This window comes from Phyllobates terribilis, unplaced genomic scaffold, assembly GCF_046119375.1.
Source record: "Phyllobates terribilis strain yellow unplaced genomic scaffold, ASM4611937v1 Scaffold_2__4_contigs__length_985480577, whole genome shotgun sequence".
Classification (NCBI taxonomy): Eukaryota; Metazoa; Chordata; class Amphibia; order Anura; family Dendrobatidae; genus Phyllobates; species Phyllobates terribilis.
The window spans coordinates 8,997,871-10,151,303 of record NW_027362762.1 but is presented as its reverse complement, the minus strand read 5'-3'; the positions used below and the strand labels follow the sequence as shown (position 1 = coordinate 10,151,303).

Below are 1,153,433 nucleotides of genomic sequence, written 5' to 3'. Positions count from 1 at the left end.
ATCCAGGACCTGCCCCTATAATCTGATCCTGCCCCCTATATCCAGGACCTGCCCCTATAATCTGATCCTGTACCCTATATCCAGGACCTGCCCCTATAATGCTATCCTGCACCCTATATTCTCGTCCTGCACCCTATAATCTGATCCTGTACCCTATATCCAGGACCTGCCCCTATAATCTGATCCTGCCCCCTATATCCAGGACCTGCCCCTATAATCTGATCATGTACCCTATATCCAGGACCAACCCCTATAATCTGATCCTGCCCCCTATATCCAGGACCTGCCCCTATAATCTGATCCTGTACCCTATATCCAGGACCTGCCCCTATAATGCTATCCTGCACCCTATATTCTCGTCTTGCACCCTATAATCTGATCCTGTACCCTATATCCAGGACCTGCCCCTATAATGCTATCCTGCACCCTATATTCTCGTCCTGCACCCTATAATCTGATCCTGTACCCTATATGCAGGACTTGCCCCTATAATCTGATCCTTTACCTGATAATATGAACCTTTGCCTATAATTTGAACCCATCCTTTATAATCTAATCTTGTATCCCATAATCTAAACCTGCACCCTATAACCGTAATTTTTACTCTAAAATCTACCCTGTATCCTATAATCCGAATGTTTATTTTGTAATCCGGACCCTGCACCCTATGATCCCTGTAATGATCCCCGTCTGCACCCCATAATCCCGGGTTCGGCGCTCGCACTCCAGCTCTGAGGTTTCGCTGAGATCTCTTATGATACGTTCTGCTGAGATGTAAACCTGTGATATTTCCTCCGAGAGTCTCTAGAATAAGACTTTTATCAGCCGAGTGAACGCCGATCCTTTTCTCCTGGAAGTAAATCCTCTCCGCAAACACTCAGCTCCGATGTACAGGACCAGAATCCGAAAAATACCGGGAGTGAAGTTCTGACAACACGAGGCGACGAGGCAGCAGCGCGGATAATTGATACCACAGATTATATATACAGTGTATATACATATATATATATATATATACACATACAGCACTGTGCAAACGTCATGGGCAGATGCGAAAAAAATGCTGCAGAGTAAGAAGCTTCCAAATATAAAAGTGTCACTAGGCTATTGTTATCGATTAACAAAATGTAAAATGAATGAAGAAAAGAAAATCCCGTCAGTATCTGGTGACCGCCTGTTCCCTTCATCATCAGTATCTGGTGACCGCCTGTTCCCTTCATCATCAGTATCTGGTGACCGCCTGTTCCCTTCATCATCAGTATCTGGTGACCGCCTGTCCCCTTCATCTTCAGTATCTGGTGACCACCTGTTCCCTTCATCATCAGTATCTGGTGACCGCCTGTCCCCTTCATCATCAGTATCTGGTGACCGCCTGTTCCCTTCATCATCAGAATCTGGTGACCGCCTGTTCCCTTCATCATCAGTATCTGGTGACCGCCTGTTCCCTTCATCATCAGTATCTGGTGACCGCCTGTCCCCTCCATCATCAGTATCTGGTGACCGCCTGTCCCCTTCATCATCAGTATCTGGTGACCGCCTGTCCCCTTCATCATCAGTATCTGGTGACAGCCTGTCCCCTTCATCATCAGTATCTGGTGACCGCCTGTCCCCTCCATCATCAGTATCTGGTGACCGCCTGTCCCCTTCATCATCAGTATCTGGTGACCGCCTGTCCCCTTCATCATCAGTATCTGGTGACCGCCTGTCCCCTTCATCATCAGTATCTGGTGACCGCCTGTCCCCTTCATCTTCAATATCTGGTGACCGCCTGTTCCCTTCATCATCAGTATCTGGTGACCGCCTGTTCCCTTCATCATCAGTATCTGGTGACCACCCGTCACCTCCATCATCAGTATCTGGTGACCGCCTGTCCCCTTCATCATCAGAATCTGGTGACCGCCTGTCCCCTTCATCATCAGTATCTTGTGACCGCCTGCCCCCTTCATCATCAGTATCTTGTGACCGCCTGTCCCCTTCATCTTCAGTATCTTGTGACCGCCTGTCCCCTTCATCATCAGTATCTTGTGACAGCCTGTCCCCTTCATCTTCAGTATCTGGTGACCGCCCGTCGCCTCCATCCTCAGTATCTGGTGACCACCCGTCACCCCGATTGTCAGTATCGTATCTGGTGACTGCCCATCACCCCATCGTCAGTATCTGTTGACCGCCCGTCGCCTCCATCATCAGTATCTGGTGAGTGCCCGTCCAAGTATATATATATATATCTCATATTGCAACATCAAGAAGGAAGAGTCTTGGAATGATGGAATGTCACGCCATTCCTACTACCAGGATTATGGTGTGTGGTAGCACGATGTCTGGTAGCCGGACCCCTCTAGTCTTCAGTCCAGGTATGCCATCAGCTCGGCGTTACATTGATTTGGTTGTGGAACCAGTGATGCAGCCATTTCTCCAAAGTGTTCCAGGAGCCATTTTTTCACACGGCATCGTACTACTGTGAGCGCTTGTGTGGCCTAAACCTGCTCCCATGGCTGTCTCCATCGAGCACATCGAGGACGTCATTGGTCGGTGATCACATAGGAGCTGCTGGCAGCGTCTCCGGACTTGTCTCCATCGAGCACATCGGGGACGTCATTGGTCGGTGATCACATAGGAGCTGCTGGCAGCGTCTCCGGACTTGTCTCCATCGAGCACATCGGGGACGTCATTGGTCGGTGATCACATAGGAGCTGCTGGCAGCGTCTCCGGACTTGTCTCCATCGAGCACATCGAGGACGTCATTGGTCGGTGATCACATAGGAGCTGCTGGCAGGGTCTCCGGACTTGTCTCCATCGAGCACATCGGGGACGTCATTGGTCGGTGATCACATAGGAGCTGCTGGCAGCGTCTCCGGACTTGTCTCCATCGAGCACATCGGGGATGTCATTGGTCGGTGATCACATAGGAGCTGCTGGCAGCGTCTCCGGACTTGTCTCCATCGAGCACATCGGGGATGTCACTGGTCGGTGATCACACAGGAGCTGCCGGAAGCGTCTCCAGACTTGTCTCCATCGAGCACATCGGGGATGTCACTGGTCGGTGATCACACAGGAGCTGCCGGAAGTGTCTCCGGACTTGTCTCCATCGAGCACAACGGGGATGTCATTGGTCGGTGATTACACAGGAGCTGCCGGAAGCGTCTCTGGACTTGTCTACATCGAGCACATTGGGGACGTCATCGGTCGGTGCTCACACAGGAGCTGCCGGAAGCGTCTCCGGACTTGTCTCCATCGAGCACAACGGGGACGTCATTGGTTGGTGATCACACAGGAGCTGCCGGAAGCGTCTCCGGACTTGTCTTCATCGAGCACAACGGGGACGTCATTGGTGATCACACAGGAGCTGCCGGCAGCGTCTCCGGACTTGTCTCCATCGAGTACATCGGGGACATCATTGGCAAGTGATTAGACAGGACCTGCTAGCAGCGTCTCCGGACTTGTCTCCATCGAGTACATAGGGGACATCATTGGCCAGTGATCACACAGGAGCTGCCGGCAGCGTCTCTGGACTTGTCTTCATCGAGTACATAGGGGACATCATTGGCCGGTGATTACACAGGACCTGCTAGCAGCGTCTCCGGACTTGTCTCCATCGACTACATAGGGGACATCATTGGCCAGTGATCACACAGGAGCTGCCGGCAGCGTCTCTGGACTTGTCTTCATCGAGTACATAGGGGACATCATTGGCAAGTGATTACACAGGACCTGCTAGCAGCGTCTCCAGACTGGTCTCCATCGAGCACATCGGGGACGTCATTGGCCAGTGATCACACAGGAGCTGCCGGCAGCGTCTCCGGACTTGTCTTCATCGAGTACATCGGGGACGTCATTGGCCAGTGATCACACAGCAGCTCCCGTGGCAGCAGAGTCTCCGGACTTGTCTCCATCGATAACATTGAGGACGTCTTTGGTCGGTGATCACACAGGAGCTGCCGGCAGCGTCTATGGACTTGTCTCCATCGAACACATCGGGGACGTCATTGGCCGGTGATCACACAAGAGCTGCCGGCAGCGTCTCCGGACTTGTCTCCATTGAGCACATCAGGGACGTCATTGGCCGGTGATTACACAGGAGCTGCCGGCAGCGTCTCCGGACTTGTCTTCATCGAGTACATCGGGGACGTCATTGGCCGGTGATCACACAGGAGCTCCCGTGGCAGCAGAGTCTCCGGACTTGTCTCCATCGATAACATTGAGGACGTCTTTGGTCGGTGATCACACAGGAGCTGCCGGCAGCGTCTATGGACTTGTCTCCATCGAGCACATCGGGGACGTCATTGGCCGGTGATCACACAGGAGCTCCCGTGGCAGCAGAGTCTCCGGACTTGTCTCCATCGATAACATTGAGGACGTCTTTGGTCGGTGATCACACAGGAGCTGCCGGCAGCGTCTATGGACTTGTCTCCATCGAGCACATCGGGGACGTCATTGGCCGGTGATCACACAGGAGCTGCCGGCAGCGTCTCCGGACTTGTCTCCATTGAGCACATCGGGGACGTCATTGGCCGGTGATCACACAGGAGCTGCCGGCAGCGTCTCCGGACTTGTCTCCATTGAGCACATCGAGGACGTCACTGGTCGGTGATCACACAGGAGCTGCCGGCAGCGTCTCTGGACTTGTCTCCATCGAGCACATCGGGGACGTCATTGGCCGGTGATCACACAGGAGCTGCCGGCAGCGTCTCCGGACTTGTCTCCATTGAGCACATCGGGGAAGTCATTGGCTGGTGATCACACAGGAGCTGCCGGCAGCGTCTCCGGACTTGTCTTCATCGAGTACAATTCGGGGACGTCATTGGCCAGTGATCACACAGGAGCTCCCGTGGCAGCAGAGTCTCCGGACTTGTCTCCATCGATAACATTGAGGACGTCTTTGGTCGGTGATCGCACAGGAGCTGCCGGCAGCGTCTATGGACTTGTCTCCATTGAGCACATCAGGGACGTCATTGGCTGGTGATCACACAGGAGCTGCCGGCAGCGTCTCCGGACTTGTCTCCATTGAGCACATCGGGGACGTCATTGGCTGGTGATCACACAGGAGCTCCAGTGGCAGCAGAGTCTCCGGACTTGTCTCCATCGATAACATTGAGGACCTCTTTGGTCGGTGATTACACAGGAGCTGCCGGCAGCGGATCCTGATGATTTGTACATTCAGAGGCAGAAGCTTCCTCAGACGACCATTAATGACCTCAGTGACAGCAGCCGAGGCCGGAGGTGCCGGGATTTCTGCATGAGGCTCAGACTCCAGACTGGAGAATCCAGAGGTTGTGAAGATTTTGTTTCCATTTTTCCATCATTTGCAGGTCAGTGTTGTCTCCATCCTGTGATTTCCAAAACTCCACGACTTTTCTTTCTTGCTGTTGCAATGTTAATGTTGAGGAATGAACATCTACTGTACATAAAACATAGGGTGCAGCGGCTCACATCATAGGAAGACTCCACTCAGAAAGGGGTAACTGGTAACTGTATAACCCCTGAACACATGCCCCCGTGCAGGGAGAGTGGGTGCCCACTGAATGTGCCTCATCGGATTTACTGAGAAGAATAAATGCCCCAGTGCACATAAATAGAATCAATGCCTCATTGCCCAAACATGAGGAGAACGCCGCGCTGCACATTCACTGATTAGACACTTTCCTGCCATATGTAGTGTAGATAACATATCAAACACGTAGTGAACAGATGTCACACCACACCATGGGTATACACTGTGAGGAAACCACGCTGGGTGTATTGTACAATGAGTAGTTGCCATGTTGGATATTCATTGTGTAGTTGCCATGTTGACTCATACATTGAGTAGTTGCCATAGTGACTATTCATTAAGTAGTTGCCATGTTGGTTATGAATAGAGTAGACTCCATCTTGTCCATTCATTGGGTAAATACTTGGCTGTACATTGGGTAGATGACTTCTTGGCCATATATTGGGTAGACATCTTGTTGGCTATATATAGCGTAGACTCCCTCTTGTCCATTCATTGGGTAAATACTTGGCTGTACATTGGGTAGATGATCATTTCTTGGCCATATATTGGGTAGACATCTTGTTGGCTATATATAGCGTAGACTCCCTCTTGTCCATTCATTGGGTAACTACTTGGCTGTACATTGGGTAGATGACTTCTTGGCCATATATTGGGTAGACATCTTGTTGACTTTATATAGCGTAGACTCCCTCTTGTCCATTCATTGGGTAAATACTTGGCTGTATATTGGGTAGATGACTTCTTGGCCATATATTGGGTAGACATCTTGTTGGCTATATATAGCGTAGACTCCCTCTTGTCCATTCATTGGGTAAATACTTGGCTGTACATTGGGTAGATGATCATTTCTTGGCCATATATTGGGTAGACATCTTGTTGGCTATATATAGCGTAGACTCCCTCTTGTCCATTCATTGGGTAAATACTTGGCTGTACATTGGGTAGATGATCATTTCTTGGCCATATATTGGGTAGACATCTTGTTGGCTATATATAGCGTAGACTCCCTCTTGTCCATTCATTGGGTAACTACTTGGCTGTACATTGGGTAGATGACTTCTTGGCCATATATTGGGTAGACATCTTGTTGACTTTATATAGCGTAGACTCCCTCTTGTCCATTCATTGGGTAAATACTTGGCTGTATATTGGGTAGATGACTTCTTGGCCATATATTGGGTAGACATCTTGTTGGCTATATATAGCGTAGACTCCCTCTTGTCCATTCATTGGGTAAATACTTGGCTGTACATTGGGTAGATGACTTCTTGGCCAAATATTGGGTAGACATCTTGTTGACTTTATATAGCGTAGACTCCCTCTTGTCCATTCATTGGGTAAATACTTGGCCGTACATTGAGCAGATGATCATTTCTTGGCCATACTTTGAGTAGATACCTTTTTAGTTATTCATTGGGTCTATGACTTCTTGGCTTATATTGAGTAGACGTCTTGGCTATACATTGCTTGGACACCTTCTTGTTCAGTAGGTGCCATCTGGGCCATATTTTGAGACAATGCCATTTTGTCCATATATTGAGTAGGCTCCTTCTTCGCTATATACTAACCAGGCGCCTTGTTGGCCAAACATTCGGTAGAAGCTCGGCCACACCGTGCACCTCTTAGAAGCCTCAAAATATGATGACCATTATTATTCCATCCTGATTACCTCCTTTTCCAGTTTATTAATAATAATAATGGCGTTTCGGATACATGAGATCTCCCGGGAAGCCGATCCGCTCTCACTTGTATGGTGACTTTACCTTACAGGTGTTCAATTAACACTTCTTGTCTCCGAAAATCCAACCTCCCGCCAGACTGGCACGTGCCGCCCAGAGGAAATTTTTGTCAGTAACTTTACCAGTTTCCAAGCAACGTGTCTGTGCCGCGGCTCCTTCTTCACCATTTCCTGGTGGCTGAGAAATTTTAATAACAGCTTTAAGATATTCAGCTTCATACTGGGCGCAACCAGATAAACGACATTGTATCAGAGCCAAGAATGAACACATTCATCTGTTCTGAGGCTGCGGGTGACGGGGATATGCTAGAAAATATTAGGGAAACGTCCGAAGATATTCGAGAGTGAGTGACACTTCATTAACCAACCACAAGGGGCGCTAGAGAGGCTAGATCATCAAACATTCCAGATTATCAAAGATTCCAGATTATCAAAGATTCCAGGATACTGGAAAATAAATGTTTCTTTCTAAGGCTACAGAGATTATGTCCCAAGCTCCGCAGCACTGTGGGGGTCCTAGTAGCCCTGGTGTTCTGGGGGTTATGGTCATTCTGAATTTTAGTGAATACTTTTGCCTTTTCCGCTTTTCGTCGCTCCTGATGACTCTGCAGATTGGTGACCATTCGCTCAGTACATTTATTTCTTTGCATTTCGATGACTTTTTTTTGGGCAGTGAATTCCGAGCGGAGACGAATACTGAGCATGAACAAACTTATCAGGAACTCACAGGCGGCAGAAAGTAATGACAGCGGAGACTCGGAACAATCAGAAAACACCAAGTCATTGCCAGAATTCTGGAAAAGCAGCAAAAGACGAGACGCGGCTTCTATACACAGATACGTGTAGTGCACCAGACTGATGATAGCCCATTGTTATTCCCTTATGCATCAGCAGCTTCTAACAGCGCCCCAAAAACTGAGAGCCCCGGACACTGCCGACATCAGAACTGCTCATTATCCTGAAAAATAACCTCCTAACCCCACAGCAAGGGTCATCATCACCGTGCAAAGCTCTGATGCTCAGGTTATACCAGCTGTACATGTATAATTATATAGAGGAGATGCTCAGGTTATACCAGCTGTACATGTATAATTATATAGAGGAGATGCCCAGGTTATACCAGCTGTACATATATAATTATATACAGGAGATGCCCAGGTTATACCAGCTGTACATATATAATTATATACAGGAGATATCCAGGTTATACCAGCTGTACATATATAATTATATACAGGAGATGCCCGGGTTATACCAGCCGTACATATATAATTATATACAGGAGATGCCTGGGTTATACCAGCTGTACATATATAGGTAATTATATACAGGAGATGCCCAGGTTATGCCAGCTGTACATATATAATTATATACAGGAGATGCCCGGGTTATACCAGCTGTACATATATAACTATATACAGGAGATGCCCGGGTTATACCAGCTGTACATATATAATTATATACAGGCGATGCCCAGGTTATACCAGCTGTACATATATAACTATATACAGGAGATGCCCAGGTTATACCAGCTGTACATATATAATTATATACAGGAGACGCCCAGGTTATACCAGCTGTACATATATAACTATATACAGGAGATGCTCAGGTTATACCAGCTGTACATATGTAATTATATACAGGAGATACCCAGGTTATATCAGCTGTACATATATAATTATATACAGGAGATGCCCAGATTATACCAGCTGTACATGTATAATTATATACAGGAGATACCCAGGTTATATCAGCTGTACATATATAATTATATACAGGAGATGCCCAGGTTATACCAGCTGTACATATATAATTATATACAGGAGATGCTCAGGTTATACCAGCTGTACATATATAATTATATACAGGAGATGCCCAGGTTATACCAGCTGTACATATATAATTATATACAGGAGATATCCAGGTTATACCAGCTGTACATATATAATTATATACAGGAGATGCCCGGGTTATACCAGCCGTACATATATAATTATATACAGGAGATGCCCGGGTTATACCAGCCGTACATATATAATTATATACAGGAGATGTCCAGGTTGTACTAGCTGTACATATATAACTATATACAGGAGATGCCCAGGTTATACCAGCTATACATATATAATTATATACAGGAGATGCCCGGGTTATACCAGCTGTACATATATAATTATATACAGGAGATGCCCAGGTTATACCAGCTGTACATATATAACTATATACAGGACATGCCCGGGTTATACTAGCTGTGCATATATAATTATATACAGGAGATACTCAGGTTATACCAGCTGTACATATATAATTATATACAGGAGATGCCCGGGTTATACCAGCTGTACATATATAATTATAGACAGGAGATGCCCAGGTTATACCAGCTGTACATATATAACTATATACAGGAGATGCCCGGGTTATACCAGCTGTGCATATATAATTATATACAGGAGATACTCAGGTTATACCAGCTGTACATATATAACTATATACAGGAGATGCCCGGGTTATACCAGCTGTACATATATAATTATATACAGGAGATACTCAGGTTATACCAGCTGTACCTATATAATTATAGACAGGAGATGCCCAGGTTATACCAGCTGTACATATATAACTATATACAGGAGATGCCCAGGTTATACCAGCTGTACATATATAATTATATACAGGAGATGCCCAGGTTATACCAGCTGTACATATATAACTATATACAGGAGATGCCCAGGTTATACCAGCTGTACATATATAACTATATACAGGAGATGCCCGGGTTATACCAGCTGTACATATATAACTATATACAGGAGATGCCCGGGTTATACCAGCTGTACATGTATAATTATATACAGGAGATGCCCAGGTTATACCAGCTGTACATATATAACTATATACAGGAGATGCCCGGGTTATACCAGCTGTACCTATATAATTATATACAGGAGATACTCAGGTTATACCAGCTGTACCTATATAATTATATACAGGAGATGCCCAGGTTATACCAGCTGTACATATATAACTATATACAGGAGATGCCCGGGTTATACCAGCTGTACATATATAACTATATACAGGAGATGCCCGGGTTATACCAGCTGTACATATATAATTATATACAGAAGATACCCAGGTTATACCAGCTGTACATATATAACTATATACACGAGATGCCCAGGTTATACCAGCTGTACATATATAACTATATACAGGAGATGCCCGGGTTATACCAGCTGTACATATATAACTATATACAGGAGATGCCCGGGTTATACCAGCTGTACATGTATAACTATATACAGGAGATGCCCGGGTTATACCAGCTGTACATATATAATTATATACAGGAGATGCTCAGGTTATACCAGCTGTACATGTATAATTATATACAGGAGATGCCCAGGTTATACCAGCTGTACATATATAACTATATACAGGAGATGCCCGGGTTATACCAGCTGTACATATATAATTATATACAGGAGATGCTCAGGTTATACCAGCTGTACATATATAACTATATACAGGAGATGCCCAGGTTATACCAGCTGCACATATATAACTATATACAGGAGATGCCCGGGTTATACCAGCTGTACATATATAACTATATACAGGAGATGCCCGGGTTATACCAGCTGTACATATATAATTATATACAGGAGATGTCCAGGTTATACCAGCTGTACATATATAACTATATACAGGAGATGCCCGGGTTATACCAGCTGTACATATATAACTATATACAGGAGATGCCCGGGTTATACCAGCTGTACATATATAATTATATACAGGAGATGTCCAGGTTATACCAGCTGTACATATATAATTATATACAGGAGATGTCCAGGTTATACCAGCTGTACATATATAATTATATACAGGAGATGTCCAGGTTATACTAGCTGTACATATATAATTATATACAGGAGATGCCCAGGTTATACCAGCTGTACATATATAATTATATATAGAAGATACTCAGGTTATACCAGCTGTACATATATAATTATATAGAGGAGATGCCCAGGTTATACCAGCTGTACATATATAACTATATACAGGAGATGCCCGGGTTATACCAGCTGTACATATATAACTATATACAGGAGATTCCCGGGTTATACCAGCTGTACATATATAATTATATACAGGAGATGTCCAGGTTATACCAGCTGTACATATATAATTATATACAGGAGATGTCCAGGTTATACCAGCTGTACATATATAATTATATACAGGAGATGCCCAGGTTATACCAGCTGCACATATATAATTATATACAGAAGATACCCAGGTTATTCCAGCTGTACATATATAATTATATACAGGAGATGCCCAGGTTATACCAGCTGCGCATATATAACTATATACAGGAGATGCCCAGGTTATACCAGCTGCACATATATAATTATATGCAGGAGGTGCCCAGGTTATATCAGCTGTACATATATAATTATATACAGGAGATGCCCAGGTTATATCAGCTGTACATATATAATTATATACAGGAGATGCCCAGGTTATATCAGCTGTACATATATAATTATATACAGGAGATGCTCAGGTTATACCGGCTGTACATATATAATTATATACAGGAGATGCCCAGGTTATACCAGCTGTACATATATAATTATATACAGGAGATGCCCGGGTTATACCAGCTGTACATATATAATTATATACAGGAGATGCTCAGGTTATACCAGCTGTACATATATAATTATATACAGGAGATGCCCAGGTTATATCAGCTGTACATATATAATTATATACAGGAGATGCCCAGGTTATACCAGCTGTACATATATAATTATATACAGGAGATGCTCAGGTTATACCAGCTGTACATATATAATTATCTACAGGAGATGCCCAGGTTATACCAGCTGTACATATATAATTATATACAGAAGATACTCAGGTTATACCAGCTGTACATAAATAATTATATACAGGAGATATCCAGGTTATACCAGCTGTACATATATAATTATATACAGGAGATGCCCGGGTTATACCAGCTGTACATATATAATTATATACAGGAGATGCTCAGGTTATACCAGCTGTACATATATAATTATATACAGGAGATATCCAGGTTATACCACAGCTGTACATATATAAGTATATACAGGAGATACCCAGGTTATACCAGCTGTACATATATAATTATATACAGGAGATGCCCAGGTTATACCAGCTGTACATATATAACTATATACAGGAGATGCCCAGGTTATACCAGCTGTACATATATAATTATATACAGGAGATGCCCGGGTTATACCAGCTGTACATATATAATTATATACAGGAGATGCTCAGGTTATACCAGCTGTACATATATAATTATATACAGGAGATGCCCAGGTTATATCAGCTGTACATATATAATTATATACAGGAGATGCCCAGGTTATACCAGCTGTACATATATAATTATATACAGGAGATGCCCAGGTTATACCAGCTGTACATATATAACTATATACAGGAGATGCCCAGGTTATACCAGCTGTACATATATAACTATATACAGGAGTTGCCCCGGTTATACCAGCTGTACATATATAATTATATACAGGAGATGCCCAGGCTATACCAGCTGTACATATATAATTATATACAGGAGATGCCCGGGTTATACCAGCTGTACATATATAATTATATACAGGAGATGCTCAGGTTATACCAGCTATACATATATAATTATATACAGGAGATATCCAGGTTATACCACAGCTGTACATATATAAGTATATACAGGAGATACCCAGGTTATACCAGCTGTACATATATAATTATATACAGGAGATGCCCGGGTTATACCAGCTGTACATATATAACTATATACAGGAGATGCCCAGGTTATATCAGCTGTACATATATAATTATATACAGGAGATGCCCAGGTTATACCAGCTGTACATATATAACTATATACAGGAGTTGCCCCGGTTATACCAGCTGTACATATATAATTATATACAGGAGATGCCCAGGCTATACCAGCTGTACATATATAATTATATACAGGAGATGCTCAGGTTATACCAGCTGTACATATATAATTATATACAGGAGATATCCAGGTTATACCACAGCTGTACATATATAAGTATATACAGGAGATACCCAGGTTATACCAGCTGTACATATATAATTATATACAGGAGATGCCCAGGTTATACCAGCTGTACATATATAACTATATACAGGAGATGCCCAGGTTATACCAGCTCTACATAGATAATTATATACAGGAGATGCCCAGGTTATACCAGCTGTACATATATAATTATATACAGGAGATGCCCGGGTTATACCAGCTGTACATATATAACTATATACAGGAGATGCCCAGGTTATATCAGCTGTACATATATAATTATATACAGGAGATATCCAGGTTATACCACAGCTGTACATATATAAGTATATACAGGAGATACCCAGGTTATACCAGCTGTACATATATAATTATATACAGGAGATGCCCAGGTTATACCAGCTGTACATATATAACTATATACAGGAGATGCCCAGGTTATACCAGCTCTACATAGATAATTATATACAGGAGATGCCCAGGTTATACCAGCTGTACATATATAATTATATACAGGAGATGCCCGGGTTATACCAGCTGTACATATATAACTATATACAGGAGATGCCCAGGTTATATCAGCTGTACATATATAATTATATACAGGAGATGCCCAGGTTATACCAGCTGTACATATATAATTATATACAGGAGACACCCAGGTTATACCAGCTGTACACATATAATTATATACAGAAGATGCCCAGGTTATACCAGCTGTACATGTATAATTATATACAGGAGATGCCCAGGTTATACCAGCTGTACATGTATAATTATATACAGGAGATGCCCAGGTTATACCAGCTGTACATATATAATTATATCAGCTGTACATATATAATTATATACAGGAGATGCCCAGGTTATATCAGCTGTACATATATAATTATATACAGGAGATGCTCAGGTTATACCGGCTGTACATATATAATTATATACAGGAGATGCCCAGGTTATACCAGCTGTACATATATAATTATATACAGGAGATGCCCAGGTTATACCAGCTGTACATATATAACTATATACAGGAGATGCCCGGGTTATACCAGCTGTACATATATAACTATATACAGGAGATGCCCAGGTTATACCAGCTGTACATGTATAATTATATATAGGAGATGCCCGGGTTATACCAGATGTACATATATAATTATATACTGAAGATGCCCAGGTTATACCAGCTGTACATATACAATTATATACAGAATATACCCAGGTTATACCAGCTGTACATATATAATTATATATAGGAGATGCCCAGGTTATACCAGCTGTACACATATAATTATATACAGGAGATACCCAGGTTGTACCAGCTGTACATAAATAATTATATACAGAAGATGCCCAGGTTATACCAATTGTACATATATAATTATATATAGAATATACCCAGGTTATACCAGCTGTACATATATAATTATATATAGGAGATACCCAGGTTATACCAGCTGTACATATATAATTATATATAGGAGATACCCAGGTTATACCAGCCGTACATATATAATTATATATAAGAGATGCCCGGGTTATACCAGCTGTACATATATAATTATATACTGAAGATGCCCAGGTTATACCAGCTGTACATCTTTAATTATATACAGAATATACCCAGGTTATACCAGCTGTACATATATAATTATATACAGGAGATACCCAGGTTATACCAGCTGTACATATATAATTATATACAGGAGATGCCCAGGTTATACCAGCTGTACATATATAATTATATACAGAAGATACTCAGGTTATACCAGCTGTACATATATAATTATATACAGGAGATGCCCAGGTTATACCAGCTGTACATATATAATTATATACAGGAGATACCCAGGTTATACCAGCTGTACATATATAATTATATACAGGAGATACCCAGGTTATACCAGCTGTACATATATAATTATATACAGGAGATGCCCAGGTTATACCAGCTGTACATATATAATTATATACAGAAGATACCCAGGTTATACCAGCTGCACATATATAATTATATACAGGCGATGCCCAGGTTATACCAGGCAACCTATGTGACATATACCCCCCCTCATATATCATACCAGTGACTCTGTGACATATCCCCCTCTCTGCCCAGAGCCGGGGGTTTGGGCACCTTTCCGATACCAGACAGGGAATTCTAGAAAGGGCATCAGCGTTCCCGTGTCACTTCCCGGGCCTATGCTGTACTTGAAAGGTGAAGTCCTGAAGAGCTAGGAACCAGCTAGTTACCCGGGCATTTTTACCTCTCTTTTCTCTCAACCATCTCAACAGGGCATGGTCTGATACCAGTTTAAACTTCCGGCCTAGTAGGTAGTATCTCAGTGAATCTACGGCCCATTTTATGGCTAGACACTCTTTTTCTACTATCGCATAGTTTTTCTCGCAGGGCGATAGCTTCCGGCTCAGACAGGGAATGGGATGTTCTTCCCCATTTATCTCTTGAGAGAGTACGGCTCCTAGGCCAACTTCTGAAGCGTCTGTCTGTACCACAAACTCTTTCTTGAGTCTGGCGCGACCAGGACCGGCTGTTTACACAGTGCTGACTTCAACAGTTGAAACGCAGTCTCCGTTTCTTCCGTCCACTTCACCATGGTTAATCTGGTGCCTTTTAGGAGATCCGTCAGTGGCGCGGCCATCATGGCAAAATTTGGGATAAACCGCCGGTAATATCCCACCATTCCCAGGAATGCTCTCACTTGCTTCTTGGAGAGCGGTTGCGGCCAGTTCTGGATTGTCTCCACTTTATTAACTTGCGGCTTTATTTCGCCTCTCCCAATGACATAGCCCAAGTACTTGGCCTCCTCTTTTCCAACGGTGTATTTTTTTCAGATATATAGTAAATCCTGCCTTCCTTAGAGCATCCAGAATGGCCTGTAGTTTAGGTAGATGACTTGCCCAGTCTGGGCTAAAGACTACAATGTTGTCAAGGTAGGCTGCAGCATACTTCCTATTTGGGGCTAGGATCCGATCCATAGCCCTCTGGAAGGTGGCTGGGGTCCCCTGTAGTCCGAACGGCATCCGAATGTATTGGAAGCACCCATCAGGTGTTGAGAAAGCCATCTTCTCCTTGGCCGTCTGGGACATGGGGATCTGCCAGTAACCCTTCGTCAGGTCCAGAGTGGTGATGTACCTTGCCGGTCCAAGCCTCTCAATGAGTTCATCGATGCGGGGCACCGGGTATGCGTCACACTTGGACACCTCATTCAGCCAGCGGTAATCATTACAAAACCTCCACTCTCTGTTGGCTTTTGGCACGAGGACGATGGGGCTCGACCATCCACTCTTTGACTCCTCTATCACACCGAGGTCTAACATCCTCTTCACTTCGGCCGAGATCACCTCCCGGCATGCTTCAGGAATCCTGTATGGCTTCAGGTTCACCTGTGACGCCTCAAAGCCCTCGCCCTGGGAGATGGGGACTCGGAGACGGGTCCAGATGTTGGACCCGCTCCGTGCCCAGGACCGTCACATTGAAAATGATGTTGTGTGCTTATCCGGGTTGAGTGGCTGATTGCGACTACGCCACCTGTGGCACCTGGTGACGAGCCACCAGCGCCGCCGCAGTCCACCGAGGCATGGTGTTATAGCGGCCATAGTTCTTACTACTCCCCACAGGCGGAGCAAGGGCCTCGGGGCAGCGGGGCAGGAAAGAAGGGGTACATGTCCAGGAGGTCTGATGCTACGTAGAACGGTGTGGTGCAGAATAACAAGTCCGGAGGCCATAGGAGTGAACTTCCAAGGCTTTACTCACGATGGAGATGGCAGAAGGAAGGTGACTCCCTGCTCCTGCGGAGTCCTGCGGTCACCAGAGAGGAGGGGGTCCGACAACCTCCGAGTAAGTCCAGCGTTACATCAGGACCCTGCACCAGAGTGTTCCTAGACAATGGACCTAGTCCTTTCCTGTCCGTGTGGGTGTGAATAGGCTGGGTCTCCCTCTGAACTCCTCTCAGAACAAGGGTACGGGTGGCAGCGCCATTCATCCCGTTCCCGGTGGGATCCTCAGGGCCTACCGGGCTTCCCTCACCAGGACGTAGAGTTGCAAGGTCAGGTGTCGGGGGCCGGTCCCCTCTTGCAGCCGGAATCCCTCTGAATAGATCAGGCAGGCGAGGACAGGAGGCGTACACCGCTCCATCTGCATCCTCCCCGGGACCCATTTGCGGTGGAGCCACACTCTAGAGCTCCAGGCCTTCTTGGTCATGGTCCCCGACTGGGCTGAGATATTCCTCATCTCCCGCCTGCCCATCATCCCAAGGCCAGGGGACGAGGGCCGTGTCTCCATCCTCTGCAGGTCCACACAGGATCCACGCTCAGGGAGGGAGATCACGATCTGACACCAGTCAGAGTACAGTCATAGTACTGTCGAGAACTGTCAGAGAACAGTCGACAACTCAGTGCCAAGATGGCAGGGTATTAAATATGAAATTTAAGGTGTCACTATAATGTGAGTCCTCCACCCTCACCCACTAACTGGTTCCTATCACTTTTGTGTTCCCAGTTTCCCGGTAACCAGGAGGGCAGCACCTAGTGCATTCTAGCCCCCTCTGGTGGGAGAAATGTGGTGTTGGATGTGGAGGTAGGGTACTGATCATCACACTGTTCTTACCTCAGAGGAGGAACACTACACTCCATTGGAGAAGTGCATCATCCCTGTGGCGGTCGAACCCTCAGGGGCGCCACACACCCCTATATGCGGCTCTGTTAGCACTTCATGTTCTACCACCTGGGTATGCCTCGGCAACTCTAAGAACAGGTCCCGATTCTGCTGGAGCAGTTCTCGACACTGTTGCTCCTGGACTGGCGAAAGGGTCTCCGCTATCGTGACATCTTCCACCTGGCCTTCGGGAGTGGCTCCCAGGCAAGGAGTTCCCACGGGTTCCCAATCTCGCCACGGCTTGAGCAGGTTTACATGGTACACCTGGTGTGGCTTTCTTCGGCCAGGCTGGTGGACTCTGTAGTTCACTTCACCGAGCTTCTCCACCACCTCATATGGGCCTTGCCACTTGGCCAGAAACTTATTTTCAACGGTGAGAATAAGAACCATGACGCGATCCCCAGGTTGGAACTGTCTCAGCCTTGCCGACCGGTTATACACCCTCGCCTGGGCTTCCTGTGCCTGGAGGAGATGTTCCTTCACGATGGGCATCACCTTCGCCATTCCCTCCTTTAACTGGGCGACATGTTCAATGATGCTCCGGTGGGGCGTGACCTCGGCCTCCCAGGTTTCCTTGGCAATGTCTAGGAGATCTCTTGGATGCCGTCCATACAGGAGCTCAAATGGAGAGAAGCCAGTGGAGGCTTGAGGAACTTCTCTGACAGAGAAAAGCAAAAATGGGAGCAGGTAGTCCCAGTCTCGCCCATCCTTTTCAACGACCTTCCTGAGCATTGCCTTTAAGGTCTTATTGAAGCGTTCCACTAAGCCGTCCGTCTGCGGATGATAAACTGTGGTCCAAATCTGGGCAATCTGAAGGACTCTGCATAGCTCCTTCATCACCTTGCTCATGAAGGGGGTTCCTTGGTCTGTCAAAATCTCTTTTGGCAGACCTGTCCGAGCAAAAATATGAACTATCTCTCAGGCTATACTTTTACTGGACGAGTTCCTTAGGGGTACCGCTTCGGGGTACCGGGTCACATAGTCCATGACCACCAGGATGTATTGGTGGCCCCGGGCCGATTTAACTAAGAGATCCACGAGGTCAATGGCAATCCCGTCAAAGGGAACCTCTATGACAGGTAGTGGAACTAAGGGACTACGGAAGTGGGAGGTGGGCGCGGTTATCTGGCAGGTGGGGCAGGACCTACAATAGTTTAAGATTTCCCGATAACATCCTGGCCAATAAAACCTCCTTATTATTCTCTCCTGGGTTTTCTCAACCCCTAGGTGCCCCCCCAGAATATGTGAGTGTGCCATGTTTAATATCCTCTGACGCTATGGCCCTGGAACTAACAGCTGTTCCTCTACCTCTTCACTTTTTAGTTTGGTCACCCAGTATAATAGCTCCCCCTGAACTGCAAAGTGTGGATACCTGGTGTCCGCCCACCGCTCTTGAGCAACACCATTACAAACAGTAACATTATCCCACGTCCCTTTCAAGGTCAAGTCCCGAACCTGAGCTGTCCCAAAGTTTTCTCCAGGCACCTCTAATTCAGGGAGGTCGACCACCTCAGACACAGTCTCATCCTCGTCAACAAGGACACATAGTGGGAACTCATCCACTTCTGATGTTGACCGGGGTATTTCTCTAGGGTCCTGACTTTTTTCCACGGGACTCGGTCTGGATCCCTTCCCCCCACAAGTCCCAGAACAAGGGAAAATTGCGCCCCAAAATGACAGGATGTATCAGGTCCCTGACCACCCCAGCCTCGTGAGATTGGGTGCCACAGTCTGTTCCGACTGTCACTCCGGCCACCGGGTAGTTCTTGGAGTCCCCATGTATGCAGCGGATGTTCACAGATTTGGTAGGGATCAGAAGGGTGGCACTAATTAAGGTTACCAGACTCCCGGAGTCCAACAGCCCCAGGACCATCACTCCGTTAACAGATACGACACACGCCTGTGGGCTCTCGCTGAAATGACAGTCCACACTGCAGGCTGGGTAAGCATAATATGAACATCGTCTGCCTAGGCTGCAGTCCATTGGCTCACCAGACGTATGACACTGGGCGGCTACGTGTTCCGGTTTGCGACACCGCCAACAGATCACATCCTTAACAACAGTCCTTGCGGCACCTTCAGTGGAAGTGGGACGCCCACCAGTTGCGGCTCTAAACCCCTTACGTGGTGAACCCGCCCCCTTTTTGGCACTCCAGTAGGGGGAGGTGATTATGTCGGGTTTCCCTAGGGATTTTTCCACCACTTGGTACCACTCTACCAGGCCAACAAGGTCGTCCGCATTCCAAGGGTCACCCTGGGCAACCCAGGTCTGCACCGGCCTGGGTAGGGAATGGATGAACCTGTCCATCACCACAAGCTCAACCATCTGGGCAGGAGTGGTAGACTCTGGCTGCAGCCACGTCTGGACTAGATGTAACAAGTTGAACATTTGTGAGCATGGAGGTCTGTCGCCGGCATATGCCCAGTGGTGGACCCTTTGCGCTCTGACAGACATTGTCACTCCTGAGCGTGCCAATATCTCGGTTTTTAATTTTGCTTACTCCTTTGCATCTTGTAAAGTCAGATTGTAATGGGACTTCTGCAGCTCTCCGGTCAAATATGGCGACAGAACCTCCGCCCACTGCTCCTGAGGGAATCTCTCCCGTTCCGCCACCCTTTCAAAAACAGTCTTTAACGCCTCAACGTCATCCCCCGGGGTCATCTCCTGTAAGGTTCTCTTTACCGTTTTCCTGATGTGTGCGTCATCACCTGGATCTGGGGGTGGAGCGGATGTCCTGCCACGGATCTCCCCTGATAGGAGCTCCATCTCCATCATGTTCCTGGCATCTTGCACGCACTCTCACACCAACTGTGGTATGACGCCTCACTCGGCCGCTTCTGGAAGTAGACTCAGGAACCCGGGTTTTCTTTGCAGGCTTTATTAACAGGATAAAGCTCCGACCTCCAGCAAAATAAACACAGCCTTAATTGGCTAAACAACAAAACAAAAGATGAACTATAGCACAGTCCATATACTGTATGTGTGTGCGGGTCGCACACACAGGTTATGTCCAGTCTTCAGCTCCTCTCTGAGCTATGGCTGTCCAGTCTGGAGACCTTACCTCTTCAGACACAACACACAGAAAAAAAAACAGGACTGAACATTTAAACCATGCTGAGCCACACCCTGAGGTGGAGATATGGAGAATGACTTCCCTCCCATCACTATGTCATTCCCCTAAAACCAAACTCTTTAAGTGAGTTAACCCTCCAGCGTATAACATGCTGGCTGAAAGTCCACTGGTTTCAGTTTACACAGGCTAACAACCTGTGCGACACATACCTCCCCTCATATACCATACCAGTGACCCTGTGACATTATATACAGGAGATGCTCAGGTTATACCAGCTGTACATATATAAATATATACAGGAGATGCCCAGGTTATACCAGCTGTACATATATATTTATATACAGGAGATGCCCGGGTTATACCAGCTTGTATATATATTACATAAGGAGATGCCCAGGTTATAGCAGCAGTATATATAGAGCAGTGCTGATATTCTAGCAGCCCCCGGTGTTCTTCTCTGGTCTCTGGTGCTCGGGGGTCGGATTCCTCTTTATTTTCTTCCGCTTTGGTCGCTGCTTTCATTTCCTTCTCTCCTGGAGGCGGCGGATTTATCTCTTGTTTATGGAGATATTCGGGGAGATTACAGGGTCCGGCGGCTTCTGATCACCAGCGATGGGTGATACATGACATAATGGCGGCTGCTCGCGGCTCCGACAATGGAGGTGTCTGTACATAGAGGCTTAAATTCACTTTGGTGAGTGAGAAAATAGATTGCGAGCTCCTGGGGTCGAGGATGACGTCACTATAAAATCAGATCTCCCTAAAATACAATGTGCAACTCTGCAGATAATCAGATCAAATTCTCCTATTATTTTCTGTATGCAGCAACAATGCAAATCGTGGTGTTTCCACAGTAACAGACTACAAACTGTGTGTGGTTGATGTGATGACAGTCATGTGATCCTCTGCTCCATCCACCTAGGGGGAGTCACACAGACATCGGGACCTGACTACAGGGACTCATTGTAGTCTGTTACTATGGAGACACATAAGATTGTATTTGAGCTGCATACCTTAAAGGGAGATCAAAAAAATCAAATCTGTAAGCCATGTTGGTCATTTTTTATGCAGGATTCATTGAAGTAAAAAAAAAAGGGTGGTTGCAAAAGTTTACACACCCTTTATTTGTTTCTTTTTCTATAATCATACATGCAATGGAGAGTAGAAGTTTAAAACATTGATTTCTGGAACTGGTTTCAGAGCCATTCAGAAAAGAAAGACAAGACAGGGATGAGAGAAAATGAGAAAAAGGTGTGGAATAGCGAGTGTCAAGATGGGTCAAGATGGCGGGACAAGTATTAGGTGTCACCAAATCGTCCTACACACGATATTGTGGCAAAAATACTAAAGAATTAAGGGTCGTAGTATAAAAAATGGTGAAAACCTAAAAATAATAAAGATTAAAATTCCAATTGTGAATAAAGCTGCTATAAATACAAGAAGCGCCTGTAACACAATCCACCTGTAATCAACGGGAGCTCGGTACAACGTCTCCTGGACCCTGCCTCCTGCCCACAACGGGGGGATTTACGATAAGAAGAAGATCTGACGTAATACTAAACCCACAGCGGTTTCATCAGTCAGAACCAGAACCAGAATCACAGACTGATACTGTATTAACAACTGTCAAGAGAGACCTTGAGAAGCAAGAAAGAGTCCCAATCCGGTAACAAACCCCCGCACCTAATGTGTCACCACCATAAAGTAACAGAACTGTTATATTACTGGGCCAAGTGCACTAACTACTATAATAAAGCTCTACTGTACAAGAATATAGCTACTATAATACTGCCCCCTATGTACAGGAATATAACTACTATAATACTGCCCCCTATGTACAGGAATATAACTACTATAATACTGCCCCCTATGTACAAGAATATAACTACTATAATACTGCTCCCTATGTACAAGAATATAACTACTATAATACTGCTCCTATGTACAAGAATATAACTACTATAATACTGCCTCCTATGTACAAGAATATAACTACTATAATACTGCTCCCTATGTACAAGAATATAACTACTATAATACTGCTCCCTATGTACAAGAATATAACTACTATAATACTGCTCCTATGTACAAGAATATAACTACTATAATACTGCCTCCTATGTACAAGAATATAGCTACTATAATACTGCCTCCTATGTACAAGAATATAACTACTATAATACTGCCCCTATGTACAAGAATATAACTACTATAATACTGCCCCTATGTACAAGAATATAACTACTATAATACTGGTCCTATGTACAAGAATATAACTACTATAATACTGCTCCTATGTACAAGAATATAACTGCTATAATACTGGTCCTATGTACAAGAATATAACTACTATAATACTGCTCCTATGTACAAGAATATAACTACTATAATACTGCTCCTATGTACAAGAATATAACTGCTATAATACTGCCCCTATGTACAAGAATATAACTACTATAATACTGCCCCCATGTACAAGAATATAACTACTATAATACTGCCCCCTATGTACAAGAATATAACTACTATAATACTGCCCCTATGTACAAGAATATAGCTACTATAATACTGCCCCTATGTACAAGAATATAACTACTATAATACTGCCTCCTATGTACAAGAATATAACTACTATAATACTGCCCCTATGTACAAGAATATAACTACTATAATACTGCTCCTATGTACAGGAATATAACTACTATAATACTGCCTCCTATGTACAAGAATATAACTACTATAATACTGCCCCTATGTACAAGAATAAAACTACTATAATACTGCTCCTATGTACAAGAATGTAACTACTATAATACTGCTCCTATGTACAAGAATATAACTGCTATAATACTGCCCCTATGTGCAAGAATTTAACTACTATAATACTGCCCCCATGTACAAGAATATAACTACTATAATACTGCCCCCTATGTACAAGAATATAACTACTATAATACTGCCCCCTATGTACAAGAATATAACTACTATAATACTGCCCCCTATGTACAAGAATATAACTGCTATAATACTGCCCCTATGTACAAGAATATAACTACTATAATACTGCCCCCATGTAAAAGAATATAACTACTATAATACTGCCCCCTATGTACAAGAATATAGCTACTATAATACTGCCCCCTATGTACAAGAATATAACTACTATAATACTGCCCCCTATGTACAAGAATATAGCTACTATAATACTGCCCCCATGCACAAGAATATAACTACTATAATACTGCCCCTATATACAAGAATATAACTACTATAATACTGCCCCCTATGTACAAGAATATAACTACTATAATACTGCCCCTATGTACAAGAATATAACTACTATAATACTGCCTCTATGTACAAGAATATAACTGCTATAATACTGCCTCCTATATACAAGAATATAACTACTATAATACTGCCCCTATGTACAAGAATATAACTACTATAAAAAAGCTCTACTGTACAAGAATATAGCTACTATAATACTGCCCCCTATGTACAGGAATATAACTACTATAATACTGCCCCTATGTACAAGAATATAACTACTATAATACTGCTCCTATGTACAAGAATATAACTACTATAATACTGCTCCTATGTACAAGAATATAACTACTATAATACTGCTCCTATATACAGGAATATAACTACTATAATACTGCCCCCTATATACAAGAATATAACTACTATAATACTGCTCCTATGTACAAGAATATAACTACTATAATACTGTTCTCTATGTACAAGAATATAACTACTATAATACTGCTCCTATGTATAAGAATGTAACTACTATAATACTGCCCCTATGTACAAGAATATAACTACTATAATACTGCCCCCTATGTACAGGAATATAACTACTATAATACTGCCCCTATGTACAAGAATATAACCACTATAATACTGTTCTCTATGTACAAGAATATAACTACTATAATATTGCTCCCTATGTACAAGAATATAACTACTATAATACTGCTCCTATATACAGGAATATAACTACTATAATACTGCCCCCTATATACAAGAATATAACTACTATAATACTGCTCCTATGTACAAGAATATAACTACTATAATACTGTTCTCTATGTACAAGAATATAACTACTATAATACTGCTCCCTATGTACAAGAATATAACTACTATAATACTGCTCCTATGTATAAGAATGTAACTACTATAATACTGCCCCTATGTACAAGAATATAACTACTATAATACTGCCCCCTATGTACAAGAATATAACTACTATAATACTGCCCCCTATGTACAAGAATATAGCTACTATAACACTGCCCCTATGTACAAGAATATAACTACTATAATACTGCCCTTATGTACAAGAATATAACTACTATAATATTGCCCCTATGTACAAGAATATAACTACTATAATACTTCCCCCTATGTACAGGAATATAACTACTATACTACTGCCCCCTATGTACAAGAATATAACTACTATAATACTGCCCCTATGTAGAGGAATATAACTACTATAATACTGCTCCTATGTACAAGAATATAACTACTATAATACTGCCGCTATGTACAAGAATATAACTACTATAATACTGCCCCCTATGTACAAGAATATAACTACTATAATACTGCCCCTATGTACAAGAATATAACTACTATAATACTGCCCCCTATGTACAAGAATATAACTACTATAATACTGCCCCTATGTGCAAGAATATAACTATTATAATACTGCCCCCTATGTACAAGAATATAACTATTATAATACTGCCCCCTATGTACAAGAATATAACTACTATAATACTGCCCCCTATATACAAGAATATAACTACTATAATACTGCCCCTATGTACAAGAATATAACTACTATAATACTGCCCCTATGTACAAGAATATAACTACTATAATACTGCTTCCTATGTACAAGAATATAACTACTATAATACTGCCCCCTATGTACAAGAATATAACTACTATAATACTGCTCCTATGTACAAGAATATAACTAATAATAATAATAATAGTTTTTATTTTTATAGCGCCAACATATTCCGCAGCACTTTACAAATCTTAGGGGGGACTTATACAGACAATACAGAATAAACATATCTCATATGGAAAGGAGTGAGGGCCCTGCTCGCGAGCTTACAGTCTATGAGGAAATGGGGAAGACACAAAAGGTAAAAAGTACATATATTGTATAATACAGCCTTGATATACTATATAGGATAAATAATACATGGACTGGTCGCCTGCCAGTATGTGTACAGTCCTGACCGAGGCTATTAAGTACATGGTTGGTATGAACCTGAAATTGAAGAAGATTTTAATATCGGGGGAAACTGGGACGGACAGATAATGTGTGGAGGCGATACGCCAGTCTAAAGAAATGGGTTTTTAGGGTCCGCTTGAAACTGTGGGTATTGGGAATTAATCGAACTGTCCTGGGTAGTGCATTCCAAAGAATTGGCGCAGCACGCGAGGAATCTTGGAGACGGGAGCGGGAAGTTCGGATTATGGAGGATTTTAGTTTTAAGTCACTGGCAGAACGGAGGGCACGTGTAGGGTGGTAGACTGAGACAAGGGAGGAGATGTAGGGGGGTACTGAAGCATGGAGCGCTTTGTGGGTAAGCGTGATAAGTTTAAATTGAACTCTGTTTTGGATGGGTAACCAATGCAATGACTGGCACAGGGAAGAGGCATCGGTGTAGCGGTTGGCGAGGAATATGATCCTGGCTGCTGCGTTCAGGACGGATTGGAGAGGGGAGAGTTTAGTAAGAGGGAGCCCGATAAGTAGAGAGTTGCAGTAGTCCAGACGAGAATGAATAAGAGCGACAGTAAGAGTTTTTGCTGAGTCAAAGGTGAGAAAAGTCCTGATTCTTGAGATGTTTTTGAGGTGTAGATGACATGAATGAGCAAATGATTTGATGTGAGGAGTGAAGGAAAGATCTGAATCAAGTATGACCCCAAGACAGCGGGCTTGTTGCTGGGGAGTAATGGTGGAGCCACAAACGGAAATGGCAATATCGGGCACAGGTAGGTTAGTGGAGGGAGGAAAGACGAGGAGTTCAGTTTTTGACAGATTCAGTTTTAGGCAGAGGGAGGACATAATGTTAGACACAGCAGAAAGACAATCACTGGTCTTTTGTAGTAATGCAGGGGTGATGTCCGGAGCAGAGGTGTATAATTGGGAGTCATCAGCATAGAGATGGTACTGAACACCGAATCTGCTGATTGTTTGTCCAATGGGAGCGGTGTATAAGGAGAAAAGAAGGGGGCCTAGGGCTGATCCTTGAGGAACCCCGACAGTAAGGGGAAGGAGAGAGGAGGAGGAGCCGGCAAAAGACACAGAGAAGGAGCGGTCAGAGAGATAGGAGGAGAACCAGGAGAGAACCGTGTCCTTGAGGCCGATAGAGCGGAGCATAGTGAGGAGGAGCTGGTGAAAGACACTGAGAAGGAGCGGTCAGAGAGATAGGAGGAGAACCAGGAGAGAACAGTGTCCTTGAGGCCAATAGTGCGGAGCATAGTGAGGAGGAGCTGGTGAAAGACACCGAGAAGGAGCGGTCAGAGAGATAGGAGGAGAACCAGGAGAGAACAGTGTCCTTGAGGCCAATAGTGCGGAGCATAGTGAGGAGGAGCTGGTGAAAGACACCGAGAAGGAGCGGTCAGAGAGATAGGAGGAGAACCAGGAGAGAACAGTGTCCTTGAGGCCAATAGTGCGGAGCATAGAGAGGAGGAGCTGGTGAAAGACACCGAGAAGGAGCGGTCAGAGAGATAGGAGGAGAACCAGGAGAGAACAGTGTCCTTGAGGCCTATAGTGCGGAGCATAGTGAGGAGGAGCTGGTGAAAGACACCGAGAAGGAGCGGTCAGAGAGATAGGAGGAGAACAAGGAGAGAACAGTGTCCTTGAGGCCTATAGTGCGGAGCATAGTGAGGAGGAGCTGGTGAAAGACACCGAGAAGGAGCGGTCAGAGAGATAGGAGAACCAGGAGAGAACAGTGTCCTTGAGGCCAATAGTGCGGAGCATAGTGAGGAGGAGCTGGTGAAAGACACCGAGAAGGAGCGGTCAGAGAGATAGGAGGAGAACAAGGAGAGAACAGTGTCCTTGAGGCCAATAGTGCGGAGCATAGTGAGGAGGAGCTGGTGAAAGACACAGAGAAGGAGCGGCCAGAGAGATAGGAGGAGAAGCAGGAGAGAACAGTGTCCTTGAGGCCAATAGTGCGGAGCATAGTGAGGAGGAGCTGGTGAAAGACACAGTGAAGGAGCGGTCAGAGAGATAGGAGGAGAACCAGGAGAGAACAGTGTCCTTGAGGCCAATAGTGCGGAGCATAGTGAGGAGGAGCTGGTGAAAGACACAGAGAAGGAGCAGTCAGAGAGATAGGAGGAGAACCAGGAGAGAACAGTGTCCTTGAGGCCAATAGTGCGGAGCATAGTGAGGAGGAGCCGGCGAAAGACACCGAGAAGGAGCGGTCAGAGAGATAGGAGGAGAACCAGGAGAGAACAGTGTCCTTGAGGCCAATAGTGCGGAGCATAGTGAGGAGGAGCCGGCGAAAGACACCGAGAAGGAGCGGTCAGAGAGATAGGAGGAGAACCAGGAGAGAACAGTGTCCTTGAGGCCTATAGAGCGGAGCATAGTGAGGAGGAGCTGGTGAAAGACACAGAGAAGGAGCGGTCAGAGAGATAGGAGGAGAACCAGGAGAGAACAGTGTCCTTGAGGCCTATAGAGCGGAGCATAGTGAGGAGGAGCCGGCGAAAGACACAGAGAAGGAGCGGTCAGAGAGATAGGAGGAGAACCAGGAGAGAACAGTGTCCTTGAGGCCAATAGTGCGGAGCATAGTGAGGAGGAGCCGGCGAAAGACACCGAGAAGGAGCGGTCAGAGAGATAGGAGAACCAGGAGAGAACAGTGTCCTTGAGGCCAATAGTGCGGAGCATAGTGAGGAGGAGCTGGTGAAAGACACAGAGAAGGAGCGGTCAGAGAGATAGGAGGAGAACAAGGAGAGAACAGTGTCCTTGAGGCCAATAGTGCGGAGCATAGTGAGGAGGAGCCGGCGAAAGACACCGAGAAGGAGCGGTCAGAGAGATAGGAGAACCAGGAGAGAACAGTGTCCTTGAGGCCTATAGAGCGGAGCATAGTGAGGAGGAGCTGGTGAAAGACACAGAGAAGGAGCGGTCAGAGAGATAGGAGGAGAACAAGGAGAGAACAGTGTCCTTGAGGCCAGTAGTGCGGAGCATAGTGAGGAGGAGCTGGTGAAAGACACAGAGAAGGAGCGGTCAGAGAGATAGGAGGAGAAGCAGGAGAGAACAGTGTCCTTGAGGCCAGTAGTGCGGAGCATAGTGAGGAGGAGCTGGTGAAAGACACAGAGAAGGAGCGGTCAGAGAGATAGGAGGAGAACCAGGAGAGAACAGTGTCCTTGAGGCCAATAGTGCGGAGCATAGTGAGGAGGAGCTGGTGAAAGACACAGAGAAGGAGCGGTCAAAGAGATAGGAGGAGAACCAGGAGAGAACAGTGTCCTTGAGGCCAATAGTGCGGAGCATAGTGAGGAGGAGCTGGTGAAAGACACCGAGAAGGAGCGGTCAGAGAGATAGGAGGAGAACCAGGAGAGAACAGTGTCCTTGAGGCCAATAGTGCGGAGCATAGAGAAAAGGAGCTGGGGATCCACAGTGTCGAATGCTGCAGAGAGATCCAGGAGAATCAGCAGGGAGTAGTGACCATTAGATTTAGCTGTTAGTAGATAATTAGAGACTTTAGTGAGGGCAGTTTCAGTAGAATGTAAAGAGCGGAAACCAGATTGTAAAGGGTCAAGAAGAGAGTTATCTGAGAGACTGCGGATGAGACAGGAATGGACCAAGCGTTCCAGGAGATTAGAGATAAAGGGAAGATTGGAAACAGGTCTGTAGTTGGCCGTGCAGTTCTGGTCAAGGGATGTTTTTTTTAAGTAATGGATGTATGCTGGCGTGTTTAAAAGAAGAGGGAAAGATACCAGATGAGAGGGAGAGGTTGAAAATTTTAGTTAGTTGAGTGGTGACAGCTGGAGCAAGGGACTGAAGGAGATGTGAGGGAATAGGGTCACTGGTGCAGGTGGTAGGGCGAGAAGATGCTAGGAGCCTGATCACTTCATCTTCCGTGACTGGTTCGAAGTCAGAAAGTGAGCAAGATACAGTGTGGGGGGGAGAGCATGCATAACGTTTGGGGATTGGGAGAAAATTTCCTGTCGGATATGGTCAGTTTTTTCTTTAAAATAATTGGCCAGATCGTCTGCGCTGAGGTCGGTGGTCGGGGCCTGTGTTGTTTGATTGAGGAGAGAATGAAACGTGTCAAAGAGTCGTTTAGGATTATTGGAAAGTGAGATGATGAGGTTGTTAAAGTAGGTTTGTTTGGAGAGGTGAAGGGCAGAGTTATATGTTTTCAGCATAAATTTATAATGGAGGAAATCTTCGGGCAGATTAGATTTTCTCCACAGCCGTTCAGCGCACCTGGAGCACCGCTGGAGAAGACGTGTTTGAGGCGTGTGCCAGGGTTGTCGCCGTCTATGCCGAGTTGTTCTTTGTGTAGGAGGTGCGGCTTCATCCAAGGCGCATAGCATTATTTTGTTATAATGCTTCAATGCAGAGTCAGGACATGAGAGGGAGGAGATCGGGGCCAATGATGATTGCAACCTTTTCATGAATTTCTGGGTGTTAATGGCGCGTAAATTTCTATAAGTGTGGACGGTGGGGGGGTCTTGAGTAGAGTCACAGTTCTTGACAGAGAATGAAAGAAGATTATGGTCAGAGAGTGGAAGGGGAGAGTTAGTAAAGTCAAGTACTGAGCAAAGCCGGGAGAAGATCAGGTCCAATGTGTTCCCGTCTTCATGTAGGAGAATTAGCAACTGTGAAAGGCCGAAGGAGGAGGTTAATGATAAAAGGTGAGCGGCAGATGGGGAAAGAGACTCACCAATTGGGATGTTAAAATCTCCCATGATTATCGTGGGGATGTCGCAGGATAGAAAATTTGGAAGCCAGGAAGCAAAGTGATCCAGGAATTGACGGGGGGGACCTGGGGGGCGATAGACAACCGCCACTCGCAGGGAGAAGGCCCGGTAGAGTCTGACTGTGTGGGCCTCAAAAGAAGATAATGGAGGGTACAGGGGGGATAACCTGAAAAGTACATTTTGTTGAAAGAAGCAGACCAACCCCTCCACCTGATCTGTTGTCAGGTCGCGGGGTATGAGAGAAGTGTAGGCCACCATAGGAGAGAGCTGCAGCGGCGGTGGTGTCCGACTGCTGGATCCAGGTTTCAGTGAGAGCCAGAAGGTTGAGGGAATTAGAGAGGAAAAAGTCATGGATGTAAGAGAGTTTATTACATGCTGAGCGTGCATTCCAAAGGGCACAGCTGAATGAGACAGAAGATATGCAGGGAATATTAATGAGATTAGCAGGGTTTCTGAATGTAACAGGGAAAGAGTTAGTGTTATTATAACTGGAGGGTCCTGGATTAGGAGAAATATCACCTGCGACTAAGAGAAGGAAGATACAGAGAGTGAGCAGATGATTGAGTGATTTGTGAGAGCGTTTCCTGTGTTGTATGGTGGGAATGAATGGATCTGCATGGTATAACATTGTGAAGAGAGCATGACAGCTGTACATAGGAGAAGAGAGGAGAGAGGGATTAATATGGATGAAGTGTGCAGAATTGGGGGGAGAACGGTGAATGTGCATGATTGTAGCAGCCAGAATATAAATGGCACAGATACAAATGGTGAATACTGTTTGCACAAAAGATGACCTGGAAGCAAGTTTGTTTAATTGTCTTGCATGTCTTACCTGTCTCCTGCCCAACTGCCATATCTAACTGCCAGGGCACTTTGATAAATTATGGCACTTTGAAAAAGTATGCATAAATGCCCCCGCATAAATGCTACCGCTTGACTATGTCTCAATATATAGGGACGTATCTCCTTAGAACTACACAGATTTAACTCGTTAGTAATCAATCACTAGCTTAAAAGACAACAGGAGACCATAAAGTGCAGGGAAAAAAAAAAAAACAGACTGGCAAACTCAACATGGATCATAAACTCTTAAAGTAAGTGTGATGACCTTAAAGTATCATGGATTAAAAAACTTAGAGGAGTGAAAAATATATACCACTGATTGATAGGCTGCTATATATTGATAACTACTATAATACTGCTCCAATGTACTAGAATATAACTACTATAATACTGCCCCCTATATACAAGAATATAACTACTATAATACTGCTCCTATGTACAAGAATATAACTACTATAATACTGCTCCAATGTACAGGAATATAACTGCTATAATACTGCCCCCTATGTACAAGAATATAACTACTATAATACTGCTCCTATGTACAAGAATATAACTACTATAATACTGCTCCAATGTACAGGAATATAACTACTATAATACTGCCCCCTATGTACAAGAATATAACTACTATAATACTGCTCCTATGTACAAGAATATAACTACTATAATACTGCCCCCTATGTACAAGAATATAACTACTATAATACTACCTCCTATGTACAAGAATATAACTACTATAATACTGCTCCTATGTACAAGAATATAACTACTATAATACTGCCCCCTATGTAGAAGAATATAACTACTATAATACTGCTGCTATGTAGAAGAATATAACTACTATAATACTGCTCCTATGTACAAGAATATAACTACTATAATACTGCGGCTATGTAGAAGAATATAACTACTATAATACTGCCCCCTATGTACAAGAATATAACTACTATAATAATGCCCCATGTACAAGAATATAACTACTATAATACTGCCTGCTATGTACAAGAATATAACTACTATAATACTGCCCCTATGTACAAGAATATAACTACTATAATACTGCTCCAATTTACAGGAATATAACTACTATAATACCGCCCCTATATACAAGAATATAACTACTATAATACTGCTCCTATGTACAAGAATATAACTACTATAATACTGCCCTTATGTACAAGAATATAACTACTATAATACTGCCTCCTATGTACAAGAATATAACTACTATAATACTGCTCCTATGTACAAGAATATAACTACTATAATACTGCCCCTATGTGCAAGAATATAACTACTATAATACTGCCCCCTATGTACAAGAATATAGCTACTATAATACTACCCCAATGTACAAGAATATAACTACTATAATACTGCCCCCTATGTACAAGAATATAACTACTAGAATACTGCTCCTATGTACAAGAATATAACTACTATAATACTGCCCCCTATGTGCAAGAATATAACTACTATAATACTGCCCCCTATGTACAAGAATATAACTACTATAATACTGCCCCTATGTACAAGATTATAACTACTATAATACTGCCCCCTATGTACAAGAATATAACTACTATAATACTGCCCCCTATGTACAAGAATATAACTACTATAATAATGCCCCATGTACAAGAATATAACTACTATAATACTGCCCCCTATGTACAAGAATATAACTACTATAATACTGCCCCTATGTACAAGAATATAACTACTATAATACTGCCCCCTATGTACAAGAATATAACTACTATAATACTGCCCCTATGTACAAGAATATAACTACTATAATACTGCTCCCTATGTACAAGAATATAACTACTATAATACTGCCCCTATGTACAAGAATATAACTGCTATAATACTGCCCCTATTTACAAGAATGTAACTACTATAATACTGCTCCTATGTACAAGAATATAACTACTATAATACTGCCCCCATGTACAAGAATATAACTACTATAATACTGCCCCCTATGTACAAGAATATAACTACTATAATACTGCCCCCTATGTGCAAGAATATAACTACTATAATACTGCCCCCTATGTACAAGAATATAGCTACTATAATACTACCCCAATGTACAAGAATATAACTACTATAATACTGCCCCCTATGTACGAGAATATAACTACTATAATACTGCCCCCATGTACAAGAATATAACTACTATAATACTGCCCCCTATGTACAAGAATATAACTACTATAATACTGCCCCCTATATACAAGAATATAACTACTATAATACTGCTCCTATGTACAAGAATATAACTACTATAATACTGCTCCAATGTACAGGAATATAACTGCTATAATACTGCCCCCTATGTACAAGAATATAACTACTATAATACTGCTCCTATGTACAAGAATATAACTACTATAATACTGCTCCAATGTACAGGAATATAACTACTATAATACTGCCCCCTATGTACAAGAATATAACTACTATAATACTGCTCCTATGTACAAGAATATAACTACTATAATACTGCCCCCTATGTACAAGAATATAACTACTATAATACTACCTCCTATGTACAAGAATATAACTACTATAATACTGCTCCTATGTACAAGAATATAACTACTATAATACTGCCCCCTATGTAGAAGAATATAACTACTATAATACTGCTGCTATGTAGAAGAATATAACTACTATAATACTGCTCCTATGTACAAGAATATAACTACTATAATACTGCGGCTATGTAGAAGAATATAACTACTATAATACTGCCCCCTATGTACAAGAATATAACTACTATAATAATGCCCCATGTACAAGAATATAACTACTATAATACTGCCTGCTATGTACAAGAATATAACTACTATAATACTGCCCCTATGTACAAGAATATAACTACTATAATACTGCTCCAATTTACAGGAATATAACTACTATAATACCGCCCCTATATACAAGAATATAACTACTATAATACTGCTCCTATGTACAAGAATATAACTACTATAATACTGCTCCTATGTACAAGAATATAACTACTATAATACTGCCCTTATGTACAAGAATATAACTACTATAATACTGCCTCCTATATACAAGAATATAACTACTATAATACTGCTCCTATGTACAAGAATATAACTACTATAATACTGCTCCTATGTACAAGAATATAACTACTATAATACTGCCCCTATGTGCAAGAATATAACTACTATAATACTGCCCCCTATGTACAAGAATATAGCTACTATAATACTACCCCAATGTACAAGAATATAACTACTATAATACTGCCCCCTATGTACAAGAATATAACTACTAGAATACTGCTCCTATGTACAAGAATATAACTACTATAATACTGCCCCCTATGTGCAAGAATATAACTACTATAATACTGCCCCTATGTACAAGAATATAACTACTATAATACTGCCCCTATGTACAAGATTATAACTACTATAATACTGCCCCCTATGTACAAGAATATAACTACTATAATACTGCCCCCTATGTACAAGAATATAACTACTATAATAATGCCCCATGTACAAGAATATAACTACTATAATACTGCCCCCTATGTACAAGAATATAACTACTATAATACTGCCCCTATGTACAAGAATATAACTACTATAATACTGCCCCCTATGTACAAGAATATAACTACTATAATACTGCCCCTATGTACAAGAATATAACTACTATAATACTGCTCCCTATGTACAAGAATATAACTACTATAATACTGCCCCTATGTACAAGAATATAACTGCTATAATACTGCCCCTATGTACAAGAATGTAACTACTATAATACTGCTCCTATGTACAAGAATATAACTACTATAATACTGCCCCCATGTACAAGAATATAACTACTATAATACTGCCCCCTATGTACAAGAATATAACTACTATAATACTGCCCCCTATGTGCAAGAATATAACTACTATAATACTGCCCCCTATGTACAAGAATATAGCTACTATAATACTACCCCAATGTACAAGAATATAACTACTATAATACTGCCCCCTATGTACGAGAATATAACTACTATAATACTGCCCCCATGTACAAGAATATAACTACTATAATACTGCCCCCTATGTACAAGAATATAACTACTATAATACTGCCCCCTATGTGCAAGAATATAACTACTATAATACTGCCCCCTATGTACAAGAATATAGCTACTATAATACTACCCCAATGTACAAGAATATAACTACTATAATACTGCCCCCTATGTACAAGAATATAACTACTAGAATACTGCTCCTATGTACAAGAATATAACTACTATAATACTGCCCCCTATGTGCAAGAATATAACTACTATAATACTGCCCCCTATGTACAAGAATATAACTACTATAATACTGCCCCTATGTACAAGATTATAACTACTATAATACTGCCCCCTATGTACAAGAATATAACTACTATAATACTGCCCCCTATGTACAAGAATATAACTACTATAATAATGCCCCATGTACAAGAATATAACTACTATAATACTGCCCCCTATGTACAAGAATATAACTACTATAATACTGCCCCTATGTACAAGAATATAACTACTATAATACTGCCCCCTATGTACAAGAATATAACTACTATAATACTGCCCCTATGTACAAGAATATAACTACTATAATACTGCCCCCTATGTACAAGACTATAACTACTATAATACTGCCCCTATGTACAAGAATATAACTACTATAATACTGCCCCCTATGTACAAGAATATAACTACTATAATACTGCCCCTATGTACAAGAATATAACTACTATAATACTGCTCCCTATGTACAAGAATATAACTACTATAATACAGCTCCTATGTACAAGAATATAACTACTATAATACTGTCCCCTATGTACAAGAATATAACTACTATAATACTGCCCCCTATGTACAAGAATATAACTACTATAATACTGCCTCTATGTACAAGAATATAACTACTATAATACTGCCCCTATGTACAAGAATATAACTACTATAATACTGCCCCTATGTATAAGAATATAACTACTATAATACTGCTCCTATGTACAAGAATATAACTACTATAATACTGCCCCTATGTACAAGAATATAACTACTATAATACTGCCCCTATGTACAAGAATATAACTACCATAATACTGCTCCCTATGTACAAGAATATAATTACTATAATACTGCCCCTATGTACAAGAATATAACTACTATAATACTGCTCCCTATGTACAAGAATATAACTACTATAATACTGCTCCCTATGTACAAGAATATAACTACCATAATACTGCCCCTATGTAGAAGAATATAACTACTATAATACTGCCCCTATGTAGAAGAATATAACTACTATAATACTGCTCCTATGTACAAGAATATAACTACTATAATACTGCCCCCATGTACAAGAATATAACTACTATAATACTGCTCCCTATGTACAAGAATATAACTACTATAATACTGCCCCTATGTACAAGAATATAACTGCTATAATACTGCCCCTATGTACAAGAATGTAACTACTATAATACTGCTCCTATGTACAAGAATATAACTACTATAATACTGCCCCCATGTACAAGAATATAACTACTATAATACTGCCCCCTATGTACAAGAATATAACTACTATAATACTGCCCCCTATGTGCAAGAATATAACTACTATAATACTGCCCCCTATGTACAAGAATATAACTACTATAATACTACCCCAATGTACAAGAATATAACTACTATAATACTGCCCCCTATGTACAAGAATATAACTACTATAATACTGCTCCCTATGTACAAGAATATAACTACTATAATACTGCCCCTATGTACAAGAATATAACTGCTATAATACTGCCCCTATGTACAAGAATGTAACTACTATAATACTGCTCCTATGTACAAGAATATAACTACTATAATACTGCCCCCATGTACAAGAATATAACTACTATAATACTGCCCCCTATGTACAAGAATATAACTACTATAATACTGCCCCCTATGTGCAAGAATATAACTACTATAATACTGCCCCCTATGTACAAGAATATAACTACTATAATACTGCCCCCATGTACAAGAATATAACTACTATAATACTGCCCCCTATGTACAAGAATATAACTACTATAATACTGCCCCCTATGTGCAAGAATATAACTACTATAATACTGCCCCCTATGTACAAGAATATTGCTACTATAATACTACCCCAATGTACAAGAATATAACTACTATAATACTGCCCCCTATGTACAAGAATATAACTACTAGAATACTGCTCCTATGTACAAGAATATAACTACTATAATACTGCCCCCTATGTGCAAGAATATAACTACTATAATACTGCCCCCTATGTACAAGAATATAACTACTATAATACTGCCCCTATGTACAAGATTATAACTACTATAATACTGCCCCCTATGTACAAGAATATAACTACTATAATACTGCCCCCTATGTACAAGAATATAACTACTATAATACTGCCCCTATGTATAAGAATATAACTACTATAATACTGCTCCTATGTACAAGAATATAACTACTATAATACTGCCCCCTATGTACAAGAATATAACTACTATAATACTGCCCCTATGTACAAGATTATAACTACTATAATACTGCCCCCTATGTACAAGAATATAACTACTATAATACTGCCCCCTATGTACAAGAATATAACTACTATAATACTGCCCCTATGTATAAGAATATAACTACTATAATACTGCTCCTATGTACAAGAATATAACTACTATAATACTGCCCCTATGTACAAGAATATAACTACTATAATACTGCCCCTATGTACAAGAATATAACTACTATAATACTGCTCCTATGTACAAGAATATAACTACGATATTACTGCCCCTATATATAAGAATATAACTACTATAATACTGCTTCCCAGCACATTTTGCCTGGTTTTTATATCTTCTTTTATAGGTTATGTTATTAGTTTTTTGCGCTGGCTTTTATTATATCTGTAGAATCCTCCCTTTCTTGCCTCCTTAGTCTCTGTTCCTTCTCTTTGTAATGATGAATTATTTCTGTTGTATAGCGGAGACTTTGTATTTTAGTGCAGGAAATGTTCGATTCGCTGCTATTTTTCTTCTGCTTTTCTGCAGTTTTTCTTCCTTGCGCCTCGTGATTCTCTCAATCTCCCAGTGGGAAGAAACATCTCTTTCTATTACAATTGACATCATTTTGTGTATCGCAGTGAGACACCTGCAGAGATATAGGAGCAGCATTATTATTACAAGGTGTCCTGTGTTTAAAGGGAATCTGCCAGCAAGTTTTTATGTAATCTGAGAGCAGCATTATGTAGGGGCAGAGACTCTGATTCCAGCGATTTGTCACTTGTTGCAGTTTTAATAAAATCAGTGTGTTTTTTCACCAGGAGATTATCACTGGACTAGGTGTGTCATGCCTCCTCTACTAAGTGTCTAGTCTTTGCAACATTATGGCAAAACCTGCCTAAGTATTTTACTGACTTTTTTTTACAGCACTATTAACTTCTCGGCGCTTTACTGAAGCACATTGGAAAGTTGTAGAACTTTCCGTCTACATGTTCTGACCGTCTGCCCCCCTGAAACAGGGGGTCTACATTCAGGCAGGAGCAGATCTGCCATTGGTGTAACCTGTGTAGCCACACAGGGGCCCGAGCGATAACGGGGCCACTACCGTCCCCAAGCCGCATCTGTCACATTATGGCTGCGGGCCCAGGTCCTGTTCTTGCCCAGGGGCCCCTTCTGCGTCACACTTGGAGACGTCTTGTATCATTCTCCTGCGTCTTCTATTATAAATTACACTCGTCTTGTTACATTGTATCATTCAGTAAATTACAAATTGCTTCTTCGCGCTCCATTAATCCCGGGTTTGGCGGAGATAACACAGACTGACGCGGACATTTGCTCTCCGATTCCCGCAGTCGGACGGCGCCGTCATTTATCTCCATTAATTATTACAGAAGAGTTTGGGGAAGCGCAGGAGGCGGATCCGCGCCGATCGCCGATCTGATACAGACTGGAAGCATTCAGCCAAATGGCCACTAAACGCCGAGAAGGTCGCGGCCCGGTGACGTCTGGCTGCACCTGATGGACTTGTGACTTTTCATCCGCACTATGTATCCGTATCTGGTGTCTCCGGTTTTCGGGCCGCCGCGATGTCGCCCCCTCTAGTATAATAGAGAAGTCCCAAACCAGAGCATCTGCACCACCATGCTTTACACTGCAGGTGTCACATCTTCTGCTCTTGTGATCACATCACTCAGTCTTTATACTGCACATCTTCCTGCCCTGCGTCCACACAACTCTATCTCAACCACCATGCTTTATAGTGCAGGTATCAGCATCTTCTTGGGAAATGCTGTCTGTGACTCTCCTATGTTTTCTGCTTACATGGCCTCAAACTGTATCTCCTCCACCATGCTTTACACTGCAGATATTAGGTTCTTCTGGTGTTGTGCTCACCTCTATAATCCATCACGATTCTTAACACTGCAAAGCATCAGCTTCTCCGAGTCCTGTAGCCACATGACACACTATCTACCACCATACTTTACACTGCAGGTAACATTTTGTTTATGGTAAAATGCTGGGTGTGATTTTCCCTTATCTAATTTCTCCTGAGATCACATAACTCGATCTCCTCCACCATGCTTTACACTGCAGGCAGGAAATTATTCTCTTCCTGTGGCCACATACCTCTATATAATCCACCATGCTTTACACAGTAGGCCGGAAATTATTCACTTCTTGTGGCCACATACCTCTATATAATCCACCATGCTTTACACTATAGGCGGAAAATTATTTTCCTGTGAACACATACCTCTATATTATCCACCATGCTTTAAACAGTAGGCAGGACATTCTTCTCTTCCTGTGGCCACATACCTCTATATAATGCACCATGCTTTACATTGTAGGGAGAAAATTCTTCTTTTCCTGTGGGTGGCCACATATCTCTGTATAATCCACCATGCTTTACACTGCAGGCATCACGTTTTTGGATCCTGTGGCCACACACTTCTTTACTGTCCAGTGCACATTACACCAGAAGTCCTGCGGTGTCCCGGGTGCTCATTGGTGGTCTTCAGTGTTCTTCCTGGACAGCGGTGGTCTCTTGTCACCCCCCCCATGTAGAGGTAAATTGTGCCTCTCTCACTAACACAGGAACTAACAAGTAGCGCCCTCAGTCCCAGGTACTCAAGATTCGCACAGGATTCCAAATTTAGGGAAATTGTAGGGGGGCACTTACTTTTATCATAGAAGGAAATGAATGGTGATGTGATGTCATCACCTTGCGGTAGTCGTTTGGATCCCTCTTCGCTAATAGCCCAGAACAATCCTATAATGTAGCTCTGTATTATAAGGAGGATAAATCCCCTATTGTCACACAGTGCAGCGCCCTCTGCAGGCTGGCCCCGCCACTCACACCATGGAAGTTTCCACAGGGCCATGTGCAGACCTGAGTCTGCGCCACTAATTATTACAATGAGATGGACTGCCGCCTGCAGATAACAAGCATTAATGAGTCACCTTCCCGAGGGGCCCCGGACCCCGCACCACATCCCGGTCACGGCCCGAGCCCTCTCTGATTTACACTTTATAATAAGTCATCAAAATTCACAACCATGAAAACTATTCTCCCAACATCAGTGAATTTGCTTCTGTAATTATTATTTTTTGTTTCTCGGCGCTCCGGGAAAAGTAAACTCGTCACCATCACCGGTAACAATAACCGGCGCCACAACCACTCGCGTCCCCGGCATCATAGTCACTGAAGATGGGGGGCGTACGGAAAAGAACGAGCCGAAGGAAGGAATACAAGGAATGAAAACATCATGGAATGAACATGGAATATACAAAGCCTTGAAAAAGTCTTCACACCCCGTGAACTTTTCCACATTTTTCACTTTACAGCCACAAACTTAAATATATTTTATTCGGATTGTATGTGACACCAACACAAAGTAACGAGTATTAGTGACGTGTAAAGGAAATGATACATTGTTTTATTATTTTAAAAATAGAAATCTGACAATTGTTCTGTTCATTAGTATTCAGCCCCCCTGTAGTCTGATGCCCCTAAATATTATCCCGAGTGGACCGATCGCCCCCAGAAGTCACATAATTAGTACATTGTGTCCCCCTGGGTGTGATTTCTCCTCAGTATAACTACAGCTGTTCTGTGAAGGCCTCAGAGGTTTGTGTGAGAACATTTGGGATCAAACAGCATCATGAAAACCAAGGAGCCCACCAGACAGGTCAGGGATAAAGCTGAAAACCAAGGAGCCCACCAGACAAGTCAGGGATAAAGCTGTGGAGAAGAGGAAAGTGGGGTTAGGTTCTAAAAAACTAGCCCCAGCTCTGAACATCTCACGGAGAACTGTTCAATCCATCAGCCAAAAATGGAAGGAGTGCGGCACAACTGCAAACCTACCAAGACATGGCCATCCACCTAAACTGACATCCCAAGCAAGGAGAGCACTAATGTGAGATGCAGCCAAGAGGCCCATGGTCACTGGAGGAGCTGCAGATCTACAGCTCAGGAGGGAGAATCTGTCCACAGGATAACTATTAGTCATATACTCCATAAATCTGGCCTTTATGGAAGAGTGGCAAGAAGAAAGCCATGTTTGTAACCGCCATAAGAAGTCCATGCAGGGGACACATTTGGAAGAAGGGGCTCTGGTCAGATGAGGCCAAAGGAGAACTTTCTGGATTCAATGCAAAATGCTATGAGTGGTGGAAAACTAACCCTGCACATCACCCTGAAAACACCATCCCCACCATCACACATGGTGGAGGCAGCATCCTGCTGTGTGGAGACTTTTCTTCAGCAGGAACAGGAAAGCTGCTCAGAGGTGATGGGAAGATGGATGGACATAAATACAGGACAATCCTGGAGGAAAAGCTGGTGAGAGAGACCCCAAAAGACTGCAGAGAAAGCTGGAGAGACAGACCCCAAAAGACTGCAGCAGAGAAAGCTGGAGAGACAGACCCCAAAAGACTGCAGAGAAAGCTGGAGAGACAGACCCCAAAAGACTGCAGAGAAAGCTGGAGAGACAGACCCCAAAAGACTGCAGCAGAGAAAGCTGGAGAGACAGACCCCAAAAGACTGCAGAGAAAGGTGGGAGAGACAGACCCCAAAAGACTGCAGCAGAGAAAGCTGGAGAGACAGACCCCAAAAGACTGCAGCAGAGAAAGCTGGAGAGACAGACCCCAAAAGACTGCAGCAGTGACTGCAGAGAAAGGTGGTCTTACAAAGTACAGACTCGGGGGGCTGAATACTAATGCACGGTGTAAGTCTCAGATTTATATTTGTGAAGTAATTATAAACCTCGTCTCATTTCCTTTACTCGTCACTAATACTCGTTACTTTGTGTTATCTCAGAAAATCCCAATAAAATACATGTAAGTTTGTGGTGTAATGTGGAAAACTGTGGAAAATGTCACAGGGTGTGAAGACTTTTTCAAGGCACGGTATATTGAGAAGAAGCCCAGGTTATACCAGCTGTACATATATAATTATATACAGGAGATGTCCAGGTTATACCAGCTGTACATATATAATTATATACAGGAGATGTCCAGGTTATACCAGCTGTACATATATAATTATATACAGGAGATGTCCAGGTTATACCAGCTGTACATATATAACTATATACAGGAGATGCCCGGGTTATACCAGCTGTACATATATAATTATATACAGGAGATGTCCAGGTTATACCAGCTGTACATAGATAATTATATACAGAAGATACTCAGGTTATACCAGCTGTACATATATAATTATATACAGGAGATGCCCAGGTTATACCAGCTTTACATATATAATTATATACTGGAGATGCTCAGGTTATACCAGCTGTACATATATAATTATATACAGGAGATGCCCAGGTTATACCAGCTGTACATATATAATTATATACAGGAGATGCTCAGGTTATACCAGCTGTACATATGTATTATATACAGGAGATACTCAGGTTATACCAGCTGTACATATATAATTATATACAGGAGATGCTCAGGTTATACCAGCTGTACATATATAATTATATACAGGAGATGCCCAGGTTATACCGGCTGTACATATATAATTATATACAGGAGATGCCCAGGTTATACCAGCTGTACATATATAATTATATACAGAAGATACTCAGGTTATACCAGCTGTACATATATAATTATATACAGGAGATGCCCAGGTTATACCAGCTGTACATATATAATTATATACAGGAGATGCCCAGGTTATACCAGCTGTACAGATATAATTATATACAGGAGATACCCAGGTTATACCAGCTGTACATATATAATTATATACAGTAGAGGCCCAGGTTATACCAGCTGTACATATATAATTATATACAGGAGATGCCCAGGTTATACCAGCTGTACATATATAATTATATACAGGAGATACCCAGGTTATACCAGCTGTACATATATAATTATATACAGGAGATGCCCAGGTTATGGCAGCTGTACATATGTGTTATATACAGGATTTGCCCAGGTTATACCAGCTGTACATATATAATTATATACAGGAGATGCCCAGGTTATACCGGCTGTACATATATAATTATATACAGGAGATGCCCAGGTTATACCAGCTATACATATATAATTATATACAGGAGATGCTCAGGTTATACCAGCTGTACATATATAATTATATACAGGAGATGCCCAGGTTATACCAGCTGTACATATATAATTATATACAGGAGATGCTCAGGTTATACCAGCTGTACATATGTATTATATACAGGAGATACTCAGGTTATACCAGCTGTACATATATAATTATATACAGGAGATGCTCAGGTTATACCAGCTGTACATATATAATTATATACAGGAGATGCCCAGGTTATACCGGCTGTACATATATAATTATATACAGGAGATGCCCAGGTTATACCAGCTGTACATATATAATTATATACAGAAGATACTCAGGTTATACCAGCTGTACATATATAATTATATACAGGAGATGCCCAGGTTATACCAGCTGTACATATATAATTATATACAGGAGATGCTCAAGTTATACCAGCTGTACATATGTATTATATACAGGAGATGCTCAGGTTATACCAGCTGTACATATATAATTATATACAGGAGATGTCCAGGTTATACCAGCTGTACATATATAATTATATACAGGAGATGCTCAGGTTATACCAGCTGTACATATATAACTATATACAGGAGATGCCCAGGTTATACCAGCTGTACATATGTATTATATACAGGAGATACACAGGTTATAGCAGCTGTACATATATAATTATATACAGGAGATACCCAGGTTATACCAGCTGTACATATATAATTATATACAGGAGATGCTCAGGTTATACCAGCTGTACATATGTATTATATACAGGAGATACACAGGTTATAGCAGCTGTACATATATAATTATATACAGGAGATACCCAGGTTATACCAGCTGTACATATATAATTATATACAGGAGATGCCCAGGTTATACCAGCTGTACATATATAATTATATACAGGAGATGCCCAGGTTATACCAGCTGTACATATATAATTATATACAGGAGATGCTCAGGTTATACCAGCTGTACATATATAATTATATACAGGAGATACCCAGGTTATACCAGCTGTACATATATAATTATATACAGGAGATGCCCAGGTTATACCAGCTGTACTTATATAATTATATACAGGAGATACACAGGTTATACCAGCTGTACATATGTATTATATACAGGAGATGCCCAGGTTATAGCAGCTGTACATATGTATTATATACAGGAGATACACAGGTTATAGCAGCTGTACATATATAATTATATACAGGAGATACTCAGGTTATACCAGCTGTACATATATAATTATATACAGTAGACGTCCAGGTTATACCAGCTGTACATATGTATTATATACAGGAGATGCCCAGGTTATAGCAGCTGTACATATGTATTATATACAGGAGATACACAGGTTATAGCAGCTGTACATATATAATTATATACAGGAGATACTCAGGTTATACCAGCTGTACATATATAATTATATACAGTAGACGTCCAGGTTATAGCAGCTGTACATATGTATTATATACAGGAGATGCCCAGGTTATGGCAGCTGTACATATGTGTTATATACAGGAGATGCCCAGGTTATACCAGCTGTACATATATAATTATATACAGGAGATGTCCAGATTATACCAGCTGTACATATATAATTATATACAGGAGATGCCCAGGTTATACCGGCTGTACATATATAATTATATACAGGAGATGTCCAGGTTATACCAGCTGTACATATATAATTATATACAGGAGATGCCCAGGTTATACCAGCTGTACATATATAATTATATACAGGAGTTACTCAGGTTATACCAGCTGTACATATATAATTATATACAGAAGGTGCCCAGGTTATACCAGCTGTACATACATAATTATATACAGGAGATGCCCAGGTTATACCAGCTGTACATATATAATTATATACAGAAGGTGCCCAGGTTATACCAGCTGTACATATATAATTATATACAGGAGATGCTCAGGTTATACCAGCTGTACATATATAATTATATACAGGAGATACTCAGGTTATACCAGCTGTACATATATAATTATATACAGGAGATGCTCAGGTTATACCAGCTGTACATATATAATTATATACAGGAGATGCTCAGGTTATACCAGCTGTACATATATAATTATATACAGGAGATGCCCAGGTTATACCAGCTGTACATATATAATTATATACAGGAGATGCCCAGGTTATACCAGCTGTACATATATAATTATATACAGGAGATACCCAGGTTATACCAGCTGTACATATATAATTATATACAGGAGATGCCCAGGTTATACCAGCTGTACATATATAATTATATACAGAAGGTGCCCAGGTTATACCAGCTGTACATATATAATTATATACAGGAGATGCCCAGGTTATACCAGCTGTACATATATAATTATATACAGAAGGTGCCCAGGTTATACCAGCTGTACATATATAATTATATACAGGAGATGCCCAGGTTATACCAGCTGTACATATATAATTATATACAGGAGATGCCCAGGTTATACCAGCTGTACATATATAATTATATACAGGAGATACACAGGTTATACCAGCTGTACATATGTGTTATATACAGGAGATGCCCAGGTTATACCAGCTGTACATATATAATTATATACAGGAGATGCCCAGGTTGTACCGGCTGTGCATATATAATTATATACAGGAGATGTCCAGGTTATACCAGCTGTACATATATAATTATATACAGGAGATGCCCAGGTTATACCAGCTGTACATATATAATTATATACAGGAGTTACTCAGGTTATACCAGCTGTACATATATAATTATATACAGAAGGTGCCCAGGTTATACCAGCTGTACATATATAATTATATACAGGAGATACACAGGTTATACCAGCTGTACATATGTATTATATACAGGAGATGCCCAGGTTATAGCAGCTGTACATATATAATTATATACAGGAGATGCCCAGGTTATACCAGCTGTACATATATAATTATATACAGAAGGTGCCCAGGTTATACCAGCTGTACATATATAATTATATACAGGAGATGCCCAGGTTATACCAGCTGTACATATATAATTATATACAGGAGATACACAGGTTATACCAGCTGTACATATGTATTATATACAGGAGATGCCCAGGTTATACCAGCTGTACATATATAATTATATACAGGAGATGCCCAGGATATACCAGCTGTACATATATAATTATATACAGGAGATGCCCAGGTTATAGCAGTTGTACATATGTATTATATACAGGAGATACTCAGGTTATACCAGCTGTACATATATAATTATATACAGGAGATGCCCAGGTTATACCGGCTGTACATATATAATTATATACAGGAGATGTCCAGGTTATACCAGCTGTACATATATAATTATATACAGGAGATGCCCAGGTTATACCAGCTGTACATATATAATTATATACAGGAGTTACTCAGGTTATACCAGCTGTACATATATAATTATATACAGAAGGTGCCCAGGTTATACCAGCTGTACATACATAATTATATACAGGAGATGCCCAGGTTATACCAGCTGTACATATATAATTATATACAGAAGGTGCCCAGGTTATACCAGCTGTACATATATAATTATATACAGGAGATGCTCAGGTTATACCAGCTGTACATATATAATTATATACAGGAGATACTCAGGTTATACCAGCTGTACATATATAATTATATACAGGAGATGCTCAGGTTATACCAGCTGTACATATATAATTATATACAGGAGATGCTCAGGTTATACCAGCTGTACATATATAATTATATACAGGAGATGCCCAGGTTATACCAGCTGTACATATATAATTATATACAGGAGATGCCCAGGTTATACCAGCTGTACATATATAATTATATACAGGAGATACCCAGGTTATACCAGCTGTACATATATAATTATATACAGGAGATGCCCAGGTTATACCAGCTGTACATATATAATTATATACAGAAGGTGCCCAGGTTATACCAGCTGTACATATATAATTATATACAGGAGATGCCCAGGTTATACCAGCTGTACATATATAATTATATACAGAAGGTGCCCAGGTTATACCAGCTGTACATATATAATTATATACAGGAGATGCCCAGGTTATACCAGCTGTACATATATAATTATATACAGGAGATGCCCAGGTTATACCAGCTGTACATATATAATTATATACAGGAGATACACAGGTTATACCAGCTGTACATATGTGTTATATACAGGAGATGCCCAGGTTATACCAGCTGTACATATATAATTATATACAGGAGATGCCCAGGTTGTACCGGCTGTGCATATATAATTATATACAGGAGATGTCCAGGTTATACCAGCTGTACATATATAATTATATACAGGAGATGCCCAGGTTATACCAGCTGTACATATATAATTATATACAGGAGTTACTCAGGTTATACCAGCTGTACATATATAATTATATACAGAAGGTGCCCAGGTTATACCAGCTGTACATATATAATTATATACAGGAGATACACAGGTTATACCAGCTGTACATATGTATTATATACAGGAGATGCCCAGGTTATAGCAGCTGTACATATATAATTATATACAGGAGATGCCCAGGTTATACCAGCTGTACATATATAATTATATACAGAAGGTGCCCAGGTTATACCAGCTGTACATATATAATTATATACAGGAGATGCCCAGGTTATACCAGCTGTACATATATAATTATATACAGGAGATACACAGGTTATACCAGCTGTACATATGTATTATATACAGGAGATGCCCAGGTTATACCAGCTGTACATATATAATTATATACAGGAGATGCCCAGGATATACCAGCTGTACATATATAATTATATACAGGAGATGCCCAGGTTATAGCAGCTGTACATATGTATTATATACAGGAGATACTCAGGTTATACCAGCTGTACATATATAATTATATACAGAAGATACTCAGGTTATACCAGCTGTACATATATAATTATATACAGGAGATGCCCAGGTTATACCAGCTGTACATATATAATTATATACAGGAGATGCTCAAGTTATACCAGCTGTACATATGTATTATATACAGGAGATGCTCAGGTTATACCAGCTGTACATATATAATTATATACAGGAGATGTCCAGGTTATACCAGCTGTACATATATAATTATATACAGGAGATGCTCAGGTTATACCAGCTGTACATATATAACTATATACAGGAGATGCCCAGGTTATACCAGCTGTACATATGTATTATATACAGGAGATACACAGGTTATAGCAGCTGTACATATATAATGATATACAGGAGATACCCAGGTTATATCAGCTGTACATATATAATTATATACAGGAGATGCTCAGGTTATACCAGCTGTACATATGTATTATATACAGGAGATACACAGGTTATAGCAGCTGTACATATATAATTATATACAGGAGATACCCAGGTTATACCAGCTGTACATATATAATTATATACAGGAGATGCCCAGGTTATACCAGCTGTACATATATAATTATATACAGGAGATGCCCAGGTTATACCAGCTGTACATATATAATTATATACAGGAGATGCTCAGGTTATACCAGCTGTACATATATAATTATATACAGGAGATACCCAGGTTATACCAGCTGTACATATATAATTATATACAGGAGATGCCCAGGTTATACCAGCTGTACTTATATAATTATATACAGGAGATACACAGGTTATACCAGCTGTACATATGTATTATATACAGGAGATGCCCAGGTTATAGCAGCTGTACATATGTATTATATACAGGAGATACACAGGTTATAGCAGCTGTACATATATAATTATATACAGGAGATACTCAGGTTATACCAGCTGTACATATATAATTATATACAGTAGACGTCCAGGTTATACCAGCTGTACATATGTATTATATACAGGAGATGCCCAGGTTATAGCAGCTGTACATATGTATTATATACAGGAGATACACAGGTTATAGCAGCTGTACATATATAATTATATACAGGAGATACTCAGGTTATACCAGCTGTACATATATAATTATATACTGTAGACGTCCAGGTTATAGCAGCTGTACATATGTATTATATACAGGAGATGCCCAGGTTATGGCAGCTGTACATATGTGTTATATACAGGAGATGCCCAGGTTATACCAGCTGTACATATATAATTATATACAGGAGATGTCCAGATTATACCAGCTGTACATATATAATTATATATAGGAGATGCCCAGGTTATACCGGCTGTACATATATAATTATATACAGGAGATGTCCAGGTTATACCAGCTGTACATATATAATTATATACAGGAGATGCCCAGGTTATACCAGCTGTACATATATAATTATTTACAGGAGTTACTCAGGTTATACCAGCTGTACATATATAATTATATACAGAAGGTGCCCAGGTTATACCAGCTGTACATATATAATTATATACAGGAGATGCTCAGGTTATACCAGCTGTACATATATAATTATATACAGGAGATACTCAGGTTATACCAGCTGTACATATATAATTATATACAGGAGATGCTCAGGTTATACCAGCTGTACATATATAATTATATACAGGAGATGCTCAGGTTATACCAGCTGTACATATATAATTATATACAGGAGATGCTCAGGTTATACCAGCTGTACATATATAATTATATACAGGAGATGCTCAGGTTATACCAGCTGTACATATATAATTATATACAGAAGGTGCCCAGGTTATACCAGCTGTACATACATAATTATATACAGGAGATGCCCAGGTTATACCAGCTGTACATATATAATTATATACAGGAGATGCCCAGGTTATACCAGCTGTACATATATAATTATATACAGGAGATGCCCAGGTTATACCAGCTGTACATATATAATTATATACAGGAGATGCCCAGGTTATACCAGCTGTACATATATAATTATATACAGGAGATGCCCAGGTTATACCAGCTGTACATATATAATTATATACAGAAGGTGCCCAGGTTATACCAGCTGTACATATATAATTATATACAGGAGATGCCCAGGTTATACCAGCTGTACATATATAATTATATACAGAAGGTGCCCAGGTTATACCAGCTGTACATATATAATTATATACAGGAGATACCCAGGTTATACCAGCTGTACATATATAATTATATACAGGAGATACTCAGGTTATACCAGCTGTACATATATAATTATATACAGGAGATACACAGGTTATACCAGCTGTACATATGTATTATATACAGGAGATGCCCAGGTTATAGCAGCTGTACATATATAATTATATACAGGAGATACCCGGGTTATACCAGCTGTACATATATAATTATATACAGGAGATGCCCAGGTTATACCGGCTGTGCATATATAATTATATACAGTAGACGTCCAGGTTATACCAGCTGTACATATGTATTATATACAGGAGATGCCCAGGTTATAGCAGCTGTACATATGTATTATATATAGGAGATGCCCAGGTTATAGCAGCTGTACATATGTATTATATACAGGAGATGCCCAGGTTATACCAGCTGTACATATATAATTATATACAGGAGATACCCGGGTTATACCAGCTGTACATATATAATTATATACAGGAGATGCCCAGGTTATACCGGCTGTGCATATATAATTATATACAGGAGATGTCCAGGTTATACCAGCTGTACATATATAATTATATACAGGAGATGCCCAGGTTATACCAGCTGTACATATATAATTATATACAGGAGATGCCCAGGTTATACCAGCTGTATATATATTATTGTATACAGGAGATGCCCAGGTTATACCAGCTGTACATATATAATTATATACAGGAGATGCCCAGGTTATACCGGCTGTGCATATATAATTATATACAGGAGATGTCCAGGTTATACCAGCTGTACATATATAATTATATACAGGAGATGCTCAGGTTATACCAGCCGTACATATATTATTATATACAGGAGATGTCCAGGTTATACCAGCTGTACATATATAATTATATACAGGAGATGCCCAGGTTATACCAGCTGTACATATATAATTATATACAGGAGATGCCCAGGTTATAGCAGCTGTACATATGTGTTATATACAGGAGATACAGTGCCCAGGTTGTAGCAGGTTTGTCTTCTGATGGCGACACTCCGGTAATGCGCTGTGAGTTGCCGCCCGCTCCGCGCCGCCGCCATAACCCCAATTACTGTTTGTGTGGGTCCGTTCTGTTCTTCTACAAATAGACATGTTTCCTGGTAATTGTCTTTACACAATGCAGATGTGCAGCAATTTGTGAGAAATCCCAGCGAGTGGCGGCGGCGGCCCCGGCGAGGACACGTGCGGATCGCGGCTCATTTTTCGGATAGATTAGATTAGATGGAAGATAAATGACTGATTGTTTACAAAACTCAACATCATCAAGCTCTGAATATCAATGTCGGGCGCAGCGACCGCTCTGCATCGTAATGGCAGGGGCCTCCTGGAGCCGGGGGGCTTATCTGCCACCCATCTGGGCATCACTGTAAGGGGTGCAGAGAGTGTGGCACCACCGAGGCCCAGGAGCCTTAAAGAACCCAAAGATCCTCTGTCTGAGACCATCATCACTACTTCTTCCATCTCTGGTCATTTGGGGTCCCTAGAGGCCGCCCACTCTTTTGAATGGCTCCAACTCATTAGATGCCCATTTAATATAAAGGTACCGGGCAATTGGTCTTAACAACCTTCAAGTCCTGATGGGTGGAGGGATATAATGGTGTAAGGCGCAACTGCAAGGAGGACCCCATTTTTACTTTTGCTATCGCTCCCCCCTTCTCCATGTATGTCCCTGGTCCTAATGGTCATGTGTCCTGCAGACATATATAGTAGTGTTCAAACTAATAGCAGTCCAATATGACTGACCAGAGGAATCAGTGTTTTTGGTATAAATTATATCACCAGACGTCAAACAATTTACCAGTTGGTGCCGTAGATTGTAAGAAAACCCCCCGACTCCGTATTCATGATCTGCAGGTTTTTGGGTCTGTGTATCTGAATAATTAATTGTGTTCACAATAATAACAGTGTGGAGGTCAATCATCCTGTGAAGAAACAGGTATGAATCAGGTGGCCCTAATATAAGGGTGAAGCCAGCACATGTTGTACATGCATTTCTCCTTGAAAGCCTGAGAAATATGGGTCATTCGAGACGTTGTTCAGAAGAATAGCATACTTTGATTAAAAAGTTGATTGTAGAAAATAAAACTTATAAAAGAAGTGCAGACAATGATCGGCTGTTCAGTAAAATGATCTCCGATGCTTTACAATGGAAATCAAAACCAGAGAGATGTGGAAGAAAACATAAGACCACCATTCAAATGGATGGAAGAATAGCCAGAATGGCAAAGGCTCAGCCAATGATCAGCTCCAGGATGATCACAGACAGTCTCCAGTTACCTGTGAGGACTGTGACAGTTAGAAGACGCCTGTGTGAAGCTAATCTCTTACCAAGAAGTCCCCGCAAAGTCCTACTATTAAAAAAAAGACATGAACTGAAGCGGATACAATTTGCCAAAAAACACATCAAGTGGCCTAAAGAGAAATGGAGAAACATTTTGTGGACTAATGAAATTAAAATTGTTCTTATTGGATCCAAGGGCCACAGAGAGTTCGTCAGACGACCCCCAAACTCTGCATTCAGCCACTGTCCACTCTGAAGACAGTGAAGCATGGTGGAAGCATCATGATACGGGCATGTTTCTTTTACTATGGTGCCGGACCTATTTACCGCATACCAGGGATCATGGAGCAGTTTGCATATATTAAAATACTTGAAGAGGTCATGTTGCCTTACGCTGAAGAGGATATGCCCTTGAAATGGGTGTTTCAACAAGACAACGACCCTAAACACACCAGTAAATGAGCAAAATCTTGGTTCCAGTACAACAATACTGAGGATGTGGAGTGGCCAGCCCAATCCCCAGACCTTAATCCGATAGATCACTTGTGGGGTGACATGAAAAATGCCGTTTCTGAGGCAAAGCCAACAAATGCCGAAACATTGTGGGATGTAGTCAAAGCATCCTGGGCTGGAGTAGCAGGTGACAGGGGCCAGAAGTTGGTTGACTCTATGCAACATAGATGTGAAGCAGTTCTAAAAAACTGTGGGTAACAACTAAATATTAGGTTAGTGATTCACAGGAATGCTAAATCCTCAAAAAAAGAGAAGATATATTGTGAGTTAGTAAAGACAAATGCAGACACTGCTATTTTTTAGAACAGCCCAATGTTCATTTTTTGTTATTTTCTATAAAGTAGTTAAAATTATCTACATTTCTCTTCATGCTGTGAATTAGAAAACAGCGAGCAATGTTCCCAATGCTGGAAATAATAACTAGGAGAAAGATTTTGTGCTTAACCCATGTTTTTGAACACACTGCTATTATTTTGTACACTACTGTATGATACAAATGGGACATAGTACACTTAATGCTCAATTAATGCTGTAGGGTACAAAGTGTACTCTTTTTTGCTTTTACAGCCCCCTCAGGCATTAGGGCCTCTATGTGCTCCCCCTATAGTTATGTAATTGATCAAATCTCTTCTGACTTCATCTGGGATTGGCTCTGCAGTTAGGGTAAGGGTCAGTATTGGGTTTTCTTCTATTTTGCAAGGATTAGTTACATGATCCTCCAAAGGATTAATGACATCATCACTCAGGCATGGTGATGTCACCTATGATGCAATCATTAAGTCAACCAAACCTCAGCGGAATGGAACCAGCCTCTAGGCTTCGGGCGCTATAGTGCCCCCTGCCACTGCCCGCTAGGTTGACCGGCTCCTTGCCCCAATACTCATACGTTTCTGTTACCAGGACTGTTCTCCTTGAGTACCAGCTGCATTAATCCTGGGTGGACATATTACCGAGTAGCGGCGTTTTAGGTTTATTCCTTCTCCCTTTGCTCAGTGTCTGGAGGAAGGCGGCTTCTCCACATTTCTGTTTGGATATTTTTGGTCAATTTGCTATAAATTCCCCATGATTGAAAAACATTTAATTCTTTTCTTCTATTCTGGATCTTGTGACGGGAGTGCGGCATGGGGTTAATGATGTCATCGCCCCCTGGCATTAGATAATCAGCAATTATTAGACAATAACGGAGAAGCCGCCGATGTTCCCAGATCATAATACGAAGATTAGGAGATTATTATAACCACATGAACTCAGGTCAAATCCCATCAAATTCACTTCACCTTCCCTGAGTGCCAGCGCCCAGTGCTGTGACCCACGAGCATCATGGAGTGACCTAATCTCATACCAACCATCAGTGGAATAGCGGCACAAACCGCAGCACAACCAATTTAGGCGTGATTTCTCGGCAAAATTGCAGCCATTGACTTGAGTGCCCACGATGCAGATTTGAAGCAGAAATTTTCTGAGCGTTTTTATCTCTCCTTGCCAGAAAAAAACGCATGTGGTTTTTACATGCGTTTTTGATGCGTTTTTACATGCGTTTTTTTAAGCGTTTTTGACCATCAATGAAAGATTTTCGGAGCTATAAAGTTGGTGGAACATCCAAGCCCTTGGATTACCATAGAACTGGGGTGAGTATATTGGTTCATTTAATTGATTAAATAATGGGTCTGCTGTATTTCAAATAAAGTGTTTACACTGTGTCTGTGTGTTTCTTTACTTTTTTTGGTCATGAAAAGGTCTGATTGACATCTTGACATCACCAAGTGAGTTTGGTAGGTGGCCACGGTCAGGAGCCGCTGCAGGTGTGACGCTGCGTGTTTGTACAGCGTCAAACCCTTGTTTACAAATTCTTGTAAATGTTCCCACGGTAAGCATCAGCTGATTGGTCATGAGACCGATCAGCTGATTACCGGCTTCAGCAATCAGCTGATGGTCGCGTGACCATCAGGTGATCAGTGACGTCACCGATGGTCCTTTAAGCACACAGCGGGCGCGAGCCGCCGACGGGACAGCCTCGCCCAGGAGGACACCGGGGGCTGCCGGACAGGTGAGTATGAAGTTTTTTTTTTAAATTTTTACTTTTTTATTCTTTTTTAACTGCCGCTGGCACGCGGGCTGGGAGGAGCAGGCTGCTGCTTCTCCCATCCACGCTGCTCTCGCTGTTATCAGCGGTCGGATGAGAGAAGTAGCAGCCTCCTCTCCCGACCCGGGTACCAGCCGCGGCGCGATTCCGGCTTGATCTTGTGCCTATTGATTACATTGAAATGCAGCAAATAAGCATGTATAGATATTATTCATGCGGGCTTGCTGCGAATATTAGAGCATTTCAATGGGTGCCCGTCTGAGGCTGCCTATTCCTAGCACTACCTACAAAAGACAAAAATATATCTCATACCCTACCATCATTATATATAAATGTAAAGCAAAGTTGCATAATAAATATAGGGTACTTAGTGAACTATTTTTGATCAAAAAAAGTATACAAGCCGTTCTACCAGCGACAAGGTGACCCTAAATTGGGACGGTACCTATACTGTCTATATTAAAAACCTTACTGTATATCAAAGTTGAAGTAATGCATATAAAAGGGTAGACAAATAGGACCGGGTCCCAACTCCAGACCACCTAGGCCCGTGGTAAGCTACATATATACTAATCAGCTCAACAAAGGGGATGCCACACCCTTCAATTGCACAGAATGCAAACAAGACAAAAAACCAAGCAATGTGAACTGAGGTCTAAAGGCCCCGTCACACATAACGAGATCGCTAGCGAGATCGCTGATGAGTCACGTTTTGGTGACGCAATAGCGATCTCGTTAACGATCTCGTTATGTCTGACAGGTAGCAACGATCAGGCCCCTGCTGTGAGATCGCTGATCGTTACAAAGCTTCCTGGACCATTCCTGGGTCGTTGCGCTCCCACTGGGCAGTGTGCATCGCTGTATTTGACACCTTGTCAACGACCTCGCTAGCGATTCAGAACTGAAACACATAGAGGTGCATAAATTGGACTTTTCTGCGTTCATCGTCCCCGATTGGTGGTCGCTACTGCGTCCTTGTTTTTTCAGATCCCACCAGCGTTCTCCGGCTGTGACTCCACTTTGAATAAATCAGACATCTTTAGCGAAATAGGTATTGTTTGGGGTCTCAAATGAGTTTCCATTTTTAATTCATTTATAGGACATCTACCAATTATCTGCTATCATTGCTCTTCAGGGAGGGAGGGCTTGGCTTCTATCTGTATATATATGCTTTTGCATGGGCAGATATTTTAGGGGTCTCGTGCACACACACCCACACAGCACGTTTTCTGACACGCTGTCGTGGCCAACCGCTTCAGAGTTTTTCATACGCCAATTAACATGAAGCTTAAATCAATAGACTCTGTTCTTTTGGACTGTTGCACGCTTCAAAACTTTCTTCGTCGACGTGATGCAATTACGTACTGTCCGCCTGGCTTTGTGGACTCTGTGGACCGAGCCAATGGGGAAGTGGAGCTCGGTGAATAGCGTGCAAACGATCCTGCGAGTACAGGCCTTCAACCAGTGGGACATGGCAGAAACACCCATGATGCAAAGACCTGCCGCGACAACTGCTGCCAGTATTTTAACGGTCCTGGTGCCCCGTCACACATAACGAGATCGCTAACGAGATCGCTATTGAAGCCAAGCCCTCCCTCCCTGAAGAGCAATGATAGATAATTGGTAGATGTCCTATAAATGAATTAAAAATGGAAACTCATTTGAGACCCCAAACAATACCTACTTCGCTAAAGATGTCTAATTCGTTCAAAGTGGAGTCACAGCCGGAGAACGCTGGTGGGATCTGAAAAAACAAGGACGCAGTAGCGACCACCAATCGGGGACGATGAACGCAGAAAAGTCCAATTTATGCACCTCTTCGTGTCTCAGTTCTGAATCGCTAGCGAGGTCGTTGACAAGGTGTCAAATACAGTGATGCACACTGCCCAGCGGGAGCGCAACGACCCAGGAATGGTCCAGGAAGCTTTGTAACGATCAGCGATCTCACAGCAGGGGCCTGATCGTTGCTACCTGTCAGACATAACGAGATCGTTAACGAGATCGCTATTGCGTCACCAAAACGTGACTCATCAGCGATCTCGCTAGCGATCTCGTTATGTGTGACGGGGCCTTTAGGGTTAGACTCAGGGCTCATTCACACGTCCGATCACAGACTAGCCACGGCTCTCTCGACAGGAACATGGCAGCTTCATATATTTCTATGAGACAGTCACACTCATTTCGGGAGTCCCATGGTCAGTCTGCGCCTTGTGGTCCGAGAATGAACCGAGATCCACAGACTTCTGCATGAGCCCTTAGGGATAGAGCAGGGTTTTTGCTTAGGAATAGGGATAGGTTTAGGGTTAGGGATAGGTTTAGGGTTAGGGATAGGTTTAGGGTTAGGGATAGGTTTAGGGTTAGGGATAGGGCTAGAGCAAAAAATATTCATATCAAAAAGGGGAATAAAAAAAGAATACAAAAATCAAGAAAAGAAAGAAAACTAAAACTTTATTTTTTTTATTTTATGTCAGATTTCCGCAATAAGCTGAAAAAAAGCGGTGGTCGATGAGAAAACTATAACGACATAAGCATTTTCTTAAAATACAATATATGTGCCGGCTGGGGACGGCATTCAGTGCTGGACTGATGGAAGGGACTCCGGGAACTCTAACAATATATGGGACACAAAAGACTTACACTGTCCCAGGTGCAGGCAGCCCCCACTGCACCCCCGGCCCCCCAGCACCGGACGGGGCACCAATGCAAACTTCTTTGCTTTATTCATCTTCATTGATTCTTAGTTGCATTATCTTCTATACTCCAGTCACATCCAAAGCTGCATGCAGCATGCCACTGGTCTCCTGGGGGAGCTCAGGTGAGCTATTCGCCTCTCTGACATAAACTGAAATCTGCAGCTTTGGATGTGAGTGGAGGACATTTGCTGATGTGTGCAGATGCCCAGAGCTGGTGCTGATCTGATGAAGGGACCCCCATTACCTGTATGAGCGGGTCTTGTTTGCCGTCTTACTCGATATAATTGGATAATGGCGGTGATGTAATTAATGCGCTCTGATAATTAGAGACGAGTGCGGAGCTAATGACATTACCATGAATGAGCTCTGCGGCTCTGCAGATAATAACGTGTCCGCGCCGCGCAGCGAACTTGTCACCATCATACATGGCGCAAACATAGACTGCCGCGCACGAGGAGAAGGTGACACATTAAAGGGGAAGCTACGAACATTACCTGGACCTGGATAGGGTGGAGGGCTGGTTCAGTCTTAGGCTCCGTTCCCACAATGAGGTTTTGATGAGTTTTTGACGTTGCAGATTTTCTGCACATAGTAAGTATTATACTGTACGTTACTTGCATTTTTTCGAAAATACGAAGCGTAAAAAAACTCACCAAAAAACTCATTGTGGAAACATGGCCTTAAATCAATAATCCTTAAATATTTATGAATAATTCTCCAAAACTTTGCATTTCATTTCTTCACCAAGTTGAAGATCTCCTCTTGGTGTCAGCAGCAGCCTATGTTGTTTGTTACAGTGTATCAGTGCAGTTCACATGTGGATACAATTGTTACCAAACCCTCAGCTGTGAGCAGGATCAGGTCAGGATGGGTGTTCAGCCTCTGGATATGTGTAAGAATGTTTCCAGCAAGCAGAGATCAAAAGTTGGAGTCTGTGTCATTAAAATAAGATTGTTTTTCATTCCTAGTCTGAACAAGCCCTTACTGGTAACGCACCGACCTCCCCCTCACAGGATCCCTTGGTGTCAGTATTGCCTCCTTTGTCACAGTCTGGTTTCTACATTGTAGCAGTTTGTGGCTCTTATCTCCATGACAACCATTGTCTTCCACCAGATATTTAGGAAGTTTAGGAGTAAAATGCAAATAAACGGCTGAAAATCATCAAAGCTTCTTAGTAAATGAATTCTTTGCACGGAGGATTTTTTTGGTTCCAGGGTAAATGCTTTTTAATAAAGATATCAGCGCCCCGGATAAATTGACTATCACCCCCAACGTCTCTTTATTTCCCAGCTCCTGGCATGTTATCCATGATAAATATTCTACTCATTTAGCATTTCTACCTTCCTGACATGAATCAGCGCTGGCCTGCAGCCGGATACAATGCATCACAGTGACACAATGTAATACCGCGCCGCTTCCCTGGAGTATAATGTTATGGTCGTGATGTCACAATCACCTCCTCCCGGGCAAAAACAGATTAGGAAATGTCACCGGAAGCCACACTTCACTGGAAAATAACATATCTCCACTCATGCATCAACACGGGATACGGAAAAAATGGCGCAAATGTCACAGAAAGCGTCTTACCGTAAGATTCGTCTATGGTGCCAGAAAATGCATGAGTGCGCAGAGGTAGAAACGGAGCAAAATCACTGCTAACCTTTCCTCTAATTTCCATCATAAGACTACTGAGGTGCAACATGTAACTAATAGGGATGAGCGAACGTAAGTAAACCCCACTGGTCACTGAAATAACTTGAATCTGACTAAGGCTGTGTGCCCACGATGCATTTTTAAAGCATTTCCGCAGCGGCAATTCCGCTGCAGAAACGCTTAAAAAATGCATAGTAGAAGACTTGCCATGTTCCCCAATGATAATCCACATGTGGAAATTTCCGCTGCGGATTATCATTGGAGAAAAAAGCGCAGCATTACCAATTACTTTGCACAATCCGCATGCGCAATCCGCATGCGCAATCCGCATGCACAATCCACATGTACAATCCACATGTACAATCTGCATGCCAGGGAGATGCAGAAACGCTCAGGAAAAAATCCGGGGCATTTCCGCATCGTGGGCACATAGCCAAAAAGTAATTTTCAATGTAAATTTCCTGAATATCAATAATGAGAATCAGATTTTGCTTTTTTGCTTCTGAATTTTGATTCAAAAGAAAAATAAAATAATAACAAACTAATGAGAGCGTCCTGGACACAGATGATGTTCCCTTCTCTTAACATTTTGTTGCAGGACCTTGGAGGCGATCGCTGCACACAGACGATTTCTGCGCCTCTCAGTGAGACTTCTGCCTCCTCGTGAGCAGACGGCTCCTCGTGTCTCAGGTGTGGAGGCGTCTTCTCCAGACTGCAGGTCTCAGTTCCGTCCTCAGATGTTCTGTAGGGTGTAGATCATGGTCATAGAAGCCTCCTCAGAAGAGTCCGATGTTTTGCTCTCAGCCGTTCTTGGATGTTCTCAGCTGTTTTGGGTCATTATCCTGTTGATCAGACCGAGCTTTCTGACACTCGGCAGCACATTTGGCTCCAGAATGAATTGATAGTCTTGAGATTCTATTGTACCCTGCACAGATTCAGAAATCCCTGTGCCAGATGAAGCAGAGCCGCCCCAGAACATCCTCCTCCATGGCTCCTCAATGTGTCAGATAGAACTCGGGGATGTTCTTGGGCAGCTCTGCTCTTACATGTGCCAGATAGAACAGAGTCGCCCCAGAACATCCCCGAGCTCCTCCATGGACCAGATAGAACAGAGTCGCCCCAGTACATCCTCGAGCTCCTCCATGTGTCAGATAGAGCAGAGCCGCCCCAGAATATCCCCGAGCTACTCCATGGACCAGATAGAACAGAGTCGCCCCAGAACATCCCCGAGCTCCTCCATGGACCAGATAGAACAGAGTCGCCCCAGTACATCCTCGAGCTCCTCCATGTGTCAGATAGAGCAGAGCCGCCCCAGAATATCCCCGAGCTCCTCCATGTGCCAGATAGAGCAGAGCCATCCCAGAATATCCCCGAGCTCCTCCATGTGCCAGATAGAGCAGAGCCGCTCCAGAACATCCCCGAGCTCATCCATGTGCCAGATAGAGCAGAGCAGCCCCAGATCATCCCCGAGCTCCTCCTTGTGCCAGATAGAGCAGAGCAGCCCCAGATCATCCCCGAGCTCCTCCATGTGCCAGATAGAGCAGAGCAGCCCCAGAACATCCCTGAGCTCCTCCATGTGCCAGATGCAGCAGATCCGCCACAGAACATCCTCGAGCTCCTCCATGTGCCAGATAGAGCAGAGCCGCCCCAGAACATCCCTGAGCTCCTCCATGTGCCAGATAGAGCAGAGCCGCGCCAGAACATCCCCGAGCTCCTCCATGTGCCAGATAGAGCAGAGCCGCCCCAGAACATTCCCGAGCTCCTCCATGTGCCAGATAGAGCAGAGCTGCTCCAGAACATCTCCGAGCTCCTCCATGTGCCAGAAAGAGCAGAGCCGCCCCAGAACATCCCCGAGCTCCTCCATTTGTCAGATGCTGCAGAGCCGCCCCAGAACATTCCCGAGCTCCTCCATGTGTCAGATGCAGCAGAGCCGCCCCAGAACATTCCCGAGCTCCTCCATGTGTCAGATGCAGCAGAGCCACCCCAGGACGTCCCCAAGCTCCTCCATGTGCCAAATAGAGCAGAGCCGCCCCAGAACATCCCCGAGCTCCTCCATGTGCCAGATAGACCAGAGCCGTCTTGGAACATTCCCGAGCTCCTCCATGTGCCAGATAGAGCAGAGCCACCCAGAACATCCCTGAGCCCCTCCATTTGCTAGAGCAGAGCCATCCCAGTACATTCCTGAGCTCCTCCATGTGTCAGATGCAGCAGAGCTGCCCCAGAACATTCCCGAGCTCCTCCATGTGTCAGATGCAGCAAAGCAGTCCCAGGACATTCCCGAGCTCCTCCATGTGCCAGATAGAGCAGAGCCACCCAGGACATTCCCGAGCTCCTCCATGTGCCAGACGCAGCAGAGCCGCCCCAGAACATTCCCGAGCTCCTCCATGTGCCCGATAGAGCAGAGCCGCCCCAGAACATCCCTGAGCTCCTCCATTTGCCAGATAGAGCAGAGCCACCCCAGAACATCCCCGAGCTCCTCCATGTGTCAGACGCAGCAGAGCCGCCCAAGAACATTCCCGAGCTCCTCCATGTGTCAGATGCAGCAGAGCCGCCCCAGAACATTCCCGAGCTCCTCCATGTGTCAGATGCAGCAGAGCCACCCCAGGACGTCCCCAAGCTCCTCCATGTGCCAAATAGAGCAGAGCCACCCCAGGACGTCCCCGAGCTCCTCCATGTGCCAGATAGAGCAGAGCCATCTTAGAACATTCCCAAGCTCCTCCATGTGCCAGATAGAGCAGAGCCACCCAGAACATCCCTGAGCCCCTCCATTTGCTAGAGCAGAGCCGTCCCAGAACATTCCCGAGCTCCTCCATGTGCCAAATAGAGCAGAGCCACCCCAGAACATCCCCGAGCTCCTCCTTGGGCCAGATAGAGCAGAGCCACCCCAGAACATCCTCGAGCTCCTCCATGTGCCAGATAGAGCAGAACCGCCCAATAACATCCCCGAGCTCCTCCATGTGCCAGATAGAGCAGAGCCACTCCAGTACATCCTCGAGCTCCTCCATGTGCCAGATAGAGCAGAGCCACTCCAGAACATTCCCGAGCCCATCCATGTGCCAGATAGAGCAGAGCCACTCCAGGACGTCCCCGAGCTCCTCCATGTGCCAGATAGAACAGAGCCACCCCAGGACGTCCCCGAGCTCCTCCATGTGCCAGATAGAGCAGAGCCGCCCCAGTACATCCTCAAGCTCCTTCATGTGCCAGATAGAGCAGAGCCGCCCCAGTACATCCTCGAGCTCCTCCATGTGCCAGATAAAACAGAGCCACTCCAGAACATTCCCGAGCCCATCCATGTGCCAGATAGAACAGAGCCAACCCAGGACGTCCCCGGGATCCTCCATGTGCCAGATAGAGCAGAGCCACCCCAGTACATCCTCAAGCTCCTCCATGTGCCAGATAGAGCAGAGCCCGCCCAGTACATCCTCGAGCTCCTCCATGTGCCAGATAAAACAGAGCCACTCCAGAACATCCCCGAGTTCCTCCATGTGCCAGATAGAGCAGAGCCGCCCCAGAACGTCCCCGAGCTCCTCCATGTACCAGATAGAGCAGAGCCACTCCAGAACATTCCCGAGCTCCTCCATGTGCCAGATAGAACAGAGCCACCCCAGGCCGTCCCCGAGCTCCTCCATGTGCCAGATAGAGCAGAGCCGCCCCAGTACATCCTCAAGCTCCTCCATGTGCCAGAGAGAGCAGAGCCACCCCAGTACATCGTCGAGCTCCTCCATGTGCCAGATAAAACAGAGCCACTCCAGAACATTCCCGAGCTCCTCCATGTGCCAGATAGAACAGAGCCACCCCAAGACGTCCCCAAGCTCCTCCATATGCCAGATAGAGCAGAGCCACCCCAGAACATCCCCGAGCTCCTCCATGTGCCAGATAGAGCAGAGCCGCCCCAGAACATCCCCGAGCTCCTCCATGTGCCAGATAGAGCAGAGCCGCCCCAGAACATTCCCGAGCTCCTCCATGTGCCAGACGCAGCAGAGCCGCCCCAGAACATCCCTGAGCTCCTCCATTTGCTAGATAGAGCAGAGCCGCCCCAGAATATCCCCGAGCTCCTCCATGTGTCAGATAGAGCAGAGCCACCACAGAATATCCCCGAGCTCCTCCATGTGCCAGATAGAGCATAGCCGCCCCAGAACATCCCCGAGCTCCTCCATGTGCCAGATAGAGCAGAGCCGCCCCAGAACATCCCCGAGCTCCTCCATGTGCCAGATAGAGCACAGCCGCCCCAGAACATCCCCGAGCTCCTCCATGTGCCAGATAGAGCAGAGCCACCCCAGAATATCCCCGAGCTCCTCCATGTGCCAGATAGAGCAGAGCCACCCCAGAACATCCTCGAGCTCCTCCATGTGCCAGATAGAGCAGAACAGCCCAATAACATCCCCGAGCTCCTCCATGTGCCAAATAGAGCAGAGCCACTCCAGTACATCCTCGAGCTCCTCCATGTGCCAGATAGAGCAGAGCCACTCCAGAACATTCCCGAGCCCATCCATGTGCCAGATAGAGCAGAGCCACTCCAGGACGTCCCCGAGCTCCTCCATGTGCCAGATAGAACAGAGCCACCCCAGGACGTCCCCGAGCTCCTCCATGTGCCAGATAGAGCAGAGCCGCCCCAGTACATCCTCAAGCTCCTTCATGTGCCAGATAGAGCAGAGCCGCCCCAGTACATCCTCGAGCTCCTCCATGTGCCAGATAAAACAGAGTCACTCCAGAACATTCCCGAGCTCCTCCATGTGCCAGATAGAACAGAGCCAACCCAGGACGTCCCCGGGCTCCTCCATGTGCCAGATAGAGCAGAGCCCGCCCAGTACATCCTCGAGCTCCTCCATGTGCCAGATAAAACAGAGCCACTCCAGAACATCCCCGAGCTCCTCCATGTGCCAGATAGAGCAGAGCCGCCCCAGAACGTCCCCGAGCTCCTCCATGTACCAGATAGAGCAGAGCCACTCCAGAACATTCCCGAGCTCCTCCATGTGCCAGATAGAACAGAGCCACCCCAGGACGTCCCCGAGCTCCTCCATGTGCCAGATAGAGCAGAGCCGCCCCAGTACATCCTCAAGCTCCTCCATGTGCCAGAGAGAGCAGAGCCACCCCAGTACATCGTCGAGCTCCTCCATGTGCCAGATAAAACAGAGCCACTCCAGAACATTCCCGAGCTCCTCCATGTGCCAGATAGAACAGAGCCACCCCAAGACGTCCCTAAGCTCCTCCATATGCCAGATAGAGCAGAGCCACCCCAGAACATCCCCGAGCTCCTCCATGTGCCAGATAGAGCAGAGCCGCCCCAGAACATCCCCGAGCTCCTCCATGTGCCAGATAGAGCAGAGCCGCCGCAGAACATTCCCGAGCTCCTCCATGTGCCAGACGCAGAGAAGCCGCCCCAGAACATCCCTGAGCTCCTCCATTTGCTAGATAGAGCAGAGCCGCCCCAGAATATTCCCGAGCTCCTCCATGTGTCCGATAGAGCAGAGCCACCCCAGAATATCCCCGAGCTCCTCCATGTGCCAGATAGAGCATAGCCGCCCCAGAACATCCCCGAGCTCCTCCATGTGCCAGATAGAGCAGAGCCGCCCAGAACATCCCCGAGCTCCTCCATGTGCCAGATAGAGCACAGCCGCCCCAGAACATCCCCGAGCTCCTCCATGTGCCAGATAGAGCAGAGCCACCCCAGAATATCCCCGAGCTCCTCCATGTGCCAGATAGAGCAGAGCCGCCCCAAAATATCCCCGAGCTCCTCCATGTGCCAGATAGAGCAGAGCCGCTCCAGAACATGCCCGAGCTCCTCCATGTGCCAGATAGAGCAGAGCAGCCCCAGATCATCCCCGAGCTCCTCCTTGTGCCAGATGCAGCATATCCGCCACAGAACATCCTCGAGCTCCTCCATGTGCCAGATAGAGCAGAGCCGCCCCAGAACATCCCTGAGCTCCTCCATGTGCCAGATAGAGCAGAGCCGCTCCAGAACATCCCCGAGCTCCTCCATGTGCCAGAGAGAGCAGAGCCGCCCCAGAACATTCCCGAACTCCTCCACGTGCCAGATAGAGCAGAGCCGCTCCAGAACATCTCCGAGCTCCTCCATGTGCCAGAAAGAGCAGAGCCGCCCCAGAACATTCCCGAGCTCCTCCATGTGTCAGATGCAGCAGAGCCGCCCCAGAACATTCCCGAGCTCCTCCATGTGTCAGATGCAGCAGAGCCACCCCAGGACGTCCCCAAGCTCGTCCATGTGCCAAATAGAGCAGAGCCACCCCAGGACGTCCCCGAGCTCCTCCATGTGCCAGATAGAGCAGAGCCGCCCCAGAACATCCCCGAGCTCCTCCATATGCCAGATAGACCAGAGCCGTCTTAGAACATTCCCAAGCTCCTCCATGTGCCAGATAGAGCAGAGCCGCCCAGAACATCCCTGAGCCCCTCCATTTGCTAGAGCAGAGCCGTCCCAGAACATTCCCGAGCTCCTCCATGTGTCAGATGCAGCAGAGCCGCCCCAGAACATTCCCGAGCTCCTCCATGTGTCAGATGCAGCAAAGCCGTCCCAGGACATTCCCGAGCTCCTCCATGTGCCAGACGCAGCAGAGCCGCCCCAGAACATTCCCGAGCTCCTCCATGTGCTCGATAGAGCAGAGCCGCCCCAGAACATCCCTGAGCTCCTCCATTTGCTAGATAGAGCAGAGCCGCCCCAGAACATCCCCGAGCTCCTCCATGTGTCAGATGCAGCAAAGCCGCCCCAGGACATTCCCGAGTTCCTCCATGTGCCAGACGCAGCAGAGCCGCCCCAGAACATTCCCGAGCTCCTCCATGTGCCAGATAGAGCAGAGCCGCCCCAGAACATCCCTGAGCTCCTCCATTTGCTAGATAGAGCAGAGCCGCCCCAGAACATCCCCGAGCTCCTCCATGTGTCAGATACAGCAGAGCCACCCCAGATCATCCCTGAGCTCCTCCTTGTGCCAGATGCAGCAGATCCGCCCCAGAACATCCCCGAGCTCCTCCATGTGCCAGATAGAGTAGAACCGCCCCAGAACATCCCTGAGCTCCTCCATGTGCCCGATAGAGCAGAGCCGCTCCAGAACATCCCCGAGCTCCTCCATGTGCCAGATAGAGCAGAGCCGCCCCAGAACATCCCCGAGCTCCTCCATTTGCCAGAGAGAGCAGAGCCACCCCAGAACATTCCCGAGCTCCTCCATATGCCAGATGCAGCAGAGCCGCCCCAGAACGTCCCCGAGCTCCTCCATATGCCAGATAGAGCAGATCTGTCTTAGAACATCCCCGAGCTCCTCCATGTGCCAGACGCAGCAGAGCCGCCCCGGGAACATCCTCGAGCATCTCCATGTGTCAGACGCAGCAGAGCCGCCCCAGAACGTCCCCTAGCTCCTTCATGTGCCAGATAGAGCAGAGCCGCCCCAGAACATCCTCAAGCTCCCCCATGTGCCAGACGCAGCAGAGCCACCCCAGAACATCCCCGAGCTCCTTCATGTGCCAGATAGAGCAGAGCCGCCCCAGAACATCCCCGAGCTCCTCCATGTGTCAGACGCAGCAGAGCAGCCCCAGAACATCCCCGAGCTCCTTCATGTGCCAGATAGAGCAGAGCCGCCCCAGAACGTCCCCGAGCTCCTTCATGTGCCAGATAGAGGAGAGCCATACCAGAACATCCCCGAGCTCCTCCATGTGCCAGATAGAGCAGAGCCGCCCCAGAACATCCCCGAAATCCTCCATATGCCAGATAGAGCAGAGCCGCCCCAGAACATCCCCGAGCTCCTCCATGTGCCAGATAGAGCAGAGCCGCTCCAGGACATCCCCGAGCTCCTCCATGTGCCAGATAGAGCAGAGCTGCCCCAGAACATCCTCGAGCTCCTCCATGTGCCAGATAGAGCAGAGCCGCCCCAGGACGTCCCCGAGCTCCTCCATGTGCCAGATAGAGCAGAGCTGCCCCAGAACATCCTCGAGCTCCTTCATGTGCCAGATAGAGCAGAGCCGCCCCAGAACATCCCCGAGCTCCTTCATGTGCCAGATAGAGCAGAGCCGCCCCAGAACATCCCCGAGCTCCTCCATGTGTCAGACGCAGCAGAGCCACCCCAGAACATCCCCGAGCTCCTCCATGTGCCAGATAGAGCAGAGCAGCCCCAGAACATCCCTGAGCTCCTCCATGTGCCAGATGCAGCAGATCCGTCACAGAACATCCCCGAGCTCCTCCATGTGCCAGATAGAGCAGAGCCGCCCCAGAACATTCCCGAGCTCCTCCATGTGCCAGATAGAGCAGAGCTGCTCCAGAACATCTCCGAGCTCCTCCATGTGCCAGAAAGAGCAGAGCCGCCCCAGAACATCCCCGAGCTCCTCCATTTTTCAGATGCTGCAGAGCCGCCCCAGAACATTCCCGAGCTCCTCCATGTGTCAGATGCAGCAGAGCCGCCCCAGAACATTCCCGAGCTCCTCCATGTGTCAGATGCAGCAGAGCCACCCCAGGACGTCCCCAAGCTCCTCCATTTGCCAAATAGAGCAGAGCCGCCCCAGAACATCCCCGAGCTCCTCCATGTGCCAGATAGACCAGAGCCGTCTTGGAACATTCCCAAGCTCCTCCATGTGCCAGATAGAGCAGAGCCACCCAGAACATCCCTGAGCCCCACCATTTGCTAGAGCAGAGCCATCCCAGAACATTCCCGAGCTCCTCCATGTGTCAGATGCAGCAGAGCTGCCCCAGAACATTCCCGAGCTCCTCCATGTGTCAGATGCAGCAAAGCAGTCCCAGGACATTCCCGAGCTCCTCCATGTGCCAGATAGAGCAGAGCCGCCCCAGGACATTCCCGAGCTCCTCCATGTGCCAGACGCAGCAGAGCCGCCCCATGTGCCAGATGCAGCAGATCCGCCACAGAACATCCTCGAGCTCCTCCATGTGCCAGATAGAGCAGAGCCGCCCCAGAACATCCCTGAGCTCCTCCATGTGCCAGACGCAGCAGAGCCGCCCCAGAACATTCCCGAGCTCCTCCATGTGCTCGATAGAGCAGAGCCGCCCCAGAACATCCCTGAGCTCCTCCATTTGCTAGATAGAGCAGAGCCGCCCCAGAACAGATAGACCAGAGCCGCCCCAGAACATCCCTGAGCTCCTCCATTTGCCAGATAGAGCAGAGCCACCCCAGAACATCCCCGAGCTCCTCCATGTGTCAGACGCAGCAGAGCCGCCCCAGAACATTCCCGAGCTCCTCCATGTGTCAGATGCAGCAGAGCCGCCCCAGAACATTCCCGAGCTCCTCCATGTGTCAGATGCAGCAGAGCCACCCCAGGACGTCCCCAAGCTCCTCCATGTGCCAAATAGAGCAGAGCCACCCCAGGACGTCCCCGAGCTCCTCCATGTGTCAGATAGAGCAGAGCCATCTTAGAACATTCCCAAGCTCCTCCATGTGCCAGATAGAGCAGAGCCACCCAGAACATCCCTGAGCCCCTCCATTTGCTAGAGCAGAGCCGTCTAGAACATTCCCGAGCTCCTCCATGTGCCAAATAGAGCAGAGCCACCCCAGAACATCCCCGAGCTCCTCCTTGGGCCAGATAGAGCAGAGCCACCCCAGAACATCCTCGAGCTCCTCCATGTGCCAGATAGAGCAGAACCGCCCAATAACATCCCCGAGCTCCTCCATGTGCCAGATAGAGCAGAGCCACTCCAGTACATCCTCGAGCTCCTCCATGTGCCAGATAGAGCAGAGCCACTCCAGAACATTCCCGAGCCCATCCATGTGCCAGATAGAGCAGAGCCACTCCAGGACGTCCCCGAGCTCCTCCATGTGCCAGATAGAACAGAGCCACCCCAGGACGTCCCCGAGCTCCTCCATGTGCCAGATAGAGCAGAGCCGCCCCAGTACATCCTCAAGCTCCTTCATGTGCCAGATAGAGCAGAGCCGCCCCAGTACATCCTCGAGCTCCTCCATGTGCCAGATAAAACAGAGCCACTCCAGAACATTCCCGAGCTCCTCCATGTGCCAGATAGAACAGAGCCAACCCAGGACGTCCCCGGGCTCCTCCATGTGGCAGATAGAGCAGAGCCGCCCCAGTACATCCTCAAGCTCCTCCATGTGCCAGATAGAGCAGAGCCCGCCCAGTACATCCTCGAGCTCCTCCATGTGCCAGATAAAACAGAGCCACTCCAGAACATCCCCGAGCTCCTCCATGTGCCAGATAGAGCAGAGCCGCCCCAGAACGTCCCCGAGCTCCTCCATGTACCAGATAGAGCAGAGCCACTCCAGAACATTCCCGAGCTCCTCCATGTGCCAGATAGAACAGAGCCACCCCAGGACGTCCCCGAGCTCCTCCATGTGCCAGAGAGAGCAGAGCCGCCCCAGAACATTCCCGAACTCCTCCACGTGCCAGATAGAGCAGAGCCGCTCCAGAACATCTCCGAGCTCCTCCATGTGCCAGATAGAGCAGAGCCGCCCCAGTACATCCTCAAGCTCCTCCATGTGCCAGAGAGAGCAGAGCCACCCCAGTACATAGTCGAGCTCCTCCATGTGCCAGATAAAACAGAGCCACTCCAGAACATTCCCGAGCTCCTCCATGTGCCAGATAGAACAGAGCCGCCCCAGAACATCCCTGAGCTCCTCCATGTGCCAGATAGAGCAGAGCCACCCCAGAACATCCTCGAGCTCCTTCATGTGCCAGATAGAGCAGAGCCGCCCCAGAACAACCCCGAGCTCCTCCATGTGCCAGATAGAGCAGAGCCGCCCCAGAACATTCCCGAGCTCCTCCATGTGCCAGACGCAGCAGAGCCGCCCCAGAACATCCCTGAGCTCCTCCATTTGCTAGATAGAGCAGAGCCGCCCCAGAATATCCCCGAGCTCCTCCATGTGTCAGATAGAGCAGAGCCACCCCAGAATATCCCCGAGCTCCTCCATGTGCCAGATAGAGCATAGCCGCCCCAGAACATCCCCGAGCTCCTCCATGTGCCAGATAGAGCAGAGCCGCCCCAGAACATCCCCGAGCTCCTCCATGTGTCAGATAGAGCAGAGCCACCCCAGAATATCCCCGAGCTCCTCCATGTGCCAGATAGAGCATAGCCGCCCCAGAACATCCCCGAGCTCCTCCATGTGCCAGATAGAGCACAGCCGCCCCAGAACATCCCCGAGCTCCTCCATGTGCCAGATAGAGCAGAGCCACCCCAGAATATCCCCGAGCTCCTCCATGTGCCAGATAGAGCAGAGCCACCCCAGAACATCCTCGAGCTCCTCCATGTGCCAGATAGAGCAGAACCGCCCAATAACATCCCCGAGCTCCTCCATGTGCCAGATAGAGCAGAGCCACTCCAGTACATCTTCGAGCTCCTCCATGTGCCAGATAGAGCAGAGCCACTCCAGAACATTCCCGAGCCCATCCATGTGCCAGATAGAGCAGAGCCACTCCAGGACGTCCCCGAGCTCCTCCATGTGCCAGATAGAGCAGAGCCGCCCCAGTACATCCTCAAGCTCCTTCATGTGCCAGATAGAGCAGAGCCGCCCCAGTACATCCTCGAGCTCCTCCATGTGCCAGATAAAACAGAGCCACTCCAGAACATTCCCGAGCTCCTCCATGTGCCAGATAGAACAGAGCCAACCCAGGATGTCCCCGGGCTCCTCCATGTGCCAGATAGAGCAGAGCCGCCCCAGTACATCCTCAAGCTCCTCCATGTGCCAGATAGAGCAGAGCCCGCCCAGTACATCCTCGAGCTCCTCCATGTGCCAGATAAAACAGAGCCACTCCAGAACATCCCCGAGCTCCTCCATGTGCCAGATAGAGCAGAGCCGCCCCAGAACGTCCCCGAGCTCCTCCATGTACCAGATAGAGCAGAGCCGCCCCAGAACATTCCCGAGCTCCTCCATGTGCCAGACGCAGCAGAGCCGCCCCAGAACATCCCTGAGCTCCTCCATTTGCTAGATAGAGCAGAGCCGCCCCAGAATATCCCCGAGCTCCTCCATGTGTCAGATAGAGCAGAGCCACCCCAGAATATCCCCGAGCTCCTCCATGTGCCAGATAGAGCATAGCCGCCCCAGAACATCTCCGAGCTCCTCCATGTGCCAGATAGAGCAGAGCCGCCCCAGAACATCCCCGAGCTCCTCCATGTGCCAGATAGAGCACAGCCGCCCCAGAACATCCCCGAGCTCCTCCATGTGCCAGATAGAGCAGAGCCACCCCAGAATATCCCCGAGCTCCTCCATGTGCCAGATAGAGCAGAGCCACCCCAGAACATCCTCGAGCTCCTCCATGTGCCAGATAGAGCAGAACCGCCCAATAACATCCCCGAGCTCCTCCATGTGCCAGATAGAGCAGAGCCACTCCAGTACATCTTCGAGCTCCTCCATGTGCCAGATAGAGCAGAGCCACTCCAGAACATTCCCGAGCCCATCCATGTGCCAGATAGAGCAGAGCCACTCCAGGACGTCCCCGAGCTCCTCCATGTGCCAGATAGAGCAGAGCCGCCCCAGTACATCCTCAAGCTCCTTCATGTGCCAGATAGAGCAGAGCCGCCCCAGTACATCCTCGAGCTCCTCCATGTGCCAGATAAAACAGAGCCACTCCAGAACATTCCCGAGCTCCTCCATGTGCCAGATAGAACAGAGCCAACCCAGGATGTCCCCGGGCTCCTCCATATGCCAGATAGAGCAGAGCCGCCCCAGTACATCCTCAAGCTCCTCCATGTGCCAGATAGAGCAGAGCCCGCCCAGTACATCCTCGAGCTCCTCCATGTGCCAGATAAAACAGAGCCACTCCAGAACATGCCCGAGCTCCTCCATGTGCCAGATAGAGCAGAGCAGCCCCAGATCATCCCCGAGCTCCTCCTTGTGCCAGATGCAGCATATCCGCCACAGAACATCCTCGAGCTCCTCCATGTGCCAGATAGAGCAGAGCCGCCCCAGAACATCCCTGAGCTCCTCCATGTGCCAGATAGAGCAGAGCCGCTCCAGAACATCCCCGAGCTCCTCCATGTGCCAGAGAGAGCAGAGCCGCCCCAGAACATTCCCGAACTCCTCCACGTGCCAGATAGAGCAGAGCCGCTCCAGAACATCTCCGAGCTCCTCCATGTGCCAGAAAGAGCAGAGCCGCCCCAGAACATTCCCGAGCTCCTCCATGTGTCAGATGCAGCAGAGCCGCCCCAGAACATTCCCGAGCTCCTCCATGTGTCAGATGCAGCAGAGCCACCCCAGGACGTCCCCAAGCTCGTCCATGTGCCAAATAGAGCAGAGCCACCCCAGGACGTCCCCGAGCTCCTCCATGTGCCAGATAGAGCAGAGCCGCCCCAGAACATCCCCGAGCTCCTCCATATGCCAGATAGACCAGAGCCGTCTTAGAACATTCCCAAGCTCCTCCATGTGCCAGATAGAGCAGAGCCGCCCAGAACATCCCTGAGCCCCTCCATTTGCTAGAGCAGAGCCGTCCCAGAACATTCCCGAGCTCCTCCATGTGTCAGATGCAGCAGAGCCGCCCCAGAACATTCCCGAGCTCCTCCATGTGTCAGATGCAGCAAAGCCGTCCCAGGACATTCCCGAGCTCCTCCATGTGCCAGACGCAGCAGAGCCGCCCCAGAACATTCCCGAGCTCCTCCATGTGCTCGATAGAGCAGAGCCGCCCCAGAACATCCCTGAGCTCCTCCATTTGCTAGATAGAGCAGAGCCGCCCCAGAACATCCCCGAGCTCCTCCATGTGTCAGATGCAGCAAAGCCGCCCCAGGACATTCCCGAGTTCCTCCATGTGCCAGACGCAGCAGAGCCGCCCCAGAACATTCCCGAGCTCCTCCATGTGCCAGATAGAGCAGAGCCGCCCCAGAACATCCCTGAGCTCCTCCATTTGCTAGATAGAGCAGAGCCGCCCCAGAACATCCCCGAGCTCCTCCATGTGTCAGATACAGCAGAGCCACCCCAGATCATCCCTGAGCTCCTCCTTGTGCCAGATGCAGCAGATCCGCCCCAGAACATCCCCGAGCTCCTCCATGTGCCAGATAGAGTAGAACCGCCCCAGAACATCCCTGAGCTCCTCCATGTGCCCGATAGAGCAGAGCCGCTCCAGAACATCCCCGAGCTCCTCCATGTGCCAGATAGAGCAGAGCCGCCCCAGAACATCCCCGAGCTCCTCCATTTGCCAGAGAGAGCAGAGCCACCCCAGAACATTCCCGAGCTCCTCCATATGCCAGATGCAGCAGAGCCGCCCCAGAACGTCCCCGAGCTCCTCCATATGCCAGATAGAGCAGATCTGTCTTAGAACATCCCCGAGCTCCTCCATGTGCCAGACGCAGCAGAGCCGCCCCGGGAACATCCTCGAGCATCTCCATGTGTCAGACGCAGCAGAGCCGCCCCAGAACGTCCCCTAGCTCCTTCATGTGCCAGATAGAGCAGAGCCGCCCCAGAACATCCTCAAGCTCCCCCATGTGCCAGACGCAGCAGAGCCACCCCAGAACATCCCCGAGCTCCTTCATGTGCCAGATAGAGCAGAGCCGCCCCAGAACATCCCCGAGCTCCTCCATGTGTCAGACGCAGCAGAGCAGCCCCAGAACATCCCCGAGCTCCTTCATGTGCCAGATAGAGCAGAGCCGCCCCAGAACGTCCCCGAGCTCCTTCATGTGCCAGATAGAGGAGAGCCATACCAGAACATCCCCGAGCTCCTCCATGTGCCAGATAGAGCAGAGCCGCCCCAGAACATCCCCGAAATCCTCCATATGCCAGATAGAGCAGAGCCGCCCCAGAACATCCCCGAGCTCCTCCATGTGCCAGATAGAGCAGAGCCGCTCCAGGACATCCCCGAGCTCCTCCATGTGCCAGATAGAGCAGAGCTGCCCCAGAACATCCTCGAGCTCCTCCATGTGCCAGATAGAGCAGAGCCGCCCCAGGACGTCCCCGAGCTCCTCCATGTGCCAGATAGAGCAGAGCTGCCCCAGAACATCCTCGAGCTCCTTCATGTGCCAGATAGAGCAGAGCCGCCCCAGAACATCCCCGAGCTCCTTCATGTGCCAGATAGAGCAGAGCCGCCCCAGAACATCCCCGAGCTCCTCCATGTGTCAGACGCAGCAGAGCCACCCCAGAACATCCCCGAGCTCCTCCATGTGCCAGATAGAGCAGAGCAGCCCCAGAACATCCCTGAGCTCCTCCATGTGCCAGATGCAGCAGATCCGCCACAGAACATCCCCGAGCTCCTCCATGTGCCAGATAGAGCAGAGCCGCCCCAGAACATTCCCGAGCTCCTCCATGTGCCAGATAGAGCAGAGCTGCTCCAGAACATCTCCGAGCTCCTCCATGTGCCAGAAAGAGCAGAGCCGCCCCAGAACATCCCCGAGCTCCTCCATTTTTCAGATGCTGCAGAGCCGCCCCAGAACATTCCCGAGCTCCTCCATGTGTCAGATGCAGCAGAGCCGCCCCAGAACATTCCCGAGCTCCTCCATGTGTCAGATGCAGCAGAGCCACCCCAGGACGTCCCCAAGCTCCTCCATTTGCCAAATAGAGCAGAGCCGCCCCAGAACATCCCCGAGCTCCTCCATGTGCCAGATAGACCAGAGCCGTCTTGGAACATTCCCAAGCTCCTCCATGTGCCAGATAGAGCAGAGCCACCCAGAACATCCCTGAGCCCCACCATTTGCTAGAGCAGAGCCATCCCAGAACATTCCCGAGCTCCTCCATGTGTCAGATGCAGCAGAGCTGCCCCAGAACATTCCCGAGCTCCTCCATGTGTCAGATGCAGCAAAGCAGTCCCAGGACATTCCCGAGCTCCTCCATGTGCCAGATAGAGCAGAGCCGCCCCAGGACATTCCCGAGCTCCTCCATGTGCCAGACGCAGCAGAGCCGCCCCATGTGCCAGATGCAGCAGATCCGCCACAGAACATCCTCGAGCTCCTCCATGTGCCAGATAGAGCAGAGCCGCCCCAGAACATCCCTGAGCTCCTCCATGTGCCAGACGCAGCAGAGCCGCCCCAGAACATTCCCGAGCTCCTCCATGTGCTCGATAGAGCAGAGCCGCCCCAGAACATCCCTGAGCTCCTCCATTTGCTAGATAGAGCAGAGCCGCCCCAGAACAGATAGACCAGAGCCGCCCCAGAACATCCCTGAGCTCCTCCATTTGCCAGATAGAGCAGAGCCACCCCAGAACATCCCCGAGCTCCTCCATGTGTCAGACGCAGCAGAGCCGCCCCAGAACATTCCCGAGCTCCTCCATGTGTCAGATGCAGCAGAGCCGCCCCAGAACATTCCCGAGCTCCTCCATGTGTCAGATGCAGCAGAGCCACCCCAGGACGTCCCCAAGCTCCTCCATGTGCCAAATAGAGCAGAGCCACCCCAGGACGTCCCCGAGCTCCTCCATGTGTCAGATAGAGCAGAGCCATCTTAGAACATTCCCAAGCTCCTCCATGTGCCAGATAGAGCAGAGCCACCCAGAACATCCCTGAGCCCCTCCATTTGCTAGAGCAGAGCCGTCTAGAACATTCCCGAGCTCCTCCATGTGCCAAATAGAGCAGAGCCACCCCAGAACATCCCCGAGCTCCTCCTTGGGCCAGATAGAGCAGAGCCACCCCAGAACATCCTCGAGCTCCTCCATGTGCCAGATAGAGCAGAACCGCCCAATAACATCCCCGAGCTCCTCCATGTGCCAGATAGAGCAGAGCCACTCCAGTACATCCTCGAGCTCCTCCATGTGCCAGATAGAGCAGAGCCACTCCAGAACATTCCCGAGCCCATCCATGTGCCAGATAGAGCAGAGCCACTCCAGGACGTCCCCGAGCTCCTCCATGTGCCAGATAGAACAGAGCCACCCCAGGACGTCCCCGAGCTCCTCCATGTGCCAGATAGAGCAGAGCCGCCCCAGTACATCCTCAAGCTCCTTCATGTGCCAGATAGAGCAGAGCTGCCCCAGAACATCCTCGAGCTCCTTCATGTGCCAGATAGAGCAGAGCCGCCCCAGAACATCCCCGAGCTCCTTCATGTGCCAGATAGAGCAGAGCCGCCCCAGAACATCCCCGAGCTCCTCCATGTGTCAGACGCAGCAGAGCCACCCCAGAACATCCCCGAGCTCCTCCATGTGCCAGATAGAGCAGAGCAGCCCCAGAACATCCCTGAGCTCCTCCATGTGCCAGATGCAGCAGATCCGCCACAGAACATCCCCGAGCTCCTCCATGTGCCAGATAGAGCAGAGCCGCCCCAGAACATTCCCGAGCTCCTCCATGTGCCAGATAGAGCAGAGCTGCTCCAGAACATCTCCGAGCTCCTCCATGTGCCAGAAAGAGCAGAGCCGCCCCAGAACATCCCCGAGCTCCTCCATTTTTCAGATGCTGCAGAGCCGCCCCAGAACATTCCCGAGCTCCTCCATGTGTCAGATGCAGCAGAGCCGCCCCAGAACATTCCCGAGCTCCTCCATGTGTCAGATGCAGCAGAGCCACCCCAGGACGTCCCCAAGCTCCTCCATTTGCCAAATAGAGCAGAGCCGCCCCAGAACATCCCCGAGCTCCTCCATGTGCCAGATAGACCAGAGCCGTCTTGGAACATTCCCAAGCTCCTCCATGTGCCAGATAGAGCAGAGCCACCCAGAACATCCCTGAGCCCCACCATTTGCTAGAGCAGAGCCATCCCAGAACATTCCCGAGCTCCTCCATGTGTCAGATGCAGCAGAGCTGCCCCAGAACATTCCCGAGCTCCTCCATGTGTCAGATGCAGCAAAGCAGTCCCAGGACATTCCCGAGCTCCTCCATGTGCCAGATAGAGCAGAGCCGCCCCAGGACATTCCCGAGCTCCTCCATGTGCCAGACGCAGCAGAGCCGCCCCATGTGCCAGATGCAGCAGATCCGCCACAGAACATCCTCGAGCTCCTCCATGTGCCAGATAGAGCAGAGCCGCCCCAGAACATCCCTGAGCTCCTCCATGTGCCAGACGCAGCAGAGCCGCCCCAGAACATTCCCGAGCTCCTCCATGTGCTCGATAGAGCAGAGCCGCCCCAGAACATCCCTGAGCTCCTCCATTTGCTAGATAGAGCAGAGCCGCCCCAGAACAGATAGACCAGAGCCGCCCCAGAACATCCCTGAGCTCCTCCATTTGCCAGATAGAGCAGAGCCACCCCAGAACATCCCCGAGCTCCTCCATGTGTCAGACGCAGCAGAGCCGCCCCAGAACATTCCCGAGCTCCTCCATGTGTCAGATGCAGCAGAGCCGCCCCAGAACATTCCCGAGCTCCTCCATGTGTCAGATGCAGCAGAGCCACCCCAGGACGTCCCCAAGCTCCTCCATGTGCCAAATAGAGCAGAGCCACCCCAGGACGTCCCCGAGCTCCTCCATGTGTCAGATAGAGCAGAGCCATCTTAGAACATTCCCAAGCTCCTCCATGTGCCAGATAGAGCAGAGCCACCCAGAACATCCCTGAGCCCCTCCATTTGCTAGAGCAGAGCCGTCTAGAACATTCCCGAGCTCCTCCATGTGCCAAATAGAGCAGAGCCACCCCAGAACATCCCCGAGCTCCTCCTTGGGCCAGATAGAGCAGAGCCACCCCAGAACATCCTCGAGCTCCTCCATGTGCCAGATAGAGCAGAACCGCCCAATAACATCCCCGAGCTCCTCCATGTGCCAGATAGAGCAGAGCCACTCCAGTACATCCTCGAGCTCCTCCATGTGCCAGATAGAGCAGAGCCACTCCAGAACATTCCCGAGCCCATCCATGTGCCAGATAGAGCAGAGCCACTCCAGGACGTCCCCGAGCTCCTCCATGTGCCAGATAGAACAGAGCCACCCCAGGACGTCCCCGAGCTCCTCCATGTGCCAGATAGAGCAGAGCCGCCCCAGTACATCCTCAAGCTCCTTCATGTGCCAGATAGAGCAGAGCCGCCCCAGTACATCCTCGAGCTCCTCCATGTGCCAGATAAAACAGAGCCACTCCAGAACATTCCCGAGCTCCTCCATGTGCCAGATAGAACAGAGCCAACCCAGGACGTCCCCGGGCTCCTCCATGTGGCAGATAGAGCAGAGCCGCCCCAGTACATCCTCAAGCTCCTCCATGTGCCAGATAGAGCAGAGCCCGCCCAGTACATCCTCGAGCTCCTCCATGTGCCAGATAAAACAGAGCCACTCCAGAACATCCCCGAGCTCCTCCATGTGCCAGATAGAGCAGAGCCGCCCCAGAACGTCCCCGAGCTCCTCCATGTACCAGATAGAGCAGAGCCACTCCAGAACATTCCTGAGCTCCTCCATGTGCCAGATAGAACAGAGCCACCCCAGGACGTCCCCGAGCTCCTCCATGTGCCAGAGAGAGCAGAGCCGCCCCAGAACATTCCCGAACTCCTCCACGTGCCAGATAGAGCAGAGCCGCTCCAGAACATCTCCGAGCTCCTCCATGTGCCAGATAGAGCAGAGCCGCCCCAGTACATCCTCAAGCTCCTCCATGTGCCAGAGAGAGCAGAGCCACCCCAGTACATAGTCGAGCTCCTCCATGTGCCAGATAAAACAGAGCCACTCCAGAACATTCCCGAGCTCCTCCATGTGCCAGATAGAACAGAGCCGCCCCAGAACATCCCTGAGCTCCTCCATGTGCCAGATAGAGCAGAGCCACCCCAGAACATCCTCGAGCTCCTTCATGTGCCAGATAGAGCAGAGCCGCCCCAGAACAACCCCGAGCTCCTCCATGTGCCAGATAGAGCAGAGCCGCCCCAGAACATTCCCGAGCTCCTCCATGTGCCAGACGCAGCAGAGCCGCCCCAGAACATCCCTGAGCTCCTCCATTTGCTAGATAGAGCAGAGCCGCCCCAGAATATCCCCGAGCTCCTCCATGTGTCAGATAGAGCAGAGCCACCCCAGAATATCCCCGAGCTCCTCCATGTGCCAGATAGAGCATAGCCGCCCCAGAACATCCCCGAGCTCCTCCATGTGCCAGATAGAGCAGAGCCGCCCCAGAACATCCCCGAGCTCCTCCATGTGTCAGATAGAGCAGAGCCACCCCAGAATATCCCCGAGCTCCTCCATGTGCCAGATAGAGCATAGCCGCCCCAGAACATCCCCGAGCTCCTCCATGTGCCAGATAGAGCACAGCCGCCCCAGAACATCCCCGAGCTCCTCCATGTGCCAGATAGAGCAGAGCCACCCCAGAATATCCCCGAGCTCCTCCATGTGCCAGATAGAGCAGAGCCACCCCAGAACATCCTCGAGCTCCTCCATGTGCCAGATAGAGCAGAACCGCCCAATAACATCCCCGAGCTCCTCCATGTGCCAGATAGAGCAGAGCCACTCCAGTACATCTTCGAGCTCCTCCATGTGCCAGATAGAGCAGAGCCACTCCAGAACATTCCCGAGCCCATCCATGTGCCAGATAGAGCAGAGCCACTCCAGGACGTCCCCGAGCTCCTCCATGTGCCAGATAGAGCAGAGCCGCCCCAGTACATCCTCAAGCTCCTTCATGTGCCAGATAGAGCAGAGCCGCCCCAGTACATCCTCGAGCTCCTCCATGTGCCAGATAAAACAGAGCCACTCCAGAACATTCCCGAGCTCCTCCATGTGCCAGATAGAACAGAGCCAACCCAGGATGTCCCCGGGCTCCTCCATGTGCCAGATAGAGCAGAGCCGCCCCAGTACATCCTCAAGCTCCTCCATGTGCCAGATAGAGCAGAGCCCGCCCAGTACATCCTCGAGCTCCTCCATGTGCCAGATAAAACAGAGCCACTCCAGAACATCCCCGAGCTCCTCCATGTGCCAGATAGAGCAGAGCCGCCCCAGAACGTCCCCGAGCTCCTCCATGTACCAGATAGAGCAGAGCCGCCCCAGAACATTCCCGAGCTCCTCCATGTGCCAGACGCAGCAGAGCCGCCCCAGAACATCCCTGAGCTCCTCCATTTGCTAGATAGAGCAGAGCCGCCCCAGAATATCCCCGAGCTCCTCCATGTGTCAGATAGAGCAGAGCCACCCCAGAATATCCCCGAGCTCCTCCATGTGCCAGATAGAGCATAGCCGCCCCAGAACATCTCCGAGCTCCTCCATGTGCCAGATAGAGCAGAGCCGCCCCAGAACATCCCCGAGCTCCTCCATGTGCCAGATAGAGCACAGCCGCCCCAGAACATCCCCGAGCTCCTCCATGTGCCAGATAGAGCAGAGCCACCCCAGAATATCCCCGAGCTCCTCCATGTGCCAGATAGAGCAGAGCCACCCCAGAACATCCTCGAGCTCCTCCATGTGCCAGATAGAGCAGAACCGCCCAATAACATCCCCGAGCTCCTCCATGTGCCAGATAGAGCAGAGCCACTCCAGTACATCTTCGAGCTCCTCCATGTGCCAGATAGAGCAGAGCCACTCCAGAACATTCCCGAGCCCATCCATGTGCCAGATAGAGCAGAGCCACTCCAGGACGTCCCCGAGCTCCTCCATGTGCCAGATAGAGCAGAGCCGCCCCAGTACATCCTCAAGCTCCTTCATGTGCCAGATAGAGCAGAGCCGCCCCAGTACATCCTCGAGCTCCTCCATGTGCCAGATAAAACAGAGCCACTCCAGAACATTCCCGAGCTCCTCCATGTGCCAGATAGAACAGAGCCAACCCAGGATGTCCCCGGGCTCCTCCATATGCCAGATAGAGCAGAGCCGCCCCAGTACATCCTCAAGCTCCTCCATGTGCCAGATAGAGCAGAGCCCGCCCAGTACATCCTCGAGCTCCTCCATGTGCCAGATAAAACAGAGCCACTCCAGAACATCCCCGAGCTCCTCCATGTGCCAGATAGAGCAGAGCCGCCCCAGAACGTCCCCGAGCTCCTCCATGTACCAGATAGAGCAGAGCCACTCCAGAACATTCCCGAGCTCCTCCATGTGCCAGATAGAACAGAGCCACCCCAGGACGTCCCCGAGCTCCTCCATGTGCCAGATAGAGCAGAGCCGCCCCAGTACATCCTCAAGCTCCTCCATGTGCCAGAGAGAGCAGAGCCACCCCAGTACATCGTCGAGCTCCTCCATGTGCCAGATAAAACAGAGCCACTCCAGAACATTCCCGAGCTCCTCCATGTGCCAGATAGAACAGAGCCACCCCAAGACGTCCCCAATCTCCTCCATATGCCAGATAGAGCAGAGCCACCCCAGAACATCCCCGAGGTCCTCCATGTGCCAGATAGAGCAGAGCCGCCCCAGAACATCCCCGAGCTCCTCCATGTGTCAGATAGAGCAGAGCCGCCCCAGAACATTCCCGAGCTCCTCCGTGTGCCAGACGCAGCAGAGCCGCCCCAGAACATCCCTGAGCTCCTCCATTTGCTAGATAGAGCAGAGCCGCCCCAGAATATCCCCGAGCTCCTCCATGTGTCAGATAGAGCAGAGCCACCCCAGAACATCCCCGAGCTCCTCCATGTGCCAGATAGAGCAGAGCCGCCCCAGAACATCCCCGAGCTCCTCCATGTGCCAGATAGAGCACAGCCGCCCCAGAACATCCCCGAGCTCCTCCATGTGCCAGATAGAGCACAGCCGCCCCAGAACATCCCCGAGCTCCTCCATGTGCCAGATAGAGCAGAGCCACCCCAGAATATCCCCGAGCTCCTCCATGTGCCAGATAGAGCAGAGCCACTCCAGAACATCCCCGAGCTCCTCCATGTGCCAGATAGAGCAGAGCCGCCCCAGAACGTCCCCGAGCTCCTCCATGTACCAGATAGAGCAGAGCCGCCCCAGAACATTCCCGAGCTCCTCCATGTGCCAGACGCAGCAGAGCCGCCCCAGAACATCCCTGAGCTCCTCCATTTGCTAGATAGAGCAGAGCCGCCCCAGAATATCCCCGAGCTCCTCCATGTGTCAGATAGAGCAGAGCCACCCCAGAATATCCCCGAGCTCCTCCATGTGCCAGATAGAGCATAGCCGCCCCAGAACATCTCCGAGCTCCTCCATGTGCCAGATAGAGCAGAGCCGCCCCAGAACATCCCCGAGCTCCTCCATGTGCCAGATAGAGCACAGCCGCCCCAGAACATCCCCGAGCTCCTCCATGTGCCAGATAGAGCAGAGCCACCCCAGAATATCCCCGAGCTCCTCCATGTGCCAGATAGAGCAGAGCCACCCCAGAACATCCTCGAGCTCCTCCATGTGCCAGATAGAGCAGAACCGCCCAATAACATCCCCGAGCTCCTCCATGTGCCAGATAGAGCAGAGCCACTCCAGTACATCTTCGAGCTCCTCCATGTGCCAGATAGAGCAGAGCCACTCCAGAACATTCCCGAGCCCATCCATGTGCCAGATAGAGCAGAGCCACTCCAGGACGTCCCCGAGCTCCTCCATGTGCCAGATAGAGCAGAGCCGCCCCAGTACATCCTCAAGCTCCTTCATGTGCCAGATAGAGCAGAGCCGCCCCAGTACATCCTCGAGCTCCTCCATGTGCCAGATAAAACAGAGCCACTCCAGAACATTCCCGAGCTCCTCCATGTGCCAGATAGAACAGAGCCAACCCAGGATGTCCCCGGGCTCCTCCATATGCCAGATAGAGCAGAGCCGCCCCAGTACATCCTCAAGCTCCTCCATGTGCCAGATAGAGCAGAGCCCGCCCAGTACATCCTCGAGCTCCTCCATGTGCCAGATAAAACAGAGCCACTCCAGAACATCCCCGAGCTCCTCCATGTGCCAGATAGAGCAGAGCCGCCCCAGAACGTCCCCGAGCTCCTCCATGTACCAGATAGAGCAGAGCCACTCCAGAACATTCCCGAGCTCCTCCATGTGCCAGATAGAACAGAGCCACCCCAGGACGTCCCCGAGCTCCTCCATGTGCCAGATAGAGCAGAGCCGCCCCAGTACATCCTCAAGCTCCTCCATGTGCCAGAGAGAGCAGAGCCACCCCAGTACATCGTCGAGCTCCTCCATGTGCCAGATAAAACAGAGCCACTCCAGAACATTCCCGAGCTCCTCCATGTGCCAGATAGAACAGAGCCACCCCAAGACGTCCCCAATCTCCTCCATATGCCAGATAGAGCAGAGCCACCCCAGAACATCCCCGAGGTCCTCCATGTGCCAGATAGAGCAGAGCCGCCCCAGAACATCCCCGAGCTCCTCCATGTGTCAGATAGAGCAGAGCCGCCCCAGAACATTCCCGAGCTCCTCCGTGTGCCAGACGCAGCAGAGCCGCCCCAGAACATCCCTGAGCTCCTCCATTTGCTAGATAGAGCAGAGCCGCCCCAGAATATCCCCGAGCTCCTCCATGTGTCAGATAGAGCAGAGCCACCCCAGAACATCCCCGAGCTCCTCCATGTGCCAGATAGAGCAGAGCCGCCCCAGAACATCCCCGAGCTCCTCCATGTGCCAGATAGAGCACAGCCGCCCCAGAACATCCCCGAGCTCCTCCATGTGCCAGATAGAGCACAGCCGCCCCAGAACATCCCCGAGCTCCTCCATGTGCCAGATAGAGCAGAGCCACCCCAGAATATCCCCGAGCTCCTCCATGTGCCAGATAGAGCAGAGCCGCCCCAGAATATCCCCGAGCTCCTCCATGTGCCAGATAGAGCAGAGCCGCTCCAGAACATGCCCGAGCTCCTCCATGTGCCAGATAGAGCAGAGCAGCCCCAGATCATCCCCGAGCTCCTCCTTGTGCCAGATGCAGCAGATCCGCCACAGAACATCCTCGAGCTCCTCCATGTGCCAGATAGAGCAGAGCCGCCACAGAACATCCCTGAGCTCCTCCATGTGCCAGATAGAGCAGAGCCGCTCCAGAACATCCCCGAGCTCCTCCATGTGCCAGAGAGAGCAGAGCCGCCCCAGAACATTACCGAACTCCTCCACGTGCCAGATAGAGCAGAGCCGCTCCAGAACATCTCCGAGCTCCTCCATGTGCCAGAAAGAGCAGAGCCGCCCCAGATCATTCCCGAGCTCCTCCATGTGTCAGATGCAGCAGAGCCGCCCCAGAACATTCCCGAGCTCCTCCATGTGTCAGATGCAGCAGAGCCACCCCAGGACGTCCCCAAGCTCCTCCATGTGCCAAATAGAGCAGAGCCACCCCAGGACGTCCCCGAGCTCCTCCATGTGCCAGATAGAGCAGAGCCGCCCCAGAACATCCCCGAGCTCCTCCATATGCCAGATAGACCAGAGCCGTCTTAGAACATTCCCAAGCTCCTCCATGTGCCAGATAGAGCAGAGCTGCCCAGAACATCCCTGAGCCCCTCCATTTGCTAGAGCAGAGCCGTCCCAGAACATTCCCGAGCTCCTCCATGTGTCAGATGCAGCAGAGCCGCCCCAGAACATTCCCGAGCTCCTCCATGTGTCAGATGCAGCAAAGCCGTCCCAGGACATTCCCGAGCTCCTCCATGTGCCAGACGCAGCAGAGCCGCCCCAGAACATTCCCGAGCTCCTCCATGTGCCCGATAGAGCAGAGCCGCCCCAGAACATCCCTGAGCTCCATCATTTGCTAGATAGAGCAGAGCCGCCCCAGAACATCCCCGAGCTCCTCCATGTGTCAGATGCAGCAAAGCCGCCCCAGGACATTCCCGAGCTCCTCCATGTGCCAGACGCAGCAGAGCCGCCCCAGAACATTCCCGAGCTCCTCCATGTGCCAGATAGAGCAGAGCCGCCCCAGAACATCCCTGAGCTCCTCCATTTGCTAGATAGAGCAGAGCCGCCCCAGAACATCCCCGAGCTCCTCCATGTGTCAGATACAGCAGAGCCACACCAGATCATCCCTGAGCTCCTCCTTGTGCCTGATGCAGCAGATCCGCCCCAGAACATCCCCGAGCTCCTCCATGTGCCAGATAGAGCAGAACCGCCCCAGAACATCCCTGAGCTCCTCCATGTGCCCGATAGAGCAGAGCCGCTCCAGAACATCCCCGAGCTCCTCCATGTGCCAGATAGAGCAGAGCCGCCCCAGAACATCCCCGAGCTCCTCCATTTGCCAGAGAGAGCAGAGCCACCCCAGAACATTCCCGAGCTCCTCCATATGCCAGATGCAGCAGAGCCGCCCCAGAACGTCCCCGAGCTCCTCCATATGCCAGATAGAGCAGATCTGTCTTAGAACATCCCCGAGCTCCTCCATGTGCCAGACGCAGCAGAGCCGCCCCAGAACATCCTCGAGCATCTCCATGTGTCAGACGCAGCAGAGCCGCCCCAGAACGTCCCCTAGCTCCTTCATGTGCCAGATAGAGCAGAGCCGCCCCAGAACATCCTCAAGCTCCCCCATGTGCCAGACGCAGCAGAGCCACCCCAGAACATCCCCGAGCTCCTTCATGTGCCAGATAGAGCAGAGCCGCCCCAGAACATCCCCGAGCTCCTCCATGTGTCAGACGCAGCAGAGCAGCCCCAGAACATCCCCGAGCTCCTTCATGTGCCAGATAGAGCAGAGCCGCCCCAGAACGTCCCCGAGCTCCTTCATGTGCCAGATAGAGCAGAGCCATACCAGAACATCCCCGAGCTCCTCCATGTGCCAGATAGAGCAGAGCCGCCCCAGAACATCCCCGAGATCCTCCATGTGCCAGATAGAGCAGAGCCGCCCCAGAACATCCTCGAGCTCCTCCATGTGCCAGATAGAGCAGAGCCGCTCCAGGACATCCCCGAGCTCCTCCATGTGCCAGATAGAGCAGAGCTGCCCCAGAACATCCTCGAGCTCCTCCATGTGCCAGATAGAGCAGAGCCGCCCCAGGACGTCCCCGAGCTCCTCCATGTGCTAGATAGAGCAGAGCTGCCCCAGAACATCCTCGAGCTCCTTCATGTGCCAGATAGAGCAGAGCCGCCCCAGAACATCCCCGAGCTCCTCCATGTGTCAGACGCAGCAGAGTCACCCCAGAACATCCCCGAGCTCCTTCATGTGCCAGATAGAGCAGAGCCGCTCCAGGACATCCCCGAGCTCCTCCATGTGCCAGATAGAGCAGAGCCGCCCCAGAACATCCCCGAGCTACTCCATGTGCCAGATAGAGCAGAGCCGCCCCAGAACATCCCCGAGCTCCTCCACGTGCCAGATAGAGCAGAGCCACCCCAGAACATTCCCGAGCTCCTCCTTGTGCCAGATAGAGCAGAGCCGCCCCAGAACATCCCCGAGCTCCTCCATGTGCCAGATAGAGCAGAGCCGCCCCAGGACGTCCCCGAGCTCCTCCATGTGCCAGATAGAGCAGAGCTGCCCCAGAACATCCCTGAGCTCCTCCATGTGCCAGATAGAGCAGAGCCGCTCCAGGACATCCCCGAGCTCCTCCATGTGCCAGATAGACCAGAGCCGCCCCAGAACATTCCCGAGCTCCTCCATGTGCCAGATAGACCAGAGCCGCCCTAGAACATCTCCGAACTCCTCCATGTGCCAGATAGAGCAGAGCTGCCCCAGAATATCCCCGAGCTCCTCCATGTGCCAGATAGAGCAGAGCCGCTCCAGGACATCCCCGAGCTCCTCCATGTGCCAGATAGAGCAGAGCCGCCCTAGAACATCTCCGGGCTCCTCCATGTGCCAGATAGAGCAGAGCCGCCCCAGAACGTCCCCGAGCTCCTTCATGTGTCAGATAGAGCAGAGCCGCCCCAGAACATCCCCGAGCTCCTCCTTGTGCCAGATGCAGCAGAGCCGCTCCAGAACATTCCTGAGCTCCTCCATGTGCCAGATAGAGCAGACCCGCCCCAGAACATCCCCGAGCTCCTCCATGTGCCAGATAGAGCAGAACCGCCCCAGTACATCCCCGAGCTCCTCCATGGGCCAGATAGAGCAGAGCCGCCCCAGAACATCCCCAAGCTCCTCCATGGGCCAGATGCAGCAGAGCCGCTCCAGAACATCCCCGAGCTCCACCATGTGCCAGATAGAGCCGGTACAATGTTCTTCTATTTGCTTAATTTCTGTATCTGTGAACATAGAGCTGATTTGACACCACAAAGCTCCAGTTCTGTTTCCTTCTTCCACAGGACGTTCTCCAGAAGTTTTGTGGCTGTCACTATGCTCTAAATTTGGGTGTTTTTTGCACTTCCACCTCTACAACCCATATGACCATCCCATCTCATATATTGTCTAACTACTGAGAACATATTTGGGATTCAAGAGGCTCACGACTGTCCAGGACTATGACCGATGAGGTCATATGATGATATCACAAGGCTCCAGTACGGTTGACATAATATAAGAAGATCCAAATGCATTTACAGAAGCATGAAAAAAACAAACAATAAATGATGAGCGCGTCCGGAAACGCCAATCATAGACATGAAGGTCACCAGCAAGGAGCGGGAATATCCAACAAGAAATCTGATTAACCCCGTGTGTGTAAATTGGAGGCTTTGACTTTGGAAACAATGAATTTAGAGCGGCCATAAATATCTCACTCGACAAGTACAGGAGATTGTTTATTCCCCTCAGCTCCCTGTAATGAGATCTCGTTGTAGAAAGGATTCAATTACTTACAGTAACTCTGAGCAATGAGCGTAACCACAGCAGCAGATATAGTCAATGAGAGCGCGACATGTCATGTGACCATAACAACAATGTATCAACAGCACCCACATTCTATAAATATGCAACAATGTGAAAATTCCCAGGCTATACCAGCATTTATTCACTATAATGATTCTGATTTTATCCGATCAGTCGTCTCTCACTCTTGGACCCTTCATAGACTGTTTCTCGCCTGCTTCCCTGATTTCAACGGCGTCTTTCAGGTGCTTGCTGTTCTTTCCCGTTTTAGGCCTCTTCAGGTGCTTGCTGTTCTTTCCCGTTTTAGGCCTCTTCAGGTGCTTGCTGTTCTTTCCCGTTTTAGGCTTCTTCAGGTGCTTGCTGTTCTTTCCCGTTTTAGGCGTCTTTCAGGTGCTTGCCGTTCTTTCCCGTTTTAGGCCTCTTCAAGTGCTTGCTGTTCTTTCCCGTTTTAGGCCTCTTCAGGTGCTTGCCGTTCTTTCCCGTTTTAGGCCTCTTCAGGTGCTTGCTGTTCTTTCCCGTTTTAGGCCTCTTCAGGTGCTTACTGTTCTTTCCCGTTTTAGGCCTCTTCAGGTGCTTGCTGTTCTTTCCCGTTTTAGGCCTCTTCAGGTGCTTGCTGTTCTTTCCCGTTTTAGGCCTCTTCAGGTGCTTGCTGTTCTTTCCCGTTTTAGGCCTCTTTCACATGTATGGATATTTTCGGCACTGGAAAAAACAGTCCATGGAAACACACTGACATGTATCAGTGTCTCCAGTACATGTGGAAACTGTCACCGCATGTACTCAAAACACTGACATGTGAAAGGCGCCTTATTCATGATGGTCTTCAGCCTTCTGTTTCCTTTTATAACTGACCATTCTGAGTGGCACCCCCCTTTCCAGTGAATTTGCCCTCACCACCTATCCAGCACAGGTCACTCTCTGTCTGGTGACCTCGCCTGCCAGGGAAATCTCTGGGTTTCCATGATCAAGGACATCTATATTGGTGCTCCTCGCTGTCCATGGGAGTCTTCTCAACGGTATCAATATTTCTTCTGTCTCACAGTCATGTGTCAGAGTTGGGATCAGTCTTTGGCGGGGACTGAGACGTCCTTGCACTTCCATATTCGGTCCACTGTCACCACAGCGGGACACCCTAGTGCTAATCAACGCTTGATCTCTGCTGTTGTTCTGCCACTGTGATCAATGAGGGACCCAAGAAAAATGAATCTGAAGACCACTTCTAATTGTTCATTGTTGATCTTTATGTGGACGTCCTCGTTGGTGGTAGTCATGATCTTAGTCTTCCTGATGTTCAGTTGAAGTCCCATCTTCTCGCTTTCTTCTTTCAGGATCAGCTTCTTCAGCTCCTTCTCACTTTCAGCCTGCAGGGTTTTATCACTTGCCTATGTCGGATTGTTGATGGTTTTGGTTTTCTGCCAGTTTTCAAGCCAACATTCAAATCGCCTTAGTCCAGCTTTCCTCATGATTATTTCCACATAGAGGTTGAAAAGAAAAGGAGAGAAGACTCAGAAGAGTCATCCTTGTCTTGTCCCCTTTTATGAGCTTGAACCATATTGTATCTCCATTCCTGATTCACATTGCAGCTTCTTGATCGCTGTAGAGGGAGCTGACAATCTAATCTGGTGCGTCGGCAGCACTCCGACCTAATTCAGTGCTTCCCAAAACTTATCATGGTGAACATAGTTAAAACCCTTGGTGTATTCGATGAAGCACAGGTAGAGCTTCCTCTGAGGCTCCCTCATCTTTTCTATGATCCACTTCAGGTTTGCAATGTGATCTTGGGTCTTTCTGCCCTTACAGAATCCATCTTGGGCTTCAGGAAGTTCTCTATTAATCTGTTGCTCAAGCGATTCTGAATGATCTTTAGAAGAACCTTGCTGTCATGGTGGATCATGGCCACTGCTCTATAGTTGGCACAGTCCTTGGCATTGCCATTCTTTAGCAGTTAGATGAAAACTGATCTCTTCCAGTCCTTAAGCCATGTGCAGGACCTACAGATCTTCTGGCATAGTGCTGTAAGTGCGGCTTTTGGGACCGGTCTGAGCAGCTCTGTGATGATACCATCAATGCCAGATGCTTTGCTGTTTCACAGCTACTTCAATGTCCACTTCGCCTTCCAATAGGTCTGGTTCTGGTTCCTTTTGGTCAGTGCTGGTGCTGGTATACAGTTCCTCTGTGTGTTTCTTCCTTCTTTGCTTCATGTCCTGCTGGTCACAAATTTCCTTCCCATCACGGTCTTTGATGGTTGCTTGGCGTGCTAAGAAAAGCTTCTTCACTTGTTTCACCATGCCAAATAATTCCCTGGTGTGGCCCTTCTCATAGGCTTCTTCGTGGTTCCTGCATTGGCTTTTAGGAAGCTTCTCTCTGGAGGGGAAATCGCCTCATGCAAGCTGCTCTTAGCCTTGGCCTCTCTCCTCTTACTAGTAATCTGGAGGGTGGTTGCAGTTAGCCATTTCCCATTTATTGGCATATGCTCTTCAGCAATTCCAGTGATGGTTCCTTTGATCTCTGCTCCCAGTTCCTCTGGCCCCTTCCTTCTTTCTGAGTTGACTGCACAGAGATCTTCCTGACGTCATCCTTCTTCTGCATGGCTGAGTGCTTTATCTTACCAAACTCTGACCCTGACTTTGGCTATGATGAGGAGTTGGTGATCAGACCCACAGTCTGTGCCTGGTGTCTTTGGAGAAGCAACTGGTCCCCTCCATTTTTGCTGGCACAGGATGTCTTTGATCTGGGTTTTGATGCTGTTCATTTGGAGATGTCCAAGTGCAGAGGCGCCACTTCAGCTGGTGAAGAAGGTGCTTGGGATGCCAAGCTTCTTCTGATGCACAGTGCGGTCCCCAACGTCATTCCTCTCCCCTAGGCCATGCCTTACAACCACTCCTGCATCTTCTCCTTCTCCAACTTTGGTGTTGAAATTTCCCAAGATGTAGCTGATACCCTTTCTTGGGGTTCTCTTGAGCGCACTTTGGACCTGGGTGTAGAAGTCCTAAATGTCCTGCTTTGATGCATCTGCTGTTGGTGCATAAACTTTGTGTTGGTCACACTCAAAGGTTTCCCACTGATGTGGATGGACATGGCCCTATCGCTTATGTACTGGGGGCTCTGTACGCACCTCATGATCCTTTGGCCACATTTGCAAGTATCATTCTCATTTCTCTCTTGTTGTCTGAGTAATAAAATTATGTAATCGCCTGAGCTGAGATCCCCAGATCCAAACCAGTGCAGATCACTGACTCCATGAGGTCCACAATCGATCTCTTCATTTCCCTCTTCATAATGGTCGGCTTTCCAGGGTTCATCCCTCTCTGATGGCAGGTCCGATGGTACATTGTTCCTGGCAGCTCAGGTAACACGTCTCATCTCGGACTACATCAGCAGTTTGGACCCATTTTGGGTTTCCTCCCTTTTACTTCATCCTTATCCTAATTACTACGGATCTGCCATCGCCTTTCTCCACTCACTTGAACGATGCTGTCCGGCCCGAGTGCAGCTGTGGCGCCCCTGCGGGTTAAGTCGCCACAGAGGTACTGCATCTCACCCAGAGGTGTGGTATCTCACTCTCAGGTAAGGAGGGAGTACTGCCCGGGACCCCAACACCTGCATCCAACACTACACTACTCCAGACCAGCAGGCGGGGCAAGATGCACTGGCTTATGCTGATCTCTGTCCCTGGTTGGAAGTGGGGGGAACCAAGAGAGGGGAAACCATGTAGTGGGTGTGGGTGGAGGAAGCAGCACAGAGGAGCACTTTGAGTAGGAGTACAAAAAGAGAACCATCTTGGAAGAGTGGGTCCAGTCTGAGAGGAGAAAGAGTGGGAGTAGGAGCTCTGTAGGAGCTCTGCTCAGAAAGAGAGGAGAGAGGAGCGGGCCTAGACTGAGAGGCCCAGGAGGACAGGCTGGGAGAGGACAGGAGCAGAGGGAAGGCTCCAGGAACAGAGGGGATCCCAGGGGCACGGCGAGTGCGAAAGCCACCCATGCGCCAGAATCTACAAGGATGTGGAGGGATCAGGCCGCAGAGGGGACCAGCCCCAAACTAGTGGAAAACTACAAGGCTCAGCTAGGAACTGGAGGCTACTGTACTTTCAGGGTGCAGCTGCTCACTACCGCAACTATATCGCCAAAAAGGTAGCCGCATAGGATACAGGGGACTGCACCTTGCAGGAGATGCCCTGGTTATACCAGCTGTACATATATCATAGAATCATAGAATCTTAGAATGTTCTCGTTGGAGTCTTTTTCACATGTACTGTTGCTTAGCTCTATTCCTCCCATTCTGTATATGCTTTTTTCATTTTTATTGCCCAGATGTAGTACTTTGCATTTTTCCCTGTTAAAAACCATTCTGTTGGTTGCTGCCCACTGCTCCAGTTTATTTAGGTCTTTTTGAATCCTCTCTCTCTCTTCTCTAGTATTAGCTATCCCTCCTAGCTTTGTGTCATCAGCAAATTTAATCAGTTTACCCTCAATTCCTTCATCTAAATCATTGATAAAGATGTTGAACAATACAGGTCCCAGGACGGAGCCCTGTGGTACCCCACTTGAGACATTCATCCAGCTGGATGTGAAGCCATTTACAACCACCCTTTGAGTCCGATCACTAAGCCAGTTATGAATCCACCTCACAGTTGCCTTGTCCATATAATTATATACAGGAGATGCCCAGGTTATACCAGCTATGTATTCATATAATTATACCCAGGTTATACCAGCTATGTATTCATATAATTATACCCAGGTTATACCAGCTATGTATTCATATAATTATACCCAGGTTATACCAGCTATGTATTCATATAATTATACCCAGGTTATACCAGCTATGTATACATATTATTATACCCAGGTTATACCAGCTATGTATACATATAATTATACCCAGGTTATACCAGCTATGTATACATATAATTATACCCAGGTTATACCAGCTATGTATACATATAATTATACCCAAGTTATACCAGCTATGTATACATATAATTATACCCAGGTTATACCAGCTATGTATACATATAATTATGCCCAGGTTATACCAGCTATGTATACATATAATTATACCCAGGTTATACCAGCTATGTATACATATAATTATTCCCAGGTTATACCAGCTATGTATACATATAATTATACCCAGGTTATACCAGCTATGTATACATATAATTATACCCAGGTTATACCAGCTATGTATAGATATAATTATACCCAGGTTATACCAGCTATGTATACATATAATTATACCCAGGTTATACCAGCTATGTATACATATAATTATTCCCAGGTTATACCAGCTATGTATACATATAATTATACCCAGGTTATACCAGCTATGTATACATATAATTATGCCCAGGTTATACCAGCTATGTATAGATATAATTATACCCAGGTTATACCAGCTATGTATACATATAATTATACCCAGGTTATACCAGCTATGTATATGTAGCACCCTGAGGATTCGGCTGCTACAGGGGTATTGCACCTCAACCCAGAGGTGTGATATTCCACTCCCGGGTAAGGATGGAGTGTGGATCTGAGCTCGGTAGGCTGCATGCACTACACACATCCCATTTCCGAGGAACAGGCCGACGGTACTCCCACTTAGAAATGTGCAGGTACGACCGAGTCTGTTCCTGGCTGGAGTGGGAGGGGGGTGGTACATCCCAAGTAGTGTAGGGGCAGATAGGGGGAGCAGCCTGGGTAAAGTTAGGAGCTCATTGGGTGCTGGTCACCTGAGCTCACACATAGAGGGTGTATATAAGGTGGGCACCAACTAAGAACAGGGTCAGATGCAGAGAACAAGTCAGGAGCAGAGGAGAAGGAAAGACCCAGAGTGAGAGAGGAGAGAGAGAGACCCAGAGGCACAGAAGAACAGGACTCTAAGATCCCAAATTAAAACCCCGGGTGAAGAGTCGGCATCAGGGTACCGGAACCCAAGCTGGTGGGGGTAAAAACATTCCCCAGCCAGAGACCGGAGACCGTGGGCAGCGTTTGCCACGGTCACCCACTACATCCACCCCGAAGGCACACCACATGAAGGGTCAGGGAACCCAAGGCCAAGGGTGTCCCAACAGAAGGCCCGAGGGAGCTGGACCTAGGTGGATCACTGGTGGGGACGGCCAGAGAACGGGACAGAAGGAGAGCTCAGGGCCACGCTCCGGACTTGTTTGGGGGTTGGCTGGATCCAGGACCTGGTGGACGCAGCACGGCTCGGGTGGTCACTCGGAGCTGGAGTGACCAGTACAACATCTGCAGTAAGTAAACACCCTTAACTGCATAACCCGACTCTGTCTTCACTGCCGTCTGCACTGCACCACCACAACCCCCATCCTCTGCACCTGTCCCCCCTGAGGCTATACCCCTCCCGTTGGGGGTTATCATCACAAGCTGCACCTGCATCATCAGCCTCAGCGGACCCTGCTGCAGCGGCGGCCACAGTGACCGCATCACAACGGGTGGCGTAGTCGACACAAAAGAACTCTTAATAACATCCGTAGGACTGCCACATAACACTGAGCTTGACGCCCTGGGCACGGGGCCGGGTCACAGCCGCTCGGAGACTACAACCCCCCATCTGATCCGGTGCCGGGTATTCCCCTCAAAAAGGAATATGTCCCAGGGGGCGCGTCGACTTTGGCGTAGTCGGCAGGATTACGTGCCCGCAACACCCGGGTACTGCGTGCCTGAAGAAAAGTGCAAGTTTACCTCAGAAAGAAGTCTCCCGCCGGTTCCGGAGGGTCCACACCATCGGACCCCATCACAGGTCGTGTCCCGCCGATTGTCCGCCATTTCCAGCTTGTTCCCGCCATCTGCAGAATTTCCCGCCACTGGGCGACGCTTCCCGCCAAATCCGAAGATTTCCCGCCTTGGAAGAGTAGCGGACGCCATTATGGGCGTGCCAAAGGAGGGCAAGAGGCCGCCTCCCATCGTGGGCCGGGACAGAAAATGGCGCCAAAAGTGGAAACCGCCCCCACCAACAGAGACTGTGATGCTGGAGGTGTCTGTCAGCGTGAAAGAACTACCCCTGGAGCTGACAGTCACCGAGTTGCCCCGGGACCGCCCTCGAAGTGGGAGGAGACGAAAGGAGAGAACAAAGATGGGTGTCGCCTGGAGCAGTCTGGAGCGAGCACACCCGGAGGCAGGAAGCCTGGAGAGGAGCAGCAAAGAAGCTCACCCGGAGATGTCCAGAGAGCAGAGCAGCACCGGCCCGCTGGCCAGGAGCCTGCTGGAAGAAGAGCAGAGCAGCACCGACCCGTTGGTCAGGAGCCTGCTAGACACCACGACCCCGCTAGGCCTAGTGGAGGTCCTTGCACAGCTCCCCCGAGACCGGGAGTGTGCACAAACTGCCCTGGAGGGCCTCGCACGGAGGATGGCCCGGGTACAGCGAGAGATATTGGCGGAATGGAGCCGGGAGATGGCCCAGCAAGCTGAAACCAAGACCCGGAGCACGCCAGCCAAGATGAGGAAACAGACTGCCTCTGAGGATGGCGCGGGAGGACCAAAGGCCGGAGACGGCGCCGAGAAGGGAGCCGAACGCATGGAGGCAGGTAAAGGGGACGTCTACACCCCAAGCCGGGACACCGCTTACCTGCCCCAGCTCCCCGTCGCAGAGCCCGAAAGTCCCCCTGCTGTGCCCGAAAACGCCATGTCACCGACGCAGACTAGGCCCCAACCGGAAGCCGCCGCCGCGACCCCTGTGACGTCACACGCCTCGACCCCGAGCGTGACCAAGCAGGAAGTACCACCAGCCTGGTCGCAAGGCCTAGTACCCCCGGGCGCCGCAATACCAACAGCGCCCCCTACCTCCGCGGAGCCCCCGGCCTGGTCGCAGGGCCAAGTAGCCCAGGGCGCCGCTGTCCTCACGGTGCCCTTCACCTTCCAGATACCCCAGGCCTGGCCGCAGGGCCCGGGCATCCCGGGCGCTAACACCACCGCGCCCATAAGACCTAAAGTGCCGCATCTGGGAGAGGACCTGTACGCCCAGCATACGTGCCCGGATGGGCAGCCATTTATATGGCCACCGGAGTTCCACCATCCCCGACTCCGGAGAGAGAGACCCCTGGATGAACCCCTGATTCCGGCTCCGAAGCCCGTGATAAGGATCTCGCCCCCGCTAGCAGAAGCGCAGTTTGAGTGGGACCCCACCGGAGAAGATCTCATGGGGTTCACTCAAGAGACTCGGGCAGCCGCAGCGGAGCGTGCAGAGTGCTGCCGCCAGCAGCTCGAGGTCTTTGAGAGGGAGCGGAGAGAGAGGCGGGTCCGGGAACAACAAGCCCAGATAAGGAGCGCGGAGCAGAAGAGCCGGGCCAGGAGAGACCCCCGTGCAGCGCATTGTCCCCGCACCATCGGGACAGTGATCAAGTTCAACCAGCAGCATGGGTGGGGCTTCATCAGAGACCACAACACCCCCGGCGACGTTTTTGTAACGCGCAGAGACGTTGAGTCCCATCTGCCGGAGGGGCACAGAGGTCGTGACCTTTATATCGGGGACGAGGTCACCTTTACCCGGCACAAGTGTGCCAAAGGACCTTACGCCCTCCACGTACACCGCCTGACGGAGGAGGAGTTGCGGTGCGAGGAGGAGGAGCAAGAGGACCCGGACGGGTCTGAAGTTACCACCAGCTATAAGCAAAGAGCAGGAGGAAGACGCCGTTGAGTGCGGCAGAGCAGGTGCTGTAAATAAGTTACCCAATCGGGGTATAAAGAAACTGAAACTGTTGCTACATATATATAGTCCCCGTTGGGACCAGCTGAGTGAACTGTTTACCCGTTTATCCCTTAATCCCACAGGCTGAGGACTGTGAGCAGCCATTCCCTTTCCCTCCTTACCTGGCCGAGGACTGAGAGCGGCCAACTTCCCTTGTAAATAGTTGCGCGTCCTAAAGCGCCCCCTACCGGTTTTATAGGAAAACCAGTTTTTCTAAGACACTGTCGCACTTTTCCCGGACACACGTTGCACAGTGTCCGGAGGAGGAGGAACCAGAAACAAGAGACGACGAGAATGTTTTATCTGAAAAGTTTTATATATATATAATGTTTTATATGTTTTATATGTTTATAAAAATTTGTATGTTTTGGTGATGTTTTATGTCTTACAGCCCGAGGACGTGCTGTGGTTTACCAGGGGGGAATGTAGCACCCTGAGGATTCGGCTGCTACAGGGGTATTGCACCTCAACCCAGAGGTGTGATATTCCACTCCCGGGTAAGGATGGAGTGTGGATCTGAGCTCGGTAGGCTGCATGCACTACACACATCCCATTTCCGAGGAGCAGACCGACGGTACTCCCACTTAGAAATGTGCAGGTACGACCGAGTCTGTTCCTGGCTGGAGTGGGAGGGGGGTGGTACATCTCAAGTAGTGTAGGGGCAGATAGGGGGAGCAGCCTGGGTAAAGTTAGGAGCTCATTGGGTGCTGGTCACCTGAGCTCACACATAGAGGGTGTATATAAGGTGGGCACCAACTAAGAACAGGGTCAGATGCAGAGAACAAGTCAGGAGCAGAGGAGAAGGAAAGACCCAGAGTGAGAGAGGAGAGAGAGAGACCCAGAGGCACAGAAGAACAGGACTCTAAGATCCCAAATTAAAACCCCGGGTGAAGAGTCGGCATCAGGGTACCGGAACCCAAGCTGGTGGGGGTAAAAACATTCCCCAGCCAGAGACCGGAGACCGTGGGCAGCGTTTGCCACGGTCACCCACTACATCCACCCCGAAGGCACACCACATGAAGGGTCAGGGAACCCAAGGCCAAGGGTGTCCCAACAGAAGGCCCGAGGGAGCTGGACCTAGGTGGATCACTGGTGGGGACGGCCAGAGAACGGGACAGAAGGAGAGCTCAGGGCCACGCTCCGGACTTGTTTGGGGGTTGGCTGGATCCAGGACCTGGTGGACGCAGCACGGCTCGGGTGGTCACTCGGAGCTGGAGTGACCAGTACAACATCTGCAGTAAGTAAACACCCTTAACTGCATAACCCGACTCTGTCTTCACTGCCGTCTGCACTGCACCACCACAACCCCCATCCTCTGCACCTGTCCCCCCTGAGGCTATACCCCTCCCGTTGGGGGTTATCATCACAAGCTGCACCTGCATCATCAGCCTCAGCGGACCCTGCTGCAGCGGCGGCCACAGTGACCGCATCACAACGGGTGGCGTAGTCGACACAAAAGAACTCTTAATAACATCCGTAGGACTGCCACATAACACTGAGCTTGACGCCCTGGGCACGGGGCCGGGTCACAGCCGCTCGGAGACTACAACCCCCCCCATCTGATCCGGTGCCGGGTATTCCCCTCAAAAAGGAATATGTCCCAGGGGGCGCGTCATATACATATAATTATACCCAGGTTATACCAGCTATGTATACATATAATTATACCCAGGTTATACCAGCTATGTATACATATAATTATACCCAGGTTATACCAGCTATGTATACATATAATCATACCCAGGTTATACCAGCTATGTATACATATAATTATACCCTGGTTATACCAGCTATGTATACATATAATTATACCCAGGTTATACCAGCTATGTATACATATAATTATACCCAGGTTATACCAGCTATGTATACATATAATTATACCCAGGTTATACCAGCTATGTATACATATAATTATACCCAGGTTATACCAGCTATGTATACATATAGTTATACCCAGGTTATACCAGCTATGTATACATATAATTATACCCAGGTTATACCAGCTATGTATACATATAATTATACCCAGGTTATACCAGCTATGTATACATATAATTATACCCAGGTTATACCAGCTATGTATACATATAGTTATACCCAGGTTATACCAGCTATGTATACATATAGTTATACCCAGGTTATACCAGCTATGTATACATATAATTATATCCAGGTTATACCAGCTATGTATACATATAATTATACCCAGGTTATACCAGCTATGTATACATATAGTTATACCCAGGTTATACCAGCTATGTATACATATAGTTATACCCAGGTTATACCAGCTATGTATACATATAGTTATACCCAGGTTATACCAGCTATTTTTGCTGTCACTCTCTCGGGTTTCTGTCATTTTCTCGCTTTATCTTTTCTTCATTACTGATATTACAATAAGGTGGAATAATAAATAAATCATTGATGTCGTTATCGTGGCGACAGCTGCGATCGGTCGCAGTTCACATTGATTCGCCGTCGCTGCGCTGAGATTTTATTATTATTAGAGAGAAATGTGCAGATTTCTTGGACATCGAATCGGAATTTCAAATAAGTCTACAAGTCAGAACATATTGACGTCGTCTGCAGCTGAATATTAAAGAGGGTACGACGGGGGCACGGTGCCCGCTGCGCGTCACATCTAGGAGATGGGGGACTCAACTAGACTCCGATGGGCTCCGGAGCAAAATTTAGACCTGCCCTCCCCTCCCCCGCATGTTGGTTAGATGCATGGACCTTTGTAAAGTTCTAAATGTTATAAGGACATGCGAGTATCCCCCCTCCCTAATTATGTAGTAATGTCCCCTATCCTGGTAGATGTATCCCCCCATTGGGGGTCACCGGGAGCCACCTCTTCTGCAAAAATAACCCAGCATCTATCAGATGTTCTTGTATACCATGCCGATGGTCACCATAAATACGTTGTGCGCCTCGGGGGCTTGTTTCATTACATTGTGGATTAGTTTAGCATCTTGCATTATTCGGGGTCTTGTTCATGGGGAGGGATGGGTTGTGCCCCCCGGGGGTCTCTGCAGCAGCCAGCCCTTTGCCTGCTCCTTCCCGGCAGCTGTGCAGCACCAATCGATAAAGCCGTCAATATCTCGTCATCTGCTTAATGCAGCACAATCCTCCGCTCCGCTAATTACTCATTTCAGAATTGCTGAATAAAGAATTAGAGACGGCTGATTAACCCCGAGCCACCGCCGGCACTCACCGCCCCCCACCCCCGGCTACAGATATAACACATAGATACAGCGGAAGCCAGAAGTCTCCATACACGATATAGAAAGACACGTCTGTACTACTCAATATCCGACATGAAATCAGAGTAAACCTTTCCCGTTTTAGGACAATTAGGATTATACCATAATGTTTAATATTTGACAAATGTCAGAATAATGAGAGGAGAGAAGGTTTTAAGACATTTTTATTACTTACTGCAAAGTCAGAAGTTTCCATCCATCTCATTAGTATTTGGTCCTATTGCCCTTACACTGAATGACTTGGGTCACACGTTTGGGATCTCCTTCCACAGCTTCTCACAATAATTGGTCGGAATTTGGGCCGATTCCTCCTGACAAAACTGCTGTAACTGATCCAGGTTTGGAGGTCCCCTTGCTCGGCGCTCGCAGCCTTTTCAGCTTTGTCCAGAAATTTTCAATAGGATTGAGACCAGGGCTTTGTGATGGCTCCAAAACATTGACTTTGTTATCCTTAAGCCACTTTATTACCATTTTGGCCGTATGCTTCGGGTCATTGTCCATTTGGAAGACCCATTTCCACCCAAGCTTTAACTTCCTGGCTGATGTCTTGAGATATTGCTTCAGCATTCACACATAATCTTCTTTTCTCATGATGCCATTTATTTTGTGAAGTGCACCAGTCCCTCCTGCAGCAAAACAACCCCACAACACAATGCTGCCACCCCCATGTTTCACAGTTGGGATGGTGTTCTTAGGCTTCCAAGCTTCTTCCTTCTCCCTCCAAACGTAATGATGGTCATTATGCCCAAAAAGTTCAATTTTAGTTTCATCTGACCACAGGACATGTCTCCAAAAATGAAGGTCTTTGTTCCTGTGTGCATTTGCAAACATTAATCTGGCTTTTTTATGTTTCTTTTGGAGTAATGGCTTCTTCCTGGCACTGTGGTCTTTCAGCCCATGTTGATACAGTACTCGTTTCACTGTGGATATTGACACAATCTTACCAGCTTCCGCCATCATCTTCACAAGGTCTTTTGCTTTTGTTCTTGGGTTGATATGCACATGTCGGACCAAAGCACGTTCATCTCTGCGACACAGAACCCGTCTCCTTCCTGAGCGGTATGATGGCTGGACATTCCCATCTTGTTTGTACTTGCTTATAATTGTTTGTACAGATGAACGAGGCACCTTCAGGTATAATGAAATTGTAACCAAGGATGAGCCAGACTTGTGCAAGTCCACAGTTCTCTTCCTGATATTTTGGCTGATTTCTTTAGACTTTCCCATGATGCTACACAAAGAAGCAGTGTGTTTCAGGTGTGCATTAAAATACATCCACAGGTGTGTCTCTAATTAGAAGCTTCCAAACACATGACATCATCATATGGGCAGTCCAAAATTGTTTAAAGACATAGTAATCTTAGTGTATGGAAACTTTTAACTTTGCAGTAAGTAATAAATATGCCTTAAAATATTCTCTCTCTCATTATTCTGGCATTTGGCAAATATTACAAATGATGGTAACTGACCTAAAACGGGAAAGGTTTATTCTGATTTCATGTCAGATATTAAGAAAAACATCATATGTGTCTTCTTATATAGTGTAAGGAAACTTCTGGTTTCAATTGTATATATAGTGTAGATGGGAGAAGACACGTTATATACTGTACATGCTGGGTATATAATACAGAGGCCAGGACACAATTACTGCCAGGATATTACTTCTTTTAAAGGGGAAATCAACTTTACAAATATCAGCATTGATGATGAAGAAACAATAAACCTGAAAAAAAAAATGCCAGAGGAACAAAACTGTCACTTCCCAAAGTCAAACTGATCTATAGAGTGAGAGCTATTACATTACAATCTTAATATCAAATTCTGCCTACAGCCACCACTAGGGGGAGCTCAGATGTTTACTAAATATTGTCATGTAGTGGTGACGGCACACAGATTTATTATACAAGGAGCTCCACCTAGTGGTGACTGCAGACAGAATCTTATCATGTATCTCTGTATACAGGAAGCTCCCCCTAGTGGTGGCTGCACACAGGATATTATCATGTATCTCTGTATACAGAGAGCTCCACCTAGTGGTGACTGCAGACAGAATCTTATCATGTATCTCTGTATACAGGGAGCTCCCCCTAGTGGTGGCTGCAGACAGAATCTTATCATGTATCTCTGTATACAGGGAGCTCCCCCTAGTGGTGGCTGCAGACAGAATCTTATCATGTATCTCTGTATACAGGGAGCTTCCCCTAGTGGTGGCTGCAGACAGGATCTTTTCATGTATCTCTGTATACAGGGAGCTTCCCCTAGTGGTGGCTGCAGACAGAATCTTATCATGTATCTCTGTATACAGGGAGCTCCCCCTAGTGGTGGCTGCAGACAGAATCTTATCATGTATCTCTGTATATAGGGAGCTCCCCCTAGTGGTGACTGCAGACAGAATCTTATCATGTATCTCTGTATACAAGGAGCTCCCCCTAGTGGTGGCTGCAGACAGAATCTTATCATGTATCTCTGTATACAAGGAGCTCCCCCTAGTGGTGGCTGCAGACAGGATCTTATCATGTATCTCTGTATACAGGGAGCTCCCCCTAGTGGTGGCTGCAGACAGGATCTTATCATGTATCTCTGTATACAAGGAGCTTCCCCTAGTGGTGGCTGCAGACAGAATCTTATCATGTATCTCTGTATATAGGGCGCTCCCCCTAGTGGTGGCTGCAGACAGAATCTTATCATGTATCTCTGTATACAGGGAGCTCCCCCTAGTGGTGGCTGCAGACAGAATCTTATCATGTATCTCTGTATACAGGAAGCTCCCCCTAGTGGTGGCTGCAGACAGAATCTTACCATGTATCTCTGTATACAGGGAGCTCCCCCTAGTGGTGGCTACAGGCAGGATCTTATCATGTATCTCTGTATACAGGGAGCTCCCCCTAGTGGTGGCTGCAGACAGAATATTATCATGTATCTCTGTATACAGGGAGCTCCACCTAGTGGTGACTGCGGACAGAATCTTATCATGTATCTCTGTATATAGGGAGCTCCACCTAGTGGTGACTGCAGACAGAATCTTATCATGTATCTATGTATACAGGGAGCTTCCCCTAGTGGTGGCTGCAGACAGAATCTTATCATGTATCTCTGTATACAGGGAGCTCCCCCTAGTGGTGGCTGCAGACAGAATCTTATCATGTATCTCTGTATATAGGGAGCTCCCCCTAGTGGTGACTGCAGACAGAATCTTATCATGTATCTCTGTATACAGGGAGCTCCCCCTAGTGGTGGCTGCAGACAGAATCTTATCATGTATCTCTGTATACAAGGAGCTCCCCCTAGTGGTGGCTGCAGACAGGATCTTATCATGTATCTCTGTATACAGGGAGCTCCCCCTAGTGGTGGCTGCAGACAGGATCTTATCATGTATCTCTGTATACAGGGAGCTCCCCCTAGTGGTGGCTGCAGACAGGATCTTATCATGTATCTCTGTATACAGGGAGCTCCCCCTAGTGGTGGCTGCAGACAGCATCTTATCATGTATCTCTGTATACAGGGAGCTCCCCCTAGTGGTGGCTGCAGACAGGATCTTATCATGTAACTCTGTATACAGGGAGCTCCCCCTAGTGGTGGCTGCAGACAGGATCTTATCATGTATCTCTGTATACAAGGAGCTCCCCCTAGTGGTGGCTGCAGACAGGATCTTATCATGTATCTCTGTATACAAGGAGCTTCCCCTAGTGGTGGCTGCAGACAGAATCTTATCATGTATCTCTGTATATAGGGCGCTCCCCCTAGTGGTGGCTGCAGACAGAATCTTATCATGTATCTCTGTATACAAGGAGCTCCCCCTAGTGGTGGCTGCAGACAGAATCTTATCATGTATCTCTGTATACTGGGAGCTCCCCCTAGTGGTGGCTGCAGACAGAATCTTATCATGTATCTCTGTATACAAGGAGCTCCCCCTAGTGGTGGCTGCAGACAGAATCTTATCATGTATCTCTGTATACTGGGAGCTCCCCCTAGTGGTGGCTGCAGACAGAATATTATCATGTATCTCTGTATACAGGGAGCTCCCCCTAGTGGTGGCTGCAGACAGGATCTTATCATGTATCTCAGTATACAGAGAGCTCCCCCTAGTGGTGGCTGCAGACAGAATATTATCATGTAACTCTGTATACAGGGAGCTCCCCCTAGTGGTGGCTGCAGACAGGATCTTATCATGTATCTCTGTATACAGGGAGCTCCCCCTAGTGGTGGTTGCAGACAGAATCTTATCATGTATCTCTATATACAGGGAGCTCCCCCTAGTGGTGGCTGCAGACAGAAGCTTATGTATCTCTGTATACAGGGAGCTCCCCCTAGTGGTGGCTGCAGACAGGATCTTATCATGTATCTCTGTATACAAGGAGCTCCCCCTAGTGGTGGATGCAGAGAGAATCTTATCATGTATCTCTGTATACAGGGAGCTCCCCCTAGTGGTGGCTACAGACAGAATCTTATCATGTATCTCTGTATACAAGGAGCTCCCCCTAGTGGTGGATGCAGACAGAATCTTATCATGTATCTCTGTATACAAGGAGCTCCCCCTAGTGGTGGCTGCAGACAGAATCTTATCATGTACCTCTGTATACAAGGAGCTCCCCCTAGTGGTGGATGCAGAGAGAATCTTATCATGTATCTCTGTATACAGGGAGCTCCCCCTAGTGGTGACTGCAGACAGGATCTTATCCTGTATCTCTGTATACAGGGAGCTTCCCCTAGTGGTGGCTGCAGACAGAAGAGAGAAAAGCAGAGCTCTGGAGTTAAAAGACAATTAAAATACAATACTATGCCCAATCTATGGACTGACCTAGCGCAGTACGTTGCCTCCTTACAGTTTGTTATTCGATGATGATGGTATTATTCTTAGAGAGCAATCTGTATGCTCGCCAGTGAGCCAGGAGACCAGCAGTAAGCAAGACGTAGAGATTGATGCTCTTTTGCTTTTATGATGTCTTCTTTATCTTGTGCCCTAAGACGGTAGGAGGAAATAAAGTATCTGTCACCTCCATTGCTTTATCTGCAGAAGATTCCAGTATGAAACACATTAGGACAATGCAAGGGCACGAGGACGCCTCGGAGGCTGCAACGTAGGATCAGACTAATCACAGGTCACAAGTACTCCGGTTCCTTCACTATGAAGAAAAGCCTTACATCTCGCCTATTCCTCATACATTGGGAGCTCCGATGTTCTCATGCGGCATCTCTGCATCTCGTGCCACAGATGGGAGAATTGAGTCAACAGGAAACTGTTAAAATATAGAATATAAAGAGTTTCTTATTCTTATATTCCATGAGGTGGCGCTGTGTGTATACACTATAACGTTACCTTCACTAGGACAAGAGATACACTTGTATCTATACATCGCAATGTTCTGCCTGTGAGCACAATCTCAGTATCATTCTGTGCCTAGATACAAGTGCTTCTCACTAAATTAGAATATTATCTAAAAGTTAATTTATTTCAGTTCTTCAATTCAAAAAGTGAAGCTCCTATATTATATACAGTGGTGGCCAAAAGTATTGGCACCCCTGCAATTCTGTCAGATAATACTCAGTTTCTTCCTGGAAATGATTGCAATCACAAATTCTTTGGTCTTATTCTCTTCATTTAATTTGCTTGCAAGGAAAAAACACAAAAAGAATTGTCCTAAAGCCAAATTGGATATAATTCCACACCTAACCGAAAAAAAGGGGGTGGACAAAAGTATTGGCACTGTTTGATGCATCATGTGATGCTTCTGTAATTGGTGTAATTAACAGCACCTGTAACTTACCTGTGGCACCTAACAGGTGTTGGCAATAACTAAATCACACTTGCAGCCAGTTAACATGGATTAAAGTTGCCTCAACCTCTGTCCTGTGTCCTTGTGTGACCACATTGAGCATGGAGAAAAGAAAGAAGACCAAAGAACTGTCTGAGGACTTGAGAAACCAAATTGTGAGGAAGCATGAGCAATCTCAAGGCTACAAGTCCATCTCCAAAGACCTGAATGTTCCTGTGTCTTCCGTACGCAGTGTCATCAAGAAGTGTAAAGCCCATGCAGGGCCGGCGTCAGCACCTGGCGTACCCGGGCAAGTGCCGGGGCCCTGGAAAATCAGAGGGGCCCACCGCTCACTCACTGTTGGGGCCCGGGCCCAGCCGCCCACTCACTGTCGGGGCCGGGCCCACACACCCACCCGCCCACTCACTGTCGGGGCCGGGCCCACACACCCACCCGCCCACTCACTGTCGGGGCCGGGCCCACACACCCACCCGCCCACTCACTGTCGGGGCCGGGCCCACACACCCACCCGCCCACTCACTGTCGGGGCCCTGGCCGCTTCCTCGGCACCTGTTCAGGGACGCTTGATTGCCGGCACTTCCCCAGACATGGCCGCGCGCTGTCCGGCTGTGTCTGCTAGTAATGACACGGCAGGGTCGACGGCACTGCACCTTTAATTGTGCTTGTGTGTCGCTCCTGCCGCGTCATTACTAGCAGACACAGCCGGACAGCGCGTGGCCATGTCTGGGGGAGTGCCGGCAATCAAACACCGTCGGAGGTCCTGCACAGATGGGGGGAAGCGGCCTGGACCCGACCGCAAGTGGGCCCCTCTGATGGTCCAGGGACATGATGTCTGTGACATGCCGGGGGCCCTGCACTGCCCCATACCTGAGGAGCTGCTGGACAGGACACTGGACCGGGGACAGGTGAGTGAGGCTTCCCCAATCCCCATATTAAAAATATTAGTAATGGGTCTGTGTGAGTGCATGTATGTGAATGTCAGTGTGTATAACTGTGTATATATATTTGTCTGTTTTATATATGTCTTTAAGAATTTGTGTAAAAATATGTGTATGTCTGTATGTGTACAAATCTGGGTACCGTGTGTGCGTGCATGTGTCTGGGTACCGTGTGTGCGTGCATGTGTCTGGGTACCGTGTGTGCGCGCATGTGTCTGGGTACCGTGTGTGCGTGCATGTGTCTGGGTACCGTGTGTGCGCGCATGTGTCTGGGTACCGTGTGTGCGTGCATGTGTCTGGGTACCGTGTGTGCGCGCATGTGTCTGGGTACCGTGTGTGCGTGCATGTGTCTGGGTACCGTGTGTGCGCGCATGTGTCTGGGTACCGTGTGTGCGCGCATGTGTCTGGGTACCGTGTGTGCGCGCATGTGTCTGGGTACCGTGTGTGCGCGCATGTGTCTGGGTACCGTGTGTGCGCGCATATGTCTGTGTACCGTGTGTGCGCACATATGTCTGTGTACCGTGTGTGTGCGCGCATATGTCTGTGTACCGTGTGTGTGCGCGCATATGTCTGTGTACCGTGTGTGTGCGCGCATATGTCTGTGTACCGTGTGTGTGCGCGCATGTGTCTGTGTACCGTGTGTGCGCGCATGTGTCTGTGTACCGTGTGTGCGCGCATGTGTCTGTGTACCGTGTGTGTGCGCATATGTCTGTGTACCGTGTGTGCGCGCATATGTCTGTGTACCGTGTGTGCGCGCATATGTCTGTGTACCGTGTGTGCGCGCATATGTCTGCGTACCGTGTGTGCGTGCGCATATGTCTGCGTACCGCGTGTCTGCGTACCGTGTGTGCGTGCGCGTGTCTGCGTACCGTGTGTGCGCATGTCTGCACATGTGAAGGATGAGGTGGCAGGCTGGGCCCTGTGTACTATATATATATGACGCGCCCCCTGGGCCATATTCTTTAGGGGAATACCCGGAGCCGGATCAGATGGGGGTTGTAGTCTCCGAGTGGCTGTGACCCGGTCCGTGCCCAGGGTGTCAAGCTCAGTGTGTGGCAGTCCTACAGATGTTACTAAAGTTCTTTATGTCGACTACGCCACCCGTTGAATTGCGGTCACTACGGCCGCCGCTGCAGCAGGGTCCGCTGAGGCTGATGGTGTTTGTGCAGCTTAGGTAGTATAACCCCCAACGGGAGGGGTATAGCCTCAGGGGGTCAGGTGCAGAGGATGGTGGTTGTGGAGGTGCAGGGATGATGGTAATGAGAGTCAGAGTCGGGTTGTGCAGTTCAGGGTTCTTTACTTACTGCAGATGTTCCGGTCACTCCGGCCTTGAGTGACCACCCGAGCCGTGCTGCGTCCACCAGGTCCTGGACTCGGCCAACCCCCAAGTAGTTCTGGAGCGTGGTTCTGAGCTCCCGTTCTGTCCTGTCCTCGTCTCTGGCCTTCCCCACCAGGGATCCACCTATGTCCGGCTCCCTCGGGCCTCTTGTTGGCGAACCCTTGGCTCTGGGTTCCCTGACCCTATGCGTGGTCTGCCTTCTGGGTGGATATGGTGGGTGGCCGTGGCAGATGCTGCCCACGGCCTCCGGTCTCTGGCTGAGGTATGCTGTAGCCCCCACCAGTTTGGGATCCGGTACCCTGTTGCCAACTCTTCACCCTGTGATTGTATTTGGGCTCTCAGAGTTCCTTCTTTCTCCCCCTCTGGGTCTTTTGTTCTCTCCTCTCTCACTCTGGGCCTGGGGCTGCTCTGCTCCTCTGCTCTCTTCCTCTGCAAAGACTTACAGCCTGACTGACTGTGGCTGACTGACCCTGATCTTAGATGGTGCCCACCTTATATACTCCCTCTATGTGTGAGCTCAGGTAACCAGCACCCAATGAGCTCCTAACTTTACCCAGACTGCTCCCCCTATCTGCCCCTACACTACTGGGATGTACCACCCCCCTCCCACTCCAGCCAGGAACAGACTCTGTCGTACCTGCACATTTCTAAGTGGGAGTACCGTTGGTCTGTTCCTCGGAAATGGGATGTGTGTAGTGCATGCAGCTTTCTGAGCTCAGTCCCACACTCCATCCTTACCCGGGAGTGGAATATCACACCTCTGGGTTGAGGTGCAATACCCCTGTAGCAGCCGAATCCTCAGGGTGCTACATTCCCCCCTGGTAAATCACAGCACGTCCTCGGGCTGTAAGATATAAACACCAAAACATACAATTTTTTCATATAAACATAATAAAACATATAAAACAACATATATTAGCAGCATCATTAAACTTTCTCGTAGTCGTTTCTTGCTTCTAGCTCCTCCGGTCACTATGCAACTGGTGACCGGGCAAAGCGCGACAGTCTCTTTTGGAATCAAACAGTTCTCTATAAAACCGGTAGGGGGCGCTTTAGGAAGCGCAACTATATACAAGGGAATTATGGCCGCTCTCAGTCCTCGGCCAGGTATTAGGAAAGATTGACCGCTCTCAGTCCTCGGTCAGTGGGATTAAGGGAAATACGGGTAACAGTTCAATTCTCTGGTCCCAACGGGGACTATATTAGCAGCAACGGTCCACTGTGCCCCGACGGGCAACTATATACAGCTTCTACTCTGCTGTACTCAACGACGACGTCCTCCTGCTCTTTCTTTGTGATTAACTTTAGCTTCAGACCCGTCCGGGTCCTCTTGCTCCTCCTCACACCGCAGCTCCTCCTCCGTCAGGCGATGCACATGGAGGGCGTAGGGTCCTTTGGCACACTTGTGCCCTATATAAAGGTCACGACCTCTGTGTCCCTCCGGTAGGTGGGACTCAACGTCTCTTCTTGTCACGAAGACGTCGCCTGGGGTGCGGTGATCTCGGATGAAGCCCCACCCGTGCTGCATATTAAACTTGATCACAGTCCCGGTGGAAGGGGGACCATGAGCTGCACGGGGACTCCTCCTGGCCCGGCTCTTCTGCTCCGCGCTCTTTATTTGGGCTTGTTGTTCCCGGACCCGCCTCTCTCTCCGCTCCCTCTCAAAGACCTCGAGCTGTTGCCGGCAGCACTCTGCACGCTCCGCTGCGGCTGCCCGAGTCTCCTGAGTGAACCCCATGAGGTCTTCTCCGGTGGGGTCCCACTCAAACTGTGCCTCCTCTAGCGGGGGCGAGGTCCTTTTTACGGGCTTCGGAGCCGGGATCAGGGGCTCACACATGGGCCTTGCCCTCTTTTGGAGCTCTTGTTCGTAGTACTCCCTGGGCCAGACAAAGGGCTGCCCGTCCGGCCATGTGTGTTGGGCGAACAGATCTTCTCCCAGATGCGGCACTCTTGGTTTTATGGGCGCGGTGGTGGTGGCGCCCGGGTTGCCCAGGCCTTGCGGCCAGGCCTGGGGCACCTGGAAAGTGAAGGGCACCGTAAGGACGGCGGCGCCCTGGGCTACTTGGCCCTGCGACCAGGCCGGTGGCTCCGCGGAGGTAGGGGGCGCTGTTGGTATTGCGGCGCCCGGGGGTACTAGGCCTTGCGACCAGGCTGGTGGTACTTCCTGCTTGGTCACGCTCGGGGTCGAGGCGTGTGACGTCACAGGGGTCGCGGCTGCGGCTTCCGGTTGAGGCCTAGTCTGTGGCGGTGACGTTGCGGTTACGGGCACGGCAGGGGGTACTTCGGGCTCTGCGACGGGGAGCTGGGGCAGGTACGCGGTTTCCCGGTTTGGGGTAGAGACGTCCCCTTTACCTGCCTCCTTTCGTTCGGCTCCCTTCTCGGCGCCGTCTCCGGCCTTCAGTCCTCCTGCGCCATCCTCAGAGGCGGTCTGTCTCCTCGTCTCGGGTGGCGTGCTCCGCTGACGAGTCTCGGTCCGCTGGGCCATCTCTCGGCTCCACTCCGCCAACGTCTCTCGTTGCACCCGGGCCATCCTCCGTGCGAGGCCCTCCAGCGCAGTCTGTGCACACTCCCGATCTCGGGGGAGCTGTGCCAAGACCTCCACTAAGCCTAGTGGGGTCGTTGCTTCTAGCAGGCTCCTGACCAACGGGTCGGTGCTGCTCTGCTCTCCTCTCGTTGTCTCCAGCAGGCCTTCTGGAGTGGCGACCGGCAACAGGCTCCTGACCACTGGGTCGGTGCTGCCTGGAGTGGCGGCCCGCATCAGGCTCCTGACCACTGGGTCGGTGCTGCCTGGCTCTCCCTCCATCTCCGGGTAGGCTCTTTCTGGACTCTCCTCCAGGCTTCTTGTCTCCGGGTGCGCTCTCTCCAGACTGCTCCAGGCGACACCCATCTTTGATCTCTTGTTCTCAGTCCTCCCACTTCGAGGGCGGTCCCGGGGCCACTTGGTGATTGTCAGCTCCAGGGGCAGTTCTTTCACGCTGACAGACACCTCTAGCATCACAGTCTCTGTTGGTGGGGGCGGTTTCCACTTTTGGCGCCATTTTCGGTCCTGGCCCACGATGGGAGGTGACCTCTTGCCACCCTCTGGCACGCCCATAATGGCGTCCGCTCTTCCAAGGCGGGAAATCTTTGGAAATGGCGGGAATCGTCTCCCAGTGGCGGGAAACTCCATGGATGGCGGGAAAAAGCTGCAAATGGCGGACAACCGGCGGGAAACGACCTGTGATGGGGCCCGATGGCGGGGACCCTCCGGAACCGGAGGGAGACTTCTTTTTGAGGTAACGGTGAACTTTTCTTCAGGCACGCAGTACCCGGTTGTTGAGGGCACGTAATCCTGCCGACTACGCCAAAGTTGACGCGCCCCCTGGGCCATATTCTTTAGGGGAATACCCGGAGCCGGATCAGATGGGGGTTGTAGTCTCCGAGTGGCTGTGACCCGGTCCGTGCCCAGGGTGTCAAGCTCAGTGTGTGGCAGTCCTACAGATGTTACTAAAGTTCTTTATGTCGACTACGCCACCCGTTGAATTGCGGTCACTACGGCCGCCGCTGCAGCAGGGTCCGCTGAGGCTGATGGTGTTTGTGCAGCTTAGGTAGTATAACCCCCAACGGGAGGGGTATAGCCTCAGGGGGTCAGGTGCAGAGGATGGTGGTTGTGGAGGTGCAGGGATGATGGTAATGAGAGTCAGAGTCGGGTTGTGCAGTTCAGGGTTCTTTACTTACTGCAGATGTTCCGGTCACTCCGGCCTTGAGTGACCACCCGAGCCGTGCTGCGTCCACCAGGTCCTGGACTCGGCCAACCCCCAAGTAGTTCTGGAGCGTGGTTCTGAGCTCCCGTTCTGTCCTGTCCTCGTCTCTGGCCTTCCCCACCAGGGATCCACCTATGTCCGGCTCCCTCGGGCCTCTTGTTGGCGAACCCTTGGCTCTGGGTTCCCTGACCCTATGCGTGGTCTGCCTTCTGGGTGGATATGGTGGGTGGCCGTGGCAGATGCTGCCCACGGCCTCCGGTCTCTGGCTGAGGTATGCTGTAGCCCCCACCAGTTTGGGATCCGGTACCCTGTTGCCAACTCTTCACCCTGTGATTGTATTTGGGCTCTCAGAGTTCCTTCTTTCTCCCCCTCTGGGTCTTTTGTTCTCTCCTCTCTCACTCTGGGCCTGGGGCTGCTCTGCTCCTCTGCTCTCTTCCTCTGCAAAGACTTACAGCCTGACTGACTGTGGCTGACTGACCCTGATCTTAGATGGTGCCCACCTTATATACTCCCTCTATGTGTGAGCTCAGGTAACCAGCACCCAATGAGCTCCTAACTTTACCCAGACTGCTCCCCCTATCTGCCCCTACACTACTGGGATGTACCACCCCCCTCCCACTCCAGCCAGGAACAGACTCTGTCGTACCTGCACATTTCTAAGTGGGAGTACCGTTGGTCTGTTCCTCGGAAATGGGATGTGTGTAGTGCATGCAGCTTTCTGAGCTCAGTCCCACACTCCATCCTTACCCGGGAGTGGAATATCACACCTCTGGGTTGAGGTGCAATACCCCTGTAGCAGCCGAATCCTCAGGGTGCTACATATATATATTTATATATATATATATATAATATATATATATATTTCTCCGCCATATCTGTGCATCATGAATCGTGTATGTGTTAAAAGGGCCCACTGAGACTCTTTCGCCCGGGGCCCAGAAAAACCTGGAGCCGGCCCTGAGCCCATGGCACTGTGGCTAACCTCCCTAGATGTGGACGGAAAAGAAAAACTGACGAGAGATTTCAACGCAAGATTGTGCGGATGGTGGATAAAGAACCTCGACTAACATCCAAACAAGTTCAAGCTGCCCTGCAGTCCGAGGGTACAACAGTGTCAACCCGTACTATCCGTCGGCGTCTGAATGAAAAGGGACTGTATGGTAGGATACACAGGAAGACCCCACTTCTTACCCCGAGACATAAAAAAGCCAGGCTGGAGTTTGCCAAAACTTACCTGAGAAAGCCTAAAACGTTTTGGAAGAATGTTCTCTGGTCAGATGAGACAAAAGTAGAGTTTTTTTGGGAAAAAGCATCAACATAGAGTGTACAGGAAAAAAAAGAGGCTGTGATGAAAGCCGGCCGGTGGGTGCAGCTCTCTGGCGCCCCCTTACCTCTCAGGTCAGTCAAGGTACTGCACCTAGAGAAAGTAGTGCCAGGTAGCTGCAACCAGCGCAGGGAACACGGTAGTGTGTTATCCCTTCAACGTCACTACACAGCACAACTCGCTAGCGCCCTCTTAGCCTCAGGTCAGTCAAGGAACTGCACCTAGGATAAGCGGTCGCCAGAGAGACTGTCCTGTAACCTACTGGGTATCGGGGCCCTCTGTAGTGAGGGCGGTATATATATCTTCCTTGGCCGCGCCAGGAATATATATATCTGAACCTCCGACCGTCACTACCAGCCTTCCCCAATCCCCAGTTGGTATGCTGCCACCAGTCCCTATTTTAGATATACGCCCAGTCCGTGAATGGGCCTATATCGGGTCAGGAACCAACCCTGGGTAGCGTTTTGGCTTGAGCCGAGCTCACACGGACGTGCGTTCGTTATGCAGAATAAAAGGCAGGCCCACAATTACTTGAGGTAATTGATTATAATAATACACTAGATACACGATATACAACTAAATATACACAGGTATAAGGTCAGGCTAAACTATACAACAATGGAATACAACACACAGAATCACCACAGCATATCAGTTACCGGTTTCTTGATTTTCTTGTGACGCAGGGAGAGGATTCTGCGATCGCAGGCACGGTTCTTTGTTACAGGCTGAGGCCTACCACCGCATGGTCAAACTGCTCCTCCCCTTGGTGGCCTCAGCTGGTGCTCAGATGTTCAGCACACCACTCTTGGGTCAAGACTGACTTGTCTCTTGTCTGTCCTGCTATCTTACCTGCCCCGTCCCGCCCACTGCTGGTGAGGTCAGCTGGCTCAGTCTCCACCCTCAGGTCTAACTTCGATCAGAAGCCCAAATTCTATGGAACCCAATAACTTCTTCTGGGATGGTCTCATGATACCCCCAGGGGTTCCCATGGATTCGGGCCGCCGTAACCGACCTTTTGATATCAATTATGATACCATACGGTCCTCAGGAATGGCTCCGCGCTATATCTTGGCTTCCAGAGCACGTACAAACGTCTACCGCGGAGGCTTGTGTGCGCAATGGCTCCGGGACGCCGTGATATTTTTTTATTGGCCCATCCCACGCAACATGCGTGTACTATTCATGTTTCTATATCTTATGCCTCCATGCTTGTGACAGACAAAGAAACTAGTCCTATGGGACAAATGGTCAGGTACAGATAGACGAAGCACCCCCCCCTGCTGGCTGTGTTTCCTCTCGAAGTCTTTGAAGCTCCTAGCATTCAAGTGTTAAGTAGGCTTCTTATCTTACAGGAGCCTGGATGGGGGGAAACTATCTAGTTGACGTTTTAACCGAAGGTCCCAAGGGTGGGGGCTGCTGAAGTGTGGCCATCCCTGGATATGATTTATCATTACCAAGATGGCGGCTACAGGTTCATCACACCTCCCCCTATACGAGGGCGCGAGGGGGTAGCACATTCCTGTGTTCCCCCGTGCGTCCTTCTGCACCCTCCCCTTGCCGGGATAACCCGTCAGCGTTACCGTGGTCACGGCCTCTTCTGTGGCGAATGGAGAAGTGGTACTGCTGGAGAGCGAGGCTCCAGCGTAGCAACCTGCCATTCGACCCAGAGACCGTGTGTAACCAGCTGAGGGGGTTGTGGTCCGTCTCCACGGTGAAATGGCTCCCGTACAAGTAGGGCTGCAGACGCTGCAGGGCCCATACAATTGCCAGGCATTCTTTTTCCACCGTGGAGTAAGCCACCTCCCGGGGCAGTAGCTTCCTGCTCAGGTACAAGACAGGATGTTCCTGGCCTGTCGTGTTGACCTGACTTAGCACAGCACCGAGGCCAAAGTCACTGGCGTCGGTCTGTACCACAAACGGCCGGTCGAAGTCGGCAGCTTGCAGTACAGGGGAGCTACTTAGGGCGGCTTTGAGTGCCCCGAAAGCTGTCTCGCAGGCGACTGTCCAGTCGACTGCGACGGGCAGCTTCTTCTTGGTGAGGTCCGTCAGGGGCTTGGCCAGGGTGCTATAGTGTGGGACGAACCTCCTATAGTACCCGGCGGTCCCCAAGAAGGACATCACCTGCTTTTTGGTCCTAGGAGTGGGCCAGGATGCGATGGCATCCACTTTCCCCGGTTCTGGCTTCAGAACCCCCCCGCCTACCCGGTGACCCAGGTAGAGGACCTCACTCATGCCCAGCTGGCACTTTTCCGGCTTGATGGTCAAGCCTGCCCGGTGGATCCGACCGAGCACCTGCCGCAGGTGCTCTAGGTGATCCTCCCAAGTGGGACTGAAGACTGCAATATCGTCCAAGTACGCAGCCGCGTACCCTTCAAGTCCCTCAAGCAGCGTATTGACCATCCGCTGAAAAGTGGCAGGGGCATTCTTCATGCCGAATGGCATCACTGTGGACTCGTACAGTCCAAAAGGGGTGATAAAGGCAGAGCGTTCCCTTGCCGCGGGGGTCAGAGGAATCTGCCAGTACCCCCGGCTCAGATCCATGATGGTCAGGTACTTAGCCCCGGCCATCCGATCGAGCAGGTCATCGATGCGTGGTATGGGGAACGCATCGGTGGCCGTTACAGCGTTGAGCCCCCGGTAGTCCACGCAGAACCGTGTAGTTCGGTCCTTCTTTGGTACGAGGACTACAGGCGAGGCCCACGCGCTGCTGGATGCCTGGATCACCCCCAGCTTCAGCATCTCGTCTATCTCTTGGCGCATGTTTCCCTGCACCTCGAAAGAGACCCGATATGCTGAACGCCGGATCGGCGGGTGATCGCCAGTGTCCACGTCGTGGACAGCCATCTCAGTCCTTCCGGGCAGGCTGCTGAACAGCCCCCGGAAGGGGTGCAGGGTGGTCCCCAGCTGGGACCGTTGGTCCTCCGTGAGCTGGTGGCCAACCCCCACATCCTCGATGGACCCACCCGCCTTGGCTTGGGTGAGCAGATCCAGGAGGGTTTCTACCTCTCCTTCCTCGGGAAGGTTGCACACTGGGTGGGCAGTCGCTTCCCGCTCATGATGAGCCTTCATCATGTTCACGTGGAAGGCCTTCCTCCTTCCACGGGCGTGATCCAGGGTGACCAGATAGGTGACGGCATTGAGTTTCTGGTGCACGAAGTAGGGACCTTCCCAGGCTGCCTGAAGCTTGTTCTGTGGTACGGGGACCAGTACCCACACCTTTTGACCCACCTGGTAGGTCCTCTCACAAGCAGTCTGGTCGTACCACCGCTTCTGGTCGGCCTGGGCCTGGGCCATATTGTCCTGCACCAGCTTTGCCAAGGCCATCATCCTGTCCCGGTGGCGCACGACATACTCGATGACCGACACCTCGGGGGTGGCCAAATCCCCTTCCCATGCTTCCTTCACCAGAGCCAGGGGGCCCCGTACCCGTCGCCCGTACAGGAGCTCAAAGGGGGAGAACCCCGTTGAGGCCTGCGGAACCTCCCGGTAAGCAAATAGGAGGTGTGGGAGGTAACGCTCCCAGTCTCTCCCGTGGGAGTCGACCAACATCTTAAGCATCTGCTTTAAGGTGCCATTGAACCGCTCACACAGGCCATTAGTCTGTGGGTGATACGGGCTGGCCACCAGATGTTGCACCTGCATTTGCTTACAGAGGGACTCCATCAGCCGCGACATGAACTGGGTCCCTCGGTCGGTGAGCATTTCTTGGGGGAAACCCACTCTGGAGAAGATCTCCAGTAAGGCGGTAGCCACCTTGTCGGCCCGAATGGACGACAAAGCTACCGCTTCCGGGTACCGGGTGGCATAGTCCACTACCGTGAGTATGAAGCATTTCCCGGAGTGGCTGGGAGTGGACAGAGGTCCAATAAGATCCACAGCGACCCTCGAGAAAGGCTCTTCGATGATTGGCAGAGTTACCAGTGGGGCTTTGGGGCGCGGCCCCGCCTTCCCCACCCTCTGACAGGTGTCACACGAACGGCAGTAGGCACCCACCGCGGCTCCCATCCCAGGCCAGTAGAAATGCTGAGCTATCCTGGCCTTGGTTTTAGCGATCCCTAGGTGTCCGGCCATCGGAATCTCGTGTGCGATCCGCAACAATTCCGCCCTGAACGGATAGGGTACCACTAACTGTCGGTCCCTGGGCCACGCCTCCGGTGAACCCTGCTGGACCGTTACCCGGTACAGCCGTCCCTGGTCCCAGACCACACGCTCGCAGTCTGACTCCATGGGAGGCTGTGCCGCCTGTTCCTTGAGAGCTTTCAGGCTGTCGTCTGCTTCCAACGCAGCCTGAAATTCCTGACTTGATGTGGCCAGAATCGACGAAACTGCCACATCCTCCGTCAGCCCCTCCGGGCATGTCACCTGGCCGCTGTCTGACCCGGCAGACACTTGGTCAGAAGTGGGGAAGCCGTCGGACCTCTGCAAGGCTCCTTGGGCTCCGGCGCTCCCACTCCTGGTGACAGCGGCTATGACCGCTGTGACCGTGGGTAGTGCCTGCTTCCCCTCTGTTTCTGACCAAGCCGCCCGATCAGGCAGGCTTCCTAGGCCTTTGGACATCTCGGATGTGGGGAACTCCTGCCCTGGGGTCTTACCTGGCGGCTCCTCTCTTGGGACACCCCCACCTCCCATGGCCTGTTCCTCCCCCTGCAGTGGGCCTATACTCAGCAGCCTGGATACCCCTGGGAGCCCTACACTGCCGGTAGCTGCCCCCCTCTCCATCCCTGAGCTTCCCTCTACAGAATCCTGCCCGCCCCCTCCCTCACCGGAGGACAAGAGGTCACGGCACGCCGGCTGAGCACCTCTGCGGGCATCCCCACACTCCCCACCTGCTTTCACTAACCCTGTTTGTGTTGTGTCTGTGCAGGTGTTACCCTCAGGTTTCACTCCCTCCTCCTCAGCAGGACACACACTACATACAACATGGTTGGCATTAGCAGCAGACAAATCAATACACTCTTGGGGGGCCGAACTTGGGGGTTCAGAGGGTACATACTGCGATACTAGACGCCCCAAGTCGGTCCCTAATAAAACATTTGCGGGAATATTTGGCGTTACTCCCACCTCCCGCATCCCCCTTCCGGCACCCCAGTCCAAATACACCATGGCAACGGGAAGTGCCGGCTCCACGCCTCCAACCCCGGAGACGGAAAGAGTCTTTCCTGGTACCAAGTCCTGGGGGGACACCACCTCAGGCCGTACCAGTGTTCGTTCAGCGCCCGTGTCCCGCAGTCCCATGACCGCAGAACGGCCTATGGTGACGGGTTGGATGTTGTCCAGGGACCTACCACCACCCCCTCCCACACACAAAACATTGGGCGCTCTCTGGGACTGGGATGGGGTCTTTTGGCGCTGGGGACACTCAGCCCTAAAGTGTCCTGGTTTGTTGCATAGATGACAACGTCTTACGTCTGGTCCTTGCCTGGAGAGGGCAACAGGGGGATACACCCCTTGTGTTCTAGGGGCCGGGGAAACAGGGGCATGACTGGGCTTACCCCCTCTCCAGGTGCTGCTGGCAGACTTCTTCAGCTCAGGCGCCCTGTTATTGGCATACTCGTCTGCCAGGGCGGCTGTAGCAGAAGCCCCTGTTGGTTTTCGGTCACGGAGGAACTGTCGGAGGTCCTCTGGGCAGTTCCACAAGAACTGCTCCGTGACGAACAGTTCCTGGACCTCCTGGCGGGTAGTAAGCGCTAGACCCGAGGTCCAGTGCTCTGCGGCTCTCAACAGCGCCCGCATATGATCGGTCCAGGTGTCCTTGGGGCCACGCAGCAGGCTCCGGAACTTCTGGCGGTACGACTCGGGAGTGAGGTTGTACTGCCGGATCAGGGCCCGCTTGATGCAGTCGTAGTTCTGTACCTCCCCGGCAGGTAAGTCCCCCAAGGCATCCAGGGACTTACCCCTCAAACGGGGGGTCAGGTATCTGGCCCACTGATCCCGGGCCAGATGGTGCTGAAGACAGGTCCGTTCAAATGCCACCAGAAAGGAGTCCAGGTCCCCATCCTTCTCCAGTAGAGGGAAGTCCTCAGCTCGGACTTTGGACGACTTGGTCTCCTGATGGGTTGGTTGCTCTAGCGGAAGCCCCCGCTGGGCCAGGTCCAGTTGGTGCTGGCGCTCCGCAGCTCGCTCTGCACGCTCCGCAACCTCCCGGCGCTCTGCAGCTTCACGCTCCGCAGCCTCCCGGCGCTCTGCAGCTTCACGCTCCGCAGCCCGCTCCGCAGCCCGCTCCGCAGCCCGCTCTGCACGCTCCTCCTCCGCTGCCTTCTCTGATGCTGCCAGGAGGGTTTTGTAGACGGCATCGCCATGAGACTGGAGACTTGCCATAGCCGCTTGTAAAAGGGCTTGTGATCTGGACAGGCTGGGCTGGGTAGGTGGTGGGCAGCCCACTGCGGGACCGTATACTGGGGACTGGCTCCCTGAGGTGCCCGGGCTGGACTCCTCCTCGCCATGAGTAACAATGTCCTCCCCTCCTGCCACACGGACCGTAGCATTAGCCTCCTGCAGGGTCTTGCTCCTGGTGCCGTCTGCCATCTTGGTAACCGACACCGCTGCAACCCTGAGTTTGCACACACCTTGTTATACTTTTAGCCTGACCGTCTAACGTTGGGCTGACCTTAAGACTCCAGCAGTGGAAGTTACCACTGGCAGTCTTTAGTGCCTGGGAGTAGGGGTCCCACAACACTATTATTCTGCAATCCCACCGCTCTGCCACCAATGTGATGAAAGCCGGCCGGTGGGTGCAGCTCTCTGGCGCCCCCTTACCTCTCAGGTCAGTCAAGGTACTGCACCTAGAGAAAGTAGTGCCAGGTAGCTGCAACCAGCGCAGGGAACACGGTAGTGTGTTATCCCTTCAACGTCACTACACAGCACAACTCGCTAGCGCCCTCTTAGCCTCAGGTCAGTCAAGGAACTGCACCTAGGATAAGCGGTCGCCAGAGAGACTGTCCTGTAACCTACTGGGTATCGGGGCCCTCTGTAGTGAGGGCGGTATATATATCTTCCTTGGCCGCGCCAGGAATATATATATCTGAACCTCCGACCGTCACTACCAGCCTTCCCCAATCCCCAGTTGGTATGCTGCCACCAGTCCCTATTTTAGATATACGCCCAGTCCGTGAATGGGCCTATATCGGGTCAGGAACCAACCCTGGGTAGCGTTTTTGGCTTGAGCCGAGCTCACACGGACGTGCGTTCGTTATGCAGAATAAAAGGCAGGCCCACAATTACTTGAGGTAATTGATTATAATAATACACTAGATACACGATATACAACTAAATATACACAGGTATAAGGTCAGGCTAAACTATACAACAATGGAATACAACACACAGAATCACCACAGCATATCAGTTACCGGTTTCTTGATTTTCTTGTGACGCAGGGAGAGGATTCTGCGATCGCAGGCACGGTTCTTTGTTACAGGCTGAGGCCTACCACCGCATGGTCAAACTGCTCCTCCCCTTGGTGGCCTCAGCTGGTGCTCAGATGTTCAGCACACCACTCTTGGGTCAAGACTGACTTGTCTCTTGTCTGTCCTGCTATCTTACCTGCCCCGTCCCGCCCACTGCTGGTGAGGTCAGCTGGCTCAGTCTCCACCCTCAGGTCTAACTTCGATCAGAAGCCCAAATTCTATGGAACCCAATAACTTCTTCTGGGATGGTCTCATGATACCCCCAGGGGTTCCCATGGATTCGGGCCGCCGTAACCGACCTTTTGATATCAATTATGATACCATACGGTCCTCAGGAATGGCTCCGCGCTATATCTTGGCTTCCAGAGCACGTACAAACGTCTACCGCGGAGGCTTGTGTGCGCAATGGCTCCGGGACGCCGTGATATTTTTTTATTGGCCCATCCCACGCAACATGCGTGTACTATTCATGTTTCTATATCTTATGCCTCCATGCTTGTGACAGACAAAGAAACTAGTCCTATGGGACAAATGGTCAGGTACAGATAGACGAAGCACCCCCCCCTGCTGGCTGTGTTTCCTCTCGAAGTCTTTGAAGCTCCTAGCATTCAAGTGTTAAGTAGGCTTCTTATCTTACAGGAGCCTGGATGGGGGGAAACTATCTAGTTGACGTTTTAACCGAAGGTCCCAAGGGTGGGGGCTGCTGAAGTGTGGCCATCCCTGGATATGATTTATCATTACCAAGATGGCGGCTACAGGTTCATCACAGAGGCATTCAAAGAAAAGAACACGGTCCCTACAGTCAAACATGGCGGAGGTTCCCTGATGTTTTGGGGTTGCTTTGCTGCCTCTGGCACTGGACTGCTTGACCGTGTGCATGGCATTATGAAGTCTGAAGACTACCAACAAATTTTGTAGCATAATGTAGGGCCCAGTGTGAGAAAGCTGGGTCTCCCTCAGAGGTCATGGGTCTTCCAGCAGGACAATGACCCCAGGGGCGGACCTACCGCCCGTGCAGCCGGTTCATTGAACGGGGGCCCCCGAGGGAGAGGTGGCCCCTCCAGTCTCCAGCAGGGCTGCCATCAGGGCATGACTGCCCTGACTACAGCATGGGGCCCAGCCGGTCGGGGCCCCCTCGGAGCCCCCCTCTAGTGCGTCTCCTCATGGGGCCCCCCCTGCAGTACCCCCTGCCGTCACATGACCGGAGATGTCCCTGCGCTCAGCATGGGCCCCCGGCCCCATGCCGAGCGCAGGGACATCTCCATCATGTGACGGCAGCCGGCACAATACTTACCCCTCCCCGTGCCTCCGCAGCGTCTTCCGCGTCCTCTGACTGTGACGTCTCAGGTCAGAGGGCGCAGTGATATGTTTACACCGCACGCGATCTCTCCTGAGCTGTCACAGCGGGAAGATGCGCGCAACGCTGGAGTCTGGATCAGCATCAGGTGAGAAGTGAGGTGAGTATTTGATTATTTTTTTTTTATGTATGGGGCCATGGGGCATTATATGGTGGGGGGAGAGTGGGGGTGACATCCTGCATGGGGCATTACATGAGTGGGGTGACATCCTGCATGGGGCATTACATGGGGGGGTGACATCCTGCATGGGGCATTATATGGGGGGGGTGACATCATGCATGGGGCATTATATGGGGGGGGGTGACATCATGCATGGGGCATTATATGGGGGGAGAGGTGACATCCTGCATGGGGCATTATATGGGGGGGGTGACATCCTGCATGGGGCATTATATGGGGGGGTGACATCCTGCATGGGGCATTATATGGGGGGGTGACATCTTGCATGGGGCATTATATGGGGGGGTGACATCCTGCATGGGGCATTATATGGGGGGGTGACATCCTGCATGGGGCATTATATGGGGGGGTGACATCCTGCATGGGGCATTATATGGGGGGGTGACATCCTGCATGGGGCATTATATGGGGGGGTGACATCTTGCATGGGGCATTATATGGGGAGGGTGACATACTGCATGGGGCATTATATGGGGGGGTGACATCCTGCATGGGGCATTATATGGGGGGGTGACATCATGCATGGGGCATTATATGGGGGGAGAGGTGACATCCTGCATGGGGCATTATAAGGGAGGGGGGTGTGACATACTGCATGGGGCATTATATGGGGGGAGAGGTGACATCCTGCATGGGGCATTATAAGGGAGGGGGGTGTGACATACTGCATGGGGCATTATATGGGGGGGTGACATACTGCATGGGGCATTATAAGAGGGGAAGGGGGGAAGTGACGTCCTGCATGGGGCATTATAAGAGGGGAAGGGGGGAATTGACGTCCTGCAAGGGGCATTTTATGGGGGGAGGGATTGACATCCTGCATGGGGCATTGTAAGAGGGGAAGGGGGGAAGTGACATCCTGCAAGGGGCATTATATGGGGGGGGACATCCTGCATGGGGCATTTTATGAGGGGTAGAGGTGACATCCTGCATAGGGCATTAAAAGGGGGGTGTCATCCTGCATGGGGCATTATAAGGGGGGAACAGCCTGCATGGAGCGTTACATGGGGACCAATATTCTGTATGGAGCGTTATATGGGGGTCAGTATTCTGTATGGAGCGTTATATGGGGGCCAATATTCTGTATGGAGCGTTATATGGGGGTCAGTATTCTGTATGGAGCGTTATATGGGGGACAGTATTCTGTATGGAGCGTTATATGGGTCAGTATTCTGTATGGAGCGTTATATGGGGGACAGTATTCTGTATGGAGCGTTATATGGGGGCCAGTATTCTGTATGCAGTGTTATATGGGGACCAGTATCTTGTATGAAGGACTATGTGGGGCCATTATACTGTATGGTGGACTATGTGGGGCCCATTATTCTGTATGGAGGACTATGTGTGGCCCATTATTCTGTATGGAGGACTATGTGGGGTCATTATACAGTATGAAGGACTATGTGGGGTCCATTATACTGTATGGAGGGCTATGTGGGGCCATTATACAGTATGGAGGACTATGTGGGGTCCATTATACTGTATGGAGGGCTATGTGGGGCCCATTATACTGTATGGAGGACTATGTGGGGCCCATTATACTGTATGGAGGACTATGTGGGGCCATTATACTGTATGGAGGACTATGTGGGGCCATTATACTGTATGGAGGACTATGTGGGGTCCATTATACTGTATGGAGGGCTATGTGGGGCCCATTATACTGTATGGAGGACTATGTGGGGCCATTATACTGTATGGAGGACTATGTGGGGCCATTATACTGTATGGAGGACTATGTGGGGTCCATTATACTGTATGGAGGACTATGTGGGTCCATTATACTGTATGGAGGGCTATGTGGGGCCCATTATATTGTATGGTGGACTATGTGGGGCCCATTATTCTGTATGGAGGACTATGTGGGGCCATTATACTGTATGGAGGACTATGTGGGGTCCATTATACTGTATGGAGGACTATGTGGGTCCATTATACTGTATGGAGGGCTATGTGGGGCCCATTATACTGTATGGAGGACTATGTTGGGCCCATTATACTGTATGGAGGACTATGTGGGGCCATTATACTGTATGGAGGACTATGTGGGGCCCATTATTCTGTATGGTGGACTATGTGGGGCCATTATACTGTATGGAGGACTATGTGGGGCCATTATACTGTATGGAGGACTATGTGGGGCCATTATACTGTATGGAGGACTATGTGGGGTCCATTATACTGTATGGAGGACTATGTGGGGCCATTATACTGTATGGAGGACTATGTGGGCCCATTATACTGTACGGAGGGCTATGTGGGGCCATTATACTGTATGGAGGACTATGTGGGGCCATTATACTGTATGGAGGACTATGTGGAGCCATTATACTGTATGGAGGACTATGTGGGGCCCATTATACTGTATGGAGGAGTATGTGGGGCCCATTATACTGTATGGAGGACTATGTGGGGCCATTATTCTGTATGGAGGACTATGTGGGGTCCATTATACTGTATGGAGGGCTATGTGGGGGCCATTATACTGTATGGAGGACTATACTGTCTGGTCTGCACTGTGCGCTGTGAGGATTCGCCGGTTTCTGAGTTATTGTGGAATTTACTATAGATATCAGTCATGTAATGTAAGAAGTGACATCTTTGGCCTTGTATTATATATATATTTCTCTGCTGTATCTGTGCATCATGAATCGTGGTATGTGTTAAAGGGGCCACTGAGACTCTTTCACCCGGGGCCCACGAAAACCTGGAGCCGGTCCTGGGGGTAAGTATAACAAGTTTTATTTTTTTTTAATACAATTAATTAACTAGGAGTGGGGGGAATCAGTGAGGCACGGGGGGGGGGCCCAAAAGAATTCTTGCACAGGGGCCCACTACAGTCTGTGTCCGCCCCTGAATGACCCAAAACACACTTCCAAAAGCACTATAAAATGGTTTGAGAGAAAGCACTGGAGACTTCTAAGGTGGCCAGCAATGAGTCCAGACCTGAATCCCATAGAACACCTGTGGAGAGATCTCAAAATGGCAGTTTAGAGAAGGCACCCTTCACATATCAGGGACCTGGAGCAGTTTGCCAAAGAAGAATGGTCTACAATTCCAGCAGAGCATTGTAAGAAACTCATTGATGGTTACCGGAAGCGGTTGTTCCCAGCTATTTTGGCTAAAGGTTGTGCAACCAAGTATTAGGCTGAGGGTGCCAATACTTTTGTCCGGACCTTTTTTGGAGTTTTGTGTGAAATGATCAATGATTTGATTTTTGCTTCATTCTCTTTTGTGTTTTTTCCTTGCAAGCAAATTAAATGAAGATAATAACAAAGAATTTGTGATTGCAATCATTTTCAGGAAGAAACTGAGGATTATCTGACAGAGTGGAAGGGGTGCCAATACTTTTGGCCACCACTGTAGAGTCATAACACACAGAGGGATCTATTATATAGCGTCATTACACACAGAGGGATCTATTATATAGAGTCATTACACACAGAGGGATCTATTATATAGAGTCATTACACACCGAGTGATCTATTATATAGAGTCATTACACACAGAGGGATCTATTATATAGAGTCATTACACACAGAGGGATCTATTATATAGAGTCATTACACACAGAGGGATCTATTATATAGAGTCATTACACACAGAGGGATCTATTATATAGAGTCATTACACGCAGAGGGATCTATTATATAGAGTCATTACACGCAGTGGGATCTATTATATAGAGTCATTACACACAGAGGGATCTATTATATAGAGTCATTACACACAGAGGGATCTATTATATAGAGTCATTACACGCAGAGGGATCTATTATATAGAGTCATTACACGCAGAGTGATCTATTATATACAGTCATTACACACAGAGGGATCTATTATATAGAGTCATTACACTGTCACGGGTGTGTTGCCACGAAGATCGTCACGAGTACACAGCCTGACTTCTCGCAGCTGACTTGTTGGTGCTTTGTGTTTTTTCGGCAGTGAAGGAGTTAATTCTCTCTCTCTGGGCTAGCTGAGGTCCAGCCTCGCCCAGCTGCAATCAATGCTTCTTTAGTGAGACTCCTTCATATTCCTGCAGGTCTGTTTGGGAGGTGTCGGTGAAAGCTTTTCATTCAGACTTACAGAGCGGATCGTGGTGTTTGGAGTTGCTGAGATAAGTGTATTTGGAAGTGTTTTTTCCCTTTCCTCGCTTTATCATTTATCTCCTTTCCCGTTGGTGTTCCCTCTGTTGTAGTTGTGTAGAAGTTGTATGCAAGGTGGTTTTGGTTTTTCCCTTGTACTGTCTCGTTCGTCTAAATACTGTGTGTGGGCATATTATTTCTGGTTCCCAATTGTTGTGATCGGGGTCCTTCTCAGGACTAGATTACTGAGGTGCAGGGATCCTCAGGAGGTAGGGGTTACGCTGGCGGCCTGGACCTCTGTACCTTTAACAGTACCTCCAGGTTGAGGGATTAGTCAGGGCCCCAGCTTAGGGTCAGCTTAGGCCCCCTACCTCCAGTATTCTGTGACAGTGTGACATTTTCACCGACCAACTTAGTTTTTCTCCAGCTACCATGGATCCAGTAGCCGGTCTAGCTCGGCAGTTGCAGAGTTTGTCCATGGGGCTGGCGGACGTTAGGTCCAAGGTTTTGCATCCTCTGGAGCAAGCCGGACCAGAACCTAAAGTAGCTCTCCCTGACAGGTTCACTGGGGGGCGGGACAAGTTTTTTGTTTTCCGGGAGGCATGCAAATTGTACTTTCGGCTGCGGCCTCGGTTATCGGGCAGCGAAGAACAAAGGGTGGGAATTGTCATCTCGCTCCTACAAGGGGACCCACAATCTTGGGCGTTCTCTCTTCCCCCAAGCTCCCCGGTTCTCCAGTCAGTGGATAGGTTTTTCGCTGCTCTGGGACTCGTATATGATGACCCAGATCGGATCTCCCTTGCTGAGTCTAAGTTACGTAGGATTCAGCAGGGAGATCGTCCGGCGGAGGAATTCTGTTCGGAGTTCCGTAGGTGGGCCACGGACACCCAGTGGAATGACCCGGCTCTTAGGAGCCAGTTTTGTCATGGTTTATCCGACAAATTACAGGATGTGTTGGCACAGTATGACTCTCCCGCGTCACTGGAAGCCGCTATGGCCCTTGCCATTCGCGTTGACAGATGGCTTCGGGAGAGGTGCGGGATAACTCTACCCCCTGTAATGTCTCCACCTCCTACAAGGTCCCCTCATATGGTGGTTCCCCTGGTCAGTCCGGAGGAGCCTATTCAATTAGGAGGGACATCATTTCGGGGAAGGGGACCGGTGGAGCGCCATAAGACAGGAAGGTGTTTCCTCTGCGGGAAAAAGGGACATTTTATTGGGGGGTGTCCATCCCGTCCCTTGCAGAGTAAAGAGTCGTCGAAAAAACTGTTGATCCCAGGTTGTGTGGTGGACGGCAATCTGGGAGTAGGTATTTCGTCCCTAGGTTCGTCTCAGTTTCTCGTACCGGCGGAGGTGGTGGTGGGTGCGAGAACTGAGAGGATATCTGTTCTTCTGGATAGTGGGGCCGGGGCTAATCTGGTTGATGCTCGGTTTGCCCGGGTTCAAGGTATGCGATTGAGTGAGTTGGCTAAACCCATCCCCATATTCTCGATCGATGCCAGGCCTCTCGGTCAGGGAAGTTTTTTGCAAGCTGTGCATGGCGTAAAACTTCAAGTGGGGGCAATACATAAAGAACTGTTGTCTTGCTACGTGTTGGAGGGTCTTCCCACTCCTATAGTGTTGGGCCTTCCTTGGTTAGCTAAGCATAACCCGGTTATTAATTGGCAAACCAGAGAGATAAGCCAATGGAGTAAATTCTGTAATAAAAACTGCATGAACACGGTCATCGGTGCGGTTACTCCTTGGGTCTTACCTCCATTTCTGGCGGACTTTGAGGATGTATTCTCGGAGAATGGGTGTCAGGAACTACCTCCTCATCGCGAGTATGACTGTTCTGTAAAACTGCTCCCTGAGGCCAAGTTACCTAAAGCTAGGTTGTATAACCTTTCTGGTCCTGAGAGGCAGGCCATGAAGGATTATATTTCTGAAAGTCTGGCTAAGGGGCATATTAGACCTTCATCTTCACCGGTGGCCGCGGGGTTCTTCTTTGTTAAGAAGAAAGATGGAGGCCTACGCCCTTGCCTGGATTTCCGTGAACTTAATCGGATTACGGTCCGAGATCCGTATCCGCTCCCACTTATTCCCGATCTCTTTAATCAGATCGTGGGCGCCAAATGGTTCTCTAAGTTGGATCTCAGGGGGGCGTACAATCTGATTAGGATGAAGGAGGGGGATGAGTGGAAGACGGCTTTTAACACTCCGGAGGGGCATTATGAGAACCTTGTCATGCCATTCGGTCTGACTAATGCCCCGGCGGTGTTTCAACACTTTGTTAATGATATTTTTCGCCACCTGGTGGGACAGTTTGTTGTCATATATCTGGATGATATCTTAATTTACTCGCCGGATCTGGTGTCTCATCAGGAGCACGTTAGACAGGTGTTACAGATCTTGCGGGATAATAAACTGTATGCCAAGTGGGAAAAGTGTGTGTTCGCCGTACAGGAACTCCAGTTTTTAGGCTTCCTGGTTTCAGCGTCCGGTTTTCGTATGGACCCTGGGAAAGTGCGGGCAGTTCTTGAGTGGGATCGGCCGGAGAATCTTAAGGCACTACAACGTTTCCTGGGGTTTGCTAACTATTACCGGAAGTTCATTCGTAATTTCTCGTCCATGGTTAAGCCTCTCACAGACATGACTAAAAAGGGGACGGATTTTTCTAGGTGGTCTGACAAGGCTTGTCAAGCATTCTCCTCCTTGAAAAAATGTTTTGCCTCGGCACCCATACTCATTCAACCTGATGCGTCTCAGCCATTCTTTGTAGAGGTAGACGCTTCCGAGGTAGGGGTGGGAGCAGTATTGTCACAGGGTTCGTCCCCTGGTAAGTGGCATCCGTGCGCCTTTTTCTCTAAAAAATTGTCGTCCGCTGAGAGGAATTACGATGTCGGCAATAGGGAACTCTTGGCCATTAAGTTAGCTTTTGAGGAGTGGCGCCATTTTTTGGAGGGGGCAGTTCATCCGGTCACCGTCATCACCGATCACAAGAACCTGCTATATCTGGAGTCCGCTAAACGTCTGAATCCCAGACAAGCTAGGTGGTCATTGTTTTTTACCAGGTTTAATTTCGTCGTTACATATCGTCCTGGGTCTAAAAATGTAAAGGCGGATGCCTTATCTCGTAGTTTCCCTGGGGCCGGGAATACGGACGACCCGATTCCTATTCTTCAGGAGGGGGTGGTGGTTTCGGCAGTATGCTCTGAGCTGGAGGAGGAGATATTGGAGGCTCAGGGGGACGCCCCTGTTGGACCTCCGGGGAGACTGTTCGTTCCAGATCAGTTGCGACAAAAGGTGATCGAGGCACACCATAACTCAGTTTTTGCAGGACACCCGGGGAGTAAAGCAACTGTGGATCTCCTCTCGCGTCGGTTTTGGTGGCCTAACTTGCATAAAGAGGTGGTAACTTTTGTCGCGTCCTGTGGGGTTTGTGCGCGCTCTAAGACCTCACATACCCGTCCGTCTGGGGCCCTTTTACCTTTGAAGATCCCGGAGCGTCCTTGGACTCATCTGTCTATGGACTTTATTACGGACCTCCCTCCGTCTTCGGGTAAAACGGTCATACTCGTTGTAGTGGACAGGTTCAGCAAGATGGCACATTTTATCGCTCTTCCGGCTCTCCCTAATGCTAAAACTCTTGCGCAGGTGTTCATTGGGGAGATTGTGAGGCTTCACGGGGTACCCTCCGAGGTGGTGTCTGATCGGGGGTCTCAGTTTGTGTCCAAGTTCTGGAAGGCGTTTTGTGCACGGCGGGGGATGCATTTGTCATTCTCGTCGGCTTTTCATCCTCAGACCAATGGTCAGACGGAACGTATGAACCAGAGCTTGGAGACATATCTTCGGTGTTTTGTGTCAGAGAACCAGGAGGACTGGGCTTCTTTCCTACCTCTGGCAGAGTTTGCTCTCAATAATAGGCGGAGCGAGTCCACTGGTAAGTCCCCGTTTTTTGGGGCATATGGTTTTCACCCCCAGTTTTGTACTTTCAGTAGGGGGGGCTCTTCGGGGGTTCCGGAGGAGGAACGATTTTCCTCATCTCTCGCTTCAGTATGGAGAGGGGTGCTGAAGAATCTGAATACTATGGGGAACCGATACAAACGTATGGCTGATAGGAGGAGAGTGTCTGGTCCGGACCTAAGTGTGAACGATCAGGTATGGTTGTCTACCAGGAATATTAAACTTAAGGTTCCCTCCTGGAAACTGGGTCCCAGGTTCATCGGGCCGTACAGAATCAGTTCTATTATTAATCCGGTGGCATTCCGTCTTGACCTCCCCCCTACGTTTAAAATTCACAACGTGTTTCACAGATCATTGCTTAAGAGGTATGTGGCGCCGGTGGTACCGTCACTTTTACCTCCCCCTCCTGTGGTTGTCAATGGTAACTTGGAGTTCCAGGTATCGAGGGTCATTGATTCACGCTTTAATCGCCGGTCCCTTCAGTACTTGGTTCATTGGAAGGGGTATGGTCCTGAGGAGAGGATGTGGGTTCCTGCGTCGGATATTAACGCAGACCGATTAGTTCGGGCCTTCCACACGACTCACCCGAATAAACCTGGCCCTGAGGGTCCGGAGGCCCCTCGTAGAAGGGGGGGTACTGTCACGGGTGTGTTGCCACGAAGATCGTCACGAGTACACAGCCTGACTTCTCGCAGCTGACTTGTTGGTGCTTTGTGTTTTTTCGGCAGTGAAGGAGTTAATTCTCTCTCTCTGGGCTAGCTGAGGTCCAGCCTCGCCCAGCTGCAATCAATGCTTCTTTAGTGAGACTCCTTCATATTCCTGCAGGTCTGTTTGGGAGGTGTCGGTGAAAGCTTTTCATTCAGACTTACAGAGCGGATCGTGGTGTTTGGAGTTGCTGAGATAAGTGTATTTGGAAGTGTTTTTTCCCTTTCCTCGCTTTATCATTTATCTCCTTTCCCGTTGGTGTTCCCTCTGTTGTAGTTGTGTAGAAGTTGTATGCAAGGTGGTTTTGGTTTTTCCCTTGTACTGTCTCGTTCGTCTAAATACTGTGTGTGGGCATATTATTTCTGGTTCCCAATTGTTGTGATCGGGGTCCTTCTCAGGACTAGATTACTGAGGTGCAGGGATCCTCAGGAGGTAGGGGTTACGCTGGCGGCCTGGACCTCTGTACCTTTAACAGTACCTCCAGGTTGAGGGATTAGTCAGGGCCCCAGCTTAGGGTCAGCTTAGGCCCCCTACCTCCAGTATTCTGTGACAGTGTGACATACACACAGAGGGATCTATCATATAGAGTCATTACACACAGAGGGATCTATTATATAGAGTCATTACACGCAGAGGGATCTATTATATAGAGTCATTACACGCAGAGAGATCTATTATATAGAGTCATTACACGCAGAGGGATCTATTATATAGAGTCATTACACGCAGAGGGATCTATTATATAGTCATTACACGCAGAGGGATCTATTATATAGAGTCATTACACACAGAGGGATCTATTATATAGAGTCATTACACACAGAGGGATCTATTATATAGCGTCATTACACACAGAGGGATCTATTATATAGCGTCATTACACACAGAGGGATCTATTATATAGAGTCATTACACACAGAGGGATCTATTATATAGAGTCATTACACACAGAGGGATCTATTATATAGCGTCATTACACACCGAGGGATCTATTATATAGAGTTATTACACACAGAGGGATCTATTATATAGAGTCATTACACACAGAGGGATCTATTATATAGAGTCATTACACGCAGTGGGATCTATTATATAGAGTCATTACACACAGAGGGATCTATTATATAGAGTCATTACACACAGAGGGATCTATTATATAGAGTCATTACACACAGAGGGATCTATTATATAGAGTCATTACACGCAGAGGGATCTATTATATAGAGTCATTACACGCAGAGTGATCTATTATATACAGTCATTACACACAGAGGGATCTATTATATAGAGTCATTACACACAGAGGGATCTATTATATAGAGTCATTACACACAGAGGGATCTATTATATAGAGTCATTACACACAGAGGGATCTATTATATAGAGTCATTACACGCAGAGGGATCTATTATATAGAGTCATTACACGCAGAGAGATCTATTATATAGAGTCATTACACGCAGAGGGATCTATTATATAGTCATTACACGCAGAGGGATCTATTATATAGAGTTATTACACACAGAGGGATCTATTATATAGAGTCATTACACACAGAGGGATCTATTATATAGAGTCATTACACGCAGAGGGATCTATTATATAGAGTCATTACACACAGAGGGATCTATTATATAGTCATTACACACAGAGGGATCTATTATATAGAGTCATTACACACAGAGGGATCTATTATATAGAGTCATTACAGACAGAGGGATCTATTATATAGAGTCATTACACACAGAGGGATCTATTATATAGAGTCATTACAGACAGAGGGATCTATTATATAGAGTCATTACACACAGAGGGATCTATTATATAGAGTCATTACACACAGAGGGATCTATTATATAGAGTCATTACACATAGAGGGATCTATTATATAGAGTCATTACACACAGAGGGATCTATTATATAGAGTCATTACACACAGAGGGATCTATTATATAGAGTCATTACACACAGAGGGATCTATTATATAGAGTCATTACACACAGAGGGATCTATTATATAGAGTCATTACACACAGAGGGATCTATTATATAGAGTCATTACACACAGAGTGATCTATTATATAGCGTCATTACACACCGAGTGATCTATTATATAGAGTCATTACACGCAGAGGGATCTATTATATAGAGTCATTACACACAGAGGGATCTATTATATAGAGTCATTACACACAGAGGGATCTATTATATAGAGTCATTACACGCAGAGGGATCTATTATATAGAGTCATTACACGCAGAGAGATCTATTATATAGAGTCATTACACGCAGAGGGATCTATTATATAGAGTCATTACACGCAGAGGGATCTATTATATAGTCATTACACGCAGAGGGATCTATTATATAGAGTCATTACACACAGAGGGATCTATTATATAGAGTCATTACACACAGAGGGATCTATTATATAGAGTCATTACACACAGAGGGATCTATTATATAGCGTCATTACACACAGAGGGATCTATTATATAGAGTCATTACACACAGAGGGATCTATTATATAGAGTCATTACACACAGAGGGATCTATTATATAGCGTCATTACACACCGAGGGATCTATTATATAGAGTTATTACACACAGAGGGATCTATTATATAGAGTCATTACACACAGAGGGATCTATTATATAGAGTCATTACACGCAGTGGGATCTATTATATAGAGTCATTACACACAGAGGGATCTATTATATAGAGTCATTACACACAGAGGGATCTATTATATAGAGTCATTACACACAGAGGGATCTATTATATAGAGTCATTACACGCAGAGGGATCTATTATATAGAGTCATTACACGCAGAGTGATCTATTATATACAGTCATTACACACAGAGGGATCTATTATATAGAGTCATTACACACAGAGGGATCTATTATATAGAGTCATTACACACAAAGGGATCTATTATATAGAGTCATTACACACAGAGGGATCTATTATATAGAGTCATTACACGCAGAGGGATCTATTATATAGAGTCATTACACGCAGAGAGATCTATTATATAGAGTCATTACACGCAGAGGGATCTATTATATAGAGTCATTACACGCAGAGGGATCTATTATATAGTCATTACACGCAGAGGGATCTATTATATAGAGTTATTACACACAGAGGGATCTATTATATAGAGTCATTACACACAGAGGGATCTATTATATAGAGTCATTACACGCAGAGGGATCTATTATATAGAGTCATTACACACAGAGGGATCTATTATATAGTCATTACACACAGAGGGATCTATTATATAGAGTCATTACACACAGAGGAATCTATTATATAGAGTCATTACAGACAGAGGGATCTATTATATAGAGTCATTACAGACAGAGGGATCTATTATATAGAGTCATTACACACAGAGGGATCTATTATATAGAGTCATTACACACAGAGTGATCTATTATATACAGTCATTACACACAGAGGGATCTATTATATAGAGTCATTACACACAGAGGGATCTATTATATAGAGTCATTACACACAGAGCGATCTATTATATAGAGTCATTACACACAGAGGGATCTATTATATAGAGTCATTACAGACAGAGGGATCTATTATATAGAGTCATTACACACAGAGGGATCTATTATATAGAGTCATTACACACAGAGCGATCTATTATATAGAGTCATTACACGCAGAGAGATCTATTATATAGAGTCATTACACGCAGAGGGATCTATTATATAGAGTCATTACACGCAGAGAGATCTATTATATAGAGTCATTACACGCAGAGGGATCTATTATATGGAGTCATTACACACAGAGGGATCTATTATATAGAGTCATTACACGCAGAGGGATCTATTATATAGAGTCATTACACGCAGAGGGATCTATTATATAGAGTCATTACACACAGAGGGATCTATTATATAGAGTCATTACACACAGAGGGATCTATTATATAGAGTCATTACACACAGAGGGATCTATTATATAGAGTCATTACACGCAGTGGGATCTATTATATAGAGTCATTACACACAGAGGGATCTATTATATAGAGTCATTACACGCAGAGGGATCTATTATATAGAGTCATTACACACAGAGGGATCTATTATATAGAGTCATTACACGCAGAGTGATCTATTATATACAGTCATTACACACAGAGGGATCTATTATATAGAGTCATTACACACAGAGGGATCTATTATATAGAGTCATTACACGCAGAGGGATCTATTATATAGAGTCATTACACGCAGAGGGATCTATTATATAGAGTCATTACACACAGAGGGATCTATTATATAGAGTCATTACACGCAGAGTGATCTATTATATACAGTCATTACACACAGAGGGATCTATTATATAGAGTCATTACACACAGAGGGATCTATTATATAGAGTCATTACACACAAAGGGATCTATTATATAGAGTCATTACACACAGAGGGATCTATTATATAGAGTCATTACACACAGAGGGATCTATTATATAGAGTCATTACACACAGAGCAATCTATTATATAGAGTCATTACACACAGAGGGATCTATTATATAGAGTCATTACACACAGAGGGATCTATTATATAGAGTCATTACACACAGAGGGATCTGTTTCACGTGTTTATTTCTGTTAATGTTGATGATTATGGCTTACAGCCAATGAAAACCCAAAAGTCATTATCTCAGTAAATTAGAATAATTAACAAAAAACACCTGCAAAGGCTTCCGAAGCGTTTAAAAAGGTCCCTTAGTCTGTTTCAGTAGGCTCCACAATCATGGGGAAGACTGCTGACTTGACAGATGTCCAGAAGGCAGTCACTGACACACTCCACAAGGTCCCAGAGTCTGGAGGAAGAGTGGAGAGGCCACAATCCAAGCTGCTGGAGGTTTAGTGTGAAGTCTCCACCATCAGTGATGGTTTGGGGGCCATGTCATCTGCTGGTGGAGGTCCACTGTGTTTTATCAAGACCAAAGTCAGCGCCGCCGTCTACCAGGACATTTCACAGCCCTTCATGCTTCCCTCTGCCGACAAGCTTTATGGAGATGGAAATGTGTCATTACACACAGAGGGATCTATTATATAGAGTCATTACACACAGAGGGATCTATTATATAGAGTCATTACACACAGAGGGATCTATTATATAGAGTCATTACACACAGAGGGATCTATTATATAGAGTCATTACACACAGAGGGATCTATTATATAGAGTCATTACACGCAGAGTGATCTATTATATACAGTCATTACACACAGAGGGATCTATTATATAGAGTCATTACACACAGAGGGATCTATTATATAGAGTCATTACACACAAAGGGATCTATTATATAGAGTCATTACACACAGAGGGATCTATTATATAGAGTCATTACACGCAGAGGGATCTATTATATAGAGTCATTACACGCAGAGAGATCTATTATATAGAGTCATTACACGCAGAGGGATCTATTATATAGAGTCATTACACGCAGAGGGATCTATTATATAGTCATTACACGCAGAGGGATCTATTATATAGAGTTATTACACACAGAGGGATCTATTATATAGAGTCATTACACACAGAGGGATCTATTATATAGAGTCATTACACGCAGAGGGATCTATTATATAGAGTCATTACACACAGAGGGATCTATTATATAGTCATTACACACAGAGGGATCTATTATATAGAGTCATTACACACAGAGGAATCTATTATATAGAGTCATTACAGACAGAGGGATCTATTATATAGAGTCATTACACACAGAGGGATCTATTATATAGAGTCATTACAGACAGAGGGATCTATTATATAGAGTCATTACACACAGAGGGATCTATTATATAGAGTCATTACAGACAGAGGGATCTATTATATAGAGTCATTACACACAGAGGGATCTATTATATAGAGTCATTACACACAGAGTGATCTATTATATACAGTCATTACACACAGAGGGATCTATTATATAGAGTCATTACACACAGAGGGATCTATTATATAGAGTCATTACACACAGAGCGATCTATTATATAGAGTCATTACACACAGAGGGATCTATTATATAGAGTCATTACAGACAGAGGGATCTATTATATAGAGTCATTACACACAGAGGGATCTATTATATAGAGTCATTACACACAGAGCGATCTATTATATAGAGTCATTACACACAGAGGGATCTATTATATAGAGTCATTACACGCAGAGGGATCTATTATATAGAGTCATTACACACAGAGAGATCTATTATATAGAGTCATTACACGCAGAGGGATCTATTATATGGAGTCATTACACACAGAGGGATCTATTATATAGAGTCATTACACGCAGAGGGATCTATTATATAGAGTCATTACACGCAGAGGGATCTATTATATAGAGTCATTACACACAGAGGGATCTATTATATAGAGTCATTACACACAGAGGGATCTATTATATAGAGTCATTACACACAGAGGGATCTATTATATAGAGTCATTACACGCAGTGGGATCTATTATATAGAGTCATTACACACAGAGGGATCTATTATATAGAGTCATTACACGTAGAGGGATCTATTATATAGAGTCATTACACACAGAGGGATCTATTATATAGAGTCATTACACGCAGAGTGATCTATTATATACAGTCATTACACACAGAGGGATCTATTATATAGAGTCATTACACACAGAGGGATCTATTATATAGAGTCATTACACACAGAGGGATCTATTATATAGAGTCATTACACGCAGAGGGATCTATTATATAGAGTCATTACACGCAGAGAGATCTATTATATAGAGTCATTACACACAGAGGGATCTATTATATAGAGTCATTACACGCAGAGGGATCTATTATATAGTCATTACACACAGAGGGATCTATTATATAGAGTCATTACACGCAGAGGGATCTATTATATAGAGTCATTACACACAGAGGGATCTATTATATAGTCATTACACACAGAGGGATCTATTATATAGAGTCATTACACGCAGAGGGATCTATTATATAGAGTCATTACACACAGAGGGATCTATTATATAGTCATTACACACAGAGGGATCTATTATATAGAGTCATTACACACAGAGGGATCTATTATATAGAGTCATTACACACAGAGGGATCTATTATATAGAGTCATTACACACAGAGGGATCTATTATATAGAGTTATTACACACAGAGGGATCTATTATATAGAGTCATTACACACAGAGGGATCTATTATATAGAGTCATTACACACAGAGGGATCTATTATATAGAGTCATTACACACAGAGGGATCTATTATATAGAGTCATTACACACAGAGGGATCTATTATATAGAGTCATTACACACAGAGGGATCTATTATATAGAGTCATTACACACAGAGGGATCTATTATATAGAGTCATTACACACAGAGGGATCTATTATATAGAGTCATTACACACAGAGGGATCTATTATATAGAGTCATTACACACAGAGGGATCTATTATATAGAGTCATTACACACAGAGGGATCTATTATATAGAGTCATTACACACAGAGGGATCTATTATATAGAGTCATTACACACAGAGGGATCTATTATATAGAGTCATTACACGCAGAGGGATCTATTATATAGAGTCATTACACACAGAGGGATCTATTATATAGTCATTACACACAGAGGGATCTATTATATAGAGTCATTACACACAGAGGGATCTATTATATAGAGTCATTACACACAGAGGGATCTATTATATAGAGTCATTACACACAGAGGGATCTATTATATAGAGTCATTACAGACAGAGGGATCTATTATATAGAGTCATTACACACAGAGGGATCTATTATATACAGTCATTACACACAGAGGGATCTATTATATAGAGTCATTACACACAGAGTGATCTATTATATACAGTCATTACACACAGAGGGATCTATTATATAGAGTCATTACACACAGAGGGATCTATTATATAGTGTCATTACAGACAGAGGGATCTATTATATAGAGTCATTACACACAGAGGGATCTATTATATAGAGTCATTACACACAGAGCAATCTATTATATAGAGTCATTACACACAGAGGGATCTATTATATAGAGTCATTACACACAGAGGGATCTATTATATAGAGTCATTACACACAGAGGGATCTGTTTCACGTGTTTATTTCTGTTAATGTTGATGATTATGGCTTACAGCCAATGAAAACCCAAAAGTCATTATCTCAGTAAATTAGAATAATTAACAAAAAACACCTGCAACGGCTTCCGAAGCGTTTAAAAAGGTCCCTTAGTCTGTTTCAGTAGGCTCCACAATCATGGGGAAGACTGCTGACTTGACAGATGTCCAGAAGGCAGTCACTGACACACTCCACAAGGTCCCAGAGTCTGGAGGAAGAGTGGAGAGGCCACAATCCAAGCTGCTGGAGGTTTAGTGTGAAGTCTCCACCATCAGTGATGGTTTGGGGGCCATGTCATCTGCTGGTGGAGGTCCACTGTGTTTTATCAAGACCAAAGTCAGCGCCGCCGTCTACCAGGACATTTCACAGCCCTTCATGCTTCCCTCTGCCGACAAGCTTTATGGAGATGGAAATGTCATTCTCCAGCAGGATTTGGCCCCTGTCCACACGGCCAAAAGTACCAATACCTGGTTTACACACAACAGTATCACTGTGCTTGATTGGCCGCAAACTCGCCTGACCTTAACCCCATAGAGGATCTATTATAGAGAATCTATGGGGTATTGTCAAGAGGAAGAGGAGAGACCCTGCAGAGTGTATATATACAGGAGGAGTGGTGCTGTGCAGTGTATATATACAGGAGGAGTGGTACTGAGCAGTGTATATATACAGGAGGAGTGGTACTGTGCAGTGTATATATACAGGAGGAGTGGTACTGAGCAGTGTATATATACAGGACAGGAGGAGTGGTACTGTGCAGTGTATATATACAGGACAGGATGAGTGGTACTGTGCAGTGTATATATACAGGACAGGAGGAGTGGTACTGTGCAGTGTATATATACAGGACAGGAGGAGTGGTACAGTGCAGTGTATATATACAGGACAGGAGGAGTGGTGCTGTGCAGTGTATATATACAGGAGGAGTGGTACTGTGCAGTGTATATATACAGGAGGAGTGGTACTGAGCAGTGTATATATACAGGACAGGAGGAGTGGTACTGTGCAGTGTATATATACAGGAGGAGTGGTACTGTGCAGTGTATATATACAGGACAGGAGGAGTGGTACTGTGCAGTGTATATATACAGGACAGGAGGAGTGGTACTGTGCAGTGTATATATACAGGACAGGAGGAGTGGTACAGTGCAGTGTATATATACAGGACAGGAGGAGTGGTACTGTGCAGTGTATATATACAGGAGGAGTGGTGCTGTGCAGTGTATATATACAGGAGGAGTGGTACTGTGCAGTGTATATATACAGGAGGAGTGGTACTGAGCAGTGTATATATACAGGACAGGAGGAGTGGTACTGTGCAGTGTATATATACAGGAGGAGTGGTACTGTGCAGTGTATATATACAGGACAGGAGGAGTGGTACTGTGCAGTGTATATATAGAGGACAGGAGGAGTGGTACTGTGCAGTGTATATATACAGGACAGGAGGAGTGGTACAGTGCAGTGTATATATACAGGAGGAGTGGTACTGTGCAGTGTATATATATATAGGAGGAGTGGTACTGTGCAGTGTATACATACAGGACAGGAGGAGTGGTACTGTGCAGTGTATATATACAGGAGGAGTGGTACTGTGCAGTGTATATATACAGGAGGAGTGGTACTGTGCAGTGTATATATACAGGAGGAGTGGTACTGTGCAGTGTATATATACAGGACAGGAGGAGTGGTACTGTGCAGTGTATATATACAGGAGGAGTGGTACTGTGCAGTGTATATATACAGGAGGAGTGGTACTGTGCAGTGTATATATACAGGAGGAGTGGTACTGTGCAGTGTATATATACAGGACAGGAGGAGTTGTACTGTGCAGTGTATATATGCAGGAGGAGTGGTACTGTGCAGTGTATATTTACAGGACAGGAGGAGTGGTACTGTGCAGTGTATATATACAGGACAGGAGGAGTGGTACTGTGCAGTTTATGTGTATATATACAGTTCAGACCAAAAGTTTGGACACACCTTCTCATTTAAAGATTTTTCTGTATTTTCATGACTATGAAAATTGTACATTCACACTGAAGGCATCAAAACTATGAATTACCACATGTGGAATTATATACTTAACAAAAAAGTGTGAAACAACTGAAAATATGTCTTATATTCTAGGTTCTTCACAGTAGCCACCTTTTGCTTTGATGACTGCTTTGCACACTCTTGGCATTCTCTTGATGAGCTTCAAGAGGTCGTCACCGGAAATGGTTTTCACTTCACAGGTGTGCCCTGTCAGGTTTAATAAGTGGGATTTCTTGCCTTATAAATGGGGTTGGGACCATCAGTTGTGTTGTGCAGAAGTCAGGTGGATACACAGCTGATAGTCCTACTGAATAGACTGTTAGCTGCTTTTTTCTTTCCATAATACAAATTCTAAGTAAAGAAAAAACGAGTGGCCATCATTATTTTAAGAAATGAAGGTCAGTCAGTCCGAAAAATTGGGAACATTTTGAAAGTGTCTCCAAGTGCAGTTGCAAAAACCATCAAGCGCTACAAAGAAACTGGCTCACATGAGGACCGCCCCAGGAAAGGAAGACCAAGAGTCACCTCTGCTTCTGAGGATAAGTTTATCCGAGTCACCAGCCTCAGAAATCGCAGGTTAACAGCAGCTCAGATTAGAGACCAGGTCAATGCCACACAGAGTTCTAGCAGCAAACACATCTCTACAACAACTGTTAAGAGGAGACTTTGTGCAGCAGGACTTCATGGTAAAATAGCTGCTAGGAAACCACTGCTAAGGGCAGGCAACAAGCAGAAGAGACTTGTTTGGGCTAAAGAACACAAGGAATGGACATTAGACCAGTGGAAATCTGTGCTTTGGTCTGATGAGTCCAAATTTGAGATCTTTGGTTCCAACCACCGTGTCTTTGTGCGACGCAGAAAAGGTGAACGGATGGACTCTACATGCCTGGTTCCCACCGTGAAGCATGGAGGAGGAGGTGTGATGGTGTGGGGGGGCTTTGCCAGTGACACTGTTGGGGATTTATTCAAAATTGAAGGCATACTGAACCAGCATGGCTACCACAGCATCTTGCAGCGGCATGCTATTCCATCCGGTTTGCGTTTAGTTGGACCATCATTTATTTTTCAACAGGACAATGACCCCAAACACCCCTCCAGGCTGTGTAAGGGCTATTTGACCAAGTAGGAGAGTGATGGGGTGCTACGCCAGATGACCTGGCCTCCACAGTGTAACGGGTCTGGGAGGCGGAACCTCTGAGCAACTATACAAGGGGGCGGTTCTTGTAAGGAAGCGGGTGGCTCCCAGGGAAGACGGGCAGGTAATCACGGCAAGTGACAGGGACAGTCTCTGGGTAGAAGGGCAGGTAGTCACGGCAAGTGACAGGGACAGTCTCTGGGTAGAAGGGCAGGTAGTCACGGCAAGTGACAGGGACAGTCTCTGGGTAGAAGGGCAGGTAGTCACGGCAAGTGACAGGGACAGTCTCTGGGTAGAAGTACGGGTACTCACGGCAAGTGACAGGGACAGTCTCTGGACAGGCAGGTGGTCACGGCTAGTGACGGCAGAGCCTCCAGGCAGGCTAGCAGGCAGGTAGCAGGTGAGCGCTCCTAGGTGAGCAGGCGAGAGTCTCTGGACAGGCAGGTGGTTACGGCAAGTGACGGCGGAGCCTCCAGGTAGGCTAGCAGGCAGGTAGCAGATGAGCGCTCCCAGGTGAGCAGACAAGAGTCTCTGGACAGGCAGGTGGTCACGGCAAGTGACGGCGGAGCCTCCAGGTAGGCTAGCAGGCAGGTAGCAGATGAGCGCTCCCAGGTGAGCGGGCAGGCTGGTCCATAGACAGACTGACAGGTGTCGGAAGGCAGACCGTCGGACCGCAGGCTTGCAAGCAGGTAAACGGATATCTGGCAGGTATCAAGCAGGATTCTGGCAGGTGACTGGCAGGTAACAGGCAGGAATCTGGCAGGTGACTGGCAGGTAACAAGCAGGAATCTGGCAGGTGACTGGCAGGTAACAAGCAGGAATCTGGCAGGTGACTGGCAGGTAACTGGTAACGGGACCTGAGGGCTGAAGCAGAGTGAAAGCTTTGCAACAACATTGCTCGGGCACCTCCATTTTGGAGGAGGTGCCTTATATATGGTGAAGTCCTCCGGCCATTGGCCGGGGACTCCTTAGGACGGCGCGCGCGGCCCCTTTAAGAGAGGGGGAGCGCGCGCGCGCGCGCCCTAAGCACCGTGGCCGGGAAGCAGCGCGCGCTGCCAGCAGAGCGGGAGGAAGACGCCGGGCACAGAGCGGAGAGGTGAGGGGAACAGCGTCCCTGCCTAGCAGAGGGCAGGGACGCCGGCACTACAGTACCCCCCCCTTTAGGCCCCCCCTTTTTTAGGCCAGAGAGAAATTTATCTAGGATGAGCGGGGCACGGATGTTCTCCCGGGGCTCCCACGTTCTCTCCTCAGGACCAAGCCCCTTCCAATCTACCAGAAAAAAGGTCTTTCCTCTTACCCTTTTGGTGGCCAGAATGTCCTCTACCTCAAACTCGTTCTCAGCGGAAACCGGAGCAGGAGGCGTACCTGTAGACTTGGAAAAAGAGTTAAGTACCACGGGTTTGAGGAGAGATACATGGAAGGAGTTAGGGATAAGTAAGTTGGCCGGGAGTTTTAATTTATAGGCCACCGGGTTGATCTGTTTGATAACCTCCAGTGGGCCGATGAACCGAGGCCCTAACTTGTAGGAGGGAATCTTGAGCCGGACATATTTGGACGAGAGCCAGACTTTATCTCCAGGACGGAATTGTGGAGGATCCAGGCGTTTCTTGTCAGCGTGTTTTTTCATCCGTTCGGACGACTGAAGGAGTGCGGACCGGGTACTCTCCCAAATGGAGGAGAATTCGCGAACGAGAGATTCCGCAGCCGGATTGTCCACCGAGGTGGAGACGGGAAATGGGATCCGAGGATGCTGACCAAAGACTACAAAAAACGGGGATTTGGAGGAAGATTCGCTCTCGTGATTATTGTAAGAGAACTCGGCCCATGGTAGGAGATCCACCCAGTCCGAATGGTGGGCATTAACGAAGTGCCGGAGGTAACTGGTCAGGTTCTGATTGATCCGCTCCACTTGACCATTGGACTGTGGATGGTAAGCGGAGGAGAAGTCCAGAGTGACGTCAAGCAACTTACATGTGGCTCTCCAGAAGCGTGAGGTGAACTGAACCCCACGATCTGACACGATGTGGAGGGGCAGGCCATGGAGACGGAAGATGTGGCGGATAAAGTCTTTAGCCAGTTCAGGTGCAGACGGGAGACCCGGCAGGGGAATGAAGTGCGCCATCTTGGAGAAGCGATCAGCGACCACCCAAATGACCGTACAACCGGCAGAGACAGGAAGATCCGTTATAAAGTCCATAGCAATATGCTGCCACGGGGCAGCAGGTACTGGAAGAGGAAGGAGGCGACCGGCTGGCAGGTGTCTCGGAACTTTGTTGCGGGCGCAGGACACACAGGCAGAAACAAAGTCTATTACATCCTTGTGCAGGGTAGGCCACCAGTAATGCCGGGTAATGAGCTGGAGGGTCTTTTTCTGACCGGCGTGGCCAGCTAGCTTAGACGAATGACCCCAGTGTAGGACCTTCTTCCGATCAGGTACAGTTACAAACGTCTTACCGGGAGGGAGACAATTTAGATTCACAGGAGCCACTTGCATTACTCTGGCGGGATCAATGATGTGCTTAGGTTCCTCCTCTAGATCAGATACCAGGAAGGATCGGGACAAGGCGTCAGCTTTGATGTTTTTGTCTGCCGGGCGAAAATGAAGAACAAAATCAAAGCGGGCAAAAAACAAGGACCACCGGGCTTGGCGCGGGTTAAGTCTCTGGGCGCTCTGAAGGTAAGCCAAGTTCTTGTGGTCCGTGTAAATTATTACCGGGTGAAGAGCCCCCTCGAGCAGGTAACGCCACTCCTCCAGTGCCAGCTTAATGGCTAACAATTCACGGTCTCCAATAGAATAGTTGCGCTCAGAAGAGGAGAAGAGTTTGGAGAAAAAACCGCAGGTTACCATTCTTCCGGAAGATGACTTTTGGGTAAGTACCGCCCCGGAGGAGGAAGCGTCAACTTCTAGGAAGAATTGTTTGTTGCCGTCCGGACGATGCAGCACCGGGGCGGAGGAGAAGGCCTGTTTTAAGGAAAGAAAGGCCTCCTCAGCTTCGGGCGGCCATCTTCTGGGATTAGTACCCTTACAGGTGAGCGCAGAGATAGGGGCAGTCCGGGAAGAGAAGTGCGGTATGAAGAGGCGGTAATAGTTGGCGAAGCCCAGGAACCGCTGAATAGCCTTCAACCCCTCTGGTCGGGGCCACTTCTGGATGGCAGACAGTTTCTCAGGATCCATTTGTAGGCCGGTCTGAGAGATTATGTAGCCCAGAAACGGAAGAGAGGTCTGCTCAAAGATGCACTTCTCATATTTAGCGTAGAGGTGGTTCTGCCTGAGCCTGAGCAGGACCTGACGAATATCCCTCCGGTGAGTAGGAAGGTCCGGAGAGAAGACCAAGATGTCGTCCAGGTACACCACCACGCAGGAGTAGAGAAGGTCACGGAAGATGTCATTGACCAACTCTTGAAAGACGGCAGGAGCGTTACAGAGACCGAAGGGCATTACAAGGTACTCATAGTGGCCGTCCCGGGTGTTGAATGCCGTCTTCCACTCATCCCCCTGACGGATATGGACCAGGTTATACGCCCCACGGAGATCCAGTTTGGTGAAGATTCTAGCCCCCCTCAGGCGATCAAATAATTCAGGAATGAGCGGAAGGGGGTATTTATTCTTCACTGTAATCTGGTTAAGGCCTCTATAGTCTATACAGGGACGGAGTGAGCCGTCCTTCTTTTTGACGAAGAAGAAGCCTGCTCCCGCCGGGGAGGTAGATTTCCGGATAAATCCCCGGGCCAGATTCTCCTCAATATATTCTGACATGGACCGGGTCTCCGCTGCGGACAAAGGGTAGATACGCCCAAGGGGAGGAGTAGAGCCGAGTATCAGGTCGATTGGACAATCGTATGGTCTATGAGGGGGTAATGTCTCTGCTTCTTTTTTATTGAAGACATCCACATAAGACCAATAGGGAACCGGTAGACCGGGTAGACTGACTGGGGTAGGAGAAGGACGAGCAGGATGAACGGGAACTAGACAAGTCCTATGGCAGTCCTGTCCCCAGCGAAGGACTTCTCCGGTCTGCCAGTCAAGCAAGGGTGCATGTTTCTGGAGCCAAGGTAGGCCTAACAAGAGTGCGTGAGAGAGTCCAGGCAGAACATGAAAGGAGATGCTCTCAGAATGCAGCATTCCCACCTGCAGAGTTATGGATTCGGTGATGAGTTGGATGGGATGTGGTAAGAGGCCCCCATCCACGGCGGCGACAGATAAAGGTACGGCCAGAGGTTTGGTGGGAATGCGGTATTTCTCTACCAGAGACTGAGAAATGAGATTTCCAGCAGCTCCTGAGTCAAGTTGAGCCAGTTCGAAATAGCGGTTCTCTCCGCAGGTGATAGAGACTGACAGCATCAGAGATGGAGAGGGTTTACTTTTGTCTAGGGCGACCTCTCTGAGCGATCCTAGACACAGGCGTTTCCCGACCTCTCTGGGCAGGAACGGATCCGGTGCTCCTTACTGCCACAGTAGAAGCAGCTCCCCTCGGCACGGCGTAAGTCTTGACGGGTTTTGACCATCTTGGTCTGGTCGACCTGCATAGGCTCAGGTGAGTGTGCCTGGGGAGTAACGGAGGGAGTGACGGGTTTCTGGAAGGTGGGGGCTAGACGTGGAAACCTCCTCTCACGGGTGACCTCTTTGGCGCGCTCCTGGAATCGGATGTCAATCCGGGTGGCAAGTGTTATTAAGTCGTCGAGAGTGGTAGGAATGTCCCGACCGGCGAGTTCATCTTTAATACTGGCGGACAGACCCTCCCAGAAGACAGACACCAGAGCGTCGTTATCCCAGGCCAGCTCCGAAGCAAGGGTACGGAACCGTATGGCATATTGGCCCAGGGTGAGATCTCCTTGACGGAGGCGTAGCAGAGACGATGCGGATGAGGTCTTCCGTCCGGGTTCGTCGAAGACTTTCCGGAAAGCCGTGAGAAAGGCTGGCAGGTCGGACACCAGGGGATCTCCTCTCTCCCACAGAGGATTTAGCCAAGCCAGAGCCTCCCCCGTGAGGTGGGACATGATAAAGGCTACTTTGGACCGGTCGGAGATAAACTGGTGGGACAAGAGTTCAAAGTGCAGGGTGCACTGGTTTATGAAGCCCCGAGCTTGAGCGGAGTCACCTCCGAAACGAGGAGGTGCAGAAAACCGGGGTCCGGGACAGGATACCATGGTATTGGTGGGCAGCGGCGCTGCCGGGTTGCGAGTCATGACACTAGCGGTGGTTGCAGGTGGAGCAGACAGAGTGTCCAGGCGAGAGTTGACACTCCGCAGGTGACTCAGGATGGACTCCTGTTGGGACCTCTGACGGGACAGTTCATGACATAGGTCCGAGAGCGAGGGAGCTTGGGTGCCACCGGATTCCATGGCCCGAGCAAACTGTAATGGGTCTGGGAGGCGGAACCTCTGAGCAACTATACAAGGGGGCAGATGAGCGCTCCCAGGTGAGCAGACAAGAGTCTCTGGACAGGCAGGTGGTCACGGCAAGTGACGGCAGAGCCTCCAGGTAGGCTAGCAGGCAGGTAGCAGATGAGCGCTCCCAGGTGAGCGGGCAGGCTGGTCCATAGACAGACTGACAGGTGTCGGAAGGCAGACCATCGGACCGCAGGCTTGCAAGCAGGTAAACGGATATCTGGCAGGTATCAAGCAGGATTCTGGCAGGTGACTGGCAGGTAACTGGAAACGGGACCTGTGGGCTGAAGCAGAGTGAAGGCTTTGCAACAACATTGCTCGGGCACCTCCATTTTGGAGGAGGTGCCTTATATATGGTGAAGTCCTCCGGCCATTGGCCGGGGACTCCTTAGGACGCCCTAAGCACCGTGGCCGGGAAGCAGCGCGCGCTGCCAGCAGAGCGGGAGGAAGACGCCGGGCACAGAGCGGAGAGGTGAGGGGAACAGCGTCCCTGCCTAGAAGGAGGCAGGGACGCCGACGCTACACACAGTCACCAGACCTGACCCCAATCGAGATGGTTTGGGGTGAGCTGGACCGCAGAGTGAAGGCAAAAGGGCCAACAAGTGCTAAGCATCTCTGGGAACTCCTTCAAGATTGTTGGAAGACCATTTCCGGTGACTACCTCTTGAAGCTCATCAAGAGAATGCCAAGAGTGTGCTAAGCAGTCATCAAAGCAAAAGATGGCTACTGTGAAGAACCTAGAATATAAGACATATTTTCAGTTGTTTCACACTTTTTTGTTAAGTATATAATTCCACATGTGGTAATTCATAGTTTTGATGCCTTCAGTGTGAATGTACAATTTTCATAGTCATGAAAATACAGAAAAATCTTTAAATGAGAAGGTGTGTCCAAACTTTTGGTCTGTACTGTATATATATATATATATATATATATATATATATATATATATATATATATATATATATATATACACTGCACTGTACCACTTGCTTTATCTTTTCGCTGTAATTCATTGTATCCATTTTTATTCTATAGAGTTTTCTGTGGTTGTAACATTAAAATCCGGGGCCCCTCCAATCAGCTGCCTGAGACCCCTCCGATCTGATTGTGGGGTCTTTTTCCTAAGTCCTGTCTCTTTGACTGTCAGATTCATTGTTACTTTGATGCCTTCTCATTAACCCTTTCACAGCTGAGTTTCTGAGACCTGACCCTTTGTTTTGCTCACCCGTCGCCCGCTCCTATAATTACCATTGCACTTTCCGCAATAATCCTCCCATCCCACAGGTGCTGCCATGGAATCCTTGTGTTTCCATAGTAACCATTGTCATTGTGTCTCCCCCTTACAGCCCCTATAGTTCAGAGTAATGGACACAGGCACAACTTTGGAGCTGTCGCGCATCACAGGTTTAACTCTATCCACACTATATAAAGTTATGGAAAACCATGACATTCCTACACGAGAGGCTTCGAGGGGGACTCCACGAGATCCTGGGCGGGGGGGATTCATAATGAAGGGGCTGTGGTGCCTAATGATGGGTGGAAACTTCCATATTTCTCAGTCTCCGCCACAAAACTCTGGAAGCCTCATTGATTTCAGCAGCATGGTGTCAGGCGTGTGCGCTAAAGCTCCAGGGAAATCATCCATGTGTCTTCAGATGAAAGCTTTATGGAGTCACATAAATCTCTGACCAGGGGTGAAGAGGCTCCAGAATACCCTCCCCTAATGGCCTCCCACCCGCCGATAAATTCAGGATTGACAAGAGACAATGTTTATGAAAATGGTCAATAAAAAAGAAGATAACATTGTATCAGCAAGTGTCCAGAATAGACAATTCCTTTAAATGTTCCTGAACCGATAAAGTCTAGGTATTATTAAATCATTTAAAGGGATTCTCCATTTTTTACAACCTCCCTCATAACCTTTATGAGGATATAAACAATTTATAAGGGAGATTCCCACAAGTTGTGCGAATATGGACCACTTCTTAAAGAAACCATGAATGGATGCATTCTGGGGGATCAATGGATGCCTCACATCACCCAGGTGCCCATACTTTTGGAAAGTTTTCAGTATTTGACTGTTTCTTTAATGGGTGGATATATTATTTTGCATCCATATTTCAATGCTTCCAAAATGAAAAATAAAAACCAAGATTTTTGAACCGTTTTGTGTGTTCAGCTCCCATGCAGACCTATGTGGCTACAGACTCCAAACAAACCCTAGTTATTGTCTGACCCTGCAGAAACGAGGCCGCCTACAGCGAGCAGGATGGAGATGCTCAGGGTCTACATGTTGAAGGTGCATAGTAGTTGTTGGTGGTGGTCGGCAGCGGCGGACCCTTATATAAGATGATGTCACGATGCCCTCTTAGCCTTGTGGATGCAGTGACCATTGGTGGTAGAGTGGTCCTCCGCAGGGTGTATGCAGGGGACAGTCCCAGAATGTTCCTCACCAGGAGGCAATGAGCTTGATGGTCACAGGGACCTACAAGAAGCCACAGGCGTGAATAAATGAGACAGTTGGCAGCACAAGAGCAGGCGGACACTTGTGAATCCTTGCTTGTCTTGCCTGCATCTCCTCACTATCTCCTCCTTCACTCTGGCACAGTCTCTGTCTCTCACTTTGCAGACATTGGTCATGGCTCCTTCTCACTGTCACCTCTTGGCAGCAATGCTCTGCTGTCACCTGTCTGGCACTTTTTGCACACTCCTGCAGATACTCGATCAGTCACGGTTCCTCACACACAGACACTTGTCTCTGTCGTGGGAATTCTCTACTCAGTTCCTCACACTCAGGAATAAGCCTTTGCACTCCTCTCATCTGCAGCAAATCCTTGCCCTTATGCCAACTAATTTTTGTCGCATTCTTCATGCACAGGAATAAGCTTCTCTGCTTCACTCAATGGTTACAATCCTCAGAATAGCTAGTTTTCATCCATCTAGGAAAATCTGCACCACAGGCAGCTCAGTCTGGAGCTCCTCACTTGTTTCCTTGGGTCAGCACACTTTAATAATGAGTGTTACTCACCCCTACTTCTAGCTAGCTATGATGCAGACAATCTCAGTTGGCTTGCACAGCTTTTCCATTTATAGCCAGGCTGCTAGGCTAGTCTGCATGTATCGAACCCCTTCTAGTAACACACCTTTATGCTGTGGGAGGTGGGAGGACAGTTCAGAATGGACGTGTTGTTCCAATAGTTTTGAGGCATAGGGGAGAAGTGATATGGGGCGATAGATAGACACAGAGGATGGGTCAAGGGAGGGCTTTTTGAGGATGGGTGTGATCGAGGCATGTTTGAAACCTGAGGGGAAGACACCAGTTGTTAGTGACAGGTTGAAGAGGTGGGTTACAATTGGGATGAAGACTGTGGTAAGGTTAGGGATGAGGTGGGACAGGACTGGGTCAAGTTCACAGGTGGTGAGGTGTGATTTGGAGAGTAAAGAGGAAACTTGATCGTCCATAATGGTGGAGAAGCCGGTTTTATAGGATGAGGGTTGAGTAGGTATGAGGAGGGGCTGTGGGACTTTAGGCAAAAGCTTTGCCTGATGGTGTCAATATTCTGCTTGAAGAATGAGGCAAAGTCTTCAGCTGAGATGAGTGGAGAGGGAGCTGGGGGATGGAGGAGAGAATTGAAAGTGTTAAATAGCTGTTTAGGGTTGTGAGACAGGGAGGATATGAGAGATTATAAGTAGGTTTGTTTTGCTGCAGTGATTGTGGGCTTAAAAGTAGCTAGGGACTGTTTGAATGCGATGAAGTGCTCGTTGGAGTGGGACTTTTTCCATCTCCGCTCAGCAACCCTGGAAGCCTTCCTCAGTTCTTTAGTTAGGCTGGTGTGCCAGGGTTGCCTGTTGATTGTGCGAGCTTTGGTATGTGTGAGGGGGGCGACCAAATTGAGAGCTGCAGCTGTTGTGGTGTTATATAATGGGGCAGCAGCATCTGCATTGTGTAAGGAATTTATGTCTGTAAGACGGAGGAGGGATTCAGAGAGTGAGTGTAGGTCAAGGTGTTTGAGATTTCTGTGAGGGTATGGAACTTTGTGGATTGGGGATTGTGAACCTGGAGAGGAGAGGATAGAGAATGTAAGTAGGTTGTGATCAGAAAGAGGGAGAGGTGAGTTAGAGAGGTTGGATAGGGAACAGAGGCGGGTGAAGATGAGGTCCAGTGTGTGGCAGTCTTTGTGAGTGTCTGCAGAAGACCATTGTGCGAGGCCGAAGGAGGATGTGAGGGATAGAAGCCTAGAGACAGATGAGTGGGAAGTGTCAATGGGGATGTTGAAGTCGCCCATGATGATAGTGGGGATGTCAGTGGAAAGGAAATGAAGTAGCCAGGTGGTGAAGTGGTTGAAGAAAGTGGTGGCTGACTCTGGGGGGCGGTAGATGATAGCCAGTTGGAGGTTGGAGGGAGAGTAGATGCGCACATTGTGCACCTCAAAAGAGGGGAGAGTAATGGAGGGGGGCAGTGGGATATGTGAGAAGGAGCAGTTATCTGACAGGAGAAAACCTATTCCTCCACCATGCTTGCCGCAGGGGTGGGGAGTGTGGGAAAGGTGGAATCCACCATACAAAAGAGAAGCGGTGTCGGGGGGGGGGTGAGCCAGGTTACGGTGATGCCGAGGAAGGAAAGTTTGTTAGTGATGAAAGGATCACGGATGTAGGAGCATTTGTTGCAGACGGAGCGAGCGTAGCATTAATTCATATGAACACAGTGCAGTCATCATTCCTAATCAGACTCACTACCCACCGCTTAGATCCTTACTGCTTAGACGTTGTTGGAGACGTTTATCCGCCCTGAAATCATCAATCGCTCAGGGGACGTCTGACTGAATCTGTCCCATCACACACACAACATAAAGATACAAATAAAGGTATATACATTATAATCTGTACCCAACCAAAATGGGCACAAAGGACATCTCATTCCTGGACAGTGAATGGTATACGTGAGTTCAGGGGGCACAACGTCCATTTATTGTGAAAAGGTGAAAGGGGACTCATGTTCGGTCTTCTTACTTTTTTTAATTTTTCTTTATGCATTTAATCAATAAAACAAATTTGCAAAAGTATACACACTATTTAAATGACATTTCTTAAAGAAATGTAAAGGGGATGCCATTTTTTAGATAACTATGTCCCTTATGACCTTTAAAAAAATGTATTGGGGTCTTTCTTGCTTGTTGATTGCTTTTACCAGTGCAGACCCCCTCGCTGTAGCAATCATTTTTACATAGCGGCTTTTATTTGGGGTACAGCTGAAAAGTCATTGTTGCTTTAAGTTACAGATTAGGACTTCCTAGGGAACAGCTGAGATTTATATTCCGCACGTTTCTTTGTAAGAAAAAAAATCAAGTGTCGGCAGAAAAGATTTGTGATCACAGAAGAGATTAATTCTGGGGGCGTATTATATTCATCTCTGTGTCGGCAAATCATCCTTTGTGTCCTCAAACCCTCTGAACGTGGCGGTGGAACACGGTGCGGCGAGGAGCAGCTGCAACACAATGAAGAGACCCCAAGGCACTGATCTGGAGCACTGATTGTACACTATATTAAACCAGGAAAGGGAAATTGTTACCACTAGGTGGCGACATAAAGTGTTCAACTACATTTTTTAGGACGCACCAGTTGGTCAGAAGTGGTATTACAGGTATAACTGACAAGTGGTCTCACATACCTAACAGCATACCATGTGGTCATTTGGGGTATTGCAAGTGAAATTTGGTGCAACCCATCATGTAAGCATTAGTAATACTGATGCAAATTGCCTCTTCAGAGAAAAAGAGGACTTGTACTCTATAGCGCCACCTATTGGAAGTAGCAATCCTACAAGTCACAATCAACCTTAGTAATACTGAAGAATCTTGGTTTCATCAACATAAAAGGACATGATGTGGTCAGATATGGCATTGAAAGTCAAATTTTTTAGTGGTTTAAGCCAAATAAGAGCCGACTGTAGTCAGTAGTAATGCAAGATAATCCTTTCAACTATTTAATTTGGATAGCAGCGCGCCATGTGGTCAGATGTGATATTACAATGTATCAGTGGTTTTATCCACATAACAGCACACTATGTGGTTAGATGTGATATTACAGTTACAATGTATCAATGGTTTTAGCTACATAACCGTGCACCTTGTGGTCAGTCTTGGTATTTCCATTGCAATCTATCAAATGCTTTTATCCACATATCAGCGCTCCATGTGGTCAAATGTGGTATTAAAATTACAATGTATCAATGGTTTTAACCACATAACAGCGCACCTTGTGGTCAGTGTTGGTATTACAATTACAATGTATCAATGGTTTTATCCACATAACAGCGCACCGTGTGATCAGATGTGGTATTACAATACATTAATGGTTTTATCCACATAACAGCGCACCGTGTGATCAGATGTGGTATTGCAATACATTAATGGTTTTATCCACATAACAGCACACCGTGTGGTCAGATGTGGTATTACAATACATTAATGGTTTTATCCACATAACAGTGCACTGTGTGGTCAGATGTGGTATTACAATTGCAATATATCAATGGTTTTATCTACACATCAGCACTTTATGTGGTCAGTCTTAGTATTACAATGTAGCAATGGTTTTATCCACATAACAGCGCACCATGTGGACAGTCTTGGTATTCCAGGACCTCTTGTAATAGAGAATGCTGTGACCGGCATTATCTTTTGCACTCCTATATGAGATATTAGAACCACTGAACCCAGCTACATTATTATTATATATATACCGGATTTGTCCCTTCTTTAAGATCATCCCTTCCTCCCTTCCCTAGGATTGACGTGTGCTCCTTTTTTCCGCCATTAAAACACACTTCTTTGTTCAGTCCGATTAGCGAGACTGTCATTTTCTGAGAATCAGAAGTCTTATTACTTTCCTATCCGTCTGATCTATGACTTTAATAACGTTTTTTAATCAGACGCTTCCACCGGGCTGCACAAGTCACATTATCATAAAACTGCCATTAATCAGTCTGGGAAGTTTTTAGGAAGTGACCAGCGAGGAGGAGAAAGTGTCGTCAGCAGAAGGTGAAGCCATGATGACCGGGGTAACGGTCGCTGATGACCGGGGTAACGGGGTAACGGTCGCTGATGTGTGAGTGGAAACTCCAAAGTTACTGGGGAGAGAGATCTTAATTAACCAAAAGTCAAATTTAGGCTTTCCTGTGCCTGGGGAAAGTTTGTTATCCTCGCCTTGTCTCTAAATATTCTGCAAAGGGCAAAGTGACTTGTTGGTGCCCCAGGCACATGTATAACCTGTTCCCCTTAGCTAAATATTTAAATTTTGGGACTCCTGAATTATTAATTAAAATGTTTCTTATTGGGAACTCCTCTCGTGCTGCACTTAAAGTTTTATCTAGCTCTTCTCACTGCCCAGGAACACTGCTCTCATTTAGTTACGCGAGATTACTTGGCCCCTTTCTCAGTAGCCCTGGCCCAGCTTCTGTCCTCAGGACAACGTTTATAGATAAGGATTATTTACCCCATTAGTTTATGTTTTTGATACATTAAAAAAAAAAGTATTTCTATTATGGGATCAGCAGCAAAATACTAAACCTCACTTACCGAACTATCCTGATGTCACAGGAAATCATCCCTATTCCCTAACAAAATTGGATCCCAATTTTCCAGTTCTTCCAGGAATATCCAAAAATTCTCCCATAATTGGCTTTTTGGGGGTAAAGGGGAACAAGTTCAACCCTTATTTATCAATTTTCCACAGCCACTAACTAGAGAATTGAGTGACTGCAGACAGTTCTCATACATTTCCCATAAAGACTGACTGGATCACATGTATCACAATCTCAGATATAGGGAGCACACAGGAGAGGCCACAGGCTGTGTCTTGTGCAGCTGCACGCAGCAGGTCGCATGCAGTGCACACAGGAGAGGTGACAGGCCGTGCCTTGGGCAGCTGCATACAGCAGGTCGCATGCAGAGCACACAGGAGAGGCGACCGACTGTGCCTTGTGTAACTGCATGCAGCAGGTCGCATGCAGTGCACACAGGAGAGGCGACAGGCTGTGCCTTGTGCAGCTGCGCGAAGCAGGTTGCATGCAGTGCACACAGGAGAGGCGACAGGCTGTGCCTTGTGCAGCTGCACACAGGTCGCATGCAGTGCACACAGGAGAGGCGACAGGCTGTTCCTTCTGCAGCTGCACGCAGCAGGTTGCATGCAGTGCACACAGGAGAGATAAGAGGCTGTGCCTTGTGCAGCTGCATGCAGCAGGTCGCATGCATTGCACACAGGAGAGGCTACAGGCTGTTCTTTGTGCAGCTGCACGCAGCGGGTCACATGCAGTGCACACAGGAGAGGCAACAGGCTGTTCTTTGTGCAGCTGCACGCAGCAGGTCGCATGCAGTGCACACAGGAGAGGTGACAGGGTGTGCCTTGTGTAGCTGCACGCAGCAGGTCACATGCAGTGCACACTGGAGAGGCCACAGGGTGTGGCTTGTGCAGCTGCACACAGCAGGTCGCATGCAGTGCACACAGGAGAGGCGACAGGCTGTGCCTTGTGCACCTGCACACAGCAGGTCACATGCAGTGCACACAGGAGAGGCGACAGGCTGTGGCTCGTACAGCTGCACACAGCAGGTTGCATGCAGTGCACACAGGAGAGGCAACAGGCAGTTCCTAGTGCAGCTGCACACAGCAGGTCGCATGCAGTGAAAACAGGAGAGACAACACGCTGTTCCTTGTGCAGCAGCATGCATCAGGTCGCATGCAGTGCACACAGGAGAGGCGACAGGCTGTCCCTCGTGCAGCTGCATGCAGAAGGTCGCATGCAATGCACACAGGAGAGGCGACAGGCTGTGGCTCGTGCAGCTGCACACAGCAGGTCGCATACAGTGCACACAGGAGAGGCGACAGGCTGTTCCTCGTGCAGCTGCACACAGCAGGTCTCATGCAGTGCACACAGAAGAGGCGACAGGCTGTTCCTTCTGCAGCTGCACACAGCAGGTCGCATGCAGTGCACACAGGAGAGGCGACAGGCTGTGGCTCGTGCAGCTGCACACAGCAGGTCGAATGTAGTGCACACAGGAGAGGCGACAGGCTGTTCCTAGTGCAGCTGCACACAGCAGGTCGCATGCAGTGCACACAGGAGAGGCGACAGGCTGTGGCTCGTGCAGCTGCACACAGCAGGTCGCATGCAGTGCACACAGGAGAGGCGACAGGCTGTGCCTTCTGCAGCTGCACACAGCAGGTCGCATGCAGTGCACACAGGATAGGCGACAGGCTGTTCCTAGTGCAGCTGCACACAGCAGGTCGCATGCAGTGCTCACAGGAGAGGCGACAGGCTGTTCCTCGTGCAGCTGCATGCAGCGGGTCACATGCAGTGCACACAGGAGAGGTGACAGGCTGTGCCTCGTGTAGCTGCACACAGCAGGTCGCATGCAGTGCACACAGGAGAGGCGACAGGCTGTGCCTTGTGCAGCTGCACACAGCAGGTCACATGCAGTGCACAAAGGAGAGGCGACAGGCTGTTCCTAGTGCAGCTGCACACAGCAGGTCGCATGCAGTGCACACAGGAGAGGCGACAGGCTGTGGCTCGTGCAGCTGCACACAGCAGGTCGCATGCAGTGCACACAGGAGAGGCGACAGGCTGTTCCTAGTGCAGCTGCACACAGCAGGTCGCATGCAGTGCACACAGGAGAGGCAACAGGCTGTGGCTCGTGCAGCTGCACACAGCAGGTCGCATGCAGTGCACACAGGAGAGGCGACAGGCTGTTCCTCGTGCAGCTGCATGCAGCGGGTCACATGCAGTGCACACAGGAGAGGTGACAGGCTGTGCCTCGTGTAGCTGCACACAGCAGGTCGCATGCAGTGCACACAGGAGAGGCGACAGGCTGTGCCTTGTGCAGCTGCACACAGCAGGTCACATGCAGTGCACAAAGGAGAGGCGACAGGCTGTTCCTAGTGCAGCTGCACACAGCAGGTCGCATGCAGTGCACACAGGAGAGGCGACAGGCTGTGGCTCGTGCAGCTGCACACAGCAGGTCGCATGCAGTGCACACAGGAGAGGCGACAGGCTGTTCCTAGTGCAGCTGCACACAGCAGGTCGCATGCAGTGCACACAGGAGAGGCGACAGGCTGTGGCTCGTGCAGCTGCACACAGCAGGTCGCATGCAGTGCACACAGGAGAGGCGACAGGCTGTGCCTTCGGCAGCTGCACACAGCAGGTCGCATGCAGTGCACACAGGAGAGGCGACAGGCTGTACCTAGTGCAGCTGCACACAGCAGGTCGCATGCAGTGCACACAGGAGAGGCGACAGGCTGTTCCTCGTGCAGCTGCACGCAGCGGGTCACATGCAGTGCACACAGGAGAGGTGACAGGCTGTGCCTCGTGTAGCTGCACACAGCAGGTCGCATGCAGTGCACACAGGAGAGGCGACAGGCTGTGCCTTGTGCAGCTGCGCACAGCAGGTCGCATGCAGTGCACACAGGAGAGGTGACAGGCTGCTCCTCGTGTAGCTGCACACAGCAGGTCGCATGCAGTGCACACAGGAGAGGCGACAGGCTGTTCCTCGTGCAGCTGCACGCAGCAGGTCGCATGCAGTACACACAGGAGAGGCGACAGGCTGTTCCTTGTGCAGCTGCACGCAGCAGGTCGCATGCAGTGCACACAGGAGAGGCGACAGGCTGTTCCTTGTGCAGCTGCACGCAGCAGGTCGCATGCAGTGCACACAGGAGAGGCGACAGGCTGTTCCTAGTGCAGCTGCACGCAGCAGGTCGCATGCAGTACACACAGGAGAGGCGACAGGCTGTTCCTCGTGCAGCTGCACGCAGCAGGTCGCATGCAGTACACACAGGAGAGGCGACAGGCTGTTCCTTGTGCAGCTGCACGCAGCAGGTCGCATGCAGTGCACACAGGAGAGGCGACAGGCTGTTCCTAGTGCAGCTGCACGCAGCAGGTCGCATGCAGTGCACACAGGAGAGGCGACAGGCTGTTCCTAGTGCAGCTGCACGCAGCAGGTCGCATGCAGTGCACATGATCACATAGATCTCTGGAGAAAATGTGCAGGATTCCTGGATTGCTGATCTGCATCGGTCCAGACAAATCCTACCGGTCATTATATTATGTAATACTACAAGTGACAGCAGTAACCTCAGACATCAGGATTACAAGGGAGCGAGGTTTTCTCCTTCAATCCCATCCAAACTAACAAAACAGCCTGAGCAAGGCAATAGCTAATGTCTAACCTGTGGAGTTAACCCTCCAGTGCTGAGCAGTCTCCTCCGGGTACCGGTGCCAGGCGGTGCCCGCTGCTTGTGTTGGTTTTCGGTTGTTTTCTGTGCACTTTTTCTTGTTATTGACACCTGGAAACGTTCCCTGTTTTACAATGAGATCTGACTGCTGCAGAGTTTACCCAGCGATGGATGGGGCAGGACCCATCGATCCTGATACAATGTAATAACATGAGTCTTATAGAAATCAATAATCCCCGGCGGGAATATTTCTACCATGTCTATAATTTACATTGTGGATGGTGGTACCTGCTGAACGGGTCCCATCCCCCGCTACCAGTAATGTACAGTGTCTGTATCTATATTCTCCTACAAATATATCCTCCTCCATGAACGTTACAAGTGACCTTAAACCTGTCACTACAGTTCTCGCCTGCGGCCATAGACTTTACTGAACGGAAAATTCCTGAAAAAATTGATTAATTATTTGTAATTTCTTCATAATGAATGTTACATAGTCTCAACAATAATCCAGAAATAACCAGGACGGGGGAGGGGGGGGGGGGTGATCTGGCGGTACATACATTCCCCTGTCCCTGGTGATCTGGTCATATATACATTCCTTTGTCCCTGGTGATCCGCTGGTATATACATTCTTCTGTCCCTGGTGGTCTGGTGGTACATACATACATACATTCCTCTGTCCCTGGTGATCTGGTGGTACATACATTCCTCTGTCCCTGGTGATCTGGTGGTACATACATTCCTCTGTCCCTGGTGGTCTGGTGGTACATACATTCCTCTGTCCCTGGTGATCTGGTGGTACATACATTCCTCTGTCCCTGGTGGTCTGGTGGTACATACATTCCTCTGTCCCTGGTGATCTGGTGGTACATACATTCCTCTGTCCCTGGTGATCCGCTGGTACATACATTCCTCTGTCCCTGGTGGTCTGGTGGTACATACATTCCTCTGTCCCTGGTGATCCGCTGGTACACACATTCCTCTGTCCCTGGTGATCCGCTGGTACATACATTCCTCTGTCCCTGGTGATCTGGTGATACATGCATTCCTCAGTCCCTGGTGATCTGGTGGTACATACATTCCTCTGTCCCTGGTGATCTGGTGGTACATATATTCCTCTGCCCTGGTGATCTTATGGTACACACATTCCTCTGTCCCTGGTGATCCGCTGGTACATACATTCCTCAGTCCCTGGAGATCTGGTGGTACATACATTCCTCTGTCCCTGGTGATCTGGTGGTACATATATTCCTCTGCCCTGGTGATCTTATGGTACACACATTCCTCTGTCCCTGGTGATCCGCTGGTACATACATTCCTCAGTCCCTGGAGATCTGGTGGTACATACATTCCTCAGTCCCTGGTGATCTGGTGGTACATACATTCCTCTGTCCCTGGTGATCCGCTGGTACACACATTCCTCTGTCCCTGGTGATCTGGTGGTACATACGTTCCTCTGTCCCTGGTGATCTGGTGGTACATATATTCCTCTGCCCTGGTGATCTTATGGTACATACATTCGTCTGTCCCTGGAGATCTGGTGGTACATACATTCCTCTGTCCCTGGTGATCTGGTCGTATATACATTCCTTTGTCCCTGGTGATCCGCTGGTACATACATTCCTCTGTCCCTGGTGGTCTGGTGGTACATACATTCCTCTGTCCCTGGTGATCTGGTGGTACATATATTCCTCTGCCCTGGTGATCTTATGGTACACACATTCCTCTGTCCCTGGTGATCCGCTGGTACACACATTCCTCTGTCCCTGTAATCCGCTGGTACATACATTCCTCTGTCCCTGGTGATCCGCTGGTACATACATTACTCTGTCCCTGGTGATCTGGTGGTACATACATTTCTCTGTACCTGACGTTCTGGTGGTACATTCATTCCTTTGTCCCTGGTGATCCAGTGATACATATATTTCTCTGTCCCTGGTGATCCAGTGGTGCATACATTCCTTTGTCCCTGGTGATCTTATGGTACATACATTCATTGTCTGTATATTGCTGTTTCCTTGCTGACTGGTTCCCCAGTGCCTGATGACCTACTGATATAAACCAGTGAAAGATTTGCTTCTTAGTCCCTGGTGGTCCAGTGGTAAAACGATATGGAGCGGATCTATTTGTCAGTGAATTGCGGATTACTTTGCCACATCTTGTGTTTATTGCCACAAAGTGCATCATAGAGCACCGCTGTTGTAACCAGTCAGGGAAGTCTAGGTGCCCGGGGGGCCATATTGCAGGTGGGCTGGCATGTGTATCAGTGCTTTGCCCCTGGTTGTATATTGTTTTATGAGCCGAGCTTATCAGAAACTGTGGAAAAAAGGAAATGAGATTCAGGAAAAGTGATGGCAGCGGGAGGAGGTGCGAGCCGCAGTTACAGCTGGCGCGGAGCTGATACATGATGCACATCACATGGCTGATGCCTCCTCCGAGCCGCGGGCGATTGGCAGATCTCCGCTCACCCACTGATTCTTCACGCTGAGGCAGGAAAGGTGAAAATTTGTCCCAGTTTGCTCTCTGTTGGCGGCCGGCGCCGGGAAAATGGGATTAAACATCACTAATTCTACAAAAACGTAAAATAAATACAAAGTCAACTCCTGAAATTACCCAGCCGGGCACAGCGGGCAACGCACACCCCCGCTACAACACGAGCGCCGAAATCCTGACTGACGGAGGAGCGCGACATGATAACTATTATATATACAGAGCCTTGAGAAAGTCTTCACACCCTGACAACATTTCCACATTTTTTCACATCACACCCACAAATTTAAATATATTTTATTGGGAGTTTATGTGACACCAACACAAAGTTACAAGTATTTATGACGTGTAAAGGAAATGATACGAGGTTTTCAAATTATTTAAAAAAACATATAAATCTGACAATTGTTCTGTTCATTAGTATTCAGACCCCTGTAGTCTGATGCCCCTAAATAAAATCCTGAGTGACCAATCGCCCCCAGAAGTCACATAATTAATACATTGTGTCCACCTGGGTGTGATTTCTTCTCAGTATAACTACAGCTGTTCTGTGAAGGCCTCAGAGGTTTGTGTGAGGACATTAGGGATCAAACAGCATCATGAAAAACAAGGAGCCCACCAGACAGGTCAGGGATAAAGCTGAAAACCAAGGAGCCCACCAGACAGGTCAGGGATAAAGCTGAAAACCAAGGAACCCACCAGACAGGTCAGGGATAAAGCTGTGGAGAAGAGGAAAGCAGGGTTAGGTTATAAAAAATAGCCCAAGCTCTGAACATCTCATGGAGCACTGTGCAATCCATCATCTAAAAATGGAAGGAGTATGGACCAACTGCAACCTACCAAGACATGGCCGTCCACCTAACCTGATATCCCAAGCAAGGAGAACACTAACGAGAGAAGCCAAGAGGCCAATGGTCACTGGAGCTTCAGAGATCCACAGCTCAGGGGGGAAAATCTGTGCACAGGATAACTATTAGTCCCATACACCACAAATCTGACTTTTATGGAAGAGTGGCAAGAAGAAAGCCATGTTTGTAAGCCATAAAAAGTCCTGTTTACAGAAAAACATGTAGGGGACACAGTGAGCATGTGGAGGAAGAGGCTCTGGTTAGATGAGGCCAAAGGAGAACTTTTTGGGCTAAAAGCAAAACGCTGTGCATGACGGAAAACTAACCCTGCACATATCCCTGAAAACACCATCCCCACCGTCACACATGGTGGAGGCAGCATCATGCTGTGGGGAGGCTTTTCTTCAGCAGGGGCTGGGAAGCTGGTCAGAGGTGATGGAAAGATGTATGGAGATAAATACAGGACAATCCTGGAGGAAAACCTGTTAGAGGCTGCAGGAGACTTGAGACTGGGGCGTAGGTTCACCTTCCAGCAGGACAACGACCCTCAACATCCTGCAGAGCCACAATGGAGGGTTTAGGTCAGAGCATATTCCTGTGTGTGAACGGCGCAGTCACAGTCCAGACCCAAATCCCAGAGAATCTGTGACAAGACGAGAAAATCACTGATCACAGACGTCTCCATCCAATCACTGAGCGAGAACGAGGGGGCAAAGCTAGAGAGACAGACCCCAAAAGACTGCAGAGAAAGCTGGAGAGACAGACCCCAAAAGACTGCAGATAAAGGTGGAGAGACAGACCCCAAAAGACTGCAGAGAAAGGTGGAAGAGACAGACCCCAAAAGACTGCAGAGAAAGCTGGAGAGACAGACCCCAAAAGACTGCAGAGAAAGGTGAGAGAGACAGACCCCAAAAGACTACAGAGAAAGGTGGAGAGACAGACCCCAAAAGACTGCAGAGAAAGCTGGAGAGACAGACCCCAAAGACTGCAGAGAAAGCTGGAGAGACAGACCCCAAAAGACTGCAGAGAACGGTGGGAGAGTCAGACCCCAAAAGACTGCAGAGAAAGTTGGGAGAGACAGACCCCAAAAGACTGCAGAGAAAGCTGGAGAGACAGACCCCAAAAGACTGCAGAGAAAGGTGGGAGAGACAGACCCCAAAAGACTGCAGCAGAGAAAGCTGGAGAGACAGACCCCAAAAGACTGCAGAGAAAGGTGGTCTTACAAAGTACAGACTCGGGGGGCTGAATACTAATGCACAATGTCACATGTTTAGATTTATATTGTTAAAATAATTATAAACCTCGTCTCATTTCCTTTACTCGTCACTAATACTCGTTACTTTGTGTTATCTCAGAAAATCCCAATAAAATACATTTGAGTTTGTGGTGTAATGTGAGACAATGTGGAAAAGTTCATGGCACTGTATGTAGAACTGGTATAACCTGGGCATCTCCTCTATATAATTATACATGTACAGCTGGTATAACCTGAGCATCTCCTCTATATAATTATATATGGACAGCTGGTATAACCTGGGCATCTCCTGTATATAATTATATATGTTCAGCTGGTATAACCTGGGCATCTCCTCTATATAATTATACATGTACAGCTGGTATAACCTGGGCATCTCCTGTATATAATTATATATGTACAGCTGGTATAACCTGGGCATCTCCTCTATATAATTATACATGTACAGCTGGTATAACCTGGGCATCTCCTGTATATAATTATATATGTACAGCTGGTATAACCTGGGCATCTCCTCTATATAATTATACATGTACAGCTGGTATAACCTGGGCATCTCCTCTATATAATTATACATGTACAGCTGGTATAACCTGGGCATCTCCTGTATATAATTATATATGTACAGCTGGTATAACCTGAGTATCTTCTGTATATAATTATATATGTACAGCTGGTATAACCTGGGCATCTCCTCTATATAATTATACATGTACAGCTGGTATAACCTGGGCATCTCCTGTATATAATTATATATGTACAGCTGGTATAACCTGGGCATCTCCTGTATATAATTATATATGTACAGCTGGTATAACCTGGGTATCTCCTCTATATAATTATACATGTACAGCTGGTATAACCTGGGCATATCCTCTATATAATTATATATGTACAGCTGGTATAACCTGGGCATCTTCTCTATATAATTATATATGTACAGCTGGTATAACCTGGGCATCTCCTCTATATAATTATACATGTACAGCTGGTATAACCTGGGCATCTCCTGTATATAATTATATATGTACAGCTGGTATAACCTGGGTATCTCCTGTACATAATTATATATGTACAGCTGGTATAACCTGGGCATCTCCTCTATATAATTATGCATGTACAGCTGGTATAACCTGGGCATCTCCTCTATATAATTATATATGTACAGCTGGTATAACCTGGGCATCTCCTGTATATAATTATATATGTACAGCTGGTAAAACCTGGGTATCTCTTGCATATAATTATATATGTACAGCTGGTATAACCTGGGCATCTCCTGTATATAATTATATATCTACAGCTGATATAACCTGAGTATCTTCTGTATATAATTATATATGTACAGCTGATATAACCTGGGCATCTCCTGTATATAACACATATGTACAGCTGGTATAACCTGGGTATCTCCTGTATATAATTATATATGTACAGCGGGTATAACCTGGGCATCTCCTGTATATAATTATATATGCACAGCTGGTATAACCTGGGCATCTCTTGTATATAATTATATATGTACAGCTGGTATAACCTGGGCATCTCCTGTATATAATTATATATGTACAGCTGGTATCACTTGGGCATCTCCTGTATATAATTATATATGTACAGCTGGTATAACCTAAGTATCTCCTGTATATAATTATATATGTACAGCTGGTATAACCTAAGTATCTCCTGTATATAATTATATATGTACAGCTGGTATAACCTAAGTATCTCCTGTATATAATTATATATGTACAGCTGGTATCACCTGGGCATCTCCTGTATATAATTATATATGTACAGCTGGTATAACCTAAGTATCTCCTGTATATAATTATATATGTACAGCTGGTATAACCTAAGTATCTCCTGTATATAATTATATATGTACAGCTGGTATAACCTAAGTATCTCCTGTATATAATTATATATGTACAGCTGGTATAACCTGGGCATCTCCTGTATATAATTATATATATACAGCTGGTATTACCTGGGCATCTCCTGTATATAATTATATATGTGCAGCTGATATAACCTGGGCATCTCCTGTATATAATTATATATGTACAGCTGGTATAACCTGGGCATCTCCTGTATATAATTATATATGTACAGCTGGTATAACCTGGACATCTTCAGTATATAATTATATATGTACAGCTGGTATAACCTGAGTATCTTCTGTATATAATTATATATGTACAGCTGGTATAACCTGGGCATCTCCTGTATATAATTATATATGTACAGCTGGTATAACCTGGGCATCTCCTGTATATAATTATATATGTACAGCTGGTATAACCTGGGCATCTCCTGTATATAATTATATATGTACGGTTGGTATAACCTGGGTATCTTCTGTATATAATTATATATGTACAGCTGGTATAATCTGGGCATCTCCTGTATATAATTATATATGTACAGCTGGTATAACCTGGGCACCTCCTGTATATAATTATATATATACAGCTGGTATAACCTGGGCATCTCCTGTATATAATTATATATGTACAGCTGGTATAACCTGGGCACCTCCTGTATATAATTATATATGTACAGCTGGTATAACCTGGGCATCTCCTGTATATAATTATATATGTACAGCTGGTATAACCTGGGCATCTCCTCTATATAATTATACATGTACAGCTGGTATAACCTGAGCATCTCCTCTATATAATTATATATGTACAGCTGGTATAACCTGGGCATCTCCTGTATATAATTATATATGTACAGCTGGTATAACCTGGGCATCTCCTCTATATAATTATACATGTACAGCTGGTATAACCTGGGCATCTCCTGTATATAATTATATATGTAGAGCTGGTATAACCTGAGTATCTTCTGTATATAATTATATATGTACAGCTGTTATAACCTGGGCATCTCCTCTATATAATTATACATGTACAGCTGGTATAACCTGGGCATCTCCTGTATATAATTATATATGTACAGCTGGTATAACCTGGGCATCTCCTGTATATAATTATATATGTACAGCTGGTATAACCTGGGCATCTCCTCTATATAATTATATATGTACAGCTGGTATAACCTGGGCATCTCCTGTATATAATTATATATGTACAGCTGGTATAACCTGAGTATCTTCTGTATATAATTATATATGTACAGCTGGTATAACCTGGGCATCTCCTCTATATAATTATACATGTACAGCTAATATAACCTGAGTATCTTCTGTATATAATTATATATGTACAGCTGGTATAACCTGGGCATCTCCTGTATATAACACATATGTACAGCTGGTATAACCTGGGTATCTCCTGCATATAATTATATATGTTTAGCTGGTATTACCTGGGCATCTCCTGTATATAATTATATATGTGCAGCTGATATAACCTGGGCATCTCCTGTATATAATTATATATGTACAGCTGGTATAACCTGGGCATCTCCTGTATATAATTATATATGTACAGCTGGTATAACCTGGACATCTTCAGTATATAATTATATATGTACAGCTGGTATAACCTGAGTATCTTCTGTATATAATTATATATGTACAGCTGGTATAACCTGGGCATCTCCTGTATATAATTATATATGTACAGCTGGTATAACCTGGGCATCTCCTGTATATAATTATATATGTACAGCTGGTATAACCTGGGCATCTCCTGTATATAATTATATATGTACAGTTGGTATAACCTGGGTATCTTCTGTATATAATTATATATGTACAGCTGGTATAATCTGGGCATCTCCAGTATATAATTATATATGTACTGCTGGTATAACCTGGGCACCTCCTGTATATAATTATATATATACAGCTGGTATAACCTGGGCATCTACTGTATATAATTATATATGTATAGCTGGTATAACCTGGGCATCTCCTGTATATAATTATATATGTACAGCCGGTATAACCTGTGCATCTCCTGTATATAATTATATATGTACAGCTGGTATAACCTGGGCATCTCCTGTATATAATTATATATATGTACAGCTGGTATAACCTGGGCATCTCCTGTATATAATTATATATGTACAGCTGGTATAACCTGGGCATCTCCTGTATATAATTATATATGTACAGCTGGTATAACCTGGGTATCTTCTGTATATAATTATATATGTACAGCTGGTATAATCTGGGCATCTCCTATATATAATTATATATGTACAGCTGGTATAACCTGGGCACCTCCTGTATATAATTATATATATACAGCTGGTATAACCTGGGCATCTCCTGTATATAATTATATATGTACAGCTGGTATAACCTGGGCATCTCCTGTATATAATTATATATGTACAGCTGGTATAACCTGGGCTTCTCCTGTATATAATTATATATGTACAGCTGGTATAACCTGGGTGTCTCCTGTATATAATTATATATGTACAGCTGGTATAACCTGGGTGACTCCTGTATATAATTATACATGTACAGCTGGTGTAACCTGGGCATCTCCTGTATATAATTATATATGTACAGCTGGTATAACCTGGGTATCTCCTGTATATAATTATATATGTACAGCTGGTATAACCTGGGTATCTCCTGTATATAATTATATATGTACAGCTGGTATAACCTGGGCATCTCCTGTATATAATTATATATGTACAGCTGGTATAACCTGGGCGTCTCCTGTATATAATTATATATGTACAGCTGGTATAACCTGGGCCTCTCCTGTATATAATTATATATATACAGCTGGTATAACCTGGGCATCTCCTGTATATAATTATATATGTACAGCTGGTATAACCTGGGCGTCTCCTGTATCTAATTATATATATACAGCTGGTATAACCTGGGCATCTCCTGTATATAGTTATATATGTACAGCTGGTATAACCTGGGCATCTCCTGTATGTAATTATATATGTACAGCTGGTATAACCTGGGCATCTCCTCTATATAATTATATATGTACAGCTGGTATAACCTGGGCATCTCCTGTATATAATTATATATGTACAGCTGGTATAACCTGGGCATCTCCTCTATATAATTATACATGTACAGCTGGTATAACCTGGGCATCTCCTGTATATAATTATATATGTACAGCTGGTATAACCTGAGAATCTTCTGTATATAATTATATATGTACAGCTGGTATAACCTGGGCATCTCCTCTATATAATTATACATGTACAGCTGGTATAACCTGGGCATCTCCTGTATATAATTATATATGTACAGCTGGTATAACCTGGGCATCTCCTGTATATAATTATATATGTACAGCTGGTATAACCTGGGCATCTCCTCTATATAATTATATATGTACAGCTGGTATAACCTGGGCATCTCCTGTATATAATTATATATGTACAGCTGGTATAACCTGAGTATCTTCTGTATATAATTATATATGTACAGCTGGTATAACCTGGGCATCTCCTCTATATAATTATACATGTACAGCTAATATAACCTGAGTATCTTCTGTATATAATTATATATGTACAGCTGGTATAACCTGGGCATCTCCTGTATATAACACATATGTACAGCTGGTATAACCTGGGTATCTCCTGCATATAATTATATATGTTTAGCTGGTATTACCTGGGCATCTCCTGTATATAATTATATATGTGCAGCTGATATAACCTGGGCATCTCCTGTATATAATTATATATGTACAGCTGGTATAACCTGGGCATCTCCTGTATATAATTATATATGTACAGCTGGTATAACCTGGACATCTTCAGTATATAATTATATATGTACAGCTGGTATAACCTGAGTATCTTCTGTATATAATTATATATGTACAGCTGGTATAACCTGGGCATCTCCTGTATATAATTATATATGTACAGCTGGTATAACCTGGGCATCTCCTGTATATAATTATATATGTACAGCTGGTATAACCTGGGCATCTCCTGTATATAATTATATATGTACAGTTGGTATAACCTGGGTATCTTCTGTATATAATTATATATGTACAGCTGGTATAATCTGGGCATCTCCAGTATATAATTATATATGTACTGCTGGTATAACCTGGGCACCTCCTGTATATAATTATATATATACAGCTGGTATAACCTGGGCATCTACTGTATATAATTATATATGTATAGCTGGTATAACCTGGGCATCTCCTGTATATAATTATATATGTACAGCCGGTATAACCTGTGCATCTCCTGTATATAATTATATATGTACAGCTGGTATAACCTGGGCATCTCCTGTATATAATTATATATATGTACAGCTGGTATAACCTGGGCATCTCCTGTATATAATTATATATGTACAGCTGGTATAACCTGGGCATCTCCTGTATATAATTATATATGTACAGCTGGTATAACCTGGGTATCTTCTGTATATAATTATATATGTACAGCTGGTATAATCTGGGCATCTCCTATATATAATTATATATGTACAGCTGGTATAACCTGGGCACCTCCTGTATATAATTATATATATACAGCTGGTATAACCTGGGCATCTCCTGTATATAATTATATATGTACAGCTGGTATAACCTGGGCATCTCCTGTATATAATTATATATGTACAGCTGGTATAACCTGGGCTTCTCCTGTATATAATTATATATGTACAGCTGGTATAACCTGGGTGTCTCCTGTATATAATTATATATGTACAGCTGGTATAACCTGGGTGACTCCTGTATATAATTATACATGTACAGCTGGTGTAACCTGGGCATCTCCTGTATATAATTATATATGTACAGCTGGTATAACCTGGGTATCTCCTGTATATAATTATATATGTACAGCTGGTATAACCTGGGTATCTCCTGTATATAATTATATATGTACAGCTGGTATAACCTGGGCATCTCCTGTATATAATTATATATGTACAGCTGGTATAACCTGGGCGTCTCCTGTATATAATTATATATGTACAGCTGGTATAACCTGGGCCTCTCCTGTATATAATTATATATATACAGCTGGTATAACCTGGGCATCTCCTGTATATAATTATATATGTACAGCTGGTATAACCTGGGCGTCTCCTGTATCTAATTATATATATACAGCTGGTATAACCTGGGCATCTCCTGTATATAGTTATATATGTACAGCTGGTATAACCTGGGCATCTCCTGTATGTAATTATATATGTACAGCTGGTATAACCTGGGCATCTCCTCTATATAATTATATATGTACAGCTGGTATAACCTGGGCATCTCCTGTATATAATTATATATGTACAGCTGGTATAACCTGGGCATCTCCTCTATATAATTATACATGTACAGCTGGTATAACCTGGGCATCTCCTGTATATAATTATATATGTACAGCTGGTATAACCTGAGAATCTTCTGTATATAATTATATATGTACAGCTGGTATAACCTGGGCATCTCCTCTATATAATTATACATGTACAGCTGGTATAACCTGGGCATCTCCTGTATATAATTATATATGTACAGCTGGTATAACCTGGGCATCTCCTGTATATAATTATATATGTACAGCTGGTATAACCTGGGCAACTCCTCTATATAATTATACATGTACAGCTGGTATAACCTGGGCATCTCCTCTATATGATTATATATGTACAGCTGGTATAACCTGGGCATCTCCTCTATATAATTATATATGTACAGCTGGTATAACCTGGGCATCTCCTCTATATAGTTATACATGTACAGCTGGTATAACCTGGGCATCTCCTGTATATAATTATATATGTACAGCTGGTATAACCTGGGTATCTCCTGTATATAATTATATATGTACAGCTGGTATAACCTGGGCATCTCCCCTATATAATTATATATGTACAGCTGGTATAACCTGGGCATCTCCTGTATATAATTATATATGTACAGCTGGTATAACCTGGGTATCTCTTGCATATAATTATATATGTACAGCTGGTATAACCTGGGCATCTCCTGTATATAATTATATATGTACAGCTGATATAACCTGAGTATCTTCTGTATATAATTATATATGTACAGCTGGTATAACCTGGGCATCTCCTGTATATAACACATATGTACAGCTGGTATAACCTGGGTATGTCCTGTATATAATTATATATGTACAGCTGGTATAACCTGGGCATCTCCTGTATATAATTATATATGCACAGCTGGTATAACCTGGGCATCTCCTGTATATAATTATATATGTACAGCTGGTATAACCTGGGCATCTCCTGTATATAATTATATATGTACAGCTGGTATCACCTGGGCATCTCCTGTATATAATTATATATGTACAGCTGGTATAACCTAAGTATCTCCTGTATATAATTATATATGTACAGCTGGTATAACCTAAGTATCTCCTGTATATAATTATATATGTACAGCTGGTATAACCTAAGTATCTCCTGTATATAATTATATATGTACAGCTGGTATAACCTGGGTATCTCCTGTACATAATTATATATGTACAGCTGGTATAACCTGGGCATCTCCTCTATATAATTATGCATGTACAGCTGGTATAACCTGGGCATCTCCTCTATATAATTATATATGTACAGCTGGTATAACCTGGGCATCTCCTGTATATAATTATATATGTACAGCTGGTAAAACCTGGGTATCTCTTGCATATAATTATATATGTACAGCTGGTATAACCTGGGCATCTCCTGTATATAATTATATATCTACAGCTGATATAACCTGAGTATCTTCTGTATATAATTATATATGTACAGCTGATATAACCTGGGCATCTCCTGTATATAACACATATGTACAGCTGGTATAACCTGGGTATCTCCTGTATATAATTATATATGTACAGCGGGTATAACCTGGGCATCTCCTGTATATAATTATATATGCACAGCTGGTATAACCTGGGCATCTCTTGTATATAATTATATATGTACAGCTGGTATAACCTGGGCATCTCCTGTATATAATTATATATGTACAGCTGGTATCACCTGGGCATCTCCTGTATATAATTATATATGTACAGCTGGTATAACCTAAGTATCTCCTGTATATAATTATATATGTACAGCTGGTATAACCTAAGTATCTCCTGTATATAATTATATATGTACAGCTGGTATAACCTAAGTATCTCCTGTATATAATTATATATGTACAGCTGGTATCACCTGGGCATCTCCTGTATATAATTATATATGTACAGCTGGTATAACCTAAGTATCTCCTGTATATAATTATATATGTACAGCTGGTATAACCTAAGTATCTCCTGTATATAATTATATATGTACAGCTGGTATAACCTAAGTATCTCCTGTATATAATTATATATGTACAGCTGGTATAACCTGGGCATCTCCTGTATATAATTATATATATACAGCTGGTATTACCTGGGCATCTCCTGTATATAATTATATATGTGCAGCTGATATAACCTGGGCATCTCCTGTATATAATTATATATGTACAGCTGGTATAACCTGGGCATCTCCTGTATATAATTATATATGTACAGCTGGTATAACCTGGACATCTTCAGTATATAATTATATATGTACAGCTGGTATAACCTGAGTATCTTCTGTATATAATTATATATGTACAGCTGGTATAACCTGGGCATCTCCTGTATATAATTATATATGTACAGCTGGTATAACCTGGGCATCTCCTGTATATAATTATATATGTACAGCTGGTATAACCTGGGCATCTCCTGTATATAATTATATATGTACGGTTGGTATAACCTGGGTATCTTCTGTATATAATTATATATGTACAGCTGGTATAATCTGGGCATCTCCTGTATATAATTATATATGTACAGCTGGTATAACCTGGGCACCTCCTGTATATAATTATATATATACAGCTGGTATAACCTGGGCATCTCCTGTATATAATTATATATGTACAGCTGGTATAACCTGGGCACCTCCTGTATATAATTATATATGTACAGCTGGTATAACCTGGGCATCTCCTGTATATAATTATATATGTACAGCTGGTATAACCTGGGCATCTCCTCTATATAATTATACATGTACAGCTGGTATAACCTGAGCATCTCCTCTATATAATTATATATGTACAGCTGGTATAACCTGGGCATCTCCTGTATATAATTATATATGTACAGCTGGTATAACCTGGGCATCTCCTCTATATAATTATACATGTACAGCTGGTATAACCTGGGCATCTCCTGTATATAATTATATATGTAGAGCTGGTATAACCTGAGTATCTTCTGTATATAATTATATATGTACAGCTGTTATAACCTGGGCATCTCCTCTATATAATTATACATGTACAGCTGGTATAACCTGGGCATCTCCTGTATATAATTATATATGTACAGCTGGTATAACCTGGGCATCTCCTGTATATAATTATATATGTACAGCTGGTATAACCTGGGCATCTCCTCTATATAATTATATATGTACAGCTGGTATAACCTGGGCATCTCCTGTATATAATTATATATGTACAGCTGGTATAACCTGAGTATCTTCTGTATATAATTATATATGTACAGCTGGTATAACCTGGGCATCTCCTCTATATAATTATACATGTACAGCTAATATAACCTGAGTATCTTCTGTATATAATTATATATGTACAGCTGGTATAACCTGGGCATCTCCTGTATATAACACATATGTACAGCTGGTATAACCTGGGTATCTCCTGCATATAATTATATATGTTTAGCTGGTATTACCTGGGCATCTCCTGTATATAATTATATATGTGCAGCTGATATAACCTGGGCATCTCCTGTATATAATTATATATGTACAGCTGGTATAACCTGGGCATCTCCTGTATATAATTATATATGTACAGCTGGTATAACCTGGACATCTTCAGTATATAATTATATATGTACAGCTGGTATAACCTGAGTATCTTCTGTATATAATTATATATGTACAGCTGGTATAACCTGGGCATCTCCTGTATATAATTATATATGTACAGCTGGTATAACCTGGGCATCTCCTGTATATAATTATATATGTACAGCTGGTATAACCTGGGCATCTCCTGTATATAATTATATATGTACAGTTGGTATAACCTGGGTATCTTCTGTATATAATTATATATGTACAGCTGGTATAATCTGGGCATCTCCAGTATATAATTATATATGTACTGCTGGTATAACCTGGGCACCTCCTGTATATAATTATATATATACAGCTGGTATAACCTGGGCATCTACTGTATATAATTATATATGTATAGCTGGTATAACCTGGGCATCTCCTGTATATAATTATATATGTACAGCCGGTATAACCTGTGCATCTCCTGTATATAATTATATATGTACAGCTGGTATAACCTGGGCATCTCCTGTATATAATTATATATATGTACAGCTGGTATAACCTGGGCATCTCCTGTATATAATTATATATGTACAGCTGGTATAACCTGGGCATCTCCTGTATATAATTATATATGTACAGCTGGTATAACCTGGGTATCTTCTGTATATAATTATATATGTACAGCTGGTATAATCTGGGCATCTCCTATATATAATTATATATGTACAGCTGGTATAACCTGGGCACCTCCTGTATATAATTATATATATACAGCTGGTATAACCTGGGCATCTCCTGTATATAATTATATATGTACAGCTGGTATAACCTGGGCATCTCCTGTATATAATTATATATGTACAGCTGGTATAACCTGGGCTTCTCCTGTATATAATTATATATGTACAGCTGGTATAACCTGGGTGTCTCCTATATATAATTATATATGTACAGCTGGTATAACCTGGGTGACTCCTGTATATAATTATACATGTACAGCTGGTGTAACCTGGGCATCTCCTGTATATAATTATATATGTACAGCTGGTATAACCTGGGTATCTCCTGTATATAATTATATATGTACAGCTGGTATAACCTGGGTATCTCCTGTATATAATTATATATGTACAGCTGGTATAACCTGGGCATCTCCTGTATATAATTATATATGTACAGCTGGTATAACCTGGGCGTCTCCTGTATATAATTATATATGTACAGCTGGTATAACCTGGGCCTCTCCTGTATATAATTATATATATACAGCTGGTATAACCTGGGCATCTCCTGTATATAATTATATATGTACAGCTGGTATAACCTGGGCGTCTCCTGTATCTAATTATATATATACAGCTGGTATAACCTGGGCATCTCCTGTATATAGTTATATATGTACAGCTGGTATAACCTGGGCATCTCCTGTATGTAATTATATATGTACAGCTGGTATAACCTGGGCATCTCCTCTATATAATTATATATGTACAGCTGGTATAACCTGGGCATCTCCTGTATATAATTATATATGTACAGCTGGTATAACCTGGGCATCTCCTCTATATAATTATACATGTACAGCTGGTATAACCTGGGCATCTCCTGTATATAATTATATATGTACAGCTGGTATAACCTGAGAATCTTCTGTATATAATTATATATGTACAGCTGGTATAACCTGGGCATCTCCTCTATATAATTATACATGTACAGCTGGTATAACCTGGGCATCTCCTGTATATAATTATATATGTACAGCTGGTATAACCTGGGCATCTCCTGTATATAATTATATATGTACAGCTGGTATAACCTGGGCAACTCCTCTATATAATTATACATGTACAGCTGGTATAACCTGGGCATCTCCTCTATATGATTATATATGTACAGCTGGTATAACCTGGGCATCTCCTCTATATAATTATATATGTACAGCTGGTATAACCTGGGCATCTCCTCTATATAGTTATACATGTACAGCTGGTATAACCTGGGCATCTCCTGTATATAATTATATATGTACAGCTGGTATAACCTGGGTATCTCCTGTATATAATTATATATGTACAGCTGGTATAACCTGGGCATCTCCCCTATATAATTATATATGTACAGCTGGTATAACCTGGGCATCTCCTGTATATAATTATATATGTACAGCTGGTATAACCTGGGTATCTCTTGCATATAATTATATATGTACAGCTGGTATAACCTGGGCATCTCCTGTATATAATTATATATGTACAGCTGATATAACCTGAGTATCTTCTGTATATAATTATATATGTACAGCTGGTATAACCTGGGCATCTCCTGTATATAACACATATGTACAGCTGGTATAACCTGGGTATGTCCTGTATATAATTATATATGTACAGCTGGTATAACCTGGGCATCTCCTGTATATAATTATATATGCACAGCTGGTATAACCTGGGCATCTCCTGTATATAATTATATATGTACAGCTGGTATAACCTGGGCATCTCCTGTATATAATTATATATGTACAGCTGGTATCACCTGGGCATCTCCTGTATATAATTATATATGTACAGCTGGCATAACCTAAGTATCTCCTGTATATAATTATATATGTACAGCTGGTATAACCTAAGTATCTCCTGTATATAATTATATATGTACAGCTGGTATAACCTAAGTATCTCCTGTATATAATTATATATGTACAGCTGGTATAACCTGGGCATCTCCTGTATATAACTATATATGTACAGCTGGTATTACCTGGGCATCTCCTGTATATAGTTATATATGTGCAGCTGATATAACCTGGGCATCTCCTGTATATAATTATATATGTACAGCTCGTATAACCTGGGCATCTCCTGTATATAATTATATATGTACAGCTGGTATAACCTGGACATCTTCAGTATATAATTATATATGTACAGCTGGTATAACCTGAGTATCTTCTGTATATAATTATATATGTACAGCTGGTATAACCTGGGCATCTCCTGTATATAATTATATATGTACAGCTGGTATAACCTGGGCATCTCCTGTATATAATTATATATGTACAGCTGGTATAACCTGGGCATCTCCTGTATATAATTATATATGTACGGTTGGTATAACCTGGGTATCTTCTGTATATAATTATATATGTACAGCTGGTATAATCTGGGCATCTCCTGTATATAATTATATATGTACAGCTGGTATAACCTGGGCACCTCCTGTATATAATTATATACATACAGCTGGTATAACCTGGGCATCTCCTGTATATAATTATATATGTACAGCTGGTATAACCTGGGCACCTCCTGTATATAATTATATATGTAAAGCTGTTATAACCTGGGCATCTCCTGTATATAATTATATATGTACAGCTGGTATAACCTGGGCATCTCCTCTATATAATTATACATGTACAGCTGGTATAACCTGAGCATCTCCTCTATATAATTATATATGTACAACTGGTATAACCTGGGCATCTCCTGTATATAATTATATATGTACAGCTGGTATAACCTGGGCATCTCCTCTATATAATTATAAATGTACAGCTGGTATAACCTGGGCATCTCCTGTATATAATTATATATGTACAGCTGGTATAACCTGAGTATCTTCTGTATATAATTATATATGTACAGCTGTTATAACCTGGGCATCTCCTCTATATAATTACACATGTACAGCTAGTATAACCTGGGCATCTCCTGTATATAATTATATATGTACAGCTGGTATAACCTGGGCATCTCCTGTATATAATTATATATGTACAGCTGGTATAACCTGGGCATCTCCTCTATATAATTATACATGTACAGCTGGTATAACCTGGGCATCTCCTCTATATAATTATATATGTACAGCTGGTATAACCTGGCCATCTCCTCTATATAATTATATATGTACAGCTGGTATAACCTGGGCATCTCCTCTATATAATTATACATGTACAGCTGGTATAACCTGGGCATCTCCTGTATATAATTATATATGTACAGCTGGTATAACCTGGGTATCTCCTGTATATAATTATATATGTACAGCTGGTATAACCTGGGGATCTCCTCTATATAATTATACATGTACAGCTGGTATAACCTGGGCATCTCCTCTATATAATTATATATGTACAGCTGGTATAACCTGGGCATCTCCTGTATATAATTATATATGTACAGCTGGTATAACCTGGGTATCTCCTGCATATAATTATATATGTACAGCTGGTATAACCTGGGCATCTCCTGTATATAATTATATATGTACAGCTGATATAACCTGAGTATCTTCTGTATATAATTATATATGTACAGCTGGTATAACCTGGGCATCTCCTGTATATAACACATATGTACAGCTGGTATAACCTGGGTATCTCCTGCATATAATTATATATGTACAGCTGGTATTACCTGGGCATCTCCTGTATATAATTATATATGTGCAGCTGATATAACCTGGGCATCTCCTGTATATAATTATATATGTACAGCTGGTATAACCTGGGCATCTCCTGTATATAATTATATATGTACAGTTGGTATAACCTGGGTATCTTCTGTATATAATTATATATGTACAGCTGGTATAATCTGGGCATCTCCTGTATATAATTATATATGTACTGCTGGTATAACCTGGGCACCTCCTGTATATAATTATATATATACAGCTGGTATAACCTGGGCATCTCCTGTATATAATTATATATGTATAGCTGGTATAACCTGGGCATCTCCTGTATATAATTATATATGTACAGCCGGTATAACCTGGGCATCTCCTGTATATAATTATATATGTACAGCTGGTATAACCTGGGCATCTCCTGTATATAATTATATATATGTACAGCTGGTATAACCTGGGCATCTCCTGTATATAATTATATATGTACAGCTGGTATAACCTGGGCATCTCCTGTATATAATTATATATGTACAGCTGGTATAACCTGGGTATCTTCTGTATATAATTATATATGTACAGCTGGTATAATCTGGGCATCTCCTGTATATAATTATATATGTACAGCTGGTATAACCTGGGCACCTCCTGTATATAATTATATATATACAGCTGGTATAACCTGGGCATCTCCTGTATATAATTATATATGTACAGCTGGTATAACCTGGGCATCTCCTGTATATAATTATATATGTACAGCTGGTATAACCTGGGCTTCTCCTGTATATAATTATATATGTACAGCTGGTATAACCTGTGTGTCTCCTGTATATAATTATATATGTACAGCTGGTATAACCTGGGCGACTCCTGTATATAATTATATATGTACAGCTGGTGTAACCTGGGCATCTCCTGTATATAATTATATATGTACAGCTGGTATAACCTGGGTATCTCCTGTATATAATTATATATATACAGCTGGTATAACCTGGGTATCTCCTGTATATAATTATATATGTACAGCTGGTATAACCTGGGCATCTCCTGTATATAATTATATATGTACAGCTGGTATAACCTGGGCGTCTCCTGTATATAATTATATATGTACAGCTGGTATAACCTGGGCCTCTCCTGTATATAATTATATATATACAGCTGGTATAACCTGGGCATCTCCTGTATATAATTATATATGTACAGCTGGTATAACCTGGGCGTCTCCTGTATATAATTATATATATACAGCTGGTATAACCTGGGCATCTCCTATATATAGTTATATATGTACAGCTGGTATAACCTGGGCATCTCCTGTATGTAATTATATATGTACAGCTGGTATAACCTGGGCATCTCCTCTATATAATTATATATGTACAGCTGGTATAACCTGGGCATCTCCTGTATATAATTATATATGTACAGCTGGTATAACCTGGGCATCTCCTCTATATAATTATACATGTACAGCTGGTATAACCTGGGCATCTCCTGTATATAATTATATATGTACAGCTGGTATAACCTGAGTATCTTCTGTATATAATTATATATGTACAGCTGGTATAACCTGGGCATCTCCTCTATATAATTATACATGTACAGCTGGTATAACCTGGGCATCTCCTGTATATAATTATATATGTACAGCTGGTATAACCTGGGCATCTCCTGTATATAATTATATATGTACAGCTGGTATAACCTGAGCAACTCCTCTATATAATTATACATGTACAGCTGGTATAACCTGGGCATCTCCTCTATATAATTATATATGTACAGCTGGTATAACCTGGGCATCTCCTCTATATAATTATATATGTACAGCTGGTATAACCTGGGCATCTCCTCTATATAATTATACATGTACAGCTGGTATAACCTGGGCATCTCCTGTATATAATTATATATGTACAGCTGGTATAACCTGGGTATCTCCTGTATATAATTATATATGTACAGCTGGTATAACCTCGGCATCTCCTCTATATAATTATATATGTACAGCTGGTATAACCTGGGCATCTCCTGTATATAATTATATATGTACAGCTGGTATAACCTGGGTATCTCTTGCATATAATTATATATGTACAGCTGGTATAACCTGGGCATCTCCTGTATATAATTATATATGTACAGCTGATATAACCTGAGTATCTTCTGTATATAATTATATATGTACAGCTGGTATAACCTGGGCATCTCCTGTATATAACACATATGTACAGCTGGTATAACCTGGGTATCTCCTGTATATAATAATATATGTACAGCTGGTATAACCTGGGCATCTCCTGTATATAATTATATATGCACAGCTGGTATAACCTGGGCATCTCCTGTATATAATTATATATGTACAGCTGGTATAACCTGGGCATCTCCTGTATATAATTATATATGTACAGCTGGTATCACCTGGGCATCTCCTGTATATAATTATATATGTACAGCTGGTATAACCTAAGTATCTCCTGTATATAATTATATATGTACAGCTGGTATAACCTAAGTATCTCCTGTATATAATTATATATGTACAGCTGGTATAACCTAAGTATCTCCTGTATATAATTATATATGTACAGCTGGTATAACCTGAGCATCTCCTGTATATAATTATATATGTACAGCTGGTATTACCTGGGCATCTCCTGTATATAATTATATATGTGCAGCTAATATAACCTGGGCATCTCCTGTATATAATTATATATGTACAGCTGGTATAACCTGGGCATCTCCTGTATATAATTATATATGTACAGCTGGTATAACCTGGACATCTTCAGTATATAATTATATATGTACAGCTGGTATAACCTGAGTATCTTCTGTATATAATTATATATGTACAGCTGGTATAACCAGGGCATCTCCTGTATATAATTATATATGTACAGCTGGTATAACCTGGGCATCTCCTGTATATAATTATATATGTACAGCTGGTATAACCTGGGCATCTCCTGTATATAATTATATATGTACGGTTGGTATAACCTGGGTATCTTCTGTATATAATTATATATGTACAGCTGGTATAATCTGGGCATCTCCTGTATATAATTATATATGTACAGCTGGTATAACCTGGGCACCTCCTGTATATAATTATATATATACAGCTGGTATAACCTGGGCATCTCCTGTATATAATTATATATGTACAGCTGGTATAACCTGGGCACCTCCTGTATATAATTATATATGTACAGCTGGTATAACCTGGGCATCTCCTGTATATAATTATATATGTACAGCTGGTATAACCTGGGCATCTCCTCTATATAATTATACATGTACAGCTGGTATAACCTGAGCATCTCCTCTATATAATTATATATGTACAGCAGGTATAACCTGGGCATCTCCTGTATATAATTATATATGTACAGCTGGTATAACCTGGGCATCTCCTCCATATAATTATACATGTACAGCTGGTATAACCTGGGCATCTCCTGTATATAATTATATATGTACAGCTGGTATAACCTGAGTATCTTCTGTATATAATTATATATGTACAGCTGTTATAACCTGGGCATCTCCTCTATATAATTATACATGTACAGCTGGTATAACCTGGGCATCTCCTGTATATAATTATATATGTACAGCTGGTATAACCTGGGCATCTCCTGTATATAATTATATATGTACAGCTGGTATAACCTGGGCATCTCCTCTATATAATTATACATGTACAGGTGGTATAACCTGGGCATCTCCTCTATATAATTATATATGTACAGCTGGTATAACCTGGGCATCTCCTGTATATAATTATATATGTACAGCTGGTATAACCTGGGTATCTCTTGCATATAATTATATATGTACAGCTGGTATAACCTGGGCATCTCCTGTATATAATTATATATGTACAGCTGGTATAACCTGGGCATCTCCTGTATATAACACATATGTACAGCTGGTATAACCTGGGTATCTCCTGTATATAATTATATATGTACAGCTGGTATAACCTGGGCATCTCCTGTATATAATTATATATGCACAGCTGGTATAACCTGGGCATCTCCTGTATATAATTATATATGTACAGCTGGTATAACCTGGGCATCTCCTGTATATAATTATATATGTACAGCTGGTATCACCTGGGCATCTCCTGTATATAATTATATATGTACAGCTGGTATAACCTAAGTATCTCCTGTATATAATTATATATGTACAGCTGGTATAACCTAAGTATCTCCTGTATATAATTATATATGTACAGCTGGTATAACCTAAGTATCTCCTGTATATAATTATATATGTACAGCTGGTATAACCTGGGCATCTCCTGTATATAATTATATATGTACAGCTGGTATTACCTGGGCATCTCCTGTATATAATTATATATGTGCAGCTGATATAACCTGGGCATCTCCTGTATATAATTATATATGTACAGCTGGTATAACCTGGGCATCTCCTGTATATAATTATATATGTACAGCTGGTATAACCTGGACATCTTCAGTATATAATTATATATGTACAGCTGGTATAACCTGAGTATCTTCTGTATATAATTATATATGTACAGCTGGTATAACCTGAGTATCTTCTGTATATAATTATATATGTACAGCTGGTATAACCTGGGCATCTCCTGTATATAATTATATATGTACAGCTGGTATAACCTGGGCATCTCCTGTATATAATTATATATGTACAGCTGGTATAACCTGGGCATCTCCTGTATATAATTATATATGTACGGTTGGTATAACCTGGGTATCTTCTGTATATAATTATATATGTACAGCTGGTATAATCTGGGCATCTCCTGTATATAATTATATATGTACAGCTGGTATAACCTGGGCACCTCCTGTATATAATTATATATATACAGCTGGTATAACCTGGGCATCTCCTGTATATAATTATATATATACAGCTGGTATAACCTGGGCATCTCCTGTATATAATTATATATGTACAGCTGGTATAACCTGGGCACCTCCTGTATATAATTATATATGTACAGCTGGTATAACCTGGGCATCTCCTGTATATAATTATATATGTACAGCTGGTATAACCTGGGCATCTCCTGTATATAATTATATATGTACAGCTGGTATAACCTGGGCGTCTCCTGTATATAATTATATATGTACAGCTGGTATAACCTGGGCCTCTCCTGTATATAATTTTATATATACAGCTGGTATAACCTGGGCATCTCCTGTATATAATTATATATGTACAGCTGGTATAACCTGGGTGTCTCCTGTATATAATTATATATATACAGCTGGTATAACCTGGGCATCTCCTATATATAGTTATATATGTACAGCTGGTATAACCTGGGCATCTCCTGTATGTAATTATATATGTACAGCTGGTATAACCTGGGCATCTCCTCTATATAATTATATATGTACAGCTGGTATAACCTGGGCATCTCCTGTATATAATTATATATGTACATCTGGTATAACCTGGGCATCTCCTCTATATAATTATACATGTACAGCTGGTATAACCTGGGCATCTCCTCTATATAATTATATATGTACAGCTGGTATAACCTGAGTATCTTCTGTATATAATTATATATGTACAGCTGGTATAACCTGGGCATCTCCTCTATATAATTATACATGTACAGCTGGTATAACCTGGGCATCTCCTGTATATAATTATATATGTACAGCTGGTATAACCTGGGCATCTCCTGTATATAATTATATATGTACAGCTGGTATAACCTGGGCAACTCCTCTATATAATTATACATGTACAGCTGGTATAACCTGGGCATCTCCTCTATATAATTATATATGTACAGCTGGTATAACCTGGGCATCTCCTCTATATAATTATATATGTACAGCTGGTATAACCTGGGCATCTCCTCTATATAATTATACATGTACAGCTGGTATAACCTGGGCATCTCCTGTATATAATTATATATGTACAGCTGGTATAACCTGGGTATCTCCTGTATATAATTATATATGTACAGCTGGTATAACCTGGGCATCTCCTCTATATAATTATATATGTACAGCTGGTATAACCTGGGCATCTCCTGTATATAATTATATATGTACAGCTGGTATAACCTGGGTATCTCTTGCATATAATTATATATGTACAGCTGGTATAACCTGGGCATCTCCTGTATATAATTATATATGTACAGCTGATATAACCTGAGTATCTTCTGTATATAATTATATATGTACAGCTGGTATAACCTGGGCATCTCCTGTATATAACACATATGTACAGCTGGTATAACCTGGGTATCTCCTGTATATAATTATATATGTACAGCTGGTATAACCTGGGCATCTCCTGTATATAATTATATATGCACAGCTGGTATAACCTGGGCATCTCCTGTATATAATTATATATGTACAGCTGGTATAACCTGGGCATCTCCTGTATATAATTATATATGTACAGCTGGTATCACCTGGGCATCTCCTGTATATAATTATATATGTACAGCTGGTATAACCTAAGTATCTCCTGTATATAATTATATATGTACAGCTGGTATAACCTAAGTATCTCCTGTATATAATTATATATGTACAGCTGGTATAACCTGAGCATCTCCTGTATATAATTATATATGTACAGCTGGTATTACCTGGGCATCTCCTGTATATAATTATATATGTACAGCTGGTATAACCTAAGTATCTCCTGTATATAATTATATATGTACAGCTGGTATAACCTAAGTATCTCCTGTATATAATTATATATGTACAGCTGGTATAACCTGAGCATCTCCTGTATATAATTATATATGTACAGCTGGTATTACCTGGGCATCTCCTGTATATAATTATATATGTGCAGCTAATATAACCTGGGCATCTCCTGTATATAATTATATATGTACAGCTGGTATAACCTGGGCATCTCCTGTATATAATTATATATGTACAGCTGGTATAACCTGGACATCTTCAGTATATAATTATATATGTACAGCTGGTATAACCTGAGTATCTTCTGTATATAATTATATATGTACAGCTGGTATAACCAGGGCATCTCCTGTATATAATTATATATGTACAGCTGGTATAACCTGGGCATCTCCTGTATATAATTATATATGTACAGCTGGTATAACCTGGGCATCTCCTGTATATAATTATATATGTACGGTTGGTATAACCTGGGTATCTTCTGTATATAATTATATATGTACAGCTGGTATAATCTGGGCATCTCCTGTATATAATTATATATGTACAGCTGGTATAACCTGGGCACCTCCTGTATATAATTATATATATACAGCTGGTATAACCTGGGCATCTCCTGTATATAATTATATATGTACAGCTGGTATAACCTGGGCACCTCCTGTATATAATTATATATGTACAGCTGGTATAACCTGGGCATCTCCTGTATATAATTATATATGTACATCTGGTATAACCTGGGCATCTCCTCTATATAATTATACATGTACAGCTGGTATAACCTGAGCATCTCCTCTATATAATTATATATGTACAGCTGGTATAACCTGGGCATCTCCTGTATATAATTATATATGTACAGCTGGTATAACCTGGGCATCTCCTCCATATAATTATACATGTACAGCTGGTATAACCTGGGCATCTCCTGTATATAATTATATATGTACAGCTGGTATAACCTGAGTATCTTCTGTATATAATTATATATGTACAGCTGTTATAACCTGGGCATCTCCTCTATATAATTATACATGTACAGCTGGTATAACCTGGGCATCTCCTGTATATAATTATATATGTACAGCTGGTATAACCTGGGCATCTCCTGTATATAATTATATATGTACAGCTGGTATAACCTGGGCATCTCCTCTATATAATTATACATGTACAGGTGGTATAACCTGGGCATCTCCTCTATATAATTATATATGTACAGCTGGTATAACCTGGGCATCTCCTGTATATAATTATATATGTACAGGTGGTATAACCTGGGTATCTCTTGCATATAATTATATATGTACAGCTGGTATAACCTGGGCATCTCCTGTATATAATTATATATGTACAGCTGGTATAACCTGGGCATCTCCTGTATATAACACATATGTACAGCTGGTATAACCTGGGTATCTCCTGTATATAATTATATATGTACAGCTGGTATAACCTGGGCATCTCCTGTATATAATTATATATGCACAGCTGGTATAACCTGGGCATCTCCTGTATATAATTATATATGTACAGCTGGTATAACCTGGGCATCTCCTGTATATAATTATATATGTACAGCTGGTATCACCTGGGCATCTCCTGTATATAATTATATATGTACAGCTGGTATAACCTAAGTATCTCCTGTATATAATTATATATGTACAGCTGGTATAACCTAAGTATCTCCTGTATATAATTATATATGTACAGCTGGTATAACCTAAGTATCTCCTGTATATAATTATATATGTACAGCTGGTATAACCTGGGCATCTCCTGTATATAATTATATATGTACAGCTGGTATTACCTGGGCATCTCCTGTATATAATTATATATGTGCAGCTGATATAACCTGGGCATCTCCTGTATATAATTATATATGTACAGCTGGTATAACCTGGGCATCTCCTGTATATAATTATATATGTACAGCTTGTATAACCTGGACATCTTCAGTATATAATTATATATGTACAGCTGGTATAACCTGAGTATCTTCTGTATATAATTATATATGTACAGCTGGTATAACCTGAGTATCTTCTGTATATAATTATATATGTACAGCTGGTATAACCTGGGCATCTCCTGTATATAATTATATATGTACAGCTGGTATAACCTGGGCATCTCCTGTATATAATTATATATGTACAGCTGGTATAACCTGGGCATCTCTTGTATATAATTATATATGTACGGTTGGTATAACCTGGGTATCTTCTGTATATAATTATATATGTACAGCTGGTATAATCTGGGCATCTCCTGTATATAATTATATATGTACAGCTGGTATAACCTGGGCACCTCCTGTATATAATTATATATATACAGCTGGTATAACCTGGGCATCTCCTGTATATAATTATATATGTACAGCTGGTATAACCTGGGCGCCTCCTGTATATAATTATATATGTACAGCTGGTATAACCTGGGCATCTCCTGTATATAATTATATATGTACAGCTGGTATAACCTGGGCATCTCCTGTATATAATTATATATGTACAGCTGGTATAACCTGGGCGTCTCCTGTATATAATTATATATGTACAGCTGGTATAACCTGGGCCTCTCCTGTATATAATTATATATATACAGCTGGTATAACCTGGGCATCTCCTGTATATAATTATATATGTACAGCTGGTATAACCTGGGCGTCTCCTGTATATAATTATATATATACAGCTGGTATAACCTGGGCATCTCCTATATATAGTTATATATGTACAGCTGGTATAACCTGGGCATCTCCTGTATGTAATTATATATGTACAGCTGGTATAACCTGGGCATCTCCTCTATATAATTATATATGTACAGCTGGTATAACCTGGGCATCTCCTGTATATAATTATATATGTACAGCTGGTATAACCTGGGCATCTCCTCTATATAATTATACATGTACAGCTGGTATAACCTGGGCATCTCCTGTATATAATTATATATGTACAGCTGGTATAACCTGAGTATCTTCTGTATATAATTATATATGTACAGCTGGTATAACCTGGGCATCTCCTCTATATAATTATACATGTACAGCTGGTATAACCTGGGCATCTCCTGTATATAATTATATATGTACAGCTGGTATAACCTGGGCATCTCCTGTATATAATTATATATGTACAGCTGGTATAACCTGGGCAACTCCTCTATATAATTATACATGTACAGCTGGTATAACCTGGGCATCTCCTCTATATAATTATATATGTACAGCTGGTATAACCTGGGCATCTCCTCTATATAATTATATATGTACAGCTGGTATAACCTGGGCATCTCCTCTATATAATTATACATGTACAGCTGGTATAACCTGGGCATCTCCTGTATATAATTATATATGTACAGCTGGTATAACCTGGGTATCTCCTGTATATAATTATATATGTACAGCTGGTATAACCTCGGCATCTCCTCTATATAATTATATATGTACAGCTGGTATAACCTGGGCATCTCCTGTATATAATTATATATGTACAGCTGGTATAACCTGGGTATCTCTTGCATATAATTATATATGTACAGCTGGTATAACCTGGGCATCTCCTGTATATAATTATATATGTACAGCTGATATAACCTGAGTATCTTCTGTATATAATTATATATGTACAGCTGGTATAACCTGGGCATCTCCTGTATATAACACATATGTACAGCTGGTATAACCTGGGTATCTCCTGTATATAATTATATATGTACAGCTGGTATAACCTGGGCATCTCCTGTATATAATTATATATGCACAGCTGGTATAACCTGGGCATCTCCTGTATATAATTATATATGTACAGCTGGTATAACCTGGGCATCTCCTGTATATAATTATATATGTACAGCTGGTATCACCTGGGCATCTCCTGTATATAATTATATATGTACAGCTGGTATAACCTAAGTATCTCCTGTATATAATTATATATGTACAGCTGGTATAACCTAAGTATCTCCTGTATATAATTATATATGTACAGCTGGTATAACCTAAGTATCTCCTGTATATAATTATATATGTACAGCTGGTATAACCTGAGCATCTCCTGTATATAATTATATATGTACAGCTGGTATTACCTGGGCATCTCCTGTATATAATTATATATGTGCAGCTAATATAACCTGGGCATCTCCTGTATATAATTATATATGTACAGCTGGTATAACCTGGGCATCTCCTGTATATAATTATATATGTACAGCTGGTATAACCTGGACATCTTCAGTATATAATTATATATGTACAGCTGGTATAACCTGAGTATCTTCTGTATATAATTATATATGTACAGCTGGTATAACCAGGGCATCTCCTGTATATAATTATATATGTACAGCTGGTATAACCTGGGCATCTCCTGTATATAATTATATATGTACAGCTGGTATAACCTGGGCATCTCCTGTATATAATTATATATGTACGGTTGGTATAACCTGGGTATCTTCTGTATATAATTATATATGTACAGCTGGTATAATCTGGGCATCTCCTGTATATAATTATATATGTACAGCTGGTATAACCTGGGCACCTCCTGTATATAATTATATATATACAGCTGGTATAACCTGGGCATCTCCTGTATATAATTATATATGTACAGCTGGTATAACCTGGGCATCTCCTGTATATAATTATATATGTACAGCTGGTATAACCTGGGCATCTCCTCTATATAATTATACATGTACAGCTGGTATAACCTGAGCATCTCCTCTATATAATTATATATGTACAGCTGGTATAACCTGGGCATCTCCTGTATATAATTATATATGTACAGCTGGTATAACCTGGGCATCTCCTCCATATAATTATACATGTACAGCTGGTATAACCTGGGCATCTCCTGTATATAATTATATATGTACAGCTGGTATAACCTGAGTATCTTCTGTATATAATTATATATGTACAGCTGGTATAACCTAAGTATCTCCTGTATATAATTATATATGTACAGCTGGTATAACCTGAGCATCTCCTGTATATAATTATATATGTACAGCTGGTATTACCTGGGCATCTCCTGTATATAATTATATATGTACAGCTGGTATAACCTAAGTATCTCCTGTATATAATTATATATGTACAGCTGGTATAACCTAAGTATCTCCTGTATATAATTATATATGTACAGCTGGTATAACCTGAGCATCTCCTGTATATAATTATATATGTACAGCTGGTATTACCTGGGCATCTCCTGTATATAATTATATATGTGCAGCTAATATAACCTGGGCATCTCCTGTATATAATTATATATGTACAGCTGGTATAACCTGGGCATCTCCTGTATATAATTATATATGTACAGCTGGTATAACCTGGACATCTTCAGTATATAATTATATATGTACAGCTGGTATAACCTGAGTATCTTCTGTATATAATTATATATGTACAGCTGGTATAACCAGGGCATCTCCTGTATATAATTATATATGTACAGCTGGTATAACCTGGGCATCTCCTGTATATAATTATATATGTACAGCTGGTATAACCTGGGCATCTCCTGTATATAATTATATATGTACGGTTGGTATAACCTGGGTATCTTCTGTATATAATTATATATGTACAGCTGGTATAATCTGGGCATCTCCTGTATATAATTATATATGTACAGCTGGTATAACCTGGGCACCTCCTGTATATAATTATATATATACAGCTGGTATAACCTGGGCATCTCCTGTATATAATTATATATGTACAGCTGGTATAACCTGGGCACCTCCTGTATATAATTATATATGTACAGCTGGTATAACCTGGGCATCTCCTGTATATAATTATATATGTACATCTGGTATAACCTGGGCATCTCCTCTATATAATTATACATGTACAGCTGGTATAACCTGAGCATCTCCTCTATATAATTATATATGTACAGCTGGTATAACCTGGGCATCTCCTGTATATAATTATATATGTACAGCTGGTATAACCTGGGCATCTCCTCCATATAATTATACATGTACAGCTGGTATAACCTGGGCATCTCCTGTATATAATTATATATGTACAGCTGGTATAACCTGAGTATCTTCTGTATATAATTATATATGTACAGCTGTTATAACCTGGGCATCTCCTCTATATAATTATACATGTACAGCTGGTATAACCTGGGCATCTCCTGTATATAATTATATATGTACAGCTGGTATAACCTGGGCATCTCCTGTATATAATTATATATGTACAGCTGGTATAACCTGGGCATCTCCTCTATATAATTATACATGTACAGGTGGTATAACCTGGGCATCTCCTCTATATAATTATATATGTACAGCTGGTATAACCTGGGCATCTCCTGTATATAATTATATATGTACAGGTGGTATAACCTGGGTATCTCTTGCATATAATTATATATGTACAGCTGGTATAACCTGGGCATCTCCTGTATATAATTATATATGTACAGCTGGTATAACCTGGGCATCTCCTGTATATAACACATATGTACAGCTGGTATAACCTGGGTATCTCCTGTATATAATTATATATGTACAGCTGGTATAACCTGGGCATCTCCTGTATATAATTATATATGCACAGCTGGTATAACCTGGGCATCTCCTGTATATAATTATATATGTACAGCTGGTATAACCTGGGCATCTCCTGTATATAATTATATATGTACAGCTGGTATCACCTGGGCATCTCCTGTATATAATTATATATGTACAGCTGGTATAACCTAAGTATCTCCTGTATATAATTATATATGTACAGCTGGTATAACCTAAGTATCTCCTGTATATAATTATATATGTACAGCTGGTATAACCTAAGTATCTCCTGTATATAATTATATATGTACAGCTGGTATAACCTGGGCATCTCCTGTATATAATTATATATGTACAGCTGGTATTACCTGGGCATCTCCTGTATATAATTATATATGTGCAGCTGATATAACCTGGGCATCTCCTGTATATAATTATATATGTACAGCTGGTATAACCTGGGCATCTCCTGTATATAATTATATATGTACAGCTTGTATAACCTGGACATCTTCAGTATATAATTATATATGTACAGCTGGTATAACCTGAGTATCTTCTGTATATAATTATATATGTACAGCTGGTATAACCTGAGTATCTTCTGTATATAATTATATATGTACAGCTGGTATAACCTGGGCATCTCCTGTATATAATTATATATGTACAGCTGGTATAACCTGGGCATCTCCTGTATATAATTATATATGTACAGCTGGTATAACCTGGGCATCTCTTGTATATAATTATATATGTACGGTTGGTATAACCTGGGTATCTTCTGTATATAATTATATATGTACAGCTGGTATAATCTGGGCATCTCCTGTATATAATTATATATGTACAGCTGGTATAACCTGGGCACCTCCTGTATATAATTATATATATACAGCTGGTATAACCTGGGCATCTCCTGTATATAATTATATATGTACAGCTGGTATAACCTGGGCGCCTCCTGTATATAATTATATATGTACAGCTGGTATAACCTGGGCATCTCCTGTATATAATTATATATGTACAGCTGGTATAACCTGGGCATCTCCTGTATATAATTATATATGTACAGCTGGTATAACCTGGGCGTCTCCTGTATATAATTATATATGTACAGCTGGTATAACCTGGGCCTCTCCTGTATATAATTATATATATACAGCTGGTATAACCTGGGCATCTCCTGTATATAATTATATATGTACAGCTGGTATAACCTGGGCGTCTCCTGTATATAATTATATATATACAGCTGGTATAACCTGGGCATCTCCTATATATAGTTATATATGTACAGCTGGTATAACCTGGGCATCTCCTGTATGTAATTATATATGTACAGCTGGTATAACCTGGGCATCTCCTCTATATAATTATATATGTACAGCTGGTATAACCTGGGCATCTCCTGTATATAATTATATATGTACAGCTGGTATAACCTGGGCATCTCCTCTATATAATTATACATGTACAGCTGGTATAACCTGGGCATCTCCTGTATATAATTATATATGTACAGCTGGTATAACCTGAGTATCTTCTGTATATAATTATATATGTACAGCTGGTATAACCTGGGCATCTCCTCTATATAATTATACATGTACAGCTGGTATAACCTGGGCATCTCCTGTATATAATTATATATGTACAGCTGGTATAACCTGGGCATCTCCTGTATATAATTATATATGTACAGCTGGTATAACCTGGGCAACTCCTCTATATAATTATACATGTACAGCTGGTATAACCTGGGCATCTCCTCTATATAATTATATATGTACAGCTGGTATAACCTGGGCATCTCCTCTATATAATTATATATGTACAGCTGGTATAACCTGGGCATCTCCTCTATATAATTATACATGTACAGCTGGTATAACCTGGGCATCTCCTGTATATAATTATATATGTACAGCTGGTATAACCTGGGTATCTCCTGTATATAATTATATATGTACAGCTGGTATAACCTCGGCATCTCCTCTATATAATTATATATGTACAGCTGGTATAACCTGGGCATCTCCTGTATATAATTATATATGTACAGCTGGTATAACCTGGGTATCTCTTGCATATAATTATATATGTACAGCTGGTATAACCTGGGCATCTCCTGTATATAATTATATATGTACAGCTGATATAACCTGAGTATCTTCTGTATATAATTATATATGTACAGCTGGTATAACCTGGGCATCTCCTGTATATAACACATATGTACAGCTGGTATAACCTGGGTATCTCCTGTATATAATTATATATGTACAGCTGGTATAACCTGGGCATCTCCTGTATATAATTATATATGCACAGCTGGTATAACCTGGGCATCTCCTGTATATAATTATATATGTACAGCTGGTATAACCTGGGCATCTCCTGTATATAATTATATATGTACAGCTGGTATCACCTGGGCATCTCCTGTATATAATTATATATGTACAGCTGGTATAACCTAAGTATCTCCTGTATATAATTATATATGTACAGCTGGTATAACCTAAGTATCTCCTGTATATAATTATATATGTACAGCTGGTATAACCTAAGTATCTCCTGTATATAATTATATATGTACAGCTGGTATAACCTGAGCATCTCCTGTATATAATTATATATGTACAGCTGGTATTACCTGGGCATCTCCTGTATATAATTATATATGTGCAGCTAATATAACCTGGGCATCTCCTGTATATAATTATATATGTACAGCTGGTATAACCTGGGCATCTCCTGTATATAATTATATATGTACAGCTGGTATAACCTGGACATCTTCAGTATATAATTATATATGTACAGCTGGTATAACCTGAGTATCTTCTGTATATAATTATATATGTACAGCTGGTATAACCAGGGCATCTCCTGTATATAATTATATATGTACAGCTGGTATAACCTGGGCATCTCCTGTATATAATTATATATGTACAGCTGGTATAACCTGGGCATCTCCTGTATATAATTATATATGTACGGTTGGTATAACCTGGGTATCTTCTGTATATAATTATATATGTACAGCTGGTATAATCTGGGCATCTCCTGTATATAATTATATATGTACAGCTGGTATAACCTGGGCACCTCCTGTATATAATTATATATATACAGCTGGTATAACCTGGGCATCTCCTGTATATAATTATATATGTACAGCTGGTATAACCTGGGCATCTCCTGTATATAATTATATATGTACAGCTGGTATAACCTGGGCATCTCCTCTATATAATTATACATGTACAGCTGGTATAACCTGAGCATCTCCTCTATATAATTATATATGTACAGCTGGTATAACCTGGGCATCTCCTGTATATAATTATATATGTACAGCTGGTATAACCTGGGCATCTCCTCCATATAATTATACATGTACAGCTGGTATAACCTGGGCATCTCCTGTATATAATTATATATGTACAGCTGGTATAACCTGAGTATCTTCTGTATATAATTATATATGTACAGCTGTTATAACCTGGGCATCTCCTCTATATAATTATACATGTACAGCTGGTATAACCTGGGCATCTCCTGTATATAATTATATATGTACAGCTGGTATAACCTGGGCATCTCCTGTATATAATTATATATGTACAGCTGGTATAACCTGGGCATCTCCTCTATATAATTATACATGTACAGGTGGTATAACCTGGGCATCTCCTCTATATAATTATATATGTACAGCTGGTATAACCTGGGCATCTCCTGTATATAATTATATATGTACAGCTGGTATAACCTGGGTATCTCTTGCATATAATTATATATGTACAGCTGGTATAACCTGGGCATCTCCTGTATATAATTATATATGTACAGCTGGTATAACCTGGGCATCTCCTGTATATAACACATATGTACAGCTGGTATAACCTGGGTATCTCCTGTATATAATTATATATGTACAGCTGGTATAACCTGGGCATCTCCTGTATATAATTATATATGCACAGCTGGTATAACCTGGGCATCTCCTGTATATAATTATATATGTACAGCTGGTATAAACTGGGCATCTCCTGTATATAATTATATATGTACAGCTGGTATCACCTGGGCATCTCCTGTATATAATTATATATGTACAGCTGGTATAACCTAAGTATCTCCTGTATATAATTATATATGTACAGCTGGTATAACCTAAGTATCTCCTGTATATAATTATATATGTACAGCTGGTATAACCTAAGTATCTCCTGTATATAATTATATATGTACAGCTGGTATAACCTGGGCATCTCCTGTATATAATTATATATGTACAGCTGGTATTACCTGGGCATCTCCTGTATATAATTATATATGTGCAGCTGATATAACCTGGGCATCTCCTGTATATAATTATATATGTACAGCTGGTATAACCTGGGCATCTCCTGTATATAATTATATATGTACAGCTGGTATAACCTGGACATCTTCAGTATATAATTATATATGTACAGCTGGTATAACCTGAGTATCTTCTGTATATAATTATATATGTACAGCTGGTATAACCTGAGTATCTTCTGTATATAATTATATATGTACAGCTGGTATAACCTGGGCATCTCCTGTATATAATTATATATGTACAGCTGGTATAACCTGGGCATCTCCTGTATATAATTATATATGTACAGCTGGTATAACCTGGGCATCTCCTGTATATAATTATATATGTACGGTTGGTATAACCTGGGTATCTTCTGTATATAATTATATATGTACAGCTGGTATAATCTGGGCATCTCCTGTATATAATTATATATGTACAGCTGGTATAACCTGGGCACCTCCTGTATATAATTATATATATACAGCTGGTATAACCTGGGCATCTCCTGTATATAATTATATATGTACAGCTGGTATAACCTGGGCACCTCCTGTATATAATTATATATGTACAGCTGGTATAACCTGGGCATCTCCTGTATATAATTATATATGTACAGCTGGTATAACCTGGGCATCTCCTCTATATGATTATACATGTACAGCTGGTATAACCTGAGCATCTCCTCTATATAATTATATATGTACAGCTGGTATAACCTGGGCATCTCCTGTATATAATTATATATGTACAGCTGGTATAACCTGGGCATCTCCTCTATATAATTATACATGTACAGCTGGTATAACCTGGGCATCTCCTGTATATAATTATATATGTACAGCTGTTATAACCTGGGCATCTCCTCTATATAATTATACATGTACAGCTGGTATAACCTGGGCATCTCCTGTATATAATTATATATGTACAGCTGGTATAACCTGGGCATCTCCTCTATATAATTATACATGTACAGCTGGTATAACCTGAGCATCTCCTCTATATAATTATATATGTACAGCTGGTATAACCTCGGCATCTCCTGTATATAATTATATATGTACAGCTGGTATAACCTGGGAATCTCCTCTATATAATTATACATGTACAGCTGGTATAACCTGGGCATCTCCTCTATATAATTATACATGTACAGCTGGTATAACCTGGGCATCTCCTGTATATAATTATATATGTACAGCTGGTATAACTTGGGCATCTCCTCTATATAATTATACATGTACAGCTGGTATAACCTGAGCATCTCCTCTATATAATTATATATGTACAGCTGGTATAACCTGGGCATCTCCTGTATATAATTATATATGTACAGCTGGTATAACCTGGGCATCTCCTTTATATAATTATACATGTACAGCTGGTATAACCTGGGCATCTCCTGTATATAATTATATATGTACAGCTGGTATAACCTGAGTATCTTCTGTATATAATTATATATGTACAGCTGGTATAACCTGGGCATCTCCTGTATATAATTATATATGTACAGCTGGTATAATCTGGGCATCTCCTGTATATGATTATATATGTACAGCTGGTATAACCTGGGCACCTCCTGTATATAATTATATATATACAGCTGGTATAACCTGGGCATCTCCTGTATATAATTATATATGTACAGCTGGTATAACCTGGGCATCTCCTGTATATAATTATATATGTACAGCTGGTATAACCTGGGCTTCTCCTGTATATAATTATATATGTACAGCTGGTATAACCTGGGTGTCTCCTGTATATAATTATATATGTACAGCTGGTATAACCTGGGCGACTCCTGTATATAATTATATATGTACAGCTGGTGTAACCTGGGCATCTCCTGTATATAATTATATATGTACAGCTGGTATAACCTGGGTATCTCCTGTATATAATTATATATGTACAGCTGGTATAACCTGGGCATCTCCTGTTTATAATTATATATGTACAGCTGGTATAACCTGGGCATCTCCTGTATATAATTATATATGTACAGCTGGTATAACCTGGGCTTCTCCTGTATATAATTATATATGTACAGCTGGTATAACCTGGGCATCTCCTGTATATAATTATATATGTACAGCTGGTATAACCTGGGCTTCTCCTGTATATAATTATATATGTACAGCTGGTATAACCTGGGTGTCTCCTGTATATAATTATATATGTACAGCTGGTATAACCTGGGCGACTCCTGTATATAATTATATATGTACAGCTGGTGTAACCTGGGTATCTCCTGTATATAATTATATATGTACAGCTGGTATAACCTGGGTATCTCCTGTATATAATTATATATGTACAGCTGGTATAACCTGGGCATCTCCTGTATATAATTATATATGTACAGCTGGTATAACCTGGGCGTCTCCTGTATATAATTATATATTGCCGCTGGTGGGACGGCTTGTATACTTTTTTTGATCAAAAATAGTTCACTAAGTACCCTATATTTATTATGCAATTTTGCTTTACATTTATATATAATTATGGTAGGGTATGAGATATATTTTTGTCTTGCTTCTTTTTTGCTAGTGTGAACATGCCTCTGTTTCTTGTATGTCTGCCATCTTAGACCTCAGTTCACATTGTCTGGTTTATATAATTATATATGTACAGCTGGTATAACCTGGGCCTCTCCTGTATATAATTATATATATACAGCTGGTATAACCTGGGCATTTCCTGTATATAATTATATATGTACAGCTGGTATAACCTGGGCGTCTCCTGTATATAATTATATATATATGTGACACCCCAGGGGTCTGGTTGCCACAGTGATAGAGATATTACTCTGAGAGCAGGTGGGAGGTCTCTTGGTCAGGAATCCTATGCATGCCACACCTCCTGCCCAGTCCTGGGAGGGGAAGAACTTCCCCTATATAAACCTAGGGCTGAGGCAGGGTTAGTGAGTAGAGAAGAAGTAGAGACAGAGAAAAGAAGCAGATATAGGAACAGAACATCAGGAGCTCTGTGGGAGCAGTGTTACAAGGAGTCAGGGGCTGGCAGCTGCAGAGCTCGCCCTGACTGAGAAGATTTCTTACCGGACCCGGAGTCCGAGGCTGTGGGGACTAACTCCTACCCAGCAGCAGAATCCGTCAGGCAGGGGATTCCAGGTCCTCTGGCCAAGAAACCCGAAGGCACGGTCACACGCATGGGACCAGCACCGCCGTCGTGGAGCGGAAGCTACTAGAAGGCCCCGAGTCACCGGCCATACGGGTGAGCACCACACGGTACACTGAGGGACGTGGGCTACTTATACCCGCCTCTAGCAAGGTAGCCAGAAGAGTACAGTTAGTTTGGGAGGCCTACAACTCCGCCTGGCCAGGGGAGATCCCATCTGCTCAAGGACTGACCAGGCCCCAATCGCTAGCCAGTACTCCGGGAGGGTCTATCTTTGTCACCAGTAAAGACCCTGAACTACACCGTACCGTCTCCGAGTGGTTCCTGCTACCCCCATCATCCACGTCGGCTGCCCTGAGGCCATACCCCTCCCGTTGGGGGTTATACTATCACGCTGCACAATCCTACCACCGGCCTCAGCGGTCTGTCCTGCAGCAGCAGCTCCTTAGCTGTACTCAACGGGTGGCGTAATCGTCCAACATCTACCGCTGATACATCGCCGCTCAGTTTGACTCCCTGGGCACGGACCGGGTCACCGCCACGAAACTACAACCCTCAACAGATCCGGCTCCAGGTAAGCTCCCGCGTGCGCAACGCAGCGCGACACAGGCCCAGGGGCGCGTCAACTTTTGGCGTAGTCGGCAGGATTTCGTGCCCGCAACCACCGGGTACTGCGTGCCTGAAAAAGACTGTTCAAACTTACCTGTGGTGAAGATTCCCGCCATCCGGCGCCATCTTCAGCCTTCTTCCCGCCATCGGTGAAGATTCCCGCCATCCGGCGCCATTTTCAGCCTTCTTCCCGCCTTCCGTGGAGTTTTCCCGCCGTTGGACGCCATCTTGAAGACGTCGCGCGGGAAGAAGAGGGGCGTGGACTCCGAAAGCGCGCGAGAACTGAAGCCCCGCCTCACGTCCGGACGTCGCGTAAGGTCCTGGAAGGAGCCCAGCAGACGCCGACGTCACAGGAGCGCGACGGAAGGTCCTCAACCCTGACGATCTACTGCGGAGCCGCGGCCTACGGAAGAGGATCATCGCAAGGTAGGCCACGGTCCACTAGGGGGGAGGAGGATGTCGGATACGGAGGAGAGCTTCACTGCCTCAACCCCCGCCAGCGCCACCGCTGCTGCAGTCATGCCTTTCACCATGCCCTATATCCCGGGAGCGGCCTGGCTACCCCAGTACTCAGGGGAGTCACATACCCTGCATGACTTTAGAGAAAAGCTGGATAGCCTCTTCCAGGTGTACCCCCTCACAGAAGAGCAAAAAGTGAGCATCCTGGTGGCCCAATTAACTGGGGCAGCCCGAAGGGAGGTAAAGTCCTGGCCACCTGGGGGGAGGACTGTCGCAGGGATACTAACCCGGCTGAGGGACACCTTTGATACCCGCACCTCAGCCGAGATCAAGCTTAGATTCTACGGGTGCAAGCAGCGAGCATACGAGAGTATAAGGGACTATGCACTAAACCTACAAGAGGCCCTGAGGGCCATTAAGCAGACCGACCCTGACGGCGTGGGAGACGAGGACAGGCTGTTGACTGAACAATTTATAGAGGGTTTATATTGCAATGCCCACCGAACCCAGTTGCGGGCAATGGCCTTACAGGACCCTCATCTGGGATTTGCACAGTTCAAGGACAGAGCCATCCAGGTGCTCCGAGAACCGGCACCAGGTGGCGTTGTGACCCACAGACGCCCCACTACCACTTACCACCAGGAGGCGGCACCCTTGTCGGCAGGGCCTGTGGGAGCTGATGCGCAGGCTTTGAACAATGACCCGGCTCCAGACCTGCACCATCAGGTCCAAGAGCTAGCTAAAAGCGTTGCTGCGCTAACCCGAACTGTGCAGTCTTTACAGGTTTCCACTCCAGGGAAGATCCAGCTGGCATCCGGACCGGAGGACATCCCGTGGCGTCGACCAAGGAGGACCCCACCGGCCAGAGGGAGACCCAGCGACCGATACAACGAGGACGGACGACCCATCTGCCGCCGCTGCAATCAACCCGGACATATGGCAAGGTACTGTCCTTTAAACTGGCACAACCTGGGGTAGAGGGCCAACCCCCAGGAAAAAGATCACCAGGCCCATCGAACTTGCGCGACAAATATGTGGGAGGACGTCCAGTCTTACCCGTGGTACTGGATGGCATTCCTATGAGTGCCCTACTGGACACCGGGTCACAGGTCACCACCATCCCGTATGTGCTCTTTAAGCAGTACTGGAATGACTCGGATATTACCCGCTACCCTGACGACGACTTGAGTATCATCGCCAGCAATGGTCAGCCCGTGCCACAGATTGGATTTAAAGAGGTGACCATTAAAATCGGTAGAGTCGAACTGGCCGCACAGGGACTGATCATTGTAGATATTGACAAACATGAGAGTCACCCAAAAATAACTCTAGGAACTAATGTAATTGAAAATTGTCTTGCAGAGGTGATTTTCCTTTTACAGCAGGTTGCCAAGAACGCCAGCTCCGGCGAGCAGCGAGTGCTCCAGAAAGAGATCCGGGCACTGATGCGACGGCAACAGGTGGAACTCTCCGGCGGTGAGATTGGTAGCGTGAGAATGTGTGACCCTTTCCCTATTGCCATGCCCCCAAAAAGTGAAATGATGATTTGGTGCCGGGCAGCTATTGGTCTGAGAGGTAGAGATTACCAGGCAATGGTAGAACCAGTTTACTCAGACAGTAGGCCCACCATCTTGACAGCACGGGGGGTGGTTAATGTACGCCATGGGAGGGTGCCCGTTCGCATAATCAATATCGGGAAGAGGGAAGTGTACCTGCCCCGGTATGCCACGCTAGCCAAATTATATACCATTAACCAAAATGCTATACAATCTGTGGAACCCTTGCCTCCATCTCACCCGGAGGAAGGTAACGGCTCTAAGAAAACAATGGAGGACTGGTGTCAGCAACTACATTTGGGTACTGACTCCACTCCCTCACACCAGAAACAGGGAGTCTATCGGGTGGTTCAAGAGTACGAGAGAGTGTTTAGTAAACACCCGTTAGACTTCGGGCGAGTCAAGGGGGTGGAACACCACATCCCCACGGGAGACCATCCTCCCATAAAAGAGAGGTATCGACCCGTACCCCCTGCACACTACCAACACGCCAAGGGGATGCTTAGAGACATGAAGGAGGCTGGGGTGATCAGGGATAGCTGTAGCCCCTGGGCAGCTCCACTAGTCTTAGTCAAAAAGAAAGACAACACCATGAGGATGTGTGTAGATTACCGGAAAATCAACCGTATCACACACAAGGATGCGTACCCCTTACCAAGGATAGAGGAGTCTTTGGCTGCTTTAAGATCTGCTAACTTCTTCTCTACCTTGGATCTCACTAGTGAGTACTGGCAGGTTCCTGTAGCAGAGGCGGACCGGGAGAAGACCGCATTCACCACCCCGATGGGACTTAGCGAGTTTACCTGTATGCCGTTCGGACTCTGCAACGCACCAGGAACCTTCCAACGATTAATGGAGTGCTGTCTGGGCCACAGAAACTTCGAGACGGTCCTGTTGTACCTGGACGATGTCATCGTATATTCTAAGACTTATGAGGACCACCTGAAACACCTGGCGGAAGTGTTCGAAGCTCTGGCAAGCTACGGCCTAAAGGTGAAACCCTCCAAGTGTCACCTCCTGAAACCAAAGGTGCAGTACCTGGGACACGTGGTGAGCGCTGACGGAGTGGCTGCCGACCCTGATAAGATCACCGCAATTAAGGAATGGCCAAGTCCCTCCAGTGTAAAGGAAGTGCGGCAGTTCCTCGGGTTGGTAGGCTACTACCGCAGGTTCATCCCCGGTTTCACCAAAAAGGCAGCTCCTATGCAGGACCTCCTAATAGGCCAGTCCCGGAAGGCCAAGAACCAGAAGCCGCCCTTCAGATGGGAGAAGTTGGAAGAAGAGTCCTTCCGCCAGCTGAAGATGGCCCTCACGGGGGATGAAATCCTGGCGTACCCGGATTACAGCCAGCCCTTTATCCTCTACACCGACGCAAGTAACATCGGGCTAGGAGCCGTGTTGTCCCAGATCCAGCAGGGGAAGGAGCGAGTAATCGCTTACGCCAGCCGAAAACTGCGACCCACCGAAAGAAACCCTGAGAATTACAGCTCATTTAAGCTAGAGTTCCTGGCAGTGGTGTGGGCAGTCACCGAACGCTTTAAGCACTACCTCGCTTCTTCCCGGTTCGTCGTGTACACGGATAACAACCCGTTGACACAATTGGACACGGCAAGACTCGGTGCCCTAGAGCAGAGATGGATGGCCCGCCTGTCCAACTACGAGTTCACCATCAAATACCGGGCAGGACACTCCAATACCAACGCGGACGCCCTGTCCAGGATGCCAAACCTACCGGACGTAGGAGAAGATCCAGAGGGACTGGAAGAAGTCGAACTCCCCGCGTTTCACCGTCATGGGACTATCCAGTATTCCCATCGGGTAAGGAGTAAGCAAGGCGCTACGCTTAACCCCTTACCTCACTACAACTGGGTGGAAACGCAAGACAGTGACCCTGCCGTCCGGCTGGTGAAGGAGATGCTGACTCGGCCAGAGGCTCGCCTTGACCCAGACGCTCCGGAGGAAGCCAAGCAACTGTGGGCAGAAAAGAGTAGACTGTTCCTTTACAAGGGGAAGTTGTGCCGCAGGATGGTTAACTCCCGGACGCATGAACTAATCTGGCAAGTAGTGGTGCCACGACGAGACGCAGCCATGGTGATGGAGGCATACCACGATGGAGCTGGGCATTTCGGATGGAAGAAGCTGGAGTTCCTGCTGCGCGGGCGGTTCCATTGGGTAGGCATGAGGGGAACCATCGAGAGGTGGTGCAGAGACTGTGGCCCGTGCAACCTGAGGAGGAAGGACCGTGCCAGCCAGAAGACTCCCCTGCAGTCCATCGTCACCCGGCAGCCGTTGGAACTGGTAGCCTTGGATCATGTAAAACTGACCCCAAGCAGAAGTGGCTATGTCTACGCGTTAACCATCGTGGATCATTACTCCCGGTTCTTGGTTGTCGTCCCCGTCAAGGACTTAACGGCTCAAACAGCAGCTAGAGCCTTCCAGCAGCACTTCTGCCGTCCACACGGGTACCCGGACCAAGTGCTGACGGACCAGGGACCTGCCTTTGAAGCGGAGGTCTTCCAGGAATTCTGCAATCTGTATGGCTGCCGGAAGATAAGGACGACACCCTATCATCTGCAAACTAATGGACTTTGTGAGAAAATGAACCAGGTGGTAATGGATCTTCTGAAAACGTTGCCCCTGGAAGAACGCAGTCTGTGGCCTGAGAAGCTGCCCGATCTGGTGGACCTATACAACCACATCCCGGTAGGTTCCACCAACTGTACCCCGGCTTACCTAATGAGGGCGAGACCTGGTAAGTTACCTGTTGACCTGGAAATGGGAGTCCTGACACCCGAGGACACTTCACCAGAAGCAGACTGGGACACAGAGAGGCAGCAGCAGTACCGGAAAGTACAGGAGAGCGTGGAGCGAAGTCTCTGTCAGGCTAGGGAGAGACAAGAGAAAACTTACAACCAGTATGCTCCCGCTGTTCCCCTGGTGCCCGGAGAGCAGGTCTTGAAGAGGAAAAGACGGCTCCACAAGTTGGACGACCAGTGGGAGAAGGACCCGTACACCGTACTGCCCTCAAGCCACGACAACCCAAAGATCTGTACAATCAGTAAAGACGGAGGGGAGACCACAGCCATTGTATCCCGGGATCACCTGAAGAAGTGTCCTGAACAGCTACGGAACCCTGAAGAGGAACAAGAAGACCATCGACCCGTAGAGGAAAGGGAAGATATGGTTAGTACTGTGCTCGGAGACTTCCCTCGGTCTTGGACTCAAGTCAATGGTGCAGTTGTGGTACCCGTACTCACCTTCCTCCAACCAGCATCCCAAGCACCTACGGAGCAACAGGTAGAGCTGGAAGAACAGCCGGTCCAGGAGGCAGAAGACCCCACACCAGCAGATCAGGAGGATCAACCCTCTGCTTGCAGTGAGCCTGCCATATCCCTAGTGAGCCAAAGGGCCCATAGACAGCTGCCCAATTTATCCTTGACAGCTCCTACACCCTGTAGTTCAGGGCCAGACAGTCAGCTCCGTAGGTCCACTAGGGCCACTAGAGGCCAGTTACCCGCACGTTGGAGGATTTGAAGTGTATAAATTGTTTTATTTGTGGTTACCTGTTTTTCTTGTTGCTTGTGTATAATTATGTGTTTCTAGTTGTTTATAGGAGTCTTTGGTGGATTTACCGGGAATCCTGTGTACATAGTTGGAGCGTAACCCAGGACGGACTAAAGACTGTTAAGGACTCGGGGCAGGACAGACCCCTACCTGGTTACGTCTCCCTGTTTTGGTGAAATGGACACCTTGCTTTCTTCAAAGACTGCACCCGGTTACGGACATGCCGTGACCACCTTTATGTGTTTCTTTATTGTATTGTTATTGTTATATCTTGTTATGTTTTTCTAAAATATATTTAGTCCCGGAGTACTAAATTTCACTAGGGGGGAATGTGACACCCCAGGGGTCTGGTTGCCACAGTGATAGAGATATTACGTCTGAGAGCAGGTGGGAGGTCTCTTGGTCAGGAATCCTATGCATGCCACACCTCCTGCCCAGTCCTGGGAGGGGAAGAACTTCCCCTATATAAACCTAGGGCTGAGGCAGGGTTAGGGAGTAGAGAAGAAGTAGAGACAGAGAAAAGAAGCAAATATAGGAACAGAACATCAGGAGCTCTGTGGGAGCAGTGTTACAAGGAGTCAGGGGCTGGCGGCTGCAGAGCTCGCCCTGACTGAGAAGATTTCTTACCGGACCCGGAGTCCGAGGCTGTGGGGACTAACTCCTACCCAGCAGCAGAATCCGTCAGGCAGGGGATTCCAGGTCCTCTGGCCAAGAAACCCGAAGGCACGGTCACACGCATGGGACCAGCACCGCCGTCGTGGAGCGGAAGCTACTAGAAGGCCCCGAGTCACCGGCCATACGGGTGAGCACCACACGGTACACTGAGGGACGTGGGCTACTTATACCCGCCTCTAGCAAGGTAGCCAGAAGAGTACAGTTAGTTTGGGAGGCCTACAACTCCGCCTGGCCAGGGGAGATCCCATCTGCTCAAGGACTGACCAGGCCCCAATCGCTAGCCAGTACTCCGGGAGGGTCTATCTTTGTCACCAGTAAAGACCCTGAACTACACCGTACCGTCTCCGAGTGGTTCCTGCTACCCCCATCATCCACGTCGGCTGCCCTGAGGCCATACTTCTCCCGTTGGGGGTTATACTATCACGCTGCACAATCCTACCACCGGCCTCAGCGGTCTGCCCTGCAGCAGCAGCTCCTTAGCTGTACTCAACGGGTGGCGTAGTCGTCCAACATCTACCGCTGATACATCGCCGCTCAGTTTGACTCCCTGGGCACGGACCGGATCACCGCCACGAGACTACAACCCTCAACAGATCCGGCTCCGGGTAAGCTCCCGCGTGCGCAACGCAGCGCGACACAGGCCCAGGGGCGCGTCATATACAGCTGGTATAACCTGGGCATCTCCTGTATATAGTTATATATGTACAGCTGGTATAACCTGGGCATCTCCTGTATGTAATTATATATGTACAGCTGGTATAACCTGGGCATCTCCTGTATATAATTATATATGTACAGCTGGTATAACCTGGGCATCTCCTGTATATAATAATATATATACAGCTGGTATAACCTGGGCGTCTCCTGTATATAATTATATATGTACATCTGGTATAACCTGGATATCTCCTGTATATAATTATATATGTACAGCTGGTATAACCTGGGCATCTCCTGTATATAATTATATATGTACAGCTGGTATAACCTGTGCATCTCCTGTATATAGTTGTATATGTACAGCTGATATAACCTGGGCATCTCCTGTATATAATTGTATATGTACAGCTGGTATAACCTGGGCATCTCCTGTATATAATTATATATGTACAGCTGGTATAACCTGGGCGTCTCCTGTATATAATTATATATGTACCGCTGGTATAACCTTGGCATCTCCTGTATATAATTATAACCTGGGTATTTTCTGTATATAATTATATATGTACAGCTGGTATTACCTGGGCATCTCCTGTATATAATTATATATGTACATCTGGTATAACCTGGGCATCTCCTGTATATAATTATATATGTACAGCTGGTATAACCTGGGCATCTCCTGTATATAATTATATATGTACAGCTGGTATAACCTGTGCATCTCCTGTATATAGTTGTATATGTACAGCTGATATAACCTGGGCATCTCCTGTATATAATTGTATATGTACAGCTGGTATAACCTGGGCATCTCCTGTATATAATTATATATGTACAGCTGGTATAACCTGGGCGTCTCCTGTATATAATTATATATGTACCGCTGGTATAACCTGGGCATCTCCTGTATATAATTATATATGTACAGCTGGTATAACCTGAGTATCTCCTGTATATAATTATATATGTACAGCTGGTATAACCTGAGTATCTCCTGTATATAGTTGTATATGTACAGCTGGTATAGCCTGGGCTTCTTTGCCCCTTCAGTGTGTCTTCTCACGTCATCGGTCCTCTCCTCGCACAGCCGCGCTCTTCGGCTGTCAGTCTCGCTGTTCTTGCCGCTGACGGTTGTTGAATCGTTCTTGGATAATATAAAACACAAAGAAGATCTCGGTGAATAGGAACCTTCTCCTATGCGAGACCTTGCTCCTCCGGCTCCACATAAGAGCCGCTGCTCCCGCTCCGCTCGTGCGTCCCTGGACCGCGAGGCCCCGGAATATCGGAGCCAGTCCTTGGAAAACAATAACGTTTTGTACAATAAATGACACGTGAGCGAGCGCCGCGCAGCCATCAGCTCCGCATTATCCCTTACACTGGAGGACAGCAGCTTTCTTCACTCACTTTCTATTGTGTCAGTCTTTACTGAGGTTATAGCATTGTATTCATGAATCTCAGAATGAGCAGAGCCAGTTGTTGCTCAGGGATGTCCACGTATTGCAGTGCCGAGCTCTGATGGCGGAGCACGAGCTGGGGGGTCCTGGAGCACAGTGGGCTTCTGATGTGGGCTCCTGCCGCCATTATGAAGCGTTAGTTCCAGTAATGGCCGGGGGTCGTCTGTGTCGGGGCTCAGCGGCGCCTGCTCTGCTTATTACATTGAGCGATATAATCAGCGGCCGCCCAGGATCCATCCGGAGACCATAGAATCATAGAATCATAGAATCATAGAATGGTAGAGTTGGAAGGGACCTCCTGGGTCATCTGGTCCAACCCCCTGCTCAAAGCAGGATTCACTAGATCATCTCAGACAGATGTCTGTCCAGCCTCTGTGTGAAGACGTCCATTGAAGGGGAACTCACCACCTCTCGTGGCAGCCTGTTCCACTCATTAATCACCCTAACTGTCAAAAAGTTTTTTCTAATATCTAATCTGTGTCTCCTCCCATTTAGTTTCATCCCGTTGCTTCTAGTCTTTCCCTGTGCAAATGAGAATAAAGATGATCCTTCTACAATGTGACAGCCCTTGACATATTTGTAGACAGCTATTAAGTCTCCTCTCAGTCTTCTTTTTTGCAAGCTAAACATTCCCAAATCCTGCAACCGTTCCTCATAGGACATGGTTTGCAGACCAGTCACCATTCTGGTCACTCTTCTCTGAACTTGCTCCAGTTTGTCGATGTCTTTTTTAAAATGTGGTGCCCAAAACTGTACACAGTATTCCAGATGAGGTCTGACCAAAGAGGAGTAAAGACCGATAATGACTTCACGTGATCTAGACTGTATGCTTCTGTTAATACATCCCAGAATTGTATTTGCCTTTTTTGCTGCTGCATCACACTGTTGACTCATGTTCAGTCTATGATCTATTAGTATACCTAAGTCTTTTTGACATGTACTGTTGCTTAGCTCTATTCCTCCCATTCTGTATATGCTTTTTTCATTTTTATTGCCCAGATGTAGTACTTTGCATTTTTCCCTGTTAAAAACCATTCTGTTGGTTGCTGCCCACTGCTCCAGTTTATTTAGGTCTTTTTGAATCCTCTCTCTCTCTTCTCTAGTATTAGCTATCCCTCCTAGCTTTGTGTCATCAGCAAATTTAATCAGTTTACCCTCAATTCCTTCATCTAAATCATTGATAAAGATGTTGAACAATACAGGTCCCAGGACAGAGCCCTGTGGTACCCCACTTGAGACATTCATCCAGCTGGATGTGAAGCCATTTACAACCACCCTTTGAGTCCGATCACTAAGCCAGTTATGAATCCACCTAACAGTTGCCTGGTCCATTGCATACTTGGTCATTTTTTCAATAAGGATGGTGTGAGATACTTTGTCAAATGCTTTGCTGCAGTCAACATATACTATATCTACAGCATTTCCCTGATCCACCCAGTCAGTGATTCTGTCATAGAAGGAAATTAAGTTAGTCTGACATGACTTGTTAGTTACAAACCCATGCTGACTCTGGTTAATCACTTCATTCTTATCCATGTACTTACATACATGTTGTTTAATAATTTGTTCAAATATCTTTCCTGGTATAGAAGTCAGACTCACCGGCCTATAGTTCCCTGGGTCCACCTTCTTCCCCTTTTTGAAGATAGGAACAACATTTGCTCTTCTCCAGTCTTCTGGGACTTCTCCTGTTCTCCAAGAATTTTCAAAGATTATGGAGAGTGGTTCTAAAATTTCTTCTACGATCTCCTTCAGTACTCTGGGGTGTAATTCATCTGGACCTGGAGACTTGAACTCATTTATGTTAGCTAAATATTCCCTCACAATCTTTCTGTTTACAGATAACTTGGATTACTCTATTCCTTTAAAAGGACAGTGAAGATCAGTTGATGTTACATTTTCTTTCTGAGAGAAAACAGATGCAAAATAGGAATTAAAAAGTTCGGCCTTCTCAACATCCTCTCTTACCATTTCTCCATTTTCATCCTGTAAAAATCCTATAGCCTCTTTGACTTTTCTTTTACTTTTGACATACCCCCAAAATCCTTTTTTATTGCTTTTGACATCTCTTGCAAGCCTTAATTCATTGTCAGCTTTAGCTAACCTGATACGTGCCCTGCAGGATCTGCAGACTGCATTATAATCTTCTTTAGATATGCCTCCCTCTTTCCATTTAATAAACATTTCTTTCTTTCTTTTTAGCATGTGTTTAAGTTCTGTGTTCATCCATCCTGGTTTCCTTAAATGCTTCCCATTCTTCCTACTTTTCGGGATTGTTAACGATTGTGCTTTGAGAATCTCATTTTTAAAAATTTCCCATCCTTCCTGGACATTTTTGTCCTTAAGGACATCCAGCCATTGGATCCCTCCTATTCTCTTTCTGAGTCTCTTAAAATCTGCCTTTCTAAAATCTAACCTTGAAGTCTGAGTCTTCACATGTCTTCCTCCTCTAGTTATCCAAAATTCTATAATAGCATGATCGCTGCCTCCTAGGGTCCCAGCCACCTTTACCTCCTCAACCATTTCATCCCTATTTATAAGGATTAGATCCAAAGTAGCAGATCCCCTTGTTTTCTCCCCTATCCTTTGGAAGATAAAGTTGTCAGCAAGAGAGGATAAGAATTTGCTTGACCTGTTAGTTTTACTTGAGATTCCCAACAAATGTCTGGATAGTTGAAATCTCCCATGACCACTACGTCATATTTTTTGGAGAACTTGGTCATTTGATACATAAAGAGTTCATCCATATCTTCAGCTTGCCCAGGTGGCCTGTAGTAAATGCCTACAATGGTGTCCTTTCCGTTGTTCTCTCCTTGTATTCTTACCCAAACAGTTTCCACAGAACTCCCAGTCTCTGAAGCTTCAATCTCTGTGCAGATATACGCTTTTCTAACATACAATGCGACACCTCCTCCTCGTTTATCAAGTCTGTTTCTTGCAAATAAGTTGTATCCTTTTAGCCTTTTATTGCAATCATGTGTATCGTCCCACCAAGTTTCAGTGATTCCAATGACATCATATTCCTTTTCCTGCATTAGTAGTTCCAATTCTCCTTGTTTGTTGCCCATGCTTTGTGCATTTGTATAAAAACATTTTAGTTTGTGATTGGTTTCTCTTCCTCCCATATTTTTATTATTTAGATTTTTTTGTCTTTGTTCTTCCTTTCCACTTCCAGTAGCAGAGATCTCAATAGTATTTGTCAGCTGTATGGCTTTTTCTGGCCTTTTGCTTCCCTTCCCACATTGTTCTGGTATAAAGCTCTTCTGATGAGTGTAGCAAGGCGACTTCCAAATACATGTTTTCCAGTCTTCGTAAGGTGCACCCCATCTCTAGCAAGTAGTCCATCGTATAGGTAATTCATTCCGTGATCCAGAAATCCAAATCCTTGTTGACGGCACCATCGACGTAGCCAGTTGTTCACCTGTAGAATCTTATTCCACCTCATTGTTCCATGGCCATCCACTGGGAGGATGGATGAGAAGACCACCTGCGCTCCCAATTCTTTCACTTTCTTGCCTAAGTCTTCAAAGTCTCTGCAGATGGTTTCCAGGTCCTTTCTTGCGGTGTCATTTGTCCCCACATGTATTAGCAGGAATGGGTAGTGATTAGTGTTGAGCATTCCGATACTGAAATATCGGGTATCAGCCGATATTCACTGTATCGGAATTCCGATACTTAATTCCGATACTTTTATAATATCGAATACCGGAATCGGAAGTTCCCATAATGCCTGCGCTCTGCAGTGTCTCTGAAGGATGACAAGCTGAATGGCAGCGCTCAGCTGCGATCCAGCTTGTCATCAGAATGCCATCCCAGCGTGGGAGAATTCTCCTGATTGTTTAAAAGCCGGCGGGCGGTAAAAAGCCGCCGGCTTTTAAACAATCACACAGCCCCATACTGCTTCCCCGCAGCCTCCCACCCCGATCCTCCGCTCCCCTCGCCACCTCCAATCCCAATCGTAAGTTAGGACTGGGCGGGGAGCGCAGCACCAAGGAGCGAAGGACCCGGGCGGGGAAGCCGGCAGTGAAAAGACTTCACCGCCGGCTTTCCCGTTCTGTGCTGCGCTTTCCCGCCGGTTATTTCAAATGAACAGCTGAGGTATCAGGTGATGCCGATCAGCTGTTCATTTGAAGTAGCCGCGGTGCCCTCAGAGGGTTCACGTGAGTTCATGCTTCACTGCATTGCATGAACTCACATGAACTTTCCCACGGCCGCACAGGTCAGCCTCACCTCCCAGACCCGTCATGATTAGTGTGTGTGCGGGTGTGTGTGCGGGGTGCGTGTGCGGGGTGCGTGTGCGGGGTGCGTGTGCGGGGTGTCTGTGCGGGGTGTCTGTGCAGGGTGTCTGTGCGGGGTGTCTGTGCGGGGTGTCTGTGCGATGTTTGTGCGGGTGTGCGCGGTGTCTGTGCGTGCAGGCAGACATAGGCCGATGTGACACTACTACTCCCATCGGCCTATGTCTGTCCCCCGTCCACTCGTGCCAGCAGGATCAGCTTGATGGGAGCAGTAGTTCCCATCAGCCTGATCCTGCTATTTAAATTGCCCTACTGTGTCCCCAATAAATGTTAAATACATGTCATTGGTGGCCAGTGGTTACCTAAAAGATATTAGTTTATACATTACCTGTCCCCGCCGAACGCCACCTAAAATAAAGTAAAAAATAAAAAACTACACCTATACTCACCAAGACACCTAATTCCCCGAAGCCATCGATCTCCTGTAATAAAATATAAAATAATAAACCACAACCTTATCCTTACCCCTCCGGAGTAGTCCACGAGTGTCCCACGATGATCTCCAGTTTAGAGCAGCCACATAGAATATGACCGCTCTGAACCGCTGCCGCCGCTAGAATGACGGGGCCGTAAGGGTTCACCGGAGTTCAGGCAGCGCTGCTCCGGTTAGCTCCTTTACGGCACTGCTGTATCGTGAGAAATTCCCACGGTACAGCAGTGCCGTAAAGGAGGTCTCCGGAGCTGCGCTGCCTGAATGCACTCCGGTGACCTCAGTCAGGGGCTCACGCTGCCGGGAGCGGACGTGTTCCCGGCAGTGTGAGCTTACAGCAGCCATGCACAGCTGTCACCATCTCCAGATGTAACAGCTGTGCATGGGAGATCAGCGCAGGAACGTGGACAGGTAACTATTTTTTTTTAGTAAACTAAGAATTAAATAAAATGGTGTTTTATTTCAAATAAATTATTTTTTTCTGGGTGTAGTGTGTTTTTTCTTTTTAACACTTTGTAGGTTAGTAATGGGGGTGTCATATAGACGGCCATCATTACTAACCTGGGCTTCATGGCAGCTGGCGCTGACATGAACCCCACCACTATTACCCCCTGCCACCGCACCAGGGCAGCGTGGAAGAGCGAGGCTAAGTGCCAGAGTTGGCGCATCCTATGGATGCGCCATTTCTGGGGCGGCTGACGGCTGGTGTTTCTAGCCTGGGAGGGGGCCAATATTCATGGCACCCTTCCTGGGCTATTAATATCAGCCCCCAGCTGTCTGCCTAGCCTTTGCTAGCTATTAAAATAGGGGGGACCCCACGTCATTTTTTTTGGGGGGGTCCCCCATTTTAATAGCTAGTAAAGGCTAGGTATTCAGCTGGGGGCTGATATTAGTAGCCTGGGAAGCTCCGTGGGTATTACCCCCTTCCCAGGCTTCAAACATCTGCCCCAGCCGTCTGCTTAACCTCCGCTAGAGACTAAAATTATGGGGGATCCCACGCCATTTTTTTTTAAAATAAATCCTTTATTTTAACACTAAATGACATTTGAGGAGTTAATAAAGATGCAGTCCCTAAATTATTATTTATTTTTTAATTAATTTTTCCCAAAACTTTTGACGTGGGCTTTGCCATATTTTTGTATGCCAGCCAGGTACAGCATCCAGCTTCTATGAACGCGCCATTTTCCGGGGCGGCCGCGGACTGCAATTTTCAGCGGGGGGGGGGCAGAAAGCTTGGGCCTCCCTGCGCTGCGGATTCCATCCCCCAGCTGCCTAGTTGTACCTGGCTGGACACAAAAATAGGGAGAAGCCCCACATATTTTTTTTTTTAATTATTTCATGAAATAATTAAGAAAAAAAGGGCTTCCCTATATTGTTGTGTCCAACCAGGTACAAATAGGCAGCTGGTGGTTGGGGGCAGCCCGTTCCTGCCTGCTGTACCTGGCTGGACACAAATATAGGGCGAAGCCCCACGTCAATTTTTTTTAATTATTTCATGAATTTCATGAAATAATTTAAAAAAAAAATGCGGGGGGCTTCGCCCTATTTTTGTGTCCAGCCAGGTACAACTAGGCAGCTGGGGGCTGGAATCCGCAGCGCAGGGAGGCCCAAGCTTTCTGGGCCCCACCCGCTGCAAATTGCAGTCCGCAGCCGCCCCGGAAAATGGCGCGTTCATAGAAGCGCCATCTTCTGGCGCTGTACCCAACTCATCCAGGGCCCTGGTGCGGTGGCTCACTGGGTAATAAAGGGGTTAAGGCCAGCTTGGCATTATCAGCTGGCCCTAAGCCCGAAATTCATGGGGTCACGCCAATATTAGACATGACCACCATGAATTTCTAGTAAAGTATTTAAAAAAAACACAAACACCCAGAATAAAGTCCTTTAATTGAAATAAACACACAATTCTTTATTGTTCTAAATTAAACCATACTTACCATCACGCCCATTCCAGCTGAAGCCAACGATCTCCTGCAATAAAAGTAAAATAATAAAGCAACATCATCCTTACCTTTCCATGGTTCCCACGACAGCTTCAGCTCTGCTACATCGAGATGACAGGCTGGACCGCAGCAGAACGCTGCCATCCAGCCTGTCATCCCGCAGACACTGAGAAGCGCAGGCTTGCTTGCACTCCTCAGTGTCTCGCTGTGACGGCATCCAGATGAGCCGAGGTCATGTCCAATGAACTCAGCTCACCTCATGCACGTCACTGACAGCGTGGGAAAATTCTCCTGCACTCAGCACTTCAGCGTGAGAATTTTCCCACGCTGTCAGTGACGTGCATGAGGTGAGCTGAGTTCATTGGACATGAACTCGGCTCATCTGGATGACGTCACAGAGAGACATTGAGGAGCGCAAGCATGCCTGCGCTTCTCAGTGTCTGCGGGATGACAGGCTGGATGGCGGCGTTCTGCTGCGGTCCAGCCTGTCATCTCGATGTAGCAGAGCTGAAGCCGTCCTGGGAACCATCGAAAGGTAAGGATGATGTTGCTTTATTATTTTTCTTTTATTGCAGGGGATCGTTGGCTTCAGCTGGAATGGGCGTGATGGTAAGTATGGTTTAATTTAGAACAATAAAGAATTGTGTCTTTATTTCAATTAAAGGACTTTATTCTGGGTGTTTGTGTTTTTTTTTTTAACTTTGACTATGGGGTTAGTAATGGGGGTGTCTTATAGACGCCTCTCCATTACTAACCTGGGCTTGATGTCAGCTGGCATTATAAGCTGACATCAACCCCAACCCTATTACCCCCTGCCACCGCACCAGGGCAGTGGGAAGAGCGAGGCTAAGTGCCAGAATTGGCGCATCCTAAGGATGCGCCATTTCTGGGGCGGCTGACGGCTGGTGTTTCTAGCCTGGGAGGGGGCCAATATTCATGGCACCCTTCCTGGGCTATTAATATCAGCCCCCAGCTGTCTGCCTAGCCTTTGCTAGCTATTAAATTAGGGGGGACCCCACGTTATTTTTTTGGGGGGGTTCCCCCATTTTAATAGCTAGTAAAGGTTAGGTATTCAGCTGGGGGCTGATATTAGTAGCCTGGGAAGCTCCGTGGGTATTACCCCCTTCCCAGGCTTCAAACATTTGCCCCAGCTGTCTGCTTAACCTCCGCTAGAGCCTAAAATTAAGGGGAACCCCACGCCAATTTTTTTTTAAATAAATCCTTTATTTTAACACTAAATGACAAGTACAGTAACCAACACTATCACTGTACTTCATATATATGTGACTGACATGTTTCTATCTATCTAATCTATGTGTGAAGCTCTATTCTGTCTGTTATAAATTGTCGGGTACCGCTGCTGAATTGCCGGCCGGCTTTTTTAAAGAGACGGTGCATGAAAACACTATTATTTTTTAAAATAAATCCTTTACACTAAATGACAAGTACAGTAAGCAACACTATCACTGTACTTATTATATATGTGACTGACATGTTTCTATCTATCTAATCTATGTGTGAAGCTCTATTCTTTCTGTTGTAAATTGTCGGGTACCGGTGAATGCCGCTGATGAATTGCCGGCTTTTCATGTCATTCTACATTATTCTTAGTTGTTTTACTTCATGTAGAATTAACCTACAAGGAAAGAAAGGGTTTATTTTCATTCCGATATTTGTGTCCCATTGACTTGCATTGGTTTCCGGTATCGGAATCGGCGATATCCGATACTTTTTGGGTATCGGCCCGATCCAATCCGATCCGATATTTCCCGATATCGGAAGGTATCGCTCAACACTAGTAGTGATCTGTAGGTCTGAAGAGTCTTGATATCCTGTCAGACACATCTTTAATTTTTGCTCCTGGAAGACAGCACATTTCTCTTGAGGTTATGTCTGGTCTGCAGATAGCGGCCTCTGTTCCTCTTAACAGGGAATCCCCCATGACCACCACTCTCCGTTTTTTCTTCACATCATTCTTCTTTCTCCATCCAGGAGGATTCTGAGGGCTTACAAGGTTATTCATTGCTGGCAAAGTCTTATCTTGCTGTATTTCTTCATGGTTCTCCTGCGTGAGAGCCTGGTACTGGTTCCTGAGCAGTATGGGTGCTGACTGCCTCTCGATCCTCCTGCTTCTGTGGGTCACAGGCTTCCATTCCTCTGTTTCGTCAGGTGCAGTTCGAATTTCTTCTCTTTCTGAATCATGAAGAGATAATTCTGCTCTGTCTAAGAACTCTTCACCTTCCTTAATGATTTTCAAGGTAGTTAACCTCTCTTCTAGATTTCGCAACTTTTCCTCCAACAGGGACACAAGCTGCATTTCTGGCATGTGAAGTTTGGGTTTTCCACTGGCAAGTCTGTGAACATGTAGCAGGATATGCAGCTCACCAAATGGCTCCTGGACTCTTCCATGTTCTTACTGTTAATGTTCTGAAAACAGTGAAAAATGCTTTAAAAAAAAGCTTCAAAATGCGCGGTTTACCGATGTCCTCTTTTCAGCTCCAACAGCCAAAATCCTGTGTTCTTTGAGCTCGCGGAGACTCTTCACTTACCCCAAAATGCAGTGGGAATATGCAAATTATCTCCTCAGGACTCCTCCCCTGGAGTGTGCCGAGCTGTGCCCCGGGGGGCTCCCATCATAGACCACCTCTCCAGGGAGAGGGTGCTGGATCTAATCCTATCCTGTGTGATACTGTCTGCTGAGTTTGTATCTGAAACTACAACCCCCAGCATGCTTTGAAGCCAGGTTGGGAGTTGTAGTTCCACAACAGCTGGAGATCGGCACTAAATCCCCTTTATTAGTTATCATTATTGTTGTGCACTTTGTGATTTATCCTTTTACCTTTGGGTATTTTGCTTTTGTCTTTGTTTTTTTATTGTGTAACATTGTAACAACCTCTCACCTCTGATAAACATGAGCTTTCCATCTGTTTTTTAATTCTTTGGTTATAAACATGATATTTTTTTTCAGTGACAGCAGTCAGAGATCTTGGAAATAGTGTTTTATCGCAGCTGATGTGATGTTGTAGGGCAGAGGGGTGGCGTGAGGAGTTTTGCAATGCTCCGGGTCCCTGTGTCCCTCATGTGTCTCTTTCACCTTCTTAGAAGAAATCCAGAAGAGAATATGGAAGGAGCGGGCGGAGCGCTCTGCAATCAGGGCTGATAATTAGCTCCGCTCCTGGCAGCGGCTCGGACTCACTGTGGACTTTGCCAACTTCCAGATAACTTTTAATTGATATTGTAGGTTAGAGAGGGTCGTACTGCGGAGGGGAAACTGTAGTGGGTAGTGCGCAGATCAATGAAATAATAATGTGTGCGGGAGAACATAGATTACCTGCTCAGTGGTCCTAATGAAGCCTCGAAATAAAGTAACTTTGGTGAAACACTCCTCCTGACCACATGGTGCGCTGTTATATGATGAAAACATCAATGGATTGTACTTGTAATACTCTACCTGGCCATATGGTGCGCTGTTATATGATGAAAACATCAATGGATTGTACTTGTAATACTCTACCTGGCCATATGGTGCGCTGTTATTTATTTTATTCAGTTACAGTTATATGAAAAAGTTTGGGCACCCCTATTAATCTTAAGCTTAATGTTTTATAAAAATTGGTGTTTTTGCAGCAGCTATTTCAGTTTGATCTATGTAATAACTGTTGGACACAGTAATGTTTCTGCCTTGAAATGAGGTTTATTGTACTAACAGAAAATGTGCAATTTGCATTCAAACAAAATTTGACAGGTGCATAAGTATGGGCACCCTTATCATTTTCTTGTTTTAAATACTCCTACCTACTTTTTACTGACTTACTAAAGCACTTTTTTTGGTTTTGTAACCTCATTGAGCTTTGAACTTCATAGCCAGGTGTATGCAATCATGAGAAAAGCTACTTAAAGTGGCCACTTGCAAGTTGTCCTCCTGTTTGAATCTCCTCTGAAGAGTGGCATCATGGGCTCCTCAAAACAACTGTCAAATGATCTGAAAACAAAGATTATTCAACATAGTTGTTCAGGGGAAGGATACAAAAAGCTGTCTCAGAGATTTAACCTGTCAGTTTCCACTGTGAGGAGCATAGTAAGGAAATGGAAGAACACAGGGACTGTTCTTGTTAAGGCCAGAAGTGGAAGGCCAAGAAAAACATCAGAAAGGCAGAGAAGAAGAATGGTGAGATCAGTCAAGGACAATCCTCAGACCACCTCCAGAGAGCTGCAGCATCAACTTGCTGCAGATGGTGTCACTGTGGATCGGTCAACTATACAACGCACTTTGCACAAGGAGAAGCTGTATGGGAGAGTGATGCGAAAGAAGCCGTTTCTGCAAGCACGTCACAAACAGAGTCGGCTGAGGTATGCAAAAGCACATTTGAAGAAGCCTATTTCTTTTTGGAAGAAGGTCCTGTGGACTGATGAAACCAAGATTGAGTTGTTTGGTCATACAAAAAGGCGTTATGCATGGCGGCAAAAAAACACAGCATTCCAAGAAAAACACTTGCTACCCACAGTAAAATTTGGTGGAGGTTCCATCATGCTTTGGGGCTGTGTGGCCAATGCCGGCACCGGGAATCTTGTTAAAGTTGAGGGACGCATGGATTCCACTCAGTATCAGCAGATTCTTGACAATAATGTTCAAGAATCAGTGACAAAGTTGAAGTTACGCAGGGGATGGATCTTTCAGCAAGACAATGATCCAAAACACCGCTCCAAATCTACTCAGGCATTCATGCCGAGGAACAATTACAATGTTCTGGAATGGCCATCCCAGTCCCCAGACCTGAATATCATTGAACATCTGTGGAATCATTTGAAGAGGCTGTCCATGCTCGGCAACCATCAAACTTAACTGAACTGGAATTGTTTTGTAAAGAGGAATGGTCAAAAATACCTTCATCCAGGATCCAGGAAATCATTAAAAGCTACAGGAAGCGACTAGAGGCAAAAGGAGGATCTACTAAATATTAATGTCACTTTTCTGGTGAGGTGCCCATACTTATGCACCTGTCAAATTTTGTTTGAATGCAGATTGTACATTTTCTGTTAGTACAATAAACCTCATTTCACGGCAGAAACATTACTGTGTCCAACAGTTATTACATAGATCAAACTGAAAGAGCTGCTGCAAAAACACCAATTTATATAAAACATTAAGCTTAAGATTAATAGGGGTGCCCAAACTTTTTCATATAACTGTATACAGCACTTTACCATCACAATCTATATTCCCTATCAGTATGTCTTTGGGAGGAACCCGGTTTAAACCCATGCAAACATGGGGGGCACACACACTCCTTGCAGATGTTACCCTTGATAGGATATGAACCCAGGACCCCAGCGCTGCAAGGCTGCAGTGCTAACCACTGAGCCACCATGCTGCTCCTATGTGTTTGTAATACCATTACTATCCACATGGTGTGCTGTTATGTTCTTGTAATGCCATACCTAACCACATGGTGTGTTGTTATGTTCTTGTAAAGCCATACCTGGCCATATGGTGTGCTGCTATGTTCTTGTAATGCCATACCTTACCACATGGTGTGTTGTTATGTTCTTGTAATGCTATACCTGGCCATATGGTGTGTTGTTATGTGACTGTAATACCATACCTGACCACATGGTGTGCTGTTATGTGACTGTAATACCATACGTGACCACATGGTGTGCTGTTATGTGATTGTAATACCATACTATGACCACATACTATAATATCATATGATGTGTTGGGATGTGCTTCTAATACCCTACCTGAACACATGGTGCGCTGTTATGTTCTTGTTCCTGACCACATCTCCCTGATCAGCACTGAGTAGACTGCACCACAGCTCCATCTAGTGGTAGAAACATCAATATCGAGGGGTGGTACAGAGATATACTAATATTACATAAATCCTGCACAGATTTTAGGATCTCACTTGTTTACGCTGTAGTTGATTTGTGCAGATTAAACACCTATCGGTTATAACCCAATCTAGATTAAAGTGGGATTATGGGAAATGACTTTGCAGGATTTTAAGCCATTAATAAATGACCGCCTAGGACCCCCATCAATCTTCAGAATAAGGAGGAGGCAGCCTCATCCTCTCTATACCAGTGCGGCTGTGCCTGCGGATGAGAGCATTCAATGACTGTGGCTGAGCTGCAGTACCAGGCACGGCCACAAGTGTCAGGATGGCGCTGAGCAGGGTACGTCTATGAAGTGGCCAGTGTTTCCAATGTGTCAGAAATACTTGTGATCTGTTGCCCGATGTATCAATTCCATCTTTGGTTGCTGTCAGTGAATGGAAACATCTGTTTTCTGATTTTCTTCCTTGTTGCCTGCAGCATTAACTGGACATTTGTCTGAATGTTTATGGGTCTCCCTTATACTGGAAGAAGAAACTCGGCTCATTGTGGGGAGATCAGATCCACTAATAGTCACGGGCACAGAAAATGTGGTCTCTCCTAGAGATCTCCTACATGGAGATTCCCTATCAGTAAAATTAGGTGTGTAGCCCTTTAAGGCTGGGCAAAAATATGACTTTGTTTAGATAATGTTTGGAATTCCTGCGTGTCATATATGTCAGTGACGCAGGTGACACGTCAGGTAACACGAGACCGCCCGCCACCTGATCACCTGCATGTGGAGATAATGGGTGGAGTAGTCGGCAGAAGCAGGCGCCGGTGGTCCGGAGATGAGGTCCTGCTCCAGGTAACCTCTGTGGAGATGAGGATACAATGTATATTGGAGGCTGTTACATTGTAGCGACCATTCCGTAACACGGACTGCAGGGGGCAGCACTGTGTCCGCCCAGAGGTGCTGTGCACTCATGAGAACCAATCAGAAGTGTCCTTTACCACTGACCCCTCTGACTGCTCGCTATGTGCGGGGGTCACATATTTTGGGGAAGGCGATATAATGATATAATGACCGGGACATTACGGTGATGGGAGGAAGTTCATTTATAGTATTTAGCAGGTGTGAACGTCTGATCTGCGCTGTGACCAGAGGGAGCCATGGGGGCATGTGGCCCCCCGGAGACCCCCAGTGCTAGCCACTGCCTTCACTTCCATCCATCGGAATCCCGCAGATTCATCGCCAGCTGATCCCAGAGAGTAATAGACACCCGACCTGTCTGACTGCCCAGAATAGAGCAGGACGGGGTAACATTAGGACAGGGGGCCGGGGTGGGCCGGGTGGGCCGCTGCTGGGAGATGTGAGAATGGATATCTGGAATACACTGAATTCTTCTGAATCACGGAGCGGATGTAGAAGTGACAGCCGTCATCTAATATGGAGAGTGCAAGGGCCTGGATCAGTGCTCAAAAGTGCTACAAATAGGAAGGACCGACAATGGAAGCACAGTGCCCCCATAACAATACCTGCCACAGTGCCCCCATAACAATACCTGCCACAGTGCCCCCATAACAATGCCAGCCACAGTGCCCCATAACAATACCAGCCACAGTGCCCCCATAACAATACCCGCCACAGTGCCCCATAACAATACCTGCCACAGTGCCCCCATAACAATGCCAGCCACAGTGCCCCATAACAATACCAGCCACAGTGCCCCCATAACAATACCAGCCACAGTGCCCCATAACAATACCTGCCACAGTGCCCCCATAACAATGCCAGCCACAGTGCCCCCATAACAATACCAGCCACAGTGCCCCCATAACAATACCTGCCACAGTGTCCCATAACAATACCAGCCACAGTGCCCCCCATAACAATACCAGCCACAGTGCCCCATAACAATACCAGACACAGTGCCCCATAACAATGCCAGCCACAGTGCCCCATAACAATACCAGCCACAGTGCCCCATAACAATACCAGCCACAGTGACCCATAACAATGCCAGCCACAGTGCCCCCATAACAATACCAGCCACAGCGCCCCCATAACAATGCCAGCCACAGTGCCCCCATAACAATACCAGCCACAGTGCCCCCCATAACAATACCAGAAAACAGTGTCCCCATAACAATACCAGCCACAGTGCCCCCATAACAATACCAGCCACAGTGCCCCCCATAACAATACCAGAAAACAGTGTCCCCATAACAATACCCGCCGCAGTGCCCCCCATAACAATACCAGAAAACAGTGTCCCCATAACAATACCTGCCACAGTGCCCCCATAACAATGCCAGCCACAGTGCCCCCATAACAATACCAGCCACAGTGCCCCATAACAATGCCAGAAAACAGTGTCCCCATAACAATACCAGCCACAGTGCCCCCATAACAATACCCGCCACAGTGTCCCATAACAATACCAGCCACAGTGCCCCCATAACAAAACCAGCCACAGTGCCCCATAACAATACCAGCCACAGTGCCCCATAACAATACCAGCCACAGTGCCCCATAACAATACCAGCCACAGTGCCCCCATAACAATACCAGCCACAGTGCCCCCATAACAATACCAGCCACAGTGCCCCATAACAATACCAGCCACAGTGCCCCCATAACAATACCAGCCACAGTGCCCCCATAACAATGCCAGAAAACAGTGCCCCCATAACAATACCCGCCACAGTGTCCCATAACAATGCCAGCCACAGTGCCCCCATAACAATACCAGCCACAGTGCCCCCATAACAATACCAGCCACAGTGTCCCATAACAATGCCAGCCACAGTGCCCCATAACAATACCAGCCACAGTGCCCCCATAACAATACCCGCCACAGTGTCCCCATAACAATACCAGCCACAGTGCCCCATAACAATACCAGCCACAGTGCCCCATAACAATACCAGCCACAGTGCCCCATAACAATACCAGCCACAGTGCCCCCATAACAATACCAGCCACAGTGCCCCCATAACAATACCAGCCACAGTGCCCCATAACAATACCAGCCACAGTGCCCCCATAACAATACCAGCCACAGTGCCCCCATAACAATGCCAGAAAACAGTGCCCCCATAACAATACCCGCCACAGTGTCCCATAACAATGCCAGCCACAGTGCCCCATAACAATGCCAGAAAACAGTGTCCCCATAACAATACCAGCCACAGTGCCCCCATAACAATACCAGCCACAGTGCCCCATAACAATACCAGCCACAGTGCCCCCATAACAATACCAGCCACAGTGCCCCCATAACAATGCCAGAAAACAGTGTTCCCATAACAATACCAGCCACAGTGCCCCCATAACAATACCAGCCACAGTGCCCCCATAACAATGCCAGAAAACAGTGCCCCCATAACAATACCAGCCACAGTGCCCCATAACAATGCCAGAAAACAGTGTCCCCATAACAATACCAGCCACAGTGCCCCCATAACAATACCAGCCACAGTGCCCCATAACAATACCAGCCACAGTGCCCCCATAACAATACCAGCCACAGTGCCCCCATAACAATGCCAGAAAACAGTGCCCCCATAACAATACCCGCCACAGTGTCCCCATAACAATACCAGCCACAGTGCCCCATAACAATGCCAGCCACTGTGCCCCATAACAGTACAAGCCACAGTGCCCCCATAACAATACCAGCCACAGTGCCCCCATAACAATACCAGCCACAGTGCCCCCATAACAATGCCAGAAAACAGTGTCCCCATAACAATACCAGCCACAGTGCCCCATAACAATGCCAGCCACTGTGCCCCATAACAGTACAAGCCACAGTGCCCCCATAACAATACCAGCCACAGTGCCCCATAACAATACCAGCCACAGTGCCCCATAACAATACCAACCTCAGTGCCCCATAACAATACCAGCCACAGTGCCTCCATAACAATGCCAGCCACAGTGTCCCCATAACAATACCAGCCACAGTGCCCCCATAACAATACCCGCCACAGTGTCCCCATAACAATACCAGCCACAGTGTCCCCATAACAATACCCGCCACAGTGTCCCCATAACAATACCAGCCACAGTGTCCCCATAACAATGCCAGCCACAGTGCCCCCATAACAATGCCAGCCACAGTGTCCCCATAACAATACCAGCCACAGTGCCCCCATAACAATACCCGCCACAGTGTCCCCATAACAATACCAGCCACAGTGCCCCCATAACAATACCCGCCACAGTGTCCCCATAACAATACCAGCCACAGTGTCCCCATAACAATGCCAGCCACAGTGCCCCCATAACAATACCAGCCACAGTGCCTCCATAACAATACCAGCCACAGTGTCCCCATAACAATACCAGCCACAGTGCCCCCATAACAATACCCGCCACAGTGTCCCCATAACAATACCAGCCACAGTGTCCCCATAACAATGCCAGCCACAGTGCCCCCATAACAATACCAGCCACAGTGTCCCCATAACAATACCAGCCACAGTGTCCCCATAACAATGCCAGAAAACAGTGCCCCCATAACAATACCCGCCACAGTGTCCCCATAACAATGCCAGCCACAGTGCCCCCATAACAATGCCAGCCACAGTGCCCCATAACAATACCAGCCACAGTGCCCCATAACAATACCAGCCACAGTGCCCCCATAACAATACCAACCACAATGCCCCCATAGCAGTACCAGCCAAATTGTCTCCATAACAATGACAGCCATAGTGCCCCATAACTATGCCAGTCACAGTGCCCCCTTAACAATGCAAACAATAATGTCCTCATACCAATACCAGCCACATTACCCCAATAGCAATGAAAGCAAAAGTGCCTCCATCACAGTGACAGCCACTGCATACAGCATATTGTGCTACATACTGTAGAAATAACAGCATTATACAGAACACATATAATACTGCCATAGAGTCCACATATAATACTGCCATAGAGTCCACATATAATACTGCCATAGAGCCCACATATAATAGTGCCATAGAGGCCACATATAATAGTGCCATAGAGTCCACATATAATAGTGCCATAGAGTCCACATATAATAGTGCCATAGAGTCCACATATAATAGTGCCATAGAGTCCACATATAATAGTGCCACAGGGTCCACATATAATAGTGCCATAGAGTCCACATATAATAATGCCATAGAGGCCACATATAATACTGCCATAGAGGCCACATATAATACTGCCATAGAGTCTACATATAATACTGCCATAGAGTCCACATATAATACTGCCATAGAGACCACATATAATACTGCCATAGAGGCCACATATAATAGTGCCAGAGAGTCCACATATAATAGTGCCATAGAGTCCACATATAATAGTGCCATAGAGTCCACATATAATACTGCCATAGAGTCCACATATAATAGTGCCATAGAGGCCACATATAATAATGCCATAGAGTTCACATATAATAGTGCCATAGAGTCCACATATAATAGTGCCATAGAGTCCACATATAATAGTGCCATAGAGCGCAATAATAATACTGCCATAGAGTCCACATATAATAGTGCCATAGAGGCCACATATAATAGTGCCATAGAGTCCACATATAATAATGCCATAGAATCCACATATAATAGTGCCACAGGGTCCACATATAATACTGCCATAGAGGCCACATATAATACTGCCATAGAGTCCACATATAATACTGCCATAGAGTCCACATATAATACTGCCATAGAGACCACATATAATACTGCCATAGAGGCCACATATAATAGTGCCATAGAGTCCACATATAATAGTGCCATAGAGTCCACATATAATAGTGCCATAGAGTCCACATATAATACTGCCATAGAGTCCACATATAATAGTGCCATAAAGGCCACATATAATAATGCCATAGAGTTCACATATAATAGTGCCATAGAGTCCACATATAATAGTGCCATAGAGTCCACATATAATAGTGCCATAGAGCGCAATAATAATACTGCCATAGAGTCCACATATAATAGTGCTATAGAGGCCACATATAATAGTGCCATAGAGTCCACATATAATAATGCCATAGAATCCACATATAATAGTGCCACAGGGTCCACATATAATAGTGCCATAGAGGCCACATATAATACTGCCATAGAGTCCACATATAATAGTGCCATAGAGGCCACATATAATAATGCCATAGAGTCCACATATAATACTGCCATAGAGTCCACATATAATAGTGCCATAGAGTCCACATATAATACTGCCATAGAGTCCACATATAATAGTGCCATAGAGTCCACATATAATAGTGCCATAGAGGCCACATATAATACTGCCATAGAGTCCACATATAATAGTGCCATAGAGTCCACATATAATAGTGCCATAGAGGCCACATATAATACTGCCATAGAGTCCACATATAATACTGCCATAGAGTCCACATATAATAGTGCCACAGGGTCCACATATAATAGTGCCATAGAGTCCACATATAATACTGCCATAGAGTCCACATATAATACTGCCATAGAGTCCACATATAATACTGCCATAGAGTCCACATATAATAGTGCCATAGAGGCCACATATAATAGTGCCATAGAGGCCACATATAATACTGCTATAGAGTCCACATATAATAGTGCCATAGAGTCCACATATAATAGTGCCACAGAGGCCACATATAATACTGCCATAGAGTCCACATATAATAGTGCCATAGAGTCCACATATAATAGTGCCATAGAGTTCACATATAATAGTGCCATAGAGGCCACATATAATACTGCCATAGAGTCCACATATAATACTGCCATAGAGTCCACATATAATAGTGCCACAGGGTCCACATATAATAGTGCCATAGAGGCCACATATAATATTGCCATAGAGTCCACATATAATAGTGCCATAGAGTCCACATATAATAGTGCCATAGAGTCCACATATAATAGTGCCATAGAGGCCACATATAATACTGCCATAGAGTCCACATATAATACTGCCATAGAGTCCACATATAATAGTGCCACAGGGTCCACATATAATAGTGCCATAGAGGCCACCTATAATACTGCCATAGAGTCCACCTATAATAATGCCATAGAGTCCACATATAATAGTGCCATAGAGTCCACATATAATACTGCCATAGAGTCCACATATAATACTGCCATAGAGTCCACATATAATAATGCCATAGAGTCCACATATAATAATGCCATAGAGTACACATATAATAGTGCCATAGAGTCCACATATAATAGTGCCATAGAGTCCACATATAATACTGTCATAGAGTCCACCTATAATAATGCCATAGAGTCCACATATAATACTGCCATAGAGGCCACATATAATACTGCCATAGAGTCCACATATAATACTGTTGTACTGTTGTTGTACTAATTCTCTTAGGAAAAGCTTTCCTAGACATTTTCCCTTTGATGCAGCTAGTACACTTCATTGTCTGGTTACATAGATCAATTGTAATATCCTCAGCTAGTTGCTTTTGGACTAACTTTCTTATTGCTTCTGGGTCTCTGTGTGCCAGACGCCTATGCCACACATGAATACAGTTTTTATGCTCTTCTTGTTGCGCTGTATACACACACTCTTTGCATTTCAGCTGATAAAGTTCATCTGTGATGTTTCCCTCTGCTAGTGTGTGACCTTCCTTTGAGATGATGCAGCTATCATGCTTAAATGTAACTGCCATAGAGTCCACCTATAATAATGCCATAGAGTCCACATATAATAGTGCCATAGAGTCCACCTATAATAATGCCATAGAGTCCACATATAATAGTGCCATAGAGTCCACATATAATAGTGCCATAGAGTCCACATATAATAATGCCATAGAGTCCACATATAATAGTGCCATAGAGTCCACATATATTAGTGCCATAGAGGCCACATATAATAGTGCCATAGAGTCCTCATATAATACTGCCATAGAGTCCACATATAATACTGCCATAGAGTCCACATATAATACTGCCATAGAGTCCACATATAATACTGCCATAGAGTCCACATATAATAGTGCCATAGAGTCCACATATAATAGTGCCCTAGAGGCCACATATAATGGTGCCATAGAGTCCACATATAATACTGCCATAGAGTCCACATATAATAGTGCCATAGAGTCCACATATAATAGTGCCATAGAGTCCACATATAATAGTGCCATAAAGTTCACATATAATGGTGCCATAGAGTCCACATATAATGGTGCCATAGAGTCCACATATAATAGTGCCATAGAGTCCACATATAATGGTGCCATAGAGTCCACATATAATGGTGCCATAGAGTCCACATATAATGGTGCCATAGAGTCCACATATAATAGTGCACTAGAGTCCACATATAATAGTGCCATAGAGTCCACATATAATAGTGCCATAGAGTCCACATATAATAGTGCCATAGAGTCCACATATAATAATGCCATAGAGTCCACATATAATAGTGCCATAGAGTCCACATATAATAGTGCCATAGAGTCCACATATAATAGTGCCATAGAGTCCACATATAATAATGCCATAGAGTCCACATATAATGGTGCCATAGAGTCCACATATAATGGTGCCATAGGGTCCACATATAATAATGCCATAGAGTCCACATATAATGGTGCCATAGAGTCCACATATAATAGTGCCATTGAGTCCACCTATAATGGTACCATAGAGTCCACCTATAATGGTGCCATAGAGTCCACCTATAATAGTGCCCTAGAGTCCACCTATAATAGTGCCCTAGAGTCCACATATAATAGTGCCATAGAGTCCACATATAATAGTGCCATAGAGTCCACATATAATAGTGCCATAGAGTCCACATATAATAGTGCCATAGAGGCCAAATATAATAGTGCCATAGAGTCCACATATAATAGTGCCATAGAGTCCACATATAAGTATGCCATAGAGTCCACATATAATAGTGCCATAGAGGCCAAATATAATAGTGCCATAGAGTCCACATATAATAGTGCCATAGAGTCCACATATAAGTATGCCATAGAGTCCACATATAATAGTGCCATAGAGGCCACATATAATAATGCCATAGAGTCCACATATAATAGTGCCATAGAGTCCACATATAATAGTGCCATAGAGTCCACATATAATAGTGCCATAGAGGCCACATATAATAGTGCCATAGAGTCCACATATAATAGTGCCATGGAGTCCACATATAATAGTGCCATAGAGGCCACATATAATAGTGCCATAGAGTCCACATATAATAGTGCCATAGAGTCCACATATAATAGTGCCATAGTGTCCACATATAATAGTGCCATAGAGGCCACATATAATAGTGCCATAGAGTCCACATATAATAGTGCCATAGAGTCCACATATAATAGTGCCATAGAGTCCACATATAATAGTGCCATAGAGTCCACATATAATAGTGCCATAGAGGCCACATATAATAATGCCATAGAGTCCACATATAATAGTGCCATAGAGTCCACATATAATAGTGCCATAGAGTCCACATATAATAGTGCCATAGAGGCCACATATAATAGTGCCATAGAGTCCACATATAATAGTGCCATAGAGTCCACATATAATAGTGCCATAGAGGCCACATATAATAGTGCCATAGAGTCCACATATAATAGTGCCATAGAGTCCACATATAATAGTGCCATAGTGTCCACATATAATAGTGCCATAGAGGCCACATATAATAGTGCCATAGAGTCCACATATAATAGTGCCATAGAGTCCACATATAATAGTGCCATAGAGTCCACATATAATAGTGCCATAGAGTCCACATATAATAGTGCCATAGAGTCCACATATAATACTGCCATAGTGTCAACATATAATAGTGCCATAGAGTCCACGTATAATAGTGCCATAGAGTCCAGGTATAATAGTGCCATAGAGTCCACGTATAATAGTGCCATAGAGGCCACATATAATAGTGCCATAGAGTCCACATATAATAATGCCATAGAGTCCACATATAATAGTGCCATAGAGTCCACATATAATAGTGCCATAGAGTCCACATATAATAGTGCCATAGAGTCCACATATAATAGTGCCATAGAGTCCACATATAATACTGCCATAGAGTCCACATGTAATACTGCCATAGAGTCCACATATAATAGTGCTATAGAGTCTACATATAATAGTGCCATAGAGTCCACATATAATAGTGCCATAGAGTCCACATATAATACTGCCATAGAGTCCACATATAATACTGCCATAGAGTTCACATATAATAGTGCCATAGAGTCTACATATAATAGTGCCATAGAGTCCACATATAATAGTGCCCTAGAGTCCACCTATAATAGTGCCCTAGAGTCCACATGTAATACTGCCATAGAGTCCACATATAAAACTGCCCTAGAGTCCACATATAATAGTGCCATAGAGTCTACATATAATACTGCCACAGAGTCCACATATAATAGTGCCATAGAGTCTACATATAATACTGCCATAGAGTCCACATATAATAGTGCCACAGAGTCCACATATAATAGTGCCATAGAGTCCACATATAATAGTGTCATAGAGTCCACATATAATAGTGCCATAGAGTCCACATATAATACTGCCATAGAGTCCACATATAATAATGCCATAGAGGCCACATATAATAGTGCCATAAAGTCCACATATAATAGTGCCATAGAGTCCACATATAATAGTGCCATAGAGTCCACATATAATACTGCCATAGAGTCCACATATAATAATGCCATAGAGGCCACATATAATAGTGCCATAGAGTCCACATATAATTGTGCCCTAGAGTCCACATATAATAATGCCCTAGAGTCCACATATAATACTGCCATAGAGTCCACATATAACAGTGCCATAGAGTCTACATATAATACTGCCATAGAGTCCACATGTAATAGTGCCATAGAGTCCACATGTAATGCTGCTATAGAGTCCACATATAATAGTGCAATAGAGTCCACATATAATACTGCTATAGAGTCCACATATAATAGTGCCATAGAGTCCACATATAATACTGCCATAGAGTCCACATATAATACTGCCATAGAGTCCACATGTAATACTGCCATAGAGTCCACATATAATAGTGCCATAGAGTCCACATATAATAGTGCCATAGAGTCCACATATAATACTGCCATAGAGTCCACATGTAATACTGCCATAGAGTCCACATACAATAGTGCCATAGAGTCCACATATAATAGTGCCATAGAGTCCACATATAATAGTGCCATAGAGTCCACATATAATACTGTAATAGAGTCCACATATAATAGTGCCATAGAGGCCACATATAATAGTGCCATAGAATCCACATATAATAATGCCATAGAGTCCACATATAATAGTGCCATAGAGTACACATATAATAGTGCCATAGAGGCCACATATAATAGTGCCATAGAATCCACATATAATAGTGCCATAGAGTCCACATATAATACTGCCATAGAGTCCACATATAATAGTGCCATAGAGTCCACATATAATAGTGCCATAGAGTCCACATATAATAATGCCATAGAGTCCACATATAATAGTGCCATAGAGGCCAAATATAATAGTGCCATAGAGTCCACATGTAATACTACCATAGAGTCCACATGTAATAGTGCCATAGAGTCCACATGTAATACTGCTATAGAGTCCACATATAATAGTGCCATAGAGTCCACATATAATACTGCTATAGAGTCCACATATAATAGTGCCATAGAGTCCACATATAATACTGCCATAGAGTCCACATATAATACTGCCATAGAGTCCACATGTAATACTGCCATAGAGTCCACATATAATAGTGCCATAGAGTCCACATATAATAGTGCCATAGAGTCCACATATAATACTGCCATAGAGTCCACATGTAATACTGCCATAGAGTCCACATACAATAGTGCCATAGAGTCCACATATAATAGTGCCATAGAGTCCACATATAATAGTGCCATAGAGTCCACATATAATACTGCCATAGAGTCCACATATAATAGTGCCATAGAGGCCACATATAATAGTGCCATAGAATCCACATATAATACTGCCATAGAGTCCACATATAATAGTGCCATAGAGTCCACATATAATAGTGCCATAGAGTCCACATATAATAGTGCCATAGAATCCACATATAATACTGCCATAGAGTCCACATATAATAGTGCCATAGAGTCCACATATAATAGTGCCATAGAGTACACATATAATAGTGCCATAGAGGCCACATATAATAGTGCCATAGAATCCACATATAATAGTGCCATAGAGTCCACATATAATACTGCCATAGAGTCCACATATAATAGTGCCATAGAGGCCACATATAATAGTGCCATAGAGTCCACATATAATAGTGCCATAGAGGCCACATATAATAGTGCCATAGAGTCCACATATAATAGTGCCATAGAGTCCACATATAATAGTGCCATAGTGTCCACATATAATAGTGCCATAGAGGCCACATATAATAGTGCCATAGAGTCCACATATAATAGTGCCATAGAGTCCACATATAATAGTGCCATAGAGTCCACATATAATAGTGCCATAGAGTCCACATATAATAGTGCCATAGAGTCCACATATAATACTGCCATAGTGTCAACATATAATAGTGCCATAGAGTCCACGTATAATAGTGCCATAGAGTCCAGGTATAATAGTGCCATAGAGTCCACGTATAATAGTGCCATAGAGGCCACATATAATACTGCCATAGAGTCCACATATAATACTGCCATAGAGTCCACATATAATAATGCCATAGAGTCCACATATAATAATGCCATAGAGTACACATATAATAGTGCCATAGAGTCCACATATAATAGTGCCATAGAGTCCACATATAATACTGTCATAGAGTCCACCTATAATAATGCCATAGAGTCCACATATAATACTGCCATAGAGGCCACATATAATACTGCCATAGAGTCCACATATAATACTGTTGTACTGTTGTTGTACTAATTCTCTTAGGAAAAGCTTTCCTAGACATTTTCCCTTTGATGCAGCTAGTACACTTCATTGTCTGGTTACATAGATCAATTGTAATATCCTCAGCTAGTTGCTTTTGGACTAACTTTCTTATTGCTTCTGGGTCTCTGTGTGCCAGACGCCTATGCCACACATGAATACAGTTTTTATGCTCTTCTTGTTGCGCTGTATACACACACTCTTTGCATTTCAGCTGATAAAGTTCATCTGTGATGTTTCCCTCTGCTAGTGTGTGACCTTCCTTTGAGATGATGCAGCTATCATGCTTAAATGTAACTGCCATAGAGTCCACCTATAATAATGCCATAGAGTCCACATATAATAGTGCCATAGAGTCCACCTATAATAATGCCATAGAGTCCACATATAATAGTGCCATAGAGTCCACATATAATAGTGCCATAGAGTCCACATATAATAATGCCATAGAGTCCACATATAATAGTGCCATAGAGTCCACATATATTAGTGCCATAGAGGCCACATATAATAGTGCCATAGAGTCCTCATATAATACTGCCATAGAGTCCACATATAATACTGCCATAGAGTCCACATATAATACTGCCATAGAGTCCACATATAATAGTGCCATAGAGTCCACATATAATAGTGCCCTAGAGGCCACATATAATGGTGCCATAGAGTCCACATATAATACTGCCATAGAGTCCACATATAATAGTGCCATAGAGTCCACATATAATAGTGCCATAGAGTCCACATATAATAGTGCCATAAAGTTCACATATAATGGTGCCATAGAGTCCACATATAATGGTGCCATAGAGTCCACATATAATAGTGCCATAGAGTCCACATATAATGGTGCCATAGAGTCCACATATAATGGTGCCATAGAGTCCACATATAATGGTGCCATAGAGTCCACATATAATAGTGCACTAGAGTCCACATATAATAGTGCCATAGAGTCCACATATAATAGTGCCATAGAGTCCACATATAATAGTGCCATAGAGTCCACATATAATAATGCCATAGAGTCCACATATAATAGTGCCATAGAGTCCACATATAATAGTGCCATAGAGTCCACATATAATAGTGCCATAGAGTCCACATATAATAATGCCATAGAGTCCACATATAATGGTGCCATAGAGTCCACATATAATGGTGCCATAGGGTCCACATATAATAATGCCATAGAGTCCACATATAATGGTGCCATAGAGTCCACATATAATAGTGCCATTGAGTCCACCTATAATGGTACCATAGAGTCCACCTATAATGGTGCCATAGAGTCCACCTATAATAGTGCCCTAGAGTCCACCTATAATAGTGCCCTAGAGTCCACATATAATAGTGCCATAGAGTCCACATATAATAGTGCCATAGAGTCCACATATAATAGTGCCATAGAGTCCACATATAATAGTGCCATAGAGGCCAAATATAATAGTGCCATAGAGTCCACATATAATAGTGCCATAGAGTCCACATATAAGTATGCCATAGAGTCCACATATAATAGTGCCATAGAGGCCACATATAATAATGCCATAGAGTCCACATATAATAGTGCCATAGAGTCCACATATAATAATGCCATAGAGTCCACATATAATAGTGCCATAGAGGCCACATATAATAGTGCCATAGAGTCCACATATAATAGTGCCATAGAGTCCACATATAATAGTGCCATAGAGGCCACATATAATAGTGCCATAGAGTCCACATATAATAGTGCCATAGAGTCCACATATAATAGTGCCATAGTGTCCACATATAATAGTGCCATAGAGGCCACATATAATAGTGCCATAGAGTCCACATATAATAGTGCCATAGAGTCCACATATAATAGTGCCATAGAGTCCACATATAATAGTGCCATAGAGTACACATATAATAGTGCCATAGAGGCCACATATAATAATGCCATAGAGTCCACATATAATAGTGCCATAGAGTCCACATATAATAGTGCCATAGAGTCCACATATAATAGTGCCATAGAGGCCACATATAATAGTGCCATAGAGTCCACATATAATAGTGCCATAGAGTCCACATATAATAGTGCCATAGAGGCCACATATAATAGTGCCATAGAGTCCACATATAATAGTGCCATAGAGTCCACATATAATAGTGCCATAGTGTCCACATATAATAGTGCCATAGAGGCCACATATAATAGTGCCATAGAGTCCACATATAATAGTGCCATAGAGTCCACATATAATAGTGCCATAGAGTCCACATATAATAGTGCCATAGAGTCCACATATAATAGTGCCATAGAGTCCACATATAATACTGCCATAGTGTCAACATATAATAGTGCCATAGAGTCCACGTATAATAGTGCCATAGAGTCCAGGTATAATAGTGCCATAGAGTCCACGTATAATAGTGCCATAGAGGCCACATATAATAGTGCCATAGAGTCCACATATAATAATGCCATAGAGTCCACATATAATAGTGCCATAGAGTCCACATATAATAGTGCCATAGAGTCCACATATAATAGTGCCATAGAGTCCACATATAATAGTGCCATAGAGTCCACATATAATACTGCCATAGAGTCCACATGTAATACTGCCATAGAGTCCACATATAATAGTGCTATAGAGTCTACATATAATAGTGCCATAGAGTCCACATATAATAGTGCCATAGAGTCCACATATAATACTGCCATAGAGTCCACATATAATACTGCCATAGAGTTCACATATAATAGTGCCATAGAGTCTACATATAATAGTGCCATAGAGTCCACATATAATAGTGCCCTAGAGTCCACCTATAATAGTGCCCTAGAGTCCACATGTAATACTGCCATAGAGTCCACATATAAAACTGCCCTAGAGTCCACATATAATAGTGCCATAGAGTCTACATATAATACTGCCACAGAGTCCACATATAATAGTGCCATAGAGTCTACATATAATACTGCCATAGAGTCCACATATAATAGTGCCACAGAGTCCACATATAATAGTGCCATAGAGTCCACATATAATAGTGTCATAGAGTCCACATATAATAGTGCCATAGAGTCCACATATAATACTGCCATAGAGTCCACATATAATAATGCCATAGAGGCCACATATAATAGTGCCATAAAGTCCACATATAATAGTGCCATAGAGTCCACATATAATAGTGCCATAGAGTCCACATATAATACTGCCATAGAGTCCACATATAATAATGCCATAGAGGCCACATATAATAGTGCCATAGAGTCCACATATAATTGTGCCCTAGAGTCCACATATAATAATGCCCTAGAGTCCACATATAATACTGCCATAGAGTCCACATATAACAGTGCCATAGAGTCTACATATAATACTGCCATAGAGTCCACATGTAATAGTGCCATAGAGTCCACATGTAATGCTGCTATAGAGTCCACATATAATAGTGCCATAGAGTCCACATATAATACTGCTATAGAGTCCACATATAATAGTGCCATAGAGTCCACATATAATACTGCCATAGAGTCCACATATAATACTGCCATAGAGTCCACATGTAATACTGCCATAGAGTCCACATATAATAGTGCCATAGAGTCCACATATAATAGTGCCATAGAGTCCACATATAATACTGCCATAGAGTCCACATGTAATACTGCCATAGAGTCCACATACAATAGTGCCATAGAGTCCACATATAATAGTGCCATAGAGTCCACATATAATAGTGCCATAGAGTCCACATATAATACTGTAATAGAGTCCACATATAATAGTGCCATAGAGGCCACATATAATAGTGCCATAGAATCCACATATAATAATGCCATAGAGTCCACATATAATAGTGCCATAGAGTACACATATAATAGTGCCATAGAGGCCACATATAATAGTGCCATAGAATCCACATATAATAGTGCCATAGAGTCCACATATAATACTGCCATAGAGTCCACATATAATAGTGCCATAGAGTCCACATATAATAGTGCCATAGAGTCCACATATAATAATGCCATAGAGTCCACATATAATAGTGCCATAGAGGCCAAATATAATAGTGCCATAGAGTCCACATGTAATACTACCATAGAGTCCACATGTAATAGTGCCATAGAGTCCACATGTAATACTACCATAGAGTCCACATATAATAGTGCCATAGAGTCCACATATAATACTGTAATAGAGTCCACATATAATAGTGCCATAGAGGCCACATATAATAGTGCCATAGAATCCACATATAATAATGCCATAGAGTCCACATATAATAGTGCCATAGAGTCCACATATAATACTGCTATAGAGTCCACATATAATAGTGCCATAGAGTCCACATATAATACTGCCATAGAGTCCACATATAATACTGCCATAGAGTCCACATGTAATACTGCCATAGAGTCCACATATAATAGTGCCATAGAGTCCACATATAATAGTGCCATAGAGTCCACATATAATACTGCCATAGAGTCCACATGTAATACTGCCATAGAGTCCACATACAATAGTGCCATAGAGTCCACATATAATAGTGCCATAGAGTCCACATATAATAGTGCCATAGAGTCCACATATAATACTGCCATAGAGTCCACATATAATAGTGCCATAGAGGCCACATATAATAGTGCCATAGAATCCACATATAATACTGCCATAGAGTCCACATATAATAGTGCCATAGAGTCCACATATAATAGTGCCATAGAGTCCACATATAATAGTGCCATAGAATCCACATATAATACTGCCATAGAGTCCACATATAATAGTGCCATAGAGTCCACATATAATAGTGCCATAGAGTACACATATAATAGTGCCATAGAGGCCACATATAATAGTGCCATAGAATCCACATATAATAGTGCCATAGAGTCCACATATAATACTGCCATAGAGTCCACATATAATAGTGCCATAGAGGCCACATATAATAGTGCCATAGAGTCCACATATAATAGTGCCATAGAGTCCACATATAATAGTGCCATAGAGGCCACATATAATAGTGCCATAGAGTCCACATATAATAGTGCCATAGAGTCCACATATAATAGTGCCATAGTGTCCACATATAATAGTGCCATAGAGGCCACATATAATAGTGCCATAGAGTCCACATATAATAGTGCCATAGAGTCCACATATAATAGTGCCATAGAGTCCACATATAATAGTGCCATAGAGTCCACATATAATAGTGCCATAGAGTCCACATATAATACTGCCATAGTGTCAACATATAATAGTGCCATAGAGTCCACGTATAATAGTGCCATAGAGTCCAGGTATAATAGTGCCATAGAGTCCACGTATAATAGTGCCATAGAGGCCACATATAATAGTGCCATAGAGTCCACATATAATAATGCCATAGAGTCCACATATAATAGTGCCATAGAGTCCACATATAATAGTGCCATAGAGTCCACATATAATAGTGCCATAGAGTCCACATATAATAGTGCCATAGAGTCCACATATAATACTGCCATAGAGTCCACATGTAATACTGCCATAGAGTCCACATATAATAGTGCTATAGAGTCTACATATAATAGTGCCATAGAGTCCACATATAATAGTGCCATAGAGTCCACATATAATACTGCCATAGAGTCCACATATAATACTGCCATAGAGTTCACATATAATAGTGCCATAGAGTCTACATATAATAGTGCCATAGAGTCCACATATAATAGTGCCCTAGAGTCCACCTATAATAGTGTCCTAGAGTCCACATGTAATACTGCCATAGAGTCCACATATAAAACTGCCCTAGAGTCCACATATAATAGTGCCATAGAGTCTACATATAATACTGCCACAGAGTCCACATATAATAGTGCCATAGAGTCTACATATAATACTGCCATAGAGTCCACATATAATAGTGCCACAGAGTCCACATATAATAGTGCCATAGAGTCCACATATAATAGTGCCATAGAGTCCACATATAATAGTGCCATAGAGTCCACATATAATACTGCCATAGAGTCCACATATAATAATGCCATAGAGGCCACATATAATAGTGCCATAAAGTCCACATATAATAGTGCCATAGAGTCCACATATAATAGTGCCATAGAGTCCACATATAATACTGCCATAGAGTCCACATATAATAATGCCATAGAGGCCACATATAATAGTGCCATAGAGTCCACATATAATTGTGCCCTAGAGTCCACATATAATAGTGCCCTAGAGTCCACATATAATAATGCCATAGAGTCCACATATAACAGTGCCATAGAGTCTACATATAATACTGCCATAGAGTCCACATGTAATAGTGCCATAGAGTCCACATGTAATGCTGCTATAGAGTCCACATATAATAGTGCCATAGAGTCCACATATAATACTGCTATAGAGTCCACATATAATAGTGCCATAGAGTCCACATATAATACTGCCATAGAGTCCACATATAATACTGCCATAGAGTCCACATGTAATACTGCCATAGAGTCCACATATAATAGTGCCATAGAGTCCACATATAATAGTGCCATAGAGTCCACATATAATACTGCCATAGAGTCCACATGTAATACTGCCATAGAGTCCACATACAATAGTGCCATAGAGTCCACATATAATAGTGCCATAGAGTCCACATATAATAGTGCCATAGAGTCCACATATAATACTGTTATAGAGTCCACATATAATAGTGCCATAGAGGCCACATATAATAGTGCCATAGAATCCACATATAATAATGCCATAGAGTCCACATATAATAGTGCCATAGAGTACACATATAATAGTGCCATAGAGGCCACATATAATAGTGCCATAGAATCCACATATAATAGTGCCATAGAGTCCACATATAATACTGCCATAGAGTCCACATATAATAGTGCCATAGAGGCCAAATATAATAGTGCCATAGAGTCCACATGTAATACTGCCATAGAGTCCACATGTAATAGTGCCATAGAGTCCACATGTAATATTGCTATAGAGTCCACATATAATAGTGCCATAGAGTCCACATATAATACTGCTATAGAGTCCACATATAATAGTGCCATAGAGTCCACATATAATACTGCCATAGAGTCCACATATAATACTGCCATAGAGTCCACATGTAATACTGCCATAGAGTCCACATATAATAGTGCCATAGAGTCCACATATAATAGTGCCATAGAGTCCACATATAATAGTGCCATAGAGTCCACATATAATAGTGCCATAGAGTCCACATGTAATACTGCCATAGAGTCCACATATAATGGTGCCATAGAGTCCACATATAATAGTGCCATAGAGTCCACATATAATACTGCCATAGAGTCCACATATAATACTGCCATAGAGTCCACATATAATACTGCCATAGAGTCCACATGTAATACTGCCATAGAGTCCACATATAATAGTGCCATAGAGTCCACATATAATACTGCCATAGAGTCCACATGTAATACTGCCATAGAGTCCACATACAATAGTGCCATAGAGTCCACATATAATAGTGCCATAGAGTCCACATATAATAGTGCCATAGAGTCCACATATAATACTGCCATAGAGTCCACATATAATAGTGCCATAGAGGCCACATATAATAGTGCCATAGAATCCACATATAATAATGCCATAGAGTCCACATATAATAGTGCCATAGAGTACACATATAATAGTGCCATAGAGGCCACATATAATAGTGCCATAGAATCCACATATAATAGTGCCATAGAGTCCACATATAATACTGCCATAGAGTCCACATATAATAGTGCCATAGAGGCCACATATAATAGTGCCATAGAATCCACATATAATAATGCCATAGAGTCCACATATAATAATGCCATAGATTTCACATATAATAGTGCCATAGAGTCCACATATAATAGTGCCATAGAGTCCACATATAATATAATAGTGGCATAGAGTCCACATATAATACTGCCATAGAGTCCACATATAATAGTACCATAGAGGCCACATATAATAGTGCCACAGGGTCCACATATAATAGTGCCATAGAGTCCACATATAATAGTGCCACAGGGTCCACATATAATAGTGCCATAGAGTCCACATATAATAATGCCATAGAGTTCACATATAATAGTGCCATAGAGTCCACATATAATACTGCCATAGAGTCCATATATAATAGTGCCATAGAGGCCACATATAATAGTGCCATAGAGGCCACATATAATAGTGCCATAGAGTCCACATATAATAGTGCAATAGAGTCCACATATAATAGTGCCATAGAGTCCACATATAATAATGCCATAGAGTCCACATATAATAGTGCCATAGAGTCCACATATAATAATGCCATAGAGTCCACATATAATAGTGCCATGGAGTCCACATATAATAGTGCCATAGAATCCACATATAATAGTGCCATAGAGTCCACATATAACAGTGCCATAGAGTCCACATATAATACTGCCATAGCGGCCACATATAATAATGCCATAGAGTCCACATATAATAGTGCCATAGAGTCCACATATAATAGTGCCATGGAGTCCACATATAATAGTGCCAAAGAGTCCACATATAATACTGCCATAGAGTCCACATATAATACTGCCATAGAGTCCACATATAATAGTGCCATAGAGGCCACATATAACACATATAATAGTGCCATAGAGTCCACATATAATAGTGCCATAGAGTCCACATATAATACTGCCATAGAGTCCACATATAATACTGCCATAGAGTCCACATATAATAGTGCCATAGAGGCCACAAATAATAGTGCCATAGAGTCCACATATAATACTGCCATAGAGTCCACATATAATACTGCCATAGAGTCCACATATAATAGTGCCATAGAGGCCACATATAACACATATAATAGTGCAATAGTGTCCACATATAATAATGCCATAGAGTCCACATATAATAGTGCCATAGAGTCCACATATAATAATGCCATAGAGTCCACATATAATAGTGCCATAGAGTCCACATATAATAATGCCATAGAGTCCACATATAATAATGCCATAGAGTCCACATATAATAGTGCCATAGAGTCCACATATAATAGTGCCATAGAGTCCACATATAATAGTGCCATAGAGTCCACATATAATAGTGCCATAGAGTCCACATATAATAATGCCATAGAGTCCACATATAATAGTGCCATAGAGTCCACATATAATAATGCCATAGAGTCCACATATAATAGTGCCATAGAGTCCACATATAATAGTGCCATAGAGTCCACATATAATACTGCCATAGAGGCCACATATAATAATGCCATAGAGTCCACATATAATAGTGCCATAGAGTCCACATATAATAGTGCCATAGAGTCCACATATAATAATGCCATAGAGTCCACATATAATAGTGCCATAGAGTCCACATATAATAGTGCCATAGAGTCCACATATAATACTGCCATAGAGTCCACATATAATAGTGCCATAGAGGCCACATATAATAGTGCCATAGAATCCACATATAATAATGCCATAGAGTCCACATATAATAGTGCCATAGAGTACACATATAATAGTGCCATAGAGTCCACATATAATAATGCCATAGAGTCCACATATAATACTGCCATAGAGGCCACATATAATAGTGCCATAGAATCCACATATAATAATGCCATAGAGTCCACATATAATAGTGCCATAGAGTACACATATAATAGTGCCATAGAGTCCACATATAATAGTGCCATAGAATCCACATATAATAGTGCCATAGAGTCCACATATAATACTGCCATAGAGTCCACATATAATAGTGCCATAGAGGCCACATATTATAGTGCCATAGAATCCACATATAATAATGCCATAGAGTCCACATATAATAATGCCATAGATTTCACATATAATAGTGCCATAGAGTCCACATATAATAGTGCCATAGAGTCCACATATAATATAATAGTGGCATAGAGTCCACATATAATACTGCCATAGAGTCCACATATAATAGTAACATAGAGGCCACATATAATAGTGCCACAGGGTCCACATATAATAGTGCCATAGAGTCCACATATAATAGTGCCACAGTGTCCACATATAATAGTGCCATAGAGTCCACATATAATAATGCCATAGAGTTCACATATAATAGTGCCATAGAGTCCACATATAATACTGCCATAGAGTCCATATATAATAGTGCCATAGAGGCCACATATAATAGTGCCATAGAGGCCACATATAATAGTGCCATAGAGTCCACATATAATAGTGCAATAGAGTCCACATATAATAGTGCCATAGAGTCCACATATAATAATGCCATAGAGTCCACATATAATAGTGCCATAGAGTCCACATATAATAATGCCATAGAGTCCACATATAATAGTGCCATGGAGTCCACATATAATAGTGCCATAGAATCCACATATAATAGTGCCATAGAGTCCACATATAATAGTGCCATAGAGTCCACATATAATACTGCCATAGCGGCCACATATAATAATGCCATAGAGTCCACATATAATAGTGCCATAGACTCCACATATAATAGTGCCATAGAGTCCACATATAATAGTGCCAAAGAGTCCACATATAATACTGCCATAGAGTCCACATATAATACTGCCATAGAGTCCACATATAATAGTGCCATAGAGGCCACATATAACACATATTATAATGCCATAGAGTCCACATATAATAGTGCCATAGAGTCCACATATAATACTGCCATAGAGTCCACATATAATACTGCCATAGAGTCCACATATAATAGTGCCATAGAGGCCACATATAATAGTGCCATAGAGTCCACATATAATACTGCCATAGAGTCCACATATAATACTGCCATAGAGTCCACATATAATAGTGCCATAGAGGCCACATATAACACATATAATAGTGCCATAGAGTCCACATATAATAATGCCATAGAGTCCACATATAATAGTGCCATAGAGTCCACATATAATAATGCCATAGAGTCCACATATAATAGTGCCATAGAGTCCACATATAATAATGCCATAGAGTCCACATATAATAGTGCCATAGAGTCCACATATAATAATGCCATAGAGTCCACATATAATAGTGCCATAGAGTCCACATATAATAGTGCCATAGAGTCCACATATAATAGTGCCATAGAGTCCACATATAATACTGCCATAGAGGCCACATATAATAATGCCATAGAGTCCACATATAATAGTGCCATAGAGTCCACATATAATAGTGCCATAGAGTCCACATATAATAGTGCCATAGAGTCCACATATAATAGTGCCATAGAGTCCACATATAATAGTGCCATAGAGTCCACATATAATACTGCCATAGAGGCCACATATAATAATGCCATAGAGTCCACATATAATAGTGCCATAGAGTCCACATATAATAGTGCCATAGAGTCCACATATAATAGTGCCATAGAGTCCACATATAATAATGCCATAGAGTCCACATATAATAGTGCCATAGAGTCCACATATAATAGTGCCATAGAGTCCACATATAATAGTGCCATAGAGTCCACATATAATAGTGCCATAGAGTCCACATATAATAGTGCCATAGAGTCCACATATAATCCTGCCATAGAGTCCACATATAATACTGCCATAGAGTCCACATATAATAGTGCCATAGAGGCCACATATAACACATATAATAGTGCCATAGAGTCCACATATAATAGTGCCATAGAGTCCACATATAATAGTGCCATAGAGTCCACATATAATAATGCCATAGAGTCCACATATAATAGTGCCAGAGAGTCCACATATAATAGTGCCATAGACTCCACATATAATAGTGCCATAGAGTCCACATATAATACTGCCATAGAGGCCACATATAATAATGCCATAGAGTCCACATATAATAGTGCCATAGAGTCCACATATAATAGTGCCATAGAGTCCACATATAATAGTGCCATAGAGTCCACATATAATAATGCCATAGAGTCCACATATAATAATGCCATAGAGTCCACATATAATAGTGCCATAGAGGCCACATATAATAATGCCATAGAGTCCACATATAATAGTGCCATAGAGTCCACATATAATAGTGCCATAGAGTCCACATATAATACTGCCATAGAGTCCACATATAATAGTGCCATAGAGTCCACATATAATAGTGCCATAGAGTCCACATATAATACTGCCATAGAGTCCACATATAATAGTGCCATAGAGGCCACATATAACACATATAATAGTGCCATAGAGTCCACATATAATAGTGCCATAGAGTCCACATATAATAGTGCCATAGAGTCCACATATAATAATGCCATAGAGTCCACATATAATAGTGCCAGAGAGTCCACATATAATAATGCCATAGAGTCCACATATAATAGTGCCATAGAGTCCACATATAATAGTGCCATAGAGTCCACATATAATAGTGCCATAGAGTCCACATATAATAATGCCATAGAGTCCACATATAATAGTGCCATAGAGGCCACATATAATAGTGCCATAGAGTCCACATATAATACTGCCATAGAGTCCACATATAATAGTGCCACAGGGTCCACATATAATACTGCCATAGAGTCCACATATAATAGTGCCATAGAGGCCACATATAACACATATAATAGTGCCATAGAGTCCACATATAATAATGCCATAGAGTCCACATATAATAGTGCCATAGAGTCCACATATAATAATGCCATAGAGTCCACATATAATAGTGCCATAGAGTCCACATATAATAATGCCATAGAGTCCACATATAATAGTGCCATAGAGGCCACATATAATAATGCCATAGAGTCCACATATAATAGTGCCATAGAGTCCACATATAATAGTGCCATAGAGTCCACATATAATACTGCCATAGAGTCCACATATAATAGTGCCATAGAGTCCACATATAATAGTGCCATAGAGTCCACATATAATACTGCCATAGAGTCCACATATAATAGTGCCATAGAGGCCACATATAACACATATAATAGTGCCATAGAGTCCACATATTATAGTGCCATAGAGTCCACATATAATAGTGCCATAGAGTCCACATATAATAATGCCATAGAGTCCACATATAATAGTGCCATAGAGTCCACATATAATAATGCCATAGAGTCCACATATAATAGTGCCATAGAGTCCACATATAATACTGCCATAGAGTCCACATATAATAGTGCCATAGAGTCCACATATAATAATGCCATAGAGTCCACATATAATAGTACCATAGAGTCCACATATAATAATGCCATAGAGTCCACATATAATAGTGCCATAGAGTCCACATATAATAATGCCATAGAGTCCACATATAATAGTGCCATAGAGTCCACATATAATAATGCCATAGAGTCCACATATAATAGTGCCATAGAGTCCACATATAATACTGCCATAGAGTCCACATATAATAGTGCCATAGAGTCCACATATAATAGTGCCATAGAGTCCACATATAATAATGCCATAGAGTCCACATATAATAGTGCCATAGAGTCCACATATAATAATGCCATAGAGTCCACATATAATAGTGCCATAGAGTCCACATATAATAGTGCCATAGAGGCCACATATAATAATGCCATAGAGTCCACATATAATAGTGCCATAGAGTCCACATATAATAGTGCCATAGAGTCCACATATAATAATGCCATAGAGTCCACATATAATAGTGCCATACAGTCCACATATAATAATGCAATAGAGTCCACATATAATAGTGCCATAGAGTCCACATATAATAGTGCCATAGAGTCCACATATAATACTGCCATAGAGGCCACATATAATAATGCCATAGAGTCCACATATAATAGTGCCATAGAGTCCACATATAATAGTGCTATAGAGTCCACATATAATAGTGCCATAGAGTCCACATATAATAGTGCCATAGAGTCCACATATAATAGTGCCATAGAGTCCACATATAATAATGCCATAGAGTCCACATATAATAGTGCCATAGAGTCCACATATAATAATGCCATAGAGTCCACATATAATAGTGCCATAGAGTCCACATATAATAGTGCCATAGAGTCCACATATAATACTGCCATAGAGTCCACATATAATAGTGCCATAGAGTCCACATATAATAGTGCCATAGAGTCCACATATAATAGTGCCATAGAGTCCACATATAATAATGCCATAGAGTCCACATATAATAGTGCCATAGAGTCCACATATAATAATGCCATAGAGTCCACATATAATAGTGCCATAGAGTCCACATATAATACTGCCATAGAGTCCACATATAATAGTGCCATAGAGTCCACATATAATAATGCCATAGAGTCCACATATAATAGTGCCATAGAGTCCACATATAATAATGCCATAGAGTCCACATATAATAGTGCCATAGAGTCCACATATAATAATGCCATAGAGTCCACATATAATAGTGCCATAGAGTCCACATATAATAATGCCATAGAGTCCACATATAATAGTGCCATAGAGTCCACATATAATACTGCCATAGAGTCCACATATAATAGTGCCATAGAGTCCACATATAATAGTGCCATAGAGTCCACATATAATAATGCCATAGAGTCCACATATAATAGTGCCATAGAGTCCACATATAATAATGCCATAGAGTCCACATATAATAGTGCCATAGAGTCCACATATAATAGTGCCATAGAGGCCACATATAATAATGCCATAGAGTCCACATATAATAGTGCCATAGAGTCCACATATAATAGTGCCATAGAGTCCACATATAATAATGCCATAGAGTCCACATATAATAGTGCCATACAGTCCACATATAATAATGCAATAGAGTCCACATATAATAGTGCCATAGAGTCCACATATAATAGTGCCATAGAGTCCACATATAATACTGCCATAGAGGCCACATATAATAATGCCATAGAGTCCACATATAATAGTGCCATAGAGTCCACATATAATAGTGCCATAGAGTCCACATATAATAGTGCCATAGAGTCCACATATAATAGTGCCATAGAGTCCACATATAATAGTGCCATAGAGTCCACATATAATAATGCCATAGAGTCCACATATAATAGTGCCATAGAGTCCACATATAATAATGCCATAGAGTCCACATATAATAGTGCCATAGAGTCCACATATAATAGTGCCATAGAGTCCACATATAATAGTGCCATAGAGTCCACATATAATAGTGCCATAGAGTCCACATATAATAGTGCCATAGAGTCCACATATAATACTGCCATAGAGTCCACATATAATAGTGCCATAGAGTCCACATATAATAGTGCCATAGAGTCCACATATAATAGTGCCATAGAGGCCACATATAATACTGCCATAGAGGCCACATATAATACTGCCATTGAGTTCACATATAATACTGCCATAGAGTCCACATATAATAGTGCCATAGAGTCCACATATAATACTGCCATAGAGTCCACATATAATAGTGCCATGGAGTCCACATATAATACTGCCATAGAGTCCACATATAATAGTGCCATTGAGTCCACATATAATACTGCCATAGAGTCCACATATAATAGTGCCATAGAGTCCACATATAATAGTGCCATAGAGTCCACATATAATAGTGCCACAGGGTCCACATATCATAGTGCCACAGGGTCCACATATAATAGTGCCACAGGGTCCACATATAATACTGCCATAGAGTCCACATATAATAGTGCCATAGAGTCCACATATAATAGTGCCATAGAGTCCACATGTAATAGTGTCATAGCGTCCACATGTAATACTGCCATAGAGTCCACATATAATAGTGCCATAGAGTCCACATATAATACTGCCATAGAGTCCACATATAATAGTGCCATAGAGTCCACATATAATACTGCCATAGAGTCCACATATAATACTGCCATAGAGTCCACATGTAATAGTGTCATAGCGTCCACATGTAATACTGCCATAGAGTCCACATATAATAGTGCCATAGAGTCCACATATAATAGTGCCATAGAGTCCACATATAATAGTGCCATAGAGTCCACATATAATAGTGCCATAGAGTCCACATATAATAGTGCCGTAGGGAACATGAAACTCAATGTTATTTTGAATTCATATCCAATGTGTCGATCAGAGATATCTCATGGTGGACGGCAACAATCACTGTTGTATATTTGGTGCGTGCGACCATTGTTCCTGGCAGAAGCTCAGCACTTCAGGGCCACATGAGACCTCGGGGTCCCTGCTTGGCCCCCTCTGGCCTATTCCGTTGAGACCCTGGTGAATGAGGGGCCACGCTTGTTTCATGGATGATATCTGGAGTTTCCTACAACCAGAAGGTTTGTGTATAAGAATCCGACTGTTTATCCTGCAGCAATCCCCTAATTCTGTCCTCTTAATCCGGCCTGAGAAGCCTAATTCCTGGGGCTGTAATCTTCCTCGGGGTCCGCCCTGTGCGTCTCCCACATGTCTCACATCAGAGGGCTTTATCCCCCGCTAAGAAGACAAATTCCAGAAGTGTTTCTCCACAAATCCCCAAATTGTCCAGCTGTGAAGGTTTACACCTCTGGGTGATAATCCTGATATATACAGAGATTATCCTGTGTGATAATCTGAATCCCCATAGTCATCAACTCCTAATCCTAATTCCTGCTCAGTTACTCCGCATCCTTACTCCTCTAGTGGCTTCTATACTCCACATTCATATTTTGGTTACATTTCCTCCACATGGTTCCTGGTGTGAACTGTGACATTGTCCACCGTGCCCGTCCTCCATCCTGCTCTGCCTGGGACTCTTCCCATCAACTTGGTATCATTTTATTATACTTCTGCACTTAATCTCATTTAATAACCCTAATTCAGTGGTTCTTCTGCTTCATTATCATTGTGATGACTGATTTCCTAAGAAATAACAGCTAATCCCATTATTTAATCCTAATTGCTTCAGGGTCACCTCTCTTGGTTGTGGTGATTACTAATCTCCAGCCCTTTGTAATACTTAATAATACTAATTATTTTTTTGAAAATGTGTAATTCTGCATCCTAATCCTAATTCCTGCGAAGCTATATGATAATCCAGATTCTCCCACTTTTTAATCCATATACAGTACGAGACTGCTACACTGATTGATAATTCAATTCATTTCACTAGTTTTTCAGTATTTTTAAACCCTGCACTTTCCTGACTCTATTAATCTTAGTCTCACACCAATATTCTAGTCTTATAACCTCAATTACTGCACTAATATCTTTTTGATAATCCCAGAATCTCCAATGTTTTTTTCCTGTTCATAATCCTGAAAAGTTCCTATAAAAAAATCCTACACCCTGCGTTCTCTACCTTCTGGATCATTTCGCTTTCTGTGCTGTATTATTGCTTTCTAATTCTATTTCATCCATTGTTTTTCCAATAAAGAATCTTTACAAAAATACTAAATCCCAAATTATTAGGATATCCCAAATCCTTTGCTGTTAATTTTTGCTACTATAATCTCTATGCTGCTATAATCACAGTTCTTGTACAATTGTATCAGTATTATAATCAGAAATGTATCATAATCTAAATGCAAATTCTTTCTTAATTCTACTAATTTCCCAATATTATATCAAAATCTTTAGAATACTCAAAACTCCTAAGAATACAAAGCTTGAAAGTAGCTAATTAGTCATAACATACATGATAAGATTCTGTCTGCAGCCACCACTCGGGGGAGCTCCCCGTATGCAGAGATACATGATAATATTCTGTCTGCAGCCACCACTAGGGGGAGCTCCCTGTATACAGAGATACATGGTAAGATTCTGTCTGCAGCCACCACTAGAGGGAGCTCCCTGTATACAGAGATACATGATAAGATTCTGTCTGCAGTCACCACTAGGTGGAGCTCCCTGTATATAGAGATACATGATAAGATCCTGTCTGCAGCCACCACTAGGGGGAGCTCCCTGTATACAGAGATACATGATAAGATTCTGTCTGCAGTCACCACTAGGGGGAGGTCCCTGTATACAGAGATACATGATAAGATCCTGTCTGCAGCCAGCACTAGGGGGAGCTCCCTGTATACAGAGATACATGATAAGATTCTGTCTGCAGCCACCACTAGGGGGAGCTCCCTGTATACAGAGATACATGGTAAGATTCTGTCTGCAGCCACCACTAGAGGGAGCTCCCTGTATACAGAGATACATGATAAGATTCTGTCTGCAGTCACCACTAGGGGGAGGTCCCTGTATATAGAGATACATGATAAGATCCTGTCTGCAGCCACCACTAGGGGGAGCTCCCTGTATACAGAGATACATGATAAGATTCTGTCTGCAGCCACCACTAGGGGGAGCTCCCTGTATACAGAGATACATGGTAAGATTCTGTCTGCAGCCACCACTAGAGGGAGCTCCCTGTATACAGACATACATAATAAGATCCTGTCTGCAGCCACCACTAGGGGGAGCTCCCTGTATATAGAGATACAGGATAAGATCCTGTCTGCAGCCACCACTAGGGGGAGCTCCCTGTATACAGACATACATAATAAGATCCTGTCTGCAGCCACCACTAGGGTGAGCTCCCTGTATACAGAGATACAGGATAAGATCCTGTCTGCAGCCTCCACTAGGGGGAGCTCCCTGTATACAGAGATACATGATAAGATTCTGTCTGCAGCCACCACTAGGGGGAGCTCCCTGTATACAGAGATACATGGTAAGATTCTGTCTGCAGCCACCACTAGAGGGAGCTCCCTGTATACAGACATACATAATAAGATCCTGTCTGCAGCCACCACTAGGGGGAGCTCCCTGTATATAGAGATACAGGATAAGATCCTGTCTGCAGCCACCACTAGGGGGAGCTCCCTGTATACAGACATACATAATAAGATCCTGTCTGCAGCCACCACTAGGGGGAGCTCTCTGTATACAGAGATACACGATAAGATTGTGTCTGCAGCCATCACTAGGGGGAGCTCCTTGTATACAGAGATACATGATAAGATTGTGTCTGCAGCCATCACTAGGGGGAGGTCCCTGTATACAGAGATACATGATAAGATTCTGTCTGCAGTCACCACTAGGGGGAGCTCCCTGTATACAGAGATACATGATAAGATTCTGTCTACAGTCACCACTAGGGGGAGCTTCCTGTATACAGAGATACATGATAAGATTCTGTCTACAGTCACCACTAGGGGGAGCTCCCTGTATACAGAGATACATGATAAGATCCTGTCTGCAGCCACCACTAGGGGCAGCTCCCTGTATACAGAGATACATGATAAGATCCTGTCTGCAGCCACCACTAGGGGGAGCTCCCTGTATACAGAGATACATGATAAGATCCTGTCAGCAGCCACCACTAGGGGCAGCTCCCTGTATACAGAGATACATGATAAGATCCTGTCTGCAGCCACCACTAGGGGCAGCTCCCTGTATACAGAGATACATGATAAGATTCTGTCTGCAGCCACCACTAGGGGGAGCTCCCTGTATACAGAGATACATGATAAGATTCTGTCTACAGTCACCACTAGGGGGAGCTCCCTGTATACAGAGATACATGATAAGATCCTGTCTGCAGCCACCACTAGGGGGAGCTCTCTGTATACAGAGATACACGATAAGATTGTGTCTGCAGCCATCACTAGGGGGAGCTCCCTGTATACAGAGATACATGATAAGATTCTGTCTGCAGCCACCACTAGGGGGAGCTCCCTGTATATAGAGATACATGATAAGATCCTGTCTGCAGCCACCACTAGGGGGAGCTCCCTGTATATAGAGATACATGATAAGATCCTGTCTGCAGTCACCACTAGGGGGAGCTCCCTGTATACAGAGATATATGATGAGATTCTGTCTGCAGCCACCACTAGGAGGAGCTCCCTGTATACAGAGATACATGATAAGATCCTGCCTGTAGCCACCACTAGGGGCAGCTCCCTGTATACAGAGATACATGATAAGATTCTGTCTGCAGCCACCACTAGGGGGAGCTCCCTGTATACAGAGATACATGATAAGATTCTGTCTACAGTCACCACTAGGGGGAGCTCCCTGTATACAGAGATACATGATAAGATTCTGTCTGCAGCCACCACTAGGGGGAGCTTCCTGTATACAGCGATACATGATAAGATTCTGTCTGCAGCCACCACTAGGGGGAGCTCCCTGTATATAGAGATACATGATAAGATCCTGTCTGCAGCCACCACTAGGGGGAGCTCCCTGTATACAGAGATACATGATAAGATTCTGTCTACAGTCACCACTAGGGGGAGCTTCCTGTATACAGAGATACATGATAAGATCCTGCCTGTAGCCACCACTAGGGGCAGCTTCCTGTATACAGAGATACATGATAAGATTCTGTCTGCAGTCACCACTAGGGGGAGCTCCCTGTATACAGAGATACATGATAAGATTCTGTCTACAGTCACCACTAGGGGGAGCTCCCTGTATACAGAGATACATGATAAGATTCTGTCTGTAGCCACCACTAGGGGGAGCTTCCTGTATACAGAGATACATGATAAGATTCTGTCTGCAGCCACCACTAGGGGGAGCTCCCTGTATATAGAGATACATGATAAGATCCTGTCTGCAGCCACCACTAGGGGGAGCTCCCTGTATATAGAGATACATGATAAGATCCTGTCTGCAGTCACCACTAGGGGGAGCTCCCTGTATACAGATATACATGATAAGATCCTGTCTGCAGCCACCACTAGGGGGAGCTCCCTGTATACAGAGATACATGATAAGATTCTGTCTGCAGCCACCACTAGGGGGAGCTCCCTGTATACAGAGATACATGATAAGATTCTGTCTGCAGCCACCACTAGGGGGAGCTCCCTGTATACAGAGATACATGATAAGATTCTGTCTACAGTCACCACTAGGGGGAGCTCCCTGTATACAGAGATACATGATAAGATTCTGTCTGCAGTCACCACTAGGGGGAGCTCCCTGTATACAGAGATACATGATAAGATTCTGTCTGCAGTCACCACTAGGGGGAGCTCCCTGTATACAGAGATACATGATAAGATTCTGTCTACAGTCACCACTAGGGGGAGCTCCCTGTATACAGAGATACATGATAAGATTCTGTCTGCAGTCACCACTAGGGGGAGCTCCCTGTATACAGAGATACATGATAAGATTCTGTCTGCAGTCACCACTAGGGGGAGCTCCCTGTATACAGAGATACATGATAAGATTCTGTCTACAGTCACCACTAGGGGGAGCTCCCTGTATACAGAGATACATGATAAGATCCTGTCTGCAGCCACCACTAGGGGGAGCTCCCTGTATACAGAGATACATGATGAGATTCTGTCTGCAGTCACCACTAGGGGGAGCTCCCTGTATACAGAGATACATGATAAGATTCTGTCTACAGTCACCACTAGGGGGAGCTCCCTGTATACAGAGATACATGATAAGATCCTGTCTGCAGCCACCACTAGGGGGAGCTCACTGTATACAGAGATACATGATAAGATCCTGTCTGCAGCCACCACTAGGGGGAGCTCCCTGTATACAGAGATACATGATGAGATTCTGTCTGCAGCCACCACTAGGGGGAGCTCCCTGTATACAGAGATACATAATAAGATTCTGTCTGCAGCCACAACAGAAATGTTACAACTCTATGAATCTGAATGCACCTTTCACATGGAGAAGATTACTTTTACATACAAGTGTTAATGGTCACATTTTAATAATATAATTGTAAGGAATTTCAGTCTGTAATTTGTGTTCCTACATTTATTTTTAGATCCTCTGATATGCAGTTTGCAGTCTTGTCCCTGCCAGTAATATAGGCTGGATATGAGGTCATTGTGTATCCAGGGTACTGTGACTTCATTATTTTATATATATATATATATACAGATTCTAGCCTGCACTTATTTCATCATTGTGTGCTTTCCTCTTGATATATAGTATGTTTTCTTTGCCTTCCCAGAGACTCTACATGCTTTCTCTCTTGTCTACTGGAGACCTGTGAACAACGCCCTCCCGCTTCTGCCCTATCTACCAGAGAAGGGAGGGGAGAGCATAGAGCGGGTGCAGAACCATAGTCCAGAGTTCTGACAGATTTGTAATATTTTTGCAGATCACTCAGCTATAAGTTATAGGCAATTTTCAGGAGCAAAACGGCAGAAACATTTTAATAAAGACTGTTTAGAAACTTGCGGAACTTTTAATTTAAGAAGCAAATGAGCAATAAAATAAAATTCTGTGCAAATGAAAAACCCAGATTTGTTGACTAAGATGTAGGGTGTAAACCTTTCACCGAGTAGAGTCATGGACAAAAGTTTTGGGACAGACACAAGGTTTGGTTTTCATAAAGTTTACTGCTACAGTTTTTATGCTGGCAATTTACTCTAGATTGTTTTGAAGAGTGATTCGATGAACTGCAAAAAAAATTGCATGAAAATTTACTAGGTCACAAAAACCCCATTGCCACTGAATTTCAGATCCACAATAAAATAACCTGCTCCCATCATTCCAGCGATCTTCTCATTAGCTCAGGTGAAAGTGTTAACAAGGACAAGGCAGCTGATATCACTCTGTTATGCTGATTGAATTATAAGAGCAGACTGGTGACTTTAAAATGCGCTGGTGCTTCAGATCATTGTCTTCTGTTCACAATGGTTCCCACAAAAATTAACACGTGCAGTCATCAATGCCTTGTCTCAAAAGGGCTTTACAGGCAAGGACATTGCTGCTTGTAAGATTTCCCCTTAAATCAACCGTTTATCAGATCAAGAACTTCAAAGAGAAAGGATCAATCATTGTGGAGAAGGCTTCAGTGCACCCAAGAAAATCCAGCAAGTGCCAGAACCATTTCCTAAAGAGGATTCAGCTAAGGGATCACTTCAACACCAGTGCAGAGCTTGCTCAAGAACGGCAGCAGGCAGATGTCAGTGCATCTGCATGGACAGTAAGGCCAGGGCTTTTGGAGGCTGCGTGGTGTCAAGAAAGGCAGCAAAGGATCTACTTCTGTCCAAGAAGAACATCAAGGACAAATTGAGATTCTGCAGGAAGTGCAGAGATTGGACTGCAGAGAACGGGAGAAAGTTATTTTTCTGAAGACCCTTCAGACTGCTTGGGATATCTGGAAGATGAGTATCTGGAGAAGAGAAGGTGATGCTACAACGAGTCCTGTGCCAGCAATAAAGCCTCCTGAGACCATTCATGTGTGGGAGCTTTTCATCCATGGAGGCAGCTCACGCACAATGTGCGCTGACTTCTCATCCTTGGAGGGGGCTCACTCAAAATGTGTGGAGGCTTCTCATCCATGGAGGGGGTCACTCGCAATGTGTAGGGGCTTCTCATCCATGGAGGGGATCACTCACAATGTGTAGGGGCTTCTCATCCATGGAGGGGATCACTCACAATGTGTAGGGGCTTCTCATCCATGGAGGGGATCACTCACAATGTGTAGGGGCTTCTCATCCATGGAGGGGGTCACTCGCAATGTGTAGGGGCTTCACATCCATGGAGGGGATCACTCACAATGTGTAGGGGCTTCTCATCCATGGAGGGGATCACTCACAATGTGTAGGGGCTTCTCATCCATGGAGGGGATCACTCACAATGTGTAGGGGCTTCTCATCCATGGAGGTGATCACTCACAATGTGTGGGGGCTTCTCATCCATGGAGGGGATCACTCACAATGTGTGGGGGCTTCTCATCTATGGAGGGGGTCACTCACAATGTGTGGGGGCTTCTCATCCATGGAGGGGGTCACTCACAATGTGTGGGGGCTTCTCATCCATGGAGGGAATCACTCAACATGTGTGGGGACTTCTCATCCATGGAGGTGATCACTCACAATGTGCGGGGGCTTCTCATCCATGGAGGGGGTCACTCACAATGTATGGGAGCTTCTCATCCATGGAGGGGCTCACGCACAATGTGTGGAGGCTTATCATCCATGGAGGGGGTCACTCACAATGTACGGGGGCTTCTCATCCATGGAGGGGCTCACTCACAATGTGTGGAGGCTTATCATCCATGGAGGGGCTCACTCACAATGTGTGGAGGCTTCTCATCCATGGAGGGGCTCACGCACAATGTGTGGAGGCTTACCATCCATGGAGGGGGTCACTCACAATGTACGGGGGCTTCTCATCCATGGAGGGGGTCACTCACAATGTACGGGAGCTTTTCATCCATGGAGGGGCTCACTCACAATGTGTGGGGGCTTCTCATCCATGGAGGGGATCACTCACAATGTGTGGAGGCTTCTCATCCATGGAGGGGCTCACGCACAATGTGTGGAGGCTTATCATCCATGGAGGGGGTCACTCACAATGTACGGGGGCTTCTCATCCATGGAGGGGGTCACTCACAATGTACGGGAGCTTTTCATCCATGGAGGGGCTCACTCACAATGTGTGGGGGCTTCTCATCCATGGAGGGGATCACTCACAATGTGTGGAGGCTTCTCATCCATGGAGGGGATCACTCACAATGTGTGGGGGCTTCTCATCCATGGAGGGGGTCACTCACAATGTACGGGGGCTTCTCATCCATGGAGGGGCTCACTCACAATGTGTGGAGGCTTCTCATCCATGGAGGGGCTCACGCACAATGTGTGGAGGCTTATCATCCATGGAGGGGCTCACGCACAATGTGTGGAGGCTTATCATCCATGGAGGGGCTCACGCACAATGTGTGGAGGCTTATCATCCATGGAGGGGGTCACTCACAATGTGTGGGGGCTTCTCATCCATGGAGGGGATCACTCACAATGTGTGGAGGCTTCTCATCCATGGAGGGGCTCACGCACAATGTGTGGAGGCTTATCATCCATGGAGGGGCTCACGCACAATGTGTGGAGGCTTATCATCCATGGAGGGGCTCACGCACAATGTGTGGAGGCTTATCATCCATGGAGGGGATCACTCACAATGTGTAGGGGCTTCTCATCCATGGAGGGGATCACTCACAATGTGTAGGGGCTTCTCATCCATGGAGGTGATCACTCACAATGTGTGGGGGCTTCTCATCCATGGAGGGGATCACTCACAATGTGTGGGGGCTTCTCATCCATGGTTGGGGTCACTCACAATGTGTGGGGGCTTCTCATCCATGGAGGGGGTCACTCACAATGTGTGGGGGCTTCTCATCCATGGAGGGAATCACTCAACATGTGTGGGGACTTCTCATCCATGGAGGTGATCACTCACAATGTGCGGGGGCTTCTCATCCATGGAGGGGGTCACTCACAATGTATGGGAGCTTCTCATCCATGGAGGGGCTCACGCACAATGTGTGGAGGCTTATCATCCATGGAGGGGGTCACTCACAATGTACGGGGGCTTCTCATCCATGGAGGGGCTCACTCACAATGTGTGGAGGCTTATCATCCATGGAGGGGCTCACTCACAATGTGTGGAGGCTTCTCATCCATGGAGGGGCTCACGCACAATGTGTGGAGGCTTACCATCCATGGAGGGGGTCACTCACAATGTACGGGGGCTTCTCATCCATGGAGGGGGTCACTCACAATGTACGGGAGCTTTTCATCCATGGAGGGGCTCACTCACAATGTGTGGGGGCTTCTCATCCATGGAGGGGATCACTCACAATGTGTGGAGGCTTCTCATCCATGGAGGGGCTCACGCACAATGTGTGGAGGCTTATCATCCATGGAGGGGGTCACTCACAATGTACGGGGGCTTCTCATCCATGGAGGGGGTCACTCACAATGTACGGGAGCTTTTCATCCATGGAGGGGCTCACTCACAATGTGTGGGGGCTTCTCATCCATGGAGGGGATCACTCACAATGTGTGGAGGCTTCTCATCCATGGAGGGGATCACTCACAATGTGTGGGGGCTTCTCATCCATGGAGGGGGTCACTCACAATGTACGGGGGCTTCTCATCCATGGAGGGGCTCACTCACAATGTGTGGAGGCTTCTCATCCATGGAGGGGCTCACGCACAATGTGTGGAGGCTTATCATCCATGGAGGGGCTCACGCACAATGTGTGGAGGCTTATCATCCATGGAGGGGCTCACGCACAATGTGTGGAGTCTTATCATCCATGGAGGGGGTCACTCACAATGTGTGGGGGCTTCTCATCCATGGAGGGGATCACTCACAATGTGTGGAGGCTTCTCATCCATGGAGGGGCTCACGCACAATGTGTGGAGGCTTATCATCCATGGAGGGGCTCACGCACAATGTGTGGAGGCTTATCATCCATGGAGGGGCTCACGCACAATGTGTGGAGGCTTATCATCCATGGAGGGGGTCACTCACAATGTACGGGGGCTTTTAATCCATGGAGGGGGTCACTCACAATGTACGGGGGCTTATCATCCATGGAGAGGGCTCACTCACAATTTTTCCTAAGAACATGGCTATGAATAAAAAATGTAATCTAAACCTCCTCCAAGAACAACTTCTCCCATCATCCAGGACAATGTAATGATGATGCTTTTTCCCCGATATGATGGAGACCAGGTCACAAGGTAAAAGTGAGAACTATGTGGCTCAGAGACCAAAACATTGACATTCTTAGTCCAGGAAACTCCCCAGATCTCATCCCATTGAGAACATGCGGTCAATCCTCAAAAAGTGACAAAACCCCCCCTCCAAACCCTCCAAGAAACTGTGATAACTCCGAGCTCTGATGAGACAAGAACGGGCGTCCATCAGTCGGGATCTGCCCAGAAGATGATATCCGGCAGCCGAGGTGAAGGGCTGAAGTTTGGAGAATAGGGGCAGCGCTACAGGAAATATTGAGGCTTTACAGAAACTTCATGTGTTTGTCAATAAAATGCAACAACTTACGGAATGTTTATAATTATAACCATAGAAACGTCTGACTGAAGAGTGAAAAACACCGGAGCCGCAGAAGGTGAAGACCAAACCTTGTATCAGTCTAAGAACGTTTGGCCACAATTATAATGTCGCCAGTCCTGCGCTCAGCGGAGAAGTGGATACAGTGTATCTAATCTGAACAATGTGGCCACACAGTCCAGACTCCAGTCTGATACATTGTCACAAAGTAGCGGGGAGATTCTGCAGGACACTTAGTGCATCTAGTTCCACCCTGACCCTCATATTCCAGTAATTTCATATGGCATCTGACAGAATACAAATGTTGCCATGCTCTACCGAAAGAAGAATGGCGTCCTCCCTGGTAATAACCCATGGACCCTCCTGCCACCCTGTGTGCAGGATACAGTCTCTTCTTGTAGTAACCGACAGTTCATTGTGTCGCTGTATCTAATCCTATTGTGTGATGCTGAATGCTGAGCCCTGCATCTAATCCAATACCACACATCTCTTCATATCATATTTTGTAATGTTACTAGTTACTCTGGGGAGGGGGTCCGTCTTTCGCTTTCCCGGGTGTGTGACCCAGTAGAGAACTTTATACAATGTTATATTACATTTGACTTCTTCATATGACTCTGAGCTGTAATCACAGCTGCTCCAGTAGATAAGGAGTTAATAGTTACATACCTGCAGTTCCTCACTGTAACCACTAGGGTTGAGATGTAGTCAGCGCCCTCTAGTGGAATAGGAAATCTCTGTGATAAGGCTCATTGTTAAATAACTGCCAGATGATTATTTCCAGTGAGCCAAGGCGTTTAATCCTGGGATAAACCGTTCCCTACATCATGTGCAATATATGTAATAACCCGGAAAATGCACAAAACATGAATAAGGCGAACAGGAAAAGTCGATGGTAAGCGCACAAAATACTGAAAGGGCAATCTGCAGTCCCATGTAACAGCACAGATAACACAGTCTGCTCACGAGGAGACAAAATACCTGTGGACGGGGGGCAGAAGTCTCACTGAGAGGCGCAGAAATCGTCTGTGTGCAGCGATCGCCTCCAAGGTCCTGCAACAAAATATTAAGAGAAGGGAACATCATCTGTGTCCAGGACGCTCTCATTGAAAATCACTTCTGTCAGTCACAAGTTATTTCAGTGACCAGTGGGGGGTGTACTTACTTCACCAGAAGGTAACAACAATAATACACCTGCAGTCCTATGTAACAACACAGAGATAGTGAGAATTGTACCCAGCATACAGGACAGGAGAAGTGGTACTGTGCAGTCGTATACAGTGCCTTAAAAAAGTCTTCATACCCCATGATATTTTCCACAGTTTTTCACGCTACCGCCCACAAACTTAAATGTATTTTATTCGGATTGTATGTGACACCAACACAAAGTAATAAGTATTTGTGACGTGTAAAGGAAATGATACATTGTTTTATTATTTAAAAAATAGAAATCTGAAAATTGTTCTGTTCATTAGTATTCAGCCCCCCTGTAGTCTGATGCCCCTAAATATTATCCCGAGTGGACCGATCGCCCCCAGAAGTCACATAATTAGTACATTGTGTCCCCCTGGGTGCGATTTCTTCTCAGTATAACTACAGCTGTTCTGTGAAGGCCTCAGAGGTTTGTGTGAGAACATTAGGGATCAAACAGCATCGTGAAAACCAAGGAGCCCACCAGACAGGTCAGGGATAAAGCTGAAAACCAAGGAGCCCACCAGACAAGTCATGGATAAAGCTATGGAGAAGAGGAAAGCAGGGTTAGGTTATAAAAAATAGCCCAAGCTCTGAACATCTCACAAGAAACAAGAGAATCCAGCCGCCTGTGTAAGCGCTGAGATGTGCAAACACTGAATATATGAAATATGAATGGCATTAATGCAATATAGAATATACTTATATAATGAAGGGACTTAGTGCATAAATTGGTCACTTCATTCGAGCTCCATAATCTATTATCTATCTATTATCTATTATTTATATATTATCTATCTATTATCTAAATAAAAAAGATAGCAGCACAACCTTAAGCAGATTTTGGGTGCAATAATTCCTGAGTAATGCGGTTGTCCAACGCAAAATATATAAATGGAAAAATCAGGCAGCAAATAGTCCACAATTTTTCCTTGAACTGGAGTGCTGCCTGATTTTTTCCATTTATCTATTATCTATCTATATATTATCTATATATTATCTATCTATTATCTATCATCTATTATCTATTATCTATCTATCAATTATCTATCATTTATCTATTATCTATCTAATATCTATCTATTATCTATCATCTATTATCTATCATTTATCTATTATCTATCTAATATCTATCTATTATCTATCTGTTATCTATCATCTATCTATTATCTATCTATCTATCTATTATCTATCTATTATCTATCTATCATCTATCTATCATCTATTATCTATCATCTATCTATCATCTATTATCTATCTATTATCTATCTGTTATCTATCTATTATCTATCATCTATCTATTATCTATCTATTATCTATCTATTATCTATCTATCATCTATCTATCATCTATCTATTATCTATCTATATATTATCTATCATCTATCTATTATCTATCATCTATCTATTATCTATCTATCATCTATCTATCATCTAGCTCTCTATGTCTGTTTCTCTCCATCCTCCATGTCTTCAGCCCCCATGTCTCGTCCTCTCGCCGCCCCCCGGTCAGTGTTTGCCCTCAGTCTGGGCAGCAGGTGGGCGCAGACCCCGGGCCGGTGCGGACCCCCAGCTGTTGGCTGGCTGTGCTGCAGCTGGCGGCACTAGGACCCGGTGTGTCCCGGGGAGCGGCGCAGGCTCCGGCATAGTCGCTGCTCGCTCGCCCCCCGCTTCTCGCCGTCTCCGGTACCGCAGTGATGTGGATCCTGCGCTCCGCTTGCCCCGTCGCTCTGGGCAGCAGCAGGTGCGTTGTCCCCTTTTGGTTCGGAGCCCGGGGTGGGAGCGAGGGATGGCACCGGGGAGGGGCAGCCGTGCACAGAGGACGTGCCGCCCCTCCAGGACTGCTGTGTGCCCATCATCCGCGGAGTGTGCGGCGTGCCACCGGCGGCGGGAGCCTGGCAGCGGCGGGAGCCTGGCAGCGGCGGCGGCAGCATGGTCCTCATCCTGCACCACATTCTCACTGCCCTTCTCCATTTCTTTAGACGGGGGCAGCAGGTTTTCCTGAAGGCTGAAGACTCCGCCGCTCCGGGAGGAGGATGCTCCGAAGCCCTACAGGTAAGCGGCAGAGGTGGGCAGCACCTCACCTGACAGCAGGGGGCGGGCAGGAGCAGCACCTCACCTGGCAGCAGGGGGCAGCACCTCACCTGGCTGCAGGGGGCGGGCAGGAGCAGCACCTCACCTGGCTGCAGGGGGCAGCACCTCACCTGACAGCAGGGGGCGGGCAGGAGCAGCACCTCACCTGGCTGCAGGGGGCAGCACCTCACCTGGCAGCAGGGGGCGGGCAGGAGCAGCACCTCACCTGGCTGCAGGGGGCAGCACCTCACCTGGCAGCAGGGGGCGGGCAGGAGCAGCACCTCACCTGGCTGCAGGGGGCAGCACCTCACCTGGCAGCAGGGGGCGGGCAGGAGCAGCACCTCACCTGGCAGCAGGAGCAGCACCTCACCTGGCAGCAGGAGCAGCACCTCACCTGGCTGCAGGGGGCAGCACCTCACCTGACAGCAGGGGGCGGGCAGGAGCAGCACCTCACCTGGCTGCAGGGGGCAGCACCTCACCTGACAGCAGGGGGCGGGCAGGAGCAGCACCTCACCTGGCTGCAGGGGGCAGCACCTCACCTGGCAGCAGGGGGCGGGCAGGAGCAGCACCTCACCTGGCAGCAGGAGCAGCACCTCACCTGGCAGCAGGAGCAGCACCTCACCTGGCTGCAGGGGGCAGCACCTCACCTGGCAGCAGGAGCAGCACCTCACCTGGCAGCAGGAGCAGCACCTCACCTGGCTGCAGGGGGCAGCACCTCACCTGGCAGCAGGAGCAGCGCCTCACCTGGCTGCAGGGGGCAGCACCTCACCTGGCAGCAGGGGGCGGGCAGGAGCAGCACCCTCACCTGGCAGCAGGAGCAGCACCTCACCTGGCAGCAGGGGCAGCACCTCACCTGGCAGCAGGGGGCAGCACCTCACCTGGCAGCAGGGGGCGGGTAGGAGCAGCACCCTTACCTTGCAGCAGGAGCAGCACCTCACCTGGCAGCAGGGGGCAGCACCCTCTCCTTGCATCAGGGGCAGCACCCTCACCTGGCAGCAGGGGGCAGCACCCTCTCCTTGCATCAGGAGCAGCACCTCACCTGGCAGCAGGGGCAGCACCCTCACCTGGCAGCAGTTTTTGCTTGCACCATCACCTGGTAGCAGGGGGTGGGCAGGGGGCAGCACCCTCACCTGGCAGCAGTTTTTGCTTGCACACTTTGCCATTTCTGTAGACTGGTAGGATTTGGGTTGAAGTTGCCAGCTGGTCTGAGATTAGAGCTCATTGCACCTGAAACTCTCCTACAATAACCCCCATCCTTGTCTGAAGGTTGTACCCACCTAAGAGTTGGCAGAAGTGTGGACTGTAGGCAGCAGGTAGCCATAAAGTGGCGGGCGCAGCACATGGGACTTCCTGCACAGTCTTGCACCCATGGGCGATGTGGCATTTCAGTTGCAGCGAGTCTCACCAGGTGTGAGAGGTTTACCTGCCGCAGGGGCGGCTGGGAGTTGTAGTGCCAGGATTTATTATTTATACCCTCTCTATGAGCTGAGGATTTCACCCTGCTGAGAATCAGGTGACAGCTGGCAGGATTTGGGCACTGGTGTGATAGGTGCCCCCTGGCCGAGGAGCAGTGTGCTGTCACTTGTCTTTGCTGGGCTCCTTCGAAGTTTTATCCAAAAGACCTGGCACAAAGCTGGCACCCCATGGGCTCTGCCGGGATGGCGAAAGTGCTGATTATTACTGGGCGACAGAACCCAGGCAGCCGGTGCCACCTCATTGTGCTGCAGGTTGTCGCTCAGAAATCTTTGTTTCTATTAATGTTGTTATTTTGCTACATTGTGACATCTCCAGTGAAGATAAAGCTATGTACTGCGGAGGTCTGCGGCCAGCAGGTGCGACACTACTACTCCCAGCAGGTGCTGCTCAGTCTTCTCACTCGGGGTTTTGCAGAATGTTGTGTCATCCACTTATTGATTGGAATGAAATATAAGTAATTGTCTGGAAAATATTGTGTCTGATGTCACCGCCCGTCACAGGGAGCGCGGGAGTCAGCAGAGGCGACAACGATGGAGGTTGTATTTCTATGAAATAATAATAATAATAATAATGTAATATAGCATAATATAATAAGTAATAGAATATATTGCACTGTAACAGCTGAAAATGCAACATGTAACAGATAATGTAATAAAGATTCTGCAGTAGATGTCGCCTGCAGTCCTATGTAACACCACAGATAACACAGTGATAACTCTCTGAGTACAGATAATGTAGTAGATGTCGCCTGCAGTCCTATGTAACACCACATATAACACAGTGATAACTCTCTGAGTACAGATAATGTAGTAGATGTCACCTGCAGTCCTATGTAACACCACAGATAACACAGTGATAACTCTCTGAGTACAGATAATGTAGTAGATGTCGCCTGCAGTCCTATGTAACACCACAGATAACACAGTGATAACTCGCTGAGTACAGGTAATGTAGTAGATGTCACCTGCAGTCCTATGTAACACCACAGGTAACACAGTGATAACTCTCTGAGCACAGATAATGTAGTAGGTGTCACCTGCAGTCCTATGTAACACCACAGATAACACAGTGATAACTCGCTGAGTACAGGTAATGTAGTAGATGTCACCTGCAGTCCTATGTAACACCACAGGTAACACAGTGATAACTCTCTGAGTACAGATAATGTAGTAGATGTCACCTGCAGTCCTATGTAACACCACAGATAACACAGTGATAACTCTCTGAGTACAGATAATGTAGTAGATGTCACCCGCAGTCCTATGTAACACCACAGATAACACAGTGATAACTCGCTGAGTACAGGTAATGTAGTAGATGTCACCTGCAGTCCTATGTAACACCACAGGTAACACAGTGATAACTCTCTGAGTACAGATAATGTAGTAGGTGTCACCTGCAGTCCTATGTAACACCACGGATAACACAGTGATAACTCTCTGAGTACAGGTAATGTAGTAGATGTCACCTGCAGTCCTATGTAACACCACAGGTAACACAGTGATAACTCTCTGAGTACAGATAATGTAGTAGATGTCACCTGCAGTCCTATGTAACACCACAGATAACACAGTGATAACTCTCTGAGTACAGATAATGTAGTAGATGTCGCCTGCAGTCCTATGTAACACCACAGATAACACAGTGATAACTCTCTGAGTACAGGTAATGTAGTAGATGTCACCTGCAGTCCTATGTAACACCACAGGTAACACAGTGATAACTCTCTGAGTACAGATAATGTAGTAGATGTCACCTGCAGTCCTATGTAACACCACAGATAACACAGTGATGACTCTCTGAGTACAGATAATGTAATAGATGTCGCCTGCAGTCCTATGTAACACCACAGATAACACAATGATAACTCTCTGAGTACAGATAATGTAGTAGATGTCACCTGCAGTCCTATGTAACACCACAGGTAACACAGTGATAACTCTCTGAGTACAGCTAATGTAGTAGATGTCACCTGCAGTCCTATGTAACACCACAGATAACACAGTGATAACTCTCTGAGTACAGATAATGTAGTAGATGTCACCTGCAGTCCTATGTAACACCACAGATAACACAGTGATAACTCTCTGAGTACAGATACTGTAGTAGATGTCACCTGCAGTCCTATGTAACACCACAGATAACACAGTGATAACTCTCTGAGTACAGATAATGTAGTAGATGTCACCTGCAGTCCTATGTAACACCACGGATAACACAGTGATAACTCTCTGAGTACAGCTAATGTAGTAGATGTCACCTGCAGTCCTGTGTAACACCACAGATAACACAGTGATAACTCTCTGAGTACAGATAATGTAGTAGATGTCACCTGCAGTCCTGTGTAACACCACAGATAACACAGTGATAACCCTCTGAGTACAGATAATGTAGTAGATGTCACCTGCAGTCCTATGTAACACCACAGATAACACAATGATAACTCTCTGAGTACAGATAATGTAGTAGATGTCACCTGCAGTCCTATGTAACACCACAGATAACACAGTGATAACTCTCTGAGTACAGATAATGTAGTAGATGTCACCTGCAGTCCTATGTAACACCACAGATTACACAGTGATAACTCTCTAAGTTCAGACAATGTAGTAGATGTCACCTGCAGTCCTATGTAACACCACAGATAACACAGTGATAACTCTCTGAGTACAGATAATGTAGTAGATGTCACCTGCAGTCCTATGTAACACCACATATAACACAGTGATATCTCTCTGAGTACAGATAATGTAGTAGATGTCACCTGCAGTCCTATGTAACACCACAGATAACACAGTGATAACTCTCTGAGTACAGATAATGTAGTAGATGTCACCTGCAGTCCTATGTAACACCACAGATTACACAGTGATAACTCTCTAAGTTCAGACAATGTAGTAGATGTCACCTGCAGTCCTATGTAACACCACAGATAACACAGAGATAACTCTCTGAGTACAGATAATGTAGTAGATGTCACCTGCAGTCCTATGTAACACCACAGATAACACAGTGATAACTCTCTGAGTACAGATAATGTAGTAGATGTCACCTGCAGTCCTATGTAACACCACAGATAACACAGTGATAACTCTCTGAGTACAGATAATGTAGTAGATGTCACCTGCAGTCCTATGTAACACCACAGATAACGCAGTGATATCTCTCCGAGTACAGACAATGTAGTAGATGTCACCTGCAGTCCTATGTAACACCACAGATAACACAGTGATAACTCTCTGAGTACAGATAATGTAGTAGATGTCACCTGCAGTCCTATGTAACACCACAGATAACACAGTGATAACTCTCTGAGCATAGATGATGCAGTCTGTGTCATCTGCAGTCCTATGTAACAGCACAGATAACACAGTGATAACTTTCTGAGTACAGATAATGTAGTAGATGTCACCTGCAGTCCTATGTAACACCACAGATAACACAGTGATAACTCTCTGAGTACAGATAATGTAGTAGTCACCTGCAGTCCCATATAATACCACAGATAACACAGTGATAACTCTCTGAGTACAGATAATGTAGTAGATGTCACCTGCAGTCCTATGTAACACCACAGATAACACAGTGATAACTCTCTGAGCATAGATGATGCAGTCTGTGTCATCTGCAGTCCTATGTAACAGCACAGATAACACAGTGATAACTTTCTGAGTACAGATAATGTAGTAGATGTCACCTGCAGTCCTATGTAACACCACAGATAACACAGTGATAACTCCCTGAGTACAAATAATGTAGTAGTCACCTGCAGTCCTATGTAACACCACAGATAACACAGTGATAACTCCCTGAGTACAAATAATGTAGATGTCACCTGCAGTCCTATGTAACAGCACAGATAACACAGTGATAACTCTCTGAGTACAGATAATGTAGTAGATGTCACCTGCAGTCCTATGTAACACCACAGATAACACAGTGATAACTCTCTGAGTACAGATAATGTAGTAGATGTCACCTGCAGTCCTATGTAACACCACAGATAATACAGTGATATCTCTCTGAGTACAGATAATGTAGTAGATGTCACCTGCAGTCCTATGTAACACCACAGATAACACAGTGATAACTCTCTGAGTACAGATAATGTAGTAGATGTCACCTGCAGTCCTATGTAACACCACAGATAACACAGTGATATCTCTCTGAGTACAGATAATGTAGTAGATGTCACCTGCAGTCCTATGTAACACCACAGATAACACAGTGATAACTCTCTGAGTACAGATAATGTAGTAGATGTCACCTGCAGTCCTATGTAACACCACAGATAACACAGTGATAACTCTCTGAGTACAGATAATGTAGTAGATGTCACCTGCAGTCCTATGTAACACCACAGATAATACAGTGATATCTCTCTGAGTACAGATAATGTAGTAGATGTCACCTGCAGTCCTATGTAACACCACAGATAACACAGTGATAACTCTCTGAGTACAGATAATGTAGTAGATGTCACCTGCAGTCCTATGTAACACCACAGATAACACAGTGATATCTCTCTGAGTACAGATAATGTAGTAGATGTCACCTGCAGTCCTATGTAACACCACAGATAACACAGTGATAACTCTCTGAGTACAGATAATGTAGTAGATGTCACCTGCAGTCCTATGTAACACCACAGATAACACAGTGATAACTCTCTGAGTACAGATAATGTAGTAGATGTCACCTGCAGTCCTATGTAACAGCACAGTCTTATGTAACGACATTAGTTGTCCTTTAGAAGAGATCCCGTTGGATCACCTGGGACTGACTTCGCCTTACTGTATAATACACTTACAGCCCCCAGGGGGCAGTGCACTGGGGGCCCAGAAAAGCATCCTAATCCCCATGGGGGTCCCGGAGCAGCGGCGGTCGGACTCCTCCTGAATTTCCTGCTTAATTTCAGCGCTGATATCATAGTCTCGATGGTCTTCTGTTCCTTTAAGGAATCACATGCCAGCGAGTCATCTGTCAGCCTGATAAAAATTCCTGGAAAACAAGGACTGGTTTCTGCTCTGCAGTAAGGGGCCCGGATGATGCCCTGGGGCCCTGCTGAGCTTGTTACCAGGGCCCAGAGTTTCTGTTGTTTTCCTGCTCCCCGGTGAGTGACATGTCCATGCAGCAGTTGGCAGCCGCTCTGTGGGCAGCGTGACAATGACACTCACTGGCCGTTCATTCATAGTCCTGGAATCCTCCGCAGCCTCCGTAATAAACACTGCAAACTAAAAGTAACTCTGACCAAAGCGGATCTCCGGCTGCTGCCAAAAATAAGTTACGGCGCCCTCCACCCCGTCCCCGCACCCTCCAACCCCGTCCCCGCACCCTCCAACCCCGTCCCCTCCTTCAGTCCTTATCAGTCTCCATCAGTCCTTATCAGTCTCCACCAGTCAATATGAGTCTCCACCAGTCCCAATAAGTCTCCACCAGACTTTATCAGTCTCCATCAGTCCCAATAAGTCTCCACCAGTCCCTATTAGTCTTCACCAGCCTTTATCAGTCTTCACCAGTCCCTATCAGTCTCCATCAGTCCCAATAAGTCTCCACCAGTCCCTACCAGCCTTTATCAGTCTTCACCAGTCCCTATCAGTCTCCACCCGTCCCTATCAGTCTCCATCAGTCCCTATCAGTCTCCACCAGTCCCTATCAGTCTCCACCAGCCTTTATCAGACTTCACCAGTCCCCATCAGTCCCTATCAGTTTCCACCAGTCCCTATCAGTCCTTATCAGTTTTCATGAGTCCCTATCAGTCTCCACCAGTCACTATCAATCCCTGTCAGTCTCCACCAGTCCCTACCAGTCTCAGTCAGGATTCAGGATTAGTCTCCACTTATCTCCACTTCTTCATAATCTCTTATTAGTCTTCACAACTCTATCAATTTTCATCAGCCGTTACAAGTCTCCACCAGTCTTCACTAGTGTCCACTGGCGTTGATTAGCTTGTGCCATGCTTCCTAAGTTTTCAATAGTCTTTATGAGTCTACAATATTATTTACTGGTGTTCTTTCATCTTTAACAGTCTTCAGCAGTCTCCACCTGCCTTCACTAGTCTTCCTCAGTCTTGATGAGTGACCGCTGGTCTTCATTAGTCTTTACTAGGCTTCACCGGTTTTCATTAGTCTTTATGTAGTAAGTCTCCACCAGTCCTCACCAGTTATCACTGGTGGTTATGAGTCTTCACAAGTCTTCAGCAGTCTCCACCAGCCCATACTTGACTTCATTAGTCTATAACAGTCTTCATCTGTCTCCATCAGTTTTCAGCAGTCTCTATGGTCTTCATTAGTGTTTGTTTACTATTCTCCACCAGTCTCCAATTGTCTTCAAAAGCTCCCATTGGTCTTCATTAATGTTTACTAGTCTTCACCTATCCTGACTGATCTTCATTAGTGTTAACTAGTCTTCACCAGTCATCATTGGTCTTCATTAGTGTTCACTAGTCCCCACTGGTCCTCATTGATCTTCATTAGTATTCACTAGTCTTCTCTCATCCTCACTGGTCTTCATTAGTGTGGGCAATCTTCACTAGTCCTCATTGGTATTTATTAGCATTCACTGTTTCCCACTGGTCTTTATTAGTGTTCACCAGTCTTCACCCGTCCTCATTGGTCTTCATTAGTGTTCACTAGTTCCCACCGGTCCTCACTGGTCTTCATTAGTGTTCACCAGTCTTCACTAGTCCTCATTGGTCTTCATTAATGTTCACTACTTTCCACTGGTCCTCATTGGTCTTCATTAATGTTCACTAGTTCCCACCGGTCCTCGTTAGTCTTCATTAGTGTTCACTAGTTCCCACCGGTCCTCACTGGTCTTCATTAGTGTTCACTAGTTCCCACCGGTCCTCAGTGGTCTTCATTAGTGTTCACCAGTCTTCACTAATCCTCATTGGTCTTCATTAGTGTTCACTAGTTCCCACCCATCCTCACTGGTCTTCTTTAGTGTTCACCAGTCTTTACTAGTCCTCATTGGTGTTCATTAGTGTTCACTAGTTCCCACTGGTTTTCATTAGTGTTCACTAGTCTTTACCCGTCCTCATTGGTCTTCATTAGTGTTCACCAGTCTTCACTAGTCCTCATTGGTCTTCATTAGTGTTCACTAGTTCCCACCGATCCTCACTGGTCTTCATTAGTGTTCACCAGTCTTCACTAGTCCTCATTGGTCTTCATTAGTGTTCACTAGTTCCCACCGATCCTCACTGGTCTTCATTAGTGTTCACCAGTCTTCACTAGTCCTCACTGGTCTTCATTATTGTTCACCAGTCTTCACCCGTCCTCATTGGTCTTCATTAGTGTTCACAAGTTCCTACCCGTCCTCACTGGTCTTCATTAGTGTTCACTAGTTCCCACCGGTCCTCATTGGTCTTCATTAGTGTTCACTAGTCTTCACTAGTCCTCACTGGTCTTCATTAATGTTCACTAGTTCCCACCTGTCCTAATTGGTCGTCATTAGTATTACCGAGCCTCCTCCTGTCTTCACCAGTCTCCATCTGTTTTCATAATTCTTAAATATTCTTTCATAAATATTTTTCTTTTTATCATTGTAATCGACAGGTTTTCAGAATATGCTCCATAAATGTCCATCTCTCCTCCTTCTCTTTCACCGATACGTTCAGTTTTTCCATGGTGGCAAAAAGTGCTCAACTTTTTCATGGACTATTTTCAGTTTATGCAAATGGAAATATTGATATATGTAAAGAATCCTGAACAGGTGGCAAGCAATGGCGGGTGATACGACGAGCCAGGAATTTACCAACATTTAACCTGTGTGTGTAGATCTAATCCAAAGAGCTTACAGTCGGCGGAGGCTGCTGGGTGCTGCGGAGGCTGCTGGGTGCTGCGCAGGCTGCTGGGTGCTGCGGAGGCTGCTGGGTGCTGCGGAGGCTGCTGGGTGCTGCGCAGGCTGCTGGGTGCTGCGGAGGCTGCTGGGTGCTGCGCAGGCTGCTGGGTGCTGCGGAGGCTGCTGGGTGCTGCGGAGGCTGCTGGGTGCTGCGCAGGCTGCTGGGTGCTGCGGAGGCTGCTGGGTGCTGCGCAGGCTGCTGGGTGCTGTGCAGGCTGCTGGGTGCTGCGGAGGCTGCTGGGTGCTGCGGAGGCTGCTGGGTGCTGCGCAGGCTGCTGGGTGCTGCGGAGGCTGCTGGGTGCTGCGCAGGCTGCTGGGTGCTGCGGAGGCTGCTGGGTGCTGCGCACTCTTCTTGCCGGGAGCTAATGAGCAGCGCTTGGCAGTGTTTGTCATTGAGGACTCCTCGCTGCACTTCACTTACACGGAGGAAAAGCGGAGCCCGACAACAGCAAAATCCAATTACTCGCAGCCACAATGTTTGTCTCCAGTAATTTGGAGAAGTCTCCGGCTTGTGGCGCGTGTAATAATATCAGGGAAGAGAGCGAACGGCCCCACAATATAATTCTACTATTACTGTATAAAATCCTGTGGTGTGTGACCTCTGATCACATGGAAATCCCAGAGATCCTAAATAGTACCGAAATCTACAGTATTTTACAGAATGACAAACCCTGACTCCCAAAACCAGCCCCGTCCTGTAACTGCTGACAGTGTTCATGGCAGTGATAAAAGCCACAGCTCAGCGGAGAATAGATACAGGTGTCCTGCTGCTAAAAGTGCTATATACCTGTACATACTGTATATAAGTGCTATATACCTGTGCATACTGTATATAAGTGCTATATACCTGTACATACTGTATATAAGTGCTATATACCTGTGCATACTGTATATAAAAGTGCTATATACCTGTACATACTGTATATAAGTGCTATATACCTGTACATACTGTATATAATAAGTGCTATATACCTGTACATACTGTATATAAGTGCTATATACCTGTGCATACTGTATATAAGTGCTATATACCTGTGCATACTGTATATAAAAGTGCTATATACCTGTACATACTGTATATAAGTGCTATATACCTGTACATACTGTATATAAGTGCTATATACCTGTGCATACTGTATATAAAAGTGCTATATACCTGTACATACTGTATATAAGTGCTATATACCTGTACATACTGTATATAATAAGTGCTATATACCTGTACATACTGTATATAAGTGCTATATACCTGTGCATACTGTATATAAGTGCTATATACCTGTGCATACTGTATATAAAAGTGCTATATACCTGTACATACTGTATATAAGTGCTATATACCTCTACATACTGTATATAAGTGCTATATACCTGTACATACTGTATATAAGTGCTATATACCTGTGCATACTGTATATAAAAGTGCTATATACCTGTGCATACTGTATATAAGTGCTATATACCTGTGCATACTGTATATAAAAGTGCTATATACCTGTACATACTGTATATAAGTGCTATATACCTGTACATACTGTATATAAGTGCTATATACCTCTACATACTGTATATAAGTGCTATATACCTGTACATACTATATATAAATGTTATATACCTGTACATACTGTATATAAGTGCTATATACCTGTACATACTGTATATAAAAGTGCTATATACCTGTACATACTGTATATAAGTGCTATATACCTCTACATACTGTATATAAGTGCTATATACCTGTACATACTGTATATAAATGTTATATACCTGTACATACTGTATATAAGTGCTATATACCTGTACATTCTGTATATAAGTGCTATATACCTCTACATACTGTATATAAGTGCTATATACCTGTACATACTGTATATAAGTGCTATATACCTGTACATTCTGTATATAAGTGCTATATACCTGTACATACTGTATATAAGTGCTATATACCTGTACATACTGTATATAAATGTTATATACCTGTACATACTGTATATAAGTGCTATATACCTCTACATACTGTATATAAGTGCTATATACCTCTACATACTGTATATAAGTGCTATATACCTGTACATTCTGTATATAAGTGCTATATACCTCTACATACTGTATATAAGTGCTATATACCTGTACATTCTGTATATAAGTACTATATACCTGTGCATACTGTATATAAATGTTATATACCTGTACATACTGTATATAAGTGCTATATACCTGTACATACTGTATATAAATGTTATATACCTGTACATACTGTATATAAGTGCTATATACCTGTACATACTGTATATAAATGTTATATACCTGTACATACTGTATATAAGTGCTATATACCTGTACATACTGTATATAAATGTTATATACCTGTACATACTGTATATAAGTGCTATATACCTGTACATTCTGTATATAAGTGCTATATACCTCTACATACTGTATATAAGTGCTATATACCTGTACATTCTGTATATAAGTGCTATATACCTCTACATACTGTATATAAGTGCTATATACCTGTACATTCTGTATATAAGTGCTATATACCTCTACATACTGTATATAAGTGCTATATACCTGTACATTCTGTATATAAGTGCTATATACCTCTACATACTGTATATAAGTGCTATATACCTGTACATTCTGTATATAAGTGCTATATACCTCTACATACTGTATATAAGTGCTATATACCTGTACATACTGTATATAAGTGCTATATACCTGTACATTCTGTATATAAGTGCTATATACCTGTACATTCTGTATATAAGTGCTATATACCTGTACATTCTGTATATAAGTGCTATATACCTCTACATACTGTATATAAGTGCTATATACCTGTACATACTGTATATAAGTGCTATATACCTCTACATACTGTATATAAGTGCTATATACCTGTACATTCTGTATATAAGTGCTATATACCTCTACATACTGTATATAAGTGCTATATACCTGTACATTCTGTATATAAGTGCTATATACCTCTACATACTGTATATAAGTGCTATATACCTGTACATTCTGTATATGAGCTGAACGGTTTATTTGCTGTTATACTTTGTTGCCAGAAGATGCTGTTTTTGGTTTTGAATCCCTTGGAGTTTTATGAAAGCAATAAAGCTGCACCTGTTTGGACCAAGCCGAATTGCCAGTGTGAATGCTGCCTGACAGCGTGATCCCCTACAATATGTTTATTTGGGCAAACACTTTATGCAGTCGACTGACTTTGACCACAGCGGCTGCATCATGTCTCTGTCACGATTGCGCTGCCCGGCTTAACCCCTTCATTTGCATTGCATTGTCGTTCAGTTTTTTTTTTTTTTCATTAAGTGATGTATAAACCTGCAGCGCGTGACTGGTGTGGACATCAGGGAGTCCGTGTTATCAGGACTGCCCAGTAAGCGCAACGCTATTGCAAATTGGGGTGCAGCTTAATTAGTTACCTGTGAACTAAGAAAGTGATTTTTTCCCCCACCTCCGGGACCTTTGTTTTGTGGGGGCTCCTGTCTGTCACCCGTTGTTGACTCTGCATTATTAAAGCCATTGATTAGCCATCAGTGCTGGAGTTTAGTGAGCACTCAGTGGTAATGGTCACTTTAAATGATTGACCGTCAGGCCCCCATTGATTATCGCTTTCTCATACTGACCTCCTGCAGGACCTGCCGCAGCTGAGCGATGGGGTCCTGGTAATAAGGCTGCCGGTCTGACGAGCGATTGACTGGAGAAGCAAATGGTTAATTATCATGAGTGCTTCATGATGGACATAGGGTTTTTCAATTCAGCTGAACACAGACCCCCATTATGACCCCAACCTGCAGACTCAGACATCGGAGCGGTATTCCTTAAATGCACTTTTTCTCCACAGGGATTCTCTCTTTTCTTTCCTCTAGTCGTTAATGCTCCTACAATGTAGCAAGAGCAGCTCCGGTCCCTAGTTGTCAGACACAGTCAGGAACCTTTGGGAGAAGGCAGAATCGGTAGACTCAGATCAGCTCCGTGGGTGAATTGCCACTGCTGTACTGAGCTGTTTTCCCCTGTAACCTGGGCTCCTATGGATGTCTCAGTCACAGTGGAAAAAAAGCACGAAAGGTAAAAAAATTTTTTATATATGTTTCCCAAATTTTCTTTCTGATGCCTTAAAGGACAAGTTATGTATAAAAAAGGATATAACATGCAAAAGAAGAAAAAATTTCCCAGCACAAAGTACAAAAAGCTTTATATATACAGTACAGAACAAAAGTTTGGACACACCTTCTCATTTAAAGATTTTTCTGTATTTTCATGACTTTGAAAATTGTACATTCACACTGAAGGCATCAAAACTATGAATTACCACATGTGGAATTATATACTTAACAAAAAAGTGTGAAACAACTGAAAATATGTCTTATATTCTAGGTTCTTCACAGTAGCCACCTTTTGCTTTGATGACTGCTTTGCACACTCTTGGCATTCTCTTGATGAGCTTCAAGAGGTAGTCACCGGAAATGGTTTTCACTTCACAGGTGTGCCCTGTCAGGTTTAATAAGTGGGATTTCTTGCCTTATAAATGGGGTTGGGACCATCAGTTGTGTTGTGCAGAAGTCTGGTGGATACACAGCCGATAGTCCTACTGAATAGACTATTAGAATTTGTATTATGGCAAGAAAAAAGCAGCTAAGTAAAGAAAAACGAGTGGCCATCATTGCTTTAAGAAATGAAGGTCAGTCAGTCCGAAAAATTGGGAAAACTTTGAAAGTGTCCCCAAGTGCAGTTGCAAAAAACATCAAGCGCTACAAAGAAACTGGCTCACATGAGGACCGCCCCAGGAAAGGAAGACCAAGAGTCACCTCTGCTTCTGAGGATAAGTTTATCCGAGTCACCAGCCTCAGAAATCGCAGGTTAACAGCAGCTCAGATTAGAGACCAGGTCAATGCCACACAGACTTCTAGCAGCAGACACATCTCTACAACAACTGTTAAGAGGAGACTTTGTGCAGCAGGCCTTCATGGTAAAATAGCTGCTAGGAAACCACTGCTAAGGACAGGCAACAAGCAGAAGAGACTTGTTTGGGCTAAAGAACACAAGGAATGGACATTAGACCAGTGGAAATCTGTGCTTTGGTCTGATGAGTCCAGATTTGAGATCTTTGGTTCCAACCACCGTGTCTTTGTGCGACGCAGAAAAGGTGAACGGATGGACTCTACATGCCTGGTTCCCACCGTGAAGCATGGAGGAGGAGGTGTGATGGTGTGGGGGGGCTTTGCTGGTGACACTGTTGGGGATTTATTCAAAATTGAAGGCATACTGACCCAGCATGGCTACCACAGCATCTTGCAGCGGCATGCTATTCCATCCGGTTTGCGTTTAGTTGGATCATCATTTATTTTTCAACAGGACAATGACCCCAAACACCTCCAGGCTGTGTAAGGGCTATTTGACCAAGAAGGAGAGTGATGGGGGGCTACGCCAGATGACCTGGCCTCCACAGTCACCAGACCTGACCCCAATCGAGATGGTTTGGGGTGAGCTGGACCGCAGAGTGAAGGCAAAAGGGCCAACAAGTGCTAAGCATCTCTGGGAACTCCTTCAAGATTGTTGGAAGACCATTTCCGGTGACTACCTCTTGAAGCTCATCAAGAGAATGCCAAGAGTGTGCAAAGCAGTCATCAAAGCAAAAGGTGGCTACTGTGAAGAACCTAGAATATAAGACATATTTTCAGTTGTTTCACACTTTTTTGTTAAGTATATAATTCCACATGTGTTAATTCATAGTTTTGATGCCTTCAGTGTGAATGTACAATTTTCATAGTCATGAAAATACAGAAACATCTTTAAATGAGAAGGTGTGTCCAAACTTTTGGTCTGTACTGTCTATACGGTAATACATTTTTATATCATAGTGATAACAAAAAGCTTCTACATTATAGATCACAGGACGATAATTACCCATTAAATTGATTCAATGGGTTATTTGGTGTAAACAATGAAACATATAAAGAAATAAAACCAAACAAACATCTTACATTATGAGCCCCCGAAAGAGCGTTACAAAACAAACAATATCATTTGTGTAGCATAAAACAGAACCTCATACAGACACATAGAAAAAAATGTTATATCTGCCGGAAAGCGGAGAAGCACAAACTAAAAAATTAGCCAATCAGGATTTTTTGTAGGATTATTAAGTTTGTCATTGAGGACTCCTCGCTGCACTTCACTTAGGAGAAAAGCGGAGCCCGACAACAGCAAAATCCAATTACTCACATCCACAATGTTTGTCTCTTTTAATTTGGGGACGTCTCCAGCTTGTGGCGCGTGTAATAAGGTTAGTCTGTTATATGTAAGAAGGAAGGATTCATAACATATAATATAACAGTATGTGATATCCTATCATAAATAACCTGTAATCAAAGGGAAATCAATAGTGTACAGAATACCTGCCCCGAACCATAGATTGTGCCCTGACGGTCACTGTACAGTATTCACCACATTCATAACGCAAACAGATGTAATATTACATGGGACGCAGGATTATAATTACTATAATACTGCTCCTATGTACAAGAATATAACTACTATAATACTGCTCCTATGTACAAGAATATAACTACTATAATACTGCTCCTATGTACAAGAATATAACTACTATAATACTGCCTCCTATGTATAAGAATATAACTACTATAATACTGCCCCCTGTGTACAAGAATATAACTACTATAATACTGCCCCTATATACAAGAATATAACTACAATAATACTGCCCCCTATGTACAAGAATATAACTACTATAATACTGCCCCCTATGTACAAGAATATAACTACTATAATACTGACCCCTATGTACAAGAATATAACTACTATAATACTGCTCCTATGTACAAGAATATAACTACTATAATACTGCTCCTATGTACAAGAATATAACTACTATAATACTGCTCCTATATACAAGGATATAACTACTATAATACTGCTCCTATATACAAGAATATAACTACTATAATACTGCTCCTATGTACAAGAATATAACTACTATAATACTGCCCCCTATGTACAAGAATATAACTACTATAATACTGCCCCCTATGTACAAGAATATAACTACTATAATACTGCCCCCTAAGTACAAGAATATAACTACTATAATACTGCCCCCTATGTACAAGAATATAACTACTATAATACTGCCCCTATGTACAAGAATATAACTACTATAATACTGCCCCCTATCTACAAGAATTTAACTACTATAATACTGCCCCTATGTACAAGAATATAACTACTATAATACTGCCCCCTATGTACAAGAATATAACTACTATAATACTGCCCCTATATACAAGAATATAACTGCTATAATACTGCCCTCTATGTACAAGAATATAACTACTATAATACTGCCCCTATGCACAAGAATATAACTACTATAATACTGCCCCTATGTACAAGAATATAACTACTATAATACTGCCCCTATGTACAAGAATATAACTACTATAATACTGCCCCCTATGTACAAGAATATAACTACTATAATACTGCTCCTATGCACAAGAATATAACTACTATAATACTGCCCCTATGTACAAGAATATAACTACTATAATACTGCCCCCTATGTACAAGAATATAACTACTATAATACTGACCCCTATGTACAAGAATATAACTACTATAATACTGCTCCTATGTACAAGAATATAACTACTATAATACTGCTCCTATGTACAAGAATATAACTACTATAATACTGCTCCTATATACAAGGATATAACTACTATAATACTGCTCCTATATACAAGAATATAACTACTATAATACTGCTCCTATGTACAAGAATATAACTACTATAATACTGCCCCCTATGTACAAGAATATAACTACTATAATACTGCCCCCTATGTACAAGAATATAACTACTATAATACTGCCCCCTAAGTACAAGAATATAACTACTATAATACTGCCCCCTATGTACAAGAATATAACTACTATAATACTGCCCCTATGTACAAGAATATAACTACTATAATACTGCCCCCTATCTACAAGAATTTAACTACTATAATACTGCCCCTATGTACAAGAATATAACTACTATAATACTGCCCCCTATGTACAAGAATATAACTACTATAATACTGCCCCTATATACAAGAATATAACTGCTATAATACTGCCCTCTATGTACAAGAATATAACTACTATAATACTGCCCCTATGCACAAGAATATAACTACTATAATACTGCCCCTATGTACAAGAATATAACTACTATAATACTGCCCCTATGTACAAGAATATAACTACTATAATACTGCCCCCTATGTACAAGAATATAACTACTATAATACTGCCCCCTATGTACAAGAATATAACTACTATAATACTGCCCCTATGTACAAGAATATAACTACTATAATACTGCCCCTATGCACAAGAATATAACTACTATAATACTGCCCCTATGTACAAGAATATAACTACTATAATACTGCCCCTATGTACAAGAATATAACTACTATAATACTGCCCCCTATGTACAAGAATATAACTACTATAATACTGCTCCTATGCACAAGAATATAACTACTATAATACTGCCCCTATGTACAAGAATATAACTACTATAATACTGCCCCCTATGTACAAGAATATAACTACTATAATACTGCCCCTATGTACAAGAATATAACTACTATAATACTGCCCCCTATGTACAGTAATATAACTGCTAAGTCCCCAGGTGTCCGCTTCCTCATGATTTAGTCAGTGGTCTTTTGCTGAATGACTGGAGCCTTCGCTGCGGGGATCGTTGCGTGCAGCGTTCTGTTTCGCGCCGGCCTTGAGATAAATGCTGCAATTAACTTCACTTTTCAGATTTGTCAATACCCAGCATGCTGTGAGAGGGAGGGGGGATCAGGTGGCTTCTAGCTCTGTAGGTATAGAGGATGGGGGACAGTGAAAGCTTCTCTCCTGGATTGGAGGTGAGGAGGCGCCGCTTCTCTTCTGTCGATAATTGTCTTATTATTGATTCTCTATACACCTGGGAATAAAGCACGAGCCGCCTCTATCTGCGAAGGACACCAGAGCAAACTTAAAGGAACTCTCTATTTGTGGACTGAAGGGGTGAATGAGGGGATCCCTGATTTTATGAAGTTATATTGTATCGGATCTTCCCTTCCCTATCTCTCTTGGCTGTGAGACCCTCAGTGATCGCCTGATCTTTCGGTAGTTGCTTCTTGAACAGCCCTATAAATGGGGACTCAATCTTTACTTATTGATGACACAGAGGGAAGATTGTGATCCAAAGTGATGAGAAGAATTTATATTAAAGGGGCCGAAATGCACCCAAACCCCAATGACACCATCACGCCGCCACTGGGCTTATGCGCCAGTACTGGGACATCGGGACATTGGCACCGGGTTTATGCACTGGTAATAATGGTGATCAGACACTATAGCGTTGGCTGTGGGATAACATTGGCACTGAGACACCAGGTACAAGACACTGAGATACTTCACTAAGGCACCAGCACTGATGGACTGATACTGTGATAGTGACATTAGGCACAGAAGTACTGATACTCTGGATAAGGTGACACTGGTGCCGGGGCACTGGGATAATGCACTGATACTGGGGCAATGTGCCACTAGCATTAACAGTAAACTGCCATTGTGAACACTGGGATTGAGGCACTGATACTGGGAACTGTTACTGGGAGACTGGTGCCAGTGTCCTCTATCACTGGCCATAGTGGTGGAGTTACTGATACTGGAGGTGTAGGAAGCACTCACTAGGGACTAATATTAATACAGTCACATTGTAGGAGGGGAGGACGCGTGTGGGGGGAGGGGGGGCTGGGATTTAAAAATCCATCCCATCATTCCACTGTGCCCCGGTCATCTCATGCACCTCATTCTACAACCCCCCTTCCCCCCTCCTTCTCGGAATGTTGGAACTCTCCAAGGTTCTAAATAAAGACACAGATCTGCTACATTGTAATAACACAGGAATTACAGAGTGACAACTGGGCAGCTCACACCTCTGCACCCCCGCCCACTCATAACCCCCCAAGTACCTGACCGGCCACAAAGAAGGGGGAATTCTGGGTATTAAAACTACTTGTGTCAGAGAATATTTAGTATTCACCTCCAGCCACACAGTCCATTGTACATTTACATCATGTCTTATCCACCAGTCACCTCCAGAGCTGCAGTCACTATTCTGCTGTTACATTATGTCTTATCCTCCAGTCACCTCCAGAGCTGCAGTCACTAGTCTGCTGTTACATCACGTCTTATCCTCCAGTCACTTCCAGAGCTGCAGTCACTATTCTGCTGTTACATTATGTCTTATCATCCAGTTACCTCCAGAGCTGCAGTCACTATTCTGCTGTTACATCATGTCTTATCCTCCAGTCACCTCCAGAGCTGCAGTCAATATTCTGCTGTTACATCGTGTCTTATCCTCCTGTCACCTCCAGAGCTGCAGTCACTATTCTGCTGTTACATCATGTCTTATCCTCCAGTCACCTCCAGAGCTGCAGTCAATATTCTGCTGTTACATCGTGTCTTATCCTCCTGTCACCTCCAGCCACACAGCCCTGCCGATTCTACATTTACATCATGTCTTATCCACCAGTCACCTCCAGAGCTGCAGTCACTATTCTGCTGTTACATCATGTCTTATCCTCCAGTCACCTCCAGAGCTGCAGTCAATATTCTGCTGTTACATCGTGTCTTATCCTCCAGTCACCTCCAGAGCTGCAGTCACTATTCTGCTGTTACATCGTGTCTTATCCTCGTCACCTCCAGAGCTGCAGTCACTATTCTGCTGTTACATCGTGTCTTATCCTCCAGTCACCTCCAGAGCTACAGTCAATATTCTGCTGTTACATCATGTCTTATCCTCCAGTCACCTCCAGAGCTGCAGTCACTATTCTGCTGTTACATCGTGTCTTATCCTCCAGTCACGTCCAGAGCTGCAGTCAATATTCTGCTGTTACATCATGTCTTATCCTCCAGTCACCTCCAGAGCTGCAGTCACTATTCTGCTGTTACATTGTGTCTTATCCTCCAGTCACCTCCAGAGCTGCAGTCACTATTCTGCTGTTACATCATGTCTTATCCACCAGTCACCTCCAGAGCTGCAGTCACTATTCTGCTGTTACATCATGACTTATCCTCCAGTCACCTCCAGAGCTGCAGTCAATATTCTGCTGTTACATCGTGTCTTATCCTCGTCACCTCCAGAGCTGCAGTCAATATTCTGCTGTTACATCATGTCTTATCCTCCAGTCACCTCCAGAGCTGCAGTCACTATTCTGCTGTTACATTGTGTCTTATCCTCCAGTCACCTCCAGAGCTGCAGTCACTATTCTGCTGTTACATCACGTCTTATCCTCCAGTCACCTCCAGAGCAGCCGTCACTATTCTGCTGTTACATCTTGTCTTATCCTCCAGTCACCTCCAGAGCTGCAGTCACTATTCTGCTGTAACATGATGTTTTATCTGCAAGTCACCTCCAGAGCTTCAGTCACTATTTTGCTGTTACATCATGTCTTATCCTTCAGTCACCGCCAGAGCTGCAGTCACTATTCTGCTGTTACATCATGTCTTATCCTCCAGTCACCTCCAGAGCTGCGGTCACTATTCTGCTATTACATTGTGTCTTATCCTCCAGTCACCCCCAGAGCTGCAGTCACTATTCTGCTATTACATCGTGTCTTATCCTCCAGTCACCTCCAGAGCTGCAGTCACTATTCTGCTGTTACATCAAGTCTTATCCTCCAGTCACCTCCAGAGCTGCAGTCACTATTCTGCTGTTACATTATGTCTTATCCTCCAGTCACCTGCAGAACTGCAGTCACTATTCCGCTGTTACATTATGTCTTATCCTCCAGTCACCCCCAGAGCTGTAGTCACTATTCTGCTATTACATCGTGTCTTATCCTCCAGTCACCTCCAGAGCTGCAGTCACTATTCTGCTGTTACATCATGTCTTATCGTCCAGTCACCTCCAGAGCTGCAGTCACTATTCCGCTGTTACATTATGTCTTATCCTCCAGTCACCTCCAGAGCTGCAGTCACTATTCTGCTGTTACATAATGTCTTATCCTCCAGTCACCTCCAAAGCTGCGGTCACTATTCTTCTGTTACATGATGTCTCATTCTCTAGTCACCTCCAGAGCTGCAGTCACTATTTTGCTGTTATATCGTGTCTTATCCTCCAGTCACCTCCAGAGCTCCAGTCACTCTTCTGCTGTTACATCGTGTATTACCCTCCAGTCATCCCCAGAGCTGCAGTCACTCTTCTGCTGTTATATCGTGTCTTATCCTCCAGTCACCTCCAGAGCTGCAGTCACTCTTCTGCTGTTGTCCTCTTAGGCCTTAAAGGAACAGTAAACCTACAAAAATAAATCATCTCCTGATCTTCCTTTCCTTGATCTTATTGTATGTATCCAAGGAGATGAGCTCCTTCCCCATCCTTACAATTCTATGTCCGGTGTCAGGCGCCGGCTGCTGGAACAGAACTCTCCTCACCCTCATCCTCCGCTCTCCTGTCATTACCCCCCTCATCCTCCGCTCTCCTGTCATTATCCCCTTCATCCTCCGCTCCGGTGTCATTACCCCTCTCATCCTCCTCTCTCCTGTCATTACCCCCCTCATCCTCGGCTCTTCTGTCATTACCCCCCTCATCCTCCGTTCTCCTGTCATTAACCCCCTCATCCTCCGCTCTAATGTCATTATCCCCCTCATCCTCCGCTCTGGTGTCATTACCCCCCTCATCCTCCACTCTCCTGTCATTACCCCCCTCATCCTCCGCTCTCCTGTCATTACCCCCCTCATCCTCCGCTCTCCTATCATTACCCCCATCATCCTCCGCTTTAATGTCATTATCCCCCTCATCCTCCGCTCCGGTGTCATTACCCCCCTCATCCTCCGTCCTCCTGTCATTACCCCCCTCATCCTCCGCTCTGGTGTCATTACCACCCTCATCCTCCGCTCTCCTGTCATTACCCCCCTCATCCTCCGCTCTCCTGTCATTACCCACCTCATCCTCCTCTCTCCTGTCATTACCCCCTTCATCGTCCGCTCCGGTGTCATTACCCACCTCATCCACCGCTCTCCTGTCATTACCTCCCTCATCCTCCGCTCCGGTGTCATTACCCCCCTCATCCTCCTCTCTCCTGTCATTACCCCCCTCATCCTCCGCTCTCCTGTCATTACCCCCTTCATCCTCCGCTTTGCTGTCATTACCCACCTCATCCTCCGCTCTCCTGTCATTACCTCCCTCATCCTCCGCTCTCCTGTCATTACCCCCCTCATCCTCCATTCTCCTGTCATTACCCCCCTCATCCTCCGCTCTCCTGTCATTACCTCCCTCATCCTCCGCTCTCCTGTCATTACCCCCTCATCCTCCGTTCTCCTGTCATTACCCCCCTCATCCTCCGCTCTAATGTCATTATCCCCCTCATCCTCCACCCTCCTGTCATTACCCCCCTCATCCTCCACTCTCCTGTCTTTTCTTCCCTCATCCTCCTCTCTGGTGTCACTACCCCTCTCATCCTCCGCTCTGCTGTCATTACCCACCTCATCCTCCGCTCTCCTGTCATTTACCCCCTCATCCTCCACTCTCCTGTCATTACCCCCCTCATCCTCCGCTCTCCTGTCATTACCCCCCTCATCCTCCTCTCTCCTATCATTACCCCCTCATCCTCCACTCTAATGTCATTATTCCCCTCATCCTCCACCCTCCTGTCATTACCCCCCTCATCCTCCACTCTCCTGTCTTTTCTTCCCTCATCCTCCTCTCTGGTGTCTCTACCCCTCTCATCCTCCGCTCTGCTGTCATTACCCACCAAATCCTCCGCTCTCCTGTCATTACCCCCCTCATCCTCCACTCTCCTGTCATTACCCCTCTCATCCTCCACTCTCCTGTCATTACCCCCCTCATCCTCCACTCTCCTGTCATTACCCCCCTCATCCTCCACTCTCCTGTCTTTTCTTTCCTCATCCTCCTCTCTGGTGTCACTACCCCTCTCATCCTCCGCTCTGCTGTCATTACCCACCTCATCCTCCGCTCTCCTGTCATTACCCCCCTCATCCTCCACTCTCCTGTCATTACCCCCCTCATCGTCCACTATCGTGTCATTACCCCCCTCATCCTCCGCTGTCCTGTCATTACCCGCCTCATCCTCCTCTCTCCTGTCATTACCCCCCTCATCCTCCTCTCTCCTTTCATTACCCCCCATCCTCCACTCTCCTGTCCATTACCCCCCTCATCCTCCGCTCTCCTGTCATTACCCCCATCATCCTCCGCTCTTCTGTCATTTCCCCCCTCATGCTCCTCTCTCGTGTTATTACCACCCTCATCCTCCGCTCTCCTGTCATTACCCCCATCATCCTCCTCTCTTCTGTCATTACCCCCCTCATGCTCCTCTCTCCTGTCAATTCCCCCCCATACTCCGCTCTCCTGTCATTACCCCCTCATCTTCCTCTCCGGTGTCATTACCCCCCTCATCCTCCGCATTCCTGTCATTACCTCCCTCATCTTCCACTCCGGTGTCATTACACCCCTCATCCTCCACTTCGGTGTCATTACACCTCTCATCCTCCGCTCCGGTGTCATTACACCCCTCATTCTCCGCTCCGGTGTCATTACCCCCTCATCCTCTGCATTCCTGTCATTACCCCCGTTATCCTCCGCTCTCCTGTCATTACCTCCCTCATCCTCCTCTCTCCTGTCATTACCCCCTTTATCCTCCTCTCTCCTGTCATTACCCCCCTCATCCTCCTCTCTCCTGTCATTACCCCCATCATCCTCCGCTCTCCTGTCTTTACCCCCTCATCCTCCGCTCTCCTGTCATTACCCCCCTCATCCTCCACTCTCCTGTCATTACCCCCCTCATCCTCCTCTCTCCTGTCATTACCCCCCTCATCCTCCACTCTCCTGTCATTACCCCCCTCATCCTCTGCTCTCCTGTCATTACCCCCTCATTCTCCGCTCTAATGTCATTATCCCCCTCATCTTCTGCTCTCCTGTCATTACCCCCCTCATTCTCCTCTCTCCTGTCATTATCCCCCTCATCCTCCACTCTCCTGTCATTATCCCCCTCATCCTCCGCTCTCCTGTCATTACCCCCCCTCATCCTCCGCTCTCCTGTCATTACCCCACTCATCCTCCTCTCTCCTGTCATTATCCCCTTCATCTTCCGCTCTCCTGTCATTACCCCCCTCATCCTCCTCTCTCCTGTCATTATCCCCCTCATCCTCCGCTCCGATGTTATTACCCCCCTCATCCTCCACTTTCCTGTCATTACCCCCCTCATCCTCCGCTCTCCTGTCATTGCCCCACTCATCCTCCGCTCTAATGTCATTACCCCCCTCATCCTCCGCTCTCCTGCCATTACCCCCCTCATCCTCCGCTCTCCTGTCATTACCCCCCTCATCCTCCGCTCTAATGTCATTATCCCCCTCATCCTCCTCTCCGGTGTCATTACCCCCCTCATCCTCCGCTCTCCTGTCATTACCCCCCTCATCCTCCGCTCTCCTGTCATTATCCCCCTCATCCTCCGCTCTCCTGTCATTACCCCCCCTCATCCTCCGCTCCGGTGTCATTACCCCCCTCATCCTCCGCTCCGGTGTCATTAGCCCACACATCCTCCGTTCTAATGTCATTATGCCCCTCATCTTCCGCTCCGGTATCATTACTCCCCTCATCCTCTGCTCTCCTGTCATTACCCCCTCTTCCTCCGCTCTCCTGTCATTACCTCCCTCATCCTCCTCTCTCCTGTCTTTACCCCCTCTTCTTCCGCTCTCCTGTCATTACCTACCTCATCCTCCACTCTCCTGTCTTTACCCCCTCTTCCTCCGCTCTCCTGTCATTACTCCCCTCATCCTCCGCTCTCCTGTCATTAGCCCCCTCATCCTCCGCTCTCCTGTCATTACCTCCCTCATCCTCCACTCTCCTGTCTTTACCCCCTCTTCCTCCGCTCTCCTGTCATTACCTCCCTCATCCTCCGCTCTCCTGTCATTACCCCCCTCATCCTCCGCTCTCCTGTCATTACCTCCCTCATCCTCCGCTCTCCTGTCATTACCCCCTCATCCTCTGCTCCGGTGTCATTACCCCCTTCATCCTCCGCTCTCCTGTCATTACTCCCCTCATCCTCCGCTCCGGTGTCATTACCCCCGTCATCCTCCGTTCTTCTGTCATTACTCCCCTCATCCTCCGCTCCGGTGTCATTACCCCCGTCATCCTCCGTTCTTCTGTCATTACCCCCTTCATCCTCTGCTCCGGTGTCATTACCCCCTCTTCCTCCGCTCTCCTGTCATTACCTCCCTCATCCTCCGCTCTCCTGTCATTACCCCCCTCATCCTCCGCTCTCCTGTCATTACCTCCCTCATCCTCCGCTCTCCTGTCATTACCCCCTCATCCTCCGCTCCGGTGTCATTACCCCCTTCATCCTCCGCTCTCCTGTCATTACTCCCCTCATCCTCCGCTCCGGTGTCATTACCCCCGTCATCCTCCGTTCTTCTGTCATTACCCCCTTCATCCTCCGCTCCGGTGTCATTACTCCCCTCATCCTCCGCTCTCCGGTGTCATTACCCCCCACCTTTGCCTATAAAGGGCACTCACCTGCAGTATACGGCAATCTGTTATCTCCACTGCTGGTCATAATATCGGCTTAATACGCTTTTTATGGCCACTTTGTCATGTTTTCGTTGCATTGTGTCACTTCGCTCGGCCTGTGCGCTGTGTACACACATTATCCGGGCGCCGGCTCTTGTTGCCTTCGATGGCGGATTACTCCTGGGCGGCTCGGAGCCGAGTAGCTGATGCTTCCGATGACAAATATCAACTCCCCTAAAATACCAGAGGCCGGAGAAGAGCGGCAGCGAGATGGGCCTGCGCCACCAGGGAGGACGTCTGCCGGGACGAGAAAAATAAAGTTTAAAGTGGTAAAAAAAATTGATTTCTAACTTTTTTTTTACCATTAAAAATATTGAAACAGAAAATCCCTAAAAATTCAATATAAGTTTGGTATCGCCGGAATCGTGCCGCCCTGGAGAATCTGATACCGCAGCTTTTTACTGCACATAAAACGTCATTAAAACGACTCCCTCCATAAACAAACATGGCGGAAAGATTTTTTTTTCTTCACCATTTTACGGCACTTGGATTTATTTTCCTGCTTTTCCTTACACTGTACAGCAAATCGAATGGTTCCTTATAAAAGTAAAACTTTTCCTCATTTCCTCAAACAAGTCCTCATTTGTCTCTGTTGGTGGAAAAATCAAAATTCTGGCTTTAGGAAAAAAGAGGTAAAAAAGGCAAAAGGGCAAAAACATAAATTGTCCGCGGCAAAAAGGGGTGAAAGGTGATGGTGACTGTGGCGCCTCTAGTGGCTGTATTATGACCTGCGCATAGGTGTTCACCAGGAATATGTCCAATTCACAGCCCACATTTCCCCTTTAAGGGATATTTGTGGACCCCATAATTAGCAAAATAATGACACAAATTTATAGGCGCCGCTCCACATCTCTCCTTCTTTTGAAATGATCCAGTATATTGTCACGTCCAGCTGCCAATGATGCGGCCACGTGAGTGTATTAGTGTGAGACCCTCCATTCTTTACACTGCAGGATGCATCCAGTGAAGTGAAGAACAATGGGAAAAGGGTGGCGAGATGGAAGCCTTTCCTTAGAAAGAAAAGCATCCAAGTTCGGCTGTGTGTTACCAAAACCTCCATCACGTCGGCCAAAAGCAGGAAAAGTGTTATGTCTGATGAGACCAACAGCGGGGGGCAAAGCCTTTTTGGCCATTATTCGAAAAGGTGCAAAGCCAACACTGCGCATCACAAGAAGATCACCATCCCCACAGTGAGACATGGTGGAGGCAGCATTGGGCTCTGGGGCTAGTTTTCATTCTTTTAGTCAAAGTGGAGGGAATTATGACCAGTTCCAAATATCGATAAATTTTGTATCAAAACATTAAAGCCTCTGCTAAAAAGCTGAAGATGAGGAGCAATTTCACCTTTCTGCAGACAACGACCCTGAGTGACCCCCAAATCACCAAAAGAACGTATTCTTCAGAAGACGATGGAAGTTTTGGAACAACCAAGACTGAGTTCAGACCTGAATCAAAGGTACAATCTGTGGTGACCTGAAGAGGGCGCTGTACACAGGAGGTACTTGTGAAATTCACAGGAGACTGCAACAAAGCATTAGATAAGGTTAGATAGATTTATGCAACCACATTATTTTAGTTTTTATTTTTCCACCAAAAATGTTTTCAGTTTCTCATTGGGTTTGTACAGATTATAGGCAAAATTCTGAAAGGGAAAAGGTTCTGAAATTATTCTTCTTGGTAGGATATTTTTACATGACAAATCCTGGTATTTTAACAGGGGTGTGTAGACTTTTTATATCCGCTATATAAATGTTCGAATATGTTTGCATTAGTGGTTTGTTACTATATTATGGTGAATAGGATTCCTTCCTTTTCACTTGATTTTGTGCAATGGCTTGTAATACCTGTTGTGTCCTGTAGATGCCGATGTTACCATAAAAATTTACTGAAACAGAAAACGGCGACACCTACTGGTGAGAAAATCAAGAAGTAATCCCAAAATCTTTGATCTCTGTGTGATGGTTGGACAGGGGTAGAGGAAATGTGATATGTAATTGCACTATACTTCCATAGTTTTTTTATTATATCTGACCTCATCGGCAGTGGAGGGGTTAAGGCTTGTTTACTATTAGGATGCAATGACGGGAATGAACCTTTGTAGGCGCCAATTCCTGTGAATTCTTCCTTCCCTCCTCCTTCAGACAATGTGGGGTCACCTGTGTCACATCCTCCGCTCTCTGTACTCACACAATGCAGACTTTACCTCTGGAGCAGCGTGCGGACACTCAGAGGTTCACGCGTTTCGCTGACTTTTTGATCTTTGTGGGATGCACTTTACCCTCTGGATTCATTATGATTGAGACATTGTAGACTCGGAGGCCGTGAACGGAACAGTGGAATATTCAAAGGAAGATTCTGCCTAATCTGAACCCTTCTGTCACCTACAGGGGCTTATTTCTCATGGACCAACCTCCAGTGCCGAGCAGCAACCCTAGATCCCAGTCTAAACCTTGTCCAAGTGCTGTAAGTTTAGATCTTAACTCATCAGGACCCCTTACCTTAGATAAACCCAGACCTTATAGTGCACTTGTTGTTTCAGATGACTTCTTAGAAGAAGCTTTCATGTGTGTCTATATGAGAAATATACGCTTTCTGGCCATGACTTGTATCCTGCAATTTTCACCACCTTCTCCTCTGCACGCTCAGTCCATAATTTTCAGTTGTCTCCAAGCTAGTGGGTAAGGAATAGCTGCTGTGATGTTTTCCTTACACAAAACATACAGACATGATGGATTCCTGCTCTCCTGTCTCTGTGTAGCACATATTCAGAAGTAGCAGCAACATAGAGGATATTGTATAGCATTACTGAGCAGTGGAGACGGGACCTCGACACTAGGGGTGACATAAAACGCTTAAAAGAAAACTGCAGGAGAATGGAGGACATTACACATAAGTACTGAATAGTGTGGCTATGAATCCAGCACTAGTGTGAGATAAAACACTTACTGAAAAGCTGCAAGAGCATACAAGACATTATGCATCAGTACTGAGCCATGTGGCTATGAATCAAGCACTAGTGTGAGATAAAACACTTACTGAAACGCTGCAAGAGCATAGAAGATATTATACAGCAGTACTGAGCAGTGTAGCTATAAATCCAGGACTAAAGTGAGATAAAACCATTACTGAAAAGCTGCAAGAGCATAGAAGATATTATGCAGCATTACTGAGAGGTGTAGCTATAAATCCTGCACTAGAGTGAGATATACAGGTACCGAAAAGCTTCAAGAGCATAGAAGACATTATACAGCAGTACTGAGCAGTGAAGCTGTGAATCCAGCACTTTAATGAGTTAAGACACTAGAAAGCAGCATAGTCTCGGCCTCTGGCTCTCTCTTTCACATTGCTGCTCTCCCACCGCCCTCTCTATAGCCTTCAATGGGCAGCTGTAATCTGATCTGTCAGTGAGCTGGCGGTCTAACTTGGGCAGGACAGATTTCACCAGTTCTTCAGAGGACGTGATGAAACAAAGAGGCTGAGAAAATAGTCTCATAAGTGGGGAAAGCATTAGTTTTGATTCATCCCCATTGTCTGCTTGCTGTCAGTGAATGGAAACAATCATTAGCTAAGTATGTTCCATTGACATGCTTTGTCACAAGAACTCTGACACTGCTTCAGCTGGACGTGATCAGGATTGTTTTTCACTCTCTGGATGTAAAGAAGAATCTTCTCATCTGCTGACAGCTAGCAGAGATCCTGAACATGATGAGGAGTCAAAGCTCAAAATCTAGTAAGAAGTTGACAGACTTTTTATGATACAAGAAAGCTTGGCCGTACCTGCAGCAGTCACATGAGGTCACCTGTCCGATATTTGGGCAGAGGGTCCTTGTTTCCCTTTATTCCAGGTTCTTTATAGGAACTCCGGAATGTTGACTGTTTACGCTGATACAATGTATCACTCCCCTCCCCCTCCCTCTGGATGCAGCTGCGATGCAGAGGGCGATGGTTTACACACTGTTCCCATACGCTTCATGTCCAGCATCTGGGGATCAGGGAGCTAAAAATATTTATTTGCGCTGTCATCGCCTTAATCTCGTGTCTGCGACACATCTGGGATTCTGCTGATCCTCGTATGGAAAGTTATGTTCGAGGATGAGTCTCCTAGTGTGACCTCCCGGTGGGCTGCGGACCCCGATCACAATGATGACGAATCGGGCAAAAGTGCTCAGACCCCATCACTGCAGCCACTGATTACCGCCACGTTACCATTCACACCTAGATATTATCAGCATGGAAAGTTTATCTGGTGACCTGCTGTCATGTCATATCCTCTAGTCACCTCCAGAGCTGCACTCACTATTCTGCTGTTTCATTATGTCTTATCCTCCAGAGCTGCAGTCACTATTCTGCTGTTACATCGTATCTTATTCTCCAGTCACCTCCAGAGCTGCAGTCACTATTCTGCTGTTACATCATGTCTTATCCTCCAGTCACCTCCAGAGCTGCAGTCACTATTCTGCTGTTACATTGTGTCTTATCCTCCAGTCACCTCCAGAGCTGCACTCACTATTCTGCTGTTACATTGTGTCTTATTCTCCAGTCGCCTCCAGAGCTGCACTCACAATTCTGCTCTCTTTTATGTCTTATCCTGCAGTATTATTTGATGCCTTTGCAGGTCTCAGTCTGGATGGGAGGCCTCCGGGATCCATTCCCTCCTGATCCTTCGGCCAGCCATTAGCGGTGCAGCTTCTGCTGCAGATCTGCTGCAGGCAGCGCGGGGGGAGTTTCTGCTGCAGACAGTCACTCTACAGCCAGACACTTGATTTGTGAGAGCGGCCACAGAGTAGGAGCTGCGCTCTCTGTTCTGCTGGTTGTGGCCAAGAATGTAAATGTCGGTCACCTCCTGGTGGATCAGGGACCGGGCAGCGCTATCACCTGTGTCCCACAATGCAATGCCGCAGCGGTATTATAAGACTCGATCTCACGGGGGAATCATGGCCATGTGTGTCACCGCCTAAGATCTCTGTCTGATCGGTGAATTGTGAATGCAGCTCTCAGAGTGACTGGAGGATAAGACGTGATACAGTTCGTCTAGGGATGGCTTCATAGCAGCCGGAGAATCCGACCTGTCCTGTTATATGAGAGCGCTGGAGAATCCGACCTGTCCTGTTATATGAGAGCGCTGGAGAATCCGACCTGTCCTGTTATATGAGAGCGCTGGAGAATCCGACCTGTCCTGTTATATGAGAGCGCAGGAGAATCCGACCTGTCCTGTTATATGAGAGTGCAGGGAGAATCCGACCTGTCCTGTTATATGAGAGTGCAGGGAATATCCGACCAGTCCTGTTATATGAGAGCGCAGGAGAATCTGACCTGTCCTGTTATATGAGAGCGCAGGAGAATCCGACCTGTCCTGTTATATGAGAGCGCTGGAGAATCCGACCTGTCCTGTTATATGAGAGCGCTGGAGAATCCGACCTGTCCTGTTATATGAGAGCGCTGGAGAATCCGACCTGTCCTGTTATATGAGAGCGCTAGAGAATCCGACCTGTCCTGTTATATGAGAGTGCAGGGAGAATCCGACCTGTCCTGTTATATGAGAGTGCAGGGAATATCCGACCAGTCCTGTTATATGAGAGCGCAGGAGAATCTGACCTGTCCTGTTATATGAGAGCGCAGGAGAATCCGACCTGTCCTGTTATATGAGAGCGCTGGAGAATCCGACCTGTCCTGTTATATGAGAGTGCCGGAGAATCCGACCTGTCCTGTTATATGAGAGCGCTGGAGAATCCGACCTGTCCTGTTATATGAGAGTGCAGGGAATATCCGACCTGTCCTGTTATATGAGAGCGCTGGAGAATCCGACCTGTCCTGTTATATGAGAGCGCAGGAGAATCCGACCTGTCCTGTTATATGAGAGCGCCGGAGAATCCGACCTGTGCTGTTATATGAGAGTGCCGGAGAATCCGACCTGTCCTGTTATATGAGAGCGCTGGAGAATCCGACCTGTCCTGTTATATGAGAGCGCAGGAGAATCCGACCTGTCCTGTTATATGAGAGCGCCGGAGAATCCGACCTGTCCTGTTATATGAGAGTGCCGGAGAATCCGACCTGTCCTGTTATATGAGAGTGCCGGAGAATCCGACCTGTCCTGTTATATGAGAGCGCAGGGAGAATCCGACCTGTCCTGTTATATGAGAGCGCAGGGAATATCCGACCTGTCCTGTTATATGAGAGCGCAGGGAATATCCGACCTGTCCTGTTATATGAGAGCGCAGGGAATATCCGACCAGTCCTGTTATATGAGAGCGCAGGAGAATCCGACCTGTCATGTTATATGAGAGCGCAGGAGAATCCGACCTGTCCTGTTATATGAGAGCGCTGGAGAATCCGACCTGTCCTGTTATATGAGAGTGCCGGAGAATCCGACCTGTCCTGTTATATGAGAGTGCAGGGAGAATCCGACCTGTCCTGTTATATGAGAGCGCAGGGAGAATCCGACCTGTCCTGTTATATGAGAGTGCAGGGAATATCCGACCTGTCCTGTTATATGAGAGTGCAGGGAGAATCCGACCTGTCCTGTTATATGAGAGCGCTGGAGAATCCGACCTGTCCTGTTATATGAGAGCGCAGGAGAATCCGACCTGTCCTGTTATATGAGAGCGCTGGAGAATCCGACCTGTCCTGTTATATGAGAGTGCCGGAGAATCCGACCTGTCCTGTTATATGAGAGTGCAGGGAGAATCCGACCTGTCCTGTTATATGAGAGCGCAGGGAATATCCGACCTGTCCTGTTATATGAGAGTGCAGGGAATATCCGACCTGTCCTGTTATATGAGAGCACAGGAGAATCCGACCTGTCCTGTTATATGAGAGCGCAGGAGAATCCGACCTGTCCTGTTATATGAGAGCGCAGGGAGAATCCGACCTGTCCTGTTATATGAGAGCGCAGGGAAAATCCGACCTGTCCTGTTATATGAGAGCACAGAGAGAATCCGACCTGTCCTGTTATATGAGAGCGCCGGAGAATCCGACCTGTCCTGTTATATGAGAGCGCAGGGAGAATCCGACCTGTCCTGTTATATGAGAGCGCAGGGAGAATCCGACCTGTCCTGTTATATGAGAGCGCCGGAGAATCCGACCTGTCCTGTTATATGAGAGCGCAGGGAGAATCCGACCTGTCCTGTTATATGAGAGCGCAGGAGAATCCGACCTGTCCTGTTATATGAGAGCGCCGGAGAATCCGACCTGTCCTGTTATATGAGAGTGCAGGGAGAATCCGACCTGTCCTGTTATATGAGAGTGCAGGGAGAATCCGACCTGTCGTGTTATATGAGAGCGCTGGAGAATCCGACCTGTCCTGTTATATGAGAGCGCTGGAGAATCCGACCTGTCCTGTTATATGAGAGCGCCGGAGAATCCGACCTGTCCTGTTATATGAGAGCGCAGGGAGAATCCGACCTGTCCTGTTATATGAGAGCGCAGGGAAAATCCGACCTGTCCTGTTATATGAGAGCGCAGGGAGAATCCGACCTGTCCTGTTATATGAGAGCGCAGGGAAAATCCGACCTGTCCTGTTATATGAGAGTGCAGAGAGAATCCGACCTGTCCTGTTATATGAGAGCGCCGGAGAATCCGACCTGTCCTGTTATATGAGAGCGCTGGAGAATCCGACCTGTCCTGTTATATGAGAGCGCAGGGAGAATCCGACCTGTCCTGTTATATGAGAGCGCTGGAGAATCCGACCTGTCCTGTTATATGAGAGTGCAGGGAGAATCCGACCTGTCCTGTTATATGAGAGCGCCGGAGAATCCGACCTGTCCTGTTATATGAGAGCGCCGGAGAATCCGACCTGTCCTGTTATATGAGAGTGCAGGAGAATCCGACCTGTCCTGTTATATGAGAGCGCAGGGAAAATCCGACCTGTCCTGTTATATGAGAGCGCCGGAGAATCCGACCTGTCCTGTTATATGAGAGCGCAGGGAGAATCCGACCTGTCCTGTTATATGAGAGCGCCGGAGAAGCCGACCTGTCCTGTTATATGAGAGCGCAGGGAGAATCCGACCTGTCCTGTTATATGAGAGCGCAGGAGAATCCGACCTGTCCTGTTATATGAGAGCGCCGGAGAATCCGACCTGTCCTGTTATATGAGAGTGCAGGGAGAATCCGACCTGTCCTGTTATATGAGAGTGCAGGGAGAATCCGACCTGTCGTGTTATATGAGAGCGCTGGAGAATCTGACCTGTCCTGTTATATGAGAGCGCTGGAGAATCCGACCTGTCCTGTTATATGAGAGCGCCGGAGAATCCGACCTGTCCTGTTATATGAGAGCGCAGGGAGAATCCGACCTGTCCTGTTATATGAGAGCGCAGGGAAAATCCGACCTGTCCTGTTATATGAGAGCGCAGGGAGAATCCGACCTGTCCTGTTATATGAGAGCGCAGGGAAAATCCGACCTGTCCTGTTATATGAGAGTGCAGAGAGAATCCGACCTGTCCTGTTATATGAGAGCGCCGGAGAATCCGACCTGTCCTGTTATATGAGAGCGCTGGAGAATCCGACCTGTCCTGTTATATGAGAGCGCAGGGAGAATCCGACCTGTCCTGTTATATGAGAGCGCTGGAGAATCCGACCTGTCCTGTTATATGAGAGTGCAGGGAGAATCCGACCTGTCCTGTTATATGAGAGCGCCGGAGAATCCGACCTGTCCTGTTATATGAGAGTGCAGGGAGAATCCGACCTGTCCTGTTATATGAGAGCGCAGGAGAATCCGACCTGTCCTGTTATATGAGAGCGCCGGAGAATCCGACCTGTCCTGTTATATGAGAGCGCCGGAGAATCCGACCTGTCCTGTTATATGAGAGTGCAGGAGAATCCGACCTGTCCTGTTATATAAGAGCGCAGGGAAAATCCGACCTGTCCTGTTATATGAGAGCGCCGGAGAATCCGACCTGTCCTGTTATATGAGAGCGCAGGGAGAATCCGACCTGTCCTGTTATATGAGAGCGCTGGAGAATCCGACCTGTCCTGTTATATGAGAGCGCAGGGAGAATCCGACCTGTCCTGTTATATGAGAGTGCAGGAGAATCCGACCTGTCCTGTTATATGAGAGCGCAGGGAAAATCCGACCTGTCCTGTAATATGAGAGCGCCGGAGAATCCGACCTGTCCTGTTATATGAGAGCGCAGGGAGAATCCGACCTGTCCTGTTATATGAGAGCGCCGGAGAATCCGACCTGTCCTGTTATATGAGAGCGCAGGGAGAATCCGACCTGTCCTGTTATATGAGAGCGCAGGAGAATCCGACCTGTCCTGTTATATGAGAGCGCCGGAGAATCCGACCTGTCCTGTTATATGAGAGTGCAGGGAGAATCCGACCTGTCCTGTTATATGAGAGTGCAGGGAGAATCCGACCTGTCGTGTTATATGAGAGCGCTGGAGAATCCGACCTGTCCTGTTATATGAGAGCGCTGGAGAATCCGACCTGTCCTGTTATATGAGAGCGCCGGAGAATCCGACCTGTCCTGTTATATGAGAGCGCAGGGAGAATCCGACCTGTCCTGTTATATGAGAGCGCAGGGAAAATCCGACCTGTCCTGTTATATGAGAGCGCAGGGAGAATCCGACCTGTCCTGTTATATGAGAGCGCAGGGAAAATCCGACCTGTCCTGTTATATGAGAGTGCAGAGAGAATCCGACCTGTCCTGTTATATGAGAGCGCCGGAGAATCCGACCTGTCCTGTTATATGAGAGCGCTGGAGAATCCGACCTGTCCTGTTATATGAGAGCGCAGGGAGAATCCGACCTGTCCTGTTATATGAGAGCGCTGGAGAATCCGACCTGTCCTGTTATATGAGAGTGCAGGGAGAATCCGACCTGTCCTGTTATATGAGAGCGCCGGAGAATCCGACCTGTCCTGTTATATGAGAGTGCAGGAGAATCCGACCTGTCCTGTTATATGAGAGCGCAGGGAAAATCCGACCTGTCCTGTTATATGAGAGCGCCGGAGAATCCGACCTGTCCTGTTATATGAGAGCGCAGGGAGAATCCGACCTGTCCTGTTATATGAGAGCGCTGGAGAATCCGACCTGTCCTGTTATATGAGAGCGCAGGGAGAATCCGACCTGTCCTGTTATATGAGAGCGCAGGGAGAATCCGACCTGTCCTGTTATATGAGAGCGCAGGGAGAATCCGACCTGTCCTGTTATATGAGAGCGCAGGGAGAATCCGACCTGTCCTGTTATATGAGAGCGCAGGGAGAATCCGACCTGTCCTGTTATATGAGAGCACCGGAGAATCCGACCTGTCCTGTTATATGAGAGCGCAGGGAGAATCCGACCTGTCCTGTTATATGAGAGTGCAGGGAGAATCCGACCTGTCCTGTTATATGAGAGCGCCGGAGAATCCGACCTGTCCTGTTATATGAGAGCGCAGGGAGAATCCGACCTGTCCTGTTATATGAGAGCGCAGGGAAAATCCGACCTGTCCTGTTATATGAGAGCGCAGGGAGAATCCGACCTGTCCTGTTATATGAGAGCGCAGGGAAAATCCGACCTGTCCTGTTATATGAGAGTGCAGAGAGAATCCGACCTGTCCTGTTATATGAGAGCGCCGGAGAATCCGACCTGTCCTGTTATATGAGAGCGCTGGAGAATCCGACCTGTCCTGTTATATGAGAGCGCAGGGAGAATCCGACCTGTCTTGTTATATGAGAGCGCAGGGAGAGTCCGACCTGTCCTGTTATATGAGAGCGCCGGAGAATCCGACCTGTCCTGTTATATGAGAGCGCCGGAGAATCCGACCTGTCCTGTTATATGAGAGTGCAGGAGAATCCGACCTGTCCTGTTATATGAGAGCGCAGGGAAAATCCGACCTGTCCTGTTATATGAGAGCGCCGGAGAATCCGACCTGTCCTGTTATATGAGAGCGCAGGGAGAATCCGACCTGTCCTGTTATATGAGAGCGCTGGAGAATCCGACCTGTCCTGTTATATGAGAGCGCAGGGAGAATCCGACCTGTCCTGTTATATGAGAGCGCAGGGAGAATCCGACCTGTCCTGTTATATGAGAGCGCAGGGAGAATCCGACCTGTCCTGTTATATGAGAGCGCAGGGAGAATCCGACCTGTCCTGTTATATGAGAGCGCAGGGAGAATCCGACCTGTCCTGTTATATGAGAGCGCCGGAGAATCCGACCTGTCCTGTTATATGAGAGCGCAGGGAGAATCCGACCTGTCCTGTTATATGAGAGCGCAGGAGAATCCGACCTGTCCTGTTATATGAGAGCGCCGGAGAATCCGACCTGTCCTGTTATATGAGAGCGCAGGGAGAATCCGACCTGTCCTGTTATATGAGAGCGCTGGAGAATCCGACCTGTCCTGTTATATGAGAGCGCAGGGAGAATCCGACCTGTCCTGTTATATGAGAGCGCAGGGAGAATCCGACCTGTCCTGTTATATGAGAGCGCAGGGAGAATCTGACCTGTCCTGTTATATGAGAGCGCAGGAGAATCCGACCTGTCCTGTTATATGAGAGCACCGGAAAATCCGACCTGTCCTGTTATATGAGAGTGCAGGGAGAATCCGACCTGTCCTGTTATATGAGAGCGCAGGGAGAATCCGACCTGTCCTGTTATATGAGAGTGCAGGGAGAATCCGACCTGTCCTGTTATGTGAGAGTGCAGGGAGAATCCGACCTGTCCTGTTAGATGAGAGCGCAGGGAGAATCCGACCTGTCCTGTTATATGAGAGCGCCGGAGAATCCGACCTGTCCTGTTATATGAGAGTGCAGGGAGAATCCGACCTGTCCTGTTATATGAGAGCGCAGGGAGAATCCGACCTGTCCTGTTATATGAGAGTGCAGGGAGAATCCGACCTGTCCTGTTATATGAGAGCGCTGGGAGAATCCGACCTGTCCTGTTATATGAGAGCGCTGGGAGAATCCGACCTGTCCTGTTATATGAGAGCGCTGGGAGAATCCGACCTGTCCTGTTATATGAGAGCGCTGGAGAATCCGACCTGTCCTGTTATATGAGAGCGCTGGAGAATCCGACCTGTCCTGTTATATGAGAGTGCAGGGAGAATCCGACCTGTCCTGTTATATGAGAGCGTTGGGAAAATCCAATCTGTCCTGTTATATGAGAGCGCTGGGAGAATCCGACCTGTCCTGTTATATGAGAGCGCTGGGAAAATCCAACCTGTCCTGTTATATGAGAACGCCGGAGAATCTGACCTGTCCTGTTATATGAGAGCGCTGGGAAAATCCAACCTGTCCTGTTATATGAGAACGCCGGAGAATCCGACCTGTCCTGTTATATGAGAGCGCAGGGAGAATCCGACCTGTCCTGTTATATGAGAGCGCAGGAGAATCCGACCTGTCCTGTTATATGAGAGCGCAGGAGAATCCGACCTGTCCTGTTATATGAGAGCGCAGGAGAATCCGACCTGTCCTGTTATATGAGAGTGCAGGGAGAATCCGACCTGTCCTGTTATATGAGAGCGCAGGAGAATCCGACCTGTCCTGTTATATGAGAGTGCAGGGAGAATCCGACCTGTCCTGTTATATGAGAGCGCCGGAGAATCCGACCTGTCCTGTTATATGAGAGCGCAGAGAGAGTCCGACCTGTCCTGTTATATGAGAGCGCTGGAGAATCCGACCTGTCCTGTTATATGAGAGCGCCGGAGAATCCGATCTGTCCTGTTATATGAGAGTGCAGGGAGAATCCGACCTGTCCTGTTATATGAGAGCGCAGGGAGAATCCGACCTGTCCTGTTATATGAGAGCGCTGGAGAATCCGACCTGTCCTGTTATATGAGAGCGCCGGAGAATCCGATCTGTCCTGTTATATGAGAGTGCAGGGAGAATCCGACCTGTCCTGTTATATGAGAGCGCTGGAGAATCCGACCTGTCCTGTTATATGAGAGCGCCGGAGAATCCGATCTGTCCTGTTATATGAGAGTGCAGGGAGAATCCGATCTGTCCTGTTATATGAGAGTGCAGGGAGAATCCGACCTGTCCTGTTATATGAGAGCGCCGGAGAATCCGATCTGTCCTGTTATATGAGAGTGCAGGGAGAATCCGACCTGTCCTGTTATATGAGAGCGCTGGAGAATCCGACCTGTCCTGTTATATGAGAGCGCCGGAGAATCCGATCTGTCCTGTTATATGAGAGTGCAGGGAGAATCCGACCTGTCCTGTTATATGAGAGCGCTGGAGAATCCGACCTGTCCTGTTATATGAGAGTGCAGGGAGAATCCGATCTGTCCTGTTATATGAGAGTGCAGGGAGAATCCGACCTGTCCTGTTATATGAGAGCGCCGGAGAATCCGACCTGTCCTGTTATATCAGAGCGCAGAGAGAGTCCGACCTGTCCTGTTATATGAGAGCGCTGGAGAATCCGACCTGTCCTGTTATATGAGAGCGCCGGAGAATCCGATCTGTCCTGTTATATGAGAGCGCCGGAGAATCCGATCTGTCCTGTTATATGAGAGCGCTGGGAGAATCCGACCTGTCCTGTTATATGAGAGCGCTGGGAGAATCCGACCTGTCCTGTTATATGAGAGCGCAGGAGAATCCGACCTGTCCTGTTATATGAGAGCGCCGGAGAATCCGATCTGTCCTGTTATATGAGAGCGCAGGAGAATCCGACCTGTCCTGTTATATGAGAGCGCTGGGAGAATCCGACCTGTCCTGTTATATGAGAGCGCAGGAGAATCCGACCTGTCCTGTTATATGAGAGCGCAGGAGAATCCGACCTGTCCTGTTATATGAGAGCGCTGGAGAATCCGACCTGCTGTTACTCTCTGTTATCAGACAGGATTGGGGCGACGCCCTCCTCGCTCTCTTGCTCTATCTCCTTCCGCTCCGCGTGTTCTTGGCGCGGAGGATTCCGCTGACTTTCTCGGCGGCAGAGAAACGAGCGGCCGGCGATTCATATTCACAGTTAATTGGTAACTTCATGAATCCGGAACATTCTCCAGCTCTGCTGAGACCGGTGCAACTGCTGCGCCCCAGGTGAGTATCACAAATTAACCGCTGTCACCCATACCCCGCTACTCTGGTGCCCAGACCCCCGACCTTCACAGGACACCCTGTAACTTACAAGACGGAAAGTTCTATCCCACTGAATTCTTAATCTGTGTAACTAATAAGTAATCCTGTAAAAGAATACTGAGACTACTGTGAGCCGTAACTATAGTAGTATAGCACTTATATTCCCGTACATAGGGGGCAGTATTATAGCAGTTATATTCCCGTACATAGGGAGCAGTATTATAGCAGTTATATTCCCGTACATAGGGGGCAGTATTATAGTAGTTATATTCTTGTACATAGGGGGCAGTATTATAGTAGTTGTATTCTTGTACATAGGAGTAGTATTATAGTAGTTATATTCTTGTACATAGGGGGCAGTATTATAGTAGTTGTATTCTTGTACATAGGGGGCAGTATTATAGTAGTTATATTCTTGTACACAGGAGCAGTATTATAGTAGTTATATTCTTGTACATAGGAGTAGTATTATAGTAGTTATATTCTTGTACATAGGGGGCAGTATTATAGTAGTTATATTCCTGTACATAGGAGCAGTATTATAGTAGTTATATTCTTGTACATAGAGGGCAGTATTATAGTAGTTATATTCTTGTACATAGGAGTAGTATTATAGTAGTTATATTCTTGTACATAGGGGGCAGTATTATAATAATTATATTCTTGTACATAGGGAGCAGTATTATAGTAGTTATATTCTTGTACATAGGGGGCAGTATTATAGCAGTTATATTCCCGTACATAAGGGGCAGTATTATAGTAGTTGTATTCTTGTACATAGGGGCAGTATTATAGTAGTTATATTCTTGTACATAGGAGCAGTGTTATATTAGTTATATTCTTGTACATAGGGGGCAGTATTAAAGTAGTTATATTCTTGTACATAGGAGCAGTATTATAGTAGTTATAGTCTTGTATATAGGGAGCAGTATTATAGTAGTTATATTCTTGTGCATAGGGGCAGTATTATAGTAGTTATATTCTTGTACATAGGAGCAGTATTATAGTAGTTATATTCCTGTACATAGGGGACAGTATTACAGTAGTTATATTCCTGTACATAGGAGCAGTATTATAGTAGTTATATTCTTGTACATAGGAGCAGTATTATAGTAGTTATATTCCTGTACATAGGGAGCAGTATTATAGCAGTTATATTCCTGTACATAGGAGCAGTATTATAGTAGTTATATTTTTGTACATAGGGGGCAGTATTATAGCAGTTATATTCCCGTACATAGGGGCAGTATTATAGCAGTTATATTCCCGTACATAGGGGGCAGTATTATAGTAGTTATATTCTTGTACATAGGGGGCAGTATTATAGTAGATATATTCTTGTACATAGGAGCAGTATTATAGTAGTTATATTCTTGTACATAGGGGGCAGTATTATAGTAGTTATATTCTTGTACATAGGAGCAGTATTATAGTAGTTATATTCTTGTACATAGGAGCAGTATTATAGTAGTTATATTCTTGTACATAGGAGCAGTATTATAGTAGTTATATTCTTGTACATAGGAGCAGTATTATAGTAGTTATATTCTTGTACATAGGGGGAAGTATTATACTAGTTATATTCTTGTACATAGGAGCAGTATTATAGTAGTTATATTCTTGTACATAGGAGCAGTATTATAGTAGTTATATTCTTGTACATAGGGGGCAGTATTATAGTAGTTATATTCTTGTACATAGGAGCAGTATTATAGTAGTTATATTCTTGTACATAGGAGCAGTATTATAGTAGTTATATTCTTGTACATAGTAGCAGTATAATAGTAGTTATATTCTTGTACATAGGAGCAGTATTATAGTAGTTATATTCTTGTACATAGGGGGCAGTATTATAGTAGTTATATTCTTGTACATAGGAGCAGTATTATAGTAGTTATATTCTTGTACATAGGGGGCAGTATTATAGTAGTTATATTCTTGTACATAGGGGACAGTATTATAGTAGTTATATTCTTGTACATAGGGGCAGTAGTATAGTAGTTATATTCTTGTACATAGGAGCAGTATTATAGTAGTTATATTCTTGTACATAGGAGCAGTATTATAGTAGTTATATTCTTGTACATAAGGGGCAGTATTATAGTAGTTATATTATTGTACATAGGGTCAGTATTATAGTAGTTATATTCTTGTACATAGGAGCAGTATTATAGTAGTTATATTCTTGTACATAGGAGCAGTATTATAGTAGTTATATTCTTGTACATATGGGGCAGTATTATAGTAGTTATATTCTTGTACATAGCGAGCAGTATTATAGTAGTTATATTCTTGTACATAGAGGGCAGTATTATAGTAGTTATATTCTTGTACATAGGAGTAGTATTATAGTAGTTATATTCTTGTACATAGGGGGCAGTATTATAGTAATTATATTCTTGTACATAGGAGCAGTATTATAGTAGTTATATTCTTGTACATAGGGGGCAGTATTATAGCAGTTATATTCCCGTACATAAGGGGCAGTATTATAGTAGTTGTATTCTTGTACATAGGGGCAGTATTATAGTAGTTATATTCTTGTACATAGGAGCAGTGTTATATTAGTTATATTCTTGTACATAGGGGGCAGTATTAAAGTAGTTATTTTCTTGTACATAGGGGGCAGTATTAAAGTAGTTATATTCTTCTACATAGGAGCAGTATTATAGTAGTTATAGTCTTGTATATAGGGAGCAGTATTATAGTAGTTATATTCTTGTGCATAGGGGCAGTATTATAGTAGTTATATTCTTGTACATAGGAGCAGTATTATAGTAGTTATATTCTTGTACATAGGGGACAGTATTACAGTAGTTATATTCCTGTACATAGGAGCAGTATTATAGTAGTTATATTCTTGCACATAGGAGCAGTATTATAGTAGTTATATTCCTGTACATAGGGAGCAGTATTATAGCAGTTATATTCCTGTACATAGGAGCAGTATTATAGTAGTTATACTCTTGTACATAGGGGGCAGTATTATAGCAGTTATATTCCCGTACATAGGGGCAGTATTATAGCAGTTATATTCCCGTACATAGGGGGCAGTATTATAGTAGTTATATTCTTGTACATAGGGGGCAGTATTATAGTAGATATATTCTTGTACATAGGAGCAGTATTATAGTAGTTATATTCTTGTACATAGGGGGCAGTATTATAGTAGTTATATTCTTGTACATAGGAGCAGTATTATAGTAGTTATATTCTTGCACATAGGAGCAGTATTATAGTAGTTATATTCTTGTACATAGGAGCAGTATTATAGTAGTTATATTCTTGTACATAGGAGCAGTATTATAGTAGTTATATTCTTGTACATAGGGGCAGTATTATACTAGTTATATTCTTGTACATAGGAGCAGTATTATAGTAGTTATATTCTTGTACATAGGAGCAGTATTATAGTAGTTATATTCTTGTACATAGGGGGCAGTATTATAGTAGTTATATTCTTGTACATAGGAGCAGTATTATAGTAGTTATATTCTTGTACATAGGAGCAGTATTATAGTAGTTATATTCTTGTACATAGGGGACAGTATTATAGTAGTTATATTCTTGTACATAGGGGCAGTAGTATAGTAGTTATATTCTTGTACATAGGGGCAGTAGTATAGTAGTTATATTCTTGTACATAGGAGCAGTATTATAGTAGTTATATTCTTGTACATAGGAGCAGTGTTATATTAGTTATATTCTTGTACATAGGGGACAGTATTAAAGTAGTTATATTCTTGTACATAGGAGCAGTATTATAGTAGTTATAGTCTTGTATATAGGGAGCAGTATTATAGTAGTTATATTCTTGTGCATAGGTGCAGTATTATAGTAGTTATATTCTTGTACATAGGAGCAGTATTATAGTAGTTATATTCTTGTACATAGGGGACAGTATTACAGTAGTTATATTCCTGTACATAGGAGCAGTATTATAGTAGTTATATTCTTGCACATAGGAGCAGTATTATAGTAGTTATATTCCTGTACATAGGGAGCAGTATTATAGCAGTTATATTCCTGTACATAGGAGCAGTATTATAGTAGTTATACTCTTGTACATAGGGGGCAGTATTATAGCAGTTATATTCCCGTACATAGAGGCAGTATTATAGCAGTTATATTCCCGTACATAGGGGGCAGTATTTTAGTAGTTATATTCTTGTACATAGGGGGCAGTATTATAGTAGATATATTCTTGTACATAGGAGCAGTATTATAGTAGTTATATTCTTGTACATAGGGGGCAGTATTATAGTAGTTATATTCTTGTACATAGGAGCAGTATTATAGTAGTTATATTCTTGTACATAGGAGCAGTATTATAGTAGTTATATTCTTGTACATAGGAGCAGTATTATAGTAGTTATATTCTTGTACATAGGAGCAGTATTATAGTAGTTATATTCTTGTACATAGGGGGCAGTATTATACTAGTTATATTCTTGTACATAGGAGCAGTATTATAGTAGTTATATTCCTGTACATAGGAGCAGTATTATAGTAGTTATATTCTTGCACATAGGAGCAGTATTATAGTAGTTATATTCCTGTACATAGGGAGCAGTATTATAGCAGTTATATTCCTGTACATAGGAGCAGTATTATAGTAGTTATACTCTTGTACATAGGGGGCAGTATTATAGCAGTTATATTCCCGTACATAGGGGCAGTATTATAGCAGTTATATTCCCGTACATAGGGGGCAGTATTATAGTAGTTATATTCTTGTACATAGGGGGCAGTATTATAGTAGATATATTCTTGTACATAGGAGCAGTATTATAGTAGTTATATTCTTGTACATAGGGGGCAGTATTATAGTAGTTATATTCTTGTACATAGGAGCAGTATTATAGTAGTTATATTCTTGCACATAGGAGCAGTATTATAGTAGTTATATTCTTGTACATAGGAGCAGTATTATAGTAGTTATATTCTTGTACATAGGAGCAGTATTATAGTAGTTATATTCTTGTACATAGGGGGCAGTATTATACTAGTTATATTCTTGTACATAGGAGCAGTATTATAGTAGTTATATTCTTGTACATAGGAGCAGTATTATAGTAGTTATATTCTTGTACATAGGGGGCAGTATTATAGTAGTTATATTCTTGTACATAGGAGCAGTATTATAGTAGTTATATTCTTGTACATAGGAGCAGTATTATAGTAGTTATATTCTTGTACATAGGGGACAGTATTATAGTAGTTATATTCTTGTACATAGGGGCAGTAGTATAGTAGTTATATTCTTGTACATAGGGGCAGTAGTATAGTAGTTATATTCTTGTACATAGGAGCAGTATTATAGTAGTTATATTCTTGTACATAGGAGCAGTGTTATATTAGTTATATTCTTGTACATAGGGGACAGTATTAAAGTAGTTATATTCTTGTACATAGGAGCAGTATTATAGTAGTTATAGTCTTGTATATAGGGAGCAGTATTATAGTAGTTATATTCTTGTGCATAAGGGCAGTATTATAGTAGTTATATTCTTGTACATAGGAGCAGTATTATAGTAGTTATATTCTTGTACATAGGGGACAGTATTACAGTAGTTATATTCCTGTACATAGGAGCAGTATTATAGTAGTTATATTCTTGCACATAGGAGCAGTATTATAGTAGTTATATTCCTGTACATAGGGAGCAGTATTATAGCAGTTATATTCCTGTACATAGGAGCAGTATTATAGTAGTTATACTCTTGTACATAGGGGGCAGTATTATAGCAGTTATATTCCCGTACATAGAGGCAGTATTATAGCAGTTATATTCCCGTACATAGGGGGCAGTATTTTAGTAGTTATATTCTTGTACATAGGGGGCAGTATTATAGTAGATATATTCTTGTACATAGGAGCAGTATTATAGTAGTTATATTCTTGTACATAGGGGGCAGTATTATAGTAGTTATATTCTTGTACATAGGAGCAGTATTATAGTAGTTATATTCTTGTACATAGGAGCAGTATTATAGTAGTTATATTCTTGTACATAGGAGCAGTATTATAGTAGTTATATTCTTGTACATAGGAGCAGTATTATAGTAGTTATATTCTTGTACATAGGGGGCAGTATTATACTAGTTATATTCTTGTACATAGGAGCAGTATTATAGTAGTTATATTCTTGTACATAGGAGCAGTATTATAGTAGTTATATTCTTGTACATAGGGGGCAGTATTATAGTAGTTATATTCTTGTACATAGGAGCAGTATTATAGTAGTTATATTCTTGTACATAGGAGCAGTATTATAGTAGTTATATTCTTGTACATAGGAGCAGTATTATAGTAGTTATATTCTTGTACATAGGAGCAGTATTATAGTAGTTATTTTCTTGTACATAGGGGGCAGTATTATAGTAGTTATATTCTTGTACATAGGAGCAGTATTATAGTAGTTATATTCTTGTACATAGGGGGCAGTATTATAGTAGTTATATTCTTGTACATAGGGGACAGTATTATAGTAGTTATATTCTTGTACATAGGGGCAGTAGTATAGTAGTTATATTTTTGTACATAGGAGCAGTATTATAGTAGTTATATTCTTGTACATAGGAGCAGTATTATAGTAGTTATATTCTTGTACATAAGGGGCAGTATTATAGTAGTTATATTATTGTACATAGGGTCAGTATTATAGTAGTTATATTATTGTACATAGGGTCAGTATTATAGTAGTTATATTCTTGTACATAGGAGCAGTATGATAGTAGTTATATTCTTGTACATAGGAGCAGTATTATAGTAGTTATATTCTTGTACATAGGAACAGTATTATAGTAGTTATATTCTTGTACATAGCGGGCAGTATTATAGTAGTTATATTCTTGTACATAGGAGCAGTATTATAGTAGTTATATTCTTGTACATAGTAGGCAGTATTATGGTAGTTATATTCTTGTACATAGGGTGTAGTGTTATAGTAGTTATATTCTTGTACATAGCGGGCAGTATTATAGTAGTTATATTCTTGTACATAGGAGCAGTATTATAGTAGTTATATTCTTGTACATAGCGGGCAGTATTATAGTAGTTATATTCTTATACATAGGGGGCAGTGTTATAGTAGTTATATTCTTGTACATAGGAGCAGTATTATAGTAGTTATATTCTTGTTCATTGGGAGCAGTGTTATAGTAGTTATATTCTTGTACATATGAGCAGTATTATAGTAGTTATATTCTTGTACATAGTAGGCAGTATTATGGTAGTTATATTCTTGTACATAGGGTGTAGTGTTATAGTAGTTATATTCTTGTACATAGCGGGCAGTATTATAGTAGTTATATTCTTGTACATAGGGGGCAGTGTTATAGTAGTTATATTCTTGTACATAGGAGCAGTATTATAGTAGTTATATTCTTGTATATAGGGGCAGTATTATAGTAGTTATATTCCTGTACATAGGGGGCAGTATTATAGTAGTTATATTCCTGTACATAGGGGGCAGTATTATAGTAGTTATATTCCTGTACATAGGGGGCAGTATTTTAGTAGTTATATTCTTGTACATAGGGGGCAGTGTTATAGTAGTTATATTCTTGTACATAGGAGCAGTATTATAGTAGTTATATTCTTGTATATAGGGGCAGTATTATAGTAGTTATATTCTTGTACATAGGGGGCAGTATTATAGTAGTTATATTCCTGTACATAGGGGGCAGTATTATAGTAGTTATATTCTTGTACATAGGGAGCAGTATTATAGTGGTTATATTGTTGTACATAGTGGGCAGCATTATAGTAGTTATATTCTTGTACATAGGAGCAGTATTATAGTAGTTATATTCTTGTACATAGGAGCAGTATTATAGTAGTTATATTCTTGTATATAGGAGCAGTATTATAGTAGTTATATTCTTGTACATAGGAGCAGTATTATAGTAGTTATATTCTTGTACATATGGGGTAGTATTATAGTAGTTATATTCTTGTACATAGCGGGCAGTATTATAGTAGTTATATTCTTGTACATAGGAGCAGTATTATAGTAGTTATATTCTTGTACATAGTAGGCAGTATTATGGTAGTTATATTCTTGTACATAGGGTGTAGTGTTATAGTAGTTATATTCTTGTACATAGCGGGCAGTATTATAGTAGTTATATTCTTGTACATAGGAGCAGTATTATAGTAGTTATATTCTTGTACATAGCGGGCAGTATTATAGTAGTTATATTCTTATACATAGGGGGCAGTGTTATAGTAGTTATATTCTTGTACATAGGAGGAGTATTATAGTAGTTATATTCTTGTTCATTGGGAGCAGTGTTATAGTAGTTATATTCTTGTACATATGAGCAGTATTATAGTAGTTATATTCTTGTACATAGTAGGCAGTATTATGGTAGTTATATTCTTGTACATAGGGTGTAGTGTTATAGTAGTTATATTCTTGTACATAGCGGGCAGTATTATAGTAGTTATATTCTTGTACATAGGGGGCAGTGTTATAGTAGTTATATTCTTGTACATAGGAGCAGTATTATAGTAGTTATATTCTTGTATATAGGGGCAGTATTATAGTAGTTATATTCCTGTACATAGGGGGCAGTATTATAGTAGTTATATTCCTGTACATAGGGGGCAGTATTATAGTAGTTATATTCCTGTACATAGGGGGCAGTATTATAGTAGTTATATTCTTGTACATAGGGGGCAGTGTTATAGTAGTTATATTCTTGTACATAGGAGCAGTATTATAGTAGTTATATTCTTGTATATAGGGGCAGTATTATAGTAGTTATATTCTTGTACATAGGGGGCAGTATTATAGTAGTTATATTCCTGTACATAGGGGGCAGTATTATAGTAGTTATATTCTTGTACATAGGGAGCAGTATTATAGTGGTTATATTGTTGTACATAGTGGGCAGCATTATAGTAGTTATATTCTTGTACATAGGAGCAGTATTATAGTAGTTATATTCTTCTACATAGGAGCAGTATTATAGTAGTTATATTCTTGTATATAGGAGCAGTATTATAGTAGTTATATTCTTGTACATAGGAGCAGTATTATAGTAGTTATATTCTTGTACATAGGGAGCAGTATTATAGTAGTTATATTCTTGTACATAGGGGCAGTATTATAGTAGTTATATTCTTGTACATAGGAGCAGTATTATAGTAGTTATATTCTTGTACATAGGGGGCAGTATTATAGTAGTTATATTCTTGTACACAGGGAGCAGTATTATAGTAGTTATATTCTTGTACATAGGGGGCAGTATTATAGTAGTTATATTCTTGTACATAGGGGGCAGTATTATGGTAGTTATATTCTTGTACATAGGAGCAGTATTATAGTAGTTATATTCTTGTACATAGGGGGCAGTATTATAGTAGTCATATTCTTGTACATAGGGGGCAGTATTATAGTAGTTATATTCTTGTACATAGGGGCAATATTATAGTAGTTATATTCTTGTACATAGGGGGCAGTATTATAGTATTTATATTCTTGTACATAGGGGCAGTATTATAGTAGTTATATTCTTGTACATATGAGCAGTATTATAGTAGTTATATCCTTGTATATAGGGGCAGTATTACAGTAGTTATATTCTTGTACATAGGGGCAGTATTATAGTAGTTATATTGTTGTACATAGTGGGCAGTATTATAGTAGTTATATTCTTGTCCATAGGAGCAGTATTATAGTAGTTATATTCTTGCATATAGGAGCAGTATTATAGTAGTTATATTCTTGTACATAGGGAGCAGTATTATAGTAGTTATATTCTTGTACATAGGAGCAGTATTATAGTAGTTATATTCTTGTACATAGGAGCAGTATTATAGTAGTTATATTCTTATACATAGGGGGCAGTATTATAGTAGTTATATTGTTGTACATAGTGGGCAGTATTATAGTAGTTATATTCTTGTACATAGGGGGCAGTATTATAGTAGTTATATTCTTGTACATAGGAGCAGTATTATAGTAGTTATATTCTTGTACATAGGGGGCAGTATTATAGTAGTTTTATTCTTGTACATAGGGGGCAGTATTATAGTAGTTCTATTCTTGTACATAGGGGGCAGTATTATAGTACTTATATTCTTGTACATAGGAGCAGTATTATAGTAGTTATATTCTTGTACATAGGGGGCAGTATTATAGTAGTTTTATTCTTGTACATAGGGGGCAGTATTATAGTAGTTATATTCTTGTACATAGGGGGCAGTATTATAGTAGTTATATTCTTGTACATAGGGGGCAGTATTATAGTAGTTATATTCTTGTACATAGGAGCAGTATTATAGTAGTTATATTCTTGTGCATAGGGGCAGTATTATAGTAGTTATATTCTTGTACATAGGAGCAGTATTATAGTAGTTATATTCTTGTACATAGGGGACAGTATTACAGTAGTTATATTCCTGTACATAGGAGCAGTATTATAGTAGTTATATTCTTGCACATAGGAGCAGTATTATAGTAGTTATATTCCTGTACATAGGGAGCAGTATTATAGCAGTTATATTCCTGTACATAGGAGCAGTATTATAGTAGTTATACTCTTGTACATAGGGGGCAGTATTATAGCAGTTATATTCCCGTACATAGGGGCAGTATTATAGCAGTTATATTCCCGTACATAGGGGGCAGTATTATAGTAGTTATATTCTTGTACATAGGGGGCAGTATTATAGTAGATATATTCTTGTACATAGGAGCAGTATTATAGTAGTTATATTCTTGTACATAGGGGGCAGTATTATAGTAGTTATATTCTTGTACAAAGGAGCAGTATTATAGTAGTTATATTCTTGTACATAGGAGCAGTATTATAGTAGTTATATTCTTGTACATAGGAGCAGTACTATAGTAGTTATATTCTTGTACATAGGAGCAGTATTATAGTAGTTATATTCTTGTACATAGGGGGCAGTATTATACTAGTTATATTCTTGTACATAGGAGCAGTATTATAGTATTTATATTCTTGTACATAGGAGCAGTATTATAGTAGTTATATTCTTGTACATAGGGGGCAGTATTATAGTAGTTATATTCTTGTACATAGGAGCAGTGTTATAGTAGTTATATTCTTGTACATAGGAGCAGTATTATAGTAGTTATATTCTTGTACATAGGAGCAGTATTATAGTAGTTATATTCTTGTACATAGGAGCAGTATTATAGTAGTTATTTTCTTGTACATAGGGGGCAGTATTATAGTAGTTATATTCTTGTACATAGGGGACAGTATTATAGTAGTTATATTCTTGTACATAGGGGCAGTAGTATAGTAGTTATATTCTTGTACATAGGAGCAGTATTATAGTAGTTATATTCTTGTACATAGGAGCAGTATTATAGTAGTTATATTCTTGTACATAAGGGGCAGTATTATAGTAGTTATATTATTGTACATAGGGTCAGTATTATAGTAGTTATATTATTGTACATAGGGTCAGTATTATAGTAGTTATATTCTTGTACATAGGAGCAGTATTATAGTAGTTATATTCTTGTACATAGGAGCAGTATTATAGTAGTTATATTCTTGTACATAGGAACAGTATTATAGTAGTTATATTCTTGTACATAGCGGGCAGTATTATAGTAGTTATATTCTTGTACATAGGAGCAGTATTATAGTAGTTATATTCTTGTACATAGTAGGCAGTATTATGGTAGTTATATTCTTGTACATAGGGTGTAGTGTTATAGTAGTTATATTCTTGTACATAGCGGGCAGTATTATAGTAGTTATATTCTTGTACATAGGAGCAGTATTATAGTAGTTATATTCTAGTACATAGGAGCAGTATTATAGTAGTTATATTCTTGTACATAGGGAGCAGTATTATAGTAGTTATATTCTTGTACATAGGGAGCAGTATTATAGTAGTTATATTCTTGTACATAGGGGCAGTATTATAGTAGTTATATTCTTGTACATAGAGGGCAGTATTATAGTAGTTATATTCTTGTACATAGGGGCAGTATTATAGTAGTTATATTCTAGTACATAGGAGCAGTATTATAGTAGTTATATTCTTGTACATAGCGGGCAGTATTATAGTAGTTATATTCTTATACATAGGGGGCAGTGTTATAGTAGTTATATTCTTGTACATAGGAGCAGTATTATAGTAGTTATATTCTTGTTCATTGGGAGCAGTGTTATAGTAGTTATATTCTTGTACATATGAGCAGTATTATAGTAGTTATATTCTTGTACATAGTAGGCAGTATTATGGTAGTTATATTCTTGTACATAGGGTGTAGTGTTATAGTAGTTATATTCTTGTACATAGCGGGCAGTATTATAGTAGTTATATTCTTGTACATAGGGGGCAGTGTTATAGTAGTTATATTCTTGTACATAGGAGCAGTATTATAGTAGTTATATTCTTGTATATAGGGGCAGTATTATAGTAGTTATATTCCTGTACATAGGGGGCAGTATTATAGTAGTTATATTCCTGTACATAGGGGGCAGTATTATAGTAGTTATATTCCTGTACATAGGGGGCAGTATTTTAGTAGTTATATTCTTGTACATAGGGGGCAGTGTTATAGTAGTTATATTCTTGTACATAGGAGCAGTATTATAGTAGTTATATTCTTGTATATAGGGGCAGTATTATAGTAGTTATATTCTTGTACATAGGGGGCAGTATTATAGTAGTTATATTCCTGTACATAGGGGGCAGTATTATAGTAGTTATATTCTTGTACATAGGGAGCAGTATTATAGTGGTTATATTGTTGTACATAGTGGGCAGCATTATAGTAGTTATATTCTTGTATATAGGAGCAGTATTATAGTAGTTATATTCTTGTACATAGGAGCAGTATTATAGTAGTTATATTCTTGTACATAGGGAGCAGTATTATAGTAGTTATATTCTTGTACATAGGGGCAGTATTATAGTAGTTATATTCTTGTACATAGGAGCAGTATTATAGTAGTTATATTCTTGTACATAGGGGGCAGTATTATAGTAGTTATATTCTTGTACACAGGGAGCAGTATTATAGTAGTTATATTCTTGTACATAGGGGGCAGTATTATAGTAGTTATATTCTTGTACATAAGGGGCAGTATTATGGTAGTTATATTCTTGTACATAGGAGCAGTATTATAGTAGTTATATTCTTGTACATAGGGGGCAGTATTATAGTAGTCATATTCTTGTACATAGGGGGCAGTATTATAGTAGTTATATTCTTGTACATAGGGGCAATATTATAGTAGTTATATTCTTGTACATAGGGGGCAATATTATAGTATTTATATTCTTGTACATAGGGGCAGTATTATAGTAGTTATATTCTTGTACATATGAGCAGTATTATAGTAGTTATATCCTTGTATATAGGGGCAGTATTACAGTAGTTATATTCTTGTACATAGGGGCAGTATTATAGTAGTTATATTGTTGTACATAGTGGGCAGTATTATAGTAGTTATATTCTTGTCCATAGGAGCAGTATTATAGTAGTTATATTCTTGCATATAGGAGCAGTATTATAGTAGTTATATTCTTGTACATAGGGAGCAGTATTATAGTAGTTATATTCTTGTACATAGGAGCAGTATTATAGTAGTTATATTCTTGTACATAGGAGCAGTATTATAGTAGTTATATTCTTATACATAGGGGGCAGTATTATAGTAGTTATATTGTTGTACATAGTGGGCAGTATTATAGTAGTTATATTCTTGTACATAGGGGGCAGTATTATAATAGTTATATTCTTGTACATAGGAGCAGTATTATAGTAGTTATATTCTTGTACATAGGGGGCAGTATTATAGTAGTTTTATTCTTGTACATAGGGGGCAGTATTATAGTAGTTCTATTCTTGTACATAGGGGGCAGTATTATAGTACTTATATTCTTGTACATAGGAGCAGTATTATAGTAGTTATATTCTTGTACATAGGGGGCAGTATTATAGTAGTTTTATTCTTGTACATAGGGGGCAGTATTATAGTAGTTATATTCTTGTACATAGGGGGCAGTATTATAGTAGTTATATTCTTGTACATAGGGGGCAGTATTATAGTAGTTATATTCTTGTACATAGGAGCAGTATTATAGTAGTTATATTCTTGTACATAGGGGGCAGTATTATAGTAGTTATATTCTTGTACATAGGGGGCGGTATTATAGTAGTTATATTCTTGTACATAGGGGTAGTATTATACTAGTTATATTTTTGTACATAGGGGGCAGTATTATAGTAGTTATATTCTTGTACATAGGGGGCAGTATTATAGTAGTTATATTCTTGCACATAGGTAGCAGTATTATAGTAGTTATATTCCTGTACATAGGAGCAGTATTATAGTAGTTATATTCTAGTACATAGGGGCAGTATTATAGTAGTTATATTCTAGTACATAGGGGCAGTATTATAGTAGTTATATTCTTGTACATAGGGGCAATATTATAGTAGTTATATTCTTGTACATAGGGGGCAGTATTATAGTAATTATATTCTTGTACATAGGGGTAGTATTATAGTAGTTATATTCTTGTACATAGGGGCAGTATTATAGTAGTTATATGCTTGTACATAGGGGGCAGTATTATAGTAGGTATATTCTTGTACATAGGGGGCAGTATTATAGTAGTTATATTCTTGTACATAGGAGCAGTATTATAGTAGTTATATTCTTGTACATAGGGGGCAGTATTATAGTAGTTATATTCTTGTACATAGGAGCAGTATTATAGTAGTTATATTCTTGTATATAGGGACAGTATTATAGTAGTTATATTCTTGTACATAGGGGCAGTATTATAGTAGTTATATTCTTGTACATAGCGGGCAGTATTATAGTAGTTATATTCTTGTACATAGGGGGCAGTATTATAGTAGTTATATTCTTGCACATAGGGAGCAGTATTATAGTAGTTATATTCCTGTACATAGGAGCAGTATTATAGTAGTTATATTCTTGTCCATAGTGGGCAGTATTATAGTAGTTTTATTCTTGTACATAGGGGGCAGTATTATAGTAGTTATATTCTTGTACATAGTGGGCAGTATTATAGTAGTTATATTCTTGTACATAGGGGGCAGTATTATAGTAGTTATATTCTTGTACATAGGGGGCGGTATTATAGTAGTTATATTTTTGTACATAGGGGCAGTATTATAGTAGATATATTCTTGTACATAGTAGCAGTATTATAGTAGTTATATTCTTGTACATAGGAGCAGTATTATAGTAGTTATATTCTTGTACGTAGTGGCAGTATTATAGTATAATTCTTGTATTTAGGAGTCAGTAATTTACATTTTCTTGATTTATTATATTATACAATCTTCAGTATAATTTTCATTCTTCCTACACATTGGAACTCTCTGTATTTGGTATTTCGCATACATCTCCATTGTCAGTCACCTGTTACCCTCTTAGACCTAATTAAATTACTTCTGGGTAAAGTATTGATTAGTTTGGGTTCTGTCTTTTGTACATAGGATTCCTGACTCCTGTACAACAAACATTCTCTGCACAATGCAATTACTCGGACAGAGTCGTCACTCATCGCCGGGGTCCCACTTCATCCGGCATCTGACACTTGTCTCGTTAGTCATGTCTGCGGCAATTGTATTAGTCCGAAAAATGAATTCTCTATATGTTCTTGCCCAGGAAAGAAATGTCCCATCATATATTATCCAGTGTCCTTTTTATAAAATTAGAGAGGAATAAAACTATTAAAAACTTTTGTAATATTCCATATTTTGCATCTTTTTGTGCTAAGTTGATTTTTACGGAAGAAAGATGTTAATACTCCAAGCTTATAATAAATGGGAGATGCTTTGACAACCTCTCTGTAATGTCAGCCTGAACTCTTTGTGATGTCCTGTCATTCAGACAAGTTGTAAAATAGTTGGGGGGTCCGAACTTTGTAATCCTCCCCATTGCCAAGAACAAGTTTCCCCAAATCCTTATTCCCGGCCAGAGACGTAGATGAGAATGTGTTGTTCTTCTCCATAGAGATGAATGAGTGTCGGAAACAGCTTATTGACCTCATCTGGCTGCGTGTGATGGTCCCATTAATCTTCATGACGGCGGACTGCACACACCTGTCCTGTTCTCTGGGGGCGACAATAAGGATTCGGGTCTGATCATTCTTGACAATGGTCTGGAAGAGGCTGAAGGAAAGGTAAAATGAGGATCAGGTTAAATGGTTTCAGAAAAGAATTTCAGATTCCAAAGTGTCGAAATGTTCCCAGTGAAGATTGAAGACAAATCCGATGGTCCTAATGAATTATTGGGATGAGGAGATGTGGAGTCTGGGGGACGATGGTTCATGAAGGATTACATCGAATAATAAGGACCCGGAATCAAAGGATGGAATGAAGGATCCTGGATAAGATAAGGACCATGTGAACGCTCCCAATGAATAAGGACCATGTGAACTCCCACAATATGTAAGGACCATGGGAACCCTACAAATTAATAAGGACCATATGAACTCTCCCAATATATAAGAACCATGTGAACACTTCCAACATACAAGGACCGGGTAAACTTTCAAAATGAATAAGGACCATGTAAAGTCCTACAATATATAAGGACCATGGGAACCCTCCAAATTAATAAGGACCATGTGAACCCTCCCAATATGTAAGGAGCATGTGAACTCTCCCAACATACAAGGACCGTGTAAACTTTCGCAGTGAATAAGTTAAGGACCATTTGATCCTTTCTAACGAAAAGGGAATTATATAAAAAAAAATCTTTATGAATAAGGATCATATAAGAAATATCTGAATAAATAAGGAACATGTGAACTCTCCCAGTGAAGAAATAAGAATAAATCATCTGTGAACTCGATGGAAAGAACGAGAACTCGTCTGAATCATCGCACTTATAAATGAAGGTATTGATTGGGATCTTGGACTAGCTGATTAATCCTGAAAATGATTGTAAACCTTGAACTGATTGAAACCTCCAAAAGATGTGGAATGAAGAATCTGTAACGTTTTCCCAATGTGCTTTAAGGACCTGAAAGTCCTAAAAGTTGAACATAATAAATATGAGTAAAGGAAATAATTTAAAATGCCCAGAGAATGGTAAGGACCAAAAGATCTCTCATAATGGAGAACATCAGGGTGGATCCATCTCGACGGTCTTAGTGAGGCCTGACTAATTGGTTGAATAATCTTAAGTGATGTCTCTCAGAGTACTGCAGGATTCTGAATGGGATGAATGAGACTAATGATCGATGAGAACCGTGAATGGGATGAACAAGTCTATTGAAGATTGAGGATCAGGGATGGGATGAATGAGTCTAGAGAAGGATATGGAGCAAGGATGGGATGAATGGATCTAGAGAAGGATGAGGACCAAGAATGGTATGAATAAGTCGAATGAATGATGAGGAGCAAGGATGGGATGAATCAGTTTAGAGAAGGATATGGAGCAAGGATGGGATGAATGGATCTAGAGAAGGATGAGGACCAAGAATGGTATGAATGAGTTTAGAGAAGGATATGGAGCAAGGATGGGATGAATGAGTCTAGAGAAGGATATGGAGCAAGGATGGGATGAATGAGTCTAGTAATAAATAAGGACAAGGAATGGGTGATAACCAGGAATGGGATGAATGAGTCTATTGAAGGATAAGGAGCAAGGATGGGATGAATGGGTTAGAGAAGGATGAGCTCCAGGAATGGGATAAAAAGTCTAGTGAAGGATGAGGAGCAAGGATGGGAAGAATGTGTCTAGTGATGAATAAGGACTAGGAATGGATGAGGACCAGGAATGAGATAAATAATTCTAAAGAAGGATGACAACCAGGAATGGGATGAAGAAGTCTAGTGAAGGAAGATAACCAGTAATGGGATGAATACGTCTACTGAAGGATGAGGAGCAAGGATGTGATAAACGGGTCCAGTGATAAATAAGGACTAGGAATGGGTGAGGACCAGGAATGGGATGAATGAGCCTAGAGAAGAATGTGGACCAGGAATAGGATGAATGATTCTGGTGAAGGATGAGAACCTGGAATGGGAAGAACAAGCCTAGAGAAGGATGAGGACAAGGAATAAGATAAGTGAACCTAGTGAAGGATGAGGACCAAAGGATGGGATGAATAAGACTACGGAAGGATGAGGACCAGGACTGGAAAGAACGAGTCTAGTGAAGGATGAGGATCAAGGATAGAATGAATAAGTCTAGTGAAGAATGATAACCAGGTATGGGATGAATAAGTTTACTGAAAAATGAGAATAAAAGATGGGATAAATGGATCTAGTAATAAAAAAGGACTAGGAATGGATGAGGACCAGGAATGGGATGAATGAGTCTAAAGAAGAATGTGGACCAGTAATAGAATGAATGATCCCGGTGAAGGATGAGAACAAGGAATGGGAAGAACAAGTCTAGAGAAGGATGAGGAGCAAGGATGGGAAGAATGTGTCTAGTGATGAATAAGGACTAGGAATGGATGAGGACCAGGAATGAGATAAATAATTCTAAAGAAGGATGACAACCAGGAATGGGATGAAGAAGTCTAGTGAAGGAAGATAACCAGTAATGGGATGAATACGTCTACTGAAGGATGAGGAGCAAGGATGTGATAAACGGGTCCAGTGATAAATAAGGACTAGGAATGGGTGAGGACCAGGAATGGGATGAATGAGCCTAGAGAAAAATGTGGACCAGGAATAGGATGAATGATTCTGGTGAAGGATGAGAACCTGGAATGGGAAGAACAAGCCTAGAGAAGGATGAGGACAAGGAATAAGATAAGTGAACCTAGTGAAGGATGAATAAGACTACGGAAGGATGAGGACCAGGACTGGAAAGAACGAGTCTAGTGAAGGATGAGGATCAAGGATAGAATGAATAAGTCTAGTGAAGAATGATAACCAGGAATGGGATGAATAAGTTTACTGAAAAATGAGAATAAAAGATGGGATAAATGGATCTAGTAATAAAAAAGGACAAGGAATGGGATGAATGAGTCCGATGAAGGATGAGAACAAGGAATAGGAAGAACAAGTCTAGAGAAGGATAAGGACCAGAAATGGAATGAATGAGTCTAGTGAAGGTGGAGGGCCAGGAATGGGAAGAATAAGCCTATAGAATGATGAGAACAAGGAATGGGTCTAGAGAAGGATGAGGATCAGGAATGGGATGAATGTAACTAGTGAAGATAGAGGACTATGAATGGGTCTAATCAATGATGAGGACCAAGAATGAACTTAGCGGCCTCAGAGAAGGGTCTCCTCAAAGGTAGCACATTAAGTGCATCGAACTCTGTAGCATTTCCACTAGGGAGGTACCATTAATTAGTTCCATCTCATTTACTTCCACTCTTCCTTATTAGTGGCTGCTTGCCTAAGGTAGGATAATTACTGTAATCTAATTAGTGCAATGTTTCCAATTCTGATGTCATACTGACACTTAATTAACTCATTCCAGAGCCACAGGGCAGCGGTGATCATCTTCTCACTCCGCGACTCCTTCAGGAAAGGGTTGTTTCATCATCTTATAACTTATTGTCATAATTCAATGGCTTTCTAAAGTCTCACTGTGATACATTAAGTACAGCCTGTAAAATGCCCGACATCACTAGTAATAACAATTCCGGATTGTACAGATCTGATTGAGTGATGAAATTGCCAACTTTCTGAGTAGGTCTGCTCTTTACTGTCATCATCATATAGTATTATTCTGTATAAGAGGAGGAAATCTGATGGGGAAATCTCGCTCTAATCCTCCGTACGGGCGGCTGATGAGCGGAGACGCAGAGTGGATTACAGCTCGGATCACTTCATTCCATTTTATATTTTATTTATCTGTAAAACCAGCGTTTTATGATTGTATCTTTCTGCCCTAATGATATGCAACATGCAATACAGAACCCGGAGGAGGGAAACTGCAAATTCTGTGCACAGTAATATAGTAGTTATATTCTTATACATAGGGGGCAGTATTATAGTAGTTATATTCTTGTATATAGGAGCAGTATTATAGTAGTTATATTCTTGTACATAGGGGGCAGTATTATAGTAGTTATATTCTTATACATAGGGGGCAGTATTATAGTAGTTATATTCTTACACATAGGGGGTAGTATTATAGTAGTTATATTCTTACACATAGGGGGTAGTATTATAGTAGTTATATTCTTGTACATAGTGGCAGTATTATAGTAGTTATATTCTTGTACATAGGGGCAGTATTATAGTAGTTATATTCTTGTACATAGGGGGCAGTATTATAGTAGTTATATTCTTGTACATAGTGGCAGTATTATAGTAGTTATATTCTTGTACATAGGGGCAGTATTATAGTAGTTATATTCTTGTACATAGTGGCAGTATTATAGTAGTTATATTCTTGTACATAGAGGCAGTATTATAGTAGTTATATTCTTATACACAGGGGGCAGTATTATAGTAGTTATATTCTTGTACATAGGGGGCAGTATTATAGTAGTTATATTCTTGTACATAGGGGGCAGTATTATAGTAGTTATATTCTTGTACATAGTGGCAGTATTATAGTAGTTATATTCTTGTACATAGGGGCAGTATTATAGTAGTTATATTCTTGTACATAGTGGCAGTATTATAGTAGTTATATTCTTGTACATAGAGGCAGTATTATAGTAGTTATATTCTTATACACAGGGGGCAGTATTATAGTAGTTATATTCTTGTACATAGGGGGCAGTATTATAGTAGTTATATTCTTGTACATAGGGGCAGTAGTATAGTAGTTATATTCTTGTACATAGGAGCAGTATTATAGTAGTTATATTCTTGCACATAGGGAGCAGTATTATAGTAGTTATATTCTTGTACATAGAGGGCAGTATTATAGTAGTTATATTCTTGTACATAGGAGCAGTATTATAGTAGTTATATTCTTGTACATAGAGGGCAGTATTATAGTAGTTATATTCTTGTACATAGGGGCAGTATTATAATAGTTATATTCTTGTACATAGTGACCAGTATTATAGTAGTTATATTCTTGTACATAGGAGCAGTATTATAGTAGTTATATTCTTATACATAGGGGGCAGTATTATAGTAGTTATATTCTTGTACATAGGGGCAGTATTATAATAGTTATATTCTTGTACATAGGGAGCAGTATTATAGTAGTTATATTCTTGTACATAGGGGGCAGTATTATAGTAGTTATATTCTTGTACATAGGAGCAGTATTATAGTAGTTATATTCTTGTACATAGGAGCAGTATTATAGGAGTTATATTCTTGTACATAGGGAGCAGTATTATAGTAGTTATATTCTTGAACATAGGGGGCAGTATTATAGTAGTTATATTCTTGTACATAGGGGCAGTATTATAGTAGTTATATTCTTGTACATAGGGGGCAGTATTATAGTAGTTATATTCTTATACATAGGGGGCAGTATTATAGTAGTTATATTCTTGTACATAGGGGCAGTATTATAATAGTTATATTCTTGTACATAGGGAGCAGTATTATAGTAGTTATATTCTTGTACATAGGGGGCAGTATTATAGTAGTTCTTGTACATAGGAGCAGTATTATAGTAGTTATATTCTTGTACATAGGAGCAGTATTATAGTAGTTATATTCTTGTACATAGGGAGCAGTATTATAGTAGTTATATTCTTGAACATAGGGGGCAGTATTATAGTAGTTATATTCTTGTACATAGGGGCAATATTATAGTAGTTATATTCTTGTACATAGGGGCAGTATTATAGTAGTTATATTCTTGTACATAGGGGGTAGTATTATGGTAATTATATTCTTGAACATAGGGGGCAGTATTATAGTAGTTATATTCTTGCACATAGGAGCAATATTATAGTAGTTATATTCTTGTACATAGGAGCAGTATTATAGTAGTTATATTCTTGTACATAGGGGCAGTATTATAGTAGTTATATTCTTGTACATAGGGGGCAGTATTATAGTAATTATATTCTTGAACATAGGGGGCAGTATTATAGTAGTTATATTCTTGTACATAGGAGCAGTATTATAGTAGTTATATTCTTGTACATAGGGAGCAGTATTATAGTAGTTATATTCTTGAACATAGGGGGCAGTATTATAGTAGTTATATTCTTATACATAGGGGGCAGTATTATAGTAGTTATATTCTTGTACATAGGAGCAGTATTATAGTAGTTATATTCTTGTACATAGGGGGCAGTATTATAGTAGTTATATTCTTGTACATAGGGGGCAGTATTATAGTAGTTATATTCTTGTACATAGGGGCAGTATTATAGTAGTTATATTCTTGTACATAGGGGGCAGTATTATAGTAGTTATATTCTTGTACATAGGGGGTAGTATTATAGTAGTTATATTCTTGTACATAGGGGGCAGTATTATAGTAATTATATTCTTGAACATAGGGGGCAGTATTATAGTAGTTATATTCTTGCACATAGGAGCAATATTATAGTAGTTATATTCTTGTACATAGGAGCAGTATTATAGTAGTTATATTCTTGTACATAGGGGCAGTATTATAGTAGTTATATTCTTGTACATAGGAGCAGTATTATAGTAGTTATATTCTTGTACATAGAGGGCAGTATTATAGTAGTTATATTCTTGTACATAGGGAGCAGTATTATAGTAGTTATATTCTGGCACATAGGAGCAGTATTATAGTAGTTATATTCTTGTACATAGGGGCAGTATTATAGTAGTTATATTCTTGTACATAGGGGGCAGTATTATAGCAATTATATTCTTGAACATAGGGGGCAGTATTATAGTAGTTATATTCTTGTACATAGGAGCAGTATTATAGTAGTTATATTCTTGTACATAGGGAGCAGTATTATAGTAGTTATATTCTTGAACATAGGGGGCAGTATTATAGTAGTTATATTCTTATACATAGGGGGCAGTATTATAGTAGTTATATTCTTGTACATAGGAGCAGTATTATAGTAGTTATATTCTTGTACATAGGGGGCAGTATTATAGTAGTTATATTCTTGTACATAGGGGGCAGTATTATAGTAGTTATATTCTTGTACATAGGGGCAGTATTATAGTAGTTATATTCTTGTACATAGGGGGCAGTATTATAGTAGTTATATTCTTGTACATAGGGGGTAGTATTATAGTAGTTATATTCTTGTACATAGGGGGCAGTATTATAGTAATTATATTCTTGAACATAGGGGGCAGTATTATAGTAGTTATATTCTTGCACATAGGAGCAATATTATAGTAGTTATATTCTTGTACATAGGAGCAGTATTATAGTAGTTATATTCTTGTACATAGGGGCAGTATTATAGTAGTTATATTCTTGTACATAGGAGCAGTATTATAGTAGTTATATTCTTGTACATAGAGGGCAGTATTATAGTAGTTATATTCTTGTACATAGGGAGCAGTATTATAGTAGTTATATTCTGGCACATAGGGGCAGTATTATAGTAGTTATATTCTTGTATATAGGGGTAGTATTATAGTAGTTATATTCTTGTACATAGTGGGCCGTATTATAGTAGTTATATTCTTGCACATAGGAGCAATATTATAGTAGTTATATTCTTGTACATAGGAGCAGTATTATAGTAGTTATATTCTTGTACATAGGGGCAGTATTATAGTAGTTATATTCTTGTACATAGGAGCAGTATTATAGTAGTTATATTCTTGTACATAGAGGGCAGTATTATAGTAGTTATATTCTTGTACATAGGGGCAGTATTATAGTAGTTATATTCTTGTACATAGAGGGCAGTATTATAGTAGTTATATTCTTGTACATAGGGAGCAGTATTATAGTAGTTATATTCTGGCACATAGGGGCAGTATTATAGTAGTTATATTCTTGTATATAGGGGTAGTATTATAGTAGTTATATTCTTGTACATAGTGGGCCGTATTATAGTAGTTATATTCTTGCACATAGGAGCAGTATTATAGTAGTTATATTCTTGTACGTAGGAGCAGTATTATAGTAGTTATATTCTTGTACATAGGAGCAGTATTATAGTAGTTATATTCTTGTACATAGAGGGCAGTATTATAGTAGTTATATTCTTGCACATAGGGGCAGTATTATAGTAGTTATATTCTTGTACATAGGAGCAGTATTATAGTAGTTATATTCTTGTACATAGAGGGCAGTATTATAGTAGTTATATTCTTGCACATAGGGGCAGTATTATAGTAGTTATATTCTTGTACGTACGAGCAGTATTATAGTAGTTATATTCTTGTACATAGGAGCAGTATTATAGTAGTTATATTCTTGTACATAGGAGCAGTATTATAGTAGTTATATTCTTGTACGTAGGAGCAGTATTATAGTAGTTATATTCTTGTACATAGGAGCAGTATTATAGTAGTTATATTCTTGTACATAGAGGGCAGTATTATAGTAGTTATATTCTTGCACATAGGGGCAGTATTATAGTAGTTATATTCTTGTACATAGGGGCAGTATTATAGTAGTTATATTCTTGTACATAGAGGGCAGTATTATAGTAGTTATATTCTTGTACATAGGGAGCAGTATTATAGTAGTTATATTCTTGCACATAGGGGCAGTATTATAGTAGTTATATTCTTGTACATAGGAGCAGTATTATAGTAGTTATATTCTTGTACATAGAGGGCAGTATTATAGTAGTTATATTCTTGTACATAGGGAGCAGTATTATAGTAGTTATATTCTTGTACATAGGGGGCAGTATTATAGTAGTTATATTCTTGTACATAGGGGGCAGTATTATAGTAGTTATATTCTTGTACATAGGGGCAGTATTATAGTAGTTATATTCTTGTACATAGAGGGCAGTATTATAGTAGTTATATTCTTGTACATAGGGAGCAGTATTATAGTAGTTATATTCTTGTACATAGGGGGCAGTATTATAGTAGTTATATTCTTGTACATATGGGCAGTATTATAGTAGTTATATTCTTGTACATAGGGGCAGTATTATAGTAGTTATATTCTTGCACATAGGGGCAGTATTATAGTAGTTATATTCTTGTACGTACGAGCAGTATTATAGTAGTTATATTCTTGTACATAGGGGGCAGTATTATAGTAGTTATGTTCTTGTACATAGGGAGCAGTATTATAGTAGTTATATTCTTGTACATAGGGGCAGTATTATAGTAGTTATATTCTTGTACATAGGAGCAGTATTATAGTAGTTATATTCTTGTACATAGGAGCAGTATTATAGTAGTTATATTCTTGTACATAGAGGGCAGTATTATAGTAGTTATATTCTTGTATATAGGGGGTAGTATTATAGTAGTTATATTCTTGTACATAGGGTGCAGTATTATAGTAGTTATATTCTTGTACATAGGAGCAGTATTATAGTAGTTATATTCTTGTACATAGGAGCAGTATTATAGTAGTTATATTCTTGTACATAGAGGGCAGTATTATAGTAGTTATATTCTTGTACATAGGAGCAGTATTATAGTAGTTATATTCTTGTATATAGGGGCAGTATTATAGTAGTTATATTCTTGTACATAGGAGCAGTATTATAGTAATTATATTCTTGTACATAGGGGGCAGTATTATAGTAGTTATATTCTTGTACATAGGAGCAGTATTATAGTAGTTATATTCTTGTACATAGGAGCAGTATTATAGTAGTTATATTCTTGTACATAGAGGGCAGTATTATAGTAGTTATATTCTTGTACATAGGAGCAGTATTATAGTAGTTATATTCTTGTACATAGGGGCAGTATTATAGTAGTTATATTCTTGTACATAGGAGCAGTATTATAGTAGTTATATTCTTGTATATAGGGGGTAGTATTATAGTAGTTATATTCTTGTACATAGGGGCAGTATTATAGTAGTTATATTCTTGTACATAGGAGCAGTATTATAGTAGTTATATTCTTATACATAGGGGCAGTATTATAGTAGTTATATTCTTGTATATAGGGGGTAGTATTATAGTAGTTATATTCTTGCACATAGGGGCAGTATTATAGTAGTTATATTCTTGTACATAGGAGCAGTATTATAGTAGTTATATTCTTATACATAGGGGCAGTATTATAGTAGTTATATTCTTGTATATAGGGGGTAGTATTATAGTAGTTATATTCTTGTACATAGGAGCAGTATTATAGTAGTTATATTCTTGTACATAGGGTGCAGTATTATAGTAGTTATATTCTTGTACATAGGAGCAGTATTATAGTAGTTATATTCTTGTACATAGGAGCAGTATTATAGTAGTTATATTCTTGTACATAGAGGGCAGTATTATAGTAGTTATATTCTTGTACATAGGAGCAGTATTATAGTAGTTATATTCTTGTACATAGGGGCAGTATTATAGTAGTTATATTCTTGTACATAGGAGCAGTATTATAGTAATTATATTCTTGTACATAGGGGGCAGTATTATAGTAGTTATATTCTTGTACATAGGAGCAGTATTATAGTAGTTAAATTCTTGTACATAGGAGCAGTATTATAGTAGTTATATTCTTGTACATAGGGAGCAGTATTATAGTAGTTATATTCTTGTACATAGGGGGCAGTATTATAGTTCTTATATTCTTGTACATAGGGGGCAGTATTATAGTAGTTATATTCTTGTACATAGGGAGCAGTATTATAGTTGTTATATTCTTGTATATCGGGGCAGTATTATAGTAGTTATATTCTTGTATATAGGGGGCAGTATTATAGTAGTTATATTCTTGTACATAGGGGGCAGTATTATAGTAGTTATATTCTTGTACATAGGAGCAGTATTATAGTAGTTATATTCTTGTACATAGTGGGCAGTATTATAGTAGTTATATTCTTGTACATAGGGGCAGTATTATAGCAGTTATATTTTTGTACATAGGGGGCAGTATTATAGTAGTTATATTCTTGTACATAGGGGCAGTATTATAGTAGTTATATTCTTGTACATAGGGGGCAGTATTATTGTAGTTATATTCTTGTACATAGGAGCAGTATTATAGTAGTTATATTCTTGTACATAGGGGGCAGTATTATAGTAGTTATATTCTTGTACATAGGGGCAGTATTATAGCAGTTATATTTTTGTACATAGGGGGCAGTATTATAGTAGTTATATTCTTGTACATAGGGGCAGTATTATAGTAGTTATATTCTTGTACATAGGGGGCAGTATTATAGTAGTTATATTCTTGTACATAGGAGCAGTATTATAGTAGTTATATTCTTGTACATAGGGGGCAGTATTATAGTAGTTATATTCTCGTACATAGAGGCAGTATCATAGTAGTTATATTCTTGTACATAGGGGGCAGTATTATAGTAGTTATATTCTTGTATATCGGGGCAGTATTATAGCAGTAGTGTTTTCTTGTACCACGGGTCGGTATTATAATAGTTTCTTCTCTGTTTTCTGTATTTTGGTATACAATGTAAAGTTCTTCCAGAATTCGGTCTTTGTCAGGGGTGTATCTGAAGATCCCAGCGCTGCTGTTACTTTAGGAATCTTGTTAAGCTCGGACTGGAAGAATGTGAATCCTCTCTGCTTTATATATGTCTGACAGCTGCTCTGTGTGTTTGGAGGAGGAGTGACAAGTGTCCTATTATAGCCTAAGTTGGAAATAAAGTGGCTCTAGAGCACTACAAGTCTCAGCTTACCTCAGCTCATTACAGTGCATATTCCTGTAGATTTATACAAGCTTTAGGCATATGATCATACACAATATCTACATTTTTTATGAAGCAGGTGATCTGGTGGCATAAAAGTCAGATCCCCTTTAAATCCTTTGCTGCAGTAATTGCCTTTACCTTGTATAGTACAATCCTTTTCAGTGCGCTTGTCTTTTTTTTCTCACCTCTTTGTTGTATTTTACGCAATTTGGGGGTTTCCTGTTACCTAGCAACCTTTCGTTTTCGAGTGTAGGTGACTACCAGAAGTGTAGTGCAACTTGTACCGCAAAAGTTTGAATAAGACCCTACAGACAATAGTGCTCCTAGTGGCCACACCATGACATAACACACCAATAAATAACCTCCCACCTGCTGTCTTTTTGGAGGGGGTCACACAGACTTTAGTTTTATTTCAATGTCTCTTTTTTTGTAATGCAAGTGGATTCGCAAACATCTCCCACTCCGTATCCACTTCCCCGTTAGTTTCCACTGCAGATATTTTTTGTCTGGGTGGAAATATATTGGCTGCCATGCTGTTGCCCAGATTTCTTACAAGGAGATATTAAATAAAGACATGAGTAAAGATTCCTCCTTATGATGGAAGAAGACGACTTTGGATTCTTGCAGGAATTTCTCTTTCTGTCCCATATTGATGGAGTCGGCAGAGATCCACGTGCTGCCACCAAAGATCCAGATCCAGCTGCTTTCCGCCCCACGAGATTATCGTCTGTAGGTTTAGGGGATCTGCTGTGTCCAGGAGCCCAGATCTCCAGTGTGATGTCCTCGCTGGTGACAATGTAGGTCAGGTCCGATGTAACGTCCCTGTAAGGAGGCTGAGCCCAGAGCGCTCACAGATGGGACCCCGCGCTGGGCAGGCTTGTCATCCGCCTCTTTCCTGTACACAACTTCATAGGAAGCCTGTGCGCTCAGCCCGAGCTTCACCTTCATTTCCTCTCCTCGCTCCGCTGTCACATCCACTCACTCCAACTCATGGACTCCACGCGATTGTGACAGCAGCTGTCAGGAGACGTCGATGATGATGATGGGCTGCGGAGCCTCCATAGACCTTCAGGTAACTTTGTTTCCTGCATTGAAGTCCTGGGTGTGTGAGGGGAAGGTGGTGGTCACCGGACCCCTCAACACAAGATCCACATCACAAGGTCCTCATCACAAGGTCCTCCGAATGGGAACTGTATGAAATGAAAATCCTTTCCAGGACTGAATTATGCACTGGGACAGATCGTGATACAATGTGGATGAGATACAATGTAGATGTGGTACAATGTGGATGAGATACAATGTAGATGTGGTACAATGTAGATTAGATACAATGTGGATGAGATACAATGTAGATGTGGTACAATGTAGATTAGATACAATGTGGATTAGATACAATGTAGATGTGGTACAATGTAGATGTGATACAATGTAGATGAGATACAATGTAGATGTGATACAATGTAGATGAGATACAATGTAGATGTGATACAATGTAGATGAGATACAATGTAGATGAGATACAATGTAGATGTGATACAATGTAGATGAGATACAATGTAGATGTGATACAATGTAGATGAGATACAATGTAGATGTGATACAATGTAGATGAGATACAATGTAGATGAGATACAATGTAGGTGAGATACAATGTAGATGAGATACAATGTAGATGTGATACAATGTAGATGTGATACAATGTGGATGAGATACAATGTAGATGAGATACAATGTAGATGAGATACAATGTAGATGTGATACAATGTAGATGAGATACAATGTGGATGAGATACAATGTAGATGAGATACAATGTAGATGTGATACAATGTAGATGAGATACAATGTAGATGTGATACAATGTAGATGTGATACAATGTAGATGAGATACAATGTAGATGTGATACAATGTGGATGAGATACAATGTGGATGAGATACAATGTAGATGAGATACAATGTAGATGTGATACAATGTAGATGAGATACAATGTGGATGAGATACAATGTAGATGAGATACAATGTAGATGTGATACGATGTAGATGAGATACAATGTAGATGAGATACAATGTAGATGAGATACAATGTGGATGAGATACAATGTAGATGAGATACAATGTAGATGTGATACGATATAGATGAGATACAATGTAGATGAGATACAATGTAGATGAGATACAATGTGGATGAGATACAATGTAGATTAGATACAATGTGGATGAGATACAATGTAGATGAGATACAATGTAGATGTGATACGATATAGATGAGATACAATGTAGATGAGATACAATGTAGATGAGATACAATGTGGATGAGATACAATGTAGATGAGATACAATGTAGATTAGATACAATGTGGATGAGATACAATGTAGATGAGATACAATGTAGATGTGATACGATATAGATGAGATACAATGTAGATGAGATACAATGTAGATGAGATACAATGTGGATGAGATACAATGTAGATGAGATACAATGTAGATGTGATACGATGTAGATGAGATACAATGTAGATGAGATACAATGTAGATGTGATACGATGTAGATGAGATACAATGTAGATGAGATACAATGTAGATGAGATACAATGTAGATGTGATACGATGTAGATGAGATACAATGTAGATGAGATACAATGTAGATGAGATACAATGTAGATGTGATACGATGTAGATGAGATACAATGTGGATGAGATACAATGTAGATGAGATACAATGTAGATGTGATACGATGTAGATGAGATACAATGTAGATGAGATACAATGTAGATGAGATACAATGTAGATGTGATACAATGTGGATGAGATACAATGTAGATGAGATACAATGTAGATGTGATACAATGTAGATGAGATACAATGTAGATGAGATACAATGTAGATGAGATACAATGTAGATGAGATACAATGTAAATGTGATACAATGTAGATGAGATACAATGTAGATGAGATACAATGTAGATGAGATACAATGTAGATGTGGTACAATGTAGATGAGATACAATGTAGATGTGATACAATGTAGATGAGATACAATGTGGATGAGATACAATGTGGATGAGATACAATGTGGATGTGGTACAATGTAGATGAGATACAATGTAGATGTGATACAATGTGGATGAGATACAATGTGGATGAGATACAATGTAGATGAGATACAATGTAGATGTGATACAATGTAGGTGAGATACAATGTAGATGTGATACAATGTGGATGAGATACAATGTGGATGAGATACAATGTGGATGAGATACAATGTAGATGAGATACAATGTAGATGTGATACAATGTAGGTGAGATACAATGTAGATGTGATACAATGTAGATGAGATACAATGTAGATGTGATACGATGTGGATGAGATACGATGTAGATGAGATACGATGTAGATGTGATACGATGTAGATGAGATACAATGTAGATGTGATACAATGTAGATGTGATACGATGTAGATGAGATACAATGTAGATGTGATACAATGTAGATGTGATACGATGTAGATGAGATACAATGTAGATGTGATACAATGTAGGTGAGATACAATCTGGGTGATATACAATGTAGATGAGATACAATGTAGATGTGATACAATGTAGATGAGAAACAATGTGGGTGAGATACGATGTAGGTGAGATACAATGTAGATGAGATACAATGTAGATGAGATACGATGTAGATGTGATACGATGTAGATGAGATACAATGTAGATGAGATACAATGTAGATGTGATACAATGTAGGTGAGATACGATGTAGATGTGATACGATGTAGATGAGATACGATGTAGATGAGATACGATGTAGATGAGATACGATGTAGATGTGATACGATGTAGATGAGATACGATGTAGATGAGATACGATGTGGATGAGATACGATGTAGATGAGATACGATGTAGATGTGATACGATGTAGATGTGATATGATGTAGATGAGATACGATGTAGATGTGATACGATGTAGATGAGATACAATGTAGATGAGATACAATGTAGATGTGATACGATGTAGATGAGATAAAATGTAGATGAGATACAATGTAGATGAGATACGATGTAGATGTGATACGATGTAGATGAGATACGATGTAGATGTGATACGATGTAGATGAGATACAATGTAGATGTGATACGATGTAGATGAGATACGATGTAGATGAGATACGATGTGGATGAGATACGATGTAGATGAGATACGATGTAGATGTGATACGATGTAGATGAGATACGATGTAGATGAGATACGATGTAGATGAGATACGATGTAGATGTGATACGATGTAGATGAGATACAATGTAGATGAGATACGATGTAGATGAGATACGATGTAAATGTGATACGATGTAGATGTGATACGATGTAGATGAGATACGATGTAGATGTGATACGATGTAGATGTGATACGATGTAGATGAGATACGATGTAGATGAGATACAATGTAAATGTGATACGATGTAGATGAGATACGATGTAGATGAGATACGATGTAGATGTGATACGATGTAGATGAGATACGATGTAGATGTGATACGATGTAGATGAGATACGATGTAGATGAGATACGATGTAGATGGGATACAATGTAGATGAGATACAATGTAGATGTGATACGATGTAGGTGAGATACAATGTAGATGAGATACAATGTAGATGTGATACGATGTAGATGAGATACAATGTAGATGTGATACAATGTAGATGAGATACAATGTAGATGTGATACGATGTAGATGAGATACGATGTAGATGTGATACGATGTAGATGAGATACAATGTAGATGTGATACAATGTAGATGAGATACAATGTAGATGTGATACAATGTACGTGTGATACAATGTAGGTGAGATACTATGTAGATGTGATACAATGTAGATGTGGTACAATGTAGATGAGATACGATGTAGATGAGATACGATGTAGATGGGATACAATGTAGATGTGGTACAATGTAGATGAGATACGATGTAGGTGAGATACGATGTAGATGAGATACGATGTAGATGTGATACGATGTAGATGAGATACAATGTAGATGTGATACAATGTAGATGAGATACAATGTAGATGTGATACGATGTAGATGAGATACAATGTAGATGTGATACAATGTAGATGAGATACAATGTAGATGTGATACGATGTAGATGAGATACGATGTAGATGTGATACGATGTAGATGAGATACAATGTAGATGTGATACAATGTAGATGAGATACAATGTAGATGTGATACAATGTAGATGTGGTACAATGTAGATGAGATACGATGTAGATGAGATACAATGTAGATGTGATACAATGTAGATGTGATACGATGTAGATGAGATACAATGTAGATGTGATACAATGTAGATGTGATACAATGTAGATTAGATATGATGTAGATGAGATACAATCTAGATGTGATACAATGTAGATGTGATACGATGTAGATGAGATACGATGTAGATGAGATACGATGTAGATGAGATACGATGTAGATGTGATACAATGTAGATGAGATACGATGTAGATGAGATACAATGTAGATGTGATACGATGTAGATGAGATACAATGTAGATGTGATACGATGTAGATGAGATACAATGTAGATGTGATACAATGTAGATGAGATACAATGTAGATGTGATACAATGTACGTGTGATACAATGTAGGTGAGATACTATGTAGATGTGATACAATGTAGATGTGGTACAATGTAGATGAGATACGATGTAGATGAGATACGATGTAGATGGGATACAATGTAGATGAGATACAATGTAGATGAGATACGATGTAGGTGAGATACGATGTAGATGAGATACGATGTAGATGTGATACGATGTAGATGAGATACAATGTAGATGTGATACAATGTAGATGAGATACAATGTAGATGTGATACGATGTAGATGAGATACAATGTAGATGTGATACAATGTAGATGAGATACAATGTAGATGTGATACGATGTAGATGAGATACGATGTAGATGTGATACGATGTAGATGAGATACAATGTAGATGTGATACAATGTAGATGAGATACAATGTAGATGTGATACAATGTAGATGTGATACGATGTAGATGAGATACAATGTAGATGTGATACAATGTAGATGTGATACAATGTAGATTAGATACGATGTAGATGAGATACAATCTAGATGTGATACAATGTAGATGTGATACGATGTAGATGAGATACAATGTAGATGAGATACGATGTAGATGAGATACGATGTAGATGTGATACAATGTAGATGAGATACGATGTAGATGAGATACGATGTAGATGAGATACAATGTAGATGTGATACAATGTAGATGAGATACGATGTAGATGAGATACAATGTAGATGTGATACAATGTAGATGTGATACAATGTAGATTAGATACGATGTAGATGAGATACAATCTAGATGTGATACAATGTAGATGTGATACGATGTAGATGAGATACAATGTAGATGAGATACGATGTAGATGAGATACAATGTAGATGTGATACAATGTAGATGTGATACGATGTAGATGAGATACAATGTAGATGTGATACAATGTAGGTGAGATACAATGTAGATGTGATACAATGTAGATGAGATACAATGTAGATGTGATACAATGTAGATGTGATACGATGTAGATGAGATACGATGTAGGTGAGATACGATGTAGATGAGATACGATGTAGATGAGATACAATGTAGATGTGATACAATGTAGATGAGATACAATGTAGATGTGATACAATGTAGATGTGATACGATGTAGATGAGATACGATGTAGATGAGATACAATGTAGATGTGATACAATGTAGATGAGATACAATGTAGATGTGATACAATGTAGATGTGATACGATGTAGATGAGATACAATGTAGATGTGATACGATGTAGATGAGATACAATGTAGATGAGATACAATGTAGATGTGATACGATGTAGATGTGATACGATGTAGATGTGATACGATGTAGATGTGATACGATGTAGATGAGATACAATGTGGATGAGATACAATGTAGATGAGATACAATGTAGATGTGATACGATGTAGATGAGATACCATGTAGATGAGATACAATGTAGATGTGATACGATGTAGATGAGATACGATGTAGATGGGATACGATGTAGATGAGATACGATGTAGATGTGATACGATGTAGATGTGATACGATGTAGATGAGATACAATGTAGATGAGATACAATGTAGATGTGATACGATGTAGATGTGATACGATGTAGATGTGATACGATGTAGATGTGATACGATGTAGATGAGATACAATGTAGATGTGATACGATGTAGGTGAGATACGATGTAGATGAGATACGATGTAGATGAGATACGATGTAGATGTGATACGATGTAGATGTGATACGATGTAGATGAGATACGATGTAGATGTGATACGATGTAGATGTGATACAATGTAGATGAGATACAATGTAGATGTGATACAATGTAGATGAGATACAATGTGGATGAGATACGATGGAGATGAGATACGATGTAGGTGAGATACGATGTAGATGAGATACGATGTAGATGAGATACGATGTAGATGTGATACAATGTAGATGTGATACGATGTAGATGAGATACAATGTAGATGAGATACGATGTAGATGAGATACGATGTAGATGAGATACGATGTAGATGAGATACGATGTAGATGGGATACTATGTAGATGAGATACGATGTAGATGAGATACGATGTAGATGTGATACGATGTAGATGAGATACGATGTAGATGAGATACGATGTAGATGAGATACGATGTAGATGTGATACGATGTAGATGAGATACGATGTAGATGAGATACGATGTAGGTGAGATACGATGTAGATGGGATACGATGTAGATGAGATACGATGTAGATGAGATACAATGTAGATGTGATACAATGTAGATGAGATACAATGTAGATGAGATACGATGGAGATGAGATACGATGTAGGTGAGATACGATGTAGATGAGATACGATGTAGATGAGATACGATGTAGATGTGATACAATGTAGATGTGATACGATGTAGATGAGATACGATGTAGATGAGATACGATGTAGATGAGATACGATGTAGATGAGATACGATGTAGATGTGATACAATGTAGATGTGATACAATGTAGATGAGATACAATGTAGATGAGATACGATGGAGATGAGATACGATGTAGGTGAGATACGATGTAGATGAGATACGATGTAGATGAGATACGATGTAGATGTGATACAATGTAGATGAGATGCGATGTAGATGAGATACGATGTAGATGTGATACAATGTAGATGTGATACGATGTAGATGAGATACGATGTAGATGAGATACGATGTAGATGAGATACGATGTAGATGTGATACAATGTAGATGAGATACGATGGAGATGAGATACGATGTAGGTGAGATACGATGTAGATGAGATACGATGTAGATGAGATACGATGTAGATGAGATACAATGTAGATGAGATACGATGTAGATGAGATACGATGTAGATGAGATACGATGTAGATGAGATACGATGTAGATGTGATACGATGTAGATGAGATACGATGTAGATGAGATACGATGTAGATGAGATACGATGTAGATGTGATACGATGTAGATGAGATACGATGTAGGTGAGATACGATGTAGATGGGATACGATGTAGATGAGATACGATGTAGATGAGATACGATGTAGATGTGATACAATGTAGATGAGATACAATGTAGATGTGATACGATGTAGATGAGATACAATGTAGATGTGATACAATGTAGATGAGATACAATGTAGATGTGATACGATGTAGATGAGATACGATGTAGATGTGATACGATGTAGATGAGATACGATGTAGATGTGATACAATGTAGATGAGATACAATGTAGATGTGATACAATGTACGTGTGATACAATGTAGGTGAGATACTATGTAGATGTGATACAATGTAGATGTGGTACAATGTAGATGAGATACAATGTAGATGAGATTCAATGTAGATGTGATACAATGTAGATGTGATACGATGTAGATGAGATACAATGTAGATGAGATACGATGTAGATGAGATACAATGTAGATGTGATACGATGTAGATGTGATACGATGTAGATGAGATACAATGTAGATGAGATACGATGTAGATGAGATACAATGTAGATGTGATACAATGTAGATGTGATACGATGTAGATGAGATACAATGTAGATGAGATACGATGTAGATGAGATACAATGTAGATGTGATACGATGTAGATGTGATACGATGTAGATGAGATACAATGTAGATGTGATACAATGTAGGTGAGATACAATGTAGATGTGATACAATGTAGATGAGATACAATGTAGATGTGATACAATGTAGATGTGATACGATGTAGATGAGATACGATGTAGGTGAGATACGATGTAGATGAGATACGATGTAGATGAGATACGATGTAGATGTGATACAATGTAGATGAGATACAATGTAGATGTGATACAATGTAGATGTGATACGATGTAGATGAGATACGATGTAGATGAGATACAATGTAGATGTGATACAATGTAGATGAGATACAATGTAGATGTGATACAATGTAGATGTGATACGATGTAGATGAGATACGATGTAGATGTGATACGATGTAGATGAGATACAATGTAGATGAGATACAATGTAGATGTGATACGATGTAGATGTGATACGATGTAGATGTGATACGATGTAGATGAGATACAATGTAGATGTGATACGATGTAGATGAGATACAATGTAGATGAGATACAATGTAGATGTGATACGATGTAGATGTGATACGATGTAGATGTGATACGATGTAGATGAGATACAATGTAGATGTGATACGATGTAGGTGAGATACGATGTAGATGAGATACGATGTAGATGAGATACAATGTAGATGTGATACGATGTAGGTGAGATACGATGTAGATGTGATACGATGTAGATGAGATACGATGTAGGTGAGATACGATGTAGATGAGATACGATGTAGATGAGATACGATGTAGATGTGATACGATGTAGATGTGATACGATGTAGATGAGATACGATGTAGATGTGATACGATGTAGATGTGATACGATGTAGATGTGATACGATGTAGATGAGATACAATGTAGATGTGATACGATGTAGGTGAGATACGATGTAGATGTGATACGATGTAGATGAGATACGATGTAGGTGAGATACGATGTAGATGAGATACGATGTAGATGAGATACGATGTAGATGTGATACGATGTAGATGTGATACGATGTAGATGAGATACGATGTAGATGTGATACGATGTAGATGTGATACGATGTAGATGAGATACGATGTAGATGTGATACGATGTAGGTGAGATACGATGTAGATGAGATACGATGGAGATGAGATACGATGTAGGTGAGATACGATGTAGATGAGATACGATGTAGATGAGATACGATGTAGATGTGATACAATGTAGATGTGATACGATGTAGATGAGATACAATGTAGATGAGATACGATGTAGATGAGATACGATGTAGATGAGATACGATGTAGATGAGATACGATGTAGATGAGATACGATGTAGATGTGATACGATGTAGATGAGATACGATGTAGATGAGATACGATGTAGATGAGATACGATGTAGATGTGATACGATGTAGATGAGATACGATGTAGATGAGATACGATGTAGGTGAGATACGATGTAGATGGGATACGATGTAGATGAGATACGATGTAGATGAGATACAATGTAGATGTGATACAATGTAGATGTGATACGATGTAGATGAGATACGATGTAGATGAGATACGATGTAGATGTGATACGATGTAGATGAGATACGATGTAGATGAGATACGATGTAGATGGGATACGATGTAGATGGGATACGATGTAGATGAGATACGATGTAGATGTGATACGATGTAGATGAGATACGATGTAGATGAGATACGATGTAGATGGGATACGATGTAGATGGGATACGATGTAGATGAGATACGATGTAGATGTGATACGATGTAGATGTGATACGATGTAGATGAGATACGATGTAGATGGGATACGATGTAGATGAGATACGATGTAGGTGAGATACGATGTAGATGAGATACGATGTAGGTGAGATACGATGTAGATGAGATACGATGTAGATGGGATACGATGTAGATGAGATACGATGTAGATGTGATACGATGTAGATGTGATACGATGTAGATGAGATACGATGTAGATGGGATACGATGTAGATGAGATACGATGTAGATGAGATACGATGTAGGTGAGATACGATGTATATGAGATACGATGTAGATGAGATACAATGTAGATGTGATACGATGTAGGTGTGATACGATGTAGATGTGATACGATGTAGATGTGATACGATGTAGATGAGATACGATGTAGATGTGATACGATGTAGATGAGATACGATGTAGATGAGATACGATGTAGATGAGATACAATGTAGATGTGATACGATGTAGATGTGATACGATGTAGATGAGATACGATGTAGATGAGATACGATGTAGGTGAGATACGATGTGGATGAGATACGATGTAGATGTGATGCGATGTAGATGAGATACGATGTAGATGAGATACAATGTAGATGTGATACGATGTAGATGAGATACAATGTAGATGTGATACGATGTAGATGAGATACGATGTAGATGAGATACGATGTAGATGAGATACGATGTAGATGTGATACGATGTAGATGTGATGCGATGTAGATGAGATACGATGTAGATGAGATACGATGTGGATGAGATACGATGTAGATGTGATACGATGTAGATGTGATACGATGTAGATGAGATACAATGTAGATGTGATACGATGTAGATGTGATGCGATGTAGATGAGATACGATGTAGATGAGATACGATGTGGATGAGATACGATGTAGATGTGATACGATGTAGATGAGATACGATGTAGATGAGATACGATGTAGATGGGATACGATGTAGATGAGATACAATGTAGATGAGATACGATGTAGATGAGATACGATGTGGATGAGATACGATGTAGATGGGATACGATGTAGATGAGATACGATGTAGATGTGATACGATGTAGATGAGATACGATGTAGATGAGATACGATGTAGGTGAGATACGATGTGGATGAGATACGATGTAGATGAGATACGATGTAGATGTGATGCGATGTAGATGAGATACGATGTAGATGAGATACGATGTGGATGAGATACGATGTAGATGTGATACGATGTAGATGAGATACGATGTAGATGAGATACAATGTAGATGTGATACAATGTAGATGAGATACGATGTAGATGAGATACGATGTAGATGAGATACAATGTAGATGTGATACAATGTAGATGAGATACGATGTAGATGTGATGCGATGTAGATGAGATACGATGTAGATGAGATACGATGTGGATGAGATACAATGTAGATGTGATACGATGTAGATGAGATACGATGTAGATGAGATACGATGTGGATGAGATACAATGTAGATGTGATACAATGTAGATGAGATACGATGTAGATGAGATACGATGTAGATGAGATACGATGTAGGTGAGATACGATGTAGATGTGATGCGATGTAGATGAGATACGATGTAGATGAGATACGATGTGGATGAGATACGATGTAGGTGAGATACGATGTAGATGTGATACGATGTAGATGAGATACGATGTAGATGAGATACGATGTAGATGTGATACGATGTAGATGAGATACGATGTAGATGTGATACGATGTAGATGAGATACGATGTAGATGTGATACGATGTAGATGTGATACGATGTAGATGAGATACGATGTAGATGTGATACGATGTAGATGAGATACGATGTAGATGAGATACGATGTAGATGAGATACGATGTAGATGTGATACGATGTAGATGAGATACGATGTAGATGTGATACGATGTAGATGAGATACAATGTAGATGTGATACGATGTAGATGAGATACGATGTAGATGAGATACGATGTAGATGTGATACGATGTAGATGAGATACGATGTGGATGAGATACAATGTGGATGAGATACAATGTAGATGTGATAAAATGTTGATGAGATACAATGTAGATGTGATACAATGTGGATGAGATACAATGTAGATGTGATACAATGTAGATGAGATACAATGTAGATGTGATAAAATGTTGATGAGATACAATGTAGATGTGATACAATGTGGATGAGATACAATGTAGATGTGATACGATGTGGATGAGATACAATGTAGATGAGATACAATGTGGATGAGATACAATGTAGATGTGATACGATGTGGATGAGATACAATGTAGATGTGATACAATGTAGGTGAGATAGAATGTAGATGTGATACAATGTAGATGAGATACAATGTAGATGAGATACGATGTAGATGAGATACGATGTAGATGAGATACGATGTAGGTGAGATACGATGTAGATGAGATACGATGTATATGAGATACGATGTAGATGAGATACGATGTAGATGTGATACGATGTAGATGAGATACGATGTAGATGAGATACGATGTAGATGGGATACGATGTAGATGAGATACGATGTAGATGAGATACGATGTAGGTGAGATACGATGTAGATGAGATACGATGTAGATGAGATACGATGTAGATGAGATATGATGTAGATGGGATACGATGTAGATGAGATACAATGTAGATGAGATACAATGTAGGTGAGATACAATGTAGATGAGATACAATGTAGATGAGATACAATGTAGATGTGATACAATGTAGATGTGATACAATGTGGATGAGATACAATGTAGATGAGATACAATGTAGATGAGATACAATGTAGATGTGATACAATGTAGATGAGATACAATGTGGATGAGATACAATGTAGATGAGATACAATGTAGATGTGATGCAATGTAGATGAGATACAATGTAGATGAGATACAATGTAAATGTGATACAATGTAGATGAGATACAATGTGGATGAGATACAATGTAGATGAGATACAATGTAGATGTGATACAATGTAGATGAGATACAATGTAGATGAGATACAATGTAGATGAGATACAATGTAAATTTGATACAATGTAGATGAGATACAATGTGGATGAGATACAATGTAGATGAGATACAATGTGGATGAGATACAATGTAGATGTGATACAATGTAGATGAGATACAATGTAGATGGGATACAATGTAAATGTGATACAATGTAGATGAGATACAATGTGGATGAGATACAATGTAGATGTGATACAATGTAGATGTGATACAATGTAGATGAGATACAATGTAGATGTGGTACAATGTAGATGAGATACAATGTAGATGTGATACAATGTGGATGAGATACAATGTGGATGAGATACAATGTAGATGTGGTACAATGTAGATGAGATACAATGTAGATGTGATACAATGTAGATGAGATACAATGTAGATGTGATACAATGTGGATGAGATACAATGTGGATGAGATACAATGTAGATGAGATACAATGTAGATGTGATACAATGTAGGTGAGATACAATTTAGATGTGATACAATGTAGATGAGATACAATGTAGATGTGATACGATGTGGATGAGATACGATGTAGATGTGATACGATGTAGATGAGATACGAGGTAGATGTGATACGATGTAGATGAGATATGATGTAGATGTGATACAATGTAGATGAGATACAATGTAGATGTGATACAATGTAGGTGAGATACAATGTAGATGTGATACAATGTGGATGAGATACAATGTAGATGAGATACAATGTAGATGTGATACAATGTAGATGAGATACAATGTAGATGTGATACGATGTGGATGTGATACAATGTAGATGAGATATGATGTAGATGTGATACGATGTAGATGTGATACAATGTAGGTGAGATACAATGTAGATGTGATACAATGTGGATGAGATACAATGTAGATGTGATACAATGTAGGTGAGATACAATATAGATGTGATACAATGTAGATGAGATACAATGTAGATGTGATACGATGTGGATGAGATACGATGTAGATGTGATACAATGTAGATGAGATACAATGTAGATGTGATACGATGTAGATGAGATATGATGTAGATGTGATACAATGTAGATGAGATACTATGTAGATGTGATACAATGTAGATGTGATACAATGTAGATGAGATACAATGTAGGTGAGATACAATGTAGATGTGATACAATGTAGATGAGATACAATGTAGATGTGATACAATGTAGGTGAGATACAATGTAGATGTTTAGGTGAGATACAATGTAGATGTGATACAATGTGGATGAGATACAATGTAGATGAGATACAATGTAGATGTGATACAATGTAGGTGAGATACAATGTAGATGTGATACAATGTAGATGAGATACAATGTAGATGTGATACGATGTGGATGAGATACGATGTAGATGTGATACCATGTAGATGAGATACAATGTAGATGTGATACAATGTAGGTGAGATACAATGTGGATGAGATACAATGTAGATGAGATACAATGTAGATGTGATACAATGTAGATGAGATATGATGTAGATGTGATACCATGTAGATGAGATACAATGTAGATGTGATACAATGTAGGTGAGATACAATGTGGATGAGATACAATGTAGATGAGATACAATGTAGATGTGATACAATGTAGGTGAGATACAATGTAGATGAGATACAATGTAGATGTGATACAATGTAGGTGAGATACAATGTGGATGAGATACAATGTAGATGAGATACAATGTAGATGTGATACAATGTAGGTGAGATACAATGTAGATGTGATACAATGTAGGTGAGATACAATGTAGGTGAGATACAATGTAGATGTGATACAATGTAGATGAGATACAATGTAGAGGTGATACGATGTGGATGAGATACGATGTAGATGTGATACGATGTAGATGAGATACGAGGTAGATGTGATACGATGTAGATGAGATATGATGTAGATGTGATACAATGTAGATGAGATACAATGTAGATGTGATACAATGTAGGTGAGATACAATGTAGATGTGATACAATGTAGATGAGATACAATGTAGATGTGATACAATGTAGGTGAGATACAATGTAGATGTGATACAATGTAGGTGAGATACAATGTAGATGTGATACAATGTAGATGAGATACAATGTAGATGTGATACGATGTGGATGAGATACGATGTAGATGAGATACAATGTAGATGTGATACAATGTAGGTGAGATACAATGTAGATGTGATACAATGTAGATGAGATACAATGTAGATGTGATACAATGTAGATGAGATACAATGTAGATGTGATACGATGTGGATGAGATACGATGTAGATGTGATACGATGTAGATGAGATACGATGTAGATGTGATACGATGTAGATGAGATACAATGTAGATGAGATACGATGTAGATGAGATACGATGTAGATGTGATACAATGTAGATGAGATACAATGTAGATGTGATACAATGTAGATGAGATACAATGTAGATGTGATACAATGTAGATGTGATACGATGTAGATGAGATACGATGTAGATGAGATACGATGTAGATGTGATACAATGTAGATGAGATACAATGTAGATGTGATACAATGTAGATGTGATACGATGTAGATGAGATACGATGTAGATGAGATACGATGTAGATGTGATACGATGTAGATGAGATACAATGTAGATGAGATACAATGTAGATGTGATACGATGTAGATGTGATATGATGTAGATGTGATACGATGTAGATGAGATACGATGTAGATGTGATACGATGTAGATGAGATACAATGTAGATGAGATACAATGTAGATGAGATACAATGTAGATGTGATACGATGTAGATGAGATACAATGTAGATGAGATACAATGTAGATGTGATACGATGTAGATGTGATACGATGTAGATGTGATACGATGTAGATGTGATACGATGTAGATGTGATACGATGTAGATGAGATACGATGTAGATGTGATACGATGTAGGTGAGATACGATGTAGATGAGATACAATGTAGATGAGATACGATGTAGATGTGATACGATGTAGATGAGATACAATGTAGATGAGATACAATGTAGATGTGATACGATGTAGATGTGATACGATGTAGATGTGATACGATGTAGATGAGATACGATGTAGATGTGATACGATGTAGGTGAGATACGATGTAGATGAGATACGATGTAGATGAGATACGATGTAGATGTGATACGATGTAGATGTGATACGATGTAGATGAGATACGATGTAGATGTGATACGATGTAGATGTGATACGATGTAGATGAGATACAATGTAGATGTGATACAATGTAGATGAGATACAATGTGGATGAGATACGATGGAGATGAGATACGATGTAGGTGAGATACGATGTAGATGAGATACGATGTAGATGAGATACGATGTAGATGTGATACGATGTAGATGTGATACGATGTAGATGAGATACAATGTAGATGAGATACGATGTAGATGAGATACGATGTAGATGAGATACGATGTAGATGAGATACGATGTAGATGGGATACTATGTAGATGAGATACGATGTAGATGAGATACGATGTAGATGTGATACGATGTAGATGAGATACGATGTAGATGAGATACGATGTAGATGAGATACGATGTAGATGTGATACGATGTAGATGAGATACGATGTAGATGAGATACGATGTAGGTGAGATACGATGTAGATGGGATACGATGTAGATGAGATACGATGTAGATGAGATACAATGTAGATGTGATACAATGTAGATGAGATACAATGTAGATGAGATACGATGGAGATGAGATACGATGTAGGTGAGATACGATGTAGATGAGATACGATGTAGATGAGATACGATGTAGATGTGATACAATGTAGATGTGATACGATGTAGATGAGATACAATGTAGATGAGATACGATGTAGATGAGATACGATGTAGATGAGATACGATGTAGATGAGATACGATGTAGATGTGATACGATGTAGATGAGATACGATGTAGATGAGATACGATGTAGATGAGATACGATGTAGATGTGATACGATGTAGATGAGATACGATGTAGGTGAGATACGATGTAGATGGGATACGATGTAGATGAGATACGATGTAGATGAGATACAATGTAGATGTGATACAATGTAGATGAGATACAATGTAGATGTGATACGATGTAGATGAGATACAATGTAGATGTGATACAATGTAGATGAGATACAATGTAGATGTGATACGATGTAGATGAGATACGATGTAGATGTGATACGATGTAGATGAGATACAATGTAGATGTGATACAATGTAGATGAGATACAATGTAGATGTGATACAATGTACGTGTGATACAATGTAGGTGAGATACTATGTAGATGTGATACAATGTAGATGTGGTACAATGTAGATGAGATACAATGTAGATGAGATACAATGTAGATGTGATACAATGTAGATGTGATACGATGTAGATGAGATACAATGTAGATGAGATACGATGTAGATGAGATACAATGTAGATGTGATACGATGTAGATGTGATACGATGTAGATGAGATACAATGTAGATGAGATACGATGTAGATGAGATACAATGTAGATGTGATACAATGTAAATGTGATACAATGTAGATTAGATACGATGTAGATGAGATACAATGTAGATGTGATACAATGTAGATGTGATACGATGTAGATGAGATACAATGTAGATGAGATACGATGTAGATGAGATACGATGTAGATGTGATACAATGTAGATGTGATACGATGTAGATGAGATACAATGTAGATTAGATACGATGTAGATGAGATACAATGTAGATGTGATACAATGTAGATGTGATACGATGTAGATGAGATACAATGTAGATGAGATACAATGTAGATGAGATACGATGTAGATGAGATACAATGTAGATGTGATACGATGTAGATGTGATACGATGTAGATGAGATACAATGTAGATGAGATACGATGTAGATGAGATACGATGTAGATGAGATACGATGTAGATGAGATACAATGTAGATGTGATACAATGTAGATGTGATACAATGTAGATGTGATACGATGTAGATGAGATACGATGTAGATGTGATACGATGTAGATGTGATACGATGTAGATGAGATACGATGTAGATGGGATACGATGTAGATGAGATACGATGTAGATGAGATACGATGTAGATGTGATACGATGTAGATGTGATACGATGTAGATGAGATACGATGTAGATGGGATACGATGTAGATGGGATACGATGTAGATGAGATACGATGTAGATGAGATACGATGTAGATGGGATACGATGTAGATGAGATACGATGTAGATGTGATACGATGTAGATGTGATACGATGTAGATGAGATACGATGTAGATGGGATACGATGTAGATGAGATACGATGTAGATGAGATACGATGTAGGTGAGATACGATGTATATGAGATACGATGTAGATGAGATACAATGTAGATGTGATACGATGTAGGTGTGATACGATGTAGATGTGATACGATGTAGATGTGATACGATGTAGATGAGATACGATGTAGATGTGATACGATGTAGATGAGATACGATGTAGATGAGATACGATGTAGATGAGATACGATGTAGATGTGATACAATGTAGATGTGATACGATGTAGATGAGATACGATGTAGGTGAGATACGATGTGGATGAGATACGATGTAGATGTGATGCGATGTAGATGAGATACGATGTAGATGAGATACAATGTAGATGTGATACGATGTAGATGAGATACAATGTAGATGTGATACGATGTAGATGAGATACGATGTAGATGAGATACGATGTAGATGAGATACGATGTAGATGTGATACGATGTAGATGTGATGCGATGTAGATGAGATACGATGTAGATGAGATACGATGTGGATGAGATGCGATGTAGATGTGATACGATGTAGATGTGATACGATGTAGATGAGATACGATGTAGATGAGATACAATGTAGATGTGATACGATGTAGATGTGATGCGATGTAGATGAGATACGATGTAGATGAGATACGATGTGGATGAGATACGATGTAGATGTGATACGATGTAGATGAGATACGATGTAGATGAGATACGATGTAGATGGGATACGATGTAGATGAGATACGATGTAGATGAGATACGATGTAGATGAGATACGATGTGGATGAGATACGATGTAGATGGGATACGATGTAGATGAGATACGATGTAGATGTGATACGATGTAGATGAGATACGATGTAGATGAGATACGATGTAGGTGAGATACGATGTGGATGAGATACGATGTAGATGAGATACGATGTAGATGTGATGCGATGTAGATGAGATACGATGTAGATGAGATACAATGTAGATGTGATACAATGTAGATGAGATACGATGTAGATGTGATGCGATGTAGATGAGATACGATGTAGATGAGATACGATGTGGATGAGATACAATGTAGATGTGATACGATGTAGATGAGATACGATGTAGATGAGATACGATGTGGATGAGATACAATGTAGATGTGATACGATGTAGATGAGATACGATGTAGATGAGATACAATGTAGATGTGATACAATGTAGATGAGATACGATGTAGATGTGATGCGATGTAGATGAGATACGATGTAGATGAGATACGATGTGGATGAGATACAATGTAGATGTGATACGATGTAGATGAGATACGATGTAGATGAGATACGATGTGGATGAGATACAATGTAGATGTGATACGATGTAGATGAGATACGATGTAGATGAGATACGATGTAGATGAGATACGATGTAGGTGAGATACGATGTGGATGAGATACGATGTAGATGAGATACGATGTAGATGTGATGCGATGTAGATGAGATACGATGTAGATGAGATACGATGTGGATGAGATACGATGTAGGTGAGATACGATGTAGATGTGATACGATGTAGATGAGATACGATGTAGATGAGATACGATGTAGATGTGATACGATGTAGATGAGATACGATGTAGATGTGATACGATGTAGATGAGATACGATGTAGATGTGATACGATGTAGATGTGATACGATGTAGATGAGATACGATGTAGATGTGATACGATGTAGATGAGATACGATGTAGATGAGATACGATGTAGATGAGATACGATGTAGATGAGATACGATGTAGATGTGATACGATGTAGATGAGATACGATGTAGATGTGATACGATGTAGATGAGATACGATGTAGATGTGATACGATGTAGATGAGATACGATGTAGATGAGATACGATGTAGATGTGATACGATGTAGATGAGATACGATGTGGATGAGATACAATGTGGATGAGATACAATGTAGATGAGATACAATGTAGATGTGATAAAATGTTGATGAGATACAATGTAGATGTGATACAATGTGGATGAGATACAATGTAGATGTGATACGATGTGGATGAGATACAATGTAGATGAGATACAATGTGGATGAGATACAATGTAGATGTGATACGATGTGGATGAGATACAATGTAGATGTGATACAATGTAGGTGAGATAGAATGTAGATGTGATACAATGTAGATGAGATACAATGTAGATGAGATACGATGTAGATGAGATACGATGTAGATGAGATACGATGTAGGTGAGATACGATGTAGATGAGATACGATGTAGATGAGATACGATGTAGATGTGATACGATGTAGATGAGATACGATGTAGATGAGATACGATGTAGATGGGATACGATGTAGATGAGATACGATGTAGATGAGATACGATGTAGGTGAGATACGATGTAGATGAGATACGATGTAGATGAGATACGATGTAGATGAGATACGATGTAGATGGGATACGATGTAGATGAGATACAATGTAGATGAGATACAATGTAGGTGAGATACAATGTAGATGAGATACAATGTAGATGAGATACAATGTAGATGTGATACAATGTAGATGTGATACAATGTGGATGAGATACAATGTAGATGAGATACAATGTAGATGAGATACAATGTAGATGTGATACAATGTAGATGAGATACAATGTGGATGAGATACAATGTAGATGAGATACAATGTAGATGTGATGCAATGTAGATGAGATACAATGTAGATGAGATACAATGTAAATGTGATACAATGTAGATGAGATACAATGTGGATGAGATACAATGTAGATGAGATACAATGTAGATGTGATACAATGTAGATGAGATACAATGTAGATGAGATACAATGTAGATGAGATACAATGTAAATGTGATACAATGTAGATGAGATACAATGTGGATGAGATACAATGTAGATGAGATACAATGTGGATGAGATACAATGTAGATGTGATACAATGTAGATGAGATACAATGTAGATGGGATACAATGTAAATGTGATACAATGTAGATGAGATACAATGTGGATGAGATACAATGTAGATGTGATACAATGTAGATGTGATACAATGTAGATGTGATACAATGTAGATGAGATACAATGTAGATGTGGTACAATGTAGATGAGATACAATGTAGATGAGATACAATGTAGATGAGATACAATGTAAATGTGATACAATGTAGATGAGATACAATGTGGATGAGATACAATGTAGATGAGATACAATGTGGATGAGATACAATGTAGATGTGATACAATGTAGATGAGATACAATGTAGATGGGATACAATGTAAATGTGATACAATGTAGATGTGATACAATGTAGATGTGATACAATGTAGATGTGATACAATGTAGATGTGATACAATGTAGATGAGATACAATGTAGATGTGGTACAATGTAGATGAGATACAATGTAGATGTGATACAATGTGGATGAGATACAATGTGGATGAGATACAATGTAGATGTGGTACAATGTAGATGAGATACAATGTAGATGTGATACAATGTAGATGAGATACAATGTAGATGTGATACAATGTGGATGAGATACAATGTGGATGAGATACAATGTAGATGAGATACAATGTAGATGTGATACAATGTAGGTGAGATACAATTTAGATGTGATACAATGTAGATGAGATACAATGTAGATGTGATACGATGTGGATGAGATACGATGTAGATGTGATACGATGTAGATGAGATACGAGGTAGATGTGATACGATGTAGATGAGATATGATGTAGATGTGATACAATGTAGATGAGATACAATGTAGATGTGATACAATGTAGGTGAGATACAATGTAGATGTGATACAATGTGGATGAGATACAATGTAGATGAGATACAATGTAGATGTGATACAATGTAGATGAGATACAATGTAGATGTGATACGATGTGGATGAGATACGATGTAGATGTGATACAATGTAGATGAGATATGATGTAGATGTGATACGATGTAGATGTGATACAATGTAGGTGAGATACAATGTAGATGTGATACAATGTAGATGAGATACAATGTAGATGTGATACGATGTGGATGAGATACGATGTAGATGTGATACAATGTAGATGAGATACAATGTAGATGTGATACGATGTAGATGAGATATGATGTAGATGTGATACAATGTAGATGAGATACTATGTAGATGTGATACAATGTAGGTGAGATACAATGTAGATGTGATACAATGTAGATGAGATACAATGTAGGTGAGATACAATGTAGATGTGATACAATGTAGATGAGATACAATGTAGATGTGATACAATGTAGGTGAGATACAATGTAGATGTGTAGGTGAGATACAATGTAGATGTGATACAATGTGGATGAGATACAATGTAGATGAGATACAATGTAGATGTGATACAATGTAGGTGAGATACAATGTAGATGTGATACAATGTAGATGAGATACAATGTAGATGTGATACGATGTGGATGAGATACGATGTAGATGTGATACCATGTAGATGAGATACAATGTAGATGTGATACAATGTAGGTGAGATACAATGTGGATGAGATACAATGTAGATGAGATACAATGTAGATGTGATACAATGTAGATGAGATATGATGTAGATGTGATACCATGTAGATGAGATACAATGTAGATGTGATACAATGTAGGTGAGATACAATGTGGATGAGATACAATGTAGATGAGATACAATGTAGATGTGATACAATGTAGGTGAGATACAATGTAGATGAGATACAATGTAGATGTGATACAATGTAGGTGAGATACAATGTGGATGAGATACAATGTAGATGAGATACAATGTAGATGTGATACAATGTAGGTGAGATACAATGTAGATGTGATACAATGTAGATGAGATACAATGTAGAGGTGATACGATGTGGATGAGATACGATGTAGATGTGATACGATGTAGATGAGATACGAGGTAGATGTGATACGATGTAGATGAGATATGATGTAGATGTGATACAATGTAGATGAGATACAATGTAGATGTGATACAATGTAGGTGAGATACAATGTAGATGTGATACAATGTAGATGAGATACAATGTAGATGTGATACAATGTAGGTGAGATACAATGTAGATGTGATACAATGTAGGTGAGATACAATGTAGATGTGATACAATGTAGATGAGATACAATGTAGATGTGATACGATGTGGATGAGATACGATGTAGATGAGATACAATGTAGATGTGATACAATGTAGGTGAGATACAATGTAGATGTGATACAATGTAGATGAGATACAATGTAGATGTGATACAATGTAGATGAGATACAATGTAGATGTGATACGATGTGGATGAGATACGATGTAGATGTGATACGATGTAGATGAGATACGATGTAGATGTGATACGATGTAGATGAGATACAATGTAGATGAGATACGATGTAGATGAGATACGATGTAGATGTGATACAATGTAGATGAGATACAATGTAGATGTGATACAATGTAGATGAGATACAATGTAGATGTGATACAATGTAGGTGATATACAATGTAGATGAGATACAATGTAGATGTGATACAATGTAGATGAGAAACAATGTGGGTGAGATACGATGTAGGTGAGATACAATATAGATGTGATACGATGTAGATGAGATACAATGTAGATGAGATACGATGTAGATGTGATACAATGTAGATGAGATACAATGTAGATGTGATACGATGTAGATGAGATACGATGTAGATGAGATACGATGTAGATGTGATACGATGTAGATGAGATACGATGTAGATGTGATACAATGTAGATGTGATACGATGTAGATGTGATACGATGTAGATGAGATACGATGTAGATGTGATACGATGTAGATGAGATACGATGTAGGTGACATACGATGTAGATGAGAAACAATGTAGATGTGATACGATGTAGATGAGATACGATGTAGATGAGATACGATGTAGATGAGATACGATGTAGATGTGATACAATGTAGATGTGATACGATGTAGATGTGATACGATGTAGATGAGATACGATGTAGATGTGATACGATGTAGATGAGATACGATGTAGGTGACATACGATGTAGATGAGAAACAATGTAGATGTGATACGATGTAGATGAGATACAATGTAGATGTGATACGATGTAGATGAGATACGATGTAGATGAGATACGATGTAGATGAGATACGATGTAGATGAGAAACAATGTAGATGTGATACGATGTAGATGAGAAACAATGTAGATGTGATACGATGTAGATGAGATACGATGTAGATGAGATACGATGTAGATGTGATACAATGTAGATGTGATACAATGTAGATGAGATACAATGTAGATGTGATACGATGTAGATGAGATACGATGTAGATGTGATACGATGTAGATGTGATACGATGTAGATGTGATACAATGTAGATGTGATACAATGTAGATGTGATACAATGTAGATGAGATACGATGTAGATGTGATACGATGTAGATGAGATACGATGTAGATGAGATACAATGTAGATGTGATACGATGTAGATGTGATACAATGTAGATGTGATACAATGTAGATGAGATACAATGTAGATGTGATACGATGTAGATGAGATACGATGTAGATGTGATACGATGTAGATGTGATACGATGTAGATGTGATACGATGTAGATGTGATACAATGTAGATGTGATACAATGTAGATGAGATACGATGTAGATGTGATACGATGTAGATGAGATACGATGTAGATGAGATACGATGTAGATGTGATACGATGTAGATGTGATACAATGTAGATGAGATACAATGTAGATGTGATACGATGTAGATGAGATACGATGTAGATGAGATACGATGTAGATGTGATACGATGTAGATGTGATACAATGTAGATGTGGTACAATGTAGATGTGATACAATGTAGATGAGATACAATGTAGATGTGATACAATGTAGATGAGATACAATGTAGATGTGATACAATGTAGATGTGGTACAATGTAGATGTGATACAATGTAGATGAGATACAATGTAGATGTGATACAATGTAGGTGAGATACAATGTAGATGTGATACAATGTAGATGAGATACAATGTAGATGAGATACAATGTAGATGTGATACGATGTAGATGAGATACGATGTAGGTGAGATACGATGTAGATGAGATACAATGTAGATGTGATACGATGTAGATGAGATACAATGTAGATGAGATACAATGTAGATGTGATACGATGTAGATGAGATACGATGTAGATGAGATACGATGTAGGTGTGATACGATGTAGATGAGATACGATGTAGATGTGATACGATGTAGATGAGATACGATGTGGATGAGATACGATGTAGGTGAGATACGATGTAGATGAGATACGATGTAGATGTGATACGATGTAGATGAGATACGATGTAGGTGAGATACGATGTAGATGTGATACGATGTAGATGAGATACGATGTAGATGAGATACGATGTAGATGAGATACGATGTAGATGAGATACGATGTAGGTGAGATACGATGTAGATGAGATACGATGTAGATGTGATACGATGTAGATGAGATACGATGTAGATGAGATACGATGTAGATGAGATACGATGTAGGTGAGATACGATGTAGATGAGATACGATGTAGATGTGATACGATGTAGATGAGATACGATGTAGGTGAGATACGATGTAGATGAGATACGATGTAGATGTGATACGATGTAGATGAGATACGATGTAGATGAGATACGATGTAGATGAGATACGATGTAGATGTGATACGATGTAGATGAGATACGATGTAGATGTGATACGATGTAGATGAGATACGATGTAGATGAGATACGATGTAGATGTGATACGATGTAGATGAGATACGATGTAGATGAGATACGATGTAGATGTGATACGATGTAGATGAGATACGATGTAGATGAGATACGATGTAGATGTGATACGATGTAGATGAGATACGATGTAGGTGAGATACAATGTAGATGAGATACGATGTAGATGAGATACGATGTAGATGAGATACGATGTAGATGTGATACGATGTAGATGAGATACGATGTAGATGAGATACGATGTAGATGAGATACGATGTGGATGAGATACGATGTCGATGAGATACGATGTAGATGAGATACGATGTAGATGAGATACCATGTAGATGAGATACGATGTAGATGAGATACGATGTAGATGAGATACCATGTAGATGAGATACGATGTAGATGTGATGCGATGTAGATGAGATACGATGTAGATGTGATACGATGTAGATGAGATACGATGTAGATGAGATACGATGTAGATGAGATACGATGTAGATGTGATACGATGTAGATGAGATACGATGTAGATGAGATACGATGTAGATGAGATACGATGTAGATGAGATACGATGTAGATGAGATACAATGTAGATGTGATACGATGTAGATGAGATACGATGTGGATGAGATACGATGTAGATGAGATACGATGTGATGCGATGTAGATGAGATACGATGTAGATGTGATACAATGTAGGTGAGATACAATGTAGATGTGATACAATGTAGGTGAGATAGAATGTAGATGTGATACAATGTAGATGAGATACGATGTAGATGAGATACGATATAGATGTGATACGATGTAGATGAGATACGATGTGGATGAGATACGATGTAGATGAGATACGATGTGATGCGATGTAGATGAGATACGATGTAGATGTGATACAATGTAGATGAGATACGATGTAGATGAGATACGATGTAGATGAGATACGATGTAGATGAGATACGATGTAGGTGAGATACGATGTAGATGAGATACGATGTAGATGTGATACGATGTAGATGAGATACGATGTAGGTGAGATACGATGTAGATGAGATACGATGTAGATGTGATACGATGTAGATGAGATACGATGTAGATGAGATACGATGTAGATGAGATACGATGTAGATGTGATACAATGTAGATGAGATACGATGTAGATGTGATACAATGTAGATGAGATACGATGTAGATGAGATACGATGTAGATGTGATACGATGTAGATGAGATACGATGTAGATGAGATACGATGTAGATGTGATACGATGTAGATGAGATACGATGTAGATGAGATACGATGTAGATGTGATACGATGTAGATGAGATACGATGTAGGTGAGATACGATGTAGATGAGATACGATGTAGATGAGATACGATGTAGATGAGATACGATGTAGATGAGATACGATGTAGATGTGATACGATGTAGATGAGATACGATGTAGATGAGATACGATGTAGATGAGATACGATGTGGATGAGATACGATGTGGATGAGATACGATGTAGGTGAGATACGATGTAGATGAGATACGATGTAGATGAGATACCATGTAGATGAGATACGATGTAGATGTGATGCGATGTAGATGAGATACGATGTAGATGTGATACGATGTAGATGAGATACGATGTAGATGAGATACGATGTAGATGAGATACGATGTAGATGAGATACGATGTAGATGAGATACGATGTAGATGAGATACGATGTAGATGAGATACAATGTAGATGTGATACGATGTAGATGAGATACGATGTGGATGAGATACGATGTGGATGAGATACGATGTGATGCGATGTAGATGAGATACGATGTAGATGTGATACAATGTAGGTGAGATACAATGTAGATGTGATACAATGTAGGTGAGATAGAATGTAGATGTGATACAATGTAGATGAGATACGATGTAGATGAGATACGATGTAGATGAGATACGATATAGATGTGATACGATGTAGATGAGATACGATGTGGATGAGATACGATGTAGATGAGATACGATGTGATGCGATGTAGATGAGATACGATGTAGATGTGATACAATGTAGATGAGATACGATGTAGATGAGATACGATGTAGATGAGATACGATGTAGATGAGATACGATGTAGATGAGATACGATGTGGATGAGATACGATGTAGATGAGATACGATGTAGATGAGATACGATGTGGATGAGATACGATGTAGGTGAGATACAATGTAGATGAGATACGATGTAGATGAGATACAATGTAGATGAGATACGATGTAGATGAGATACGATGTAGATGAGATACGATGTGGATGAGATACGATGTAGGTGAGATACAATGTAGATGAGATACGATGTAGATGAGATACGATGTAGATGAGATACGATGTGGATGAGATACGATGTGGATGAAATACGATGTAGATGAGATACGATGTGATGCGATGTAGATGAGATACGATGTAGATGAGATACGATGTGGATGAGATACGATGTAGATGAGATACGATGTAGATGAGATACGATGTAGATGTGATACGATGTACGTGAGATACGATGTAGGTGAGATACGATGTAGATGAGATACAATGTAGATGAGATACGATGTAGATGTGATACGATGTAGATGAGATACGATGTAGATGAGATACGATGTAGATGAGATACGATGTAGATGTGATACGATGTAGATGAGATACGATGTAGATGAGATACGATGTAGATGTGATACGATGTAGGTGAGATACGATGTAGGTGAGATACGATGTAGATGAGATACGATGTAGATGAGATACGATGTAGATGAGATACGATGTAGATGTGATACGATGTAGATGAGATACGATGTAGATGTGATACGATGTAGATGAGATACGATGTAGATGTGATACGATGTAGATGAGATACGATGTGGATGAGATACAATGTAGATGAGATACAATGTGGATGAGATACAATGTAGATGTGATACGATGTGGATGAGATACAATGTAGATGTGATACAATGTAGGTGAGATACAATGTAGGTGATATACAATGTAGATGTGATACAATGTAGATGAGATACAATGTAGATGTGATACGATGTAGATGAGATACGATGTGGATGAGATACAATGTAGATGAGATACAATGTGGATGAGATACAATGTAGATGTGATACGATGTGGATGAGATACAATGTAGATGTGATACAATGTAGGTGAGATACAATGTAGGTGATATACAATGTAGATGAGATACGATGTAGATGAGATACGATGTAGATGAGATACGATGTAGGTGAGATACGATGTAGATGAGATACGATGTAGATGAGATACGATGTAGATGAGATACGATGTAGATGAGATACGATGTAGATGTGATACGATGTGGATGAGATACGATGTAGGTGAGATACGATGTAGATGGGATACGATGTAGATGAGATACGATGTAGATGAGATACGATGTAGATGAGATACGATGTAGATGAGATACGATGTAGGTGAGATACGATGTAGATGAGATACGATGTAGATGAGATACGATGTGGATGAGATACAATGTGGATGAGATACAATGTAGATGAGATACAATGTAGATGAGATACAATGTAGATGTGATAAAATGTAGATGAGATACAATGTAGATGTGATACAATGTAGGTGAGATAGAATGTAGATGTGATACAATGTAGATGAGATACAATGTAGATGTGATAAAATGTAGATGAGATACGATGTGGATGAGATACAATGTGGATGAGATACAATGTAGATGAGATACAATGTAGATGAGATACAATGTAGATGAGATACAATGTAGGTGAGATACAATGTAGGTGATATACAATGTAGATGTGATACAATGTAGATGTGATACGATGTAGATGAGATACGATGTAGATGAGATACGATGTAGATGAGATACGATGTAGGTGAGATACGATGTAGATGAGATACGATGTAGATGTGATACAATGTGGATGAGATACGATGTAGATGAGATACGATGTAGATGAGATACGATGTAGATGAGATACGATGTAGATGAGATACGATGTGGATGAGATACGATGTAGATGAGATACGATGTAGATGAGATACGATGTAGGTGAGATACGATGTGGATGAGATACGATGTAGATGAGATACGATGTAGATGAGATACGATGTAGATGAGATACGATGTAGATGAGATACGATGTGGATGAGATACGATGTGGATGAGATACGATGTAGGTGAGATACGATGTAGATGAGATACGATGTAGATGAGATACCATGTAGATGAGATACGATGTAGATGTGATGCGATGTAGATGAGATACGATGTAGATGTGATACGATGTAGATGAGATACGATGTAGATGAGATACGATGTAGATGAGATACGATGTAGATGAGATACGATGTAGATGAGATACGATGTAGATGAGATACAATGTAGATGTGATACGATGTAGATGAGATACGATGTGGATGAGATACGATGTGGATGAGATACGATGTGATGCGATGTAGATGAGATACGATGTAGATGTGATACAATGTAGGTGAGATACAATGTAGATGTGATACAATGTAGGTGAGATAGAATGTAGATGTGATACAATGTAGATGAGATACGATGTAGATGAGATACGATGTAGATGAGATACGATATAGATGTGATACGATGTAGATGAGATACGATGTGGATGAGATACGATGTAGATGAGATACGATGTGATGCGATGTAGATGAGATACGATGTAGATGTGATACGATGTAGATGAGATACGATGTAGATGAGATACGATGTAGATGAGATACGATGTAGATGAGATACGATGTAGATGAGATACGATGTGGATGAGATACGATGTAGATGAGATACGATGTAGATGAGATACGATGTGGATGAGATACGATGTAGGTGAGATACAATGTAGATGAGATACGATGTAGATGAGATACAATGTAGATGAGATACGATGTAGATGAGATACGATGTAGATGAGATACGATGTGGATGAGATACGATGTAGGTGAGATACAATGTAGATGAGATACGATGTAGATGAGATACGATGTAGATGAGATACGATGTGGATGAGATACGATGTGGATGAAATACGATGTAGATGAGATACGATGTGATGCGATGTAGATGAGATACGATGTAGATGAGATACGATGTGGATGAGATACGATGTAGATGAGATACGATGTAGATGAGATACGATGTAGATGTGATACGATGTAGGTGAGATACGATGTAGGTGAGATACGATGTAGATGAGATACAATGTAGATGAGATACGATGTAGATGTGATACGATGTAGATGAGATACGATGTAGATGAGATACGATGTAGATGAGATACGATGTAGATGTGATACGATGTAGATGAGATACGATGTAGATGAGATACGATGTAGATGTGATACGATGTAGGTGAGATACGATGTAGGTGAGATACGATGTAGATGAGATACGATGTAGATGAGATACGATGTAGATGAGATACGATGTAGATGTGATACGATGTAGATGAGATACGATGTAGATGTGATACGATGTAGATGAGATACGATGTAGATGTGATACGATGTAGATGAGATACGATGTGGATGAGATACAATGTAGATGAGATACAATGTGGATGAGATACAATGTAGATGTGATGCGATGTGGATGAGATACAATGTAGATGTGATACAATGTAGGTGAGATACAATGTAGGTGATATACAATGTAGATGTGATACAATGTAGATGAGATACAATGTAGATGTGATACGATGTAGATGAGATACGATGTGGATGAGATACAATGTAGATGAGATACAATGTGGATGAGATACAATGTAGATGTGATACGATGTGGATGAGATACAATGTAGATGTGATACAATGTAGGTGAGATACAATGTAGGTGATATACAATGTAGATGAGATACGATGTAGATGAGATACGATGTAGATGAGATACGATGTAGGTGAGATACGATGTAGATGAGATACGATGTAGATGAGATACGATGTAGATGAGATACGATGTAGATGAGATACGATGTAGATGTGATACGATGTGGATGAGATACGATGTAGGTGAGATACGATGTAGATGGGATACGATGTAGATGAGATACGATGTAGATGAGATACGATGTAGATGAGATACGATGTAGATGAGATACGATGTAGATGAGATACGATGTAGGTGAGATACGATGTAGATGAGATACGATGTAGATGAGATACGATGTGGATGAGATACAATGTGGATGAGATACAACGTAGATGAGATACAATGTAGATGAGATACAATGTAGATGTGATAAAATGTAGATGAGATACAATGTAGATGTGATACAATGTAGGTGAGATAGAATGTAGATGTGATACAATGTAGATGAGATACAATGTAGATGTGATAAAATGTAGATGAGATACGATGTGGATGAGATACAATGTGGATGAGATACAATGTAGATGAGATACAATGTAGATGAGATACAATGTAGATGAGATACAATGTAGGTGAGATACAATGTAGGTGATATACAATGTAGATGTGATACAATGTAGATGTGATACAATGTAGATGAGATACGATGTAGATGAGATACGATGTAGATGAGATACGATGTAGGTGAGATACGATGTAGATGAGATACGATGTAGATGTGATACAATGTGGATGAGATACGATGTAGATGAGATACGATGTAGATGAGATACGATGTAGATGAGATACGATGTAGATGAGATACGATGTGGATGAGATACGATGTAGATGAGATACGATGTAGATGAGATACGATGTAGGTGAGATACGATGTGGATGAGATACGATGTAGATGAGATACGATGTAGATGTGATGCGATGTAGATGAGATACGATGTAGATGAGATACGATATGGATGAGATACGATGTAGGTGAGATACAATGTAGATGAGATACGATGTAGTTGAGATACAATGTAGGTGAGATACGATGTAGGTGAGATACAATGTAGATGTGATACGATGTAGATGAGATACAATGTAGATGTGATACGATGTAGATGAGATACGATGTAGATGAGATACGATGTAGATGTGATACGATGTAGATGAGATACGATGTAGATGTGATACGATGTAGATGAGATACGATGTAGATGAGATACGATGTAGATGTGATACGATGTAGATGAGATACGATGTAGATGTGATACGATGTAGATGAGATACGATGTAGATGTGATACGATGTAGAAGTGATACGATGTAGATGAGATACGATGTAGATGTGATACGATGTAGATGAGATACGATGTGGATGAGATACAATGTGGATGAGATACAATGTAGATGAGATACAATGTAGATGAGATACAATGTAGATGTGATAAAATGTAGATGAGATACAATGTAGATGTGATACGATGTGGATGAGATACAATGTGGATGAGATACAATGTAGATGAGATACAATGTAGATGAGATACAATGTAGATGTGATAAAATGTAGATGAGATACAATGTAGATGTGATACAATGTAGATGAGATACAATGTAGATGTGATACAATGTAGATGAGATACGATGTAGATGAGATACGATATAGATTAGATACGATGTAGATGAGATACGATGTAGATGAGATACGATGTAGATGGGATACGATGTAGATGAGATACGATGTAGATGTGATACAATGTGGATGAGATACAATGTAGATGAGATACGAGGTAGATGAGATACGATGTAGATGAGATACAATGTAGGTGAGATACAATGTAGATGTGATACAATGTAGATGAGATACGATGTAGATGAGATACGATGTAGGTGAGATACGATGTAGATGAGATACGATGTAGATGAGATACGATGTAGATGGGATACGATGTAGATGAGATACGATGTAGATGTGATACAATGTGGATGAGATACGATGTAGATGAGATACGATGTAGATGAGATACAATGTAGATGTGATACAATGTAGATGAGATACAATGTAGATGAGATACGAGGTAGATGAGATACGATGTAGATGAGATACAATGTAGATGTGATACAATGTAGGTGAGATACAATGTAGATGTGATACGATGTAGATGAGATACGATGTAGATGAGATACGATGTAGATGAGATACGATGTAGGTGATATACAATGTAGATGTGATACGATGTAGATGGGATACGATGTAGATGAGATACGATGTAGATGTGATACGATGTAGATGAGATACAATGTAGATGTGATACGATGTAGATGAGATACGATGTAGATGAGATACGATGTAGATGAGATACGATGTAGATGGGATACGATGTAGATGAGATACGATGTAGATGTGATACGATGTAGATGAGATACGATGTAGATGTGATACGATGTAGATGAGATACAATGTAGATGTGATACGATGTAGATGAGATACGATGTAGGTGAGATACGATGTAGATGAGATACGATGTAGATGAGATACGATGTAGATGAGATACGATGTAGGTGAGATACGATGTGGATGAGATACGATGTAGATGAGATACGATGTAGATGAGATACGATGTGGATGAGATACGATGTAGATGAGATACGATGTAGGTGAGATACGATGTAGATGGGATACGATGTAGATGAGATACGATGTAGATGTGATACGATGTAGATGAGATACGATGTAGATGAGATACGATGTAGGTGAGATACGATGTGGATGAGATACGATGTAGATGAGATACGATGTGGATGAGATACGGTGTAGGTGAGATACGATGTAGGTGAGATACGATGTAGATGAGATACGATGTAGGTGAGATACGATGTAGATGTGATACGATGTAGATGAGATACGATGTAGATGTGATACGATGTAGATGAGATACGATGTAGATGAGATACGATGTAGATGTGATACAATGTAGATGAGATACGATGTAGATGAGATACGATGTAGATGAGATACGATGTAGATGTGATACAATGTAGATGAGATACAATGTAGATGAGATACAATGTAGATGAGATACAATGTAGATGTGATAAAATGTAGATGAGATACAATGTAGATGTGATACAATGTGGATGAGATACAATGTAGATGTGATACGATGTGGATGAGATACAATGTAGATGAGATACAATGTGGATGAGATACAATGTGGATGAGATACGATGTAGATGAGATACGATGTAGATGAGATACGATGTAGATGAGATACGATGTAGATGTGATACGATGTAGATGAGATACGATGTAGATGAGATACGATGTAGATGAGATACAATGTAGATGAGATACGATGTAGATGAGATACGATGTAGATGAGATACGATGTAGATGTGATACGATGTAGATGAGATACGATGTAGATGAGATACGATGTAGATGAGATACGATGTAGATGTGATACGATGTAGATGAGATACGATGTAGATGAGATACGATGTAGATGAGATACGATGTAGATGTGATACAATGTAGATGAGATACAATGTAGATGAGATACAATGTAGATGAGATACAATGTAGATGTGATAAAATGTAGATGAGATACAATGTAGATGTGATACAATGTGGATGAGATACAATGTAGATGTGATACGATGTGGATGAGATACAATGTAGATGAGATACAATGTGGATGAGATACAATGTAGATGTGATACGATGTGGATGAGATACAATGTAGATGTGATACGATGTGGATGAGATACAATGTAGATGTGATACGATGTAGATGTGATACAATGTGGATGAGATACAATGTATATGTGATACGATGTGGATGAGATACAATGTAGATGAGATACAATGTGGATGAGATACAATGTAGATGAGATACAATGTGGATGAGATACAATGTAGATGTGATACAATGTAGATGAGATACGATGTAGATGAGATACGATGTAGGTGAGATACGATGTAGATGAGATACGATGTAGATGAGATACGATGTAGATGTGATACGATGTAGATGAGATACGATGTAGATGAGATACAATGTGGATGAGATACAATGTAGATGTGATACAATGTAGATGAGATACGATGTAGATGAGATACGATGTAGATGAGATACGATGTAGATGAGATACGATGTAGGTGAGATACGATGTAGATGAGATACGATGTAGATGAGATACGATGTAGATGTGATACGATGTAGGTGAGATACGATGTAGATGAGATACGATGTAGATGGGATACGATGTAGATGGGATACGATGTAGATGAGATACGATGTAGATGTGATACGATGTGGATGAGATACAATGTAGATGAGATACAATGTGGATGAGATACAATGTAGATGAGATACAATGTGGATGAGATACAATGTAGATGTGATACAATGTAGATGAGATACGATGTAGATGAGATACGATGTAGATGAGATACGATGTAGATGAGATACGATGTAGGTGAGATACGATGTAGATGAGATACGATGTAGATGAGATACAATGTATATGTGATACGATGTAGATGAGATACGATGTAGATGAGATACGATGTAGGTGAGATACGATGTATATGAGATACGATGTAGATGAGATACGATGTAGATGAGATACGATGTAGATGTGATACAATGTAGATGGGATACGATGTAGATGAGATACGATGTAGATGAGATACGATGTAGATGAGATACGATGTGGATGAGATACGATGTAGGTGAGATACAATGTAGATGAGATACGATGTAGATGAGATACGATGTAGGTGAGATACGATGTAGGTGAGATACGATGTGGATGAGATACAATGTAGATGAGATACGATGTAGATGAGATACAATGTAGATGAGATACGATGTAGATGAGATACAATGTAGATGAGATACAATGTAAATGTGATACAAAGTAGATCTGATACAATGTGGATGAGATACAATGTAGATGTGATACAATGTAGATGAGATACAATGTAGATTGGATACAATATAAATGTGATACAATGTAGATGAGATACAATGTAGATGTGATACAATGTAGATGAGATACAATGTAGATGTGGTACAATGTAGATGAGATACAATGTAGATGTGATACAATGTAGATGAGATACAATGTAGATGTGGTACAATGTAGATGAGATACAATGTAGATGGGATACGATGTAGATGAGATACGATGTAGATGTGATACAATGTAGATGAGATACAATGTAGATTGGATACAATATAAATGTGATACAATGTAGATGAGATACAATATAAATGTGATACAATGTAGATGAGATACAATGTAGATGTGATACAATGTAGATGAGATACAATGTAGATGTGATACAATGTAGATGAGATACAATGTAGATGTGGTACAATGTAGATGAGATACAATGTAGATGGGATACGATGTAGATGAGATACGATGTAGATGTGATACGATGTAGATGAGATACGATGTAGATGAGATACGATGTAGATGTGATACGATGTAGATGAGATACGATGTAGGTGAGATACAATGTAGATGAGATACGATGTAGATGTGATACGATGTAGATGAGATACGATGTAGATGAGATACGATGTAGATGGGATACGATGTAGATGGGATACGATGTAGATGAGATACGATGTAGATGAGATACGATGTAGATGGGATACGATGTAGATGAGATACGATGTAGATGTGATACGATGTAGATGAGATACGATGTAGATGAGATACGATGTAGATGAGATACGATGTAGATGAGATACGATGTAGATGAGATACGATGTAGATGTGATACGATGTAGATGAGATACGATGTAGATGAGATACGATGTAGATGTGATACGATGTAGATGAGATACGATGTAGATGTGATACGATGTAGATGAGATACGATGTAGATGAGATACGATGTAGATGTGATACGATGTAGATGAGATACGATGTAGATGAGATACGATGTAGATGTGATACAATGTAGATGGGATACGATGTAGATGAGATACGATGTAGATGAGATACGATGTAGATGGGATACGATGTAGATGAGATACGATGTAGATGGGATACGATGTAGATGAGATACGATGTAGATGAGATACGATGTAGATGAGATACGATGTAGATGTGATACGATGTAGATGAGATACGATGTAGATGAGATACGATGTAGATGAGATACGATGTAGATGTGATACGATGTAGATGAGATACGATGTAGATGAGATACGATGTAGATGAGATACGATGTAGATGAGATACGATGTGGATGAGATACGATGTAGATGAGATACGATGTAGATGTGATGCGATGTAGATGAGATACGATGTAGATGAGATACGATGTGGATGAGATACGATGTAGGTGAGATACAATGTAGATGAGATACGATGTAGATGAGATACCATGTAGATGAGATACAATGTAGATGTGATACAATGTAGATGAGATACAATGTAGATGAGATACGATGTAGATGAGATACAATGTAGATGAGATACAATGTAGATGAGATACAATGTAGATGTGATACGATGTAGATGAGATACGATGTAGATGAGATACGATGTAGATGTGATACGATGTAGATGTGATACGATGTAGATGAGATACGATGTAGATGTGATACGATGTAGATGAGATACGATGTAGATGAGATACGATGTAGATGAGATACGATGTAGATGAGATACGATGTAGATGAGATACGATGTAGGTGAGATACGATGTAGATGAGATACGATGTAGATGAGATACGATGTAGATGAGATACGATGTAGATGAGATACGATGTAGATGTGATACGATGTAGATGAGATACGATGTAGATGAGATACAATGTAGATGAGATACGATGTAGATGAGATACGATGTAGATGAGATACGATGTAGGTGAGATACGATGTAGATGAGATACAATGTAGATGTGGTACAATGTAGATGAGATACAATGTAGATTGGATACAATATAAATGTGATACAATGTAGATGAGATACAATATAAATGTGATACAATGTAGATGAGATACAATGTAGATGTGATACAATGTAGATGAGATACAATGTAGATGTGATACAATGTAGATGAGATACAATGTAGATGTGGTACAATGTAGATGAGATACAATGTAGATGAGATACGATGTAGATGTGATACGATGTAGATGAGATACGATGTAGATGAGATACGATGTAGATGAGATACGATGTAGGTGAGATACGATGTAGATGAGATACGATGTAGATGAGATACGATGTAGATGAGATACGATGTAGGTGAGATACGATGTAGATGAGATACAATGTAGATGTGGTACAATGTAGATGAGATACAATGTAGATTGGATACAATATAAATGTGATACAATGTAGATGAGATACAATATAAATGTGATACAATGTAGATGAGATACAATGTAGATGTGATACAATGTAGATGAGATACAATGTAGATGTGATACAATGTAGATGAGATACAATGTAGATGTGGTACAATGTAGATGAGATACGATGTAGATGAGATACGATGTAGATGTGATACGATGTAGATGAGATACGATGTAGATGAGATACGATGTAGATGAGATACGATGTAGATGTGATACGATGTAGATGAGATACGATGTAGGTGAGATACAATGTAGATGAGATACGATGTAGATGTGATACGATGTAGATGAGATACGATGTAGATGAGATACGATGTAGATGTGATACGATGTAGATGGGATACGATGTAGATGAGATACGATGTAGATGAGATACGATGTAGATGGGATACGATGTAGATGAGATACGATGTAGATGTGATACGATGTAGATGAGATACGATGTAGATGAGATACGATGTAGATGAGATACGATGTAGATGTGATACGATGTAGATGAGATACGATGTAGATGAGATACAATGTAGATGAGATACGATGTAGATGTGATACGATGTAGATGAGATACAATGTAGATGTGATACGATGTAGATGAGATACGATGTAGATGAGATACGATGTAGATGTGATACGATGTAGATGAGATACGATGTAGATGAGATACGATGTAGATGTGATACGATGTAGATGGGATACGATGTAGATGAGATACGATGTAGATGAGATACGATGTAGATGGGATACGATGTAGATGAGATACGATGTAGATGGGATACGATGTAGATGAGATACGATGTAGATGAGATACGATGTAGATGAGATACGATGTAGATGTGATACGATGTAGATGAGATACGATGTAGATGAGATACGATGTAGATGAGATACGATGTAGATGTGATACAATGTAGATGTGATACGATGTAGATGAGATACGATGTAGATGAGATACGATGTAGATGTGATACGATGTAGATGTGATACGATGTAGATGAGATACGATGTAGATGAGATACGATGTAGATGAGATACGATGTAGATGAGATACGATGTAGATGAGATACGATGTAGATGAGATACGATGTAGATGTGATACGATGTAGATGAGATACGATGTAGATGTGATACGATGTAGATGAGATACGATGTAGATGAGATACGATGTAGATGTGATACGATGTAGATGAGATACGATGTGGATGTGATACAATGTAGATGTGATACGATGTAGATGAGATACGATGTAGATGAGATACGATGTAGATGGGATACGATGTAGATGGGATACAATGTAGATGTGATACGATGTAGATGAGATACGATGTAGATGTGATACAATGTAGATGAGATACGATGTAGATGAGATACGATGTAGGTGAGATACGATGTAGATGAGATACGATGTAGGTGAGATACGATGTAGGTGATATACAATGTAGATGTGATACAATGTAGATGAGATACAATGTAGATGTGATACAATGTAGATGAGATACGATGTAGATGAGATACGATGTAGATGAGATACGATGTAGGTGAGATACGATGTAGGTGAGATACGATGTAGGTGAGATACGATGTAGATGAGATACGATGTAGATGGGATACGATGTAGATGGGATACGATGTAGATGAGATACGATGTAGATGAGATACGATGTAGATGAGATACGATGTAGGTGAGATACGATGTAGATGAGATACGATGTAGATGAGATACGATGTAGATGAGATACGATGTAGATGAGATACGATGTAGGTGAGATACGATGTAGGTGAGATACGATGTAGATGAGATACGATGTAGATGGGATACGATGTAGATGGGATACGATGTAGATGAGATACGATGTAGATGAGATACGATGTAGATGAGATACGATGTAGGTGAGATACGATGTAGATGAGATACGATGTAGGTGAGATACAATGTAGGTGATATACAATGTAGATGTGATACAATGTAGATGAGATACAATGTAGATGTGATACAATGTAGATGAGATACGATGTAGATGAGATACGATGTAGATGAGATACGATGTAGATGAGATACGATGTAGGTGAGATACGATGTAGATGAGATACGATGTAGGTGAGATACGATGTAGATGAGATACGATGTAGATGAGATACGATGTAGATGGGATACGATGTAGATGGGATACGATGTAGATGAGATACGATGTAGGTGAGATACGATGTAGATGAGATACGATGTAGATGAGATACAATGTAGATGAGATACGATGTAGATGAGATACGATGTGGATGAGATACGATGTACATGAGATACGATGTAGATGAGATACGATGTAGATGAGATACGATGTAGATGAGATACAATGTAGGTGAGATACGATGTAGATGTGATACGATGTAGATGAGATACGATGTAGGTGAGATACAATGTAGATGAGATACGATGTAGATGAGATACGATGTAGGTGAGATACGATGTAGATGAGATACGATGTAGATGAGATACGATGTAGATGTGATACGATGTAGATGAGATACGATGTAGATGAGATACGATGTAGATGAGATACAATGTAGGTGAGATACGATGTAGATGTGATACGATGTAGATGAGATACGATGTAGATGAGATACGATGTAGATGAGATACGATGTAGGTGAGATACGATGTGGATGAGATACGATGTGGATGAGATACGATGTAGATGAGATACGATGTAGGTGAGATACGATGTAGATGAGATACGATGTAGATGTGATACGATGTAGATGTGATACGATGTAGATGAGATACGATGTAGGTGAGATACGATGTGGATGAGATACGATGTAGATGAGATACGATGTAGGTGAGATACGATGTGGATGAGATACGATGTAGATGAGATACGATGTAGATGTGATACGATGTAGATGAGATACGATGTAGATGTGATACGATGTAGATGAGATACGATGTAGATGAGATACGATGTAGGTGAGATACGATGTAGATGGGATACGATGTAGATGAGATACGATGTAGATGAGATACGATGTAGGTGAGATACGATGTAGATGAGATACGATGTAGATGAGATACGATGTAGGTGAGATACGATGTGGATGAGATACGATGTAGGTGAGATACGATGTGGATGAGATACGATGTAGATGAGATACGATGTAGATGAGATACGATGTAGATGAGATACGATGTAGGTGAGATACGATGTAGATGAGATACGATGTAGATGAGATACGATGTGGATGAGATACGATGTAGATGAGATACGATGTAGATGTGATACAATGTAGATGAGATACGATGTAGATGAGATACGATGTAGATGAGATACGATGTAGATGAGATACGATGTAGATGAGATACGATGTAGGTGAGATACGATGTAGATGAGATACGATGTAGATGAGATACGATGTAGGTGAGATACGATGTGGATGAGATACGATGTAGGTGAGATACGATGTGGATGAGATACGATGTAGATGAGATACGATGTAGATGAGATACGATGTAGATGAGATACGATGTAGGTGAGATACGATGTAGATGAGATACGATGTAGATGAGATACGATGTAGATGTGATACGATGTAGATGAGATACGATGTAGGTGAGATACGATGTGGATGAGATACGATGTAGATGAGATACGATGTAGATGAGATACGATGTAGATGAGATACGATGTAGATGTGATACGATGTAGATGAGATACGATGTAGGTGAGATACGATGTGGATGAGATACGATGTAGATGAGATACGATGTAGATGAGATACGATGTAGATGAGATACAATGTAGATGTGATACGATGTAGATGTGATACGATGTAGATGAGATACGATGTAGATGTGATTCGATTTAGATGAGATACGATGTAGATGAGATACAATGTAGATGAGATACAATGTGGGTGAGATACAATGTGGGTGAGATACAATGTAGATGTGATACAATGTAGATGAGATACAATGTAGATGAGATACAATGTGGGTGAGATACAATGTGGGTGAGATACAATGTAGATGTGATACAATGTAGATGAGATACAATGTAGATGTGATACAATGTGGATGAGATACAATGTAGATGTGATACAATGTGAATGTGATACAATGTAGATGAGATACAATGTAGGTGAGATACAATGTAGATGTGATACAATGTGGATGTGATACAATGTAGATGTGATACAATGTAGATGAGATACAATGTAGATGTGATACAATGTGGATGAGATACAATGTAGATGTGATACAATGTGGATGAGATACAATTTAGATGTGATACAATGTAGATGAGATACAATGTAGATGAGATACAATGTGGGTGAGATACAATGTAGATGAGATACGATGTAGATGAGATACGATGTAGATGTGATACGATGTAGATGTGATACGATTTAGATGAGATACGATGTAGATGTGATACAATGTGGATGTGATACAACGTAGATGTGATACAATGTAGATGAGATACAATGTAGATGTGATACAATGTGGATGAGATACAATGTAGATGTGATACAATGTGGATGAGATACAATTTAGATGTGATACAATGTAGATGAGATACAATGTAGATGAGATACAATGTAGATGAGATACAATGTAGATGTGATACAATGTAGATGAGATACAATGTAGATGTGATACAATGTAGATTAGATTCAATGTAGATGTGGTACAATGTAGATGAGATACAATGTAGATGTGGTACAATGTAGATGAGATACAATGTAGATGTGATACAATGTAGATGAGATACAATGTAGATGTGATACAATGTGGATGAGATACAATGTGGATGAGATACAATGTAGATGAGATACAATGTAGATGTGATACAATGTAGGTGAGATACAATGTAGATGTGATACAATGTAGATGAGATACAATGTAGATGTGATACGATGTGGATGAGATACGATGTAGATGTGATACGATGTAGATGAGATACGATGTAGATGTGATACGATGTAGATGAGATACAATGTAGATGTGATACAATGTAGATGATATACAATATAGATGTGATACAATGTAGATGAGATACAGTGTAGATGTGATACAATGTACGTGTGATACAATGTGGGTGAGATACAATGTAGGTGAGATACAATGTGGGTGAGATACAATGTAGATGTGATACGATGTAGATGAGATACAATGTAGATGAGATACGATGTAGATGTGATACGATGTGGATGAGATACAATGTAGATGAGATACGATGTAGATGTGATACGATGTGGATGAGATACGATGTAGATGTGATACAATGTAGATGAGATACGATGTAGATGTGATACAATGTAGATGTGATACGATGTAGATGAGATACGATGTAGATGAGATACAATGTAGATGTGATACGATGTGGATGAGATACGATGTAGATGTGATACGATGTAGATGAGATACGATGTAGATGTGATACGATGTAGATGAGATACAATGTAGATGTGATACAATGTAGATGTGATACGATGTGGATGAGATACGATGTGGATGAGATACAATGTAGATGAGATACGATGTAGATGTGATACAATGTAGATGTGATACGATGTGGATGTGATACGATGTAGATGAGATACGATGTAGATGAGATACAATGTAGATGTGATACGATGTGGATGAGATACGATGTAGATATGATACGATGTAGATGAGATACGATGTAGATGTGATACAATGTAGATGTGATACGATGTGGATGTGATACGATGTAGATGAGATACGATGTAGATGAGATACGATGTAGATGTGATACAATGTAGATGTGATACGATGTGGATGTGATACGATGTAGATGAGATACGATGTAGATGAGATACAATGTAGATGTGATACGATGTGGATGTGATACGATGTAGATGAGATACGATGTAGATGAGATACAATGTAGATGTGATACGATGTAGATGTGATACGATGTAGATGAGATACGATGTAGATGAGATACAATGTAGATGAGATACGATGTAGATGTGATACGATGTAGATGAGATACGATGTAGATGAGATACAATGTAGATGTGATACGATGTAGATGTGATACGATGTAGATGTGATACGATGTAGATGAGATACAATGTAGATGTGATACAATGTAGATGAGATACAATATAGATGTGATACAGTGTAGATGTGATACAATGTACGTGTGATACAATGTGGGTGAGATACAATGTAGGTGAGATACAATGTAGATGAGATACAATGTAGATGAGATACAATGTAGATGTGATACAATGTGGATGTGATACAATGTAGATGTGATACAATGTAGATGAGATACAATGTAGATGTGATACGATGTGGATGAGATACGATGTGGATGAGATACGATGTAGATGTGATACAATGTAGATGTGATACGATGTGGATGAGATACGATGTAGATGTGATACGATGTAGATGAGATACGATGTAGATGTGATACGATGTAGATGAGATACAATGTAGATGTGATACGATGTAGATGAGATACGATGTAGATGAGATACAATGTAGATGTGATACGATGTGGATGAGATACGATGTAGATGTGATACGATGTAGATGAGATACGATGTAGATGAGATACGATGTAGATGGGATACAATGTAGATGTGATACAATGTAGATGAGATACAATGTAGATGTGATACGATGTGGATGAGATACGATGTAGATGAGATACAATGTAGATGTGATACAATGTAGATGAGATACAATATAGATGTGATACAGTGTAGATGTGATACGATGTAGATGAGATACGATGTAGATGAGATACAATGTAGATGTGATACGATGTGGATGAGATACGATGTAGATGAGATACAATGTAGATGTGATACAATGTAGATGAGATACAATATAGATGTGATACAGTGTAGATGTGATACGATGTAGATGAGATACGATGTAGATGAGATACAATGTAGATGTGATACGATGTGGATGAGATACGATGTAGATGTGATACGATGTAGATGAGATACGATGTAGATGAGATACGATGTAGATGTGATACGATGTAGATGTGATACGATGTAGATGAGATACAATGTAGATGTGATACGATGTGGATGAGATACGATGTAGATAAGATACGATGTAGATGTGATACGATGTAGATGAGATACAATGTAGATGTGATACAATGTAGATGAGATACAATATAGATGTGATACAGTGTAGATGTGATACAATGTAGATGAGATACAATGTAGATGAGATACAATATAGATGTGATACGATGTAGATGTGATACGATGTAGATGAGATACAATGTAGATGTGATACAATGTAGGTGAGATACAATGTAGATGTGATACAATGTGGATGAGATACAATGTAGATGTGATACAATGTAGATGTGATACGATGTAGATGAGATACAATGTAGATGAGATACAATGTGGATGAGATACAATGTAGATGTGATACAATGTAGATGTGATACAATGTAGATGATATACAATGTAGATGAGATACAATGTAGATGAGATACAATATAGATGTGATACGATGTAGATGTGATACGATGTAGATGAGATACAATGTAGATGTGATACAATGTAGGTGAGATACAATGTAGATGTGATACAATGTGGATGAGATACAATGTAGATGTGATACAATGTAGATGTGATACGATGTAGATGAGATACAATGTAGATGAGATACAATGTGGATGAGATACAATGTAGATGTGATACAATGTAGATGTGATACGATGTAGATGAGATACAATGTAGATGAGATACAATGTGGATGAGATACAATGTAGATGTGATACAATGTAGATGTGATACAATGTAGATGATATACAATGTAGATGTGATACGATGTAGATGAGATACGATGTAGGTGAGATACAATGTAGATGTGATACAATGTAGATGAGATACAATGTAGATGTGATACGATGTAGATGAGATACGATGTAGATGTGATACGATGTAGATGAGATACAATGTAGATGAGATACGATGTAGATGAGAAACAATGTAGATGTGATACAATGTAGATGAGATACAATGTAGATGTGATACGATGTAGATGAGATACGATGTAGATGTGATACGATGTAGATGAGATACGATGTAGATGTGATACGATGTAGATGTGATACAATGTAGATGAGATACAATGTAGATGTGATACGATGTAGATGAGATACGATGTAGATGAGATACAATGTAGATGTGATACAATGTAGATGAGATACAATGTAGATGAGATACAATGTAGATGTGATACGATGTAGATGAGATACGATGTAGATGAGTTACAATGTAGATGTGATACGATGTAGATGAGATACGATGTAGATGAGATACAATGTAGATGTGATACGATGTAGATGAGATACGATGTAGATGTGATACAATGTAGATGTGATACAATGTAGATGAGATGCGATGTAGATGTGATACAATGTAGATGTGATACGATGTAGATGAGATACGATGTAGATGAGATACAATGTAGATGTGATACAATGTAGATGAGATGCGATGTAGATGTGATACAATGTAGATGTGATACGATGTAGATGTGATACGATGTAGATGAGATACAATGTAGATGAGATACGATGTAGATGAGATACGATGTAGATGAGATACGATGTAGATGAGATACAATGTAGGTGAGATACGATGTAGATGTGATACGATGTAGATGAGATACGATGTAGATGTGATACGATGTAGATGAGATACAATGTAGATGTGATACGATGTAGATGAGATACGATGTAGATGAGATACAATGTAGATGTGATACGATGTAGATGAGATACAATGTAGATGTGATACGATGTAGATGAGATACGATGTAGATGAGATACGATGTAGATGAGATACGATGTAGATGGGATACGATGTAGATGTGATACGATGTAGATGAGATACGATGTAGATGAGATACGATGTGGATGAGATACGATGTAGGTGAGATACTATGTAGATGAGATACGATGTAGATGAGATACGATGTGGATGAGATACGATGTAGGTGTGATACGATGTAGATGAGATACGATGTAGATGAGATACAATGTAGATGAGATACGATGTAGATGAGATACGATGTAGATGGGATACGATGTAGATGTGATACGATGTAGATGAGATACGATGTGGATGAGATACGATGTAGGTGTGATACGATGTAGATGAGATACGATGTAGATGAGATACAATGTAGATGAGATACGATGTAGATGAGATACGATCTAGATGTGATACGATGTAGATGAGATACGATGTAGATGAGATACGATGTGGATGAGATTCAATGTAGATGAGATACAATGTAGATGAGATACGATGTAGATGAGATACGATGTGGATGAGATACAATGTAGATGAGATACGATGTAGATGAGATACGATGTAGGTGAGATACGATGTAGATGTGATACGATGTAGATGAGATACGATGTAGATGAGATACAATGTAGATGAGATACAATGTAGATGAGATACGATGTAGATGTGATACGATGTAGATGAGATACGATGTAGATGAGATACGATGTAGATGTGATACGATTTAGATGAGATACGATGTAGATGAGATACGATGTAGATGAGATACAATGTAGATGTGATACAATGTAGATTAGATACAATGTAGATGAGATACAATGTGGGTGAGATACAATGTAGATGTGATACAATGTAGATGAGATACAATGTAGATGTGATACAATGTGGATGAGATACAATGTAGATGTGATACAATGTGGATGTGATACAATGTAGATGTGATACAATGTAGATGAGATACAATGTAGATGAGATACAATGTAGATGTGATACAATGTAGATGTGGTACAATGTAGATGTGATACAATGTAGGTGAGATACAATGTAGGTGAGATACAATGTAGGTGAGATACAATGTAGATGTGATACAATGTAGATGTGATACAATGTAGATGTGATACAATGTAGATGAGATACAATGTAGATGTGATACAATGTAGATGTGGTACAATGTAGATGAGATGCAATGTAGATGTGATACAATGTAGATGAGATACAATGTAGATGTGATACAATGTGGATGAGATACAATGTGGATGAGATACAATGTAGATGAGATACAATGTAGATGTGATACAATGTAGTTGAGATACAATGTAGATGTGATACAATGTAGATGAGATACAATGTAGGTGAGATACAATGTAGATGTGATACAATGTAGATTAGATTCAATGTAGATGTGGTACAATGTAGATGTGATACAATGTAGATGTGATACAATGTAGATGTGATACGATGTAGATGAGATACAATGTAGATGTGATACAATGTAGATGTGATACAATGTAGATGTGATACAATGTAGATGAGATACAATGTAGATGTGATACAATGTAGATGTGATACGATGTAGATGTGATACAATGTAGATGTGATACAATGTAGATGTGATACAATGTAGATGTGATACAATGTAGATGAGATACAATGTAGATGTGATACAATGTAGATGTGATACGATGTAGATGAGATACAATGTAGATGTGATACAATGTAGATGTGATACGATGTAGATGAGATACAATGTAGATGTGATACAATGTAGATGTGATACAATGTAGATGTGATACAATGTAGATGAGATACAATGTAGATGTGATACAATGTAGATGTGATACGATGTAGATGTGATACAATGTACATGAGATACAATGTAGATGTGATACGATGTAGATGTGATACCGTGTAGATGTGATACGATGTAGATGAGATACAATGTAGATGTGATACAATGTAGATGTGATACAATGTACATGAGATACAATGTAGATGTGATACGATGTAGATGTGATACAATGTAGATGTGATACGATGTAGATGAGATACGATGTACATGAGATACAATGTAGATGTGATACGATGTAGATGTGATACAATGTAGATGTGATACGATGTAGATGAGATACAATGTAGATGTGATACGATGTAGATGTGATACAATGTAGATGTGATACAATGTAGATGTGATACAATGTAGATGAGATACAATGTAGATGTGATACAATGTAGATGTGATACAATGTAGATGAGATACAATGTAGATGAGATACAATGTAGATGTGATACAATGTAGATGTGATACAATGTAGATGTGATACAATGTAGATGAGATACAATGTAGATGAGATACAATGTAGATGTGATACAATGTAGATGAGATACAATGTAGATGAGATACAATGTAGATGTGATACAATGTAGATGTGATACGATGTAGATGTGATACAATGTAGATGTGATACGATGTAGATGAGATACAATGTAGATGTGATACAATGTAGATGTGATACAATGTAGATGTGATACGATGTAGATGAGATACAATGTAGATGTGATACAATGTGGATGAGATACAATGTAGATGAGATACAATGTAGATGTGATACAATGTAGATGTGATACAATGTAGATGTGATACAATGTAGATGTGATACAATGTAGATGAGATACAATGTAGATGTGATACAATGTGGATGAGATACAATGTGGATGAGATACAATGTAGATGAGATACAATGTAGATGTGATACAATGTAGTTGAGATACAATGTAGATGTGATACAATGTAGATGAGATACAATGTAGGTGAGATACAATGTAGATGTGATACAATGTAGATTAGATTCAATGTAGATGTGGTACAATGTAGATGAGATACAATGTAGATGTGATACAATGTAGATGAGATACAATGTAGATGTGATACAATGTGGATGAGATACAATGTGGATGAGATACAATGTAGATGAGATACAATGTAGATGTGATACAATGTAGTTGAGATACAATGTAGATGTGATACAATGTAGATGAGATACGATGTGGATGAGATACGATGTAGATGTGATACGATGTAGATGTGATACGATGTAGATGAGATACAATGTAGATGTGATACAATGTAGATGATATACAATATAGATGTGATACAATGTAGATGAGATACAGTGTAGATGTGATACAATGTACGTGTGATACAATGTGGGTGAGATACAATGTAGGTGAGATACAATGTGGGTGAGATACAATGTAGATGTGATACGATGTAGATGAGATACGATGTAGATGTGATACGATGTGGATGAGATACAATGTAGATGAGATACGATGTAGATGTGATACGATGTGGATGAGATACGATGTAGATGTGATACAATGTAGATGAGATACGATGTAGATGTGATACAATGTAGATGTGATACGATGTAGATGAGATACGATGTAGATGAGATACAATGTAGATGTGATACGATGTGGATGAGATACGATGTAGATGTGATACGATGTAGATGAGATACGATGTAGATGTGATACGATGTAGATGAGATACAATGTAGATGTGATACAATGTAGATGTGATACGATGTGGATGAGATACGATGTGGATGAGATACAATGTAGATGAGATACGATGTAGATGTGATACAATGTAGATGTGATACGATGTGGATGTGATACGATGTAGATGAGATACGATGTAGATGAGATACAATGTAGATGTGATACGATGTGGATGAGATACGATGTAGATATGATACGATGTAGATGAGATACGATGTAGATGTGATACAATGTAGATGTGATACGATGTGGATGTGATACGATGTAGATGAGATACGATGTAGATGAGATACGATGTAGATGTGATACAATGTAGATGTGATACGATGTGGATGTGATACGATGTAGATGAGATACGATGTAGATGAGATACAATGTAGATGTGATACGATGTGGATGTGATACGATGTAGATGAGATACGATGTAGATGAGATACAATGTAGATGTGATACGATGTAGATGTGATACGATGTAGATGAGATACGATGTAGATGAGATACAATGTAGATGAGATACGATGTAGATGTGATACGATGTAGATGAGATACGATGTAGATGAGATACAATGTAGATGTGATACGATGTAGATGTGATACAATGTACGTGTGATACAATGTAGATGTGATACGATGTGGATGTGATACGATGTAGATGAGATACGATGTAGATGAGATACGATGTAGATGTGATACAATGTAGATGTGATACGATGTGGATGTGATACGATGTAGATGAGATACGATGTAGATGAGATACAATGTAGATGTGATACGATGTGGATGTGATACGATGTAGATGAGATACGATGTAGATGAGATACAATGTAGATGTGATACGATGTAGATGTGATACGATGTAGATGAGATACGATGTAGATGAGATACAATGTAGATGAGATACGATGTAGATGTGATACGATGTAGATGAGATACGATGTAGATGAGATACAATGTAGATGTGATACGATGTAGATGTGATACGATGTAGATGAGATACAATGTAGATGTGATACAATGTAGATGAGATACAATATAGATGTGATACAGTGTAGATGTGATACAATGTACGTGTGATACAATGTGGGTGAGATACAATGTAGGTGAGATACAATGTAGATGTGATACAATGTGGATGTGATACAATGTAGATGTGATACAATGTAGATGAGATACAATGTAGATGTGATACGATGTGGATGAGATACGATGTGGATGAGATACGATGTAGATGTGATACAATGTAGATGTGATACAATGTAGATGTGATACGATGTGGATGAGATACGATGTAGATGTGATACGATGTAGATGAGATACGATGTAGATGTGATACGATGTAGATGAGATACAATGTAGATGTGATACGATGTAGATGAGATACGATGTAGATGAGATACGATGTAGATGGGATACAATGTAGATGTGATACAATGTAGATGAGATACAATGTAGATGTGATACGATGTGGATGAGATACGATGTAGATGAGATACGATGTAGATGTGATACGATGTAGATGAGATACAATGTAGATGTGATACAATGTAGATGAGATACAATATAGATGTGATACAGTGTAGATGTGATACGATGTAGATGAGATACGATGTAGATGAGATACAATGTAGATGTGATACGATGTGGATGAGATACGATGTAGATGTGATACGATGTAGGTGAGATACGATGTAGATGAGATACGATGTAGATGGGATACAATGTAGATGTGATACGATGTAGATGAGATACAATGTAGATGTGATACGATGTGGATGAGATACGATGTAGATAAGATACGATGTAGATGTGATACGATGTAGATGAGATACAATGTAGATGTGATACAATGTAGATGAGATACAATATAGATGTGATACAGTGTAGATGTGATACAATGTAGATGAGATACAATGTAGATGAGATACAATATAGATGTGATACGATGTAGATGTGATACGATGTAGATGAGATACAATGTAGATGTGATACAATGTAGGTGAGATACAATGTAGATGTGATACAATGTGGATGAGATACAATGTAGATGTGATACAATGTAGATGTGATACGATGTAGATGAGATACGATGTAGATGTGATACAATGTAGATGAGATACAATGTAGATGAGATACGATGTAGATGTGATACGATGTAGATGAGATACGATGTAGGTGAGATACGATGTAGATGAGAAACAATGTAGATGTGATACAATGTAGATGAGATACAATGTAGATGTGATACGATGTAGATGAGATACGATGTAGATGTGATACGATGTAGATGAGATACGATGTAGATGTGATACGATGTAGATGTGATACAATGTAGATGAGATACAATGTAGATGTGATACGATGTAGATGAGATACGATGTAGATGAGATACAATGTAGATGTGATACAATGTAGATGAGATACAATGTAGATGAGATACAATGTAGATGTGATACGATGTAGATGAGATACGATGTAGATGAGATACAATGTAGATGTGATACGATGTAGATGAGATACGATGTAGATGAGATACAATGTAGATGTGATACAATGTAGATGTGATACAATGTAGATGAGATGCGATGTAGATGTGATACGATGTAGATGTGATACGATGTAGATGAGATACGATGTAGATGAGATACAATGTAGATGTGATACAATGTAGATGAGATGCGATGTAGATGTGATACGATGTAGATGTGATACGATGTAGATGTGATACGATGTAGATGAGATACAATGTAGATGAGATACGATGTAGATGAGATACGATGTAGATGAGATACGATGTAGATGTGATACAATGTAGATGTGATACGATGTAGATGTGATACGATGTAGATGAGATACAATGTAGATGAGATACGATGTAGATGAGATACGATGTAGATGAGATACGATGTAGATGAGATACAATGTAGGTGAGATACGATGTAGATGTGATACGATGTAGATGAGATACGATGTAGATGTGATACGATGTAGATGAGATACAATGTAGATGTGATACGATGTAGATGAGATACGATGTAGATGAGATACAATGTAGATGTGATACGATGTAGATGAGATACGATGTAGATGTGATACGATGTAGATGAGATACAATGTAGATGTGATACGATGTAGATGTGATACGATGTAGATGAGATACAATGTAGATGTGATACAATGTAGATGAGATACAATATAGATGTGATACAGTGTAGATGTGATACAATGTAGATGAGATACAATGTAGATGAGATACAATATAGATGTGATACGATGTAGATGTGATACGATGTAGATGAGATACAATGTAGATGTGATACAATGTAGGTGAGATACAATGTAGATGTGATACAATGTGGATGAGATACAATGTAGATGTGATACAATGTAGATGTGATACGATGTAGATGAGATACGATGTAGATGTGATACAATGTAGATGAGATACAATGTAGATGAGATACGATGTAGATGTGATACGATGTAGATGAGATACGATGTAGGTGAGATACGATGTAGATGAGAAACAATGTAGATGTGATACAATGTAGATGAGATACAATGTAGATGTGATACGATGTAGATGAGATACGATGTAGATGTGATACGATGTAGATGAGATACGATGTAGATGTGATACGATGTAGATGTGATACAATGTAGATGAGATACAATGTAGATGTGATACGATGTAGATGAGATACGATGTAGATGAGATACAATGTAGATGTGATACAATGTAGATGAGATACAATGTAGATGAGATACAATGTAGATGTGATACGATGTAGATGAGATACGATGTAGATGAGATACAATGTAGATGTGATACGATGTAGATGAGATACGATGTAGATGAGATACAATGTAGATGTGATACAATGTAGATGTGATACAATGTAGATGAGATGCGATGTAGATGTGATACGATGTAGATGTGATACGATGTAGATGAGATACGATGTAGATGAGATACAATGTAGATGTGATACAATGTAGATGAGATGCGATGTAGATGTGATACGATGTAGATGTGATACGATGTAGATGTGATACGATGTAGATGAGATACAATGTAGATGAGATACGATGTAGATGAGATACGATGTAGATGAGATACGATGTAGATGTGATACAATGTAGATGTGATACGATGTAGATGTGATACGATGTAGATGAGATACAATGTAGATGAGATACGATGTAGATGAGATACGATGTAGATGAGATACGATGTAGATGAGATACAATGTAGGTGAGATACGATGTAGATGTGATACGATGTAGATGAGATACGATGTAGATGTGATACGATGTAGATGAGATACAATGTAGATGTGATACGATGTAGATGAGATACGATGTAGATGAGATACAATGTAGATGTGATACGATGTAGATGAGATACAATGTAGATGTGATACGATGTAGGTGAGATACAATGTAGATGAGATACGATGTAGATGAGATACAATGTAGATGTGATACGATGTAGATGAGATACGATGTAGATGAGATACGATGTAGATGAGATACGATGTAGATGAGATACAATGTAGATGAGATACGATGTAGATGTGATACGATGTAGATGAGATACGATGTAGGTGAGATACGATGTAGATGAGAAACAATGTAGATGTGATACAATGTAGATGAGATACAATGTAGATGTGATACGATGTAGATGAGATACGATGTAGATGTGATACGATGTAGATGAGATACGATGTAGATGTGATACGATGTAGATGTGATACAATGTAGATGAGATACAATGTAGATGTGATACGATGTAGATGAGATACGATGTAGATGAGATACAATGTAGATGTGATACAATGTAGATGAGATACAATGTAGATGAGATACAATGTAGATGTGATACGATGTAGATGAGATACGATGTAGATGAGATACAATGTAGATGTGATACGATGTAGATGAGATACGATGTAGATGAGATACGATGTAGATGTGATACAATGTAGATGTGATACAATGTAGATGAGATGCGATGTAGATGTGATACGATGTAGATGTGATACGATGTAGATGAGATACGATGTAGATGAGATACAATGTAGATGTGATACAATGTAGATGAGATGCGATGTAGATGTGATACAATGTAGATGTGATACGATGTAGATGTGATACGATGTAGATGAGATACAATGTAGATGAGATACGATGTAGATGAGATACGATGTAGATGAGATACGATGTAGATGAGATACAATGTAGGTGAGATACGATGTAGATGTGATACGATGTAGATGAGATACGATGTAGATGTGATACGATGTAGATGAGATACAATGTAGATGTGATACGATGTAGATGAGATACGATGTAGATGAGATACAATGTAGATGTGATACGATGTAGATGAGATACAATGTAGATGTGATACGATGTAGGTGAGATACAATGTAGATGAGATACGATGTAGATGAGATACAATGTAGATGTGATACGATGTAGATGAGATACGATGTAGATGAGATACGATGTAGATGAGATACGATGTAGATGGGATACGATGTAGATGTGATACGATGTAGATGAGATACGATGTAGATGAGATACGATGTGGATGAGATACGATGTAGGTGAGATACTATGTAGATGAGATACGATGTAGATGAGATACGATGTGGATGAGATACGATGTAGGTGTGATACGATGTAGATGAGATACGATGTAGATGAGATACAATGTAGATGAGATACGATGTAGATGAGATACGATGTAGATGGGATACGATGTAGATGTGATACGATGTAGATGAGATACGATGTGGATGAGATACGATGTAGGTGTGATACGATGTAGATGAGATACGATGTAGATGAGATACAATGTAGATGAGATACGATGTAGATGAGATACGATGTAGATGTGATACGATGTAGATGAGATACGATGTAGATGAGATACGATGTAGATGAGATACGATGTGGATGAGATTCAATGTAGATGAGATACAATGTAGATGAGATACGATGTAGATGAGATACGATGTGGATGAGATACAATGTAGATGAGATACAATGTAGATGAGATACGATGTAGGTGAGATACGATGTAGATGTGATACGATGTAGATGAGATACGATGTAGATGAGATACAATGTAGATGAGATACAATGTAGATGAGATACGATGTAGATGTGATACGATGTAGATGAGATACGATGTAGATGAGATACGATGTAGATGTGATACGATTTAGATGAGATACGATGTAGATGAGATACGATGTAGATGAGATACAATGTGGGTGAGATACAAAGTGGATGAGATACAATTTAGATGTGATACAATGTAGATGAGATACAATGTAGATGAGATACAATGTGGGTGAGATACAATGTAGATGTGATACAATGTAGATGAGATACAATGTAGATGTGATACAATGTGGATGAGATACAATGTAGATGTGATACAATGTGGATGTGATACAATGTAGATGTGATACAATGTAGATGAGATACAATGTAGATGAGATACAATGTAGATGTGATACAATGTAGATGTGGTACAATGTAGATGTGATACAATGTAGGTGAGATACAATGTAGGTGAGATACAATGTAGGTGAGATACAATGTAGATGTGATACAATGTAGATGTGATACAATGTAGATGAGATACAATGTAGATGTGATACAATGTAGATGTGGTACAATGTAGATGAGATGCAATGTAGATGTGATACAATGTAGATGAGATACAATGTAGATGTGATACAATGTGGATGAGATACAATGTGGATGAGATACAATGTAGATGAGATACAATGTAGATGTGATACAATGTAGTTGAGATACAATGTAGATGTGATACAATGTAGATGAGATACAATGTAGGTGAGATACAATGTAGATGTGATACAATGTAGATTAGATTCAATGTAGATGTGGTACAATGTAGATGTGATACAATGTAGATGTGATACAATGTAGATGTGATACGATGTAGATGAGATATAATGTAGATGTGATACAATGTAGATGTGATACAATGTAGATGTGATACAATGTAGATGAGATACAATGTAGATGTGATACAATGTAGATGTGATACGATGTAGATGTGATACAATGTAGATGTGATACAATGTAGATGTGATACAATGTAGATGAGATACAATGTAGATGTGATACAATGTAGATGTGATACGATGTAGATGAGATACAATGTAGATGTGATACAATGTAGATGTGATACGATGTAGATGAGATACAATGTAGATGTGATACAATGTAGATGTGATACGATGTAGATGAGATACAATGTAGATGTGATACAATGTAGATGTGATACAATGTAGATGTGATACAATGTAGATGAGATACAATGTAGATGTGATACAATGTAGATGTGATACGATGTAGATGAGATACAATGTAGATGTGATACAATGTAGATGTGATACGATGTAGATGAGATACAATGTAGATGTGATACAATGTAGATGTGATACAATGTAGATGTGATACAATGTAGATGAGATACAATGTAGATGTGATACAATGTAGATGTGATACGATGTAGATGTGATACAATGTACATGAGATACAATGTAGATGTGATACGATGTAGATGTGATACAATGTAGATGTGATACGATGTAGATGAGATACAATGTAGATGTGATACAATGTAGATGTGATACAATGTAGATGTGATACAATGTAGATGAGATACAATGTAGATGTGATACAATGTAGATGTGATACGATGTAGATGTGATACAATGTAGATGTGATACAATGTAGATGTGATACAATGTAGATGTGATACAATGTAGATGAGATACAATGTAGATGTGATACAATGTAGATGTGATACAATGTAGATGAGATACAATGTAGATGAGATACAATGTAGATGTGATACAATGTAGATGTGATACAATGTAGATGAGATACAATGTAGATGAGATACAATGTAGATGTGATACAATGTAGATGTGATACAATGTAGATGAGATACAATGTAGATGAGATACAATGTAGATTTGATACAATGTAGATGTGATACGATGTAGATGTGATACAATGTAGATGTGATACGATGTAGATGAGATACAATGTAGATGTGATACAATGTAGATGTGATACAATGTAGATGTGATACAATGTAGATGTGATACGATGTAGATGAGATACAATGTAGATGTGATACAATGTAGATGTGGTACAATGTAGATGTGATACAATGTAGATGAGATACAATGTAGATGTGATACAATGTGGATGAGATACAATGTGGATGAGATACAATGTAGATGAGATACAATGTAGATGTGATACAATGTAGTTGAGATACAATGTAGATGTGATACAATGTAGATGAGATACAATGTAGGTGAGATACAATGTAGATGTGATACAATGTAGATTAGATTCAATGTAGATGTGGTACAATGTAGATGAGATACAATGTAGATGTGATACAATGTAGATGTGGTACAATGTAGATGAGATACAATGTAGATGTGATACAATGTAGATGAGATACAATGTAGATGTGATACAATGTGGATGAGATACAATGTGGATGAGATACAATGTAGATGAGATACAATGTAGATGTGATACAATGTAGTTGAGATACAATGTAGATGTGATACAATGTAGATGAGATACGATGTGGATGAGATACGATGTAGATGTGATACAATGTAGATGAGATACAATGTAGATGTGATACAATGTGGATGAGATACAATGTGGATGAGATACAATGTAGATGAGATACAATGTAGATGTGATACAATGTAGTTGAGATACAATGTAGGTGAGATACAATGTAGATGTGATACAATGTAGTTGAGATACAATGTAGATGTGATACAATGTAGATGAGATACAATGTAGGTGAGATACAATGTAGATGTGATACAATGTAGATTAGATTCAATGTAGATGTGGTACAATGTAGGTGAGATACAATGTAGATGAGATACGATGTAGATGAGAAACAATGTGGATGTGATACAATGTGGATGAGATACAATGTAGGTGAGATACAATGTAGATGAGATACGATGTAGGTGAGATACAATGTAGATGTGATACAATGTAGATGAGATACAATGTAGATGTGATACGATGTAGATGAGATACGATGTAGATGAGATACGATGTAGATGTGATACAATGTAGATGAGATACAATGTAGATGTGATACGATGTAGATGACATACGATGTAGATGTGATACAATGTAGATGTGATACAATGTAGATGAGATACAATGTAGATGTGATACGATGTAGATGACATACGATGTAGATGTGATACAATGTAGATGAGATACAATGTAGATGAGATACAATGTAGATGTGATACGATGTAGATGACATACGATGTAGATGTGATACGATGTAGATGTGATACAATGTAGATGAGATACAATGTAGATGTGATACGATGTAGATGACATACGATGTAGATGTGATACAATGTAGATGTGATACAATGTAGATGAGATACAATGTAGATGTGATACGATGTAGATGACATACGATGTAGATGTGATACGATGTAGATGTGATACAATGTAGATGAGATACAATGTAGATGTGATACGATGTAGATGACATACGATGTAGATGTGATACAATGTAGATGAGATACAATGTAGATGAGATACAATGTAGATGTGATACGATGTAGATGAGATACAATGTAGATGAGATACGATGTAGATGTGATACAATGTAGATGTGATACGATGTAGATGAGATACAATGTAGATGAGATACGATGTAGGTGAGATACGATGTAGATGAGATACGATGTAGATGTGATACGATGTAGATGAGATACGATGTAGATGAGATACGATGTAGATGAGATACGATGTAGATAAGATACGATGTAGATGTGATACAATGTAGATGAGATACGATGTAGATGTGATACGATGTAGATGAGATACGATGTAGATGAGATACGATGTAGATGAGATACGATGTAGATGAGATACGATGTAGATGTGATACGATGTAGATGAGATACGATGTAGATGAGATACGATGTAGATGAGATACGATGTAGATGAGATACGATGTAGATGAGATACGATGTAGATGTGATACGATGTAGATGAGATACGATGTAGATGTGATACGATGTAGATGTGATACGATGTAGATGTGATACGATGTAGATGAGATACGATGTAGATGGGATACGATGTAGATGAGATACGATGTAGATGTGATACGATGTAGATGAGATACGATGTAGATGAGATACGATGTAGATGAGATACAATGTAGATGTGATACAATGTGGATGAGAAACAATGTGGGTGAGATATGATGTAGGTGAGATACGATGTAGATGAGATACGATGTAGATGAGATACAACGTGGGTGAGATATGATGTAGGTGAGATACGATGTAGATGAGATACGATGTAGATGAGATACAATGTAGATGTGATACAATGCAGATGAGATACAATGTAGATGTGATACGATGTAGATGAGATACGATGTAGATGAGATACGATGTAGATGAGATACAATGTAGATGTGATACGATGTAGATGAGATACGATGTAGATGTGATACGATGTAGATGAGATACAATGTAGATGAGATACAATGTAGATGTGATACGATGTAGATGAGATACGATGTAGATGTGATACAATGTAGGTGAGATACAATGTGGATGAGATACAATGTAGATGAGATACAATGTAGATGTGATACAATGTAGATGAGATACAATGTAGATGAGATACAATGTAGATGTGATACGATGTAGATGAGAAACAATGTGGGTGAGATACGATGTAGGTGAGATACAATGTAGATGTGATACAATGTAGATGAGATACAATGTAGATGTGATACGATGTAGATGAGATACGATGTAGATGAGATACGATGTAGATGAGATACAATGTAGATGTGATACGATGTAGATGAGATACGATGTAGATGAGATACGATGTAGATGAGATACGATGTAGATGTGATACGATGTAGATGAGATACAATGTAGATGTGATACAATGTAGATGAGATACAATGTAGATGTGATACAATGTAGATGAGATACGATGTAGATGAGATACGATGTAGATGAGATACGATGTAGATGTGATACGATGTAGATGAGATACAATGTAGATGAGATACGATGTAGATGAGATACAATGTAGATGTGATACAATGTAGATGAGATACAATGTAGATGTGATACAATGTAGATGAGATACAATGTAGATGTGATACAATGTACGTGTGATACAATGTGGGTGAGATACAATGTAGGTGAGATACAATCTAGGTGATATACAATGTAGATGTGATACAATGTAGATGTGATACAATGTAGATGAGAAACAATGTGGGTGAGATACGATGTAGGTGAGATACAATGTAGATGTGATACAATGTAGATGAGATACAATGTAGATGTGATACGATGTAGATGAGATACGATGTAGATGAGATACGATGTAGATGAGATACAATGTAGATGTGATACGATGTAGATGAGATACGATGTAGATGTGATACAATGTAGATGAGATACAATGTAGATGAGATACAATGTAGATGTGATACGATGTAGATGAGATACAATGTAGATGAGATATGATGTAGATGAGAAACAATGTGGGTGAGATACAATGTAGATGTGATACGATGTGGATGAGATACAATGTAGATGAGATACAATGTAGATGAGATACAATGTAGATGAGATACAATGTAGATGTGATACAATGTAGATGAGAAACAATGTGGGTGAGATACGATGTAGATGTGATGCGATGTAGATGAGATACGATGTAGATGAGATACGATGTGGATGAGATACGATGTAGATGTGATACGATGTGGATGAGATACATTGTAGATGTGATACGATGTAGATGAGATACGATGTGGGTGAGATACGATGTAGATGAGATACGATGTGGATGAGATACAATGTAGATGAGATACAATGTAGATGAGATACAATGTAGATGTGATACAATGTAGATGAGAAGCAATGTGGGTGAGATACGATGTAGATGTGATGCGATGTAGATGAGATACGATGTGGATGAGATACGATGTAGGTGAGATACAATGTAGATGAGATACGATGTAGATGAGATACAATATAGGTGAGATACGATGTAGGTGAGATACTATGTAGATGAGATACGATGTAGATGAGATACGATGTAGATGAGATACGATGTAGATGTGATACGATGTAGATGAGATACGATGTAGATGAGATACGATGTAGATGTGATACGATGTAGATGAGATACGATGTAGATGAGATACGATGTAGATGTGATACGATGTAGATGAGATACGATGTAGATGTGATACGATGTAGATGAGATACGATGTAGATGTGATACGGTGTAGATGTGATACGATGTAGATGAGATACGATGTAGATGTGATACGATGTAGATGAGATACGATGTAGATGTGATACGATGTAGATGTGATACGATGTAGATGAGATACAATGTGGATGTGATACAATGTGGATGTGATACAATGTAGATGAGATACAATGTGGATGTGATACAATGTGGATGTGATACAATGTGGGTGAGATACAATGTGGGTGAGATACAATGTAGATGTGATACAATGTAGATGAGATACAATGTAGATGTGATACAATGTGGATGAGATACAATGTAGATGTGATACAATGTAGATGAGATACAATGTAGATGAGATACAATGTAGGTGAGATACAATGTAGATGTGATACAATGTAGATTAGATTCAATGTAGATGTGGTACAATGTAGATGAGATACAATGTAGATGTGATACAATGTAGATGTGATACAATGTAGATGAGATACAATGTAGATGTGATACAATGTAGATGAGATACAATGTAGATGTGATACAATGTAGATGAGATACAATGTAGATGTGATACAATGTAGATGAGATACAATGTAGATGTGATACAATGTAGATGAGATACAATGTAGATGTGATACAATGTAGATGAGATACAATGTAGATGTGATACAATGTAGATGTGATACAATGTAGATGAGATACAATGTAGATGTGATACAATGTGGATGTGATACAATGTAGATGAGATACAATGTAGATGAGATACAATGTAGATGAGATACAATGTAGATGTGATACAATGTAAATGTGATACAATGTAGATGAGATACAATGTAGATGTGATACAATGTAGATGTGATACAATGTGGATGAGATACAATGTAGATGAGATACAATGTAGATGTGATACAATGTAAATGTGATACAATGTAGATGAGATACAATGTAGATGTGATACAATGTAAATTAGATACAATGTAGATGAGATACAATGTAGATGTGATACAATGTAGATGTGATACAATGTGAATGAGATACAATGTAAATGAGATACAGTGTAGATGTGATACAATGTAGATGAGATACAATGTAGATGAGATATAATGTAAATGTGATACAATGTAGATGAGATACAATGTAGATGAAATACAATGTAGATGTGATACAATGTACATGAGATACAATGTAGATGAGATATAATGTAAATGTGATACAATGTAGATGAGATACAATGTAGATGAGATACAATGTAGATGAGATACAATGTAGATGTGGTACAATGTAGATGAGATACAATGTAGATGTGGTACAATGTAGATGAGATACAATGTAGATGTGGTACAATGTAGATTAGATACAATGTAGATGTGGTACAATGTAGATGAGATACAATGTAGATGTGGTACAATGTAGGTGAGATACAATGTAGATGAGATACAATGTAGATGTGATACAATGTAGATGAGATACAATGTGGATGAGATACAATGTGGATGAGATACAATGTAGATGTGATACAATGTAGATGAGATACAATGTAGATGAGATACAATGTAGATGTGATACAATGTAGATGTGGTACAATGTAGATGAGATACAATGTAGATGTGATACAATGTAGATGTGATACAATGTAGATGAGATACAATGTAGATGTGGTACAATGTAGATGAGATACAATGTAGATGTGATACAATGTAGATGTGATACAATGTACATGAGATACAATGTAGATGAGATATAATGTAAATGTGATACAATGTAGATGAGATACAATGTAGATGAGATACAATGTAGATGTGGTACAATGTAGATGAGATACAATGTAGATGTGGTACAATGTAGATGAGATACAATGTAGATGTGGTACAATGTAGATTAGATACAATGTAGATGTGGTACAATGTAGATGAGATACAATGTAGATGTGGTACAATGTAGATTAGATACAATGTAGATGTGGTACAATGTAGATGAGATACGATGTAGGTGAGATACAATGTAGATGAGATACAATGTAGATGTGATACAATGTCGATGAGATACAATGTGGATGAGATACAATGTGGATGAGATACAATGTAGATGTGATACAATGTAGATGAGATACAATGTAGATGAGATACAATGTAGATGTGATACAATGTAGATGTGGTACAATGTAGATGAGATACAATGTAGATGTGATACAATGTAGATGTGATACAATGTAGATGAGATACAATGTAGATGTGGTACAATGTAGATGAGATACAATGTAGATGTGATACAATGTAGATGTGATACAATGTACATGAGATACAATGTAGATGAGATATAATGTAAATGTGATACAATGTAGATGAGATACAATGTAGATGAGATACAATGTAGATGTGGTACAATGTAGATGAGATACAATGTAGATGTGGTACAATGTAGATGAGATACAATGTAGATGTGGTACAATGTAGATTAGATACAATGTAGATGTGGTACAATGTAGATGAGATACAATGTAGATGTGGTACAATGTAGATTAGATACAATGTAGATGTGGTACAATGTAGGTGAGATACAATGTAGATGAGATACAATGTAGATGTGATACAATGTCGATGAGATACAATGTGGATGAGATACAATGTGGATGAGATACAATGTAGATGTGATACAATGTAGATGTGATACAATGTAGATGAGATACAATGTAGATGAGATACAATGTAGATGTGATACAATGTAGATGTGGTACAATGTAGATGAGATACAATGTAGATGTGATACAATGTAGATGTGATACAATGTAGATGAGATACAATGTAGATGTGGTATAATGTAGATGAGATACAATGTAGATGTGATACAATGTAGATGAGATACAATGTAGATGTGATACAATGTAGATGTGATACGATGTAGATGTGATACAATGTAGATGTGATACAATGTAGATGAGATACAATGTAGATGAGATACAATGTAGATGTGATACAATGTAGATGTGGTACAATGTAGATGAGATACAATGTAGATGTGATACAATGTAGATGTGATACAATGTAGATGAGATACAATGTAGATGTGGTACAATGTAGATGAGATACAATGTAGATGTGATACAATGTAGATGAGATACAATGTAGATGTGATACAATGTAGATGTGATACAATGTAGATGAGATACAATGTAGATGTGATACAATGTAGATGTGGTACAATGTAGATGAGATACAATGTAGATATGGTAAAATGTAGATGAGATACAATGTAGATGTGGTACCATGTAGATTAGATACAATGTAGATGTGGTACAATGTAGATGAGATACAATGTAGATGAGATACAGTGTAGATGTAATACAATGTAGATGTGATACAATGTAGATGAGATACAATGTGGATGAGATACAATGTAGATGAGATACAATGTAGATGTGATACAATGTAGATGAGATACAATGTAGATGTGATACAATGTAGATGAGATACAATGTAGATGTGATACAATGTAGATGAGATACAATGTGGATGAGATACAATGTAGATGTGATAAAATGTGGATGAGATACAATGTAGATGTGGTACAATGTAGATGAGATACAATGTAGATGTGGTACAATGTAGATGAGATACAATGTAGATGTGATAAAATGTGGATGAGATACAATGTAGATGTGGTACAATGTAGATGAGATACAATGTAGATGTGGTACAATGTAGATGAGATACAATGTAGATGTGGTACAATGTAGATGAGATACAATGTAGATGTGGTACAATGTGGATGAGATACAATGTAGATGTGATAAAATGTGGATGAGATACAATGTAGATGTGGTACAATGTAGATGAGATACAATGTAGATGTGGTACAATGTAGATGAGATACAATGTAGATGTGGTACAATGTAGATGAGATACAATGTAGATGAGATACAATGTAGATGAGATACAGTGTAGATGTAATACAATGTAGATGTGATACAATGTAGATGAGATACAATGTAGATGAGATACAATGTAGATGAGATACAGTGTAGATGTAATACAATGTAGATGTGATACAATGTAGATGAGATACAATGTAGATGTGATACAATGTAGATTAGATTCAATGTAGATGTGGTACAATGTAGATGAGATACAATGTAGATGAGATACAATGTAATTGTGATACAATGTAGATGTGATACAATGTAGATGAGATACAATGTAGATGTGATACAATGTAGATGAGATACAATGTAGATGTGGTACAATGTAGATGAGATACAATGTAGATGAGATACAATGTAATTGTGATACAATGTAGATGTGATACAATGTAGATGAGATACAATGTAGATGAGATACAATGTAGATGTGATACAATGTAGATGAGATACAATGTAGATGGGATACAATGTAGATGAGATACAATGTAGATGAGATACAATGTACGTGTGATACAATGTAGGTGAGATATAATGTAAATGTGATACAATGTAGATGTGGTACAATGTAGATGAGATACAATGTAGATGAGATACAATGTAATTGTGATACAATGTAGATGTGATACAATGTAGATGAGATACAATGTAGATGTGATACAATGTAGATGAGATACAATGTAGATGTGGTACAATGTAGATGAGATACAATGTAGATGAGATACAATGTAATTGTGATACAATGTAGATGTGATACAATGTAGATGAGATACAATGTAGATGAGATACAATGTAGATGTGATACAATGTAGATGAGATACAATGTAGATGGGATACAATGTAGATGAGATACAATGTAGATGAGATACAATGTTGCAGTTGTCTCCTGCTTGGAGTTTTGTGATTATTTTAGGCTCTTTTTATCTCTTTGTGGTTATTTTAAGCTCTTTCTGTGCCGGCTGCAGGTGTCACGGGCGGCACAGATTGCTGTGTGTGAAGGATATTGGGTATCAGAGCTGTTCTTGAAGATTTTTTTTTTTTTTTTCACCTTCTTGCAAAATGACACTGATAACCTGCGTCATTTCCCACGAGCTCTTGTAGAATGGCACAGCAGATACCAGACCTGGCTCTTGGGGCTTTTTAACAGACATTAATCCTAAATAAGCCAATTGACAGCTGGTTGTGTAGTCGTTGTGATATGGCATGGAGACTTGTGAGGAGGCTTATTACACTGGGTATATTAAATGTAATATATATGGCGGTTGTCTCTTGAATGCCCACACCTGACCTGAAGTCATGTACCTTAAGGCTTAAAAACCAACCCGAATCATGCACCTCAAAACAAAACATGAAATATGTTCCTCAAGAATCTAAAGCCAACCTAAATCCCACACTTCAGTGCCTAAACCTCACAGGAATCCCATACTTCAAGGCCTAAACGCAACCTGAATCCCACACTTCAAGACCTAAAACCCAAACTGAATGGCACACTTCAAGGCCTAAACCCCACAGGAATCCCACACTTCAAGACCTAAAACCCAACCTGAATCCCACACTTCAAGACCTAAAACCCAACCTGAATCCCACACTTCAAGACCTAAAACTCAACCTGAATCCTACACTTCAAGACCTAAACCCCACAGGAATCCCACACTTCAAGACCTAAAACCCAACCTGAATGCCACACTTCAAGGCCTAAACCCAACCTGAATCCCACACTTCAAGACCTAAAACTCAACCTGAGTGCCACACTTCAAGGCCTAAACCCCACAGGAATCCCACACATCAAGGCCTCAACTCAACCTGAATACCACACTTTGTTATGGGTCCGGGTGGTGGAACCTCTGTGCTTCGGTGCAAGGAGGGACCAGAGGGGCATTACTAAGTGCCTACTCGGCCTGACCAAGGTCACATGGCGGCTTAGTCGACTCCGTGAACCAGGGAGGGACCGGGCAGGTGGACCAGGTGCCACTCTTGGACCGACCTTGTGTGAGAGCAGGTGACTTCCACGGGACAGATGGCAGGAACTGACTGGTACAGCGGATGAGCACGGCAGGAAAGCTGACAGGTGGTCCGAGTAGATAAGCAGGCTGGTTCGGCAGATAGCCAGATGGGTGCTCCGGGTAGGCAAGCAGGCGGGCACGGCAGGTAACTGGCAGGTGCTCTAGGTAGGCTGGCTGGCGGGCATGACAGGTAACTGGCAGATGCTCCAGGTAGGCAGGCTGGCGGGCATGGCAGGTTACGGGCAGGTGCTCCAGGTAGTCTGGCTAGTGAGCACGACAGGTAACAGGCAGGTTCTCCAGGTAGGCAGGCTGGTGGGCATGACAGGTAACAGACGGGTGCTCAAGGTAGGCTGGCTGGTGAGCACAGCAGGTTAGCGAGCAGGACTGTTAGACAGACTGGCGGGCTAAACTGACAGGCCGCGGGACCAGAGGGCTGAAGCAAGTGTTAGCACACGGAAAAACAACCTTGCACAGGCACCTCCATTTTGGAGGAGGTGCCTTATATAGGAGAAGTCCTCCGGCCGTTGGTCGGGGACTCTGTAGGACGGCGCACGCGGCCCCTTTAAGAGGGAGGGAGCGCGCGGGCCCTAAGGACAGTGCCCGGGAAGCTGCGCGCGTTGCGCGCCACAGCAGCAGCAGAGGCAGGAGGACACCGGACCTGGACCGCGGCGGTGAGAGGAACAGCGTCTCTGCCCGGCAGGAGGCAGAGACGCCAATGCAGAGACGCCAATGCTACACACTTCAAGGCCTAAACCCCACAGGAATCCCACACATCAAGGCCTAAACCCAACCTGAATACCACACTTCAAGGCCTAAACCCCACAGGAATCCCACACTTCAAGACCAAACCTCAACCTGAATCCCACACTTCAAGACCTAACCCCAACCTGAATCCCACACTTCAAGCCCTAAGCCCAACCTGAATCCCACACTTCAAGGCCTAACCCAACCTGAATCCCACACTTCAAGGCCTAAACCCAACCTAAATCCCACACTTCAAGGCCTAAACCCAATCTGAATCCCATACTTCAAGGCCTAAACCCCACAGGAATCCCACACATCAAGGCCTAAACCCAACCTGAATCCCACACTTCCAGGCCTAAACCCCACAGGAATCCCACACTTCAAAGCCTAACCCCAACCTGAATCCCACACTTCAAGACCTAAAACCCAACCTAAATCCCACACTTCAAGGCCTCAACCCCACAGGAATCCCACACTTCAAGACCAAACTCCAACCTGAAACCCACACTTAAAGGCCTAACACCAACCTGAATCCCACACTTTAAGACCTAAAACCCAACCTGAATCCCACACTTCAAGGCCTAAAACCCAACCTGAATCTTACACTTCAAGGTCTAAACCCCACAGGAATCCCACACATCAAGGCCTAAACCCAACCTGAATCACACACTTCAAGACCTAAAACCCAAACTGAATCCCACACTTCAAGGCCTAAACCCTACCTGAATCCCACACTTCAAGACCTAAAACCCAACCTGAATCCCACACTTCAAGGCCTAAAACCCAACCTGAATGCCACACTTCAAAACCTAAAACACAAACTGAATCCCACACTTCAAGACCTAAAACCCAACCTGAATCCCACACTTCAAGACCTAAAACCCAACCTGAATCCCACACTTCAAAACCTAACCCCAACTTGAATCCCACACATCAAGGTCTAAACCCAACCTGAATACCACACTTCAAGGCCTAAACCCCACAGAAATCCCACACTTCAAGACCAAACTCCAACCTGAAACCCACATGTGAAGACCTAACCCCAACCTGAATCCCACACTTAAAGGCCTAACACCAACCTGAATCCCACACTTTAAGACCTAAAACCCAACCTGAATCCCACACTTCAAGACCTAAAACCCAACCTGAATCTTACACTTCAAGGTCTAAACCCCACAGGAATCCCACACATCAAGGCCTAAACCCAACCTGAATCCCACACTTCAAGACCTAAAACCCAAACTGAATCCCACACTTCAAGGCCTAAAACCCAACCTGAATACCACAGTTCAAAACCTAAAACCAAACTGAATCCCACACTTCAAGACCTAAAACCCAACCTGAATCCCACACTTCAAAACCTAAAACCCAACCTGAATCCCACACTTTAAGACCTAAAACACAACCTGAATCCCACACTTCAAGACCTAAAACCCAACCTGAATGCCACACTTCAAGCCCTAAAACCCAACCTGAATCCCACACTTCAAGACCTAAAACCCAACCTGAATCCCACACTTCAAGACCTAAAACCCAACCTGAATCCCACACTTCAAGGCCTAAACCCAACCTGAATCCCACACTTCAGGACCTAAAACCCAACCTGAATCCCACACTTCAAGACCTAAAACCCAACCTGAATCCCACACTTCAAGGCCTAAACCCAACCTGAATCCCACACTTCAAGACCTAAAACCCAACCTGAATCCCACACTTCAAGACCTAAAACCCAACCTGAATCCTACACTTCAAGACCTAAAACACAACCTGAATCTTACACTTCAAGGTCTAAACCCCACAGGAATCCCACACATCAAGGCCTAAACCCAACCTGAATACCACACTTCAAGGCCTAAACCCCACAGGAATTCCACACTTCAAGACCTAACCCCAACTTGAATCCCACACTCAAGACCTAAAACCCAACCTGAATCCCACACTTAAGACCTAAAACCCAACTTGAATCCCACACTTTAAGGCCTAACCCCAACCTGAATCCCACACTACAAGACCTAAAACCCAAACTGAATCCCACACTTCAAGATCTAAAACCCAACCTAAATGCCACACTTCAAGGCCTAAACCCAACCTGAATCCCACACTTCAAGGCCTAAACCCAACCTGAATACCACACTTCAAGGCCTAAACCCCACAGGAATCCCACACTTCAAGACTAAACCTCAACCTGAATCCAACACTTCAAGACCTAAACCCAACCTGAATCCCACACTTCAAGGCCTAAACCTAACCTGAATCCCACACTTCAAGGCCTAAACCCAATCTGAATCCCATACTTCAAGGCTTAAACCCCACAGGAATCCCACACATCAAGGCCTAAACCCAACCTGAATCCCACACTTCAAGGCCTAAACCCCACAGGAATCCCACACTTCAAAGCCTAACCCCAACCTGAATCCCACACTTCAAGACCTAAAACCCAACCTAAATTCCACACTTCAAAACCTAACCCCAACTTGAATCCCACACATCAAGGTCTAAACCCAACCTGAATACCACACTTCAAGGCCTAAACCCCACAGGAATCCCACACTTCAAGACCAAACTCCAACCTGAATCCCACATGTGAAGACCTAACCCCAACCTGAATCCCACACTTAAAGGCCTAACACCAACCTGAATCCCACACTTTAAGACCTAAAACCCAACCTGAATCCCACACATCAAGACCTAAAACCCAACCTGAATCTTACACTTCAAGGTCTAAACCCCACAGGAATCCCACACATCAAGGCCTAAACCCGACCTGAATCCCACACTTCAAGACCTAAAACCCAAACTGAATCCCACACTTCAAGGCCTAAACCCTACCTGAATCCCACACTTCAAGACCTAAAACCCAACCTAAATCCCACACTTCAAGGCCTAAAACCCAACCTGAATGCCACACATCAAAACCTAAAACCCAAACTGAATCCCACACTTCAAGACCTAAAACCCAACCTGAATCCCACACTTCAAAACCTAAAACCCAACCTGAATCCCACACTTTAAGACCTAAAACCCAACCTGAATCCCACACTTCAAGACCTAAAACCCAACCTGAATGCCACACTGCAAGGCCTAAACCCAACCTGAATCCCACACTTCAAGACCTAAAACACAACCTAAATCCCACACTTCAAAACCTAAAACCCAACCTGAATCCCACACTTCAAGACCTAAAACCCAACCTGAATCCCACACTTCAAGACCTAAAACCCAACCTGAATCCCACACTTCAAGACCTAAAACCCAACCTGAATCCCACACTTCAAGACCTAAAACCCAACCTGAATCCCACACTTCAAGGCCTAAATCTAACCTGAATCCCACACTTCAAGACCTAAAACCCAACCTGAATCCCACACTTCAAGACCTAAAACCCAACATGAATCCTACACTTCAAGACCTAAAACCCAACCTGAATCTTACACTTCAAGGTCTAAACCCCACAGGAATCCCACACATCAAGGCCTAAACCCAACCTGAATACCACACTTCAAGGCCTAAACCCCACAGGAATTCCACACTTCAAGACCTAACCCCAACTTGAATCCCACACTCAAGACCTAAAACCCAACCTGAATCCCACACTTCAAGACCTAAAACCCAACCTGAATCCCACACTTTAAGGCCTAACCCCAACCTGAATCCCACACTACAAGACCTAAAACCCAAACTGAATCCCACACTTCAAGATCTAAAACCCAACCTAAATGCCACACTTCAAGGCCTAAACCCAACCTGAATCCCACACTTCAAGGCCTAAACCCAACCTGAATCCCATACTTCAACACCTAAAACCCAACCTGAATCCCACTCTTCAAGGCCTAAAACCCAACCTGAATGCCACACTTCAAGGCCTAAACCCAACCTGAATCCCACACTTCAAGGCCTAAACCCAACCTGAATCCCACACTTCAACATCTAAAACCCAACCTGAATCCCACACTTCAAGGCCTAAAACCCAACCTGAATCCCACACTTCAAGACCTAAAACACAACCTGAATCCCACACTTCAAAACCTAAAACCCAACCTGAATGCCACACTTCAAGGCCTAAACCCAACCTGAATCCCACACTTCAAGACCTAAAACACAACCTGAATCCCACACTTCAAGACCTAAAACCCAACCTGAATCCTACACTTCAAGACCTAAAACCCAACCTGAATCTTACACTTCAAGGTCTAAACCCCACAGGAATCCCACACATCAAGGCCTAAACCCAACCTGAATACCACACTTCAAGGCCTAAACCTCACAGGAATTCCACACTTCAAGACCTAACCCCAACTTGAATCCCACACTCAAGACCTAAAACCCAACCTGAATCCCTCACTTCAAGACCTAAAACCCAACTTGAATCCCACACTTTAAGGCCTAACCCCAACCTGAATCCCACACTACAAGACCTAAAACCCAAACTGAATCCCACACTTCAAGATCTAAAACCCAACCTGAATGCCACACTTCAAGTCCTAAACCCAACCTGAATCCCACACTTCAAAATCTAAAACTCAACCTGAATCCAACACTTCAAGACCTAAAACCCAACCTTAATGCCACACTTCAAAACCTAAAACCCAACCTGAATCTTACACTTCAAGGTCTAAACCCCACAGGAATCCCACACATCAAGGCCTAAACCCAACCTGAATCCCACACTTCAAGACCTAAAACCCAAACTGAATCCCACACTTCAAGGCCTAAACCCTACCTGAATCCCACACTTCAAGACCTAAAACCCAACCTGAATCCCACACTTCAAGGCCTAAAACCCAACCTGAATGCCACAGTTCAAAACCTAAAACCAAACTGAATCCCACACTTCAAGACCTAAGACCCAACCTGAATCCCACACTTCAAAACCTAAAACCCAACCTTAATGCCACACTTTAAGACCTAAAACACAACCTGAATCCCACACTTCAAGACCTAAAACCCAACCTGAATGCCACACTTCAAGGCCTAAAACCCAACCTGAATCCCACACTTCAAGACCTAAAACCCAACCTGAATCCCACACTTCAAGACCTAAAACCCAACCTGAATCCCACACTTCAAGGCCTAAACCCAACCTGAATCCCACACTTCAAGACCTAAAACCCAACCTGAATCCCACACTTCAAAACCTAAAACCCAACCTTAATGCCACACTTTAAGACCTAAAACACAACCTGAATCCCACACTTCAAGACCTAAAACCCAACCTGAATGCCACACTTCAAGACCTAAAACCCAACCTGAATCCCACACTTCAAGACCTAAAACCCAAACTGAATCCTACACTTCAAGACCTAAAACCCAACCTGAATCTTACACTTCAAGGTCTAAACCCCACAGGAATCCCACACATCAAGGCCTAAACCCAACCTGAATACCACACTTCAAGGCCTAAACCCCACAGGAATTCCACACTTCAAGACCTAACCCCAACTTGAATCCCACACTCAAGACCTAAAACCCAACCTGAATCCCACACTTAAGACCTAAAACCCAACTTGAATCCCACACTTTAAGGCCTAACCCCAACCTGAATCCCACACTACAAGACCTAAAACCCAAACTGAATCCCACACTTCAAGATCTAAAACCCAACCTAAATGCCACACTTCAAGGCCTAAACCCAACCTGAATCCCACACTTCAAGGCCTAAACCCAACCTGAATACCACACTTCAAGGCCTAAACCCCACAGGAATCCCACACTTCAAGACTAAACCTCAACCTGAATCCAACACTTCAAGACCTAAACCCAACCTGAATCCCACACTTCAAGGCCTAAACCTAACCTGAATCCCACACTTCAAGGCCTAAACCCAATCTGAATCCCATACTTCAAGGCTTAAACCCCACAGGAATCCCACACATCAAGGCCTAAACCCAACCTGAATCCCACACTTCAAGGCCTAAACCCCACAGGAATCCCACACTTCAAAGCCTAACCCCAACCTGAATCCCACACTTCAAGACCTAAAACCCAACCTAAATTCCACACTTCAAAACCTAACCCCAACTTGAATCCCACACATTAAGGTCTAAACCCAACCTGAATACCACACTTCAAGGCCTAAACCCCACAGGAATCCCACACTTCAAGACCAAACTCCAACCTGAATCCCACATGTGAAGACTTAACCCCAACCTGAATCCCACACTTAAAGGCCTAACACCAACCTGAATCCCACACTTTAAGACCTAAAACCCAACCTGAATCCCACACATCATGACCTAAAACCCAACCTGAATCTTACACTTCAAGGTCTAAACCCCACAGGAATCCCACACATCAAGGCCTAATCCCGACCTGAATCCCACACTTCAAGACCTAAAACCCAAACTGAATCCCACACTTCAAGGCCTAAACCCTACCTGAATCCCACACTTCAAGACCTAAAACCCAACCTAAATCCCACACTTCAAGGCCTAAAACCCAACCTGAATGCCACACTTCAAAACCTAAAACCCAAACTGAATCCCACACTTCAAGACCTAAAACCCAACCTGAATCCCACACTTCAAAACCTAAAACCCAACCTGAATCCCACACTTTAAGACCTAAAACCCAACCTGAATCCCACACTTCAAGACCTAAAACCCAACCTGAATGCCACGCTTCAAGGCCTAAACCCAACCTGAATCCCACACTTCAAGACCTAAAACACAACCTAAATCCCACACTTCAAAACCTAAAACCCAGCCTGAATCCCACACTTCAAGACCTAAAACCCAACCTGAATCCCACACTTCAAGACCTAAAACCCAACCTGAATCCCACACTTCAAGACCTAAAACCCAACCTGAATCCCACACTTCAAGACCTAAAACCCAACCTGAATCCCACACTTCAAGGCCTAAATCTAACCTGAATCCCACACTTCAAGACCTAAAACCCAACCTGAATCCCACACTTCAAGACCTAAAACCCAACATGAATCCTACACTTCAAGACCTAAAACCCAACCTGAATCTTACACTTCAAGGTCTAAACCCCACAGGAATCCCACACATCAAGGCCTAAACCCAACCTGAATACCACACTTCAAGGCCTAAACCCCACAGGAATTCCACACTTCAAGACCTAACCCCAACTTGAATCCCACACTCAAGACCTAAAACCCAACCTGAATCCCACACTTCAAGACCTAAAACCCAACCTGAATCCCACACTTTAAGGCCTAACCCCAACCTGAATCCCACACTACAAGACCTAAAACCCAAACTGAATCCCACACTTCAAGATCTAAAACCCAACCTAAATGCCACACTTCAAGGCCTAAACCCAACCTGAATCCCACACTTCAAGGCCTAAACCCAATCTGAATCCCATACTTCAACACCTAAAACCCAACCTGAATCCCACTCTTCAAGGCCTAAAACCCAACCTGAATGCCACACTTCAAGGCCTAAACCCAACCTGAATCCCACACTTCAAGGCCTAAACCCAACCTGAATCCCACACTTCAACATCTAAAACCCAACCTGAATCCCACACTTCAAGGCCTAAAACCCAACCTGAATCCCACACTTCAAGACCTAAAACACAACCTGAATCCCACACTTCAAAACCTAAAACCCAACCTGAATGCCACACTTCAAGGCCTAAACCCAACCTGAATCCCACACTTCAAGACCTAAAACACAACCTGAATCCCACACTTCAAGACCTAAAACCCAACCTGAATCCTACACTTCAAGACCTAAAACCCAACCTGAATCTTACACTTCAAGGTCTAAACCCCACAGGAATCCCACACATCAAGGCCTAAACCCAACCTGAATACCACACTTCAAGGCCTTAACCTCACAGGAATTCCACACTTCAAGACCTAACCCCAACTTGAATCCCACACTCAAGACCTAAAACCCAACCTGAATCCCTCACTTCAAGACCTAAAACCCAACTTGAATCCCACACTTTAAGGCCTAACCCCAACCTGAATCCCACACTACAAGACCTAAAACCCAAACTGAATCCCACACTTCAAGATCTAAAACCCAACCTGAATGCCACACTTCAAGTCCTAAACCCAACCTGAATCCCACACTTCAAAATCTAAAACTCAACCTGAATCCCACACTTCAAGACCTAAAACCCAACCTGAATGCCACACTTCAAAACCTAAAACCCAACCTGAATGCCACACTTCAAGACCTAAAACCCAACCTGAATCCCACACTTCAAGACCTAAAACCCAACCTGAATCCCACACTTCAAGACCTAAAACCCAACCTGAATGCCACACTTCAAGGCCTAAACCCAACCTGAATCCCACACTTCAAGACCTAAAACACAACCTGAATCCCACACTTCAAAACCTAAAACCCAACCTGAATCCCACACTTCAAGACCTAAAACCCAACCTGAATCCCACACTTCAAGGCCTAAACCCCACAGGAATCCCACACATCAAGACCTAAACTCAACCTGAATACCACACTTCAAGACCTAAAACCCAACCTTAATGCCACACTTCAAGGCCTAAACCCAACCTGAATCCAGCAGTTCAAGGCCTACAACCCAACATGAATCTTACACCTTAAGAGCCAAAATCAAATTTTTAAACAATTTCTCAAGTCCCAAAAATGAACCACAAACTAGTTTCTCAAGGCCCAAAACACAACCTGAAACCCACAATTTAGAATCCAAAACTCAACCTAAAACACGCACCTCATGACTGCAAAACTTTTCCCGAAACCCTAAATTGAAAGTGACAATTCAAGATACAAATCCAACCTGAATCCCAAACTGTGAATCTATGGTCAAAAATCACCCTTAACCCACAAATATATTCTGTGGAATTATTACCTTACAAACTCCACTCTGTAAGTGACCATTTAAGCTTCAAACTCAATTTGAAGTCCAAAACTCAAAGCCCAACCTGAGATTCACGCTTCATGGTCAATCACTAAACTTGAAACCAAAAGTTTAAGTCTGTGTCTTAAAATACCCAACGTGAAAGTGACCATTCGGCAACTAAACCTAATAAGAAGTCCGAACCTTAAGACCCAATTAAAGAAGGCCTAAAAGCCAACTTGGAACAAAAAACCCAAACCAGAAGACCAAACCTCAAGACTCTAACCTGAAACCTTTCGGACTCACCACCCACAGTGTAAATTACCTGTAGACAACAGTGCTCCTCGTGGCCACCCGATGACATAACACATCCCTGCCTTTTTGGATGGGATTGGGAGTGACATAGGCAGCGCTTTTGGACACCTTGACTGTGGATGATCCTTGGCTTTCTTGGTGGTATCTTACGACGTGTCATTATTTAGTGTTTGTAAAATGTTCCTGACTCGCAACACAGATGCATAATTGCCGCGAATTACCACAAGCCTGGGTGCACTATTATTATTATTATTAGCTGTGGTTCATAGCAACCAATCAGAATGCAGAGTTAATTATCTCCCTACAATGGTAAAATAAAAGCTGCTCTGTGATTGGTTGCTCTGGAGATTGGATGTTTCATTGTATCCAGATCTTTATCCTTGGTCACATGACACAGGTGCGGTGGTCTCTGTGCAGTGAGGGGCTGATGGTTTCCCGTCGCCCGTATTTGCCTTCCCAGGAGCCTCTTGGCTTTTCCCAGGATGCAGGAGAGTAACAGGCAAATATCATTTTCCACACATGGATGTTACCCCTGTCCGTGACGTGCAGCGTCCTGACAGAATTTACTTCCCGGAGACACAGGGGTCTTTATTTTCTCCAGATTTTGCCCCTCGTTGTACTGGAGTCATTGATGGGTTACTCGTGTGCAATTCTACCCTTCTATCATTACCTAGAATCACCCTCCTGTGATATCAGAAGCGTATACAGCCATGCCTCATACTTTACACTTCAGCGCTGCTTCATTAAGCTACAGCTATGACCGATAACTGGAGCTTACCTATATTGTAAATTGGAGTCTTAAATATTTTGAAATCCCCCTCCTGGGTCATCAGAAGGTCTCCAGAACAGTTCTTGCTGATGCTTTACACTGCAGCGCTGCTTCATGAAAAAAAGTGTAGAAAAGGAGCTGGCACTTCCATAGAAGATTAAAACTTTGTTTTCTTTTATTTGTACATTCGTAAAAAGTTACTCCTTTGCCTCCTTAATCATAGAGATCTCCTGCCGTTATCACGGAACTATTTACATCCACTATGGACCAATCAAATGAGACCTTATTATCATTCTACACACGTTCTTTAAAAAAGACGATTATATTATTCCTAAGGATTAAGTGTTAATACATTGTGTCATTCTTATCATTTCATCCATTCTTTGGTAATCATCAATAGAATCCAAATCATCTCTCGTATGAAAAGTTTTTGTGTTCCAATCGCTTTCCCTTTCGGGATTTGTAACCCTTTCTATCCCGTAACAATTCCAACCTTCAATACTATTTCTGTGCAGCTGGACAAAGTGTTTGGCTCCACCTGAAGAAGTGTTATTGCCTTTTCTAATGTCTATATGTTCTGATTTGTGCTTTTTAAACTTTCTTATGTTATATGCAGCATAGTGCAGGTGGCAAACAACACATTCCATACAGTAAATGATGGGAATCTGTGTCACAATCCATGAAGGTCTTTATATTCCGCTCATTTTTTTGGTTTAGGAATATTGATAGCTTTTTTTTATTATTATTTGTTACATATTGGCATATACTGTAATTGGTTTTTCCACATTTGAAAACACCTTTTGCTGACAGCCATATTTTTTTTTATTTTATGATCTTTATAAAAACTGGGAGACAAAAGATTTCCCAATGATGAATCTAGTTTAGCCGCCACCCAATAACCTTGATCAAGTTTTTTTTTTTAATTTCCTCTTGATGTAAAATCGGGCAAATATCTCTTTATGATGTGTTGTATCTGGTTACATTGAAAGCTATATGGTGTCTAAACGTTGGAAATTAATTGTTTTTCAAATTACTTTTTATTGTTTTATGGGTTTGCGTTATGTTAGCAGCTTTTTTATGTGATTTTTCTATATTCTTGTCCTTGTATCCCCGTTTTCTTCATCTACCTTTTATGTGACCACTTTCTTTTGTAGACGTTTGTGTGTCAGAACATATGTGACGTGCTTGTGTGAGTTCACTGTATGGGATGGCTCTGATTGTGTGTTCAGGATGGCAGCTGTCAGCTCGCAGAGTCGTGTTACCACTCATAGGTTTGCAATATATCACTGTCTCAACAGCGTTCAAAGATGCATTATCTTCCAATTCAGTGTCCAAAAAACATCTTTTTATTTGAATGGGAGGATGTGAATCTGAGGTTTAAATTATTGCTATTTAGATATCTCACGAAGTTTGGGATGGCCACCACGTCAACCCCACCACCACCACCATATGATGAGAATGTCATCGATGTAGCGGCCATACCAAACCATGTCAAATAGAAAAGGATTTATTTTTAGAATAAATAAAATATTCTTCCCACTATGCGGAATGGTGAGAACCTGGATCCCATTGGTGCTCCCTCTATTTGAATAAAAAATTCATTGTTGAATGAAAAAAAAAATGTTTTAGTAAATTATTCACAGCAGAAATGATGAATAGTTTTAGATCATCAGTATAATAGCTATATTTATTTAAAGGATGTTCTAATGCTTTTATGACCAAGATGTACTTGATGCACGAGTAAAAGTTCACTATGTCACAAGTGACAAAAACTTATGCAGCCATGCCTCATGCTTTACACTGCAGCGCTGCTTCGTTAGGCTTCAGCTATGATCAAAAACTGGAGCTTAGCTGCATTGTCTAGTAGGGTCTGAAGTCGTCTTAAATCAGCCTTCTATGCTATCAGAGAATTAGTCCTCAATTATGTCCCTGCCTCATGCTTTACACTGCAGCTCTGCTTCATTAGGCCACAACTATGATCAATAACTGGAGCTTAGCTCATTATGCACTAGGTTCTGATGTTGCCTGAAACTCTATTCTACATATTTTCAAAAGTTGCCAGGTTCAGTGATGAAATGAGCAATTCCTTAATGATTTTCACCTCCTGAATTCAATTCTGACAATGAAAAATTTTAAATGGGAAAAAGGAGCAATCAGCTCACCTGCCCGGGTGCAGAGCACAGTACTCCAGCAATAGCAACAGTCCAAACCATATAGCCGGCACTCACATCTTCTTAAAATAATCACTTTATTGATCCAGTAGTATAAAAGGCACAAAAAATGGTTGAACACAACAACACAAAAATTAAAAAGGCAGAAAAGAAATATCCACTGCGCTCCCAGGCAACATGTTTCAGACCTGCATGGTTCTCTGCTTGACAAAGGACCATGCACATCTGAAACATGTTGCCTTGGAGCGAAGCGGATATTTCTTTTCTGCCTTTTTAATTTTTGTGTTGTCGTATTCAACTATTTTTTTGTGCCTTTTATACTACTGGATCAATAAAGCAATTATTTTAAGAATATGTGAGTGTCGGCCATCGAATGAAAATTTGTAGTTGTCTCTTGTTTTTATGATATTGAAAAGTTTTTCTTTTTACTGCTACATATAATTAATGCGTAAAAGTTCCAGCACTTTGAAACATTATTATTTTTGTAACTATAAAGATGCAGAATATTTTGTGCCAATTTTCTGATATTTATTTAGAGGAAACTTAGTAACAATTTCAATAAATAAAACGTGTAAACACTATTGTGAATTATAAAGTTACAGAAATCGCTCTGCAACATTTGCTCCTCGTTCTGTGACATCTTTTTTTCTTGTCTCTTGTCCTCCTGCATCGGATCATCTCTTACAATCGTCCTCAGTAATCTGCAGCATTGATGGATTCCATTGTCCTTGATATCTTTTCTCCATAGCTGCAATATCTCTCACTGTGCTCGTCGCTCGCAGCTCCGCAGTTTGGTGGAAAACGTTCTAGATGAGAATGTAAGAAATGAATCTTTAAGGACACATTACAGCTAAGATCCTTATATGTTTGGAGGAGATTTTCCACCAACTCTTCATAGTTATTTGCTCTGGAGTTCCCACTAATGTGAACGCGACCCATGCAGACTTTTCTTTGCCCTGCAACAAACTGAGAAACTCTTCATTTTGAAGAAGTTTACGAATCTGAGATCCAATAAAGACTCCTTCCTTTATCTTTGCTTCACTCAACCTTGGAGATTTATCAATGAGATCCTTGCATTTTTATTTATTGCCTTTACAAAGTTCTTCATAAGGGCCAGCTTGCTATACAATGGTGGTAACACAATCTTATGTGAGTGAACAAGTGCTGGATGCCGGACATTGTTACTCTTTCCTGGATGAAGTGAATGACGGAGAGACCAGGATCTTTTATTGTAGGGATATTCTCTTGCACAACTATCCCACTCTCAGAAAGTAGCAGGACTTTGTGTATCCACCCTGGAGACCAAATGAGAGGACAACCACCTTTAATTAATCACAGAGGGGCCACAAATATTGGTGGTCAGTTGAGGTTGCTGACAGAAAGTCTGGGCCGTGAGAGGAAGATGCTCCATGACACCAAGCGCCCTCTTCTTCCTCACTTGACTCTTCTTCCTTGAAACTTATTTCCTAATGGGGAACACCATGCAGAAATATCAATTGGTTGTGTGATCGGTTGACTTTCCCCAGATCATTGGGACTGCAAAACGCATAGATTGCCTCTTCCCATGCAACCACTAAGATGTGATGCACATGTATTGCTGGATAAGTGTGGAGCCCAACTCTTGTCCTGATCTCCTATTCTGCAGCCAAAATACAGGTTGTAGGCTTTCCTTATCAAACAACATAGAACCAACACTATGGGTGTTATATACCATTCATAATCCAATAAATGGAGTGGGGTATACTATATCAACTATCATTATTAACCTATATTCATAATAGTCAACCCCAAAAACAATAGCAATCAGTATGATAAAAATGATACTTTATTAGATAACAAAAAATTAAAAACAGTAGTTGTGATAAATGGGTATAAGGTGAGTAGTCAGTGAAAATCACAGAAGAATAAATACATCAGCTATGTCAACACAATGATATAAATGAATAAATAGTTAAATGCATCTCAGCAAGTTAATGTTTCAATTGTGTGGGAATATCCTATGAGTTTTGAGAGACCATACGTCCCAAGTGCACATGAAGGGAATGTCCGGTACAAACAAGGTACCTAATCCTATGGTTCTCAAGCTATAAGAGGGACTTACCCATAGCACAGATGTATGGTCTTCTGTGATCGACGCCCCGACGCGCGTTTCACGTGGTGGGCTTCCTCGGGGGGCGGTCAAGGTAGTCAAGTTTCACTTTTGTGACGCAAAAGTAACTTCTCCACATAGGTAGCAAAAACTATCCGCTTTGTTAATGCCAGAACGAGGCATAACTGAAAAAAAACATTTAGAAACACGTCAATATGCTAAGAAATCCTACAATTGTATACCTTACACATAGCATTTATAAAAGTAGGTGATGCAGCTGTAATTAGGATTACATCATCGGAGCTGAGTTGGGGTTTTTTGATTGGTCGCCCTATGATGATAGAAGACTGAAGGATCAATAGACTAAATAGATGATGTAATAGACGAGCTACTAACAGTGCAATAATGAGGAGGAAATAATAAAGACACAATTTTTCTATAAGCAGCATGAAAGGTGTCATCAATAATTACAACCTCCTCTGGATCTTGAAAATTAGATTAATAGATAGATATCCAGCAGATATATAATTACACAATACCACGACACATTAGTGCCTTGCGTGTGGAGCTTATTGTACATCTATTAGCCTAATAAGTAAAAAAAATGACTTCTGTTCCTCCTATTTTTGATAACCAGCAAAGGTAAAGCAGACAGTTGTGAGCTTATATTATCAGGCTGGGAAGGTGTCTGGTTATTGGGCCCTTCCCAGCCTAAAAATACCAGCCAGCAGCCGCCCCAGAAGTGGAGCATCACATGAGTCGTGCCAATTCTGGGGCTTCACCTTCGCTCTTCCCGATTGCCCTGGTGCGGTGGCAATCGTGGTAATGGGGCTTGGGGTTGATGTCAGCAGTGAATTGTCAGAAAACACAGCTGCCATCAAGCCCTGGTGTTAGTAATGTAGAGGTGTCTATCAGACACCCCCATTACTAACCCAGTCATTACAAAAAAAACACACATACAAAAATACTTTAATGAAATAAATACTTCCGGACACTTTCCCTGGTTCACCACTTTACTAAAAAAAAAAATCCCACACAGGTCTGACGTAGTCCAGCGAATGGAAACCTGAAAAGAACATACACACAAAACACAGAGAAATAAAATAAAGACAATTTCCGTCATTCACCACTTTATTAAAAAAAAGTTCCCACACGGCTCCGACGTAGTCCAGGGAATCCAACGTACAAAGCCTATGAAACCTCGTTCTGAGGCTTGAAAACCCCAACTACCATTATCCAGATTGCCACCACACCAGGGCAATCGGGAAGAGCGAAGATGATGATGCTCCACTTCCGGGGCGGCTGCATGCTGGTATTTTTAGGCTGGGAAAGGTCCAATAACCAGGGACCTTCCCAGTCTAATAATATCAGCCTGCAGCTGTCTGCTTTACCTTTGCTGGTTACCAAAAATAAGGGGGGACCCCACGTCATATTTTTTATTTATTTATTTAAAGCCGTACAATAAACTCCACATGAAAGGCACTGAAGGGTGCAATTTTATAATAATAATTTTTGGAGCAAAAACGCAGAAAATCCACAATCATTTTTAGACCTGCGTTTTTGTAGCTTTTTTGACTGACTTCATTTAAGTCAATGGGTGAAAAAACGCTGCAAACACTCTGAGAGAATTGACGATGCAGATTATTTTCTGCACCAAATCTGCAAATCACAACTAAGCACCGTGTGCACAATGACACTTCAGGGATCTCATTTACATTGCTGGCATCAGGATTCCCTTCAGGTTTTATGAAAAATCTGTGCGGCAAAAACGCAACGTGTGCACGCTGCCTAAGGTATTGTGAATCCTTTCTCTTGACTCACATGAGGTTCTAGCTGCTGCTTGTCCCATGCTTTACACTGCAGCTCTGCTTGGTCAGATTGGATCCTGTGTATAAGCAGGAGCTCTGCAATCGAAAAAATGTAGTCTAAAAGTATAAAAATTGCCCAGAAACTTTTGCATATAAATCTGTCGCCTGTCCTTGCGCGGTCCGCTCCTCCTCTGTCCCTCTTGCAGCAGCGACCGTCCCGTATTTATCATTTCAGAATTGTCCAGGAAATCCTAAAGCACAGGAAGCGCTCGGCCCTGCACCCCTGACCGGGGCTGGGGGGCATCTTACAAGACGTCCTGTCAGCAGCCTAAATATCTCAGGAAATGCAGCGCTCCGTCCCTCTGTCATTGCGGCTCCTTCATTCCATCCCTTATTGGGGGCACTTGTCAGTATCTCTACAGCCCGGGTGGGCGGCTCAGTTGCTTGGCAGGCGCCTAGGACCCCATTGTAGCTGTAGGGTTCTCCGGATCGGTTCTGGAACTTTTTAATATACGTTATATAGTACCGTACTCAGTATCTTCTTCAAGGTCTCTGCTTGCAGTCAGTGAATGGTAATATTTATTTTCTGACACTTCTAATGTTTGCTTGAAGTACAGAGTATTTTAATATTCAGGTTTTAGACACTGATATGCTGAGTAAAACTTCTTTTGCTTGTGGCCCTATGACAACACTCATTGTCCCTGAATTGGAAACTCACAGTAATTATAGCAACCAAACAACCGCTCTTATACTTGTTCAAAACAACCGATTAGGTGAGTTTAGTTTGCTTTATGACCCAGCGACCCTATGATAACACTGACGGCACATGGCCTGGCTTTTGGGTAATTTTCTTGGCATGTGATGACCTTCTATGACTGGCACTATGACAGCCGGACCCCTCTCACACCCACCATAGTAAAACTACCCATGACGTCAGCAGACACACACGGCCCCATGTATCGGTGGTCCGGGCGGCTGACTATCACCCCACAGGGAATCTCCTCGTCTCCACTAAACAATGAGGGGAAAGTCGCGACCATTGTGTAAAGAATCAGAATTGTCCGGACTTCAAATGGCAACGAATGACAGAAGAAGGAAAAGAGGGCGATGACGTCAATATAATATACGGGTCACGTGTATCTGTCAAACTATTTGCATACTAAAAAGTGCAACATTAGTGCGGTCGTGGTCAAAAGTTCTGAGACTGACACAGATTTGGTTCTATCATTTCCCCTCATCAGTGTTTTTGCTCCTTTATCCGGCTGTTTCTATGGTTACTGAAGCACAATTATAAACATTCCGTACGTTGTTACATTTTATTGACAAATACATACATTTTCTGTAAAGTCTCAGAATTCCCAGCGCTGCCCCTTTAAACGTCTTCCCTTCTCCCGGCTGCTGGATATCTTCTCCTGATGGCTGCCCGCTATCACAATTTCTGGGTTTTGTTTGCACTTCCACTTTTTGTGGATGGACCGCAGGTTCTCAATGGTGTTGACACCGGCCGACCCATCAGCGCCACATTCTCTTCTCCGGACAATCATTCTTCCAGATGTCCCAAAAGTCTGACCGGGACTTCATCAAAGAAAATAACTTCACCCCTGTACTCTGTCCGGTCCTGGTATTTTCTACAAAAGTTATTTTCCCTGATGAAGCCCCCAAACAGACAGTGTGTAACAACTTTGCTTAAACAATGTTTATTAATAAAAGTGTAAAAACTTATAAAATGTTTATAATTGTACTTCAGTAACCATGGAAACATCCGAAATAAAAGATGTAAAGTAAAGCAGTGAACTTTCTGAAAACCTAAATTTGCATTAGTCCCAAAACTTTTGGCTGTAACAGAACACTGTGTGCTCCAGAAAATAAGAAATGTAAACTGCAGTGTATATAGATAGATATTATATAGATTATACTTATACAATGTAGGTACAAAGTGCACAAAGTAATCCATTCATGTACTATCTTCACCCAAGGTGACCTTATTTTTGATGGGACGGAAACCATTTCTTTCAAACTTGTAAGCAAAAAGCTAACAAATGTAAAGAACAAATCTATCTATTATCTATCTATTATCTATTATCTATATATTATCTATCTATCATCTATCTATTATCTATCTATCATCTATCTATTATCTATCATCTATCTATTATCTATCTATTATCTATCTATTATCTATCATATATCTATTATCTATCTATTATCTATCTATTATCTATCATCTATCTAATATCTATCATCTATCTATCTATTATCTATCTATCATCTATCTATTATCTATCATCTATCTATTATCTATCTATTATCTATCATCTCTCTATTATCTATCTATTATCTATCATCTATCTATTATCTATCTATTATCTATCTATTATCTATCATCTATCTATTATCTATCTATTATCTATCTATTATCTATCATCTATCTATTATCTATCTATTATCTATCATCTATCTATTATCTATCATCTATCTAGATGAGCGACCAGAATGGTGACTGGTCTGCAAACCATGTCCTATGAGGAACGGTTGCAGGATTTGGGAATGTTTAGCTGCAAAAAAGAAGACTGAGAGGAGACTTAATAGCTGTCTACAAATATGTCAAGGGCTGTCACATTGTAGAAGGATCATCTTTATTCTCATTTGCACAAGGAAAGACTAGAAGCAACGGGATGAAACTAAATGGGAGGAGACACAGATTAGATATTAGAAAAAACTTTTTGACAGTTAGGGTGATTAATGAGTGGAACAGGCGGCCACGAGAGGTGGTGAGTTCCCCTTCAATGGACGTCTTCAAACAGAGGCTGGACAGACATCTGTCTGAGATGATCTAGTGAATCCTGCTTTGAGCAGGGGGTTGGACCAGATGACCCAGGAGGTCCCTTCCAACTCTACCATTCTATGATTCTATGATTCTATTATCTATCATCTATCTATTATCTATCATCTATCTATTATCTATCTATTATCTATTATCTATCATCTATCTGTTATCTATCTATTATCTATCCATCTATCATTTATCTATTATCTATATAACTATTATCTATGTATAATCTATCTATGATCTATATATTACCTATCTATCTATTACAGTGGTGGCCAAAAGTATTGGCACCCCTGCAATTCTGTCAGATAATACTCAGTTTCTTCCTGGAAATGATTGCAATCACAAATTCTTTGGTATTATTATCTTCATTTAATTTGTCTTCAATGAAAAAACACAAAAAGAATTGTCCTAAAGGCAAATTGGATATAATTCCACACCAAACCTAAAAAAGGGGGTGGACAAAAGTATTGGCGCCCTTTGGAAAATCCTGTGATGCTTCTGTAATTGGTGTAATTAACAGCACCTGTAACTTACCTGTGGCACCTAACAGGTGTTGGCAATAACTAAATCACACTTGCAGCCAGTTAACATGGATAAAAGTTGCCTCAACCTCTGTCCTGTGTCCTTGTGTGACCACATTGAGCATGGAGAAAAGAAAGAAGACCAAAGAACTGTCTGAGGACTTGAGAAACCAAATTGTGAGGAAGCATGAGCAATCTCAAGGCTACAAGTCCATCTCCAAAGACCTGAATGTTCCTGTGTCTTCCGTGCGCAGGGTCATCAAGAAGTGTAAAGTCCATGGCACTGTGGCTAACCTCCCTAGATGTGGACGGAAAAGAAAAACTGACGAGAGATTTCATCGCAAGATTGTGCGGATGGTGGATAAAGAACCTCGACTAACATCCAAACAAGTTCAAGCTGCCCTGCAGTCCGAGGGTACAACAGTGTCAACCCGTACTATCCGTCAGCGTCTGAATGAAAAGGGACTGTATGGTAGGATACCCAGGAAGACCCCACTTCTTACCCCGAGACACAAAAAAGCCAGGCTGGAGTTTGCCAAAACTTACCTGAGAGCCTAAAACGTTTTGGAAGAATGTTCTCTGGTCAGATGAGACAAAAGTAGATGGGAAAAAGCATCAACATAGAGTGTACAGGAAAAAAAAGAGGCATTCAAAGAAAAGAACACGGTCCCTACAGTCAAACATGGCGGAGGTTCCCTGATGTTTTGGGGTTGCTTTGCTGCCTCTGGCACTGGACTGCTTGACCGTGTGCATGGCATTATGAAGTCTGAAGACTACCAACAAATTTTGCAGCATAATGTAGGGCCCAGTGTGAGAAAGCTGGGTCTCCCTCAGAGGTCATGGGTCTTCCAGCAGGACAATGACCCAAAACACACTTCCAAAAGCACTATAAAATGGTTTTAGAGAAAGCACTGGAGACGTCTAAGGTGGCCAGCAATGAGTCCAGACCTGAATCCCATAGAACACCTGTGGAGAGATCGCAAAATGGCAGTTTGGAGAAGGCACCCTTCAAATATCAGGGACCTGGAGCAGTTTGCCAAAGAAGAATGGTCTACAATTCCAGCAGAGCATTGTAAGAAACTCATTGATGGTTACCGGAAGCGGTTGTTCCCAGTTATTTTGGCTAAAGGTTGTGCAACCAAGTATTAGGCTGAGGGTGCCAATACTTTTGTCCGGCCCATTTTTGGAGTTTTGTGTGAAATGATCAATGATTTGATTTTTGCTTCATTCTCTTTTGTGTTTTTTCCTTGCAAGCAAATTAAATGAAGATAATAAGACCAAAGAATTTGTGATTGCAATCATTTTCAGGAAGAAACTGAGTATTATCTGACAGAATTGCAGGGGTGCCAATACTTTTGGCCACCACTGTATCTATCTATCTAGCTATCATCTATATATCACAATTGATTTCTAGAATATTTTTTCCTTCCTTCCCTCCTTCTGTTTCTTCCTTCTTCCCATCCCCAGTCTGCAGTTCGGAGTCTCCTCGTTGTGGAGCTGTCAGGACAGATCAGAGCGTCTCTGAATATCATCCACACATGAGTCTATAAGGGTAATTGTGGAGGAAGGTCGCTGGGGAGCTGCTATTGTTTTATTCTGCTTCTCCATGACCGCTACTACACCTGCCACATTAACCTACTGCAGGAAGCCTGATCATTGGTAATGATAATATACAGGCACAGCATCAGGGGCTGAGCAATACACCCAGCAAGAGAAGTGGTACTGTGCAGGGTATATATACAGGAGGAGTGGTACTGTGCAGGGTATATATACAGGACAGGAGGAGTGGTACTGTGCAGGGTATATATACAGGAGGAGTGGTACTGTGCAGTGTATATATACAGGGGGAGTGGTACTGTGCAGTGTATATATACAGGACAGGAGGAGTGGTACTGTGCAGTGTATATATACAGGATGGGAGGAGTGGTGCTGTGCAGTGTATATATACAGGGGGAGTGGTACTGTGCAGTGTATATATACAGGACAGGAGGAGTGGTACTGTGCAGTGTATATATACAGGAGGAGTGGTACTGTGCAGTGTGTATATACAGGAGGAGTGGTGCTGTACAGTGTATATATACAGGATGGGAGGAGTGGTACTGTGCAGTGTATATATACAGGAGGAGTGGTACTGTGCAGTGTATATATACAGGACAGGAGGAGTGGTGCTGTGCAGTGTATATATACAGGACAGGAGGAGTGGTACTGTACAGAGTATATATACAGGATGGGAGGAGTGGTACTGTGCAGTGTATATATACAGGACAGGAGGAGTGGTACTGTGCAGTGTATATATACAGGACAGGAGGAGTGGTGCTGTGCAGTGTATATATACAGGGGGAGTGGTACTGTGCAGTGTATATATACAGGACAGGAGGAGTGGTACTGTGCAGTGTATATATACAGGAGGAGTGGTACTGTGCAGTGTATATATACAGGACGGGAGGAGTGGTACTGTGCAGTGTGTATATACAGGAGGAGTGGTACTGTGCAGTGTATATATACAGGACAGGAGGAGTGGTACTGTGCAGTGTGTATATACAGGAGGAGTGGTACTGTGCAGTGTATATATACAGGACAGGAGGAGTGGTACTGTGCAGTGTGTATATACAGGAGGAGTGGTACTGTGCAGTGTATATATACAGGAGGAGTGGTACTGTGCAGTGTGTATATACAGGAGGAGTGGTGCTGTACAGTGTATATATACAGGACAGGATGAGTGGTACTGTGCAGTGTATATATACAGGATGGGAGGAGTGGTACTGTGCAGTGTATATATACAGGACAGGAGGAGTGGTGCTGTGCAGTGTATATATACAGGGGGAGTGGTACTGTGCAGTGTATATATACAGGACGGGAGGAGTGGTACTGTGCAGTGTGTATATACAGGAGGAGTGGTACTGTGCAGTGTATATATACAGGACAGGAGGAGTGGTACTGTGCAGTGTGTATATACAGGAGGAGTGGTACTGTGCAGTGTATATATACAGGACAGGAGGAGTGGTATTGTGCAGTGTATATATACAGGACAGGAGGATTGGTACTGTGCAGTGTATATATACAGGACGGGAGGAGTGGTACTGTGCAGTGTGTATATACAGGAGGAGTGGTACTGTGCAGTGTATATATACAGGACAGGAGGAGTGGTACTGTGCAGTGTGTATATACAGGAGGAGTGGTACTGTGCAGTGTATATATACAGGAGAGGAGGAGTGGTACTGTGCAGTGTATATATATATAGGACAGGAGGAGTGGTACTGTGCAGTGTATATATCCAGGACAGGAGGAGTGGTACTGTGCCGTGTATATATACAGGACAGGAGGAGTGGTACTGTGCAGTGTATATATACAGGAGGAGTAGTACTGTGCAGTGTATATATACAGGAGGAGTGGTACTGTGCGGTGTATATATACAGGACGGGAGGAGTGGTACTGTGCAGTGTATATATACAGGACAGGAGGAGTGGTACTGTGCAGTGTATATATACAGGAGGAGTGGTACTGTGCAGTGTATATATACAGGACAGGAGGAGTGGTACTGTGCAGTGTATATATACAGGACAGGAGGAGTGGTACTGTGCAGTGTATATATACAGGACGGGAGGAGTGGTACTGTGCAGTGTATATATACAGGACAGGAGGAGTGGTACTGTGCAGTGTATATATACAGGAGGAGTGGTACTGTGCGGTGTATATATACCGGACAGGAGGAGTGGTACTGTGCAGTGTATATATACAGGAGGAGTGGTACTGTGCAGTGTATATATACAGGAGGAGTGGTACTGTGCAGTGTATATATACAGGAGGAGTGGTACTGTGCAGTGTATATATACAGGAGGAGTGGTACTGTGCAGTGTATATATACAGGAGGAGTGGTACTGTGCGGTGTGTGTGCTCTATATCAGCAGATACTAAGAAGAATCATTTGGAAAGTTCCAGCTCAGTTCATATCTCGCAGTCACCACTAGCGTTTGGCGTGGATGGGGTTAATAGTATCAGACACTTTTGTGGCCTGCACACTCCCTTCATCCCATGCTTCCTGTGCTGCTGATTTACCCTTTAAAGAATGTCACACTGGGTCCTGCAGTGGAGATAAGCGCTATCAGCAGTATGGGCCATGCTTGGCGCTGCCAGTTTGTCAGGCTCCTGCCAGGTGCTGCGTCAAGTCTCTGGATCCAGATACCCTGCATTCTGCCTAATGGGCGCCACGCCACTGACTAATTAAACCATCAAGTGTGATTAAAATGACAATTTGCGTGGCTGGTATGGAACGGGCGCCGTCATCATCTATAATAAGATCATGGGACAGCGAGGACCCCAAACCAACAACTCAACCCATTCATTGATTATCTGGCACAAAGCAGAAATTGTAAAATATATCACTAGAGCTCTAAAAGAAATGAAATATGATTTTTGCAAAAGTGTTCAACCCCCTTATGTTAAATTACTTCCTAGGAGGATCCATGAGTTATAAATCAGCCACCAAATATGAAATAGTGCGACCAGTGCCCCCCATGTATAGTGCTGCAATATACTGTATACCGTATGGAACAATACCGAGAAGGATCCTGCCGGGCGCAGCTGCAGTAACATGTGACCCTGCTGCAACATTCATGTAAATATGTACAATACTGACAAATACTGCACATACCAAGATGTAAACCATTCTACTGTGACTGCACCAGCAGAATAGTGAGTGCAGCTCTGGGGTATAATACAGGATGTAACTCAGGACCAGTAATGTAATGTATGTACACAGTGACTGCACCAGCAGAAGAGTGAGTGCAGCTCTGGAGTATAATACAGGATGTAACTCAGGATCAGTACTGTAATGTATGTACACAGTGACTGCACCAGCAGAATAGTGAGCGCAGCTCTGGAGGATAATACAGGATGTAACTCAGGATCAGTAATGTAATGTATGTACACAGTGACTGCACCAGCAGAAGAGTGAGTGCAGCTCTGGAGTATAATACAGGATGTAACTCAGGATCAGTACTGTAATGTATGTACACAGTGACTGCACCAGCAGAATAGTGAGCGCAGCTCTGGAGGATAATACAGGATGTAACTCAGGATCAGTAATGTAATGTATCTACACAGTGACTGCTCCAGCAGAATAGTGAGTGCAGCTCTGGAGTATAATACAGGATGTAACTCAGGATCAGTAATGTAATGTATGTACACAGTGACTGCACCAGCAGAATAGTGAGTGCAGCTCTGGAGTATAATACAGGAGGTAACTCAGGATCAGTAATGTAATGTATGTACACAGTGACTGCTCCAGCAGAATAGTGAGTGCAGCTTTGGAGTATAATACAGGATGTAACTCAGGATCAGTGATGTAATGTATGTACACAGGGACTGCACCAGCAGAATAGTGAGTGCAGCTCTGGAGTATAATACAGGATGTAACTCAGGATCAGTAATGTAATGTATGTACACAGTGACTGCACCAGCAGAATAGTGAGTGCAGCTCTGGAGTATAATACAAGATGTAACTCAGGATCAGTGATGTAATGTATGTACACAGTGACTGCACCAGCAGAATAGTGAGTGCAGCTCTGGAGTATAATACAGGAAGTAACTCAGGATCAGTAATGTAATGTATGTACACAGTGACTGCATCAGCAGAATAGTGAGTGTAGCTCTGAAGTATAATACAGGATGTAACTCAGGATCAGTGATGTAATGTATGTACACAGGGACTGCACCAGCAGAATAGTGAGTGCAGCTCTGGAGTATAATACAGGATGTAACTCAGGATCAGTGATGTAATGTATGTACACAGTGACTGCACCAGCAGAATAGTGAGTGCAGCTCTGGAGTATAATACAGGATGTAACTCAGGATCAGTAATGTAATGTATGTACACAGTGACTGCACCAGCAGAATAGTGAGTGCAGCTCTGGGGTATAATACAGGATGTAACTCAGGATCAGTAATGTAATGTATGTACACAGTGACTGCACCAGCAGAATAGTGAGTGCAGCTCTGGAGTATAATACAGGATGTAACTCAGGATCAGTAATGTAATGTATGTACACAGTGACTGCACCAGCAGAATAGTGAGTGCAGCTCTGGGGTATAATACAGGATGTAACTCAGGATCAGTAAAGTAATGTATGTACACAGTGACTGCACCAGCAGAATAGTGAGTGCAGCTCTGGGGTATAATACAGGATGTAACTCAGGATCAGTAATGTAATGTATGTACACAGTGACTGCATCAGCAGAATAGTGAGTGCAGCTCTGGAGTATAATACAGGAGGTAACTCAGGATCAGTAATGTAATGTATGTACACAGTGACTGCACCAGCAGAATAGTGAGTGCAGCTCTGGGGTATAATACAGGATGTAACTCAGGATCAGTAATGTAATGTATGTACACAGTGACTGCACCAGCAGAATAGTGAGTGCAGCTCTGGAGTATAATACAGGATGTAACTCAGGATCAGTGATGTAATGTATGTACACAGGGACTGCACCAGCAGAATAGTGAGTGCAGCTCTGGAGTATAATACAGGATGTAACTCAGGATCAGTGATGTAATGTATGTACACAGTGACTGCACCAGCAGAATAGTGAGTGCAGCTCTGGAGTATAATACAGGATGTAACTCAGGATCAGTAATGTAATGTATGTACACAGTGACTGCCCAGCAGAATAGTGAGTGCAGCTCTGGAGTATAATACAGGATGTAACTCAGGATCAGTAATGTAATGTATGTACACAGTGACTGCACCAGCAGAATAGTGAGTGCAGCTCTGGAGTATAATACAGGATGTAACTCAGGATCAGTAATGTAATGTATGTACACAGTGACTGCACCAGCAGAATAGTGAGTGTAGCTCTGGAGTATAATACATGTTGTAACTCAGGATCAGTAATGTAATCTATGTACACAGTGACTGCACCAGCAGAATAGTGAGTGCAGCTCTGGAGTATAATACAGGATGTAACTCAGGATCAGTAATGTAATGTATGTACACAGTGACTGCACCAGCAGAATAGTGAATGCTGCTCTGGAGGATAATACAGGATGTAACTCAGGATAAGTAATGTAATGTATGCACACAGTGACTGCACCAGCAGAATAGTGAGTGCAGCTCTGGGGTATAATACAGGATGTAACTCAGGATCAGTAATGTAATGTATGTACACAGTGACTGCACCAGCAGAATAGTGAGTGCAGCTCTGGGGTATAATACAGGATGTAACTCAGGATCAGTAATGTAATGTATGTACACAGTGACTGCGCCAGCAGAACAGTGAGTGCAGCTCTGGGGTATAATACAGGATGTAACTCAGGATCAGTAATGTAATGTATGTACACAGTGACTGCACCAGCAGAACAGTGAGTGCAGCTCTGGGGTATAATACAGGATGTAACTCAGGATCAGTACTGTAATGTATGTACACAGTGACTGCACCAGCAGAATAGTGAGTGCAGCTCTGGAGTATAATACAGGAGGTAACTCAGGATCAGTAATGTAATGTATGTACACAGTGACTGCACCAGCAGAATAGTGAGTGCAGCTCTGGAGTATAATACAGGATGTAACTCAGGATCAGTAATGTAATGTATGTACACAGTGACTGCACCAGCAGAATAGTGAGTGCAGCTCTGGAGTATAATACAGGATGTAACTCAGGATCAGTAATGTAATGTATGTACACAGTGACTGCACCAGCAGAATAGTGAGTGCAGCTCTGGAGTATAATACAGGATGTAACTCAGGATCAGTAATGTAATGTATGTGCACAGTGACTGCACCAGCGGAATAGTGAGTGCAGCTCTGGAGTATAATACAGGATGTAACTCAGGATCAGTAATGTAATGTATGTACACAGTGACTGCACCAGCAGAATAGTGAGTGCAGCTCTGGAGTATAATACAGGAGGTAACTCAGGATCAGTAACGTAATGTATGTACACAGTGACTGTACCAACAGAATAAGGAGTGCAGCTCTGGAGTATAATACAATATGTAACTCAGGATCAGTACTGTAATGTATGTACACAGTGACTGCACCAGCAGAATAGTGAGTGCAGCTCTGGAGTATAATACAGGAGGTAACTCAGGATCAGTAATGTAATGTATGTACACAGTGACTGCACCAGCTGAATAGTGAGTGCAGCTCTGAAGTATAATACAGGAGGTAACTCAGGATCAGTAATGTAATGTATGTACACAGTGACTGCACCAGCAGAATAGTGAGTGCAGCTCTGGAGTATAATACAGGAGGTAACTCAGGATCAGTAATGTAATGTATGTACACAGTGACTGCACCAGCTGAATAGTGAGTGCAGCTCTGGAGTATAATACAGGAGGTAACTCAGGATCAGTAATGTAATGTATGTACACAGTGACTGCACCAGCAGAATAGTGAGTGCAGCTCTGGAGTATAATACAGGATGTAACTCAGGATCAGTAATGTAATGTATGTACATAGTGACTGCACCAGCAGAATAGTGAGTGCAGCTCTGGAGTATAATACAGGAGGTAACTCAGGATCAGTAATGTAATGTATGTACACAGTGACTGCACCAGCTGAATAGTGAGTGCAGCTCTGGAGTATAATACAGGAGGTAACTCAGGATCAGTAATGTAATGTATGTACACAGTGACTGCACCAGCAGAATAGTGAGTGCAGCTCTGGAGTATAATACAGGATGTAACTCAGGATCAGTAATGTAATGTATGTACACAGTGACGGCACCAGCAGAATAGTGAGTGCAGCTCTGGAGTATAATACAGGATGTAACTCAGGATCAGTAATGTAATGTATGTACACAGTGACTCCACCAGCAGAATAGTGAGTGCAGCTCTGGAGTATAATACAGGATGTAACTCAGGATCAGTAATGTAATGTATGTACACAGTGACTGCACCAGCAGAATAGTGAGTGCAGCTCTGGAGTATAATACAGGATGTAACTCAGGATCAGTACTGCACCAGCAGAATAGTGAGTGCAGCTCTGGAGAATATTACAGGATACACTTCAAGATCATGTACATTACTTGCTGGTTTCTTGATCTGGATGTGTATAGGTGACCTTGTCTGACCCTCAGGGCTTACAATCTGTGCTGACAATGATCCTGGTGTCAATCTCGGCTCCTGGGCGGCTGATGATGGTGTTTTATATGCACTTTATAGGGCAGTAACCGTCTGTCCTCTCGGTGAGTAAACAGGATGATGTGGATTCAGGATTTAAGCTGCGTGTTCACCATATAAAACCTCCTGACAGTAAACTTTCTATGTATTTATCCTGCAGGTGAAGTGTCACCGGTGCAGCCATCGCAGGCTCTGAACTAACTGCTTTTTGTAGGGGAAGGAGACAAGTGTTTTGTGTTTTCTGGGTAAAGTGATTGGGTTTATTCACTGACAGTGAGCAGAGATCTTGTAAGCGCTGAGGAATCCTGACACATTTAGCTGGACTCTTCATTAATATAGGATTATTATAACCCTTTAATATTTCAGGGCTGATGATTGAAGGGTTAACACAGGGAGTAAAGTAGTCTTTAACCATTCGCTGCCCATCTTGCCTCCACTTCCCTATTGTTGGGTCTGTGTGGCGGACGCGATGCGCCGTCATCCATTCTGCTCCACCTGTCTGCAATGGCCGGTCATGTGCCCGTACCTCCCCTTTCTCCATCATACAGGTGACGGGCGCAGGTTATGGTTCGCTGCAATACATCCTCCTCCACCTGTCTCCAATGGGCTCCGCTGTCTCCCTCATACAGGTGACGGGTGCAGGTTATGCTTCGCTGCAATACATCCTCCTCCACCTGTCCCCATGACCTCTGCTGTCTCCGTCATACAGGTGACGGGTGCAGGTTATGCTTCGCTGCAATACATCCTCCTCCACCTGTCCCCATGGCCTCTGCTGTCTCCGTCATACAGGTGACGGGCGCAGGTTATGCTTCGCTGCAATACATCCTCCTCCACCTGTCCCCATGTCCTCTGCTGTCTCCATCATACAGGTGACGGGCGCAGGTTATGCTTCGCTGCAATACATCCTCCTCCACCTGTCCCCATGGCCTCTGCTGTCTCCGTCATACAGGTGACGGGTGCAGGTTATGCTTCGCTGCAATACATCCTCCTCCACCTGTAGAGTGGATGCAGTACAGGGCCATACAATACAGACTTAAAGGGGGTCCTCCTTTGTGGATGGTGATGGCGGAGGTTCTGTGGCCCCTTAGACTGGACCGCGATGTCACTAGGTGCATATAATCCTCCGCCGGACCCCTGTTGATTGGGCTCTGCCACCATTAATACCAGCAAGATGCCCATGGGCTGCATGAGATTGTTACAGCCCAGCATGGCGCTGCCAGCTGTCTGCCTGGTAAACAGCAGCTGCTGCCGTCCCTCACAGCTGCCAGGCTGTTTTTAGTGAGGAGCCTCTGAGGGGGTGAGACTGGCGTCATCATCAGTGCCCGGTGCTAATTAGTTGACAGTGAGGGGCAGGCGCCTGTGCACCATCCCCCCAGCTCAGGAGACCCCCATATTACTCCACACGGACTACAAGTCCCACAGGCGTTACCCCCAGCTCTCGCCATCAGCCCCCACATACCCCTCTTTCCCAGCCCCCACATATCCCTTTTTCCCAGCCCCCACATACCCCTCTTTCGCAGCTCCCACATACCCCTCTTTCCCAGCTCCCACATACCCCTCTTTCCCAGCCCCCACATACCCCTCTTTCCCAGCCCCCACATACCCCTCTTTCCCAGCCCCCACATACCCCTCTTTCGCAGCTCCCACATACCCCTCTTTCCCAGCCCCCACATACCCCTCTTTCCCAGCCCCCACATACCCCTCTTTCCCAGCCCCCACATATCCCTCTTTCCCAGCCCCCACATACCCCTCTTTCGCAGCTCCCACATACCCCTCTTTCCCAGCTCCCACATACCCCTCTTTCCCAGCCCCCACATACCCCTCTTTCCCAGCCCCCACATACCCCTCTTTCCCAGCCCCCACATATCCCTCTTTCCCAGCTCCCACATACCCCTCTTTCCCAGCTCCCACATACCCCTCTTTCCCAGCCCCCACATACCCCTCTTTCCCAGCCCCCACATACCCCTCTTTCCCAGCTCCCACATACCCCTCTTTCCCAGCTCCCACATACCCCTCTTTCCCAGCCCCCACATACCCCTCTTTCCCAGCTCCCACATACCCCTCTTTCCCAGCCCCCACATACCCCTCTTTTCTAGCCCCCACATACCCCTCTTTCCCAGCTCCCACATACCCCTCTTTCCCAGCTCCCACATACCCCTCTTTCCCAGCCCCCTGTAGGTAGATCAGGCAGAGCGCTGCTGGGATCCGGCGCCCTCTGATGTGATCTGACTTTATTAGATTCTGCACTTTGATATGTAAAGCCGTAGACAGACGCAGATTCTCGGGGGGATCCAGGGTTCTGGGGAGGGGGCCGCTCCGCACTCGTCTCATTCCCCGATAGGGATGATGTTTCCTCATGAAGTGGAAGAAATCTGTATTCAGGTCATTAATGGACTCCTCCGGCTGATGCTTCACCTGAGCTCCTCCAGCTGAGGCCTCACCTGAGCTCCTCCGGCTGATGCTTCACCTGAGCTCCTCCGGCTGAGGCCTCACCTGAGCTCCTCCGGCTGAGGCCTCACCTGAGCTCCTCCGGCTGATGCCTCACCTGAGCTCCTCCGGCTGATGCTTCACCTGAGCTCCTCCGGCTGAGGCCTCACCTGAGCTCCTCCGGCTGAGGCCTCACCTGAGCTCCTCCGGCTGATGCCTCACCTGAGCTCCTCCGGCTGATGCCTCACCTGAGCTCCTCCGGCTGATGCCTCACCTGAGCTCCTCCGGCTGATGCATCACCTGAGCTCCTCTGGCTGAGGCCTCACCTGAGCTCCTCCGGCTGATGCCTCACCTGAGCTCCTCCGGCTGATGCCTCACCTGAGCTCCTCCGGCTGATGCCTCACCTGAGCTCCTCCGGCTGAGGCCTCACCTGAGCTCCTCCGGCTGATGCCTCACCTGAGCTCCTCCGGCTGATGCCTCACCTGAGCTCCTCAGTCTCATCCTCCTGAGCAGAGTTGTGGCCGGCAGCTCTTACTGTAGAGGTCAATAGTCCCCAAGGAACCCACAGGGGTAGAGAAGAGAAGACAGGGCCAGCGTCATACCTGACAAAGACCTATAGGGTTGAAACATTGTTTGGAATTGCGGAATAAACACCCTTTCTGCAACTGAACACCCGGCATGGACGCTGTCTTCTCTTTTCTTCATCCTCCTGAGCAGTCACAGTGTGCAGTCTCTTCCTCCTCTGCCATCACCTGTATGTTCCCTTCCTCATGTGCTGTCACTGAGCTGTCTCTTCTTATTATTGTATAGCCAATGTCTGCAGTCTCTCTTCCTCCAGTGCAGTCACTGTGTGCAAACTGTTCCTTCGGTGCACTGAGTGTTCAGTTTCTTTCTCCTCCTGTGCAGTCCCTGTGTGCAGTCTCTCCTTCCTGTGCAGACTCTTCCCTCTTCTAGGCAGTTACAATGTACAATATTAGAGTTAGGACTGTCCCATAAGGGTTACCGTGACGTGGTGGGATGGCTTTTTCATTATTTTGATCAAAATTATGTTAACTAAATACCCTTTATTATTTATCATTATTTTTGCACTGTGCGATTTATCCATTTACTTCCAGTTATTTGGGTATTTTGCTTGTTTTTGGTTTTTCTAGTCAGTTACAATGTGCAGTTTCTTTATCTATTGCAGTCTTTTTCTTCAGTAATCTCCGCAGTTTCTGCTCCTAACTTCAGTTTTTTGGAGCAGCAGTATCTGTCTGGCAGTCACCATTGTCAGCCATATCAGCTCTCATGTATCTGTTTTACCAGTCAGAGTCACTCTGAGGTTCCTCCCCTTCCTCTGCTCCTCCCCTTCCTCTCTTCCCCTCCCCTTCCTCTCTTTCCGCTCTGCTCCTCCCCTTCCGCTCTGCTCCTCCCCTTCCTCTCCTCTCCTTCCTCTCTGCTCCTCTCCTTCCTCTCTGCTCCTCCCCTTCCTCTCTTCCCCTCCGCTCCTCCCCTTCCTCTCTTCCCCTCCCTTTCCTCTCTTTCCGCTCTGCTCCTCCCCTTCCGCTCTGCTCCTCCCCTTCCTCTCTTCTCCTTCCCTTCCTCTCTGCTCCTCCCCTTCCTCTCTGCTCCTCTCCTCCCGCTCTGCTCCTCCCCTTCCTCTCTTCCCCTCCCCTTCTGATCTGCTCCTCTCCTTCCTCTCTGCTCCTCTCCTTCCTCTCTGCTCCTCCCCTTCCTCTCTTCCCATCCCCTTCCTCTCTTTCCGCTCTGCTCCTCCCCTTCCGCTCTGCTCCTCCCCTTCCTCTCTTCCCCTCCCCTTCTGCTCTGCTCCTCCCCTTCCTCTCTTCCCCTCCCCTTCTGATCTGCTCCTTTCCTTCTGCTCTGCTCCTCCCCTTCCTCTCTGCCTCTCCCCTTCCTCTCTGCTCCTCCCCTTCCTCTCTGCCCCTCCCCTTCCTCTCTACCTCTCCCCTCCCCTTCCTCTCTGCCCCTCCCATTCCTCTCTGCCCCTCCCCTTCCTCTCTGCCCTCTTCCTCTCTGCTCCTCCCCTTCCTCTCTGCCCTCTTCCTCTCTGCTCCTCCCCTTCCTCTCTGCCTCTCTGCTCCTCCCCTTCCTCTCTGCTCCTCCCCTTCCTCCCTGCCCCCCCTTCCTCTCTGCCCCTCCCCTTCCTCTTTGCTCCTCCCCTTCCTCTCTGCTCCTCCCCTTCCTCATTGAATCTTTATAATCAGGTGTCAGCGACCAAATTTCCTGTAGTTCAGCCAAGTCCTCAGTGACACAGGAAGGAGATAACTTCTCTTTCTTGGCTGTATATTCCCATGATCCTCCCTGGTCATTGGTGTTCGCTCTTTACATTTATAGAACGTCATTGTTCTCATCGCTCATTCTTTATAATCGTGTCGTCCCATGATGCATTATTAATAATTGTTGGGTTTCTGATATTCTTTATTCTGGGAGGAGCTAAGATGTCACATGACTGAGCTGCTGGCAAAAAGGGGAGGAGTCTGACAAATTCAAAATAAACAGAATTGCTACAATGTAGAAAGCAAACTGCAACATTGTATCAGTGAGTGCGGGGAGGAGCTGGGAGCGCGGAGTCGGGAGCGCGGAGCCGGGAGCGCGGAGCCTGGCAGGACGTCAGCACCGGCTTGTAGGGGATTAGATACGTCAATTGCAAATTCCTCCTCTCATCACCCGTCAGTCAGAAGCCGGCGGAGACGCCAGGGCTGACACCTGCGAGGGTGCAGGCAGCAGATGACACCTTCTAAGATGTCAGACAGAAGGAGACCTGTACGTCTGCCTGACATTTACTAACAGCAGCACAGAGTGTTTATGCAGGGCTTGTCTTATAGGCCGCACTTAGAGCAGAAATAATGAATGCAGATGCGATGGGCCCCGTTGATCGGGAGAGGGGCCCACCACCTTGCCCCATGCGCGTCCCGTCATCCTACATTATGGCTCCATTGTACATAGGTACGGTCCTCGCTGCCCCCTCTCCTGATGCTGTCTAGTCTCAGTGTCAGTCTTTACTGTGTCATTCTATTTATGAACCAGGAAGCTCAGGATGAGCAGAGCAGCAGTGACTACACTGAGCCCTATGACAATAGTGCGTTGCTGTGATTCGTTTTTTTTTTACTTTGGCGCCCATCTGATTTACTGTCTTCTTGGAAACCAAACACCCCCCCGTCCCATGCACCCGTCCCATGCACCCGTCCCGCGCACCCGTCCCGCGCACCCGTCCCGCGCACCCGTCCCGTGCTCCTGCCGCCGGCTCGGGCATCTTGCTGATATGAATGGTTTATGTGGAGTGTGAACCGCTCGCTTCCTGCTTTTATTCTCCGCGCTGAAACCTTCTTGCTTTTCTCCGGGTTCAAGGTCGCGGTGCAGCCGATCCGCCCCGGTACCTGCCATTTCCTGCGCTCTGTGGAGAAGGCGGTCGCTCGCCGGAGCTGTGGACAGAGGGAAGCGGATGGCGGATATTTCCATTGCTCTGTTTGTGGTGTGTAACAATAGGACATCAACAGGAAGCGCCCTTGTCACGGCCGGAGCGCTCGGAGCCGCGTCTGACTACAAAGCAGCGAGCGACGCTTTACACAAACCTGGTGTCATCTCGCCAGCGTCCGCTCCTGATGGGGCTTCACCTCCCTTATACTCTTGTCACACCCAAAGCTGCTATCCAATAACCAGAGCATCCTGTAAAAGCAGCCAGTGTAGCAATGAACACAGCTCTGGAGTATATTACTAAACGAAAAGCAGAATTACGATTTCAGCTCTGAATGTGACAATAACATGTAACGATAACTCAGTATCTGTAGGCATAGAGGATTTGTAAACTGCGTCTTTAAGAAGAAAACTACTCTTATATGGTGTGGAAAAGAACTAAAGCCTGCTGCTCCCTTACTTCTGTGTCACTATGACAACACTTCCTGCAAATCTGAGGACCTTATTTTCACCGTATTTTTCATGTTGAACTGGACACACGATGTATTAGTGGCCGCATAGCAGAATAAAACGTTTTTTGTTTTTTTTTATTTCACCTCTCTATTGTGAAGATATTAGGAATCAAAGTATTTGACTCCTAATGAGTTAATTTTTATTAAGTCCAAGTAGGTGTTATCAGAGAGTTTTCACTGGGGGCGTGTCTTTCTTCTCCCGTATGCTGCTGACCAATCATAAGTAGGCAGAAACACACTGGAGAAAGAACACGCCCCCACCACAGTTTAGAGCAGGTTTCTCAGGATACAGCCCTGATCTCCTGGTCTCACCTCCTGCATGATTATAAAGCACAGATGAACAATAGCAGCAGTTAGCTTACAGGATCCAGCACAATGTCTTTGCTAAACCTCCAGGCCACCAGGAACTTAATCTCTTTGTGTCTTTAAAACTTTATTGATATCAGTTATAATATATTGGAATATTGGATATACCGCTGCGTAAAGCCGTCATGTGTCACATCTCGCGTTCCTTTCTCGTACCACCGGACCACCAGGACTCCAATCTCATTCTGTCTTTCCACCCTCAGTGTTATTATCTCTGACCTACGGGAATATAAAGCCACTACATGCCACATCTCCTATTCTCATCTCAAACCTCCAGAACACCAGGGCTTCATTTTTCTTCTGTTTTTCATATTACAAGTTCTTACCTATAAAAAAAATGCTTGATTTACAGCCGGATAAAGACACCATAGGCCATATTTTGTGTACAGATATATAAAGACACCAGAGGTCACATCTGTACTCAACTGACACCAGGACACCAGGACTCCAGTCTTGTGTTTTTCCAACAGTCGTATTATTAGTTCTCACCTATAAAACTTTCTGGACAAAAGGCTGGATCCTATAGTATACCAACAGACCACCAGGACCCCAATCTCCTTGTGTCTATCCAAGCTCAGTACTATTAGCTACCATAAGCCACCATAAGTCACAGCTCTAGTGACATCTCTTCTTCCAATCTCATACCTCAGGACCACCAGGACTCCAATCTTCTTATTTCTTTCCAACCTTATTATTTATTAGCTCTTATATGGATGTATAACTAGGTAAAGCTACTATAAGTCAAGTACCATGTTCTATTATCATACCTCTGGACCATCAGGACCCTAAAATCTTTGTACAAAATGGCTTCATATCATAGAGATTGTCTTGTGCATCTTTAGACCCGGAGCCCAATCGTTCTGTTTCTTTATAATCATAAAAACTTCACTCCCCAATTGTGAAGAGACTCTAGACATCCATCTACAATTGGTATCGCCTCCACGGGTCTCGTCTCCTGCTTCTGTTACCTCCAGACCAACAGGATTCTAATTTGCTTGTGCGTTTTCCAAACAAGTCTAACTAGTCCAATACCTAAATCTGTAGCACCTAAGACGAAGATACTCACACAGTAAGATCATTTTATCCAAGCCACCATGGGTTATATTTCCTGCTTCCATTCGAAACCTCAGGACCACCAGGGCTCTAATCTCCGATACATAGTTCTTGGTAACTTTTCTGTGCGGTTTTAGACCTGGTCTGGGTCTCTAAGTGTCCTAGTAGATGTTTCACCATCATAGGTCACAGTTCCTGGTCTATCCTATACCTCCGGACCACCAGGACTCTGAATGCCATCCAGTTCCATGCATCACATAGACACAAGGACTGGGGTTACACTTTTATGAATGGAGGTTTTATTTTGTTGAAGTCGTCTTCAGATGAGTCAACATCAATTAAAGAAAGCGCCATGAACATAAGGCATTCTACTGTCCCCCATGTCTGGCACTGTATATGGGGCTCTGGAGGCCGCAGTATACATCTATCCATAACCCTGAGCTGATCCTGAGGCCTCGCACTTCACACAACTCGTTCCAGACACTTGCGCAGCGTTTGTGGATTTACTACCAGGGAGGTGGCAATAATGCAAAGCCTCATAAAAGTAATGGCCGAAGCTTTCCTCAACCGTCATTAATATTTAGGATTGGCAGCATCTCCAGCGTGAAGAAGGAACCGCGAACCCCGGAGCCGAGAGCGGACCTCATAATACCGTAAAAATGATGGAAGTCTCAGCAAACCGCCACATAAATCTGCAGCCAAACCACCTCTCACTGCCCAACCACAAACGCTAGGAATCCCGAGAAGCTGATGAGAGAGAAAAGTACATAAAGATCCGAAATAAAGTGCTCATAATTGTGTACATAGGGGGCAGTATTATAGTAGTTATATTCTTGTACATAGGAGCAGTATTATAGTAGTTATATTCTTGTACATAGGAGCAGTATTATAGTAGTTATATTCTTGTACATAGGGGGCAGTATTATAGTAGTTATATTCTTGTACATAGAGGGCAGTATTATAGTAGTTATATTCTTGTACATAGGAGCAGTATTATAGTAGTTATATTCTTGTACATAGGAGCAGTATTATAGTAGTTATATTCTTGTACATAGGGGGCAGTAATATAGTAGTTATATTCTTGTACATAGGAGCAGTATTATAGTAGTTATATTCCTGTACATAGGAGCAGTATTATAGTAGTTATATTCTTGTACATAGGGGGCAGTATTATAGTAGTTATATTCTTGTACATAGAGGGCAGTATTATAGTAGTTATATTCTTGTACATAGGAGCAGTATTATAGTAGTTATATTCTTGTACATAGGAGCAGTATTATAGTAGTTATATTCTTGTACATAGGGGGCAGTAATATAGTAGTTATATTCTTGTACATAGGAGCAGTATTATAGTAGTTATATTCCTGTACATAGGAGCAGTATTATAGTAGTTATATTCTTGTACATAGGGGACAGTATTATAGTAGTTATATTCTTGTACATAGGGGGCAGTATTATAGTAGTTATATTCTTGTACATAGGGGGCAGTATTATAGTAGTTATATTCTTGTACATAGGGGGCAGTATTATAGTAGTTATATTCTTGTACATAGGGGACAGTATTATAGTAGTTATAGTTTTATCTTTTCTGTTGGATTTGGGGGTTTTGTATAAAAATCCATGTGTAATTATAATTACTGATTAGGAGAGGGCGTTCCTGGAAGATCGGAGATTGCGTTCTGTATCCTTTGGGTGTTTCTGGAGATGATAATTCATTCCTTCCCATCTTCGTTGTGGAATCTGACAGATAAACAATATCAGGGACGAGACTCGAGGTTCTCACTGTTCTGCTATAATTACCATGTACTTGCAGATCTGGTTAGTGCCCGGTGGTCAGTGGTCAGCACCCGGTGGTCAGTGCCCGGTGGTCAGTTGCCCGGTGGTCAGTGGTCAGCACCCGGTGGTCAGTGCCCGGTGGTCAGTTACATGGCGTCTGGACCTCGGCTTCTGTGCTCTCATTACTTTAGAACTATTGAGTGCTGGCATATCTGGAGATCTAGTGAATATATACAGTATATGCACAAACACAGCACCTAATTCCACTCCAACTGCACTCCCTGATCCTATGCACTGGCGAATCCCATGCCCGCTGCTTACTGCGGCATGCCAGCTGGCTGGTAGGGGTTATTGTCCTGCTTCCTGGAGTTTTCTGCTGGGGGCATAATCCGGCAGCATGGCCACTTGATAATAAATTGGTGCCATTCTCAGAGTTCTCGTCCAGGGCCGCCACGTTACAGATTCAGCTGTGACTAGAGGATTAGACTGAGCCGCGTAGAACACACCGATGGGCACAGATCTATATACACGCGGTGCTGGCGCCGAGCACACATGTAATATCTTAGGATGGCTTCGTCTGTCCAGCATGGAACCAGGAGGCTCAGGATGAGCAGATCTGTAGGATCTCAGCCCCCTCTTTGGCACATTGTGCCCATGTCGCCTGCTGTTATACAGAGGGCACAGACACAGCAGGAGGCGGCTGATCCCAGGAGTTGATACAGTGGGATGTTGGGGGCAGTCATCCATGTCCGGAAGGAAGATAATCAGTAATATGTGTGATCTCCAGAATATTCTGTAGAGACTGGCGGAGTGAGGCTAGGACCCCCGGACCAGGACCCCCTTACCAGGACCCCCGGGGCCAGTGCTGCCCAGAATGCAGCATCTCTGGAGAAACCTGCAGCTGCATGGTAGCACACCACATGACACTGGGATAGCGGTGCGTCACATGACACTGGGATGGCGGTGTGTCACATGACACTGGGATGGCTGTGCGTCACATGACACTGGGATGGCGGTGCGTCACATGACACTGGGATGGCGGTGCGTCACAAGACACTGGGATGGCGGTGCGTCACAAGACACTGGGAAGGCGGTGCGTCATAGACACCGGGATGGCTGTGCGTCATATGACACCGGGATGGCGGTGCGTCACATGACACCGGGATGGCGGTGCGTCACATGACACCGGGATGGCGGTGCGTCATAGACACCGGGATGGCGGTGCGTCATAGACACCGGGATGGCGGTGCGTCACATGACACTGGGAAGGCTGTGCGTCACATGACACCGGGATGGCTGTGCGTCATATGACACCGGGATGGCGGTGCTCACATGACACCGGGATGGCGGTGCGTCACATGACACCGGGATGGCTGTGCGTCATATGACACCGGGATGGCGGTGCTCACATGACACCGGGATGGCGGTGCGTCACATGACACCGGGATGGCTGTGCATCATATGACACCGGGATGGCGGTGCTCACATGACACCGGGATGGCGGTGCGTCACATGACACCGGGATGGCTGTGCGTCACATGACACCGGGATGGCGGTGCGTCACATGACACCGGGATGGCGGTGCGTCACATGACACCGGGATGGCGGTGCGTCACATGACACCGGGATGGCGGTGCGTCACATGACACCAGGATGGCGGTGCGTCACATGACACCGGGATGGTGGTGCGTCACATGACACCGGGATGGCGGTGCGTCACATGACACTGGGATGGCGGTGCGTCACAAGACTCTGGGATGGCGGTGCGTCACATGACACCGCGATGGCGACGCGTCACGTGACACCGGGATGGCGGTGCATTGCGATCTGCGCTGCTGTTTCTCAGACTCTCTTCTCCGGTTGCCGTAGACTTTAGTGCCGTCACAGGGAACCTGTCTGCCTTTAGGCCGTTTCTTCACAGCGATATCATAGCGGATCCGCAGCAGTTCACACACAAGTCGTGCCGAGGTGTTTTAGTCGCAGCTTGTCCGTGAAGCCCCAGTCTTAAAGGGGCGCTGCAGCCATTATTGGTATCATTGCCCCAGCCGTAAAGGGGCGCTGCCGCCATTATTGGTATCATTGCCCCAGCCGTAAAGGGGCGCTGCCGCCATTATTGGTATCATTGCCCCAGCCGTAAAGGGGCGCTGCCGCCATTATTGGTATCATTGCCCCAGCCGTAAAGGGGCGCTGCAGCCGTTATTGGTATCATTGCCCCAGCCGTAAAGGGGCGCTGCAGCCGTTATTGGTATCATTGCCCAGGATCGTCCTGCAGTTACAGGGAGGAAACATTTCATACAAGAGGTTTTACAGTCACTGCTTACTTTACGCTCTGTCCCATCATGCTCCAGGATGGAGGCGGAGCACATATTGCATATTTTGCAGAGGGAGGAGCTTTTTCCAAGGCTCATGGTCGCCCCCTGCTGGGCAATGTGGTATGTGTATGAGGAGCAGAGGAGGAGGAGTGACATCTGCTCTGAGGGTGGCCTGGAAATGGTTAATGACAGGTGATACAATGTATCCATCAGTGTTTGTACACACAGAGCTGGCGGGTGAAGAGAGGGCATCATGGAGGGGCGATATTGGCCGGTTACCCCCGAACATGGGGCACAGGGTGATGAGTAGAGATGTGCGCAGATGGAGCAACCTGTGGCTTCTCCAGGACAGAGGTGCAGGTCAGGTGGGATCCCTGCATCTCCACAGGCCGCTCCACCTGTCCCTGCATTGCCACAGGCCGCTCCACCTGTCCCTGCATTGCCACAGGCCGCTCCACCTGTTCCTGCGCCGCCACAGGCCGCTCCACCTGTTCCTGCGCCGCCACAGGCCGCTCCACCTGTCCCTGCATTGCCACAGGCCGCTCCACCTGTCCCTGCGCCGTCACAGGCCGCTCCACCTGTTCCTGCGCCGCCACAGGCCGTTCCACCTGTCCCTGCATTGCCACAGGCCGCTCCACCTGTCCCTGCGCCATCACAGGCCGCTCCACCTGTCCCTGCATTGCCACAGGCCGCTCCACCTGTCCCTGCATTGCCACAGGCCGCTCCACCTGTCCCTTCGCCGTCACAGGCCGCTCCACCTGTCCCTGCGCCGCCACAGGCCGCTCCACCTGTCCCTGCGTCGCCACAGGCCGATCCACCTGTCCCTGCGCCGCCACAGGCCGCTCCACCTGTCCCTGCGCCGCCACAGGCCGCTCCACCTGTCCCTGCGCCGCCACAGGCCGCTCCACCTGTCCCTGCGCCGCCACAGGCCGCTCCACCTGTCCCTGCGCCGCCACAGGCCGCTCCACCTGTCCCTGCGCCGCCACAGGCCGCTCCACCTGTCCCTGTGCCGCCACAGGGCGCTCCACCTGTCCCTGCGTCACCATGGCCCGTGACGTCTTATCACAAATGAATCTGATGTTCTGGATCCAAAATCACTGAACGGAGGAGGGAGAGAGACCGAGGGCAGAAGCCTGACAACATAGCGACTGTGCCTAGATACACGGCCAGCAGAAGGCATCACAGGAGAGGATTAGATACACGGCCTGCAGGAGGCATCACAGGAGAGGATTAGATACATGGCCTGCAGGAGGCATCACAGGAGAGGATTAGATACACGGCCTGCAGGAGGCATCACAGGAGAGGATTAGATACACGACTCAGCAGACAGTATCACACAGGATAGGATTAGATACACGGCTCAGCAGTCAGTATCACACAGGATAGGATTAGATACACGGCTCAGCAGACAGTATCACACAGGATAGGATTAGATACACGGCTCAGCGGACAGTATCACACAGGAGAGGATTAGATACACGGCTCAGCAGACAGTATCACACAGGAGAGGATTAGATACACGGCTCAGCAGACAGTATCACACAGGAGAGGATTAGATACACGGCTCAGCAGACAGTATCACACAGGATAGGATTAGATACACGGCTCAGCAGACAGTATCACACAGGAGAGGATTAGATACACGGCTCAGCAGACAGTATCACACAGGAGAGGATTAGATACACAGCTCAGCAGACAGTATCACACAGGAGAGGATTAGATACACAGCTCAGCAGACAGTATCACACAGGAGAGGATTAGATACACAGCTCAGCAGACAGTATCACACAGGAGAGGATTAGATACATGGCTCAGCAGACAGTATCACACAGGATAGGATTAGATACAGCTCAGCGGACAGTATCACACAGTATAGGATTAGATACACGGCTCAGCGGACAGTATCACACAGGAGAGGATTAGATACACGGCTCAGCAGACAGTATCACACAGGAGAGGATTAGATACACGGCTCAGCAGACAGTATCACACAGGAGAGGATTAGATACACAGCTCAGCAGACAGTATCACACAGGAGAGGATTAGATACACAGCTCAGCAGACAGTATCACACAGGAGAGGATTAGATACACAGCTCAGCAGACAGTATCACACAGGAGAGGATTAGATACACGGCTCAGCAGACAGTATCACACAGGATAGGATTAGATACAGCTCAGCGGACAGTATCACACAGTATAGGATTAGATACACGGCTCAGCAGACAGTATCACACAGGATAGGATTAGATACAGCTCAGCAGACAGTATCACACAGCATAGGATTAGATACACGGCTCAGCAGACAGTATCACACAGGATAGGATTAGATACAGCTCAGCAGACAGTATCACACAGCATAGGATTAGATACACGGCTCAGCAGACAGTATCACACAGGAGAGGATTAGATACACGGCTCAGCAGACAGTATCACACAGCATAGGATTAGATACACGGATCAGCAGACAGTATCACACAGGATAGGATTAGATACATGGCTCAGCAGACAGTATCACACAGGAGAGGATTAGATACAGTGCTGAGCAGTAGGGGGCGCTATATAATCCGTGGCTTTGCGCTGTCGCCCCCTCGTGGCGGTTTGCGGAGTTTCTTTCTCTTCTTCCCGCTGTCTCCTCTTGTTCGCAGCTGTCGGACGCCGGTGATGGGTGATGGGTGATGGCAGTGACAGGGGCCCTGGAGCGGAGCATGGACAGGGCCAAAACTAGGTGAAGGTTACTGCTGAGGTTCCCGGCCTCAGTACCGGACTCTGCAGACTCCCGGGATCCTGAAGGGAAATCTGCATGGTATCAAGGCAGGACGGACATGCAGGAGTCCGGGAAAGCTGGGTCACGTGCTGCAGCTATTGGGGAGGACTCTGAAAACAGCTTTGGATGTGATTGGAGTACAAGACATGGTATAATGGCAGAATTGTGCCGATTTGGTTGAGACTAAAGTATTAGACATGATGTGATGGCAGCGGTGTCAGAGCAGAATGGACAGGACAGCATTACTGGTAATGTGATGTGACTGGAGCAAACTACATGCTGTATTAGCAGAATTGTCCATGCAGATTTGGATGTGACTAGAGCAGGAGACAGTGACTGTTGTGGAGGCCGAACCAATAGGCTGAAATTAATTCTGCTCAGTTTTAATATTATCATATTCATTGTATCACTTAATATTGAGCAGAATGAAGTATGTTGACATCCCCCTATCTACAGCATGAGCCCCCATATAATCCCTATATACTGTACATCATGGGCCCCCACATAGCCCCCTATATACAGCATGATGCCCCACATAGCCCCCTATATACAGCATGAGCCCCCACATAGCCCCCTATATACGGCATGAGCCCCCACATAGCCCCCTATATACGGCATGAGCCCCCACATAGCCCCCTATATACGGCATGAGCCCCCACATAGCTCCCTATATACGGCATGAGCCCCCACATAGCTCCCTATATACAGCATGAGCCCCCACATAGCCCCCTATATACGACATGAGCCCCCACATAGTCCCCTATATACGACATGAGCCCCCACATAGCCCCCTATATACAGCATGAGCCCCCACATAGTCCCCTATATACAGCATGAACCCTCACCAATATATACTCTATACTGTCTGCATCCTAAGCATGCGGATATCGGTGATATTGGGCTGTGGGGGGGGAGGGCATGGTGCGGCCTCTGGTCCACTATTTTCAGCTCTCTTGCCCGCAGGCCGCACATTGCCCAGGTCTGGGCTTTAGCGTAGAAGATGGTGTATTACCAGAATTATTGGCACAGCTTTGGGTGTAACTTGAGCACAAGGCTGGTTTACAACAGCAGAATCATGAATGCAGCTTTTGATGTGATTGTCCTTAGTAACTTCATTCTGACCAATGTGAAGTATTTGAAAAGTTACTCGAAATTGGGAAAAAGGGGGGTGTTATCGATTTAGGCATCAAAAAGATCAACCGGAGCTGTAAGTGATGGAGTCTGTGCAGGCAGCGCTGTAACTGTGCAGACTGACAGCAAGCAGAGCTTTAGAAAATGGTGAGAATATTAAACTCCATTCATTATTGAATTTGCGCCTATTTTTTGGCAAGTTTTTGTTTTGTCTTATGCTAAATTCTCCCAGTAATTTGCACCAATTTTGACTTCTTTTTTCTACTTGTTCTTGTTTTCTTCTCTGTTCGCCATCGTGGACGAAGTTTTTCTCATCCCGATGTTTGTGGCTGATTTATTATTTTTGGAAGTCATATCATTTTTACCCTAATTTACTTCACTTTCTCTCTCCTTCCCTGGAGTGATTATATATATATATATATATATTTTTTATATTATATTATATTATATACACACACACCAGAAATTTTTGCACAAATTTTAGGAGACATTTTAACGAATAATGTTAATAATTGCTCTAAAATGGCAAAAAAAAAAAAGTAAAAAAAAAACAACCAAAAATAAAGAGCTGTTTTGATTTTACGTAAAGTTCATGAACCCAAATTTGCAATCTTAAGGACTTCAGTGCAAGAAATGGCAACAAATACCTCAAGACTAAAAAAAAAGGAACAGGAAAAGAAGCACAAATGATGAATCTGGTGAAAAGTATCTTAGGAAGTTGCAGAACTTTTCATTTTACAAATAGGCTGCGCAGGGCGTTTGTTACCAAAGTAGAACAAATCGGCCCCTGGGGGCAACAACAGGGTAACCCTGGGTGGAGCGTCTATCACCGGCTCTGGCGTTGGATCATATTCCAGCTCCACTGGAAATCTCTGGATAAAACATTTACAGCCGCAGGAAATAAAGACTCCATTAAGCCGCTGAGTCTCCGCAGCACATCTGCAGCTCCCAGGGGTAGAGGACATGCAGAACTGTGGAATAAAGTATAACTGCTACAATGTAGCAAAGTAACAATATGTATTTACAAAATAGAATTCTGGGGACACAAGATTTTATTCTGTTTTCTCTTTTGGGATATTTTTTGTGATTGCACAACATGGGCTGGCAGGGAACGGGCCCCGGGCAACCTCTCGTCATCACATGATCAGATCGCACATTTTCACTTTGTCAGGAAGTTATTAATCAGACAATCACTTAGTAGGAGCAACAAATAGAGGTGCCGCTGCCACATCCCGTCCCTTAATCAGCAGGATGAGGCTGGAGCTGCACATTTCCCCAGCTATTACCGTGCAGGTCACTTTTCTGACCTCCATGAGGACATGGCGCAGCGCAGACGATAAAAAATAAGAGATAATTATTGGACAATTCCTTGAAATGGATCATTCCTCTGTTAATCCATTCCAGGAATTAGAAACTTCAGAATGCAAATTGTTGCCTGGAATGTAATATAAAGCTCCCCTCCTGCCCCCGATAATGAGATGAGAGACCACCATTAGGTTATTATTATACGCCATTTATTCCAGTAGGAAAAACGATTGGCATCATGTCACAGTGCTAATGCTGACTGTATGGGCCGGGCATGAAGGGTTTCATAAGGGTAAGAGCACCGGTGACAATGGCGTAACGTGACGCTCGTGGGCCCCAATGCAAAAGCTCCAACAGGGCCCCAATCATTGCAACCTTTCTTTTACCAAAGTGACCTTTTATGCCCCCCCGTGTGCGATTGCAGCCCCTGCACTTACTAAAGTTACGGCCTTGGTCAGTGCTGGAAATGTCAGGCCATGACGATCCGACAATCATGGTCCAAACTTCTTTTAAAGGGAGCAATAAATTCCCTTGTAACCGGACTTTCCCATAACTTTTGAGTATGAGCTGTGATAAGTGTATACACGAGGAATGACACTATTTCTGGCTATTATATGACTTCTTTCCTGCATTTTCACCAGGCCCTATCTCTTTAGGGGGTTGCCAACTACTGGCACCAGCCAGACCTGCACTGTGATTTCCTGCAGTCAAGTGACATTGTTACATTTACCGATCGTCTGCAGCCTTGACTATTCCATCAGAGCAGACATCCGCTGCCAGTCAGCAGCTGCTCATTGGCTGCAGTGGTCACATGACAATGTCATGAACCCACTGGAAATTTGCAGCAGGGACACCGCTGATCTGGCAGCTTGGAAAATGTTTTTTTTTTTTAACACTTTATTGCAACAAAGAGAGGACTGACCACTGGTTGACAACCCCTTTAATTTATCATTTGTGTCTGCGGTGCGGTCTCCCATACACAAAGATTGATTCCTACTTTTCATTCCTTAGTTAGCAGACAGACAGAAGCAGCATGGAGGAAATTGTCCAGCAGTACTAAGGGGTGTAGATGTGAATCCAGCTCTTGGACTTTTATAAGGCTCAGCATGATCTTTCTGTTTCTCCCTCCTCTTGTTTTCTCACTCTTCTCTCTCCGCCTCCTTCCCTCTTTATAGAGAATAATGGGAGGTGTAACCTGACCCCTCACTGTGCTGGCAGTCTGTTTGGAGCAAGATAAGATGGAGGTTGAGTGGATAACAAGTTCAGGAGGGAGAGGGGAAGAAGTGACTTATAAGTGGTGAAGGAAGCGGAATTCTCTGATAAAATACATTAAAAAGTTTCTTCTATTCGCCTGTAATATTGATTTATGCAAAGTTTGTTGAAAGTGCAGTTCCCCTTTAAATGCTCATGCAGTAATCCAGACTGTGTTCTCTATCACATAACCTTAAAGGGGTTGTCTATGATTAGAAATACACAGCTGCCTTTTGACAAAAACAACGCCTCTCTACAGGTTGTGTGTGGTACTGCAGCTCTGCACCATTAATTTCAATAGTCCTGAGCTGCCGTTCCAGGCACAACTTATAAACCGGGGTGGTGCCATGTGTTTTTTTTTTTTTTAACCCTGAACAACCCCTTGAATGCCCTGTCCATGATAATGGGAGTTACAGTCTGCGCCTTGTTGCTTGTGAACGCCTCTGGCTCCCAATCCCCGTGACTTATGTGCATTGTGATGTCATCAGTTATGACATCATCACTTAGGTTCATATGAATTATCTACACTATCGGAGAGCCGGGTATCAGTATATAATATATCCCTCGTCACCTTCTTCTGTAGTGCCATGTGATTGTAATGATAGTGCCCCCTGGTGGCACTAAAAATGGGAAAAAAAATGACCTATTTAGTGCATTCTCAATGAAATGACCTGAAAGTGTTGTAACGCCGATCTGCCGAGCACTGGAGCCTGATTATCCTCCGCTTCGCCATTACACGGAGAGGTTTGTCTTTGTGAGCTCTCAGGGTGAGACGATCGTCTGCTCCAGAAACTGTCAGCAGCCATTACCCAGTTCTGGGCCATTACCCCCGATAGAAAAATAGGTTTCCCATAAAAATGTTTATTAGAACAGCGTGCGACGTATCGCAGCGGTTCCTCCACTAATAAACCATTGTTCCTGCGCCGCAGCCCTTCGCCTCAATTATACACAGATCATTACCCCGGATCTCGTAGCACTGACTTCCTCCTGTGACCCTTTCCATGCCAGGAGAATGTCAATGCTACCTTGTAATTGCTATTACAAATGAAGGAATTTTTTGAAATTTGGATTTTTCCAGGTTTGATTAATTTTTCTAAATAATTCTATTTGTAGCGAATAGATTTGCCTCAAATTGCAAAAAACTGCAAAACCTCCAATTGTCCTGAAAAGATGTGTGCAGCCCTGAAAAAGGATCCCTCCTTTGTGATCAGGCGGAACGTTCTGTGCAACACACTGACGGTGTCGCTGTCAGAGGTAACATCATCCTGCTGTGACTAAGATTAGCGATGCGTCGTATATTCCATTACTCCCTCCTCTTCCTCCCCACAGATACATTAGCTGATGCTGCTAGTGGCTCCCCCCATTCTTAGCCGTGGTATCGGGTTTTTCTTTTACACTACACCGACCGTTCTCATTGCCATATTTCCTTTTACTATATGACGCGCCCCCTGGGACATATTCCTTTGTGAGGGGAATACCCGGCACCGGATCAGATGGGGGGTTGTAGTCTCCGAGCGGCTGTGACCCGGTCCCGTGCCCAGGGCGTCAAGCTCAGTGTTATGTGGCAGTCCTTACTGATGTTATTAGAGTTCGTTGTGTCGACTACGCCACCCGTTGTGATGCGGTCACTGTGGCCGCCGCTGCAGCAGGGTCCGCTGAGGCTGATGGTGGATGTGCAGCTTGGTGGGATAACCCCCAACGGGAGGGGTATAGCCTCAGAGGGGACAGGCGCAGAGGATGGGGGTTGTGGTGGTGCGGTGCAGCCGGTAATGATGACAGACTCGGGTAGTGCAGTTAAGGGTCTTTACTTACTGCAGATGTTCCTGGTCACTCTAGCTCCAAGTGACCTCCCGAGCCGTGCTGCGTCCACCAGGTCCTGGATCCGGCCAACCCCCAAACAAGTCCGGAGCGTGGCCCTGAGCTCTCCCTCTGTCCTTCCTTCAGCCGTCCCCACCAGTGATTCACCTAAATCCAGCTCCCTCGGGCCTTCTGTTGGGCAACCTTTGGCCTCAGGTTCCCTGACCCTCCATGTGGTGTGCCTTCAGGGTGAATGTAGTGGGTGACCGTGACAGACTCTGCCCACGGTCTCCGGTCTCTGGCTGGGGAATGTCTTTACCCCCACCAGCTTGGGTTCCGGTACCCTTCTGCTGACTCCTCACCCGGTGTTCTTATTTGGGTTCTTGGGTCCCTTCTTTGTCCCCCTCTGGGTCTTTCTGTACTCCACTCTCTCTCCAGGGCTGTTCTGCTCCCTTGCTGCAGGCTGACTTCCTCTGCAGCAGACTTACTCTCTGCGTCTGACCCTGATCTTTGATGGTGCCCACCTTATATAGCCCTCTATGTGTGAGCTCAGGTGACCAGCACCCAATGAGCTCCTACCACTACCCAGACTGCTCCCCCTATCTGCCCCTACACTACTTGGGATGTTCCTCCCCCCTCCCACTCCAGCCAGGAACAGGCTCGGTCGCACCTGCACATTTCTAAGTGGGAGTGCCGTCGGCCTGCTCCTCTGGAATGGGATGTATGTAGTGCATGCAGTCTATCTGAGCTCAGTTCCACACTCCTTCCTTACCCGGGAGTGGAATATCACACCTCTGGGTTGAGGTGCAATACTCCTGTAGCAGCCGAATCCTCAGGGTGCTACATTCCCCCCTGGTAAACCACAGCACGTCCTCGGGCTGCAAAGACAAAAACACCAAAACATACAAATTTTTATAAACATATAAAACATATTAAATATTATACGAAATACTATATAAATATATATATAACTTTTTCAGGTAAACAACATTCTCGTCGTCTCTTTCTCTCTTCTGTTCCTCTGGTCACCGTGCAACTCGTGACCAGGTAGAGTGCGACAGTCTTTTAGAAAAATGGTTTTTCCTATAAAACCGGTAGGGGGCGCTTTAGCAAGCGCAACTATGTACAGGGAATTTTGGCCGTTCTCAGTCCCCGGCCAGGTAAAGGGAAAGGGATGGCTGCTCACAGTCCTCAGCCTGGTATGGAAAGGGTTACAGGTAACAGTTCGCTGGTCCCAACGGGGACTATTTTAGCAGCAACAACAGTTCCAGTTTCAGTTTCAGTTCCGATTCACTGTGCCCCGACAGGCAACTATATACAGTCTCCTGCTCTGCCGCACTCAACGGCGTCTGCCTCCTGCTCTTATCTTACGGCTGGTGGTTTCTTCAGACCCGTCCGGGTCCTCTTGCTCCTCCTCCTCGCACCGCAACTCCTCCTCCGTCAAGCGATGCACGTGGAGGGCGTAAGGTCCCTTGGCACACTTGTGCCGGGTGAACGTTACCTCATCACCGACGTAGAGGTCACGGCCTTTGTGACCCTCCGGCAGGTGGGACTCGACGTCCCGTCGTGTAACGAAGACGTCACCCATGGTGTTCCGGTCCCTTATGAAGCCCCACCCATGCTGCGCATTAAACTTTATTACCGTCCCGATGGTACGGGGACGATCTGCTGCACGGGGGTCCCTTCTGGTCCGACTCTTTTGCTCCGCGCTGCGGGTCTGGGCCCATTGCTCTTTGGCCTGCCTCTCCTCCCGCTCTCTCTTGAACTCTGCCAGCTGTTGACGGCAACACTCTGTGCGCGCTGCTGCAGCTGCCCGAGTCTCTCCGGTGAACCCCATCAGATCTTCTCCCTTGGGGTCCCACGCAAATTGAGCCTCTTCTAGGGGAGGCGAGACCCGAGTCACGGGCTTTGGAGCCGGGATCAGGGGCTCACACAGGGGACCTAGTTGCTTCTGCCGCTCCAGCTCCAAGAATCCTTCGGGCCAGATGAAAGGCCGACCGTCCGGCCACGTTAGCTGGCTGAAGGGGTCCTCTCCCAGATGTGGCACCCTAGGTATTACGGGCGCGGGCGCGGTGGTGGTGGCGCCCGGGTTGCCCAGGCCTTGCGGCCAGGCCTGGGGCACCTGGAAGGTGAAGGGCACCGTTAGGACGGCGGCGCCCTGGGTTACCTGGCCTTGCGACCAGGCCGGAGGCTCCGCGGAGGTAGATGGCTCTGCTTTGGATGCGGCGCCCGGAAATGCTAGGCCCTGTGACCAGGCCGGAGGCTCCTCTTCCGGCGCCACGCTCCGGGTCACGACGCGTGACGTCACTGGGGTCGCGACGGCGGCTTCCGGTCGGGGCCTAGTCGGTGGCGGTGTCATGGCGGTCTCGGGTACGGCAGGGGGACTTTCGGGCTCTGCGACGGGGAGCTGGGGCAGGTAAGCGGTCTTCCGGTATGGGGTATAGGCATCCCCCTTACCTGCTGCCATGCGTCTCGCTCCCTCTTCTGCGCCGTCTCCGGCCTTGGGTCCTCCCGCGTCATCCGCAGAGGTAGTCGGTGTCTTCTTCCAAGGGAGCGGGTTCCGTGGACGGATTCCAGCTTGCTGGGCCATCTCCCGGCCCCACTCCGCCAGGATCTCCCTCTGCACTCGGGCCATCCTTCCCGCGAGGCCCTCCAGGGCACTCCGCGCGCACTCCCGATCTCGGGGAAGCTGCGCCAGGATCTCCGCTAAGCCTAGCGGGGTTGTTGACTCCAGCAGGCTCCTGACCATCGGGTCGGTGCTGCTCTGCTCTGCTTCCGGCAGGCTCCTGGCCAGCGGGCCGGTGCTGCTCTGCTCTCCTCCTTCTTCCTCCAGCAGGCTCCTGGCCAGCGGGCCGGTGCTGCTCTGCTGCCGCTCCATTCCCGGGTCTACTCTTTCTCTCCTCGACTCCGGGTGAGCTTCTCCGCTACTCCTCATTAGACCTCTTGCCTCCGGGTGCGCTCGTTCTACACTGCTCCAAGCGACACCCATCTTTGCTCTTTTCTTTCGTCTCCTCCCACTTCGAGGGCGGTCCCGGGGCAACTCGGTGACTGTCAGCTCCAGGGGGAGTTCTTTCACGCTGACAGACACCTCCAGCATCACAGTCTCTGTTGGTGGGGGCGGTTTCCACTTTTGGCGCCATTTTCTGTCCCGGCCCACGATGGGAGGTGGCCTCCTACCCTCCTTTGGCACGCCCATAATGGCGTCCGCTGCTCTTCCAAGGCGGGAAATCTGCGGTTTTGGCGGGAAGCGTCGCCCAGTGGCGGGAAACTCTGCAGATGGCGGGAACAAGCTGGAAATGGCGGACAATCGGCGGGAAACGACTGGTGATGGAGTCCGATGGCGTGGACCCTCCGGAACCGGCGGGAGACTTCTTTCTGAGGTAAACTTGCACTTTTCTTCAGGCACGCAGTACCCGGTTGTTGTGGGCACGTAATCCTGCCGACTACGCCAAAGTTGACGCGCCCCCTGGGACATATTCCTTTGTGAGGGGAATACCCGGCACCGGATCAGATGGGGGGTTGTAGTCTCCGAGCGGCTGTGACCCGGTCCCGTGCCCAGGGCGTCAAGCTCAGTGTTATGTGGCAGTCCTTACTGATGTTATTAGAGTTCGTTGTGTCGACTACGCCACCCGTTGTGATGCGGTCACTGTGGCCGCCGCTGCAGCAGGGTCCGCTGAGGCTGATGGTGGATGTGCAGCTTGGTGGGATAACCCCCAACGGGAGGGGTATAGCCTCAGAGGGGACAGGCGCAGAGGATGGGGGTTGTGGTGGTGCGGTGCAGCCGGTAATGATGACAGACTCGGGTAGTGCAGTTAAGGGTCTTTACTTACTGCAGATGTTCCTGGTCACTCTAGCTCCAAGTGACCTCCCGAGCCGTGCTGCGTCCACCAGGTCCTGGATCCGGCCAACCCCCAAACAAGTCCGGAGCGTGGCCCTGAGCTCTCCCTCTGTCCTTCCTTCAGCCGTCCCCACCAGTGATTCACCTAAATCCAGCTCCCTCGGGCCTTCTGTTGGGCAACCTTTGGCCTCAGGTTCCCTGACCCTCCATGTGGTGTGCCTTCAGGGTGAATGTAGTGGGTGACCGTGACAGACTCTGCCCACGGTCTCCGGTCTCTGGCTGGGGAATGTCTTTACCCCCACCAGCTTGGGTTCCGGTACCCTTCTGCTGACTCCTCACCCGGTGTTCTTATTTGGGTTCTTGGGTCCCTTCTTTGTCCCCCTCTGGGTCTTTCTGTACTCCACTCTCTCTCCAGGGCTGTTCTGCTCCCTTGCTGCAGGCTGACTTCCTCTGCAGCAGACTTACTCTCTGCGTCTGACCCTGATCTTTGATGGTGCCCACCTTATATAGCCCTCTATGTGTGAGCTCAGGTGACCAGCACCCAATGAGCTCCTACCACTACCCAGACTGCTCCCCCTATCTGCCCCTACACTACTTGGGATGTTCCTCCCCCCTCCCACTCCAGCCAGGAACAGGCTCGGTCGCACCTGCACATTTCTAAGTGGGAGTGCCGTCGGCCTGCTCCTCTGGAATGGGATGTATGTAGTGCATGCAGTCTATCTGAGCTCAGTTCCACACTCCTTCCTTACCCGGGAGTGGAATATCACACCTCTGGGTTGAGGTGCAATACTCCTGTAGCAGCCGAATCCTCAGGGTGCTACATATACATTTTGTTACAAAATTCAATTCCCCTCTCAAAAATGACGCAATAACAAATGTGAAGTAGGTACATGACCAAAAAGACAATACCTGCAGCAGGACATTGTATTGGTGGGATGTATCCAATTTGTCCAAAAAAAAAAAAAAAAATAGTTTCGGACACAGATAATTTGACGCAGACAGTCGCAGATTTTGTAGAATTTTCTGTTCTGTTTTCTTTTTAAAAAAAAATCAAATCGGTCCTCCCTTCACAAAGACGATTGCAGAAGAAATGCAAGAAGTCAGTACATTCTCTTGTGATGAGCAGCTCACTGGCTCCGACTAACACGGATTTCAGCTTTCTTTTCCTTCGGCTTGCTGTTGCATTCTAGTGCATTAAGAATAAAGAAAAAAAAAAACGTGTAATTGCAATTCAAACCACGGAAGCTGCCTGAAAAGCAGAAAATGCTAAAAAGAATGAACATGTGCAGTCCTATGTGAGAAACGACTCTCTGATCACGTGTTTGGGCTTGTGAACGTCTTTTAAAACCCGATCTGAGCCAGAGAAGATTCCTATGAAAGTCCCCAAATATTAATGTTCCAGGGGGACTGTAAAAATGAGGCAATCCACTGTCTGCATTATATGTATGAGAGCTGTGCCCCCCGCGGTTAGGGACAGTTTGTCTAGGACATGGGTCCCCAACTTCACTTATTGTGAACACCACATTCACCTCTGAAAGACGATCGCGAGACAAGAAAGGTTAGAAGCTCTCCATGAAGATTACAATTCTCCCGAGTGCCCCCTATCAAATAGTAATGTCCGGAATCCCCCCTTATAAAGTAATAATGGCCTGAAAGCCCTTATGAAGTAATGGCCCAGGGGCCCCCTTAAAAATGGATAATTCCACAAGTACCCCTTAAAAAATAATATTGCCCCCAGTGCCCCCTTTCTACAGTAATATTCCTCAAAGTGCCCCCCTTATAAAGTAAAAATGCCGGAAGTGCCCCTTTATCAATAAAATAGTAATTGCCTGAGTGCCCCCTTATAAAGCACCAATGCCCGGAGTGGCGATTATCAAGTAATAATGGGTCGCACAGCTGGGGGCCCCTGAGGCTCATGTGCCTCACAATCTGCTTGATGGGGACCCAAGTTCTAGAAGATTCTACTTCTTGGGTTTCATCAATCAGCAGAACTCTGATGTATGGGATCAGCAGCGACATATGCAGTGCCATATGTAATCAGCAATGGCTTAAGGGATTGGCAGAGGCGTATGGAATCGCAGTGATGCATGGGATCAGTAGCGACTTATGGAATCAGCAGCGGCGTATGAGATCGGCAGCGGCTTATGGGATTGGCAGCGCCTTTTGGGATTGGCAGTGGCGTATGGGATTGGCAGCGGCGTATGGGATCGGCAGCGGCGTATGGGATCGGCAGCGAGTTATGGGATCGGCAGCGAGTTATGGGATCGGCAGCAATGTATTAAAATCTGATATGCTGCCTACTCTGCATACCATGGTTTACAATACATTATAAAGGATTAATATGGTGGAGTAAAATCCTAATACCCAGCGGAATAGCAAAATGTCACAAGCCCCAAACCTCCCAACATCAAATGCAGAGAACAACAGCATAACGAGACCCGCACTGAGCCCAAATCACACCACTGCCCTCCAGGCGTTTCGCTCGATGCTTTCTCAGGTGCGCTGCTCGTGATTCGTTTCGTGTCATGATTGTCCCGTCTGCGAATGTTGTAACCACCAGATCCGAGCGTCACAGGCATCTATCTAATGTCTCACTATGGAGGGTCTCCGCGTCCTGACTGACAAGTGTTCTGCCGCTAGTTATTTCATCCGGTGACATTTCGTGAACTCCGAGAATAGCTGAGGACTCTGGATTATAGGTTGTGGCACAATAAGGTCAAGTGTTACATCTGTGACATCCGAACCGGCTGCAAACGCATCATCTGCCGGGTGTGATCGGATCTGTCATAGAGGGAGACGGGCCGCCTGATCCATCCGCAGGTAAAACCCGCCGTATACATGAATATAGGGTCATGTGTGGTGTATGGGACAATGACAGACGCCGTCACTGCAGCTCTGTAAGAAGGACGATATAATAACGGGGAGCGCCTATAATTCCCTTATCAATGTTGTTTAGATCCATAAACCGACCTGAAATAGTTAAATGATCTGAAATCAGACTGTGAGCTGCAACATCAAATATAAGGAATGACAGATCTGGATTCACAGTGGCCTCATTACCGCAAATAGGACACAGAGAAAAGGAAATACTGATATATGGCAGCTGCACGACACATTGTTGCACTTTGGATGCAGTCAATGATTTAAAAAGATACTGCCCCCTATATACAGTATAAGAATATAACTACTATAATACTGCCCCCTATATACAGTATAAGAATATAACTACTATAATACTGCCCCCTATGTGCAAGAATATAACTACTATAATACTGCCCCCTATGTGCAAGAATATAACTACTACAATACTGCCCCTATGTACAAGAATATAACTACTATAATACTGCCCCTATGTATAAGAATATAACTACTATAATACTGCCCCTATGTACAAGAATATAACTACTATAATACTGCCCATATGTACAGGAATATAACTACTATAATACTGCTCCTATGTACAAGAATATAACTACTATACTACTGCCCCCTATGTACAAGAATATAACTACTATAATACTGCCCCCTATGTACAAGAATATAACTACTATACTACTGCCCCTATGTACAGGAATATAACTACTATAATACTGCCCCTATGTACAAGAATATAACTACTATAATACTGCTCCTATGTACAAGAATATAACTACTATAATACTGCTCCTATATACAAGAATATAACTACTATAATACTGCCCCTATGTACAGGAATATAACTACTATAATACTGCCCCCTATGTACAAGAATATAACTACTATAATACTGCCCCCTATGTACAAGAATATAACTACTATAATACTGCCCCCTATGTACAAGAATATAACTACTATAATACTGCCCCTATGTACAGGAATATAACTACTATAATACTGCTCCTATGTACAAGAATATAACTACTATAATACTGCTCCTATATACAAGAATATAACTACTATAACACTGCCCCTATGTACAAGAATATAACTACTATAATACTGCCCCTATGTACAAGAATATAACTACTATAATACTGCTCCTATGTGCAAGAATATAACTACTATAATACTGCTCCTATGTACAAGAATATAACTACTATAATACTGCTGCTATGTACAAGAATATAACTACTATAATACTGCTCCTATGTGCAAGAATATAACTACTATAATACTGCCCCCTATGTACAAGAATATAACTACTATAATACTGCCCCCTATGTACTAGAATATAACTACTATAATACTGCCCCCTATGTACAAGAATATAACTACTATAATACTGCTCCTATGTACAAGAATATAACTACTATAATACTGCCCCCTATGTACAAGAATATGACTACTATAATACTGCCCTCTATGTACAAGAATATAACTACTATAATACTGCCCCCTATGTACTAGAATATAACTACTATAATACTGCTACTATGCACAAGAATATAACTACTATAATACAGCCCCCTATATACAGTATAAGAATATAACTACTATAATACTGCCCCCTATGTGCAAGAATATAACTACTATAATACTGCCCCCTATGTACAGGAATATAACTACTATAATACTGCCCCCTATGTACAGGAATATAACTACTATAATACTGCCCCCTATGTACAAGAATATAACTACTATAATACTGCTCCCTATGTACAAGAATATAACTACTATAATACTGCCCCCTATGTACAAGAATATAACTACTATAATACTGACCCTATGTACAAGAATATAACTACTATAATACTGCCCCCTATGTACAAGAATATAACTACTATAATACTGACCCTATGTACAAGAATATAACTACTATAATACTGCCCCCTATGTACAGGAATATAACTACTATAATACTGCCCCCTATGTACAGGAATATAACTACTATAATACTGACCCTATGTACAAGAATATAACTACTATAATACTGCCCCTATGTACAAGAATATAACTACTATAATACTGCCCCCTATGTACAAGAATATAACTACTATAATACTGCCCACTATGTACAAGAATATATATACTATAATACTGCTCCTATGTACAAGAATATAACTACTATAATACTGCCCCCTATGTACAGGAATATAACTACTATAATACTGCCCCCTATGTACAAGAATATAACTACTATAATACTGCCCACTATGTACAAGAATATATATACTATAATACTGCTCCTATGTACAAGAATATAACTACTATAATACTGCCCCCTATGTACAGGAATATAACTACTATAATACTGCCCCCTATTCTCCGTGGTTACACGCTGTTTACAGATTTTCCAGACTCAGTTTTGGGATGATGAGTTATATAATCTCCTCGGTATTACGGCTGCTATAATGACAATGCTGTAAACGTTCTGTTTCTCGCAGTTATCGGCTGTTTTCGGCGGCTCCTGACTCCGGTCCAGGACACTTTGCAGGTCCTGGTCGGTGCATTGATCTCGTGGAGTATCGGGTTATAACATCCTGGGCTGCGGCTCGAGAGATAACACCGCGGCCGCTCACCATTAAACACGTTCTTATCGTAAGAAATCCGCCTTCTCGGTGTCTTTATTCCTGGACAGATTAGTCGCAGGACACGAGCTGCTCGACAGGATTTCCTCAATTTGTTTGTAGGCAAAGACTCTAACAATGGAGGGGGAGTGGATGGGGACTGGGGGACCCCTGGGGCGGTTCAGGAAAAATGTCCCTGATCCTTCGTGTAGAACATGGAGGAAGCGCGAGTCGTTCTTCTGATATTTTGTTGCTGACATTACGGTGCCTCTTGGGGTTGTACCCAAATCTTCCCTGCAGATCTTGTATGGGATTCCAAATTAATCTAGAGCAAATGGATTCCTGGACTATCGAATGCTGGATTACAGGACGTGGTGGATTTGTTGCTTGGCGTCTCTTGGCAGGCGGCCCTGCTGACATCTGCAGTACTAATCGCGCTCGTCTCCCTGATGAATGACAGACTGCGCCGCTTTCGTCTTGTGTGAATTCCTAATCATCTATAAATGTAACATATTTTCTCCGAACTCGGTAAATTGTAGACATGGACGGCTCCCGGAATAGCAGAACGGCACCGCCAGTAATTATAATCTCCAGGTCAGGCAACGCCTGAGTCATGGGGTTATTATTATTAGTCTTGTTATTACTAGCTCTATGGGGTTCAAGGATCTGTCGAATTATGGCGCAAATGCATCGCTAAACGTGGAGCAAGTGCATCGCTAAACGTGGAGCAAGTGCATCGCTAAACGTGGAGCAAGTGCATCGCTAAACGTGGAGCAAGTGCATCGCTAAACGTGGAGCAAGTGCATCGCTAAACGTGGAGCAAGCGCATCGCTAAACGTGGAGCAAGTGCATCGCTAAACGTGGAGCAAGCGCATCGCTAAACGTGGACAAGCGCATCGCTAAATGTGGAGCAAGTGCATCGCTAAACGTGGAGCAAGTGCATAGCTAAACGTGGAGCAAGTGCATCGCTAAACGTGGACAAGTGCATCACTAAACGTGGACAAGTGCATCACTAAACGTGGACAAGTGCATCGCTAAACGTGGAGCAAGTGCATCGCTAAACGTGGAGCAAGAGCATCGCTAAACGTGGAGCAAGTGCATCACTAAACATGGAGCAAGTGCATCGCTAAACACGGAGCAAGTGCATAGCTAAACACGGAGCAAGTGCATCGCTAAACGTGGACAAGTGCATCGCTAAACGTGGACAAGTGCATCGCTAAACGTGGACAAGTGCATCGCTAAACACGGAGCAAGCGCATCGCTAAACACGGAGCAAGCGCATCGCTAAACACGGAGCAAGCGCATCGCTAAACGTGGAGCAAGCGCATCGCTAAACGTGGACAAGTGCATCGCTAAACGTGGACAAGTGCATCGCTAAACGTGGACAAGTGCATCGCTAAACACGGAGCAAGCGCATCGCTAAACACGGAGCAAGTGCATCGCTAAACATGGAGCAAGTGCATCGCTAAACGTGGAGCAAGCGCATCGCTAAACGTGGAGCAAGCGCATCGCTAAACGTGGAGCAAGTGCATCACTAAACGTGGACAAGTGCATCGCTAAACGTGGAGCAAGTGCATCGCTAAACATGGAGCAAGTGCATCGCTTTTACACACATGTAAGGGACCTGTCAATGAACTGAAGCGCTGCAGGAGAAGCCGGATGTTCAGACTTTGATTCGAGACCCCAGAGCATAATAAACATAAGATGTAAGAAATAAAAGACCTGATGCTGCTCCCCTGTCCCGGCTCTCTGTTGCCTCTGGTCCTCAGGGCCTTGTCTTTCTGCATGCACACGCCACTCCAGCCGCAGCCAGACCTCGGAGGCCGTGGTGTGTCATTATGGCATGATGACAAGCTGTGACCTGTAAGGTTCGTCCTGACGCTGGCAGTGGAGCTGTGTGGTGCGGTATTTTGGGTCTCTGTAACGTTTTGCGGACCCTCCACATTTCAGCAGCATGGAGGATGCAGCCGAATATGCGCAAAGCGAATTCTCACTTATTCTGGAAAATATGGATTTTTGTAAAATTCGAGTAGAATTCGACTCCACTTGAATCCGCTTATCTCTATGTACAGATATTACAGAAGTGCGTTACTACATATGGCGGATACGGAACAGTTTACTTTTCATTTATTTCCCTTCTTTACCAGCAGCTCCGCAGGTTTTAGCTGATAAAACGAGGCGATTCGGTGCGACTGTTGCAGCGCTGCAATGTTAAACCATGCTGGGATCCAATGGATCTAGAAGGGAGAGGTTTCTCCATGTGGAGACCACCACGTGCTGCGGGCAGTACAAGCAAAGGAAGGGTCTGCAGATTACATCCGCTGCAGAAGAAAGCTGCCTCTCTAGTGCCATCTATTGGAGGTAGCGACCCATACTTAGCTACAGGCGGCTGTTTCGGGGGTCCGTGCCCATTGAGAGCGCAGTGCGGGTACTTGTTGACTTGGTGGGAGGCGTATGATGGGGGTCCTGTTGACTTTTAGGTGCTATCTCCTGTAGGTGGCGCTAGAGAAACGGCTGTCCTTCTGGACAGTTCTAATCATTTTAATATTGCAACATTGTATCAATCTGAAGCAACATCTGAACTTATTTTATGAAAAAGAGTTACAAGATTTCTCCTATTTACATAATTGTACAACTTTTATTTGACTCATACCCTATAAGGAGAAAGTATGTGCCCCCCCCCCCCCATCCTTCCACCTCCAGGAGGATTTCTGACCTCCCGTCCTCCATCCAAAGACATTATTGTGGAGTTTGTCTGTAGATTCCACTTTTCTGGGAAGGATTTCTACAAGATTCTGGAGAGGATTTTTGCCCCTTCATCCAGAAGCACATTTGTGGTGTCGGACTCTGATGTTGGGGGGAGGCTCCGTTCTGCTGGTTCTTGTAGTTCATCCACATTGGGAGGTTTCCTGCCCGAGTTGCTGACTTCAGTCCCAGCACATTTCCGTTTTTCCTACATTTCTTCAGTCAGATTCTGGAGTCAGGTGATGTTCTGGATCGGACGATTGTCGGGAAGCTTCACGCTCCTGATTTACGGCTTGAGGATCAGATTTCAGATTCAAGAATTTGCTTGGATTTTTCTGTGGAGCGCTGGGTACAGATGGCGCAACGTGAGGGCACAGCTGGCGACTTATAGTGTTCTAATAAATAACATCCTGCTGCACTTGTCCACACATGAGGGAATGCTTCCCTTCTGAAATACTTTGTGCTGCTGGGAGGACCCTGCCGCATCCGCTGTCCATCATCTATCATAAGATAATCACTAGCATCCGCTGAAATACTCTGTGCTTCTGCTTACCTTGCTTATTTCATCATGTATGTTGTCTTCCATATACCCACACTGATCTTCTGAAATACTCTGTGCTGCTGGTAGACCCTTGCTCCTTACTGTGTCGTTGACCTCCTACAAGATCAGCGTATTCCTCTCCAAAAATCCTCTGTACTGCTAGCTTCCCTGCTCCTCACCATACCACTTCCTGTAGGTCAGTCACTTCGCACAAGAAGCACACTTATCACCTGAAGTGCTCTGTGCTGCGGGGAGAACCCTGCCCCTTCCACTATGTCTTTGACCTCTTACAAGATCAGCAAACATCACTCATAAAATACTCTGTGCTGCTGCTACCCTCCCACTAAGTGCACTTATTGCCGCAGGTGCTCTGTACTGCTGATTACCTGTCCTTCTTCTATGTGCTTCCCCTTCAGTGCACTCTTCTCCTTGAAATACTCTGTGCTGCTGGTCGCCTTTTCATTTCCACTTTCAGCCACCTCACACATGATAAACACATTTATCACCTGAAGTGCTCTGTGCTGCTGATTACCTTCCCTTCTACTATGTGCTTCCCCTTCAGTGAACTCTTCTCCCTGAAATACTCTGTGCTGCTGGTCGCCTTTTCATTTCCACTTTCAGCCACCTCACACATGATAAACACATTTATCACCTGAAGTGCTCTGTGCTGCTGATTACCTGTCCTTCCACAGGATCATCTGACTCATTCCCTGAAATATTTTGTGCTACTGTGGGACCCTGGTTTTTCCATTCTCCGTGGCTTGGATGCGAGACACATAAGGCCCCTCAGACATGAGATTACTTACTAGACACCGGAAGCCATACAGAGGATGTAATATTACATGGGCACTCTAACGTCTGACTCCTGGGTTTCGGCACCAATATTTATAGCTCCTCACCCCCTGGTGTATACAATGAGTGGATATTAGTGGATACCCTTTTACTTGCTAACTACTGGTTTACTGCACTGATGTGCATAACTCTTCACCCCCCTGTATACAATGTGTGGATGTTACTGTATACCTCAGCTGTGCAGAACACACAGGATTTCCTCCCCCATTATGTGGACATTTGATACACTTCCTTGGGATCTGATTGGAGTCAGTGAAGTGGTTACCAGTGATGGTGGCGCAGGTTGGGGGTGACACGTCCAGCTCTGCTATAACATTTCTGGTCACTAATAACCATATAAACAGCTCTGAGATTAGTAAACAGAATTCCTCAGTTCTCACGTTGCTGGGATACAGCACACCAGCCGTACGGAAAATGCGGCCATCTGTCACCGGCGCTGTTAACCCAGAAGTGGTCGGATACAAAACAGAAATATGTTAGAAAGTTACATTGTATCAGTCTGCTACCAAGGATACATAGAGATGAATTTTCACAGAAGATATGTTCTTATCCTTGCCTTCCTCACCCGCAGGGGCTGTCACTCAGCTTTCCTAAACTCCTGAATGTCAGATCTGCCTGGTTTTGAGTATATTGACATGTATTCAGGAATGTGGGAAACCATAGGGGCTATAATGGCACTATATCACCAGTCACCCAGCTTTCTGAGACTCCTGAATATCTGATCTGCTGAGTTATATAGAAATCCATTTGCTGGGGATGGAAGACTTTATAAAGTGCCATGAAAAAGTCTTCATACCTTTTCCATATTTTCTCACGTTACACCCACAAACTTACATGGATTTAATTGGGATTTTCTGTGATAACACAAAGTAACGAGTATTAGTGACGTGTAAAGGAAATGATGCGAGGTTTATAATTATTTTAAATATATAAATCTGAGAATTGTTCCGTGCATTAGTATTCAGCCCCTGAGTCAGTACTTTGTTGCACCACCTTTCTCTGCAGTCACTGCTGCAGTCTTTTGGGGTCTGTCTCCCCCACCTTTCTCTGCTGCAGTCTTTTGGGGTCTGTCTCCCCCACCTTTCTCTGCTGCAGTCTTTTGGGGTCTGTCTCTCCACCTTTTGCTGCAGTCTTTTGGGGTCTGTCTCTCCCTCCTTTCTCTCCAGTATTTTGGGGTCTGTCTCTCCAGCTTTCTCTGCAGTCTTTCAGTCTTTTGGGGGTCTGTCTCTCTACCTTTCTCTGCAGTCTTTTGGGGTCTGTCTCTCCCACCTTTCGGTACAGTCTTTTGGGGTCTGTCTCTCCCACCTTTCGCTACAGTCTTTTGGGGTCTGTCTCTCCAGCTTTCTCTGCAGTCTTTCAGTCTTTTAGGGGTCTGTCTCTCCACCTTTCTCTGCAGTCTTTTGGGGTCTGTCTCTCCCACCTTTCGCTACAGTCTTTTGGGGTCTGTCTCTCCCACCTTTCGCTACAGTCTTTTGGGGTCTGTTTCTTCACCTTTCTCTGCTGCAGTCTTTTGGGGTCTATCTCACCCTCCTTTCTCTGCAGTCTTTTGGGGTCTGTCTCTCCCACCTTTCTCTGCAGTCTTTTGGGGTCTGTCTCTCCAGCTTTCTCTGCAGTCTTTCAGTCTTTTGGGGGTCTGTCTCTCCACCGTTCTCTGAAGTCTTTTGGGGTCTGTCTCTCCCACCTTTCGCTACAGTCTTTTGGGGTCTGTCTCTCCAGCTTTGCCCCCTCGCTCTCACTCAGTGATTGGATGGAGACGTCTGTGATCAGTGATTTTCTCGTCTTGTCACAGATTTTCTGGGATTTGGGTCTGGACTGTGACTGCGCCGTTCACACACAGGAATATGCTCTGATCTAAACCCTCCATTGTGGCTCTGGCAGGATGTTGAGGGTCGTTATCCTTCTGGAAGGTGAACCTACACCCCAGTCTCAAGTCTCCTGCAGCCTCTAACAGGTTTCCCTCCAGGATTGTCCTGTATTTAGCTCCATCCATCTTCCCATCACCTCTGACCAGCTTCCCTGCCTCTGCTGAAGAAAAAACCTCCCCACAGCAGGATGCTGCCACCACCATGTGTGACGGTGGGGATGGTGTTTTCAGGGTGATGTGTAGAGTTAGTTTTTCATCACACATAGTGTTTTGTATTTATCCCAAAAAAGTTCTCCTTTGGTATCATCTGACCAGAGTCCCTTCTTCCACATTCTCGCTGTGCCACTTACATCCTGTGGACAGACTCCCCCCTGAGCTGTGGATCTGCAGCTCCTCCAGTGACCATGGGCCTCTTGGCTGCTTCTCTAATGCTCTACTTGCTTGGGATATCAGGTTAGGTGGACTGTCATGTCTTGGTAAGTTTGCAGTTGTGCCATACTCCTTCCATTGTCCCTCTCTGGCTGTGTATCTGTCTCTCTCTCTCTGGCTGTCTCTACGATGAGGACCATACTTGTGCTCCGGGCGGCCTGTGGTCTTTTCTTGCCTAGAGCACCAGGATAAGACCCATCTACAGTCCGGCCCCGGAGCACGGGCAGATCATTAACTCAAAACTGCAAACACTGATTACACAAGAACCACAGGACGGATTTCTTCACCTCAGGTATCATATTAATCAGGGCAGCAGCCCCAACATGACACTGCCTGGAGTTTACTCAGCAAAATCCTGATGACAGGTGCGCTTTACGTTGTGGGTGTAATGTGGAAAAGTTCATGGAGTATGAAACTTTTTCAAGGCACTGTAGATAGATGGCATTGAAACAGGAATGGATGAGAGTAAAACATGATATGGGTATTGAATATGTGGGCACTATAAAAGCAAGTAGATTTTACTGTAATACTGACATATAGTGCACACACTAACCACCCATAGGATACAGAAACAGCAGACTGTGCAGCAACAACTGAAAGAGGGAAACTGGACCCTGCCACCCCATCCACACCACCTGCACAATGCTGCCATACAATGCCAACATAATATTACCCCACGATACCCACATAATGCTGCCATACTCTGCCCACATAATGCTGCCATACATCGCCCACATAATGCTGCCATACGCTGCCCACATAATGCTGCCGTACGCTGCCCACATAATACTACCATACACTGCCCACATAATACTGCCGTACACCGCCCACATAATGCTGCCGTACACCGCCCACATAATGCTGCTGTACACCGCCCACATAACGCCACCATGCACCGCCCACATAATGCCGCCATACACTGCCCACATAACGCCACCATACACCGCCCACATAACGCCATCATACACTGCCCACATAACGCCGCCATACATTGCCCACATAATGCCGCCATACACTGCCCACATAACGCCGCCATGCACCGCCCACATAACGCCGCCATGCACCGCCCACATAATGCCGCCATACACTGCCCACATAACACCACCATACACTGCCCACATAATGCCGCCATACACTGCCCACATAATGCCGCCATACACTGCCCACATAACGCCGTCATACACTGCCCACATAACGCCGTCATACACTGCCCACATAATGCCGCCATACACTGCCCACATAACGCCATCATACACTGCCCACATAATGCCGCCATACACCGCCCACATAACGCCGTCATACACTGCCCACATAACGCCGCCATACACTGCCCACATAATGCTGCCATACACTGCCCACATAACGCCGCCATGCACCGCCCACATAATGCCGCCATACACTGCCCACATAATACTGCTATACATGTCTACCGAGCATTATGTCCACCAGTCACGAGTGGCTGTACTGAGTTTTTCCGTTTCTAATGCAATGATGTTTGTGAATTGGGAGATATTTGTTTTTTAAAAAAATGCAAACGAATATTGGGGCTCCTGCGATTTTGGAAAAATTTGTCGAACTGGTGAATTGGAATTTAAGAAGATTGGATGATCGTAGTGAAATGTCCATTGTGCTCCCAGGCTGCTCCTCCGCAGGAAATTATCCCAGCCTTGTGGAGACTGGACTGAGAATGACAGCAGGGCAGAATGGTGACTGCAGCTCCGGATGTGACTAGAGTGTGTGCAGTAGGAATAGACCGAGCCGTTTGTAAAGTCCCTGAGCCATTTGTAAAGTCCCTGAGCCGTTTGTAAAGTCCCTGAGCCGTTCCCGGTGCAGTAATAATCCCCCATTATTAGGTGTATGGCGCCCTAGCACCATTGTGTGTTTGTGGTCAGTCGCTGATGTCTCTGGTGCTGACAGATCTCAGGCTCCTCAACAAAATGGAAAATATGGAGTCATACAGCTCAGCAAGAGGCAGGTGCCCAACAGCTGTCACCGGGCCGCTGCCAATCAGCCTGGCAGCTCGGCTTACAGGGAGAAAGATGTCAGGGTCTCCCCCGACTGGTGGGATGTCAGAGCCCCCAGATCAATGCTGAGCTCCGCCACAGTGCCCACTGCCATAATCCCTCCATCACAGTGTCCACTGCCATAGCCCCTCCATCACAGTGCCCAGTGCCATAGCCCCTCCATCACAGTGCCCACTGCCATAGCCCCTCCATCACAGTGCCCACTGCCATAGCCCCTCCATCACAGTGCCCACTGCCATAGCCCCTCCATCACAGTGCCCACTGCCATAGCCCCTCCATCACAGTGCCCAGTGCCATAGCCCCTCCATCACAGTGCCCAGTGCCATAGCCCCTCCATCACAGTGCCCAGTGCCATAATCCCTCCATCACAGTGCCCAGTGCCATAGCCCCTCCATCACAGTGCCCACTGCCATAGCCCCTCCATCACAGTGCCCAGTGCCATAGCCCCTCCATCACAGTGCCCAGTGCCATAGCCCCTCCATCACAGTGCCCACTGCCATAGCCCCTCCATCACAGTGCCCACTGCCATAGCCCCTCCATCACAGTGCCCAGTGCCATAGCCCCTCCATCACAGTGCCCACTGCCATAGCCCCTCCATCACAGTGCCCACTGCCATAGCCCCTCCATCACAGTGCCCAGTGCCATAGCCCCTCCATCACAGTGCCCACTGCCATAGCCCCTCCATCACAGTGCCCAGTGCCATAGCCCCCTCCATCACAGTGCCCAGTGTCATAGCCCCTCCATCACAGTGCCCACTGCCATAGCCCCTCCATCACAGTGCCCAGTGCCATAGCCCCTCCATCACAGTGCCCAGTGCCATAGCCCCTCCATCACAGTGCCCACTGCCATAGCCCCTCCATCACAGTGCCCACTGCCATAGCCCCTCCATCACAGTGCCCAGTGCCATAGCCCCTCCATCACAGTGCCCAGTGCCATAGCCCCTCCATCACAGTGCCCAGTGCCATAGCCCCTCCATCACAGTGCCCAGTGCCATAATCCCTCCATCACAATGCCCAGTGCCATAGCCCCTCCATCACAATGCCCAGTGCCATAGCCCCCTCCATCACAGTGCCCAGTGTCATAGCCCCTCCATCACAGTGCCCACTGCCATAGCCCCTCCATCACAGTGCCCAGTGCCATAGCCCCTCCATCACAGTGCCCAGTGCCATAGCCCCTCCATCACAGTGCCCACTGCCATAGCCCCTCCATCACAGTGCCCAGTGCCATAGCCCCTCCATCACAGTGCCCAGTGCCATAGCCCCTCCATCACAGTGCCCAGTGCCATAGCCCCTCCATCACAGTGCCCACTGCCATAGCCCCTCCATCACAGTGCCCAGTGCCATAGCCCCTCCATCACAGTGCCCAGTGCCATAGCCCCTCCATCACAGTGCCCACTGCCATAGCCCCTCCATCACAGTGCCCGCTCAGAGAGGTTGGCACCCAGCTTTCCCAGGCTCCTGAATATGTAATATTATCTCCTCTACATAACGAGACCGGACAGATTAGATGTTCAGGAGAATGAAGAGGCTGAAGGTCAATACGGAGAGCAGGGTGACAACCAATACGGCTTCTATTAAAATGTCCTGCTTTCCCACACTCCTGACATTCTGCCTCATTATATACAGTATATGCTGCACCGACAGCTGGGAAAGCTGCGTGACAACCAGCATGGCCTTCATTATGACTCCCACAAATGTTCCAACCCAGCTTTCCAACACCAATGATTGGAAAATCTATATACATTGCCTAGAAAAAGTCTTCATACCCTGTGAACATTTCTACATTATTTCATGTTACACCACAATCTTTATTTTATTGGGATTTTCTGAGATAACACAAAGTAACGAGTATTAGTGACGAGTAAAGGAAATGAGACGAGGTTTATAATCACTCCACAAATATAAGTCTGAACATTGTGGGGTGGATTTGTGTTCAGCCCAATCCAATGACATTTACGTATTTTGGGGGCAGCACTGACTTCTTTGTGCCTTCATCTACTTGGGACCCTGAGGAAGACCTGGATGTATCTGGAAGAGAAGAGGCTGATGGCCTGGGTGTATTCTACAGTGCATGTGTCTCCAGTGGTATTGAGAAGCTGGAGATACATCTCTGTTGGAATAACAACCAGTGCCCAAATCTACAGTACCCGTATCTCCAGTGCCCAAATCTACAGTACCCGTATCTCCAGTGCCCAAATCTACAGTACCCGTATCTCCAGTGCCCAAATCTACAGTACCCATATCTCCAGTGCCCAAATCAACAGTACCCGTATCTCCAGTGCCCAAATCTACAGTACCCATATCTCCAGTGTTCAAATCAACAGTACCCTTATCTCCAGTGCCCAAATCTACAGTACCCATATCTCCAGTGCCCAAATCAACAGTACCCTTATTTCCAGTGCCCAAATCTACAGTACCCGTATCTCCAGTGCCCAAATCTACAGTACCCGTATCTCCAGTGCCCAAATCTACAGTACCCTTATCTCCAGTGCCCAAATCTACAGTACCCATATCTCCAGTGCCCAAATCTACAGTACCCGTATCTCCAGTGCCCAAATCTACAATACCCATATCCCCAGTGCCCAAATCTACAGTACCCGTATCTCCAGTGCCCAAATCTACCGTACCCGTATCTCCAGTGCCAAATCTACAGTACCCGTATCTCCAGTGCCCAAATCTACAGTACCCGTATCTCCAGTGCCCAAATCTACAGTACCCATATCTCCAGTGCCCAAATCTACAGTACCCGTATCTCCAGTGCCCAAATCTACAGTACCCGTATCTCCAGTGCCCAAATCTACAGTACCCGTATCCCTAGAGCTCTTATCTCCAGTGCCCGTATCTCCAATAAACGTATCTCCAGTGCCCATGCAGTAGCTTGGGAAAGTATTCACCCCCTTTGCATTTTTTGTTCACAACCTGGAATTTCCCTGTTTTTTTTTTGTGTTTGCATCAATTCATGTGATGAACACGCCGACAACTGTGAACACTTGGTTTTCTTTTTTATTGTGAAGCAAACAAATAGGACAAAATAACTGGAAACTTCAGTGTGCATAACTATTCACCCCCTAAAGTCAGTACTTGGTAGAGCCTCCTTTTGCGGCAATTACCGCAGCAGTCGCTTTGGAGAAGTCTTTATGAGTTTTCCACATCTGGCCACTTGGATTTTTGCCCGTTCCTCAAGGCAAATCTGTTCCAGCTCCTTCAGGTCAGATGCTTCCTCTGGTGAACAGCGATCTTCACGTCTGACCACACATTCTCCATTGGATTAAGGTCTGGGCTGTGACTCGGCCACTCCAGAACATTTCCACTTTTCCCCTTACACCACTCCAGTGTTGCTTTAGCAGTATGATTTGGGTCATTGTCTGGTTGGAAGACCGTCCCAGTCTCAAATCACTGACAGACTGACACAGGTTTTGCTCCAGAATATCCCTGTATTTCACACCATTTATCATCCCCTCAACTCGGACCATTTTCCCTGTCCCTGCTGCCGAAAAGCATCCGTACAGCATGATGCTGCCACCACCATGTTTCACTGTGGGGATGGTGTTCTTGGGGTGATGAGCTATTTGTGTTTGGCACTAGACATAGCGTTTACCATGGAGGCCAAAAAATGTAATTTTGGTGTCATCTGACCACAGCACCTTCCTCCATACACTTGGAGAATTTCCCACGTGTCTTTTGGTAAACTTAAAACGAGCCTTACTATTTTTGTGTTTAAGTAAAGTCTTTTTCTGCCCACTCTTCCATAAATGCCACCTCTATCGAGTGTATGGCTTTTTGTGATTGTATGGACAGATACTCCAGTCTCTGCTTGGGAACTCTGCAGCTCCTTCAGGGTTACCTTTGGTCTCTGTGCTGCCTCTCTGATTAATGCCCTCTTTGCCCGCGCTGAGCGTTTTGTTGGGCGCCCTCTCTTGGCAGGTTTGTTGTGGTATGTTCTTTCCATTTGATGATAATGGATTTGATGGTGCTCCGGGGGATCATCAGAGATTTGGATATTTTTTTATAACTTAACCTTGACTTATACTTCTCAACAATTTTGTCCCTGACTTGTTTGGAGATCTCCTTTGTTTTCATGGTGTTTGGTTAGAAGTGCCTCTTGCTTAATGGTCTTGCAGCCTCTGTGGCCTTTCAGAAAAGGAAAAGTGTATATACTGACAGACCATGTGACCGTGTGACACTTAGATTGCACACAGGTGGACCCCCTTCACTAAAAGGGATATATATGATGGTTTTTATATCCGTCATGCAACAAAACTGATGGTTGTTCTGGTGCAATATTCCAGTATGGAAAGTGGTTCTGTTCACTTATTCCTGTATTGATGGTGGTTGTGGTGACATCTTCATGTAGTGATAATTGTTTTAGCGCTTTATTCATGTACAATTGATGGCTCTGGTGATGTATTCATGTGGTAATGATGGTTCTGGTGCTGTATTCATCACCAGAACCATCATCAGCACATGAATACAAAACAAAAATCATCATCAATACATGAATACATCACCAGAGCCATTAATAGTACATAAAACCGGCACCAGAACCATCATAAGTAAATTAATAGCTCACTAGAACCACCATCAGTACATGAATACATCACCAGAACCACCATCAGTACATTGATGCATCACCAGATCCTCCATTTGTACATGAATACATCACAAAACCACTGTCAGTAAATAAATACAACACCAGTACCACCATCAGTACATGAATACATCACACAAATCACCATCAATACATGAATATTTCACCAAGCAATCAATTGTAATGTCAAGTCAAACCCATATACATTTGTATCTCATGAACCTACAACTCCCACTATTCCCTTAACTATAGTAAAGAGATGCTGGGAGTTGTTGTTATCAGTCATTATCAGACTGTGCACCTTACAGGAACCACTGTACTGATGAGACGTAGTCCGTATCAAAACATTTGCATTCAGGTACCTGATAGCTGACATCTTCTCTGATTAAGTAGTTCCTTTCTTTTTGTCTCCATCTTGTCCAGGTGACTTTTCACAGCCACAGCTCTTCGTCACAGACTTCCACCTTTCCGGTCTTCTGCAGCACATCCCGACATGATGCCCTTAAAAATATGAGTGTTATTAAAATGCCCTCTGTATGAAAATATCTGTCTACATTGTGACCTAAATAAGCCTCCTTTGGTATATGGCCTACACACTGTCTGCCCTTATGAGCTACACCCGCCACACTGTCCGCCTTAGTGAGGTACTGTATAAGCGCCCCACTGTCCGCTATTATCAGCTATAACCTCCACACCGTCTGCCCCTATGAACTTCGGCCTATACCATGGCTGTCCCCTCTCCAGTTTTCCTTTACACTCTCTATAGCTCCACACTGTCCCCCTGCCATGCTAACCTCTCTCAATACTGTGCCCCTATTTCACGCTGCCCCCTCTCCATATTCATAATGTGCCCCTTTTTCACACTATGCCTTCATTCTGGCCACCATGTTGTCCTCTCCAAACTATACCACCTCCTCACACTGTCCTCCTACACAGTATTATGCACAATATCCACAACAGCCCCCAATATCCACTATTATGTCCATCACAGGCCCCCATGCAGTATGATGTCCACCACAGCCCCCATTATATAGTATAATGGTCCCCACAGGTCTCCCATACAGTATTATATCCCCCAGTCACTGATACAGTATAATGGCCCCACAGCCCCTTATATACAATATAATGTCCACCACAGTGCCCCAATATACAGGGTGGGCCATTTATATGGATACACCTAAATTAAATGGGAATGGTTGGTGATATCAGCTTCCTGTTTGTGGCACATTAGTATATGGGAGGGGGGAAACTTTTCCAGATGGGTGGTGACCATGGTGGCCATTTTGAAGTCGGCCATTTTGGATCCAACTTTATTTTTTTCAATGGGAAGATGGTCATGTGACACATCAAACTTATTGAGAATTTCATAAGAAGAACAATGGTGTGCTTGGTTTTAATGTAGCTTTATTCTTTCATGAGTTTTTTACAAGTTTATGACCACTTATAAAATGTGTTCAAAGTGCTGCCCATTGTGTTGGATTGTCAATGCCGCCCTCTTCTCTCACTCTGGACACACTGATAGCAAGACCGCAGAAGAAATGCCAGCACAGGCTTCCAGTATCCGTAGTGTCAGATGCTGCACATCTCTTATCGTCACAGCATAGACAATTACCTTCAGATGACCCCAAAGATAAAAGTCTAAGGGGGTCAGATCGGGAGACCTTGGTGGCCATTCAACTGGCCCACGACGACCAATCCACTTTCCAGGAAACTGTTCATGTAGGAATGCTCGGACCAGACACCCATAATGTGGTGGTGACCATCTTGTTGGAAAAACTCAGGGAACGTGCCATCTTCAGTGCATAAAGAGGGCAACACATCATCATATAGCAATTTCAGATATCCAGTGGCATTGAGGTTTCCTTTGATGAAGAATGGCCCCACTATCTTTGTACCCCATATACCACACCATACCATCAAGATACGAGATGTGCAGCATCTGACACTACGGATACTGGAAGCCTGTGCTGGCATTTCTTCTGCAGTGTTGCTATCAGTGTGTCCAGAGTGGGAGAAGAGGGCGGCATCGACAATCCAACACAATGGGCAGCACTTTGAACACATTTTATAAGTGGTCATAAACTTGTAAAAAACTCATGAAAGAATAAAGTTATGTTAAAACCAAGCACACCATTGTTCTTCTTATGAAATTATCAATAAGTTTGATGTGTCACATGACCCTCTTTCCATTGAAAAAAATAAAGTTGGATCCAAAATGGCCGACTTCAAAATGGCCGCCATGGTAACGCCCCATCTGGAAAGGTTTTCCCCCTCCCATATACTAATGTGCCACAAACATGAAGTTGATATCACCAACCATTCCCATTTAATTTATATCCATATAAATGCCCCCCCCCCGTACAGTATAATGTCCCGCACAGCTCCCTATACAGTATTGTTAACTCAGCCCCCAATATAAGGTCCCCAACAGCACCCGATACAGTATGGTCACCCTCTTGTTTTGTCTCCATAGCCAGCTTCCTCTTGTAATGTCCCCATACCAGACCCTTATGCCCCCATAGCAGCCCATCTTGTGATGTTCCCACATCCCCTATTATGTCTCCATAGCAAGCCCCTTATGTCCCCATAGCTATTCCCTCTTGTGATGTCCCCATAGCCCCTCTTTTGTCCCCATAGCCATCACCTTATGTTCCCATAGACAGCCCCTCTTGTGATGTCCCCATAGCCCCTCTTATGTCCCCATAGCCATCACCTTATGTCCCCATAGACAGCCTCTCTTGTGATGTCCCCATAGCCATCACCTTATGTCCTCATAGGCAGCCCCTCTTGTGATGTCCCCACAGACCTTCTTATGTCCCCATAGCCAACCACTCATGGAATGTCCCCATAGCCAGCCCTTCATGTTCCCATAGCCAGCCCCTCTTGTTATATCTCCACAGCTCCTTTTATATCCCCTAAGCCAGCCCCTCTTATGTTCCCATAGCCAGCCCCTCATTTTCCCATAACTAGCCCCTCTTGTAATGTCCCCATAGCCAGCGCCTTATGTCCCATAGCCAGCCCCTCTTGTAATGTCCCCATAGCCAGCCCCTTATGTCCCATAGCCAGCCTCTCTTGTTATGTCCCCATAGCCACCTTCTTATGTCCCCATAGCTAGCCCCTTATGTCCCCATAGCCAGCTCCCTCTTGGAATGTCCCTACAGGCCATAGGTAAAATAGCCTCCATTCTATTAAATGAAAAATAATGGAATAAAAATAAAAACGTTTATACTCACCTAACACCGGCTCCCTGTCCAGCGCAGCTCCGTCTCCTCTTCCATCTGGTGCAGCAGTGGACGCTGGACGTCACGATGACGTCACTGTATTGTGACATCCCCTACGCGCGCTGGAGTTCCCGGCGGAGAAGGGAGCTGATTACAGCTGATGACAGCTCTTCTGCCCCTGTCTGGGGACATCGGGGGCAGCTCTTACTGTTTCTAGCTGCCGTCAGACGTTTTATTCTTTCGCTCTGCTGGTGTTGTATGTTTAAATGTATTTCTCGGGGTACATGGACAGATGAAGTAAACTAAGTTGTTAGAATAATATTCCAGCACAAAGACAATAAAGATTTTACTTGTTTATCTCGCTTATACGTAATTTCACTCCCATTTTATACAAAATCCGTACGTGATGGTTAAAAATAGAAGTGTTTTTTTTTTTAAATCAGGGCATAAGAAAAAAGGCTTTGTTCTCACGTTGCGTTTTTGCTGCGTTTTTTTTTTTAATGCAAATTAAAAGTTGCTTTTTACAGTACCAGCAAAGTCTATGATATTTCAGAAATCTCATGCACACACATTGTTTTTTTTTTCCTGACTGAATTAAAAAACTATAAATATGTATGTCCAACAAACTATATACGTATGGCAACGTATCACAACAGTATATCAACCTTTCCCAGAATGAAAACATGAAGAGATCCATATAATATTTCATTTACATCTTTATTTAAACAAGAACATATTTTTTAAATCAAGGAAAGTCCTAAAAAAAAAAAAAAGAACTCCCCCGGAAGAAGCGAGGCAAAACGCGCGTCGGGGTGAGGGAGAATCTTAGCTGGCGTCTACACTATTTGATATCTATCAGGTAACTTACTATCATCCACTGTTCTCAGGCAGATAAATAGGATTAAATCTATAAGTTTTGCCTTATGAGCATAGTTACTCATGGTGATAGATTGAGCTGTATATTGACATGTGGTAGTGGTTTGGTCATAATGGGCTATGTGCAATAAAAAATGGGAAAGCGCTATATTAGTGGTTGCTTTAATCACATACCTCATATAAACTATATAGTTTATTAGGTATAGCAAGTTTTCTATCTGAATAAAACCCCAGCAAAAGTACTGTATATATTTTTATTATATACTGATATTATATAGACACTGATTTTTTTTTGATTTTTTTTAGGACTTTCCTTGATGTAAAAATATATTTTTGTTGAGTGTCATCAGTTTTTGCAGCGTTTTTAGTGAAAAGGGTACAGCAGGATTTAAAACCCATATATTTTGGGGATTTTCGCAAGTGTAAACCAAAATGTCTTGGTGTCCTCACCTGAGATGGCAGTTAGGATTAGTACAGTTTAATTAAATTAGTGATATATTAACGTCTTAGTGACGGAGCCAATTATATTCTTAATGACCACGCCAAATTTCACAATTCTGACCAGTGTCACTTTATGAGGTAATAACTCTGGAACGCTTCAACGGATTCCACTGATTCTGAAAATGTTTTTTTCGTGACATATTGTACTTCATGATAGTGGTAAAATTTCTTTGCTATCACTTGTGTTTATTTGTGAAAAAAAATGGAAATTTGACAAAAATTCTGAAAATTTTGCAATTTTCAAACTTTGATTTCTTATGCCCTTAAATCAGAGAGATATGTCACACAAAATAGTTAATAAATAACATTTCCCACATGTCTACTTTACATCAGCACAATTTTTGAAACATAATTTTTTTTTTTGTTAGGAAGTTATAAAGGTTAAAAGTTGACCAGCGATTTCTCATTTTTCAAACAAAATTTGCAAAACCATTTTTTTAGGGACCACATCACATATGAAGTGACTTTGAGGGGTCTTTATGACAGAAAATACCCAAAAGTGAAAACCATTCTAAAAACTGCACCCCTCAAGGTGCTCAAAACCACATTCAAGAAGTGTATTAACCCTTCACGTACTTCACAATAACTGAAGCAACATGGATGAAAAAAATGAACATTTATCCTTTTTCACAAAATTTTTTGCTTCGGACCCCAATTTTTTTATTTTCACAAGGGTAACAAGAGAAAATGGACCAAAAAATTTGTTGTGCAATTTCTCCTAAGCACGCAGATACCCCATATGTGGGGGAAAAATCACTGTTTGAGCGCATGGGAGGGCTTGGAAGGGAAGGAGCACCATTTGACTTTTTGAACGCAAAATTGGCTGAAATCAAGAGCAGATGCCATGTTGCGCTTGGAGAGCCCCTGATGTGCATAAACAGTGAAATTCCTGCACAAGCGACCCTGTTTTTGAAACTAGACCCCTCAAGGAACTTATCTACATGTGTGGTAAGCACCTTGAACCCACAGGTGCTTTACAGAAGTTTATAACGTAGAGCCGTGAAAATAAAAAATGTAAGTTTTTCCACAAAAATGATCTTTTAGCCCAAATTTTTTTATTTTTGCATGGGTAAGAGGAGAAAATTAACCCCGAAAATCCTTGTGCAATTTCTCCTGAGTACACTGATACCCCACATGTTGGGAAAAAAACACTGTTTGGGCGCACAGCAGGGCTCAGAAGGGAAGGAGCACCGTGTGACTTTTCCGAACGAAAAATTGGCTGGAATCAATAGCGGATGCCATGTTGGGGAGCCCCTGATGCGCCTAAACAGTGGAAACCCCCCACAAGTGACCTCATTTTGGAAACTACATCCTTCAAGGATTTTATCAAGGGGTATAGTGAGCATTTTGAACCCAGAGGTACGACACAGAATTTGATAACATTAGGTCGTCATATTGAATATGTTGTCATTAGTTTTGAGCACAAGTGCTCACTACTTGAGTTTGCATCGGGTACTCAGGTATGCACCATGTATTGCAGGTGCTCGAGTGACATGCTCGAGTCCCCGCCCTGCATGTTTTGCGGCTGTTAGACACCCAAAAAAAAACATGCGGGGATTGCCCGTGTATGGCAGGCAATCCCTGCATGTTTTTTGTGTCTGTATAACAAGAGTGAAACATATGGGGCGGGAACTCGAGCATGTCACTCGAGCACCCGCTATACTCGGTGCATACCCGAGCACCCGATGCAAACTCGAGTAGTGAGCAGTTGCGCTCAACACTAGTCGCCGTATCATCATCATTTTGTTTTTTTTACTTTTGAAAAAATCCCAACCCCAGCTCAATCCTAACCCCAACCCTAACACAAAGTTAACTCTAGCACAACCCTAATCCTAACCCTAACCTAACCCCAACACAACCCAAACCCCAATCCTAACACAACCCTAACCCTAACAAAACCATAATCCTAACCCTAACCTAATTCCAACCCTTACACAACCCTAATCCTAACCCTAATAGCAAAGAATGGAAAAAAATATTTTTTTTATTTTAGAATTTTTATCTAACTAAGGGAGTGACAAAGGGGGATTTGATTTACTATCTTTTTGCTTTTGTTCACTGTGATGGGGTCTATCACAGCGCTCAAAAGGAACCAATAGGAAAAATTCCGTATTGTTGCCAGTACCAGCCGGCAGATCTCAGAGGGTGCACAGCTATGCGCCCGCCATTTTTCTTTTACAGGAAGGTGACAGAGGGCCAGGGGACGGATCAGGAGATCTGGAGGATGGCGGAGGTACCGGGTGTGCTCGGGGGGCATAATTTTTCTCTCCTCTGACATGTATATCATGTCAGAGGAGAGAGAAATCATTGTAGCCTCAGGCACACTTTTGTTTTCGTGATCACCATTATTCACAAAATAACAGCGATCACGTGATCAGGGACCGAAGAAAAACGGCCCTGATCATGTTCTCCTGGGTCTCAGCTACTCGGGGGGGGGGGGGGCGCGAAAGCCTTTTTGCCGATCGCCATTTTAAAATGGCAATGAGGGAATAAGGCCCCTTAAAGGCCACCGTTTTAATGCATATAAGGGGTTTAAGTAAACAATTGCCTGAGCAATTCAATGGCCGACCAATGTGTGAAACTAAACATTGCCTGACAAATGTGTGAAATTGAACAATACCTGACCAACTCAATGGCCAACCAATGCGTGAAAGTAAACAGTGTCCGCCCTACAAAATGCTCTGCCAATGTCTTAGGTATACTATTCCCGACCAGTTCAACTCCCTCCCCCCGCTGTTGTTACATTTGTAATTATGTAATTATGTCTTTTTTTTTTCATGAACTCATGAACCTTTTTGTTCAGAATAGTCACTATATTTTTCAGACATAAATTCTTTTTCCACTAAATAATTTGATCAATTTGCCCTTTTTTCAAAAAATGTTTCATGGTTTCACATATTTGTTGCACTGGTGACCTAACACCTTGCATTGTTCATGGTGGAAACAAAGCTGAACTTTGAGATCCAGTAAAAAATACACAGCAAAACAGAGCAAGAAAAGCAGCAAAAAAGTCAGTAAAACCTGCTTTTTTTTTTTTTTTTTTTTTACTGCCAAGAGATCAGGTTTAGGTTGCAGAAAAAAAAGCTGCAACAAAGCAACGTGTGAACATAGCCTAGAAATTAGTCATTGGATTAAAAAAAAAAATCATAAACCCCAAATTTTTCATTATACTGTTATCTTCCTCATCTGAGGATTCAACAAATAAAGCCGGAGTCATAGGAGTCTTTACATTGTATCAGCGCGATCGTGTGCGAGAATCAGCGAAGATATCACAGATCTGTAGTGTAGAGACTGAGCTCTGCGCTGTGCCCCCTGAGGGAGCGGCCAGCGGAACAAGACCCATAATCATCTCTTATTACAGCACAGCGGCTGAGAGCTGTCACACTTTATTACAGCACAGTAGATTTATAAGAGGAGCGGTTGATCAGCTGATCAGTATATTGATTGTTAGATCTCCCAACATGTTTCACCTCAGCAGGCATTGTCAAAGGCTGTACAAGGACAACAGTAATCCACTCTGCCCTGGCTATGGACTTTACATATGGGGATAGGACTCCAGATGGAGGGTGGTTTCGCTGGCCATCTCCTTATGCTTCAGGTTATATTCATTACTCAATTCCATCAATCTATGATCTGTCCTCCAGAGACTGATGATGACAACAACGTCTGTAAAGCGCTGTGGAATATGATGGCGTTATATAAAAAAGCATAATAAATAATAATAGTGCTAGTTAGAGCAGAAAAGTGTGGCACTATGGGCATGTGTGTGGCACTACAGGGCGCTGAGGGTCTTTTATGGGTTTAGTTGTATCAGCTCACTTGTTGTGTTTGGTGTTTTGCTGACTTTCGCCTTTTCTTCACAAGTCGTTTGATCACTGTCAGTTTTCTCTTTAGGAAAGGAAGGCCTCGTAGCCATGGATTTAATGTTGCATTTACATCTTACAGTGTATGGATACGTGGACACTATAAAGTCCTTTGTTCAGTTCTGGTTGTTTATGTGGTTTAGCGCCTGCTCGTCACCTTACAGCGAGGGGTTTATCTGTGATATCCTTTACAGATACTGATCCTTCTAGTCTGGGAACATACACCATGTCTTTTACTGGTTAGCTTTGACTTTTTGTTTAGTCCCTTTTGTAAATTGTTTCTGTTGTTCAGTCTTTATTAAGTATTAGTAATATTAGTTTCCGTCTTGTGTGACCTTGTATACTTCGTTGTTACCGTCTTTGGAGTTTTGCACAAGTTCCTTCCTTCTCTAGTAGTTATCTATTATCCTGCTGGTTACAAATTCTAGTGTCGGCTTCATCTCAGGTCTTGTCTTTTGTGCGATAATCTGTGTTAGGTAAACTGCATAGCAATATGGCTGCAACATGGCCGTCTTTTATATACTCACCCCCCAGATTTCAGTTGTGCGATCACTTCCAAATGAGTTACTGTATCTCTATATGCAAATAGCTTTTTCAGAGAGGACGAGCTTTAGCGCCACCTATTGGAAGTCGAAATCCTAAAAGTCCGGCTGAAAGAGACCCAGATCTGTCCTCCAAATGTCATCAGGATTATCAGCATCCCCAGTGCTAACTTTCACTCCCACAGGGTAGAGGGGATCACAGGGTTCCTTTTTAAACCGTTATACCGCCTCCCGATGTGTTTCATCCCAAACTCATCAGGGGTATGACAGCCTACGATATTAGGCCGGCCTGTGAATTGTCGGGCTTTATTTATGAGTTTTGTATATGTGTCTGTTATATGTCATTTTATAGTTTTTAATAAAATCTTCATTAAGTGTTAAGTTTTATTCATATCCCTTTTTTGCTTACGCTGTACTCTGCCCTGCTGTGTGTATTGTGCTGTACTCTGCTCTGCTGTGTATGTTGTGCTGTACTCTGCTCTGCTGTGTGTGTTGTGCTGTACTCTGCTCTGCTGTGTGTGTTGTGCTGTACTCTGCTCTGCTGTGTGTGTTGTGCTTTACTATGCTCTGCTGTGTGTTGTGCTGTACTCTGCTCTGCTGTGTGTGTTGTGCTGTACTCTGCTCTGCTGTGTGTGTTTTGCTGTACTCTGCCCTGCTGTGTGTGTTGTGCTGTACTCTGCTCTGCTGTGTGTGTTGTGCTGTACTCTGCTCTGCTGTGTATGTTGTGCTGTACTCTGCTCTGCTGTGTGTGTTGTGCTGTACTCTGCTCTGCTGTGTGTGTTGTGCTGTACTCTGCTCTGCTGTGTGTTGTGCTGTACTCTGCTCTGCTGTGTGTGTTGTGCTGTACTCTGCTCTGCTGTGTGTGTTGTGCTGTACTCTGCTCTGCTGTGTGTGTTGTGCTGTACTCTGCTCTGCTGTGTGTGTTGTGCTGTACTCTGCTCTGCTGTGTGTGTTGTGCTGTACTCTGCTCTGCTGTGTGTGTTGTGCTGTACTCTGCTCTGCTGTGTGTGTTGTGCTTTACTCTGCTCTGCTGTGTGTGTTGTGCTGTACTCTGCTCTGCTGTGTGTGTTGTGCTGTACTCTGCTCTGCTGTGTGTGTTGTGCTGTACTCTGCTCTGCTGTGTGTGTTGTGCTGTACTCTGCTCTGCTGTGTGTGTTGTGCTGTACTCTGCTCTGCTGTGTGTGTTGTGCTGTACTCTGCTCTGCTGTGTGTGCTGTGCTGTACTCTGCTCTGCTGTGTGTGTTGTGCTGTACTCTGCCCTGCTGTGTGTGTTGTGCTGTACTCTGCTCTGCTCTGTGTGTTGTGCTGTACTCTGCTCTGCTGTGTGTGTTGTGCTGTACTCTGCTCTGCTGTGTGTGTTGTGCTGTACTCTGCTCTGCTGTGTGTGTTGTGCTGTACTCTGCTCTGCTGTGTATGTTGTGCTGTACTCTGCTCTGCTGTGTGTGTTGTGCTGTACTCTGCTCTGCTGTGTGTGTTGTGCTGTACTCTGCTCTGCTGTGTGTGTTGTGCTGTACTCTGCTCTGCTGTGTGTGTTGTGCTGTACTCTGCTCTGCTGTGTGTGTTGTGCTTTACTATGCTCTGCTGTGTGTTGTGCTGTACTCTGCTCTGCTGTGTGTGTTGTGCTGTACTCTGCTCTGCTGTGTGTGTTGTGCTGTACTCTGCTCTGCTGTGTGTGTTGTGCTTTACTATGCTCTGCTGTGTGTTGTGCTGTACTCTGCTCTGCTGTGTGTGTTGTGCTGTACTCTGCTCTGCTGTGTGTGTTGTGCTGTACTCTGCTCTGCTGTGTGTGTTGTGTTGTACTCTGCTCTGCTGTGTGTGTTGTGCTGTACTCTGCTCTGCTGTGTGTGTTGTGCTGTACTCTGCTCTGCTGTGTATGTTGTGCTGTACTCTGCTCTGCTGTGTGTGTTGTGCTGTACTCTGCTCTGCTGTGTGTGTTGTTCTGTACTCTGCTCTGCTGTGTATGTTGTGCTGTACTCTGCTCTGCTGTGTGTATTGTGCTGTACTCTGCTCTGCTGTGTGTGTTGTGCTGTACTCTGCCCTGCTGTGTGTGTTGTGCTGTACTCTGCTCTGCTGTGTGTGTTGTGCTGTACTCTGCTCTGCTGTGTGTGTTGTGCTGTACTCTGCTCTGCTGTGTATGTTGTGCTGTACTCTGCTCTGCTGTGTGTGTTGTGCTGTACTCTGCTCTGCTGTGTGTGTTGTGCTGTACTCTGCTCTGCTGTGTGTGTTGTGCTGTACTCTGCTCTGCTGTGTGTTGTACTCTGCTGTGCTTTGCTCTGCTGTGTGTGTTGTGCTGTACTCTGCTCTGCTGTGTGTTGTACTCTGCTGTGCTTTGCTCTGCTGTGTGTGTTGTGCTGTACTCTGCTCTGCTGTGTGTTGTACTCTGCTGTGCTTTGCTCTGCTGTGTGTGTTGTGCTGTACTCTGCTCTGCTGTGTATGTTGTGCTGTACTCTGCTCTGCTGTGTGTGTTGTGCTGTACTCTGCTCTGCTGTGTATGTTGTGCTGTACTCTGCTCTGCTGTGTGTGTTGTGCTGTACTCTGCTCTGCTGTGTATGTTGTGCTGTACTCTGCTCTGCTGTGTGTGTTGTGCTGTACTCTGCTGTGTATGTTGTGCTGTACTCTGCTGTGTGTGTTGTGCTGTACTCTGCTCTGCTGTGTGTTGTGCTGTACTCTGCTGTGCTGTATATCTGTGTATGTTGTTCTGTGCTATGCTGTGTAGTGCTGTACTCTGCTGTGTGTGTTGTGCTGTACTCTGCTCTGCTGTGTGTATTGTGCTGTACTCTGCTCTGCTGTGTGTATTGTGCTGTACTCTGCTCCGCTGTGTGTTGTGCTGTACTCTGCTCTGCTGTGTGTGTTGTGCTGTACTGTGACATCACTGTGTGTACAGTCATGGCCAAAAGTTTTGAGAATGACACCAAAATTATATTTTCACATGATCTGCTGGCCTCTGGTTTTTATTAGTGTTTGTCTGATGTTTATATCACATACAGAAATATAATTGCAATCATATTATGAGTACCAATAGGTTATATTGACAGTTAGAATGAGTTAATGCAGCAAGTCAATATTTGCAGTGTTGCCCCTTCTTCTTCAAGACCTCTGTAATTCTCCCTGGCATGCTCTCAATCAACTTTTGGACCAAATCCTGACTAATAGCAGTCCATTCTTGCATAATCAATGTTTGCATTTTGCCAGAATTTGTTGGTTTTTGTTTGTCCACCCGTCTCTTGATGATTGACCACAAGTTCTCAATGGGATTAAGATCTGGGGAGTTTCCAGGCCATGGACCCAAAATCTCTATGTTTTGTTCCATGAGCCATTTAGTTATCACCTTTGCTTTATGGCAAGGTGCTCCATCATGCTGGAAAAGGCATTGTTGGGCGCCAAACTGCTCTTGGACGGTTGGGAGAAGTTGCTCTTGGAGGACATTCTGGTACCATTCTTTATTCATGGCTGTGTTTTTAGGCTAGACTGTGAGTGAGCCGATTCCCTTGGCTGAGAAGCAACCCCACACATGAATGGTTTCAGGATGCTTTACAGTTGGCATGAGACAAGACTGGTGGTAGCGCTCACCTCTTCTTCTCCGAATAAGCTGTTTTCCAGATGTCCCAAACAATCGAAAAGGGGATTCATCAGAGAAAATGACTTTGCCCCAGTCCTCAGCAGTCCACTCCCTGTACCTTTTGCAGAATATCAGTCGGTCCCTGATGCTTTTTCTGGAGAGAAGTGGCTTCTTTGCTGCCCTCCTTGAAACCAGCCCTTGCTCAAAGAGTCTCCGCCTCACAGTGCGTGCAGAAGCACTCACACCAGCCTGCTGCCATTCCTGAGCAAGCTCGGCACTGCTGGTAGTCCGATCCCACAGCTGAAACAGTTTTAAGATACGGTCCTGGCGCTTGCTGGTCATTCTTGGGCGCCCTGGAGCCTTTTTGACAACAATGGAAGCTCTCTCCTTGAAGTTCTTGATGATGCGATAGATTGTTGACTGAGGTGCAATCTTTGTAGCTGCGATACTCTTCCCTGTTAGGCCATTTTTGTGCAGTGCAATGATGGCTGCACGTGTTTCTTTAGAGATAACCATGGTTAACTGAAGAGAAACAATGATACCAAGAACCAGCCTCCTTTTAAAGTGTCCAGTGATGTCATTCTTACTTAATCATGACTGATTGATCGCCAGCCCTGTCCTCATCAACACCCACACCTGTGTTAATGGATCAATCACTAAAACGATGTTAGCTGCTCCTTTTAAGGCAGAACTGCAATGATGTTGAAATGTGTTTTGGGGGTTAAAGTTCATTTTCTGGGCAAATATTGACTTTGCAAGTACAGTAATTGCTGTTAAGCTGATCACTCTTTGACATTCAGGAGTATATGCAAATTGCCATTACAAAAAATGAAGCAGTAAACTTTGGAAAAATTACTATTTGTCTCATTCTCAATACTTTTGGCCATGACTGTACTCTGCTCTGCTGTGTGTATTGTGCTGTACTCTGCTCTGCTGTGTGTATTGTGCTGTACTCTGCTCTGCTGTGTATGTTGTGCTGTACTCTGCTCCGCTGTGTGTGTTGTGCTGTACTCTGCTCTGCTGTGTGTGTTGTGCTGTACTCTGCTCTGCTGTGTGTGTTGTGCTGTACTCTGCCCTGCTGTGTGTGTTGTGATGTACTCTGCTCTGCTGTGTGTGTTGTGCTGTACTCTGCTCTGCTGTGTGTGTTGTGCTGTACTCTGCCCTGCTGTGTGTGTTGTGATGTACTCTGCTCTGCTGTGTGTGTTGTGCTGTACTCTGCTCTGCTGTGTATGTTGTGCTGTACTCTGCTCTGCTGTGTGTGTTGTGATGTACTCGTCTGCTGTGTGTGTTGTGATGTACTCTGCACTGCTGTGTGTGTTGTGCTGTACTCTGCTCTGCTGTGTGTGTTGTGCTGTACTCTGCTCTGCTGTGTGTGTTGTGCTATACTCTGCTCTGCTGTGTGTGTTGTGCTGTACTCTGCTCTGCTGTGTGTGTTGTGCTGTACTCTGCTCTGCTGTGTGTGTTGTGCTGTACTCGGCTCTGCTGTGTGTATTTTGCTGTACTCTGCTCTGCTGTGTGTGTTGTGCTGTACTCTGCTCTGCTGTGTGTGTTGTGCTGTACTCTGCTCTGCTGTGTGTGTTGTGCTGTACTCTGCTCTGCTGTGTGTATTGTGCTGTACTCTGCTGTGTGTGTTGTGCTGTACTCTGCTCTGCTGTGTGTGTTGTGCTGTATTCTGCTCTGCTGTGTGTGTTGTGCTGTACTCTGCTCTGCTGTGTGTGTTGTGCTGTACTCTGCTGTGCTGTGTGTGTTGTGCTGTACTCTGCTCTGCTGTGTGTTGTGTTGTACTCAGCTGTGCTTTGCTCTGCTGTGTGTGTTGTCCTGTATTGTTCTGTATTCTGCTCTGCTGTGTGTGTTGTGCTGTACTCTGCTGTGCTGTGCTTTGCTCTGCTGTGCTGTGCTTTGCTCTGCTGTGTTGTGCTTTGCTCTGTTGTGTTGTGCTTTGCTGTGCTTTGCTCTGCTGTGTTGTGCTTTGCTGTGCTTTGTTCTGCTGTGTTGTGCTTTGCTGTGCTTTGCTCTGTTGTGTTGTGCTTTGCTGTGCTTTGCTCTGCTGTGTTGTGCTTTGCTGTGCTTTGCTCTGCTGTGTTGTGCTTTGCTGTGCTTTGCTCTGCTGTGTTGTGCTTTGCTGTGCTTTGCTCTGTTGTGTTGTGCTTTGTTGTCCTGTGTTCTGCTGTGTTGTGCTTTGCTGTGCTTTGCTCTGCTGTGTTGTGCTTTGCTGTGCTTTGTTCTGCTGTGTTGTGCTTTGCTGTGCTTTGCTCTGTTGTGTTGTGCTTTGCTGTGCTTTGTTCTGCTGTGTTGTGCTTTGCTGTGCTTTGCTCTGTTGTGTTGTGCTTTGCTGTGCTTTGTTCTGCTGTGTTGTGCTTTGTTGTGCTTTGTTCTGCTGTGCTGTGTCCTTTCTGTCTGACTCCATATTCTGTTGCATATTCCAGCAGAATCATCGGTCAGTGTTCAGACTGACATTATTGGTGAATGACCTATATTACTTGGAAATTACTCCAGCCATTGTCTACATGATCAAAACATGGAGGATACAGGAAGCGAGCACAGAAAGAGAAGAGAGCGGTCATACAGCGCAGCGCTAAAGGGAACGCTATTAACCTACTGATATAGGGTTAATTGCACTTAAGTCAGTGAGCGGCGGCTGTAACCGCTCCGCCTCTGTGACTGACAGCCGGCTCTGCAGCGCATCAGTGCATACAGAGCTGTCAGTCAATGTGTCGGATGTGGTCACAGCCGCCGCTCACTGTGTACTGAGCGATGACATAAGATTTTATGGCTGAAAGTCGCCGGTTCCCGGGAGGAATAAAGTTCATTTCCTCCCAGGTGGCGCCCATTACAGCGGCCGGGCACCTTCATAACGTTATTAACCTGCAGATTAACCCCATATCTACCGATCAATAGCGTTATCCGACCGGACAGGTTCCCTTCAGCAAACTCTAATAATAAGCACAGCATCACCTGCCCAGCACAAGCCTGCAGCTGTTGTATCTTCCCACAACATTGTGGCCAGCGCTTCTTCATGTGCACAGCTGGGATTAGTGACTGCGAGGCTGCAGTAATGCATTACTATGGAGAGGGGGCGCTCCGCTGAGAACACATATTTGGAGAAATCTCTCATTTTACAGAATGTTATAGGCTAAGGTATAAAGTGTATATATATATAAAGCATAAATGATACAATGTGTGTACATTACATTCTATGACATTGTATCACTGGACGTTATATTACATCACTCTGTTATAATGAGAATATCCGTCCCTGGATCGAGGCCTCGTCTGCAGATAACACATTTAGCTCCGGCCTCATTGACATTTGCGCGTCCTGCGCTCGGCAGGTGGATTATTTTTAGACTCCCGATGAGTCCGCGCCACTCATTAGAGTTAATGCAGAACATCCCAGCGCTCCGCCGCCGCTCAAATCGAAATTGGGTTTTATTTCCAGACATAACCTCAGCCGTAAACTTATGTCATCTCCAAAGAGTCAAACGAGGGGGAGACTCAGCGAAACCTCAGAGCCATCCGGGGCATCACGTTTTTCTGGTTTCTTATTGCCTCTTCTCATTCTTCCCTCCTCTTCCTCATTTTCTTCATATCTATCTTTCCCCCCTTCTTCCACCTCCTCTTTTTTCCTTCTTTTTTTTTTTTTTCATCTGCTTATTCCTCTTTTTATGCTCCGATTTCCTTTCTTGTACTTTTCTTCCTCTTCTATTATCTTCTCCTTATTCCTTCTCTTTTTCTGCTTCATTCTGCTTCATTCTCGTCATCATTGATTTTCTTTTCTTGCTATTCTTGTTCTCCTTTTTCTTTTTTTCCTCTTCTCTTCTTCTTTTCTCTTGTATGTTATATTTTCCATCTTTCTTTATCTTATTTATTCCTTCTCTCCCACATATCCATTCTTCCACCTTTTTCTTTTCCTCTCTTCTGCTGCCTTTTCTTCTTATTTCCCATATTTTTCTTATCTTATTTCTACTTTACTCTTCTCCGTCCCAACCCCTTTCCTCTTTCTTCTCCTCTTTTCTATCTTTTCCTTCCTTATTTTCTTCCACTTCCTCATTTTTCCTCTTCTGCTTCTTTTTTCTCCACTTTGATCTTGATTTTTAAGTCCTTTTTTGACTTTTGGTTTTCGCTGAAATTTTTGTACCAAATTCAACAAAATAGAGCAGGAGAGTCATGGATTTTACGCAAAACCCAAAATTGTCTTTTTTTTGTCTTTAACTGTTTAAGACTCTTTAGTTGCAAAAGTCACACATTTTGCAAAATGCCACAAAAAAACTCGCGCCCATAAGTCATTACAGGGGACGACTGGAGCAGATTTGCACCAAGTTTTGCATCTTTTTATAAAAGTTTAATTTCATGAATCCGTTTAAAATATCTGGAAAAGTCATAATGACGTAAAAATCAGAAAACTAAACTACAAAAATTAACTTGGAAAAAGGCAAAAATCATTTGATGAATTTGTTGCAAATCACAAAGTCAATAATTGTGAGTTACTGAGGCCCAAAAACTGGCAAAAACGTAATGATGTTTCTACTACTTTCCTTTGTTTTCATTCTTTCTTACTTTCCTTCTCTCTTTCTTTCCTCCTTTTTTGTTTCTTTCTTTTCCTCTTTTTTGTTTGCTCAGTGTTATTCATTTCCTTTGATTTTTTCCCCTCCTCTTCTTCATTCCCTTTTTTCTTTTCCACTTTTCTTTTCCTTTCTTTTTTTCATTTTTCTTCTACATCTTCCTCCTTGTTCCTGTTGTTTCCTAACTGAGGGTATATTTTTACTAACTCTTCTTTTTGGTTCTTCTCTTTTCAATTCTTTTTCTTCTGTTTCCATCTTTCTTCTTGCTGTTGTATATTCCCTTATTTTCTTTGTCGGTTTCCTCTTACAGTTTTCTCATTTTTCTGCAATTTCTTCCATTCATACCCTTTCTTGCTTTCTTTTTTCCCCTCCTCCTCATGCTTTCTTCTTGTTACTCTTCTTTATTCTTTTTCTTCTCACTTGTTTCTCTTTGGCCACCAGCGGACCTCATACACCTACTGAATCCCACCTGTGATATAACTAGACATCACACATGGGAGGTATATATATATTTATCAGCTAAATCTCAGACATAGAATATAAGGGTCTACCCCAATACTAAGCAGGAAGCCCTCTACCTGCAGTCGGAACCTCAAGTCCTTCCAGGTTCCCAAAATATGAGAACAAAGATATTGTGTCCCTGGTGCTCGTGTACCTCCATGTTACCTTTTGCTTCCTTCCCTTCCTCCTTCCTTCCTTCCCTCCTTTCTTCCTTACCTCCTTCCTTCCCGCCTTCCTTTCTTCCTGCCCTTCTTCCCTCCCTCCTTCCTTCCCTCCTTCCTTCCTTCCTTCCCTCCTTCCTTCCCTCCATCCTTTCCTCCTTCCTTCCCTCCCTCATTCCTTCCCTCCTTACTTCCTTCTCTCCTTTCTTCCTTCCTTCTCTCATTGCTTCCTTCCTTCCCTCCTTGCTTCTTTCCTTCCCTCCCTCCTTCCTTCTTTCATTCCTTCCTTCCCTGCTTCCTTTCTTCCTGCCCTCCTTCCCTCCCTCTTTCCCGCCTTCCTTCCTTCCCTCCCTCCTTCCTTCCCTCCATCCTTTCCTCCTTCCTTCCTTCCCTCCCTCATTCCTTTCCTCCTTACTTCCTTCCCCCTTTCTTCCTTCCTTCTCTCCTTGCTTCCTTCCTTCTCTCCTTGCTTTCTTCTTTCCCTCCTTGCTTCTTTCCTTCCCACCCTCCTTCCTTCCCTTCTTCCCTCCTTCCTTCCCTCCCTCCTTCCTTCCCTCCTTGCTTCCTTCCCTCCTTGCTTCCTTCCTTCCCTCCTTCTTTCTTTAATTTCTTCCCTCCTTCCTTCCTTCCCTCTTTCCTTACTTCTTTCCTTCCCTCTTTCCTTCCCTCTTTCCTTCCCTCTTTCCTTCCCTCTTTCCTTACCTCTTTCCTTACCTCTTTCCTTACTTCTTTCCTTACTTTTTTCCTTACTTCCCTCCTTCCTTCCCTCCTTGTGACGTGCCCCCTGGGCCGCGTGTGTGTGGGGATACCCGGAACCGGACCCGTTGTGGATTTTGGGGGTTGTAGTCCTTGCGTGGCGGGGACCCGGTCCCGTGGCTCAGGGCGGTCAACCCAAATGGCGTTCTATTTATAGGGTTTTGTGATTAAATGTCCGACTACGCCACCCGTGGATTGCGGTCAGAGTGAACCGCCGCTGCAGGGCAGACCGCTGAGGCTGGTGTTGTGGGTGCAGCAGAGGGTAGTATAACTCCCCACGGGAGGAGTATAGCCTCAGGGCAGTGAGTGCAGATGTTGGGGATGATGGTGCGCGGGAGCAGCAGTAACGACACGGAGTCCTGTAATGCAGTCCAGGGTATTTACTCACAGTTCTTTATCCACGTTACTCCAGCTGGTCATAACGTCCCACGTCGTACTGTGTTCACCAGGTGAGGGGCTCGGCCTACTCCCAGATAACTTTGGAGTGTTTCACAGGACCCCCTTTGTGTGTCCTTTCTCGGGCCTGTCATACCCCGCCAGTGACCTCGCTTCTGTCCGGCTGCCTCGGGCCTTCTCGGGTAAACGTTGGTGCTGTTTCCCTGACCCTATGTGGTGCCTTCCTAGCGGGTGTAGCGAGGGGCTGCGCCACATGAAATGTCACAGCCTCCGGTTTCTAGCTGAGGGTAGTTCCCCGCCTCCGCTAGTTTCGGGGACCGGTCTCCCCCTTTGGCCTGACCCCCCTACGCAGGTAGATTTGGGTGTGCGGTGGCGACTCGCCGGTCCACACCCCTGGGGTCCCTTCGTTCCTTGTTCCTGGAGCCTCCTCCGCTCCTCTTCCTTCCTTCTCCTTCCTCCAGGCTCCGGCCGCTCTCTCAGGCCTGCCTGCGGAGCAGAGCTCGGTCTGAGCCTCTGCTCCCTGTCTCCTCCTCTGACTCCACTCTCCTTGCTCTTTCAGTGCTGGCTGGGCCTCACAGGCTAGGCCCGCCTCCGGAGCAGAGCTCCATGCAGAGGTCCTTACTCTGTCACTTCTTCTCTCTGACTGAACACAGAACTAAGATGGTGCCCACCCTTTATACCTCCTACTCAATGCACCCAGGAACTGCCCTCTCCCTCCTCTGCACTACAGGGTCCCCCCTTCCACGGTGTTCCCTCCCCCCACTCCAGCCAGGGACAGGGACTGTCGTGCTCTACTTGGAGCATATCGGTCGCCCTGCCCCCCGGAAATGTGGTGTAATGCATGCAGGTGTCGGGGTCCTGATCCACACTCCATCCTTACCTGGAAGTGAGATATCGCACATCTGGCTGAGATGCAATACCCCTGTAGCGACCGAACCCTCGGGGCGCTACACTTGCTTCCCTCCTTGCTTCCCTCCTTCCTTCCCTCCTTCCTTCCCTCCTTCCTTCTTTCTTTCATTCCTTCCCTTCTTCCTTTCTTCCTTTCTTCCTTCCCTCCCTCCTTCCCTCCTTGTTCTTGAGAACGATGAGCTGTAGAAACACGAGTCTATTAGGAAGTTGCAGAAATTTCCTGTATAAACTGATTGATGGTTATTGGCATCAGACTAGATCAGCCCTTTAGACATGGAGTTCCCCTTAAAGTCGGAGCTTCCCCGGCACCTAATTGTTTGTTTTCCACCTTTATGGAAGCTATTGATGGGATATTTTGTGGGCGATGAGCCTCCGCCGTGTCGCTGCCCCTCCCCCACTCCATTGATCAGATAGAGGCCGTGCTGCGGGATCAATACCTCATTATTGGGAGGACTCAATTAGACGTCGTCCCGGAGTTTCCTATTATTCCTCAGTTTTACACTTTCCCCTTCACGCCTGTGACCTCTCCTCTTATCGTCCACCATTCCCCCCCGCTCGGCCCGTTATCTGTCTCCTTCACCGGTCCTCGCCTCCATCACACGTCCTAATCCTCCGGATCTCATGGTTGTCAGTCCGGGCTTCAGCTTCCGCCTCTGCGTGGACGACGTTCCTCCTGAAAAGATGAATCAGATATTTATCTGTGAAGACAAAGACTGAAAATCCTCAGTGTCACAATACATTCCTTCCTATTGTGTCTATTGTTACCGCTGTGTACAATCCACCACGTGACCGCTGCTGCCGCTCGTTACTATGTGCCTTTTTTCTCTTATACATATTCCCGCACTTTTGAGTTGTATCTTATCGGTTTGGTCCTGATGAAGAGGTTAGAAAACCTTGAAACGCGCTGACACAATAAGCCGCATTCCTGCTTCATGTGTGATCGTACTTTTGAACCTCGGGCGGCGCGGACTCTGAACCTCCACATTACTCATTTATTGCCTCGTATCCCTTAGGTCCTGCTGCAGCGCTTACAAGCTCTATAGGAGTTGTTACTGTCACAACCCCATCTTGTGAGCGCACCTGTAACATTTACACCACTTTATTACCAGTTAAGACCCTTATTTGCTCTCTTTGTCGCTCCAGTTTTACCTTTTGCTTCACTCCTGATATAATGACATGTGAGACGGCGCCCCCTATACTGCAGTCACCGGTCCCCCGGTCCGCCGTCCTCCATCTTGTACCTGTCAGTCTGTGTGCGACATTTGCATTTTGTGACATTTTCGGGCAGCGGCAAAAGCATCAATCATCGAGAAACGAAGAGAAAGGTCAGAAGCCGAAGAGGAGGCTCCCCGCACGTCCCGGCCTCGTGGACACGTCCCGGCCTCGCTGACATGTCCCGGCCTCGCTGACACGTCCCGGCCTCGCTGACACGTCTCAGCCTCGCTGACACGTCTCGGCCTCGTTGACACGTCCCGGCCTCGCTGACACGTCCCGGCCTCGCTGACACGTCTCGGCCTCGCTGACACGTCCCGGCCTTGCTGACACGTCCCGGCCTCGCTGACACGTCTCGGCCTCGCTGACACGTCCCGGCCTCGTTGAAACGTCCCGGCCTCGTTGAAACGTCCCGGCCTCGTTGAAACGTCCCAGCCTCGCTGACACCTCCCGGCCTCGCTGACACGTCCTGGCCTCGTTGACATGTCCCGGCCTCGCTGACACGTCCCGGCCTCGCTGACACGTCCCAGCCTCGCTGAAGCATCCCGGCCTCGTTGGCAGGTCCCAGCCTCGCTGATACATCCCGGCCTCGTTGGCACGTCCCAGCCTCGCTGATACGTCCCAGCCTCCTTGACACGTCCCAGCCTCACTGATACGTCCCTGCCTCGTTGACACGTCCCAGCCTCGCTGATACGTCCCGGCCTCGTTGACACGTCCCAGCCTCACTGATACGTCCCGGCCTCGTTGACACGTCCCAGCCTCACTGATACGTCCCGGCCTCGTTGACACGTCCCAGCCTCACTGATACGTCCCGGCCTCGTTGACACGTCCCAGCCTCACTGATACGTCCCGGCCTCGTTGACACGTCCTAGCCTCACTGATACGTCCCAGCCTCGTTGACACGTCCCAGCCTCGCTGACTCATCCCAGCCTCCCCACACCTCCAGAAGGATTTTATTTTCTGCATATTATTAATGCAAACTGAAAATGTGAATAAGAAAGAGACGACAGGAGGGCTGCGTACACTCAACAACGGCGAATAAAATAAGGAATAACAGGGGCCCGGCTACAATGTGCAGAGAGGACGGGGCCACCGGACTACAATGTGCAGAGAGGACGGGGCCCCGGCTACAATGTACAGAGAGGACAGGGCCCGGCTACAATGTGCAGAGAGGACGGGGCCCCGGCTACAATGTGCAGAGAGGACAGGGCCCGGCTACAATGTGCAGAGAGGATGAGGCCCTGGCTACAATGTGCAGAGAACACGGGGCCCCGGCTACAATGTACAGAGAGGATGGGGCCCTGACTGCAATGTACAGAGAGGACGGGGCCTCGGCTACAATGTACAGAGAGGACGGGGCCTCGGCTACAATGTACAGAGAGGACGGGGCCCGGCTACAATGTGCAGCGAGGATGAGGCCCTGGCTACAATGTGCAGAGAACACGGGGCCCCGGCTACAATGTACAGAGAGGATGGGGCCCTGACTGCAATGTACAGAGAGGACGGGGCCTCGGCTACAATGTACAGAGAGGACGGGGCCTCGGCTACAATGTACAGAGAGGACGGGGCCCCGGCTACAATGTGCAGAGAGGACGGGGCCCCGGCTACAATGTACAGACGACGGGGCCCTGACTGCAATGTACAGAGAGGACGGGGCCCTTGGATGGAATGCAGCCCCACACATTTATGTCTGATCTGAGGACACTTTACTGACGGCAGACACAGGACTCATGGCAGCGTCACCTTCTGTTCTCCCGACATTCATCTTCCAGTCTACCTTGGCTTCATCAGACAACATTACTTTCCTCCGTCCTCTGCGGTCAGATCTCTGTACTTCCTGCAGAATGTCAGTCTGTTCTTGATGTTTCTGTGGGAGAGAAGTGGCTCCTTTGCTGCCCTTCTTGAAATCAGGCAGCCTCCAAAATCCCTGTCCTCTCTGCGCATGCAGATGTGCTGTTACCTGCCTGCTGCCGCTCCTGAGCAAGTTCTGCACTGAACTGATACCATAGTTGAATTCTTTTTAGAAAACTATCCTGGCACTTGCTGGACTTTCTTTGGTGTCCTGAAGCCTCTTTACAGCAGTTGATCCTTTCTCTTTGAAGTTCTTGGCGATCCAATAATTGGTTGATTTCGGGGCAATCCCACAAGCAGCAATGTCCTTGCCTGTAAAGCCTGTTTGATATAATGCAATGATGAGAGTACATGTTCATTTGGAGGAAACCATTGTTAACAGAAGAAGACAATGGTTTGAAGCCCCAACCCCTTTTAAAGTCACCAGTCTGCTCTTACTAATCAGCCTGACAGAGTGATATCAGCTGCCTTGTCCTGAGCTAATGAGAAGATCACTGTCATGATGTAACAGGTCATTGAAATTCAGTGGAAATGGAGTTTTTAGAATGAAGCGAAATTTCATGGCAAGGGCCGACGCTGCGATTCATCTCATCACTCTTCATACCATGTTAGAATTATAGGGGATCTCCGGGACTTTTTTCCCCTTCTATGGGGCTTATAGGTAGTAAGGAAGGAATTTCAAATTTGCAAATTGCTACTAACAAAACTGAAGCAGCAAATTGTGAAAAACAAAATTTGTATCAGTCTCAAAAATATTGGCCACAACTCACCGCCTGAGGATTGTCACACAGAAGACCGGCGAAACTAGAGCCCTGTGTGCCGAGTGCCACGTCTGGCTCCACACCACCATCACCACCAGCATGCTGCCTCAGTATATTTATATACATGTGTATATATATATATATATAAAGTGCGCAGTATAAACAGTACACCCCATATGAAAGTAAGATCTTAATCAATATCTCACAGAACACAAAAACAATTTCTAAAATTTTGACAATTCTGAGTTTCATAGAACGATTTTACCCCATAACACGAAAAGTAAGGTTAATAATATAACTCTCATTAAAAAACCTTCAGCTTTACTCAAATTAGTTGATGCAAAAGTGAGTACACCCCACAGCAAAACCTACTACATGTAGTGTTGTGTGCGACCTCCATGATGTGTGAGGACGACACCGAGTGTTCTGGGCCTGGAGGAACCAGGTGGCGACATATTACAGCGTCCATCTTTCTCCAGAACGAGCTCTAGAGCCTGGATGCCGGATGGAGAGCGGTGACAACTTGTCTCCAGAACTCCTCATTGGTGTCCGGTTGTCAGGAGACATTTTGGCCACTGAGTCACCGTCACCTGTTCTTCTTCAGAAATGCGGCCGATCTGAGCTTTGTATCATTGTCCTGTGGGAAGAATGTCATCTACAGAGAACCCGGAGTGATGGCGGCATCTTCTCTGTCACTATAGAGCTGAACATCTGTGACGTCATGATCCCATCTATGACATGTAGCCCCCGACACCGGCACCTCATGTGCCCTCCCCCACCCGACACCGGCAGCTCCTGTACCCCCCAACACCGGTAGCTCATGTGCCCCCTGACACCAGCAGCTCATGTTCCCCCCAACACCAACAGCTCATGGTCCTCACATGAGGACACGGCCACCACCATGTCTCACTGGAGGCTCCTTACATTCTTCTTTGTGCTCCTCACCTCACAGTTTTGCAGCCGTCAGTTCCACAAACTTTTCTCTTGGTCTCATCCCTCCAGAGTACAGATTCCCGATGCCTTCATATTTCTCCCCCTGGGTCCTGGCACTTTGTAGGTGTCTTTTTATGCCTGGTCTTTAGGAGCGGCTCCTCCCTGGAGCCCCCCATGCTGCCAGTCCTCTGCAGTGTGCACCGTATTGTGCCCCCCGGTTCGGCTTTCTACTTTAGGTGACTGCTGGGACCTTACATATGGACTCTCTTCCCTCTCATTCGTAGACGATCCTCCTCCTGTTTCGGTGGTGACTTCCGTGGTCGCCCGGATGTCTCTGTGAGACGCTGCAATTCCATCTTTCTTACATTTTGTGTCACTTCTGCTCCAGTATCTGACTGATAAGTAAAGATTCTCTGACCTTCTTGGAGTCTTCATTTTTCTAGTGTGAAGAATCAATTTTCTTTTTTTGGTCTTGTGACATTTCTCTTCCATGTGGTGCCATTGCTGACTGCAGGGGTTTTTCTATGTTAAGTATCTTCCCTTTATTTTCCCGTCTGCCGGACACCGGTGTAATTAGACTGACCTGGGGGGTGAATTCTTATTAATTAGAATTTTGTAGTCTGATCTTTACCTTCGCTCCTAGGACTTTCATTGGGGGTGTACTCATTTTTGCAACATGGTCTTGAATGAATTTGTTAGGAAAACTACTTTTTTGGGTGCAAAATAACAAATCTTGTTTGGAATTATGGGCCAATATTTGTGGGATTATTTTGTAGTATGGTGTCCCATAGAGAATGTGGATCCTGAAAGGAATTTAAAGGTTTTCTGATAAATCTGTTGGGGTGTACTCATTTATGCTGAGCACTGTATATATGTAATATAGTATGTATATCGGTATTACCAGTAATACTGCTCTATAAGGGACACATAATTGTGCCACACCATGACCATATTACCGCCATAAATAACCTCATATTATAAGGAACAAAACACACTGGACTGTGTCTAATATTCCACCCCCACAGTGACCGTATGGCGGTAGATACCAGCTCTGGAAGGAATTACAGGTAAATCCAGAGATTCCCGGCTGATCTCTCCCATTTGTAGCCCTTTATTTTCTCTTCTCCCTCTGCCCCAGACCACCATGAAGACTTCTTCTCATTTACAGCTGGTTACTTTTACTCCATATTACTATAACCAGTAAGAATCCTCCCTGGTGCCCTACATACAGTAATTACAGTACCTTGCTGTTGTGGTCCCCAGAATAACAGTGCCCCACCACTAATAGTGCCCCCTTTGTGCCCCACCACTAATAGTGTCCCCTCTGTGCCCCACCACTAGTACTGCTCCCTTTGTGCCCCCACCACTAATAGTGCCCCCTCTGTGCCTGAACCAATAATAGTGCCCCAATCTGTGCCCCACCACTAGTAGTTCTCCCTTTGTGCCCCCATCACTAATAGTGCACCCTCTGTGCCCCACCACTAGTAGTTCTCCCTTTGTGCCCCCACCACTAATAGTGCCCCCTTTGTGCACCACCACTAATAGTGCCCCCTCTGTGCCCCACCACTAGTACTGCTCCCTTTGTGCCCCCACCACTAGTAGTTCTCCCTTTGTGCCCCCACCACTAATAGTGCCCCCTCTCTGCCCCACCACTAGTAGTGCTCCCTTTGTGCCCCCACCACTAGTAGTTCTCCCTTTGTGCCCCCACCACTAATAGTGCCCCCTCTGTGCCCCACCACTAGTAGTTCTCCCTTTGTGCCCCCACCACTAATAGTGCCCCCTCTATGCCCCCACCACTAATAGTGCCCCCTCTGTGCCCCACCACTAGTACTGCTCCCTTTGTGCCCCCACCACTAGTAGTTCTCCCTTTGTGCCCCCACCACTAATAGTGCCCCCTCTGTGCCCCACCACTAATAGTGCCCCCTCTGTGCCCCACCACTAGTAGTTCTCCCTTTGTGCCCCCACCACTAATAGTGCCCCCTCTATGCCCCCACCACTAATAGTGCCCCCTCTGTGCCCCACCACTAGTACTGCTCCCTTTGTGCCCCCACCACTAGTAGTTCTCCCTTTGTGCCCCCACCACTAATAGTGCCCCCTCTGTGCCCCACCACTAGTAGTTCTCCCTTTGTGCCCCCACCACTAATAGTGCCCCCTCTATGCCCCCACCACTAATAGTGCCCCCTCTGTGCCCCACCACTAGTACTGCTCCCTTTGTGCCCCCACCACTAGTAGTTCTCCCTTTGTGCCCCCACCACTAATAGTGCCCCCTCTGTGCCCCCACCACTAATAGTGCCCCCTCTGTGCCCCACCCCTAGTAGTGCTCCCTTTGTGCCCCCACCACTAGTAGTTCTCCCTTTGTGCCCCCACCACTAATAGTGCTCCCTCTGTGCCCCACCACTAGTAGTTCTCCCTTTGTACCCCCACCACTAATAGTGCCCCCTCTGTGCCCCACCACTAGTACTGCTCCCTTTGTGCCCCCACCACTAATAGTGCCCCCTCTGTGCCCCACCACTAGTACTGCTCCCTTTGTACCCCCACCACTAATAGTGCCCCCTCTCTGCCCCACCACTAGTAGTGCTCCCTTTGTGCCCCCACCACTAGTAGTTCTCCCTTTGTGCCCCCACCACTAATGGTGCCCCCTCTGTGCCCCACCACTAGTAGTTCTCCCTTTGTGCCCCCACCACTAATAGTGCCCCCTCTATGCCCCCACCACTAATAGTGCCCCCTCTGTGCCCCACCACTAGTACTGCTCCCTTTGTGCCCCCACCACTAGTAGTTCTCCCTTTGTGCCCCCACCACTAATAGTGCCCCCTCTGTGCCCCACCACTAGTAGTTCTCCCTTTGTGCCCCCACCACTAATAGTGCCCCCTCTATGCCCCCACCACTAATAATGCCCCCTCTGTGCCCCACCACTAGTACTGCTCCCTTTGTGCCCCCACCACTAGTAGTTCTCCCTTTGTGCCCCCACCACTAATAGTGCCCCCTCTGTGCCCCACCACTAATAGTGCCCCCTCTGTGCCCCACCACTAGTAGTTCTCCCTTTGTGCCCCCACCACTAATAGTGCCCCCTCTATGCCCCCACCACTAATAGTGCCCCCTCTGTGCCCCACCACTAGTACTGCTCCCTTTGTGCCCCCACCACTAGTAGTTCTCCCTTTGTGCCCCCACCACTAATAGTGCCCCCTCTGTGCCCCCACCACTAATAGTGCCCCCTCTGTGCCCCACCCCTAGTAGTGCTCCCTTTGTGCCCCCACCACAAGTAGTTCTCCCTTTGTGCCCCCACCACTAATAGTGCCCCCTCTGTGCCCCACCACTAGTAGTTCTCCCTTTGTACCCCCACCACTAATAGTGCCCCCTCTGTGCCCCACCACTAGTACTGCTCCCTTTGTGCCCCCACCACTAGTAGTTCTCCCTTTGTGCCCCCACCACTAATAGTGCCCCCTCTGTGCCCCCACCACTAATAGTGCCCCCTCTGTGCCCCACCACTAGTAGTGCTCCCTTTGTGCCCCCACCACTAGTAGTTCTCCCTTTGTGCCCCCACCACTAATAGTGCCCCCTCTGTGCCCCACCACTAGTAGTTCTCCCTTTGTGCCCCCACCACTAATAGTGCCCCCTCTGTGCCCCACCACTAGTACTGCTCCACTAATAGTGCCCCACTTGGTGCCTCCATATAAGTACAGTCTCCCACTCTGTGTCTGGATATTTTAATAATGCCCCCTTCATGCCACCTTATGTCACTGATGCCCCTTGTGCCAAGTGTCTGCGAGCTGATGGGTGAGTGTATAGAGGAGGGTGGTGGCAGAGCGTGCAGAGCTGTGGCACAATGACTGCGCTGATCGCCCGCAGCTGCTGGACATCAGGGATTTATCATTATGTATCTATCAGCAGGTAGATGGGGCAGAGCAATGCTCTGCAATGAGGTCAGTGATGTAACAGTCTGCAGCTTGTACCACTATGTGACTGCACAGACAGGCTAAGGAGTCTGCAGAGATGATGGCTCTGAGTCCCCTGTGCTTTACACTGCGGCGCACTCTCTCGGATCTGATGACACGACTGTAGTCGGCGCCGTCTGTGCAGCGCAGATATGATACAAAGGAATGATCAGAACAGCACAATGTAGGATGATCGGCGTCCATGTCCAGAACGTGTGCCACATGTGGGGGGCGCCGCCCGGAGCGGGGGCCGGGGGAGGGGGAGGATTTTCTCATTTTATTTTCATCTCATATTTTATTATAAACAAAATTGAAATCCTGAGAAATAATAATGAAAAATGAAATAACGGGAGGAACATGGAGTCCTGGAGCCGCGGCGTCCGCAGTAATCGCCCCGATCTGCAGAACACTCGCTGCTATTATGAGGATTGTTCATCATTTCCCGTATATTGGAAATTACAAACGGGGATAATGGAGCAGCCGCCAGGTCACAGTTTGTTACAATGTATCAGTGCAGGGAAAATGAATCAGAAGTTAGTCTGGACTGGATAGAACTGTAACAAACCCTCAGCTCTGAGAAGGATCAGTATCACATTGCATCCTTTTAATTATTAGTGTTCAGCACAAAACTGGCGGAAAGGCTCCGCGTCTGCGCCACCTGCATTCACCTCTGTCTTCTCTCCCCGCAGGACGCTTTGCTGACACTTGGTTCCGCCATCGACATCCCTCGCCTCCGGGAAGCCATCAAAGATGCCATTACTTCTGTTCTGCCAAAAGTGGTGAGTCCTGCGCAACATCGAGCAACGCAAACAAGACCACTTATCACAGGCAGAATTATACTCTCCTGCAGCGCTCATAATCCTGCTGTCTCTTCTATGGAAATAGTCAGCAGTCATTCAGATAAGCACTAACATAACAAATCAACAGAATAGTGAGTGCAGCTCTGGAGTATAATACAGGATGTAACTCAGGATCAGTAATGTAATGTATGTACACAGTGATTGCACCAGCAGAATAGTGAGTGCAGCTCTGGAGTATAATACAGGATGTAACTCAGGATCAGTAATGTAATGTATGTACACAGTGACTGCACCAGCACAATAGTGAGTGCAGCTCTGGGGTATAATACAGGATGTAACTCAGGATCAGTAATGTAATGTATGTACCCAGTGACTGCACCAGCAGAATAGTGAGTGCAGCTCTGGAGTATAATACAGGAGGTAACTCAGGATCAGTAATGTAATGTATGTAGACAGTGACTGCACCAGCAGAATAGTGAGTGCAGCTCTGGAGTATAATACAGGAGGTAACTCAGGATCAGTAATGTAATGTATGTACACAATGACTGCACCAGCAGAATAGTGAGTGCAGCTCTGGAGTATAATACAGGATGTAACTCAGGATCAGTAATGTAATGTATGTACATAGTAACAGCACCAGCAGAATAGTGAGTGCAGCTATGGAGTATAATACAGGATGTAGCTCAGGATCAGTAATATTATGTATGTACACAGTGACTGCACCAGCAGAATAGTGAGTGCAGCTCTGGAGTATAATACAGGATGTAACTCAGGATCAGTAATGTAATGTATGTACACAGTGACTGCACCAGCAGAATAGTGAGTGCAGCTCTGGGGTATAATACAGGATGTAACTCAGGATCAGTAATGTAATGTATGTACACAGTGACTGCACCAGCAGAATAGTGAGTGCAGCTCTGGAGTACAATACAGGATGTAACTCAGGATCAGTAATGTAATGTATGTACACAGTGACTGCACCAGCAGAATAGTGAGTGCAGCTCTGGGGTATAATGCAGGATGTATTTCAGGATGTAACATGAGATGTTGCTGTCGTATTTATGGCTCTCGGTCTGGGTCTCCAGTGTTTCCTGAGCGTTTTCTTGCTCTTTGTGTGCAGAGAAGATCAGTCCTTTCCATGGGAGCTGACACAGGTATATCTCCATTATTTGTGTGAAGTTGTCAGGAGCAGTTATCTCATGTGTGCGGGGCTTCCCTTCTCTTCTCTTCTCTTCTCTGCCCTTTTCTCCTCTTCTCTTCCCTTTTCTCCCCTTCTCTTCCCTAATCTGCCCTTCTCTCCCCTTCTCTTCCCTTCTCTCCTCTCCTCTTCTCTCCCCTTCTCTTCCCTTCTCTGCCCTTTTCTCCTCTTCTCTCCCCTTGTCTGCCCTTGTCTCCCCTTCTTTCTCCTTCTCTGTCCTTCTCTCCCCCTCTCTCCTTTTATGACATTCTCTCCCCTTCTCTGCCCTTCTCTCTTTTTCTCTGCCATTCTCTCCCCTCTTTTCCCTTCTCTGCCCTTCTCTCCCTTTCTCTTTCCTTCTTTCCTCTCTTTTCCCTTCTCTGTCTTTCTCTGCCCTTCCCTTCTCTGCCCTTTTCTCCTTTTCTCTCCCCTTTTCTGCACTTCTTTCCCCTTTTCTCCTTCTCTGAACATTTCTCCCCTTCTCTCCCCTTTTCTGCCCTTCTCTCCTCTTCTCTCCCCTTCTCTCTCCTTCTCTGCCCTTCACTTCCCTTCTCTGCCCTTCTCTCCCCTTCTTTTCCCTTTTCTCCTTCTCTGCCCTTTTCTCCCCATTTCTCCCCTTCTTTCCCCTTTTCTGCCCTTCTCTCCCCTTCTCTCTCCTTCTCTGCCCTTCTCTTTCCTTTTCTCTCATTCTCTGCTCTTCTGTCCCCTTCTCTCTTCTTCTATGGCATTCTCTTCCCTTTTCTCCTCTTCTCTCCCCTTCTCTCTCCTTCTCTTCCCTTCTCTCCTCTTCTCTCCTCTTCTCTCCTCTTCTCTCCTCTTCTCTCCCCTTCTCTTCCCTTCTCTCCCCTTTTCTCTCCTTCTCTCCCCTTCTCTTCCCTCTTTCCCCTTCTCTCCCCTGCTCTCCCCTTCTCTCCCCTTCTTTCCCCTTCTCTCCCCTTCTCTGCCCTTCTCTTCCCTTCTCTGCCCTTCTCTCTTCTTCTCTTCCCTTATCTGCCATTTTCTCCTCTTCTCTCCCTTTGTCTCCCCTTCTCTGCCCTTTTCTTCTCTCTCCCCTTGTCTGCCCTTCTCTGCCCTTTTTCCTTTTCTCTCCCCTTATCTGCCCTTATCTCCCCTTCTCTCTCTTTCTCTCCCCCTCTCTCCTTCTCTCCCCTTCTCTCTCCTTTTCTGTCATTCTCTCCCCTCTTTTCCCTTCTCTCTCCCCTTCACTTTCCTTGTCTCCCCTTCTCTGTCCTTCCCCTCCCTTCTCTCCCCTAGTCTATCATTCTCTGCCATTCTCTCCCCTTTTCTCCCCTTGTCTCTCCTTCTCTGCCCTCTTCTCAGCCCTTCTCTCCTCTTCTCTCCTTCTCTCCCCTTTTCTGCCCTTCTCTCATCTTGTTTCCCCTTCTCTCCTCTTCTTTCCCATTCTCTTCACTTTTCTCTCCTTCTCTGCCCTTCTCTCCCCTTTTTTCCTTCTTTGCCCTTCTCTGTCCTGTTTTGCACTTCTCTCTCCTTCTCTGCCCTCTTTTTTTCCCTTCTCTGCCTTTCTCTCCCCATCTCAGCCCTTTTCTCCTCTTTTCTCCCCTTTTCTGCCCTTCTCTCCCCTTGTTTCCTCTTCTCTGTCCTTCCCCTCCCTTCTCTTCTTTGCCCTTTTCTCTTCTTCTCTGCCCTTCTCTCCTCTTCTCTCCCCTTGTCTCCCCTTCTTTCCCCTTCCCTCTCCTTCTCTGCCCTTCCCTCCTCTTCTCTGCCTTTCTCTCCCCTTCTCTGCTCTTCCCTCCCCTTGTCTCCCCTTCTTTCCCCTTCCCTCTCCTTCTCTGCTCTTCCCTCCCCTTGTCTCCCCTTCTTTCCCCTTCCCTCTCCTTCTCTGCCCTTCCCTCCTCTTCTCTGCCTTTCTCTCCCCTTCTCTGCTCTTCCCTCCCCTTGTCTCCCCTTCTTTCCCCTTCCCTCTCCTTCTCTGCTCTTCCCTCCCCTTGTCTCCCCTTCTTTTCCCTTCTCCGCCCTTCTCTCCGCTCCTGGATGATATGATTATAGTGATGGCTCAGGGATGTTGCATTGAATCTTTTCTTCCCTACCTAAGCCCCCCAATAACGCACTATAATACCGCCTAGGTGTAATGGCTGCCATGTGATGACCTGTCATCTCATCCCGCGTCCATGAAGTTGCCCCCGGCAGTAATCTTTTTACCATCGAGCCTCATGGTCGGACGTCCTTTGATATCACTGTGATAAGAGGGATCTTACGTTGGTTTCGCTGCTTTCTCGTGACCGTTTGCCCGATTGCTAATTGCTTACTTTGTGTGAACGAGGACAGTAAAATATTAATGAGAACAACGCGTGTGTTGGGAATTCTCCTATGAAAACAGGCTGTGTGAACGGAGCGATGTCCTCTGCGGACCCCGGGGGGACGTCTTGTTCTGTGGAGAAGCAGAATTTGGAATTAGCCACGTGCTGCGGACCCGGCTCACCGGATCCCACAACAGCCGGTGCCTCGCTAATTGGTTGGGGTGCGGTGTTTGGGGAGACGCAGACGTCGCTGCTGAGGTTGGGACACAAAGACGCTCTCGCGGCACGGACATCCTTTCCACGCAGCCGGGAGAATCTCCCCAGGTAGCGGCAAGTTTTAGTAGAACGGAAACTTTGTGGGTTGTGTCCTAGATGGCGCGTCCTAGATTGTGCTCAGCGGCTCCTCTCCGCGCGCCCGTCCCAGATAGAGCGTTACACACAGGCGGTAAGAAGGATCCAGTCAAAATGCTGCAAACTGGTGTTACAGGGACCAGATGAGTGACCGACCAGCAAAAGCTTGGAACTATCGCTCCTCCAATATTAGCTCTACCCAACCCTCAGTACCAGACTTGACCATCCAGGGGCGCTCTATAGAGAATCCATAGTGCTGGTCTGGACCCTAAAGAGTTCACTGGGCACAGATCCACCAGTCCCCCATGCTATTTTCACACACTGATGGGGCCACCACCGATCGGTAGCAGGCGACAGGAACCTCAACATCCAAGCAGTGATTTTCTGCTTTGGTGCCCGGCACTGATGATGGGGGTGAAGTGGCGGGTGGTTAGCGCTGATTTCATCGCACTGGTTGTGCTGCAGATGGTCAGAAACAAAGGACAGACGGAGAATTCTCTGCTCCCGATGTCATTACATTTTATAAGGGAGGTTTATTGAGCATGAAATTGGGATCAACAGTCCTAGAAAGGAGGAGGCTGAGAACGACGGAAAACGTTCAGCACGGACGGAAAATAAACTCTGCTCCAACTGTACAGGAGCCGGAGATCATCAGTGGTGACCTTCAGTATAGAAGTCACCGGAAAATCCACGACCAGCCTACCGAAAAAGCAAAGGGTACATAATGCAGTGTGGGGTGTCAGAGTCATGGCCTGCACCCCAAGTGTCAGAGTCATGGCCTGCACCCCTAGTGTCAGAGTCATGTCCTTCACCCCTAGTGTCAGTGTCATGTTCTTCACCCCTAGTGTCAGTGTCATGTTCTTCACCCCTAGTGTCAGTGTCACGTCCTTCAACCCTAGTGCCAGTGTCATGTCCTTCACCCTTAGTGTCAGAGTCATGTCCTTCACCCTCAGTGTCAGAGTGATGGCCTGCACCCCTAGTGTCAGAGTCATGTCCTTCACCCCTAGTGTCAGTGTCATGTTCTTCACCCCTAGTGTCAGTGTCACATCCTTCAACCCTAGTGCCAGTGTCATGTCCTTCACCCTTAGTGTCAGAGTCATGTCCATCACCCCTAGTGTCACAGGGGGTGCAGGACACGTCACCCGACCACTGGTCTGAATATTATATTATCTCCTCGGGGGGGTGCAGGACACGTCACCCGGCCACTGGTCTGAATATTATTTTATCTCCTCGGAGGGTGCAGGACACGTCACCCGGCCACTGGTCTGAATATTATATTATCTCCTCGGGGGGTGCAGGACACGTCTCCCGGCCACTGGTCTGAATATTATTTTATCTTCTCGGGGGATGCAGGACACGTCTCCCGGCCACTGGTCTGAATATTATTTTATCTCCTCGTTGGGTGCAGGACACGTCACCCGGCCACTGGTCTGAACATTATTTTATCTCCTCGGGGGGTGCAGGACACGTCACCCGGCCACTGGTCTGAATATTATTTTATTTCCTTGGGGGGGTGCAGGACACGTCACCCGGCCACTGGTCTGAATATTATTTTATTTCCTTGGGGGGGTGCAGGACACGTCTCCCGGCCACTGGTCTGTATATTATTTTATCTCCTCGGGGGGTGCAGGACACGTCACCCCCCGGCCACTGGTCTGAATATTATTTTATCTCCTCGGGGGGCGCAGCACACGTCACCCGGCCACTGGTCTGAATATTATTTTATCTCCTCGGAGGGTGCAGGACATGTCACCCGGCCACTGGTCTGAATATTATTTTATCTCCTCGGGGGGTGCAGGACACGTCTCCCGGCCACTGGTCTGAATATTATATTATCTCCTCGGGGGATGCAGGACACGTCACCCGGCCACTGGTCTGTATATTATTTTATCTCCTCGGGGGATGCAGGACACGTCACCCGGCCACTGGTCTGAATATTATTTTATCTCCTCGGGGGGTGCAGGACACGTCTCCCGGCCACTGGTCTGAATATTATATTATCTCCTCGGGGGGTGCAGGAGACGTCACCCGGCCACTGGTCTGAATATTATTTTATCTCCTCAGGGGTTGCAGGACACGTCACCCGGCCACTGGTCTGAATATTATTTTATCTCTTCGGGGGGTGCAGGACACATCACCCGGCCACTGGTCTGAATATTATTTTATCTCCTTGCGGGGTGCAGAACACGTCACCCGGCCACTGGTCTGAATATTATTTTATCTCCTTGCGGGGGTGCAGGACACGTCACCCGGCCGCTGGTCTGAATATTATTTTATCTCCTCGGGGGGTGCAGGACACGTCACCCGGCCACTGGTCTGAATATTATTTTATCTCTTCGGGGGGTGCAGGACACATCACCCGGCCACTGGTCTGAATATTATTTTATCTCCTCGGGGGGTGCAGAACACGTCACCCGGCCACTGGTCTGAATATTATTTTATCTCCTCGGGGGGTGCAGGACACGTCACCCGGCCACTGGCCTGAATATTATTTTATCTCCTCGGGGGGTGCAGGACACGTCACCCGGCCACTGGTCTGAATATTATTTTATCTCCTTGCGGGGGTGCAGGACACGTCACCCGGCCGCTGGTCTGAATATTATTTTATCTCCTCGGGGGGTGCAGGACACGTCACCCGGCCACTGGTCTGTATATTATTTTATCTCCTCGGGGGGTGCAGGACACGTCACCCGGCCGCTGGTCTGAATATTATTTTATCTCTTCGGGGGGTGCAGGAGACGTCACCCGGCCACTGGTCTGTATATTATTTTATTTCCTCGGGGGGTGCAGGACACGTCTCCCGGCCACTGGTCTGTATATTATTTTATTTCCTCGGGGGGTGCAGGACACGTCTCCCGGCCACTGGTCTGTATATTATTTTAGCTCCTCGGGGGGTGCAGGACACGTCACCTGGCCACTGGTCTGAATATTATTTTATCTCCTCGGGGGGGTGCAGGACACGTCACCCGGCCACTGGCTTGAATATTATTTTATCTCCTCGTTGGGTGCAGGACACGTCACCCGGCCACTGGTCTGAACATTATTTTATCTCCTCGGGGGGTGCAGGACACGTCAACCGGCCACTGGTCTGAATATTATTTTATTTCCTTGGGGGGGTGCAGGACACGTCTCCCGGCCACTGGTCTGTATATTATTTTATCTCCTCGGGGGGTGCAGGACACGTCACCCCCCGGCCACTGGTCTGAATATTATTTTATCTCCTCGGGGGGTGCAGGACACATCTCCCGGCCACTGGTCTGAATATTATTTTATCTCCTCGGGGGGGTGCAGGACACGTCTCCCGGCCACTGGTCTGAATATTATTTTATCTCCTCGGGGGGCGCAGCACACGTCACTCGGCCACTGGTCTGTATATTATTTTATCTCCTCGGGGAGGTGCAGGACACGTCACCCGGCCACTGGTCTGAATATTATTTTATCTCCTCGGGGGGTGCAGGACATGTCACCCGGCCACTGGTCTGAATATTATTTTATCTCTTCGGGGGGTGCAGGACACGTCACCCGGCCACTGGTCTGAATATTATTTTATCTCCTCGGGGAGGTGCAGGACACGTCAACCGGCCACTGGCCTGAATATTATTTTATGTCCTCAGGGGGGTGCAGGACACGTCACCCGGCCGCTGGTCTGAATATTATTTTATCTCCTCGGGGGGTGCAGGACACGTCACCCGGCCGCTGGTCTGAATATTATTTTATCTCCTCGGGGGGTGCAGGACACGTCACCCGGCCACTGGTCTGAATATTATTTTATTTCCTTGGGGGGGTGCAGGACACGTCACCCGGCCACTGGTCTGAATATTATTTTATTTCCTTGGGGGGGTGCAGGACACGTCTCCCGGCCACTGGTCTGTATATTATTTTATCTCCTCGGGGGGTGCAGGACACGTCACCCCCCGGCCACTGGTCTGAATATTATTTTATCTCCTCGGGGGGCGCAGCACACGTCACCCGGCCACTGGTCTGAATATTATTTTATCTCCCCGGAGGGTGCAGGACATGTCACCCGGCCACTGGTCTGAATATTATTTTATCTCCTCGGGGGGTGCAGGACACGTCTCCCGGCCACTGGTCTGAATATTATATTATCTCCTCGGGGGATGCAGGACACGTCACCCGGCCACTGGTCTGTATATTATTTTATCTCCTCGGGGGATGCAGGACACGTCACCCGGCCACTGGTCTGAATATTATTTTATCTCCTCGGGGGGTGCAGGACACGTCTCCCGGCCACTGGTCTGAATATTATATTATCTCCTCGGGGGGTGCAGGAGACGTCACCCGGCCACTGGTCTGAATATTATTTTATCTCCTCAGGGGTTGCAGGACACGTCACCCGGCCACTGGTCTGAATATTATTTTATCTCTTCGGGGGGTGCAGGACACATCACCCGGCCACTGGTCTGAATATTATTTTATCTCCTTGCGGGGTGCAGAACACGTCACCCGGCCACTGGTCTGAATATTATTTTATCTCCTTGCGGGGGTGCAGGACACGTCACCCGGCCGCTGGTCTGAATATTATTTTATCTCCTCGGGGGGTGCAGGACACGTCACCCGGCCACTGGTCTGAATATTATTTTATCTCTTCGGGGGGTGCAGGACACATCACCCGGCCACTGGTCTGAATATTATTTTATCTCCTCGGGGGGTGCAGAACACGTCACCCGGCCACTGGTCTGAATATTATTTTATCTCCTTGCGGGGGTGCAGGACACGTCACCCGGCCGCTGGTCTGAATATTATTTTATCTCCTCGGGGGGTGCAGGACACGTCACCCGGCCACTGGTCTGTATATTATTTTATCTCCTCGGGGGGTGCAGGACACGTCACCCGGCCGCTGGTCTGAATATTATTTTATCTCTTCGGGGGGTGCAGGAGACGTCACCCGGCCACTGGTCTGTATATTATTTTATTTCCTCGGGGGGTGCAGGACACGTCTCCCGGCCACTGGTCTGTATATTATTTTATTTCCTCGGGGGGTGCAGGACACGTCTCCCGGCCACTGGTCTGTATATTATTTTAGCTCCTCGGGGGGTGCAGGACACGTCACCTGGCCACTGGTCTGAATATTATTTTATCTCCTCGGGGGGGTGCAGGACACGTCACCCGGCCACTGGCTTGAATATTATTTTATCTCCTCGTTGGGTGCAGGACACGTCACCCGGCCACTGGTCTGAACATTATTTTATCTCCTCGGGGGGTGCAGGACACGTCAACCGGCCACTGGTCTGAATATTATTTTATTTCCTTGGGGGGGTGCAGGACACGTCTCCCGGCCACTGGTCTGTATATTATTTTATCTCCTCGGGGGGTGCAGGACACGTCACCCCCCGGCCACTGGTCTGAATATTATTTTATCTCCTCGGGGGGTGCAGGACACATCTCCCGGCCACTGGTCTGAATATTATTTTATCTCCTCGGGGGGGTGCAGGACACGTCTCCCGGCCACTGGTCTGAATATTATTTTATCTCCTCGGGGGGCGCAGCACACGTCACTCGGCCACTGGTCTGTATATTATTTTATCTCCTCGGGGAGGTGCAGGACACGTCACCCGGCCACTGGTCTGAATATTATTTTATCTCCTCGGGGGGTGCAGGACATGTCACCCGGCCACTGGTCTGAATATTATTTTATCTCTTCGGGGGGTGCAGGACACGTCACCCGGCCACTGGTCTGAATATTATTTTATCTCCTCGGGGAGGTGCAGGACACGTCAACCGGCCACTGGCCTGAATATTATTTTATGTCCTCAGGGGGGTGCAGGACACGTCACCCGGCCGCTGGTCTGAATATTATTTTATCTCCTCGGGGGGTGCAGGACACGTCACCCGGCCGCTGGTCTGAATATTATTTTATCTCCTCGGGGGGTGCAGGACACGTCACCCGGCCGCTGGTCTGAATATTATTTTATCTCCTCGGGGGGTGCAGGACACGTCACCCGGCCACTGGTCTGTATATTATTTTATCTCCTCGGGGGGCGCAGGACACGTCACCCGGCCACTGGTCTGTATATTATTTTATCTCCTCGGGGGGTGCAGGACACGTCACCCGGCCGCTGGTCTGAATATTATTTTATCTCTTCGGGGGGGTGCAGGACACGTCACCCGGCCACTGGTCTGTATATTATTTTATCTCCTCGGGGGGTGCAGGACACGTCACCCGGCCACTGGTCTGAATATTATTTTATCTCCTCGGGGGGTGCAGGACACGTCACCCGGCCACTGGTCTGAATATTATTTTATCTCCTCGGGGAGGTACAGGACACGTCACCTGGCCACTGGTCTGAATATTATTTTATCTCCTCGGGGGGGTGCAGGACACGTCACCCGGCCACTGGCTTGAATATTATTTTATCTCCTCGGGGGGTGCAGGACACGTCACCCGGCCACTGGTCTGAATATTATTTTATCTCCTTGGGGGGGTGCAGGACACGTCTCCCGGCCACTGGTCTGAATATTATTTTATCTCCACGGGGGGTGCAGGACACGTCACTCGGCCACTGGTCTGTATATTATTTAATCTCCTCGGGGAGGTGCAGGACACGTCACCCGGCCACTGGTCTGAATATTATTTTATCTCCTCGGGGGGTGCAGGACATGTCACCCGGCCACTGGTCTGAATATTATTTTATCTCCTCGGGGGGGTGCAGGACACGTCACCCGGCCACTGGTCTGAATATTATTTTATCTCTTCGGGGGGTGCAGGACACGTCACCCGGCCACTGGTCTGAATATTATTTTATCTCCTCGGGGAGGTGCAGGACACGTCAACCGGCCACTGGCCTGAATATTATTTTATGTCCTCAGGGGGGTGCAGGACACGTCACCCGGCCGCTGGTCTGAATATTATTTTATCTCCTCGGAGGGTGCAGGACACGTCACCCGGCCACTGGTCTGTATATTATTTTATCTCCTCAGGGGGCGCAGGACACGTCACCCGGCCACTGGTCTGTATATTATTTTATCTCCTCGGGGGGTGCAGGACACGTCACCCGGCCGCTGGTCTGAATATTATTTTATCTCTTCGGGGGGTGCAGGACACGTCACCCGGCCACTGGTCTGTATATTATTTTATCTCCTCGGGGGGTGCAGGACACGTCTCCCGGCCACTGGTCTGAATATTATTTTATCTCCTCGGGAGGTGCAGGACACGTCACCCGGCCACTGGTCTGAATATTATTTTATCTCCTTGGGGGGGTGCAGGACACGTCACCCGGCCACTGGTCTGAATATTATTTTATCTCCTCGGGAGGTGCAGGACACGTCACCCGGCCACTGGTCTGAATATTATTTTATCTCCTCGAGGGGGTGCAGGACACGTCACCCGACCACTGGTCTGAATATTATTTTATCTCCTCGGGGGGTGCAGGAAACGTCACCCGGCCACTGGTCTGAATATTATTTTATCTCCTCGGGAGGTGCAGGACACGTCACCCGGCCACTGGTCTGAATATTATTTTATCTCCTTGGGGGGGTGCAGGACACATCTCCCGACCACTGGTCTGAATATTATTTTATCTCCTTTGGGGGGTGCAGGACACATCTCCCGACCACTGGTCTGAATATTATTTTATCTCCTCGGGGGGTGCAGGACATGTCACCCGGACACTGGTCTGAATATTATTTTATCTCCTCGGGGGGTACAGGACACGTCACTCAGCCACTGGTCTGAATATTATTTTATCTCCTCGGGGGGAGTGCAGAACACGTCACCCGGCCACTGGTCTGAATATTATTTTATCTCTTCAGGGGGGTGCAGGACACGTCACCTGGCCACTGGTCTGAATATTATTTTATCTCCTTGGGGGGGTGCAGGACACGTCACCCGGCCACTGGTCTGAATATTATTTTATCTCCTTGGGGGGGTGCAGGACACGTCTCCCGGCCACTGGTCTGTATATTATTTTATCTCCTCGGGGGGTGCAGGACACATCTCCCGGCCACTGGTCTGAATATTATTTTATCTCCTCGGAGGGTGCAGGACACGTCACCCGGCCACTGGTCTGAATATTATATTATCTCCTCGGGGGGTGCAGGACACATCTCCCGGCCATTGGTCTGAATATTATTTTATCTCCTCGGGGGGGTGCAGGACACGTCACCTGGCCACTGGTCTGAATATTATTTTATCTCCTCGGGGGGTGCAGGACACGTCACCCGGCCACTGGTCTGAATATTATTTTATCTCCTCGGGGGGTGCAGGACACGTCACCCGGCCACTGGTCTGAATATTATTTTATCTCCTCGGGGGGGTGCAGGACACGTCACTCGGTCACTGGTCTGAATATTATTTTATCTCCTCGGGGGGTGCAGGACACGTCACCCGGCCACTGGTCTGAATATTATTTTATCTCTTCGGGGGGTGCAGAACACGTCACCCGGCCACTGGTCTGAATATTATTTCATCTCCTCGGGGGTGTGCAGGACACGTCACCCGACCACTGGTCTGAATATTATATTATCTCCTCGGGGGGGTGCAGGACACGTCACCCGGCCACTGGCCTGAATATTATTTTATCTCCTCGGGGGAGGTGCAGGACATGTCACCCGGCCACTGGTCTGAATATTATTTTATCTCCTCGGGGGGTGCAGGACACGTCACCCGGCCATTGGTCTGAATATTATTTTATCTCCTCGGGGGAGGTGCAGGACACGTCACCCGGCCGCTGGTCTAAATATTATTTTATCTCCTCGGGGGAGGTGCAGGACACATCTCCCGGCCACTGGTCTGAATATTATTTTATCTCCTCGGGTGGTGCAGGACACGTCACCCCCCGGCCACTGGTCTGAGTATTATTTTATCTCCTCGGGGGGTGCAGGACACGTCACCTGACCACTAGTTTGAATATTATTTTATCTCCTCGGGGGGTGCAGGACACGTCGCCTGACCACTGGTCTGAATATTATTTTATCTCCTCGGGGGGTGCAGGACACGTCGCCTGACCACTGGTCTGAATATTATTTTATCTCCTCGGGGGTTGCAGGACACGTCACCTGACCACTGGTTTGAATATTATTTTATCTCCTCGGGGGGTGCAGGACACGTCATCCGGCCACTGGTCTGAATATTATTTTATTTCCTCGGGGGGGGGGGTGCAGGACACGTCACCCGGCCACTGGTCTGAATATTATTTTATCTCCTCGGGGGATGCAGGACACGTCACCCAGCCACTGGTCTGAATATTATTTTATCTCCTCGGGGGGTGCAGGACACGTCACCTGACCACTGGTCTGAATATTATTTTATCTCCTCGGGGGGTGCAGGACACGTCACCTGGCCACTGGTCTGAATATTATTTTATCTCCTCGGGGGGGTGCAGGACACGTCACCCGGCCACTGGCCTGAATATTATTTTATCTCCTCGGGGGGTGCAGGACACGTCACCTGACCACTGGTCTGAATATTATTTTATCTCCTCGGGGGGTGCAGGACACGTCGCCTGACCACTGGTCTGAATATTATATTATCTCCTCGGGGGATGCAGGACACGTCACCCGGCCACTGGTCTGAATATTATTTTATCTCCTTGAGGGGGTGCAGGACACGTCTCCCGGCCACTGGTCTGTATATTATTTTATCTCCTCGGGGGTTGCAGGACACGTCACCCGGCCACTGGTCTGAATATTATTTTATCTCCTTGGGGGGGTGCAGGACACGTCTCCCGGCCACTGGTCTGAATATTATTTTGTCTCCTTGGGGGGGTGCAGGACACGTCTCCCGGCCACTGGTCTCTATATTATTTTATCTCCTCGGGGGGTGCAGGACACGTCACCCGGCCACTGGTCTGAATATTATTTTGTCTCCTTGGGGGGGTGCAGGACACGTCTCCCGGCCACTGGTCTCTATATTATTTTATCTCCTCGGGGGGTGCAGGACACGTCACCCGGCCACTGGTCTGAATATTATTTTGTCTCCTTGGGGGGGTGCAGGACACGTCTCCCGGCCACTGGTCTGAATATTATTTTGTCTCCTTGGGGGGGTGCAGGACACGTCTCCCGGCCACTGGTCTCTATATTATTTTATCTCCTCGGGGGGTGCAGGACACGTCACTCGGCCGCTGGTCTGAATATTATTTTATCTCCTCGGGGGGGGGGGGGTGGAGGACACATCACCCGGCCACTGGCTTGAATATTATTTTATCTCCTCGTTGGGTGCAGGACACGTCACCTGACCACTGGTCTGAATATTATTTTATCTCCTCGGGGGGGTACAGGACACGTCACCTGACCACTGGTCTGAATATTATTTTATCTCCTCGGGGGGGTGCAGGACACGTCACTCGGCCACTGGCCTGAATATTATTTTATCTCCTCGGGGGGGTGCAGGACACGTCACTCGGCCACTGGTCTGAATATTATTTTATCTCCTTGGGGGGGTGCAGGACACGTCTCCCGGCCACTGGTCTGTATATTATTTTATCTCCTCGTGGGGTGCAGGACACGTCACCTGACCACTAGTCTGTATATTATTTTATCTCCTCGGGGGGGGGGGGTGCAGGACACGTCACACGGCCACTGGTCTGAATATTATTTTATCTCCTCAGGGGGTGCAGGACACGTCACCCGGCCACTGGTCTGAATATTATTTCATCTCCTCGGGGGTGTGCAGGACACGTCACCTGACCACTGGTCTGAATATTATATTATCTCCTCGGGGGGGTGCAGGACACGTCACCCGGCCACTGGCCTGAATATTATTTTATCTCCTCGGGGGAGGTGCAGGACATGTCACCCGGCCACTGGCCTGAATATTATTTTATCTCCTCGGGGGGTGCAGGACACGTCACCCGGCCACTGGTCTGAATATTATTTTACCTCCTCGGGGGGTGCAGGACACGTCACCCGGCCACTGGTCTGAATATTATTTTATCTCTTCGGGGGGTGCAGAACACGTCACCCGGCCACTGGTCTGAATATTATTTTATCTCCTCGGTGGGTGCAGGACACGTCACCCGGCCACTGGTCTGAATATTATTTTATCTCCTCGGGGGGTGCAGGACACGTCACCCGGCCACTGGTCTGAATATTATTTTATCTCCTCGGGGGAGGTGCAGGACACGTCACCCGGCCGCTGGTCTAAATATTATTTTATCTCCTCGGGGGAGGTGCAGGACACGTCACCCGGCCACTGGTCTGAATATTATTTTATCTCCTCGGGGGGTGCAGGACACATCTCCCGGCCACTGGTCTGAATATTATTTTATCTCCTCGGAGGGTGCAGGACATGTCATCCGGCCACTGGTCTGAATATTATTTTATCTCCTCGGGGGGTGCAGGACACGTCACCCGGCCACTGGTCTGAATATTATTTTATCTCTTCGGGGGGTGCAGGACACGTCACCTGACCACTGGTCTGTATATTATTTTATCTCCTCGGGGGGGGGGGGGGTGCAGGACACGTCACCCGGCCACTCTTCTGAATATTATTTTATCTCCTCGGGGGGTGCAGGACACGTCACCCGGCCACTGGTCTGAATATTATTTTATCTCTTCGGGGGGTGCAGAACACGTCACCCGGCCACTGGTCTGAATATTATTTCATCTCCTCGGGGGGTGCAGGACACGTCGCCTGACCACTGGTCTGAATATTATATTATCTCCTCGGGGGATGCAGGACACGTCACCCGGCCACTGGTCTGAATATTATTTTATCTCCTTGGGGGTGTGCAGGACACGTCTCCCGGCCACTGGTCTGTATATTATTTTATCTCCTCGGGGGTTGCAGGACACGTCACCCGGCCACTGGTCTGAATATTATTTTGTCTCCTTGGGGGGGTGCAGGACACGTCTCCGGCCACTGGTCTCTATATTATTTTATCTCCTCGGGGGGTGCAGGACACGTCACCCGGCCACTGGTCTGAATATTATTTTATCTCCTTGGGGGGGGGGTGCATGGACACGTTACTCGGCCGCTGGTCTGAATATTATTTTATCTCCTCGGGGGTTGCAGGACACATCACCCGGCCACTGGCTTGAATATTATTTTATCTCCTCGTTGGGTGCAGGACACGTCAGCTGACCACTGGTCTGAATATTATTTTATCTCCTCGGGGGGTGCAGGACACGTCAGCTGACCACTGGTCTGAATATTATTTTATCTCCTCGGGGGGGTGCAGGACACGTCACTCGGTCACTGGTCTGAATATTATTTTATCTCCTCGGGGGGGTGCAGGACACGTCACTCGGCCACTGGTCTGAATATTATTTTATCTCCTTGTGGGGGTGCAGGACACGTCTCCCGGCCACTGGTCTGTATATTATTTTATCTCCTCGGGGGGTGCAGGACACTTCACTCGGTCACTGGTCTGAATATTATTTCATCTCCTCGGGGGGTGCAGGACACGTCACCTGACCACTAGTCTGTATATTATTTTATCTCCCCGGGGGGGGGGGGGGGGTGCAGGACACGTCACCCGGCCACTGGTCTGAATATTATTTTACCTCCTCGGGGGGTGCAGGACACGTCACCCGGCCACTGGTCTGAATATTATTTTATCTCTTCGGGGGGTGCAGAACACGTCACCCGGCCACTGGTCTGAATATTATTTCATCTCCTCGGGGGTGTGCAGGACACGTCACCCGGCCACTGGCCTGAATATTATTTTAACTCATCGGGGGAGGTGCAGGACACGTCACCCGGCCGCTGGTCTAAATATTATTTTATCTCCTCGGGGGAGGTGCAGGACACGTCACCCGGCCACTGGTCTGAATATTATTTCATCTCCTCGGGGGTGTGCAGGACACGTCACCCGGCCACTGGCCTGAATATTATTTTATCTCCTCGGGGGAGGTGCAGGACACGTCACCCGGCCGCTGGTCTAAATATTATTTTATCTCCTCGGGGGAGGTGCAGGACACGTCACCCGGCCACTGGTCTGTATATTATTTTATCTCCTCGGGGGGTGCAGGACACATCTCCCGGCCACTGGTCTGAATATTATTTTATCTCCTCGGGGGAGGTGCAGGACACGTCACCCGGCCGCTGGTCTAAATATTATTTTATCTCCTCGGGGGAGGTGCAGGACACGTCACCCGGCCACTGGTCTCTATATTATTTTATCTCCTCGGGGGGTGCAGGACACATGACCCGGCCACTGGCCTGAATATTATTTTATCTCCTCGGGGGGTGCAGGACACGTCACCCGGCCACTGGTCTGTATATTATTTTATCTCTTCGGGGGGTGCAGGACACGTCACCCGGCCACTGGTCTGAATATTATTTTATCTCCTCGGGGGGGTGCAGGACACGTCACCCGGCCACTGGTCTGAATATTATTTTATCTCCTCGGGGGGGTGCAGGACACGTCACCCGGCCACTGGTCTGAATATTATTTTATCTCCTCGGGGGGTGCAGGACACGTCACCTGGCCACTGGTCTGAATATTATTTTATCTCCTCGGGGGGTGCAGGACACGTCACCCGGCCACTGGTCTGAATATTATTTTGTCTCCTCGGGGGGTGCAGGACACGTCACCCGGCCACTGGTCTGAATATTATTTTATCTCCTCTGGAGGTGCAGGACACGTCCCCCGACCACTGGTCTGAATATTATTTTATATCCTCGGGGGGTGCAGGACACGTCACCCGGCCACTGGTCTGAATATTATTTTGTCTCCTCGGGGGGTGCAGGACACGTCACCCGGCCACTGGTCTGAATATTATTTTATCTCCTCGGGGGGTGCAGGACATGTCACCCGGCCACTGGTCTGAATATTATTTTATCTCCTCTGGAGGTGCAGGACACGTCACCCGGCCACTGGTCTGAATATTATTTTATCTCCTCTGGAGGTGCAGGACACGTCACCCGGCCACTGGTCTGAATATTATTTTGTCTCCTCGGGGGGTGCAGGACACGTCACCCGGCCACTGGTCTGAATATTATTTTATCTCCTCGGGGGGGTGCAGGACACGTCACCCGGCCACTGGTCTGAATATTATTTTGTCTCCTCGGGGGGTGCAGGACACGTCACCCGACCACTGGTCTGAATATTATTTTATATCCTCGGGGGGTGCAGGACATATCACCCGGCCACTGGTCTGAATATTATTTTATCTCCTCGGGGGGAGTGCAGGACACGTTACCCGGCCACTGGTCTGAATATTATTTTATCTCCTCGGGGGGAGTGCAGGACACGTTACCCGGCCACTGGTCTTTATATTGTTTTATCTCCTCGGGGGGTGCAGGACACGTCACCCGGCCACTGGTCTGTATATTATTTTATCTCCTCGGGGGGTGCAGGACACGTCACCCGGCCACTGGTCTGTATATTATTTTATCTCCTCGGGGGGTGCAGGACACGTCATCCCCTGGCCACTGGTCTGAATATTATTTTATCTCCTCGAGGGGTGCAGGACATGTCACCTGGCCACTGGTCTGAATGTTATTTTATCTCCTCGGGGGGTGCAGGACATGTCACCTGACCACTGGTCTGAATATTATTTTATCTCATCGGGGGGTGCAGGACACGTCACCTGGCCACTGGTCTGAATATTATTTTATCTCCTCGGGGGGGTGCAGGACACGTCACCTGGCCACTGGTCTGAATATTATTTTATCTCCTCGGGGGGGTGCAGGACACGTCACCTGGCCACTGGTCTGAATATTATTTTATCTCCTCGGGGGGTGCAGGACACGTCACCCGGCCACTGGTCTGAATATTATTTTATCTCCTCGGGGGGTGGAGGACACGTCACCTGACCACTGGTCTTTATATCATTTTATCTCCTCGGGAGGTGCAAGACATGTCACCCGACCACTGGCCTGAATATTATATTATCTCCTCGGGGGGTGCAGAACACGTCACCCGGCCACTGGTCTGAATATTATTTTATCTCCTCGGGGAGTGCAGGACACGTCACCCGGCCACTGGTCTTTATATTATTTTATCTCCTCGGGGAGTGCAGGACACGTCACCCGGCCACTGGCCTGAATATTATTTTATCTCCTCGGGGGGTGCAGGACACATCACCCGGTCACTGGTCTAAATATTATTTTATCTCCTCGGGGGGTGCAGGACACGTCACCCGGCCACTGGTCTGAATATTATTTTATCTCCTCGGGGGGTGGAGGACACGTCACCTGACCACTGGTCTTTATATCATTTTATCTCCTCGGGGGGTGCAGGACATGTCACCCGACCACTGGCCTGAATATTATATTATCTCCTCGGGGGGTGCAGGACACGTCACCCGGCCACTGGTCTGTATATTATTTTATCTCCTCGGGGGGTGCAGGACACGTCACCCGACCACTGGTCTGAATATTATTTTATCTCCTCGGGGGGTGCAGGACACGTCACCCGGCCACTGGTCTTTATATTATTTTATCTCCTCGGGGAGTGCAGGACACGTCACCCGGCCACTGGCCTGAATATTATTTTATCTCCTCGGGGGGTGCTGGTGACGCGCCCCTGGGCCTGAGTCGCGCAGCGTTGCGCACGCGGGAGCCTACCCGGAGCCGGATCTGATAGGGGTAGTAGTCTCGTGGCGGTGACCCGGTCCGTGCCCAGGGAGTCAAACTGAGTGGCAGTATTTAGCAGAAGATGGTACGGTGTTCGACTACGCCACCCGTTGAATGCGGCTATGAAGCCGCCGCTGCAGGGCAGACCGCTGAGGCCGGTGGTAAGGTTGTGCAGCGTAGCTGGTAGAACCCCCAACGGGAGGGGTATGGCCTCAGGGCAGCCGACGTGTTTGAAGGGGGTAGCAGGAACCACTCAGAGACGGTGCGGTGTAGTTTTGGGTCTTTACTGGTGACAAGGTAGACCCTCCCGGAGTACTGGCTAGCGATCGGGGCCTGGTCAGTCCGTGAGCTGATGGGATCTCCCCTGGCCAGGCGGAGTTGTAGGCCTCCCCAACTAATCGTACTCTTTTGGCTACCTTGCTAGAGGCTGATAAAAGTAGCCCACGTCCCTGAGTGTACCGTGTGGTGCTCACCCGTATGGCCGGTGACTCGGGGCCTTCTGGTAGCTTCCGCTCCACGTCGCGGTGCTGGTCCCTTGCGTGTGACCGTGCCTTCGGGTTTCTTGGCCAGAGGACCTGAAATCCCCTGCCGGGCGGTTTCTGCTGCTGGGTAAGGATTAGTCCCCACAGCCTCGGACTCCGGGTCCGGTAAGAACTCTTCAATCAGGGCGAGCTCTACAGCTTCCAGCCCCTGATCTCTTTTAGCACAGCTCCCACAGAGCTCCTGATCTTTCTTGTTCCTAAGCTGCTCCACTACAGACCAGACTGTGTCTCTGTCTGTGTTCTCGCTCTTTCTCTCCTAACCCTGCCTCAGCCCTAGTTTTATCTAGGGGAAGTTCTTCCCCTCCCAGGACTGGGCAGGAGGTGTGGCATGCATAGGATGTCTGACCAGGAAACCTCCCACCTGCTCACAGACGTAATATTGCTATTACTGTGGGAACCAGACCCCTGGGGTGCCACATTCCCCCCTAGTGAAATTTAGTACTCCGGGACTAAACATATTTTTGTAAAACATAACAAGTAAAAACAGAAACAGTACAATAAAGAAAAACACATTAAGATGGTCACGGCATGTCCGCAACCGGGTGCAGTCTTTGAAGAAAACAAAGGTGTCCATTTCACCATGAGACCGGGAGCCGTAACCAGGTAGGGGTCTGTCCTACCCCGAGTCCTTAACAGTCTTTAGTCCATTCCTGGGTTACGCTCCAAACATATGTACAAAGGATTCCGGATAATCCCTAAACGACACCTATAAAATAACTAAAAATACACAATTATTTACAGGCAACAATAAACAGGTAATTACAAATAAAGCAGCCTAAACACTTAGATCCTCCAACGTACGGGCAACTGGCCTCTAGTGGCTCTAGTGGACCTACGGAGCTGACTGACTGGTCCTGAGCTACAGGGTGTAGGGGCTGTCAAAGGTAAACTGGGCAGCTGTCTACGGGCTCTTTGGCTCACTAGGGGTACGGCAGGCTCACTATAAGCAGAGGGTTGATCCTCCTGGTCTGCTTGTGTGGGGTCTTCTGCCTCCTGGACCGGCTGCTCTTCCAGCTCTACCTGTTTCTCCGTAGGTACTTGAGATGCTGGTTGGAGGAAGGTGAGGACGGGTACCACAACAGCGCCATTGACTTGAGTCCAAGACCGAGGGAAGTCTCCGAGCACAGTACTGACCATATCTTCCCTTTCCTCTGCGGGTCGAGGGTCTTCCTGTTCTTCTTCAGGGTTCCGTAGCTGTTCGGGACACTTCTTCAGGTGATCTCGGGATACAATGGCTGTGGTTTCTCCTCCATCCTTACTGATTGTGCAGACTTTCGGGTTCTCATGGCTTGAGGGCAGTACGGTGTACGGGTCCTTCTCCCACTGGTCGTCCAACTTGTGGAGCCGTCTCTTCCTCTTCAAGACCTGCTCTCCAGGTACCAGGAGAACAGCGGGAGCATACTGGTTGTAAGTCTTCTCCTGTCTTTCTCTAGCTTGACAGAGACTTCGCTCCACGCTCTCCTGTACTTTCCGGTACTGCTGCTGCCTCTCTGTGTCCCAGTCTGCTTCTGGTGAAGTGTCCTCGGGTGTCAGGACTCCCATATCCAGGTCAACAGGCAGCTTACCAGGTCTTGCTCTCATTAGGTAAGCCGGGGTACAGTTGGTAGAACCTACAGGGATGTGGTTGTATAGGTCCACCAGATCAGGCAGTTTCTCAGGCCACAGACTGCGTTCTTCCAGGGGCAATGTTTTCAAAAGGTCTATCACCACCTGGTTCATTTTCTCGCAGAGTCCATTGGTTTGTGGATGATAGGGTGTTGTTCTTATCTTCCGGCAGCCATACAGAGTGCAGAACTCCTGGAAGACCTCCGCTTCAAAGGCAGGTCCCTGGTCCGTCAGCACCTGCTCTGGGTATCCGTGTGGACGGCAGAAGTGCTGCTGGAAGGCTCTAGCTGCTGTTTGAGCCGTTAAGTCCTTGACGGGGACGACAACCAAGAACCGGGAGTAGTGATCCACGATGGTTAACGCATAGACGTAGCCACTTCTGCTGGGGGTCAGTTTTACATGATCCAAGGCTACCAGTTCCAACGGCTGCTTGGTGACGATGGACTGCAGGGGAGTCTTCTGGCTGGCACGGTCCTTCCTTCTTAGGTTGCACGGGCCACAGTCTCTGCACCACCTCTCGATGGTTCCTCTCATGCCTACCCAATGGAACCGCCCGCGCAGCAGGAACTCCAGCTTCTTCCATCCGAAGTGCCCAGCTCCGTTGTGGTATGCCTCCAGTACCATAGCCGCGTCTCTTCTTGGCACCACTACTTGCCAGATCAGTTCATGAGTCCGGGAGTTAACCATTCTGCGGCACAACTTCCCCTTGTAAAGGAACAGTCGACTCTTCTCAACCCACAGTTGCTTGGCCTCCTCCGGAGCGTCTGGGTCAAGGCGGGCATCTGGCTGAGTCAGCATCTCCTTCACCAGTCGGACGGCGGGGTCACTGTCTTGCGTTTCCGCCCAGTTGTAATGAGGTAAGGGGTTGAACGTAGCAGATTGCTTACCCCTTACACGGTGGGAATACTGGATAGTCCCATGACGGTGGAACGCGGGGAGTTCAACTTCTTCCAGTTCCTCTGGATCTTCCCCTACGTCCGGTAGGTTTGGCATTCTGGACAAGGCATCTGCGTTGGTATTGGAGCGTCCTGCCCGGTATTTGATCGTGAACTCATAGTTGGACAGGCGGGCCATCCATCTCTGCTCCAGGGCACCGAGTCTTGCCGTATCCAGGTGTGTCAACGGGTTGTTATCCGTGTACACGGTGAACCGGGAAGAGGCGAGGTAGTGCCTAAAACGTTCGGTGACTGCCCACACCACTGCCAGGAACTCTAGCTTGAATGAGCTGTAATTCTCAGGGTTTCTTTCGGTGGGTCGCAGTTTTCGGCTGGCGTAAGCAATTACCCGTTCTTTCCCCTGCTGGATCTGGGACAGTACGGCTCCTAGCCCGATGTTACTTGCGTCGGTGTAGAGGATAAAGGGCTGGCTGTAATCAGGGTACGCCAGGATTTCATCCCCCGTGAGGGCCATCTTCAGCTGGCGGAAGGACTCTTCTTCCAGCTTCTCCCATCTGAAGGGTGGCTTCTGGTTCTTGGCCTTCCTGGACTGGCCTATCAGGAGGTCCTGCATAGGAGCTGCCTTTTTGGTGAAACCCGGAATGAACCTTCGGTAGTAGCCTACCAACCCGAGGAACTGCCGCACTTCCTTTACGCTGGAGGGGCTTGGCCATTCCTTAATTGCGGTGATCTTATCAGGGTCGGGAGCCACTCCGTCAGCACTCACCACGTGTCCCAGGTATTGCACCTTTGGTTTCAGGAGGTGACACTTGGAGGGTTTCACCTTTAGGCCGTAGTTTGCCAGGGCTTCAAACACTTCTGCCAGTTGTTTCAGGTGGTCCTCGTAGGTCTTGGAGTAGACGATGACATCGTCCAGGTATAACAGGACCGTCTCGAAGTTTCGGTGTCCCAGACAGCATTCCATCAACCGTTGGAAGGTTCCTGGTGCGTTGCAGAGTCCGAACGGCATGCAGGTAAACTCGCTAAGTCCCATCGGGGTGGTGAATGCGGTCTTCTCCCGGTCCGCCTCTGCGTACAAGAACCTGCCAGTACCCGCTAGTGAGATCCAAAGTAGAGAAGAAGTTAGCAGATTTTAAAGCAGCCAAAGACTCCTCTATCCTTGGTAAGGGGTACGCATCTTTGTGTGTAATACGGTTGATTTTCCGGTAATCTACAAACATTCTCATGGTGTTGTCTTTCTTTTTAACCAAGACTAGTGGAGCTGCCCAGGGGCTACAGCTATCCCTGATTACTCCAGCCTCCTTCATGTCTCTAAGCATCCCCTTGGCGTGTTGGTAGTGTGCAGGGGGTACGGGTCGGTATCTCTCCTTTATGGGAGGATGGTCTCCCGTGGGGATGTGGTGTTCTACCCCTTTTACTCACCCGAAGTCTAACGGGTGTTTACTAAACACTCTCTCGTACTCTTGAACCACCCGATAGACTCCTTGTTTCTGGTGTGAGGGAGTGGAGTCAGTACCCAGATGTAGTTGCTGACACCAGTCCTCCATTGGTTTCTTAGAGCCGTTACCTTCCTCTGGTTGAGATGGAGGCAAGGGTTCCACGGCCTGTACAGAATTCTGGTTTATGGTGAACAATTTAGCTAGCGTGGCATACCGGGGCAGGTGTACTTCTCTCTTCCCGATGTTTATTATGCGAACGGGCACCCTCCCATGGCGTACATCAACCACCCCCCGTGCTGTCAGAATAGTGGGCCTACTGTCTGAGTAGACGGGTTCTACCATTGCTTGGTAGTCTCTACCTCTTAGACCAATAGCTGCCCGGCACCAAATCATCATTTCACTTTTCGGGGGCATGGCAATAGGGAAAGGGTCACACATTCTCACGCTACCAATCTCACCACCGGAGAGTTCCACCTGTTGCCGCCGCATCAGTGCCCGGATCTCTTTTTGGAGCACTCGCTGCTCGCCGGAGCTGGCGTTCTTGGCAACCTGCTGTAAAATGAAAATCACCTCTGCAAGATGATTTTCAATCACATTAGTTCCTAGAGTTATCTTTGGGTGACTCTCGCGCTTGTCAATGTCTACAATGATCAGTCCCTGTGCTGCCAGTCCGACTCTACCGATTTTAATGGTCATCTCTTTGAATCCGATCTGTGGCACGGGTTGACCATTGCTGGCGATGATACTCAAGTCGTCGTCAGGGTAGCGGGTTATATCGGAGTCATTCCAGTACTGCTTGAAGAGCACGTACGGGATGGTGGTGACCTGTGACCCGGTGTCAAGTAGGGCACTCATAGGAATGCCATCCAGTACCACAGGCAAGACTGGACGTCCTCCCACATATTTGTCACGCCAGTTCGATGGGCCTGGTGATCTTATTCCTGGGGGTTGGCCCTCTACCCCAGGTTGTGCCAGTTTAAAGGACAGTACCTTGCCATATGTCCAGGTTGATTGCAGCGGCGGCAGATGGGTTGTCCGTCCTCGTTGTATCGGTCGCTGGGTCTTCCTCTGGCCGGTGGGGTCCTCCTTGGTCGACGCCACGGGATGTCCTCCGGTCCGGATGCCAGCTGGATCTTCCCTGGAGCAGCAACCTGTAAAGACTGCACAGTTCGGGTTAGCGCGGCAACGCTTTTAGCTAGCTCTTGGACCTGATGGTGCAGGTCTGGAGCCGGGTCATTGTTCAAAGCCTGCGCATCAGCTCCCACAGGCCCTGCCGACAAGGGCGCCGCCTCCTGGTGGTAAGCGGTAGTAGGGCGCCTGTGGGTCACAACGCCACCCGGTGCCGGTTCTCGGAGCACCCGGATGGCACCCGGATGCAATATAGTCCCTCTATAAATTGTTCGGTCAACAGCCTGTCCTCGTTTTCCACGCCGTCAGGGTCGGTCTGCTTAATGGCTCTCAGGGCCTCTTGTAGGTTTAAAGCATAGTCTCTTATACTCTCATGTGCTCGCTGTTTTCACCCGTAGAATCTGAGCTTAATCTCGGCTGAGGTGCGGGTATCAAAGGTGTCCTTCAGCCGGGTTAATATCCCTGCGACAGTCCTTCTCCCAGGTGGCCAGGACTTTACCTCCCTTTGGGCTGCCCCGGTTAGTTGGGCCACCAGGATGCTCACTTTTTGCTCTTCTGTGAGGGGGTACACCTGGAAGAGGCTATCCAGCTTTTCTCTAAAGTCATTCAGGGTATGTGACTCCCCTGAGTACTGGGGTAGCCAGGCTGCCCCCGGGATATAGGGCATAGTGAAAGGCATGACCGCAGTAGCGGTGGCGCTGGCGGTGGCTGCGGCAGTGAAGCTCTCCTCCGTATCCGACATCTTCCTCCCCCCTAGTGGACTGTGGCCTACCTTGCGATGATCCTCTGCCGTAGGCCGCGGCTCCGCAGTGGATCGTCAGGGTCGAGGACCTTCCGTCGCGCTCCTATGACGTCGGCGTCTGCTGGGCTCCTTCCAGGACCTTACGCAACGTCCGGACGTGAGGCGGGGCTTCAGTTCTCGCGGGCTTTTCGGAGTCCACGCCCCTCTTCTTCCCGCGCGGCGTCTTCAAGATGGCGTCCAACGGCGGGAAAACTCCACGGATGGCGGGAAGAAGGCAGAAGATGGCGCCGGATGGCGGGAAAATTTCACGGATGGCGGGAAGAAGGCAGAAGATGGCGCCGGATGGCGGGAATCTTCACCACAGGTAAGTTTAAAAGTCTCTTTTTCAGGCACGCAGTACCCGGTGGTTGCGGGCACGAAATCCTGCCGACTACGCCAAAAGTTGACGCGCCCCTGGGCCTGAGTCGCGCAGCGTTGTGCACGCGGGAGCCTACCCGGAGCCGGATCTGATAGGGGTAGTAGTCTCGTGGCGGTGACCCGGTCCGTGCCCAGGGAGTCAAACTGAGTGGCAGTATTTAGCAGAAGATGGTACGGTGTTCGACTACGCCACCCGTTGAATGCGGCTATGAAGCCGCCGCTGCAGGACAGACCGCTGAGGCCGGTGGTAAGGTTGTGCAGCGTAGCTGGTAGAACCCCCAACGGGAGGGGTATGGCCTCAGGGCAGCCGACGTGTTTGAAGGGGGTAGCAGGAACCACTCAGAGACGGTGCGGTGTAGTTTTGGGTCTTTACTGGTGACAAGGTAGACCCTCCCGGAGTACTGGCTAGCGATCGGGGCCTGGTCAGTCCGTGAGCTGATGGGATCTCCCCTGGCCAGGCGGAGTTGTAGGCCTTCCCAACTAATCGTACTCTTCTGGCTACCTTGCTAGAGGCTGATAAAAGTAGCCCACGTCCCTGAGTGTACCGTGTGGTGCTCACCCGTATGGCCGGTGACTCGGGGCCTTCTGGTAGCTTCCGCTCCACGTCGCGGTGCTGGTCCCTTGCGTGTGACCGTGCCTTCGGGTTTCTTGGCCAGAGGACCTGAAATCCCCTGCCGGGCGGTTTCTGCTGCTGGGTAAGGATTAGTCCCCACAGCCTCGGACTCCGGGTCCGGTAAGAACTCTTCAATCAGGGCGAGCTCTACAGCTTCCAGCCCCTGATCTCTTTTAGCACAGCTCCCACAGAGCTCCTGATCTTTCTTGTTCCTAAGCTGCTCCACTACAGACCAGACTGTGTCTCTGTCTGTGTTCTCTGCTCTTTCTCTCCTAACCCTGCCTCAGCCCTAGTTTTATCTAGGGGAAGTTCTTCCCCTCCCAGGACTGGGCAGGAGGTGTGGCATGCATAGGATATCTGACCAGGAAACCTCCCACCTGCTCACAGACGTAATATTGCTATTACTGTGGGAACCAGACCCCTGGGGTGCCACACTGGACACGTCACCCCCCGGCCACTGGTCTGAATATTATTTTATCTCTTCGGGGGGTGCAGGACATGTCACCCGGCCACTGGTCTTTATATTATTTTATCTCCTCGGGGAGTGCAGGACACGTCACCCGGCCACTGGCCTGAATATTATTTTATCTCCTCGGGGGGTGCTGGACACGTCACCCCCCGGCCACTGGTCTGAATATTATTTTATCTCTTCGGGGGGTGCAGGACATGTCACCCGGCCACTGGTCTGAATATTTTTTTATCTCTTCGGGGGGTGCTGGACTCATCGCCTGGCCACTGGTCTGAATATTATTTTATCTCCTCGGGGGGTGCAGGACACATCACCCGGCCACTGGTCTGAATATTATTTTATCTCCTCGGGGGGTGCAGGACACGGCACTCGACCACTGGTCTGAATATTATTTTATCTCCTCGGGGAGTGCAGCACACGTCACTCGGCCACTGGTCTGAATATTATTTTATCTCCTCGGGGGGTGCAGCACACGGCACTCGACCACTGGTCTGAATATTATTTTATATCCTCGGGGGGTGCAGGACACGACACCCGGCCACTGACCTGAATATTATTTTATCTCGTCGGGGGGTGCAGGACACGTCACCCGACCACTGGTCTGAATATTATTTTATCTCCTTGGGGGAGGTGCAGGACACGTCACCTGGCCACTGGTCTGAATATTATTTTATCTCCTTGGGGGGGTGCAGGACGCGTCACCTGGCCACTTTTCTGAATATTATTTTATCTACTTGGGGGGTGCAGGACACGTCACCCGACCACTGGTCTGAATATTGCTTTATCTCTTCGGGGGGTGCAGGACATGTCACCCAGCCACTGGTCTGAATATTATTTTATCTCCTCGGGGGGTGCAGGACATGTCACCCGGCCACTGGTCTGAATATTATTTTATCTCCTCGGGGGGTGCAGGACACGTCACCCGGCCACTGGTCTGAATATTATTTTATCTCCTCGGGGGGTGGAGGACACGTCACCCGGCCACTGGTCTGAATATTATTTTATCTCCTCAGGGGGTGCAGGACACGTCACCCGGCCACTGGTCTGAATATTATTTTATCTCCTCGGGGGGGGGTGCAGGACACGTCACCCGGCCACTGGTCTGAATATTATTTTATCTCCTCGGGGGGTGGAGGACACGTCACCCGGCCACTGGTCTGAATATTATTTTATCTCCTCAGGGGGTGCAGGACACGTCACCCGGCCACTGGTCTGAATATTATTTTATCTCCTCGGGGGGGGTGCAGGACACGTCACCCGGCCACTGGTCTGAATCTTGTTTTATCTCTTCGGGGGGTGCAGGACATGTCACCCGGCCACTGGTCTGAATATTATTTTATCTCCTCGGGGGTTGCAGGACACGTCACTCGTCCACTGGTCTGAATATTATTTTATCTCCTCGGGGGGGTGCAGGACACGTCATTCGGCCACTGGTCTTAATATTATTTTATCTCCTCGGGGGGGTGCAGGACACGTCACCCGACCACTGGTCTGGTCTGAATATTGTTTTATCTCCTCGGGGGGAGGTGCAGGATACGTCACCCGACCACTGGTCTGAATATTATTTTATCTCCTCGGGGGAGGTGCAGGACACGTCACCCGACCACTGGTCTGAATATTATTTTATCTCCTCGGGGAGGTGCAGGACACGTCACCCGACCACTGGTCTGAATATTATTTTATCTCCTCGGGGGGGTGCAGGACACGTCACCCGACCACTGGTCTGAATATTATTTTATCTCCTCAGGGGGGGCAGGACACGTCACTCGGCCACTGGTCTGAATATTATTTTATCTCTTCGGGGGGTGCAGGACATGTCACCCGGCCACTGGTCTGAATATTATTTTATCTCCTCGGGGGGTGCAGGACACGTCACCCGGCCACTGGTCTGAATATTATCTTATCTCTTCGGGGGGTGCAGGACATGTCACCCCCCGGCCACTGGTCTGAATATTATTTTATCTCTTCGGGGGGTGCAGGACATGTCACCCCCCGGCCACTGGTCTGAATATTATTTTATCTCTTCGGGGGGTGCAGGACACGTCACTCGGCCACTGGTCTGAATATTATTTTATCTCTTCGGGGGGTGCAGGACACGTCACCCGGCCACTGGTCTGAATATTATTTTATCTCCTCGGGGGGTGCAGGACACATCACCCCCCGGCCACTGGTCTGAATATTATTTTATCTCCTCGGGGTGGGGGGGTGCCGGACACGTCACCCGGCCGCTGGTCTGTATATTATTTTATCTCCTCTGGGGGGGTGCAGGACACGTCACCCGGCCACTGGTCTGAATATTATTTTATCTCCTCGGAGGGGGGTGCATGAGACGTCACTCGGCCACTGGTCTGAATATTATTTTATCTCCTCGGGGGGAGGTGCAGGAGAGGTCACTCGGCCACTGGTCTGAATATTATTTTATCTCCTTGGGGGGGTGCAGGACACGTCACCCGGCCACTGGTCTGAATATTATTTTATCTCCTCGGGGGGGGGTGGGGGGTGCAGGACAGGTCACTCGGCCACTGGTCTGAATATTATTTTATGTCCTCAGGGGGGTGCAGGACACGTCACCCGACCACTGGTCTGAATATCATTTTATCTCCTCGGGGGGTGCAGGACACGTCACCCGGCCACTGGTCTTTATATTATTTTATCTCCTCGGGGGAGGTGCAGGACACGTCACCCGGCCACTGGTCTATATATTATTTTATCTCCTCGGGGGGGTGCAGGACACGTCACCCGGCCGCTGGTCTGTATATTATTTTATCTCCTCTGGGGGTGCAGGACACGTCACCCGGCCACTGGTCTGAATATTATTTTATCTCCTCGGGGGGTGCAGGACACATCACCCCCCGGCCACTGGTCTGAATATTATTTTATCTCCTCGGGGTGGGGGGGTGCCGGACACGTCACCCGGCCGCTGGTCTGTATATTATTTTATCTCCTCTGGGGGGGTGCAGGACACGTCACCCGACCACTGGTCTCTATATTATTTTATCTCCTCGGGGGGTGCAGGACACGTCTCCCGGCCACTGGTCTGAATATTATTTTATCTCCTCGGGGGGTGCAGGACACATCTCCCGGCCACTGGTCTGAATATTATTTTATCTCCTCGGGGGGTGCAGGACACGTCACCCGGCCACTGGTCTGAATATTATTTTATCTCCTCGGGGGGTGCAGGACTCGTCACCCGGCCACTGGTCTGAATATTATTTTATCTTCTCGGGGTGTGCAGGACACGTCACCCGGCCACTGGTCTGAATATTATTTTATCTCCTTGGGGGGGTGCAGGACACGTCACCCGGCCACTGGTCTGAATATTATTTTATCTCCTCGGGGGGTGCAGGTCACGTCACCTGGCCACTGGTCTGAATATTATTTTATCTCCTTGGGGGGGTGCAGGACACGTCACCCGGCCACTGGTCTGAATATTATTTTATCTCCTCGGGGGAGGTGCAGGACACGTCACCTGGCCACTGGTCTGAATATTATTTTATCTCCTTGGGGGGTGCAGGACGCGTCACCTGGCCACTTTTCTGAATATTATTTTATCTCCTTGGGGGGGGCAGGACACGTCACCCGACCACTGGTCTGAATATTGTTTTATCTCTTCGGGGGTGCAGGACTTGTCACCCGGCCACTGGCCTGAATATTATTTTATCTCCTCGGGGGGTGCAGGACACGTCACCCGGCCACTGGTCTGAATATTATTTTATCTCCTCGGGGGGTGCAGGACACGTCACCCGGCCACTGGTCTGAATATTATTTTATCTCTTCGGGGGGTGCAGGACACGTCACCCGGCCACTGGTCTGAATATTATTTTATCTCCTCGGAGGGGGGTGCATGAGACGTCACTCGGCCACTGGTCTGAATATTATTTTATCTCCTCGGGGGGAGGTGCAGGAGAGGTCACTCGGCCACTGGTCTGAATATTATTTTATCTCCTTGGGGGGGTGCAGGACACGTCACCCGGCCACTGGTCTGAATATTATTTTATCTCCTCGGGGGGGGTGGGGGGTGCAGGACAGGTCACTCGGCCACTGGTCTGAATATTATTTTATCTCCTTGGGGGAGGTGCAGGACACGTCACCCGACCACTGGTCTGAATATTATTTTATGTCCTCAGGGGGGTGCAGGACACGTCACCCGACCACTGGTCTGAATATCATTTTATCTCCTCGGGGGGTGCAGGACACGTCACCCGGCCACTGGTCTTTATATTATTTTATCTCCTCGGGGGAGGTGCAGGACACGTCACCCGGCCACTGGTCTATGTATTATTTTATCTCCTCGGGGGGGTGCAGGACACGTCACCCGGCCGCTGGTCTGTATATTATTTTATCTCCTCTGGGGGGGTGCAGGACACGTCACCCGACCACTGGTCTCTATATTATTTTATCTCCTCAGGGTGGGGAGGTGCAGGACACGTCTCCCGGCCACTGGTCTGAATATTATTTTATCTCCTCAGGGGGTGCAGGACACATCTCCCGGCCACTGGTCTGAATATTATTTTATCTCCTCGGGGGGTGCAGGACTCGTCACCCGGCCACTGGTCTGAATATTATTTTATCTCCTTGGGGGGGTGCAGGACACGTCACCTGGCCACTTTTCTGTATATTATTTTATCTCCTTGGGGGGGGGCAGGACACGTCACCCGACCACTGGTCTGAATATTGTTTTATCTCTTCAGGGGTGCAGGACTCGTCACCCGGCCACTGGCCTGAATATTATTTTATCTCCTCGGGGGGTGCAGGACACGTCACCCGGCCACTGGTCTGAATATTATTTTATCTCTTCGGGGGGTGCAGGACACGTCACCCGGCCACTGGTCTGAATATTATTTTATCTCCTCGGAGGGGGGTGCATGAGACGTCACTCGGCCACTGGTCTGAATATTATTTTATCTTCTCGGGGGGTGCAGGACACATCTCCCGGCCACTGGTCTGAATATTATTTTATCTCCTCGGGGGGTGCAGGAGAGGTCACTCGGCCACTGGTCTGAATATTATTTTATCTCCTTGGGGGGGTGCAGGACACGTCACCCGGCCACTGGTCTGAATATTATTTTATCTCCTCGGGGGGGGTGGGGGGTGCAGGACAGGTCACTCGTCCACTGGTCTGAATATTATTTTATCTCCTTGGGGGAGGTGCAGGACACGTCACCCGACCACTGGTCTGAATATTATTTTATGTCCTCAGGGGGGTGCAGGACACGTCACCCGACCACTGGTCTGAATATCATTTTATCTCCTCGGGGGGTGCAGGACACGTCACCCGGCCACTGGTCTTTATATTATTTTATCTCCTCGGGGGAGGTGCAGGACACGTCACCCGGCCACTGGTCTATATATTATTTTATCTCCTCGGGGGGGTGCAGGACACGTCACCCGGCCGCTGGTCTGTATATTATTTTATCTCCTCTGGGGGTGCAGGACACGTCACCCGGCCACTGGTCTGAATATTATTTTATCTCCTCGGGGGGTGCAGGACACATCACCCCCCGGCCACTGGTCTGAATATTATTTTATCTCCTCGGGGTGGGGGGGTGCCGGACACGTCACCCGGCCGCTGGTCTGTATATTATTTTATCTCCTCTGGGGGGGTGCAGGACACGTCACCCGACCACTGGTCTCTATATTATTTTATCTCCTCGGGGTGGGGAGGTGCAGGACACGTCTCCCGGCCACTGGTCTGAATATTATTTTATCTCCTCGGGGGGTGCAGGACACATCTCCCGGCCACTGGTCTGAATATTATTTTATCTCCTCGGGGGGTGCAGGACACGTCACCCGGCCACTGGTCTGAATATTATTTTATCTCCTCGGGGGGTGCAGGACTCGTCACCCGGCCACTGGTCTGAATATTATTTTATCTTCTCGGGGTGTGCAGGACACGTCACCCGGCCACTGGTCTGAATATTATTTTATCTCCTTGGGGGGGTGCAGGACACGTCACCCGGCCACTGGTCTGAATATTATTTTATCTCCTCGGGGGGTGCAGGTCACGTCACCTGGCCACTGGTCTGAATATTATTTTATCTCCTTGGGGGGGTGCAGGACACGTCACCCGGCCACTGGTCTGAATATTATTTTATCTCCTCGGGGGAGGTGCAGGACACGTCACCCGGCCACTGGTCTGAATATTATTTTATCTCCTTGGGGGGGTGCAGGACACGTCACCCGGCCACTGGTCTGAATATTATTTTATCTCCTCGGGGGGTGCAGGACACGTCACCCGGCCACTGGTCTGAATATTATTTTATCTCCTTGGGGGGGGCAGGACACGTCACCCGACCACTGGTCTGAATATTGTTTTATCTCTTCGGGGGTGCAGGACTCGTCACCCGGCCACTGGCCTGAATATTATTTTATCTCCTCGGGGGGTGCAGGACACGTCACCCGGCCACTGGTCTGAATATTATTTTATCTCCTCGGGGGGTGCAGGACACGTCACCCGGCCACTGGTCTGAATATTATTTTATCTCTTCGGGGGGTGCAGGACACGTCACCCGGCCACTGGTCTGAATATTATTTTATCTCCTCGGAGGGGGGTGCATGAGACGTCACTCGGCCACTGGTCTGAATATTATTTTATCTCCTCGGGGGGAGGTGCAGGAGAGGTCACTCGGCCACTGGTCTGAATATTATTTTATCTCCTTGGGGGGGTGCAGGACACGTCACCCGGCCACTGGTCTGAATATTATTTTATCTCCTCGGGGGGGGGTGGGGGGTGCAGGACAGGTCACTCGGCCACTGGTCTGAATATTATTTTATCTCCTTGGGGGAGGTGCAGGACACGTCACCCGACCACTGGTCTGAATATTATTTTATGTCCTCAGGGGGGTGCAGGACACGTCACCCGACCACTGGTCTGAATATCATTTTATCTCCTCGGGGGGTGCAGGACACGTCACCCGGCCACTGGTCTTTATATTATTTTATCTCCTCGGGGGAGGTGCAGGACACGTCACCCGGCCACTGGTCTATGTATTATTTTATCTCCTCGGGGGGGTGCAGGACACGTCACCCGGCCGCTGGTCTGTATATTATTTTATCTCCTCTGGGGGGGTGCAGGACACGTCACCCGACCACTGGTCTCTATATTATTTTATCTCCTCAGGGTGGGGAGGTGCAGGACACGTCTCCCGGCCACTGGTCTGAATATTATTTTATCTCCTCGGGGGGTGCAGGACACATCTCCCGGCCACTGGTCTGAATATTATTTTATCTCCTCGGGGGGTGCAGGACTCGTCACCCGGCCACTGGTCTGAATATTATTTTATCTTCTCGGGGGGTGCAGGACACGTCATCTGGCCACTGGTCTGAATATTATTTTATCTCCTTGGGGGGGTGCAGGACACGTCACCCGGCCACTGGTCTGAATATTATTTTATCTCCTCGGGGGGTGCAGGACACGTCACCTGGCCACTGGTCTGAATATTATTTTATCTCCTTGGGGGGGTGCAGGACACGTCACCCGGCCACTGGTCTGAATATTATTTTATCTCCTCGGGGGAGGTGCAGGACACGTCACCTGGCCACTGGTCTGAATATTATTTTATCTCCTTGGGGGGGTGCAGGACGCGTCACCTGGCCACTTTTCTGAATATTATTTTATCTCCTTGGGGGGGTGCAGGACACGTCAGCCGACCACTGGTCTGAATATTGTTTTATCTCTTCGGGGGGTGCAGGACTCGTCACCCGGCCACTGGCCTGAATATTATTTTATCTCCTGGGGGGTGCAGGACACGTCACCCGGCCAATGGTCTGAATATTGTTTTATCTCCTCGGGGGGTGCAGGACACGTCACCCGGCCACTGGTCTGAATATTATTTTATCTCCTCGGGGGGTGCAGGACACGTCACCCGGCCACTAGTCTGAATATTATTTTATCTCCTCGGGGGGTGCAGGACACGTCACCCGGACACTGGTCTGAATATTATTTTATCTCCTCGGGGAGTACAGGACACGTCACCCGGCCACTGGTCTGAATATTATTTTATCTCCTCGGGGGGTGGAGGACACGTCACCCGGCCACTGGTCTGAATATTATTTTATCTCCTCAGGGGGTGCAGGACACGTCACCCGGCCACTGGTCTGAATATTATTTTATCTCCTCAGGGGGTGCAGGACATGTCACCCGGCCACTGGTCTATATATTATTTTATCTCATCGGGGGGTGCAGGACACGTCACCCGGCCACTGGTCTGAATATTATTTTATCTCCTCGGAGGGGGGTGCATGACACGTCACTCGGCCACTGGTCTGAATATTATTTTATCTCCTCGGGGGGTGCAGGACATGTCACCCGGCCACTGGTCTAAATATTATTTTATCTCTTCGGGGGGTGCAGGACATGTCACCCGGCCACTGGTCTGAATATTATTTTATCTCCTCGGGGGGTGCAGGACACGTCACCCGACCACTGGTCTGAATATTATTTTATCTCTTCGGGGGGTGCAGGACATGTCACCCGGCCACTGGTCTGAATATTATTTTATCTCTTCGGGGGGGGGATGCAGGACACGTCACCCGGTCACTGGTCTGAATGTTATTTTATATCCTCGGGAGGTGCAGGACACGTCACCCGGCCACTGGTCTGAATATTATTTTATCTCCTCGGGGGGTGCAGGACATGTCACCCGACCACTGGTCTGAATATTATTTTATCTCCTCGGGGGGGGATGCAGGACACGTCACCCGGTCACTGGTCTGAATATTATTTTATCTCTTCGGGTGGTGCAGGACATGTCACCCGACCACTGGCCTGAATATTATTTTATCTCCTCGGGGGGTGCAGGACACGTCACCCGACCACTGGCCTGAATATTATTTTATCTCCTCGGGGAGTGCAGAACACGTCACCCGGCCACTGGTCTGAATATTATTTTATCTCCTCGGGGGGTGCAGGACACGTCACCTGGCCACTGGTCTGAATATTATTTTATCTCCTTGGGGGGGTGCAGGACACGTCACCCGGCCACTGGTCTGAATGTTATTTTATCTCCTCGGGGGGTGCAGGACATGTCACCCGGCCACTGGTCTAAATATTATTTTATCTCTTCGGGGGGTGCAGGACATGTCACCCGGCCACTGGTCTGAATATTATTTTATCTCCTCGGGGGGTGCAGGACACGTCACCCGACCACTGGTCTGAATATTATTTTATCTCTTCGGGGGTGCAGGACATGTCACCCGGCCACTGGTCTGAATATTATTTTATCTCTTCGGGGGGGGGATGCAGGACACGTCACCCGGTCACTGGTCTGAATGTTATTTTATCTCCTCGGGAGGTGCAGGACACGTCACCCGGCCACTGGTCTGAATATTATTTTATCTCCTCGGGGGGTGCAGGACATGTCACCCGACCACTGGTCTGAATATTATTTTATCTCCTCGGGGGGGGATGCAGGACACGTCACCCGGTCACTGGTCTGAATATTATTTTATCTCTTCGGGGGGTGCAGGACATGTCACCCGACCACTGGCCTGAATATTATTTTATCTCCTCGGGGGGTGCAGGACACGTCACCCGACCACTGGCCTGAATATTATTTTATCTCCTCGGGGAGTGCAGAACACGTCACCCGGCCACTGGTCTGAATATTATTTTATCTCCTCGGGGGGTGCAGGACACGTCACCCGGCCACTGGTCTGAATATTATTTTATCTCCTCGGGGGGTGCAGGACACGTCACCCGGCCACTGGTCTTTATATTATTTTATCTCCTCGGGGAGTGCAGGACACGTCACCCGGCCACTGGCCTGAATATTATTTTATCTCCTCGGGGGGTGCAGTACACATCACCCGGTCACTGGTCTAAATATTATTTTATCTCCTCGGGGGGTGCAGGACACGTCACCCTGCCACTGGTCTGAATATTATTTTATCTCCTCGGGGGGTGGAGGACACGTCACCCGACCACTGGCCTGAATATTATATTATCTCCTCGGGGGGTGCAGGACACGTCACCCGGCCACTGGTCTGTATATTATTTTATCTCCTCGGGGGGTGCAGGACACGTCACCCGACCACTGGTCTGAATATTATTTTATCTCCTCGGGGGGTGCAGGACACGTCACCCGGCCACTGGTCTTTATATTATTTTATCTCCTCGGGTAGTGCAGGACACGACACCCGGCCACTGGCCTGAATATTATTTTATCTCCTCGGGGGGGTGCTGGACACGTCACCCCCCGGCCACTGGTCTGAATATTATTTTATCTCTTCGGGGGGAGCAGGACATGTCACCCGGCCACTGGTCTGAATATTATTTTATCTCTTCGGGGGGTGCTGGACTCGTCCCCTGGCCACTGGTCTGAATATTATTTTATCTCCTCGGGGGGTGCAGGACACGGCACTCGAACACTGGTCTGAATATTATTTTATCTCTTCGGGGAGTGCAGCACACGTCACTCGGCCACTGGTCTGAATATTATTTTATCTCCTCGGGGGGTGCAGGACACGACACCCGGCTACTGACCTGAATATTATTTTATCTCCTCGGGGGGTGCAGGACACGTCACCTGGCCACTGGTCTGAATATTATTTTATCTCCTCGGGGGGTGCAGGACACGGCACTCGAACACTGGTCTGAATATTATTTTATCTCCTCGGGGTGTGCAGCACACGTCACTCGGCCACTGGTCTGAATATTATTTTATCTCCTCGGGGGGTGCAGGACGCGTCACCTGGCCACTTTTCTGAATATTATTTTATCTCCTTGGGGGGTGCAGGACACGTCACCCGACCACTGGTCTGAATATTGCTTTATCTCTTCGGGGGGTGCAGGACATGTCACCCGGCCACTGGTCTGAATATTATTTTATCTCCTCGGGGGGTGCAGGACACGTCACCCGGCCACTGGTCTGAATATTATTTTATCTCCTCGGGGGGGGTGCAGGACACGTCACCCGGCCACTGGTCTGAATCTTGTTTTATCTCTTCGGGGGGTGCAGGACATGTCACCCGGCCACTGGTCTGAATATTATTTTATCTCCTCGGGGGTTGCAGGACACGTCACTCGGCCACTGGTCTGAATATTATTTTATCACCTCGGGGGGGTGCAGGACACGTCATTCGGCCACTGGTCTTAATATTATTTTATCTCTTCGGGGGGTGCAGGACACGTCACTCAGCCACTGGTCTGAATATTATTTTATCTCTTCGGGGGGTGCAGGACATGTCACCCTGCCACTGGTCTGAATATTATTTTATCTCCTCGGGGGGTGCAGGACACGTCACCCGGCCACTGGTCTGAATATTATTTTATCTCCTCGGGGGGGTGCAGGACACGTCACCCGAGCACTGGTCTGAATATTATTTTATCTCCTCGGGGGTTGCAGGACACGTCACTCGGCCACTGGTCTGAATATTATTTTATCACCTCGGGGGGGGTGCAGGACACGTCATTCGGCCACTGGTCTTAATATTATTTTATCTCCTCGGGGGGGTTCAGGACACGTCACCCGACCACTGGTCTGGTCTGAATATTGTTTTATCTCCTCGGGGGGAGGTGCAGGATACGTCACCCGACCACTGGTCTGAATATTATTTTATATCCTCGTGGGAGGTGCAGGACACGTCACCCGACCACTGGTCTGAATATTATTTTATCTCCTCGGGGAGGTGCAGGACACGTCACCCGGCCACTGGTCTGAATATTATTTTATCTCCTCGGGGGGGTGCAGGACACGTCACCCGACCACTGGTCTGAATATTATTTTATCTCCTATCTCCTCAGGGGGGGTGCAGGACACGTCACCCGACCACTGGTCTGAATATTATTTTATCTCTTCGGGGGGTGCAGGACATGTCACCCTGCCACTGGTCTGAATATTATTTTATCTCCTCGGGGGGTGCAGGACAAGTCACCCGGCCACTGGTCTGAATATTATCTTATCTCCTCGGGGGGGTGCAGGACACGTCACCCGACCACTGGTCTGAATATTATTTTATCTCCTCGGGGGGGTGCAGGACACGTCACCCGACCACTGGTCTGAATATTATTTTATCTCCTATCTCCTCTGGGGGGGTGCAGGACACGTCACTCGGCCACTGGTCTGAATATTATTTTATCTCTTCGGGGGGTGCAGGACATGTCACCCTGCCACTGGTCTGAATATTATTTTATCTCCTCGGGGGGTGCAGGACACGTCACCCGGCCACTGGTCTGAATATTATCTTATCTCCTCGGGGGGTGCAGGACATGTCACCCGGCCACTGGTCTGAATATTATTTTATCTCTTCGGGGGGTGCAGGACATGTCACCTGACCACTGGTCTGTATATTATTTTATCTCCTCGGGGGGGGGGGGTGCAGGAGACGTCACCCGGCCACTGGTCTAAATATTATTTTATCTCCTCGGGGGGTTGCAGGACACGTCACCCGGCCACTGGTCTGAATCTTGTTTTATCTCTTCGGGGGGTGCAGGACATGTCACCCGGCCACTGGTCTGAATATTATTTTATCTCCTCGGGGGGTGCAGGACACATCACCCCCCGGCCACTGGTCTGAATATTATTTTATCTACTCGGGGTGGGGGGGTGCCGGACACGTCACCCGGCCGCTGGTCTGTATATTATTTTATCTCCTCTGGGGGGGTGCAGGACACGTCACCCGACCATTTGTCTCTATATTATTTTATCTCCTCGGGGTGGGGGGGTACAGGACACGTCTCCCGGCCACTGGTCTGAATATTATTTTATCTCCTCGGGGGGTGCAGGACACATCTCCCGGCCACTGGTCTGAATATTATTTTATCTCCTCGGGGGGTGCAGGACACGTCACCCGGCCACTGGTCTGAATATTATTTTATCTCCTCGGGGGGTGCAGGACACGTCACCCGGCCACTGGTCTGAATATTATTTTATCTTCTCGGGGTGTGCAGGACACGTCACCCGGCCACTGGTCTGAATATTATTTTATCTCCTTGGGGGGGTGCAGGACACGTCACCCGGCCACTGGTCTGAATATTATTTTATCTCCTCGGGGGAGGTGCAGGACACGTCACCTGGCCACTGGTCTGAATATTATTTTATCTCCTTGGGGGGTGCAGGACGCGTCACCTGGCCACTTTTCTGAATATTATTTTATCTCCTTGGGGGGGGGCAGGACACGTCACCCGACCACTGGTCTGAATATTGTTTTATCTCTTCGGGGGTGCAGGACTCGTCACCCGGCCACTGGCCTGAATATTATTTTATCTCCTCGTTGGGTGCAGGACACGTCACCCGGCCACTCGTCTGAATATTATTTTATCTCCTCGGGGGGTGCAGGACACGTCACCCGGCCACTGGTCTGAATATTATTTTATCTCTTCGGGGGGTGCAGGACACGTCACCCGACCACTGGTCTGAATATTATTTTATCTCCTCGGGGGGTGCAGGACATGTCACCCGGACACTGGTCTGAATATTATTTTATCTCCTCGGGGGGTGCAGGACATGTCACCCGACCACTGGTCTGAATATTGTTTTATCTCTTCGGGGGTGCAGGACTCGTCACCCGGCCACTGGCCTGAATATTATTTTATCTCCTCGTTGGGTGCAGGACACGTGACCCGGCCACTGGTCTGAATATTATTTTATCTCCTCGGGGGGTGCAGGACACGTCACCCGGCCACTGGTCTGAATATTATTTTATCTCTTCGGGGGGTGCAGGACACGTCACCCGACCACTGGTCTGAATATTATTTTATCTCCTCGGGGGGTGCAGGACACGTCACCCGGCCACTGGTCTGAATATTATTTTATCTCCTCGGGGGGTGCAGGACATGTCACCCGGACACTGGTCTGAATATTATTTTATCTCCTCGGGGGGTGCAGGACATGTCACCCGGACACTGGTCTGAATATTATTTTATCTCCTCGGGGGGTGCAGGACACGTCACCCGGACACTGGTCTGAATATTATTTTATCTCCTCGGGGGGTGCAGGACATGTCACCCGGACACTGGTCTGAATATTATTTTATCTCCTCGGGGGGTGCAGGACACGTCACCCGGCCACTGGTCTGAATATTATTTTAACTCCTCGGGGGTTGGAGGACACGTCACCCGGCCACTGGTCTGTATATTATTTTATCTCCTCGGGGGGGGGGGTGCAGGACACGTCACCCGGCCACTGGTCTGTATATTATTTTATCTCCTCGGGGGGGGGGGGGGGGTGCAGGAGACGTCACCCGGCCACTGGTCTAAATATTATTTTATCTCCTCGGGGGGTTGCAGGACACGTCACCCGGCCACTGGTCTGAATCTTGTTTTATCTCTTCGGGGGGTGCAGGACATGTCACCCGGCCACTGGTCTGAATATTATTTTATCTCCTCGGGGGGTGCAGGACACATCACCCCCCGGCCTCTGGTCTGAATATTATTTTATCTCCTCGGGGTGGGGGGGTGCCGGACACGTCACCCGGCCGCTGGTCTGTATATTATTTTATCTCCTCTGGGGGGGTGCAGGACACGTCACCCGACCACTTGTCTCTATATTATTTTATCTCCTCGGGGTGGGGAGGTGCAGGACACGTCTCCCGGCCACTGGTCTGAATATTATTTTATCTCCTCGGGGGGTGCAGTACACATCTCCCGGCCACTGGTCTGAATATTATTTTATCTCCTCGGGGGGTGCAGGACACGTCACCCGGCCACTGGTCTAAATATTATTTTATCTCCTCGGGGGGTGCAGGACACGTCACCCGGCCACTGGTCTGAATATTATTTTATCTTCTCGGGGTGTGCAGGACACGTCACCCGGCCACTGGTCTGAATATTATTTTATCTCCTTGGGGGGGTGCAGGACACGTCACCCGGCCACTGGTCTGAATATTATTTTATCTCCTCGGGGGAGGTGCATAACACGTCACCTGGCCACTGGTCTGAATATTATTTTATCTCCTTGGGGGGTGCAGGACGCGTCACCTGGCCACTTTTCTGAATATTATTTTATCTCCTTGGGGGGGGGCAGGACACGTCACCCGACCACTGGTCTGAATATTGTTTTATCTCTTCGGGGGTGCAGGACTCGTCACCCGGCCACTCGCCTGAATATTATTTTATCTCCTCGTTAGGTGCAGGACACGTCACCCGGCCACTGGTCTGAATATTATTTTATCTCCTCGGGGGGTGCAGGACACGTCACCCGGCCACTGGTCTGAATATTATTTTATCTCTTCGGGGGGTGCAGGACACGTCACCCGGCCACTGGTCTGAATATTATTTTATCTCCTCGGGGGGTGCAGGACATGTCACCCGGACACTGGTCTGAATATTATTTTATCTCCTCGGGGGGTGCAGGACATGTCACCCGGACACTGGTCTGAATATTATTTTATCTCCTCGGGGGGTGTAGGACACGTCACCCGGCCACTGGTCTGAATATTATTTTATCTCCTCGGGGGTTGGAGGACACGTCACCCGGCCACTGGTCTGAATATTATTTTATCTCCTCAGGGGGTGCAGGACACGTCACCCGGCCACTTGTCTGAATATTATTTTATCTCCTCGCGGGGGTGCAGGACACGTCACCCGGCCTCTGGTCTGAATATTGTTTTATCTCCTCGGGGGGTGCAGGACACGTCACCCGGCCACTGGTCTGAATATTATTTTATCTCTTCGGGGGTTGCAGGACATGTCACCCGGCCACTGGTCTGAATATTATTTTATCTCCTCGGGGGTTGCAGGACACGTCACTCGGCCACTGGTCTGAATATTATTTTATGTCCTCAAGGGGGTGCAGGACATGTCTCCCGGCCACTGGTCTATATATTATTTTATCTCATCGTGGGGTGCAGGACATGTCACCCTGCCACTGGTCTGAATATTATTTTATCTCCTCAGGGGGGGTGCAGGACACGTCACTCGGCCACTGGTCTGAATATTATTTTATCTCCTCGGGGGGAGGTGCAGGACACGTCACCCGACCACTGGTCTGAATATTATTTTATGTCCTCAGGGGGATGCAGGACACGTCACCTGACCACTGGTCTGAATATCATTTTATCTCCTCGGGGGGTGCAGGACACGTCACCCGGCCACTGGTCTTTATATTATTTTATCTCCTCGGGGGAGGTGCAGGACACGTCACCCGGCCACTGGTCTATATATTATTTTATCTCCTCGGGCGGGTGCAGGACACGTCACCCGGCCGCTGGTCTGTATATTATTTTATCTCCTCTGGGGGGGTGCAGGACACGTCACCCGACCACTGGTCTCTATATTATTTTATCTCCTCAGGGTGGGGAGGTGCAGGACACGTCTTCCGGCCACTGGTCTGAATATTATTTTATCTCCTCGGGGGGTGCAGGACACATCTCCCGGCCACTGGTCTGAATATTATTTTATCTCCTCGGGGGGTGCAGGACACGTCACCCGGCCACTGGTCTGAATATTATTTTATCTCCTCCGGGGGTGCAGGACTCGTCACCCGGCCACTGGTCTGAATATTATTTTATCTTCTCGGGGGGTGCAGGACACGTCATCTGGCCACTGCTCTGAATATTATTTTATCTCCTTGGGGGGGTGCAGGACACGTCACCCGGCCACTGGTCTGAATATTATTTTATCTCCTCGGGGGGTGCAGGACACGTCACCTGGCCACTGGTCTGAATATTATTTTATCTCCTTGGGGGGGTGCAGGACACGTCACCCGACCACTGGTCTGAATATTATTTTATCTCCTCGGAGGAGGTGCAGGACACCTCACCTGGCCACTGGTCTGAATATTATTTTATCTCCTCAGGGGGTGCAGGACACGTCACCCGGCCACTTGTCTGAATATTATTTTATCTCCTCGCGGGGGTGCAGGACACGTCACCCGGCCTCTGGTCTGAATATTGTTTTATCTCCTCGGGGGGTGCAGGACACGTCACCCGGCCACTGGTCTGAATATTATTTTATCTCTTCGGGGGTTGCAGGACATGTCACCCGGCCACTGGTCTGAATATTATTTTATCTCCTCGGGGGTTGCAGGACACGTCACCCGGCCACTGGTCTGAATATTATTTTATCTCCTCCGGGGGTGCAGGACTCGTCACCCGGCCACTGGTCTGAATATTATTTTATCTTCTCGGGGGGTGCAGGACACGTCATCTGGCCACTGCTCTGAATATTATTTTATCTCCTTGGGGGGGTGCAGGACACGTCACCCGGCCACTGGTCTGAATATTATTTTATCTCCTCGGGGGGTGCAGGACACGTCACCTGGCCACTGGTCTGAATATTATTTTATCTCCTTGGGGGGGTGCAGGACACGTCACCCGGCCACTGGTCTGAATATTATTTTATCTCCTCGGAGGAGGTGCAGGACACGTCACCCGGCCACTGGTCTGAATATTATTTTATCTCCTCGGAGGAGGTGCAGGACACGTCACCTGGCCACTGGTCTGAATATTATTTTATCTCCTTGGGGGGGTGCAGGACGCGTCACCTGGCCACTTTTCTGAATATTATTTTATCTCCTTGGGGGGGTGCAAGACACGTCAGCCGACCACTGGTCTGAATATTGTTTTATCTCTTCGGGGGGTGCAGGACTCGTCACCCGGCCACTGGCCTGAATATTATTTTATCTCCTGGGGGGTGCAGGACACGTCACCCGGCCACTGGTCTATATATTATTTTATCTCCTCGGGCGGGTGCAGGACACGACACCCGGCCGCTGGTCTGTATATTATTTTATCTCCTCTGGGGGGGTGCAGGACACGTCACCCGACCACTGGTCTCTATATTATTTTATCTCCTCAGGGTGGGGAGGTGCAGGACACGTCTTCCGGCCACTGGTCTGAATATTATTTTATCTCCTCGGGGGGTGCAGGACACATCTCCCGGCCACTGGTCTGAATATTATTTTATCTCCTCGGGGGGTGCAGGACACGTCACCCGGCCACTGGTCTGAATATTATTTTATCTCCTCCGGGGGTGCAGGACTCGTCACCCGGCCACTGGTCTGAATATTATTTTATCTTCTCGGGGGGTGCAGGACACGTCATCTGGCCACTGCTCTGAATATTATTTTATCTCCTTGGGGGGGTGCAGGACACGTCACCCGGCCACTGGTCTGAATATTATTTTATCTCCTCGGGGGGTGCAGGACACGTCACCTGGCCACTGGTCTGAATATTATTTTATCTCCTTGGGGGGGTGCAGGACACGTCACCCGACCACTGGTCTGAATATTATTTTATCTCCTCGGAGGAGGTGCAGGACACCTCACCTGGCCACTGGTCTGAATATTATTTTATCTCCTCAGGGGGTGCAGGACACGTCACCCGGCCACTTGTCTGAATATTATTTTATCTCCTCGCGGGGGTGCAGGACACGTCACCCGGCCTCTGGTCTGAATATTGTTTTATCTCCTCGGGGGGTGCAGGACACGTCACCCGGCCACTGGTCTGAATATTATTTTATCTCTTCGGGGGTTGCAGGACATGTCACCCGGCCACTGGTCTGAATATTATTTTATCTCCTCGGGGGTTGCAGGACACGTCACCCGGCCACTGGTCTGAATATTATTTTATCTCCTCCGGGGGTGCAGGACTCGTCACCCGGCCACTGGTCTGAATATTATTTTATCTTCTCGGGGGGTGCAGGACACGTCATCTGGCCACTGCTCTGAATATTATTTTATCTCCTTGGGGGGGTGCAGGACACGTCACCCGGCCACTGGTCTGAATATTATTTTATCTCCTCGGGGGGTGCAGGACACGTCACCTGGCCACTGGTCTGAATATTATTTTATCTCCTTGGGGGGGTGCAGGACACGTCACCCGGCCACTGGTCTGAATATTATTTTATCTCCTCGGAGGAGGTGCAGGACACGTCACCCGGCCACTGGTCTGAATATTATTTTATCTCCTCGGAGGAGGTGCAGGACACGTCACCTGGCCACTGGTCTGAATATTATTTTATCTCCTTGGGGGTGCAGGACACGTCACCCGGCCACTGGTCTGAATATTATTTTATCTCCTTGGGGGGGTGCAGGACGCGTCACCTGGCCACTTTTCTGAATATTATTTTATCTCCTTGGGGGGGTGCAAGACACGTCAGCCGACCACTGGTCTGAATATTGTTTTATCTCTTCGGGGGGTGCAGGACTCGTCACCCGGCCACTGGCCTGAATATTATTTTATCTCCTGGGGGGTGCAGGACACGTCACCCGGCCACTGGTCTATATATTATTTTATCTCCTCGGGCGGGTGCAGGACACGACACCCGGCCGCTGGTCTGTATATTATTTTATCTCCTCTGGGGGGGTGCAGGACACGTCACCCGACCACTGGTCTCTATATTATTTTATCTCCTCAGGGTGGGGAGGTGCAGGACACGTCTTCCGGCCACTGGTCTGAATATTATTTTATCTCCTCGGGGGGTGCAGGACACATCTCCCGGCCACTGGTCTGAATATTATTTTATCTCCTCGGGGGGTGCAGGACACGTCACCCGGCCACTGGTCTGAATATTATTTTATCTCCTCCGGGGGTGCAGGACTCGTCACCCGGCCACTGGTCTGAATATTATTTTATCTTCTCGGGGGGTGCAGGACACGTCATCTGGCCACTGCTCTGAATATTATTTTATCTCCTTGGGGGGGTGCAGGACACGTCACCCGGCCACTGGTCTGAATATTATTTTATCTCCTCGGGGGGTGCAGGACACGTCACCTGGCCACTGGTCTGAATATTATTTTATCTCCTTGGGGGGGTGCAGGACACGTCACCCGGCCACTGGTCTGAATATTATTTTATCTCCTCGTTGGGTGCAGGACACGTCACCCGGCCACTGGTCTGAATATTATTTTATCTCCTCGGAGGAGGTGCAGGACACGTCACCTGGCCACTGGTCTGAATATTATTTTATCTCCTTGGGGGGGTGCAGGATACGTCACCCGGCCACTGGTCTGAATATTATTTTATCTCCTCGGAGGAGGTGCAGGACACATCACCTGGCCACTGGTCTGAATATTATTTTATCTCCTTGGGGGGGTGCAGGACGCGTCACCTGGCCACTTTTCTGAATATTATTTTATCTCCTTGGGGGGGTGCTGGACACGTCAGCCGACCACTGGTCTGAATATTGTTTTATCTCTTCGGGGGGTGCAGGACTCGTCACCCGGCCACTGGCCTGAATATTATTTTATCTCCTGGGGGGTGCAGGACACGTCACCCGGCCACTGGTCTGAATATTGTTTTATCTCCTCGGGGGGTGCAGTACACGTCACCCGGCCACTGGTCTGAATATTATTTTATCTCCTCGGGGGGTGCAGGACACGTCACCCTGCCACTGGTCTGAATATTATTTTATCTCCTCGGGGGGTGCAGGACACGTCACCCGGCCACTGGTCTGAATATTATTTTATCTTCTCGGGGGGTGGAGGACACGTCAGCCGGCCACTGGTCTGAATATTATTTTATCTCCTCAGGGGGTGCAGGACACGTCAACCGGCCACTGGTCTGAATATTATTTTATCTCCTCGCGGGGGTGCAGGACACGTCGCCCGGCCACTGGTCTGAATATTATTTTATCTCCTCGGGGGTTGCAGGACACGTCACTCGGCCACTGGTCTGAATATTATTTTATGTCCTCAGGGGGGTGCAGGACATGTCACCCGGCCACTGGTCTATATATTATTTTATCTCATCGGGGGGTGCAGGACATGTCACCCTGCCACTGGTCTGAATATTATTTTATCTCCTCAGGGGGGGTGCAGGACACGTCACTCGGCCACTGGTCTGAATATTATTTTATCTCCTCGGAGGGGGGTGCATGACACGTCACTCGGCCACTGGTCTGAATATTATTTTATCTCCTCGGGGGGAGGTGCAGGACAGGTCACTCGGCCACTGGTCTGAATATTATTTTATCTCCTTGGGGGAGGTGCAGGACACGTCACCCGAGCACTGGTCTGAATATTATTTTATCTCCTCGGGGGGTGCAGGACTCGTCACCCGGCCACTGGTCTGAATATTATTTTATCTCCTCGGGGGTGCAGGACATGTCACCCGGCCACTGTTCTGAATATTATTTTATCTCTTCGGGGGTGCAGGACATGTCACCCGGCCACTGGTCTGAATATTATTTTATCTCCTCGGTGGGTGCAGGACACGTCACCTGACCACTGGTCTGAATATTATTTTATCTCCTTGGGGGGGTGCAGGACACGTCACCCGGCCACTGGTCTGAATATTATTTTATCTCCTCGGGGGGTGCAGGACACGTCACCTGGCCACTGGTCTGAATATTATTTTATCTCCTTGGGGGGGTGCAGGACTCGTCACCCGGCCACTGGTCTGAATGTTATTTTATCTCCTCGGGGGGTGCAGGACACGTCACCTGGCCACTGGTCTGAATATTATTTTATCTCCTTGGTGGGGTGCAGGACACGTCACCCGGCCACTGGTCTGAATATTATTTTACCTCTTCGTGGGGTGCAGGACATGTCACCTGGCCACTGGTCTGAATATTATTTTATCTCTTCGGGGGGTGCAGGACACGTCACCCGGCCACTGGTCTGAATATTATTTTATCTCCTCGGGGGGGTGCAGGACACGTCACCCGGTCACTGGTCTGAATATTATTTTATCTCCTTGGGGGGGTGCAGGACACGTCACCCTGCCACGGGTCTGAATATTATTTTATCTCCTCGGGGGGGTGCAGGACACGTCACCCGGCCACTGGTCTGAATATTATTTCATCTCCTCGGGGGGGTGCAGGACACGTCACCTGGCCACTGGTCTGAATATTATTTTATCTCCTTGGTGGGGTGCAGGACATGTCACCCGTCCACTGGTCTGAATATTATTTTACCTCTTCGGGGGGTGCAGGACATGTCACCCGGCCACTGGTCTGAATATTATTTTATCTCTTCGGGGGGTGCAGGACACGTCACCCGGCCACTGGTCTGAATATTATTTTATCTCCTCGGGGGGGTGCAGGACACGTCACCCGGCCACTGGTCTGAATATTATTTTATCTCCTCGGGGGGTGCAGGACACGTCACCTGGCCACTGGTCTGAATATTATTTTATCTCCTTGGGGGGGTGCAGGACACGTCACCCGGCCCCTGGTCTGAATATTATTTTATCTCCTTGGGGGGGTGCAGGACACGTCACCCGGCCCCTGGTCTGAATATTATTTTATCTCCTTGGGGGGGTGCAGGACACGTCACCCGGCCACTGGTCTGAATATTATTTTATCTCCTTGGGGGGGTGCAGGACACGTCACCCGTCCACTGGTCTGAATGTTATTTTATCTCCACGGGGGGTGCAGGACACGTCACCCGGCCACTGGTCTGAATATTATTTTATCTCTTCGGGGGGTGCAGGACACGTCACCCGGCCACTGGTCTGAATATTATTTTATCTCCTCGGGGGGTGCAGGACATGTCACCTGACCACTGGTCTGAATATTATTTTATCTCCTCGGGGGGTGCAGGACAAGTCACCCGGCCACTGGTCTGAATATTATTTTATCTCCTCGGGGGGTGCAGGACACGTCACCCGGCCACTGGTCTAAATATTATTTTATCTCCTCGGGGGGTGCTGGACACGTCACCCGGCCACTGGTCTGAATATTATTTTATCTCCTCGGGGGGTGCAGGACACGTCAGGCGGTCACTGGTCTGAATATTATTTTATCTCCTCGGGGGGTGCAGGACACGTCACCCGGCCACTGGTCTGAATATTATTTTATCTCCTCGGGGGGTGCAGGACACATCTCCCGGCCACTGGTCTGAATATTATTTTATCTCCTCGGGGGGTGCTGGACACGTCACCCGGCCACTGCTCTGAATATTATTTTATCTCCTCGGGGGGTGCAGGACACGTCACCCGGTCACTGGTCTGAATATTATTTTATCTCCTCGGGGGGTGCAGGACACGTCACCCGGCCACTGGTCTGAATATTATTTTATCTCCTCGGGGGGTGCAGGACACGTCACCCGGCCTCTGGTCTGAATATTGTTTTATCTCCTCGGGGGGTGCAGGACATGTCACCCGGCCACTGGTCTGAATATTATTTTATCTCCTCGGGGGTTGCAGGACACGTCACCCGGCCACTGGTCTGAATATTATTTTATCTCCTCAAGGGGGTGCAGGACATGTCACCCGGCCACTGGTCTATATATTATTTTATCTCATCAGGGTGTGCAGGACATGTCACCCTGCCACTGGTCTGAATATTATTTTATCTCCTCAGGGGGTGTGCAGGACACGTCACTCGGCCACTGGTCTGAATATTATTTTATCTCCTCGGAGGGGGGTGCATGACACGTCACTCGGCCACTGGTCTGAATATTATTTTATCTCCTCGGAGGGGGGTGCAGGACACGTCACCCGGCCACTGGTCTGAATATTATTTTATCTTCTCGGGGGGTGCAGGACAGGTCACTCGGCCACTGGTCTGAATATTATTTTATCTCCTTGGGGGGGTGCAGGACACGTCACTCGGCCACTGGTCTGAATATTATTTTATCTCCTCGGGGGGAGGTGCAGGACAGGTCACTCGGCCACTGGTCTGAATATTATTTTATCTCCTTGGGGGAGGTGCAGGACACGTCACCCGACCACTGGTCTGAATATTATTTTATCTCCTCGGGGGAGGTGCAGGACACGTCACCCGACCACTGGTCTATATATTATTTTATCTCCTCGGGGGAATGCAGGACACGTCACCCGGCCGCTGGTCTGTATATTATTTTATCTCCTCTGGGGGGGTGCAGGACACGTCACCCGACCACTGGTCTCTATATTATTTTATCTCCTCAGGGTGGGGAGGTGCAGGACACGTCTCCCGGCCACTGGTCTGAATATTATTTTATCTCCTCGGGGGGTGCAGGACACGTCACCCGACCACTGGTCTGAATATTATTTTATCTCCTCGGGGGGTGCAGGACACATCTCCCGGCCACTGGTCTGAATATTATTTTATCTCCTCGGGGGGTGCAGGACACGTCACCCGGCCCCTGGTCTGAATATTATTTTATCTCCTCGGGGGGGTGCAGGACACGTCACCCGGCCACTGGTCTGAATATTATTTTATCTCCTCGGGGGGGTGCAGAACATGTCACCCGGACACTGGTCTCTATATTATTTTATCTCCTCAGGATGGGGAGGTGCAGGACACGTCTCCCGGCCACTTGTCTGAATATTATTTTATCTCCTCGGGGGAGGTGCAGGACACGTCACCTGGCCACTTTTCTGAATATTATTTTATCTCCTTGGGGGGGTGCAGGACACGTCACCCCACCACTGGTCTGAATATTGTTTTATCTCTTCGGGGGGTGCAGGACTCGTCACCCGGCCACTGGCCTGAATATTATTTTATCTCCTTGGGGGGGTGCAGGACGCGTCACCTGGCCACTTTTCTGAATATTATTTTATCTCCTTGGGGGGGTGCAGGACACGTCACCCCACCACTGGTCTGAATATTGTTTTATCTCTTCGGGGGGTGCAGGACTCGTCACCCGGCCACTGGCCTGAATATTATTTTATCTCCTGGGGGGTGCAGGACACGTCACCCGGCCACTGGTCTGAATATTATTTTATCTCCTCGGGGGGTGGAGGACACGTCACCCGGCCACTGGTCTGAATATTATTTTATCTCCTCAGGGAGTGCAGGACACGTCACCCGGCCACTGGTCTGAATATTATTTTATCTCCTCGGGGGGTGCAGGACACGTCACCCGGCCACTGGTCTGAATATTATTTTATCTCCTCGGGGGGTGCAGGACACGTCACCCGGCCACTGGTCTGAATATTATTTTATCTCCTCGCGGGGGTGCAGGACACGTCACCCGGTCACTGGTCTGAATATTATTTTATCTCCTCGGGGGGTGCAGGACACGTCACCCGGCCACTGGTCTGAATATTATTTTATCTCCTCGGGGGGTGCAGGACACGTCACCCGGACACTGGTCTGAATATTATTTTATCTCCTCGGGGGGTGCAGGACACGTCACCCGGCCACTGGTCTGAATATTATTTTATCTCCTCGGGGGGTGCAGGACACGTCACCCGGCCACTGGTCTGAATATTATTTTATCTCCTCGCGGGGATGCAGGACACGTCACCCGGCCACTGGTCTGAATATTATTTTATCTCCTCGCGGGGATGCAGGACACGTCACCCGGTCACTGGTCTGAATATTGTTTTACCTCTTCGGGGGGTGCAGGACATGTCACCCGGCCACTGGTCTGAATATTATTTTATCTCCTCGGGGGTTGCAGGACACGTCACTCGGCCACTGGTCTGAATATTATTTTATGTCCTCAGGGGGGTGCAGGACATGTCACCCGGCCACTGGTCTATATATTATTTTATCTCATCGGGGGGTGCAGGACATGTCACCCTGCCACTGGTCTGAATATTATTTTATCTCCTCAGGGGGGGTGCAGGACACGTCACTCGGCCACTGGTCTGAATATTATTTTATCTCCTCGGAGTGGGGTGCATGACACGTCACTCGGCCACTGGTCTGAATATTATTTTATCTCCTCGGGGGGAGGTGCAGGACACGTCACCCGGCCACTGGTCTGAATATTATTTTATCTCCTCGGGGGGTGCAGGACACGTCACCCGGCCACTGGTCTGAATATTATTTTATCTCCTCGCGGGGGTGCAGGACACGTCACCCGGTCACTGGTCTGAATATTGTTTTACCTCTTCGGGGGGTGCAGGACATGTCACCCGGCCACTGGTCTGAATATTATTTTATCTCCTCGGGGGTTGCAGGACACGTCACTCGGCCACTGGTCTGAATATTATTTTATGTCCTCAGGGGGCTGCAGGACATGTCACCCGGCCACTGGTCTATATATTATTTTATCTCATCGGGGGGTGCAGGACATGTCACCCTGCCACTGGTCTGAATATTATTTTATCTCCTCAGGGGGGGTGCAGGACACGTCACTCGGCCACTGGTCTGAATATTATTTTATCTCCTCGGAGGGGGGTGCATGACACGTCACTCGGCCACTGGTCTGAATATTATTTTATCTCCTCAGGGGGGGTGCAGGACACGTCACTCGGCCACTGGTCTGAATATTATTTTATCTCCTCGGAGGGGGGTGCATGACACGTCACTCGGCCACTGGTCTGAATATTATTTTATCTCCTCAGGGGGGGTGCAGGACACGTCACTCGGCCACTGGTCTGAATATAATTTTATCTCCTCGGAGGGGGGTGCAGGACACGTCACCCGGCCACTGGTCTGAATATTATTTTATCTCCTTGAGGGGGTGCAGGACACGTCACCCGGCCACTGGTCTGAATATTATTTTATCTCCTCGGGGGGGGTGCAGGACAGGTCACTCGGCCACTGGTCTGAATATTATATTATCTCCTCGGGGGGTGCAGGACATGTCACCCGGCCACTGGTCTGAATATTATTTTATCTCCCCGGGGGGGTGCAGGACAGGTCACTCGGCCACTGGTCTGAATATTATTTTATCTCCTTGGGGGAGGTGCAGGACACGTCACCCGACCACTGGTCTGAATATTATTTTATGTCCTCAGGGGGGTGCAGGACACGTCACCCGACCACTGGTCTGAATATCATTTTATCTCCTCGGGGGGTGCAGGACACGTCACCCGGCCACTGGTCTTTATATTATTTTATCTCCTCGGGGGAGGTGCAGGACACGTCACCCGGCCACTGGTCTATATATTATTTTATCTCCTCGGGGGGGTGCAGGACACATCTCCCGGCCACTGGTCTGAATATTATTTTATCTCCTTGGGGGAGGTGCAGGACACGTCACTTGGCCACTGGTCTGAATATTATTTTATCTCCTCGGGGGGTGCAGGACACGTCACCCGACCACTGGTCTGAATATTATTTTATGTCCTCAGGGGGGTGCAGGACACGTCACCCGGCCACTGGTCTGAATATTGTTTTATCTCCTTGGTGGGGTGCAGGACACGTCACCCGGCCACTGGTCTGAATATTATTTTACCTCTTCTGGGGGTGCAGGACATGTCACCCGGCCACTGGTCTGAATATTATTTTATCTCTTCGGGGGTGCAGGACACGTCACCCGGCCACTGGTCTGAATATTATTTTATCTCCTCGTGGGGGTGCAGGACACGTCACCCGGCCACTGGTCTGAATATTATTTTATCTCCTCGGGGGGTGCAGGACACGTCACCTGGCCACTGGTCTGAATATTATTTTATCTCCTTGGGGGGGTGCAGGACACGTCACCCGGCCACTGGTCTGAATGTTATTTTATCTCCTCGGGGGGTGCAGGACATGTCACCCGGCCACTGGTCTGAATATTATTTTATCTCTTCGGGGGGTGCAGGACATGTCACCCGGCCACTGGTCTGAATATTATTTTATCTCCTCGGGGGGTGCAGGACACGTCACCCGGCCACTGGTCTGAATATTATTTTATCTCTTCGGGGGGTGCAGGACATGTCACCCGGCCACTGGTCTGAATATTATTTTATCTCTTCGGGGGGTGCAGTACATGTCACCCGACCACTGGTCTGAATATTATTTTATCTCCTCGGGGGGGGATGCAGGACACGTCACCCGGTCACTGGTCTGAATATTATTTTATCTCTTCGGTAGGTGCAGGACATGTCACCCGGTCACTGGTCTGAATATTATTTTATCTCCTCGGGGGGTGCAGGACACGTCACCTGACCACTGGTCTGAATATTATTTTATCTCCTCGGGGGGTGCAGGACTCGTCACCCGGCCACTGGTCTGAATATTATTTTATCTCTTCGGGGGGTGCAGGACATGTCACCCGGCCACTGGTCTGAATATTATTTTATCTCCTCGGGGGGTGCAGGACACGTCACCCGACCACTGGTCTGAATATTATTTTATCTCCTCGGGGGGTTCAAGACTCGTCACCCGGCCACTGGTCTGAATATTATTTTATCTCTTCGGGGGGTGCAGGACATGTCACCCGGCCACTGGTCTGAATATTATTTTATCTCCTCGGGGGGTGCAGGACACGTCACCCGACCACTGGTCTGAATATTATTTTATCTCCTCGGGGGGTGCAAGACTCGTCACCCGGCCACTGGTCTGAATATTATTTTATCTCTTCGGGGGGTGCAGGACATGTCACCCGGCCACTGTTCTGAATATTATTTTATCTCTTCGGGGGTGCAGGACATGTCACCCGGCCACTGGTCTGAATATTATTTTATCTCCTCGGTGGGTGCAGGACACGTCACCTGACCACTGGTCTGAATATTATTTTATCTCCTTGGGGGGTGCAGGACACGTCACCCGGCCACTGGTCTGAATATTATTTTATCTCCTCAGGGGGGGTGCAGGACACGTCACTCGGCCACTGGTCTGAATATTATTTTATCTCCTCGGGGGGAGGTGCAGGACAGGTCACTCGGCCACTGGTCTGAATATTATATTATCTCCTTGGGGGGGTGCAGGACACGTCACTCGGCCACTGGTCTGAATATTATTTTATCTCCTCGGGGGGAGGTGCAGGACAGGTCACTCGGCCACTGGTCTGAATATTATTTTATCTCCTTGGGGGAGGTGCAGGACACGTCACCCGACCACTGGTCTGAATATTATTTTATGTCCTCAGGGGGGTGCAGGACACGTCACCCGACCACTGGTCTGAATATCATTTTATCTCCTCGGGGGGTGCAGGACACGTCACCCGGCCACTGGTCTGAATATTATTTTATCTCCTCGGGGGAGGTGCAGGACACGTCACCCAGCCACTGGTCTATATATTATTTTATCTCCTCGGGGGGGTGCAGGACACGTCACCCGGCCGCTGGTCTGTATATTATTTTATCTCCTCTTGGGGGGTGCAGGACACGTCACCCGACCACTGGTCTCTATATTATTTTATCTCCTCAGGGTGGGGAGGTGCAGGACACGTCTCCCGGCCACTGGTCTGAATATTATTTTATCTCCTCGGGGGGTGCAGGACACGTCACCCGGCCCCTGGTCTGAATATTATTTTATCTCCTCGGGGGGTGCAGGACACATCTCCCGGCCACTGGTCTGAATATTATTTTATCTCCTCGGGGGGTGCAGGACACGTCACCCGGCCCCTGGTCTGAATATTATTTTATCTCCTCGGGGGGGTCCAGGACACGTCACCCGACCACTGGTCTCTATATTATTTTATCTCCTCAGGGTGGGGAGGTGCAGGACACGTCTCCCGGCCACTTGTCTGAATATTATTTTATCTCCTCGGGGGAGGTGCAGGACACGTCACCTGGCCACTGGTCTGAATATTATTTTATCTCCTTGGGGGGGTGCAGGACGCGTCACCTGGCCACTTTTCTGAATATTATTTTATCTCCTTGGGGGGGTGCAGGACACGTCACCCCACCACTGGTCTGAATATTGTTTTATCTCTTCGGGGGGTGCAGGACTCGTCACCCGGCCACTGGCCTGAATATTATTTTATCTCCTGGGGGGTGCAGGACACGTCACCCGGCCACTGGTCTGAATATTATTTTATCTCCTCGGGGGGTGCAGGACACGTCACCCGGCCACTGGTCTGAATATTATTTTATCTCCTCGGGGGGTGCAGGACACGTCACCCGGTCACTGGTCTGAATATTATTTTATCTCCTCGGGGGGTGCAGGACATGTCACCCGGACACTGGTCTGAATATTATTTTATCTCCTCGGGGGGTGCAGGACACGTCACCCGGCCACTGGTCTGAATATTATTTTATCTCCTCGGGGGGTGGAGGACACGTCACCCGGCCACTGGTCTGAATATTATTTTATCTCCTCAGGGGGTGCAGGACACGTCACCCGGCCACTGGTCTGAATATTATTTTATCTCCTCGCGGGGGTGCAGGACACGTCACCCGGTCACTGGTCTGAATATTGTTTTACCTCTTCGGGGGGTGCAGGACATGTCACCCGGCCACTGGTCTGAATATTATTTTATCTCCTCGGGGGTTGCAGGACACGTCACTCGGCCACTGGTCTGAATATTATTTTATGTCCTCAGGGGGGTGCAGGACATGTCACCCGGCCACTGGTCTATATATTATTTTATCTCATCGGGGGGTGCAGGACATGTCACCCTGCCACTGGTCTGAATATTATTTTATCTGCTCAGGGGGGGTGCAGGACACGTCACTCGGCCACTGGTCTGAATATTATTTTATCTCCTCGGAGGGGGGTGCATGACACGTCACTCGGCCACTGGTCTGAATATTATTTTATCTCCTCGGGGGGAGGTGCAGGACAGGTCACCCCCCGGCCACTGGTCTGAATATTATTTTATCTCCTTGAGGGGGAGCAGGACACGTCACCCGGCCACTGGTCTGAATATTATTTTATCTCCTCGGGGGGGGTGCAGGACAGGTCACTCGGCCAATGGTCTGAATATTATATTATCTCCTCGGGGGGTGCAGGACATGTCACCCGGCCACTGGTCTGAATATTATTTTATCTCCCCGGGGGGGTGCAGGACAGGTCACTCGGCCACTGGTCTGAATATTATTTTATCTCCTTGGGGGAGGTGCAGGACACGTCACCCGACCACTGGTCTGAATATTATTTTATGTCCTCAGGGGGGTGCAGGACACGTCACCCGGCCACTGGTCTGAATATCATTTTATCTCCTCGGGGGGTGCAGGACATGTCACCCGGCCACTGGTCTTTATATTATTTTATCTCCTCGGGGGAGGTGCAGGACACGTCACCCGGCCACTGGTCTATATATTATTTTATCTCCTTGGGGGAGGTGCAGGACACGTCACCCGACCACTGGTCTGAATATTATTTTATGTCCTCAGGGGGGTGCAGGACACGTCTCCCGGCCACTGGTCTGAATATTATTTTATCTCCTTGGGGGAGGTGCAGGACACGTCACTTGGCCACTGGTCTGAATATTATTTTATCTCCTCGGGGGGTGCAGGACACGTCACCCGACCACTGGTCTGAATATTATTTTATGTCCTCAGGGGGGTGCAGGACACGTCACCCGGCCACTGGTCTGAATATTATTTTACCTCTTCTGGGGGTGCAGGACATGTCACCCGGCCACTGGTCTGAATATTATTTTATCTCTTCGGGGGTGCAGGAAACGTCACCCGGCCACTGGTCTGAATATTATTTTATCTCCTCGTGGGGGTGCAGGACGCGTCACCCGGCCACTGGTCTGAATATTATTTTATCTCCTTGGGGGGGTGCAGGACACGTCACCCGGCCACTGGTCTGAATATTATTTTATCTCCTCGGGGGGTGCAGGACACGTCACCTGGCCACTGGTCTGAATATTATTTTATCTCCTTGGGGGGGTGCAGGACACGTCACGCGGCCACTGGTCTGAATGTTATTTTATCTCCTCGGGGGGTGCAGGACATGTCACCCGGCCACTGGTCTGAATATTATTTTATCTCTTCGGGGGGTGCAGGACATGTCACCCGGCCACTGGTCTGAATATTATTTTATCTCCTCGGGGGGTGCAGGACACGTCACCCGGCCACTGGTCTGAATATTATTTTATCTCTTCGGGGGGTGCAGGACATGTCACCCGGCCACTGGTCTGAATATTATTTTATCTCTTCGGGGGGTGCAGGACATGTCACCCGACCACTGGTCTGAATATTATTTTATCTCCTCGGGGGGGGATGCAGGACACGTCACCCGGTCACTGGTCTGAATATTATTTTATCTCTTCGGGAGGTGCAGGACATGTCACCCGGTCACTGGTCTGAATATTATTTTATCTCCTCGGGGGGTGCAGGACACGTCACCTGACCACTGGTCTGAATATTATTTTATCTCCTCGGGGGGTGCAGGACTCGTCACCCGGCCACTGGTCTGAATATTATTTTATCTCTTCGGGGGGTGCAGGACATGTCACCCGGCCACTGGTCTGAATATTATTTTATCTCCTCGGGGGGTGCAGGACACGTCACCCGACCACTGGTCTGAATATTATTTTATCTCCTCGGGGGGTGCAAGACTCGTCACCCGGCCACTGGTCTGAATATTATTTTATCTCTTCGGGGGGTGCAGGACATGTCACCCGGCCACTGTTCTGAATATTATTTTATCTCTTCGGGGGTGCAGGACATGTCACCCGGCCACTGGTCTGAATATTATTTTATCTCCTCGGTGGGTGCAGGACACGTCACCTGACCACTGGTCTGAATATTATTTTATCTCCTTGGGGGGGTGCAGGACACGTCACCCGGCCACTGGTCTGAATATTATTTTATCTCCTCGGGGGAGGTGCAGGACACGTCACCCGGCCATTGGTCTGAATATTATTTTATCTCCTCGGGGGGGTGCAAGACACGTCACCTGGCCACTGGTCTGAATATTATTTTATCTTCTTGGGGGGGTGCAGGACTCGTCACCCGGCCACTGATCTGAATGTTATTTTATCTCCTCGGGGGGTGCAGGACACGTCACCTGGCCACTGGTCTGAATATTATTTTATCTCCTTGGTGGGGTGCAGGACACGTCACCCGACCACTGGTCTGAATATTATTTTATCTCCTCGGGGGGTGCAGGACATGTCACCCGGCCACTGGTCTGAATATTTTTTTATCTCTTCGGGGGGTGCAGGACACGTCACCCGGCCACTGGTCTGAATATTATTTTACCTCTTCGGGGGGTGCAGGACAGGTCACCCGGCCACTGGTCTGAATATTATTTTATCTCCTCGCGGGGATGCAGGACACGTCACCCGGCCACTGGTCTGAATATTATTTTATCTCCTCGCGGGGATGCAGGACACGTCACCCGGTCACTGGTCTGAATATTGTTTTACCTCTTCGGGGGGTGCAGGACATGTCACCCGGCCACTGGTCTGAATATTATTTTATCTCCTCGGGGGTTGCAGGACACGTCACTCGGCCACTGGTCTGAATATTATTTTATGTCCTCAGGGGGGTGCAGGACATGTCACCCGGCCACTGGTCTATATATTATTTTATCTCATCGGGGGGTGCAGGACATGTCACCCTGCCACTGGTCTGAATATTATTTTATCTCCTCAGGGGGGGTGCAGGACACGTCACTCGGCCACTGGTCTGAATATTATTTTATCTCCTCGGAGGGGGGTGCATGACACGTCACTCGGCCACTGGTCTGAATATTATTTTATCTCCTCGGGGGGAGGTGCAGGACACGTCACCCGGCCACTGGTCTGAATATTATTTTATCTCCTCGGGGGGTGCAGGACACGTCACCCGGCCACTGGTCTGAATATTATTTTATCTCCTCGCGGGGGTGCAGGACACGTCACCCGGTCACTGGTCTGAATATTGTTTTACCTCTTCGGGGGGTGCAGGACATGTCACCCGGCCACTGGTCTGAATATTATTTTATCTCCTCGGGGGTTGCAGGACACGTCACTCGGCCACTGGTCTGAATATTATTTTATGTCCTCAGGGGGGTGCAGGACATGTCACCCGGCCACTGGTCTATATATTATTTTATCTCATCGGGGGGTGCAGGACATGTCACCCTGCCACTGGTCTGAATATTATTTTATCTCCTCAGGGGGGGTGCAGGACACGTCACTCGGCCACTGGTCTGAATATTATTTTATCTCCTCGGAGGGGGGTGCATGACACGTCACTCGGCCACTGGTCTGAATATTATTTTATCTCCTCAGGGGGGGTGCAGGACACGTCACTCGGCCACTGGTCTGAATATTATTTTATCTCCTCGGAGGGGGGTGCATGACACGTCACTCGGCCACTGGTCTGAATATTATTTTATCTCCTCGGAGGGGGGTGCAGGACACGTCACCCGGCCACTGGTCTGAATATTATTTTATCTCCTTGAGGGGGTGCAGGACACGTCACCCGGCCACTGGTCTGAATATTATTTTATCTCCTCGGGGGGGGTGCAGGACAGGTCACTCGGCCACTGGTCTGAATATTATATTATCTCCTCGGGGGGTGCAGGACATGTCACCCGGCCACTGGTCTGAATATTATTTTATCTCCCCGGGGGGGTGAAGGACAGGTCACTCGGCCACTGGTCTGAATATTATTTTATCTCCTTGGGGGAGGTGCAGGACACGTCACCCGACCACTGGTCTGAATATTATTTTATGTCCTCAGGGGGGTGCAGGACACGTCACCCGACCACTGGTCTGAATATCATTTTATCTCCTCGGGGGGTGCAGGACACGTCACCCGGCCACTGGTCTTTATATTATTTTATCTCCTCGGGGGAGGTGCAGGACACGTCACCCGGCCACTGGTCTGAATATTATTTTATCTCCTTGGGGGAGGTGCAGGACACGTCACTTGGCCACTGGTCTGAATATTATTTTATCTCCTCGGGGGGTGCAGGACACGTCACCCGACCACTGGTCTGAATATTATTTTATGTCCTCAGGGGGGTGCAGGACACGTCACCCGGCCACTGGTCTGAATATTGTTTTATCTCCTTGGTGGGGTGCAGGACACGTCACCCGGCCACTGGTCTGAATATTATTTTACCTCTTCTGGGGGTGCAGGACATGTCACCCGGCCACTGGTCTGAATATTATTTTATCTCTTCGGGGGTGCAGGACACGTCACCCGGCCACTGGTCTGAATATTATTTTATCTCCTCGTGGGGGTGCAGGACACGTCACCCGGCCACTGGTCTGAATATTATTTTATCTCCTCGGGGGGTGCAGGACACGTCACCTGGCCACTGGTCTGAATATTATTTTATCTCCTTGGGGGGGTGCAGGACACGTCACCCGGCCACTGGTCTGAATGTTATTTTATCTCCTCGGGGGGTGCAGGACATGTCACCCGGCCACTGGTCTGAATATTATTTTATCTCTTCGGGGGGTGCAGGACATGTCACCCGGCCACTGGTCTGAATATTATTTTATCTCCTCGGGGGGTGCAGGACACGTCACCCGGCCACTGGTCTGAATATTATTTTATCTCTTCGGGGGGTGCAGGACATGTCACCCGGCCACTGGTCTGAATATTATTTTATCTCTTCGGGGGGTGCAGTACATGTCACCCGACCACTGGTCTGAATATTATTTTATCTCCTCGGGGGGGGATGCAGGACACGTCACCCGGTCACTGGTCTGAATATTATTTTATCTCTTCGGGAGGTGCAGGACATGTCACCCGGTCACTGGTCTGAATATTATTTTATCTCCTCGGGGGGTGCAGGACACGTCACCTGACCACTGGTCTGAATATTATTTTATCTCCTCGGGGGGTGCAGGACTCGTCACCCGGCCACTGGTCTGAATATTATTTTATCTCTTCGGGGGGTGCAGGACATGTCACCCGGCCACTGGTCTGAATATTATTTTATCTCCTCGGGGGGTGCAGGACACGTCACCCGACCACTGGTCTGAATATTATTTTATCTCCTCGGGGGGTTCAAGACTCGTCACCCGGCCACTGGTCTGAATATTATTTTATCTCTTCGGGGGGTGCAGGACATGTCACCCGGCCACTGGTCTGAATATTATTTTATCTCCTCGGGGGGTGCAGGACACGTCACCCGACCACTGGTCTGAATATTATTTTATCTCCTCGGGGGGTGCAAGACTCGTCACCCGGCCACTGGTCTGAATATTATTTTATCTCTTCGGGGGGTGCAGGACATGTCACCCGGCCACTGTTCTGAATATTATTTTATCTCTTCGGGGGTGCAGGACATGTCACCCGGCCACTGGTCTGAATATTATTTTATCTCCTCGGTGGGTGCAGGACACGTCACCTGACCACTGGTCTGAATATTATTTTATCTCCTTGGGGGGTGCAGGACACGTCACCCGGCCACTGGTCTGAATATTATTTTATCTCCTCAGGGGGGGTGCAGGACACGTCACTCGGCCACTGGTCTGAATATTATTTTATCTCCTCGGGGGGAGGTGCAGGACAGGTCACTCGGCCACTGGTCTGAATATTATTTTATCTCCTTGGGGGGGTGCAGGACACGTCACTCGGCCACTGGTCTGAATATTATTTTATCTCCTCGGGGGGAGGTGCAGGACAGGTCACTCGGCCACTGGTCTGAATATTATTTTATCTCCTTGGGGGAGGTGCAGGACACGTCACCCGACCACTGGTCTGAATATTATTTTATGTCCTCAGGGGGGTGCAGGACACGTCACCCGACCACTGGTCTGAATATCATTTTATCTCCTCGGGGGGTGCAGGACACGTCACCCGGCCACTGGTCTGAATATTATTTTATCTCCTCGGGGGAGGTGCAGGACACGTCACCCAGCCACTGGTCTATATATTATTTTATCTCCTCGGGGGGGTGCAGGACACGTCACCCGGCCGCTGGTCTGTATATTATTTTATCTCCTCTTGGGGGGTGCAGGACACGTCACCCGACCACTGGTCTCTATATTATTTTATCTCCTCAGGGTGGGGAGGTGCAGGACACGTCTCCCGGCCACTGGTCTGAATATTATTTTATCTCCTCGGGGGGTGCAGGACACGTCACCCGGCCCCTGGTCTGAATATTATTTTATCTCCTCGGGGGGTGCAGGACACATCTCCCGGCCACTGGTCTGAATATTATTTTATCTCCTCGGGGGGTGCAGGACACGTCACCCGGCCCCTGGTCTGAATATTATTTTATCTCCTCGGGGGGGTCCAGGACACGTCACCCGACCACTGGTCTCTATATTATTTTATCTCCTCAGGGTGGGGAGGTGCAGGACACGTCTCCCGGCCACTTGTCTGAATATTATTTTATCTCCTCGGGGGAGGTGCAGGACACGTCACCTGGCCACTGGTCTGAATATTATTTTATCTCCTTGGTGGGGTGCAGGACGCGTCACCTGGCCACTTTTCTGAATATTATTTTATCTCCTTGGGGGGGTGCAGGACACGTCACCCCACCACTGGTCTGAATATTGTTTTATCTCTTCGGGGGGTGCAGGACTCGTCACCCGGCCACTGGCCTGAATATTATTTTATCTCCTGGGGGGTGCAGGACACGTCACCCGGCCACTGGTCTGAATATTATTTTATCTCCTCGGGGGGTGCAGGACACGTCACCCGGCCACTGGTCTGAATATTATTTTATCTCCTCGGGGGGTGCAGGACACGTCACCCGGTCACTGGTCTGAATATTATTTTATCTCCTCGGGGGGTGCAGGACATGTCACCCGGACACTGGTCTGAATATTATTTTATCTCCTCGGGGGGTGCAGGACACGTCACCCGGCCACTGGTCTGAATATTATTTTATCTCCTCGGGGGGTGGAGGACACGTCACCCGGCCACTGGTCTGAATATTATTTTATCTCCTCAGGGGGTGCAGGACACGTCACCCGGCCACTGGTCTGAATATTATTTTATCTCCTCGCGGGGGTGCAGGACACGTCACCCGGTCACTGGTCTGAATATTGTTTTACCTCTTCGGGGGGTGCAGGACATGTCACCCGGCCACTGGTCTGAATATTATTTTATCTCCTCGGGGGTTGCAGGACACGTCACTCGGCCACTGGTCTGAATATTATTTTATGTCCTCAGGGGGGTGCAGGACATGTCACCCGGCCACTGGTCTATATATTATTTTATCTCATCGGGGGGTGCAGGACATGTCACCCTGCCACTGGTCTGAATATTATTTTATCTCCTCAGGGGGGGTGCAGGACACGTCACTCGGCCACTGGTCTGAATATTATTTTATCTCCTCGGAGGGGGGTGCATGACACGTCACTCGGCCACTGGTCTGAATATTATTTTATCTCCTCGGGGGGAGGTGCAGGACAGGTCACCCCCCGGCCACTGGTCTGAATATTATTTTATCTCCTTGAGGGGGAGCAGGACACGTCACCCGGCCACTGGTCTGAATATTATTTTATCTCCTCGGGGGGGGTGCAGGACAGGTCACTCGGCCAATGGTCTGAATATTATATTATCTCCTCGGGGGGTGCAGGACATGTCACCCGGCCACTGGTCTGAATATTATTTTATCTCCCCGGGGGGGTGCAGGACAGGTCACTCGGCCACTGGTCTGAATATTATTTTATCTCCTTGGGGGAGGTGCAGGACACGTCACCCGACCACTGGTCTGAATATTATTTTATGTCCTCAGGGGGGTGCAGGACACGTCACCCGGCCACTGGTCTGAATATCATTTTATCTCCTCGGGGGGTGCAGGACATGTCACCCGGCCACTGGTCTTTATATTATTTTATCTCCTCGGGGGAGGTGCAGGACACGTCACCCGGCCACTGGTCTATATATTATTTTATCTCCTTGGGGGAGGTGCAGGACACGTCACCCGACCACTGGTCTGAATATTATTTTATGTCCTCAGGGGGGTGCAGGACACGTCTCCCGGCCACTGGTCTGAATATTATTTTATCTCTTTGGGGGGGTGCAGGACACGTCACTTGGCCACTGGTCTGAATATTATTTTATCTCCTCGGGGGGTGCAGGACACGTCACCCGACCACTGGTCTGAATATTATTTTATGTCCTCAGGGGGGTGCAGGACACGTCACCCGGCCACTGGTCTGAATATTATTTTACCTCTTCTGGGGGTGCAGGACATGTCACCCGGCCACTGGTCTGAATATTATTTTATCTCTTCGGGGGTGCAGGAAACGTCACCCGGCCACTGGTCTGAATATTATTTTATCTCCTCGTGGGGGTGCAGGACGCGTCACCCGGCCACTGGTCTGAATATTATTTTATCTCCTTGGGGGGGTGCAGGACACGTCACCCGGCCACTGGTCTGAATATTATTTTATCTCCTCGGGGGGTGCAGGACACGTCACCTGGCCACTGGTCTGAATATTATTTTATCTCCTTGGGGGGGTGCAGGACACGTCACGCGGCCACTGGTCTGAATGTTATTTTATCTCCTCGGGGGGTGCAGGACATGTCACCCGGCCACTGGTCTGAATATTATTTTATCTCTTCGGGGGGTGCAGGACATGTCACCCGGCCACTGGTCTGAATATTATTTTATCTCCTCGGGGGGTGCAGGACACGTCACCCGGCCACTGGTCTGAATATTATTTTATCTCTTCGGGGGGTGCAGGACATGTCACCCGGCCACTGGTCTGAATATTATTTTATCTCTTCGGGGGGTGCAGGACATGTCACCCGACCACTGGTCTGAATATTATTTTATCTCCTCGGGGGGGGATGCAGGACACGTCACCCGGTCACTGGTCTGAATATTATTTTATCTCTTCGGGAGGTGCAGGACATGTCACCCGGTCACTGGTCTGAATATTATTTTATCTCCTCGGGGGGTGCAGGACACGTCACCTGACCACTGGTCTGAATATTATTTTATCTCCTCGGGGGGTGCAGGACTCGTCACCCGGCCACTGGTCTGAATATTATTTTATCTCTTCGGGGGGTGCAGGACATGTCACCCGGCCACTGGTCTGAATATTATTTTATCTCCTCGGGGGGTGCAGGACACGTCACCCGACCACTGGTCTGAATATTATTTTATCTCCTCGGGGGGTGCAAGACTCGTCACCCGGCCACTGGTCTGAATATTATTTTATCTCTTCGGGGGGTGCAGGACATGTCACCCGGCCACTGTTCTGAATATTATTTTATCTCTTCGGGGGTGCAGGACATGTCACCCGGCCACTGGTCTGAATATTATTTTATCTCCTCGGTGGGTGCAGGACACGTCACCTGACCACTGGTCTGAATATTATTTTATCTCCTTGGGGGGGTGCAGGACACGTCACCCGGCCACTGGTCTGAATATTATTTTATCTCCTCGGGGGAGGTGCAGGACACGTCACCCGGCCATTGGTCTGAATATTATTTTATCTCCTCGGGGGGTGCAAGACACGTCACCTGGCCACTGGTCTGAATATTATTTTATCTTCTTGGGGGGGTGCAGGACTCGTCACCCGACCACTGGTCTGAATATTATTTTATGTCCTCAGGGGGGTGCAGGACACGTCACCCGACCACTGGTCTGAATATCATTTTATCTCCTCGGGGGGTGCAGGACACGTCACCCGGCCACTGGTCTGAATATTATTTTATCTCCTCGGGGGAGGTGCAGGACACGTCACCCAGCCACTGGTCTATATATTATTTTATCTCCTCGGGGGGGTGCAGGACACGTCACCCGGCCGCTGGTCTGTATATTATTTTATCTCCTCTTGGGGGGTGCAGGACACGTCACCCGACCACTGGTCTCTATATTATTTTATCTCCTCAGGGTGGGGAGGTGCAGGACACGTCTCCCGGCCACTGGTCTGAATATTATTTTATCTCCTCGGGGGGTGCAGGACACGTCACCCGGCCCCTGGTCTGAATATTATTTTATCTCCTCGGGGGGTGCAGGACACATCTCCCGGCCACTGGTCTGAATATTATTTTATCTCCTCGGGGGGTGCAGGACACGTCACCCGGCCCCTGGTCTGAATATTATTTTATCTCCTCGGGGGGGTCCAGGACACGTCACCCGACCACTGGTCTCTATATTATTTTATCTCCTCAGGGTGGGGAGGTGCAGGACACGTCTCCCGGCCACTTGTCTGAATATTATTTTATCTCCTCGGGGGAGGTGCAGGACACGTCACCTGGCCACTGGTCTGAATATTATTTTATCTCCTTGGGGGGGTGCAGGACGCGTCACCTGGCCACTTTTCTGAATATTATTTTATCTCCTTGGGGGGGTGCAGGACACGTCACCCCACCACTGGTCTGAATATTGTTTTATCTCTTCGGGGGGTGCAGGACTCGTCACCCGGCCACTGGCCTGAATATTATTTTATCTCCTGGGGGGTGCAGGACACGTCACCCGGCCACTGGTCTGAATATTATTTTATCTCCTCAGGGGGTGCAGGACACGTCACCCGGCCACTGGTCTGAATATTATTTTATCTCCTCGCGGGGGTGCAGGACACGTCACCCGGTCACTGGTCTGAATATTGTTTTACCTCTTCGGGGGGTGCAGGACATGTCACCCGGCCACTGGTCTGAATATTATTTTATCTCCTCGGGGGTTGCAGGACACGTCACTCGGCCACTGGTCTGAATATTATTTTATGTCCTCAGGGGGGTGCAGGACATGTCACCCGGCCACTGGTCTATATATTATTTTATCTCATCGGGGGGTGCAGGACATGTCACCCTGCCACTGGTCTGAATATTATTTTATCTCCTCAGGGGGGGTGCAGGACACGTCACTCGGCCACTGGTCTGAATATTATTTTATCTCCTCGGAGGGGGGTGCATGACACGTCACTCGGCCACTGGTCTGAATATTATTTTATCTCCTCGGGGGGAGGTGCAGGACAGGTCACCCCCCGGCCACTGGTCTGAATATTATTTTATCTCCTTGAGGGGGAGCAGGACACGTCACCCGGCCACTGGTCTGAATATTATTTTATCTCCTCGGGGGGGGTGCAGGACAGGTCACTCGGCCAATGGTCTGAATATTATATTATCTCCTCGGGGGGTGCAGGACATGTCACCCGGCCACTGGTCTGAATATTATTTTATCTCCCCGGGGGGGTGCAGGACAGGTCACTCGGCCACTGGTCTGAATATTATTTTATCTCCTTGGGGGAGGTGCAGGACACGTCACCCGACCACTGGTCTGAATATTATTTTATGTCCTCAGGGGGGTGCAGGACACGTCACCCGGCCACTGGTCTGAATATCATTTTATCTCCTCGGGGGGTGCAGGACATGTCACCCGGCCACTGGTCTTTATATTATTTTATCTCCTCGGGGGAGGTGCAGGACACGTCACCCGGCCACTGGTCTATATATTATTTTATCTCCTTGGGGGAGGTGCAGGACACGTCACCCGACCACTGGTCTGAATATTATTTTATGTCCTCAGGGGGGTGCAGGACACGTCTCCCGGCCACTGGTCTGAATATTATTTTATCTCCTTGGGGGGGTGCAGGACACGTCACTTGGCCACTGGTCTGAATATTATTTTATCTCCTCGGGGGGTGCAGGACACGTCACCCGACCACTGGTCTGAATATTATTTTATGTCCTCAGGGGGGTGCAGGACACGTCACCCGGCCACTGGTCTGAATATTATTTTACCTCTTCTGGGGGTGCAGGACATGTCACCCGGCCACTGGTCTGAATATTATTTTATCTCTTCGGGGGTGCAGGAAACGTCACCCGGCCACTGGTCTGAATATTATTTTATCTCCTCGTGGGGGTGCAGGACGCGTCACCCGGCCACTGGTCTGAATATTATTTTATCTCCTTGGGGGGGTGCAGGACACGTCACCCGGCCACTGGTCTGAATATTATTTTATCTCCTCGGGGGGTGCAGGACACGTCACCTGGCCACTGGTCTGAATATTATTTTATCTCCTTGGGGGGGTGCAGGACACGTCACGCGGCCACTGGTCTGAATGTTATTTTATCTCCTCGGGGGGTGCAGGACATGTCACCCGGCCACTGGTCTGAATATTATTTTATCTCTTCGGGGGGTGCAGGACATGTCACCCGGCCACTGGTCTGAATATTATTTTATCTCCTCGGGGGGTGCAGGACACGTCACCCGGCCACTGGTCTGAATATTATTTTATCTCTTCGGGGGGTGCAGGACATGTCACCCGGCCACTGGTCTGAATATTATTTTATCTCTTCGGGGGGTGCAGGACATGTCACCCGACCACTGGTCTGAATATTATTTTATCTCCTCGGGGGGGGATGCAGGACACGTCACCCGGTCACTGGTCTGAATATTATTTTATCTCTTCGGGAGGTGCAGGACATGTCACCCGGTCACTGGTCTGAATATTATTTTATCTCCTCGGGGGGTGCAGGACACGTCACCTGACCACTGGTCTGAATATTATTTTATCTCCTCGGGGGGTGCAGGACTCGTCACCCGGCCACTGGTCTGAATATTATTTTATCTCTTCGGGGGGTGCAGGACATGTCACCCGGCCACTGGTCTGAATATTATTTTATCTCCTCGGGGGGTGCAGGACACGTCACCCGACCACTGGTCTGAATATTATTTTATCTCCTCGGGGGGTGCAAGACTCGTCACCCGGCCACTGGTCTGAATATTATTTTATCTCTTCGGGGGGTGCAGGACATGTCACCCGGCCACTGTTCTGAATATTATTTTATCTCTTCGGGGGTGCAGGACATGTCACCCGGCCACTGGTCTGAATATTATTTTATCTCCTCGGTGGGTGCAGGACACGTCACCTGACCACTGGTCTGAATATTATTTTATCTCCTTGGGGGGGTGCAGGACACGTCACCCGGCCACTGGTCTGAATATTATTTTATCTCCTCGGGGGAGGTGCAGGACACGTCACCCGGCCATTGGTCTGAATATTATTTTATCTCCTCGGGGGGTGCAAGACACGTCACCTGGCCACTGGTCTGAATATTATTTTATCTTCTTGGGGGGGTGCAGGACTCGTCACCCGGCCACTGATCTGAATGTTATTTTATCTCCTCGGGGGGTGCAGGACACGTCACCTGGCCACTGGTCTGAATATTATTTTATCTCCTTGGTGGGGTGCAGGACACGTCACCCGACCACTGGTCTGAATATTATTTTATCTCCTCGGGGGGTGCAGGACATGTCACCCGGCCACTGGTCTGAATATTTTTTTATCTCTTCGGGGGGTGCAGGACACGTCACCCGGCCACTGGTCTGAATATTATTTTACCTCTTCGGGGGGTGCAGGACATGTCACCCGGCCACTGGTCTGAATATTTTTTTTTCTCTTCGGGGGGTGCAGGACTCGTCACCCGGCCACTGGTCTGAATATTATTTTACCTCTTCGGGGGGTGCAGGACATGTCACCCGGCCACTGGTCTGAATATTTTTTTATCTCTTCGGGGGGTGCAGGACACGTCACCCGGCCACTGGTCTGAATATTATTTTATCTCCTCGTGGGGGTGCAGGACACGTCACCCGGCCACTAGTCTGAATATTATTTTATCTCCTCGGGGGAGGTGCAGGACATGTCACCCGTCCACTGGTCTGAATATTATTTTATCTCCTCAGGGGGTGCAGGACACGTCTCCCGGCCACTGGTCTGAATATGATTTTATTTCCTCGGGGGGTGCAGGACACGTCACCTGGCCACTGGTCTGAATATTATTTTATCTCCTCGGGGGGGTGCAGGACATGTCACCTGACCACTGGTCTGAATATGATTTTATTTCCTCGGGGGGTGCAGGACACGTCACCCGGCCACTGGTCTGAATATTATTTTATCTCCTCGGGGGGGTGCAGGACATGTCACCTGACCACTGGTCTGAATATTATTTTATCTCCTTGGGGGGGTACAGGACACGTCACCCGGCCACTGGTCTGAATATTATTTTATCTCCTCGGGGGGTACAGGACACGTCACCCGGCCACTGGTCTGAATATTATTTTATCTCTTCGGGGGGTGCAGGACACGTCACCCGGCCACTGGTCTGAATATTATTTTATCTCCTCGGGGGGTGCAGGACACGTCACCCGGCCACTGGTCTGAATATTATTTTATCTCTTCGGGGGGTGCAGGACACGTCACCCGGCCACTGGTCTGAATATTATTTTATCTCTTCGGGGGGTGCAGGACACGTCACCCGGCCACTGGTCTGAATATTATTTTATCTCTTCGGGGGGTGCAGGACACGTCACCCGGCCACTGGTCTGAATATTATTTTATCTCCTCGGGGGGTGCAGAACACGTCACCCGGCCACTGGTCTGTATATTATTTTATCTCCTCAGGGGGTGCAGGACACGTCACCCGGCCACTGGTCTGAATATTATTTTATCTCCTCGGGGGGTGCAGGACACGTCACCCGGTCACTGGTCTAAATATTATTTTATCTCCTCGGGGGGTGCAGGACACGTCACCCCCCGGCCACTGGTCTGAATATTATTTTATCTCCTCGGGGTGGGGGGGTGCAGGACACGTCACCCGGCCACTGGTCTGTATATTATTTTATCTTCTCGGGGGGGGGGGGGTGCAGGACACGTCACCCGGCCACTAGTCTGAATATTATTTTATCTCCTCGGGGGTGCAGGACACGTCACCCCCCGGCCACTGGTCTGAATATTATTTTATCTCCTCAGGGTGGGGGGGTGCCGGACACGTCACCCAGCCGCTGGTCTCTATATTTTTTTATCTCCTCGGGGGGTGCAGGACACGTCACCCGGCCACTGGTCTGAATATTATTTTATCTCCTCGGGGGGTGCAGGACACGTCACCCGGCCACTGGCCTGAATATTATTTTATCTCCTTGGTGGGGTGCAGGACACGTCACCCGGCCACTGGCCTGAATATTATTTTATCTCCTTGGTGGGGTGCAGGACATGTCACCCGGCCACTGGCCTGAATATTATTTTATCTCCTTGGTGGGGTGCAGGACACGTCACCCGGCCACTGGTCTGAATATTATTTTATCTCCTCGGGGGGTACAGGACACGTCACCCGGCCACTGGTCTGAATATTATTTTATCTCCTCGGGGGGTGCAGGACACGTCACCCGGCCACTGGTCTGAATTAGTGATGAGCGAGCAGATTCGCAAGTACTCAGAGCTCGCCGAGTACTTGCGAGATGCTCGGGCGGATGCTCGGGTCTTCTCCCTGCATGTTTGGCGCTCTTTACGGAGCCAATGAACATGCAGGGATTGCCTGCCACTCACTGTAATGCCATAGCCATGTTGGTTGTGGCATTACAGTGATTGGCTGGCCGCACAGCGTCATCAGGAGTATATCAGACCTGGCGCCGCCATGCTCATCACAGTCACTCTGGATCAGGCAGTGTAGGGAGAGGTGCTGCTGCGTCAGAGAGAGATTTGCTTGTGTATTAGGTAGTGTAGGGAGAAAAACCGTACATTACACATATCCATCTTAACAAACAGTCCTTCTGAGGACTAATCCATCTGCAGATATATCAGGCAGGCAGTATATATAGGCAGGCAGGCAGTGTATATAGGCAGGCAGTGTATATAGCAGACTGCAGTGCATATAGCACAAGAAGCTCCATTCCAGTTCTGCATTCTGCTGCTGTTAGATATTTCTATACAAAGGCCCAGGTCTCAGGGGCCAGGAATACTTTTCTTTGGATCTTAATCCTCATTATTTGCTTAAAAAGCAATCCAGAGAACACCGTTTTTTCTGCGCCATTTGCTTGTTGGCACTGCAGAATACAGCCAGGTCCTTTCCATATTACAGCGCTAGAAATCCAGCTATTTAAAACTGTGTTTTCTCCGTCACACGGATCACATATACATTGTCAGAAAATACTGCCATTTCTGACCTCCATTAAAAATTTCCTTTAGTGTGTCAGTGAAGCAATTCACAGCAGTTTGCTGTTCACACTACTTACCTACAGGCAAGGCATTTAAAACTCTGTTTTCTCCGTCACACGGATCACATATAAGTTCGCTCCAAACTCAGTCATTTGTAGTGAGCGTGGAAGATATTGTTCTCCATTTAAAATGGGCAAGGCATGTGGCAAGGGACAGGGAACTGGACGTGATGGTGATGATGCATGCAGAGGACAAGGCCATGGGCAAGCCAAAATTGTGCCACAACAAACACCCACATCTTCTCGCCCGACCTTCCTGTCCCAATTTCTAAGGGACCGCAGCACACCACTATTGTACCCAGAGCAGTGTCAAAAGGTTATTGGTTGGATAGCAGATAATGCTTCCAGTCACTTTGCCACCACCACCACCACCCTGTCTTCCACAGGGTAAAGTCTCAGTAGCCGTGAGTCTGGACCGCATATTCCTCACCCTGATCCTCCTTCCTCCCACCATGCCGAGTGCCCGGAGACAACTGATCCCACACTTGGACACTCTGAAGAGCTGTTCACTTTTCCATTTATAGATTCGGGCCTCTTGCCCGGTCCACTTGAAGCGGAGCAAGAGGAGATCGCATGTAGCGATGCCCAAATATTTGAGCAGCCAAGGTCACACGAAGGAAACGGTGGGAAAGTGTCACAAGAGGTGGACAATGATGAGACACAATTGCCAGAAAGTCAGGAGGAGGACCAGGTGCGGAAGTGGAAGACGAAGTGGATGATATAGTAACTGACCCAACCTGGCAGGAGGACATGCAGAGCGAGGACAGCAACACACAGGGGGAGGGAGGCTGAGCACCCCAACAGGCAGGAAGAAGCAGTGTGGTGGCCGCAGACAGAAGGCAGGCAACCATTCTCCGTAACACCAACACGAAGGAAGTTGCCAGTACAACTGTTAGGTCTTCCCGAGTCTGGTTGTTTTTTAAAGACTCTGCCGATAACCCCAAAAAGGCCATTTGCACCACCTGCCATGCCAGCATCAGCAGGGGTGGCAAAACGACCAGCCTGACCACCACCAGCATGATCAGGCACATGGCAGCAAAGCAACCCGACTTTGTGGGCCAAACCCCAGGGTCCAGGAACAATGTCTGCAGGTGGCACCATTGCCTCTTCCGCTGTTGTGCATGCAAGCCAATCCCCTGTCCATGGTGCATGCGAAGATGCCTCCTGCCCTGCACCTGTCGCTGCACACTCTCAAGTATCAGCATCAGGAAGCACGTCCATGTCCTTGTCCCAGCGCAGCATTCAGTTGTCCATACCCCAGTCCTTGGAGCGCAAGCGCAAATACACAGCCAGCGCCCAACAGGCCACAGTACTAAATTCCCACATTTCACGTCTGCTTGCGCTCGAAATGTTGCCTTTTAGGCTCGTGGAGACGGAAACATTCCGCAACCTGATGGCAGCGGCCGTCCCTCGGTACTCGGTCCCCAGCCGCCAATATTTCTCCCGGTGTGCCGTCCCCGCATTACACAAGCACGTGTCCCAAAACATTAGCCATGCCCTCAACAACGCAGTTACCAGGAAAGTCCACCTAACCACTGACACGGGGACAAGTGCTTGTGGGCAGGGACGATACATCTCGCTGACGGCACACTGGGTTAACATAGTGGAAGCCGTGACCCAGTCGGACCTTGGGACGGAACACGTCCTCTCAACACCAAGGATTGCAGGCCCTAGGTCAATCAGGGCTGCCCCCATGGTCTACATCTCCTGCGCCTCATCCTCCTCAGCCTCCTCCTCCTCTTCAGCCTCCATCTCCGAAATGACCACATCAGTCACAAGCTGGAAGCACTGCAGCACTGCCTCGGCCAAGCGGCAACAGGCTGTGCTGAAGCTAATATGCTTAGGTGACAAACCGCACAATGTTGAAGAGTTGTGGATAGCTCTGAAAGAGCAGGCAGATCTGTGGCTCACATAGCTGAGCCTACAGCCAGGCATGGTCGTGTGTGACAATGACTGGAACCTGGTGGCGAGGCGAGCTCACACACGTACCATGCCTGGCCCATGTGCTTAACCTCGTGATTCAGCGGTTTGTCAAATCCTACCCGGAGATGCCGGATCTGCTTGTTAATTTACGCCGCCTGTGTGTCCATTTTACAAAGTCACCTACAGCTTCCGCCGCCCTTGCCGTGTTTCAGCAGCGTTTGCAATTTCCGGCTCACAGACTGGTGTGTGATGTCCCCACGCGTTGGAACTCTACACTGCAGATGTTGGAAAGGATTTGTGAGCAGAAGAGAGCAGTTGTTGAGTACCAGCATCAACAAGGCCGTCGGTATTCAGTTCAGACTCAACACATAAGACCTCAGGAGTGGACATGGATATCAGACATATATACCATCCTCCAAAACTTTGAGGACTCCACCATGATGGTGAGCGGCGATGACGCCATAATTAGCGTCACCATCCGGCTTCTCTGTCTTCTGAAATGTTCTCTGCTCACAATCAAAGAGGATGCATTGCAGGCGGAGCACGATGAGATGGAGCAAGGAACCATACAGGGTGATTACACACAGCCAAGCCTCATCTCATCCCAACGTGGATTGGGTGACAATGAGGAAGAGGAGGAGGAGGAAGAACAGGAGCTAGTTTCATGCGCTATAGACGGTACTACCTGCACAACTGTCATACCGTCTGTTCAGCGTGGATGGCCAGAGGACAGAGAGGAGGAGGAGGAGGAGAGCATGGTCAGTCAACCTCTTGGTGAGGACACGGAAGTCTTGCCTGTTAGTAGTCTGGCACGCATGGCTGAGTTTATGTTACGCTGCCTTTCCCATGACCCTCGCGTTCTCAAAATTTTGGGTGACAGTCATTACTGGTTGGTGACACTTCTAAACCCCCGCTACAAGGAGAACTCTATATCTCTTATTCCTGAGGCGGACAGGTCTGCAAAAATGGGGCAGTACCCTTGTTGCGGAACTATTAAAAATTTCCCATCTGAAAACGCTGGCGGCAGAAGGCACACTTCGTTGGACAACCAAGGAGTACAGGAGAGAGAGACTCAACTTCAATCCAGCAGAGGCAGGGGAACACTGTCAAAGTTCTGGGAGAGTTTTCTCAGACCATCCCATCGCACAGGCCCTGAGGTGCGGGGTATTCTCACGGGGAGTGCAACGTTTGGGAAGATGCTGAGGGAGTACCTTGCTGACCGTACCAACGTCCTCCGTGATTCCGCTGTGCCTTATAATTATTGAGTATCCAAGCTGGATACATGGAATGAACTGGCTCTCTATGCCTTGGAGGTCCTGGCCTGCCCTGCTGCCAGCGTTTTATCACAGCGGTTTTTAGTGCCGCTGGTGGAATTATAACTGATAAGCGCATCCGCCTGTCAACTGAAAATGCCGACAGGCTGACTCTTATAAAATGAACAAGGGCTGGATTGGGCCAGACTTCTCAACATCACCAAATGATAGCAGCGTAACATAAACTCAAATCCAGTGTCTTTTCTTGGGAGGTGTATTCCCATGCACCTTTTCACACCCACACATGGGTATACGCTTCCTGAATTTGTCTATCTGCTCTTGTCCTCCTCCATCTCCTCATCCTCCTCCACCATATCACCAGGATGACCGTGGTCCGTGATGCTACACCCACATAATTTTTTTAAAGGGTGTTTATGATGCCCGTAAAAAAATTTTTTTTATACATTATGTTTATGTATACCCCCCAGGGGTAAATGTTTGTCAGCCCATACACTTAGTGCATGGGCATTACAAGTATAGGAGGCCGCTCCTTTCTAATGGGAACATTTTTTTATGAGGCCCTCCTCCACGTCTCTTCCAAGGGGCATTGGACTGTCTCCAAATTTGTGGAAACCCTTGCATTCACTGCATACGCAAACACAATGGGAGACCCACTTCTTAATAATGGGAACATTGTTTTCAGGAGGCCCTCTGACCTCCACGTCTCTTCCAAGGGGCATTGGAGTGTCTCCAAATTTTGGCAACCCTTGCATTAACTGCATAGGCAAGCACAATTGGAGTCCTACTTCCTAATAATGGGAACATTGTTTTTAGGAGGCCCTCTTCTAAGTCTCTTCAAAGGGGTATTGGAGTGCATCCAAATTTTCAAAGTGGTATTGGGGTGGGTCCAAATTTTGGGCAGCCCTGGCACTCACTGCATATGCAATAACAGTATAGGAGACCCACTCTTTAGTAATGGGAACAATAAAACATAGCCGGCTGATGGCTCTCTAAGAATAGTGAGGGCCGACTGCTGGCCCTTTAAGAATAGTAAAGGCCGCCTGATGGCCCTATAAAAATAGACTTTGTGACTGTTACGCTCACGCCCGGACTAACTGGCGTGAGCGTGGTTAGTGATCCCACTGAACCATGAGCCAAGTCCGACCAAGGTCACATGGCGGCTCAGTCGACTCCGTGAACCAGGGAGGAACCGAGCAGAGGGACCAGGTGCTACTCCAGGTCAGACCCCGGTCACAGCTGTTGACCCACACTGGGGAATGCAGGAACAGGCAGGTTAGACTGGCATACAGACAGGTGGGTACTGGCAGGCACGGCTGGTATGCAGACAGGTGGGTATTGGCAGGCACAGCTGGTATGCATACAGGTAGGCACTGGCAGGCACGGCTGGCATGCAGGTTGGTGGGCACTGGCAGGAACGGCTGGCATGCAGACAGGCGGGTACTGGCAGGTAGAAACGCAGGCAGGATAGGGACCAGTACAGACTGGGACACAGGAACGGAGCCTCAGGTGCGGTGGACTAGCGGAGTAGAACCGCAGGCGCGGAGGACAAGTGGGGCAGAGCAGAGCAAAACCGCAGGTGCAGTGGACAGCAGAGCGAAACCGCAGATGCGGTGAACAAGCAGAGCAGAGCGAAACCGCCAATGCGGTGAACAAGCAGAGCAGAGCAGAACCGCCGGTGCAGTGAACAAACAGAGCAGAGCAAAACCGCCGGTGCAGTGAACAAGCAGAGCGAAGCAAAATTGCAGGTGCGGTGAACAAGCAGAGCGGAGCAAAACCGCAGGTGCGGTGAACAAGCAGAGCGGAGCAAAACCGAAGGTGCGGTGAACAAGCAGAGCGGAGCAAAATGGCAGGTGCAGTAAACAAGCAGAGCAGAGCAAAACCGCAGATGCGGTGAACAAGCAGAGCAAAGCGGAACCGCAGGATCGGTGAACAAGCAGAGCGGAACCGCAGGTGCGGTGAACAAGCAGAGCGTAACCGCAGGTGCGGTGAACAAGCAGAGCAGAGCGGAACCGCAGGTGCGGTGAACAGGTAGACCAGAGCGGAACCTCAGGCGCGGTGAACAAGCAGAGCGGAACCGCAGGTGTGGTGAACAAGCAGAGCAGAGCGGAACCGCGGGTGCGGTGAACAAGCAGAACAGAGCGGAACCACAGGTGCGGTGAACAAGCAGAGCAGAGTGGAACCGCAGGTACGGTGAACAAGCAAGCAGAGCAGAACAAAACTGCAGGTGCGGTGAGCAAGCAGAGCGGAGCGAAACCGCAGGTGCGGTGAACAAGCAGAGCAGAAGGTGCAGGCAGACAGGACAGGGCTCTGTTCACATGGAACAGACTGGAAAATACAGGAAGATAGAACACAGGAGGTAGATACGGAGGCAGGGAAACGGGACAAGCAGAACCAGACACACAAGGTACTTACAATGAAGTAGCGAGTGGACACAAAACTCACAAACAGAAGTACAGAGACGAGTTGGAGTTAGGTGCAGGTTCAGACACTGCAGGAAAAGGGAAGGTTCGAACATAGAGACAAACAGGTAACGTGCTAGGACTCTGTTCAGACAGGAACTGAACCAGGAACAAGATACAGGAACGAGCCTGGGAACTCAGCCCCCAGGGTGGCGGAAACAGACTAGAAGTCACAGATACCGGCAACAGGCCTGGGTATACAGCCCCCAGGGTGGCGGAAACAGACAAGATACTGGACAGGACCTGGCAACTTAGTTGCACAGAACAAACTGAATGAAAGTGTTGCTCAGGCCCCTCCTACTGGGTGGAGGCGGTTTAAGTATCCAGTGACTCACAGCAATAGGCTGGGGAGGCATTAGGAGTGCGCACACAGTAACTATAAGAATCAGACAGTAGCCGCGCCGCCGCCCTAAGCAATCAGACAAGAGACACAGCAGGTACTGGAGCAAAGTGTGCAGCCTGGATTGATAGGTAAGATGGCGGTCTTGCATGGTGGGAGGTGGTAAGCCATGCCAGCATGCCGCCAGGGATGTTACAGTGACTTTCAGAGTCTCTCCTTCATAAATGAAACACGATGTGTCTGATGATATCTCACACACCACATGGCCAGATAAGGTTGTAAAATGTTAAAATGACATTTCCCAGTGAATGCATTTGTCACGGTTGAAAGCAATACAAAAGTGAAAAAACGCATCAAAAACTCTATGTGTGAACATAGCCCAAGGTGTGGAGGAGTTTTTTTATTTTTGGTTATTTATTTTGCCTTATATACAAGTCATTACCCTGGAAAGGATGTTCCTTAACATATTTCCCAGGAAAATCCATTTTGGTTTTGTTTTTGTATGTTTTACTGTGAGTCCATAAAAGTGGCTTAATACTCTGACCACGTTGCTGACAGCAGTGACCTGGGAGTCAGAGATGCTTCCAGGGGTCTTCCCCATGCTGTTCCCATGTCATTTGAGCACTGTTTCCATCGATTTGGGCAATTTTTAGGCCCTCTGCAGCCCACCGTGGGGAGCCGCCTGAATAGTGCTCGAGTTTCCCATAGACTCACATTGGGCTCGTTGCTCGGGTCAAGCACCCAAATATTCCAATGTGCTCGACCCGAGCATTGAATACCCGAGCATTTTAGTGCTCGCTCATCACTAATCTGAATATCATTTTGTCTTCTTTGGGGGTGCAGGACACGTCACTCGGCCACTCTGATACTTATTTAATAATGAGAATAGTTTTCGGTTTAATGAGCTGAACTTGTAGCAGAAGATGTAACGTCCTCCATCCCCCGCGTGGCCTTCAGGTCTTGACTGATCAGGAGAGACTGATGAAAGGGTCTGGATGTCCCTCCGCCGGAGCCGTGTGCCGGGGTCTGTGTGTAACGAGCGGCGGCTTCTTTCCGATTCTTCTCATATGATGATGATGATGGGTTGAGGCAGAGCAGAAGCCAGTGATCAGGACTCATCACATTGTAGTCGTCATTCTGTAGTCGTTCGGCTCTCGGTGCAGTGAGCAACGCTCCCAGGACACGGATCAGAACCTCGTAGACCCCTAACATCTCCAGAAAGGAGAACACCTTGTGTGAACATCTCACCATCATGTCCCTGAAGACCCTTCATCAGAGGAGCCGCTGTCATCTGCAATCACTTCTGTTCTGGAGACCCAACAATCAAAGGTGGAGCCGTGGAGGTCAGAACGTCACCAAGCCTTCGAGTTTAGAAAACCCATGTTCATCATGTCTGGGGGTCCAGTTCAGGACCCTCATCTTTTAGCCTGAGAGAATAGTGGCTGCAGAGTGTCTGACACTTGGAGGACCTGGTGTAATGCTTCATCCCTGCTGTGGGGGCGCTGCAGGGAAATTAAACACTTTCTGTAAAGTTAATATGGTCAGATTAGGATCATTCTATCAAAGGGGATTTGTCCAATGCACAAAAATCTGGAATATTTGGGGAATTTAAGAAGCTAAAAGCCGAATTAGGGATTGTATGGAGATTATGGTCAGTTCTCCGCAAATCAGAACCGCTGCCAGCTGGAGTTGTTCATAAAAACTTTTCCTTTGAGTTTTCTTTTTCCTTTGCTCCTCTGGAGGCTGCAAAAACCCAGAAAAATGCTGCTGAAATGAGCAACTCGGGAATAAGAAGAATCAGCACCCTGGACAGAGACATGAGAAAAAGGCCAAAGATGCGGGAAGCGTCTTCTTCGCCTGTAGACCATGGTCACCACATGGAGCTGTGAGGCTGACGAGGGAAGAGGGGCTTAGGGGGGTGAGACTACGCTGCTTTATACAGAACTGAGCATGCGGTGGAAATAGATATTGTTCTGCCCGATCCCAGAGCTGAGAGGAAGCCGAGGATCCCGAATTCTGTCCTCTTACTCCTCGCGCTCTGCTCCTCCGCTCTACAGGGGACAGATAGGGGAAGATACTTGGCTGCCATGTTCTCTAAAAGATCTCACAGTGTTCAGCAACTTGGAGAAAGATGTCATTATCCTGTACCCCGAGTATCATTATCCTGCACACCGAGTGTCATTATCCTGTACCCCAAGTATCATTATCCTGTACACCGAGTGTCATTATCCTGTACCCCGAGTATCATTATCCTGCACCCCGAGTATCATTATCCTGCACCCCGAGTATCATTATCCTGTACCCCAAGTATCATTATCCTGCACCCCGAGTATCATTATCCTTTACACCGAGTGTCATTATCCTGTACCCCGAGTATCATTATCCTTTACACCGAGTGTCATTATCCTGTACCCCAAGTATCATTATCCTGTACCCCGAGTATCATTATCCTGTACACCGAGTGTCATTATCCTGTACCCCAAGTATCATTATCCTGTACACCGAGTGTCATTATCCTGTACACCGAGTGTCATTATCCTGTACCCCGAGTATCATCCTGTACCCCAAGTATCATTATCCTGTACCCCGAGTATCATTATCCTTTACACCGAGTGTCAGTGTCATTATCCTGTACCCCGAGTGTCAGTGTCATTATCCTGTATCCCGAGTGTTATAATCCTGTACCCCGAGTATCATTATCCTGTACCCCAAGTATCATTATCCTGTACCCCGAGTATCATTATCCTTTACACCGAGTGTCAGTGTCATTATCCTGTACCCCGAGTGTCATTATCCTGTACCCCGAGTATCATTATCCTGTACCCCGAGTATCATTATCCTGTACCCCAAGTATAATTATCCTGCACCCCGAGTATCATTATCCTGTACCCCGAGTATCATTATCCTGCACCCCGAGTATCATTATCCTTTACACCGAGTGTCAGCGTCATTATCCTGTACCCCAAATGTCATTATGCTGTACCCCGAGTATCATTATCCTGTACCCTGAGTATCATTATCCTGTACCCGAGTATCATTATCCTGCACCCCGAGTATCATTATCCTGTACCCCGAGTGTCATTATCCTGTACACCGAGTGTCAGTGTCATTATCCTGTACCCCCAGTGTCATTATCCTGAACCCCGAGTGTCAGTGTCATTATCCTGTACCCCCAGTGTCATTATCCTGTACCCGAGTATCATTATCCTGCACCCCGAGTATCATTATCCTGTACCCCGAGTGTCATTATCCTGTACACCGAGTGTCAGTGTCATTATCATGTACCCCAAATGTCATTATGCTGTACCCCGAGTGTCATTATGCTGTACCCCGAGTGTCATTATCCTGTACCCCGAGTTTCATTATCCTGTACCCCAAGTATCATTATCCTGCACCCCGAGTATCATTATCCTGCACCCCGAGTGTCATTATCCCGTACCCCGAGTGTCAGTGTCATTATCCTGTACACCGAGTGTCAGTGTCATTATCCTGTACCCCGGGTGTCATTATCCTGCACCCCGAGTGTCATTATCCTGCACCCTGAGTGTCATTATCCTGTACCCCGGGTGTCATTATCCTGTACCCCGGGTGTCATTATCCTGCTCACCGAGTGTCATTATCCTGCACCCCGAGTGTCATTATCCTGTACCCCGAGTGTCAGTGTCATTATCCTGTACCCCGAGTGTCAGTGCCATTATCCTGTACCCCGGGTGTCATTATCCTGCACCCCGAGTGTCATTATCCTGCACCCCGAGTGTCATTATCCTGTACCCCGAGTGTCAGTGTCATTATCCTGTACCCCGGGTGTCATTATCCTGTACCCCGAGTGTCATTATCCTGTGCCCCGAGTGTCAGTGTCATTATCCTGTACCCTGAGTGTCATTATCCTGTACCCCGAGTGTCAGTGTCATTATCCTGTACCCCGAGTGTCATTATCCTGTACCCCGAGTGTCATTATCCTGCACCCTGAGTGTCATTATCCTGTACCCCAAGTGTCATTATCCTGTACCCTGAGTGTCATTATCCTGCACCCCGAGTGTCAGTGTCATTATCCTGTACCCCGGGTGTCATTATCCTGTACCCCGAGTGTCATTATCCTGTACCCCGGGTGTCATTATCCTGTACCCCGAGTGTCATTATCCTGTACCCCGGGTGTCATTATCCTGTACCCCGAGTGTCATTATCCTGCACCCCGAGTGTCATTATCCTGTACCCCGAGTGTAGCCTGGATGTGGAGGGCAGTAGCCATAGTGAGATTCCTGAATATGTTTCTTACCTCCGGACACTGTTACATATTTAGAGGAGATATGAGCGTGAAGTGTCGGGGGTGGGTCCATCTAGGGGGCGCTCCACTTCCACAATGTGATGAACGCTCTTCCTTGCATTTAGATGGGGCAGAGTATTTCTTGGAGGATGTATATACCCTTCTGTCTTATCTCAGACCTGCTTTCGCTGTACTGATCACACAGGATATTCCCCGGTTTTCTGGCTGTGTTCACATTTGCATAGAATTTTTTTTATTGTTCATTTGATCCCTAAATACAAGTTATGCAACTTTCTAAATCGTCTTCATTAGAAATTCTCTACTACCTGCAGCTTCTGCAACTCCTTCATCGAGCTCGGTGGTTTGCAAAACTGACAAAATTCTATAAGAGCTCTTGCCCCTGCTTGTGATGGCTGCCTCTGCTCTCCGCTCCTTTCAGTAGTAGATACAGCAGCAGGAAAAGGGAGAGGGTTGCACGCAAAGCTCCACTATGGGAGAAAGCATATACAGTCCCGTATGCAGTTTGCAAAAAGCCATGTAGAGGACACAGCGAGCAAAGAAGAAGGGGCTCTGCTCAGCTGAGACCAAAGGAGAACTTTCTGGGCTAAAAGCAAAGCACTATGTGTGACTGAAAGCTAAACCTGTACATCACCCTGAAAACACCATCCCCACCGTCACACATGGTGGTGGCAGCATCCTGCTGTGGGGAGGCTTCAGCAGGGGCAGGGAAGCTGGTCAGAGTTAATGGAAAGATGAATGGTGCTAAATACAGGACAATGCTGGAGGAAAACCTTTTAGAGGCTGCAGAAGACTTGAGACTGGGGTGTAGGTTCACCTTCCAGCAGGACAACGACCCTGAACATCCTGCAGAGCTACAATGGAGGGTTTAGATCAGAGTATATTCATGTGTGTGAATGGTGCAGTCATAGTCCAGACCCAAATCCTAGTGAGAACATGAGTCCATCATCAGTGTAGACCATCATCAGTGTAGACCATCATCAGTATAGACCATCATCAGTGTAGACCATCATCAGTGTAGACCATCATAAGTATAGACCTTCATCAGTGTAGACCCTCATCAGTGTAGACCATCATCAGCGTAGACCATCATCAGTATAGACCATCATCAGTGTAGATCATCATCAGTGTAGGCGATCATGAATGTAGACCATCATCAGTGTAGGCCATCATCAGTGTAGACCATCATCAGTGTAGACCATCATCAGTGTAGTACTATCAAACATTCTTCTTCCATAGAAAAACTCTATAAATAATGCCACCCTCATAAGCTTCTGTCCCTCTTGCATTATTGCGTGCCATTATCGTGGAGCAGTACATATTTCTCCATACAGGGCTTATAAGAAAATCTTCCACCAATCTGACAAATTTAGCTAGATAATAATGGAATCGCCCATCCATCTTTACAATTTCCTCCAGGTGCCGGCGATATCGTCTTGTAGATTCCATTCCATCTTCTGAAAGGGTTTATCAATCGTCACGATCTCAGATTTATTTAGGAAGTGGCAAATAATGGACGTCCATTTGATGAATAGCCTTGAGAGTTTTTTTTGCTTTTTCATTTTCCAGCTGATCCATTCGCAACTGATGTTTAACTTGGTCAAGCACATCCGAAACCTGAGGGGTACGTGGCTGCGACCAGGGCGACTAAAGGCATCTTATTGGAAATCATAGTACAATATGTAACACTGGTGAAATATGAACATGGAAAAGCGGCACTGGAAGCTCCACAGAGAGCGATTGCCATTGTGTCTTCAGCCCTTTAAGATCTTTTGAGATACATTTCGGTCTCGAATTCTTTCATGCCCATGTCTTATTAATTCCCTCAGCCAGCGGCTCTAAGGGTTTATCTGAAAGCAAATGAAGAATAAAGCGTGAGCCATAGGGTCATCCTTCATCAAATCGTCAAAATCATTGGGAGAGGCCACTTCATTTGGGTTATGAACCCTTGTCTTATAGTGAAGAACCTGACTGAAGACCAGAAATGGATGATCTTGTAGGCTCTACGTGGGAGAGTTACATATCTGGCCTCCAGCAAATGAAATAATTGACCCACAATTAGCAAAGCAAAAATTTCCAGCCATTGAGGAAATTCAGAATGTCCCCAAATGTCACATGTTTTCTTATTTAAAAAAAAGGCATTTAAGAAGTCCTTTGCGTGTCTTCCAGGCTGAAATAGTATCTAGTAAGATGAGGCTTCCCTTAATCTCTCCCGGCAGTGATGGTGAAGGATCCCGCCAAGGCGAGGATATCTGAGAGTGAGGAGATCTCAGGGCTGGGTGCAGAAATTAGGACCATTCAGCACCATGGACAGGGACACAATAGGGCGCGGTGTATGTGGTTGTATCTACGTTACGTTTCATGGCGAGATGAAGCTATTTTTTGCAGTAACCTCTGACCCCGACCCTGACCTATAGATCTGTGTCCATCATTCACTACGCCTCACATTGAGGAACATGGAAGGATTTTAAAAACCAACGAGAGCCCACTGCTTTATCAATACCCGGCCCGGTATGATGGCCCATAGCTGTGACCGGAGGGTGGATATCGGAGAAGGAAGGCTGCTTCCTGACGTTATGCCTGATTGCAGCTTCTTTGGTAGAGCCGGGCGAGAAATACAAATCAGCTTAACCCAAGTCCAAATCGATTGTAGCCAAGGATTGTTCTTTCCTTTGTCAGAAGATAATAAGCTGAATGCAGTAACCTCTGATCCAGACTATTGAACCGAGCTCCTCGGAGTCGATGAGATGTCTGCGAGGGGGAGACACAGCAACGTCTCTGAGGGATTATATGTTCTTCTCCGGAAAATAAGACATGGATGACACCAATGTAGGCAATGAACATCCACTACTATATGGGCGATCTCATGGCACTACTGTATGGAAGATCTCATGGCACTAATATATGAGTAATACCATGGCACTACTATATGGGTAATACCATTGTACTATTATATGGGTAATACCATGGCACTACTATATGGAAGATATCATGGCACTACTATATGAGTAATACCATGGCACTACTACAGTATATGGGTAATATCATTGTACTACTATATGGGTAATACCATGGCACTACTATATGGATGATATCATGGAACTACTATATGGGTAATACCATGGCACCACTATATGGATGATATCATGGAACTACTATATGGGTAATATCATGGCACTACTATATGGGTAATATCATGGCATTACTATATGGGTAATACCATGGCACTACTGTATGGATGATCTCATGTTACTACTATACGGGCGATATCATGGCACTACTATATGGGCGATAGCATGGCACTACTATATGAGCGATATCATGGCACTACTATATGGGCGATAGCATGGCACTACTATACGGGCGATATCATGGCACTACTATATGGGCGATAGCATGGTACTACTATACGAGCGATATCATGGCACTACTATATGGGCGATCCCATGGCACTACTATACGGGCGATAGCATGGCACTACTATACGGGCGGTAGCATGGCACTACTATACGGGCGATAGAATGGCACTACTATATGGGCGATATCATGGCACTACTATATGGGCGATATCATGGCACTGCTATACGGGCGATAGCATGGCACTACTATACGGGCGATAGCATGGCACTACTATACGGGCGATCTCATGGCACTACTACATGAGTGATATCATGGCACTACTATACGGGCGATCTCATGGCACTACTATACGGGCGATCTCATGGCACTACTACATGAGTGATATCATGGCACTACTATACGGGCGATCTCATGGCACTACTATACGGGCGATAGAATGGCACTACTATACGGGCGATAGCCTGGCACTACTATACGGGCGATCTCATGGCACTACTACATGAGTGATATCATGGCACTACTATACGGGCGATCTCATGGCACTACTATACGGGCGATAGAATGGCACTACTATATGGGCGATAGTATGGCACTACTATACGGGCGATAGCGTGGCACTACTACACGGGCGATCTCATGGCACTACTACATGAGTGATATCATGGCACTACTATACGGGCGATCTCATGGCACTACTACATGAGTGATATCATGGCACTACTATACGGGCGATATCATGGCACTACTATACGGGCGATCTCATGGCACTACTATACGGGCGATAGCATGGCACTACTACACGGGCGATCTCATGGCACTACTACATGAGTGATAGCATGGCACTACTACACGGGCGATCTCATGGCACTACTACATGAGTGATATCATGGCACTACTATACGGGCGATATCATGGCACTACTATACGGGCGATCTCATGGCACTACTATACGGGCGATTTCATGGCACTACTATACGGGCGATCTCATGGCACTACTTATACGGGCGATTTCATGGCACTACTATACGGGCGATCTCATGGCACTACTACATGAGTGATATCATGGCACTACTATACGGGCGATATCATGGCACTACTATATGGGCGATAGCATGGCACTACTACATGAGTGATATCATGGCACTACTATACGGCGATCTCATGGCACTACTACATGAGTGATATCATGGCACTACTATACGGGCGATATCATGGCACTACTATACGGGCGATCTCATGGCACTACTATACGGGCGATAGCATGGCACTACTACACGGGCGATCTCATGGCACTACTACATGAGTGATAGCATGGCACTACTACACGGGCGATCTCATGGCACTACTACATGAGTGATATCATGGCACTACTATACGGGCGATATCATGGCACTACTATACGGGCGATCTCATGGCACTACTATACGGGCGATTTCATGGCACTACTATACGGGCGATCTCATGGCACTACTTATACGGGCGATTTCATGGCACTACTATACGGGCGATCTCATGGCACTACTACATGAGTGATATCATGGCACTACTATACGGGCGATATCATGGCACTACTATATGGGCGATAGCATGGCACTACTACATGAGTGATATCATGGCACTACTATACGGCGATCTCATGGCACTACTACATGAGTGATATCATGGCACTACTATGTGGGCAGTTTCTTGGAAGCTTTCCTGATGTGATCTTGGCACTGCTATACTGTATGATTGACACTCTTGTATAGATGCCACTATGCTGCCTGCAGTTAGGGGTACTGTTATAGGGATCAGTCACAGATTCCTGCTCGTACCTAGAGATAAGTAAGTTGAGTAAAAGCAAATAGAATTTTCTAAGATATCCCCCCCCCCCAAAAAAAAAAAAATCTGATTTTTTTATAGACTGAGGTCCAGCAAAATGGTGTCTGAAAAGGGGTTAAAAAATACTAGAATATTATACTCACCTCGCCTCTCCCTCGACCTGCTTCTACAGCTCCCCGCTCTGACCTCCTCTTGCTCCTTCTGGTCTTCTGCCACTGACTCTGCGGCAGCAGGACAGGTGAGGGGTGAGGTGAGTAGATTTCTTCTTATCCACTGCTGTGTGTGATCTTTTGGGGTGTGGAGAGACCTGAGTATAATATACATCTTTTAATGACAATAAGGAAACTTTTGGTTAAAGTCACATTTTCTGGTCCAATTCAAGTTTTGGAAGCTTTGTTCTTCTCTGTTCTTGGGTTTGTCATGGTCTTGGGTCCTGGTTCTTGTCCTCCTGATTGACTCCTGGATTCTGTACTCTTGTGTGACATCTCTGCTTGGCTTTTTGGGGCTGTTGTAGGCCCCGTCCTTCTTCACCGCTCACCAGGCTCTTCTGTATTTCAGGACAATGCCTTCATCTACCTGCTGGACACAGAAGGCCGGTTGGTGTGCGATGACCCCTACCACGAGCTGCCTCAGGAAGGAAAACTCAGGTGAGAAGATCTTCAAGTCTCCATTACCTAGTGCCCAAAGGCTTCATATGAATGGTGACGAGGGTGGAAGGGGGCAGCAGGGGTGAATACTAATGCAATGTGCCGAAAACAAAGACACCAGATACGAATGTAACAAATCTGCAGAACATGTCTATGTTATAGCGGAGATTATATGGAGGCGCACTGGTTATAAGGACGGCCTCTCTAGGGGGGCAGCGTACAGAAGAATATTGTCAATCTCAGGGGGGTGTTGTAATTGAAATACACACATTGGGGTCCCTCCATGACTCACGCTGATGGGATCCGACTTCTCTGTGAATATTATCGTCTCTAATGATCAGATCCGTCCCCAGGTTGTCAGACGTGAGATAATCTCTGCTTCCCGAGAGTCTCGGTGTAATTCTCGGCTGTTGCTGAATCTCATTATCACCTGAGTCAGGTACTCCAACTCCCAGCGGTAATTGTGCGGAGCCGGGGGTCTGTCTGTGCCCCCTCATCAGGATCCAGCAAAGTTTTATACAGATCCATGGATGAAGCTCCAGAATATCAAACTCAGTAACACGAAATTATAAGAGCAAGTGAAAATTAGGATGGAAGAAATGTAAGTGGTGTGAAGACACGGGGGTCTCCAGTGGGCATAATACCACTCAGACAACCCAGGGTGCGGGTAAAACAGCGTGGCAATACTTTATTGAACCACCAAACAGACAATAAACATATAGAACAGCCCAGAAAATACCCAAGATGGCAGAAAATTACATAGTCTCACCCTTCCGCTGGCCCGCCGGGATTAGAGCAGCTGAGATGGCTTCCAGGGTCAACTACCTCAACCAGTGGCCCCCTGCTTTTGGAGGGCACCCACAGAGAGGTAACGACAAACTTAAGAAGCTGACAGTCCATTGATGTACGTGGCCAGGTGACCGGTGGGTCTCAACCTAGCTTCTCTGAACATATCCATGGAACCAGGTGACCGGTGGGTCCCAACCTGGCTTCTCCGAACGTCTCCATGGGGTCAGGTGACCGAAGGGTCCCAACCTGGCTTCTCTGAACATATCCATGGAACCAGGTGACCGGTGGGTCCCAACCTGGCTTCTCCGAACGTCTCCATGGGGTCAGGTGACCGAAGGGTCCCAACCTGGCTTCTCTGAACATATCCATGGAACCAGGTGACCGGTGGGTCCCAACCTGGCTTCTCCGAACGTCTCCATGGGGTCAGGTGACCGAAGGGTCCCAACCTGGCTTCTCCAAACGTATCCATGGAACCAGATGACCGGTGGGTCCCAACCTGCCTTTCTGCAAACGTATCCATGGGTTCCAGGTGACCAGAGGGTCCCAACCTGGTTTCCCCAAACGTATCCATGGGTTCTGTGATAGTCAATGGGGCCGTGGTCCCTTAAGCTGGCATCTTGTAGAATCCAAATCTGTGTCCCTCTTGATGGAGTCTTGTTGTTCTAGCTTTTGTTCTGGCAATTCTCTTTGATTCCTGTTTCAGAACGATAGAAATCACTTTTTATATCCACATATGTGGCTCAGGTCATCATTCAGGGGGGGGGGGGGGATTGGCAGGGGCTCATCTCTCTTGTTTGAGCATTTAATCAATTTTCATAGTTTGTCCTCCATTGCTCTGCAGGTCAACAAGCCACATGGACTTATACAATGGTAATCAACATATTTTGCAAACATCCATTGTTCCATGACCCTGAGTCACTGTCCTACAGAGATAACAGACAATAAGTTACAACAAACATCAACTCAAGTGTCAACATTCAGACAATATGACAAAGTCTCCTGTCCTACTGAAAATAGACATCTAGATACATTTAAATTCTACACTGAATACGAAAACACGTCCTATATATCCTCATATATAGGGGCAATATGATAGTAGTTATAGTCCTGTACATAGAAGCAGTGTTGTAGTAGTTATATTCTTATACGTAGGGGGCAGTATTATAGTAGTTATATGCTTGTACATAGGAGCAGTATTATAGTAGTTATATTCTTGTACATAGGGGGCAGTATTATAGTAGTTATATTCTTGTACATAGGGGCAGTATTATAGTAGTTATATTCTTGTACATAGGAGCAGTATTATAGTAGTTATATTCTTGTACATAGGGGGCAGTATTATAGTAGTTATATTCTTGTACATAGGGACAGTATTATAGTAGTTATATTCTTGTACATAGTGGGCAGTATTATAGTAGTTATATTCTTGTACATAGTGGGCAGTATTATAGTAGTTATATTCTTGTACATAGGGGGCAGTATTATAGTAGTTATATTCTTGTACATAGTGGGCAGTATTATAGTAGTTATATTCTTGTACATAGGGGGCAGTATTATAGTAGTTATATTCTTGTACATAGTGGGCAGTATTATAGTAGTTATATTCTTGTACATAGGGGGCAGTATTATAGTAGTTATATTCTTGTACATAGGGACAGTATTATAGTAGTTATATTCTTGTACATAGTGGGCAGTATTATAGTAGTTATATTCGTGTACATAGGGACAGTATTATAGTAGTTATATTCTTGTACATAGGGGGCAGTATTATAGTAGTTATATTCTTGTACATAGGAGCAGTATTATAGTAGTTATATTCTTGTACATAGGGGGCAGTATTATAGTAGTTATATTCTTGTACATATGGGGCAGTATTATAGTAGTTATATTCTTGTACATAGGAGCAGTATTATAGTAGTTATATTCTTGTACATAGGGGCAGTATTATAGTAGTTATATTCTTGTACATATGGGGCAGTATTATAGTAGTTATATTCTTGTACATAGGAGCAGTATTATAGTAGTTATATTCTTGTACATAGAGGCAGTATTATAGTAGTTATATTCTTGTACATAGGGGGCAGTATTATAGTAGTTATATTCTTGTACATAGGAGCAGTATTATAGTAGTTATATTCTTGTACATAGGGGGCAGTATTATAGTAGTTATATTCTTGTACATATGGGGCAGTATTATAGTAGTTATATTCTTGTACATAGGAGCAGTATTATAGTAGTTATATTCTTGTACATAGAGGCAGTATTATAGTAGTTATATTCTTGTAAATAGGAGCAGTATTATAGTAGTTATATTCTTGTACATAGGGGCAGTATTATAGTAGTTATATTCTTGTACATAGGAGTAGTATTATAGTAGCTATATTCTTGCACATAGGAGCAGTATTATAGTAGTTATATTCCTGTACATAGGGGGCAGTATTATAATGGGTGTAGTATTATTTATGGTGATGAGGCAGGGTTCTGATCTATGCCAATGTCACTTCTGACTGCACTTTTTTATCTACTGTGTAAGTAGTGACTTTGTGGAATGAATGTGTCGCTCTGGAGAGGACATGAAATTTTACAGAATAATTGTTTTGTCTTTCTTTTTTCCTGTTGAACCAGAGACATGCCTGGAGTATAACTGCCCCGTCCTCACGTAATTGTGCAGCGTCTCTTTGGGCGTGTTAATCAGCAGTAGGCGGTCACTTACCTTCAGCCTCTTGTAATTGGAGCTGCGCTCTGCTCTTACCTATCATTTGTATGAACTCAGTATCACGATCTGTTAGCAGCTGGACGATGTCTCAGGATTTTAATTGAGTTCATAGAAATCAAAGAGACGTCACGTTAGTGATTTTAAGATTTCTGAGCCTGGAGGAACAAGGAAAATGAATGTGCATGCTTATTTTATACTAGCTGCACATGTATATTTATATACAGGAGATACCCAGGTTATACCAGCTGTACATATATAATTATATACAGAAAATGCCCAGGTTATACCAGCTGCACATGTATATTTATATACAGGAGATGCCCAGGTTATACCAGCTGTACATATATAATTATATACAGAAGATGCTCAGGTTATACCAGCTGTACATATATAATTATATACAGAAGATGCTCAGGTTATACCAGCTGTACATATATAATTATATACAGGAGATGCTCAGGTTATACCAGCTGTACATATATAATTATATACAGAAGATGCTCAGGTTATACCAGTTGCACTTATATATTTATATACAGGAGATGCCCAGGTTATACCAGCTGTACATATATAATTATATACAGAAGATGCTTAGGTTATACCAGCTGTACATATATAATTATATACAGAAGATGCTCAGGTTATACCAGCTGTACATATATAATTATATACAGGAGATGCTCAGGTTATACCAGCTGTACATATATAATTATATACAGAAGATGCTCAGGTTATACCAGTTGCACTTATATATTTATATACAGAACATGCTCAGGTTATACCAGCTGTACATATATAATTATACACAGGAGATGCCCGGGTTATACCAGCTGTACATATATAATTATATACAGGAGATACCCAGGTTATACCAACTGTACATATATAATTATATACAGGAGATACCCAGGTTATACCTGCTGTACATATATAATTATATACAGGAGATGCTCAGGTTATACCAGCTGTACATATATAATTATATACAGGAGATGCCCAGGTTATACCAGCTGTACATATAGAATTATATACAGAAGATGCCCAGGTTATACCAGCTGTACATATATAATTATATATATGAGATACCCAGGTTATACCAGTTGCACTTATATATTTATATACAGGAGATGCCCAGGTTATACCAGCTGTACATATAGAATTATATACAGAAGATGCCCAGGTTATACCAGCTGTACATATATAATTATATATATGAGATACCCAGGTTATACCAGTTGCACTTATATATTTATATACAGGAGATGCCCAGGTTATACCAGCTGTACATATATAATTAAATAGAGAAGATACTCAGGTTATACCAGCTGTACATATATAATTATATACAGAAGATACCCAGGTTATACCAGCTGCACATGTATATTTATATACAGCAGATACCAGGTTATACCAGTTGCACTTATATATTTATATACAGGAGATGCCCAGGTTATACCAGCTGTACATATATAATTATACACAGGAGATGCCCGGGTTATACCAGCTGTACATATATAATTATATACAGGAGATGCTCAGGTTATACCAGCTGTACATATATAATTATATACAGGAGATGCCTAGGTTATACCAGCTGTACATATATAATTATATACAGGAGATGCCCAGGTTATACCAGCTGTACATATATAATTATATACAGGAGATGCCCAGGTTATACCAGCTGTACATATATAATTATGTACAGGAGATAGCCATATTATACCAGCTGTACATATATAATTATATACAGGAGACGCCCAGGTTATACCAGCTGTACATATATAATTATATACAGGAGATGCCCAGGTTATACCAGCTGTACATATATAATTATATTCAGGAGATGCCCAGGTTATACCAGCTGTACATATATAATTATATACAGGAGATGCCCAGGTTATACCAGCTGTACATATATAATTAAATAGAGAAGATACTCAGGTTATACCAGCTGTACATATATAATTATATACAGGAGATACCCAGGTTATACCAGCTGTACAGATATAGTTATATACAGGAGATGCCCAGGTTATACCAGCTGTACATATATAATTATATACAGGAGATACCCAGGTTATACCAGCTGTACATATATAATTATATACAGGAGATACCCAGGTTATACCAGCTATACATATATAATTATATACAGGAGATGCCCAGGTTATACCAGCTGTACATAGATAATTATATACAGAAGATACTCAGGTTATACCAGCTGTACATATATAATTATATACAGGAGATACCCAGGTTATACCAGCTGTACAGATATAGTTATATACAGGAGATGCCCAGGTTATACCAGCTGTACATAGATAATTATATACAGGAGATATCCAGGTTATACCAGCTGTACATATATAATTATATACAGGAGATGCCCAGGTTATACCAGCTGTACATAGATAATTATATACAGAAGATTCTCAGGTTATACCAGCAGTACATATATAATTATATACAGGAGATACTCAGGTTATACCAGCTGTACAGATATAGTTATATACAGGAGATGCCCAGGTTATACCAGCTGTACATAGATAATTATATACAGAAGATACCCAGGTTATACCAGCTGTACATATATAATTATATACAGGAGATGCCCCGGTTATACCAGCTGTACATAGATAATTATATACAGAAGATTCTCAGGTTATACCAGCAGTACATATATAATTATATACAGGAGATACTCAGGTTATACCAGCTGTACAGATATAGTTATATACAGGAGATGCCCAGGTTATACCAGCTGTACATAGATAATTATATACAGAAGATACCCAGGTTATACCAGCTGTACATATATAATTATATACAGGAGATACTCAGGTTATACCAGCTGTACAGTTATAGTTATATACAGGAGATGCCCAGGTTATACCAGCTGTACATAGATAATTATATACAGAAGATACCCAGGTTATACCAGCTGTACATAGATAATTATATACAGAAGATACCCAGGTTATACCAGCTGTACATAGATACACATACAGTGGGTACGGAAAGTATTCAGACCCCTTTACATTTTTCACTCTTTGTTTCATTGAAGCCATTTGGTAAATTCTAAAAAGTTAATTTTTTTCTCATTAAAGTGCACTCTGCGCCCCATCTGGACTAAAAAAAAAAGAAATGCAAATTTATTAAAAAAGAAAAACTGAAATATCACATGGTCATAAGTATTCAGACCCTTTGCTCAGTATTGAGTAGAAGCCCCCTTTTCAGCTAGTACAGCCATGAGTCTTCTTGGGAATGATGCAACAAGTTTTTCACACCTGGATTTGGGGATCCTCTGCCGTTCTTCCTGGCAGATCCTCTCCTGATCCGTCAGGTTGGATGATGAACGTTGGACACAAACTCAGCTTTCTGACACTGGACACTACAATGTGACCCACAATCCTTTGGTAATCTTCAGATTTCATAATGCCTTGCTCACAGTCAAGGCTCCCAGTGCCAGAGGCAGCAAAACAACCCCAAAACATCTTTGAACCTCCACCATATCTGACTGTAGGTACTGTGTTCTTTTCTTTGTAGGTCTCATTGCATTTCCGGTAAACAGTAGAATGATGTGTTTTACCAAAAAGCTCTATCTTGGTCTAATCTGTCCACAAGACGCTTTCCCAGATGGATTTTGGCTACTCACGTACATTTTGGCAAACTACAATCTAGCGGCATGTGCTGGCACTGTATATGAGCGGCATGTGCTAGCACTGTATATGAGGGGCATGTGCTGGCACTGTATATGAGCGGCATGTGCTGGCACTGTATATGAGGGGCATGTGTCTTGGCACTGTGTATGAGGGGCATGTGCTGTTATTTTTGGGGTTTTGTGTGAAAATATTTGCCTTCCCCCCCAATGCTGGCACTGCCGCCCGTGTGGTGATTGGTTCCATCACACAACATCACAGTGCCTGGAGCTGTGACATCATCAGTACATTCTATCTAATGACCTCCCAATCCACCCCCGCCCTCTAGTGTATCAGAAGCTGTACTGCAGCTTGGTAATATTCCTCTATCTTCCTTTTTTCTGGACTTGGTGCTGGGATATGATAATACAGTGTATCAGGAGTCGGTTCACATCCTCTGAGGCTTTTAGTCTTATTTTATATGCAAAATGGAAAAACAGGAGAAAATAAAAGCCCCAACCCCCCAAATAAGACATTTAATATTCCATTTTCCTTCAGGCCTTGATATGCATTTAGAAAAAACTTGTATATTTAACATCTCAATAAATGAATCTTTTTTTCCCCTTTGAACAGTTTCACAATTTAATGGAATTTTGTCTTTGACGTTTCTGTCTCTTCGTGTGAATTCTAATTCATTTAATAAAAAAAAGACACTTCTTGTTCAATAAACTATAAAAATGCAGAATATTTCACTATTATTAACACCGTGATACAGGATAATCATATAAATTGACTCCAGGAAGCATCGTATCTAAATGTACCTAATCCAACCATGTGTGATACAGTCTGATGAGCCATGTATCCAATCCCATCATGTGTGATACTGTCTGCTGCGCCGTGTATCTAATCCTATCCTGTGTGATACTGTCTGCTGAGCCGTGTATCTAATCCTCTCCTGTGTGATACTGTCTGCTGAGCCGTGTATATAATCCTCTCCTGTGTGATACTGTCTGCTGCGCCGTGTATCTAATCCTATCCTGTGTGATACTGTCTAATGAGCCGTATATCTAATCCTCTCCTGTGTGATACTGTCTGCTGAGCCGTGTATCTAATCCTCTCCTGTGTGATACTGTCTGCTGAGCCGTGTATATAATCCTATCCTGTGTGATACTGTCTGCTGAGCCATGTATCTAATCCTCTCCTGTGTGATACAGTCTGCTGAGCCGTGTATCTAATCCTCTCCTGTGTGATACAGTCTGCTGAGCCATGTATCTAATCCTCTCCTGTGTGATACTGTCTGCTGCGCCGTGTATCTAATCCTATCCTGTGTGATACTGTCTAATGAGCCGTATATCTAATCCTATCCTGTGTGATACTGTCTGCTGAGCCGTGTATCTAATCCTATCCTGTGTGATACTGTCTAATGAGCCGTATATCTAATCCTCTCCTGTGTGATACTGTCTGCTGCGCCGTGTATCTAATCCTATCCTGTGTGATACTGTCTAATGAGCCGTATATCTAATCCTATCCTGTGTGATACTGTCTGCTGAGCCGTGTATCTAATCCTGTCCTGTGTGATACTGTCTGCTAAGCCGTGTATCTAATCCTATCCTGTGTGATACTGTCTACTGAGCCATGTATCTAATCCTATCCTGTGTGATACTATCTGCTGAGCCGTGTATCTAATCCCATCCTGTGTGATACTGTCTAATGAGCCGTATATCTAATCCTCTCCTGTGTGATACTGTCTGCTGAGCCGTGTATCTAATCCTGTCCTGTGTGATACTGTCTGCTGAGCCATGTATCTAATCCTATCCTGTGTGATACTGTCTGCTGAGCCGTGTATCTAATCCTCTCCTGTGTGATACTGTCTGCTGAGCCGTGTATCTAATCCTCTCCTGTGTGATACCGTCTGCTGAGCCGTGTATCTAATCCTCTCCTGTGTGATACTGTCTGCTGAGCCGTGTATCTAATCCTCTCCTGTGTGATACTGACTGCTGAGCCGTGTATCTAATCCTCTCCTGTGTGATACTGTCTGCTGAGCCGTGTATCTAATCCTATCCTGTGTGATACTGTCTGCTGAGCCGTGTATCTAATCCTCTCCTGTGTGATACTGACTGCTGAGCCGTGTATCTAATCCTATCCTGTGTGATACTGTCTGCTGAGCCGTGTATCTAATCCTCTCCTGTGTGATACTGTCTGCTGAGCCGTGTATCTAATCCTCTCCTGTGTGATACTGTCTGCTGAGCCGTGTATCTAATCCTCTCCTGTGTGATACTGACTGCTGAGCCGTGTATCTAATCCTCTCCTGTGTGATACTGTCTGCTGAGCCGTGTATCTAATCCTATCCTGTGTGATACTGTCTGCTGAGCCGTGTATCTAATCCTCTCCTGTGTGATACTGACTGCTGAGCCGTGTATCTAATCCTATCCTGTGTGATACTGTCTGCTGAGCCGTGTATCTAATCCTCTCCTGTGTGATACTGTCTGCTGAGCCGTGTATCTAATCCTCTCCTGTGTGATACCGTCTGCTGAGCCATGTATCCAATCCCATCATGTGTGATACTGTCTGCTGCGCCGTGTATCTAGTTTTACAGTGCCGGGGGGGGGGGTGTCACATACATATTGGTCCCCTCTTATTTTTGAGGCTACCATGAGATATGACCTGACCATGTTGCGAGCTCCCCGCCGCCCCCGTGTGATTTGTGGGTTCTTGGCTCCTGTCAGTCATTGTCCCTCTTTCCCTCCTCCTGGAATAAATCACTTTTGAGAGCCCATATATGAGACTTCCTCCAATGAGAGCCCATATATGAGACGTCCTCCAATGAGAACCCATATATGAGACGTCCTCCAATGAGAGCCCATATATGAGACGTCCTCCAATGAGAACCCATATATGAGACGTCCTCCAATGAGAACCCATATATGAGACTTCCTCCAATGAGAGCCCATATATGAGATGTCCTGCAATGAGAGTCCATATATGAGACATCCTCCAATGAGAGCCCATATATGACACTTCCTCCAATGAGAACCCATATATGAGACGTCCTCCAATGAGAACCCATATATGAGACGTCCTCCAATGAGAACTCATATATGAGACGTCCTCCAATGAGAGCCCATATATGAGACGTCCTCCAATGAGAACCCATATATGAGACGTCCTCCAATGAGAACCCATATATGATACGTCCTCCAATGAGAGCCCATATATGAGACTTCCTTCAATGAGAGCCCATATATGAGACGTCCTCCAATGAGAACCCATATATGAGACGTCCTCCAATGAGAACCCATATATGAGACTTCCTTCAATGAGAGCCCATATATGAGACGTCCTCCATTGAGAGCCCATATATGAGACGTCCTCCATTGAGAGCCCATATATGAGACGTCCTCCAATGAGAGCCCATATATGAGACTTCCTCCAATGAGAGCCCATATATGAGACTTCCTCCAATGAGAACCCATATATGAGATTTCTTCCAATGAGAGCCCATATATGAGACGTCCACCAATGAGAGCCCATATGAGACATCCTCCAATGAGAACCCATATATGAGACGTCCTCCAATGAGAACCCATATATGAGACTTCCTCCAATGAGAGCCCATATATGAGACTTCCTCCAATGAGAGCCCATATATGAGACTTCCTCCAATGAGAGCCCATATATGAGACTTCCTCCAATGAGAGCCCATATATAAGACGTCCTCCAATGAGAGCCCATATATGAGACGTCCTCCAATGAGAGCCCATATATGAGACGTCCTCCAATGAGAGCCCATATATGAGACGTCCTCCAATGAGAACCAATATATGAGACGTCCTCCAATGAGAACCAATATATGAGACATCCTCCAATGAGAACCCATATATGAAACTTCCTCCAATGAGAACTCATATATGAGACGTCCTCCAATGAGAGCCCATATATGAGACGTCATCCAATGAGAGCCCATATATGAGACGTCATCCATTGAGAACCCATATATGAGACGTCCTCCATTGAGAGCCCATATATGAGACGTCCTCTAATGAGAACCCATATATGAGACGTCCTCCAATGAGAGCACATATATGAGACGTCCTCCATTGAGAGCCCATATATGAGACGTCTTCCAATGAGAGCCCATATATGAGACGTCCTCCAATGAGAGCCCATATATGAGACGTCCTCCATTGAGAGCCCATATATGAGACGTCCTCCATTGAGAGCCCATATATGAGACGTCCTCCATTGAGAGCCCATATATGAGACGTCCTCCAATGAGAGCCCATATATGAGACGTCCTCCAATGAGAACCCATATATGAGACGTTCTCCAATGAGAGCCTGTAACGGGTCCGGGAGGCGGAACCTCTGAGCTACTATACAAGGGGGCGGCCCTTGTAAGGGAGCGGGTGGCAGTCTCTGGGTGAACGGACAGGGAGTTACGGCAAGTGATCAGGGCAGTCTCTGGGTAAGGGGTAGGTACGACCTGTGATGGCAGAACCTCCGGGTAGGCTAGCAGGCAGATGGTAGATGTGTGCTCCCAGGTGAGCAAGCGAGAGTCTCTGGAATAGCAGGTGGTCACGGCACGTGACGGCGGAACCTCCGGGCTGGCAGGCAGGTAGGTAACGGAGAAGCGCTCCCAGGTGAGCGGGCAAGAGTCTCTGGAATAGCTGGTGGTCACCGCACGTGACAACGGGACCTCCGGGCTGGCAAGCAGGCAGGTAACGGAGATGCGCTCCCAGGTGAGCGGGCAAGAGTCTCTGAGATAGCTGGTGGTCACAGCACGTGACAACGGAGCCTCCGGGCTGGCAAGCAGGCAGATAACGGAGAAGCGCTCCCAGGTGAGCGGGCAAGCTGGTCCATAGACAGACTGACCGGAGTAGTAAGGCAGACCGTCGGACCTCAGGCAAGCAGGCAGGTAGCTGATATGCGCTCCCAGGTGAGCGGGCAGGCTGGTCCTTTAGACAGACTGACAGGAGTAGTAAGGCAGACCGTCGGACCTCAGACTGGCAGACAGGTAACAAGTATTCAGGCAGGAATCAGGCAGGTAACTGGCAGGTAACTGGCAGGAAACTGGCAGGAAACTGGCAGGTAACTGGCAACGGGACCTGAGGGCTGAAGCACAGGTGAGACACAGGTGCAAACAACATTGCTCGGGCACCTCCATTTTGGAGGAGGTGCCTTATATATGATGAAGTCCTCCGGCCATTGGCCGGGGACTCTTTAGGGCGGCGCGCGCGGCCCCTTTAAGAGGAGGGGAGCGCGCGCGCGCGCGCCCTAAGCACAGGGGCCGGGAAGGAGCGCGCGCTGAGAGCAGAGCAGGAGGAGGACGCCGGGACGGAGCGCGCGCTGACAGCAGAGCGGGGGGAGGATGCCGGGCACGGAGCAGAGCAGTGAGGGGAGCAGCGTCCCTGCCTAGCAGAGGGCAGGGACGCCGGCACTACAGTACCCCCCCCTTTAGGCCCCCCCTTTTTTAGGCCAGACAGAAATTTAGCTAGGATGAGAGGGGCATGGATGTTCTCCCGGGGCTCCCATGTTCTCTCCTCAGGACCAAACCCCTTCCAATCTACCAGGAAAAAGGTCTTTCCTCTTACCCTTTTGGTGGCAAGAATGTTCTCTACCTCAAACTCGTCCTCAGCAGAAACCGGAGCAGGAGGCGTACCTGTAGACTTGGAAAAAGAGTTAAGCACCACAGGTTTGAGGAGAGACACATGGAAGGAGTTAGGGATCCGTAAGTTGGCCGGGAGTTTCAATTTATAGGCCACCGGGTTGATCTGACTGATGACCTCCAGTGGGCCGATGAACCGAGGCCCTAACTTATAGGAAGGGATCTTGAGCCGGACATATTTGGACGAGAGCCAGACTTTATCCCCAGGGCGGAATTGAGGAGGGTCCAGACGTTTTTTGTCAGCGTGTCTTTTCATACGCTCGGATGACAGAAGGAGTGCGGACCGGGTACTCTCCCATATGGAGGAAAATTTGTTAACAAGAGATTCCGCAGCCGGATTGTCCGCCGAGGTGGAGACGGGAAACGGGATCCGAGGATGCTGACCGTAGACTACAAAAAACGGGGATTTGGAGGAAGACTCGCTCTCGTGATTGTTGTACGAGAATTCGGCCCATGGCAGGAGATCCACCCAGTCAGAATGGTGGGCATTAACGAAGTGCCGAAGGTAACTGGTCAGGTTCTGATTGATCCGCTCCACTTGACCATTAGACTGTGGGTGGTAAGCGGAGGAGAAGTCCATGGTGACGTCCAGCAATTTACAAGTGGCTCTCCAGAAACGGGAAGTGAACTGTACCCCACGATCCGACATGATGTGACGGGGCAGGCCATGAAGACGGAAGATGTGGCGGATAAAGTCTTTAGCCAGCTCGGGTGCAGACGGAAGACCTGGCAGTGGAATGAAGTGAGCCATCTTGGAGAAGCGGTCAGCGACCACCCAAATGACCGTACAACCGGCAGAGACGGGCAGATCAGTAATGAAGTCCATCGCTATATGCTGCCAGGGGGCAGCAGGTACTGGCAGAGGTAGGAGGCGGCCGGCCGGCAGGTGTCTCGGAACTTTGTTGCGGGTGCAGGACACACAGGCAGAAACAAAGTCTATTACATCCTTGTGCAGGTTAGGCCACCAGTAGTGCCGGGTAATAAGCTGGAGGGTCTTTTTCTGACCGGCGTGGCCAGCTAGTTTAGACGAATGACCCCAGTGTAGGATCTTCTCCCGATCAGGTACTGGTACGAACGTCTTACCAGGAGGAAGACGATTTAGACTCACGGGAGCCACCTGCATTACTCTGGCGGGATCGATGATATGTTTCGGATCCTCCTCGAGATCAGACACCAGAAAGGATCGAGACAAGGCGTCCGCCTTGACGTTTTTGTCAGCCGGGCGAAAATGAAGGACAAAATCAAAACGAGCAAAAAACAAGGACCACCGGGCTTGGCGCGGGTTAAGTCTCTGGGCATGCTGGAGGTAAGCCAAGTTTTTGTGGTCAGTGTAAATTATTACCGGGTGAAGAGCCCCCTCGAGCAGGTAACGCCACTCCTCCAATGCCAGTTTGATGGCCAATAACTCTCGGTCTCCTATGGAATAGTTGCGCTCAGAGGAGGAGAAGAGTTTAGAGAAGAAGCCACAAGTTACCATCCTCCCGGAAGATGATTTTTGAGTAAGTACCGCTCCGGCTCCAGAGGAGGAGGCGTCAACTTCCTGGAAGAACTGCTTGTTGCCATCTGGGCGATGCAGCACCGGGGCGGAAGAGAAGGCCTGTTTAAGGGAAAGAAAGGCCTCCTCTGCTTCGGGTGGCCACTCTTTGGGATTAGTACCTTTACGGGTGAGCGCAGAAATTGGGGCCGTCCGGGAAGAGAAGTGTGTGTGGTATGAAGAGGCGGTAGTAGTTGGCGAAGCCCAGGAATCGCTGAATGGCCTTCAACCCCTCCGGTCGGGGCCATTTCTCGATGGCAGACAGTTTCTCAGGATCCATTTGTAGGCCGGTCTGAGAGATAATGTAGCCCAGAAACGGAAGCGAGGTCTGCTCAAAGAGGCACTTCTCAAATTTAGCGTAGAGATGGTTCTGCCTTAGCCTGAGCAGGACCTGACGAACGTCCCTCCGGTGAGTCTGGAGATCCGGAGAGAAGACCAAGATGTCGTCCAGGTACACCACTACGCAGGAGTAGAGAAGGTCCCGGAAGATGTCATTGACCAACTCTTGAAAGACGGCAGGAGCGTTACAGAGACCAAAGGGCATTACCAGGTATTCATAGTGGCCGTCCCGGGTGTTGAATGCCGTCTTCCATTCATCCCCCTGACGAATACGAACCAGGTTGTACGCCCCACGAAGGTCCAGTTTGGTGAAGATCCTAGCCCCCCTCAGACGATCAAATAATTCTGGAATGAGCGGAAGGGGGTACTTATTCTTCACCGTGATCAGGTTTAGGCCTCTATAGTCTATACAGGGACGGAGAGAGCCGTCCTTCTTTTTGACGAAAAAGAAGCCTGCTCCCGCCGGGGAGGTAGATTTCCGGATGAATCCTCTGGCCAGATTCTCCTCAATATATTCGGACATTGACCGGGTCTCAGCAGCGGATAAAGGATAGATACGCCCACGGGGAGGAGTAGTACCGGGTAGCAGATCGATGGGACAGTCGTATGGTCTATGTGGTGGTAATGTCTCTGCCTCCTTTTTATTAAAGACATCTGCATAAGACCAATAAGGAATCGGAAGTCCAGGTAGATTAGCTGGGGTAGGAGAGGGACGGACGGGATGGACGGGAACCAGGCAGGTTTTATGACAGTCTTGTCCCCAGCGAAGGACCTCTCCGGTTTGCCAGTCTAGCACGGGTGCATGTCTCTGGAGCCAGGGCAGACCTAGCAAGAGGGCGTGAGAGAGTCCAGGCAGAACATGAAAGGAGATACTTTCAGAATGCAGCATTCCCACCTGCAGGGTAATGGATTCGGTGATGAGTTGAATGGGGCGAGGTAAGAGGCCCCCATCCACGGCAGCGACAGACAAGGGTACAGCCAGAGGTTTGGTGGGGATGCGGTATTTCTCAACCAGGGACTGTGAAATAAGGTTCCCGGCTGCTCCAGAGTCAAGTTGGGCTAGTTCGAAATAACGGTTCTCCCCGTAGATGATCGAAACTGACAACAGCAGGGATGGAGAGGATTTATTCTTGTCTAGGTGGACCTCTCTGAGCGAACCTAGACACAGGCGTTTCCCGACCTCTCCGGGCAGGCACGGATCCGGTGCTCCTTACTGCCACAGTAGAAGCAGCTCCCCTCGGCACGGCGTGAGTCCTGACGGGTTTTGACCATCTTGGTCTGGTCGACCTGCATAGGCTCAGGAGAGTGTACCTGGGGAGAGATGGAGGGAATGACGGGTTTCTGGAAAGTAGGAGCTAAACGTGGAATCCTTCTCTCACGGGTGACCTCTTTGGCACGCTCCTGGAACCGTAGGTCAATCCGGGTGGCAAGGGTTATTAGATCATCGAGAGAGGTAGGAATGTCCCGACCAGCAAGTTCATCTTTAATACGACCGGACAGACCCTCCCAGAAGACGGATACCAGGGCGTCGTTATCCCAGGCCAGCTCCGAGGCAAGGGTGCGGAACCGTATGGCATATTGGCCCACGGTGAGACCCTCCTGACGGAGGCGTAGCAGAGAGGATGCGGATGAGGTCTTCCGTCCGGGTTCGTCGAAGACTTTCCGGAAAGCCGAGAGAAAAGCAGGCAAGTTGGACACCAGGGGGTCTCCTCTCTCCCATAGAGGATTTAGCCAGGCCAGGGCCTCCCCGGTGAGATGGGACATGATAAAGGCAATTTTGGCCCGGTCGGAATTAAACTGATGGGACAAAAGTTCAAAGTGCAGGGTGCACTGATTTATGAAGCCCCGAGCCTGGATGGAGTCGCCTCCGAAGCGAGGAGGTGCAGACAGCCGGGGACCGGGATAGGTTACCATGGTATTAGTGGGTAGCGGAGCTGCCGGGTTGCGAGTCATGGTACTGGCAGTGGCTGCAGGTGGTGCAGTCAGAGTGTCCAGGCGAGTATTGACATTCCGCAGGTGACCCAGGATGGACTCCTGTGGGACCTTTGACGGGACAGTTCATGACACAGGTCCGTGAGCGAGGGAGCTTGGGTGCCACCGGGTTCCATGGCCCGAGCAAACTGTAACGGGTCCGGGAGGCGGAACCTCTGAGCTACTATACAAGGGGGCGGCCCTTGTAAGGGAGCGGGTGGCAGTCTCTGGGTGAACGGACAGGGAGTTACGGCAAGTGATCAGGGCAGTCTCTGGGTAAGGGGTAGGTACGACCTGTGATGGCAGAGCCTCCGGGTAGGCTAGCAGGCAGATGGTAGATGTGTGCTCCCAGGTGAGCAAGCGAGAGTCTCTGGAATAGCAGGTGGTCACGGCACGTGACGGCGGAACCTCCGGGCTGGCAGGCAGGTAGGTAACGGAGAAGCGCTCCCAGGTGAGCGGGCAAGAGTCTCTGGAATAGCTGGTGGTCACCGCACGTGACAACGGGACCTCCGGGCTGGCAAGCAGGCAGGTAACGGAGATGCGCTCCCAGGTGAGCGGGCAAGAGTCTCTGAGATAGCTGGTGGTCACAGCACGTGACAACGGAGCCTCCGGGCTGGCAAGCAGGCAGATAACGGAGAAGCGCTCCCAGGTGAGCGGGCAAGCTGGTCCATAGACAGACTGACCGGAGTAGTAAGGCAGACCGTCGGACCTCAGGCAAGCAGGCAGGTAGCTGATATGCGCTCCCAGGTGAGCGGGCAGGCTGGTCCTTTAGACAGACTGACAGGAGTAGTAAGGCAGACCTGTCGGACCTCAGACTGGCAGACAGGTAACAAGTATTCAGGCAGGAATCAGGCAGGTAACTGGCAGGTAACTGGCAGGAAACTGGCAGGAAACTGGCAGGAAACTGGCAGGAGACTGGCAGGAGACTGGCAACGGGACCTGAGGGCTGAAGCACAGGTGAGACACAGGTGCAAACAACATTGCTCGGGCACCTCCATTTTGGAGGAGGTGCCTTATATATGATGAAGTCCTCCGGCCATTGGCCGGGGACTCTTTAGGGCGGCGCGCGCGGCCCCTTTAAGAGGAGGGGAGCGCGCGCGCGCGCCCTAAGCACAGGGGCCGGGAAGGAGCGCGCGCTGAGAGCAGAGCAGGAGGAGGACGCCGGGACGGAGCGCGCGCTGACAGCAGAGCGGGGGGAAGATGCCGGGCACGGAGCAGAGCGGTGAGGGGAGCAGCGTCCCTGCCTAGCAGAGGGCAGGGACGCCGGCACTACAGAGCCCATATATGAGACGTCCTCCAATGAGAGCCCATATATGAGACGTCCTCCAATGAGAGCCCATATATGAGACTTCCTCCAATGAGAGCCCATATATGAGACTTCCTCCAATGAGAGCCCATATATGAGACGTCCTCCAATGAGAGCCCATATATGAGAAGTCCTCCAATGAGAGCCCATATATGAGACGTCCTCCATTGAGAGCCCATATATGAGACTTCCTCCAATGAGAGCCCATATATGAGACGTCCTCCAATGAGAGCCCATATATGAGACGTCCTCCAATGAGAGCCCATATATGAGACATCCTCCACTGAGAGCCCATATATAAGAACCTTCCTTCAATGAGAGCCCATTTATGAGACGTCCTCCATTGAGAGCCCATATATGAGACGTCCTCCATTGAGAGCCCATATATGAGACGTCCTCCATTGAGAGCCCATATATGAGACGTCCTTCAATGAGAGCCCATATATGAGACGTCCTCCAATGAGAGCCCATATATGAGACGTCCTCCACTGAGAGCCCATATATAAGAACCTTCCTTCAATGAGAGCCCATTTATGAGACGTCCTCCATTGAGAGCCCATATATGAGACGTCCTCCATTGAGAGCCCATATATGAGACGTCCTCCATTGAGAGCCCATATATGAGACGTCCTTCAATGAGAGCCCATATATGAGACGTCCTCCATTGAGAGCCCATATATGAGACGTCCTCCATTGAGAGCCCATATATAAGAGCCTTCCTTCAATGACAGCTCGTATTATTTTGCTTCTCTCAGAGAAGCCATCAGGACATTTTTTTGCGAGTCCTCCAAGCCTGACAGCCATTGCTGTGCATAGTCTCCCGAGGACACAGTCCTCTGCAGAGCCTCTCCCGGATGCACTCCTCCATCGTGTGTCTTGCTCCTTGTCCCATTAGGATAGTTCTCACTTCTAAGATTCCCGTGGTGAGGTCTGTGAGGTCTATGAGAGCCGACCCTCTTTGCTCTCCTTGTAGAACCTGTTTTTAGAGCTCATCATTAACGAGAAACCTAATAGAAGAACCTTCTCCTCTGATAACCCATGTTTACGTGTCCTCCTCCTCTGAGAAACCATATACAAAACCCTTCCTCCAATAAGACCCCATATTGAAGACCCTTCCTTCCATGAGACCCGATCTCTAAGAGCAATGTCTCCCACTACATTGTGCTACAGTTTAAGAAGTCTGTATTACATTCTGAGAGCAACGCTCATCTCCTCCGAGATGTGATGAAGTGACTCATGAGCGCAGCTCTGGAGCCGGTGACTTCATTATTAATTGTGGAGATTTATTATTCAGTGCAATCAGATTGTTATTGACCGCAGCCCTGGACCTGTTCAGGATATTTTATACTGAAGCCACGCTTCTGCTCAGAGGTCGATCAGCTCTAATCGCCTTCTGTGTGTACATTGATTCCCTCTCACTGCAGGAAAGTGTTAATCAATCCACAACAATTCATTTTCATCTTACCGATCACAAACATAACTTTATCTCTCACTTCTTGTATCTTACCAGGCAGTAACCTAGATTAAAGTGAAAGTTCCAATATTCTGCATAAACATGCATGATGCCTTCTCCACTAGGGGGAGCTCCCTGTATACAAATAAAAATTATAAGAGTCTGTCTGCAGCTACCGCTAGGGGGAGCTCTCTATATACAGAGATACATGATGAGATTCTGTCTGCAGCCACCACTAGGGGGAGCTACCTGTATACAGAGATACATGATAAGATTCTGTCTGCAGCCACCACTAGGGGGAGCTACCTGTATACAGAGATACATGATAAGATTCTGTCTGCAGCCACCACTAGGGGGAGCTCCCTGTATACAGAGATACATGATAAGATCCTGTCTGCAGCCACCACTAGGGGGAGCTCCTTGTATACAGAGATACATGATAAGATTCTGTCTGCAGCCACCACTAGGGGGAGCTCCCTGTATACAGAGATGCATGATAAGATTCTGTCTGCAGCCACCACTAGGGGGAGCTCCCTGTATACAGAGATACATGATAAGATTCTGTCTGCATCCACCACTAGGGGGAGCTCCTTGTATACAGAGATACATGATAAGATTCTGTCTGCAGCCACCACTAGGGGGAGCTCCCTGTATACAGAGATACATGATAAGATTCTGTCTGCAGCCACCACTAGGGGGAGCGCCCTGTATACAGAAATACATGATAAGATTTTGTCTGCAGCCACCACTAGGGGGAGCTCCTTGTATACAGAGATACATGATAAGATTCTGTCTGCAGTCACCACTAGGGGGAGCTCCCTGTATACAGAGATGCATGATAAGATTCTGTCTGCATCCACCACTAGGGGGAGCTCCTTGTATACAGAGATACATGATAAGATTCTGTCTGCAGCCACCACTAGGGGGAGCTCCCTGTATACAGAGATACATGATAAGATTCTGTCTGCAGCCACCACTAGGGGGAGCGCCCTGTATACAGAAATACATGATAAGATTCTGTCTGCAGCCACCACTAGGGGGAGCTCCCTGTATACGGAGATACATGATAAGATTCTGTCTGCAGCCACCACTAGGGGGAGCTCTCTGTATACAGAGATACATGATAAGATCCTGTCTGCAGCCACCACTAGGGGGAGCTCCCTGTATATATAGATACATGATAAGATCCTGTCTGCAGCCACCACTAGGAGGAGCTCCCTGTATACAGAGATACATGATAAGATTGTGTCTGCAGCCACCACTAGGGGGAGATCCCTGTATACGGAGATACATGATAAGATTCTGTCTGCAGCCACCACTAGGAGGAGCTCCCTGTATATAGAGATACATGATAAGATCCTGTCTGCAGCCACCACTAGGAGGAGCTCCCTGTATACAGAGATACATGATAAGATTGTGTCTGCAGCCACCACTAGGGGGAGATCCCTGTATACAGAGATACATGATAATATTCTGTCTGCAGCCACCACTAGGGGGAGCTCCCTGTATATAGAGATACATGATAAGATCCTTTCTGCAGTCACCACTAGGGGGAGCTCCCTGTATTATTATTGATTCAAATGACAAAATATATGAAAGTAAAACCATTTTTGTAACATAGTAACATAGTAACATAGTTTGTAAAGCCGAATAAAGACTTGCGTCCATCAAGTTCGACCTGTTCTGTAATTGCTAAAGTTGATCCAGAGGAGGGCAAAAACCCCAAATGATTTGGCCAATCTTCACCTGAGGAAAAATTCCCTCCCGACTCTGAAACCAGCAGTCAGAATAAATCCCTGTATCAACCTACTATTTTATTTTATTTTTAAGTATATGCTGAAATCTGCCTGGAATCTAGAAAAGCATCCAGTCCCCGCTTGAACTGGTGTAGTGAATCCGACATTACCGTCTCCTCACTCAGTGAATTCCATATTCTCACTGCTCTTACCGTAAAGAACCCCTTCCTATGCTGGTGCTGAAACCTTTTCTCTTCCAGTCTTAGTGAGTGCCCTCTTGTTACCGTAATATTCCTCCTTTTGAACAAATCCCGGGCAAGGTCTCTATACTGTCCCCTAACATATTTGTACACATTTATTATGTCCCCCCTCAACCTTCTCTTTTCCAGGCTGAATAGTCCTAGTTTTGCCAACCTCTCTGGGTATTGCAGTCCCTCCATTCCCTTTATTAATTTTGTTGCCCTCCTTTGTACATTTTCAAGCTCATTTCTATCCTTTCTATATATTGGGGCCCATAACTGAGCACAGTATTCCAAGTGTGGTCTGACCAGTGCTTTGTACAGTGGAAGAACAATGTTCTCATCCTTTGCAGCTATACCTCTTCTGATACATCCCATTACCCTGTTTGCCCTTACAGCAGCCGCCTGACTTTGGGCACTCCAATTTAGTTTGCCATCAATCAAGATGCCCAAGTCCTTCCCCATCTCTGAATTCCCCAATGATTTCCTATTCAGTGAGTACTGGTGACTTCCATTTTTCCTTCCCATATGTATGACCTTACATTTCTCCTCGTTAAACCTCATTTGCCATTTAATGCTCCACCTACCCAGCTTATCCATGTCCCTCTGTAGGTCTGCACTGTCCTCTTTTGTATTAATTGTTTTACATAACTTTGTGTCATCTGCAAATATTGATATTTTACTATTTATCCCATTGACTATGTCGTTAATAAAGATATTAAATAACATTGGGCCTAGTACAGACCCCTGTGGTACCCCACTAGTGACGCTTACCCAATCTGAGTATATTCCATTTATAACCACCCTCTGCCTTCTATCCTTTAGCCAGTTAGCTACCCACTTGCACTTGTACTTAACCTTTATCAACCAGCAGAAGTAGCTCATTATACGGCAGATATATTTCTGCTGGCTTCCTGTTTGCTCTCAGGCTGATTTTTGCTGCCATCGCTTCAGTTTCTGTATGGAGCATGCACTTTTGGGAGATGCTGCCTATAAAGATGTGATGAACTCTAAAACTCCCCAGCTCAGGTCAGAGCCTGGTAAAGAAGGGAATGTGCTGGTGGGCATGTGAGATGGTGGGCACAGCGAGGTTAGATTCCTATCACTGTGTGGACTCAGGGGAAACCGCCAGGTAGATAGACAGGGGGACTGACACTATAAATAATAATACTGATTAAATTATCAGAGGGATTGTTGAATCCTCTCTGATCCACTGCAGACTCTGAGCCACAGGACACAGCGGCTCCCGTGTGCATCAGTCACTGACAGAAGCGGTTTACAGGCATCTAAAAGATTTACCCCAGTGACCGAGAAGACTGAAGCAAATCACATCATCCTGTCTAAAAAGAGCCTGAGGGTAAAAGAAAGAAGAGCAAACTAAGCTTCGCCACCAGAGAAGACAAAACGTATAATGTAACATCTGCCGAGAGTCTGAGGAAGTCGTATACCGTAATATCCCCGTACTATAGTGCAAGTAAAGGACAGGCTATTGTACATAGGGGTCAGTATTATAGTAGTTATATTCTGGTACATAGGGGGCAGTATTATAGTAGTTATATTCTTGTACATAGGGGGCAGTATTATAGTAGTTATATTCTTGTACATAGGGGGCAGTATTATAGTAGTTATATTCTTGTACATAGGGGCAGTATTATAGTAGTTATATTCTTGTGCATAGGAGTAGTATTATAGTAGTTATATTCTTGTACATAGGGGGCAGTATTATAGTAGTTATATTCTTGTACATAGGGAGCAGTATTATAGTAGTTATATTCTTGTACATAGGAGCAGTATTATAGTAGTTATATTCTTGTACATAGGGACAGTATGATAGTAGTTATATTCTTGTACATAGGAGCAGTATTATAGTAGTTATATTCTTGTACATAGGAGCAGTATTATAGTAGTTATATTCTTGTATATAGGGGGCAGTATTATAGTAGTTATATTCTTGTACATAGGAGCAGTATTATAGAAGTAATATTCCTGTACATAGGGGGAAGTATTATAGTAGTTATATTCTTGTACATACGGGACAGTATTATAGTAGTTATATTCTTGTACATAGGGGGCAGTATGATAGTAGTTATATTCTTGTACACAGGGGGCAGTATTATAGTAGTTATATTCTTATACATAGGAGCAGTATTATAGCAGTTATATTCTTGTACATAGGAGCAGTATTATAGTAGTTATATTCTTGTACATAGTGGCAGTATTATAGTAGTTATATTCTTGTACATAGGGGGCAGTATTATAGTAGTTATATTCTTGTACATAGGGTGCAGTATTATAGTAGTTATATTCTTGTACATAGGGGGCAGTATTATAGTAGTTATATTCTTGTACATAGGGGGCAGTATTATAGTAGTTATATTCTTGTACATAGGGGCAGTATTATAGTAGTTATATTCTTGTACATAGGGGGCAGTATTATAGAAGTTATATTCCTGTACATAGGGGGCAGTATTATAGTAGTTATATTCTTGTACATACGGGACAGTATTATAGTAGTTATATTCTTGTACATAGGGGGCAGTATGATAGTAGTTATATTCTTGTATATAGGATTAGTATTATAGTAGTTATATTCTTGTACATAGGAGCAGTATTATAGTAGTTATATTCTTGTACATAGGGGCAGTATTATAGTAGTTATATTCTTGTACATAGGGGCAGTATTATAGTAGTTATATTCCTGTACATAGGGGCAGTATTATCGTAGTTATATTCTTGTACACAGGGGGCAGTATTATAGTAGTTATATTCTTATACATAGGAGCAGTATTGTAGCAGTTATATTCTTGTACATAGGAGCAGTATTATAGTAGTTATATTCTTGTACATAGGGGGCAGTATTATAGTAGTTATATTCTTGTACATAGGGGCAGTATTATAGTAGTTATATTCTTGTACATAGGAGCAGTATTATAGTAGTTATATTCTTGTACATAGGAGCAGTATTATCGTAGTTATATTCTTGTACATAGGGGGCAGTATTATAGTAGTTATATTCTTGTACATAGGGGGCAGTATTATAGTAGTTATATTCTTGTACATAGGGGGCAGTATTATAGTAGTTATATTCTTGTACATAGGAGCAGTATTATAGTAGTTATATTCTTGTACATAGGGGCAGTATTATAGTAGTTATATTCTTGTGCATAGGGAGCAGTATTATAGTAGTTATATTCTTGTACATAGGAGCAGTATTATAGTAGTTATATTCTTGTACATAGGGGCAGTATGATAGTAGTTATATTCTTGTACATAGGAGCAGTATTATAGTAGTTATATTCTTGTACATAGGAGCAGTATTATAGTAGTTATATTCTTGTATATAGGGGGCAGTATTATAGTAGTTATATTCTTGTACATAGGAGCAGTATTATAGAAGTAATATTCCTGTACATAGGGGGAAGTATTATAGTAGTTATATTCTTGTACATACGGGACAGTATTATAGTAGTTATATTCTTGTACATAGGGGGCAGTATGATAGTAGTTATATTCTTGTATATAGGATTAGTATTATAGTAGTTATATTCTTGTACATAGGAGCAGTATTATAGTAGTTATATTCTTGTACATAGGGGCAGTATTATAGTAGTTATATTCTTGTACATAGGGGCAGTATTATAGTAGTTATATTCTTGTACATAGGGGCAGTATTATAGTAGTTATATTCCTGTACATAGGGGCAGTATTATCGTAGTTATATTCTTGTACACAGGGGGCAGTATTATAGTAGTTATATTCTTATACATAGGAGCAGTATTATAGCAGTTATATTCTTGTACATAGGAGCAGTATTATAGTAGTTATATTCTTGTACATAGTGGCAGTATTATAGTAGTTATATTCTTGTACATAGGGGGCAGTATTATAGTAGTTATATTCTTGTACATAGGGTGCAGTATTATAGTAGTTATATTCTTGTACATAGGGGGCAGTATTATAGTAGTTATATTCTTGTACATAGGGGGCAGTATTATAGTAGTTATATTCTTGTACATAGGGGCAGTATTATAGTAGTTATATTCTTGTACATAGGGGGCAGTATTATAGAAGTTATATTCCTGTACATAGGGGGCAGTATTATAGTAGTTATATTCTTGTACATACGGGACAGTATTATAGTAGTTATATTCTTGTACATAGGGGGCAGTATGATAGTAGTTATATTCTTGTATATAGGATTAGTATTATAGTAGTTATATTCTTGTACATAGGAGCAGTATTATAGTAGTTATATTCTTGTACATAGGGGCAGTATTATAGTAGTTATATTCTTGTACATAGGGGCAGTATTATAGTAGTTATATTCCTGTACATAGGGGCAGTATTATCGTAGTTATATTCTTGTACACAGGGGGCAGTATTATAGTAGTTATATTCTTATACATAGGAGCAGTATTATAGCAGTTATATTCTTGTACATAGGAGCAGTATTATAGTAGTTATATTCTTGTACATAGGGGGCAGTATTATAGTAGTTATATTCTTGTACATAGGGGCAGTATTATAGTAGTTATATTCTTGTACATAGGAGCAGTATTATAGTAGTTATATTCTTGTACACAGGGGGCAGTATTATAGTAGTTATATTCTTATACATAGGAGCAGTATTATAGCAGTTATATTCTTGTACATAGGAGCAGTATTATCGTAGTTATATTCTTGTACATAGGGGGCAGTATTATAGTAGTTATATTCTTGTACATAGGGGGCAGTATTATAGTAGTTATATTCTTGTACATAGGGGGCAGTATTATAGTAGTTATATTCTTGTACATAGGGGGCAGTATTATATTATAGTAGTGTTATTTCTTGTCTTTTGAGTGATGTTTTGTCCTCTTCACCGTTCTGTAATCTCTATAACGAGGTCTGATCACATGTTCTTACTGTTCTTGAAGTATCAGCATGTCAGTCCGGTCTCAGGGGGGCATTTGATCCTTAACAGACAAGCTGTAGAAAGTCTCGACCTCAGATGATTCCCTGAAGTTATCGTCTAATGAAGTCGGACAGGAGCTGTGTGTTGAGCGCAGTGCGCTATGACATGCTGTACGGCTACGTCTCTTCTCTCTCCGGTCCCACAGCGCCAGTCGGGTTCTTCATGTCACAGACAGCTCTGGCTGTGCGTCTGCGATGCTTCATGTGTCATGTTGAATCTGGGATCTTATCTTCTGAGTCGGGAAAAAGACACTGGTGATGGAATAGGACAGGACATGTGAAGGAGCCGCGCTGTCAGCTGGTGGCCCGCGCTAATACAAGGATCTGTCTGTATGACTCGCACATGACATGTAGTGATGAACAAGCATGCTCGCTACTGCTTGGTGCTCTCCCGAGCATCTCACTGCTCCAGATGTTCGGCGCTCGCCGAGTATTTCCGGGGTTGCTCGGACGGGAGCTCGGGTCCCCCCCCCTGCATGTTTGGCGCTCTTTAGAGAGCCAATGAACATGCAGGGATTGCCTGCCATGCACTGTAATGCCATAGCCATGGTGGTTGTTGCATTACAGTGATTGGCTGGCCACACAGCGTCATTAGGTGTATATCAGACCTGGTGCCGCCATGCTCGTCACAGTCACTCCAGATCAGACAGTGTAGGGAGAGCTGCTGCTGAGCTAGGGAGAGATTTAATCGTGTATTAGGTAGTGTAGGGAGAAAAACCGTACATTACACATATCCATCTTAACAAACAGTCCTTCTGAGGACTAATCCATCTGCAGAGATATCAGGCAGGCAGTGTATATAGGCAGGCAGTGTATATAAGCAGGCAGTGTATATAGGCAGGCAGGGTATATAACAGACTGCAGTGCATATAGCACAAGAAGCTCCATTCCAGTTCTGCCTTCCGCTGCTGTTAGATATTTCTATACAAAGGCTCCGGTCTCAGGGGCCAGGAATACTTTTCTTTGGATCTTAATCCTCATTATTTTCTTAAAAAGCAATCCAGAGAACACCGTTTTTCTGCGCCATTTGCTTGTTGGCACTGCAGAATACAGCCAGGTCCTTTCCATATTACAGCGCTAAAAATCCAGTGTTTTCTCCATCACACGGCTCACATATAAGTTCGCTCCAAACTCAGTCATTTTTAGTGAGCGTGGAAGATACTGTTCTCCATTTAAAATGGGCAAGGCACGTGGCAAGGGACGGGGAACTGGACGTGATGGTGATGGTGCATGCAGAGGCCAAGGACAAGGCCGTGGGCAAGCTGAAATTGTGCCACAACAAACACCCACATCTTCTCGCCTGACTTTCCTGTCCCAATTTGTAGGGGACCGCAGCACACCACTATAGAACCAAGAGCAGTGTGAAAAGGTTGTTGGTTGGATAGTGGATAATGCTTCCAGTCACTTTGCCACCACCACCACCACCCTGTCTTCCACAGGGTAAAGTCTCAGTAGCCGTGAGTCTGGACCGCATATTCCTCACCCTGATCCTCCTTCTTCCCACCATGCCGAGTGCCCGGAGACAACTGATCCCACACTTAGACACTCAGAAGAGCTGTTCACTTTTCCATTTATAGATTCGGGCCTCTCGCCCGGTCCACTTAAAGCGGGAAAAGAGGAGATCGCGTGTAGCGATGCCCAAATATTTGAGCAGACACGGTCACGCGAAGGCGACGGTGGGAAAGTGTCACAAGAGGTGGATGATGATGATGAGACACAATTGCCAGAAAGTCAGGAGGAGGACCAGGGTGCGGAAGTGGAAGACGAGGTGGTGGATGATATAGTAACTGACCCAACCTGGCAGGAGGACATGCAGAGCGAGGACAGCAGCACACAGGGGGAAGGAGGCAGAGCACCCTAACAGGCAGGAAGAAGCAGTGTGGTGGCCGCAGACAGAAGGAGGCAACCATTCCCCGTAACACCAACACGAAGGAAGTTGCCAGTACAACTGTTAGGTCTTCCCGAGTCTGGTTGTTTTTTAAAGACTCTGCCGATAACCCCAAAAAGTCCATTTGCACCAACTGCCAGGCCAGCATCAGCAGGGGTGGCAAAACGACCAGCCTGACCACCACCAGCATGATCAGGCACATGGCAGCAAAGCACCCGACTTTGTGGGCCGAACCCCAGGGTCCAGTAACAGTGTCTGGGGGTGGCACCACTGCTTCTTCCACTGTTATGCATGCAAGCCATTCCCCTGTCCAAGGTGCATGTGAAGATGCCTCCTGCCCTGCACCTGTCGTTGCACACTCTCAAGTAGCAGCATCAGGAAGCACGTCCATGTCCTTGTCCCAGCGCAGCGTTCAGTTGTCCATACCCCAGTCCTTGGAGCGCAAGCGCAAATATGCAGCCAACACCCCACAGGCCACACTACTAAATTCTCACATTTCACGACTGCTTGCGCTCGAAATGTTGCTTTTTAGGCTTGTGGAGATGGAAACATTCCGCAACCTGATGACATCCCTCGGTACTCGGTCCCCAGCCGCCACTACCCGGTGTGCCATCCCCGCATTACACAAGCACGTGTCCCAAAACATTAGCTGTGCCCTCAACAACGCAGTTACCGGGAAAGTCCAGCTAACCACGGACACGTGGACAAGTGCTTGTGGGCAGGGACGGTACATCTCGCTGACGGCACACTGGGTTAACATAGTGGAAGCCGGGACCCAGTCGGACCTTGGGACTGAACACGTTCTCCCGACGCCAAGGATTGCGAGCCCTAGGTCAATCAGGGTTGCCCCCCACGGTCTACAGCTCCTGCACCTCAACCTCCTCCTCCTCTTCAGCCTCCATCTCCGAAATGACCACATCAGTCACAAGCTGGAAGCACTGCAGCACTGCCTCGGCCAAGCGGCAACAGGCTGTGCTGAAGCTAATATGCTTAGGTAACAAACCGCACAATGCTGAAGAGTTGTGGACAGCTCTGAAAGAGCAGGCAGATCTGTGGCTCACACCGCTGAACCTACAGCCAGGCATGGTCGTGTGTGAAAATGGTCGGAACCTGGTGGCGGCTCTGAGGCGAGGTGAGCTCACACACGTACCATGCCTGGCCCATGTGCTTAACCTCGTGGTTCAACGGTTTCTCAAATCCTACCTGGAACTACCGGATCTGCTTGTTAAAGTACGCCGCTTGTGTGCCCATTTTAGAAAGTCAGCTACAGCTTCAGCCGCCCTTGCCGTGTTTCAGCAGTGTTTGCAGGTTCCTGCTCACAGACTGGTGTGTGATGTCCCCACTCGTAGGATCTCTACACTGCAGATGTTGGGAAGGATTTGTGAGCAGAAGAGGGCAGTTGTTGAGTACCAGCATCAACAAGGCCGTTGGTATTCAGTTCAGACTCCACACATAAGACCTCAGGAGTGGACATGGATGTCAGACATATGTATCATCCTACAAAACTTTGAGGACTCCACCAAGATGGTGAGCGGAGATGACGCCATAATTAGCGTCACCATCCCGCTTCTCTGTCTTCTGAAACGCTCTCTGCTCACAATCAAAGAGGATGCATTGCAAGCGGAGCACGATGAGACGGAGCAAGGAACCATACAGGGTGATTACACACAGCAAAGCCTCATCTCATCCCAACGTGGATTGGGTAACAATGAGGAAGAGGAGGAGGAAGGACAGGAGCTAGTTTCATGCACTATAGACAGTACTACCTGCACAGCTGTCATACCGTCTGTTCAGCGTGGATGGCCAGAGGACAGAGAGGAGGAGGAGGAGATCATGGTCACTCGTTCTCTTGGTGATGACACGGAAGTCTTGCCTGTTAGCAGTCTGGCACACATGGCTGAGTTTATGTTACACTGCCTTTCCCATGACCCGCGCGTTCTCAAAATTTTGGGTGACAGTCACTACTGGTTGGTGACACTTCTAGACCCACGCTACAAGGAGAACTTTATATCTCTTATTCATGAGGCGGACAGGTCTACAAAAATGGGGCTGTACCAGAAGGCCCTTGTTGCGGAACTATTAAAAAAATTCCCATCTGAAAACGCTGGCGGCAGAGGGCACACTTCGTTGGACAACCAAGCAGTACAGGCGAGAGAGATACAACTTCAATCCAGCAGAGGCAGGGGAACACTGTCAAAGTTCTGGGAGAGTTTTCTCAGATCCTCCCATCACACAGGCCCTGAGGCGCGGGGTACTCTCACAAGGAGTGCAAAGTTTGGGAAGATGCTGAGGGAGTACCTTGCCGACCGTACCAACATCCTCCATGATTCCTCTGTGCCTTATAATTATTGGGTATCCAAGCTGGATACGTGGAATGAACTGGCTCTCTATGCCTTGGAGGTCCTGGCCTGCCCTGCCGCCAGCATTTTATCAGAGCGGGTTTTTAGTGCCGCTGGTGGAATTGTAACTGATAAGCGCATCCGCCTGTCAACTGAAAATGCTGACAGGCTGACCCTTATAAAAATGAACAAGGGCTGGATTGGGCCAGACTTCTCAACACCACCGAATGATAGCAGCGTAACATAAACTCAAATCCTGTGTCTTTTCTTGGGAGGTGTATTCCCATGCACCTTTTCACACCCACACATGGGTATACGCTTCCTGATTTTGGCTATTTGCTCTGGTCCTCCTCCATCTCCTTCTCCTCCACCACCATATCATCAGGGTGACCGTGGTCCATGATGCAAAACCCAAATTTTTTTTTAAGGGGTGTTTATGATGCCCGTAAAAAAAAAAAAATGTATACAGTATGTTCATGTATACCCCCCAGGGGTAAATGTTTGTCAGCCCATACACTTAGTGCATGGGCATTACAAGTATAGGAGGCCTCCTCCTTTCTAATGGGAACATTTTTTTATGAGGCCCTCCTCCACGTCTCTTCCAAGGGGCATTGAAGTGCCTCCAAATTTTTGGCAGCCCTTGCATTCACTGCATAGGCCAACACTATGGGAGACTCTCTCCTTTCTAATGGGAACATGTCGTACCTTGTTACTGTGGCCCTGCTCTATGTGACTTTAAATTCTTAGTGGAGTTTTTACCAAATTTTGGCAGCCCTTGCAGTCACAGCATGGGCATTACCAATATAGGAGACCCGCTCCTTTATAATGGGAACATGTTTTTTACTGAGACCCTCCTCTATGTCTCTTCAAAGGGGTATTGGGTTGCATCCAAATTTTTGGCAGCCCTTGCAGTCACTGTATACGCAATAACAGTATAGGAGACCCACTTGTTAATGATGGGAACAACAAAGCATAGCCGGCTGATGGCTCTCTAACAATAGCTAGGGCCGACTGCTGGCCTTTTAAGAATAGTAAGGGCCGTCTGATGGCCCTATAAAAATAGGTTTTATGACTTTCAGATTCCCTCCATCATAAATAAAACAGGATGTGTCTGATGATGTGTCACACACCACATTGCCAGATAAGGCTGTAAAATGTTAAAATGACATTTCCCGGTGAATGCATTTGTCTTAAAAAATAACGTTAAAAAAACAAAACAATAGGATCTTTCTTTAGTATAAAAAACAGCGTCACCAATTTAACCTCAATGTAATCACATTGTTCAGCTCCTGCACCTCCTCCTCCATCTCCGAAATAACCACATCAGTCACAAGCTGACAGCACTGCAGCACTGCCTTGGCCAAGCGGCAACAGGCTGTGCTGAAGATAACATGCTTAATTGACAAACCGCCCAGCGCTGCAGAGTTGTTGAAAGCTGTAACACAGCAGCCTGATCTGTGGCTCTAACTGCTGAACATACAGCCAGGCATGGTCGTGTGTGACAATGGGTGGAACCTGGTGACGGAGAAATGACACCCAGAGTAGATATGGTTTCCCTCTATGCCAGTCCTTTCATTGAGCTAAATACAACTCTCATCAAAAAAAGCTGTGGACTGGCTCCGTACCGTCCCTGGCCACATTCACCTGTCCACGTGTTTGTGGTTAGGCAGTCCTTCCCAGTAAGTGCACTGGGGAGGGCACGGGTAATGTTGTGGGACCCGTGCTTGTGGAAGGCGGAGATGACACCGGGAGAAACAGTGGCGGCTGGGGACCGAGGAGTATGGCCGGCATGAGGTTGTGAAAAGCTTCCGCCTCTACGAGCCTAAAAGGCCATATTTCAAGTGCAAGCAGCTGCCAAAAACATGGCAGTTTAGTGTTGCGGCCTGTGGGTGGGTGGGTGGCTGGCTGCATGCTTGCATTCCAAGGAATGGGATAGGGACAACTGAACGCTGCATCGGGACAAGGACGTGGACGGTGATTGTTGCAAGTCTGCAACGACAGGTGCATGGCGGGAGGCATCTTCGCATGCGCCAAGGATCACTTATGATGGGCACACTTTTAGGCAGTGACCTGGGAGTCAGAGATGCTTCCAGAGGTCTTCCTCATGCTGTTCCCATGTTTTTTCAGCACTGTATGCATGTGTCTGATGATGTGTCACACAGCACATGGCCAGATAAGGTTGTAAAATGTTAAAATGACATTTCCTGGTGAATGCATTTGTCACGGTTGAAAGCAATTCAAATGTGAAAAAACGCATAGCCCAAGGTGTGGAGGAGTATTTTTGGTTATTTATTTTGCCTTCTGTACAAGTCATTACCCTGGAAAGGATGTTCCTTAACATATTCCCCAGGAAAATCCATTTTGGTTTTGTTTTTGTATGTTTTATTGTGAGTCCGTAAAAGTGGCGTAATACTCTGACAACGTTGTTGACAGCTGTGATCTGGGAGTCAGAGATGCTTCCAGGGGTCTTCCCCATGCCCCTATGCTGTTCCCATGTCATTTCAGCACTGTTCCCATCGATTTGGGCAATTTTTAGGCCCTCTGTAGACCGCCGGGGGGAGCCGTCTGAAAAATGCTCGAGTTTCCCATAGACTTACATTGGGCTCGTTGCTCGGGTCTAGCACCCGAGTATTCCAATTTGTTCGACCCGAGCAACGAGCACCCGAGCATTTTAGTGCTCACTCATTGCTAATGACATGCAATTCTCTTATAAGTTTCATTACTTCAAGAATCTACTGAGGTCACTCTACAGAGTCAGTATGTTCATGATTCACTGAGCTTCACCGAGCCAAAGAGGCGGTATATACATGATTTGGTAATAAACATCATTTGCATGTAAATATAGTTTTTCCCTCCCTGGCCTTTCCATTGTAAATTCAGTTTATTAGCAAATTGTACAAAGTTTCTGCTGTTTGCAATAAACATATGAAATAAGAACAATCTAAATATCTGAACACAACTAATAGAACAAGTGGTGGCTCCAAATTCACCCCAGTATGTCACTTTTACTGACTCCTGCAACCTTTGGATTATTCACTATTTCAAGACAAGTTTCTTTAGTACTTATTAGCGCTCTGTCTGTTAAGACCAGTTGCCCCTCTGGCTGTTAAGACCTGTTGCCCCTCTGGCTGTTAAGACCTGTTGCCCCTCTGGCTGTTAAGACCTGCTGCCCCTCTGGCTGTTAAGACCTGCTGCCCCTCTGGCTGTTAAGACCTGCTGTCCCTCTGGCTGTTAAGACCTGCTACCCCTCTGGCTGTTAAGACCTGCTGCCCCTCTGGCTGTTATTACCTGCTGCCCCTCTGGCTGTTATTACCTGTTGCAGTCTGGATGCATAGCCAGACACCAGCTTCTGGCAGCGTTCCTGAACAATCTTAGTCCTTCCTCATGAGCAATGGCCGCCAGGTCACTAATATTCTTCAACTTTGTGGTGCAAATACTTTCTTCAAATCCCACCAAAGAAGTTCTATGAAGTTGCAGTCAAATGAATGTGGCGCTACTGAATCTACCAGGACTGCTCCCGAATAAAAGCATTGTCCTATTGGAAAGTCCAGTGATGCCCCAGATTCAGCTTCCTCACAGGAGACATTTTAGCCTAGGATTTCCTTATAGGTGATTGAATCCATCCACAGGCTGTAGGTCTCCAGTGACAGAAGAAGCAAAGCAGCTCCAGAGCATCAATGAGCTCTGGCCATGCCTCTCTGTAGACATCACCAAATTCCAGCCATGCTTCACTGTAGACATCATCGAGCCCCCCATGTTCTTCACTGTAGACATCACCGATCCCTCGCGTTCTTCCTTTATGACATCAACGAGTGCCCACATTCCTCACTGTAGACATCACCAACCCTCTGCCATGCTTCACTGTAGGCATCACTGCACCCTCACTGTGCTTCATTGTAGGCATCACTGAGCCCCCACTGTGCTTCACTGTAGACATTACCAAAGTCCCCACGTTCTTCACTGTAAACAAAGGGACCCTGCAGTCCTCATTGTAGACATCAACGACCCTCTGCCGTGCTTCACTGTAGACATCACCGAGCCTCCCCTATGCTTCACTTTAGACATCACCGAGCCCCCACCATGATTCACTGTAGACATCAATGAGCCCTCGCTGTGCTTCACTGAAGATATCACCGAACCCCCGCCATGTTTCACAGTAGACATCACCGAACCCCACCATGCTTCACTGGAGATATCACCTAGTCCCTGCCATGCTTCACTGTAGACATCACCGAACCCCTAACATGCTTCACTGTAGATATCACCGATCCTCTGCCGTGCTTCACTGTAAACATCACCAAACCCCTGCCATGCTTCACTGTAGATATCACCGAGTCCCTGCTATGCTTCACTGTAGATATCACTGAGTCCCTGCCATGCTTCACTGTAGACATCACAGAGCCCCCGCCATGCTTCACTGTAGACATCACTTAACCCCCGCCATGCTTCACTGGAGATATCACCGAGTCGCCGCCATGCTTCACTGTAAACATCACCAAATCCCTGCCATGCTTCACTGTAGATATCACCGAGTCCCTGCTATGCTTCACTGTAGACATCACCGAACCCCTGCCATGCTTCACTGTAGATATCACTGAGTCCCTGCCATGCTTCACTGTAGACATCACCGAGCCCCCGCCATGCTTCACTGTAGACATCACCGAACCCCTGCCATGCTTCACTGTAGATATCACCGAGTCGCTGCCATGCTTCACTGTAAACATCACCGAACCCCCGCCATGCTTCACTGTAGATATCACTGAGTCCCTGTCATGCTTCACTGTAGACATCACAGAGCCCCCGCCATGCTTCACTGTAGACATCACCTAACCCCCGCCATGCTTCACTGGAGATATCACCGAGTCGCTGCCATGCTTCACTGTAAACATCACCAAATCCCTGCCATGCTTCACTGTAGATATCACCGAGTCCCTGCCATGCTTCATTGTAGACATCACCGAACCCCCGCCATGCTTCACTGTAGATATCACTGAGTCCCTGCCATGCTTCACTGTAGACATCACCGAGCCCCCGCCATGCTTCACTGTAGACATCACCGAACCCCTGCCATGCTTCACTGTAGATATCACCGAGTCCCTGCCATGCTTCACTGTAGATATCACCGAACTCCTGCCATGCTTCACTGTAGATATCACCGAGTCCCTGCCATGCTTCACTGTAGATATCACCGAGTCCCTGCCATGCTTCACTGTAGACATCACCGAACCCCTGCCATGCTTCACTGTAGATATCACCGAGTCCCTGCCATGCTTCACTGTAGACATCACCGAATCCCTGCCATGCTTCACTTTAGATATCACCGAGTCCCTGCTATGCTTCACTGTAGACATCACCGAACCCCTGCCATGCTTCACTGTAGATATCACTGAGTCCCTGCCATGCTTCACTGTAGACATCACCGAGCCCCCGCCATGCTTCACTGTAGACATCACCGAACCCCTGCCATACTTCACTGTAGATATCACCGAACCCCTGCCATGCTTCACTGTAGATATCACCGAGTCGCTGCCATGCTTCACTGTAAACATCACCGAACCCCCGCCATGCTTCACTGTAGATATCACCGAACCCCTGCCATGCTTCACTGTAGATATCACCGAGTCCCTGCCATGCTTCACTGTAGACATCACAGAGCCCCCGCCATGCTTCACTGTAGACATCACCTAACCCCCGCCATGCTTCACTGGAGATATCACCGAGTCGCTGCCATGCTTCACTGTAAACATCACCAAATCCCTGCCATGCTTCACTGTAGATATCACCGAGTCCCTGCCATGCTTCATTGTAGACATCACCGAACCCCTGCCATGCTTCACTGTAGATATCACTGAGTCCCTGCCATGCTTCACTGTAGACATCACCGAGCCCCCGCCATGCTTCACTGTAGACATCACCGAACCCCTGCCATGCTTCACTGTAGATATCACCGAGTCCCTGCCATGCTTCACTGTAGATATCACCGAACTCCTGCCATGCTTCACTGTAGATATCACCGAGTCCCTGCCATGCTTCACTGTAGATATCACCGAGTCCCTGCCATGCTTCACTGTAGACATCACCGAACCCCTGCCATGCTTCACTGTAGATATCACCGAGTCCCTGCCATGCTTCACTGTAGACATCACCGAACTCCTGCCATGCTTCACAGTAGATATCACTGAGTCCCTGCCATGCTTCACTGTAGACATCACAGAGCCCCCGCCATGCTTCACTGTAGACATCACCTAACCCCCGCCATGCTTCACTGGAGATATCACCGAGTCGCTGCCATGCTTCACTGTAAACATCACCAAATCCCTGCCATGCTTCACTGTAGATATCACCGAGTCCCTGCTATGCTTCACTGTAGACATCACCGAACCCCTGCCATGCTTCACTGTAGATATCACTGAGTCCCTGCCATGCTTCACTGTAGACATCACCGAGCCCCCGCCATGCTTCACTGTAGACATCACCGAGTCGCTGCCATGCTTCACTGTAAACATCACCGAACCCCCGCCATGCTTCACTGTAGATATCACTGAGTCCCTGCCATGCTTCACTGTAGACATCACAGAGCCCCCGCCATGCTTCACTGTAGACATCACCTAACCCCCGCCATGCTTCACTGGAGATATCACTGAGTCGCTGCCATGCTTCACTGTAAACATCACCAAATCCCTGCCATGCTTCACTGTAGATATCACCGAGTCCCTGCCATGCTTCACTGTAGACATCACCGAGCCCCCGCCATGCTTCACTGTAGACATCACCGAACCCCTGCCATGCTTCACTGTAGATATCACCGAGTCCCTGCCATGCTTCACTGTAGACATCACCTAACCCCCGCCATGCTTCACTGGAGATATCACCGAGTCGCTGCCATGCTTCACTGTAAACATCACCAAATCCCTGCCATGCTTCACTGTAGATATCACTGAGTCCCTGCCATGCTTCACTGTAGACATCACAGAGCCCCCGCCATGCTTCACTGTAGATGACGCGCCCCCTGGGCCATATTCTTTAGGGGAATACCCGGAGCCGGATCAGATGGGGGTTGTAGTCTTCCAAGTGGCTGTGACCCGGTCCGTGCCCAGGGTGTCAAACTCAGTTGTATGTGGCAGTCCTACAGATGTTACTAAGTTCTTAATGTCGACTACGCCACCCGTTGTGTTGCGGTCACTATGGCCGCCGCTGCAGCAGGGTCCGCTGAGGCTGATGGTATAGGTGCAGCTTGTGATGGTATAACCCCCAACGGGTGGGGTATAGCCTCAGAGGGGACAGGCGCAGAGGATGGGGGTTGTGGTGGTGTAGTGCAGACGGCAGTGAAGACAGAGTCGGGTTGTGCAGTTAAGGGTGTTTACTTACTGCAGATGTTGTACTGGTCACTCCAGCTGCTAGTGACCACCCGAGCCGTGCTGCGTCCACCAGGTCCTGGATCCAGCCAACCCCCAAACAAGTCCGGAGCGTGGCCCTGAGCTCTCTTTCTGTCCCGTTCTCTGGCCGTCCCCACCAGTAATCCACCTAGGTCCAGCTCCCTCGGGCCTTCTGTTGGGACACCCTTGGCCCTGGGTTCCCTGACCCTTCATGTGGTGTGCCTTCGGGGTGGATGTGATGGGTGACCGTGACAAACGCTGCCCACGGTCTCCGGTCTCTGGCTGGGGAATGTTTTTACCCCCACCAGCTTGGGTTCCGGTACCCTGATGCCGACTCTTCACCCGGTGCTTTGAGTTGGGATCTCAGAGTCCTTCTCTTCTGTGCTCTGGGTCTCTCTCTTTTCTCCTCTCTCACTCTGGGTCTTTGTCTTTCTTCTCTCCTCTGCTCCTGACTTGTTCTCTGCAGCTGACTGACTCTCTGCATCTGATCCTCTGCATCTGACTTGTTCTTAGTTGGTGCCCACCTTATATACACCCTCTATGTGTGAGCTCAGGTGACCAGCACCCAATGAGCTCCTATCTTTACCCAGGCTGCTCCCCCTATCTGCCCCTACACTACTTGGGATGTACCACCCCCCTCCCACTCCAGCCAGGAACAGACTCGGTCGTACCTGCACATTTCTAAGTGGGAGTACCGTCGGTCTGCTCCTCGGAAATGGGATGTGTGTAGTGCATGCAGCCTACCGAGCTCAGTTCCACACTCCATCCTTACCCGGGAGTGGAATATCACACCTCTGGGTTGAGGTGCAATACCCCTGTAGCAGCCGAATCCTCAGGGTGCTACATTCCCCCCTGGTAAATCACAGCACGTCCTCGGGCTGTAAGACATAAATAACACCAAAACATACATTTTTTTTTCATGAACATATAAAACAACATATATTAGCAAATAAAACATTCTCGTCGCCTCTGGCTCCTCCTCCGGTCACTGTGCAACGTGTGACCGGGTAAAGTGCGACAGTCTCTCTGGAAAACTGGTTTTCCTATAAAACCAGTAGGGGGCGCTTTAGGAAGCGCAACTATATACAGGGGAAGTTGGCCGCTCTCAGTCCTCGGCCAGGTAAAGGGAAGGGAATGGCTGCTCACAGTCCTCAGCCTGGTATGGATTACGGAATAACGGGTAAAAGTTCACTCATGCTGGTCCCAACGGGGACTATATATATGTAGCAACAGTTTCTTTGGTACCCGGTCGGGTAACTATTTACATCTCCTGCTCTGCCGCACTCAACGGCGTCTTCCTCCTGCTCTTTGCTTATAGCTGGTTGTAACTTCAGACCCGTCCGGGTCCTCTTGCTCCTCCTCCTCGCACTGCAACTCCTCCTCCGTCAGGCGGTGTACGTGGAGGGCATAAGGTCCTTTGGCACACTTGTGCCGGGTAAAGGTGACCTCGTCTCCGATGTAGAGGTCACGACCTCTGTGTCCCTCCGGCAGATGGGACTCCACGTCTCTGCGCGTGACAAAGACGTCGCCGGGGGTGTTGTTGTCTCGGATGAAGCCCCACCCATGCTGCTGGTTGAACTTGATCACTGTCCCGATGGTGCGGGGACAATGCGCTGCACGGGGGTCCCTCCTGGTCCGGCTCTTTTGCTCGGCGCTCCTTATTTGGGCCTGTTGTTCCCGGACCCGCCTCTCTCTCCGCTCCCTCGCAAACTCCTCGAGCTGTTGGCGGCAGCACTCCGCACGCTCTGCTGCAGCTGCCCTAGTTTCCTGAGTGAACCCCATTAGATCTTCTCCGGTGGGGTCCCACTCAAACTGTGCTTCCGCTAGCGGGGGCGAGATCCTTATTACGGGCTTCGGAGCCGGAATCAGGGGTGCACACATGGCCCCAACCCTCCTCTGGTGCTCCAGTTCGTAATACTTCTGGGGCCAGACGAAAGGCTGCCCGTCCGGCCACGTGTGCTGGGCAAACAAGTCCTCTCCCAGACGCGGCACCCTTGGTTTTACGGGTGCGGGCGCGGTGGTGGTGGCGCCCGGGTTGCCCAGGCCTTGCGGCCAGGCCTGGGGCACCTGGAAGGTGAAGGGCACCGTTAGGACGGCGGCGCCCTGGGCTACCTGGCCTTGCGGCCAGGCCGGAGGCTCCGCGGAGGTAGGGGGCGCTGTTGGTGATTCGGCGCCCGGGGGTACTAGGCCTTGCGACCAGGCTGGTAGTATTTCCTGCTTTGTCACGCCCCGGGTCGAGGCGCGTGACGTCACAGGGGTCGCGGCGGCGGCTTCCGGTTGGGGCCTAGTCTGCGTCGGTGACATGGCGTTTTCGGGCACAGCAGGGGGACTTTCGGGCTCTGCGACGGGGAGCTGGGGCAGGTGGGCGGTGTCCTGGTTTGGGGTATAGACGTCCCCTTTACCTGCCTCCATGCGTTCGGCTCCCTTCTCGGCGCCGTCTCCGGCCTTGGGTCCTCCCGCGCCATCCTCAGAGGCGGTCTGTCTCCTCATCTTGGCTGGCGTGCTCCGGGTCTTGGTTTGCTGGGCCATCTCTCGGCTCCACTCCGCCAATGTCTCTCGCTGTACCCGGGCCATCCTCCGTGCGAGGCCCTCCAGGGCAGTCTGCGCACACTCCCGGTCTCGGGGGAGCTGTGCAAGGACCTCCACTAGGCCTAGTGGGGTCGTGGTGTCCAGCAGGCTCCTGACCAACGGGTCGGTGCTGCTCTGCTCTTCTTCCAGCAGGCTCCTGGCCAGCGGGCCGGTGCTGCTCTGCTCTCTGGACATCTCCGGGTGAGCTTCTCTGCTACTCCTCTCCAGGCTTCTTGCCTCCGGGTGCGCTCGCTCCAGACTGCTCCAGGCGGCACCCATCTTTGTTCTCTCCTTTCGTCTCCTCCCACTTCGAGGGCGGTCCCGGGGCAACTCGGTGACTGTCAGCTCCAGGGGTAGTTCTTTCACGCTGACAGACACCTCCAGCATCACAGTCTCTGTTGGTGGGGGCGGTTTCCACTTTTGGCGCCATTTTCTGTCCTGGCCCACGATGGGAGGTGGCCTCTTGCTCTCCTTTGGCACGCCCATAATGGCGTCCGCTGCTCTTCCAAGGCGGGAAATCTGCGGTTTTGGCGGGAAGCGTCGCCCAGTGGCGGGAAACTCTGCAGATGGCGGGAACAAGTTGGAAATGGCGGACAATCGGCGGGAAACGACTTGTGATGGGGTCCGATGGCGTGGACCCTCCGGAACCGGCGGGAGACTTCTTTCTGAGGTAAACTTGCACTTTTCTTCAGGCACGCAGTACCCGGGTGTTGCGGGCACGTAATCCTGCCGACTACGCCAAAGTTGACGCGCCCCCTGGGCCATATTCTTTAGGGGAATACCCGGAGCCGGATCAGATGGGGGTTGTAGTCTTCCGAGTGGCTGTGACCCGGTCCGTGCCCAGGGTGTCAAACTCAGTTGTATGTGGCAGTCCTACAGATGTTACTAAGTTCTTAATGTCGACTACGCCACCCGTTGTGTTGCGGTCACTATGGCCGCCGCTGCAGCAGGGTCCGCTGAGGCTGATGGTATAGGTGCAGCTTGTGATGGTATAACCCCCAACGGGTGGGGTATAGCCTCAGAGGGGACAGGCGCAGAGGATGGGGGTTGTGGTGGTGTAGTGCAGACGGCAGTGAAGACAGAGTCGGGTTGTGCAGTTAAGGGTGTTTACTTACTGCAGATGTTGTACTGGTCACTCCAGCTGCTAGTGACCACCCGAGCCGTGCTGCGTCCACCAGGTCCTGGATCCAGCCAACCCCCAAACAAGTCCGGAGCGTGGCCCTGAGCTCTCTTTCTGTCCCGTTCTCTGGCCGTCCCCACCAGTAATCCACCTAGGTCCAGCTCCCTCGGGCCTTCTGTTGGGACACCCTTGGCCCTGGGTTCCCTGACCCTTCATGTGGTGTGCCTTCGGGGTGGATGTGATGGGTGACCGTGACAAACGCTGCCCACGGTCTCCGGTCTCTGGCTGGGGAATGTTTTTACCCCCACCAGCTTGGGTTCCGGTACCCTGATGCCGACTCTTCACCCGGTGCTTTGAGTTGGGATCTCAGAGTCCTTCTCTTCTGTGCTCTGGGTCTCTCTCTTTTCTCCTCTCTCACTCTGGGTCTTTGTCTTTCTTCTCTCCTCTGCTCCTGACTTGTTCTCTGCAGCTGACTGACTCTCTGCATCTGATCCTCTGCATCTGACTTGTTCTTAGTTGGTGCCCACCTTATATACACCCTCTATGTGTGAGCTCAGGTGACCAGCACCCAATGAGCTCCTATCTTTACCCAGGCTGCTCCCCCTATCTGCCCCTACACTACTTGGGATGTACCACCCCCCTCCCACTCCAGCCAGGAACAGACTCGGTCGTACCTGCACATTTCTAAGTGGGAGTACCGTCGGTCTGCTCCTCGGAAATGGGATGTGTGTAGTGCATGCAGCCTACCGAGCTCAGTTCCACACTCCATCCTTACCCGGGAGTGGAATATCACACCTCTGGGTTGAGGTGCAATACCCCTGTAGCAGCCGAATCCTCAGGGTGCTACATAGACATCACTTAACCCCCGCCATGCTTCACTGGAGATATCACCGAGTCGCCGCCATGCTTCACTGTAAACATCACCAAATCCCTGCCATGCTTCACTGTAGATATTACCGAGTCCCTGCTATGCTTCACTGTAGACATCACCGAACCCCTGCCATGCTTCACTGTAGATATCACTGAGTCCCTGCCATGCTTCACTGTAGACATCACCGAGCCCCCGCCATGCTTCACTGTAGACATCACCGAACCCCTGCCATGCTTCACTGTAGATATCACCGAGTCGCTGCCATGCTTCACTGTAAACATCACCGAACCCCCGCCATGCTTCACTGTAGATATCACTGAGTCCCTGCCATGCTTCACTGTAGACATCACAGAGCCCCCGCCATGCTTCACTGTAGACATCACCTAACCCCCGCCATGCTTCACTGGAGATATCACCGAGTCGCTGCCATGCTTCACTGTAAACATCACCAAATCCCTGCCATGCTTCACTGTAGATATCACCGAGTCCCTGCCATGCTTCATTGTAGACATCACCGAACCACTGCCATGCTTCACTGTAGATATCACTGAGTCCCTGCCATGCTTCACTGTAGACATCACCGAGCCCCCGCCATGCTTCACTGTAGACATCACCGAACCCCTGCCATGCTTCACTGTAGATATCACCGAGTCCCTGCCATGCTTCACTGTAGATATCACCGAACTCCTGCCATGCTTCACTGTAGATATCACCGAGTCCCTGCCATGCTTCATGTCAGGCAAAAGGTATTTTTGCCCGAGTTTTTAAAAATGAGAGATGTTTTAAAAAAGGAAAAAAAAAACCCACCCCCTATCTGTTTGTAAGTGAAGACATAGAACTCACTTTTGCTTTTCCCCAAACCAGGAATTTTTATGACCCGCCATAAAACCTCAGTCCAGGGCAAGCACTGGAACAAACCGGAAAATCCCTCCAAAAAATCCCATTGTTTAATTGTACAAACGTTTTATGCCAATTTTAATCACGCACAGGTCTGACAGAAACATCGGAACCACGTTTTTTGAATGCTCACCTTTTTCCCATTACAATAGTATCACTTGCATAACTGAGGAATGACCGGGAACTGAGATAATGGATTCTGAGCTTCTGAGCGTCATAGAGGTTTCATATTTAATATCTATCTTCATGAATATTGGTGACGGTCAAGATGATGTCTCCCTCTTGGATGTGGGACCCCCCCACACCAAGATATGGAATCTGAAGGATCTTTTAGGTCTTCTGCAGCTGGGTGGGCTCGCAAAGCCGAGCCCCCTTGTAAGGTAAATAAGGGGTGTTCCCCAGAGTTTTGGCTGCTTACTAAAAAGCAAATCGGCCATTTTCAGGTCATTCTTCTCAGGGACGTCGAACGCACGCACATCACGCGGCGTAAGAAGAATCACCTCTAATTTCCGGGGAGCCGTCCCCCCCACAGAATCTGAGACCATCACCTTGAGAAGCAGGTTTTGCTATTACTTACCCCTTTTATTTTAATAACTGTTTATGCATACATGTAAATTGTCTCCTTTATAATATCTTGTATATATTTTGTAAACACTGCCCACCTTTTGGGGAGTAAATCATTAATTATTTACCAGTTTCTTTCTTCTTGTCCTATGTCGAGCAAACACGTTCCTCACGCGCTAATTCACGTTACCTACCAGGTACCCGATCCACCTGTTAAGCGATCGGTGGTGGCAGTATACCAGTGTTTATGTGATATTGTGGTTTGAGAGTGGCTGGTCGGAGGTATATATACGTTCCTGGAAGGAACTGGTGGTATATATACGTCCTGTCACATCACGTGCCGCAATAGTCGACATAAATTAGAGCAGCTGCACCCGTGCTTATCCTCTGTCAATACCGTGTTTGACCAGCAGGATAAGGGGGCGCCAGAGAGCTGCAAGGTCTGACCCAAGAGTGGGTGTTGTTTTCATGACAAATTGGTGGCAGCGGTGGGATCATAGGACATTAGTGATCTGGTTTGAGCAATCATTCCTCTCACTAAAAACTTGCACAAAAGTTTTGAAGATCGAACTCAGTGTTTATTAGATCTGAGACAATACTGTATGTGTAGCAGTTACCCCTACCCTTCTTCGCTTTTTCTTTTCTATTTTTATTTTGGTGATCATGGTCGTAGTTGGGGAGTCCTGGTATCACCAGCAGAAAAAGGACACTCTTACTGGAATATGTATAACCAAAGGCATTGACCCCCACGGCAAAAGCAAAGAACAAATGATTTCTGAACTGTTACAAGATGCTGCAGAGCCCGTCCGACAGCAGAGCCCTGATGAGGGGGCGGCCAGCCAGGGCCCGGATGGTGTTGCTGCCGGGGTCCAACCGGTGATTGCCAGCCATACCCGCAACCAGGGTAGTGTGGACCCCCACCTGCAGATGGCCTTGGAGGAGCTCGCCACAGACAATCATGATGGACGACTGGAGCTGATCCTGAAATTCCAGGAGCGGGCTGAGCGACAAGCCCAAGCTGACCGAGAGGCTGCTGAGCGACAAGCTGACCGAGAGGCTGCTGAGCGACAAGCTGACCGACAACACCAGCTGGAGCTAGCCCGGATTCAGAAGGAGTCGCCCTCTACGCAGACCCGTGAGTCCAACAGTGCCAGCTGCTTTAAACCTCGTCCTGAGCACTTCCCTGTGATGGAAAAGGATGGGGACTTGGACACATTTCTGCGAGGCTTTGAAAAGGCCTGCAGGCAGTATCAGCTGCCCATGGACCAATGGGCAAGATATTTAACTCCAGGGCTCCGAGGAAAAGCTTTGGAGGTGTTTGCTTCCCTCCCTCGAGAGCAGGATGGAGACTATGAGGCCGTCAAGCAGGCCCTGATAAAAAAGTACCAGCTGACTCCGGAGGTTTACCGGAAAAAATTCAGAACCCTCCAACGTGGACCACAGGACACCTACCGTGATGTGGTAGACGGGCTCAGAATCAACTTTGAGCAGTGGATCCAAGGACTGTCAGCGACCACCTTTGAGCAGCTAAAGGACCTGATGGTGAAAGACCAGTTCCTGCATCTGTGTCCGACTGAGGTACGGCAGTTCGTGATGGATCGGGAGCCACCTGATGCCAATAAAGCAGCGCAGATCGCAGACACCTACGAGGCCAACCGGAGACCAGAGGTGCGGAAGCCGGTCGTCGCCAGCTGGAAAGGGGGTAAGCCATCAACCACCATCCCTGCCCCTGCCAGCCGACCTTCCGGAGGCCTTTTTCCCGTTGCCAAGGCCCTGCCTGCATCCGATGCCCGCAGGTGTTATTCCTGCAACCAGACTGGTCATCTCAGCGCCACTTGCCCAGAGAAGCAGAGGAAGAACCCCCCATCCAAGGCCCCAGGGCCTAATGCTTCAGTTCTTTTGGTGGGTGGGCCGGTTGGGAGGGCCTGTGAAAACTTTCAGTCTGTCAGGGTGGGGGACACTCTCACTGTAGGCCTCAAGGACACTGGGGCCGAACGAACCCTCATCCGACCCGAACTGGTGTTCCCTGAAGCGCTTATTCCAGGAAAGACCCTGACTGTCACTGGGATTGGGGGCGTCCGATGCCCCTTGCCCATGGCCCGGGTTTTTATTGATTGGGGTGCGGGGAGTGGGGTGAAGGAAGTGGGAGTATCCAAAAACCTACCTGCAAATGTTTTGTTGGGAACTGATTTGGGGAGGATGTTTGCTTATTATGTCCCTGACACCCCTCCCCGATCTGATACGGTTGGTAAGGTTAATGCTAATAATGTGAATGTCAATGCTTTACATGATGATGGTGATGATGATGATGATGATGATGATGATGATGATGATGATGTTGTTGTATTGGAAGGTGCAGGAGAACTCAGCCATGTCACTCTGCGGGGTGATGTTGCTGAGGATCCCCTAGCAGGAGCAAATGTCAGTGCCAAGGGTAATGGGGAGAGGCACGAGGACCATGAAGCAGGTGGTGCTGTGCCAGTGACCAGTGTCACAACAGAAGGTGACCTGGCTGATGGTAGCTGCCGCATACGTAGCACTGTGCCTGAGGTAATGGAGGATGATGGAGAAGTAGTTCTCATGGCCTCTCAGGCTAATGAGACGGTGTTATTCCCCGGGGAGACGGCCTATATAGCCGCTGTTACCCGCAGTCAGAGTGCCCAGAATGCAAGTAACGCCCTGCCTTCTGGACCCTCCTCGGACAGAGGAATAACAGGATCAGGTATGGACCCAGAGCCGGTCCCAGAGGGTCCCAGTGAGGACGTGGCCTTAACCTCACTTCTGGCTTCCTCCAGCCAGGAGTTTCAGGCAGCTCTGCACTCAGATGCTAGCCTGGAGACGTTAAGGAGCCTCGCGGAGAAACCCACCTCCGAGTCGGATAAGGAGAGGGTATTCTGGGACCAAGGGAGGTTGTACCGGGAGACAGTTCCCTGTACACCCCAACAGGAGTGGCTGAGGGAAAGACAGCTGGTCGTCCCCTACCCATTCAGGGATGAGTTGTTGCGGATCGCCCATGAAATTCCACTCGCTGGACACTTGGGGGTCAGCAAAACCAAGGCCCGGCTGTCTCATCACTTTTATTGGCCCAAAATGAGGACAGATGTGGTGAACTACTGTCGATCCTGTACCACGTGTCAAAGAGTGGGAAAGTCAGGGCCGGCCCCCAAAGCCCCCCTGATCTCTTTGCCAGTGATAGAGGAGCCTTTCCAGAGGATTGCTGTGGACATTGTGGGACCACAGGCCATACCCAGCAGCTCTGGAAAACGATTCATCCTTACCGTGGTAGACTATGCTACCCGGTATCCGGAGGCAGTAGCCCTGTCCTCAATTAGGGTGGATAAGGTGGCGGACGCCCTCTTGGCCATCTTTTCGCGAGTAGGATTTCCCAGGGAGATGCTTACCGACCAGGGGACTCAGTTCATGTCACGCTTAATGGAGGCCCTATGTAAGAAAATGCAGGTGCAGCATCTGGTATCGAGTGCGTATCACCCACAGACCAATGGTTTGTGTGAGCGATTCAACGGTACCCTCAAACAGATGTTAAAAATGCTGGTTGAGACCCAGGGTCGCGACTGGGAGCGTTACCTCCCACACCTGCTATTTGCTTACAGAGAGGTTCCACAGGCCTCGACGGGGTTCTCCCCCTTTGAGCTCCTGTATGGCAGGCGTGTCCGAGGACCCCTTGGGTTGATAAGGGAATTCTGGGAAGAAGAGCCGAGCTCCCCAGGAGTGTCCATCGTGGAGTATGTCATGCGCTTCCGTGACAAGATGCAGACCTTGACGCAGTTGGTGCATGACAACATGGCGCAAGCCCAGGCTGACCAGAAGCATTGGTACGACCAGAACGCCCGAGAACGGACCTACCAGGTGGGTCAGAAGGTGTGGGTGCTGGTCCCCGTACCAAAGGACAAGCTTCAGGCGGCCTGGGAAGGCCCGTACGTCATTCACCAACAGCTCAACCCGGTCACCTACGTGATCACCCTTGACCACGAGCGGGGTAGGCAGAAGGCGTTTCACGTTAATATGATGAAGGCTCATCAAGAACGTGGAACCTGCGTCCTACCGGTCTGCAACCTGCCCGAGGATGGGGAGGATGACCCCCTCTTGGACATGCTCGCCCAAGCGAAGGCCAGCGGGTCCCTAGAGGATGTAGAGCTAAGCGACTTGCTATCCGCAGACCAGAGGTCTCAGATGCAAGCAGTGCTGAAACCCTTCCAAGCAGTGTTCACCAACCTGCCTGGCAGGACTGAAGTGGCGGTCCATGAAGTGGACACCGGGAATCATGCCCCACTCCGGCGGACAGCCTATCGAATCTCCGACGAGGTGCAGCATGTCATGCGCCAGGAGGTCGAGGAGATGCTGCAGTTGGGGGTGATTAAGCGGTCCAAGAGCGCGTGGGCCTCACCTGTAGTCCTGGTGCCTAAGAAGGACCGGACCACCCGGTTCTGTGTGGACTACAGGGGGCTCAACGCTATCACCGCCTCTGACGCACAACCAATGCCACGCATTGAGGAGCTGCTGGAGCGGTTAGCCAGCGCGAGCTATCTCTCCATTATGGATTTGAGTCGGGGATATTGGCAGATTCCCTTGAGCCCCGGGGCTCAGGAGAAGTCCGCCTTTATCACCCCCTTCGGATTGTATGAATCCACGGTCATGCCCTTCGGCATGAAAAATGCCCCTGCCACGTTCCAGCGAATGGTCAACCACCTGCTCCAGGGACTGGAGAGGTACGCAGTAGCGTACCTGGATGACATTGCCATCTTCAGTCCCACCTGGGAGGATCACCTCGAGCATCTGCAGCAGGTGCTCGGGCGCATTCACCAGGCGGGCTTGACCATCAAGCCGGGAAAGTGCCAGATGGGCATGAACGAGGTCCACTACCTGGGGCACCGGGTAGGTGGGGGTACTCTGAAGCCAGAGCCTGGGAAGGTGGACGCTATCGTGTCCTGGCCCACCCCCAGGACCAAGAAGCAGGTGCAGTCCTTCTTGGGCACCGCAGGGTACTATAGACACTTTGTGCAGGACTATAGTAGCCTTGCGAAGCCCTTGACAGACCTCACCAGGAAGAGCCTACCCCATTCCGTCAAATGGACGGATGAATGCGAGGTGGCCTTTAGGGCTTTGAAGACTGCCCTGAGCAGCTCTCCTGTACTAAAGGCGGTCGACGGCACACGGCCACTCTTAGTACAGACCGACGCCAGTGAATTTGGCCTCGGTGCTGTACTCAGCCAGGTCGACTCGGGGAACCACGAACACCCCGTGTTGTACCTAAGCCGGAAACTGCTGCCGAGGGAAGTGGCCTATTCCACCATAGAGAAGGAGTGGCTGGCCATTGTATGGGCCCTCAACCGCTTACAGCCTTACTTGTACGGGCGCCCCTTCACTGTCGTGACTGACCACAACCCCCTGAGTTGGCTGCACACCATGTCAGGTGCCAACGGAAGGTTGTTACGCTGGAGCCTCACCCTCCAGCAGTACGACTTTACTGTTCAACACCGCAAGGGCAGCGAGCATGGCAATGCCGATGGGTTGTCCCGGCGAGGGGAGCCTCCAGACATACGCTTGGAGGAGTACCAGAAGGTCCTACCTCCATAGCGCAGTCAAAAAGGGGGAGGTGTCAGGCAAAAGGTATTTTTGCCCGAGTTTTTAAAAATGAGAGATGTTTTAAAAAAGGAAAAAAAAAACCCACCCCCTATCTGTTTGTAAGTGAAGACATAGAACTCACTTTTGCTTTTCCCCAAACCAGGAATTTTTATGACCCGCCATAAAACCTCAGTCCAGGGCAAGCGCTAGTACAAACCGGAAAATCCCTCCAAAAAATCCCATTGTTTAATTGTACAAACGTTTTATGCCAATTTTAATCACGCACAGGTCTGACCGAAACATCGGAACCACGTTTTTTGAATGCTTACCTTTTTCCCATTACAATAGTATAACTTGCATAACTGAGGAATGACCGGGAACTGAGATAATGGATTCTGAGCTTCTGAGCGTCATAGAGGTTTCATATTTAATATCTATCTTCATGAATATTGGTGACGGTCAAGATGATGTCTCCCTCTTGGATGTGGGACCCCCCCACACCAAGATATGGAATCTGAAGGATCTTTTAGGTCTTCTGCAGCTGGGTGGGCTCGCAAAGCCGAGCCCCCCTTGTAAGGTAAATAAGGGGTGTTCCCCAGAGTTTTGGCTGCTTACTAAAAAGCAAATCGGCCATTTTCAGGTCATTCTTCTCAGGGACGTCGAACGCACGCACATCACGCGGCGTAAGAAGAATCACCTCTAATTTCCGGGGAGCCGTCCCTCCCACAGAATCTGAGACCATCACCTTGTGAAGCAGGTTTTGCTATTACTTATCCCTTTTATTTTAATAACTGTTTATGCATACATGTAAATTGTCTCCTTTATAATATCTTGTATATATTTTGTAAACACTGCCCACCTTTTGGGGAGTAAATCATTAATTATTTACCAGTTTCTTTCTTCTTGTCCTATGTCGAGCAAACACGTTCCTCACCCGCTAATTCACGTTACCTACCAGGTACCCGATCCACCTGTTAAGCGATCGGTGGTGGCAGTATACCAGTGTTTATGTGATATTGTGGTTTGAGGGTGGCTGGTCGGAGGTATATATACGTTCCTGGAAGGAACTGGTGGTATATATACGTCCTGTCACATCACGTGCCGCAATAGTCGACATAAATTAGAGCAGCTGCACCCGTGCTTATCCTCTGTCAATACCGTGTTTGACCAGCAGGATAAGGGGGCGCCAGAGAGCTGCAAGGTCTGACCCAAGAGTGGGTGTTGTTTTCATGACACTTCACTGTAGATATCACCGAGTCCCTGCCATGCTTCACTGTAGACATCACCGAACCCCTGCCATGCTTCACTGTAGATATCACCGAGTCCCTGCCATGCTTCACTGTAGACATCACCGAATCCCTGCCATGCTTCACTGTAGATATCACCGAGTCCCTGCTATGCTTCACTGTAGACATCACCGAACCCCTGCCATGCTTCACTGTAGATATCACTGAGTCCCTGCCATGCTTCACTGTAGACATCACCGAGCCCCCGCCATGCTTCACTGTAGACATCACCGAACCCCTGCCATGCTTCACTGTAGATATCACCGAACCCCTGCCATGCTTCACTGTAGATATCACCGAGTCGCTGCCATGCTTCACTGTAAACATCACCGAACCCCCGCCATGCTTCACTGTAGATATCACCGAACCCCTGCCATGCTTCACTGTAGATATCACCGAGTCCCTGCCATGCTTCACTGTAGACATCACAGAGCCCCCGCCATGCTTCACTGTAGACATCACCTAACCCCCGCCATGCTTCACTGGAGATATCACCGAGTCGCTGCCATGCTTCACTGTAAACATCACCAAATCCCTGCCATGCTTCACTGTAGATATCACCGAGTCCCTGCCATGCTTCATTGTAGACATCACCGAACCCCTGCCATGCTTCACTGTAGATATCACTGAGTCCCTGCCATGCTTCACTGTAGACATCACCGAGCCCCCGCCATGCTTCACTGTAGACATCACCGAACCCCTGCCATGCTTCACTGTAGATATCACCGAGTCCCTGCCATGCTTCACTGTAGATATCACCGAACTCCTGCCATGCTTCACTGTAGATATCACCGAGTCCCTGCCATGCTTCACTGTAGATATCACCGAGTCCCTGCCATGCTTCACTGTAGACATCACCGAACCCCTGCCATGCTTCACTGTAGATATCACCGAGTCCCTGCCATGCTTCACTGTAGACATCACCGAACTCCTGCCATGCTTCACAGTAGATATCACTGAGTCCCTGCCATGCTTCACTGTAGACATCACAGAGCCCCCGCCATGCTTCACTGTAGACATCACCTAACCCCCGCCATGCTTCACTGGAGATATCACCGAGTCGCTGCCATGCTTCACTGTAAACATCACCAAATCCCTGCCATGCTTCACTGTAGATATCACCGAGTCCCTGCTATGCTTCACTGTAGACATCACCGAACCCCTGCCATGCTTCACTGTAGATATCACTGAGTCCCTGCCATGCTTCACTGTAGACATCACCGAGCCCCCGCCATGCTTCACTGTAGACATCACCGAGTCGCTGCCATGCTTCAATGGAAACATCACCGAACCCCCGCCATGCTTCACTGTAGATATCACTGAGTCCCTGCCATGCTTCACTGTAGACGTCACAGAGCCCCCGCCATGCTTCACTGTAGACATCACCTAACCCCCGCCATGCTTCACTGGAGATATCACCGAGTCGCTGCCATGCTTCACTGTAAACATCACCAAATCCCTGCCATGCTTCACTGTAGATATCACCGAGTCCCTGCCATGCTTCACTGTAGACATCACCGAGCCCCCGCCATGCTTCACTGTAGACATCACCGAACCCCTGCCATGCTTCACTGTAGATATCACCGAGTCCCTGCCATGCTTCACTGTAGATATCACCAAACTCCTGCCATGCTTCTGTAGCGCCCTGAGGGTTCGGCCGCTACAGGGGTATTGCACCTCAGACCAGAGGTGTGATATTCCACTCCCAGGTAAGGATGGAGTGTGGACCAGGGCTCAGTTAGCTGCATACAGCACACACACCCCATTTCCGAGGGACAGCTCAACGGTGCTCCCACTAGACATAAGTGCAGGCACGACCGACTATGTCCCTGTCTGGAGTGGGGAGGGGGGTGGAACACCCAGTGCTGTAGGAGCAGATAGGGGTTGGTTCCTGAGCATAGGCAGGAGCCCATTGGTTGCTGGTCACCTGGGCTCATGGTCAAAGGGAGGTATAAAAGGTGGGCGCCATCTTAGTTTTGGGTCAGTTCAGCCAGAGGAGAAGACAGGGAGTAGAGGCTCTGTAGGAGCTCTACTCCAAGAGGGCCTAGTGAGAGGCCGAGGAGGAGGTGAAGGGGAGCTGGGATTTTGGCTCATCTCAGCTCCAAGAGAAAGGAACAGAAAGGAACAGAAAGGAACAGAGAAAGAGAAGGAGAGACAGAGAAACAGAAGGGCTCAGGAACAAGAAGGTGGAAGGGACCCTAAGAACCCACGAGAATCCAGGGTGCAGGGTCAGGCAGATTAAGGGTACCGGATCCCAAGTTGGTGGAGGAGAAACAACCCTCAGCCAAAGACCGGTCGTCGTGATCATCTATTGGTGCGACACCTCATCAAACCTGCTAGGAAGGCACCATATAGGACAGCGGAGGACGGGGCCCACGTTTAACCGCACAAGTCCGCGGCAGCCGGACAAAAGTGGGTCACTGGTGAGGCAGGCCAGAGAAAGGATTAAAGGGGGTCCTGTGCCATGCTCCTGAACTGCCTGGGAGTTGACCGAGCCCCTCACCTGGTGGACGCAGCACGGCTCGGGCGGTCACTGCCGACGGAAGTGACCCGGGACAAACGAACTGTGAGTAAAGACCCTGGACTGTAACTTGTTGTCCGTGTGCTTCTTCGCTCCTCCGGCACTACCGGTACTGGGACCTTCACCACCATCACTCCCATCATCCACTACACTGCCCTGGGGCCGCACTCTTCCCGTGGGGAGTCACACCATCCCAGCTGCATTCATCATCAGCCCCAGCGGACTGCCTTGCAGCGGCGGTTCCTAATAACCGCAATCCACGGGTGGCGTAGTCGGACATTATCTGAAGCACGTAGCAGACTACCAATGGTCTGACCACCCTGAGCCGCGGGACCGGGCCGCCACTACTACTACCCCCATCGTTCCCCTATCGCCCGGATCCGCGTGCCCCACGGCCCAGGGGGCGAGTCACTTCACTGTAGATATCACCGAGTCCCTGCCATGCTTCACTGTAGATATCACCGAGTCGCTGCCATGCTTCACTGTAGACATCACCGAACCCCCACCATGCTTCACTGTAGAGTCTAAACCTTCCATATATATTGAATAAATGTCAGCTGGATCTGTCTATATCGATGGATTCGGCACACAGTCTAATGTGTATGGGGCCCTGGACAGATGAGAACAAGTGAGCGCTTCTGAGTATGGAAAAGATGACCAAGACAGCTGGCGGCCAACTGATTGGTCTAACCATTATTTCTCCCGTCAGTCATCTATCTAAGCCTAATTTCTGTAAATGCCTAGATTCCTTTGGTCTAAGGGGTAGCATTTCTCCTTGTGGAGAGTGACATACCGGCTCTGGCATGCCAAGGTAAGGAGGCTTATTCGCCGTGCAATGGGAAATTTAATATGCAAATTGTCTCTTCAGAGAAAAAGAGGAGGGGAACTCTATAGCGCCACCTATTGGAAGCAGCAATCCTACAAGTCACAATCAACCCTTTAAATATAGTCAATTACAAGCGTAATTCTCCTTTAAAATGATAGTTCTCTGTGTGTAGATGGTTGATCATGGTCTCTTACCCTCTGGGGAAGGGGAGAGCTCTCATTATAGTCCGGCTCATTGTCCCCTCGCTGATAAGTTATAACAATGGAGACACATTAGCGCGAGCAGCGAGTCTTCCGCGTGTAGAATAATACAGAAGACTCTTCTGAACTGATACATTTCACCGTTATACTACTCGTCTTCGTAGGACACAGACAGGTGACCGCATCGCCCGTCGTTGTGGAGCGTTTCGCTGCCGTCGTCTTATCGCTTGCACAAAGCCTCGTAGGCGCGTGTGAAACTTGAAAATGATTTTTTTTACATTTGTCGCCGGAGCTGTGAGATGGAATATTAATTGGCCGACTGCAGGCGGCTAATACACGATAGCGCTATCCACGCACACGATCAGATGACGACCTGTTACTTATTCCCCGCGGACTGTGGGAGAAGATTCTGTATATGTGAGTCTTGTGAGGGCCACGTAATGCTGGGTTTTAAGGGGACCTTTCGCTTGAAGTTAGGGGTTAAGGGCTCCTCGTGGGCGGAGTCTGATATTCATGAACTATTATTGAACACTTTCAGCCAATCAGAACCTTAGGATGGATCTTATCATATACTCTTTGTTTTTCCCACTAGGGGGCGTAATGTCAAAATGTGAGTCTTATAAGTAGCCGGTAAGGTACAAGAGGGGGCATTTACTGGGATTTATGTGGCAGATATACTATAATATTTTGTTCAGAAGCCAAGTTCCATCTAAATAAAAGCTACTCCAAGGGTGCGCACAGTATATACAGGGCAAGTTTTCCTCCCCTGGAATTCACATGCAGCATTATTCATGTTCACCTTTAATTACTTTGCTGCCGGATTACTTTTCGGTCTATTGCCTACATTGTACACTCTAGTCACATCTAGAGCTGCATCTAGATTTCTGATAAAACACAGTGGACCTCCACCAGCAGATGACATGGCCCCCCAAACCATCACTGATTGTGGAGACTTCACACTAGACCCCCAGCAGCTTGGATTGGGGCCTCTCCACTCTTCCTCCAGACTCTGGACCTGGATTTCCAAATGAAATGCAGAATTTACCTTCATCTGAAAACACCTTGGAGCACTGAGAACAGTCCAGGTCTTCTTCTCCCAGGTAAGACGCTTCTGGCCTTGTCTATTGGTCATGAGCGGCTGACACCAGGAATGCGACACTTGTAGCCCATGTCCTGGATACGTCTGTGTGTGGCAGCTCTTGAAGCAGTGACTCCAGCAGCAGTCCACTCCTTGTGAATCTCTCCCACATTTTTGAATGGCCTTTTCTTAACAATCCTCTCCAGGCTGCGGTTATCCCGGTTGCTTGTGCACCTTTTTCTACCACACTTTAACTTCCACTCAACTTTCCATTAATATGCTCGGATACAGCACTCTGTGAGCAGCCAGCTTCTTTAGCAATGACCTTTTGTGGCTTACCCTCCTTCTGGAGTGTGTCAATGACTGCCTTCTGGACATCTGTCAAGTCAGCAGTCTTCCCCATGATTGTGGAGCCTACTGAAACAGACTAAGGGACCTTTGTAAACGCTTAGGAAGCCTTTGCAGGTGCTTTTTGTTAATTATTCTAATTTACTGAGATAATGAATTTTGTGTTTTCATTGGCTGTAAGCCATAATCATCAACATTAACAGAAATAAACACGTGAAATAGATCACTCTGTGTGTAATGACTCTATAGAATAGATCCCTCTGTGTGTAATGACTCCATATAGTAGATCCCTCTGTGTGTAATGACTCTATATAATAGATCCCTCTGTGTGTAATGACTCGATATAATAGATCGCTGTGTGTAATGACTATATATAATAGATCCCTCTGCGTGTAATGACTCTATATAATAGATCACTCTGCGTGTAATGACTCTATATAATAGATCACTCTGCATGTAATGACTCTATATAATAGATCCCTCTGTGTGTAATGACTCTATATAATAGATCCCTCTGTGTGTAATGTCTCTATATAATAGATCCCTCTGTATGTAATGACGCTATATAATAGATCCCTCTGTGTGTAATGACTCTATATAATAGATCCCTCTGTGTGTAATGACTCTATATAATAGATCCCTCTGTGTGTAATGACGCTATATAATAGATCGCTCTGTGTGTAATGACTCTATATAATAGATCCCTCTGTGTGTAATGACTCTATATAATAGATCACTCTGTGTGTAATGACTCCATATAATAGATCCCTCTGTGTGTAATGACTCTATATTATAGATCACTCTGTGTGTAATGACTCTATATAATAGATCCCTCTTTGTGTAATGACTCTATATAATAGATCCCTCTGTGTGTAATGACTCTATATAATAGATCCCTCTGTGCGTAATGACTCTATATAATAGATCCCTCTGTGTGTAATGACTCTATATAATAGATCCCTCTGTGTGTAATGACGCTATATAATAGATCCCTCTGTGTGTAATGTCTCTATATAATAGATCCCTCTGTGTGAAATGACTCAATATAATAGATCCCTCTGTGTGTAATGACGCTATATAATAGATCCATCTGTGTGTAATGTCTCTATATAATAGATCCCTCTGTGTGTAATGACTCTATATAATAGATCCCTCTGTGTGTAATGATGCTATATAATAGATCGCTCTGTGTGTAATGACTCTATATAATAGATCCCTCTGTGTGTAATGACTCTATATAATAGATCACTCTGTGTGTAATGACTCCATATAATAGATCCCTCTGTGTGTAATGACTCTATATTATAGATCCCTCTGTGTGTAATGACTCTATATAATAGATCCCTCTGTGTATTGACTCTATATAATAGATCCCTCTGTGTGTAATGACTCTATATAATAGATCCCTCTGTGTGTAATGACTCTATATAATAGATCCCTCTGTGTGTAATGACGCTATATAATAGATCCCTCTGTGTGTAATGACTCTATATAATAGATCCCTCTGTGTGTAATGATGCTATATAATAGATCGCTCTGTGTGTAATGACTCTATATAATAGATCCCTCTGTGTGTAATGACTCTATATAATAGATCCCTCTGTGTGTAATGACTCTATATAATAGATCCCTCTGTGTGTAATGACTCTATATAATAGATCACTCTGTGTGTAATGACTCCATATAATAGATCCCTCTGTGTGTAATGACTCTATATTATAGATCACTCTGTGTTTAATGACTCTATATAATAGATCCCTCTGTGTATTGACTCTATATAATAGATCCCTCTGTGTGTAATGACTCTATATAATAGATCCCTCTATGTGTAATGACTCTATATAATAGATCCCTCTGTGTGTAATGACTCTATATAATAGATCCCTCTGTGTGTAATGACGCTATATAATAGATCCCTCTGTGTGTAATGACTCTATATAATAGATCCCTCTGTGTGTAATGACTCTATATAATAGATCCCTCTGTGTGTAATGACGCTATATAATAGATCCCTCTGTGTGTAATGTCTCTATATAATAGATCCCTCTGTGTGTAATGACTCTATATAATAGATCCCTCTGTGTGTAATGTCTCTATATAATAGATCCCTCTGTGTGTAATGACGCTATATAATAGATCCCTCTGTGTGTAATGACTCTATATAATAGATCAATCTGTGTGTAATGACTCCATATAATAGATCCCTCTGTGTGTAATGACTCTATATTATAGATCACTCTGTGTGTAATGACTCTATATAATAGATCCCTCTGTGTGTAATGACTCTATATAATAGATCCCTCTGTGTGTAATGACTCTATATAATAGATCCCTCTGTGTGTAATGACTCTATATAATAGATCCCTCTGTGTGTAATGACTCTATATAATAGATCCCTCTGTGTGTAATGATGCTATATAATAGATCCCTCTGTGTGTAATGTCTCTATATAATAGATCCCTCTGTGTGAAATGACTCAATATAATAGATCCCTCTGTGTGTAATGACGCTATATAATAGATCCCTCTGTGTGTAATGTCTCTATATAATAGATCCCTCTGTGTGTAATGACTCTATATAATAGATCCCTCTGTGTGTAATGACGCTATATAATAGATCGCTCTGTGTGTAATGACTCTATATAATAGATCCCTCTGTGTGTAATGACTCTATATAATAGATCACTCTGTGTGTAATGACTCCATATAATAGATCCCTCTGTGTGTAATGACTCTATATTATAGATCACTCTGTGTTTAATGACTCTATATAATAGATCCCTCTGTGTATTGACTCTATATAATAGATCCCTCTGTGTGTAATGACTCTATATAATAGATCCCTCTGTGTGTAATGACTCTATATAATAGAACCCTCTGAGTGTAATGACGCTATATAATAGATCCCTCTGTGTGTAATGACTCTATATAATAGATCCCTCTGTGTGTAATGACTCTATATAATAGATCCCTCTGTGTGTAATGACTCTATATAATAGATCCCTCTGTGTGTAATGTCTCTATATAATAGATCCCTCTGTGTGTAATGACTCTATATAATAGATCCCTCTGTGTGTAATGACTCTATATAATAGATCCCTCTGTGTGTAATGACTCTATATAATAGATCCCTCTGTGTGTAATGACTCTATATAATAGATCCCTCTGTGTGTAATGACTCTATATAATAGATCACTCTGTGTGTAATGACTCCATATAATAGATCCCTCTGTGTGTAATGACTCTATATTATAGATCACTCTGTGTTTAATGACTCTATATAATAGATCCCTCTGTGTATTGACTCTATATAATAGATCCCTCTGTGTGTAATGACTCTATATAATAGATCCCTCTATGTGTAATGACTCTATATAATAGATCCCTCTGTGTGTAATGACTCTATATAATAGATCCCTCTGTGTAATGACGCTATATAATAGATCCCTCTGTGTGTAATGACTCTATATAATAGATCCCTCTGTGTGTAATGACTCTATATAATAGATCCCTCTGTGTGTAATGACGCTATATAATAGATCCCTCTGTGTGTAATGTCTCTATATAATAGATCCCTCTGTGTGTAATGACTCTATATAATAGATCCCTCTGTGTGTAATGTCTCTATATAATAGATCCCTCTGTGTGTAATGACGCTATATAATAGATCCCTCTGTGTGTAATGACTCTATATAATAGATCCCTCTGTGTGTAATGACTCTATATAATAGATCCCTCTGTGTGTAATGACGCTATATAATAGATCGCTCTGTGTGTAATGACTCTATATAATAGATCCCTCTGTGTGTAATGACTCTATATAATAGATCAATCTGTGTGTAATGACTCCATATAATAGATCCCTCTGTGTGTAATGACTCTATATTATAGATCACTCTGTGTGTAATGACTCTATATAATAGATCCCTCTGTGTGTAATGACTCTATATAATAGATCGGTGTGTGTAATGACTCTACATAATAGATCCCTCTGTGTGTAATGTCTTTATATAATAGATCCCTCTGTGTGTAATGACTCTATATAATAGATCCCTCTGCGTGTAATTACTCTATATAATAAATCCCTCTGCGTGTAATGACTCTATATAATAGATCCCTCTGCGTGTAATGACTCTATATTATAGATCACTCTGTGTGTAATGACTCTATATAATAGATCCCTCTGCGTGTAATGACTCTATATAATAGATCCCTCTGCGTGTAATGACTCTATATAATAGATCGCTCTGCGTGTAATGACTCTATATAATAGATCCCTCTGCGTGTAATGACTCTATATAATAGATCCCTCTGTGTGTAATGACTCTATATAATAGATCCCTCTGCGTGTAATGACTCTATATAATAGATCCCTCTGTGTATTGACTCTATATAATAGATCCCTCTGTGTGTAATGACTCTATAAAATAGATCCCTCTATGTGTAATGACTCTATATAATAGATCCCTCTGTGTGTAATGACTCTATATAATAGATCCCTCTGTGTGTAATGACCCTATATAATAGATCCCTCTGTGTGTAATGACTCTATATAATAGATCCCTCTGTGTGTAATGACTCTATATAATAGATCCCTCTGTGTGTAATGACTCTATATAATAGATCCCTCTGTGTGTAATGTCTCTATATAATAGATCCCTCTGTGTGTAATGACTCTATATAATAGATCCCTCTGTGTGTAATGACTCTATATAATGGATCCCTCTGTGTGTAATGTCTCTATATAATAGATCCCTCTGTGTGTAATGACTCTATATAATAGATCCCTCTGTGTGTAATGACTCTATATAATAGATCCCTCTGTGTGTAATGACTCTATATAATAGATCCCTGTGTGTAATGACTCTATATTATAGATCCCTCTGTGTGTAATGACTCTATATAATAGATCCCTCTGTGTGTAATGACTCTATATAATAGATCCCTCTGTGTGTAATGACTCTATATTATAGATCCCTCTGTGTGTAATGACTCTATATAATAGATCCCTCTGTGTGTAATGACTCTATATAATAGATCCCTCTGCGTGTAATGACGCTATATAATAGATCCCTCTGTGTGTAATGACTCTATATAATAGATCCCTCTGTGTGTAATGTCTCTATATAATAGATCCCTCTGTGTGTAATGACTCTATATAATAGATCCCTCTGTGTGTAATGACGCTATATAATAGATCCCTCTGTGTGTAATGACTCTATATAATAGATCCCTCTGTGTGTAATGACTCTATATAATAGATCCCTCTGTGTGTAATGACTCTATATAATAGATCCCTCTGTGTGTAATGACTCTATATAATAGATCCCTCTGTGTGTAATGACTCTATATAATAGATCCCTCTGTGTGTAATGACTCTATATAATAGATCCCTCTGTGTGTAATGACTCTATATAATAGATCCCTCTGTGTGTAATGTCTCTATATAATAGATCCCTCTGTGTGTAACGACTCTATATAATAGATCCCTCTGTGTGTAATGATGCTATATAATAGATCCCTCTGTGTGTAATGACTCTATATAATAGATCCCTCTGTGTGTAATGACTCTATATAATAGATCCCTCTGTGTGTAATGACTCTATATAATAGATCCCTCTGTGTGTAATGACTCTATATAATAGATCGGTGTGTGTAATGACTCTACATAATAGATCCCTCTGTGTGTAATGACTTTATATAATAGATCCCTCTGCGTGTAATGACTCTATATAATAGATTCCTCTGCGTGTAATTACTCTATATAATAGATCCCTCTGCGTGTAATGACTCTATATAATAGATCCCTCTGCATGTAATGACTCTATATTATAGATCACTCTGTGTGTAATGACTCTATATCATAGATCCCTCTGCGTGTAATGACTCTATATAATAGATCCCTCTGCGTGTAATGACTCTATATAATAGATCGCTCTGCGTGTAATGACTCTATATAATAGATCCCTCTGCGTGTAATGACTCTATATAATAGATCCCTCTGTGTGTAATGACTCTATATAATAGATCCCTCTGCGTGTAATAACTCTATATAATAGATCCCTCTGCGTGTAATGACTCTATATAATAGATCCCTCTGCGTGTAATGACTCTATATAATAGATCCCTCTGTGTGTAATGACTATATAATAGATCACTCTATGTGTAATGACTCTATGTAATAGATCCCTCTGTGTGTAATGACTCTATGTAATAGATCCCTCTGTGTGTAATGACTCTATATAATAGATCCCTCTGCGTGTAATGACTCTATATAATAGATCCCTCTGCGTGTAATGACTCTATATAATAGATCCCTCTGTGTGTAATGACTATATAATAGATCACTCTGTGTGTAATGACTCTATGTAATAGATCCCTCTGTGTGTAATGACTCTATGTAATAGATCCCTCTGTGTGTAATGACTCTATATAATAGATCCCTCTGCGTGTAATGACTCTATATAATAGATCTCTCTGCGTGTAATGACTCTATGTAATAGATCCCTCTGCGTGTAATGACTATATAATAGATCCCTCTGCGTGTAATGACTCTATATAATAGATCCCTCTGTGTGTAATGACTCTATATAATAGATCACTCTGTGTGTAATGACTCCATATAATAGATCCCTCTGTGTGTAATGACTCTATATTTTAGATCACTCTGTGTGTAATGACTATATAATAGATCCCTCTGTGTATTGACTCTATATAATAGATCACTCTGTGTGTAATGACTCTATATAATAGATCCCTCTGTGTATTGACTCTATATAATAGATCCCTCTGCGTGTAATGACTCTATGTAATAGATCCCTCTGCGAGTAATGACTCTATATAATAGATCCCTCTGCGTGTAATGACTCTATATAATAGATCCCTCTGTGTGTAATGACTCTATATAATAGATCACTCTGTGTGTAATGACTCCATATAATAGATCCCTCTGTGTGTAATGACTCTATATTATAGATCACTCTGTGTGTAATGACTCTATATAATAGATCCCTCTGTGTATTGACTCTATATAATAGATCACTCTGTGTGTAATGACTCTATGTAATAGATCCCTGTGTGTAATGACTCTATATAATAGATCCCTCTGTGTGTAAGGACTCTATATAATAGATCCCTCTGTGTGTAATGAAGCTATATAATAGATCCCTCTGTGTGTAATGACTCTATATAATAGATCCCTCTGTGTGTAATGACGCTATATAATAGATCCCTCTGTGTGTAAGGACTCTATATAATAGATCCCTCTGTGTGTAATGACTCTATATAATAGATCCCTCTGTGTGTAATGACTCTATATAATAGATCCCTCTGTGTGTAATGACTATATTATAGATCCCTCTGTGTGTAATGACTCTATATAATAGACCCCTCTGTGTGTAATGACTCTATATAATAGATCCCTCTGTGTGTAATGACTCTATATAATAGACCCCTCTGTGTGTAATGACTCTATATAATAGATCCCTCTGTGTGTAATGACTATATAATAGATCGCTGTGTGTAATGACTCTATATAATAGATCCCTCTGTGTGTAATGACTTTATATAATAGATCCCTCTGCGTGTAATGACTCTATATAATAGATCCCTCTGTGTGTAATGACTCTATATAATAGATCCCTCTCCGTGTAATGACTCTATATAATAGATCCCTCTGTGTGTAATGACTCTATATAATAGATCCCTCTGTCTGTAATGACTCTATATAATAGATCCCTCTGCGTGTAATGACTCTATATTATAGATCACTCTGCGTGTAATAACTCTATATAATAGATCACTCTGTGTGTAATGACTTTATATAATAGATCGCTCTGTGTGTAATGACTCTATATAATAGATCCCTCTGTGTGTAATGACTCTATATAATAGATTGCTCTGTGTGTAATGACTCTATATAATAGATTCCTCTGTGTGTAATGACTCTAAATAATAGATCCCTCTGCGTGTAATGACTCTATATAATAGATCCCTCTGCGTGTAATGACTCTATATAATAGATCCCTCTGTGTGTAATGACTCTATATAATAGATCCCTCTGTGTGTAATGACTCTATATAATAGATCCATCTGTGTGTAATGACTCTATATAATAGATCGCTCTGTGTGTAATGACTCTATATAATAGATCCCTCTGCGTGTAATGACTCTATATAATAGATCCCTCTGCGTGTAATGACTCTATATAATAGATCCCTCTGCGTGTAATGACTCTATATAATAGATCCCTCTGTGTGTAATGACTCTATATAATAGATCCCTCTGCGTGTAATGACTCTATATAATAGATCCCTCTGCGTGTAATGACTCTATATAATAGATCCCTCTGCGTGTAATGACTCTATATAATAGATCCCTCTGCGTGTAATGACTCTATATAATAGATCCCTCTGCGTGTAATGACTCTATATAATAGATCCCTCTGCGTGTAATGACTCTATATAATAGATCACTCTGTGTTTAATGACTCTATATAATAGATCCCTCTGCGTGTAATGACTCTATATAATAGATCCCTCTGCGTGTAATGACTCTATATAATAGATACCTCTGCGTGTAATGACTCTATATAATAGATCCCTCTGTGTGTAATGACTATATAATAGATCACTCTGTGTGTAATGACTCTATATAATAGATCACTCTGTGTTTAATGACTCTATATAATAGACCCCTCTGCGTGTAATGACTCTATATAATAGATCCCTCTGTGTGTAATGACTCTATATAATCCCTCTGTGTGTAATGACTCTATATAATAGATCCCTCTGTGTGTAATGACGCTATATAATACATCGCTCTGTGTGTAATGACTCTATATAATAGATCCCTCTGTGTGTAATGACTCTATATAATCGATCACTCTGTGTGTAATGACTCCATATAATAGATCCCTCTGTGTGTAATGACTCTATATTATAGATCACTCTGTGTGTAATGACTCTATATAATAGATCCCTCTGTGTATTGACTCTATATAATAGATCCCTGTGTGTAATGACTCTATATAATAGATCCCTCTATGTGTAATGACTCTATATAATAGATCCCTCTGTGTGTAATGACTCTATATAATAGATCCCTCTGTATGTAATGACGCTATATTAGAGATCCCTCTGTGTGTAATGACTCTATATAATAGATCCCTCTGTGTGTAATGACTCTATATAATAGATCCCTCCGTGTGTAATGACTCTATATAATAGATCCCTCTGTGTGTAATGACTCTATATAATAGATCCCTCTGTGTGTAATGACTCTATATAATAGATCCCTCTGTGTGTAATGACGCTATATAATAGATCCATCTGTGTGTAATGACTCTATATAATAGATCCCTCTGTGTGTAATGACGCTATATAATAGATCGCTCTGTGTAATGACTCTATATAATAGATCCCTCTGTGTGTAATGACTCTATATAATAGATCACTCTGTGTGTAATGACTCCATATAATAGATCCCTCTGTGTGTAATGACTCTATATTATAGATCACTCTGTGTGTAATGACTCTATATAATAGATCCCTCTGTGTATTGACTCTATATAATAGATCCATCTGTGTGTAATGACTCTATGTAATAGATCCCTCTGTGTGTAATGACTCTATATAATAGATCCCTCTGTGTGTAATGACTCTATATAATAGATCCCTCTGTGTGTAATGATGCTATATAATAGATCCCTCTGTGTGTAATGACTCCATATAATAGATCCCTCTGTGTGTAATGATGCTATATAATAGATCCCTCTGCGTGTAATGACTCTATATAATAGATCCCTCTGCGTGTAATGACTCTATATAATAGATCCCTCTGCGTGTAATGACTCTATATAATAGATCCCTCTGTGTGTAATGACTATATAATAGATCACTCTATGTGTAATGACTCTATGTAATAGATCCCTCTGTGTGTAATGACTCTATGTAATAGATCCCTCTGTGTGTAATGACTCTATATAATAGATCCCTCTGCGTGTAATGACTCTATATAATAGATCCCTCTGCGTGTAATGACTCTATATAATAGATCCCTCTGTGTGTAATGACTATATAATAGATCACTCTGTGTGTAATGACTCTATGTAATAGATCCCTCTGTGTGTAATGACTCTATGTAATAGATCCCTCTGTGTGTAATGACTCTATATAATAGATCCCTCTGCGTGTAATGACTCTATATAATAGATCTCTCTGCGTGTAATGACTCTATGTAATAGATCCCTCTGCGTGTAATGACTATATAATAGATCCCTCTGCGTGTAATGACTCTATATAATAGATCCCTCTGTGTGTAATGACTCTATATAATAGATCACTCTGTGTGTAATGACTCCATATAATAGATCCCTCTGTGTGTAATGACTCTATATTATAGATCACTCTGTGTGTAATGACTATATAATAGATCCCTCTGTGTATTGACTCTATATAATAGATCACTCTGTGTGTAATGACTCTATATAATAGATCCCTCTGTGTATTGACTCTATATAATAGATCCCTCTGCGTGTAATGACTCTATGTAATAGATCCCTCTGCGAGTAATGACTCTATATAATAGATCCCTCTGCGTGTAATGACTCTATATAATAGATCCCTCTGTGTGTAATGACTCTATATAATAGATCACTCTGTGTGTAATGACTCCATATAATAGATCCCTCTGTGTGTAATGACTCTATATTATAGATCACTCTGTGTGTAATGACTCTATATAATAGATCCCTCTGTGTATTGACTCTATATAATAGATCACTCTGTGTGTAATGACTCTATGTAATAGATCCCTGTGTGTAATGACTCTATATAATAGATCCCTCTGTGTGTAAGGACTCTATATAATAGATCCCTCTGTGTGTAATGAAGCTATATAATAGATCCCTCTGTGTGTAATGACTCTATATAATAGATCCCTCTGTGTGTAATGACGCTATATAATAGATCCCTCTGTGTGTAAGGACTCTATATAATAGATCCCTCTGTGTGTAATGACTCTATATAATAGATCCCTCTGTGTGTAATGACTCTATATAATAGATCCCTCTGTGTGTAATGACTATATTATAGATCCCTCTGTGTGTAATGACTCTATATAATAGACCCCTCTGTGTGTAATGACTCTATATAATAGATCCCTCTGTGTGTAATGACTCTATATAATAGACCCCTCTGTGTGTAATGACTCTATATAATAGATCCCTCTGTGTGTAATGACTATATAATAGATCGCTGTGTGTAATGACTCTATATAATAGATCCCTCTGTGTGTAATGACTTTATATAATAGATCCCTCTGCGTGTAATGACTCTATATAATAGATCCCTCTGTGTGTAATGACTCTATATAATAGATCCCTCTCCGTGTAATGACTCTATATAATAGATCCCTCTGTGTGTAATGACTCTATATAATAGATCCCTCTGTCTGTAATGACTCTATATAATAGATCCCTCTGCGTGTAATGACTCTATATTATAGATCACTCTGCGTGTAATAACTCTATATAATAGATCACTCTGTGTGTAATGACTCTATATAATAGATCGCTCTGTGTGTAATGACTCTATATAATAGATCCCTCTGTGTGTAATGACTCTATATAATAGATCGCTCTGTGTGTAATGACTCTATATAATAGATTCCTCTGTGTGTAATGACTCTATATAATAGATCCCTCTGCGTGTAATGACTCTATATAATAGATCCCTCTGCGTGTAATGACTCTATATAATAGATCCCTCTGTGTGTAATGACTCTATATAATAGATCCCTCTGTGTGTAATGACTCTATATAATAGATCCATCTGTGTGTAATGACTCTATATAATAGATCGCTCTGTGTGTAATGACTCTATATAATAGATCCCTCTGCGTGTAATGACTCTATATAATAGATCCCTCTGCGTGTAATGACTCTATATAATAGATCCCTCTGCGTGTAATGACTCTATATAATAGATCCCTCTGTGTGTAATGACTCTATATAATAGATCCCTCTGCGTGTAATGACTCTATATAATAGATCCCTCTGTGTGTAATGACCCTATATAATAGATCCCTCTGCGTGTAATGACTCTATATAATAGATCCCTCTGCGTGTAATGACTCTATATAATAGATCCCTCTGCGTGTAATGACTCTATATAATAGATCCCTCTGCGTGTAATGACTCTATATAATAGATCCCTCTGCGTGTAATGACTCTATATAATAGATCACTCTGTGTTTAATGACTCTATATAATAGATCCCTCTGCGTGTAATGACTCTATATAATAGATCCCTCTGCGTGTAATGACTCTATATAATAGATACCTCTGCGTGTAATGACTCTATATAATAGATCCCTCTGTGTGTAATGACTATATAATAGATCACTCTGTGTGTAATGACTCTATATAATAGATCACTCTGTGTTTAATGACTCTATATAATAGACCCCTCTGCGTGTAATGACTCTATATAATAGATCCCTCTGTGTGTAATGACTCTATATAATCCCTCTGTGTGTAATGACTCTATATAATAGATCCCTCTGTGTGTAATGACGCTATATAATACATCGCTCTGCGTGTAATGACTCTATATAATAGATCCCTCTGTGTGTAATGACTATATAATAGATCACTCTGTGTGTAATGACTCTATATAATAGATCACTCTGTGTTTAATGACTCTATATAATAGACCCCTCTGCGTGTAATGACTCTATATAATAGATCCCTCTGTGTGTAATGACTCTATATAATCCCTCTGTGTGTAATGACTCTATATAATAGATCCCTCTGTGTGTAATGACGCTATATAATACATCGCTCTGTGTGTAATGACTCTATATAATAGATCCCTCTGTGTGTAATGACTCTATATAATCGATCACTCTGTGTGTAATGACTCCATATAATAGATCCCTCTGTGTGTAATGACTCTATATTATAGATCACTCTGTGTGTAATGACTCTATATAATAGATCCCTCTGTGTATTGACTCTATATAATAGATCCCTGTGTGTAATGACTCTATATAATAGATCCCTCTATGTGTAATGACTCTATATAATAGATCCCTCTGTGTGTAATGACTCTATATAATAGATCCCTCTGTGTGTAATGACGCTATATTAGAGATCCCTCTGTGTGTAATGACTCTATATAATAGATCCCTCTGTGTGTAATGACTCTATATAATAGATCCCTCTGTGTGTAATGTCTCTATATAATAGATCCCTCTGTGTGTAATGACTATATAATAGATCCCTCTGTGTGTAATGACTCTATATAATAGATCCCTCTGTGTGTAATGACTGTCATGAAAACAACACCCACTCTTGGGTCAGACCTTGCAGCTCTCTGGCGCCCCCTTATCCTGCTGGTCAAACACGGTATTGACAGAGGATAAGCACGGGTGCAGCTGCTCTCATTTATGTCGACTATTGCGGCACGTGATGTGACAGGACGTATATATACCACCAGTTCCTTCCAGGAACGTATATATACCTCCGACCAGCCACCCTCAAACCACAATATCACATAAATACTGGTATACTGCCACCACCGATCGCTTAACAGGTGGATCGGGTACCTGGTAGGTAACGTGAATTAGCGGGTGAGGAACGTGTTTGCTCGACATAGGACAAGAAGAAAGAAACTGGTAAATAATTAATGATTTACTCCCAAAAGGTGGGCAGTGTTTACAAAATATATACAAGATATTATAAAGGAGACAATTTACATGTATGCATCAACAGTTATTAAAATAAAAGGGATAAGTAATAGCAAAACCTGCTTCACAAGGTGATGGTCTCAGATTCTGTGGGAGGGACGGCTTCCCGGAAATTAGAGGTGATTCTTCTTACGCCGCGTGAAGTGCGTGCGTTCGACGTCCCTGAGAAGAATGACCTGAAAATGGCCGATTTGCTTTTTAGTAAGCAGCCAAAACTCTGGGGAACACCCCTTATTTACCTTACAAGGGGGGCTCGGCTTTGCGAGCCCACCCAGCTGCAGAAGACCTAACAGATCCTTCAGATTCCATATCTTGGTGTGGGGGGGTCCCACATCCAAGAGGGAGACATCATCTTGACCGTCACCAATATTCATGAAGATAGATATTAAATATGAAACCTCTATGACGCTCAGAAGCTCAGAATCCATTATCTCAGTTCCCGGTCATTCCTCAGTTATGCAAGTTATACTATTGTAATGGGAAAAAGGTAAGCATTCAAAAAACGTGGTTCCGATGTTTCTGTCAGACCTGTGCGTGATTAAAATTGGCATAAAACGTTTGTACAATTAAACAATGGGATTTTTTGGAGGGATTTTCCGGTTTGTACTAGCGCTTGCCCTGGACTGAGGTTTTATGGCGGGTCATAAAAATTCCTGGTTTGGGGAAAAGCAAAAGTGAGTTCTATGTCTTCACTTACAAACAGATAGGGGGTGGGGTTTTTTTTTCCTTTTTTAAAACATCTCTCATTTTTAAAAACTCGGGCAAAAATACCTTTTGCCTGACACCTCCCCCTTTTTGACTGCGCTATGGAGGTAGGACCTTCTGGTACTCCTCCAAGCGTATGTCTGGAGGCTCCCCTCGCCGGGACAACCCATCGGCATTGCCATGCTTGCTGCCCTTGCGGTGTTGAACAGTAAAGTCGTACTGCTGGAGGGTGAGGCTCCAGCGTAACAACCTTCCGTTGGCACCTGACATGGTGTGCAGCCAACTCAGGGGGTTGTGGTCAGTCACGACAGTGAAGGGGCGCCCGTACAAGTAAGGCTGTAAGCGGTTGAGGGCCCATACAATGGCCAGGCACTCCTTCTCTATGGTGGAATAGGCCACTTCCCTCGGCAGCAGTTTCCGGCTTAGGTACAACACGGGGTGTTCTTGGTTCCCCGAGTCGACCTGGCTGAGTACAGCACCGAGGCCAAATTCACTGGCGTCGGTCTGTACTAAGAGTGGCCGTGTGCCGTCGACCGCCTTTAGTACAGGAGAGCTGCTCAGGGCAGTCTTCAAAGCCCTAAAGGCCACCTCGCATTCATCCGTCCATTTGACGGAATGGGGTAGGCTCTTCCTGGTGAGGTCTGTCAAGGGCTTCGCAAGGCTACTATAGTCCTGCACAAAGCGTCTATAGTACCCTGCGGTGCCCAAGAAGGACTGCACCTGCTTCTTGGTCCTGGGGGTGGGCCAGGACACGATAGCGTCCACCTTCCCAGGCTCTGGCTTCAGAGTACCCCCACCTACCCGGTGCCCCAGGTAGTGGACCTCGTTCATGCCCATCTGGCACTTTCCCGGCTTGATGGTCAAGCCCGCCTGGTGAATGCGCCCGAGCACCTGCTGCAGATGCTCGAGGTGATCCTCCCAGGTGGGACTGAAGATGGCAATGTCATCCAGGTACGCTACTGCGTACCTCTCCAGTCCCTGGAGCAGGTGGTTGACCATTCGCTGGAACGTGGCAGGGGCATTTTTCATGCCGAAGGGCATGACCGTGGATTCATACAATCCGAAGGGGGTGATAAAGGCGGACTTCTCCTGAGCCCCGGGGCTCAAGGGAATCTGCCAATATCCCCGACTCAAATCCATAATGGAGAGATAGCTCGCGCTGGCTAACCGCTCCAGCAGCTCCTCAATGCGTGGCATTGGTTGTGCGTCAGAGGCGGTGATAGCGTTGAGCCCCCTGTAGTCCACACAGAACCGGGTGGTCCGGTCCTTCTTAGGCACCAGGACTACAGGTGAGGCCCACGCGCTCTTGGACCGCTTAATCACCCCCAACTGCAGCATCTCCTCGACCTCCTGGCGCATGACATGCTGCACCTCGTCGGAGATTCGATAGGCTGTCCGCCGGAGTGGGGCATGATTCCCGGTGTCCACTTCATGGACCGCCACTTCAGTCCTGCCAGGCAGGTTGGTGAACACTGCTTGGAAGGGTTTCAGCACTGCTTGCATCTGAGACCTCTGGTCTGCGGATAGCAAGTCGCTTAGCTCTACATCCTCTAGGGACCCGCTGGCCTTCGCTTGGGCGAGCATGTCCAAGAGGGGGTCATCCTCCCCATCCTCGGGCAGGTTGCAGACCGGTAGGACGCAGGTTCCACGTTCTTGATGAGCCTTCATCATATTAACGTGAAACGCCTTCCGCCTACCCCGCTCGTGGTCAAGTGTGATCACGTAGGTGACCGGGTTGAGCTGTTGGTGAATGACGTACGGGCCTTCCCAGGCCGCCTGAAGCTTGTCCTTTGGTACGGGGACCAGCACCCACACCTTCTGACCCACCTGGTAGGTCCGTTCTCGGGCGTTCTGGTCGTACCAATGCTTCTGGTCAGCCTGGGCTTGCGCCATGTTGTCATGCACCAACTGCGTCAAGGTCTGCATCTTGTCACGGAAGCGCATGACATACTCCACGATGGACACTCCTGGGGAGCTCGGCTCTTCTCCCCAGAATTCCCTTATCAACCCAAGGGGTCCTCGGACACGCCTGCCATACAGGAGCTCAAAGGGGGAGAACCCCGTCGAGGCCTGTGGAACCTCTCTGTAAGCAAATAGCAGGTGTGGGAGGTAACGCTCCCAGTCGCGACCCTGGGTCTCAACCAGCATTTTTAACATCTGTTTGAGGGTACCGTTGAATCGCTCACACAAACCATTGGTCTGTGGGTGATACGCACTCGATACCAGATGCTGCACCTGCATTTTCTTACATAGGGCCTCCATTAAGCGTGACATGAACTGAGTCCCCTGGTCGGTAAGCATCTCCCTGGGAAATCCTACTCGCGAAAAGATGGCCAAGAGGGCGTCCGCCACCTTATCCGCCCTAATTGAGGACAGGGCTACTGCCTCCGGATACCGGGTAGCATAGTCTACCACGGTAAGGATGAATCGTTTTCCAGAGCTGCTGGGTATGGCCAGTGGTCCCACAATGTCCACAGCAATCCTCTGGAAAGGCTCCTCTATCACTGGCAAAGAGATCAGGGGGGCTTTGGGGGCCGGCCCTGACTTTCCCACTCTTTGACACGTGGTACAGGAGCGACAGTAGTTCACCACATCTGTCCTCATTTTGGGCCAATAAAAGTGATGAGACAGCCGGGCCTTGGTTTTGCTAACCCCCAAGTGTCCAGCGAGTGGAATTTCATGGGCGATCCGCAACAACTCGTCCCTGAATTGGTAGGGGACGACCAGCTGTCTTTCCCTCAGCCACTCCTGTTGGGGTGTACAGGGAACTGTCTCCCGGTACAACCTCCCTTGGTCCCAGAATACCCTCTCCTTATCCGACTCGGAGGTGGGTTTCTCCGCGAGGCTCCTTAACGTCTCCAGACTATCATCTGAGTGCAGAGCTGCCTGAAACTCCTGGCTGGAGGAAGCCAGAAGTGAGGTTAAGGCCACGTCCTCACTGGGACCCTCTGGGACCGGCTCTGGGTCCATACCTGATTCAGTTATTCCTCTGTTCGAGGGGGGTCCAGAAGGCAGGGCGTTACTTGCATTCTGGGCACTCTGACTGCGGGTAACAGCGGCTATATAGGCCGTCTCCCCGGGGAATAACACCGTCTCATTAGCCTGAGAGGCCATGAGAACTACTTCTCCATCATCCTCCATTACCTCAGGCACAGTGCTACGTATGCGGCAGCTACCATCAGCCAGGTCTCCATCTGTTGTGACACTGGTCACTGGCACAGCACCACCTGCTTCATGGTCCTCGTGCCTCTCCCCATTACCCTTGGCACTGACATTTGCTCCTGCTAGGGGATCCTCAGCAACATCACCCCGCAGAGTGACATGGCTGAGTTCTCCTGCACCTTCCAATACAACAACATCATCATCATCATCATCATCATCACCATCATCATGTAAAGCATTGACATTCACATTATTAGCATTAACCTTACCAACCGTATCAGATCGGGGAGGGGTGTCAGGGACATAATAAGCAAACATCCTCCCCAAATCAGTTCCCAACAAAACATTTGCAGGTAGGTTTTTGGATACTCCCACTTCCTTCACCCCACTCCCCGCACCCCAATCAATAAAAACCCGGGCCATGGGCAAGGGGCATCGGACGCCCCCAATCCCAGTGACAGTCAGGGTCTTTCCTGGAATAAGCGCTTCAGGGGACACCAGTTCAGGTCGGATGAGGGTTTGTTCGGCCCCAGTGTCCTTGAGGCCTACAGTGAGAGTGTCCCCCACCCTGACAGACTGAAAGTTTTCACAGGCCCTCCCAACCGGCCCACCCACCAAAAGAACTGAAGCATTAGGCCCTGGGGCCTTGGATGGGGGGTTCTTCCTCTGCTTCTCTGGGCAAGTGGCGCTGAGATGACCAGTCTGGTTGCAGGAATAACACCTGCGGGCATCGGATGCAGGCAGGGCCTTGGCAACGGGAAAAAGGCCTCCGGAAGGTCGGCTGGCAGGGGCAGGGATGGTGGTTGATGGCTTACCCCCTTTCCAGCTGGCGACGACCGGCTTCCGCACCTCTGGTCTCCGGTTGGCCTCGTAGGTGTCTGCGATCTGCGCTGCTTTATTGGCATCAGGTGGCTCCCGATCCATCACGAACTGCCGTACCTCAGTCGGACACAGATGCAGGAACTGGTCTTTCACCATCAGGTCCTTTAGCTGCTCAAAGGTGGTCGCTGACAGTCCTTGGATCCACTGCTCAAAGTTGATTCTGAGCCCGTCTACCACATCACGGTAGGTGTCCTGTGGTCCACGCTGGAGGGTTCTGAATTTTTTCCGGTAAACCTCCGGAGTCAGCTGGTACTTTTTTATCAGGGCCTGCTTGACGGCCTCATAGTCTCCATCCTGCTCTCGAGGGAGGGAAGCAAACACCTCCAAAGCTTTTCCTCGGAGCCCTGGAGTCAAATATCTTGCCCATTGGTCCATGGGCAGCTGATACTGCCTGCAGGCCTTTTCAAAGCCTCGCAGAAATGTGTCCAAGTCCCCATCCTTTTCCATCACAGGGAAGTGCTCAGGACGAGGTTTAAAGCAGCTGGCACTGTTGGACTCACGGGTCTGCGTAGAGGGCGACTCCTTCTGAATCCGGGCTAGCTCCAGCTGGTGTTGTCGGTCAGCTTGTCGCTCAGCAGCCTCTCGGTCAGCTTGTCGCTCAGCCCGCTCCTGGAATTTCAGGATCAGCTCCAGTCGTCCATCATGATTGTCTGTGGCGAGCTCCTCCAAGGCCATCTGCAGGTGGGGGTCCACACTACCCTGGTTGCGGGTATGGCTGGCAATCACCGGTTGGACCCCGGCAGCAACACCATCCGGGCCCTGGCTGGCCGCCCCCTCATCAGGGCTCTGCTGTCGGACGGGCTCTGCAGCACCTTGTAACAGTTCAGAAATCATTTGTTCTTTGCTTTTGCCGTGGGGGTCAATGCCTTTGGTTATACATATTCCAGTAAGAGTGTCCTTTTTCTGCTGGTGATACCAGGACTCCCCAACTACGACCATGATCACCAAAATAAAAATAGAAAAGAAAAAGCGAAGAAGGGTAGGGGTAACTGCTACACATACAGTATTGTCTCAGATCTAATAAACACTGAGTTCGATCTTCAAAACTTTTGTGCAAGTTTTTAGTGAGAGGAATGATTGCTCAAACCAGATCACTAATGTCCTATGATCCCACCGCTTGCCACCAATTTGTCATGAAAACAACACCCACTCTTGGGTCAGACCTTGCAGCTCTCTGGCGCCCCCTTATCCTGCTGGTCAAACACGGTATTGACAGAGGATAAGCACGGGTGCAGCTGCTCTCATTTATGTCGACTATTGCGGCACGTGATGTGACAGGACGTATATATACCACCAGTTCCTTCCAGGAACGTATATATACCTCCGACCAGCCACCCTCAAACCACAATATCACATAAATACTGGTATACTGCCACCACCGATCGCTTAACAGGTGGATCGGGTACCTGGTAGGTAACGTGAATTAGCGGGTGAGGAACGTGTTTGCTCGACATAGGACAAGAAGAAAGAAACTGGTAAATAATTAATGATTTACTCCCAAAAGGTGGGCAGTGTTTACAAAATATATACAAGATATTATAAAGGAGACAATTTACATGTATGCATAAACAGTTATTAAAATAAAAGGGATAAGTAATAGCAAAACCTGCTTCACAAGGTGATGGTCTCAGATTCTGTGGGAGGGACGGCTCCCCGGAAATTAGAGGTGATTCTTCTTACGCCGCGTGATGTGCGTGCGTTCGACGTCCCTGAGAAGAATGACCTGAAAATGGCCGATTTGCTTTTTAGTAAGCAGCCAAAACTCTGGGGAACACCCCTTATTTACCTTACAAGGGGGGCTCGGCTTTGCGAGCCCACCCAGCTGCAGAAGACCTAACAGATCCTTCAGATTCCATATCTTGGTGTGGGGGGGTCCCACATCCAAGAGGGAGACATCATCTTGACCGTCACCAATATTCATGAAGATAGATATTAAATACGAAACCTCTATGACGCTCAGAAGCTCAGAATCCATTATCTCAGTTCCCGGTCCTTCCTCAGTTATGCAAGTTATACTATTGTAATGGGAAAAAGGTAAGCATTCAAAAAACGTGGTTCCGATGTTTCTGTCAGACCTGTGCGTGATTAAAATTGGCATAAAACGTTTGTACAATTAAACAATGGGATTTTTTGGAGGGATTTTCCGGTTTGTACCAGCACTTGCCCTGGACTGAGGTTTTATGGCGGGTCATAAAAATTCCTGGTTTGGGGAAAAGCAAAAGTGAGTTCTATGTCTTCACTTACAAACAGATAGGGGGTGGGGTTTTTTTTTCCTTTTTTAAAACATCTCTCATTTTTAAAAACTCGGGCAAAAATACCTTTTGCCTGACAATGACTCTATATAATAGATCCCTCTGTGTGTAATGACGCTATATAATAGATCGCTCTGTGTGTAATGACTGTATATAATAGATCACTCTGTGTGTAATGACTCCATATAATAGATCCCTCTGTGCGTAATGACTCTATATTATAGATCACTCTGTGTTTAATGACTCTATATAATAGATCCCTCTGTGTGTAATGATGCTATATAATAGATCCCTCTATGTGTAATGACTCTATATAATAGATCCCTCTATGTGTAATGACTCTATATAATAGATCCCTCTGTGTGTAATGACTCTATATAATAGATCCCTCTATGTGTAATGACTCTATATAATAGATCCCTCTGTGTGTAATGACTCTATATAATAGATCCCTCTCTGTGTAATGACTCTATATAATAGATCCCTCTGTGTGTAATGACTCTATATAATAGATCCCTCCGTGTGTAATGACTCTATATAATAGATCCCTCTGTGTGTAATGACTCTATATAATAGATCCCTCTGTGTGTAATGACTCTATATAATAGATCCCTCTGTGTGTAATGACGCTATATAATAGATCCATCTGTGTGTAATGACTCTATATAATAGATCCCTCTGTGTGTAATGACGCTATATAATAGATCGCTCTGTGTGTAATGACTCTATATAATAGATCCCTCTGTGTGTAATGACTCTATATAATAGATCACTCTGTGTGTAATGACTCCATATAATAGATCCCTCTGTGTGTAATGACTCTATATTATAGATCACTCTGTGTGTAATGACTCTATATAATAGATCCCTCTGTGTATTGACTCTATATAATAGATCCATCTGTGTGTAATGACTCTATGTAATAGATCCCTCTGTGTGTAATGACTCTATATAATAGATCCCTCTGTGTGTAATGACTCTATATAATAGATCCCTCTGTGTGTAATGATGCTATATAATAGATCCCTCTGTGTGTAATGACTCTATATAATAGATCCCTCTGTGTGTAATGACGCTATATAATAGATCCCTCTGCGTGTAATGACTCTATATAATAGATTCCTCTGCGTGTAATGACTCTATATAATAGATCCCTCTGCGTGTAATGACTCTATATAATAGATCCCTCTGTGTGTAATGACTATATAATAGATCACTCTATGTGTAATGACTCTATGTAATAGATCCCTCTGTGTGTAATGACTCTATGTAATAGATACCTCTGTGTGTAATGACTCTATATAATAGATCCCTCTGCGTGTAATGACTCTATATAATAGATCCCTCTGTGTGTAATGACTATATAATAGATCACTCTGTGTGTAATGACTCTATGTAATAGATCCCTCTGTGTGTAATGACTCTATGTAATAGATCCCTCTGTGTGTAATGACTCTATATAATAGATCCCTCTGCGTGTAATGACTCTATATAATAGATCTCTCCGCGTGTAATGACTCTATGTAATAGATCCCTCTGCGTGTAATGACTATATAATAGATCCCTCTGCGTGTAATGACTCTATATAATAGATCCCTCTGTGTGTAATGACTCTATATAATAGATCACTCTGTGTGTAATGACTCCATATAATAGATCCCTCTGTGTGTAATGACTCTATATTATAGATCACTCTGTGTGTAATGACTATATAATAGATCCCTCTGTGTATTGACTCTATATAATAGATCACTCTGTGTGTAATGACTCTATATAATAGATCCCTCTGTGTATTGACTCTATATAATAGATCCCTCTGCGTGTAATGACTCTATGTAATAGATCCCTCTGCGAGTAATGACTCTATATAATAGATCCCTCTGCGTGTAATGACTCTATATAATAGATCCCTCTGTGTGTAATGACTCTATATAATAGATCACTCTGTGTGTAATGACTCCATATAATAGATCCCTCTGTGTGTAATGACTCTATATTATAGATCACTCTGTGTGTAATGACTCTATATAATAGATCCCTCTGTGTATTGACTCTATATAATAGATCACTCTGTGTGTAATGACGCTATATAATAGATCCATCTGTGTGTAATGACTCTATATAATAGATCCCTCTGTGTGTAATGACGCTATACAATAGATCGCTCTGTGTGTAATGACTCTATATAATAGATCCCTCTGTGTGTAATGACTCTATATAATAGATCACTCTGTGTGTAATGACTCTATATAATAGATCCCTCTGTGTGTAATGACTCTATATTATAGATCACTCTGTGTGTAATGACTCTATATAATAGATCCCTCTGTGTATTGACTCTATATAATAGATCCATCTGTGTGTAATGACTCTATGTAATAGATCCCTTTGTGTGTAATGACTCTATATAATAGATCCCTCTGTGTGTAATGACTCTATATAATCGATCACTCTGTGTGTAATGACTCCATATAATAGATCCCTCTGTGTGTAATGACTCTATATTATAGATCACTCTGTGTGTAATGACTCTATATAATAGATCCCTCTGTGTATTGACTCTATATAATAGATCCCTGTGTGTAATGACTCTATATAATAGATCCCTCTATGTGTAATGACTCTATATAATAGATCCCTCTGTGTGTAATGACTCTATATAATAGATCCCTCTGTGTGTAATGACGCTATATTAGAGATCCCTCTGTGTGTAATGACTCTATATAATAGATCCCTCTGTGTGTAATGACTCTATATAATAGATCCCTCTGTGTGTAATGTCTCTATATAATAGATCCCTCTGTGTGTAATGACTCTATATAATAGATCCCTCTGTGTGTAATGACTCTATATAATAGATCCCTCTGTGTGTAATGACTCTATATAATAGATCCCTCTGTGTGTAATGACTCTATATTATAGATCACTCTGTGTGTAATGACTCCATATAATAGATCCCTCTGTGTGTAATGACTCTATATTATAGATCACTCTGTGTGTAATGACTCTATATAATAGATCCCTCTGTGTATTGACTCTATATAATAGATCCATCTGTGTGTAATGACTCTATGTAATAGATCCCTCTGTGTGTAATGACTCTATATAATAGATCCCTCTGTGTGTAATGACTCTATATAATAGATCCCTCTGTGTGTAATGATGCTATATAATAGATCCCTCTGTGTGTAATGACTCTATATAATAGATCCCTCTGTGTGTAATGACGCTATATAATAGATCCCTCTGCGTGTAATGACTCTATATAATAGATCCCTCTGCGTGTAATGACTCTATATAATAGATCCCTCTGCGTGTAATGACTCTATATAATAGATCCCTCTGTGTGTAATGACTATATAATAGATCACTCTATGTGTAATGACTCTATGTAATAGATCCCTCTGTGTGTAATGACTCTATGTAATAGATACCTCTGTGTGTAATGACTCTATATAATAGATCCCTCTGCGTGTAATGACTCTATATAATAGATCCCTCTGTGTGTAATGACTATATAATAGATCACTCTGTGTGTAATGACTCTATGTAATAGATCCCTCTGTGTGTAATGACTCTATGTAATAGATCCCTCTGTGTGTAATGACTCTATATAATAGATCCCTCTGCGTGTAATGACTCTATATAATAGATCTCTCTGCGTGTAATGACTCTATGTAATAGATCCCTCTGCGTGTAATGACTATATAATAGATCCCTCTGCGTGTAATGACTCTATATAATAGATCCCTCTGTGTGTAATGACTCTATATAATAGATCACTCTGTGTGTAATGACTCCATATAATAGATCCCTCTGTGTGTAATGACTCTATATTATAGATCACTCTGTGTGTAATGACTATATAATAGATCCCTCTGTGTATTGACTCTATATAATAGATCACTCTGTGTGTAATGACTCTATATAATAGATCCCTCTGTGTATTGACTCTATATAATAGATCCCTCTGCGTGTAATGACTCTATGTAATAGATCCCTCTGCGAGTAATGACTCTATATAATAGATCCCTCTGCGTGTAATGACTCTATATAATAGATCCCTCTGTGTGTAATGACTCTATATAATAGATCACTCTGTGTGTAATGACTCCATATAATAGATCCCTCTGTGTGTAATGACTCTATATTATAGATCACTCTGTGTGTAATGACTCTATATAATAGATCCCTCTGTGTATTGACTCTATATAATAGATCACTCTGTGTGTAATGACGCTATATAATAGATCCATCTGTGTGTAATGACTCTATATAATAGATCCCTCTGTGTGTAATGACGCTATACAATAGATCGCTCTGTGTGTAATGACTCTATATAATAGATCCCTCTGTGTGTAATGACTCTATATAATAGATCACTCTGTGTGTAATGACTCTATATAATAGATCCCTCTGTGTGTAATGACTCTATATTATAGATCACTCTGTGTGTAATGACTCTATATAATAGATCCCTCTGTGTATTGACTCTATATAATAGATCCATCTGTGTGTAATGACTCTATGTAATAGATCCCTTTGTGTGTAATGACTCTATATAATAGATCCCTCTGTGTGTAATGACTCTATATAATCGATCACTCTGTGTGTAATGACTCCATATAATAGATCCCTCTGTGTGTAATGACTCTATATTATAGATCACTCTGTGTGTAATGACTCTATATAATAGATCCCTCTGTGTATTGACTCTATATAATAGATCCCTGTGTGTAATGACTCTATATAATAGATCCCTCTATGTGTAATGACTCTATATAATAGATCCCTCTGTGTGTAATGACTCTATATAATAGATCCCTCTGTGTGTAATGACGCTATATTAGAGATCCCTCTGTGTGTAATGACTCTATATAATAGATCCCTCTGTGTGTAATGACTCTATATAATAGATCCCTCTGTGTGTAATGTCTCTATATAATAGATCCCTCTGTGTGTAATGACTCTATATAATAGATCCCTCTGTGTGTAATGACTCTATATAATAGATCCCTCTGTGTGTAATGACTCTATATAATAGATCCCTCTGTGTGTAATGACGCTATATAATAGATCGCTCTGTGTGTAATGACTGTATATAATAGTTCCCTCTATGTGTAATGACTCTATATAATAGATCACTCTGTGTGTAATGACTCCATATAATAGATCTCTCTGTGCGTAATGACTCTATATTATAGATCACTCTGTGTTTAATGACTCTATATAATAGATCCCTCTGTGTGTAATGACTCTATATAATAGATCCCTCTGTGTGTAATGACGCTATATAATAGATCCCTCTATGTGTAATGACTCTATATAATAGATCCCTCTGTGTGTAATGACTCTATATCATAGATCCCTCTATGTGTAATGACGCTATATAATAGATCCCTCTCTGTGTAATGACTCTATATAATAGATCCCTCTGTGTGTAATGACTCTATATAATAGATCCCTCCGTGTGTAATGACTCTATATAATAGATCCCTCTGTGTGTAATGACTCTATATAATAGATCCCTCTGTGTGTAATGACTCTATATAATAGATCCCTCTGTGTGTAATGACGCTATATAATAGATCCATCTGTGTGTAATGATTCTATATAATAGATCCCTCTGTGTGTAATGACGCTATACAATAGATCGCTCTGTGTGTAATGACTCTATATAATAGATCCCTCTGTGTGTAATGACTCTATATAATAGATCACTCTGTGTGTAATGACTCCATATAATAGATCCCTCTGTGTGTAATGACTCTATATTATAGATCACTCTGTGTGTAATGACTCTATATAATAGATCCCTCTGTGTATTGACTCTATATAATAGATCCATCTGTGTGTAATGACTCTATGTAATAGATCCCTTTGTGTGTAATGACTCTATATAATAGATCCCTCTGTGTGTAATGACTCTATATAATAGATCCCTCTGTGTGTAATGATGCTATATAATAGATCCCTCTGTGTGTAATGACTCTATATAATAGATCCCTCTGTGTGTAATGACGCTATATAATAGATCCCTCTGTGTATAATGACTCTATATAATAGATCCCTCTGTGTGTAATGACTCTATATAATAGATCCCTCTGTGTGTAATGACTCTATATAATAGATCCCTCTGTGTGTAATGACTCTATATTATAGATCCCTCTGTGTGTAATGACTCTATATAATAGATCCCTCTGTGTGTAATGACTCTATATAATAGATCCCTCTGTGTGTAATGACTCTATATAATAGATCCCTCTATGTGTAATGACTCTATATTATAGATCACTCTGTGTGTAATGACTCTATATAATAGATCCCTCTGTGTGTAATGACTCTATATAATAGATCCCTCTGTGTGTAATGACTCTATATAATAGTTCGCTCTGTGTGTAATGACTCTATATAATAGATCCCTCTGTGTGTAATGACTTCATATAATAGATCCCTCTGCGTGTAATGACTCTATATAATAGATCCCTCTGTGTGTAATGACTCTATATAATAGATCCCTCTGCGTGTAATGACTCTATATAATAGATCCCTCTGCATGTAATGACTCTATATAATAGATCCCTCTGTGTGTAATGACGCTATATAATAGATCGCTCTGCGTGTAATGACTCTATATAATAGATCCCTCTGCGTGTAATGACTCTATATAATAGATCACTCTGTGAGTAATGACTCCATATAATAGATCCCTCTGTGTGTAATGACTCTATATTTTAGATCCCTCTGTGTGTAATGACTCTATATAATAGATCGCTCTGTGTGTAATGACTCTATATAATAGATCCCTCTGTGTGTAATGACTCTATATAATAGATCCCTCTGTGTGTAGTGACTCTATATAATAAATCCCTGTGTGTGTAATGACTCTATATAATAGATCACTCTGTGTGTAATGACTCTATATAATAGATCCCTCTGTGTGTAATTACTCTATATAATAGATCGCTCTGTGTGTAATGACTCTATATAATAGATCCCTCTGTGTATTGACTCTATATAATAGATCCCTCTGTGTGTAATGACTCTATATAATAGATCCCTCTATGTGTAATGACTCTATATAATAGATCCCTCTGTGTGTAATGACTCTATATAATACATCCCTCTGTGTGTAATGACGCTATACAATAGATCCCTCTGTGTGTAATGACTCTATATAATAGATCCCTCTGTGTGTAATGACGCTATATAATAGATCCCTCTGTGTGTAATGACGCTATATAATAGATCCCTCTGTGTGTAATGACTCTATATAATAGATCCCTCTGTGTGTAATGACTCTATATAATAGATCCTTCTGTGTGTAATGACTATATATAATAGATCACTCTGTGTGTAATGACTCTATATAATAGATCCCTCTGTGTGTAATGACTCTATATAATAGATCCCTCTGTGTGTAAGGACTCTATATAATAGATCCCTCTGTGTGTAATGACTCTATATAATATATCCCTCTGCGTGTAATGACTCTATATAATAGATCCCTCTGCGTGTAATGACTCTATATAATAGACCCCTCTGTGTGTAATGACTCTATATAATAGATCCCTCTGTGTGTAATGACTCTATATAATAGACCCCTCTGTGTGTAATGCCTCTATATATTAGATCCCTCTGTGTGTAATGACTCTATATAATAGATCCCTCTGCGTGTAATGACTCTATATAATAGATCACTCTGCGTGTAATGACTCTATATAATAGATCCCTCTGCGTGTAATGACTCTATATAATAGATCCCTCTGTGTGTAATGACTCTATATAATAGATCCCTCTGTGTGTAGTGACTCTATATAATAAATCCCTGTGTGTGTAATGACTCTATATAATAGATCACTCTGTGTGTAATGACTCTATATAATAGATCCCTCTGTGTGTAATTACTCTATATAATAGATCGCTCTGTGTGTAATGACTCTATATAATAGATCCCTCTGTGTATTGACTCTATATAATAGATCCCTCTGTGTGTAATGACTCTATATAATAGATCCCTCTATGTGTAATGACTCTATATAATAGATCCCTCTGTGTGTAATGACTCTATATAATACATCCCTCTGTGTGTAATGACGCTATATAATAGATCCCTCTGTGTGTAATGACTCTATATAATAGATCCCTCTGTGTGTAATGACGCTATATAATAGATCCCTATGTGTGTAATGACGCTATATAATAGATCCCTCTGTGTGTAATGACTCTATATAATAGATCCCTCTGTGTGTAATGACTCTATATAATAGATCCCTCTGTGTGTAATGACTATATATAATAGATCACTCTGTGTGTAATGACTCTATATAATAGATCCCTCTGTGTGTAATGACTCTATATAATAGATCCCTCTGTGTGTAAGGACTCTATATAATAGATCCCTCTGTGTGTAATGACTCTATATAATATATCCCTCTGCGTGTAATGACTCTATATAATAGATCCCTCTGCGTGTAATGACTCTATATAATAGACCCCTCTGCGTGTAATGACTCTATATAATAGATCCCTCTGTGTGTAATGACTCTATATAATAGACCCCTCTGTGTGTAATGCCTCTATATAATAGATCCCTCTGTGTGTAATGACTCTATATAATAGATCCCTCTGCGTGTAATGACTCTATATAATAGATCACTCTGCGTGTAATGACTCTATATAATAGATCCCTCTGCGTGTAATGACTCTATATAATAGATCCCTCTGTGTGTAATGACTCTATATAATAGATCCTTCTGCGTGTAATGACTCTATATAATAGATCCCTCTGCGTGTAATGACTCTATATAATAGATCCCTCTGCGTGTAATGACTCTATATAATAGATACCTCTGCGTGCAATGACTCTATATAATAGATCCCTCTGCGTGTAATGACTCTATATAATAGATCCCTCTGCGTGTAATGACTCTATATAATAGATCCCTCTGTGTGTAATGACTCTATATAATAGATCCCTCTGTGTGTAATGACTCTATATAATAGATCCCTCTGTGTGTAATGACTCTATATAATAGATCGCTCTGCATGCAATGACTCTATATAATAGATCCCTCTGTGTAATGACTCTATATAATAGATCCCTCTGTGTGTAATGACTCTATATAATAGATCCCTCTGTGTGTAATGACTCTGTATAATAGATCCCTCTGTGTGTAATGACTCTATATAATAGATCCCTCTGTGTGTAATGACTCTATATAATAGATTCCTCTGTGTGTAATGACTCTATATAATAGATTCCTCTGCGTGTAATGACTCTATATAATAGATCCCTCTGCGTGTAATGACTCTATATAATAGATTCCTCTGTGTGTAATGACTCTATATAATAGATCCCTCTGCGTGTAATGACTCTATATAATAGATTCCTCTGTGTGTAATGACTCTATATAATAGATCCCTCTGCGTGTAATGACTATATAATAGATCCCTCTGCGTGTAATGACTCTATATAATAGATCCCTCTGTGTGTAATGACTCTATATAATAGATCCCTCTGTGTGTAATGACTCTATATAATAGATCCCTCTGTGTGTAATGACTCTATATAATAGATCCCTCTGTGTGTAATGACTCTATATAATAGATCCCTCTGTGTGTAATGACTCTATGTAATAGATCCCTCTGTGTGTAATGACTCTATGTAATAGATCCCTCTGTGTGTAATGACTCTATGTAATAGATCCCTCTGTGTGTAATGACTCTATATAATAGATCCCTCTGTGTGTAATGACTCTGTATAATAGATCCCTCTGTGTGTAATAACTCTATATAATAGATCCCTCTGTGTGTAATGACTCTATATAATAGATTCCTCTGTGTGTAATGACTCTGTATAATAGATCCCTCTGTGTGTAATAACTCTATATAATAGATCCCTCTGTGTGTAATGACTCTATATAATAGATCCCTCTGCGTGTAATGACTCTATATAATAGATCCCTCTGCGTGTAATGACTCTATATAATAGATCCCTCTGTGTGTAATGACTCTATATAATAGATCCCTCTGTGTGTAATGACTCTATATAATAGATCCCTCTGTGTGTAATGACTCTATATAATAGATTCGTCTGTGTGTAATGACTCTATATAATAGATCCCTCTGCGTGTAATGACTCTATATAATAGATCCCTCTGTGTGTAATGACTCTATATAATAGATCCCTCTGTGTGTAATGACTCTGTATAATAGATCCCTGTGTGTAATAACTCTATATAATAGATCCCTCTGTGTGTAATGACTCTATATAATAGATTCCTCTGTGTGTAATGACTCTATATAATAGATCCCTCTGCGTGTAATGTCTCTATATAATAGATCCCTCTGCGTGTAATGACTCTATATAATAGATCCCTCTGCGTGTAATGACTCTATATAATAGATTCCTCTGTGTGTAATGACTCTATATAATAGATCCCTCTGCGTGTAATGACTCTATATAATAGATCCCTCTGTGTGTAATGACTCTATATAATAGATCCCTCTGTGTGTAATGACTCTATATAATAGATCCCTCTGTGTGTAATGACTCTATATAATAGATCCCTGTGTGTAATGACTCTATATAATAGATCCCTGTGTGTAATGACTCTATGTAATAGATCCCTCTGTGTGTAATGACTCTATGTAATAGATCCCTCTGTGTGTAATGACTCTATGTAATAGATCCCTCTGTGTGTAATGACTCTATATAATAGATCCCTCTGTGTGTAATGACTCTATATAATAGATCCCTCTGTGTGTAATGACTCTATATAATAGATCCCTCTGTGTGTAATGACTCTATATAATAGATCCCTTTGTGTGTAATGACTCTATATAATAGATCCCTTTGTGTGTAATGACTCTATATAATAGATCCCTCTGTGTGTAATGACTATGTAATAGATCCCTCTGTGTGTAATGACTCTATGTAATAGATCCCTCTGTGTGTAATGACTCTATATAATAGATCCCTCTGTGTGTAATGACTCTATATAATAGATCCCTCTGTGTGTAATGACTCTATATAATAGATCCCTCTGTGTGTAATGACTCTATATAATAGATCCCTCTGTGTGTAATGACTCTATATAATAGATCCCTTTGTGTGTAATGACTCTATATAATAGATCCCTCTGTGTGTAATGACTCTATGTAATAGATCCCTCTGTGTGTAATGACTCTATGTAATAGATCCCTCTGTGTGTAATGACTCTATGTAATAGATCCCTCTGTGTGTAATGACTCTATATAATAGATCCCTCTGTGTGTAATGACTCTATGTAATAGATCCCTCTGTGTGTAATGACTCTATGTAATAGATCCCTCTGTGTGTAATGACTCTATATAATAGATCCCTCTGCGTGTAATGACTATATATAATAGATTCCTCTGTGTGTAATGACTCTATATAATAGATCCCTCTGTGTGTAATGACTCTATATAATAGATCCCTCTGTGTGTAGTGACTCTATATAATAAATCCCTGTGTGTGTAATGACTCTATATAATAGATCACTCTGTGTGTAATGACTCTATATAATAGATCCCTCTGTGTGTAATTACTCTATATAATAGATCGCTCTGTGTGTAATGACTCTATATAATAGATCCCTCTGTGTATTGACTCTATATAATAGATCCCTCTGTGTGTAATGACTCTATATAATAGATCCCTCTATGTGTAATGACTCTATATAATAGATCCCTCTGTGTGTAATGACTCTATATAATACATCCCTCTGTGTGTAATGACGCTATATAATAGATCCCTCTGTGTGTAATGACTCTATATAATAGATCCCTCTGTGTGTAATGACGCTATATAATAGATCCCTATGTGTGTAATGACGCTATATAATAGATCCCTCTGTGTGTAATGACTCTATATAATAGATCCCTCTGTGTGTAATGACTCTATATAATAGATCCCTCTGTGTGTAATGACTATATATAATAGATCACTCTGTGTGTAATGACTCTATATAATAGATCCCTCTGCGTGTAATGACTCTATATAATAGATCCCTCTGCGTGTAATGACTCTATATAATAGATCCCTCTGTGTGTAATGACTCTATATAATAGATCCCTCTGTGTGTAATGACTCTATATAATAGATCCCTCTGTGTGTAATGACTCTATATAATAGATTCGTCTGTGTGTAATGACTCTATATAATAGATCCCTCTGCGTGTAATGACTCTATATAATAGATCCCTCTGCGTGTAATGACTCTATATAATAGATCCCTCTGTGTGTAATGACTCTGTATAATAGATCCCTGTGTGTAATAACTCTATATAATAGATCCCTCTGTGTGTAATGACTCTATATAATAGATTCCTCTGTGTGTAATGACTCTATATAATAGATCCCTCTGCGTGTAATGTCTCTATATAATAGATCCCTCTGCGTGTAATGACTCTATATAATAGATTCCTCTGTGTGTAATGACTCTATATAATAGATCCCTCTGCGTGTAATGACTCTATATAATAGATCCCTCTGTGTGTAATGACTCTATATAATAGATCCCTCTGTGTGTAATGACTCTATATAATAGATCCCTCTGTGTGTAATGACTCTATATAATAGATCCCTGTGTGTAATGACTCTATATAATAGATCCCTGTGTGTAATGACTCTATGTAATAGATCCCTCTGTGTGTAATGACTCTATGTAATAGATCCCTCTGTGTGTAATGACTCTATGTAATAGATCCCTCTGTGTGTAATGACTCTATATAATAGATCCCTCTGTGTGTAATGACTCTATATAATAGATCCCTCTGTGTGTAATGACTCTATATAATAGATCCCTCTGTGTGTAATGACTCTATATAATAGATCCCTTTGTGTGTAATGACTCTATATAATAGATCCCTTTGTGTGTAATGACTCTATATAATAGATCCCTCTGTGTGTAATGACTATGTAATAGATCCCTCTGTGTGTAATGACTCTATATAATAGATCCCTCTGTGTGTAATGACTCTATATAATAGATCCCTCTGTGTGTAATGACTCTATATAATAGATCCCTCTGTGTGTAATGACTCTATATAATAGATCCCTCTGTGTGTAATGACTCTATATAATAGATCCCTTTGTGTGTAATGACTCTATATAATAGATCCCTCTGTGTGTAATGACTCTATGTAATAGATCCCTCTGTGTGTAATGACTCTATGTAATAGATCCCTCTGTGTGTAATGACTCTATGTAATAGATCCCTCTGTGTGTAATGACTCTATATAATAGATCCCTCTGTGTGTAATGACTCTATGTAATAGATCCCTCTGTGTGTAATGACTCTATGTAATAGATCCCTCTGTGTGTAATGACTCTATATAATAGATCCCTCTGCGTGTAATGACTCTATATAATAGATTCCTCTGTGTGTAATGACTCTATATAATAGATCCCTCTGTGTGTAATGACTCTATATAATAGATCCCTCTGCGTGTAATGACTCCATATAATAGATCACTCTATGTGTAATGATTCTATATAATAGATCCCTCTGTGTATAATGACTGTATATAATAGATCCCTCTGCGTTTAATGACTCTATATAATAGATCCCTCTGTGTGTAATGACTCTATGTAATAGATCCCTCTGTGTGTAATGACTCTATATAATATAGGAGTTTCACTTTTCGGATTGAAGAAAGGAAATAAATTATCTTTTTGATGATATTCTAATTTAATGAGAAGCACTTGTATGTGATAACTTCGCTCCGGATGACCGCAGAAGTTCGAGATCGCCGCTATATTTTTTATTGGGATTTTACCGTTACCCGGAAACCAAACATTACCTGGCTGCTGTCAGCGATTTCCCCACCAGTGGTTACAGTGGTTACAATTAGGAAAAAACATGCATCTTCTTCCCCGATTCGTCCTGAAGCTGAAAATATATGTCCCATCACTTTCGGATTTTTCCCTGAGGGAACAAAACTTCTCAGGATGTGCTTTCTAGAGAGACCATAGGCATCCTGCCTTAATTACCTGTCCAATCTATAAACCTCTGTCTTATGCACTGAAGACATCCTCATTGGCACTGCAGGGGGTCTTTCATTTCCAAAAGGAGCTGCCTGCATTTTAATTAGGATTGTCACTATCCAGCTATACCTTATTTCCTACTTCTTTATGTTCATTGTACCAGTCTAAGTCTAGGAGACTCCGACTATCAGCTCTTGATTTCCCTACTGGAAATCTGTGTGAGAGGAGAGGAGGGAGGAGGGGGTGAATGCACTGCAGAGGCTTTAGAAATCTTAATATATTCTATGACACTTACCACTAAGTATTATAGCCAAACTAGATACAGTAGACAGCTGAATGGAGGATCTATTATCTCCCCTAATGGACCATAGAGACACCTGCTCTTTACAGACATTGAACCTCCAGGGGTAGTAGGAAGAGCCAACTCTAGTATCCTCATTAGAAATCAGAAGAATAGTGACTGCAGCTCTGGAGGTGACTGTAGGATGAGACATGATGTAACAGCAGAATAGTGACTGCAGCTCTGGAGGTGACTGGAGGATAAGACATTATGTAACAGCAGAATAGTGACTGCAGCTCTGGAGGTGACTGGAGGATAAGACATTATGTAACAGCAGAATAGTGACTGCAGCTCTGGAGGTGACTGGAGGATAAGACATGATGTAACAGCAGAATAGTGACTGCAGCTCTGGAGGTGACTGGAGGATAAGACATGATGTAACAGCAGAATAGTGACTGCAGCTCTGGAGGTGACTGGAGGATAAGACATTATGTAACAGCAGAATAGTGACTGCAGCTCTGGAGGTGACTGGAGGATAAGACATTATGTAACAGCAGAATAGTGACTGCAGCTCTGGAGGTGACTGGAGGATAAGACATTATGTAACAGCAGAATAGTGACTGCAGCTCTGGAGGTGACTGGAGGATAAGACATTATGTAACAGCAGAATAGTGACTGCAGCTCTGGAGGTGACTGGAGGATAAGACATTATGTAACAGCAGAATAGTGACTGCAGCTCTGGAGGTGACTGGAGGATAAGACATTATGTAACAGCAGAATAGTGACTGCAGCTCTGGAGGTGACTGGAGGATAAGACATGATGTAACAGCAGAATAGTGACTGCAGCTCTGGAGGTGACTGGAGGATAAGACATGATGTAACAGCAGAATAGTGACTGCAGCTCTGGAGGTGACTGGAGGATAAGACATTATGTAACAGCAGAATAGTGACTGCAGCTCTGGAGGTGACTGGAGGATAAGACATTATGTAACAGCAGAATAGTGACTGCAGCTCTGGAGGTGACTGGAGGATAAGACATTATGTAACAGCAGAATAGTGACTGCAGCTCTGGAGGTGACTGGAGGATAAGACATTATGTAACAGCAGAATAGTGACTGCAGCTCTGGAGGTGACTGGAGGATAAGAGATTATGTAACAGCAGAATAGTGACTGCAGCTCTGGAGGTGACTGGAGGATAAGACACGATGTAACAGCAGTATAGTGAGTGCAGCTCTGGAGGTGACTGATGTACCAGACATGATGTCACTGTAAAACTATAAGTGCAGCTCTGGATGTGAGTGGAGGATGAGTGAGCTGCCTGTTTAGTATCATGTACATTTTGGTATCTCTGCGCCATTCTCACCCGGTGTACCCTCCACACTTGTAGATAGCCTTCGTGTGTGCCGCGCGTTTGCTCCCCGCAGCCGCTCCCCGCTGAGGCTGTGACTTTGTGCTATTTCTCCAGCACTAATGAGGCCGGATCTGTCTGTCGAGCGTTTGAAGAGAAGAAAACACACAAGACGCCGCACAAAGTAAATAGAAAACAGGTCGCGGCGTCGCTTGTTGTCTCTGTCTCCTCTCAGAAGGAGAGCGCATGTCATTAACCCCTCGTCTACATTGTCCGCCCCTCGGTGACATCTTTGCTTGCTGCGCCCTGTCACCTCGCGTGCTCCGACTTTTTAATTGGCTTCTGCAGGGGAGCAGCGCTGCCGTCACAACGCAGTTTTGCGGCCGGTCGACCTTTGCACCACCAGAAGCCGCGGTCACTGTGGCAGGCGACATCTTCTGCCCATGGTAATTACTGCCAATGGGTTGTCACCCCCTGTGTCTGCAGCAGGCGGCCACCACCAGGATGTTTATGCGGGAAACGAAAATTCTACAGTCCGGAAGACGACGCGAAAGTCCGGACCCCCCGCTATCAGTGACAGACATACGCTGGGTGCAGATGGCAGCTCCTGGGCGCCTCGTATCAATTGCCTGGATTTAGAAATTGGACCTCGACGAAATTTGGGAAGACCAGCCAGTGATGTATGGGGTCCACGTATCACACAGCCCCCCGCACTTCTAACCTAAACTAATGGGTGGGATTCTAATCCAAACCCAGAAGGTGTGATTGGGCCGACAGTGGTCCATGCCGTAACCATAAGAGGTCCACAGCATGGCACAGCTCCTGCACGGCTGAACTAGATGTGGTGGTTCAATAACGAAACCCAAAAGGTGGAGAAGGGTGACATCGTCGTCATATTGGTCCCATGTTTGGACCACCAGGGGTCCACAGTATTACAAAGCCCCCCGTACTTCTCATGTAAATTAATGGGTGGATTTCTCATCCAAACCCAAGAGGTGATAAAGGGGTGACATATTGTATTCATGGCGTTACCACCAGGAGTCCACAGTATTACAGAGCCCCCTTCACTTCTACACTAGGCTAATGGGTGGGTTCCATAACTAAACCCAAGAGGTGGTAAAGGGGTGACATATTGGTCCATGTCGTTACCACCCCGACACCTCTGATCCAGGCTAACGGGAGGGTTACATACCTACAACCATGACCATCTGTAGAGGTGGGGATGGGTGACCGAGGTTAGTTGGATCCTCAAGTAATTTTGGGGAAGGGATGTGTGGGAAGGTGACATGGAGACCACCCTATACCCTATAATAAGGTTACATTGTATTAGGAGAGATCTTCAGACTGAAATAGAGGTATCTTCCCCTGTGACCGGGCAGTGCCGTCAGATACTCACTGACTACTCACCGGAGTCTCTGCTCAGTAACAAGTGGGCGGTCCCTCAGTGCTGCCCGCCCAGGTGACCACTGTACACTGCATGTTCCATAGCTCAGCTTTCATTTTACCACAACAACAAATCACATCTCAGCTTTCATTTTACCAGAGCAACCAATCACAGCCAAGCTTTCATTTTAGCAGAGGAGCCCATCTCAGCCCAGCTTTCATTTTACCAGAGCAACCAATCACGGCTCAGCTTTCATTTTCCAAGCTCTGTTTAATAAGTGAAAGCTGCGCTCTGATTGGTTGGTTGCCGTGGACAACAAAGAAAACTTCATTTTTAGACAATATTGATAAATGTGGCCCCTTTATATTGTATTTATAAGTCGAAGGCCTCATTATAATAAATAAATACGGACAGAGATAATCCTGCTTTTAATGATTGAACCCATTGGTGGATCAGTGGCTTGCTTACTATATGGAGCCGCTCGTCTCTACTGAGCATGTGCGACCTGTCATGGGAGAACTACTGGACGTATCCATAGGTGACGAGGTTGGCAGAACCTCTGACCGGCGGCTTTTCAGGGGGCGATATCCGGAGCAGCGAGCATTTTTGGAAATTGATTGTATTTGATAACTTTATCTATTTTAGGTTATTAAGCCGCTGAGCGATGATGGATATTGTGAGATCTCCCCTCTAAGTGTCTGCAGAGCAGATGCAGCCCACCATATGTGTGGTTTATGTTCTTCACCCCCATATACAGTATATTAAAGGTTGGACAAGTCATAGATGGCGCCATTAAAGGGATCGCCATAAAGCAATAGTCTGCACTGACCCCGTGGGGCTGTGACGAGACCCCTTTATAACTCAGGCGTCCATGGTGGCTGTCCGGTCCCTTTATTGAGTAGTTGACTGTCCATCCGGGCGGCCATGTTCTGCAGATACAGTAGCAGCGTTTCCTTGGTCACTGTGATTACTGCTGGCCTCAAGGCTCCTAATGACACATAATATGAACATATCTAAAGAGCACTTACTGCGAGCGGGGTGAGCGCGCCGCCGGGCCGCGGCGATGGAGGCGGCGTATTCTGAGAGCGGTGCTACGGGGGCGTACGATGTGCGGAGGAGGCGAATAGAAAGGTGGAATGTGGAAGAACAGACATCGCGGCTCTAACCTTCCGGATATTATAACTTTTCCAGAACATAAACTCCTACAATGAGTGTCGCCGATAATGGAGGAGAGCGCTGACTAACAGGTTGCTATAGCGATGAATTCTAAAGCTTCCACCGAACCTGAGGCGAAAATAATAGATCTGCCGGTCCGATATCTCCCAGGTTACTCCACTGATCCAAAAATAAAGAGGCGCGGGCGGCGGGGGAGGTGACCAGAGAGGATCAGCAGGAATCGCCCGCAAAGTAGCATAATAACACAATAATACTAAAGTAATATCACATAATACTAAAGTAATGTCACATAATACTAAAGTAATATCACATAAATAAAGTAATATCTCATATTAATAAAGTAATATCACATAATACTAAAGTAATATCACATATAAATAAAGTAATATCACATATTACAGTAATATCACATATAAATAAAGTAATATCACATAATATTAAAGTAATATCTCATATTAATAAAGTAATATCACATAATACTAAAGTAATGTCACATAATACTAAAGTAATATCACATATAAATAAAGTAATATCACATAATATTACAGTAATATCACATATTAATAAAGTAATATCACATAATATTAAAGTAATATCGCATATTAATAAAGTAATATCACATAATATTACATTAATATCACATATTAATAAAGTAATATCACATAATATTACAGTAATATCACATATTAATAAAGTAATATCACATAATATTAAAGTAATATCGCATATTAATAAAGTAATATCACATAATATTACAGTAATATCACATAATACTAAAGTAATATCACAATAATACTAAAGTAATATCACATAATACTAAAGTAATATCAGATACTACTAAAGTAATAACACATGATACTAAAGTGATATCACAATAATACTAAAATAATATCATATAATACTAAAATAATATCACACTAATACTAAAATAATATCATATAATACTAAAGTAATATCACATAATACTAAAGTAATGTCACAATAATAATAAAGTAATATGCAAGGCTTGGGGGGTATATCACGGTAGTATCAGAAGACAATGTAATGTACAAACTGCTAAAGTGATATTACACTGCAGATATAATATATACAGGGCTAAGTAAGAAATATTAATCATAATAGTCATCAGTCTCCGAGGCCAATAACTCATCCAGGAGACGATGGTAAGATGGACACCAGTTGTAATGGCTACAAACTATCATGAGGAAGCTGACGTAGGTCATGTGAGCCTTCTCTGGCTGACGCGATCTTCTGCTTTGTGTAAGATGGCGGTGGGCGTTTATATTTTTTGCTATCTGCACAGATCAAACTGAAATTTTTTTGAATTTGGCGGGATTAGTCAATATCCTAAAACTCAACCCAAATTTGATTCTCATCTCGAATATATATGGTACATACAGTCATGGCCTGAAAAATGTTGGCGCCCTTGAAAATGTTCCAGAAAATTAAGTATTTCTCCCAGGAAATGATTGCAATTACACAGACACACAACGCAAAGATTGAGTCAACGTCTCCCCTTTTTATCTGGTTTCAGGTGTGATTTTCATATTGCCCCCACCTGTTACTTGCCACAGGTGAACCTGAACGAGCATCACACGCTTGACACAAAGTTGTTTACCTACAATTTTGGAAGGTGCCAACAAATTTTATTGGGCCAATTTTGGGGGTTTTGTGTGAAATTTTGTCCAATTTGCCTTTTTTTCGTGTTGTTCCCATACACAAAGGAAATAAACGTGTGTATAACAAAACATGTGGAAAAACAATAGAAATACTTCATTTTCTGGAACAATTTGAAGGGTGCCAATACTTTCGGCCATGATGACTGTACACATCATATCTGTGCGGTGCTGCCTCTTCCTCGGCACAGACTTTGCGGTGCAGAGACGAGATCAATAAGTCTGTGATTTAATGAGAAGTCAGCGAGGAAAGTCTTGAGTCTCCACAGTCTGAGCTGTGCTCCTGCCAGAGCTGTAATCGCTCATCTGCGGCTCCTCAGTGTTCGCCGCCTGCATCTGAGTCCAGGGAAGACTTTATCTCATACAGGAATCAGTTCATATTTCTGGATTTAAGGGGATACTGCAGCCAAAATATTTACCACCCATCCACTACTTGGCGGAAGCATTACACCCACTTTCCCTTATGGGGGAGCGCCACACGTGCTCGGCCACTGCGGTCATGTAATGGTGGAGGGTGGCGTCCTGGGGTCCCCTTTTCTAGTGATCAAGCGAGTTCCCAGCAGTTGAAGCCCCTCTGATCTAACATTCATCAGCCAAGGTTACAAAGATCACAGGTCACTGATACAATGTATCAGTGCAGATCAATGTATCAGACTGGACTGCAGAGACATCTGCACCTGGGACCGGAGGTAAATCATTTTTTTAAGGGGTTGTCTATGATGAAAAAAATCCAGAGCAGCGCCTCCCTTGCTCATGGTTCTCCCTGGTATTGCAGAGGAGGTGCTGTTTCTCTCTCATCCCGGATCCCCTGTAATTTCTGTGTAGGGCTTTGTTTTTTCCTGCGGGGGGGGGGGGGGGGGATTTATTGTATAATGAAATAATTTCTATTTTCCTGGTGGCGTCAGGAAATAATGAAGAATCTTCTGCTTCTAATCCTCTAATAAGCAGGAAATAAAAGGAGCAGTAAATAGGATAATCCTGTAATACTCTGCTCCCTATTAGAGCTGTGCAGGTAGCAGACGACACAATGGGCGCAACGCCGCGGTCAATAACCCATTCAGCTCTGCTGCATAGAATTGGTGGAGGGGCTGCGGGGACAGAATTAAGGGGTCCGGGAAGTATTGTATAGAAGCAAAGATTAAAACTAACAAGTGACCTACCGGACTACTAACGAAGCCAAGAATGAAGATGCTGCTGTACCACACTGTGACCACAGGGGGGCGATAAAGAAGTATCAGGGCAGATTTTTAACCCTTGGCTCTAAGTAAGAAGGTTTCTATTTCCTGCCAGCAGCAGAGATCTTGTCAACCGTCTTTTTGAAGGTCACAGCGCTGTTCATGATACGATGACTGCACATCGCAGTATCACGATTGCTCCCTCCGTTGCTCGGTAATAGGGGGGGCAAACATCTGTATTCCGCGTTCTCTGCGCCCCTTTAAAAGGTTGAAATCATAGAAATGTTTCCTCATCAGATCAAATGTGTTCAGAGCTGTTCACACAACTCGTCTGCGCCTTAATTGGTGTTTATGGTGGGAAAGGTCAGGCCTGGCACTCTGCGATACCCGCGTCCGGGCGCCGGGCCCGCCAGCCTTATACACTTAAATGCTATTTTCATGAGCGCAGATTGCAGTTTACACAACTGCACAATGAGTTTTGGAATATTTCATGTAGAAATTCGTCTCCTGAGTGATTTCCAGATGGCACCGTGCCACATTTATGCCACGGCGCGCTTCACTGCAGTTAACGGAAATCAGACGTGGCGGCAACTTATTGCTCTTTGTGCAAATTGCATTGGAGATAAGTAACTCTTGGTCTATGGATAAATGTTCAATAATTGCAGGCCAAGAACATATCAGGCTGCTTATTAGGTTGGCTCTTGTCGTACTACTTTTAAAAGTCAGCAGAACAACCAATACTGTGTTTGTTTGCTCTACAAGAATGACAGAAAGCAGTCATATCTCCTGTAATATAAAATCTGCCTGCTGTGAGCTCCCTCTAGTGGTGGCTGTATGAATCCATTTGTAGTGAGCTCCCTCCAGTGGTGGCTGTATAAATTTCTATGTCGTGAGCTCCCCCTCGTACTGGCTGTATAAATATGTATGTAGTGAGCTCCCCCTAGTGGTGACTATATACAATTATACAGTGGGGAAAAAAGTATTTAGTCAGCCCCCAATTGTGCAAGTTCTCCCACTTACAAAGATGAGGTCGGCCTGTAATTGACATCATAGGTCGACCTCAACTAGGAGAGACAAAATGAGAAAACAAATCCTGAAAATCACATTGTCTGATTTGGAAAGAAATATTTTTTTCAAAATTTGGTGGAAAATAAGTATTTGGTCAATTACAAACAAGCAAGATTTCTGTCTCTCACAGACCTGTAACTTCTCCTTTAAGAGGCTCCTCTGTCCTCCACTCATTACCTGTAGTACTGGCTCCTCTGTCCTCCACTCATTACCTGTAGTGCTGGCTCCTCTGTCCTCCGCTCATTACCTGTAGTACTGGCTCCTCTGTCCTCCGCTCATTACCTGTAGTACTGGCTCCTCTGTCCTCCACTCATTACCTGTAGTACTGGCTCCTCTGTCCTCCACTCATTACCTGTAGTACTGGCTCCTCTGTCCTCCGCTCATTACCTGTAGTACTGGCTCCTCTGTCCTCCACTCATTACCTGTAGTACTGGCTCCTCTGTCCTCCACTCATTACCTGTAGTACTGGCTCCTCTGTCCTCCACTCATTACCTGTAGTACTGGCTCCTCTGTCCTCCACTCATTACCTGTAGTACTGGCTCCTCTGTCCTCCACTCATTACCTGTAGTACTGGTTCCTCTGTCCTCCACTCATTACCTGTAGTACTGGCACCTCTGTCCTCCACTCATTACCTGTAGTACTGGCTCCTCTGTCCTCCACTCATTACCTGTAGTCCTGGCTCCTCTGTCCTCCACTCATTACCTGTAGTACTGGCTCCTCTGTCCTCCGCTCATTACCTGTAGTCCTGGTTCCTCTGTCCTCCGCTCATTACCTGTAGTACTGGCTCCTCTGTCCTCCACTCATTACCTGTAGTACTGGCTCCTCTGTCCTCCACTCATTACCTGTAGTACTGGCTCCTCTGTCCTCCACTCATTACCTGTAGTACTGGCTCCTCTGTCCTCCACTCATTACCTGTAGTACTGGCTCCTCTGTCCCCCACTCATTACCTGTAGTACTGGCTCCTCTGTCCTCCACTCATTACCTGTAGTACTGGCTCCTCTGTCCTCCACTCATTACCTGTAGTACTGGTTCCTCTGTCCTCCACTCATTACCTGTAGTACTGGCTCCTCTGTCCTCCACTCATTACCTGTAGTACTGGCTCCTCTGTCCTCCACTCATTACCTGTAGTACTGGCTCCTCTGTCCTCCGCTCATTACCTGTAGTACTGGCTCCTCTGTCCTCCGCTCATTACCTGTAGTACTGGTTCCTCTGTCCTCCGCTCATTACCTGTAGTACTGGCTCCTCTGTCCTCCACTCATTACCTGTAGTACTGGCTCCTCTGTCCTCCACTCATTACCTGTAGTACTGGCTCCTCTGTCCTCCACTCATTACCTGTAGTACTGGCTCCTCTGTCCTCCACTCATTACCTGTAGTACTGGCTCCTCTGTCCTCCACTCATTACCTGTAGTACTGGCTCCTCTGTCCTCCACTCATTACCTGTAGTACTGGCTCCTCTGTCCTCCACTCATTACCTGTAGTACTGGTTCCTCTGTCCTCCACTCATTACCTGTAGTACTGGCTCCTCTGTCCTCCACTCATTACCTGTAGTACTGGCTCCTCTGTCCTCCACTCATTACCTGTAGTACTGGCTCCTCTGTCCTCCACTCATTACCTGTAGTACTGGTTCCTCTGTCCTCCACTCATTACCTGTAGTACTGGTTCCTCTGTCCTCCACTCATTACCTGTAGTACTGGCTCCTCTGTCCTCCGCTCATTACCTGTAGTACTGGCTCCTCTGTCCTCCGCTCATTACCTGTAGTACTGGTTCCTCTGTCCTCCACTCATTACCTGTAGTACTGGCTCCTCTGTCCTCCACTCATTACCTGTAGTACTGGTTCCTCTGTCCTCCACTCATTACCTGTAGTACTGGCTCCTCTGTCCTCCACTCATTACCTGTAGTACTGGCTCCTCTGTCCTCCACTCATTACCTGTAGTACTGGCTCCTCTGTCCTCCACTCATTACCTGTAGTACTGGTTCCTCTGTCCTCCACTCATTACCTGTAGTACTGGCTCCTCTGTCCTCCGCTCATTACCTGTAGTACTGGCTCCTCTGTCCTCCGCTCATTACCTGTAGTACTGGCTCCTCTGTCCTCCGCTCATTACCTGTAGTACTGGTTCCTCTGTCCTCCACTCATTACCTGTAGTACTGGCTCCTCTGTCCTCCACTCATTCATTACCTGTAGTACTGGTTCCTCTGTCCTCCACTCATTACCTGTAGTACTGGCTCCTCTGTCCTCCGCTCATTACCTGTAGTACTGGCTCCTCTGTCCTCTACTCATTACCTGTAGTACTGGTTCATCTGTCCTCCACTCATTACCTGTAGTACTGGTTCCTCTGTCCTCCACTCATTACCTGTAGTACTGGCTCCTCTGTCCTCCGCTCATTACCTGTAGTACTGGTTCCTCTGTCCTCCGCTCATTACCTGTAGTACTGGCTACTCTGTCCTCCACTCATTACCTGTAGTACTGGCTCCTCTGTCCTCCACTCATTACCTGTAGTACTGGCTCCTCTGTCCTCCACTCATTACCTGTAGTACTGGCTCCTCTGTCCTCCACTCATTACCTGTAGTACTGGCTCCTCTGTCCTCCACTCATTACCTGTAGTACTGGCTCCTCTGTCCTCCACTCATTACCTGTAGTACTGGCTCCTCTGTCCTCCACTCATTACCTGTAGTACTGGCTCCTCTGTCCTCCACTCATTACCTGTAGTACTGGCTCCTCTGTCCTCCACTCATTACCTGTAGTACTGGCTCCTCTGTCCTCCGCTCATTACCTGTAGTACTGGCTCCTCTGTCCTCCGCTCATTACCTGTAGTACTGGTTCCTCTGTCCTCCGCTCATTACCTGTAGTACTGGCTCCTCTGTCCTCCGCTCATTACCTGTAGTACTGGCTCCTCTGTCCTCCACTCATTACCTGTAGTACTGGCTCCTCTGTCCTCCACTCATTACCTGTAGTACTGGCTCCTCTGTCTGTTATGTTCTGCTACCAAAGCTAAGGAAAGAGAGGAGATCTGTCCCTACTATAAGACTCAGCTGAATCCCTACGATGTAACAGGGAACCTGATCCTGCGATCAGACCTGCTAAAGTCCTAATCTAGTCTGTACGAAGACCTATAGATGTGGGGAGGAAATCCCTACAGGTACTAAGGACTGGGAGGAATATGGGACACCTCCTAACAGAAATAGTAGCAGACAGACGAACAAACAAAATAGATAGAACATAGAGGTCCGTAGACCAAGCAAACTAACAGAGTTAGATACAGAGCACAGGCTAGCCAGAAAGTAGATATACAATAAAGTCCAGCAAAGCCAGAAGGGCGGAGCAGGATTAAATAGGCCAACAAGGTCATGTGACCAGCAAAGGAAAAAAAACCTAACAGCAAGGTTCTAACAGTACCCCCCCTTCTAAGAGGATCCTCCGGATCCCCTAGGACCAGGCTTATCAGGAAATCTCCTGTGAAACGCTCTGATAAGTCTGGACGCGGAAACATCATCTGACCTCACCCAAGAGTTATCCTCGGGTCCGAAACCTTTCCAGGCCACAAGATACTGCAAACTACCTCTATACCGTCTAGAGTCAAGGATGCGAGAAATTTCATATTCCCCGTCCTCCACCACCGGAGGAACAGAGGCAGAGGCGTCACCATCCGACACGACAGCTTTTTTTAACAGAGAGACATGAAAGACCGGATTAATTCTCCAGGAGGTAGGAACCTCCAACCTAACAGCAGATTGGTTGACAACCTGAAGCACCTTAAAGGGCCCTACAAACTTGGGACCCAATTTCTTAGAAGGAATCCTCAACCGCAGATTCCTAGAGGACAACCAAACCATGTCACCAACAGCGAACAAAACCTCCTGTCGTTTCCTATCAAAGTAGTCTTTAGATTTTCTGTTGGCCTCCTGAAGATTACCACGCACATCCGTCCAAACTCTTTCCAAATCACCGGAAAAATTCTCCTCCTCAGGCACGGCAGATCCCAACTTGGAGAACGACCCAAACGACGGATGTCTCCCAGAACAACAAAAAAAAGGCGAACAACCAGCAGAAGAAGATGTATGATTGTTCAGAGCAAATTCGGCAAGTGGCAGAAACTCAGACCACCCCTCTTGATTGTCTGCCACAAAACAACGCAAGAACTGCTCAACATCCTGGTTTTTCCTTTCTGTTTGGCCATTAGATTCAGGATGGTATCCGGACGAAAACGACAAATGAATTCCCAACCTGTCACAAAAGGCACGCCAAAAACGAGCCACGAACTGAGGACCCCTATCAGAAACAATGTCAGTAGGAACGCCATGAAGTCTGACAATTTCCTTGACAAAGGCCTTAGCGAGAGTTTTAGCGCAGGGCAGTTTGACGAAGGGAACCAAGTGACACATCTTGCTAAAACGGTCCACGACCACCCAGATGACAGTAAAACCCTCAGAGGGGGGAAGGTCAGTTATAAAGTCCATAGCCAAATGTGTCCAAGGAGCACTGGGGACCTCCAAAGGACAAAGCAACCCCGCAGCAGGAGTATGTGAGGACTTGGATCTAGCACATATAGTACATTGGCGCACCCACTTAATGACTTCCTTCTGCCATCCAGGCCACCAAAAACTGCGACCCACCAGTCTCTTGGTCTCAGAGATTCCGGGATGACCTGCCAACCGAGATTCGTGACACTCAACAAACAAATCTCTCCTAAAGGTCCCAGGCACAAACAACCTCCCATGAGGAGTGTTAGATGGGGCATTCTCCTGTGCTTTAAGAATCTCATCTTCCAAAACGGAGTCTAAAGCAGCTATCACAACACCTTCTTGTAAAATGTTTTCCTCTTTCTCAGCACCGACTATGGGAGAAAAACTGCGAGACAAGGCATCCGCCTTAACATTCTTAGTACCAGGGATGTAAGTAACGGAGAAATTAAACCGCGAGAAAAACAGTGCCCACCTAGCCTGACGGGCATTCAGGCGCTTGGCAGCATCAAGATATATCAGATTTTTATGATCCGTAAGAACCTGAACGGGAAATTCCGCACCTTCCAAGAAGTGGCGCCAGTGTTCAAATGCGAGTTTAATAGCCAATAATTCCCGATTACCAATATCGTAATTCAATTCAGTCTCCGAAAATTTTTTGGAAAAAAAGGCACAAGGATGTAATCCATCCCCGTTATCCTGAGACAATACTGCGCCAACCCCCACAGAGGAAGCATCAACCTCAACCAAAAACGGCCTAGTAACATCAGGCTGCATAAGGATGGGAGCAGAGGTGAACCTCTCCTTGAGATACACAAAAGCTTCAATGGCCTCAGAAGACCACTGAACAGCATCAGCACCTTTCCTGGTGAGATCAGTCAGAGGTTTGACAATACTAGAAAAATTTTTTATGAATTTTCTATAGTAATTGGCGAAACCCAAAAACCTCTGTATCGATTTCAAACCAATAGGCCTAGGCCATTCCTGCACAGCCTGAACCTTAACCGGATCCATCTCAAAACCTTTGCTGGAGATAATGTAGCCCAAAAAACTAATTCTCTGTACAGCGAACTCACATTTCTCCAGCTTAGCAAAAAGCGAATTGTCCATTAATAACTGTAATACCTCACGCACGCTCCGCCAATGAGACTCCAGATCTGGCGAATAAATCAAAATGTCATCCAAATACACAACCACATTTTTACCAATCAAAGGTCTAAGGATGTCATTAATCAGATTCTGAAAAAATGCAGGAGCATTAGTAAGACCAAAAGGCATAACCAGATTCTCAAAATGACCCACAGGAGTGTTAAAAGCAGTCTTCCATTCATCACCCTCCTTCATGCGCAACAGATTGTATGCCCCCTTAAGGTCAATTTTAGAGAACCACTTGGCCCCCAATAACTGGTTAAACAGATCAGGAATCAATGGCAGTGGGTAAGGATTGCGTACCGTAATTTTGTTAATCTCACGGAAATCCAGACAAGGACGTAAACCACCGTCCTTTTTTTTTACAAAAAAAAATCCAACCGCCACAGGAGACTTAGAGGACCTAATGTGACCGGCGGCCAAACTTGTCTGTATGTATTCCTCCAAAGCCTTCCTCTCAGGAATAGTAAGGTTAAATAAACGACTTTTAGGAAGAGTCGCTCCAGGGACAAATTCAATAGAACAATCATAGTCTCTATGGGGAGGCAAAACCTGCGATTCCTTCTCAGAAAAAACTCTCCAAAAATCCTGAATAGGAACAGGCAATTCTCCCCTATCCAAAGCTGCAATACGCCCGTTACAACACTTGTCATAACATTTATGGCTCCAGGATTTAATTTCACTGGTAGACCAATCCAGTACAGGATTGTGAAATTTTAACCAGGGCAAACCCAATATTACTGGAGAAGGCAAGTTATTCAACACTACCAAATCCAATTTCTCATGGTGAACACCATTAATAGTGAGAGGAAATTCACTGACCTTGAGAGTAATATTCTTCAAAGGGGAGCCATCCACAGAAACCACAGCAATGGGGGATGATAAAGGTTCAGGTTTTAAATTGAGTTTTTCCACGAATCCCCCATCAATTACATTCAGTGTAGACCCGCAATCAACAAACACCCGAAATTCCATTAATTTTTCCTGAGCAATCGTGGAAGCAGCTAAAAATATACCCTTGGAATTTAAACAGGCAATACGGGCGTGACTGACCATTTTTTTTTCTTTCTTCATACGAAGCTCACAGCCTTTAATCAAATGACCAGATTTTCCGCAATAGTAACACAAGCCTTCTGAAAAACGACGATCTTTTTCTTGAGAGCGAGGTGCCACCGATCCAATCTCCATCGGTTCACCACTGTTAGTACACACATTATCATAACCAGAAACTGACATAGCAGAGGATTTGCTCTCATTAACCCTAGCACGCAGTCTTCTATCCACCCGTATAGCTAATTGCATAGCCTGTTGTAAATCCTCAGGTGTAGGATAAGCAATTAGCAGGTCTTTAACCCTTTCACTGAGCCCAGCAAGAAATAGACTTTTCAGAGCAGAATCGTTCCACCCTGTTTGAGTAGACCAACGACGAAAATGTGTACAATATTTTTCTACAGTACCAGATCCTTGTTTTAGACGTCTCAACTCAGTCTCAGCTGATGCGACACGGTCAGGATCATCATATAATAGTCCTAAAGCAGAAAAAAAACTATCCACTGATCTGAAGCATGTATCACTAGGTTGCAAAGAAAAGGCCCACTCCTGAGGCTCTTTGCGCAAAAGTGACATTATGAACCCTACGCGCTGGGATTCATCCCCAGAGGACTTGGGTCTCAAACGAAAATACAATAAGCAAGCATTTTTAAATGAAAAAAATTCTCGATGTTCACCAAAAAATAAATCCGGCAAACATACCTTAGGCTCCAAGAAATGTGCTCCAGGACAGTTACTCACGTGCTGACGGAGCTCGGCCACTTCCAGAGAGAGTCCCTGCAGGTGTTTAGCCAAATCCTGAACCGACACCATGATGGAACAAAAAAAAAAAAAAAATCTTTCCTTAGAGAATTTGCAGGCTGGACTTACTGTTATGTTCTGCTACCAAAGCTAAGGAAAGAGAGGAGATCTGTCCCTACTATAAGACTCAGCTGAATCCCTACGATGTAACAGGGAACCTGATCCTGCGATCAGACCTGCTAAAGTCCTAATCTAGTCTGTACGAAGACCTATAGATGTGGGGAGGAAATCCCTACAGGTACTAAGGACTGGGAGGAATATGGGACACCTCCTAACAGAAATAGTAGCAGACAGACGAACAAACAAAATAGATAGAACATAGAGGTCCGTAGACCAAGCAAACTAACAGAGTTAGATACAGAGCACAGGCTAGCCAGAAAGTAGATATACAATAAAGTCCAGCAAAGCCAGAAGGGCGGAGCAGGATTAAATAGGCCAACAAGGTCATGTGACCAGCAAAGGAAAAAAAACCTAACAGCAAGGTTCTAACACTGTCCTCCACTCATTACCTGTAGTACTGGCTCCTCTGTCCTCCGCTCATTACCTGTAGTACTGGCTCCTCTGTCCTCCGCTCATTACCTGTAGTACTGGCTCCTCTGTCCTCCACTCATTACCTGTAGTACTGGTTCCTCTGTCCTCCACTCATTACCTGTAGTACTGGCTCCTCTGTCCTCCACTCATTACCTGTAGTACTGGCTCCTCTGTCCTCCACTCATTACCTGTAGTACTGGCTCCTCTGTCCTCCACTCATTACCTGTAGTACTGGTTCCTCTGTCCTCCACTCATTACCTGTAGTACTGGTTCCTCTGTCCTCCACTCATTACCTGTAGTACTGGCTCCTCTGTCCTCCGCTCATTACCTGTAGTACTGGCTCCTCTGTCCTCCGCTCATTACCTGTAGTACTGGTTCCTCTGTCCTCCACTCATTACCTGTAGTACTGGCTCCTCTGTCCTCCACTCATTACCTGTAGTACTGGTTCCTCTGTCCTCCACTCATTACCTGTAGTACTGGCTCCTCTGTCCTCCACTCATTACCTGTAGTACTGGCTCCTCTGTCCTCCACTCATTACCTGTAGTACTGGCTCCTCTGTCCTCCACTCATTACCTGTAGTACTGGTTCCTCTGTCCTCCACTCATTACCTGTAGTACTGGCTCCTCTGTCCTCCGCTCATTACCTGTAGTCCTGGCTCCTCTGTCCTCCGCTCATTACCTGTAGTCCTGGTTCCTCTGTCCTCCGCTCATTACCTGTAGTACTGGCTCCTCTGTCCTCCACTCATTACCTGTAGTACTGGCTCCTCTGTCCTCCACTCATTACCTGTAGTACTGGCTCCTCTGTCCTCCACTCATTACCTGTAGTACTGGCTCCTCTGTCCTCCACTCATTACCTGTAGTACTGGCTCCTCTGTCCTCCACTCATTACCTGTAGTACTGGCTCCTCTGTCCTCCACTCATTACCTGTAGTACTGGCTCCTCTGTCCTCCACTCATTACCTGTAGTACTGGTTCCTCTGTCCTCCACTCATTACCTGTAGTACTGGCTCCTCTGTCCTCCACTCATTACCTGTAGTACTGGCTCCTCTGTCCTCCACTCATTACCTGTAGTACTGGCTCCTCTGTCCTCCGCTCATTACCTGTAGTACTGGCTCCTCTGTCCTCCGCTCATTACCTGTAGTACTGGTTCCTCTGTCCTCCGCTCATTACCTGTAGTACTGGCTCCTCTGTCCTCCACTCATTACCTGTAGTACTGGCTCCTCTGTCCTCCACTCATTACCTGTAGTACTGGCTCCTCTGTCCTCCACTCATTACCTGTAGTACTGGCTCCTCTGTCCTCCACTCATTACCTGTAGTACTGGCTCCTCTGTCCTCCGCTCATTACCTGTAGTACTGGCTCCTCTGTCCTCCACTCATTACCTGTAGTACTGGCTCCTCTGTCCTCCACTCATTACCTGTAGTACTGGTTCCTCTGTCCTCCACTCATTACCTGTAGTACTGGCTCCTCTGTCCTCCACTCATTACCTGTAGTACTGGCTCCTCTGTCCTCCACTCATTACCTGTAGTACTGGCTCCTCTGTCCTCCACTCATTACCTGTAGTACTGGTTCCTCTGTCCTCCACTCATTACCTGTAGTACTGGTTCCTCTGTCCTCCACTCATTACCTGTAGTACTGGCTCCTCTGTCCTCCGCTCATTACCTGTAGTACTGGCTCCTCTGTCCTCCGCTCATTACCTGTAGTACTGGTTCCTCTGTCCTCCACTCATTACCTGTAGTACTGGCTCCTCTGTCCTCCACTCATTACCTGTAGTACTGGTTCCTCTGTCCTCCACTCATTACCTGTAGTACTGGCTCCTCTGTCCTCCACTCATTACCTGTAGTACTGGCTCCTCTGTCCTCCACTCATTACCTGTAGTACTGGCTCCTCTGTCCTCCACTCATTACCTGTAGTACTGGTTCCTCTGTCCTCCACTCATTACCTGTAGTACTGGCTCCTCTGTCCTCCGCTCATTACCTGTAGTCCTGGCTCCTCTGTCCTCCACTCATTACCTGTAGTACTGGCTCCTCTGTCCTCCGCTCATTACCTGTAGTACTGGCTCCTCTGTCCTCCGCTCATTACCTGTAGTACTGGTTCCTCTGTCCTCCACTCATTACCTGTAGTACTGGCTCCTCTGTCCTCCACTCATTCATTACCTGTAGTACTGGTTCCTCTGTCCTCCACTCATTACCTGTAGTACTGGCTCCTCTGTCCTCCGCTCATTACCTGTAGTACTGGCTCCTCTGTCCTCTACTCATTACCTGTAGTACTGGTTCATCTGTCCTCCACTCATTACCTGTAGTACTGGCTCCTCTGTCCTCCACTCATTACCTGTAGTACTGGCTCCTCTGTCCTCCACTCATTACCTGTAGTACTGGTTCCTCTGTCCTCCACTCATTACCTGTAGTACTGGCTCCTCTGTCCTCCACTCATTACCTGTAGTACTGGTTCCTCTGTCCTCCACTCATTACCTGTAGTACTGGCTCCTCTGTCCTCCACTCATTACCTGTAGTACTGGTTCCTCTGTCCTCCACTCATTACCTGTAGTACTGGCTCCTCTGTCCTCCACTCATTACCTGTAGTACTGGTTCCTCTGTCCTCCACTCATTACCTGTAGTACTGGCTCCTCTGTCCTCCACTCATTACCTGTAGTACTGGTTCCTCTGTCCTCCACTCATTACCTGTAGTACTGGCTCCTCTGTCCTCCACTCATTACCTGTAGTACTGGTTCCTCTGTCCTCCACTCATTACCTGTAGTACTGGCTCCTCTGTCCTCCACTCATTACCTGTAGTACTGGTTCCTCTGTCCTCCACTCATTACCTGTAGTACTGGCTCCTCTGTCCTCCACTCATTACCTGTAGTACTGGCTCCTCTGTCCTCCACCCATTACCTGTAGTACTGGCTCCTCTGTCCTCCACTCATTACCTGTAGTACTGGCTCCTCTGTCCTCCACTCATTACCTGTAGTACTGGTTCCTCTGTCCTCCACTCATTACCTGTAGTACTGGCTCCTCTGTCCTCCACTCATTACCTGTAGTACTGGCTCCTCTGTCCTCCACTCATTACCTGTAGTACTGGCTCCTCTATCCTCCACTCATTACCTGTAGTACTGGCTCCTCTGTCCTCCACTCATTACCTGTAGTACTGGCTCCTCTGTCCTCCACTCATTATCTGTAGTACTGGCTCCTCTGTCCTCCACTCATTACCTGTAGTACTGGCTCCTCTGTCCTCCACTCATTACCTGTAGTACTGGCTCCTCTGTCCTCCACTCATTATCTGTAGTACTGGCTCCTCTGTCCTCCACTCATTACCTGTAGTACTGGCTCCTCTGTCCTCCACTCATTACCTGTAGTACTGGCTCCTCTGTACTCCACTCATTACCTGTAGTACTGGCTCCTCTGTCCTCCACTCATTACCTGTAGTACTGGCTCCTCTGTCCTCCGCTCATTACCTGTAGTACTGGCTCCTCTGTCCTCCGCTCATTACCTGTAGTACTGGCTCCTCTGTCCTCCACTCATTACCTGTAGTACTGGTTCCTCTGTCCTCCACTCATTACCTGTAGTACTGGCTCCTCTGTCCTCCACTCATTACCTGTAGTACTGGCTCCTCTGTCCTCCACTCATTACCTGTAGTACTGGCTCCTCTGTCCTCCACTCATTACCTGTAGTACTGGTTCCTCTGTCCTCCACTCATTACCTGTAGTACTGGCTCCTCTGTCCTCCACTCATTACCTGTAGTACTGGTTCCTCTGTCCTCCACTCATTACCTGTAGTACTGGCTCCTCTGTCCTCCACTCATTACCTGTAGTACTGGTTCCTCTGTCCTCCACTCATTACCTGTAGTACTGGCTCCTCTGTCCTCCACTCATTACCTGTAGTACTGGTTCCTCTGTCCTCCACTCATTACCTGTAGTACTGGCTCCTCTGTCCTCCACTCATTACCTGTAGTACTGGTTCCTCTGTCCTCCACTCATTACCTGTAGTACTGGCTCCTCTGTCCTCCACTCATTACCTGTAGTACTGGTTCCTCTGTCCTCCACTCATTACCTGTAGTACTGGCTCCTCTGTCCTCCACTCATTACCTGTAGTACTGGTTCCTCTGTCCTCCACTCATTACCTGTAGTACTGGCTCCTCTGTCCTCCACTCATTACCTGTAGTACTGGCTCCTCTGTCCTCCACCCATTACCTGTAGTACTGGCTCCTCTGTCCTCCACTCATTACCTGTAGTACTGGCTCCTCTGTCCTCCACTCATTACCTGTAGTACTGGTTCCTCTGTCCTCCACTCATTACCTGTAGTACTGGCTCCTCTGTCCTCCACTCATTACCTGTAGTACTGGCTCCTCTGTCCTCCACTCATTACCTGTAGTACTGGCTCCTCTATCCTCCACTCATTACCTGTAGTACTGGCTCCTCTGTCCTCCACTCATTACCTGTAGTACTGGCTCCTCTGTCCTCCACTCATTATCTGTAGTACTGGCTCCTCTGTCCTCCACTCATTACCTGTAGTACTGGCTCCTCTGTCCTCCACTCATTACCTGTAGTACTGGCTCCTCTGTCCTCCACTCATTATCTGTAGTACTGGCTCCTCTGTCCTCCACTCATTACCTGTAGTACTGGCTCCTCTGTCCTCCACTCATTACCTGTTGTACTGGCTCCTCTGTACTCCACTCATTACCTGTAGTACTGGCTCCTCTGTACTCCACTCATTACCTGTAGTACTGGCTCCTCTGTCCTCCACTCATTACCTGTAGTACTGGCTCCTCTGTCCTCCGCTCATTACCTGTAGTACTGGCTCCTCTGTCCTCCACTCATTACCTGTAGTACTGGCTCCTCTGTCCTCCACTCATTACCTGTAGTACTGGCTCCTCTGTCCTCCACTCATTACCTGTAGTACTGGCTCCTCTGTCCTCCACTCATTACCTGTAGTACTGGCTCCTCTGTCCTCCACTAATTACCTGTAGTACTGGCTCCTCTGTCCTCCACTCATTACCTGTAGTACTGGCTCCTCTGTACTCCACTCATTACCTGTAGTACTGGCACCTCTGTCCTCCACTCATTACCTGTAGTACTGGCTCCTCTGTCCTCCGCTCATTACCTGTAGTACTGGCTCCTCTGTCCTCCACTCATTACCTGTAGTACTGGCTCCTCTGTCCTCCACTCATTACCTGTAGTACTGGCTCCTCTGTCCTCCACTCATTACCTGTAGTACTGGCTCCTCTGTCCTCCACTCATTACCTGTAGTACTGGCTCCTCTGTCCTCCACTCATTACCTGTAGTACTGGCTCCTCTGTCCTCCACTCATTACCTGTAGTACTGGCTCCTCTGTCCTCCACTCATTACCTGTAGTACTGGCTCCTCTGTCCTCCACTCATTACCTGTAGTACTGGCTCCTCTGTCCTCCACTCATTACCTGTAGTACTGGCACCTGTTTGAACTTGTTATCAGTATAAAAGACACCTGTCCGCAACCTCAAACAGTCACACTCCAAACTCCACTATGGTGAAGACCAAAGAGCTGTCGAAGGACACCAATAACAAAATTGTAGCCCTGCAGCAGGCTGGGAAGACTGAATCTGCAATAGGCAAGCAGCTTGGTGTGAAGAAATCAACTGTGGGAGCAATAATTAGAGGATGGAAGACATACAAGACCACTGATAATCTCCCTCGATTTGGGGCTCCACACAAGATCTCATCCCGTGGGGTCAAAATGATCTCAAGATCGGTGAGCAAAAATCCCAGAACCACACGGGGGAACCTAGTGAATGACCTGCAGAGAGCTGAGAACAACGTTACACAGGCTACCATCAGTAAGACACTACGCCGCCAGGGACTCAGATCCTGCAGTGCCAGACGTGTCCCCCTACTTAAGCCATTACGTGTCCGGGCCCGTCTGAAGTTTGCTAGAGAGCATTTGTATGATCCAGAAGAGTATTGGGAGAATGTCATATGGTCAGATGAAACCAAAGTAGAACTGTTTGATGGAAACACAACTCGTCGTGTTTGGAGAAGAAAGAATTCTCAGTTGCATCCAAAGAACACCATACCTACTGTGAAGCATGGGGGTGACAACATCATGCTTTGGGGCTATTTCTCTGTGAAGGGACGAGGACGACTGATCCGTGTACATGAAAGAATGAATGTGGCCATGTATCGGGAGATTTTGAGTGTAAACCTCCTTCCATCAGCAAGGGCATTGAAGATGAAATGTGGCTGGGTCTTTCAGCATGACGATCATCCCAAGCACACCGCCAGGGCAACAAAGGAGTGGCTTTGTATGAAGCATTTCAAGGTCCTGGAGTGGCCTAGCCAGTCTCCACATCTAAACCCTATAGAAAACCTTTGGAGGGAGTTGAAAGTCCATGTTACCCAGCGACTGCCCCGAAACATCACTGCTCTAGAGGAGATCTGCATGGAGGAATGGGCCGACATACCAGCAACAGTGTGTGTCAACCTTGTGAAGACTTACAGAAAACGTTTCACCACCGTCATTGTCAACAAAGGAAATATAACAAAGTATCGAGATGAACTTTTGTAATTCACCAAATACTTATTTTCCTCCAAAATTTGAAAAAAATTTCTTTCTAGTGGTGGCTGTATAAATCTGTGTGTAGTGTGCTCCCCTAGTGGTGACTGTATAAATCTGTGTGTAGTGGGCTCCCCCTAGTGGTGGCTGTATAAATCTGTGTGTAGTGGGCTCCCCCTAGTGGTGGCTGTTTAAATCTGCATGTAGTGGGCTCCCCTAGTGGTGACTGTATAAATCTGCATGTAGTGAGCTCCCCCTAGTGGTGACTGTATAAATCTGTGTGTAGTGGGCTCCCCCTAGTGGTGGCTGTATAAATCTGTATGTAGTGAGCTCCCCCTAGTGGTGGCTGTATAAATCTGTATGTAGTGTGTTCCCCCTAGTGGTGGCTGTATAAATCTGTATGTAGTGAGCTCCCCCTAGTGGTGGCTATATAAATCTGTATGTAGTGTGCTCCCCCTAGTGGTGGCTGTATAAATCTGTATGTAGTGTGCTCCCCCTAGTGGTGACTGTATAAATCTGTATGTAGTGTGTTCCCCCTAGTGGTGGCTGTATAAATCTGTATGTAGTGAGCTCCCCCTAGTGGTGGCTGTATAAATCTGTATGTAGTGAGCTCCCGCTAGTGGTGGCTGTACAAATCTGTATGTAGTGAGCTCCCCCTAGTGGTGGCTATATAAATCTGTATGTAGTATGCTCCCCCTAGTGGTGGCTGTATAAATCTGTATGTAGTGTGCTCCCCCTAGTGGTGACTGTATAAATCTGTATGTAGTGTGTTCCCCCTAGTGGTGGCTGTATAAATCTGTATGTAGTGAGCTCCCCCTAGTGGTGGCTGTATAAATCTGTATGTAGTGAGCTCCCGCTAGTGGTGGCTGTATTAATCTGTATGTAGTGAGCTCCCCCTAGTGGTGACTGTATAAATCTGTGTGTAGAGAGCTCCCTCTAGTGGTGGCTGTATAAATCTATAAGCAGTGATCTCCCCCTAGTGGTGACTGTATACATCTGTATGTAGTGAGCTCCCCCTAGTGGTGACTGTATAAATCTGTATGTAGTGTGCTCCCCCTAGTGGTGGCTGTATACATCTGTATGTAGTGAGCTCCTCCTAGTGGTGGCTGTATAAATCTGTATGTAGTGAGCTCCTCCTAGTGGTGGCTGTATACATCTGTATGTAGTGAGCTCCCCCTAGTGGTGCCTGTATAAATCTGTATGTAGTGAGCTCCCCCTAGTGGTGCCTGTATAAATATGTATATAGTGTGCTCCCCCTAGTGGTGACTGTATAAATCTGTATGTAGAGAGCTCCCCCTAGTGGTGGCTGTATACATCTGTATGAGGTGTGCTCCCCCTAGTGGTGGCTGTATACATCTGTATGTGGTGAGCTCCCCCTAGCGGTGGCTGTATAAATCTGTATGTAGTGAGCTCCTCCTAGTGATGACTGTATAAATCTGTAGTGAGCTCCCCCTAGTGGTGACTGTATAAATCTGTATGTAGTGTGCTCCCCCTAGTGGTGGCTGTATAAATCTGTATGTAGTGTGCTCCCCCTAGTGGTGACTGTATAAATCTGTATGTAGTGTGTTCCCCCTAGTGGTGGCTGTATAAATCTGTATGTAGTGAGCTCCCCCTAGTGGTGGCTGTATAAATCTGTATGTAGTGAGCTCCCGCTAGTGGTGGCTGTATAAATCTGTATGTAGTGTGCTCCCCCTAGTGGTGGCTGTATAAATCTGTATGTAGTGTGCTCCCCCTAGTGGTGACTGTATACATCTGTATGTAGTGTGCTCCCCCTAGTGGTGGCTATATTAATCTGTATGTAGTGAGCTCCCCCTAGTGGTGACTGTGTAAATCTGTATGTAGTGAGCTCCCCCTAGTGGTGGCTGTATACATCTGTATGTAGTGAGCTCCCACTAGTGGTGCCTGTATAAATCTGTATGTAGTGAGCTCCCCCTAGCGGTGGCTGTATAAATCTGTATGTAGTGAGCTCCCTCTAGTGGTGACTGTATACATCTGTATGTAGTGAGCTCCCCCTAGTGGTGCCTGTATAAATATGTATATAGTGTGCTCCCCCTAGTGGTGACTGTATAAATCTGTATGTAGAGAGCTCCCCCTAGTGGTGGCTGTATACATCTGTATGAGGTGTGCTCCCCCTAGTGGTGGCTGTATAAATCTGTATGTAGTGAGCTCCTCCTAGTGATGGCTGTATAATCTGTATGTAGTGATCTCCCTCTAGTGGTGGCGGTATAAATCTGTATGTAGTGAGTTCCCCCTAGTGGTGACTGTATAAATCTGTATGTAGTGAGCTCCCCCTAGTGGTGACTGTATAAATCTGTATGTAGTGAGCTCCCTCTAGTGGTGGCTGTATAAATCTGTATGTAGTGAGCTCCCCCTAGTGGTGCCTGTATAAATATGTATATAGTGTGCTCCCCCTAGTGGTGACTGTATAAATCTGTATGTAGAGAGCTCCCCCTAGTGGTGGCTGTATACATCTGTATGAGGTGTGCTCCCCCTAGTGGTGGCTGTATAAATCTGTATGTAGTGAGCTCCTCCTAGTGATGGCTGTATAATCTGTATGTAGTGATCTCCCTCTAGTGGTGGCGGTATAAATCTGTATGTAGTGAGTTCCCCCTAGTGGTGACTGTATAAATCTGTATGTAGTGAGCTCCCCCTAGTGGTGACTGTATAAATCTGTATGTAGTGAGCTCCCTCTAGTGGTGGCTGTATAAATCTGTATGTAGTGAGCTCCCCCTAGTGGTGCCTGTATAAATATGTATATAGTGTGCTCCCCCTAGTGGTGACTGTATAAATCTGTATGTAGAGAGCTCCCCCTAGTGGTGGCTGTATACATCTGTATGAGGTGTGCTCCCCCTAGTGGTGGCTGTATAAATCTGTATGTAGTGAGTTCCCCCTAGTGGTGACTGTATAAATCTGTATGTAGTGAGCTCCTCCTAGTGATGGCTGTATAAATCTGTATGTAGTGAGTTCCCCCTAGTGGTGACTGTATAAATCTGTATGTAGTGAGCTCCCCCTAGTGGTGGCTGTATAAATCTGTATGTAGTGAGCTCCCTCTAGTGGTGGCTGTATAAATCTGTATGTAGTGAGCTCCCCCTAGTGGTGACTGTATAAATCTGTATGTAGTGATCTCCCTCTAGTGGTGGCTGTATAAATCTGTATGTAGTGAGCTCCCTCTAGTGGTGGCTGTATAAATCTGTATGTAGTGAGCTCCCTCTAGTGGTGGCTGTATAAATCTGTATGTAGTGTGCTCCCCCTAGTGGTGACTGTATAAAGCTGTATGTAGTGAGCTCCCCCTAGTGGTGGCTGTATAAATCTGTATGTAGTGAGTTCCCCCTAGTGGTGACTGTATAAATCTGTATGTAGTGAGCTCCTCCTAGTGATGGCTGTATAAATCTGTATGTAGTGAGTTCCCCCTAGTGGTGACTGTATAAATCTGTATGTAGTGAGCTCCCCCTAGTGGTGGCTGTATAAATCTGTATGTAGTGAGCTCCCTCTAGTGGTGGCTGTATAAATCTGTATGTAGTGAGCTCCCCCTAGTGGTGACTGTATAAATCTGTATGTAGTGAGCTCCCTCTAGTGGTGGCTGTATAAATCTGTATGTAGTGAGCTCCCCCTAGTGGTGACTGTATAAATCTGTATGTAGTGAGCTCCCTCTAGTGGTGGCTGTATAAATCTGTATGTAGTGAGCTCCCTCTAGTGGTGGCTGTATAAATCTGTATGTAGTGTGCTCCCCCTAGTGGTGACTGTATAAAGCTGTATGTATTGTGCACTGCATAATGCGGGGGTGGGCAATTAATTTTCCTGAGCTGCTACATGAAAGACTGTGACAATTGTGGAGGCTGAACAAATAGGCTGAAATTAATTCTGCTCAATATTAATATTAACATATCAATTATAATTATTATTCATATGAATTGTATCAGTTAATTTACATTGCACCCAGGGGTGTGTGATGTGCCATGACTGTATTGGGGTATGAGTAGCCAGCGGGCACCTGTGGCGTCCTGGGTGCTGTTATTTCCACTGAATGGAATTGATTTCCTAGAAGTAACGAACGTCTGATTGTTGTGATGGATGCGGCGGGATGAGGGGACGCCGACGCCGCTTCTCTTCTCATTCGGTCAGGAGAGAGAATCATCTGTTTTATGTGATCAGTATCCGAGAGTCCGCGCTCCCCCCGCACCCGTCTGATCCGACCAACAAAGAATGAGTCAAATGTCATTATCCCAGAGGGCAAAGCGAGCGACGAACCTCAGCGCCGGGCACTGAGGACAAGTGGGGTTCACCCGAGAGTCACCCACCCCCGATGTCACGTCAGGCACACCGCCAACTACCATCGACCCCGAGAGCCAAGACTCTGCAGAAGATGTGACAGCGACAAAGAGCAAAGAATGTCGTTATATCTGCGTCCAGAATAGTCAGCTCCATATCTCCTCCATAGGGGGCAGTGTTATAGGAGGTATATACAGAGCCTTCAAAAAGTCTTCACACCCCGTGACATTTTCCACATTACAGCACAAACTCAAATGTATTTTATTGGGATTTTCTGAGATAACACAAAGTAACGAGTATTAGTGACGAGTAAAGGAAATGAGACGAGGTTTATAATCACTCCACAAATATAAATCTGAGACTTGCACCGTGCATTAGTATTCAGCCCCTGAGGCAGAACTTTGTAGGACCACCTCTCGCTGCAGTTACTGCTGCAGTCTTTTGCGGTCTGTCTCTCCACCTCTCTCTGCAGTCTTTTGGGGTCTGTCTCTCCACCTCTCTCTGCAGTCTTTTGGGGTCTGTCTCTCCTGCTTTCTCTACAGTCTTTTGGGGTCTGTCTCTCCAGCTTTCTCTGCAGTCTTTAGGGGTCTGTCTCTCCAGCTTTCTCTGCAGTCTTTTGGGGTCTGTCTCTCCAGCTTTCTCTGCAGTCTTTTGGGGTCTGTCTCTCCAGCTTTCTCTGCAGTCTTTAGGGGTCTGTCTCTCCAGCTTTCTCTGCAGTCTTTTGGGGTCTATCTCTCCAGTTTTCTCTGCTGCAGTCTTTTGGGGTTCTGTCTCTCCACCTTTCTCTGCAGTCTTTTGGGGTCTGTCTCTCCTGCTTTCTCTACAGTCTTTAGGGGTCTGTCTCTCCAGCTTTCTCTGCAGTCTTTTGGGGTCTGTCTCTCCAGCTTTCTCTGCAGTCTTTTGGGGTCTGTCTCTCCTGCTTTCTCTACAGTCTTTAGGGGTCTGTCTCTCCAGCTTTCTCTGCAGTCTTTTGGGGTCTGTCTCTCCAGCTTTCTCTGCAGTCTTTTGGAGTCTGTCTCTCCAGCTTTCTCTGCAGTCTTTTGGGGTCTGTCTCTCCAGCTTTCTCTGCAGTCTTTAGGGGTCTGTCTCTCCAGCTTTCTCTGCAGTCTTTTGGGGTCTATCTCTCCAGCTTTCTCTGCTGCAGTCTTTTGGGGTTCTGTCTCTCCACCTTTCTCTGCAGTCTTTTGGGGTCTGTCTCTCCTGCTTTCTCTGCAGTCTTTAGGGGTCTGTCTCTCCAGCTTTCTCTGCAGTCTTTTGGGGTCTGTCTCTCCAGCTTTCTCTGCAGTCTTTTGGGGTCTGTCTCTCCCACCTTTCTCTGCAGTCTTTTGGGGTCTGTCTCTCCACCTTTCTCTGCAGTTTTTTGGGGTCTGTCTCTTCAGCTTTCTCTGCGGTCTTTTGGGGTCTTTCTCTCCACTTTTCGCTGCAGTCTTTTGAGGTCTGTCTCTCCACCTTTCTCTGCAGTTTTTTGGAGTCTGTCTCTCCACCTTTCCCTGCTGCAGTCTTTTGAGGTCTGTCTCTCCAGCTTTCTCTGCAGTCTTTTGGGGTTTGTCTCTCCAGCTTTCTCTGCAGTCTTTTGGGGTTTGTCTCTCCAGCTTTCTCTGCAGTCTTTTGGGGTTTGTCTCTCCAGCTTTCTCTGCTGCAGTCTTTTGGGGTCTGTCTCTCCACCTTTCTCTGCTGCAGTCTTTTGGGGTCTGTCTCTCCAGCTTTCTCTGCAGTCTTTTGGGGTCTGTCTCTCCAGCTTTGCCCCCTCGCTCTCGCTCAGTGATTGGATGGAGACGTCTGTGATCAGTGACTTTCCCGTCTTGTCACAGATTCTCTGGGATTTGGGTCTGGACTGTGACTGCGCCGTTCACACACAGGAATACGCTCTGATCTAAACCCTCCATTGTGGCTCTGCAGGATGTTGAGGGTCGTTGTCCTGCTGGAAGGTGAACCTACGCCCCGGTCTCAGGTCTCCTGCAGCCTGTAACAGGTTTTCCTCCAGGATTGTTCTGTATTTAGCTCCATTCATCTTCCCATCATCTCTGACCAGCTTCCCTGCTCCTGCTGAAAAAAAGCCTCCCCACAGCAGGATGCTGCCACCACCATGTGTGATGGTGGGGATGGTGTTTTCAGGGTGATGTGCAGTGTTAGTTTTCCCTCACAAATAGCAATTTGCATTTAGCCTAAAACATTCTCCTTTGGGCTCATATGACCAGAGACCCTTCCTCCCCATGTTCGCTGTGTCCTCTACATGGCTTTTTGCAAACTGTAAACGGAACTTCTTATGGTGGCTTTCAAAAAAGTCTTTCTTCTTGCCACTCTTCCATAAAGACCAGATTTGTGAAGCATACACCTAATAGTTATCCTGTGGACAGATTCTCCCCCCTGAGCTGTGGATCTCTGCGCCTCCTCCGGTGACCATGGTCCTCTTGGCGACTTCTCTCATTAGTGCTCTCCTTGCTTGGAACGTCAGGTTAGGTGGACCGCCATGTCTTGGTAGGTTGCAGTTGTGTCGTACTCCTTCTATTTTTGGATAATGAATTGAACAGTGTTCAATGAGATGTTCAGAGCTGGGGCTAGTTTTTTATAACCTAACCCTGCTTTCCTCTTCTCCACAGCTTTATCCCTGACTTGTCTGGTGGGCTCCTTGGTTTTCAGCTTTATCCCTGACCTGTCTGGTGGGCTCCTTGGTTTTCATGATGCTGTTTGATCCCTAATGTCCTCACACAAACCTCTGAGGCCTTCATAGAACAGCTGTAGTTATACTGAGGAGAAATCACACCCAGGGGGACACAATGTACTAATTATGTGACTTCTGGGGGTGATCGGTCACTCAGGATGTTATTTAGGGGCATCAGAGTACAGGGGGCTGAATACTAATGAACAGAACAATTGTCAGATTTGCATTTTTAACATATGTATCATTTCCTTTACCCGTCACAAATACTTGTTACTTTGTGTTGGCGTCACACAAAATCCCAATAAAACACATTAAAGTTTGTGGGTGTAACGTGAAAAACTGTGAAAAAGTTCAAGGGGTGTGAAGACTTTTATTATTTTAATTATATTCTCTACTGATTTCCTCTGTGTATTTCCTCTTCTCGGAGGTGGGCACTTTCTGTCTTTCTTCCGCGTCTTCTTCTGGCTCATTTCTGAGAATATATATATATTACTGACGTCTTGCTGTCGCACTGTACAGATGACTAAGCAGCGTTTTGTTTTCCGCCGTTCACACCATTAAGCAGAGATCAGGGAAGTATCAAGCCGAGGTGCTAAACATCTCCCACCTGTGAACCCGTCTGTAGCCCCCCACAATACATCACATCAGCGGGCGCGCCAGACATTGTAATATTTGATATGGCGATTTCCTGTGTGAACGCCGCCGGCTCCACTCGTAGCTTTTAATGTCAGTGACAAATGATACAAACTCGGGGCCATTAAATATATGAGATCACAACCTCGTTACATAACGCACTGGGCCGACCTGAGCGCTGGCACCGCGTGCAGCGTTAATTAACTCCGCTCCCTCGCGGCCGCAACGTCCGTGATTTAAAGCTGATGAAATCGCAATATATCAATGGTGCAGAGAGCGAGACGACGGCAGCGCGGGAATGCTGGAGATTCAGTTCTTGTAAAAAAAAAAAATTGTAATATTTTTTCCTCCAGTTCAGGAATTTTTTTGATTTTTATGCCCCGATGATATTATAGACCTTTTCACCAATGTGCCTGGAGTATAAGGTGCACATGACCATCTGTTTCCTCAGTTCAATGTCTACAATTTCCCATAGGAAGCCGAAATTGTGAATGTAAGTGCAGAACAACATACCAATTATCAGCAGAATTGTGAATGCTGCTCTTGATGTAACTGCAGAACAACATATCAATTTATCAGCAGAATTGTGAATGCAGCTCTTGATGTAACTGCAGAACAACATATCAATTTATCAGCAGAATTGTGAATGCAGCTCTTGATGTAACTGCAGAACAACATATCAATTATCAGTAGAATTGTGAATGCAGCTCTTGATGTAACTGCAGTACAGCATATCAATTATGAGCAGAATTGTGAATGCAGCTCTTGATGTAACCGTAGTACAACATATCAGTTATCAGCAGAATTATGAATGCAGCTCTTGATGTAACCGTAGTACAACATATCAATTATCAGCAGAATTATGAGTGCATCTCAATGTGACTGAGTAACAAAATGTAACAGTAGAATAGTTGTGGGTGTGACTGCAGTATAAGCCTTGATGTAGTAACAGAACTGTGAATGCAGCTTTGGATGTGACAGGAGGATAAGACAAGATACAACAGCAGAATTATGACTGCAGCTCTGAATATGACTGGAGTATAAGACACAATGTATTAACAAAATCATGAATGTAGCTCTAAATGCAACTGCAAAATAAGACAAGATGTAACAGCAGAATTGTGACTGCAGCTCAGGATGTGACTTCAGTACAAGACGTGCAGTGATAACAGATTGTGGCTGCTGCTCTCGATGAGACTGAAGTATTCAACCCCAATGCCCAAAACGTAAGCCGCTGTGTTAAATGTAAAGGAAACAAAAGTACAATGATCTGGAAATTTCTTATCATCGTATTTTATTCACAGTAGAACAGATCAGAAGTTGAACGTTGGACATTTTTCTGTTTCATTTGAAGTTGATGGCAGCAACAAATCCTAAAAAGTTGTGCCCGGGCCGTGTCCACCATTGTGCCGGGGCCGCGTCCACCATTGTGCCGGGCCGCGTCCACTGTTGTTCCTAGGCCATGTTCCCCATTGTGCCCGGGCCGTCTCCACTGTTGTGCCCAGACCATGTCCACCATTGTACCCGGGCCGTGTCCACCATTGTTCTCGGGCCGTGTCCACCATTATGCCCGGGCCGTGTCCACCATTGTGCCCAGACCATGTCCACCATTGTGCCCGGGCCGTGTCCACCATTGTGCCCGGGCCGTGTCCACCATTGTGCCCAGACCATGTCCACCATTATGCCCGGGCCGTGTCCACCATTGTGCCCAGACCATGTCCACCATTGTGCCCGGGCCGTGTCCACCATTGTGCCCGGGCCGTGTCCACCATTGTGCCGGGCCGTGTCCACCGTTGTGCAGGGGCCGTGTCCACCGTTGTGCAGGGGCCGTGTCCACCGTTGTACCCGGGCCGTGTCCACCGTTGTGCCCGGGCCGTGTCCACCGTTGTGCCCGGGCCGTGTCCACCATTATGCCCGGGCCGTGTCCACCGTTGTGCCCTGGCCGTGTCCACCGTTGTGCAGGGGCCGTGTCCACCATTGTGCCCGGGCCGTGTCCACCATTGTGCCCGGGCCGTGTCCACCATTGTGCCCGGGCCGTGTCCACCATTGTGCCCGGGCCGTGTCCACCATTGTGCCCGGGCCGTGTCCACCATTGTGCCCGGGCCATGTCCACCATTGTGCCCGGGCCGTGTCCACCATTGTGCCCGGGCCGTGTCCACCGTTGTGCAGGGACCGTGTCCACCATTGTGCCCGGGCCGTGTCCACCATTGTGCCCGGGCCGTGTCCACCATTGTGCCGGGGCCGCGTCCACCATTGTGCCCGGGCCGTGTCCACCGTTGTGCAGGGGCCGTGTCCACCGTTGTGCATTGTCCTCTATTCTTGTTACAACAGTCTGTGTAGGTTGGAGAAGGAGACAATCACCGACGTTTTGGGAGAGGAACATTGTCTCCTTCTTGTCTGATGTCGGATTATTGCTGCTCCTCAGTTTGGGGTCTTTGTCGGATTTACCTCTTATAATGGCTGGTTCATCCCCCCGGACTCAGGTGAGCTTGTGCACAAGGGTCAAGGCTGATGATCTCTGTGCTGTAGATGACAGAGATGTAAAGTCTTTGTAATTTTACATTGTGGAACATTGTTTTGAAACTCTTCCACCATTTGTAGCCTCAGTTGTTCTCAGATCGGTGACCTCTGACCATCTTTAGCCTTGTGACCCTCCAGCTGATTTACATTGGTACCACTTACTTTTCCAGCCACTTTTTCACCTTGTCCAACTTTCTTGAGATGAGTCGAACGTTCATCTTCTGATCTGTTCTATCTTCTGCTGTGAATAAAATATGGCTACACGAGATTTGCAGATCATTGCGTTCTTTTTTGATTTACATTTTACATATCAACCCAATTTTTTTTTGGACTTGGGGCTGAATGATGGTTTTTAGAGCAGAATTGTGAGTGCAGCTCTGGATGTGACTGTAGTATGTAACTGGAATTGTGGATATGATCGAATTATCTGGATTAATAATGGATACAATCCTCCATCAGCACTAGATAAGGAAGTCATACATGTGCCATTCCGGACTCTAGGAAAGCTGGGTGATGGTCGCTTTGGTTGTCACACAGCGTTCTCAGAAACAGATGTAACTAGGAAACGACCCAATAGAACATGTAATAACCTTTTTTTTCCCTCTGTGATGATTCTTGGCACTGGATTGACCGTTGTGTTTATCTTAGGGATTCTGTTCTGCTCCGGAAGAGAATTGAATGCAGTGGACTGACCGCCTCCGAGCTCTTGGGCCAGCGGATGAGCAGTTTGGCAGCGCCGCTGCCCCCGGACAAACAAGGTGGGTAGCAGAGCCCAGATGCCTGGTGCTGCAGATAAGGGCCGGGTGCCCCCGATTCTCCTGACTGCAGACGATAACAGAGAGGAGTCGCTCCCCCCACAATCTCCACGTGAGGCTCCTCGCTCGGCAAAGCCCCGGCCTCCACTGGGCTAATAACAGTCATCAGACTGGATACATATCTGTATACTGAAGACTGGCAATAACGAGGCGGAAAAGAGGTCACAATGCGCCTCCTCCGCTTCCTAACAACTGCATTGCTCAGTCCTACAGGAATCGTCTCCTGACCTCAGGGTGCAAAAAGAAAATATGTAAGAAATAGAGGAATTGCATTATAAGCGACTGCCTGATGCAATGCAATAATGAGTCTACGGAGCTGTGCAATAACCCGATCCTGCTGGCTTCCTACACAGCCAGATATCTGGGAATCGACTCACCTAACCTGTGTGCTAGGTGCTGCTTTTCCTTTTCCATAGCTTAATTAGCGCACCCTGTGAACAGAAAGGGTATTACAAGCAAAAGTCAACTGACGTAACAGCGCACCGTGTGGTAAGGAAAGGTATTACACGTAAAACTCAATTATTATTAATAGGTAACAGTGCACCATGTGGTAAGGAAAGGTATGAAGAGCCAATTGTTATTAGCATGTAACAGCACACCCAGTGGTCAGAAGTGGTATTACAAGTAAAAGTCAATTGTTATTAACGGGTAACAGCGCACCATGTGGTAAGGAAAGGTATTACACATAAAACTCAATTGTTATTGATAGGTAACAGTGCACCATGTGGTAAGGAAAGGTATTACACATAAAACTTAATAGTTATTAATAGGTAACAGTGCACCATGTGGTAAGGAAAGGTATGAAGAGCTTATTGTTATTAGCATGTAACAGCACACCCAGTGGTCAGAAGTGGTATTACAAGTAAAAGTCAATTGTTATTAACGGGTAATAGCACACCATGTGGTAAGGAAAGGTATTACAATAAAAACTCAAATGTTAGTAATATGTAACAATGCACCATGTGGTCAGAAGTGGTATTGCAAGTAACAGTCAATTGTTATTACCATGTAACAGCGCACCATGTGGTAAGGAATGGTATGACAGGTCAATTGTTACTAGCATGTAACAGCAAACCAAGTGGTCACAAGTGGTATTACAAGCAAAAGTCAATCTTGATTAACGTAACAGCACACCATGTGGTCAGAGATGGTACTACAAGTAAAAGTCAATTTTATTAACATGTCACAGCACATCATGTAGTCAGAAGTCAAAATACAAGTAAAAGTCAAATGTTACTAACATGGAACAGCGCAGCCTGTGGTCAGCAGTAGTATTACAAGCCAAAGTCAATCGTTACTAGCTTGTAACAGCACACCAAGTGGTCAGGAATGGTATTACAAACAAAGCATTAAAGGGAACCTGTCACCTGATTCATGCTGCCCAAACAATTGTCAGCATGAATAAGCACCCGGCTACATAGTCGCAGGAAGGAATATTTTTCTCTGAAATTTTCCAGCGTTTCAGATAAAATCTATTTTAAAGAGCATAGTCAGAGGCGCGACTAGTCCAGCACAGCCCCTTCCGTATTTTCCTCACTTTGCTTTGGGAGATTCACAGGTCTCTATGAACGCAATCAGCCGGAGTGGAGCTCTGAGAAGCCGGCCAGGGGTGTAGCCGAATTAGTCATGTCTCTCCCTATAGTCGCTCTCCAGCTCTGTCACCTGTGATTTCTCTGAAACGTCGGCACAAACCAAATTTATTTTTACAAAGTTCAGAATTTTTTTTATGCCTCTAAAATAATTAAAAAAAATCAACAACTTGTCCTGCAAAAAAACACACAAGCCCTGATCTGTCTATGTTGACAAAAATAAAAATAAAAAAGTTATTTAAAAAAGGAGGCAAAAATGCAGAAGAAAATACAAAAAAATTGTCTGTGTCTCACTTAGATCATGAACTTTTCACCAGTTTTCCCTTTTGCCAAATCTATTTCTAATTTTCAGTTGTCTCTGAGCTAGTGGGTAAAGAGGAACTGCTCTGATATCTCCCGTACACAGCAACCAACACAGATATGAGGAATTCCTGCTCTGCTTTCTTTGTGTAGCATGTTCAAAAGCTGCAGCAAGGAAGACATTAGACAGCAGTACTGAGCAGTGTAGCTGTGAAACCAGATCTGGGGTGTGATGAAACACTTAGTAACAAGCCGCTATGTGGAGGACAGTGGAGATCAGTAACTGAACATTGCAGATGGGAAACAAAAAGCTTTTAGTGAAATGATAAAAACTTTCTAAAACTTAGTAGCGTGGATTAAAGTACATAGAAGTACTAAGCAGTGTAGCTATGAATCCAGCACAGATAAACCACTTATCAGAAAGCAGTAGAATCATGGATGATATTATACAGCAATATTGAGAAATGCAGCTATGAATACAGCTCTGTGGGGAGATAAACCACATACCTGGAGGCAGCAATATTAAACAGTGTAGCTGTGAATCCAGCTCTTATATTCACTTGTACTGGTGATTTATGCAAAGTTTGACAGTTTCCTAGAGATAATTGCACAACTGAGAGACCAGACATGGATCCAAACAAAACATTACTAGTTTCAGTTATGAAATGTTAGACATTTGTAGTTAGAAAAGAAAGGCCTAAAAGAGTGAGTACTATGCTGCCACACCGTGAACACTCAGGTTGCATTCAGTGTTCATTAAATAAATATAATGTAAGCAAAGTCATGTTTCTAACCAGAAATACTGACACCTATTGGTCCATACTTCATTTTCCCAGCATGTGCAGATCCTACAAAATCACATTATGTCACCGTCTATTTAGTGTTTCACTTTAATAACTAAAAATGTAACATTTCTAATGCAAATTGTTGTCAAATATCAAAGACGTCAATAAATCAGTGTACAGCCCCATGATGTCTCCTCTGAAGTTATCACACCTGTCTTCTTCCTATTTACTTCCAGTGTTGATTCTCCCTCTGCTAGAACCGGACAGCGGACGAGTCCTCTGCGTCATACTGGTAAGAATAACACCATGAAAGAGCGTACACGCACACGTCTGTGCACAAAAGAGGTATAACATGACGTGTAATAAAGGAGGGAACTATTATAGTGGTTATATTCTTATACGTAGGAGCAGTATTATAGCAGTTATATTCTCGTACATAGGAGCCGTATTATAGTAGTTATATTCTTGTACATAGGAGCAGTATTATAGTAGTTATATTCTTGTACATAGGGAGCAGTATTATAGTAGTTATATTCTTGTACATAGGGGGCAGTATTATAGTAGTTATATTCTTGTACATAGGGGCAGCATTATAGTAGTTATATTCTTATACGTAGGAGCAGTATTATAGTAGTTATATTCTTGTACATAGGGGGCAGTATTATAGTAGTTATATTCTTGTACATAGGGGCAGCATTATAGTAGTTATATTCTTATACGTAGGAGCAGTATTATAGTAGTTATATTCTTGTATATAGGGGGCAGTATTATAGTAGTTATATTCTTATACGTAGGAGCTGTATTATAGTAGTTATATTCTTGTACATAGGAGCAGTATTATAGTAGTTATATTCTTGTACATAGGAGCAGTATTATAGTAGTTATATTCTTGTACATAGGGGCAGTATTATAGTAGTTATATTCTTGTACATAGAGGCAGTATTATAGTAGTTATATTCTTGTACATAGGAGCAGTATTATAGTAGTTATATTCTTGTACATAGGGGGCAGTATTATAGTAGTTATATTCTTGTACATAGGGGCAGCATTATAGTAGTTATATTCTTATACGTAGGAGCAGTATTATAGTAGTTATATTCTTGTACATAGGGGGCAGTATTATAGTAGTTATATTCTTATACGTAGGAGCTGTATTATAGTAGTTATGTTCTTGTACATAGGGGGCAGTATTATAGTAGTTATATTCTTGTACATAGGAGCAGTATTATAGTAGTTATATTCTTATACGTAGGAGCTGTATTATAGTAGTTATATTCTTATACGTAGGAGCTGTATTATAGTTGTTATATTCTTGTACATAGGGGCAGTATTATAGTAGTTATATTCTTGTACATAGGAGGCAGTATTATAGTAGTTATATTCTTGTACATAGGATCAGTATTATAGTAGTTATATTCTTGTACATAGGGGGCAGTATTATAGTAGTTATATTCTTGTACATAGGAGGCAGTATTATAGTAGTTATATTCTTGCACATAAGGGGCAGTATTATAGTAGTTATATTCTTGTACATAGGGGCAGTATTATAGTAGTTATATTCTTGTACATAGGAGCTGTATTATAGTAGTTATATTCTTGTACATAGGAGCAGTATTATAGTAGTTATATTCTTGTACACAGGGGCAGTATTATAGTAGTTATATTCTTGTACATAGGAGCAGTATTATAGTAGTTATATTCTTGTACATAGGGGCAGTATTATAGTAGTTATATTCTTGTACATAGGAGGCAGTATTATAGTAGTTATATTCTTGTACATAGGGGGCAGTATTATAGTAGTTATATTCTTGTACATAGGAGGCAGTATTATAGTAGTTATATTCTTGCACATAAGGGGCAGTATTATAGTAGTTATATTCTTGTACATAGGGACAGTATTATAGTAGTTATATGCTTGTACATAGGAGCTGTATTATAGTAGTTATATTCTTGTACATAGGAGCTGTACTATAGTAGTTATATTCTTGTACATAGGAGCTGTATTATAGTAGTTATATTCTTGTACATAGGAGCAGTATTATAGTAGTTATATTCTTGTATATAGGAGCAGTATTATAGTAGTTATATTCTTGTACATAGGAGCAGTATTATAGTATTTATATTCTTGTACATAGTGGCAGTATTATAGTAGTTATATTCTTGTAAATAGGGGACAATATTATAGTAGTTATATTCTTGTACATAGGGGGCAGTATTATAGTAGTTATATTCTTGTACATAGGGGCAGTATTATAGTAGTTATATTCTTGTACATAGGGGGCAGTATTATAGTAGCTATATTCTTGTACATAGGGGGCATTATTATAGTAGTTATGTTCCTGTACATAGGGGGCAGTATTATAGTAGTTATATTCTTGTACACAGGGGGCAGTATTATAGTAGTTATATTCCTGTACATAGGGAGCAGTATTATAGTAGTTATATTCTTGTACACAGGGGGCAGTATTATAGTAGATATATTCCTGTACATAGGGAGCAGTATTATAGTAGTTATATTCTTGTACATAGGAGCAGTATTATAGTAGTTATATTCTTGTACATAGGGGGCAGTATTATAGTAGTTATATTCTTGTACATAGGGGACAGTATTATAGTAGTTATATTCTTGTACATAGGAGGCAGTATTATAGTAGTTATATTCTTGTATATAGCAGCAGTATTATAGTAGTTATGTTCTTGTACGTAGGAGCAGTATTATAGTAGTAATATTCTTGTACATAGGAGCATTATTATAGTAGTTATATTCTTGTACATAGGGGCAGTATTATAGTAGTTATATTCTTGTACATAGGAGGCAGTATTATAGTAGTTATATTCTTGTACATAGGGGGCAGTATTATAGTAGTTATATTCTTGTACATAGGAGGCAGTATTATAGTAGTTATATTCTTGTACACAGGGGCAGTATTATAGTAGTAATATTCTTGTACATAGGAGCATTATTATAGTAGTTATATTCTTGTACATAGGGGCAGTATTATAGTAGTTATATTCTTGTACATAGGAGGCAGTATTATAGTAGTTATATTCTTGTACATAGGGGGCAGTATTATAGTAGTTATATTCTTGTACATAGGAGGCAGTATTATAGTAGTTATATTCTTGCACATAAGGGGCAGTATTATAGTAGTTATATTCTTGTACATAGGGACAGTATTATAGTAGTTATATGCTTGTACATAGGAGCTGTATTATAGTAGTTATATTCTTGTACATAGGAGCTGTATTATAGTAGTTATATTCTTGTACATAGGAGCAGTATTATAGTAGTTATATTCTTGTACACAGGGGCAGTATTATAGTAGTTATATTCTTGTACATAGGAGCAGTATTATAGTAGTTATATTCTTGTACATAGGGGCAGTATTATAGTAGTTATATTCTTGTACATAGGAGGCAGTATTATAGTAGTTATATTCTTGTACATAGGGGGCAGTATTATAGTAGTTATATTCTTGTACATAGGAGGCAGTATTATAGTAGTTATATTCTTGCACATAAGGGGCAGTATTATAGTAGTTATATTCTTGTACATAGGGACAGTATTATAGTAGTTATATGCTTGTACATAGGAGCTGTATTATAGTAGTTATATTCTTGTACATAGGAGCTGTACTATAGTAGTTATATTCTTGTACATAGGAGCTGTATTATAGTAGTTATATTCTTGTACATAGGAGCAGTATTATAGTAGTTATATTCTTGTATATAGGAGCAGTATTATAGTAGTTATATTCTTGTACATAGGAGCAGTATTATAGTATTTATATTCTTGTACATAGTGGCAGTATTATAGTAGTTATATTCTTGTAAATAGGGGACAATATTATAGTAGTTATATTCTTGTACATAGGGGGCAGTATTATAGTAGTTATATTCTTGTACATAGGGGCAGTATTATAGTAGTTATATTCTTGTACATAGGGGGCAGTATTATAGTAGCTATATTCTTGTACATAGGGGGCATTATTATAGTAGTTATGTTCCTGTACATAGGGGGCAGTATTATAGTAGTTATATTCTTGTACACAGGGGGCAGTATTATAGTAGTTATATTCCTGTACATAGGGAGCAGTATTATAGTAGTTATATTCTTGTACACAGGGGGCAGTATTATAGTAGATATATTCCTGTACATAGGGAGCAGTATTATAGTAGTTATATTCTTGTACATAGGAGCAGTATTATAGTAGTTATATTCTTGTACATAGGGGGCAGTATTATAGTAGTTATATTCTTGTACATAGGGGACAGTATTATAGTAGTTATATTCTTGTACATAGGAGGCAGTATTATAGTAGTTATATTCTTGTATATAGCAGCAGTATTATAGTAGTTATGTTCTTGTACGTAGGAGCAGTATTATAGTAGTAATATTCTTGTACATAGGAGCATTATTATAGTAGTTATATTCTTGTACATAGGAGGCAGTATTATAGTAGTTATATTCTTGTATATAGGAGCAGTATTATAGTAGTTATGTTCTTGTACATAGGGGACAGTATTATAGTAGTTATATTCATGTACATAGGAGCTGTATTATAGTAGTTATATTCTTGTACATAGGAGCAGTATTATAGTAGTTATATTCTTGTACATAGGGGCAGTATTATAGTAGTTATATTCTTGTACATAGGAGCTGTATTATAGTAGTTATATTCTTGTACATAGGTGCAGTATTATAGTAGTTATATTCTTGTACATAGGAGCTGTATTATAGTAGTTATATTCTTGTACATAGGAGCTGTATTATAGTAGTTATATTCTTGTACATAGGGGCAGTATTATAGTAGTTATATTCTTGTATATAGGAGCAGCATTATAGTAGTTATTTTCTTGTACATAGGAGCAGTATTATAGTAGTTATATTCTTGTACATAGGGGGCAGTATTATAGTAGTTATATTCTTGTACATAGGAGCTGTATTATAGTAGTTATATTCTTGTACATAGGAGCAGTATTATGGTAGTTATGTTCTTGTACATAGGGGGCAGTATTATAGTAGTTATATTCTTGTACATAGGAGCTGTATTATAGTAGTTATATTCTTGTACATAGGAGCAGTATTATGGTAGTTATATTCTTGTACATAGGAGCAGTATTATAGTAGTTATATTCTTGTACATAGGGGGCAGTATTATAGTAGTTATATTCTTGTACATAGGAGCTGTATTATAGTAGTTATATTCTTGTACATAAGAGCAGTATTATAGTAGTTATATTCTTGTACATAGGGGCAGTATTATAGTAGTTATATTCTTGTACATAGGAGCTGTATTATAGTAGTTATATTCTTGTACATAGGAGCAGTATTATAGTAGTTATATTCTTGTACATAGGGGCAGTATTATAGTAGTTATATTCTTGTACATAGGAGCTGTATTATAGTAGTTATATTCTTGTACATAGGTGCAGTATTATAGTAGTTATATTCTTGTACATAGGAGCTGTATTATAGTAGTTATATTCTTGTACATAGGAGCTGTATTATAGTAGTTATATTCTTGTACATAGGAGCTGTATTATAGTAGTTATATTCTTGTACATAGGGGCAGTATTATAGTAGTTATAGTCTTGTATATAGGAGCAGTATTATAGTAGTTATATTCTTGTACATAGGAGCAGTATTATAGTAGTTATATTCTTGTACATAGGGGGTAATATTATAGTAGTTATATTCTTGTACATAGGAGCTGTATTATAGTAGTTATATTCTTGTACATAGGAGCAGTATTATGGTAGTCATATTCTTGTACATAGGAGCAGTATTATAGTAGTTATGTTCTTGTACATAGGGGGCAGTATTATAGTAGTTATATTCTTGTACATAGGAGCTGTATTATAGTAGTTATATTCTTGTACATAGGAGCAGTATTATGGTAGTTATATTCTTGTACATAGGAGCAGTATTATAATAGTTATATTCTTGTACATAGGGGTCAGTATTATAGTAGTTATATTCTTGTACATAGGAGCTGTATTATAGTAGTTATATTCTTGTACATAGGAGCAGTATTATAGTAGTTATGTTCTTGTACACAGGGGGCAGTATTATAGTAGTGATATTCCTGTACATAGGGAGCAGTATTATAGTAGTTATATTCTTGTACACAGGGGGCAGTATTATAGTAGATATATTCCTGTACATAGGGAGCAGTATTATAGTAGTTATATTCTTGTACATAGGAGCAGTTTTATAGTAGTTATATTCTTGTACATAGGGGCAGTATTATAGTAGTTATATTCTTGTACATAGGGGGCAGTATTATAGTAGCTATATTCTTGTACATAGGGGGCATTATTATAGTAGTTATGTTCCTGTACATAGGGGGCATTATTATAGTAGTTATATTCTTGTACACAGGGGGCAGTATTATAGTAGTTATATTCCTGTACATAGGGAGCAGTATTATAGTAGTTATATTCTTGTACACAGGGGGCAGTATTATAGTAGATATATTCCTGTACATAGGGAGCAGTATTATAGTAGTTATATTCTTGTACATAGGAGCAGTATTATAGTAGTTATATTCTTGTACATAGGGGGCAGTATTATAGTAGTTATATTCTTGTACATAGGGGACAGTATTATAGTAGTTATATTCTTGTACATAGGGGGCAGTATTATAGTAGTTATATTCTTGTATATAGCAGCAGTATTATAGTAGTTATGTTCTTGTACATAGGAGCAGTATTATAGTAGTAATATTCTTGTACATAGGAGCATTATTATAGTAGTTATATTCTTGTACATAGGAGGCTTTATTATAGTAGTTATATTCTTGTATATAGGAGCAGTATTATAATAGTTATGTTCTTGTACATAGGGGGCAGTATTATAGTAGTTATATTCTTGTACATAGGAGCTGTATTATAGTAGTTATATTCTTGTACATAGGAGCAGTATTATAGTAGTTATATTCTTGTACATAGGAGCATTATTATAGTAGTTATATTCTTGTACATAGGAGGCTTTATTATAGTAGTTATATTCTTGTATATAGGAGCAGAATTATAATAGTTATGTTCTTGTACATAGGGGGCAGTATTATAGTAGTTATATTCTTGTACATAGGAGCTGTATTATAGTAGTTATATTCTTGTACATAGGAGCAGTATTATAGTAGTTATATTCTTGTACATTGGGGCAGTATTATAGTAGTTATATTCTTGTACATAGGAGCTGTATTATAGTAGTTATATTCTTGTACATAGGAGCAGTATTATAGTAGTTATATTCTTGTACATAGGAGCTGTATTATAGTAGTTATATTCTTGTACATAGGAGCTGTACTATAGTAGTTATATTCTTGTACATAGGAGCTGTATTATAGTAGTTATATTCTTGTACATAGGGGCAGTATTATAGTAGTTATATTCTTGTATATAGGAGCAGTATTATAGTAGTTATATTCTTGTACATAGGAGCAGTATTATAGTAGTTATATTATTGTACATAGGGGGCAGTGTAACGGGTCCGGGAGGCGGAACCTCTGAGCTATTATACAAGGGGGCGGCCCTTGTAAGGGAGCGGGTGGCAGTCTCTGGGTGAACGGACAGGGAGTTACGGCAAGTGATCAGGGCAGTCTCTGGGTAAGGGGTAGGTACGACCTGTGATGGCAGAGCCTCCGGGTAGGCTAGCAGGCAGATGGTAGATGTGTGCTCCCAGGTGAGCAAGCGAGAGTCTCTGGAATAGCAGGTGGTCACGGCACGTGACGGCGGAACCTCCGGGCTGGCAGGCAGGTAGGTAACGGAGAAGCGCTCCCAGGTGAGCGGGCAAGAGTCTCTGGAATAGCTGGTGGTCACCGCACGTGACAACGGGACCTCCGGGCTGGCAAGCAGGCAGGTAACGGAGATGCGCTCCCAGGTGAGCGGGCAAGAGTCTCTGAGATAGCTGGTGGTCACAGCACGTGACAACGGAGCCTCCGGGCTGGCAAGCAGGCAGGTAACGGAGAAGCGCTCCCAGGTGAGCGGGCAAGCTGGTCCATAGACAGACTGACCGGAGTAGTAAGGCAGACCGTCGGACCTCAGGCAAGCAGGCAGGTAGCTGATATGCGCTCCCAGGTGAGCGGGCAGGCTGGTCCTTTAGACAGACTGACAGGAGTAGTAAGGCAGACCGTCGGACCTCAGACTGGCAGACAGGTAACAAGTATTCAGGCAGGAATCAGGCAGGTAACTAGCAGGAAACTGGCAGGAAACTGGCAGGTAACTGGCAGGTAACTGGCAACGGGACCTGAGGGCTGAAGCACAGGTGAGACACAGGTGCAAACAACATTGCTCGGGCACCTCCATCTTGGAGGAGGTGCCTTATATATGATGAAGTCCTCCGGCCATTGGCCGGGGACTCTTTAGGGCGGCGCGCGCGGTCCCTTTAAGAGGAGGGGAGCGCGCGCGCGCCCTAAGCACAGGGGCCGGGAAGGAGCGCGCGCTGAGAGCAGAGCGGGAGGAGGACGCCGGGAAGGAGCGCGCGCTGACAGCAGAGCAGGAGGAGGACGCCGGGACGGAGCGCGCGCTGACAGCAGAGCGGGAAGAGGACGCCGGGCACGGAGCAGAGCGGTGAGGGGAGCAGCGTCCCTGCCTAGCAGAGGGCAGGGACGCCAGCGCTACAGGCAGTATTATAGTAGTTATATTCTTGTACATAGGAGCTGTATTATAGTAGTTATATTCTTGTACATAGGAGCAGTATTATGGTAGTTATATTCTTGTATATAGGAGCAGTATTATAGTAGTTATATTCTTGTACATAGGAGCAGTATTATAGTAGTTATGTTCTTGTACATAGGGGGCAGTATTATAGTAGTTATATTCTTGTACATAGGGGGCAGTATTATAGTAGTTATATTCTTGTACATAGGGGGCAGTATTATAGTAGTTATATTCTTGTACATAGGAGCAGTATTATAGTAGTTATATTCTTGTATATAGGAGCAGTATTATAGTAGTTATATTCTTGTACATAGGAGCAGTATTATAGTAGTTATGTTCTTGTACATAGGGGGCAGTATTATAGTAGTTATATTCTTGTACATAGGAGCTGTATTATAGTAGTTATATTCTTGTACATAGGAGCAGTATTATGGTAGTTATATTCTTGTACATAGGAGCAGTATTATAGTAGTTATATTCTTGTACATAGGGGGCAGTATTATAGTAGTTATATTCTTGTACATAGGAGCTGTATTATAGTAGTTATATTCTTGTACATAGGAGCAGTATTATAGTAGTAATATTCTTGTACATAGGAGCATTATTATAGTAGTTATATTCTTGTACATAGGAGGCAGTATTATAGTAGTTATATTCTTGTATATAGGAGCAGTATTATAGTAGTTATGTTCTTGTACATAGGGGGCAGTATTATAGTAGTTATATTCTTGTACATAGGAGCTGTATTATAGTAGTTATATTCTTGTACATAGGAGCAGTATTATAGTAGTTATATTCTTGTACATAGGGGCAGTATTATAGTAGTTATATTCTTGTACATAGGGGGCAGTATTATAGTAGTTATATTCTTGTATATAGGGTGCAGTATTATAGTAGTTATATTCTTGTACATAGGAGCAGTATTATAGTAGTTATATTCTTGTACATAGGGGGCAGTATTATAGTAGTTATATTCTTGTACATAGGAGCAGTATTATAGTAGTTATATTCTTGTACATAGGGGCAGTATTATAGTAGTTATATTCTTGTACATAGGGGGCAGTATTATAGTAGTTATATTCTTGTACATAGGAGCTGTATTATAGTAGTTATATTCTTGTACATAGGGGCAGTATTATAGTAGTTATATTCTTGTACATAGGGGGCAGTATTATAGTAGTTATATTCTTGTATCAGTCTCTGTGTTGCTCAGTATGAATTTTCAGAAGTATAATAATTTGCTTCTGTCCATCTCGTCAGTTCCCAGAGAGCGTCTGATGGATTCGAGGAATTGTGCTTGTACTAGAGATAAGAGAATGTGAGGTTTTCTTCCCTTAATGACCGGTGTTCATCCATCTATTAGAATTCCCACTAACAGCGACCTCATTGGTTATTTATAGGATTCATGTTTCCATCTTGGTCCTATAATTTATATTATTTCCTGTCAGTTTCAGAAACTCCACAATCTAGTGGTGCAGTAATGGTTCTGTGTCGCTTCAGAGATTGATTGACAGAGCAGTAAACATTGCTTTAGTTTGGATACCAATTCATATAGTTGATAGAGAATCTGTGTGAAAGTAAGAACAATGTAAAAGTCTACACATCCTGAGATGTCTAATTTATTCGTAGAAATACTCTCAATCAGTGCAGTCCCTGTGTACATACATTACATTACTGATCCTGAGTTACCTCCTGTATTATACTCCAGAGCTGCACTCACTATTCTGCTGGTGCAGTCACTGTGTACACACATTACATTACTGATCCTGAGTTACCTCCTGTATTATACTCCAGAGCTGCACTCACTATTCTGCTGGTGCAGTCACTGTGTACATACATTACATTACTGATCCTGAGTTACATCCTGTATTATACTCCAGAGCTGCACTCACTATTCTGCTGGTGCAGTCCCTGTGTACATACATTACATTACTGATCCTGAGTTACCTCCTGTATTATACTCTAGAGCTGCACTCACTATTCTGCTGGTGCAGTCACTGTGTACACACATTACATTACTGATCCTGAGTTACCTCCTGTATTATACTCCAGAGCTGCACTCACTATTCTGCTGGTGCAGTCACTGTGTACATACATTACATTACTGATCCTGAGTTACCTCCTGTATTATACTCCAGAGCTGCACTCACTATTCTGCTGGTGCAGTCACTGTGTACACACATTACATTACTGATCCTGAGTTACATCCTGTATTATACTCCAGAGCTGCACTCACTATTCTGCTGGTGCAGTCCCTGTGTACAGACATTACATTACTGATCCTGAGTTACATCCTGTATTATACTCCAGAGCTGCACTCACTATTCTGCTGGTGCAGTCACTGTGTACAGACATTACATTACTGATCCTGAGTTACATCCTGTATTATACTCCAGAGCTGCACTCACTATTCTGCTGGTGCAGTCACTGTGTACATACGTTACATTACTGATCCTGAGTTACATCCTGTATTATACTCCAGAGCTGCACTCACTATTCTGCTGGTGCAGTCACTGTGTACAGACATTACATTACTGATCCTGAGTTACATCCTGTATTATACTCCAGAGCTGCACTCACTATACTGCTGGTGCAGTCACTGTGTACATACATTACATTACTGATCCTGAGTTACATCCTGTATTATACTCCAGAGCTGCACTCACTATTCTGCTGGTGCAGTCACTGTGTACATACGTTACATTACTGATCCTGAGTTACATCCTGTATTATACTCCAGAGCTGCACTCACTATTCTGCTGGTGCAGTCACTGTGTACAGACATTACATTACTGATCCTGAGTTACATCCTGTATTATACTCCAGAGCTGCACTCACTATTCTGCTGGTGCAGTCACTGTGTACAGACATTACATTACTGATCCTGAGTTACATCCTGTATTATACTCCAGAGCTGCACTCACTATTCTGCTGGTGTAGTCACTGTGTACATACATTACATTACTGATCCTGAGTTACCTCCTGTATTATACTCCAGAGCTGCACTCACTATTCTGCTGGTGCAGTCACTGTGTACATACATTACATTACTGATCCTGAGTTACATCCTGTATTATACTCCAGAGCTGCACTCACTATTCTGCTGGTGCAGTCACTGTGTACATACATTACATTACTGATCCTGAGTTACATCCTGTATTATACTCCAGAGCTGCACTCACTGTTCTGCTGGTGCAGTCACTGTGTACATAGATTACATTACTGATCCTGAGTTATATCCTGTATTATACTCCAGAGCTGCACTCACTATTCTGCTGGTGCTGTCACTGTGTACATACATTACATTACTTATCCTGAGTTACCTCCTGTATTATACTCCAGAGCTGCACTCACTATTCTGCTGGTGTAGTCACTGTGTACATACATTACATTACTGATCCTGAGTTACATCCTGTATTATACCCCAGAGCTGCACTCACTATTCTGCTGGTGCAGTCACTGTGTACATACATTACATTACTGATCCTGAGTTACATCCTGTATTATACTCCAGAGCTGCACTCACTATTCTGCTGGTGCAGTCACTGTGTACATACATTACATTACTGATCCTGAGTTACATCCTGTATTATACTCCAGAGCTGCACTCACTATTCTGCTGGTGCAGTCACTGTGTACATACATTACATTACTGATCCTGAGTTACATCCTGTATTATACTCCAGAGCTGCACTCACTATTCTGCTGGTGCAGTCACTGTGTACATACATTACATTACTGATCCTGAGTTACATCCTGTATTATACTCCAGAGCTGCACTCACTATTCTGCTGGTGCAGTCACTGTGTACATACATTACATTACTGATCCTGAGTTACATCCTGTATTATACTCCAGAGCTGCACTCACTATTCTGCTGGTGCAGTCCCTGTGTACATACATTACATCACTGATCCTGAGTTACATCCTGTATTATACTCCAGAGCTGCACTCACTATTCTGCTGGTGCAGTCACTGTGTACATACATTACTGATCCTGAGTTACATCCTGTATTATACTCCAGAGCTGTGCTCACTATTCTGCTGGTGCAGTCACAGTGTACATACATTACTTTACTGATCCTGTACTGATCCTGAGTTACATCCTGTATTATACTCCAGAGCTGCACTCACTATTCTGCTGGTGCAGTCACTGTGTACATACATTACATTACTGATCCTGAGTTACATCCTGTATTATACTCCAGAGCTGCACTCACTATTCTGCTGGTGCAGTCACTGTGTACATACATTACTGATCCTGAGTTACATCCTGTATTATACTCCAGAGCTGCACTCACTATTCTGCTGGTGCAATCACTGTGTACATACATTACATTACTGATCCTGAGTTACATCCTGTATTATCCTCCAGAGCTGCACTCACTATTCTGCTGGTGCAGTCACTGTGTACATGCATTACATTACTGATCCTGAGTTACATCCTGTATTATACTCTAGAGATGCACTCACTATTCTGCTGGTGCAGTCACTGTGTACATACATTACATTACTGATCCTGAGTTACATCCTGTATTATACCCCAGAGCTGCACTCACTATTCTGCTGGTGCAGTCACTGTGCACATACATTACATTATTATTATACATAAAATTCTCATACCTCATCAGTGCCGTCAGTGAGGTCTCCGGAGCTCGTCAGCTGATGAACTCCGGTGAACTCAGTCCTGGCAGCGCAGCGATGTACACGGCCAGGAGCGATCGCGCTCCCCTCAGTGTATTGCCGGCTGCCGGGTGATCAGACCGCCGTGGGACATCGGGAGGACAGCGGACAGGTGAGAATAATGTGTTTTTAATATTGATTTATTTGTACTTTTTTTCTTTTATTTACACAGCGTACAGACGTCGGTTGAGGAGACTACTTCTCCCCTCACCCTCGCCTGCTCCCGCTGTTTTCGGCCGGATCGGCCATCGGATGATCGGAGGAGTAATCTTGCCCGGACTGGGTACCATTCTTTGTGCGCTTTTGACTCATTGACTTGAATTGAGTCAGTCTAAGACGCAGAAAACAACCCCAACGACCTGCGTTTTTGCTGCGGCTTTGACTGACTCATTTGAAGTCAATGGGCGGGAAACGCTGCAGAAATGCACAAAGAATTGACACGCTGCAGATTTAAACGCAATGACTATCCTGACTGGAAAATTTCTGATCATGTGCACAGCATTTCAGGATTGTCATTGCATTAGCTGGCACACGGATTACCTACCATTTTTGGTGTATTTCCGCATGGAAAAAAACAATGCGGAAACGCATCAAAAATGCACAGTGTATACACATAGCCTAAGGGTTAAAAGTTGACCAGCGATCTCTAATTTTTCCAACAAAATTTACAAAACCATTTTTTTCAACCACATTCAAGAAGCTTATTAACCCTTCAGGTGCTTTACAGGAATTTTTTTGGAATGTGGAAAAAAATTAACATTTAACTTTTTTCACAAAAATGTTACTTTAGACCCAAGTTTTTTTATTTTCACAAGCGTAATAGGAAAAAATGGACCCCAAAATTTGTTGTGCAATTCCTCCTGAGCACGCCGATACCCCATATGTGGGGGAAAATCACTGTTTGGGCGCACGGCAGAGCTCGGAAGGGAAGGAGATCCATTTGACTTTTTCAATGTAAAATTTGCTGAAATTATTAGCGGATGCCATGTCGCATTTGGGGAGCCCCTGATGTGCCTAAACAGTGAAAACCCCCCACAAGTGACACCATTTTGGAAACTAGACCCCTCAGAGAACTTAACTAGGTGTGTGGTGAGCACCCTGAACCCCCAAGTGCTTCACAGAAGTTTATAAGAAGTTGTTGAGCCGTGAAAATACAAAAATCTAATTTTTCCCACCACAGTGTTTTTTAGCCCCAAATTTTGCATTTTCAGCAGATTAACAGGAAAAACTGCACCATACAATTTGTTGTGCACTTTCTCCTGATTACGCCAATACCCCATATGAATGGGGAAAACTATTGTTTGGACACACGGCACGTTTGGAAGGGAAGGAGCGCCATTTGACTTTTTGAATGCAAAATTTGCTGGAACAATTAGTGAACACCATGTCTTGTTTGGAGAACCCCTGATGGGCCTAAACAGTGCAAACCGCCTTGAACCCCCAGGTGCTTCACAGAAGTTTATAACATTGAGACGTTAAAAGAAACAAATCACATTTTTCCCACAAAAATGTTTTTTTGCCCCAAATTTTGCATTTTCACAAGGGAAACAAGAGAAATTGAACCTCACAATTTGCTGGGCAATTTTTGCTGAGTACACCGATACCCCATATGTGGGGGAAAACTATTGGTTGGGTGCACGGCAGGGCTCGAAAGGGAAGGAGGATTCGGTGGATTACAGCAGACCTACATGGGATTTTTTTCTTCAATAAATTGGTGAACGAGGGATAGTGTGGGGAGTCTTTATTCAAATAAAATATTTTTTTCTGTGTGTTTTTTTATTACTGGGTTAGTAATGGGGGTGTCTGATGAACACCTTTCCATTACTAACCCAAGGGGCTGTCATCAACCCCAACTATCATTACCCCAATTACCACCGCACCAGGGCAATAGGGAAGAGCAGGACAAAGTGCCAGAATTAGCGCATGTAATGAATGTGCCATTTCTGGAGCAGCTGTGGGCTGGTATTTTTAGGCTGGGATAATATAAGCCCGCAGCTGTCTGCTTTAACTTTGCTGGTTATCAAAAATAGGGGCGATCTCATATCATTTTTAAAATGTATTTATTTACAGTTGAAACCAACCAACCTAATGAAATGTATCTTTAACACCTAAACATCTGTCATTTCTCTTCTCCATTCTATTCCACGACGTGTCACACTGATGGTGCATATAGACGACACTCGGATGTCACACAGATGACACACACGTACACACGGACACAAGGACATGGATAGCACCATCTGGGCTGCCACCAGGAATTTCGGGGCCCCATACTGGCAAAATTTCCGGGCCCCCTTGAGACTCCGCCAAGGCTCCACCCCAGCTCTGCCTCCACCCCTCGAACCTTCCACAGTCCCACCGCCCACTCTTGGAAAAACTCCACTTCTGCACCCGATCCTCACCAATCACACATTAACAGTTCCCATCAAACACCAGATCACATCCATAGCCAGCAGATTTTGTTTTGGACAAACTATTTTTTAAGCCACCACCACGACAAGGTAGACTCTTTTGGCCGGGCCCTACTCTACTCTAACCTATTAAACATTTGTTATAATACTCAATAGTCTTTTTAGGTATATTTTTATCTATTTTTCTTTAAGGGAATGTGTCACATACAATTTTTAAAATGACCAATAATATCACATACAAGGGACAAATACCGTCACACCATGACCAGACAACATATTACCACCACATAGTGACCGAATAATACCACATACAGGGGACAAATACCATCACACCGTGACCAGGTGACATATTACTACCATATAGTGATCAAATAATGCCACATACAAGGGAGAAATACCATCACACCATTCATAGAATCATAGAATGGTAGAGTTGGAAGGGACCTCCTGGGTCATCTGGTCCAACCCCCTGCTCAAAGCAGGATTCACTAAATCATCTCAGACAGATGTCTGTCCAGCCTCTGTTTGAAGACGTCCATTGAAGGGGAACTCACCACCTCTCGTGGCAGCCTGTTCCACTCATTAATCACCCTAACTGTCAAAAAGTTTTTTCTAATATCTAATCTGTGTCTCCTCCCATTTAGTTTCATCCCATTGCTTCTAGTCTTTCCTTGTGCAAATGAGAATAAAGATGATCCTTCTACAATGTGACAGCACTTGACATATTTGTAGACAGCTATTAAGTCTCCTCTCAGTCTTCTTTTTTGCAAGCTAAACATTCCCAAATCCTGTAACCGTTCCTCATAGGACATGGTTTGCAGACCAGTCACCATTCTGGTCGCTCTTCTCTGAACTTGCTCCAGTTTGTCTATGTCTTTTTTAAAATGTGGGGCCCAAAACTGTACACAGTATTCCAGATGAGGTCTGACCAAAGAGGAGTAAAGACCGATAATGACTTCACGTGATCTAGACTGTATGCTTCTGTTAATACATCCCAGAATTGTATTTGCCTTTTTTGCTGCTGCATCACACTGTTGACTCATGTTCAGTCTATGATCTATTAGTATACCTAAGTCTTTTTCACATGTACTGTTGCTTAGCTCTATTCCTCCCATTCTGTATATGCTTTTTTCATTTTTATTGCCCAGATGTAGTACTTTGCATTTTTCCCTGTTAAAAACCATTCTGTTGGTTGCTGCCCACTGCTCCAGTTTATTTAGGTCTTTTTGAATCCTCTCTCTCTCTTCTCTAGTATTAGCTATCCCTCCTAGCTTTGTGTCATCAGCAAATTTAATCAGTTTACCCTCAATTCCTTCATCTAAATCATTGATAAAGATGTTGAACAATACAGGTCCCAGGACGGAGCCCTGCGGTACCCCACTTGAGACATTCATCCAGCTGGATGTGAAGCCATTTACAACCACCCTTTGAGTCCGATCACTAAGCCAGTTATGAATCCACCTAACAGTTGCCTGGTCCATTGCATACTTGGTCATTTTTTCAATAAGGATGGTGTGAGATACTTTGTCAAATGCTTTGCTGAAGTCAAGATATACTATATCTACAGCATTTCCCTGATCCACCCAGTCAGTGATTCTGTCATAGAAGGAAATTAAGTTAGTCTGACATGACTTGTTAGTTATAAACCCATGCTGACTCTGGTTAATCACTTCATTCTTATCCATGTACTTACATACATGTTGTTTAATAATTTGTTCAAAGATCTTTCCTGGTATAGAAGTCAGACTCACCGGCCTATAGTTCCCTGGGTCCACCTTCTTCCCCTTTTTGAAGATAGGAACAACATTTGCTCTTCTCCAGTCTTCTGGGACTTCTCCTGTTCTCCAAGAATTTTCAAAGATTATGGAGAGTGGTTCTAAAATTTCTTCTACGATCTCCTTCAGTACTCTGGGGTGTAATTCATCTGGACCTGGAGACTTGAACTCATTTATGTTAGCTAAATATTCCCTCACAATCTTTCTGTTTACAGATAACTTGGATTCTTCTATTCCTTTAAAAGGACAGTGAAGATCAGTTGATGTTACATTTTCTTTCTGAGAGAAAACAGATGCAAAATAGGAATTAAAAAGTTTGGCCTTCTCAACATCCTCTCTTACCATTTCTCCATTTTCATCCTGTAAAAATCCTATAGCATCTTTGACTTTTCTTTTACTTTTGACATACCCCCAAAATCCTTTTTTATTGCTTTTGACATCTCTTGCAAGCCTTAATTCATTGTCAGCTTTAGCTAACCTGATACGTGCCCTACAGGATCTGCAGACTGCATTATAATCTTCTTTAGATATGCCTCCCTCTTTCCATTTAATAAACATTTCTTTCTTTCTTTTTAGCATGTGTTTAAGTTCTGTGTTCATCCATCCTGGTTTCCTTAAATGCTTCCCATTCTTCCTACTTTTCGGGATTGTTAACGATTGTGCTTTGAGAATCTCATTTTTAAAAATTTCCCATCCTTCCTGGACATTTTTGTCCTTAAGGACATCCAGCCATTGGATCCCTCCTATTCTCTTTCTGAGTCTCTTAAAATCTGCCTTTCTAAAATCTAACCTTGAAGTTTGAGTCTTCACATGTCTTCCTCCTCTAGTTATCCAAAATTCTATAATAGCATGATCGCTGCCTCCTAGGGTCCCAGCCACTTTTACCTCCTCAACCATTTCCTCCTTGTTTATAAGGATTAGATCCAAAGTAGCAGATCCCCTTGTTTTCTCCCCTACCTTTTGGAAGATAAAGTTGTCAGCAAGAGAGGATAAGAATTTGCTTGACCTGTTAGTTTTACTTGAGAGAGATTCCCAACAAATGTCTGGATAGTTGAAATCTCCCATGACCACTACGTCATATTTTTTTGAGAACTTGGTCATTTGATACATAAAGAGTTCATCCATATCTTCAGCTTGCCCAGGTGGCCTGTAGTAAATGCCTACAATGGTGTCCTTTCCGTTGTTCTCTCCTTGTATTCTTACCCAAACAGTTTCCACAGAACTCCCAGTCTCTGAAGCTTCAATCTCTGTGCAGATATACGCTTTTCTAACATACAATGCGACACCTCCTCCTCGTTTATCAAGTCTGTTTCTTGCAAATAAGTTGTATCCTTTTAGCCTTTTATTCCAATCATGTATATCGTCCCACCAAGTTTCAGTGATTCCAATGACATCATATTCCTTTTCCTGCATTAGTAGTTCCAATTCTCCTTGTTTGTTGCTCATGCTTTGTGCATTTGTATAAAAACATTTTAGTTTGTGACTGGTTTCTCTTCCTCCCATATTTTTATTATTTAAATTGTTTTGTCTTTGTTCTTCCTTTCCACTTCCAGTAGCAGAGATCTCAATAGTATTTGTCAGCTGTATGGCTTTTTCTGGCCTTTTGCTTCCCTTCCATTGTCGAATCACATATTGCCACCACATAATGGCCGAATAATACCACATACAAGGGACAAATACCATCACACTGTGACCAGATGACATATTACTACCATATAGTGACCAAATAATGTCACATACAAGGGAGAAATACCATCACATCATGGTCGAATCACATATTACCACCACATAGTGACCAAATAATACCACACAGGGGACAAATAGCGTCACACCATGACCAGACGACATATTACCACCACATAGTGACCGAATAATACCACATACAGGGGACAAATACCATCACACTGTGACCAGATGACATATTACTACCATATAGTGACCAAATAATGTCACATACAAGGGAGAAATACCATCACATCATGGTCGAATCACATATTACCACCACATAGTGACCAAATAATACCACACAGGGGACAAATAGCGTCACACCATGACCAGACCACATATTAACACCACATAGTGACTGAATAATACCCCATGCAAGGGACAAATACCCCCACACCATGACCAGACCACATATTACCACCTCATAGTGACTGAATACTACCACATACAAGGGACAAATGCTGTCACACCATGACCAGACCACATATTACCACCACATAGTGACTGAATACTACAAGGCTGATAATTAATAATAAAAAAACACAATACTAATATTACCATAAGTGCCATTAAAAACAGGAGCTCTGTACATAGTATACAGTGTATAGTGTCAATGTACAGGTAATACCGTGACCACCAGTGACTTTATACACAGGAGCTCTGCATATAGTGTCAGTGTATAGTGTACAGGTAATACAGGGATCACCCGTGACAGTATACACAGGAGCTCTGTATATAGTGTACAGGTAATACAGTGATCACCAGTGACATTATACACAGGAGCTCTGTATATAGTGTCAGTGTGCAGGTAATACAGTGATCACCAGTGACATTATACACAGGAGCTCTGTATATAGTTTCAGTGTATACTGTACAAGTAATACAGTGATTATCGGTGGCATTATACACAGGAGCTCTGTATATAGTGTACAGGTAATACAGAGATCACCAGTGACATTATACACAGGAGCTCTGTATATAGTGTCAGTGTACAGGTAATACAGTGATCTCCAGTGACATTATACACAGGAGCTCTGTATATAGCGTATAGTGTACAGGTAATACAGTGATCACCAGTGACATTATACACAGGAGCTCTGTATATAGTGTCAGTATACAGGTAATACAGGGATCACCAGTGACATTATACACAGGAGCTCTGTATATAGTGTCAGTGTACAGGTAATACAGTGATCACCAGTGACATTATACACAGGAGCTCTGTATATAGTTTATAGTGTACAGGTAATACAGTGATCACCAGTGACATTATGCACAGGAGCTCTGTATATAGTGTATAGTGTACAGGTAATACAGTGATCACCAGTGACATTTTTCACAGGAGCTCTGTATATAGTGTACAGTGTGCAGGTAATACAGTGATCACCAGTGACATTATACACAGGAGCTCTGTATATAGTGTATAGTGTACAGGTAATACAGTGATCACCAGTGACATTATACACAGGAGCTCTGTATATAGTGTACAGTGTACAGGTAATACAGTGATCACCAGTGACATTATACACAGGAGCTCTGTATATAGTGTACAGTGTGCAGGTAATACAGTGATCACCAGTGACATTACACACAGGAGCTCTGTATATAGTATATAGTGAACAGGTAATACAGTGATCACCAGTCAAATTATACACAGGAGCTCTGTATATAGTGTATAGTGTACAGGTAATATAGTGATCACCAGTGACATTATGCACAGGAGCTCTGTATATAGTGTACAGTGTACAGGTAAGACAGTGATCACCAGTGACATTATACACAGGAGCTCTGTATATAGTATATAGTGTACAGGTAATACAGTGATTACCAGTGACATTATACACAGGAGCTCTGTATATAGTGTACAGTGTGCAGGTAATACAGTGATCACCAGTGACATTATACACAGGAGCTCTGTATATAGTGCACAGGTAATACAGTGATCACCAGTGACATTACACACAGGAGCTCTGTATATAGTATATAGTGAACAGGTAATACAGTGATCACCAGTCAAATTATACACAGGAGCTCTGTATATAGTGTATAGTGTACAGGTAATATAGTGATCACCAGTGACATTATGCACAGGAGCTCTGTATATAGTGTACAGTGTACAGGTAAGACAGTGATCACCAGTGACATTGTACACAGGAGCTCTGTATATAGTATATAGTGTACAGGTAATACAGTGATTACCAGTGACATTATACACAGGAGCTCTGTATATAGTGTATAGTGTACAGGTAATATAGTGATCACCAGTGACATTATGCACAGGAGCTCTGTATATAGTGTACAGTGTACAGGTAATACAGTGATCACCAGTGACATTATACACAGGAGCTCTGTATATAGTTTCAGTGTATACTGTACAAGTAATACAGTGATTATCGGTGGCATTATACACAGGAGCTCTGTATATAGTGTACAGGTAATACAGAGATCACCAGTGACATTATACACAGGAGCTCTGTATATAGTGTCAGTGTACAGGTAATACAGTGATCTCCAGTGACATTATACACAGGAGCTCTGTATATAGCGTATAGTGTACAGGTAATACAGTGATCACCAGTGACATTATACACAGGAGCTCTGTATATAGTGTCAGTATACAGGTAATACAGGGATCACCAGTGACATTATACACAGGAGCTCTGTATATAGTGTCAGTGTACAGGTAATACAGTGATCACCAGTGACATTATACACAGGAGCTCTGTATATAGTTTATAGTGTACAGGTAATACAGTGATCACCAGTGACATTATGCACAGGAGCTCTGTATATAGTGTATAGTGTACAGGTAATACAGTGATCACCAGTGACATTTTTCACAGGAGCTCTGTATATAGTGTACAGTGTGCAGGTAATACAGTGATCACCAGTGACATACACAGGAGCTCTGTATATAGTGTATAGTGTACAGGTAATACAGTGATCACCAGTGACATTATACACAGGAGCTCTGTTTATAGTGTACAGTGTACAGGTAATACAGTGATCACCAGTGACATTATACACAGGAGCTCTGTATATAGTGTACAGTGTGCAGGTAATACAGTGATCACCAGTGACATTATACACAGGAGCTCTGTATATAGTGTACAGGTAATACAGTGATCACCAGTGACATTGCACACAGGAGCTCTGTATATAGTATATAGTGAACAGATAATACAGTGATCACCAGTCAAATTATACACAGGAGCTCTGTATATAGTGTATAGTGTACAGGTAATATAGTGATCACCAGTGACATTATGCACAGGAGCTCTGTATATAGTGTACAGTGTACAGGTAAGACAGTGATCACCAGTGACATTATACACAGGAGCTCTGTATATAGTATATAGTGTACAGGTAATACAGTGATTACCAGTGACATTATACACAGGAGCTCTGTATATAGTGTATAGTGTACAGGTAATATAGTGATCACCAGTGACATTATGCACAGGAGCTCTGTATATAGTGTACAGTGTACAGGTAATACAGTGATCACCAGTGACATTATACACAGGAGCTCTGTATATAGTGTCAATGTATACTGTACAAGTAATACAGTGATCACCGGTGGCATTATACACAGGAGCTCTGTACATAGTGTACAGGTAATACAGTGATCACTGGTGGCATTATACACAGGAGCTCTGTACATAGTATACAGTGTATAGTGTAAGTGTACAGGTAACACACTGACTCACGTCTCTAGTTGAAGTCCTTCGTCTTCGCTTTTCTTCTTTATCCAGCACAGACCGCCATCACTTCTTCCAGCCAGAACTGGTCTCTGCAGAAAATAGCAAAGTTATTTAGAGCAGCTCTTCCAGATCATATTCCCCAATTTCTCCCCAACTTCTACACTGCACCAGATGAAGAAAAAAAAGCAACATAGTGCCACCCTGAAAAGTAACCTCACTGAAAACATTATCCTCAAAAATAAAATACATCACAGCAGCCCCCATGTCTCCATCCTGCCCCCATTCTCTCCTTTCTGCCCCATGTCTCCATCCTGCCCCCATGTCTCCATCCTGCCCCCATGTCACTTCACTTGCCCCCATTTTGCCCCCAATGTCTCCATTCTTCCCCAGTGTCTCCATTCTGCCCCATGTCTTCATCCTGCCCTCATGTCTCCATTCTGCCCTCATGGCACTGTTCTGCCCTCATTTTGCCCCCAATTCTCTACATTGTCTCCATTCTGCCCCTATGTCGCCATCCTGCCCCATGTCTCCATCGTGCCCCCAATGTCTCCATCATGCCCCCATGTCTCCATTCTGCCCCCATGTCTCCTTCCTGCCCCATGTCACTCCATTTTGCCTCCAATGTCTCCATACTGACCCTATGTCTCTCTATCCTGCCCCCAATATCTCCATCCTGCCCCCATGTCCCCATCCAGCCCCCATGTCACTCCATTCTGCCCCAATATCTCCATCCTGCCCCATTGTCTTCATCCTGCCCCCATGTCTCCACCCTGCCCCCATGTCTCCATCCTGCCCCCATGTCTCCACCCTGCTCCCATTGTCTCCATTCTGCCTCAATGTCTCCATCCTGCCCCCATTGTCTCCATTCTGCCCCCAATCTCTCCATTCTGCCCCCATGTCTCCATCCTGCCCCCATTGTCTCCATTCTGCCCCCAATCTCTCCATCCTGCCCCCATGTCTCCATTCTGCCTCCATTGTCTCCATCCTGCCACCATTGTCTCCAATCTGCCCCCATTGTCTCCAATCTGCACCCAATCTCTCCATCCTGCACCCATGTCTCCACCCTGCCCCCATTGTCTCCATCCTACCCCCATTGTCTGCATTATGCCCCCATATTTCCATTCTGTCCCCATGTCTCCATCCTACCACCATTGTCTGCATTCTGCCCCATATCTCCATTCTGTCCCCATGTCTCCATCTTGCCCCCATATCTCCATCCTGCTCCCCATATCTCCATCCTGCCTCCATTGTCTCTTCCTGTCCCATGTCTCCATCCTGCCCCCATGTCTCCATCCTGCTCCCATGTTTCCATCCTGCCCCCATATCTCCATCCTGTCCCCATATCTCCATCCTGCTCCCATGTTTCCATCCTGCCCCCATATCTCCATCCTGCCTCCATTGTCTCCATCCTGCCCCCATATCTCCATACTGCCCCCATTGTCTCCATCCTGCCCCGTGTCTCCATCCTGCCCCCATATCTCCATCCTGCCCATTGTCTCCATCCTGTCCCATGTCTCCATCCTGCCTCCATATCTCCATCCTGCCTCCATTGTCTCCATCCTGTCCCATGTCTCCATCCTGCCCCCATATCTCCATCCTGCCTCCATATCTCCATCCTGCCCCGTGTCTCCAACCTGCCCCCATATCTCCATCCTGCCTCCATTGTCTCCATCCTGTCCCATGTCTCCATCCTGCCCCATATCTCCATCCTGCCTCCATTGTCTCCATCCTGTCCCATATCTCCATCCTGCCCCGTGTCTCATCCTGCCCCCATCCCCCATATCTCCATCCTGACCCGTGTCTCCATCCTGCCCCCATATCTCCATCCTGTCCCATGTCTCCATCCTGCCCTCATATCTCCATCCTGCCTCCATTGTCTCCATCCTGTCCATATCCCATGTCTCCATCCTGCCCCCATATTTCCATCCTGCCCCGTGTCTCCACCTGCCCCCATTGTCTCCATCCTGTCCCATGTCTCCATCCTGCCCCCATATCTCCATCCAGCTTCCATTGTCTCCATCCTGTCGCATGTCTCCATCCTGCCCCCATTTCTCCATCCTGCCTTCATTGTCTCCATCCTGTCGCATGTCTCCATCCTGCCCCCATATCTCCATCCTGCCCCCTTATCTCCATCCTGCCCCCATATCTCCATCCTGCCCCGTGTCTCCATCCTGCCCCCCATATCTCCATCCTGCCCCCATATCTCCATACTGCCTCCATTGTCCCCATCCTGTCCCATGTCTCCATCCAGCCCCCATATCTCCATCCTGCCCCCCATATCTCCATCCTGCCCCCATATCTCCATTCTGCCTCCATTGTCTCCATCCTGTCCCATGTCTCCATCCAGCCCCCATATCTCCATCCTGCCCCCCATGTCTCCATCCTGCCCCCATATCTCCATCCTGCCCCCCATATCTCCATCCTGCCCCCCATATCTCCATCCTGCCTCCATTGTCTCTTCCTGTCCCATGTCTCCATCCTGCCCCCCATATCTCCATCCTGCCCCGTGTCTCCATCCTGCCCTCATATCTCCATCCTGCCCTCATATCTCCATCCTGCCCCCCATATCTCCATCCTGCCCCATGTCTCCATCCTGCACCTATATCTCCACCCTGCCCCGTGTCTCCATCCTGCCCCCCATATCTCCATCCTGCCCCCATATCTCCATCCTGCCTCCATTGTCTCCATCCTGTCCATATCCCATGTCTCCATCCTGCCCCCATATCTCCATCCTGCCTCCATTGTCTCCATCCTGTCCCATGTCTCCATCCTGCACCCCATATCTACATCCTGCCCCCATATCTCCATCCTGCCCCGTGTCTCCATCCTGCCCCCATATTTCCATCCTGCCCCGTGTCTCCACCTGCCCCCATTGTCTCCATCCTGTCCCATGTCTCCATCCTGCCCCCATATCTCCATCCAGCTTCCATTGTCTCCATCCTGTCCCATGTCTCCATCCTGCCCCCATTTCTCCATCCTGCCTTCATTGTCTCCATCCTGTCGCATGTCTCCATCCTGCCCCCATATCTCCATCCTGCCCCCTTATCTCCATCCTGCCCCCATATCTCCATCCTGCCCCGTGTCTCCATCCTGCCCCCCATATCTCCATCCTGCCCCCATATCTCCATACTGCCTCCATTGTCCCCATCCTGTCCCATGTCTCCATCCAGCCCCCATATCTCCATCCTGCCCCCCATATCTCCATCCTGCCCCCATATCTCCATTCTGCCTCCATTGTCTCCATCCTGTCCCATGTCTCCATCCAGCCCCCATATCTCCATCCTGCCCCCCATGTCTCCATCCTGCCCCCATATCTCCATCCTGCCCCCCTTATCTCCATCCTGCCCCCCATATCTCCATCCTGCCTCCATTGTCTCTTCCTGTCCCATGTCTCCATCCTGCCCCCCATATCTCCATCCTGCCCCGTGTCTCCATCCTGCCCTCATATCTCCATCCTGCCCTCATATCTCCATCCTGCCCCCCATATCTCCATCCTGCCCCATGTCTCCATCCTGCACCTATATCTCCACCCTGCCCCGTGTCTCCATCCTGCCCCCCATATCTCCATCCTGCCCCCATATCTCCATCCTGCCTCCATTGTCTCCATCCTGTCCATATCCCATGTCTCCATCCTGTCCATATCCCATGTCTCCATCCTGCCCCCATATCTCCATCCTGCCTCCATTGTCTCCATCCTGTCCCATGTCTCCATCCTGCACCCCATATCTACATCCTGCCCCCATATCTCCATCCTGCCCCGTGTCTCCATCCTGCCCCCATATTTCCATCCTGCCCCGTGTCTCCATCCTGCCCCCATTGTCTCCATCCTGCCCCCATTGTCTCCATCCTGTCCCATGTCTCCATCCTGCCCCCATATCTCCATCCAGCTTCCATTGTCTCCATCCTGTCCCATGTCTCCATCCTGCCCCCATTTCTCCATCCTGCCTTCATTGTCTCCATCCTGTCGCATGTCTCCATCCTGCCCCCATATCTCCATCCTGCCCCCCATATCTCCATCCTGCCCCCATATCTCCATTCTGCCTCCATTGTCTCCATCCTGTCCCATGTCTCCATCCAGCCCCCATATCTCCATCCTGCCCCCCATGTCTCCATCCTGCCCCCATATCTCCATCCTGCCCCCCATATCTCCATCCTGCCTCCATTGTCTCTTCCTGTCCCATGTCTCCATCCTGCCCCCCATATCTCCATCCTGCCCCGTGTCTCCATCCTGCCCTCATATCTCCATCCTGCCCTCATATCTCCATCCTGCCCCCCATATCTCCATCCTGCCCCATGTCTCCATCCTGCACCCATATCTGCATCCTGCCCCGTGTCTCCATCCTGCCCCCCATATCTCCATCCTGCCCCCATATCTCAATCCTGCCTCCATTGTCTCCATCCTGCCCCCATTGTCTCCATCCTGCCCCCATTGTCTCCATCCAGTCCCATGTCTCCATCCTGCCCCCATATCTCCATCCAGCCTCCATTGTCTCCATCCTGTCCCATGTCTCCATCCTGCCCCCATATCTCCATCCTGCCTTCATTGTCTCCATCCTGTCCCATGTCTCCATCCTGCCCCCCATATCTCCATCCTGCCCCCTTATCTCCATCCTGCCCCCATATCTCCATCCTGCCCCGTGTCTCCATCCTGCCCCCCATATCCTGCCCCCATATCTCAATCCTGCCTCCATTGTCTCCATCCTGCCCCCATTGTCTCCATCCTGCCCCCATTGTCTCCATTGTCTCCATCCTGTCCCATGTCTCCATCCTGCCCCCATATCTCCATCCAGCCTGCATTGTCTCCATCCTGTCCCATGTCTCCATCCTGCCCCCATATCTCCATCCTGCCCCGTGTCTCCATCCTGCCCTCATATCTCCATCCTGCCCTCATATCTCCATCCTGCCCTCATATCTCCATCCTGCCCCCCATATCTCCATCCTGCCCCATGTCTCCATCCTGCACCCATATCTCCATCCTGCCCCGTGTCTCCATCCTGCCCCCCATATCTCCATCCTGCCCACATATCTCAATCCTGCCTCCATTGTCTCCATCCTGCCCACATTGTCTCCATCCTGCCTCCATTGTCTCCATCCTGTCCCATGTCTCTATCCTGTCCCCATATCTCCATCCTGCCTCCATTGTCTCCATCCTGCCCCCATATCTCAATCCTGCCTCCATTGTCTCCATCCTGCCCCCATTGTCTCCATCCTGCCTCCATTGTCTCCATCCTGTCCCATGTCTCTATCCTGCCCCCATATCTCCATCCTGCCCCCATAATGCTGTTTTACAAAAAAAGTTAAAAAAAATAAAATTTCTTCTTACCTTGCCACATTCCAGCAGCGCACGGCTTTCCCATTATCCGAGGCCTGGTCGCCAGCGCATGAGTGACGTCATACGCCGGCGACGTGTGCGCTGACGTTGGCCGCCGACCTGTGATTGGCTGGCTGCTGTTAACTATTGCCGTGTAGGAAGCTTCCCGCACAATTTCATTAAATCTGCAGAATCCTTCCGCTGGGGCCTGGTGAGCAGAAGAGGGGGTGCCCGGTCCAGGCCCCTCTGCTCACCGGGCCCCATACACCAGTAAGGGAGGTAATGCCCTGATGGCAGCCCTGAGCACCAGTACTGTTTTTTCCAGTTCCAAAAATATCAGGACTTGTGAAGGAGGCCTAAGACATGAGATGAGCAAGCAGTGCCGTAATCCATGCGACATAGTAACAACTTGTGCATGCAGCTCTAACGGTGACTTTGCCTGAAGTCCTGATGCTCTTCATATTCCTGACCCTCCCGCTTTTGGTCTAGCACACAACATATTAGTGCTTAGATAATGATGGATTCCAGATGGTGCTCCGAAGACTTGTGAGTGCAGCTCTGGAAGTGACTGGAGACATTAGCGTGACTCCAGTCACATCCTAAAATAAAGGAAATGATTTACAGCATTGTAAATAGATTTAATCTGTAAGAAAGACGTATTGTACTTGCTTTCTCATCCATTTCTTGTAGACTTGGTCCCATACAGAGATTTGCAGCTCCTGGACGAGACATTTTGTGCTTCCATCTTGATCCACCGCTATATAACATTAGTAGAATATTTCCACTATTTACCAATCAGCAGGAAATCAGATACAGTGTAAATTAATCACAGCACATAACGACCACGCCGAAAACGGCTTCCGAGATTCCTAATGAGCAATTTGTTCAAAAGAAAACAAATCTCCCATCATCTCCCACCGATGCCTGAAATATTCCGTTTTATGATCGCGGGGTAATAACACAGACGTCTCTGGCGCTGCACCAATCTCCGACTATCTAATTCATCTGCTTTATTAACAGCAAATGGGACTCGGCTGCGCCGCAAACATTACAATGACTGTTTAGGAACCGAGTGTAATAACAATCACTCCGAGAGGCGCTTTCTAAAGTATAATTAACTTCATGTAATGAATTTTCCCAAACAAATTTTTGGACAGATGAAATATTACTGACATTATATCTAGAATAGTGGTATGTCTAAAACATACAAGATACTGATGAACTCTCAGCACTGTACTTACTACTGACACAATTATCATACCGCCCGTATGTGCCGCAATATAACTACTATAATACTACTCCTATGTACAGGAATATAACTACTATGATACTGCCCCCCTATGTACAAGAATATAACTACTATAATACTGCCCCCTATGTACAAGAATATAACTACTATAATACTGCCCCCTATGTACAAGAATATAGCTACTATAATACTGCTCCTATATACAAGAATATAACTACTATAATACTGCCCCTATGTACAAGAATATAACTACTATAATACTGCCCCTATGTACAAGAATATAACTACTATAATACTGCTCCTATGTGCAGGAATATAACTACTATAATACTGCCCCTATGTACAAGAATATAACTACTATAATACTGCCCCCTATGTACAAGAATATAACTACTATAATACTGCCCCCTATGTACAAGAATATAACTACTATAATACTGCCCCCTATGTACAAGAATATAACTACTATAATACTGCCCCCTATGTACAAGAATATAACTACTATAATACTGCTCCTATGTACAAGAATATAACTACTATAATACTGCCCCCTATGTACAAGAATATAACTACTATAATACTGCTCCTATGTACAAGAATATAACTACAATAATACTGACCCCTATGTACAAGAATATAACTACTATAATACTGCTCCTATATACAAGAATATAACTACTATAATACTGCTCCTATGTACAAGAATATAACTACTATAATACTGCCCCTATGTACAAGAATATAACTACTATAATACTGCTCCTATGTACAAGAATACAACTACTATAATACTGCTCCTATGTACAAGAATATAACTACTATAATATTGCCCCTATGTACAAGAATATAACTACAATAATACTGCCCCTATGTACAAGAATATAACTACTATAATACTGCCCCTATGTACAAGAATATAACTAATATAATACTGCTCCTATGTACAAGAATATAACTACTATAATACTGCCCATATGTACAAGAATATAACTACTATAATACTGCTCCTATGTACAAGAATAAAACTACTATAATACTGACCCCTATGTACAAGAATATAACTACTATAATACTGCCCCCTATGTACAAGAATATAACCACTATAATACTGCTCCTATGTACAAGAACATAACTACTATAATACTGCTCCCATGTACAAGAATATAACTACTATAATACTGCCCCCTATGTACAAGAATATAACTACTATAATACTGCCCCCTATGTACAAGAATATAACCACTATAATACTGCTCCTATGTACAAGAATATAACCACTATAATACTGCTCCTATGTACAAGAATATAACCACTATAATACTGCTCCTATGTACAAGATTATAACTACTATAATACTGCTCCTATGTACAAGAATATAACCACTATAAAACTGCTCCTATGTACAAGAATATAACCACTATAATACTGCTCCTATGTACAAGAATATAACTACTATAATACTGCCCCCTATGTACAAGAATATAACTACTATAATACTGCTCCTATGTACAAGAATATAACTACTATAATACTGCTCCCTATGTACAAGAATATAACTACTATAATACTGCTCCCTATGTACAAGAATATAACTACTATAATACTGCTCCTATGTACAAGAATATAACTACTATAATACTGCTCCCTATGTACAAGAATATAACCACTATAATACTGCTCCTATGTACAAGAATATAACTACTATAATACTGCCCCCTATGTACAAAAATATAACTACTATAATACTGCTCCTATGTACAAGAATATAACTACTATAATACTGCTCCTATGTACAAGAATATAACCACTATAATACTGCTCCTATGTACAAGAATATAACTACTATAATACTGCCCCCTATGTACAAGAATATAACCACTATAATACTGCCCCTATGTACAAGAATATAACTACTATAACACTGCTCCTTTGTACAAGAATATAACTACTATAATACTGCCCCCTATGTACAAGAATATAACTACTATAATACTGCTCCTATGTACAAGAATATAACTACTATAATACTGCTCCTATGTACAAGAATATAACTATTATAATACTGCTCCTATGTACAAGAATATAACTACTATAATACTGCTCCTATGTACAAGAATATAACTACTGTAATACTGCTCCTATGTACAAGAATATAACTACTATAATACTGCTCCTATGTACAAGAATATAACTACTATAATACTGCCCCCTATGTACAAGAATATAACTACTATAATACTGCTCCCTATGTACAAGAATATAACTACTATAATACTGCCCCCTATGTACAAGAATATAACCACTAAAATACTGCCCCTATGTACAAGAATATAACTACTATAATACTGTTCCCTATGTACAGGAATATAACTACTATAATACTGCCCCTATGTACAAGAATATAATTACTATAATACTGCTCTTATGTACAAGACTATAACTACTATAATACTGCTCCTATGTACAAGAATATAACTACTATAATACTGCTCTTATGTACAAGAATATAACTACTATAATACTGCCCCTATGTACAAGAATATAACTATTATAATACGGCTCTTATGTACAAGACTATAACTACTATAATACTGCTCCTATGTACAAGAATATAACTACTATAATACTGCCCCTATGTACAAGAATATAACTACTATAATACTGCTCCTATGTACAAGAATATAACTGCTATAATACTGCTCCCATGTACAAGAATATAACTACTATAATACTGCCCCTATGTACAAGAATATAACTACTATAATACTGCTACCTATGTACAAGAATATAACTGCTATAATACTGCTCCCATGTACAAGAATATAACTACTATAATACTGCCTCTATGTACAAGGATATAACTACTATAATACTGCCCCTATGTACAAGAATATAACTACTATAATACTGCTCCTATGTACAAGAATATAACTGCTATAATACTGCTCCCATGTACAAGAATATAACTACTATAATACTGCCCCTATGTACAAGAATATAACTACTATAATACTGCTACCTATGTACAAGAATATAACTACTATAATACTGCCCCTATGTACAAGAATATAACTACTATAATACTGCCCCTATATACAAGAATATAACTACTATAATACTTCCCCTATGTACAAGAATATAACTACTATAATACTGCTCTTATGTATAAGAATATAACTACTATAATACTGCTCCTATGTACAAGAATATAACTACTATAATACTGCTCCCTATGTGCAAGAATATAACTACTATAATACTGCCTCCTATGTACAAGAATATAACTACAATAATACTGCTCCTATGTACAAGAATATAACTACTATAATACTGCCTCCTATGTACAAAAATATAACTACTATAATACTGCCTCCTATGTACAAGAATATAACTATTATAATACTGCTCCCTATGTACAAGAATATAACTACTATAATACTGCTCCCTATATACAAGAATATAACTACTATAATACTGCTCCTATGTACAAGAATATAACTACTATAATACTGCCCCTATGTACAAGAATATAACTACTATAATACTGCTCCTATGTACAGGAATATAACTACTATAATACTGCCTCCTATGTACAAGAATATAAGTACTATAATACTGCTCCTATGTACAAGAATATAAATACTATATTGCTGCTCCTATGTACAGGAATATAACTACTATAATACTGCCCCCTATGTACAAGAATATAACTACTATAATACTGCTCCTATGTACAAGAATATAAATACTATAATACTGCCTCCTATGTACAAGAATATAACTACTATAATACTGCCCCCTATGTACAAGAATATAACTACTATAATACTGTCCCTATGTACAAGAATATAACTACTATAATACTGCCCCTATGTACAAGAATATAACTACTATAATACTGCTCCTATGCTCAAGAATATAACTACTATAATACTGCTCCTATGTACAAGAATATAACTACTATAATACTGCTCCTATATACAAGAATATATCTACTATAATACTGCCCCTATGTACAGGAATATAACTACTATAATACTGCTCCTATGTACAAGAATATAACTACTATAATACTGCCCCCTATGTACAGGAATATAACTACTATAATACTGCTCCTATATATAAGAATATAACTACTATAATACTGCTCCTATGTACAAGAATATAACTACTATAATACTGCCCCTATGTATAAGAATATAACTACTATAATACTGCTCCTATGTACAAGAATATAACTACTATAATACTGCCCCCTATGTACAGGAATATAACTACTATAATACTGCCCCTATGTACAAGAATATAACTACTATAATATTGCCTCTATGTACAAGAATATAACTACTATAATACTGCCTCCTATGTACAAGAATATAACTACTATAATACTGCTCCTATGTACAAGAATATAACTACTATAATACTGCCCTCTATGTGCAAAAATATAAGTAATATAATACTGCCCCCTATGTACAAGAATATAACTACTATGAAACTGCTCCTATGTACAAGAATATAACTACTATAATACTGCCCCTATGTATAAGAATATATCTACTATAATACTGCCCTCTATGTGCAAGAATATAACTACTATAATACTGCCCCTATGTACAAGAATATAACTACTATAATACTGCCCCATATGTACAAGAATATAACTACTATAATACTGCCCTCTATGTACAAGAATATAACTACTATAATACTGCCCCCTATGTACAGGAATATAACTACTATAATACTGCTCCCTATGTACAAGAATATAACTACTATAATACTGCTCCTATGTACAAGAATATAACTCCTATAATACTGCTCCCTATGTACAAGAATATAACTACTATAATACTGACCCCTATGTACAAGAATATAACTACTATAATACTGACCCTATGTACAAGAATATAACTACTATAATACTGACCCCTATGTACAAGAATATAACTACTATAATACTGACCCTATGTACAAGAATATAACTACTATAATACTGACCCTATGTACAAGAATATAACTACTATAATGCTGCCCCCTATGTACAAGAATATAACTACTATAATACTACTCCTATGTACAAGAATATAACTACTATAATACTGACCCTATGTACAAGAATATAACTACTATAATACTGACCCTATGTGCAAGAATATAACTGCTATAATACTGACCCCTATGTACAAGAATATAACTACTATAATACTGACCCTATGTACAAGAATATAACTACTATAATACTGCCCCTATGTACAAGAATATAACTGCTATAATACTGCCCCCTATGTACAAGAATATAACTACTATAATACTGCCCCTATGTGCAAGAATATAACTACTATAATACTGCCCCCTATGTACAGGAATATAACTACTATAATACTGCCTCCTATGTACAAGAATATAACTACTATAATACTGCCCCTATGTACAAGAATATAACTACTATAATACTGCTCCCTATGTACAAGAATATAACTACTATAATACTGCCCCTATGTACAAGAATATAACTACTATAATACAGCTCCTATGTACAAGAATATAACTACTATAATACTGCTCCTATGTACAAGAATATAACTACTATAATACTGCCCCCTATGTACAAGAATATAACTACTATAATACTGCCCCCTATGTACAAGAATATAACTACTATAATACTGCCCCCTATGTACAAGAATATAACCACTATAATACTGCCCCTATGTACAAGAATATAACTACTATAATACTGCCCCTATGTACAAGAATATAACTACTATAATACAGCTCCTATGTACAAGAATATAACTACTATAATACTGCTCCTATGTACAAGAATATAACTACTATAATACTGCCCCCTATGTACAAGAATATAACTACTATAATACTGCCCCCTATGTACAAGAATATAACTACTATAATACTGCCCCCTATGTACAAGAATATAACCACTATAATACTGCCCCCTATGTACAAGAATATAACTACTATAATACTGCTCCTATGTACAAGAATATAACTACTATAATACTGCCCCCTATGTACAAGAATATAACTACTATAATACTGCCCCTATGTACAAGAATATAACTACTATAATACTGCCCCTATGTACAAGAATATAACTACTATAATACAGCTCCTATGTACAAGAATATAACTACTATAATACTGCTCCTATGTACAAGAATATAACTACTATAATACTGCCCCCTATGTACAAGAATATAACTACTATAATACTGCCCCCTATGTACAAGAATATAACTACTATAATACTGCCCCCTATGTACAAGAATATAACCACTATAATACTGCCCCCTATGTACAAGAATATAACTACTATAACACTGCTCCCTATGTACAAGAATATAACTACTATAATACTGCCCCTATGTACAGGAATATAACTACTATAATACTGCCCCTATGTACGATTGTTGTTGGACACTGTCCTTCTCTCCTTACTATTAATCCTCTCTTCTTTCCTCTGTATCTTAGATGCATTGCAGTCAGCTGAGTGATTACGATGAACAGAACCTGCGATCCCTGGAGAGACATGTAAGTCACACTGTAACTCTGTATCATGAGGTTAACTGATACTAAATTAAAGGTCTATTTTTTATGCCATTGAGACACATTGTATTTTATTTGTTAACTTGTTTCTGGTCTTAAAGGGAAAGTGCTTCTTTCTTTAAGTTCTACTTTGCTGATTAAAATTAATTGCTTCCCTTGAGAATTGTGATTTTCTGTTTATTGAATCTCTCTATAGAAGCCGATACAATTGCGCCCTGAGCTTTGTCAGTGGGAACGTTGGTCTTTAATAACTTTAAAAGTGAACGTTGCACAGAAATGGTTGATCCGGCGTTTTCATCAGCGTGGCTAGCGCTATAATGCTCACGTCATCATGAAATAATCAGTACTGGTCCTTTACGGTTGGTCACAGTGATACGATACCCTTGAACAGATTCGTCCTCCTTATTTTGCCACATCCATTACTTATTTGTCATTGTTTCACACCGCACCTTTTTTCTGAGAAGTTTCCTAAATCTTTGTGATCAGCGGCGATGAAGGAAGAAAAGTCTCTGGAGCCGGCGGAGAAATTAAAATTTCATAAGATTAAAGTTAATCATTTCCACTGCAACAAAGCAGATTGACAGGTTAATCAAATGAGCGCAGGAGTGGGGGGATGTGGGGACTTATTCAATCTGATAGGGACCGCCCATCCCCCCACAGGTACCGGCACCGTATCTGCACCAGAGCGAGATGGGCTGTGTGTAATAAGGGATTGAGCGCTTTCCTCTCTTATCTGCCGCCTCTCCGATAGGAAACTGCGGGAAAAGAAATCCTTCAGTAGTTTCGGCCGCGGTATCTGGGGGACGGAGATTTCTCTGCAGTTTTTGCTCCGATTATAATTGACTTTTTTGTAGCTCGTTAGTATCTAGTTAATTTTCGTAAACTTTCTATAAAAGTCTTAATTTCCTCGTGACAATCCAATCAATGACTATCAGGGTTTTTAATAAGTATTCACGCCCCCTTTTTTATGTTTTACTCTGTAACATCATTAAAGCGCGTTGGATTTTTCACTTTTTTTCATTTACATGAAACGTCCAGAATGCCAAATTTGCAGAAGGCTCTATTCACACGTTGCATTTTTGCTGCGTTTTTTATTTTCTGCAGGCAAAACCTGCTTTCTTGGCAGTAAAGAAGCTTCTTACAAAAAGCATGTTTTGCTTTGTTTGGTTTTTTTTGCTGCATTTTTCCTGCGTTTTTCATAATTCCAAAGTTCAACCTTGCTTCCACTACGTAAGCATGAACAATGCAAGGTGTTAGGTCACCAATGCAAGACATATGTGAAACCATAAAACCGTATCCTGAACAAAAAAGTTCATGAAAAAATACACAATTACAAATATAACAGCGGGGGAGGTGAATTGGTCAGGGATAGTTTACCTAAGACATTGGCAGAGCATTGAGTTTGTAGGACATTGTTTACCTTTACACTTTGGTCAGCCCTTGAGTTGCTCAGGCATTGTTCAATTTCACACCTTGGTTGGCCACAGGCATTGTTCAATTTCACACCTTGGTCAGCCAATGTTTACTTTAAACCTTAAACTGTACTAATCCTAACTGCCATCTCAGGTGAGGACACCAAACATTATGGTTTAAACTTGGGAAAATCACAAAACTTAATGTGTTTAACATCCTGCTGTTCCTGCTTTTTTTCAATAAAAACGCATAACAACCTTTTTGCCTAGTTTTTGCTGTGTTTTTGCACTTATTACTTTCTATGGGTGAACAAAAAAACGATGCAAATATGCTGAAAGAAGTAACATGCTGCAGTTTTCAAAAATGCAGCACTTTTCCAATTCAGTCAGGAAAAAAAACAATGTGTGTGCAAGATATTTCTGAGATCTCACAGCTTTTGCTGGTACTGTAAAACTCAGCTTTTAAATTGCATAAAAAATGCAGCAAAAAACGCAGCAAAAATGCAACGTGTGAACATAGCCTAACTCACCGTCCCAACCTTCCATATCAGAGGTGTTACTAGAATTTAGAGGGCAAATAGCAATGGCAGGAGCTGATCTGTAGTAATGCGGTCAAAAGAAAGAAAGAAACTCAGGATATCCAAGGTCAAATACAACATTATTAAAGGATTTTTTGACGTTCTGGTTCCCCTGGAGGAAATGTTCATGTCTTATTACATAGAGAGTCTAGGGGTTAGATTCCCGGGTGCCCCCCTGGTGATCTAGAGGTTCAGAGTTAATGCCTAATATGTGGAATAGTTCAGAGCAGGTCAATCGCTGTATCATGGGACATCTAGGGTAATCGTAGGGTAATGTTTACAGTGGTGATTGAAAGTTTGTGAACCCTTTAGAATTTTCTAGATTCCTTCAAAAGTTTGACCAAAAACTACATCAGATTTTGACACAAGTTTTAAAAGTAGATAAAGAACCAAATCAAACAAATGAGTCAAAAATGTTGGACTTTATGTTTATTTTTATTAAAGTTGCAATTTGCAAAAGTATGTGAACCTTTGCTTTCAGTGTCTGGTGTGACCTCCTTGGGCGGCAATAACTCAATGTAAGGGTTTCCGGTAATTGCTGATTATTCCTGCACTTTGGATGGAGGACTTTTCTCTCGTTTCTCCCTACAAATCAGCTTCAGCTCAGTTCTGTTCTGTTGGTGGTTTTCTCTATGAATCTTTCGCTTCAGTTCCTTCTACGAGATTTCTAGGATTAAGGTCCGGACTGAGACTCGGCTGTTGTAGAACTTAATTTTTATTCGTTTGTGGGACGACTTGTTTTTTGGGCCTTTGTCTTACTGCAGGATCCATGTTCTCTTGAGATTCTGCTCATGGACCGACGTCCGGATATTTTCCTTTAGAACTTACTGATAAAATTCAGAATTCTTTGTTCCATCAATGATGGCGCCGTACTGGCCCAGATTCAGCAAAACACGCCCAATAGCTACCTCCACCACCATGCGTCACAGATGGTTGGAGATTTTCATGCTGTAATATAATGTTTTTCTTTCACCCAACATAACTAATCTCATTTAAACCATTAAGCTCTATTTTGGGTTCTTCCATCTATAAAACATTGTTCCGGTGCCTTCTGGCTTGTCCAGATGATTGTCCTCCTGATGGTGGATGCGTAAATGTTAATATTAATAAACATTAACATTAGCTAATGTGAGAGAGGCCTTTAGATGCTTAGAGGTTACCTTGGGTTCCTTTGTGACCTCACTATTATATGCCTTGCTCTTGGTCAACCACTCCTGGGAAATGTAATAATTGTCTTGAATTTCCTCCATTTGTACACAATTCGTCCGACTGCGGTCCAAACTCTTTAGAGACGGTTTGTAACTTTTTTCGACTTGATGAACATTGACAACTCTTCTTCTGAATTCCTCAGAAATCTCCTTTGTTCGTGCCATGTTCCCCTTCCAACAGCTTCTGCTGTGAAGTTCAGACCATAAGAGATTCCTGTTCTTTAAATGTAACGAGTCGTCAACTCACACCTGATTGTCATCCCATTGATTATCTGCTAATACTAAAGGTTCACTTACTTTTGCCACTCACATATGATATTGGATCATATTTTCTTCAATAAAAAATGTACAAAGTTCCATATTTCTAACCCCTTTGTTTGATTTGGTTCTTGATCTACTTTTGAAATTATGTGAAATTCTGATGTAGTTTTAGGTCAAATTATTGCAGAAAAATATGGAAAATTCTGAAGGGTTCACAAACTTTCAAGCAGCACTGTAATACCCCAAAAGCTCCGGGGTATATATGGTTAAGCATATTTTATACTTGGTGGTTTGGATAGGTTCAGGAGCCTAATATCTGTGGTGGTCTAGGGTAGGTATTGCTCAAGACCTAGCAATAACTGATCTGCTCTCTGATCCTGGGTAGCTGTGGGCAACTGTATATTTTTCCTTGTGGCCCAGAGATGTTAAGGGGTTAATATATGATATGTGCAGTGATTAGAAGCGTAACAATTACAGAGGGTGCGACTGCGACCAGGCCTGTGTCTAATGGGGTCTCACCGATGGCAGCATCAGCGGGATGTGTATCTGAGGGGTTATTATACAAGGAAGGGAGCTTAGAATGGGGGTCATTATACCAGAATGGAGTCCAGGGTGGGGGTCATTATACAAGGAAAGGGCCCAGGATGGGGGTCATTATACAAGGAAGGGGCCCAGGATGGGGGTCATTATACAAGGAAGGGGCCCAGGATGGGGTCATTATACAAAGAAGGGACCCAGGATGGGGATCATTTTACAAGGAAGGGACCTAGGATGGGGTTCATTATATAAGGAAGGGGCCCAGGATGGGGGTCATTATACAAGGAAGGGGCCCAGGATGGGGTCATTATACAAAGAAGGGACCCAGGATCGGGATCATTTTACAAGGAAGGGACCTAGGATGGGGTTCATTATATAAGGAAGGGACCCAGGATGGGGGTCATTATATAAGGAAGGGGCCCAGGATGGGGGTCATTATACAAAGAAGGGACCCAGGATGGGGGTCATTATATAAGGAAGGGGCTCAGGACAGGGGATATTATAACAGGAAGGGGCCTAGGATGAGAGACATTATTACAGGATGTAAGGCAGGATGGGGAATATTATTACAGAAAAGGGCCTAGGATGGGGGACATTATTACAGAAAATGGCCTAGGATGGGGGACATTATAACAGGAAGGGGTCAGGATGGGGGACATTATTACAGAAAGGGATCCAGGATGGGAGACATTATTACAGAAAGGGGCCCAGGACGGGGGACATTATTACAGAAAGGGGCCCAGGACGGGAGACATTATTACAGGAAGGAGCCATGATGGGGACATTATTACAGAAAAGGGCCCAGTATGGGGGACATTATTACAGAAAGGGGACAGGATAGGGGACATTATTACTGAAAGGGGACAGGATGGGGGATATTATTACAGAAAGGGGCCCAGGATGGGGAATATCATTACAGGAAGGGGACAAGATAGGGGACATTATTACAGAAAGGGGACAAGATGGGGGATATTATGACAGAAAAGGGCCCACGATGGGGGACATTATGACAGAAAGGGTACAAGATGGGGGACAGTATTACAGGAAGGGGCCATGATGGGGACATTATTACCAAAAGGGGTCAGGATAGGGGACATTATTACTGAAAGGGGCCCAGGATGGGGGACATTATTACAGAAAGGGGCCCAGGATGGGGGATATTATTACAGGAAGGGGCCATGATGGTGACATTATTACAGAAAGGGGCCCAGTATGGGGGACATTATTACAGAAAGGGGACAAGATGGGGACATTATTACAGAATGGGGCCCTGGTTGGGGGACATTATTACAGGAAGGAGCCATGATTGGGACATTATTACAGAAAGGGGACAGGATAGAGACATTATTACAGGAAGGGGCCATGATGGGGACATTATTACAGAAAGGGACAGGATGTGGGACATTATTACAGGAAGGGGCCATGATGGGGGACATTATTACAGAAAGGTGTCAGGACGGGGGATATTACTACAGAAAGGGGAGAGGATGGGGGGCATTATTACAGAAAGGGGACAGGATGTAGGACATTATTACAGAAAAGAGCCATGAAGGGGACATTATGACAGAAAGCGGACAGGATGGGGGGCATTATTACAGAAAGGGAACAGTATGGGGGACATTATTACAGAAAGGGGCCCAGGATGGGAGACATTAATACAGAAACGGGGCAGGATGGGGACACTTACAAAAAATGTCTTTATAGGATCTACAATGCTACAAAATCCCATACATCTGAGCTTGTTTAGCTTAGAAACACGACGCCTCAGAGGGGATCTCATATACACGTATAAATATATGTGGGGTCAGTACAGAGGACGGCACGGGACTTATTCCTACCAAAGTCCATACTAAGGACCAGGGGGCTCATTACAGGGGGGAGAAAGGCGATTCCGGCACCTAACCAGGAAAGAGTTCTTTACAGTCAGAGCAGAGACTGTGGAAAGCCGACCACAAGAGGTAGTGATGGCCGACACTATAACAGCTGTATACAGGGGCCGACACTATAACAGCTGTATACAGGGGCCGACACTATAACAGCTTTATACAGGGGCCGACACTATAACAGCTTTATACAGGGGCTGACACTATAACAGCTTTATACAGGGGCCGACACTATAACAGCTTTATACAGGGGCCGACACTATAACAGCTTTATACAAGGGCCGACACTATAACAGCTTTATACAAGGGCCGACACTATAACAGCTGTATACAAGGGCCGACACTATAACAGCTTTATACAGGGGCTGACACTATAACAGCTTTAAACAGGGGTTGACACTATAACAGCTTTATACAAGGGCCGACACTATAACAGCTTTATACAGGGGCTGACACTATAACAGCTTTATACAGGGGCCGACACTATAACAGCTTTATACAAGGGCCGACACTATAACAGCTTTATACAGGGGCCGACACTATAACAGCTTTATACAAGGGCCGACACTATAACAGCTTTATACAGGGGCCGACACTATAACAGCTTTATACAAGGGCCGACACTATAACAGCTTTATACAGGGGCGGACACTATAACAGCTTTATACAGGAGCCGACACTATAACAGCTTTATACAGGAGTCGACACTATAACAGCTTTATACAGGAGCCGACACTATAACAGCTGTATACAAGGGCCGACACTATAACGGCTTTATACAAGGGCCGACACTATAACAGCTTTATACAGGGGCCGACACTATAACAGCTGTATACAGGGGCCGACACTATAACAGCTGTATACAGGGGCCGACACTATAACAGCTTTATACAGGGGCCGACACTATAACAGCTTTATACAGGGGCTGACACTATAACAGCTTTATACAGGGGCTGACACTATAACAGCTTTATACAGGGGCCGACACTATAACAGCTTTATACAGGGGCCGACACTATAACAGCTTTATACAAGGGCCGACACTATAACAGCTTTATACAAGGGCCGACACTATAACAGCTTTATACAAGGGCCGACACTATAACAGCTGTATACAAGGGCCGACACTATAACAGCTTTATACAGGGGCTGACACTATAACAGCTTTAAACAGGGGTTGACACTATAACAGCTTTATACAAGGGCCGACACTATAACAGCTTTATACAGGGGCTGACACTATAACAGCTTTATACAGGGGCCGACACTATAACAGCTTTATACAAGGGCCGACACTATAACAGCTTTATACAGGGGCCGACACTATAACAGCTTTATACAAGGGCCGACACTATAACAGCTTTATACAGGGGCCGACACTATAACAGCTTTATACAAGAGCCGACACTATAACAGCTTTATACAGGGGCGGACACTATAACAGCTTTATACAGGAGCCGACACTATAACAGCTTTATACAGGAGTCGACACTATAACAGCTTTATACAGGAGCCGACACTATAACAGCTGTATACAAGGGCCGACACTATAACGGCTTTATACAAGGGCCGACACTATAACAGCTTTATACAGGGGCCGACACTATAACGGCTGTATACAAGGGCCGACACTATAACGGCTGTATACAAGGGCCGACACTATAACAGCTTTATACAGGGGCCGACACTATAACAGCTGTATACAGGGGCCGACACTATAACGGCTTTATACAAGGGCCGACACTATAACAGCTTTATACAGGGGCCGACACTATAACAGCTGTATACAGGGGCCGACACTATAACGGCTTTATACAAGGGCCGACACTATAACAGCTTTATACAGGGGCTGACACTATAACAGCTTTATACAGGAGCCGACACTATAACGGCTTTATACAGGAGCCGACACTATAACAGCTGTATACAAGGGCCGACACTATAACAGCTTTATACAGGAGCCGACACTATAACAGCTTTATACAGGAGCCGACACTATAACAGCTGTATACAAGGGCCGACACTATAACGGCTGTATACAAGGGCGGACACTATAACAGCTTTATACAGGAGCCGACACTATAACAGCTTTATACAGGAGCCGACACTATAACAGCTGTATACAAGGGCGGACACTATAACAGCTTTATACAGGAGCCGACACTATAACAGCTTTATACAGGAGCCGACACTATAACAGCTGTATACAAGGGCCGACACTATAACGGCTGTATACAAGGGCCGACACTATAACGGCTTTATACAAGGGCCGACACTATAACAGCTTTATACAGGGGCTGACACTATAACAGCTTTATACAGGGGTTGACACTATAACAGCTTTATACAAGGGCCGACACTATAACAGCTTTATACAAGGGCCGACACTATAACAGCTGTATACAAGGGCCGACACTATAACAGCTTTATACAAGGGCCGACACTATAACAGCTTTATACAGGGGCCGACACTATAATAGCTTTATACAGGGGCCGACACTATTACAGCTTTATACAAGGGCCGACACTATAACAGCTTTATACAGGGGCCGACACTATAACAGCTTTATACAAGGGCCGACACTATAACGGCTTTATACAGGGGCCGACACTATAACAGCTTTATACAGGGGCCGACACTATAACAGCTTTATACAGGAGCCGACACTATAACGGCTTTATACAGGAGCCGACACTATAACGGCTTTATACAGGAGCCGACACTATAACAGCTGTATACAGGGGCCGACACTATAACAGCTGTATACAAGGGCCGACACTATAACAGATTTATACAGGAGCCGACACTATAACAGCTTTATACAGGGGCCGACACTATAACAGCTTTATACAGGAGCCGACACTATAACAGCTTTATAGAAGGGCCGACACTATAACAGCTTTATACAAGGGCCGACACTATAACGGCTTTATACAGGGGCCGACACTATAACAGCTTTATACAGGGGCCGACACTATAACAGCTTTATACAGGAGCCGACACTATAACGGCTTTATACAGGAGCCGACACTATAACGGCTTTATACAGGAGCCGACACTATAACAGCTGTATACAGGGGCCGACACTATAACAGCTGTATACAAGGGCCGACACTATAACAGATTTATACAGGAGCCGACACTATAACAGCTTTATACAGGGGCCGACACTATAACAGCTTTATACAGGAGCCGACACTATAACAGCTTTATACAGGAGCCGACACTATAACGGCTTTATACAGGAGCCGACACTATAACAGCTGTATACAGGGGCCGACACTATAACAGCTGTATACAAGGGCCAACACTATAACAGCTGTATACAAGGGCCGACACTATAACAGCTGTATACAAGGGCCGACACTATAACAGATTTATACAGGAGCCGACACTATAACAGCTTTATACAGGGGCCGACACTATAACAGCTTTATACAGGAGCCGACACTATAACAGCTTTATAGAAGGGCCGACACTATAACAGCTTTATACAGGGGCCGACACTATAACAGCTTTATACAGGGGCCGACACTATAACAGCTTTATACAGGAGCCGACACTATAACAGCTTTATACAAGGGCCGACACTATAACAGCTTTATACAGGGGCCGACACTATAACAGCTTTATACAGGGGCCGACACTATAACAGCTTTATACAGGAGCCGACACTATAACAGCTGTATACAAGGGCCGACACTATAACAGCTTTATACAGGAGCCGACACTATAACAGCTTTATACAGGGGCCGACACTATAACAGCTTTATACAGGAGCCGACACTATAACAGCTTTATACAAGGGCCGACACTATAACAGCTTTATACAGGGGCCGACACTATAACAGCTGTATACAGGAGCCGACACTATAACAGCTTTATACAAGGGCCGACACTATAACAGCTGTATACAAGGGCCGACACTATAACAGCTTTATACAAGGGCCGACACTATAACAGCTGTATACAGGGGCCGACACTATAACAGCTGTATACAAGGGCCGACACTATAACAGCTTTATACAGGAGCCGACACTATAACGGCTTTATACAGGAGCCGACACTATAACAGCTTTATACAGGGGCCGACACTATAACGGCTTTATACAGGAGCCGACACTATAACAGCTGTATACAGGGGCCGACACTATAACAGCTGTATACAAGGGCCGACACTATAACAGATTTATACAGGAGCCGACACTATAACAGCTGTATACAAGGGCCGACACTATAACAGCTTTATACAGGACCCGACACTATAACAGCTTTATACAGGGGCCGACACTATAACAGCTTTATACAGGAGCCGACACTATAACAGCTTTATACAAGGGCCGACACTATAACAGCTGTATACAAGGGCCGACACTATAACAGCTTTATACAAGGGCCGACACTATAACAGCTGTATACAGGGGCCGACACTATAACAGCTGTATACAAGGGCCGACACTATAACAGCTGTATACAAGGGCCGACACTATAACAGCTGTATACAAGGGCCGACACTATAACAGCTTTATACAAGGGCCGACACTATAACAGCTGTATACAGGGGCCGACACTATAACAGCTGTATACAAGGGCCGACACTATAACAGCTTTATACAGGAGCCGACACTATAACAGCTTTATACAGGGGCCGACACTATAACAGCTGTATACAGGGGCCGACACTATAACAGCTGTATACAAGGGCCGACACTATAACAGATTTATACAGGAGCCGACACTATAACAGCTTTATACAGGGGCCGACACTATAACAGCTTTATACAGGAGCCGACACTATAACAGCTTTATACAAGGGCCGACACTATAACAGCTGTATACAAGGGCCGACACTATAACAGCTTTATACAAGGGCCGACACTATAACAGCTGTATACAGGGGCCGACACTATAACAGCTGTATAGAAGGGCCGACACTATAACAGCTTTATACAGGAGCCGACACTATAACAGCTTTATACAGGGGCCGACACTATAACAGCTGTATACAAGGGCCGACACTATAACAGCTTTATACAGGGACCGACACTATAACAGCTTTATACAGGGGCCGACACTATAACAGCTTTATACAGGAGCCGACACTATAACAGCTTTATACAGGGGCCGACACTATAACAGCTGTATACAAGGGCCGACAGTATAACAGCTTTATACAAAGGCCGACACTATAACAGCTTTATACAGGGGCCGACACTATAACAGCTTTATACAGGGGCCGACACTATAACAGCTTTATACAGGGGCCGACACTATAACAGCTTTATACAAGGGCCGACACTATAACAGCTTTATACAAAGGCCGACACTATAACAGCTTTATACAAGGGCCGACACTATAACAGCTGTATACAGGGGTCGACACTATAACAGCTTTATACAGGGGCCGACACTATAACAGCTTTATACAGGGGCCGACACTATAACAGCTTTATACAGGGGCCGACACTATAACGGCTTTATACAAGGGCCGACACTATAACAGCTTTATACAGGGGCCGACACTATAACAGCTTTATACAAGGGCCGACACTATAACAGCTTTATACAGGGGCCGACACTATAACGGCTTTATACAGGGGCCGACACTATAACAGCTTTATACAGGGACCGACACTATAACGGCTTTATACAGGGGCCGACACTATAACGGCTTTATACAGGGGCCGACACTTTAACGGCTTTATACAGGGGCCGACACTTTAACGGCTTTATACAGGGACCGACACTATAACAGCTTTATACAGGGACCGACACTATAACAGCTTTATACAGGAGCCGACACTATAACAGCTTTATACAAGGGCCGACACTATAACAGCTTTATACAAGGGCCGACACTATAACAGCTGTATACAGGGGCCGACACTATAACAGCTGTATACAAGGGCCGACACTATAACAGCTGTATACAAGGGCCGACACTATAACAGCTGTATACAAGGGCCGACACTATAACAGCTTTATACAAGGGCCGACACTATAACAGCTGTATACAGGGGCCGACACTATAACAGCTGTATACAAGGGCCGACACTATAACAGCTTTATACAGGAGCCGACACTATAACAGCTTTATACAGGGGCCGACACTATAACAGCTGTATACAGGGGCCGACACTATAACAGCTGTATACAAGGGCCGACACTATAACAGATTTATACAGGAGCCGACACTATAACAGCTTTATACAGGGGCCGACACTATAACAGCTTTATACAGGAGCCGACACTATAACAGCTTTATACAAGGGCCGACACTATAACAGCTGTATACAAGGGCCGACACTATAACAGCTTTATACAAGGGCCGACACTATAACAGCTGTATACAGGGGCCGACACTATAACAGCTGTATAGAAGGGCCGACACTATAACAGCTTTATACAGGAGCCGACACTATAACAGCTTTATACAGGGGCCGACACTATAACAGCTGTATACAAGGGCCGACACTATAACAGCTTTATACAGGGACCGACACTATAACAGCTTTATACAGGGGCCGACACTATAACAGCTTTATACAGGAGCCGACACTATAACAGCTTTATACAGGGGCCGACACTATAACAGCTGTATACAAGGGCCGACAGTATAACAGCTTTATACAAAGGCCGACACTATAACAGCTTTATACAGGGGCCGACACTATAACAGCTTTATACAGGGGCCGACACTATAACAGCTTTATACAGGGGCCGACACTATAACAGCTTTATACAAGGGCCGACACTATAACAGCTTTATACAAAGGCCGACACTATAACAGCTTTATACAAGGGCCGACACTATAACAGCTGTATACAGGGGTCGACACTATAACAGCTTTATACAGGGGCCGACACTATAACAGCTTTATACAGGGGCCGACACTATAACGGCTTTATACAGGGGCCGACACTATAACGGCTTTATACAAGGGCCGACACTATAACAGCTTTATACAGGGGCCGACACTATAACAGCTTTATACAAGGGCTGACACTATAACAGCTTTATACAGGGGCCGACACTATAACAGCTTTATACAAGGGCCGACACTATAACAGCTTTATACAGGGGCCGACACTATAACGGCTTTATACAGGGGCCGACACTATAACAGCTTTATACAGGGACCGACACTATAACAGCTTTATACAGGAGCCGACACTATAACAGCTTTATACAGGGGCCGACACTATAACAGCTGTATACAAGGGCCGACACTATAACAGCTTTATACAGGGACCGACACTATAACAGCTTTATACAGGGGCCGACACTATAACAGCTTTATACAGGAGCCGACACTATAACAGCTTTATACAGGGGCCGACACTATAACAGCTGTATACAAGGGCCGACAGTATAACAGCTTTATACAAAGGCCGACACTATAACAGCTTTATACAGGGGCCGACACTATAACAGCTTTATACAGGGGCCGACACTATAACAGCTTTATACAGGGGCCGACACTATAACAGCTTTATACAAGGGCCGACACTATAACAGCTTTATACAAAGGCCGACACTATAACAGCTTTATACAAGGGCCGACACTATAACAGCTGTATACAGGGGTCGACACTATAACAGCTTTATACAGGGGCCGACACTATAACAGCTTTATACAGGGGCCGACACTATAACAGCTTTATACAGGGGCCGACACTATAACGGCTTTATACAAGGGCCGACACTATAACAGCTTTATACAGGGGCCGACACTATAACAGCTTTATACAAGGGCCGACACTATAACAGCTTTATACAGGGGCCGACACTATAACGGCTTTATACAGGGGCCGACACTATAACAGCTTTATACAGGGACCGACACTATAACGGCTTTATACAGGGGCCGACACTATAACGGCTTTATACAGGGGCCGACACTTTAACGGCTTTATACAGGGGCCGACACTTTAACGGCTTTATACAGGGACCGACACTATAACAGCTTTATACAGGGACCGACACTATAACAGCTTTATACAGGAGCCGACACTATAACAGCTTTATACAAGGGCCGACACTATAACAGCTTTATACAAGGGCCGACACTATAACAGCTGTATACAGGGGCCGACACTATAACAGCTGTATACAAGGGCCGACACTATAACAGCTGTATACAAGGGCCGACACTATAACAGCTGTATACAAGGGCCGACACTATAACAGCTTTATACAAGGGCCGACACTATAACAGCTGTATACAGGGGCCGACACTATAACAGCTGTATACAAGGGCCGACACTATAACAGCTTTATACAGGAGCCGACACTATAACAGCTTTATACAGGGGCCGACACTATAACAGCTGTATACAGGGGCCGACACTATAACAGCTGTATACAAGGGCCGACACTATAACAGATTTATACAGGAGCCGACACTATAACAGCTTTATACAGGGGCCGACACTATAACAGCTTTATACAGGAGCCGACACTATAACAGCTTTATACAAGGGCCGACACTATAACAGCTGTATACAAGGGCCGACACTATAACAGCTTTATACAAGGGCCGACACTATAACAGCTGTATACAGGGGCCGACACTATAACAGCTGTATAGAAGGGCCGACACTATAACAGCTTTATACAGGAGCCGACACTATAACAGCTTTATACAGGGGCCGACACTATAACAGCTGTATACAAGGGCCGACACTATAACAGCTTTATACAGGGACCGACACTATAACAGCTTTATACAGGGGCCGACACTATAACAGCTTTATACAGGAGCCGACACTATAACAGCTTTATACAGGGGCCGACACTATAACAGCTGTATACAAGGGCCGACAGTATAACAGCTTTATACAAAGGCCGACACTATAACAGCTTTATACAGGGGCCGACACTATAACAGCTTTATACAGGGGCCGACACTATAACAGCTTTATACAGGGGCCGACACTATAACAGCTTTATACAAGGGCCGACACTATAACAGCTTTATACAAAGGCCGACACTATAACAGCTTTATACAAGGGCCGACACTATAACAGCTGTATACAGGGGTCGACACTATAACAGCTTTATACAGGGGCCGACACTATAACAGCTTTATACAGGGGCCGACACTATAACGGCTTTATACAGGGGCCGACACTATAACGGCTTTATACAAGGGCCGACACTATAACAGCTTTATACAGGGGCCGACACTATAACAGCTTTATACAAGGGCTGACACTATAACAGCTTTATACAGGGGCCGACACTATAACAGCTTTATACAAGGGCCGACACTATAACAGCTTTATACAGGGGCCGACACTATAACGGCTTTATACAGGGGCCGACACTATAACAGCTTTATACAGGGACCGACACTATAACAGCTTTATACAGGGGCCGACACTATAACGGCTTTATACAGGGGCCGACACTTTAACGGCTTTATACAGGGGCCGACACTTTAACGGCTTTATACAGGGACCGACACTATAACAGCTTTATACAGGGACCGACACTATAACAGCTTTATACAGGGGCCGACACTTTAACAGCTTTATACAGGGGCCGACACTATAACGGCTTTATACAAGGGCCGACACTATAACAGCTTTATACAGGGGCCGACACTATAACAGCTTTATACAAGGGCCGACACTATAACAGCTTTATACAGGGGCCGACACTATAACGGCTTTATACAGGGGCCGACACTATAACAGCTTTATACAGGGACCGACACTATAACAGCTTTATACAGGGGCCGACACTATAACGGCTTTATACAGGGGCCGACACTTTAACGGCTTTATACAGGGGCCGACACTTTAACGGCTTTATACAGGGACCGACACTATAACAGCTTTATACAGGGACCGACACTATAACAGCTTTATACAAGGGCCGACACTATAACAGCTTTATACAGGGACCGACACTATAACAGCTTTATACAGGGGCCGACACTATAACAGCTTTATACAGGGGCCGACACTATAACAGCTTTATACAGGGGCCGACACTATAACAGCTTTATACAGGGGCCGACACTATAACAGCTTTATACAGGGACCGACACTATAACGGCTTTATACAGGGGCCGACACTATAACGGCTTTATACAGGGACCGACACTATAACGGCTTTATACAGGGGCCGACACTATAACGGCTTTATACAGGGGCCGACACTATAACGGCTTTATACAGGGACCGACACTATAACGGCTTTATACAGGGGCCGACACTATAACGGCTTTATACAAGGGCCGACACTATAACAGCTTTATACAGGGGCCGACACTATAACAGCTTTATACAAGGGCCGACACTATAACAGCTGTATACAGGGGCCGACACTATAACAGCTTTATACAAGGGCCGACACTATAACAGCTTTATACAGGGGCCGACATTATAACGGCTTTATACAGGGGCCGACACTATAACAGCTTTATACAGGGGCTGACAGCTTTATACAGGGGCCGACATTATAACGGCTTTATACAGGGGCTGACAGCTTTATACTGGGGCCGACATTATAACGGCTTTATACAGGGGCCGACACTATAACAGCTTTATACAGGAGCCGACACTATAACAGCTTTATACAGGAGCCGACACTATAACGGCTTTATACAGGGGCCGACACTATAACGGCTTTATACAGGGGCCGACACTTTAACAGCTTTATACAGGGGCCGACACTATAACAGCTGTATACAAGGGCCGACACTATAACAGCTTTATACAAGGGCCGACACTATAACGGCTTTATACAGGGGCGACACTATAACGGCTTTATACAGGGGCCGACACTATAACAGCTTTATACAGGGGCCGACACTATAACAGCTTTATACAGGGTCTGACACTATAACAGCTTTATACAGGGTCTGACACTATAACGGCTTTATACAGAGGCCGACACTATAACAGCTTTATACAGGGGCCGACACTATAACAGCTTTATACAGGGTCTGACACTATAACAGCTTTATACAGGGTCTGACACTATAACGGCTTTATACAGGGGCGACACTATAACGGCTTTATACAGGGGCCGACACTATAACAGCTTTATACAGGGGCGACACTATAACGGCTTTATACAGGGGCCGACACTATAACAGCTGTATACAAGGGCCGACACTATAACAGCTTTATACAGGGGCCGACACTATAACAGCTTTATACAGGGTCTGACACTATAGCAGCTTTATACAGGGTCTGACACTATAACAGCTTTATACAGGAGCCGACACTATAACAGCTTTATACAGGAGCCGACACTATAACGGCTTTATACAGGGGCCGACACTATAACAGCTTTATACAGGAGCCGACACTATAACAGCTTTATACAGGAGCCGACACTATAACGGCTTTATACAGGGGCCGACACTATAACAGCTTTATACAGGAGCCGACACTATAACGGCTTTATACAGGGGCCGACACTATAACAGCTTTATACAGGGGCCGACACTATAACAGCTTTATACAGGAGCCGACACTATAACGACTTTATACAGGGGCGACACTATAACAGCTTTATACAGGGGCCGACACTATAACAGCTTTATACAAGGGCCGACACTATAACGGCTTTATACAGGAGCCGACACTATAACGACTTTATACAGGGGCGACACTATAACAGCTTTATTCAGGGGCCGACACTATAACAGCTTTATACAAGGGCCGACACTATAACGGCTTTATACAGGAGCCGACACTATAACGGCTTTATACAGGAGCCGACACTATAACGGCTTTATACAGGGGCCGACACTATAACAGCTTTATACAGGGGCCGACACTATAACAGCTTTATTCAGGGGCCGACACTATAACAGCTTTATACAAGGGCCGACACTATAACGGCTTTATACAGGGGCCGACACTATAACAGCTTTATACAGGGGCGACACTATAACAGCTTTATTCAGGGGCCGACACTATAACGGCTTTATACAGGAGCCGACACTATAACGGCTTTATACAGGGGCGACACTATAACGGCTTTATACAGGGGCCGACACTATAACAGCTTTATACAAGGGCCGACACTATAACAGCTTTATACAGGGTCTGACACTATAACAGCTTTATACAGGAGCCGACACTATAACAGCTTTATACAAGGGCCGACACTATAACAGCTTTATACAGGAGCCGACACTATAACGGCTTTATACAGGAGCCGACACTATAACGACTTTATACAGGGGCGACACTATAACAGCTTTATACAGGGGCCGACACTATAACAGCTTTATACAGGAGCCGACACTATAACAGCTTTATACAGGGGCCGACACTATAACAGCTTTATACAAGGGCCGACACTATAACAGCTTTATACAAGGGCCGACACTATAACGGCTTTATACAGGGGCGACACTATAACGGCTTTATACAGGAGCCGACACTATAACAGCTTTATACAGGGGCCGACACTATAACAGCTTTATACAGGAGCCGACACTATAACAGCTTTATACAGGGGCCGACACTATAACAGCTTTATACAGGGGCGACACTATAACGGCTTTATACAAGGGGGCCGACACTATAACGGCTGTATACAAGGGCCGACACTATAACGGCTTTATACAGGGGCCGACACTATAACAGCTTTATACAAGGGCCGACACTATAACAGCTTTATACAAGGGCCGACACTATAACAGCTTTATACAAGGGCCGACACTATAACAGCTTTATACAGGGGCCGACACTATAACGGCTTTATACAAGGGGGCCGACACTATAACAGCTGTATACAAGGGCCAACACTGTAACAGCTGTATACAAGGGCCGACACTATAACAGCTTTATACAGGGGCCGACACTATAACAGCTTTATACAAGGGCCGACACTATAACAGCTGTATACAAGGGCCGACACTATAACAGCTGTATACAAGGGCCGACACTATAACAGCTTTATGCAGGGGCCGACACTATAACGGCTTTATACAAGGGGGCCGACACTATAACAGCTGTATACAAGGGCCAACACTATAACAGCTGTATACAAGGGCCGACACTATAACAGCTTTATACAGGGGCCGACACTATAACAGCTTTATACAAGGGCCAACACTATAACAGCTGTATACAAGGGCCGACACTATAACAGCTTTATACAGGGGCCGACACTATAACAGCTTTATACAAGGGCCGACACTATAACGGCTTTATACAGGGGCGACACTATAACGGCTTTATACAAGGGGGCCGACACTATAACAGCTTTATACAAGGGCCGACACTATAACAGCTGTATACAAGGGCCGACACTATAACAGCTTTATACAGGGGCCGACACTATAACGGCTTTATACAGGAGCTGACACTATAACAGCTTTATACAGGGGCGACACTATAACGGCTTTATACAAGGGGGCCGACACTATAACAGCTGTATACAAGGGCCGACACTATAACAGCTTTATACAGGGGCCGACACTATAACGGCTTTATACAGGAGCCGACACTATAACAGCTTTATACAGGGGCCGACACTATAACAGCTTTATACAGGGGCCGACACTATAACAGCTTTATACAGGGGCCGACACTATAACAGCTTTATACAGGGGCCGACACTATTACAGCTGTATACAGGGGCCGACACTATAACAGCTTTATACAGGGGTCGACACTATAACAGCTGTATACAAGGGCCGACACTATAACAGCTGTATACAGGAGCCGACACTATAACAGCTTTATACAGGGGCCGACACTATAACAGTTGTATACAGGGGCCGACACTATAACAGCTTTATACAGGGGTCGACACTATAACGGCTTTATACAAGGGCTGACACTATAACGGCTTTATACAGGAGCCGACACTATAACAGCTTTATACAGGGGCCGACACTATAACAGCTTTATACAGGGGCCGACACTATAACAGCTTTATACAAGGGCCGACACTATAACAGCTGTATACAGGGGCCGACACTATAACAGCTTTATACAAGGGCCGACACTATAACAGCTTTATACAGGGGCCGACATTATAACGGCTTTATACAGGGGCCGACACTATAACAGCTTTATACAGGGGCTGACAGCTTTATACAGGGGCCGACATTATAACGGCTTTATACAGGGGCTGACAGCTTTATACAGGGGCCGACATTATAACGGCTTTATACAGGGGCCGACACTATAACAGCTTTATACAGGAGCCGACACTATAACAGCTTTATACAGGAGCCGACACTATAACGGCTTTATACAGGGGCCGACACTATAACGGCTTTATACAGGGGCCGACACTTTAACAGCTTTATACAGGAGCCGACACTATAACAGCTTTATACAGGGGCCGACACTATAACAGCTTTATACAAGGGCCGACACTATAACGGCTTTATACAGGGGCGACACTATAACGGCTTTATACAGGGGCCGACACTATAACAGCTTTATACAGGGGCCGACACTATAACAGCTTTATACAGGGTCTGACACTATAACAGCTTTATACAGGGTCTGACACTATAACGGCTTTATACAGGGGCCGACACTATAACAGCTTTATACAGGGGCCGACACTATAACAGCTTTATACAGGGTCTGACACTATAACAGCTTTATACAGGGTCTGACACTATAACGGCTTTATACAGGGGCGACACTATAACGGCTTTATACAGGGGCCGACACTATAACAGCTTTATACAGGGGCGACACTATAACGGCTTTATACAGGGGCCGACACTATAACAGCTGTATACAAGGGCCGACACTATAACAGCTTTATACAGGGGCCGACACTATAACAGCTTTATACAGGGTCTGACACTATAACAGCTTTATACAGGGTCTGACACTATAACAGCTTTATACAGGAGCCGACACTATAACAGCTTTATACAAGGGCCGACACTATAACAGCTTTATACAGGAGCCGACACTATAACGGCTTTATACAGGGGCCGACACTATAACAGCTTTATACAGGGGCCGACACTATAACAGCTTTATACAGAAGCCGACACTATAACGACTTTATACAGGGGCGACACTATAACAGCTTTATACAGGGGCCGACACTATAACAGCTTTATACAAGGGCCGACACTATAACGGCTTTATACAGGAGCCGACACTATAACGACTTTATACAGGGGCGACACTATAACAGCTTTATACAGGGGCCGACACTATAACAGCTTTATACAAGGGCCGACACTATAACGGCTTTATACAGGAGCCGACACTATAACGACTTTATACAGGGGCGACACTATAACGGCTTTATACAGGGGCCGACACTATAACAGCTTTATACAAGGGCCGACACTATAACAGCTTTATACAGGGTCTGACACTATAACAGCTTTATACAGGAGCCGACACTATAACAGCTTTATACAAGGGCCGACACTATAACAGCTTTATACAGGGTCTGACACTATAACAGCTTTATACAGGAGCCGACACTATAACAGCTTTATACAAGGGCCGACACTATAACAGCTTTATACAGGGTCTGACACTATAACGACTTTATACAGGGGCGACACTATAACAGCTTTATACAGGGGCCGACACTATAACAGCTTTATACAAGGGCCGACACTATAACGGCTTTATACAGGAGCCGACACTATAACGGCTTTATACAGGAGCCGACACTATAACGACTTTATACAGGGGCGACACTATAACGGCTTTATACAGGGGCCGACACTATAACAGCTTTATACAAGGGCCGACACTATAACAGCTTTATACAGGGTCTGACACTATAACAGCTGTATACAGGAGCCGACACTATAACGGCTTTATACAGGAGCCGACACTATAACGACTTTATACAGGGGCGACACTATAACAGCTTTATACAGGGGCCGACACTATAACAGCTTTATACAGGAGCCGACACTATAACAGCTTTATACAGGGGCCGACACTATAACAGCTTTATACAAGGGCCGACACTATAACAGCTTTATACAAGGGCCGACACTATAACAGCTTTATACAGGGGCCGACACTATAACGGCTTTATACAGGGGCGACACTATAACGGCTTTATACAGGAGCCGACACTATAACAGCTTTATACAGGGGCCGACACTATAACAGCTTTATACAGGAGCCGACACTATAACAGCTTTATACAGGGGCCGACACTATAACAGCTTTATACAGGGGCGACACTATAACGGCTTTATACAAGGGGGCCGACACTATAACGGCTGTATACAAGGGCCGACACTATAACGGCTTTATACAGGGGCCGACACTATAACAGCTTTATACAAGGGCCGACACTATAACAGCTTTATACAAGGGCCGACACTATAACGGCTTTATACAGGGGCGACACTATAACGGCTTTATACAGGAGCCGACACTATAACAGCTTTATACAGGGGCCGACACTATAACAGCTTTATACAGGAGCCGACACTATAACAGCTTTATACAGGGGCCGACACTATAACAGCTTTATACAGGGGCGACACTATAACGGCTTTATACAAGGGGGCCGACACTATAACGGCTGTATACAAGGGCCGACACTATAACGGCTTTATACAGGGGCCGACACTATAACAGCTTTATACAAGGGCCGACACTATAACAGCTTTATACAAGGGCCGACACTATAACAGCTTTATACAGGGGCCGACACTATAACAGCTTTATACAGGGGCCGACACTATAACAGCTTTATACAAGGGCCGACACTATAACAGCTTTATACAAGGGCCGACACTATAACAGCTTTATACAGGGGCCGACACTATAACGGCTTTATACAAGGGGGCCGACACTATAACAGCTGTATACAAGGGCCAACACTGTAACAGCTGTATACAAGGGCCGACACTATAACAGCTTTATACAGGGGCCGACACTATAACAGCTTTATACAAGGGCCGACACTATAACAGCTGTATACAATGGCCGACACTATAACAGCTGTATACAAGGGCCGACACTATAACAGCTTTATACAAGGGGGCCGACACTATAACAGCTGTATACAAGGGCCAACACTATAACAGCTGTATACAAGGGCCGACACTATAACAGCTTTATACAGGGGCCGACACTATAACAGCTTTATACAAGGGCCAACACTATAACAGCTGTATACAAGGGCCGACACTATAACAGCTTTATACAGGGGCCGACACTATAACAGCTTTATACAAGGGCCGACACTATAACGGCTTTATACAGGGGCGACACTATAACGGCTTTATACAAGGGGGCCGACACTATAACAGCTTTATACAAGGGCCGACACTATAACAGCTGTATACAAGGGCCGACACTATAACAGCTTTATACAGGGGCCGACACTATAACGGCTTTATACAGGAGCCGACACTATAACAGCTTTATACAGGGGCGACACTATAACGGCTTTATACAAGGGGGCCGACACTATAACAGCTGTATACAAGGGCCGACACTATAACAGCTTTATACAGGGGCCGACACTATAACGGCTTTATACAGGAGCCGACACTATAACAGCTTTATACAGGGGCCGACACTATAACAGCTTTATACAGGGGCCGACACTATAACAGCTTTATACAGGGGCCGACACTATATCAGCTTTATACAGGGGCCGACACTATTACAGCTGTATACAGGGGCCGACACTATAACAGCTTTATACAGGGGTCGACACTATAACAGCTGTATACAAGGGCCGACACTATAACAGCTGTATACAGGAGCCGACACTATAACAGCTTTATACAGGGGCCGACACTATAACAGCTGTATACAGGAGCCGACACTATAACAGCTGTATACAGGGGCCGACACTATAACAGCTTTATACAGGGGTCGACACTATAACGGCTTTATACAAGGGCTGACACTATAACGGCTTTATACAGGAGCCGACACTATAACAGCTTTATACAGGGGCCGACACTATAACAGCTTTATACAGGGGCCGACACTATAACAGCTTTATACAAGGGCCGACGCTATAACAGCTTTATACAAGGGCTAACACTATAACAGCTTTATACAAGGGCCGACACTATAACAGCTGTATACAAGGGCCGACACTATAACAGCTTTATACAGGGGCTAACACTATAACAGCTTTATACAAGGGCCGACACTATAACAGCTGTATACAGGAGCCGACACTATAACAGCTTTATACAAGGGCCGACACTATAACAGCTTTATACAGGAGCCGACACTATAACAGCTTTATACAAGGGCCGACACTATAACAGCTTTAAACAGGGGCCGACACTATAACAGCTTTATACAGGGGCCGACACTATAACAGCTTTAAACAAGGGCCGACAGTATAACAGCTGTATACAGGAGCCGACACTATAACAGCTTTATACATGGGCCGACACTATAACAGCTTTATACAGGAGCCGACACTATAACGGCTTTATACAGGGGCCGACACTATAACAGCTTTATACAGGAGCCGACACTATAACGGCTTTATACAGGGGCCGACATTATAACGGCTTTATACAGGGGCCGACACTATAACGGCTTTATACAGGGGCCGACACTATAACAGCTTTATACAGGGGCCGACACTATAACAGCTTTATACAGGGGCCGACACTATAACAGCTTTATACAGGGGCCGACACTATAACAGCTTTATACAGGGGCCGACACTATAACAGCTTTATACAGGAGCCGACACTATAACAGCTTTATACAGGGGCCGACACTATAACAGCTGTATACAAGGGCCGACACTATAACAGCTGTATACAAGGGCCGACACTATATCAGCTTTATACAAGGGCCGACACTATAACAGCTGTATACAGGGGCCGACACTATAACAGCTGTATACAAGGGCCGATACTATAACAGCTTTATACAAGGGCCGACACTATAACAGCTTTATACAGGAGCCGACACTATAACAGCTTTATACAGGGGCCGACACTATAACAGCTGTATACAAGGGCCGATACTATAACAGCTTTATACAGGAGCCGATACTATAACAGCTTTATACAGGGGCCGACACTATAACAGCTTTATACAGGGGCCGACACTATAACAGCTTTATACAGGAGCCGACACTATAACAGCTTTATACAGGGGCCGACACTATAACAGCTGTATACAAGGGCCGATACTATAACAGCTTTATACAGGAGCCGATACTATAACAGCTTTATACAGGGGCCGACACTATAACAGCTTTATACAGGGGCCGACACTATAACAGCTTTATACAAGGGCCGACACTATAACAGCTTTATACAGGGGCCGACACTATAACAGCTGTATACAGGGGCCGACACTATAACAGCTTTATACAAGGGCCGACACTATAACAGCTTTATGCAGGGGCCGACACTATAACAGCTTTATACAGGGACCGACACTATAACGGCTTTATACAGGGGCCGACACTATAACAGCTTTATACAAGGGCCGACACTATAACAGCTTTATACAAAGGCCGACACTATAACAGCTTTATACAAGGGCCGACACTATAACAGCTTTATACAAGGGCCGACACTATAACAGCTGTATACAGGGGCCGACACTATAACAGCTTTATACAGGGGCCGACACTATAACAGCTTTATACAGGGGCCGACAGTATAACGGCTTTATACAAGGGCCGACACTATAACAGCTTTATACAGGGGCCGACACTATAACAGCTTTATACAAGGGCCGACACTATAACAGCTTTATACAGGGGCCGACACTATAACGGCTTTATACAAGGGCCGACACTATAACAGCTTTATACAGGGACCGACACTATAACAGCTTTATACAGGGGCCGACACTATAACGGCTTTATACAGGGACCGACACTATAACGGCTTTATACAAGGGCCGACACTATAACAGCTTTATACAGGGGCCGACACTATAACAGCTTTATACAAGGGCCGACACTATAACAGCTGTATACAGGGGCCGACACTATAACAGCTTTATACAAGGGCCGACACTATAACAGCTTTATACAGGGGCCGACATTATAACGGCTTTATACAGGGGCCGACACTATAACAGCTTTATACAGGGGCCGACACTATAACAGCTTTATACAGGGGCCGACAGTATAACGGCTTTATACAAGGGCCGACACTATAACAGCTTTATACAGGGGCCGACACTATAACAGCTTTATACAAGGGCCGACACTATAACAGCTTTATACAGGGGCCGACACTATAACGGCTTTATACAAGGGCCGACACTATAACAGCTTTATACAGGGACCGACACTATAACAGCTTTATACAGGGGCCGACACTATAACGGCTTTATACAGGGACCGACACTATAACGGCTTTATACAGGGGCCGACACTATAACAGCTTTATACAGGGGCCGACACTATAACAGCTGTATACAGGGGCCGACACTTTAACAGCTTTATACAGGGGCCGACACTATAACGGCTTTATACAAGGGCCGACACTATAACAGCTTTATACAGGGGCCGACACTATAACAGCTTTATACAAGGGCCGACACTATAACAGCTGTATACAGGGGCCGACACTATAACAGCTTTATACAAGGGCCGACACTATAACAGCTTTATACAGGGGCCGACATTATAACGGCTTTATACAGGGGCCGACACTATAACAGCTTTATACAGGAGCCGACACTATAACAGCTTTATACAGGGGCCGACACTATAACAGCTTTATACAAGGGCCGACACTATAACGGCTTTATACAGGGGCCGACACTATAACAGCTTTATACAGGAGCCGACACTATAACAGCTTTATACAGGGGCCGACACTATAACAGCTTTATACAAGGGCCGACACTATAACGGCTTTATACAGCAGCGACACTATAACGGCTTTATACAAGGGCCGACACTATAACAGCTTTATACAGGGGCCGACACTATAACAGCTGTATACAAGGGCCGACACTATAACAGCTTTATACAGGGTCTGACACTATAACAGCTTTATACAGGAGCCGACACTATAACGGCTTTATACAGGGGCCGACACTATAACAGCTTTATACAGGGGCCGACACTATAACAGCTGTATACAAGGGCCGACACTATAACGGCTTTATACAGCGGCGACACTATAACGGCTTTATACAAGGGCCGACACTATAACAGCTTTATACAGGGGCCGACACTATAACAGCTGTATACAAGGGCCGACACTATAACAGCTTTATACAGGGTCTGACACTATAACAGCTTTATACAAGGGCCGACACTATAACGGCTTTATACAGGGGCCGACACTATAACAGCTGTATACAAGGGCCGACACTATAACAGCTTTATACAGGGTCTGACACTATAACAGCATTATACAGGAGCCGACACTATAACGGCTTTATACAGGAGCCGACACTATAACAGCTTTATACAAGGGCCGACACTATAACAGCTTTATACAGGAGCCGACACTATAACGGCTTTATACAGGAGCCGACACTATAACGGCTTTATACAGGGGCGACACTATAACAGCTTTATACAGGAGCCGACACTATAACAGCTTTATACAGGGGCCGACACTATAACAGCTTTATACAAGGGCCGACACTATAACGGCTTTATACAGGGGCGACACTATAACAGCTTTATACAAGGGCCGACACTATAACAGCTGTATACAAGGGCCGACACTATAACAGCTTTATACAAGGGCCGACACTATAACAGCTGTATACAGGGGCCGACACTATAACAGCTTTATACAGGGCCGACACTATAACAGCTTTATACAAGGGCCGACACTATAACAGCTTTATACAAGGGCCGACACTATAACAGCTGTATACAGGGGCCGACACTATAACAGCTTTATACAGGGCCGACACTATAACAGCTTTATACAAGGGCCGACACTATAACAGCTTTATACAGGGCCGACACTATAACAGCTTTATACAAGGGCCGACACTATAACAGCTGTATACAGGGGCCGACACTATAACAGCTTTATACAGGGCCGACACTATAACAGCTTTATACAAGGGCCGACACTATAACAGCTTTATACAGGGGCCGACACTATAACAGCTTTATACAGGGCCGACACTATAACAGCTTTATACAGGGGCCGACACTATAACAGTTTTATACAAGGGCCGACACTATAACGGCTTTATACAGGGCCGACACTATAACAGCTTTAGACAGGGGCCGACACTATAACAGCTTTATACATTGGCCGACACTATAACAGTTTTATACAGGGGCGACACTATAACGGCTTTATACAGGGGCGACACTATAACGGCTTTATACAAGGGGGCCGACACTATAACGGCTGTATACAAGGGCCGACACTATAACAGCTTTATACAAGGGCCGACACTATAACAGCTTTATACAGGGGCCGACACTATAACAGCTTTATACAAGGGCCGACACTATAACAGCTTTATACAAGGGCCGACACTATAACAGCTTTATACAGGGGCCGACACTATAACGGCTTTATACAAGGGGGCCGACACTATAACAGCTGTATACAAGGGCCGACACTATAACAGCTGTATACAAGGGCCGACACTATAACAGCTTTATACAAGGGCCGACACTATAACAGCTGTATACAGGGGCCGACACTATAACAGCTTTATACAAGGGCCGACACTATAACGGCTTTATACAGGGGCGACACTATAACGGCTTTATACAAGGGGGCCGACACTATAACAGCTGTATACAAGGGCCGACACTATAACAGCTTTATACAGGGGCCGACACTATAACAGCTGTATACAAGGGCCGACACTATAACAGCTTTATACAAGGGCCGACACTATAACAGCTTTATACAGGGGCCGACACTATAACGGCTTTATACAGGGGCCGACACTATAACAGATTTATACAGGGGCCAACACTATAACAGCTTTATACAGGGGCCGACACTATAACAGCTTTATACAAGGGCCGACACTATAACAGCTTTATACAGGGGTCGACACTATAACGGCTTTATACAAGGGCTGACACTATAACGGCTTTATACAGGAGCCGACACTATAACAGCTTTATACAGGGGCCGACACTATAACAGCTTTATACATGGGCCGACACTATAACAGCTTTATACAGGAGCCGACACTATAACGGCTTTATACAGGGGCCGACACTATAACAGCTTTATACAGGGGCGACACTATAACAGCTTTATACAAGGGCCGACACTATAACATCTTTATACAAGGGCCGACACTATAACAGCTTTATACAGGGGCAGACACTATAACAGCTGTATACAGGGTCCGACACTATAACAGCTTTATACAGGGGCCGACACTATAACAGCTATATACAGGGGCCGACACTATAACGGCTTTATACTGGGGTCGACACTATAACGGCTTTATACCAGGGTCAACACTATAACAGCTTTATACAGGAGCCGACACTATAACAGCTTTATACAAGGGCCGACGCTATAACAGCTTTATACAAGGGCTAACACTATAACAGCTTTATACAAGGGCTAACACTATAACGGCTTTATACAGGGGCCGACACTATAACGGCTTCATACCAGGGCCGACACTATAACAGCTGTATACAAGGGCCGACACTATAACAGCTTTCTACAGGAGCCGACACTATAACAGCTGTATACAAGGGCCGACACTATAACAGCTTTAAACAGGGGCCGACACTATAACAGCTTTATACAGGGGCCGACACTATAACAGCTGTATACAAGGGCCGACACTATAACAGCTTTATACAGGGGCCGACACTATAACAGCTTTATACAAGGACCGACACTATAACAGCTTTATACAAGGGCCGACACTATAACAGCTTCATACAGGGGCCGACACTATAACAGCTTTATACAGGGTCTGACACTATAACAGCTTTATACAGGGTCTGACACTATAACAGCTTTATACAGGGGCCGACACTATAACAGCTTTATACAAGGACCGACACTATAACAGCTTTATACAAGGACCGACACTATAACAGCTTTATACAAGGGCCGACACTATAACAGCTTTATACAGGGTCTGACACTATAACAGCTTTATACAGGAGCCGACACTATAACAGCTTTATACAAGGACCGACACTATAACAGCTTTATACAAGGGCCGACACTATAACAGCTTTATACAAGGGCGGACACTATAACAGCTTCATACAGGGGCCGACACTATAACAGCTTTATACAAGGACCGACACTATAACAGCTTTATACAAGGGCGGACACTATAACAGCTTCATACAGGGGCCGACACTATAACAGCTTTATACAGGAGCCGACACTATAACGGCTTTATACAGGAGCCGACACTATAACAGCTTTATACAGGGGCCGACACTATAACAGCTTTATACAGGAGCCGACACTATAACAGCTTTATACAGGGGCCGACACTATAACAGCTTTATACAAGGGCCGACACTATAACGGCTTTATACAGGGGCCGACACTATAACAGCTGTATACAAGGGCCGACACTATAACAGCTTTATACAAGGGCCGACACTATAACAGCTGTATACAAGGGCCGACACTATAACAGCTTTATACAAGGGCCGACACTATAACGGCTTTATACATGGGGGCCGACACTATAACGGCTGTATACAGGAGCCGACACTATAACAGCTTTATACAGGAGCCGACACTATAACAGCTTTATACAGGGGCCGACACTATAAAAGCTTTATACAAGGGCCGACACTATAACGGCTTTATACAGGGGCCGACACTATAACAGCTGTATACAAGGGCCGACACTATAACAGCTTTATACAAGGGCCGACACTATAACAGCTGTATACAAGGGCCGACACTATAACAGCTGTATACAAGGGCCGACACTATAACAGCTTTATACAAGGGCCGACACTATAACATCTGTATACAGGGGCCGACACTATAACAGCTTTATACAAGGGCCGACACTATAACGGCTTTATACAGGGGCGACACTATAACGGCTTTATACAAGGGGGCCGACACTATAACAGCTGTATACAAGGGCCGACACTATAACAGCTTTATACAGGGGTCGACACTATAACAGCTGTATACAAGGGCCGACACTATAACGGCTTTATACAGCGGCGACACTATAACGGCTTTATACAGGAGCCGACACTATAACAGCTTTATACAGGGGCCGACACTATAACAGCTTTATACAAGGGCCGACACTATAACGGCTTTATACAGCGGCGACACTATAACGGCTTTATACAAGGGCCGACACTATAACAGCTTTATACAGGGGCCGACACTATAACAGCTGTATACAAGGGCCGACACTATAACAGCTTTATACAGGGTCTGACACTATAACAGCTTTATACAAGGGCCGACACTATAACGGCTTTATACAGGGGCCGACACTATAACAGCTGTATACAAGGGCCGACACTATAACAGCTTTATACAGGGTCTGACACTATAACAGCTGTATACAAGGGCCGACACTATAACAGCTTTATACAGGGTCTGACACTATAACAGCTTTATACAGGAGCCGACACTATAACGGCTTTATACAGGGGCGACACTATAACAGCTTTATACAGGAGCCGACACTATAACAGCTTTATACAGGGGCCGACACTATAACAGCTTTATACAAGGGCCGACACTATAACGGCTTTATACAGGGGCGACACTATAACAGCTTTATACAAGGGCCGACACTATAACAGCTTTATACAGGGGCCGACACTATAACAGCTTTATACAGGGCCGACACTATAACAGCTTTATACAGGGGCCGACACTATAACAGTTTTATACAAGGGCCGACACTATAACGGCTTTATACAGGGCCGACACTATAACAGCTTTAGACAGGGGCCGACACTATAACAGCTTTATACAGGGGCCGACACTATAACAGCTTTATACATTGGCCGACACTATAACAGCTTTATACAGGAGCCGACACTATAACAGCTTTATACAGGGGCCGACACTATAACAGCTTTATACATTGGCCGACACTATAACAGCTTTATACAGGGGCCGACACTATAACAGCTTTATACAGGGGCCGACACTATAACAGCTTTATACATTGGCCGACACTATAACAGTTTTATACAGGGGCGACACTATAACGGCTTTAGACAGGGGCCGACACTATAACGGCTTTATACAGGGGCGACACTATAACGGCTTTATACAAGGGGGCCGACACTATAACGGCTGTATACAAGGGCCGACACTATAACAGCTTTATACAAGGGCCGACACTATAACAGCTTTATACAGGGGCCGACACTATAACAGCTTTATACAAGGGCCGACACTATAACAGCTTTATACAAGGGCCGACACTATAACAGCTTTATACAGGGGCCGACACTATAACAGCTTTATACAAGGGCCGACACTATAACGGCTTTATACAGGGGCCGACACTATAACGGCTGTATACAAGGGCCGACACTATAACGGCTTTATACAAGGGGGCCGACACTATAACAGCTGTATACAAGGGCCGACACTATAACAGCTGTATACAAGGGCCGACACTATAACAGCTTTATACAAGGGCCGACACTATAACGGCTGTATACAAGGGCCGACACTATAACAGCTTTATACAAGGGCCGACACTATAACAGCTTTATACAGGGGCCGACACTATAACGGCTGTATACAAGGGCCGACACTATAACGGCTTTATACAAGGGGGCCGACACTATAACAGCTGTATACAAGGGCCGACACTATAACAGCTGTATACAAGGGCCGACACTATAACAGCTTTATACAAGGGCCGACACTATAACAGCTGTATACAGGGGCCGACACTATAACAGCTTTATACAAGGGCCGACACTATAACGGCTTTATACAGGGGCGACACTATAACGGCTTTATACAAGGGGGCCGACACTATAACAGCTGTATACAAGGGCCGACACTATAACAGCTTTATACAGGGGCCGACACTATAACAGCTGTATACAAGGGCCGACACTATAACAGCTTTATACAAGGGCCGACACTATAACAGCTTTATACAGGGGCCGACACTATAACGGCTTTATACAGGGGCCGACACTATAACAGATTTATACAGGGGCCAACACTATAACAGCTTTATACAGGGGCCGACACTATAACAGCTTTATACAAGGGCCGACACTATAACAGCTTTATACAGGGGTCGACACTATAACGGCTTTATACAAGGGCTGACACTATAACGGCTTTATACAGGAGCCGACACTATAACAGCTTTATACAGGGGCCGACACTATAACAGCTTTATACATGGGCCGACACTATAACAGCTTTATACAGGAGCCGACACTATAACGGCTTTATACAGGGGCCGACACTATAACAGCTTTATACAGGGGCGACACTATAACAGCTTTATACAAGGGCCGACACTATAACATCTTTATACAAGGGCCGACACTATAACAGCTTTATACAGGGGCAGACACTATAACAGCTGTATACAGGGTCCGACACTATAACAGCTTTATACAGGGGCCGACACTATAACAGCTATATACAGGGGCCGACACTATAACGGCTTTATACCAGGGTCAACACTATAACAGCTTTATACAGGAGCCGACACTATAACAGCTTTATACAAGGGCCGACGCTATAACAGCTTTATACAAGGGCTAACACTATAACAGCTTTATACAAGGGCCGACACTATAACAGCTTTAAACAGGGGCCGACACTATAACAGCTTTATACAGGGGCCGACACTATAACAGCTGTATACAAGGGCCGACACTATAACAGCTTTATACAGGGGCCGACACTATAACAGCTTTATACAAGGACCGACACTATAACAGCTTTATACAAGGGCCGACACTATAACAGCTTCATACAGGGGCCGACACTATAACAGCTTTATACAAGGGCCGACACTATAACAGCTTTATACAGGGTCTGACACTATAACAGCTTTATACAGGAGCCGACACTATAACAGCTTTATACAAGGACCGACACTATAACAGCTTTATACAAGGGCCGACACTATAACAGCTTTATACAGGGGCCGACACTATAACAGCTTTATACAAGGACCGACACTATAACAGCTTTATACAAGGGCGGACACTATAACAGCTTCATACAGGGGCCGACACTATAACAGCTTTATACAAGGGCCGACACTATAACAGCTTTATACAAGGACCGACACTATAACAGCTTTATACAAGGGCCGACACTATAACAGCTTCATACAGGGGCCGACACTATAACAGCTTTATACAGGAGCCGACACTATAACGGCTTTATACAGGAGCCGACACTATAACAGCTTTATACAGGGGCCGACACTATAACAGCTTTATACAGGGGCCGACACTATAACAGCTTTATACAAGGGCCGACACTATAACGGCTTTATACAGGGGCCGACACTATAACAGCTGTATACAAGGGCCGACACTATAACAGCTTTATACAAGGGCCGACACTATAACAGCTGTATACAAGGGCCGACACTATAACAGCTTTATACAAGGGCCGACACTATAACGGCTTTATACATGGGGGCCGACACTATAACGGCTTTATACATGGGGGCCGACACTATAACGGCTTTATACAGGAGCCGACACTATAACAGCTTTATACAGGAGCCGACACTATAACAGCTTTATACAGGGGCCGACACTATAACAGCTTTATACAAGGGCCGACACTATAACGGCTTTATACAGGGGCCGACACTATAACAGCTGTATACAAGGGCCGACACTATAACAGCTTTATACAAGGGCCGACACTATAACAGCTGTATACAATGGCCGACACTATAACAGCTGTATACAAGGGCCGACACTATAACAGCTTTATACAAGGGCCGACACTATAACAGCTGTATACAGGGGCCGACACTATAACAGCTTTATACAAGGGCCGACACTATAACGGCTTTATACAGGGGCGACACTATAACGGCTTTATACAAGGGGGCCGACACTATAACAGCTGTATACAAGGGCCGACACTATAACAGCTTTATACAGGGGTCGACACTATAACAGCTGTATACAAGGGCCGACACTATAACAGCTTTATACAAGGGCCGACACTATAACAGCTTTATACAGGGGCCGACACTATAACGGCTTTATACAGGGGCCGACACTATAACAGCTTTATACAGGAGCCGACACTATAACGGCTTCATACAGGAGCCGACACTATAACAGCTTTATACAGGGGCCGACACTATAACAGCTTTATACAGGAGCCGACACTATAACAGCTTTATACAGGGGCCAACACTATAACAGCTTTATACAAGGGCCGACACTATAACGGCTTTATACAGGGGCCGACACTATAACAGCTTTATACAGGGGCCGACACTATAACAGCTTTATACAAGGGCCGACACTATAACGGCTTCATACAGGGGCCGACACTATAACAGCTTTATACAGGGGCCGACACTATAACGGCTTTATACAGGGGCCGACACTATAACAGATTTATACAGGGGCCGACACTATAACAGCTTTATACAGGGGCCGACACTATAACGGCTTTATACAGGAGCCGACACTATAACAGCTTTATACAGGGGCCGACACTATAACAGCTTTATACAGGAGCCGACACTATAACAGCTTTATACAAGGGCCGACACTATAACAGCTTTATACAATGGTCGACACTATAACGGCTTTATACAGGGGCCGACACTATAACAGCTGTATACAAGGGCCGACACTATAACAGCTTTATACAAGGGCCGACACTATAACAGCTGTATACAAGGGCCGACACTATAACAGCTTTATACAAGGGCCGACACTATAACGGCTTTATACAAGGGGGCCGACACTATAACGGCTGTATACAAGGGCCGACACTATAACAGCTTCATACAAGGGCCGACACTATAACAGCTGTATACAAGGGCCGACACTATAACAGCTGTATACAAGGGCCGACACTATAACAGCTTTATACAAGGGCCGACACTATAACAGCTGTATACAGGGGCCGACACTATAACAGCTTTATACAAGGGCCGACACTATAAAGGCTTTATACAGGGGCGACACTATAACGGCTTTATACAAGGGGGCCGACACTATAACAGCTGTATACAAGGGCCGACACTATAACAGCTTTATACAGGGGCCGACACTATAACGGCTTTATACAAGGGGGCCGACACTATAACAGCTGTATACAAGGGCCGACACTATAACAGCTTTATACAGGGGCCGACACTATAACAGCTGTATACAAGGGCCGACACTATAACAGCTTTATACAAGGGCCGACACTATAACAGCTTTATACAGGGGCCGACACTATAACGGCTTTATACAGGGGCCGACACTATAACAGATTTATACAGGGGCCGACACTATAACAGCTTTATACAGGGGCCGACACTATAACAGCTTTATACAAGGGCCGACACTATAACAGCTTTATACAGGGGTCGACACTATAACGGCTTTATACAAGGGCTGACACTATAACGGCTTTATACAGGAGCCGACACTATAACAGCTTTATACAGGGGCCGACACTATGACAGCTTTATACAGGAGCCGACACTATAACGGCTTTATACAGGGGCGACACTATAACAGCTTTATACAAGGGCCGACACTATAACATCTTTATACAAGGGCTGACACTATAACAGCTTTATACAGGGGCAGACACTATAACAGCTGTATACAGGGGCCGACACTATAACAGCTTTATACAGGGGCCGACACTATAACAGCTATATACAGGGGCCGACACTATAACGGCTTTATACTGGGGTCGACACTATAACGGCTTTATACCAGGGTCGACACTATAACAGCTTTATACAGGAGCCGACACTATAACAGCTTTATACAAGGGCCGACGCTATAACAGCTTTATACAAGGGCTAACACTATAACAGCTTTATACAAGGGCTAACACTATAACGGCTTTATACAGGGGCCGACACTATAACGGCTTCATACCAGGGCCGACACTATAACAGCTGTATACAAGGGCCGACACTATAACAGCTTTATACAGGAGCCGACACTATAACAGCTTTATACAGGAGCCGACACTATAACAGCTGTATACAAGGGCCGACACTATAACAGCTTTAAACAGGGGCCGACACTATAACAGCTTTATACAGGGGCCGACACTATAACAGCTGTATACAAGGGCCGACACTATAACGGCTTTATACAGGGTCTGACACTATAACAGCTTTATACAGGGGCCGACACTATAACAGCTTTATACAAGGACCGACACTATAACAGCTTTATACAAGGGCCGACACTATAACAGCTTCATACAGGGGCCGACACTATAACAGCTTTATACAAGGGCCGACACTATAACAGCTTTATACAAGGACCGACACTATAACAGCTTTATACAAGGGCCGACACTATAACAGCTTCATACAGGAGCCGACACTATAACGGCTTTATACAGGAGCCGACACTATAACAGCTTTATACAGGGGCCGACACTATAACAGCTTTATACAGGAGCCGACACTATAACAGCTTTATACAGGGGCCGACACTTTAACAGCTTTATACAAGGGCCGACACTATAACGGCTTTATACAGGGGCCGACACTATAACAGCTGTATACAAGGGCCGACACTATAACAGCTTTATACAAGGGCCGACACTATAACAGCTGTATACAAGGGCCGACACTATAACGGCTTTATACAAGGGGGCCGACACTATAACGGCTGTATACAAGGGCCGACACTATAACAGCTTTATACAAGGGCCGACACTATAACAGCTTTATACAAGGGCCGACACTATAACAGCTTTATACAGGGGCCGACACTATAACGGCTTTATACAAGGGGGCCGACACTATAACAGCTGTATACAAGGGCCGACACTATAACAGCTGTATACAAGGGCCGACACTATAACAGCTTTATACAGGGGCCGACACTATAACAGCTTTATACAAGGGCCGACACTATAACAGCTGTATACAGGGGCCGACACTATAACAGCTTTATACAAGGGCCGACACTATAACAGCTTTATACAGGGGCCGACACTATAACAGCTTTATACAGGGGCGACACTATAACGGCTTTATACAAGGGGGCCGACACTATAACAGCTGTATACAAGGGCCGACACTATAACAGCTTTATACAGGGGCCGACACTATAACAGCTGTATACAAGGGCCGACACTATAACAGCTTTATACAAGGGCCGACACTATAACAGCTTTATACAGGGGCCGACACTATAACGGCTTTATACAGGGGCAGACACTATAACAGCTTTATACAGGGGCCGACACTATAACAGCTTTATACAGGAGCCGACACTATAACAGCTTTATACAGGGGCCGACACTATAACAGCTTTATACAGGGGCCGACACTATAACAGCTTTATACAGGGGCCGACACTATAACGGCTTTATACAGGGGCCGACACTATAACAGCTTTATACAAGGGCCGACACTATAACAGCTTTATACAAGGGCCGACACTATAACAGCTTTATACAGGGGCCGACACTATAACAGCTTTATACAGGGGCAGACACTATAACAGCTTTATACAGGGGCCGACACTATAACAGCTTTATACAGGGGCCGACACTATAACAGCTTTATACAGGGGCCGACACTATAACAGCTTTATACAGGGGCCGACACTATAACAGCTGTATACAAGGGCCGACACTATAACAGCTGTGTACAAGGGCCGACACTATAACAGCTTTATACAAGGACCGACACTATAACAGCTTTATTCAAGGGCCGACACTATAACGGCTTTATACAAGGGCCGACACTATAACAGCTGTATACAGGAGCCTACACTATAACAGCTTTATACAAGGGCCGACACTATAACAGCTTTATACTGGGGCCGACACTATAACAGCTGTATACAAGGGCCGACACTATAACAGCTTTATTCAAGGACCGACACTATAACAGCTTTATACAAGGACCGACACTATAACAGCTGTATACAAGGGCCGACACTATAACAGCTGTATACAGGAGCCTACACTATAACAGCTTTATACAAGGGCCGACACTATAACAGCTTTATACTGGGGCCGACACTATAACAGCTGTATACAGGAGCCGACACTATAACAGCTTTATTCAAGGGCCGACACTATAACAGCTTTATACAAGGGCCGACACTATAACAGCTGTATACAGGGGCCGACACTATAACAGCTTTATACAAGGGCCGACACTATAACAGCTGTATACAAGGGCCGACACTATAACAGCTGTATACAAGGGCCGACACTATAACAGCTGTGTACAAGGGCCGACACTATAACAGCTTTATACAAGGACCGACACTATAACAGCTTTATTCAAGGGCCGACACTATAACAGCTTTATACAAGGACCGACACTATAACAGCTGTATACAGGAGCCGACACTATAACAGCTTTATACAAGGGCCGACACTATAACAGCTTTATACTGGGGCCGACACTATAACAGCTGTATACAAGGGCCGATACTATAACAGCTTTATACAAGGACCGACACTATAACAGCTGTATACAGGAGCCGACACTATAACAGCTTTATACAAGGGCCGACACTATAACAGCTTTATACTGGGGCCGACACTATAACAGCTGTATACAAGGGCCGATACTATAACAGCTTTATACAAGGACCGACACTATAACAGCTGTATACAAGGGCCGACACTATAACAGCTGTATACAAGGGCCGACACTATAACAGCTTTATACAGGGGCCGACACTATAACAGCTTTATACAAGGGCCGACATTATAACAGCTGTATACAAGGGCCGACACTATAACAGCTTTATACAAGGGCCGACACTATAACAGCTGTATACAAGGGCTGACACTATAACAGCTTTATACAAGGGCCGACACTATAACAGCTTTATACAAGGGCCGACACTATAACAGCTGTATACAAGGGCCGACACTATAACAGCTTTATTCAAGGGCCGACATTATAACAGCTGTATACAGGAGCCGACACTATAACAGCTTTATACAAGGACCGACACTATAACAGCTGTATACAAGGGCCGACACTATAACAGCTTTATACAAGGACCGACACTATAACAGCTGTATACAAGGGCCGACACTATAACAGCTTTATACAAGGGCCGACACTATAACAGCTGTATACAAGGGCCGACACTATAACAGCTGTATACAAGGGCCGACACTATAACAGCTTTATACAGGGGCCGACACTATAACAGCTGTATACAAGGGCCGACACTATAACAGCTTTATACAAGGACCGACACTATAACAGCTGTATACAAGGGCCGACACTATAACAGCTGTATACAAGGGCCGACACTATAACAGCTTTATACAGGGGCCGACACTATAACAGCTTTATACAAGGGCTGACACTATAACAGCTTTATACAGGGGCGACACTATAACAGCTTTATACAAGGGCCGACACTATAACAGCTTTATACAAGGGCCGACACTTTAACAGCTTTATACAAGGGCCGACACTATAACAGCTGTATACAAGGGCCGACAGTATAACAGCTGTATACAAGGGCCGACACTTTAACAGCTTTATACAAGGGCCGACATTATAACAGCTGTATACAAGGGCCAACACTATAACAGCTTTATACAAGGACCGACACTATAACAGCTGTATACAAGGGCCGACACTATAACAGCTGTATACAAGGGCCGACACTATAACAGCTGTATACAAGGGCCGACACTTTAACAGCTTTATACAAGGGCCGACATTATAACAGCTGTATACAAGGGCCAACACTATAACAGCTTTATACAAGGGCCGACACTATAACAGCTGTATACAAGGGCTGACACTATAACAGCTTTATACAAGGGCCGACACTTTAACAGCTTTATACAAGGGCCGACATTATAACAGCTGTATACAAGGGCCAACACTATAACAGCTTTATACAAGGGCCGACACTATAACAGCTGTATACAAGGGCTGACACTATAACAGCTTTATACAAGGGCCGACACTATAACAGCTTTATACAAGGGCCGACACTATAACAGCTGTATACAGGGGCCGACACTATAACAGCTTTATACAAGGGCCGACACTTTAACAGCTTTATACAAGGGCCGACACTTTAACAGCTTTATACAAGGGCCGACACTATAACAGCTGTATACAAGGGCTGACACTATAACAGCTTTATACAAGGGCCGACACTTTAACAGCTTTATACAAGGGCCGACATTATAACAGCTGTATACAAGGGCCGACACTATAACAGCTTTATACAAGGGCCGACACTTTAACAGCTTTATACAAGGGCCGACACTATAACAGCTGTATACAAGGGCTGACACTATAACAGCTTTATACAAGGGCCGACACTTTAACAGCTTTATACAAGGGCCGACATTATAACAGCTGTATACAAGGGCCAACACTATAACAGCTTTATACAAGGGCCGACACTATAACAGCTGTATACAAGGGCTGACACTATAACAGCTTTATACAAGGGCCGACACTATAACAGCTTTATACAAGGGCCGACACTATAACAGCTGTATACAAGGGCTGACACTATAACAGCTTTATACAATGGCCGACACTATAACAGCTTTATACAAGGGCCGACACTATAACAGCTGTATACAAGGGCCGACATTATAACAGCTGTATACAAGGGCCGACACTATAACAGCTTTATACAGGGGCCGACACTATAACAGCTTTATACAAGGGCTGACACTATAACAGCTGTATACAAGGGCCGACACTTTAACAGCTTTATACAAGGGCCGACACTATAACAGCTGTATACAAGGGCCGACACTATAACCGCTTTATACAAGGGCTGACACTATAACAGCTGTATACAAGGGCCGACACTTTAACAGCTTTATACAAGGGCCGACACTATAACAGCTGTATACAAGGGCCGACAGTATAACAGCTGTATACAAGGGCCGACACTTTAACAGCTTTATACAAGGGCCGACATTATAACAGCTGTATACAAGGGCCAACACTATAACAGCTTTATACAAGGACCGACACTATAACAGCTGTATACAAGGGCCGACACTATAACAGCTGTATACAAGGGCCGACACTATAACAGCTGTATACAAGGGCCGACACTTTAACAGCTTTATACAAGGGCCGACACTATAACAGCTTTATACAGGGGCCAACACTATAACAGCTTTATACAAGGGCCGACACTATAACAGCTGTATACAAGGGCTGACACTATAACAGCTTTATACAAGGGCCGACACTTTAACAGCTTTATACAAGGGCCGACATTATAACAGCTGTATACAAGGGCCAACACTATAACAGCTTTATACAAGGGCCGACACTATAACAGCTGTATACAAGGGCTGACACTATAACAGCTTTATACAAGGGCCGACACTATAACAGCTTTATACAAGGGCCGACACTATAACAGCTTTATACAAGGGCCGACACTTTAACAGCTTTATACAAGGGCCGACACTATAACAGCTGTATACAAGGGCTGACACTATAACAGCTTTATACAAGGGCCGACACTTTAACAGCTTTATACAAGGGCCGACATTATAACAGCTGTATACAAGGGCCAACACTATAACAGCTTTATACAAGGGCCGACACTATAACAGCTGTATACAAGGGCCAACACTATAACAGCTTTATACAAGGGCCGACACTATAACAGCTGTATACAAGGGCCGACACTATAACAGCTTTATACAAGGGCCGACACTATAACAGCTTTATACAAGGGCCGACACTATAACAGCTGTATACAAGGGCTGACACTATAACAGCTTTATACAATGGCCGACACTATAACAGCTTTATACAAGGGCCGACACTATAACAGCTGTATACAAGGGCCGACATTATAACAGCTGTATACAAGGGCCGACACTATAACAGCTTTATACAAGGGCCGACACTATAACAGCTGTATACAAGGGCCGACACTATAACAGCTGTATACAAGGGCCGACACTATAACAGCTGTATACAAGGGCCGACACTATAACAGCTTTATTCAAGGGCCGACATTATAACAGCTGTATACAAGGGCCGACACTATAACAGCTGTATACAAGGGCCAGCACTATAACAGCTTTATACAAGGGCTGGATGATTTTCTCTATACATAACATTGTGGGTTACGGTTACATTAGACAATATTACACCTATAGTTGTACATTAGTACGGTAATAGTAATTACATAACTAGTATCATAATTAGGATGATCCGGGGGTCTTGGACTGATCGCCTTTTCTCGGGGTCAAGAAGGAATTTTTCTCCGTCATGTAAATTGGCTGAAGGTGTCCTGGGGATTTTGCCTTTTTCTGGATCCACAGATTTAAGCAGAGGGATATTGGTAATACCATTATTAGAGTCACAAGAGTAACACAAAAGATAAAACTAATTAAAAAATTATAAGCGGGTTCATTTTTTATTGTAATAGTGCAGCAATAATAAAAATAATAATAATAAATTTGTGAGGCTGAGTCCCAGTTAGTTAGTAAATTGGTGTAGTGTTGTTGTAGGGAGGACAATTGGGGGAGGAAGGTTGAACTTGTTACTATGTTACTATGACCAATATGGAGCTGGGGTTTCAGGTCCAAACTTTTCACCGGGGTCCATGGGACTCTAGTTACGCCACTGGCTGTGATCAGTTATCCGTCCTATCCCTGGAGATCACGGACAATTATGGCTCAATATCTAATATCCCTGTTCTCAGGTGGACCTTTGGTTACTTATCTATTGTCCCTGGTGCTCATGAGATGTGTAGGGGATAACGTGTGATATCTGCAGTGGTTTACCGTCATATTTCTCGAGATGAATTGTAATTGTGGCGTAAGATCTAATTTCCTTAAACCTCTACAGTAACTATGGTAAAATCCTATATATATCTATGATCCCTGGTGGATAAGAAATTCTTTGGGGTTATCGTCTAATATCTGTGGTGGTCTAAGGTGGTTTGACCTCATATTCCAGGAGATAAAGGCTAGTTGTGGCCTGCAATTAATATTACTAAAGCTCTAGGGTATACTATATCTGTTTTCACTGCTGGTCTAGAAAAGTTTAAGGGTTAATAACTAATCATTGTTGGGGTCTAGAGTAGGATAACATTATTATCCCTGGTGGTCTAGGATAATTGTATGCTAATATCTAGTATCCTCTGTGCTGTAGGGTAATTAGAGCTCAATATCTACTGACTGCGTTCATATCCCTGGAGGTCTAGAGCATTTGTGGGAAATATCTAATAGCCCTAAAGCTCTGGAGTAGCTAACGTTAGATATTTAATATCCCTGGTGGTCTAGAGGGATTCAGGGATTAATACCCAATATCTGTGGGGTCTTAGGTAGGTTAACATTCCTTTTCCTGGATATATAGGGTAATTGTAGGTTAATATTTAATATCCATAAAGCTATACAGAAACTATGGGTGATGTCTGATATCCCTGGTAGTTTAGGGTAGGGTGACTGTCACTTTCCTGGCGAGCTAGAATAGTTCTTAGTTAATATGCAAAATCACTAAAGCTTTGGGGTAACCCTGGGTACATAGACAATATCCCTGTTGGTCTAAAGAATTGCATGGGTTTATATTTCATTTCCCTGGTGGTCTAGAGATGTTCATCGGGTAAAATCTAATTTCCCTGGTGGGTCTACAGATGTTCAGCGGGTAAAATCTAATTTCCCTGGTGGTCTACAGATGTTCAGTGGCTAATATCTAATTTCCCTGGTGGTCTACAGATGTTCAGTGGCTAATATTTAATTTCCCTGGTGGTCTAGAGATGTTCAGGGATTAATATCTTATGTTCCCGATGGTCTAGGGTAGGTTAATAGTCATATCTCTGGATAGCTAAGGTAATTCTTGGTTAATATCTAATATCTCTAAAGACCTAGGGCGACTCTACGTAAATATCTAGTATCCCCGATGGTCTAGAGATATTCAGGAGTTAATATCCAATAACTCTGGTGGTCTAGAGAAGTCGAGAGGTTAATATCTAGTATTCCTGGTGGTCTAGGGTAGGTTAATAGTGAAATTTCTGGAAAGCTAGGGTAATTCTTGGTTAATGTCTAATGTCCCTAAAGCCCTAGGGTGAATCTTGGTAAATATTTAGATATTCCTGATAGTCTAGAGAAGCTCAGGGGTTATTACCTAACATTCCTGGTGGCATAGGTTAATAGTCATCTCCCTGGAGAGTTAGGGTAATTGTTCATTAATGTGTAATGTCCCTAGAGCTCTGAGTAAATATTAAGATATTCCTTGTCGTCTAGAGAAATTCAGGGGCTAATAATTAATATTCCTAGAGAAGTTTGGGGGTTAATATATAATATTCCTGGTAGTCTAGAGAAGGTCAGGGATTAATATCTAAAATCCATGAGGATCTGGAGAAGTTCAGAGGTTAATATCTAATATCCCTGGTGGCCTAGAGAAGTTCAGAGGTTATTATCTAATATCCCTGGTGGTCTAGAGAAGTTCAGAGGTTATTATCTAATATCCCTGGTGGCCTAGAGAAGTTCAGAGGTTAATATCTAATATCCCTGGTGGCCTAGAGAAGTTCAGAGGTTATTATCTAATATCCCTGGTGGTCTAGAGAAGTTCAGAGGTTATTATCTAATATCCCTGGTGGCCTAGAGAAGTTCAGAGGTTATTATCTAAAATTCCTATTGGTGTAAAGCAGGTGTCATGGGTCTGTCAGATGTGACAGACAGTCGCCCTGCAGTTGGTTGCAAAAGATCTCTTTGTTTCGCATTACAGACACCTTCTTAGCTGTTTCACTCTAGGACCCCGCGGCTACCTCCCTCCTGATCTAATTGACACTCAGGTCTGGGTATTTAAATAGTTTCACTTTTGCTGCAGGGAGGTGCCGGTGATATTCACATGTTTCCTTGTGAAAGCTTGGAGCTACTGTAGTCTGTTTTCTTCCTCTCTGGTGTTAAGAGTACGTGTGTGTTATCTCTCTGAAGTTGGTTCAATCTAAGTTATTTTTCCCCCATGTCTGTCTACCTTGTTGTCTTTAGTTGTTAGTGGGGATTGACTATCGCTCATCCCCCCCCTTCCCTATCCAGGGCCAAGCGCTAGGGAAATACAGGGATAGGTTCCTGTGCTGCGATTGGTGAACAACCAATATAGGGACGGTAGGTGAGACATGGTGATATCAGATCAGCCTAGGAGGTCTCCACTCCCTCTTTCCCGAGAGTCTGGGCTTCCTTCCCCTCTTCCCATTGTGTTGCACTTAGTCTTTCCCACACCGAGCGTACCAGCAGGTTAATAGTCACATTCCTGGAGAACTGGGGTAATTCTTGGTTAATGTCTAATGTCCCTAAAGCTCTGGGGTGATATCCCTGGTGGTCCACACCTGATTTGGGGTTGTCTAGTGGTAACACCAGGGATTCCCGGTGGGGATGGTTTGGATAAGGCGCCGCTCTTGGGTCGGGGATGGATCCTTTATGTAATGTCACTTTCTTGTTCCGCAGATGGTGGTGGCGTGTAAACGGGTGCTGGCCGTGCAGAAGTTACAGCCGTGGCCCCAAGTCAGTCTGTCAACCGGCTCCTCAGAAAAATCACTGGTCAAACCCGATCCCGATCCTGCTCCCAATGAAAGTTACGATGAGCTGGACCGGAAAATCCTGCAGTTATGTGGTACGTGCCATGTCCTAAGCTATTGTTCATACTGTGCCTCTTGTTTCATGAATAGAATTTTATAGCTACAGTGAAGACTGACACCTGCACAGTCTTCTACCTGCTAACAGAGCAGCAGTGTAGCCACAGCAGCTGAGCTGAGCGCGGTTCCACCTCTTTTGGGTGTGGGTTCCATTTAGGGACTTGATTTAAACCTGTGTCTCGTCCTCAGGTGAACTCTACGACCTGGACGCCGCGTCTCTACAGATTAAAGTCATTCAATACGTGAGTATTCTGCAGCCAAAAGTTCTGCAACTTTCTACTAAACCTTGTACATTCGTGTCTTATTAGGCCACAGTCCCACTATCAGTATTCGGTCAGTATTTTTTTCTCAGGAGTTGGAGCCAAAACCAAGTAAGGAACAATCTGAGAAAAGGTATAATAGAAACAAGTCACCAATTCTGTATTTATCACCCACTCCTGGTTTTGGCTCCCACTGACCAAATACTGATCAAATACTGATAGTGGGGCCGTGGCCTTTGTAAGATCTCTGCCTGCTGTCACTGGACGGAAACTTGTCTCCATTCACTAACTGAAGCCTGATCTCCGGCAGCCGCGCCGACCCCTCTACCCCATCCTTTATATGGTGCCCTGATCCCTGGCTGCCGTGCCGACCCCTCTACTCCGTCCTTTATATGGTGCCCTGATCCCTGGCAGCCGCGCCGACCCCTCTACTCCGTCCATTATATGGTGCCCTGATCCTTGGCAGCCGTGCCGACCCCTCTACCCTGTCCTTTATATGGTGCACTCACCCCTGGCAGCCATGCCGACCCCTCTACCCCGTCCTTTATATGGTGCCCTGATCCCTGGCAGCCATGCCGACCCCTCTACCCCGTCCTTTATACGGTGCCCTGATCCCTGGCAGCCGCGCCGACCCCTCTACCCCGTCCTTTATATGGTGCCCTGATCCCTGGCAGCTCTGCCGACCCCTCTACCCCGTCCTTTATATGGTGCCCTGATCCTGGCAGCCATGCCGACCCCTCTACCCCGTCCTTTATATGGTGCTCTGATCCCTGGCAGCCGTGCCGACCCCTCTACCCCGTCCTTTATATGGTGCCCTGATCCCTGGCAGCCATGCCGACCCCTCTATCTCGTCCTTTATATGGTGCCCTGATCCCTGGCAGCCGAGCCGACCCCTCTACCCCGGCCTTTATATGGTGCTCTGATCCCTGGCAGCCATGCCGACCCCTCTACCCCGTCCTTTATATGGTGCTCTGATCCCTGGCAGCCATGCCGACCCCTCTACCCCGTCCTTTATATGGTGCCCTGATCCTGGCAGCCATGCCGACCCCTCTATCTCGTCCTTTATATGGTGCCCTGATCCCTGGCAGCCGAGCCGACCCCTCTACCCCGGCCTTTATATGGTGCCCTGATCCCTGGCAGCCGCACCGACCCCTCTACCCCATCCTTTATATGGTGCCCTGATCCCTGGCAGCCGAGCCGACCCCTCTACCCCGGCCTTTATATGGTGCCCTGATCCCTGGCAGCCGCACCGACCCCTCTACCCCATCCTTTATATGGTGCCCTGATCCCTGGCAGCCGCGCCGACCCCTCTACCCTTCCTTTATATGGTGCCCTGATCCTGGCAGCCATGCCGACCCCTCTATCTCGTCCTTTATATGGTGCCTTGATCCCTGGCAGCCGCGCCGACCCCTCTACCCCGTCCTTTATATGGTGCCCTGATCCCTGGCAGCCGCGCCGACCTCTCTACCCTGTCCTTTATATGGTGCCCTGATCCCTGGCAGCCGCACCGACCCCTCTACCCCATCCTTTATATGGTGCACTGATCCCTGGCAGCCATGCCGACCCCTCTACCCCGTCCTTTATATGGTGCCCTGATCCCTGGCAGCTGCGCCGACCCCTCTACCCCGTCCTTTATATGGTGCCCTGATCCCTGGCAGCCGCGCCGACCCCTCTACCCCGTCCTTTATATGGTGCACTGATCCCTGGCAGCCATGCCGACCCCTCTACCCCATCCTTTATACGGTGCCCTGATCTCTGGCAGCAGCGCTGACCCCTCTGTTTCATCCTTTATACGGTGCCCTGATCCCTGGCAGCCACGCCGACCCCTCTACCCCGTCCTTCATATGGTGCCCTGATCCCTGGCAGCCACGCCAACCCCTCTACCCCGTCCTTTATATGGTGCCCTGATCCCTGGAAGCCGTGCCGACCCCTCTACCCTGTCCTTTATATGGTACCCTGATCCCTGGAAGCCGTGCCGACCCCTCTACCCTGTCCTTTATATGGTGCCCTGATCCCTGGCAGCCGTGCCGACCCCTCTACCCTGTCCTTTATATGGTGCCCTGATCCCTGGCAGCTGCGCCAACCCCTCAACCCCGTCCTTTATATGGTGCCCTGATCCCTGGCAGCCGCACCGACCCCTCTACCCCGTCCTTTATACGGTGCCCTGATCCCTGGCAGCCGCTCCGACTCCTCTACCCCGTCCTTTATATGGTGCACTCACACCTGGCAGCTGCGCCGACCCCTCTACCCCCTCCTTTATACGGTGCCCTGATCCCTGGCAGCCGCTCCGACTCCTCTACCCCGTCCTTTATATGGTGCACTCACACCTGGCAGCTGCGCCGACCCCTCTACCCCCTCCTTTATACGGTGCCCTGATCCCTGGCAGCCGCTCCGACCCCTCTACCCTGTCCTTTATATGGTGCACTCACCCCTGGCAGCCGCGCCGACCCCTCTACCCTATCCTTTATACAGTGCCCTGATTCCTGGCAGCCGCTCCGACCCCTCTACCCCGTCCTTTATATGGTGCACTCACCCCTGGCAGCCGCACCGACCCCTCTACCCCGTCCTTTATACTGTGCCCTGATCCCTGGCAGCCGCTCCGACCCCTCTACCCCATCCTTTATACTGTGCCCTGATCCCTCGCAGCCGCTCCGACCCCTCTACCCCGTCCTTTATACGGTGCCCTGATCCCTCGCAGCCGCTCCGACTCCTCTACCCCGTCCTTTATACGGTGCCCTGATCCCTGGCAGCTGCGCCGACCCCTCTACCCCATCCTTTATACGGTGCCCTGATCCCTGGCAGCCGTGCCGACCCCTCTACCCCATCCTTTATATGGTGCCCTGATCCCTGGCAGCCGCACCGACCCCTCTACCCCATCCTTTATACTGTGCCCTGATCCCTGGCAGCCGCTCCGACCCCTCTACCCCGTCCTTTATACGGTGCCCTGATCCCTGGCAGCCGTGCCGACCCCTCTACCCCATCCTTTATACTGTGCCCTGATCCCTGGCAGCCGCTCCGACCCCTCTACCCCATCCTTTATACTGTGCCCTGATCCCTGGCAGCCGCTCCGACCCCTCTACCCCGTCCTTTATACGGTGCCCTGATCCCTGGCAGCCGTGCCGACCCCTCTACCCCGTCCTTTATACGGTGCCCTGATCCCTGGCAGCCGCTCCGACCCCTCTACTCCGTCCTTTATATGGTGCCCTGATCCCTGGCAGCCACTCCGACCCCTCTATCCCATCCTTTATACGGTGCCCTGATCCCTGGCAGCAGCGCTGACCCCTCTATTCTGTCCTTTATACGGTGCCCTGATCCCTGGCAGCCACGCCGACCCCTCTATCTCGTCCTTTATATGGTGCCCTGATCCCTGGCAACCGCGCCGACCCCTCTACCCCGTCCTTTATATGGTGCCCTGATCCCTGGCAGCCATGCCGACCCCTCTACCCCGTCCTTTATACGGTGCCCTGATCCCTGGCAGCCGCGCCGACCCCTCTACCCCGTCCTTTATATGGTGCACTGATCCCTGGCAGCCATGCCGACCCCTCTACCCCGTCCTTTATACGGTGCCCTGATCTCTGGCAGCAGCGCTGACCCCTCTGTTTCATCCTTTATACGGTGCCCTGATCCCTGGCAGCCACGCCGACCCCTCTACCCCGTCCTTCATATGGTGCCCTGATCCCTGGCAGCCACGCCAACCCCTCTACCCCGTCCTTTATATGGTGCCCTGATCCCTGGCAGCCGCGCCGACCCCTCTGCCCCATCCTTTATATGGTACCCTGATCCCTGGAAGCCGTGCCGACCCCTCTACCCTGTCCTTTATATGGTGCCCTGATCCCTGGCAGCCGTGCCGACCCCTCTACCCTGTCCTTTATATGGTGCCCTGATCCCTGGCAGCTGCGCCAACCCCTCAACCCCGTCCTTTATATGGTGCCCTGATCCCTGGCAGCCGCACCGACCCCTCTACCCCGTCCTTTATACGGTGCCCTGATCCCTGGCAGCCGCTCCGACTCCTCTACCCCGTCCTTTATATGGTGCACTCACACCTGGCAGCTGCGCCGACCCCTCTACCCCCTCCTTTATACGGTGCCCTGATCCCTGGCAGCCGCTCCGACCCCTCTACCCTGTCCTTTATATGGTGCACTCACCCCTGGCAGCCGCGCCGACCCCTCTACCCTATCCTTTATACAGTGCCCTGATTCCTGGCAGCCGCTCCGACCCCTCTACCCCGTCCTTTATATGGTGCACTCACCCCTGGCAGCCGCACCGACCCCTCTACCCCGTCCTTTATACTGTGCCCTGATCCCTGGCAGCCGCTCCGACCCCTCTACCCCATCCTTTATACTGTGCCCTGATCCCTCGCAGCCGCTCCGACCCCTCTACCCCGTCCTTTATACGGTGCCCTGATCCCTCGCAGCCGCTCCGACTCCTCTACCCCGTCCTTTATACGGTGACCTGATCCCTGGCAGCTGCGCCGACCCCTCTACCCCATCCTTTATACGGTGCCCTGATCCCTGGCAGCCGTGCCGACCCCTCTACCCCATCCTTTATATGGTGCCCTGATCCCTGGCAGCCGCACCGACCCCTCTACCCCATCCTTTATACTGTGCCCTGATCCCTGGCAGCCGCTCCGACCCCTCTACCCCGTCCTTTATACGGTGCCCTGATCCCTGGCAGCCGTGCCGACCCCTCTACCCCATCCTTTATACTGTGCCCTGATCCCTGGCAGCCGCTCCGACCCCTCTACCCCATCCTTTATACTGTGCCCTGATCCCTGGCAGCCGCTCCGACCCCTCTACCCCGTCCTTTATACGGTGCCCTGATCCCTGGCAGCCGTGCCGACCCCTCTACCCCGTCCTTTATACGGTGCCCTGATCCCTGGCAGCCGCTCCGACCCCTCTACTCCGTCCTTTATATGGTGCCCTGATCCCTGGCAGCCGCTCCGACCCCTCTATCCCGTCCTTTATACGGTGCCCTGATCCCTGGCAGCAGCGCTGACCCCTCTATTCTGTCCTTTATACGGTGCCCTGATCCCTGGCAGCCACGCCGACCCCTCTACCTCGTCCTTTATATGGTGCCCTGATCCCTGGCAGCCATGCCGACCCCTCTACCCCGTCCTTTATACGGTGCCCTGATCTCTGGCAGCAGCGCTGACCCCTCTGTTTCATCCTTTATACGGTGCCCTGATCCCTGGCAGCCACGCCGACCCCTCTACCCCGTCCTTCATATGGTGCCCTGATCCCTGGCAGCCACGCCAACCCCTCTACCCCGTCCTTTATATGGTGCCCTGATCCCTGGCAGCCGCGCCGACCCCTCTGCCCCATCCTTTATATGGTACCCTGATCCCTGGAAGCCGTGCCGACCCCTCTACCCTGTCCTTTATATGGTGCCCTGATCCCTGGCAGCCGTGCCGACCCCTCTACCCTGTCCTTTATATGGTGCCCTGATCCCTGGCAGCTGCGCCAACCCCTCAACCCCGTCCTTTATATGGTGCCCTGATCCCTGGCAGCCGCACCGACCCCTCTACCCCGTCCTTTATACGGTGCCCTGATCCCTGGCAGCCGCTCCGACTCCTCTACCCCGTCCTTTATATGGTGCACTCACACCTGGCAGCTGCGCCGACCCCTCTACCCCCTCCTTTATACGGTGCCCTGATCCCTGGCAGCCGCTCCGACCCCTCTACCCTGTCCTTTATATGGTGCACTCACCCCTGGCAGCCGCGCCGACCCCTCTACCCTATCCTTTATACAGTGCCCTGATCCCTGGCAGCCGCTCCGACCCCTCTACCCCCTCCTTTATACGGTGCCCTGATCCCTGGCAGCCGCTCCGACCCCTCTACCCTGTCCTTTATATGGTGCACTCACCCCTGGCAGCCGCGCCGACCCCTCTACCCCATCCTTTATACTGTGCCCTGATCCCTGGCTGCCGCTCCGACCCCTCTACCCCGTCCTTTATACGGTGCCCTGATCCCTGGCAGCCGCGCTGACCCCTCTACCCCGTCCTTTATATGGTGCCCTGATCCCTGGCAGCTGCGCCGTCCTCCGAGCTGCTAATGGCTGAGTCTCCGTAAGTGGAAGAAGTGAATTAGTGATGAGATGATCCTCATTCACTGCTGGGCGCAGCTCACGGGGTTAAACATGTCGAACAGTGACCCCCAAAAGTCGCACGTAAAAGTGTTAATTGCACTGAAGCAATTACCGAGTAATAAGATATAATTCTCTTATCGAGTTAGTGGAAACAGTCAGCGAGCTGCGTGTGCTGGAGAGGGTCAGATACTGATACGTAGAAGCTGCCCCTGAGGAAGGAGCCATCACTCGCTGTCACAGGCGCGGTCTGCTCTTACGCACAAGAACAAAAAAGTTCTGCAACTTTTTAAAAAGATTCCTCCTCGTTCTCTGCACGATCTCGGCTGCTTGCAGCGAATTGAGACATCCTTTTAAATTAGTTATTTCCAGGGGGTTGTTTCATTAGGTCCATTTATAGCAAATCAATGGGATAGAAAATAAGTGTCCAGCGTCTGCAATCCATTCTCCGAGAGCAAGAGCGCTGCTTACTGTCAGCCAATGGACAAAACATCCTACTTTTATTATTGTTATTTAAAGGGATTGTCCTGTTTGAGATTTCTAAAGCTTAACGATGGAATATATCATAAGTGGACAGCAGATATGGGTCCATTCACCGAGAATATGTTCTCTGCTTTCAGTGAATTTATAGATTTTTTTTAATAATAATGATAATTATAATTTAAAAATGTTTTAATTCACTGAAACCAAGCAGAGATCATATTCTCAGTGAATGGACCCATATCTGCTGTAGTGTCCACTTATGATATATCCTATCGATATGCTTTGGAATTCTCAAACAGGAATAGTAATGATAATATAATTATTATTATTTTATTGTTATTATTTTTATTTTTTTATTATTCATTAATAAAAATAATAATAAAAGAATAATAATGACTTATTATTATTATTATTCTTATATTCTTATTATTTTTAACTATATATTATTATCAGTATTATTGTTTTTATTATTATTGTTATTATTTTTTAGAATTGTTATTATTATTTTATTTCGATTTATTTATTATTAATAATATTTTATTATTATCTTTATTTTATTGTTATTCTTTTTTTTATTAATATAAATAATAATACTAAAATATAATAATAATAATGATAATAATAATGTCGTATTATTATTATTGTTATTTGATTTATTTTTTTACTATATTATTATTATTAGTAGTATTATTTTTATTACTATTAGTACTATTTTTATTATTATTATTTTTATTACTATTAGTACTATTTTTATTATTATTATTTTTATTACTATTAGTACTATTTTTATTATTATTATTTTTATTACTATTAGTACTATTTTTATTATTTTTATTATTATTTTTATTATTATTAGTAGTAGTAATAGTAGTAGTAGTAGTAGTAGTATGATTTAAAGGGGGTGTGCCATGTGGAACATTTTTAGACATGAGCTCCACCATTCTTGAGAATAGGGCCCCAATATCACCACTCCTATAGAATCTGATGGCGATGGGGCCCCGTACACAAGTACGTTGACCGCGTCCTGCCCACACAGCTGAGGCTTTGTTGCAATGTATCCAGGGATACATGTATCCATTGTATCCAGTGATACAATGTATCCAATGTATCCCGGATCCAGGGGGATGGCGCCCTCTGATGGCGGGCGCCTGTGCTGATAAATCAGCCGTCTGTGCTGATACAGATTTCTACGCTTTTTTTTTCACTATATTTATTTTCACAAGGAAAGGATTCTCTCTCTTTCTGGAGTTCAGCGCGATGTTCTCCGGCAAAAACCATTTACATTACCTTAAAAAGAAAGAGGACGCATCCGAGAGAGGACAAAGCCGCACGAGACGCCATTATTTTTACCGTATTGTAAAAAAGGACAATAGAAACTAAAAAAAAAATCCAGATCTGGTTCAAGTCGGATCAGGACGACGGCAATTACAAGGGATTGGAGCGTCACTAAATGAAATTGAAAACCTGTTTTATCTATAGTAAAAATAGCCGAAGTGTACGGAGCCGCGGAGCAGAGACAGCCATTGTACGGAGCGAGCGCGGCACAGCATTAATCTCGCTATAATGGTGTCAGGATATTTATAATCTGCGCTCAGCTTGTGGCAGAACATCACAGCGCACCCAACCCTTAACTGCTTCACTGCCGACAAGGAAGAAAAGCCTGCAACACATAACATCACCCATAGGGGCAGTATTATAATACACTGCTCAAAAACAATAAAGGGAACAGTGAAATACCCATCCTAGATCTGAATGAATGACATATTCTCATTGAATACTTTGTTCTGTATAAAGTTGAGGGCTGTGCGGCCCCCTAAAGAAATGCCACCCCACACCATTACTGATCCACTGCCAAACCGGTCATGCTGAAGGATGTTGCAGGCAGCAGATCGCTCTCCACGGCGTCTCCAGACTCTGTCACGTCTGTCACATGTGCTCGGTGTGAACCTGCTTTCATCTGTGAAGAGCACAGGGCGCCAGTGGCGACTTTGCCAATCCTGCTGTTCTGTGGCATTTCTTTGGGGGGCCGCACAGCCCTCCATGTGCTCGCCAGAGGTAGCCTGACTGCCATTAGGTACCGAGATGAGATCCTCAGACCCCTTGTGAGACCATATGCTGGTGCGGTTGGCCCTGGGTTCCTCCTAATGCAGGACAATGCCAGACCTCATGTGGCTGGAGTGTGTCAGCAGTTCCTGCAAGATGAAGGCATTGAAGCTATGGACTGGCCGCCCGTTCCCCAGACCTGAATCCGATTGAGCACATCTGGGACATCATGTCTCGCTCCATCCACCAACCACAGACTGTCCAGGAGTTGGCGGATGCTTTAGTCCAGGTCTGGGAGGAGATCCAACAGGAGACCATCCGCAACCTCATCAGGAGCATGCCCAGGTGTTGTAGGGAGGTCATACAGGAACGTGGAGGCCACACACAATACTCAGCCTCATCACTAGCATGCCCAGGCGTTGTAGGGAGGTCATACAGGCACGTGGAGGCCACACACAATACTGAGCCTCATCACTAGCATGCCCAGGCGTTGTAGGGAGGTCATACAGGCACGTGGAGGCCACACACAATACTCAGCCTCATCAGGAGCATGCCCAGGCGTTGTAGGGAGGTCATACAGGCACGTGGAGGCCACATACACAATACTCAGCCTCATCAGGAGCATGCCCAGGCGTTGTAGGGAGGTCATACAGGCACGTGGAGGCCGCACACAATACTCAGCCTCATCAGGAGCATGCCCAGGCGTTGTAGGGAGGTCATACAGGCACGTGGAGGCCACACACAATGCTCAGCCTCATCAGGAGCATGCCCAGGCGTTGTAGGGAGGTCATACAGGCACGTGGAGGCCACACACAATACTCAGCCTCATCAGGAGCATGCCCAGGCGTTGTAGGGAGGTCATACAGGCACGTGGAGGCCACACACAATACTCAGCCTCATCAGGAGCATGCCCAGGCATTGTAGGAAGGTCATACAGGCACGTGGAGGCCACACACAATACTGAGCCTCATCACTAGCATGCCCAGGCGTTGTAGGGAGGTCATACAGGCACGTGGAGGCCACACACAATACTCAGCCTCATCAGGAGCATGCCCAGGCGTTGTAGGGAGATCATACAGGCACGTGGAGGCCACACACAATACTCAGCCACATCAGGAGCATGCCCAGGCGTTGTAGGGAGGTCATACAGGCACGTGGAGGCCACACACAATACTCAGCCTCATCAGGAGCATGCCCAGGCGTTGTAGGGAGGTCATACAGACACGTGGAGGCCACAAACAATACTCAGCCTCATCAGGAGCATGCCCAGGCTTTGTAGGGAGGTCATACAGGTACCTGGAGGCCACACACAATACTCAGCCTCATCAGGAGCATGCCCAGGCGTTGTAGGGAGGTCATACAGGCACGTGGAGGCCACACACAATACTCGGCCTCATCAGGAGCATGCCCAGACGTTGTAGGGAGGTCATACAGGCACGTGGAGGCCACACACAATACTCAGCCTCATCAGGAGCATGCCCAGGCGTTGTAGGGAGGTCATACAGGCACGTGGAGGCCACACACAATACTCAGCCTCATCAGGAGCATGCCAAGGCGTTGTAGGGAGGTCATACAGGCACGTGGAGGCCACACACAATACTCAGCCTCATCAGGAGCATGCCCAGGCGTTGTAGGGAGGTCATACAGGCACGTGGAGGCCACACACAATACTGAGCCTCATCAGGAGCATGCCCAGGTGTTGTAGGGAGGTCATACAGGCACGTGGAGGCCACACACAATACTGAGCCTCATCAGGAGCATGCCCAGGTGTTGTAGGGAGGTCATACAGGCACGTGGAGGCCACACACAATACTCAGCCTCATCAGGAGCATGCCCAGGTGTTGTAGGGAGGTCATACAGGCACGTGGAGGCCACACACAATACTCAGCCTCATCAGGAGCATGCCCAGGCGTTGTAGGGAGGTCATACAGGCACGTGGAGGCCACACACAATACTCAGCCTCATCAGGAGCATGCCCAGGCGTTGTAGGGAAGTCATACCGGCACGTGGAGGCCACACACAATACTCAGCCTCATCAGGAGCATGCCCCGGCGTTGTAGGAAGGTCATACAGGCACGTGGAGGCCACACACAATACTCAGCCTCATCAGGAGCATGCCCAGGCGTTGTAGGGAGGTCATACAGGCACGTGGAGGCCACACACAATACTCAGCCTCATCAGGAGCATGCCCAGGCGTTGTAGGGAGGTCATACAGGCACGTGGAGGCCACACACAATACTCAGCCTCATCAGGAGCATGCCCAGGCGTTGTAGGGAGGTCATACAGGCACGTGGAGGCCACACACAATACTCAGCCTCATCAGGAGCATGCCCAGGCGTTGTAGGAAGGTCATACAGGCACGTGGAGGCCATACACAATACTCAGCCTCATCAAGAGCATGCCCAGGCGTTGTAGGGAGGTCATACAGACACGTGGAGGCCACACACAATACTCAGCCTCATCAGGAGCATGCCCAGGCGTTGTAGGGAGGTCATACAGGCACGTGAAGGCCATACACAATACTCAGCCTCATCAGGAGCATGCCCAGGCATTGTAGGGAGATCATACAGGCACGTGGAGGCCACACACAATACTCAGCCTCATCAGGAGCATGCCCAAGTGTTGTAGGGAGGTCATACAGGCACGTGGGGGCCACACACAATACTCAGCCTCATCAGGAGCATGCCCAAGTGTTGTAGGGAGGTCATACAGGCACGTGGAGGCCACACACAATACTGAGCCTCATCAGGAGCATGCCCAGGTTTGGCAGTGGGTCAGTAATTGCGTGGGGTGGCATTTCTTTGGAGGGCCGCACAGCCCTCCATGTGCTTGCCAGAGGTAGCCTGACTGTCATTAGGTACCGAGATGAGATCCTCAGACCCCTTGTGAGACCATATGCTGGTGCGGTTGGCCCTGGGTTCCTCCTAATGCAGGACAATGCCAGACCTCATGTGGCTGGAGTGTGTCAGCAGATCCTGCAAGATGAAGGCATTGAAGCTATGGACTGGCCGCCCGTTCCCCAGACCTGAATCCGATTGAGCACATCTGGGACATCATGTCTCGCTCCATCCACCAACCACAGACTGTCCAGGAGTTGGCGGATGCTTTAGTCCAGGTCTGGGAGGAGATCCAACAGGAGACCATCCGCAACCTCATCAGGAGCATGCCCAGGTGTTGTAGGGAGGTCATACAGGAACGTGGAGGCCACACACAATACTCAGCCTCATCAGGAGCATGCCCAGGCATTGTAGGAAGGTCATACAGGCACGTGGAGGCCACACACAATACTGAGCCTCATCACTAGCATGCCCAGGCGTTGTAGGGAGGTCATACAGGCACGTGGAGGCCACACACAATACTCAGCCACATCAGGAGCATGCCCAGGCGTTGTAGGGAAGTCATACAGGCACGTGGAGGCCACACACAATACTGAGCCTCATCAGGAGCATGCCCAGGCGTTGTAGGGAGGTCATACAGACACGTGGAGGCCACACACAATACTCAGCCTCATCAGGAGCATGCCCAGGCGTTGTAGGGAGGTCATACAGGCACGTGAAGGTCATACACAATACTCAGCCTCATCAGGAGCATGCCCAGGCGTTGTAGGGAGGTCATACAGGCACGTGGAGGCCACACACAATACTCAGCCTCATCAGGAGCATGCCAAGGCATTGTAGGGAGGTAATACAGGCATGTGGAGGCCACACACAATACTGAGCCTCATCAGGAGCATGCCCAGGCGTTGTAGGGAGGTCATACAGGCACGTGGAGGCCACACACAATACTGAGCCTCATCAGGAGCATGCCCAGGCGTTGTAGGGAGGTCATACAGGTACCTGGAGGCCACACACAATACTCAGCCTCATCAGGAGCATGCCCAGGCATTGTAGGGAGGTCATACAGGCACGTGGAGGCCACACACAATACTCAGCCTCATCAGGAGCATGCCCAGGCGTTGTAGGGAGGTCATACAGGCACGTGGAGGCCACACACAATACTCAGCCTCATCAGGAGCATGCCCAGGCGTTGTAGGGAGGTCATACAGGCACGTGGAGGCCACACACAATACTCGGCCTCATCAGGAGCATGCCCAGGCGTTGTAGGGAGGTCATACAGGCACGTGGAGGCCACACACAATACTCAGCCTCATCAGGAGCATGCCCAGGCGTTGTAGGGAGGTCATACAGGCACGTGGAGGCCACACACAATACTCAGCCTCATCAGGAGCATGCCAAGGCGTTGTAGGGAGGTCATACAGGCACGTGGAGGCCACACACAATACTCAGCCTCATCAGGAGCATGCCCAGGCGTTGTAGGGAGGTCATACAGGCACGTGGAGGCCACACACAATACTGAGCCTCATCAGGAGCATGCCCAGGCGTTGTAGGGAGGTCATACAGGCACGTGGAGGCCACACACAATACTGAGCCTCATCAGGAGCATGCCCAGGTGTTGTAGGGAGGTCATACAGGCACGTGGAGGCCACACACAATACTCAGCCTCATCAGGAGCATGCCCAGGTGTTGTAGGGAGGTCATACAGGCACGTGGAGGCCACACACAATACTCAGCCTCATCAGGAGCATGCCCAGGCGTTGTAGGGAGGTCATACAGGCACGTGGAGGCCACACACAATACTCAGCCTCATCAGGAGCATGCCCAGGCGTTGTAGGGAGGTCATACAGGCACGTGGAGGCCACACACAATACTCAGCCTCATCAGGAGCATGTCCAGGCGTTGTAGGGAGGTCATACAGGCACGTGGAGGTCACACACAATACTCAGACTCATCAGGAGCATGCCCAGGCGTTGTAGGGAGGTCATACAGGCACGTGGAGGCCACAAACAATACTGAGACTCATCAGGAGCATGCCCAGGCGTTGTAGGGAGGTCATACAGGCACGTGGAGGCCACACACAATACTCAGCCTCATCAGGAGTATGCCCAGGCATTGTAGGGAGGTCATACTGGCCCGTGGAGGCCACACACAATACTGAGCCTCATCAGGAGCATGCCCAGGCGTTGTAGGGAGGTCATACAGGCACGTGGAGGCCACACACAATACTGAGCCTCATCAGGAGCATGCCCAGGCGTTGTAGGGAGGTCATACAGGCACGTGGAGTCCACACGCAATACTGAGCCTCATCAGGAGCATGCCCAGGCGTTATAGGGAGGTCATACAGGCACGTGGAGGCCACACACAATAATCAGCCTCATCAGGAGCATGTCCAGGCATTGTAGGGAGGTCATACAGGCACGTGGAGGCCACACACAATACTGAGCCTCATCAGGAGCATGCCCAGGTGTTGTAGGGAGGTCATACAGGCACGTGGAGGCCACACACAATACTCAGCCTCATCAGGAGCATGCCCAGGCGTTGTAGGGAGGTCATACAGGCACGTGGAGGCCACACACAATACTCGGCCTCATCAGGAGCATGCCCAGGCGTTGTAGGGAGGTCATACAGGCACGTGGAGGCCACACACAATACTCAGCCTCATCAGGAGCATGCCCAGGCGTTGTAGGGAGGTCATACAGGCACGTGGAGGCCACACACAATACTCAGCCTCATCAGGAGCATGCCAAGGCGTTGTAGGGAGGTCATACAGGCACGTGGAGGCCACACACAATACTCAGCCTCATCAGGAGCATGCCCAGGCGTTGTAGGGAGGTCATACAGGCACGTGGAGGCCACACACAATACTGAGCCTCATCAGGAGCATGCCCAGGCGTTGTAGGGAAGTCATACAGGCACGTGGAGGCCACACACAATACTGAGCCTCATCAGGAGCATGCCCAGGTGTTGTAGGGAGGTCATACAGGCACGTGGAGGCCACACACAATACTCAGCCTCATCAGGAGCATGCCCAGGTGTTGTAGGGAGGTCATACAGGCACGTGGAGGCCACACACAATACTCAGCCTCATCAGGAGCATGCCCAGGCGTTGTAGGGAGGTCATACAGGCACGTGGAGGCCACACACAATACTCAGCCTCATCAGGAGCATGCCCAGGCGTTGTAGGGAGGTCATACAGGCACGTGGAGGCCACACACAATACTCAGCCTCATTGTGACTTGTTTTAAGGACATTACATCACAGTTGGATCAGCCTGTAGTGTTTTTCCACTTTAATTTCGGGGGTGACTCCAAATCCAGGCCTCCATTGGTTAATAAATGTGATTTCCATTGATGATTTTTGTGTGATTTTGTTGTCAGCACATTCAGCTTCTACAGAACAAAGTATTCAATGAGAAGATTTCATTCATTCACATCTAGGAGGGGTTATTTCAGGGGTCCCTTTAGTTTTTTGAGCAGTGTAGTTATATCTTTCTATATAGGGGGCGGTATTGTAATAGTCCTGTCCCTAGTGGTGGCTGCAGACAGGATCTTATCATGTATCTCTGTATACAGGGAGCTCCCCCTAGTGGTGGCTGCAGACAGAATCTTATCATGTATCTCTGTATACAGGGAGCTCCCCCTAGTGGTGGCTGCAGACAGGATCTTATCATGTATCTCTGTATACAGGGAGCTCCCCCTAGCGGTGGCTGCAGACAGAATCTTATCATGTATCTCTGTATACAGGGAGCTCCCCCTAGTGGTGACCGCAGACAGGATCTTATCATGTATCTCTGTATACAGGGAGCTCCCCCTAGTGGTGGCTACAGACAGATTCTTATTCTGTATCTCTGTATACAGGGAGCTCCCCCTAGTGGTGACTGCAGACAGGATCTTATCATGTATCTCTGTATACAGGGAGCTCCCCTTAGTGGTGACTGCAGACAGGATCTTATCATGTATCTCTGTATACAGTAGCTCCTCCTAGTGGTGGCTGCAGACAGAATCTTATCATGTATCTCTGTATACAGTAGCTCCTCCTAGTGGTGGCTGCAGACAGGATCTTATCATGTATCTCTGTATACAGGGAGCTCCCCCTAGTGGTGACTGCAGACAGAATCTTATCATGTATCTCTGTATACAGGGAGCTCCCCCTAGCGGTGTCTGCAGACAGAATCTTATCATGTATCTCTGTATACATGGAGCTCCCCTTAGTGGTGACTGCAGACAGGATCTTATCATGTATCTCTGTATACAGGGAGCTCCACCTAGTGGTGACTGCAGACAGGATCTTATCATGTATCTCTGTATACAGGGAGCTCCCCCTAGTGGTGGCTACAGACAGATTCTTATTCTGTATCTCTGTATACAGGGATCTCCCCCTAGTGGTGGCTGCAGACAGAATCTTATCATGTATCTCTGTATACAGGGAACTCCCCCTAGTGGTGGCTGCAGACAGAATCTTATCATCTATCTCTGTATACAGGGATCTCCCCCTAGTGGTGGCTGCAGACAGGATATTATCATGTATCTCTGTATACAGGGAGCTCCCCCTAGTGGTGGCTACAGACAGATTCTTATTCTGTATCTCTGTATACAGGGTACTCCCCCTAGTGGTGGCTGCAGACAGAATATTATCATGTATCTCTGTATACAAGGAGCTCCCCCTAGTGGTGGCTACAGACAGATTCTTATTCTGTATCTCTGTATACAGGGATCTCCCCCTAGTGGTGGCTGCAGACAGAATCTTATCATGTATCTCTGTATACAGGGAGCTCCCCCCAGTGGAGGTTACAGACAGTTATTTTGTTAGCTCTATTTCTATGCAGTGAATTTCTAACTCTGTAACTGAGAACTATGACTAATATATTCGAAGAACTATAAGAAATCAATCAGAATCCTTTTCAGAACATTTTAGACAAAACACAAAAACTACAGATGTTAGTGCTCCGATTTTGTGCATTTCTATGGTTACTGCCGCATTGTCTCTTCAGTTGCATAGTTACACATCCCATGTCTCCATGGATACTGTGCCCATAAGTTTCCTTCTTGTATTACTTTGTTATCAGCCTCATTCACCTTCAGTCCTTCTCTCCAGAGTTCTGGATCCTGCTCGGTAATGGAGCGAATAATAAGATATTTGCAGCAGATTATTCTATCCTCAGTCCGATCCCTCCATGACCTGAAGACTGAAGACAATAATCTGTTCTCATAGGGTCCTTGTCAGGGTTGTCATGTGAAACTCATGGGCCCTTATAGAAAGTTTGTGACCCTCTCTACACTGGACGAATCTGTACCCTTCTGATCCCAGGATCTGAGCGCAGCTACTCCCTCCGCTCCCCCATAGTCACATCACAATACTTATTAGGGCAGGTGGGAAAAATAACACAGTTGCATCCTCCTAATAGTGAGATCTCGTGTCGACGGAAACCCGTTAAAGTTTTTCTTTTTTTTTATGAGTTCTTCAACTTCCCAATATATTCTGTGCTTCTATTCTTCACTCTTATCTAGAAATCTTCTGGCCATCAGTGGATTGAAGCCTTTGAGTTTCTATCAGAGGTTGAAAATCTGTAGCAAGTCCTAATACTTTTCACTGCTGATGGTTTGTTACATTTGTATCCAGTTTAGCCTATGCTTTGTGAGGTATTCTCAGCAGCAGCATAATTGTTTTCTCCTTTCTTGACACTTTGCAACAATGTATCAGTACAAGTAAGAGGCATCAGCTGTTATGCTCAAAGCACATTATCTAGAGAAGATACAATTGTAACAAAGCTTCAGCCATGAGAAATATCACATTAGGATTGTTTTTTGACCAATGACAATTGGGCGATATGGTGTTTAAATTGTGGGATTTCATTTTAATTCCAATTTTTTTAAGCAACTTTCCATTTAATATTTATGAAGTCCTTCCCCCCAACATTAATCTGCTCATTAGTCCTGCACTAAAACTGAGCCTTTATTAGGAAAATTATGGGATTTCTGAAATTTATTACTAATTGAAATTTCTGAATAATGATAACTTTACATAAAAAAGTAATAATAAGAAAGCGATCCATTGTGCTTTATGGGATCTCGGTACCTATCTAATCCAGTCTTTGTTCCATGGAAGCTCCTATCACAGAATGTTCCGAGCGCGGCGTAGCGGCCACCAGCGCTGTTTTTTTTGCCGAGGACCCACCGCCTGAAAACTGTCAATCACATAAATCACTGAAAAGCCTACACTATTGCGCCCCTCTCTGAACGTCTATTCATTCTTTTCTTCTTTACATAATGCAAAATTAATATCTGGGGATTAAAAAGCTGAACGTTCCCGTGGCGGCTGGATGCATCTATTAGGGCAATTTGCTGCTATTCACCTGAAATTGCTATTGTTACTTTCTAAAGTTTCTCATTTTAATGGACCGACTCCAGGATGTTCTGTTGATCTCCAGAGCGGTGGAAACAGACATCTCAAGTGTTATTTTCTGCCTCCCCGCCATTAAGTCATGAATCGTTTCTTTACGCCGCCAACACACCGAGACTCCATTGTTCTCCTGCAGCTTATGGCTTTCAACCGAACAATAGAGAATCGGACTCATGATTTTTCTTTAAGTTCCTGCAGTGTCATTACCTTAAAAAGCGAAGGCAGCCGCCATCTCCAACATCAACTGCAGTGCAGCAAGCAAGAAAGCAACACAAGGTCATACGTGCGGCAGAAAAGGCTCCATATTATACATGATTACTAACAGGAGATGGGACAGATTGCTTATACTTCATGCTGTACCCTAGTGGAAATTGTAACTACTATAATACTGCCCCTATGTACAAGAATATAACTACTATAATACTGCCCCTATGTACAAGAATATAACTACTATAATACTGCCCCCTATGTACAAGAATATAACTACTATAATACTGCCCCCTATGTACAAGAATATAACTACTATAATACTGCCCCCTATGTACAAGAATATAACTACTATAATACTGGTCACTATATACAAGAATATAACTACTATAATACTGCCTCCTATGTACTAGAATATAACTACTATAATACTGCTCCTATGTACAAGAATATAACTACTATAATACTGCCCCCTATGTACAAGAATATAACTACTATAATACTGCTACCTATGTACAGGAATATAACTACTATAATACTGCTCCTATGTACAAGAATATAACTACTATAATACTGCCCCTGTGTACAAGAATATAACTACTATAATACTGCTACCTATGTACAGGAATATAACTACTATAATACTGCTCCTATGTACAAGAATATAACTACTATAATACTGCCCCTGTGTACAAGAATATAACTACTATAATACTGCCCCCTATGTACAAGAATATAACTACTATAATACTGCTCCCTATGTACAAGAATATAACTACTATAATACTGCCCCCTATGTACAAGAATATAGCTACTATAATACTGCCCCTATGTACAAGAATATAACTACTATAGTACTGCTCCTATATACAAGAATATAACTACTATAATACTGCCCCTATGTACAAGAATATAACTACTATAATACTGCCCCCTATGTACAAGACTATAACTACTATAATACTGCTCCTATGTACAAGAATATAACTACTATAATACTGCCCCCTATGTACAAGAATATAACTACTATAATACTGCTCCTATGTACAAGAATATAACTACTATAATACTGCCCCTGTGTACAAGAATATAACTACTATAATACTGCCCCCTATGTACAAGAATATAACTACTATAATACTGCTCCCTATGTACAAGAATATAACTACTATAATACTGCCCCCTATGTACAAGAATATAGCTACTATAATACTGCCCCTATGTACAAGAATATAACTACTATAGTACTGCTCCTATATACAAGAATATAACTACTATAATACTGCCCCTATGTACAAGAATATAACTACTATAATACTGCCCCCTATGTACAAGACTATAACTACTATAATACTGCTCCTATATACAAGAATATAACTACTATAATACTGCTCCTATATACAAGAATATAACTGCTATAATACTGCCCCTATGTACAAGAATATAACTACTATAATACTGCTCCTATGTACAAGAATATAACTACTATAATGCTGCCCCCTATGTACAAGAATATAACTACTATAATACTGCCCCTATGTACAAGAATATAACTACTATAATGCTGCCCCCTATGTACAAGAATATAACTACTATAATACTGCCCCTATGTACAAGAATATTACTACTATAATACTGCCCCCTATGTACAACAATATAACTACTATAATACTGCCCCCTATGTACAAGAATATAATTACTATAATGCTGCCCCCTATGTACAAGAATATAACTACTATAATGCTGCCCCCTATGTACAATAATATAACTACTATAATACTGCCCCCTATGTACAAGAATATAACTACTATAATACTGTCCCTATGTACAAGAATATAACTACTATAATACTGCCCCTATGTACAAGAATATAACTACTATAATACTGCTCCTATGTACAAGAATATAACTACTATAATACTGCTCCTATGTACAAGAATATAACTACTATAATACTGCTCGGCTGCTATCACAGAGCTTAATAATAGTCGTCTGAGGAAGGTTCTTCTGAATTCACAATGCAAATCATCAAGATCCGCTGCCGGCAGCTCCTGTGTGATCACTGGCCAATGACGTCCCTGATGTGCTGGATGGAGATAAGTCCGGAGACGCTGCAGCTATGGGTTAAGCAATGTTTTGCCATCCTACATTATAATCTCTGGAGTAGGATCAGATTGATGTTCCATCATGATTCCTCTTCATGGTGATGACCACATGGTCTCCAGGTAGTGAATGGAGGCTTTAATGGAGGTTTGTCCTCTTCAGCGATGAGTCCCACGCTTGTATTGGACACAGTGATAGCTGGAGACCACATGGGCCAAGATTTGAAAGAATTCATATCTGCACCCATGGTCAATCTAGTAAGGACCCCCGAGGGTCCGGCTGACTCCTGTATCTCCTGGGCTTAGCCGAGCTCTCCTCTGTCCTCTGCGAGGATCCACTGCTGGACTCTGCTCCTTGTGTTGAATCTCCTGGAGAGCAAAAGGATCGACTGGTAGAAATCCAACTGACTAGATCCTTTTTTCCCCGATATCATCTGTCGGGAAGAAGTCGGGAGACAAATGACACGGTTGTCCCGCCTTCATGATGGGGTCAGCCGACTTTATTCTAGACTGGGGTACAATAAATACCGATTTAGTCAACAGATTAATTGAGTTTGTGTTTCCTGATAATTGGATCATAATTCTTAAAGTAATAACAATGCGGGTCCATTACACAATAGACAGCAGTGGCGCCCCATAGGCCTTATTGACTACAATGGGGTCTGTAGGGTTTCTTCTTGTAGGAGTGAACGTCGCCTTTATGTGACTGAGGTAGAATTTCTATCTTTCAGAATTCTTTATTTAGAATCAGAAACTTGTCAATGGCAATTTGCTATTTTTACGTTTTTCTCTATAGACTTTGGACAATGGCCTTGGGTCACGTTGAGCCTCTTTTTTTCCCGTCTCGCTCCTTTTCGATGGGTCTGTTTCCTTTATCTTTAGCTCTTTGTATTCCTCCCAATTCCCTGCGGCTCGGAGTTTTCTTTTCCTTTACATTGTGTGAACCCCAGCTTCTTCCCGCACTGTTAGTGTACAGCGGTGATCAGCGGGGGTGATGTGCTGCTCACCTGCCGATGACCAATTGAATGTCCACCATTGAAATACAGGTACAAGGTTTTTCATCTGAAAAAGTTCAACTTTTCGCACCAACTTACTTGCTTTGACTTTTCAAATCCTTCTTATCTCTTCCAGCTGGAAGAGCAGACACAGTCCCCAAGTTGCTGTCTCCTCCTGGTATCCGAGGACAGTCACCAGCTCTTCTGTCAGGTGAGTGCTCACTGGGGGGCGACATGCCATGTTCAATGGGGGACAGATGACTAATCAGCACCAAAACACTTATACCTAGACCAGATCCCTCCTTCTTCATCCCTTCTTTTACTCAGACCCCTCCTTCTTCATCCCTTCTTTTCCTCACACACCTCCTTCTTCATCCCTTCTTTTCCTCAGACCCCTCCTTCCTCAGCTCTTCAAGTGTGTCAGACCCCTCCTTCTTAATCTCATCTTTTTCTCAGACCCCTCCTTCCTCAGCTCTTATTTTTCTCAGACCCCTCCTTCTCCTTCCCTTCTTTTCCTCAGACCCCTCCTTCCTCTTCTCTTTCATGTGTCAGACCCCTTCTTCATCCCTTCTTTTTCTCAGACCCCTCTTTTTTCATCCCTTCTTTTCCTCAAACACCTCCTTCTTCATCCCTTCTTTTCCTCAGACCCCTCCTTCTTCATCCCTTCTTTCCCTCAGACCCCTCCTTCTTCATCCATTCTTTTTCTTAGACCCCTCCTTCCTCATCTCTTCTTTTTCTCAGACCCATCCTTCCCCATCTCTTTTGTGTCACAGTCAGACCCCTCCTTATGCATCCCTTCTTTTCCTCAGACCCCTCCTTCCTCAGCTCTTCAAGTGTGAAGACCCCTCCTTCTTAATCTCATCTTTTTCTCAGACCCCTCCTTCCTCAGCTCTTATTTTTCTCAGACCCCTCCTTCTCCTTCCCTTCTTTTCCTCAGACCCCTCCTTCCTCTTCTCTTTCATGTGTCAGACCCCTGCTTCATCCCTTCTTTTACTCAGACCCCTCCTTCTTCATCCCTTCTTTTCCTCACACACCTCCTTCTTCATCCCTTCTTTTCCTCAGACCCCTCCTTCTTCATCCATTCTTTTTCTTAGATCCCTCCTTCCTCATCTCTTCTTTTTCTCAGACCCATCCTTCCCCATCTCTTTTGTGTCACAGTCAGACCCCTCCTTATGCATCCCTTCTTTTCCTCAGACCCCTCCTTCCTCAGCTCTTCAAGTGTGAAGACCCCTCCTTCTTAATCTCATCTTTTTCTCAGACCCCTCCTTCCTCAGCTCTTATTTTTCTCAGACCCCTCCTTCTCCTTCCCTTCTTTTCCTCAGACCCCTCCTTCCTCTTCTCTTGCATGTGTCAGACCCCTGCTTCATCCCTTCTTTTACTCAGACCCCTCCTTCTTCATCCCTTCTTTTCCTCACACACCTCCTTCTTCATCCCTTCTTTTCCTCAGACCCCTCCTTCTTCATCCATTCTTTTTCTTAGATCCCTCCTTCCTCATCTCTTCTTTTTCTCAGACCCATCCTTCCCCATCTCTTTTGTGTCACAGTCAGACCCCTCCTTCTTCATCCCTTCTTTTCCTCAGACCCCTCCTTCTTCATCCCTTCCTTTCCTCAGACCCCTCCTTCTTCATCTCTTCTTTTTCTGAGACCCCTTCTTCTTCATCCCTTCATTTCCTCAGATCCCTCCTTCTTAATCTCTTCTTTTCCTCAGATCCCTCTTTCTTCATCCCTTCTTTTCCTCAGACCCCTCCTTCTTCATCCCTTCTTTTCCTCAGACCCCTCCTTCTTCATCCCTTCTTTTCCTCAGACCCCTCCTTCTTAATCTCTTCCGTGTGTCGGACCCCTCCTTCTTCATCTCTTCTTTTTCTCAGACCCCTCCTTCTTCATCCCTTCTTTTCCTCAGACCCCTCCTTCCTCATCTCGTCCATGTATCGGACCCCTCGTTCTTCATCCCTTCTTTTTCTCAGACCCCTCCTTCTTCATCCCATATTTTCCTCAGACCCCTCTTTCTTCATCTCATCTTGTCCATGTGTCGGACCCCTCCTTCTTCATCCCTTCTTTTCCTCAGACCTCTCCTTCTTCATCCTTTCTTTTTCTCAGATCCCTCTTTCTTCATCCCTTCTTTTTCTCAGACCCCTCTTTCTTCATCCCTTCTTTTCCTCAGACCCCTTCTTCCGCATCTCTTCCATGTGTTGGACCCCTCCTTCTTCATCCCTTCTTTTCCTCAGACACCTCCTTCATCATCCCTTCCTTTCCTCAGACCCCTTCTTCTTCATCTCTTCTTTTTCTCAGACTCTTTCTACTTCATCCCTTCTTTTCCTCAGACCCCTCCTTCCTCATCTCATCCATGTGTCGGACCCCTCCTTCTTCATCCCTTCTTTTCTTAGACCCCTCCTTCCTCATCTCGTCCATGTGTCAGACCCCTCCTTCTTCATCTTGTCCATGTGTTGGACCCCTCCTTTCTCATCTTGTCCATGTCTGGGACCCCTCATTCCTCATCTCGTCCATGTGTCGGACCACTCCTTCCTCATCTCGTCCATGTGTCGGACCCCTCCTTCCTCATCTCGTCCATGTGTCGGACCCCTCCTTCCTCATCTCGTCCATGTGTCAGATCCCTCCTTCCTCATCTCGTCCATGTGTTGGACCCCTCCTTCCTCATCTCTTCCATGTGTCGGACCCCTCCTTCCTCATCTCTTCCATGTGTCGGACCCCTCCTTCCTCATCTCTTCCATGTGTCGGACCCCTCCTTTCTCATCTCATCCATGTGTCAGATCCCTCCTTCCTCATCTCGTCCATGTGTTGGACCCCTCCTTCCTCATCTCTTCCATGTGTCGGACCCCTCCTTCCTCATCTCTTCCATGTGTCGGACCCCTCCTTCCTCATCTCGTCCATGTGTCAGATCCCTCCTTCCTCATCTCGTTCATGTGTTGGACCCCTCCTTCCTCATCTCTTCCATGTGTCGGACCCCTCCTTCCTCATCTCTTCCATGTGTCGGACCCCTCCTTCCTCATCTCTTCCATGTGTCGGACCCCTCCTTTCTCATCTCGTCCATGTGTCGGACCCCTCCTTCTTTATCTCGTCCATGTGTCGGACCCCTCCTTCCTCATCTCGTCCATGTGTCGGACCCCTCCTTCCTCATCTCGTCCATGTGTTGGACCCATCCTTCCTCTTCTCGTCCATGTGTAGGACCCCTCCTTCCTCATCTCGTCCATGTGTCAGACCCCTCCTTCCTCATCTCTTCCATGTGTCGGACCCCTCCTTCCTCATCTCTTCCATGTGTCGGACCCCTCCTTCCTCATCTCATCCATGTGTCAGACCCCTCCTTCCTCATCTCGTCCATGTGTCGGACCCCTCCTTCTTTATCTCGTCCATGTGTCGGACCCCTCCTTCCTCATCTCGTCCATGTGTCGGACCCCTCCTTCCTCATCTCGTCCATGTGTTGGACCCATCCTTCCTCATCTCGTCCATGTGTAGGACCCCTCCTTCCTCATCTCGTCCATGTGTCAGACCCCTCCTTCTTCATCTCGTCCAAGTGTTGGACCCCTCCTTCCTCATCTCGTCCGAGTGTCAGACCCCTCCTTCCTCATCTCATCTATGTGTCAGACCCCTCCTTCCTCATCTCGTCCATGTGTCGGACCCCTCCTTCCTCATCTCGTCCATGTGTCGGACCCCTCCTTCCTCATCTCGTCCATGTGTCGGACCCCTCCTTCCTCATCTCGTCCATGTGTCGGACCCCTCCTTCCTCATCTCGTCCATGTGTCGGACCCCTCCTTCCTCATCTCGTCCATATGTCAGACCCCTCCTTCCTCATCTCATCCATGTGTCGGACCCCTCCTTCCTCATCTCGTCCATGTGTTGGACCCCTCCTTCCTCATCTCGTCCATGTGTAGGACCCCTCCTTCCTCATCTCTTCCATGTGTCGGACCCCTCCTTCCTCATCTCGTCCATGTGTCGGACCCCTCCTTCCTCATCTCGTCCATGTGTCGGACCCCTCCTTCCTCATCTCGTCCATGTGTTGGACCCCTCCTTCCTCATCTCGTCTATGTGTCAGACCCCTCCTTCCTCATCTCGTCCATGTGTCAGACCCCTCTTTCCTCATCTCATCCATGTGTCAGACCCCTCCTTCTTCATCTCGTCCATGTGTCGGACCCCTCCTTCATCCCTTCTTTTCCTCAGACCCCTCCTTCCTCATCTCGTCCATGTGTCAGACCCCTCCTTCCTCATCTCGTCCATGTGTCGGACCCCTCCTTCCTCATCTCATCCATGTGTCAGACCCCTCCTTCTTCATCTCGTCCATGTGTCGGACCCTTCCTTCCTCATCTCGTCCATGTGTCGGACCCCTCCTTCCTCATCTCTTCCATGTGTCGGACCCCTCCTTCCTCATCTCGTCCATGTGTCAGACCCCTCCTTCTTCATCTCGTCCATGTGTTGGTCCCCTCCTTCCTCATCTCTTCCATGTGTCGAACCACTCCTTCCTCATCTCTTCCATGTGTCGGACCCCTCCTTCCTCATCTTGTCCATGTGTCAGACCCCTCCTTCCTCATCTCTTCCATGTGTCGAACCCCTCCTTCCTCATCTCTTCCATGTGTCGGACCCCTCCTTCCTCATCTTGTCCATGTGTCAGACCCCTCCTTCCTCATCTCTTCCATGTGTCGGACCCCTCCTTCCTCATCTCTTCCATGTGTCGGACCCCTCCTTCCTCATCTCGTCCATGTGTCAGACCTCTCCTTCCTCATCTCTTCCATGTGTCGGACCCCTCCTTCCTCATCTCGTCCATGTGTCGGACCCCTCCTTCCTCATCTCTTCCATGTGTCGGACCCCTCCTTCCTCATCTCGTCCATGTGTCAGACCCCTCCTTCTTCATCTCGTCCATGTGTCGGACCCCTCCTTCCTCATCTCTTCCATGTGTCGGACCCCTCCTTCCTCATCTCTTCCATGTGTCGGACCCCTCCTTCCTCATCTTGTCCATGTGTCAGACCCCTCCTTCCTCATCTCTTCTATGTGTCGGACCCCTCCTTCCTCATCTCTTCCATGTGTCGGACCCCTCTTTCCTCATCTCGTCCATGTGTCAGACCCCTCCTTCCTCATCTCTTCCATGTGTCGGACCCCTCCTTCCTCATCTCGTCCATGTGTCGGACCCCTCCTTCCACATCTCGTCCATGTGTCGGACCCCTCCTTCCTCATCTCGTCCATGTGTCGGACCCCTCCTTCTTCATCTCGTCCGAGTGTCAGACCCCTCCTTCCTCATCTCATCTATGTGTCAGACCCCTCCTTCCTCATCTCGTCCATGTGTCGGACCCCTCCTTCCTCATCTCGTCCATGTGTCGGACCCCTCCTTCCTCATCTCGTCCATGTGTCGGACCCCTCCTTCCTCATCTCGTCCATGTGTCGGACCCCTCCTTCCTCATCTCGTCCATGTGTCGGACCCCTCCTTCCTCATCTCGTCCATATGTCGGACCCCTCCTTCCTCATCTCGTCCATGTGTCGGACCCCTCCTTCCTCATCTCGTCCATGTGTTGGACCCCTCCTTCCTCATCTCGTCCATGTGTAGGACCCCTCCTTCCTCATCTCTTCCATGTGTCGGACCCCTCCTTCCTCATCTCGTCCATGTGTCGGACCCCTCCTTCCTCATCTCGTCCATGTGTCGGACCCCTCCTTCCTCATCTCGTCCATGTGTCGGACCCCTCCTTCCTCATCTCGTCTATGTGTCAGACCCCTCCTTCCTCATCTCGTCCATGTGTCAGACCCCTCTTTCCTCATCTCATCCATGTGTCAGACCCCTCCTTCTTCATCTCGTCCATGTGTTGGACCCCTCCTTCATCCCTTCTTTTCCTCAGACCCCTCCTTCCTCATCTCGTCCATGTGTCAGACCCCTCCTTCCTCATCTCGTCCATGTGTCGGACCCCTCCTTCCTCATCTCATCCATGTGTCAGACCCCTCCTTCTTCATCTCGTCCATGTGTCGGACCCTTCCTTCCTCATCTCGTCCATGTGTCGGACCCCTCCTTCCTCATCTCGTCCATGTGTCGGACCCCTCCTTCTTCATCTCGTCCATGAGTCGGACGCCTCCTTCCTCATCTCGTCCATGTGTCGGACCCCTCCTTCCTCATCTCGTCCATGTGTCGGACCCCTCCTTCCTCATCTCGTCCATGTGTCGGACGCCTCCTTCCTCATCTCGTCCATGTGTCGGACCCCTCCTTCCTCATCTCTTCCATGTGTCAGACCCCTCCTTCCTCATCTTGTCCATGTGTCGGACCCCTCCTTCCTCATCTCTTCCATGTGTCAGACCCCTCCTTCCTCATCTTGTCCATGTGTCGGACCCCTCCTTCCTCATCTTGTCCATGTGTCGGACCCCTCCTTCCTCATCTCTTCCATGTGTCGGACCCCTCCTTCCTCATCTCGTCCATGTGTCGGACCCCTCCTTCCTCATCTCTTCCATGTGTCGGACCCCTCCTTCCTCATCTCTTCCATGTGTCGGACCCCTCCTTCCTCATCTCGTCCATGTGTCGGACCCCTCCTTCCTCATCTCGTCCATGTGTCGGACCCCTCCTTCCTCATCTCGTCCATGTGTCGGACCCCTCCTTCCTCATCTCGTCCATGTGTCGGACCCCTCCTTCCTCATCTCGTCCATGTGTCGGACCCCTCCTTCTTCATCTCGTCCATGTGTCGGACCCCTCCTTCCTCATCTCGTTCATGTGTCGGACCCCTCCTTCCTCATCTCTTCCATGTGTCGGACCCCTCCTTCCTCATCTCGTCCATGTGTCGGACCCCTCCTTCCTCATCTCTTCCATGTGTCAGACCCCTCCTTCCTCATCTCGTCCATGTGTCGGACCCCTCCTTCCTCATCTCTTCCATGTGTCGGACCCCTCCTTCCTCATCTCGTCCATGTGTCGGACCCCTCCTTCTTTATCTCGTCCATGTGTCGGTCCTCTCCTTCTTCATTCCTTCTTTTCCTCAGACCCCTCCTTCCTCATCTCGTCCATGTGTCGGACCCCTCCTTCCTCATCTCTTCCATGTGTCGGACCCCTCCTTCTTCATCTCGTCCATGTGTCGGACCCCTCCTTCCTCATCTCTTCCATGTGTCAGACCCCTCCTTCCTCATCTTGTCCATGTGTCGGACCCCTCCTTCCTCATCTTGTCCATGTGTCGGACCCCTCCTTCCTCATCTTGTCCATGTGTCGGACCCCTCCTTCCTCATCTCTTCCATGTGTCGGACCCTTGCTTCCTCATCTCATCCATGTGTCGGACCCCTCCTTCCTCATCTCGTCCATGTGTCGGACCACTCCTTCTTTATCTCGTCCATGTGTCGGTCCTCTCCTTCTTCATTCCTTCTTTTCCTCAGACCCCTCCTTCCTCATCTTGTCCATGTGTCGGACCCCTCCTTCCTCATCTCGTCCATGTGTCGGACCCCTCCTTCTTCATCTCGTCCATGAGTCGGACGCCTCCTTCCTCATCTCGTCCATGTGTCGGACCCCTCCTTCCTCATCTCGTCCATGTGTCGGACCCCTCCTTCCTCATCTCGTCCATGTGTCGGACCCCTCCTTCCTCATCTCGTCCATGTGTCAGACACCTCCTTCTTCATCTCGTCCATGTGTCGGACCCCTCCTTCCTCATCTCGTCCATGTGTCGGACCCTTCCTTCCTCATCTCTTCCATGTGTCGGACCCCTCCTTCCTCATCTCGTCCATGTGTCGGACCCCTCCTTCCTCATCTCTTCCATGTTTCAGACCCCTCCTTCCTCATCTCGTCCATGTGTCGGACCCCTCCTTCCTCATCTCTTCCATGTGTCGGACCCCTCCTTCCTCATCTCGTCCATGTGTCGGACCCCTCCTTCTTTATCTCGTCCATGTGTCGGTCCTCTCCTTCTTCATTCCTTCTTTTCCTCAGACCCCTCCTTCCTCATCTCGTCCATGTGTCGGACCCCTCCTTCCTCATCTCGTCCATGTGTCGGACCCCTCCTTCTTTATCTCGTCCATGTGTCGGTCCTCTCCTTCTTCATTCCTTCTTTTCCTCAGACCCCTCCTTCTTCATCTCGTCCATGTGTCGGACCCCTCCTTCCTCATCTCTTCCATGTGTCGGACCCCTCCTTCCTCATCTCGTCCATGTGTCGGACCCCTCCTTCCTCATCTCGTCCATGTGTCGGACCCCTCCTTCCTCATCTCGTCCATGTGTCGGACCCCTCCTTCCTCATCTCGTCCATGTGTCGGACCCCTCCTTCTTTATCTCGTCCATGTGTCGGTCCTCTCCTTCTTCATTCCTTCTTTTTCTCAGACCCCTCCTTCCTCATCTCGTCCATGTGTCGGACCCCTCCTTCCTCATCTCGTTCATGTGTCGGACCCCTCCTTCCTCATCTCGTCCATGTGTCAGACCCCTCCTTCTTCATCTCGTCCATGTGTCGGACCCCTCCTTCCTCATCTCGTCCATGTGTCGGACCCCTCCTTCCTCATCTCTTCCATGTGTCGGACCCCTCCTTCCTCATCTCGTCCATGTGTCGGACCCCTCCTTCCTCATCTCTTCCATGTGTCGGACCCCTCCTTCCTCATCTCGTCCATGTGTCGGACCCCTCCTTCTTTATCTCGTCCATGTGTCGGTCCTCTCCTTCTTCATTCCTTCTTTTCCTCAGACCCCTCCTTCCTCATCTTGTCCATGTGTCGGACCCCTCCTTCCTCATCTCTTCCATGTGTCGGACCCCTCCTTCTTCATCTCGTCCATGTGTCGGACCCCTCCTTCCTCATCTCGTCCATGTGTCGGACCCCTCCTTCCTCATCTTGTCCATGTGTCGGACCCCTCCTTCCTCATCTCGTCCATGTGTCGGACCCCTCCTTCCTCATCTCTTCCATGTGTCGGACCCCTCCTTCCTCATCTCGTCCATGTGTCGGACCCCTCCTTCTTTATCTCGTCCATGTGTCGGTCCTCTCCTTCTTCATTCCTTCTTTTCCTCAGACCCCTCCTTCCTCATCTCGTCCATGTGTCGGACCCCTCCTTCCTCATCTCTTCCATGTGTCGGACCCCTCCTTCTTCATCTCGTCCATGTGTCGGACCCCTCCTTCCTCATCTCGTCCATGTGTCGGACCCCTCCTTCCTCATCTTGTCCATGTGTCGGACCCCTCCTTCCTCATCTCGTCCATGTGTCGGACCCCTCCTTCCTCATCTCTTCCATGTGTCGGACCCCTCCTTCCTCATCTCGTCCATGTGTCGGACCCCTCCTTCTTTATCTCGTCCATGTGTCGGTCCTCTCCTTCTTCATTCCTTCTTTTCCTCAGACCCCTCCTTCCTCATCTCTTCCATGTGTCGGACCCCTCCTTCCTCATCTCTTCCATGTGTCGGACCCCTCCTTCTTCATCTCGTCCATGTGTCGGACCCCTCCTTCCTCATCTCGTCCATGTGTCGGACCCCTCCTTCCTCATCTCGTCCATGTGTCGGACCCCTCCTTCTTTATCTCGTCCATGTGTCGGTCCTCTCCTTCTTCATTCCTTCTTTTCCTCAGACCCCTCCTTCCTCATCTCTTCCATGTGTCGGACCCCTCCTTCTTCATCTCGTCCATGTGTTGGACCCCTCCTTCCTCATCTCTTCCATGTGTCGGACCCCTCCTTCCTCATCTCGTCCATGTGTCGGACCTCTCCTTCCTCATCTCGTCCATGTGTCGGACCCCTCCTTCTTTATCTCGTCCATGTGTCGGTCCTCTCCTTCTTCATTCCTTCTTTTCCTCAGACCCCTCCTTCTTCATCTCGTCCATGTGTCGGACCCCTCCTTCCTCATCTCGTCCATGTGTTGGACCCCTCCTTCCTCATCTCTTCCATGTGTCGGACCCCTCCTTCCTCATCTCATCCATGTGTCAGACCCCTCCTTCCTCATCTCATCCATGTGTCAGACCCCTCCTTCCTCATCTCGTCCATGTGTCGGACCCCTCCTTCTTCATCTCGTCCATGTGTTGGACCCCTCCTTCTTCATCTCGTCCATGTGTTGGACCCCTCCTTCCTCATCTCTTCCATGTGTCGGACCCCTCCTTCCTCATCTCGTCCATGTGTCGGACCCCTCCTTCTTCATCTCGTCCATGTGTTGGACCCCTCCTTCTTCATCTCGTCCATGTGTTGGACCCCTCCTTCTTCATCTCGTCCATGTGTCGGACCCCTCCTTCCTCATCTCTTCCATGTGTCGGACCCCTCCTTCCTCATCTCGTCCATGTGTCGGACCCCTCCTTCCTCATCTCGTCCATGTGTCGGACCCCTCGTTCCTCATCTCGTCCATGTGTCGGACCCCTCCTTCCTCATCTCGTCCATGTGTCGGACCCCTCCTTCTTTATCTCGTCCATGTGTCGGTCCTCTCCTTCTTCATTCCTTCTTTTTCTCAGACCCCTCCTTCCTCATCTCGTCCATGTGTCGGACCCCTCCTTCCTCATCTCGTCCATGTGTCGGACCCCTCCTTCCTCATCTCGTCCATGTGTCAGACCCCTCCTTCTTCATCTCGTCCATGTGTCGGACCCCTCCTTCCTCATCTCGTCCATGTGTCGGACCCCTCCTTCCTCATCTCTTCCATGTGTCGGACCCCTCCTTCCTCATCTCGTCCATGTGTCGGACCCCTCCTTCCTCATCTCTTCCATGTGTCGGACCCCTCCTTCCTCATCTCGTCCATGTGTCGGACCCCTCCTTCTTTATCTCGTCCATGTGTCGGTCCTCTCCTTCTTCATTCCTTCTTTTCCTCAGACCCCTCCTTCCTCATCTTGTCCATGTGTCGGACCCCTCCTTCCTCATCTCTTCCATGTGTCGGACCCCTCCTTCTTCATCTCGTCCATGTGTCGGACCCCTCCTTCCTCATCTCGTCCATGTGTCGGACCCCTCCTTCCTCATCTTGTCCATGTGTCGGACCCCTCCTTCCTCATCTCGTCCATGTGTCGGACCCCTCCTTCCTCATCTCTTCCATGTGTCGGACCCCTCCTTCCTCATCTCGTCCATGTGTCGGACCCCTCCTTCTTTATCTCGTCCATGTGTCGGTCCTCTCCTTCTTCATTCCTTCTTTTCCTCAGACCCCTCCTTCCTCATCTCGTCCATGTGTCGGACCCCTCCTTCCTCATCTCTTCCATGTGTCGGACCCCTCCTTCTTCATCTCGTCCATGTGTCGGACCCCTCCTTCCTCATCTCGTCCATGTGTCGGACCCCTCCTTCCTCATCTTGTCCATGTGTCGGACCCCTCCTTCCTCATCTCGTCCATGTGTCGGACCCCTCCTTCCTCATCTCTTCCATGTGTCGGACCCCTCCTTCCTCATCTCGTCCATGTGTCGGACCCCTCCTTCTTTATCTCGTCCATGTGTCGGTCCTCTCCTTCTTCATTCCTTCTTTTCCTCAGACCCCTCCTTCCTCATCTCGTCCATGTGTCGGACCCCTCCTTCCTCATCTCTTCCATGTGTCGGACCCCTCCTTCTTCATCTCGTCCATGTGTCGGACCCCTCCTTCCTCATCTCGTCCATGTGTCGGACCCCTCCTTCCTCATCTCGTCCATGTGTCGGACCCCTCCTTCTTTATCTCGTCCATGTGTCGGTCCTCTCCTTCTTCATTCCTTCTTTTCCTCAGACCCCTCCTTCCTCATCTCTTCCATGTGTCGGACCCCTCCTTCTTCATCTCGTCCATGTGTTGGACCCCTCCTTCCTCATCTCTTCCATGTGTCGGACCCCTCCTTCCTCATCTCGTCCATGTGTCGGACCTCTCCTTCCTCATCTCGTCCATGTGTCGGACCCCTCCTTCTTTATCTCGTCCATGTGTCGGTCCTCTCCTTCTTCATTCCTTCTTTTCCTCAGACCCCTCCTTCTTCATCTCGTCCATGTGTCGGACCCCTCCTTCCTCATCTCGTCCATGTGTTGGACCCCTCCTTCCTCATCTCTTCCATGTGTCGGACCCCTCCTTCCTCATCTCATCCATGTGTCAGACCCCTCCTTCCTCATCTCATCCATGTGTCAGACCCCTCCTTCCTCATCTCGTCCATGTGTCGGACCCCTCCTTCTTCATCTCGTCCATGTGTTGGACCCCTCCTTCTTCATCTCGTCCATGTGTTGGACCCCTCCTTCCTCATCTCTTCCATGTGTCGGACCCCTCCTTCCTCATCTCGTCCATGTGTCGGACCCCTCCTTCTTCATCTCGTCCATGTGTTGGACCCCTCCTTCTTCATCTCGTCCATGTGTTGGACCCCTCCTTCTTCATCTCGTCCATGTGTCGGACTCCTCCTTCCTCATCTCTTCCATGTGTCGGACCCCTCCTTCCTCATCTCGTCCATGTGTCGGACCCCTCCTTCCTCATCTCGTCCATGTGTCGGACCCCTCGTTCCTCATCTCGTCCATGTGTCGGACCCCTCCTTCCTCATCTCGTCCATGTGTCGGACCCCTCCTTCTTTATCTCGTCCATGTGTCGGTCCTCTCCTTCTTCATTCCTTCTTTTTCTCAGACCCCTCCTTCCTCATCTCGTCCATGTGTCGGACCCCTCCTTCCTCATCTCGTCCATGTGTCGGACCCCTCCTTCCTCATCTCGTCCATGTGTCAGACCCCTCCTTCTTCATCTCGTCCATGTGTCGGACCCCTCCTTCCTCATCTCGTCCATGTGTCGGACCCCTCCTTCCTCATCTCTTCCATGTGTCGGACCCCTCCTTCCTCATCTCGTCCATGTGTCGGACCCCTCCTTCCTCATCTCTTCCATGTGTCGGACCCCTCCTTCCTCATCTCGTCCATGTGTCGGACCCCTCCTTCTTTATCTCGTCCATGTGTCGGTCCTCTCCTTCTTCATTCCTTCTTTTCCTCAGACCCCTCCTTCCTCATCTTGTCCATGTGTCGGACCCCTCCTTCCTCATCTCTTCCATGTGTCGGACCCCTCCTTCTTCATCTCGTCCATGTGTCGGACCCCTCCTTCCTCATCTCGTCCATGTGTCGGACCCCTCCTTCCTCATCTTGTCCATGTGTCGGACCCCTCCTTCCTCATCTCGTCCATGTGTCGGACCCCTCCTTCCTCATCTCTTCCATGTGTCCGACCCCTCCTTCCTCATCTCGTCCATGTGTCGGACCCCTCCTTCTTTATCTTGTCCATGTGTCGGTCCTCTCCTTCTTCATTCCTTCTTTTCCTCAGACCCCTCCTTCCTCATCTCGTCCATGTGTCGGACCCCTCCTTCCTCATCTCTTCCATGTGTCGGACCCCTCCTTCTTCATCTCGTCCATGTGTCGGACCCCTCCTTCCTCATCTCGTCCATGTGTCGGACCCCTCCTTCCTCATCTTGTCCATGTGTCGGACCCCTCCTTCCTCATCTCGTCCATGTGTCGGACCCCTCCTTCCTCATCTCTTCCATGTGTCGGACCCCTCCTTCCTCATCTCGTCCATGTGTCGGACCCCTCCTTCTTTATCTCGTCCATGTGTCGGTCCTCTCCTTCTTTATTCCTTCTTTTCCTCAGACCCCTCCTTCCTCATCTCGTCCATGTGTCGGACCCCTCCTTCTTCATCTCGTCCATGTGTTGGACCCCTCCTTCCTCATCTCTTCCATGTGTCGGACCCCTCCTTCTTTATCTCGTCCATGTGTCGGTCCTCTCCTTCTTCATTCCTTCTTTTCCTCAGACCCCTCCTTCTTCATCTCGTCCATGTGTCGGACCCCTCCTTCCTCATCTCTTCCATGTGTCGGTCCCCTCCTTCCTCATCTCGTCCATGTGTCGGACCCCTCCTTCCTCATCTTGTCCATGTGTCGGACCCCTCCTTCCTCATCTCGTCCATGTGTCGGACCCCTCCTTCCTCATCTCGTCCATGTGTCGGACCCCTCCTTCTTTATCTCGTCCATGTGTCGGTCCTCTCCTTCTTCATTCCTTCTTTTTCTCAGACCCCTCCTTCCTCATCTCGTCCATGTGTCGGACCCCTCCTTCCTCATCTCGTCCATGTGTCGGACCCCTCCTTCCTCATCTCGTCCATGTGTCAGACCCCTCCTTCTTCATCTCGTCCATGTGTCGGACCCCTCCTTCCTCATCTCGTCCATGTGTCGGACCCCTCCTTCCTCATCTCTTCCATGTGTCGGACCCCTCCTTCCTCATCTCGTCCATGTGTCGGACCCCTCCTTCCTCATCTCTTCCATGTGTCGGACCCCTCCTTCCTCATCTCGTCCATGTGTCGGACCCCTCCTTCTTTATCTCGTCCATGTGTCGGTCCTCTCCTTCTTCATTCCTTCTTTTCCTCAGACCCCTCCTTCCTCATCTTGTCCATGTGTCGGACCCCTCCTTCCTCATCTCTTCCATGTGTCGGACCCCTCCTTCTTCATCTCGTCCATGTGTCGGACCCCTCCTTCCTCATCTCGTCCATGTGTCGGACCCCTCCTTCCTCATCTTGTCCATGTGTCGGACCCCTCCTTCCTCATCTCGTCCATGTGTCGGACCCCTCCTTCCTCATCTCTTCCATGTGTCGGACCCCTCCTTCCTCATCTCGTCCATGTGTCGGACCCCTCCTTCTTTATCTCGTCCATGTGTCGGTCCTCTCCTTCTTCATTCCTTCTTTTCCTCAGACCCCTCCTTCCTCATCTCGTCCATGTGTCGGACCCCTCCTTCCTCATCTCTTCCATGTGTCGGACCCCTCCTTCTTCATCTCGTCCATGTGTCGGACCCCTCCTTCCTCATCTCGTCCATGTGTCGGACCCCTCCTTCCTCATCTTGTCCATGTGTCGGACCCCTCCTTCCTCATCTCGTCCATGTGTCGGACCCCTCCTTCCTCATCTCTTCCATGTGTCGGACCCCTCCTTCCTCATCTCGTCCATGTGTCGGACCCCTCCTTCTTTATCTCGTCCATGTGTCGGTCCTCTCCTTCTTCATTCCTTCTTTTCCTCAGACCCCTCCTTCCTCATCTCGTCCATGTGTCGGACCCCTCCTTCCTCATCTCTTCCATGTGTCGGACCCCTCCTTCTTCATCTCGTCCATGTGTCGGACCCCTCCTTCATCATCTCGTCCATGTGTCGCACCCCTCCTTCTTTATCTCGTCCATGTGTCGGTCCTCTCCTTCTTCATTCCTTCTTTTCCTCAGACCCCTCCTTCCTCATCTCTTCCATGTGTCGGACCCCTCCTTCTTCATCTCGTCCATGTGTTGGACCCCTCCTTCCTCATCTCTTCCATGTGTCGGACCCCTCCTTCCTCATCTCGTCCATGTGTCGGACCTCTCCTTCCTCATCTCGTCCATGTGTCGGACCCCTCCTTCTTTATCTCGTCCATGTGTCGGTCCTCTCCTTCTTCATTCCTTCTTTTCCTCAGACCCCTCCTTCTTCATCTCGTCCATGTGTCGGACCCCTCCTTCCTCATCTCGTCCATGTGTTGGACCCCTCCTTCCTCATCTCTTCCATGTGTCGGACCCCTCCTTCCTCATCTCATCCATGTGTCAGACCCCTCCTTCCTCATCTCATCCATGTGTCAGACCCCTCCTTCCTCATCTCGTCCATGTGTCGGACCCCTCCTTCTTCATCTCGTCCATGTGTTGGACCCCTCCTTCTTCATCTCGTCCATGTGTTGGACCCCTCCTTCCTCATCTCTTCCATGTGTCGGACCCCTCCTTCCTCATCTCGTCCATGTGTCGGACCCCTCCTTCTTCATCTCGTCCATGTGTTGGACCCCTCCTTCTTCATCTCGTCCATGTGTTGGACCCCTCCTTCTTCATCTCGTCCATGTGTCGGACCCCTCCTTCCTCATCTCTTCCATGTGTCGGACCCCTCCTTCCTCATCTCGTCCATGTGTCGGACCCCTCCTTCCTCATCTCGTCCATGTGTCGGACCCCTCGTTCCTCATCTCGTCCATGTGTCGGACCCCTCCTTCCTCATCTCGTCCATGTGTCGGACCCCTCCTTCTTTATCTCGTCCATGTGTCGGTCCTCTCCTTCTTCATTCCTTCTTTTTCTCAGACCCCTCCTTCCTCATCTCGTCCATGTGTCGGACCCCTCCTTCCTCATCTCGTCCATGTGTCGGACCCCTCCTTCCTCATCTCGTCCATGTGTCATACCCCTCCTTCTTCATCTCGTCCATGTGTCGGACCCCTCCTTCCTCATCTCGTCCATGTGTCGGACCCCTCCTTCCTCATCTCTTCCATGTGTCGGACCCCTCCTTCCTCATCTCGTCCATGTGTCGGACCCCTCCTTCCTCATCTCTTCCATGTGTCGGACCCCTCCTTCCTCATCTCGTCCATGTGTCGGACCCCTCCTTCTTTATCTCGTCCATGTGTCGGTCCTCTCCTTCTTCATTCCTTCTTTTCCTCAGACCCCTCCTTCCTCATCTTGTCCATGTGTCGGACCCCTCCTTCCTCATCTCTTCCATGTGTCGGACCCCTCCTTCTTCATCTCGTCCATGTGTCGGACCCCTCCTTCCTCATCTCGTCCATGTGTCGGACCCCTCCTTCCTCATCTTGTCCATGTGTCGGACCCCTCCTTCCTCATCTCGTCCATGTGTCGGACCCCTCCTTCCTCATCTCTTCCATGTGTCGGACCCCTCCTTCCTCATCTCGTCCATGTGTCGGACCCCTCCTTCTTCATCTCGTCCATGTGTCGGACCCCTCCTTCTTTATCTCGTCCATGTGTCGGTCCTCTCCTTCTTCATTCCTTCTTTTCCTCAGACCCCTCCTTCCTCATCTTGTCCATGTGTCGGACCCCTCCTTCCTCATCTCTTCCATGTGTCGGACCCCTCCTTCTTCATCTCGTCCATGTGTCGGACCCCTCCTTCCTCATCTCGTCCATGTGTCGGACCCCTCCTTCTTCATCTCGTCCATGTGTCGGACCCCTCCTTCTTTATCTCGTCCATGTGTCGGTCCTCTCCTTCTTCATTCCTTCTTTTCCTCAGACCCCTCCTTCCTCATCTTGTCCATGTGTCGGACCCCTCCTTCCTCATCTCTTCCATGTGTCGGACCCCTCCTTCTTCATCTCGTCCATGTGTCGGACCCCTCCTTCTTCATCTCGTCCATGTGTCGGACCCCTCCTTCCTCATCTCGTCCATGTGTCGGACCCCTCCTTCCTCATCTCGTCCATGTGTCGGACCCCTCCTTCTTCATCTCTTCCATGTGTCGGACCCCTCCTTCTTCATCTCGTCCATGTGTCGGACCCCTCCTTCCTCATCTCGTCCATGTGTTGGACCCCTCCTTCCTCATCTTGTCCATGTGTCGGACCCCCTTTATGTTAGGACTTGTCTTAGTGATATCAGTGCATAGAAACATTTGACGTTTTTCTGAATTTTATCGATTGTTTTCTTACCGATTTCGCTTATTAAATGTTTAATTTTCAGTACGAGCCAAATGAAAGCCTGAAGATGAAGGATCTGAGGGTGATTAATGCCCCGGCCACATTTTACAGGTTCTGGGATCATTATTCCCGGCATGGTGCTCAGATATGATGTGAAATTGATGTCCAGAGCGGCGCGATCTTTAATCTCCTCCTGATAAAAAGTGAGACAGCGTAACAGCCGCGCAGGGAATCAATCTGCTGCTGCCAGCGCGCCAGCAATTAGCGCCGCACGTTAGTCAATCGCTGACATCTCTCGCTCCTCCGGCCCGATTCCTTTATGACTCTGACTGTAAAACGCTCTCGTCCCACATATCGGACGCTTTCATCTTTTATTATGTCTTTTTATTGGATCACAATGGATATATAAAATTGATTTGTGTAAGTATTTACCCCTATGTATCAAAGGTCCAAACTTAAAGGGGCAGTCCACAATTGGACCAGTTCTTCTTATATCTATCCTTTTTCCAGATAGAATAAAAAAAAAACAACACATATTTACCTCTGGGATCGGTGCCGTACCGGCTATTTAGTCATATGACATTGTTATGTAGGTTGACGGCTGCAGTCGATCAGTGGTCACCGATTGCCTGCAGTCTTTTCGTATTTAGGACATCTGCCTTATGGAATAATATAAGGGGTCGACAATTTTTTTTTTTGATCGCCCCCAGTGTGCTAAAATATAATAAGAAAAATATATACTTGCTTCCTGACCCGTCTCCACACCACTGTGTCTCCCTTATGTCACATGAGCGCTGCAGCCTATCAAGTGGCTGCCGATGGGCTGCAGCGCTCACAGTTTCACCAGATGGTGGCAGTGGTCTGTGAGCCGGTGCGGGAGATAAATATGTTTTTTCTTATTTTATTAAGCACATCAGAGGTGGGGGGATGCACAAGAGGCTGCCCAGTAGTGGACAACCCCTCGAAAGGCTGCAGCCATTCATTGGCTGCAGTGCCACTGCTACGTGACGCACTGCTATGTATAAGCAAAAGTGATTGGACGATCGCAGCTTAAAGGGAATATTAAATACATTAAAAAGTGAAAGAAAAAAAAACTTTTTAAAAACTTTAAAAATTTGCTGTTGTGGGCAATGGCTAGTTTCTGATGATCTGGGGGGAGGAGAGGTTAATATACTATATCCCTGGAGGCTTCTAATTTATTTATTTAATCTGTCAATTTAGGAGTTAAAAAGTTTGTACAAATTTGATTCCAAAAACAGCGCCACTCCTATTCATAGGTTACGTCTGGTATTGCAGCTCGGCTCCACTGGAGTAAATGGGAATGAGCTGTGATATCCGACACAACCTGTGGACAGGTGTGGCGCTGTTTCATGAAGAAATAAGCTTTGTGCTTTTAAACGCATCTATGTAACCCTGTAGTAACCAATGTCGTTTTGGATGGAGAAGGGGTTAAACGATATGCTCCAGGGCAGGAAATGTTACTATAATTTTATTCTGAATATTCCCAGAATAATTTGAAAGGATCAGATCTCCAAATCTCCCCAATTACTTTCACAAGAAAACTGTTGCATCCTGCAGCCCCCAGTAGGGGGAGCTCAATGTATACAGATCTGTATGGTGATGATTGACGTTAAAAATAAATAAAACCTTGAGCTCCCCCTAGTGGTGCCAGGAAGAATTACAACATTTTGCTTTATCTTTTAATGTTTCTGCTGAACTGTTCATGGTGGGAATCTGGTTTCTGAGACTTCTCTTAAAGGGGTTGTCCACTACTTGGATATTAATGGCCTTTCCTTAGGCTTGGTGATAAAAATCCGATTGTTGGGAGTCCAACACCCGGCACCTCTGCTGGTTCGGTGTTTGCAGCGGCGCTTGAATATATACAGTTTATGAGCCTGAACCGCCATGTAGTGGCCGCTCTCAGTACTGCAGCTCAGCTCCTATTGAAGTGAAGGTGATCTGAGCTGCAGTACCCGAGTCGGCCACTACGCGGTGTACGGAGCCGCACATGCGATCGGGGGAGGTGTGTGCTGAATTACTGCCATGTATAGCACAGGGGGTCAGACGATCGCAGCTTCAAGTCTCCTATAAAGACTATTAAATACGATAACAAGTGAGAAAAAAAAGTTTTTTAAAAATAACAAAGTTCAAATCGCCCCCCTTTTGCCCCATTAAAAATAAAGCAATAAAAAATACCCATATTTGGCATCGCTGCATTCAGAAATGTATCAAAATATAAAGTAAATTAATCCAATCAGAGAAAAAGAATCGAAACCCCAGAATTAAGTTTTTTGGGGGGTTTTTTTGGCCGCCAGAACATTGCAATAAAATGTAATAAGAGGCGATCAAAACATTGTATCTATCCCAACATGGTACCAATAAAAACGTCAGCTCGGCGCGCAAAAAATAAGCCCTGACCCGGCCACATTGATGGAAAAATAACAAAGCTATGGCTCTGGGAATAAAGGGAGGAAAAAAGAAAAAAAAAAGGAAAATGGCCGTGTCATGAAGGGGTTAAATCAGTGCACTGCTATACTAATGCTGCCTGTATGTGGCCCCCCCACCCTGACGGTCACAGGGGGTGATACATGTGCTGCCCTCCTGCCATGGGTGTGTGTGGGGGGTGCTGGGACCCTGATTTTTCCGTTGCCCCCTCCCCCGTTCTTTGTTATTTTGGGCGACTCGTTGAAATCCTCCCTAATTTTATTCACTTCTCGCTTCTTCCTCGAGGACTTAAGTGCCAATCAGACCCTCATTAAAGGCTTCTTGTGCTGCTGGCGCCGTGCCACGCGCCACTTGTCAGCCGGTGATGGAGTCACGCGTGGCTGCAGATGGTGGCATCGGATTCTCTCCGGCTCCAGCGCCCCCGGGCAGCATTGTCTCCCTGCAGAGGGCGCTGTGCCCTCCTGAGTGCCCACTTAGCACCTACCTAACAGTGCTTCCTCCTGCACCTGCTCGCTGGGTGTGAGGGACATACAGCAAGCCTGTGCAGAGCGGAGAGACAGTGCACTGTACGGCAGACGTCCGCTCTGTAGACTCGCTGGGTGTGAGGGACATACAGCAAGCCTGTGCAGAGCGGAGAGGCAGTGCACTGTACGGCAGACGTCCGCTCTGTAGACTCGCTGGGTGGGAGGGACATACAGCAAGCCTGTGCAGAGCGGAGAAGCAGTGCACTGTACGGCAGACATCCGCTCTGTAGACTCGCTGGGTGGGAGGGACATACAGCAAGCCTGTGCAGAGCGGAGAGGCAGTGCACTGTACGGCAGACGTCCGCTCTGTAGACTCGCTGGGTGGGAGGGACATACAGCAAGCCTGTGCAGAGCGGAGAGGCAGTGCACTGTACGGCAGACGTCCGCTCTGTAGACTCGCTGGGTGGGAGGGACATACAGCAAGCCTGTGCAGAGCGGAGAGACAGTGCACTGTACGGCAGACGTCCGCTCTGTAGACTCGCTGGGTGGGAGGGACATACAGCAAAGCCTGTGCAGAGCGGAGAGGCAGTGCACTGTACGGCAGACGTCCGCTCTGTAGACTCGCTGGGTGTGAGGGACATACAGCAAGCCTGTGCAGAGCGGAGAGGCAGTGCACTGTACGGCAGACGTCTGCTCTGTAGACTCGCTGGGTGTGAGGGACATACAGCAAGCCTGTGCAGAGCGGAGAGGCAGTGCACTGTACGGCAGACGTCCGCTCTGTAGACTCGCTGGGTGGGAGGGACATACAGCAAGCCTGTGCAGAGCGGAGAGACAGTGCACTGTACGGCAGACGTCTGCTCTGTAGACTCGCTGGGTGGGAGGGACATACAGCAAAGCCTGTGCAGAGCGGAGAGGCAGTGCACTGTACGGCAGACGTCCGCTCTGTAGACTCGCTGGGTGGGAGGGACATACAGCAAGCCTGTGCAGAGCGGAGAGGCAGTGCACTGTACGGCAGACGTCCGCTCTGTAGACTCGCTGGGTGGGAGGGACATACAGCAAAGCCTGTGCAGAGCAGAGAGGCAGTGCACTGTACGGCAGACGTCCGCTCTGTAGACTCGCTGGGTGTGAGGGACATACAGCAAGCCTGTGCAGAGCGGAGAGACAGTGCACTGTATGGCAGACGTCCGCTCTGTAGACTCGCTGGGTGGGAGGGACATACAGCAAAGCCTGTGCAGAGCAGAGAGGCAGTGCACTGTACGGCAGACGTCCGCTCTGTAGACTCGCTGGGTGGGAGGGACATACAGCATGCCTGTGCAGAGCAGAGAGGCAGTGCACTGTACGGCAGACGTCCGCTCTGTAGACTCGCTGGGTGTGAGGGACATACAGCAAGCCTGTGCAGAGCGGAGAGGCAGTGCACTGTACGGCAGACGTCCGCTCTGTAGACTCGCTGGGTGGGAGGGACATACAGCAAGCCTGTGCAGAGCGGAGAGGCAGTGCACTGTACGGCAGACGTCCGCTCTGTAGACTCGCTGGGTGGGAGGGACATACAGCAAGCCTGTGCAGAGCGGAGAGGCAGTGCACTGTACGGCAGACGTCCGCTCTGTAGACTCGCTGGGTGGGAGGGACATACAGCAAGCCTGTGCAGAGCGGAGAGACAGTGCACTGTACGGCAGACGTCCGCTCTGTAGACTCGCTGGGTGGGAGGGACATACAGCAAAGCCTGTGCAGAGCAGAGAGGCAGTGCACTGTACGGCAGACGTCCGCTCTGTAGACTCGCTGGGTGTGAGGGACATACAGCAAGCCTGTGCAGAGCGGAGAGGCAGTGCACTGTACGGCAGACGTCTGCTCTGTAGACTCACTGGGTGGGAGGGACATACAGCAAGCCTGTGCAGAGCGGAGAGGCAGTGCACTGTACGGCAGATGTCTGCTCTGTAGACTCGCTGGGTGGGAGGGACATACAGCAAGCCTGTGCAGAGCGGAGAGGCAGTGCACTGTACGGCAGACGTCTGCTCTGTAGACTCGCTGGGTGGGAGGGACATACAGCAAGCCTGTGCAGAGCGGAGAGACAGTGCACTGTACGGCAGACGTCCGCTCTGTAGACTCGCTGGGTGTGAGGGACATACAGCAAGCCTGTGCAGAGCGGAGAGGCAGTGCACTGTACGGCAGACGTCCGCTCTGTAGACTCGCTGGGTGGGAGGGACATACAGCAAGCCTGTGCAGAGCGGAGAGGCAGTGCACTGTACGGCAGACGTCCGCTCTGTAGACTCGCTGGGTGGGAGGGACATACAGCAAGCCTGTGCAGAGCGGAGAGGCAGTGCACTGTACGGCAGACGTCCGCTCTGTAGATACACTGTCACCTTTCTGTACATCTGATACATAATATCCATTTATCGCTTTGAAGTTTTGCATTTGGGACCACGAGCCGGAAACTATTTCTTCTCCTTCTAAATATCCCTGACTTTATTTGGGTGACTTGAATCGTTCGCCCTCCGGGGGGCGGCGCAGAGAAATTCATTTTGATGTTGGGTGAAGTGTTTATAGCGGCGGCGTTAGATGCCGGAGATCCGAGGAGGAAGGGTCAGATGGCTGTGATCGCTCCGCGCCGCCTGCGTCGTACTGTTTACAGATCGCCGGCCCGAAGCCATCATCATCTTCACGGAGGAGCCGCGGCTTCAGGAAACCAACGCTTCAGTCTGAGAGATGAGAAATAAGGAGAATAAGTCAGAGGATTTCTTACTTTTTCTACCTCTCCAGTGATGTAATCTGTGCAGCCACACGGGGGGCCCAAGAGGTGAGGGGCCACTGCCATCTCCAAACACTCCGAAGGGTCCACATTTTGTTCTTGCACAGGGGCCGTCTTCTGTCTCTGTCCGCCCCTCCGTAGATAGTGAAGATTATTTGGGGCACAATGTTGTTCTTCTAGATTGTCCACCTCTCTGCCACCGCAGATGTAGAAAGGGTTTACTATACATGCACCATCATGTCTTCACCATCGATCACACAGGGAGATGGTGCAGTCACATCGATGGTTCCAAAATGTGAGCAGGATGAAGGAGAGACACAAATGGAGGGGAAAGGCCCAGGAGAGGCAGGAGACTGTGCGCAGCAGCATGGAGCATGTCACAGGCAGGAGGTAAGATCCAGCTCTGTGCAGGGAGATGGAGCATGTCACAGGCAGGAGGTAAGATCCAGCTCTGTGCAGGGAGATGGAGCATGTCACAGGCAGGAGGTAAGATCCAGCTCTGTGCAGGGAGATGGAGCATGTCACAGGCAGGAGGTAAGATCCAGCTCTGTGCAGGGAGATGGAGCATGTCACAGGCAGGAGGTAAGATCCAGCTCTGTGCAGGGAGATGGAGCATGTCACAGGCAGGAGGTAAGATCCAGCTCTGTGCAGGGAGATGGAGCATGTCACAGGCAGGAGGTAAGATCCAGCTCTGTGCAGGGAGATGGAGCATGTCACAGGCAGGAGGTAAGATCCAGCTCTGTGCAGGGAGATGGAACATGTCACAGGCAGGAGGTAAGATCCAGCTCTGTGCAGGGAGATGGAGCATGTCACAGGCAGGAGGTAAGATCCAGCTCTGTGCAGGGAGATGGAGCATGTCACAGGCAGGAGGTAAGATCCAGCTCTGTGCAGGGAGATGGAGCATGTCACAGGCAGGAGGTAAGATCCAGCTCTGTGCAGGGAGATGGAACATGTCACAGGCAGGAGGTAAGATCCAGCTCTGTGCAGGGAGATGGAGCATGTCACAGGCAGGAGGTAAGATCCAGCTCTGTGCAGGGAGATGGAGCATGTCACAGGCAGGAGGTAAGATCCAGCTCTGTGCAGGGAGATGGAGCATGTCACAGGCAGGAGGTAAGATCCAGCTCTGTGCAGGGAGATGGAGCATGTCACAGGCAGGAGGTAAGATCCAGCTCTGTGCAGGGAGATGGAGCATGTCACAGGCAGGAGGTAAGATCCAGCTCTGTGCAGGGAGATGGAGCATGTCACAGGCAGGAGGTAAGATCCAGCTCTGTGCAGGGAGATGGAGCATGTCACAGGCAGGAGGTAAGATCCAGCTCTGTGCAGGGAGATGGAGCATGTCACAGGCAGGAGATAAGATCCAGCTCTGTGCAGGGAGATGGAACATGTTACAGGCAGGAGGTAAGATCCAGCTCTGTGCAGGGAGATGGAGCATGTCACAGGCAGGAGGTAAGATCCAGCTCTGTGCAGGGAGATGGAGCATGTCACAGGCAGGAGGTAAGATCCAGCTCTGTGCAGGGAGATGGAGCATGTCACAGGCAGGAGGTAAGATCCAGCTCTGTGCAGGGAGATGGAACATGTCACAGGCAGGAGGTAAGATCCAGCTCTGTGCAGGGAGATGGAGCATGTCACAGGCAGGAGGTAAGATCCAGCTCTGTGCAGGGAGATGGAGCATGTCACAGGCAGGAGGTAAGATCCAGCTCTGTGCAGGGAGATGGAGCATGTCACAGGCAGGAGGTAAGATCCAGCTCTGTGCAGGGAGATGGAACATGTCACAGGCAGGAGGTAAGATCCAGCTCTGTGCAGGGAGATGGAGCATGTCACAGGCAGGAGGTAAGATCCAGCTCTGTGCAGGGAGATGGAGCATGTCACAGGCAGGAGGTAAGATCCAGCTCTGTGCAGGGAGATGGAGCATGTCACAGGCAGGAGGTAAGATCCAGCTCTGTGCAGGGAGATGGAGCATGTCACAGGCAGGAGGTAAGATCCAGCTCTGTGCAGGGAGATGGAGCATGTCACAGGCAGGAGGTAAGATCCAGCTCTGTGCAGGGAGATGGAGCATGTCACAGGCAGGAGGTAAGATCCAGCTCTGTGCAGGGAGATGGAGCATGTCACAGGCAGGAGGTAAGATCCAGCTCTGTGCAGGGAGATGGAGCATGTCACAGGCAGGAGATAAGATCCAGCTCTGTGCAGGGAGATGGAACATGTCACAGGCAGGAGGTAAGATCCAGCTCTGTGCAGGGAGATGGAGCATGTCACAGGCAGGAGATAAAATCCAGCTCTGTGCAGGGAGATGGAGCATGTCACAGGCAGGAGGTAAGATCCAACTCTGTGCAGGGAGATGGAACATGTCACAGGCAGGAGGTAAGATCCAGCTCTGTGCAGGGAGATGGAGCATGTCACAGGCAGGAGGTAAGATCCAGCTCTGTGCAAGGGAGGTGGAGCATGTCACAGGCAGGAGGTAAGATCCAGCTCTGTGCAAGGGAGGTGGAGCATGTCACAAGCAGGAGGTAAGATCCGGCTCTGTGCAGGGAGATGGAGCATGTCACAGGCAGGAGGTAAGATCCAGCTCTGTGCAGGGAGGTGGAGCATGTCACAGGCAGGAGGTATGATCCAGCTCTGTGCAAGGGAGGTGGAGCATGTCACAGGCAGGAGGTAAGATCCAGCTCTGTGCAGGGAGATGGAGCATGTCACAGGCAGGAGGTAAGATCCAGCTCTGTGCAGGGAGACGGAGCATGTCACAGGCAGGAGGTAAGGTCCATCTCTGTGCAGGGAGACGGAGCATGTCACAGGCAGGAGGTAAGATCCAGCTCTGTGCAGGGAGACGGAGCATGTCACAGGCAGGAGGTAAGGTCCAGCTCTGTGCAGGGAGATGGAGCATGTCACAGGCAGGAGGTAAGATCTAGCTCTGTGCAGGGAGATGGAGCATGTCACAGGCAGGAGGTAAGATTCAGCTCTGTGCAGGGAGATGGAGCATGTCACAGGCAGGAGGTAAGATCCAGCTCTGTGCAGGGAGAAGGAGCATGTCACAGGCAGGAGGTAAGATCCAGCTCTGTGCAGGGAGATGGAGCATGTCACAGGCAGGAGGTAAGATCCAGCTCTGTGCAGGGAGATGGAGCATGTCACAGGCAGGAGGTAAGATCCAGCTCTGTGCAGGGAGATGGAGCATGTCACAGGCAGGAGGTAAGATCCAGCTCTGTGCAGGGAGATGGAGCATGTCACAGGCAGGAGGTAAGATCCAGCTCTGTGCAGGGAGACGGAGCATGTCACAGGCAGGAGGTAAGGTCCAGCTCTGTGCAGGGAGACGGAGCATGTCACAGGCAGGAGGTAAGATCCAGCTCTGTGCAGGGAGACGGAGCATGTCACAGGCAGGAGGTAAGATCCAGCTCTGTGCAGGGAGACGGAGCATGTCACAGGCAGGAGGTAAGATCCAGCTCTGTGCAGGGAGACGGAGCATGTCACAGGCAGGAGGTAAGATCCAGCTCTGTGCAGGGAGATGGAGCATGTCACAGGCAGGAGGTAAGATCCAGCTCTGTTCAGGGAGATGGAGCATGTCACAGGCAGGAGGTAAGATCCAGCTCGGTGCAGGGAGGGGCAAGGTTGAGTTAGAGAAGGGGTTGGGAGTTAGAGGCAGGGTTATGTTATTTGGGAGAGATGCAATTAAATGAAGGATGATGGAAAGACACAAATGATGGAAAAGGCCCAGGAGAGGCAGCAGACTGCGCAGCGCAGCAGCATGTCACAGGCAGTGCACAGACTCCAGTGTTCTGCGGGAATAAGCAGAGATGAATATGGAGGAGGGGGGAGAGGGAAATTTGGATTATTTGGGAAAGAAGCACATTTCTGAGCCTCTCAGTCGGGGTCACACATATATGTATAATATGTAGCTGCATGCTCGGGTAGTCAGCTCCAGAGCTCTCCCGTCTGCTCCTCACCAGCTCTCACTGCTGTCAGCACAGCACCAATGATCCGGTGATGGCTCCTGGCACAGGCTATTATTTGCTATTGGCTTTCTGCAGCTGTCAGTGAATAGACAAAGGTATAAACTAGTCCTGACCTAGTCCTGTATATACTTCTGTACACGTTCTGCACTTTCTTCAGCCGCACACGATCAGCACCGACAGCAAACCCCGGCGCTCATAATGGTGGAGAACAGAAACACGTTAGAAAGTTACAAAAACTTCTCATTCTTCATATATTAAGAGAAAGTTCCTGTTCTGAGAAGCGGAGGAGAAATAGTTGGGAAGAGACAGATAACTTTATTGAGAGAAGTTTCTTTTCTCCCCTTTGGCTGAAGCTTTCATCTTCTTTTCATCTCTTCAGGTTGTTGGAGATAAAGTTTTAGAAGAGGAGATCAGTTTTCCGGTAAGAGAGAACCGATTACATTACGGATGTAGCAGAGCCGAGTCGTGTGCCGCAGCCTGTGTGATATCTGTAGCGATGAAACGTGTCATAAACTCGGCTCTGCTACATCCACATTATTAATAATAATAATAATTATTCATGAATTCTCGGGTTCTTTGCAGTTGACCTTCGGACACTTGGGACAGGTTGTGGATAAAAAGAAATCGATCACGCTCCAGGACATCAGTTCGGTAGGTGGACACTATATCACGGTCATCGGGTCATACGTATTAATACTTTAATTCTGACACTATTGCAATTTTTCCTCCAGTAAAATGGGGTTAAAAAAAAATTGCAAACAAGAAGTTCTGCAAACATTCTTTTTGCAAATTTGGCGGCAACTTTTTGACGTGTGGGTGGAGCTTACCAGAAGGGGCGTGGCCTGCTAATAAATTATGGAATATACAACAGTCCACGACCCCAGTTCATTTCTGGGCGCACAGGCAATTCATTAGGAATTTGGGATCATTTATTTATTTTTTTCTTACTTAAAAATTATTTTTGCAGTTATAAATTTTACCTCCTATAGCCCGTGTGTTGCCGGCTGCAGAAGGAGTTAACTGAGACTCCATCAGTGAGCTCATGCTGACATGTCAAGGGAAAATGTGCAAATTTTTTTTTTTCTGAGCTCCTCTCAGCAGATTTCTGGACCACAGACCACCTCTATGTTAAATGTGCGAGGAAACAAAAAAGCCTATAGAAGTAAAATGGTGCAATATTTTTTAATGAGACTGGATTCCAAAATTGATCTTTAACCCAAAATACATGCATTTAAGTAAAAATAATTCCCAACATTCGCAGTCTATGTACGGCACAAAGGCGATTGTCATTCAAGCAGTATACAGCGATGCAGTTTATAGAATAAGCATCGAAACAATCAATCGCAGGTTCAAGTACCGTAAGGACGCTAAAAAGAAAAAGTTTTGAGAAATATTAAAATATATATAAAAAAAAATAAAAAATTTTGAATCGCCCCCCATCATCCTCCAATGAAAATAGAGGCACTAACAGATATAACACATCACTGGAAATGCCAAATATCTATAAAGTAAAATGGCGCATGGCTGAACTCCGCGCCCAAATCACGGATCATCCCGCACTGATTGCACAAAATCAAGTCAGTTCACATTGCACCAAGTTACGAGCCGCCATGCAGCGTTTTCTAGAGAGCTCCCCCAGTATCAGTGCCGCTCGTACACCCCCCCCCCCCCTGTGCTCCATGTGAATATTTCCGATAAAAATGTCAGTAAATTGACACTTTGAAATGTGCGAAGTTGGAGAAGTTACAGATACCGAAGGTTTAATAGATCCAACCATGAAGGATGTGACCCCCGGAAAAGCTGGGAGCGGGGAGATAAGGAGCAGCGGGGGAGGGGAGGCCGCACCAAGGAACATAAAGAAGATTCTATATATAAAGAAGATATCAATAAGAAGGAATATAATAACCAGTTACAGAGCCGGCGGGAGGAAAACATCTGCTCCAGCCCAATAACACCAGCACTTATCTGATCAAAAGAGTCAACAGAGAAGATTCAGTGAATCCACCGAGAAAGAAGAAGATGGAAGTCTGAAAACAAGGAGAAAGTTACCGGAAGTATCACTGATTATCATCACCACTAAATCATGGAGATTTTACTATAACCGGGCAAAGGATGGAGAAATGGTGTAGATAATAACTATACCTGCCAATTCTGCCATATCACTCCACAGCATGGACAAGAATATACAGAGCCTTGAAAAAGTTTTCACACCCCGTGAACTTTTCCACAAACATAAATATATTTTATTGGGATTTTCTGTGACACAAACACAAAGTAACGAGTATTTGTGACGGGTAAAGGAAATGATACGAGGTTTTCTAATGATTGTAAAAATATAAATCTGACAATTGTTCTGTTCATTAGTATTCAGCCCCCTGTAGTCTGATGCCCCTAAATAAAATCCTGAGTGACCAATCGCCCCCAGAAGTCACATAATTAGTACATTGTGTCCCCCTGGGTGTGATTTCTTCTCAGTATAACTATCGCTGTTCTGTGAAGGCCTCAGAGGTTTGTGTGAGAACATTAGGGATCAAACAGCATCATGAAAAACAAGGAACCCACCAGACTGGTCAGGGATAAAGCTGAAAACTAAGGAGCCCACCAGACAGGTGAGGGATAAAGCTGAAAACCAAGGAACCCACCAGACTGGTCAGGGATAAAGCTGAAAACTAAGGAGCCCACCAGACAGGTGAGGGATAAAGCTGAAAACCAAGGAGCCCACCAGACTGGTCAGGGATAAAGCTGAAAACTAATGAGCCCACCAGACAGGTCAGGGATAAAGCTGAAAACCAAGGTCAATCCATCATCCAAAAAATGGAAGGAGTATGGAACAACTGCAAACCTACCAAGACATGGCCGTCTACCTAACCTGACATCCCAAACAAGGAGAGCACTAATGAGACAAGCAGCCGAGAGGCCCATGGTCACTAGAGGAGCTTCAGAACCACAGCTCAGGGGCGAGAATCTGTCTGCAGGACAACTATTAGTCATATTCTGCACAAATCTGTCCTTTATGGAAGAGTTGGAAGAAGAAAGCCATTTTTGAAGGCCATAAGAAGCCCCATGTAGGGGACACAGTGAGCATGTGGAGGAAGGGGCTCTGGTCAGATGAGACTAAAGGAGAACTTTTTGGGCTGAACGCAAAACTCATGCTGTGGCGGAAAACTAACTCTACACATCACCCTGAAAACACCATCCCCACCATCACACATGGTGGTGGCAGCATCCTGCTGTGGGGAGGCTTTTCTTCAGCAGGAGCAGGAAAGCTGCTCAGAGGTGATGGGAAGATGGAAGGAGGTAAATACAGAACAATCCTGGAGGAAAACCTGTTAGAGGCTGCAGGAGACCTGAGACCAGGGTGTAGGTTCACCTTCCATCAGGACAACGACCCTCAACATCCTGCAGAGCCACAATGGAGGGTTTAGGTCAGAGCATATTCCTGTGTGTGAACGGCGCAGTCACAGTCCAGACCCAAATCCCAGAGAATCTGTGACAAGACGAGAAAATCACTGATCACAGACGTCTCCATCCAATCACTGAGCGAGAGCGAGGGGGCAAAGCTGGAGAGACAGACCCCAAAAGACTGCAGAGAAAGCTGGAGAGACAGACCCCAAAAGACTGCAGATAAAGGTGGAGAGACAGACCCCAAAAGACTGCAGAGAAAGGTGGAAGAGACAGACCCCAAAAGACTGCAGAGAAAGCTGGAGAGACAGACCCCAAAAGACTGCAGAGAAAGGTGAGAGAGACAGACCCCAAAAGACTACAGAGAAAGGTGGAGAGACAGACCCCAAAAGACTGCAGAGAAAGCTGGAGAGACAGACCCCAAAGACTGCAGAGAAAGCTGGAGAGACAGACCCCAAAAGACTGCAGAGAAAGCTGGAGAGACAGACCCTAAAAGACTGCAGAGAAAGCTGGAGAGACAGACCGCAAAAGACTGCAGAGAAAGGTGGAGAGACAGACCCCAAAAGACTGCAGCAGAGAAAGGTGGGAGAGACAGACCCCAAAAGACGGCAGAGAAAGCTGGAGAGACAGACCCCAAAAGACTGCAGAGAAAGGTGAAGAGACAGACCCCAAAAGACTGCAGCGAAAGCTGGAGAGACAGACCCCAAAAGACTGCAGAGAAAGCTGGAGAGACAGACCCTAAAAGACTGCAGAGAAAGCTGGAGAGACAGACCCTAAAAGACTGCAGAGAAAGCTGGAGAGACAGACCCCAAAAGACTGCAGAGAAAGCTGGAGAGACAGACCCCAAAAGACTGCAGAGAAAGCTGGAGAGACAGACCCTAAAAGACTGCAGAGAAAGCTGGAGAGACAGACCGCAAAAGACTGCAGAGAAAGCTGGAGAGACAGACCCCAAAAGACTGCAGAGAAAGCTGGAGAGACAGACCCCAAAAGACTGCAGAGAAAGCTGGAGAGACAGACCCCAAAAGACTGCAGAGAAAGCTGGAGAGACAGACCCCAAAAGACTGCAGAGAAAGCTGGAGAGACAGACCCCAAAAGACTACAGAGAAAGCTGGAGAGACAGACCGCAAAAGACTGCAGAGAAAGGTGGAGAGAAAGACCCCCAAAAGACTGCAGAGAAAGCTGGAGAGACAGACCCCAAAAGACTACAGAGAAAGCTGGAGAGACAGACCCCAAAAGACTACAGAGAAAGCTGGAGAGACAGACCCCAAAAGACTGCAGAGAAAGCTGGAGAGACAGACCCCAAAAGACTGCAGCAGAGAAAGGTGGGAGAGACAGACCCCAAAAGACTGCAGAGAAAGCTGGAGAGACAGACCCCAAAAGACTGCAGAGAAAGCTGGAGAGACAGACCCCAAAAGACTGCAGGGAAAGGTGGAGAGACAGACCCCGAAACGAAAGACTGCAGAGAAATCTGGAGAGACAGACCCCAAAAGACAACAGCGAGGGGTGGAAGAGACAGACCCCAAAAGACTGCAGAGAAAGCTGGAGAGACAGACCCCAAAAGACTGCAGAGAAAGCTGGAGAGACAGACCCCAAAAGACTGCAGAGAAAGGTGGGAGAGACAGACCCCAAAAGACTGCAGAGAAAGCTGCAGAGACAGACCCCAAAAGACTGCAGAGAAAGCTGGAGAGACAGACCCCAAAAGACTGCAGAGAAAGCTGGAGAGACAGACCCCAAAAGACTGCAGAGAAAGCTGGAGAGACAGACCCCAAAAGACTGCAGAGAAAGCTGGAGAGACAGACCCTAAAAGACTGCAGAGAAAGCTGGAGAGACAGACCGCAAAAGACTGCAGAGAAAGCTGGAGAGACAGACCCCAAAAGACTGCAGAGAAAGCTGGAGAGACAGACCCCAAAAGACTGCAGAGAAAGCTGGAGAGACAGACCCCAAAAGACTGCAGAGAAAGCTGGAGAGACAGACCCCAAAAGACTGCAGAGAAAGCTGGAGAGACAGACCCCAAAAGACTACAGAGAAAGCTGGAGAGACAGACCGCAAAAGACTGCAGAGAAAGGTGGAGAGAAAGACCCCCAAAAGACTGCAGAGAAAGCTGGAGAGACAGACCCCAAAAGACTACAGAGAAAGCTGGAGAGACAGACCCCAAAAGACTACAGAGAAAGCTGGAGAGACAGACCCCAAAAGACTGCAGAGAAAGCTGGAGAGACAGACCCCAAAAGACTGCAGCAGAGAAAGGTGGGAGAGACAGACCCCAAAAGACTGCAGAGAAAGCTGGAGAGACAGACCCCAAAAGACTGCAGAGAAAGCTGGAGAGACAGACCCCAAAAGACTGCAGGGAAAGGTGGAGAGACAGACCCCGAAACGAAAGACTGCAGAGAAATCTGGAGAGACAGACCCCAAAAGACAACAGCGAGGGGTGGAAGAGACAGACCCCAAAAGACTGCAGAGAAAGCTGGAGAGACAGACCCCAAAAGACTGCAGAGAAAGCTGGAGAGACAGACCCCAAAAGACTGCAGAGAAAGGTGGGAGAGACAGACCCCAAAAGACTGCAGAGAAAGCTGCAGAGACAGACCGCAAAAGACTGCAGAGAAAGCTGGAGAGACAGACCCCAAAAGACTGCAGAGAAAGCTGGAGAGACAGACCCCAAAAGACTGCAGAGAAAGCTGGAGAGACAGACCCCAAAAGACTGCAGAGAAAGCTGGAGAGACAGACCCCAAAAGACTGCAGGGAAAGGTGGAGAGACAGACCCCGAAACGAAAGACTGCAGAGAAATCTGGAGAGACAGACCCCAAAAGACAACAGCGAGGGGTGGAAGAGACAGACCCCAAAAGACTGCAGAGAAAGCTGGAGAGACAGACCCCAAAAGACTGCAGAGAAAGCTGGAGAGACAGACCCCAAAAGACTGCAGAGAAAGGTGGGAGAGACAGACCCCAAAAGACTGCAGAGAAAGCTGCAGAGACAGACCCCAAAAGACTGCAGAGAAAGCTGGAGAGACAGACCCCAAAAGACTGCAGAGAAAGCTGGAGAGACAGACCCCAAAAGACTGCAGCAGAGAAAGGTGGAGAGACAGACCCCAAAAGACTGCAGAGAAAGCTGGAGAGACAGACCCCAAAAGACTGCAGCAGAGAAAGGTGGAGAGACAGACTCCAAAAGACTGCAGAGAAAGCTGGAGAGACAGACCCCAAAAGACTGCAGAGAAAGCTGGAGAGACAGACCCCAAAAGACTGCAGAGAAAGCTGGAGACACAGACCCCAAAAGACTGCAGAGAAAGGTGGAGAGACAGACCCCAAAAGACCGCAGAGAAAGCTGGAGAGACAGACCCCAAAAGACTGCAGAGAAAGCTGGAGAGGCAGACCCCAAAAGACTGCAGCAGAGAAAGGTGGAGAGACAGACTCCAAAAGACTGCAGAGAAAGCTGGAGAGACAGACCCCAAAAGACTGCAGAGAAAGCTGGAGAGGCAGACCCCAAAAGACTGCAGAGAAAGCTGGAGAGACAGACCCCAAAAGACTACAGAGAAAGCTGGAGAGACAGACCGCAAAAGACTGCAGAGAAAGCTGGAGAGACAGACCCCAAAAGACTACAGAGAAAGCTGGAGAGACAGACCGCAAAAGACTGCAGAGAAAGGTGGAGAGAAAGACCCCCAAAAGACTGCAGAGAAAGCTGGAGAGACAGACCCCAAAAGACTACAGAGAAAGCTGGAGAGACAGACCCCAAAAGACTACAGAGAAAGCTGGAGAGACAGACCCCAAAAGACTGCAGAGAAAGCTGGAGAGACAGACCCCAAAAGACTGCAGCAGAGAAAGGTGGGAGAGACAGACCCCAAAAGACTGCAGCAGAGAAAGGTGGAGAGACAGACCCCAAAAGACTGCAGAGAAAGCTGGAGAGACAGACCCCAAAAGACTGCAGAGAAAGCTGGAGAGACAGACCCCAAAAGACTGCAGCAGAGAAAGGTGGAGAGACAGACTCCAAAAGACTGCAGAGAAAGCTGGAGAGACAGACCCCAAAAGACTGCAGAGAAAGCTGGAGAGACAGACCCCAAAAGACTGCAGAGAAAGCTGGAGACACAGACCCCAAAAGACTGCAGAGAAAGGTGGAGAGACAGACCCCAAAAGACCGCAGAGAAAGCTGGAGAGACAGACCCCAAAAGACTGCAGAGAAAGCTGGAGAGGCAGACCCCAAAAGACTGCAGCAGAGAAAGGTGGAGAGACAGACTCCAAAAGACTGCAGAGAAAGCTGGAGAGACAGACCCCAAAAGACTGCAGAGAAAGCTGGAGAGGCAGACCCCAAAAGACCGCAGAGAAAGCTGGAGAGACAGACCCCAAAAGACTACAGAGAAAGCTGGAGAGACAGACCGCAAAAGACTGCAGAGAAAGCTGGAGAGACAGACCCCAAAAGACTACAGAGAAAGCTGGAGAGACAGACCGCAAAAGACTGCAGAGAAAGGTGGAGAGAAAGACCCCCAAAAGACTGCAGAGAAAGCTGGAGAGACAGACCCCAAAAGACTACAGAGAAAGCTGGAGAGACAGACCCCAAAAGACTACAGAGAAAGCTGGAGAGACAGACCCCAAAAGACTGCAGAGAAAGCTGGAGAGACAGACCCCAAAAGACTGCAGCAGAGAAAGGTGGGAGAGACAGACCCCAAAAGACTGCAGCAGAGAAAGGTGGAGAGACAGACCCCAAAAGACTGCAGAGAAAGCTGGAGAGACAGACCCCAAAAGACTGCAGCAGAGAAAGGTGGAGAGACAGACTCCAAAAGACTGCAGAGAAAGCTGGAGAGACAGACCCCAAAAGACTGCAGAGAAAGCTGGAGAGACAGACCCCAAAAGACTGCAGAGAAAGGTGGTCCTACAAAGTTCTGCCTCAGGGGCTGAATACTAATGCACGGTGCAAGTCTCAGATTTATATTTGTGGAGTGATTATAAACCTCGTCTCATTTCCTTTACTCGTCACTAATACTCGTTACTTTGTGTTATCTCAGAAAATCCCAATAAAATACATTTGAGTTTGTGATGTAATGTGAGACAATGTGGAAAATGTCACGGGGTGTGAAGACTTTTTCAAGACATGTAACTACTATAATGATCTTTTTATTTAAAAACTGACAACCAAATATTACAGAATATTTACATTAAAATCACAAAGTCATAAATATTAAGGGAATTAAATACTGTGTTGTTACATCACTTATACAATAATAATTAGATAACATTGACAAATCCGCTACATGAATGTTCCTGCAGGTCACATGACCTGGGTTACTCTTTATATCCTTCTTATATACAGACTTGAGACTTTGTAGGATCTTATACCTGACACGTAGTATAATACAGGAATACACCGGGAATCTGATTTCCTGTAGCGTTCTGTGTTCGGTGATTTCCGCGCTCTTGGCTGCACCGTGTTCTGCACTCGGTGACGTCCGATCAGGTTTTGGCCTCGTCAGACTGATTTACAAATCACCTCATTAATTAGGAGGATTGTGCAGAGAATCGGGGAAAGGTTCAGGCGCCATGATCAGCTGACGATTTTGTATTGCCAAGATTTTTATAGAACGGTCACCTGGAAGCTTCTCTTATCTCCACTTCCATGCTGCTCATTTCAGCATCATTATCCTGTACCCCGAGGGTCATTATCCTGTACCCCGAGTGTCAGCGTCATTATCCTGTACCCCCAGTGTCATTATCCTGTACCCCGAGTGTCAGTGTCATTATCCTGTACCCCCAGTGTCATTATCCTGTACCCCGAGTGTCAGTGTCATTATCCCGCACCCCGAGTGTCATTATCCTGTACCTCGAGGGTCATTATCCTGTACCCCGAGGGTCATTATCCTGTACCCCGAGTGTCAGCGTCATTATCCTGTACCCCGAGTGTCAGCGTCATTATCCTGTACCCCCAGTGTCAGCGTCATTATCCTGTACCCCGAGGGTCATTATCCTGTACCCCGAGTGTCAGCGTCATTATCCTGTACCCCCAGTGTCATTATCCTGTACCCCGAGTGTCAGTGTCATTATCCCGCACCCCGAGTGTCATTATCCTGTACCCCGAGTGTCAGCGTCATTATCCTGTACCCCGAGGGTCATTATCCTGTACCCCGAGTGTCAGCGTCATTATCCTGTACCCCCAGTGTCATTATCCTGTACCCCGAGTGTCAGTGTCATTATCCCGCACCCCGAGTGTCATTATCCTGTACCCCGAGTGTCAGCGTCATTATCCTGTACCCCGAGGGTCATTATCCTGTACCCCGAGTGTCAGCGTCATTATCCTGTACCCCCAGTGTCATTATCCTGTACCCCGAGTGTCAGTGTCATTATCCCGCACCCCGAGTGTCATTATCCTGTACCCCGAGTGTCAGTGTCATTATCCTGTACCCCCAGTGTCAGTGTCATTATCCTATACCCCGAGTTTCAGCGTCATTATCCTGCACCCTCAGTGTCAGTGTTATTATCCTGTACCCCGAGGGTCATTATCCTGTACCCCGAGTGTCAGCGTTATTATCCTGTACCCCGAGTGTCAGTATCATTATCCTGTACCCCGAGTGTCAGCGTTATTATCCTGTACCCCGAGTGTCAATATCATTATCCTGTACCCCAAGTGTCAGTATCATTATCCTGTACCCCGAATATCAGCGTTATTATCCTGTACCCCGAGTGTCAGTGTCATTATCCTGTACCCCCAGTGTCAGTTCCCCTGTTGTACCCTCAGTATCAGTTCCCCTGAACCCTCCGTGTCAGTTCCCCTGTACCCTCAGTGTCAGTTCCCCTGTACTCTCAGTGTCAGTTCCCCTGTACCCTCAGTGTCAGTTCCCCTGTACCCCGCAGGCTCTTGCAGTGCTGTACTCCCTCAGTGTCAGTTCCCCTGTACCCCGCAGGCTCTTGCAGTGCTGTACTCCCTCAGTGTCAGTTCCCCTGTACCCTCAGTGTCAGTTCCCCTGTACCCTCAGTGTCAGCTCCCCTGTACCCTCAGTGTCAGTTCGCCTGTACCCCGCAGGCTCTTGCAGTGCTGTACTCCCTCAGTGTCAGTTCCCCTGTACCCCGCAGGCTCTTGCAGTGCTGTACTCCCTCAGTGTCAGTTCCCCTGTACCCTCAGTGTCAGTTCTCCTGTACCCTCAGTGTCAGTTCCCCTGTTCCCCGCAGGCTCTTGCAGTGCTGTACTCCCTCAGTGTCAGCTCCCCTGTACCCTCAGTGTCAGTTCCCCTGTACCCCGCAGGCTCTTGCAGTGCTGTACTCCCTCAGTGTCAGTTCCCCTGTACCCTCAGTGTCAGCTCCCCTGTACCCTCAGTGTCAGTTCCCCTGTACCCCGCAGGCTCTGGCAGTGCTGTACTCCCTCAGTGTCAGTTCCCCTGTACCCCGCAGGCTCTGGCAGTGCTGTACTCCCTCAGTGTCAGTTCCCCTGTACCCCGCAGGCTCTTGCAGTGCTGTACTCCCTCAATGTCAGTTCCCCTGTACCCCGCAGGCTCTTGCAGTGCTGTACTCCCTCAGTGTCAGTTCCCCTGTACCCCGCAGGCTCTTGCAGTGCTGTACTCCCTCAGTGTCAGTTCCCCTGTACCCTCAGTGTCAGTTCCCCTGTACCCTCAGTGTCAGCTCCCCTGTACCCTCAGTGTCAGTTCGCCTGTACCCCGCAGGCTCTTGCAGTGCTGTACTCCCTCAGTGTCAGTTCCCCTGTACCCCGCAGGCTCTTGCAGTGCTGTACTCCCTCAGTGTCAGTTCCCCTGTACCCTCAGTGTCAGTTCTCCTGTACCCTCAGTGTCAGTTCCCCTGTTCCCCGCAGGCTCTTGCAGTGCTGTACTCCCTCAGTGTCAGCTCCCCTGTACCCTCAGTGTCAGTTCCCCTGTACCCCGCAGGCTCTTGCAGTGCTGTACTCCCTCAGTGTCAGTTCCCCTGTACCCTCAGTGTCAGCTCCCCTGTACCCTCAGTGTCAGTTCCCCTGTACCCCGCAGGCTCTGGCAGTGCTGTACTCCCTCAGTGTCAGTTCCCCTGTACCCCGCAGGCTCTGGCAGTGCTGTACTCCCTCAGTGTCAGTTCCCCTGTACCCCGCAGGCTCTTGCAGTGCTGTACTCCCTCAATGTCAGTTCCCCTGTACCCCGCAGGCTCTGGCAGTGCTGTACTCCCTCAGTGTCAGTTCCCCTGTACCCCGCAGGCTCTTGCAGTGCTGTACTCCCTCAGTGTCAGCTCCCCTGTACCCTCAGTGTCAGCTCCCCTGTACCCTCAGTGTCAGTTCCCCTGTACCCCGCAGGCTCTGGCAGTGCTGTACTCCCTCAGTGTCAGTTCCCCTGTACCCCGCAGGCTCTTGCAGTGCTGTACTCCCTCAGTGTCAGCTCCCCTGTACCCTCAGTGTCAGCTCCCCTGTACCCTCAGTGTCAGTTCCCCTGTACCCCGCAGGCTCTGGCAGTGCTGTACTCCCTCAGTGTCAGTTCCCCTGTACCCCGCAGGCTCTGGCAGTGCTGTACTCCCTCAGTGTCAGTTCCCCTGTACCCCGCAGGCTCTGGCAGTGCTGTACTCCCTCAGTGTCAGTTCCCCTGTTCCCCGCAGGCTCTGGCAGAGCTGTACTCCCTCAGTGTCAGTTCCCCTGTACCCCGCAGGCTCTTGCAGTGCTGTACTCCCTCAGTGTCAGTTCCCCTGTACCCCGCAGGCTCTTGCAGTGCTGTACTCCCTCAGTGTCAGTTCCCCTGTACCCCGCAGGCTCTTGCAGTGCTGTACTCCCTCAGTGTCAGCTCCCCTGTACCCTCAGTGTCAGCTCCCCTGTACCCTCAGTGTCAGCTCCCCTGTACCCTCAGTGTCAGCTCCCCTGTACCCTCAGTGTCAGCTCCCCTGTACCCTCAGTGTCAGTTCCCCTGTACCCTCAGTGTCAGTTCCCCTGTACCCCGCAGGCTCTGGCAGTGCTGTACTCCCTCAGTGTCAGTTCCCCTGTACCCCGCAGGCTCTGGCAGTGCTGTACTCCCTCAGTGTCAGTTCCCCTGTACCCCGCAGGCTCTGGCAGTGCTGTACTCCCTCAGTGTCAGTTCCCCTGTTCCCCGCAGGCTCTGGCAGTGCTGTACTCCCTCAGTGTCAGTTCCCCTGTACCCCGCAGGCTCTGGCAGAGCTGTACTCCCTCAGTGTCAGTTCCCCTGTACCCCGCAGGCTCTTGCAGTGCTGTACTCCCTCAGTGTCAGTTCCCCTGTACCCCGCAGGCTCTTGCAGTGCTGTACTCCCTCAGTGTCAGTTCCCCTGTACCCCGCAGGCTCTTGCAGTGCTGTACTCCCTCAGTGTCAGCTCCCCTGTACCCTCAGTGTCAGCTCCCCTGTACCCTCAGTGTCAGCTCCCCTGTACCCTCAGTGTCAGCTCCCCTGTACCCTCAGTGTCAGCTCCCCTGTACCCTCAGTGTCAGTTCCCCTGTACCCTCAGTGTCAGTTCCCCTGTACCCCGCAGGCTCTGGCAGTGCTGTACTCCCTCTGTGTCAGTTCCCCTGTACCCCGCAGGCTCTGGCAGTGCTGTACTCCCTCAGTGTCAGTTCCCCTGTACCCCGCAGGCTCTGGCAGTGCTGTACTCCCTCAGTGTCAGTTCCCCTGTACCCCGCAGGCTCTGGCAGTGCTGTACTCCCTCAGTGTCAGTTCCCCTGTACCCCGCAGGCTCTGGCAGTGCTGTACTCCCTCAGTGTCAGTTCCCCTGTACCCCGCAGGCTCTGGCAGTGCTGTACTCCCTCAGTGTCAGTTCCCCTGTACCCCGCAGGCTCTGGCAGTGCTGTACTCCCTCAGTGTCAGTTCCCCTGTACCCCGCAGGCTCTGGCAGTGCTGTACTCCTGTGTCTGATCTTAGTATACTCTGTGCTGTTTCCACATTGATACTTTTCGGATTCTTGGAGACATTTGTATAATCCTTCTCTTCTCTTCCAGGAGGAGCACAAGCAGCTGAATAACATGTTGGGCTTCGAGGTTCGTTCGATGCTCTGCGTCCCAGTGATAAGTCGGGCAACGTCACAGGTGGTCGCCCTCGCCTGTGCATTCAACAAACAGGGGGGAAGGTAAGCAAGGAGACCCCCGACCTGTGTCCTGTGCATCACCATGATAGTCTGCTACATGTCAGGCAGGTAGATGGCCGAGATGCCTGGTAATGTAATGGGGTCAGGACAGGGCGCCCGGGAAGCTGCATTGGGTATAAGGGAGTACGGAAGAGCTTGAGCCATAGGATACTGGAAGAGACTTAAAGCCTCTCACTTATATACTGTCCCCCTTGGTTCTGTTTACTAGTAAGAGTTTATCTCACCCCCCTGCTCAGTCTGTTTCATTTCCCCTATGCCGCTGCTTTTTAGGAAGTATTTTTTCACACAAGTGCTGGATTCACAGCTATACTTCTCAGTACTGCTGTGTGACATCATCCATGCTCATGCAGCTTTCCTATAAGTGTCTTATCTGACTTTAGTGCTGGATTCACAGCTATACTTCTCAGTACTGCTGTATAACATCCTCCATGCTCATGCAGCTTTCCTATAAGTGTCTTATCTGACTTTAGGGCTGGATGCACAGCTATACTGCTCAGTACTGCTGTATAACATCCTCCATGCTCATGCAGCTTTCCTATAAGTGTCTTATCTGACTTTAGGGCTGGATGCACAGGTATACTGCTCAGTACTGCTGTATAACATCCTCCATGCTCATGCAGCTTTCCTATAAGTGTCTTATCTGACTTTAGGGCTGGATGTACAGCTATACTTCTCAGTACTGCTGTATAACATCCTCCATGCTCATGCAGCTATCCTATAAGTGTCTTATCTGACTTTAGGGCTGGATGTACAGCTATACTTCTCAGTACTGCTGTATAACATCCTCCATGCTCATGCAGCTATCCTATAAGTGTCTTATCTGACGTTAGGGCTGGATGTACAGCTATACTGCTCAGTACTGCTGTATAACATCCTCCATGCTTATGCAGCTTTCCTATAATAGTCTTATCTCACTCTAGTGCTGGATTCACAGCTTTACTGCTTAGTACTGCTGTATAACATCTTCCATGCTTATGCAGCTTTCCTATAAGTGTCTTATTGTCACCACAGGGTAGGAAAGACAAAGTGCGACACGAAGGGGTGAGGGGAAGGGAGCCCAGACACTAGGGAAAGAGGGAAGTGGAGACCTCCTAGGCTGATCTGCAATCACCCTGTCTACCCCTACCATACCTATATTGGTTCCTCACCAAACAGGAACCTATCCCTGTATTTCCTTAGCGCTTGACCCCGCGATAGGGAACAGGGGGATGAGCACTAGTCGATCCCCACTGACAACTAAAGACAGCAAGGGGAGACAGACACGGGGGAAGTAGCTTAGCTTGAGTCGACTTCAGAGAGATGGCACACACATCCTCTTAGCACCAGAGAGGAAGAAATACTGCACTTGCTCCAAGCCTTCACAAGGGGTCATGTGAATATCACCGACACATCCCTATTGCAAAGTGAAAGTATTTATACACCCAGGCCAGGGTGTTAATTAGCAAGAGGAAGGTAGCCGCTGGGTCCTAGAGTGAGACAGATCTAAGAAGGTGTCTGCAATGCCAAACGAAGAGATCTGCAAACAACTGCAGGGCGACTGTCTGTCACATCTGACAAACACGTGACAGTTATCTGACTTTAGTGCTGGAGTCACAGCCATACTTCTCAGTACTGCTGTATAAGATCATCCATGTTGCTTCTGCTTCTGAACAGTCTCACTAGAGACAGGAAAGCAGGAATCTGTGCGCACTGTGTATGGGAGACCTCATAGCAGCTAGTTTCTACCCACTAGCTCAGAGACAACTGGAAATCAGAGATAACATCTGCAGAAAACTGGTGAATAATGTAAGATAGAGGTCACACATCGGTGGGGCGGGGGAGGTGCATTGGGATGTGTCTCCTATGTAGACCTAGATCATCTCCTTGGTCCGCTGCGTGTGGTCTCCTCGAGGGTCTCAGTAGACGAGATCATGACTCCGGTTCCTCCGGTGCTGATTAGGAATTTGCATGCGCCTAATCCCGGAGGATCTCCGAAGTTGTGAGAAGTGATTATGGGATTTGGAGGATGAGCTCTGGGCTGCGGAGAGATCTCAGCGAGTCTTCATCAGTCGCAGATGTCTAGTCGCTGCCTGTTGTCATTAGGGGAAGAGCGGAGCCCCCGACTTTGCGTCTCAGGATGATTTTCTGCAGATGCGGATCTCCTCCTGCTGGTTTATGGCGGTGGGAAGATTGACACCGGATTATGCCCCGTCCTCAGGTCCTTACTCATGATGGATCCGAGTTGTCACAGAGCTGACGCTTCACTCATTCTTAAGGAACAAAATCCAGACTTTTCCCCGTCATCCGTTGTCCCCTGTAATTTACATCCTCACAGCCTGTCCTTACTTCTGTCTGTTTGAGTGACAACCAGTTCCCATAGGGGACCGGCCGCCTCTTGTCGCCCCACATTCCGAGACAAGACTGTGTTCACATGATGCAGCTGATTTGCATTTTTTTCTCTTTGGTTATAAATTGAGGTAGAAATGAAACATTTTTGCTTTGATTTTTCGAAAATCGCAGTCGGACAATGCGCTTTGGCCAAAGTTCTGCAGCCGAAAAGTGCCGAATCCAGTAACATGGGAGCAGGAGCAGCGTCCCGAGAACACAGGGGGGTTTATCAACGGGACCCCGAAACTAATGCAGAATGGACAAATAGTGACGACTCGGGATTTACTGTCGATTTCTTCATTGTAGGAGAAGCCAACATTGTATAAAATAAAAGCAGCGCTGCGTCCAAACGTGCTAATGTGTATCACCACCATATAGTGCTGATAATAAATCCGTGCAGCTCCCATAGTGCTGAATGCCTCCATACAGTGCTCCAGAAAAACTGCATAAACATGGATGAAATGCCCAAACAGCCCCCCACATAGTGTCCCACACCGTCCCCCAAAGAGCGGTGCAATAATAATGCTGTGAAGCACCGGTCTGTGCCATATGGTGCACACATAACAGCACCATGATGGAGCCACATTATACCGCCATACAGTGCGGCATTCTCTTACTGTGCACTGCTCCGATCCAGTGCCGCCATACAGTGCACACATAACAGCACCATGATGGAGCCACATTATACCGCCATACTGTGCGGCATTCTCTTACTGTGCACTGCGCCGATCCAGTGCCGCCATACAGTGCACACATAACAGCACCATGATGGAGCCACATTATACCGCCATACAGTGCGGCATTCTCTTACTGTGCACTGCGCCGATCCAGTGCCGCCATACAGTGCACACATAACAGCACCATGATGGAGCCACATTATACCGCCATACTGTGCGGCATTCTCTTACTGTGCACTGCGCCGATCCAGTGCCGCCATACAGTGCACACATAACAGCACCATGATGGAGCCACATTATACCGCCATACAACGCAGCATTCTCTTACTGTGCACTGCGCCGATCCAGTGCCGCCATACAGTGCACACATAACAGCGCCATGATGGAGCCACATTATACCGCCATACAACGCAGCATTCTCTTACTGTGCACTGCGCAGATCCAGTGCCGCCATACGGTGCACACATAACAGCACCATGATGGAGCCACATTATACCGCCATACAGTGCGGCATTCTCTTACTGTGCACTGCGCCGATCCAGTGCCGCCATACAGTGCACACATAACAGCACCATGATGGAGCCACATTATACCGCCATACAGTGCGGCATTCTCTTACTGTGCACTGCGCCGCTCCAGTGCTGCCATACAGTGCACACATAACAGCACCATGATGGAGCCACATTATACCGCCATACAGTGCGGCATTCTCTTACTGTGCACTGCGCCGATCCAGTGCCGCCATACGGTGCACACATAACAGCACCATGATGGAGCCACATTCTACCGCCATACTGTGTGGCATTCTCTTACTGTGCACTGCGCCGATCCAGTGCCGCCATACAGTGCACACATAACAGCACCATGATGGAGCCACATTATACCGCCATACAACGCAGCATTCTCTTACTGTGCACTGCGCCGATCCAGTGCCGCCATACAGTGCACACATAACAGCGCCATGATGGAGCCACATTATACCGCCATACAACGCAGCATTCTCTTACTGTGCACTGCGCAGATCCAGTGCCGCCATACGGTGCACACATAACAGCACCATGATGGAGCCACATTATACCGCCATACAGTGCGGCATTCTCTTACTGTGCACTGCGCCGATCCAGTGCCGCGATACAGTGCACACATAACAGCACCATGATGGAGCCACATTATACCGCCATACAACGCAGCATTCTCTTACTGTGCACTGCGCCGATCCAGTGCCGCCATACAGTGCACACATAACAGCGCCATGATGGAGCCACATTATACCGCCATACAACGCAGCATTCTCTTACTGTGCACTGCGCAGATCCAGTGCCGCCATACGGTGCACACATAACAGCACCATGATGGAGCCACATTATACCGCCATACAACGCAGCATTCTCTTACTGTGCACTGCGCCGATCCAGTGCCGCCATACAGTGCACACATAACAGCGCCATGATGGAGCCACATTATACCGCCATACAACGCAGCATTCTCTTACTGTGCACTGCGCAGATCCAGTGCCGCCATACGGTGCACACATAACAGCACCATGATGGAGCCACATTATACCGCCATACAACGCAGCATTCTCTTACTGTGCACTGCGCAGATCCAGTGCCGCCATACGGTGCACACATAACAGCACCATGATGGAGCCACATTATACCGCCATACAGTGCGGCATTCTCTTACTGTGCACTGCGCCGATCCAGTGCCGCCATACAGTGCACACATAACAGCACCATGATGGAGCCACATTATACCGCCATACAACGCAGCATTCTCTTACTGTGCACTGCGCAGATCCAGTGCCGCCATACAGTGCACACATAACAGCGCCATGATGGAGCCACATTATACCGCCATACAGTGCGGCATTCTCTTACTGTGCACTGCGCCGATCCAGTGCACAAATGAGAACTGCTGAAATAATACCGCCATATCCTGTTTATGTTGTTTCAGAGGTTTTTGGGCCACTCTTCTAATACGTGACACGTTGCACTTCCTAATGCCGGGCGTGATGGGCTCTCACTGCTGGGGACGGGGCGCTGCGGTATTTTCCCGGCTCTTGTGCACATTTGCGCGGCGTTGACCTTTCACATAAGTGAATCTCCGCAGAGGAGACGCCGTAATTGTAGGATAAATGTCCCGTCTGTGGCCGGAGCCTCCTGTCCATCTGTGGGGCGGCTCTGGAAGGTCGCTGGGTCCTCCTGATGTACGGCCTGGCTGTGGTTTATCTGCTTCTGCCCTGATGGTGCCGGAGAGGTTACGCCTCAGGGAGTCCTCAGTAATGGGGTCCTGCGTCCTCTCACCGTCAGCTTCTTACTTTCCCCTTCGCTCTTGGACTCTTCAGATTGTCACAGAAATAACAGGCGTGTTCTCCGCTCACACCCAAAGCTGCATTCTCCCATCTCCCAGCTGTCCCTGGACGCCGGCTCTATGCTGACAGCCGCAGCCTCATCCACAGCCTCATCCTCAGCCGCAGCCTCATCCTCAGCCTCATCCTCAGCCTCATCCTCAGCCTCATCCACAGCCTCATCCTCAGCCGCAGCCTCATCCTCAGCCTCATCCTCAGCCGCAGCCTCATCCACAGCCTCATCCTCAGCCGCAGCCTCATCCTCAGCCTCATCCTCAGCCGCAGCCTCATCCACAGCCTCATCCACAGCCTCATCCTCAGCCGCAGCCTCATCCTCAGCCTCATCCTCAGCCGCAGCCTCATCCACAGCCTCATCCTCAGCCTCATCCACAGCCTCATCCACAGCCTCATCCTCAGCCTCATCCTCAGCCTCAGCCTCATCCTCAGCCGCAGCCTCATCCTCAGCCTCATCCTCAGCCTCATCCTCAGCCTCATCCACAGCCTCATCCTCAGCCTCATCCTCAGCCTCATCCTCAGCCACAGCCTCATCCACAGCCTCATCCTCATCCACAGCCTCATCCTCATCCTCATCCACAGCCTCATCCTCAGCCTCATCCACAGCCTCATCCTCAGCCGCAGCCTCATCCTCAGCCTCATCCTCAGCCTCATCCTCAGCCGCAGCCTCAGCCGCAGCCTCATCCTCAGCCTCATCCACAGCCTCATCCTCAGCCGCAGCCTCATCCTCAGCCTCATCCTCAGCCTCATCCACAGCCTCATCCACAGCCTCATCCTCAGCCTCATCCTCAGCCTCATCCACAGCCTCAGCCACAGCCTCAGCCACAGCCTCATCCTCAGCCACAGCCTCAGCCTCATCCTCAGCCTCATCCACAGCCTCATCCTCAGCCGCAGCCTCATCCTCAGCCTCATCCTCAGCCTCATCCTCATCCTCAGCCACAGCCTCAGCCTCAGCCACAGCTTCATCCTCAGCCTCATCCTCAGCCTCAGCCTCATCCTCAGCCTCATCCTCAGCCTCATCCTCAGCCACAGCCTCAGCCTCAGCCACAGCTTCATCCTCAGCCTCATCCTCAGCCTCATCCTCAGCCTCATCCTCAGCCACAGCCTCAGCCACAGCTTCATCCTCAGCCTCATCCTCAGGCGCATCCTCAGCCTCATCCTCAACCTCATCCTCAGCCTCATCCTCAACCTCAGCCGCAGCCTCAGCCTCATCCTCAGCCTCACCCTCAGCCTCAACCTCATCCTCAGCCACAGCCTCAGCCACAGCCTCAGCCTCAGCCACAGCCTCAGCCACAGCCTCATCCTCAGCCTCATCCGCAGCCTCATCCTCAGCCTCATCCTCAGCCTCATCCTCAACCTCACCCTCAGCCTCAACCTCATCCTCAACCTCATCCTCAGCCACAGCCTCAGCCACAGCCTCAGCCTCATCCTCAGCCTCATCCTCAACCTCAGCCGCAGCCTCACCCTCAACCTCATCCTCAGCCTCATCCTCAGCCACAGCCTCAGCCACAGCCTCAGCCTCAGCCTCATCCTCAGCCTCATCCTCAGCCACAGCCTCAGCCACAGCCTCAGCCTCATCCTCATCCTCAACCTCAGCCACAGCCTCATCCTCAACCTCAGCCACAGCCTCAGCCACAGCCTCAGCCGCAGCCTCATCCTCAGCCTCATCCGCAGCCTCAACCTCAGCCACAGCCTCAGCCTCAGCTCAGCCTCATCCTCAGCCACAGCCTCATCCTCAGCCTCATCCTCAGTCTCATCCTCAGCCTCATGCTCAGCCACAGCCTCAGCCTCATCCTCAGCCTCATTCTCAGCCTCATCCTCAGCCTCATCCTCAGCCTCATCCTCAGCCTCATCCTCAGCCTCATCTTCAGCCTCATCCTCAGCCTCAGCTTCAGTCTCATCCTCAGCCTCATCCTCAGCCTCAGCCTCAGCCTCATCCTCAGCCTCATCCTCAGCCGCAGCCTCATCCTCAGCCTCATCCTCAGCCTCAGCCTCATCCTCAGCCTCAGCCTCATCCTCATCCTCAGCCTCATCCTCAGCCTCATCCTCACCCTCATCCTCATCCTCAGCCGGGCTCTTACCCTACTGTGTTGTGATCGCTGCATTCACACAATATCTGGTGAGAACAGTGTGGAGTCCATCGTGGACCACAGCAGAGCATGCAGCGTGCAGGCAGAGAGCCACGAGGGGGCGGCAGGGAGTTACTACAGGAGAATTGTGACTGCAGCTCTGGCTGTGACTAGAGCATTTACAGTAACAGATCATTAACCTGGGGTGGCCCCCTATTATGATATTTTTTAGAGGGGGGTTTACGCAGATGGGACAATCTCTTTAAGAGTAGTTTAACATCTTGCACAATTTATGAGCTCATTGGCAAAGTTATGGGGGCACCGGATGACCGTATTAATGGGGGCACCGGATGACCGTATTAATGGGGGCACGCTGCTTAGTAATGCGCTGGAGGTCCCTGTTATTACCAGGGGGGTACTTCTGCTGGCCCTGTTATGGGGGCATTCAGACTGAGGACCCCCCATCTGGAATGGTTATGTGCGCTGTATTATGGGGGCTCGCTTACTGAGGACGTGGTGTTAAAAGATTACAACTTTAATTTCTTAAAGGGGTTTCCAGATTTTAAATAACATGACTACTATCTAGCTTTCTTCCAAAAACAGCGCCACACCAGTCCACAGGTTGTGTCTGGTATTGCAGCTCATCTCTATTCACTTCAATGGAACTGAACTGCAATACCAGCCAGAACCTGTCAGTGGGGGTGGCACTTTGAACATTGATACCTATGACTTCTGTCACTATATACCATGTCCCGTCCTGACCACCGCTTGTCTCTTTCTAGCTACACAGAGGTGGACGAGCACAAGATCCAGCACTGCTTCTGCTACACGTCCACGGTCCTCACCAGCACGCTGGCCTTCCAGAAGGAGCAGAAGCTCAAGTGCGAATGTCAAGTGAGTCCTAATCCTGCTACACTCATGGTGCAATGCTCTGCAGATCGCCAGAGAGGTCAGTGGTGTAATAGTCTGCAGGATGTATCATTATGTATCTGCCAGGAGCGATGCCCTGCAGATCTCCAGAGAAGTCAGTGGTGTAATAATCTGCAGGATGCATCACTATATATCTGCCAGGAGCAATGCTCTGCAGATCTCCAGAGAGGTCAGTGATATAATAATCTGCAGGAAATATCACTATACATCTGCCAGGAGCGATGCTCTGCAGATCTCCAGAGAGGTCAGTGGTGTAATAGTCTGCAGGATGTATCACTATACATCTGCCAGGAGCAATGCTCTGCTGACTCCAGAGAGGTCAGTGGTGTAATAATCTGCAGGATGTATCATTATGTATCTGCCAGGAGCGATGCTCTGCTGACTCCAGAGAGGTCAGTGGTGTAATAATCTGCAGGATGTATCACTATACATCTGCCACGAGCGATGCTCTGCAGATCTCTAGAGAGGTCAGTGGTGTAATATTCTGCAGGATGTATCACTATATATCTGCCAGGAGAAATGCTCTGCAGATCTCCAGAGAGGTCAGTGGTATAATAGTCTGCAGGATGTATCATTATGTATCTGCCAGGAGCGATGCTCTGCTGACTCCAGAGAGTTCAGTGGTGTAATAATCTGCAGGATGTATCACTATACATCTGCCAGGAGTGATGCTCTGCAGATCTCCAGAGAGGTCAGTGGTATAATAGTCTGCAGGATGTATCATTATGTATCTGCCAGGAGCGATGCTCTGCTGACTCCAGAGAGTTCAGTGGTGTAATAATCTGCAGGATGTATCACTATACATCTGCCAGGAGTGATGCTCTGCAGATCTCCAGAGAGGTCAGTGGTATAATAGTCTACAGGATGTATCATTATGTATCTGCCAGGAGCGATGCTCTGCTGACTCCAGAGAGTTCAGTGGTGTAATAATCTGCAGGATGTATCACTATACATCTGCCAGGAGTGATGCTCTGCAGATCTCCAGAGAGGTCAGTGGTGTAATAGTCTGCAGGATGTATCATTATGTATCTGCCAGGAGCGATGCTCTGCAGATCTCCAGAGAGGTCAGTGGTGTAATAGTCTGCAGGATGTATCATTATGTATCTGCCAGGAGCGATGCCCTGCAGATCTCCAGAGAGGTCAGTGGTGTAATAATCTGCAGGATGTATCATTATGTATCTGCCAGGAGCGATGCTCTGCAGATCTCCAGAGAGGTCAGTGGTGTAATAGTCTGCAGGATGTATCATTATGTATCTGCCAGGAGCGATGCTCTGCAGATCCTCCGCTCTGACATCCAGCTGCCGCTCTCACTTCTGATGGATTTTCCTCATTTTCATGTCATTAACCTACTTCTTAATATGCAAAACGCCATCAGTCTTAATAAACGTTTCCAAGGGCGAAGCGGACGCCGGCTGGACAGTCGCCTCATTGCCTCCACCGGCCTCAGCACAGCGCAGCGCGGCGATAAACATCCTGACCATGTGGCAGCGGTGATACAATGTATCAATCATGGTGTCAGGCCGTCCTGGGGTTCAGAGATGGATCCATGAGTCTTATTACTGAGGAAACCTCATAAATCTGCGATAACATCACCCCCTCCCCCATTGTCTAATTTGTTTTTTAATAACATTTACAACCTTTCTGCTATTTACAAAAAACAATGAAACAAGAACAATGTAAATCGCTGAACACGACTGATAGAACGAGCGGTGGCTCCGGATTCTGCACAAAGTTCCACTTTTACTGACTCCGTCAGCCTCAGGATTATTCACCTTCATGACCAGCGTCTTTAGGACTTAGTAGAGCCCCTCTGGCTGTTATGACCTGCTGCCCCTCTGGCTGTTATGATCTGCTGCCCCTCTGGCTGTTATGACTTGCTGCCCCTCTGGCTGTTATGACTTGCTGCCCCTCTGGCTGTTATGATCTGCTGCCCCTCTGGCTGTTATGATCTGCTGCCCCTCTGGCTGTTATGACCTGCTGCCCCTCTGGCTGTTATAACCAGCATGGCCAGATAGCAGCTTCTAGCAGCGTTCCTGAGAAATCATAGTCAAATCCTCATGGACAATGGCTTCCAGGTCACTAATATTCTTGGGTTTGCTGCAGCCCCCTACTTCATATCCAACCAAGGATTTTCTATGGAATTAAGTCAGGTGACTGTGACGATCGCTCCAGAATCTTCCAAAACATCTTCTGAAATCAGGCCCTGTGGACTGTAAGGTGCTGGGATCATTGTCCAGTTGAAAACTCCAGGATTTCCAGATGCTTGATTAAATTCATCTCGTCCTCCATAGGTTTCCAGGGTCAGTAGAATCACAGCAGCTGCAGAACATCACAGAACCCCCCCCACCATGCTTCACTGTAGACTTCACTGAGCCATCAGCATGCTTGACTGTAGACATCAATGAGCCCCACCATGCTTCACTGTAGACATCATAGAGTCCCTGCCATGCTTTACTGTAGATATCACTGATCCCGCTGCATGCTTTAATGTAAATATCATCGAGCCCCCACCCTTCTTCACTGTAGACATCACTGAGCCCCCAACATGCTTGACTATAGACATCACCTATCCTGCGGCATGCTTCACTGTAGACATCACTGAGCCCTATCGTGCTTCACTGTAGACATCACCAAGCCCCTATCGTGCTTTATTGTAGACGTCATTGAGACCCCCTTCATGCTTCACTGTAGGCATCACCGAGCCCCATCGTGCTTCATTGTAGACATCACCGAGCCCCCATTATGCTTCCCTGTAGACATCACCAAGCCCCCATTATGCTTCACAGTAGACATCACCGAGCCCCCCCCGCCCGTGCTTCTCTATAGACATCACGAAGCCCCCATTGTGCTTTATTGTAGACATCACTGAGATTGTCATCATGCTTCACTGTAGGCATCACCGGGCCTCTGCCGTGCTTTACTGTAGACATCAGTGAGCCCCTGCCATGCTTTACTGTAGACATCACTGAGACCGCCATCGTGCTTCACTGTAGACATCACCGAGCCCCCGTTGTGCTTCACTGTAGGCAGGGTGTTCCTTTATGTATATGATTCGTTCTTCCTGCTACAGACACCGCTGATCCATAGGTCTGGAAAGTTCTAGTTTTGTTTCTTTGCTGCACAGAACAGAATCCCAGAATTTCTTTCATTATTTTTATGGTTTGAGCATATTGGAGGCGACGTTTCTTGTGCTTTTGCTCCATAGAGGTGACATCTTGGAGTTTGGACATGGAAACCTTCAGTATTTAGTATGTCTCTTACTGAGCACAATGAACCCTCAGCTCCTGCTGCCACCAGACCTTGGTGCAGGTGTTTTACAGTCACATTCTGCTCAGGAATCTGGTGGCAGCCGGTGACAGCTTACTGCTCCTGCCACGTCCAGGTGGTGGGGCCGGTGCTCTTACGTGGCGTCCGCTTCTATCTGTATCTCTAGGAACATCATGATCTTTTCTCTTAACCTGTTGGACAACTCATTCTTTTTTCAGGGATAAAATACCTCAGGAACGCTGCCAGAAGCTGTTGTCTCCCGATGTATTATGTCTGCAGCAAGTTATAACAGCCAGAGGGGAAGCAGGTCATAACAGCCAGAGGGGCTCTACTAAGGTCTAAAGATGCTGGTCACGTAAGGCTGACAATCCTGAGACTGCAGGAGTCAGTGAAAGTGGCATTTTGTGCAGATTTTGGGGCCACCTCTTGTTCTGTTAGTTGCGTTCAGATACTTACATTGTCCTTGTTTTATTACAGAGATTTGTAAATTCTTTCTTGAGCTGAATCTGTAACAGGGGGGGTGAATAATTCTGATTTTACCTGAAGCCCCCAGGCTTTTTTAACCCCTTCCTCTCCACCTGCCATCCAGACACTGATGGGTGACGATCAGACCCCTGGATTCCTGAACTTCACAGGCTATTACCAGCCCCCTAAGACGTCACGGGCAGCGAAGGACCCACCAGCCCCGCAGCTTCCACAGTAGCTGGAAATGATCAGATCAGCAGAGGGATTAATTAGATCCCATCTCATATAAGCCCCGGGGGTCTCGCTGATGATTGCGAGCTGATGGGGTCCCTGGGAACAGAAGTGAGAGAAGTGGTGGATGACCACAATCACATGGAGAATAAAAGCTCCGCTACTAGGCAATCATCTCCTTACAAAACAGACCACAGCTGCTGCAGAACCTCTTTGTGGTGGTTTCTCTAATTGCCATTTACCAGTGATTGACGCAGCTCTGGTTCTCGAGCAGCTGCTGTGGTGGGATTGATATGTACGGGGTCTCGATATTTCTACTAATCGCCCGGCAGCCCCGCGAGGCATCGGAAGGAATTTACCTAATGATCTAGAAGGTAGAACTCCCTCCAGGTTACTGCGCCTTTAAGGCCTTCATGTACATAAATGCTAATTAGGTGAAGGAATATAATTAGGTGATGTTAGAGAAGTGTCTAATGAAGGAGCGGACACCGGGGAGAGGCTTATTAACAAGTGTCCCCATTACACCGGCAAACGCTCCGCAGCGTCTGATAATGACGGAGAGCCGCGGAAACAACTCACACAGCGAGTGCGCGGCACCAACCGTCACCGCACCACATCCATATACAGTGCCAGCACATGCCACTCATATACAGTGCCAGCACATGCCACTCATATGCAGTGCCAGACAGATGCCGCTCATATACCGTGCCAGCGCATGCCGCTCATATACAGTGCCAGCGCATGCCGCTCATATGCAGTGCCAGCGCATGCCGCTCATATACAGTGCCATCACATGCTGCTCAGATACAGTGCCAGCGCATGCCGCTCATATACAGTGTCAGCGCATGCCGCTCATATACAGTGCCAGCGCATGCCGCTCATATACAGTGCCATCACATGCCGCTCAGATACAGTGCCATCACATGCCGCTCAGATACAGTGCCAGCGCATGCCGCTCATATACAGTGCCAGCGCATGCCGCTCATATGCAGTGCCAGCGCATGCCGCTCATATACAGTGCCATCGCATGCCGCTCAGATACAGTGCCAGCGCATGCCGCTCTGATACAGTGCCAGCGCATGCCGCTCATATACAGTGCCAGCGCATGCCGCTCATATACAGTGCCTGAACATGCCGCTCATATACAGTGCCAGCGCATGCCGCTCATATACAGTGCCAGCGCATGCCGCTCATATACAGTGCCTGCACATGCCGCTCATATACAGTGCCAGCGCATGCCGCTCATATACAGTGCCAGCGCATGCCGCTCATATACAGTGCCAGCGCATGCCGCTCATATACAGTGCCAGACACATGCCGCTCATATACAGTGCCAGCGCATGCCGCTCATATACAGTGTCAGCGCATGCCGCTCATATACAGTGCCAGCGCATGCCGCTCATATACAGTGCCATCACATGCCGCTCATATACAGTGCCAGACACATGCCGCTCATATACAGTGCCAGACACATGCCGCGCATATACAGTGCCATCACATGCCGCTCATATACAGTGCCAGACACATGCCGCTCATATACAGTGCCAGCGCATGCCGCTCATATACAGTGCCATCACATGCCGTTCATATACAGTGCCATCACATGCCGCTCATATACAGTGCCAGACACATGCCGCTCATATACAGTGCCAGCGCATGCCGCTCATATACAGTGTCAGCGCATGCCGCTCATATACAGTGCCAGCGCATGCCGCTCATATACAGTGCCTGCACATGCCGCTCATATACAGTGCCAGCGCATGCCGCTCATATACAGTGCCTGCGCATGCCGCTCATATACAGTGTCAGCGCATGCCGCTCATATACAGTGCCAGCGCATGCCGCACATATACAGTGCCAGCGCATGCCGCTCATATACAGTGCCTGCACATGCCGCTCATATACAGTGCCAGCGCATGCCGCTCATATACAGTGCCAGACACATGCCGCTCATATAGTGCCAGCGCATGCCGCTCATATACAGTGCCAGCGCATGCCGCTCATATACAGTGCCTGAACATGCCGCTCATATACAGTGCCAGCGCATGCCGCTCATATACAGTGCCAGCGCATGCCGCTCATATACAGTGCCAGACACATGCCGCTCATATACAGTGCCAGCGCATGCCGCTCATATACAGTGTCAGCGCATGCCGCTCATATACAGTGCCAGCGCATGCCGCTCATATACAGTGCCAGCGCATGCCGCTCATATACAGTGCCAGACACATGCCGCTCATATACAGTGCCAGACACATGCCGCTGATATACAGTGCCAGACACATGCCGCTCATATACAGTGTCAGCGCATGCCGCTCATATACAGTGCCAGCGCATGCCGCTCATATACAGTGCCAGCGCATGCCGCTCATATACAGTGCCATCGCATGCCGCTCATATACAGTGCCTGCACATGCCGCTCATATACAGTGCCAGACACATGCCGCTCATATACAGTGCCAGACACATGCCGCTCATATACAGTGCCAGCACATGCCGCTCATATACAGTGCCAGCGCATGCCGCTCATATACAGTGCCAGCGCATGCCGCTCATATACAGTGCCTGCACATGCCGCTCATATACAGTGCCTGCACATGCCGCTCATATACAGTGCCAGCGCATGCCGCTCATATACAGTGCCAGCGCATGCCGCTCATATACAGTGCCAGCGCATGCCGCTCATATACAGTGCCAGCGCATGCCGCTCATATACAGTGCCTGCGCATGCCGCTCCTATACAGTGCCAGCGCATGCCGCTCATATACAGTGCCTGCACATGCCGCTCATATACAGTGCCAGCACATGCCGCTCATATACAGTGCCAGCACATGCCGCTCATATACAGTGCCATCACATGCCGCTCATATACAGTGCCAGCGCATGCCGCTCATATACAGTGCCTGCACATGCCGCTCATATACAGTGCCAGACACATGCCCTTCATATACAGTGCCAGCGCATGCCTCTCATATAAAGTGCCATCACATGCCGCTCATATACAGTGCCAGCGCATGCCGCTCATATACAGTGCCAGCGCATGCCGCTCATATACAGTGCCTGCACATGCCGCTCATATACAGTGCCAGACACATGCCCTTCATATACAGTACCAGCGCATGCCTCTCATATAAAGTGCCATCACATGCCGCTCATATACAGTGCCAGCGCATGCTGCTCATATACAGTGCCAGCGCATGCCGCTCATATACAGTGCCAGCGCATGCCGCTCATATACAGTGCCTGCACATGCCGCTCATATACAGTGCCAGCACATGCCGCTCATATACAGTGCCATCACATGCCGCTCATATACAGTGCCAGCGCATGCCGCTCATATACAGTGCCTGCGCATGCCGCTAATATACAGTGCCATCACATGCCGCTCATATGCAGTGCCAGACACATGCCGCTCATATACAGTGCCAGACACATGCCCTTCATATACAGTGCCAGCTGACACATGCCCTTCATATACAGTGCCAGAACATGCTGCTCATATACAGTGCCAGCACATGCCGCTAATATACAGTGCCAGCACATGCCGCTCATATACAGTGCCAGCACATGCCGCTTACATACAGTGCCAGAACATGCCGCTCATATACAGTGCCAGCACATGCCGTTCATATACAGTGCCAGCACATGCCCTTCATATACAGTGCCAGCGCATGCCGCTCATATACAGTGCCAGCACATGCCGCTTACATACAGTGCCAGAACATGCCGCTCATATACAGTGCCAGCACATGCCGTTCATATACAGTGCCAGCACATGCCGCTCATATACAGTGCCAGCACATGCCCTTCATATACAGTGCAAGCACATGCCCTTCATATACAGTGCCAGCAGTGAGTGTATGGTCTGCAGAGCCTCCTATAACTTTGCTTGGTCACGTTAATATTGCCAGTGCCGAGCGTCTCCCCGATTATCTCCATTTCTGGTTAATTAGTTGAGCCTGTAAATAAGATGATGGGGGTTGTGGTTTTCGCCTTTCCCCCGACACCTGAGGAACACGCGGCCGCTCCACGCACCATAACTCTCTGTCTAATTAACTCGGCCGACCTCCTCTTCTCGGCTTTCGGCGCCGTTTCTGGGTCAGGTGACTTCACAGTGCGAAGGTGAAAAGAAAGACAACGATGGAGAAATGTTTTCTAATCAAGGTATTAATGGAAAGTAATTAAAACGCGCGGAGCTGGAGATTAACGAGGAAATGACTGACAACTTATTATATGCGGCAACCGGCGAGATAATACTCCTATAATGGGAGGAGGACCCTGGGGGGAGAGCCCGGTGCAGGGGGAGCGCCCGGTGCATGGGGAGAACCCGGTGCAGGGGGAGCGCCCGGTGCAGGGGGAGAGCGCCCGGTGCAGGGGGAGCGCCCGGTGCAGGGGGAGCGCCCGGTGCAGGGGGAGAACCCGGTGCAGGGGGAGCGCCCGGTGCAGGGGGAGAACCCGGTGCAGGGGGAGAACCCGGTGCAGGAGGAGCGCCCGGTGCAGGGGGAGAACCCGGTGCAGGGGGAGAGTGCCCGGTGCAGGGGGAGAACCCAGTGCAGGGGGAGAGTGCCCGGTGCAGGGGGAGAACCCAGTGCAGGGGGAGAGTGCCCGGTGCAGGGGGAGAGCCCGGTGCAGGAGGAGCGCCCGGTGCAGGGGGGGAGCGCCCGGTGCAGGGGGAGAGAACCCGGTGCAGGGGGAGAACCCGGTGCAGGGGGAGAACCCGGTGCAGGAGGAGCGCCCGGTGCAGGGGGAGCGCCCGGTGCAGGAGGAGCGCCCGGTGCAGGGGGAGAGAACCCGGTGCAGGGGGAGCGCCCGGTGCAGGGGGAGAACCCGGTGCAGGGGGAGAACCCGGTGCAGGAGGAGCGCCCGGTGCAGGGGGAGAGAACCCGGTGCAGGGGGAGAGTGCCCGGTGCAGGGGGAGAACCCGGTGCAGGGGGAGCGCCCGGTGCAGGGGGAGAGTGCCCGGTGCAGGGGGAGAGTGCCCGGTGCAGGAGGAGCGCCCGGTGCAGGGGGAGAGAACCCGGTGCAGGGGGAGAGTGCCCGGTGCAGGGGGAGAACCCGGTGCAGGGGGAGCGCCCGGTGCAGGGGGAGAGTGCCCGGTGCAGGGGGAGAGAACCCGGTGCAGGGGGAGAGTGCCCGGTGCAGGGGGAGAACCCGGTGCAGGGGGAGCGCCCGGTGCAGGGGGAGCGCCCGGTGCAGGGGGAGAACCCGGTGCAGGAGGAGCGCCCGGTGCAGGGGGAGAGTGCCCGGTGCAGGGGGGGAGCGCCCGGTGCAGGAGGAGCGCCCGGTGCAGGGGGAGAGTGCCCGGTGCAGGGGGGGAGCGCCCGGTGCAGGGGGAGAGTGCCCAGTGCAGGAGGAGCGCCCGGTGCAGGGGGAGCGCCGGAGAACGCCTCAACAACTCCAAGATAATGCTTCTCACAGCTGAAGGTTTGTTACAACGTATCCAGTCCAGAAAATCCTCTGAGCAGAACAAGTCTCAGATGGTTACAATGTATCAGTGCAGAACAATGTATCTGTGTAGGCTGGTGAATAGGTGCAGGATGTACTGTATGGGTGCAGGACAGTGTATTATATGGGTGCAGGACGGTGTATGGGTGCAGGACAGTGTACTGTATGGGTGCAGGACGGTGTATGGGTGCAGCACAGTGTATGGGTGCAGGACAGTGTATGGGTGCAGGACAGTGTACTGTATGGGTGCAGAACGGTGTATGGGGGCAGGACAGTGTACTGTATGGGTGCTGGACAGTGTATGGGTGCAGGACAGTGTATGGTATGGGTGCAGGACGGTGTATGGGTGCTGGACAGTGTACTGTATGGGTGTTGGACAGTGTACTGTATGGGTGTTGGACGGTGTATGGGTGCAGGACGGTGTATTGTATGGGTGCTGGACAGTGTACTGTATGGGTGCAGGACAGTGTATTGTATGGGTACTGGACAGTGTATGGGTGCAGGACGGTGTATGGGTGCAGGACGGTGTATAGGTGCAGGACAGTGTATGGGTGCAGGACTGTGTACTGTATGGGTGCAGAACAGTGTACTGTATGGGTGCTGGACAGTGTATTGTATGGGTGCAGGACGGTGTATGGGTGCAGGACAGTGTATGGTATGGGTGCAGGACAGTGTACTGTATGGGTGCAGGACAGTGTACTGTATGGGTGCAGGACACTGTATGGGTGCAGGACAGTGTATGGGTGCTGGACAGTGTATTGTATGGGTGCAGGACGGTGTATGGGTGCAGGACAGTGTACTGTATGGGTGCAGGACAGTGTATGGTGCAGGACAGTGTATGGGTGCAGGACAGTGTATGGGTGCTGGACAGTGTATTGTATGGGTGCAGGACGGTGTATGGGTGCAGGACAGTGTATGGTATGGGTGCAGGACAGTGTACTGTATGGGTGCAGGACAGTGTACTGTATGGGTGCAGGACAGTGTATGGGTGCAGGACAGTGTATGGGTGCTGGACAGTGTATTGTATGGGTGCAGGACGGTGTATGGGTGCAGGACAGTGTGTGGTGCAGGACAGTGTATGGTATGGGGGCAGGACAGTGTACTGTATGGGTGCTGGACAGTGTATTGTATGGGTGCAGGACGGTGTATGGGGGCAGGACAGTGTACTGTATGGGTGCTGGACAGTGTATTGTATGGGTGCAGGACGGTGTATGGGTGCAGGACAGTGTATTGTATGGGTGCAGGACTGTGTATTGTGTGGGTGCAGGACTGTGTATTGTATGGGTGCAGGACAGTGTATTGTATGGGGGCAGGACGGTGTATGGGTGCAGGTCAGTGTATTGTATGAGTGCAGGACGGTGTATGGGGGCAGGACGGTGTATGGGGGCAGGACGGTGTATGGGGGCAGGACAATGTATGAGTGCAGGACAGTGTATTGTATGAGTGCAGGACGGTGTATGGGTGCAGGACAGTGTATGGGTGCAGGACAGTGTATGGGGGCAGGACAGTGTATGGGGGCAGGACGGTGTATTGTATGAGTGCAGGACGGTGTATGGGTGCAGGACAGTGTATGGGTGCAGGACAGTGTATGGGGGCAGGACAGTGTATTGTATGAGTGCAGGACGGTGTATGGGGGCAGGACAGTGTATTGTATGAGTGCAGGACGGTGTATGGGTGCAGGACAGTGTATGGGTGCAGGACAGTGTATGGGGGCAGGACAGTGTATGGGTGCAGGTCAGTGTATTGTATGAGTGCAGGACGGTGTATGGGGGCAGGACGGTGTATGGGGGCAGGACGGTGTATGGGGGCAGGACGGTGTATGGGGGCAGGACGGTGTATGGGGGCAGGACGGTGTATGGGGGCAGGACGGTGTATGGGGGCAGGACGGTGTATGGGGGCAGGACGGTGTATGGGGGCAGGACAGTGTATGGGGGCAGGACAGTGTATGGGGGCAGGACAGTGTATTGTATGAGTGCAGGACAGTGTATGGGGGCAGGACGGTGTATGGGGGCAGGACGGTGTATGGGGGCAGGACAGTGTATTGTATGAGTGCAGGACAGTGTATGGGGGCAGGACAGTGTATGAGTGCAGGACGGTGTATGGGGGCAGGACGGTGTATGGGTGCAGGACGGTGTATGGGGGCAGGACGGTGTATGAGGGCAGGACGGTGTATGGGGGCAGGACGGTGTATGGGGGCAGGACGGTGTATGGGGGCAGGACGGTGTATGGGGGCAGGACGGTGTATGGGGGCAGGACGGTGTATGGGGGCAGGACGGTGTATGGGGGCAGGACAGTGTATGGGGGCAGGACAGTGTATGGGGGCAGGACAGTGTATTGTATGGGGGCAGGACAGTGTATCGGGGCAGGACGGTGTATGGGTGCAGGACGGTGTATGGGTGCAGGACGGTGTATGGGTGCAGGACAGTGTATTGTATGGGTGCAGGACGGTGTATGGGTGCAGGACAGTGTATTGTATGGGGTCAGGACAGTGTATTGTATGGGTGCAGGACAGTGTATTGTATGGGTGCAGGACAGTGTATTGTATGGGTGCAGGACGGTGTATGGTGCAGGACGGTGTATGGGTGCAGGACAGTGTACTGTATGGGTGCAGGACAGTGTATGGTGCAGGACGGTGTATGGGTGCAGGACGATGTATGGGTGCAGGACAGTGTATGGGTGCAGGACGGTGTATGGGTGCAGGACAGTGTACTGTATGGGTGCAGGACAGTGTATGGTGCAGGACGGTGTATGGGTGCAGGACAGTGTACTGTATGGGTGCAGGACGGTGTATGCTGCAGGACGGTGTATTGTATGGGTGCAGGACAGTGTACTGTATGGGTGCAGGACGGTGTATGAGTGCAGGACAGTGTATTGTATGGGTGCAGGACAGTGTATTGTATGGGTGCAGGACAGTGTACTGTATGGGTGCTGGACAGTGTATGGGTGCAGAACGGTGTATGGGTGCAGGACAGTGTATGGGTGCAGGACGGTGTATGGGTGCAGGACAGTGTATTGTATGGGTGCAGGACGGTGTATGGGTGCAGGACGGAGTATGGGTGCAGGACGGTGTATGGGTGCAGGACAGTGTATTGTATGGGTGCAGGACGGTGTATGGGTGCAGGACGGTGTATGGGGGCAGGACGGTGTATGGGTGCAGGACAGTGTATTGTATGGGTGCAGGACAGTGTATTGTATGGGTGCAGGACAGTGTACTGTATGGGTGCAGGACAGTGTACTGTATGGGTGCAGAACAGTGTATGGGTGCAGGACAGTGTACTGTATGGGTGCAGGACAGTGTATGGGTGCAGGACAGTGTATGGGTGCAGGACAGTGTACTGTATGGGTGCTGGACAGTGTACTGTATGGGTGCAGGACGGTGTATGGGTGCAGGACAGTGTACTGTATGGGTGCTGGACAGTGTATCGGTGCAGGACGGTGTATGGGGGCAGGACGGTGTATGGGGGCAGGACGGTGTATGGGTGCAGGACGGTGTATGGGTGCAGGTCTGTATATTGTATGGGTGCAGGACGGTGTATCGGGGCAGGACAGTGTATTGTATGGGTGCAGGACGGTGTATCGGGGCAGGACGGTGTATTGTATGGGTGCAGGACGGTGTATGGGGGCAGGACGGTGTATGGGTGCAGGTCAGTGTATTGTATGGGGGCAGGACGGTGTATGGGGGCAGGACGGTGTATGAGGGCAGGTCAGTGTATTGTATGGGTGCAGGACGGTGTATGGGGGCAGGACGGTGTATGGGTGCAGGTCAGTGTATTGTATGGGGGCAGGACGGTGTATGGGTGCAGGACAGTGTATGGGTGCAGGACGGTGTATGAGGGCAGGTCAGTGTATTGTATGGGGGCAGGACGGTGTATCGGGGCAGGACGGTGTATGGGTGCAGGTCAGTGTATTGTATGGGTGCAGGACGGTGTATGGGTGCAGGACGGTGTATGGGTGCAGGTCAGTGTATTGTATGGGTGCAGGACGGTGTATGGGTGCAGGTCAGTGTATTGTATGGGTGCAGGACGGTGTATGGGTGCAGGACGGTGTATCGGGGCAGGACGGTGTATGGGTGCAGGACGGTGTATGGGTGCAGGACGGTGTATGGGTGCAGGTCAGTGTATTGTATGGGTGCAGGACGGTGTATCGGGGCAGGACGGTGTATGGGTGCAGGACGGTGTATGGGTGCAGGACGGTGTATGGGTGCAGGACGGTGTATGGGTGCAGGACAGTGTATGGGGGCAGGACGGTGTATGGGGGCAGGACGGTGTATGGGTGCAGGACGGTGTATGGGTGCAGGACGGTGTATGGGTGCAGGACGGTGTATGGGTGCAGGACGGTGTATGGGTGCAGGACGGTGTATGGGGGCAGGACAGTGTATGGGTGCAGGACAGTGTATGGGTGCAGGACGGTGTATGGGTGCAGGACGGTGTATGGGTGCAGGACGGTGTATGGGTGCAGGACGGTGTATGGGTGCAGGACGGTGTATGGGGGCAGGACGGTGTATGGGTGCAGGACAGTGTATGGGGGCAGGACGGTGTATGGGTGCAGGACAGTGTATGGGTGCAGGACGGTGTATGGGTGCAGGACGGTGTATGGGGGCAGGACAGTGTATGGGTGCAGGACGGTGTATGGGTGCAGGACGGTGTATGGGTGCAGGACGGTGTATGGGTGCAGGACGGTGTATGGGGGCAGGACGGTGTATGGGTGCAGGACAGTGTATCATTGCAGGCCGGTGTAGCTTTGCAGGACCTTCTGTGCTGCAGTAGAGTCACAGCTCCCCCTAGTGGTCACCAGTGTGACAGGATGATGATTGGTGTAGTCCTCTCCTGCTTATGTCCTCCCCGCTAGTGTTCAGCCTGTGTATAGGGGGCATCTTCAGGGGTCTGCAGATAGTTTGAGTTGTCGTCCTCCATGTAAATATGGTATTTACATTCATAAAGTGTGAATTAAACCTGAATTATGTAAATGTCCTCATAAATATTAATGAGCTGTGTTCTCCAATCACAGGCGCTGCTACAAGTTGCCAAAAACCTCTTCACACATCTGGGTGAGTTCTGTGTTATTATTATTATTATTATTATTTATCTTTAAAGCCCCATTAATTCCAGAGAGCGGCAAATGTGAAGAGGGCGACATATATATTATATACATATTACTGTACGTAAAGTAAGAGGGAGAGGACAACACAGCTTACAGTCTACAATATTACTACTCCACCCCGTGCCCCCCTCTCCTCAAAGACCCCTCCACCCTGTGCCCCCCTCTCCTCAAAGACCCCTCCACCCTGTGCCCCCCTCTCCTCAAAGACCCCTCCACCCTGTGCCCCCCTCTCCTCACAGACCCCTCCACCCTGTGCCCCCTCTCCTCACAGGCCCCTCCACCCTGTGCCCCCTCTCCTCACAGACCCCTCCACCCTGTGCCCCCCTCTCCTCACAGACCCCTCCACCCTGTGCCCCCTCTCCTCACAGGCCCCTCCACCCTGTGCCCCCTCTCCTCACAGACCCCTCCACCCTGTGCCCCCTCTCCTCACAGGCCCCTCCACCCTGTGCCCCCTCTCCTCACAGGCCCCTCCACCCTGTGCCCCCTCTCCTCACAGACCCCTCCACCCTGTGCCTCCTCTCCTCACAGACCCCTCCACCCTGTGCCCCCTCTCCTCACAGACCCCTCCACCCTGTGCCTCCTCTCCTCACAGGCCCCTCCACCCTGTGCCCCCTCTCCTCACAGGCCCCTCCACCCTGTGCCCCCTCTCCTCACAGGCCCCTCCACCCTGTGCCCCCTCTCCTCACAGACCCCTCCACCCTGTGCCTCCTCTCCTCACAGACCCCTCCACCCTGTGCCCCCTCTCCTCACAGACCCCTCCACCCTGTGCCTCCTCTCCTCACAGGCCCCTCCACCCTGTGCCCCCTCTCCTCACAGACCCCTCCACCCTGTGCCCCCTCTCCTCACAGGCCCCTCCACCCTGTGCCCCCTCTCCTCACAGGCCCCTCCACCCTGTGCCTCCTCTCCTCACAGACCCCTCCACCCCGTGCCCCCCTCTCCTCACAGACCCCTCCACCCCGTGCCCCCCTCTCCTCACAGACCCCTCCACCCTGTGCCCCCTCTCCTCACAGACCCCTCCACCCCGTGCCCCCCTCTCCTCACAGACCCCTCCACCCTGTGCCCCCTCTCCTCACAGACCCCTCCACCCCGTGCCCCCCTCTCCTCACAGACCCCTCCACCCTGTGCCTCCTCTCCTCACAGACCCCTCCACCCTGTGCCCCCTCTCCTCACAGGCGCCTCCACCCTGTGCCCCCTCTCCTCACAGACCCCTCCACCCTGTGCCCCCTCTCCTCACAGACCCCTCCACCCTGTGCCCCCCTCTCCTCACAGACCCCTCCACCCTGTGCCCCCTCTCCTCACAGACCCCTCCACCCCGTGCCCCCCTCTCCTCACAGACCCCTCCACCCTGTGCCCCCTCTCCTCACAGACCCCTCCACCCTGTGCCCCCTCTCCTCACAGACCCCTCCACCCTGTGCCCCCTCTCCTCACAGACCCCTCCACCCTGTGCCCCCTCTCCTCACAGACCCCTCCACCCTGTGCCCCCTCTCCTCACAGACCCCTCCACCCTGTGCCCCCTCTCCTCACAGACCCCTCCACCCCGTGCCCCCCTCTCCTCACAGACCCCTCCACCCTGTGCCCCCTCTCCTCACAGACCCCTCCACCCTGTGCCCCCTCTCCTCACAGACCCCTCCACCCTGTGCCCCCTCTCCTCACAGACCCCTCCACCCTGTGCCCCCTCTCCTCACAGACCCCTCCACCCTGTGCCCCCTCTCCTCACAGACCCCTCCACCCCGTGCCCCCCTCTCCTCACAGACCCCTCCACCCTGTGCCCCCTCTCCTCACAGACCCCTCCACCCCGTGCTCCCCTCTCCTCACAGACCCCTCCACCCTGTGCCCCCTCTCCTCACAGACCCCTCCACCCCGTGCCCCCCTCTCCTCACAGACCCCTCCACCCTGTGCCCCCTCTCCTCACAGGCGCCTCCACCCTGTGCCCCCCTCTCCTCACAGACCCCTCCACCCTGTGCCCCCTCTCCTCACAGACCCCTCCACCCCGTGCCCCCCTCTCCTCACAGACCCATCCACCCTGTGCCCCCTCTCCTCACAGACCCCTCCACCCTGTGCCCCCTCTCCTCACAGACCCCTCCACCCTGTGCCCCCTCTCCTCACAGACCCCTCCACCCTGTGCCTCCCTCTCCTCACAGACCCCTCCACCCTGTGCCCCCTCTCCTCACAGACCCCTCCACCCCGTGCCCCCCTCTCCTCACAGACCCCTCCACCCTGTGCCCCCTCTCCTCACAGACCCCTCCACCCTGTGCCCCCCTCTCCTCACAGACCCCTCCACCCTGTGCCCCCCTCTCCTCACAGACCCCTCCACCCTGTGCCCCCCTCTCCTCACAGACCCCTCCACCCTGTGCCCCCTCTCCTCACAGACCCCTCCACCCTGTGTTCCCTCTCCTCATAGACCCCTCCACCCTGTGCCCCCTCTCCTCACAGACCCCTCCACCCTGTGCCCCCTCTCCTCACAGACCCCTCCACCCTGTGCCCCCCTCTCCTCACAGACCCCTCCACCCTGTGCCCCCCTCTCCTCACAGACCCCTCCACCCTGTGTCCCCCTCTCCTCACAGACCCCTCCACCCTGTGCCCCCTCTCCTCACAGGCCCCTCCACCCTGTGCCTCCTCTCCTCACAGGCCCCTCCACCCTGTGCCTCCTCTCCTCACAGACCCCTCCACCCTGTGCCCCCTCTCCTCACAGACCCCTCCACCCTGTGCCTCCTCTCCTCACAGGCCCCTCCACCCTGTGCCCCCTCTCCTCACAGACCCCTCCACCCTGTGCCCCCCTCTCCTCACAGACCCCTCCACCCTGTGCCCCCTCTCCTCACAGGCCCCTCCACCCTGTGCTCCCTCTCCTCACAGGCCCCTCCACCCTGTGCTCCCCTCTCCTCACAGACTCCTCCACCCTGTGCCCCCTCTCCTCACAGACCCCTCCACCCTGTGTCCCCCTCTCCTCACAGACCCCTCCACCCTGTGCCCCCCTCTCCTCACAGACCCCTCCACCCTGTGCCCCCTCTCCTCACAGACTCCTCCACCCTGTGCCCCCTCTCCTCACAGACCCCTCCACCCCGTGCCCCCCTCTCCTCACAGACCCCTCCACCCTGTGCCCCCTCTCCTCACAGACCCCTCCACCCTGTGCCTCCTCTCCTCACAGGCCCCTCCACCCTGTGCCTCCTCTCCTCACAGACCCCTCCACCCTGTGCCCCCTCTCCTCACAGACCCCTCCACCCTGTGCCCCCCTCTCCTCACAGGCCCCTCCACCCTGTGCCCCCTCTCCTCACAGACCCCTCCACCCTGTGCCTCCTCTCCTCACAGGCCCCTCCACCCTGTGCCCCCTCTCCTCACAGACCCCTCCACCCTGTGCCCCCCTCTCCTCACAGACCCCTCCACCCAGTGCCCCCTCTCCTCACAGACCCCTCCACCCTGTGCCCCCTCTCCTCACAGACCCCTCCACCCTGTGCCCCCTCTCCTCACAGGCCCCTCCACCCTGTGCCCCCTCTCCTCATAGACCCCTCGACCCTGTGCCCCCTCTCCTCACAGACCCCTCCACCCTGTGCCCCCTCTCCTCACAGACCCCTCCACCCTGTGCCCCCCTCTCCTCACAGACCCCTCCACCCTGTGCCTCCTCTCCTCACAGACCCCTCCACCCTGTGCCCCCTCTCCTCACAGACCCCTCCACCCTGTGCCCCCTCTCCTCACAGGCCCCTCCACCCTGTGCCCCCTCTCCTCATAGACCCCTCCACCCTGTGCCCCCTCTCCTCACAGACCCCTCCACCCTGTGCCCCCCTCTCCTCACAGACCCCTCCACCCTGTGCCCCCCTCTTCTCACAGACGCCTCCACCCTGTGCCCCCCTCTCCTCACAGACCCCTCCACCCTGTGCTCCCCTCTTCTCACAGGCCCCTCCACCCTGTGCCCCCTCTCCTCACAGGCCCCTCCACCCTGTGCCCCCTCTCCTCACAGGCCCCTCCACCCTGTGCCCCCTCTCCTCACAGACCCCTCCACCCTGTGCCCCCTCTCCTCACAGACCCCTCCACCCCGTGCCCCCCTCTCCTCACAGACCCCTCCACCCTGTGCCCCCTCTCCTCACAGACCCCTCCACCCCGTGCCCCCCTCTCCTCACAGACCCCTCCACGCTGTGCCCCCTCTCCTCACAGACCCCTCCACCCTGTGCCCCCTCTCCTCACAGACCCCTCCACCCTGTGCCCCCTCTCCTCACAGACCCCTCCACCCTGTGCCTCCCTCTCCTCACAGACCCCTCCACCCTGTGCCCCCTCTCCTCACAGACCCCTCCACCCCGTACCCCCCTCTCCTCACAGACCCCTCCACCCTGTGCCCCCTCTCCTCACAGACCCCTCCACCCTGTGCCCCCTCTCCTCACAGACCCCTCCACCCTGTGCCCCCTCTCCTCACAGACCCCTCCACCCTGTGCCCCCTCTCCTCACAGACCCCTCCACCCTGCGCCCCCTCTCCTCACAGACCCCTCCACCCCGTGCTCCCCTCTCCTCACAGACCCCTCCACCCTGTGCCCCCTCTCCTCACAGACCCCTCCACCCTGTGCCCCCTCTCCTCACAGACCCCTCCACCCTGTGCCCCCTCTCCTCACAGGCCCCTCCACCCTGTGCCCCCTCTCCTCACAGACCCCTCCACCCCGTGCCCCCCTCTCCTCACAGACCCCTCCACCCTGTGTCCCCCTCTCCTTACAGACCCCTCCACCCTGTGCCCCCTTTCCTCACAGACCCCTCCGCCCTGTGTCCCCCTCTCCTCACAGACCCCTCCACCCTGTGCCCCCCTCTCCTCACAGACTCCTCCACCCTGTGCCCCCTCTCCTTACAGACCCCTCCACCCTGTGCCCCCCTCTCCTCACAGACCCCTCCACCCTGTGTCCCCCTCTCCTCACAGACCCCTCCACCCTGTGCCCCCTCTCCTCACAGACCCCTCCACCCTGTGCCCCCTCTCCTCACAGACCCCTCCACCCCGTGTCCCCCTCTCCTCACAGACCCCTCCACCCCGTGCCCCCCTCTCCTCACAGACCCCTCCACCCCGTGTCCCCCTCTCCTCACAGACCCCTCCACCCTGTGCCCCCCTCTCCTCACAGACCCCTCCACCCTGTGTCCCCCTCTCCTCACAGACCCCTCCACCCTGTGTCCTCCCTCTCCTCACAGACCCCTCCACCCTGTGCCCCCTCTCCTCACAGACCCTTCCACCCTGTGCTCCCCTCTCCTCACAGACCCCTCCACCCTGTGTCCCCCTCTCCTCACAGACCCCTCCACCCTGTGCCCCCTTTCCTCACAGACCCCTCCACCCTGTGCCCCCCTCTCCTCACAGACCCCTCCACCCTGTGCCCCCCTCTCCTCACAGACCCCTCCACCCTGTACCCCCTCTCCTCACAGACCCCTCCACCCCGTGCCCCCCTCTCCTCACAGACCCCTCCTCCCCGTGCCCACCTCTCCTCACAGGCCCCTCCACCCTGTGCCCCTTCTCCTCACAGACCCCTCCACCCTGTGCCCCTTCTCCTCACAGACCCCTCCACCCTGTGCTCCCCTCTCCTCACAGACCCCTCCACCCCGTGCCCCCCTCTCCTCACAGACCCCTCCACCCTGTGCCCCCCTCTCCTCACAGGCCCCTCCACCCCGTGCCCCCCTCTCCTCACAGACCCCTCCACCCTGTGTCCCCCTCTCCTCACAGGCTCCTCCACCCTGTGCCCCCTCTCCTCACAGAACCCTCCACCCCGTGCCCACTCTCCTCACAGACCCCTCCACCCTGTGCCCCCCTCTCCTCACAAACCCCTCCACCCTGTGCCCCCTCTCCTCACAGACCCCTCCACCCTGTGCCCCCTCTCCTCACAGGCCCCTCCACCCTGTGCCTCCTCTCCTCACAGACCCCTCCACCCTGTGCCCCCTCTCCTCACAGACCCCTCCACCCTGTGCCCCCACTCCTCACAGACCCCTCCACCCTGTGCCCCCTCTCCTCACAGACCCCTCCACCCCGTGCCACCCTCTCCTCACAGACCCCTCCACCCCGTGTCCCCCTCTCCTCACAGACCCCTCCACCCCGTGTCCCCCTCTCCTCACAGGCCCCTCCACCCTGTGCCTCCTCTCCTCACAGACCCCTCCACCCTGTGCCCCCTCTCCTCACAGACCCCTCCACCCTGTGCCCCCACTCCTCACAGACCCCTCCACCCTGTGCCCCCTCTCCTCACAGACCCCTCCACCCTGTGCCCCCCTCTCCTCACAGACCCCTCCACCCTGTGTCCCCCTCTCCTCACAGACCCCTCCACCCTGTGCCCCCTCTCCTCACAGACCCCTCCACCCTGTGCCCCCTCTCCTCACAGACCCCTCCACCCCGTGCCCCCCTCTCCTCACAGACCCCTCCACCCCGTGTCCCCCTCTCCTCACAGACCCCTCCACCCCGTGCCCCCCTCTCCTCACAGACCCCTCCACCCCGTGTCCCCCTCTCCTCACAGACCCCTCCACCCTGTGTCCCCCTCTCCTCACAGACCCCTCCACCCTGTGTCCTCCCTCTCCTCACAGACCCCTCCACCCTGTGCCCCCTCGCCCCCTCTCCTCACAGACCCCTCCACCCTGTGCTCCCCTCTCCTCATAGACCCCTCCACCCTGTGCCCCCTTTCCTCACAGACCCCTCCACCCTGTGCCCCCCTCTCCTCACAGACCCCTCCACCCTGTGCCCCCCTCTCCTCACAGACCCCTCCACCCTGTACCCCCTCTCCTCACAGACCCCTCCACCCCGTGCCCCCCTCTCCTCACAGACCCCTCCACCCCGTGCCCCCCTCTCCTCACAGGCCCCTCCACCCTGTGCCCCTTCTCCTCACAGACCCCTCCACCCTGTGTCCCCCTCTCCTCACAGGCTCCTCCACCCTGTGCCCCCTCTCCTCACAGAACCCTCCACCCCGTGCCCACTCTCCTCACAGACCCCTCCACCCTGTGCCCCCCTCTCCTCACAAACCCCTCCACCCTGTGCCCCCTCTCCTCACAGACCCCTCCACCCTGAGCCCCCTCTCCTCACAGGCCCCTCCACCCTGTGCCTCCTCTCCTCACAGACCCCTCCACCCTGTGCCCCCTCTCCTCACAGACCCCTCCACTCTGTGCCCCCACTCCTCACAGACCCCTCCACCCTGTGCCCCCTCTCCTCACAGACCCCTCCACCCTGTGCCCCCTCTCCTCACAGGCCCCTCCACCCTGTGCCCCCTCTCCTCATAGACCCCTCCACCCTGTGCCCCCTCTCCTCACAGACCCCTCCACCCTGTGCCCCCCTCTCCTCACAGACCCCTCCACCCTGTGCCCCCCTCTCCTCACAGACCCCTCCACCCTGTGCCCCCCTCTCCTCACAGACCCCTCCACCCTGTGCTCCCCTCTCCTCACAGGCCCCTCCACCCTGTTCCCCCTCTCCTCACAGGCCCCTCCACCCTGTGCCCCCTCTCCTCACAGGCCCCTCCACCCTGTGCCCCCTCTCCTCACAGACCCCTCCACCCTGTGCCCCCTCTCCTCACAGACCCCTCCACCCCGTGCCCCCCTCTCCTCACAGACCCCTCCACCCTGTGCCCCCTCTCCTCACAGGCGCCTCCACCCTGTGCCCCCCTCTCCTCACAGACCCCTCCACCCTGTGCCCCCTCTCCTCACAGACCCCTCCACCCCGTGCCCCCCTCTCCTCACAGACCCCTCCACCCTGTGCCCCCTCTCCTCATAGACCCCTCCACCCTGTGCCCCCTCTCCTCACAGACCCCTCCACCCTGTGCCCCCTCTCCTCACAGACCCCTCCACCCTGTGCCCCCCTCTCCTCACAAACCCCTCCACCCTGTGCCCCCCTCTCCTCACAGACTCCTCCACCCTGTGCCCCCTCTCCTTGCAGACCCCTCCACCCTGTGCCCCCCTCTCCTCACAGACCCCTCCACCCTTTGCCCCCCTCTCCTCACAGACCGCTCCACCCTGTGCCCCCTCTCCTCACAGACCCCTCCACCCTGTGCCCCCCTCTCCTCACAGACCCCTCCACCCTGTGTCCCCCTCTCCTCACAGACCCCTCCACCCTGTGCCCCCTCTCCTCACAGACCCCTCCACCCTGTGCCCCCTCTCCTCACAGACCCCTCCACCCCGTGCCCCCCTCTCCTCACAGACCCCTCCACCCCGTGTCCCCCTCTCCTCACAGACCCCTCCACCCCGTGCCCCCCTCTCCTCACAGACCCCTCCACCCCGTGTCCCCCTCTCCTCACAGACCCCTCCACCCCGTGCCCCCCTCTCCTCACAGACCCCTCCACCCTGTGCCCCCTCTCCTCACAGACCCCTCCACCCCGTGCCCCCCTCTCCTCACAGACCCCTCCACCCCGTGTCCCCCTCTCCTCACAGACCCCTCCACCCCGTGTCCCCCTCTCCTCACAGACCCCTCCACCCCGTGCCCCCCTCTCCTCACAGACCCCTCCACCCTGTGCCCCCTCTCCTCACAGACCCCTCCACCCTGTGCCCCCTCTCCTCACAGACCCCTCCACCCTGTGCCCCCCTCTCCTCACAGACCCCTCCACCCCGTGTCCCCCTCTCCTCACAGACCCCTCCACCCCGTGCCCCCCTCTCCTCACAGACCCCTCCACCCTGTGCCCCCTCTCCTCACAGACCCCTCCACCCTGTGCCCCCTCTCCTCACAGACTCCTCCACCCTGTGCCCCCTCTCCTCACAGACCCCTCCACCCTGTGCCCCCTCTCCTCACAGACCCCTCCACCCCGTGCTCCCCTCTCCTCACAGACCCCTCCACCCTGTGCCCCCTCTCCTCACAGACCCCTCCACCCTGTGCCCCCTCTCCTCACAGACCCCTCCACCCTGTGCCCCCTCTCCTCACAGACCCCTCCACCCTGTGCCCCCTCTCCTCACAGACCCCTCCACCCCGTGCCCCCTCTCCTCACAGACCCCTCCACCCTGTGCCCCCTCTCCTCACAGACCCCTCCACCCTGTGCCCCCTCTCCTCACAGACCCCTCCACCCTGTGCCCCCTCTCCTCACAGACCCCTCCACCCTGTGCCCCCTCTCCTCACAGACCCTTCCACCCCGTGCTCCCCTCTCCTCACAAACCCCTCCACCCTGTGCCCCCTCTCCTCACAGACCCCTCCACCCTGTGCTCCCCTCTCCTCACAGACCCCTCCACCCTGTGTCCCCCTCTCCTCTCGGACCCCTCCACCCTGTGCCCCCTCTCCTCTCGGACCCCTCCACCCTGTGCCCCCTCTCCTCACAGACCCCTTCACCCTGTGCCCCCTCTCCTCACAGACCCCTCCACCCTGTGCCCCCCTCTCCTCACAGACCCCTCCACCCTGTGCTCCCTCTCCTCACAGGCCCCTCCACCCTGTGCCCCCTCTCCTCACAGACCCCTCCACCCCGTGCCCCCCTCTCCTCACAGACCCCTCCACCCTGTGTCCCCCTCTCCTTACAGACCCCTCCACCCTGTGCCCCCTTTCCTCACAGACCCCTCCACCCTGTGTCCCCCTCTCCTCACGGACCCCTCCACCCTGTGCCCCCCTCTCCTCACAGACTCCTCCACCCTGTGCCCCCTCTCCTTGCAGACCCCTCCACCCTGTGCCCCCCTCTCCTCACAGACCCCTCCACCCTGTGCCCCCCTCTCCTCACAGACCCCTCCACCCTGTGCCCCCTCTCCTCACAGACCCCTCCACCCTGTGCTCCCCTCTCCTCACAGACCCCTCCACCCTGTGTCCCCCTCTCCTCACAGACCCCTCCACCCTGTGCCCCCTTTCCTCACAGACCCCTCCACCCTGTGCCCCCCTCTCCTCACAGACCCCTCCACCCTGTGCCCCCCTCTCCTCACAGACCCCTCCACCCTGTGCCCCCCTCTCCTCACAGACCCCTCCACCCTGTGCCCCCCTCTCCTCACAGACCCCTCCACCCTGTGCCCCCCTCTCCTCATAGACCCCTCCACCCTGTGCCCCCTCTCCTCACAGGCCCCTCCACCCTATGCCTCCTCTCCTCACAGGCCCCTCCACGCTGTGCCCCCTCTCCTCACAGGCCCCTCCACCCTGTGCCCCCTCTCCTCACAGACCCCTCCACCCTGTGCCCCCTCTCCTCACAGACCCCTCCACCCCGTGCTCCCCTCTCCTCACAGACCCCTCCACCCTGTGCCCCCCTCTCCTCACAGACCCCTCTACCCTGTGCCCCCTCTCCTCACAGACCCCTCCACCCCGTGCCCCCCTCTCCTCACAGACCCCTCCACCCTGTGCCCCCCTCTCCTCACAGACCTCTCCACCCTGTGCCCCCCTCTCCTCACAGACCCCTCCACCCTGTGCCCCCTCTCCTCACAGGCCCCTCCACCCCGTGCCCCCCTCTCCTCACAGACCCCTCCACCCTGTGCCCCCCTCTCCTCACAGACCCCTCCACCCTGTGCCCCCCTCTCCTCACAGACCCCTCCACCCTGTGCCCCCTCTCCTCACAGACCCCTCCACCCTGTGCTCCCTTCTCCTCACAGACCCCTCCACCCTGTGTCCCCCTCTCCTCACAGACCCCTCCACCCTGTGCCCACTCTCCTCATAGACCCGTGCCCCCCTCTCCTCACAGACCCCTCCACCCTGTGCCCCCTCTCCTCATAAACCCCTCCACCCCGTGTCCCCCTCTCCTCACAGACCCCTCCACCCTGTGCTCCCCTCTCCTCACATACCCCTCCACCCTGTGACCCCTCTCCTCATAGACCCCTCCACCCCGTGTCACCCTCTCCTCATAGACCCCTCCACCCCGTGTCCCCCTCTCCTCACATACCCCTCCACCCTGTGCTCCCCTCTCCTCACAGACCCCTCCTCCCTGTGCCCCCTCTCCTCACAGACCCCTCCACCCCGTGCCCCCCTCTCCTCATAGACCCCTCCACCCCGTGTCCCCCTCTCCTCACAGACCCCTCCACCCTGTGCCCCCTCTCCTCATAGACCCCTCCACCCTCTCCTCACAGACCCCTCCTCCCCGTGCCCCCCTCTCCTCACAGACCCCTCCACCCTGTGCCCCCCTCTCCTCACAGACCCCTCCACCCTGTGCCCCCCTCTCCTCACAGACCCCTCCACCCTGTGCCCCCCTCTCCTCACAGACCCCTCCACCCTGTGCCCACTCTCCTCATAGACCCCTCCACCCTGTGCCCCCCTCTCCTCACAGACCCCTCCACCCTGTGCCCCCTCTCCTCACAGACCCCTCCACCCCGTGCCCCCCTCTCCTCACAGACCCCTCCTCCCCGTGCCCCCCTCTCCTCACAGGCCCCTCCTCCCCGTGCTCCCCTCTCCTCACAGACCCCTGCACCCTGTGCCCCCTCTCCTCACAGACCCCTCCTCCCCGTGCCCCCCTCTCCTCACAGACCCCTCCTCCCCGTGCCCCCCTCTCCTCACAGACCCCTCCTCCCCGTGCCCCCCTCTCCTCACAGACCCCTCCTCCCCGTGCCCCCCTCTCCTCACAGACCCCTCCTCCCTGTGCCCCCCTCTCCTCACAGACCCCTCCACCCTGTGCCCCCTCTCCTCACAGACCCCTCCACCCCGTGCCCCCCTCTCCTCACAGACCCCTCCTCCCCGTGCCCCCCTCTCCTCACAGACCCCTCCTCCCCGTGCCCCCCTCTCCTCACAGACCCCTCCACCCTGTGCCCCCTCTCCTCACAGACCCCTCCACCCTGTGCCCCCCTCTCCTCGCAGACCCCTCCACCCTGTGCCCCCTCTCCTCACAGACCCCTCCACCCTGTGCTCCCCTCTCCTCACAGACCCCTCCACCCTGTGTCCCCCTCTCCTCACAGACCCCTCCACCCTGTGCCCACTCTCCTCATAGACCCCTCCACCCTGTGCCCCCCTCTCCTCACAGACTCCTCCACCCTGTGCCCCCTCTCCTCACAGACCCCTCCACCCCGTACCCCCCTCTCCTCACAGACCCCTCCTCCCCGTGCCCCCCTCTCCTCACAGGCCCCTCCTCCCCGTGCCCCCCTCTCCTCACAGACCCCTCCACCCTGTGTCCCCCTCTCCTCACAGACCCCTCCACCCTGTGCCCACTCTCCTCATAGACCCCTCCACCCTGTGCCCCCCTCTCCTCACAGACCCCTCCACCCTGTGCCCCCTCTCCTCACAGACCCCTCCACCCCGTGCCCCCCTCTCCTCACAGACCCCTCCACCCTGTGCCCCCTCTCCTCACAGACCCCTGCACCCTGTGCCCCCCTCTCCTCACAGACCCCTCCTCCCCGTGCCCCCCTCTCCTCACAGACCCCTCCTCCCCGTGCCCCCCTCTCCTCACAGACCCCTCCACCCCGTGCCCCCCTCTCCTCACAGACCCCTCCACCCTGTGCCCCCCTCTCCTCACAGACCCCTCCACCCTGTGCCCCCCTCTCCTCACAGACCCCTCCACCCTGTGCCCCCTCTCCTCACAGACCCCTCCACCCTGTGCTCCCCTCTCCTCACAGACCCCTCCACCCTGTGTCCCCCTCTCCTCACAGACCCCTCCACCCTGTGCTCACTCTCCTCACAGACCCCTCCTCCCCGTGCCCCCCTCTCCTCACAGGCCCCTCCTCCCCGTGCTCCCCTCTCCTCACAGACCCCTGCACCCTGTGCCCCCCTCTCCTCACAGACCCCTCCTCCCCGTGCCCCCCTCTCCTCACAGACCCCTCCTCCCCGTGCCCCCCTCTCCTCACAGACCCCTCCTCCCCGTGCCCCCCTCTCCTCACAGACCCCTCCTCCCCGTGCCCCCCTCTCCTCACAGACCCCTCCTCCCTGTGCCCCCCTCTCCTCACAGACCCCTCCACCCTGTGCCCCCTCTCCTCACAGACCCCTCCACCCCGTGCCCCCCTCTCCTCACAGACCCCTCCTCCCCGTGCCCCCCTCTCCTCACAGACCCCTCCTCCCCGTGCCCCCCTCTCCTCACAGACCCCTCCACCCTGTGCCCCCTCTCCTCACAGACCCCTCCACCCTGTGCCCCCCTCTCCTCGCAGACCCCTCCACCCTGTGCCCCCTCTCCTCACAGACCCCTCCACCCTGTGCTCCCCTCTCCTCACAGACCCCTCCACCCTGTGTCCCCCTCTCCTCACAGACCCCTCCACCCTGTGCCCACTCTCCTCACAGACCCCTCCACCCTGTGCCCCCCTCTCCTCACAGACTCCTCCACCCTGTGCCCCCTCTCCTCACAGACCCCTCCACCCCGTGGCCCCCTCTCCTCACAGACCCCTCCTCCCCGTGCTCCCCTCTCCTCACAGGCCCCTCCTCCCCGTGCCCCCCTCTCCTCACAGACCCCTCCACCCTGTGTCCCCCTCTCCTCACAGACCCCTCCACCCTGTGCCCCCCTCTCCTCACAGACCCCTCCACCCTGTGCCCCCCTCTCCTCACAGACCCCTCCACCCTGTGCCACCCTCTCCTCACAGACCCCTCCTCCCCGTGCCCCCCTCTCCTCACAGACCCCTCCTCCCCGTGCCCCCCTCTCCTCACAGACCCCTTCTCCCCGTGCCCCCCTGTCCTCACAGACCTCTCCTCCCCGTGCCCCCCTGTCCTCACAGGCCCCTCCACCCTGTGCCCCCCTCTCCTCACAGACCCCTCCTCCCCGTGCCCCCCTCTCCTCACAGACCCCTCCTCCCCGTGCCCCCCTCTCCTCACAGACCCCTCCTCCCTGTGCCCCCCGCCCTCAGCCCCCTCCACCCCGTGCCCCCCTCTCCTCATAGACCCCTCCACCCTGTGCCCCCCTCTCCTCACAGACCCCTCCTCCCCGTGCCCCCCTCTCCTCACAGACCCCTCCTCCCCGTGCCCCCCTCTCCTCACAGACCCCTCCTCCCTGTGCCCCCCTCTCCTCACAGACCCCTCCACCCCGTGCCCCCCTCTCCTCACAGACCCCTCCTCCCCGTGCCCCCCTCTCCTCACAGGCCCCTCCTCCCCGTGCCCCCCTCTCCTCACAGACCCCTCCACCCTGTGCCCCCCTCTCCTCACAGACCCCTCCTCCCCGTGCCCCCCTCTCCTCACAGACCCCTCCTCCCCGTGCCCCCCTCTCCTCACAGACCCCTCCTCCCCGTGCCCCCCTCTCCTCACAGACCCCTCCTCCCCGTGCCCCCCTCTCCTCACAGACCCCTCCTCCCCGTGCCGCCCTCTCCTCACAGTACCCTCCTCCCCGCGCCCCCCGCCCTCAGCCCCTGGCATTTGGTGTCTCCTCGTTACTTTGTATTGTAACAATTAGCGCCGGTCCTCAGGACGGTGTCGTCTGCTCTTTACCTTCCGACGCTGCGAGAATCCGTCACAAATATGAATCCGGCCCCAAAAAAGAGGAGAAATTACTGCGAGAAATCATTCCTGCAGACGCCAAAGCGTTTTATCAGGAGCAAATGCTGCGGTCACCGCCGCCGCTGACATTATAATAACCTTCTCTCGGCGATTAAACTGCACTTTGTCACAAGCAAAATATCAGCGATTACCGAATATTAGAGCGGCACGAAAACGCTGCTCCCTCTAGACGAGGCGCTGTCGCTTTAAAGCCGCGTTCCCACAATGAGGTTTTTGTGAGTTTTTTATGTTCTGTATTTGTAAAAAAAATGCAAGTAACGTATTCTACATAATGGGAGCAGAAAATCTGCACCATCAAAAACTCACCAGAGGGGGCGCTAGAGCTGCTGCAGGGTCGGAGAGTCTTCAGAGGGTCGGCAGCTGTATCGGGGAGTTATTTCTCTATGGCGGTATTATTGTGGCCCTCTTGTTTGCAGCCTGGCACAGTAGCGGTATAGGTGAGATTTAATGGTGTTTCTAAGGCACAAAATGGTAGGAATTATTTCAGAAATTGTATAGCAGAGTCATCGGTGCAGCTTTGTTAGTGACTGGAGTATAAGACATGATATAGTAGCAGAGTCATTGGTGCAGCTTTGTTACTGACTGAAGTATAAGACATGATATAGTAGCAGAGTCATCGGTGCAGCTTTGTTAGTGACTGGAGTATAAGACATAATATGTAGCAGAATTATAGTGACTGGAGTATACGCCATGATGTAACAGCAAAGTCCTTACTGCAGCTTTGGCAGTGACTGGAGTATACGCCATGATGTAACAGCACAGTCCTTACTGCAGCTTTGGCATTGACTGTAGCGTAAGACATGATATAGTAGCGGAGCCATTGGTGCAGCTTTGGTAGTGACTGGAGTATAATACATGATATAGCAGCAGAGTCCTCGGTGCACCTTTGGCAGTGTCTGGAGTATGACATGATATATAGCCAGCAGAGTCCTTGCTACAGCTTTGGCAGTGACTGGAGTATAACACATGATATAGCAGGAGAGTCCTTTCTGCAACTTTGGCAGTGACTGGAGTGTATGCCCTGATTTAGCAGCAGTCATCGGTGCAGGTGCAGCATTGGCAGTGACTGGAGTATAACACATCATTTAGCAGCAGAGTCATTGGTGCAGCTTTGGCAGTGACTGGAGTGTATGCCATGATTTAGCAGCAGTCATCGGTGCAGGTGCAGCATTGGCAGTGACTGGAGTATAACACATGATTTAGTAGCAGAGTCATTGGTGCAGCTTTGGCAGTGACTGGAGTGTATGCCCTGATTTAGCAGCAGTCATCGGTGCAGGTGCAGCATTGGCAGTGACTGGAGTATAACACATCATTTAGCAGCAGAGTCATTGGTGCAGCTTTGGCAGTGACTGGAGTGTATGCCATGATTTAGCAGCAGTCATCAGTGCAGGTGCAGCATTGGCAGTGACTGGAGTATAACACATGATTTAGTAGCAGAGTCATTGGTGCAGCTTTGGCAGTGACTGGAGTGTATGCCATGATTTAGCGGCAGTCATCGGTGCAGGTGCAGCTTTGGCAGTGACTGGAGTATGTGCCATGATGTAACTCATGATGAAGTTACTTGTGGAGATTTAACCCTTCGCATAGCAGCTTCCTGTCATTGATGGATCGCAGCGTGGCGCACACGTCCTGCACTCTGCCAGGGCTCCGCCGGCTGCGGTTGCTCTTTGGCGCTGACTCTCATCGCAGGTTGTTATTTGCTCTGCAGCCGCGGCCGAGTCTACAGCTTATTGGAGAAGTTTAATCTGAGCTGATATTTGGTTTTTGGCCCTCGAGCGTCAGCGCGGACGTCCCCGGTGTAATAAGCCCTCAGCATCCGCTCCTGAGAAGTCCGACCGCTCCTCGTACAGTGGCTTTATGAGATAACGGTGCCAGCAGCGCTATATACAGGAGCTGCGCTCACACCGAGGTCTGTGCTCCCACGCCGCCGAGGTCTGTGCTCCCACGTCCCCGAGGTCTGTGCTCCCACGTCCCCGAGGTCTGCGCTCCCACGCCCCCGAGGTCTGTGCTCCCACGCCCCCGAGGTCTGCGCTCCCTCGCCCCCGAGGTCTGCGCTCCCATGCCCCCGAGGTCTATGCTCCCTCGCCCCCGAGGTCTGCGCTCCCACGCCCGCGAGGTCTGCGCTCCCACGCCCGCGAGGTCTGCGCTCCCACGCCCGCGAGGTCTATGCTCCCTCGCCCGCGAGGTCTGCGCTCCCACGCCCGCGAGGTCTGCGCTCCCACGCCCGCGAGGTCTGCGCTCCCACGCCCGCGAGGTCTGCGCTCCCACGCCCGCGAGGTCTATGCTCCCTCGCCCGCGAGGTCTGCGCTCCCACGCCCGCGAGGTCTGCGCTCCCACGCCCCCGAGGTCTATGCTCCCTCGCCCGCGAGGTCTGCGCTCCCACTCCCGCGAGGTCTGCGCTCCCACGCCCCCGAGGTCTGTGCTCCCTCGCCCCCGAGGTCTGCGCTCCCATGCCCCCGAGGTCTATGCTCCCTCGCCCCCGAGGTCTGCACTCCCACGCCCGCGAGGTCTGCGCTCCCACGCCCCCGAGGTCTGCGCTCCCTCGCCCCCGAGGTCTGTGCTCCCACGTCCCCGAGGTCTGCGCTCCCACGCCCCCGAGGTCTGCGCTCCCATGCCCCCGAGGTCTATGCTCCCTCGCCCCCGAGGTCTGCGCTCCCACGCCCGCGAGGTCTGCGCTCCCACGCCCGCGAGGTCTGCGCTCCCACGCCCCCGAGGTCTGCACTCCCACGCCCCCGAGGTCTGCGCTTGCCGCCATTGTGGGGATCTGCTCTGGATCGGCCATTTGAAGTTGAGAGGGGATCTTCTGACCGTGTAAACCTGGGTGACTGCCGGTAAATGAGCGTCCATGTCATCAGCGGGTCACAATGGCGGCACAGTGATACGGCGAGAGGGGACTTCAGACGTCGGCAGGACTTTCTGTTGTTCTCACAGGACAGCGCCTGAAATCCAGGACTGTACCGGTCTGCAAAAAAAGAATTTGTCTCACCGGAGAAGTCAGTAGGTAGGCCCCTCCGAGCCTGTAGGCATCGCTGGTCACATATGGAGCGAGGCCATCGGCTTCCCTGTCCTCCCACAGTATCACCCAGTCCAGCCATTGTCAAGACACCAGGGGGGACAGGTCCACCATAATATGCCCTGGTAGCTCGTCTACCACTCCAGCAACTGAGTCATCCGTCATCGCCTGCGCCTCTTGGATGGGACATAAGCTGGGGATATAGCAGGACACCGCTGTGGCCCCTGACCTGTAGTGGGGTCATCAGTCATCAGTCGGCATCTCTTCAGCATCCCCCCGAACTTCCGTCATGGCCATGGAGGTTGAAGCATCTTCACCAGGAGGTGGACGGGCACCTGTGCAGCACTGATCCAACAACTTCCAGCGATCTACATGGCACCGGCCGGCGGTCGATGGGTCACTTACCTTTCATTTTATTGCCATTTTCTCCCAAAATATTCAAGAGGCTCATGGACTCCTGGAAGTGTGAGCAAATCTCTGCGGCCCAACAAATCCGTCCAGAAATGAGAAATTCTAGAAGGCTTCTTGTGTCTCGGGGAAGAGGGGACAGTGGTGTTGACTGGGTCGAGAACAGTCACAGAGGGGTGTGGACTGGTCAGTGCCAAACATTTCTGGCGGCTCATAGAGCAAGGGTAACCCTCTCGTGAACACCAACTTCCAAAAGTTTGTCAAGTGTGTTCATGGCATCGTGAAGGGAAGCAGGAGATCTGGAGCTCTGCACCGGGACAGCGGGAACCCCGACCACGAGCAGAGATATGTGAGAAGAAGAAGAGTTCCCCTTTAAGAGAAGAAAACCTGATTCGGTTCCTAAATAGAACAAGTTATCACATCAGTCATTTCAGACAATTACGGACGTTTCGCCGAGGAGTTTTCTGACTCATTCCTAAATCCAATTCCCACATGAATCCCGTGGGAGCCTCCGTCTCCTCATGTTGTGTGACGTGCGATCTGCAGCTGCGGAGGGTCTGGTGAACATATGACTTTAGGGGAAATCGCAGTATTCACACCACGTCAGTCACGTAGGGGAGATATCCAATATTGGAAAAATTCGGGGTCTTAAAGGGGAATCTCGGCAGTTCAAGGGGAGGGTTTGTAAGCTGAGACATTGGCGTTTCCAAAGTTCATGGTGCAGTAAAGCCCACCTGACATAACAGACTGGAAATGTCCAACACAATTTAAGGGGTTACGTCTCTCCTTGTGGAGAGTGACTTGCCAGTGTAAGGAGACTTGTAGGCCAGGCAATGCTCCACTGGGAAATTAAATATGCAAATTGCCTCTTCAGAGAGGAAGAGGACTAGAACTCTAGTGCCGCCTATTGGAAGTAGCAATCCTAAAAGTCAATATCAACCCTTTAAAGAGCCTTGCCACATGACTTAAGATAAAAGCCAAGCAAGAATTTCAATTTCCAGACACATGTTTCGGGGTGTTTGCCCCTCCTCAGTGTCATGCAGCCAAACCAGATCTCATGTTTTGCACTGATGAGGAGCATACACATCGAAACATGTCTGCAAATTGTGATTCTGGTTTGACTTTTTATCATTTATTTATTCCTATTACTTATTTTTTACCTTTTTTTGTCTGTGTCTGTTTATATTACATTTTGTGCTTTTTTTAATGATTTTTCTTAATGAAAATAGTAAATTGTTTGTAGTTTTTTTTTTTTTCCAAGTTGTTTTCAAGAAGGTAATTTAGTGTAAGGCCTCTTACTACTTGCGGTTTCCGTTTGCGACTTAAAATTAGTTTCATTTTTCTTGGTTCCCACCACAAGCATTAGACCCCTCCAGGTTGCGGTCAAGGTCTGGGGGGGGGGACACACACGTACCACGAGGGGTCTCTAACTTGTCCATTTACTCTCCTGGCCCTGATATTTGGTGACAATATGTTATCAGTATCTTGAGGGTCCTTATATGAAGTGTGGGGGAGGGTAAATGACAACCACTCGAGACACATTCCTGGCTCAGAGCTGTTGTTGTTATTTTTGGTTTGTGAATAGACCAAAGAAATCATATTATATTATATTTGAACCGCGCCAACCGTGATTGGGGGACCCAGCCGATAGCTGTTGCTTAGGCTTTGGGGCATGGTAATAATCTGAGTGGATCCATAATGGATTTTGAAGATTTATAGAGCCGATCCTCCCGCACTGATGATGTCACTGTTCATGATGAAGTCACACATTTTGATTTTTTTTTTCCCAGATGACGTATCGGTTCTGCTTCAGGAAATTATAACAGAAGCTCGAAACCTCAGCAATGCGGAAATGTACGTACTGCTCCAGCCACCATCATCCTGTAGACCCAGTGATCCACTCAGGCCCCTCTTGTTTTCACAGATCATATTTTAGATCTTTCTAGGATCCCGATGAATCGGTCTTGCGGATGTTGCCCTGAGTTTAGCTTTATCTCTCCAGGGTTGGGGTTCGGTAATCCTTGTAGACCTTGTCAGGGATTTTGATTTGCAGCTTTTGCCCATTATCTGGTTCTCAGTTCCTTATCCAGGATCTGGTTTTGTAGGTCTTACCTAGGATCTAATCTCAGTTCCAGGTCTTGAAGACTTTTTCCAGGAACTGACCTCTGTAGGTCTTATCCAGATTCTGTTTTTTTTAGGTCTGGTCTATTATCTTGTCGTAAAGTCCTGACTTTGGATTTGTGCTTGCATACCCTGATCCAGGATCTGGTTTTGTAGGGCTTTTCTAGGATGTGATCTCAGGGCCTAGTTTTCTAGTCTTAGCATAAGATCTCACCTCCTCCAGGATACATTCTTGAAGGTCTTGTATTGGATCTTGCCTCATAGCCCTAACTCTGTATACTAGGAGTTGTTGAGTTTCTGCAATTGAAAACTGACCAGAACTCTTGTAGACCTTCCCTAGCCTCAATCTTGTAAATCTTGTCTGGGTTGAGTCTCATAGACCTTGTCGTGGCTTGGCCCCTGGGACCGTGTGCGGGCTTGGCCCCTGGGACCATGTGCGGGCTTGGCCCCTGGGACCGTGTGCGGGCTTGGCCCCTGGGACCGTGTGCGAGCTTGGCCCCTGGGACCATGTGCGGGCTTGGCCCCTGGGACCGTGTGCAGGCTTGGCCCCTGGGACCTCTTCCGGGCTTGGCCCCTGGGACCTCTTCCGGGCTTGGCCCCTGGGACCTCTTCCGGGCTTGGCCCCTGGGACCTCGTCCGGGCTAGGCCTCTGGGACCTTGTGCGGGCTTGGACTCTGTGCAGGCTTGGCCCCTGGGACCTCTTCCGGGCTTGGCCCCTGGGACCTCTTCCGGGCTTGGCCCCTGGGACCTCGTCTGGGCTAGGCCTCTGGGACCTTGTGCGGGCTTGGACTGTGTGCAGGCTTGGCCCCTGGGACCTCTTCCGGGCTTGGCCCCTGGGACCTCTTCCGGGCTTGGCCCCTGGGACCTCTTCCAGGCTTGGCCCCTGGGACCTCGTCCGGGCTAGGCCTCTGGGACCTTGTGCGGGCTTGGACTGTGTGCAGGCTTGGCCCCTGGGACCTCTTCCGGGCTTGGCCCCTGGGACCTCTTCCGGGCTTGGCCCCTGGGACCTCGTCCGGGCTAGGCCTCTGGGACCTTGTGCGGGCTTGGACTGTGTGCAGGCTTGGCCCCTGGGACCTCTTCTGGGCTAGGCCCCTGGGACCTCTTCCGTGGCTAGGCCCCTGGGACCTCTTCCGGGCTAGGCCCCTGGGACCTCTTCCGGGCTTGGCCCCTGGGACCTCTTCCGGGCTTGGCCCCTGGGACCTCTTCCGGGCTTGGCCCCTGGGACCTCGTCCGGGCTAGGCCTCTGGGACCTTGTGCGGGCTTGGACTGTGTGCAGGCTTGGCCCCTGGGACCTCTTCCGGGCTTGGCCCCTGGGACCTCTTCCGGGCTTGGCCCCTGGGACCTCTTCCGGGCTTGGCCCCTGGGACCTCGTCCGGGCTAGGCCTCTGGGACCTTGTGCGGGCTTGGACTGTGTGCAGGCTTGGCCCCTGGGACCTCTTCTGGGCTAGGCCCCTGGGACCTCTTCTGTGGCTAGGCCCCTGGGACCTCTTCTGGGCTAGGCCCCTGGGACCTCTTCTGGGCTAGGCCCCTGGGACCTCTTCTGGGCTAGGCCCCTGGGACCTCTTCTGGGCTAGGCCCCTGGGACCTCTTCTGGGCTAGGCCCCTGGGACCTCTTCTGGGCTAGGCCCCTGGGACCTCTTCTGGGCTAGGCCCCTGGGACCTCTTCTGGGCTAGGCCCCTGGGACCTCTTCTGGGCTAGGCCCCTGGGACCTCTTCCGGGCTAGGCACCTGGGACCTTGTCCGAGCTAGGCCCCTGGGACCTCGTCCGGTATCACACCAGACACATCTTGGCTTAGATTAATTATAGACCTAGTGTAGAATCATCCTTCTATATCCCATCCAGGGTCATTTTTGAAGATCTTGTCCTGGCTCGGTCTTGTAGACCTTGTCCTGGCTCGGTCTTGTAGACTTTGTCCTGGCTCGGTCTTGTAGACCTTGTCCTGGCTCGGTCTTGTAGACCTTGTCCTGGCTCGGTCTTGTAGACCTTGTCCTGGCTCGGTCTTGTAGACGTTGTCCTGGCTCGGTCTTGTAGACCTTGTCCTGGCTCGGTCTTGTAGACCTTGTCCTGGCTCGGTCTTGTAGACCTTGTCCTGGCTCGGTCTTGTAGACCTTGTCCTGGCTCGGTCTTGTAGACCTTGTCCTGGCTCGGTCTTGTAGACCTTGTCCTGGCTCGGTCTTGTAGACCTTGTCCTGGCTCGGTCTTGTAGACCTTGTCCTGGCTCAGTCTTGTAGACCTTGTCCTGGCTCGGTCTTGTAGACCTTGTCCTGGCTCGGTCTTGTAGACCTTGTCCTGGCTCGGTCTTGTAGACCTTGTCCTGGCTCGGTCTTGTAGACCTTGTCCTGGCTCGGTCTTGTAGACCTTGTCCTGGCTCGGTCTTGTAGACCTTGTCCTGGCTCGGTCTTGTAGACCTTGTGCTGGCTCGGTCTTGTTTACATGGTTGTCTCAGAGATCTCGACCTGGATTGGAATCTGTCCTTGTAGACTATTTGATCTGTTTCTTGTAAAACCCTTCTGGGGACCCTCCTAGTTTGCAATGATGAAGGATCTGGGGATGGTTTCCTTGCATTATAACCTCTCTCTTCCTGTAGATGTTCTGTTTTCCTTCTCGAGAGACACAGCCACGAACTCGTTGCCAAAGTCTTTGATGGAGGAGTCGTGGATGATGAGGTGTGTCCAGATGATATAATACAATCTACCTATTATTCGTTATTGATTGTAGCAGCGCCCCCTCTCAATGAGGAGGAGCCCTAACATCCTTACTTCAGTGTATGGTCCTGAGTACAATGATGGGAGTATTCCTTTCTACATTCTGTTTCCAGAGCTACGAGATAAGGATCCCAGCGGATCAGGGCATCGCTGGACACGTAGCAACAACCGGCCAAATCCTGAACATTAAAGATGCTTATTCACATCCCTTGTTCTACCGCGGAGTGGACGACAGCACTGGATTCAGGACCAGGAATATCCTGTGTTTCCCCATTAAGAATGAGAGTAACGGTGCGTGCAAACCACTACTACCCCCATTCTTCTCTGGAGGGTTGGGACATTTAGATATCCTACTGTATCATAGAGAATTGATAACCAGTCCCTCGTCCCGCAGAGGTCATCGGAGTGGCGGAATTGGTCAACAAAATTAACGGACCCGGGTTCACCAAATTCGATGAAGACTTGGCGACCGCCTTCTCCATTTACTGCGGCATCAGCATCGCTCATGTAAGATCCGACCACTCCGGTGTGAATAGTGTGGACGTCTGGAGCGATTCGCTGGTACTAATCTGTCACCTTTCCTTCCATCAGTCGCTGCTGTATAAACAGGTCCATGAAGCTCAGTTCAGGAGTCACCTGGCAAACGAGATGATGATGTATCACATGAAGGTACTGCAGTACTACTATATAGGTGGCACCTTCATTGCTTATAGATGCTGCTAAAGGAATGGGAAGAAGCAACCGGAAGACTCATTAGGGACCATGACAGACCTGTCCAGGGTCCGGCTCATGGCTGGTCCAGGGTCCGGCTCAAGGCTGGTCCAGGGTCCGGCTCACGGCTGGTGCAGGGTCCGGCTCACGGCTGGTGCAGGGTCCGGCTCACGGCTGGTGCAGGGTCCGGCTCATGGCTGGTGCAGGGTCCGGCTCACGGCTGGTGCAGGGTCCGGTTCACGGCTGGTGCAGGGTCCAGTTCACGGCTGGTGCAGGGTCCGGCTCACGGCTGGTGCAGGGTCCGGCTCACGACTGGTGCAGGGTCCGGCTCACGGCTGGTGCAGGGTCCGGCTCACGGCTGGTGCAGGGTCCGGCTCACGGCTGGTGCAGGGTCCGGCTCACGGCTGGTGCAGGGTCCGGCTCACGGCTGGTGCATGGTCCGGCTCACGGCTGGTGCAAGGCCCGGCTCACAGCTGGTGCAGGGCCCGGTTCACAGCTGGTGCAGGGTCCGGTTCACGGCTGGTGCAGGGTCCAGCTCACGGCTGGTGCAGGGTCCGGCTCACGGCTGGTGCAGGGTCCGGCTCACGGCTGGTGCAGGGTCCGGCTCACGGCTGGTGCAGGGTCCGGCTCACGGCTGGTGCAGGGTCCGGCTTACGGCTGGTGCGGGGTCCGGTTCTCGGCTGGTGCAGGGTCCGGCTCACGGCTGGTGCAGGGTCCGGCTTACGGCTGGTGCGGGGTCCGGTTCTCGGCTGGTGCAGGGTCCGGCTCACGGCTGGTGCAGGGTCCGGCTCACGGCTGGTGCAGGGTCCGGCTTACGGCTGGTGCGGGGTCCGGTTCTCGGCTGGTGCAGGGTCCGGCTCACGGCTGGTGCAGGGTCTGGCTCACGGCTTGTGCAGGGCCCGATTCATGGCTTTTGCAGGGCCCGATTCACGACGGCTCCAGGGCTTCTGTATTTCCTGTTAGAAGGACTCCGAGAGCCTGAGCCCCTTTCTCCTGGTGCCACCATACCAACGGGAAATGAAATTCTTCATCATAATTCCCATGGACCAATTTATTGCTTCAAAAAATGTTCTAAAACTTTCTGATAAACTTTGAGAGATTTCCTTAGACAGGAAGTTTTTTCAGTCCAGTCTAAACTATTTTGTGGATGAGTAAACATTTAAGAAGACGTGCAACCATCGAGGCAGCCGTCCACACAGCAGAAATCAAATCTCTGCCCACTGCGATAACTCCCACATTTTAGTGCACAGATCTCCCCCTTCCCTCAAGACATTTTAATTCCACCCCATTTTCAGGGTTTGCCGTCACTGAACGAGAACAACACTCCTGTTTCCATTCAGAGGCAGTAATCCTGTGCACAGCTCATCCTGGGTACAATGCTGAGCGAAACACATCATCCGCAGTGACACTAACCTCTGCTGGTTTGTTACAATGTATCAGTCCGGAGACCGCAGAGCATTGTCTGCACTGATACAGTTGTATCCCCTTCAGCGGGTACAGGATTAATGTTCCTAAATAGATACGAGAACCTTCTCATTCACTGAGATCTCAAAATGGCCCAGAAATTAAAAAAGTTTATTCCAAATATAAAACTCGGATCCCTTTAATATAAAATGGCACTTTTGGTCTCAGTATTTGGTGCCGGGGATCGTACTTGGCGTTTTGCTGTGGACCCCGCAACCTCCTGACATTGTCACGACACACGTATTCACGCACCAGGGCCCGGGAATGTCTACCGCCCCTGCAGTGTAAAGTATTAGGGATAGCTTGGCGCAGTTGTTGTCACCCGGTCACATGACCTGTGCAGGAGGCAGTGTGACATCATCAGTGGGGATCTTCTATGGGATCTTCAGCGACACGTTTGTCCTGGTCACATAATGATCTGCACGTCGTTATCTGTTCCAGGTCTGTGATGAAGAAGCCAAGAAACTGGAGAGTGACGGGATCCCCGCAGTCTCCACAATTGATCCCAATTTTGCAAATTTCACCTACACCCCCCGATCCCTCCCCGACGATGACACAGCTGTGGTGAGTCCGTGGGGAAGGCAACCAGCAAGGCGATCTGCATGTAACCAGTACACCCCCATATAACCAGTACACCCGCATATAACCAGTACACCCCCATATATAATCAGTACACCCCATATATGATCAGTACACCCCCATATATAATCAGTACACCCCGTATATAACCAGTACAGCCCCATATATAACCAGTACAGCCCATATATAATCAGTACACCCCCATATATAATCAGTACACCCCATATATAACCAGTACACCCCCATATATAATCAGTACACCCCCATATATAACCAGTACACCCCCATATATAACCAGTACACCCCCATATATAATCAGTACACCCCCATATATAACCAGTACATCCCCATATATAACCAGTACACCCCATATATAACCAGTACACCCCCATATATAACCAGTACATCCCCATATAACCAGTACACCCCCATATATAACCAGTACATCCCCATATATAACCAGTACACCCCCATATATAACCAGTACACCCCCATATATAACCAGTACGCCCCCATATATAACCAGTACGCCCCCATATATAATCAGTACACCCCCATATATAATCAGTACACCCCATATATAACCAGTACACCCCATATATAATCAGTACACCCCCATATATAACCAGTACACCCCCATATATAACCAGTACACCCCCATATATAATCAGTACACCCCCATATATAACCAGTACATCCCCATATAACCAGTACACCCCCATATATAACCAGTACACCCCCATATATAACCAGTACACCCCCATATATAACCAGTACACCCCCATATATAACCAGTACGCCCCCATATATAACCAGTACGCCCCCATATATAACCAGTACATCCCCATATAACCAGTACACCCCCATATATAACCAGTACGCCCCCATATATAACCAGTACACCCCCATATATAACCAGTACATCCCCATATAACCAGTACACCCCCATATATAACCAGTACACCCCCATATATAACCAGTACACCCCCATATATAACCAGTACACCCCCATATATAACCAGTACGCCCCCATATATAACCAGTACGCCCCCATATATAACCAGTACGCCCCCATATATAACCAGTACACCCCCATATATAACCAGTACACCCCCATATGTAACCAGTACACCCCCATATATAACCAAACGCCCCCTTATATAAAAAATACACCCCCATATATAATCTGTTCACCCCCATATATAATCTGTACAATATATCCCATATATATAACCAATACACCCCTACATATAACAAGTACACTCCCTTACAGTCATCGCCGAAAGTGTTGGCACCCTTGAAATTGTTCCAGAAAATGAAGTATTTCTCCCTGAAAATTATTACAATTACATGTTTTCTTATATACACCTTTATTTCCTTTGTGTGTATTGGAACAACACAAAAAAAAACAGAAATAAAAGGCAAATTGGACATAATTTCACACAAAACCCCAAAAATGGTCCGGACAAAATTGTGGATAAACAACTTTGTTTCCAGCTTGTGATGCTTGTTCAAACTTACCTGTAGAAAGTAACAGGTGTGGGCAATATGAAAATCACACCTGAAACCAGATAAAAAGGGGAGAAGTTGATTCAATCTTTGCATTGTGTGTCTGTGTGTGCCACACTAAGCATGGAGAACAGAAAGAGGAGAAGAGAACTGTCTGAGGACTTGAGAACAAAAATTATTCAACAACATCAACAATCTCAAGGTTACAAGTCTCCAGAGATCTTGATGTTCCTTTGTCCACGGTGCACAACATAATCAGGAAGTAGCTAATCTCCCTGGACGTGGACGGCAGAGAAAAACTGATGAAAGGAAAGTCCAGATGGTGGATAAGCAACCACAATCAAGGTCCAAGGAAATTCCAGCTGTCCTGCAGGCTCAGGGTGCATCATTGTCAGAGCAACCTACCCGTCCACATGTGAATGAAATGAAACGATATGGCAGGAGACCCCAGAGGACCCCACTGCTGACACAGAGACATAAAAAAGCTAAACTGCAGTTTGCCAAAATGTACGAGAGTAGCCAAAATCCTTCTGGGAAAGCGTATTGTGGACAGATGAGGCCAAGATAGAGCTTTTTGGTAAAGCACATCATTCTACTGTTTACAGAAAATGGAATGAGGCCTACAAAGAAAATAACACAGTACCTACAGTCAGATATGGTGGAGGTTCAAAGATGTTTTGGGGTTGTTTTGCTGCCTCTGGCACTGGGAGCCGTGAGTGTGTGCAAGGTATCATTAAATCATGAAGATTACCAAAGGATTTTGGGTTGCAATGTAGTGGCCAGTGTCAGAAAGCTGGGTGTGCGTCCTAGGTCATGGGTCTTCCAGCAGGACAATGACCCCAAACATACTTCAAGAAGCCCCCAGAAATGGATGGAAACAAAGCGCTGGAGAGATCTGAAGTGGCAGCAATGAGTCCGGATCTAAATCCCATTGATCACCTGTGGAGAGATCTTACAATTACTGTTGGGAGAAGACGTCTTCACATATGAGAGACCTGGAGCAGATTGTAAGAAGAGTCCAAGATCCCAGCTGAGGAGTAAGAAGCTGATGGTTATAGGAAGTGATTGCAGTTATTTATTATAAAGGGGCAGCTAAATATCAAGTGGAGGATGCCAACAATCCTCTCTGGTTTATTTTTGGGGTTTTGTGAGAAATTATGTCCAATTCGCCTTTTTTCTCAGGTTTTTTGTGTTGTTCCAATAGACACAAATTAAATAAACCTGTGAATAACAAAACATGTGGAATTGTGATAATGTTCTGGGAGAAATACTGCATTCTCTGGAACAATTTCAAGGGTGACAACACTTTCAGCCACGACTGTCTATAACCAGATCACTCTCTCATTTCTGATTACTGGCATGAATTATGATCTGTATCCACAGTGTAGAATACAGCATCGCCCTCTAGTGGAAATGACACAAAATTCACTTGTCATTATAAGTAACATCACATAAAAATACTACAAAGTGCACAAGAAAGTGTGTAATATCAGCGCTATAGAGCGCACACATAATGATACTATGTAGAATACAGATACTGCTATAAAGTGTGTAATATCAGCGCTATAGAGCGCACACATAATGATACTATATAGAATACAGATACTGCTATAAAGTGTGTAATATCAGCGCTATAGAGCGCACACATAATGATACTATATAGAATACAGATACTGCTATAAAGTGTGTAATATCAGCGCTATAGAGCGCACACATAATGATACTATATAGAATACAGATACTGCTATAAAGTGTGTAATATCAGCGCTATAGAGCGCACACATAATGATACTATATAGAATACAGATACTGCTATAAAGTGTGTAATATCAGCGCTATAGAGCGCACACATAATGATACTATGTAGAATACAGATACTGCTATAAAGTGTGTAATTTCAGCGCTATAGAGCGCACACATAATGATACTATGTAGAATACAAGTAATCCTGCCGTGAAGTGTCCAGTATCGGTGATTAGAGTGCACATGATGGCACTATATAAAATACAAATAGGGTCTAAAGTGTTGAATATCAGTGTTATACAGTGTACACAGTATAGTACACAGATATTACCGCCATAAGGTGTCCCATATCAATGTTATACAGAGTGCGCATGATAGTACTCTAAAGTACATAAATAATACCGCCATAATGTGTAATCATTCTTATTCAGTGTTCACATATAAGTATTGTAGAGTATAGAAATAATTCTGCCGTAAACTGCTGAAATTCCAGCGCTGAAAGGTGTAAACTCATTAAAACTATGAAGTGCACAGATGATACCGATACAATGCACATAAAAGTCTACTATGACTATGCGCTCTACCCTTATAACACCGCCATACTCTGCTCCAATAATGATAATGAAATATACCATCGTTCTGAAAATCACAAATATCAGCCCTTCTGGTTCCTCCCCCGTTGTGTGATGGCCGGGTGTCTCACGGGTCAGCACAAGCCTCAGTGTCGCCTTGGTTTTCCACTGCTTCTCAGGTTTTTAGATTGCCAGCTCTTGGGTCGGTTCTCCCTCATATGTGACATTACAGGTCTGTGTTTTATACGTATTATTTATTTTGTGTCCATGTCGCCCCCTGCAGGCCACTCTCAGCATGTTTGAAGACATGGGCTTCATCAGCAACTACAAGATCGACCGGATGACACTGATCAGGTCTGTATTATGCTGACATGTCAGGAGAACTGTGAGGGGGAACTGTGAGGGGGAGAACTGTGAGGGGGAACTGTGAGGGGGAGAACTGTGAGGGGGGGAGAACTGTGAGGGGGGGAGAACTGTGAGGGGGGGAGAACTGTGAGGGGGGAGAACTGTGAGGGGGGAGAACTGTGAGGGGGGAGAACTGTGAGGGGGGGAGAACTGTGAGGGGGGAGAACTGTGAGGGGGGGAGAACTGTGAGGGGGGGAACTGTGAGGGGGGGAGAACTGTGAGGGGGGAGAACTGTGAGGGGGAGAACTGTGAGGGGGAGAACTGTGAGAGGGAGAACTGTGAGGGGGGAACTATGAGGGGGGAGAACTGTGAGGGGGGGAACTGTGAGGGGGGAACTGTGAGGGGGGAGAACTGTGAGGGGGGAACTGTGAGGAGATCTGTAAGGGGGAACTGTGAGGGGGAGAACTGTGAGGGGGGAGAACTGTGAGGGGGGAGAACTGTGAGGGGGGGAGAACTGTGAGGGGGGGAACTGTGAGGGGGGGAGAACTGTGAGGGGGGGAACTGTGAGGGGGGGGGAACTGTGAGGGGGGGAGAACTGTGAGGGGGGAGAACTGTGAGGGGGGGAGAACTGTGAGGGGGGAGAACTGTGAGGGGGGAGAACTGTGAGGGGGGGAGAACTGTGAGGGGGGAGAACTGTGAGGGGGGGAGAACTGTGAGAGGGAGAACTGTGAGGGGGGAACTGTGAGGGGGGAGAACTGTGAGGGGGGGAACTGTGAGGGGGGAACTGTGAGGGGGGAGAACTGTGAGGGGGGAACTGTGAGGAGATCTGTAAGGGGGAACTGTGAGGGGGAGAACTGTGAGAGGGAGAACTGTGAGGGGGGAACTGTGAGGGGGGAGAACTGTGAGTGGGGGAACTGTGAGGGGGGGAACTGTGAGGGGGGAGAACTGTGAGAGGGAGAACTGTGAGAGGGAGAACTGTGAGAGGGAGAACTGTGAGGGGGGGAACTGTGAGAGGGAGAACTGTGAGAGGGAGAACTGTGAGGGGGGGAACTGTGAGGGGGGGAACTGTGAGGGGGAGAACTGTGAGGGGGGGAACTGTGAGGAGATCTGTAAGGGGGAACTGTGAGGGGGAGAACTGTGAGGGGGGGAACTGTGAGGGGGGGAACTGTGAGGGGGGAGAACTGTGAGGGGGGGAACTGTGAGGGGGGAACTGTGAGGGGGGGAACTGTGAGGGGGAGAACTGTGAGGGGGGAACTGTGAGGAGATCTGTAAGGGGGAACTGTGAGGGGGAGAACTGTGAGGGGGGGGACTGTGAGGGGGGAACTGTGAGGGGGGAGAACTGTGAGGGGGAGAACTGTGAGGGGGGAACTGTGAGGAGATCTGTAAGGGGGAACTGTGAGGGGGAGAACTGTGAGGGGGGGGACTGTGAGGGGGGGAACTGTGAGGGGGGGAACTGTGAGGGGGGAGAACTGTGAGGGGGAGAACTGTGAGGGGGGGAACTGTGAGGGGGGAGAACTGTGAGGGGGAGAACTGTGAGGGGGGAACTGTGAGGAGATCTGTAAGGGGGAACTGTGAGGGGGAGAACTGTGAGGGGGGGGACTGTGAGGAGATCTGTAAGGGGGAACTGTGAGGGGGGGGACTGTGAGGGGGAGAACTGTGAGGGGGGAGCAGTGAGGAGATGTGAGGAGATGTGAGGAGATCTGTAAGAGGGAGCTGTGAGGAGATCTGTAAGAGGGAGCTGTGAGGAGATCTGTAAGGGGGAGCTGTGAGGAGATCTGTAAGGGGGAACTGTGAGGAGATCTGTAAGGGGAACTGTGAGGGGAGCTGTGAGGGGGAGCTGTGAGGAGATCTGTAAGGGGCAATTGTGAGGGGGAGCTGTGAGGGGAGCTGTGAGGAGATCTGTAAGAGGGAGCTGTGAGGGGAAGCTGTGGGGGGAGCTGTGAGGAGATCTGTAAGGGGGAACTGTGAGTGGGAGCTGTGGGGGGAGCTGTGAGGAGATCTGTAAGGGAGATCTGTAAGGGGGAGCTGTGAGGAGATCTGAAAGGGGAACTGTGAGGGGGAGAACTGTGAGGAGATCTGTAAGGGGGAGCTGTGAGGAGATCTGTAAGGGGGAGATGTGAGGGGAGAGCTGTGGGGGGAGCTGTGAGGAGATCTGTAAGGGAGATCTGTAAGGGAGATCTGTAAGGGGGAGCTGTGAGGAGATCTGTAAGAGGGAGCTGTGAGGAGATCTGTAAGGGGGAGATGTGGGGGGAGCTGTGAGGAGATCTGTGAGGAGATCTGTGAGGGGGAGCTGTGAGGAGATCTGTGAGGGGGAGCTGTGAGGAGATCTGTAAGGGGGAGATGTGGGGGGAGCTGTGAGGAGATCTGAAAGGGGAACTGTGAGGGGGAGAACTGTGAGGAGATCTGTAAGGGGGAGCTGTGAGGAGATCTGTAAGGGGGAGATGTGAGGGGAGAGCTGTGGGGGGAGCTGTGAGGAGATCTGTAAGGGAGATCTGTAAGGGGGAGCTGTGAGGAGATCTGTAAGGGGGAGCTGTGAGGAGATCTGTAAGGGAGATCTGTAAGGGGGAGCTGTGAGGAGATCTGTAAGAGGGAGCTGTGAGGAGATCTGTAAGGGGGAGATGTGGGGGGAGCTGTGAGGAGATCTGTGAGGAGATCTGTGAGGGGGAGCTGTGAGGAGATCTGTGAGGGGGAGCTGTGAGGAGATCTGTAAGGGGGAACTGTGAGGAGATCTGTAAGGGGGAGCTGTGAGGAGATCTGTAAGAAGGAGCTGTGAGGAGATCTGTGAGGGGGAGCTGTGAGGAGATCTGTAAGGGGCAATTGTGAGGGGGAGCTGTGAGGGGAACTGTGAGGAGATCTGTAAGAGGGAGCTGTGAGGGGAAGCTGTGGGGGGAGCTGTGAGGAGATCTGTAAGGGGGAACAGTGAGGGGGAGCTGTGGGGGGAGCTGTGAGGAGATCTGTAAGGGAGATCTGTAAGGGGGAGCTGTGAGGAGAGCTGTAAGAGGGAGCTGTGAGGAGATCTGTAAGGGGGAGATGTGAGGGGAGAGCTGTGGGGAGAGCTGTGAGGAGATCTGTAAGGGGCAATTGTGAGGGGGAGCTGTGAGGGGAACTGTGAGGAGATCTGTAAGAGGGAGCTGTGAGGGGAAGCTGTGGGGGGAGCTGTGAGGAGATCTGTAAGGGGGAGCTGTGAGGGGGAGCTGTGGAGGGAGCTGTGAGGAGATCTGTAAGGGGGAGATGTGAGGGGAGAGCTGTGAGGAGATCTGTAAGGGGGAGCTATGGGGGGAGCTGTGAGGAGATCTGTAAGGGGGAGCTGTGAGGAGATCTGTAAGAGGGAGCTGTGAGAAGATCTGTAAGGGGGAGATGTGAGGGGAAGCTGTGGGGGGAGCTGTGAGGAGATCTGTGAGGAGATCTGTGAGGGGGAGCTGTGAGGAGATCTGTGAGGGGGAGCTGTGAGGAGATCTGTAAGGGGCAATTGTGAGGGGGAGCTGTGAGGGGAACTGTGAGGGGAGCTGTGAGGAGATCTGTAAGGGGGAACTGTGAGGAGATCTGTAAGGGGGAGCTGTGAGGGGGAGCTGTGAGGAGATCTGTAAGAAGGAACTGTGAGGAGATCTGTGAGGGGGAGCTGTGAGGAGATCTGTAAGGGGCAATTGTGAGGGGGAGCTGTGAGGGGAACTGTGAGGAGATCTGTAAGAAGGAGCTGTGAGGAGATCTGTGAGGGGGAGCTGTGAGGAGATCTGTAAGGGGCAATTGTGAGGGGGAGCTGTGAGGGGAACTGTGAGGAGATCTGTAAGAGGGAGCTGTGAGGGGAAGCTGTGAGGAGATCTGTAAGGGGGATCTGTAAGGGGGAGCTGTGAGGAGATCTGTAAGAGGGAGCTGTGAGGAGATCTGTAAGGGGGAGATGTGAGGGGAGAGCTGTGGGGAGAGCTGTGAGGAGATCTGTAAGGGGCAATTGTGAGGGGAACTGTGAGGAGATCTGTAAGAGGGAGCTGTGAGGGGAAGCTGTGGGGGGAGCTGTGAGGAGATCTGTAAGGGGGAGCTGTGAGGGGAGAGCTGTGGAGGGAGCTGTGAGGAGATCTGTAAGGGGGAGCTGTGAGGGGAGAGCTGTGGAGGGAGCTGTGAGGAGATCTGTAAGAGGGAGCTGTGAGGGGGAGCTGTGGAGGGAGCTGTGAGGAGATCTGTAAGGGGGAGCTGTGAGGGGAGAGCTGTGGAGGGAGCTGTGAGGAGATCTGTAAGAGGGAGCTGTGAGGGGGAGCTGTGGAGGGAGCTGTGAGGAGATCTGTAAGGGGGAGATGTGAGGGGAGAGCTGTGGGGAGAGCTGTGAGGAGATCTGTAAGGGGGAGCTATGGGGGGAGCTGTGAGGAGATCTGTAAGAGGGAGCTGTGAGAAGATCTGTAAGGGGGAGATGTGAGGGGGAGATGTGAGGGGAAGCTGTGAGGAGATCTGTGAGGGGGAGCTGTGAGGAGATCTGTGAGGGGGAGCTGTGAGGAGATCTGTAAGGGGCAATTGTGAGGGGGAGCTGTGAGGGGAACTGTAAGGGGGAACTGTGAGGAGATCTGTAAGGGGGAGCTGTGAGGGGGAGCTGTGGGGGAGCTGTGAGGAGATCTGTAAGGGGGAGCTGTGAGGAGATCTGTAAGGGGGAGATGTGAGGGGAAGCTGTTGGGGGAGCTGTGAGGAGATCTGTGAGGGGGAGCTGTGAGGAGATCTGTGAGGGGGAACTGTGAGGAGATCTGTAAGGGGCAATTGTGAGGGGAAGCTGTGGGTGGAGCTGTGAGGTGGAACTGTGAGGAGATCTGTAAGGGGGAACTGTGAGGAGATCTGTAAGGGGCAATTGTGAGAGGGAGCTGTGAGGGGAGCTGTGAGGAGATCTGTAAGAGGGAGCTGTGAGGATATCTGTAAGGGGGAGATGTGAGGGGAAGCTGTGGGGGGAGCTGTGAGGAGATCTGTGAAGGGGAGCTGTGAGGAGATCTGTAAGGGGCAATTGTGAGGGGGAGCTGTGAGGGGAACTGTGAGGAGATCTGTAAGGGGGAGCTGTGAGGAGATCTGTAAGGGGGAGTTGTGACGAGATCTGAAAGGGGGAGCTGTGGGGGGAGCTGTGAGGAGATCTGTAAGAGGGAGCTGTGAGGAGATCTGTAAGGGGGAACTGTGGGGGGAGCTGTAAGGGAGATCTGTATGGGGGAGCTGTGAGGGCAGTTGTGAGGGGAACTGTATGTGGTAGCTGTATGGGGAAACTGTGAGGGCAGTTGTGAGTGGAACTGTATGGGGAAACTGTGAATGGGAGCTGTGGAGGGAAGCTATGAGGGGGAACTATGAGGGGGAGCTGGGAGGAGATCTGTAAGGGGGAACTGTGAGGAGATCTGTGAGGGGGGGCTGTGGGGGGAACTTTAATGGAGATCTGTATGGGGGAGCTGTGAGGGCAGTTGTGAAGGGAACTGTATGTGGGAGCTGTATGGGGAAACTGAGGAAGGAACTGTGGGGGGAGCTGTGAGGTGGAGTTATGAGGAGATCTGTAAGGGGGAACTGTGATGAGATCTGTAAGGGGGAGCTGTAAGGGAGATCTGTATGGGGGAGCTGTGAGGGCAGTTGTGAGGGGAACTGTATGTGGGAGCTGTATGGGGAAACTGTGAGGGAGGAACTGTGAGGGGGAGCTGTGGAGGTGAGGTGGGAGGGGAAGCTGTGAGGGGGAGCTGTGAGGAGATCTTTAAGGGGGAGCTGTGAGGAGATCTGTAAGGGGGAGATGTGAGAGGAAGCTGTGGGGGGAGCTGTGAGGAGATCTGTGAGGGGGAGCTGTGAGGAGATCTGCGATGGGGAGCTGTGAGGAGATCTGTGAGGGGGAGCTGTGAGGATATCTGTAAGGGGGAGCTGTGAGAGGGAGCTGTGGGGGAGCTGTGAGGAGATCTGTAAGGGGGAGCTGTGAGGAGATCTGTAAGGGGGAGATGTGAGGGGAAGCTGTGGGGGTAGCTGTGAGGAGATCTGTGAGGGGGAGCTGTGAGGAGATCTGCGATGGGGAGCTGTGAGGAGATCTGTGAGGGGGAGCTGTGAGGATATCTGTAAGGGGGAGCTGTGAGAGGGATCTGTGAGGGGGAGCTGTGAGGAGATCTGTGAGGGGGAACTGTGAGGAGATCTGTAAGAGGGAGCTGTGAGGATATCTGTAAGGGGGAGCTGTGAGAGGGAGCTGTGAGGGGAGCTGTGAGGAGGTCTGTGAGGGGGAACTGTGAGGAGATCTGTAAGGGGCAATTGTGAGGGGAACTGTGAGGGGAAGCTGTGGGTGGAGCTGTGAGGTGGAACTGTGAGGAGATCTGTAAGGGGCAATTGTGAGAGGGAGCTGTGGGGGGAGCTGTGAGGAGATCTGTGAGGGGGAGCTGTGAGGATACTGTAAGGGGGAGATGTGAGGGGAAGCTGTGGGGGGAGCTGTGAGGAGATCTGTGAGGGGGAACTGTGAGGAGATCTGTAAGGGGCAATTGTGAGGGGAACTGTGGGGGGAGCTGTGAGGAGATCTGTAAGAGGGAGCTGTGAGGAGATCTGTAAGGGGGAGCTGTGAGAGGGAGCTGTGAGGGGAGCTGTGAGGAGGTCTGTAAGGGGGAGCTGTGAGAGGGAGCTGTGAGGGGAGCTGTGAGGAGGTCTGTGAGGGGGAACTGTGAGGAGATCTGTAAGGGGCAATTGTGAGGGGAACTGTGAGGGGAAGCTGTGGGTGGAGCTGTGAGGTGGAACTGTGAGGAGATCTGTAAGGGGGAACTGTGAGGAGATCTGTAAGGGGCAATTGTGAGAGGGAGCTGTGGGGGGAGCTGTGAGGAGATCTGTGAGGGGGAGCTGTGAGGATATCTGTAAGGGGGAGATGTGAGGGGAAGCTGTGGGGGGAGCTGTGAGGGGGAGCTGTGAGGAGATCTGTAAGAGGGAGCTGTGGGGGGAGCTGTGAGGAGATCTGTGAGGGGGAGCTGTGAGGAGATCTGTAAGGGGGAGATGTGAGGGGAAGCTGTGGGGGGAGCTGTGAGGAGATCTGTGAAGGGGAGCTGTGAGGAGATCTGAAAGGGGGAGCTGTGGGGGGAGCTGTGAGGATATCTGTAAGAGGGAGCTGTGAGGATATCTGTAAGGGGGAGATGTGAGGGGAGAGCTGTGGAGGGGAGCTGGGAGGGAAGCTATGAGGGGGAGCTGTGGAGGGGAGCTGGGAGGGAAGCTATGAGGGGGAGCTGTGGAGGGGAGCTGGGAGGGAAGCTATGAGGGGGAGCTGTGGAGGGGAGCTGGGAGGGAAGCTATGAGGGGGAGCTGTGGAGGGGAGCTGTGGAGGGGAGCTGGGGGGGGGATCTGTGAGGATACTCCTCCATCTTCTGTCAGTTGCTGTTTGAATATTGATTAATGGTTGGACATCTCTGTGCCTTTAGATTTTGCCTTATGGTGAAGAAGGGGTACAGAGACCCCCCGTATCACAATTGGATGCATGCGTTCTCTGTGTCACACTTCTGCTACTTGCTCTACAAGAACCTGGAACTGATCAATTATCTGGAGTAAGTGGCGTCCCCTATAATGTGCCCGTTCTGTTGCCACCACTAGATGGAGCCACATTGCGGTCTTATCCTAGAGGTGACACATACTGTACTACCACTAGATGGAGCCATATTGTGGTATTATCTACAGGTGACACATACTGTCTTACCACTAGATGGAGCCATAGTACAGAGTGTTATTCTGGAGGTCCCATATCTTGTGCTACCAGTAGATGGAGACATAGTGTTGTTTTTTCCTAGTGGCGACACATAATGTACTACCACTAGATGGAGCCATAGTACAGAGTGTTATTCTGGAGGTCCCATATCCTGTTCTACCTCTAGGTGGCGATGTGGCACATGCCACTTTTTGCCATTTATATGGAGTTTTGTCAATTTTCGTGATTTCTTGTCTTTTTTTTTTCTCTTACTTTTCTTTTGGCTTTTTCAGGGATATTGAAATTTTTGCCTTGTTTGTGTCGTGTATGTGCCACGATCTGGATCACAGGGGGACTAACAATTCCTTCCAGGTGGCCTCGGTAGGTTTCCTCGTTCCTCGGATCCTCCTGGTCGGCATCTACATCTCAACCCTCTAAGTTTCCAAATAAACGTTTCCTTCTTTCCATCTAGAAATCGGTTCTTGCGGCTCTGTACAGCTCCGAGGGCTCCGTAATGGAGGTGAGTGGCTGAGACTCCCACATCCGGCCCATAGGATGGGTCTTAAAGGATTATAAATGCAGCTCTGGGTGTGACTAGAGTCAGGATATGAACCGTAATGACGAGGATTCTGTCTTCTTCCCGCAGAGACATCACTTTGCTCAGGCCATCGCCATCCTCAACTCACAGGGGTGTAACATCTTCGAACAGTTTTCAAGAAAGGTGAGAAAAGATGAACCCTAGAAATCCCCGGGGGTCTCAGCGAGGGGATGCGGACACTTTGATGTCCTGATGATGCCGTTTTCTTGTGTCTCCCCCTACAGGATTATCAGAGGATGTTGGACCTCATGCGAGAAATCATCTTGGCCACAGATTTGGCGCATCATCTGCGTATTTTCAAAGAGCTTCAGAAAATGGCGACTGGTGAGCGCAGAGCCCCCCGGCTGTCAGCTGAGTGTAATAATCACATACATGAATCCCAGAAGACTTTAAATCAGGAGAAAAGAGTCTCCCGCAGCCCACTAGAGGGCGCACGCTCATCCATTAGATTCAAGCGCTTAGGCTTGGCTCTTCCCGATTGGTGCGGTGGCAATGAGATTGTGGAGGTGATGTCTGCTGTGTAATGTCCCAGGGGCTAGTAATGGGGGGGCGTCTATCAGACACCCCAATTACTAAACTCGGAGTCAAAAGTAAGAAGCAAACACACACAAAAGTCTTTTATTTGTAAAAATGTCTCCCCGACAAATTCCCTGTTTTACCCATTTATTATAAAAAATAAATAAAAAAGTAATCCACAGGGTCCGGCGTAATCCAAATGGAGGTCCCACGACGATCCCCGTCTTTTTCATCCAGTGTATTGAGCTCTGTAGACTGGAGCAGCAGCCACCATCCTCCATTTGGATTACGCCGGACCCTGTGGACTACTTTTTTTTTGGTAATAAATGGGTAAAAGAGGGAATTTGTCGGGGAGAGATTTTTACAAATAAAGGACTTTTGTGTCTGTGTGTTTCTTACTTTTGACTATGGGGTTAGTAATGGGGATGTCTGACAGATGTCTCTTAATTACTAACCCCTGGGCTTGATGTCAGCTGATATCAACCCCAAAACCATTACCCCAATTACCAACGCACCAAGGCAATCGGGAAAAGCTGAGGCTAAGCACCAGAATTGGGCCAGCTGAGGACTGGTGTTATTAGGCTAGGAAGGGGCCAATATCCATGGACCTTCCCAGCCTATTAATATCAGCCCATAGCTGTTTGCTTTGCCTTAGCTGGTTAATAAAAATAAGGGGGACCCCACGTCGTTATTTCAGGGTCCCCCTAATTTTTAATAACCAGCAAAGGCAAAACAGAAAGCTGTAGGCTGATATAAATAGGCTGGGAAGGTCCATGGATATTGGCCCCCTTCACGGGTCAAATCTCTGTATTATCCACTTTTGGGTCTTTTTTACATAAAAAAAACAGTTTGAGTGTGTCGCTCACTGTTCAGCCCCAAATATATCTATTTAAAAAAGTCTGGTATACCCCAGTAAATTATAACTGTGGTTTTGCAGTTCCACGGGTCAAATCCCTGTATTATCCTGCTTTTGGCCTGTTTTACGTAAAAAAAAAACCAGTAATATTTTCTCCCTGATTGTTCAGATTATTTAAAAGCGTCAGGTGTAGGCCAGAGAACTAGAACTGTGGTTTTCCTCTTCCACGGTTCTAATCTCCTTTTTATTACCCTTTTTCCATTGATAGTGCGAGTGTAAGCTATTTTACTTCATTTACAATGGGCAAGGCGCGTGGCAAGGGACGTGGAACTGGACGTTCTGGTGATGGTGCGTGCAGAGGACGGGGCCGTGGCCAAGGTGAAAATGTGCCACAACCAACAGCCACATCTTCTCGCTCCCACTTCTTGACCGAATTTACTAGGGAAGCACAGAACAACACCAGTATTGCGAACTGATCAGTGTGAACAGGTTATTAATTGGATAGCAGATAATACTTCCAGTTACCTGGGCACCACCACCTCCGGTCTGTCTTCCACACGGTCAAATCTTAGTAGCCGTGAGTCTCGACCGCATACTCCTCCTCACCCTGATGCTCCTTCCTCCCACCATGCCGAGTGTCGTCAGACAGCAAGTGATCCCACACTTGGACACTCTGAAGAGCTGTTCACTGGTCCATTTCCATATTTGTGCCCCTCGCCTGCTCCGCTTGAAGTGGTGGAAGAGGAGATCCCATGTAGCAATGCCCAAATATTTTAACAGCCACGGCTACAGGAAGGCGACGTTGGCAATCTGTCACAAGAGGTGGACGATGACGAGACACAATTGCCAGGAAGTGAGGAGGAGGATCGTGGTGCGCAAGTGGAAGAGGAGGAGGTGGTGGATGATCTAGTAACTGACCCAACGTGGAAGGAGGACATGCAGAGTGAGGCCAGCAGCACACAGGGGGAGGGAGGCAGAGTACCCCAACAGGCAGGAAGAAGCAGTGTGGTGGCTGCAGACAGAAGGCAGGCAACCGTTCCCCGTAACACCAACACGAGGGACGTTGCCAGTACAACCGGTAGGTCTTCCAGAGTCTGGAATTTTTTTAAAGACTGCTGATAACCCCAAAAAGGCAGTTTGTACCACCTGCCAGGCCAGCATCAGCAGGGGTGACAAAACTACCAGCCTGACCACCACCAGCATGATCAGGCACATGGCAGCAAAGCACCCGACTTTGTGGGGCGAACCCCAGGGTTCACGACCAGTGTCAGCGGGTGTCACCACTGCTTCTTCCACTGTTGTGCGTGCAATAGAACCCCCTGTTGTGCGTGCAAGGCAATCCCCTGTCCATACTGCATGTAAAGATGCCCCCTCCTCTCAGTCTTCACTTGTTATGGCAGTTTCTCAAGAAACAGCATCAACGTCCACGTCCCACCGCAGCGTTCAATTGTCCATATCCCAGACCTTTGAAAGAAAGCGGAAATTCGCAGCTAACGCCCCACAGGCCACAGTCCTAAATTCGCACATTTCACGACTGCTTGCGTTGGAAATGCTGCCTTTTAGGCTGGTGGAGACGGAATCCTTCCACAACCTTATGGCGGTGGCCGTCCCTCGGTACTCGGTCCCCAGCCGACACTATTTTGCCCGGTGTGCCATCCCCACACTACACAAGCACGTGTCCCAAAGCATCTGCCGTGCCCTCAACAACGCAGTTACTGGGAGAGTCCACCTGACAACGGACACGAGGACAAGTGCTTGTGGCCCGGGACGGTACATCTCTCTGACGGCACACTGGGTAAACATAGTGGAAGCCGGGACCCAGTCGGACCTTGGGACGGAACACATCCTCCCCACACCGAGGATTGCGGGCCCTATGTCAGTCAGAGTTGCCCCCACAGTGTACAGCTCCTGTGCATCCTCCTCCTCCTCCTCATCATGTTCAGCCTCCATTTCAGATATCACCACATCAGTTACAAGCTGGAAGCACTGCAGTACTCCCTCCGCCAAGCGGCAACAGGCTGTGCTGAAACTCATAAGCTTAGGTGATAAACCTCACACTGCTTGTGAGTTGTGGACAGCTGTGAAAGAGCAGGCAGATCTGTGGCTGAGACCGCTGAACCTACATCCCGGCATGGTCGTGTGTGACAATGGCCGTAACCTGGTGGCGGCTCTGAGGCGAGGTGAGATCACACACGTACCATGCCTGGCTCATGTGCTTAGCCTCGTCGTTCAGCGGTTTCTTAAATCGTGCCCCGAGTTGCCAGATCTGCTCGTCAAAGTACGCCGCCTGTCAGCTCATTTTCGCAAGTCGGCTACAGCTTCCGCCGCCCTTGCTGTGTTGCAGCAGCGTTTGCAGCTTCCGTCTCACCGACTGGTATGTGATGTCCCCACACGTTGGAACTCTACCCTCCACATGTTGCAAAGGATTTGTGAGCAGAAGAGAGCAGTTGTGGAGTACCAGCTGCAACAAGGCCGTCGATATTCAGGTCAGACTCCACACATAAGACCTCAGGAGTGGACCTGGATGTCTGACATATGTACCATCCTGACAAACTTTGAGGAGGCCACCAAGATGGTGAGTGGCGATGACGCCATCATTAGTGTCAGCATCCCACTTGTCTGTCTTTTGCAATGCTCTCTGCAGAGAATTAAAGAGGAGGCATTGCAGCCAGAGTATGATGAGATGGATCAAGAAGCCGTAGTGGGCGATTACACACAGCCCAGCCTAATCTCATCCCAATGTGCATTGGGGGACAATGAGGGAGAGGAGGAGGAGAAGGAGGAGGAGGAAGAACAGGAGCTGGTATCATGCGCTATAGACGGTAGTACCTGTACAACTGTCATACAGTCGGTTCAGCGTGGGTGGCCTGAGGACAGGGGGGAGGAGGAGGAGGAGGAGAGCATGGTCAGTCGTCATCTTGGTGAGGACACGGAAGTCTTGGCCGTTACCATTCTGGCACGCATAGCTGACTTTATGTTACGCTGCCTTAACCGTGACCCTCGCGTTGTCTCAATGTTGGGTGACAGTCAATACTGGTTGGTGACACTTTTAGACCCCCGCTACAAGGAGAACTTTCACTCTCTTATTCCTGTGGTGGAGAGGTCTACAAAAATGTGGCAGTACCAGAAGGTCCTTGCTGCAGAACTGTTAAAAAAATTCCCATCTGAACACGCTAGCGGCAGAGGTCACAGTTCGTTGACCAACCAAGGCGTACAGGCGAGAGAGATGCAACTCCAATCCAGCAGAGGCAGGGGAACACTGTCAACGTTCTGGGACAGTTTTCTGAGACCCGCCCAGCTTACAGGCCCTGAGGCGCGGGGTACTCTCACAAGGAATGGAAAGTTTCAAAAGATGCTGATGGAGTACCTTGCCGACCGTACCAGCGTCCTCTGTGATTCCTCTGTGCCTTTTAATTATTGGGTATCCAAGCTGGACACTTGGAATGAACTCGCTCTGTACGCCTTGGAGGTCCTGGCCTGCCCTGCCGCTAGTGTGTTATCGGAGCGTGTTTTTAGTGCCGCTGGGGGAATTATAACTGATAAGCGCACTCGCCTGTCAACTGACAATGCTGACAAGCAGACCCTTATCAAAATGAACAAGGGCTGGATTGGGCCAGACTTCTCATCACCACCAAATGACAGCAGAGTAACATAAAGTCAAATCCACTGTGTTATTTCGGGAGGTGTATTTCCATGCACCGCTTCACACCCACACATGGGTATACGCTTCCTCATTTTGGCTGTTATTTGCTCTTCTCCTTATCCTCAGCCTCTATATCACCAGGGTGACCGTGGTCCGTGTTGCCAGCATTGCAAGTTCCTCCGTCCTAATTTTTGGCAGCTTTTGCTTGGAAGGCATAGACAAAGACTATGGGAGACCCACTCCCCAATAATGGGAATAATGTTTTTAAGATGCTGTACTGTATGGCTCTTGTAAGGGGCATTAAAACCGTCTTGTTAAGCTACTGCGACCTCCACCACTTTTCCAAGGGGCATTGAAATGTTGTTTTTAATTACCTCTAATCTCCACGACTCTTCCAACGGGCATTGCATTTCCTCCTAATTTTAGTCAGCTTTTGCTTTTCAATGCAAAGGCGAAAACTAAGGGAGACCCACTCCCCAATAATGGGTAGAAGGTTTTTAGTACGCTGTAATCCACGTCTGTTTCAAGGGGCATTGCAGTTCCTCATAATTTTTGGAAAGCCTTCCATTTACTGCTTAGGCCAACAGTGCACAGGAGACCCAGTTGCTATAAATGGAAAAAACGGTTTAGTTAAGGCCCTCTGACCTCCATGTCACTTCCAAGGGGCATTGGAGTGCCTCAAAATTTTTGGTAGGCATTGCACTCACTGTATGCCCTATAACTGTGTAGCTGAACTGCTCCTTTTGGTACAGAAACATATCCTACAAGACATATGTGGTTGACTGGCCTGATATTGATGTGAATGGTCCCTGTTCCTCCTGCTCTTTCTCCTTTGCCACCACCTCATCCATCATTCATCACCTGAAGCTTTGTTTTAACGGGAGTCATAGAACTGGGATAGTAGCAGGAAAACATCCAGCAATCCTCGGAGGAGGTAGGATATGTGCCAAAACGCGGACCACCTCAGGCCTAGCCGCTACTACATACATGAGCTTGCATTACAACAAAACAAAGCAGATGCTAACTTCTATCATCCTCATCATGCTCCTCACCTTGGCACTCTCAACCCCCCTGATAGAGAAGCCAGGGCCCACCGGAGGAGTCTGGTTCTCTGGTGGGCTCGTCCAATGCTGCACTAAAGCAGGCCAGGCTAGGAAAAGTGTGGGAGAAGTTTCAAGGAGAAATAGGGGCTTCTGGGGACCGTTTATGGACACCTGGCTGCGGGGCGGCTGGGGACCGCGTATGGACACCTGGCTGCCCCCTGGCGGCTGGGGACCGAGCGTGGACACCCGGCCGCCGGGCGGCTGGGGACTGAGTATGGATACCTCGCTGCCAAAGCAGCCATGAGGTAGTGGCCAGCTTCAGCCTCCTCCAAACTAAAAGGCCCCATTTCAAGTGCAAGCTAGCAGTATGGTATTGCAGCCTGGGGGTGGGTGGGTGGCAGGCTGCATACTTGCGCTTGCATTGCAAGGAATGGGGGAGGTACAATTGAACATTGCCCTGGGACAAGGACTTGCACGGGGATAGTTGCAAGTCTGCATCTTCTGATGCGGCAAGGATAACTTCTGATGGGCACACTTTTAGGCAGTGACCTGGGTGTCAGAGATGCTTCCAGGGGTCTTTCCCATGCTGTCCCCATGTCATTTGAGCGCTGTCACTATCGTTTTGGCCACTTTTTAGGCTTTCACCCATTTTTGCGGGGGTGCCGCTGCAAAAATGCTCGGGTCTCCCATACACTAACATTGGGCTCGTTGCTCGGGTCGAGCACCCGAGTATCACAGTGAGCTCGGCCCGAGCTTCGAGCACCCGAGCATCTTAGTGCTCGCTCAACACTAATAGTAACATAGTTTTTTAAGGTTGAAGGAAGACTAAGTCCATCTAGTTCACCCCATAGACTAACATGTTGATCCAGAGGAAGGCAAAAAACCCATGTGGCAAACACTAAGCTCCACATTGGGGAAAAATATTCCTTCCCGACTCCATACGACAATCAGACTAGTCCCCTGGATCAACGCCCTATCAAGGAATCTAGTATATATAACCTGTAATATTATACTTTTCAAGAAAGGCATCCAGGCCCTTCTTAAATGTTAGTAGTGAATCCCTCATTACACATCATGCGGCAGAGAGCTCCATAGTCTCACTGCTCTTACAGTAAAGAATCCGCGTCTGTGATTATGATCAAACCTTCTTTCCTCCAGACGTAGAAGATGCCCCCTTGTCCCCGTCTCAGGCCTCAGAGTAAAAAGATCAGTAGAAAGGTCTTTGTACTGTCCCCTCATATACTTGTACATAGTAATAAGATCCCCCCTAAGCCTTCTTTTTTCCACAGTAAATAACCCCAAGTGTAATAACCTGTCTTGGTATTGCAGACCCCCCAGTCCTCTAATAACCTGTCTTGGTATTGCAGACCCCCAGTCCTCTAATAACCTGTCTTGGTATTGCAGACCCCCCAGTCCTCTAATAACCTGTCTTGGTATTGCAGACCCCCCAGTCCTCTAATAACCTGTCCTGGTATTGCAGACCCCCCAGTCCTCTAATAACCTGTCTTGGTATTGCAGACCCCCCAGTCCTCTAATAACCTGTCCTGGTATTGCAGACCCCCCAGTCCTCTAATAACCTGTCTTGGTATTGCAGACCCCCCAGTCCTCTAATAACCTGTCTTGGTGTTGCAGACCCCCCAGTCCTCTAATAACCTGTCTTGGTGTTGCAGACCCCCCAGTCCTCTAATAACCTGTCTTGGTGTTGCAGACCCCCCAGTCCTCTAATAACCTGTCTTGGTATTGCAGACCCCCCAGTCCTCTAATAACCTGTCTTGGTGTTGCAGACCCCCCAGTCCTCTAATAACCTGTCTTGGTATTGCAGACCCCCCAGTCCTCTAATAACCTGTCTTGGTATTGCAGACCCCCCAGTCCTCTAATAACCTGTCTTGGTATTGCAGACCCCCCAGTCCTCTAATAACCTGTCTTGGTATTGCAGACCCCCCAGTCCTCTAATAACCTGTCTTGGTATTGCAGACCCCCCAGTCCTCTAATAACCTGTCTTGGTATTGCAGACCCCCCAGTCCTCTAATAACCTGTCTTGGTATTGCAGACTCCCCAGTCCTCTAATAACCTGTCTTGGTATTGCAGACCCCGCAGTCCTCTAATAACCTGTCTTGGTATTACAGACCCCCCAGTCCTCTAATAACCTGTCTTGGTATTGCAGACCCCCCAGTCCTCTAATAACCTGTCTTGGTATTGCAGACCCCCCAGTCCTCTAATAACCTTGGTCGCTCTTCTCTGCACCCGCTCTAGTTCAGCTATGTCTTTCTTATACACCGGAGACCAGAACTGTACACAGTATTCTAAGTGTGGTCGCACTAGTGACTTGTATAGAGGTAAATTATCTTCTCCTCATCAGCATCTATGCCTCTTTTAATGCATCCCATTATTTTATTTGCCTTTGCAGCAGCTGCCTGACACTGGCCACTAAACGTGAGCTTGTCGTCCACCAATACACCCTGGTCTTTTTCAGTGACAGTTTTGCCCAGAGTTTTACAATTAAGCATATAATTATACATTTTATTTCCTCTGCCCAAGTGCATTACCTTACATTTATCCCCATTAAAGCTCATTTGCCATTTATCAGCCCAAGCTTCTAGTTTACATAGATCCTCCTGTAATATAAAATTGTCCTCCTCTGTATTGATTACCCTGCAGAGTTTAGTGTCATCTGCAAATATTGAAATAGTACTCTGTATGCCCCCTACAAGGTCATTAATAAATATGTTAAGCAAATCCCATGCTTAGTGACAGGACATCCACCTGTCTGCAATCTAATGTCACATGTCTGTCAGTATATACACTTTACCTTTACTGAAAGGCCACAGAGGCTGCAACACCATTAACAAGAGGCACCACTAACCAAACAACACCATGAAGACCAAGGAGATCTCCAAACACCACCATGAAGACCAAGGAGATCTCCAAACACCACCATGAAGACCAAGGAGATCTCCAGACAACACCACGAAGACCAAGGAGATCTCCAGACAACACCACGAAGACCAAGGAGATCTCCAGACAACACCACGAAGACCAAGGAGATCTCCAGACAACACCACGAAGACCAAGGAGATCTCCAGACAACACCACGAAGACCAAGGAGATCTCCAGACAACACCACGAAGACCAAGGAGATCTCCAGACAACACCACGAAGACCAAGGAGATCTCCAGACAACACCACGAAGACCAAGGAGATCTCCAGACAACACCACGAAGACCAAGGAGATCTCCAGACAACACCACGAAGACCAAGGAGATCTCCAGACAACACCACGAAGACCAAGGAGATCTCCAGACAACACCACGAAGACCAAGGAGATCTCCAGACAACACCACGAAGACCAAGGAGATCTCCAGACAACACCACGAAGACCAAGGAGATCTCCAGACAACACCACGAAGACCAAGGAGATCTCCAGACAAGTCAGGGACAAAGTTGTTGAGAAGTACGAGTCAGAGTCAGACTTGGGTTACAAAGAAATCTCCCTATCTCTGATGATCCCCGGAGCACCATCAAATCCATTATCAAATGGAAAGAACATGGTTCCACAACAAACCTGCCAAGAGAGGGCGCCCAACAAAACTCTCATCCCGGGCAAGGATGGCATTAATCAGAGAGGAAGCACAGAGACCAAAGGTAACCCTGAAGGAGCTGCAGAGTTCCCAAGCAGAGGTACACTCCATAGAGGTGGCCTTTATGGAAGAGTGAGCAGAAAAAAGCCTTAACCTACACACAAAAAGTGTAAGGCTCATTTTGAGTTTGCCAAAAGACATGTGGGAGACTCCCCAAATGTATGGAGGGAGGTGCTGTGGTCAGAGGAGACCAAAATTGAACTTTTTGGCCACCAAGGTAAACGCTATATCTGGTGCCAAACCAACAAATCTCATCACCCCAAGAACACCATCCTCACAGTGAAACATGGTGGTGACAGCATCATGCTGTGGGGATGTTTTTCAGCAGCAGGGACAGGGATAATGGTCCGAGCCTAGGGGACGACGGATGGTGCGAAATACAGGGATATTCTGCAGCAAAACCTGTTTGTCTGTCAGTGATGTGAGACTGGGACGGAGGCTCACCTTCAACAAGACAATGACCCAAAGCATACTGCTAAAGCAACACTGGAGCGGTGTAAGGGGAAACGTGGAAATGTTCTGGAGCTGCCGAGTCACAGCCCAGACCTTAATCCAATGGAGAATCTGTGGTCAGACGTGAAGATCGCTGTTCACACCTTAAGGAATGGACAGAAATCCCAGTGGCCAGATGTGGAAAGCTCAAAGAGACTGCTTCAAAAGGAGGCTTCACAAAGTACTGACTTTAGGGGGGTGAATAGTTATGCACAGTAGAGTTTGCACTTCTTTTGTCCTATTTGTTGTTTGCTTCACAATAAAAAGAAAAACAAATGTTCTCAGTTGTCAGCAGGTTCTTCACTTGAACTGATGCAAACCCTCAAAAAAACCCTGTGAAATTCCAGGTTGTGAGGAAGCAAAACACGAAAAATGCCAAAGGGGTGAATACTTTCACTGTACTACTAATAGCACAGTTGTTAAGTGACGCACTATTGGCAGCGTATAGATTACCATACCTGTCTGTATTGATTGATTTCCTTATCAGTATTACTCCAACATCCTCAGGAAATACATTTCTAGGATCTATTAAAACTTCATGAAGCCGCAGAGAAGCCAAAGGGCAGAGGAGGAAGAATGAGAACCTCTACTGTGGTGTTAAATGACTCCCTCTAGTGGCAAACATGTGAACAACAGAGGAAAAGAGGAAAAGATAACAATTACAAATAGTGACCGAGGCACAATACATAGATATAAAAATAACATCTCCAGTGACTGCACCAGCAGAATAGTGAGTGCAGCTCTGGAGTATAATACAGGATGTAGCTCAGGATCAGTAATGTAATGTATGTACACAGTGACTGCACCAGCAGAATAGTGAGTGCAGCTCTGGAGTATAATACAGGATGTAACTCAGGATCAGTAATGTAATGTCTGTACACAGTGACTGCACCAGTAGAATAGTGAGTGCAGCTCTGGAGTATAATACAGGATGTAGCTCAGGATCAGTAATATTATGTATGTACACAGTGACTGCACCAGCAGAATAGTGAGTGCAGCTCTGGAGTATAATACAGGATGTAACTCAGGATCAGTAATGTAATGTCTGTACACAGTGACTGCACCAGTAGAATAGTGAGTGCAGCTCTGGAGTATAATACAGGAGGTAACTCAGGATCAGTAAAGTAATGTATGTACACAGTGACTGCACCAGCAGAATAGTGAGTGCAGCTCTGGAGTATAATACATGTTGTAACTCAGGATCAGTAATGTAATGTATGTACACAGTGACTGCACCAGCAGAATAGTGAGTGCAGCTCTGGAGTATAATACAGGATGTAACTCAGGATCAGTAATGTAATGTATGTACACAGTGAGTGCACCAGCAGAATAGTGAGTGCAGCTCTGGAGTATAATACAGGATGTAACTCAGGATCAGTAATGAAATGTATGTGCACAGTGACTGCACCAGCAGAATAGTGAGTGCAGCTCTGGAGTATAATACAGGAGGTAACTCAGGATCAGTAATGTAATGTATGTACACAGTGACTGCACCAGCAGAATAGTGAGTGCAGCTCTGAAGTATAATACAGGATGTAACTCAGGATCAGTAATGTAATGTATGTACACAGTGACTGCACCAGCAGAATAGTGAGTGCAGCTCTGGAGTATAATACAGGATGTAGCTCAGGATCAGTAATATTATGTATGTACACAGTGACTGCACCAGCAGAATAGTGAGTGCAGCTCTGGGGTATAATACAGGATGTAACTCAGGATCAGTAATGTAATGTATGTACACAGTGACTGCACCAGCAGAATAGTGAGTGCAGCTCTGGAGTATAATACAGGATGTAGCTCAGGATCAGTAATATTATGTATGTACACAGTGACTGCACCAGCAGAATAGTGAGTGCAGCTCTGGAGTATAATACAGGATGTAGCTCAGGATCAGTAATATTATGTATGTACACAGTGACTGCACCAGCAGAATAGTGAGTGCAGCTCTGGAGTATAATACAGGAGGTAACTCAGGATCAGTAATGTAATGTATGTACACAGTGACTGCACCAGCAGAATAGTGAGTGCAGCTCTGGAGTATAATACAGGATGTAACTCAGGATCAGTAATATAATGTATGTACACAGTGACTGCACCAGCAGAATAGTGAGTGCAGCTCTGGAGTATAATACAGGATGTAGCTCAGGATCAGTAATATTATGTATGTACACAGTGACTGCACCAGCAGAATAGTGAGTGCAGCTCTGGAGTATAATACAGGAGGTAACTCAGGATCAGTAATGTAATGTATGTACACAGTGACTGCACCAGCAGAATAGTGAGTGCAGCTCTGGAGTATAATACAGAATGTAACTCAGGATCAGTAATGTAATGTATGTACACAGTGACTGCACCAGCAGAATAGTGAGTGCAGCTCTGGAGTATAATACAGGATGTAGCTCAGGATCAGTAATATTATGTATGTACACAGTGACTGCACCAGCAGAATAGTGAGTGCAGCTCTGGAGTATAATACAGGAGGTAACTCAGGATCAGTAATGTAATGTATGTACACAGTGACTGCACCAGCAGAATAGTGAGTGCAGCTCTGGAGTATAATACAGGATGTAACTCAGGATCAGTAATATAATGTATGTACACAGTGACTGCACCAGCAGAATAGTGAGTGCAGCTCTGGAGTATAATACAGGAGGTAACTCAGGATCAGTAATGTAATGTATGTACACAGTGACTGCACCAGCAGAATAGTGAATGCAGCTCTGGAGTATAATACAGGAGGTAACTCAGGATCAGTAATGTAATGTATGTACACAGTGACTGCACCAGCAGAATAGTGAGTGCAGCTCTGGAGTATAATACAGGATGTAACTCAGGATCAGTAATGTAATGTATGTACACAGTGACTGCACCAGCAGAATAGTGAGTGCAGCTCTGGAGTATAATACAGGATGTAACTCAGGATCAGTAATGTAATGTATGTACACAGTGACTGCACCAGCAGAATAGTGAGTGCAGCTCTGGGATATAATACAGGAGGTAACTCAGGATCAGTAATGTAATGTATGTACACAGTGACTGCACCAGCTGAATAGTGAGTGCAGCTCTGGAGTATAATACAGGATGTAACTCAGGATCAGTAATGTAATGTATGTACACAGTGACTGCACCAGCAGAATAGTGAGTGCAGCTCTGGAGTATAATACAGGATGTAACTCAGGATCAGTAATGTAATGTATGTACACAGTGACTGCACCAGCAGAATAGTGAGTGCAGCTCTAGAGTATAATACAGGATGTAACTCAGGATCAGTAATGTAATGTATGTACACAGTGACTACACCAGCAGAATAGTGAGCTCAGCTCTGGAGTATAATACAGGAAGTAACTCAGGATCAGTAATGTAATGTATGTACACAGTGACTGCACCAGCAGAATAGTGAGTGCAGCTCTGGAGTATAATACAGGATGTAACTCAGGATCAGTAATGTAATGTGTGTACACAGTGACTGCACCAGCAGAATAGTGAGTGCAGCTCTGGGGTATAATACAGGATGTAACTCAGGATCAGTAATGTAATGTATGTACACAGTGACTGCACCAGCAGAATAGTGAGTGCAGCTCTGGGGTATAATACAGGATGTAACTCCGGATCAGTAATGTAATGTATGTACACAGTGACTGCACCAGCAGAATAGTGAGTGCAGCTCTGGAGTATAATACAGGATGTAACTCAGGATCAGTAATGTAATGTATGTACACAGTGACTGCACCAGCAGAATAGTGAGTGCAGCTCTGGAGTATAATACAGGATGTAACTCAGGATCAGTACAGGATCAGTAATGTAATGTCTGTACACAGTGACTGCACCAGCAGAATAGTGAGTGCAGCTCTGGGGTATAATACAGGATGTAACTCAGGATCAGTAATGTAATGTATGTACACAGTGACTGCACCAGCAGAATAGTGAGTGCAGCTCTGGAGTATAATACAGGATGTAACTCAGGATCAGTAATGTAATGTCTGTACACAGTGACTGCACCAGCAGAATAGTGAGTGCAGCTCTGGAGTATAATACAGGATGTAACTCAGGATCAGTACAGGATCAGTAATGTAATGTCTGTACACAGTGACTGCACCAGCAGAATAGTGAGTGCAGCTCTGGGGTATAATACAGGATGTAACTCAGGATCAGTAATGTAATGTATGTACACAGTGACTGCACCAGCAGAATAGTGAGTGCAGCTCTGGAGTATAATACAGGAGGTAACTCAGGATCAGTAATGTAATGTATGTACACAGTGACTGCACCAGCAGAATAGTGAGTGCAGCTCTGAAGTATAATACAGGAGGTAACTCAGGATCAGTAATGTAATGTATGTACACAGTGACTGCACCAGCAGAATAGTGAGTGCAGCTCTGGAGTATAATACAGGATGTAGCTCAGGATCAGTAATATTATGTATGTACACAGTGACTGCACCAGCAGAATAGTGAGTGCAGCTCTGGGGTATAATACAGGAGGTAACTCAGGGTTAGTAATGTAATGTATGTACACAGTGACTGCACCAGCAGAATAGTGAATGCAGCTCTGGAGTATAATACAGGATGTAACTCAGGATCAGTAATATAATGTATGTACACAGTGACTGCACCAGCAGAATAGTGAGTGCAGCTCTGGAGTATAATACAGGAGGTAACTCAGGATCAGTAATGTAATGTATGTACACAGTGACTGCACCAGCAGAATAGTGAGTGCAGCTCTGTAGTATAATACAGGAGGTAACTCAGGATCAGTAATGTAATGTATGTACACAGTGACTGCACCAGCAGAATAGTGAGTGCAGCTCTGGAGTATAATACAGGATGTAACTCAGGATCAGTAATGTAATGTATGTACACAGTGACTGCACCAGCAGAATAGTGAGTGCAGCTCTGGAGTATAATACAGGATGTAACTCAGGATCAGTAATGTAATGTATGTACACAGTGACTGCACCAGCAGAATAGTGAGTGCAGCTCTGGGGTATAATACAGGATGTAACTCAGGATCAGTAATATAATGTATGTACACAGTGACTGCACCAGCAGAACAGTGAGTGCAGCTCTGGAGTATAATACAGGATGTAACTCAAGATCAGTAATGTAATGTATGTACACAGTGACTGCACCAGCAGAATAGTGAGTGCAGCTCTGGAGTATAATACAGGAGGTAACTCAGGATCAGTAATGTAATGTATGTACACAGTGACTGCACCAGCAGAATAGTGAGTGCAGCTCTGGAGTATAATACAGGATATAACTCAGGATCAGTAATGTAATGTATGTACACAGTGACTGCACCAGCAGAATAGTGAGTGCAGCTCTGGAGTATAATACAGGAGGTAACTCAGGATCAGTAATGTAATGTATGTACACAGTGACTGCACCAGCAGAATAGTGAGTGCAGCTCTGGAGTATAATACAGGATGTAACTCAGGATCAGTAATGTAATGTATGTACACAGTGACTACACCAGCAGAATAGTGAGCTCAGCTCTGGAGTATAATACAGGAAGTAACTCAGGATCAGTAATGTAATGTATGTACACAGTGACTGCACCAGCAGAATAGTGAGTGCAGCTCTGGAGTATAATACATGATGTAACTCAGGATCAGTAATGTAATGTATGTACACAGTGACTGCACCAGCAGAATAGTGAGTGCAGCTCTGGAGTATAATACAGGATGTAACTCGGGATCAGTACTGTAATGTATGTGCACAGTGACTGCACCAGCAGAATAGTGAGCGCAGCTCTGGGGTATAATACAGGATGTAACTCAGGGTCAGTAATGTAATGTATGTACACAGTGACTGCACCAGCAGAATAGTGAGTGCAGCTCTGGAGTATAATACAGGATGTAACTCAGGATCAGTAATGTAATGTATGTACACAGTGACTGCACCAGCAGAATAGTGAGCGCAGCTCTGGAGTATAATACAGGAGGTAACTCAGGATCAGTAATGTAATGTATGTACACAGTGACTGCACCAGCAGAATAGTGAGTGCAGCTCTGGAGTATAATACAGGAGGTAACTCAGGATCAGTAATGTAATGTATGTACACAGTGACTGCACCAGCAGAATAGTGAGTGCAGCTCTGGGGTATAATACAGGATGTAACTCAGGATCAGTAATGTAATGTATGTACACAGTGACTGCACCAGCAGAATAGTGAGCGCAGCTCTGGAGTATAATACAGGAGGTAACTCAGGATCAGTAATGTAATGTATGTACACAGTGACTGCACCAGCAGAATAGTGAGTGCAGCTCTGGAGTATAATACAGGATATAACTCAGGATCAGTAATGTAATGTATGTACACAGTGACTGCACCAGCAGAATAGTGAGTGCAGCTCTGGAGTATAACACAGGATGTAACTCAGGATCAGTAATGTAATGTATGTACACAGTGACTGCACCAGCAGAATAGTGAGTGCAGCTCTGGAGTATAAAACAGGAGGTAACTCAGGGTCTGTAATGTAATGTATGTACACAGTGACAGCACCAGCAGTATAGTGAGTGCAGCTCTGGAGTATAATACAGGATGTAACTCAGGATCAGTACTGTAATGTATGTGCACAGTGACTGCACCAGCAGAATAGTGAGCGCAGCTCTGCGGTATAATACAGGATGTAACTCAGTATCAGTAATGTAATGTATGTACACAGTGTCTGCACCAGCAGAATAGTGAGCGCAGCTCTGGAGTATAATACAGGATGTAACTCAGGATCAGTAATGTAATGTATGTACACAGTGACTGTACCAGCAGAATAGTGAGTGCAGCTCTGGAGTATAATACAGGATGTAACACAGGATCAGTAATCGTATTGTATGTACACAGTGACTGCACCAGCAGAATAGTGAGTGCAGCTCTGGAGTATAATACAGGATGTAACACAGGATCAGTAATGTAATGTATGTACACAGTGACTGCACCAACAGAATAGTGAGTGCAGCTCTGGAGTATAATACAGGATGTAACTCAGGATCAGTAATGTAATGTATGTACACAGTGACTGCACCAGCAGAATAGTGAGTGCAGCTCTGGAGTATAATACAGGATGTAACTCAGGATCAGTAATGTAATGTATGTACACAGTGACTGCACCAGCAGAATAGTGAGTGCAGCTCTGGAGTATAATACAGGATGTAACTCAGGATCAGTAATGTAATGTATGTACACAGTGACTGCACCAGCAGAATAGTGAGTGCAGCTCTGGAGTATAATACAGGATGTAACTCAGGATCAGTAATGTAATGTATGTACACAGTGACTGCACCAGCAGAATAGTGAGTGCAGCTCTGGAGTATAATACAGGATGTAACTCAGGATCAGTAATGTAATGTATGTACACAGTGACTGCACCAGCAGAATAGTGAGTACAGCTCTGGGGTATAATACAGGATGTAACTCAGGATCAGTAATGTAATGTATGTACACAGTGTCTGCACCAGCAGAATACTGAGTGCAGCTCTGGAGTATAATACAGGAGGTAACTCAGGAATAGTAATGTAATGTATGTACACAGTGACTGCACCAGCAGAATAGTGAGTGCAGCTCTGGAGTATAATACAGGAGGTAACTCAGGATCAGTAATGTAATGTATGTGCACAGTGACTGCACCAGCAGAATAGTGAGTGCAGCTCCGGAGGATAATACAGGATGTAACTCAGGATCATTAATGTAATGTATGTACACAGTGACTGCACCAGCAGAATAGTGAGTGCAGCTCTGGAGTATAATACAGGATGTAACACAGGATCAGTAATGTAATGTATGTACACAGTGACTGCACCAGCAGAATAGTGAGTGCAGCTCTGGAGGATAATACAGGATGTAACTCAGGATCAGTAATGTAATGTATGTACACAGTGACTGCACCAGCAGAATAGTGCGTGCAGCTCTGGAGTATAATACAGGAGGTAACTCAGGATCAGTAATGTAATGTATGTACACAGTGACTGCACCAGCAGAATAGTGAGTGCAGCTCTGGAGTATAATACAGGATGTAACTCAGGATCAGTACTGCACCAGCAGAATAGTGAGCGCAGCTCTGGAGTATAATACAGGAGGTAACTCAGGATCAGTAATGTAATGTATGTACACAGTGACTGCACCAGCAGAATAGTGAGTGCAGCTCTGGAGTATAATACAGGATGTAACTCAGGATCAGTACTGTAATGTATGTGCACAGTGACTGCACCAGCAGAATAGTGAGCGCAGCTCTGGGGTATAATACAGGATGTAACTCAGGATCAGTAATGTAATGTATGTACACAGTGACTGCACCAGCAGAATAGTGAGCGCAGCTCTGGAGTATAATACAGGAGGTAACTCAGGATCAGTAATGTAATGTATGTACACAGTGACTGCACCAGCAGAATAGTGAGTGCAGCTCTGGAGTATAATACAGGATATAACTCAGGATCAGTAATGTAATGTATGTACACATTGACTGCACCAGCAGAATAGTGAGTGCAGCTCTGGAGTATAGTACAGGATGTAACTCAGGATCAGTAATGTAATGTATGTACACAGTGACAGCACCAGCAGTATAGTGAGTGCAGCTCTGGAGGATAATACAGGATGTAACTCAGGATCAGTAATGTAATGTATGTACACAGTGACTGCACCAGCAGAATAGTGAGTGCAGCTCTGGAGTATAATACAGGATGTAACTCAGGATCAGTACTGTAATGTATGTGCACAGTGACTGCACCAGCAGAATAGTGAGCGCAGCTCTGCGGTATAATACAGGATGTAACTCAGGATCAGTAATGTAATGTATGTACACAGTGTCTGCACCAGCAGAATAGTGAGCGCAGCTCTGGAGTATAATACAGGATGTAACTCAGGATCAGTAATGTAATGTATGTACACAGTGACTGTACCAGCAGAATAGTGAGTGCAGCTCTGGAGTATAATACAGGATGTAACACAGGATCAGTAATGTAATGTATGTACACAGTGACTGCACCAGCAGAATAGTGAGTGCAGCTCTGGAGTATAATACAGGATGTAACTCAGGATCAGTAATGTAATGTATGTACACAGTGACTGCACCAGCAGAATAGTGAGTGCAGCTCTGGAGTATAATACAGGATATAACTCAGGATCAGTAATGTAATGTATGTACACAGTGACTGCACCAGCAGAATAGTGAGTGCAGCTCTGGAGTATAACACAGGATGTAACTCAGGATCAGTAATGTAATGTATGTACACAGGGACTGCACCAGCAGAATAGTGAGTGCAGCTCTGGAGTATAATACAGGATGTAACTCAGGATCAGTACAGGATCAGTAATGTAATGTCTGTACACAGTGACTGCACCAGCAGAATAGTGAGTGCAGCTCTGGGGTATAATACAGGATGTAACTCAGGATCAGTAATGTAATGTATGTACACAGTGACTGCACCAGCAGAATAGTGAGTGCAGCTCTGGAGTATAATACAGGATGTAACTCAGGATCAGTAATGTAATGTCTGCACACAGTGACTGCACCAGCAGAATAGTGAGTGCAGCTCTGGAGTATAATACAGGATGTAACTCAGGATCAGTAATGTAATGTATGTACACAGTGACTGCACCAGCAGAATAGTGAGTGCAGCTCTGGAGTATAATACAGGAGGTAACTCAGGATCAGTAATGTAATGTATGTACACAGTGACTGCACCAGCAGAATAGTGAGTGCAGCTCTGGAGTATAATACAGGATATAACTCAGGATCAGTAATGTAATGTATGTACACATTGACTGCACCAGCAGAATAGTGAGTGCAGCTCTGGAGTATAGTACAGGATGTAACTCAGGATCAGTAATGTAATGTATGTACACAGTGACAGCACCAGCAGTATAGTGAGTGCAGCTCTGGAGGATAATACAGGATGTAACTCAGGATCAGTAATGTAATGTATGTACACAGTGACTGCACCAGCAGAATAGTGAGTGCAGCTCTGGAGTATAATACAGGATGTAACTCAGGATCAGTACTGTAATGTATGTACACAGTGACTGCACCAGCAGAATAGTGAGCGCAGCTCTGCGGTATAATACAGGATGTAACTCAGGATCAGTAATGTAATGTATGTACACAGTGTCTGCACCAGCAGAATAGTGAGCGCAGCTCTGGAGTATAATACAGGATGTAACTCAGGATCAGTAATGTAATGTATGTACACAGTGACTGTACCAGCAGAATAGTGAGTGCAGCTCTGGAGTATAATACAGGATGTAACACAGGATCAGTAATGTAATGTATGTACACAGTGACTGCACCAGCAGAATAGTGAGTGCAGCTCTGGAGTATAATACAGGATGTAACTCAGGATCAGTAATGTAATGTATGTACACAGTGACTGCACCAGCAGAATAGTGAGTGCAGCTCTGGAGTATAATACAGGATATAACTCAGGATCAGTAATGTAATGTATGTACACAGTGACTGCACCAGCAGAATAGTGAGTGCAGCTCTGGAGTATAACACAGGATGTCACTCAGGATCAGTAATGTAATGTATGCACACAGGGACTGCACCAGCAGAATAGTGAGTGCAGCTCTGGAGTATAATACAGGATGTAACTCAGGATCAGTACAGGATCAGTAATGTAATGTCTGTACACAGTGACTGCACCAGCAGAATAGTGAGTGCAGCTCTGGGGTATAATACAGGATGTAACTCAGGATCAGTAATGTAATGTATGTACACAGTGACTGCACCAGCAGAATAGTGAGTGCAGCTCTGGAGTATAATACAGGATGTAACTCAGGATCAGTAATGTAATGTCTGTACACAGTGACTGCACCAGCAGAATAGTGAGTGCAGCTCTGGAGTATAGTACAGGATGTAACTCAGGATCAGTAATGTAATGTATGTACACAGTGACAGCACCAGCAGTATAGTGAGTGCAGCTCTGGAGGATAATACAGGATGTAACTCAGGATCAGTAATGTAATGTATGTACACAGTGACTGCACCAGCAGAATAGTGAGTGCAGCTCTGGAGTATAATACAGGATGTAACTCAGGATCAGTACTGTAATGTATGTACACAGTGACTGCACCAGCAGAATAGTGAGCGCAGCTCTGCGGTATAATACAGGATGTAACTCAGGATCAGTAATGTAATGTATGTACACAGTGTCTGCACCAGCAGAATAGTGAGCGCAGCTCTGGAGTATAATACAGGATGTAACTCAGGATCAGTAATGTAATGTATGTACACAGTGACTGTACCAGCAGAATAGTGAGTGCAGCTCTGGAGTATAATACAGGATGTAACACAGGATCAGTAATGTAATGTATGTACACAGTGACTGCACCAGCAGAATAGTGAGTGCAGCTCTGGAGTATAATACAGGATGTACCTGAGGATCAGTAATGTAATGTATGTACACAGTGACTGCACCAGCAGAATAGTGAGTGCAGCTCTGGAGTATAATACAGGATATAACTCAGGATCAGTAATGTAATGTATGTACACAGTGACTGCACCAGCAGAATAGTGAGTGCAGCTCTGGAGTATAACACAGGATGTCACTCAGGATCAGTAATGTAATGTATGCACACAGGGACTGCACCAGCAGAATAGTGAGTGCAGCTCTGGAGTATAATACAGGATGTAACTCAGGATCAGTACAGGATCAGTAATGTAATGTCTGTACACAGTGACTGCACCAGCAGAATAGTGAGTGCAGCTCTGGGGTATAATACAGGATGTAACTCAGGATCAGTAATGTAATGTATGTACACAGTGACTGCACCAGCAGAATAGTGAGTGCAGCTCTGGAGTATAATACAGGATGTAACTCAGGATCAGTAATGTAATGTCTGTACACAGTGACTGCACCAGCAGAATAGTGAGTGCAGCTCTGGAGTATAATACAGGATGTAACTCAGGATCAGTAATGTAATGTATGTACACAGTGACTGCACCAGCAGAATAGTGAGTGCAGCTCTGGAGTATAATACAGGAGGTAACTCAGGATCAGTAATGTAATGTATGTACACAGTGACTGCACCAGCAGAATAGTGAGTGCAGCTCTGAAGTATAATACAGGAGGTAACTCAGGATCAGTAATGTAATGTATGTACACAGTGACTGCACCAGCAGAATAGTGAGTGCAGCTCTGGAGTATAATACAGGATGTAGCTCAGGATCAGTAATATTATGTATGTACACAGTGACTGCACCAGCAGAATAGTGAGTGCAGCTCTGGGGTATAATACAGGATGTAACTCAGGATCAGTAATATAATGTATGTACACAGTGACTGCACCAGCAGAATAGTGAGTGCAGCTCTGGAGTATAATACAGGAGGTAACTCAGGATCAGTAATGTAATGTATGTACACAGTGACTGCACCAGCAGAATAGTGAGTGCAGCTCTGGAGTATAATACAGGAGGTAACTCAGGATCAGTAATGTAATGTATGTACACAGTGACTGCACCAGCAGAATAGTGAGTGCAGCTCTGGAGTATAATACAGGATGTAACTCAGGATCAGTAATGTAATGTATGTACACAGTGACTGCACCAGCAGAATAGTGAGTGCAGCTCTGGAGTATAATACAGGATGTAACTCAGGATCAGTAATGTAATGTATGTACACAGTGACTGCACCAGCAGAATAGTGAGTGCAGCTCTGGAGTATAATACAGGAGGTAACTCAGGATCAGTAATGTAATGTATGTACACAGTGACTGCACCAGCAGAATAGTGAGTGCAGCTCTGGGGTATAATACAGGATGTAACTCAGGATCAGTAATATAATGTATGTACACAGTGACTGCACCAGCAGAACAGTGAGTGCAGCTCTGGAGTATAATACAGGATGTAACTCAAGATCAGTAATGTAATGTATGTACACAGTGACTGCACCAGCAGAATAGTGAGTGCAGCTCTGGAGTATAATACAGGAGGTAACTCAGGATCAGTAATGTAATGTATGTACACAGTGACTGCACCAGCAGAATAGTGAGTGCAGCTCTGGAGTATAATACAGGATGTAACTCAGGATCAGTAATGTAATGTATGTACACAGTGACTGCACCAGCAGAATAGTGAGTGCAGCTCTGGAGTATAATACAGGATGTAACTCAGGATCAGTAATGTAATGTATGTACACAGTGACTGCACCAGCAGAATAGTGAGTGCAGCTCTGGGGTATAATACAGGATGTAACTCAGGATCAGTAATATAATGTATGTACACAGTGACTGCACCAGCAGAACAGTGAGTGCAGCTCTGGAGTATAATACAGGATGTAACTCAAGATCAGTAATGTAATGTATGTACACAGTGACTGCACCAGCAGAATAGTGAGTGCAGCTCTGGAGTATAATACAGGAGGTAACTCAGGATCAGTAATGTAATGTATGTACACAGTGACTGCACCAGCAGAATAGTGAGTGCAGCTCTGGAGTATAATACAGGATGTAACTCAGGATCAGTAATGTAATGTATGTACACAGTGACTACACCAGCAGAATAGTGAGCTCAGCTCTGGAGTATAATACAGGAAGTAACTCAGGATCAGTAATGTAATGTATGTACACAGTGACTGCACCAGCAGAATAGTGAGTGCAGCTCTGGAGTATAATACATGATGTAACTCAGGATCAGTAATGTTATGTATGTACACAGTGACTGCACCAGCAGAATAGTGAGTGCAGCTCTGGAGTATAATACAGGATGTAACTCGGGATCAGTACTGTAATGTATGTGCACAGTGACTGCACCAGCAGAATAGTGAGCGCAGCTCTGGGGTATAATACAGGATGTAACTCAGGGTCAGTAATGTAATGTATGTACACAGTGACTGCACCAGCAGAATAGTGAGCGCTGCTCTGGAGTATAATACAGGAGGTAACTCAGGATCAGTAATGTAATGTATGTACACAGTGACTGCACCAGCAGAATAGTGAGTGCAGCTCTGGAGTATAATACAGGATATAACTCAGGATCAGTAATGTAATGTATGTACACAGTGACTGCACCAGCAGAATAGTGACTGCAGCTCTGGAGTATAACACAGGATGTAACTCAGGATCAGTAATGTAATGTATGTACACAGTGACTGCACCAGCAGAATAGTGAGTGCAGCTCTGGAGTATAAAACAGGAGCTAACTCAGGGTCTGTAATGTAATGTATGTACACAGTGACAGCACCAGCAGTATAGTGAGTGCAGCTCTGGAGTATAATACAGGATGTAACTCAGGATCAGTACTGTAATGTATGTGCACAGTGACTGCACCAGCAGAATAGTGAGCGCAGCTCTGCGGTATAATACAGGATGTAACTCAGTATCAGTAATGTAATGTATGTACACAGTGTCTGCACCAGCAGAATAGTGAGCGCAGCTCTGGAGTATAATACAGGATGTAACTCAGGATCAGTAATGTAATGTATGTACACAGTGACTGTACCAGCAGAATAGTGAGTGCAGCTCTGGAGTATAATACAGGATGTAACACAGGATCAGTAATCGTATTGTATGTACACAGTGACTGCACCAGCAGAATAGTGAGTGCAGCTCTGAAGTATAATACAGAATGTAACACAGGATCAGTAATGTAATGTATGTACACAGTGACTGCACCAGCAGAATAGTGAGTGCAGCTCTGGAGTATAATACAGGATGTAACTCAGGATCAGTAATGTAATGTATGTACACAGTGACTGCACCAGCAGAATAGTGAGTGCAGCTCTGGAGTATAATACAGGATGTAACTCAGGATCAGTAATGTAATGTATGTACACAGTGACTGCACCAGCAGAATAGTGAGTGCAGCTCTGGAGTATAATACAGGATGTAACTCAGGATCAGTAATGTAATGTATGTACACAGTGACTGCACCAGCAGAATAGTGAGTGCAGCTCTGGAGTATAATACAGGATGTAACTCAGGATCAGTAATGTAATGTATGTACACAGTGACTGCACCAGCAGAATAGTGAGTGCAGCTCTGGAGTATAATACAGGATGTAACTCAGGATCAGTAATGTAATGTATGTACACAGTGACTGCACCAGCAGAATAGTGAGTACAGCTCTGGGGTATAATACAGGATGTAACTCAGGATCAGTAATGTAATGTATGTACACAGTGTCTGCACCAGCAGAATAGTGAGTGCAGCTCTGGAGTATAATACAGGAGGTAACTCAGGATCAGTAATGTAATGTATGTACACAGTGACTGCACCAGCAGAATAGTGAGTGCAGCTCTGGAGTATAATACAGGAGGTAACTCAGGATCAGTAATGTAATGTATGTACACAGTGACTGCACCAGTAGAATAGTGAGTGCAGCTCCGGAGGATAATACAGGATGTAACTCAGGATCATTAATGTAATGTATGTACACAGTGACTGCACCAGCAGAATAGTGAGTGCAGCTCTGGAGTATAATACAGGATGTAACACAGGATCAGTAATGTAATGTATGTACACAGTGACTGCACCAGCAGAATAGTGAGTGCAGCTCTGGAGGATAATACAGGATGTAACTCAGGATCAGTAATGTAATGTATGTACACAGTGACTGCACCAGCAGAATAGTGCGTGCAGCTCTGGAGTATAATACAGGAGGTAACTCAGGATCAGTACTGCACCAGCAGAATAGTGAGCGCAGCTCTGGAGTATAATACAGGAGGTAACTCAGGATCAGTAATGTAATGTATGTACACAGTGACTGCACCAGCAGAATAGTGAGTGCAGCTCTGGAGTATAATACAGGATGTAACTCAGGATCAGTACTGCACCAGCAGAATAGTGAGCGCAGCTCTGGAGTATAATACAGGAGGTAACTCAGGATCAGTAATGTAATGTATGTACACAGTGACTGTACCAGCAGAATAGTGAGTGCAGCTCTGGAGTATAATACAGGATGTAACTCAGGATCAGTAATGTAATGTATGTACACAGTGACTGCACCAGCAGAATAGTGAGTGCAGCTCTGGAGTATAATACAGGATATAACTCAGGATCAGTAATGTAATGTATGTACACAGTGACTGCACCAGCAGAATAGTGACTGCAGCTCTGGAGTATAACACAGGATGTAACTCAGGATCAGTAATGTAATGTATGTACACAGTGACTGCACCAGCAGAATAGTGAGTGCAGCTCTGGAGTATAAAACAGGAGGTAACTCAGGGTCTGTAATGTAATGTATGTACACAGTGACAGCACCAGCAGTATAGTGAGTGCAGCTCTGGAGTATAATACAGGATGTAACTCAGGATCAGTACTGTAATGTATGTGCACAGTGACTGCACCAGCAGAATAGTGAGCGCAGCTCTGCGGTATAATACAGGATGTAACTCAGTATCAGTAATGTAATGTATGTACACAGTGTCTGCACCAGCAGAATAGTGAGCGCAGCTCTGGAGTATAATACAGGATGTAACTCAGGATCAGTAATGTAATGTATGTACACAGTGACTGTACCAGCAGAATAGTGAGTGCAGCTCTGGAGTATAATACAGGATGTAACACAGGATCAGTAATCGTATTGTATGTACACAGTGACTGCACCAGCAGAATAGTGAGTGCAGCTCTGAAGTATAATACAGAATGTAACACAGGATCAGTAATGTAATGTATGTACACAGTGACTGCACCAGCAGAATAGTGAGTGCAGCTCTGGAGTATAATACAGGATGTAACTCAGGATCAGTAATGTAATGTATGTACACAGTGACTGCACCAGCAGAATAGTGAGTGCAGCTCTGGAGTATAATACAGGATGTAACTCAGGATCAGTAATGTAATGTATGTACACAGTGACTGCACCAGCAGAATAGTGAGTGCAGCTCTGGAGTATAATACAGGATGTAACTCAGGATCAGTAATGTAATGTATGTACACAGTGACTGCACCAGCAGAATAGTGAGTGCAGCTCTGGAGTATAATACAGGATGTAACTCAGGATCAGTAATGTAATGTATGTACACAGTGACTGCACCAGCAGAATAGTGAGTGCAGCTCTGGAGTATAATACAGGATGTAACTCAGGATCAGTAATGTAATGTATGTACACAGTGACTGCACCAGCAGAATAGTGAGTACAGCTCTGGGGTATAATACAGGATGTAACTCAGGATCAGTAATGTAATGTATGTACACAGTGTCTGCACCAGCAGAATAGTGAGTGCAGCTCTGGAGTATAATACAGGAGGTAACTCAGGATCAGTAATGTAATGTATGTACACAGTGACTGCACCAGCAGAATAGTGAGTGCAGCTCTGGAGTATAATACAGGAGGTAACTCAGGATCAGTAATGTAATGTATGTACACAGTGACTGCACCAGTAGAATAGTGAGTGCAGCTCCGGAGGATAATACAGGATGTAACTCAGGATCATTAATGTAATGTATGTACACAGTGACTGCACCAGCAGAATAGTGAGTGCAGCTCTGGAGTATAATACAGGATGTAACACAGGATCAGTAATGTAATGTATGTACACAGTGACTGCACCAGCAGAATAGTGAGTGCAGCTCTGGAGGATAATACAGGATGTAACTCAGGATCAGTAATGTAATGTATGTACACAGTGACTGCACCAGCAGAATAGTGCGTGCAGCTCTGGAGTATAATACAGGAGGTAACTCAGGATCAGTACTGCACCAGCAGAATAGTGAGCGCAGCTCTGGAGTATAATACAGGAGGTAACTCAGGATCAGTAATGTAATATATGTACACAGTGACTGCACCAGCAGAATAGTGAGTGCAGCTCTGGAGTATAATACAGGATGTAACTCAGGATCAGTACTGCACCAGCAGAATAGTGAGCGCAGCTCTGGAGTATAATACAGGAGGTAACTCAGGATCAGTAATGTAATGTATGTACACAGTGACTGCACCAGCAGAATAGTGAGTGCAGCTCTGGAGTATAATACAGGATGTAACTCAGGATCAGTACTGTAATGTATGTGCACAGTGACTGCACCAGCAGAATAGTGAGCGCAGCTCTGGGGTATAATACAGGATGTAACTCAGGATCAGTAATGTAATGTATGTACACAGTGACTGCACCAGCAGAATAGTGAGCGCAGCTCTGGAGTATAATACAGGAGGTAACTCAGGATCAGTAATGTAATGTAAGTACACAGTGACTGCACCAGCAGAATAGTGAGTGCAGCTCTGGAGTATAATACAGGATATAACTCAGGATCAGTAATGTAATGTATGTACACATTGACTGCACCAGCAGAATAGTGAGTGCAGCTCTGGAGTATAGTACAGGATGTAACTCAGGATCAGTAATGTAATGTATGTACACAGTGACAGCACCAGCAGTATAGTGAGTGCAGCTCTGGAGGATAATACAGGATGTAACTCAGGATCAGTAATGTAATGTATGTACACAGTGACTGCACCAGCAGAATAGTGAGTGCAGCTCTGGAGTATAATACAGGATGTAACTCAGGATCAGTACTGTAATGTATGTGCACAGTGACTGCACCAGCAGAATAGTGAGCGCAGCTCTGCGGTATAATACAGGATGTAACACAGGATCAGTAATGTAATGTATGTACACAGTGTCTGCACCAGCAGAATAGTGAGCGCAGCTCTGGAGTATAATACAGGATGTAACTCAGGATCAGTAATGTAATGTATGTACACAGTGACTGTACCAGCAGAATAGTGAGTGCAGCTCTGGAGTATAATACAGGATGTAACACAGGATCAGTAATGTAATGTATGTACACAGTGACTGCACCAGCAGAATAGTGAGTGCAGCTCTGGAGTATAATACAGGATGTAACTCAGGATCAGTAATGTAATGTATGTACACAGTGACTGCACCAGCAGAATAGTGAGTGCAGCTCTGGAGTATAATACAGGATATAACTCAGGATCAGTAATGTAATGTATGTACACAGTGACTGCACCAGCAGAATAGTGAGTGCAGCTCTGGAGTATAACACAGGATGTAACTCAGGATCAGTAATGTAATGTATGTACACAGGGACTGCACCAGCAGAATAGTGAGTGCAGCTCTGGAGTATAAAACAGGAGGTAACTCAGGGTCTGTAATGTAATGTATGTACACAGTGACAGCACCAGCAGTATAGTGAGTGCAGCTCTGGAGTATAATACAGGATGTAACTCAGGATCAGTACTGTAATGTATGTGCACAGTGACTGCACCAGCAGAATAGTGAGTGCAGCTCTGGAGTATAATACAGGATGTAACTCAGGATCAGTAATGTAATGTATGTACACAGTGACTGTACCAGCAGAATAATGAGTGCAGCTCTGCGGTATAATACAGGATGTAACTCAGGATCAGTAATGTAATGTATGTACACAGTGTCTGCACCAGCAGAATAGTTAGCGCAGCTCTGGAGTATAATACAGGATGTAACTCAGGATCAGTAATGTAATGTATGTACACAGTGACTGTACCAGCAGAATAGTGAGTGCAGCTCTGGAGTATAATACAGGATGTAACACAGGATCAGTAATCGTATTGTATGTACACAGTGACTGCACCAGCAGAATAGTGAGTGCAGCTCTGGAGTATAATACAGGATGTAACACAGGATCAGTAATGTAATGTATGTACACAGTGACTGCACCAGCAGAATAGTGAGTGCAGCTCTGGAGTATAATACAGGAGGTAACTCAGGATCAGTAATGTAATGTATGTACACAGTGACTGCACCAGCAGAATAGTGAGTGCAGCTCTGGAGTATAATACAGGATGTAACTCAGGATCAGTAATGTAATGTATGTACACAGTGACTGCACCAGCAGAATAGTGAGTGCAGCTCTGGAGTATAATACAGGAGGTAAATCAGGATCAGTAATGTAATGTATGTACACAGTGACTGCACCAGCAGAATAGTGCGTGCAGCTCTGGAGTATAATACAGGAGGTAAATCAGGATCAGTAATGTAATGTATGTACACAGTGACTGCACCAGCAGAATAGTGCGTGCAGCTCTGGAGTATAATACAGGAGGTAAATCAGGATCAGTAATGTAATGTATGTACACAGTGTCTGCACCAGCAGAATAGTGAGTGCAGCTCTGGAGTATAATACAGGATGTAACTCAGGATCAGTAATGTAATGTATGTACACAGTGACTGCACCAGCAGAATAGTGAGTGCAGCTCTGGAGTATAATACAGGATGTAACTCAGGGTCTGTAATGTAATGTATGTACACAGTGACTGCACCAGCAGAATAGTGAGTGCAGCTCTGGAGTATAATACAGGAGGTAACTCAGGATCAGTAATGTAATGTATGTACACAGTGACTGCACCAGCAGAATAGTGCGTGCAGCTCTGGAGTATAATACAGGAGGTAAATCAGGATCAGTAATGTAATGTATGTACACAGTGACTGCACCAGCAGAATAGTGAGTGCAGCTCTGGAGTATAATACAGGATGTAACTCAGGATCAGTACTGTAATGTATGTGCACAGTGACTGCACCAGCAGAATAGTGAGCGCAGCTCTGGGGTATAATACAGGATGTAACTCAGGATCAGTAATGTAATGTATGTACACAGTGACTGCACCAGCAGAATAGTGAGCGCAGCTCTGGAGTATAATACAGGAGGTAACTCAGGATCAGTAATGTAATGTATGTACACAGTGACTGCACCAGCAGAATAGTGAGTGCAGCTCTGGAGTATAATACAGGATATAACTTAGGATCAGTAATGTAATGTATGTACACATTGACTGCACCAGCAGAATAGTGAGTGCAGCTCTGGAGTATAGTACAGGATTTAGCTCAGGATCAGTAATGTAATGTATGTATACAGTGACAGCACCAGCAGTATAGTGAGTGCAGCTCTGGAGTATAATACAGGATGTAACTCAGGATCAGTACTGTAATGTATGTGCACAGTGACTGCACCAGTAGAGTAGTGAGCGCAGCTCTGCGGTATAATACAGGATGTAACTCAGGATCAGTAATGTAATGTATGTACACAGTGTCTGCACCAGCAGAATAGTGAGCGCAGCTCTGGAGTATAATACAGGATGTAACTCAGGATCAGTAATGTAATGTATGTACACAGTGACTGTACCAGCAGAATAGTGAGTGCAGCTCTGGAGTATAATACAGGATGTAACACAGGATCAGTAATGTAATGTATGTACACAGTGACTGCACCAGCAGAGTAGTGAGTGCAGCTCTGGAGTATAATACAGGATGTAACACAGGATCAGTAATGTAATGCATGTACACAGTGACTGTACCAGCAGAATAGTGAGTGCAGCTCTGGAGTATAATACAGGATGTAACTCAGGATCAGTAATGTAATGTATGTACACAGTGACTGCACCAGCAGAATAGTGAGTGCAGCTCTGGAGTATAATACAGGATGTAACTCAGGATCAGTAATGTAATGTATGTACACAGTGACTGCACCAGCAGAATAGTGAGTGCAGCTCTGGAGTATAATACAGATTGTAAAACAGGATCAGTAATGTAATGTATGTACACAGTGACTGCACCAGCAGAATAGTGAGTGCAGCTCTGGAGGATAATACAGGATGTAACTCAGGATCAGTAATGTAATGTATGTACACAGTGACTGCACCAGCAGAATAGTGCGTGCAGCTCTGGAGTATAATACAGGAGGTAACTCAGGATCAGTAATGTAATGTATGTACACAGTGACTGCACCAGCAGAATAGTGAGTGCAGCTCTGGAGTATAATACAGGATGTAACTCAGGATCAGTAATGTAATGTATGTACACAGTGACTGCACCAGCAGAATAGTGAGTGCAGCTCTGGAGTATAATACAGGATGTAACTCAGGATCAGTAATGTAATGTATGTACACAGTGACTGCACCAGCAGAATAGTGAGCGCAGCTCTGGAGTATAATACAGGAGGTAACTCAGGATCAGTAATCTAATGTATGTACACAGTGACTGCACCAGCAGAATAGTGAGTGCAGCTCTGGAGTATAATACAGGAGGTAACTCAGGATCAGTAATGTAATGTATGTACACAGTGACTGCACCAGCAGAATAGTGAGTGCAGCTCTGGAGTATAATACAGGATGTAACTCAGGATCAGTAATGTAATGTATATACACAGTGACTGCACCAGCAGAATAGTGAGTGCAGCTCTGGAGTATAATACAGGATGTAACTCAGGATCAGTAATGTAATGTATGTACACAGTGACTGCACCAGCAGAATAGTGAGTGCAGCTCTGGAGTATAATACAGGATGTAACTCAGGATCAGTAATGTAATGTATGTACACAGTGACTGCCCCAGCAGAATAGTGAGTGCAGCTCTGGAGTATAATACAGGATGTAACTCAGGATCAGTAATGTAATGTATGTACACAGTGACTGCACCAGCAGAATAGTGAGTGCAGCTCTGGGGTATAATACAGGATGTAACTCAGGGTCAGTAATGTAATGTATGTACACAGCGACTGCACCAGCAGATTAGTGAGTGCAGCTCTGGAGTATAATACAGGAGGTAACTCAGGATCAGTAATGTAATGTATGTACACAATTACTGCCCAAGCAGAATAGTGAGTGCAGCTCTGGAGTATAATACAGGATGTAACTCAGGATCAGTAATGTAATGTATGTACGCAGTGACTGCAACAGCAGAATAGTGAGTGCAGCTCTGGAGTATAATACAGGAGGTAACTCAGGATCAGTAATGTAATGTATGTACACAGTGACTGCACCAGCAGAATAGTGAGTGCAGCTCTGGAGTATAATACAGGATGTAACTCAGGATCAGTAATGTAATGTATGTACACAGTGACTGCACCAGCAGAATAGTGAGTGCAGCTCTGGAGTATAATACAGGATGTAACTCAGGATCAGTAATGTAATGTATGTACACAGTGACTGCACCAGCAGAATAGTGAGTGCAGCTCTGGAGTATAATACAGGATGTAACTCAGGATCAGTAATGTAATGTATGTACACAGTGACTGCACCAGCAGAATAGTGAGTGCAGCTCTGGAGTATAATACAGGATGTAACTCAGGATCAGTAATGTAATGTATGTACACAGTGACTGCACCAGCAGAATAGTGAGTACAGCTCTGGGGTATAATACAGGATGTAACTCAGGATCAGTAATGTAATGTATGTACACAGTGTCTGCACCAGCAGAATAGTGAGTGCAGCTCTGGAGTATAATACAGGAGGTAACTCAGGATCAGTAATGTAATGTATGTACACAGTGACTGCACCAGCAGAATAGTGAGTGCAGCTCTGGAGTATAATACAGGAGGTAACTCAGGATCAGTAATGTAATGTATGTACACAGTGACTGCACCAGTAGAATAGTGAGTGCAGCTCCGGAGGATAATACAGGATGTAACTCAGGATCATTAATGTAATGTATGTACACAGTGACTGCACCAGCAGAATAGTGAGTGCAGCTCTGGAGTATAATACAGGATGTAACACAGGATCAGTAATGTAATGTATGTACACAGTGACTGCACCAGCAGAATAGTGAGTGCAGCTCTGGAGGATAATACAGGATGTAACTCAGGATCAGTAATGTAATGTATGTACACAGTGACTGCACCAGCAGAATAGTGCGTGCAGCTCTGGAGTATAATACAGGAGGTAACTCAGGATCAGTACTGCACCAGCAGAATAGTGAGCGCAGCTCTGGAGTATAATACAGGAGGTAACTCAGGATCAGTAATGTAATGTATGTACACAGTGACTGCACCAGCAGAATAGTGAGTGCAGCTCTGGAGTATAATACAGGATGTAACTCAGGATCAGTACTGCACCAGCAGAATAGTGAGCGCAGCTCTGGAGTATAATACAGGAGGTAACTCAGGATCAGTAATGTAATGTATGTACACAGTGACTGCACCAGCAGAATAGTGAGTGCAGCTCTGGAGTATAATACAGGATGTAACTCAGGATCAGTACTGTAATGTATGTGCACAGTGACTGCACCAGCAGAATAGTGAGCGCAGCTCTGGGGTATAATACAGGATGTAACTCAGGATCAGTAATGTAATGTATGTACACAGTGACTGCACCAGCAGAATAGTGAGCGCAGCTCTGGAGTATAATACAGGAGGTAACTCAGGATCAGTAATGTAATGTAAGTACACAGTGACTGCACCAGCAGAATAGTGAGTGCAGCTCTGGAGTATAATACAGGATATAACTCAGGATCAGTAATGTAATGTATGTACACATTGACTGCACCAGCAGAATAGTGAGTGCAGCTCTGGAGTATAGTACAGGATGTAACTCAGGATCAGTAATGTAATGTATGTACACAGTGACAGCACCAGCAGTATAGTGAGTGCAGCTCTGGAGGATAATACAGGATGTAACTCAGGATCAGTAATGTAATGTATGTACACAGTGACTGCACCAGCAGAATAGTGAGTGCAGCTCTGGAGTATAATACAGGATGTAACTCAGGATCAGTACTGTAATGTATGTGCACAGTGACTGCACCAGCAGAATAGTGAGCGCAGCTCTGCGGTATAATACAGGATGTAACACAGGATCAGTAATGTAATGTATGTACACAGTGTCTGCACCAGCAGAATAGTGAGCGCAGCTCTGGAGTATAATACAGGATGTAACTCAGGATCAGTAATGTAATGTATGTACACAGTGACTGTACCAGCAGAATAGTGAGTGCAGCTCTGGAGTATAATACAGGATGTAACACAGGATCAGTAATGTAATGTATGTACACAGTGACTGCACCAGCAGAATAGTGAGTGCAGCTCTGGAGTATAATACAGGATGTAACTCAGGATCAGTAATGTAATGTATGTACACAGTGACTGCACCAGCAGAATAGTGAGTGCAGCTCTGGAGTATAATACAGGATATAACTCAGGATCAGTAATGTAATGTATGTACACAGTGACTGCACCAGCAGAATAGTGAGTGCAGCTCTGGAGTATAACACAGGATGTAACTCAGGATCAGTAATGTAATGTATGTACACAGGGACTGCACCAGCAGAATAGTGAGTGCAGCTCTGGAGTATAAAACAGGAGGTAACTCAGGGTCTGTAATGTAATGTATGTACACAGTGACAGCACCAGCAGTATAGTGAGTGCAGCTCTGGAGTATAATACAGGATGTAACTCAGGATCAGTACTGTAATGTATGTGCACAGTGACTGCACCAGCAGAATAGTGAGTGCAGCTCTGGAGTATAATACAGGATGTAACTCAGGATCAGTAATGTAATGTATGTACACAGTGACTGTACCAGCAGAATAATGAGTGCAGCTCTGCGGTATAATACAGGATGTAACTCAGGATCAGTAATGTAATGTATGTACACAGTGTCTGCACCAGCAGAATAGTGAGCGCAGCTCTGGAGTATAATACAGGATGTAACTCAGGATCAGTAATGTAATGTATGTACACAGTGACTGTACCAGCAGAATAGTGAGTGCAGCTCTGGAGTATAATACAGGATGTAACACAGGATCAGTAATCGTATTGTATGTACACAGTGACTGCACCAGCAGAATAGTGAGTGCAGCTCTGGAGTATAATACAGGATGTAACACAGGATCAGTAATGTAATGTATGTACACAGTGACTGCACCAGCAGAATAGTGAGTGCAGCTCTGGAGTATAATACAGGAGGTAACTCAGGATCAGTAATGTAATGTATGTACACAGTGACTGCACCAGCAGAATAGTGAGTGCAGCTCTGGAGTATAATACAGGATGTAACTCAGGATCAGTAATGTAATGTATGTACACAGTGACTGCACCAGCAGAATAGTGAGTGCAGCTCTGGAGTATAATACAGGAGGTAAATCAGGATCAGTAATGTAATGTATGTACACAGTGACTGCACCAGCAGAATAGTGCGTGCAGCTCTGGAGTATAATACAGGAGGTAAATCAGGATCAGTAATGTAATGTATGTACACAGTGACTGCACCAGCAGAATAGTGCGTGCAGCTCTGGAGTATAATACAGGAGGTAAATCAGGATCAGTAATGTAATGTATGTACACAGTGTCTGCACCAGCAGAATAGTGAGTGCAGCTCTGGAGTATAATACAGGATGTAACTCAGGATCAGTAATGTAATGTATGTACACAGTGACTGCACCAGCAGAATAGTGAGTGCAGCTCTGGAGTATAATACAGGATGTAACTCAGGGTCTGTAATGTAATGTATGTACACAGTGACTGCACCAGCAGAATAGTGAGTGCAGCTCTGGAGTATAATACAGGAGGTAACTCAGGATCAGTAATGTAATGTATGTACACAGTGACTGCACCAGCAGAATAGTGCGTGCAGCTCTGGAGTATAATACAGGAGGTAAATCAGGATCAGTAATGTAATGTATGTACACAGTGACTGCACCAGCAGAATAGTGAGTGCAGCTCTGGAGTATAATACAGGATGTAACTCAGGATCAGTACTGTAATGTATGTGCACAGTGACTGCACCAGCAGAATAGTGAGCGCAGCTCTGGGGTATAATACAGGATGTAACTCAGGATCAGTAATGTAATGTATGTACACAGTGACTGCACCAGCAGAATAGTGAGCGCAGCTCTGGAGTATAATACAGGAGGTAACTCAGGATCAGTAATGTAATGTATGTACACAGTGACTGCACCAGCAGAATAGTGAGTGCAGCTCTGGAGTATAATACAGGATATAACTCAGGATCAGTAATGTAATGTATGTACACATTGACTGCACCAGCAGAATAGTGAGTGCAGCTCTGGAGTATAGTACAGGATTTAGCTCAGGATCAGTAATGTAATGTATGTATACAGTGACAGCACCAGCAGTATAGTGAGTGCAGCTCTGGAGTATAATACAGGATGTAACTCAGGATCAGTACTGTAATGTATGTGCACAGTGACTGCACCAGTAGAGTAGTGAGCGCAGCTCTGCGGTATAATACAGGATGTAACTCAGGATCAGTAATGTAATGTATGTACACAGTGTCTGCACCAGCAGAATAGTGAGCGCAGCTCTGGAGTATAATACAGGATGTAACTCAGGATCAGTAATGTAATGTATGTACACAGTGACTGTACCAGCAGAATAGTGAGTGCAGCTCTGGAGTATAATACAGGATGTAACACAGGATCAGTAATGTAATGTATGTACACAGTGACTGCACCAGCAGAGTAGTGAGTGCAGCTCTGGAGTATAATACAGGATGTAACACAGGATCAGTAATGTAATGCATGTACACAGTGACTGTACCAGCAGAATAGTGAGTGCAGCTCTGGAGTATAATACAGGATGTAACTCAGGATCAGTAATGTAATGTATGTACACAGTGACTGCACCAGCAGAATAGTGAGTGCAGCTCTGGAGTATAATACAGGATGTAACTCAGGATCAGTAATGTAATGTATGTACACAGTGACTGCACCAGCAGAATAGTGAGTGCAGCTCTGGAGTATAATACAGATTGTAAAACAGGATCAGTAATGTAATGTATGTACACAGTGACTGCACCAGCAGAATAGTGAGTGCAGCTCTGGAGGATAATACAGGATGTAACTCAGGATCAGTAATGTAATGTATGTACACAGTGACTGCACCAGCAGAATAGTGCGTGCAGCTCTGGAGTATAATACAGGAGGTAACTCAGGATCAGTAATGTAATGTATGTACACAGTGACTGCACCAGCAGAATAGTGAGTGCAGCTCTGGAGTATAATACAGGATGTAACTCAGGATCAGTAATGTAATGTATGTACACAGTGACTGCACCAGCAGAATAGTGAGTGCAGCTCTGGAGTATAATACAGGATGTAACTCAGGATCAGTAATGTAATGTATGTACACAGTGACTGCACCAGCAGAATAGTGAGCGCAGCTCTGGAGTATAATACAGGAGGTAACTCAGGATCAGTAATCTAATGTATGTACACAGTGACTGCACCAGCAGAATAGTGAGTGCAGCTCTGGAGTATAATACAGGAGGTAACTCAGGATCAGTAATGTAATGTATGTACACAGTGACTGCACCAGCAGAATAGTGAGTGCAGCTCTGGAGTATAATACAGGATGTAACTCAGGATCAGTAATGTAATGTATATACACAGTGACTGCACCAGCAGAATAGTGAGTGCAGCTCTGGAGTATAATACAGGATGTAACTCAGGATCAGTAATGTAATGTATGTACACAGTGACTGCACCAGCAGAATAGTGAGTGCAGCTCTGGAGTATAATACAGGATGTAACTCAGGATCAGTAATGTAATGTATGTACACAGTGACTGCCCCAGCAGAATAGTGAGTGCAGCTCTGGAGTATAATACAGGATGTAACTCAGGATCAGTAATGTAATGTATGTACACAGTGACTGCACCAGCAGAATAGTGAGTGCAGCTCTGGGGTATAATACAGGATGTAACTCAGGGTCAGTAATGTAATGTATGTACACAGCGACTGCACCAGCAGATTAGTGAGTGCAGCTCTGGAGTATAATACAGGAGGTAACTCAGGATCAGTAATGTAATGTATGTACACAATTACTGCCCAAGCAGAATAGTGAGTGCAGCTCTGGAGTATAATACAGGATGTAACTCAGGATCAGTAATGTAATGTATGTACGCAGTGACTGCAACAGCAGAATAGTGAGTGCAGCTCTGGAGTATAATACAGGAGGTAACTCAGGATCAGTAATGTATTGTATGTACACAGTGTCTGCACCAGCAGAATAGTGAGTGCAGCTCTGGAGTATAATACAGGATGTAACTCAGGATCAGTAATGTAATGTATGTACACAGTGACTGCACCAGCAGAATAGTGAGTGCAGCTCTGGAGTATAATACAGGATGTAACTCAGGATCAGTAATGTAATGTATGTACACAGTGACTGCACCAGCAGAATAGTGAGTGCAGCTCTGGGGTATAATACAGGATGTAACTCAGGGTCAGTAATGTAATGTATGTACACAGCGACTGCACCAGCAGATTAGTGAGTGCAGCTCTGGAGTATAATACAGGAGGTAACTCAGGATCAGTAATGTAATGTATGTACACAATGACTGCCCAAGCAGAATAGTGAGTGCAGCTCTGGAGTATAATACAGGATGTAACTCAGGATCAGTTAAGTAATGTATGTACGCAGTGACTGCACCAGCAGAATAGTGAGTGCAGCTCTGGAGTATAATACAGTATGTATCTCAGGATCAGTAATGTAATGTATGTATACAGTGACTGCATCCGCAGAATAGTGAGTGCAGCTCTGGAGTATAATACAGGAGGTAACTCAGGATCAGTAATGTAATGTATGTACACAGTGACTGCACCAGCAGAATAGTGAGTGCAGCTCTGGAGTATAATACAGGATGTAACTCAGGATCAGTAATGTAATGTATGTACACAGTGACTGCACCAGCAGGATAGTGAGTGCAGCTCTGGAGTATAATACAGGAGGTAACTCAGGATCAGTAATGTAATGTATGTACACAGTGATTGCACCAGCAGAATAGTGAGTGCAGCTCTGGAGTATAATACAGGATGTAACTCAGGATCAGTAATGTAATGTATGTACACGGTGACTGCACCAGCAGAATAGTGAGTGCAGCTCTGGAGTATAATACAGGAGGTAACTCAGGATCAGTAATGTAATGTATGTACACAGTGAATGCACCAGCAGAATAGTGAGTGCAGCTCTGGAGTATAATACAGGAGGTAACTCAGGATCAGTAATGTAATGTATGTACACAGTGACTGCACCAGCAGAATAGTGAGTGCAGCTCTGGAGTATAATACAGGAGGTAACTCAGGATCAGTAATGTAATGTATGTACACAGTGTCTGCACCAGCAGAATAGTGAGTGCAGCTCTGGAGTATAATACAGGAGGTAACTCAGGATCAGTAATGTAATGTATGTACACAGTGACTGCACCAGCAGAAGAGTGAGTGCAGCTCTGGAGTATAATACAGGAGGTAACTCAGGATCAGTAATGTAATGTATGTACACAGTGACTGCACCAGCAGAAGAGTGAGTGCAGCTCTGGAGTATAATACAGGATGTGGTCCGGATCAGTAATGTAATGTATGTACACAGTGACTGCACCAGCAGAATAGTGAGTGCAGCTCTGGAGTATAATACAGGATGTAACTCAGGATCAGTAATGTAATGTATGTACACAGTGACTGCACCAGCAGAATAGTGAGTGCAGCTCTGGAGTATAATACAGGATGTAACTCAGGATCAGTAATGTAATGTATGTACACAGTGACTGCACCAGCAGAATAGTGCGTGCAGCTCTGGAGTATAATACAGGAGGTAACTCAGGATCAGTAATGTAATGTATGTACACAGTGACTGCACCAGCAGAATAGTGAGTGCAGCTCTGGAGTATAATACAGGATGTAACTCAGGATCAGTACTGTAATGTATGTGCACAGTGACTGCACCAGCAGAATAGTGAGCGCAGCTCTGGGGTATAATACAGGATGTAACTCAGGATCAGTAATGTAATGTATGTACACAGTGACTGCACCAGCAGAATAGTGAGCGCAGCTCTGGAGTACAATACAGGAGGTAACTCAGGATCAGTAATGTAATGTATGTACACAGTGACTGCACCAGCAGAATAGTGAGTGCAGCTCTGGAGTATAATACAGGATATAACTCAGGATCAGTAATGTAATGTATGTACACATTGACTGCACCAGCAGAATAGTGAGTGCAGCTCTGGAGTATAGTACAGGATGTAACTCAGGATCAGTAATGTAATGTATGTACACAGTGACAGCACCAGCAGTATAGTGAGTGCAGCTCTGGAGTATAATACAGGATGTAACTCAGGATCAGTACTGTAATGTATGTGCACAGTGACTGCACCAGCAGAATAGTGAGCACAGCTCTGGAGTATAATACAGGAGGTAGCTCAGGATCAGTAATGTAATGTATGTACACAGTGACTGCACCAGCAGAATAGTGAGTGCAGCTCTGGGGTATAATACAGGATGTAACTCAGGGTCAGTAATGTAATGTATGTACACAGCGACTGCACCAGCAGATTAGTGAGTGCAGCTCTGGAGTATAATACAGGTTGTAACTCAGGATCAGTAATGTAATGTATGTACACAGTGACTGCACCAGCAGAATAGTGAGTGCAGCTCTGGAGTATAATACAGGAGGTAACTCAGGATCAGTAATGTAATGTATGTACACAATGACTGCCCAAGCAGAATAGTGAGTGCAGCTCTGGAGTATAATACAGGATGTAACTCAGGATCAGTAATGTAATGTATGTACGCAGTGACTGCACCAGCAGAATAGTGAGTGCAGCTCTGGAGTATAACACAGGAGGTAACTCAGGATCAGTAATGTATTGTATGTACACAGTGACTGCACCAGCAGAATAGTGAGTGCAGCTCTGGAGTATAATACAGTATGTATCTCAGGATCAGTAATGTAATGTATGTATACAGTGACTGCATCCGCAGAATAGTGAGTGCAGCTCTGGAGTATAATACAGGAGGTAACTCAGGATCAGTAATGTAATGTATGTACACAGTGACTGCACCAGCAGAATAGTGAGTGCAGCTCTGGAGTATAATACAGGAGGTAACTCAGGATCAGTAATGTAATGTATGTACACAGTGACTGCACCAGCAGAATAGTGAGTGCAGCTCTGGAGTATAATACAGTATGTATCTCAGGATCAGTAATGTAATGTATGTATACACTGACTGCATCCGCAGAATAGTGAGTGCAGCTCTGGAGTATAATACAGGATGTAACTCAGGATCAGTAATGTAATGTATGTACACAGTGACTGCACCAGCAGAATAGTGAGTGCAGCTCTGGAGTATAATACAGGAGGTAACTCAGGATCAGTAATGTAATGTATGTACACAGTGATTGCACCAGCAGAATAGTGAGTGCAGCTCTGGAGTATAATACAGGATGTAACTCAGGATCAGTAATGTAATGTATGTACACAGTGACTGCACCAGCAGAATAGTGAGTGCAGCTCTGGAGTATAATACAGGAGGTAACTCAGGATCAGTAATGTAATGTATGTACACAGTGACTGCACCAGCAGAATAGTGAGTGCAGCTCTGGAGTATAATACAGGAGGTAACTCAGGATCAGTAATGTAATGTATGTACACAGTGACTGCACCAGCAGAATAGTGAGTGCAGCTCTGGAGTATAATACAGGAGGTAACTCAGGATCAGTAATGTAATGTATGTACACAGTGTCTGCACCAGCAGAATAGTGAGTGCAGCTCTGGAGTATAATACAGGAGGTAACTCAGGATCAGTAATGTAATGTATGTACACAGTGACTGCACCAGCAGAAGAGTGAGTGCAGCTCTGGAGTATAATACAGGAGGTAACTCAGGATCAGTAATGTAATGTATGTACACAGTGACTGCACCAGCAGAAGAGTGAGTGCAGCTCTGGAGTATAATACAGGATGTGGTCCGGATCAGTAATGTAATGTATGTACACAGTGACTGCACCAGCAGAATAGTGAGTGCAGCTCTGGAGTATAATACAGGATGTAACTCAGGATCAGTAATGTAATGTATGTACACAGTGACTGCACCAGCAGAATAGTGAGTGCCGCTCTGGAGTATAATACAGGATGTAACTCAGGATCAGTAATGTAATGTATGTACACAGTGACTGCACCAGCAGATTAGTGCGTGCAGCTCTGGAGTATAATACAGGAGGTAACTCAGGATCAGTAATGTAATGTATGTACACAGTGACTGCACCAGCAGTATAGTGAGTGCAGCTCTGGAGTATAATACAGGATGTAACTCGGGATCAGTAATGTAATGTATGTACACAGTGACTGCACCAGCAGAATAGTGAGCGCAGCTCTGTGGTATAATACAGGATGTAACTCAGGATCAGTAATGTAATGTATGTACACAGTGACTGCACCAGCAGAATAGTGAGCGCAGCTCTGGAGTATAATACAGGAGGTAACTCAGGATCAGTAATGTAATGTATGTACACAGTGACTGCACCAACAGAATAGTGAGCGCAGCTCTGCGGTATAATACAGGATGTAACTCAGGATCAGTAATGTAATGTATGTACACAGTGTCTGCACCAGCAGAATAGTGAGCGCAGCTCTGGAGTATAATACAGGATGTAACTCAGGATCAGTAATGTAATGTATGTACACAGTGACTGTACCAGCAGAATAGTGAGTGCAGCTCTGGAGTATAATACAGGATGTAACACAGGATCAGTAATGTAATGTATGTACACAGTGACTGCACCAGCAGAATAGTGAGTGCAGCTCTGGAGTATAATACAGGATGTAACACAGGATCAGTAATGTAATGCATGTACACAGTGACTGTACCAGCAGAATAGTGAGTGCAGCTCTGGAGTATAATACAGGATGTAACTCAGGATCAGTAATGTAATGTATGTACACAGTGACTGCACCAGCAGAATAGTGAGTGCAGCTCTGGAGTATAATACAGGATGTAACTCAGGATCAGTAATGTAATGTATGTACACAGTGACTGCACCAGCAGAATAGTGAGTGCAGCTCTGGAGTATAATACAGATTGTAAAACAGGATCAGTAATGTAATGTATGTACACAGTGACTGCACCAGCAGAATAGTGAGTGCAGCTCTGGAGGATAATACAGGATGTAACTCAGGATCAGTAATGTAATGTATGTACACAGTGACTGCACCAGCAGAATAGTGAGTGCAGCTCTGGAGTATAATACAGGATGTAACTCAGGATCAGTAATGTAATGTATGTACACAGTGACTGCACCAGCAGAATAGTGAGCACAGCTCTGGAGTATAATACAGGAGGTAACTCAGGATCAGTAATGTAATGTATGTACACAGTGACTGCACCAGCAGAATAGTTCGTGCAGCTCTGGAGTATAATACAGGATGTAACTCAGGATCAGTAATGTAATGTATGTACACAGTGACTGCCCCAGCAGAATAGTGAGTGCAGCTCTGGAGTATGATACAGGAGGTAACTCAGGATCAGTAATGTAATGTATGTACACAGTGACTGCACCAGCAGAATAGTGCATGCAGCTCTGGAGTATAATACAGGATGTAACTCAGGATCAGTAATGTAATGTATGTACACAGTGACTGCCCCAGCAGAATAGTGAGTGCAGCTCTGGAGTATGATACAGGAGGTAACTCAGGATCAGTAATGTAATGTATGTACACAGTGACTGCACCAGCAGAATAGTGCGTGCAGCTCTGGAGTATAATACAGGAGGTAACTCAGGATCAGTAATGTAATGTATGTACACAGTGACTGCACCAGCAGAATAGTGCGTGCAGCTCTGGAGTATAATACAGGAGGTAACTCAGGATCAGTAATGTAATGTATGTACACAGTGACTGCACCAGCAGAATAGTGAGCACAGCTCTGGAGTATAATACAGGAGGTAACTCAGGATCAGTAATGTAATGTATGTACACAGTGACTGCACCAGCAGAATAGTGAGTGCAGCTCTGGAGTATAATACAGGATGTAACTCAGGATCAGTAATGTAATGTATGTACACAGTGACTGCACCAGCAGAATAGTGAGTGCAGCTCTGGAGTATAATACAGGATGTGGTCCGGATCAGTAATGTAATGTATGTACACAGTGACTGCACCAGCAGAATAGTGAGTGCAGCTCTGGAGTATAATACAGGATGTGGTCCGGAGCATCTACAGAGGTCACAACCTCTTTTCCCTGTTGCATGTAGAGATAAGATTGCACTGTGGCCCCCCGGTAGATGAGGGGCCCCCATTGTCTCCTCTGCTCCTTTCTATGTTCATTGATATCTTTCTGTGTTGCAGATGGTTATGATCCCAAAAACAAGCACCACCACGACCTCCTCCTCTGCCTCCTCATGACCTCATGTGACCTCTCTGATCAAACCAAAGGCTGGAAAACCACCAGAAAGATTGCTGTGAGTGCCCGCTCCTGAAATACTCTGTGATGCTGTAGCTGATGCTCCTTCATCAGTGTCTTGTTCTGCGGCCGCGGAGTGGTTGGAATTAACTAGAACCTGAAGAAAAGGGAAAGGAAACTCTGCTGAATGTAATCTGATTATAATCTGTCATTACAGGAGCTGATTTACAAAGAATTCTTCTCTCAGGGCGACCTGGTGAGTGACGGCACCAAATACAGGACCCCCACCCGATATCTGCACCTACAGGACCCCACCCGATATCTGCACCTACAGGACCCCACCCGATATCTGCACCTACAGGACCCCACCCGATATCTGCACCTACAGGACCCCACCCGATATCTGCACATACAGGACCCCCACCCGATATCTGCACCTACAGGACCCCCCCCGATATCTGCACCTACGGGACCCCCACCCGATATCTGCACATACAGGACCCCACCCGATATCTGCACCTACAGGACCCCCACCCGATATCTGCACATACAGGACCCCACCCGATATCTGCACCTACAGGACCCCACCCGATATCTGCACCTACAGGACCCCACCCGATATCTGCACATACAGGACCCCACCCGATATCTGCACCTACAGGACCCCCACCCGATATCTGCACATACAGGACCCCACCCGATATCTGCACCTACAGGACCCCACCCGATATCTGCACATACAGGACCCCACCCGATATCTGCACCTACAGGACCCCCACCCGATATCTGCACATACACGACCCCCACCCGATATCTGCACCTACAGGACCCCACCCGATATCTGCACCTACAGGACCCCACCCGATATCTGCACATACAGGACCCCACCCGATATCTGCACCTACAGGACCCCACCCGATATCTGCACCTACAGGACCCCACCCGATATCTGCACATACAGGACCCCACCCGATATCTGCACCTACAGGACCCCCACCCGATATCTGCACATACACGACCCCCACCCGATATCTGCACCTACAGGACCCCACCCGATATCTGCACCTACAGGACCCCACCCGATATCTGCACCTACAGGACCCCCACCCGATATCTGCACCTACAGGACCCCACCCGATATCTGCACCTACAGGACCCCACCCGATATCTGCACCTACAGGACCCCACCCGATATCTGCACCTACAGGACCCCACCCGATATCTGCACCTACAGGACCCCACCCGATATCTGCACATACAGGACCCCCACCCGATATCTGCACCTACAGGACCCCACCCGATATCTGCACCTACAGGACCCCCACCCGATATCTGCACATACAGGACCCCACCCGATATCTGCACCTACAGGACCCCCACCCGATATCTGCACCTACAGGACCCCCACCCGATATCTGCACATACAGGACCCCACCCGATATCTGCACATACAGGACCCCACCCGATATCTGCACCTACAGGACCCCCACCCGATATCTGCACATACAGGACCCCACCCGATATCTGCACCTACAGGACCCCCACCCGATATCTGCACCTACAGGACCCCACCCGATATCTGCACCTACAGGACCCCCACCCGATATCTGCACATACAGGACCCCACCCGATATCTGCACCTACAGGACCCCCACCCGATATCTGCACATACAGGACCCCACCCGATATCTGCACCTACAGGACCCCCACCCGATATCTGCACCTACAGGACCCCCACCCAATATCTGCACATACAGGACCCCACCCGATATCTGCACATACAGGACCCCACCCGATATCTGCACATACAGGACCCCCACCCGATATCTGCACCTACAGGACCCCACCCGATATCTGCACATACAGGACCCCACCCGATATCTGCACGTACAGGACCCCACCCGATATCTGCACCTACAGGACCCCCACCCGATATCTGCACCTACAGGACCCCCACCCGATATCTGCACCTACAGGACCCCCACCCGATATCTGCACATACAGGACCCCACCCGATATCTGCACATACAGGACCCCACCCGATATCTGCACCTACAGGACCCCCACCCGATATCTGCACGTACAGGACCCCACCCGATATCTGCACCTACAGGACCCCCACCCAATATCTGCACATACACGACCCCCACCCAATATCTGCACATACACGACCCCCACCCGATATCTGCACCTACAGGACCCCCACCCGATATCTGCACCTACAGGACCCCACCCGATATCTGCACCTACAGGATCCCACCCGATATCTGCACCTACAGGACCCCACCCGATATCTGCACCTACAAGACCCCACCCGATATCTGCACCTACAGGACCCCCCACTAGATATCTGCACCTACAGGACCCCCACCCGATATCTGCACCTACAGGACCCCCACCCGATATCTGCACCTACAGGACCCCCACCCGATATCTGCACCTACAGGACCCCCACCCGATATCTGCACCTACAGGACCCCCACCCGATATCTGCACCTACAGGACCCCACCCGATATCTGCACCTACAGGACCCCACCCGATATCTGCACCTACAGGACCCCCACCCGATATCTGCACCTACAGGATCCCACCCGATATCTGCACCTACAGGACCCCACCCGATATCTGCACCTACAGGACCCCACCCGATATCTGCACCTACAGGACCCCCACCCGATATCTGCACCTACAGAACCCCAACCCGATATCTGCACCTACAGTACCCCACCCGATATCTGCACCTACACGACCCCCACCCGATATCTGCCCCTACACGACCCCACCTGATATCTGCACCTACACGACCCCCACCTGATATCTGCACCTACACGACCCCCACCCGATATCTGCACCTACACGACCCCACCCGATATCTGCACCTACACGACCCCCACCCGATATCTGCCCCTACACGACCCCACCTGATATCTGCACCTACACGACCCCCACCTGATATCTGCACCTACACGACCCCCACCCGATATCTGCACCTACACGACCCCCACCCGATATCTGCACATACAGGACCCCACCCGATATCTGCACCTACAGGACCCCACCCGATATCTGCACCTACAGGACCCCACCCGATATCTGCACCTACAGGACCCCCACCCGATATCTGCACATACAGGACCCCACCCGATATCTGCACCTACAGGACCCCCACCCGATATCTGCACCTACAGGACCCCCACCCGATATCTGCACATACAGGACCCCACCCGATATCTGCACCTACAGGACCCCCACCCGATATCTGCACCTACAGGATCCCACCCGATATCTGCACATACAGGACCCCCACCCGATATCTGCACCTACAGGACCCCACCCGATATCTGCACCTACAGGACCCCCACCCGATATCTGCACATACAGGACCCCACCCGATATCTGCACCTACAGGACCCCCACCCGATATCTGCACCTACAGGACCCCCACCCGATATCTGCACATACAGGACCCCACCCGATATCTGCACATACAGGACCCCACCCGATATCTGCACCTACAGGACCCCCACCCGATATCTGCACATACAGGACCCCACCCGATATCTGCACCTACAGGACCCCCACCCGATATCTGCACCTACAGGACCCCACCCGATATCTGCACCTACAGGACCCCCACCCGATATCTGCACATACAGGACCCCACCCGATATCTGCACCTACAGGACCCCCACCCGATATCTGCACATACAGGACCCCACCCGATATCTGCACCTACAGGACCCCCACCCGATATCTGCACCTACAGGACCCCACCCGATATCTGCACCTACAGGACCCCCACCCGATATCTGCACATACAGGACCCCACCCGATATCTGCACCTACAGGACCCCCACCCGATATCTGCACATACAGGACCCCACCCGATATCTGCACCTACAGGACCCCCACCCGATATCTGCACCTACAGGACCCCCACCCAATATCTGCACATACAGGACCCCACCCGATATCTGCACATACAGGACCCCACCCGATATCTGCACATACAGGACCCCCACCCGATATCTGCACCTACAGGACCCCACCCGATATCTGCACATACAGGACCCCACCCGATATCTGCACGTACAGGACCCCACCCGATATCTGCACCTACAGGACCCCCACCCGATATCTGCACCTACAGGACCCCCACCCGATATCTGCACCTACAGGACCCCCACCCGATATCTGCACATACAGGACCCCACCCGATATCTGCACATACAGGACCCCACCCGATATCTGCACCTACAGGACCCCCACCCGATATCTGCACGTACAGGACCCCACCCGATATCTGCACCTACAGGACCCCCACCCAATATCTGCACATACACGACCCCCACCCAATATCTGCACATACACGACCCCCACCCGATATCTGCACCTACAGGACCCCCACCCGATATCTGCACCTACAGGACCCCACCCGATATCTGCACCTACAGGATCCCACCCGATATCTGCACCTACAGGACCCCACCCGATATCTGCACCTACAAGACCCCACCCGATATCTGCACCTACAGGACCCCCCACTAGATATCTGCACCTACAGGACCCCCACCCGATATCTGCACCTACAGGACCCCCACCCGATATCTGCACCTACAGGACCCCCACCCGATATCTGCACCTACAGGACCCCCACCCGATATCTGCACCTACAGGACCCCCACCCGATATCTGCACCTACAGGACCCCACCCGATATCTGCACCTACAGGACCCCACCCGATATCTGCACCTACAGGACCCCCACCCGATATCTGCACCTACAGGATCCCACCCGATATCTGCACCTACAGGACCCCACCCGATATCTGCACCTACAGGACCCCACCCGATATCTGCACCTACAGGACCCCCACCCGATATCTGCACCTACAGAACCCCAACCCGATATCTGCACCTACAGTACCCCACCCGATATCTGCACCTACACGACCCCCACCCGATATCTGCCCCTACACGACCCCACCTGATATCTGCACCTACACGACCCCCACCTGATATCTGCACCTACACGACCCCCACCCGATATCTGCACCTACACGACCCCACCCGATATCTGCACCTACACGACCCCCACCCGATATCTGCCCCTACACGACCCCACCTGATATCTGCACCTACACGACCCCCACCTGATATCTGCACCTACACGACCCCCACCCGATATCTGCACCTACACGACCCCCACCCGATATCTGCACATACAGGACCCCACCCGATATCTGCACCTACAGGACCCCACCCGATATCTGCACCTACAGGACCCCACCCGATATCTGCACCTACAGGACCCCCACCCGATATCTGCACATACAGGACCCCACCCGATATCTGCACCTACAGGACCCCCACCCGATATCTGCACCTACAGGACCCCCACCCGATATCTGCACATACAGGACCCCACCCGATATCTGCACCTACAGGACCCCCACCCGATATCTGCACCTACAGGATCCCACCCGATATCTGCACCTACAGGACCCCACCCGATATCTGCACCTACAGGACCCCCACCTGATATCTGCACCTACAGAACCCCAACCCGATATCTGCACCTACAGTACCCCACCCGATATCTGCACCTACACGACCCCCACCCGATATCTGCCCCTACACGACCCCACCTGATATCTGCACCTACACGACCCCCACCTGATATCTGCACCTACACGACCCCCACCTGATATCTGCACCTACAGGACCCCCACCCGATATCTGCACATACAGGACCCCACCCGATATCTGCACATACAGGACCCCACCCGATATCTGCACCTACAGGACCCCCACCCGCTATCTGCACGTACAGGACCCCACCCGATATCTGCACCTACAGGACCCCCACCCAATATCTGCACATACACGACCCCCACCCAATATCTGCACATACACGACCCCCACCCGATATCTGCACCTACAGGACCCCCACCCGATATCTGCACCTACAGGATCCCACCCGATATCTGCACCTACAGGACCCCACCCGATATCTGCACCTACAGGACCCCACCCGATATCTGCACCTACAGGACCCCACCCGATATCTGCACCTACAGGACCCCACCCGATATCTGCACCTACAGGACCCCCCACTAGATATCTGCACCTACAGGACCCCCACCCGATATCTGCACCTACAGGACCCCCACCCGATATCTGCACCTACAGGACCCCCACCCGATATCTGCACCTACAGGACCCCCACCCGATATCTGCACCTACAGGACCCCCACCCGATATCTGCACCTACAGGACCCCACCCGATATCTGCACCTACAGGACCCCACCCGATATCTGCACCTACAGGACCCCCACCCGATATCTGCACCTACAGGATCCCACCCGATATCTGCACCTACAGGACCCCACCCGATATCTGCACCTACAGGACCCCCACCCGATATCTGCACCTACAGAACCCCAACCCGATATCTGCACCTACAGTACCCCACCCGATATCTGCACCTACACGACCCCCACCCGATATCTGCCCCTACACGACCCCCACCTGATATCTGCACCTACACGACCCCCACCCGATATCTGCACCTACAGGACCCCCACCCGATATCTGCACCTACAGGACCCCCACCCGATATCTGCACCTACAGGACCCCACCCGATATCTGCACCTACAGGACCCCACCCGATATCTGCACCTACAGGACCCCCACCCGATATCTGCACCTACAGGATCCCACCCGATATCTGCACCTACAGGACCCCACCCGATATCTGCACCTACAGAACCCCAACCCGATATCTGCACCTACAGTACCCCACCCGATATCTGCACCTACAGGACCCCACCCGATATCTGCACCTACAGGACCCCCACCAGATATATGTAAATACAGGACCCCACCCGATATCTGCACCTACACGACCCCCCCACCCGATATCTGCACCTACAGGACCCCCACCAGATATATGTAAATACAGGACCCCACCCGATATCTGCACCTACACGACCCCCACCCGATATCTGCCCCTACACGACCCCCACCTGATATCTGCACCTACACGACCCCCACCCGATATCTGCACCTACAGTACCCCCACCCGATATCTGCACCTACAGGACCCCCACCCGATATCTGCACCTACAGGACCCCCTCCCGATATCTGCACCTACAGGACCCCACCCGATATCTGCACCTACAGGACCCCACCCGATATCTGCACCTACAGGATCCCACCCGATATCTGCACCTACAGGACCCCACCCGATATCTGCACCTACAGAACCCCAACCCGATATCTGCACCTACAGTACCCCACCCGATATCTGCACCTACACGACCCCCACCTGATATCTGCACCTACACGACCCCCACCCGATATCTGCACCTACAGGACCCCCACCCAATATCTGCACCTACAGGACCCCCACCCGATATCTGCACCTACAGGACCCCACCCGATATCTGCACCTACAGGACCCCCACCCGATATCTGCACCTACAGGACCCCACCCGATATCTGCACCTACAGGACCCCACCCGATATCTGCACCTACAGGATCCCACCCGATATCTGCACCTACAGGACCCCACCCGATATCTGCACCTACAGAACCCCAACCCGATATCTGCACCTACAGTACCTCACCCGATATCTGCACCTACACGACCCCCACCTGATATCTGCACCTACACGACCCCCACCCGATATCTGCACCTACAGGACCCCCACCCAATATCTGCACCTACAGGACCCCCACCCGATATCTGCACCTACAGGACCCCACCCGATATCTGCACCTACAGGACCTCCCCCACGCTGGCAGACTGTCCTCACCTCCATCTTGGCTTGTCACCTCTTTACTTTGCTCCGTCTGCAGGAGAAAGCCATGGGGAACCGTCCGAGCGAGATGATGGACCGGGAGAAGGCGTACATCCCCGAGCTGCAGATCAGCTTCATGGAGCACATCGCCATGCCCATCTACAAGTGAGTGCCGCAGCCACAGCACGACGAGGGGCCGAGCAGTGGGAAGACCCCCAACAAGGGTGTAGGGGATGACCCCAGGGGACAAGTGGTCTTGGGGTGTTAACCAGCACCAGGCGATGAGCCCATCATGTCTTGTCTCTAGTCACATCCAGAGCTGCATTCATATTTCAGCTTCTTCCCATAAGCCCTCTGAATGTCTCACTGCTGCTCCTGCTGGCTGTGTATGTGCATCACACGCTTGACTCTGCTGTGTTACCACAAAGCATCACAGCGGAGTAGAGGAATTGCATTGGAAATTAAATGCATCTTTGGCCGTGACTAGAGTATTAGATGTGAAGATGATATGTCCTAAGCTGTGTGATCAGGACGGTCTGCGTCTACTTTTTCCCCCTTTATTGTTGCCCATAATCTGTACAAATTCACTGAGAAAAAAAATCGGAAATAATTGTGAGGGGAAAATGCAAATAATAAGACTACAATAATGTGGTTGCATAAGTCTTCACACCCTCTTATTATTGGGGGTGTGGTTGGGTTCAGAATCAGCCGATCACAATTATCTCCATGATACACAGCAGTCAGTGCTCGGCCGCCAACATTGACAGTGATTCTGATTAACCCTAAAGTGTCGCTGCTCTGAGGATTTTCCTGACATTTTCTGGTCTGTAAACAGCTGACAACACAGCAAAGGGTCTCGGTGTGGAAAGTTATCAGTCAGGAGAAGGGACAAACACATTTCCCAGACATTAGATCTTCCATGGACACTGTGAAGACATCATCAAGAAGGGGATGAAATTTGGCCCAACGGTGAATATTATCTAGAACTGGACGTCCCTCAAAAATTGAAAAGTCAAGAAGAAAATTTGTCTAGGAAACTGACAAGAGGCCGACAGCAGCAAAAAGGAGCTGCAGGAATTTCTGGCCAGTCCTGGTTGTGTCCTGGCATGTGACAACAATCTCCTGTATTCTTTATATGTCTGGCCTGTGGGGTTGGAGGAAATACGGAAACCTTATGAAGACAAACATCCAGGCCCGGCGATGTCCTGCCAGAACCTCCATCATGTCACCAAAAGCAGGAAAATGTGTTCTGTCTGATGAGACTCTTTGGCGATAATTCTAAAAGGTCTGTTTGGTGAAAAATCAACACTGCACATCACCAGAAGATCACCATACCCTCAGTGAGGCATGGTGGAGGCAGCATTGTGCTCTAGAGCTGTTTTTCGGCCGCTGGAACTGGAGCTTTAGTCAGGAGGGAATTATGAATAGTTCCAAATATCCATCAATGTATCAAAACCTTCAGGTCTCTGCTAAAAAGCTGAAGATGAGGAAGAATTTCAGCGACAACGACCCTGAGCGACCTCCAAATCACCAAAACAACGGCTTCTCCAGAAAAAGATGAAAGTTCTGGAACAGCCGAACGCGGACCTGATCCCAAGGGACAGTCTGTGGTGACCTGAAGAGGCCGCTGGACACAGCAGATGCCCCCGCAATCAGATGTGGAGCCGGAAAAGATCTCCAATTATGGATGTGCCGAGTGATAGACTCCGACCCAAAAAAGACTGAATGTCAGAAATACACAGGGGACGGCAACAGAGGATTAGTGTAGGGGTGTGCAGATTTATGCAACCACATTATTTTCTTTCTTTTCCCACCTGAAAAGATTTCAGTTTGTTTCTTAATGGGCAGATTATGGGCGACAGTAAAGGGGGGAGTTGTGAAATGATTCTTCCTGGTAGGATCTCACTGGCGTGTGTAGACTTTTTCTGTGCCCTATACGCGCTCATGTGCCTGCTTCTGTCCTTGTGCAGGCTGCTGAAGGACCTGTTCCCGCTCTCTGCGGAGCTCTACGAGATCGTGGCCTCTAACCGCGTGAAGTGGAATCGGGTCTCCCACAAGTTCACCATCCGGGGGCTGCCCAGTAACAACTCGCTGGACTTCCTGGACGAGGAGTACGACATTCAGGAGAGCCTGGACGACGACTATAATAGACTGAACGGAGTGAACGGCTCGATGGAGGCGGAATGACCCCCGCGCCGCCGTGCGGACCCTCTGTACACGCATATCTGTACGTCCAGTGTCAGGACCATCGATTGTGCGCCTTGCTCCTCCGGGTTGTTTTGCCGTCAGTGTGCAGTGCAATGTATGTTACACCAGATGGCGCTGTGGAGCCACGGATCGATCCTCCCTGCGAATCTCGCCTCAAATTCACACACGCCGACCCCGCAGAAGAACATCGCGCCGTCGGATGTTTGCTGCAGATTTTTCCTGAACTGAATGTTGGGATTATTTTTTTTTTTCACTTAAGTCGTTATCCGCGGTCCCCCGCTGCAGACCGGACCGCACCCCCCACACCGCACCCCCCACACCACACCCCCCACACCGCACCCCCCACACCACACCCCTCCACACCGCAGCCCCCACACCGCAGCCCCCACACACCGCACCCCCCCACACCGCAGCCCCCCCACATCACACCCCCCACACCGCACCCCCCCACACCGCAGCCCCCCACACACCGCACCCCCCCACATCGCACCCCCCACACACCGCACCCCCCCACACCGCACCCCCCCACACCGCACCCCCCCACATCGCAGCCCCCCACACACCGCACCCCCCCACATCGCACCCCCCACACACCGCACCCCCCACACCGCAGCCCCCCCCACACCGCACCCCCCCACACACCGCACCCCCCCACACCGCACCCCCCCACACCGCACCCCCCACACCGCACCCCCTACACCGCACCCCCCCACACCGCAGCCCCCCACACCGCAGCCCCCCCCCACACCGCACCCCCCCACATCGCAACCCCCACACACCGCACCCCCCCACACCGCACCCCCCCACACCGCACCCCCCACACCGCACCCCCCACACCACACCCCCCACACCACACCCCCCCACACCGCACCCCCCACACCACACCCCCCACACACCGCACCCCCACACACCGCACCCCCCCACACCGCACCCCCCACGCCGCACCCCCCCACGCCGCACCCCCCCCACACCGCACCCCCCCACATCGCAACCCCCACACACCGCACCCCCCCACACCGCACCCCCCCACACCGCACCCCCCACACCGCACCCCCCACACCACACCCCCCACACCACACCCCCCCACACCGCACCCCCCACACCACACCCCCCACACACCGCACCCCCACACACCGCACCCCCCCACACCGCACCCCCCACGCCGCACCCCCCCACGCCGCACCCCCCCCACACCGCACCCCCCACGCCGCAGCCCCCACGCCGCAGCCCCCCACGCCGCACCCCCCCACACCGCAGCCCCCCCACACCACGCACCCCACACCGCACCCCCCCACACCGCACCCCCCACACCGGCTGTAATGTTGAGTTTCTTTGTAAATATTTGACTTTACTTTCATCTTGTGGATTTCGAGTTCCATCACGTCTCCAGTCACATCCAAAGCTGCATTCAGTATTCTCTTGATTATTATTTACCCTGATTCCTTGTGTGCGGGACAAACACGCATCTCCCACAGTGCAGGACAGCTCTGGCTGTGATTGGAGGATGAGATATGACAACAGATCTGGGTGTGACTGGAGTATAATATGACGTACAAGAGATGAGCTGTCGATGCAGCTCTGGCTGTGATTGGAGTATAATATGCGATAGAAGAGATGAGCTGTTGATGCAGCTCTGGCTGTAATTGGAGCATAATATGACGTAGAAGAGATGAGCCTTCGATTCAGCTCTGGCTAGGATTGGAGTATAATATGATGTAGAAGAATTGAGCTGTCGATGCAGCTCTGGCTAGGATTGGAGTATAATATGATGTAGAAGAATTGAGCGGTCGATGCAGCTCTGGCTAGGATTGGAGTATAATATGATGTAGAAGAATTGAGCTGTCGATGCAGCTCTGGCTAGGATTGGAGTATAATATTATGTAGAAGAATTGAGATGTTGATGCAGCGTTAGCTGGGATTGGCGTATAATAGATGGTGAAAGAGTTGAGCTGTCCATGCCGCTTTGGCTGGGACTGGAGTATAATATGAAATAGAAGAGTTGAGCTGTTGATGCAGCTCTGGCTTTGATTGGAGTATAATAGGTGGTGGAAGAGTTGAGCTGTCGGTGCAGCTCTGGCTGGGATTGGAGTATAATATATGGTAGAAAAATAACACTGTCGATGCAGCTCAGGACGTGATTACGACATTACAGAACAATAGAGTTTTCTTTGCAGCTCTGGCTGTGGCTGGAGTAGAAGACTTGATGCAACTTAAAGGCATTTTCTGGGCAGAAAATTTTGATGGCCGATCCCTGCGATTGGAGGGTCTCCGACACCCCCACTGATCAGCTGACAACAGCCGCGAATTGTAAACACACTGAGCAGAGCTACTGAGTGCAGCGCCACACTGCGTGTTGTGGCCGCCGCAGGTACTGCAAGGACGCTCCTATTGAAGAATACACAGGAGAATACGAGATGTGCTGCAGTACCTGCGTCAGGGGGGCCAGGTGTCGGAGCCCCTCTGACCTGATATTAATGACCTATCCCATCGCTCATCAGTATTTACTACACGGACCGCCCCTTTAAGATCAGTAGAAGAGAAGAAATATATTTTTACGCTTTCCTTTAACTCACTGTAGGATTAACCTTTTTAGTGCTGGACACAATGAGTAATTTACTACAGAGGTGGATTATAGTGCTGGAGACAGTCAGCAGGTTGGATGATGGCGGTGGGCAGGATCCGATGGAGCCCCCGGGGGGCACTGTCCGATGCTCCACTGCTGCCGCTATCAGGGGTCCAGGCGGGGGAAGGGCGTTCAGGTGTCTAGGTTCAGCCAATAATGGGCCTCATCTCAGAGAGGTAATAATCCAGCGTCCGCGGATCAACATTACATGATGGGAAGTGTAGTAATGTGCTCTTCTAAGACAGTATCAAATAATGGCAGGATTAGATACACGGCTCCGCAGACAGTATTGACGCTGCCAATGGAGGACACGCTGGAGCCATCTGCCGGCTCCTGCACTGGCTGTAGAGGAGGACGCCGCACGTCGTGGGACTGCAGGAAAGGAAGAAGAAGAATCTTCACGCTTTATTTTCTTTAAATGTGTTGGGGAAGAGCGGGGGACATTATTACTGGAAGGGGCCAAGGATGGAGGACATTATTACTGGAAGGGGCCAAGAATGGAGGACATTATTACTGGAAGGGGCCAAGGATGGAGGACATTACTACAGAAAGGGGCCAGGATGAAGGACCTTATTACAGGCAGGGGCCCAGGATGGAGGACATGATTATAGGAACTGGCTCAAGATGGGAGACATTATTATAGGAAGGGTCCAGGATAGAAGACATTACTACAGTAAGGGGCCAGGGTGGAGGACATTATTACTGGAAGGGGCCAAGGATGGAGGACATTATTACTAGAAGTGGCCAAGGATGGAGAACATTATTACTGGAAGGGGCCAAGGATGGAGGACATTATTAATGGAAGTGGCCAAGGATGGAGAACATTATTACTGGAAGCGGCCAAGGATGGAGGATATTACTATAGAAAGGGGCCAGGATGAAGGACCTTATTATAGGCAGGGGCCCAGGATGGAGGACCTGATTATAGGAACAGGCTCAGGATGGGAGACATTATTATAGGAAGGGTCCAGGATGGAGTACATTGCTATAGGAAGAGGCCAGGGTGGAGGACACTATTACTGGAAGGGGCCAGAATGGGGGTCATTATTATAGGAAGGAGCCCAGAATGGGGGACATTATTACAGGAAGGGGCCCGGATGGAGGCCATTATTATAGGAAGGGTCCAGGATGGAGGACATTATTATAGGAAGGGTCCAGGATGGAGGACATTATTATAAGAAGGGTCCAGGATGGAGGACATTATTGTAGGAAGGGTCCAGGGTGGAGGACATTATTATAGGAAGGGACCAGGATGGAGGACATTACTACAGGAAGGGGTCAAGGATGGAGGACACTATTGCAGGATGGGGGACATTATAGTGGAAGGGGCCAGGATGGAGGACATTACTAGGAAGGGGGAAAACGCATATGTCTTTATAGGCTCTAGGATGCTACAAGGGCCCATATATCTGACCAACATGCAGGTGGGGATCCAGGTCCAAATTTTGCATTATTAAATAAAGGAGCCCAGGATGGGAGACACTACTATAGGAAAGTGCGCAGGATGGGGGCCATTATTGAATAAAGGGGCCTGGATGGGGGACATTATTACGAGATGGTGCCAGGATGGAGGACATAACAACAGGATGGGGAACATTATTACAGGAAGGGGCCACAATGGGTACATTATACCAGGGTGGGTGACATTATTTTATAGGAAAGGGCCCAGCATTGGGGATGTTATTAAATAAAGGGGCCAGGATGCAGGACATTATAAAAGGAAGGGGCTCAGGATTGGGACATCATGAAAGGAAGGGGTACAGGATAGTATACAAGGGCCCATACATCTGAACAACATGCAGGTGGGGCCCAGGTTCTAAATTTGTATTGATGCCCATTGGACTCCAGTTACGTCACTGCTTGTGGGCGGTATTATTATTATTATCATTATTAGCTCTTTCTGTTTGGATCAGCTTCATGAAAATATACATACAATCCCCGCCTCCTCCGTGCACCCCGTCATCAGGGCCCTCGAGGGGGGGTGGTTTCTAAATCTTCAGGCCCCTCAACAACAATAGTATCATGTAAATGGATTCTGTGTTTTTTTTCCAATGGCTATTAATGTCGGGGTTACAATGTAGCAATTTGTGTGTGAGATTCTGTCACGCAAGGTGTGGAAAAGACTAAGTGCAACACGAAGAGAAGAGGGGGAGGAAGCCCAAACGCTATGGAAAGGTGGGGAGTGGAGACCCCCAGGCAGATCTAATATTACTCTGCCTATCCTACCGTCCCTATATAGGTTCCACACCTATCAACGAGCAGGACCCTGAACCCTGGATGTCCCTAGAGCTTGGCCCTAGATAAGGAGGGGGAGGGGTAAGCACTGGTCAGGCCCCACTACAAACTAAAGACAACAAGGTAGACAAACAAAGGGGATAAACTTAGCTTGAGCAAACTCCAGAGGAGAAATGCCAACTGTCCTCCAAGGGCACTAGAGAAGAAGCTAGCCGACTGCTAGTGCTCCAAGCCTGCACAAAGGTTCATAGAAGTATCACCAAAGCAAACTGAGCGTTTTAGTTCACAAGCAATGGTGTGTCATTCAGCAGCAGGAGCGAGGTCGCAGCTGGGTCCTAAAGGAATAAGGATTAAGAAGGCGTCTGTAATGCCAAGTCCAGTGACCTTCTACAGCCAGATCCAGAGCAACTGTCTATTACACCTGAAACACCCGTGACAGATTCAGTCCAGATGCGTCTTTAGTATAAACATCAGGAGAATAGTGAGTGCAGCTCTGGAGTATAATACAGGATGTAACTCAGGATCAGTATAAGATCAGTAATGTAATGTATGTACACAGTGACTCCACCAGCAGAATAGTGAGTGCAGCTCTGGAGTATAATACAGGATGTAACTCAGGATCAGTAATGTAATGTATGTACACAGTGACTGCACCAGCAGAATAGTGAGCGCAGCTCTGGAGTATAATACAGGATGTAACTCAGGATCAGTAATGTAATGTATGTACACAGTGATTCCACCAGCAGAATAGTGAGTACAGCTCTGGGGTATAATACAGGATGTAACTCAGGATCAGTAATGTAATGTACGTACACAGTGACTGCACCAGCAGAATAGTGAGTGCAGCTCTGGAGTGTAATACAGGATGTAACTCAGGATCAGTAATGTAATGTATGTACACAGTGATTCCACCAGCAGAATAGTGAGTACAGCTCTGGGGTATAATACAGGATGTAACTCAGGATCAGTAATGTAATGTATGTACACAGTGACTGCACCAGCAGAATAGTGAGTACAGCTCTGGGGTATAATACAGGATGTAACTCAGGATCAGTAATGTAATGTATGTACACAGTGACTGCACCAGCAGAATAGTGAGTGCAGCTCTGGTGTATAATACAAGATGTAACTCAGGATCAGTAATGTAATGTATGTACACAGTGACTGCACCGGCAGAATAGTGAGTGCAGCTCTGGGGTATAATACAGGAGGTAACTCAGGATCAGTAATGTAATGTATGTACACAGTGACTGCACCAGCAGAATAGTGAGTGCAGCTCTAGAGTATAATACAGGAGGTAACTCAGGATCAGTAATGTAATGTATGTACACAGTGACTGCACCAGCAGAATAGTGAGTGCAGCTATGGAGGATAATACAGGATGTAACTCAGGATCAGTAATGTAATGTATGTACACAGTGACTGCACCAGCAGAATAGTGAGTGCAGCTCTGGAGTATAATACAGGATGTAACTCAGGATCAGTAATGTAATGTCTGTACACAGTGACTGCACCAGCAGAATAGTGAGTGCAGCTCTGGGTTATGTATATTACCGGATGTAACCGAGGATCATTAGAAGGAATTCTGTGATTTATTTACAAAGTGTCTCCCCTCTTGTAGATTATATCTATATAATGTGACACAGGTGTTGGGGTCTTTTGTTTTATACTTTGTTACATTGCTCGTCCCCCCAGCTGACAGACGTTTTTCACATCTATATACCATGAACAGTGAGGGAGACCGCAGGACATCGCTCCATCCCCTTCTCCTTTTTCTGCACCCACTGGCAACTTTTTGTTACATTTGATATGTTGTCTTAAAGACACAGTACCAGCTTTTTCAGCTTGATGAAATGACTGGAGGGGAAGACATAACACAGTTCATGGTCTTGCATATTTACACTGTTGTGACTCTGCAAATACTGTGGAACTACATATCCCAGCATGCCCTTTTTTAAATCCAGGTTTTAACCATTTTACTGGTAGGGGGATACAATGTCCTCATTTTTACAGTTGGAGTGGAATCTATTTTCAATAACACCTTTTACTCTATGGACATAACCACTTGTTGATATCACTGTATGTTGAGCGGATCTTGTGCAGCGGGTGAGACCCCGGATAACGCCAGAAGCAGGGGCGGAGCCTGGACATCGGCCGGAGGACGGAGCGCGCCTGGTGTCGCCGTTGCTGTGTGTTCACTGTGTGTATATAATTGTAGATGATGTAAAGCAGTGTGATCGTAGGAGCCTCTCCGCTAATGTGTGAATCTCGACTTATAGCGTCACCTCTGATGTCGTCTGATGAAGGGGAACAGGGCAAAGTCTGTTTTTATTTTTCTTGTTTCCTAATAAATTTCATACACTGAAGACTCTTCTGCGTTTTCTTCTGGGATGTGACAGGAGGTTCCCGAAATGTATGAGAAATTCAACTGGAGATGGGGATGGATAATGAAAATATGAAGGACATTAGATATTTCAAATATAAATCCATCTCTGCCTCACCCCTGATTAGCTTTTATCCACCCATGAATATTTTGGCTACACCCCTCTGTACATACAGTGTGAATTACAATGTATCTGTCTAGGCCAGCGGTGCACAACATTTTTTGTCACATAAAGGGCCACATTGTCATACTGAACCAATCATCCCAAGGGCTACAAAAAAAAAAAAAAACACCGTCAGTACATCCAATACAGCACCCGAACCACCATCAGTACATGAATTCCTGAACTGTAACCTACAATAGTGCATTATGAAGTACCAGAACATAAAATATTTCTATAGTACCAATAAATATAGCCCATAAAACCATGAGTTAACCAAAAAGTATATACAAAGTTTATTAGGTAAACATATGGACACCATTAAAAACCAATTAAAAACAAACAACAACCTCAATGAGGAAGTTTGAGTACATGTGAAATTTCCACCTCTGTGTAAGCTACTAATCACAAGATTGCAAGTACAAATGACAAGTGTAACATACCTGGCGGCATCCTTGCATAGTGGTCCATCTCCCACTGTGCAAGAGCGCGCACTTGATCTCCAGTCCAGTCTGCTAGCCTGGCTTCCCTCCATGCTGTCTGCTTGCCTCTGTGTCTGCTGCTTAAGGGCGGCGCCCGATCACTTCCTGCTTTTTGTACCTGCTGCAGGCACACCCCTTGTGCGTCCTCAGCCTATTGCTGTCTGTCATCTGGTATTTAACCCAGCTGCTCCAATGAATCCCTGCCTGAGCATTGTGTTTCATTCAGTGTGCTCTCTCACTCTGAATGTGCCAGGTCCCTTTCTGTGTTTGCTTGCTTGCCTTTCTTGTAGGCTGTATTTCCAGTCCTGTCTGAACACGCTCCTTGCCTGTTCGTTCCGCCTTCTAGGGGCCGCATACCTAGACCCGCTCCCGTATCTTGTCTGTCCTGTCTGAACACGCTCCTAGCCTGTTCCTCCCGCCTTCTAGGGGCTGCATACCTAGACCCGCTCCTGTATCTTGCTACTGTGTCTGTTCTTGTCTGTATACTCTTCTAGCCTGTTTCCTGAGTTTCTCTATGTCCGTACCTTTCCTTTTTCTGCAGAGTCTGAACTCGTACCTAACTCCTGCTCGTTGTCACTGTACTTCCGTTTGTGAGTTTGTGGTCCACTCGCTACTTCACGGCAAGTACCCTGTGGGTATCTGGTTCTGCCTTTACCTTCCTGTCTGTTCTGTGTGAACAGAGCCCTGTCCCCTCTGCTCTGCCTTGCTCACCGCTCCGGCGGTTCTAGCCTGCTCTGACCCTTTGCTCACTGCTCTGGCAGTCTTGCTCCACTCTGACCCTTTGCTCACTGCTCCGGCAGTCTCGCTCCACTCTGACCCTTTGCTCACTGCTCCGACAGTCTCGCTCCGCTCTCACCCTTTGCTCACTGCTCCGGCAGTCTCGCTCCGCTCTGACCCTTTGCTCACTGCTCCGGCAGTCTCGCTCCGCTCTGACCCTTTGCTCACTGCTCCGGCAGTCTCGCTCCGCTCTGACCCTTTGCTCACTGCTCCGGCAGTCTCGCTCCGCTCTGACCCTTTGCTCACTGCTCCGGCAGTCTCGCTCCGCTCTGACCCTTTGCTCACTGCTCCGGCAATCTCGCTCCGCTCTGACCCTTTGCTCACTGTTCCGGCAGTCTCGCTCCGCTCTGACCCTTTGCTCACTGCTCCGGCGGTCTCGCTCCGCTCTGACCCTTTGCTCACTGCTCCGGTGGTCTCGCTCCGCTCTGACCCTTTGCTCACTGCTCCGGCGGTCTCGCTCCGCTCTGACCCTTTGCTCACTGCTCCGGCGGTCTCGCTCCGCTCTGACCCTTTGCTCACTGCTCCGGCGGTCTCGCTCCGCTCTGACCCTTTGCTCACTGCTCCGGCGGTCTCGCTCCGCTCTGACCCTTTGCTCACTGCTCCGGCGGTCTCGCTCCGCTCTGACCCTTTGCTCACCGCTCCAGGCGGCCTCGTCCTGCTCTGCTCTTGCTCACCGCTCCAGGCGGCCTCGTCCTGCTCTGCTCTTGCTCACCGCTCCAGGCGGCCTCGTCCTGCTCTGCTCTTGCTCACCGCTCCAGGCGGCCTCGTCCTGCTCTGCTCTTGCTCACCGCTCCAGGCGGCCTCATCCTGCTCTGCTCTTGCTCACCGCTCCAGGCGGCCTCGTCCTGCTCTGCTCTCGCTCACCGCTCCAGGCGGCCTCGTCCTGCTCTGCTCTCGCTCACCGCTCCAGGCGGCCTCGTCCTGCTCTGCTCTCGCTCACCGCTCCAGGCGGCCTCGTCCTGCTCTGCTCTCGCTCACCGCTCCAGGCGGCCTCGTCCTGCTCTGCTCTCGCTCACCGCTCCAGGCGGCCTCGTCCTGCTCTGCTCTCGCTCACCGCTCCAGGCGGCCTCGTCCTGCTCTGCTCTCGCTCACCGCTCCAGGCGGCCTCGTCCTGCTCTGCTCTCGCTCACCGCTCCAGGCGGCCTCGTCCTGCTCTGCTCTCGCTCACCGCTCCAGGCGGCCTCGTCCTGCTCTGCTCTCGCTCACCGCTCCAGGCGGCCTCGTCCTGCTCTGCTCTCGCTCACCGCTCCAGGCGGCCTCGTCCTGCTCTGCTCTCGCTCACCGCTCCAGGCGGCCTCGTCCTGCTCTGCTCTCGCTCACCGCTCTAGGCGGCCTCGTCCTGCTCTGCTCTCGCTCACCGCTCCAGGCGGCCTCGTCCTGCTCTGCTCTCGCTCACCGCTCCAGGCGGCCTCGTCCTGCTCTGCTCTCGCTCACCGCTCCAGGCGGCCTCGTCCTGCTCTACTCTTGCTCACCGCTCTAGGCGGCCTCGTCTTGCCCTGCTCTCGCTCATCGCTCTGGGCGGCCTCACTCTGCTGTGTTTGTCCGCCACATCTGTGGTTCTGTTCCTGAGTCCCAGTGTGTACTGGGTCCTATACCGCCTGTGTTCCTACCTGCTAGCGCCTCCCTGTCTACACTCTAGCTGTGCTTGCCTGTACCTCCCTGCCTGCATACCCTCCTGCCTGCATACCAGTCGTGCCTGCCTATACCCACCAGTCTGGGTGCCAGCCTAACCAGTCTGTTCCTGTATTCCCCTGTGTGGGTCAACAGCCGTGTCCGGGGTCTGACCTGGAATAGCACCTGGTCCCTCTGCTCGGTTCCTCCTTGGTGCACTGGCGTCGTATGCCGTCGTGCGACCCTGGTCAGATCGGGTGAATACCTAGTTACGCCCCTCCAGGCATTCACTCTCCGGCACGGTCCAGTGGAATCACACGCACATGCCACTCAGCCCGGGCATGTGCATTACAGCATGCTCAGGCCATGGTTCCCGTTGAGCCCCACGGCCTTCGCACTCTATGAAACGTTTTCCAGCGAATACGTGCATTAAAAATAAATAAAAAAAAAATATATATTTTTTTTCTTTAACTGAGTTCCAGGCGAAGTACACACCCGTCCAGATGGATCTTTCTGCACTCGTTCCTGCGGATCCGCCACGGTACTTTGGGGATCCAAAACAAAGGCGTGCATTTGTGGAGCAATGCATGCTACACTTCAAGGCCTACCCTCTCTATTTTCCTTCCGATTGGGCTAAAGTGGCCTTTATGATTGACTACCTAGCGGGTGATGCCTTGAAATGGGTCACCTCCCTATGGGAAGCATGGGATCCTGTCGTCCTTGACCTGCAGGCCTTCCTGGTGGCCTTTCGTATGGTCTTCGAGGACCCTAACCCTGAAGCCCCTGCTGAAGCTTCACTTCCCAATATCCCGGAGCAGCCCCGATGGGTAATGTGTGTGGGTAGCGCACTAGTCCTCCTGCCCGAAGAGACTACTGCCCACCCAGAATCCACACTGGATGACTATGTTCTCCGGAATACTTCTCCCAGCCTCAAGAGGAAGTCCAGACGTACTAGGCGTAGAGGCAAGCCGTCACGCCTGGGTCTGTCCTCCCTAAGACCTCCTGATCCCAACCTTGAAGTCCCTGCTGAAGCTTCATTTCACTGTATCCCGGAGCAGCCCCTACGGGTAATATGCGTGGGTAGCACACCAGTTCTCCTGCCCGAAGAGACTTCTGCCCACCTAGAATCCTCCGGGATACCACCTGATGACAAATGGAGAGAGACTTCCCTACACCCGGTACCCGATACTTCGTCCGCTCCATCCTGTGAGCCTGACAATGGGTACCTCAAAGCGGTAGTTAACCCCGAGTCTCTACACCCCTCCGACCAGGCGGAGGACCTCCAGTTGTCTCCAGAACACTTCGGGGTGCTACCTGGTAGCGAATGGACAGTCTTCCCTATACTCTGTACCTGATACCTTGCCCGCTTCGTCCAGTAAGTCTGACCTAGTGTACTCCGAAGCAGAGGTTATCCCCGAGTCTCTACACCCCTCCGACCAGGAGGAGGACCTCCAGTTGTCTCCTGAACCCTTCGGGGTGCTACCTGATAGCGAATGGACAGAGACTCTCCTATACTCGGTACCTGATACCTCGCCCGCTTCTTCCAGTGAGTCCGACCTAGTGTACTCCGAAGCAGAGGTTATCCCCGAGTCTCTACACCCCTCCGACCAGGCGGAGGACCTCCAGTTGTCTCCTGAACCCTTCGGGGTGCTACCTCATAGCGAATGGACAGGAACTCTCCTATACTCGGTACCTGATACCTCGCCCGCTTCTTCCAGCGAGTCCGACCTAGTGTACTCCGAAGCAGAGGTTACCCCCGAGTCTCTGCACTCTTCGGACCCGGCGGAGGACCTCCAGTTGCTTCCTGAATCCTCCGGGGTACCACCTGATAACAAAGAGACAGTGACTTTTCTACACCTTGTACCTGATACCTCGCCCATTTCATCCTGTGAGCTTGACAAGATGTACCCCGAAGCAGAAGTTACCCCCGAGTCTCTGCACCCCTCCAACCCGGCGGAGGGCTTCCAGTGGTCTCCTGAACCCTCTGGGGTGCTACCTGATAATAGGTGGAGAGAGACTTCCTTGTGTGCTGTTCCTGGTACTCCACCCGTTTCGTCTGTTGCTGAGGATGGCTGGATAGGAGGTAGCATCCTAGCTACCCAGAGGAGACCAGTTTTTCCGGTGGACAGTGGTAGTGATCTCCTTGAAGTAAAGGATTGGCCCTCGAATTCCCTGCAGAACATTCTGGCAGGTCTGAAGAAGAGGGGGCGTAAGGGGGGGGTACTGTAACATACCTGGCGACGTCCTTGCATAGTGGTCCAACTCCCACTGTGCAAGAGCGCGCACTTGATCTCCAGTCCAGAATGTCTCTCTGGCTTCCCTCCATGCTGTCTGCTTGCCTCTGTGTCTGCTGCTTAAGGGCGGCGCCCGATCACTTCCTGTTTCTTGTACCTGCTGCGGGCACACCCCTTGTGCGTCCTCAGCCTATTGCTGTCTGTCATCTGGTATTTAACCCAGCTGCTCCAATGAATCCCTGCCTGAGCATTGTGTTTCATTCAGTGTGCTCTCTCACTCTGAATGTGCCAGGTCCCTTTCTGTGTTTGCTTGCTTGCCTCTCTTGTAGGCTGTATTTCCAGTCCTGTCTGAACACGCTCTTTGCCTGTTCGTTCCGCCTTCTAGGGGCCGCATACCTAGACCCGCTCCCGTATCTTGTCTGTCCTGTCTGAACACGCTCCTAGCCTGTTCCTCCCGCCTTCTAGGGGCTGCATACCTAGACCCGCTCCTGTATCTTGCTACTGTGTCTGTTCTTGTCTGTATACTCTTCTAGCCTGTTTCCTGAGTTTCTCTATGTCCGTACCTTTCCTTTTTCTGCAGAGTCTGAACTCGTACCTAACTCCTGCTCGTTGTCACTGTACTTCCGTTTGTGAGTTTGTGGTCCACTCGCTACTTCACTGCAAGTACCCTGTGGGTTTCTGGTTCTGCCTTTCCCTTCCTGCCTGTTCCGTGTGTACAGTGCCCTGTCCCCCCTGCTCTGCCTTGCTCACCGCTCCGGCGGTTCTAGCCTGCTCTACCTTGCTCACTGCTCCGGCAGTCTTGCTCCGCTCTGACCCTTTGCTCACTGCTCCGGCAGTCACGCTCCGCTCTACTCTTGCTCACCGCTCCAGGCGGCCTCGTCCTGCTCTACTCTTGCTCACCGCTCCAGGCGGCCTCGTCCTGGTCTACTCTTGCTCACCGTTCCAGGCGGCCTCGTCCTGGTCTACTCTTGCTCACCGCTCCAGGCGGCCTCGTCCTGCTCTACTCTTGCTCACCGCTCCAGGCGGCCTCGTCTTGCTCTACTCTTGCTCACCGCTCCAGGCGGCCTCGTCCTGCTCTGCTCTTGCTCACCGCTCCAGGCGGCCTCATCCTGCTCTGCTCTTGCTCACCGCTCCAGGCAGCCTCGTACTGCTCTGCTCTTGCTCGCCGCTCCAGGCGGCCTCGTCCTGCTCTGCTCTTGCTCGCCGCTCCAGGCGGCCTCGTCCTGCTCTGCTCTTGCTCGCCGCTCCAGGTGGCCTCGTCCTGCTCTGCTCTCGCTCGCCGCTCTAGGCGGCCTCGTCTTGCCCTGCTCTCGCTCACCTCTCTGGGCGGCCTCACTCTGCTGTGTTTGTCCGCCACATCTGTGGTTCTGTTCCTGAGTCCCAGTGTGTACTGGGTCCTATCTCGCCTGTGTTCCAACCTGCTAGTGCCTCCCTGTCTGCACTCTAGCCATGCTTGCCTGTACCCCCCTGCCTGCATACCCGCCTGCCTGCATACCAGTCGTGCCTGCCTATACCCACCAGTCTGTGTGCCAGCCTAACCTGCCTGTTCCTGTATTCCTCGGTGTGGGTCAACAGCCGTGTCCGAGGTCTGTCCTGGAGTAGCACCTGGTCCCTCTGCTCGGTTCCTCCTTGGTGCACTAGCGTTGTATGCCGTCATGCGACCCTGGTCGGATCGGGTGAATACCTACTTACGCCCCTCCAGGCATTCACTCTCCGGCACGGTCCAGTGGAATCACACGCACACGCCGCTCAGCCCGGGCGTGTGCATTACAACAAGTTGATTGTGCACACAGTTTTTTTTGCAACAAATGCCTCCTGCTTACAAGTATAACAAACATGCATATTAAGGTACATATAACATGCTATAATGCATATAAGTATAACTGTCATGCATTCAAAATACATATCACATGTGCGACCCTAATGCAGGACTATACAGCATAAATATTATAGCTATACATGTATCAATATACCCCTAGACCAGTAGTGTGCCCCTTAGTCCGTTTCTAGATTAATAATCAGATCATATCTACAACCCATGACTATTGAGTATCTAGAGAAATATGGAATAAACTGGCATTGTAGCAACCTGTGAATAGAAAAGAGTGGAAATCTGAAGATACAAAAGGGATACCCCACGTGTTACGCTTTTTCAGGCTTCCTCAGGGGTATGAGTACATGAATTCAACACCAGAACCACCACCAGTACATGAATGCAGCACCAGAAACACGATCAGTACATGAATGCAGCACCAGAAACACGATCAGTACACGAGCGCAGCACCAGAGCCACCATCAGTACATTAATTCAACACCAAGCTTAGTACAGCGATCAATTGCAATGTCAGGTCAGCCACATATACAATTGTATCGCATGAACCTACAACTCCCAGTATGTCCTTGGGTATGAAGATACTGGGATTTGTTGTTGCTAGCCATCATCAGACTGTTGCCCATACAAGAACCAAAGTACTGATGAGACGCAGGCAGGATCACAAATAAACATTTACATTCAGGCACCTTTTAGGTGGAATTTTCTCTGACTTGAATCATTCCGATCCCTTTTGTCTCCATGCAGCACAGAAGCTATGATGAGATTTCATGCCTAGAGTTCGTCTCTAGATACGTCCCTCTTCTCAGTCTTTAGCAGCACTTCCCCACATGGCGCCCTTAAAAATAAAAATTATACTGCCCCATAGATATAAATATTTCCCTTGCTGCACCCCTGAATAAATAATTGCCACTCACGGTGCTAACTGCACAAAATATCCCCTCTGTATTGCCCGTCTCCATAATATCCCCCCACACTGCCCCTCTCCATAATATCCCCCCACACTCCCCCTCTCCATAATATCCCCCATCACTCCCCCTCTCCATAATATCCCCCATCACTCCCCCTCTCCATAATATCCCCCATCACTACCCCTCTCCATAATATCCCCCATCACTACCCCTCTCCATAATATCCCCCCACACTGCCCCTCTCCATAATATCCCCGATCACTACTCCTCTCCATAATATCCCCCATCACTACCCCTCTCCATAACATTCCCCATCACTAACCCTCTCCATAATATTCCCCATCACTACCCCTCTCCATAATATCCCCCATCACTACCCCTCTCCATAATATCCCGCATCACTACCTCTCTCCATAATATCACCCATCACTACCCCTCTCCATAATATCCCTCCACACTGCCCCTCTCCATAATATCACCCATCACTACCCCTCTCCATAATATCCCCCATCACTACCCCTCTCCATAACATTCCCCATCACTACCCCTCTCCATAATATCTCCCCACACTCCCCCTCTCCATAATATTCCCCATCACTACCCCTCTCCATAATATCCCCCATCACTACCCCTCTCCATAATATCTCCGATCACTACCCCTCTCCATAGAAATTCCCCATCACTACCCCTCTCCATAATATCTCTGATCACTACCCCTCTCCATAGAAATTCCCCATCACTCCCCCTCTCCATAATATCTCCCCACACTCCCCCTCTCCATAATATCCCCCATCACTACCCCTCTCCATAATATCCCCCATCACTACCCCTCTCCATAATGTCCCCCATCACTACCCCTCTCCATAACATCCCCGATCACTACCCCTCTCCATAACATCCCCGATCACTACCCCTCTCCATAACATCCCCGATCACTACCCCTCTCCATAATATCCCCCATCACTACCCCTCTCCATAATATCCTCCATCACTACCCCTCTCCATAATATTCCACCCCAACACACTTCCCTTCTCGAAAGTATCACCGCAAACTACCCCTTGCCATATCTCCCCCACACTGCCTCTTTGCATAAAGTCCCCCACTGCCCATCGATATACTATGCCCCTTTCACAATCCTTAATGTGCCCTCGCAGTAATTCCAACTCGCCCCTCACCTAAGATGATAGCACGTTGAATCTTCCGCTCCTGCATGGCATGAAGCGCTTACCGTTGCCTGCTGTGTCTGCTGGCGCCCGCAACAGTGTGATGAGGTCAGAAGCGACTAGGTCAGGAGTGTTTATAGGCTCTGAAGCCCAGAACTGTAATAAGACTGCCCCGGTCACTGAATGTCAGCAGTGAACAATGCAGCAACAAGTGAATCTAAGAAGCTGGGTAACATGTATTTCATCAGAGAAATCTGCCTCTTTCTCCACTAATGAGCCACTTCTACCTCCCCCAACCCATTTCCTGAGGCATCATTCACCAGGGGGGAATGTGGCGCCCCTGAGGGTTCGACCGCCACAGGGATGCTGCACTTCTCTAATGGAGTGTAGTGTTCCTCCTCTGAGGTAAGAAGAGTGCGACGGTCAGGACCCTCCCTCCACATCCAACACCACACTTCTCCCACCAGAGGGGGCTAGTAGGCACTAGGTGCTGCCCCTGCTGGAAGTTGGGAGACTGGGGAACCAAGAGATAGGGGAACCATTTAGTGGGTGACGGTGGAGGATTCACATTTTAGTGACACTTTAAATTTCAGATTTAATACACAGCCATCTTGGCTCTTGGTTCTTTGACTGTTCCTTATTGTGACCTTCCTCCCTGAGCGTGGATCCTGTGTGGACCTGGAGAGGACGGAGACACGGCCCTCGTCGAGGATCGAGGGGCAGGCTGCAGATAATGTGTGTCTCAGCCCGGTCAAGGACCATTACCAAGAAGGCCCGGAGCTTAGGAGTGTAGCTCCACCGCAAATGGATCCCAGGGAGGATGCAGGCGGAGCGGTATACGCCATCTGTCCTCGCCATGCTGATATATTCAGAGGGATTCTGGCTGCAAGAGGGGTACCGGCCCCCGACACCTGACCTTGCTACTCCACGTCCTGGTCAGGGAAGCCCGGTAGGCCCTGAGGATCCCACCGGGTATCGGAAGGAGCGGAGCTGCCACCCGTACCCTTTTTCTGAGTGAAGTTCAGAGGGAGACCCGGCCTATCTACACACACACAGACAGGAAAGGACCCGGTCTGAAGTCTAGGAACACCCTGTTGCGGGGTCCTGATTTAACACTGGACTTACTCGGAGGTTGTCGGACCCCCACCCCCCCCGTCTTTGGTGACCGCAGAACTCCGCGAGGAGCAGGGAGAAGCCTTTCAACTGCAATCTCCACCGTGAGTAAAAATCCTGGAAGTTAACCCCTATGGCCTCCGGACTCTTTATTCTGCACCACATCGCGCTACGCAGCACCAGACCCCCTATACTACAACCCCCTCCATCCTGTCCCTCTGCCCTGAGTCCTTGCTCCGCTTGTGGGGAGTAGTAACAACGACGGCTGCGATGACACCATGCCTCAGCGGACTGCAGCAGCGCTGGTGGCATTCACCAGGTGCCACAGGTGGCGTAGTCGAGATCAGCCACTCAACCCAGATAAGCCCGTACCATCTCTTTTTTAGGGTGACGGCCCTGGGCACGGAGCGGGTCCGGGCCACGGCTGCACTCCATCTACATCACAGGACCCAACTCCAAGTCCCCCATCTCCCAGGGTAGGGCTTTCGGCAGGCGTCACACAACTTGGCGTAGTCGGCAGGATCGCGTGCCCGCAGCAAAGGAAGGAATTACCCATTGCTACCGGGTACTGTGTGCCTTACACCTTGGACTGTCGTTTTCCACTTAAAATGGCACCCGCCCAAGAAGAACAGGCGCCATAATGCTTTGGAAAGATGGTCTTCTAACACCTCCTATCGTGGGCCAGGCTCCCACATGGCGCCAAAAGTGCGGACCGCCCCTTCCATCAGAAACTGTCAGCGGGGTAATTCCCATAAAAATGGATGGGCTGAACGAAGGCGTGCCTGTGAGCATACGCCCCGAAAGAGGAGGAAAAAGAAAAGCAACAAGGTGCGGCCATTGCAGTTGGAGTTTGGCGACCTTCAGGAGCGGACATGAACGCTGCTGGAGCGCAACAAACGGAGCCTGCTGAACCCGGTCCAGGTCCTTCCCCCGGCAGGGAGCGAAGCGGCACCAGACTTACAGCGGGAGATATTGCATTTCTCCATCAGGAAGCCCCGGGTCTTGCACGGAGACTGGATGAGGCCCAGAAGGCGGCGTCTGCTGCGTGGTGGGAAGACATGCTGCTGCACATCCGGACCCGCTGCCAAGGAGCTGAAGCTGAGGGAGAAGCGGTGACAGAGGTCGCGAGCGGCACAGAGGCGGGTGAGTGTACTACCCCTGCCCCGGCTGCTGAACCTACCGTACCCATACTGGACCTCATGGCCGAATATCTCCTGCCCGGCGCGGTTACCAGGGAGCAGGTCTTTGCCCTGGAGCTGCAAGCTTCAGCTATAGGTGGAGACCTGCACTGCCGCACAACTCCCAAATCGGAAGCGCCTGAGGTGGCTGGGGTGTCCACCGCCCCCAACCCGGACTGGTCCGCACTTGCAGAGGACCCACAGCAACCCCTGCTGACACCGCTACCCGCACTGACAGTCACCTGGCCGGAGGCTGAGGAGTGGGCCTGGGAGAAGCAGGGGGGGAACCTGATGGGCTTCCCCCGGGAGAACCGGGCTGAAGCGCAGAGGAGGAGCGAGCGGTGCCGTGAGCAGATTCTCCAACTCAGCCGGGAGCAACGCTAGAGGGAGATCTGCTGCGAGTGCCTCGAGGTGAGCGCCAAGGCTGAAAAGTCCCGGGTCCGACGGGAGGAAGCTACCCGTCCAAGCCCCCGTGTGGAAGGGCAAGTTGTCCGCTTCCACCATGAGGCGGGGTGGGGGTTCATAAGGAGTCCCCAGTATCAGGACGACGTCTTCGTCAGCAGGCGGGACGTCGAGCCGCGTCTGAAAAAGGGACACCTTGGCTGGAACCTCGTCCCGGGTGACGTAGTTACTTACACCCGCCACCATGGGGTGCGGGGGTGGTACGCCCTGGATGTCCACAAGGTGTCTGGGAGCGACGCCCCCTCGCGCTCAGCCTCAGAGGACCGGTACGCCTCCGTTGGGAGGAATGAGCCTTTTCCCAGGAGGGAACCCGAGAGTTAAGCAGCCCCGGCGGTTGTAACTTGTTTAAAGTTGTTAAGTTCATGTTTATGTTTTAATTTACATCCCCGGTTTCTAGAGACATTGGTCCCTGCGGACTTGCAGCAGACAGACTCCTTACTTGTAAATAGTTTGCATCTCTTTAGGTGCTCCTTATTGGTTTTATGTAAAATCGCAGATATTTCTACCTCAGTCCTCGGAAGAAAAACCGGTCTGGGTGGCTCTCCTGGAGGTCCAACTCAGGATCTTCATGCCCTGCAGCCACCCCAGGGCCCACGTTGGGGGTTTGGGACAGGTCCCTCGCGCTTCTGAACTGCCTTTAAGTCCTTGCACTTTAACCCGTCTGTCTGTGCATACATGTCTCTGGATGATTCTAGCACTTTTATATTTTGATACCTTTGTACTTTTATATTATCTATGTTGTTTGAAAAGTTTAAGAAGAAGTGTCTCCCATAAAGGGAAGATTGTTTGTTGTTATATAAAAAAAAAAAAAAAAACTGTACCAGGTATTGCTCTTTTGCATCCCGCGGATGTGCTGTGTTTCACCAGGGGGGAATGTGGCGCCCCTGAGGGTTCGACCGCCACAGGGATGATGCACTTCTCTAATGGAGTGAGGTGTTCTTCCTCTGAGGTAAGAACAGTGCGATGGTCAGGACCCTTCCTTTACATTCAACACCACACTACTCCCACCAGAGGGGGCTAGTAGGCACAAGGTGCTTACCCTGCTGGAAGTTGCGAGACTGGGGAACCAAGAGATAGGTGAACCAATTAGTGGGTGACGGTGGAGGATTCACATTTTAGTGACACTTAATAATTCATATTTAATGCACAGCCATCTTGGTTCTTGGTCTTTTGATGGTTCTTTGACTGTTCCTTATCGTGATCTCTCCTCCCTGAGCGTGGATCCTGTGTGGACCTGCAGCGGAGGGAGACACGGCCCTCGTACCCCGGCCTTGGGTCAAGGGGCAGGCTGCAGATAATGAATGTCTCAGCCCGGTCAAGGACCATGACCAAGAAGGCTCGGAGCTTAGGAGTGTAGCTGCACCGCAAATGGATCCCAGGGAGGATGCAGACGGAGCTGTACATGCCACCTGTCCTCGCCTACCTGATCTATTCAGAGGGATTCTGCCTGCAAGAGGGGTACCGGCCCCCGACACCTGACCTTGCTACTCCACATCCTGGTCAGGGAAGCCTGGTAGGCCCTGAGGATCCCACCGGGTATCGGAAGGAGTGGAGCTGCCACCCGTACCCTTGTTCTGATAGGAGCTCAGAGGAAGACCCGGCCTATCTACACACACACGGACAGGAAAGGACTCGGTCTGAAGTCTAGGAACACTCTGTTGCGGGGTCCTGATTGAACACTGGACTTACTCGGAGGTTGTCGGACCCCCATCTTTGGTGACCACAGAACTCCACGAGGAGCAGGGAGTCGCCTTCCTACTGCAATCTCCACCGTGAGTAAAAATCCTGGAAGTTCACCCCTATGGCCTCCAGACTCTTTATTCTGTACCACATCGCGCTACGCAGCACCAGACCTCCTAGACTACAACACCCCCCATCCTGTCCCTCTGCCCTGAGGCCCTGCTCCCCCTGTGGGGAGTAGTAACAATGACGGCTGCCATAACACCATGCCTCAGCGGACTGAAGCAGCGCTGGTGGCCTTCACCAGGTGCCACAGGTGGCGTAGTCGTAAATCAGCCACTCACCCCGGATAAGCCCGTACCATCCCTTTTTTTAGTGTGACGGCCCTGGGCACGGAGCGGATCCGGGCCACCGCTGCACCCCATCTACAACAACAGGACCCGGCTCCGAGTCCCCCATCTCCCAGGGTAGGGCTTACAGAAGGCGAGCGTGAGTGACACACACCCACAAATGGCTAAAATTCAACTTTGTCAATGAGGAATCGGGTTAGAGCTGCATATTAAAGTCTATGAAGAGTGAAGCCGGAGGAGCAGAGCGTGAAGCAGAAACACAGACACAGAACCAGGCTGTAACTTTCTATTAAATGTTTAAGTCACCACAAAGCTTAGATTGATTGTTCTTCTGCTCAGTGCTGCTGTATAATGTCTTCTGCGCTGCTTTCCTGTATTTAATCTCACACTGGTGCTGGATTTACAACTACACTGCCCAGTACTGCGGAATAATGTCCTCTGCGCTGCTGTTTTATAGTAAGAGTTCATCCTTCTCAATGTACACTGCCCAGAACAGTTGTGTAATGTCCTTCAAGCAGCTTTCCAGTAAGTGTTTTAGCTCACAGAGCTGGATTCAAAGTTACACTGCTTAGTACTGCTGTATTACATCTTACTTGCTGCTGCTTTCTAGAAAGTGTTTTTCTCACCCCAGTGATGTTTTGGCATCTACACTGCTCAGTATTACTCTATAATGTCATGTCCTTCATGCTGCTCTCTAGTATCTGTTTTATTTCACCCCAAAGTTAGATTCACAGTTACATTGTTCAAAATGGCTGTAAAATCTGAATGCTGCTACTTTATGGTGTATACAGTATATCTCACTAAGCAGACTTCACAGCTCTACTGCTCAGTACTACTGTATGATGCCCTCCATGTTGTGTTATAGTAAGTACCCCAGTGCTGGATTCACATCTAAACTTCTTAGCTGCATGATGTCCTTCCTGCTGCTTCCTAGTAAGTGTTTTATCTTACTGAGCTGAGCTCAGACCTACACTGCTCTGTACTGCTGAATGAGAACCTCCATGCTGCTTCTGTGTTTATTTTCATTTATTTTACAGTTGTATTGCCATTATTGCTGTTTTCTAGTAAGTGTTTTATCTCACTGAACTATAGTCACAGCCCCACTGCTCAGTACTTCCTGCTGTATAATGTCCTACATTCTGAATATACTTTCTAGTAAATGTTTTATTTTCTTCAAAACAGTAATTCTAGTGCTGGATTTGCAGATACACTGCTCAGTATAGTCATACAATGACATCATTACTGCTTTCTAGTAAATTTTATATCTTACCCCAGAGTTGTATTCACAGCTACACTGCTCAGTAATGTTGTGGGATGGATGTAATCTATGCCATTGTTTCATTCTAGTATGTGTTTTATTTCCCCCAGTGCCGGATTCACATCTTCACTATTCTCATACACAGTATTATGTCTTTCATGCTGTTACTATCAAGTAAGTGTTTTATCGTACTGAGCTGGATTCACATCTACACTGTTCAATACTACTATATAATATCCTCCATGCTGATTTCTTCCCAGTTTTATTTATCTGACCGCAGAACTGGATACATAGTTACATTGCCCCGTCCTGCTGCTTGTTGTCCTCCATAACGCTGCTTCTTACCAGAATCACTCTGAGCGGGAGTCACAGTTACAGGTGAATCTCACAAAATTAGAATATCATCAAAAAGTTAATTTATTTCAGTTCTTCAATACAAAACGTGAAACTCCTATATTATATAGAGTTATTACACACAGAGGGATCTATCATATAGAGTCATTACACACAGAGGGATCTATTATATAGAGTCATTAAACGCAGAGGGATCTATTATATACAGTCATTATACACAGAGGGATCTATTATATAGAATCATTACACATAGAGTGATCTATTATATGGAGTCATTACACGCAGAGGGATCTATTATATAGAGTCATTACACACAGAGGGATCTATTATATAGAGTCATTACACACAGAGGGATCTATTATATAGAGTCATTACACACAGAGGGATCTATTATATAGAGCCGTTACACACAGAGGGATCTATTATATAGAGTCATTACAAACACAGGGATCTATTATATAGAGTCATTACACACAGAGGGATCTATTATATAGAGTCATTACACACAGAGGGATCTATTATATAGAGCCGTTACACACAGAGGGATCTATCATATAGAGTCATTACACACAGAGGGATCTATTATATAGAGTCATTACAAACACAGGGATCTATTATACAGTCATTACACACAGAGGGATCTATTATATAGAGTCATTAAACGCAGAGGGATCTATTATATACAGTCATTATACACAGAGGGATCTATTATATAGAATCATTACACATAGAGTGATCTATTATATGGAGTCATTACACGCAGAGGGATCTATTATATAGAGTCATTACACGCAGAGGGATCTATTATATAGAGTCATTACACACAGAGGGATCAATTATATAGAGTCATTACACACAGAGGGATCTATTATATAGAGTCATTACACACAGAGGGATCTATTATATAGAGTCATTACACACCGAGTGATCTATTATATAGTCATTACACACAGAGGGATCTATTATATAGAGTCATTACACACAGAGGGATCTATTATATAGTCATTACACACAGAGGGATCTATTATATAGAGTCATTACACACAGAGGGATCTATTATATAGAGTCATTACACACCGAGTGATCTATTATATAGTCATTACACACAGAGGGATCTATTATATAGAGTCATTACACACAGAGGAATCTATTATATAGAGTCATTACACACAGAGGGATCTATTATATAAAGTCATTACACACAGAGGGATCTATTATATAGAGTCATTACACACAGAGGGATCTATTATATAGAGTCATTACACACAGAGGGATCTATTATATAGAGTCATTACACACAGAGGGATCTATTATATAGAGTCATTACACACAGGGATCTATTATATAGAGTCATTACACACAGAGGAATCTATTATATAGAGTCATTACGCACAGAGGGATCTATTATATAGAGTCATTACACGCAGAGGGATCTATTATATAGAGTCATTACACACAGAGGGATCTATTATATAGAGTCATTACACACAGAGGGATCTATTATATAGAGTCATTACACACAGAGGGATCTATTGTTAGAACCTTGTTCTTAGTTTTTTTCCTTTGCTGGTCACATGACCTTGTTGGCCTATTTAATCCTGCTCCGCCCTTCTGGCTTTGCTGGACTTCATTGTATATCTACTTTCTAGCTAGCCTGTGCTCTGTATCTAACTCTGTTAGTTTGCTTGGTCTACGGACCTCTATGTTCTATATATTTTGTTTGTTCGTCTCTCTGCTACTATTTCTGTTAGGAGGTGTCCCATTTTCCTCCCAGTCCTTAGTACTTGTAGGGATTCCTTCCCCACATCTATAGGTCTCCATACAGACTAGCTTAGGACTTTAGCAGGTCTGATCGCAGGATCAGGTCCCCTGTTACATCGTAGGGATTCAGCTGAGTTCTATCGTAGGGACAGATCTCCTCTCTTTCCTTAGCTCTGGTAGCAGAACATAACAGTAAGTCCAGCCCGCAAATTCTCTAAGGAAAGATTTTTCTGTTCCATCATGGTGTCGGTTCAGGATTTGGCTCATCGCCTGCAGGGACTCTCTCTGGAGGTGGCCGAGCTCCGTCAGCACGTGAGTAACTGTCCTGGAGCACATTTCTTGGAGCCTAAGGTACGTTTGCCGGATTTATTTTTTGGTGAACACCGAGAATTTTTTTCATTTAAAAATGCTTGCTTATTGTATTTTCGTTTGAGACCCAAGTCCTCTGGGGATGAATCCCAGCGCATAGGGTTTATAATGTCACTTTTGCGCAAAGAGCCTCAGGAGTGGGCCTTTTCTTTGCAACCTAGTGATACATGCTTCAGATCAGTGGATAGTTTTTTTTCTGCTTTGGGACTATTATATGATGACCCTGACCGTGTCGCATCAGCTGAGACTGAGTTGAGACGTTTGAGACAGGGATCAGGTAATGTGGAAAAATATTGTACTCATTTCCGTCGATGGTCTACTCAAACAGGATGGAACGATTCTGCTCTGAAAAGTCTATTTCTTGCTGGGCTCAGTGAAAGGGTTAAAGACCTGCTAATTGCTTATCGCACACCTGAAGATTTGCAACAGGCTATGCAATTAGCTATACGGGTGGATAGGAGACTGCGTGCAAGGGTTAATGAGAGCAAATCCTCTGCTATGTCAGTTTCTGGTTATGAGAATGTGTGTACTAACAGTGGTGAACCGATGGAGATTGGATTGGTGGCACCTCGCTCTCAAGAAAAAGACCGTAGATTTTCTGAAGGCTTGTGTTTCTATTGCGGAAAATCTGGTCATTTGATTAAAGGCTGTGAGCTTCGTATCAAGAAAGAAAAAAAAATGGTCAGTCATGCCCGTATTGCCTGTTTAAATTCCAAGGGTGTATTTTTAGCTGCTTCCACGATTGCTCAGGAAAAATTAATGGAATTTCGGGTGTTTGTCGATTGTGGGTCTACTCTGAATGTAATTGATGGGGGATTCTTGGAAAGACTCAATTTAAAACCCGAACCTTTATCATCCCCCATTGCTGTGGTTTCTGTGGATGGTTCCCCTTTGAAGAATATTACTCTCAAGGTCTGTGAATTTCCTCTCACTATTAATGGTGTTCACCATGAGAAATTGGATTTGGTAGTGTTGAATAACTTGCCTTCTCCAGTAATATTGGGATTGCCCTGGTTAAAATTTCACAATCCTGTACTGGATTGGTCTACCAGTGAAATTAAATCCTGGAGCCATAAATGTTATGACAAGTGTTGTAACGGGCGTATTGCAGCTTTGGATAGGGGAGAATTGCCTGTTCCTATTCAGGATTTTTGGAGAGTTTTTTCTGAGAAGGAATCGCAGGTTTTGCCTCCCCATAGAGACTATGATTGTTCTATTGAATTTGTCCCTGGAGCGACTCTTCCTAAAAGTCGTTTATTTAACCTTACTATTCCTGAGAGAAAGGCTTTGGAGGAATACATACAGACAAGTTTGGCCGCCGGTCACATTAGGCCCTCTAAGTCTCCTGTGGCGGTTGGATTTTTTTTTGTAAAAAAAAAGGACGGCGGTTTACGTCCTTGTCTGGATTTTCGTGAGATTAACAAAATTACTGTACGCAATCCTTACCCACTGCCATTGATTCCTGATCTGTTTAACCAGTTAATGGGGGCCAAGTGGTTCTCTAAAATTGACCTTAAGGGGGCATACAATCTGTTGCGCATGAAGGAGGGTGATGAATGGAAGACTGCTTTTAACACTCCTGTGGGTCATTTTGAGAATCTGGTTATGCCTTTTGGTCTTACTAATGCTCCTGCATTGTTTCAGAATCTTATTAATGACATCCTTAGACCTTTGATCGGCAAAAATGTGGTTGTGTATTTGGATGACATTTTGATTTATTCGCCGGATCTGGAGTCTCATTGGCGGAGCGTGCGTGAGGTATTACAGTTGTTAATGGACAATTCGCTTTTTGCTAAGCTGGAGAAATGTGAGTTCGCTGTACAGAGAATTAGTTTTTTGGGCTACATTATCTCCAGTGAAGGTTTTGAGATGGATCCGGTTATGGTTCAGGCTGTGCAGGAATGGCCTAGGCCTATTGGTTTGAAATCGATACAGAGGTTTTTGGGTTTCGCCAATTATTACAGAAAATTCATAAAAAATTTTTCTAGTATTGTCAAACCGCTGACTGATCTCACCAGGAAAGGTGCTGATGCGGTTCAGTGGTCTTCTGAGGCCATTGAAGCTTTTGTGTATCTCAAGGAGAGGTTCACCTCTGCTCCCATCCTTATGCAGCCTGATGTTACTAGGCCGTTTTTGGTTGAGGTTGATGCTTCCTCTGTGGGGGTTGGCGCAGTATTGTCTCAGGATAACGGGGATGGATTACATCCCTGTGCCTTTTTTTCAAAAAAATTTTCGGAGACTGAACTGAATTACGATATTGGTAATCGGGAATTATTGGCTATTAAACTCGCATTTGAACACTGGCGCCACTTCTTGGAAGGTGCGGAATTTCCCGTTCAGGTTCTTACGGATCATAAAAATCTGATATATCTTGATGCTGCCAAGCGCCTGAATGCCCGTCAGGCTAGGTGGGCACTGTTTTTCTCGCGGTTTAATTTCTCCGTTACTTACATCCCTGGTACTAAGAATGTTAAGGCGGATGCCTTGTCTCGCAGTTTTTCTCCCATAGTCGGTGCTGAGAAAGAGGAGAACATTTTACAAGAAGGTGTTGTGATAGCTGCTTTGGACTCCGTTTTGGAAGATGAGATTCTTAAAGCACAGGAGAATGCCCCATCTAACACTCCTCATGGGAGGTTGTTTGTGCCTGGGACCTTTAGGAGAGATTTGTTTGTTGAGTGTCATGAGTCTCGGTTGGCAGGTCATCCCGGAATCTCTGAGACCAAGAGACTGGTGGGTCGCAGTTTTTGGTGGCCTGGATGGCAGAAGGAAGTCATTAAGTGGGTGCGTCAATGTACTATATGTGCTAGATCTAAGTCCTCACATACTCCTGCTGCGGGGTTGCTTTGTCCTTTGGAGGTTCCCAGTGCTCCTTGGACACATTTGGCTATGGACTTTATAACTGACCTTCCCCCCTCTGAGGGTTTTACTGTCATCTGGGTGGTCGTGGACCGTTTTAGCAAGATGTGTCACTTGGTTCCCTTCGTCAAACTGCCCTGCGCTAAAACTCTCGCTAAGGCCTTTGTCAAGGAAATTGTCAGACTTCATGGCGTTCCTACTGACATTGTTTCTGATAGGGGTCCTCAGTTCGTGGCTCGTTTTTGGCGTGCCTTTTGTGACAGGTTGGGAGTTCATTTATCGTTCTCGTCCGGATATCATCCTGAATCTAATGGCCAGACAGAAAGGAAAAACCAGGATGTTGAGCAGTTCTTGCGTTGTTTTGTGGCAGACAATCAAGAGGGGTGGTCTGAGTTTCTGCCACTTGCTGAATTTGCTCTGAACAATCATACATCTTCTTCTGCTGGTTGTTCGCCTTTTTTTTGTTGTTCTGGGAGACATCCGTCGTTTGGGTCGTTCTCCAAGTTGGGATCTGCCGTGCCTGAGGAGGAGAATTTTTCCGGTGATTTGGAGAGAGTTTGGACGGATGTGCGTGGTAATCTTCAGGAGGCCAACAGAAAATCTAAAGACTACTTTGATAGGAAACGACAGGAGGTTTTGTTCGCTGTTGGTGACATGGTTTGGTTGTCCTCTAGGAATCTGCGGTTGAGGATTCCTTCTAAGAAATTGGGTCCCAAGTTTGTAGGGCCCTTTAAGGTGCTTCAGGTTGTCAACCAATCTGCTGTTAGGTTGGAGGTTCCTACCTCCTGGAGAATTAATCCGGTATTTCATGTCTCTCTGTTGAAAAAAGCTGTTGTGTCGGATGGTGACGCCTCTGCCTCTGTTCCTCCGGTGGTGGAGGACGGGGAATATGAAATTTCTCGCATCCTTAACTCTAGACAGTATAGAGGTAGTTTGCAGTATCTTGTGGCCTGGAAAGGTTTCGGACCCGAGGATAACTCTTGGGTGAGGTCGGATGATGTTTCCACGTCCAGACTTATCAGAGCATTTCACAGGAGATTTCCTGATAAGCCTGGTCCTAGGGGATCCGGAGGATCCTCTTAGAAGGGGGGGTACTGTTAGAACCTTGTTCTTAGTTTTTTTCCTTTGCTGGTTACATGACCTTGTTGGCCTATTTAATCCTGCTCCGCCCTTCTGGCTTTGCTGGACTTCATTGTTTAACTACTTTCTAGCTAGCCTGTGCTCTGTGTCTTGCTCTGTTAGTTTGCTTGGTCTACGGACCTCTATGTTCTATATATTTTGTTTGTTCGTCTGTCTGCTACTATTTCTGTTAGGAGGTGTCCCATTTTCCTCCCAGTCCTTAGTACTTGTAGGGATTCCTTCCCCACATCTATAGGTCTCCGTACAGACTAGCTTAGGACTTTAGCAGGTCTGATCGCAGGATCAGGTCCCCTGTTACATCGTAGGGATTAAGCTGAGTTCTATCGTAGGGACAGATCTCCTCTCTTTCCTTAGCTCTGGTAGCAGAACATAACATCTATTATATAGAGTCATTACACACAGGGATCTATTATATAGAGTCATTACACACAGAGGGATCTATTATATAGAGTCATTACACACCGAGTGATCTATTATATAGAGTCATTACACACAGGGATCTATTATATAGAGTAATTACACACAGAGGGATCTATTATATAGAGTCATTACACACAGGGATCTATTATATAGAGTCATTACACACAGAGGGATCTATTATATAGAGTCATTACACACCGAGTGATCTATTATATAGAGTCATTACACACAGGGATCTATTATATAGAGTAATTACACACAGAGGGATCTATTATATAGATTCATTACACACAGAGGGATCTATTATAGAGTCATTACACACAGAGGGATCTAATATATAGAGTCATTACACACAGAGGGATATATTATATAGAGTCATTACACACAGAGGGATCTATTATATAGAGTCATTACACACAGAGGGATCTATTATATAGAGTCATTACACACCGAGTGATCTATTATATAGAGTCATTACACACAGGGATCTATTATATAGTCATTACACACAGAGGGATCTATTATATAGAGTCATTACAAACACAGGGATCTATTATACAGTCATTACACACAGAGGGATCTATTATATAGAGTCATTACACACAGAGGGATCTATTATATAGAGTCATTACACACAGGGGGATCTATTATATAGAGTCATTACACGCAGAGGGATCTATTATATAGAGTCATTACACGCAGAGGGATCTATTATATAGAGTCATTACACGCAGAGGGATCTATTATATAGAGACATTACACACAGAGGGATCTATTATATACAGTCATTACACACAGAAGGATCTATTATATACAGTCATTACACACAGAGTGATCTATTATATAGTCATTACACACAGAGGGATCTATTATATAGAGTCATTACACACCGAGTGATCTATTATATAGTCATTACACACAGAGGGATCTATTATATAGAGTCATTACACACAGAGGGATCTATTATATAGTCATTACACACAGAAGGATCTATTATATAGAATCATTACACACAGAGGGATCTATTATATAGAGTCATTACACACAGAGCGATCTATTATATAGTCATTACATACAGAGGGATCTATTATATAGAGTCATTACACACAGAGGGATCTATTATATAGAGTCATTACACACCGAGTGATCTATTATATAGAGTCATTACACACCGAGTGATCTATTATATAGTCATTACACACAGAGGGATCTATTATATAGAGTCATTACACACAGAGGGATCTATTATATAGAGTCATTACACACAGAGGGATCTATTATATAAAGTCATTACACACAGAGGGATCTATTATATAGAGTCATTACACACAGAGGGATCTATTATATAGAGTCATTACACACAGAGGGATCTATTATATAGAGTCATTACACGCAGAGGGATCTGTTATATAGAGTCATTACACCCAGAGGGATCTATTATATAGAGTCATTACACACCGAGGGATCTATTATATAGAGTCATTACACGCAGAAGGATCTATTATATAGAGTCATTACACACAGAGGGATCTATTATATAGAGTCATTACACACAGAGGGATCTATTATATAGAGTCATTACACACCGAGTGATCTATTATATAGTCATTACACACAGAGGGATCTATTATATAGAGTCATTACACACAGAGGGATCTATTATATAGAGTCATTACACACAGAGGGATCTATTATATAAAGTCATTACACACAGAGGGATCTATTATATAGAGTCATTACACACAGAGGGATCTATTATATAGAGTCATTACACACAGAGGGATCTATTATATAGAGTCATTGCACGCAGAGGGATCTATTATATAGAGTCATTACACCCAGAGGGATCTATTATATAGAGTCATTACACACCGAGGGATCTATTATATAGAGTCATTACACGCAGAGGGATCTATTATATAGAGTCATTACACACAGAGGGATCTATTATATAGAGTCATTACACACAGAGGGATCTATTATATAGAGTCATTACACACAGAGGGATCTATTATATAGAGTCATTACACACAGAGGGATCTATTATATAGAGTCATTACACGCAGAGGGATCTATTATATAGAGTCATTACACGCAGAGGGATCTATTATATAGAGTCATTACACACAGAGGGATCTATTATATAGAGTCATTACACAGAGGGATCTATTATATAGAGTCTTTACACAGAGGAATCTATTATATAGAGTCATTACACACAGAGGGATCTATTATATAGAGTAATTACACACAGAGGGATCTATTCTATGGAGTCATTACACAGAGGGATCTATTATATAGAGTCTTTACACACAGGGATCTATAATATAGAGTCATTACACACAGAGGAATCTATTATATAGAGTCATTACACGCAGAGGGATCTATTATATAGAGTCATTACACGCAGAGGGATCTATTATATAGAGTCATTACACACAGTGGGATCTATTAGATAGAGTCATTACACACAGAGGGATCTATTATATAGAGTCATTACACACAGAGGGATCTATTATATAGAGTCATTACACACAGAGGGATCTATTATATAGAGTCATTACACACCGAGTGATCTATTATATAGAGTCATTACACACCGAGTGATCTATTATATAGTCATTACACACAGAGGAATCTATTATATAGAGTCATTACACACAGAGGGATCTATTATATAGAGTCATTATATGCAGAGGGATCTATTATAGAGAGTCATTACACACCGAGTGATCTATTATATAGAGTCATTACACACCGAGTAATCTATTATATAGTCATTACACACAGAGGGATCTATTATATAGAGTCATTACACACAGAGGGATCTATTATATAGAGTCATTACACACAGAGCGATCTATTATATGGAGTCATTGCAAGCAGAGGGATCTATTATATAGAGTCATTACACACAGAGGGATCTATTATATAGAGTCATTACACACAGAGGGATCTATTATATAGAGTCATTACACACAGGGATCTATTATATAGAGTCATTACACACAGAGGAATCTATTATATAGAGTCATTACACGCAGAGGGATCTATTATATAGAGTCATTACACACAGAGGGATCTATTATATAGAGTCATTACACACAGAGGGATCTATTATATAGAGTCATTACACACAGAGGGATCTATTATATAGAGTCATTACACACAGAGGGATCTATTATATAGAGTCATTACACAGAGGGATCTATTATATAGAGTCATTTCAAAGAGGAATCTATTATATAGAGTCATTACACACAGAGGGATCTATTTTATAGAGTAATTACACACAGAGGGATCTATTATATGGAGTCATTACACAGAGGGATCTATTATATAGAGTCATTACACAGAGGGATCTATTATATAGAGTCATTACACACAGAGGAATCTATTATATAGAGTCATTACACGGAGAGGGATCTATTATATAGAGTCATTACACGCAGAGGGATCTATTATATAGAGTCATTACACACAGAGGGATCTATTATATAGAGTCATTACACAGAGGGATCTATTATATAGAGTCATTACACAGAGGAATCTATTATATAGAGTCATTACACACAGAGGGATCTATTATATAGAGTCATTACACACAGAGGGATCTATTATATAGAGTCATTACACACAGAGGGATCTATTATATAGAGTCATTACACACAGAGGGATCTATTATATAGAGTCATTACACACAGAGGGATCTATTATATAGAGTCATTACACACCGAGTGATCTATTATATAGAGTCATTACACACCGAGTGATCTATTATATAGTCATTACACACAGAGGAATCTATTATATAGAGTCATTACACACAGAGGGATCTATTATATAGAGTCATTATACGCAGAGGGATCTATTATAGAGAGTCATTACACACCGAGTGATCTATTATATAGAGTCATTACACACCGAGTAATCTATTATATAGTCATTACACACAGAAGGATCTATTATATAGAGTCATTACACACAGAGGGATCTATTATATAGAGTCATTACACACAGAGCGATCTATTATATGGAGTCATTACAAGCAGAGGGATCTATTATATAGAGTCATTACACACAGAGGGATCTATTATATAGAGTCATTACACACAGAGGGATCTATTATATAGAGTCATTACACACAGGGATCTATTATATAGAGTCATTACACACAGAGGAATCTATTATATAGAGTCATTACACGCAGAGGGATCTATTATATAGAGTCATTACACACAGAGGGATCTATTATATAGAGTCATTACACACAGAGGGATCTATTATATAGAGTCATTACACACAGAGGGATCTATTATATAGAGTCATTACACACAGAGGGATCTATTATATAGAGTCATTACACAGAGGGATCTATTATATAGAGTCATTTCACAGAGGAATCTATTATATAGAGTCATTACACACAGAGGGATCTATTTTATAGAATAATTACACACAGAGGGATCTATTATATGGAGTCATTACACAGAGGGATCTATTATATAGAGTCATTACACAGAGGGATCTATTATATAGAGTCATTACACACAGAGGAATTTATTATATAGAGTCATTACACGGAGAGGGATCTATTATATAGAGTCATTACACGCAGAGGGATCTATTATATAGAGTCATTACACACAGAGGGATCTATTATATAGAGTCATTACACAGAGGGATCTATTATATAGAGTCATTACACAGAGGAATCTATTATACAGAGTCATTACATACAGAGGGATCTATTATATAGAGTCATTACACACAGAGGGATCTATTATATAGAGTCATTACACACAGGGATCTATTATATAGAGTCATTACACACAGAGGAATCTATTATATAGAGTCATTACACACAGAGGGATCTATTATATAGAGTCATTACTAGTGTTGAGCATTCCGATACTGAAATATCGGGTATCGGCCGATATTCGCGGTATCGGAATTCCGATACTTAATTCCGATACTATTGCAATATCGTATACCGGAATCGGAAGTTCCCATAATGCAATGAGACATTTTCATTTTATTCAGCCAATGAGGATCCTAAGAAGTGTGGGCACATCCTGTTAGGCATGTAGGCATCTTAACTAATGGCATGGCTGTGATTGGCTGCTGAAATGATGTCATGATGCACTATAAAAGCCACCGCCGCCATTTTGAGCTCACTCTGCTGTGAATTCAGTTAGGGATAGGACGCTGTTGTTCTGAGGGACAGTTTTAGCTACCTATTTGCTCTATACTGCTTTACCCAAGCTACTTTATAAATCGCTGTGCCTTGCAGTGCTAGTGCACAGTGCTCTGTGCTGTTCACCGCTGTCTGCAAGGTCTGTGTGTGTGAGTGCAGCTCACCCTGTAGTGTGTGCTTCAGCCAAGTCTGGTTGTAGTGCGCTCAGTGTGTGTCACTGCCTCATACATTGTCCTTTTTTGCCAATTCATAATTTTTCCTGATATCTCCTATTAGTGTGGTGGTTCCATCTGTATTCAGCTAAATTGGTTCCAAACACACTATATAGGAGTAGATAGAGAAATTTTTTTCCGTCTTGCAGCACTAGTGCGTAGTGCTCTGCATCTGTACTGTTCACCGCTGTCTGCAAGGTCTGGTGTGTGAGTGCAGCTCACCCTGTAGTGTGTGCTTCAACCCCGTCTGGTTGTAGTGCACTCAGTGTGTGTCACTGCCTCATACATTGTCCTTTATTGCCAATTCATAATTTTTCCTGATATCTCCTATTAGTGTGGTGGTTCCATCCGTATTCAGCTAAATTGGTTCCAAACACACTATATAGGAGTAGATAGAGGAGCCTTTCTGCAGCATTGGGCCCTGCAGCCCCAGCCAGATTAGTATTAGCCTATTTTTTGCAGCCTCATCTATTGCATTGTAGGTTACCTTCCTACATTGTAATAGCTACAAAAAGTTTGTGATACTATCGTTATTACATCTTTAGGCACATCCAGTGTCTTTTTGTGACAAAAAAAACCTAAATAAAGTTCACCAAACACTCCACTTTACAGTTGTGTAGGCCACATTAGCTCATATTAAAGTCTAGTCCACACTTTATAAAATTAGTGTTTCTTATACCTGTTAGCAGCTGTTCAGGAATAAGCACACTAAGCCCTTAGTACTTTTCTGCCTATCTTTATCAGTCTACCAAGATGAAGAAGGCAGGGAGTAAGGCATGTGGTCGTGGTCGTGGGCGTGGAGTTTCTGCAGGGAGAGGACGTGAGGATTCTGTGCCTGCAGGGAGAGGACGTGGGGATTCTGTGCCTGCTGCGGGCACCAGTGACTCAGCATCCCCCAGTTTTACCAGGGAACAGTCCTTTATGCGCAGCTTTGTAGGAGCTAGCCGTACCCCACTGCTGCGCGAGGACCAAATTGAAGCCGTTGTCGGATGGATGGCAGCTAACGCATCGAGTTCAATTAGTTCCAGATCCTCTCAGGTCCTGAGCACTGAAGAGCACCCATCTGTCTCTTCACCACCTGCCAAATTGCCCAGGCAGTCAGAGAGCCCTGGACAGGAGCCATCTCTACTTCTGTTCTCTGAATCTCTTGGCTTGGAAAGAGGGGGCCAGCCAAGCAGAATTCGAGAATTTGAAGAAGAGGTAGTATGCAGTGATGCGCAACCGTTTTGTCTCTCTGAATCTGAAGAGGCGGGTGGGCCAGTGCCTATGGTCAGCAGCACACCTCAGTACGCATCTGATGATGAGACTCAGGTGCCACTTTCTGGTGCGTACTGTGCTGTCGAGACTACCCAGGAGAAGCAGTTGTTTGAAGAGGGTGGTGTAGATGATGAGGTCCTTGACCCATCATGGCGTGAGGGACAGGAAGGTGGTGGGAGCAGCTCTGAGGAAGAGATTCCCCGAACGGCCCAAAAAGGAGGGAGAGGGAGGGGGCAGACTTGGTTGCCTGTAGCCTCCACTTCGGCACCCATTAGGAGCATGGCTCTTCCAAAATCCAAAGCGGGCGCTCCCAAGACTTGCAGTGCCTGGTCCTTTTTTGACACAGTTGCAGATGACATTTGCTTTGTCAAATGCAAGCTGTGTAATCAGAAGGTGAAAAGAGGGAAAAGTGTCAGCAACCTCAATACCACAAATATGTGGAAACATGTGCGGACCAAGCACGTGGTGGAGTTACACAAACACACTGAAGACCTAGGCCAACCTACAGCGCCACCTACCACCTCTTCAGCTCGTGTTGTAGCCTCTTCCTCCAGCTCACACACAGCTGGTTCGGCTTCCTCACAGGATCGCCATGGAAGAATCTCTGGCACTGTTGTACAGAGACACAGTGTAATTCCACCCACAGCACCACTTTCCCAGTCATCCTCACACTCCCAGGCCAGTCTACAGCCATCGTTAGCACAGGCATGGGAGAAAAGGCGCCCATACTCGGCAAACCACCCCCGAGCACAGGCTCTGAATGCTGGCATTGCTAAACTACTGGCCCTTGAAATGCTATCATTCAGGCTGGTGGAGACTGACACATTCCGTAACTTTATGGCATTGGCAGTCCCACAATACAACGTGCCCAGCCGCTTTTATTTCAGCAGGCAAGCCGTCCCTGCCCTGCAACATCATGTGGAGGGAAAAATTAAACATGCGCTACAAAACGCCGTCAGTAGCAAGGTCCACCTGACCACCGATGCGTGGACCAGTAAGCATGGACAGGGACGATACCTTTCCCTCACTGCCCATTGGGTAAATGTTGTGGAGCCGGGTACAGATCTTGAGAGTGGCGCTGTACGTGTTCTGCCAACTCCAAGGATTGCAGGAATCCAGTCTGTACACATTGACTCCTCCTCATACTCCAGTTCCTCTGAATCAGCGCTGCAGGAGCCGTCACGGTCTACCTCCACATCGACCCGTGAACGGTTACCTGTTATGATGACCGATATGAGCACAGCCGTGGCCAAACGTCAACAGGCCGTATTAAAATTAATTTCTTTGGGGAATCGAAGCCACACAGCGCAGGAGCTCTGGAATGCCATCAAGCAGCAGAGTGACGTGTGGTTTGTGCCAGCGAATCTCCAGCCAGGCATGGTAGTGTGTGACAATGGCCGAAATCTGGTGGCAGCTCTGGGCCTAGGCAACCTCACTCACATCCCATGTCTGGCACATGTGCTCAACTTGGTCGTGCAGAGTTTTTTGAGGGACTATCCGGATCTTGATGCACTGCTTCACAAGGTCCGCATAGAGTGCGCTCACTTGCGGCGTTCCAGCAATGCAAGATCACGCATTGCAGCTCTGCAGCGCCGATTATGTCTTCCGGAACATCGCATCATATGTGACCTACCCACCAGGTGGAATTCAACGTTACATATGTTGGAGAGGTTGTGTGAGCAGCAGGCAGCAGTAATGGAGTACCAGCTGCAGCAGGCGCAAACAAGTCGCAGTGCGCGCCGTTCACACTTCACCACCACTGAGTGGGCCTCTATGAAGGACATTTGCCACGTTTTGCGTGCCTTCGATTATTCCACGCGGATGGCGAGTGCAGATGATGCACTAGTCAGCATGACTATCCCCCTTATCTGCCTGCTTGAAAAAACACTGCAAGCACTAAGGGACGAGGTTTTGGAAGAGGTGGAGGATGAGGAGTCACAAATGCCATCTGCTTCTCTACAGTCTGCGCAACGTGGTTCCTCACAAAGGCCTAGGCAGGGGACACTTTGTGAGGAGGATGAGGAGGAGTCAATGGATGAGGAAGACATCTGTCCAGAGGAGGGAGGTACACAATGCTCTAGTAGTCAGTATCTAGAGCGAGGGTGGGGTGATGCAGAGCAGGCAGAGATCACGCCTCAAGCAGGGGACAGCGTTTCTTGGCCAGTTGGCAGTCTGCAGCACATGGTTGATTTCATGCTGCAGTGCCTCAGAAACGACCGCCGCATCGCCCACATTCTCAACACGGCTGATTATTGGGTGTCCACCCTCCTAGATCCTCGCTACCGGGACAACTTACAAAGCCTCATAACACCATTGAACCGGGAGCGTAAAATGCGGGAGTACCAAGACGCACTGGTGCATTCCATCATGTTCTCCATTCCAACCGAGAGCAGTGCTGCTAGTGCTTTACAAAGCAGCTCAGTGCGTCGAGGCAGTGGAGGAAGCTCTGCACAAAGAGGGAGCAGAAGCAGCGCCTCAGCACAAGGCAAGACCAGTATGGCCGAAATGTGGCAAAGTTTTGTGTCCCCGCCGCCACAAATGTCTACACCATCACAGACAGCTCCAGTCAGCAGGAGGCAACGTTTCCGTCAGATGGTGACAGACTACATGTCTTGCCCTCTTAGTGTACTCCCAGACGGCTCTTCTCCCTTCAAGTTTTGGGTCTGTAAGCTGGATACATGGCCAGAGCTTAGTCAGTATGCACTGGAGGTGCTAGCTTGCCCTGCTGCTAGTGTATTATCGGAACGCGTCTTTAGTGCCGCAGGTGGTGTACTAACAGACCGTCGCATGCGACTATCCTCCGATAACGTTGACCGGCTTACTTTTCTCAAAATGAACAAGGCCTGGATCTCTCATGAATTTGCCAGTCCTCTTCCAGAATAAATAATTGGTTGGCAACAGTATCCAGGTCTCCTGTTCTGTTCATGTTTCTACCACCTGAACTGTAATCCCTGAGCTCCAACACCGCCAGTTGGCGCTCGGAAGTGCCGTCTGCACAGTCAACACTTGCTGCCGTGTTATTGGGGTTCAGTAACGTCAGCTGTTCTCCTGCTGTGCGGACGGCAATTTCTCCTGATTTGTCCACATCCACTGTACTACACATTTTAAAGTTGCTCCAATTACTCCTCTGGCTCCTCTGTTTTCATTCTTATCCCTGGGCTCCAGCACCGCCAGTTGGCGCTCGGAAGTGCTGTCTGCACAGTCAACACTTGCTACCATGTTATTGGGGTTCAGTAACGTCAGCTGTTCTCCTGCTGTGCGGACGGCAATTTCTCCTGCTTTGTCCAAATCCACTGTACTACACATTTTAAAGTTGCTCGAATTACACCTCTGGCTCCTCTGTTTTCATTCTTATCCCTGAGCTCCAACACCGCCAGTTGGCGCTCGGAAGTGCCGTCTGCACAGTCAACACTTGCTGCCGTGTTATTGGGGTTCAGTAACGTCAGCTGTTCTCCTGCTGTGCGGACGGCAATTTCTCCTGATTTGTCCACATCCACTGTACTACACATTTTAAAGTTGCTCCAATTACTCCTCTGGCTCCTCTGTTTTCATTCTTATCCCTGGGCTCCAGCACCGCCAGTTGGCGCTCGGAAGTGCTGTCTGCACAGTCAACACTTGCTACCATGTTATTGGGGTTCAGTAACGTCAGCTGTTCCCCTGCTGTGCGGACGGCAATTTCTCCTGCTCTGTCCACATTCTCACTACTACAGATTTTAAAGTTGCTCCAATTACACCTCTGGCTCCTCTGTTTTCATTCTTATCCCTGGGCTCCAGCACCGCCAGTTGGCGCTCGGAAGTGCCGTCTGCACAGTCAACACTTGCTGCGGTGTTATTGGGGTTCGGTAACGTCAGCTGTTCCCCTGCTGTGTTCACGGCAATTTCTCCTGCTCTGTCCATATTCACTGTGCTACTTATTTAAAACTTGCTCCAATTACACCTCTGGCTCCTCCGTTTTTAGTATTTACCCTGGGCTCCAACACCGCCAGTTGGCGCTCGGAAGTGCTGTCTGCACAGTCAACACTTGCTGCCGTGTTATTGGGGTTCAGTAACGTCAGCTGTTCTCCTGCTGTGCGGACGGCAATTTCTCCTGCTTTGTCCACATCCACTGTACTACACATTTTAAAGTTGCTCGAATTACACCTCTGGCTCCTCTGTTTTCATTCTTATCCCTGGGCTCCAGCACCGCCAGTTGGCGCTCGGAAGTGCCGTCTGCACAGTCAACACTTGCTGCGGTGTTATTGGGGTTCGGTAACGTCAGCTGTTCCCCTGCTGTGTTCACGGCAATTTCTCCTGCTCTGTCCATATTCACTGTGCTACTTATTTAAAACTTGCTCCAATTACACCTCTGGCTCCTCCGTTTTTAGTATTTACCCTGGGCTCCAATACCGCTAGTTGCTGCTCAGAAGTGCCGTCTGCACAGTCAACGCTTGCTCCAGTGTTATTGGGATTCAGTAACGTCAGCTGATCCCCAGCTGTGTGTCCGGCAAATTCTCCTGCTTTGTCCACATCCACTGTAGTACGGATTTAAAACCTCCTCCAAATACACCTCTGGCTCTTCTGTTTTTAGTATTTACCCTGGGCTCCAGCACCGCCAGCTGGTTCTCGGCAGTTCCATTGGCTCTTGTACCTTCTGCTACCCATCCGGGTTCCAGTACCCTCAGCTGGTTCTCGGCAGTGTCTTTGGCACGGGTACTCCCTCCTGCCCAGCCTGGTTCCAGCACGCCAGCTGTTTCCGGGTAGTGTCAACGTCACTTTGCCTCCAATGCGTTGTCCTGTCGTGTTGCGGTCGGGTTAGCCGACTCTATGGTGCCTGCAGTTTAGGTGACTCCTATGTGGGCTGCGGGATCTGGCAATGAAGGCTGGTTCCATAGTGCCAATAGGACAAGCACCCTCTGTAGGACTGTGGGTTTTGGTAACTGCGGCCGGCTCGCGGCCTTGAACTTTTTTTTTACATGGGTACCTTCTGCTACCCATCCGGGTTCCAGTACCGTCAGCTGGTTCTCGGCAGTGCCTTTGGATTAGGTGCCTCCTTCTCGGTATCCAAGTTCCACCAACGTCTGCTGGTCCTTGGTAGTGCTTTCTGGCACAGGTACCTCCTGCTTAGTAACCGAGTTCCAGTAACATCAGCTGGTCCTCGGTAGTTCCATTGGCTCTTGTACCTTCTGCTACCCATCCGGGTTCCAGTACCGTCAGCTGGTCCTCGGTAGTTCCATTTGCTCTTGTATCTTCTGCTACCCATCCGGGTTCCAGTACCGTCAGCTGGTCCTCGGTAGTTCCATTTGCTCTTGTATCTTCTGCTACCCATCCGGGTTCCAGTACCGTCAGCTGGTTCTCGGCAGTGCCTTTGGATTAGGTGCCTCCTTCTCGGTATCCAAGTTCCACCAACGTCTGCTGGTCCTTGGTAGTGCTTTCTGGCACAGGTACCTCCTGCTTAGTAACCGAGTTCCAGTAACATCAGCTGGTCCTCGGTAGTTCCATTGGCTCTTGTACCTTCTGCTACCCATCCGGGTTCCAGTACCGTCAGCTGGTCCTCGGTAGTTCCATTTGCTCTTGTATCTTCTGCTACCCATCCGGGTTCCAGTACCGTCAGCTGGTTCTCGGCAGTGCCTTTGGATTAGGTGCCTCCTTCTCGGTATCCAAGTTCCACCAACGTCTGCTGGTCCTTGGTAGTGCTTTCTGGCACAGGTACCTCCTGCTTAGTAACCGAGTTCCAGTAACATCAGCTGGTCCTCGGTAGTTCCATTGGCTCTTGTACCTTCTGCTACCCATCCGGGTTCCAGTACCGTCAGCTGGTCCTCGGTAGTTCCATTTGCTCTTGTATCTTCTGCTACCCATCCGGGTTCCAGTACCGTCAGCTGGTCCTCGGTAGTTCCATTTGCTCTTGTATCTTCTGCTACCCATCCGGGTTCCAGTACCGTCAGCTGGTTCTCGGCAGTGCCTTTGGATTAGGTGCCTCCTTCTCGGTATCCAAGTTCCACCAACGTCTGCTGGTCCTTGGTAGTGCTTTCTGGCACAGGTACCTCCTGCTTAGTAACCGAGTTCCAGTAACATCAGCTGGTCCTCGGTAGTTCCATTGGCTCTTGTACCTTCTGCTACCCATCCGGGTTCCAGTACCGTCAGCTGGTCCTCGGTAGTTCCATTTGCTCTTGTATCTTCTGCTACCCATCCGGGTTCCAGTACCGTCAGCTGGTTCTCGGCAGTGTCTTTGGCACGGGTACTCCCTCCTGCCCAGCCTGGTTCCAGCACGCCAGCTGTTTCCGGGTAGTGTCAACGTCACTTTGCCTCCAATGCGTTGTCCTGTCGTGTTGCGGTCGGGTTAGCCGACTCTATGGTGCCTGCAGTTTAGGTGACTCCTATGTGGGCTGCGGGATCTGGCAATGAAGGCTGGTTCCATAGTGCCAATAGGACAAGCACCCTCTGTAGGACTGTGGGTTTTGGTAACTGCGGCCGGCTCGCGGCCTTGAACTTTTTTTTTACATGGGTACCTTCTGCTACCCATCCGGGTTCCAGTACCGTCAGCTGGTTCTCGGCAGTGCCTTTGGATTAGGTGCCTCCTTCTCGGTATCCAAGTTCCACCAACGTCTGCTGGTCCTTGGTAGTGCTTTCTGGCACAGGTACCTCCTGCTTAGTAACCGAGTTCCAGTAACATCAGCTGGTCCTCGGTAGTTCCATTGGCTCTTGTACCTTCTGCTACCCATCCGGGTTCCAGTACCGTCAGCTGGTCCTCGGTAGTTCCATTTGCTCTTGTATCTTCTGCTACCCATCCGGGTTCCAGTACCGTCAGCTGGTTCTCGGCAGTGTCTTTGGCACGGGTACTCCCTCCTGCCCAGCCTGGTTCCAGCACGCCAGCTGTTTCCGGGTAGTGTCAACGTCACTTTGCCTCCAATGCGTTGTCCTGTCGTGTTGCGGTCGGGTTAGCCGACTCTATGGTGCCTGCAGTTTAGGTGACTCCTATGTGGGCTGCGGGATCTGGCAATGAAGGCTGGTTCCATAGTGCCAATAGGACAAGCACCCTCTGTAGGACTGTGGGTTTTGGTAACTGCGGCCGGCTCGCGGCCTTGAACTTTTTTTTTACATGGGTACCTTCTGCTACCCATCCGGGTTCCAGTACCGTCAGCTGGTTCTCGGCAGTGCCTTTGGATTAGGTGCCTCCTTCTCGGTATCCAAGTTCCACCAACGTCTGCTGGTCCTTGGTAGTGCTTTCTGGCACAGGTACCTCCTGCTTAGTAACCGAGTTCCAGTAACATCAGCTGGTCCTCGGTAGTTCCATTGGCTCTTGTACCTTCTGCTACCCATCCGGGTTCCAGTACCGTCAGCTGGTCCTCGGTAGTTCCATTTGCTCTTGTATCTTCTGCTACCCATCCGGGTTCCAGTACCGTCAGCTGGTTCTCGGCAGTGTCTTTGGCACGGGTACTCCCTCCTGCCCAGCCTGGTTCCAGCACGCCAGCTGTTTCCGGGTAGTGTCAACGTCACTTTGCCTCCAATGCGTTGTCCTGTCGTGTTGCGGTCGGGTTAGCCGACTCTATGGTGCCTGCAGTTTAGGTGACTCCTATGTGGGCTGCGGGATCTGGCAATGAAGGCTGGTTCCATAGTGCCAATAGGACAAGCACCCTCTGTAGGACTGTGGGTTTTGGTAACTGCGGCCGGCTCGCGGCCTTGAACTTTTTTTTTACATGGGTACCTTCTGCTACCCATCCGGGTTCCAGTACCGTCAGCTGGTTCTCGGCAGTGCCTTTGGATTAGGTGCCTCCTTCTCGGTATCCAAGTTCCACCAACGTCTGCTGGTCCTTGGTAGTGCTTTCTGGCACAGGTACCTCCTGCTTAGTAACCGAGTTCCAGTAACATCAGCTGGTCCTCGGTAGTTCCATTGGCTCTTGTACCTTCTGCTACCCATCCGGGTTCCAGTAACATCAGCTGGTCCTCGGTAGTTCCATTTGCTCTTGTATCTTCTGCTACCCATCCGGGTTCCAGTACCGTCAGCTGGTTCTCGGCAGTGTCTTTGGCACGGGTACTCCCTCCTGCCCAGCCTGGTTCCAGCACGCCAGCTGTTTCCGGGTAGTGTCAACGTCACTTTGCCTCCAATGCGTTGTCCTGTCGTGTTGCGGTCGGGTTAGCCGACTCTATGGTGCCTGCAGTTTAGGTGACTCCTATGTGGGCTGCGGGATCTGGCAATGAAGGCTGGTTCCATAGTGCCAATAGGACAAGCACCCTCTGTAGGACTGTGGGTTTTGGTAACTGCGGCCGGCTCGCGGCCTTGAACTCTTTTTTTACATGGGTACCTTCTGCTACCCATCCGGGTTCCAGTACCGTCAGCTGGTTCTCGGCAGTGCCTTTGGATTAGGTGCCTCCTTCTCGGTATCCAAGTTCCACCAACGTCTGCTGGTCCTTGGTAGTGCTTTCTGGCACAGGTACCTCCTGCTTAGTAACCGAGTTCCAGTAACATCAGCTGGTCCTCGGTAGTTCCATTGGCTCTTGTACCTTCTGCTACCCATCCGGGTTCCAGTAACATCAGCTGGTCCTCGGTAGTTCCATTGGCTCTTGTACCTTCTGCTACCCATCCGGGTTCCAGTACCGTCAGCTGGTTCTCGGCAGTGCCTTTGGATTAGGTGCCTCCTTCTCGGTATCCAAGTTCCACCAACGTCTGCTGGTCCTTGGTAGTGCTTTCTGGCACAGGTACCTCCTGCTTAGTAACCGAGTTCCAGTAACATCAGCTGGTCCTCGGTAGTTCCATTGGCTCTTGTACCTTCTGCTATCCATCCGGGTTCCAGTACCGTCAGCTGGTCCTCGGTAGTTCCTCAGCTTTCTTGTACCTTCTGCTACATTTCCAAGTTCAAGCTTTTTGAAATGGTTCTTGGTAATCACTCTGGATCTCCCTGACGAGGACCCTGAAGACAAGGACCCTGAAGACCAACCCTAAGAAGACGAGGACCCCGAAGACAATGACCCTGAAGACGAGGACCCTGAAGACCACCCCGAAGAAGACGAGGACCCTGAAGACCACCCCGAAGAAGACGAGGACCCTGAAGACCACCCCGAAGAAGACGAGGACCCCGAAGACGAGGACCCAGAAGACCAACCCGAAGAAGACGAGGACCCCGAAGACGAGGACCCCCGAAGACGACGACCCTGAAGACCACCCCGAAGAAGACCAAGAAGATGACCCTGAAGAAGTTGACCAAGAAGACAAAGAAGAGAAGACAAGCACCAAGATACAGAAAAACAAGAGACAGAAAACCAAGAAGCAGAAATACAAGAAGCTGCAGAACAAAAAGCGGAAGAACATTAAGCATAAGACTAAAAATCAGAGCAAAAGATAATATCTAAATTATAAGCAGAAGATGACTAAGCAGTGTATGGGGGTGAGTCCGTTCCTCCTCGTGGTGCCCCTGGAAAAGACCTGCTGCTGCAGGCCAAACTGAACGCGGACAAATCCTGTTGTAAATCTTTTGTGACGGGCAGAACGAAAGGTGTAATGTCCAACCTTTTATAGATAACAACTACAGGAATGCCTGTCACAAATAAGAATATGATGAAGAAGAAGAATATGAAGAAGATGAAGAAGTAGAATATGAAGAATGTAAAAAAAAGAATAATACGAAGAAGGTGAAGAAGAAGAAGGTGAAGAAGAAGTGGATGAAAAAGATGCTGAGGATGATGAAGGAGAAAGTGTGGGAGAAGTAAAAAAGAAGGTGAAGAGCATGGAAGTAGTGAAACATAAATATCTGACAAAATATAAAAATACTTAACATAGTTAATATTTCCGTAACTCAGAACATAATAAAAAAATATTAATTCCTGCTATTCCATTTGACTGGGCTAAACCTCTATGCCTTTATTGTCTCCCCCACCTCCCCCAATACATTCTACATTATTCTTAGTTGTTTTCCTTCATGTAGAAATAACCTACAAGGAAAGAAAGGGTTTATTTTAATTCCGATATTTATGTCCCATTGACTTGCATTGGTTTCCGGTATCGGAATCGGCGATATCCGATACTTTTTCGGTATCGGTCCGATCCAATCCGATCCGATATTTCCCGATATCGGAAGGTATCGCTCAACACTAGTCATTACACACAGAGGGATCTATTATATGAAGTCATTACACACAGAGGGATCTATTATATAGAGTCATTACACACAGAGGGATCTATTATATAGAGTCATTACACACAGACGGATCTATTATATAGAGTCATTACACGCAGAGGGATCTATTATATAGAGTCATTACACCCAGAGGGATCTATTATATAGAGTCATTACACACCGAGGGATCTATTATATAGAGTCATTACACGCAGAGGGATCTATTATATAGAGTCATTACACACAGAGGGATCTATTATATAGAGTCATTACACACAGAGGGATCTATTATATAGAGTCATTACACACAGAGGGATCTATTATATAGAGTCATTACACGCAGAGGGATCTATTATATAGAGTCATTACACGCAGAGGGATCTATTATATAGAGTCATTACACACAGAGGGATCTATTATATAGAGTCATTACACAGAGGGATCTATTATATAAAGTCATTACACAGAGGAATCTATTATATAGAGTCATTACACACAGAGGGATCTATTATATAGAGTAATTACACACAGAGGGATCTATTCTATGGAGTCATTACACAGAGGGATCTATTATATAGAGTCATTACACACAGGGATCTATTATATAAAGTCATTACACACAGAGGAATCTATTATATAGAGTCATTACACGCAGAGGGATCTATTATATAGAGTCATTACACGCAGAGGGATCTATTATATAGAGTCATTACACACAGAGGGATCTATTATATAGAGTCATTACACACAGAGAGATCTATTATGTAGAGTCATTACACACAGAGGGATCTATTATATAGAGTCATTACACACCGAGTGATCTATTATATAGAGTCATTACACACCGAGTGATCTATTATATAGTCATTACACACAGAGGAATCTATTATATAGAGTCATTACACACAGAGGGATCTATTATATAGAGTCATTACACGCAGAGGGATCTATTATATAGAGTCATTACACACCGAGTGATCTATTATATACAGTCATTACACACCGAGTAATCTATTATATAGTCATTTCACACAGAGGGATCTATTATATAGAGTCATTACACACAGAGGGATCTATTATATAGAGTCATTACACACAGAGCGATCTATTATATGGAGTCATTACAAGCAGAGGGATCTATTATATAGAGTCATTACACACAGAGGGATCTATTATATAGAGTCATTACACACAGAGGGATCTATTATATAGAGTCATTACACACAGAGGGATCTATTATATAGAGTCATTACACACAGAGGGATCTATTATATAGAGTCATTACATGCAGAGCGATCTATTATATAGAGTCATTACACGCAGAGCGATCTATTATATAGAGTCATTACACGCAGAGGGATCTATTATATAGAGTCATTACACACAGAGGGATCTATTATATAGAGTCATTACACACAGAGGGAGCTATTATATAGAGTCATTACACGCAGAGGGATCTATTATATAGAGTCATTACACACAGAGGGATCTAATATATAGAGTCATTACACGCAGAGGGATCTATTATATAGAGTCATTACACACAGAGGGAGCTATTATATAGAGTCATTACACACAGAGGGATCTATTATATAGAGTCATTACACACAGAGGGATCTATTATATAGAGTCATTACACACAGAGGGATCTATTATATAGAGTCATTACACACAGAGGGATCTATTATATAGAGTCATTACACAGAGGGATCTATTATATAGAGTCATTTCACAGAGGAATCTATTATATAGAGTCATTACACACAGAGGGATCTATTTTATAGAGTAATTACACACAGAGGGATCTATTATATGGAGTCATTACACAGAGGGATCTATTATATAGAGTCATTACACAGAGTGATCTATTATATAGAGTCATTACACACAGAGGAATCTATTATATAGAGTCATTACACGGAGAGGGATCTATTATATAGAGTCATTACACACAGAGGGATCTATTATATAGAGTCATTACACACAGAGGGATCTATTATATAGAGTCATTACACAGAGGGATCTATTATATAGAGTCATTACACAGAGGAATCTATTATATAGAGTCATTACACACAGAGGGATCTATTATATAGAGTCATTACACACAGAGGGATCTATTATATAGAGTCATTACACACAGACGGATCTATTATATAGGGTCATTACACACAGACGGATCTATTATATAGAGTCATTACACACAGAGCGATCTATTTTATGGAGTCATTACAAGCAGAGGGATCTATTATATAGAGTCATTACACACAGAGGGATCTATTATATAGAGTCATTACACACAGAGGGATCTATTATATAGAGTCATTACACACAGGGATCTATTATATAGAGTCATTACACACAGAGGAATCTATTATATAGAATCATTACACACAGAGGGATCTATTATATAGAGTCATTACACACAGAGCGATCTATTATATAGTCATTACATACAGAGGGATCTATTATATAGAGTCATTACACACAGAGGGATCTATTATATAGAGTCATTACACACCGAGTGATCTATTATATAGAGTCATTACACACCGAGTGATCTATTATATAGTCATTACACACAGAGGGATCTATTATATAGAGTCATTACACACAGAGGGATCTATTATATAGAGTCATTACACACAGAGGGATCTATTATATGAAGTCATTACACACAGAGGGATCTATTATATAGAGTCATTACACACAGAGGGATCTATTATATAGAGTCATTACACACAGACGGATCTATTATATAGAGTCATTACACGCAGAGGGATCTATTATATAGAGTCATTACACCCAGAGGGATCTATTATATAGAGTCATTACACACCGAGTGATCTATTATATAGTCATTACACACAGAGGGATCTATTATATAGAGTCATTACACACCGAGTGATCTATTATATACAGTCATTACACACCGAGTAATCTATTATATAGTCATTTCACACAGAGGGATCTATTATATAGAGTCATTACACACAGAGGGATCTATTATATAGAGTCATTACACACAGAGCGATCTATTATATAGAGTCATTACACACAGAGGGATCTATTATATAGAGTCATTACACACAGGGATCTATTATATAGAGTCATTACACACAGAGGGATCTATTATATAGAGTCATTACACGCAGAGGGATCTATTATATAGAGTCATTACACACAGAGGGAGCTATTATATAGAGTCATTACACACAGAGGGATCTATTATATAGAGTCATTACACACAGGGATCTATTATATAGAGTCATTACACACAGAGGGATCTATTATATAGAGTCATTACACACAGAGGGATCTATTATATAGAGTCATTACACACAGGGATCTATTATATAGAGTCATTACACACAGAGGGATCTATTATATAGAGTCATTACACGCAGAGGGATCTATTATATAGAGTCATTACACACAGAGGGAGCTATTATATAGAGTCATTACACACAGAGGGATCTATTATATAGAGTCATTACACACAGAGGGATCTATTATATAGAGTCATTACACACAGAGGGATCTATTATATAGAGTCATTACACACAGAGGGATCTATTATATAGAGTCATTACACAGAGGGATCTATTATATAGAGTCATTTCACAGAGGAATCTATTATATAGAGTCATTACACACAGAGGGATCTATTTTATAGAGTAATTACACACAGAGGGATCTATTATATGAGTCATTACACAGAGGGATCTATTATATAGAGTCATTACACACAGAGGAATCTATTATATAGAGTCATTACACGGAGAGGGATCTATTATATAGAGTCATTACACACAGAGGGATCTATTATATAGAGTCATTACACACAGAGGGATCTATTATATAGAGTCATTACACAGAGGGATCTATTATATAGAGTCATTACACAGAGGAATCTATTATATAGAGTCATTACACACAGAGGGATCTATTATATAGAGTCATTACACACAGAGGGATCTATTATATAGAGTCATTACACACAGACGGATCTATTATATAGGGTCATTACACACAGACGGATCTATTATATAGAGTCATTACACACAGAGCTATCTATTATATGGAGTCATTACAAGCAGAGGGATCTATTATATAGAGTCATTACACACAGAGGGATCTATTATATAGAGTCATTACACACAGAGGGATCTATTATATAGAGTCATTACACACAGAGATCTATTATATAGAGTCATTACACACAGAGGAATCTATTATATAGAATCATTACACACAGAGGGATCTATTATATAGAGTCATTACACACAGAGCGATCTATTATATAGTCATTACATACAGAGGGATCTATTATATAGAGTCATTACACACAGAGGGATCTATTATATAGAGTCATTACACACCGAGTGATCTATTATATAGAGTCATTACACACCGAGTGATCTATTATATAGTCATTACACACAGAGGGATCTATTATATAGAGTCATTACACACAGAGGGATCTATTATATAGAGTCATTACACACAGAGGGATCTATTATATGAAGTCATTACACACAGAGGGATCTATTATATAGAGTCATTACACACAGAGGGATCTATTATATAGAGTCATTACACACAGACGGATCTATTATATAGAGTCATTACAAGCAGAGGGATCTATTATATAGAGTCATTACACCCAGAGGGATCTATTATATAGAGTCATTACACACCGAGAGATCTATTATATAGAGTCATTACACGCAGAGGGATCTATTATATAGAGTCATTACAAACAGAGGGATCTATTATATAGAGTCATTACACACAGAGGGATCTATTATATAGAGTCATTACACACAGAGGGATCTATTATATAGAGTCATTACACGCAGAGGGATCTATTATATAGAGTCATTACACGCAGAGGGATCTATTATATAGAGTCATTACACACAAAGGGATCTATTATATAGAGTCATTACACAGAGGGATCTATTATATAAAGTCATTACACAGAGGAATCTATTATATAGAGTCATTACACACAGAGGGATCTATTATATAGAGTAATTACACACAGAGGGATCTATTCTATGGAGTCATTACACAGAGGGATCTATTATATAGAGTCATTACACACAGGGATCTATTATATAAAGTCATTACACACAGAGGAATCTATTATATAGAGTCATTACACGCAGAGGGATCTATTATATAGAGTCATTACACGCAGAGGGATCTATTATATAGAGTCATTACACACAGAGGGATCTATTATATAGAGTCATTACACACAGAGAGATCTATTATGTAGAGTCATTACACACAGAGGGATCTATTATATAGAGTCATTACACACCGAGTGATCTATTATATAGAGTCATTACACACCGAGTGATCTATTATATAGTCATTACACACAGAGGAATCTATTATATAGAGTCATTACACACAGAGGGATCTATTATATAGAGTCATTACACGCAGAGGGATCTATTATATAGAGTCATTACACACCGAGTGATCTATTATATACAGTCATTACACACCGAGTAATCTATTATATAGTCATTTCACACAGAGGGATCTATTATATAGAGTCATTACACACAGAGGGATCTATTATATAGAGTCATTACACACAGAGCGATCTATTATATGGAGTCATTACAAGCAGAGGGATCTATTATATAGAGTCATTACACACAGAGGGATCTATTATATAGAGTCATTACACACAGAGGGATCTATTATATAGAGTCATTACACACAGGGATCTATTATATAGAGTCATTACACACAGAGGGATCTATTATATAGAGTCATTACACGCAGAGGGATCTATTATATAGAGTCATTACACACAGAGGGAGCTATTATATAGAGTCATTACACACAGAGGGATCTATTATATAGAGTCATTACACACAGAGGGATCTATTATATAGAGTCATTACACACAGAGGGATCTATTATATAGAGTCATTACACACAGAGGGATCTATTATATATAGAGTCATTACACAGAGGGATCTATTATATAGAGTCATTTCACAGAGGAATCTATTATATAGAGTCATTACACACAGAGGGATCTATTTTATAGAGTAATTACACACAGAGGGATCTATTATATGGAGTCATTACACAGAGGGATCTATTATATAGAGTCATTACACAGAGTGATCTATTATATAGAGTCATTACACACAGAGGAATCTATTATATAGAGTCATTACACGGAGAGGGATCTATTATATAGAGTCATTACACACAGAGGGATCTATTATATAGAGTCATTACACACAGAGGGATCTATTATATAGAGTCATTACACAGAGGGATCTATTATATAGAGTCATTACACACAGGAATCTATTATATAGAGTCATTACACACAGAGGGATCTATTATATAGAGTCATTACACACAGAGGGATCTATTATATAGAGTCATTACACACAGACGGATCTATTATATAGGGTCATTACACACAGACGGATCTATTATATAGAGTCATTACACACAGAGCGATCTATTATATGGAGTCATTACAAGCAGAGGGATCTATTATATGAAGTCATTACACACAGAGGGATCTATTATATAGAGTCATTACACACAGAGGGATCTATTATATAGAGTCATTACACACAGGGATCTATTATATAGAGTCATTACACACAGAGGAATCTATTATATAGAGTCATTACACACAGAGGGATCTATTATATAGAGTCATTACACACAGAGTGATCTATTATATAGAGGCATTACATACAGAGGGATCTATTATATAGAGTCATTACACACTGAGTGATATATTATATAGAGTCATTACACACAGAGGGATCTATTATATAGAGTCATTACACACAGAGGGATCTATTATATAGAGTCATTACACACAAAGGGATCTATTATATAGAGTCATTACACAGAGGGATCTATTATATAGAGTCATTACACAGAGGAATCTATTATATAGAGTCATTACACACAGAGGGATCTATTTTACAGAGTAATTACACACAGAGGGATCTATTATATGGAGTCATTACACAGAGGGATCTATTATATAGAGTCATTACACAGAGGGATCTATTATATAGAGTCATTACACACAGAGGAATCTGTTATATAGAGTCATTACACGGAGAGGGATCTATTATATAGAGTCATTACACGCAGAGGGATCTATTATATAGAGTCATTGCACACAGAGGGATCTATTATATAGAGTCATTACACAGAGGGATCTATTATATAGAGTCATTACACAGAGGAATCTATTATATAGAGTCATTACACACAGAGGGATCTATTATATAGAGTAATTACAGACAGAGGGATCTATTCCATGGAGTCATTACACAGAGGGATCTATTATATAGAGTCATTACACACAGGGATATATTATATAGAGTCATTACACACAGAGGAATCTATTATATAGAGTCATTACACACAGAGGGATCTATTATATAGAGTCATTACACGCAGAGGGATCTATTAAATAGAGTCATTACACACAGTGGGATCTATTATGTAGAGTCATTACACACAGAGGGATCTATTATATAGAGTCATTACACACAGAGGGATCTATTATATAGAGTCCTTACACACAGAGGGATCTATTATATAGAGACATTACACACAGAGGGATCTATTATATAGAGTCATTACACACAGAGGGATCTATTATATAGAGTCATTACACACAGAGGGATCTATTATATAGAGTCATTACACACAGAGGGATCTATTATATAGAGTCATTACACACTGAGTGATCTATTATATAGTCATTACACAAAGAGAAATCTATTATATAGAGTCATTACACACAGAGGGATCTATTATATAGAGTCATTACACGCAGAGGGATCTATTATATAGAGTCATTACACACCGAGTGTTCTATTATATAGAGTCATTACACACCGAGTGATCTATTATATAGTCATTACACACAGAGGGATCTATTATATAGAGTCATTACACACAGAGGGATCTATTATATAGAGTCATTACACACAGAGGGATCTATTATATAAAGTCATTACACACAGAGGGATCAATTATATAGAGTCATTACACACAGAGGGATCTATTGTATAGAGTCATTACACACAGAGGGATCTATTAAATAGAGTCATTACACACAGAGGGATCTATTATATAGAGTCATTACACACAGACAGATCTATTATATAGAGTCATTACACACAGAGGGATCTATTATATAGAGTCATTACACACAGAGCTATCTATTATATGGAGTCATTACACGCAGAGGGATCTATTATATAGAGTCATTACACACAGAGGGATCTATTATATAGAGTCATTACACACAGAGGGATCTATTATATAGAGTCATTACACACAGGGATCTATTATATAGAGTCATTACACACAGAGGAACCTATTATATAGAGTCATTGCACACAGAGGGATCTATTATATAGAGTCATTACACACAGAGGGATCTATTATATAGAGTCATTACACACAGGGATCTATTATATAGAGTCATTACACACAGAGGGATCTATTATATAGAGTCATTACACACCGAGTGATCTATTATATAGAGTCATTACACACAGGGATTATATAGAGTCATTACACACAGAGGGATCTATTATATAGAGTCATTACACACAGAGGGATCTATTATATAGAGTCATTACACACAGAGGGATCTATTATATAGAGTCATTACACACAGAGGGATCTATTATATAGAGTCATTACACACAGAGGGATCTATTATATATAGAGTCATTACACACAGAGGGATCTATTATATAGAGTTATTACACACAGAGGGATCTATTATATAGAGTCATTACACACAGAGGGATCTGTTATATAGAGTCATTACACACAGAGGGATCTATTATATAGAGTCATTACACACAGAGGGATCTATTATATAGAGTCATTACTCACAGACGGATCTATTATATAGAGTCATTACACACAGACGGATCTATTATATAGAGTCATTACACACAGAGCGATGTATTATATGGAGTCATTACAAGCAGAGGGATCTATTATATAGAGTCATTACACACAGAGGGATCTATTATATAGAGTCATTACACACAGAGGGATCTATTATATAGAGTCATTACACACAGGGATCTATTATATAGAGTCATTACACACAGAGGAATCTATTATATAGAGTCATTACACACAGAGGGATCTATTATATAGAGTCATTACACACAGAGTGATCTATTATATAGAGTCTATACATACAGAGGGATCTATTATATAGAGTCATTACACACTGAGTGATCTATTATATAGAGTCATTACACACAGAGGGATCTATTATATAGCGTCATTACACACAGAGGGATCTATTATATAGAGTCGTTACACACAAAGGGATCTATTATATAGAGTCATTACACAGAGGGATCTATTATATAGAGTCATTACACAGAGGAATCTATTATATAGAGTCATTACACACAGAGGGATCTATTTTATAGAGTAATTACACACAGAGGGATCTATTCTATGGAGTCATTACACAGAGGGATCTATTATATAGAGTCATTACACAGAGGGATCTATTATATAGAGTCATTAAACACAGAGGAATCTATTATATAGAGTCATTACACGGAGAGGAATCTATTATATAGAGTCATTACACGCAGAGGGATCTATTATATAGAGTCATTACACACAGAGGGATCTATTATATAGAGTCATTACACAGAGGGATCTATTATATAGAGTCATTACACACAGGGATCTACTATATAGAGTCATTACACACAGAGGGATCTATTATATAGAGTCATTACACACAGAGGGATCTATTATATAGAGTCATTACACACAGAGGGATCTATTATATAGAGTCATTACACACAGAGGGATCTATTATATAGAGTCATTACACACAGAGGGATCTATTATATAGAGTCATTACACACAGAGGGATCTATTATATAGAGTCATTACACACAGAGGGATCTGTTATATAGAGTCATTACACACAGAGGGATCTATTATATAGAGTCATTACACACAGAGGGATCTATTATATAGAGTCATTACACACAGAGGGATCTATTATATAGAGTCATTACACACCGAGTGATCTATTATATAGAGTCATTACACACAGGGATCTATTATATAGAGTCATTACACACAGAGGGATCTATTATATAGAGTCATTACACACAGAGGGATCTATTATATAGAGTCATTACACACAGAGGGATCTATTATATAGAGTGATTACACACAGAGGGATCTATTATATAGAGTCATTACACACAGAGGGATCTATTATATAGAGTCATTACACACAGAGGGATCTATTATATAGAGTCATTACACACAAAGGGATCTACTATATAGAGTCATTACACACTGAGGGATCTATTATATAGAGTCATTACACACAGAGGGATCTATTATATAGAGTCATTACACGCAGAGGGATCTATTATATAGAGACATTACACGCAGAGGGATCTATTATATAGAGTCATTACACACAGAGGGATCTATTATATAGAATCATTACACAGAGAGTGATCTATTATATAGTCATTACACACAGAGGGATCTATTATATAGAGTCATCACACACAGAGGGATCTATTATATAGAGTCATTACACATAAAGGGATCTATTATATAGAGTCATTACACACAGAGGGATCTATTATATAGAGTCATTACACACAGAGGGATCTATTATACAGAGTCATTACACACAGAGGGATCTATTATATAGAGTCATTACACACAGAGGGATCTATTATATAGAGTCATTACACACAGAGGGATCTATTATATAGAGTCATTACACACAGAGGGATCTATTATATAGAGTCATTACACCCTATTATATAGAGTCATTACACACAGAGGGATCTATTATATAGAGTCATTACACACCGAGTGATCTACTATATAGTCATTATACACAGAGGGATCTATTATATAGAGTCATTACACACAGAGGGATCTATTATATAGTCATTACACACAGAGGGATCTATTATATAGAGTCATTACACACAGAGGGATCTATTATATAGAGTCATTACACACCGAGTGATCTATAATATAGTTATTACACACAGAGGGATCTATTATATAGAGTCATTACACACAGAGGGATCTATTATATAGAGTCATTACACACAGAGGGATCTATTATATAAAGTCATTACACACAGAGGGATCTATTATATAGAGTCATTACACACAGAGGGATCTATTATATAGAGTCATTACACAGCGAGTGATCTATTATATAGAGTCTTTACACACAGGGATCTATTATATAGAGTCATTACACACAGAGGAATCTATTATATAAAGTCATTACACGCAGAGGGATCTATTATATAGAGTCATTACACACAGTGGGATCTATTATATAGAGTAATTACACACAGAGGAATCTATTATTTAGAGTCATTACACACAGAGGGATCTATTATATAGAGTCATTACACACAGAGGGATCTATTATATAGAGTCATTACACACAGAGGGATCTATTATATAGAGTCATTACACACAGACAGATCTATTATAAAGAGTCATTACACACAGAAGGATCTATTATATAGACTCATTACACACAGAGGGATCTATGATATAGAGTCATTACACACCTAGTGATCTATAATATAGTCATTACACACAGAGGGATCTATTATATAGAGTCATTACACACAGAGGGATCTATTATATAGAGTCATTACACACCGAGTGATCTATTATATAGTCATTACACACAGAGGGATCTATTATATAGAGTCATTACACACAGAGGGATCTATTATATAGTCATTACACACAGAAGGATCTATTATATAGAGTCATTACACACAGAGGGATCTATTATATAGAGTCATTACACACAGAGGGATCTATTATATAGAGTCATTACACACCGAGTGATCTATTATATAGTCATTACACAGAGGGATCTATTATATAGAGTCATTACACACAGAGGGATCTATTATATAGAGTAATTACACACAGAGGGATCTATTATATAAAGTCATTACACACAGAGGGATCTATTATATAGAGTCATTACACACAGAGGGATCTATTATATAGAGTCATTACACACCGAGGGATCTATTATATAGAGTCATTACACGCAGAGGGATCTATTATATAGAGTCATTACATACAGAGGGATCTATTATATAGAGTCATTACACACTGAGTGATCTATTATATAGAGTCATTACACACAGAGGGATCTATTATATAGAGTCATTACACACAGAGGGATCTATTATATAAAGTCATTACACACAGAGGGATCTATTATATAGAGTCATTACACACAGTGGGATCTATTATATAGAGTCATTACACACAGAGGGATGTATTATATAAAGTCATTACACACAGAGGGATCTATTATATAGAGTCATTACACACAGAGGGATCTATTATATAGAGTCATTACACACAGAGGGATCTATTATATAGAGTCATTACACACAGAGGGATCTATTATATAGAGTCATTACACCCAGAGGGATCTATTATATAGAGTCATTACACACCGAGGGATCTATTATATAGAGTCATTACACGCAGAGGGATCTATTATATAGAGTCATTACATACAGAGGGATGTATTATATAGAGTCATTACACACTGAGTGATCTATTATATAGAGTCATTACACACAGAGGGATCTATTATATAGAGTCATTACACAGAGGGATCTATTATATAGAGTCATTACACAGAGGAATCTATTATATAGAGTCATTACACACAGAGGGATCTATTATATGGAGTCATTACACAGAGGAATCTATTATATAAAGTCATTACACAGAGGGATCTATTATATGGAGTCATGACACACAGAGGAATCTATTATATAGAGTCATTACACGCAGAGGGATCTATTATATAGAGTCATTACACACAGAGGGATCTATTATATAGAGTCATTACACACCGAGTGATCTATTATATAGAGTCTTTACACACAGGGATCTATTATATAGAGTCATTACACACAGAGGAATCTATTATATAAAGTCATTACACGCAGAGGGATCTATTATATAGAGTCATTACACACAGTGGGATCTATTATATAGAGTCATTACACACAGAGGAATCTATTATATAGTCATTACACACAGAGGGATCTATTATATAGAGTCATTACACACAGAGGGAACTATTATATAGAGTCATTACACACAGAGGGATCTATTATATAGAGTCATTACACACAGAGGGATCTATTATATAGAGTCATTACACCCTATTATATAGAGTCATTACACACAGAGGGATCTATTATATAGAGTCATTACACACCGAGTGATCTATTATATAGTCATTATACACAGAGGGATCTATTATATAGAGTCATTACACACAGAGGGATCTATTATATAGTCATTACACACAGAGGGATCTATTATATAGAGTCATTACACACAGAGGGATCTATTATATAGAGTCATTACACACCGAGTGATCTATAATATAGTTATTACACACAGAGGGATCTATTATATAGAGTCATTACACACAGAGGGATCTATTATATAGAGTCATTACACACAGAGGGATCTATTATATAAAGTCATTACACACAGAGGGATCTATTATATAGAGTCATTACACACAGAGGGATCTATTATATAGAGTCATTACACAGCGAGTGATCTATTATATAGAGTCTTTACACACAGGGATCTATTATATAGAGTCATTACACACAGAGGAATCTATTATATAAAGTCATTACACGCAGAGGGATCTATTATATAGAGTCATTACACACAGTGGGATCTATTATATAGAGTAATTACACACAGAGGAATCTATTATATAGAGTCATTACACACAGAGGGATCTATTATATAGAGTCATTACACACAGAGGGATCTATTATATAGAGTCATTACACACAGAGGGATCTATTATATAGAGTCATTACACACAGACAGATCTATTATATAGAGTCATTACACACAGAAGGATCTATTATATAGACTCATTACACACAGAGGGATCTATGATATAGCGTCATTACACACCTAGTGATCTATAATATAGTCATTATACACAGAGGGATCTATTATATAGAGTCATTACACACAGAGGGATCTATTATATCGAGTCATTACACACTGAGTGATCTATTATATAGTCATTACACACAGAGGGATCTATTATATAGAGTCATTACACACAGAGGGATCTATTATATAGTCATTACACACAGAAGGATCTATTATATAGAGTCATTACACACAGAGGGATCTATTATATAGAGTCATTACACACAGAGGGATCTATTATATAGAGTCATTACACACCGAGTGATCTATTATATATTCATTACACAGAGGGATCTATTATATAGAGTCATTACACACAGAGGGATCTATTATATAGAGTCATTACACACAGAGGGATCTATTATATAAAGTCATTACACACAGAGGGATCTATTATATAGAGTCATTACACACAGAGGGATCTATTATATAGAGTCATTACACACCGAGGGATCTATTATATAGAGTCATTACACGCAGAGGGATCTATTATATAGAGTCATTACATACAGAGGGATCTATTATATAGAGTCATTACACACTGAGTGATCTATTATATAGAGTCATTACACACAGAGGGATCTATTATATAGAGTCATTACACACAGAGGGATCTATTATATAAAGTCATTACACACAGAGGGATCTATTATATAGAGTCATTACACACAGTGGGATCTATTATATAGAGTCATTACACACAGAGGGATGTATTATATAAAGTCATTACACACAGAGGGATCTATTATATAGAGTCATTACACACAGAGGGATCTATTATATAGAGTCATTACACACAGAGGGATCTATTATATAGAGTCATTACACACAGAGGGATCTATTATATAGAGTCATTACACCCAGAGGGATCTATTATATAGAGTCATTACACACCGAGGGATCTATTATATAGAGTCATTACACGCAGAGGGATCTATTATATAGAGTCATTACATACAGAGGGATCTATTATAGAGTCATTACACACTGAGTGATCTATTATATAGAGTCATTACACACAGAGGGATCTATTATATAGAGTCATTACACAGAGGGATCTATTATATAGAGTCATTACACAGAGGAATCTATTATATAGAGTCATTACACACAGAGGGATCTATTATATGGAGTCATTACACAGAGGAATCTATTATATAAAGTCATTACACAGAGGGATCTATTATATAGAGTCATGACACACAGAGGAATCTATTATATAGAGTCATTACACGCAGAGGGATCTATTATATAGAGTCATTACACACAGAGGGATCTATTATATAGAGTCATTACACACCGAGTGATCTATTATATAGAGTCTTTACACACAGGGATCTATTATATAGAGTCATTACACACAGAGGAATCTATTATATAAAGTCATTACACGCAGAGGGATCTATTATATAGAGTCATTACACACAGTGGCATCTATTATATAGAGTCATTACACACAGAGGAATCTATTATATAGTCATTACACACAGAGGGATCTATTATATAGAGTCATTACACACAGAGGGAACTATTATATAGAGTCATTACACACAGAGGGATCTATTATATAGAGTCATTACACACAGACGGATCTATTATATAGAGTCATTACACACAGAGGGATCTATTATATAGAGTCATTACACACAGAGGGATCTATTATATAGAGTCATTACACACCGAGTGATCTATTATATAGTCATTACACATAGAGGGATCTATTATATAGAGTCATTACACACAGAGGGATCTATTATATAGAGTCATTACACACCGAGTGATCTATTATATAGTCATTACACACAGAGGGATCTATTATATAGAGTCATTACACACAGAGGGATCTATTATATAGTCATTACACACAGAAGGATCTGTTATATAGAGTCATTACACACAGAGGGATCTATTATATAGAGTCATTACACACGGAGGGATCTATTATATAGAGTCATTACACACCGAGTGATCTATTATATAGTCATTACACACAGACAGATCTATTATATAGAGTCATTACACACAGAGGGATCTATTATATAGAGTCATTACACACAGAGGGATCTATTATATAGAGTCATTACACACAGAGGGATCTATTATATAGAGTCATTACACACAGAGGGATCCATTATATAGAGTCATTACACACAGAGGGATCTATTATATAGAGTCATTACACACAGACAGATCTATTATATAGAGTCATTACACACAGAAGGATCTATTATATAGACTCATTACACACAGAGGGATCTATGATATAGCGTCATTACACACCTAGTGATCTATAATATAGTCATTACACACAGAGGGATCTATTATATAGAGTCATTACACACAGAGGGATCTATTATATAGAGTCATTACACACCGAGTGATCTATTATATAGTCATTACACACAGAGGGATCTATTATATAGAGTCATTACACACAGAGGGATCTATTATATAGTCATTACACACAGAAGGATCTATTATATAGAGTCATTACACACAGAGGGATCTATTATATAGAGTCATTACACACAGAGGGATCTATTATATAGAGTCATTACACACAGAGGGATCTATTATATAGAGTCATTACACACAGAGGGATCTATTATATAGAGTCATTACACACAGACAGATCTATTATATAGAGTCATTACACACAGAAGGATCTATTATATAGACTCATTACACACAGAGGGATCTATGATATAGCGTCATTACACACCTAGTGATCTATAATATAGTCATTACACACAGAGGAATCTATTATATAGAGTCATTACACACAGAGGGATCTATTATATAGAGTCATTACACACCGAGTGATCTATTATATAGTCATTACACACAGAGGGATCTATTATATAGAGTCATTACACACAGAGGGATCTATTATATAGTCATTACACACAGAAGGATCTATTATATAGAGTCATTACACACAGAGGGATCTATTATATAGAGTCATTACACACAGAGGGATCTATTATATAGAGTCATTACACACCGAGTGATCTATTATATAGTCATTACACAGAGGGATCTATTATATAGAGTCATTACACACAGAGGGATCTATTATATAGAGTCATTACACACAGAGGGATCTATTATATAAAGTCATTACACACAGAGGGATCTATCATATAGAGTCATTACACACAGAGGGATCTATTATATAGAGTCATTACACACCGAGGGATCTATTATAAAGAGTCATTACACGCAGAGGGATCTATTATATAGAGTCATTACATACAGAGGGATCTATTATATAGAGTCATTACACACTGAGTGATCTATTATATAGAGTCATTACACACAGAGGGATCTATTATATAGAGTCATTACACACAGAGGGATCTATTATATAAAGTCATTACACACAGAGGGATCTATTATATAGAGTCATTACACACAGTGGGATCTATTATATAGAGTCATTACACACAGAGGGATGTATTATATAAAGTCATTACACACAGAGGGATCTATTATATAGAGTCATTACACACAGAGGGATCTATTATATAGAGGCATTGCACACAGAGGGATCTATTATATAGAGTCATTACACACAGAGGGATCTATTATATAGAGTCATTACACCCAGAGGGATCTATTATATAGAGTCATTGCACACCGAGGGATCTATTATATAGAGTCATTACACGCAGAGGGATCTATTATATAGAGTCATTACATACAGAGGGATCTATTATATAGAGTCATTACACACTGAGTGATCTATTATATAGAGTCATTACACACAGAGGGATCTATTATATAGAGTCATTACACAGAGGGATCTATTATATAGAGTCATTACACAGAGGAATCTATTATATAGAGTCATTACACACAGAGGGATCTATTATATGGAGTCATTACACAGAGGAATCTATTATATAAAGTCATTACACAGAGGGATCTATTATATAGAGTCATGACACACAGAGGAATCTATTATATAGAGTCATTACACGCAGAGGGATCTATTATATAGAGTCATTACACACAGAGGGATCTATTATATAGAGTCATTACACACCGAGTGATCTATTATATAGAGTCTTTACACACAGGGATCTATTATATAGAGTCATTACACACAGAGGAATCTATTATATAAAGTCATTACACGCAGAGGGATCTATTATATAGAGTCATTACACACAGTGGCATCTATTATATAGAGTCATTACACACAGAGGAATCTATTATATAGTCATTACACACAGAGGGATCTATTATATAGAGTCATTACACACAGAGGGAACTATTATATAGAGTCATTACACACAGAGGGATCTATTATATAGAGTCATTACACACAGACGGATCTATTATATAGAGTCATTACACACAGAGGGATCTATTATATAGAGTCATTACACACAGAGGGATCTATTATATAGAGTCATTACACACCGAGTGATCTATTATATAGTCATTACACATAGAGGGATCTATTATATAGAGTCATTACACACAGAGGGATCTATTATATAGAGTCATTACACACCGAGTGATCTATTATATAGTCACTACACACAGAGGGATCTATTATATAGAGTCATTACACACAGAGGGATCTATTATATAGTCATTACACACAGAAGGATCTATTATATAGAGTCATTACACACAGAGGGATCTATTATATAGAGTCATTACACACAGAGGGATCTATTATATAGAGTCATTACACACCGAGTGATCTATTATATAGTCATTACACACAGACGGATCTATTATATAGAGTCATTACACACAGAGGGATCTATTATATAGAGTCATTACACACAGAGGGATCTATTATATAAAGTCATTACACACAGAGGGATCTATTATATAGAGTCATTACACACAGTGGGGTCTATTATATAGAGTCATTACACACAGAGGGATCTATTATATAAAGTCATTACACACAGAGGTATCTATTATATAGAGTCATTACACACCGAGGGATCTATTATATAGAGTCATTACACGCAGAGCGATCTATTATATAGAGTCATTACACACAGAGGGATCTATTATATAGAGTCATTACACACAGAGGGATCTATTATATAGAGTCATTACACACAGAGGGATCTATTATATAGAGTCATTACACACAGAGTGATCTATTATATAGAGTCATTACATACAGAGGGATCTATTATATAGAGTCATTACACACTGAGGGATCTATTATATAGAGTCATTACACACAGAGGGATCTATTATATAGAGTCATTACACAGAGGGATCTATTATATAGATTCATTGCACAGAAGAATCTATTATATAGAGTCATTACACACAGAGGGATCTATTATATAGAGTAATTACACACAGAGGGATCTATTATATGGAGTCATTACACAGAGGAATCTATTATATAGAGTCATTACACAGAGGGATCTATTATATAGAGTCATTACACACAGAGGGATCTATTATATAGTCATTACACACAGAGGGATCTATTATATAGAGTCATTACACAGAAGGATCTATTATATAGAGTCATTACACAGAAGAATCTATTATATAGAGTCATTACACACAGAGGGATCTATCATATAGAGTAATTACACACAGAGGGATCTGTTATATGGAGTCATTACACAGAGGAATCTATTATATAGAGTCATTATACAGAGGGATCTATTATATAGAGTCATTACACACAGAGGAATCTATTATATAGAGTCATTACACGCAGAGGGATCTATTATATAGAGTCATTACACGCAGAGGGATCTATTATATAGAGTCATTACACACAGAGGGATCTATTATATAGAGTCATTACACAGAGGGATCTATTATATAGAGTCATTACACAGAGGAATCTATTATATAGAGTCATTACACACAGAGGGATCTATTATATAGAGTCATTACACACAGAGGGATCTATTATATAGAGTCATTACACACAGAGGGATCTATTATATAGAGTAATTACACACCGAGTGATCTATTATATAGTCATTACACACAGAGGGATCTATTATATAGAGTCATTACACACTGAGGGATCTATTATATAGAGTCATTACACACAGAGGGATCTATTATATAGAGTCATTACACACAGAGGGATCTATTATATAGAGTCATTACACACAGAGGGATCTATTATATAGAGTCATTACACAGAGGGATCTATTATATAGATTCATTGCACAGAAGAATCTATTATATAGAGTCATTACACACAGAGGGATCTATTATATAGAGTAATTACACACAGAGGGATCTATTATATGGAGTCGTTACACAGAGGAATCTATTATATAGAGTCATTACACAGAGGGATCTATTATATAGAGTCATTACACACAGAGGGATCTATTATATAGAGTCATTACACACAGAGGGATCTATTATATAGAGTCATTACACAGAGGGATCTATTATATAGAGTCATTACACAGAAGAATCTATTATATAGAGTCATTACACACAGAGGGATCTATTATATAGAGTAATTACACACAGAGGGATCTGTTATATGGAGTCATTACACAGAGGAATCTATTATATAGAGTCATTATACAGAGGGATCTATTATATAGAGTCATTACACACAGAGGAATCTATTATATAGAGTCATTACACGCAGAGGGATCTATTATATAGAGTCATTACACGCAGAGGGATCTATTATATAGAGTCATTACACACAGAGGGATCTATTATATAGAGTCATTACACAGAGGGATCTATTATATAGAGTCATTACACAGAGGAATCTATTATATAGAGTCATTACACACAGAGGGATCTATTACATAGAGTCATTACACACAGAGGGATCTATTATATAGAGTCATTACACACAGAGGGATCTATTATATAGAGTAATTACACACCGAGTGATCTATTATATAGTCATTACACACAGAGGGATCTATTATATAGAGTCATTACACACAGAGGGATCTATTATATAGAGTCATTACACACAGAGGGATCTATTATATAAAGTCATTACACACAGAGGGATCTATTATATAGAGTCATTACACACAGAGTGATCTATTATATAGAGTCATTACATACAGAGGGATCTATTATATAGAGTCATTACACACTGAGTGATCTATTATATAGAGTCATTACACACAGAGGGATCTATTATATAGAGTTATTACACACAGAGGGATCTATTATATAGAGTCATTACACACAGAGGGATCTATTATATAGAGTCATTACACAGAGGGATCTATTATATAGAGTCATTAAACAGAGGAATCTATCATATAGAGTCATTACACACAGAGGGATCTATTATATAGAGTCATTACACACAGAGGGATCTATTATATAAAGTCATTACACACAGAGGGATCTATTATATAGAGTCATTACACACAGAGGGATCTATTATATAGAGTCATTACACACAGAGGGATCTATTATATAGAGTCATTACACACAGAGGGATCTATTATAGAGTCATTACACACAGAGGGATCTATTATATAGAGTCATTACACACCGAGGGATCTATTATATAGAGTCATTACACGCAGAGGGATCTATTATATAGAGTCATTACACACAGAGGGATCTATTATATAGAGTCATTACACACAGAGGGATCTATTATATAGAGTCATTACACACAGAGGGATCTATTATATAGAGTCATTACACACAGAGTGATCTATTATATAGAGTCATTACATACAGAGGGATCTATTATATAGAGTCATTACACACAGAGGGATCTATTATATAGAGTCATTACACACAGAGGGATATATTATATAGAGTCATTACACACAGAGGGATCTATTATATAGAGTCATTACACAGAGGGATCTATTATATAGAGTCATTACACAGAGGAATCTATCATATAGAGTCATTACACACAGAGGGATCTATTATATAGAGTAATTACACACAGAGGGATTTATTATATGGAGTCATTACACAGAGGAATCTATTATATAGAGTCATTACACAGAGGGATCTATTATATAGAGTCATTACACACTGAGGAATCTATTATATAGAGTCATTACACGCAGAGGGATCTATTATATAGAGTCATTACACGCAGAGGGATCTATTATATAGAGTCATTACACACAGAGGGATATATTATATAGAGTCATTACAAAGAGGGATCTATTATATAGAGTCATTACACAGAGGAATCTATTATATAGAGTCATTACACACAGAGGGATCTATTATATAGAGTCATTACACACAGAGGGATCTATTATATAGAGTCATTACACACAGAGGGATCTATTATATAGAGTAATTACACATCGAGTGATCTATTATATAGTCATTATACACAGAGGAATCTATTATATAGAGTCATTACACACAGAGGGATCTATTATATAGAGTCATTACACACAGAGGGATCTATTATATAGAGTCATTACACACAGAGGGATCTATTATATAAAGTCATTACACACAGAGGGATCTATTATATAGAGTCATTACACACAGAGGGATCTATTATATAGAGTCATTACACAGAGGGATCTATTATATAGAGTCATTACACAGAGGAATCTATTATATAGAGTCATTACACACAGAGGGATCTATTATATAGAGTAATTACACACAGAGGGATCTATTATATGGAGTCATTACACAGAGGGATCTATTATATAGAGTCATTACACAGAGGGATCTATTATATAGAGTCATTAAACACATAGGGATCTATTATATAGTCATTACACACAGAGGGATCTATTATATAGAGTCATTACACACAGAGGAATCTATTATATAGTCATTACACACAGAGGGATCTATTATATAGAGTCATTACACACAGAGGGAACTATTATATAGAGTCATTACACACAGAGGGATCTATTATATAGAGTCATTACACACAGACGGATCTATTATATAGAGTCATTACACACAGAGGGATCTATTATATAGAGTCATTACACACAGAGGGATCTATTATATAGAGTCATTACACACCGAGTGATCTATTATATAGTCATTACACACAGAGGGATCTATTATATAGAGTCATTACACACAGAGGGATCTATTATATAGAGTCATTACACACCGAGTGATCTATTATATAGTCATTACACACAGAGGGATCTATTATATAGAGTCATTAAACACAGAGGGATCTATTATATAGTCATTACACACAGAAGGATCTATTATATAGAGTCATTACACACAGAGGGATCTATTATATAGAGTCATTACACACAGAGGGATCTATTATATAGAGTCATTACACACCGAGTGATCTATTATATAGTCATTACACACAGACGGATCTATTATATAGAGTCATTACACACAGAGGGATCTATTATATACAGTCATTACACACAGAGGGATCTATTATATAAAGTCATTACACACAGAGGGATCTATTATATAGAGTCATTACACACAGTGGGGTCTATTATATAGAGTCATTACACACAGAGGGATCTATTATATAAAGTCATTACACACAGAGGGATCTATTATATAGAGTCATTACACACCGAGGGATCTATTATATAGAGTCATTACACGCAGAGCGATCTATTATATAGAGTCATTACACACAGAGGGATCTATTATATAGAGTCATTACACACAGAGGGATCTATTATATAGAGTCATTACACACAGAGGGATCTATTATATAGAGTCATTACACACAGAGTGATCTATTATATAGAGTCATTACATACAGAGGGATCTATTATATAGAGTCATTACACACTGAGGGATCTATTATATAGAGTCATTACACACAGAGGGATCTATTATATAGAGTCATTACACACAGAGGGATCTATTATATAGAGTCATTACACACAGAGGGATCTATTATATAGAGTCATTACACAGAGGGATCTATTATATAGATTCATTACACAGAAGAATCTATTATATAGAGTCATTACACACAGAGGGATCTATTATATAGAGTAATTACACACAGAGGGATCTATTATATGGAGTAATTACACAGAGGAATCTATTATATAGAGTCATTACACAGAGGGATCTATTATATAGAGTCATTACACACAGAGGGATCTATTATATAGAGTCATTACACACAGAGGGATCTATTATATAGAGTCATTACACAGAGGGATCTATTATATAGAGTCATTACACAGAAGAATCTATTATATAGAGTCATTACACACAGAGGGATCTATTATATAGAGTAACTACACACAGAGGGATCTGTTATATGGAGTCATTACACAGAGGAATCTATTATATAGAGTCATTATACAGAGGGATCTATTATATAGAGTCATTACACACAGAGGAATCTATTATATAGAGTCATTACACGCAGAGGGATTAATTATATAGAGTCATTACACGCAGAGGGATCTATTATATAGAGTCATTACACACAGAGGGATCTATTATATAGAGTCATTACACACAGAGTGATCTATTATATAGAGTCATTACATACAGAGGGATCTATTATATAGAGTCATTACACACTGAGTGATCTATTATATAGAGTCATTACACACAGAGGGATCTATTATATAGAGTTATTACACACAGAGGGATCTATTATATAGAGTCATTACACACAGAGGGATCTATTATATAGAGTCATTACACAGAGGGATCTATTATATAGAGTCATTACACAGAGGAATCTATCATATAGAGTCATTACACACAGAGGGATCTATTATATAGAGTCATTACACACAGAGGGATCTATTATATAAAGTCATTACACACAGAGGGATCTATTATATAGAGTCATTACACACAGAGGGATCTATTATATAGAGTCATTACACACAGAGGGATCTATTATATAGAGTCAATACACACAGAGGGATCTATTATAGAGTCATTACACACCGAGGGATCTATTATATAGAGTCATTACACGCAGAGGGATCTATTATATAGAGTCATTACACACAGAGGGATCTATTATATAGAGTCATTACACACAGAGGGATCTATTATATAGAGTCATTACACACAGAGTGATCTATTATATAGAGTCATTACACACAGAGTGATCTATTATATAGAGTCATTACATACAGAGGGATCTATTATATAGAGTCATTACACACTGAGTGATCTATTATATAGAGTCATTACACACAGAGGGATCTATTATATAGAGTCTTTACACACAGAGGGATCTATTATATAGAGTCATTACACACAGAGGGATCTATTATATAGAGTCATTACACAGAGGGATCTATTATATAGAGTCATTACACAGAGGAATCTATCATATAGAGTCATTACACACAGAGGGATCTATTATATAGAGTAATTACACACAGAGGGATTTATTATATGGAGTCATTACACAGAGGAATCTATTATATAGAGTCATTACACAGAGGGATCTATTATATAGAGTCATTACACACTGAGGAATCTATTATATAGAGTCATTACACGCAGAGGGATCTATTATATAGAGTCATTACACACAGAGGGATATATTATATAGAGTCATTATAAAGAGGGATCTATTATATAGAGTCATTACACAGAGGAATCTATTATATAGAGTCATTACACACAGAGGGATCTATTATATAGAGTCATTACACACAGAGGGATCTATTATATAGAGTCATTACACACAGAGGGATCTATTATATAGAGTAATTACACATCGAGTGATCTATTATATAGTCATTATACACAGAGGAATCTATTATATAGAGTCATTACACACAGAGGGATCTATTATATAGAGTCATTACACACAGAGGGATCTATTATATAGAGTCATTACACACAGAGGGATCTATTATATAAAGTCATTACACACAGAGGGATCTATTACATAGAGTCATTACACACAGAAGGATCTATTATATAGAGTCATTACACAGAGGGATCTATTATATAGAGTCATTACACAGAGGAATCTATTATATAGAGTCATTACACACAGAGGGATCTATTATATAGAGTAATTACACACAGAGGGATCTATTATATGGAGTCATTACACAGAGGGATCTATTATATAGAGTCACTACACAGAGGGATCTATTATATAGAGTCATTAAACACAGAGGGATCTATTATATAGAGTCATTACACACAGAGAGATCTATTATATAGAGTCATTACACACAGAGGGATCTATTATATAGAGTCATTACACACAGAGGGATCTATTATATAGAGTCATTACACACAGAGGGATCTATTATATAGATTCATTACACATAGAGGGATCTATTATAGTCATTACACAGAGGGATCTATTATATAGAGTCATTACACACAGGGATCTATTATATAGAGTCATTACACACAGAGGGATCTATTATATAGAGTCATTACACACAGAGGGATCTATTATATAGAGTCATTACACACAGAGGGATCTATTATATAGAGTCATTACACACAGAGGGATCTATTATATAGAGTCATTACATACAGAGGGATCTATTATATAGAGTCATTACACACAGAGGGTTCTATTATATAGAGTCATTACACGCAGAGGGATATATTATATAGGGTCATTACACACAGAGGGATCTATTATATAGAGTCATTACACAGAGGGATCTATTATATAGAGTCATTACACAGGGGGATCTATTATATAGAGTCATTACACACAGAGGGATCTATTATATAGAGTCATTACACACAGAGGGTTCTATTATATAGAGTCATTACACACCGAGGGATATATTATATAGGGTCATTACACACAGAGGGATCTATTATATAGAGTCATTACACAGAGGGATCTATTATATAGAGTCATTACACAGGGGGATCTATTATATAGAGTCATTACACACAGAGGGATCTATTATATAGAGTCATTACACACAGAGGGATCTATTATATAGAGTCATTACACACAGAGGGATCTATTATATAGAGTCATTACACACAGAGGGATCTATTATATAGAGTCATTACACACAGAGGGACCTATTATATAGAGTCATTACACACAGAGGGATCTATTATATAGAGTCATTACACACAGAGGGATCTATTATATAGAGTCATTACACGCAGAGGGATCTATTATATAGAGTCATTACACACAGAGGGATCTATTATATAGAGTCATTACACACAGAGGGATCTATTATATAGAGTCATTACACACAGGGATCTATTATATAGAGTCATTACACACAGAGGGATCTATTATATAGAGTCATTACACACAGAGGGATCTATTATATAGAGTCATTACACACAGAGGGATCTATTATATAGAGTCATTACACACAGAGGGATCTATTATATAGAGTCATTACATACAGAGGGATCTATTATATAGAGTCATTACACACAGAGGGTTCTATTATATAGAGTCATTACACACAGAGGGATATATTATATAGGGTCATTACACACAGAGGGATCTATTATATAGAATCATTACACAGAGGGATCTATTATATAGAGTCATTACACAGGGGGATCTATTATATAGAGTCATTACACACAGAGGGATCTATTATATAGAGTCATTACACACAGAGGGATCTATTATATAGAGTCATTACACACAGAGGGATCTATTATATAGAGTCATTACACACAGAGGGATCTATTATATAGAGTCATTACACACAGAGGGACCTATTATATAGAGTCATTACACACAGAGGGATCTATTATATAGAGTCATTACACACAGAGGGATCTATTATATAGAGTCATTACACAGAGGGATCTATTATATAGAGTCATTACACAGAAGAATCTATTATATAGAGTCATTACACACAGAGGGATCTATTATATAGAGTAACTACACACAGAGGGATCTGTTATATGGAGTCATTACACAGAGGAATCTATTATATAGAGTCATTATACAGAGGGATCTATTATATAGAGTCATTACACACAGAGGAATCTATTATATAGAGTCATTACACGCAGAGGGATTAATTATATAGAGTCATTACACGCAGAGGGATCTATTATATAGAGTCATTACACACAGAGGGATCTATTATATAGAGTCATTACACACAGAGTGATCTATTATATAGAGTCATTACATACAGAGGGATCTATTATATAGAGTCATTACACACTGAGTGATCTATTATATAGAGTCATTACACACAGAGGGATCTATTATATAGAGTTATTACACACAGAGGGATCTATTATATAGAGTCATTACACACAGAGGGATCTATTATATAGAGTCATTACACAGAGGGATCTATTATATAGAGTCATTACACAGAGGAATCTATCATATAGAGTCATTACACACAGAGGGATCTATTATATAGAGTCATTACACACAGAGGGATCTATTATATAAAGTCATTACACACAGAGGGATCTATTATATAGAGTCATTACACACAGAGGGATCTATTATATAGAGTCATTACACACAGAGGGATCTATTATATAGAGTCAATACACACAGAGGGATCTATTATAGAGTCATTACACACCGAGGGATCTATTATATAGAGTCATTACACGCAGAGGGATCTATTATATAGAGTTATTACACACAGAGGGATCTATTATATAGAGTCATTACACACAGAGGGATCTATTATATAGAGTCATTACACACAGAGTGATCTATTATATAGAGTCATTACACACAGAGTGATCTATTATATAGAGTCATTACATACAGAGGGATCTATTATATAGAGTCATTACACACTGAGTGATCTATTATATAGAGTCATTACACACAGAGGGATCTATTATATAGAGTCTTTACACACAGAGGGATCTATTATATAGAGTCATTACACACAGAGGGATCTATTATATAGAGTCATTACACAGAGGGATCTATTATATAGAGTCATTACACAGAGGAATCTATCATATAGAGTCATTACACACAGAGGGATCTATTATATAGAGTAATTACACACAGAGGGATTTATTATATGGAGTCATTACACAGAGGAATCTATTATATAGAGTCATTACACAGAGGGATCTATTATATAGAGTCATTACACACTGAGGAATCTATTATATAGAGTCATTACACGCAGAGGGATCTATTATATAGAGTCATTACACACAGAGGGATATATTATATAGAGTCATTATAAAGAGGGATCTATTATATAGAGTCATTACACAGAGGAATCTATTATATAGAGTCATTACACACAGAGGGATCTATTATATAGAGTCATTACACACAGAGGGATCTATTATATAGAGTCATTACACACAGAGGGATCTATTATATAGAGTAATTACACATCGAGTGATCTATTATATAGTCATTATACACAGAGGAATCTATTATATAGAGTCATTACACACAGAGGGATCTATTATATAGAGTCATTACACACAGAGGGATCTATTATATAGAGTCATTACACACAGAGGGATCTATTATATAAAGTCATTACACACAGAGGGATCTATTACATAGAGTCATTACACACAGAAGGATCTATTATATAGAGTCATTACACAGAGGGATCTATTATATAGAGTCATTACACAGAGGAATCTATTATATAGAGTCATTACACACAGAGGGATCTATTATATAGAGTAATTACACACAGAGGGATCTATTATATGGAGTCATTACACAGAGGGATCTATTATATAGAGTCACTACACAGAGGGATCTATTATATAGAGTCATTAAACACAGAGGGATCTATTATATAGAGTCATTACACACAGAGAGATCTATTATATAGAGTCATTACACACAGAGGGATCTATTATATAGAGTCATTACACACAGAGGGATCTATTATATAGAGTCATTACACACAGAGGGATCTATTATATAGATTCATTACACATAGAGGGATCTATTATAGTCATTACACAGAGGGATCTATTATATAGAGTCATTACACACAGGGATCTATTATATAGAGTCATTACACACAGAGGGATCTATTATATAGAGTCATTACACACAGAGGGATCTATTATATAGAGTCATTACACACAGAGGGATCTATTATATAGAGTCATTACACACAGAGGGATCTATTATATAGAGTCATTACATACAGAGGGATCTATTATATAGAGTCATTACACACAGAGGGTTCTATTATATAGAGTCATTACACGCAGAGGGATATATTATATAGGGTCATTACACACAGAGGGATCTATTATATAGAGTCATTACACAGAGGGATCTATTATATAGAGTCATTACACAGGGGGATCTATTATATAGAGTCATTACACACAGAGGGATCTATTATATAGAGTCATTACACACAGAGGGTTCTATTATATAGAGTCATTACACACAGAGGGATATATTATATAGGGTCATTACACACAGAGGGATCTATTATATAGAGTCATTACACAGAGGGATCTATTATATAGAGTCATTACACAGGGGGATCTATTATATAGAGTCATTACACACAGAGGGATCTATTATATAGAGTCATTACACACAGAGGGATCTATTATATAGAGTCATTACACACAGAGGGATCTATTATATAGAGTCATTACACACAGAGGGATCTATTATATAGAGTCATTACACACAGAGGGACCTATTATATAGAGTCATTACACACAGAGGGATCTATTATATAGAGTCATTACACACAGAGGGATCTATTATATAGAGTCATTACACGCAGAGGGATCTATTATATAGAGTCATTACACACAGAGGGATCTATTATATAGAGTCATTACACACAGAGGGATCTATTATATAGAGTCATTACACACAGGGATCTATTATATAGAGTCATTACACACAGAGGGATCTATTATATAGAGTCATTACACACAGAGGGATCTATTATATAGAGTCATTACACACAGAGGGATCTATTATATAGAGTCATTACACACAGAGGGATCTATTATATAGAGTCATTACATACAGAGGGATCTATTATATAGAGTCATTACACACAGAGGGTTCTATTATATAGAGTCATTACACACAGAGGGATATATTATATAGGGTCATTACACACAGAGGGATCTATTATATAGAATCATTACACAGAGGGATCTATTATATAGAGTCATTACACAGGGGGATCTATTATATAGAGTCATTACACACAGAGGGATCTATTATATAGAGTCATTACACACAGAGGGATCTATTATATAGAGTCATTACACACAGAGGGATCTATTATATAGAGTCATTACACACAGAGGGATCTATTATATAGAGTCATTACACACAGAGGGACCTATTATATAGAGTCATTACACACAGAGGGATCTATTATATAGAGTCATTACACACAGAGGGATCTATTATATAGAGTCATTACACGCAGAGGGATTGTCAGGCAAAAGGTATTTTTGCCCGAGTTTTTAAAAATGAGAGATGTTTTAAATAAGAAAAAAAAAAACCCACCCCCTATCTGTTTGTAAGTGAAGACATAGAACTCACTTTTGCTTTTCCCCAAACCAGGAATTTTTATGACCCGCCATAAAACCTCAGTCCAGGGCAAGCGCTGGTACAAACCGGAAAATCCCTCCAAAAAAATCCCATTGTTTAATTGTACAAACGTTTTATGCCAATTTTAATCACGCACAGGTCTGACAGAAACATCGGAACCACGTTTTTTGAATGCTCACCTTTTTCCCATTACAATAGTATAACTTGCATAACTGAGGAATGACCGGGAACTGAAATAATGGATTCTGAGATTCTGAGCGTCATAGAGGTTTCATATTTAATATCTATCTTCATGAATATTGGTGACGGTCAAGATGATGTCTCCCTCTTGGATGTGGGACCCCCCCACACCAAGATATGGAATCTGAAGGATTTTTTAGGTCTTCTGCAGCTGGGTGGACTCGCAAAGCCGAGCCCCCTTGTAAGGTAAATAAGGGGTGTTCCCCAGAGTTTTGGCTGCTTGCTAAAAACCAGATCGGCCATTTTTCAAGCCTTTCCAACCAGGGACGCAGACGCATGCACTACACGCTGCGTGAAGGAATCAAGTCTAATTTCCGGGGAGCCGTCCCCCCCACAGAATTTGAGACCATCACCTTGTGAAGCAGGTTTTGCTATTACTTATCCCTTTTATTTTAATAACTGTTTATGCATACATGTAAATTGTCTCCTTTATAATATCTTGTATATATTTTGTAAACACTGCCACCCTTTTGGGAGTAAATCATTAATTATTTACCAGTTTCTTTCTTCTTGTCCTATGTCGAGAAAACACGTTCCTCACTCGCTAATTCACGTTACCTACCAGGTACCCGATCCACCTGTTAAGCGATCGGTGGTGGCAGTATACCAGTATTTATGTGATATTGTGGTTTGAGGGTGGCTGGTCGGAGGTATATATACGTTCCTGGAAGGAACTGGTGGTATATATACGTCCTGTCACATCACGTGCCGCAATAGTTGACATAAATTAGAGCAGCGGCACCCTTGCTTATCCTCTGTCAATACCGTGTTTGACCAGCAGGATAAGGGGGCGCCAGAGAGCTGCAAGGTCTGACCCAAGAGTGGGTGTTGTTTTCATGACAAATTGGTGGCAGCGGTGGGATCATAGGACATTAGTGATCTGGTTTGAGCAATCATTCCTCTCACTAAAAACTTGCACAAAAGTTTTGAAGATCGAACTCAGTGTTTATTAGATCTGAGACAATACTGTATGTGTAGCAGTTACCCCGACCCTTCTTCGATTTTTCTTTTCTATTTTTATTTTGGTGATCATGGTCGTAGTTGGGGAGTCCTGGCTGGTATCACCAGCAGAAAAAGGACACTCTTACTGGAATATGTATAATCAAAGGCATTGACCCCCACAGCAAAAGCAAAGAACAAATGATTTCTGAACTGTTACAAGATGCTGCAGAGCCCGTCCGACAGCAGAGCCCTGATGAGGGGGCGGCCAGCCAAGGCCCGGATGGCGCTGCTGCCGGGGTCCAACCAGTGATTGCCAGCCATACCCGCAACCAGGGTAGTGTGGACCCCCACCTGCAGATGGCCTTGGAGGAGCTCGCCACAGACAATCATGATGGACGACTGGAGCTGATCCTGAAATTCCAGGAGCGGGCTGAGCGACAAGCCCAAGCTGACTGAGAGGCTGCTGAGCGACAAGCCCAAGCTGACCGAGAGGCTGCTGAGCGACAAGCCCAAGCTGACCGACAACACCAGCTGGAGCTAGCCCGGATTCAGAAGGAGTCGCCCTCTACGCAGACCCGTGAGTCCAACAGTGCCAGCTGCTTTAAACCTCGTCCTGAGCACTTCCCTGTGATGGAAAAGGATGGGGACTTGGACACATTTCTGCGAGGCTTTGAAAAGGCCTGCAGGCAGTATCAGCTGCCCATCGACCAATGGGCAAGATATTTGACTCCAGGGCTCCGAGGAAAAGCTTTGGAGGTGTTTGCTTCCCTCCCTCGAGAGCAGGATGGAGACTATGAGGCCGTCAAGCAGGCCCTGATAAAAAAGTACCAGCTGACTCCGGAGGTTTACCGGAAAAAATTCAGAACCCTCCAACGTGGACCACAGGACACCTACCGTGATGTGGTAGACGGGCTCAGAACCAACTTTGAGCAGTGGATCTGTGGCACCCCAGGGGTCTGGTTTCCACAGTAACAGCAATGTTATGTCTGAGAGCAGGTGGGAGGTCTCTTGGTCAGGAATCCTATGCATGCCACACCTCCTGCCCAGTCCTGGGAGGGGAAGAACTTCCCCTATATAAACCTGGGGCTGAGGCAGGGTTAGTGAGTAGAGAAGAAGTAGAGACAGAGAAAAGAAGCAAATATAGGAACAGAACATCAGGAGCTCTGTGGGAGCAGTGTTACAAGGAGTCAGGGGCTGGCAGCTGCAGAGCTCGCCCTGACTGAGAAGCTATCACCGGACCCGGAGTCCAAGGCTGTGGGGACTAACTCCTACCCAGCAGCAGAATCCGTCAGGCAGGGGATTCCAGGTCCTCTGGCCAAGAAACCCGAAGGCACGGTCACACGCATGGGACCAGCACCGCCGTCGTGGAGCGGAAGCTACTAGAAGGCCCCGAGTCACCGGCCATACGGGTGAGCACCACACGGTACACTCAGGGACGTGGGCTACTTATACCCGCTTCTAGCAAGGTAGCCAGAAGAGTATCGTTAGTTTGGGAGGCCTACAACTCCGCCTGGCCAGGGGAGATCCCATCTGCTCAAGGACTGACCAGGCCCCAATCGCTAGCCAGTACTCCGGGAGGGTCTATCGTTGTCACCAGTAAAGACCCTGAACTACACCGTACCGTCTCTGAGTGATTCCTGCTACCCCCATCATCCACGTCGGCTGCCCTGAGGCCATACCCCTCCCGTTGGGGGTTATACTATCACGCTGCACAATCCTACCACCGGCCTCAGCGGTCTGCCCTGCAGCAGCAGCTCCTTATCTGTACTCAACGGGTGGCGTAGTCGTCCAACATCTACCGCTAATCCAGCGCCACGTAGTCTGACTCCCTGGGCACGGACCGGATCACCGCCACGAGACTACAACCCTCAAGAGATCCGGCTCCGGGTAAGCTCCCGCATGCGCAAGGCAGCGCGACACAGGCCCAGGGGCGCGTCAACTTTTGGCGTAGTCGGCAGGATTTCGTGCCCGCAACCACCGGGTACTGCGTGCCTGAAAAAGACTGTTCAAACTTACCAGTGGTGAAGATTCCCGCCATCCGGCGCCATCTTCAGCCTTCTTCCCGCCATCGGTGAAGATTCCCGCCATCCGGCGCCATTTTCAGCCTTCTTCCCGCCTTCCGTGGAGTTTTCCCGCCGTTGGACGCCATCTTGAGGACGCCGCGCGGGAAGAAGAGGGGCGTGGACTCCGAAAGCGCGCGAGAACTGAAGCCCCGCCTCACGTCCGGACGTTGCGTAAGGTCCTGGAAGGAGCCCAGCAGACGCCGACGTCACAGGAGCGCGACGGAAGGTCCTCAACCCTGACGATCCACTGCGGAGCCGCGGCCTACGGAAGAGGATCATCGCAAGGTAGGCCACGGTCCACTAGGGGGGAGAAGGATGTCGGATACGGAGGAGAGCTTCACCGCTTCAACCCCCGCCAGCGCCACCGCTGTTGCGGTCATGCCTTTCACCATGCCCTATATCCCGGGGGCAGCCTGGCTACCCCAGTACTCAGGGGAATCGCATACCCTGCATGACTTTAGAGAAAAGCTGGATAGCCTCTTCCAGGTGTACCCCCTTACAGAAGAGCAAAAAGTGAGCATCCTGGTGGCCCAATTAACCGGGGCAGCCCAAAGAGAGGTAAAGTCCTGGCCACCTGGGGGGAGGCCTGTCGCAGGGATACTAACCCGGCTGAGGGACACCTTTGATACCCGCACCTCAGCCGAGATCAAGCTCAGATTCTACGGGTGCAAACAGCGGGCACATGAGAGTATAAGGGACTATGCATTAAACCTACAAGAAGCCCTGAGAGCCATTAAGCAGACCGACCCTGACGGCGTGGGAGACGAGGACAGGCTGTTGACTGAACAATTTATAGAGGGTTTATATTGCAATGCCCACCGAACCCAGTTGCGGGCAATGGCCTTACAGGACCCTCATCTGGGATTTGCACAGTTCAAGGACAGAGCCATCCGGGTGCTCCGAGAACCGGCACCAGGTGGCGTTGTGACCCACAGACGCCCCACTACCACTTACCACCAGGAGGCGGCGCCCTTGTCGGCAGGGCCTGTGGGAGCTGATGCGCAGGCTTTGAGCAATGACCCGGCTCCAGACCTGCACCATCAGGTCCAAGAGCTAGCTAAAAGCGTTGCTGCGCTAACCCGAACTGTGCAGTCTTTACAGGTTTCTACTCCAGGGAAGATCCAGCTGGCATCCGGACCGGAGGACATCCCGTGGCGTCGACCAAGGAGGACCCCACCAGCCAGAGGAAGACCCAGCGACCGATACAACGAGGACGGACGACCCATCTGCCGCCGCTGTAATCAACCCGGACATATGGCAAGGTACTGTCCTTTAAACTGGCACAACCTAGGGTAGAGGGCCAACCCCTAGGAAAAAGATCATCAGGCCCATCGAACTGGCGCGACAAATATGTGGGAGGACGTCCAGTCTTGCCTGTGGTACTGGATGGCATTCCTATGAGTGCCCTACTGGACACCGGGTCACAGGTCACCACCATCCCGTACGTGCTCTTCAAGCAGTACTGGAATGACTCGGATATAACCCGCTACCCTGACGACGACTTGAGTATCATCGCCAGCAATGGTCAGCCCGTGCCACAGATCGGATTTAAAGAGGTGACCATTAAAATTGGTAGAGTTGAACTGGCAGCACAGGGACTGATCATTGTAGACATTGACAAACACGAGAGTCACCCAAAGATAACTCTAGGAACTAATGTAATTGAAAATTGTCTTGCAGAGGTGATTTTCCTTTTACAGCAGGTTGCCAAGAACGCCAGCTCCGGCCAGCAGCGAGTGCTCCAAAAAGAGATCCAGGCACTGATGCGACGGCAACAGGTGGAACTCTCCGGCGGTGAGATTGGTAGCGTGAGAATGTGTGACCCTTTCCCTATTGCCATGCCCCCAAAAAGTGAAATGATGATTTGGTGCCGGGCAGCTATTGGTCTGAGAGGTAGAGATTACCAGGCAATGGTAGAACCAGTTTACTCAGACAGTAGGCCCACCATCTTGACAGCACGGGGGGTGGTTAATGTACGCCATGGGAGGGTGCCCGTTCGCATAATCAATATCGGGAAGAGGGAAGTATACCTGCCCCGGTATGCCACGCTAGCCAAATTATATACCATTAACCAAAATGCTATACAATCTGTGGAACCCTTGCCTCCATCTCACCCGGAGGAAGGTAACGGCTCTAAGAAAACAATGGAGGACTGGTGTCAGCAACTACATTTGGGTACTGACTCCACTCCCTCACACCAGAAACAGGGAGTCTATCGGGTGGTTCAAGAGTACGAGAGAGTGTTTAGTAAACACCCGTTAGACTTCGGGCGAGTCAAGGGGGTAGAACACCACATCGCCACGGGAGACCATCCTCCCATAAAAGAGAGGTATCGACCCGTACCCCCTGCACACTACCAACACGCCAAGGGGATGCTTAGAGACATGAAGGAGGCTGGGGTGATCAGGGATAGCTGTAGCCCCTGGGCAGCTCCACTAGTCTTAGTCAAAAAGAAAGACAACACCATGAGGATGTGTGTAGATTACCGGAAAATCAACCGTATCACACACAAGGATGCGTACCCCTTACCAAGGATAGAGGAGTCTTTGGCTGCTTTAAGATCTGCTAACTTCTTCTCTACCTTGGATCTCACTAGTGGGTACTGGCAGGTTCCTGTAGCAGAGGCGGACCGGGAGAAGACCGCATTCACCACCCCGATGGGACTTAGCGAGTTTACCTGCATGCCGTTCGGACTCTGCAACGCACCAGGAACCTTCCAACGATTAATGGAGTGCTGTCTGGGCCACAGAAACTTCGAGACGGTCCTGTTGTACCTGGACGATGTCATCGTATATTCTAAGACTTATGAGGACCACCTGAAACACCTGGCGGAAGTGTTCGAAGCTCTGGCAAGCTACGGCCTAAAGGTGAAACCCTCCAAGTGTCACCTCCTGAAACGAAAGGTGCAGTACCTGGGACACGTGGTGAGCGCTGACGGAGTGGCTCCCGACCCTGATAAGATCACCGCAATTAAGGAATGGCCAAGTCCCTCCAGTGTAAAGGAAGTGCGGCAGTTCCTCGGGTTGGTAGGCTACTACCGAAGGTTCATACCCGGTTTCACCAAGAAGGCAGCTCCTATGCAGGACCTCCTGATAGGCCAGTCCAGGAAGGCCAAGAACCAGAAGCCACCCTTCAGATGGGAGAAGCCGGAAGAAGAGTCCTTCCGCCAGCTGAAGATGGCCCTCACGGGGGATGAAATCCTGGCGTACCCGGATTACAGCCAGCCCTTTATCCTCTACACCGACGCCAGTAACATCGGGCTAGGAGCCGTACTGTCCCAGATCCAGCAGGGGAAAGAACGAGTAATCGCTTACGCCAGCCGAAAACTGCGACCCACCGAGAGAAACCCTGAGAATTACAGCTCATTTAAGCTAGAGTTCCTGGCAGTGGTGTGGGCAGTCACCGAACGCTTTAAGCACTACCTCGCTTCCTCCCGGTTCACCGTGTACACGGATAACAACCCGTTGACACACCTGGACACAGCAAGACTCGGTGCCCTAGAGCAGAGATGGATGGCCCGTCTGTCCAACTACGAGTTCACAATCAAATACCGGGCAGGACGCTCCAATACCAACGCGGACGCCCTGTCCAGGATGCCAAACCTACCGGACGTAGGAGAAGATCCAGAGGGACTGGAAGATGTCGAACTCCCCGCGTTCCACCGTCATGGGACTATCCAGTATTCCCACCGGGTAAGGAGTAAGCAAGCTGCTACGTTTAATCCCTTGCCTCACTACAACTGGGCGGAAACGCAAGACAGTGACCCTGCCGTCCGACTGGTGAAGGAGATGCTGACTCGGCCAGAGGCTCGCCTTGACCCAGACGCTCCGGAGGAAGCCAAGCAACTGTGGGCTGAGAAGAGTCGACTGTTCCTTTATAAGGGGAAGTTGTGCCGCCGAATGGTTAACTCCCGGACGCATGAACTAATCTGGCAAGTAGTGGTGCCACGAAGAGACGCAGCCGTGGTGATGGAGGCATACCACGACGGGGCTGGACACTTCGGATGGAAGAAGCTGGAGTTCCTGCTGAGCGGGCGGTTCCTCTGGGTAGGCATGAGGGGAACCATCGAGAGGTGGTGCAGAGACTGTGGCCCGTGCAACCTAAGAAGGAAGGACCGTGCCAGCCAGAAGACTCCCCTGCAGTCCATCGTCACCCGGCAGCCGTTGGAACTGGTAGCCTTGGATCATGTAAAACTGACCCCAAGCAGAAGTGGCTACGTCTACGCACTAACCATCGTGGATCACTACTCCCGGTTCTTGGTTGTCATCCCCGTCAAGGACTTAACAGCTCGAACAGCAGCTAGAGCCTTCCAGCAGCATTTCTGCCGTCCACACGGGTACCCGGACCAAGTGTTGACAGACCAGGGACCTGCCTTTGAAGCGGAGGTCTTCCAAGAATTCTGCACTCTGTATGGCTGCCGGAAGATAAGGACGACACCCTATCATCCGCAAACTAATGGACTTTGTGAGAAAATGAACCAGGTGGTAATGGATCTCCTGAAAACGTTGCCCCTGGAAGAACGCAGTCTGTGGCCTGAGAAGCTGCCCGATCTGGTGGACCTATACAACCACATCCCGGTAGGTTCCACCAACTGTACCCCGGCTTACCTAATGAGTGCGAGACCTGGTAAGTTACCTGTTGACCTGGAAATGGGAGTCCTGACACCCGAGGACACTTCACCAGAAGCAGACTGGGACACAGAGAGGCAGCAGCAGTACCGGAAAGTACAGGAGAGCGTGGAGCGAAGTCTCTGTCAGGCTAGGGAAAGACAAGAGAAAACTTACAACCAGTATGCTCCCGCTGTTCCCCTGGTACCCGGAGAGCAGGTCTTGAAGAGGAAAAGACGGCTCCACAAGTTGGACGACCAATGGGAGAAGGACCCGTACACCGTACTGCCCTCAAGCCACGAGAACCCGAAAGTCTGTACCATCAGTAAAGACGGAGGGGAGACCATAGCCATTGTATCCCGGGATCACCTGAAGAAGTGTCCTGAACAGCTACGGAACCCTGAAGAGGAACAAGAAGACCATCGACCCGTAGAGGAAAGGGAAGATATGGTTAGTACTGTGCTCGGAGACTTCCCTCGGTCCTGGACTCAAGTCAATGGTGCAGTTGTGGTACCCGTCCTCACGTTCCTCCAACCAGCATCCCAAGTGCCTACGGAGCAACAGGTAGAGCTGGAAGAGCAGCCGGTCCAGGAGGCAGAAGACTCCACACAAGCAGAACAGGAGGATCAACCCTCTGCTTATAGTGAGCCTGCCGTACCCTTAGTGAGCCAAAGAGCCGGTAGACAGCTGCCCAGTTTACCCTTGACAGCTCCTACACCCTGTAGTTCAGGGCTAGACAGTCAGCTCCGTAGGTCCACTAGGGCCACTAGAGGCCAGTTACCCGCACGTTGGAGGATTTGAAGTGTATAAATTGTTTTATTTGTGGTTACCTGTTTTTCTTGTTGCTTGTGTATAATTATGTGTTTCTAGTTGTTTATAGGAGTCTTTGGTGGATTTACCGGGAATCCTGTGTACATAGTTGGAGCGTAACCCAGGACGGACTAAAGACTGTTAAGGACTCGGGGCAGGACAGACCCCTACCTGGTTACGTCTCCCTGTTTTGGTGAAATGGACACCTTGCTTTCTTCAAAGACTGCACCCGGTTACGGACATGCCGTGACCACCTTTATGTGTTTCTTTATTGTATTGTTATTGTTATATCTTGTTATGTTTTTCTAAAATATGTTTAGTCCCGGAGTACTAAATTTCACTAGGGGGAAATGTGGCACCCCAGGGGTCTGGTTTCCACAGTAATAGCAATGTTATGTATGAGAGCAGGTGGGAGGTCTCTTGGTCAGGAATCCTATGCATGCCACACCTCCTGCCCAATCCTGGGAGGGGAAGAACTTCCCCTATATAAACCTGGGGCTGAGGCAGGGTTAGTGAGTAGAGAAGAAGTGGAGACAGAGAAAAGAAGCAAATATAGGAACAGAACATCAGGAGCTCTGTGGGAGCAGTGTTACAAGGAGTCAGGGGCTGGCAGCTGCAGAGCTCGCCCTGACTGAGAAGCTATCACCGGACCCGGAGTCCGAGGCTGTGGGGACTAACTCCTACCCAGCAGCAGAATCCGTCAGGCAGGGGATTCCAGGTCCTCTGGCCAAGAAACCCAAAGGCACGGTCACACGCATGGGACCAGCACCGCCGTCGTGGAGCGGAAGCTACTAGAAGGCCCCGAGTCACCGGCCATACGGGTGAGCACCACACGGTACACTCAGGGACGTGGGCTACTTATACCCGCTTCTAGCAAGGTAGCCAGAAGAGTATCGTTAGTTTGGGAGGCCTACAACTCCGCCTGGCCAGGGGAGATCCCATCTGCTCAAGGACTGACCAGGCCCCAATCGCTAGCCAGTACTCCGGGAGGGTCTATCGTTGTCACCAGTAAAGACCCTGAACTACACCGTACCGTCTCTGAGTGATTCCTGCTACCCCCATCATCCACGTCGGCTGCCCTGAGGCCATACCCCTCCCGTTGGGGGTTATACTATCACGCTGCACAATCCTACCACCGGCCTCAGTGGTCTGCCCTGCAGCAGCAGCTCCTTAGCTGTACTCAACGGGTGGCGTAGTCGTCCAACATCTACCGCTAATCCAGCGCCACTTAGTCTGACTCCCTGGGCACGGACCGGATCACCGCCACGAGACTACAACCCTCAAGAGATCCGGCTCCGGGTAAGCTCCCGCATGCGCAACGCAGCGCGACACAGGCCCAGGGGCGCGTCAGATCCAAGGACTGTCAGCGACCACCTTTGAGCAGCTAAAGGACCTGATGGTGAAAGACCAGTTCCTGCATCTGTGTCCGACTGAGGTACGGCAGTTCGTGATGGATCGGGAGCCACCTGATGCCAATAAAGCAGCGCAGATCGCAGACACCTACGAGGCCAACCGGAGACCAGAGGTGCGGAAGCCGGTCGTCGGCAGCTGGAAAGGGGGTAAGCCATCAACCACCATCCCTGCCCCTGCCAGCCGACCTTCCGGAGGCCTTTTTCCCGTTGCCAAGGCCCTGCCTGCATCAGATGCCCGCAGGTGTTATTCCTGCAACCAGACTGGTCATCTGAGCACCACTTGCCCAGAGAAGCAGAGGAAGAACCCCCCATCCAAGGCCCCAGGGCCTAATGCCTCAGTTCTTTTGGTGGGTGGGCCGGTTGGGAGGGCCTGTGAAAAGTTTCAGTCTGTCAGGGTGGGGGACACTCTCACTGTAGGCCTCAAGGACACTGGGGCCGAACGAACCCTCATCCGACCCGAACTGGTGTCCCCTGAAGCGCTTATTCCAGGAAAGACCCTGACTGTCACTGGGATTGGGGGCGTCCGATGCCCCTTGCCCATGGCCCGGGTTTTTATTGATTGGGGTGTGGGGAGTGGGGTGAAGGAAGTGGGAGTATCCAAAAACCTACCTGCAAATGTTTTGTTGGGAACTGATTTGGGGAGGATGTTTGCTTATTATGTCCCTGACACCCCTCCCCGATCTGATACGGTTGGTAAGGTTAATGCTGATAATGTGAATGTCAATGCTTTACCTGATGATGATGATGATGATGATGATGATATTGTTGTATTGGAAGGTGCAGGAGAACTCAGCCATGTCACTCTGCGGGGTGATGTTGCTGAGGATCCCCTAGCAGGAGCAAAGGTCAGTGCCAAGGGTAATGGGGAGAGGCACGAGGACCATGGCGCAGGTGGGGCTGTGCCAGTGACCAGTGTCACAACAGATGGTGACCTGGCTGATAGTCGCTGCCCCATACGTAGCACTGTGCCTGAGGTAATGGAGGATGATGGAGAAGTAGTTCTCATGGCCTCGCAGGCTAATGAGACGGGGTTATTCCCCGGGGAGACGGCCTATATAGCCGCTGTTACCCGCAGTCAGAGTGCCCAGAACGCAAGTAACGCCCTGCCTTCTGGACCCTCCTCGAACAGAGGAATAACTGAATCAGGTATGGACCCAGAGCCGGTCCCAGAGGGTCCCAGTGAGGACGTGGCCTTAACCTCACTTCTGGCTTCCTCCAGCCAGGAGTTTCAGGCAGCTCTGCACTCAGATGCTAGCCTGGAGACGTTAAGGAGCCTCGCGGAGAAACCCACCTCCGAGTCGGATAAGGAGAGGGTGTTCTGGGACCAAGGGAGGTTGTACCGGGAGACAGTTCCCTGTACACCCCAACAGGAGTGGCTGAGTGAAAGACAGCTGGTCGTCCCCTACCCATTCAGCGATGAGTTGTTGCGGATCGCCCATGAAATTCCACTCGCTGGACACTTGGGGGTCAGCAAAACCAAGGCCCGGCTGTCTCATCACTTTTATTGGCCCAAAATGAGGACAGATGTGGTGAACTACTGTCGATCCTGTACCACGTGTCAAAGAGTGGGAAAGTCAGGGCCGGCCCCCAAAGCCCCCCTGATCTCTTTGCCAGTGATAGAGGAGCCTTTCCAGAGGATTGCTGTGGACATTGTGGGACCACTGGCCATACCCAGCAGCTCTGGAAAACGATTCATCCTTACCGTGGTAGACTATGCTACCCGGTATCCGGAGGCAGTAGCCCTGTCCTCAATTAGGGCGGATAAGGTGGCGGACGCCCTCTTGGCCATCTTTTCGCGAGTAGGATTTCCCAGGGAGATGCTTACCGACCAGGGGACTCAGTTCATGTCACGCTTAATGGAGGCCCTATGTAAGAAAATGCAGGTGCAGCATCTGGTATCGAGTGCGTATCACCCACAGACCAATGGTTTGTGTGACCGATTCAACGGTACCCTCAAACAGATGTTAAAAATGCTGGCTGAGACCCAGGGTCGCGACTGGGAGCGTTACCTCCCACACCTGCTATTTGCTTACAGAGAGGTTCCACAGGCCTCGACGGGGTTTTCCCCCTTTGAGCTCCTGTATGGCAGGCGTGTCCGAGGACCCCTTGGGTTGATAAGGGAATTCTGGGAAGAAGAGCCGAGCTCCCCAGGAGTGTCCATCGTGGAGTATGTCATGCGCTTCCGTGACAAGATGCAGACCTTGACGCAGTTGGTGCATGACAACATGGCACAAGCCCAGCTGACCAGAAGCATTGGTACGACCAGAACGCCCGAGAACGGACCTACCAGGTGGGTCAGAAGGTGTGGGTGCTGGTCCCCGTACCAAAGGACAAGCTTCAGGCGGCCTGGGAAGGCCCGTACGTCATTCACCAACAGCTCAACCCGGTCACCTACGTGATCACACTTGACCACGAGCGGGGTAGGCGGAAGGCGTTTCACGTTAATATGAAGGCTCATCAAGAACGTGGAACCTGCGTCCTACCGGTCTGCAACCTGCCCGAGGATGGGGAGGATGACCCCCTCTTGGACATGCTCGCCCAAGCGAAGGCCAGCGGGTCCCTAGAGGATGTAGAGCTAAGCGACTTGCTATCCGCAGACCAGAGGTCTCAGATGCAAGCAGTGCTGAAACCCTTCCAAGCAGTGTTCACCAACCTGCCTGGCAGAACTGAAGTGGCGGTCCATGAAGTGGACACCGGGAATCATGCCCCACTCCGGCGGACAGCCTATCGAATCTCCGACGAGGTGCAGCATGTCATGCGCCAGGAGGTCGAGGAGATGCTGCAGTTGGGGGTGATTAAGCGGTCCAAGAGCGCGTGGGCCTCACCTGTAGTCCTGGTGCCTAAGAAGGTTCTGTGTGGACTACAGGGGGCTCAACGCTATCACCGCCTCTGACGCACAACCAATGCCACGCATTGAGGAGCTGCTGGAGCGGTTAGCCAGCGCGAGCTATCTCTCCATTATGGATTTGAGTCGGGGATATTGGCAGATTCCCTTGAGCCCCGGGGCCCAGGAGAAGTCCGCCTTTATCACCCCCTTCGGATTGTATGAATCCACGGTCATGCCCTTCGGCATGAAAAATGCCCCTGCCACGTTCCAGCGAATGGTCAACCACCTGCTCCAGGGACTGGAGAGGTACGCAGTAGCGTACCTGGATGACATTGCCATCTTCAGTCCCACCTGGGAGGATCACCTCGAGCATCTGCAGCAGGTGCTCGGGCGCATTCACCAGGCGGGCTTGACCATCAAGCCGGGAAAGTGCCAGATGGGCATGAACGAGGTCCACTACCTGGGGCACCGGGTAGGTGGGGGTACTCTGAAGCCAGAGCCTGGGAAGGTGGACGCTATCGTGTCCTGGCCCACCTCCAGGACCAAGAAGCAGGTGCAGTCCTTCTTGGGCACCGCAGGGTACTATAGACGCTTTGTGCAGGACTATAGTAGCCTTGCGAAGCCCTTGACAGACCTCACCAGGAAGAGCCTACCCCATTCCGTCAAATGGACGGATGAATGCGAGGTGGCCTTTAGGGCTTTGAAGACTGCCCTGAGCAGCTCTCCTGTACTAAAGGCGGTCGACGGCACACGGCCACTCTTAGTACAGACCGACGCCAGTGAGTTTGGCCTCGGTGCTGTACTCAGCCAGGTCGACTCGGGGAACCAAGAACACCCCGTGTTGTACCTAAGCCGGAAACTGCTGCCGAGGGAAGTGGCCTATTCCACCATAGAGAAGGAGTGCCTGGCCATTGTATGGGCCCTCAACCGCTTACAGCCTTACTTGTACGGGCGCCCCTTCACTGTCGTGACTGACCACAACCCCCTGAGTTGGCTGCACACCATGTCAGGTGCCAACGGAAGGTTGTTACGCTGGAGCCTCACCCTTCAGCAGTACGACTTTACCGTTCAACACCGCAAGGGCAGCGAGCATGGCAATGCCGATGGGTTGTCCCGGCGAGGGGAGCCTCCAGACATACGCTTGGAGGAGTACCAGAAGGTCCTACCTCCATAGCGCAGTCAAAAAGGGGGAGGTGTCACGCAAAAGGTATTTTTGCCCAGTTTTTAAAAATGAGAGATGTTTTAAAAAAAGGAAAAAAAAAACCCAACCCCTATCTGTTTGTAAGTGAAGACATAGAACTCACTTTTGCTTTTCCCCAAACCAGGAATTTTTATGACCCGCCATAAAACCTCAGTCCAGGGCAAGCGCTGGTACAAACCGGAAAATCCCTCCAAAAAAATCCCATTGTTTAATTGTACAAACGTTTTATGCCAATTTTAATCACGCACAGGTCTGACAGAAACATCGGAACCACGTTTTTTCAATGCTCACCTTTTTCCCATTACAATAGTATAACTTGCATAACTGAGGAATGACCGGGAACTGAGATAATGGATTCTGAGATTCTGAGCGTCATAGAGGTTTCATATTTAATATCTATCTTCATGAATATTGGTGACGGTCAAGATGATGTCTCCCTCTTGGATGTGGGACCCCCCCACACCAAGATATGGAATCTGAAGGATTTTTTAGGTCTTCTGCAGCTGGGTGGGCTCGCAAAGCCGAGCCCCCTTGTAAGGTAAATAAGGGGTGTTCCCCAGAGTTTTGGCTGCTTGCTAAAAACCAGATCGGCCATTTTTCAAGCCTTTCCAACCAGGGACGCAGACGCATGCACTACACGCTGCGTGAAGGAATCAAGTCTAATTTCCGGGGAGCCGTCCCCCCAACAGAATCTGAGACCATCACCTTGTGAAGCAGGTTTTGCTATTACTTATCCCTTTTATTTTAATAACTGTTTATGCATACATGTAAATTGTCTCCTTTATAATATCTTGTATATATTTTGTAAACACTGCCCACCTTTTGGGAGTAAATCATTAATTATTTACCAGTTTCTTTCTTCTTGTCCTATGTCGAGCAAACACGTTCCTCACTCGCTAATTCACGTTACCTACCAGGTACCCGATCCACCTGTCAAGCGATCGGTGGTGGCAGTATACCAGTATTTATGTGATATTGTGGTTTGAGGGTGGCTGGTCGGAGGTATATATACGTTCCTGGAAGGAACTGGTGGTATATATACGTCCTGTCACATCACGTGCCGCAATAGTCGACATAAATTAGAGCAGCGGCACCCTTGCTTATCCTCTGTCAATACCGTGTTTGACCAGCAGGATAAGGGGCGCCAGAGAGCTGCAAGGTCTGACCCAAGAGTGGGTGTTGTTTTCATGACAGGGATCTATTATATAGAGTCATTACACGCAGAGAGATCTATTATATAGAGTCCTTACACGCAGAGGGATCTATTATATAGAGTCATTACACACAGAGGGATCTATTATATAGAGTCATTACACACAGAGGGATCTATTATATAGAGTCATCAAACACAGAGGGATCTATTATATAGGGTCATTACACACAGAGGGATCTATTATATAGATTCATTACACACAGAGGGATCTATTATAGAGTCATTACACAGAGGGATCTATTATATAGAGTCATTACACAGAGGGATCTATTATATAGAGTTATTAAGCACAGAGGGATCTATTATATAGAGTCATTACACACAGAGGGATCTATTATATAGAGTCATTACACACAGAGGGATCTATTATATAGAGTCATTACACACAGAGGGATCTATTATATAAAGTCATTACACACAGAGGGATCTATTATATAGAGTCATTACAGACAGAGGGATCTATTATATAGAGTCATTACACAGAGGGATCTATTATATAGAGTCATTACACAGAGGAATCTATTATATAGAGTCATTACACACAGAGGGATCTATTATATAGAGTAATTACACACAGAGGGATCTATTATATGGAGTCATTACACAGAGGGATCTATTATATAGAGTCATTACACAGAGGGATCTATTATATAGAGTCATTAAACACAGAGGGATCTATTATATAGAGTCATTACACACAGAGAGATCTATTATATAGAGTCATTACACACAGAGGGATCTATTATATAGAGTCATTACACACAGAGGGATCTATTATATAGAGTCATTACACACAGAGGGATCTATTATATAGATTCATTACACACAGAGGGATCTATTATAGAGTCATTACACAGAGGGATCTATTATATAGAGTCATTACACAGAGGGATCTATTATATAGAGTCATTACACACAGAGGGATCTATTATATAGAGTCATTACACGCAGAGAGATCTATTATATAGAGTCATTACACGCAGAGAGATCTATTATATAGAGTCCTTACACGCAGAGGATCTATTATATAGAGTCATTACACGCAGAGGGATCTATTATATAGAGTCATTACACGCAGAGAGATCTATTATATAGAGTCCTTACACGCAGAGGGATCTATTATATAGAGTCATTACACACAGAGGGATCTATTATATAGAGTCTACACACAGAGTGATCTATTATATAGAGTCATTACACACAGAGGGATCTATTATATAGAGTCATTACACACAGAGGGATCTATTATATAGAGTCATTACACACAGAGGGATCTATTATATAGAGTCATTGCACACAGAGGGATCTATTATATAGGATCATTACACACAGAGGGATCTATTATATAGATTCATTACACACAGAGGGATCTATTATAGAGTCATTACACAGAGGGATCTATTATATAGAGTCATTACACAGAGGGATCTATTATATAGAGTCATTACACACAGAGGGATCTATTATATAGAGTCATTACACACAGAGGGATCTATTATATATAGAGTCATTACACACAGAGGGATCTATTATATAGAGTCATTACACACAGAGGAATCTATTATATAGAATCATTACACACAGAGGGATCTATTATATAGAGTCATTACACACAGAGGAATCTATTATATAGAATCATTACACACAGAGGGATCTATTATATAGAGTCATTACACACAGAGGGTTCTATTATATAGAGTCATTACACACAGAGGGATCTATTATATAGGGTCATTACACACAGAGGGATCTATTATATAGAGTCATTACACAGAGGGATCTATTATATAGAGTCATTACACACAGAGGGATCTATTATATAGAGTCATTACACACAGAGGGATCTATTATATATAGTCATTACACACAGAGGGATCTATTATATAGAGTCATTACACACAGAGGGATCTATTATATAGAGTCATTACACACAGAGGGATCTATTATATAGAGTCATTACACACAGAGGGATCTATTATATAGAGTCATTACACACAGAGGGATCTATTATATAGAGTCATTACACGCAGAGGGATCTATTATATAGAGTCATTGCACGCAGAGAGATCTATTATATAGAGTCCTTACACGCAGAGGGATCTATTATATAGAGTCATTACACACAGAGGGATCTATTATATAGAGTTATTACACACAGAGGGATCTATTATATAGAGTCTACACACAGAGTGATCTATTATATAGAGTCATTACACACAGAGGGATCTATTATATAGAGTCATTACACACAGAGGGATCTATTATATAGAGTCATTACACACAGAGGGATCTATTATATAGAGTCATTACACACAGAGGGATCTATTATATAGAGTCATTACACACAGAGGGATCTATTATATAGGGTCATTACACACAGAGGGATCTATTATATAGAGTCATTACACACAGAGGGATCTATTATATAGAGTCATTACACACAGAGAGATCTATTATATAGAGTCATTACACACAGAGGGATCTATTATATAGAGACATTACACGCAGAGAGATCTATTATATAGAGTCATTACACACCGAGGGATCTATTATATAGAGTCATTACACACAGAGGGATCTATTATATAGAGTCATTACACGCAGAGAGATCTGTTATATAGAGTCATTACACACCGAGGGATCTATTATATAGTCATTACACACAGAGGGATCTATTATAGAGTCATTACACACAGAGTGATCTATTATATATAGTCATTATACACAGAGGGATCTATTATATAGAGTCATTACACACAGAGTGATCTATTATATAGAGTCATTACACACAGGGATCTATTATATAGAGTCATTACACACAGAGGGATCTATTATATAGAGTCATTACACACAGGGATCTATTATATAGAGTCATTACACGCAGAGAGATCTATTATATAGAGTCATTACACACAGAGGGATCTATTATATAGAGTCATTACACACAGAGGGATCTATTATATAGAGTCATTACACGCAGAGAGATCTGTTATATAGAGTCATTACACACCGAGGGATCTATTATATAGTCATTACACACAGAGGGATCTATTATATAGAGTCATTACACACAGAGGGATCTATTATAGAGTCATTACACACAGAGTGATCTATTATATATAGTCATTATACACAGAGGGATCTAATATATAGAGTCATTACACACCGAGGGATCTATTATATAGAGTCATTACACACAGGGATCTATCATATAGAGTCATTACACACAGAGGGATCTATTATATAGAGTCATTACACACAGAGGGATCTATTATATAGTCATTACACAGAGGGATCTATTATATAGAGTAATTACACACAGAGGGATCTATTATATAGGGTCATTACACACAGAGTGATCTTTTATATAGCGTCATTACACACAGAGGGATCTATTATATAGAGTCATCACACACAGAGGGATCTATTATATAGAGTCATTACACACAGAGGGATCTATTATATAGAGTCATTACACAGAGAGGGATCTATTATATAGAGTCATTACACAGAGGGATCTATTATATAGAGTCATTACACACAGGGATCTATTATATAGAGTCATTACACAGAGGGATCTATTATATAGAGTAATTACACACAGAGGGATCTATTATATAGAGTCATTACACACAGAGTGATCTTTTATATAGCGTCATTACACACAGAGTGATCTATTATATAGAGTCATTACACACAGAGGGATCTATTATATAGAGTCATTACACACAGAGGGATCTATTATATAGAGTCATTACACACAGAGGGATCTATTATAGAGTCATTACACACAGAGGGATCTATTATATAGAGTCATTACACACAGAGGGATCTATTATATAGAGTCATTACACAGAGAGGGATCTATTATATAGAGTCATTACACAGAGTGATCTATTATATAGAGTCATTACACACAGGGATCTATTATATAGAGTCATTACACAGAGGGATCTATTATATAGAGTAATTACACACAGAGGGATCTATTATATAGAGTCATTACACACAGAGTGATCTTTTATATAGCGTCATTACACACAGAGTGATCTATTATATAGAGTCATTACACACAGAGGGATCTATTATATAGAGTCATTACACACAGAGGGATCTATTATATAGAGTCATTACACACAGAGGGATCTATTATATAGAGTCATTACACACAGAGGGATCTTTTTCTTACAGCCAATGAAAACACAAAAGTCATTATCTCAGTAAATTAGAATACTTTATAACAACAGCTTGAAAAATGTTTTAAAATCTGAAATGTCTGTTCAGTAAATGCCTCAATACTTGGTCGGGCTCCTTGTGGATCAATTACTGCATCAATGCGGCAATGTGGCATGGAGGGATCAGCCTGTGGCATGGAGGCGATCAGCCTGTGGCATGGAGGGATCAGCCTGTGGCATGGAGGCGATCAGCCTGTGGCATGGAGGGATCAGCCTGTGGCATGGAGGGATCAGCCTGTGGCATGGAGGGATCGGCCTGTGGCATGGAGGGATCGGCCTGTGGCATGGAGGGATCAGCCTGTGGCATGGAGGGATCAGCCTGTGGCATGGAGGGATCAGCCTGTTGCTGCTGAGGGGTTATGGAGCCCAGGTGGCTTTGATGGCAGCCTTCAGCTCGTCTGCATTGTTGGGTCTGGGGTCTCATCTTCCTCTTGACAACACCCCATAGATTCTCTATAATAGATCCTCTATGGGGTTAAGGTCAGGCGAGTTTGCTGCCAATCAAGCACAGTGATCCTGTTGTGTGTAAACCAGGTATTGGTACTTTTGGCCGTGCGGACAGGGGCCAAGTCCTGCTGGAGAAGGACATTTCCATCTCCATAAAGCTTGTCGGCCGAGGGAAGCATGAAGGGCTGTAAAATGTCCTGGTAGACGGCGGCGCTGACTTTGGTCTTGATAAAACCCAGTGGACCTTCACCAGCAGATGACATGGCCCCCCAAACCATTACTGATGGTGGAGACTTCACACTAGACCTCCAGCAGCTTGGATTGTGGCCTCTCCACTCTTCCTCCAGACTCTGGGACCTTGTGGAGTGTGTCAGTGACTGCCTTCTGGACATCTGTCAAGTCAGCAGTCTTCCCCATGATTGTGGAGGCTACTGAAACAGACTAAGGGACCTTTTTAAACGTTTAGGAAGCCTTTGCAGGTGTTTTTTGTTAATTATTCTAATTTACTGAGATAATGACTCGTGTTTTCATTGGCTGTAAGCCATAATCATCAACATTATCAGAAATAAACACGTGAAATAGATCCCTCTGTGTGTAATGACTCTATATAATAGATCCCTCTGTGTATAATGACTCTATATAATAGATCCCTCTGTGTGTAATGACTCTATGTAATAGATCCCTCTGTGTGTAATGACTCTATATAATAGATCCCTCTGTGTGTAATCACTATATAATAGATCCCTCTGTGTGTAATGACTCTATATAATAGATCCCTCTGTGTGTAAGGACTCTATATAATAGAACCCTCTGTGTGTAATGACTCTATATAATAGATCCCTCTGTGTGTAATGACTCTATATAATAGATCCCTCTGCGTGTAAGGACTCTATATAATAGATCTCTCTGCGTGTAATGACTCTATATAATAGATCCCTGTCATGAAAACAACACCCACTCTTGGGTCAGACCTTGCAGCTCTCTGGCGCCCCTTATCCTGCTGGTCAAACACGGTATTGACAGAGGATAAGCACGGGTGCCGCTGCTCTAATTTATGTCGACTATTGCGGCACGTGATGTGACAGGACGTATATATACCACCAGTTCTTTCCAGGAACGTATATATACCTCCGACCAGCCACCCTCAAACCACAATATCACATAAATACTGGTATACTGCCACCACCGATCGCTTAACAGGTGGATCGGGTACCTGGTAGGTAACGTGAATTAGCGAGTGAGGAACGTGTTTGCTCGACATAGGACAAGAAGAAAGAAACTGGTAAATAATTAATGATTTACTCCCAAAAGGGGGGCAGTGTTTACAAAATATATACAAGATATTACCAAAGAGACAATTTACATGTATGCATAAACAGTTATTAAAATAAAAGGGATAAGTAATAGCAAAACCTGCTTCACAAGGTGATGGTCTCAGATTCTGTGGGGGGGACGGCTCCCCGGAAATTAGACATGATTCCTTCACGCAGCAAGTAGTGCATGCGTCTGCGTCCCTGGTTGGAATGGCTTGAAAAATGGCCGATCTGGTTTTTAGCAAGCAGCCAAAACTCTGGGGAACACCCCTTATTTACCTTACAACGGGGCTCGGCTTTGCGAGCCCACCCAGCTGCAGAAGACCTAAAAAATCCTTCAGATTCCATATCTTGGTGTGGGGGGGTCCCACATCCAAGAGGGAGACATCATCTTGACCGTCACCAATATTCATGAAGATAGATATTAAATATGAAACCTCTATGATGCTCAGAATCTCAGAATCCATTATCTCAGTTCCCGGTCATTCCTCAGTTATGCAAGTTATACTATTGTAATGGGAAAAAGGTGAGCATTCAAAAAACGTGGTTCCGATGTTTCTGTCAGACCTGTGCGTGATTAAAATTGGCATAAAACGTTTATACAATTAAACAATGGGATTTTTTTGGAGGGATTTTCCGGTTTGTACCAGCGCTTGCCCTGGACTGAGGTTTTATGGCGGGTCATAAAAATTCCTGGTTTGGGGAAAAGCAAAAGTGAGTTCTATGTCTTCACTTACAAACAGATAGGGGGTGGGGTTTTTTTTCCTTTTTTAAAACATCTCTCATTTTTAAAAACTCGGGCAAAAATACCTTTTGCCTGACACCTCCCCCTTTTTGACTGCGCTATGGAGGTAGGACCTTCTGGTACTCCTCCAAGCGTATGTCTGGAGGCTCCCCTCGCCGGGACAACCCATCGGCATTGCCATGCTCGCTGCCCTTGCGGTGTTGAACGGTAAAGTCGTACTGCTGGAGGGTGAGGCTCCAGCGTAACAACCTTCCGTTGGCACCTGACATGGTGTGCAGCCAACTCAGGGGGTTGTGGTCAGTCACGACAGTGAAGGGGCGCCCGTACAAGTAAGGCTGTAAGCAGTTGAGTGCCCATACAATGGCCAGGCACTCCTTCTCTATGGTGGAATAGGCCACTTCCCTCGGCAGCAGTTTCCGGCTTAGGTACAACACGGGGTGTTCTTGGTTCCCCGAGTCGACCTGGCTGAGTACAGCACCGTGGCCAAACTCACTGGCGTCGGTCTGTACTAAGAGTGGCCGTGTGCCGTCGACCGCCTTTAGTACAGGAGAGCTGCTCAGGGCAGTCTTCAAAGCCCTAAAGGCCACCTCGCATTCATCCGTCCATTTGACGGAATGGGGTAGGCTCTTCCTGGTGAGGTCTGTCAAGGGCTTCGCAAGGCTACTATAGTCCTGCACAAAGCGTCTATAGTACCCTGCGGTGCCCAAGAAGGACTGCACCTGCTTCTTGGTCCTGGGGGTGGGCCAGGACACGATAGCGTCCACCTTCCCAGGCTCTGGCTTCAGAGTACCCCCACCTACCTGGTGCCCCAGGTAGTGGACCTCGTTCATGCCCATCTGGCACTTTCCCGGCTTGATGGTCAAGCCCGCCTGGTGAATGCGCCCGAGCACCTGCTGCAGATGCTCGAGGTGATCCTCCCAGGTGGGACTGAAGATGGCAATGTCATCCAGGTACGCTACTGTGTACCTCTCCAGTCCCTGGAGCAGGTGGTTGACCATTCGCTGGAACGTAGCAGGGGCATTTTTCATGCCGAAGGGCATGACCGTGGATTCATACAATCCGAAGGGGGTGATAAAGGCGGACTTCTCCTGGGTCCCGGGGCTCAAGGGAATCTGCCAATATCCCCGACTCAAATCCATAATGGAGAGATAGCTCGCGCTGGCTAACCGCTCCAGCAGCTCCTCAATGCGTGGCATTGGTTGTGCGTCAGAGGCGGTGATAGCGTTGAGCCCCCTGTAGTCCACACAGAACCGGGTGGTCCGGTCCTTCTTAGGCACCAGGACTACAGGTGAGGCCCACGCGCTCTTGGACCGCTTAATCACCCCCAACTGCAGCATCTCCTCGACCTCCTGGCGCATGACATGCTGCACCTCGTCGGAGATTCGATAGGCTGTCCGCCGGAGTGGGGCATGATTCCCGGTGTCCACTTCATGGACCGCCACTTCAGTCCTGCCAGGCAGGTTGGTGAACACTGCTTGGAAGGGTTTCAGCACTGCTTGCATCTGAGACCTCTGGTCTGCGGATAGCAAGTCGCTTAGCTCTACATCCTCTAGGGACCCGCTGGCCTTCTCTTGGGCGAGCATGTCCAAGAGGGGGTCATCCTCCCCATCCTCGGGCAGGTTGCAGACCGGTACGACGCAGGTTCCACGTTCTTGATGAGCCTTCATCATATTAACGTGAAACGCCTTCCGCCTACCCCGCTCGTGGTCAAGTGTGATCACGTAGGTGACCGGGTTGAGCTGTTGGTGAATGACGTACGGGCCTTCCCAGGCCGCCTGAAGCTTGTCCTTTGGTACGGGGACCAGCACCCACACCTTCTGACCCACCTGGTAGGTCCGTTCTCGTGTGTTCTGGTCGTACCAATGCTTCTGGTCAGCCTGGGCTTGAGCCATGTTGTCATGCACCAACTGCGTCAAGGTCTGCATCTTGTCACGGAAGCGCATGACATACTCCACGATGGACACTCCTGGGGAGCTCGGCTCTTCTTCCCAGAATTCCCTTATCAACCCAAGGGGTCCTCGGACACGCCTGCCATACAGGAGCTCAAAGGGGGAGAACCCCGTCGAGGCCTGTGGAACCTCTCTGTAAGCAAATAGCAGGTGTGGGAGGTAACGCTCCCAGTCGCGACCCTGGGTCTCAACCAGCATTTTTAACATCTGTTTGAGGGTACCGTTGAATCGCTCACACAAACCATTGGTCTGTGGGTGATACGCACTCGATACCAAATGCTGCACCTGCATTTTCTTACATAGGGCCTCCATTAAGCGTGACATGAACTGAGTCCCCTGGTCGGTAAGCATCTCCCTGGGAAATCCTACTCGCGAAAAGATGGCCAAGAGGGCGTCCGCCACCTTATCCGCCCTAATTGAGGACAGGGCTACTGCCTCCGGATACCGGGTAGCATAGTCTACCACGGTAAGGATGAATCGTTTTCCAGAGCTGCTGGGTATGGCCAGTGGTCCCACAATGTCCACAGCAATCCTCTGGAAAGGCTCCTCTATCACTGGCAAAGAGATCAGGGGGGCTTTGGGGGCCGGCCCTGACTTTCCCACTCTTTGACACGTGGTACAGGATCGACAGTAGTTCACCACATCTGTCCTCATTTTGGGCCAATAAAAGTGATGAGACAGCCGGGCCTTGGTTTTGCTGACCCCCAAGTGTCCAGCGAGTGGAATTTCATGGGCGATCCGCAACAACTCATCCCTGAATTGGTAGGGGACGACCAGCTGTCTTTCCCTCAGCCACTCCTGTTGGGGTGTACAGGGAACTGTCTCCCGGTACAACCTCCCTTGGTCCCAGAATACCCTCTCCTTATCAGACTCGGAGGTGGGTTTCTCCGCGAGGCTCCTTAACGTCTCCAGGCTAGCATCTGAGTGCAGAGCTGCCTGAAACTCCTGGCTGGAGGAAGCCAGAAGTGAGGTTAAGGCCACGTCCTCACTAGGACCCTCTGGGAGCGGCTCTGGATCCATACCTGATTCAGTTATTCCTCTGTTCGAGGAGGGTCCAGAAGGCAGGGCGCTACTTGCGTTCTGGGCACTCTGACTGCGGGTAACAGCGGCTATATAGGCCGTCTCCCCGGGGAATAACACCGTCTCATTAGCCTGCGAGGCCATGAGAACTACTTTTCCATCATCCTCCATTACCTCAGGCACAGTGCTACGTATGGGGCAGCGACTATCAGCCAGGTCACCTTCTGTTGTGACACTGGTCACTGGCACAGCACCACCTGCTTCATGGTCCTCGTGCCTCTCCCCATTACCCTTGGCACTGACCTTTGCTCCTGCTAGGGGATCCTCAGCAACATCACCCCGCAGAGTGACATGGCTGAGTTCTCCTGCACCTTCCAATACAACAACATCATCATCATCATCATCATCATCATGTAAAGCATTGACATTCACATTATCAGCATTAACCTTACCAACCGTATCAGAGCGGGGAGGGGTGTTAGGGACATAATAAGCAAACATCCTCCCCAAATCAGTTCCCAACAAAACATTTGCAGGTAGGTGTTTGGATACTCCCACTTCCTTCACCCCACTCCCCGCACCCCAATCAATAAAAACCCGGGCCATGGGCAAGGGGCATCGGACGCCCCCAATCCCAGTGACAGTCAGGGTCTTTCCTGGAATAAGCGCTTCAGGGGACACCAGTTCGGGTCGGATGAGGGTTCGTTCGGCCCCAGTGTCCTTGAGGCCTACAGTGAGAGTGTCCCCCACCCTGACAGACTGAAAGTTTTCACAGGCCCTCCCGACCGGCCCACCCACCAAAAGAACTGAAGCATTAGGCCCTGGGGCCTTGGATGGGGGGTTCTTCCTCTGCTTCTCTGGGCAAGTGGCGCTGAGATGACCAGTCTGGTTGCAGGAATAACACCTGCGGGCATCAGATGCAGGCAGGGCCTTGGCAACGGGAAAAAGGCCTCCGGAAGGTCGGCTGGCAGGGGCAGGGATGGTGGTTGATGGCTTACCCCCTTTCCAGCTGGCGACGACCGGCTTCCGCACCTCTGGTCTCCGGTTGGCCTCGTAGGTGTCTGCGATCTGCGCTGCTTTATTGGCATCAGGTGGCTCCCGATCCATCACGAACTGCCGTACCTCAGTCGGACACAGATGCAGGAACTGGTCTTTCACCATCAGGTCCTTTAGCTGCTCAAAGGTGGTCGCTGACAGTCCTTGGATCCACTGCTCAAAGTTGGTTCTGAGCCCGTCTACCACATCACGGTAGGTGTCATGTGGTCCACGTTGGAGGGTTCTGAATTTTTTCCGGTAAACCTCCGGAGTCAGCTGGTACTTTTTTATCAGGGCCTGCTTGACGGCCTCATAGTCTCCAACCTGCTCTCGAGGGAGGGAAGCAAACACCTCCAAAGCTTTTCCTCGGAGCCCTGGAGTCAAATATCTTGCCCATTGGTCGATGGGCAGCTGATACTGCCTGCAGGCCTTTTCAAAGCCTCGCAGAAATGTGTCCAAGTCCCCATCCTTTTCCATCACAGGGAAGTGCTCAGGATGAGGTTTAAAGCAGCTGGCACTGTTGGACTCACGGGTCTGCGTAGAGGGCGACTCCTTCTGAATCCGGGCTAGCTCCAACTGGTGTTGTCGGTCAGCTTGGGCTTGTCGCTCAGCAGCCTCTCGGTCAGCTTGGGCTTGTCGCTCAGCCCGCTCCTGGAATTTCAGGATCAGCTCCAGTCGTCCATCATGATTGTCTGTGGCGAGCTCCTCCAAGGCCATCTGCAGGTGGGGGTCCACACTACCCTGGTTGCGGGTATGGCTGGCAATCACTGGTTGGACCCCGGCAGCAGCGCCATCCGGGCCTTGGCTGGCCGCCCCCTCATCAGGGCTCTGCTGTCGGACGGGCTCTGCAGCATCTTGTAACAGTTCAGAAATCATTTGTTCTTTGCTTTTGCCGTGGGGGTCAATGCCTTTGATTATACATATTCCAGTAAGAGTGTCCTTTTTCTGCTGGTGATACCAGGACTCCCCAACTACGACCATGATCACCAAAATAAAAATAGAAAAGAAAAATCGAAGAAGGGTAGGGGTAACTGCTACACATACAGTATTGTCTCAGATCTAATAAACACTGAGTTCGATCTTCAAAACTTTTGTGCAAGTTTTTAGTGAGAGGAATGATTGCTCAAACCAGATCACTAATGTCCTATGATCCCACCGCTTGCCACCAATTTGTCATGAAAACAACACCCACTCTTGGGTCAGACCTTGCAGCTCTCTGGCGCCCCCTTATCCTGCTGGTCAAACACGGTATTGACAGAGGATAAGCACGGGTGCAGCTGCTCTAATTTATGTCGACTATTGCGGCACGTGATGTGACAGGACGTATATATACCACCAGTTCCTTCCAGGAACGTATATATACCTCCGACCAGCCACCCTCAAACCACAATATCACATAAATACTGGTATACTGCCACCACCGATCGCTTGACAGGTGGATCGGGTACCTGGTAGGTAACGTGAATTAGCGAGTGAGGAACGTGTTTGCTCGACATAGGACAAGAAGAAAGAAACTGGTAAATAATTAATGATTTACTCCCAAAAGGGGGCAGTGTTTACAAAATATATCCAATTATTATAAAGGAGACAATTTACATGTATGCATAAACAGTTATTAAAATAAAAGGGATAAGTAATAGCAAAACCTGCTTCACAAGGTGATGGTCTCAGATTCTGTGGGGGGGACGGCTCCCCGGAAATTAGACTTGATTCCTTCACGCAGCGTGTAGTGCATGCGTCTGCGTCCCTGGTTGGAATGGCTTGAAAAATGGCCGATCTGGTTTTTAGCAAGCAGCCAAAACTCTGGGGAACACCCCTTATTTACCTTACAAGGGGGCTTGGCTTTGCGAGCCCACCCAGCTGCAGAAGACCTAAAAAATCCTTCAGATTCCATATCTTGGTGTGGGGGGGTCCCACATCCAAGAGGGAGACATCATCTTGACCGTCACCAATATTCATGAAGATAGATATTAAATATGAAACCTCTATGACGCTCAGAATCTCAGAATCCATTATCTCAGTTCCCGGTCATTCCTCAGTTATGCAAGTTATACTATTGTAATGGGAAAAAGGTGAGCATTCAAAAAACGTGGTTCCGATGTTTCTGTCAGACCTGTGCGTGATTAAAATTGGCATAAAACGTTTGTACAATTAAACAATGGGATTTTTTTGGAGGGATTTTCCGGTTTGTACCAGCGCTTGCCCTGGACTGAGGTTTTATGGCGGGTCATAAAAATTCCTGGTTTGGGGAAAAGCAAAAGTGAGTTCTATGTCTTCACTTACAAACAGATAGGGGGTGGGGTTTTTTTTCCTTTTTTAAAACATCTCTAATTTTTAAAAACTCGGGCAAAAATACCTTTTGCCTGACACTCTATATAATAGATCCTCCGTGTGTAATGACTCTATATAATAGATCCCTCTGCGTGTCATGACTCTATATAATAGATCCCTCTGCGTGTAATGACTCTATATAATAGATCCCTCTGCATGTAATGACTCTATATAATAGATCCCTCTGCGTGCAATGACTCTATATAATAGATCCCTCTGCGTGTAATGACTCTATATAATAGATCCCTCTGTGTGCAATGACTCTATATAATAGATCCCTCTGCGTGTAATGACTCTATATAATAGATCCCTCTGCATGTAATGACTCTATATAATAGATCCCTCTGCGTGCAATGACTCTATATAATAGATCCCTCTGCGTGTAATGACTCTATATAATAGATCCCTCTGTGTGCAATGACTCTATATAATAGATCCCTCTGCGTGTAATGACTCTATATAATATATCCCTCTGTGTGCAATGACTCTATATAATAGATCCCTCTGCGTGTAATGACTCTATATAATAGATCCCTCTGCGTGTAATGACTCTATATAATAGATCCCTCTGCGTGCAATGACTCTATATAATAGATCCCTCTGCGTGTAATGACTCTATATAATAGATCCCTCTGCGTGTAATGACTCTATATAATAGATCCCTCTGCGTGTAATGACTCTATATAATAGATCCCTCTGCATGTAATGACTCTATATAATAGATCCCACTGCGTGCAATGACTCTATATAATAGATCCCTCTGCGTGTAATGACTCTATATAATAGATCCCTCTGTGTGCAATGACTCTATATAATAGATCCCTCTGCGTGTAATGACTCTATATAATAGATCCCTCTGCGTGCAATGACTCTATATAATAGATCCCTCTGCGTGTAATGACTCTATATAATAGATCCCTCTGCGTGTAATGTCTCTATATAATAGATCCCTCTGCGTGTAATGACTCTATATAATACATCCCTCTGTGTGTAATGACTCTGTATAATAGATCCCTCTGCGTGTAATGGCTCTATATAATAGATCCCTCTGTGTGTAATGACTCTATATAATAGATCCCTCTGCGTGTAATGACTCTATATAATAGATCCCTCTGCATGTAATGGCTCTATATAATAGATCCCTCTGTGTGTAATGACTCTATATAATAGATCACTCTGCGTGTAATGGCTCTATATAATAGATCCCTCTGTGTGTAATTACTCTATATAATAGATCCCTCTGCCTGTAATGACTCTATATAATAGATCCCTCTGCGTGTAATGACTCTATATAATAGATCCCTCTGCGTGTAATGACTCTATATAATAGATCCCTCTGCGTGTAATGACTCTATATAATAGATCCCTCTGCGTGTAATGACTCTATATAATAGATCCCTCTGCGTGTAATGACTCTATATAATAGATCCCTCTGCGTGTAATGACTCTATATAATAGATCCCTCTGCGTGTAATGACTCTATATAATAGATCCCTCCATGTGTAATGACTCTATATAATAGATCCCTCCATGTGTAATGACTCTATATAATAGATCCCTCTGCATGTAATGGCTCTATATAATAGATCCCTCCGCGTGTAATGACTCTATATAATAGATCCCTCTCTGTGTAATGACTCTATATAATAGATCCCTCCATGTGTAATGACTCTATATAATAGATCCCTCTGCGTGTAATGACTCTATATAATAGATCCCTCTGCGTGTAATGACTCTATATAATAGATCCCTCTGCGTGTAATGACTCTATATAATAGATCCCTCTGCGTGTAATGACTCTATATAATAGATCCCTCTGCGTGTAATGACTCTATAAAATAGATCCCTCTGTGTGTAATGACTCTATATAATAGATCACTCTGTGTGTAATGACTCTATATAATAGATCCCTCTGCGTGTAATGACCCTATATAATAGATCCCTCTGTGTGTAATGACTCTATATAATAGATCGCTCTGTGTGTAATGACTCTATATAATAGATCCCTCTGCGTGTAATGACTCTATATAATAGATCCCTCTGCGTGTAATGACTCTATATAATAGATCACTCTGTGTGTAATGACTCTATATAATAGATCCCTCTGCGTGTAATGACTCTATATAATAGATCCCTCTGCGTGTAATGACTCTATATAATAGATCGCTCTGTGTGTAATGACTCTATATAATAGATCCCTCTGCGTGTAATGACTCTATATAATAGATCCCTCTGCGTGTAATGACTCTATATAATAGATCCCTCTGCGTGTAATGACTCTATAATAGATTCCTCTGCGTGTAATGACTCTATATAATAGATCCCTCTGCGTGTAATGACTCTATATAATAGATCCCTCTGCGTGTAATGACTCTATATAATAGATCCCTCTGCGTGTAATGACTCTATATAATAGATCCCTCTGTGTGTAATGACTCTATATATAATAGATCGCTCTGTGTGTAATGACTCTATATATAATAGATCGCTCTGTGTGTAATGACTCTATATAATAGATCCCTCTGTGTGTAATGACTCTATATAATAGATCCCTCTGTGTGTAATGACTCTATATAATAGATCCCTCTGTGTGTAATGACTCTATATAATAGATCCCTCTGTGTGTAATGTCTCTATATAATAGATCCCTCTGTGTGTAATGACTCTATATAATAGATCCCTCTGCGTGTAATGACTCTATATAATAGATCCCTCTGCGTGTAATGACTCTAAATAATAGATCCCTCTGCGTGTAATGACTCTATATAATATTTCCCTCTGCGTGTAATGACTCTATATAATAGATCCCTCTGCGTGTAATGACTCTATATAATAGATCGCTCTGCGTGTAATGACTCTATATAATAGATCGCTCTGCATGTAATGACTCTATATAATAGATCCCTCTGTGTGTAATGACTCTATATAATAGATCCCTCTGTGTGTAATGACTCTATATAATAGATCCCTCTGTGTGTAATGACTCTATATAATAGATCCCTCTGTGTGTAATGACTCTATATAATAGATCCCTCTGTGTGTAATGACTCTATATAATAGATCCCTCTGTGTGTAATGACTCTATATAATAGATCGCTCTGCGTGTAATGACTCTATATAATAGATCGCTCTGCGTGTAATGACTCTATATAATAGATCCCTCTGTGTGTAATGACTCTATATAATAGATCCCTCTGTGTGTAATGACTCTATATAATAGATCCCTCTGTGTGTAATGACTCTATATAATAGATCCCTCTGTGTGTAATGACTCTATATAATAGATCCCTCTGTGTGTAATGACTCTATATAATAGATCCCTCTGTGTGTAATGACTCTATATAATAGATCCCTCTGTGTGTAATGACTCTATATAATAGATCCTTCTGTGTGTAATGACTCTATATAATAGATCCCTCTGTGTGTAATGACTCTATATAATAGATCCCTCTGTGTATAATGACTCTATATAATAGATCCCTCTGCGTGTAATGACTCTATATAATAGATCCCTCTGTGTGTAATGACTCTATATAATAGATCCCTCTGTGTGTAATGACTCTATATAATAGATCCCTCTGTGTGTAATGACTCTATATAATAGATCGCTCTGCGTGTAATGACTCTATATAATAGATCGCTCTGCGTGTAATGACTCTATATAATAGATCCCTCTGTGTGTAATGACTCTATATAATAGATCCCTCTGTGTGTAATGACTCTATATAATAGATCCCTCTGTGTGTAATGACTCTATATAATAGATCCCTCTGTGTGTAATGACTCTATATAATAGATCCCTCTCTGTGTAATGACTCTATATAATAGATCCCTCTGTGTGTAATGACTCTATATAATAGATCCCTCTGTGTGTAATGACTCTATATAATAGATCCCTCTGTGTGTAATGACTCTATATAATAGATCCCTCTGTGTGTAATGACTCTATATAATAGATCCCTCTGTGTATAATGACTCTATATAATAGATCCCTCTGCGTGTAATGACTCTATATAATAGATCCCTCTGTGTGTAATGACTCTATATAATAGATCCCTCTGTGTGTAATGTCTCTATATAATAGATCCCTCTGTGTGTAATGACTCTATATAATAGATCCCTCTGTGTGTAATGACTCTATATAATAGATCCCTCTGTGTGTAATGACTCTATATAATAGATCCCTCTGTGTGTAATGACTCCATATAATAGATCACTGTGTGTAATGACTCTATATAATAGATCCCTCTGTGTGTAATGACTCTATATAATAGATCCCTCTGTGTATAATGACTCTATATAATAGATCCCTCTGCGTGTAATGACTCTATATAATAGATCCCTCTGTGTGTAATGACTCTATATAATAGATCCCTCTGTGTGTAATGACTCTATATAATAGATCCCTCTGCGTGTAATGACTCTATATAATAGATCCCTCTGTGTGTAATGACTCTATATAATAGATCCCTCTGTGTGTAATGACTCTATATAATAGATCCCTCTGTGTGTAATGACTCCATATAATAGATCACTGTGTGTAATGACTCTATATAATAGATCCCTCTGTGTGTAATGACTCTATATAATAGATCCCTCTGTGTATAATGACTCTATATAATAGATCCCTCTGCGTGTAATGACTCTATATAATAGATCCCTCTGTGTGTAATGACTCTATATAATAGATCCCTCTGTGTGTAATGACTCTATATAATAGATCCCTCTGCGTGTAATGACTCTATATAATAGATCCCTCTGTGTGTAATGACTCTATATAATAGATCCCTCTGTGTGTAATGACTCTATATAATATAAGAGTTTCACTTTTTGCATTGAAGAACTGAAATAAATTAACTTTTTGATGATTTTCTAATTTAGTGAGATGCTCCTGTAGAATGCTTAGTACAGATGCATGATATCCTACATGCTGATGTTGTTTTCTAGCATTTTATCTTACCCCAGAGCTTGATTCACAGTTACACTGCTCAGTACGGCTTTGTGTTTTTTTTTTTATCTTAAGCCACTATTGGATTTACATTTACGCTGCTTAACACTGCAGTATAAAACTGTATGTTCATGTTCGATGCTACAGCAGCTACTGAGCACATGGTACCTAGAGGCAGTAGAGCTGGATTCCCTCATGTCTGTGTGTGCTGTGTATGGGAGACATCATAGCAGCTCGTCTTCACGCACTAGCTCAGAGGGAAGTAAAAATGAGAGACAACCAGCAAAATACTGGTAACAATACAGGATGAAAGTCATAAAATGACCAGGAATAGTAATAATGTCCACTGACCTGGTCCCGTCCTGTAATAATGTCCCCTGACCTGGACCCTTCCTGTAATAATGTCCCCTGTCCTGAACCCTTCCTGTAATAATGTCCCCTGACCTGGTCCCGTCCTGTAATAATGTCCCCTGACCTGGACCCTTCCTGTAATAATGTCCCCAGTCCTGACCCCTTCCTGTAATAATGTCCCCTGACCTAGTCCCGTCCTGTAATAATGTCCCCTGTCCTGAACCCTTCCTGTAATAATGTCCCCTGACCTGGTCCCGTCCTGTAATAATGTCCCCTGTCCTGAACTCTTCCTGTAATAATGTCCCCTGACCTGGACCCTTCCTGTAATAATGTCCCCTAACCTGGACCCTTCCTGTAATAATGTCCCCAGTCCTGACCCTTCCTGTAATAATGTCCCCTGACCTGGACCCTTCCTGTAATAATGTCCCCTGACCTGGACCCTTCCTGTAATAATGTCCCCTGTCCTGAACCCTTCCTGTAATAATGTCCCCTGACCTGGACCCTTCCTGTAATAATGTCCCCAGTCCTGGCCTCTTCCTGTAATAATGTCCCCTGACCTGGACCCTTCCTGTAATAATGTCCCCTGACCTGGACCCTTCTTGTAATAATGTCCCCTGGCCTGGACCCTTCCTGTAATAATGTCCCCTGGCCTGGACCCTTCCTGTAATAATGTCCCCTGACCTGGACCCTTCCTGTAATAATGTCCCCTGACCTGGACCCGTCCTGTAATAATATCCCCTGACCTGGACCCTTCCTGTAATAATGTCCCCTGTCCTGAACCCTTCCTGTAATAATGTCTCCTGACCTGGACCCTTCCTGTAATAATGTCCCCTGACCTTGACCCTTCCTGTAATAATGTCCCCAGTCCTGGCCCCTTCCTGTAATAATGTCCCCTGACCTGGACTCTTCCTGTAATAATGTCCCCTGACCTGGACCCGTCCTGTAATAATGTCCCCTGACCTGGATCCTTCCTGTAATAATGTCCCCTGTCCTGAACCCTTCCTGTAATAATGTTCCCTGACCTGGACCCTTCCTGTAATAATGTCCCCAGTCCTGGCCCCTTCCTGTAATAATGTCTACTGACCTGGCCCCTTCCTGTAATAATGTCCCCAGACCTGGACCCTTCCTGTAATAATGTCCCCTGACCTGGATCCTTCCTGTAATAATGTCCCCAGTCCTGGCCCCTTCCTGTAATAATGTCCCCTGACCTGGACCCTTCCTGTAATAATGTCCCCTGACCTGGACCCTACCTGTAATAATGTCCCCTGACCTGGACCCTTCCTGTAATAATGTCCCCTGACCTGGACCCTTCCTGTAATAATGTCCCCTGTCCTGGCCCATTTCTGTAATAATGTCCCCTATCTTAGCCCCTTCCTGTAATAATGTCCCCTGTCCTGGCCCCTTCCTGTAATAATGTCCTCTGTCTTGGCTCATTTCTGTAGTAATGCCCCCCATCTTGTCCCCTTCCTGTAATAAAATCACCCATTCTGGCCTCTTCTTGTAATAAAGTCCCTAGTGTTGCCTGCATATTGTTATAATGCCTCCTGTCCTGGGCCTATTCCTGATATAATGTCCACCCTCATGGGCCTCTTCCTGGGATAATGTATCCTGAGTATAATATATCCTGGTAATATATCCTGAGCCCCTTTCAGTAATAATGTACCCCATCCTGGGCCCCTTCCTGGTATACTGCCCCCCATCCTAGACCTTATTTTGGTATAATGATCCCCATCATGGGTCCCTTCTTGGTATAATGACCCACATCCTATAATAATGTCCTCCATCCTGGGCCCCTTCTGGGTATAATGACCCCCATCCTGGACCCCATTCTGGTATAATGACACCCATCCTGGACCCCATTCTGGTATAATGACCCCCATTCTGGTATAATGATCCCCATTCTGGTATAATGACGACCATCCTGGACCCCATTCTGGTATAATGACCCTCATCCTGGGCCTTTTCCTGGTATAATGTGTAACGGGTCTGGGAGGTGGAACCTCTGAGCAACTATACAAAGGGGCAGTCCAGGGAAGGCGGGTGGCTGCCAGGTAGTCACGGCAAGTGACAGGGACAGTCTCTGGGTAGAAGGGCAGGAAGTCACGGCAAGTGACGGGGGCAGTCTCTTGACAGGCAGGTGGTCACGGCAAGACAGCAGGGTAAGAGTCTCTAGACGGGCAGGTGGTCACGGCAAGTGACAGCAGGGTAAGAGTCTCTAGACGGGGCTAGCAGGCAGGTAGCTGGTGAGCGCTCCCAAGTGAGCGGGCAAGAGTCTCTGGACAGGCAGGTGGTCACAGCAAGTGACGGCAGAGCCTCCAGGTAGGCTAGCAGGCAGGTAGCAGGTGAGCGCTCCCAGGTGAGCGGGCAAGAGTCTCTGGACAAGCAGGTGGTCACAGCAAGTGACGGCTAAGCCTCCAGGTAGGCTAGCAGGCAGGTAGCAGGTGAGCGCTCCCAGGTGAGCGGGCAGGAGTCACTGGACAGGCAGGAGGTCACAGCAAGTGACGGCTAAGCCTCCAGGTAGGCTAGCAGGCAAGTAACAGGTGAGCTCTCCCAGGTGAGCGAGTAAGAGTCTCTGGACAAGCAGGTGGTCACAGCAAGTGACGGCAGAGCCTCCAGGTAGGCTAGCAGGCAGGTAGCAGGTGAGCGCTCCCAGGTGAGCGGGTGAGAGTCTCTGGTAACTGGTAATGGGACCTGAGGGCTGAAGCAGAGTTGAAAGGCTTTGCAACAACATTGCTCGGGCACCTCCATTTTGGAGGAGGTGCCTTATATATGGTGAGGTCCTCCGGCCATTGGCCGGGGACTCCTTAGGACGGCGCGCGCGGCCCCTTTAAGAGAGGGGGAGCGCGCGCGCGCCCTAAGCACAGAGGCCGGGAAGCAGCGCGCGCTGCCAGCAGAGCGGGAGGAAGACGCCAGGCACGGAGCGGAGAGGTGAGGGGAACGGCGTCCCTGCCTAGCAGGAGGCAGGGACGCCGACGCTACAGTACCCCTCCCTTTAGACCCCCCCTTTTTTAGGCCAGACAGAAATTTATCTAGGATGAGCGGGGCATGGATGTTCTCCCGGGGCTCCCATGTTCTCTCCTCAGGACCAAACCCCTTCCAATCTACCAGAAAAAAGGTCTTCCCTCTTACCCTTTTGGTGGCCAGAATGTTCTCTACCCCAAACTCGTTTTCAGCAGAAACCGGAGCAGGAGGCGTACCTGTAGACTTGGAAAAAGAGTTAAGTATCACGGGTTTGAGGAGAGATACATGGAAGGAGTTAGGAATCCGCAAATTGGCCGGGAGTTTCAATTTATAGGCCACCGGGTTGATTTGTTTGATAACCTCCAGTGGGCCGATGAACCGAGGCCCTAACTTGTAGGAAGGAATCTTGAGCCGGACATATTTGGACGAGAGCCAGACTTTATCCCCAGGACGGAATTGTGGAGGATCCAGACGTTTTTTGTCAGCCTGTTTTTTCATCCGTTCGGACGACTGAAGAAGTGCGGATCTGGTACTTTCCCAAATGGAGGAAAATTCGTTAACGAGAGATTCCGCAGCCGGGTTGTCCACCGAGGTGGAGACGGGAAACGGGATCCGGGGATGCTGACCGAAGACAACAAAAAAACGGGGATTTGGAGGAAGATTTGCTCTCGTGATTATTGTAAGAAAATTCAGCCCACGGTAAAAGATCCACCCAGTCGGAATGGTGAGCATTAACAAAGTGCCGGAGGTAACTGGTTAAAATTTGGTTGATCCGTTCTACTTGGCCATTGGACTGTGGGTGATAAGCGGAAGAAAAGTCCAAGGTGACTCCCAGCAGTTTACACATGGCTCGCCAAAAACGAGGTGAACTGAACCCCTCGGTCGGATACGATGTGGAGAGGAAGACCATGAAGACGGAAGACATGATGGATAAAGTCTTTAGCTAACTCTGATGCAGACGGGAGTCCCGGCAGGGGAATAAAGTGAGCCATTTTGGAAAAGCGGTCAGCGACCACCCAAATGACCGTACAACCGGCAGAGACAGGGAGGTCCGTTATAAAGTCCACAGCTATATGCTGCCACGGGGCAGCAGGTACAGGAAGTTGAAGGAGACGGCCGGCTGGCAGATGACTCGGAACCTTGTTGCGGGCGCAGGACACACAGGCTGAAACAAAGTCTATTACGTCCTTGTGCAGGGTAGGCCACCAGTAATGCCGGGTAATAAGCTGGAGGGTCTTTTTCTGACCAGCGTGGCCAGCTAGCTTGGACGAATGTCCCCAGTGTAGGACCTTCTCACGATCAGGTACTGTTACGAACGTCTTACCGGGAGGAAGACGATTTAGATTCACGGGGGCCACCTGCATTACTCTGGCGGGATCGATGATGTGTTTAGGCTCCTCTTCAAGATCAGAGACCAAAAAGGATCGGGATAAGGCATCAGCTTTGATGTTTTTGTCAGCCGGGCGAAAATTAAGAATGAAATTAAAGCGGGCAAAAAACAAAGACCACCGGGCTTGGCGCGGGTTAAGTCTCTGGGCACTCTGGAGGTAAGCCAAGTTCTTGTGGTCCGTGTAAATTATTACCGGGTGAAGAGTCCCCTCGAGCAGGTAACGCCACTCCTCTAGTGCCAGCTTAATGGCCAATAACTCTCGGTCTCCTATAGAATAATTACGCTCAGAAGAGGAGAAGAGTTTGGAGAAGAAGCCGCAGGTTACCATTCTTCCGGAAGACGACTTCTAGGTAAGTACCGCTCCGGCTCCGGAGGAGGAAGCGTCGACTTCTAGGAAGAATTGTTTGTTGCCGTCCGGACGATGCAGCACAGGGGCGGAGGAAAAAGCTCGTTTTAAGGAAAGGAAGGCCTCCTCTGCTTCGGGCGGCCATTCTCTGGGATTAGCGCCCTTACGGGTGAGCGCCGAGATAGGGGCAGTCCGGGAAGAGAAGTGCGGTACGAAGAGGTGGTAATAGTTGGCGAAGCCCAGGAACCGCTGAATAGCCTTCAACCCCTCTGGTCGAGGCCACTTCTCGATGGCAGACAGTTTCTCAGGGTCCATTTGTAGGCCGGTCTGAGAGATTATGTAGCCCAGAAACGGAAGAGAGGTCTGCTCAAAGAGGCACTTCTCATATTTAGCGTAGAGGTGGTTCTGCCTGAGCCTGAGCAGGACCTGACGAACGTCCCTCCGGTGAGTGAGAAGATCCGGAGAGAAGACCAAGATGTCGTCCAGGTACACCACCACGCAGGAGTAGAGAAGGTCACGGAAGATGTCATTGACCAACTCTTGAAAGACGGCGGGAGCATTACAGAGACCGAAGGGCATTACAAGATATTCATAGTGGCCGTCCCGGGTGTTGAATGCCGTTTTCCATTCATCCCCCTGACGGATACGGACCAGATTATATGCCCCACGGAGGTCCAGCTTGGTGAAGATTCTAGCCCCCCTCAGACGGTCAAATAATTCAGGAATGAGCGGAAGGGGGTATTTATTCTTTACTGTGATCTGGTTAAGGCCTCTATAGTCTATACAGGGACGGAGTGAGCCGTCCTTCTTTTTTACGAAGAAGAAGCCTGCTCCCGCCGGGGAGGTAGATTTCCGGATAAATCCCCGGGCCAGATTCTCCTCAATATATTCAGACATGGACCGGGTCTCAGCAGCGGACAAAGGGTAAATACGCCCACGGGGAGGAGTAGCGCCGGGCATCAGGTCGATTGGGCAGTCATATGGTCTATGAGGGGGTAATGTCTCTGCTTCTCTTTTATTAAATACGTCCGCAAAAGACCAATAGGGAGCCGGTAGGCCGGGTAGATTGGCTGGGGTAGGAGAAGGACGAGCAGGATGAACAGGAACTAAACAAGTCTTATGGCAGTCCTGTCCCCAGCGAAGAACTTCTCCGGTCTGCCAATCAAGCACGGGTGCGTGTCTCTGGAGCCAAGGTAGGCCAAGCAAAAGGGCATGAGAGAGTCCAGGTAGAACATGAAAGAAGATGCTCTCAGAGTGCAGCATTCCCACCTGCAGAGTTATGGATTCGGTGATGAGTTGGATGGGATGTGGTAAGAGGCCCCCATCCATGGCGGCGACAGATAAGGGTACAGCCAGAGGTTTGGTGGGAATGCGGTATTTCTCTACCAGGGACTGAGAAATGAGATTTCCGGCAGCTCCAGAGTCAAGTTGAGCCAGTTCAAAATAACGATTCTCCCCGCAGATAATTGAGACTGACAGCAGCAGAGATGGAGAGGGTTTATTTCTGTCTAGGACGACCTCTCTGAGCGATCCTAGACACAGGCGTTTCCCGACCTCTCCGGGCAGGAACGGATCCGGTGCTCCTTACTGCCACAGTAGAAGCAGCTCCCCTCGGCACGGCGTAATTCTTGACGGGTCTTGACCATCTTGGTCTGGTCGACCTGCATAGGCTCGGGTGAGTGCGCCGGAGGAGTAACGGAGAAAGTGACGGATCTCTGGAAGGTAGGGGCAAAGCGTGGAAACCTCCTCTCACGGGTGACCTCCTTGGTGCGCTCCTGGAACCGGATGTCAATCCGGGTGGCAAGTGTAATCAAGTCGTCGAGAGCGGTAGGAATGTCCCGACCGGCGAGTTCATCTTTAATATGGCCGGACAGACCCTCCCAGAAGACGGACACCAGGGCGTCGTTATCCCAGGCAAGCTCCGAAGCAAGGGTACGGAACCGTATGGCATATTGGCCCATGGTGAGACTCCCTTGGCGGAGGCGTAGCAGAGATGAGGCGGATGAGGTCCTCCGTCCTGGTTCGTCGAAGACCTTCCGGAAAGCCGAGAGAAAGGCTGGCAGATTGGACACCAGGGGGTCTCCTCTCTCCCATAGAGGATTTAGCCAAGCCAGAGCATCCCCCGTGAGATGGGACATTGTAGTGCCGGCGTCCCTGCCCTCTACTAGGCAGGGACGCTGCTCCCCTCACCGCTCTGCCCCGTGCCCGGCGTCCCTCTCCCGCTCTGCTGTCAGCGCGCGCTCCTTCCCGGCGTCCTCCTCCCGCTCTGCTCTCAGCGCGCGCTCCTTCCCGGCCCCTGTGCTTAGGGCGCGCGCGCGCGCGCTCCCCTCCTCTTAAAGGGGCCGCGCGCGCCGTCCTAAGGAGTCCCCGGCCAATGGCCGGAGGACTTCATCATATATAAGGCACCTCCTCCAAAATGGAGGTGCCCGAGCAATGTTGTTTGCACCTGTGTCTCACCTGTGCTTCAGCCCTCAGGTCCCGTTGCCAGTTACCTGCCAGTTACCTGTCAGATTCCTGCCTGATTACTTGCTACCTGTCTGCTAGTCTGAGGTCCGACGGTCTGCCTTACTACTCCTGTCAGTCTGTCTAAGGACCAGCCTGCCCGCTCACCTGGGAGCGCACCTCAGCTACCTGCCTGCTTGCCAGAGGTCCGACGGTCTGCCTTACAACTCCGGTCAGTCTGTCTATGGACCAGCTTGCCCGCTCACCTGGGAGCGCTTCTCCGTTACCTGCCTGCTTGCCAGCCCGGAGGCTCCGCTGTCACGTGCTGTGACCACCAGCTACTCCAGACTCTTGCCCGCTCACCTGGGAGCGCTTCTCCGCTACCTGCCTGCTTGCCTGCCCGGAGGCTCCGCTGTCACGTGCTGTGACCACCAGCTATTCCAGACTCTTGCCCGCTCACCTGGGAGCGCTTCTCCGCTACCTGCCTGCTTGCCTGCCCGGAGGCTCCGCTGTCACGTGCTGTGACCACCAGCTATTCCTGAGACTCTTGCCCGCTCACCTGGGAGCGCTTCTCCGTTACCTGCCTGCTTGCCTACCTGGAGGCTCCGCCGTCACGTGCTGTGACCACCTGCTATTCCGGAGACTCTCGCTTGCTCACCTGGGAGCACTCATTCTCCATCTGCCTTGCTAGCCTACCTGGAGGTTCAGCCATCACAGGTCGTACCTACCCTTTACCCAGAGACTGCCCCGATCACTTGCCGTGTCCTCCTGCCCGTACACCCAGAGACTGTCCTGGTCACCTCCTGTGACTACCTGCCTGGTCGCCTCCCGCTCCCTTACAAGGACCGCCCCCTTGTATTGTAGCCCAGAGGTTCCGCCTCCCAGACCCGTTACAGTTTGCTCGGGCCATGGAACCCGGTGGCACCCAAGCTCCCTCGCTCTCGGACCTCTGTCTTGAACTGTCCCGTCAGAGGTCCCAACAGGAGTCCATCATGGGTCACCTGCGGAATGTCAATACTCGCCTGAACACTCTGTCTGATCCACCAACAACCTCCGCCAGTGCCATATCTTGCAATCCGGCAGCTCTGCTGCCCACTAATACCATGGTATCCTACCCCGGACCCCGGCTTTCTGCACCTCCTCGCTTCGGAGGCGACTCCGTCCAGGCTCGGGGCTTCTTAAATCAGTGCACCCTGCACTTTGAACTTTTGTCCCACCAGTTTAATTCCGACCGGGCCAAAATTGCCTTCATCATGTCCCATCTCACCGGGGAGGCCCTGGCCTGGCTAAATCCTCTATGGGAGAGAGGAGACCCCCTGGTGTCCAACTTGCCTGCTTTTCTCACGGCTTTCCGGAAAGTCTTCGACGAACCCGGACGGAAGACCTCATCTGCATCATCGTTGCTACGCCTCCGTCAGGAGAGTCTCACCGTAGGCCAATATGCCATACGGTTCCGTACCCTTGCCTCGGAGCTGGCCTGGGATAACGACGCTCTGGTTTCCGTCTTCTGGGAGGGTCTGTCCGGCCGTATTAAAGATGAACTTGCCGGTCGGGACATTCCTACCACTCTCGATGACTTAATAACTCTTGCCACCCGGATTGACCTACGGTTCCAGGAGCGTGCCAGAGAGGTCACCCGTGAGAGGAGGTTACCACGTCTAGCTCCTACTTTTCAGAAACCCGTCACTCCTTCTGTCTCTAACCAGGTACACCCTCCTGAGCCTATGCAGGTCGACCAGACCAAGATGGTCAAGACCCGTCAGGACTTACGCCGTGCCGAGGGGACCTGCTTCTACTGTGGCAGTAAGGAGCACCGGATTCATGCCTGCCCGGAGAGGTCGGGAAACGCCTGTGTCTAGGTTCGCTCAGAGAGGTCCACCTAGACAAGAATAAATCCTCTCCATCCCTGCTGTTGTCAGTTTCAATCGTCTACGGGGAGAACCGTTATTTCGAACTAGCCCAACTGGACTCTGGAGCAGCCGGGAATCTTATTTCACAGTCCCTGGTAGAGAAATACCGCATCCCCACCAAACCTCTGGCTGTACCCTTGTCTGTGGCTGCCGTGGATGGGGGGCTCTTACCACGCCCCATCCAACTCATCACCGAATCCATTACTCTGCAGGTGGGAATGCTGCATTCTGAAAGTATCTCCTTTCATGTTCTGCCTGGACTCTCTCACGCCCTCTTGCTAGGTCTGCCTTGGCTCCAGAAACATGCACCCGTGCTTGACTGGCAAACCGGAGAAGTCCTTCGCTGGGGACAAGACTGTCATAAGACCTGCCTGGTTCCCGTCCATCCCGTCCGTCCCTCTCCTACCCCAGCTAATCTACCTGGACTTCCAATTCCTTATTGGTCTTATGCTGATGTCTTTAATAAAAAGGAGGCAGAGACATTACCCCCTCATAGACCATACGACTGTCCCATCGACCTGTTACCCGGTACTACTCCTCCCCGTGGGCGTATTTATCCTTTATCCGCTGCTGAGACCCGGTCGATGTCCGAATATATTGAGGAGAATCTGGCCAGGGGATTCATCCGGAAATCTACCTCCCCGGCGGGAGCAGGCTTCTTTTTCGTCAAAAAGAAGGACGGCTCTCTCCGTCCCTGTATAGACTATAGAGGCCTAAACCAGATCACGGTGAAGAATAAGTACCCCCTTCCGCTCATTCCAGAATTATTTGATCGTCTGAGGGGGGCTAGAATCTTCACCAAACTAGACCTCCGTGGGGCGTACAACCTGGTTCGTATCCGTCAAGGGGATGAATGGAAGACGGCATTCAACACCCGGGACGGCCACTATGAATACCTGGTAATGCCCTTTGGTCTCTGTAACGCTCCTGCCGTCTTTCAAGAGTTGGTCAATGACATCTTCCGGGACCTTCTCTACTCCTGCGTAGTGGTGTACCTGGACGACATCTTGGTCTTCTCTCCGGATCTCCAGACTCACCGGAGGGACGTTCGTCAGGTCCTGCTCAGGCTCAGGCAGAATCACCTCTTCGCTAAATACGAGAAGTGCCTCTTTGAGCAGACCTCGCTTCCGTTTTTGGGCTACATTATTTCTCAGACCGGCCTACGAATGGATCCAGAGAAACTGTCTGCCATCGAGAAATGGCCCCGACCGGAGGGGTTGAAGGCCATTCAGCGGTTCCTGGGCTTCGCCAACTACTACCGCCTCTTCATACCACACTTCTCTTCCCGGACTGCCCCAATTTCCGCGCTCACCCGTAAGGGTACTAATCCCAAAGAGTGGCCGCCCGAAGCAGAAGAAGCCTTTCTTTCCTTAAAACAGGCCTTCTCTTCCGCCCCGGTGCTGCATCGCCCGGACGGCAACAAGCAGTTTTTCCTGGAAGTGGACGCCTCCTCCTCTGGAGCTGGAGCGGTACTTACTCAAAAATCTTCTTCCGGGAGGATGGTAACTTGCGGCTTCTTCTCTAAACTCTTCTCCTCCTCTGAGCGCAATTATTCCATAGGAGATCGAGAGTTATTGGCCATCAAACTGGCGTTGGAGGAGTGGCGTTACCTGCTTGAGGGGGCTCTTCACCCGGTAATAATTTACACTGACCACAAGAACTTGGCTTACCTCCAGCATGCCCAGAGACTTAACCCGCGCCAGGCCCGGTGGTCCTTGTTTTTTGCTCGTTTTGATTTTGTCCTTCATTTTCGCCCGGCTGACAAAAACGTCAAGGCGGACGCCTTGTCTCGATCCTTTCTGGTATCTGATCTCGAGGAAGATCCGAAACACATCATCGATCCCGCCAGAGTAATGCAGGTGGCTCCCGTGAGTCTAAATCGTCTCCCTCCCGGAAAGACGTTCGTATCAGTACCTGATCGGGAGAAGATCCTTCACTGGGGTCACTCGTCTAAACTGGCTGGCCACGCTGGTCAGAAGAAGACCCTCCAGCTTATTTCCCGGCACTACTGGTGGCCTACCCTGCACAAGGATGTAATAGACTTTGTTTCTGCCTGTGTGTCCTGCGCCCGCAACAAGGTTCCGAGACATCTGCCAGCCGGTCGCCTCCTTCCGCTCCCAGTACCTGCTGCCCCCTGGCAGCATATTGCAATGGACTTCATAACTGACCTCCCACTCTCTGCCGGTTGTACGGTCATTTGGGTGGTCGCTGACCGCTTCTCCAAGATGGCTCATTTCGTTCCCCTGCCAGGCCTCCCGTCTGCACCCGAGCTAGCTAGAGACTTTATTCGTCACATCTTCCGTCTTCATGGCCTGCCCCTCCACATCGTGTCGGATCGTGGGGTACAGTTCACCTCACGCTTCTGGAGAGCCACTTGTAAACTACTAGACGTCACCCTGGACTTCTCTTCCGCTTACCACCCACAGTCCAATGGTCAAGTGGAGCGGATCAATCAGAACCTGACCAGTTACCTCCGGCACTTCGTTAATGCTCACCATTCTGACTGGGTGGATCTCCTACCATGGGCCGAGTTCTCTTACAATAATCACGAGAGCGAATCCTCCTCCAAATCCCCGTTTTTTGTAGTCTTTGGTCAGCATCCTCGGATTCCTTTTCCTGTCTCCACCTCGGTGGACAACCCGGCTGCGGAATCTCTCGTTAGCAAATTTTCCTCCATTTGGGAGAGTACCCGATCCGCACTCCTTCAGTCGTCCGAGCGGATGAAAAGACACGCTGACAAAAAACGCCTGGATCCTCCTCAATTTCGTCCAGGAGATAAGGTCTGGCTCTCATCTAAATATGTTCGACTCAAGATACCCTCTTACAAGTTAGGGCCTCGGTTCATCGGACCTCTGGAGGTCACCAGTCAGATCAACCCGGTGGCCTATAAATTGAAACTCCCGGCCAACTTACGGATCCCTAACTCCTTCCATGTATCTCTCCTCAAACCTGTGGTACTTAACTCTTTTTCCAAGTCTACAGGTACGCCTCCTGCTCCGGTTTCTGCTGAGGACGAGTTTGAGGTAGAGAACATTCTTGCCACCAAAAGGGTAAGAGGAAAGACCTTTTTTCTGGTAGATTGGAAGGGGTTTGGTCCTGAGGAGAGAACGTGGGAGCCCCGGGAGAACATCCATGCCCCTCTCATCCTAGCTAAATTTCTATCTGGCCTAAAAAAGGGGGGGCCTAAAGGGGGGGGTACTGTAGCGCTGGCGTCCCTGCCCTCTGCTAGGCAGGGACGCTGCTCCCCTCACCGCTCTGCCCCGTGCCCGGCGTCCCTCTCCCGCTCTGCTGTCAGCGCGCGCTCCTTCCCGGCGTCCTCCTCCCGCTCTGCTCTCAGCGCGCGCTCCTTCCCGGCCCCTGTGCTTAGGGCGCGCGCGCGCGCGCTCCCCTCCTCTTAAAGGGGCCGCGCGCGCCGTCCTAAGGAGTCCCCGGCCAATGGCCGGAGGACTTCATCATATATAAGGCACCTCCTCCAAAATGGAGGTGCCCGAGCAATGTTGTTTGCACCTGTGTCTCACCTGTGCTTCAGCCCTCAGGTCCCGTTGCCAGTTACCTGCCAGTTACCTGTCAGATTCCTGCCTGATTACTTGCTACCTGTCTGCTAGTCTGAGGTCCGACGGTCTGCCTTACTACTCCTGTCAGTCTGTCTAAGGACCAGCCTGCCCGCTCACCTGGGAGCGCACCTCAGCTACCTGCCTGCTTGCCAGAGGTCCGACGGTCTGCCTTACAACTCCGGTCAGTCTGTCTATGGACCAGCTTGCCCGCTCACCTGGGAGCGCTTCTCCGTTACCTGCCTGCTTGCCAGCCCGGAGGCTCCGCTGTCACGTGCTGTGACCACCAGCTACTCCAGACTCTTGCCCGCTCACCTGGGAGCGCTTCTCCGCTACCTGCCTGCTTGCCTGCCCGGAGGCTCCGCTGTCACGTGCTGTGACCACCAGCTATTCCAGACTCTTGCCCGCTCACCTGGGAGCGCTTCTCCGCTACCTGCCTGCTTGCCTGCCCGGAGGCTCCGCTGTCACGTGCTGTGACCACCAGCTATTCCTGAGACTCTTGCCCGCTCACCTGGGAGCGCTTCTCCGTTACCTGCCTGCTTGCCTACCTGGAGGCTCCGCCGTCACGTGCTGTGACCACCTGCTATTCCGGAGACTCTCGCTTGCTCACCTGGGAGCACTCATTCTCCATCTGCCTTGCTAGCCTACCTGGAGGTTCAGCCATCACAGGTCGTACCTACCCTTTACCCAGAGACTGCCCCGATCACTTGCCGTGTCCTCCTGCCCGTACACCCAGAGACTGTCCTGGTCACCTCCTGTGACTACCTGCCTGGTCGCCTCCCGCTCCCTTACAAGGACCGCCCCCTTGTATTGTAGCCCAGAGGTTCCGCCTCCCAGACCCGTTACAGACATGATGAAGGCTACTTTGGCTCGGTCGGTGGAAAACTGGTGTGCCAACAGTTCGAAGTGCAGAGTGCACAGGTTAATGAAGCCCCGTGCCTGGCCGGGATCTCCGCCAAAACGAGGCGGGGCGGTGAGGCGGGGACCGGGAAGAGATGCTATGGAATTGATGAGCAGCGGCGCTGCCGGGGTAGGAGTCGTGCGACTGGAAGCCGGTCCCGAAGATGTAGTCAGTGTGTCCAGGCGGGAGTTAACACTACGCAGGTGGCTCAGGATGGACTCCTGTTGGGACTTCTGACGGGACAGTTCATGGCATAGGTCCGAGAGAAAGGGAGCTTGGGTGCCACCGGGTTCCATGGCCCGAGCAAACTGTAACGGGTCTGGGAGGTGGAACCTCTGAGCAACTATACAAAGGGGCAGTCCTTGTAAGGAAGCGGGTGGCTCCCAGGGAAGGTGGGCAGGTAGTCACGGCAAGTGACAGGGACAGTCTCTGGGTAGAAGGGCAGGAAGTCACGGCAAGTGACGGGGACAGTCTCTTGACAGGCGGGTGGTCACGGCAAGTGACAGCAGGGTAAGAGTCTCTAGACGGGCAGGTGGTCACGGCAAGACAGCAGGGTAAGAGTCTCTAGACGGGCAGGTGGTCACGGCAAGTGACAGCAGGGTAAGAGTCTCTAGATGGGGCTAGCAGGCAGGTAGCAGGTGAGCGCTCCCAGGTGAGCGGGCAAGAGTCTCTGGACAGGCAGGTGGTCACGGCAAGTGACGGCAGAGCCTCCAGGTAGGCTAGCAGGCAGGTAGCAGGTGAGCGCTCCCAGGTGAGCGGGCAAGAGTCTCTGGACAAGCAGGTGGTCACAGCAAGTGACGGCTAAGCCTCCAGGTAGGCTAACAGGCAGGTAGCAGGTGAGCGCTCCCAGGTGAGCGGGCAAGAGTCTCTGGACAGGCAGGTGGTCACAGCAAGTGACGGCTAAGCCTCCAGGTAGGCTAGCAGGCAGGTAGCAGGTGATCGCTCCCAGGTGAGCGGGCAAGAGTCTCTGGACAGGCAGGTGGTCACAGCAAGTGACGGCGGAGCCTCCAGGTAGGCTAGCAGACAGGTAGCAAGTGAGCGCTCCCAAGTGAGCGAGTAAGAGTCTCTGGACAGGCAGGCAGGTATCAGGCAGGTATCTGGCAGGTACTTCCTGGTCCGCAGGCGGACTGATCCATAGACAGACTGGCAGGTGCTGGTAGGCAGACTGTCGGACCACAGGATAGCAAGCAGGTAAGCAGATATCAGGCAGGTATCAAGCAGGAATCTGGCAGGTGACTGGCAGGTAACTGATAACGGGACCTGAGGGCTGAAGCAGAGTTGAAAGGCTTTGCAACAACATTGCTCGGGCACCTCCATTTTGGAGGAGGTGCCTTATATATGGTGAGGTCCTCCGGCCATTGGCCGGGGACTGCTTAGGACGGCGCGCGCGGCCCCTTTAAGAGAGGGGGAGCGCGCGCGCCCTAAGCACAGAGGCCAGGAAGCAGCGCGCGCTGCCAGCAGAGCGGGAGGAAGACGCCAGGCACGGAGCGGAGAGGTGAGGGGAACGGCGTTCCTGCCTAGCAGGAGGCAGGGACGCTGACGCTACATAATGTCCGTTCTGTTTTCCAAAACATTAAAAAAGAGAAAGATTCTTCTTACCTTCCTCCACTCCCGCAATGTGCAATGTCCCTTTCTATAAGCAGCCGCTGATGTCACTAGCATGCGCCGCTCGTGACGAGCATGCCCACGTCTGCTGCCGGCCTCTGATTGGCCGGCGGCATGTATTGCGGTGCAAGGAGCTGGAGGGTGTCTGCGCTGCAATAAACTTCAGTTGAATGTGCGTCCGAGGACTCACAGTCTGCTGAAGTAGGCGCTGGCAGACCACCTCTGTGACCGCGATCGTTATGCCCCTGTCCTGGTGCCATCAGTTTTATATTTATTATATAGCGATTTATATTCACATTTATCCTAATACAAATGTAATTGTGCATCAATCTCATTAGAGGGATTGACTAATAATGACTATCGGAGGAAATAAAGACCAACGATTGGACGGCAGGAGCACAGACGTGTGGCGAGGCAGACTGCTGTGTGCCACGTCATCCGACACATAGGGCCCGATTCATCAAAGCTTTAACACCAGAATTCTGCGGTGCGCCTCCTATTGAATCAGAAGCCTCACACTCCCTCTCATCAAGACCGGCGTGAAGATCGGGCCATATACACCATTGCAGCTGCATAAAGCCCATGCACCGATATGTATCCCGACACCACATTATGTGGCGCCTCTGGCCGAGCTCCTACAAGATTCACAAACTGGAAAAGTAAAAAAATAAGTAATAGATAAAAGGTCACAAATTCTCATCATGAACATTGGATTTCAGGTTTTCTATTGCTCATATACAGTACAGACCAAAAGTTTGGACACACCTTCTCATTTAAAGATTTTTCTGTATTTTCATGACTATGCATCTCTGGGAACTCCTTCAAGATTGTTGGAAGACCATTTCCGGTGACTACCTCTTGAAGCTCATCAAGAGAATGCCAAGAGTGTGCAAAGCAGTCATCAAAGCAAAAGGTGGCTACTGTGAAGAACCTAGAATATAAGACATATTTTCAGTTGTTTCACACTTTTTTGTTAAGTATATAATTCCACATGTGGTAATTCATAGTTTTGATGCCTTCAGTGTGAATGTACAATTTTCATAGTCATGAAAATACAGAAAAATCTTTAAATGAGAAGGTGTGTCCAAACTTTTGGTCTGTGCTGTATGTAAAATGCAGAACAAGATATTTTATCACAGGTTTATTGGGAAATTAAATCCGTGTAAATGCCGGATGAATCAGAAAAATCAACAACGTCCAAAATCACAGTAATAAAGATGTCGTATCAATGAAGTGAATGTAACGACAAGCAGAGAAAGAGCCAGACAGGGAGGAGATGAGGAGGACGGGAGCCACAGGGGGAGATGTCCGGTAATCTGGCACCCAGTAATCAGCAGCAAACGTTTCTGTTGCATCTCACATCCAGATGAGATTCTTATTTATTCTGAGGCCGGACCTTGATCAGACATTTTCACAGATTGTAGGATTCTGTCAGGTTGTTTTTAAATCATCGCTGCTCATCTGAGAGAGGAGGAAGTGGTCGCTGTACCAAAGCGTGAGCACCAGGAAGCGGTGACCAAGCGGCGCAACACAGCTACCTGTATAGTGGGAAATGACACAGTGACATCACTCAGAGTTACATCGCGGTTACTACTTATATCAGCTCACCAGGTTACAGAATGTCATGCAAGTCATTTAATAGAGGCAGTGCCACAATAAATTATCTTATGCAAAAAAATGGACTCTATTACCTCGATACAATTGGGATTATTCTTGATGAAATATTGAATCAGCTAAAGACACACCATCTTTTATATAGGATATGAAAAAAAATCCTATTTAAATGACAGCAGGTATATCTAACAAAAGAGGATATATTGGTATCGTTTTATGTTATTTCTTTGTATAGATCTATTGATCATGATAGAGAATTGACACCAACAAAAAAAACTTGAATGCACTGTAATGAGAGTAAGGATATTTTGATTACGCTTCTTGAGACTGTTCTAAGACATAATTATTTTTTTTTTGGAGATCATTACAACTTACAGTGATGTGGTACCGCCATGGGTGCTAACATGGTGCCAGCATCTGCCAATATTCTTATCCTATGTCCTCCATGGAGGAGGATCTCATCTGTATATCCCACCATTTTGCCCATGCTAAGAGGTGGTGGAGATGCAGACACACGTGGTCAAAATTGTTGGTACCCCTCGTTTAATGAAAGAAAAACCCACAATGGTCACAGAAATAACTTGAATCTGACAAAAGTAATAATAAATTAAAAATCTATGAAAATGAACAAATGAAAGTCAGACATTGCTTTTCTACTTCCACAGAGTTTTAAAAAAAATTAAACTCATGAAATAGGCCTGGACAGAAATGATGGTACCCCTGAAAATAATGTGACAAAAGGGACATGTTAAATCAAGCTGTGTCCACTAATTATCATCACCGGTGTCTACAATCTTATAGTCAGTGGGCCTGTATATAGGGCTACAGATACTCACTGTGCTGTTTGGTGACATGGTGTGTACCACACTCAACATGGACAAGAGGAAGCAAAGGAAAGAGCTGTCTCAGGAGATTAGAAATAAAATTATAGACAATCATATTAAAGGTAAAGGTTATAAGACCATCTCCAAGCAGCTTGATGTTCCTGTGACTACAGTTGCACATATTATTCAGAAATGTAAGATCCATGGGACTGTAGCCAACCTCCCTGGACGTGGCCACAGGAGGAAAATTGATGACAAATCAAAGAGACGGATAATACGAATGGTAACAAAAGAGCCCAGGATAACTTCTAAAGAGATTAAAGGTGAACTTCAAGCTCAAGGAACATCAGGGTCAGATCGCACCATCCATCGTTGTTCGATCCAAAGTGGACTTCATGGGAGACGACCAAGGAAAACGCCATTGTTGAAAAAAAATCATAAAAAATCCAGACTGGAATTTGCCCAATTACATGTTGACAAGCCACAAAGCTTCTGGGAGAATGTCCTATGGACAGATGAGACAAAAATGGAAGTTTTTGACAAGGCACATCAGCTCTATGTTCACAGACGGAAAAATGAAGCATATCAAGAAAAGAACACTGTTCCTACTGTGAAACATGGTGGAGGCTCTGTTATGTTCTGAGGCTGCTTTGCTGCTTCTGGCACAGGGTGTCTTGAATCTGTGCAGGGTACAATGAAATCTCAAGACTATCAAGGGATTCTGGAGAGAAATGTGCTGCCCAGTGTCAGAAAGCTTGGTCTCAGTCGCAGGTCATGGGTCTTGCAACAGGATAATGACCCAAAACACAAAGCTAAAAACACCCAAGAATGGCTAAGAGGAAAACATTGGACTATTCTGAAGTGGCTTCTATGAGCCCTGACCTAAATCCTATTGAGCATCTTTGGAAAAAGCTGAAACCTGCCGTCTGGAAAAGGCAACCTTCAACCACGAGACAACTGGAGCAGTTTGCTCATGAGGAGCGGCCAGAATACCTGTGGAGAGGTGCAGAAGTCTCATTGACAGTTACAGGAATCGTTTGATTGCAGTGATCGCCTCAAAAGGTCGTTCAACAAAATATTAAGTTAAGAAGAAGAAGAGCCATCATTTCTGTCCAGGCCGATTTCATGAGGTTAATTTTTTTTTTAAATTCTGTGGAAGCAGAAAAGCAATGTCTGACTTTCATTTGTTCATTTTCATTGATTTTTAATTTATTATTACTTTTGTCAGATTCAAGTTATTTCTGTGACCATTGTGGGTTTTTCTTTCATTAAACGAGGGGTACCAACAATTTTGACCACGTGTGTATATGACATCTTTCTCCCATGGACTGGTACCTTGGCAGATCTGCAGCATTTCCATGTGTTCTTAAACCGGCAATTAGCATTAAATTCACTTTGAAACCAGTGCACCGTTCTTGGTTGTTTTGATCACCCAGGATGATGGGATACTCTCCACTTCACTTTTTATTAACCCTACCAATAAAAATAGTCTACTACAATATCAGAGCCATCATCCAACTGACCTGGTTCAATCTCAAACCTTATGAGTAATATCTATGAGTAAGAAGAATTGTCAGTAATGATGAGGAGATAAAAGCCAATTTAGATACCACGACCAATACATTGGTGAATGAGGGTTATTCCAAATGTCAGAGGATTAAAGAGGAACATGTGGACCGGACTTCAATGATATAAACTTCTGGAGAAGAGACGAGAAATAACCAAGATAATATGATGACATTGGACCATGCTTGGAAATTAACTGCCTGGTGTTTAGGAATCTGCCATTATTTTCATGCAAAAGACCTAGAAATACTAAGAATAAAGTTGTATGTTCAGAGGTGAAGAGCTCAAATATGTTTGACAGGCGCACAAATAAATGGTTGTATCCTGTGCCTCTTGTGCAGAACTGTCCCTCTTTGTTAGAGGTGACAGATTTGTATCAATCATTACTGAACATACAATACGGAATGTATTTTAGTGAACATACAATACGGAATGTATTTTAGTGAACATACAATACGGAATGTATTTATTTATTTGCTACAATGTTGCTGTAACTAATGGTGAGATGACATCACCGATATAACCTGAGGAAGAAGAGACTGGATCTACGAGTCTCTAAACATTTCATGGAGTGTGGACATTCTGAGAAACAATGAAGGATTATTGACCATCTCCCACCCCAGAGAAGAGAAGGAGATCGGGAGAGAGGATTTACAAACTAACAGCTTGTGAAACCCCAATGGGCTAAATGTGGATTTCACAGTCCATGTTATTTTATAGGACTTATTGTTTTTTATAGGACGATTGTTTGCCTTCACCCCGATATCTATCGGGCCGGTGGGTTTTAAAGGTGTTTTTTTTTTCTAATATTATTTAGATTTTTAGCATTTTTTTCACGGCGGTTAACACACGATGTGCCTGGAGAGACATGACTTTCTACGGGATTTTCATGGCCTTGGACTTTTACTACAAGAAGTTTTTCTACAAATAAAAACATTTAACCATTGGTTAAGCTGATGGGTTTGATTTATGAAATCCATTGGGCAGAGACTTATATTATATTCGCCACGTTCTGTCTATGGAGGTCGGGCTCGATCGGATTTGCTACACTTACGTCTTCGGTTGTCGCTACGGTTTTGAGCAGGATGGTGTAAAAGGTCAGAAGGGAACAGGACTTTATTCTGAGCCTGGTGGTTCGTCTTCTGGGGTTTTGCACTTTCTCATCGCTTTCTACCGGTGTAAAACGCCACAAAAAAAAGTTGACAGAATTGACGCTGCAGATTTCACAAACGCTGCAGATCTCAGCCAGGAAAAGAAAAAACCCCGTACATCAGTCCTTTTCTAGGATTGTAAAACGCAGCTTCTTTTAGCAAGAAAAAAAAACACTTTGTGTGAACGCAGCATAAAAAGCATTCGGATAAGTGTGAAAAACTTTTTACTTCATTTCTCCATCTGTTATTAACTGATCCCCCTACATTTTAAAAACGGATACAAAACGGAGGCGAAAGATCACAGAGCGACTAAGTCCAAACGGTTAAAGTCAATGACCCCGTTGGGGGAGCTTCTACCTGAGTCTCACTGACATGTGGCAAAAAAGCAGTGTGAACACGACCTTAATACGAGTTGTGAGACCAGGGGGATGTGATGATGAATAAGAATGAGGGACAGAACCAGAAGGAGGAGTGACTCCAGGTTTTATAGTTTTATCTCCTTTCAATAAATATTTGAGCCTAAAAACTAAACAACAGAAAAGAATAATAACCTGATACCCCCCTGCCGGTGATGTGAGGGTCCCTGGGATGTGTCTGACCCCTGACACTCCCCTGCCGGTGAAGTGAGGGTCCCTGAGATGTGTGTGACGCCTGATACCCCCCTGCCGGTGATGTGAGGGTCCCTGGGATGTGTGTGACCCCTGATATCCCCCTCTTGGAGATGTGAGGGTCCCAGGGATGTCTGGTCTGTGACCCCTGATACCCCCCTGCCAGTGATGTGAGGGTCCCTGGGATGTGCTGTGACCCCTGATACCCTCCTGCCAGTGATGTGAGGGTCCCTGGGATGTGTTGTGACCCCTGACACTCCCCTGCTGGTGATGTGAGGGTCCCTGGGATGTGTGTGACCCCTGATATCCCCCTGCTGGTGATGTGAGGGTCCCTGGGATCTGTGTGACCCCTGATGTCCCCCCTGCTGGTGATGTGAGGGTCCCTGGAATGTGTGTGACCCCTGATACCCCCCTGCGGGTGATGTGAGAGTCCCTGAGATGTGTGTGACTCCTGATACCCCCCTGCCGGTGATGTGAGGGTCCCTGGGATGTGTGTGACTCCTGATACGCCCCTGCCGGTGATGTGAGGGTCCCTGGGATGTGTGTGACCCCTGACACTCTCTCTGGTGATGTCAGGGGCCCTGGGATGTGTTTGACCCCTGATATCCCCCTGCCGGTTATGTGAGGGTCCCTGGGATGTGTGTGACCCCTGATGTCCCCCTGAGGGTGATGTGAGGGTCCCTGGGATGTGTGTGACCCCTGATATCCCCTTGCCGATAATGTGAGGGTCCCTGGGATGTGTGTGACCCATTATGTCCCTTGCTGGTGATTTGAGGGTCTCTGGGATGTGTGTCACCCATGATATCCCCCTGGCAGTGATGTGAGGGTCCCTGGGATGTGTTGTGATCCCTGATATCCCCCTGCCGGTGATGTGAGGGTCCCTGAGAAGTCTGTGACCCCCTGATATCCCCCTGCCAGTGATGTGAGGGTCCCTGGGATGTTTGACCCCTGATGTCCCCCTGCTGGTGATGTGAGGGTCCCTGGAATGTGTGTGACCCCTGATACCCTCCTGCGGGTGATGTGAGGGTCCCTGGGATGTGTGTGACCCCTGACACTCCCCTGCCAGTAAGGTGAGGGTCCCTGGGATGTGTGTGACCCCTGACACTCCCCAGCCAGTGAGGTGAGGGTCCCTGAGATGTGTGTGACCCCTGATGTCCCCTGCTGGTGATATGAGGGTCCCTGGGATGTGTGTAACCCCTGACACTCCGCTGCCAGTGATGTGAGGGTCCCTGGGATGTGTGTGACCCCTGACACTCCCCTGCGAGTGATGTGAGGGTCCCTGGGATGTGTGTGACCCCTGATATCCCCCTGCCGATGATGTGAGGGTTCCTGGGGTCTGTGTGGCCCCTGATAGTTCCCCGGGTTCTGTATGGCCTCTGATATCCCCCCCAGGGTTTGTGCGGCCCCTGATATCCTCCCGAGGTCTGTGTGGCCCCTCATATATCCCCGGGGTCTGCGTGGCTCCTGATATTCCCCCGAGGTCTGTGTGGCCCCTCATATATCCCCGGGGTCTGCGTGGCTCCTGATATCCCCCCGAGGTCTGTGTGGCCCCTGACACTCGCCCCCTTGTTTCCAGCCGCCGCTCCTGTCAGGTGTCAGCTGATAACAGAGCGGAAGTCCGCGCGGACACAATGTATCACTTCTCGGGTCATGTGACCTGAGGGGGGCGGGGCCGGGCTCAGCTGGTGACGTGTGGCTCCGCCCCCGGTGGTGGCTCCGGTCGCGGCGGGATGCAGGAGGGTGCGGAGCGCGGAGCCGCCGGGGGCGCGGGGGGCAGGGCGGCCTGGAAGCTGCACATCATCCGGCAGCTGCGGCACCGGGACCGCTCCCAGCACGGCGCCTTCCTGGAGCTCATCCACTCCTGTGAGTACCGGGGGCGGCGGAGCTGTGCGGCCCGTGCCACCGCTGTACGACTACAAATCCCAGCATGCACATGCTGCATCGGAGCCTGCTGGGAGTTGTAGTTCTACAGCTGCTGTGACTTCAGCGCTGCACGGGAGATGCCCCGGACTCTGCACCGGGACCGGGTCCTTCTCTGCCGCCCTGTGCGGGCACAGACCCGGGAGCAGGAAGCTGCGGAGCCGGGGTGAGCTCAGTCCTAAAGGGCTGCACCGGCATCACATGACAACTATTGTTCCCTGTTTTCAGCCATCTCCGGCCATAACATGAGGGCTCCGGGCTGGTTACACCCGACCTGCAGCAGAAGTGACACCGAGACCCCGGAGGAGTGTGAGGAATGTCACACCTGAGTGTCCGGAGACACCGAGCTGCCAGAGGGAGGAGACCACTCACCTCCAGAGCTGCACTCACTATTGTGCTGTTACATCATGTCTCATCCTCCAGTCACCTCCAGAGCTGCACTCACTATTCTGCTGTTACATCGTGTCTTATCCTCCAGTCACCTCCAGAGCTGCGGTCACTATTCTTCTGTTACATCGTGTCTTATCCTCCAGAGCTGCAGTCACTATTGTGCTGTTACATCTTGTCTTATCCTCCAGTCACCTCCAGAGCTGCATTCACTATTCTGCTGTTACATCGTGTCTTATCCTCCAGTCACTATTCTACTGTTACATCGTGTCTTAGCCTCCAGTCACCTCCAGAGCTGCAGTCACTATTCTGCTGTTACATCATGTCTTATCCTCCAGTCACCTCCAGAGCTGCACTCACTATTCTGCTGTTACATCGTGTCTTATCCTCCAGTCACCTCCAGAGCTGCAGTCACTATTCTACTGTTACATCGTGTCTTAGCCTCCAGTCACCTCCAGAGCTGCAGTCACTATTCTACTGTTACATCGTGTCTTAGCCTCCAGTCACCTCCAGAGCTGCAGTCACTATTCTGCTGTTACATCGTGTCTTATCCTCCAGTCACCTCCAGAGCTGCACTCACTATTCTGTGGTTACATCTTGTCTTATCCTCCAGTCACCTCCAGAGCCGCACTCACTATTGTGCTGTTACATCTTGTCTTATCCTCCAGTCACCTCCAGAGCTGCAGTCACTATTCTGTGGTTACATCATGTCTTATCCTCCAGTCACCTCCAGAGCCGCACTCACTATTGTGCTGTTACATTTTGTCTTATCCTCCAGTCACCTCCAGAGCTGCAGTCACTATTGTGCTGTTACATCTTGTCTTATCCTCCAGTCACCTCCAGAGCTGCACTCACTATTCTGCTGTTACATCGTGTCTTATCCTCCAGTTACCTCCAGAGCTGCAGTCACTATTGTGCTGTTACATCTTGTCTTATCCTCCAGTCACCTCCAGAGCTGCAGTCACTCTTCTGCTGTTACATAATGTCTTATCCTCCAGTCACCTCCAGAGCTGCAGTCACTATTCTGCTGTTACATCATGTCTCATCCTCCAGTCACCTCCAGAGCTGCAGTCACTATTCTGCTGTTACATTGTGTCTTATCCTCCAGTCACCTCCAGAGCTGCAGTCACTCTTCTGCTGTTACTTCGTGTCTTTATCCTTCAGTCACCTCCAGAGCTGCGGTCACTATTCTGATGTTTTCCTTGAAGTACATTGTGCGGTGTTACTCTGTAGTGTAATTAACAGTTGACAGAATTATGAATGCGGCTCTGGATGTGACTGGAGTATATGACATGAGGGTTGGAGGAGATTTTGGCGGCTCCAGCGGGGGATGGATGCCGCAGTTCTGATGTTCCGCTTGGTTATTGGGCTCAGTAGTTGTTCCTTGCACTGATCGCGGTCGCAGGGTGATGGGGACGTTGTCTCGTCCTGTGTAGACTCGTATTTGGCGGTGTTTTTTTCTGCATATTATAATCCATGTATGATGGACGCCGCCCCTCCCCCGCTGTAGTTTTGCTGTGATGATGTTTGCTTGTGGCCTTGAACTTCTGTGATTTTGACAGGGGGGGGGGGGGACGTTTGTGAATGATTGCAGCTCCGGAGGTCTTCGTACCGCTCTTTATGTTACATTATGTGGGTATGATTTGGCGCTTTTCTTGGGGGGGTATGACGGAGCCATGACTGCACCCGGGGGTCTCTGCATCACATCATTATGGGTTGTCAGCTCTCGTACGCCGGACCTTCTAGGTGGTTGTAAGATGTCAGTGTATCCGGCCTCTGCGCCCCCGATATCCGGACGCATCCTGCCCCCGATATCCGGCCTCTGCGCCCCCGATATCCGGCCTCTGCGCCCCCGATATCCGGCCTCTGCGCCCCCGATATCCGGACGTCTCCACTCTGACGATCTCTGATCTGATGATTGTTTTCCAGACAATAAACTTCTGGAGAAGTCCGTGTTCCTGAAGGATTTGACCGAGAAGATCCAGACTGACCCCGTGGTATCACCGGGCGGCCGCCATGCTGCGAGGTGGGTACAGACCCGGGGGTGAGCGGATACTGTCTGCTGAACCGTGTATCTAATCCTATCCTGTGTGATACTGTCTGCTGAGCCGTGTATCTAATCCTCTCCTGTGTGATACTGTCTGCTGAGCCGTGTATCTAATCCTATCCTGTGTGATACTGTCTGCTGAGCTGTGTATCTAATCCCGTCCTGTGTGATACTGTCTGCTGAGCCGTGTATCTAATCCTCTCCTGTGTGATACTGTCTGCTGAGCCGTGTATCTAATCCTCTCCTGTGTGATACTGTCTGCTGAGCCGTGTATCTAATCCTCTCCTGTGTGATACTGTCTGCTGAGCCGTGTATCTAATCCTCTCCTGTGTGATACCGTCTGCTGAGCCGTGTATCTAATCCTCTCCTGTGTGATACTGTCTGCTGAGCCGTGTATCTAATCCTATGCTGTGTGATACCGTCTGCTGAGCCGTGTATCTAATCCTCTCCTGTGTGATACAGTCTGCAGAGCCGTGTATCTAATCCTCTCCTGTGTGATACTGACTGCTGAGCCGTGTATCTAATCCTATCCTGTGTGATACTGTCTGCTGAGCCGTGTATCTAATCCTCTCCTGTGTGATACCGTCTGCTGAGCCGTGTATCTAATCCTCTCCTGTGTGATACCGTCTGCTGAGCCGTGTATCTAATCCTCTCCTGTGTGATACCGTCTGCTGAGCCGTGTATCTAATCCTCTCCTGTGTGATACCGTCTGCTGAGCCGTGTATCTAATCCTGTCCTGTGTGATACCGTCTGCTGAGCCGTGTATCTAATCCTATCCTGTGTGATACTGTCTGCTGAGCCGTGTATCTAATCCTCTCCTGTGTGATACCGTCTGTTGAGCCGTGTATCTAATCCTCTCCTGTGTGATACTGTCTGCTGAGCCGTGTATCTAATCCTCTCCTGTGTGATACCGTCTGCTGAGCCGTGTATCTAATCCTCTCCTGTGTGATACCGTCTGCTGAGCCAAGTATCTAATCCTCTCCTGTGTGATACTATCTGCTGAGCCATGTATCTAATCCTATCCTGTGTGATACTATCTGCTGAGCCATGTATCTAATCCTATTCTGTGTGATACTATCTGCTGAGCCAAGTATCTAATCCTCTCCTGTGTGATACTATCTGCTGAGCCGTGTATCTAATCCTATCCTGTGTGATACTATCTGCTGAGCTGTGTATCTAATCCTCTCCTGTGTGATACTGTCTGCTGAGCCGTGTATCTAATCCTATCCTGTGTGATACTATCTGCTGAGCCATGTATCTAATCCTATCCTGTGTGATACTATCTGCTGAGCCATGTATCTAATCCTATCCTGTGTGATACTGTCTGCTGAGCCGTGTATCTAATCCTATCCTGTGTGATACTGTCTGCTGAGCCGTGTATCTAATCCTATCCTGTGTGATACTGTCTGCTGAGCCTTGTATCTAATCCTCTCCTGTGTGATACTGTCTGCTGAGCCGTGTATCTAATCCTCTCCTGTGTGATACTGTCTGCTGAGCTGTGTATCTAATCCTGTGTGATACTGTCTGCTGAGCCGTGTATCTAATCCTATCCTGTGTGATACTATCTGCTGAGCCATGTATCTAATCCTATCCTGTGTGATACTATCTGCTGAGCCATGTATATAATCCTATCCTGTGTGATACTGTCTGCTGAGCCGTGTATCTAATCCTCTCCTGTGTGATACTGTCTGCTGAGCCGTGTATCTAATCCTATCCTGTGTGATACTGTCTGCTGAGCCGTGTATCTAATCCTATTCTGTGTGATACTATCTGCTGAGCCATGTATCTAATCCTCTCCTGTGTGATACTATCTGCTGAGCCATGTATCTAATCCTCTCCTGTGTGATACTATCTGCTGAGCCAAGTATCTAATCCTATCCTGTGTGATACTATCTGCTGAGCCAAGTATCTAATCCTCTCCTGTGTGATACTATCTGCTGAGCCGTGTATCTAATCCTATTCTGTGTGATACTATCTGCTGAGCCATGTATCTAATCCTATCCTGTGTGATACTATCTGCTGAGCCAAGTATCTAATCCTCTCCTGTGTGATACTATCTGCTGAGCCGTGTATCTAATCCTATCCTGTGTGATACTATCTGCTGAGCCAAGTATCTAATCCTCTCCTGTGTGATACTATCTGCTGAGCCGTGTATCTAATCCTATCCTGTGTGATACTATCTGCTGAGCCGTGTATCTAATCCTATCCTGTGTGATACTATCTGCTGAGCCATGTATCTAATCCTATCCTGTGTGATACTATCTGCTGAGCCATGTATCTAATCCTATCCTGTGTGATACTGTCTGCTGAGCCGTGTATCTAATCCTATCCTGTGTGATACTGTCTGCTGAGCCGTGTATCTAATCCTATGCTGTGTGATACTGAATGCTGAGCCGTGTATCTAATCCTCTCCTGTGTGATACTGTCTGCTGAGCCGTGTATCTAATCCTCTCCTGTGTGATACTGTCTGCTGAGCCGTGTATCTAATCCTATCCTGTGTGATACTATCTGCTGAGCCATGTATCTAATCCTCTCCTGTGTGATACTGTCTGAGCCGTGTATCTCACCCCCTGGTGTTCTGTGCTGGTCCTGCAGGGGGACGGCGGGGGTGCTGCGTCCCGCGGGGTCGGAGGCTCCTCACACACTACAGCTGGAGATCGCTGAGCTGCAGGACTATAATGGGGAGGTGAGTGCTGCGGCCGCTGGGACTGAGGCTCCTCCCTCTTGTACATGATCCATCCCGATTGGCTAATGACCTGGATAATCTGGACTCTGATAATCCGGCGCCGCCTCCGTTATCCTGTGATCGTCTTGTCTTTGCAGTTGGCCTTTCAGGCCTGCGAGCTGAAGAAGAAGGCGCAGGAGGGGGACGAGGAGCTGAGGCAGCAGAGGTCCAGGTGCGGCAGCCACCATGCTTTACACTGTCGCGCTGATCGGTGATTCAGTTAGTCTGAGGTGGTCTGACATGTCACCCCCCCCCCTCGTCTGTCCTGAGTCTACTCCATACTTTACACTGCTTCTTTGCTCTATTAAGATCAGTGGCTCCAGCTGGGCTGCATTGTCTGCTGGAGTCAGGGGGGTAGTCCGGAGTTAATCAGCTGTCCTCAGAGGCTCGGTCTCCTCATCCCCTGTGCTTTTCACTGCAGCACTGCCTTTCTCTGCTCTCCAGCATCTCCTTCCTTTCGGCCCTGGCGGAGGATCACAGGCGGCAGTGTCAGTGCCTGGAGAATGAGATGGCCCGGATGGTCTGTGCCAACGCCGACCTGAAGGAGGACTATGACCAGCTGCTGGTGCGGCGCCGCCTGGTGGAGGGGCGGCTTCATATCGCTGAGGAGCGGGGGCAGGAGCTGCTAGAGGAGCTGACAAAGAGGAAAGCCCTGGAGGCGGAGCGGCAGAACAACGTCAATGAGAGGTGCGCGGTCGTATGAGGGTCATCAAATTCAAAGGGGGTGCAAGACCCTCTCCCCCTGATACCATCCCCCCCGGGTCCCCACTGGTCTCCAATGATTACACCCAGGACGTCTTCTCTGTGCAGGAGGAAGATGGAGATGTGGTCCCGCATGGTGAAAACCGCGCTCTGCAAGACGCTCAGCGCCGATGGGTAAGTGCCGGAGCCCCCCAAATGTTTCCGTATTGTTTTAACCCTTTCCGGACCTCAGCACGATCGTGGAGCGGTTCAGGAATTTCACCGCCGGCATCGGAAGCAACTCTGATCTCTGCTGTTTAACTACTTAGATGCCAATGTCATCACTTACAGCAGCAATGAAATGGGGCAAACCGGATCCCATCGCCCCCTGCCACGCAGCGTGATGGTCGGTTGGTCGGTCGGGGTTCTCTGCTCCCGCTGCCGCCATCTTGGTCCTCCCATAAAGCCCAGTCCGTGGTTTCTCCTTTATGTTACAATGTTGCGGCGTCCGACAATCGCAGGATCAATAACAAATAAAGTGAAAAAAGGAAAAACAAAGCGAGAAATGTAAATGAAACTTAGAATCGCTTCTTTGTAGAAAAGAAAAAGAATGTGATTTTTTTTTTTCTTTTTTCTGCATTTTAATTATTCGACCCGTGCAGCGATCAGCGCAAAACGAAAAAGAAAAACCCCCAAATGCCAGAACTACTGATTCTCGGTCACCGCACAGAAATGCCATAAAAATCTCTAAAACCGCGTGTGCCCCAATCATGGGATCAGCCGCAGCTCCGCACACGGCGGCCGCGCTCTGCTCCATCCGCGGAGGAATAGGACAAAGTCCCGGATCTCAGAAAACAGTTATTTATTAATATATTTTATACCTCTTAAATGATAGAACAGTAACCCAGGAGACAACTTAGAGGGGGAAAAAAGGACAAAACCCAACGGTGAAGTTACATTGCTTCACAGAATTTGGAATATTTTGCCATTTTTCAATTCATTATGGTGAAAAGAAAAAAAAAGTATCACTAAAAACAACAACTCGTCTGACAATAAAATGAGAAGGCAAAAAGCAAGATGTCACAGCAGAAAGGATTTACCGTTCAAATCCAGCGTGTACTCCAGTCGCATCTAAAGCTGCATCCATAACTGTTCTCGACTGCCAGACATTAGGATCTTACAGCTACTAACTGAAACTAGGTGACACCTATCAGTATAATGAACGCAGCTCTGGAGGTGACTGGAGGATAAGACGTGATGTAACAGCAGAATAGTGACTGCAGCTCTGGAGGTGACTGGAGGATAAGACACCATGTAACCGCAGAATAGTGACTGCAGCTCTGGAGGATAACACATGATGTAACAGCAGAATAGTGACTGCAGCTCTGGAGGTGACTGGAGGATAAGACACGATGTAACGGCAGAATAGTGACTGCAGCTCTGGAGGTGACTGGAGGATAAGACACGATGTAACGGCAGAATAATGACTGCAGCTCTGGAGGTGACTGGAGGATAAGACACGATGTAACGGCAGAATAATGACTGCAGCTCTGGAGGTGACTGGAGGATAAGACACGATGTAACGGAAGAATAGTGACTGCAGCTCTGGAGGTGACTGGAGGATAAGACACGATGTAACGGCAGAATAGTGACTGCAGCTCTGGAGGTGACTGGAGGATAAGACACGATGTAACCGCAGAATAGTGACTGCAGCTCTGGAGGTGACTGGAGGATAAGACACGATGTAACGGCAGAATAGTGACTGCAGCTCTGGAGGTGACTGGAGGATAAGACACGATGTAACCGCAGAATAGTAACCGCAGCTCTGGAGGTGACTGGAGGATAAGACACGATGTAACCGCAGAATAGTGACCGCAGCTCTGGAGGTGACTGGACATAATGAAACAAGAATAGTGACCGCAGCTCTGGAGGTGACTGGAGGATAAGACACGATGTAACGGCAGAATAATGACTGCAGCTCTGGAGGTGACTGGAGGATAAGACACGATGTAACCGCAGAATAGTGACTGCAGCTCTGGAGGTGACTGGAGGATAAGACATGGTGTAACAGCAGAATAGTGACCGCAGCTCTGGAGGTGACTGGAGGATGAGACATGATGTAACCGCAGAATAGTGACTGCAGCTCTGGAGGTGACTGGAGGATAAGACTTGATGTAACAGCAGAATAGTGACTGCAGCTCTGGAGGTGACTGGAGGATAAGACCTGATGAAACATCAGAATAATGACTGCAGCTCTGGAGGTGACTGGTGACATTGCTCTTTAGTCAATGTGATAACCTGTGCCGGAACTCCCCCCTATATAAGCTCATTCTGGAAATTTCTACTTAAAGGGGTTATCCATTACTTTCACATTGATGCCCTATCCTTAGGATAAGGCATCAATGTATGATCATACCCGGCACCCCCGCCAATCAGCTGTTATCGGTGGCGGACATCAGCCGGAAGTGCTCACCTGCGATGCTTGGCCGCCAAGTTGTAGTGGCCGGCGCGGGGTACTGCACATCCGCCACCCATTCAATTTAATAGGAGGCGGATGTGCAGTAACAAGCGCCGGCCACTACAGCTAAATGGCCAAGCATCGCAGGTGAGCACTTCCGGCCGGCGGCACCGATAACAGCTGATCGGCTCGGGTGCCGCGTACAGGACTCTAGCCGATCATACATTGATGCCCTATCCTACGGAAAGGGCATCAATGTGAAAGTAGTGGACAACCCCTTTAATCAACAAGAATTCATGTCTAATCCTGACTCAAAAAGACCATCAGCTGCTCAGGTCGTCAGTAACATTTCACAGGATTGATGGGAACATTTCTTGGTTTAGACGCTGATCTTCTGTAATGTTTGTTTCCTGGAGTCACAAGCCGAGTCCTGTCCATGTACCGAGGAGTGAGAGCGACTGTATGTCACAGGAGCTTACATCTGTCTCTGGTCTTAGGGATGTCGGGCGCAGGCGAAACACAGATGAGCATGACTCTAAAAGTCTGGAGATGACCAGGAGCCAGGACATGGAGAAACCCACACCGAAGAAATCCAGGTGAGCGAAAGAGCGAGAAAAGCATATAACTACTAGAATACCGCCCCCTATATACAAGAATATAACTACTATAATACTGCCCCTATGTACAAGAATATAACTACTATAATACTGATCCTATGTACAAGAATATAACTACTATAATACTGCCCCCTATGTACAAGAATATAACTACTATAATACTGCCTCTATGTACAAGAATATAACTACTATAATACTGCCCCTATGTACAAGAATATAACTACTATAATACTGCCCCTATGTATAAGAATGTAACTACTATAATACTGCTCCTATGTACAAGAATATAACTACTATAATACTGCCCCTATGTACAAGAATATAACTACTATAATACTGCTCCTATGTACAAGAATATAACTACTATAATACTGCTCCTATGTACAAGAATATAACTACTATAATACTGCTCCTATATACAAGAATATAACTACTATAATACTGCTCCCTATGTACAAGAATATAACTACTATAATACTGCCCCTATGTACAAGAATATAACTACTATAATACTGCTCCTATATACAAGAATATAACTACTATAATACTGCTCCCTATGTACAAGAATATAACTACTATAATACTGCCCCTATGTACAAGAATATAACTACTATAATACTGCTCCTATGTACAAGAATATAACTACTATTATACTGCCCCCTGTGTACAAGAATATAACTACTATAATACTGCTCCTATGTACAAGAATATAAGTACTATAATACTGCCTCTATATACAAGAATATAACTACTATAATACTGCCCCCTGTGTACAAGAATATAACTACTATAATACTGCTCCTGTGTACAAGAATATAACTACTATAATACTGCTCCTATGTACAAGAATATAACTACTATAATACTGCTCCTATGTACAAGAATATAACTACTATAATACTGCCCCCTATGTACAAGAATATAACTACTATAATACTGCCCCTATGTACAAGAATATAACTACTATAATACTGCCCCCTATATACAAGAATATAACTACTATAATACTGCCCCTATGTACAAGAATATAAATACTATAATACTGCCTCTATATACAAGAATATAACTACTATAATACTGCCCCCTATGTACAAGAATATAACTACTATAATACTGCCCTCTATGTACAAGAATATAACTACTATAATACTGCCCCTATGTACAAGAATATAACTACTATAATACTGCCCCTATGTACAAGAATATAAATACTATAATACTGCTTCTATGTACAAGAATATAACTACTATAATACTGCCCCTATGTACAAGAATATAACTACTATAATACTGCCCCTATGTACAAGAATATAAATACTATAATACTGCCCCCTATGTACAAGAATATAACTACTATAATACTGCCCCTATGTACAGAATATAACTACTATAATACTGCTCCTATGTACAAGAATATAACTACTATAATACTGCCCCTATGTACAAGAATATAACTACTATAATACTGCTCCTATATACAAGAATATAACTACTATAATACTGCTGCTATGTACAAGAATATAACTACTATAATACTGCCCCCTATGTACAAGAATATAACTACTATAATACTGCTCCTATGTACAAGAATATAACTACTATAATACTGTTCCTATATACAAGAATATAACTACTATAATACTGCTTCTATGTACAAGAATATAACTACTATAATACTGCTTCTATGTACAAGAATATAACTACTATAATACTGCTCCTATGTACAAGAATATAACTACTATAATACTGCTCCTATGTACAAGAATATAACTACTATAATACTGCCCCCTATGTACAAGAATATAACTACTAGAATACCGCCCCCTATATACAAGAATATATCTACTAGAATACTGCCCCCTATGTACAAGAATATAACTACTAGAATACCGCCCCCTATATACAAGAATATAACTACTATAATACTGCTCCTATGTACAAGAATATAACTACTATTATACTGCTCCTATGTACTAGAATATAACTACTATAATACTGCCCCTATGTACAAGAATATAACTACTATAATACTGCCCCCTATGTACAAGAATATAACTACTATAATAATGCTCCTATGTACAAGAATATAACTACTATAATAATGCTCCTATGTACAAGAATATAACTACTATAATACTGCCTCTATATACAAGAATATAACTACTATAATACTGCCCCCTGTGTACAAGAATATAACTACTATAATACTGCCCCTATGTACAAGAATATAACTACTATAATACTGCCCCCTATATACAAGAATATAACTGCTATAATACTGCCCCCTATATACAAGAATATAACTACTATATTACTGCCCCTATGTACAAGAATATAACTACTATATTACTGCCCCATGTACAAGAATATAACTACTATAATACTGCTCCTTATGTACAAGAATATAACTTCTATTATACTGCCCCCTATGTACAAGAATATAACTACTATAATACTGCTCCTATGTACAATAATATAACTACTATTATACTGCTCCTATGTACTAGAATATAACTACTATAATACTGCCCCTATGTACAAGAATATAACTACTATAATACTGCTCCTATGTACAAGAATATAACTACTATAATACTGCCCCCTGTGTACAAGAATATAACTACTATAATACTGCTCCTATGTACAAGAATATAAATACTATAATACTGCCTCTATATACAAGAATATAACTACTATAATACTGCCCCCTGTGTACAAGAATAGAGCTACTATAATACTGCTCCTATGTACAAGAATATAACTACTATAATACTGCCCCTATGTACAATAATATAACTACTACAATACTGCCCCCTATATACAAGAATATAACTACTATAATACTGCCCCTATATACAAGAATATAACTACTATAATACTGCTCCCTATGTACAAGAATATAACGACTATAATACTGCCCCCTATGTACAAGAATATAACTACTAGAATACCGCCCCCTATGTACAAGAATATATCTACTAGAATACTGCCCCCTATGTACAAGAATATAACTACTAGAATACCGCCCCCTATATACAAGAATATAACTACTATAATACTGCTCCTATGTACAAGAATATAACTACTATTATACTGCTCCTATGTACTAGAATATAACTACTATAATACTGCCCCTATGTACAAGAATATAACTACTATAATACTGCCCCCTATGTACAAGAATATAACTACTATAATAATGCTCCTATGTACAAGAATATAACTACTATAATAATGCTCCTATGTACAAGAATATAACTACTATAATACTGCCTCTATATACAAGAATATAACTACTATAATACTGCCCCCTGTGTACAAGAATATAACTACTATAATACTGCCCCTATGTACAAGAATATAACTACTATAATACTGCCCCCTATATACAAGAATATAACTGCTATAATTCTGCCCCCTATATACAAGAATATAACTACTATATTACTGCCCCTATGTACAAGAATATAACTACTATATTACTGCCCCATGTACAAGAATATAACTACTATAATACTGCTCCTTATGTACAAGAATATAACTTCTATTATACTGCCCCCTATGTACAAGAATATAACTACTATATTACTGCCCCTATGTACAAGAATATAACTACTATATTACTGCCCCATGTACAAGAATATAACTACTATATTACTGCCCCATGTACAAGAATATAACTACTATAATACTGCTCCTATGTACAAGAATATAACTACTATAATACTGCTCCTATGTACAATAATATAACTACTATTATACTGCTCCTATGTACTAGAATATAACTACTATAATACTGCCCCTATGTACAAGAATATAACTACTATAATACTGCTCCTATGTACAAGAATATAACTACTATAATACTGCCCCCTGTGTACAAGAATATAACTACTATAATACTGCTCCTATGTACAAGAATATAAATACTATAATACTGCCTCTATATACAAGAATATAACTACTATAATACTGCCCCCTGTGTACAAGAATAGAACTACTATAATACTGCTCCTATGTACAAGAATATAACTACTATAATACTGCCCCTATGTACAATAATATAACTACTACAATACTGCCCCCTATATACAAGAATATAACTACTATAATACTGCCCCTATATACAAGAATATAACTACTATAATACTGCTTCTATGTACAAGAATATAACTACTATAATACTGCCCCCTATGTACAAGAATATAACTACTATAATACTGCTCCTATGTACAAGAATATAACTACTATAATACTGCCCCCTATGTACAAGAATATAACTACTATAATACTGCTCCTATGTACAAGAATATAACTACTATAATACTGTTCCTATATACAAGAATATAACTACTATAATACTGCCCCCTATGTACAAGAATATAACTACTATAATACTGCTTCTATGTACAAGAATATAACTACTATAATACTGCTCCTATGTACAAGAATATAACTACTATAATACTGCCCCCCTATGTACAAGAATATAACTACTATAATACTGCCCCCCTATGTACAAGAATATAACTACTATAATACTGCCCCCTATGTACAAGAATATAACTACTATAATACTGCTCCTATGTACAAGAATATAACTACTATAATACTGTTCCTATATACAAGAATATAACTACTATAATACTGCTTCTATGTACAAGAATATAACTACTATAATACTGCCCCTATGTACAGAATATAACTACTATAATACTGCCCCTATGTACAGAATATAACTACTATAATACTGCTCCTATGTACAAGAATATAACTACTATAATACTGCCCCCTATATACAAGAATATAACTACTATAATACTGCCCCTATATACAAGAATATAACTACTATAATACTGCTTCTATGTACAAGAATATAACTACTATAATACTGCCCCCTATGTACAAGAATATAACTACTATAATACTGCCCCTATGTACAAGAATATAACTACTATAATACTGCCCCTATGTACAAGAATATAACTACTATAATACTGCTCCTATGTACAAGAATATAACTACTATAATACTGCTCCTATGTACAAGAATATAACTACTATAATACTGCCCCTATGTACAAGAATATAACTACTATAATACTGCTCCTATGTACAAGAATATAACTACTATAATACTGCCCCCTATGTCCAAGAATATAACTACTATAATACTGCCCCTATGTACAGGAATATAACTACTATAATACTGCCCCTATGTACAAGAATATAACTACTATAATACTGCCCCTATGTACAAGAATATAACTACTATAATACTGCCCCTATGTACAAGAATATAACTACTATAATACTGCTCCTATGTACAAGAATATAACTACTATAATACTGCTCCTATGTATAAGAATATAACTACTATAATACTGCCCCCTATGTACAAGAATATAACTACTATAATACTGCTCCTATGTACAAGAATATAACTACTATAATACTGCTCCCTATGTCCAAGAATATAACTACTATAATACTGCCCCTATGTCCAAGAATATAACTACTATAATACTGCTCCTATGTACAAGAATATAACTACTATAATACTGCCCCCTATGTCCAAGAATATAACTACTATAATACTGCCCCTATGTACAGGAATATAACTACTATAATACTGCCCCTATATACAAGAATATAACTACTATAATACTGCCCCTATATACAAGAATATAACTACTATAATACTGCCCCTATGTACAAGAATATAACTACTATAATACTGCCCCTATGTACAAGAATATAACTACTATAATACTGCTCCTATGTACAAGAATATAACTACTATAATACTGCCCCTATGTACAAGAATATAACTACTATAATACTGCCCCTATGTACAAGAATATAACTACTATAATACTGCCCCTATGTACAAGAATATAACTACTATAATACTGCCCCCTATGTACAAGAATATAACTACTATAATACTGCTCCTATGTACAAGAATATAACTACTATAATACTGCTCCTATGTACAAGAATATAACTACTATAATACTGTTCCTATATACAAGAATATAACTACTATAATACTGCTTCTATGTACAAGAATATAACTACTATAATACTGCTTCTATGTACAAGAATATAACTACTATAATACTGCTCCTATGTACAAGAATATAACTACTATAATACTGCTCCTATGTACAAGAATATAACTACTATAATACTGCCCCCTATGTACAAGAATATAACTACTAGAATACCGCCCCCTATATACAAGAATATATCTACTAGAATACTGCCCCCTATGTACAAGAATATAACTACTAGAATACCGCCCCCTATATACAAGAATATAACTACTATAATACTGCTCCTATGTACAAGAATATAACTACTATTATACTGCTCCTATGTACTAGAATATAACTACTATAATACTGCCCCTATGTACAAGAATATAACTACTATAATACTGCCCCCTATGTACAAGAATATAACTACTATAATAATGCTCCTATGTACAAGAATATAACTACTATAATAATGCTCCTATGTACAAGAATATAACTACTATAATACTGCCTCTATATACAAGAATATAACTACTATAATACTGCCCCCTGTGTACAAGAATATAACTACTATAATACTGCCCCTATGTACAAGAATATAACTACTATAATACTGCCCCCTATATACAAGAATATAACTGCTATAATACTGCCCCCTATATACAAGAATATAACTACTATATTACTGCCCCTATGTACAAGAATATAACTACTATATTACTGCCCCATGTACAAGAATATAACTACTATAATACTGCTCCTTATGTACAAGAATATAACTTCTATTATACTGCCCCCTATGTACAAGAATATAACTACTATAATACTGCTCCTATGTACAATAATATAACTACTATTATACTGCTCCTATGTACTAGAATATAACTACTATAATACTGCCCCTATGTACAAGAATATAACTACTATAATACTGCTCCTATGTACAAGAATATAACTACTATAATACTGCCCCCTGTGTACAAGAATATAACTACTATAATACTGCTCCTATGTACAAGAATATAAATACTATAATACTGCCTCTATATACAAGAATATAACTACTATAATACTGCCCCCTGTGTACAAGAATAGAGCTACTATAATACTGCTCCTATGTACAAGAATATAACTACTATAATACTGCCCCTATGTACAATAATATAACTACTACAATACTGCCCCCTATATACAAGAATATAACTACTATAATACTGCCCCTATATACAAGAATATAACTACTATAATACTGCTCCCTATGTACAAGAATATAACGACTATAATACTGCCCCCTATGTACAAGAATATAACTACTAGAATACCGCCCCCTATGTACAAGAATATATCTACTAGAATACTGCCCCCTATGTACAAGAATATAACTACTAGAATACCGCCCCCTATATACAAGAATATAACTACTATAATACTGCTCCTATGTACAAGAATATAACTACTATTATACTGCTCCTATGTACTAGAATATAACTACTATAATACTGCCCCTATGTACAAGAATATAACTACTATAATACTGCCCCCTATGTACAAGAATATAACTACTATAATAATGCTCCTATGTACAAGAATATAACTACTATAATAATGCTCCTATGTACAAGAATATAACTACTATAATACTGCCTCTATATACAAGAATATAACTACTATAATACTGCCCCCTGTGTACAAGAATATAACTACTATAATACTGCCCCTATGTACAAGAATATAACTACTATAATACTGCCCCCTATATACAAGAATATAACTGCTATAATTCTGCCCCCTATATACAAGAATATAACTACTATATTACTGCCCCTATGTACAAGAATATAACTACTATATTACTGCCCCATGTACAAGAATATAACTACTATAATACTGCTCCTTATGTACAAGAATATAACTTCTATTATACTGCCCCCTATGTACAAGAATATAACTACTATATTACTGCCCCTATGTACAAGAATATAACTACTATATTACTGCCCCATGTACAAGAATATAACTACTATATTACTGCCCCATGTACAAGAATATAACTACTATAATACTGCTCCTATGTACAAGAATATAACTACTATAATACTGCTCCTATGTACAATAATATAACTACTATTATACTGCTCCTATGTACTAGAATATAACTACTATAATACTGCCCCTATGTACAAGAATATAACTACTATAATACTGCTCCTATGTACAAGAATATAACTACTATAATACTGCCCCCTGTGTACAAGAATATAACTACTATAATACTGCTCCTATGTACAAGAATATAAATACTATAATACTGCCTCTATATACAAGAATATAACTACTATAATACTGCCCCCTGTGTACAAGAATAGAACTACTATAATACTGCTCCTATGTACAAGAATATAACTACTATAATACTGCCCCTATGTACAATAATATAACTACTACAATACTGCCCCCTATATACAAGAATATAACTACTATAATACTGCCCCTATATACAAGAATATAACTACTATAATACTGCTTCTATGTACAAGAATATAACTACTATAATACTGCCCCCTATGTACAAGAATATAACTACTATAATACTGCTCCTATGTACAAGAATATAACTACTATAATACTGCCCCCTATGTACAAGAATATAACTACTATAATACTGCTCCTATGTACAAGAATATAACTACTATAATACTGTTCCTATATACAAGAATATAACTACTATAATACTGCCCCCTATGTACAAGAATATAACTACTATAATACTGCTTCTATGTACAAGAATATAACTACTATAATACTGCTCCTATGTACAAGAATATAACTACTATAATACTGCCCCCCTATGTACAAGAATATAACTACTATAATACTGCCCCCCTATGTACAAGAATATAACTACTATAATACTGCCCCCTATGTACAAGAATATAACTACTATAATACTGCTCCTATGTACAAGAATATAACTACTATAATACTGTTCCTATATACAAGAATATAACTACTATAATACTGCTTCTATGTACAAGAATATAACTACTATAATACTGCCCCTATGTACAGAATATAACTACTATAATACTGCCCCTATGTACAGAATATAACTACTATAATACTGCTCCTATGTACAAGAATATAACTACTATAATACTGCCCCCTATATACAAGAATATAACTACTATAATACTGCCCCTATATACAAGAATATAACTACTATAATACTGCTTCTATGTACAAGAATATAACTACTATAATACTGCCCCCTATGTACAAGAATATAACTACTATAATACTGCCCCTATGTACAAGAATATAACTACTATAATACTGCCCCTATGTACAAGAATATAACTACTATAATACTGCTCCTATGTACAAGAATATAACTACTATAATACTGCTCCTATGTACAAGAATATAACTACTATAATACTGCCCCTATGTACAAGAATATAACTACTATAATACTGCTCCTATGTACAAGAATATAACTACTATAATACTGCCCCCTATGTCCAAGAATATAACTACTATAATACTGCCCCTATGTACAGGAATATAACTACTATAATACTGCCCCTATGTACAAGAATATAACTACTATAATACTGCCCCTATGTACAAGAATATAACTACTATAATACTGCCCCTATGTACAAGAATATAACTACTATAATACTGCTCCTATGTACAAGAATATAACTACTATAATACTGCTCCTATGTATAAGAATATAACTACTATAATACTGCCCCCTATGTACAAGAATATAACTACTATAATACTGCTCCTATGTACAAGAATATAACTACTATAATACTGCTCCCTATGTCCAAGAATATAACTACTATAATACTGCCCCTATGTCCAAGAATATAACTACTATAATACTGCTCCTATGTACAAGAATATAACTACTATAATACTGCCCCCTATGTCCAAGAATATAACTACTATAATACTGCCCCTATGTACAGGAATATAACTACTATAATACTGCCCCTATATACAAGAATATAACTACTATAATACTGCCCCTATATACAAGAATATAACTACTATAATACTGCCCCTATGTACAAGAATATAACTACTATAATACTGCCCCTATGTACAAGAATATAACTACTATAATACTGCTCCTATGTACAAGAATATAACTACTATAATACTGCCCCTATGTACAAGAATATAACTACTATAATACTGCCCCTATGTACAAGAATATAACTACTATAATACTGCCCCTATGTACAAGAATATAACTACTATAATACTGCCCCCTATGTACAAGAATATAACTACTATAATACTGCTCCTATGTACAAGAATATAACTACTATAATACTGCCCCCTATGTACAAGAATATAACTACTATAATACTGCTCCTATGTACAAGAATATAACTACTATAATACTGTTCCTATATACAAGAATATAACTACTATAATACTGCCCCCTATGTACAAGAATATAACTACTATAATACTGCTTCTATGTACAAGAATATAACTACTATAATACTGCTCCTATGTACAAGAATATAACTACTATAATACTGCCCCCCTATGTACAAGAATATAACTACTATAATACTGCCCCTATGTACAAGAATATAACTACTATAATACTGCTCCTATGTACAAGAATATAACTACTATAATACTGCTCCTATGTACAAGAATATAACTACTATAATACTGCCCCCCTATGTACAAGAATATAACTACTATAATACTGCCCCCTATGTCCAAGAATATAACTACTATAATACTGCTCCTATGTACAAGAATATAACTACTATAATACTGCCCCCTATGTACAAGAATATAACTACTATAATACTGCCCCTTATGTCCAAGAATATAACTACTATAATACTGCTCCTATGTACAAGAATATAACTACTATAATACTGCCCCTATGTACAAGAATATAACTACTATAATACTGCCCCTATGTACAAGAATATAACTACTATAATACTGCCCCTATGTACAAGAATATAACTACTATAATACTGCTCCTATGTACAAGAATATAACTACTATAATACTGCCCCTATGTACAAGAATATAACTACTATAATACTGCTCCTATGTACAAGAATATAACTACTATAATACTGCCCCCTATGTCCAAGAATATAACTACTATAATACTGCCCCTATGTACAGGAATATAACTACTATAATACTGCCCCTATGTACAAGAATATAACTACTATAATACTGCCCCTATGTACAAGAATATAACTACTATAATACTGCCCCTATGTACAAGAATATAACTACTATAATACTGCCCCTATGTACAAGAATATAACTACTATAATACTGCTCCTATGTACAAGAATATAACTACTATAATACTGCTCCTATGTATAAGAATATAACTACTATAATACTGCCCCCTATGTACAAGAATATAACTACTATAATACTGCTCCTATGTACAAGAATATAACTACTATAATACTGCTCCCTATGTCCAAGAATATAACTACTATAATACTGCCCCTATGTCCAAGAATATAACTACTATAATACTGCTCCTATGTACAAGAATATAACTACTATAATACTGCCCCCTATGTCCAAGAATATAACTACTATAATACTGCCCCCTATGTCCAAGAATATAACTACTATAATACTGCCCCTATGTACAGGAATATAACTACTATAATACTGCCCCTATATACAAGAATATAACTACTATAATACTGCCCCTATATACAAGAATATAACTACTATAATACTGCTCCTATGTACAAGAATATAACTACTATAATACTGCCCCTATGTACAAGAATATAACTACTATAATACTGCCCCTATGTACAAGAATATAACTACTATAATACTGCCCCTATGTACAAGAATATAACTACTATAATACTGCCCCTATGTACAAGAATATAACTACTATAATACTGCCCCTATGTACAAGAATATAACTACTATAATACTGCCCCTATGTACAAGAATATAACTACTATAATACTGCCCCTATGTACAAGAATATAACTACTATAATACTGCCCCTATGTACAAGAATATAACTACTATAATACTGCCCCTATGTACAAGAATATAACTACTATAATACTGCCCCTATGTACAAGAATATAACTACTATAATACTGCCCCTATGTACAAGAATATAACTACTATAATACTGCCCCTATGTACAAGAATATAACTACTATAATACTGCCCCCTATGTACAAGAATATAACTACTATAATACTGCCCCCTATGTACAAGAATATAACTACTATAATACTGCCCCTATGTACAAGAATGTAACTACTATAATACTGCCCCCTATGTACAAGAATATAACTACTATAATACTGCCCCTATGTACAAGAATATAACTACTATAATACTGCCCCTATGTACAAGAATATAACTACTATAATACTGCCCCTATGTACAAGAATATAACTACTATAATACTGCCCCTATGTACAAGAATATAACTACTATAATACTGCCCCTATGTACAAGAATATAACTACTATAATACTGCCCCTATGTACAAGAATATAACTACTATAATACTGCCCCTATGTACAAGAATATAACTACTATAATACTGCCCCCTATGTACAAGAATATAACTACTATAATACTGCCCCCTATGTACAAGAATATAACTACTATAATACTGCCCCTATGTACAAGAATGTAACTACTATAATACTGCCCCCTATGTACAAGAATATAACTACTATAATACTGCCCCTATGTACAAGAATATAACTACTATAATACTGCTCCTTATATTGAGGAATTTGTGTGTATTTTCGTGTATTATCTCTGAGCTGATGATGTGTTTTGTGTCGGTCGCTCTCGCCCTTTGTGTTTCAGGTCGCAGTCTATGATTGCTTTAGGTCCTTCGAAGGTCTTGGAAACATTAAGAAGTTTGTTTGAGTGAGTATAGTATAGCGGTATATTTATGGTGCTGGGGATTTTCTGGTTGTGGCAGCAGAGAATTGTGTAACGTGACTGATCTCCTTGTAGCCTAGTGCAGGTGGCTGCTGGTCTCACTTATCAGAGACCCTGATGTGCTGTGATTAATGGAGGACCCCCCTGTACCCGGCATGCTGGAGCTGGATATATATATATATATATATATATATATATATATATATATATATATATATATATATATATATATATATATATATATATATATATATATATATATATATATATATATATATAATTTGCAGTCAGACATTCACTTTGGTCTCTGTCTTTTCCATCTGTATAATGGTAGTTTTCTATCTTTTTCTCAGTCTCCGGAGGCGGCGGGATGACTCCGGTGTGGACAGTGACTGGCATCATCCATCCTCTGTCTGCGTCTTCTGCAGTCTCCCTAATAGAGCTCTCTACAGCATGGTGAGACCCCCGGCTGTGTACTTGTAGAATCCTCTATGTAGATTCAGGGGGTCACTTACTTATCATGAAGATAAATTGTCTTTTAGATTTATATAAATAATTAACCCTTTATTTCCTGAGTATCACTTCTAGCTTATTCCCTCCATAAAGGGATTGGCTTGTGCTGTAAACCCCTTAAGTATGCGGGTCAGCCAGTTGGTGAGGACCTGTTCTCCTGTACCCGGGTGACATTTCTCCTCCCTGGGGCCCCCTTTCTCCTCCCTGGGGCCCCCTTTCTCCTCCCTGGGGCCCCCTTTCTCCTCCCTGGGGCCCCCTTTCTCCTCCCTGGGGCCCCCTTTCTCCTCCCTGGGGCCCCCTTTCTCCTCCCTGGGGCCCCCTTTCTCCTCCCTGGGGCCCCCTTTCTCCTCCCTGGGGCCCCCTTTCTCCTCCCTGGGGCCCCCTTTCTCCTCTCTGGGGCCCCCTTTCTCCTCTCTGGGGCCCCCTTTCTCCTCTCTGGGGCCCCCTTTCTCCTCTCTGGGGCCCCCTTTCTCCTCTCTGGGGCCCCCTTTCTCCTCTCTGGGGCCCCCTTTCTCCTCTCTGGGGCCCCCTTTCTCCTCTCTGGGGCCCCCTTTCTCCTCTCTGGGGCCCCCTTTCTCCTCTCTGGGGCCCCCTTTCTCCTCTCTGGGGCCCCCTTTCTCCTCTGTGGGGCCCCCTTTCTCCTCTGTGGGGCCCCCTTTCTCCTCTGTGGGGCCCCCTTTCTCCTCTGTGGGGCCCCCTTTCTCCTCTGTGGGGCCCCCTTTCTCCTCTGTGGGGCCCCCTTTCTCCTCTGTGGGGCCCCCTTTCTCCTCTGTGGGGCCCCCTTTCTCCTCTGTGGGGCCCCCTTTCTCCTCTGTGGGGCCCCCTTTCTCCTCTGTGGGGCCCCCTTTCTCCTCTGTGGGGCCCCCTTTCTCCTCTGTGGGGCCCCCTTTCTCCTCTGTGGGGCCCCCTTTCTCCTCTGTGGGGCCCCCTTTCTCCTCTGTGGGGCCCCCTTTCTCCTCTGTGGGGCCCCCTTTCTCCTCTGTGGGGCCCCCTTTCTCCTCTGTGGGGCCCCCTTTCTCCTCTGTGGGGCCCCCTTTCTCCTCTGTGGGGCCCCCTTTCTCCTCTGTGGGGCCCCCTTTCTCCTCTGTGGGGCCCCCTTTCTCCTCTGTGGGGCCCCCTTTCTCCTCTGTGGGGCCCCCTTTCTCCTCTGTGGGGCCCCCTTTCTCCTCTGTGGGGCCCCCTTTCTCCTCTGTGGGGCCCCCTTTCTCCTCTGTGGGGCCCCCTTTCTCCTCTGTGGGGCCCCCTTTCTCCTCTGTGGGGCCCCCTTTCTCCTCTGTGGGGCCCCCTTTCTCCTCTGTGGGGCCCCCTTTCTCCTCTGTGGGGCCCCCTTTCTCCTCTGTGGGGCCCCCTTTCTCCTCTGTGGGGCCCCCTTTCTCCTCTGTGGGGCCCCCTTTCTCCTCTGTGGGGCCCCCTTTCTCCTCTGTGGGGCCCCCTTTCTCCTCTGTGGGGCCCCCTTTCTCCTCTGTGGGGCCCCCTTTCTCCTCTGTGGGGCCCCCTTTCTCCTCTGTGGGGCCCCCTTTCTCCTCTGTGGGGCCCCCTTTCTCCTCTGTGGGGCCCCCTTTCTCCTCTGTGGGGCCCCCTTTCTCCTCTGTGGGGCCCCCTTTCTCCTCTGTGGGGCCCCCTTTCTCCTCTGTGGGGCCCCCTTTCTCCTCTGTGGGGCCCCCTTTCTCCTCTGTGGGGCCCCCTTTCTCCTCTGTGGGGCCCCCTTTCTCCTCTGTGGGGCCCCCTTTCTCCTCTGTGGGGCCCCCTTTCTCCTCTGTGGGGCCCCCTTTCTCCTCTGTGGGGCCCCCTTTCTCCTCCGTGGGGCCCCCTTTCTCCTCCGTGGGGCCCCCTTTCTCCTCCGTGGGGCCCCCTTTCTCCTCCGTGGGGCCCCCTTTCTCCTCCGTGGGGCCCCCTTTCTCCTCTCTGGGGCCCCCTTTCTCCTCTCTGGGGCCCCCTTTCTCCTCCCTGGGGCCCCCTTTCTCCTCATGAGTCTTTCTGATTGATTGATTTATTTTTTCAGGAAGTTCATGAGTCTGAAATTGATGCGGTGAAGTTTAGTCCAAACTCCAGGATGGTGGCCACCGGAGGGGCGGACCGGGTGGTGAAGATCTGGGACCTGGTGGGAGGTGAGGATCATTGTTTCCTTCTTGATCATAGGAGGACAATAAAACCTGATCTCTGCCCAACAGGAGAGACATGGATACAATGTATCCAGGCAGCAGCCACAATGTTACCAGCAGCAGAGACCGGAGCTTCCCCTTAACCCCTTCCTGACATCTGCTGGGTATGCACAGCACAGACTGGGGAGGAGATGGGCGGAGCGGTGCCTCCTACCAGCTGTCAGCTAGAGGGTTAAAATAACGTTAGTTTCCTGGTATGGCAAGAAGGGGTTAATCTTCCTCTTTTTTTGTTCAGTCTCTAGGTTTTTTTTTCATATATTTAATTTTTTCCTTTTTCTCCTATAGGACAACTCCATTGCCGGCAGGTGTTACACGGAAGTAACGGGGGGATCACCAGCATCGATCTCGACCCCTCGGTGCGTATGTGATGTAATAGAGCGCTGCCGCCTGTCACTCATCACTACAGACAACTGCTCTCTGTTATCAGCTATTCCAGGCTGTAGAGCGGCTGACTGTACTCACCGGTGCAACAGTAATGGCTGATAACAGGGAGTAATAGATTGTAGGTCTTTTTTATTTATAGAAGAAAACATTACAGGACACAAAACAAAAGAACAAAAACTGCAGAACAAGACGACAAAAACCCGACACAAATCACAGAAATATAAGATCCGACCTACAGAGAAAGAACAAAATCCCCCCAGGAATATATACATAGAGAAGAAATAACTATCATAAAACCTATAAAACCCCCGGCCCAGCTTCATTCATACTACTATATACAATCCCACACAACGCTCACACCATCCTATATACACATAAAACACCGTCCTATATACAAGATTATATACAATAAAACACTAAACCTAATATAACGTATATACAACCGGACACTAACACTGACCTACTGGTCCCACTGCCTGACCTTACAGTCACCCCCTTACCGCACCTCATTCACACCACAGAAAACCAAAAATAACAATATATACAATAGTGACATGGACAATTTTAAACCTTTTTTTTTTTTTTATTTTGTAATTTTTTAATATATATATAAAACACAGACCTACACTAACTATCCCGCCACCCCTGATCCAGCTCTGGCCACAAAGTTCAGGATTACTCCGAGCTAGGATCAGGCCCCAAAGTTTTTCCCCAGGCGGGGCCTGGACCAGGCCAGATCAGTCCTCTTATCACCGCTGATGAAGAACCCCCCCAAATCCCCCTCCCAACCTAACTAAAACCCCCTATTATACATTATATACAATATATACAGAACACAACCTACACACTCACCATCCAATGCTCAAGTTCGATGCCGGCAAACCTTCTATTCAGGAGACAGAAATACAAAACAACAATCTAGGGTGGAAAGACATCAGCCCCCCACCAGGATATAGGAGTACTACCGGACTAAGGCACCCTGAAGGAAAAGCCCCTCCAGAGACGGGCCGCCCTCCGGGCACCCAGTCCTTCATACTCCAGAGAACGTACCTTCACCAGGTCACCTAGGATGTTCCTACAGACTTCATCTACATGGAGGATTTTACTCTGCGTCGAGACTAAAACTCGTGCGTTCCACGTGAAATACCTGACCACTGCGCTGACTATGAATAAAGTGTCTAGGTCCCTTCTCCCAAGGTCTCTGAACGCTCCATAGGCCCACCCGGCGTAGGACAGAGTAGCCAGCCGCGGCCAACCAATGGAAGCCCCCACCCTGTTGTACACCTCTGTATTAAAGGGACAATGAAGCAGGAAGTGCTCCATGCTTTCCAGCACGTTAGCACAAGCCTCACCGGGGCAATTCCTGTCCTCGGAGCTCCTATACTTCAAATTGTTCCTCACATACAGCTTACCATGGAAGCAGCGCCAAGTCAAGTCCCAGTACTTCTTGGGGATCCTGCTAGAATTTAACAAACTCAACCCAACCTCCAGATCCCGACTTGGGCAGTCTTTGAGGACCAATGGACTCTGAAAATGAGAAAGCAAGACCCTCATATCGAGGAGTTTCCTCAGGAGGGACCTCACCTCCCACATTCCCAGACCCCACCGGCAGATCATTTTCAGACCCGGGGTAACGTAAGCCGGGAGATGCCCGTGTGGTGTGCGGAGATCCTTCACTCTTCCCCCTGTCTCCCATTCCTGGAAGAAAGGCTGAAACCATCCTTTGCAGGAGAATACCCACGGAGGAGCCCTCTCTTTCCAGAGGTTTGCCACGTTCACTTTCAAGAAGGTGTTCACTAGGAACACCACGGGGTTCACCATTTTCAAACCCCCTAGTCTCCTCATGCGGTAAGTGACCTCCCGCTTGACTAGGTTCAGTCTGTACCTCCATAACATCTGGAAGAACAGACTGTAGACCCGTGTCCAGAGAGGCTCTGGCAAGACACAGACGCTGCCCAGGTAGATTAGCAAGGGGAGCAGGAAAGCTTTGCACAGGCCAACTCTTTCCCTCAGGGTCAAAGACCAACCCCTCCATTGGTCCACTCTTTGGGCGACACCTTTGATTCTGCCTTCCCAGTTTTTCGTGGGGTAATCACCCTGGCCGAATTCGATGCCCAGGACTTTGGCATGTTCTTGGGGTTCGGGGAGGGTGTCCGGAAGATCAAACCCGGGATCTCTGCCTCCCAGCCAGAGACTCTCACACTTATCCTGGTTGACCTTGGACCCGGATGCCTCCGAGTAGCGCTCCGCTTCTGACATCACCACCACTGCCTCCTCTTGCGAAGAAACAAAGACGGTGACATCGTCCGTGTAGGCCACCACCCTCAGGATAGCCTCCGGCGCCGCCCCGCCCATCCGCACCCCCGCCAACGGTCCACAATCGATCCTTCTGAGGAAGGGATCGATCGCAAACGCGTAAAGCAAAGGGCTAAGAGGACAGCACTGACGGACACCGGATCCTACCCCGAAAGGTTGTCCAATCCACCCATTCACCAGAGGGAAAGTCTCAGCCCCTGCATACAAGGTCTTAAGCCAGTCCACAAACCCTCCAGGCAGACCATACCTCAAAAGAGTGGACCAGAGGTACTCGTGGTTAACCCGATCAAAGGCTTTTGCCTGATCCAGGGTCAGCAAGAACCCCTTCCAAAGGCCCACCCTGCCTTGCTCCACGGCCTCTCGGACACCTAGAACAGCACTAAAAGTGCTACGGCCAGGAACGCAACGGTGCTGAACCTCCGAAAGGAGCCGGGGTGCAAACTTCACCAGCCTGTTGAAAAGTATCTTAGCCAAAATCTTCCTGTCCACATTGAGAAGTGCTATGGGACGCCAGTTCTCAATGCGTGACGGATCCTTACCCTTTGACAAAATGATCAAAGCTGACCTCCTTAATGATCTCGGCAGAGTGCCCGAGGAGAGACACTCGTTAAACACCTGAGTCAAGAGGGGGACCAAAGAGTCCCTAAAGGTCCTAAAGAACTCGGATGTTAAGCCATCCGGACCTGGCGACTTTTTGGGCCTAAGCCCATCGATCGCCAGTCTCACTTCCTCTTCTTTGATCGCTTCTGCCAAACCGCCCAGCGAGAGGTCAGCCCCTGACTCAGGAACCGCTTCAGCCAGGAAAACCGACATCCCGTCACGATCCAGCTCCCTCCTTCCCAAGAGGTGCGAGTAGTAGGAACTGACGACCTCCAAGATCCCTGATCTGGACCTTCTCAGGGACCCCGTACTGTCCACCAGCCCCGTCACTATCTTACTATTCACTGACATCTTACAGTTTCTGTAAGGGTCGGGCGAGCAGTACTTCCCGTAGTCCCTCTCGAAAACCAAAGATGCGTGCCTATCGTACTGACACCTCTTCAGCAAGGACTTCACTCTGGAGATCTCCTCGCGGCTACCTCCAGTCGAGACAAGATGCTCGAGTTTCCTCCTCAGGCTCTGATACAGGCGATCCCTGTTCAGGCTTCTGAGGTTCGAGAGCTGCCGGAAGAATCTCGCCACCCGATGTTTGAACATCTCCCACCACTCCGACTCAGTGTTACTTAGGCCCAGCAATGGTACCTGGCTCTGAAGGAATTCCTCAAAAGACCGTTTTACAGCTTCTTCCTCAAGGAGTGACGAATTCAGCTTCCAATAACCTCTTCCCATCCGAGGAGTCTCTGTAACATTCAGAGAAAACATAATCAGTGATCGGAGAACTCCACCTCCACAACCGACAACGGTGAAGAGACGGCCTCCTCCTTCAAATAAAACCTGTCTAGCCTAGACCTGCACTGACTACCTCTAAAAAAGGTGAATCCCGTGTCACCCGGGTTGTGCCGGATGTGGACATCCACCAGGCGAGCCTCACTCACTATCCTGTTTAACGCGACGCAGTCATAAGCCAGCTGGTCTCCGGAACCTCCTCTATCACAGGATCTCGTGACGTTGTTGAAATCCCCTCCGAAGACCACCTGCCGACTCGAAAATAAAAAAGGTTTGATCTTCAGGAAGAGACATTTGCGGTCCCACTTGGACTGGGGACCGTAGATGTTAATGAGCCGAAGCTCTTGTCCCCCCATGGAGACATCTAGGATCAAGCATCTCTCCATTTCTAATTCGATCACTCGTCTGCATTCAACCGCTGCGGTCTTAAAAAGGACCGCCACCCCGCTATACAGCTCGGCCGCAAGAGACCAGTAGGAGGGTCCATGCCTCCACTCCCGCCTTGCTTTATGCAAGGTTGATATATCGGTCAACCTGGTCTCCTGCAAAAACAAAATGTCGGCGTCAAGTTGGCCGAGAAAATGAAAGGCCGTGTACCTTGCCGCATCTGACTTTATGCTGCAAACGTTAATAGTTGCCAGCGTCAACGGGGTGGGTGCCGCCATCATGATTGATTGAATTAGATGGCCTTTTTCTTCCCACCACTGACAGTCCCAACCTCTTCCTCCGATAACGACGGGTTTTTAGTGCGCTTAAGACAAACAGACTCGTCCATTCTCTCCTTACATACATTCTTGCCCTTGTCTGGTGGTCCTGGGTTAGTCCCCCACAGAGGGCTTTGAGGGAGTAATAGATCGTAGTCTCCTGTCCTACAGTCTCCTCCTCCAGTAATGACTGATAACAGGGAGTAATAGATTGTAGTCTCCTGTCCTACAGTCGCCTCCTCCAGTAATGGCTGATAACAGGGAGTAATAGATTGTAATTACCTGTCTTTTAATATATTACTCTCTGTTATCAGCCAGTTCCGCCTGGGTTTAGGGGGTGGCTGCACCCAGTAGTGCATGGGACAAGTTGATGGGTACATGCAGTGCTGGACGCTCGTGCACGTACTTGTGTTTCTCCGTGTTCCTCCTGTAGGTGGCAGTATAGCCTTGTTCCTGGCTGCCTCCCTCGCTCCCGGCTGCTGTGATAGTTCGGGGGGCCGTGTCGGGGTCTTACTGGTTGCTCTCCTTTCTTTTCAGGGTGCTCAGGTCCTGGCCGCCTCGTATGATGGATCCGCTCATCTGTGGAATCTGGGCAGTAAATCCAGTGTACGTTGCTCTGTCGGTCAATGTGCAGTGAGTCTGGTGTCCGGGGGGCCGCTGCCTTGTAGCTGGGGGTCTGGGGCAGCACCTTAATAGATTACTTGTATTGATTCTTCCCCTATATCACGCCCTTTGCTTGAATGAGGCATAGTCAGGTGGGCGTCCTGTGGGGCCCCTGTAATTGATACTGATCCCCCTATTCTCCTGCAGGTGAAGATGACCGGTCACATGAGGAAGGTGACGGCCGCCAGGTTCAAGATGTCCATGTACCGCGCGGTCACCTGCAGCATGGACCGCAGCGTGATGGAGTGGGATCTGCATGCCGCCGCCTGTAGGTGACACCTCTAGACTTACTGCTCCGGACTGTGGGACAGCTGCTAGCGCCCCCCGGGGGCCAAGTGTCCATAGAGGATATTCCCATATCTACCCAGAAGATACAATGTATTCAGATCGATGTTCATTCCTTAAAGGGGAAGCACACCTAATATACCTGTGGGTGGGCTGGACCCCGGTCGCTCCTCCTATGTTGATCTTCTAGGGCCCCGGGCCCCTGTGATGTGTATTGTGCAGCTGATATTCACTTTCCTCTTTACTTTATTGCTTCGCCTCATTCAGAAGACAGGTAAGACGGCTCGGCCGATTCCCCGGGTCTTGTCACTCATCAGACATCCCCATAATAAGCATATACTATCAGGCCGGTAACTTCCGATAATCTGGCACCCGGCTTTATTCCATTATGTGGCTATATACTGAAACCTCTGATAATTTGGCACCCGGTGGTCTGGATTCATATGGTTATACACTGATAATCCAGCACCCAGTGGTATGAAATGATATGGCTATATACTGGAAACTTCCAATAATCCGGAATCTGATGGTTTGGCGTCATATTGCCATATACTATATATACTGATAATCTGGCAGCTTGTAGTATAGAATCATATGGCTATATACTACATATACCAATAACTGTAGAGAATCCTGCACCCGGTAGTCTGGAATCACCTGGCTATGTACTAATTTATACCGATAACTTCTGATAATATGGCATCTAGTAGTCTGGAATCACATGGATATGTACTGTATATACCGGTAACTTCTGGTAATCCGGCAGATTGGAGACATATGCCCATCTACTATCTGTACCAATAACGTCTGATAATCCGGCACCGAGTAGTCTGGAATCATATACTGTATATACGGGTAACTTCCGATTATCTGGACTATTTTATATGTTCTTGGCACATTATGGTGCCCAGAGAGCCATCCATCACCATTTACTCCATCCAGTGCCTGTTTTTGTGGCGTATCTGGTTGCAGGTATCCGGCGGATCCCGGTGCCCTCGTACTGCAGTGACGTCGTCTGCTCCGACTCCTATATAATCAGCGGACACCACGACAAGAAGATCCGCTTCTGGGACAGCAGGTAATGAGCGGAGCCCCCCGCTGATCTCTGCTGAGCTCCTCAGTGTAATGTCAGGTTACAACATCTCCTCCGGTTACAGCATCTCCTCCAGTCACAGCCAGAGCTGCCTGCTGTCATTGCATTGTACTGCAATGTGTGTCCTACTTCTTAAAACACCACATTTTGCCACAAGGGAGAAGAAAAACCAATAAGAAATTTTCAGGATATGGTGTGCAGCTTTGGATGTGACTGGAGTAGAAACAAAAAAAGGATTTTTTTTTTGTTTACTTAAAAGGGACAAGGACACTGAAAGAAAAAAATCCCCAATCAACTTTCTGTTGTCAGGCTGCAGGGGATTCTTCCTTCTTCCATAGTTTGGTGACAGATTGAGATTCCGGGTTAAAGGATTTTCTCTGTAGATTTCTGTTTAATCCAGCGAGTTTGAGAATCCGCTCTCCTCACCAGTTCTAGCGATGCCAGATTAGAGGAATGTTTTATGTCTCCAGGTCCCAGCACTGTATCCGGGAGGTGACGCTGGAGGAGAAGGTGACATCTCTGTTCATGGAGCCAGAGCAGACGCAGCTTCTGAGCTGCTCCCGGGACGACGTGCTCAGCCTGATCGACCTGCGGATGGGGAGTGTTCGCCTGGAGTTCAGGTATCGTCTGTGGACCCCGGGTGTTAGGATTCATCACATTGCCACTACTGCAGAGTCAGAATTCATCCCTGCATGACCAGCGTCTTTAGTACTTAGTAGAGCTCTTCTGGCTGTTATGACCTGCTTCCCCACTGGCTGTTATGACCTTCTGCAGATGTGATGCATCGCCTGACAGCAGCTCTTGGCAGGGTTCCTGAGGAATCTTACTCCTTCGTCACGGGAGCACAGCAGGTACTCGGTGATGTCAACAATGAAGCATGATGGGGGGCTGGGCCATGGCTAGGGCAAAGTGCGGCGGGGCGCTGGGCCATGGCTAGGGCGAAGCTGGGCGCTGGGCCATGGCTAGGGCGAAGCACGGCGGGGGGAGTTGGCCATGCTCTGGGGCTGGAAACCTGTAGCTTGTGGCTGGGAAGATGGATTCAATCCAGCATCAGGAAATCCTTGAAGAAAACGTATTACCTTCTGAGAAAAGTTGAAAATCTTTGGTGGAATGTGATGGAGGCGGCTGCAGCAAATCCCAGAATATTAGTGACCTGAAGCCATTGCCTATGAGGAAGGGGCGATATTCTTCAGGTGTCTGGCTGTGCACCATCAAACAAAGGAAAAACCTTCCACAGATCACTCAGGGCAGCGACACGATCTTCAGAAAACCGAGGAATCCCCGAGACATCGATTACATCCAAGTAATGTCACAGCAGCGCTCACCTTGTCTGCAAACAGTACAACATCTTTACTTCTCTGTGATTCCTCCAGAAGATGCCGCTGAGACCTCCGTGGTGTTTGTGAATCTGTTAGACGTCACCCGACCGTCTCCGTATATGCAGAGTCTCCGCCGCACCGCCAGGCACCGCCAGGCACATGTACTCTCCTCCTACCATTACCGACTAGTAATAAAGCACGGACTCCTGCCGTCACTCCATGTTCCATGTTCAGGTGTCGTATCCCGTACTTCATCCTCATATAGAGAGTAATCTGTGCCGGCATATATCGATGTGTGTGGGCCCATTAACCAGTAACATCCGATGATCTCTGGTAACGGCGATCACACGAGGTTTATGGAAACGCTATGGAGGATAATTCATGGGATGGAATAATACAGCAACGTGGGGGGTAAGAGAAGCGCTACGATCTGGAAGGAAATCATCCGCATCAAATAGTAAAGATTCAGATGGTGCAACATTGTCACATAATTACTACATGGGGCTATGAAGTGACACCAACGTCCCACGTACAGAACACGAGCGCATTGTGCCGAGAACGAGGAGAATCCAATCACATGTGAAAGAATCCATTCATTCTACATGGAAATATCACTGAGGTTCCCGATTCATGGAGTGTCTGCCCCCTATAGACGGGGGATCGAGGGGACGTTGTGTAGACGCTATAGACCACACGTGTCAAACTCCGGCCCGTGGGACAAATCTGGCCTGGAGGGTATTTTTATTTGGCCCTCTACCCCAGAACCACCACCCCTGTGGGGCCATTATACTGTATGGAGGACTATGTGGGGCCATTATACTGTATGGAGGGCTATGTGGGGCCATTATACTGTATGGAGGGCTATGTGGGGCCATTATACTGTATGGAGGGCTATGTGGGGCCATTATACTGTATGGAGGGCTATGTGGGGCCATTATACTGTATGGAGGGCTATGTGGGGCCATTATACTGTATGGAGGGCTATGTGGGGCCATTATATACTGTATGGAGGACTATGTGGGGCCCATTATATACTGTATGGAGGACTATGTGGGGCCCATTATATACTGTATGGAGGACTATGTGGGGCCCATTATATACTGTATGGAGGACTATGTGGGGCCATTATATACTGTATGGAGGACTATGTGGGGCCATTATACTGTATGGAGGGCTATGTGGGGCCATTATACTGTATGGAGGGCTATGTGGGGCCATTATACTGTATGGAGGACTATGTGGGGCCATTATACTGTATGGAGGACTATGTGGGGCCATTATACTGTATGGAGGGCTATGTGGGGCCATTATACTGTATGGAGGGCTATGTGGGGCCATTATACTGTATGGAGGGCTATGTGGGGCCCATTATATACTGTATGGAGGGCTATGTGGGGCCCATTATATACTGTATGGAGGACTATGTGGGGCCCATTATATACTGTATGGAGGACTATGTGGGGCCCATTATATACTGTATGGAGGACTATGTGGGGCCCATTATATACTGTATGGAGGACTATGTGGGGCCATTATACTGTATGGAGGGCTATGTGGGGCCATTATACCGTATGGAGGGCTATGTGGGGCCATTATACCGTATGGAGGGCTATGTGGGGCCCATTATATACTGTATGGAGGGCTATGTGGGGCCCATTATGTACTGTATGGAGGGCTATGTGGGGCCCATTATGTACTGTATGGAGGGCTATGTGGGGCCCATTATGTACTGTATGGAGGGCTATGTGGGGCCCATTATGTACTGTATGGAGGGCTATGTGGGGCCCATTATGTACTGTATGGAGGGCTATGTGGGGCCCATTATGTACTGTATGGAGGGCTATGTGGGGCCCATTATGTACTGTATGGAGGGCTATGTGGGGCCCATTATGTACTGTATGGAGGGCTATGTGGGGCCCATTATGTACTGTATGGAGGGCTATGTGGGGCCCATTATGTACTGTATGGAGGGCTATGTGGGGCCCATTATGTACTGTATGGAGGGCTATGTGGGGCCCATTATGTACTGTATGGAGGGCTATGTGGGGCCCATTATGTACTGTATGGAGGGCTATGTGGGGCCCATTATGTACTGTATACTGGTTGGCCCGCAACTTTGTCCAAGTTTTTCATTTTAGACCTCTGTGTGTTTTGAGTTTGACATCCCTGCTATAGACGGAGGATTGATGGGACGTTATATAGAAGTTATAGAGGAGGATGAGATCTGAAGGGTAATCAACACATTGGCAGCTGATGAAGAATAACCAGGAGTCCCCTGTCCAATCACTTCTTAAGTGACAAGAGCGGACGGGGGGCCGTGCTGTGTCAAACCCAGTGCCAGCAATCAGATCAGCGAGTGACTCGGCATAGTACCCCTTCAAATATATACAACTCCACCCAGCTCTCCATCCTCCTGAAAGGCATCTCCAACCAGTGTCACCTTATTGAAGGAGCATATATGCAGAAGACGATCTCCTGAATCCATTGTATATTACAGCAGCAAACAAAAGGAAACGCATGGCCATGCATCACGTCTGCAGCAGGTCATAACAGCCAGAGGGGGGCAGCAGGTCATAACAGCCAGAGGGGCTCTATTAAGTACTAAATACATTGGTCATGAAGTGGTGAATAAGCCTGGAACAGTAGGTGTCCATAAAAGTGGTATTTTGAAAGCAGAAAGTTTGGAAACGTTACTAATAAACTGAATTTGGTGTGGGTCATTTTGAGGATGGTGTGGGGGGGGGGTAATTTTGATTATTTGTTACACCTGTAATCATGTTATAACAGCCTCTCTTCATTGTACAGAGCTGACGGGTTCAAATGTGGCTGCGACTGGACCAAGGCGATCCTCAGGTGAGCGCAGCGGCGCGTACAACGCGGTAATGTGCCGTATGCGGGGGTGGGAGAGATAAATGGAAGCCAGTGGATCCTCTTATCCCAAGAGCTTGCAATTAAATGACCGCAGACGTCCGCTTCCTTCTGCCATGATGAACACCGCCTCTCCTTTGTCTCCACAGCCCAGATGCCAGTTACAGTATGGCCGGCTCCTCCGATGGGACCATCTTCATCTGGAGCACACGGACTGGAGTCCTGGAGCGGAGTCTGACTGGAGAGCACAGGTGAGATCGCCAGCATCCTCTAATCACAGCAAGAGCTGCAATTATCATTGTACAGATGCATCATGTCTTATCCTCCAGTCACATCCAGAGCTGCAGTCACTATTCTGCTATTACATCATGTCTTATCCTCCAGTCACCTCCAGAGCTGCTGTCACTATTCTGCTATTACATCATGTCTTATCCTCCAGTCACCTCCAGAGCTGCATGGGCAGTTTCCCTAATGGCAGGTTGGAACAGCAGGAGCAGGATTGTTCAGCTTCTGCTCAGCCTGAAATGAGTGATAACAGAGAACAACAGATTGTATTCCATTACACTGTTATTGGGGGTCTGTGCTTGGCTTTGTTTAGATGACGGGAGGGAGTGGTGTTATAGCCCACCAGCAGCACAGAGTATTTCAGGACCACCTTCTATTGTGTTTTCTCCCCCGCAGCGTGGCAGTGAACGCCGTGGCCTGGTCTGTGTCCGGGGATTACGTGGTCAGTGTGGACAGAGGGAAGAAGGCCGTCTTGTGGAGTGAATACTGAGAATGGCTGGCGGAGAAGCCACAGCTAAACGAGGCCTTTAATGCCACCTGGACACCCAGGATCCTGTTTTTGCCTTTGAAGATTGGCTTCCTATTTCTGCTGTAGGAAACCTGCCACCGACCGGGCATCGTGCGACCGGGCATCGTGCGACCGGGCATCGTGCGACCAGGCATCGTGCGACCAGGCATCGTGCGACCAGGCAACAAGACTGGCCCACGGATGCCCGGCATTTACTGCTCCCAGGAATGGAGGGCGCAATGAACGGACGCACAACTGACCGCCGCACCAGGACTTGCTCCAGATGTCTGCCGTTATAATTGTAACTGATGTCGCAGAGCTGAATGTCTTACATGGGACTGCAGGTTACACACGTTAGCTGTACCTACACAGAGGTAATAGTATAGATATTACCTGCAGTCCTATGTAACAGACAACATGGGTGTCACAATCAGCTCCGTCTCATTAGTTAGGACAAGTGTCAGGAATTATCTCCTGTGTCACCATGACCCTTACAGAGTAGTCCAGTGGGTGTGGCCGTGACTCTGCCCCTCCCCTTTATATAATGGGACCTCTGTCGGCCGCTCACAGCTCGGGGGTGGGGCGGTGAGACGCCGTGTTTGCACTTTATCATTAACATAAAGCTCTTATTTTTATTATGGCTTCGTCCTCTTTTCGGCTTCTTGTGTAGCGGCTGATTAGTGATTATTATACAGTCGATACCTGTGGGAAGTTGGACTGATTAGCGCTGCCGCACTGCATCATGGTAGATGTAGTGTTCTTTCCATCCAGACCGCTATATACGTATGAGCGCGTTATGGGAGCTCGTGCAGCAGAAGTGTGCATGCAGCTTCGGCTGTGACTAGAGCGTAGGACGTGCTGTATCAGGATCATCGCAGGGATGCAGCCAGTGATTTGGATAATGGAGGTCGCCTTACTTTAGATCTGCGGACTTCTTACCTCATTATAGTAATGTATTCTGGTTGTATAAGTGTAAAGCAGATTATCACCCGCGGGTGCAATGTGCTGCCACCGCAGATGGAGCAGACTTTAATTCAAATCACGCTTTGATTTGAAAGCTGTGCGTTGGTTGCTATGGTAAAATGAAAGCTGCACGTTGGTTGCTATGGTAAAATGAAAGCTGTACGTTGGATGCTATGGTAAAATGAAATCTGTGCGTTGGTTGCTATGGTAAAATGGAAGCTGTGCGTTGGTTGCTATGGTAAAATGGAAGCTGTGCGTTGGTTGCTATGGTAAAATGAAAGCTGCACGTTGGTTGCTATGGTAAAATGAAAGCTGTGCGTTGGTTGCTATGGTAAAATGAAATATGTGCGTTGGTTGCTATGGTAAAATGGAAGCTGTGCGTTGGTTGCTATGGTAAAATGGAAGCTGCGCGTTGGTTGCTATGGTAAAATGAAACCTGTGCGTTGGTTGCTATGGTAAAATGAAACCTGTGCGTTGGTTGCTATGGTAAAATGAAACCTGTGCGTTGGTTGCTATGGTAAAATGAAAGCTGTGTGTTGGTTGCTATGGTAAAATGAAACCTGTGCGCTGGTTACTATGGTAAAATGAAAGCCGAGCGCTGGTTGCTATGGGCAATACAGCTTTGCTGTAAGACCGCTATGATGCGTGAGCCCTGGTGGGCATCATCCTGTAGAAGCCATGTGGGGGCTATTTGTCGTGGCCC

General features: G+C 46.0%; 2 protein-coding genes across 7 annotated transcripts; both read left to right on the top strand.

Moving 5' to 3' along the window:
- Window positions 1-223,030: 223,030 nt before the first annotated feature.
- PDE2A (phosphodiesterase 2A) lies at window positions 223,031-981,617 on the top strand. 4 transcript variants are annotated; one of them, XM_073661082.1, is made up of 31 exons: window positions 223,031-223,064; window positions 265,197-265,269; window positions 505,053-505,142; window positions 594,521-594,609; window positions 718,525-718,634; window positions 721,602-721,657; window positions 757,386-757,445; window positions 803,826-803,991; window positions 804,203-804,255; window positions 825,556-825,630; window positions 852,593-852,634; window positions 852,796-852,864; window positions 865,492-865,619; window positions 873,898-874,009; window positions 888,461-888,500; window positions 908,025-908,088; window positions 910,944-911,022; window positions 911,175-911,352; window positions 911,456-911,568; window positions 911,653-911,730; window positions 913,678-913,800; window positions 917,923-917,993; window positions 925,358-925,480; window positions 925,911-925,998; window positions 926,090-926,137; window positions 926,264-926,338; window positions 926,440-926,539; window positions 971,184-971,296; window positions 971,456-971,494; window positions 979,106-979,212; window positions 981,018-981,617. In XM_073661082.1, exons 1-31 carry the CDS (start codon window positions 223,048-223,050, stop codon window positions 981,232-981,234), a joined length of 2,796 nt encoding a protein of 931 aa, XP_073517183.1. In that variant the 5' UTR covers window positions 223,031-223,047; the 3' UTR covers window positions 981,235-981,617. The 4 variants fall into 4 exon arrangements, with proteins under 4 accessions (XP_073517183.1, XP_073517182.1, XP_073517181.1 ...); XM_073661081.1 differs by lacking the exon at window positions 223,031-223,064 and adding an exon at window positions 264,811-264,958; XM_073661080.1 differs by lacking the exon at window positions 223,031-223,064 and having other exon boundaries at window positions 265,037-265,269.
- Window positions 981,618-1,115,103: 133,486 nt separating this feature from the next.
- Window positions 1,115,104-1,152,408, top strand: LOC141188674 (protein Atg16l2-like). Of its 3 annotated transcripts, XR_012262773.1 has the most exons (19): window positions 1,115,104-1,115,307; window positions 1,117,681-1,117,777; window positions 1,120,394-1,120,484; window positions 1,120,622-1,120,695; window positions 1,120,968-1,121,210; window positions 1,121,334-1,121,399; window positions 1,124,160-1,124,258; window positions 1,137,204-1,137,266; window positions 1,137,635-1,137,737; window positions 1,139,797-1,139,902; window positions 1,140,242-1,140,312; window positions 1,145,284-1,145,352; window positions 1,145,557-1,145,677; window positions 1,146,667-1,146,772; window positions 1,147,258-1,147,407; window positions 1,150,912-1,150,959; window positions 1,151,124-1,151,225; window positions 1,151,656-1,151,888; window positions 1,151,919-1,152,408. XR_012262773.1 is itself a non-coding variant. In XM_073661078.1 (18 exons), the coding sequence occupies exons 1-18, from the start codon at window positions 1,115,175-1,115,177 to the stop codon at window positions 1,151,747-1,151,749; spliced, it is 1,836 nt and encodes a 611-aa protein (XP_073517179.1). In that variant the 5' UTR covers window positions 1,115,104-1,115,174; the 3' UTR covers window positions 1,151,750-1,152,408. The 3 variants fall into 3 exon arrangements, 2 of the variants coding, with proteins under 2 accessions (XP_073517179.1, XP_073517180.1); XM_073661078.1 differs by having other exon boundaries at window positions 1,151,656-1,152,408; XM_073661079.1 differs by lacking the exon at window positions 1,115,104-1,115,307 and adding an exon at window positions 1,117,307-1,117,387 and having other exon boundaries at window positions 1,151,656-1,152,408.
- The last annotated feature ends 1,025 nt before the right edge of the window (window positions 1,152,409-1,153,433 follow it).

Coding starts and splice junctions, on each gene's coding strand:
- PDE2A (XM_073661080.1), top strand. CDS start 265,147: ATGGTCCTCATCCTGCACCACATTCTCACTGCCCTTCTCCATTTCTTT. Junction 505,143..594,520: donor CTTCTGTTCTGCCAAAAGTG/GTGAGTCCTGCG, acceptor TCTGTATTTCAG/GACAATGCCTTCATCTACCT. Junction 971,297..971,455: donor AAACCACCAGAAAGATTGCT/GTGAGTGCCCGC, acceptor CTGTCATTACAG/GAGCTGATTTACAAAGAATT.
- LOC141188674 (XM_073661078.1), top strand. CDS start 1,115,175: ATGCAGGAGGGTGCGGAGCGCGGAGCCGCCGGGGGCGCGGGGGGCAGG. Junction 1,115,308..1,117,680: donor CCTGGAGCTCATCCACTCCT/GTGAGTACCGGG, acceptor ATTGTTTTCCAG/ACAATAAACTTCTGGAGAAG. Junction 1,120,696..1,120,967: donor CTGAGGCAGCAGAGGTCCAG/GTGCGGCAGCCA, acceptor TCTGCTCTCCAG/CATCTCCTTCCTTTCGGCCC.